The 908,929-nt window shown below is 44.6% G+C and overlaps 12 protein-coding genes, 2 long non-coding RNA genes and 1 other non-coding gene across 34 annotated transcripts; 8 read left to right on the plus strand and 7 right to left on the minus strand.

Moving 5' to 3' along the window:
- Window positions 1-26,393: 26,393 nt before the first annotated feature.
- Window positions 26,394-44,784, minus strand: LOC142023195 (uncharacterized). Of its 2 annotated transcripts, none has more exons than XR_012648148.1 (3): window positions 44,731-44,784; window positions 37,177-37,312; window positions 26,394-26,789 (listed from the first exon to the last, which is right to left on the minus strand). It is a non-coding gene; the product is annotated as an uncharacterized LOC142023195 (long non-coding RNA). The 2 variants fall into 2 exon arrangements; XR_012648149.1 differs by lacking the exon at window positions 44,731-44,784 and adding an exon at window positions 44,582-44,720.
- LOC142023325 (U2 spliceosomal RNA) lies at window positions 35,113-35,303 on the plus strand. The gene has a single exon (XR_012648205.1). It is a non-coding gene; the product is annotated as a U2 spliceosomal RNA (small nuclear RNA).
- Window positions 44,785-44,935: 151 nt separating the features above from the next.
- LHX1 (LIM homeobox 1) lies at window positions 44,936-66,179 on the plus strand. 4 transcript variants are annotated; one of them, XR_012648141.1, is made up of 7 exons: window positions 44,936-46,005; window positions 49,453-49,679; window positions 50,993-51,270; window positions 53,011-53,176; window positions 56,338-56,742; window positions 64,954-65,024; window positions 65,732-66,179. XR_012648141.1 is itself a non-coding variant. In XM_075013860.1 (6 exons), the coding sequence occupies exons 2-6, from the start codon at window positions 45,836-45,838 to the stop codon at window positions 56,718-56,720; spliced, it is 1,224 nt and encodes a 407-aa protein (XP_074869961.1). In that variant the 5' UTR covers window positions 44,936-45,199; window positions 45,580-45,835; the 3' UTR covers window positions 56,721-57,466. The 4 variants fall into 4 exon arrangements, 3 of the variants coding, with proteins under 3 accessions (XP_074869961.1, XP_074869960.1, XP_074869962.1); XM_075013860.1 differs by lacking the exons at window positions 64,954-65,024; window positions 65,732-66,179 and having other exon boundaries at window positions 44,936-45,199; window positions 45,580-46,005; window positions 56,338-57,466; XM_075013859.1 differs by lacking the exons at window positions 64,954-65,024; window positions 65,732-66,179 and having other exon boundaries at window positions 56,338-57,466.
- A 4,669-nt stretch (window positions 66,180-70,848) lies between these two features.
- Window positions 70,849-162,737, plus strand: AATF (apoptosis antagonizing transcription factor). 2 transcript variants are annotated; one of them, XM_075013637.1, is made up of 12 exons: window positions 70,849-70,946; window positions 78,289-78,480; window positions 79,221-79,658; window positions 80,803-80,940; window positions 108,832-108,946; window positions 109,627-109,831; window positions 110,977-111,141; window positions 112,229-112,312; window positions 129,463-129,530; window positions 132,243-132,323; window positions 136,797-136,868; window positions 161,116-162,737. In XM_075013637.1, exons 1-12 carry the CDS (start codon window positions 70,862-70,864, stop codon window positions 161,177-161,179), a joined length of 1,707 nt encoding a protein of 568 aa, XP_074869738.1. In that variant the 5' UTR covers window positions 70,849-70,861; the 3' UTR covers window positions 161,180-162,737. The 2 variants fall into 2 exon arrangements, with proteins under 2 accessions (XP_074869738.1, XP_074869737.1); XM_075013636.1 differs by having other exon boundaries at window positions 136,797-136,818.
- Window positions 162,738-164,974: 2,237 nt separating this feature from the next.
- Window positions 164,975-173,745, plus strand: LOC142023147 (uncharacterized). Its single transcript, XR_012648123.1, has 3 exons — window positions 164,975-165,198; window positions 168,831-168,963; window positions 173,644-173,745. It is a non-coding gene; the product is annotated as an uncharacterized LOC142023147 (long non-coding RNA).
- Window positions 173,746-174,337: 592 nt separating this feature from the next.
- Window positions 174,338-423,064, minus strand: ACACA (acetyl-CoA carboxylase alpha). The gene is made up of 58 exons (XM_075013812.1): window positions 422,929-423,064; window positions 402,964-403,063; window positions 399,670-399,762; window positions 383,585-383,631; window positions 379,640-379,892; window positions 357,075-357,207; window positions 355,574-355,712; window positions 354,363-354,472; window positions 353,760-353,841; window positions 352,038-352,136; window positions 351,307-351,413; window positions 350,602-350,712; window positions 349,126-349,335; window positions 348,178-348,348; window positions 343,409-343,570; window positions 342,382-342,545; window positions 338,545-338,695; window positions 337,839-337,942; window positions 336,397-336,478; window positions 335,727-335,872; window positions 334,141-334,291; window positions 332,715-332,849; window positions 329,548-329,694; window positions 328,796-328,984; window positions 327,989-328,089; window positions 327,606-327,694; window positions 325,426-325,550; window positions 319,690-319,803; window positions 317,627-317,740; window positions 315,379-315,468; window positions 314,322-314,440; window positions 307,171-307,194; window positions 302,723-302,866; window positions 301,629-301,725; window positions 299,819-299,926; window positions 294,093-294,149; window positions 293,743-293,787; window positions 284,090-284,131; window positions 282,470-282,685; window positions 281,212-281,367; window positions 279,626-279,829; window positions 275,811-275,966; window positions 274,213-274,359; window positions 257,606-257,875; window positions 257,146-257,243; window positions 254,924-255,044; window positions 254,377-254,487; window positions 229,825-229,968; window positions 229,097-229,217; window positions 223,462-223,558; window positions 220,748-220,844; window positions 219,852-219,987; window positions 210,518-210,695; window positions 206,059-206,171; window positions 189,813-189,967; window positions 187,450-187,620; window positions 176,250-176,386; window positions 174,338-174,481 (listed from the first exon to the last, which is right to left on the minus strand). The coding sequence occupies exons 2-58, from the start codon at window positions 402,969-402,971 to the stop codon at window positions 174,355-174,357; spliced, it is 7,218 nt and encodes a 2,405-aa protein (XP_074869913.1). The 5' UTR covers window positions 402,972-403,063; window positions 422,929-423,064; the 3' UTR covers window positions 174,338-174,354.
- C19H17orf78 (chromosome 19 C17orf78 homolog) lies at window positions 403,570-415,564 on the plus strand. The gene is made up of 7 exons (XM_075014123.1): window positions 403,570-403,627; window positions 405,577-405,660; window positions 407,640-407,912; window positions 410,817-410,927; window positions 411,381-411,511; window positions 413,225-413,460; window positions 415,429-415,564. Exons 1-7 carry the CDS (start codon window positions 403,570-403,572, stop codon window positions 415,562-415,564), a joined length of 1,029 nt encoding a protein of 342 aa, XP_074870224.1.
- Window positions 422,919-448,761, plus strand: TADA2A (transcriptional adaptor 2A). Of its 3 annotated transcripts, none has more exons than XM_075013810.1 (16): window positions 422,920-423,025; window positions 424,112-424,826; window positions 426,371-426,477; window positions 427,800-427,859; window positions 428,850-428,941; window positions 430,120-430,277; window positions 430,800-430,888; window positions 431,884-431,956; window positions 436,345-436,408; window positions 438,359-438,402; window positions 439,870-439,980; window positions 441,956-442,027; window positions 442,599-442,731; window positions 443,565-443,608; window positions 445,588-445,661; window positions 447,447-448,761. In XM_075013810.1, exons 2-16 carry the CDS (start codon window positions 424,802-424,804, stop codon window positions 447,630-447,632), a joined length of 1,332 nt encoding a protein of 443 aa, XP_074869911.1. In that variant the 5' UTR covers window positions 422,920-423,025; window positions 424,112-424,801; the 3' UTR covers window positions 447,633-448,761. The 3 variants fall into 3 exon arrangements, 2 of the variants coding, with proteins under 2 accessions (XP_074869911.1, XP_074869912.1); XM_075013811.1 differs by having other exon boundaries at window positions 422,954-423,025; window positions 424,664-424,826; XR_012648122.1 differs by lacking the exons at window positions 443,565-443,608; window positions 445,588-445,661; window positions 447,447-448,761 and having other exon boundaries at window positions 422,919-423,025; window positions 441,765-442,027; window positions 442,599-442,673.
- A 12,926-nt stretch (window positions 448,762-461,687) lies between these two features.
- DUSP14 (dual specificity phosphatase 14) lies at window positions 461,688-502,498 on the plus strand. Of its 2 annotated transcripts, none has more exons than XM_075014078.1 (2): window positions 461,688-461,793; window positions 495,808-502,498. In XM_075014078.1, exon 2 carries the CDS (start codon window positions 495,929-495,931, stop codon window positions 496,523-496,525), a length of 597 nt encoding a protein of 198 aa, XP_074870179.1. In that variant the 5' UTR covers window positions 461,688-461,793; window positions 495,808-495,928; the 3' UTR covers window positions 496,526-502,498. The 2 variants fall into 2 exon arrangements, with proteins under 2 accessions (XP_074870179.1, XP_074870178.1); XM_075014077.1 differs by lacking the exon at window positions 461,688-461,793 and adding an exon at window positions 467,970-468,120.
- A 2,632-nt stretch (window positions 502,499-505,130) lies between these two features.
- On the minus strand, window positions 505,131-583,258 carry SYNRG (synergin gamma). 7 transcript variants are annotated; one of them, XM_075014070.1, is made up of 23 exons: window positions 583,158-583,258; window positions 577,225-577,265; window positions 575,572-575,690; window positions 571,038-571,168; window positions 570,567-570,672; window positions 569,437-569,548; window positions 564,407-564,709; window positions 562,637-562,861; window positions 559,410-559,487; window positions 555,584-555,780; window positions 554,046-554,294; window positions 544,977-545,113; window positions 541,775-541,893; window positions 541,462-541,524; window positions 534,601-535,554; window positions 523,881-524,480; window positions 523,389-523,552; window positions 520,460-520,513; window positions 519,835-519,931; window positions 512,316-512,464; window positions 508,104-508,214; window positions 507,376-507,411; window positions 505,131-506,053 (listed from the first exon to the last, which is right to left on the minus strand). In XM_075014070.1, the coding sequence occupies exons 1-23, from the start codon at window positions 583,256-583,258 to the stop codon at window positions 505,922-505,924; spliced, it is 4,278 nt and encodes a 1,425-aa protein (XP_074870171.1). In that variant the 3' UTR covers window positions 505,131-505,921. The 7 variants fall into 7 exon arrangements, 6 of the variants coding, with proteins under 6 accessions (XP_074870171.1, XP_074870175.1, XP_074870173.1 ...); XM_075014074.1 differs by lacking the exon at window positions 564,407-564,709; XM_075014072.1 differs by lacking the exon at window positions 562,637-562,861.
- Window positions 583,259-587,697: 4,439 nt separating this feature from the next.
- Window positions 587,698-603,205, minus strand: DDX52 (DExD-box helicase 52). 3 transcript variants are annotated; one of them, XR_012648166.1, is made up of 16 exons: window positions 603,065-603,205; window positions 602,391-602,649; window positions 601,162-601,301; window positions 599,888-600,073; window positions 599,355-599,498; window positions 598,376-598,487; window positions 597,332-597,404; window positions 596,945-597,148; window positions 596,135-596,225; window positions 595,524-595,646; window positions 595,119-595,269; window positions 594,332-594,407; window positions 593,339-593,410; window positions 592,212-592,304; window positions 590,862-591,002; window positions 587,698-589,972 (listed from the first exon to the last, which is right to left on the minus strand). XR_012648166.1 is itself a non-coding variant. In XM_075013953.1 (16 exons), exons 1-15 carry the CDS (start codon window positions 603,149-603,151, stop codon window positions 590,918-590,920), a joined length of 1,896 nt encoding a protein of 631 aa, XP_074870054.1. In that variant the 5' UTR covers window positions 603,152-603,205; the 3' UTR covers window positions 587,700-589,972; window positions 590,911-590,917. The 3 variants fall into 3 exon arrangements, 2 of the variants coding, with proteins under 2 accessions (XP_074870055.1, XP_074870054.1); XM_075013953.1 differs by having other exon boundaries at window positions 587,700-589,972; window positions 590,911-591,002; XM_075013954.1 differs by lacking the exon at window positions 590,862-591,002 and having other exon boundaries at window positions 587,699-589,972.
- Window positions 603,206-631,930: 28,725 nt separating this feature from the next.
- Window positions 631,931-702,949, minus strand: HNF1B (HNF1 homeobox B). Of its 3 annotated transcripts, none has more exons than XM_075013739.1 (9): window positions 702,012-702,949; window positions 686,526-686,725; window positions 680,133-680,397; window positions 677,459-677,697; window positions 651,679-651,842; window positions 646,436-646,568; window positions 645,431-645,638; window positions 643,169-643,287; window positions 631,931-634,842 (listed from the first exon to the last, which is right to left on the minus strand). In XM_075013739.1, exons 1-8 carry the CDS (start codon window positions 702,353-702,355, stop codon window positions 643,173-643,175), a joined length of 1,668 nt encoding a protein of 555 aa, XP_074869840.1. In that variant the 5' UTR covers window positions 702,356-702,949; the 3' UTR covers window positions 631,931-634,842; window positions 643,169-643,172. The 3 variants fall into 3 exon arrangements, with proteins under 3 accessions (XP_074869840.1, XP_074869841.1, XP_074869839.1); XM_075013740.1 differs by having other exon boundaries at window positions 645,447-645,638; window positions 680,133-680,319; window positions 702,012-702,608; XM_075013738.1 differs by having other exon boundaries at window positions 645,447-645,638; window positions 702,012-702,599.
- A 61,758-nt stretch (window positions 702,950-764,707) lies between these two features.
- On the minus strand, window positions 764,708-793,821 carry HEATR6 (HEAT repeat containing 6). Its single transcript, XM_075014124.1, has 20 exons — window positions 793,615-793,821; window positions 790,762-790,869; window positions 790,170-790,310; window positions 787,973-788,088; window positions 786,275-786,389; window positions 785,641-785,742; window positions 784,974-785,111; window positions 783,513-783,796; window positions 781,626-781,803; window positions 778,847-779,053; window positions 777,575-777,674; window positions 775,172-775,524; window positions 773,998-774,120; window positions 773,302-773,388; window positions 772,086-772,220; window positions 770,606-770,728; window positions 769,038-769,162; window positions 768,064-768,160; window positions 766,610-766,814; window positions 764,708-765,863 (listed from the first exon to the last, which is right to left on the minus strand). The coding sequence occupies exons 1-20, from the start codon at window positions 793,819-793,821 to the stop codon at window positions 765,313-765,315; spliced, it is 3,495 nt and encodes a 1,164-aa protein (XP_074870225.1). The 3' UTR covers window positions 764,708-765,312.
- Window positions 793,822-835,562: 41,741 nt separating this feature from the next.
- On the minus strand, window positions 835,563-843,010 carry DYNLL2 (dynein light chain LC8-type 2). The gene is made up of 3 exons (XM_075013928.1): window positions 842,854-843,010; window positions 840,004-840,142; window positions 835,563-837,492 (listed from the first exon to the last, which is right to left on the minus strand). The coding sequence occupies exons 2-3, from the start codon at window positions 840,133-840,135 to the stop codon at window positions 837,355-837,357; spliced, it is 270 nt and encodes an 89-aa protein (XP_074870029.1). The 5' UTR covers window positions 840,136-840,142; window positions 842,854-843,010; the 3' UTR covers window positions 835,563-837,354.
- A 41,221-nt stretch (window positions 843,011-884,231) lies between these two features.
- Window positions 884,232-890,998, plus strand: SRSF1 (serine and arginine rich splicing factor 1). Of its 2 annotated transcripts, XM_075013759.1 has the most exons (6): window positions 884,234-884,596; window positions 885,309-885,493; window positions 885,954-886,126; window positions 886,408-886,594; window positions 887,001-887,120; window positions 888,035-890,997. In XM_075013759.1, exons 1-5 carry the CDS (start codon window positions 884,403-884,405, stop codon window positions 887,021-887,023), a joined length of 762 nt encoding a protein of 253 aa, XP_074869860.1. In that variant the 5' UTR covers window positions 884,234-884,402; the 3' UTR covers window positions 887,024-887,120; window positions 888,035-890,997. The 2 variants fall into 2 exon arrangements, with proteins under 2 accessions (XP_074869861.1, XP_074869860.1); XM_075013760.1 differs by lacking the exon at window positions 886,408-886,594 and having other exon boundaries at window positions 884,232-884,596; window positions 888,035-890,998.
- The last annotated feature ends 17,931 nt before the right edge of the window (window positions 890,999-908,929 follow it).

A 908,929-nucleotide genomic window follows, 5' to 3' on the forward strand; every position in this document is an offset into this window, starting at 1 on the left:
GCCTTATGCTACCCTGATTCTTTCCTTAGACTTAAAGCATGCGTCATATTTTGTGCTGACTTAACACAACATGGATAGTTGTACTTTCCAAGTAGCTGGCAACCCTTAATCAATGTTAATTGGCTCTAATTAGCATATGTTAATTAATGATATTTACTACAAATTAAAGGTATGAGTGCTCCCAGAGGGTTTCCTGTTCATCCAATTAGTGCCAATTAGTTGCAATTAACACGTGTAAATGAGATGCCATTGAACCCAAAACAAACAGCACATAGTCTGATGTACTCACTTGCAATTGAACTTACGTTGCGCTGGAGGGGGAAAAAGGAGAAGGACTACAGAAGGGTTTTAAATCACTAAAAGGTCCCTAACATGTATTTAAACTCTGCTCTTTATGTCTTATTTCTTGTCTTGCTCTGTAAAAGCGAGTGGAGAGAAAGTTAATGTGAATAAAGGCCCTTGACACGATAAAAGGCATGCATCTTGTCTTGCTGAAATGAAAGAAGGACTGTAAATTTTTGTCCAAACAAATTAAAAAAAGCTGAGGAGTCAGTATTCTTGCCCAGCTGCTGCTATCTAGTCACAGCAGGTGGCATTCAGCCTGTTCAGAGGGCCCCTGTGTTATGAACATTTAAATCCCATGCAAGGTTCATGATAACTATTTCCATCAGTGTGTGGAATATTTTTTTCCAAGTGCACCAAGGCATGTGCCAGTGTTCACCCCCATAAGAAACAAAACTGAGCTGTGGGCATTCTGCTAATCATTTGGGCAGCATTGGAATCTCTTCTGAATGGCCACGTAAGCGCAAGGCATACAGGGACTGCTGGTCCCATGTGTGCCCTGTTTAGTGTGCTAAAGAGGGACTTATATGATGCACAAACTTCAGGTTGGGCAAATATTCAGAGGTAAATTTCAACCAGAAGGCTGAGCACCAAAGAAATCTTGGAGGGTTTAATTGGTGGTCTGGAGACTTAGGATCTATTGCACCTACTTTGGGCATTTGCAGCAGTACTTCTTGTAAGCTAAGTGTTTGGGTGGCCAACCAGGAGAAATTCAGGTGCTGCCCTGCTGATTAGCAGAGCGACCACAGCTGACAACATGTTTAATTGGTGCTGCACATCTGCACGTGCCTCGGTGCACATAACAAAATTGATTCCACACATGGCTGGAAAAAAATTAGAGAGACCATTGACCCACAGATATAGGTGGACTCTTTGGTGAGACAACTCCCACCTGTGCCATCAGCAGCTCACTAGCCAGTGTAGCAAGCTGAATTCACAGGGGACTGGGAGCTGATCCCCAAAAATGTCTTAAGCCCAGCTCTCTAAAGGTATTTAAGAACTTAAATCCTACTGAAATGAACAGGCACAAGAAGGCCTAAATACCACTGAGGATTTTAGCCTTACTACCCTCCCCACTGAACAGAGAGGAATAATCATTCCCTCAGCCAAAAGGTGGTTTCTGGGGCGATGCTGCTTCACACTGCCCCTTACTCAGGACAGACTGTGAGGGCTTGTCTATACTATGGGAAAGATCAACCAGTTCAGGGTCGATCTTGTGGGGTTCGGTTTCATACCCCTGGTAGAAACGCACTAAATCAAACTATCTGGGGTCAGCAGTCGACCCCTGGACTCTTCATTCTTGTGAGGAATAAGAGAGGTCGATGGGAGAGTTTTTCCTATTTACCTCCCTCAGTGAGGACGGCCAGGTAAGTTGATTGTAGATGCATCAGTTCCAGCTATGCAATGGCCATAGTTAAAATTGTGTATCTGCAATTGGCTTACCTGCCTAGTGTAGACCAAACCTGAGTCACAGTCGAAGATTCTATAAGTGCAAAGTGGTGTGACTATGTGTATTGGGAGGGTATTATGAATTCCACGGCTTCCATTATGTTCATGGATATCACATGACTCCAAATCACCCTTACAGAAAATTCCTATTGTAATTGGTGGAAAATAATCTCCTTTCACAAGGTTTACATTGTAAATGACCCATACTCTGTGCTTGGATTTTGTGATGAAGCTGTTGTTTTTAATAGAGAACAGTATCTCTGCTATGGAACTATATGGGACAGCTTATAAGCTCCTATAGAAAGGATCACATCCTAAATGAAACACTAGATTTTTTAGACATATTTGTATAGAAGAGTATTCAGTTTCCACAGAGACTTCCTGGTTTTGTCCTTGCTATTGAACATGTCCAGAATAAGGACAATTATAGGCAGTTTGGGCTTTGTGATGCTACCAAGGGGTCGGGGCAAAAATGAATTTGCTAGTCTTCAGAAACCTCCTTTCATTTGCTTTGTGCATTTGCAGGTGTTCCAACTTTTCTCTGTGTTTGAATGGGGTGGCTATTTATGCTAGTTTGACAATGGTCAGAATGGAGTTGGCCTGTATTCTAAACATATCCATCTGACTGTTACGCCGAGCCACATGGCACGGATGGTCCCAGCCTGAGGCCATGTCTACATTACCAAGAAAATTGACCCTCTCAGGGTCAGTCTTCTGGAGCTTGTTTTTGCGTGCCCGGTGGAAATGCATGAAATCAGGCTATCAGAGGTCGGCAGTTGACCCCTGTACCCCTTGTTATTTCAAGAAGTAAGGGAGGTCTATGGGGAAAACTCTCCTGTCATCCTTCCTCAGTGAAGAGGGCCAGGTAAGTTGATTGCAGATTAGGCGATTCTAGCTACGCAATTGCCATAGCTAGAATTGCGCTTCTGCAATTGACTTTAAGGTCTAGTGTAGACCTGACCTAAGATTCCTAGGCTGTGCCGTGAGCTATGAAATGGGCTGGTTGTGTAACCTTGCAGTGCCTCATTTTCCTGACCTGTGAAATAGGGATGATATTTATTTCCCCCACAAAGATGATACAGGGTTTAATTAGCTACCAGTACAGCACATTGAAAGTCATGGATAAAAAGCAATATATCAGAGGTTGAACCTCTCTAATCCATCACTCTCTTGTCCAGCAGCATCCATAATCAGGCATGATTTTAGTTAGTCAGACAACCACATACCATGGGTGTGGCCAAGTTTCCCACTGTCCAACAAAGATGGTTTACAGCTACAAGTCCTGGCTCTCAATGTTTTGTGCTGTTAGAAGACATTTAGGGGCAAATTACAGCTAACTAAGAGCCCAGTCAGCAGTGGTAGTGTTAGTAATGCTGCTAAACAATATTGACTTCCCATGGTTCAGCAAATTCTCTCTTTCTGCCCCAATCAGGTCCCAAGGGTGCCGGACTAGAGAGGTTCAACCTGTTTTCATATTATTCTAAGAAACATCCAGCGTACCGTTGCAGGAGTTTTGCAGAAAGGTACATAGCTAGTAAATATATATTGCTGATTGGCTCCTTCTCACTGCTGCCTCTTTGCCTAAAGAATCTTCAATTCCACCCCCACCCCCTCAAAAATGTGGTTGCAGCACATTTAGGTTCTTTTTTATCCCTGAAGATAAACACGTTTTCAAAAGTGTCTTGCCATCAGTTTATACTGCCGTCTGGCAGGCAGTAGAACAAATTGTGATAATTGTGTTTAATTAAAAAGCATAAATGGATTATCTTCAGGTAGGGATGATTTATTTAACTAATCAGTCTGATCACAGGGAATATATGTAGCCTGTAGAATGGAAATCATTGGAGGTGGGGGCAAATAGGGAAATCCTCTTATCTGCCAGCTAACTGTCCAACGTGCATTAGAAATACAGAGCAAAGGAAGCAGAACAGTGTCCAGAGAGAACTTTACCATCGTGTGTGTCATTTCCAAATAGGAGTGCTCAAGGGATCTATTTAAATGTCTCCTGGCACAGAATGCAGCCCTTCCTTCAAAACTATTTCCCCTTCTCAAAGGAAGCCCATCATGGAAACGGGAATTATGGTCCCATATATATATATGTCCTTGAAGTTCTCAGTCACAAGCCCAATCCTGCAAAACAGTTACTCATGGGCAAAGCCAGTGATTCTGCCCTCGAATCCCCCTGGATTTAATAGGACACAGAGTGAGAATTAAAAGGGAAGACTAGTCCCTGCCAGAAACTCTCAATTTGTTGCATGTGTTTGTACGCTGTCTGGCATGCCACGGCCTGGGTTGGGCACTGTTGCAAGATGAATAACAGTAATAAATTTGCAATTTCTCTGAAAAGCCAAGTGTATACTGGGACAGGCTTGAAATTGACCCTAACCTCTGCCCCATTATTAAAGTACAGGCTGAATCTCTCTAATCCGCAACTCTCTTGTCTAGCAACATCTGTAATCTGGCATTAGTTTAGTTAGCTGGATGACCATTTATAATGGGAGTGGCCAAGTTTCCCATGGCCTGATATAGTTTGTTTACAACCACCAGTCCTGGCTCTCAGTGTTCTGTGCTGTTATTTAGCCATAAAGTAGCTATAAATGTCATCCAGTCAGCAGTGGAAGTGTTGGTAATGCTGCTAGACAATATTGATCTACTGTGGTCCAGCAAATTCTCTTGTCTGACACCAGTCAGGTCCCCAGGGTGCTAGATTAGAGAGGTTCAACCTGTAACATATTTGCTTAAAGAGAGGTAGAGCCCTGTGTGGGTACAAAAAATATGGATCTGCATTCACGAGTCTCAACTCCTCATGTGATCTGTGATCCAGATCTTACACGCATCCGCACAAGCAATCTGGAAGGGAGAGGGATGGAGCAGAGAGGAATGAGGAACGGGCAGTATCATATGGGAAAGAGACAGGTAGGGGAGGAGAGGGCCTGAGCAGGGCTGGCTCTCATATGCTCCTGCAGGGAGATTTTGAACACAGCTTCTTGTGCCCTTTCCCTTCCTGTGTCCATTCCCTTCCAGCAGTGCAAGGCCGTGCTCTGGCGCCCCCCTTGGAGAGAGAGTGGGGAGGGAGAGCCCTGGGTGGGTATCCGGTCCGCTATCCACAGAACCCAAACATCACTTGGTTAAACCACGATCAACACCAAATAGAGAACACCCACTGCTGTCAGGTTGGCAGCCCAGGGGATTAAATCCCCTTTTATTCACAAGCATGGGCAGCAGCGGGGTGAGTAGTCCATGTAGTGGCACCTGGCCACTATGACTTAATATTTTCCTGTGAAGATCATGCCTATCACTGTGTTTCATGTCCCTGGGTGCCTTGTCCTCTCCTGAGGCTGCCAGCAAGGCTTTCAGTTTTGCCCATCTTGGGGGGTCTGATTTGAGACTGAAGCCAGTTCCCTGGAACCAGCCACTCTACCACCTCACTTCATTTCACATAAACCAGTGGTTGCCAACCTGGGGAGTATATTAAAGGAGATCTGTGGAAAAAAATAAATAAATATGTAAAAATGATCATAGAAAATAAGTTTTAAATAAATTGCAAAGTTACAATCTGTTATTTTTTAATTAACTCTCTTCCAATAATGTTATTAATTCTGGTCCAAAATCTATGTTGCGGTTTCCTTTTTCATTCAATGAGGTATCCATAGAAGCTAGAATTGGCTTTGATGGGGGTCCGTGTATGATTTGGAGGGAGATTGGGGGTCCACACGAGTGAAAAGGTTGGGAACAATTGACAGAGGCCAGGGGTCAGCAACCCCTGGCACAGGTGCCAAGAGTGACACGTGAGACAATTTTCATCAGCCAAAGAGGCAGAAGCTCAGCCCTGCCCCTCCACTCCCATACAGCCAGGAGCTTGCTCAAAGCCAGCCTGCCTGTGAATTAACAAAAGACCAGCTAATGCCACCAACCACCACCTAAACGGGAAAGCTCTGCTTCTTATTTGATTTATTAATGAAGCTGTTGTAAGTAAGACTATTAGTGACTTTCAAAAGTATCAGCAGCACTCAGCCCATCTATACAGGTCAAAAGGTCAAATTTCGGCACTCCTCCTCGGAAAGGTTGCTGACCCCTGACGTAGACCATCTCAACAGCTATCACCCTGCAAAGACCTTTTCTGACTTCTGTCCTGAGCAGGCTTTGATCCAGGGAGGCCTAAGAGAATCTCTCCCTCCTAGGCAAACCCCTACTGATTCAGTCCCCTATGTTGCTGGAGCTGAACCTTCCCTCCCAAATCAAATAATTCAAAGTGTATTTTTTTCATTTTAAATGGCATCTTATCTGAGCTGGGTTGCTGTTTGTAAATAGCAGCCACAGGGAAAATTGCCCCATCACTACTACCCAGCACACCCCTCCATGAGCAGGCAGACTACCTTCACAGTCCTATTAGCTAATGCTTGGAGACACCCTCTTCCATTCCATTAGTGTCAATAACTTAATCTTCTTCGGTAACATTGAGGCTCTGCCGCACAGTTTGCTGCCCATTCACAATGTGCGTTGCGAGTTTTCCTCTTTCATTCTAAGGACGCATCGGCCTTTGTTCTTCCTCTGCCTATATCTACCCAGGTGGAGTGGGGCTGTGGGAGGAGGGTGGGCAAGGAAGAGCAGTAAGTGGTGAAAACAGTTTGATTTTTGCTAGAGTGTAGGAGTAGGAAGATGTTTTCAAAAATAACATGCTGGCAGAGCCCCCAAAATACTAGCCAGCTGGGAGCTGTCCAGTGGGTTTGGTGATTCTCAAGTCATTTCTAAGGTGATAAGAGTCCATGCTGCAAAGTCTACCTGCACATTTGTCATTAGCTAGCACTGATGGTCCCTCTAATTTTTTCCATCCTTGGGCAGAAGATAACATAAGGACATAAGAACGGCCATACTGGGTCAGACCAAAGGTCCATCTAGCCCAGTATCCTGTCTGCCGACAGTAGCCAATGCCAGGTGCCCCAGCGGAGGTGAACTGAAGACAACGATCAAGCGATTTGTCTCCTGCCATCCATCTCCCGCCTTTGACAAAAGGCTAGGCACCATAGCTTACCCCTTGCTAATAGCCATCTATAGACCTATCCTCCAAATATTTGTCGAGCTCTTTTTTAAACTCTGTTAAAGTCCTGGCCTTCACAGCGTCCTCTGGTAAGGAGTTCCACAGGTTGACTGTGCGCTGTGTGAAGAAAAACTTTCTTTTATTAGTTTTGAACCTGCTACCCATTAATTTCATTTGGTGTCCTCTAGTCCTTATATTATGGGAACAAGTAAATAGCTTTTCTGTATTCACTTTCTCCACGCCATTCATGATTTTATATATCTCTATCATATTGCCCCTCAGTCTCCTCTTTTCTAGACTAAAAAGTCCCAGTCTCTCTAGCCTCTCCTCATATGGGACCCGTTCCAAACCATTAATCATTTTAGTTGCCCTTTTCTGAACCTTTTCTAATGCCAATATATCTTTTTTGAGGTGAAGAGGCCACATCTGCACACAGTACTCAAGATGTGGGCATACCATAATTTTTATATAGGGGAAGTAAGATATTCTTCATCTAATTTTCTATCCCTTTTTTAAATTTGATTATATGACCCCAACCACTCCTAGTGTAAGAGCCTGATTTAAAGGTTTTGAGCCAGATTTAGGGATCGAGGTGTTATAGTGGCCCACAAGCTAAATATGAGTCAACAGTGATGCTGTTGCAAAAAAACAAATATGATTCTGGGCTGCGTTAACAGGAGTGTTGTGAGCAAGACATGAGAAGTTATTCTTCTGCTGTACTCCATAATGATGAGACTTCAGTTGGAGTATTGTGTCCAGTTCTGGGCACCACATTTCGAGAGGGATGTGGAGAAATTGGAGAAGGTCCAGAGAAGAGCAACAAGAATGATTAAAGGTCTAGAGAACATGAACTAAGAGGGAAGACTGAAAGAACTGGGCTTCTTTAGCTTAGAAAAGAGAAGACTTAGAGGGGACATGATGGTGATTTTCAAGTACCTAAAAGAGTATTTACAAGGAGGAGGGAGAAAAATTGTTCTTCTTGGTTTCTGAGGGTAGGACAAGAAGCAAGGGGCTTAAACTGCAGCAAGGGAGGTTTAGGCTGGAAATTAGGAAAAATTTCCTGTCAGGCTGCTTAAACACTTCAATAAATTGCCTGGAGAGATTGTGGAATCTCCATCACTAAAGATATTTAAGAGCTGGCTATACAGACATGTATCAGCGATGCTCTAGGTGGTACGTGATTCTGCCATGAGGGCAGGGGACTGGACTTGATGACCTCTCGAGTTCCGTTCCAGTTCTAGTGTTCTATGATTCTTTGATTTTTAAAGGCATTTAGGCACCAAACCCTCTTTGAATACAGCAAGTTCCCCACATACGCGAACTTGACATTCACAAATTCAATTATTTGCGAGTGACTGCTACTTCCAGGGGCTCCGGGCAGGAGCACCAGCAGCCACCACTCCCCTGGGGCTCCAGGCAGGGAGCACCAGCAGCTGCCATCTTCATGAAATTCAACATTCGCAAGGGTTCTCAACATCAAACCCTCACGAATGTTGCAACCCTACTGTGCTTTTAAAAATCTGACCTGGATTCCCTTTGCTAGATGCTCCTAACCTTCTGCAGGTTATGCACAAAGAGAGGTGAGCAACTCATACTGACCCAGTGGACCAAATAAATATTAGGTATCTGGTGTAGTTTCAAATTCACTCAGGCATAAGAACATAAGAACATAAGAACATAAGAATGGCCATACTGGGTCAGACCAAAGGTCCATCAAGCCCAGCATCCCATCTGCCGACGGTGGCCAATGCCAGGTGCCCCAGAGAAGGAGAACAGAAGACAAGTGATTTATCTCCTGCCATCCATCTCCTGCCCTTGTTATGAAGGCTAGGGCACCAAACTTTATCCCTGGCTAATAGCCATTTATGGACCTGACCTGCAAAAATTTATCAAGCTCTTTTTTAAACCCTAATAGAGTCCTGGCCTTCACAGCCTCCTCGGGCAAGGAGTTCCACAGGTTGACTGTGCGCTGTGTGAAGAAAAATTTCCTTTTATTAGTTTTGAACCTACTACCCATCAATTTCATTTGGTGTCCCCTAGTTCTTGTATTATGGGAAAAGGTAAATAATTTTTCTATATTCACTTTCTCCACACCATTCATGATTTTATATACCTCTATCATATCGCCCCTCAATCGCCTCTTTTCCAAACTGAAAAGTCCCAGTCTCTCTAGCCTCTCCCCATATGGGACCCTTTCCAAGCCCCTAATCATCTTAGTCGCCCTTTTCTGAACCTTTTCTAATGCCAATATATCTTTTTTGAGGTGAGGAGACCACATCTGCACGCAGTACTCGAGATGTGGGCGTACCATAGTTTTATATAGGGGAAGTATGATATCTTTTGTCTTATTATCGATCCCTTTTTTAATAATTCCTAACATCCTATTTGCCTTACTAACTGCCGCTGCACACTGCGTGGATGTCTTCAGAGAACTATCCACTATAACTCCAAGATCCCTTTCCTGATCTGTCGTAGCTAAATTTGACCCCATCATGTAGTACGTGTAATTTGGGTTATTTTTTCCAACATGCATTACCTTACACTTGCCCACATTAAATTTCATTTGCCATTTTGCTGCCCAATCACTCAGTTTGCTGAGATCTTTTTGTAGTTCTTCACAATCCCTTTTGCTTTTGACTGTCCTGAACAACTTGGTGTCATCTGCAAACTTTGCCACCTCACTGCTTACCTCATTTTCTAGATCATTGATGAACAAGTTGAACAGGATCGGTCCCAGGACTGAGCCCTGGGGAACACCACTAGTTACCCCCCTCCATTGTGAAAATTTACCATTTATTCCAACCCTTTGTTTTCTGTCTTTTAACCAATTCCCGATCCATGAAAGGACCTTTCCTCCTATCCCATGACCACCTAATTTACATAAAAGCCTTTGGTGTGGGACCGTGTCAAAGGCTTTCTGGAAATCTAGGTATATTATGTCCACTGGGTGCCCCTTGTCCGCATGTTTATTAACCCCTTCAAAGAATTCTAATAGATTAGACAGACACGACTTCCCTCTGCAGAAACCATGCTGACTTTTGCCCAACAATTCGTGCTCTTCTATGTGCCTTGCAATTTTACTCTTTACTAGTGTTTCTACTAATTTACCTGGTACTGATGTTAAACTTATCGGTCTATAATTGCCAGGATCTCCTCTAGAGCCTTTTTTAAATATTGGTGTTATATTGGCCGTCTTCCAGTCATTTGGTACCAAAGTGGATTTAAAGGATAGGTTACAAACCACTGTTAATAACTCCGCAGTTTCACATTTGAGTTCTTTCAGAACCCTTGGGTGAATGCCATCTGGTCCTGGAGACTTGTTACTATTCAGCTTATCAATTAATTCCAAAACCTCCTCTAATGTCACTTCAATCTGAGTGAGTTCCTCAGATTTGTCGCCTAAAAAGGCTGGCTCAGATTTAGGAACCTCTGTAACATCTTCAGCCGTGAAGACTGAAGCAAAGAAATCATTTAATCGCTCCGCAATGGCACTGTCTTCCTTGATCGCTCCTTTTATATCTTTATCATCCAAGGGCCCCACTGCTTTTTTAGCAGGCTTTCTGCTTCTAATGTATTTAAAAAACATTTTACTATTGTTTTTTGAATTTTTGGCTAGCTGTTCCTCAAACTCTTTTTTTTTTTGTACTTTTGTACTCTTTTTTGTACTTTTGTACTTTTGTACTCTTTTTTTTGCCATTCTGTACTGAAAACACTTATCTGAAGGTGGCACTCTCAGGGTTCCTCAGACATAAAGGTGGTGCAGGTGGGTTTCCAGAGGTACATTTTTCCAGAAGCATCTTCATAAATGGAAATTTCTGCAATTGCTCTTAAAAAGATACATCCTGCGAAAAATCCACTGCTCCAATAAAGTAACAAGAAAAAATAATTAAGGTCTAATAAGACCAGTGTTCCACCTTAACACCTTTTCAGTTTCATTTAAAACCTCAACTAATTTGCCTGGAAAAATAGTCTTCACTTGGGTCTTAGTATTGAAATCACGTTCTGTCTCTTAATTTTAATGAGAGGTTCACATAAGGAATTTTTTAATATATATTTTAAATTACAATCCTGACTTTTTCCTACTCTATTACAGTGTCTGACTCTCAGTCAGAAGGTTATTCATTTTCTTCTGCTGTGATTTACAAATCATTTAAAGTGAAATCAGTGTAATAAATAGTGAAACAACGTAAGAGATAAATCCTTATATTTACCCAATGACAAACTCCGCAACACAATGAAGAGAGGAAAGAAAATAGTCTTTTTGTCAAGGGCTACAGGTTGAACCTCTCTAATCCGGCACTTTTTCATCATGTAACATTAGTAATTTGGCATGATTTTAGTTTATCGGACAACCATTTATCATGGGTGTGTACAAGTTTTCTGTTGTCCCATAAAGTTTGTTTACAGCTACCAGTCATGGCTCTGTGTTCTGTGCTGTTATTTAGCCATAAGTTACCCCTAAATGTCTTCTAAGAGTCCAGTAAACAGTGGCAGTGTTGCTATTGCTGCTAGGCAATATTGACCTCATATGGTCTGGCAACTTCTTGTTCAGCACCAGTCAGGTCCCAACTCACTGAGAATTAGCGGCTGCAATTACAGATGCAGAGACACACACTGCTCACAATAAATGCAACAAGGACTTGGACCTGTTCCTCAACCAAAAAAAAAAAAAAAAAAAGGTTTGTCCATTAAATGTTACCTATTCATCCCATTATGTTGCTTAGGTTATGTTGTATTAGCATATGCTGTGCCATAATAAAAAACATGCCTTAGGACTTATTAAGCCTGGCCTACCACAAGGGGAGCGTGAGAACCCCTGTGTTTATAACAGATTCCTGCCATAAATTCAGGGAGTGGACACCCAATCAAGATTAATTGCAGCTAAGAAAAAGCAAAAGGCAAAACTATACAAGGGAAGCAGAGATTTACTGCATAACTCTCAGTACCCATGTTTTGTGCCATTCAGTAAAACAGCCTTATCACAAGATAAAGCAAAGCAGCTCAGCATAGCGCATCTGAGTCATGGGATGATATTTATGGGTCACCTTGCATCTTCACATCCCAGGATTGTGGTGAGGGAAGGGGGTCTTGCTTTGAACTCCTGTACCTGAGAACAGCGGTTCACAAACTTTTTGGCCCATGGCCCACCCTGCTCAATGCAGATCTTCCCCCGGACCACCAGCCAACCCACCCATAATGACAAAATGCATGTTTATCTCTATAAACCGTAAATACTAAATTATTCAGATTAATCTCACTGAAGCATAAAAATGGAGATATGCAGCTAGAACACAAGCAGGGGGCAAAGCTGCAGGTCTGGAGAGCCTGGGTGGGCTCCCCACAATGGAGATAGAGGGAGGCGGTCCCAAGCCTATGGCCCACCTGCAAGATGGTCGTGGACCACACCTGGAGAACCACTGCCCTAGAGCCACATTCATCCACACTGAGACCCAAGAAGTGCCTTGCAAATTGGCCTGCTTTGTGAATTAGAAGGTGTGTCATGAAACGTGGCCAAAGCAAATCAAAGAGGCTGCATCACCATATGACTCTTTCCTTGCCCATTTGTTTTGACAGGTGCTGCTCACAGTTATTCAGGGTGGGTGTCAGGGAATGTGCAAGGGTACGTTCTGTAAAGGTGGTGAATACTTAGCTGGGTGGGCAGAGGGATGGGCCTTCTGACTAAAGCACTAGAATGGGACTCAGGAGATCTAGGTCCAGTTCCTAGCACTACAATGTACCTCCTGCATCCTCTTGGGCAAGTCACTTGGGCAGAGATGTTCAAGGTTTCCTAAAGGATTTGGATAATTTGTGGATAGTTAATTTTAATCTCGTGGTGCATCAGTTTCCTAGTAGTAAAGTACAGATATTTCCTCTCTCCCACCCCGGGCCTGTTGTGTTTATTACACCTCATTCCTGCAAACGCTCACATGCGAGCTTAATTTGTACACTCAAGTAGTCCAATTGAAATCAGTAACAATACATCCTTTCTTGAAGGTAGACACACACACACAAGTGTATGGGGATTCTCTCTTGTATGTACAGCTCCAAGCACATCACCCTAAAGCGGGGTCTCCACATGCTACTGCAATGAAAATTAATCTGTTACTAGTCTCAGATTATTGTTTCTGCTGTTAAATTGGAGTGAAATTATTAGGGAGCTGGGCAAGTTTGGCAGATAAGCAAAAAAAGAAAAAGTGAAGTTCTGCTTCAGTTCTCACATAAATGCAGGTTTAAAGATCTCCTCTGTTTCTGCAAACTGCTGATGCATCTGTTTGAAACTCTTTACCTCCAGAACCCCACAGCCTTCATCTATCCCAGGCCTGTAGGCAGGAATTTCAGTGGCAGGTGCTTTTTGTAAATGTGGACCACAGTTGTTTTTAAATATGAGAGAGTTCAAACTAGTCGTACAAGGAGCGTGCATAAAAGAGGTTAATGAAAAATTTGAGTGAAAGGCCATGTCTACACTAGCCCCAAACTTCGGAATGGCCATGTAAATGGCCATTTCAAAGTTTACTAATGAAGCGCTGAAATACATATTCAGTGCCTCATTAGCATACGGGTGGCCGCGGCACTTCAAAATTGATGCGGCTCACCGCCGCATGGCTCATCCCGACGGGGCTCCTTTTCGAAAGGACCCCGCCTACTTTGAAGTCCCCTTATTCCCATCTGCTCACAGGAATAAGGGGACTTCGAAGTAGGCGGGGTCCTTTTGAAAAGGAGCCCCGTCGGGACAAGCCACGCGGCAGCGAGCCACATCAATTTCGAAGTGCCGTGGCCACCCGCATGCTAACGAGGCGCTGAATATGTATTTCAGCGCTTCATTAGTAAACTTCGAAATGACCATTTACATGGTCATTTCAAAGTTTGGGGCTAGTGTAGACATGGCCAAACAGTGATAAGTAAAATTACTTTGTTATAACAGACTAAAACTTTACCCAGTAATAAAAAGTTTATAGAAATGACCTTCTAGGGTCTTGCTGTGATGTCCTCAGTGAAAAAACATATTCCAAAATATTCGTTCTCTTCCCTTTCCTGTTGCTAGTGGCCAAGATCATGCTGGGACGTGTAGTCCCTTCCCTGCTCCAAGACGTGGTCTCCAAGCTGGGAGCTGGCTGAGGAACTACAGCTCCCACAGTGCCTTGAGCTCCCTGCACATGCCCTGCAGGCTCCCCCTGCACAGCACTGCAGGGAGGAAGTGAAAGAAACTGGACAAGGTGGGTGGGGTGGGTGCGTTCACACCCTCCGTGCGCATGGGGCTGTATTTTGACCACCCCACATGAAAACCTTATTTTTATTAAGGGCCTCCTTTGTAATTGACATTGTCATTGACAACATATTGATGAAACATCATTCTGGAGGGCTAAATACCAAATGACAAATACTCCAGCAAAACCTTTACTAGAAATGTGATCTAAATAGAACCAGGACACTTCAGCTGCAAAGCCTTGGCACACTCACAGCTCTAATTCCTGACACTTCCCAAAATTTTCCTGGTTTGGGGTTGTTTTCTCTTTTCTCATATTGATTGTTTCTGAGAGACTTAAGGGTTTGGTGTCCTTGAATTATCATTTTAGATGTCAATTTCTGTCAGTTTTTTAGGTTTTAGTTTTGTAAGCATCTGCTCTAGGAGTCATTCCTCTGCTTAACACTGAAATGTCATTGTAGTAATAGCACCCAGGTTTGCCCCTTGCTGGCCACAGGTATTTTGTACTTCCCAGTTTATAGGTAAATCAGTGCAGACATCTCAACCAAACTTAATGTTTTGGGAGGAGGGAGTTAAATCTTTGACTGTGCAGGTCTGTAAACAGCTTCCTCTTGGTCAGATTCTGATCTGATTTCTGCCATTGTAGATCCAGAGTAACTCCAAATTCTCACTCCAGATTTTCAGTGGCCTAAATAAGATCAGACTGTTCCTGTGTGTGTGGTGTTGACCTGATAGGTGGAATCATTATATAGTCATGCTTATTATTGAATTTAAAGTTCACATGTGTCTTCATTTGTCCTCTTCTCTGCAAAATACCTTTTTCTTCAATCACATCTAAAGCTAAAAAAAATAGGTAGAGGGGTGAGTTGCATGGAAATGGTTACCAGTGTTTTGCAGTTGGGTTTACCTGGGTTTTGTCCCTGTAAAAAGCAGGTCAAAAAGTTTTTGTTTTGTTTTGTTAAAGGCAGTTTCCATCTCCTCAGATGATGTAATTTGACTATACCCAAAGTCAGTGGAAGTGAGTGGAAAGACTCCCACTGATTTCACCACCTTTGGATCAGGGCTTTAGAAAAGCCAAATTGCTTGTGAAGTTGCATTTAAGTATGATTACTGCCATTAAAACACATGCCCATTTACAGAGATCTCCATCTGGACTGCTCTTAACACTCAGGGATGGAATTTCTCGGTTCTCAGGTGGCAGACATGAGTTACAAACGCCCTCAGTGTGCAGAGGGCAACTCTTTTCCAGTGATGCTTAATAGTTGGGTGATAGTGATGGCTAGTAAAAATGGGTGACTACTAATAATTTGTAACATAGAGGTAGCTGTGTTTGTCTGTACTCCAGCAAACAAAAGAGCCGGAATGTAGCACTTTAATGACTAACAAAATGATTTATTCGGTGATGAGCTTTGGTGGGACAGACCCACTTGATCAGATCAGTTTGTATGACTAGAGTACCTTTCATCTGAGGCAATCCAGGAAGCACTGATCATTCAGTCTTTACACACAGCCCTGTAAGTCAAGTAACTTCTGTTATCCCCATTTCACAGATAGAGCAGGGCTGGGGACAGGCCTCAAATGCTGCTAGTGGGCCAGTAGGCAGCCATCTCCAGCAGAGCTCTGGGACATTCCCTTTCCCCCTCCCCGCAACCCACCCCCGGCCCATCTCCTGGTCCTGCCTGCTGTCCCAGGTGATTTAAAACATGCTGGGTTCCCCCCAGGGCTATCACCGATAGCATGAGGGGTAGAGCATCTTCTGTCTGCTAGCTCTGTGCTATGCCCAGTACATTCCTGTGGCCCAAAGGAGGTGTGTGCAGGGCCATCCGGTCCATAGAATGGTTCATTGAGGCCACCCCCAGCTCTGTGCTTTGGGAGACCCTGCAGCAGTCCCCTCTGCTGTCTTATGTGTGAGATGGTCCCCCATACTCGGGTTAACCTGCGAGGTCCTGGATGGGCTGGGACCAGAGTGTGAGGTCAGATATCCCGCCTGCCCCTTCCCCTCCACGCTCACCATGGCAGCGGGAGCTGAGGGAAAACAGAGCTACGCAGCAGCCTGCTCCATTCTGCCACCATCTGCCAGTCTTGGGGTAGAGGGCTTGAGGGATGGGGTGCAATTGAGAAGAGAAGGCAAAACAGGTGGGAAGAGGTGTGGTGAGCGGGAACGGGGCTGGACGTGGGGGAATGGTACAGAAACACCCCTCCCACCGCCACATGGACTCATGTGCCAGCAACCGCGTGCAGGCCGCATCATGGGTCTGCTCGGGCCACAAGTTTGAGACCCAGGGTGTCAAGTTCACTTGCCTGAATCCATGTGGTTAGTCATTTAGTGCGACTGGGAACAGAATCCAGGAGTTCTGATTCCGTTTTATGTTCTAACCACCAGACTTCTCACCCGTTACATTGTTAAGAATCTTATTATTTTCTAACTGAAAACTACAGTGGGTCAAATGCTAGATTATTTTTTTCAAAAAAATTCTAAATTCTGAAATCCTCTTTATAGTAGGGGTTTGGGAAAAGGAACATTTTTTTCATTTATTTGAAATGTTTCACAAAGTTTTATGGCTAATTTGATTGCTAAAATGCTTCACTTTTTGAGCTGTGTTTTTTCACTTGTCCTTTAAAGAAAAAAAATTTTTTCTCCTTTTTTCCACTTGCCACACAACAAGGGAGACAAATGGGAAGGAAAAGAAAATATGATTCAAAGCCAAACCAAAAAAACCCAAAAAACTATATGTTTCACTTTTACTTTTTTTAATAAAAATTGAACATTTCAGGGGAGGGGAAGTTTACATGAAAATTATAAAAAAAAAAAATAAAAAGAAACATAAAAAAGCTTTTTGATGTGAAGAATTTTAAATAATCAGTTTCACTGAATAGACAACTTTATGCCGTCTAAAGTTCTTTGGTTTTCCTTTTCATGGAGAGCAGCCTGAACATGGCAGGGTCTAAGAGAGAATTAAAAATTGCGATTAAGAAGATGGGGATTGGTCCTGCTTTGACAGAGGGTTGGGCTCGATGATCTCCTGAGGTCTCTTCCCACCCTGTGATTCTGAGAAGGCATTCCACTGAAACCAGCATGTTTTACAGATGGGAAGGCCAAGACCAAAGAGCCTTTGCAATTTTAATTACAAATTGGGCCTTATCCTGTATGAAAAGAATCTGAGGGTTTTTCACAATTTGTTGGTTTTGACTGTGCAGCTTTCTAGCAGAACTGAATTGCCTGGGTCCATTAAACTGTGTGGCAAATAAAATTTTAGATAAACAAGAGCCCACTCTTTTTTTTGACTGAAGGTGTACTAAGATGAACTGGATTAATACACAGTAAGGGGTGCCTTCAGGGATGGCGGGGATGACTAGTATGTCTTTTCTGTCCATCTCTCCATACTCCCATCACTGTAGCATCTGAGCACTTCTGTTACATCTCTGATGGCCACACATCTTATTGTGTACTGTAGCTTGTCATTCTCCTTGTCCTCCGGTAGGTATCTGTGGGTCAATATTCTCTCTAATCCATGTGTGGTATAAATTTTGTTACATGCACTAAGGCATGTATGGCTATGCACCACCAGTAGAAACAAATGCTGCCCTGGGCGGCATCTGAATCTCTCCTGCATGGCTTCCCAAGCATTCAGCTTACAGAGAACGCTGCCGTGGGCATGTCAGCTTTGCTGCTTAACTGTACAATGTGAGTCTCAAACTCTGGGCACAGTCTCTGGTGCACAGTAGAGCAGAATAAGGGACAGACTCTCAGCTGCTGTAACTCAGCATAAGGCTAGTGAAGTTGATGATTTGCAGTAGCTGGGGATTCTGGTCTTGCACACTGTCTGCTCAGGCTTCTTCTCGTTCAGATAGGCCTTGTGGGATTAAAAGGCATGACCTGAAAGGATTTGCAGGAGCACGTGTTAAAGTCCCGAAAGTCCACCTGACCCCCTGTTCCTTTTGGGTTTCTTTGTTGTACAAGGGCCTTGCAAAGAGAAATCTGGTTGAATGGCTTCCTGGCCCCATTTCCTTGGCCTTAGTCCTGAAAGTTAGTTTGCTGATGCTGGGCCGATGTAGTTTATCAACTTCAAATCCGATCAACTGTGTGGCAGAAGAAAGGTTATATTCAGGTCACTCCTCCTGGATCCCATGGTTCTGAGGTCGTCACTTGGAAGCCCTCCAGAAATGCCAGAGTCTGTGACATCTCCAGCCTCTACCAGCTGGGGTGAATTTTGGAGTCAAGGTGAGAATCGTAGCTGGCCTAGAGGTCACTGCCCTATTAATGGCTTTACAATCCTTTGCCTTTTACAGTGACTCTCGGTCAAAATAAACAAAGCTTATGACAAGTTAGGGTTTGGGGGCAGCTGAACGGTAAACAAATGTGCCTTTGAAGAGTGACAGTGAAATAAATCAGGATTGCTTAATTGGCCCGCTTGGTAGTGCCATTATGATAAGCAAAGAGCTGTTGGGAATGGATTTCGTCATGCCTGTGGCATCATTTGGGAGAAATATTTTTCAGCCTTATTGGAGAGCCCAGAGGGTCTGGTGGTGAGAGCAAAGGAATGAGTTACACAGAATGCCTGGGGTTTCCCCCCCGTTTTGCCATTGCTTCTGTAGGAAGTCGCCAGTTAAGCTCTTGTCTTTATTACTCACCATCTGTAACTTGGGTTTCATTCAAAACTTCCTGGATTGCTGTGCAGCTTAATTCATTAATATTTGTGGTCGCCTGGAAGTTCCTGAATGAAAAATTACCCAAAAAATGCAAACTATAATTATTTCCATTTGTGAAGATGTGCTGTCTGTTACCTGTGTTAGTACGCTAAGTAGGTAAGCAACAAGAGTAAAATCTCTTCATACCATGCATTGCAGCACTGCTACCTGTATCCCAGAGAACAGCGATTCTTTAACTTTTTGAGACCATGGAACACCAAACAATATTTTTTATTCAGAATACTTTTGACAATTTTCTTAAAATATTGTCAGACAACAAAAAAAAAAGCAACATATATAGCAAAAGCAAAGAAGTAATATCGTATCTGGTTTTAGTAACAGAAAATATATAAGCATGTTGTTGCTAATTCCTATGCCACCCTATACCTAGGAGAAGATTAGAGGAGCAGGAAGGTCAGCCTTGCTGTGTTGCCAGATTACTGGTGCTCTCACGAGATGTAAAAATAAAATTAGGTTTCAGTATTTTCCATGACTGTTATCATCTTAAAACGGTTATTTACTGTTAAACTTTGAATTATTTTTCCAAATGCTCACGGCACATCTGTGAGGTTTTTCATGGAACACCAGTGGGCCATGAAACATAGTTTAAGAAACACTGCTGTAGAATCTATCTCTGAATATGAACTTACCATGCTTCATATTAAATGTCTCCTGGCTCCAATTTCTGTAGGGCCTGACTCAAAGATCTTTGATGTCTATAGACCCTTAGAATAAAGTAGCCCAGTGTATAAAGAAGTAAATCACTTTCTTTATGGAGTTCTTCTGTCTACACAGGGCTACGTAGCTCTTTCCCATTTCTAATTGCATTAGGCATCTGAGAGTGGGATTTTTCAGAAGCACTGAAGCCGGGGCAGTGTTAACACTGACTGTAGAGGGAGCAGAGGCAGCCAGATGCTGAGCTCTTTTGTAAATTCCATCCTTGCTACATTTTCATGGTCAGGCCTGTGGCCCAGCCCTAATAGCATCCCTCCACCAACAGCATTCCAGGCAGCAAAGAATACAAGATCTGTTTTGGTTTTTTTGTACAAAGACAAACTGCCAGAGCAATAAACACCGTTTCCTGTAATCTGAGCACTTGGGTGGTCACCAGGGTTCCCTCTAATTTTTTCCATCCATGGGCAGAATAAACTTTGTTGTGCGTACCAAGGTATGTGGAGATGTGCACCACCAATAGAAACACATGTTGCCAGCTCTGGGCAGCTTTGGGCGCTCTGCTATTCAACTGGATGACACCTGAATCTCTCCTGGGTGACTGCCTAAGTGCTCAGCTTACAGAGAACACTGATGACCACCCAGAAGAGATTCAAATACTTCCCAGCTGATTGACAAAGTGCTCAGAACCAGCAGTATGTGTTTCCATTGACGAACATCTGCACATGCCTTGGTGCTCATAACAGAATGTATTGCACCCCTGGATGGGAAAAAATAGAGGGAACCCAGGTTCTAGGCTCCCAGGAGAAAAGACTCAAGTCCCAGCAGGAAAAAAATGCAATGAATCTTCAGCTGGGTGAGAGAACTGGCTGATTCAGAAGCCCAGTCTCTGGAGTGAAGATTCAGATTGGTTTAAAACTGGTTAGATTAATTTAGATGGATCCTATAAAGTTGCCGGTGAAGATAAAATGATGCAAGCCAGATATGAATTATTTTGAGTCTGTATGCACAATGATACTGATTTAGCTGCTTCTGTGGATTTCTGTGCATCAGTGAGGTTGGATTGGTTTGAATCAATCAAAATAATCCTGGTTTAGACTGAAATAAAGATTTCCAAATAGGGTTGTTTTTTTCTTTTTTGTTTTGTTTTGTTTTGCGCCCATTCAGCAAAGCTAATTAGAAGATCACATCTTTAGTTACACTGATGCCACTGTCTCCTGCAGAGAAACCCTCTGTCTTCCCTGCTACAGAGGCATTCACATCCCATAAAATACCCCACCATTAGAACGGGCGTTCACTGAAACACTTGTTGAGCAACATCAGGAAAGAACATCCCTCAAGATAAAGTGTGAGGTTTGTGGGTAGAAGCAATATGGAAAGGCCTGATGTGACTGTACCCATCCTACAAGTATTCTTTGGATAAACAGAGGACTTCCCTTTGCAGGACTGCAATATGGCACCTTTTACCACCCCTGATGAGGGGAAGAAGGAATATGGTGTTGGATCAACCAGGTTGTGGTTGAACAAAACATTTAAAAATGTGCAGTTGATTACAGAGACTAGTCTCGTGCTCAAAGTTTTATCCTGTGCTTGAAGGAATTGTCCTGCACCATTCAAGTCAATGAGGGTTTTCCCACTAAATCAGTCTCAAGCCCTAAATGTATTGCTGGGTCAGGGCCTGAGCGTTCATCGCTGCATGAATGCAGCCCATAAAGGGAAAGGTGATAGGGAAGGAGGGAAGGAAGGTATAGATCAAAGAAATCCATATCTCAAATCTTACAAGTTCAGTGTCCTTAGATGTGCAGGTCTACCTTGGAAATGTTAAGCAACCCATGTCAACGTCATTGCTCTGCATTTTGTACAAGGATAACTATAAGCCTGCTAACTAAACCTACAAGTGTCTTAAATTCAGCAGAATGTCTCCTTATGGTAAATGTAACTAGGTAATAGGTATGCAAAAAATTAAAACTGAGAAACTTAACCCTGGCATTGAGCTAGGATGTTCCCTGTAAATGCTGGATGCTTATAGGTAAGGGCGGGTAGGAACACAAACCTTTCTTAAATACCAGTGATACAGGCTAATTTATATGCAGTTATTCACGTGTGCAGTAAATTCCAATTATGTTTACAGATGTCTGCTTAACATTTACGGGAAGGGAATCTTGGCATATCTGCAGTATCCATATAAGGGAGCTTGGTCTGGGCTATCTATTTTTTTAACCCAATACCAATTTAATTATATTTTGCAGATTTAAAAAAAAAATCCAGCTGAGCTCTCTGACAGACGGCTTAAGATTGATGCATTTCTTTTGGTTATATCATGACATTGTAAACATTTTAAAACTTGCCCAGTTTTTCAAATTTGCTGGCTTTCTGTACCCCTGGTAAGTTTAGCCAATTCTACAAAAGCCAAATAAGTAGATTTAAAAATACATAGGTCTCCAAATGGCTTGTTTTAGAGAAAAGGTTTGCTCTTCATTTGGGAATTTGTCATGCTGGAAAATATTGCATGGTTGTGTTCTCCTTTGACCACTTCTCTGTCAGGTATCTGACGTGTGTAACGCTCTGACCCCTAGGGACAGAGTCATTTTGTTCACAAGTATAGGAGGAGGGCACACAGAAATGCGTTTGTTTTTTTTTTTGTAATGTAACGCTATCAGTGGTGCATGTTCATTGAACTAATGTCACATTTCAAAAAAGCGGTCCTGTAGCACTTGTAAGAGTAACAAAATGATTTATTAGGTGATGAGTTTTGTGGGACAGACCCACTTCTTCAGACTGCACTTTTCATTACAGGTTTGTGTAGCATCTCATTGTGCTGTTTGAGATGGCGGTAGTGAGGATGATGGTTATAAATGTCTATAATTATTTGTATTGCCCATTGGCCCCAGCTGAGATCAAAGCCCTGCTGTGTTCGGTGCTGTACGTAAGTATAGTGAGGGATGTTCCACTCTAAACAGATGAGTGTGAAACAGAGGCACAGAAGATTGGATTTTCTAACTGATGATGGTGATATTAATGTGCATTTTCATACCACCTTTCATACCAAAAGGTTCAGATCCCTGTTTTCAGATGGGGACACAGGCTCTAAGTGGCTCACTCATGGTCACAGTGAGTCAGTGGCAAAACAAGGAACAGATCCCAGTAACCCTGATGCCCACTCACCTGCTCTAAATGACAACCACTTTCCCATAAGTTAGCTGCCTGTACAATAAAATCTCCTGATACGCTGTGCGGAATTGGTAGCATTTTGCATCCATTTTTGCACTAATGTAAATTAATGTACAATGGACAGGGCAGTGGAGAATCTGGTTCTAAAACAGAGCATTTGTTTCTTACTATCCCTCTATCTGAAAATATTGAAATGGTTCGTTCTCTGTGAATTTAAACACACATTTCACAACAGCCTCATTTGTGACATCCCAGTAAGCAATTAACTGGGGTCTGAAGATTCTGTCGGTTAATGGGGCAGGAACCGTCAGCATCCAGTCAACATCTGGTACATTTACAAGGCACGGCTGTGAAGAATGAGCTAAAGTCACTTACTATAGGAATGGTCTTTAAAAAGACAAAGTTGCTTTTTTGTTTATTAGCAGACATGCCAGTGTTGCCTGGCAGTGCCAAACCAGACACTACTCCAAATTTCTTTGTTTTATCTCTTTTCTGTAAGGTTGATTGAGAAGCAATCCTATTCCAGGTTCATCCTGTTGTTCTGGCTCATCTTAGTTCAGTCTCTTTCAGCATTTGCTCAGTTATGTCAGTTTTGAGGACTGTACTTGCTTTGGAGATTGTGTCTGTTGTCTATTCCATTTTATTAGGAACAATCCCACTCCAGGAAAATCCCATTTTCCTGGCACAACCAAACCCTTATATTGCTTTAAGTTAAGATCAGAGGGGGCTGCATACCAAATTTCTTGGTCCCAGCTCTTACCCTTTAGGAGGCATTCTTGATCAAACACACATAAGAATGGCCATACTGGGTCAGACAAAAGGTCCAGTATCTTGTCTTCCCGCAATGACCGATGCTAGATACCTCCACAGGACTGAACAGAACAGATAGTCATTGAGTGATCCCTCTTCTGTCTTCTATTTCCAGCCTCTGACAAACAGAGGCTAGGGACCCCATTCCTACCCATCCTGGCTAGTAGCCATTGATGGACCTAACTTCCATGAATTTATCTAGTTCTTTGTTGAACCCTGTTGAAGTCCTGGTCTTCACAACATTCTCAGACGAGGAGTTCCACAGGCCTCCCATGCACTACATGAAGATAAACGTCCTTTTGTTTTAAACCTGCTACCCATTAGTTTCATTTGGTGACCTCTAGTTCTTATGTTATAGGAACAAGTAAAGAAAGTCCCAGTCTTTTTAATCTTTCTTTATATGGCACCCTTTCTAAACCCTTATGTCTGTTCTTTTCTGAAACTTTTCCAATGTCAATATATCTTTTTGAGGTGAGGTGACCACATCTATACAGTATTCAAGATGTGGGTGTACCATGATTTTATATAGAGGCAATGTTCTCTGTCTTATTCTCTGTCCCCTTTTTTTAATGATTCCTAGCATTCTGTTTGCTTTTTTGACTGCAGCTGTGCACTAAGTGGATGTTTTCAGAGAACTATCCACTAACTCTTTAAAATATACAGTAGATATTTCCCTCACTTTTCAATCAGCTCATCAAATTCGCACCACCCCCTTGCAGCAATATTATGTGGTTTTGCTCGTTATTTAATACGCCAACATGCAAGAGCTGTGTAGTGACTTCAGCAAGTTACTGACTTGCAAACCTGCCATTATTCAGTGACCTGTCAGGTAAGTTCAACATTGTTCCAGAACTTCTCAGCAGAATTAGGCCATTTTGCTATTGTTTAATAGGCTATGAGAATCCTGTTATTTTTTCCTAAGTAAATGAAGATCAGTAATGTTAAAACAGGCAAGCTCAGGTGTGTGAATTTAAGCTACTTGTATATTTGGAAATGGAATATTTTTCCTCCTTTTTTTGAACCACTAACCCTGTAGAATATTAATCTGGGAGTGTAAAAGCTACTGTAGGAAATCACTTTTCCAGAACACACACAGCCCTAAACCATTCTTCAAATATTGAAGCAATCCTGCTGTGCCAGAGGACTTTGTTGTGTGTATTTGCTTGTCCAGCTAGCCGCCAGACTGAGGTGGCAACTGAACCTTTCCATGTGTTTTCTTTTGGAGACAACATAATCTCCAGCAGGTATACACAAAAGATTTGGTTTGAATTAACACTGCATTGATCTTATGTAAAGACATGCGAGGATGGCCCAGTGAGCAGAGACTATGCATGCTGCACTTCAAGTGTACACAGCAATCATATCAGAACAGCAGATCCAGCTATGTGGCCATGCTGTATTTTGCAACATTTTCGCAAGGGGCTCAAACACCAGAGAAATTAATTGGAAAAAGGGCATTGACTCAAACCCACTGAAGCCAAAGGGCAATAGTCTCAGTGATGGGTTTTGGATCAGGCCCAATAAACATGGGGGGAAGTTGCGGGGGATGTAGGTCTTAGATACAAAGCTTGGTCTGGATTCATATCGGTTCGAGCAGGTGGATTTGTAGAGCCTGTGTGGGTACAAAAATGTGGATCCGTATCAGATCCTCATCTGCCATGCACAACTGCTCATCCAATCTGCAATCCAACATCCAGATTTTACTTGCATCCTCATAACAAATCTGGAGGGAGGAAGGAGCACAGATGAGCAAGGAGATAGCAGTGTTGTGACGGAAAGAGACTGGGGGTAAAAGGGGGACTGGGCATCATGGCAGCTGGGACTAGGGTAAGGTGCAGCAGGGACACAGGGCTAGGGTTCTGCAGGTCAGTGCTAACAAGGAGGAACGGGCTCCATGCAGGGCTGCTTTCAGCTCTTGGAGCCAGCCCTGGCTCTCAGCATATCCACAGATACGCAGGCCTCTGTGGATTTGGATTCAGGCCCTTGATTAGTCCATTACAGGAGCTAGCTGCAAACTTCAGCTCAAAATACTGATCAAGAGCCAATTTACAGCAGAGTTTCTAGATGTTCCTCTGGGACCAGTCTCTAGTTGGAAAAATGCATGAAAAGTAGGACTGTGCAAATGAGCAGCAACACTTTTTGAAAAACTGGGTGGTCTGCAATAACCCCTGGGAGCCCGTGAGGGCATTGCAGGGGTCCGTGGGGGGGAAAAAAAGATAAAAATGATCATAAAAAATAAGTTCTAAATAGACTGCGAAGTTACAATAAATGAAACAACACCAGGGGTTAAACTAAGTAAAGCCAAATGTTTACTATCGGTTGCTCTGCAGGCGCAATCGTTGTGGCAATTTGGTGCGATGAGAAGTGCAATCGAATTCATGTGAGGTTGGAAATGAGTGTGCAGCGTCTGAAATGTTAAGGATTTATGTTTCCCTTTTCATTTCATGACATGTACGTAGCAGTGTGAATTGGCTCTGGGGGTCCTTGAACAGACTGGGGGGGGGGGGTGACTGGGGGTCTGCACTCGTGAAAAGGTTGGGAACCACTGGTCTAGACACAGCATGCCAGAGCCTCAAGTGCTTCTAAGAAAACAACAAAACAATGGAGTGTTCCCTCTCGGTAATGATAACTCAGGTTTGCTACTGGGGCGGGGGTTGGGGGGGGCTGCACGGCAGAGATTCAAAATGATTATTACCATTGAGTTAGCCATGTTAGTCTGCATCCAGAAAAGCAATGAGGACTCCAAAGGCACTTTGCTGAAGTGGATTTTACCCATGAAAGCTTATGCACTAATAAATCTGTTAGACGTTAAGCTGCCACAGGACTCTTTGTTGTTTTAGCTTGATTTTTGTTGTTCTCACACACACACACACACACAAACACACACAGAAATAAATTACCCATACCTCTGCAGTGAGGCTTAAAAGCCCAGTTTTATTCACTATTTATTAATGATCATGTAGGAATCTGAACGTCTTTGCCCCTCTTTTGCAAGGAATAAGCATAAACTAATTAAGGAAATAAAGATTTTATTTGATCAAAATGGAAGAAATACTTTGTTAGGAAAATCAAAACACTTACACATTACTCAAGCTCTTGAACATTACACTTCCACCTGTCCTAGTCGAAAGCAGTACACACCCATCTGTTAGAAAAGTGCTGTCCAAGGAGCCTATTCTAATTTCTCGGTCCATAGCAGAAACATGCTTGTCTGGAAAACTGCTCCCGAGGGTTTAGTTTTGCTCCTAACAAGAATCAAGCCAACCCCCTTTTTCAGCAAGGTTTAATGAAAGTCCTACTCATACAAGCTAATGACACACATGGCTCTTTTCCGTTGGTCTTGTGTTTAGTGCCTCCTATACCATGTGGTTCTGGTGTAGATCCTTCCACAGCCTGTTCCCAGCCCATCGTCACCTGTAGCAAGAGAATAGTAACAGAGAGATAGCAGTGCTAGTCGATATACAATGGAAACAAAAAAGCAGTCCAGTAGCACTTTAAAGACTAACAAAATAATTTATTAAGTGATGAGCTTTTGTGGGACAGACCCACTTCAGATTATAGCCATGCCAGAACAGACAGTTTGTTCTGGTATGGCTATGCTCTGAAGAAGTGGGTCTGTCCTGTGAAAGCTCATCACCTAATAAATTATTTTGTTAGTCTTTAAAGTGCTACTGGACTGCTTTTTTGTTTTTGTAGCAAGAACGATAATGAGAATATACAGTGGGCTAGGTAATAAGAGGCATCAGCAGTAGCTCATGACGTGTGAATGGCAGACTCAGTGACAAGTTATGAGAGGTCATTAGTAATGAGGGGAAAAGAAATTGTCTTGGTAGTCAGCTCATGAGAGATTCCTTTTAGGTAAGATTGTTTGTTCATGTTTCTTTAAGTGGTGAATGTGATAAGTCGTAAAGACTAACAAACAACCGTGCATTTAAAATACTTAATAGGGGAACTAAGACAAGTGTTCGCTGTGGTTGGAACAGGTCAAGTGGTGTATGGATGACATATTTGCCTTTTTACACCACACTTTGGCCACTTGTTATTGAGAAGGTCAGTCATTGCTCTCAAAACTTTTTCCAGGATACCCAGTGTCTTAGGCTATGTCTACACTAGGCAAAGTTTAAGTTGACTGAGCGGGTTGATCTTCCGGGGTAGTGTAGACATAGCCTTATCCAGAGAGATCTCTTCTGTCCTGGCAGAATTAATCGCCATCATTTGCCACCGGGACAGCCCACCAACCCACTTGTAACCGTGGGCAGGCACGACTCCATAAGAATGGAAGCTGCATGTCTTGGGGATAGTGCATTGGCATGGGAGTTAGAAGAGCCTAGTTCTAGACCTGGCCCGGGCGCTGCTGATTTGCTTCGTGTCCCTGAGTCGCTCTTTTCCTTCTCTGTGTGGGCAGGTCTACACTAGACCTTAAAGTCGATCTTAGATAGCAATTCCACCTATGGCAATTGTGTAGATGGAACTGACATATCTACAATTGACTTATCCATCCATCCTCACAGAGGGAGGCCAACGGGAGAAACTCTCATGTCGACTTCCCTTACTCCTCGCAGGAAGAAGGAGTACAGAGGTCGTCTGTCAACCCCTCATAGTTTGATTTCCTGCATCCACACTGGGTGCAAGAAATCAAACCCCAGAAGATCAACCCTGACTGGATCGATTACCCAGTAAGTGTAGATGTATCCTGTGTTTTTTCCCCTCCCACGCTGTGTCAATTTCAGAATAAGCTTGTTGGGATAGGGACTTTCTCTTACTGTGTGTTTGTAGCACAAAGAGGCCCTACTTACTGCTGTGGTACAAATAATAATCCTTTGAAATAACCTCTGCAGACGCTATGAGTCCTGCATGTTCTGGGTTTGCAGTTTTCAGCCCAGCGTATGAGGCGGTCAGCTGGTATGAGTGAAATGGAAGCAATGTACCCAAGGAATCAGAGCACAGGACTAAGCTGAGGGATTGTCTGCAAGGCCTTGCAACGTGGAATGGGGAAGGTGCGGAGGGAAGTGTTTGAGAGAATTGTAGCATGCACTAGCCTACTGCACTGCAGCTCCACTGTGTGGAAGTTGCTGCTGCAAACTAAAAGGTAGCTTGTTCTCATTCATGCAGCCCTCTTTCCAACACAGCTAGGTCATGCAGAAGTAGGTGCCTTTGCACCATCATTGTCATGATGGGGCAGTTGGGGTGGGGCATGCAACAATTCACAGCCCCCTTATCCCAGGTCTGGGTCCATACAGCCATAGCCAAAGTGGGGGATTCTCTGAGGGAGTCAGAGACTGCTCCAAACTGTGCTCTCAGTTCTACCTGTGAAAACCAGGGGGGATTGTACAGCTATGACTTGGTCAGAATTTGACCCCATGTTTTGCATCATACCTGAGTGGTCTCTCCTCTCTGTGTACCTGTAGCGAGATGTTTTAGAGTCGTGTGTGCAATTTGTCATCTCTTATTTTACAGGTAGCATGTGGGTCAGTTTTTCTATGTGCCTAGTCAAATTTGATCATATCCATTCAACAAGATATAATATACCCCGTAGAATAAAATGCAAGGAATTAAGTTGTAGTAATATGGAGGTCTATTAAAATATGTGGTTAATCATCTTTGGCCAGTTTTGCAATTGTGTTTCACCAGTTTTGTCTTTGAGAGTACAACTGCCCATATCGGTCCCTCTGTCTTGATTATGCAGAAGACTGGCCCAGTCATGGTCGGTCTTCTGGGGTTCAATTACATGAGCCTAGTGGGGACGCAAAAAATCGAGCTGTCTGGGGTTGGTAGTCAACCCCTGTGCTCCTCAATATTGTGAAGAGTAAAGGAGGTTGATGGGAGAGTTTCTCCCATCAACATCCCTCTGTGAAGACGGCCAAGTAAGCTGATTGTAGATAAATCAATTCTAGCTACACAATTAGTGTAGCTAGACTCAGCTTACCTACAATCAACTTTCATGTCCAGTGTAGACCTGGCCTTAGGGTCTTCATCTCGCTTCCTCACCCTGTCTGTCAGCCTACTGCAGCCTGCAAACCGGCCTTTGCCTGAATGTTGATAGAACCCAGAATTAGGGATGTGAGAACTTCCACACTGAATTTGCTTCTGCCTGGTGGTTTCCTGGCATATACCCTTCTGCATCTGGCAGACACTATTTTGCCCTAACTTCTTACACATACAAAACAATTGTCAGATTCAAATTGTATAAGCAACCAGCCGGACTTCTGTACGTGTTGTAAAGTGGGGGCAGAAAATGTCCCATTGAACCCTGCATGCTAAATTATAGACCTATTAAAAACAGGGACGCTATAATGGAACTCTGATAGCATATTGTATTTACAGTGGGCACAGATTACATAGGAACTCCCTATTTAAAAGGTACGATATGTTGCTGGAGAAGGATTAAATCAGCGCCCAGGAATAGGGAGCCAGGATATAAATTCATCAGTAGGTTCTAATTTCCTCATAACAAACTACTAACAAAATTGTGAGTCGTGTTAGGTATTCCTGAAGAGGCTTTAGTGTTGCCGTCCAGGAGTTTTGCCTTCTTTTTAAATATTAAGTGAAGCATGAACCATTTTCAACCTACAGTCAGAATGAATGGCTGATTTACCACTGGGCTTGGTTTATTTTCAGCTAATTTTACTCAGACTGTTCTGTTTTATTTGTTATTTTTGCTCTCAAATACACTGCTTGGTGGTGATGCAGAAATCTGAGACTCCTGATTTGCAGATGACCTAAGAGCCTGGTCTACATCTGGGAGTAAGTTGATTGATTTTGTGCATCTCTACCAAAGGCATGAAATCAAACTCCCAAAGACCAACCCTGACCAAGTCGGTCTTTCACGTAGTCTGGACATAAGAGAAACTCTTCCCCAGCTGCTTGTGAATGGCAGGACAATGCCCTGATCCTGAAAAACCCCTTTCCCTAGTCTTCTACTTACCTGAGTAGCCCTGTTGAAAGCTAATGAAACTGTTCACATGAGTAAGTGCTGCAGAATCATTCCCCTTAGTAATAGCTAAAAATAGTTCACACTCTTCACCATGCTGTTGATCAGGTCCTTGTAGAACTTATCTGTGGGTTTGTAAACAGTCATTTAGGGTCCCATCACCCATGTGAGTATCATCCCCTCTTATTGATGGCACAGACCGGAGATGTGACAGGCCCAGAGCCACCCAGCAAGTCAATGCAGAGCCAAGCAGAACGGTTCATAGGGCCTCTTTCCTTTGCCATCACCATTAAGCTTACTTCTCCCTATAAAACAAGTGTTATATAGACATTAGGTAGATTAGACTGACTCACTCACTGGGAAGTTCACTGGCTATGAAATTAGTCAGGCCCAAAGAATTTAGAAAAACAATATAGTCCTGGGGAATATCAAAATAATTAATTTGCTAGTCAGCTACACCTTGCTTTTGTAATTTGCAACTAGCACCCTAGTTTGTTGCCTATTTCAGCCACCTCAGGAAGAACAATATTTCAGGAGGCGTGCCACCTTAGCTCAGAATAAGTCTGTCCAGGTGTATTCTGTGCTGTACCCTGTAATCTGACCTCACAAATATTGCCAGGAAATTCATAAAACTATGCTTAAAAAAAGAAGCTTCAGAATTTTAATAATTTTCTGTTTTGTGTTGATTTGGCTCTGTTTCACTTTGTTGCTGCCGCCAGTAAATCATCTCAACTGCAGAGTTTGCCAGAAACGACAATCGATATGGAGAAGGGGGAACACATTACCATCTATTATTTGCCATAACATGAATTTAAACCCGGAAGTCAAATGATAAAATATGTGGTGAAGAGGGGGCAGAAGGAAAGAAGAATACCCAAATGAGTAATTGTCTTGTGCTTCTGAGCCTGAACTTAATGCGCTAAGTAAATCCCAGGGGTTAAAAAGTATGAAAATTGTTGTATCTTAGGGAAATATATTTTAACTTTACAAAAGGTCCTTGCAAATCTGCCACCTGATTTCTAGATGGATACAAATATACAACAACACAAAAGAAAGCTGTTTGGTGGGATATATGGGGCACTCAACTTTCTATTAACCCAGGACAAGGTGGTGGTTTGTTTTTGTTTTGTTTGTTTGTTTTTTTACAGGCGGCTGGGGGATACATTAGTAAATTACCCAGTAATGACCTTTATTAATATAGTAAGAGTGGTTGAGTAAATATTGTGCCTGAATAGGTAAATTCTCATGGCTATATAATCTAGGGATACATCTACACACGGCAATCTGCCGACAGAAGTTACTGTCGGAAGAGATCTTCTGGCAAAACTTCTGTTGACCAGTCACATCCACACACAAGCTGACCGAAAGAGTGATCCTCTCTGTTGACAGAGAGCGGCCAGACTGCCCAGCTGCTCTCTCGACAGAACAGCCAACCGGAAGCTCAGCAAACAGGACTGTCTGGTGAACTGGAAGCCCTGTCTGTCAACAGAGGGCTGCCCAGAGCATCTACATGGCATTTTTTTTTTTTTTTGCCCACACAAACTGTCGTGGACAAGCAGAACGCTGTCCGTGGAAGTGCTGAATTTTTTCGACAGACTGTCAACAAAATGCTTTTTGTGTGTGTAGGCACTCCGTGCATTTTGTCAACAAAATCCTCTAATGTAGATGTAGCCTAGGTGTATAAAGTCTGTTGGTGTGTACATGTGGGGGGAAAAGTTAACAGCAAGTTAATGCTGATGTTCCTAAGTAAGGGTTAAGGTTCCCCAGGCCATCCCTAACCAAACTATAAACACCTGGGAAGAATTCAATTTGAAAAAGGAAAATCTTCCTGCCTGGAGGGTAAATGAACAGTCTCCATTTCGTGATGCTGCAAACAACATCGGGGTAAGGGAAAGGGCTTTGCAATTTAAACCAATGTGCCCCGTTTTGTCAAGCTGTAGCTGAGCTCCCTGTCTGAAGCCCACCATGAAATGTATTACAACTGGGTATGTAGTTTGAAAGGTAACATGATGCCTTTGTGTGGTTCATTTATGCCGGGCTCCAACTCTTTCCCTTGAAAACTCTGTCTTCCTATGGAGCTGACCATGCTGCTGAATTTATGAAGAGAGATGTTTTAGCAGAAAACCCCCAGAGGCTGTCATCAGTCCTAAATCCCCAGCCAGCTCTCCCTGGGAGACCTCCTGACACAGAGCATGCCAAGCCAGCTTCCTTTTGCCTATGCATTAGCCATCTATTTTACCTTTTTGACATCTCTCACACATAAACCCGTAAGAGAGAAATAAAATATCTGTCTCTGGGTGAAAATAAAGCTTTGCCTCCCTCCTGATCTATGGGATATAAAATAAAGCCGTGGCTTTGATAGTGGCTCTTCCTTATGCTGGAGTTGCTTTTGCATATACGGCAACAATGAAGATGAATGAGGTGGGATTTTGGTGCATCCTGGTTCGATTTGTTTCACCCTCTTTCTTTTTTTTTGTATTGTCTTTCTTCCTCCAACACTCACATCCTCTTTACTTTTCTTCTTTTATTTGTCTTTTTGATGCTCTTTCCCTCCTTTAAAAAAAAAAGTTTTAATTTTCTTTCACACACACACACACACACACACACTGGTTTTCCTGCTAGCAATCAGGCCTCACCCTCAGAGCCCAACACATCCCCCCCAAACAGTTGTTCTCTCTCCCCACATGTGCTACTCTTATTTGGGAACTGCTGGGTTTGGTCAAGAGAAAGAGGGATAAAGTCCTGAGCATCAAGGTGCAATTTAAAATGAACCTAGGGGAAAATAGTTGATATTTCTCTTAGCAATTTCCTTTTATTCTGCAGCAGCTGGTGAACCAGTGTGCTGAGGGTGGCATGATGCCTGTAGGGTTTTTCTTCCTGGGGACAAGCTGAGAAAGACATCTTCCAATTGTAAACTATGCTTTCTTCAAAGCCAGTACCGGAAGGCTGCTAAGGGTATGTCTGCACTACCAGGAAGATCAACCTGGTGCCTGGTAGCACAAAATCGAGCTATTTGGGGTCAGCAGTCAACCACATGCTCCTCAATCTCACGAGGAGTAAGAGAGATCGACAAGCGAGTTTCTCCCGTTGACCTCCCTCTGTGAAGACAGATAGGTAAGTCAGTTCTGGCTATGCAATTGCCATAGCTAGAACTGCATACCTGCAATTGACTTACCTCTCTAGGCTAGGGCCACTCTGTAGCCATATCTTGAAATAACGTGATGCAAATTGCATTGCGTAAATTGTGTAAGTTATTCCAAGGTGACTTATTTCAAACTCATTGCCGTCCAGACAGCACCAAAGTTCAAAATAAGTGCCTATTTTGAACTTCCCTCTACCCCTCTCATAACAGGGGTAGCAGGAATATAATACCTCGCTCAAAATAGTCCTTCTATTTCGAGCACAGTGTTTAGCCCTGAGGTTTCTATTTCGGGATACAAATGTATCCCGAAATAGAAACCACAGTGTAACTATGGCCTAAGATTGCTAAGGGTTTGTCAGCCAGCAGGCATCAGCTGCCAAGCAGTCGAGTTCTGCTCTTTCTCCATCTGCCATTCTTGTTCCTTTCCTCTGCCTTTGCAGGAAGCTGATTCTTCCTGATTAGTTGTGTGTTTGTTTGCCTTTTCCGAAGCAAGCTGCAGGCTAGAGAGTTGAGCCATCACTACCCCTGCCACACCTTCTGAATGCTTTCCCTTCCTTCTCTGTAGTCAAAACCCCAGTACACGCTATTTGGGCTGGTAATTATGTGTTAGTTATAGTTCCCATCAACAATGCATGAGCTTGGAATGTAAGTGACAGCATTTAGCGACGTGCTATGAAATCTAGGAAGGGCTAATCATAGACTTCTAGGATTGGCAGAGAGCTCAACTTGCTCCTCATTCTGTCATCTGCCACTACTGAGAACAGCCTCTTTCCATCCTCTGTGGAACCCTCCCCCCTTTGAAGTAGTTAGAGTGCTATCAAATCTCATAATCAAGTGAGAGAAAGCAGGGGGAAAAAACAAGCAACTTCTTAAACTAATTTATATCAGACAGCTGTACCACTTCTAAGACTTCCAGTTGTACCACTTCTAAAGCTAAGTCTACACTATACCTGAAAGTCTATCTTAGATATGCAATTCCAGCTAGGACAATTGCATAGCTGGAATTGAGGTATCCACGATTGATTTATCTGGCCATCCTCACAGAGAGAGGTCAACGGGAGAAACTCTCTCATCAACCTCCCTTACTCCTCGCAAGAATGAGGTGTACCAGGGTCGACTGCTGAGCTCTGATGGTTCGATTTACTGCATCTCCACTAGGCGTGCTAAATCGAACCCCGGAAGATCAACACTGACCGGGTCAATCTCTTGGTAAGTGTAGATGCACCATAAGATTCTTCAGGAAAGTTTCTTTACAAGCAGACTTGTGGGTAAGGAAAAGACTTGTGGACCCAGAAAAAAGTTACTAGGAGACTGAGGATCTAGATAACAGGCTGTCCCTGGGAACTGTAGTAACTCTGACTTGTGGAAATACAGACTAGCAGCTTTCTAAATTGCATTATTGCGCAACCTTCGGACAGTCTCTGACTTTGAGTTCAGCTCCTGAAAATCTGCTGCTTCCTTGGGGTAAGGCAAGGTGTGTATGTCAGAGTGGGGGCATGGTGGCCGCTGGGCCGATACAAGGGAGACGGGAGTCTTCTGCAAGTCAGAAATGTGAATCGCCAGGTTTTTTAGAGAACTGGCATTAAACACGCCAGGAAAGTGGGAGAAGGCAAGCAGGTGGGGCTGGGAATACTGCACCCTGGTGACAGCAGAGAGGCCCCCAGACAGTTTCTCTGCCTTTTGGCTAAGATCAAGCGTAGTGATCTGTTCTTATCACTTTAATATCCGGTATGCTCTCCTTGAGAGAACTGTGTGTTAAATGGCTTTTGAGTCCGGAAGTCAGACCACGAGCTTGCTCCATCCACTTCATGCATCAACCTGGCACTGCAGTGTTTCCAGGACTTAAAAAACACACACACAGACTTCATACAGGCACCTCTGCAGTGGGGTCAAATTGTGTGTGGGCTGTCCGTGGTTATTCCAAGTGGCTTAGCTGTTCTTTGTCCATCTTGTAGAGTTGTTCTTGGTGTGACTTTTCATGTCTCTCCCTACTCCATGCGAAACAAACTCTTGGGCTTGTCTAGACTTGTGGGCTTTTGGGAGGTGGGTGGGGGAATCTTTTTGCTGGGAAAAAAAGCCCTGCAGAGCATTCACACTGCAATGCATGAGAAGTCAAAAAAAGAAGGCTTTTCCCTCAAAATAATAACTCCAGCTCTGCAAACGACTTTTGCTAACCCCCATCCTTTCAAGGTCAAAAGTGAAAGTGTGTGTGAACAAAGCACAGCTATTACCAGCTCATGTGAACACTCTGTTTCGCAATGCTGTAGCTGTGTGAATGCAATTTTTCCCCTTGACTTATTTCGACCTCTGGACATTGAAAAGAGTATTGTGAAAAAAACCCCACAGTGTAGACACAGCCTTATATGAGTACATTTAATACTCCCCTCTTGTCTTTTGAGCAGGTAGTCAGTTCTGGGAAATTGTCCCAGGAAACTGACAAAGACAGTGGGTAAATTCCTGCTCATGCACCCAATTCAGCTGTTTTCTTGCCTTGATTGTAGTTTTAAAAGCTCTGCTGTGTTGATGGCTATTAAAAAGAGGAGGGGGGCATGAAACATTTAATTGAATCTGAGTGCTTAACTCTCTTCAAGGGTTTTCCAGCAAAGAAACCAAGGGTGAAGGTGCAGTGCAAAAGGCAATTAAGTAGGTTTGGCTTTTTTTTTTCCATCCTGTGTCTCCTCTCTGCGCACTGCTGGGGAGCGGAGGGGGCAGAATTCGGACAATGATGCTGCAGTTCAGTTGAATTATTGGTTTCTGGGAGTGAAAGAACAGCTGTTCCAACGACAGGGCTACTGGGGACAGATCTATAAGAGCCATCGAATTTCTTTGCCTTGGTGTGCTGCACAATTGGAAAGTCTGAGGGGAAATGTTGAGTTGAGGGTGGGGGGGGGGTCAATATCCGGCCCTGGCAGATGTCTAGGGTTCCCAAAGTTTCAAGCCATGAGAATCCCACACCATTTATGGCCTTGTCAAGACAAACCCTGCTAGAAGTTAATTTTGTATCCAAGCTCCAGAGGAGGTAGGTTGTGGGTTCCATGGCCCAGGGATATAGTCACCTGCAAAAAAGACCCCTCCCTTTTGTTCTACTTCCTTGGGAACACTCAATGGTTCCCTTCCCCAAATGGCATATGAAATTCACTTCCTGCAAAGTGAAAACCCCCAACCTGTGAAAGGAGCCTTCAAACCTCTATCTTGGGCATTCACCGGAGATCTCTATTACCAGCCATTCCCTTTAAAGTTGTAATATCATTTCCCCATTTCTTTTTTTAAGGCTAACAGCAAAGCTCTGCGGTGTGTGAGCAGGGTAGCTCAAACTCCTGGTCTTGTTTTTGATCTGGATCTGCTGGGGAAAGTAGCATTTAGAAATTTCTTTGCCTCTCCTGCTTTTAATAGCCATTAAACTACTGCTTATTGCAGTGAGCTAAGACGTAAGTCTGCCAGGAGTGCAGGGGACTGGTCTTGAGGCCCTCTTGAGGTTCCTTCCAGTGCTGATGTTCTCTGACACCTGAAGATGAGGGACCCATGCTTTCCAGCCTTAGAAAACTTGGCCAATGACTTTCCTCAAGGGATCTTCCAAACTGGGTGCTGGCTGAATATAGAAATAAATATGAGCAGGGTATAGATCAGCTAAGCCTTGTATTTTCTCCAGGCTCTAAATACTGCCTGTCCCCACATACACCTCAGCCCCAGCAGAGCCCTGACCCTTATTAACAAGGCATAGAGTTTACCTGCACGATGCTCTGCTTGGTCCATTGGTCATTAAGGCACCAAACCACTAGTCTCTTCTCCACTGGCAATTCTAAGCCCCTGTACATTAAATCCAAAAGTAACAAACCAAAATGGCTTTTTCTAATTGCTCGTGGCCTGTATTAACATAAAGAGAAAAGGGGAGAGAAAATGATATTGGCAGGGGAGGAGGTTCAACAGCAATTGGGCTAAAAGGGAAAGGGAGCTGGGAAGGTGGAAGTAAATGGATCAGTGTCCCTGTATCGGAGGGGTACCCATGTTAGACTGTATCCGCAAAAACAACAAGAATTCCTGTGGCACCTTACAGACTAACAGATATATTGGAGCATAAGTTTTTGTGGACAAAGACCCGCTTTGTCAGATCGGGTTAGTAAAAATAGTCCTGTGCTAATCACTAAACTGCTCGTGCTAGCCAGAGGGGGAGGACAATGTGTGTGCTCCATTCCCTGGCCCTGGGTGACTCATGTGCCAACCTCCCAGGATAAGGCGTTCTCTGTTGGAGAAAGCCCAAAAACAAAAGGCTTGAGCAGCACAAAGCTGGGATAATCTTGGCTTGCTGGCTCTTGAGTCAACTTCTCTAGCCTGGGCTAGCAGCAGTGATTTGGTAACTCTGTACTGGATAGGTGAAGGAGGGAAGCCAGTTATGGGCAGGATGTGTAACGGCCTACGGGCAGACTCCAGCCTGGGATCTCCAGATCTTAGTGGAAGAGCTTCTACAGTTTGAGCCAAAAGCCAGCTGCCTCTCAGTGAAGGCAGGAGAGGAGACAGCTCCTCTCTCTGTGTGTGAGTGGTGTATGTGCCACTCCATGGGACAATGAACCATGCCTAAGTGTGGGGGTTACATACTTCCCCTAGCTGAGGAAGGCATCAGGTTTCAGAATCCCAGCTGAGCCCCTACTTGTAACCACCCAGAGGCAGCCTGGGACCTCTGGAGCTTGGTGCATAAGCCTCTACCCTTTGAGCTAAAAGCTGCAGAGCACTTTCCCTTGGTGTGGTACACAAAAGGGCTTCAAGGGGTACCTGGAAAAAAAATCAGAAGATAAGCATGGGCCCCATAAGGCCCAAGTCCCAAAGGGGTGTGAGACACACTGGCCTAGAGGCTCATGCACTAAGCTCCTGAGGTCACAGGTTCAAGGCCCTCTGGGTGCTTCCAGGTGCATCCCTGAGGGTTGCAAGGCCCATGGTGTTGGGTTTGCCTTTTCCCTAGCAGCGCATTTCCTGTCCAGCAGGAGGAAAGGAGCTGGGAGTGCTGCCCCAGCAGGAAAAGCACAGAGCAGATTTCCCCGGCCACCCCTGTCTTCTGGAGTTCGGTGCCAGCCCCCGGGAGCATTTTCTCTAAAGCCAGCGGCCTTGCGGTCGCACTCAGCCGATCAAAGCTTGGCTGGGCCCAGCCTAATATTTCTCCCTTTATGAGGAAGTGTCACTCCAGGCTGTCGCATGCCTGGAGATCAGAACAGGCCCCCAAAGCCCAGGACCTAGGGGCCTGGCACGATCACCGAGGTGAATAACACGTGCAGCCCGGGGAGGGGGAGGGGCGGGCTCCTTTTCCTGCGGCCGCCGCTGCAAACTTTCAACTTGAACTTTTCAACTCAGCCTCTTTGGCGCGGGCCAGGCCGGGCGGGGCTGCAGTGGGACAGCGCCCACAGCCACCGCAGCAGCCCCCCCCGCCCCGGTCTGATGAGGTCCCTGCCCGCCTGTGGGTCCCACCCCAGGCTGGGCTGAGTCCCTAGAGGGGCGGGGGAGGCTAATATTTGCACAAGGCTCGTGCCCCGGAAAGGCTGGAGAGAAATCCCACTGCCGAGGCAGGGGTGGGCAGAGGCTGGTGCGGCACGGGGCGGTGTGGAAGCGAACGGGGGAGGCACCGAGACCATGTAGATCCCAACGCAGCGGGGAGTGTGGCGGGGCTCGTTTCTGGCGCCTCCTTTTAAAAGCACTGGGGCGGCTTAGCAATGAAATTAAAACTGGGTGCGGGGGGGGGGCAAAAGGGGGAGAGTCCCTCCTGCTCCGCCAAGAGATACGGGAGACAGGAGGGGGGTAGTGTGTGTGTGGTGTTGTGTGCGTCCAAGTTTGTGTTGTGTGCGCGTGTTGTGCGAGTGCGTTTCACACACAACACCCACCCACACACTTCCTGCCTGGCTCCCCTCCCCGGGGGAAGTGCACTCCGCTGGCGAAGGAGAACAAGGAGGCTGAAGGCCAAGCCTGCTGAAAGTTTCTCCTGGTCCCAGGAGTCTCTGCCCCGGCGGTGGCACTGGGGTAACACTCCCTGGGGGTGGGGGGGCCTGTTTCCTCGGCTCTCACCCACAAGCCTCCCCAGCTCTCGGGCGCAGCCCCTGCTTCTGCCCAGCGGGGTGGCAGCAGCAACGCCCGGTCCCTCTCCCCTCCCCGCGCACACAGCGGGGCTCTGGGGCGGAGAACCCCGGCCGCTGGGGGGGGGGGGACGGGCGGGTGCCACCCAGGGAGTGAGGGCGAGGGACCCCCCCCAGGCTCAGCTGGGAACCTGCGCTCCCTGGGGGCAGACACCGGTCCGGCCGCGGGGGGGTGGGGGCCGTTTGGTTTGTGCAGGCAACGGCGGGCGTGACTCGCCCTGCAGCGGCGGAGGGGGCGGCTGCGGACCTGGGAATCCCACGCCGCCCGCCCCGAGTACCGGAGGCGCGTACCGGTAAGAGCAGCCGGGGCGGGCCGGCTGGCTCAGGGAGAAGCGAACCTCTTTCTCCCCGCTCCAGGGGAGCCGGGCGCAGGCCAGGACCCCCGGAGCCGGCCGTTGAACCTCCCCACGAAAGGACTACAGCCCCCGCTGCCGGGACCAGCCCCTTCCCTCCGTCTCCGCTGGGGCTCACCCGCGCTAGGTGCTGACGGCCCCTTGCTGGGACTTGGGCAGAGTTAAGGCGATGGGGGACGGGCGGGAAGGAGGTAGAGAGACGGGAACTTGCGCGGAAAGAGGAATGCGGTGTCCTGGCTCCGGATTGGGGGGTGTCCCGGTTCCGGATTGCGGGGTGTCCTGGCTCAGGATTGCGGGGTGTCCTGGCTCAGGATTGTGGGGTGCCCCGGCTGCGGATTGCGGGGTGTCCCTGCTGCGGATTGCGGGGTGCCCGGTCAAAGGCTGACTCAGGCAATGTGAACCCACAAACTTGGTTTCTCTTTACAAACCCGAAGCGAACCCGCAGCGCCGGGGGCCGGAGCCGTTTCTGTGGTCGGACGGTTTCCCCGCGGAATAAACACAGAACTGTGTGAGCCTGTGAGCGCCCCGGCACTGCATGTGTGGGGCTGGGCTTCACTTTTCCCTCACCCGCCCCGCTCCGGGGCTGGCGAACCCGCCTCCAGCCCCGGCTCTGCCCCGTATGGCTGCGGGGCGGGCGGGGGGAGGGTTGTTTGTAACCCCAGAGAGCCCCCCCCCACCACCTTCCTGACCCGCAGGACGCCCCAGCCGGACGATCCAGCCAGGCTCCTTTCCCCGAGGCCTGATCCAAAGGCGGGTTGGGGTTTGCGGCTGGGAGCTGGCGGGGGGGGCGTTTCCCAGGCGGTGGCGGGGAGGTCACGGAGCAGGTAGCCGGTTCTTTGTGGGCACTTCAGCCGTTCCCCGCCGGGATCGAGTCCCTCCGCTCCGGGGGACCAAAAGTGCACCAAAAATCGCCAAAAAATCCAGTTAAAAATGTGTGTGTGAGAGAGAGAGAGACAGAAGGTGGGTGGGTGTGAGTGTTGGTGAGTGTGGGGGTGAATACGAGTGTGCGTGAGAGAGAATGTGCGTGAGTGTGGGTGTGAGTGTTGGTGAGTGTGTGCGCGCGTGAGTGTCTGTGGGGGTGAGAGGGAGAGTGTGAGTGTTGGTGAGTGTGTGCGCGCGTGAGTGTCTGTGGGGGTGAGAGGGAGAGTGTGTGAGTGTTGGTGAGTGTGTGCGCGCGTGAGTGTCTGTGGGGGTGAGAGGGAGAGTGTGTGAGTGTGTGTGCGTGTGTGTGTGAGTGCAGTAATGGTCTGGAGTTGCAGAGGGAGAGGTGTAGGTTGGATATTAGGAAAAGCTATTTCCCCAGGCGGGCGGCGCAGCACTGGAATGCGTTGCCGAGAGAGGTGGTGGGTTCAAGTCCCGGCTAGGCAGGGTCCTGGCTGGGATGACTCGGTGGGGGTTGATCCTGCCTGAAGCGGGGGCTGGACGAGAGGACCCCTGAGCTCCCTTCCAGCCCTGGGACTCTGTGTGTGGCGTTTCCACTCCCCCCAGCAGGCAGCGCGACTTGCCGAGGAGTTCGCCCTGGCTTACAGCACCCCCCCCGCCCCCCGGCAGGGTTCGTCCCAGGCTCTTTGCCAGGCTGGAGCCCGGTTAGCGACCCCCGCTCTGGGGCGCCCCTCCCGCTGTGTGAATTCCCGTTGGGGGGGGGGCTCCCGCCCCTCCCCCCGCGGTGGGAAGAAGCGGAAAGTTGTACAAAGGGCCCCGCGCGTCCCCCGGCCTCAGCCTTGGGGGGAGGGGCAGCGCCGGTCTGCGGGGCCCTTGCTCAGCAAGTGAGGCAGCGCTGCGGGCCCGAGGCTGTTACGCGCTCGGGCCCGGGCTTGCCCGGCTCGGACCCGCTGCCTCCCGGTGGGGGGAGGGCCTCGGCGCAGCTGACCCCCTCCCGGCTGCCTGCGCCCTGCTCCGGACTCCGGCCCGCGGGTTCCCCCCACCGAAGCGCATCCCGGCTAAGCAGCCCCCGAAGTGCCCCGGGCCGGCTCCTGCGGGCGGCGCTTTGGCCCGAGCGCGTCCGGGGGCCGCTCCCCGGAGAAGATCCCCTCGCTCGTGCCGGGAGAGCGGCTGGGCAGCGCGCTGGTCTCTTGGCTCTCAGGCCGCCCGGCCCGCACGCCTCGCTGGGGGTCCGCAGGCGAGGGGGAGAGGCCCGGGGGCGGCTGGAGGAGCCCGGCCAGGCCGTGTATGGGGGCTCAGCGGGGGTCGCTGGCGGGGGCGTTTTAACGTTGATCCAGACCACCGCGTCGGGAATGCAACTTACCGGCTCCGGGAAGGGAGACCCCAGGGGTTCGGGGCCCCCAGCCCACGGGGCAGGCCAGGTCAGCGGCTCCGGTTTAAACCGCGCGGGTTCCGCTGGGTTAAGCAGGCGCTGGGGCCGGGGGCGGGGGCGGCGTTTGCCCTCCCGTTGCTGGCTGCTCGAGCTGCGGAAAAACCCGACCCGCTCGCTCGGGGTTAAAGCAATAACCGCCGACCGCAGATCTGGCTGGGAAAGCGGCTCTGGCGCGCGGGATCCGAGAGCCTCCGCGTCTACACGCGTTCTCTCGCTCCGGAGCGCGCTCCGAATTCTCCTGCGAGCCCTTTTTCGGGCTGCTTAGCTTAAGCCAGAAGGCGAATTACTCAGCGGGACCCAAACGGTTCCCTTGCCCGGGGGCGGCTTCGGAGCCGTGGAAAAGGAAATCGGCGTGAGATGCGCGGAATCGGCGTTGAATTTTTCGGTGGGTGCCGAGGGTTAAAAAATAATTAGATCGGGGCTAAGCGAAGCGAGACGGGTCGGGAGGCGGAGGAAACCGCCCCGCGGTTCTGCCACAGGGAGGAATGAGCCGGGCGCTGAGTCGGGTTTTGCGCCATGCGGCGGTAAAAGGAGCTGGCGACTTTAGAAATAAGGCGCTTCGGGAAGTACCCAGCGAGCGGGGAAGCCGGAGCTTAGAGGCCGTTCAAGTGGCCTCTTTCAGAGGGCAAGCAGTCCAGCAGCACCTTAAAGGCTAAGGAGTGTAGTTATTAGGTAACAAGGAGGGGGTAGCCCGGCTAGGCTGGATCTGCAAAGCCAACGAGAAATCCTGGGGCACCTTATAGGCTAACAGATTTTTAGGAGCATAAACTTTTGTGGGCAAAGGGAAGTTTATGCTCCTAAAAATCTGTTAGTCTGTAAAGTGCCAGGGGAGTTCTTGTTACTTATTAGGTTAAAAAGCTTTCGCGGGAAGACCCTGCCAATAAGCTCAGGTTAGAAAAACCTCTTCTCCAAACGGAATGTCAGGCGTGGAGGGTGGGTTTCCAGGCGAAAACAATGCCTTTTGTTCCCCACTGTTTTCCCCGGACTTTTAACCCCTGAACTGTTAAGGCAATTAAAGCAACCGCCCTCCTTTGCTAATTCACATCCAGTCCAACCCGCCAGTTAGAGGGAAAGAGTGACAACGGGGAGGAGATTTTGTTTCTGACGTGTACTTGGGAATCTGAGCTGAAGTCATTATATTAAAATTTATGGGGAAAGAATTGGGTTTTATTTGTACGGGAAGAATTGGGGTGTGTTATTTATATCGGAAGAATTAGGGGTTGTTATTTATATCGAAAGAATTGGGGTTTGTTATTTATATCGGAAGAATTGGGGGGGTTATTTATATCGGAAGAATTGAGGTTTGTTGTTTTTCCTTCTAGGAGGCGGGGTTTTTTTTCACTCAACAAGTGCAAACTTCCTCAAATAAATTGTAAACTTTTCTCCGTGAGATTTTACACATCAGTCTCCACAGAAAGGTCATCGCGGAAGCACTGGCCGGCTATTTACCGACCACCTGCCACATTCTCCCCCAAGACAAACGTAAACGCCAAACCCGAAGAGAAATCAAATGTTGTCCCCACTGATCCGTCATTAACAAAATCCCTTTAAAGTAACATCGAATTATTTTTTATTTGCAAAGAGGTTCATTAAATAAACTGCGAGGTAGCGGTGGATTCCAGTTTTAGAGTACAAATGCTGGCAAATTCATCCTTTCGGAGGAGTGGATTAAAAAAAAAAAGCCCAGCGCGCACATTGAATGCGTGTGAATAAATGAGGAAATTCACATACTAGATTGGAAACCAGGATGATATTCATTTAGCTCGGATCCGAGCTCTAGGAGTTCTCTGCCCTACGGAGAGCAGTTTCCGCCTTCTGAAAGCTCCCAACAATGAATGGACACCTGAGTTCTCGTCTCCCCCAGCAGGTTCAATGAAAATCCCCCTTTCTCCCGCAGAGGGGAGTGGGCTATGAAGCCAAGAAGCCATCCGATGGGGCTGAGACGGCGGAAGAGTTTTTTACACTTTTCCTTTTCCCTTCCCCAAACGATGGCTCCTCATTTCCCGCCGCCCCCGGTTATAAATAAAGCAAACCGTGCTCAGCTGTGTTTAACCCCACGGCAACTACCTTCTGCTGCCTCAAAACTCAGCCTGGCCGGGCTGAAAACTCACAGCTGGTTCCCCCACCCCGCACCCCCTCAATTTTCTTCTCTGTAGCTGCCGGGCCAGTGAAATTAGTGGCCGAGGTCATGCCAGGAAACCAGGACCCTGGGTGAGAAACTCCTCTCCCTGAAGAGGCTCTGCTCAGCAACCCCCCCGCCAGACGCCCCCCACCCCACCCCACCCATATTTAAATGAGATCTGTCCAGACCCAGTTCCCCTCTTGAGCTAGGACCAAAAAAAATAAATCTTACCTCCCAGTTTTATCCCTCTCTGTGGGTCTCTGCTGGGCACAAGCGCTCCAAAGACCACTCCTGAGCCTCAGCCGGCTCTTCCCCCACACTGCACGCCAAGCCTCTGACCCAGTAATATGGTCTTTAAAACAAAGGAAGTCGAGCCTTACCTAGCCATTTGGACAAGGGCTCGCTTCCTCCTTTGCTCCAGCAATGGGTCTCCCTGTCCCATCCCAACTGGCCGAGGATGCTTAATGAGTTCCAGGCGTGGGGAGGGGGGGACGGACGCTGATTGGCCAGCCGCGGGCGTGACGTGAGCGCTCCGTGCATAAGGTGCTGGCTTGGGAGCGCCTGGGAACATGCAGCCCGGAGAAGCCGCCGGCAGCTGGGACCAGAGCCGCGCCGAGCGCCAGACGCCTGAGCACCCACAGAAGCTCCGCTTCCGAGAGCCCCTTTTGGAAAGAGCATCCGCAGGGCCGCCGCAGTCCCGGGCTGGAGCGTTGGGCCGCCGGAGATTGCAACAGAGCGAAAGCCGCCCAAACAAACCGCCGGCCCCCGGCAGCAGCATGCGGGGCGGCGCTGGCTCTGCAGGGGCAAGGCTGGGAGTTTTGCCTAGCGGACTAGACAAATAAACCAGGGGTAGGTAACGCCGTCCGGCTGCCATCTACACGGGGGCCTTTGAACTCGTGTCCAGAAGCCCAGCGAGAGGAGCTGATGTCTCGCATCTAGCGGTGTAACAGCCAGCGGCTCGCCCTCCTCGCCCCCCACCCCCCCAGGGCGGCGCCTTGCAACGCGTCCATGACCCGTTAGGGCAATGAGCCTAGGTTAGAAGCCAATAATTATTTTATTTTTCCCTCCCCCCGCCCCCTCCACTTCCCTTCCTTTTGATCTCTCCTTGGGAAAAGCAGATGCACTTTGACGCCTGACTGCTCTACCTCAGACCGGAGAAAACTCATCGCATTTGTGTAATTCTGATTACTTTTCTGCGCGCTGATTTTTTTTTTTTTTCCTGTTATTAGTCTTCCACTGGCCGGGATTGTGCTGTTGTCTTGAGAAGCTGTCGGTGTGTTTGTGCGCCCGGGTTAGGACATTTGCAAGAAGATCTGTCCCCTCCTCTCTTGCTTTTTGCTTGCTCCCCTGTCTCTCCTGCAAGGCTTTAAAAACAAAACAAAAACAAACCCCGACGCTGGTGTTCTCTGCTTTTTTCAATTGTTTTCGCTTGACATCTGCGAGCCAACCCTCGCCCTCCCCACCCCCTCAAAATAACCAAAGACAATGGTGCACTGTGCCGGCTGCAAAAGGCCCATCTTGGACCGGTTTTTGTTGAATGTACTGGACAGGGCTTGGCACGTGAAATGTGTCCAGTGCTGTGAATGTAAATGCAATCTGACCGAGAAATGCTTTTCCCGGGAAGGCAAGCTTTACTGCAAAAACGACTTCTTTCGGTAAGTACCGGACCCCCCCCCCCGCACGCGCAAGCCCTGCTCTCCGGTTTAGCCACTGTGTTGTTTTAATAGGACCGAGCTTTTCTGATTGATTTACCCCCCTCCAGCCCTTGCACGCCCACAAAATACCCTTCAACGCTCTGCCTCAAGGGGATGCTGGGGGGGGGTAGGTTGTAATGTCGCCCGCTCAGTGGAGGGGGGGCGGAGTTAGCTTTGGCGAAGGGAAAAGTTGGGAGAAAGTGGGGAGGCGGCTGGGGGTCATCTCTTCCGCAGGGGAGCTGTCCAGCGCCCCTGGGAGCCCAGAGGTTCTCTGGGACCGCTGGGGGGGGGGCAGGGGAGTACGTCAAGACTCCCTACAAAGAGATGGTCGACTTCGGTGTAGCGGCCTGAATAGCCCGAGTCCTGGGGGACCTGCTGTGCCCCCCATCTACCCCGATTCCCCATAGCCCGAGACCTGGGGGATCCGCCGTCCCCCTCCCCATCCGTCCCCATTCCCCATGGTCCGAGTCCCGGGGGACCCTCTGTCCCCCCGTCTGTCCCCATTCCCCAGAAAACGAGACACCAGGCCCACATCCAGCGGCGATCCCCTGAGGAGACGGGGAGCCCGTCAGGTCCGAGCACGGACTCCGTCCTCCTGGGGGGCGGTCTGGAGCGGGTGAGGCCGGGTCCGGGGCCTCGTGCGCTTTCTCCCCTCTCCCCAGGCTTCGCTGCAGCCTGGCGCGCGCTCACCTCCCTGCGTTACCCGGGGCCGAGCGAACGAGCGCTTCGACCTGACTTCCCCTCCTCGCTTCCCGGGCCCGTGCAACCTGCCGGGCGTTGGCTGGGGGAGCCGGGGAGAGGGGGCTCGTACTTGTGATTCAGGCTCTGTGCAAATCCCAGGCCCAGCGGCCTGTCCCGTGATTCTAGGCCCGGGAGAACCCATTCAAATCCACCCCCCCCCCCATATGGGAAAACTTTGAGAAGAAGCTCGGCCGTGCGCAGCCCTGGGGGAGGGAACAATATTTCCCGGAGACACCGGCTACAGGGTGAAGCCTTCTCCTTAGGCTGCGGTGCTACGAACCACGGGTTCTCCCCGTCTTGGGGTGACAGCCTGGCCTTGGGGACGCCCGGGGAGCTGGGCCGCTGACTTCTCGGGAGCCCTGGGAGTGGAAAGGCCCCGCTAACAATGCAATTTCTCGCTCCTGCCAGACAAGGAGCGAACAAACAACCCCGGCCCCAAACCGCGCACCTCCGGCGTGGAGCGCGCAGGGCGCAGAATCTTTCCCACGGTTTTTTTCCCAGGCCCGACTGCCAATAGCTCATACCGCCCTGGCAATTCTCTGCGCGTCCAAACTATAGACAGATCGAGCTTCGGTTTTATTTAACTTTGATCATGAGAGAAAAGGCGGCGCTTCTTTTATTTTTTATTTTTGATTTGTTAGGGAATATAACCCCCTTTTCCGCGGGGGTCCTTAGACGCTGGGGATAAATACCCGCCTTTATTAACAGAGAGGTAGCCGTGTTAGTCTGTGTCTTCCCAAAGCAAACCGGCACTGCTGGAGCACTTGAAAGACTAGCAAAACAATTTATTAGGTGAGGCTCTTCGGCGGGGCAGACCCACTCCGTGGGATTTGAAGAAGTGGCTCTGTCCCACGACAGCTTTCGAGAGAATTGTTTTGAAGCAGTGGAAATACACACGCGCGCCCTCCTAAGCTGGGCTGCAGCCCGCGTGTGGTGCGAGAATTCAGCAGAAACGGACACGTTTGTTATCAAAAGCTCTCGGGACAGGCGAAATAAAACGGGGGGCAAGCGTGGGGGGGGGGGACGCCGCAGCGTTAAATCTGTCTGCGGCTTTTAGTAAATAGGTGGGAACTGGATTTGAATAATAAGCGTTGTTTCTCCGAGAGGAAGCTGCCCGAAAACAAACAAATCCTCCCGCCACCCCACCCCGACGCGGCAGATGTAACAATCCACATCCCAGCCTTGCATCCCGGCTTCACAACCCCCTCCCGGCCCGAGACCGCTGCGGCTGCTTGGGGGTGACAACCCCCCCCTCAAAAACCCGAGGAGTGTTAGATTTGCAGCTGCAAGGCCGCGAGAGGAGGGATTCCACTTCCCGGGGCTTGCTGGGCACAGGCCCCTGCAGGACAGGATCCGGCCCAAGGCAATGCGAAGTTTTATTCTCTTGCAAAAAAAATCCCCGAATTCTTGGGTTGATTTTTTTTTTTCCCCCACTGCCTTGGGTCAGGCCGAGCTCTCCCGCGGGGCGTGCGCGGGTCTCAGCCGCAACCCTCGGCTGCTTTTTCCTCCCTTGATATTAATTTACACCAAAGGGTGTCTATTAATTTCCATATACAAAAAGGCCGAGGCCCCGCGTCTGTCCGGCTGGCGCGTTCTTTAATCCTCCGCCCTTCGCGCCTTGCTCGGGGCTGCTCGGGTGTAAGGGCTTCACGCCGGTTTTTGAGCAGGAAAGTCCCCCAAAGCCGAGGAAAAGGCAAACCTCTCCCGCCTCCCCGCTGCCAACCGCAGCAAGGCCGGAGTCCGGGCTGCAGCGTTCCCCGGGGCCCGCGTTCCATTCGGTGCAAGCGAGCGGAGGCAGCTGGCTGGCTCGGGCGTCGCTTTGCAATCCGTTTCCGCTGGCCCGGCGCGTAGCAAAGCGGGGTGCGCGGCCGCGGAGCGGGAAATGGCCCTGTTTATTGCAAGCGCGCGGAAACGGAGGCTGCTTTGGAAACAAACAGCCCTTTTCCCGCTGCCCCGGGAGCTCACTGGCATTGCAAACAGGGCTGCAGCACAGGCCCCCGGGTGGGTGCCTTGTATCCCCTGCCCCAAAGTTTTCTGTGGTGCCCCGATCCAATGCAAGCCCAAACACCCCTGCATCCTTCCCCTGTAAGCCTCGTCCCTGCACCCCCGGGCGCTCCCACCCAGCGCTAGGGCCCTTGACAAATTGATAACACCTAAGAAATTCGGCTTCATGTTGATTAGAGCGTCGTTAATCAATGTGTCAAGGTTTAAAGGGGAAACTCTCGACAGCCCAGCGCCGGGGTTTTAATTAATCTTCCTCCAGTGAAGCCCCTTCCCACACCACCGCTTTTTAACGTGTGTAATTTATTAGCCAGCACGGGGGAGATTTTTGCGCGTGGATAAAGGGGGGGGGGGGTTGGAGAGAGAACTACTTCTGTAAAGAAATGTTCGTTGAAGGTGATGCGAGGGCGGGATTATTTTTATAGCCGTTTAAATAATGTTTAAATACACCTGGCCCCGTGTCTTTATTTCCTCCCTCCTTAATAAATAAAACGGAGTTGATTTTTTTTAACCAAGTGTCAGGCGCTGTATTTAATTGTGACCTGCTCCTAGCGTAGGAGCCCGCGGATATTGCGCGGATCCTGCGGATATTGCGCTGATCCTGGTATTTTCCCACCTCTTTTCTTTTTTTTTTTTTCTCCTCCCCTGCTCCTTCTTCCTTGCCAGGTGCTTCGGGACCAAGTGCGCTGGCTGTGCCCAGGGGATCTCCCCCAGCGACTTGGTCAGGCGAGCCCGGAGCAAAGTGTTCCACTTGAACTGTTTCACTTGCATGATGTGTAACAAGCAGCTCTCCACCGGAGAGGAACTCTATATTATCGACGAGAACAAGTTCGTCTGCAAAGAAGATTACCTAAACAACAGCAATACTGCCAAAGAGAACAGCCTGCACTCAGGTGAGGGGACTGGGCCAGCGCCACCCGCCTGGTTTGGGAAATACAGCTGGGGGCTGCAAAGGAGGGGCGGGGTAGCTGGTCCTGGGGGGCCTGGGCGCTCCCATTGATTGCAGAGGGCAGGGGAGCAGGCTGGGTGTACACACCCACCCAGGCAGGCGCCTCCATACGGCTACGCTGCAGCCCGATTTTAAAATAAGACATTCCGAAACATTCTTATGTCGAAATAAAACAAGACACCCCCGCCTGGCTTTCGACAGAGCAGGTGCTAGTGCAGACTCTCTAGCAAAGGCACGTGGCAATAAGTCCGTCGGGTCGAGGTAGCCTGGAGCCCGCCTCTTACCCCTGCGCAGGCAAAGAGCTGCACAATTGCCTCTTTCCAGAGCTCTTGGCACGTGCAGGTTTGGGGCACCCCCTCCAGGGGCCCTTCTGACGGGAGAAGCTACAATGGGGAAGAGGCACCTGCCCCTTGGGATCTCGGGGCGAAAAGGGCAGCCCGGCGGGTCTGAAAGGCCCCTTCAGAAAACGATCTGCTGCTCTGGAGGGTGCTTGGGGGCTGCTGAGCTTTTGGGCAGGGGGCACGTGCTGGGGTGAGCTAGAGGTCGCTGTTCCCCGGGGCGCGGCCGGCCGGGCGTTCCAAACACGGAGGTGTGTTCGCAGCGCGCCCCGGCGCTCCGTCTCCGCTTGTAAGCACAGGGGCGCCTCTTTGGGGAGCTGGGTTCTTTGCCGCCCCCTTTCGCGGTCAGAGTTTGCAACCCCCCCCCCCCGCTGGCGACAGCCGCCCTGGCACGTCCCCTTGACCAGGAGAGCCCAAGGTGGCCGATTCCCCCTTTCCATCGCCTGCGGGCAGGACTCGTGAGCCGTGGGGGGCGCGGGGCGGGGGGACGGTGCAAACTATTTTAGGCCCCAGCCGGGCTGCACAGCTGCCGGCCGCTTGCCACCGCCGCCCCTGGGGCCGGCCCGCTTGGGATCTGGCCTCTAGAGTCCTCCGCAGCGGGGAGGGGCTGTGGGGCAGCGGTGGTGCCCGGGCCTGGCTGCAGCCCTGGCTGGAAGGGTTACGGCTGGGGCTGGGTTTTCTCGAGGGCTGCATTCAGCTCATGCAACCTGCTGCCTTTGGGGCGGGGGGGCGAGGCGCCTCTCCCACCAGGCCTGGGAAAGTTGCCCGTTGAAATGCAGGCGGGCGGGACTGCCAGGTTGCCGGCAGGGGCAGGCGCGGAGGCAGGGGCGCTGCGGGGGAGCGGCGGGGCTGGAAGCTGGGGAGCCGCTCGGTGCGCGGGGGGCGCACGGCGTGTGACGCGCCTCTTCCCTCTGCCCAGCCACGACCGGCAGTGACCCCAGCCTGTCCCCGGACTCCCAAGACCCTTCCCAAGACGACGGGAAGGACTCGGAGAGCGCCAACGTGTCGGACAAGGAGGTGGGAAGCAACGAGAACGAGGACCAGACGCTGGGGGCCAAGCGGCGGGGGCCCCGCACCACCATCAAGGCCAAGCAGCTGGAGACGCTCAAAGCCGCCTTCGCTGCCACCCCCAAACCCACCCGGCACATCAGGGAGCAGCTGGCGCAAGAGACCGGCCTCAACATGCGCGTCATCCAGGTACCGGAGCCCGGGGCGCGGCGGTTAACCGCCCGGCGGGCCCGATCCGCTGTGCGCCAGGCGAGGGGCGCGCAAGGGAAGCGTTGCCCGCGCGGCCGGGCGCGCAGGGGAGGGGAGGGGGGTCGGGTGGCGGAGCCCGGGGATTTCTCCCGGGTCGCCAAAAGCCCCCGGGGGGCAACATTTGCACCCACCCCCCGCAGTGCAGCCGCAGAAACGCCGGGGGCCCCTCGCGCGGCCGCAGGACCCCCCCGGCTCCCTCCCCGCGGCCGGATCCCCGCGGCGGTTGGGCACGTTGCCCGCGGGTCGTAAAGAGACGCGCTGGAGCGGGTGGCGCACGAGCCGCCGGGCCTGGCGCGTCCTGCCGCTTCCTCCCGGGGCCGGGGCCGGGGCCGCGCCAGGAGGCCCAGCCCTTTGCATCGCGTCCCCGCCCCGGCCGGCTCCGGCTGCTAAAGGCGCGAGCAGAGGAGGAGGCGGAATTGGCACCCGAGCCGCTGCGCCCCGCGCATTCGCCTCCCGGGCGACCGGGCACCTGCTGCCGCCGAAGCCCAGGGGAGCCCCGGCGCATGTGCCTCCCAACCCGCCCTCTGCAGCGGGACCCCCCGCAGCCTCCCCGCCGCCTTTCCCGGGACACCCGGGCAGGGGAGTTTCGCCCCCGGGAAGAGCCTTCCCCGGCCCGGCCTCCTCTGCATCTTGGCCCCGAATGCGCGGCCGGCCTGGGGCTTCCCCAGCAGCGGGGCGCGGGGTGAGCGGGTACCTGGATGGCAACGCCAATGCGCCCCCGTTACGCAGCGGTTCATCACCCCGCCGCGCCCGGGGCGACCGGCCGTTAAGGCCAGGCGAGGTGGGAGACGTTGCGTGGGAGGGTAATTAGGAGCCACCTCGGCCGGGGGGTGAGAATTACCTCCCCCAGGCGTGACCCGCAGCTGCGGGGCGCTCGGCGCCGGCTGCGGGCAGGGGGGCGCAGACGCAGCGGGCGGGACTCCGGCCGGAGAGGTCCCCGGGAGAACAAAGGGGGAGGACCCCGCCGGCGCAGGGAGCCTTGAGCCGCGCGGGGGGAGTCGGCCGCCCACGGGCGCTTTGGTCGCGGCCGATCTTCGGAGCCTGGGGCCGGGTTCGGGTTCGGGTTCAGGTTCAGGCTCGGGCCCGGGGGGGGGGCACAGAACTGCACCGGCTCCCCGGGCAGGGGGTAAACCCGCGCAAGAATCGCCCCGGGGGCTTTGCCTGGCCCGGCAGCGGCGTGGTGGGAGGAGGAAGCCGGCCCCGCGGGCGCTCCCCGCTGCAAAGGGCGGGAGGCAAAGATGCGGCTGGGGCCGTGGAGGCGCTGGCAGCCACTGAGCCGACCTGCAAGCCCGGCTGCCCGGGCTCCACCGCAGCCCCGGCTGCCAGCACCTCGGGAAAGCCCTTAACCCGCCCCCCAGCCCCGGGGCCGGCCCCTCCCCCGCTGATCCACCGCCTCTCCTGGGGCGGCTGCAGCCTGAGCAGAGGAGGGGGCGAGGGGCTCTGAGTTGCAGCCTGGGAGTGGGCAGAGGCGCCGGCCTGGGTGATGCGCCCGAGCTGCCCCGCGGGGAGGGGGAGGGGGAGTCAGGCGCGCGGACGCGGAGGGGGCCTGGGGGCAGCGGCGGGGCTGGGGACGCAGGCCGCGTGTGGACGCAGCGGGAGCGGCCCAGCGCTCTGCGCCGCCGCAGGCTGGGCTGGGAGCGGGGCGGCGCAGCGGCTCCTCACCCCTTCTCCCCCCCGCAGGTGTGGTTCCAGAACCGGCGCTCCAAGGAGCGGCGCATGAAGCAGCTGAGCGCGCTGGGGGCGCGGCGCCACGCCTTCTTCCGCAGCCCCCGCCGGATGAGGCCGCTGGTGGACCGGCTGGAGCCCGGCGAGCTCCTCCCCAACGGGCCCTTCTCCTTCTACGGAGGTGGGTGAGGACCCCCCCCCCGCCCCCCAAGCCGGCTGGGAGGGGCAGCGATCCAGCCTGGGGCTCCGTCCCCCAACTGGGATGGGGGAGGGGCGCAGCTTCAGGGGCCTGGGGAGCAAACTGTTTATGTGGGGCCCCACTTGTCATCCCAGCAATCAGCAGCCCCCTCCCCCCCAGCCTGATTAGGTAATGCAAACCCAGGGGAATGTTGGTTCTTATGCAGGGGGAGGGGGGCACCTTTAGGCACTGGTAAGAGAATAAATCTGTAGAATGGAAAAACCTTTTACTAATCCCGGTATAAATGTGACTTTGCAGCCCCCGAACCAGGAACGTAGTTCAAAGTTTTTACTAAGATGGATGAGAGTGAGACCCAGCAGCCTGTCTTGCTGCACCCCCTTATGAAATGCTCCCCCCTTCTCAGCCCCCCACTTTGTGCACCCTGGGTACCTAGAATGTGAAAACTTTGAAATGGTCTATAAGTGTGGACACACACAGATATCAAAATAGCAATCCAGGAGCACTTCAAAGACTAACACAATTTATTAGGTGATGAGCTTTTGTGGGACAGACCCACTTCTTCAGACCCACTTTCTTCTGTCCCACAAAAGCTGATCACCTAATAAATTATTTTGTTAGTCTTCAAAGTGCTACTGGACTGCTTCTTATTTTCATAATATATAGACTAGCACTGCTATCTCTCTGTTACTACACACAAATAAGTATTAGAGAGGGAGTGGTGTTAGTCTGTATCTTCAAAAACAACAAGAAATCCTTTGGCACCGTATAGACTAACAGATATTTCGGAGCATAAGCTTTCCAGGGCAAAGACCCGCTTGGTCAGACAAGCAGGTCTTTGCCCATGAAAGCTTGTGCTCCAAAACAGTTACATGTTTGTAATAAGATGGATGAGCCTGAGACCTTGCAGCTGCTGTGCCCCCACTTTATGAAAGTTCATGCCCCCCCCTTGGGCACCCTGCCCTCAAAGGAAACTGATAAACCCGTGAGGAAACCTGCTGAACATACATAAATGGCCACGCTGGAACTGCTCTGCAGCAATGGTAGAAGTCACTTTCTTCCTCACTTAGTGTTTGGGTACCACACCTCCAGGAGATTTTCTCTCCCCCAGGCCAGTTTCATCTCCAGAACCCTGGCCTCAATAAATCAGTACTCAGGGACGATGGGCGGATTTGTGGGTTTCCAAAGCCAAGTTCAAATCTAATCAGGCCAAGTTTGGAGGAGCTGTCAGAGGGGGCGGGGAGTGTGTGTGTGATTCGATTCCTCACAGAGAGGGGTAGCCTGGTTAGTCTGTAGCTTAAAAACAAAAAAACAAAAAAAAAAAACAACCTACCAAGCAGTCCTGTGCCACCTGAAATACTAACAATATTATTGGTTAAAATGTTTGCTCATTTCTTCTCCAGAATCTCAGGAAGTGAGCCTTACCCCTGAAAGCTCATTACTTAATATAGACAATTCAGTCTTCATGTTGCTACAGGACGGCTTGTTGTTGTTCTTTATTTGGTTGCATGTCTTTGAGGAAAGGAGGAAGCCCCAGAAGTTTCAGTATTTCAGATTGCTGAAAGACTTTATTTCCCAGATCCCTGTACGTACAGGAGACGTGACTGGTTGTAAAATCATACCTGATGAGTCACCTCACTCCAATTAAAGATCTGAGGAGGTAAAGGGACCCATCCCCCCAATTCCTTGGCTTGGTTGCTCCTGGAGTCTTCCTGGATTTTCCTGTTGAAACGTAGATGACTCAAAGAAAATGTGTGTAAACTACACTGCCGGAAGGATTCCTCTGCAGCTGGGATTCATGCACAAATTGGCGGTGAGGGAATAAACAAACACTTGAGGCTCATGAACCTGTCTGGTGGTAGAGGGAAGCCAGCCACAGTCTGTGTAGTCCCATCCTACAGTCAGCTGGGCTCTGCCTTGAAGGGAACTTCTCACTCTGGGGCATTTCCCTAAAGCAAGAATAAGGGCTGGGCGTAAACCAACAGAATGGGTCAGTGTTATTTCTGGAGAGCTTTTAAAGGCACAGTCCTCTGCTCTAAACAAAGCAGTCCAGTAGCACTTTAAAGACTAACAGAATAATTTATTAGGTGAGGAGCTTTTGTGAAAGGAAGTATTCTGTTAGTCTTTAAAGTGCTACTGGACTGCTTCTTTGTGTCGATAGTGTATAGACTAGCACGGCTCTCTCTCTGTTACTAGTCCTCCGTTCAGTTTCACTGACGCTCTGGCTGCTTGTCCTTTTCCCTTTTTGTGTTCTTCAGTGGGGGGGGGGGGGGGGGGGTTTTCCCCTGTGCTCCTCGCCCAAGCGGCTGGAAGTGGTGTGAAAGCCCCATTGTGATCAGGAGGGGGGACGTTTCAGCAGCTCAGGTGACAGACTTTTAGGAGAAGTGCTTGGCTGTGCTTTGGAGGCCTCCTGCTAACGCTGTTTGAACCAAGCCTTTCCAAGACCCCACATGCAGGCACACACAAGCTAAGCGGTGCTGGGCTTTTGCAGTCCGTGCTTTTCTGTTGCTTGGTTTTGGTGACACGGAGGCTCGTTTGGACAGTAAAGGGTGGCATTCCTTTCCAGGCTCACGGAAACATGAAAAATTCATCAGATCGCTGCTTGGGCAAAGGGCAATAGCAGTGCCCCTGAAAAACCCCAATGTCCTTTATTTACTGTGAGCTCCTTGGAGCAGCTCCTTAGTTACTCTTTGTGTCGGCTTATGGTTATGCAGTGCTGCCATGTGAGGCACCTTTACCTGAAGATAAACACCTGAGGCCCTCCCTTCCCCTTTCAGGGCCAGCTTTTGAAAAGCGGTTAGCACCTCTTAGACACCTGAATGAAGTGGCCAGATTGGGTGCTGAGAACTTTTTGCTGACTCCTGTTGTCCTCATAAGGGAAGTAAGCACTCCTGGGTGCCCATCAGTGTGGTAAATCAGGCAATTTTATGTAGGCATCTCCCTGAGTGCTGATGAGCTCTTCTGAACATCTGGGCGCTTAGCTTTGGTTAGGTGCCTGATGGAGAGTCTGACCCAAAGCCCGATGAACTCAGTGGAAGGACTTTAGTTGCCTTTGGAGCCGGTTCATGCATCTCGTTTGCCCATAGATCTAGCTGTTTTACACGTGGTTCCTTTGCATTATTTTCCCTCTTTCTCTCTTTGTCCAGTAGATTATCAGAGCGAGTATTATGGCCCTGGAAGCAATTATGATTTCTTCCCTCAAGGACCCCCTTCCTCTCAAGCTCAGACACCAGTCGATCTCCCGTTTGTGCCCTCTTCTGGGCCATCAGGAACGCCTCTGGGTGGAATGGATCACCCGTTACCCGGACACCATCCTTCCAGCGAGGCTCAGCGTTTCACTGACATAATGTCACACCCCCCTGGAGACTCACCCAGCCCTGAGCCCAACCTGCCAGGTTCTTTGCACTCCATGTCTGCAGAAGTTTTTGGTCCAAGTCCTCCGTTTTCTTCAATATCCGTCAACGGCGGTGCTAATTACGGCAATCACTTGTCACATCCTCCGGAAATGAACGAAGCGGCTGTGTGGTAGCTTTAACACAAACTGGGTCTAAGTAAGTGATGATCTTCTAGTCTGCTTATGATATGGTGTACAGAAATGAATGAATATAACATCTGTCTTGCCCTAAGACTATTGTACCTTGGGAACAAACTGAACCCAACTCACTCCAAGGCAAGTTTTGCTATAGACCGGGACAATCTTCATAATGTGGTTGTGTCAAACAAAAAAAAGGACAATTTTTTTGGTACCGTTGAAAAGACACTGGTGAAGCTGTACAGTAAAGTGTTGCCAAGTGATAGGCTGGCATAGGTTGAATACCCTGTTGGATATCCCCCTCACAGCCACGATCCTTAGAACCTTTTCATTTAAAAAACGAAAAGAACAAAACAAAGGTCAAAGGAAGGGAGGGGGGAGCAGCAAGAACTCTAATGTTCCTGGGTAAGGATGGTTCTGGCATTATGAATTTCTTAATTTTCTCTCTCAGAAAGTTCAGCAACAACCGACTCTTTTTTAGCGTCAGAAATGTGAGCCTGCTGAATAGCAGGTGGGACTTTTTGTTTTTTCAATTATTTTGCCAAAATAACAAATGCTAAATGTAAGCCCTCAGCATCAACTCTTCTACCTTCACAGAGCTACACACACAAAAAATCCTCATAATAACAAAGGTCGCCAACCAGACCGCTAACTAAAAATGACTTGAAACAAACAAATAAAAAAGTATTCTACCTTCACAAAAAAAAACAAAAAACAAAAAAAACAAAAAAAACTAAACAAAAGACTCTATTGAACTAAAAGCAGTCAACTGTTTACGTATAATGTTAAATTCAGGAGTTCAGTGTTTTACTAATAAACCCTGTTTTAGGACCTCTTGTTCAAAAGCAAAATATTTTGAGCAACCAACCAAAATATATCACTTTCTTTTTCTGTAGATGTTCTATGACAAATTGCAGGGCTTGTGGTTCACTGTGCGAGTTGTAAAAGGTGTTGTTTACAGAAGGCAAAGAAGAAAAAAACCCATGAAAACCAGACAGTTGCCAAATAAAGTAATTATATAGCACAAATACTGTAAGGTGCTTTGCACCAGCAACCTGAAAAAGTGTTTTTTTTTTTAAAGTGTTACAAGGTTAAACAAACAAACATCTTTGCTAATTTTTAGTCCTGTTTAACATTCATGGAATTGTTAATATGACTTATATAGATCCACACAGGTTTTATTTTTGTGTCTTTAAAAGAAAAGTCCAAAATATTTAAATTTATGGTCAAATATGCAGTCAACAGCTGCTACTTTTTTCTTTATATATTAAATTTCTCATATGTCTTTTATTGTTCTAATAAACCTAAGCTTGTGTGACCTCCAGTGCATATTAGACCATTCACTGTATGAAAGAAAAACATGTTGGATAAAATTTGTGAGTTTTTAATAAAATTAGAAAATCTGATGTTTAGATAACTTGCGTTTCATTTGCTGTTTTAAATCATTTTAAATCAACCCTCTTGAGTAAGATAGCCCTGAAAAGATACGTCCACGATACTGGTGCTGTGTCTCTCTCTTGCTTTGGTAGAACCCCGTTAACATCAATCTTCATTGGCTTCTGTGGTTTCATCCTCTCTTTGCATTTGCAGACTAAATTGATACAGTGCAAAAATACGGTCACCCATCAATTAAATTACAGAATTGGAAGCTAATCATCTTGTTTAATATATTAATTCATTCTAGATCCCTGGTAAGACACAAAACATATCCCAAATGTTCATTTTATGCATATACAAAACTGCCTTGTGACTTAGGTCAAAAATGTGTAGAGCTGGTTTAGGATTGATTGGTTTTTTTTTTTATTTTGCTCAATTTATTTTCCATATGTAATCCTGCTTTCCAATTTGGTGATCTGAAAGATAGCGTAAACCAAATGTACAGTAAGAATTGATCATTTTAATTCGGAACTGATATAAAGTCCATTGTTTTATAGCATTTGGAATGTTTGAAGTTACAGTAAATACATATTGTTCTGATACCCACTATCTTCTACCATTTTGAAAAGTTACAGATAAAATACTGTCCCTCCTTTGTGAGTTATTACATCATCTCAATCTACAGTCCTTACTGAGGCAAAAAATACCATTGATGCCTGAATAAGGAGTAGAAGATTGGCTTGATAAGTCACATACAAATCTTTCCAAGTGCCCAATCATTAGGGAGATGAGGGTGAAATTGCATCTTTTCTTCGTCCCGGAGTTTGGCTGCTGCTTTTTGTTTTAAGTAGGCCTGGAAATTTTGCTCTTAAATACAGATTGCTGTAGGACCAGCTTTTTAGTTTTATGCCTCTCCCTCCCTCCCTCTCTGGTGAGAGGGAAAATCAGAATGCTTTAAAATTGTATAGTATGTAATTTTCATTAGTGGTTTCGCATTTTGTTGACAAACCCCTAGGTGAATACACCCAGCAGAGGGGGCATTTAATTTAAGCAATACTTCGGTTTAAACACAGAATGTCTTATATAATAAGAAATACATATAATTGATCTGCAAGGGATTTGTTAGTGGTTCTTTTTTAATTATTTTTTTCTTAAATGCAGGGGAGACTTGTTAAATTTTCTAATTTCTTTATCTGCTTTTTTTATATCAAATGCTTGAGATATTTTGCTCCATTTTGCATTTATGTAATGAACTTGCAGGAGATTTGTTCCTATTTTATTTGACTGGATTGATGCTCTTTCTAGACACTATCTTTTGCTATTAGGGGGCTTCGTCTTCGCTGCTGTTTTGTATCTGTCATATCTCAGAGGTGGAGCCATGTTAGTCTGTGTCTGCAAAACCAACAAGGGCCCGGTGGCACCTTCAAGACTAACTGATTTATTTGGGCATAAGCTTTTGTGAGTTTAAAAAAAAAACCACTTTGTCAGATGCAACTGAAGTGGCTGTTACCCGCAAATGCTGATGCCCATATAAACTGGTTAATTTATAAGTTGCCGCAGGACCCCTCGTTATTGTTCAGTCAGTTATTTTATCGGAAGAAGTTCACCAAGGAGACTTACTCCGTGGCACTTGTGCCAAATGGTTTTTTCCCCTTTATTTTCAATGCACTGTACAAATAAGTCCCAGCAAGAAACCGTTTGCTTACGTAACTCACGGACAGAAATGTATAACTCCGATTTAGAGCGTAGAAGGCCAGAAGGAAGCCTGTCTTTGCTGCACCCAATCCTGCAGTCCTTATTTCAGACAAAGATCCTGCTTAAATCAGCAGGAGTTTTGTCCATTTATGGGCACTGTCCACAAGGTTGTGAGAACTTGGCTCTGATCCATCAGAGCTCTTAAGCTTGTGCTTAACTTTAAGCAGAGGAATTGTCTTGTGCATAAAGTTACGCACTCGCCTAAGTGCTTTGTTGAATCGGAATAAGAGCAGCGAGCTCTTTGCAGCAGAGTCGAGCTCTAGAGTTCTGGACTCTGATGAATAAGGAGATACTTACAAAGGGCTGGCTCTTGCATTTCTGGCTTGCAAACTCCTATTGAAGTGGGACCCAAGCCCTTGATTACATGTTCAGTTCTTCGGAGTAGTAGTACTCATGAGACAGGGTTTTCATTATAAGGCCATCTGAGTATATGTGTTTGTATGTGTTTCTGTACATAAAACACATACGTCATACATGTGCAAAGACACACAATAGAATTTTCAAGCCTGTTTTTAAAAAAATCTCTTTGGATCTCTTCTTGCGTAGCCATTACTGGTCCCAGTGGCCTTCCAGGAGCGCCTTTGTGTTGCTACTGTGTTTGCAGTAGAAAGTGCAAACTGATGACACAGGACTGTGTCCAGGCCTAGACCTGTGCACCAAAAGTCCATTGACATAAGGCGGAATCTGAGATGCAGATGGAGAGCAGTAGGTAGCCTTTATTTTATGGCAAAGTAAGGATCACTCAGCTTGGGAATGTGCAAGGCTACAGACTTCTGCAGATTTTTCTCAGCACTATGTTATTTACTAAAAAAAAGAGGGTGTGAAAATGATGAATTTGCTATTTATAGCAACCCAAATTTAAAATTGGTTTACTATAGATAGTGTTCGTTTTCACACATTTTTTCTAGTGAATAATATATTGCTGTGAAGAATTTTGCAGTTTTAAATGTAACAAGAGACTAAAACTCATGTGAGTTTCCAGCTCTTCCTTTGTCACAAATTATGAACCACAGTCCCCTTCATTGTTGGAAACTCCATTGGTGTCAGTCGCAGCTTCCTTTCTTTGTTACTAATTTCCATTATATATTTATTCAGGTCTATGCTTGAGGGAGTGAGCGGGGGGGATTGGTAAAGATCTGTATCTTAGGGTGAAAATGTACCTAAATTATAATTTGTAGATAAGTATGTATCTTATTTTACTATATGTATGTGTGCCCAGATCTTGAGTGATGGACGCACGATACAAGTCTATAAATAAATACAATTTAAGAATATGACTGGTGATTTACATGCTTGTACCATTCAACTAAGAGTGCAACATGGCAATCTTTGCTCAGACAAAAAATCCCATTGGCTCTTCTGGGACTTTTCACTGAGCAGAAATCATTTAATTCGGCCCCTGTTGCTTTAATACTGGTATTTATAAGAAAGTGGTGTTTCTCTTTCAGTTATCAGCTATGTAAAGAGCCTCGTATAAGATTTCACGCGTGTTTAAACTTAGCCAAGACATTCCCATTTTTTCATCCAGACAATGCTGCTCAACTGAGCCCTGACAAAGTATCAAATGGTTACATCACTGGTCAAAGTAAATGTACTAAGGACAAGATGAATCAGTCTGGAAAAGGACTTTTCTTTTTACTTACCCTCCATCGTTATATTTGGGTAGCCGGAAGTACTCATGACAGCAGTGCTCGCAACGCTCCAACTCAAACGAAAGGAGCCCTTTAAAAAAGGCTTTCCGTCCACAAAGAGAACCACCGCTTTTTCCTTTTGCATGATGTTGTATGGACAGATGTTTACTTGGCATTTTTTCTTCCAACCCAGTTGTGAAAAATATCAATGGCCAGGCATCGCTCATTTTTTCGAAGAGGGTCCAATGCAAATTTGAATTATAAATCGTAGGCCAGGTCCACAAAAATAGGAGCTGGTAGATCTTTCAGTGACTGAAAATAGTAGCTGTGCATGAAAGTTGCGGGTAAGCAGTGGTCCCTGTGGAGGAACTGAACTTTCAAGTAGTAAAGTCACTGTTGGACTTGGCATTGCTGAACAGGGAAAGGCAGATACGGAGGCAGGATATTTTTAGGACTATCATATTTTCTCCACTTTCCCACATGTGTATGGACCGAAGTGGGTAATTACACGCGGTTGGATTAACTGTACAAAATAGCTGCACCATTGTTTACCCAAAACAATAGAATTTGTCTTAGAATGTTGTCAGACAGCTGAATAGGTAAGACCCCATTGTGGTGAATGAGGGGGATTTGCTTCTTTAGGGGCTGTTGTTTCAGGCTGTAAGCGGCTTCAGGAAGATAGTTCTACACCGGGTATGCTCTCTTCAATGTTTGGAAGGCTGTCTTTGCAGTTACTAGTTTTTTTTAACTCCCCCTTTCTTTGAAATGAAAGCTTGTACTCTGCAGAATCTGAGGGGGCACTGATAAATGCCTCAGGCAGGCTGGATTCCTATGTTTGTGATACGGTCTTAAGTTACCGCTAATAATAGAGTTGAGCATTGCCATTGATGGACACACAAAGCCGCCGTGACATTATTGGGTCTTCTGCATGTGGCACTGTCATCCCAATCCAGCAAAGCACGTGCCTTAATTTAAACAGATGAATAGCCTGGTTGATTTCTGTGGGACAACTCGTGGACTTAAGGGTAGGCCTATGTTTAAATATTTTTCTGAACTGAAGCCTCTGCCAGGAGAGAGCTAAGCATCCAAGGCTAGATCAAGACCAGCCTAGACGAATATATTTTGTACATAGAAAATAAATGTTTCACTCTTAACGGTCCCCTGAAATTGAGCGTGTGCGTGTTTGTTTTCATCTGTATGTTGCAGATGCCCTTGGTCAAGAATATACTTGGCTCTCTCCTATAAATTATTCTTCTAATATTTACAGTGCCTCTCTGGTTTTGTAGTTCCTGTATATCAAGTAGGATCTTTAAACGCCACGTGGATCTGTTTAAAAATGTGTTAAATACAATGCAAACTCAAGAACAAATAATAAGCCTGGGTGTGCCAATGAGAAATGGATATTTAGGTCTTTCAGGCACATTTCCTCTGTAAGTAACAAAAAATGTCCTTTAATCTTGCCTTAATGTTCTTAGTAGATCTGGAGAAAAAATATTAATTTGTTGTTGCAGCGAATATTTAATTTTTTTTAAACTGAAAACAAAAGTGTTTTGGTGTCCTTTTTACCTTCCTTTCTTTTTTTCCTCCTGCTCTTTTCCAGTGGAAAAATGTTGCTGGAATCCATTTTTAAATATAAAAAAGTTGTCATATAAAAATAAAACATTTCACCAATTTTTTGGTTGGGGGGAAAAAGTGCCATTTTCCATTGCCAAATGTTGCAAGTGTTTGCAAAATGTTTGCATTTTCCACGGCAAAATGTTTAGCCTTCTACCACCTTCCACATGAGTTGAATTCTGGCATTGACAATGCATTTCAATCAACTTCAATGGGTGAAATTCTGATGCATGTTACTGCCAGTGATATCTGTGGGAATTCTGCCAGAGACTGATGCATGTAGTCTGCAGCTCAACTTGTAAGCATGGGTGTATCTCACAAAGGTAAGAAAAGAATGCAGAGTGATACTGAATGCTGAAATGTTAAGCGGATAATCAGTATATTGTTTAGCATACTTGCTTGAATATTTTTATATATATTTCTATATGCCCTTCTTTGGTTTGGCATTCATAAAAAGAGAGTTAAAATAAAAGCAATGTATTATTATTACTGTAAGTGTTCATATGGTACCCAAAGTGTGCTACATGCTTTCATAGATTTGTCAAGGCTGACGTGAGTCTCTCAAATGCCAAAATGCCACTCTTATAGGTCATAGAAAAAGGGGGAAAGATGAATGGATGAAATGAGAAGATGTTTTTATTATAATCTTCCTGATGCACACTTGCACATCTGTTTACATGTTTGGATCAATGTTTTTATTTTAGTAAATAAGCATCTGGATCTACCAGTAACATTAAAGGAACCAGTTTGGGGATTCATATTTCCAGTTTGTAAACAGAAAGAAAACTTTCCAATACCTACTATGAATATAAATGCTTTCAGGATTGTGTTACAATTACACAAAATTTATTTTTTATTATTATGATTTATTTATTATACAAACATTGTTTTGCACGATTATGAATCTAAACAGCAGCAGCGGGAACATGGCTTTAGGGCATGTGATCCAGAAACTGAAACAGACTAGTCTGTCTCAGTCTGTTTTAATTATCCAAGCTGAGTGAAATGCAAAAAGGAAACAAACAGAATAAATTGGAAGAAGGAAATTGGGTTTCTGAAGTATTTTAACAATCTATGGTGCTAGCAGTTGGGATTTTTTGTTTGGTTTATGTTGATGGGTTTCTTTTACAAAGATTCTACATGGCTAGTCTCCACACATTTTGACTCCAATCCAACACGGCTCTCCAAATGTGAATAACTTTAAGGATGTGAATCGTTTCAAGGGGTCTGATTCTCCGTTGTCCTGCACATTGTGCTGTCTTTTTAGACCAATGCAAAGTGAGGGCAAAGCTACCCATCTCCTTTTTGTAATGTTTTACACCCGCTTTGCTCTAGTGTAAGCGGTTGCACAAGGGGAATGACATTAGAGAATTAGGCCTCTTGGCTTCAATAGGATTCCTCAGATATATGAAGGTTTACATGAGCTAAAATGTCTTGCTGGATCAGGGACTTTATGCAGAACAATAGGCCTATTCATCTTAATGAATTCATCTCAAAAATCCCATTGACTTCAGTGGAGCCAGGATTTCACCCGAATGGGATCAGTTTAAATCACCCAGAATGTGGCTATGTCCACTAGGGATAAAATGCTGCACTGGGAGCATTTTATGTAACCATGACTAAAAGCTGTCTCTCTTTTCAAGTAGGAGTATTTTGTATTTATGAAGTTGGGGAAATGAACTTCCATCCTGCACTAGCTACTATTTGGGGGTTTGGAAAAGCAGTTAGGTCTGGTTATATTGTCAGTAGATCCTTGGATGGCTGAGTATTTACAAGTACCTATGTTTGTTATTTTCTTATATTAAATATATGCATGGTCTTCCCTCATTTAATAATATGGTCTTGTATTCTAGAATCAAAATGCCAATTGAAACAAACAAACAAACAAAAAAGTCCAGAACAAGCAGCCGGAGGAGACAAACTGGTGGGTCCATAATTTCATAATCTCATGTTTTAAGAACAAATTTGGTAAGGAAATCTCATTGCCTATTGCAGTAAAAGCAAATACAAGAACTATACAATGTTGTCTCGGAGGAGTAGCTGTGTTAGTCTGTAGCTCCATGAATAACAAGCAGTCCTTAAAGACTGACAAATTTATCAGGTCATGAGTTTTTGGGAGGGGGTCGGGGGTCATCTTACCCACAAAATCTCACGAGCTAATAAGTTTGTTAGTCTTTAAGGTGGTACAGGAGTGCTTGTTATACAATGCAGAGATTTATAGCCACCTTTCAGAGCCTCAAAATATAATTTACAAAACAAATCTACATTTTGTTTTTCTATTCCCCACCCCAGAGCTGAAAAATGTATTTAAATCTTACACTGAAAAATCCCAGGGCTTGACATATAACAAACAAGAACATTAGAATGAAAGGTTATATATGTCATACAAAAATAATACAATTTTAATTTGATATGATCTTTGTACGTAATATAACACAAACTTTTCAGGGAGACTATTTCTGGGAACTCTTTTGGGCGCTTGTCACAGTCACATAGGATATCAGGATTAGTCTTCCTCATAATGGTGTTTTCCAGGGTTCTCCAAAGCCCTCTTAGGAAGTTAGCTAAGCAATAAGCTGCCTATGCTGCTGAAGGAAATGGTAATTAATGATATTCCTCTGCCCTCTGTAGGACAACAGGCTGCACTGAACTCTTCTGCTTCAGGGGGAATAATACTGGATCCTGGAGTAAAGCAACAAACGCATGACACCTTGGTTGCTGTCTGGCACAGACGTTTCTGCATTTTAATTAGAAATCATGTTTGGATTAATGTTCATAGCATTTAAAAGCAGCTAAACAGAGGGGAGAGCTTTTGCTGACTGGAAGTAAGGAGGGGATGAGAGAGTATCATGCTGAATTTTTTGCTCTGCTAGAAGCGGATCTGCTTTTGGATCAGCGTTTGTAACTTGAACGAGCTGTCTTAAGGGGCAGCACTCCAACACTGAATGCAAATAAACTGGAATTTTGGGAAATTCAGATTTCAGGCCTCTACATTTTTCATATTTGGGGCTCTAATGCAAATCATGAGGTCTAGGTCCTGATATGGAACACTGGTCTGAGGTTTTGTAAGGGTCTGCCCTGTGCACATCCCTGTGCTAAAGACGAAAGCAAGTGTATTTAAAAAAAAATCACCCAAAAGATGATCCTAGAATATTTAATAGAAATAGTGAGACAAATTACACCAGGAGTGTGCAAACATTTTACATTGGGCCTCACTTTTCATTCCTACAATTAACAGCCCCCCCATCCCCCCCCCAACCTGTCTAATGTAATCCAAACAGGTGGAAATTTTGGTTATGTTCATATAAAACTTCCTTTCGGCAGGTGTAAGAAAATAAGTACTGAGAATGTAAAAAATTTATCAGTACATACATGTAAATACACAAACATAAAAACAGTAACATAGTTCAACAAACTGGATGATCCTAAGTCTCAGCAGCTGATCATGCTGTACTGCTTACAAAATTCGATACCCGCTGAGGGGGCTTGCCCCCCAACCATGCACACCCCTGATCTGCACAATCCCATGTGTTAAGCATCTTTTTTTCTATAAAAAATAAAATGGAAGTGTGGTGTTGATTTTTTTAAGTATTTTAAATATTGATGATAACGTAGCACTTAACTAATCATAATGTTTAGTTCTTTGTAGAGATAGGCAAGTACATATTGTTTCATAGCATCAAAACACTTAAAATTTTAATTTGCCCAACCTTTTTCGGGTCTCTGTAAGATTTATTATTCCCATTTTACTGACGGAGGAACTGAGAGAGTCTAGTGAATTGACTTGCTCCAGGTTATATAGAAGGTGTGAGTCCTACTTAGGACCAGTGCAAAACTTCCAGGTTTTGTTTGCTTATGTCGTTCATGCATAACTTAATAGTGATTCTTGTTTGTAAGACAGTAACCATATTCTGCAATGCGTGACCTCAGAGGTCAAAGGCCAAGGTGTTGATATCACACCTGGGACCCTATCCAGAAACACTCAGGCTACGGCTACATGAGAAGCATTCGGTCGACAGACGTTTCTGTTGGAAGAGATTTTTCTGACAAAATGTCTGTCATCAGCATGTGGCCATACACTAAAGCAGATCGACAGAGCACTCCGCTCCGTTGACCGAGTGGCCAGACTGTCTGGCTGCTCTCTCAGCAAAACAGCCAACTGGAAGCACAGCAGATGGGGCTGCCCAGTGTCCTGAAAGCCCTGTCTGTCGCCAGAAGGCCCCCCAGAGGATCCACGCAGCTTTTTTTTGACAGAATCTGTCATCAAAGGCGCTTTTCCTCATCTGGGAGAGGCAGACGGTTGTCAGCAGAAGTGCTGAGTTTCGTCGATAAAACCCATTTTGTGTGTGGATGTGTGGTGAGGTTCGTCGAAAAGACTCCAATTTTGTCGAGAGAACTTATTAGTGTAGCCATAGCCTTAGATAAATTACTCCATGGGACAGTTGTGTGAGTAAGGGTTGTGGGACTGGGTACAATGTTAGCCCAGAAAAAAATAATTACTGAGGTAACAGGAACTGACCTCAAGTTCAACTTCCAAATAGAAAAAAACGTTTTTTTGTAATAATTATATTTATAAGAGTGGTTGAAGGGGAAAAAGAACTTGCAGCAAAGTGTTAGTTTGGTTGGGCCACATTCTCAGCTAACGTAAATTGTCATAGCTCCCCTGACTTCAATGGAGCAATGAGAACTTACTAAAGATGAGAATCTGGCTTGTTGCACAGGTCAGCACTGGTGCAAGCAAATGCACACGTAGAGGGTCCTGACAGCCACCCTGGGCCCCGGAAGAAGGTGGGGGGGATGCCCTGCTCCATGCCCCCAGGGGGAGGAGCAGTGGGCATACAGGGCTGAGCCAAAGGCAGTCAGCTGTTAGCGCCCCCCAGAAACCACGCTGAGTGGTGGACTGACCCTCCCATGGAATTTCAAAGGGCCCCAGAGCTCCTGGCTGCCAGTGCTGCTACTATGGTGGCTGGGAGCTCCAGATGCCTTTGAAAGGCTGGGTCCTACGCAATTGACCCCCTGGCCTGCCCTCTGTTGCATGCCTCTGCACACACGAAAGGTACAATTTAGTTGGATAAGAGATTTTGTTTTTCATAGAAAGGATGTATGTGAGGGATACATACCCTAACTAAAGATAGTGTATGTGCATGCTGAGGGAAGAAGGGTTACTTAGGGGGTTTTATGATGTATAAACACCAGCAAAATCTTCTCCTTGCTTAAGTTTACATACAAGCTTAAACAATCACACATTCCATCACTTCCAGCCACCCATCCTCCTCTCTCCCACCAGCACTCACACTGCTTCTCCATTACCTCAGGTTAGTTAGCCTCATCCCACCACCCTTTGTCACACACCAGGCCCTCCCTCACCTCACTTATTGATACAAAGGCCCCATCCACTTAGCGGCCCCTTACACCATGAATGCTCCTTTTCAGCTCACCTTGTCAACCCATTCAACTTCTCCACCATGCCCCTTGCCTTCTCCTTTCATCCCTCTCCCCCTTCACCTCCCCTTACGTCTCTAGCCTTGCCTCTTTATCCCTCCTTTTACCCACTTCCACTTTACCTCACCTCTACCCCCCTGTAACCACAAGGGTGGCCATTTTATGTGGGCCATATTCCTGGGGGCTTCATCACATGACAATCTTTTAATTAAAGATTAATTTTTAACTCTCAGAGCTTCCATGCCCCTCATCTCATCCTAATATCCCCTTCATGATTACCCCCATAATTCCTTATACCCACATTTTTCCATCGCCCTGCTCCTTAGCGATCATCTCTTATATCCACCTCTGCCCTTATAACCATCTGCCTCCACACCCCCTGGTGATTATCCCCATACCCCCTATGCCCACACCCAATGTTCCCTCTTAATTTTTTTCCATCCATGTGTGAAATAATTTTTATGTGCACCAAGGCATGAGCAGATCTGTACCACCAATGGAAACACGTGCCAGCTGCTGTGGGCTGTCTGCTAATCCACTGGGTGGCATTTGACTCTTTCCTGGGTGGCTGCCACACACTCAGCTTACAGCAGGGGTAGGGAATCCCTGGCCTGCAGTCTGGATCTGGCCCACGGCTTGCCTGGAGCTGGTACTGAGGCTCAGGGCTCCTCTTCCCAGAATGTGGCCTGTAGTAGGTGGGAGGTGTGGAGCCCCTAGCCTCCTGGGCTGGAGTCAGGCACGAAGGGACTGGTTCTGCCATTGCCGTCTCTGCTCCTTCCCTAACTGAGGGAATGGCAGAGTAGCTCTCCCTGGGGGGAGAGAGGCTTCCCCTGCCTCTCTGACTGGCGGGAATTGGCCTGGGGGTGGTGGAAGAAAAGCCCCTCCCCTGGGATGCTTCTCTGCATGTTGCTGTTCCCTCAGCTTGGGATGGGGTGGCAGTGGCATGTGGAGCTATGTGCGTCCCCACCCCAATGCCAAGACCCACCCTGTGCCTGCATCCCCCTCCTGCCCAGACCCCAACCCTGCTCCTGCACCCCTCCCGCTCAGACTCTCACTCTCAGCCTGCTCTTGCACCCTACCACCCATTCCCCACACCTACTCCCCAGTAGCCCCCTCCTGCACACTGAACCCTGAAAGCCCCCATTTTTGGTCCCATCCCAGACGAATTAATCAGGCCTGGGCGAAGTCTGAACCTCAGTCCCCCCATTCTCCACCCCCCTGCCTGTGGTGCTGGAGTGTGAGGAAAGTGAGGAGTCTCAGTCGGGGCCACATAAGCGAGCAGGTGTGAGGGTTTTTTTTGCTTCTCACTTTTATGTGGCCAACTAATTTCTTGTGGGTCAGTGGCCCCAACCCCAAAAAGATACCCCACCCTGGCTTATGCGGAACACTGCCCACACCCCCCATTACCCTGCTGATTCCCCCCTTCCATTCACCCCCTCCTTGCTTTGTGATTACCTCCATATTCCCACCCCCTTAGTGACTACCCCACACCTCCATATTCCCACCCCTCCACCCCCTTAGTGATTACCCCATATACCCACCCCTTAGTAATTACCCCCATACCTCCATATTCCCACCCCTCCACCCCCTTAGTGATTACCCCATACACCCACCCCTTAGTAATTACCCTCATACCTCCATATTCCCACCCCTCCACCCCCTTAGTGATTACCCCACACCCTATACCCACCCCTCCACCCCCTTAGTGATTACCCCACACCCCATATACCCACCCCTTAGTGATTACCCCACACCCCATATACCCACCCCTTAGTAATTACCCCCATACCTCCATATTCCCACCCTCCACCCCCTTAGTGATTACCCCACCCCTCCATATTCCCACCCCTCCACCCCATTAGTGATTACCCCACACCCCATATACCCACCCCATAGTAATTACCCCCATACCTCCATATTCCCACCCTCCACCCCCTTAGTGATTACCCCACACCTCCATTTACTCACCCCTTACTGATTACCCACCCACCTCTCTATTCCCACCCCTTCACCCCCTAGTGATTACTCCCACACCTCCATATTCCCACCCCCCCCCCACATTCCAACCCTTCACCCCCTTAGTGACCACCCCACACCTCCAGGCACCCACCCCCTCAGTGATCACCGTTTTATACCTGCCCCGCCCTGCCCAGCGATCACCCCCACATACGCACCCATTAGTGACCACCCCACACCTCCAGGTACCCACCCCCCGCGTACGCTCCCACTCACCGCTCCCTGCTCCCCAACCCCGCCCGCTCGGTGACTCCCCCCCGGAAGCGCGGCCTGCTCGAGCCCCCGGCGCGGCGGGCAGGGAAGATGGCGGCGCCCTTAGCCCTGCAGCTGGAGCAGCTGCTCAACCCCCTGCCGCGGCCGGCCGACCCCGAGGACGACCCGGAGGAAGGTGAGGGGCGGCGGGAGAGGGGGAGGGGTAACCCAGGTATGGCGGGAGGGGCGCAAAGCGCCGCTGCCCCGAGCCGGGCCGGGCCCCACGTGGACGCCGGCGGCGGGCGGGGCTCGTGGCTGCCCTCGCGGTACTGACCCCTTCGCAACAACTGGCGACGGGCCGCCCACTGCACCTGCCCCATTGCCCTGCGCCCCCGGCAGTGATTAGGGGCTGCCCCCCGCCGACACCTTCCCCCGGCGCCGTGCTCTCTGCTGGGGGAAGGGAGCTGGGGCAGCCCCCCAGCCCTGTCAGCGCCGGGTGCTTTTCCTGAGCGGCACTGAGGGCTGCCCCAATAGCTCGCCCAGCGCCATGTGCTCCCTCTGAGGCAGTAACCGGGGGCTGCCCCCCGGTGTCGTGCGCCCCCCCCCCGCCACCCCGCGTGGGGACTGAGGGCTGCTCCCTTCCCCCCTCGGGCATGGCTTCCCGGAGCACGAGGGTGACGAGGACCGGAGAGGGAGCCGTGTTCGTGTGGGGCTTCGAGAACGACAAGAAGTCCTGTGGCACCTTATGGACTAACATATTTTGGAGCGTGAGCTTTCGTGGGCAAAGACCCCCTGCAGCTGATGAAGAGGGTCTTTGCCCTTGAAAGCTCACGCTCCAAAATATCTGTTAGTCTAGAAGTTGCCACAGGACTTCTTGTCATTCTTGGAACACTAGGGGCTGCTCTGCCCCCCCCCCACGCTCTTTTCTCCCCCGTGAACACTGTGTGGGGTCTGTTCCCTTTCCCTCACGGCTACTTCTGTCTCCGTCTTCTCTGTGGCAGTCACTGGAGGGCTGGTACCCACACAGCTGAGCCGGCTTCGTTCCATCAGCTCCTCTCCCTTCCCTGAGGCAGAGACGGGGAGGGAGTGGGGGGCTGCTCCCCACTCAGAACCCACAGTGGGACCTCAGAGTTACAGGCTGATGGGCGGCGCCATGCCGAAGCAAAAGTGGGCAGCTCGGCTCCATCCGTGGCTGGTATTAAAGTGTCAGTGGCCCAGTTGCTGCAGGGCCTGGAGTTTTTAAAAGGATTCAGGGCTCCTGGCCGCGGCTACTGCAACAGCCGTGGCTGGGAACCCCACACCATTCAAGAGGCCACCAGAGCCCTGGGACTCCCAGCTGCTGCCACTGCCGCAGCTCTGGTGTACCCATAAGTCCTGGCAATTGCTTTCACTAGATCACACGGTTCATCTGGAACCGCAAATGTGTAGTCAGGCAGCAACAACCCGTGCCCGCCCCCCCCCCCCGCCCAAAAACCAAACCAAACCCTACAGTAATAGTGTTTGATATAAGCTACAAAAGAAAGAAAATTTTTTTCCTCTGTGCACAGTAATGAAGTTTCAAAGCTGTATTAAGCCAGTGTTTGGTAATAAACTTTATAAAGAGCAATCATAATGTTTTGTTTGGCATGATGCACGTTTCCAAGTTACGAACAACCTACTTTCCTGAGCGTCCATAGATCTGAGGTGCTACTCCACCACCATGAATGTGTGCTTTCCTGTTTTTCACAATGGGCATTTGTGTGGCCTGTGTAACTACACAGTAAATATGTTTGAATTCCTGTTTACCTTGATCCCCAGCTCAGCACCTTCATGAAGCCTCACCATCCTTCAGAACCTCTCATATAAATCACTGGGGCCCTGAGAAGCAGCATGACAGTTGCTGCAGTTCATCATCTTGTTCTGGGGGAGCTGGATCTGTCTCACTGCTCCTGCTGTGCTAGCGATTGTGCTGGGTGATGCCTTTCAAGCATGCTGGCGTTATGAAGTAGTGTCACTCTTCACTGCTCAAAATTTACCTCCGTCCTTCTCATATGAGTTTGCTGTGAACTACTATATCCTTGTTTTAATTCATATAAAAATGCATCATCACAAAACATAGAGATTACTTTGCAGAAATTAATGACCCACTCTTAAGCTTCCTGAGCTCATAATTTTCATCAGTCCCTTTATTTCTCTTCCTCTGCATGTATCCTGCGTTTGGCCAGATTGGCTGTACTGGTATGTGATGAACTGATTTGTGTAGTCACTATTCCATACTAAGCGGGGCCTTGAGAACGTATCTTGGTCCCCTGTTGTTTGCATTGAACCAAAATGGGCATTGGTTCTGAGCTTAAAAAAGTTACTGGGCCATCTCATATCTCACAGATTAAACAAATCAGCCAAAGGCTGCTACAGATACAAGGGAGGATGTGTACTAGTGAGGTCCTGGAGCAACAGTAAAAAGTCTGGTATCCTCCAAGGTACCTGTGGGGAAAAGGGAGGGACTTTGATTTCTGCTATAGTGCTGTGTCCAGATTGTGCCTGGGGGCTCCATCTGTTGTTATTCTTTGGCTGGTAGTGTCTGATTATTTTAAAGGCTCCATATGCTGTCTAAAAGGGCCTCTGTCTTTCCAGCCTATCCCAGGGCTGCATGTTGTTGGTCCTCTCCTCTATTCTTCTCAGAGTCTCCGTTTTTGAATCTTTCTGTCCTGTGAATAGTCCCAGTGGCTGCCTCTGCTCTCACTTTTACGAGGAAGTAGGACAATTAAATGCTCACAGCATTCTGCATGTCAGCAGCAGTACTGACTAGAGCTTTGCGAATTTCATTTTTGCTGGCTGTGAAAACATGTGTAGCCGTCTGTGGGCTGAGGCCTGTTCTTCACTTAAAAGTTTTGCTGGCATAACTATTGATTAGGAGCGTGGAAAAAATGACACCTTAACAGACATAATAGCTATGTGAAAGACACAGCCAAAGCTCCGTTACAGATACAGAAAAATCACTTTGCCAGCATTGCTTATTTCGTTTAGTGAGTTGAGGTAGCTATGTCTCTGCTAGGTGAATTTGCCAGGCTTACCATCTAGAGGTGGAAAATATACCCCAAAAGTTACTTGAGTAAAAGTGCAGCTCTGGGGGGTGGGGGGGGGGAGTGTACTTAAGTACATGTCACCAGTGTCCCTCTGGAAAACTACTTGCATAAAAGTACACGCAGGCAAGTACACGCAGAGCACCCGTACAACTTTATTGTACTCAAGTACTCAGAAATGAAATCAGTTGCACTTTTATTCAAGTAACTTTTTGGATACTTTTTCTGTATTTAGTACCATCAAAGTTTTCGTAGTGTAGCCATAGCTTGGAAAGAAGGGTACTGCATCAATTCTTCACACTCAGTTTTCAATGGGAAGGGTTCCTTTGGAAGCGCAAGAAATGTCACTTTTATTTGAAATGAAGTTTAGATTCAAAAGCGTTATAACTGGCAGTTATAATTTTTGTGTATTGTTTTATATTTAGGGGGCCTCACATAGGGATCAAGGTTCCATTGTACTAATTGTTAATAAAAGGAGGACGCATTAATTGGTAACGTTTATGTCTTGCGTGTTCAGTAGCAGGGAGAGACCACCAGGTTCTCAGGGTTACAATCACGCCTTGTTTAACCAGTACTTTACTTATGAGTACTCACTAAGACGAGGGACTCACACACTTACCTTAGTTCACAAAACGAATGAACTTCCCCTGCTTATCAGAGCCAGCCGCCGGGTCCCTCACCAAGGGGCGGGGAGACTCTCAGCCCTGCAGCTGGCTCTGCTCCAGCCCCGGGGTCCCTGGCTTGCAGGGCTGGGAGATCCGCAGCCCCGGCCCAGCCTGCTCCTAACAGTCCCCCTGCGGCAACTCCCTGTGCACCCCCCTCCTGGCCTGCTCCGAACACTCCCCCAGCCTGCAGCTCCCCATGCACCCCCTGTGTCCGGCCCATCACAGTAGTTCAGAATGATTCCTATGGACACATGCACACAAATCAGATCATCAAGCAAGGATTCTGGACTCTTTTTCAGGGCTTGTCTGTATAACATGATTTTATTGTGTTCAGGCTTGATTAGGAAGAGTTAACCATCACAATGTAGAAATGAATTTGCCCCGGTCATGGTCAGCATTGGTTTGACTACCTCAATACTATACGCATATGTGAACATAACATTAACCGCTGAGAGAACAGACAAGGGTGACGTTTTGATGCTCAAGAATTGCTTGGTTTTGAGCCTTTTTGTGCATCTAGTAGCAGCTCTCAGATGCACGTGAGTTGGGAACCAAGGAAGTGACCCGTGAAGTCCTACAGGGCAGCCTGCAGCTGCCCTGTTTATTTTAGTTTCCCCTCTTAAGCTTCTGCTATCATGGTACTGGATAACTTACCCTCTTCTTGTACGTGCAGGACAATGACAGAGGTGATCAGCTGCAGGTGTATTACTTATGAAAACAAAGAGCGAGTAGTTTTCTGTCCTGTCTGTAATGGGAACTAGGAGTGCAAGCAAGTATGATGGCTCAGTGATGAGAGCACTGGCCTGGGAGCTAAGAGACATGGATTCTTGTACCATTCACTGTGTGACCTGGAACAAATCAATTTGTCTTTGGTTCCTCTCCCACTCTTTCTTCTTCTTGTAAGTTTCGACTGTATACTCTTCAGTCAGGGCTGTGTACAGCACCCTGACTGTGTATCTATGTACAGCACCTAGCACAGTGGGAGCCCCCATCTTGGTTTGTGCTTCTGAATGCTACTGTAATCTTGGCTCATTAAATGTGCTTTAGGTGCAGCCACATGGCTCTTGGAAGCGTGGCTGTGTGGCCCTCATTTTTGCAGAAATATTTAACTTCCTTTATTGTGTCAATAGCTAATGCCTTCTTTAAAGATAGAAAACAGCAAGTTTTGCCACTCCGCAACATGTTGCCGTGCATATACTTGGTGTTGGTTACCGTGCATTGTGTTTTGAGAGGTTTGAGGAGCTGTGCATTAGCATGAGTTTCACCCTATGGTTGTGTCGACATCAGAGACTCGCAATGGCCACTGTTTGATCTCTTGTGTAGCTGCTCTCTCCATGCTGATGGGAGATGGGGATAATTTAATTATCCTAACAAGCGGTGATAGCTCTGCTGGTGGGAGAAGCTCTCCTTTCAATGCAGAGCACACGACCACTTACGTCAGCAAAACTTATGTTGCTCTGGGACATGTATTTTTTTTCCCCAGAACCGAGAGCAGCTTAAGTTTTTGCAACACAAGTGATAATGTAGACGCAGCCGAAATGAGAAGCCATCAGAATGTGCTTTCCACATGTTTTCTGTAGAGTGATGACTTTCTACCAAGCAAGTTATGGGAAGCTCCTGCTTTCCCTTTCACCATTTTGCTGTTCGGTGCCTGCTTGAGAATAAGACTTTTCATCCCTAGTGAATTTTCTTTCTTCCCCCTAAGTAAACTGTTTACATAAATGGGGCATTAACATTCTAAAACACACATTAGAAAAGCACTTAGCGATGTTCAGCCAATCAGATCACTTGACTGGCTGAGCAATCTTAACCCTATAATTTTGCATACAGGGTGCCTTGCGCATGAATGAAAATGAAGAGAGGAGAACATGTTATAATGATCTATATTTGCTGAAATAAACCATTTCCCTGTTTCTGAAGCACAGAGATGGGGAAGGGGAACAGTAATTGTGATAAAGTCATGTTCTGTATTTAGTCATTGATAGCATTTAGTTATTTAAGTGTCATATGAACTTATCCAGACCCAGCACCTATCTGAGTTGCTTCTCCTTTCCCAGGGCAAAATGAAACCACTCCAGCTTGCTCAATTCTCTAGCCAGGTGGCCAGCCTTCTTAGGAGAATCCCATTATTCAAGGACCCGTGAGTGGGACTAACCAGGCATATTCTGCACTATGCCTCCTGTGATCTCTGTAATATGGGCAACAGGGTGAATGTAGCCCTTTGTTCATGTTACAAAATGAACTTGATATAATTATTTTGGTGTTTGATAATGAGCATATGGAGACCCTCTTGGAGTCACAGGCTGCTTTGGTGTAGCACCAAAGCTAAAGTGCTTGGGAGAAACCTAGCCTATATGTGGAGGCACATTTGGAGGTAGCCAATTTAGGTAACTTTGAGCCACGTTCTTTCCATTTTGATGGCGCTGCAAGGGGCAATAGCCATAGAAAAGTCTCTGTGATTTCCTTTTTCAACTATAGATGCCTTTAGAACATTACTTTATTTGTGCCAAATTTTAATTAAAAGAAAGACTTGTTTAGTTGAACAATTATAGACAGTGCCGTAGTGGTGATGCCCTGTGCTGCAGGGCAGGGTGCTCAAGTCTGAGGCTACATCTACACTACCCCAGAAGATTGATTTGCTGAGGGTTGATCTTTCACAGTTCATTTTCATGCATTTAGTATGGATATGCGAAATCGATGTGTACTCCTCTCCCATCAGTCTTCCCCAGTAGAGACCGCCAAGTTAGTCGAGCATAGATACACAGTTCTAGCTACAGTAATTGCATAGCTAAAATCGCCATACCTGTGGTCGACTTGCTTTGCCTAGTATAGATGTAGCCTGAGACTTCCCGTCTTCCTGCAATCAGGGCTTTAATGTGTCCACAGTGCTCCTTCTCACCACTGTAGGGAAAGCAGAGTGCGCTGTCATTCAGCAGAAAGACAACGAGCATGCTCTCTAAAACGGAAAGATAAGGTCTTGCATATGGCAGTGAAGCCATGCAGCTGACCTTTGAAGTCTCTTTCCCTTACAGTGTTGGGAAAGACAGATTTGTAAGAGAGTATCAGGGCTGCGTCCCGTCACTGATATGAATCCAGGCTAGGGTATCAGTGACCGAAAGTTGTTCCCACGTGATGGCTGTTCAGTGGCCAATGTGACGTGATCTGTTTGTTCCAACAGTGCTTCCTAACAGAGAAAGAGTCCACAGCTGAGAGAGACTGCTGCCATTTCTACCCCTTGTTCATTAGCCAAACTGTTGTAACCCTAGTCTAAATATACTGCCCCATTCTCCTGCATGGGGTGGAGTAAGACCTGTGTGCAATTTGTTGGCCTTTAGAAGCTGGCCTCCAGAGGGTATTAGTAGGTCTGTGTTAACAAGTTCTTTCTGAAGTTAAATAAACCTCGCTGGGTTTTTTAAGCACCTGAAGCTTGTCCTTGGACCCCCAAAAGATTTATGACCCTTTTGGTGAACTTAGGAGAGGCCCCTCTAGGGGTGGTGAGAGCCAGACAGGCACTGACGAGTTTTGATTCGAAGAAGGAAATTTGTGGGTTGTATGTGCTCAGGTGACTCCATGAACAGCTTAGTTCTGTAAAGATCATAATATGACTTGTCCTTTAGTTCATGTGTTAGCGGCCAGCATATGTGGATTGCAAGGTCCCTAATTTTTGTCCCCTGGATCTATGGAAAATGTAGATATTTAAGCCCAGTATGTTTCCTGGCAGTCAGAGATAGAATCTCTCCCCGTCTCACACACTCGAATTCTGTACTTAATGTGAAAACCTGCACCATTAAACCCCCTTTCCTCTTCACAGCCACTGCTGCCAGAGTGATCGACAAGTTTGACGAGGGTGGAACCGAAGAGGACATCCTTGCCATCGGCAATTTAAGGAAACAAGCCTCTGCCTCCCTCTTAGAAGCTGATAAGAGATACAGTGGGAGAGCTGTATCCCGCAAGGCCTTGCAGGAAGAACGATGGGGAGAGTGTCTGCCTGGAGCACCATTTGGTGAGAAATTCAGTTCCCTCTTCCCCCACATCCCAAATGGTTGCAAATATGAGCAGTAAGTGGAGTGCTAATACCTGGGAGCTCTGCATGATGCGAGGAGTCCCAGGTCAGCATCATTTAAATCTCATTGACTTCAGGTGCTTGAAGTTAAGCTTGGCTTCTTAAGAGCTTTACTGAACTGTAGCCTTACTCATTAGCTCTAGGGGAAGGGAAATCCCCAGGACCATAACAGCTGCTGAAGGAAGGGCAGTGGCTAAATCTCAGGTACAAAAAGTTCAGCCAGGTTAATTTACCTGCCAAGGAAAGTGATGTGAACTCTGCGTGGCGTGGGAGAATTAGCTGCCATCTTTACATTATCAGCTCCTGGGATCTGTAGCTGCTTAATGCTTATGTACAATTTCGCATTATAAAGACACATGTAACCAAGCACGAACACCTTGTTTGTTTAACGTTGCTTCATTATTAAATGGGAAAGGCTGTCAGCTAATCAATGGATGTGGTAATCATCGTCAGAGTGCCTGTTCCTGCAGAAAAGTGCAAACTGAAGTTTCAGTTTGCAGACATATCCTCATAAATCCCTTGGTCACCCAAAAAAGGACTAAAATTTTGCTTATACGTATCCATCATGGACAACAGATGTAAACCAGACCATCTGGATGTTGGCAATGTACGTTGCAGAGTTGTAGCCATAATTTGTGTTAAAATAACTGTGTTTAAACATCTCCTTTTCTAATTGCCAGATGAAGAAACATCTTCAGAGAGAGACCTTGACAGCGGGGATCCAGAAGAAGACCTGGAGGAGGACTTTCTAAATGCTACAGCTGACGAGGATGATGAGCATAACAGCACACATGAGGACCAGGAGGGTGACTCGAGAAGTGACCAAGAGGAGAGGAGAGAAACATCTGCCCAGCTCCAAGTACCAAAGTTCAGTTTCCAGAACATCAGTGACTTTGAGAAATTTACCGAGGGGATGGATGACGTGGGGAGCAGTGACGAGGAGCCTGAGGAAGAGGATGCCAGCGTAGAAGAGGGGAGCCGTGAAGAAGAATCTGAGGATGAAAAAGAGGAGGAAGTGGGAGATGCCAAAGAGACTGAGGATGATGGAGTGGTGACCTTTTCGAAAGAAAAAGTGTCTGAAGAGGTAGAAAAAGGCAAAGCTGTGAAAAACCAAATAGGTTTGTACATGGAATTTGTTTGCATTTTGACAAGCCATATGCCTTGTCTGTGCTAGAGAAGTTTACAGTGCTAAGAACGTTTTTAGCCCATGTTTATGTTGCAACATGCCTTGGAGTAGTTTTAAGGTCTTATAGCTAGTGTTCTACTGTCTGTGCTACGGAGTTAAACTAATACTTTGCCAGCAGTTGTTTGAGCAGAACCAGTGTTGAGTGCTGGTATGGTACCAATATAAGCTGGGACTTATTGCACTGTATGTGTTGCTGGGAACTCAGAGGCTAGTCTGTGTTTCATTGTGGTTTAGTAAACTGTTGTTGTGTGTGTTGGCTGGAGAGGAGATGTCAGTTTTCTCCTCCTTTCTGAGCTCCATCATCTGGAGTAAAGTCTTGTGGCACCTTACAGACTAACAGATTTTTGGAGCATAAACTTCTGTGGGCAAAGACCCACTTTATCAAGTCCTCCAAAGTAGATGATTTTGGACTTAGTGGGATTACAAAGGAGGCTAACCCCCTCCTCAATTCTTTCATAATGAACTTTTCCTGGAGTAGATGTATGTGTTGATTAAATATTTTCTCTCATTGGTCCTTCATTAGCATGTATACCCAGTTGTCTTGGTTAATCTAGAAACCTCTAGGTTGGTGACCTTCATCCATGCAGGTATTAGCCATGACATGGTGATTCTCGCTCCTTCCTTGTGGGGATTCTGTAGTTAATTCCCTGCCTCCATCACAGGTCCCCTCTGATGTGAAGTCCAGCTGTTGCACTGCAGGGCATGATATACTGCGTGGGACCTGAATTGGTGCTGCTTTCCCTCCCTCGCCATTTAGCATTTGTCGTGTCAAATGATGGAGCTATATGCACCTGGGCTTTCGCAGGCCTACAATTTAAATTTCTCTTGTGAATTTTGACTGAAGCCTCCAGAAGCTTTTAGGCTTTTACTGTCTAGTTGTCCCGTTAAATAATGAGTCTCCATTTGCAAAGTGTGGTTGACATAGGAGAGTGCTGCCGGGGAAGGAGAGCAGAGAGACGTGGCTGATGCTTTCTGATTCACAGTCTTTAGGAGGTAGGGCCATAGGAAAGTGAGCGAATAAATGCTTTGCAATGTGTAATCCTTTTTTTTGGTGGTTGTTTTCCTCTGTTTTAAAGCCCTGTGGGACCAGCTGTTAGAAGGGAGAATCAAACTGCAGAAAGCGCTTTTAACAGCCAACCAGCTTCCACAGCCAGATACATTCCCAGCGTTTAAAAAGGAAGGTGGGGAAGAGTTTGCCAGCGCACTCAAGAACAGTAAGTAATTTTTAAGTCTGCCTACATTGATGTCAGATATATAGGCTCTGCTGGCAGGCAGACCCAGGTACTGTGCTCAGTTGTGGGCTGACAGGGACTGGGAGTCTTGTGCCGTCAGCCTCCAAGAAAGGCACCCTTGTGGTTAATTAGGGATCAGGTTTGGCAGGCTCACGTAACGGTCCTATCCAAGTCTACTTTGGCTAAAAGACAAGGCAGTGATATGGAAAGGGCGGGACCTGGGAGATGCAAACACCTGTTGTATGAATCATAAGTTTTATTAATTATTATTTATTGGTATTGTAGTAGCCCGTAGGAGTCTTGGTTATGGAGCAGGACCATATTGTGCTTGGTGCTGCGCAAACAGAACAAAGGCCATCCCTGCCCCAAGGAGCTCTGGTGGTGGCTGTTTATCACCACGATGCTTCAGATGAGTTTGTGGCCACACTGATTTCAGTGACATTACTGAGCTTTCAAGTACCTAAAAGGTTGTTAAAAGGAGGATGGAGAGAAATTGTTGTCCTTACCTTCTGCTGATAGGAGAAGAAGCAATAGGAGGTTAAATTACAGCAAGGAGAGATTAGGTTAGACATTAGGAAAATCTTCCTAATTGCTAAAGTGGTAAAGCGCAGGCATAAACTGCCTAGGGTGATCGTGGAACTTCCATCATTGGAGGTTTTTAAGAGCAGGTTAGACAAACATCTGTCCGGGACAATCTGTATGGTGCCTTGTCCTGCCATGAGTGCAGGGGACTCAATTTGATGACTGGCAGAGGTTCTTCCCAGTTCTGGGAGTTTAGGATTCTGTTATTACCAGCAGAGTTCAGTGTGGTCCTTCAGTGTGAATGAAGTTTTTTTTTTTTTTTATTGTTGAACCTTAGAAATAATGGGCTCAGAGTATTGTGGGTCTGCTGCGTCCTGTGTGATTTGTCCTCAGCTTAGAATACCTTCTGGAAATAGACCGATTTCTTTTCTTGGTTTTACTCCCTAGGCAGTGCTGCAGCATGTGGCACAAACTTCATGCAGTGGAGGAGAGAGTCAACAAAACAAGAGTCTGGTGTAATGTTGTTCTAGTCTGTTTGGCCGTGTGCTTTCTGTATGACTGGACAGCCAAAATCCATTCAGTTAGGAGGCTGATATATCTATTTAACAAACAAAGCCCCACAATACCATTAATGATATTAGTCAAGTAGGGCTTCCAGTGGGTTCTCTAAGAGGTGGCAAATGTAATCTGCAGAATTCACTCTATATAAACTCTATGTAAACTCTATACTCTTATGTAAATTCTATACTCTCAGATCTCATAGCTGTTTACTTTGGTGGGCTTTTACCAGGCCTTTGTTACCTAAATAATAATTAAATTAAAGCTCATCAAGCCTGTTTAGTAGAAGAGAGGCGAATGGGTTTCTACAGCTTGGTGTTTTAATGCCCCAGTGATCAACAATGCTGACAAAAATAACGAACTGCATATGCAGTCCGATATTCTTCTGCAACTTTAAATCGTGAGGATGTGTGCACCAAGTCATTTAAAAGCTCACAGAGAAGGATGTGTTTTTAACTAAAAATTCTTCTTCCCACCACCCTGATTCCGGATATTTTCCAGGCTCCAGTCCCTTGTAGTTTATCAAAGGAAACTACCTACTGTTAAAGCAGTATCTTTCTGTCTCAGTTCTGCAGATCCCTGCCAGCCCTTTTTTATTGGTCCTGTGTTTGTCTAATCCTGACAGGTGCCTGTATCTGTGTTCAATTTAACGTGCGGCTGTAATAATGCCAGAACTGTGTGAGATTTTGGCGTGTAGTGGTGGATTCCTTGTCAGACTGGTTCATGAGCTGTTGGCACCATCCAACTTGAAGCTACATCCTGACCCCAAGTCAGCCTCTGACTGAACCCAATAGCACATCTTAAACCTAACCCAGAGCGGAACACACTAACTCCTCATCACATCTCCACTTATAGCAGGTGAGGCCCTTTGAATTTCCAAGTTGGCTCTGCTGCTTTAAATGAAGTGGTTAAGAGGGGGTGGGGTGGGAAAGGCAAATTCCCAATAATACTAAGATGACCTTTTAGTGAAATGCATGTTATTAATGTATTTAATGAGATGCATTACAAACTGCAGCAAGTGCCATGTTTCATTACAGGCCTAAAATACAATATCATTAAAGACCTTTAACAGAAACAAAGGTTGACATTTTGATATTTCCCATAAGCAAAATACATCTGAGCACATGGAATACAGTATAGAGGAGATGTTAATATTTTAGTTGCCTGGGAGTGTTAAAAGAAAAGCCACTGTTTCATAGTAGGGATGTTAAAATGGTAAACCGGTTAAACGATAGTACTTATCGGTTAACCACTTGAACTCAGGTCCTGTAGTAGCTGGGAGTTCTCCCTGGGGTGGGGTCCCATTTCCTGGCCTGTGGCCCCTCAGTGACTGAGGCTGCTCCGACCTGCCAGAGTTCACTGTCGAGGGCCAGTTAAGTAGTAGCCATATCAGTAAGCCTCATGCTTATTGGTATGTTTACCGATTAACTGTTTAACCTCCCTGTTTCATAGCAGCTTGTGATTTTTTTACTTCCTCTCCCACTCCTTTTTCATAATCTGGCCAGAAGAGGCTGCAAGCACCATAGATTTAAATTTCTTATGTCCTTTGTCTAGTGTACAGTACTGCTGGTCATCAATCTGTTAGGCAGCTTCAGCAGCGTGAATAACATAGCTGAAGTTGACATACTTAGATCTCCATGTTGTGGAGTCTTTGCTGCAGTGAGTCTAAGACAGATGGGAGTTAGTATTATTGGGCGTTTGCCTTTCCCACCGCACCCCCTCTTAATCACTTCATTTAAAGCAGCAGAGCTAACATGGAAATGCAAAGGGTGATAGAGCAAGAGGTGGTGGAGGGTTTTGGGTGTGGCGTCTGGGAAGAAGGGGTCCGGGTGGAGGTGAGAGGGGCACAGGAGCTCTCTGGAGCTACAAGGTGTCTGGGCCCCTCCTATAGGTGGAGACGTAATGAGGAGTTAGTGATCTGCTCTGGGTTAGGTTTAATATGCAATATTGGGTTCTTCTTGTTCTACTGGAGCCAATGGGAGAATGCTCAGTGGTCAATATATAGACATGATAAATTGACTCCCGCTGGACTGATCGCTGCCATCGATCCAGCATGTAATGTAGACATGCACTTACATTCACTTTTGTGCTATGAAAACACCGAGAAAAAGGGGGACTTAGGTGATGCCAGAACCATAGGTGGGGCTAATGGGCAGCTATTAGCAAAGGGAAATTTAGACTGAATGTCAAGAAAAGCTTTTTAACAAGGGCACTACTGGGGCTAAAAGCTTAATGAGATTCAAAGGGGGATTGGATACCAACATGATTAGTGAGTTAATGCTAACAAGTTGTGGAAGCGATAGCAAACCTTATGCCTCATGGCTTAAGACAGTCTCTAATTACTGGAATGAGACCTCCATCTGGTGAATTATCCCCACTCTGGCTACTGGGGAGTTTTGTGCACCTTCCTTGGAGGCATCTTCTGCAGGCTGCTGTTGAGGAGAGCAGTGAAATAGATGGATCACGTGTTTGATTCTGTCTGGCAGTTCCTGGTTTTGTTAGATTGTAGAACTGTCTTCTAAGTAAGTACTAGAAACTCCATTACATGAATATGGTCGTCTGAGAATGCATAATGGGGCATAATGTTGCTAATGAATTAAATAATCTTTTTCATCTTTGCATCTGAGTCTATTTCAGGGGTGGGGAACCCCAGCTGGACTGCAGCTTGCCTGCATCTGGACCCTGAGTCTTGGGGCTCCCCTCCATGGTATCTGGCCTGCGATGGAATGGAGGATATAGAGTTCCCAGCATAGTGGGCCAGATCAGGCAAGCTACAGTACAGATCCAGATCACGGGCTCTGCAAGGGGTGGGGTGGGTAGCAGCTCTGGGCTCTGCTGCCAGTTGCTGTTCTTCCAGATGGGGACACAACGGTGGCCTGGGCAGCCTGCCCAGAGACTTCCTACCACTCCTTCTGGCCCATCAGAGCAGTGAAGGGGTGTTACCTGAGAGCAGGGGGAAAGGAGGTGCAGAACTGTGTGTGTCCAGGCGTGCTGCAAAGGTAAGTGCACCCCCGTCACAGACTCCTTGTAGCCCCAGACAGCTCCTGTGCCCCTCTCCCTTCCAGACATCTCACCTCAACCCTGACCCCTTCTTCCCAGACCCCGCACCCAAAACCCTCTATCACCTCTTGTCCAGACCCCACGCCCCCCTGCTGCCCAGACTCCCCAAGCTTCTGCTGCCTCCCTCCCAGACACCCCCACCCCGACCCTTCCTTCCAGACCTCATACCCCAAACGCTCCTGCGTCCTTCCTCTCACCGAGACCCACACCCCCTCCTGCCCAAACCCACCTCCCAATCGTACACCCCACCTCCCACCTGGGTCTCCCATCCACAGCCCACTTCTGCACCCTGCTCCAGCCCAGATCATCTGTCCTTAGCACACTTCTTCACCCTTCCTCCTGCCCAGACCTCCCAGTTCCCAACCTGCTCCTGCACCCACCCTCCCCGGAACCCATAGCACTGTCCCTCATACGGTTGGGAATCACACCACTTCTTTTGTTTTGTTTTTTGCTTCTCCCTTATATGGCCCTCAGCTGATTTGTCTATGGGTCAGTGGCCTCAACTTGAAAAAGGTTCCCCACGTCTGGTCTAGCTAATAGGCAGAACCTAGTGCATTGTCAAGGGAACCAGTATTTTGTATTTTTGCTTGTTAAAGCATCTGTGGCCAAGGTCATATTTATCTGGTAATCTCTTCAGGACAGGGAATTTGATCTGCATTAGGAAAGCACTATATGAATTTATGGTACCATGTAATTGATTTTTAACAATCCTGAGTTCAGGAGCTTTCTCATTAAATCATCTCTTGTTTTGGGTTTTCTTCTGTTGTTCTTTTAAAGGGGAAAGTTTAAATTCCATTTTCTTAACAAGCGTAGGATATTGTACAAGGTAAAAAATGAGCTGCACTGTGTTGGTCTGCGTTCTGCTGGTATTGCCACTACTGTGCAGGTGCTTCTGCCTATTTTTGACTTAAAAAGAGTAGAACATGGGGTAAACTCACGCTGTGTATGGCTTGCATCTTTTAACTGGCCACAGCGTCAAAGATGGTTTAAATGAGATTAGTGACTTCGTTGATTTCTAAGTGGTCAACGGACACAGGTCACCGACACACAGGCTGTATGCAAAGATCACTCTTGTAATATCAGTTCATTACCTGATACAACATCCCTTTTTGTCATCCTGTATCAGGGGTCGGCAGCCAAAATAGGAAGAAGAGCCATTTTTTTCAGTTCACTAAAAAGCTCAGTAATTCAAGAGCCACAACGTATGTGAATACAAGATGGTCCTTAATAAATAAGGTCAAACCAGACTTTTTGTAACCCCTGTTTTAAGAACAGTGCACACAGTGATTTGTAATGCAATACTTGTTTACTGCAGGACGTTCACAAACTTTTTACATATTCTGTTTCCTCACACTTTACATGTGTGTTTGGACCACTGTCTTCCTGACTTTCACTTCTGAACCTTCTCTCTCTCTCTCTGAAGGATGCTAGGGGGAGTTGTCCAGTGTTTCATCATATAATTTGCTATTTAGATGTGAGTTGTTCATTTTGGGCTTTTAGATGTTCACCATTTATTGAAAATAATCAGGAGTTTGTTTTCGTATTTTTTTAACTTTGCAATTATAGTGTTTGGAGCCACAAAGAAGTCCTTAAAGAGCTGCAGGATGCAGACCCCAGCCTATATCTTGCCCATTTACAGGGATCGATATTGTCATGCAGTGTTAGGGGTTTTTTTTTGTCTTGAACTACTACAGTATATCCCCGTGAACTATCATGGTTTAAGAAGTCACTTAATAATGTCTTTTGTGAAGTTGGTCCAAAGCTTCTAAAATATGTGTTCTTATGCTCCAAATTCTTGTTCACTTTAGCTGTAATATCTGTATACAACATGTATATATTTTTTGTTTGCAAAGTAACTTTTGTTTGCAGTTGTTGGTACAAAATTCTCCAGTATGAATTGTGGCTTCTGCTCTAATGCTTGTGTGAGCCTTTTGATCCTGAAGTATTTCATATAAAGATGTGCAGGCCCATTGTGTTAAGCTGTAGAGAGCCACCTCCCCCTCATTTTGCTGTGTTGGGCCTTGGGCGAACGAATCAGAGTTCTTTTTCTGGACATCTAATTCATGACTGGTCAGCAAAGCCAGGGCATTGTCTTGTGGCAACCTCTGACCCCTCTACAGGTTGAGCCTCTCTAACCCGGAACTCTCTCATCCCGCAACATCTGTAATCCGGCACGATTTTAGTTCGCCGGACGACCACTTATCATGGGTGTGGCCAGGTTTCCTGTCATCCCACAAAGTTTGTTTACAGCCAGCAGTCCTGGCTCTCAGTGTTCTGTGCTCTTATTTAGTGCTGTTTTACTTCTAAATGTCTTGTAATAGCTCAGTAAGCAGTGAAAGTGTTGGTAATGTGCTAGACAATATTGACCTCCTGTAATCCAGTAAATTATCTCATCTTGCACTGGTCAGGTCCCAAGGGTGCCAGATGAGAGAGGTTCAACCTGTATTACATTGTTGATTATGGAGCTTTAGTGCTTATAGTAATTTGGATGTGAACTTACAAGCCAGTAGGCAATACCTTGTGAAATTCAGAAGGCATTGCTAGCTGTAATTATCAAACACTGCCTCTTGCGTTGATGCAGTTTGGGCCTAATTCCATTTATGATGGCCAGCTTATTTTAGTATAAGACAGCGTCTAATAAAAGTCCCAATTATGAGTTAATCAAGGGGTGCAATGTTGGGATAGAATAAAAAAATGACTTCTATGTGAATAAACCTTTTACTCTCTTTTTTTAAATTGGTCTTGTGAGCTGGGTATGAGGCTGGGGAGTTCTGAATTCTCATCCCAACCCTGCCACTAATTCATGAGGTAGCTTTGAGCAGGTCACTCAACCTCCTTTTTCTCCAGCCAGAAGAATCTAGGAGGATTTTCGCATACGTGTGTTTTGAGGGTTAAAGTAGGTAACAACCATCTGAAGATGGGAAAGGGCTTTATAAGTATAAGTGTTAATATTACTGTATTCTGTCCTTCCACAATACACGCTAGTCTGAAGATACAAGATTTTGGATGCAGAAAATGGCTATGAAATGCTAGTCAAAACCACGGTGTTTTGGTTTGGATTAAGTTCTGCTTAGGATCAGAGAAGTGGCTATGTTAGTCTGTATCCACAAAAACAGCGAGAAGTCCTGTGGCACCTTACAGACTAACGGATATATTGTAGCACAAGCTTTTGTGAGCAAAGACCAACTTTGTCTGCTTAGAGATGGCTGAGCTGCATGCAGGCATCTCTCTGAATTACTGAAAGAAATCCAGTCTTGCATTGGTTTTTTTAAAGTTAGGTTCTTGTAGTCTTTTGTAAGAGGGAACAAGTGGGTTCGTTGTATGCTTTAAGTAGCTGAGGTGATGAGGTACAAAATATCAAACTCAAAAAAGTCCTGCCCAGCTGGATGCTCGGAGGAGCTTTCTTCCTCCAAGGGCGCACAGAACCATTGAAAGTCAATAAGAATAACTCTGTTTTTATTTATGCTGTTTGGAAAAATCTGCCCCTTAATATTTTAATTCCTCTTTTATCTAATAGCTTTTTCTAAGTGTATCTGTTGCTTGTGTTGTTCCATGCCTCCTTTCTGCCCAGGGAAAGAATGAACCTTTTGGATGGAGAAACAGTCTTTCTATATTCGCCAGTGGGATCCTTTCCTCTTGAGATGTCTTTCTGTCCACTATGGCTGCATGTGATGGCACAGTTCTGTTTGGGTTTTGGGTAATAGTTAGAGTCCTGCAAACCCACAAATATCTGCTTTATGTCTGCTGGTATCCACGTCCACGGATCATTTTTGTGGATGCAGGTCCAGAAATGGATTCAAATTTTGTGTCTAGAACCTTGCATATTTGAGGCTGTTCACTTATGTCCATAGGTATCTGCAGATCATTTTTGCAAATGAAGATGCAGGTACCAGTTTTATATCTGTGCAGGACTGTAACAATACTATTAAAGAGCCTATGGTAAAGTTTCAACTGTAAGATTTGCTAGTCAGGTGAAAGCCAAACTAAGGCAAAAATAACAGGGTCATGTACAGCTTCCAAATTAGGAGGGAAAGAGGAGAGATTTTTAAGCTCTTTTTTTGGTGAGCGATCTAACAGGGCTTGGGCATTCTCAAATGCCTGATATCTCAGGTTCTGGTGGATGGTTTACTGCAAAATTGCTTATAAATTGAAGTAGAAAATGTTTTGCAGACCTGGCAGCTTTCAAGCCTCACACCCATTTGTCACCCAGCATTTCCCTTTTGTGTATAGAACAAGAATTAATTAGGCTGCACTGCAGGAAAAGTTTATGGCCATAATTTATATAGGATGAGTTTCTGTTTAAAGCGACAGCATTGCTTTGTTTGCACTGTCTTTTTATTTCATTTTTTAATAATCCTTAATTATGCTCCCGTTTTTCCCCTTCTTTTTTACATACCAGATTGTGGTAGTAGAGCTCATGGTTTTTATTCCTGCTTCACTTCCGTTGAGGACATCTTAGTGGTCTTTTCATGCCACCGCAATTGCAGTGGATGTTCTGCAAACATCGTGCAAATGTTTAATGCTCTCTGCACAGAAACTCGCACAGCTTAAATTTCTAAGGTATGCTTGCCAGAGCAGTTTGTTTCCACAAGATAGAATTGTATTTTGTTGTACCATGTCTTCCAGTCTAGACCAGGACATGAGATGCTGTGTGTGTTTAGGGTCTTGTGCATTCAATTAATGTTTTTTTCATAATCAATGCAAGTCAGAACTTGCAGCCTGCTCCTGATTTGCACATTAAAGAGACCCATTAATTAAAAATTCCAATCCCTGGCAAGTTCCCCCAGGATCCCTGCATTATTTACATAGAAAAGGAGTGCAGGGTGTATGTCTCAGTGTTGTGTCTCCACGTAGACTGCACACTTGCAGTTAAAGGTCTTTTATGTGTTTTGTCTTTGTTTTAGAAGAGCTAGCTTTCCTTGATAGTTCCACAAGAATGCGTACGTCCCTCCAAAGGGCAAGCCGGAGTCACTATTCGGGGGGGGCGGGGTCAGAAATTAAACAGTTGCTGTCTGTCACTGGGATGACTTGTGTTAAATCTTGATTCGTGCCAGAAAAGTACAGCGAGTGTGTGGGACCAACGTGGGCTTCAGGATATGATCTGTCTTAATCCACCATGGCTATCATCCACTGATCTCTATGCCCTTGCATGGCTGTGGCTCTCAGCTTTATTTTGTAGTCCTGAGAGGTTGCAATAGCTCACTGTTCCATTTAAAATTCCTCTTTCTCTTAACCCCCTCCCACTTCAGAAATGGATGATATTTCAAAAACTGGTTGAGCTATAAACTAATACTCTATGCTGTTGGAAAACATCTGGGCATCCGAGCTTTTAAACAGCACAAATTAATCTCCTAACTAGTAGTTGGAGGGGTCTGGAGCTTAAAAGAATGGCAAAATCAAAGCTGGGTTATTGGAAGAAGGTGAACAGCAAATGGAAATTAGGGGACTTTTGAAAACAGAGACACCCATTCTTTATCTTAACTTTTTAAGACTTTTCAGCAATTCCATAAAACTCAGAGAAAAGCAATAATTTTTGTTCCTGTCCTGTGATTCTGTGTGTCAGTGTATTATGAAGAGCCATTGGAATTCCCTCTTGCTTCTTTCACCATCATACACTCAAGAGAAGCTTCTGCGGACCAATGAAAGGGATGGAGAAAATATCAGGCTTGGGCAAGAGACAACACCAGAGTCTAATACTTTGTCCCCTTAAGTCTAATACAATACTTTCTTCATTTTGCCTTCCTTGATGCTATTGACCATGGGGGACTAAGACCAGTTCAGCTCAGTAGACTTGAAAAATTCACCCCCTCCAAACTACATATTTGCACCAACTTAACCGTTGACGTAGACAGGGCTATATCCTCAGCATAGTGACCACTTTTTGAGGAGGAGGATGAATTACACTGCGTGGAGAAGCTCTCCCAACAGCATTGTCCTGTCTTTGTTGAAGTGCTACAAAGTGCACTGAAGCAAAGCGGTCTGTGAAGACAAGCCCTTAGACTTTGCAGAGTGAGGGAATTGTGCTTGGGGACCACAAATTACTAACCATTGTTTAAATTTTTTGGCACTCTGGAGAAATTTGGCAAAGTTTTGTATTCAGTGACAAAACGTTTTTATCAGATGAATTTGTCATTTGTGCTGTCAGGTCCATACCTACCTAGATGTGTGTGCAGGTTGAACCTCTTTTGTCTGGCATCCTTGGGACCTGACTGTTGTCAGATGAGAGACTTTTCTGGACGACGGGAGGTCAATATTTTCTGGCACATTACCAACACTTCCATTGCTTCCTGGGCTCTTAGAAGACATTTAGGGGTAAATTACAGCTAAATCAGAGCACAGAACGCTGACAGCCAGGATTGGTGGCTGTAACCAAACTTTATGGGACCCCGGGAAACTTGGTCACCCCCATGATAAGTGGTCGTTCGGCTAACTAAAATCATGCTGGATTACAGATGTTGCAGTACAAGAGAGTTCCGGATTAGAGAGGTTCAGCCTGTATTTGAGTAGAGCCATACAGATGTTTCCAGGACAGTTAACTTTGCCACACAGTGTGCCAGAGGAGCAGTTCTCAACCTTCCCAGACGACTGTACCCCTTTCAGGAGGTTGATTCATTTTGTGAATGCCCAGGTTTCACACTCGTTTAAAATCTCCTTGCTTACAGAATGAGACATGGAAATACAGAAGTGTCACAGCACGCTGTTACTGAAAAATTGTTTATGTTCTCATTTTTACATATAATTATAAAATAAATCATGACGCACACACAGGTTCCGAAACACAGATATAATTGTATGAAATCTTAGTATTAGCTTTGCTAGTGCTTTTGACAAAGGCTGTTGTAAAGCGAGGAATACCAAGGTGAGTTGGTGGAGCCTCTGGAAGACCTCTGTGTACTCCCAGGAGTACGTGTGGTGCTGACTGAGAACCATGGTTCAGAGCCTTTGATCAGAGGGGAAAAAGACTCTTATCTTGTGCCTATGGAAGAGGAATTCAGTATTGTAAATTATGCTGGAGAAGTGTGTTGTCCTTTCCTCCCCCATCTCACAATGGAATCCATCAGGCGGTAGAGCCTTGGGCAGAAAGGGCGGGGCTGGAGGGAGCCAGTGCTTAGAGCCACCTGGAGCATGCTGTGCAAGGCTCCAGCGGTGATTCAAAAGGGCCTGAGGCTTTGGCCCTCACTGCTTTTTCTGCCCCTTCTAATTGCCAGGCCCCTGGGTAACTGTTCCCTCCCATCCCATTGACAGACCTGCCATAACGAAATTCAGCATCAATTTGTTTACACAGATTTTATATTCCTCACATCTGAGGTGTTGATCAAAAACTCTTATGTCCCATGAAATTCCTAGTGGGTCAGAGAGAAAGGGAAATGGCCCAGATATGCCATGTGAAGTTCATGCCCGAGGAAAGTGTGTTAGCCTTGCTAGCCTTTTCATAATGCCTTCCAAGAAGGATCCCATGGGAAGGAGCCTGGAGGGCTCCCAGCGGAGCTTATTGATGCAAGGAGATGAGTTCACACTTAAGTTAGTGGAAGTGGGAAGGGTGCCCAGCACTTGGCAAGATCGAGCTCATGGGCAAGTTAAGTGGATCTTGTTCCCTAAACTAATAACAGCTGCTATCTCTGTGTGCCGATAGCCTAGAGCCATGAAGGCTGCAGTGTCTGACGCCCTGCCTCCAGCATACATCTGATGCTCCTTTTCCACTCTCTCAAACTAATGCTCCTTGCTAACTGTGCGGTACATTCCTTCCTGGTTCCTGCGGTGATGCAGCTTCAGCCCTGGAGCAAGAGATTGGGTCTGATGGCAGAAGACTAGTTCTCAGAGCCAGCTGTCCTTGCTCAGTCAGCGTCCTCTTAAAGAATGCAGAGGGCTAGCACACATGCATGTCCCATCCAAGGCCATGTCTCTAATGCAGAACTGTGACCAGTGTAGTGGTGCTGGCAGAGCCCCAGGTGGAGATGCAATGTAAGCAAACCTCCCTGGCCGTTAAGTAAATTGATAGGGGGGTGATTCTCCATCAGCAAAGTTGTAACTAAACTGAAGCTTTTGTCAGCATAGATAGGACAACGAGGGGGTGGGAGTCCTCTCCCCCATGCTCATTACTGTGTTGGTAAAATGATGCCATGTAGACCAGGCATTGCCCCTCAAAGTAGAAGTTAAAATGGTGCCATAGACCTTGTGCTGTTCCTCCAGGTGGAGGTGGCTTTTGCCCACAGAAGATGGGAGAGTATGAACTGCAGATAAAATATATGGGACCCTTCATTTCATGAAGCTAGACCATTGGAAGTCCCAGTTTAAAGGAGAGTGCAGTCTGCAGGATAGTCATTTGTTCCCAAACTCAGAGCATGATTCAGCTATGCGCTGAGCCATTTTATGACCCAGTGCCTTTCAGGGTTGGGCCTGAGATGGAGAGGAAGGGGTGAGGGAGAGGATATTTCAGAATATTGCCTGGTTGGTTTGTTCTTGTTTCACTTTTAGTATCTTTTAAGGGGTATTTTTGTTGGGCTTCTTACTGGCTTTCCTTTGAAAATTTACCTTTTTAAAATTTCCACTGTAACTATTTCTGCGCCTGAGCCCCTGCAAACACGTTTCTCCATTCCTGCAGAGAACAGCCCTTTTGCAAACTCGCACTCAGGCTTCAGGAAACCACCCCAGCCATCCCCAGCTCCATAATGGTGAGATAAATTGACAACCAAACAGTTGATTGAGTGGGAGTCATTTTGGATGAGACCCAGGTCCCGTCTGCTCTGCTTTAGTTTTTAGAGAGGTCATGGCACTTTCTATCAGAGACAGGGTGTTCCAGTTTCCGTGGCAAAATATTTATGCTTCCCTCCTCATGTGGAACATGATGTGTGTGTCTGATGGGTATGCCTTCTGCCCCAGAGAACTTCGTATTTTTGGCATTGTATGTATGGTAAACTCTTTCATGTCCGGCATTCTATTATCCAGAACTCTCAAATGACTGGCATTTTAACTGTAAGTCAATTTTAGTTACGTTTCCCATAAGCTCAGTATAGTGAAAGTAAATACAAATAAATACAGCAAATACAGTATGTTTACAATGTAGAGTACTACTGTTTTTCGTAAATAAAGTACTCTGCATACATTTTTGTTTTTCTTAATCTCTGATCTTGCTTTTCTTTAGTGTTATGTATTGCTAGGCATATCTCTCTGTTATCCAGAATATTTGACTATCCGGCAACCTCCCAGTCCCAGGGCTGCCAGCTATGAAAGAGTTCGCTGTATTTAGTCAGTAAAGAGCTTTGAATAAACGTATCCTATTCATGTAGGCTGAATAGACTAAAAGAAGCCAAAGGGAGCTCCCATAATTCCAGATGTAATTTTTTTTTAAATAATTTTTAAGCAAGACTGATTTTTATAACTCTAATTGGATAATTATCTACTCTTCTTTATGATTGTATCTGAGGATTTCAGTGATTTATACAGGGGTGGGTCAGTGCCATCATCCCTGTTTTCCAGGAATGGAGGAGACTGAGCCATAGACTGGCTAAGTGGTTTTCCTCTTTAGGGTCAAACAAGGTCATATTTCTGCCCCAAAGATCTGAATCGGAGCCTTGCATGTGCAACTCTGATTCCAGTACTGGGTTTCAACCATTGTGGTCTGCCTAAGCCAAAGAAAAGAAGATAGCTGTTGGCATGTTATTTGTCTGGAAACCCTTGCAGATGACAAAGCTTTGCACTCAGTGCCTTCATGGAGTGTTGTATTTCATTGAAAGGGATGCAGCTAAGGTTGGTAGGCCCAAAATGTTACTTTCCGTGTCTCTTTCTGATTACATATCCCATGTAGTTTCCTTCATGGGCCTGAGCCAAAGTCCACTGATCTCCGAGGCTTTCCACTAACTTCAGTTGCTGCAGGATCAGACCAAACATGCAATTATGTTTCTTGCCAACCGGTATCTGAATGGAATGATGTTGATGAGACTTAAAATGAATCAAAAGGCCGGTTGTCCTTTGCTGATGGGCAGCCATTTGATATACTGGTGCATGTGCCAGAGGTGAGGCGTGTGTTAAGAAACATGTTCAAAGATACAGATTTCAGTTTCAAACCAAGCCACCAAATTGTAGTAAGGGAAAAGATAAACTGGTTAGAATCTTCAAATTGTTTCAATATCTTGACCACCCATAAAATTTGAATTGAGTCTCTAGACATACAATCTGATCCTGTAGCGGGTGCCATGCTAGCACAGTTCTGCCCACTGAGATCTTGTTGCAGGATCCGGGTCTTAGAAATGGTAAGGTAGATGTTTTGAGGCATAATTTATTGTTTGCAGTGTTTGGTGATCATATTAGAGGAGGGTGACACACGGTCCTTACGTATTTAGTGTGGAATTCAGGGCTGTTAAAGAAATTCTTAGAGTGATGCCTGTGAAGAGACAGCTCTAAGCCTGTTTTGATCAATCTTGTTTAATGGACTTTTGTCCTTCAATTTAAAATGTATGCTCTCTTCCCCCAGCTGTACTGAAAGTTGAAGAGCTCACATTTTACAGGTTATCTTCATAACCGAAAGTGCTAGAGACAGCTGGGGCTTTGTGTATTTTTTTTTTTTAAGTAAGGTAGCTTAGGGTCTAAAGCAGAGGTGTACAAAGTGGGGAGTGGGGTGTGTGAAATTTCATAAGGGAGCGCAGGCCGATAAGCTGCTTGGTCTCAGGTTCACCCATCTCATTAAAAATGTTGAACTATGCTTCTGTCTTTATGTCTGTGGGTTCGTATTTTTAGACTGATTAATAACGTTGTTACATTCTACACGCTTATTTTCTTACACATGCCAAAAAGGGTTTTTTTTTCATATGAACATAACCAAAATTTCTGTCAGTTTGAGTTACAGTAGACAGTCTAGGGAGGGACCCGGCTAGTTGCAAGGATGAAAAGTGGAGCCCAATGTAACAAGTTTGTTCACCCCAGTTCTAAAGCGTAAGAGGGCAGCCAGCAGGGGAGGTGTCTGTTTGTTCGTGTGCTGCAATTTGACCCCTGAAAAGTGTATGCCATGCTTTGTGCACAGAGAAGGAGATTGCCAGCATTAGAATTGCTTGCCAATTTACCTGAGTTAGTTAATGAGCTTCTACCTATTAGTGTGTAGACGCTCCACAAACCTTTGTTGCAATACACACAGGGACAAAGGTTTGTGACGCATTCCATGTGCAAATGGGCTAGCCAGCTTGAGTTAACGGGCAATCAGTTCACTTGAGATAAAAACTCACATGTAGTGAACTCTTAGCTTGTCTGGATCAATGTAATTTGCTTTCCTGTGTTACACGGGAGGTCAGAAATATATAGAACTATGAAATGTCACTTTCCTCCTTCCTTTCCTCTGTGTGCCTTTGTGGCTAGGCACTCCTAGCTGAGTAGGGCTCTGATACAAAATGTTACCATCTTTAGATCTGCAGTAGCATACAACATCCATTTGATAATATTTCAGTTTGAAAACCCCTGCACCCTTCCTGGCCTAGATCAATTTCCAGGGAAGATGCAGGGAGCTCAGGAAATGGATCATAAACTTGAATTGCAATGTTTTTCTTCCTTCTTTCTTCTCACCTGTGCCCAAGAATAACATAATTGCACATCAAATCCTGCCACCTTCTTTTATTCTGTGGTTCAGTTTTTATTTTACTTTTCGGAGGCTTCTTCTATCCACATCCTATTGGGTATACTCAGTTGTTTAGAAGTACTGGAGATGGCCTAAATTACCCCACTGATGTGTGGGGGACTATGAAGAAACTGAAGCATTGAGTCCCTTGTGCAAAATGGGTAGAACTCATTCCTCTGTAGAGAGTCAGCACAACATCTGTGCATCACTCAACTCCCTCTTACGTACAGGTCGAACCTCTCTAGTCTGGCACTCTCTTATCCGGCAACGTCCATAATCCGGCATGATTTCTTAGCCGGACAACCACCTGTCATGGGTGTGGCCAAGTTTCTTGCAGTCCCATAAAGTTTGTTTACAACTACCAGTCCTGGCTCTCAGCGTTCTGTGCTGTTATTTAGCTGTAGTTTACGTTAAATGTCTTCTAAGAGCCCAGTAAGCAGTGGAAGTGTTGATAATGCTGCTTGACGATATTGACCTCCTGTCGTTCTGCTAATCCTCTCGTTCGGCACCGGTGAGGTTCTGAGGTTGCAGTCTAGAGAAGTTCAACCTGTAGCAATTCCAGGTATGTTAGTGTTGCAGCCGGGAGGTATGATTCCCAGTGGGGACGGACAGACTCATGCTTGCTCTGCTTGAGTCTATGCTGAGAATCACACCTTGTAGCCGCTTTGTAGCTTTATGCTTAGGGCTTAAGTAGGGGCATAGATCTTCTGCTGGCCCTTTCACTAGTGGGGATGAAAGGCATCACCGGTCATTTACTAGACCTCTTTACTTCAGTAGGCAAACACCATGGCAAAACCCTTCTGGCCTGGTTTTCAGAAGTGCTCTGTAGGTACCTACAGTCCAGTTGAAATCCATGGAAGATACACAGCTGCTCAGCCTCTTGAATATCAGGCCATTCAGTTCTCTGCTTCCAAAAGGATTGTAGCTAGCCCCTAGTTTATCCGAGGCAGAATGCGGTAGAGGCTTCTTCTGATACTTACCCCTGTGGTTTTCTCTTGTAACATTTGGTGGTGGTGGGATTTTTTTTGTATTGTTTTTTTGTTTTTGTTTTGTTTGCACAAGTAATCTTAACAGGGTGTAATAAGTGCAACAAGTCTTGGAACATTTAAAGATAGTCTCATGATGGTGGAAGTCTTAGGTAATGCCATACTGTGATTGTTCACCCTTCAGTTGGCAACACCACGGGAATAACAACAACAACAACAACAACAAAAACTGTTGTCCACATGCTCTACGTTAAGGAATGTGTAAACCCTCCAGGGTCTGCCCCCACCCCGGCAAGTAATATTGTTTTGCTGTAGGGAACATACGAACAAGCTCCAATAGTAATGCTGACAGACTTCAGAATTATGATACAGTGAAGCTCTCACGTAATTCTTTGTTGAAGAAGTTAAAGGCCTAAAATGTTAAGGCTTATTGTTATTCTGAGTTGATAATCTCTGCCTTGCTTTAATAATTTTTCCTCATGCCTGGATAGCCCGCGAGTTGCACAATAATCACTCACACAGCTTTGTAATCAATGCCCAAAGTAATAGGATTCCGCTGGCCAACGGCAATTAATAAATTTGTGTCTTTTTTAAAACACTAGCAAGTCGGGCCTGAAATACGACTGACTGGCTTTCCTCATTTGCATATTTATTGCAGTGGAAAAATTCTTGCCGAATGATTGATGTTGAGCCTGCCTCTTGAATTCCAAACAGCACATTATTATGAAATGAAAAATGCCGGCCATACAGTTGATTAAAGTTGAAGACAGTGGAATCGGTGTTTTTTAAGATTGTGGGAGAATTAAAGGCATATTTTAATAGATGTTGACAAGAAGTGAACTAACAAAAGCAAAGCAAAGGATTTGCTTGAAAAGATTTAATCAAATGTGCTTCTTGGGGGATTAATTGCTGGGGATGACTAGTGCAAGTGCCTGGCTTGTGGATATGAATGAGAAGTATTGTTCTCAGGCCAATGTATTGAGTGTCCTTGTGACCTATAGTTTAACTTCAGTCCAGGAGTCATTTAAAAAGAGCAAAAATACACTTGTGTCATCAGACGGTTCAGATAAACACGGGTGTCTGATCAGATACTTTTTGTTTAATAACGGAGTTTAATAAAAACGATGAGTAAAATTTTATGTACATGCTGGAAAGAGTTTGCCAGGTGCTTTCCGGGGAATGGTAACGTGGTCCATTTCTAAGTTTTTCGTCTCCTGATTTCAGGAGTTTGGCTTTTGCTAAAGATATGAAAGTTCAAATTCATGCATTGATCAAACTTGTTTGTGTGTTGGTTACATGTTTAGAGCTCACAGTGTGGGCATAGTGAAAAAATTAAAAGGGTGTATGTTTGTGATGTCCTGACAGTGCCATATACTGAGATTTAACCGAGAAAAACAATAGCTAATCATGGAGCTAAATGTGGACTAGCCAGGGAAGATTTAAGTCCAGCTCCATATTTGGTATTATGTCCCTAATAGTAGTTTTGCTTAATGTAATAATTTTCATATGCAGGCGCATATTCTGTGTCCATAAACACTACGTAAACAAAACACAGCTGTTACGCATGTGCACCCATATTGTACATGTGCATATTATTATATAGATTACAGTCATACTGTGGGTTCTTTTGTGCTAGGATAGGAAAGATCTTAGACTAAATTGGGGTGGGCAGTAATTTTTGATGGAGGGTTATTCCAAGAATTTGGGAAGCGGCCTGGGCTGCATTCTTCTATGATATGAATGCAGGAGGTGGGGGATCTGGGCTGGAAATTGGTTACAGAAGGGAGCTTGGGATAGTGGACTGAGGTGCAGGAGGGGGTGTGGAGATGTGAAGGGAGTTTGGAGGAAGGAGGGGGTGATGACTGGGTGCTTTGCAGGATTCAGCCTTGGACTGAGGTTTGTTGGGCCAGGGTCATCTTGGGCTCTTCAGAAAAATCCAAACCTCTGTGTATGTTAAATCTCAACTACAGTAGTTGCCACTGTTCACACTGGAACACGTCTTGTGCTTGGTTCAGTATAGTAATGGGCGATACAGCCATTGAGGTAGAAAATAATTCTTTATTTTTATCTCTTGTTCTCCTCGTTGATTGTTGTCCCTCCACTCAGCCCACTGCCTTACCTGTTACTAGTCTCCGTGGTGGTATCTTATCTTCACAGACAGGAGAGTCCTGTATTCATCTTTCTATGCAGTGTTTGTCACCATGGTAACTGGGTGTCCATGAATATGACTGAACTTACTCTTGTGAGATAGGGGACTACCATTATCTCCACATCACAGATGGAGAAACTGAGGTGCAGGAAGTTTGTGGTGCAGCTTGGAACAGAATCCCGATCTCCTGCCCCTCAGATTCCGCCTTAACCACAAAAGTGTGAGGAGAGAGACATTTTCCCCTCTCCCTTTCTAGCAGCAGTTCCACTCCTTGGCTTGGCTGGGAGGGGAGCGGCAAGTGTGCAGTATGACCCAGAAGCTTTCATGCACAACTGAGGGCATCTGTAACCCTCCATCAGGGACAGGCAGCCATGAATAGTTGGGGGACGGGGGGGCTGCAGGAGCAGTCCTCCTTCACCACAGTGGGCTGCAGCAACATGCAGGCTCCTGTCAGCCTCCTCCCCCAGGCGCCTCTCTCTGCAGTTACCTGCTCCTCCCTCTCCCTCCCAGCACTTTCGGAGGAGCTGCGATTCTCGTAATTTGTGCTCTGTCCCACGCCTCCCCCTCCCTTCCAGAGCTGGGACTCTGCAAACAGCCAGTTTGTGTCATTCCAGCTCTGGGGGGAGCACAACGAGCGGGGATGGAGCGCGACTCAGGCAAGTCTCATGTTCTGGCCGTGCTGGGGGGGATGAGGGGTCATTGGAGGTGCAGGGCTCTAGTGTCTCAGTGTGAGAGGCGCTTGGGGTGGGAAGCAGCTGAGGGGACCGTAGCCTGCAGGTGGAGCCCCAGTAGGCCACTGCGGGCCACAGGTTGCCCACTGCTGCCCTAGACAGTTCAGACTTTGTTTTCTATTGGCTCCTTTTGGTTTGCTTACTGTGCCAGCGTACCCTGCACTGAAATCCACTGAGCTTCATGGGAGCCAGGATTTCACCCCTGAACCTTTCTGTCTCACATCATAAGAACTGGGAGAAAACATGCTTTTGTTGCCTGATGAGTAACACTGAATTAAGGTGTGAGGGGAGGTGGGTGTCTGGGTGCTTTTGAAAAAAAAAAAAAATCTTACTAGGTGTCTGGATCTTTAGGCATCTACATTGCTTTGAAAATCTGGCTCTTAAGTCAGTGATTCCCAATCTTTTCACTAGTATGGACCCCCAGTCACCTCCCCAAACTATTCACACACTCCCAATCACCCCCTATCCATTTGTGGACCCCTAAAGCCAATTCTAGCCACTAGGTACACTTCATTAAATGAAAAAGGAAACTGCAACATAGATTTTTCAGACATCGATGAATAACATTACTGCAAGATACTTAATTTAAAAATAGTTATTGATGGTAACTTTGCAATTTATTTGAAACTTATTTTCTGTGATCATTTTTATTCATCTTCTATTTTTTTTCATGGACCCCTTGCAATACCCTTGCAAGCCTCAGGTTGGGAACCACTTCCTGAGGCACTTCCTGTCTTTAAACATGTTCTTTATTCGTATTGACTTAACAGTCTTGCAGAGACCCCCGTCTTTGCTGCTACACGGCTGAGAGCAAAGCAAGGTCCTGTCTAGTGCTGGGAGAAGGTGACCAAGTAATTTTTTGAGGTAGAGACTCTTGTGGTTGAGATATTCTGCTTACAGTGATGTAAAGTGTGAAGATGTGGTCATTCTATGACACCAATTTATCCATACTTGTTTGCCAGTCTCCACTATAGCTGTGCTGCTGTCTGCATTTGGATTTAAACTAGGCTGGTCAAAGTATGGCTGCTTGGTACTGCTCATCTTGTATCTGGGAACTGGCACCATTGTGCTGAGCAAGGTGATTGGACCAGCAGCAGAGTCCAGTGTGTGTGCCTGTAAGCTCTGGCATAGAAAAAATTGATTTTTTTTTTTTTTTGGTGGTGGTTTGAGAGCAGTAGGACAGATTTCATCTCTGGTGGGTCTCCTGACACTTTGATACATGGCATTGCTATCCCTGAATGGAGCTTAAATACTCCAGGGCTACTTTCTGACTCGGTAAAGGGATGTCTAAAATGAGAACGTATGAGAGAGTATTAACAGTAAGGCACACTTTGATTTACTGATATTGGCTCCTAGGTTTGTGGCTGGATTGATATGCTGTCTTCTGGATCTGCAACAAGTTTTTCACTCCTGTACACAAAATGAAGGGGCTCACGTGGACTCTTAAAAGTGATTCGTATGAGCTGGCCACTTGCTAAGGACAGTCTCAGGTTTCCCATTTAGACTGGAAGGCAGGTTCACAACAGGTTTTGCTTGTCCACATGGCAGCAGTAAACATTTCCTCTCCTCTCACAACCCACTCAACAGATTTTTTTTTTCTTTCCTTTAAATAGCACTTTTAAATCAGGAGTCAGTGGTACAGAGGTGGGAGACACGGCACTGTACTGTTATTTCAGGTCTTACTGCATCTCCACCTTTCTTTTGGCATTGGTGTGCGGAGCCCCTATGGCGCAGAAAGATACTTGCCTATGTTTTCAAAAAGGGGCAGAGATTTCTGGTGCTCACGCTGGGGCGCTTTAAAGGCATGTCTTCTTTCAGACCGTGCTGGGCACCTGCCCTGTGAAAATCCATTTCCTTAAGCTGGGCACCCAAAATCACTTTTGAAAATTTAGGTGATTAATCTGAAGATTTTTCACAAATGTCTTGAGGTCCAGTATAAAGACACTAATTATATAGCTCCCTAGAGATGCATGCCACTGGACAGGAATTCCCCTGTCTAAGCAGGGGCCTGGATTTCTTAGGATATGCCTGTGCTTAATGGGAAATCATGTCAATCTTCTGAGGTTTGATTTCATGTGCTTAGTGGGGACGTGGGAAATCAAACCATCAGAGCTCGACAGTCAACGCTGGTGGTACTCGTTTTCATGAGGAGTAAGAGAGGTTGATGGGAGAGTTACTCCCATTGGCCTCTCTCCATGAGGATGGCCAGATAAGTTGATCGTAGAGACATCGATTCTACCTACCCAGTTGCCATAGCTAGAATTGTCTCTCTAAGGTTGACTTTCAGGTCTAGTGTAGACCTGGCCTTAGTCTCTCCAGGTCCCCTCCAGCCCTATGATTCTATGGAAGAGTACAGTAGTTGCCCTCAGGAGGTTACAGTGCGAGTTAAATAAAAAGTGCTTTAGAAAGCACACAGAAGAAGGGTGGGGAAGCAGAGAGTGCAGCTGGAGTAAAGAGTAGCCCTGTAGAGTGCAATCAGAATAGCTTTGTACGAGGGGATGTCAGGTGGTTCCCTCACCCCTGTGTCTATTCGCTGAGCACTGGTGCTGAAGATGGGGCGCAGCTGGAGAAGGAAATGGGGAGCCAAGCCAAAGCATAGACAGCTGTGGTCCTATGAACACAACGGGCAAAATAAATACACCCCCGGGCTCATACTGCCAGGGAGCTGGTGTGGTGAGTCCAAGGAGTAAACTGCCTCGGTGAGGAATTCAAACTGCCTCGAGGAAGTGGCAGCATGGTTGCGAGTCTCACTCAGGTTTTCTCGTTTGCTCAAACAGTGTTGTGGCTGCCTCCCTGTCTCCAGAAGCACTCAGGATTGAAAGTGAGCAAAGCTTTGCTAGTCCCTGTTGGGTGCTCAGGTCTGCAGGTGTGTATTACTCAGATTCCTTGAGGGCTAATTGTGATCTGTTCTCTGTGCCCTCTGGCACGTTTCAAGGGTGCTCCCTTGTACCAAGGGCAAGAAGGGTAGGATAGAGGCAAAAGGCTTTTTAAACCTGTAAACGGCTTTTAACATGTTGTGGTGCTCCAGGAAACCTCTGTGCTTGTGATGCCGCTCTGCTTTAATGGCTCATTTCAGCCCAGGAACCACATCTAAACACACAAGGAGTGGGGGGCTTGCTCCCCCATTTTTTGGGTTGGGTTCATAAAACAGCTGTCGTTTACACGCTGTTTTCATTCCTGTGTTAGAAGGAGGAGGCTCAGAAATCTGGAAGAAAATTGGTCCCTTTTGGAATTAAAAGCTGAAATTGGTAAGGCAGGGCAGTATCAGGGGGACGATACCAGCTGGTGTGGCAGAGTGTATAGCCCACTTAAGCACCCGCTAGTAACACCCAGAACCCCATCCAATAATGCCATTAAATGCATGAGAAGTGAAAGCATGGAAATCATCCAGCTGTACAAGGCTCATTGTGGAAGTCAGTGTCTGGAATAATTAGCCCTCCCACCTGGGTAGAAACACAGTCATTGCGTGACCTGCCCTTCCCAGACCCTTCATTCCAGATAAAATTGCTTCCCATCCTCACTTCCGTTGGGGTCTGTATTTCATCTCCGGAGGGAGCTTGAGCCTGTCTTTATTCCTTCCCTGCTTGCAAATAGCCCTGACACATCTCCGAAGAGTTTGAGTGCTACTCCAGCTGTAATAGATAGGATCAAAGCCGCCCTGGGTGCATTAGCATTGCTGCTGGATGGTGGACAGCGGGTGGAAAATAAGCAGGTTCAGGAGCTCTGGGGACATTAAGGTGGGTTGCAGGCAGTGGAAAAGATTTTCTGCTCTAAGCTGTGCACTCAGGGCAGGGGCACTTGCCTCTTGCAAATGACACCCCTGCTGCAAACACATACCACTGGTGCATTTTTAGGGGCTTTTGTTTGTTCATCTCAGAATTGTCTGGATGCTAAAACCATCATGGTTTTGCAAGTGTGGCCACCTCATCTGTTAATAGGTTGAGATAGAACAGCTGTCAAAATGTATCTGTAATGGGCCACAGAGGGGAGGAAGAGGAGCGTAAGTGCTGATCTGCCATACGAGCCTTCCTCTTTGCTTTTCATTGACATTACTGCTATGGAGGTCAGGCTGTTGTTCGTCTCCATTCTGTGATGCCAGTAATGTTGGCAGTCTGAGTGCTCAGAAGATTGAGACCCTGGCAGGTCTGGACTGATTTCCACTTCTGTTGCTTTCATGAAAATTTGCTGGTTGTTTTAGACATGGTTTTCTATGGCCTTCTGTTTAAAAAGATGGTTAAATGAAAATAAAACACTGCCACCTTATTGTGCTAACTAGTAAATAAGGGAAAGATTTGGGACCAAATTTTCAGTGGCTGTCCATTGAAATAGCTCCACTCATGTTCTGTTGGCTGAGGACTCAGATCAGGGATCAGCAACCCCTGCAACGAGTGCCCAGAGTGGCCGCAAGTGAGGCATGAGCTCAGCCCTGCGGCCTGTGGATTCACAACAACAACAACAACAACAACAAAAAGCCAGTGCTACCCACCACCACCTAAATGGTAAAGCTCTGAATCTTATTTATTTATTAATTAAGCTGTTGTAAGTATGACTATTAGTGTCTTTCAAAACTATCCCTGGCACTTGGACCGTACCTAGAGGTCAGAAGGTCAAATTTCGTCACTCCACCTTGGAAAGGTTGCTGACCCTTGACGTAGACCTTTGTGATTCATTAACAAGGAAGAATGGTCTGTGGCGAAAGATTTGAGTTCTATTCCTAGCTCTGTCATGGATGTCCTGTGCAATTGTGAATGACACATTCATTTCCTTGGCCTCAGTTTCCTGTTTTAAGGTGAGGTGGTGCTATACCTTTTTCCTGGGGCTGAGAATGATTATGAAGAGCTTAGAGGCTCTTGGATACAAGATGTCCTAGGTGCTGGCATGCTCGGTGCTTGTCAGAGAAGATGTGGTCTTGCTCTGCCCCAAGGAATTTGCAGTCTAAATGGACCACATCTCGTCCATGAACTTCATTAGGAGACTCAGCAGATGGTTAGAGTGCTCTTGTTCTGTTTGAACCTTTGTTAGCCTTTGCGTTTGAACGTCTCGGAAGTTGCACCCAGGCTATTGCCAACGTAATGTGTTTTTGATGAAACATTGAAGGAGAATCTAATGGGCTCATTTTAGATGATCTCTAGTGTCTTGCTTGCTTTTTGTCTTCAGGAAAGCCTGTTCTGCGCTTGGAATGTAAAAGATTAAACAGTTAACTGGTTAATGGCTAAGCATTAGAGTTACAGTTAAGTGGCCTTCATCATTAATGTTGCCAGTCCTGTAACAGCTGGAGGGATGCCAGCTGTGGCCTCACAGGCCTGGCGGAGCAGCCCTGGCTACATTGGGACCACAGCTCTGGTTACATTGGGCTGGCTGGCTGGCTGGCTGGCTGATGCAGCCCTGGCCTTGGCTGCTCTGATTCATCTGGCTAGACCCAGCCCTGGCTGCGTCACCCTGTACTTGAATTTGTTTGGAACATCTCTTGTCTTTGTTAAAGACTTCTGCTCGTCGTGTTGGACATCATAGTGATTGGAGTGACAGTATTAATGTCAAAAACCTATTGCATGTTTTGTAATAGGTGCAAGGGCATGGTTAGCTTCCCAGACTAAATCTGTGTACTTACCATCGTCATAGTAGGTAAGAAAGCCAAAACACCATGAGACAGTAGGGTCTCAACATTTGCAAGGGTTCTGTATTGAGAACCCTCACGAATGTTGAATTTCGCAAATATGGCAGCCTGCCTGGAGTCCCAGGAAGTGGCGGCTGCCAGAGATCCCTGCCCGGGGAAGCAGTGGCTGCTGGTGCTCCTGCCCGGGGCCCCGGGGGAAGCAGCTGCTTGTGAATAATTGAATTTGCAAACATTACGTTCGTGAATCTTGAGACCCTACTGTATGTACAAACATACATATAAAATTGGGCTACACCCACAAACACAGCCCATGCTGTGCACTTGCTTGTCGCAGTGACACTTGCAACTGACTTTCTGCTCCGGGTACCAAATACAAGGTTCTTGAAACAAGCAGTTTCCTTCTGGAGTTGCAGTAGGTTGCTGGTTCAGTAGGTTGTCTCGTAGGCATAATGCAGTAACTTGACTAGTTTCTGGAACAACAGAGCTTTGCATGACAATATTGGCCAGCATGGCAAATCCTGAGCACATCCTGAGCAAATCCTCTCCTCAGCTCTCTGTTGGAATCTAACAGTCCTGCTTCTATGTTCTTCTCTCTGGAATGTCAGTAACCAGTGTAGAAGCATAGAAGCAAGGGATGGTACAGATGCCTGGGAAATGGTTCCCAGGTACAGGCCCAGTTAGATGCCGTGACCTCTGGCCTCAGGTTGGGCAATATTAGCAGTGTGCAGCCTCTGAAATAATGAGGCTTATTTCACTCAGATGCTTCAGACTGTAATTCCAGAGAGTTCAAGCAAGGCCGGGAAAGAGGCTTTTACTAGCCCCCTAACTTGAGCATTTTCCTGGGAAAACTGTTGGTGTTAATTTTTAGGGAGAGGTGCTGTGCAACTGTAGGACAAATCCATCTCCCCATCGCCAGTGGCCAGTGTCTGATTTGGAGTGCTCGTCCCTTAAATTCTACACCTCTCACAACAGGGGCTGTCTTCCAGAGCTATGGGAAGGGACTGGCAACCAGCCAGACCTTTGGCTGATTGCTAGCAAATGGGGGCTGTCTTCAGCATTTAGGCCTGCAGGTAGCTCGGAATACAGTTGCCTGGGGATAACCCTTAAACTGCCTTGATCCTCTTTGTGTTTAAGTGGGAGTACAGTTTGTAAAGAGTGCCAGCTTGGCAGGGCTGGAGACTGTTATCCTCTGCTTATACACCCGCAGGCCTGTGGTTCTGATTGTCTGATCAATATCCTTTCATTGTTTGCCAGGTTTCTGTTTGTGTGTCCCAGCAATCAGATCTTGCTACATTTAATTTTACTTACACGCCTACTTTTTCCACCTCCTGCCTGGTCAGCACAGCGGTGCAGAAACCTGCAGTGGTTGCAGCTCCATAGGAGTTCATTTTCCCTTCTTCCTCTCACGCGCTGCACCTTGTACCTCCAGCACGTTCCGAAACAAAAGGTGAAATCTGTAAGTGTAGCTAGAATGTATAAATATAGTGTTCTCTCTCTGGAGATGCTTCAGACTGCAGAGCCTGTGCCTGCTGCAGAAAGTAATTCAGGAGAGCAATGAATTAGTCAGCAAAGGAGATTGTTGTCATATCCCTGTGCCATCAGATACCTAAGCCCACAGTACTCGCTACTTCAGTAGGCTACTCTTTTAGGGTTCTGAGCTGAAACTTGTGTGGCTCAGTTAAATAGACCAGTGGTTCTCAACTGGGGTACATGCCCCCCAAGGGTACACAGAGCTCTTTCAGAGGATACATTAACTCCATGTTTCTCAACCTTTTTACGAATAAAAAAATTAGACTTACCTTTATCTAATTTTTTTAATTTATCTTTTTTTGCACAATCATAAGTATGATGGCAAGTTTATTACCTATAGGCAATTTCTTCTAACCAACTGGTTGTGATTAAGTTGTTTAAACAAATGTATTGCAAAAAATATTTGGGTGTCTGAAAATTGTAGGTACTGGGGGTACTTACAAATTTTTTTTAAAGGAGTACTTTACAGATGTATATATTAAAAAAAAAAAAAAGTTGAGAAAAAAAGGATGCACATGCATGTGTGTGTAAAAACCTCTTTTCTGGGGGGGACAAAACCGTTGCGTGCGCACTGCAAAGTTTGTTATTCTGGAATAACAGGGCATTTAACTCGACATAGTAACGCCACGAAAACCAATGTGTGTACTAAGCAGAGGTAAGTAAAACTTAATTGGCCTCCAGGAGGCATCCCCTCATTGCTTTTATTTTGAAATCGGGCTCTCAAATGTGAATGCTCAATTTTGAAATACTGTTGCCGCGTGAACGCTCTTTTCAGAAATGACTTATTTTGATGTTAGAATGTCAAAATGTTATTTCTGACAAACCCTGCAGTGTGGACATATCCCCAGTGTGTTTAGAAGGAAAACACCCTGCCTTCCTTTGTTTCTAGGAATATCCTTTTTGTGCAGTTGTTTTGGCATTAACTAAAGAATGATCTATAAATGTTCAGCAACATTTTTAACTGGGCTGGTGAAAACACAGATGCCTCTGAGGCTTTACAAGACCTGTGCTAGCTGTGGCAGAAATGTGGGTTTAATACAAGAAGCCAGAAGCTATCACACTAAGGCTTCACCAGAATCTGGGATCAGCCTGAAATTCTCACTGCATCTATTCTTCTGCAGGTTATAAAGCCTTGAAGGCATTGCTGAGAACATTAGTGGATCTCCAGGATGAGCTGCTGTATCAATACCCAGGCACAAGGCATCTGGTAGATGGAAAGCAATCAAAAGCGGAGAGGTAAATACAAAAGGGGCTAGGGCTTTCTAAAGCTCACTTGCTAGCTAACTTTTTAAATAAGAAAACATAAAAGCTTTAACATTCCCATCTCAGCTCTCCTCCCTCAGCTCTGCTGCTAGGGTAAGGGATGTTGTGGACAAATGGCATTTGGACTTGTCCTGTATTCACCAGAAGCTTAGAGTCATAGAATTCCAGGGCTGGAAGTGACCTCAGAAGATCATCTAGTCCAGCCCCTGCCCAAAGCAGGATCAACCCCAAGTAAATCATTGCAGCCAGGACCATATCAATCCAGGACTTAAAAACCTCTAGGGGTGGAGATTACGCCACCTCTCTAGGTAACACATTTCAGTGCTTCACCATCTCCTGGTGAAATAGTTTTACCTAATATCGAAACTACACCTCTCCCTCTCTAATTTCATGCCCTAGCTCCTTGCTCTGCTATCTGTTACCACTGTGAACAGTGTTTCTCCATCCTCTTTAGAGCTCCCCTTCAGGAAGCTGAAGGCTGCTATTAAATAAAGCTTGATTTGTAATTCCTTTTGGTGGTGGGAGGGAGCGGGCAGGATTCAAGTACTTGACTTCTGAAAGATGGCAAGAAGCTTGGCAAGGAGTGACTGTTGAAGAGAATTTTCAAACTGTTCTCTCAAAGTGTGATTTTTTTTTTCCTTTTAAAATTCTAGTGGTGAAGAGATCCCTAGTGGTAGTGATGAAGAGATGGGAGGTGAGAATCGGACTAGGTGGAAAGGCCCTCCGAAACGGAAGCTCGAGGTAGAAGACTATCCAGAATTCATGGCTAAGCGATTTGCCGATTTCAGAACATATCGGAACAGCACCTTGCAGAAATGGCACGACAAGACCAAACTAGCTTCTGGCAAACTGGGGAAGGCAAGTGTGGATGCATGAGAGAGAGAAATTTACCAGAGGGGTTGGAACAGCAGCTGAAGTGTTTCATGCCATTCACAGATGTGAACATTCCTTGCTCAGTCTAGAGATACAGTAGTAAGAATTAAAACACATGTCCGTGACAAACAAAATTCTCCTGAGGTTTTGGAAGCCTCATGCTTCAAGGATATAAGCTCTGACTTGGCAGAGTCAGGAGGAAATTTCCTGCAGGAGTGGATTACTTCAGAACTGCCTCCTGCCATATTTCTCTGAAGCAGTTGGTATCCGTTGTTGTGAAATGGAGACAAGGTGCCACGCTAGGGCTATGTCTACACTTACTAAAAACTTCTAAATGGCCATGCTAATGGCCAAATCGAAGAATACTAATGAAGTGCTGAAATGCATATTCAGCGCCTCACTAGCATGCAGGTTCGCTTGCCTGCAGCTCATCTACACGGGGGTCCTTTTCGAAAGGATCCTACCAACATCGAAATCCCCTTATTCCCATCAGCTGAGCCATTAATCCTGGCTCTGTGTTCTTTGCTGTTATTTAACTCTAATTTACCCCTACATGTCTTCTAAGAGCCCCAGTAAGTAGTGGAAGTGTTGGTAATGCTGCCAGACAATATTGACCTCCCATGGTTCGGCAAATTCTCTCGTTTCGCGCTGGTGCGGCTCCCAGGGTGCTGGACTAGACATGTTCAACCAGTAGCTATATATATGGTTTGCATATTTCCCTATGTACTTCCTGATCTATTGTAAATGCACAGGTCTGACCTCTTAATTGCAGCTGGCAGTTCATTTTATCTAAAGAAATCCAGGGACTAGCATGCAGGATCTAATATGAATTACTGAGAAATTTTTCTCAGCTAGAACAGTGAAGCTTGTCTGTTTAATAATAATAATAATAATAATAATAACAATAATAATAATACAACAACAACAAAAACAACAACAACAACAACAATAATAATAATAATAATAATAATCATGCTATTGTTATATAAACAACCAGAAGAAAAATCCAAACTAAAACAACTCCAGGAGGAACATTGTCTGCTTATCCACTGACATGGAAAGATAAAGGAACATTGCTGCCTTGAGCAGCGGCTTTTTGCATTATCTGACGCTAGTTTATGTTGTTGCAGGGTTTCAGTGCCTTTGAGCGTTCAGTCTTGACTCAGATTGATCATATTATGATGGACAAAGAGAGATTACTACGACGGACACAGACTAAGCGATCAGTGTACAGGGTACTTGGAAAGCTGGAGCAGGAGTCTCAGCCAGTCCCTGAGTCTTTGCCTGGATGCTCGGTAAGCATTATTGTTTCGGAAACTCTTCCAATGCAAGAGATTATATTCGCTGCCGATGAATTAGATGGATCCTTTAGCAGGTGACTTTCTTGTTGGGAGAGTTAGGTAGGAGGTGATGGAGTGACAGTATTTGTAATTTAATGGTAGAAAAGGTGATTGAGATGCTTCTTGTATTTCACATGGTTAGTGTTGAATCCCATGTTGATTCCTGACAGGCAGAACAAGCCTCAAAGTGGGACCATGCCAGCACTTCGACTTGGTCCTGTCGTGGGTGCCAGTTCCATCACATAGCCCGTGGTCTGCTTCTTAAAGAAGTAGCTGCAAAATTGGGGTCATGATAAGGGTGTTTAAAGCTCTTGACCAGGAAACTGGAATCAAGGATCGCACTGTGTTTCATCTGCAAAATATTTTAAGTGTCTGTATCAACTTAGTATTTAAAGAATAATAAATGCTCAGCTGTAAAAATTAATGTCAGATTTTTGTACTTGTAAAATTTTTTCCACTATATTTAAAAAAAATGGTCCATTGATACATTGAAGCACAACTACATTTAAGTATAGCAGTATGTCAGAGATTATTATACATGGTTTGTGCTTGTTTCCTATCTGGGGAATCATAAACCAATTCTGCATTGACAGTCTTTTTCTGTTTCCTTCCCATGTATTGGAAGTCCTTTAATGCTATCCTTTTAATAATCAGATGATTAAAAACTCCTTGCAACAGAAGGTGTTCAAATTCTACTGTACTTGGAGTCAAAGATGGAAAAGGCACACTGAGTCCTTTCTTCCAACCCATTGTCCACCCACTATAGCTTCCTGTTACATACGTTTTTTGTTTTTGTTTTTTTTGTCTTTGTCAAGTTGAATGAAAAATGGGGCTTCGACCATTTTTCCTTTCCCCAGCCTAATACGTCTCGGTCTTGTTCAAATGGACCAGAAGGTTGTACATATTGAAAAACACAAGATGCCGAAAATGGAGGCTCACAGCCCAGGTCCACCAAACGTGCATTGAACTTGTTTTAGGACATGATATCCTCTCTGGGAGATGGGCACACGTGGGCTTATAAACATTCTCTCTGCTCTTCCAGGAGGTTGTCCCTCAAATCAAGTCCAACACACACCTTAAAGACCTGGATGAAGAGATCTTTGATGATGATGATTTTTACCACCAGGTGAGTCTCTGCAAATCTTTTCTGCGTCTCATGGCTCAAGCTGGCTTTTCGTACTTCTGGAGTTCAAGTTATGTATTTTCAGCCGTAAGTTCTTCTTCTTCCCAAAGATTCCTCTTAGAGGGATGTCAGGTTAGTTGCTTGACTGGACATCTGTAATCTCTACTTATCATCTTTTTAAAAACAACGAGCAGTCCTGTGGCACCTTATAGACTAACAGCTTTATTGGAACGTAAGGTTTAGTGACGTATCTGAAGAAGCAGGTCTTTGCCCACGAAAGCTTATGCTCCAATAAATCTTTTAGTCTATAAGGTGCCACAGGACTTCTCATTTTTGCAAACGCAGACTAACATAGCTGCCCTTCAATATCTTTTGTCTTTCATTCATGATATCCAAAGGTTTTAACTCTGAAATTATTATGCAAGGTTATATGGGTCAGTCCTTCAGCCCTGCCTTATGGGCATGGTCTATATGGAGTTCACTGAAACTACTCTGATGGGTTGGGTTTTAGAAGCAGTCTTATGTCTGTTATTCTCATTGTTGATGATAGCCATACAAAGAGGAATGGTCTCAGAGGGGTCACCGTGTTAGTCTGTAGCTTCACAAAAAAAAAAAAAGCAGTCCTGTAGCACCTTAAAACTAACTAGTTTATTAGGTCATGAGCTTTTGTGAGTAAGAACCACTTCTTTACGCTTGAGCAGAAAAGAATGAGTTACAGAAGTTTCTGCAGCTGACTATTGTAAAGAAAAAACAAATGCTTGTGTGGGTGGGAAAGCCCCATCACAAATAAAAGCTGTTAAAGTTGCTCAGTGGCATGTTAGTTATCGTCCTCCCAACACAAAACCTGCCTAATCTGCATGAAGATTAAAAATGTTGCTTGGCCTCCCAGTGTTCTTTCCATACTCAGGCAAGGAGTCAGACACACAGTACTCTGAAGGCTGCAGGCTTGGGGGTGGGCTGGGGAAGAGAGGTGGTGTGTCATTGTGTTTGTAATTCATTTAGCAAATGATAATGTTAGCCGTATAAAATGCATACTGGAAATTACAGTGCTTTGAAGTGATTTGCTAAATTAAGTCCTGGACTGGTGCCTGAAAAAATATTGCTGGTCCAAGGATCCTGAGGTGGTTGCAACATCAGAACTAAACAAATGCTGTGATATTATGAGGAAGCTAGAACTCTTTAACAAGAGAAGTTCACAAGCTCAGGAGATATAATCATCTGACAATTGGAGTTTGGAGAAGGGAGGTGGAATTATTATTATTATTATTATTATGTTTTAAGGCCCTGATAACTAATTCATCCAGGAATGCTTTCAGAACCAGTAGTTGTTTCCAGTGCATGTCCTGAGCTACCAAACAGACAGAAAACATTTGTGAAGTAGGTAAATACCGACATTTTAAGTATTGGAAGAGTGCTGAGAAATTTTAAGGGTGTGATATTTTTTAAGAATCCTCTATGGCATTCTAACTCTGGTCCTGTTGCAGACAATGGGAATTTTTATTATTGGCATCTCTGGGAGCAAAATTAGGACAAAGCCAAACACATTGGAATAGCTCACCTTGTAAACCACCTGCTCCGGGTCATGCAGGAAGCCTGTGGCAGAACTGGCAACTCTTGATTCCCAGGGCTGTGTGTTATGATGAGAGAATCCTTCCTAGCCCTGGGGTGAACTGAACAGCATTTCCATAGCAAGGAAGGACTCTGCAATGCCTGCATTGGCGCTTGGATCCCTCTGCACACTCTTTAAAATGAAGCTGGGGGCTGTTGAGCATCTCTGATTGGAGGGTCAGGTCTCTGATATTAGCACCGAATAGCTGTGTGAGCGAATTCTGAGAGGCAGTCAGTCTGCTTCCATTGTCAGGAGTCCAAGTTTGCCACAAGTGCATATTGCAGAGTAAATCAGCATAATAAAATACTGAAATGAACAGGAAGAAACAGCCCCGACTGGCAAATCTTAGACCTCTATCGTGGGGGTTTTCTTGGCCCTGAAATGCTAAGATTTTAAAGAAAAATAGCAGTAGTTGAATGGCCCTTCCTCCTTATTAATAATTTTAACTTTGATACGTTCTGATTTCAGTGTTATGACTAGTCACATTTTAGCTTTTCCCCTCACTGGTTAATTGGGGTGTTGGGGTTAATCTAAATTAAAACTTAAACTAATAGAGGTCATTGAGGGAAGAGGAACACCTGAGTAAAACAAATGGGGCTGCCAGGCACAACTGTATCTTGGCCATTTCCCAAGAGGGAAGTGGCAGCAAATTGGAGTTGTTTCAGCATTCTGCAGAGGTGAATGATGGGTGACACTCATTTAATGTACGGCATCTCCGGAAACATTCCAGATTGCGTTACTTGCTGTACCAACTGCTGCCGCCCGCACACAGCGAATAGGAACAGGACCAATCGACAACATCTGGCAGCACAGCAAGGAATGGGTGCAGCTCTCGAAACCCCATAGACTCTAAATATGGTGCTTAGGACTGTGGAGGGTTTAATCACTTACCACTCTTTGGCAGCAGGCTACGACAGCTTATCCTAGCCTCGTACATCACGCACAGACATCTGCTGAGCCGTGAGGCAGCACCACATTCATTTTCCTTTCTTGCTTTTTTTTTTCCCCCCTTCCTTTTTCCTTTCCTTTCTCCCCATCTCCCTCCCTTACATCCTTTCTCCTCCTCCCATCCCCAATATGCTTATTGGGAGAGATGATCTGTTGAGATTACTGCTTCATTGTGTGCAAGCCATTGTGGAGATGCCAGCCCCTTGACAGACACAGTGTAGCACCTGTTCCGCTGACCTGGTTAATTTCTTCTGTTGAGTGGGATTTAGCAGAGATTGGAGCTGAAGCCAATTCAGTGATAAGGCTAAAGAAAATGGCTGTATGTTTTCTGTCACCTCCCAATTAAATTGGTTTCATAAAGTGCTTTCCTTTATTTGTCAGGGTAGTGAGCTGGGGCTGAGTGTTGCATTCAGAAGGGGTAGAATGTATTACAATAGGCCTGTGACAATACAATGAATGTGGTTTCCTTCTGGTAGGTCACACCTAAGCGTGTGTGTGCGTGTAAATATAAAAAAGGACTTGATGTTTCAGAAGTAACGAGCACCCACAGCTAATTGATTATTGTGGTAACTCAGCGTCTCTGAAAAGCTGACCTTGTGCATTTTAGTGGTTGTTTTTAATTATTTAAATTTGCAATTAAGCTTTTTAAATGCTGTTTTATTACGATGTTTTAGTTATTGATTATGTTTATTAAGGGTCAGATATAAGTTCAAGTCCAAATTATTTCCTCTTCTGTTCATTCATAGGAAGGACATTAGGCACACAAGTCAGTGACTAAATCAGAGCTCAGACGGTATACATAGACATGTGGTAGTTTCATAGGTCAGTGGTTGGTTCCCAACCTTTTCACTAGCACAGACCCTCAATTGTTGCCTCCACACCATTCGCAGATCCCTATTAAAGCCTTTGATTTTCTATGATCATTTTTATTTTTTTTTCCATGGACCCCAGTTTGGGAACCACTGTTATCAGTTACAGTCGTGGGATCTTAAGGTTCCAGATCTCCTGTGGGAAAGCAGAATCTTCTTTACAAGCCCTCAGCAGCATTCACTGGAATTCACCTTGTAGGACAAGTGGAATTTTATGATGCAGGAGTCCTCAATTTGTGTTTCATCAGTTCATCCCACTTGCTCCGTATTTATTCAGGCCAAGTCTATGCTAGCCCTCTCCTCAGTCGATGTTCAGTGGTTCGATTTCACATGTCTGATAGGGATGCGCAAAATAGACCTCTCAGGGATCGCAGTCAACCCCTGTACTCCTCCCGTCAACTTTCTTCAGTAGGGACAGCCAAGTAAGGCAAGCATAGATATGTTGATTCTAGCTATGCAATTGCTGTAGGTAGAATTGCGTATCTGCAGTTGACATACTTTGACTAGTGCAGACATAATCTCAGCTACCTCAGTTGTTTTTCAGGCAGACAGGCCTCTCACTGCCTTATAGTGTTTTTATTCTGGTGACCCACATCGAGTTGTAATGCACAGTTGAGAGAAAGGAGTGGGACAGAACTCCTTCATTTAAGCTATGTTAGATGAGAATAATTCAGCAGCTTCAAAATGATCCCGATTACTTAGAGCAAAGGATATTGGACCCTGTTTCATATACAGCTTTTAGGTCAACCCCACACCCACTCCCTCAACACCCTACATTTTTTTTAAAGCCATTTTCTGTAGAATGCCTTACAGATATTGCAACATTAAGACTTAAAAACCCAGTCTGCTGCTGGTCTAACATGCTACAGTGAAGATTTTTTTATTAGGATGAAATACTTCCCCAGTAGAGGAGAGAGCTGAAATTGGTTTATCTCGAACAGAACTTAGGATAATATTCTTATGCTAATTGGGCCACCGGTAGCAACTCTGCTCATAACAAATGTGCATGGCTGATGGAAGCAGGTATGCCTGGGGAAAATTAGCTTTTATGCCCCCCATCCCTCCAGCTTCTGTTAAACAATTTGGTGCTATCTCATGTAATGGCCGGAGCCTGATTATCTCGTGCTGTGATTGTTTTGTAAGCTAGGTGTGGCCAGTACTTGGACAGGAGAACTCCAAAGGAGAACCTCAGGTGTTTAGCTAAGGGAGGTGGCAGTTTGTTAGATGAGACTGGTAATTAGTGCTGTTTCAGGGGCCCTTGTCCTAACCTGATGAACATGTTCCACTCTAGAGATGGGTGCATTCCATCCTTTGGCCTATGGGACCAGGTGCTGAAAGGTATTTAAGTATCTAACCCCCAAGTTAGGTACCTGAACACTGTTGTGGATTTGGGCAATGGATCTTTATGTATCTTAGCTACTCATAGTTTGTAAAGTGCCTTTGAGCTCATCAAAAGTTTTCTCCTTGGAAGACTTTACATCTTTGTGTGTTAACGGTCTTCTTCATATTATTGTTCTTAGTGGACTTGTCTACCTGATCCAATGTAACTGATATTTAATGTCTGTATTTTAACAATGTATATAAGAATAAGTTGTGTTTATCTCACCAAATCTCCTGGTCACATCTAATTTTTATCCAAAAGAGATATTCAATCTGTGTTTGTGACAAATCAGTTGCCAGGTTTCAAATGTTCATTAAGATGCTTCTGGCTCAGTTTACTTTCCTTCTGGGTTGTAGAGTCATTTAAATCTTAATAGTCTAGCTTTTTAAAAATCTTAATTTGATGGCGTAAATTTATCGTCAGGTTCCAACTAAAGATGTGTTTAAAACTGTGCTTGGTCACGTACTGTGGGTTTTTTTTTTTTCTTACAGGTATTTGATAATGCCATAAACAAGTAATTACTAATCCAGTGAACTATTAAAAGTCAATAATGGTGAAGAATAGAGAGAAGGCTAGTTTTCTGACAAGCCGGTTTACCTTAATTAAACTGTTGAGTGATTAATATGGACATCTGATCTTGTGGCTTTAATTAGATGCATTTAGAGTTTTGTGTGAATAAGAGATGTCTCGAACCATCCCATAGGTTAATGGCAATACAATACTCTTATCATAGGCATGTATCTTTCAAATGGCTCAGTAGATGGTTAATAACACGTTTTAAAGCTTGATTTGAAACTTCTCCTAATGGGGTGTTAGAAAGCGGAAACTCCATGCCATTAGCCTTTTTCCATATAAAACTGAACTCCTCTAGAATATTTTTAAAAAAAAATAGAATCAAGCTGTTTAGTTTGGATTTTGGTATCACAAAATAAGTTACAGAAAATCCAATGCAAACAGTTCCATGGTGATTTTTAAAAGTAATAATTGTCAATGTGTCTAAAATTTCCCCACCACTGTTAGAAACTCAAATAGCTTTATGTTAATGCATGGAATCTTGAAAGAGGAAGCCCCAGTCTAGTTCTCTTGTCCAAGTAGTGAAGAGTAAAAGGACCTTACAGTAGAAGTTAATTGATTTATAATTTGTGCCGTTTTCAATACAGATTGAGCTACTTTAATCCGGCACTCTCTCGCCCGGCAGCATCTGTAACCCGGCAAGATTTTAGTTAGATGAATGACCACTTATCATGGGTGTAGCCAAGTTTCCTGTGGTCCCATAAAGTCTGTTTATTGCCCCCAGTCCTGGCTCTCAGTATTTTGTGCTGTTATTTAGCACTAATTTATCCCTAACTGTCTTTTAAGAGCCCACTAAGCAGTGGAAGTGTTGGTAATGCTGCCAGACAATATTGTTCACCTGTGGTTTGGTAAATTCTCTTATTGTTCGGCACTGGTCAGGTCCCAAGGGTGCTAGATGAGAGAGGTTCAACGGGTATTTGAACAAAAGTCTCCCATTTAACTTTGTACTAAGAACAGAGAACAGAGGGTGAAATGTTTCTTATTATATTGTCCCAGGTAGATAACTCTATTATTAGTTGAGCATTCACTGGCTGGCAGACCGCCTGTTTGATAATATGAGTACATGGAACTTAGCCTGGCTAAAGTGACTTTGTCCTTAAAGTAGCCAGTACAGTAACCATTCTGAAATACCACGGTGCACTTCAGTATATATGTAGATGGCTCAAAGATTTGAAAAGTCTTGGTGCAACAACTTGGAGAGCAGTTGGCCTTGATGTAGAGCAGTCTGAAGCCATGGTTATTTTCTAACAAGCATGCCCACTTTGCCTTTGCTAATTAATTGTACAAAGGCTTTCAGTTGCAATTGAGATAAAATAACTTTTTTGAATCCCAGTTAAGTTTCAAATGATAACAAGCTGTATACATCAAACTTCTATCTCTCTGAAGAGGGGCAGTGTGGGGGTCTGAGAACCAGGGCTCTCGCTGCCCTGCAGCTCCACATTGGGAGCCCAGCTGCCCCCAGGACTCCCTGCTGCCTACTTGCAGTTGGGAATATGGGGGTGGGTGCCTGGCTTCTTGGCTCCTGGGGTGGGCAGCCTCCAGGCAGCAGCTTGGCTTAGAATGGGGAGGCAGGGCAGCTGGTTTCTAGCTGCCTGGCTTTCTTGTAAATTTCAGGACTCCAGCAGGAAGCTGTGAAACTGACAAGACAGATAACAGCTAAAGTTTGGTCATACAGTGTCTAGACCAGTGATTCCCAAACTTTTCAGCATCACGCCCCCCTTTTTGATTTTTGAGAAACCCTCACGTCCCCCCCACCTCTTCTTTACCATCATCCAACCCCCTTTTACAAAAAATTCAATTTGTAAGACACAAACTTGATATGAAAATATTATTTAAAACTAAAAATAAGCACAAATAGTTTTTCTTGGCTCCTTGCAGGTGCCTGGTACAGCCCCAGCTGGCCAGCTGCCTGAGCTCTGTGCCAGCCACCTGTGCTGCCAGAACTGCCTGACTGAGCCCCACACTGCTGGGGCCAGCCACTTGCTGCCTGCCAGCTACTGGGGCCTGCTGCCTGTCTAGCTGCCTGAGCCCTGCAAGCAATGGGCTAGCTGCCCGAGCTGCCCACCTGAGTCCCGCACTGCTGAGGCCAGCTGCCCACCCACCAGTGGCCCGCCTGAGCCGCAGGCCAGATGCCCAAGCCACCCACCTGAGCCCCAAGCTTCCAGGTCCAGCCACCTGCCTGCCAGCCTGAGCCACCCGAGCCCCTTGCTGTCGGGGCAAGCCCTGTGAGCTGTCCGCCCAAGCCCCCCTCCCCCCAAAACCAGACTTCACCAGCCTCCTGCTCTTACTCTGTCCCCCATCTAACCCCATCCTCCTCCTCCTCCCCCTCCCCCTCCCCCTCCCCCACAACTTACACTCACTCACCTTTGCAGGAGACAGCAAGCTCCACGTGGGTCTTCTCTGGCTGCCTGCTTTTTATAGCTGGTGCACTGGGTCATGGATGTAAAATGGCAGGGGCTGAGAGCTGGAAGCAAAGGCTGGCTCTGTCTTGGGGTGGGGGAATGATGGGGGGGGGGCTGGGTTGCCTTGTGCCCCCCCTGGAATTTCTTCACGTCCCCCAGTTTGGGAAACCATGGTCTAAACAAACACTGCTTTGCCATAACTGCATGGATGTAAGGCCTATGCCTCCCAGGGAAGTGGAGTTATGATGTTGGTATAGTAGACCACTTACATGGTTGGGACAAGGCTGTGTTGATACACTGACATAATTAAGTTGGCATAAGCTGCTGTCAGTTGACCAAAATGTGTGGTATCGACCAGACTTGAATGTTGACATGAACATGTGTAGCAATTAACCACAACAAAGATCCCCATCTGGTAGCAAAAACAAGTAACATTCACATGGGTGAATTTATTTCACTCCTGTATAAATATAAAATGCAGGTGTAGCCTCCAGGTTGTCACTTGTTTTGGGAGAAGCAAGGTGTAGTTTCGTGAGCTGCAGAGCTATTGCTCTTACCAACAATTGAAACTTTGTGGTAGTCATTTAGAAAGACAGTTTTGTTCATTTGTTAAGGTGAGGAGTTGGGAGGTGGTGGTAGGTGACTACAAGCAAATTATTCAAATCAAAGCCTTTTACTGCTGATATTGCTTAACTCCAATTCTGTCTTCACACATCAGGGCTTAATGCTGATAGTGATTTACTTACACTTCCTAGTTAATAATTAGACATTGGGAGACACCATATATCACTCCTAATGGAATATATGGGGTCTGATGAGCGTTTTCTGTTTTGACTAATAAATTTTGGCTAGAATCACCAGGCTTAATGAAATATTACAGCTTTGGAAGTGTTTTAGGTCTTGTGCTGAAAAAACAGTGGTACTTTATTCAGTAAATGAATTTATCATTCATTGTGTATCTGGAGCCCTCACTGGCTCTGGAGTACTGGCTGAATGCAAGACTGTGAACTAGAAAGTGGAAAAACTAATCAAATCCTTAAAGACCAGAGGCAGCCAGGCAGGTCTAGACTGACTTTTTCAGTGGTAGCCTCTGGCTACATCCACTTTGATTTTAGTAACCATTGTTAGCATGATTTATAACCTCAGCTTTAAGACTTGCACTATTTAGATGTAATAGGATGCTTCGTGGCTTTTATTTCCATTTCCTTATTTCCCTACTGTCTCTGCTTTTTCTCCCCCTTCTCCTCATCCCCCACAACCTCTTGAATCTTACAGCTGCCTTGCACTGAAAGAACATTTCACCTTCTATTCCCAGGTGAAGAAAACAGACTCTTCCTTGACCAATGGCTAAATTGCCTACAGACCCAGTGGTCCAATGGTACTAATCCTGATCTATCTCACAGAGCTCGCAGGAACCCTGAGAGTACATTGAGTCTAGTCCCTTGCCCTCACTGCAGGAGCTATCACCATCCTTGACAGAGTTTCCCCCCGCCCCTTTAAATCAATTTGCCCCAGATCCCTAAATGGCCCCTTCAAGGATTGCGCTCACAACCATGGGTTTATAAGGCCAATGCTCTAACCACTGAGCTAACCTTACCCCAAACAGGGTGCTGCTGTTTGTAAGCTTTGATCTCCTATTACTGCATGCAGCTTTCCCCTGTTAACACTAATGGGAAGGACTCTCTGCGCAGGATAATAGACCCCAATGAGAATAAAAAGATGCCTGCTTTACTCCAACAGCAAGTGCTCTTATTCAGTTAATTCATGTGGCAGCCTCCGTGACCAGTGTTCCAACTGCTGCTGTCCAGATTCTCTTGTCCTTGATTCTCACACTGCAGCATATTTGCACTGCCAGCAGGAGAGCAGTCCTGTCTAATGAGCATCGGTGGCCCTGGCTCCGATGGAGGGATTGCTTTCACTTGCCATCATCTCAGGAGTTCGGTAGAAAGCCTTCGTGAGCAAATGCACTCCGTGTTGTCTCTCTTGGGAGCAGCTGTAGCTGCACCCTTTAGCTACCAAACTCTGGATTTGGTGAGACACCAGAAAGGAAAATATGATCTGCTGAAAATGACTTTGTGTCTTTATCCTGGAGGATAGGTTTTCCAGTACAAACACACTGCTTAGGATCCTAATTTGGAGCAGAAAGTCTCCACAGATGTATTCAGAGCACACTGCAGGGTTAAACAGTAAGTGATTGAGAAGTTAGCATGCACATTGGGCAGGTAATGAATGGAATACATATTGTGTGTGTCTCGTGAATCCAATTGATGGGATCCTGTCAGCGCTTCCAAAGCTCCTACCATAAACTGCTGCCTTTCTTACCTTGATGCTCTTAGGATATCCACAGTGCAGTCACATATGTGCTTGCATGTATTTATTGTGTTATAGCTGCAGTGAGGGTCTGTAACTTTTCAAAGGCATTCATCTTGGTGGTGTGGGTGGAGTCTTACCCCATTTGCTTCTGGTTGTGTTGCAGCCACGATACTGGGCTGGGTGGACCATTGGTTCAGTCCAGTATAATTAGGGCCCAACCAGAGTCACAGCCATGGAAAACGTGTCGCAGACCACAAAATCTGGTTTGTTGTGTGCTTTTACCCTCTACTATGCAGATTTTGCAGTCGGGAGACCAGCGTTTCGTAAACTGGGGGTCCTGACCCAAAAAAGGTTTGTGTATATGAGGGGTTGTATTGCCACTCTTATTTCTTCACTGCCTTCAGAGCGGAGTGGGTAGAAAGTGGTAGTTCTTGGCTGGCCACCCAGCTTTGAAGGCAGCATCCCACCCGCAGCAGGGCAGTCGCAAGGGCATTGATATCATACCATGCCACCCTTACTTCTATGCTGGTGGTGGCCGTGGCCCTGCCTTCAGAGCTGGACTCCCAACCAGCTGCTGCTGCTCTCCAGACTCCCAGTTCTGAAGTGTTACAGTGCAGAAGGGTTGCAGTATCGTGTTCCCCGCTACAGTAACCTTGCAACCCACTCACAACTCCTTTTGGGGACCCCAACAATTACAGCACCATGAAATGCCAGATTTAAATATCTGAAATCAGGAAATATCTGATTTTAAAAATTTTGAGACCCTGAAATTGTCCAAAAAGGTCTAAAATTGGTAGGGCCCAAGTATAATATTCTTAAGGGTTAATTACTCCTGACTTCTTGTGATGGGTCCTCAGAAGAATGTAGACGATTTTACAGTGAAATAGCTTATACATGAAGTACGGTTATGATGCTTTTGGTTAACCCATAATCACTCTCTAATTTGTAAAGCTGCTTGTGTTTGTGCTGCTGGGAGCCATCTCCCAATCCTTTAGAGTGAAAAATAAATGTGGGGAAAGTTGTAGATTGATATTATCAAGTAGATGTATGTAGTGTTATTATTTTACATAATTGCATATAGTGTATAGTGTCTTAGGGGTGGGTACTGTAGGGGGCTTCTGCATTTCTCTCACTGGCAGGATGGATCATCTCCCAAGCAACAGTTCCTTACAGTACAAACTAAGATAGTCTCAAACACCAATGCCTTTGTGATGTAGTTATAATCTATATACCTGTCTCAGATATGGGGAAACCTGAGGCACAAAAAGATTAGGTGACTCTCCCAAGGTCGTATAGTGAATCAGTGTCAGAATTGGGACTGGACTACAGGTTGCTTAACTCACTCTCTATCCACTATGCAGTGTTAAACTTTTTGAGACCACAGAACACCAAGCAATAATATATTTTATGTGGAACACCTGTGAAAATTTTCTTTAAAAAAAAAAAAATTTGTCAAACCAAAAAAACCCCAAACCCTCCCCCCCACAACAGCAACATATACCACAAAAACAAAATGGAGTAATTTAATTGGGTATCATAGCAATGAAGAAGTAAGGTTGTATCTGGCTACGATAATAGAAAATCTATACCGTCAGCGTACGATAACAAAAAAGTGTCCGACCCTTGTGGCATGGCCTGCAAGTTGTTCCTGGAATACCAGCGTCCTGCAGAACATAGGTTAAGAAATGCTGCACTAGACTGTTGCTCTCATGTTCTCTCTTATGCAGTTATTTATACTTCTCTGTGCTGGAAAGGACAATGCCCACAGAAGCATTTTCCAGGCTGTGCATAAATGGATACTGGATAAGAAGGAATTGTGAATTTTCTTAGTAGTAAGTGGAAAAGGAATGGAACAAGAAAACTACCTTTTATTCTTCAAATCTGCTGACTACACCACTGGGCTGCAGTATTCCAGCGTCTGCCAGCACTACCCAGTAGCTTTCTTCCATGCTTTTGTGCCAAAGAACCAAGATAAGGTGGCACAGTAAACACAATGTTGCTAGACTAGCAAGAAATCACTGGAATATACCCACATGGTTTCTCCCTGCTTTTAAAACTCTCCCTCCCACCTTGCTTTTGACAGAATATTGACTAGAAACCAAGATCCCATTTTTGCTTAGCCTTAAGGGCAGCCATTTACAGAGTAGCAGTGTTACATAGGTTTACTGTGTCGTATGTCTGTGTAACACTGGATTTGGCTCTTGTATTTAGCTGCCAGAAGTGACTGTGATGAAGTGGGAGAGATAAACTGATAGATTGTGTGCCAAAAAGATGTTAGGAATCAATCAGATAAACAGGGCAGAGAAATAGCTTGCTGTTTTCTAGTGATAATAAACCAGCGGCCTCTGGTCCCTGCATTTTTAAATGTAATTGCCGTGGTAATAATCTCCCAAAATAAGCAAATGAAAAAAACATCACGGGAGGTGTTCTTAATTGTGCTTGAGCTGCCTTTTCCCTTTGGCAATAAAATATGCGACTTTTGAGGTGGGAAGACATATAAATCTTCCTTTTGTTGTTTTTTCTCTACAGTATTTTGCTTAAAAGAAAAAAAATTGAGATATTTATGGGTAAATGTTGATAAACATTTGTTTCACTGTATACATGTAACCAGATGCAAAAATATTTCCATCAGTGAAAACAAACATTTGCAGATGGACAAAATAGGAAAAATGCTACTTGAAAACGTGTTAGAATTTGTTTTAAGACTATTGGCTTTGTATATTTTGACATGTGAAGTTAACGCATTTGTGTTTGAATGGTTACAAAACTTTAACTTTTTGAATTTCTTTACCTGCTGTCATTAAATAATGTGTGGCTACATGCCATAATTTTCCACAACTGGCAACGTGTAAGTAATCAAAAATGCTGGAAAAAAAATCCTAAATTATTATTCATCAAAACTATATAAAATTGAAATAAAATTCTGACATCTATTTGTACCAATTTTTTTGGGAAGAGTGCTTCATTTTCACTTGCACAGTTCAGTGATTTGCTCCTTTGATTTGGCATCTGCATTGTATAGTAGGTAAATTCATTTGTATCTGGAACTCTCAAATAATCGGCATTTTAACCATAAGTAAATTTTAGTTACATTTTCCATAAGTGCAGTATAGTGAAAGTAAATACAAATAAATACAGCAAATACCGTAAAAGTTTACAGTGTAGAATGCTACTGTTGTTGGTACATAAAGTACTCTGCATGCATTTTTGTTTCTTAATATCTAATCTTGTTTTTCTTCAGTGTTATGCATTGCTAGATATACCTCTCTGCTATCCAGAGTATTTGAATACCTGGCAACCTCCTGGTCCTGGGGCTGCCGGATATGAAAGAATTTACTGTAGTTTCTTACATAGAGCAACGTTTGAGGTCAGCTTTTAATGTCGCAGCTGGGCTGGGTTTGGGGTGTCGAGGTGTCTGGCAGGCAGAGTCTAAGGCAGGCATTGTTTGGGAATGGAATGGGATGTAGTAAGAAGCCGGTACCAAATGGTTGTAGCCTTGTCCCCGGAGTTCTGGCTGCCTGTGGAGGTCAAGTTTGCTCTCATTCTTTCACCTTGCTTGCCTGTAATCCTTAGGGCTGCTACCAGCATTGAGAGTGCTTCCAACCAAATGCTCCAGAGCTCTGGAGGGCACCGGCTGAAATCAGCAGAAGTCTTTCCAGGGATTGGTTTGTTACTTCAATAATTTCCCAGTTGTACGGGAGTACAAGGAAGGGAAGCACTCCTGGGGCAAGAAGAGTTTGAGAGTCTGTGGTTTCTTCTGTGATTTCAAATGCCATTTGAGATGGGTCCTGTTGTATTAATTGAGACGAGATATAGGAGCCAAAGGTCTTTAAGTAAGCCAGTCACTCTCCATCATTGAACAGTGTTAAACTGGGTCTAGGGCAGGGGTGGCCAATAATTTTTTATGGGGGGCACTCCAAAAATTTGGAAAGTGGCCAAGGACCACACTATTCTGTGAGATTACTGGAGGAGGTGCTGGGTCGTGGATGGAAGTTGGGTGAGGAAGGGAGCTGGGGTAAGCGATGGGTGCAGGCAGGTATGCAGGGTCTGGGAGGGTGTTTGGGTGCGGGAGGCAGTAGTGACCTGAGGCAGGAGACTGGGGTACAGGGGCTTGTCTGTGATGCAGGGGGGCAGGAGGGGTTGTGATTTGGGACAGGTGACTGGGGTGCAGGGTCTGGGAGTGGGTATTGCTGCAGGAGGAGGGGCAGAAGGTTTGGGTTATATGGGGTGTGGTTGGAGAGTGGGGAGGCAGGGGGCTGGGGGGATGGTGGCTCTGGGGTGCTGGAGGCTGACTGTGGCTGGGAGACTTACCTGGGCAGTTCCCAGCCAGCTGATTACATAGTCATGCCTGCCTGCCCTGCCATTTCAAATGCCATGTGCTCAGTGAATATCCAGGAGCCTGAGGGGAGGGGGAGCAGTGATCGGAACCAGCCAATGGGATCGTTCAGGAGTTTGGGCGGGCAGGGACAGCAAGTGAAGCTTCTCCTTCCCTCCCTCCAGACTCCCAACTGCTCAAAGACAAATGGGCCCTGCAGCTGTTTTTATGAGCAGCATGTGGGAACCGGGCAGGTAGGGAGTCTGCCTGAGGCTTTTGCCCTCCCTGGTCTAGGATCTGGCATACAGAAACCTCAGCCTATTCAGAACCCTGCTAAACCCACCAATAAAAAGCCTGTTAACATTTTAGTAAAAGGACAGAAAGGAGTAAATGAGTTAATGCATTTGAAATGATAATCAATGTTGTAGACTTTCATTTTAACATAATTTCTTCAATTCGAGAGCATTTTAGAAGGAAAAACCCCCTTGCCCAAGTCTCTTAGATAGCATCAAATTGGTGATATCTGTCTCTTTGGGGAAAAAGGGAGTAAGCTGGTTGAAATGAGCTGCAGCTGTTGTTAAAGCCTGATCCTTTTTATGTTTGGTGGCATTGGGGATTGACTAGGAGCTGGTAATGGTGGTGGTGTCACCTTCATTCCTCTGTTTGGCCAAGACGTCCTTAGGGATGCTTCAGGGTCCCATAGACAGTCGGGGTGACAGCCACGATGGGGCAGCTCACATCGGGAGACTCCATCTGCTCTTTCTATTTCCCTCCTAAAGTGCCTGCCTTTATGAGCCCAAAAAGGGAGTGGTTGGTGGATGGAAGAATAAGGGAATGGGCTGTGCTACCCATTAGGCCTCATATCTGACTCTCCAAGTTTGCTTCCTTAATTTCTGGTTGCATATCTTCTTTTTTTTATCAAGCATCATTTTAAGATCGTTCCTAAATCATCTCAGTGGGCCCTTTAGTTGAAAGTTTATCTCATTTTTCCATCTACATTTGTTATAGGTTATTGCGACGACTTACAGGGCTTCACATACCTTTTACCAGCGAGTACATGACTGGAGGAAATATGCAGGCCCAGTTATCACAGGACCTTTGTATTTCGCATTGGCCATGAATGAAATGGTGATAATTTGGGAAGTCTGCAACTTCAGAAGCCTTGTAACATTTATTTGTGTTCTGTACTCATGCTGTGCAGCAGATAATGTATAGCTTGTGGTATTAAACATACAGAAGGCTGCAGGCGACACCGTCTTGCCTGCAGGAAGCTGCACAGATAAAACCCAATCCTTTTTTCCCTCTAGAATTTGGGAAGAAGAAAGAAGAGCCTGTTTTCACATCGGAAAACTGGCTGCAAAGCATTCCGCCTTGCCGATCCTCAGAGCAAATGTGATTACCTTGCCAGGGCATGGCTACAATTTTGTGTAGTTTTTGGTCTTTTGTTTGATATGAGTAGCGGCAAGTAGGCTTATGGGGCAGAAGGATAATTTTAGCTGCTGGCATGTTCCCCCCAAAACACCCTCTGCTAACGAAAGCAGTGAATTTAATTCTGCACAGTCTCTGAACATTCTGGCCCTTTTGTGCCTCCCAGAGACCAAAGAACTGAAGGTCAGTGAAGAACCAGGTGAGCCACACACCTTGTCTGCTTTCATGGGGAAAGCATTTTTTAATGCCTCTTTCTGGCTAAGTCTCTATGGAAGGATTGAGCAAGTCACGTCACTGTGGAATCACCACGTTTTCTGCAGGTCCACTTGAGTCCTTTAATTTAACCTTTCAGAAACAGCTTACCACCATCCTTGTAGTTCAGGCAGTGGGACCTTCTCCTAAATCACTGCAAAGCGTAATCATTGGAGGCAGCGCATAGCCAGAGGCACCAGTGCACTGCTCTCGTGGAAAGAAGTCTGGGGAAGTTGGTTGGCATATTGGATCAAGTTTTGTGAGGGGAGTCAAATTCTGCTCAAGAGAATAATTGTTATATTGTGCAATGGGATTAGATGAAATAAAAAAAAATGTGGTGTGCTTGTGTAGAAATAAACTCCCTGGCTTGGGCATGTTTTTATGTTTCTCTGACTTAGTATGACCATTTCCATTAGTTGCGTAGTCACACACCAGCTAGGACTGTACTGAGAGTGACTGTGTACCCAGCTGAGATCATGGCCTGCAGTCTTGCTGAATTCTAAAAGGTGGCTTTGCGTTTTCAGTGCCTGGCCAGCACTGGCTGATCCAAGACTTAAGATCACCCGTTCGTTGTCTCACTGGAGGGAGACTCGTGTTTGATCCTATGTGCTACGAGCATTCTTCCTCTCTGTATCTGCTTGACCTTCTCAGTTGATACAGATGGGCCAGGCTAAACTAATCTTAAAATGATGAAGGGAATGCTGCACCAGTCATTGATCCATCTGAAATTAACTGTAGCACAATAAGTCTTCCTAATAGCCTTCAGTTATATGCTCCAGTCATATATATAAAATTTTCTAAAGAATTGGTTAACATGAATTCACCTGCTCTTTTGCCAGTGTGTCTTATTTTATCAATTGTCCTTTTCTCAGAGCCATCCACGCCATGGCTCTAAGAATTCCTGCTGTATTTTAACGCTAGTGTGTTCTAACAGAAAAGTAGTACCTTTTGGTATTTGGACATTGATTCTCCAAAAACGAACTCCGCATAACTTCCTTAGGCTCCTTTAAAAGTCTCAAACTCCATCCTGACCTCTGTTTTACTGTGCTCATTCCTCTTCTAGCTCCTTCGAGAACTTATAGAAAGGAAAACCAGTTCCCTGGACCCCAACGATCAGGTGGCGATGGGCAAGTAAGTGACAACCTGCAGTTCTTGTACTGAGCCTCTGACAAGTCTTGTAACAAACTTCGGAGTTGTTGAATTCCGTTGTTGGTGCAGCAGTTAGTGGAATGGGCATAAATAAATAAAATAGACAAATCTCTCCAATCATAAGGAAGGGCTTAAAGGTGATGCCTGAAAGCATTATTCCTCCTGCAGCTAGACTTCTTGACACAGCCTTCTGCACTTGTTCTTGCTTTCAAAATGTTCAAAATGTGCGTTTCCTATCTACTTTCTATCAGTCTCCCCAAGTTTGAGGAGAGAAATCTGGCTGTAGCTCGACAAATAGGGTCTAGATGAAGCAACTGCTCATTGGTGAAATTTGGGATCTCATTAGGAATTCTGATTTGCCCTTGTGTAAAGAATCAAAGTTGATATACAGCGTGGTTCCCTTGTGTGCACCTTCCCTGTTTTTTTGTCTTTAAAAAGTGCAGTGCAGTTAAAGCAGCATGTGCTAAAAATTCCCATATGCCAAAAACAAAAAGCACGGTTTGAGAAGCAGGTCTTATTTCTTGCTCTAATTCTGTAGCTAGAAAATACCGAACATTGCAAATACTGCTTAATGAACAGTATACATTTAAATAACCACAGGCCATAATTTAGGAAAGCATAAAAAGAAAGGAATGCTGAAAAGGCTAGAATAGAATTCTTCACTGCTAAGCGATACGAGGATGCGTGCATATAGGGTGGGAGGAATGGAAAATACTTTATGAAATTTTGTGTTAGCAAAATAAATTTTATCCCTATGAAATATTAGTTGAATTTTAGTGCACTAGGCCAAATTTATTTTGTGTATGCCTAGAATATTATGGAAAGCTATTCACTATAATTTAATGTGGTATAGCCAAAATTACATTTAAGTGGTGATTACATTGTACATTTATCTGACTTTACAATAAAATAGATTACAGTAATTAAGATTATATTAAGATTGAGGTAATTGGATTTTGTTAGATTTTTTCCCCTGATGTTGGGTTTTCTTTGTATAAATCAGGTAAGATGACTTGTTTCTTTCTTTCTTTCTTTCTTTTTTCATAAAGTTTGCACCTAGTAGCAGCTTCTCCCCACCCATAGAAACTACTTAAACTCTGTTACAGAATTGAACCTTCCCTTCTAAACAGCAATGGGAAATTAACAGCACTCTTTGAAATTGCTTGTTACTTTACTTTTGCTTTTATAAGAAATGCAGTTAACACTATGCAGCGATTTTAATGGGGGATTTGCCAGTTGTTATAGTCAGGTGTCAACTCACAAGGCCAAGGACAGACAGGATTATGGGATTTGCTTCAGCACAGAGCCGATCAGAGATAACTGTACTTTATTAAGGCTACCTACTCCAAGCTACTACAAATTATTTGCAAGGTACACATTGGCAAGCAAAGCACAACAGGAATGCATATGGCTGGATAAGAAGCATTTTGGCATGCTTACGTCCTTTCTGCCATGGGGAGTTCCAGTTCTGAAGCGCCTCACATCTGTGTCATGCTAGACGTGGTTCCAGCTAGGGGCAAAGGGCTGAGGCACCCCCTGAGGCTGAGTGTCCCAGGTGAAACTAAGCTGGGGGCAGGACTGTACAGTGATTTTATCCCTTAGCTGTTCACTGGGTATGCACATACTGGCTCACTGCCACATTTAATGTTCTCACGAGGCTGAAGCCAAGGTTGCCCTGGTTACTGGTGTCTCTAGGTTCCCACATCTAAACACAGGTGGTAGGGCTGATATGGCTATTAGGTGTTTATGTTTGTAGGGTTTAAGGCTGTAACAGGCTGTAACATAGGGCTGGGAACTTGGTTGTGTTACAGGAATGGAAGTTCCCACTCCTGCTTTCTGAGGCCTGTTGGCGTGTTACAAAACAAGAAGTTGTGGGAAAGAAACACTTGGCAGTTTATATAAGCCTTCTGAAAGCCTGGAAGGAAACTTATTCAAACGGAACCACTGTATCATATTGAATCCATTTATGAAGTTAGTTTAACCCTCTGCACTTAAAGAACTTGCTACTTATGTGTCTTATGATAAATGGAGATAAGTAAACAAGTTATTCTACTGTGTGCTTTCTTCATACAAAATATAACTCGTTGTAATACTGTTGAAACAAACAAAAGTGGTCCTACTTTATGGGTTTTTACTAGCCTTCACCTATTCTTTTTGATGATGAAAATCTTCTGAATTTTACAGATTTAAAAAAAAAAAATTATCCATAGCCCAGCAAGAATAAAAACTTGGGGCCAGTTTGTGCCCTTGGTGATTTTTTTCTAGCACATGGGACATGAATTCCCACTGCATATTGATCATTGCATCAAGACCAGGCAGGCTTGTCTGTCTCCCACAGAAGGACTAAGGCTTCAACCCCTAAGATCTGCCAGAGTTCATGGTCATCTACATGTCAGCACTTTGCCTCTAATGTCCTCTAGGGTCTCCTATTTGTATCTATGTACTCCTCCTCCAGGAGACTGGTGTTTGCTAATGAGAATTAGGGCAGTGTGAGCTTGCGTTGGGGTTAGGGTGAGGGACAGGTTATTTAGGGTACCAAACTGGGGGGTCAAGAACAATGCTGTGGGCATTGGAAGTTTTGAAAATGCATTTCTGTGGTTATTACCATTGTCATCTTGTGATTCTTCCTAAAAACTGGCCTGATAAAACACCCCTAGCAATGATAGGTAACCACCTGCACTTCGGTTTCCCCAGGCAGTGGCTGGCCATCCAGAAGTTACGAAGCAAAATACAGAAGAAAGTGGACCGAAAAGCCAGCAAAGGAAGAAAGATCCGGTGAGTAGCAGCTTCTTCAAACTGCAGAGAAGTAGCTCTTGTCTCACCCTTTGTGCCCAAACCAGGACATTCAGGTTACCAGAATAGTTTGCCAGACTTGTTCTGTCCTTGCCAGGTAGAAAATGTTGCTCTGAGACATGCCTGATAGGGGAAAGGGGGCTCTTAATTAATCTAGAACTAACTGGATGTAATTGGAGTGGAAATTGCTCAGATCAGTTCTTACAAGAATGTTTACCTTGGCATAATGAATGTTAGAGAGGCATTTTAGATATTGAGGGGCACATGTCCCCATAAAAGTTAATGGGACTTGTGCTCCTAAATCCATTAGGGCTAGATTTATTTTGATGCCTAATGGTGCAGATAAGCACGTATGGGGATCTACAAAATGCTTGTGTAAGGGTATGTCTAGAATACATAGAAGATTGACCAGGTTGGGGTTGATCTTCAAGAGTTCGATTTCACTCAACTGGCACATATGTGTGAAATTGAACTATCTGGGGCTGGCAGTCGACCGCTGTATTGCTTTATATCTCAAGGAGTAATGGGAAAAAAATCTCCTGTTGACCTTCCTCTGTGAAGATGGCCAGGTAAGTTGATTGCAGATAAGTCAATTCTAGCTATGCAATTGCGTATCTGCAATTCACTTACCTATCTGCAATTGACTTACCTGCCTAGTGTAGACCAGGCCTCAGACACCAGTGATTGACTGTTAATGGGATTTAGGTGCTCTTATCAGTTCCTCTGACCACCTATCAGCATTTCTGGGCACTATAATTCTTTTGAAACTTTGGCCCAGAGGCAAGAATTATTGTGACCTTTTCCTTCTAATGTTTGGATTTGGCAACCTCTTCCAGATTGTGGGGTCAGGCTGGAAAATAGGTAGAAGGGCTGGGATTAGTTCCCCTCTGCAGAGCAGATGAAGTACTCTCCCAGAGTTCAAAGTGACAGGATGATTTGCAGTGGAGGAGCTGTTTGTGACATGGACGCAAGCTAGACAGCTGATCTGCTTCCTGAAAAATCTGCCATGTTAACCACCCTTTTGTGAGTAAACTATAAATCTCGAGTTTAGATGGCATCTGATAGAAAGTCAGCGTGGGTGAGGCCTGGCACAGCCATTTTAAAGATAGATGTCATAAGGTAATTTATTAAAAGAGGGAAGAGCTACTTTGTTGTCCTGAAAACCCTGTAATTATTGACTATCCATATTCTTTTCTGTCAGCATCACACATAATTGGATATATTCATGATTCAGTCAAAACTACTGACAACAGCACACAACTGAGTCAGACTCATAAACCTTCAGGAATAATGGGGCAAGTCCCTCATTCTGTGTGATCTGTGCACTTTGGAATTCCGGAGAGATCAGAACTATCTCAGCGTTCGTGACTTGTTATCTGTTAGCCACCCTTTTAATTCAGAGTTGCTCTGAGCTAGGGAGAAAATATTAATACACAGAAATAAGAAAATATCTATTTGCTGTTGTATGTGGTTAATGCTCAGTTAAATCCTGTCATCTTTCCAGAGCGATTTGGCGGACAGGCCTGAGAATCAGAGGGACTGGATTCAATTTTTGTCTCTACAACTGGGTCGCTGTGTGTGTATGTGTCTGACACCTTGAGTGAGTCACTTAATCCAGTGGTGTCCAAAACGAAATGTCCAGTATCACCTTGAAGACCAACAATTTATTTATAAAATAATGAGCTTTCGAAGACCCATGGAGAGAGAAATTGTTGGTCTTTAAGGTGCTACTGGACTGCTTGCTTTGTTTTGTGAAGCTACAGAGTAACACGGCTATTTCTCTGGTACTGTGTAAGAGGGTATCTAGGTTTCTCTAAGCACTTGTAGAAGCATCAGGCCTCTTAGCAGTCCCTGGAGGGAGGAGAGTGCTATCCCCATTTCACAAATGGGGAAACTGAGGTACCAGAAGGTGTACCTAAGGTCAGACAGTCAGTCTTAATGGAAAGAGAACCCAGGAGTCCAGTCACCCATGTCCTTTCCCTTACCCACTAGACCATAGAGATTCCTGGGGTGGATATCTATGAGGTATAAATTTCTGCTTCTCATGGAATAATTGTGCAGCTGTGACTTGGGATGTCTCACTATGTCTGTAATTTAATACTTAATATCTTGTAGACTGGGGTTTTGGAACCTCACATTTTTAACTTATCAGAGAAACTAGAGCTAGGCAAACAATTAATGATGGACAATTTATTAGTGTACTTAAGCCCCTTTTTCCAGTTCGCAAAATGTCTGAACGTACTGTGATTTGTATAAATGTATTAATTCTTAATATCACTTAAGTGACCTCTTAGGCTATGTCTACACTAGAGGGTTTTGTCGGCAAAACCGCCATTTTGCTAAAAAACCCATGGAGCGTTCAGATTCCCAAGGTGTTCTGTTGACAATAAATCGACAGAACGCAGCACTTTTGTTGACAGCTGTACCACACTCTCCATGAGGAATAACTCCTCTGTTGACAGAAAGCCAGTCTGGACATTGTGGGGGGCCATCTATTGACAGACAGGACTTCCAGGGCACCGGGAAGCCCTCTCTGACGTGCTTCTGGTTGGCCATTTTGCCAACAGAGTGGCTGGACAGCCTGCTGCTCTGTCAACGGAGCGGATTGCTCTTACAAACCGCTTGGCAGTTTGACTGTGATCTGTCGACAGACGTTTTGTCGGAAGATACCTTCTGACAAAAACATCTGTCAACATATCCCTGTAATCTAGACACAGCCCTAGAGTGAAATATGTTAACTTACTTCATATTTCATCCTGTCGATTTGTTTGTTTGTGGCGTTGTTTCCCCAAAGTCATGGTAGTATTTCTACTCCCTGATTGGATGACTGTGCAAGATTATAAGAGGGTGATTTGGTTCTATTAGGAATGACAGAGGCCTGTGGTTGTGCATGAAGGTCCATGTTCAAGGGTGGACGTAGTTATTTGCATGAAAAGCCATTCTGTGATATTCATGCCAGCTAAAATGCTCCCCGGGAAATGTTCCTGGATAAGAGAACAAAAAAAGGAGTGCAAAGGTGCCCAAGTGGAAAGGTGGTGTGGGAATCCTTTCAACCGCTGTTCATCTAGATGTGAGAACAGGAACAACTCAGGGAGCCATTAGATGGTTTTACATAGAAAACTATTGGATTGGAATCTCCTGCTGTAAAGACTAGGGATTTAAAACCAGTGGCGGGTTCTGAGTTTCTCTGTCACCTGTTTAGATTTTATTTTGCAGGTCCCAAAGCATGTGGGGTGGGGATAGGCTTCTGCAAGTTTCTGACTGAGTGGAAAAACAAACTGGGGATTGGGATGCAGTGTAGCCCTGGAGGCAGAGTGTTCTACTGGACAAGTAACTGGACTCAGAGTCAGGACCATTGTTCCCTGTAAGCAAAGCGCTTGTGCGGCTGCCCAGGAGAGATTCAGATTCTGCCCAGCTGAGTAGCAGAGCACCCACAGCTCTCCACATGCATCTCTATTGGTGGTGCACATCTGAACATGCTTCAGTGCACATAACAAAATTTATTCTGCCCAGGAGTGGAAAAAATTAGATTGAACACTGGTCAGGAACTCTGCCACTGTGTGACCTTGGTCAAGTCACTTTACCCTCTGTCTCTGTTATTTCATTCTCCCTGTTTGTCTGTCTGGTCTTTTAAAGTTGCAGATCATTCTGGAGATGGGCTCTCTTACTATGTTTATGTAGCCACTAGTTCTGTGGAGTGTCAGTCTTGGCTGGGGCTTGAAGGTCCTACCATGACACATAATAATTAGTGTTGGGAGATTGGCATTGTGGAAAAGCCTCTAATAATTAATCTTGCTTCGACCAGTGGCATGTCGTTTGGGCCCTAATCCTTAAGAGTGACTAAGGCAAAGTAAGTTGACCACAGATACACAATTCTAGCTAAGGCAATTGCATAGCTGGAGTCAACCTATCTGCACACAGCTTGCTTAGCCGTCCCTACTGAACAAGGTCAATGGGAGACTTTCTCACATCTCTCGTGGAGTACTGGGATCGACTGTGACCCCTGAGAGGTTGATTTCACGCGTCCCTGGTAGGCATACGAAATTGAACCACGGAAGATCAACCCTGAGCAGGTCGATCTTCCAGGCTAGTGTAGACGTAGGCTAAGACGCTGTTAGTGGAGAAAGTTACATGCAGAGTCTTTGATCAGAATTTTCTATTTTGGGATAAAGTTCAACTTCAAATATGCTGCTCAAGGACACTGCAGTGTAGTGCTTTTGGCTGTGACAAAAAGCGATCTGCACCTTGTGGCATATGTTAGCATGTAATATTTTTCCCCTCTTGTTAGGAAGAGCAGTAAAATTACCAACTCTAAAGAGGGAGTCAGTAAGCAATAACCAACATCAGGGCTGGTGTTTCCTTTTTGGGGAGCAGAACCTTTCTTTGCGGGCAGTGACATTTCCTTTTCTTTAATAGTTACTAATGTGCTGCCTGTTCATTTCTTGTCTTGTTCAGGTATCATGTCCATAGCAAACTGGTGAGTTTCATGGCACCTATTGACCACTGTACAATGAATGATGATGCCAGGTGAGTAATAGATTAATTATGTTTCTCAAATGGCTTCATGACAGCGTGATATTGACCTGTTCTTCAGTTTGTCACCCTCCCCGTTTCTTCTTATCAGTTAACCATTTGTCATTGGCGTCATAGCCTGCATGGCTTGGCCACATCTGTCTAGGCAATCTAGCTGAGCTTTCACTCTTGTAATTACTGTAAAACCAAATGAGAAGTTTCTGTAAATCTTGATGCTGACTCCATGATTCCTGCTGTAGAAATCACCCAGATTTTGAAATCTCTTAATTTGGGAGCATGATTATGGAAATAGAGAACCAAGTTCCCCAGGTTCCATTGGCTGTAATCCTAGTTTACACAAATAAGAAGGCCCTTTTCAGCTGGAGGGGAGAGTCTTGTGAGTTTTACATCATAGAAATGCTGCCAGCACAGCTAACAAAGTAGTACCAGAAGAAGGAAATTCAAATTGATGAATATTCCTATTTAAATAATAAAAATATCTATTCAAGGTTTTAGGATCCATAGCCCATTAATTAGTCATGGGGAAAAAATAGCAAAACTATGATCTTGACTGCTGTTTTCAGTGATTTCATATAACATGTATATGCCTAATTATTTATCAAATATGGGAGATTTTTGTGGGAGGGAGCGTGGGCTCAATTTACCAATGGATATATGTGTGGTACTTGAGAGGCACTCTTTGGCATCAGACATGCATTAAATCTTAACAGAGAGATACCAATCTGTATGCTTCTCTGTCTGGAATATGGTAGTCACACTTGTGTTGCTTCTAGTCTGTATCTTTTTCAATAGAGTTGTGGAAAAAAAGTTCAGGAGTCCAGAGAGGAGTCAGTAAGTGGCAGTTGTGACCTGGAAAAGGCTGCTTTGTGGCACCTGGTTAAAGTTGAATATTGCTCCATTTTTAACACATTTATCTGAGCAGGGGACTGGTTGTTCAGCTGAACCATCAGGCTCTTTCTATGCACCTAGTACAGTTTGGGGTAATGGCATTTCAGATAAGGAGTGCATAGAATGTGTGTCCACTGTACGTGCCAGAAAGAATTGATTGCCTTTGTGCAGCCGTTGAGTTTTAAATCTCCACGTCTTCACTTCCTCCCTGGCACTCCAAAAACATATCCAAACGGTGCAGCACTCAAGTCTATCTGGATGTGGTCAACCTAAAGTGACTTTTGCATAGTACATGTTGAAGCTCTCTAATCCAGCACATCCTTATCTGAGGACCACTTATTATGGGTGTGGTCAGGTTTCCCTGTGGGCTCATAAAGTATGTTTATAGTCACCAGTCCTGGCTCTCAATATTCTGTGCTGTTATTTAGCTGTAATTAACCCTAAATGTCTTCCAAGAGCCCAATCAGCAGTGGAAGTATTGTAATGAGTTAGGCAATATTGACCTCCTGTTGTCCGTAAAATTCTCTCATTCAGCACCAGTCAGGTCAGTTGGGTTCCAGACTAGAGGGGTTCAACCTGTAGTGAGTTCCTCGGGTGAAACTTTCTGCTCCTATCTCCCTTATGCATCACTCTGAAAGTTTAAGCATGAACAATGCAGAGAAACACTGATCATGCTGGTTTGCAGGGTCGTAGGCTGCTTCATAGATGGCACTTGGCACGGTCAGTTTCACCCACAAATGTGTTGGCCCTCCGTGGGCAGCATGGGTGTAACACACTCAAGCCTTGTTACCTTGCCCAGAAAGACTTACTAGCTTTGTTCTGTGGTGCTGCAGTTTCTGCATGACCCTGGGAGAGACCTCTGCAGCAGCATATCTTAGGAGTAGTATGTGCATGGATGTCCATGACAGGCTCTGCACTGCAGTGGAAAGATGGCAATCTTTTGGCCAAAGTTTAGTCATTGCTAGAGGGTGCATGGAAGGAAATTCTGAAATCTTGTGGCTTCTTACCGTGTTAGAGGACGTGTTAGAGACACAGGGTGAACATTTCCATTTCCTGATCCACATGTATGCCCAAAGAGGGCTCTGCTGCTATTGCCTGGGCTGCTGCTTCTTTCATCTTCATGGCTTTTCTGTAGAGACGAGGTTAGCAGCTTGGTTTATTTTCACTTTCGTGCTTTGTTTTCATCCATGGGCATAGGGGGAAAGCTGAGGTTGCGGCAGGAAAATCTCCGTTTCTTGACTGTTCATTAGTAAATTACCTTGTCAGAGGGACAGAGTTGGCTGCGAGCTTTTTATGGGTTATTCTGTGTTCTCTATTGTTTTCCCAATGACCTTTTAAAAATGCATTCCCCGTGGGTTTGTGGGACGTAGCCAGAGGTGAGAAGAGTTGCATGCATGAACTTGTGTGTTTTGGTGGACAGCAGTGTTCCCGTTCACTTTTTCCCTCTTTGTGAGGAATAAGTTTTCTTATGCATGCCAAGGCAAATGCAGATCTGCACCATCAATAGAAACAAAGGCTGCCCACGGTAGGTGGCTGTGGCTGCTCTGCTAAGCAGCTGAGCAGCACCTGAATCTCTTCTGGGCAGTTGCTCAAGTGCTCAGTTTACCGGGAACCCTGGGGGACAGGTGCACTTGTATGCTGCTTCTGTTGATGCAGACCATCAGTAGCATTCCAGCAGGTTAGCGTTCACACTACGTGCAAAGATCTGCCTATAGGACTGGGATTGTGTGCTTTGCTTTTTGTGATGGCTCAGAAGGGCAGCAGATGGGAGACGTTGAAATCCATGTGTTTCTATAAACAGAGGGAAAGAAGCACCTCTTGGTACTAGCTTGCAGAAGTCAAACCTCACACAAACATCTCTCTAAGCGAGTGTCTTTTCTGCCTCTGGAAACCCCCTCTTGTAGAGTGCTTCTCTTGATACTCACATCCTAGTTTGTTCAGTTTAGTTTAGTTAGCAAGTGGCATGGTAGGGAAAAAAATAACATAAGAACTGGTACACACCTCGTGCATAATAATGTGCTAGATTCCAATATTTCTCTATCCCAGTATTATCTCCAGTTGACTGGCTGTGACTTATGCACTGGGAATTTTAAATGAGGCCGGGGATGTTTTTCATTTTGTGTGTGTGTGTGTGTGTGTGTGTGTGTGTGTGTGTATTAATCTATAGGAGAATGTGTGTGTACACACAAATTTCCTCCTATAGATTAATCATGTACATGCCCCCATGCCCATGAAATGAAAGATACCTCAGCTTACCTGTGTGTATATAAGTGTAAAATAAAGAGGTTGAGTATAAGAACATAGGAACTGAGACAGTGCGTTGGCTCAGCCCGTTGCTGCCTCTCGTCAGGGAGCAGCAGTTGGTTGTTCGAGATGCTGAGCAGAGCCGCCTGCCTCCTGAAACCTTGCACAGAGCATGTGCCAATGCCAAATGCACTGGGACTGGCTGGAGAACAGAGATGCTGAAGACACCCATAACCTGTCTGAACTGCAGCACACTTTACTGGGTCTCTCACTAATTTTCAGAGGCACCTTGACTCCCAAGTAAGCTACATGGGGCCCAGCTGACCCTCAGAAGCTATTACCACTAATAGGATATTATCTATGTGATGTTTCGTCAACCTAGTTATCACTGGCGTGCGGGGGAGAGTGTGGTGACATTTAGTTTACTGAAACAGTTGACTGTGGGGTTCGCCATGTGCAGTGGGTTGTTACATGGCTTGCGTGTTTTGCGGTTTCTCTGGTAGGAATGTGAACAGCTGCTGCTGCTCCCCGCCTGACCCAGTAAAGTTATTTCTGTCATTGAGTTTATCATCAACTTTGGGTCCTGTGTACTTTTTCAATGCCATTTAAGTTACTGAGCTGTGTTTCTAGTCATACAAAAAGCTAGCCCCACTGCTCGTCACCAGTTGCCAAGGCGGGTTTTCTAGCCAACTTGCCATGCTTCTACAACGCGCTGTAGCCTAGCACGGGGGCAGGCCAGCAAAGTAGCAAGAAGAGCCATTTTTTCCAATTCAGTGAAAACCTCAATAATGCAAGAGCTGCAATGCCTGTGAATATGAGATGGTCCTTAATAAATAATGTCCAGTCATACTTTTGTAACCCCCATTTTAAGAACAGCACGTTACACCATGGTTTGTAATGTGATACATGTTCACTGCAGGACGTTCACAAACTTTTTACATATTCTATTTCCTCACATTTTACATGTGTGTTTGGATCTCTGTCGTCTTGACTTTCACTCCCAAACCTTCTCTCTCTCTGGAGGATGCTAGGGGGAGTTATCCAACATGACGAGATCCCATATCATTTGCTATTTAGATATGAATTGCTCCTTGTTGAGCTTTTAGATATTCATCATTTATCGAAAATAATGAGGAAGGTTTTGGTTTTTTTACTTTGCCATTGTAGCATCGGGAGCCACAAAAAGTCCTTAAAGAGCCACAGGTTGCAGACCCCTGACCTAGCATGATTATACTTTCAAACCATACCCAGAGTGCCCTATGTACACTAGTAGATGGATACTGGACTAGAATCCAAGGGGGTGGGTGAGGCCGGGTTCTGTTGCTGGCTGGCCCATTGACTTGCTATTCTTAGTGCTGTAGTGTGAGCCCAGTTCGGCAGTCCTAGGCTCTCAGACTCACTGCCGGTGTCCCTTTGTGAAGTGTAAATGTACCCTAGAGATCTTTACCACCACCTCTGTTGGGCAACAGTTGAGGAGAGGATGAGAGGAAGGCAGCATCCAATTTAAACTGGTGGTGAGTTTAAAACAGGAAAGACAACTTTGTGCCTGAAAATGGGAAAGTAAAGAGAACAGATGGTAGTAAAAGGTAATCTCATTGCTTGCAGGTGTGAATCACTAAATTGCTCAGGTGATTAGAGGTGCGATTTTAAAATAAATAAAACCTCATGCCATCGAATACTGTAGCCTGAAAATTGTTAAACCAGAAACAAGTTTTTAAGCCTAAAGAAGGTTTAGGGAGCTGGGGCTGTAATAAGGGCTTGAAATAGATAAATATACAGCTCAGCCAGTAGACACAACTGTGATGGCATAAAGGGGCCTAAAATGTAAGATTTATGCTTCTATGTACCTGTGAATTGTGCTTCTCTCCCACTTGCTTTGTGAAGAAAACACCTAGAATGATGCAGTGAGACATGATATAGATAAGAATCCAGGCCTCCCTGTCTGCTATGACACAGAGCAGGTCCATTTGAAGAGAAGTAGCCTTGTGCATGTGTCTACACGTGTTTAGCTCTCAGCAGGCTGGGATGTGACTCTGCGCTGCCTTTTTGAAGCAGGATTAGTGCAGAACACGTTAACAAGCAAATGCATGTCAGAGGGTCCGTGTGGGCAGTCAGCACAGCGCAGGGTAGATTCATACCCCAGTGTGCCGTGAACGAATTGTCCATGTAGACAAGCTCCTCGTCCCTTGCTGGCCAGCATTCAGGGAGAGGGATAAACTGTGACTCCTGAGTGGTAAGCACCAGAACAAGAGGGAATCTTGCTTTACGTGCTGCGTGTGAGAAAAGAAATGTACAAATACAATACAGCCTCTTAAAGTGCTTTGTCAACATCATTGCCACGTTCCTTCCTATTCTGGCTGCTGCTTGGAATAATAGAATTTGTGCAGGCAATTAATCTTCTGCTTGCCACTTTTTCATGCGCCCAAAACATGGGCACAGCTGCTTAACCTCATATTCACATATATTATGTTGTAATGTATGGTACACTGATGGCCTCCAACCTTCGATATTTTAAAGCCCCCTGTGGTATTATTTTAAAGTATATATCGGAAAGCTGAGTTTTTAGCTATTTTAGGGAGTGTACATGTATATAGATTTAGATTTAAGATTTCAATTTATTTAGAGTATCCTCACATTGGGATTTGTACATCTATCTTACGTTCTTATCTGGCCTCTAACTGTAGTATCACCATGTCCCTGTAAAATAGGGAATTGCTATAAATACCCATTGTGCTGATGGGCAGCAAAGAAACAAAATGGCTTAGTGACTTGCCCAGGGTCACACAGACGGTCTGTGGCAGAGCACAGAAATGAGCCTGGGCCTTTGAAATCCCAGGCTAGTGCCCTGATCTCTGGGCCATTCTTCTCCTTCAGGGGGACGAAGTGGTTAGACAACAGGCTCCCACTGAAAGGTAGGTAATTGAATAGAGGTTACAGGTCAGGCCTGGAGGAGCTTATCTGTACTTGACTGCTTTTTGTTTTGATAGTGTATAGACTAGCACGGCTTCCTCTCTGTTACTATTCAGTATGGAAACGAGTATGTTTTTTGTTAGGGATGACTGCCCAGAGTTGTTGATATTGTTGTAGTAGCCACTACCCTCAGGAGTAAACATTTCTGGGATTGGGCCCTTCATTAGCATGGTTGTTTATCTTGTGCATTATTATTCGTGTAGCTATCATAGGGTTGGCATGTGTGTATGTATATAGGCCGGGGTGTGGTTCATAGAGCTACAATATGTATATTCTCCAAAAACAAGCAGTTTGCCACAGTGTTGGTAATAATGATGCTGTCTGAGGTGCATTGATCATGGCTGGAAGTTTGAAAACTTGCCCAAAGGAGTTCCTTAAGGAGATAGATGTTTGGCCCAAACCTTCTTATCTCCCAAGAAGACACAGGCTGTTCTGACAGGTGAAACAAGACTGGGCAGATATGTAACACTGATCTAATCAGTTGGAACAACAGCAATATTTTAACCGGTGCTACCTTTTAACAGCATCATTAAGGGCTCTCATTACTCTTTTATTAGAGGCTCCCTCTATTTCTGATCAGATTACAGAATGAACATAACTCATGGCACTGATTGGATCTCTTACTAAAGAGGATTACAGCTTGCATTAGCTGGGATTGACGTGGTTTATAATTTGCTTGTTGGTACACCCTGCTGATGGTGTCACACGTTTGACCCCCCTCCTCAGCTGTGCTGCTGGGAAGGACACCTATACATCATCATTAAAGATGGCACCCAGCACAGAAATGGGAAGTTAAAAAAAAAAAAGGGGGGGGCCGGGGGGAGCGGGGCTTTTCTGTGCTAATGTCAGGAAGACCAAAACAAAAAAACAGCCAATCCTCCTCTCAAGGGCAAAGTGGCATTCCGAGCAGGGATTTAGATCATCCAAGGGCAGGGAATGTGTTAGCTTTTGGATGGATTATTTACCGGGGCATGTGTTCTAGTTGTTTCAGATCAAAATTTCACCCCAGCTGCAATATGGATCAGTGTGAAGAAATGGCATATAGACATGGCAGCAGAGCTCTGTCACTGTAGGGCTTCAGTGCAATATCTGATCGGGTGGGAAAATGTTCTTCTCTTAAGGGATGTGAGGCCCTGCTGCGATTATATCGTTTTCAGCAGTTTGTTCCTAATTGGGCCTCCTCTACACTAGGAAACTAAGTCAATTTCAGATATGCAGTTCCAGCTACTGCAGTTGCAAAGTGATAATTGACTTACCTGAAATCAACTTACCTGGCCGTCCTCACTGAAGAAGGTTTCTGGGAGGGTTCTTCCGTCGACCTCCCTTGCTCCAGGCGAGATACAGTGGTTGATGCCAACCCCGATAGGTCAATTTCACACATCCCTGCCAAACTCACGAAACTGAGCCCTGAGTGGGTCGATCTGCAAAGTTTGCAGATGACACCAACTTGTTCAGGACAGTCAAAACCAAAACATTGTGAAGAACTACAAAAAGATCTCAGCAAACTGAGTGATTGGGCAGCAAAATGGCAAATGAAATTTAATGTGGGTAGGTGTAAGGTATTGCATGTTGGAAAAAATAACCCAAATTACACGTACTACATGATGGGGTCAAATTTAGCTACAACAGATCAGGAAAGGGATCTTGGAGTTATAGTGGATAGTTCTCTGAAGACATCCACACAGTGTGCAGCGGCAGTTAGTAAGGCAAATAGGATGTTAGGAATTATTAAAAAAGGGATCGATAATAAGACAAAAGATATCATACTTCCCCTATATAAAACTATGGTACGCCCACATCTTGAGTACTGCGTGCAGATGTGGTCTCCTCACCTCAAAAAAGATATATTGGCATTAGAAAAGATTCAGAAAAGGGCGACTAAGATGATTAGGGGCTTGGAACGGGTCCCATATGGGGAGAGGCTAGAGAGACTGGGACTTTTCAGTTTGGAAAAGAGGAGATTGAGGGGCGATATGATAGAGGTATATAAAATCATGAATGGTGTGGAGAAAGTGAATATAGAAAAATTATTTACCTTTTCCCATAATACAAGAACTAGGGGACACCAAATGAAATTGATGGGTAGTAGGTTCAAAACTAATAAAAGGAAATTTTTCTTCACACAGCGCACAGTCAACCTGTGGAACTCCTTGCCCGAGGAGGCTGTGAAGGCCAGGACTCTATTAGGGTTTAAAAAAGAGCTTGATAAATTTTTGCAGGTTAGGTCCATAAATGGCTATTAGCCAGGGATAAAGTATGGTGCCCTGGCCTTCAGAACAAGGGCAGGAGATGGATGGCAGGAGATAAATCACTTGATCATTGTCTTCTGTTCTCCTTCTCTGGGGCACCTGGCATTGGCCACCGTCGGCAGATGGGATGCTGGGCTGGATGGACCTTTGGTCTGACCCAGTATGGCCGTTCTTATGTTCTTATGATCTTCCGGGGTAGCGTAGACATGGCCTTGGTGACTTAGGGTGTGATATCATGTAATGTATTTAATACATGGTTGGTTACTCTTGGTAGTTAAGCCATGTCTCCTTCCTCGTGGCCTGGCTTACGATATAATTCTCTTCCTGTTAGGCTGTAATTCCGTGTGGCTGTGTAGACAGGTGCCTCTAGCTACCTGTGCAACTAGATTATCTGAAGTGGCTTCTCCCAGCTCTCTGTGCAGTTGTATATCCCAGTACATTGCCCATGTGGGGTGTATGTGTGTGTACAGTCATCTTTAAAATGTCTTGCAGTGAGAGGCTTGAAGATCTCAGTCTGTTGAGCTTTTCAAAAAGTAGATCAAGAGGAGACACTTGACTTTGGTGTCTGGTGTTTTCTCAGGGTGGAAATAGCGGGCGCTAAAGAACTCTTTAATCTAATTCACAAGAACCAATGGCTGGAAGCTGCAGTCGGACAAATTCAAGTTAGAAGTAAGTCACTAATTGTTGAGTCACTGGAACAAAATCCCATGGGGACTGGTTGATTTCCCATCTCTTGATGTTTCAAGCCACTGCAGGTTAAGTACATGAGAAGAGGGTCTCAGATTCCCTCTGACCTTAACACCTGTTGTTCTGTTCCAGCAATTCAGTCGTCCCACATTCACCCCGCCAAAGCCCTGACCCTGCCCATCTCACAGTGTGCACCCCTGTATAGTGCACAGTATTTCAAAACAGCAGAAGAAAGGAATCTCCTTCCAACTCCTCGGATTCCGAATGGCTAACAAATATAAAATTAATCTGAGGCCATTCCTGGGCCTATTTCTCAGTGCGGTTCTTCTGTTATAGATTGTGGCTACATCTACGCTTAGTAAAACTTCGAAATGGCCGTGTTAATGGCCAGATCAAAGAATACTAATGAGGTGCTGAAATGCATATTCAGTGCCTCATTAGCATGCTGCCAGCCACAGCACTTCGAAATTTCCGCATGTCGCTCCCGCATGGCTCAGCTACACGGGGGTCCTTTTCAAAAGAACCCCACCAACATCGAAATCCCCTTATTCCTGTCAGCAGACAGGAATAAGGGGATTTCGAAGTTGATGGGGTTGTTTTGAAAAGTACCCCCATCTGGACGAGCTGCACAGGACTAAAACGCAGCAATTTTGAAGAGCCGTGGCTGGCAACATGCTAATGAGGTGCTGAATATGCATTTCAGCACCTCATTAGTATTCTTTGATCTGACCATTAGCATGGCCATTTTGAAGTTTTTACTAGGGTGGACATAGCCTGTAGGTGTAGAATTAGGGTGGAAAATCATTCTTTGGTTAGGCTGATGTCATTCTCTATGGTGTCATCTGAAGGCTGTTCCTCACAATGAGAGAGGTCCAAGCCAACTCTTGGAGCACAGTAACCAGGACATTTGTAGTGTGAAAATTCACTGTCACAATCGGTGGCTTCATCCCTTCACTCAACAATGAGCTCTTTCCTAACTGCCTTGAAATCACATTGTGTCTGTGCCTGGCAAAGTCAGTAGCAAAACTTCCATTGGCGTTAAGTGCAAGCAGAATCCAGCCCTTTGTGTGTTTGAAGCATGGGCCCATATGGAGGTGGGCTGGAGACACTAAGTTTACAGCACGGCCTCGATTTTTCCGACATTTAGAAAGGAGGGGGAGCTGGAATTTTGGTCAGAGGTCATCTTTGAGGATACCCATCAGTTTATAGCCTTGGAGTCACTATAGTGGTGCTTCCTGCTGGCTGTTTCAGGAGTTAGCCATTTCAGCAATGTGACTCCATTAGTGTTGTCTCGCTCACCGTGACATTCCCTGTCTCCACGATCCTCACAGTTGGACCCACATTGCTCCTGGACTGCAGAATATACCGCTGGACACTGCCCTCCTGCTGTGCCTGCTCCAGGGAACCAGCAGCTTGTGGTTCCCTCACTCGCTCCAGGGGCTCACTGCTGTTCTCAGTCCAGCTCATCACTGGCAAGCAGAGAGTAAAGGGGAGCCCAGGCCTGCTCACTACCCTAGACCCTGACCCAGGAGCTCTCCAGCAGCAGCCACTTCCTGCTCTCCTCCAACTCTCCTCTACCACCTGCCTCCCAGGGCTGCTTCCTCACAGCCCTGGCACCTTCTCTACCCTTTGTGTCACGGCCCCAGTCTGTCAGTCGTTGTCCTAGAGCTCTCCCAGCCTCTGCAGTCCTTGCCCAGCACTGCTCTGTCTTAGTGCTCCTCCCTGTGAGGAGGTAGTAAGCTCCTCTACACTGCTGCCTTCTTATAGGGCACAGCCTGGCCTTGATTGGTTGCTTTCAACTTCCACTTGACTGGTTTTCAATAAGCCTTTCCCTGGTTGGCTGGGACTCTCTGCAGCCTCTCCAGCCTGCTTTGACCGCTTCCATGCCGGAGTGGGGCAGCTGACTTACTTCACAACTGTATAAAACAATAGGAAAAATCTTCCTAGATTGCAGATGGCATTATTAAACCACTTGATCCTTATTTTTTGTTGTATCCCTACTATCATCCGGACAACTTTGTGGTAGTGTTTGACAGTTGTAAATGCATTATGTATGTATGTGTATAGTTTTGTGTGTGTGTGTGTGTGTGTGTGTGTGTGTGTGTATAGATACATATATGACACATGTACCACATCCTCACACAATGCATATGTTGTGTGTGCCGTGCTTGGGCATGTATGCAATTATAGACATGTGGTTATCCAGTCATACTTAGATTTAAGATTGTTTTAGCAAGTCTTACTGCTCTGTAGTTGTATACACTACAAGGTAACTCACTCTCTCCCTCTCTCTCCCTCTCTCTCTCACCCACACATACAGACCCACACACCCCCACCCATCATCGGTGGGCCTGGATGGGCTTGTTGCTATTGGAAAAATTTAAATCACCCTTGGCTGTTTTTTTGTAAAGTATCGGCTCCAGTTTTACTGTAGCGATTGGGCTTGATGCAGGAATTGATTTGTGAAAGTCGTGCAGCCAGTGTAATGCAGGCTCAAAGGTATGGTCATCGGTACAAACCCCGCCTGTGGAGAGAAGGCAGTTAAAGTCCCAGAGCCTGCCCGTATGTTGAAAGAAGACAGAACTTAACTGGGTGCCAGTGTGGTGCTGACTCAGACTGTTTTGCTTGAGTTTGACCCGGGCAACACATTCTTCCCAATTCCATTCCTCCCTTGATCAGTCACTGTGCATCTCACTGTGAGGGGTGGGGGGCGAGTGGTAGGATATCCTGGCATTAGGGGATTAATTTACTTCCATTACATAAGAAAAATTCATGAGATACCAGCCTTTATGCAGCATGCGCTGTGTGTGGGGTATTAAACCACCAAGAGGCTGGATTAACAGAGGAATTTGGGTGCTAGACCTGTCCAAAAGTCCCTTTCACAAATACAGAATTCACTGAAGGAAACCAAAGTGACACTTTCTATAGCTAGTGGATCAGATGCTTCTCACACACAGGTGTAAATCCAAAGGGACTCGACATGTCAGTGGACATGCTCCAGATTTACATAACCATCACCAAGAGGTGAATTTGTCCCACTCTGTATGGGGTTTAGTGTGGATTAATGCTAACATCTGGGCTACTCCCTTTGAATATTTACCCCTCCTGACCTCAGCAAAAAAAAAAAATCTGCTAGCATGCAAATGAGCACTGTTTTCTAAATTACACCACAAGTAAGGAGAGGAGGGTGTAAGCTCTGTGATTGCACTGCAGCTTCTTGAAGGAGGCTCTTTCCTGGGGCTCGCTGACATTGGCTAGGTGTTCCACGATCAGTATTGGTGTAGAACTGTCCCTTCTACCCTTTGGCAGTTGGTCCACCTGATTCATAGCTGTGAAGAAGTGGATCGACTGTTATCTAAGTGTGTGATGAAGCCTGGAGTTTGGTGTTGGCCCAGGAACAGATCATCAGCTGTTTCAGAATTGTTTGGAATACCAGCAAGTCAATCTCATCCTCTGAAACCCAAACTGTTCAAGCCAATGTTTGTGGCATTGTGATGCTTTTTCCACAGCTCCTGTACTGCTTTGTTTGGTGTTTTTTTTTAACCAGTAGTTCCCACTTTGGAAGTTGATTCACGTATAAGCAGTTAAGCATCCCATGGCTTTTAACTGGAGTTGTTAAAGGGGTTGGTATTTGATCAAGGAGCTTCATCTTTTCGAAGCAGGCAGTCATGAAACAGAAAAAGTGACCCTGGCTAAAAGCAGTTTTCTGAACTAAGCAAGCCCTTCCGTTTAACATTCAACATATTGAGCAAGAAGCTAAACTCACGAGTTACAAACATTTCCTTTTTTAGAAAAGAAACTATTAAGAGCTGCAAAATGATTTGTGAGATTGCAAGATCTCCTTTGTGAGACAATTTGTCTACTCTTGCATCATATCTGTTCTAACACAGTCACACTGTGAAAGAGGGAAAGCATCTCAAGAACATGGAGTATTAAAGTACACAAAAAATATTTCCCCTCCTTGCATTGTGTATATGTACACAGGCAAGGTGAGGGCCCAATCTTCTCAAAAGACTGTTAAAAAAAGAAGGGAGGTGGGAAGGCACATTTTAAAAAATGGATCGAGGCAATTTGTGAGGGGAATTGGAAGTGCCTACAATGGTGATGGAACACACCAGAGATTTCTCCTCTTCCCATTATCTCGTTGCTTCCCCAACTCCTAATCTGCACCTGCGTTCCTTCTGCTCCCATCTACTGCATTGTGAGGTGTTTGTCTAGTCCTCCTTATAGGGAAGCCCCTAAAGCTGCCATGCAAATACAAACAGTAGACAAACCAAAACGAGGGGAGGTTCTCAGACCAACCAGCTTGAGAGCAGGTAGCGCGTTATGGCGGTGGGTGTAAAAGTGTGAGTTAGAATAAGGGAGAAATATCTAGGTTAACAAAGTGGGTGACATTGAGAAGGTACCTTTGAGTCCCTTATCAGGCTTGAGGGCAGGGATGGGAAAATACCTTGAGAAATAATCCTCCTAAATGTGTCCTTATTCTCCCGCTCCATATATCCCCCCCCTCAGCGAGGTGTGCAGAATCCCTTTGTTTAGGGCTAGAACTAGCTGCCTTAAATATTTATAAATCTTGTGCCTGGTCTCATGAGACAAGCCAGAGGTCACACGTCACCTTTCGTAATTTAAAGCTGTGGGGCTAAAAGCATTTGCACTGGCTTGAAGGCCCTGATCCTGACCTGGCCACGAGAAAGGGAATTGAAACAGACCTTCCTGAATCTCCTTCAAGCACCAGCGTGGTGAGGAGAGCCGTCTTGGTGGGTAATTTATAGCCTGAGTTTTGCACTCCTTCCTGGTCATGACTTCGGTGGGGAAATGAGGCAGACAGTGCCACCTTGTGGCCAAATGATTCCTAAACTGGAGGAGCATGGAGTTGAATGTGCGTCTGACAGCAGGGCCTCGGCAGTGTGGGAATTAATGGCACAATGTTCTGAGTTACTTGTTTTAAAAGATGCTGGTAATTTGATGCTAGTTTGGTGAAGGCTGAGCGGGTTTCTGCTTCTTATTCTGCTAGGCACGTTCAACCAAAATTAACTTGCTGCTGCAGAAGTACGAGCTGACTTCAGTACAACATACATACTGATTTAGGGTAAAACCTTTTTGATATGTAAATGTATAGTGCTTTTTTGTTTAGAAAAAAAAGGGGGGCATATACACAACTGGCTCCCCACCGCAAATCCCACAGCTGTTGGCTTGCTTCATCTTGCTGGCTAGCTGCCCTCCCTTTCACTGAGTTTGTAATCTGACTTGAGTTCCCGTGGGTGAAAGATTCCTGAAAACAGACAAAAAAGTTGTCCAAGGGAATAAATGACTATCTGATCAGCAGGTCACTTCCAGTTTTGGTAGAGGTTGCACACACACACACACTTGCACACACTCTCTCTCTGTGAATGGGTTTCACACTGCTATTTCCCCCATTTTTTGGAGATGTATAATTCATTGTTCCCAAGAGAATGCATCACTGGGATTTCAGTAGATATGTTAATTTGAACATAGACTTTTGCTTGGGGTAAATATGTCAAAGAATATTTTCACCACAACTTTGCACAATGGAGGCGTGATGTACTTAGCCCTGTTACATTAATATAGCTCCAGAAACAGGGAGAGAACCTTTTCGTCTTCTTAGTAATATGAGATTTTCTTCTTCTTTTTTTTTTTTCCATCACTTGCCGAATGTTCAGCAGTATTCCAGCCAAATGCGCAGCCAATGATTTTATATAGTAATAAAGGATCCTTTTAGTTTCATGTAAAGCCACAGAATTTCCCCTTTCCATAATGAGGAAAGTAAAGAAAATAAACCCATCACATAGATTCTAAGTGGAACTGAAGCTTGACACATGGAGTGCTATGACAATATGGGACACATAAATTATTATTATTATTATTATTGTTATTAAATATTTAGCTTGTATGATTCTGACGGGAATATAAAAGGCATTTCTTCCCACAGCTTTGTGTAACTGAATGGTTTAGTGTCATTTGGCCAGATGTGTTTGTTTTTGTATTTGCTGTTCTATTGTAGCCTCTGTGTTTGCTACATAGAAAATAATTATGTGTTGGCTACCTTGGCTGTAGGACATCATCATTCATATAATTTATGCAGCAGATGCAATGCACTTGCTAGTTAGACTTGTATTGGCTTCATTATTTTGATGTTAATCATAGACTCTTGGACGTTTCATGAGATCGTCTCATTGAGATACACATTTTTATTCTATAACCAAAATTATGGCAATGAAAGGCATTCTTTATGTAGTCAGAGATACAAGCAATTAAAAAAAAAGCAATTAATATTCAAACAGAACATGGCTTGAATATCTGTTTACCTTTTCAAGGGGTTGCTTTCACCTATGCATTGAATTCACTTTAGCATGCAAGAGTCAGTTTGTTTCACATCCATGTTTAAAAAAAAAACCAGCATGATTATATGTATATGTTAAATAAAGCAATAATTTAAATATATACAGCTTAATAAAATACTTAATATTTTTATAATTGCAATTCATTAACATTCATAACTATTATTGATAATTTAATGTTATGATATCGTATTAGCCCTTTTGTCCTTTTTTTTTTTTTTTTTTTAGCCAACTCTCTCATTGGAATAGTGCCCCAGGATTTAGAAAAAGTAGTTTGCATGTACCTTTTGAAATGTTATCCTCTTGGATTCATATTTGTTAGACGTGCTTTTGTAAGGAAAATTCATTCAAGCTTTCTAACCTAGTGTGTGTGCTCATCTGCTTTGGGTAGGAAAAGCTTTGCTTGTAAACGGCCATTCAAAATACTGTGTTAATATGAGGAATTTTGTAGTCAGCAAAGTCTTGCCTGCTAATTCCATTAGCCCATGTGGGCAAGCACATACAGAGAAAGTGCTTTTAGTTTTGTTTTTTGTTTTTAATAAAAAGACTGATGCTCTTTATCAGAAGCAGTGATTCTCAAACTTTTTTCCTTTGTGGACCCCTAAAAATTTTCAAATGGAAGGAGAAACCCCTTTTGGAAACTTCAGAGTTAGTTTGAGGAATCCCTGGACCGTAGTTTGAATAACTGATTTCAGGTAACTCTAGTTGTTTTGTAATTGGTTTGTATCAACATGGCAGTGCGGCCTAGTGAAATGAGCATGGGTTTAGGAGATCTTGGGTTCTGATTCTGCTATGGCTTTGGGTGAATCACTTATCCATTGTTTCCTCAGTTTGCAAAATGGGGATAGTGATACTTGACCTTCTTTGCGTGTTTTGAGGAGCAGTCAGGGTTTGCATGACTGTTCCCCAGGGAAGGGTGAGCAAGCCACTGGTTTCTGAGCTCTACAGGGAATGCTATCCATACAGCTTCTTCACGTTTCTGTATGCTGAATTAGGAGAACCAGAGTCGCAAAGTTTTTAGTTTTGTTTTTTCATACAGTCCACTCTTGTGGGATATTCCTTCATCTCTTTTGTTTTCGCTTCTCACAAAACAAACCCCACTTGTCCAGCCACATAGTTGATGCTGGTCTCATTAGAAGATGGAGTTCTTCAAAGTTGATAGGGAGACTGAATGGTGAGATATAGGCTTGGTCTACACTAGGCAAGTAAGTCAATTGCAGATATGAAATTCTAGGTATGACAATTAGGTAGCTAGAATCAGTTTATCTGCAATTGACTTACGTGGCTGTTCACACAGAGGGAGGTTGACAGGAGTTTCTCTCATTGACCTCCCTTATTCTTCACAATATTGAGGACTACTGGGGTCAACTGCTGACCCCAGACAGTTCAGTTTCGTGCGTCCATACCAGATGTGTGAAACTGAACTCTGGAAGTTCAACCCTGACGTGGTTGATCTGCCTGGAAGTGTAGACATAGCCATAGACACGCACACCGGGGCACATTGAGACATGCCAGGCTAACGAGCTGGGGTTGGGGCAATGGTGGGAAACCCTTCAGAATATATCTAATGCCCATCTCTCTCTCTCTTTCTTTGGAGTCGGCTTGAAAGAAATGCGTAAATAATGAAGATCAGGTACTTACACGTACATGTTTTATGGCAAATGAGTGCGTGGCTCGTGATAGTTTTTTCCAAAACCAGGTTTTATGATAATACTGTAAAAATATTAAATTAGAAAATGCCTCACGAAGGGTGATAAAAACTTACTACAGTGGAAATAGGTAATTATCCCCTCTGCAGGCTAAATGACAGTTTAAAAGAAATAAAAATGTTAGTGCTCATTACTTCGTTTTGTAGGTTGCAATAAAGGGTCAGTTAAATTTTAATTCGAGGGAGACCCCTGTATCGACCTGCTCCTTCAACACACTCCAGCCCAGGTGTAAGTACTCTTAATTACTCGGTCTAAGTTATTCTCCAGCACATGGCTAATACCAATACCCTTTTGTGCAAAAGTCACCTTTCCCTCGCTGACTTGGCGTGAGGGGTTTCGACTCACCAGCTCAAATCTGCTTTTTAATATATACGGGTGTGGGGGAGAAATTTCGGTGGTGTTTTAACCCAAATCTGAGTTTATTATGCATAGCCTTCAGGGGCCTGAAAGTATTAAAACCCACACTTACCCTGGTGAATTGAAACAGAGACAAGGTTAAACCTGAAGGATTGATGAGTTTTACTCTTGGCACAGTAAAATCCTGAGGAGGGGAGATGCTGCAGGGGGAAAAGTAGTGTATGCAGCAGCCATAATAATAAAAAAAGGTTGGCTTCTTTTTTTTTTTTTGTTTTGGGCCAGCTTAAACGTTTCTCCCAGCACCCTCTCCCTTTCCCATTTGCACTGACCAATCTGCACCAGCCGCAGTCGGTTCCGGGAATGCTCAGGTGGCCCTGCTAGAATTTTGACTTCAATATGGAACTCCCGTGCCTGTGAGCCTGAAGGGCGTCTTGTTACCTGCTCTTGCACGTGAAGGTGTACCACAGCAAAGTAGGCCGTATGGCATGGCTGTGCCTTGCAAAACTCGATGTTCTGCATACTGGAGCTCCTCAGGCTTGATCTACACTAGGCAGGTAAGTCAATTGCAGATATGCAGTTCTAGCTATGGCAATTGGGTGGCTAGAATTGATTTATCTGCAGTTGACTTGCTTGGCCGTCCTCAGTGAGGAAGGTCAATAGGACAGTTTCTCTCGTCGACCTCCCTTACTCCTCACAATAGCGAAGAGGACGGGGTCAACTGCCAACGCCTGAGAGGTCGATTTCATGCATTTTTACCACATGCATGAAAGTGAACCCTGGAAGATTGACCCTGAGTGGGCTGATCTTCCGGGTAATGTAGACAGGGCTTCAGAGATCCGGCAGCATCACACATTGGAGAAAAGATGCAAGTGTGGCTTTTAACACCATTCCTGCACTTACTTTCAAGTCAGTTTTGCTAATTTTGGTTCTTAAAGTCAGTGCGAATTCCTGAACTCCTCAATCCACAGAATAAACCACGTCACCAAACAAAACTAGGAGAAACCTTGAGAGAACAGTTTCTCACTGAAGTGAAAGGGTCACCTCCCAACTCGAGCAGAATGCAAATATTCAAGTGTGTTGTTTCTACTGGCGTCAGGTGCCTACCTGCTTCCAGCAAAAATTCACATCCTTCACTTTCCCTCTTTTTCTTTTCATGGGGCTATCCAGAGAGAGAGGGAGGGAGGGAGTGTCTGTGTGTTCTTTTAAATACAGCACAGGAATTGGGAAGAGCACTAAATAGATGTTGGAGAGAGGAGGCCGTGCAGGGTTTTTAAATTTCAAAGTGCTCCTCTGTGAAGCTGAGTTTGCCCTGAAATGAGTGATTTGGCTTAGCCCAGGCATTTGTGCCCACAAAACATCCAGAACCTTGAAATTCAAGTCCAGCACAGTGTCCTCAGCACAAGCCATCATCCTTTTTTACTGCTTGGCTGCCAGGTACAGGCAGGTGGGTTGCGCCTGCTGTGCCACGGAGTGTACTGAGGATGGTGACGCATCCTTCTGTGGCCATTGGAGTGGGAGTGCATGATGAGAGCACAGCAGGGCATTGATGGACTTCCTCTTGTGGATTTGTGTGTGCATCTTAAAGGGGATGGGTTTTGGTGGGTGGGGGAGGTAGGTACTTTGCTGATTTTGCTTTTTATAATAGCATGCTGGCTGCCAACCGGGGCTCACTGCATATTGGGGGATCGGTCTTGGATCGTTCCTATGTACAGAACTCCATTCTAGCAAGGCCCTTGGATTTCCCATTTCCTGTTTTAGCTGTTCCGATACGTCATCCTGCAGAGATTCTCGGCCTTTTGCACCTTCTCATCTGAGTGGTACTTTCCTTCCACCCAACCTTACTGAAAGGGGAGTCATGTCCCCTGTTGCCTCCCCACATTCTGCTGAAAGGGGTCGTGACTCCACTCCCTCTTCTCCACCGTGTACGGAACTGAGGGGGAGGGCTAAGCCCCGATGCCCCATTCAGGAGGCTGGAGGCCTGGCCACACCCCTCCCAGAGAGAGGAGCAGACAGGATGTTCTGCAGGCAGGATAAAGCGGTTTTCTCTTCAGCACCAGTCAGGACCCAGCAAGCCAGTATGAAGGAAGCTGCTGGGCTAGGGCCTGGCAGTTCCTCACAGGATCCCGGCACAGGCGGCCCTGGGAGACTAGCAGCACTTCGGACAGCTCCGAGTGCGAGCTGAACTCAGTAAGGCCCCAGGTTCAGTGGCTGGAGACTGGACACGCACCTAAGCACCAGCACCATGGACAGGGCAAGTCAGATCCTAACCTCAGAACCGTGAGGAGGACCAAACAAGATGGGGAGGAGGGAGTGACCCAGGGTGCAAGGAAAGTGCCAGATAACCAGCACGTAACGTGCCTTGGCTGCAAAAGGGCACTCACAAGTGAGCATACCCTGTTACAGGAACCCAGAATGTACGAGAGGGGCAGGGCAGCCTTCGGGGAGGAGCTCAGGACTAGGACTCAGGGCACTTGGTTTCCAAGCTTTCTTCTGTCACTGTGACTGTCAGTCTCTCACCCTTTCACTTCCCCATCTGTAAAATGGGCAGCATTCTTCCCTAACTCTCAAAAGTGCCATGAGCGCAGATGACTTAATGACTGGGAGACACTTGGGTAACTGCAGCTATGAGCTACATTGACCTATGAAGACCTGCGAGCTTTGAATAACCCTCTTAAATTAGAGGAACAATATTCCACAAAAGCGCCTTGGTTCTCAGAAGGTTTGTCAGCCACTTTACACGCTGTTTGCGAGCGGTGTTAACGCTGCGGATAGGAAAACTTCTGCTTTAGTGTGCTCAGCCTCCCAAGCTGTGCCTCCCCCAAGTGTGTGGGGTGTTGGTATCTCACTGGGTGTTTGCAGATGTGTTAAGTGGCTGGCTTTGTACCCATCACTGTTACGTGGCTAAAAGAGGAAAAAGACCCACCTGCTTCCTGGGTGAGGAAGGCATGCCAGAGAGCGGAGTGAGAATGTGTATATGCTGCTGGTGATAAGCATCCAGAGGTGCAGGGCTGCATTAGACCTCTTTGGCACTGGTCGCATGGCAGCTGTCTTGGTAGGTCTGTGTGGCTCACCAGTGCAGATTCGCAAGTCTGGTATCTCCGGTGCTCACCATAGGGCTGAGAAGTAATGGCGGTAAAACATTTCCATGGACACCTGACAGTGGCGTGGCCTATTGCAACTGAGCCTAGAAAAGAAAAAAACGCAGCTGGGAGAATCTCCCCCACATTATGGAGAACACAAGGCTGGATCATGGCAAAGAGCCCCAGCGTAAAAAATACTTGGGGGAGAAATTGGGAAGCTGGTTACCCTAGGTAAATGGAGTATGTTTTTTAGCAGAGCATATGGGGAGGCCAAGTTCCTAGCCCTGGCTTTGAACCATGCGGTCGTTAGTCACGGGCAGTCGTGGCAGTTTGTTTAATTGCTCTTGTTGGCGATCTGGGCCTGGTGGGCAGTGTTCCCTGTAAGCTTGGGTGATCGCTCAGGAAAGAGTCAAATGCCACCCAGCTGATGAGCAGAGCAACCACAGGGAGGGGGGTTGCTTTTACTGGTGGTGCGCATCTGCTCTGCCTCGGTGCATGTAAAATTTATTCTGCACATGAGGGAAAAATCCATATATGGATGGAAAAGGTGAGAAGGAGCACTGCTGGTGGGGGTAAGCCCAGGAAAGCGGCAGCAGTTGCCGATCATTAGGGTTTCTGCTCTGTGCTGGAGTTGGAATGGATGGGCTGGGAGAAGTGTATACATGAGTATCAGCTGGTGTGCATAGTGGAGTTACGAGCTGCCTGGAGAGCCTTCCTGTGGCCGAAATGAGGCTTGGGGTTCTAGTGGGGCAACAATCAGCACATAAACCTCTCTATTTCATGAGCCCTCAGGAGCCGTCTGGTGGCACGTGTGTCTGGGGGAGCCTGCGAAGCAGCTGCATTCAGCATTAGAATTTAGCTTTCTGCGGCCGTGCGCTGCAATCTGACGAGTCCTCCTTGGGGTTAAAAACGAGCTGTGTCGGGGGCCGGGGAGGGAGCACCGGAATGCAGTCGGCGACGTTCCTTTAAAAGGTTCCAAACCAGTCCGCCTCTCGAGTCCCTTTGACATGAGCAAACGGCGTCTGTTTGTCAGCTTTGCCCACCTGAGTGTGAAATGATGTGCTATCAAAACACCGGTTTCAGCATTTCCCTCTCCGCTCCTGACACGCGAACCCTGCTGCGGACAGTAACTGCTGCTCTTGGCCCAGGAACTTCACTGATATTGCAGTACAAGTGGAAACATTTGCTCAGTAGTAATCATGGGGTCTGGCTCATGCAAGCAAGGCGAGGGGGAAGGCTGTGATTGTGAAGGACTAAATAGCATTGCTCGCTGCATTCTTTCCCCCCAGTCAAATGATGGAGTCTTAAAGTCACAGCATCCTTTTTGTCAGGGAAACTGCCCGCTTTATGCTATCTAATTTCTCAATTGAAACAGCAAAAGACAGTTATACTTACGGGCTGGTGGGCAGGGAAGGTGTGAAAGGGTAGGCGAGCTGGGGTAATGCAGAGCTCCGTTTGTTTACTTTAGAAGTGCAATGAAGATGCTAGCTCGGAAGCTGCCGCGGACTGCGTTCAAGTCGAAGGGATGTTTGTATCTGTCTGGCTCCCCTGCATTTATGCCGTAGAAAACTGAGAGGCCGACGAAGGAGAGAGAGCTCCCCCTTATTAGTAAAGGACAATATTGAGTTTTCACACTTGAAACAGCTCATTTCCCTCGGACCAACTGACCGCAGCACAGGGTCGTGGGCACAAGCTGCGGCTCTTCGGCGCGGTCGTCGTTTATTACGAAACTCCTGGTGTTTCTCACCAGATTCTAAACTCGTGCCTCTCCTGCTGGCTGCAGACCTGCACAGCAAACCAAGCTGTGTTCGATCTCTGGTCAAGTCCGAAGGATGTGGATGGCACAGTTTGTCTCCAGGCACTGGTGGTTTTGCCAGCACTTGCTTTTCAGTCTGTCCTTTCTAAGGTGCTACTCCTGCCTATTTCATCCTGGCCCCAAAGGGACAGACTTACTTTGACTAAATAACGCATTTTCTGGGACTTTTCCTATTAATTGGATAATTTGCTTATGAATGAAAACTGATTGAAAAATGGGCCCTTTAAGAAATGGAGTAGCACCAGGTAGCTGACTTTTTTTTAACGTCCTGAGTGATCTTACTCATCAGATAATGCCAGTTGTTCAGGTTTTGCCCGTGGTTATTAAAACTCCCTGAAATCTCCTGCACTGGTTACATCTGAAGAACGTGTTTCAGGATTAATGGCCGTTTTTGGCTGTTACACTTTGGAATTTAAAGCGTTGTCATTAGCAGAAGAGGCCCCTTACCTCAACCCAGCCCCAGCACAGACCTGGGGACAGGCATCCCTCCCTCTGCTTGGCCTGGCCTTGCTGGAGCTGCTGCAGCTGGAGAGAGGTGCTTCTCACCTGCCCTGCGCTGCTGCAGTGAGAGAGGACAGGGATAGACCCCTCTCCCCAGGGCAGTCTGCATCCCGAACTCTGCCAGAGCCCCCAGCACTGAGCCCCCTCGCACACCCTGTACCCCTCATCCGCACCCAAGCTCATGCCCCCAGCCAGACCTCTCACCCCCCTGCACCCCAACCTCTGCTCCAGCCCTGAGCCCACTCCCGCACCCTGTACCCCTCACCCTCAGCCAGAGCCCTTACCCCCTGCACCCCAACCTCTGCCCCAGCCCTGAGCCCCTTCCTGCACCCCATACTCCTCACGTCCAGCCCCAAACCAGAGCCTCCACGCCCTGCCAGAGACTTCACGCCTCCGCATGCCAACCTCTGCCCCAGCCCTGAGGCCATTCCTGCACCTGAACCCCTCATCCCTCGCCCCACCTCAAAATCTGCGTGCACGCGCACACACACGGTGGAGCCCTCACTCCCCTTTTGATGGGAGGTGTGGATGCCCCTCCTCTCTGATTTTATGGAAAGTATTGTGGTTTAATGGTCCAAGGTGATGTTAGTGGCACAGGGTAGGAGGTCATTTTTCTTCCATGAGTTTTACCTGCTTTATCTCGGTGTCCTCTCTACTTTGAGTGGGAAAGAGCCAGTTTGGTTGGTAGCTTGGAGTGTAGCCCTGTCCAAATGCTTCGTCCTTCAGGGTTCCTCTCGATGGCCGTGCCCACATGAATTTCTGTTCTGCAGCTGAAGTTTGGAATAAATTTGCCCTCCTCCCGTCTACCTTCTCTGACTACTTAAGCTTCTAAACTTTAAAACAAATAAAGAAAACCAGCCTATGATGTGGTGTTTTTTAAAGGGAAATTCGCTTCTCTTATCAGAACTGCTGCATATGTGATATTAATTGGAATCTCGTTGCTGGGTCATTTTCATTGTTTTTCAAGTACCGTCAAATCCAAGAAAAGGCATGAAAACTAAATTATAGTCCCACATAGGCTGTCTGATTGAATCCTCCTTATGGCTTTGCCATCTCCTGCAGCCTATTAAAATATTCAATCTTGTTTTCTTACTTGAAGAGCTTGTCTGTAAAGGGCAAACTTATAGAAAACCTCATTCCCTAGAGAGATGGTATCCAGCCACCCTGAAATATTTACATATTTCTGTACTGTGTGTGATGGGGCTTACGCAAGTTCGTCCCTACCCTTGTATTTATTAATAAAGAGTGTTGACTGCATTTTTAATTATCCGGCGCGCTTTTCATTTGAAGTGGTGGATGGTAGTGCTGCCTGCCTCTTGCTTCCAATTTGACCTTGAAAAGTTACTCTCTCCCTCCCTCCCCCTGTCTCCTTTTTTCCCAGGACGGAGCTTTATCGATCGCTGTTTGGCAAAATCACGCCTGCCGAAGAACCCAAGCAGAATTAGCATCAAGCTTTTGCAGAAGGGAAAACATATGCACAGACTTTTGTTCTCTGCGTCCAGCTAGTGCCCGGGGGAATCCTTCCTGAACACTTGGACTGTTGCCTCTCTGCTGCCTCTCCGTTGTCACAGGGGGTCCATTTGATACGTGGCAGGTTGTGGATCACAGCTCTACGCCGATGGGTCACTTGGTGATGGAACCTTGGGAGCAGCGTGGTTCACTCAGACCAAACAACTTGGATCTCAGGACTTTGAGACAGAGCGGAGGGTTATGCCCAGGGTAGGGCTAGCATCCCTCCTTTTTAAGGTCGCTCCAAAAGGGTGCTGTCTGTTAGGATGTCTTGTAATTTTCTGGGGAGGATTTTATTTCTTGAAGACCCCAAATCGGAGCTAAGTGGTGAAGAAGGAAACCTACCTGGGCAAGAGAGCACGCCTTGTATTTTTTACAATTCAGGGTAGGGTCTGTCCATGCAAGTTAAAGAACATAACCTGCCCTTCCTTAGTTGATCATCTTGTATTTGTGGCCCTGGTCCTGCAATCTTATCCAAACACCCCTCTTTAGAATGCCACTGAAATTAGTGGGGCTCCAACGGGGGCCGTGTAAGAATGGGCGGGGAGCGGGGGCTGCATTTGTGTTACCCCAATTTCCTTCCCATTCATTTGAAAGAGACAGGTCAACTGCAGTGTTTTAGATTGCTGCTGCTGTGCATTTACCAAGCCACAATGGCTAAAATGCAATAGTGTGACGCCCCCCAAAAAGGTGCTCCACAGCCCTGGGTAGCTTGAATTTCAGAGTCCCGAAAGGACAGCTTATTATGCACAAAAGGTCAGTCGTGGAATGGCTCCCAGCTGAACACACGCACACGACCAGGGATATTTTTGGAATCGGAACATGTGAATTTTCAGTCCAGCATTGATCTTTTACACATAATTATTCCTGCTGATCAGGATTCGTTGAGGCCTCTTCCCTTCCTATCGACTAGTGACACACTTTCTATAGAGGTGAGCCCCGGTGTAAATCTGGCAGGAGGAGATGATTCACTTGGTTTTTCATCAGAAGGTCAAAAGCTGAAAATTAAAAACCCATAAGGGGGATTTATTAGCCTGCGGTGACCAATCTCTAAAGATTAACTTGCATAAATACTATGTGCATATGTTTATAGTGTAATAGTGAGATGGCCATTGCATTGACTTGTTTCAATACACTGGCTCTGTTTTGTTCTTTAAATAGCCTGATTAAAGTAAGTTGTAAGTTGACTAACCGAATCTTGGCAGTACAGTGACTGTACCTGGTGTCTGCAGGTGGATTTCAGGTGTATATGCTGGGTTAATTAAGACACCCTGTTCTATAGGGTTTTCTTAAGTCTTTAACCTGTGGCTGATTTCAATGAGCAACGCAGGAATCTGATTTCTTTTGGTTCATTCATTTACGTTTGCAGAATATCTTTTATGTCAGGATCACCAAGAGTGCTGTGAATATTACTTATATGTTATGACACCAGAGTTCCCTGTAAGCTGAGCACTTGGGCAGCTGTCCAAGAGTGATTCAGGTGCCACTCAGCTGATCAGCAGAGGGCCCACAGCCACCTACAGCAGGCAGTGTGTGTTCTTACTGGTGGGGCACGTCTACCTTGCCTTGGTGCACACAACAAAATTTATTCCACCTCGGATGGAAAAAATCAGAAGGAGCACTGCCTGACACCCCTAAATGGAGGGAAGTATTGTTCCAACCCTTTCACAGATGGACTAACTGAGAAATGATGAGAACACCAACACTGTTAGTGAGCTGGTGAGAGGAGGCCTGGCTCCTACATCCCTGTTTTAATTGGTACAGCAGCACGATTGATGTATTGAGTAGGCGGCCCCTCATGAAGCAGATTGCAATGCTATTGATATATTTTCCCTCCAACTACGAGAACTTATCTCAGTTCTTTGGCTTGCTGTAGCATGTGGCAAATGAATGACAATAGCACCTGCAGAGTGCCTTTTACCTGGAGGAATTCCCAGGCCCTTTCACAAAAATTTAAAGGTATGTAATTTTTTTTTTGGCTCTTTATTTGATCACTTCAAACTGCCTCTTCTGCTCAGGAGTTGGTCAAGGCGGTAATAAGGTGAGAGTTCTGTTCTTTGTAACTTCCAGCTTTTCCTCCAATGGGAGAGGAGGGAGTGAAAGCACTGGCCAATATTTTCAAGAGTACCTACACAAACGTTCCTAAGTAAGTGGCCCAACTGACCTCGGCGGGAGATGCGGGGAGGTGTGCATTGCCAGAGCCGTTTAGGGTTTGTTTGTAACATAACCTCCTTGGGTATTTGATACTTTGCATGTGTACTTGCGATCACCTAATTGGGTGGCTGAAAGTACTGATACACCCTCCATGACACTGAGCTATCAGTTGTGCCAAACTGTTCAGCGCAAATATGGCTAATTAGCTAGAACTGATGAAAAGTAGGCGGCAGTGGTATAAAATACATAAACACACAAAGCGGCTTTAGAATTCAGGATACAACCCTTCTTCCAGCAAAGAATAAATTGGAAACTCTTTTAATTGACACGGTTCCTGCTAGTCAACGGGCTACCTGAAAGGCAGATCAGTTGATTGATTTGCATTTTAATAAAATCTAATATTTTATTTTTGAGTGTGTGGCTAATGCCGACTTTTAAATTAGTTCAGACATGTTCGCAAGACTGAATTCAGAGACTTTTGTAAGGATGAATGAAGCGTTCCTTTTGTTTTGCATGGAGTTGACGTATTTTGCTAGGAATGATAGGATGGCATGAGCCGAACTCTATGCCCCAGTATCATGGCACACGAAGGATAGAACGTTACCAGTAAGCAAAATCTTTTTTTTTTTTCCTCCCAAGTTCATGCTGGAGTCTTATTAAAAATTCAGGAAATTGAACGCTCAGTCTCTTTGCTACAGGGTTAATGCATTTATATTTTGGTTAACCCCCAGCACACAAATAGATTCAGTTGTATCAAACTGATCTTATAACCAATATGGAGCTAGAAAATGGATCAGTTCTTAGCATTAAGTAAACTGAGGTAGAGGGTTCCAAAGATTTCACCTTCACAGTGCATTGCTGCCAGACAATAGACATTGGCCTCTTTGTTCAGCTGATGGAAAAACAAGTTGGCACCACTCTCCTTTTCCCCTTTACAGAATGCAGCTGAGATTTGTCCAGCATCACAACTCCAAGCAACAAAAGACAGTGCAGGCTGAACCTCTTGAATCCAGAGTGCTTTTGTCTGACAACATACATAGTCTGGCATGATTTTCGTTAGCTGGATGTCCACTTACCATGGGAGTGGCCAAGTTTCCTGTGCTCCCTTCAGGTTTTTCTTCCAGCTCTTATTCAGCTGTAACTTACTTCTAAGTGTTTTCCAAGAGCCCATTTAGCAGTCGAAGTGTCGATAATGCTGCTAGACTTCCTGTGGTCTGTGGCAAATTCTCTTGTCTAGCACTGGTCAGATCTCGAGGGTGCTGGACTGGAGAAGTTCCACCTGTAGCAGCACACTGTAGAAGAGTAACACAATAGCATAACCATATGGAAACGCCAGTGCTGAAACTCTGAAGCGTGTTGCATCACAACCCATTGCTTGCCACTGCCTCATTGTGGCGGACAATAGGGGTGGAGGAGAGTTTTTATCCCCTGTAGAAAATAGGACATTTTCTTGGGTTTGTAAAATGTGTGTGTCAAGGTGTGTATTGACTTTGTCTTAGAAAAACATGTGCAGCACAGTGGGACAAATCTGTATGTCCACTTCCAGCAAGGCAGGATTCATAGATCTAGAAGGACATTGATTTTTTTTTCTCCCCTCCTGTCTTTCCAGCTCTTTGATTGGTCAAAATTTGCCAAGCAGAAACTCACTAAATGTCACTGTTGACTCCTCACTGTTGCTCTTTCTATTCTTGGATCCAAACGACAACCTTATGCTATGAAGTTTGCCACAGTCACAGCTTTCCCTGCAGCGATCCTGGGCATAGCTGGCTGAGCAGCAAAATTCAGCCACAAAGAAGCCAGGGTAAGAGCTGCTGCTTAACTAGCTGTTTTGGGGGTGGACAAAGCCTCTAAATTTGTATTATGCCCTAGGAGGAGCGGGAGGGAGGAAAAGGAGCATTACAACATATGTAGGTTACAGCACGCATAGAGAAGGCTGGCTTTATGGAAGCAGGTCTCAGTGCATTGAGCAGTATTACATCAATTAGCAGGCTAATGTTTAGTAGAAAGCAATTTAGCCTGCTGATCAGTGTGTCTGATAGTCCTAACACAACAGGCTGCAAAAGTAGCCATAGCCAGTCACCGCGATCTATCTTACAGCGCGTTAGTCTTCTGTGGCAAATCCATTGAGCTCCCCCCTTATAATTCTCATAATATTCCTTATCCCAAGGCATTGCTCATAAGTCAATGCAGCAGCAGGTCAGCAGTCCCTCCTTCCCCTCCCCACCCGTGCCCACAGGATAGATCAACAAGATAGCAGGCTGACATTCGAGAAGTATTTCCCCTGCACGTCGAACAATACCAGCACGTATTTTCTGAGCAGCTCAAAGCCTCCGACGTGCGGTCTGCTCGCACTTTAAAAAAAAAAAAATCTCATGGTTTAATAGCCACAATTCAGAAGGACATCAAGTGGAGTAAATTAGCCGCTTCCCAAGTTTGTGTCGGTGAAATGGTTTCACGCTGCTTATGCAGTCAGAGCAAACATTAAGGATGTTCAAAAGGACGCCAGATGTGCATCTCCAACACCGAGGTTTGCTGCTCTAACGGGTTGGCTGGCGTCTCTTCCCAGCCTAGAATTAGGCTGCTTTGACTCAAGGGGGCTGACGACGCAGTGTGCATGCTTTGAAATTCCTTTTCACTGTGACTCCTGTGTCCTTTAAAGTTGTTGCTGCAGCTCTCAGGTTTAAGCACTGGATGTCATGTTAAAAGGGTCATATGACCCACTTCAAATGTGATAACTTCCAGTTCGTATTGTTTGAAGAGATAAGCATGATTCACAGCCCTACTAAGGATGCTTTTGAATTTATTTATCAGCATTTAAGCAGGCTTTTTCTTCCCCCTCTACCTGGTTAATGTGATACACCAAGGGACCTTTAGAAAGGAGAATTTAGCCTGCCAAGACCCTGTTTCATCAGCTAATCTTGCTGGTAAGGTCAGTTCTTTAGCCCTGATGTGAAAGCAGTTACGTTTCCATGATTTGAATATGCTGGCAGGAGAAATGCAGCCTATGTAATTCCTGAACTGGGTCTAATGAGAACCATCTATAGGAGCGTCTCGAGTGGTTACTTGGCTGAGTCCTGCCTGCTGTTAATCAGCTCTGCCCTTGCCGGGACAGGTTAGTGTGGTTGATGTGAATTACTGCAGAGACCTGCTAGGACGCAAAGCTTATTCTGACAGGCTCTGCGGCTGCCTCAAGAGTTCTGGAATTCAGTTTGGCCTGTGCATTCCGTGTCCTAGCCAGGGCATCTTTTTTACAGGGTCTCCCCTAATCACAGATAATGGGCCTGCAAAATTCTGCCCTTACCTGCCCCCAGTCACAGCCTGTCCGTTAAATCCTTAGCCCTGGTTTCCGTTCCACTCTTGGTCTAACGGTGAACATCAGTGTTTTGGGCTGCATTTAGCTGGATAAATCCTAAGAGCAAGTCTCCTGTAGGAATTAGGTGAATCTTTCTGTTTCGCCTGAGTCAGGCTATGTAAGAGGTTGTAAAAGTCCGTGTCTGTACAAACTTTCATCCCATTTTCCTTTATACTCACTAGTGTGGTGTTGGTATGGCTGAGCTTGTACCAGTCTTTGGGCTTTGCCAACTATTTATGCTCCATCATTAGTCCTCTGGAAGAAGGTGAATACAAGCTTTATCTTACACTGATGAACAAACAAATCAGGTGACAAGGTAATGGTTACACTGCAAATGGAAGGGAGGGAAGCCTTTCAAGTCCTGCTCCCTGCCTTACTGCTTCCAGTAACACACGCAGCGAGCTATCATCCACCTGGCTGCGACTACTTGTAGTCTCTTGTCTTCACAGAAGGGTAGCCAGGGCCTGGTGGAGAGGATGTATCTTACAGTCAGAGGGTGTAAATGGTTATTAATGAAGACAGTGATACCAAAATAGTTTCCACTCAGCTCTCCTAATGTGGCCAATCAACAGCGAGTACAATTTTTTTCCCAACAGATTATTAATTCTTTCTTAAGATAGGACAAAGCTTCTTATTAGTTCCTACGAGCATGTGCCTCACACTATTTTAAAAATGTTGCACATCAGCTAGAGGTGTGTGGGGTGTCTGAATTATTCCTCTCCCCCAACAGCAGAGAATTTCAAGTTTCAGACAAACAACTTCATTTACAAGTGTGTCTCTAATTAGCTGCCGAATTAGTAAAGCAGAGTTTTCCCCCCCTAGATCGACTGAACCCCCGAGGGAGACTCTGGAATAGAGAGAATCGCATTTCCAATTATTTTGTTGAATTGCTAATTTAGTTATTGTGCCTGGCGTAATTGTGATGGGTATTGGGTGTGCAATTCAATTTGTTTTAAATATTTGTGGGAAGGCTGATCAGTAATGGAGCTGACCTATTTCGTGGCCCAAGTTGAGAGAAGAGACTAAAAGAAAAACAGCTACAAAGCCACAGTTTGTTTCAGTTTTTATTTTGATCTCTCTCATCCCTCTTAAGACCATTGATGCAACAAAAGGTTGAAATTAAAAGATGATAGCGCTTTGATCTTAGGCTTTTGAAAGCTTACCGCTTTGGAACGCTTCTTGGCATTTTAATATGTGGATATTTTAGGCTAAAGAGTTTTAAATGCATTTCTGGAGTTCAATAGGTTCCTCCCCACCCCCACTAAATTTTATTATGTTTGTTACAGTGATTTATGTCTTTAACCCTCAGGATTCCAGTTCAAGAAGTGCGTGAAAATAACTGGAACTCCTGAGTTTTGTGTTTGCCAGCTCGATACAGTTTAATGTGAAATTGTGTTAGATATTTACCATTAATTAGAGGTAGAGATTTTTAGAAACCTGCGTGGGATGAAGTCTGCATTGGATTTATTTTTGCAACTTAGCTGGTGGGGGAAACATTAAAATTGCTATGTTTGCAATTGAATTTCAGAAGCTCCAAGCAGGAGTTTCTATGAATTATTTCTAGCATAAGCATTGGGTCAAGTTTCAGCATGCCAAAAAAAGTAAATATACGGTCAAACTTCTCACAGGTCTTCATAGTGGTCACCTCTCACTATGTTTTATCTGCAGGGAGAACAGACACACGAAGATTTGACAATTCTGCCTTTCATTTGCCAATACATGTAAGGCAGATGCGGGCTCCAAGAACTTGAAAACTAGACAGATTTAAATCTAGAACAGGGATCATTCTGAACACTTCAAAGCCTCTGTTCAGTAGTTTGACGCAAACCCTTGTGCTAGCATATGTTCAGAACTGATCATGTGGCAAAGAAACGTGAAATTAAAGCAAGGAGCGATTTCATTCCCCTTCTGTAAAATCTTAACCATTCTCCAAACCATGCCGGTGTTTTGGATGGAAGAGTATCAGTGCCTGTGTGTTGTAAGCAGAAGGCATGAATGTTAATGTTCTGGATGTTGCCTTGATTTATATTCCACTGAATATATTTGTTCTTGACCAAAAAAATTTTTTTTTCCTATTTCAGAACTGAGATTTTCCCACATTGATTTAGAATTGTTTGACATAATGGAAACAATAGATGCCATAAATTAAGCCCCTGGCTTGAGGAGTTAAAAAGGGGATGACAAGAAGATGAGGCTGGCAGCTCATGAGAACAGGTGAAAAGAAAGATATTTGTGCTTTGAGTATTACGTAGTACAGGCCTTTCCCAGGCCCTAAGCATGAGATGCCCAGTCTTGGTGCAGGGGATCCCCTTTATACAGTGTCCTGATGTACACGGTTTCACACTTACATCGTGAGCACATTGAGGGCAAAGATGTAAAAATTCGCTCTTACGTCGTCGTATGCGTCTTCCGCCCAACGTGCTCCACGAGTCCGAGCTGCTGAGCGTCACGGCCTCTTCGGACGAGCTCTTCAAGACTTCCAACTCCACCAGCTTCATCTGACTTCTGCAGCTGCTGGCTGGAGAGCAGGGAGCCCATAGGTTCCCTGGGCCTCAGGGAAGCTGGGGGAGAGCATGGGCAGCTGCCCCACCCCTCCTGCCTCTTCAGGTCTTGGGAAGCGCCACGGCTGCTGCATCCCTGCCGCTGAGGCTTGGGGAATGGAGGAGAGGGCCGTGGCTGCCACGTCCCTGCTGCTGAGGCTTGTGGCTGCCCCGTCGATGCCCTGGGGGGATGTTGGGGCTTGGGGAGGGCAGGTGGCTTGCTGCCTCCTTCCTGGCTCCCTGGAGCTTCCAGCGACTGCTTAGCATCTCGCTGCACTGGGAGCCACTGGCGCCAAAACTGGCACCCAGCTAGGCTGACAAGCCACCCGGTGAGCCTGGGGGGCAGCCCTAGGGGCACTCTGCAGCATAGCAGCTCATTGGAAATGTGGGAGGTCCCTGTATTTCTGTGTATTCTTGAGGGGCGGGAAATTCCCCTTGATACATCATCTCGCTTTACATCGCGACTTCACGGTCCCTAACCACAACATGTACAGGGGACCCCAGGCCCATTTTTGTGTGATCTGTGGTGCTTGCATGAAAGTTGGCATGATAGTGGTGGCCATACAAACCCCGCTGCAGGTTGAATCTCTCTCGTCCACCACCCCAGGCACCTGACTGGTGCTGGATGCGAGAATTAGCCAGACCACGGGAGATCAATATTGTCTAGCACATTACCAACACTTCCACTGCTGACTGAGCTCTTAGAAGACATTTATGGGTAAATTACAACTAAATAACAGCACAGAGCACTGAGAGCCAGGACTGATGGCTGGAAACAAACTTTATGGGACCACAGGTAACATGGCCACACCTATGATAAGTGGTCATCCAGGTAATTGAAATCATGCTGGAGTACAGACATTGCTGGCTGAGAGTGCGCCAGACTACAGAGGTTCAACCTGTAGCAGAATAAGTAGCCCAGACTCTTGAAGTGATGGGCCTGAACCTCAAATTTCAGCTTTAGATGTGAGTTTAGCTAAGAGCTTGAGAGATTTTCGTTCTGTTTATCTTAAAGAGGCAGGATCACATGCCTGGGTCTGAACTTCCTCACAATTAAAGGCTGTTTCAATCTCGTGTGTGGTCCCATCCTTACAGCCATTAACTCAGTAATGCAAGGTTGCCATTAGTGTCGTCTGCTTAAAGTTTTCAGCGTGTTAACAAGCTTTACCGTTAATTAACATTCTGCTAGAAGAGGGAGTGCTTAGTGCACCCCCACATAGGGGATACACGGTTGACTTAATTCCATCGAGGGCAATGAAAACCGTTTGAAGCTAATTCTTTATTAAAAGAAACTCGAGGTAAGTGAAATACGTCTGCATCAGCAAATACCATAGATGTCCAGCAGGAACATTGCCGTGGTTTGGTGGTTACTCATGGTGCCCTTTTCCAACTGCAAAGTACAACAGCTGCAGATAGGGCATAATGCAGGACTTCATGTGTACAGTATACTTTGCTTTTCAGGAAGGTCTTCTCTTCTGGGATGACTGACTGTCACATCCAGCAAGAAAAGGGGAACTTGAAGTTGGGCAGTATCTCTGGGTAGGCCCCCCCCAAGTGGCTTTGATGTGAAGCTTCAAGTTTATTGCAAATGTTAATCACAGGGTTGTTTGCAGGCTGGAGCCATTTACCATCAGACAATGTGCGAAACCAAGTTCATTTTTTTTTACAAATTGTTTATTTCATTCCAGTTGCTAAGGACAGTTTAAGGACCAGTCCCTTGCTCCCTGCAATAATTTGCTTCCAGCTCTTTATCAGAGTCTCCTAGCCAGGGAGAACTGAAAGGGAGGCACTAGTTTTGCAGGTTCAGGATGGATGAAATAAGCAGCTTCTGTGCTAACTTTACCATCTTTGACTTCAGTAATTGCTAATCTGTACAAAAGAACATCCCTGAATCATTGTGCTGCCTACAGGCATCTTCAGACTGTGCACTGTGAGTCTGAAATGACCAGGGCTCCTCAAGCTCCTCCTGTAGCTTGTGTCTACAAGTAGGAAGGATGGGAATATGCTTCTCCCTAATCTCCAGTATCCTCTAGCGAAGAAACATTTTTAATGCATGAGGCTAGATGTGTGTCAGCCTCTCTTTATACTGTTGCTAAACATATCCACGCTCCAGTGACACAAGCAGATGTAATTTCAGAGCCTACAACCTAAGTAACTCTTGGTGAAAGATGTATTTGTCACAGCTTCACCAACAACGTCCTGCCACAACTGAAAATGGAAATGGACCGTCATTCTAATAAACGCTCGCTAATTCTCGTCGAGAGAAGAAATGTTGTTCACATCCATTTCAATCTGGAATGGACGTGAACAAGCACTCGAAGAAGAATTTGTGCTTGCAGTGAAAGTGCTGTGGCCTCCCTACAGCTGGGAACGTCTTCGCAGCTTGGGCGGAGATACCTTTGCTGGCTTGTTAAAGTAGCAGAGAGGATGGAAGAGCAGTGATGTGGCCCTATTTTTAGCAAGCTAGCTAGGCTAAAGCTCACATGGAATACATGTGTTACAAATCACAACACTGCCTGCAGTCATAGTGGTACCCTTAGTGAGCATCTCTTTGGGATGGTGACGAAAGGCTCTGCTCCACATGCCATTTGCACAACTTTTACCTCAAACATATTTGAGCCAGAACTAGGCTTGTTGACAAGAAGGTATTTGCCGACCAGTATCTGTTGCAGTTTACACCAGTTTCTGACACTGCTGGGGAAAGATAATACTGTCACAGCATCCATATAATACTGCTTTACAGCAGCTATGGAACAAACAAATAGATCAGTTACAATGTATTCAATCTGTACAGTTTAATTTAAAAAATCCTTCTGGAGAAACATGTGACTTCAGATTTTCTGTTACCAAAACTTGTAGAAGATCAGACAATAATTTGTTACGACAGTTTGATGTAACTTTTACATGAAACATGGTCTTATGGCCTCTGAAAATCATTAAGACTATGTGTTGTGCTGTCATCTCTGGATTCTGCTGCTCAGATTTCACGACTGTGTTTCTATCACCACCCTCTGTACAAAGTGCAGCCTTGTTTTTTGGGGGGAAAAATCAAATACCAAAGATGAAACACCTAGCAGGCCAAAATCATTTAAAAGCCTGGTGTGAAACTCCCACCAGACTTCCTCCAATCCAGCACAACGTGAGTTTATGATTATGGCCTGATGTGGGGCAGGACTCAGGAAGCAACTCCTCTTTGAATGGCTATAAAAAAATGTATGTTCTCGCAGAGTACCATATGTTTGGCACAATAACTCAATTTATGAGCTTATAACCTTCCAGAACCCTAGCATTCAAACGGGAGCTGTGCTCCCTGCTCCCCAAGCTAGGTCCTCTGTTTGCAGCACCTGCTGCAAAACATCTGGGGAGATGCACCTACCTCAGCTACTGACACAGTCTCTGTGTCTGCTAAATGAGTTTGACTACATATTGTTTAACAGCATGGGGCTGGAAATTTCAGGTTTTTACATTTCCTTCAGTGACAATCTTAACATAGTTCTGAATTAAAGGGTAAAACTTATCTCTCCCACCCCCTTTAAAAAATAAACCTTTTCCAAGAACGCATTAGGGCTAAAGTGCAGCCTTCCTTAGGTATGCCTGTTTGTCAGGTGAACAATAAATACAAGTAGTGGTGTAGACAAGAAAGGAAGTTACATTGAAATCAGTTGACACTTATTCTGTACCTGCTGACGAGGTGACTATGGTTTGTTCAATTGTAGTATTGATTTAATTGATGGTGCTGTTACCGTAAAAAAGTGGTGCGGGGAACCGGGGTGCATTGGGGGGGCGGGGTAGGTAGATGGAAGATTACCTTACTAGGTAGATGGAAGATTTCCACACATTTAAAATGCTAAGTGCAGGGGAGGAAGTTACAACACAAGCAAAAAAAACCCAAAGGCTATTCTACAAATATATGCAGCCTTCCCTTTCTGTCTAAGGAGCTCAGAAATGCCTCCATCCACACAAGAGACTGAGCAGCTGAATTTTTCTTTTTTAAACCGTCACTTTCGATAATGAAAGTACATAAAACCATTAAGAAACAGCAAGAGGGTTTTAATTTCAGTATTTCTGTGACTGACTATTGCCACTTTCCTCCCCCGATTTGTGGAATCACAGTTTGCTGCCTAGGTGAGACAGAATGAATAAGTAAGGGAATTGCCAACTCAACCTTTAGAGCTTGCGAACCTGCAGATGGAATATAAATATAGTTCTGCGCACACATGAGAGATGGGACCGGAGTTGGGTGGGAGTGGAATTAACCCATGAGACAGACAAAGCTACCATTTGCCATACAGCTTGTATCCTGGTGAGGCCTGTAACAGTAACAATTATGACCGAAGTGTTTTTCTTTTTACAGGAGACTTCTGTCATCTCTGCCCCAAGACCACAGACCCTGGAATGAATATACTGAAATAACAGGAGTTTTCAGATACTCTTGCAAATAACCAAGACTGACCCATAGTGAAAATGGGGACTATGAGAGGACAAGGCCTGATGAGCCTCCTCCCAGTGTAACAGAACTGCCACAGAGTATAGTTTGTTTCTTTTCCCTGTAGACTCTTCCCTGGTGCATGTAACAACCCCCTTTGCAGCCTGCACCCGACTGCTGCAGCACGTGCCTCTTACACGGTGAAGCCACTGGCACATTTGCCTACTGAAATAAGACCACCATCACCAGGTTTTTTGGGGGGAGGGGTGGGGAGGGCTAGAACTAAACAGGCATAGCTGAAGAGAGCCCCTGCTTTGCTGCTCTAAGACCTCGTGGTACCACAGTACCTTTCATTGCCTTTTCCTACTGCTTTCAGAGGCAGCCAGCCAATGCACTGGTCCAGTCACGCTTTGTTAAATAAATAAGGTACAGTCAGACATCCATAAGTTAATTCCTCAGGAATTTGTTCTCCTTGTGTCTTTGGAGCCTGAGAGGGTCCCCCTCCTGGCAGTCCAATTTGAAAAATCCCAGTCTTCCGTTTGCTTCCCTGTCTCAGGACAGCGGTCAGAACTGAGCAGACAAAGGGCAACTCTGAGCCTTCTGTCACGGGAGAAGGAAGAAGGCGGGAAATGGAGCCTCTTATGTTGAGGGAGGTGAGTCCATCGTTGAAAGAATACGCACAATCTCAGCTCGCTGGGTCGGAGATATATGCTGGGTCATGTGGACGATGGAATCCATGGCCACCTCGGGATTGGCCTGCACCAGACTGGAAAGACAAGAGGGTTAGCAACGGCCCCTGCTCGCTCCTGTCTCCCAGCCCCTCTCCCGATTCATTTTGGGCTTAACTTGGCAGAGAAATTGAGTCAGCTGACAACGGTGGCATGTGCAGGCGCTAAGCCCAAACATTTTTTTTTGCCGTTCTCCTTCCCTGCTCAAGAGGGTAAGTGAAATAGAGCCCACAAGAGGTTGAGCAGGAATTGCACTCAAGTAGATCTTCGAGCAGAGGCTTGTGCGAAGCAATGGGCAGACACACAAGGGCATTCAGATACCGGTGAACGCCAGGCAGTGTGGGAATTGGTGTGCAAAAAGCATTCTGAGAGGAAGGGAGCCCTAAGAGCACATTCCAGGTAGCATCAAGGACCATAATGGGTGGAAAGAGGAGGACACGAGCATTGTTCTCCTGCCAGCTGGGGCTGGCTCCTGAAGGCTGCTCACAAGGGTACCCATCTCTTTCCAGAAATGGGACTTCAAGAGCTGTCTGCCACAGTCATTTCATCTGCTCTTCCTGCTCCCTTGCCCCTCTAGCTCTAGTTGTGTGTTCTTGGGGAAAGGCTGCAGCCTCTGGAGCTTTCCAGGCTCCAGAACAAAGCTGCATTTTGGAATCTAATGAGAGAACAGGGTCAACAATTTTTGGATTACACTGTGTACTGTTGTGGGATCTTTGACAATTACCAGAACAAAAGCGACAGTAGAAGCTGCGTCTGGCTTCTAGTTCCCCCAAAGAAAAGACTGGGGGGCAGACATTGAGGATGGGAGTCAGGCAGGGTAATCTGTACTATTGCGTTTGAGAAGTGGGAAAGTGCTTGTCCTTTAGGTGAGCCTGAGAAACAGAAGAAAATCTTAAACTGTTCAAACAGCAGCACTGCGTCCTACCAAATACCATGTAGGGCTGTAACAGGAGATGACAGGGTAGTGTAGCTCAGATATCTTTCCTTAGTGCACACGTAGTGTCCACTAGAATTACAGGTCATCCACTCACTTTACAACAGAAAATAAAGCCACTTGAATTTTCTGCTTTGTATTAATGTGAGGAAAACCACAACTACTGACTCCATTTACTGTTGCTTCTGTGGCCTTGTTTCAGCCAAGTGGCTGCTGAAAATCAGTGGGGTTGAACCTTTGCCAAAGCAGCACCTGTGATGTTTTGAGCTGAGCGTGTTACAAGCAACTTGAATTCAGCTGATACCAATGCTAAATATGTGCTGTAAAAGCGATGTCACGTTTAGGGTTTGTGTTAATATGAATTTGACTGAATACAAGTAAAATGTTTGCAGTTAAAACAATTTTAGAAATCGAAGAGCTGAAGGGATTTTGCTAGAGGTAAGTGTATTTATTTGTAAAACAAAAGAAACCTTGATTTCAGCCTTACCATGTCCCTTTATTTAAAAACCACAAATTGAGTGGCTGGCATTCTGGAACTGCACTGAGGAGAAAATACCTGCATGGATGGAGACACTGGGGGCCAAATTCTAGTTGCTTTGGCCTTCCTGCCTACACTAGTGCTCCCAAAATTTCCTGCTGCTGCATCTCCAGACCTTATCGGAGCAGGGTTTGGCCTTTGCATTAATTCATACGTTCATTGTTCCTATGCCATTGAAGCTGCAAGAGTGGAAAAGTTAGGGTAAAAAAATCCCACCTGTAACCACAGCCCAGCACTGAACTTAAAGGGATCGTTCTCCTTACTGACATGGGAGAGACTGTAGCCCTAGACCAGTGCACTCTGCCTGGGTGCAGGAAAGCCGCGGTTGGCTTACCTCCGTATTTGTTTCAGGATGTAGTCTCTGGAGATGTATTTGATGTTCTCATCCACAACCGAGCGAATGCCGTCTTCTTCTGTGAGCTGCTTCTCCAGCCACTCCACTAGATCCTTATTGTTATCCCATAAGTACGCCTGCAAACAAACAGTCAGTGTCGCTGACATGGTTCCAAAGTGTGCCCAGTGGTCCTGTGGACCTGCCACTGACAGATTGCACTAGCCTGTTCCCAATGCTGTCGTTTCTGAAATTTAATTAGCAGTTAGTGGCAACAGTGGGTAAAATATTAGGTAACTGATCCGTTGTGATTTCCTGGTGCAGTTAACTTTTATGGCTATGGAATGCAACTAACAATTAGCAGAAGTCGGAGAATGACAGACTTGTTCTGCAGCTCGCTCCTTAAAATGTGATTAAATGGAAACCATGGAGGGCAGCGCGCCACAGTTTAAAGCACTTATTGCTATGGCGTATTTACTCTGAGGTGCCTCTGTTCACAAGGGATGGTGACCTCTTGCCCCTGGGCAATGGAACGGTGAACAAACTTTACCCACATTTTCCAGCTCAGTTTTACACACACGGCCTATTCACTGGAGCTTCCACAGTGGTCTTTCAGAGAGCCAGTCTAGCAAGTGTATCTGTCACGCATCCATCATCCCCGACACACACGCAGGCAAACCCATTCTCACTGAGCTAGGGAACCAGCCGTCTTGCCTCTCTTACAAAGTGGGGAGGGCTTGTGCCGCTTTTTTAGCTATAGGATGGTCATATGATGCTTGAGGGAGTGCCGTACTCATGAAATTGAGGCTCTCCCAATGCATTCCAGTGCCAGTATTCTGGCCCTTGGTGTCACTGTCGAAGAGCAGCTGTTCTACCAGAGTAGGGAATGATTTGGTGATATGGGAAATAGTCAAAGACGGGTATTCTGAAACCACTACACTCACGTTAGCAGCAAACCAAGGTACCTGGAGAACTGAAGTGTGTTCAGTTCATTCACTTGCTGCAAGCCTTGGACGCCTTTACTCAGCGCCCTCTTGTCATTGCTGGAAAATGAAAACTGTTTTACTGTTCTTTTTAAATAAAAAGGCTAAGCAAATAGACTTGGTCCAGACAGTTTTGTTTCACCCAGGTGGCAGCAGTTGTGGCAATTTGCAAGCGAGTGGAATTTTTTTTCTGCATGTCAGATGGAGGGAGACCTTGCAGGTTTTTCAGCTTCCTGAAGAACTGGAGTAAAGGGCTTCTCAGGCGCTTGATGGGTTCACATCATGATCTGAGGCGTTCAGAACTCACCAGCGATTCTGAATGTATGTAATTGTGGGATTACGAGGGGAGTCAGTGGATGAGGTTTGCCAGTGCTTTGCAGGTCAGACCAGCTGATCATGGTGGTCCCTACTGGTCAAAAAGTCACCCAGAAACTGAACCACTTTTGCCATGGTGCATTGTCTGGCCTGTTAACTAGTCTAGCTTCCATAACCAAATGACCTGCCTGATCCCCAGATGTGAGCATAACAACCCAGGTCGAGGGGGGCCTACAATGCTGAAAAAGCCTCAGCAACAAATCACTTCTTGGGGGGGGGGGGGGGGGGCCACAATCATTTAGCTTGATATTTGTTAAGCAGTTGACTCTATAATAATTCACGAGTGTGTTAGATAGCTAATAGTCTTCTCGCTCCTCTTTTCTCCTCTCATTTTCTTTACAAATCATTTAAGAATCGTTTTGTTAATGGTTTCCGGAAAAACCTAGTACCGCCATTAGAGCTCATTCATATTTATGTCATTTTATTTGGGTAATTAAACACAAAGCTTGCCATTTAAAGGTGGACGCTCCTGCACTGTTATCACTATGAAGGCAACGTCAGAATGTCAATGAGCGCAACACAATCATTTAATAGGTGAATGCATTAAAAAAAAAAAATCTCCGCTTCAGTGGCTGTAGGGTTGGCAACAGTAGCGCCTCTTGACGGAACACCAATGTCCCAAAGCCAAGCGAGCAGCTTGACTTAAGCCGACTATAGCACTGGTTGTATAATAGTATTGGGGTGAAATACACGGGTGGGGGGGGGGGGGCATGGTTGCAAATGCAAAACAATGGTAAATTGCTTCTGTCCACAAGAATGGCTCCATACTGAGCATTGGCCGAGAGCCACCTTACTTGCGTTTGCTCTTCTCATCCATGGTTTTTGCCTCAGTATTTGCTTCCCCTGGCTTGCAAGGGACTTGGGCTCTGACTCATGCCACCAGCAAGATGCTCAGGCTGGTGCCCAACATGTCACCATACCTGCTGGGGGGCAGGGGCGGGCAGGTCCTTTTTCACAGCTAGAAAACTGCCACTGCCCTCAAGCGTTAGGCTGACAGCAGCACACCTAGTGTAGGGCAACAGCTCACTAATGTGTCATAGGAGTTCAACACTATAGCACAGCCAATCAGAACATATAACCAGGAACCGCGCCCCCCCCGGCCATCCCCCAACCCCACCTGCTGAGGTGTTGACATGCTATGGTTAGACAGCTGCGCCCCCAGGACCCTGCAGACAGGTGGGATGGCTTGTGATGACAGGGACAGCACCGGCATTTCAGAAGACTATGTCCCCTTCCAGTTACCCTCCACCATTTGATGCGGGGGGGGGGGGGGCCTGTGTGAAGAGCCTGGCCCATTTCATGAGGCTTTGCATCTTATTGTGGATGGTGGCTGTTGATAGTGACAGGCTTTGGGCTTTGTCTGCTGAAACAACTCATAGTGCAGGTTCTCCACAGCTGTTAAACTGCCCCCACCTGAGCGTCACATGGCTGGTTGACCAGCGCCGGCTCTAAAATCAAGTTGGCTGGGAAGTAGGTGGCCCGAGTCTAGACCCCTTCACAGAGCACGGCCTCTAGCCTGACGGCTCCTGCCCTGTGGGCATACCCTAGCTGCTGGTGTGGGACCAGTGGTTCACAGGAGTCATGGTGCCTCCTGAGCGCTTTTCGTCCCTCAGGCCAGCCTCCTCCCCGCAGAAAGGGTACCTAATAACGAGCAGCTGTGACACAAAGCTGCACCAACCTTTTCTTGGCTGGCAGAAAGGGCTTTTGAACCAACCTAACCAGTAGTGGCGCTACGAGCCTGGACACCATGGATTAACTTACACGGAGTGGCCAGCAGCGTGTTGGAGGGCGCCTGCAAAAGGCTACTTTGTAGCCCAGGGCTTCCCCTCAGTGTTGTAAGTGGGGAGGTGGGGGGCAGGGGGATTGGAGAGATGGGTGTCATCATAATGCAGCTGCTTGCTTGACCTAAGTAACCCATCTCAGCATTCGCCTCTCAACTATCATCAACCTCGTCAGCGCTGACCCTCCCTTTTACTGGGACCCCCCCCCTCTTTAAAGACCCCTCTAAAACCACCCACACGCACATAGACACAGAGCCACAAAAGCTTGTGCTCCAAAGCATCTGTGAGTCTGTAAGGTGCCACAAGACTTCTTGTTTTTCTTGAAGCTACAGCCTAATGCGGCCACCTCTCTGAGCCTTGAGGGATGGAATATTCCTGCACCCAACCCCTGGAGCAAAATCTTTTAGGAGCAGCTGTTCTCCCTCCAACCGCCCTCTGTGGAGCCAAGCAGCTCCTGGACCCCACAGGGGAGATGGGGACTCATGCCAGGGTGTAGGCCATGCAGCAGCTGATGGTTAGCAGGACATAGGAGGCCACCAGCTCAGAGGCAGAAACCAAGGGGAGGTTTAGAGCAAAAACGCAGGTGGCCGGGCAGGATGAGTGGCAGCCAAACAAGGGCTTGGTGGCTCACAGGCATGCCAGACCTTGGGCTGTGGTGTTCTGGAGCCTGTTGTGCTCCTGGCTTTGTGCGCCTAAGGCATGGCCGGCCTGGGCCCTGCTTTGCTTCGGGGGTGGTGAGGCTGGCGCGTGTACAAAGCACACCCAGGCTCAGCGCACTGCATGCGTGCCGCTCTGCACCTGAGCCACAAGTGCTGCTTGCGTCTTTTGCTCTGCTGTATTCACCATAAATGCCCGAACCCATGTAACAGTTCAACAGATGAGCCTGCACGTACTCGGAACGGGCACGTCACCCAAAAAAAGGTGACAGAAGGTTGCATGTCTCTTGTGCCCGTCGCTTGCCCCGATCTCGTTCAAGCAACACCACAGTGTAGAACCAAAGCGCACACTGGTGAGGGAGGGATTCCTGTCGTTTGGCATTGTGGAGACATGTCAGTGCTCTGTCCCATGTCCTCTCACTTTGTGCAAAAGAGAAATGATTTCTTCTCATCCTCCACATCAGTGCGCAACACCAGCTGCCATGGTTTAGTAACAGCAGGGCAGGCTGCTCTAATGGGCCTGAGCTCATCACCTACCAAGGGTGAAAACACTTAGCCATGGTCACACAGCCCAGGTGGTACACCAGCCCAGGAGTAACGCACACTAGGTGTTTGCGAAGAACACAGTGAGAGACACCTCCCCCCGCCAAAAAAAAACGGGCAGTTTGTGTGGCCTACACATGGACTCATGCAACAGTCCAGGATCTTCAGGCAGCTTCCCTCAACAATGGAGGTTTGCTTGTGCCCGTGGGACATTCTGTTCTTAACTGCAGGTGCTGTGCTCACTATCAGAAAACACACACACCCCCCCATTGGTGTAGCGCAACCATGAAAACACCCATACAACACCTTGGCGGCACAGTGGGCTGGGCTCCACGGTATGTAGAAGTGCCAGCTTGGTATTGACCACATATGACTGGGGCGGCCAGGGCGGGGGGCGGGGGGGGGCAGAGCGGCAGAAAAGCGTTTCAAGGATCTGCAAATCACTGTACTTATTTTGTGAGCATACATAGCTCCGAGCGATGTTATGTGAGGTGCTCATAGTCACACAGCCAGGACACTTAAGTGCACCTCGGGTGGAGAAGTTATTCATAACCACCATTCGACTATTGCTATGGAATAGACTAACTATATAGCCAGGGAAGGCTGTTCTAGCAAGATAATTACACTGGTACCATGTGTGCTTCCGATGCTGGTCTCCAGCCACAAAGATAACACTGAAAATACGTTTGACAATTACATGTTAGCACATCCTATCGGAAAAATGTCATAAAAATAGCAGACCCAGCCCAGTCGAGTAATGAGGACGTACGTTGATGTATTCTGAGCTACAAAACAGCACAACCTCTCATATAACTACAGAAGTCTTTTTAACTAAACCTTTAAAAAAAAAAACCCACACATAAAACTGTTCCTAAACAGAGCTGCAGTTTCAATTTTATTTAGCACCTTTCTGCTAATTTTGGTCAAAATTAGACTCTTTTTTCCCTATATAATGTTTTGTTTTGTTTTGTTTTTGCAGTTTTATGGTTTTGGGTTTTTTTCAATTGGATGCCCACGAATATTGGAACAGGCTATGCTATTGAAAAAAAGAAAAAAGGCACCACATCAAGACGCTAGGCCCACTCTAGTGATGACCAACAGAAATGTACCTCACATGCAATAACAATGATCTTTTTCTAGCCCTAAAAGGGACTGGGCTGGGTGACTGTTTTCTAGGGCTCTGCTCACCAAACTGAAAATTTTTCAGAACGTTGGGCAGCTGAATATGCTTTGCAAAACATTAATAGTGCTGCAGAAACAGTAAACTCCTCTCAGTGTAAAAGCTACCTCACACTGGCTATGTTGCCACTACCACCTTCCTTTGAAGGAAGGATGGTAATTAGGGTGTTGGGAGTTTACTAACGAAGTGCTGCCATGCATAGGCAGTGTAGTAAGTACAGGCCCAGTGTGAGGCCTTAGGCCTGAACCAACATAATGGTCAAGACTTTGCTAACAGAAAGCAAAGTGCAGCTGTAAGCTAAAGGAATGCACTGCTCACAAGTTGGCAAGAAGAGGGCTGATGCTGCATAAACATAGCTCCCTAGCATATTGCAGTAGGAACATGGTACCAGAACACCCTACCCTGGAACATTCCAGAGATAAGAAAGAACAGGCCGACCCATCCCAATGACAGGGGCAAAAGGGTAATATGATGGACAGAGTTGTTTTGTTCGAACCAACATGTGCAAGGTGAGAGGCGGCACTTGACTATGTAGCAGGGTTGAACCTCAATACGTCAGGAGTGATGTGTAAATTGTTTGTACTTACGTATAAGAATGTATTCCTGGGGTGTGGTCTGGGTCCGGCCAAGGGGGCAGTGGAAAGTCCTGCCACTGACTGAGCTGAGTCCATTGACTGTGGGTGCATATTTGTAGTATGCCCTGACTTTGACTAAGAAGTCTACAGGGAACTACTATTGTGTCCAATATGGCAATAAACCTGGCCGAGGTGCCGTTGCACCTTACTAGACTCTGTGGTCATTGGGGGGTTCTCTTCGGGTCTGCTGTGTCGGCGATCTGCAGAGCTAGGGCAGCACACAGAGGGAACACGCACACAGCCGAGTGATACCAACATTGGAGAGAGCAGAGCACCACGCTGGTACCATCTGACAACAAGCAGCACCTCATTAAGCAAATTTTGAGGAGTAAGGGGCCGTCGAAGTTGCCCGGCTCGTCGAAGTACCGGCGGGTGAGCCACGGCTAGATGTGTGCCGGTACGTCGAATGTTAAAACTTGGGGGGGGGGGGCGGGGATTTGTTTAATGAAGTGCTGCCTATGCATGGCAGCACTTCATTAGTAAACTCCCAACACCCTAATTACCATCCTTCCTTCCAAGAAAGGTGGTGGTGTAGCCAAGGCCACTGTATGTAAAGGGTTTCTTTCTCAATTTCCAGTAACCTGCTCCTCTGGGAGGTGCCCCCCGGCCTGCTTGCTGCATTGCTCTCTCTTGTACGCTCATGGAAGGCTGGGATGTGATCCAAGACCCAAGTACCATCTGAGTGAATTTCATACTTCTAGAGCAACATGCTCATTGTCAGGATGGGTTTACCTCTTTGCTCACACGATGACTTTTTCTTATTCATACCAACACTTTGAACAAGCACAGCATCCAGACCTCCAAGCTTCGTGTTTGCGCCTTACGCGCATGGCCACATCTTAAGTCCATGGAATTCCGTGGAAGTTTTTCTCGTTCCACAATTTGAAACAAATGCTTTTTCTTTCCCTGTGTCAACATCCATATCACTCCAAAGCACCCCCCCCCCCCACCCCACTGCTGCGGTGCAACCCAGCACTGACCAGCCACCCTCACAACTGTCTCAGCGGCGCAGTCCAACGTGCATGAGTAATTGCAAAGCACAAAGTCAGCCGTCACACACTAGCACACCTGCACACAGTGGGGTCATGTGCAGCCCTTGGACAAACAGGCAGGCATGCTGTGGACAGACGGGGTGAGAGGAAGTGTTAAGGCTTCCAGGAGCATTGAAAAATAGCAAGGTGGGCTACATTTTTGGATTATGAGAAACACTTGCCATGAGATCAGGGCTTCACAGGGTGACACTGGGATTTTTTTCATAGCACTGTGTTATCTCAAAACTGTGATGTCACTTGAACATCCATATTTTGCCCCTTTTATTATTTTAAGCTTGCTAATTTTCGCTCCTTGCTGTGAACAAAATGCCCACTGCATACAAAGTAGGGTGCATATGAGGATTTCAGGAGAAGGGGGCGGGGGGGGAAAAACCCAATAAATGCCTTTTGGTTTGCAGACCTGCACAAAGCTAGAGTTACCCAGGAATCCCAAAGCTTTTAGTTTAGGAGAATATTTAATACGCCTATTAATCATTTTTAATCCGTTTGCTTTTAATTAAGAAACAGCATGATGCTTTCCTATCAACATATGCCAGGGAGCAGATTAATTGTGGCTTAAGATAACTCTCCTTGATTGGTGTAATGTATTAGCTAACGAGATGCCCGTTTCTAAAGATGCTCAGACATTACCTTGGAATCCTGCTGCCCTCCAGAGAAAACTTTTTTCTCCTCCTAGAGTGTTTGAGATTTTTATTTCATTTTTCTAAAAGACTCAAAGGGGGGCTTCAGAGATTCTTTTCAAAGATTGCCCACTTTGGAATTCAGGCACAATTTAAAAAAAAAAAAAAAAAAGAGAACAAAAGACAGAGAGAAAAAAAACAAACTATGAAATGATCAGATGAAATAAAGCCAATGGGCTGGAACATGAAATGGTTAGTGTCCTGGATCTTCTATCACCTTTGGCAGCCTGCTCATGAGAAGCAGCATATGGACAGCCCCCAGAGAGGAAGTCTGAGACACCACTGTCCTGCTATCTTCAGGTTCAAGAAGCAGCCCAGCCAGATAAAGTGGGGCTGGGTGCAAGACCTCCATAGCATTCCTTTAAAAAAAGTCAATACACTGCTGGCACAGCGATAGCTGCTGGACATTAGTAAGAACTATCCTTTCCCTCAAAAAGCAACAAACCACCCAAGTTTATATATCAGTCTTGTAAGGGGCTTTAAGAGACAGCTCTACAGTGCTGGATGTGGTCTTCCTTAACAGGCTCTGGTTACTGATCGAAACACTGTGCAGTGTAGGCAGAGCAGCATCTCTCTGGCTTGTGCTTCTCTGAAATGAGGACACCATCCCAAGCTTTCTGGTGTTTTTCCAAGCATTAGTTCATGTTTGTAAGGGGCTATTTAGATGCCCCATATTCATATTTTAATGAGACTTACTAAAATGCCAATTAATGGTTAAAAAAGAGAGAGGGTATGACAACTGTACTGCAGCCACTTGCCTGCAGAGCTGTGGCTATATACAAGAGAACAGAATGTATTCCCTCCCAGTGTTTAACCTCAACAAGAGACGAAGGCCTCAGGCAACTGGGGTTCAGCAGTTCTTGCCATATCACAGGTGCTGCATGTGACCTCAGGGAAGCTCTCTGTGTCTCAGTGTCCCTGGCTGTAAGATGGGGCTTAAATGCCACAGCCTTTGTTCCACCTGTTTAGATTGTAAGTTCTTTGACATTCCCTTTTACTGTGTGTTTGTGCAGCACCCAGCACCATGAAGGCCTTGTTTTATCTGGGATTTGTAGGTGCTACTGCGTGACAGATGAATACTAATGGTTTTTAGTAATGTGTATCTTTTATTGGCCAGTTTCACTTTAGGCATCATTGAATCATGCTGTCAATAATTTGTGCGAGAGTAGGCAGCCTGCCCCACCCAACAAGGTGCATTTGATGAAGACCAATGCAGTAAGGTCTGAGGTTTTGAAGGAACACCATGATGCCTTGTAATAGCTGCGGCTCTCAACAGATTTTGAGATTGCAACTCTGACTTATTTCCAAACCCTTTCCAAAGCTCGGCACTTGAATGGCAGACAATAACTCCACCTGTCCACAAGCTGGCAGTTCCAGTGGTTTCAACTCCCATACCATAATTCACCATCACTGAGTCCTCCAAGGGAAACATAAGAACCTATTTTGTCACATCTCAGAAATTCCTTTCACTTTTTTTTTTTTTGGGTTGGGGAGATGACAGAACAAGAGGGGATGAACAATGACACAAGAACTCCAAAGGTGGAAGAAATTTTCCTAAACAAAAGGGACAGTATGGGAACATTCTTCATTGTTAAGGGGTTTTACCCAAGTAGCTAACATGAACTATTTTGCAGATAGGCAGTGAAGACATGGGCTTTATTTGAAAGGCACACTACTTCCGGCTCTTCAACCCCTTCGGTAATAGACCCTCATTTTCAGGGATCTGCCTAATGCACATCCCCATCCGAACCGAAACTTTGGATAGAAAAGTCTTGCTCCAGCAGTGCCGTCCTTGCATTCTGCCATTCTCTTGCTCACACAGTTTGGGAGGGGGGAGGGGAATTCATTCACCTGTTTCAAATTCATTAAAATACTGAGCTGTCACTTTAGAGCGTTCTGTATAGTTCCAGCATTTCAAATTGTGACAACAGACGAATCCACTTTCTGGGGGATTGCAGGGGCTAATTAGTTATGTTCTTCTCTTTCTTCCCCACCTTTGATATTGTGTGAGAGAGAGAGAGTTGGAGAGTTTTCCATAAACCACTTTTAGTCAACGGGGTGAGGGGAGAACATTCATTATATACCTGTGCAATCCCTTTCCACTGTTATTCCCTTTCTATATTGAAAAAAATTTCTTTCCACTACATTTATAGCTTGCATGATAAATGTGAAATCAGTGCTGACAAGAGAGGCTGGACTGACAGCCTTGAAGACTGATGTCTTTGGCTGATTTATGAATTATCACATAGTACCATGTGGAACTTTCGCTACGTACTGTCCTCACACTGACCCTGAGAGGCCACCTCTGAAGGTAAAATGGGATTCTGCTTCCCTGACCCATTCAGTCTTTGGCTTCTGTGGAGGTTGACAATAAAGGGGCCAGTTAATATCAACTGTGGTGGTCAATGGATATTTCTTCTGCAGCTAAACTAAAGCCCAAGCCTTGAAAAAGAGCAGCTCTTTGTAGTGTGTTTCTCTTTCCATTCACCAGGAAAGATTAGATTGCTATGACCTCTTCAAGGCAGAAAACACTTCATGTAGCTAATCCAGCCTGGCTAAGCCTTGTTTTACACTTGCAGAACTTCTAAGGCCAACTTCCACTGAAAATTCTACAACCAGCCACTGCAAATCCTTGAAGTAACTATGACAGATGGACAAATATCACATTTATAAGTAACGCTCCCACTCAGCATATTTGAACTAATTTTCTCAAACATGCTTTCCTCCTCTTGAAGCTTAGGTCTTACTTTATATGGTATCGCCTACCATCACCCATTGGGGTACATCACTCCCACAGAAAGCAAATCCTGCCTAAGCAATTCATGTGCTCAAGGATATTTTACTACTGTAACTTCTGCACTGGGGGTAAGGGTGGAAGAAAAAAAATGAAGCAAAGCCCTTCTGTGACAACAGCTAGGACCTACGAGAACAAAAGGCAAGACTATGGGCTGCCAATGGCACAGACGTCAATGTTTGGGAAAAACCTATTGAATATGAAAATCTTTTGCCTCTTTGACCTATTCCATATTCACACTTGGCCATGTTGCTGTAATGACACGGCATTTCCCACATCTCATCATCCATGCAGGAACTACAGCTAGGGAGTATATGGCTGCCTTGTCATTACTAGCAGCCTCTTTTCAAGGAACCAGCTGAAATGCCCCTGGACTTCCTCCATCGCCCCCATCTCTGAGCTGTCAATAATTCAAGACATTCCTATTAGAACCATGGACTCCTATCTCCCTAGTGGAAGGCCCCTGATCTCAAATGGGTACACAGACAGATGAGCATGGCCTTAGGGAACTGTCTTTGCTTTACCTTTACTGTCCCCTCGACTTCCACGAACCAGCGCCTCAGCATGGCCTGGATCTGTCCATCTGTCAGCTCAGGGTTGGCATCATGGATCTTCTTCTTAACCAAGTCTTCTAGAAGAAGGCGCCTTAGTCTCCAGTAGAAGAAAGTCCGGGAGGTTCTCCACTCTAGAACATCCTGCATGAGACCCAGAGACACATTTAATTTCTGCAGACCACAGCAGGATCCCTGGGACCTGGGCATTGTAAAGAGTAGAGCTCAGAGATGAAGCACAGTAGAAGGGGATAGAATAGGGCACAGAATAGCTGAGTACTTCTGACAAGCTGTCTGCTGGGGTGCACTGGCTCAGGTAGGCAGAAAACAGAGATGTAAGAGAGATGGGATATTGTACCCACTTGGGGTGGGAAGGGAGAGTTTATCACGGGAAACTGCATTTGGAGGAAGAATCTGAGAGCAAAAGTTGTGATGGACCGAGGTCCATCTATCCATAAAATCCTCCTCAACTTGCAGAAAACCATGTGCTCCCTTAGCCCCCAGCAATACAAAGGCAGGGGCTGGGGAAAGGCTCAGATGCCGATAAGTTCAGTTGGGCTGCTTGCAAAAAAAAACAAACATAATTCTGTTCTGAGTGATGTCCGTTGAAACCCTCAGCTTGACGTACTAATCCATCCTTCTGCAGCTTTGTTTTCCCTGCCCTCTTCTAAATCCTCTTCACTTCCACACTAGGACATGAGAAGCTATCAGCCCCCAGAAAATATTCTCAACACTTCCACACTCCAAACCGCCCCAGGGAAAATAAAATTCAGACTGCATTTGGGAAGCAGGGCAACTAACTAAGCTAGCTCTGACAAAAGAGCTAGACTATTCTACTGGAGGATGAATCTCTTTAATCCAGAACTCTCTTGTCTGACAACATCCATAATCTGGCATGATTTTGGTTCGCTGGATGACTACATATCATGGGTGTGGCCAAGTTTCCCTCAGTCCCATAAGGTTTGTTTACAGCTACCTGGCTCTCAGTGTTTTATGCTGCTATTTAGCTGTAAATTTACCCCAAATGTCTTCTAAGAGCCCAGTAAGCAGTGCAAGTGTTGGTAATGTGCTAGAAAATATTGATCTCCTGTGGTCAGGCAAATATTCTCTTGTCCAGCACCAATCAGATCCCAAGGGTGCCAAATGAGAGAGGTTCAACCTGTGTAACCCATCTATGGGAAGTTACTGGCTAGGCAGGAGTACTGCAGAAAGGGATCTAGGGGTCATAGTGGACCACAAGGTAACCATGAGTCAGCAGTGTGACACTATTGCCAAAAAAACCAAATATTCTGGGATACAACAACAGGAGTGTTGTAAGCAAGACATGAGAAGTAATTCTTCTGCCCTACTCTGCCCTGATTAGGTGTCAGTGGGAGTTTTGTGCCCAGATCTGGGCAACACCTTTCAAGAAAGATGTAGACAAACCGGAGAAGGTCCAAAAAGAACAACAAAAATGATTAAAGGTCTACAAAACATGATCTATGAGGGACGATTGAAAGAACTGGGTTTGTTTAGTTTGGAAAAGAGAAGACTGAGAGGAGATATAGTAACAGTTTTCAAGTACCGAAAAGGGTGTTAGAAGGAAGAGGGAGAAAAATTATTCTCCTTAATCTCTGAGATAAGGACAAGAAACAGTGGGCTTGAATCGCAGTAAGGGAGATTTAGGCTGGACGTTAGGAAAAACTTCCTAACCATCAGGTTGATTAAGCACTGAAATAAATTGCCTTGGGAGGTTGTAGAATCTCCATCACTGGAGATATTTAAGAGCACGTTAGGCTAACGTTGGTCAGGGACAATCTAAATGGTGCTTGGTCCTGCTCGGAGTGCAGGGGACTGGACTTGGTGACTTCTCGAGGTCCCTTCCAGTTCTAGTGTTCTACTCGCTGTTCAAATGGGGCTGGCCAACGATCACCTTGTGCATCCATTCAGTACCTTCACACTCCATCTAACTGCCTGTAAACGCAGAGTTTGCCACTGGAAAGAAAGGCTTCTGGTGAGTTTTCTAAATTAATCGGCTGGTTACCGGAAAGCATGGGCCCACAAAACAATGCAGGCTAAGTAAGGTGCTGGAAAACACAAAACATTACTATTAAGCCAAGGAGCTGGGCAACCAACTCCAGGCAGAGAGAAGGACTGGAGAGGGATAGTGCTGTAGCAAGAATTATTGGGAGAGGGCAGGAGCTTTTGATCCTGCTTTGCTCTATCATTAACTGGATGGGCCTGGAAGGTTTCAGCCATGGCTGCCCTTGTTTAGCTCAGTCTGGGACAATTTCCTCAACTGCATTCAGTGCATGGCCTTTTGACAGAAACTGAAAGAAAGGATCTGTTATACTTACAGTAATGACACCCTTCTCCTGCATCCGGCCTGGCGTGTCGTGCAAGTCAGCAAACTGCACAGCTATCTGATGGTAAATGGGAATGAGGAATTCCTCCCGTTCCTTCAGCTTGGTCTCCAGTTCCTTCCGCTCAGATGGGCTGAGCTCTGGGGTGCCTGGAACCAGACAAAGCTGCCTATCAGACACCCTGGAAACCTTAAAGTAGATGTGTGAAAAGAACTATTTGGGGAGACCAGCCCACCTCCGGTCTATTGTCTGTAATCATGTGACATGAACTCAACACAGTGCATTCTGGAGGTGTTCTTTGGGGGGAGGCAGTGAATTTCCTCTTCAGACAGGCGCTTTTGGTTTCCCAGGAGCAGTTGATAATAAGCAATGAGATGTTTTGTTCATGTGGGACTTTGGACAGTTTCACAGCAAACAACGCACACCATGTTCTTCCTGTCTGCATTTTTGTTCTGCTTTCTATTTACAGCTACCTTCCCCAGCTCCTCTCCAGCAATGTCTTTTCCAATAATTCCAGTGACTATAAATTCAGGCACAGGGCTGGGAGTTGAGGGTCTACACTCTAATCTTGGGTCTGCGGTGACTTGCTGGGTGATCTTGGGGCTCAGTTTTTCCAGGTATAAAATGGTAATATTAATCTACCTACTCCACCAGGCAGTTGTGAGACTTCATTAGTTAATGTTGGTAAAGTGAAAATCTACAGCACTCCATTATTGATTATTATCAGCTGACTGCATTAACAGCACTGTCCAAAACAAATAAGGCAACCTCTTAAAAATCCTGAAGTCCTAATGACAGGACAAAATGCTATACATCCATGTGAATCAGTTACTTTCTCAACTTTGCCCTGTTTCGTAATTGGTTGATCCAACTTGGAATTGCAGCTTGTACAGACTCAGCATAGCCACACCACTGAGCTGTGCATGTGAGAGGCTGGGAGGTAAAGACTGAATGAAAAACCACAGGATTAGAGGGCTGTCCTCTCAGACGAGATGCACTTATTGTGGGAGGAACAGCCCAGGTCAAACCTAGTAGTTGTGTCTCCTTCCCATCTGTACTCTGACACAGCCAGGGACAGTGGCACTACAAACACGGGGCTTCCCTACCCAGATATGGACATTCTTAGATGTTGGGTATTCACCGGATCATTTGAGCATATATGGAGGTACAGGTTGAACCTCTCTCATCTGGCACCCTTGAGACTGGATGAGAGAACTTCCCTGACGAGAGATCAATATTGTCTAGCACATTACCAACACTACCATGGCCTTGTTGGGCTCTTAGAAGACACTTAGGGGTAAATTAGAGCTAAATAACAGTACAGAACACTGAGAGCCAGGACTGAGGGGTGGAAACCAACTTTATGGGACCCCAGGAAACTTGGCCACACCCATGATAAGTGGTCATATGGCTACCTAAAATCGTACTGGATTACCCAGTTTGTCAGATGAGAGCGTTCTGGATTAGAGAGGTTCAACCTGTAATTGTTTCTCTAGACATCAGATTAGGAAATAGAATCCTCTTATTATTATCCTTCACATCAAATGGAAAGACTTTGTCACAGATGCAGATCTTTGGAACAGAGCAGGACACGAACCACTTGACGTTCAAATCAAGAGAAGAAAGTAGGGATGGCGAGGCCACACTCTCAGAAAACCATCACCCAGCATAGTCCATCAAGCTCTAGCATGTAACCCGCACGGGACTGCTCACTGACACAGATGCCCAACCTTACATCCTGACCAGAGTGACAGAAAACCATTCCTGCCAAACAGGCAAAAACAAAAGGTCACATCTTAGTGTAGGTCAACCAAGGTTCCTGTCGAAGCTGCAGCCTGCAGCCAGGTTCTGGGTTGGAACAGTCAGCAACATCACCTAGAAAGATAGGCTGAAGTAGATATTCCATTGCAAGATGGGAAGCGTCACCACATACTACATGCAGGCAGACTCCTTATTGAATACTGTATTGATGGAGCCAGGTGGCAAAGACAAATCTAGAATATTGGCTCAGGCCATCAAGTGATTAATAACGCCAGGCTGGGTTTCAACATTCCTTTTCCAATGTGACAGCATTCCCACCTATATTTCTTTTCACGTTTACCTGCACTTCCATGAGGCCTCGTCAAGATCTAGCATTTTTCAGGCTCTGATCAATGCTCCCTAGAAATGGCTGACAAAACAGTAATGCTTGTGCTACACTGGCCCGTCAAACTACTTTAGCAAGAACCTTTCTAAGTGACAGGGAGCTTCTGCTAACATGATTTAAATGCCAGTAAATTAAACCATGATTTAGGTGACGTAGTGACAGGACTTATCCCCTTAAATTAAAAATGTCTCAATGAATGTTTTAGTTTCCTAAAATTACAGACAAACAATGACCAATGTGATCGTGTGCGCTCGTTTTACCGTTTCCTACTACTACCTATCACTTTTCACAATCTCATTACAGAGGCTGCACAAGTTGCATTCAGAGATATTACTAAAGGTCAAAAACATTTTATTCATTTAAGCTACTTGCTGCCAATCCTGGCACACCGTATCACAGTAGATCAGACATGATCTTGGAGGATATGACACCAGATAGGTAAAATGGACACTGTCCCAGCGAGTTCATTGGTTTTTGTTTATTTGCAAGCTTTGAGCTCAAAACAAAACGTTGTCACTTTCAATAAAATTTTAATGTTTGGATTCAGGTGAAAGAAACCAGAAGGACCGATTTGAGCAAGACACAAGGTGGGCTATGATTCTGCCTCAGAGAGATTGGCCAATATTCCTAGATGATGGCTTGAGTTTGCAGCACATCATTGTTATGTCCTGGCAGAAGATGTCAATGCAGAAAGCTCAAGAGCAGTGAGGTGGCTTTGCATTACGTATTAATGGAAACTAGAATTCAATCAAACTTCTTTTCAACTGAGACCTAAAAAGTGTCTCTCTCGTCCCCACAGAGGATGGCTTATTAAAATAATTCGTAACAGCAACCACTCCACCATGGGACAGAGTACCGAAATTCTCCCTTGCTGTCAATGGGCCACAATTACTCTGTGTATAAGCCCATGCAGCTCCTTCGAAGTTGCACTCACTCACACCAGGACAAAGCTGCCCGCAAGCCCAGTGCGAGGACCGCAGGTTAACTAGAACAGAATAGAATCCTAGAACTGGAAGGGACCTCAAGAGGTCATTGAGTCCAGTCCCCTATCCTCACAGCAGTATCTACCGCCATCTAGATCATCCCTGACAGATGTTTACCTAATTTGCCCCTATGTACTCATTACAATGGCTGTACAAGTTGCAGTCAGAGATAATGGGAAATGTTACCATGAAATATATTTGAGGCCCCCTACAAGAAGCAAAGTCACACCCCTGGTTTACTAGGCCAGTGCCCTAACAACTAGGCTACTCCTCCTCCACTTTGCTTCCAAATCCACACACTAGAGGGGCTTGTGCAAAGGCAGGTGACAACACACTAAGCCCAACCTGAGCCAAAACTGCACACTACCAGACGCTCCGCTGAAATGTGGAGGTTTTAGCCTCCCACTGATACTGGGACTTGAGTGAAGGTTGTGAACCTCCTGTACTATGCTCCCAGTTGATTAGATAGCATGTGGGAGTAGGGGGGCATTAAACCTTGTTTACTGGCAATCTGAAACCAGGGGATGGACAAGTCTCACTTGAAGCCCTGGTAAAAAAATAACCATCCTTCACATTTCTACAGCCCCTTAGCCCTCAGGAAAAGGTTTTACAAACATTCATTAATTTCACCTCTCGAAAGCCCTGGGAGACACACAAGCACGGTTATTCTCACCAGAAAGGGAGGCAGAGAAAGGTTAAGTGATTCACCTAGTAACACTGAAGGGCCTGCAATAAGAGCCAGGAGACTTGACTGTCAGCCCCCTTTCTCTAGCCACTGGACAACATTCCTTTCCTTATTGTTGGCTTCTCCGCTAATATTGTTGCTACTCTGTTGGGCTCTATGGGAATGCCACCAGCTTTTTGCTCTTCATTGTTTGTAAAGCAGTGTCAGCGGGATTAAAGGTAATGAAGGGAGATCACCTATTGTTAGGCTGTCATGCTTCCTGGCTGGGTGACGAGGAAGGCAATTGGGTTGGAGAGGAAAAGCAGGATGGCTTGTCACTACCAGTCCTGTGGTCCATACAGTGCCTTATGATTCAGTTTACAAGGCCAAGATTTGGAATCTAACTGGAGAAGCAGCAGGAAGGAGAGCATAGGGACTCCATCTGAAAGTTTGGGAGGGTATTCAAAGCTCATGTTGCCTTCAGTATCACAGAATCGGAAGGTTAGAAGAGACCCCAGGAGTTCATCGAGTCCAACTTGAATCAGGCTCTTACGGAATGCAGCTGACAGACACTACCATGTTCCTTCAGAGCATGTTTGTACTTGATTTTAAAGTTTCTCTGGTCAGATCACCATTGTTTTCACTATTTTGATTTCCCACACAGATTTTTCAGGCAACAGATTAGGACTGTGTCCCCACATAAACTTTTGCAAGATTTTTTGACAGTACTAATAATCTTACTGGGTTTTTTAATGGCCTTCAGTGTAAGCCTTTTACATAATTGTAAATCGTGGAGGGGAGGCTTCACTGGAGAGGCCCCAGTGTTTTATAGCTGAAGGATTTAAGAAAGTGATTGTTTTAAGTTCATGTTTCTGTATACTCCTTAAATGGCGGTGCCTGCACATAAGCCAGCAGCACTCGTATATTCTAGGCTGCCTGCCACTCTCTTGTACAGACAAACCAGCTAGGCCCAGTAACGATTTAGGTGAGATTAACAAATATGTCAATGTCTATTTTCTGCTTAATTTAAAAGCAGCGTCTATAAAGATTTTTGACTTCTGAACCCTGTTCTCCTGAAAGAAAGACGGTAACAATGAGGAGGGGGAGATAAAGAGTGATTATCCTATCATTGATCGTTTGTCAGGAGCATTTCTTATTCACTGGACTATTGTAAAAAGCTAAGCTCTCGATCAATCCTGTAAGCCCCCTGCACAATTAAATATCTTGGAATGGTTTTCTTTCTTTTCTAGCCACATCTTGAGGCCTTGGGGTTTTTCAGAAAGCTGGGGCCTTATTTATTTATTTTTATTTCACAGAAAGAGAAGTCTCCAGTCAAGACTTGTACGCTGGTGAAAAAGGAGGAAAAAAAACCTGAGTGATTCATTTGCACTAAAGAAACAGTGGAACCATCAAGAAACATATAACCAACATGTCAAATGTATGATTATTATAATAGCTGTCAAACAGCATTTTACATCGCTAGAGCTTAAAGCGCTCTAGCAAGGCGCCCAGTAGCATTTAACCCCACTGTTTAGAGATGAGGAAATGGAAGGAAGTGAAGTGACTTGTTTACAAACATCCTGCAGGCCTCTGGGCAGAGCTCAGACAATAACCGAGGTCTCCTGGGCCACAGTTCAGTGTCCTGTCCATTAGGCTACACTGCCTCCCATTACATAACCGATATATATTCTATACTGATTTTATTTATATATAACCTAAAGAAGAAACATTCTAAAACTGCTGTACTTAAAGGCAAATGCATTGATACAACAGCTCTAAATGGGCAAGTGGAGCACAAAGCTCTCAACCCTGAGGCCAGGTCTACACTAGATCGTAACGTCGATTGTAGCTTTGCAATTCTAGCTATGGCAATCAAATAGATAGAATCGACTTGTCGACAAGCGACGTACCTGGCTGTCCTCACAGAGGGAGGTGCCTGGGAGAAACTGTCCTGTCAGCCTCCCTTACTCCCCGTGAGCTGGAGGAGTACAGGGGGTCAACTGCTGACCCCTGATAGTCCGATTTTGTGCATTCCCACGAAGCGTGTGAAATCGAACCCTGGAAGATTGACCTCAACTGGGTCGATCTTCCAGGTAGTGAAGACACACCCAGAGAAGATTTGAGCAGTTGCAGAAGGGAAGAAAAACATCAGCATCTAAAATCATAACATTAATGTGAAAGTCTTGCTGAAGAGCTGTATGAGGGCTCCACAGGGCAGTGGTGGCAGGTAAGAAACACAAGTCAGCCTGGGAGATTTAAAAGAAAGACATTTTTAAAGGAGTTAGTGCAGGAGCCAGGAGGGGATGCAGGACACTGTCCCGACAGAGAGGCTGGGACTAATTCTGCTTTGTGGCAGGAAACCATGAATGAGAACTTCGGCAAGGCTTTGAAGATTATTTTACGGTTTTGACCTTTATATATACACGCATGTGCATGTTTGTGTGTTTACACACGTGTGTACGGATATAAACACAGCACTGTTCTGAGCACACCAGTTGGACATCCCAGCACTATATTTATATAGCAGGTGTTACTGTGCTGTAGGCTTCATCTTCTAAACAGTAGCAACAGTTACTAGTTTATAATTCTACATGCTCTTCTGCCCTTCTACACCAAGGTGCTTGAAAACTAGCTTGACAATCAACATGGTATCACAGAAGTAACACTGAAATACAGATGGTAAAAGTAACTTTTCCAGACAGTTACTTGCATGAAGTCCTCCCCACTGCAGAACTGCTGCATGGCTGGTGTAGCTGTGAGAGACACTCCAGCCTCCCGGCACGGACGCTGGGGAGGGAAGCTTCATACTGGCTCCAGCTATGCCAGATCAGAAGGAAGCAAGAGGGGTGTGTGGGAATTAAATATCACAGTGGGGAAGCTGGTTCTCAGTCTGGAGCAGTGATCATACAGGGGTTGTGAGGCAGCCCATGGCACGCCTCCAGGTTGGGTTGGCAGGACCGTCTGCCCCCCAGCCCCTGCACAAAGCCTGTTTACTTTGATTCGGTGGCTGCAGGCAAATGAGTTTCACCTGTAGTGAGTTAGTGGCAGAGCTGATAATATCAGCCAGAAAACCAATTCTGTGATTATTAGACTGGTGGTGTCCAAGAGAAATTTAATCACTCGCCACAGCCCCTCTCCCCCCAAGCCAGGTGCCCTCCCCAAGCCAGATGCTGCCCCCCTCCTGCCAGGCACTGCCCATTCCCCTGACCCCCACAAGCAGGAAGCAGCTGGAGGGGCGCCCCCACACGTGCAGCTCTACAGAGCCGCACTTTCCCACACTATGCTGCCCCGTTTGCCACAGGTGGTGAATGGGTAATGTATTGGACACCTCGGCATTAGACTATCTTCCCACATGGCGCTGCCTTCCCAGGAAGTGGGACTGGACCTGGGAAATGGAGGTGGGCAAGGCACAGCTGAGTTAGCAGAACTATAAAAATGACTCTCTCTGCTCAAATGCAACAAACACTCTGGTGAAAAAGCTGGTGCTCAGCTATTACCACTATCCCACAAAAGGTGCTCGCTCTATTTAAAAGCACTGGGTGCCCTTGGGGGCTGCAGTAACACCCAGTCAGGCTTCCAGGTGCTACCACAAGTTATCTGAGCAAGGCCTTTGTACACTCTTGAGTCTGCAGTAGAAGCTCCTTCACAACGCTGCTTCTACCCATTGCACAGGCAGAGGCATGCATGCTTTATAGCTGGTGATCAGCAAGGAAGACTTCAGAGCTGTTGCCCTCCCTGTACAGACTAATGGTAAAGCCTCGGTGATAAATCTACAGGAGATTTATCCTGTAAAGTGCTCTGATGCTGAATATCAAGTTATGCTCCTGCCCCAGAAGTCATGGGAAGAAACTGCAGCAGAGAAAGCAACATCTAAACTATTTTGATTTGTGCCTCATTAAACAGAGAACCTCTTTTGGCGTAACAAGCCAATGCGTTGGCTATTCCGCCCATGTATACGTCTCAGAGACAGAAAGTGTGAGCCACTGACAGGCATAGTGTCCTGTAGTGATTACAAGCGGCTAGAACATCAGGGCTCAGGCTGCCTTTAATAAAGTTCCTGCCAGATGGAAATGGCTCAGTGGGAGCATGAATCACGGCTTCCCATAACATTTAGTAGCAAAGTGCTTTTTTTTAAATATGACCAGTTTAACAGGTTAGACAAAATGACTTAGAGATACGCTACTGTAGCTTCCCTCTGACTGCAGAAAGCTGGGCAGTTTCTGTATCATTTTGATGGCTTATGGTTTCTCAGCTGTTAATATGGAGGATTTTCTCCTCTGCCCTCAGTGCACAGTCTCGTACAGTAAAGCTTCTCTAGTTGCTTCCCATTGCCTCTTAGAGAAGATGCAGGCCATAGCCCAACCTCCAGGCTTCTCACCCAGCTCCTTCCCAAGGCAGAACTTCTGCGTTGCTAGACACCGCCAAGATGGGGCGAAGTGGCCTTGGTCTTCATAAGACTCTTACTGGTAGTAGTGTCAGGTGGAAGACACTGTGCAAAACAGCATGCTCACTATCACGAAACAGCCATCTCACCATGTGGAGTCTGGGCTAATACAAGCCACGATGTCTGCACAGTGGCTAGGCTCACCCCTAACAATCCAGGAGGGCCTGGCTCCACTTGTCTTCAGGCTAAATAAAGCCAAATGGAGGACCAGTGATGAACACTTGTCCAGTGAACAGAAGCCCTTTTCTGCAGTAGTCTCTGGCTTTGGTGTCTGAACTCAAATTTAATCCCCCTTGCGAACAATGGGCAGTCTGGAAAATCAACCTGGCCTGTTCATTTTTAAGGTGTTTTGAACAACATAATTATTTGTCTATAGAAGAGCAATAACATGCTTGCTACTGGCCACAGAGAGGTGAGAGTGTTCACCTGGCCTACCTGACAATTTGAAGAAAGAACATTAAGGCTTCATCCCCGCAAATCATCTAAACTTGTGGTTAAGTCCATCTCTGTTTGTCAAAGCACACGCCCAAGTCCCATTGAAGCACATGCTTAACTGTGTGCTGAACAGAGAGGGACTATTGAAATGAATCATACAGAATAAATGCTATGGACACACGGTAGCCACTCCATTTTAAGTCTGATTACGACCACCTCAGCTAAGATCCTCAACTACAACAGCAAACATTTCAGCCTGAAATTTCTCACATCAGGAGAAAATTGCCCCCAGCCCCAAGAACAGAGTCTGATGTCTTCTATTACAATGTGCACAAGATTCTGCAACTGAGCAAGCTTCTCCCATATTGCCCTGCCAGAATGCTTCAGCTCTGATCTGCAGTGAACAGCTCTGAAGGGGAGGTCATTCAGGCCCATTCAAGTTCACGGTAATGCAAGGTTTTTGAGCAGTTTTTTTTTCTTCGAAATGTAGCTACTTCCAACCACTTCTGTAAAGAGTCAGTAGGACTCAAGCTGTAAAGGTGCAACATGAAATATCAGTTAAGGTTTTGGATGCTCAAGAGGTTGCTCAGAAATGTCATTCTGCAATTGCAAGGTTTTATTCTGCTATATTTCAACTATTCTTGTTCCTAAGGACTTGCATTAGGGTCGAGTAAACTAGCAGACATGAATCACCACTTCAGGCCCACAACACCTGTAGGCTGTGTCTACACGTGCCCCAAACTTCGAAATGGCCATGCAAATGGCCATTTCGAAGTTTACTAATGAAGCGCTGAAATGCATATTCAGTGCTTCATTAGCATGCGGGCGGCAGCGGCGCTTCGAAATTGACGAGCCTTGCCGCCGCGCGGCACGTCCAGACGGGGCTCCTTTTCGAAAGGGCCCCGCCTACTTCGAAGTCCCCTTATTCCCATGAGCTCATGGGAATAAGGGGACTTCAAAGAAGGTGGCGTCCTTTCGAAAAGGAGCCCCATCTGGACGCGCCGCGCGGCGGCAACGCTCATCAATTTCGAAGCGCCGCTGCCGCCCGCATGCTAATGAAGCGCTGAATATGCATTTCAGCGCTTCATTAGTAAACTTCGAAATGGCCATTTGCATGGCCATTTCGAAGTTTGGGGCACGTGTAGACACAGCCGTAGCGTGCATTAACACACTCACCAGCACTAACTTGCACTGCCTCTGGAGTTAAACACAGGATGTCTGAAGGCAAAAGGGATGTGATGGGATGAACCTCAAAGACCGGGAATTGCACAGCAGCTGAACCTACTATCTTCAATATATGATGGACCAACAGTAGCAACATTAACATCCTCTGCAACCAATCCCCTTCCACATTCCAAGATCTTTCAAAACATGGTTGTTTATCTAAAAATAAGATATAATAAGTAACCTACCAAAACAAAACTTGGAAGAAATACTAGGTTTGTAGGACTGTATGCAAAGTGCAAAACACAATCAGCACTCCCCTGACACTGGTATCTTATATCCCATGAAAACCATACACCTACGGCAATTTCCATCCAACTCCCACTTTCTGGAGAAGGAAATCCAAAGGACAGTTATGTGGGCAGGTGTCAGGGAAGGTGAAATTCTTGATTAACAGCAATTTTTTTGGTGATAGCAGTGTCTGCACACAGAACCAGCTGAAGGCAACCAGTACAACATATTGCCAGAATAGTGATCAACACAGATTGGTGTTCTATATTTGGCAAGTGAAGGACAATCTCAGTTTTACGTAACTGTTGGTCAGGGAAATAAATGGTATTTTGGTTCATTGTAACAGAAAAAAAATGAACAAAAATCTTGAGAAACAAAAAAATCTTATGTTTTTCTGGACCAACTACTATCGGCAAAAGGGACACACTTTTTAGATACACAGAAGTCTTCCTTGGGTTTGGAGAAAGGTAACTAAAGCATCCTAGCAAACTACCAAGTGGGACACCGTCTTCTCGAGTCCACTTAAATGAAGCGAGCAATAAAGAACTACAATGTTAAGCTTAAAAGGTTGTAACTTGCCTGGTGATTTGTACGTTCACCAGTCAGTTTGTTTTTCAAAAGTACATGATCAGTGCACTGGTTCAAATCAAACACACAAATACACAACGGGGAATAACTGGCAAGGTGGCAGCACAGCAGGAATTGAGCTGGGTGTTACAGTGGATCACAAACTGAACATGAGCCAACAGTAGCTGCGTCTACACGTGCACGCTACTTCAAAGTAGCGGCACCAACTTCGAAATAGCGCCCGATGCGTGTAGACGCGTCGGGCGCTATTTCGAAGTTAACTTCGACGTTAGGCGGTGAGACGTCGAAGTCGCTAACCTCATGAGGAGATAGGAATAGCGCCCTACTTCGATGTTCAACGTCGAAGTAGGGACCGTGTAGACGATCTGCGTCCCGCAACGTCAAAATTGCTGGGTCCTCCATGGCGGCCATCAGCTGGGGGGTTGAGAGATGCTCTCTCTCCAGCCCCTGCGGGGCTCTATGGTCACCGTGGGCAGCAGCCCTTAGCCCAGGGCTTCTGGCTGCTGCTGCGGCAGCTGGGGATCTATGCTGCAGGCACAGGGTCTGCAACCAGTTGTCAGCTCTGTGTATCTTGTGTTGTTTAGTGCAACTGTGTCTGGGAGGGGCCCTTTAAGGGAGCGGCTGGCTGTTGAGTCCGCCCTGTGACCCTGTCTGCAGCTGTGCCTGGCATCCCTATTTCGATGTGTGCTACTTTGACGTGTAGACGTTCCCTCGCTGCGCCTATTTCGATGTTGGGCTGAGCAACGTCGAAGTTGAACATCGACGTTGCCGGCCCTGGAGGACGTGTAGACGTTATTCATCGAAATAGCCTATTTCGATGTTGGCTGCACGTGTAGACGTAGCCAGTGTGATATAGTTGTGAAAAAGACTAACATTCTGAGATGTATTAACAGCAGTGTTCAATGCAAGACATGAGAGGTAATTGTTCTGCGCTAGTAAGTGTGCGCTGATGAAGCTGCACCGGAGTATTTTGTCTAGTATTGGGAGCCACACTTCAGGAAAGGTTTGGAAAAACTAGAGAGAATCCAGAGAAGAACAAAAATGACAAAATGTTTAGAAAACTGACATTTGGAAAGGCTGACAAAATGGGCATGTATAGTCTTGAAAGAAGACGACAGATGGGAGAATCTGACAACAGTTTTCAAATACTTTAAGGACTGTTATAAAAGTAGAAAGCAATCAATTGTTCTCCATGTCCATTTGAAGACACAACAAGATGTAATCGTCTTAATCTGTAGCAAGGGAGATTTAAGTTAGGTAAAAGGGAAAATCTTTCTACCTGTCAGGATAGGTCAGTACTGGAACAGGTTAAAAGGGAGGTTTCCATCACTGTAGGCTTTTAAGAACAAGCTAGATGCATACCTGGGAGGAGTGGGCTAGGTTTACCTGGTCCTTAGTGGATGGTCCTGAAGTCAATGATTTCTCAAGGTCCCTTCTAGTTATCCATTTCTATGAATCTACAGAATAACTACTGCCTGACTTTTAACTGCTGTGTGCTTTTCCAGACCTAAGTACAGAATTTCAAATAGTTCACATGATGCTATTATTTACCCAAACAAGAAAGCAAAGGTCATAATTTTTCATACGTATGCAGCAAAAATAAAAACAAAAACAAAAACAAAACCCACACCACCAGTATGTGGGATGAATAGGATTTAAATAAACCCCCATGCAAATTTACCTCTGAAAATGGACTGCTGGCTTAATTTATCTATAGCCAGTGCTAGTTTACTGTGGGTTCAACATTGGTTAAGTTTTTGTTATTTGGGAATTCAAGATGGGTTCTGAACCATTTTCAGCAAATGAAGATGAGAACTCAGTCAAAAGTCATAATGATAAGCTGGTCAAAACAGGAGTGCTTGGCCCAGCTCCTGAAGTGGCACACCAGTTTACAGATTTCGTGCTGCCGTAAAAAGTAAACTTTGTCGTGTGGAGGTGGGCAGAGTCCCCACAGAGTAACTGTAAAAGAGTATATACATACAGACCCCTAAATACAGTGTCCAACTATACCTAAAACTACACAAACACTCAGATACACACATTTATTATAAGGGACCGACTGAAGATGATGATCTTATCATAAAGTCTGCCCACGATGAGATCCTATTGCAAAAATAATTTTTTCTCCCATTGCACCATGAGATAAACATTTTGATACAGCAAACAGGAGCAATTTAGGGTCAGGTCCTGCCTTTGGAAGCCATTTTGCCATTGCCTTCAATTAAAACGGGACTGTGCCCCTTGTATTGCACCTTATACTTACTGCCTTCCAGGTGGTAATAAAGAACACGCTGCATAACGAAGTTGATTTGCTGTAGTTTTTTTTTTATCCTAAAATGTTCTTCCATGTGTTAACTGCAAACAACGCAAATGGAAACTGAATACCTCTATTCTTGTAACGGAATACTTACGTTCTTCTGAAGGCTTGCTGCTTACACTGTCCATACATTTCTGTGTGTTCATAGGTCTCTATGGCTACTTCTAGAGAACCCAGGCATCCTGGAGGACTGGGATTCCTCCTTTTTCCTGCCTCGTTGCTCTGCAGCATATGCCGACATGTAATATAGCGCAACACTGAATGGCATTTTAATAAAACATGAAACTAATGAAGATTTCGGCAACAGTGCTAGAAAATTGATAATGAGGAGATTTATGTCAAATTATTCAATACCTGTCATCCATCTCTGTCCCTCACACACATGCAGGTCAAAAATCCAGTGTCTGAAGGATCCTTGAGTGCAAACAGAAGTGTCATTGTATTATGTACCCAGCCCTCTGCACCAGACACGCATATGGGGAGATCTTCCCTGGGTGCTCAGCAGGTCCACAGAAATGATGACAGCCATTCAGGGGTTAAAGAGAGGCAGTGAACCCCCCAGTTAATGAGTAAGAATTCAGCAGGCAGTGTAAGATAAATGGAGCTTTCTCTGCTTCTGCTGGAGTCAGCATGAACTGCGGCCCCGCGGCTTGTTTGTGGCAAATGGAGTGCGCGAAATATCAAAGGGCAGTGATCCAGAAGAAGACCGACTTTGACAAATTTTAAATTGGCCAGAAAGAAAACCCAGCAAAAAAAAAAAATTATGCAATTCGCCGTGTCCTGCAATCTTGCCTTTCCTGCTCTTGTACGGCATTATTGGCTAAACAACAGCAATGATCGCATGATGTTGGGAGCAATTAAGAGCCATCGAAGTGAGATGCTTATCAGTGACTGAAGCTTTTAGGGCTCTCTGTATGTACAGTTGTAAGTGACTTGCTCTTGTGTTGCAGTCATTTTAATTAAAGTGTATGGAGTAATTATCCTGTTTAGAATAAGGGGGAAATAAAGAACAGACTCCCCCGCCACGGTCTGCGTTTGGATTTCAGAGAAACTCTTCTAGGAAAGCGTTTGCCTTTTATCTCCGTTATCAAAAAGATGGTGCAGAGGCTGATAGCCAGTGTAATTTAGGATTGTTTTCTAATAGCATCAGATGGAATGGAAGAGATTCAGTACTTGAGATCAATGTAACTGACATCAGCACAGATGAGCCACACAACAGAAAATTCATAAGGACAAGAAATAAAATGACATTTGTAACTTTCCTCAGCTGCTATGAGATTAAAAACCAAACGGTGACTTTTGGTCAAGGCCAGAGTCTACGCATGCTTGGGACTGGACTAATTTGCCAGTGTTGTGGATGACAACATGATCTGTGCGGGATTTTGTTGTTAATTTCACAGACATGGGACTGGTCCTGGTGCTGCTGTGGTAAATATTCTCAAACTGGTGCACCTGCAGCAGTGCCATTTATCTGAATGCACAAGGGCTGACTGTTCAGCGTACATTCTTCTCTAACTACACATATGATTTTCCCTGCTCTTCAACTCTAGAGACTCCCATACCAGTGGGGCAGAGCTTCCATCAAGCACAAGGAAATCCACAAAAATCACCTCCCCAGTAGTGTACCTACGAATCCTGCCTGGACTGATGTGGTAGAGAATTCAGCTGTAGCCTTTAAACTAAGCAGCATAAAGCACTGCAAGTACATCTACACTTGCTTCTGCGCCACGTTCCCAAGATCCGTGGAGTCAGGTTTATCTATTCATCTCTAAAGGGACACTGTCAAGTCAAATGCAGCCCAAAATTCAGTGTGTTTGAAAATAAGCTTTTACCAAACCTAAGAACATTAGAAATTTGCATTTCAAACCTATGGAACCAATTTATTTGAACAAAGATTCAAAGTGGAAGTGGTTAATCTGCTTTCCCAGCAGAAAGAAATGCAGAAGATCAACAGCACAGTGAGAGCAAACTAAATGACATTTTAAAAATTCTTTTGTTTTTTAAACAAGGTTCAGAATGTCATTTGTAACAACAGTAAGGATTTTTTTAACTTCAGTGCTGTCCCTTTCCCATTATTATTCTCTTCCAAAGACATACCAGAGTGTTTGTTCTGTTATAAATTTAAAAAACAATGAAAAACATTGTTGCTATTGCTGCTGTTATATCAAACATTTACAAAGAAGTTTTCATGCTGCTGGATCCCAAAAGGCTTTATAAATGTAAAAAGATATACAAACCATGTGCACCAAGAAAACTTCCTCCACTACTAAAATATTGCTAATTCTGGGAATGACAAGCAGCTTTTGAAGAGTATGATATAGTAATCAAAGATAATAAAGAACTATTTAAAGAGCCCAATCCCCTACCAAAGAATGTATCTGATATTAAATTGATATTGTTGATTAGTTTGTACTTTGCTTATCAGGTTTGTAACATGCTTTGGGACCACTTGAAATTAGAGGTACTATAATCATATAATGAACATTTCAGGTGGCGGTCACAGCAAAGTGATTGGGCATTTGAAGTTAGGAGGAGAATAGTATTTTATTCAGTTGTGACTGCACAGGGGATTTGTGTAGGTAGCAGTGTTCCCTGTAAGCTGAGCTCTTGGGCGGCTACCCACGAGAGATTCAAATGCCACCCTGCTGATTAGCAGAGCACCCCCAGCTGGCAGCATGTGTTTCTCCTGATGGTGCGCATCTGCACATGTACATGGATGGAAAAAATGAAGTCAGCTACAATTAGCGGAATTAAAAACAAGCCTGACACTAGGCTTAACCCAGAGGTCACAAATATACTGGACCAGATATTTGGTTATGCCAATTTTATACCAGTTGAGGATCTAGCCCACGAAGTTTTTAGTGAGCTGAGCATGCTTTGAGATTTAACCTCAGGATCAAGACACCTTCACGCTTGTTTTTTTGGGAAACTCATCAGTCTGTTATTTAAAAGAAAGAGCCATTGGCTTTAAAAGATACCATAAAAACCACACTACACGCTGAATGCATGTGAAAATTAAAAAAAAATCATTCTTTGCAAATACTTAAGACTTGTCTCATCTTGTATTTCTCCCAAATTGAATGTGAGTAAATAAAAATGATCATTAATTTGATAAAATGACTCAGTGCCCCCTTTCAAAGGTCCATACACATTCATTAGCTGTTAGCTAACTGGATCATGATATGCCAATAATACAATCCAGACATACCTAGTCGCTCTGCCAGACGACTGTAGATTGGATCCACCCGTCTCATTGTTTTCACCAAATCTTTCTTGCGGAATTTGATTTCTACCGTCCCTTCTGGCTCCAAAACTCCTCCTCTGATCAGCGATGTTAAAAGAGACAGGAAATATATTTTCAGATCATCAGATAAGGACACACACACACACAAGTGGATCAGTATCATTTGTTGTCTAGAAAGCACATAGGCAAATAACACCTTTTTTCTTTTAAACCCTAAACTGAATGTGCGTAGGAAGTTCATAAGCCTTATAGAAATGTATCAGGCTAATATGATTTGACGCAATTTGGTATCAACAAATGACACTTGGAACTCCTATGGCTCCTTCAACTTCGGCTCCAAAAGCCCTTTCAGAGGGAGGTGAGTTTTGTGAAAATTTTTTATTACCAAAAAAAATCTCATTACAGAAGCTACAAGCTTCCCAAGTTGAAGACACATGATTTGGGACCTTAGTCTGCCAATGAAGATAGGAGCTACCTGAAGTGCAAAAGAGTGAGAGAAGAGAAAAGAAAGCTCAGCAGAGAGGCTCTAAGGCAGGGGTCAGCAACCCGTGGCACAGGAGCCAATTTTCATCAGCACGCGAAGCAGGAGCTCAGTCCCATCCCTCCTCCCCCATGCAACCGGGAGGAGCTTGCTCAAAGCCAGGCCACCTGTGGGTTAAGAAAAGAGCAGCTAATGCTACCAACCACCACCTACAGAGTAAAGCTCTGCATGTTAATTTATTCTTTAATGCAGCTGTTGTAAGTAGGACTATTAGTGACTTTCAAATTTCAGCACTCCGCCTTGGAAAGGTCGCTGACCTCTGCTCTAAGGAGTGGAGGTGGTTGAGGGTGACTGTGCGGCTGAGCTTCAGCATGGGTAAGATCACAGAGTGTACTGTCCTAACAAGTTTTTGCAGCCCAACAAAAGCTCACTGAGCTACACACTGTTGTGCAAAAGTCCTCAATTCTCACATCCAGCAAAGCTGCAGAGGTGGCAAGTCCACACTTGTGCAGCACACTGGGATCAAGCCACAGCAGCAGAATGCTCACCTTTGCATGTAATCACTCAGACTGTGCTCTCAGCATGTGCAGCTGTCAGTGCACGACACAGCTGGGAACATGCTAAAGGAAGCGCAGCCTCCTAGAAATCACAGCAATCGCTTCTATGTGCTGCAGGATTATGAGCTGAGAGGGACAAAAAAAACTCAGAAGTTTTGGCTTGCAGGGGTGTGAGAGAATCTTTTCAATGTCCTTGTCAAGGCTTATCCCCATCCTGACACTCTGAGTGCAGAAAGCGGGGGCCTGCAAGAGACCTTAATGTGCCTTGCTTCTGCTTAAAGGCTTCTCCAGGTTACATATTCTCTAACCCTGGCAGGTAGTTGCCACCAAATGCCTGTAAAGGGTTAAACCTACAGAGAGTGGGTTCTCTGTGGGCAAGCAGCCAAGGGAGCCACTCTCTCTGGGTTTAACCCTTTACAGGCATTCACTCACGGCAGTCAGGTTGTAGGGAAGTAAGGGGGTAGAACTGGTCCTGTAAAACAGCGTGACCATTGTTGTTGGGCAAGTCCTTCTAAATGGGATTCCCAGACAGCATTAAAAGGTATGGTAAGTTAACATGTGCAAAGGGATTAAATCATAATGAAGATGATTAAAACACTTTGTCCTCTATAGATCATCCTCCCTGGGACCTCAGGACTCTCTCCGAACAATAATTGGTTGCACCATATGACACACTGATGAGGCATGTTACAGAGGCTTGATCTATACTAGGCAGGTAAGCTGACTGCAGGTACGCAATTCTAGCTATGGCAACTGTGCAGCTAGAATTGACATATCTGGCCATCCTCACTTAGGAAGGTCAACAGGAGAGTTTTGCAAGGAGTACAGTGGCTGGCTGCCGACCCATTAGGTCAATTCTGAGTGTCTCCACTGCATGCATGAAATCAAACCCCGGAAGATTGACCCTGAGCGGGCTGATCTTCCAGGTAGTGTAGACATGGCCACAGACGAACTGAAATAGAGATCAACTGATTTGTCCAAGGTCACAGAGCATCTCTGGCTCTGTCAAACAGATCCAACACCTCGCTCTCAGTCCTAGACTACAAGCCCATCTAATCACCTCACTTTTCTAGAGACTGGCTTCAAAATTGCCCAAGCAGGACAGAATAGTAGGGGAGGTAAAAAAAGCACGTGGGGATCCAAACTTGGGCCAAAGTGCCATCTACCAGCAGCGTCTGCCTTGCCTTTCCTAACTGAAACTTGCTGAAGAGAGTTTGCACAACCCCTGCCTGCATTAACAAGAGCTCTCATTGTCCTGATCACTCTGACCCTTCACATCTTTTAAAGAGAGAAAAGACAGAGAATTCCCAACTAGGTTTTGAGCTGCAAAGTACAGAAACTGTAATTCTCCTAACTCTAGATAGCGAGGAGAAGGCTGTAGCTTAGTGGTTCCCCCGTGTGACCTTTCCACTTGTTTGTCTATAACAAGAAAAACAGGCCACCTGGCAATTCTTCCTGGAAGACAATTCATCAACCATGATACATATCACGGGAAAGAGAGTACATGGGAATGTTCAACAGAGCCCTTTAAGGGTGTTCTAAATTTGCGATTTCAACTCCCAGTTACTTGGAATGGCAAAATTCATGGGCAGATGCCCTACATTAAAAAGAAGGTGCTTCTTTCAAGGAACACGTGCCAAGGCGCCCAAAGCTGATCAACTTTTGGATGTGAATTAAAATTGTGCCATATTCCCTACTCCAGGATACAATGCACAGGGGGTAAAAGCTGGTTACTTGGTGTGAGAGGAATGATTTAGCCTGTGAATAAGCAGAAAGAGATGGGTGAACATTGAACTAATGTGTAACTGGACAGGTTGCATGCACGCTTAAAAAACAGAGGAAAGCTGCAAGGAGATTTACAGCTGCCCCCACTTTTGTGAGTGGACTCTACAGAGATACAGCTGTAGAATTGTGTAACAGGGATCATGTAGGAATAATAATGTTATTGTCACCTTCAGACGTTAGTCTATTTTCCAATCTGCCTTGCTATTTTCATATCACATAGCTGACCGGATCACATAGATTAAAGACAGAACTCTAATATGGTCAGGTTTTCTGGAGTGTTTGAACTGCTTAGCTCTTCCTTTCTGCAGCATAACCTCACCTATGCATTCCTTACCTTGACTGTCACCAGTTAAACTCCTATGATAGGAGCATGGCATTGTGTCCTCATAGTTTAACCTGTTTATATTAGTCATTGGTAGGCAGGATTGTTACACCTCCTCAAATCAGCCAGTATCTTTATCTTTTTCCCATGAGCCTTGGGGGCTTGTTGTTAAAAAATCACTTCCAATCGTTCAGTTTTACACCCAGGAATAACTACTATCATGGGTTCCTCTATTCATGTTGAACTTTACAGGTATGTGAACAATAGCTGCACAGGTCAAGTTTTTCAAAATGCAGCAGTATGTATTTGTGCTTGCAAATTGTGGCCACTTATTTCAAAGTGGAAAACTGTGGGCGCAAAAATCAGATGGTAAGGTAAAGCCTTTGTGTCAGGGCCTCAAAATGCTTTAAAACCATCCCCTAATGAAGTCCTGCGCAACATGCTGGCTGCAGAAAGAGAGAAGTTAAGGGACTTGACAAAGGGGAGGGAGTCCCTGGCTGAGCCAAGAATCCAGAAGTCCTTATTCCCAGTTCTTGCTCTAACCACTAGACAGTTCCTTCCTTCATGTTTAGTACAGCCACAAAGCAAATCAAACTGCCTCCTAAATGGTAAGAGCTAAGAACACCAAATTCAGCATCCAGCTTCCTCTTACCATAACTTAAATGAAGGTAAGGACCAGGCTGTGCTGGGGAGGTGGTGGGGAAAGGACTGAAGTTCCCCCATCCCCAGATTTGTTACTTGCTGCTCCCCTTCCTCATTGTCAGGGAACGAGGGAAAAGTGCACAATTTGCTGCATTTCTCACTCTGGCTTGGGGGTGGGGCAGGAGGCAGGCGAACTGGACACTTTGCTCTCACTCCCTCACAAGGATAGAAAGGGGAACAGCAAATGGTTGGAAGTGAGAGGCGCAGAGCAGAGTGTTGGGGTGTGTGTGGAGGGGAGGAGGAGTCAAGTCAGGAGTCACGGTTGGAGTCAACAGGAGCTCATTGGTGCAGGAGACAGGGTTGGGATGAAGAGGGGCTCAGGGCAGGAGGCATGGGGCTGCTGGCTTTGAAAAACACAATCATTTAAATAAAGCATGTACATTTTCCTTTTACTTTTCACTTCCTCTCCCTGCATTATTGTCTTAAGGGCCTGAGCAACGCCAGGTAAATTTGCTAGTAAGAACATAAGCCAAGCACTGAGACTTGTCTTATGACAACAAAACAGTGGGTAATTGACTTTGGTATTCTTGTCTTGCAGCAGAGTACAGAAACAAGTAAAGAAGTGAGTTGCTTTACCTGCTGTCTCGATCGGCATACATCTCCATGTGTCGGGGATTAATGGTCGGATCAATGACGACCCAGGATCCTCCTCGCAGCTCAGCTTGGGGCGGGATGTAAACTAGCACTGGCTGTCTATATTCTCTCAGGCCATCCACAATATAGGCGCCAAACTTCAGCACCTGGTCATACATGTCTGAGAAAAGGACACCACAGTTTTAGTCCTTTATCCTCCTCAATCTTAGGCAAATCATAAAACAACTCGTGTTTCTACCCTTGGAGTCCTACACATCTCCCCTGAGCCCCACTCTACAAGACCTAAAGGGAAGCACTTAGGTTTGCAAAACTGGACTGGAGTGTCTGCAAAGAGGCAACTATTTGGTGATATCCAGACCTCTCTCCTGTCTCAGGCTCATCTGGGCAGACTAAAAGGACAACTATTTGGTGATATCCAGACCTCTCTCCTGTCTCAGGCTAATCTGGGTAGACTAAAAGGACAGACATTCATTCTCATGCTGTAAGACCTTTTCTGAATCCAAGTTTAGCTGCTTCAGTCTGGAGTTCAAGATTTGCTTCATTCCTATTATATCCAAATCACTTTACAGACCCTTATTCTGGGCCTTCTGCTTGACATATTCTAGCCTAATAATGAGCCCTACAAAAGGATCTAAACCATGGTATCCGAGCAAAGTCAATAGGTATTTCTGGGTGCTCAGCAATTCTGAAAGTCAAGCCAGACAGAAGCCTTAATACAAATGTAGGTGTCTAACTTTAGATCCTCACATTTGAGAAGGTTGTCCCCAAACATTTATTCACATAAAATCTAAAGAGCGGGCATGTGTGTGTGGCAGCACAAACAGCAATGCATATTTTGAATTTCACCATCAAGAGTGCCGCTACTTTTTCTTCTCATAGTTGTGAAAAATATTGCCCTCCTTTTCTTAAATCAAGAGCAGCTGAAGGGGTTTTTTCAAACTCAACAATAAGCTACAACCCTAGATAGAGACAATGCCTGGAAAATGCCAGTGCCAGACGTGATTTAAAACAGGTGAATAATAGGACATAATAGGAGTTTATCATGGAAACCATTAGGCTTCCAATGCACATCTTGTTACATACAGAATCACTGACTCCAATATGTCAGAGATGGAAAATACCTGCTAAGATCATCCAGTTAATCTCTTTGTCAATGGAATACATCTTCCAGTGCTTTTTAAGGTTTTGATTTGGAAGTCCCAAACTTGTATATATCTCCTGCTTCCTCATGGACACCATTCGACAGCCTCACGGATGGTTTTATCAGGAATTTTTGAATGGTGTTCAGCATAGGATTTCCCTTGTTTCGTGTCCGACCACTACTCCCTTTGTCACGCCATATAACCTCTGCCTCTTCTTGGTGCATGACTCCTTTAACTACTCGTAGATGCCTTAGTCGTTGCTTAGGCAACCTACTAAATACTCACCTCTTTCAAGTATTTCTCTTCTATTTCAGTCCCACCCAGCCCTTTGATCAGTTTTGTTGCTCTTCTCGGAACTTCCCACTGGTCAACAACTCTATAGCTTCATAATACCCCAAAATAACTAGTTTTTCAGTTCAGGCTGCAATAGAGCAATAAAGCAAGAGAAATTACCTCTCTGCTCTGTGACACGATTCTTTACCTGCCAAAATCATACTGGCCTTTTGTAAGAGTCATATATGACACTATATGCTCTTATCCAGCTTAGGTTCTTATAGAAGTCCCATCACTGAAGCATCTGGGTCACCTTACCACTTTTAGATGCATTTATATTCACAAGAGCCCAGGGAGGAAGAAAAGCACCAATTTGCAAAGGGAAACTAAGGCAGACACTTGGTGTTTTGCCTTTGGTCACCCAGGAAGCTTGCGGGAAGAGTAGAGAGTTGAAAACAGGCTTCAGAAGTAACAGACTAGCACCTTCACCACTGGGCCTCTTGGTCCTCTCATTGACACCCACAGATCCACCAAAACACTCTCCCCACGTGTAATGTCTCTTCACCGAGACCATTCTCTGACCACCCACAAAAAGTATCTCACAATCCAAATGCTGACGAAGAAAAGAATACACACATTAATATACATACATGTTGAGAGAGTGGGAGGGGAACAAAAACCCAACAACACTCCCAACTGCCCAGAGAAAAGAAAGACCTTGAAAAAAGTGACAAATTTATTACTAATTACACAATTACTTTATTATATAGTGCTAGCAATAAACCACTTGAAGTACTTTCGGCTAATTCTAGTGCTAAGAAAATAATTGCTTGATTCAAATTATTTTAACTGAATTAATTCTTTACTCAACATTTTTTTAAACTAATCCTACATAATAAAAGGGTTGTGTAATTAGTGACTCATTTTTCACCCCTGCCAAGAGCATATATCTTACTTGGAGAAAATGTGGGGGGAAGGGAATACCTCTTGTTCGGACTGCAGAGGTGAAAGCAGAACGGAGAGAAAGAGTACTCTATGCACATTGAGGACGGGCTATGTGAAAAGTCTCAGGCTTGGTTTGCCCCAGGCAGGCAAGTTGATAGCAGATATGTGATTCTAGCTACAGCAATTGCCTCATGTAGGGTTTGACTGAAGAGGTCAGTGGAAATTTTGCTGCTCTGAATGCAAGGGGGATCAGGCCTTTAAACCACACAGAGGCCTGACCTTCAGAATAAAGATTCCTTCTCTGTCTCTGACCTGACCTTTTCGAACCCATGCATTATGTATATGAAATACGAGAGCACTCATTTCTCCTGTAACTGCTTTAACTTGATATTATTCATCATGCAAGTTTACATCAAACATGTGAAGACCATTTACCTGCATCTGCCACCCATCCAAAACTCCCACCAAGATAACTGGATGCATTCCTTGGGTTTGAAAAATTCCCACTAAAGCCAATGGATCTAACACGGTGCAAACAAAACACACTCAGATTCAATAGTTTAGTGCCCTTGCAAGCCAAATACTGGGAGTTTGGGGTCCAAGAAGGACGTATGATCTTGCCCTGTCACGTATTTATGTTTTTCAAATGTCCTAACAATGATCTATCTCCACAGTTTCTTTGTATCCGATCGGATGTGTATGCAGTCCCTGCATTTCTTTTGCTCACAGTGAAACATTTCAAATGTTTGCCAAGACTCTGTCTGGTGAAGAATGGAAGAAAATGACACACCACCTCATTCTACTTGTTGGAGCTTCACTTCAGCGCTCCCCTTTACAAAGGCCTTGTTGCCTCTTCCCCTACTAATTGGCTACAATTCTTCCTTGGGAGGCTACAGCTAATGTGCAATCCACCACTAGACATGTGAAGTAGGGATTATTGTTTCCAATGTGCACTACTTGGCACCCAGTGTTGAATTCCATCTGCCACTTTTGTTGCCCAATGACCCACTTTTGTGACATTCCCTTTTTCCAGATCATGTATGACTCTGCTGAATTGCACCAGTCCTAATATAGCCCCCTGGGGAATGCCACTTTTCACAATTTTCCATTGTGAAAACTGACCGTTTATTCCTACCCTTTTGTTTTCTGTCTTTCATCCAATTATGGATCATGCAAGGAGCTTTCCTCTGGTCCCATAGCTTCTTGGTTTCCTTAGGAGCCTTTGGTGAGGGACCTTCGCAAAGTCTTGCTGAACATCCTGGTAGGCTTGGTTGATAAAGATCACTCTGATCCACATGCCTGTTGACTCCCTCTAAGAATATCAGTAGCTGAATGATGCATGACTTCCTTTTACAGAAGCTATGCTTGATTAAGAAGCGCAAGATCTAGCCCTCCACGGCTCTATAATTATTGTCATGCCTCATACAAGTCAACCGAAACCAGTGAAAGGTTTTATACTCTAGAACCATTACACAGCAGGGGAAACTGAAGCATAGTTCACATTGCAACAGAAAACTTACCACTCTCTTTCCTATATTTAACAATTAAAAATATTTCCACTTCCATGGCATCTTTCATCCGAAAGCCCTTTACAAACCACTTACCTAAGCTTAACAACATAATTGTGAAGTAGGTATTGGTTATAATGCCAACTGTATAGATGGTGAAAGTGAGATAACAGAAATTGCTGAAGGTCATTCAAAATACAAGGAGTCTTGATTCCTAGTCCCCTGGTTTAAAGACCAGAAAACACATCCTCCCGGTGTTATATTAATATTGTATTTCAGTATGAAAGTGGAAAACCTTTACCACACGGTGATAATTACCTTTACAGTGGTATTTGCAGTATTTTGTATTCTTAGAATGGCAAATACGGCAAATTTAACTGCTGCAGCTGGTAAACTGGGAGCAGCTTTTAATGGTGCTCAAGAGTTCTGTGTTTTCATTTTTTGGCACTCCTTGGAGGAGTAGAGACTTTAAAAACAATTATTACTGTACCTAGCTTGCTGAACACAGTTTAAAAAGTTACAGTGGCAAAGAAAGGTGACCAATTTCTTGCTAAGAAATAAATGGTTGCACAACCTGGAATTCTTCTGTTTGCCTTTTTAAATGGCCTTTTTGTACATGTGAACAAAAATAAAACAGACCTCAGCAAACTGGAAAAAAATTATATGGATGCGACTGCTTGATCAACTTTCAGTCCGATACTAATAAAAACCCATGTATCACAAGCCACTTGAAAAGCAGGGTTGCTCAGAAATGCTTACAGGCCTCTCAGAAGAGCAGTGCTGTTTTATGCAGCATGATATTGAGTGCTGTAACATGCACTTTCCCATTCAATATCTGTGTATTTATCTGCAGTGTGTGCCTGCATCTACTGTATACAGACATAAAATCGTCTGGAAACTTATCTTTACACTGTAAGTGTAAATATAGGCAGCCAGAAGCATCAAGCTTGCTAGAAAGGCCGCAGACAGGTTTCTGCGTTTCTATGCGCTACTCCCTTGAAGCTGGAACAGATCTCCTCAGCTTGGCTAGATTACCAGACAGGACCTTAAGGTAAACACCAAGCATACATCAGCTGCATACACATAATGTGCTTTATAAACCCATTAAATACAGGCAGTCCTGAATTTCAACATCCAGGTAATCAGAGATTTAAATGGCCTTCTTATTCTGGGTGAAGTTTTCAATAAGATTTTTTTATTGTTATTTATAACTAGTCCCAGGAAAAAAAAAATAAGTGTAACATGAAAAACCAACCAAGAGTGACCCTGTAGCACCAGCAGTGATGCAGTTTAATATCACTGGGATTTGCATCCTATCAAACTATTCACGCTGAGTCTGAGACCCTGGTGCTAATTTCTAGTAAATTTCACGCTTGATGTCTCACTGTTGTGGGTCATTGCCGGTTCGTCTAAATAAACTGCTTCCAAATGGCTCCTCCATCTAAATATTCAAGCCCGTTTTTATAATTTAATTTTGCATTATGCTGAATAGCCTTCCGGCCAGATAGAGCTGGTTCGGGAAACCACCAATACCATTGTGAGATGCCTTTATTTATTTTATTTATTTATTTTACTGCGTGAATTAGACCGCCTAGGCCGCCTAGTAAAGAGGTTCCCCCCCTACCTCCGACTAATGTCAATTTTCAGCATAGCAAGAGCTGTCTCTAATCTTTTCCTACTCATTACACACAATTTTGGAGTCATTTTACCCACAGTGCAGTCGGCTCCTGGCAGTGTGTTTGTGTGCACTGAGGGGTGGCATAATTGTTTATTTTCCCTCCCTGCATAATCCCCAGCCAGCATTGAAACCAAAACTGCCAACAACTCCCCAAGGGATGTCAGAACTAACAAGAGACTGAGACTTTCCACCTAGGTCCTTTTACATGAGATAATATGGAGAAAACATCCCCACCTATATGTAAATCAAAATTACTCTGTTCTTCATTCCCCCTCCTGTGCTGTCCTCTCCTCCAAGCTTACTTGTAGTAATTATAAGTGATACACAAATATTGGCACTTTCTCTGTATGGCACCACAGCCCTGCTCTGTAGTCCCAATTCCAAAACAAAATTCCGTTTTCACGGGACATTACCAGGGTGTCCTCTAATTTTATCCATCCATGGGCAGAATAAATTTTGTTATGTGCACCAAGTCATGCACCACTAATAGAAACACATGCTGCCCACTGTGGGTGACTGTGGGCACTCTGCTCATCAGCTGGGCAGCACCTGAACCTCTCCTAGGCGGCTGGCCAAGCGCTCAACTTACAGGGAACACTGGACATTACTAACAAAGAGGAAGTTGTCAAAGAGTATGGGATACTGGAACAATTTATGAAGACTACATTTATATAGCTTCCTCCAGGAGATGCTGTCAGGCTGCTTCACAAGCATTAATTAAATCTCATAGCAACAGGGGAGAAACTGAGGTACACAGCTGTCAAGACTGCATAGCAAAGTAGCAGAGACAGGACTAGAACTCAGTTCTCTTGCAACTCATCCTGTGTTGCAACCTGTGTCTCTGGAGGACATTCGCATTCATGGACTGTTCTGCAAACTGAACTGTGCTCTTTTCCTGTCAGGCTAAAGAGACGCCCAGTAGACTACATCTTCATAATGCCAGCCTTTCTAGACCAGAGACTTTTACTCTATCATTTGCACTATAACTTTTCCTCTACGTGTTCGTGAAGTGTCATGTACCTGTAAAGTGCTGCCATCTTTTACTTATTTCAATTTTATAGCATCACTCTCACATTCTTGGCACTTCACAAAATTTAAAATGGCAATATCTGCTCCAAAAGTCTAATGGTTGGAATATTAATGGAGCAGCTTCATATTGCTCAAACCACATGAACTGCCACCGCTGCCTGCAGAACCAATTTGAAGACAATACTTGATCTGACAGTAATGCAATATGAAATTATAAATGACAAAGTGAACTGCACGGCAGAATTTGCAGATGCATTTTTTTAAATGTTAACACTCTTGGTTAAACCAGCCCCATGGTAAAGCTGTGAGGATCTTTCCAAGCAGTAGGAGTTTCCCAAGATAAGAGTTTAATTGGTCCAGGTTAGAAGCTGTGAATTTTGTTAGCGACTAAGCTGCTGTTAAAATCCAATTACCTGTTTTCAGTGCTGCTGATCTGGGCAATCCCTATAACGGTGTAGGACAGTATGCGTACAACTAATGCAATGTTTATTCTTAACTGAACTTGCAAGTTGCACATTGCACACCCTCCTCTTTCCGTTACTATCCAGCTGCCTACAAAAGTTTAGAGAGGAATAAATGAAGCCCTGTCAATACTATATTGTTGTCAATCAAAGACGTTACTACCAGGTAAGACCATAACATTTCCAGGTTGGACAGCAGACAGATATTAATTACTGGACTGGCTGAGCAGAGCTTTACCACCGCAGATGCACTCAGATTTAAGTGGGTTGGTTGTTTTAACTATTCTACAAATATTTCAGACTAGTAACCAAAGATGTAAGGAATCTAAAAGGGTAAATCTTTATTAATGTGCCCAGGCAGGTAAAGGCAAACCTCTATTATTGGGGATATGGCCAGCCTGAAAACCATATACCAGGGGTCTGCAACCTGAGGCTCTGGAACCACGTGTGGCTCTTCAAGGACTTCTTTGTGCCTCCCAACATTATAAGTACAAAGTTCAAAAAAACAAACAAACAAAAAAAAACCCTCCTGATTATTTTCTATAAACAGTGAATGTCTAAAAGCCCAACAATGAACAGCTCATATCTAAATAGCAAGTGATACGTGATTTCAAAACACTGGACAACTCCCCATTTAATATGTGCAGTGCATTGTGGGATATGACACGGCATCTGTCTAATACAGTCTAATTCACATGCATCGCAGCTCTTGAACTACTGAGTTTTTTACCGAAGTCAAAAAAAAAGGCTCTTCTTGCTATTTTGGTTGCTGACTCCTGCCATATGCTGAAAACAAGTCTTTCTTTACCTATGTGTAACACTCTCACAGTCTGCACATCTCCTACCACAGACAATGAAAATCAATTATGGCACTTCCAAGTTCTCAGTGCTGTAACATTTGGGTTGTGAACACTTCATGGAAATTTGTCCTTGCCAGAAAACTTGCATTTTCAATGGAATTTACAAGAATAACAGAGGGAACATTTTTTCTGTGGGTGTTAAGAGTTTGTTTTTATATTTTTTAGATCAAGTGGAGTTGTCATGTTGTGAGGGATTTGTCTACACTGGGGTTTCAAGCTGAGGTGCACTGTGCCCGCACAAGTCAAGGTTAACCTGGACATGGATTGTTTACACTGGGGGTGACACAAATGCAACTATGTTCGTGTAAAAAAACCTCAGCCTAGACAAGGTCTACAAGTCAGAACCATTGTAGACAAGCCTAGGAGTCTAGAACGAACAGTTATATACCCTTAATGGCCACTTATAAAGACCACCGGAAGGACTGCAGACTCCTAAGCAAACAATGTTCAGAAGAAGTACCACCAGCCAAAGGAGAGGGATGTGCAGCAGCCTGAACAAGGTAGTTCTAAAACAGGCTACAGCTGATCTTATCTCCCAGATCTAAAGGGCAAGCTACTAGTGAAGAACAGGCTTCGAAACTGCAGAGTTCCTGGTGACCACACAGCAAAAGTGATGGCAACTCTCATTAAGTTTAGTTAAAAGGACAAAGTTTCTCAATCATTTTAGATCTAAGGGGCTTGGGGTGTGAGATTCCTTGAGATTTTCATGTATGTGAGATAATTATGCCCTGATGTTGGCTTTGCTACAGCTTCATACTAAACTAACAAAAATTCCTAACATGTCAATTGACCTAATTGTCCCAGGTTCCACATAGTTCCATTTTGTGAAGTGAACCATAATTGTGTTCTATAACCTGGCTGAAACCTTGTGCATGTCCAAGACTTTCACCTGGTAATGCACTAGAAAGCACGACAAATTGGAACAGCATCACAAGAGGGATAGGGGACAAGAGGCCCTCTAAACACAGATGTATTCATAGTTCATTGGTCCAAGCATCACAAAGGTTAATAGACCTGCAGACTTAATTCTCTTCATAGCAATTCTGTGTCAAGTCATATGTGCCTTCAAGAGTCCGCCAATCAGATCTCGATCACACCATGAAAGAGTCTAGACTCAGGCCGAAAAACCTAGAGGATGAAGAAGCTGTCCTACTGCACAGGTCTATGTATGCTATTCTAGGAGAAGGCAGATGTGCACTGATGCACAGAACTACTAATGCATGATGCTTCTTTCCACTATAACACAGGTCAACTAGGGAATGAAAATATACCTGTAATTCAGTTGTCGACACAGTCAGAGCACAACACACAAGCTTTAGTTTTGCATCCCCATCACAGCAATTTGTTTGTTGTGCTATCAGAAACAAAGCAGCCAATAACCTCCATTACATGAAAATATATCATCCTTCCTGACAATCACCTTTCATTCCACCAGAAAAGCCTCTCCAATTGGCAAAGACCATCAGAGGGAGCCCCTCCCGGTTAAAGTCTTTGATAGCCTGAGCAGTCTTGAAGGCAGAGTCTGGGAACCACACCTGACCAGCCTGCTGGATTATCTGTTGGGAGTAAAACAGAGTAAGTCTTGAATGTTTTGTTAACATGAGAGTTACTATAAGAAGAAAACAGATAGATACAGCGAAAGCTGCAACCTGAAAGCAATACTGAGAGGCACAGCAACACTGGATGAATGACACGCAAAGGAATGAAAGGGTACTGAATAAGAGTTTAAAAAAATAAGACGCTGATCCTGCAACTGACTACATGTGAGTAGCTCCCAAAGGTTGCTCCACTGACTTCAATGCAGCAGGTGGAATAAGGAGACAAAAAGAACATAAAGGAGAGAGGAACCAGGAGGGGAGCCATAGGCAGGGCAAGAGCTGAGAAGGCAGAGAAAAAGAGTTTGAGCATAAAAGAAAAAGGAGCAAGAATTTCAGAAACGGAGGTGATGTGACCAGCAGCAGGAGAGAAGGATGATGTTTGTTTCCTGGATTTGCTAACTCTCAGGCTTGTGCTTTAGCTGTGAGAGCTTTCCCTTATTTCAAAAGAGAGCAGGGCTAGCCTCACCAGAGATAAGCCATCTCCTGCCCATCTACACACGTCTTTCTCTCTGTCCAACAGAGCCAACCAGCAATACGGCCCATTCACCAGATCTGACAGCAGCACATCAGCATACAGCCAGAGGCTGACCAGTGTCTTGTCTTGCACCTGGATTGCAAGGGGCCAAACTTCCAATAAGCACAAAGAACATTCTCAATGAAGCACATGCAGAGAATGACTTTATTCACATCCCAACAGACATTCAACTGCAAAACCCACCTTGGCCTCTGAGTCCAGGTTTGCGGGATCCGCAGGGATGCTTAGCTCCACTGTTCTGGTTTCTACAGCAACTACTCCTACAGGTATTCCTCCCAGTCTGAAAAGGGATGAGATGAATCAAAACCCACGTACTTCACCCTTGTACAACTAGGCATTTTTTTCTAATCGTGCATCAAAACGCTTGAAAATAAAAACAAGAGACAAACAATGCAAATAAATGGAAGGAGAAGCACTTTGCTCTTTATGAAGAGCTCAGGCATGTGGTTGGATCATGCTGGATTTGCGGCTTTCAGAATAAGGCCTATTTATAAACCTAATACCTTCCAACAAAGCCAAGCAGAACAAACTGAAGCCCAGCTTTGCGCTCTAGGTTTGTGACATGCATGCAGCTGCACAAGGCTGCGTCTCTGCCAGCATCTCTCCTTGAGTGCCACCCTACAGATTTCCATAACAACTGTCTTCAGGAAATAAAACCCTGAAGACCCAAGCGTCCCCTGACCCATTACAATTACAGTGATTTTTAACTCCTGCTACCAGTGGATCAAAATACCCATATGCTACAGGTTTCACAGGGATGCCCCAAAGGTGAGGTATGGTGATGGGCAGAAGGAAGGTTAGTGTTTTACCTATTCACACTCAGAGCTGTTGGGCCATCGTGGGGGAGGGAACATCGGGGACTGGCATGCGAGCACAAAGAGGCAGAGTAATGTGTGTGTCAGCCTCACTCTCCATTCAGTCTAATAACTTTCTCAAACAAAAGGCATCCGCTTGTGGCAACAGCTGTTTGCAATGGCTTTCTGATGTTGCCAGCGAGGGAGTCCCTGCAGAGACGACCCTCTCTTCTCAGCCATCTCAAGTTGGATGACAAGCACCCCAGGCACCAAAAGTGACAAGGCCGACATGCACTAGGGGGTTGGAAAATATTCCTATTCACAATGATTAAGAGTCCAGCTGGAAACTCGTAATTGCAGAAGCCGTCTTAAATCGGTAACTTATAACGTCTGTATTAGGGCCCATGTGACCTAATAAAGAACATCTTTATCCAAGTATTACAGTTATTTATTGAACTTGAAAACAGCTCAAAACAACTTCTGTTTTCCATTATACTTCATATAAATTTCATCAGACTAGCACATGAAGATGCTACATCTTGTTTTATAGTGTGTCCCTGGACAAGTTACCCTGGAATAATAAAAGACAATTTACAGCCAACAGCACACATATTCCAAACATACATACAAAAGATGAGTTTTGGCAGCACTTACAGTAACAATCCCAGAAGAATACATTCACATTTATTTTTTTTTTCAAAATGCCACTGCTTTTGAAAGAAGTCAGCTCCATTTGTATTATATATGTGTGTGTGTAGGAGCCTGAGTCCAATGCAGCTCAAAATGTGTCAGATGAAAAGAAACTAAAAGTCAAGGCAAGAATATTCCTGAACAAAGATGGTCTGGCTTCGTTAAATAATCGATATTGTCTGGGATGTTGTCTACACGTAGAGCTGTTGGAAGATTAGAATACTTTGCACCCGCATAGTGGGATTAGCAAAGAACTTTACAAACATCAGATTAAATCTGAGTAGTAGGTTTTATACACAGTTTCTTGATGGACAAACTGAGGCAGAGAAAAAGGATAGATGATTTCCTCAAGGCCAACAAATCAACGGCTGAGCCAGCAGAAATCTTTGTTTCCTGTTTCTCAGATTCTACTACTAGGGAATATTCTTGCTCAAAGTTGGGAAGGAAATTTATGAGGACTGGTTCTTATTCCACTGCTCTTATCACAGGAGCAGCTTTATTCAGATGGGAAACAGACAAAACCACACAATGCTGCTGATTGTTTTAATGACAATAATAATGAAAGACTTGAATCCTGTGCCTAAATGGAGGATCTGTTCCGCAAGATTTGCCATGTGATGGCGTCTTCTTCTTGGCAGCATGAAAGTGCAGGGAACTGCTATATGGAAAAAGCTACAAAGGCTGGACTTATTTTCAAGACTGGGATCTAAATCTAAATCTCAGCGTAACGTGGTATGATTTAGTATCTTGAGCAGGTGCCACTTGCCACAAAGATAAGGAAAAGTGATTGGCCCAGAAAGGAAGGTGAGTACCAGATGGAAGTACTCTGCAATGTAGAGCTAGAGTAAAATCAGCCTTGGCAGGTGCTCGTTTGGAAAATGCTGCAGGTTATTCTATGCTGGGATCACTCCTGAATCACTTGCTTTTCAAAGTGGGTAATAAACTTCAACAGAAACTTAAATTTCCTACTTTAAAAAAGTGGACATTCCATCAATCCACAGTTTCTTCCAGTCTACATCAGTTTTAGCCAGACTATTTTTGCAAGTCAAATGTGGTTACGAATCAATACAGTCCACCAACTACTCTAAATTATGCCACAGTCACAATATGACCCCCTCCCTACTATCATATGCAGTTGAAAGATTCGTCCCTATGAATCACCTGTGTCCCAGACCCATACACTCTTCCCATCCAGCATTATAGAAGGCAAAAGTTATCAAGCATCCTGGGACAGACAGAAGTTATTACCAGTATGTGCTCAATTCATGTCACAGAGAGGTGTTCTGCGGAGATGAAAAATTTGTTAGCCATGTACATCCACTCACCAGTTTTGTCAGACTGTGTCAGTAGAAACACAAAGTAACATTACAAGCTAGATTTCTACGAAGGTCTTCAAAGCCAATGGGTACTTACCTAGCTCTGCCAACCACAACTGTTTGTGCCCAAGGCTGCATGATCTCTAGAAATGATCCATTGTCAAAGAAACCACTTAACCACTGGCCTTTTTGAGCTACAAAAAAAGGAAACATCAGAAGTGGGGGAGGAGGAGAGAAAGAACATATAAAGCAGTTAAAACTGTAGCAAGATTCCTATTGAAAACTTGGGGCTGGTCTGTTTTTTTGTTTTTTGTTTTTTTTTTTGTTGGTAAACAAACATTATAATAAAAGGGAGCATTAGACTGCTGAACATTTGTCTGCCTTCAGCCATCATGTCCTGTTTCATTTGCTAGTCTGCATAAGGAGAGTCATTTATCAGCAAAGGCATCATTTATTGTTAAACGATGGGTTTTGGATAGCAGAGGGACTTTGCATGCTTTTAAATAAATAACTGTTTTTTTTCCAAGACACTGCAAATATTTGTCAAAAGGCAGCCAAGTCATTAAAGACCTTGCTTTTCAAAATGCCTATTTCTATTTTCAAAAACAAGTTTACAATTTTCTTTTGATTCTGCCAAAAATGCTGCAGACAGCCACATTTCAGAATAAATAAGCTAATGTTATTTGAATGTTAGACATTGCATTTGTATGTGCGTCATACATTCTGGTGATTCAGCCCTATTATTTTTCCACTGCGTATAACCCATAAAGTGCATTTTTGCTCCACTAAAGATATAGGAGATGGGTACAAACACGTGCACTCACTCCTCCAGATGTTACAGAAAACCATACTAGTTGGCACACTAGATCAGACTTTCTATTCAAGTCAGTTGCTTTGCAAAGGGTAATGGCCAATTTTTGATGCTTCAAAGAAACCCCCCTTTCTAATAGTGCTCCTGAGGAGAAACAAACCCTTCCTGACCTCTAAGGTAAATGAAGCACATGATTGTGCAAACTATACACAACTGATTATAAAATTATTCAGTGCTTAATAAGAGGAATCCATTATCTGACTTAATATCCTCCTATATCAGTGTTTGCAACAGACTGATCATACCCTTTTGTGCAGCAGCATACTTGACTGGTATCATATATGCACTCAAAGTTGTTGTAAATGTGTAACAGCTAGTAGGACCTTTAATAACTCCTGTGATTAAGGGGATTAATGTATATTTTATATATATCATTTACATACAGTTCTTTAGTTCTCACCAATGCATTATCTGCCCTTTCTTTACTCTTAGGGGATAAAGCTTTGCTACTACACACTGTGAGGCAGGATGCAATACCATTGCCGTCATTCTACAAAATTTAAGAAACTTCGCTCCCCTGAATCCAAGTCCCACACCATCACCAAAAGACTTCCTCTTCCCATCTATCTCTGTTACATTTCTGTGTATGTTCATCAAGTCAAACACTGCAGGGAACAATAAATAAAGAGGTTGCATCAATTTATGACTAATCATGCTTGTAATTGTCTGTGGGAAAGTAAAACTAATCCAAGATCATGTTTCAGGGTGCAAGGGAGTGGCCCGCAGGGGGCAGCAATGCATCATTATTAGAGACTGGGCCCTACATGCCAAATATGGACCCATATCTACCTTCTCAACACAGATTTTGAACACCAGGTATGTTCTGACAGTGGGCAAGAGCTGACCGTACCATTCCATCTGTATTCGGGATTCTGAAGTGAACTCACAAGGTCCAGGGTCATTAAAATCAGGATTTCAATTTGGGCCATCATTAATGAGCTGGAAAGAGCATTATGGAGGGATCTGACTTTTCTCTGTCACCGGCCACTGCTTGATGCAATATCAACAAAAGACGTGAAATGCAAAGAGGTCACGGCTCTGTTTTCTGTAGTCCTCCGCACAATAGAAGCCGCAAGCGCCATATCATGGCAGTCAAGAAATCTATCCACCTAGGCAATACAGATTACTTTGTGGGTAACTGCTTTTCTGTGAGTCCTCACAAAGCTTGTACGTAAACACAACATCCCAGCTTTACCCCTCAGCAAACAGCTTCTGAACAACGCTTTAATTTGAACAAGCACCTCTGCCTCTGCAAACCCAAGTCTAAAACCAATTAAAAGTGGCGATTCAAGCGAGCTAACCTCTGCTGACTTAAACAGGATGGAGAGTGTTTTATCAAGACCAAACTTGTAATTACTGTGTTCTACATTCCTTGCCTCCATGGCCCCACTGTAAAATGTGACCATCCATTTCAAAATTATCTCTTTATCACGAGCCCAAAGCCGATCGTTTAGATTCTGGCCTCGTGTCGGGCGTCAGTTTGAAGAATATCACAGCGCTATCTCCTCTAATAAATGGCTTTAACTTTTCACCTAGGAGATATCTGCTTTAACTTATCATGGAGAATCATCTGCTTTCCTTAACGCTTCCACTAAATTAAAATCTGAAGTCACTCGATTTGGAAGCTGGTGTTAGCTGCACTCAGACAGCTGGATGAATTACTGGGGAGATGATGAAAAAATATTATCCAAAACCGGAAAACTTAGTTTATCACAAATCTCATTTTATCCCTCCAAACTCATTAATAACAGCAGGGACAATGGTCACCTAGTTTGTACGTACATCTCTTGCACACCTCCAAAGGAGAGTGGTAGGGGTTCAGTCTTTGGCAATGGTTCCAATCCAATTATTCCATGAGGTCTGCCAAGTTAGTTAGAGATAGATTCCTTTATGATAAAGGCTTTTTATTTGGGGGCGGGGGGGGGGGGTCTGCATTCCAGAAACGGGACAATTCCCTAACTAGAAAAAGTAGCTCTGAATTGTAAACATGCTCTCAAGTACACAGAACTTACATACTATTATGTATCAATTTGAGTTTTTTTATGTTGCTTCAAGCTGGTCATTTTAGAGATTATGAAATAGCATGATGCAATTGGCTTTAGGACAGGCTGAACCTCTCTAGTCTGGCATCCTTGGGATCTGACTGGTGCCAAACAAGAGAATTTGCTGGACCACAGGAGATCAATATTATCTAGCAGCATTACCAACACTTCTACTGCTCACTAGTCTCTTAGCAGTGCCTTTTTTGTTAAAAAAAAAAAAAAAAAAGCAGCCAGTACTCAGTCTTCCCACCCCACCTCCCCAGCCAATCCCACAGCCGGGGCTGCTGAGGTCCAAGTACTCAGTACTGGAAGTACTGGCACAGAAAAAGCACTGACTCTTAGACATTTGGGGTAAATTAGCACTAAATAACAGAACAGAACACAGAGCCAGGACTGGTGGCTGTAAACAAACTTCATGGGACTGTGTGAAACTTGGCCACACCCATGATAAGTGCACAACCAGCTAACTAAACTGGACCATGAATGTTGCTGGACCAGAGAGTTCTGAACTATGGAGATTCAGCCTGTATTCTGATCCTTCTCCCTACTTCAACATGTTCTCTTTCCTTTCAAATAGCAAAATCTACATGGCTTTCTCATTAGTTACAGAAGCACAGGAAAACATTTCCAGCCCAGAAGCCAAATAGGGTCAGGTTCATTTTCAAATCTCAAACATATAAAGTGTATTGTGAAAAATATATCCAGGGTGGGGTAGCCGGTTTTTGAGGAGGCCCCATGACACACTCAGATCAAGGCTGGACCTTTCATCTCACTAGGCACTTTCTAGTTAATCTTCAAGAAAATAAAATCAACCAAGACATTAAGGCAATGTCTGCAGGAAAATGTAACCTGACATGTCTACCTTCTGATTGTCATTCAAACCCCAAATGCTCTCACACTGTATGAAGGGCAGAATTTCAAGTGAAAAATTCTATTTTGGGGGTAAAATTGGGGGAAGAATTGTCCACTTTCACTAGGGAAATTCATAAACACGAGCAGAAGAACTACAAAATCAAAGTCACTTTCAAAAGTGTCCTTTGCCTTGACTGATATGATTTTACAGAAGCAGATTTGGGGGGAAAATGTTCAAGCATACCTACGTGACTTCAACAACCAAGTCCCACCGCAGAAGGGACTTAGGCATTTAGGAACCTATATATCATTGAACGCCCAGGAAACTTAGGGCTTTTCTGCATTTTAAGTGCTACAGCTGCACTTCAGCGTAGACACTCTTTGGCCAGCGCAAGAATCTACCTTCCGAACAGATGATAGCAAGATCAGCCTAGCACTGTCTATACCTGGTTTAGGCTGGCTTAATTATGTCCCTCAGGGTTGTGGATTTTTTCTGGGTTGACCTATCTTTTTAATGCAGACCAGGCCTGAAGTCCCATTCTCAAAAATGATGAAGGCCTGGTTTACACATAAAACAGGTCAATCAAGCACAATATGAAAGGTTTTACACTCAAGGCTATGCCTACACTAGCCTGGAGGACCGACCCACTCCGCGTAGATCTTCGAGCGTCCATTTTTAGAGGGTTTGGGACTTTTGCGGGGTTCTACTAGGGATGTGCTAAGTCAACCTCCCAGGGGTCATAGTCAGCCCCTGTACTCCTCGCGAGATGCAAAGAGTAAGGGTGATCAAAACAGAAACTCTCCCATTGACCTTGTTCAGTAGGGACAGCCAAGTAAGCAGAGTACAGATAGGTAAATTCTAGCTATGCAACTGCTGTAGCTACAATTGCGTATTTGCAGTTGACTTACTTTGCCTGTTGCAGACATAACCTAGGGCTGTGTCTATACTTGCAATTCATTGTTCACGGGTGCTTAACCCTTCCCTGACCCAAACAACAAAAATTCCAGGAGCAAGTGCAAGTGCTCTCCTGCCCAAATCAAAAGCCACCCATGGGGGCTAGAAGTATTCTGCTGGCAAAAGTACTGACAAACATTTACACGTGCTGACTCTTAGCAACAGGGGCTGTGCGGACACAGCCTTGTCCTTAACAGCCCCGTTGTGCAGACACAGCCTGAGTGATGTAGTTAAGTCAACTTACCCCATCCTCCCATCCCCCAGTAGATGGAGCTAGGTGGATGGAAGAATTTGCTTTGGTCTAGTCCTCTTTGAAACAGGACTAATCAAAGCAAGCTAATGAACTGTTAATGGGTGTCAGCAGGGTCCATGTGCACAGTTGGCAAAATCACCCCCCAGCTTGCTGAGAAGTAAATGTTTGTGCCGGGAATCTGTAAAGTCAGGGAGGTGCTTTTGACAATTTTACGCTTAGTTTGGTTTCACTCAGCCACCTATTAAAACCCTTGTATTTAGTAATGCTGGGGTCTGCCAAAATTCAACCTACTGTTTTTAATCATCTTCTCACCTGGATTTCTACTATATACATCTGACACACAAACAGCCTGAAACTACAAACCTTTATGCAACTAGTCCTTACTCACACCAAATAGTCCCACTGAAGCGTATGGAGTTGCTTGCATGAGTAAGAATTACCTAAGCAAGTAAGGGTTTCCAGCAAATTACAGAGATTAACCACAGACACATTCATCCTTGCAGTGGCTTCAGTCCACTTAAAACTGAATCAGTTGCTAGTACAGCACCCCCACTTTTCTAATCATACCCACATTGCTCTGAAACTAACAGGCAGCAGACTTTCAATATAGAATCATTTGCGTTTTACCAGTAATTGGTAAATGCCAAATTTACATGATTGAAATCCATATTTTGGAATGTGGGTTGTCATTTTAACACCCGGAGAGATCTTAAAACCAGCCAAACTGCCACACAATGTGTGTGACAAAGATGTACATACTGGGATTAGGACGCCCAGCCAGCATCCAGCGGGGATCATATGGAGTCTTGGTGGGAACAAACTCAATGACTCTGTCTATGGGATCCTTGCTGGAGAGGGTGGGCACTGGGCTGGATACACTCTAAAATAAACAAAACAAAATGGGATAAATGGTCATACAGCATTCATGGCTCTCCCGCAAAGATCAGAAATGCAAATGGACTGGCTGATGTAGACTCAGTCCCTGTGGCACATTACGGCTGCCTCTCCAAACAATCCCAATGACTGCAGCCTCCCAGGGCCTTTGCAAAGGTCTAAAGAAAGCAGTACATTTACTTCGACACTGGCGTGAGACTTTCCTTGGCATATTTTACGCTTTCAGTGCTGCCATCATCCACCAGGCTGGCGATTTAATTTTCAAAAGCCACCTGATTCATTCCACCCACTCTTTCCCAAAGGAAGGTGACCTGAGCGTTCACCTGGCTGCAGAGCAACTCCAATATACAGTAATGACTCTAAGTAATTGCTGGGGAGGGGATCCTTGTAGAATCATTTCTATACAAGACAATCTACTGCACATATAAAAACCCTGCTGCACAGATTACTGTGCACAATTTGCCAGTGGGGTGATGTGCACAGGGAACTGCAAATTATCCAGTGGCCTCTGCAGTACCCCAAGGAACTGAGGTCAGTGAATGCCATCAACAAATACAGGCAAAGGCACCTTGCACTGCTGCACCAAGACTTACCTTGGGCATGTAGGACAGCCACTGCAGAACCGTATAGACCCCTTCAAAATCATCACACACGGTGCTGTGAGTCACGCCGTTGTTATGCATGATCTGGATCCCGCCCAGCTGGTTGTTTGAGGTGTACACCTCCCGCCCCAGCACCTTTAAAGGAGGAACACAAAGGGTCAGGCAATGTGAAAGGGTAACAGAGAGCCCCTCATTGGCTTGTGCCCTGTCTGCATGAGCATTCCATTCCCGGCTTACAGTAAGTCCTACTGCTCCACCAGTCATTGCTGGGGCAGCTCTCTGGACAATATCCAGAACTTCTCCCGAGCAATGTTTCTTAAACTATGTTCTGAGGAACACTGGTGTTTCTGCGAACAACTCACAGGTGTGCTGCGAGCATCTGACACTTTTTGTATATCATACACTGACAGTATAGATTTTCTGGTATTAAAACCTGATACAATGTTACTTCTTTATTGCTAGGCTACCTAACTAAATGACTTCCTTTTGGTTTTGCTGTATCTGTTACTGTTTGGGGTTTTTTATTTGTGGGGGATGGTGGGTTTTTTTTTTCCAAATAAAGTGTTCACAGGTGTTCCACATAAAAAGTTTAAGAAACACTGCTTTAGATGCCTGAGTGCTATGCGAACATTCACCCTCCCATCACCTTTTACAGATGGGGAAACTGAGGCACGGGAAGTGTCATGACTTGCCTTCAGTTACACAGCCTGAGAGAGGCAGAACTGAAACTAGAATCTAGGTATCTGGAGTTTCACTCACTAAACCAGAGCTGCCCCTGTGCAAAACAGAGCAGTGGAACTAACACATTTAGGCCTTTAAGTGGGTGAAAACCAGAGCCCTGCACAGAAACCAGCACCATACACGAGCACAAAGCCCTGGGAGCTCCTTGGAGGGGGCGGGGAGAATAAAACTGACTGCTGGACTTTCAATTCTCTTATGAGGCTCCATCTCTAATCTCAGCCCAGCACCGCAGCTCTTTTCTCATTCTCCTGCTGTCTCTTTCCATTTGCCCTCTCGCTGACTGATACACTGATCTCTCGGTCACTCGGCTTTCTGCTCCACTGAGTCCATATTACTAATAACACCTCTGCCACAGCCAGTTTACCTCATGAAGGCGGGAGCACATCATTACAAAATAGACTCATAACTTTGACATTCTAGCAAATACATGCCGTTTGTTATTTTTATGGCTTGAGTCTTTCCAACAGACAGAGAACATAACATACCTGTTACATTTAGATCTTAAACAAATTCAAACCTATCCCCTCATTCCCAAACAATGACAGCAACTCATTTTGGGGGAAAACAGGGTCTGTGAGCACAACAAGAAGTCCTGTGGCACTATATAGATTAATACATATTTTGGAGCATAAACTCTTGTGGGCAAAGACCCGCTTCGACAGATGCATCAGGGTCTGTAAGCAGAGACCGTGAGGGACCAGACACGGCAACAAAGTTTAGTCATTAGGGGAGCATCGTCACTGAGCAAGTAAGGCTCAGATCTAGTTTCATTTTCATAAATGCAATTGATTTGAAGTTCTAAAATTTCCCATAAGGAATTGAAAGCATTCAGGAAACTTTGCCAAGGGCATTGTGCCCTGCAAATTGTGTGTTTGTGCAGCCACTCAGGAGAAAATGAAGGGCCACCCAGTTGATTAGCAGAGCGCCCACAGACAGGTTTGTGTTTATCTTGGTGGTGCACATCCACAGGTGCCTTGCTGCACATAAAAAATTATTCTGCACAAGGACAGAAAAAATCCGCACATGGATGGAAGATGATTAAAGGGAACATTGGTAAGGAGCATACCTATTTGAAAGTTCTTGTTAGAATGAAAGGGTGTTGAGGTTATTCTATTAGCCAGGATTTGAACTCTTGAAATCCTGGCTCCCACTTCCCTTTATACCCCCTCCTCAACCAAGAACAAGCTGAGAATCCAGGAGTAAGATTTCGGTTCCATGACAGGAAAAGACTGGCCTCCACATGCGAGAGACAAGTCCAACTAACACCTTCCATAGAGGAAAGGAAAAAGAATTTAAACTGCCTATCTTCACATGAATGCAAACGTACACACATGCAAAATGGGCCACTGCTTATCTAGAGACACTGTAGACAGCTAAGGTTTACCGCAGCTGACAGGCAATGAAAACAGTCTAATATACTGCCTGCTCTTGCCCTTAAATCCCTTTTTGGAGATCAAGATAAATATGCAGTTTCTTTTCCGAGTGCTCCAGACATTTGAGTGAAGTGGCAGAGCATTGTGAGGTTCTGTGCCAACGAAATCACCATGTAGGACTGAGTGAGGGGAGTATTTACTGATCAGTGTATTTGTCAGCAGAGGCATAATAGTTCCAGGACACAGACAAAATAATATTAAATGTTAGCTGCCATTAGGTGTGTGCATACATGTAATATGACACACACATGCACGTGCAAACCCATGGACCTAACAGCAGATGAGGATGAATAATCTGAGTAGATGCACAAAGTAGATGCACAAAGCAAACTACGTGACCTACCTTACTGTGTTCCCCTGAAAAACAGGAAGCATACACATAAGGGGGTTCAGAATCCATCTCTCAGTATGCAAGTTGGTACGCAGGTACCAATCCACTGGACTCTGCCTTGCGCACTTCTTTTGTGCAAGTTCTCCTATCTACTTGCAAAGCAGAGAATCCACCAACTCATCTCACATATATGGCATCAGACTGGATTTCAGCTAAGGAGCCAGAGGTTAAAAGGCACTGAGGGGCTAGCCAGCTTATAGGCAATGATCATTTGGCTTGAGAAAAAATGAATGCAATAGCTCATTCATTTACCCTGCTCACCACCTCATCTCTGACCTGACAGGACTACATTTTTAAAGGCTGACAAGTAATTCAATCTCCAATTAACAATTTTAAATAGGCCAGTGCCTATTATTGTATAAAATGGTTCTGCAAGGCAACATCCAAGGGTGAAGCAGAATGAAATGGCTGGAGAGGTACAATACCAATCCTGTGCAATTAAGGGTGTAGGTGTTCTTCAGTGGGACAGATGAGCAGCTAAGACACCAGTGCACTTCAGCTGAGAGATAATTTAGACAGGCAATGCCACACAAGCCCTGTGTGCAAAAGACCACATAGGAGCAAACTGTGTATCTAAACCAGGACACAATCATGCAAAAAAAAAGCAAACACCAACACTGGAGGTTCTGTGACAAGATAACCAGGGAGCTTCAATATACCCCACGAGGAAAGTGGCAGTGAGCATCTTACTCAAAAGAGTCAGGGCAGCAAAACTCTACGTCATCAGCCTTCAAGTGAGCAGCAGTTTTGTGGATGTGATCACGTTCAAGGAAAGGCTAAGTTTGCATAGAGGCTACTTCCTTGGAGGAGAGGTTGTCAAGCACTCAAGGGACCAGTAGAAAACCTAACTCCCAAGCCCAGCAGTCACAGAACATTGGCAAAACACAGAGACAACAGAAGGAATGGTGAAGGACAACAAATCTGATTTTAAAAGCATGAGTATATTACACAGATATAATTTCCTGTTGGTCCTTCTAACATCCCTTTTTGGCCTGAATTCGATAGGGTAGATAATCAGAGCAGAATGGCAATAACAGCCAAGACACTGAACTTCTGAAGACAGACTGCGTAAAAAATAAAATTAAAATTTACTGGATATAAACACTGAAAGAAAGTGAATGTGTTACAAAAAAAACACCAGAAGACTGTTTCTCCTTTTCCAATCCAGCCCCTCGCCTTCCCATTTTACAATAAGAGACACGGGGAGTTATTTGGAGCGAGTGATCTAATGCAGACATAGCACATAATTGGCAAAAATAAAAACACCTTCCCTTTCTGACGTTTCTAGGCAGGGGCCAGGCTACACTGGCTCCTCTGCTTCCTGTCGCAATGGCTTTGCATTTTATATATAATCCCAACTTTCTGATATGGCAGCCTAGATTCGGCATTTCTGAATCAGCAGCAGACAGCTGCTCCCTTGCTTTAGGAGGGGTATTATAGGTTGCACCTCCCTGCTGTGGCATGGTCACGACCTGATAGGTCCCAAACAACAGAATCTCCTGGACTAGAGGTGGTCCAGGGCTTCTGACCCAGCCTCCAGCTCCGTCCCCCGGGACTTCAGGCTGCCACGGGACTCCGGCTCCTGGCTCTGCTCTCCCAGGGCTGCCACAAGGCTCTGGCAGGTGGGAGCTCTAGCCCCAGCCTCACGTTGCAGTTGTGGCCCTGGCTCTGGCCATGTTACCGGCATCTGCTTTGGCTCCAACCCTGGCCCTGCGGACGCCCATCTGGCCCTGGCTCTGGGACTCTCTGGTCCTGCCAGGCCATAGATGTTGCCAGAGGAGAGTGAACTGGATCTAAATATTCAAACTGTAGTAACAAGTCTGGTTTTGTTTACACTAACAGCCTTTTCATCAACACCTCTGCAATGCTTCTCATTACACTTCCATTACATATAGTCTAGAAACTGAACCAAGACCACCTCCTCATTCACACAGGCCTGCAGATAGCCTTTAGATGGCAATGACTTCTGGTCACTGCAGACCTGCTCCAAATGCAGACAGGCAAAGTAGAGGAAAAAGGCTTTACATCCCAGGGCTAATTCTTTAAGCCACCAACCTCCCCATACTTAAGACAGACCTTTCACATGGCTAAAAAGTAGGCTATCCATACCAAACCTGCTACATTAGTGGAACATTATGGTTGCACAATTAAGCACTCAAAAGGAAATGCCAAATCTAATGTTGCTTGCATTACAATACAACCTTTAATTACACAAACAAATACTGTTTCTCAGACAATGTAGTATTTTGTATTACAACCTTACGCTGCATCTACACTATGAGATAAAACCATAGGCACAAGGTTACTCAAGCCCTGCAGGTAGGGGCACTCTGGTCAGGTCAGATCAGCCCATCTGTGGCAGACGCAGGGATGTGGGGGTGGCGGCCTCCCCACTCCCCCACCCTCCATTTACATAGCTAATTAAACAGGATTTTACCTTCCTAATAATGACAATGAAATTATCTTTATTGACTTTGGGGGCAATGTTCAAAAACACAAGAGGGAATTGAGAAGCTAACTGTCCTTCCCTTCTTAGAAAATTCCACTTCAACATTTGTATAAGTGTCACGTTCTCTAAGATAGCTCTGTTAATTTGGGCAGCACCCATACCCTCTAAAAATCTTAGTAGCTAGTGCCCTTCCTTAGGCACATTGCCAGCAACCGACCTGTTGCTGACTGAGGCAATTAACTACAAAACTAGCTTTGCCGCAAACTTAGGCGGCCTGTGTGTGTCAGCAAAGATGAAAGATGGGAGGAAGCGAAATCAGAGGGTTAGAATGGAAACTGTTACGGCAACCTTACATAATGTGCTTGAACCTGTTACTATGTTCACATTATTGTGTGTCTTGGCTTATATAAGAAATGAACATTATATTTTTATACTATTAATAATGGTAAATTATATTCCACAGCTTATATATTGTGCCTCAGAAAACAGAACAGGAAAAACACAAACATAAGCAGCAGCTAGCATCTTTAACAAACATAAGAAAAATTATCAAAATAAAGAAAAATCATTAAAAAAAATCACGACAGGTGACACAGTCAAAGAGTCATTATTTGTGGCTGAGCCTCAGCACATCTCTCAGTTCTTATTTTTATCATTCAGCACTTCCGCTCTGCACATTAACTTATTAAATTGTAGGAATGGCAACTGAGTACAAGAGAATAGATGTAGGCGAAGATGCCAATGAAGCACATGCCTTGAAACAATGAAGAGCTGAGAGCTGTGCTGCTAAACACCCTGTTTCTGGCGTCTTTATCCTACTGTCATGGCAGCATGAACAACCCCCTCCTCTCCAGCGGGGCTTCCTCTCGGAAATGGAACGCAGTCCTTGCATTTCTAATCTATGAGTGTGTGCAGTGCCTGCACTTTTAATTTACGAGCGTTCGGTGGGGGACCCTTCTGACTTGGGAACATATTGGCTCAGTCTAATGTTTGGAGATTATTAAAGTCAGAGCTATACTCCACTATCAAGTCTACAGATCTTTTATTTAGAAGATATGGTGCTCTAAATGCACAAAGAGCTCCCTGTCACCTTTGCATTAAAGCCCCCAGTGCCTGGTAAATGGAATTATATAGCTGTCATCTCCTTTCCCCAAAGTTTTAAGAGTACAATGGGCTCATTTTTTCACACTCCATCCCAGCTTCAGAACTAAGAGACCTACTTTATATTGATTTAAAGTCTCTGAAATAAATAAACCTGCTTCTCCACTGTGATTCACAAGAAATTCATGATACACTATTGCATGATATATTTCAAGCTCTGGCTCCAGCTCTTTTTCCTCTGGTGAGTGATGGGGGAGGGGGGAGGCAGGGGGAAGCTGCAAAGCTGACAGCCTGACGGTTATAGGAGATGGCTGCTGACTGCAAATCCAGAAGCCAGCAGTGGTGGTGGTGGTGGTGAAGTTGGCTTACTTTGGTGGGTGGCAGGGGAGGGAAGAGAGAGCAAATGAACTTGGATGTTTGCGGGCAGTTGGGGAGGAGGCAGCGCACAGACCACGTAACTGCAGCAGAGGGACGTTACGCACCTTACCAAAGCTGTGTTTTCTGAGATGTGGGATCCCTCTCTCCATTCCACTCAGGGTACGCAGGCACTTCATGTGTCCAAGAAGGAAAGTTCTTGCAAGCAGTGTGTGCTGCTCCATGTCTGTGCCCCTGCTCTTCTTGTGCTCACACCAAAGACATAAAGGGATGGGGTGGACCAACCACCTTCCCAGCTTCTTTGTTATGGTGAATCTTGTCATGACCCAAAGCAGCCAGGTCAGAGGCTAGAAGCACACACAAGGAGCAGATACCTCTAAGAACTCATTGCAATCAAGTAACTAACTCCGCTCTCTTATTTGAGTCTGTCTGGGGATGACTGGCAAGCAGAACTGCGGAGGAGGAGTAGAAGTGTGAGAATGCCAGTGTTGTAGCTCCTGGTCCAACACCTGTCCTAAAAGATGCTTGGGTCCAAGACTACTCAGCAATATGTCTGACTGTCTCAGCTACGGCATCATCAGATCTGGCTCCATCAGTCTCATTGAAGGAACACCGTGGCCACCAGATGGGTTGGAAGACAGACTCCATCCAGTCTCCTCCCTTCCTGCTGGTGTTCGAGTCTCTCTGGTGAGGATTGATTCCAATAATGAGGAAGATTGGTGAATATTTTTATCTTACATTGTGGTAAAAGTCACCAAGCACTTCAGAGGTTGTCTCTAGTGATTCCATACCATCAAATCAGAGGTAGATGGTAGTTCATTACAGGGCCATGATAGTATCTTCAATGAATGAGTCTCCAACCCGATGGGGTTCGATGGCACCAGTGGTTTGCAGACCTTCAGGTTCTAATGTTCCTTTTTACTTGATACCATTAAGTCCCTGCAGCTCAGATGTGAAGATTCACCTTGGGCAGGTCAGGGAGGGATTTCTCCTCTTAGAAGATCTAGGAGGGGATCTGCTTTTATGGTTGTGAGTATACCCTTTATGGTCAAAACAAGGGTCTTTATTGCCACTCCTTTTCACTCCCTAATGATTCTGGCCGATGTAGTGAGGAGACCATCCTGTGTCTGCCTATCACTGCACTACACACTCTAAAAGGTATTTCTGAAGACAGAGTTCTCGTGCCTGTTGTGTTTGGCTGGGCAAAGGGCGGGCGATACTGCACTTAGTGGACATTTGAGGTTCTCCGAGGCAGTACGGATCATGATTGCTGACTGGACAAGACACAGACAAGGAGATGCTACATCTACACTGTAGTTTTACAGTGCCACAACCCAAGCCAGCTGACCTGAGCCACAAAGTGATGTCACTTCCACTTGGGCTAGTAACCCATCCAATTTGCAGGGGCAATGCAGGCTAGTACCAACAGGTCTCCACTATCTTCTCACCAGGACAGACATTTGTTCAGAATTCACTGAGAACAAAGACCCATCAGCTACGCCCTTAACTAGCGATAGGCATGTTCAGTGCCAGAAAGGAGACAGTAACTCAGATATGGCTTTGCAGCAAGGCCATGCAGACACAGGCTCAGTGCGCCTGGGTGCCAATCACACATCTCTGAAGCAAAGAGGGTCCCTATAGGCCCCCAATGGCTGCACTGTAGTCACCACTTGGGTGAAATGCGGGCACCGGGCAAAAGAGCACGGCAACATTACACAACATGCTCACCGGAAGCTACAGAGGGAAAGTCAGACAAGAAGAATGTGGGCCAGCATGCTAGAGATAGCAACTCATATTTATGGGAATGAACAGCCACATGTAAATGCAGGTATCTGCCCAGCTTTAAACACACACAGCTACACTGATAGAGATCCAGATACAAAGTGATATATATTTGTGCAAAAGAAAATTAAAAAGACAACAGAAATCTATTAGACTTTCTTCCCTCAGCAAACATAAAGGGACTGGTAATGGGATGTGTGGAATGTAAATCGTCTCTAATGGGAGCAATATACAAATATAACCACTTAAAGCAAGGCAATTAAAAATAAAATGAATAAATGGAGGTACGTGGTTTTGTTACACCGCTTGCATCTGCCTAAAGTCCAATCATCTGTACCGCTTATGTTAATTTCTCTGCCGTTGTGTTACCAAGGGGACCAAGTGGGCCCACAACAACATGCACCCAACCTACTTACAAGGGAAAAGCCTTCAGTGCCCTGCAAGGGGCTGATTCTAACAGAACAAGGCACACTCTCCCCCATCACCAACACCGTGTAATTGATACTGGCTCCCTTGCCTGAGCTGTACACAGATTTTAGCTCCCAGCACAAATTGGCTTTGCTGGGATGCAGAGTAATGACTGGTGGAGAGGTGCAGGGCAGTGGCACATAGATTCTGCACCTGACCTAAGATGGGTGAGTGACCGCAACCCCCCTCCCTCAGCATATCACTCAGTTGTACCCCCAGCATCCTCTAACGCATCCACCTAAGACACAGAGCCAGCAGCCCCTCCTCCTTCCCCCAACATCCTGAGCCAAGAACAGGGTAACCTTGGTGAGATTCACAAGAGGTACTGACTAATGTTTAATGCTGTTGCAGTGTCAATTTCCGTTTGACATTTCTTAGGCCCTCGTTGATTAGCATTCTCAAAACACACTGCACCCATACGTATCTGCCTAATAGTCTTGCTGCGCCACTACAGAAAGATTCATATCATGCATTAATAATTATAATGCTTCTTTGAATGACAGGGGTGGCACTTGCTGTTCTAACTCACATGATTGCTCTCACATGATTGCTTTGATCTAATCCCAAGACTGGAAGCAACTTGAGCAGACACTAAGACATCCCTGCCTCCTTTCTCAGGAACAGAGCTTTGCACAGTCCATATTTTAAAATCATGATCATCATCCCACCCCGCTCTCCCGCAAACAGACAACTGTGTATACAATGGGGTGTTTTATTTTTTCACTTTGTGAAACTGGAGGATAATTAAAAAGCGTGCGGGATACTGAAAGATCAAGCACCCACAGAAGACAGTGTAGACTTCCTTTCCCTCCCTCCACAGCTAAGCCAATAAACCTCAGGTCTCAGAACCAGTTACACTTTTGTGTGGGCACAGCACCAGAAGAGCAGCTCAGCCATCTCCTCCCAAATCCTGACAAAGAGCTCACCCAGCAGTTCAAGACCTGGCCTCCTGCAAAGTTCTGCCAGTCTTGGCATCCAATTTTACCTGTTAGTCCAGGTCCAGGCCTCTCCTCAGCAGGAACTGTCAATCACCCCACATCAGGGAGGTGAAAAGGACCAGATAAAACTAGCTTGTGTTACTTCAAACGTACTGCCAGACTTACACAAATTAAATTGCACACAACTACAAGGAACCATACATACAGAATGGGGAGAGACTGTACAGGAATGACTACAGCAGAAAGGGATCTAGGGGTTATAGTGGACCACAAGCTAAATATGAGTCAACAGTGTGATGCTGTTACAAAAAAATGCAAACATGATTCTTGGATGCATTAACAGGTGTGTTGTGAACAAGACACGAGAAGTCATTCTTCCGCTCTACTCTGCACTGGTTAGGCCTCAGCTGGAGTATTGTGTCCACTTCTGGGCACTGCAGTTCAAGAAAGATATGGAGAAATTAGAGAGGGTCCAGAAAAGAGCAACAAGAATGATTAAAGGTCTAGAGAATGTGATCTATGAAGACAGGCTGAAAGAACTGGGCTTGTTTAGTCTGGAAAAGAGAAGATTGAGGGGAGACATGATAGCGGTTTTCGGGTATCTAAAAGGGTGTCATAAGGAGGAGGGAGGAAACTTGTTCTTCTTGGCCTCTGAGGCCAGAACAAGAGGCAAGGGACTTAAACTGCAGCAAGGGAGGTTTAGGTTGGACATTAGGAAAAAGTTCCTAACTGTCTGGGTGGTCAAACAGTGGAATAAATTGCCAAGGGAGGTTGTGGAATCTCCATCACTGGACATATTTGAGAACAGGTTAGATAGATGTCTATCAGGGATGGTTTAGACAGCACTTGGTCCTGCCACTGGGGCAGGGGGCTGGACTCAATGGCCTCTCGAGGTCCCTTCCAGTCCTAGTGTTACATAAGAACATAAGAACGCCCATACTGGGTCAGAGCAAAGGTCCATCTAGCCTAGTATCCTGTCTGCCGACAGTAGCCAGTGCCAGGTGCCCCAGAGGAGGTAAACCGAAGACAATGATCAAGCGATTTGTCTCCTGCCATCCATCTCCCGCCTTCGACAAAAGGCTAGGCACCATACCTTACCCCTTGCTAATAGCCATCTATGGACCTAACCTCCAAATATTTATCAAGCTCTTTTTTAAACTCTGTTAGAGTCCTGGCCTTCACAGCGTCCTCTGGTAAGGAGTTCCACAGGTTGACTGTGTGCTGTGTGAAGAAAAACTTTCTTTTATTAGTTTTGTACCTGCTACCCATTAATTTCATTTGGTGTCCTCTAGTTCTTATATTATGGGAACAAGTAAATAACTTTTCTGTATTCACTTTCTCCACACCATTCATGATTTTATATATCTCTATCGTATTGCCCCTCAGTCTCCTCTTTTCTAGACTGAAAAGTCCCAGTCTCTCTAGCCTCTCCTCATACGGGACCCGTTCCAAACCCTTAGTCATTTTAGTTGCCCTTTTCTGAACCTTTTCTAATGCCAATATATCTTTTTTGAGGTGAGGAGACCACATCTGCACGCAATACTCAAGATGTGGGTGTACCATAGTTTTAAATAGGTGTTCTGTGATTCTATGAAAAAACAGTGGGTTGATACCACCCACCAAAGTTAGGACAATTCAGAGAAGAGTCTAAAGCATAGGAAAACTTCCTCATGAACCTATGCAAAGGAGTTGCTGGGGACTTTTTTTTTAAAAATGCAGATCATCAAACCAATCCTCAGTGCTATTATGTCCTGTTCTATCAACAAGTCCCCAGGGACTCATTCTTAGGCACGTAACTGACACATACACTACCCTATCATGACACAATACGACACCTATCATGTTAATGGCTTTAACACGGACATGCACAGTGTCCGAGTTCAACGCTGTACTCAAGAAAGATCATTGGACATGCAGGAGCACTCTTTTAAGTTTATTTCTAAGATATTCAAAATGCAAATTGGGAATCCAAGTTTCCACGAATCTCTCCCCAAAGCCTTCTTTTAACACTAGTAGGAAAAAAATGTCAAAAAGCCCCTGCATGCTCAGAAACAACTTTATTTTGTTGGGTGTGATCACTGAACTTTTCTAGTTGCAAAATGCATCATCTGAACAGATGCTTAAAATAAGATCATTCCCAGTCCAATTCATTGTAGACAAAATTCAGCCTTGGTGTCAATTTTCAAGCCAAGTAAAGCCTCATGTAGCTGGAGGAATGCACAAAATCTTGGCTGGACAGTAAAAACAACAGGGCTGGCAGGTGCTCCTCTCCATGTAATTCTAAATAATGATCTCATACGCGTATCACTATCACTCTGTGGAACAAAACGCACTTGGCAAACAAATATTAATGAATTGAGCTTTTAACCCCTCCAGCAAATTGGGTAACTTGTTGTGCTCATTTTGCAGAGAGGTTAAATGGCACAGCACAGGCTACACATTAAGTCAGTGGCAGAAATGGCTATACAGCCCAGATGTTTTGACCCTCCTGATTTTCAGTTCTGTTTTGTTTTAAACGCTTTGCATCTGCTTTGTTTCTGTCAGTCCACACATGCTCCTTACACCTATGTGCGACCAACTGCTGATAGCAGGTAGGTCATACAGACCAAATTAAAGTTCCTACAACTACCTAGTAGTTAATTTCTTTCTTTTAAAATAATACCAACCAAATTAAATTTTGGATCTTCATAACCGACCAAATCAACAAGCTTATCACGTGTTAAAATGAACAAAACAATTTGTGTGCACCCACTATATTTGTATCAGATCACTGGCCCACTACAGTAGTTGGAATGTGATGCGGGCTGAATTCAGATTTTCCTGCAGTTCTACTAACTGTTAGAGTGTCTCAAAGAGAATTTCTACTAATTGTGGGAACATAAGACCTATGATATAAAAGCAAGCAGGTCTACTAATGTTCATTAGGACATGCTGCCACCAAAATATACCAGCCTGGTAAGTATAAGGGGTATCTAAAGGTATTTAGCTGTGCACAACATGAATTCTGACAAGAGCTGATGCAAAATTTCTCACTGTTCTACCAACTGGGACTCCTTTGGCATGTGGGTATGCAACATATATGCACACATGCCATGGTGCTAAAAAAAAATTAAGCAGCTAAGTATGAGCTGCTCATGGACCTATAGGTAATATCAGAAAGATTTATATTAGGATGTCCAGAGATGAAAGGCAGTTATATTAATCTAGTACTCAGTCAATCTCTATGAGAAAAATACCTAAATCCTGCTCTTGCTAGACACTAGATATGGGTGCTTTTCATCTTCTCTATAGATATGCCATAATGTAGGGAATAACCTAAACTTCATGGAAAGTATATAATAAAATTGCAGAATAAGAGGCCATTTATTCTACTCTCCCTTATTTTTCGTATGTGATCAGAATTTACTTTGGTTTCAGCAATGCAAGTTTACTATTTATTTTAATTGAGTGAAATCAGGAAACAGCTTTAGCTCAGAACAAGCAGATGTTGTTTAGGCTCCCTTGCTCTGCTCTGCCAGTGTCAGGCAGCTGAGACCAGGAACTGTCCAATCCTTCTGTTACTTCAATTCCGGGTCTTTTGAAATCACAGTGATTTTTCAGCATTCACTATTAGTCAGTTCCAGGGAAGACTGTGCCAAGGTCTCTCTCTGTTCTTGTTTTCAAGGCTCAGGAACCTTTGCTTGGGAGGGAAAAATATCAGCATGCCTAAAAGCAAAACGAGCATTTTTCGTTGGAAAAGAGCCTTGTGGTTTCTTTAGTAACAGAGGTAGCCATGTTAGTCTGTATTCTAACAAAACAAAACAGCAGTCATGTAGCACTTTAAAGACTAACAATTTATTAGGTGATGAGCTTTTGTGGGACAGACCCACTTCTTCAGATCTAATGTTGTGGTTTCTTTGCTTCCCTTGTTAGGATCACCAATGCTCTACCTGTTTGGATAGGTCTGGTATAAAGCAAAGTCTGTAGGAGAAACAGACAAGCAAAGAACTTCACAAGGAAGATGTGCAAGGGAGGAGCATTTTAGCCACTGCTGTAAGAAGGGGACTCCTAGAGAACTTATTTGTCAGGATATACAGAGCAGAGCACTCGGAAGTAGGAGAAATGCAGGAAACCTGGTCCAAACACAAGTGATGACTATAACAACCTCACAAACAATAATTCACTCCATGATAGCTGTGAATACTCAGTACCATATGCTTTATCAGGCCTCAACCACATGAAGGGTGTGGTCTCTGTTAAGCTGCTACATGCCCTTGCAAAGAACATAGGAAAGCCCCAAGGTATTTTAAAATGTTTCCTTTGAAAGACCTTCTTGCTTTGTGAACACCGCGACACAAACGTTCTCATTTCCCCAGGCTCACAGAGTGAGTCAGGGCAGATCCAGAAGTAAAATTTAAGGGTCAGGTGCTTAGCTGGTGTAAGATGGGGAGCAGATGTCACCTAGATCAGAAACAAGCAGACATAAACACCTCCTCCCAATTTAAAAGGGTTATGTTTCTCAGAGGTCTAGTTTTCAGAAAAAAAACAAAAAAAGAAAACGAACCAAAAAAACAAAAACAAAAAAACCCCACACCTCAGTGGATCTAAAGATAAAACCTATGCGGGAAGACTGAAAGAACTGGGTTTGTTTAATTTAGAAAAGAGAAGACTAAGTGGGGACGTGATAGCAGTTTTCTAGTACCTAAAAGGGTGTTACAAGGATGAGTGAGAAAAATTGTTCCCTTTGACCTCTGATGATGGAGCCAGAAGCAATGGGCTTAAATTCCAGCATGGGAGGTTTAGATTGGACAATAGGAAAACCTTCCCAGCAAGGTGATTAAGCACTGGAATAAACTACTTAGGGAGGTTATGGAACCTCCATCATTGGACTATTTAAGAGCAGGTTAGATAAACGTCTGTAGGAATAATTTAGATCAGGGTCGACAATCTCTGGCATGCATGCTAAGTATGGCATGAGAGCCGATTTTCTATAGCACACGGTGGGAACTCAGCCCTGTGCCTCCCCTCTTCCCCCCATGCAGCTCGCTGCAGCGGCTGCACTCTCCAGGGCCAGCAGCAGCTGCCTGCCCAGGGCTCTATGTCCCGGAGCTGGTGGCGGATGCCCACCTGGATCGACACTCTCCGGGACCAGTGGTGGCTGCCCAGCCGGGGCAGCCTGGAGCTCTGCATCCCAGGGCCAGCAGTGGCTGCCGACATGGAGCCACATAGGGTTCTGTGTCCTGGGGCCACGAGCGGCTGTCTGCCCAGCACTCAAAAAAAAAAAAAAAAATGCAACCCCCTACAGAGCATCCTCATGCCTATCGATGGGCCTGAATTCGATACATTTTATTTTCTTATAAAGATAAATTCAACATTTCATTTTAATCCTGGAAAAACTTGGATTTTTACGTTTTTTTATCAAGTTTTTTTGGGGGGGGGGGTGGTTCATGGAAAATTAGGACCTCTGCTTCAGACACATGCATTCATTCTGACTTCTCAGCTGGCAAGGGGACGTACTGTAAGCATATGAACAGTGGGCAGATTTTTAATCACACGGGCTGCCTGGGATCTCAAACTTTACCACTCCTGGCCAGGAGCCAACAGATGCCGAAAGCTTGTATATGAGACCCTGCCCCAATTCCATCCCTTCCGGGGAAGCTGTGACCCACCTGACCTGCCTCTTCCCCAGTTGTTCTTCCCGACTCCTCAACTTCTTTTGTGGAGCCTCCTAAATGCTGCAAAACAGCTATTCACGCTGGGAGGCAGGTCGAGTAGTTGGTCAGTGCGGATCCCAGCAGGCCGCAGGAACTGGCGGGGGAGGCTTGTTTGGTGATGGGTTCTGAGCATTGGCTAATTTTTCCCTGTGGGTGCTCCAGTCCCAGAGCAGTCACACAGTCGGTGCTGATCCTGGAGTCAGACCATGGATGTTGCCAGACCAGAGTGTCCAGAGTGAAAGAGGGTCAATCTGTATTAAAATCCCAGACATTTTTAGATATTTAAAAAAAACCCAGCCAGATGGAGATGTAAAGACCAAAACAGTAAAGCTCTGCATCTTAATTTATTTATTAATGAAAATGCTGTAACTAGGACTATTAGTGACTTTAAAAAGAATCACTGGCACTCAGCTCATCCAGAAAGGTCAAAAGGTCAAATTTTAGCGCTCCAACTTGGAAAGGCTGCTGACCCCTGATTTAGATGGCGCTTGGTTGTGCCAGGACAGCAGGGGACTGAACTCAACGACCGCTTCAAGTCCCTTCCAGTTCTAGCATTTTATGATTCTATGTCCATACAAATACAAGATAACCCAAAATTTTAGTCTTTCTAGTCTTGTCTCTGAAAGGCAAGTAAACCTCCGAGGCTTCAGGGCACAAGCCACACTCTAAGTGGTGGGAATCAGGAAGATACTTCCTCAGTAGGCAGATTACTCCACAGTTCTCCACTATGGGGTACTGGGAGATGAGATCCTGGACTCAATGGATTGTTGGCCTGTTCCATTATGGAGATTACTGATGTTCCCACCCTTGATGTTGCACAATTCAGTACTCCTATTCATATTCCTGCCTGACAGTCTCACCCCCAATATTAGTCTCTCTTTAATGGTAATGGCTGCATCACCATTGCAGATAGAAATAATACATTTCAGAAAACACCGAGCACCTTCCCAGCGAAAATCAGAGTCTCTTAAGTCATAGCACATGCTATCACAACTGGTTAGTGATTTGAAAAGCCTTAGTCACTTTTGAAAATCTCAGCCCAATTTTCAAGGCCAAGCCTAGCTTCCATTAACAACACCCCGCCAAACTCAATTCTATAGCTAAGACCTTACTAGGCATCTCTGTTTACATGAACAAAAACAGTGCAAGTGCTGAAAATCCCATTAGAAGAAAAGAAAGACACAGAGATGCAAATTAATTATAAACAGGTCAGCCAAGGCTTGGGAACATCAGGTGCGCACAGAAATGGAATGCAGTTATAAAGGCTTGGGCCACATAGGCAATGCAGTCAATTAGGATCACAAGGCTCTTCAGCCTTACTTCCATTAAAAGGGGAACAAATTGAAATTTACATGTTACTGCCTTCCACCAGTACAACAGGCAGCACATCATCTATCTCATTTGAAATCGCACCATGTTAAGCCAGTGACGAGGAAAGGCAGGCAGGGGAGGGAGGGCGGTTGGGAGGAAGGAAAAGTTAAAAAAAAATCTGCCTCAGCAAAAGTTTTCATTAAAATTTTAGACAAATGATCTCTGTGTCCTTCCCCCATGCTGCCTGGGGCTCCATGCTATTTCTATGCAAATAACAACCTCGTGGTTTATATCTTATTATTTCCACCGGAGCTGCAGCGACATGACCCGAGACGTGTGTGAGGTAGAGAGAGAGAGAGGGTGCTCGCTGAAGTGTGAAAAAATATTGTCAGGAGTGAGCGGCAAGAACCAAAAAAAAAAAAAAAAAATTGCAGGGATAACGTGTTTATTTCAGCCCTTCTCCCCATGTGAACTGGCACCTTTTAAAATTCATTGGGCATCAGGCGATCATGCACAATCCATCTGCTTTCACTTTATCATTTGCATTTCATGCCTCCTGGCTTTTGATGTGCTGATACTTTGATGCAGTCAGGAGATGCACATTATCATTATTTCAATTTTCGGGTGGGGGGGTCAATGGGCTCAACACACATATGCACTAAAATGTCATTTCCACCTTCCCACTGCCTGGTGATGCTCAATGGTGAAGACAATGGGGACAAAAAAGAGATGGTCCTGGTACCCCCATGCACACCGCCTTCCCAATTTACACATCACAAGTTTCTTATACACGTAAGTGTGGGCTGTAAATGAAGACAGATTCATCATGATGTGGTGGTAGAGGGAAATAAAGAGAAGCTGTGGTAGTTTCCCTCTTTCACATCTGGTAGGCAAAGAGGTTGAGATGATCCTTAATGAATCTGCATGAAATCTGGTGTCTTACAGTGATTTGACTCCATACTTAAAAAGCACTGACACGGACATAGCAAAGGAGCTAGCACATGATTAGATAACCTCCAGGACTGATCGTTCCCTTCAGCTAAAAACCATAATGTATTTCAGTCCATTGTCTAAGTTGTGGGCTGCAGCCTGCTTTTGGCAGCCAGACGTTACCCTCTAACACCCCACCAGTAGAACTGGCTCTACCTAATTCAAATGAGCAAGGTCAGCCACAGATGACAGAGTCTATTTTATTTTTCATGCTTCTTTCAATGAAAAAGATCCCAGTGTTTTATAGCAAGAATCAACTGAAACAACTTTTCAGATAAAAGTACTGCTTCTCTGGAAACCAAAACACTTACATGTCTGAGGGAAATGCTGTATGCAGCCTATCAACCAAGAAACAAAGTGACCATTCAGAGCTAGGGGAGGAAAAAGACATGTGCATGCATACACGAGAATGCACCTAAGTAACCGGGGTCGCCAGATTCCACTACAAAAAGACTAGCACTAAGTTAGTACTGTAAATTCTGTCCCAAATCTCCAGGCATATGTGGCTGATAGCAAATAGACAACGAATTTCGTAGATTTGACTATGTTGGAAAAATTTCATCCCCAGCTGTGACGCAAAGTAGCAGCATCTTTTTTATCTATCTGGAGTCTTACATTGGTGTCAGTCACCAAAGTATATGAAGCACTTACATTCCTTAATCACTAGCTCTTTGGACTGGAGCAAGGGGTGATGTAAATCATTCACTGCTACTCTCACAAGGAAATGCTTTGTCTTTCTCTAGAGGGTACTACTCAATCCACCCATCCCATAAACACAGCATCAGTAAGTCTCACTTATCACTGAAAGGCAAAACTAAAACAGATACAAGTATCCGTCCAGAGTCTGGTATGAGCAAAGATCAAAACAAACAACACTTCATGCCACAAAGCAGCTTCTCCACTGCAAGGGAAGATCCTGTTTAATCAGTCCCTGGGTAATGGGGCACATGGCCTATCAGTTAAAGAAAAATTCAAATAAGATTTCCCCGTGGAATTCAAGGGCAAAATGTTTCTCTCCTCTGAGCATAAGAAGTGGGATACTGAGCATAGATCTGAAAAAGCCACTGTTTTGGTAGCATGGTGACTACAGAAAATTAGCCTTTGATTCTTACCTCAGACACCGTTTAAAATCTCAAGTAGAATGGATTTGGTCATCTCTTTTTAAGCCCCAATGGGCATTTAGCTAAGTCACATGTAGCTCACACACAGTCAGCTGTCCCTCTTCAAGAGGCCCATGATTGAAACATCAGAGATGAGAGGCTCAGGATCAGAGTTAACAAGGAGTCACACTGCATCAGATTCAGGTGTGAGTCTAGATTCCAAGCCTCCAAGAAGTCAGGAGTGGTCAGATACACGCTTTAGTTTTGGATCGAACTTGACTATTGCCAGAGCTGGATGGGACCCACTGGAGCAGTGTAAGAAGGGGGGACACTGAACTATCAGCTGTTCAGATAACATGGTGATGAGTGACATACATGAACAGAACAGACGACGGAGAGTAAGGGTACATCTACACTACCCGGGAGCTCTATTTTGCAGGCATATCTATCTGGGGTTCTATTTTATGTGCCTAGTGGGGATGTGTGAAATTGAACCATCGGGGCCAAAAGCTGACCCCGTACTCCTCATTCTTGCGAGGACTAAGGGAGGTCCATGAGAGAGTTTCGCCTATGGACCTCTCTCAGCAAAGACAGCCAGGTAAATCAATTGTAGATGCTTTGATTCTAGCTATGCAGTTGCCGTAGCTGGAATTGCGTATCTATGATTGACTTTAAGGTCAAGTGTAGACCTGCCCTAAGCACATTGGCCATCTCCCCTAAGGACGCTTCCACAGTGCCAGTCAGCAGCAAATCTATGAACCAGGCAACATACACCACTTTAGTGAGCACTAAATTGACTCATTTTTCAAAAAGGATCTCAAAACACAGCTCCTTCCTGTGCTGGTGTGCCTGTGTAAGATCTTGCTCCGGTTGGAGTGTCCCAGAGGTGATAGGAACCCTGCTGAATTTTCTGCAGAGCCCTTTTTCCCATTGGATTACTGCACTGAATAAACTGTTTCCCTTTTGGTTGCCATTGTTTGCCAGGCATTCCTTGAAACACTGAAATGCAGCTTGTGCTCACCATGCACACATCCACCTCACGGGGTTGTAGACCAACCAAGCATGGAGCTACACAATGGCGAGAGGCACTCAGGCCTACACAAGCCTCATACCCACAAAACCAAATCCACCAATGCGAGAGAACAGCAGAGCGGCCGTGGCTCGTGCTGAGTTACAGGCTGGGACTTGGGGGTCATGATATTAATAGAGCTGGGGCAGCAAGGAAGGAAAATCGTCTCTTGGGAAGCAACACGAGCCGTTCAGTGCAGTGGAAGTGAATACGTTTATTTGCAGCTTAAAGTTTTTAAAAAGACACTAACATATTGACGATCCCCACAGTCCCATTCCTTTAATAATAATCTCACCACTTGGTGGGAGAAGTGTGTGGTGGCAGGCCTGGCAGCTCTGGTGAGTCTCCGGCACTGAATTAGAATGGAGTGGTGGTTGGGGGAACCTGGCTCTGGGAGAGGGGGAAGGGAAGGGTATTTTTTTAGAGCAGGCGGGGTGGGCTGGGAGTAACAATGTGGTGAATACGGGAAGACGACAACCACAGAAGTGTAATCTTTGAATTCCTATTGGACACTGCTGTTCTAAAGCAGCCCACTGTATTAACACGACCATTGGGGATGGGGAGAGGACTACAGGTGACGGAGACCTGCACCTTCCAAAAGGTCACTCCTCCAAACCAAGAGAACCCTGGGACAGTCTATCCCCTGACTTTCCGCCTACCTACCAGCTGCCCAACTTCCTTCCTTTCTCAAGACTCCGAGCTACCTAGTATGCGATGTGAGGATTCAGCCAGACATTTCAACCAAACATTGCTCACGCTTCTCCTCCTTGGCTGGGCCTTCTTGATCCAGGGACTCAGATTCTCGTGACCTTCCCCTATTTTACCTTTGGGGGCTGGGGGGAGTTCTTTACTATGTCAGTTACACAACATGGATTTCCCTTCAGCTAGAACATGATGGGCCACATTACACCTGGCACGAGCCCACTGAAGTCACAAAAGATTCAGTACATAGCCTTCATATATGGTCACTGCATCTTTAACTGTCATGGTCACTGCTGACTCAAAGTCGGAATTTTAACTAGATCATCCCTGTCAAAAATCACCTGGGGATCAATTACACAAAAACTGCTCAAAGAAATTGATTCTGTGAACAGAAAAAACAATCAAACAAGAGTGGCTAGCAAACGTCCACTACAGGGGTGGGGAATCTCTTCTGGGTCGGAGGCCATTGATCTAAATCAGTCAGTGGCCACACAAGAGTGAGGAGGGGGGGGAAAAAAAACCCTCACTGACATGGGTCCCAAACGAGGGGCAGAAAAAAAAAATGTAAGACAAACACCCTACAGCTCTAGCCTCACAGGAGGCAGAGAAAAGTGAGGAAGGAGGTTCAGGGCTTCTTACCCTAGGCTGGATTAACTCTCCTGGAGACCTGGGGCCGGTAGCTTTTGTGGGGTCCCCCAAGGCTCTGTGTGGGAGGGGGGGCTATCAGGGAGCAGGATGGAGGTGGGGGTGCAGATCTGGAAGGGCGGGTGGGGCAGTGCTGAAGCAGTGTCTGGGTGAGTAGAAGGGTGCAGGAGCGGGCTGGGGTGCGGTGCAGGTCTGGAAGGGCGGGTGGGGCAGTGCAGGAGCAGGGTCTGGGTGTGAGGAAGGGTGCAGGAGCAGGCTGGGGTGGGGTGTAGGGTGTGGAAGGGTGGGTGGGTGGGTGCAGGGTCTGGGTGCGAGGAAGGGTGCAGGAGTGGGCTGGGGTGGGATGCAGGGTGTGGAAGGGTAGGAGGGGGGTGCAGGTGCAGGGTCTGGGTGTGAGGAAGGGTGCAGGAGCGGGCTGGGGTGGGGTGCCGGGTCTAGGAGGTGGCTGTGTTACGGGGATGGGATGGGCTGCTTACCTGATGCAGCTCCCCGGGAGCCCACATGGCTCTGTGCCCCCCTGCCGCTCCCAAGCATCGCCCCTTGCTGCTCCCATTGGCCGCAGTTCTGGACAATGAGAGCCGCAGGAGAAAAGCTTCCAGGGTAGCAGTTCCCTGCACTGCTGCTCCCCAGCTGGGGGAGGGAGAACAGCAGCACACAGAGCAGCTTCCCACTCTCCACCAGGCAGTGCATGCAGGCTTGATCTGGGCAGATTCAGCCAGCCAGGCTTGGGGCTCCCCACACCCCACAGCGGAAAGCCCTCTCTGACGCACCCACCCTGCAGCCCCTCACATGGGAGTGAGGGGAATCCCAACCCTCGCAGCTTGGATCAGAGCAAGCTGCAGGTTTCTCATCCCTGCTCTGTGACATTTCCCCAGCCCTACTGGGGTGGGGGGGAGACGCATCTTAAACACACCTCTGCCGTTTCCACCTTCTGCCCACTGTGCACATGGTGAGTAACCCAGAACAGACTCGTGTGTGAGAGAGAGAGAGAGAGAGAGAGAGACCGAGAGAAAACCTGCACCAGAGCACACGCCAAACAGGAACTACCAGGCAGCCACGTGGCATTTGTGCAAAACAGGGCCTGGATTCAGGCAGACAACAACGTTATGGCAGATTAGGGTGATACAGTCACAGTCTGGGGAGGCCATGTTCTCCCAGTCCAAACAGCATCGTTCCTAAAAATGACATTCGAGTTTGAAAGTGAATTCTGGTATAAAAGCCGCAGCCCTGGAGATTGAATTCCTACAGCTACAAAGAGAAATGCAGCGTCACAACCGTAGTGCAAGCGTACCACGCAGCACCATCAAATCCTAGGGCTGCAAGAATCTCAGGAGGCCCAGTCCAGCCCCCAGCTACCTGATGCCTCAGCCTGAGAATGGAGGCTCTAGGACCGGGAAGGAACTTCAGTCTCCCTGGTCCATACAGTCTGTAGCTTCTCAGCAGACAATAAGCGGTACGTGACCATATTTCCCAGTGCTGAATACAGGACACCTGGTACAATTACCATATTCAAGCGAGTTCCACACCAATCGTACAAACATTAAAACTAACATCAACTTGACTGAGCCCCTGTTAAAAAGAAATACTGTGTAGCTGGATTCTTTTCATTTACCTTCTTATTTTTAAGGCTTTAGGATTCAAATGAGGAGGGTGATGCATACACGTGCCTCTCTCAGATCCGTGTGTGTGTGACCCAGCCCTTTCTGACTGGCACGCTGTGCCCTCTGTGCCTGGCTGGGCTCCCAGGATGAGCCCAGCTCTCTGGAACTTGGCACTGCGTCTTCCTGGGACAACATATGGGCTGGGGGATGGGAGGGTCACATGCCCCCTCCCTGGGATCTCACCAGAATGTGGCAGCAGCAGCCTTTTGGCACTGTGCAGGAGGGAAGCAATGGGAGCTCGTCAAGCTGCAGGAGAGGAGCGAGGGCGGGATGGAAGTGGATGGTCTGGCAGAGAGCTCCTCTCTTCTTCCTCCCACCCTGACACCACACTGATGTGACTGGAATCAGCTTATCCCTTCCTGCCCGCACTGTGTGAAAAGGCAGCTAACAGCTCCAGGCTGGCTGGCCACCAAGACAACCCAGCTGCCTCCTGTTTCCTAGCTACAGCATGTGCAGGAAGGGGTCAAACCCAGTGTCCCCTGTAAGCTGAGCGCTTGGGTGTCTGCCCAGGAGAGATTCAGGTACCGCCCAGCTATTTAGCGGAGCACCCACAGCTGGCAGCATGTGTTTCTATTCATGGTGCACATCCACAGGTGCCTTGGTGCATATAACAAAATTTATTCTGCTCAGGGATGGAAAAAAATAGAGGAAACACTTGCTAAGCCTTAAGGCTGCACTGTGCACCAGGTCCCAAGGAACCTGACTGCAGGGACATCAGCGAACCCAGCCAGAGAGGATGTCCTATGGGAAGGAGGAAGGCACCTTCCAGGACAGAAAAGGACCAAAGGCTGGAGGTAGAGGTGGGTGGCGAGGGTCCTAATCCTCGGCCCCAGAGGCTGCTCTGGAGCCTAAGGGTTCAGGGTGTGAACAGGTTGGCTAGTGGGTCTCAGGCTTTCCCAAGGTACTGGCCCAGCTAGAGGCAGTTGGGGAAGGAAGGAGCTTGCTGGCCAGGCTGCTGGTGAGCTCACTGGTCCAAGCAGAGGCTGGTTCTTAGTGCAGTGCTGGGAACAGGACATGCCTGGTAGGGTAGGGAGGGGAAGGAGGACTACGAAGCAGCAGCAGTGTGGAGGGGTGTGTGTGTGAAGGAGCAGAGCAGGGTGTGCACAGCAAGGGGGAAAACACATAAAGGACTGCTAGGTGGGGAGCAGAGGTGACATGTAACCAGCCACCACCTGGCACCTGCCTGCACTCACCAACCACTGCAGCCAGTGCCAGCTAGAAATGGGAGTGGCCGGGGGAGAGAGCCCTGCTGGTCAGAGCTCGCATATGGCAGGGGCTGCGTGGACAGACCAGCAGGGGGAGCAACTGGCCCCTTACACTGGATTTTCACCCCTACCCACAGTCTTACACACCCACCCTCATCATTGGGCACTGGACCTCCTCTTCTACCCCTCTGACCACTAATGGGCAGGTGCCTAGTGAGCAAGGACCCAGCGGTACTGAGAGAGAGGAGACAAAAATACGGGCCAACTGGACAATTTTTAAGAAAAAGTCAGTGCACCTGTAGGAGGCCTTGAATACAGGACAGTTCCTTTAAAAATGGGACATCTGGTCACCCTAATAAACTGGCCGAATCATGTCATTTGTGGTGCTGGTGATTTGTGAGAAAAGAGACATGTTCCATTGAAGACCTCGTTCATTTCACACAAAACAAAACACATGATCAGAAGTAAACTCTGAGGCACAGAACTCACTTTGTTGAGGGCTCCAGCTCCAGTAAGGATTATATGGGAGTTCTCTACCTGGATTGTCCTCTGCCCTAGACGGACAAGATAGGCCCCAATTCCAATTGCCCGGCATGTCACCTAAAAAACACAACGTCACATTTGCATCATATCCTGACGTCCCTCTGAGATTTGCATTGACTGACATGGGAATAATGTGTTTACTTCAGGCCCTTGTGTGTCCTGTAGCCAAAGAATTTGCCCTGCAGTGCAGAACTCTGCTCCAGAACCTAGGTTTTCATTTAAAAATGAACGAGAAATGTGTTTTATAAAACAAAATTAAAAAGCAATAGCTCTTGAGCCAACTGCTCAGTCAAAATAGAGCTGCTTCGCTTTTCAAATGCATTTCTTAGTGTATTCTGAAATGTACCTCACTGCTTCAAAAAGAGAACATTTTAGCAGCCAGAGCCTCTGCTACTGGTAACTGGTGCAGCTCTGTCAAATTTGAATGCCACTGTCAAATTTTCAGCAGAAAGAGGAGATGAAGTTGCAAGAAGAGAAAACAGTGGGGGATTACCAGGTTGATGGTGATGATATCCTCATAGGCTAATGATGATTCCCCAGCAATCATTCCAGATCCTCGGAGGTTCTCCACTCCAAGTCCTTCTTCCTTCCCAATAATATCAGTTATTTTATACCTAACAAGAAGATGTACAGTCTTTATGACACAAGATCCAATAATTTGCCAAACCAATTAGCTGCAAAGAACTTGGAAGGTGATTAAATATCATTAATGCTGCAAACAGTAGTGTGCAGAAATTGGCCAGGATTTATATACTGGCTCAAGAATGAGGAGCAGTGGTCTCAAGTTGCAGGGGAAGAGGTCTAGGTTGGATATTGGGAAAAACTATTTCACTAGGAGAGTGGTGAAGCTCCGGAATGGGTTACCTAAGGAGGTGATAGAATCTCTTTCCCTAATGGTCTTTAAAGTCCATCTTGACAAAGTATTGATTTAGTTGCGACTGGTCCTGCTTTCAGCAGGGGGTTGGACTCAATGATCTCCTGAGGTCTCTTCCAACCCTATGATTCTACAACCTGCCTTACCGCAGCCCCAAGGAAGAGGCCTACACACTGGCCACCACAGCACAGCCATAGGGAGGAAATGCTGACGGAGCTGCACAAGTTACTGAAAAGTTTTGGGGCAGCACTGAAGTCAGCTCCAGGGAGAAATGTTCTGTTTTCTCACAGGCCTAATTAAAATTAGGTTCCTACCTGCTCTCCACTTTCTTCTTTCATGTCTTTCCTTCTCCGTTCCTGCCTCCCCTCCTGCCTCCCTTCTTGGCTTAACCTCTCTCTGTTCTATGTGGCTCAGATTCAGAAAGAGCACACAAGCATGTGCTTAAGTGCTTCACTGAACTGAGGCCTGCTTTTGTTTCTAACTCCTGCTCCCTAGCTCCTCTCTCCTTCCTCTTCTTTTACAGCCCATCAATCTGTCTGCAAACCTCTTTTTTTCTCCCAAGCTCTATCCCCCTCCTTCCACCTCCAGGCCTCACATTAAGAACCCCAATGTCTCCTTTCTTATTCTCAACATTTGTGGTGCCAATCTGTACGAGTGCCCTGACTGAGGGCATTTGGACACAGCAGGTGCCATCTGCCACCTAGAATAGACGTGCATGTGGAAAATTGAATCTTTTGGAAAAGATCGTTCTGCAGCGGCACTCCAAGCCACAGAATGCAAATGAGTAAAAATTCACTTAGGTGGGTTCTCTTGTCACAACTCTTGTGTTGACTACGTGTTTCCAACCGAGAAGGCACTTCTATTACTCAGGCTGTGAACTCTTTGGGGGCAGGATGATCATTTTGTTCCGTGTTTGTATAACACCTAACATGCAGGGGCCTGCTTCACGATATGGGCTCCAGCAATACACATCTTAATTTTTGCTCCACTACATTTCATAGGCCATTTTGTGAGACAACATTTCATCCTTACTGTTCTAGTTCTACAATCTATATGTAATAATGGGGCAACGTGTGTTATGAGCCAGGGTGCTAGAGGTGTCCTGATGACTAGACAAGAAAACACAGGCAAGAAAGTGATGCACATTCCCCATATACAGGTTGAACTTCTAAAAACCGGGACTCACTCTCTGGTCTGGCAACATCACCACAGATGCTCCTAGAACAGAGAGCCTCAGACACTAGGAGTTGACTAGCAGTAAGGCCTGCAGCCAGGAGCCCTGCCAGGGCCAACAGTAGCAGAACCAGCCACATGTCTGGGCGGGGCCTGTGGCAGCAGACTGGGAGCCTGGCTGGGGAGAGCAGCAGAGCAGGGCTGGTAGCCCAGCCAGGGATTGCAGCAGCCCAGCCAGGGCTGGAAGCAGAGCCTGCCTGGGGACTGGCAGCTGGGCTGGGAGTGGAGCTGGGCAGGGGAACCAGCGATCGGTATGCGCTATAAACTGGGCACTTGGATGGCTGCTCGGCAGAAATTCAAGTGCCACTTAGTTGATTAGCTGAGCACCCGCAGCTAGGTTTTGTTTCTACCAGTGGTGTATAGTCAGTGTGCCTCCTGTGCAATACATTTTTATTGCGCACTGAGTGGAAAAAAATCGTAGGGGATGGAGCAGCAGCTGGAGCCAGGAGCCAAGGTGGGCAGGGGGGCATTGGCAGAAGGCTGGAACTGACCACTCCTGGTAAGCAAACTCCCTTGTTCGGGACCAGTGGATGTCCTTGGGATGCTGGACAAGGGAGGCCCAAACTCTGTATAGCCAAGGTAAAGGAGGATCAGATACATCAGCTTACCTGGACTCTCCTTCATCCTCCACATGCTCACAATGAACTGAGTTCAGGGCACTGACTTTCTTATAATCTTGAGGTGTTAGGTACAAGTATTTATAACCCTGTGGGGACAAATAATTAGGTTTATTTATTATCAATTCATTCCTCCTCTGGCCCCACCCCAAAAAAGAAGTCTTTCCAAGGGATGTATTTATCCAAAAGGGGCAATAACAAAGGGATTTCCAGCACCTGCAGCTCCAGTTGATGTCAAGGAAAGCTGAGAATGCTCAGAATCTCCAAAAATTGGGCTGTAATCCATCCTTGATGCTCTTGTGGCAGCTAACATTTGGCCTAATTCCTTGGTAGAGCCTTAACTCACCTTTGTTAAGAGACACTGGGTAGTATAACTATAAAAAAATTAGCCAGTGGATCATCCCATAGCTCCATTCCTGCACACTGACTCTGAGATCAAGAGCCTACTTACTTTATAAGGGTCACCAGGGTCTTCCCAAGCAACATGAAACATATGACGAATCTCCTCAGCCAAGCCAATCCTCGCTCCACTGTTGGCAGCCACATAAATTCGTGGGATACCCTGTGTTCGAGCCAGCTCAGAAGCCCTAAGGAACAGCAAGTCCTCTTGGGGCCCAAAGGACCCTATTCGATATGTAATGTCATTGCCAATGACTATGATATCACGGCCATCTGGGTACTCAGGACTCTTGAGTGTCATTTTCCAGGCCACCATACCAATCTGTGGTCACACAAAGGGGAAGAGAAGGTTTAGAATTCTGTATCTTCCAGTACTGATAGAGGGATTTCTACCACTCTTCCATGCCCACTTGATTAGAAACCCTGTCTTGTATGTGAGGACTTGCAAAGAACAGCACTGTGGACACATGCTCATACTTCACTGTGAGGTTTGCTCAAGTAAGGCCTGCAAAACATGTCCTCAACTCTACCACCACAGCACGTTGCCCTCGGTTGCTACGTTCTTCTCACCCAAGACATTCAGCAGCAGTGGTTCTCCCTTTACCCACCACGCAAAGCCATTCAGGGATTTATCATGCCTCTGAGACGCAGCCTACAAAATCCCTCTCTTTTCTCGCTGGCTTTATTCTGTGTCACAGAGGACACAGGGTTAGTTAAAACATTCTGTTTCAGTGTGGTTTGTTTACAGGAATCCCTGCCTTCCCCTTTCGAGCCACCCAGTCAATCACACTTCAGACTGATTCCTGGCCTATAATACTCATTGCCTGCTCTCCATTACTCTTTGCCCTCTGTGTTTTAATCTTTTTATTTCAAAACTCTCTCTACTTTTGTTTTCTACCCTTTCCCTGCAATTCTTTGTCTCTGGCACCCTTCTTTCCACAGACACCACTGCAGCCTGTTTCAGCTTCAGCCTAACTGTCTGAGCTCACCTGTATAAGTAATGTTTTTTTAGAGTTTTTTTTTTTTTTTTAAAATCACCAGATGTTCTCTCCTGGTCCTGCCTAATGGAGATGAGCAATATTGCTCATATCTGGCACCTGCCTCTCCGCCCCTGTGTATGACGACACTAGGGACATGGCCATCAAGGAGCACCACTAAGAGATGTAATTAGCAGCCTAGCCCTGAAACCCACATACTTCACCCATCGCCGCTTGCCCAAGGATCATAAGCGCTGAGTATACATTCCTCAAGCCGGTTGCACAACCTCTGCAATCATTATTGGTGAAGCTCTCATTACTGATACTTGGGATTTTGAGCATTATGAACTAGAAAGTGGGGGATGCGGATGGGGGGACGAGACGCTGCTGATAGATATGTGCTATTTAATACAAATCAGAATGGGCACAATAAACAGACAAGATCCAATCAACATCTGCAATAAGATACAGTGTAACAGTTTCATTAAAAAAAAAAAGCCTGTCAGAGAAATTAATCAAAGCATCATTGGAGAAAATGCAGGCAGCTATCCAAAAACATCACAGCTATGACAGCTCCTTTTCCTTCTCATCCCTTTCAATAGCTGGGATCGCAGGCAAACAGAAAGTTGGAGCTCTCTGTGCACCTTCCTATGTGGCTTCATTTCATTCATTCTCATTTTAAATCTGTAGCACCTTAAAGACTAACAATTTTTCTTTATTAGGTAATGAGCTTTCAAAAACCCATGAAAGCTCATTACCTAGTAGATAAAAATGGTTAGTCTTTAAGGCGCTACAGGACTGCTTGGATTTTTTTGTGAAGCTACAGCCTAACGCAGCTACCCCCTGAGACTATTTCTCATGCCCCTGAGAGTGGGGAAACTGAGAGGAGGGTAATTTTGTTATTTCTGAATATTTGCTGATGTACAGGCAAATTTCAGCAGCACACTGCAGAGGCTTTAGAGGTGAGAGATATGCACCAGCTGCAGAGACAGGAGCAGAAAACCTAAAAGGTCAGCCGGATGTTTTGCTCAAATACCAAGCTTGTTACTAAATTAATGGAAAGCCTGAATGCTGTACAATGAGTCACTGCAGGAGATGACCACCTCAAACACCGCAAGCCTCAGCAAAGACACAAAGGGTCACACTGGCAACTTACCAGGGGCTCAAAGGGCAAGCTTACTGATCAAAAACAAATCCACGCAGCCACAGAATGTGCTGTTCTTTCCCTTTTTAATATCACCAGCCACCCCCAAATGTTGCTACTGAACATCTTTGTCCCCCGGGCCTCATGGTTACAGGGGGAGCGGGCTGAATTCAAGTACCTCAAGATCTAGCACTTAGGAGAGGCAAACACCATGAATCATTATCAAAATGAGTAGGGACTGAGTTACCGGCTTCAGCATTAGCCTGAAGACACCGTGGGCTGCCCACTAGGCTTTACAAGTGTTTCTCAAGCAGGAGTAAGTGAACCCGTCGAGGCACACTGAGGTCTTCCAGGGGTACATCAACTCACCTAGATATGTGCCTAGTTTCACAACAGGCTACATAAAAAACACTAGTAAAGTCAGTACAACTAAAAGTTCATTCAGACAATGACGTGTTTCTACTGCTTCATATGCCTTATGCTGAAACGCAAGTACAATACAGTAAACCCTCAAAAATGCACAATTTGGAGTTGCACTTAACTCGCATTAACACAAGTTAAGCATAACTCAAAATCCAGCTCTCCCTCAGCCCTGGTTCAACCTCCTCAGCTCAGTGCCCCGCCCCCCCCGCTCTGGCTCACCCTCCACCTGTGTGCCCGGCTCTGGCTCACCAACCCTCACACTAAGGTGACCAACCGTCCTGTCTTTGGCAGGACAGTCCCGTATTTGGGACACCAAAAAGGCCTCCCTACTTATTTTTCAAAAGGGACGAATTATCCCATATTTTGGCCCTCTGGGGTTCGGGTCGGGAGCACCTATGGTTGCTGATTTCCTGCCGCTTCCCTGGGACTCAGGGCCAGGAGTGCCCGCGGCCACTGCTTCCCTGGGGATTGGGGTGGCAGGAGGCTTGGTGAAGCTGGGAGGAGCCACCCCTCCCTCCCCATATCTTCTTGTCCCATATGTGGGACAGGGAGATATGGTCACCCTACCTCAGGCACAGATCCGGCTCAAGCCCCCTGCCCCAGTTCAAACTCCCTGCATGTGGCTCCAGCTAAACCCTCCCCAACCCCCCGTGATCTGGTTCACCCACCCCCCACATGTGGCTCTGGTTCCATCCTCCTGCACCAGTTCAACCATCCCTCCAGCCCAGGGAAAAAGCTGCCCCCTGACATGAGAAATTCAGGTTACACAAGGGTTTGTGGGAGCAGAACACTCACATAAATCGAGGGTCTACTGTATCTCTACTCCAATGCATTTTTTGGACAGTAGAAAGGCAGCAAGTGTTCAGCAGTAGTCTTCTGTGATACTTTTGCATGGTTTTGTAAGTAGTTTTTAAGTGAGATGTAACTTGGTGGTATGCAAAACAAATCTAACTCCTGAAAAGTGTACAGTAATCTGGAAAGATTGAATGGCACTTGTTTGAAGACCTCAGATTACTTTAGGATCATATTTCTCAACCAGTGGTATATGTACCCTTAGGGGTACGAGGGAGAAGTCTGCGGGTGCTTATGTTTTTTTTAAAAGGCATACTTTATAAAAGAAAGGTTGAGAAACACTGGGCTATCCCTCGCCCAGGTAGTTTAATCAAACACAAGTTTTGCCACAGACCATTTCAATCCTCCATTCTATTTCTGATAGTCAAAAAGAATTTTTTTTACCCATATTCCCTTTTGCTTTCTTTTCTTAAAAACGGCACAACCCATTGCACTGTAGACGTCTTCCTCAAGAAATACTAATATTTTACACAGACATCTACCCTAGTGTAACAACCCACAGCTGTCCTGGTTTCAAATAGACTAAGGTCATTAGCAGGGAAGAAACTGGTAACCTTTAACACCAACACCCAAGCCCAAGCCACTTACACTACACGAGCAGCTCTGCTAGCTTTCAGTAAAATTAGGCCCTTAATTCTCCCTGTGGCTAGTAAAAAGATAGAAACAGGATTACACACACCATGACAGGATCACAATGAGTTCTGAGAAGTTAAGTAAGAGATTACTATCCACAGTTTACAGATGGATAAACTGAGGCACAATGGAATTAACTGACATGCTCCTGGTCTGTCAGGGGACCAGTGTCAGAATCAGATTATAATCTAGGATGCCTGACTGCTTCCCCTGTGCTCTATCCTCAAGATTGGGCTGCCTCCCAGGATGTAATCTCAACAGAGATTTTATACGAAGAATATTTCCAACAAATACAACACAGCTCAAAACAGAAGCAAAGTGTTTCCTTCTAAACCTGAGGTTCTGCATCCCTAATACACATCCTTATAAGTAATTTTCCTCTTTTGGTATTCTCACCTAATTATCAACTGTTTGAAGTGGGCCACATCCACACTGGTTATATATGGAGACATACCTATCTCATAGACCTGGAAGGGACCTTGAGAGGTCATTAAATCCAGTCCCCTGCACTCATAGCAGGTCCTAATGCCACCCTAAAATTTTTTTTAAAACTATTTGCCCAAGATTCCTTTAAAAGGACACCTCAGGGTTTGAGCCCATAACTTTCAGTTTAGTAAGTCAATGCTCAAACCACTGAGCTATCCCTCCAGCAAAGCCTATTTGCACTAGGCCTCTAACTGGCCACCTCCAGGTTTGGGCTCACAAATCAGTTCAGCAGGCCTATGCTCTAACCACTAAGTTATCCTGCCCAAGTGCCTAAAAGGGACACCTCAAGGTTTGAACTTACAACCTTCAGTTTAGCAGGCTGAAGCTTGAACCACTGAGCTATCTCCCCCCAAAACACCTTCTTGTACTAGGCCTCTAAATGGCTCTTTCAAGGTCTGACCTCACAAACCAGGGCTTAACAGCCCAATGCTCTAACTACTGAGCTACTCCACTCCATAAAGTCTATTCACCCAAGGCCCAAACTCACAACCCTGGGTTTAAAAGGGCCATGCTCTAACCACAGGGCTACACGTCCCCTTAAACAGCCTTCTAAGCACCAATGTAACACTCCCATCTTTGCCCCTAGGTACAAACCCCCCACCCCTTGAAACTTCCCCTTCATGCCAGGAAAGATAATGGAACAGGTAATTAAAGAAATCATCTGCAAGCACTTGGAAGGTGGTAAGGCGATAGGGAACAGCCAGCATGGATTTGTAAAGAACAAATCATGTCAAACCACTCTGACAGCTTTCTTTGATAGGATAACGAGCCTTGTGGATAGGGGAGAAGCAGTAGATGTGGTATACTAGGCAAATACAACTTAGATGAGGCTACTATAAGGTGGGTGCATAACTGGCTGGATAACCATACTCAGAGAGTAGTTCTTAATGAGTCTCAATCCTGTTGGAAAAGTACAACAAGTGGGGGGTTGCGTGGTGGTCTGTTTTAGGACTGGTTCTGTTCAGTAATCTTCATTGGCATAGAAAGCACGCTTATTATGTTTGCAGATGATACCAAGCTGGGAGGGGTTTCTACTGCTTTGGAGGATAGGGTCATGATTCAAAATGAGCTGGATAAATTGGAGAAATAGTCTGAGGTAAATAGGATGAAGTTTAATAAGGAAAAACGCAAAGTGCTCCACTTGGGAAGGAACAATCAGTTTCACACATACAGAATGGGGAGAGACTGTCTAGGAATGACTACAGCAGAAAAGGATCTAGGGGTTATAGTGGACCACAAGCTAAATATGAGTCAACAGTGTGATGTTGTTACAAAAAAAAGCAAACATGATTCTGGGATGCATTAACAGGTGTGTTGTAAACAAGACATGAGAAGTCATTCTTCCGCTCTACTCTGCACTGGTTAGGCCTCAGATGGAGTCTTGTGTCCACTTCTGGGCACCACAGTTCAAGAAAGATGTGGAGAGATTAGAGAGGGTCCAGGAAAGAGCGAAAAGAATGATTTAAGGGCTAGAGACTGTGACCTGTGATGAAAGGCTGAAAGAATTGGGCTTGGTTAGTTTGGAAAAGAGAAGATTGAGGGGGGAACACGATAACAGTTTTCAGGTATCTAAACAGGTGTCATAAGGAGGAGGGAGAAAACTTGTTCTTTTTGGCCTCTGAGGATAGAACAAGAGGCAATGGACTTAAACTGCAGCAAGGGAGGGTTAGGTTGGACATTAGGAAAAAGTTCCTAACTGTCGAGGTGGTCAAACAGTGGAATAAATTGACAAGGGAGGTTGTGGAATCTCCATGGCTGGAGATATTTAAGAACAGATTAGATAGATGTCTATCAGGGATGGTTTAAGACGGTACTTGGTCCTGCCATGAGGGCAGGGGGCTGGACTCGATGGCCTCTCGAGGTCCCTTCTAGTCCTAGTATTCCATGATTCTATGCATCTGACAAAGTGAGCTGCAACCCACCAAAGCTTATGTCCTAATAAACTTTAGGGAGAAAGTACAGTAGCAGGCTATAAAATCATGACCAGTATGGAAAAAGCAAATAAAGAAGAGTTATTTACTTGTTCTCATAATACAAGAACTGCGGGGGGTGGGGGGGGTCACCAAATGAAATTAATAGGGAGCAGGTTTAAAACAAACAAAAGGACGTATCTCTTCACACTATGCGCAGACAACCTGTGGAACTCCTTGCCACAGGATGTTGTGGAGTCCAAGACAATTACAGAGTTCAAAAAGAGCTAGACACATTCATGGAAGATAGGCCATTTTTATATTCTTATGCCACAGGACTCCTTGTTTTTTTTGCTCATCTTAAATTTTCTTTGTCCCATTGCTGTAGGCTATTACAGAAATGGCACAATGAATTTCCATAACCAAATAACCTTACATACTCTTGAAAACAGTTTTAAAATGGACAAGTTGGATACAAACATGCTATTAAAAAAAAAAAGCACCAAGATGCCACCCTCTTAGATTCCCCAACACTTGGGTTACTTGGTTAGGAATAAAAAAAAAAAAAAAAAAAAAAGCAGGGTACAGAAAATGATTTTTTTTTTAAAAAAAACTTTGAAAGGCTCATGTGCTGTTTAAATTTATGAGTAGGAGGGGAGAGTTTTCTATTTAAAAAAAATATGTTTTTTAACTTAACAGCAGCATGCCAAAAAGGGAGCATTCATGGGTTAATCAGACAGGCCGAGCTAATCACTCAAAAGTACTGACATAACAAAGATGGGGTGATAACGAGGGGTGGCAGTTTAAAAACAGGATACTGAAAACAGTCAGAGCAGTTTGGAAGCACTTGTTCTGCCACACTTTGGTCCCCAGCACACGTAGGAAGAGAGAGCGCGTACACAGAAGGGGAGGGGGAGAATAAAAACAAGAACCGTCTTATTTAACTGTTTTTATGTTGGTGAAATGATTTGTGCTACAGTATTTCCATAAGAAGTGGGACCATTATTCTTCTGTAGAAACACATTTGGTTTGAAAAGTATCACTGGACAGAATGTGGAAATCAAACCAGATGAATTATTCACAGCCTCCGATCAGAAGTGATCATTATTTCTGGTGTTCCGAACTGTGATTAGGATGCGGTGCTTAGATGTCATTTGCTCTCTGAGTAACACCAGCAATGGAGAATACCATCACTCACTCACTCTCTCTCTCTCTCTCTCTCTCTCAAACACACACACACACTACATACATAGACACGTTTTATATCTATAATTTTATACACACCCTCTCCCAGGAGATCTTGGCTTAGTGTAACTGTAGATAGTAAAAACGTGATATGAACTAACGTTCATTTTCATGATGCTAAAATGTCACTAGCTTGACACACAGTGTCAACACTAATCATGACCTAAAATTAACACCAAAATTGACTTCAATGTTAATTGTGCTATCAATGTGAATGGTAATACACATACTGATGCCGTTACAAATTGACTGCCAGTGGCAGTCAGAGCTGTTGACAACCAAAGAGAGAAAAGGAAGAAATGATTCCATTCTCTCCCACTGTAGCCCAGAAGATACTAGAAATGATGGGACACTGATGGAAGTAGTAGGGGCCCCTTGGGGTGGGGGAGTCCCTTTCTACCACATTCAGTAAGCCCTCAAGAAAATTATTTGACACAAAAATCTAATGTAAAGCAGAACAGCTTGTTAATCATCAGCATCCATGTCTATGAGCCATGGCAATCATGTTATTTCACTCTCCTCTCAGCAAAAGGATGACATTAGATCACATGTACTTTTTGCCATGCTTAATTTTATTTATGTTTAAATTTGGAAACCTGGATGTGGTGCTCTGCAAATGTCCCTACCATGCTGGGTAGCTTTTTAAAAAGTCTGGTGTCAAATAACAGGCAATATTTCTCTCTAAGTGTCTTCATGATTTACACACCATATCTCATTACTATTTTATTATATGTGTAATATACATGTGGTTTATGTCTACACGTGCATGCCCAGCTGCGTATTTTACTTATTACACATTACATCATACAAAAACTACCCTGAAGAAGAAATGTAAACATTTCAAAAGTTAGGATGTAGCAGAATAAAGGTTACCCATACAACCTTCATTCTTCCACCTCTTTCTGATATATTGTGATGTAGTTCTTAATCACGTATTTCCTCCACAACCTCTGCCTCTTTTAGGGCATGAACCTGAGTCTACTGACTTCACTAAGTGTGAGACAGGGTTCCTAGGAGAAAGTCAGATGCCACCGAAATGATTAGTAGAGTACCCACAACTACCCACCGTGGATGGCATGTGCGTCTATTGGTGGTTCGTATCTGCATATGCCTTGGTGCACAAAATTTATTCCACCCATGGATGGGAAAAATTAGAGGGAACACTAGTACTGGAACAGGTCTGCAGTGGACAAGATGGACACTGACTGTGGTGGACTGTGTGTTGATTTTTAACAACAGTACTCAAGGGGAAAAACATCCCACAGAAATTACAGTTGGTGTAACCATGATCTGCTCACATGCATCTGAAACGTCTGACCCTGGAGCAGACTTCTATGCCTCGAGCTCAAGAATAAATATCAGCAGTAGTACACCATGATGCTTTTATTTATTTATTCAGTTTTATTGGGAAGGTGGGAAAGATGTGGTTTAAATATGAAAGTTTGCTAAGTTAACATTATTGGAAGAGCAACATAAGACAAAAATGTTTATTTTGTATTTTTAATAGCATTATGCATTGCCTAGAGTAGTGCTTGAATGTATAAAAGCATGTAAAATTATCTTAATTACTGGAAAAAGTCTGTTTTTTTCAAACACTGATAATTCAAAAATGGCTGAACTGATTGTCTTAGAAATGTCCAAAACACTCATCTCCTGGATAAGACCAAACATGAGATGTTCCAACTCAAAAATACATTTTTATAAATTATAAGCATCTGAAAACTGATGCTTAGAATGCAACCTGAACTATGAGCACTGCTGTCATATCAGACCTTTCATAAAATGTGGGTTACAGATGTTAGGGCTGTTGATAATTCTGTGTGTGAGAAACAGCATGCTGAAGTAATTGATCAGCATGGAGGATTAACCAACTTGGGCAATTTGAGTTGCTATGAGGAATCCCCTTTTAACCACATGAACTGATGTTGAACACTACAGTTTTGTGCTCAGAATCCCATATTCCAGGGTTACGTGCATATGTGCCACCATTCATTATAGTCCTAATAAGGAATTAGAAAGGACCCACTTGACAGGTTTACATCTTCACACCCATTGCTCAATGAAAGTAACATTAAAAGTTACAGGCATATAAACAGAAAAGATTTGCCTTCTTCAACGCTCAGGAACCCATTTCAAGAAGTTTATTCTTTTAACTTGTGTGTTCTACCCTACCTTTCGAGGCACTTTCATCTGTTAGGAAAACAGCATTCTACCATTCTCAACTGAAAACCTGTTCCATTTGGGTCCTTATGCTATTAACACCAAGTATCAAAGCACCAATGGGACCTATGATATTCTGCTACAAAAACAGCACCAGAATTATTTCAGATGAGTGCAGCAGAAATAGTTGCCCAGGTTCCCTGTTTACAACCTCCAAGAGACTTTAAACAGGGTTTGTTTCCAAGTCTTGTTCAGGGAAGGAGTTCTCAAACACGCAGAATTGCAGGAATTTTCATAAAACTAACGGGAGGAGGGAACTGAACAGAAACACACACACACAAACTTATTCTATCCCCCTTCCCACAGCTGGGCTAATTTACAGACTTTGTAATCACACAGCCCAACTCTGTTTTTAGTCAAGTTCTTTCATGTTTATTATACGTGTCTGAGTGCTCAGGTTTTAATACCTACTTTATGCCCAGTAATAAGAGAGGGGAACACAAGGCACCAAAATAGAACCCACGGAGCATAAAAACAGCTTATTAAGCCCTCCCTGCATGCAACTCATTAGCTATCCCTCTGTTACACCAAACAGCACATGGCGCTGCTGCACAGGGGTTCTTTAGCCCTTGCCTTAGTTCCTTCCTCTAACACACCTGGCTAAATCTTACCATATACAATGGAAAAGATATTTGCAAATGCTTCACAAAAAGCTTCAAGCTCAGATTCTCTCTCAACCTCCGGTTTCTGCGAAGGAAAAACTGTGACATCTAGTGTCAACCGGAACAAATGACATTTCATGTGATCTAGCTGGAGAACTGGGATGTAGTATCGCCAGCAATGTCCCAGATACACTCACTGGCTCCTTGTTCTGGAGGGACAAATTCATTGCTGTCATAAAAGGGTACAATGCCACTTACACTTAACAGGTAGAGATGTTTTGTTTGTAAAATTTTTGTAACACAATTTTTTTCCAATGATGCAACTTACAAAGAGCTCATGAGAGCGTTCCATTCCTTTTTACCCATTTTAGGGCCTGGATTTTGATACATACTGACTGTCCATGTAGCAGGCACTTAGTTTTTCACCTTCTTATTTGTGACTTAGGAAACATTTGTCCCACAGACCGCCACAGTTTTAGCTCCAACTTATCAGGGAATGTGATAGAATTATTGTTGGCTGATGCAACTTTATTCTTCATGTGCTATGCCTTCGTTAACTCTCCTACATACATATTTTTTGCCACTAATAAACTATTAGCAGTAAATTAGCTCCAAAAGACTTCTCAACTCTATGTTGTGAATTAAGTGCTTGTGAAGGGATACCCCCAGACAACTTAAATCCTGGGATGGTGGGCAGACCCCAGAGGTGCCAGAGAACCCAGAACTTCACTTATTATGGGGGACAAAAATTAACAAACAGGAAGAGGGGTGCAGGTCCTGGGGGCAAAATGAGGAACCCAGAGAAAGGGACCCTGGGAGGAAAATTCTGAACAAAGTCCACTCCTCCAAAAAAAGTCCTCCAAAGAGTTAAAGGATGCTGCTCAAAACTCTGCCTGAACGACTGAATGGATAAATGGTTTGAGAAAGCCCTCACTATCAAGAAAACCCCAGAAATGAACAGTTTCTGTGTAGTCAAGTACACCATGGCCAGCGCAGTGCAACCTCCCCCACCCTACCCTACCAATGCATCTTATCACCAGGCCAACAGGAACAAGTCAGGGAGAAATGCTGAGTTCCACCTGCAGAGCCCACTAAGTCTTTGGCCTTCTTGTTGAGTCTGCCAGCAAGAGACGCAATTACTCTCAAACACTGTGGCGGTTTTTGTGTTGTGGTTATCTGTTCATTGGGACCTGGACTGAGGCCATCAAATGTCTCCCAGAGGCCACCAAACATCTGTCGAACGGTTGTGCATTTCAGCCACTACTAACAAGGCTTGGTTGTGAACTGACTCACTTGAAAAATGCTTCTTTTGCATCACCTCTCTCTTCAGTCTACCAATCTCCTCTGAAAATATCATCATAAAGAAACAAGCAAAGCAGTTTTGTATAGCTGTGGGGCTGAGGAAGATTAACTGTTAGAACAGTTTTCAGAAATTTTCTGGAGTTCTACAAGGAAAACAAAAATTGCAGCTGTTGACATGCCCTAATGATACTCCTCATCCTCCCCTCACTTTCACTCCTTTCAACCAACTTAAATTCAACTCAGAACTTTGTCACTGGGTTAACAACAAAAAAATGTGTCCTCTTTCACCATGATAACATATCACCTAGCATCAGTAACATCCCCTGGCTGTGTGGCACTACAGCCTAACACCTAGCACTGATATAGTAATTACAGTATTTAAAGGGATGTTTTTGTTTGTGTTTGCAAATTTTAACTAATTAATTCTCATAGCACTGAAATACATCAGTACTACCCTATTTTATCAGCAAAGAAAGTGAGGCATAGAAAACCTGACCAAGGCTTCAAAACGACAAAGATCTAAGGTATCTAACTTCTACCCTGTTCTCACTCCTTTAGAAACATTGCCTTCAATTCACAGTTAACTAGGCAACAAGTGTTAGCAGCTTTATCATTTTAAAGGTGAGTGTATCTGTTATGTTCACATATCCTCTCACGTACAGTCAGACAAGTTAGAAGAACAAACGAAATGTACTTGATAAAAGGATAATTAGTCCTCAAATGCATCTAAAACTAAAGGAAGAACCAGTATAAAATGTTGTCTTTTCCTCTATTCTATGGTTGCTGGACAGCACTTACACTCAGAATTATAAACTTCTGTCACAAAGGTGGGTGACAGCAAGGACCTGGTAGATAACAGTTTGCATAACTTATGGGCAGAAATATACAGCATCTGTGGGATGCATCTTATTTGTGAGAAAAAGCAGCATGGATCTATTTACTGCCTCTTCTTTTTAAGCACGCCTGTCAGCTTGGCTTTATCCTAGTGGCCTTTTCCATTCCAGAGATGAAGCTGAGGAATCAAACCTTGACTGTCCCTCCTCTCCTCCCACTTGCCATCTTCCTTGGTGCGAGAAGCTTGAGTGAGGGCTTGTGACAAATCTGTTTCCTCAGCTAAAATAAATTAAATGGTAAAAGCCTCAAGTCAGCTCTCTCTGCTAAAGGAAGTGCAGCACAGAGGCATGCCTTGGTTTGACAGCTCGTCACCTCCTGAGTATCACCTATCCTTCAGATGTTTGACTGCTGAAACCCCTTCCTTAACTTGGCCACTTGGCCAGGGAAGGAGCTCTATTGTGTCCCCTGGCTATTGGTAACAGAATTCGATACTAGCCCCTCAAACCTCATTTTTACTGTGCATTGTCCTACTGTAACCTAATCAATCAGAAAACTGGCTTGGCTGACATACTTCACAGGCTGCCTGGAGCATTAGCCACAAAACCTCTCTGGGAAAGGAGAGAAATGGAGTCTTCTGTCTCCCTGCTCCAACTGAGATGGAGAACATGCACTGGAAGATTCCGGAGTGGGTTATTCACTCAGTAAGCTCAATGGAGTCATCGATATGGGACTTGCAATCGGGCCACCTACTTTCCTTTTCTGTCATCTTCAAGCATATGGACAGCAAAAGGGGGTGACAAATTCCTTAAACCCTGACTCCATGATGGTTAAATTCTTGCCTTATTTTCAAATAACACACCGTATAGCATACATCAGCATCATATAAATGGACTTTTATCCATGGCTTTATTTGTACAGCCACCACAAGGCTCTTGGTGCTGCTAAGTCACTTGTTTCCACGCAAGGCACAATTTAAGTCTTGCAAGAGTTAACAAAAAAATAGTAATTTTTTTTGGGTCTTTGGGTACAGAATCTGGTATAATAAGACTATTTGTATTCATACTGGCAGAGTAAACACTACATGTTCATGCCCAGGCAGCTCTGTGCTTGTAATTTCAGCAAGAACATAGCTCTGTCCCTCAGGGACTTTGTATTCCTCAGTCTCCGTCCACTCAAACACACAATGAGAGCAAAGAGAAATGTAGAGGGAAAGAGAAAGATCATGGCAAGAGGCCCCACATAGCACTGCAGCCTTGGACTTCAGGGCAAAAATTAAAAAAAAAAAAAAAAAAAAAAAATTAATCCTCCCCCTACCCCGCAAAGAAATCTCATTTGGGGTTTAATTACGTTAGTTAAACCATTTCTTCTGTACACCCCGCAGTAGCAGAAAACGCCTCCTTACATCTCCATTTATTGGGTTTCTCTTGAAAATTCTGATTCAAAACCTCTCTCTAACAAAGGGATTATAAAGAGAGATACAGTAAAGGCTGCTGCAAGTCTCCACGGAACTTCTTTGTTGGAATAAACTACTATCTCCTCCCATCACGGCTCCCAATGTTTTTGTTACAGGAATGAGACTCTTGACAGTCTTATGGTTACATACTTAGTTAAAGAAATACTGTTTAAACAATCATATAAAAATGCAACTTATGCCTTCAAATTTAAATATCTGAAGGGACATTTATTTTTTGCACTTCACTTAATTTGGACAATGGAAATGAACTGAGAAAGCTCCCTTTTGCAGGAGATATCACTTTCTAGTTAGCTCAGGCCTACGATCTTTGGGTAACAAATGTAATAGGGTGACCTCCCTACACTAAATATGGGACACCTGGTAAAATTACTCACATTCAAGTGAGTTAAACAGCAATAAATCAGAACTATGCAGTACAAACAGTTAAATTAGCATCCAGTTGGCTGAGCCCATTAAAAGAAATACCGTGTAGCTGGATTCTATTTACCCTCTTATCTTTCAGGCTTTAGGGCTCACAGGTGAGAAGAGACCACAGACACAATCCTGTACCCCTCTCTTGCAAGGGGAGGTGACCGATTAGCTGACCCTTCCTGCCTAGTGCTCTCTGTCCTCATGCCTGGCTGGACCTTGCCTCTCCTGTTACCTGGCGCTGGCGCTTCAAGAAAGCATGTGGGGAGTGTGCAGTGTCTTGTTTTCTGAGCTTCTCCCCACTGATTTCTGACAGGCTTTATACCAGATTGTGGCCAGTGGCAGCCCTTCAGCGCTGTGCGAGAGAGAAGGGACAGGAGCTGCTTCCAGCTATGGGGGAGGAGAGGTGAGTGGGAGAAAGGGGAGATAATGACCTGGACAGTGGGGTTTTTTTAATAGAGCTTCTCTCTGCCTGTTCCCCTGCACCACTGTTTTGTGACTGCAAGCAGCTTGTCCCTTCCCGCCCACAGAGTATAGAAACAACTAATGCCTCTAGGCTGCTGCTGGCCACCAAGGTAACCCAACTGTCTCCTGGCTATAGCGTGACCAGGAAAGGGTTAAGCCCTAAGGGTGCACTATGCACCAGGGCCCTAGGAACCTGACTGCAGGGGCTTCAGCTGCCGTAAAGCCTGGCCAGAAAGGTGTGTCAGCAGAGGATGGTGACTAGGGGATGAAGCAGACCCAGACTCCCTGGTGTCCGGAACCAGGGTGGGGGGCAGATGAAGAGGGTGCTTAGCCCCCTGCAGGTTCATGGCATAAACAGGCAGGAAACTGTTTCCCTCTTTCCATTCCAGAGCTTAGCTGAGGAGTGGAGAGGCTGCCCCATGCCAGTGCTGTGGAGGACGTTGGTAGCTGCAGAGCTCAGCTCCCTTTGGACGGCAGTTTGGGCCAGACGGTCTCGAGCTTTCTGGGGTGCCTGCCTAGCCAGAGGTGGTAGGGGAAGACAGAGTCTGTTTGAGAGCTGAGCACCTCTGACCAAGGGCTGGTTCTCCACACAGCTCTGGAATCAGCGGATGGGAGTAGGGAGGGGGAAGGAGACTGGGGAGGGGTGAAAGGGCAAAGCAGGAAGAGTACAGGAGGGGAAGCACATAAAAGGCCAATGAGAAGGCAGCAGAGACAAGACTGCCTATGCTTACCAGTCTCTGCAACATGTAGCCAATGCTGCCTGGAAATGGGATGGGGTGGGGCCCTGTTGGCTGAGACACAGCACAGAGCAGGACTGTGCTGATGGAATGGCTGACTGCCCCCCATGCATTACATCTTAGCTCAACACCTGCCTTGCACCCCTCAACCCCCTGCCACTGGACCCTTCGCTCACTGCTCATGGTTGGACAACTGGCGAGCCAGTCCTGCCCATACTGAGGTTGGGGTGACAGAAAATATGGGGAAATTTTCTTAAGAAAAAGTCAGGACATCTGCAAGAGGGCTTAAGTACAAGACTGTCCCTTTAAAAATGGGACAACCGGTCTCCCTAAAATGTAACCACCATCAGCAGAGGCCCCCAGAGATCCTGAGAAGAGTTTGGACTGTCAAAAATCACAGCAGAGACGTAAGGCAAGAGTAATTCTATCAGGCTAGTAACAGTAGTATACGCCACACCTCTGGAGCACTAGGCACCAGAGGGGGATGTTATTGTACACACTTTTCCAGTTTATTACCCAACACTGAAGGGGAATGTTTAATAGAAAATACAGAAAAGAACCAAATTTTATGCAAGTGAACAAAAATATTCCTATTTAGCTTTGTAAAAAAAATTAGATATAAACTCTAGCTACCATAAATATTTGCACCTTTTAATTATGAAGGAAAAATACTGTGCACCTTTTAATTATGAAGGAAACAACACAGCACTAGCACAAATTTGAAACTAAGCTATAATTTACTATGGAGGTTAAAGTTCCAATTATATGGAAGGTACATCTCTTCAGTGAGATAAAAATCTCATTTTCAAGAGAAAGATTTCACCTCTGAAAGGAGCAGAAGTAGCTTTTGAGCCTGCATAGGTACATTTTAACCTCAATTTCCAAAGCCCGTCTATAACCACAATGTATTTCTGAGGGGGGGGAGGTAGTTTTAGAAAGTAACTTGCCTCATTTCCTCCTGGCAGCCTGTTCATATGCACCAGCTGACCCTGATCATCCAAAACCAGTTCAGTATACGTTAGCATATCCGAAGGCAATGGGTGCGAGGGCAGGAATGCACTTTCATTCATGGAATCCCAGAGTTTAATCAGAGACTATGAAGAATCAAGAGAGATGTTCTTGTTAGGAGAACCGGCTCCTTGTATTCTTGATGTAACCTATTATGACTCAGCATCAAGACACAAACTTCTTTTATTCCCATCAACTTCCCCCATACCCAGCATTTGGCCAACACTATTTACTGGATCCCATCTTAAATGAAATTCCAAACCCTGACCCGTAGTCAAAGTAACATAGCCACAGTTTTGTGATTTGATACATGACTCAAGCTAGCACACAGCGTGATGAATCTTACTATATACTAAGCTCATTCACTAAGGTTTTGTCTACAGCAGGAAGGTTAGTGTCTATAATTCAGCCTGGTGCAGCGCCAAACACTGCCACCATTGCATTATCCAATCCCATGCTTAGAGAAGTTAGGGCACGTTTGCACTACAAATCTAAGTCATCCTATGCCGGCTGGATTTACAGTAATCACTGCAGTGGAGTGTCTCTCACCAGGAGCACTTCCATCAGCTGAAGAGGGGCAGTGTTCGGGGTGGAGAGCCAGGGGTCTCAGCTAAGTTTCCAGTAAGCCACATGGCCATGCAGCTACCTCCTTAGCACTGTGCATGCGTTCAAGGCACCCATGCAAAGCGGGGAGGAGGGCCACTCCATTCACAACCTAGCCTCCAGCCTGGTAGCTGGGGAGATGGGGACTGAACCAGATGCCTCTCCCCAAGCCTGAATGCAGCTGAGGCTGGAGTGGACCAGGCCCCATCCCCTGCATCGCAGATGGAGTGGCCTGCACTCAGAGGCCCCATACACTGGCCTGGCTCCAAAGCCCCCCATCACACTCTTGTCCCACTCCAAAGCACACACCCCTAGTCACAGCCCTTGCACCACAACCTGCTTGCCCCAGCCCTGAGCCCTTCATCCCTGGTCTCATCCCACAGCCTGCATCCCTTGGCAGATCTCTTGCACCCCATCCCTGATACCCTCAACTCCAGCCCCACCCAGAGCCCTCTCATTCTTGCACTCCAACCCTCTGCCCCAGCACTGAGCCACCTCCCACACTGAGAACCCTTTGGCCCCAACCCCTGCCACATGAATGTTGTTATGCGCACTAAGATAAAGGTGATGTATCGCACTTCACCTCTGCATCACACATCATCTCCAGACTGGTGCACATCGCAAAATTCAGTCCACTCAGGGGTGGGAAAAATTTACATGAACATTCCCTGCCAGGGCTCCAGCTGCTACCCAGATTCACACCTCCCCACTCCCAGCTGTGTGTGGGGAGGTGGGGGGAAGAACTCCTCACCCCTCTGAACGGGACCTGGGGAGCAGCTAGACCCTAGCTGCCCAAATTTCTTGTCAATTTCACAGCTCCAGCATGGAATTTCATGGCTCCAGATACCAGGTTCCCATTATGAGCAATCTAGGCAACCTTGACTGGTACACAACTCTAGAACCACCACAATGAGATGTGGCAAGGAAGATTTACCTGCCGAAACATCTCGGGGATGTCATAGATGTACGTTGTCCCCAAAGACTGTGCCTGGAATCTCTTGGACTGCAGCAGGTCCTTTGTCACATAGGGGGTGTTGATCAGCATGCCATGAAGTGGTCCCTGTTTATCTCCATATGCCTGGAACATAATCTGCAGCAAAGAACATAATCAGCATAAAGAAAGGCAACCTGACATCCATCAGCTCAGGGGGGTGTCCCTATCAGAATCTTTACTTGCTTAAATACATACAGGCTTGCTTGACTTGCCTGGCTTGCATTCCCTCAGTAATGGCATGCCCCTGTGTTCCAATGTCCAGTACTACCCTATTCAGGCAGGGACAGGCATCTGCTGTACATCACTGACTAACTACAACTGTGTCTCACTGGTAGGAAAGGGCAGATGGCCACAACCAGCCATATCTTTGGTGCTTTTGCAGCATTTCCTCTGACAGCATGACTACGTGGACTGAGGGATCACGATTATTTATGCAGCTGAGCAGCACACATGCAGTAACTAAACACCATTCAGATGTCTGCTGATTGATTGTGGAAGCTAGTTCAACACTTGCTATATGTCATTTGGCTTGAAGTTTTGATATTACACGTTTAAAATATTTTCCCAGAGCACTGACATGAGTTTTCAGCTACCGTACTTTATGGTGCTTTACAGTCTACTCAATCAGGACTTGGTTAATGGGAAAGGCCCACTCCGATGCGGCAACAGCAAAGGAATCGATCCACTGGAAATCCCAAATGAAAATCCATTTCAACTCATGATAGTGAGCTGCAACGAGTGCTGCTTACCTGGGACATTAGGCTAAGAGCTGCTTAATAGGGACACATTTGGCTGAAGCCAAATGATTAAGCTGGTTCTGAACAGAATGGTGACAGTTGCTGGATGAAGGTTAAAAGATGGGTGTGGGGTCAAACTGAGAAGGAATTCAGTAAATAGTATTCTTTTTTGTGCTTTTGTCAGTGTAATATTACACACTAAATGTTGAAGCTCTGAAATCCAGGAGACCCTGGTTTGGCAACATCCGTAGTCCAGCAGGACCACAGATATTGCCAGACCAGCGAGCCCCAGAAGCCAATATTTTAATGGTGAGGAGTCCTGGCTGGGGCTGGAAAGCTGCAGACAGGGCTGGGCCAGGGGGCCAGCAGGGGCTGGGGAGCGGAGCCAGCAGCCAGAGGACCAGCAGACAGCCCAGAGGGGAGCCCGGGAGCAGGACCAGCAGCCAGCAAGGGAGTATTGAGCTCCCCTGTTCTGGGACCTCAGGTCCCAAGAATGCCCAACTGAGGAGGTTCAACCTGTGTTCTTAAGTCTTTATGTTTTGCTTTGTTTTGTCATTGTAAAAATAGCTTCTTTGGAAGGACAGCTGCCTAACGGAACAAGTGCCTTCCACTGTGCAGTAAAATAAAGAGGCTTTTCCTGTATTTGGGACTTAATACAACTCCTACTGAAGTCCATAAGAGATTTTTAGTTGATTCAGGGGACTTGTACTAGGCCCTTCAGCCAGTAGTATTTCTAGTGGTTAGTGCACAGGATCGGGAAACTGGGGACCCGGGTCCCATTCCCACCTTTGCCTTCTCCTATGAATTATCTATTTAAGTTCCCACACCGCTACGCTCATCAGAACAGTGTTTCCGAAATGGTGTTCCGTGGAACCCCCGGGTTCTACAACATGAAAATAAAGGTTCTGTGAGAAAATTCCATTACAATAGCTGACTCCTCTGCAGCTCACTGCCTGTCACCACTGAACTGTAGAACTAAACTTAACTGGTTTAATGGCCAGCAGGGCAGCGTGAAAGATCCGGCCATTAAACCAACTGAATTGAGTTCCATTATTTCAGTGGTGATGGGGCAGGGAGCTGCGGAGAGCCCCTCACTTGTGCTGCTACCTGAGCAGCCACACCCCTTTGGTAGGAATGGCTTGGCTCACCCCTGCCACAATATATCCATGCAAGTCTTCTTTTGGCTGGGCTCACACCGGCATAGGCTCCCCAGCCAGCACCATGAATGTGTTAGTCCCAAGGGATGGTTTGGGGCTGAAGCAGGTTAATCCTGGGGATGGGAGGCAGGTTTGGGGCTGAGAGGGGTTAAGCCAGGGAATGGGGGAGAGAGTTTGCACAATGGGGTAAAGCTTGTTGATAGGGGGCAGATTTGGGGACTGAGGTGAGTAAAAGCCTGGAGATTGAGGGCGTGTTTGGGAATCAGCAGGGTAGACCACGGGAATGGGGTTCTGCAAAATTCTTTTGAGTTTAAAAAGGGTTCCACGGCCATATAACATTGGGAAACACTGCATAAGAATATCCAAGCACCAGGTGCATTTGCTTGCATGCAGCAACAGCTCTGAACTCTTCTAACACACCTCTCGGGGCAAAAGCGACTAGTGCTGTAACAACATAGGAAAACTTGTTTGGGTGTCACCTTATCATAACCCAGAGTCCCTATTTGGGTTGAAAGGGGATTTGAGGGGAGCCAGGGATTCACTAAGGTAAATATTCTTAGAACCATATAAGAAAGAAATCCAAAAGAATTCTATTAGACACAGGTTAAAAAAAAAAAGTTAACAAATATGTACCAAAAACATCACCCTGGGATGCCATCTTAGTTTTAAAAAAATGGACCTGCTTTAAATCTGTTGTGAAAGTTAATTAAAACCATCCCTGTTCCTAAAATGCTTTGACTGAAACATATTTAAATTTCTCCTGAAAAAAAATCAGATACTGTGAAAATTACAAAAAGATTCCCCCCCACACCAGGTAATGTTTTAAAAAAAGAAAACCCATGCCCCATGGGGAGATTTTTCTAACCATCTCACCAGAAACACAATGCAAAAGGAAAGGTCACCTTGGCAAACAGCTAACAAAACTCAGATTTTAAGCTGAGACACTGCAGATCAGCTCAGTGTCCTTTTCTTTCCCCTGGTCCCTTCAAAGCATGTGGACATTATCAATAGTAGGATCTCTGGACCAGGAGAGACTGCATGGCCAAGCTGCTTGCAGAAAGGATTTAGAAAAAGGAAAAAAACGGTGACTTAGCACATTGTATTCAATACAAATACTGTCCAAGGGATTTATTTTATTGCTACTCCTGCATGGCAGAGATGTCATTGCAGTCAGAATATAAACTTATTTCTAGAATTTAATATTTTTCATTATTTCCAAGATCCTCATTTTAATAGTTAAGTGCTTTTGCAGACTTCAGTAAGCCATATGGAAACACAACTAGTATACATACACAACCCTCATGTTAAGGTCCTACCATGTTTAATAAACAGGACTACAGTAAGATTCTCCAGGAATTTTACATGGGCCCCTAGAAGTTATTCATTGCTCCAACTGAATTTAAAAAGAGGAAAGCTTTTCTATAGATTTCTTGAATCATCCTGCAGAAGGGCATAGCAAGGATATAATTTTCTATTAAATTCTACAGGACAGTTAGTACCTGTATACAATAGGGTATACAAAAATATTTTATAATTCCAAAGAACTCAGCCATAAGGGAAAAGAGGTGATTGCAGGAACAAAGCAAGGTGTATGTAAATGGCTAGAGTACATACCGCTGCATGACAGTTTTGTGTTTTGCCCACTTACGTGCCTATTTGATGACTGTCATTACAAAAGTACGTTACCTCAGTAGAATCACAATTCTTTATTGACTGAAACAATAAATCACTTACGTGTTTGGATCAGGTTTTTTTAAAAAAAAAAAAAAAAAAAAAAAATCAACCAACACCGCTGTACCCCCGCTCACAACCCAAGGTCACATTCTGTGGTACTTGTTCCCATGCCTATATGGAGCTGTACCTGTGCTGTCCTGGAGTCCGTCACCTCTTTATACAAACTGATGTCCAAATAATAGCCAGATTCATTGGTTAGAAAGAGACGGATGGGAATTGCCTTTCCAGTTGGCGTCAAACGAATATTAATTTTCAGCTCTGCTTGGAGGACACGGAGTTTCCACAGGCGGCTTCCATAGCGCATTACCATGCTCCGCACAGACTCTTCGATCTTAGAACACAGAGAACAGTGAATTAGCATTGCCCTTCTGCAGTTGGCACATCTACCCCTTTGTTGTTCCTCCTTCCCACCGACACATGGGGTATGGCTCAGCTCCCGAGGCCAGCATTCCAAATTTCACGATAACCCAAGTGTGGTCTAATAAGGCTTCCCGCCCACTACTTCAATTACCACCACTTGCCTTTCCTTCTTCTCCCCTCCATTTATACTTTATTCATCAGGAATGCAGTGCAGATCCTGCATCCACTGATAGTTTCTGAGTCTGTAATGACCCTTCCACTCAGAGTACTCAAGTCTCCAACGAGGTGGTAGGAGACACTTTTACCGTGCTTCCTGTCTCCCTTTGGACCAAACTGAGATAGCCAGGGGGTTCCCAAACTGTGGAATATACACCACTGGTGACGCATGAGCTTCATGTTTCATCAATTCGTTTTACAACTTTGTTTTAAAATTACATAAGCCAATCAATTTTGGGAACTGTTGAGAGCCTGAAGGTTAGTTTGAACTTGGGTATCTTATACACCAGTGCCAGCCACTGAACACCATGCTGCAGTGGGTCTACTGGTCCCCCTTGATTAAATTTTCTTCTTTCATCTCTTGCAAACAGCTAAGAATTATAAAAGGCAAGAAAGCACCTATAGTAAAAAACCTGGTAAAGAGTTAAGTAGCATTTATATGCACAATCACCATGTTTCATTGCACGTACAGTACAGAGCCTTTAAATCAACAAAGCAATTACCACTCAGAGTTTGTTCCTGTGCTGTTTTACAGAACTTTATAATATACTCCTGTTGGTAAACAGTGCATATTAAAGTAAGGCAATTTGCAGGCAGTTTTTAACATTCTCTTTCAAAACCTCCAAGGCTGTTCAGGGCAGTCAGTGCTGCACACACAGGGGCTGATTAGGAGAGCACTCAACACCTCAGTTCTTGCTGAAGTCCCTGGGAACTGTGATGTCCAGGACCTCTGAAAATTAGGCCTGCAGTGCTTCTGGGCAAACAGAGCCAGCATCTACCACCATTTTAACTGAAGGGCTTGCAAACACGTCCCCGCTATTTAAGTTCATATTCCGTGGGAGCAACATTTACTAGTGGTTCTTACTGGAGCCAAAAACATATTCCACAGTGTCTCCATTTTTACATAGCTTCCTTTAGAAAAGAAACCTACACCAGAATATACTTAATATGATCCCTCCCCACCAACATGTCCAATGAAGTCCACCCATCTCCTGCACTTTCCCTGTAAAACAGGTGGAATCTGTGCATCATTCCACCTCTGATGTCTGGTACTCTAATGTGAGCCCTATAGAACACTCCACTCCAGGGAGAATCAGCCAAGCAGGAACAGACAGCTGAGAAGCCAGGGACATGTACCTTAGACGGATCCATGATGACAGTAGGCACAAAGTTTAAGAAAATGTGGTTGCAGTCAGTGCGTACGTTGGTGTTATTAAAGGCCACCTCCAGCTCATCCATGGCTTCCAAAAGCAAGCGCTCCCCTTCATTCTGCAGATACTCAAAGGAGGCCTCCTACAGGAGATAGCCAAAAGGTTACTTATTTCCCACTAGCCTTCCTCAGCCCCAAGCACAGGCTCATTAGACTACAAAAAACCACAGCAGAACCTGACACAGGAAAAAACAAAAAGGGTTAGATTAATTTCAGTGAGCAGTGCAATGCACAAGCACACAAGAGCTCCTACTTCCAAAGACACCGATGATGTTTCAGTTACCAGGCCACATTTTAATGGAGAGCACACCGCCATAAATCAGTAACAACTAAAGTGGAGCTCCTGAAAATGTGACACCCAACTTGAAATCTGGACCTGAACACCTGAAATCTTAGGTGCCATCATAAAACCGGCCATACTGGGTCAGACCAAAGGTCCATCCAGCCCAGTATCTTGTCTGCTGACAGTGGACAATACCAGGTGCCCCAGCGGGAGTGAGTCAAACAGATAACGATCGCTCTCCAGCTTCTGACAAACAGAGGCTAGAGACAACATTCCTTACCCATACCGGCTAAATAGCCATTAATGGACCTAACCTCCATGAATTTCTCTCTCTCTTTTTTAAACCTTGTTATAGTCCTAGCCTTCACAGCCTTCTCTGGCAAGCAGCTCCACCGTTTGACAGTGCGCTGTGTGAAGAACTTCCTTTTATTTGTTTTAAACCTGCTGCCCATTAATTTCATTTGGTGTCCCCCAGTTCTTATATTATAGGAACAAGTAAATAATTTTTCCTTGTTCACCTTCACCATACCACTTATAATTTTATATACTTGCACCATATCCCCCCTTAATCTCCTCTTTTCTAAGATGAAAAGTTCTCGTCTCTAATCTCTCTTCATAGGGGACCTGTTCCAAACCCCTCATCATTTTACTTGCCCTTGTCTGAACCTTTTCTAATGCCAGTATATCTTTTCTGAGAGGAGGTGACCACATCTGTACGCGGTATTCAAGATGTGGACATGGTGCTATCCAATAGAAGGCAGTGGGTTTAGATTTTTTCTCTCTCTCTCTCTCTCTTTCACACACACACATACACTCTCTCTCTCTCTCTCTCTTTCTCTCTCTCTCTAACTTATGTTTCACATACAGCCTTGGAAATAGACCTCCCACTCCAGGAAACCCACCTTCGTCACTAGGTCTGAATGCCTTATAATAGCCCTCACGAAGAACCTGTAGTCGGTCACCTCAGTGCCCACTTCAACTTTAGCTGCTCCCAAATACAGGTGCATTTTATGGTTGGCACATGGAATGGCAGTGAGATCAAAGTTTCGCATTCTGTTCAGCTCCAACTGGAAAGCCAGAGCTGGCTCCAGATGACGGTAGATCCGATCTTCTTCAAACTGGAACAAAAAGGGAAATGCACCCCATATATTCGGTGCAAAAGAAATAAAAAGAGAAAAGTCAGCTAGCAAGCTGGATATAGTAAAATGGAGAAAACTGTATAAAATCTACTGATCTGAGACACTGGTAATGGCTAGTGCTGCCATTCATACCAGCAGAAACTGCACGTATTCCATTATTCTACAGTCACAGAATTTACAACAGATTCTACCCCAGCTGCAGTAATACTGTATTTCAAACTCTATGCTTTTTTCTTTTTTTTGCAGGGGGGAGGGAGAAGAAATGTGGGATATTTGCTTGTTTTCTTTCTTTTTAAATTAAAAATATGTTTCTAGCTTTCTGGATTGCAAAGAAAATCTTGAACTGTGTGTAAGTGATGCAGTGATGTCTTCCTGAGTCTTCCAACAGCTTGAAACAAAAATTCGTGTTGGTGTGAGCTTTCCCATTCATTTCAATGACCCAGCTTTGAAACCTCGAGTGTTAAAGTGGCTAACTGCTGTGCTACTGATCATTTTAAGCAGGAACATTCAGCTAATATTGATATCCCAGTTACAACTACCTCCCACCTTCAGAGATGCCAAAGGTATCAGCCATCCCTACCTAGCTGTTCAAACCTCCTGCATCAACCCTCTGTCAATAACGCACAAAATCTTTGAAATGTTGAAAACTGAAAATTTGAGGAGAATATAAAATGAATAGAAGTGTGTAACGAAATAAACATTGATTTCTCATATGTTATTATTTGAAAACTAAAAATTCAATGATGTTGCGACAATTTCCAGTCTGATGCACCAGAGTCATTAGTGTTAAGAGGCACAACGAAAACTGCCTGCATGTTGAGAGCAGAATACCACAGCACAACAGTTAAAATACTTTTCCACCTTGCATAAGATGCACTTTTTTTCCAACAGAGGAAGATTCGTTTATTGACCACATCCCCAAGTTCCCCCCATTCTGATTCTAGAGCTGTAGTCCTCAGAATAAACACTGCTGTGAACTAGACAGCACGTCATATAATTTGCAGGGAAGTGCAATCAGGCAGTGGGGGGGAGGTTTGCAATTAAATATTTCAGTGGTTTCATTTCAGTAATTTTGCATCACCATGGATAAGAATTTCAAAACCAGGAACCTAAAGTTAGGTTTTTAAATCTATAGTTAGACACCTAAATAAGTGATTTGATTTCATAATGACTAAGCACCCAGTATCTCTCATTGGCTTCAGCTGTCAATACAGCAACTGCCTGGATAAAGGAGGGAAGAGAATATTCAGGATTGCCCAATGAGGTTTTGATAAGATGGACCCTCTCCCCTTTGAGAGAGGTCTGGAAAGTTTGCAGGAGAGGAGAAAAAAAAAGTCTGTTTAAAAAGGTAGAGAGAAAAGCACTGGTAACTGTTCAACCTACCTTATCCCTGGCACGGAACGTGAAAAATTTAGGGAATTCCCTCTGTTAGGAAATAAAAATGACATCAGTCCTTCAAACGCATTGCACACCATCTGTTCGGCCTATGTATGGGCTATTGAGAGAAGGGACTAAGTGTGGAAGTACAGCAGGGGGAATCGTTGCCCTCAGAATCTACCACTAACAGCTTGAGCTGCTTACATTTTTATTTTGTAAATAAGGATGGTTAAAATAAAAATCCGTATTAAAATGGATGTAGGGTAATGTTTAATCATTTTGGTTTATTTTTCTGTTGCAGGAAATGGTTTTTGATTTTTTATAATATTTTTGTCCAATATTGCATATTAAAATAGATTTATAGCTGGCAAGCAGGGGTGAGGAGTGCAAACAGAAGTACTCATCAGTTTCTTTTTTATGATTATTATTGTTATTACATTGTATTGCAATAGTGTCCAGGAATCCAAGTCACAGACCACAACCCTATTGGGCTAGGCACTGCACAGGCACAGAACAAAAAAAGACAGTCCCTTCCCCAAAGAACTTCTCACGTTCCTAACATTGCTCATGCAAAGGAACATTTTTAATTAATTTGAAAAACTTAACCATTCTAATAATTGACTTCAACTTTATTATTCTAGAAAATCTATAAGATGTTACACACTTACTCCTCTTTAATGTGCAGAGATAATTTCTACCTTTTATATATATATATTCACCCATAGGTCATGTGCTAGACCTCACTGCATAGAAAAAAATAATCTTTCTAATGCCATACAACACAACTCTCAGCTCCTAAAAAAACTATGGCGTTTCAATGGAACTATTCAGACATTTGAAATACCCTAATAGGTAACCATTACCACAGTTCGTGTTGTTGGAAGTTTTCCTTTATTTTTTTTTATTGGGGTGCTTGCTCTTGACTCTCTCCTATGCTGAATTCATTTTTTTATTGTTAACACCACATTTGGTGGTTCCACCTCATTCTGAGAATTGAGAACATGATCGCAAAATGAAATGATGGATATTGACAGTGATGAGATGGTATTTCTGCATTACTCTTTAAAACTCAGTTATAACGTGAAAAAGACTGTGTATATCTAGTCCCTTCAACACCAAATCAGCCACCTCCTTAAGCACCACTAATACCATGCACTTGAATGGAACTATGTACATGTTAGAAGTTAAACATACATTTACATGCTTTGCTGGATTGGATCCTACATGTCTTCTGAGTTACATGCTCACTTTACTGATAGAAACTAAAAGCCGGTCCTTACTTTTAATATCAGGTAGACCAAATAGTCACTGCAGCTATGGAAGAGTGAGAGTAATTCCATCCTGGACGAAACAAAATTGTCACTGCTGATGGTACAGCCTGGGCTAGATTTTGCAGACACTTTAATTGGTTTTATACTGTCATCATTCCATTGACTTCAGACCATGCTTTGCATCAATGTAAGCTCAGCTTTATGCTCTCTGTTACTAACAATGACAGCAGCAGCAGCCTGCTTTAATCCCAAGAGAAGAGGGTAGAGATGCACAATTACAAAAAAAATGGCTTTTTGACAACAGAAAATGACTAAATTTGACGTGACATCACAGAAAGACTAAAAACAGGGAGTCCCACCATCATTCTTAGACTCTCAGACTCATTTTAGCGCTCAAAAGGAAAAAGGAAAAATGGAGCACTGGCTGAGTTCAACAACTACAGCACAATGACTGGGAGAGATGGAGTTTACTCCGGCTATCCTGGCTATAGACTCAGACTTTAAGGCAGGAAGAATTATTAGATCCAACGTATCCAACACACCAGGCTCTAGCCACATGTGGCTATTTGGCCGATTGAGATTAGCTAGTTGTCTTGAACAATAAATATATTTTCAGAAGAATGTGGCTACTGCTTCAGAACTGACTGGTCACCCCAGCATTCGACCATCAAGTCTGACCTCTTGTATAACACAGGGCACAGAATTTCATACAATTACTCCTGTATTGAGCCCAGTGATTTGTGTTTGCCTAGAGCATCTCTTCTATATTAGTCACCTCTACTGCTACAAAAGTTTTACCATACAGAATCCCACCACTGGGATTATGCACAACACTATTTGTAGCCAGGAGATTCAGCAATCTCCTAAAACAGCATATAAAGGAAGCAGTAGAGACTTCCACATTGCCTCACCATCCTTCCGAATCCCTCCCACGTGCCCCCTCTGCATGCTGCCAATTTCTCCTATCATCATCCATGCTCATTCTACCACTAATGTAATTGCTTTTGAAACATGTGACTAGTGTTGTGGGCAAATATAATAATTAAATGTGCATGCACACAAAAATCCTCAGTGCTCTGGTACCAAAAACCAAAAGAGTGCTTCATTTCCTAGGAAGAGGAATTATACCCCTGCTGTGTTCTAATCAACCAACCATCATCAAGACAATCAAAATAATTTGCCTAAATTAGCCAATCAAGACACCCTGCAAATCAGAGAATGCGAAATGCTACAAACAGAAATCATCATAGCTGATTATTATACTAATAATCGTGTTAAAAACCTAATGAGATGAGGAAATTGGAAGCTTGCTGGAGCAACTCTCTATTACCTCAACATGCTGGGAACTAATTATATAGACTGTAATTAAAACAAAAACAAACCCAAGCCAAGCCCTGGGTAAGTTGATAGTTGGTCCAGTAACAAACTGAACAGAATAAGAGATGATAATGAAGACTGACATTAATGCAACATCCCTCAGGCAAATTCTAAACTCTACAAACTTTTCAAGGTGATCACAAGCTTTACTGTTGGACTGTGACAATTTTTTAAGCAGCCGATCAGGACAGAAAGTCAATACAATCTTGTCCGATTTACCTACAAAGGAATTCAGACAGGTGAAACCAGACACCTATGTTGACAAGATTAAGCACTTCAAAAAAGACTATGAATTTTGTAACGATCATGGAAAACCAGGACGTCGGTTTTCTGACATAGTCAAACAATGGCACAAGTGTGGTTGAAATCACAGAATATGCTTCCTGCAGTATAATGAGTTTTCACACTAGGTCACCCATCTAACCACTGGCCAAACTGGATTTGGCATAGCTTGCAAGATCATAGCCCAGGGGCAGAACAGCTGCATTTCATCAAATATAACCTTGCTAATAAAGTTGAGTCAATGTTCACAACAGAAAGATTTCAAGATGATTTGCCTCCCTCCACTTCCTAGAGGGCTCATTTATATTAGCAATGGTGTCTTTGCTGTTCAGCTTCCACTATATACACAGAAGTAAGGACATGGGATACTATTCACAGGATTCATTCTGAACCAGTGATAGGCAAATCTCCAAACAGTCCCTGGATCTGTTTAGATAAGTACTCAGAAATGTTATTTTCCCAAATACTTCACCAGTGCTTCACATGGGCTGGGTTCCTTACACTAGACTAGTTCTCTGCAGTGACCTATTCTCCTAGTGTTTCTCTTTTATATGTTACTGCTAGAAGATTTACCCAACACTGTTTGGATCCTTAACGCAATTTTTTTAAAATGTTTTCTTCTTTTAAATCATTGCTCTGGGATGTGGATGGGCAGTTCAGTAGGCAGGCTGCCCCGGGAGAGAGGACTACCCCAGGCCTCTCTCACCACAGCTGCGTGGGGCCAGGGGAGAAGCATGGCTGGAGGAGTGGTGCCATGTTCTTTCCACCCCGGGACACACACACACACACACACACACACACACACACACACACACACACACACACACACACACACACACACACACACACACACACACACACACACACACACACACACACACACAGAGACAAATTCTCTCCAATATATAGTAGCTAGCTGTCCTTTTCTCCCCCTGCTGCCCCAGTGAGGTTATAGCTCTCTCAGGTCCCATCTCTGGCCCCTTGCTGCCCCCCCTGTGGTCATTATACAACATAACTGTCCCTGCTTTCCATCCCATTGCCCTGGTTATCCCCATGTGGTCAATATAAAGCAGAACCCCCCCCCCCTTCTCTGTTTTATAGGAAACGACACCATTCCAGGAACATCCCATTTTCCTGGGACAACCAAGCCCTCACCTTGCTTCAAGTTATGATAAGAAGAAGCTGCATATCAAATTTGGTGGTCTTAGCTCATACCATTTAGGAGGACTTCTTGCACAAAGAGAAGACAAGTATCGGAGGGGTAGCCGTGTCAGTCTGGATCTGTAACAGCAACGAAGGGTCCTGTGGCACCTCATAGACTAACAGAAAAGTTTTGAGCATGAGCTTTCGTGAGCACAGACTCACTTCATCAGATGCTGGTCTTGGAAATCTGCAGGGCCAGGTATAAGTAAGCCAGAGTAAGGGTAGGGATAACAAGGTTAGCTCAGTCAGCAAGGGTGAGGCTTACTAACAGCAGTTGATCTGGAGGTGTGAACACCAAGGGAGGGGAAGCTGCTTCTGTATTTAGCCAGCCATTCACAGTCTTTGTTTAAGCCAGAGCTGAGGGCGTTGAATTTGCAGATGAATTGTAGCTCAGAAATTTCTCTTTGGAGTCTGGTCCTGAAATTTCTTTGCTGTAGGATAGCTATTTTTAAGTCTGCTACTGTGTGGCCTGGGAGATTGAAGTGCTCTCCTACGGGTTTTTGTATATTGCCATTTCTGATATCTGATTTGTGTGCGTTCATTCTTTTATGTAAAGACTGTCCAGTTTGTCTGATGTATATAGCAGAGGGGCATTAGTGGCACATGATGGCATAAATTATATTGGTAGATGTGCAGCTGAATGAACCCATGATGGTGTGGCTGATCTGGTTAGATCCTGTAATGGTCTTGCTGGTGTAGATATGCGGGCAGAGCTGGCAACGAGGTTTGTTGCATGGATGGGTCCCTGAGTTAGAGTGACTGTGGTGCGGTGTATAGTTGCTGGTTAGGATTTGCTTCAGGTTGGCAGGTTGTCTGTGGGCAAGGACTGGTCTGCCTCCCAAGGCCTGTGAAAGTGGGGGATCATTGTCCAGGATGGGTTGTAAATCCCTGATGATGTGCTGTCGAGGTTTTAGCTGAGGACTGTAGGTGATGGCTAGTGGTGTTCTCTCTTGGGCTTGTCCTGTAGTAAGAGGCTTCGTGGCACATGTCTGGCTCTGTTGATCTGTTTTTTCACTTCCTCAGGTGGGTATTGCAGTTTCAAGAATGCTTGGTAGAGATCCTGTAGGTGTTTGTCTCTGTCGGAGGGGTTGGAGCTAATGCAGTTATATCTTAGTGCTTGGCTGTAGACAATGGATCATGTGGTGTGTCTGGGATGGAAGCTGGAGGCATGAAGGTACGCGTAGCGGTCAGTAGGTTTATGGTACAGGGTGGTATTGATGTGGCCATCGTGTATTAGCACCGTGGTGTCCAGGAAGTGGATCTCCTGTGTGGACTGTTCCAGGCTGAGGTTGATGTTGGGGTGAAAGTTGTTGAAGGCCTGGTGGAACTCCTCCAGAGTCTCCTTCCCATGGGTCCAGATGATGATGTAATCAATGTAGCGTAAGTAGAGACGGGGTGTTAGTGGATGAGAGCTAAGGAAGCGCTGTTCCAGGTCAGCCATGAAAATATTGGCATATTGAGGGGCCATGCGGGTACCCACAGCTGTGCCGCTGATTTGAAGGTATATATTGTTGCCAAATGTGAAATAGTTGTGTGTGAGGGTAAAGTTACAGAGCTCAGCCATCAGATGTGCTGTAGCATCATCAGGGATACTGTTCCGGACAGCATTTATTCCATCTTTGTGTGGGATGTTGGTATAGAGAGCCTCTACATCCATGGTGGCTAGGATAGTGTTTTCTGGTAGGTCATCAATGTCTTGCAGTTTTCTCAGGAAGTCAGTGGCGTCTCGGAGATAGCTGGGAGTGCTGGTGGCATAGGGTCTGAGGACAGAGTCCACATAACCAGACAGTCCTTCAGTGGGAGTGCCAATGCCCGAGATGATGGGGTGTCCAGGGTTTCCAGGTTTGTGGATCTTGGGTAGTAGGTAGAATAGCCCCGGACGGGGCTCTAGAGGTGTGTTGGTATAAATCTGTTCTTGTGCTTGTGTAGGGAGTGTCCTGAGCAGATAGTGTAGTTCTTAGTGTATTCCTCGGTGGGATCTGAGGAAAGTAGCCTGTAAAATTTGGTATTGGAGAGTTGTCTGGAAGCCTCCTTCTTGTAGTCAGACCTGTTCAGAAATGGCAATATACACACACCCGTAGGAGAGCACTTCAATCTCCCAGGCCACACAGTAGCAGACTTAAAAGTAGCTATCCTACAGCAAAGAAATTTCAGGACCAGACTTCAAAGAGAAATTTCTGAGCTACAATTCATCTGCAAATTCAACACCCTCAGCTCTGGCTTAAACAAAGACTGTGAATGGCTGGCTAAATACAGAAGCAGCTTCCCCTCCCTTGGTGTTCACACCTCCAGATCAACTGCTGGTAGTAAGCCTCACCCTTGCTGACTGAGCTAACCTTGTTATCCCCACCCTTGCTCTGGCTTATTTATACCTGGCCCTACAGATTTCCAAGACCAGCATCTGATGAAGTGAGTCTGTGCTCACGAAAGCTCATGCTCAAAACTTTTCTGTTAGTCTATAAGGTGCCACAGGACCCTTCGTTGCTGTTAAAGAGAAGACAGACTCTCAGACACAAACTGTCTCAGATATATTGTAGATATAGTCCACAGTGTTGCAGTCAGCCCTAAGTGCATGGCTCCCACTTCTTCATGCAGGAAGTGTGGGGATTCCATAAACTGGAATGTGGGGCTGCATGCATCACTGGTGATTATGAAGAGACTCGTCTTCAGACATCCCTAAAAAGCCTTTTCACACAAACAACAGGGCAGACAAACATGTAATTACACAAGAAGGACTAAATGTCTTTTGATGATTAGCAAGTTTCACAATTCCCAGCACTATTACTAGACTGAGACTGGCACCTTTCCCTGCCTTTCCCTGGCATGTTACTCAAGTCTTACTCCGCTTTCCTGCTTGTATCAAGCCCTGAGGCTAAGCAAAAGTTGGCATTCAGCTGTCATTTATCTTGGAATAGAGGGAAAAAAACCCAAAAAACAGACTGACACTTCTGTACCTGTAATCACAGTGTTAACTGAAACCTACATCATGAGAACGCATTCACCCATTCATTCACAGGTGCATAGAGTAAGGAGGAAGATGCCTCTGCATGCAAATGTTTTTTCTATTCATCGTGCATTTAAGCTGATCACTCACAAACCAGGTGAACTTTTACTAGGTTGCACTTGCCAGCCACCAATGGCCTCAAACAGACAGTAACTACTGGCTGCTTCTGCAGCCAACCCCTTATTTTGGGTGAGGGTAGTTTTGTTTTTAACAGAAGCTGCCCTTTGTTTAAAGCCGCAGAGGGAAATTAAAATTCAACTGAATCTAGAACTTTCAAACTATATTTAAATTCAATGACTCTAGCAATAAATCAATGAATTTTAACACTTTTAAGAGAAACCAGCGCACTCACGCCAGCACTTTGAAAGGGTAGGATTTAGCCATATAAAATGAGCACTTGCACATCTAGGGGCTGATTATGGGTCCAATCCAACTACAGGTAAAGTCAGTATAAATTCTGCCATTGACTTACTGGGAACTGAGACTGGTCACTTAAGCACCAAATGCAGAGAGACAGACCCTCTTCTCACACTATGGCAATTTACATCAGCTGAGCATTTGCCCTAGGAGCTGGGTGTCTGTAGTAGGGATGTAAAATCCTGTTTAATAGGTTAACCAATTAAATGGCAGCGGAGGAGGGATGACTGGGGAGGCCTCCCTATAGGGGTTGCTCCAGCTGGGCTGGAGCGTCCGTGCCTCTGACATGCCCTGGAGACTGGGGTGCTCTGGCCAGACTGGAGTGCCCCTGCATGCAGCACTTCCAGGCTGGGCCCACTGCAGATGAAAGCTACTCCAGCCATGTTGGAGTGCCCTCCCCATGGCAGGCCTTGCCCAGCTGGAGCAACCCCTTGCCCACGGCAAGTGGGGTGCTGCTGCAGCCCCCATCAGCTGACGGAGGAGGCTTACCAGTTAGCTGGTTACATATTAACATCCCTAGTTTGTAGGTATACACATTTAAAGAAACAGACCCTCTCATGCACAACAGACTTTGCTGTGAGAGAGCCCAGTTCCCAGAACAATCACAAACACATGGATAAAAATATCAGATCCACTGCTTCTCTCTTAACCCATGGGCCCAGCTCTCCAAGTTCTCTGAGGATTCTTCTGTGTCTCCCCCATCCTTCTGATCACCACCAGCATTTATTTACAGACTCTCATATTCCATCCCCAAGTATCAATTTTATTCTTTAAGCTCCTGATTTTTCTTTTTAAAGCCTGGGGTTCTTTGTTCAAACACCCTACACTTCCACTATGGGTTCTGTTTCCTTTCTAAAGCCATTGACTGGCATACATCTGCATATACTGTAATCATACAGGGTTTCTGCTGTCAATACACCGGGGAAAGTAGTTAAGTTTGTTGCATTTCCTAAAGCATTTTGGAAAATCTTTTTGCTTCTTTAGCCCGGAGGATAAACTGTCCTATTCCAATGATGCTGACTCAAGGATAGGAAAAATATTCCTAGCAGCAGATATTTCTCAAAGAAAAGAAGTGTGTCTGGGAAGCATTTTGCTAGCACAAGCCACCAAGGCTCACCCAACTCAAAGTTGGAGACACAAACAGAATGATCCCAGTTGGCAAAGGGGAAAACTTCTGAAGAGGGTGAGTGCTGAAAGCAGATACAAAGAGAGGTCTTATCAGCCACTGTTTTTTAAATTAGCCCATATAAATATATTTTCAAAAACAGATGCAATGAGACACTTTAGTGTGTGATTCCTGATCATATCTGACCTTCAGCTTCACTTCTGACAACATATTAGGTCTGGATTACATTCCAGGCTCTTTCACCACATCTGTGGTATATTTCTTATGCTCAATGCACAGGTATATAATCCCCCTGTGATGATGCCCAGGCTTATCATGAAAGTAATAGAAAGTTTGTTGCTCAGCTATTATTACTGCTGATGTTGGAATGTGTTTTCCATAATGGGCTCTATTCATCTGACTGCACTTCTTGCTTACTCAGTACTCCAATCAATGTCAGGAGGGGCTGAATGGATACACAAGGGGAGAAAGGAAAGCAGGTTTATGCCCTATATAGTCCTCTGGAGAATAGGAATCAAACTAGCTGTCACTGAAGTTGAAGCACTTCAGAAGACAGAGTTGCCTAGTGGTTTCAGCAGTGGATGGGGTGCTAACAATCCAGAGTTCAAATTTGGCAAGTCATTTATTTGGCCTGTTTCCGAGTTAATCTGTAAAGCTGGCAAGGAGCTTGGGTTATATTTATAATGTTTTTATATGCTATAAGAGAACATCAGAACAATGCAGGCCAACCTAAATTGTGTGTGTGCAAATACAGCCAGATGCTTAAATTACTAAGTATATTGAAAGCATGCAGGTACTCAAAAGAACTACTCAAAGGCTGAAAGTCAGTCACAATCACAGTACTGTGGCTGTGTTTAAATAGCTCACTAAAGAGTCAAACCTCCTTCTTCATATATAATGACTACAATTATTTTACTTCCATGAACTGCAAAGGGGAGTTTAAAGCAAAAATATCTTGATTTGTTTTCTTTTTACTTACATGAAATCGTTGATCGACCTCATAGTTGACCTGCTTCCTGAAATCCTTACAAATCAAAACACAAAGATGGGGCAGGGGAGGAAGAGCAGAAGAAAGCTAGCAGTTAGTATTAAAATCAAAAGCAAATTAAGACAATATTACAAGTGACTCCAAGATTTTTTTTGTAATTGTCAATTTTCTTAAGCAAAATCACTGAAAAAGCCTCAGTTTTGAAGAATGAAAGCAATAAAAGCAGAATTAAAACTACAGGGAATGCAATTTTGAATCTCAAAAAAATATTAAAATTATAATTTCAATACGAACTACAAATAAAAAGCTTCCAAGCATCAGGGGAAGAGGTGTCAAAATACCTTTTGTGCTACAAGGAAAGTCAGCCTTCGAATCCCATGATCAATCAGGACTGATTTCTGTAAAAGGGAAAGACAGCAGATAGGAGAACTGATTTAACAGGCAACTAAAAACCACCATCAGAATCAAAACTGACACCTTCTAAAGACTGGCAATGAGTGAGAGAGTTTCATGCCTTTAAAATGCAGTCTCACAATCCAACCCAGCTTGGTGGTGACTGTAAGTTCTTATCAAATGGTTGCTTAGCAGCACCTGTGAGCAAATGCAATGAGTCTCAGTCTTGTTCTGAGTGGAGAAGACTCCATATTAACAACCACATTTGGCACCAGCTGGGAAACTTCTTGTTTAGCTCAGCAGGGAATTAACTGTTCAATGAACTGTGTTACAGATGGAAACTCTTTAATCCGGCACTCTCTGGTCCAGTGACATCCGTGGTCCACATGATTTTAATTAGTTGTATGTCAATTTATCATGGGTGTGGCCAAATATCCTGTGGTCCCACAAGTTTGTTTACAGCCACCAGTCCTAGGTGTCAGTGTTCTGCTGTTATTTAGCTCTGACTTACCCATAAATATCTTCTAAAACCTAGTCAACAGTGGAAGTGTTGGTAATGCTGCTAGACAATATTGACCACCCATGATTTGGCAAATTCTCTGGTTGGTACAAGTCAGATCTCAAGGGTGCCAAATTAGAGAGGTTCAAATCCATACTAGCAGTGGAGTTACTTAGTAAGCTCTTTGGGAGCAGGCACCATCTTTTTTTTCCCCCGTGTTTGTATAGCACCTAGAATAGTTATGTGCTGATCCACAACTGTGCGGGGCTTCTAGACATTTTGGTAATAAAAATAATAGACAATCATAATAATATGGGAATCCAGCAATTTTCCTGAGCAAGGTGAAAACTGAGTTTCAAAATCCAGAGGAACTAATCTACACAGGAGGCAGGAGAGACTCCTTTCTGCACTGGTCAGGGAAACCACACTAGAACAATCTAAAGTGGCGTGAACATTCATGATTAAATACAAAGGCATGGGCTTCCATGGAATATTCAGATTGAAGCTTACACAGTAAATGCTTTGGAATGGGACCAGGGCTGCTGACGGGAGGGCGCGCAGTTGCCCCGAGGCCCAGTGATATAAAGGGGGAATGACTGGGCCAGTGCTCAGAGCCCTTTAATTCATCACAGGCACACCACCACATTGCTCTATGTGGCACTTAGGGCTGCCTGGGGTGTGGGAGCACCACGCAGCACTTGGGAGGTGGAGGCATACAGCGGTCTGGGCAGTGTTGAGGGCCACATGCCCTCAGCCCCACCCCTTCGAGGAGCATGGGGCTGGCGCCATACAACTTGCCCAAGGACCCAGTATAGCTGTCAGCTCCCCCAGATGGGGACCTGCAAAAAAGGACCTCAGGATCAACATGCCCACTCCTACCCCTTGCTCTGAAAAGTAGCCCTGACCCACACAAATAATTAGTGGAGCTACTCACATCAGTAAAGACAACTCACGTTTGATGGATGGGGCCTTAATTAAGACTGCACAAAAAACAATGCAAGGGGGAGAGTGGGAAGAAGAGAGTGACATACAAAATCATCCTTTTAGACTCCTGGGAATATTTTAACATATGCTAAAATACAGGTTGAACCTCTCTCTTCCAGCACCCTCAGGACCTGACCAGTGCTGAACGAGACAATTTGCCAGACCACAGGAAGTGAATATTGTCTAGCGGCATTACCAACACTTCCACTGCTGACTGGGCTCTTGGAAGACATTTAGGGGTAAATTACAGCTAAATAACAGCACAGAACACTGAGAGCCAGGAGTGGTGACAGCAAAACTTTATGGGACCATGGAAAATTTGGCCACGCTCCCATGATAACAGGTCACCTGACCTGCTAAAATCATGCCAGATTATGGATGTTGCTAGACAACAGGGTGCTGGACTAGACAGGTTTGACCTGTATTCATATTGCATAAAGTTGGCATAGGAGCTAGTGGGGGTACACACATTATTATTTGTATTGGGGTAGTGTCTACAGGCTGCGGCTCCATTTGACTAGGCAAAAGACAACCAGCAGAAGGAGGCAACTCCACAGACTTTGGTTTATCAAAGTGGTGGGTTACCAGTGACCTTCCAGGGTTTTGTGTGTGGCCTGCACATCCTCTTTTGGGCCTCACCTCCATGCTTTTCCACACATTGGGGACCCTGCACTTACTTAGGCCTCCCACTCCCTCTCCACACTTGCAAAGTGCCATGAATCAGCTGATTCATGCTCCATCCCCACTGGTCCCCTGAGCTTGAATGCCACGATCAGCTGATGTGTGGCATTCAAGCTCTGGGAAGAAAGTGAAGAAGGGACACAAAACGCTTGGGAGAGGAGGTGGGGAGGAGACCAAGCAGGGATTTAATATTATATAGTAAGTGTAAATGTTTCTTTTTTATTATCTGAAGTTGATAACAGTTCTATTTACATATGAATGATTAAAGCATTTCCATTTGTTTTGGGATATTCAGTAGGCCGTGTATTAATAATGCATTTTACTCTTGGGGTCATGTAAGTGAACAACTGAATTCAATCTTGTGGCCCACTGAGATGAAAGAGGACTACTCACGCAGCCCACTCACTAGCCTTGGTTGCCCATAACTGATTTATGAGGAAGCAAGGAGAATGAGGAAGCTTGGCTCATGAGAAGACACTCTTTTTTGCTCCTAATTCAGGAAAACACGTAAGCGCATGCTTAAAGTTTGCTATTTTAGTGGGGCCTTCAGCATGTGCTTAACTGCTGCCCTGAAAAGAGATGATTTCCAGAACTGGAGCCAAAGAGGGTTACATGGAGCAGACAAGATGATATGACAGGAAACAGAAGAAAATGGAAGGAGTATAAAACAAAGGATTTTTTTTAAAAATACATTGATCTAAACCTATCCTTGGTATAACTTTAGTGACTTATGAGAGCCACACTGCAGATGAATGCTGCCCATAATGTTTATCACGCCCAGTCCTTTTTTCAATGAGTTTATATCTGACTGTCATTTTACTGATGTTTCTACTTTCTCTCCCCACCTCACCCACCTTTTCTAATTTAAAAAAAAAAGAGAGAGTGATAAGGGGAAAAGACCCAGCATGGCCAAGAATAATCCCACCCCTTCTGGCCTGGGTTGAAATGTTTTACTAAGGTTAAGCCCTTTGAAAATGAGCATCAGAGACAATATTCATGGCAAAGGAAGAAAATAACTTTAATAATGCCATGGTTTACAAAGCAAAAATTGTTATTGCTTTTAAAATTCCACAAGTGGCAGACAATAACAGCATAGCAACAGGATTCTGATTACATTGTAATAATGTAGGCCTCACAGCAAGTCCCCAGCTATTACTGAGCGATTAGGCATCAGCACCTGGAGAAACTCCATTTACACTGACTGCCTCAATCTCCTCCACAAGTCATTTACAAGTATATGATCCTAATATCTACTAAAAAAAAAAAGGCCACTCACAGCGTGCTGGGACTGGGAGATTATTTGGACAATTTGGATCAACCTATATGATCAGTTAATGCAAAGGGTTTTTTTTAAAATGTCTATTTTTCCTTCCTTAAAACACCTGGAGGATAATCATGCAAATGAAAAACAAAACTAGTTTTGTTTTACTTTTAAAAGAGACCATTAAATTCTGAGTTGGACTGAACAAGCACAGGGTTTCTTATAAGCTTCCAGTTCACTAGTGTCTTTGTATGGAAGGGAGAGTTGTATTTGTGCACATTTAACAGCATTATGTCTAATGGCTGTTACACTGCTATAACCTCAAAAAAAACCACTACACTCAATATACAGCTCACAGGAAACACCTATTTTTGGAGCCCCCCAGTAGGGACCATATGTTGGTGACTGTGCTCCTCATAATCCCTCTCCGGGCCATTTCAGGGCCCTCATGGATTTTACAAAGTCTTTGTGCACGATGGAATAGTCACTGGGAAGAGAGTAAAGGGATTTTTTTCCAGGTCTGGCTAAGGCCTCCTCTGTAGAGAAAAGGCAGGATACAGAGATGCACTTGGTAACTGAGTTCAAAAAAGAACTAGATAGTCATGGAGAATAGACCCATCAATACTTATTAGCCAGGATGGGTCAGAATGGTGTTGTCAACATCTATTTGTCAGAGGCTGGAAATGGCTGACAGGGGAGGAATCACTTGATTCCCTGTTCTGTTCACTCTCTCTGGAGCATCTGGCATTGGCCACTGTCAGAAGACAGGATACTGAGCTAGATGAACCTTTGGTCTGACCCAGTATGGCTGTTCTTGTGTTTTTAATTAATGTTAGCTCCGGAGTGACCACAAGTATAGTACCCAGTTCCTCGCTAAAAGTTAATGAGAACCTCATGCTCTAAGGACAGACAAGCCAAAGTTACCAACTGGGTCCTGTGACAGAGTCAGGCCAATAGGGCTCCAGAAGAGTAGAAGAAGGGAAATATATTAGGCACAGGTTAAATAGGTTCCTGTTCCCCAAGTAAACTAACAGAGGATAAGCTAGAACCAACAGGAACTCGCCAGACTCAATCAGGCCAATCAAGCCAATTAAAGCACTTGGAACCAATTAGGAGGCTTCCAGAGGCAAAGGGGTCAGACTAATCAGAACACCTGGGGTCACTTAAGAACCAGTTGGGACTGGTTAAAGAGGTGGCTCCTTTTCTGGTAGCCCAATGTGTGCAAGGAGCCGAGGAGAGAAGGTGCTGTGGAGGATCTGGGAGGAGCAAGTGCAAAAAGGTAGTAGAAAGAAAAACCAGAGGGTAAGAAAGGTGCTGAAGAGGGCCATGGGGAAGTGGCCCAGGGAATCACAGCTGTCATGCAGCTGCTATTGGAGATGTTTGCAGGAAGCTGTTGTCACAGGGTCCCTGGATTGGAGCCCAGAGAAGTGGGTGGGCCCAGGCTCCCCTCCACAACCCTCACCCCCATTGCAGCAGCACTGGAACAGGACTGGTTTTGGTAAAGGGGTTTGTCTTGCCCTGTGCCACTTGGAGCGGGGACGGGGACAGGGACAATGGAACTTGGTTTCCACGGTTCCCCCCCACATACTGGCCAATGATCAGACTGGTTCAACAAACAGCAAGCTCGTGCCCTAGGGAAAGTGCCTAAACTGAGGGCTGCTGTCAGCTTCTGAGGTGAGCAAACTGTCTAAAAGCAAGGGACCCACCAAGGCTGAGGAGGAGCTCTGGCTGCATCATGCCAAAGAAACCAAGCCAATGAACATGTAGATATTATGCTTACCAGAGCTACACATTTTGATTAGCTTAAAAATGTCATGACACATGCACAAGTTATTCTGATGCCATTTTAGACATTTCTGTCACACTGACAGTTACTGAATGCAGTTCAGGTTGACACGGGGAAGGATGGTCCTTCAGACACCAGATGAATATCAGTTTCCCCTGACTCATTTAAAAACTTTTCCGTAGTGTTTACCCAACAAAAAACAAAGACTTTCAACTGATGGATTCAGATGCACCATTAGACAACGCAAAGGGCGCTCTGTTACTCAGTTGCTTTCCCAGAGGCTTTACGGAACTACAGCTACATCCAAATTATGTGGTTTTAGGGTCTATAAATTAACTGTTCCATTCATATATTTCTTTTTCAAGATACCTGGGAAATGCATGGATTTCTTCCCAAGGGAAAATGTCTCCCTGGAGGGTCCCAATAATATTGACAAGTAGGTTCACCCTGAACTTCTATTTACCTTGCTTTGTGTGAACTCTCTGAACATGGCTGCCAGCCCATCATCATCAATGTCACAGTCGGTCTTAATGGCAACATTCAGGATGTGAATGGGCTCCTCTCTGGCAGTCTGTAATTTAAAGAAAGCAAGCCTGATAAATCAATTAACAAAAACCATGTTACATTTGCATAACCTCTCTATTGGAGGGGATCCCCTGCTACACATACACCCTAATAAAATGCAGCTACCTGTGGGAAAGAGGTCAATATCCAACCAACAGACTGAACCAAAGTACCGGAAGGTGAATTCTTGACCTAAAAATATATGGAAACTCCTACTTTCAAACACCACTATGGGATCTTTAATATTCACCTGCAGCAAGTTGGAGCTTCAGTCTGAAGTTCTGGGTCAAGCACACTAAACCGCTTTGGCAAACACCACTGGTTTCAAATGGTGTTTGGGTGCACAATGAATGCAGAATCAGGTCCTTTATACATGTGTAGCATCATCACACTGCCTTTGTAGTTCAAAGGGAGAACTTCAGCAGCAAGAAAGGTTGTAAAATTAAAAAGGGGAGTGAAGTTCACTGCATGGCAGCTACGTAGCATGTTTTCATGGCTACAGTGCAACAGGACATTATGGAAGCCCAACTAAAACAGAGCGGTGAAAGCTAACATGCTCAATACTGAAGAACTTGCATTTACTGGATATCAACCAACAGAAAACTAGGTTAGGCTAAGGGGGGATGCAGATAGACGATAAGGAGGAAATTACGCTGGAGACAGATAATACAGGACAAGGACTTACACACACGCAGACATCAGAACCAATGTACTGGTTTGAAACCAACCCTTACGATGAGCTTCCAGCCTGCTGAGAGTATTGTGGAGCAGCTGCCTGTCTCTCTAAGGAGACTGCCTCCTGCATCAGTAATCCCTTAATCAACCAGCTGTTTTCTCTGAACCATCTCTATGCCAATGTGAAAACCTAGGATCTCCCTCTCTCCTTTCCTTTTCACATGCAGCCCACACAGGAAGGGGAACAGAGGAATGCGAAGAGGATATAAAGACCTACATGTCACAGAGGTGTCCAGAACAAGGGTGAAAGAGAGAATAAAGGTCAAACAATAAGGGTTCAAACACTCTCACTTAAGCTTCCTATCTCTGTAGGAGGCCAGGTTCCATTGCCATGGGGCCAAATTCTCAGGCTACATCTACAGTTGCCTGGAATGTCAATGGCAGCTAAGCAATTTTTGGTACACTAATTGCATACCAAAAATTGACTTTACAGCCATCAACTTCCATGGCTATCTTCATGGCAGGAGGTCGACAGGAGCACTCCTCCTGTTGACGTTCCTTAATCCCTGTGGCTTGCAAGGAGTGCTGGGGTCATCGTTGATCCCAGAATGCACCATTTCGTGCATGCGCAAAGCAGCGCCCTGGAAAATCGTACCTAAGTGGTCAATCTTCCATAGTCAGTGTAGATGTAGCCTCAGTCACACCACTGTAAATGCTGAGTCATTCCACTGACTCTAATTGAGTGATTCTGGATTTACTCTGACATAAACAAGTTAAAAATCTGGCCCTGTGGTAGAACAAAGTCTGAGAAAAGCACAACCATTCAAGGTGCTTTGAACCCCATGCAGCAGAAAAGACAAACTAGATATAAAATATTGGACCAGCCTACTCCTGCTCCCACCCAACACTAATGACAAAACTTCCACCTGAAGCCAGCAAAACAGATCCAGTCCAGAATGCACAGTCAATGTGTAAACATCACACATTCTATACCTGCAACATACATGGAGCCGGGAAGGAAGAAAATACTATACCTTGTCTTCATCATACAAGGAAGTGTGGCCGGCTTCTGGAAAGGTTGGGCTTTGGGGAGGAGAGTCACAGAAGCAACCCATCACTTCATCAAAGATCCTGAAATACATCCAACACTAGCCATAAATAAACTACTTCCAACCCACCTGCTCCAACAGCACACTCAGTCACCCAAGCTATACCATCTTCATTCCTCCCCTTGGCAGACCTCAGAAATGATTAAAAGGAAACACTGTCCAGTAGAAAAGCTTAACACCAGGACGTGGATTTTGTTCAAACTTCTGCAAAAGCAAGCAAACTATATTTTTTAATATATAAGCTGCTGGTGTCTGTGTCATCTTTCTTGAGGTAACAGAGGAACGCCTGAGATGAGAGCTTTGACAGCCCAGTGTAATTGCTCCCTTCCCAGGGGTAATGCATCAGTATACATCAAGGGATAGATACCGAATGCATTTAATCAAAAGACATATTGTCTCTTGGGCGGTTTACTCCAGTGTTCTGTTTCATTTCTCTTGACATTTCACTCATCACGTCACAGCTGGCTTCTTCTGCTCTGGGCTTGGAATCTGGGCTTTTTCTTTGTTTGTGTCATAATACCTGGGGCCCAAAACATCCTATATAAACAGATACAATAGTGCAACACCCCCAGAAGAAGAGACTATGACACTCCCACCACCCATCACGAGGAACCTGCACATGTAAGGGTTCTTACGGATGTTGGTGTGAATGCTGTGGAAAATTCACAGGTTCTACTTGTGGGGGCTCTCCAGTCTCATGCGTGTGCACAAACACATACACATAATTTTGGGAAAAAGGGTTCAACTCCAATAAGCATTCAAAAGTTAAACTCTGCAAACATGTAAGATTCCTATCAGATACAAGCTATCCTTGTAATACTGTGGAAATGCCAGCTATTGCAGACAGATGGAGGTGGTGGGGGATGTTAGAACCTCCAACATTTGGCAATTTCAGAATTTCTCTTTGCTTCACAGATGGTATGGGAAATTCACAAAAGGCCATGACCCAACTCATCTGACTACCTTGATTACTATCCTGATGAATGCATGCACAAAGCACCACCTACCCGTATCCTTACCTGGCAAAGTCTTCAAAAGTCCGGAAGGATACCATTCCACCCATCCGTTGGCATGGTGGGGTGAACGAGTTGTCCAGCAGCACATCACTCACACTTGCTACATGGACCATCCCATAATGATTGAGGTTGGAGGAGAAGGACATTCTAGATGGTAATTCATGCAGAGCATTATTGGGGGAATGGATGAGAGGGAAACAAGGTGAGGTTTCTCACATTTTTGTAATTGTTTGAAATGCTGATATGTACACAGTACAGTAGGGTCTCAACATTCGCAAGGATTCCGTATTCAGAACCCTTGCGAGTGCTGATTTTTCGTGAATATGGCACTCCTGCTCGGGGCCCCTGGGGAAGCAGCTGCTCAGTTGCTCGCAAATAATTGAATTTGCGAACGTTAAGTTAGCGAGTAGTGAGACCCTGCTGTATATCTAAACCACACTCAAATAAACCCTTTCATTACTGGGGTGGTAAACCTGTTCTGCTCTCTTTACCCAGCCATACGTTGACCAAAATCACTGGAACAAATATGTACACCTGGCATCTTTACTAACACAACTGTTACAACCTGGACATACTTGGAACAAAACAGTCATCTAGAAATACCAACGTTCTCCTTTAAAAATATATTTCTGAAGAGAGAAAGAATTGCGCTCACAAGTGAATTATGATTATGTGATGCCAAAGGTATTTTTCTCCTGTACCTATGCCATGTGTGTTACAGATGAAGTGTTCACAGATAAACACAAGAATAATTCTAGGTTATGGCATCTGAAGGATTTAGTAAATCTTTACAAACAATATTAAAACAAGTATCAAAAATATAAACGCTTTAAATTAGACACTTGCTCTCCTCTGGGTTTCAGTAATCAGACTCCCAACCCCTTTTCCTCAGTGTTGTCAGTAAGGTTCATCCAGCATCTTATACTACCTCAACCTCCCACAAATAGTGTGGCGACAAAATGGCTTCTTTAGAATGCTGTGCTGGGACCCAAGGTCTCACATGTGCTTTCATATGCTAAACACAGTCTTATTACAGTGCCTTCCACTTAATTCAGTCAATGATTAATTTGGTCCTCTTTCTAATTTGACCAATTCCTTGGAAAAACCTCTTTCCATTAAGTTCAACACAGCTTTTACCCTGTCTCTTTGCTTGGGTTTGATTGCCTGAAAGCAGAAATTGCTGAATAATTCAAATTACAGGTTATGGAAGGCACCCATTTAAGGCAAGGGAACAAGGAAACAGAAGGAAGAATGAAGGCAAACAGAAGTTGTCTTGCTCAGACACTGTGACTGTTATAAGTATGACTATGTGCTCCACAAGTGATGAGATGCACCAGGGTGATGATAATGATGATGATGAAGGGCCAATGTCAAATTAAAATATGGGCAATCAGAACAGACTTGAATGAAATAAGAGGAAGACACTACATAACACACTTCATACTGCAAAACAGCAGCTAATTTAACTGAACTACAAACATTATTATCCACTAAGAAAACAAAAAAGCAATCCAGTAGCACTTTAAAGACTAACAAAATAATTTATTAGGTCATGAGCTTTCGTGGGACAGACCCACTTCTTCAGACGTAGCCATACCAGAATATTTAAGGCACAGAGAACCAAAAATAGTGATCATGGTTGACAAATCAGAAAAATTATCATCAAGGTGAGCAAATCAGAGAGCAGAGGGGCAGAAGGAGCAGGAGGAAGTCAAGAAATAGATGAAGCAAAGTATGTAAAAGAGCCCCTATAAAGAGCTAGAAAATTGTCATCCCAGTTCAAACCACGCATTAATGTGTTGAATTTAAATATAAAAGAGTTGAGCAGCCTCTCTTTCCAAACGGCTGTGAAAATTCCTTTTCAGTAAAACACAGACTTTCTGGTCAGTAACAGAATGGCCCACTCCACTAAAGTGCTAGCTGACAGGTTTGTGAATCAGGAGTGTTTTTATGTCTGTTTTATGCCCATTAATTCTTTGTCTAAGAGAGTTTGAATTCTGTCCAATACACAAAGCATGTGGGCATTGTTGGCACATGTTGGCACATATGATGTTAGCTGAGGAACATGAGAATGTGCCCGTGATTCTCAGAATAAGCTGGTTAGGTCCAGTGATGGTATCTACAGGATAGATATGTGGACAAAGTTGGCAACGGGACTTGTTGAAAGGAAAAGTCCCATGATTGATGTTCCTGTGGTATAGACTGTGGCTGTTGGTGAGAATCCTCATAAGGTTGGGAGGTTGTCTGTAGGAGAGAACAGGCCTGTCACCTAGGGCATTCTGGAGTGCGGCAGCCTGATTAAGGATAGGTTGTAGGTCTTTAATAATCCATTGCAGTAGTTTGAGTTGGGGGCTGTAGATAATGACCAGTGGTGTTCTGTTATTGGCTTTTTTGGGCCTATCTTTGAGTATACCCAGAGACCAGCTGAAAGTCTGTGTTTTACTGAAAAGGACTTTTCACAGCCATTTGGAAGGAAAGGCTGCTGAACTCTTTTATATTCAAATTTGACACATTAACATATGGTTTGGACTGGGATGACAATTTTCTAGCTCATCATAGGGGCTCTTTTATATACTTTGCTTAATCTAATTCTTGACTTCCCCCCTCCTTCTGCCCCTCTGCTCTCTGATTTGCTCACCTTGATAATAATTTTTCTGATTTGTCAACCCTGATTACTATTTTTGGTTCTCTGTGCCTTAAATATTGAGTCTGTTCTGGTATGGCTATGGTCTGAAGAAGTGGGTCTGTCCCATGAAAGCTCACCACCTAATTAATTATTTTATTAGTCTTTAAAGTGCTACTGGACTGCTTTTTTGTTTTCATAGTATATAGACTACCATTGCTATCTCTCTGTTATTAACCACTAAGGGTCTGATCCTGCTCATACAAGGCCTTGTCCATGTGCTGCATTAATTCACGCTAGAGGGAGTGTAAATTTTCAGTTGCACCACCAGGTCATGCACTAACAGGTCTGCGAGGACCCTGCTGGCACTCACAATAGGTTCCGTAATGCAAACTAGTGTACCCCTATTTTAGACAGTATTACTAAGTGCGCTTCAGCAGGATCCCCATGGGCCAATTACGGTACGTCTACACTACAGTGATATTCCAGAATACCGTGTTCCAGAGTTGTTATTCCAAAATAAGCTATTTTGGAATAACACATGTACATGACAGGGAAGCCCCAGAATAAGCAAAACTTATTCCAAAGTAGTATGTCCACACACAACAGAGCCTATTTCAGATTACCACTATTTCCAGAGGCTCTAATCCAAAATACTATGTCTATACAGCAACCTTATTACAAAATAAACTATTCCTTGTGACCTCAAACTGAGGGTTGACAGAAAAAGTCGCTCAGGCTATGAATTAGAGTCCTATGAAAAACTAACTATGCAACCTCCCATTATCCATTGGGATCTGTTTTTCCTATTCTGTGATGAACTCCTGGTAAATCTTTTTAGAGAAAACTCACATATTCAGTGCATTCTACTGCAGAATAACCTGAGTTCACTAAGGGATCAAGTTTCCAAAGCCACTCTGTCTTCTGTCCCAGAACATTATATGGTGTAGATTGTACACTAGTTCAAAAGAGACACCTTACTGCTAAGTATCAACTGGTCACATCCATGACAAGAAAAGTGTTTAATATCAGTCTTTCATTCACCTAATTAAATGTTCAGGAAGAGGAAATCGGAAAGCTTTCAATATCTTTTTTTTTTTTTTTTTTGCTACACACATATGTAAGCCATAATAAATGGCAGTCATGTGAGCTTTGAAATAGCAGGACACTAGTACTCATGTACATATCTTATCACTAATGTGAGCATATTAAAACGTACAAATATTTTGTATATTATTCAAAACCATAAACGTTTTTGGATTGAGAAACAAGGTGAATTAAATATACAAAAATCAAACAAAAACATGCTGTCAGCTGATTAAGGAGAACTTTTATCAACTGGTTGAAAGGCGATGGATGTGCCAGAGTGCATCAGCAAATTCTAAGCAAGAGACGAGAGCAGTTATTCATACTCTTCATCTTACACACCAGGCCATGGCTCTCCTAGAATTCAATGTCTGAGAGGGTATCATGATGAAACAGACAGTCAGTGGCTTCGTTCCAAGAAGGAAAAGATTGGAGGGGAAGTTTTCTGCTAGGACATTCGGTTTTTATGTTGCAGCAGGTTAGCTAAGCCAATTAGCAAATTAACTTTTCTAGCTTGCCACATGCAAAGCTATCTTTTAGAAAGTTTTGTTTTTTAAAAAGCTGAAAACATGTTTAAAACAACAAAAAGGGGAGAGTATGGATAGGGAGTACAGTTATGGTTCAGAGTGTCCCATGTAAGGGTAAAGATTCCAAACAAAACATGTTAAAATGTTAACTATTAGTCTGTATCTCTTCTAGTCTACCTTTGTTTTCAAACCTTAAAAGAGGACGAGTACCATACCTGTTTAGCGTGGGGATGTTCCCTCTGTAATCAAACAACCACAGTTAGTTAGATTGGTTAGTGAAAGCACTAATAAAAGAACTGTCATTCCAGCCAGTTGACCATGATCAGCAATCATACATTTATATTCACTGAACTGAAATTTGTCACACAATCAAGAAAAAGCCAGTAAGATTCTGTCTCAGAAAGAAGCAACTCGCTATTTGACCTCACTTGCAACAGCTGGTGTTGGGATGAGTGCACCAGAACATATTTATCCACTGAAAGAAGCAAACAGCAGCGTCTCAGAGAAAACAGTGTATTTGGAAGGTACCTTGCATTTCTACAGCATATTTCATCAGATTGTCTCACAGCACTTTGCAAATATAAAGCAGGCCTCCCAAGCCACAATGCAAGCACCCCCATTTGACAGATGAGTAAACTGAAGTAGAGACAAGTGACCACACCACAAAGCAAATTCACAGGAAGTCTAGAAAAGGAACCCAAATCCTGATAGCCAAACTTTTACCTCTAATCAGTAGCCCACAAGCTGGCTCCCAAAAAAGTGCAAAAGAAATTAAGAGAATGAATATGGGAGGGTAAGGAAGTGAAATAAATACATACACACACAAAGGCAAACTTTAAATTTTAAGCTGGATTTGGGAATGAACAAGCACATTTTAAGAATGCAATTCTCCTATTATACCACATGAAACTGAGAAGGAATAAGAGGTGCATATTTCCTTGCAGTGAATGGAATGGGCCGTGCCAGATTCACACATGAAAGGATGTGTTTGCATCCATGTGTGAGATCTGGAGTCTGAAATACTGAAGAAGATGCAATCAAACATATACACAAAAAAGGACATTTTCCTTCCTTACAATGAAAGATTAATGAATGGGACCAGACTAATACCAAGGCTTAGGGGACCATGTAACAGGACTCTTCAAGCTCTAGGACAACCAGTTTCAACGTTTCCTAATATTTATTGCTACAGTAAGGCCCCCCTCAAATATTATGTTGAGATGTTTCAGGACCTACACATTTTTCTATAGCCACAGTACCAAATACAGTCCCCTCATCTGGGTCTCCTCAAGGGATCCATTTTGTCACAAGAGAGGTACTCACTATGTGGTATTTGGCCATTGTAACATTCTCTGAACAAGACTACAAAACGGTATCTGACCACAGTTTGGGCATGGGGACTTACTGGGTTTATGTCTGAAAGACAGAGGGACCAGCACAAGTCAGACCCTGGCATTTCTGTTAATGGTACATAGAGGTGCACTGTTCATTTTCCTCTATAGGAGCTGATGTAGAAGAAAGTTGTGCTGTAGAAGATGTCATTAGGACTGGCAAATGGCCCACACAGTACTGTAGGCTGTAGTACTGTACATCTAGGCCAGCTGCACAGCGTCTGTTTCGTTTTTTCATTGAAAAAAATTCTAAAGAGAACTGGGTGCCACCATACCAAGTGCACATATTCCTGAGGGCTCCCGGGAAGTCCCCATCAACCTACAGGAAACGGATAAAGAAACAGCTAGGGCTGAAATAAAAGCAAGTTGTGTGGCCCCCATCTCTCAGAGGGAGGTCCTTGCTGACAGACTTCAGAATTATTGTCAGTCCTCCCACTGCATGGCTGAAATGGAGCTTATAGCAAGAACACAAGATCACTAACAAAAGACAGCAAAGAATGACTGGGGCTCAAGATATACATTATTGGCAGTTATCATCCCAGAGTGAAGTGATAACCACATGGTCAAAACCAAGTGAAACTGAATATATTTGTAGCTGTTTTGAGATGGGGGGGTTGTTAGTTTATACATAATTTAATACCATAAAGGACTTTTACAAGTCAGGAATTGAATTGTGCATTATTTACCACACATCCAGAGGTCAAGGTGTGGCCTTTTCAGAATAACCAGTAGTGTAAAAAAGCATTGCACTGATAAGTAATCCATTTACTGGGCTATGCTCTGGACTGTTAGACAGTACCGCAGGTTGAACATTAGCCTTGGACAACACCAGTGGCATTGCAATCGGCTAGAGGCTGAGGACTAATCTGGGTATGCTTTGCTCTTGTAACACGGTATCAAAACACTACATCTACAATAGAGGGTTTTGTCAACAAAACTCACAGAGCATCCGCACTACGAATGCATTTTGCTGAAAAGTACATCAACAGAATGCGGCACGTCTGTCGGCAGTGTTCTGCCGTTCCCCCATGAGGCAGAACGCCTTTCCCGACAATCTGTTGACAAAAAAGCTGTGTGGATGGTCGGAGGCGGGGTGGGCAGGCCTCTGTCAACAGACAGGGCTTCCAGATCACCGGGCAGCTCTGTCTGGTGTGCTTCTGGTTGGCTGTTCTGTCAAGAAAATGGCCGGGCAATCTAGCCACTCTCTGTCAAGACAGTGATCTGTTTTTGTGTGTGACTGCAATCTGTAGACAGAAGTTTTGTCAGAAGATCTCTTCTGACAGCAACTTCTGTCCACAGATCACTTTAGTGTAGACATAGCCAGGGAGGCTAAATAAATACACAGCTTGTGGCACATGAACTAAGTTGATAGCAGATGTCTTCAGGAAAGAACTAAACTCTTCACCGTGGTTCCATCCTCTTCTACTTAAACCAACCAACGAACCTCTTCTCCTCGTCTGGGGTATGTACCTGTCTCAGTGGGAACACCTAAATTTGAAGGTGTTCACTGAAGGCTTTGCTGTTAAGTTTACTCCTGCTGCTCAAGCCACCTCAGGTCCCTAGCCCTTCTCTAGGCCTTCCAGCCAAACCTGAATTTGCTTTTCATCTCACACTTTTCCTGTCTGAAAACGACAGAACTGCATGTAAAGAGCCACCAGTTAAGGCAAGCTGTGACTGAGGGCCAGCATAGGGAAAAGCTTTTGAATTCAGACAGCAAAGCAGAATCAGCAGAGGTCAGCTGCATAACCCACTGAAAGTTGCTAACTGCAGTACCACAGGCAAAAGAACAATTCAACTGACTGTGACCAGTAGCATTCCTCTTACATTCCTTCTTTTCTGCAAAAGGATCCAAACAGAAGGCTGCAAAACATGGTCTGAACCATCTGTTTTGATTGGTTTTTTCCTCTCGTCCTTGCCTTCCCCTGCCACCCCTCCACTCCACCCTGCCATTTCAGCCAGGCTGAAGTTGTTACTAAAGCCCAATTTGCATAAAACTATCATTGCATCCTGTTTGCTGCCCCTTCAATAGCCCCTTTTTTGCTCTGCTGGAAGATTCTGTCCTTTCAGAAAAAGACAAGCCAAGGGAGCTGCAGCACATTATGCTGCCTGCTGTCTAATTAACATCAAACCCACAGCATGAAACTACAGGGATTTACAGGTGTCCTGGAATCATTTTCCCCTCTTCCCTCCTGATATCCGCTCATCTTCCGCTACAAGGAGGGGACCTCAGGCTACTTAATGATATACTAAGAGTTCTATACTCAACTCTCCAGGCTTACATGGCTCAGGTTCCAAAAGAACACAGTTGATTTTATAACAGGAGTCAAGTGATTGATGCAAGAGGTTGTTTCAATAACAACTTAAGCCTGCAGAAAATCTTCCATATTGCCAGACATTCAAGTCTTACAAGCAGGTCACTACAAAATGATGAAACACACGGACTAGGGGTTGTTGAAGGTTTGTTTGGTTTTTTTGCTCAAACTGCAAGCACAATCCACTGCTCTAGAAGAACACAGACAGGCTACGTCTGCACTGGCACAAAACTTCAAAATGGCCGTGCAAATGGCCATGTCAAAAGATTACTAATGAGGTGCTGAAATGCATATTCAGCACCTCATTAGCATGCCGCCAGCTGTGGCTCTTCAAAATTGCCAGTTTTTGCTCCCGCGTGGCTCGTCCAGATGGGGATCCTTTTTGAAAGGACCCCGCCAACTTCGAAATCCCCTTATTCCTATGAGTTGATAGGAATAAGAGGATTTCGAAGTTGTTGGGGTCCTTTCGAAGAGGACCTCCGTCTGGATGAGCCACACGGGAGCGAAAAGCAGCAATTTCGAAGAGCTGTGGCCAGCGGCATGCTCATGAGGTGCTGAATATGCCTTTCAGCGCCTCATTAGTAATCTCTGATTTGGCCATTTACATGGCCATTTTGAAGTTTTGTGCCAGTGTAGACATGGCCACAGTGACTTCAGATTCTTCCATAAAAGGACCTACAGAGCACAGCAATACATGGTTTGGCTTTCAGCTATTCACAATAGTTTTGACCTTGATGGCTAAGGAGGAAGTGGGCAAAAATGTCCAGGTGACACACCAAAAGAAAGCAGAGCTAAGGAGACACCATACACCACTCCAAGACTTGAAATCAGAAGTGCCAGAAATCTGAGCTAGGATATCAACCAACTGTTCTAGGCACAGAAATAGAGAATCTGACAAGCACACAGATACAAGCAGATTCAGTGAGAGATTTACATTAGGTGCCTTTGAAATGCAAACACATATAATGGTCTAAACTATGCTCTAGGAAGCCAAAAGGTAAAAAAGCAGCAGAACATAGACCTTAAGAATGACTTCAGGGCTAAAGACATCTAGCTGAATGTATTAACAAACAAGCTACATATAGGCAGTTTTGTGCCTAGGTATAGACCCTGCATGGATACAAAATTTGCATCTGCATCTGACCCACAAACGTGGTCTCTAGAGATCTGCCTCTGTGGATAGAAAGTGGTATCTGAAGATCCACATGACTCTAGACACAAATTTTGGATCCACATCCATGTGTGATCTGTAAACATGGTCCACAGACATAAAGAGGATATCCAGATGCAGGAGATCTTTGATATACATTGGGGATAGGGACCGTAAATTTGTGACTTAAAGCAAAACAACATAAAATGAAGAATTTTCCCTCCATTAGAAACAATTTAAATAGAGGGGGATAGGGAGTGTCAGAGTGTAAATTTTGCCTTTGTGACCATTTAAACCCTGATGTATCACTCACTTAACATACCATACATTTAAAGCATTTTAAGCAACATTTAGAAGAAGTTTTCCTAACTCAAGAGTATGTTTTTAAATCATTTTTAATCCTACATGCAGTAGTCACAGAGGATGCTTAGGGGCGGGTATGTTAATTTTCTGGGTTTTTTGCTTTAAACTTTAAGGTATAGTTGTGAACAGTTCACAGCTAGCATTCCATAGCACATATATAAAATCTGAGCTGGTTTACTTAGCTATGACTAGTCAAATGGGGCAATGCCATGGGATTGCTTCTTTTGAGTATTGGGGTCAATACCCTTATAGAAGTACCTAAAATGAATTTGATAAAAACTCCCAGAATATTCTTGGACATGTTCTTGGCATGATTATTTTCTCCAGCGAAATACAACCCCTTAGAGCTTCATAGGAAGCAAACATAAAAGGGACACAAACCTGGCTGGAGAAAATTAATTTAAACATTTGATCAAGCATTCATGGAAAGTTTATTGCAGCACTGGGCCAGTTCTAACTCTTGGTGGGGGACCTGTCACTGGAATTTGCTTCCCCCTTGGTTTGATGGAACCAAAATTTGCAGCACTGCAAGCCACATTTCAAATACCTGATTACTGGGGATGACTCTGAGAAGTAGTTTTGGTTTAGCAGGGGAACTGTTTTGTTGGATAAAGAGAACATAGATTGGCTGATATACTGCACATTTGTTCTTTCTAGTGTACAGCTTCAGACTAACAATGGGCACACCTTACAAAATGAAAAACAAATACAACAGATATGAAACATGAGCATGGAGGTGAATAAATGACATGCCTAAGAGCCTCTCAGCATGTCATAGGCAGATTTAGAATCTGGGTTCTTCAGGTCTGCTAGTCTGATGCTCAAAGCACTTAAAGGTGCCTCTCTGGTTAGTTTAAACCAACTTATTTAGTTTCTTTTCAGTCACCTGATTTCCTGACATCTGATATGCTTTGTTGTCCTTCTGATGACTGCACAACTCTACACAGCAAAATAGCGTCATTAAGCACCAAGGGACAAATGCATTGCTAACACACAAAGGTATAACTTTCGGAGCCAATGGAATTGTGCCTGCTTCAGCTAGCAGTCAATTGGCCCCCATGTCAGCATGTAGACTGGGCACAGATGGCCAGATGCTTGATTCAGTCCCCACTGAGGAGACACAAAGCTAAGCTTCTGGATGTAGCTACCTGATATTCAATGTGATGGGGAGAGGAGATTTCTGAACAGAGCAGCTCTCCTTTGGGCAGGTAGGCACTCTCATTCTCTGTCTGACCTTGTCTAATTGAGTTGGCACACAGTACTAGGACAGTGGTCAGCAAAGGCAGTCCAACCAACCCCCAAGCTACAAACAGAGGTAGCTGTGAGCAGCAGCAAACAGCAGGAAGGAAATGGAGACAGAACAGTGGGACAGTGTATTATAAAACAGTGCTAAAAATAGCATCCAATTATTTACAAAATATTCCGGAGATGAAGGAAACAGATGAGACCAAATGCATGGCCCATTTGTATCTTGAGTGCTTTGTGCTGCTTGCTGGAGATGCTCATTCATTTCAGAGCAAACCAGTGCTGAAACTCATATCCCAAAACGTACTGATGGATTCTCAGTGAATTGAGCCTGTCCTCACTGTCCAACCCCATCCAAAAGCAAAAACTAAGGGAAAAGACATTTGGGGACCAAAAAAAGGAAAACTGCATCCTTTCCAGGGAATGGTCCCATTCTGCCAACCTAGTACAGATCAACAGTGGCATCCAGTGGCCAAACCTTTGGCTCTAGGGCTCTCTTAATTTCTTCGGGTGAAATTATTCAGGTGTGAACTTGTTTCTGAATGCTCTCCCCAGGTCTCTACTTAGGGTTCCCTAATGCAAGCAAAGAACAGCCCTGATAACCTGAGAATCCTGCAGGATGCTGAGGACATCGAGGATAATCAAGGTACTTTTCAATGTAATGAGTAGATGTGGCAGATGTGACCCTTCTTTTAGATGACAGGGAGATGAGTGGTTAATAATAGAGGCATTCAAAAACAGGGAAATACTGAGTTTCATCTTGATTAACTTGCCCACCTTTCTTAAAATGGATACATCTTTCTCCCCTCCTACTCACTGAACTCTGTTCCATCTTTCCCCCGATGACATACGACACAGCCCTTCCTAAACCCTTGACTCCAAAGGTACTTGAATTCAGCTCTGACCTGTTTGGATGCGAGGTGGGTAGCATGAACTGGAATTCCACTACACAGGTGTTGTCCTTCAGCTGGCGATGTTGGACACTGTTCAACTCATAGGCGATGTACGCCCTTCGAACGTACACCTGCTCATAAAGAAATTCTTTGTCAGTTCAACTGAGTTGGGGAAGCAGAAGAAGAAGACAGAAGTGATACTATGGAGAAGTCACCAAAAAAAAAAATGGCTCCAAAATGAAGAGCTCCTGGGGGTTTTTTTGGTTTGTTTTTTGTTTTGTTGTTTTTTTTAACTTCAAGAAACAGGAGATCAAAACACCTTTATCTGGAAACTGCTAGAACAGATCAATGATCCTCTGAAGGATCTGGCATATAGGCCATTGTGAGAAACAGGAAGGCCAAAACACAAATGATGCACATAAATCTAAAATAATATTCTGGGGTGGGGATTTCTTCCTGATCTCAACTGGTGATTAGTTCTTGCACTGAAGCATGAGGATTGAGATAAGTGACAGGTTTTGAAAGAGAGAATAAGTTATTTTTAATGTAGGAGAGGAGGCTACAGTTAGGTGAAAGGAGGCAGCTCAGGAAACTCACCGGGATACATACGCTGCATAGGGTTTTCTGGTGTGCTATCTATACGTTACTCAATTTGCAGACAGTTTCATAAGGCACACGCTTCACCCCTTACCCCTCCAGGGTGGCCATTCATCTTTAAACAAAGGAGACTGGTTGGATCTGTGATTTTGGGTCAGTCCTTTATGAGGTTAAATGACAGGTGCCAAGTTTGGATCCAAACTGTCTCCAAAATATAGGAACATTTGGCTCTCTCAGTGCTAAGTCAAAGCTCAACCTAACAATTCGTTTTTACTGAGCCAGGGAATGGTGGCCAGTGCACCAAGGTAAGAGCACTGCGCAGGCTATTTCCAGAGTGTCATAGGAATCCTTCACTCTCCCCTGGCCACACACTTGAGATAGTCTCAGAGAGACCTCAACATCTCCAAACACAAAGGGGAGCAAACAAAGGAAGAAAAAGGAAACATTTTTTTTCAAGAAGGCAGAAACATACCTCCAGAGCTGCCATTCGCACCACCTGGTTACTATGGTAGAAAAAATTTGGTAGCACATCAAAGATGGATGTTTCAGACAGAATGAGTTTCTGAAAGAGATCATGTGCAGAAGCAGTTTACAAGAGAATTCCGATCCATGTCTTGCTACTTTCTAAAGCTTTTACCCCCCATTATTTTTATTGCAGCAACATTCAGAGATCTCAGTCAGGCAGCAGGGCCCCTTTGTGCTTTACAGGCATATAACAAAATGACAACCCCTGTCTAAACGAGTTGACAGTTGAAATTCTCAGCCCACCTGCTGCAGGAGAAGCCACTTCCCAGCTCCCTAAATTGCCTGAAGTCACAGTCTGTACACCACACAGCAATTAACCCCTTCACAGTTACAAGGCAAAAAGGATGAGGGCTTGTGCCAACACCTCAAGTGAGCATTTGACTGTAAAAATAAAACTGCACGATGACTAGAGGACAGCTGTACTACTGGGTGACTTCAAAATTGGCAGAGACGTTTTTGTGTTCAGTCCATGGGTTTGGGGATTTACAAACCTATACATGCTTTCATAAATCACCCACAGCCTCAGCCTTCACAGAGAGGGCCATTCCGGCACTCCTCTGATGCCTATTGCTCAATATATTTCCTTTCACAGTAGACTGCAGAGAAGTACAGAGTGAGATTTTCAGGGGAAATTAAATCAACATGGAGAGATACATATATATCATAGAGCTGGAAGGGACCTCAAGAGGTCATTGAGTCCATTCCCTGCACTCAGAGCAGGACCTATTCCCATCCCTTACAGATTTTTTTTTAAATCTAACGTGCCCCGGAACCTTTAAAGGACCCCTTAAAGACTGAACTCATTACCCTGGGTTTACAAGGTCAACACTCTAACCACTGAGCTATCCCTCCCCCAAGTGTTTGAGAAGGGAATACATTGGGAATGAAAATGTTCTTCAGAGGAGGTTAACAAGCACCACAAAATCCACACTTGTTAGTACAGGTAGAACCTTTCTAGTCCAGCACTCTGTGGTCTGGCATGATTTTAATTAGCAAGATGTCCACTTATCCTGGGTGTGGCCAAGTTTCCCCAACTCTCATAAGTTTGTTTACAGCCCCCAGTCTTGGCTCTTAGTGTTCTGTGCGGTTATTTACCTGTAATTGACCCCTAAATATCTTCTCAGAGCCCAGTCAGCAGTGGAATTGTTGGTAAAGCTGATGGACAATATTGACTTCCCATGGTTTGGCAAATTATTTGGTTCAGCATTGGTGAGGTCCCCAAGGGTGTTGGACTAGAGAGATTCAGCCTGTACTAAGAAAACACATTCTTTCCAGCACAGGGTAACCATATTGACCTATGGCAAATATGGGATGCTGGCCTCTGAGGGTGCGGATGGGGCTCCTGTCCCATGTCAGGGCTCCTTGGAGATGGGGGCTGCTGCTCCAGGGGGAGGAACCAGGGATGTGGGCTCTGCAGCCTCCAATGAAGAGGCACCAGGGATGAAGGGGAGTGATGTTTCAAAGCCTCCCAGCAGTGGGGATCCAGGGAATGAAGCAGAAGCTGCCTCCCTGAGGCGTGGGTGGCTGGGGAACAATACAGCCACTGTGGAGAGGCTCCCTGGAAGTGGGAGCTGCCTCCCTTAAGTGTAGGAAACCAGGGAACGAGGCACCTGCCCCACTGTGGAGTTCACCAGCAGTGGGGGCTGCCATCCAGGGGCACCAGGGAATGGGGCAGCTGTCCAATTGTGGAATTCACCCGCAGCAGGCGCTGCCACCATGGGGTGCCAGGGATTGGGGCAGCTGTCCCACAGAGGAGCTCCCCTGCAAGAGAAGCTGCTGTCACAAGGTACAGAGCTCCAGGGAATAGGGCAGCCACCCAGTAGTGGAGCTCCCTGGTAGGAGAGGCTGCCGCCCCAAGACACAGGGTGCCAGAGAACAGGAGCCCCATAAAATATGGGATAATTTGCCCGTTTTCTTTAAAAAAAAAAAAAAAGTGACACCCGTAAAAACAGCTTCAATAATAGAAAAAAAAAGGATTGATGGTCACCCTGTTCCAGCAGGTAGTGCTAGCAGTGGCCCTGTTTAACACCTGATGTACCCTGGCAGTGGTACTTCTGAATGTGATCTTCCATTCAGAATTTGAGCCATACATTTTTGTAAGGCAAGCAGTTTTGGACAAATTCTACCACTGGGGCTCCCCTTCCAAGTTTAGTGGCAGGAAAGTGAGGAACGAGGAAAAAGGTTCCTGTAGATACCTGTAAGTTCTCAATGCAGAACTGGTGTCCGTACATATCAATGGCTGACAGGAAGATGGATTCCACCTGGTTGTGACGCAGCTCGTATGACGGCAAATGAGAAGCAATGAGAACCTGTACGACAGTAGGATGCAAAGGCTGAGTGTCAGAGAGAACTGTCATACTGGCCATCAGTAGAAGGATGCACTGCCCGGGCTGCAAGTTTATCACACCAACAGTCACCCTACTGCCTACCAGAAAAGGCTGTCAACCGCATGCGTGAACTCTAGGCCCTGCAACACAAGAATGGTGCTGCAAAATTTAGTCTCATTTGTGTATCTCTGTGAATTGTATTACTGGCTATTTCCCAGAGAAAAAAGAAAGAGCTTCAATCCAGTTTCATCAGGGCATGTGATTTAGCACTGCAAAGCAGCTAGTCCCAGGGATTGCCTGAGAGGCTGTTAATTGGAAAGCAGAGCTGGCAGGTAGTAGCCATGGGGAGGCCTGCACAGGAGGCAGCTTTTCACAGTTCCAGAGCAAACCAAGCCAGCCACCCATGCCCACTATTCAATATCCCCACGAAACTGGTGATTGGAAGGGGAAGCAGCTCGCATGGGAAAAACAACACACAACAGCAGCATAACACCACACATCGGGCCTGCCCCATCATCCCCCAGCATGAGGCTGAGAGGTTCGATAAAGCTGAGCAGTTCAAGGGCTTGGCTACAAATATGGAGGTCACTGAACAGCTTAAAACATCTCCATTCTTTTTCAACCCAGGCCCTGAAATAAAAGGAGAGATCCCAAAGCTGTCAGCTTCCCTGCTGAAGACTTTTAGAACGGAAACAGAGTCTGCAGGGTGAGAAAAGCAAACCATACTTCCAGGGATACTGTTATGCAACAATTATACCCTCTCACTCCCTAATAACTGACTACAGATGAACCGACCAGCTTGAGAACTCAGAAAAATATCCAGGTGGACATATGAGATTCATATAGTCATCCACACTGGAATCTTGGAAAGAACGTGATCAAGATTTTCCCCAGTCTTTCAATGGAAAGAGATGTCCACATTTCAGTCTCCAGTCTATGCATTTCCACTTGTTTGCTACTACAGGAGTAGTGAGAAATCCCAGACTGCACACCCTGGTTATACATCCTGTAGTAAGAGGAAGACCTAAGCCCATATAGCACAGGCCTGGTTTGAGGCCTAGCTAACAATGGACAAAACATGGCTAACATAAAGCAAAGCTAAGCTGTTAGCAAGATGCACGCCCCTAATAAAAGAACTTGGCACAAACAGGTCTGAGAGTACCAAACACTCACTGGTAATCGGCACCGGTCATAAGTTGAAATCACAAGGTACCATCAACTCACTAAAAAAGACCTTGGTACCAACTCCACACAGACACAGACACAGGTTCAGGAAAGGGTCTAAAATGACAACATTATAGGTAGAGGTGATCTAATCAAGCCATGAGGTGCGGGGTGATGGGTGGTAACCTGATACGTCAGCAGTGAGGAGTGATTTGTTTGTACCTGTATATAAAGTGGTGTCTTATGGAGACAGTCTTTGTATGACCTAGGGGCAGTGGAAATTTCCCACTGATTGAGTTATTCCATTGTGGGAAGTACATATACGCAGCGGTTCAGTAGAGTCTACTGACAACTCCTTCTGCTTTTTTCTTAATAAATCTGGCCTGGGACCTTGGAACCTTATCTGGTCTGTAGTATTCGGGGGACCCCCTTGGGGTCTGCTGTGGTCATTGGGCCCACATCATCAAACACACATGTGAGCAGCCTTCTGGTTATCATCATCAGCGAAGCCAGAGATCTGTGAGAACACCACGGCAGTAAATCCTCCTAACTATGCATCCTAAGCAGCACACATGGGCTTGTTATTCTATGGTTCTCATGAATACTAGGTGGGGAGGATCAAAAAAATCACTAATCCATCAAAAGGGTCTGGATTTTACAAAGTTTATGATTAAAATACAAAGAAAATCCAGTTTTGATTGTGCCAAGCTCGATGAGGTCTCCTTTTGGCAGTGATCAGCACAGAACACTGAAGGTGCTGCACTTACCTGACGTGCTCGCAGGGCCACTTTTGCATTGGTGGTCTTGCTGAGCTGGGTCAGCTCAGTTAGAATATTAATTAATTCATCTGTCAAGGTGGGGTCTCGGCCACACAGCTGATCCTAAAAATCAAAAAGACAGACATAGGAAGTCGGCTTCCTTTTCAACAGTTCCAAAGTAACTTAGAAATGAAGCCCTGTTCTTATTTACACTGATGAAACTGTGAACATTCCTTGGTGCATTGATAACTTTACATGCCTGAGGGAAGGTGCATGAGATGGAGAGGAAATGGGACAGGGGAAGTAGGAGGTCAGCAGAATCACTCATCTGATTATTCATATGTGACGTTTGTTGGGACATCTGAGCACATGACAAAGTAGGGCATTGCATTAAACTGCCAACAAAATACCACACCAACACCTCCCAACATCCAGCCCCAGATGAAAAGTCTTCCCCAACAACAATCCAGAGTTCAAAAACACTTCTGAGCAGAACGAAACACCTTGTAACATGTAAAGACGATCAGCAAAGTTGGCTCTGGAAAACGATCAGAAGAGAAGAGTTTAGCAACTGGGGTTCCTCTGCAGAAAACATTCTGTACATATCTGACAGCACCACTCCTGGCTTCTCAAATGCTAATTACATTAAAAATTATTAACATAACCTTAAGAAAATTGCAAAATAGTAACAAAATGAATGATCTGATGTTTTCCCAGCAATACGTCGTTTTCCACATTTTTCCTTGCCCCTTCATTCTGCTGTTTTCTCTTCTACAGGTCTAATGAAGGCCCTGATCTTGCAATCATATCTTTGTGGATCTCTATCTCCACTTAAGAAATGGGACCACATATTGTGAACTGCTGGGAGAGAAACCTTGCCCTTTTACTTGTCTATAAAAGCCACATTGCACCAGTATCATTACATACTTGCGCACACCAAAAAATGAACCAACAGCATATAATAACTAGTGTGTCAGCAAAACCATTTTGAAAAGCATCTGACTTACAAACAAAATCCTTTTAGCGAAAATGCTAGGCTAAAACTAGACCCAAAATTTATGGTTGGAAAACAAAAATGTCTTCACAGAATTCATGATCAGTAAAAATTATTCCCTGAGAACTTAACATTCCAATCAGAACAGTTTGCTTTTAACATTCCCCAACAGGTTGTGCTAAGCAAAACTGATTAGAAGCAGAAGTGAAATTGACTAGTTCATTTACACTGTCTTAACCTAGTGAATCGCAACAAGGAAGTGAAGCAACACCTGCAGTAAAGTGCATTACAGCTTCAAAATTCTGATGTAATTGAAAAAATGTTAATAAAAGCACAGAAATTTGTTTTTTCCTCTGCTTATACGAGGTGCAATTCTATAAACAAGTGCAGAGTTATTTCTTAGCCTCATGAGCAATTCATGCAGCTTTCAACTGCTCACAGTAATTTGCACAATAAGGAGCCAAAGTTTGTCACCTGTAGATGCTTCTAACATTTCTTTTGCATAACACTCCCATACTTTTCACATACCAAATGATTCCTAGAAGGCAAAAAAGTTATGAAATGGGGATTTGGGACAGCGAACAGCAGATGGTGACTTAAATTATATTAAAATTTTAAGCACTCACAGACAAGGGGGCTCTTTTAAGAGCCAGGGAATACAAACGGAAAGGGGCAAAACATCTACCTATCAGGTTAGATTATTTGATAAGCTTGCTGGAGGGAATAAAAAAAACCAATATGAACCTCACAGACTTGTTAATAAACAATTTTTTTTTTTTTTTTTTTTTTTTACCAACTTCCACCTCCAAACCTAGGGAGTTTTTAAATTGTTCTTCATCCCTCCTCTAAGACTTTATATCTGCTCCAGCCTTCTGTCAATTCTAGGAACATACAACAATGGAACAGTTCAAAGTCAAATCATTTTCAGTTAGCTTAACAATCAGCTTGTAGACTATTGTCTCCCACTAACAGGGCTTAACAATGAACATCACAGAGATGCCTATGAACATCTTCAAGTTACATTTGTGACTGCGGACAGAATATTTTAATAATTATTCACACAATGTTTATAAAAGCATATGGCTCTGTAGTACTCTCTATGTATGCCTACAGAAGCTGGCAGCTGATAAGACTTAAGACCTGTGCCATATGCTATGCTTCTGGAGCTTCATAGCAGCAGTAGGTTAAGAACTCAGACCCTCCTGTTCAAAGAACACAGTCTTCTACCCCTTTAACAAAAGGAAAAGTTCTGTTAGACATATACTTCTGCATATCTGCATATGACATGCAAATATGATGTTCTGATTCCATCCAGCAGAAGGCAGTGGTATACATTGCAACAGCTGGTTTATACAATTTGAGTTCAGGTTTAAAAATGCTATTGAGGTCAAAGTATAAATAGAATGGACACTGTATATGGACTGAGATAAAGAGATTCTACACATCTGGGTGTCATGCATGGATTATTCACAAATAAAACTTTTGCTTAAGGATCATATGACACAATGGCCTTATGGCTAAGAGGTGAAAACATTATCTATAGCCAGCAATAACTGAGATGATGGTGTGAAAGTTAACAAAACTGTTGTTTGAATATTAGTAATCAAGTATTCAGGTACATCACTCATGGAAATTTTACCAAGAGTTGATAGGGGAAAGCAAATATAGCAATGTGCAGAAATTGTCCCTCAGGAATTCAGGGCAGAGTGCCCATTGGAAATACAATCCACCCAGAAAGTATTTGAGATATTTTTTGGGCTGTATCTCTTATTGGTGCTCCTGCTTATCCCTCTTGGTATTATCGATGACTAGTGTTGTGTTCTACATAGATGTCCTTCGATCACCTGATGGCATCCAACATCATGAGTTGCCACATCAGGAGCTATATAAATTAGTTTATATAATTTCAATTCATGCTGCATTTCAACAAATCCTTAAGGAACAAATGAGTTTCCATCCTGCCCTGAAAAACCACAACTTAAAAAGAGTAGATGATGGCTGCACAGGACAATTACTAAAAATAATCCTCAGTTCTCTTGTTAATAGTGTATTCCCAGGATATCTCAAGTAGAGTAACATTAGCATTCGAGTGTCCTCACACAACATTTGTGCGTGGAAGATAAACTAAACAACCCCAGATAGAGAGCTCGGCAATATTTAAAATGCTATCACCTTCACGTGTTCATATACCAAGAAGCCCCTACGATCTGGAAGGCTAATACAGGTTAGAGGTGAGAGGTCTTGTGGTTAAGACACTAGACTGCAAGAATTCTCCATTTAGTTCCCAAATCTGACACAGACATTGCTATGACCTTTGGCAAGTTACATAATCTCACTATGCTTCAGTTCCCCACAAAATACGTCCATTTCCCTTTAACCCATAGCCCACTGAAGGATACATTCAACTAGCAAGGCCCTTGGAATACTATGATAATGGTAACTATGCAAACAGATTTTACATGACCTATTAGCTTTTTCAGTCTCTCTCTCTGCCAAGCAGAGGACTGTTCCCTAAAATATATTTGCTAAGGCTGTTTCAACAGTTCATGGCTACTCAGCTTCCAGCATGTCCTCAATGTAACTATTGGGTGAGGAGAGAAAGGAGTTTAGGGGTGGAAGGGAGAAAAGACAGAAAAAGAGAAAGACTACAGGGAGTTCAGAAAAAACAGATTTGAGATTTCCCATCTCCCAGTGAGATTTTCCATTAAAGAGAAGATATAAGCAGGGCCCTTGGCCTTTAAGGCTCAACTTGCACAGGGGGAAAAATACAACCAAAAAAAGTTTCAGTCCCATCTTAGCAAGAAACAATCAGTATGACAACAAAAATAAAGCAGCTCGCTGGTGTTCCATTGGCGTCTGCCTGTGCTGATTGGTGAAGGCAGCGAGCAAAGCCTCAAACCAGTTCTCTGACAAGGCCTAACGCCTCCCCAGCACCCCCGTGTAATTACACACTTGAGTGACTGGACTCTGAAGAAAATTGAAGGCCTGAGCTGCAAACAGCTGCCATTTTCTCTCTCCATCACACCAGCATGATTACTTGAGAAATGAACAGCCCCGGCTCAAAGCTACTCTAGAATTCTCAGAGGAAATATGGCTCCGTGTTCAAATAATGAGATTCTTAAGGCAAGCGTTACTTACAATCACACCGGGAAAAAAAATAAAGGAATGCCAGAGCCTTTTTATCTTACAAATTAGAATTTAAGAAAGTTAGCCACAGTCTGGGGCAATCATTACTCTTTTGCTCTGTTTGGCGGGGGAGGGGGATTGCATGCTCTGGGTCTATTTTTAGAGGCACAGAACACTGTCTTTAGCAAAACAGAAAAGGCAAAGCTGTAATCAGCCTCTTAGAAAACAAGACTTTAGCTAGGGTTTATGCTTAAAAACCACATGGGTCTCTAACTCTCCCCCCTCCCCCTTTTACAGTTAGGCTTTTCAGAGGATTATTCATTGTTGGAAATTTTCTCAGGGTTTTGCTTGTTCTTCTCTCTATTGCTGTAACAGGATAAAAATGGGTCACCCCGAAGGTTTTCACCTTCTTTTGAGGGAGGGATAAAGACAATGGAACTCCTGGGGCAGCATCTCCCATCCCTGGGGCCTCCAACTCATGGGGGATCAGCAGGCATTTACTAACCCTCCCCCATTTTCAGTGGGGTGACTAATTTGCCTTTCTGAATCCTGAGGAGGAGCTGGCATCCCTGAAAACAGAAATTTGTCTGTAGTTAACAAGCTGGACTGGCAACTATGGAGATAGGGAGAGTCCCTGCCTGCTATTATCAAGCACACAGCTCTTTACATCAGTTCAGTTGCTGGAATCTCCCTTGTAGCCATATCCACTGTAAAATTCGGAGGTGGTGATTTTCAAGACAGGGTGGCTCTGTGGTGTATAAAGAGCAGCAGTCCAACGGTCTCCTGACACATTTGCACACAAGTTGAACTGAAGCATAAAATGCCTTCTCCTGGCCATGCTAGGATGCCTCAAGCCTGATTTGAAGAGGCCACCATTTTGCCAAAAAGCTAATTCTGCCCTAGGGGAGAATTCTTCTTGCGTTAAGGGCTGCAGCCAGTCAGAAAGCAGCACTGACGCCTAAGAGGGGGCAGACCTTAACTCACAGCCAGAGAGAAACTAAGAGAGCACAGCTGCTACTGAGCCTATGGGAGCCGAGACACGAGACTACAAAGTGGCTCATAACTGAGGAGTTGGTGAAATGCCCAAGGGCCATCCACTTGGACAGGCCAATGTGTCAGGGGAAGTCCATATTGGTGTGTCTTGGGCCCCTTTATCCTAAAAACTATTCAGCTCTTTGTATATACAGCTCTGGTCTGCGAATTGCTGGCTGGCACAGAGTTCAGACCTTGGAGAGCTCCTGGAAATCCAAGCAGCAAAATAAAACCGAATAAATATAAAGCACAGTCACTAGCAACTAAAAGGGAGCACCTAGTGGCTCTCCAATGATCTACACAAAAAGAATTATTTTGTTTTCTGTTCTGAGACAAAATAAATCACCAATACAATAGGCCCTTGTTGCAACCTTACTGGCAGCCTGAGTGGAAAACTAAAAATTGGATGCTCCATGGAAACCGAAATAACTTCATAGGGCTGAGGCGTACTGACAAAGAACCATATTGGTGCTGCCAGCTTCCTTGGTTAGAGGACCACTGCCTCCAGGCTGGGCAGCTGTCAGTGCAGCATCTTACAGCAGCACAACACATTCACACCCAAGGTAGAAAGTAGTCCTGAAGGTCAAACTTACAATGAGCATTGTTACAAGGAGGTTCTTCTTCGTAACTTGAGCATGAGAGAAGATGTAGTTCAATACGGCATTCATGTCACTTTTGTTCTCTTCCCGAAGGGCAAAAACACACTTGTCATAGTGACCTGCAGTCAGAAACGAAACATGAGCACTCACAGTGTTCTGCACAACCTGTGCACTTGTGTCGTGCTGAAGTGTATGGCCACATACATTTGGGTTTTTAACATATTTGTTAAAATATCTATTTTGGGGGACCTGAGCAATAAACTTTGGGACAAAAGCATGGTTACTGGAAACTTTGGAAATCCAGGTGGTTTTAAGTACTGTCCTGTCACTCACCATCAGCTCCAGTGCCAAATCAAAGCTTTGTGAACTAAAGAAGGAAGGTGGTGAGGGCTAGTGAAGGGGTTATCTTTCACTCAGAGAAGAATCTGAAAACAACAAGATGGCGTGAGAGGAAATCATACATTCTAGTGAGTTGAGGTGGAAATGAATCGGTGGGTAGGTCTACACTGCAAAGTAAGTCCTGGGTTTGAATTCAGGCTCACGTCTAATACTCCTCCCATCAACACACAAATCATGCTCACCTAGGACTTTGACCCAAGGTATCAAGAATCCCATCGCAGGGGTCAGTCTGAGCCTGAATCAAGCAGGGATCCAGGCTTCAAGCCTTACTGCATTGCAGTGTAGGCCCAGCATGACTGGACTTGCGTTTTGGGAGTCCACAAGTATTTCCCCTATTCCACAGGCTGACTTCTTTTGTCCTCTGGACATTCAAGTTTGGAAGACAGTGAAGTTTGCCAACACTGCACACAAATGCAGAGAGTGGCTACACACTGGGAGTGTGCCAGAAAGTCTGGGTGGCTGGACAAGGGCCCATATAATACAGTACAGACACCAAGGCCCAATTCTGGGACCCAGGGTTTAATAATCCCTAACCTGCAGTTACAAACCCATGGAAACAATCCTTCAGTTAACCAAGACAGTGTCTGCTAATTTGAATTCAACTCACCCTGAGTTCACTTTTGTAATATGGCATAACCCGTAACACCAGAAAACTTGGCGGGCACAGGGGACAGGAGGGAAAAAGACTATGACTACATAGGAAAGAGCATTCTCTGCAATAGCTTAAAACCAGCAGTGACTCACTGCCACCCTGTGACTGGTAACAGTACTGCAAGGTTCTGTGGTACTCTGCCCAGAAATCTGAGAATTGTTCCTTACAAAGAGAGCACTGAAAAGTCTCCTGGTACTTTACAGTGCTTTCAACTGAAACTATGGCTCTCTTATTTCATTCCATATTCTTACAATAGGTAGTATTTACTACCGTATTGCCCACTTAGTCGCAGGAAATCCAAGGGTTGTTCTGGTGTTAGCTAACTTCTTCACACTTCAATACACTCAAGTGCTCAGAAGTCAGGTAATAAAACAGCTCACAACTCCATGAAGCCTTCACTGATCTAAAGAGCCAAGAATGTACATTTCAGTTTCTAGCTTCAGAGAGATGATTTAGGAGGGGAAAAACCTTTAATCATGAAACTTTGCGGTCAGCAAGAACCAGCAAAAGGCAGGCACAGAAGATCAAAATAAGCCTAACATGGAGGCACTCAGAGTGGACAGAACTTTGCCTGATGGAATCTTAAAGAGCTCAGAAACATAGCGTGGATAGATGAATTATGTTTTGAATTCTGCCTCTTTTCTGGAGATACTTCAGCCCTGAATCACGTGACATTTCACCTTACAAGGTCCTGGAGTCATTTAAATAAGTTTGCGTGTGCATGGAGGATATGCACCACGCATACACAGCTCCACAAGATGAAAGGATCAGACAGGGACTGTTGAAGTTGAACATCAATCCGTGTTATGAGGAAGTTCACAGCACTAGCCAAAAAGAATCAGTGTCATGTTACGACACCTAAGCAGTGAGAAGGAGAGATGAGAAGAGGTGGAAGATGTTGTGTCTGACAGTGGTGGATGAGAACTAGCACAGCCTTAGCCTAATTAGGGGAGTCCAGCGGCCAGACTTGCTGCTACCAAACAGTGACCTGAAAGGAAAGCCGTCAGGCCATGCCAAAAGGAGCCACAACCACCTGGTCTCATTTGGAAGATGCTTTTAGTGAAGCCTACAGGAGGCCCCACCCTCCTCTCAGAATTCAAATCCCGATGCATCTGAGACTTACCATGCTGGAATTGAGTTTCCACCTTTAGGTACTGACGGAGCAGATCCATCACCACAGCCTTCATGTGGCCTCGAATACCACTCCGATACCTGTGGGAAGAGCAAGAGAAGGTCAGTCCCATCACTGGAAGTCTAAAGTACCACTGGCCTGTTTGTGAAAAGCCCAGAGAGTCAATACAACTGAATAACAAACAGAAACAGGCACACATGCGTGCTCCCAGGAACTCCCGAAGGCTCAGTGCAGTGACAATACGCACATAAACTCTGACCCTCTTCACGTGAGCAGCTTCTAGAGTGGCGAAAAGGGCAGGGATGGTACCAGCTGCTTGACAGAATGGCAGAAAAAGGATGGAGGAAGGGATGGGCTCAGCTGAACGAGCTCACCGTTGCACCAGCTGCACAATGCTCTGGGTGTTCATGAAGAAGACCTCGCGCTCAGACTTGCGGTTCAGCGTGGCCGCGTGGCTGTCCAAGATGTTGGCAATCTGAGAGAGGACAAAAAAGTTGCATGGCAGCCTCTCTGCTGGAGTGGGGGGCGTGCATGAGCAGAGTGCCACAGAAGCAAAGGATTTCTGCCAGACCAGACCGAAGCACTAGGCCTCCAACCCCATCACCCAGATTCTAGCAGATCTGATGCTGCAGAGGAAGGCAAAAGTCCCTCATGACAAGCCACCCTACTGTGCAATACTGTACAGGAGGGAGATAGTAGTCCAAGACCCTGCAGCAATCAGCTGACACCCTGAATGCCAGAAGTAGTTCAGAGCTTTCTTTAATATCAGAAGGAAGCAATGGGATCATCCAAGTCTCATCTCCTGCAAAATACAGACTATACAAATTCAACCAGGCATTCTTGCACCAATCCCCCAAAATTATAGCTGATCCACCAGCCTATTTAGAAGACAGTAGTTCTGAACATGTGGTCATCTTCTTCCTGAATGGCCAGTCAGTTCTGCCACAACCCACGTGCTATTTGCTCACAATTGAAGGAGTTACTACTTTAACTCAAGCAGCAGAAATCTGGGTTCTGGCAATGGGGATCCAAGGTTCGCCTCCCATTGTTCTCGGTGGCCTATGGCACACACCACCTTCCCTACCAAACAACCACTTTTCAGCTCAGCTCCAAATAATTCAAAAGGTGTTTTCCCTCCATCCCAAAGTAACCTGTTTTGCTCTCCCTTTCTCATTCATTACCTGCTGGCTGGGAAACTGGCAAAGGACTGATGTGATGTTGCTAGCATACTGGGCCATCTCCTTCTTGATGGACTTCTCCACATTAGGTGGGATGCGCCCAGACACACTGGTCATGATGTCCTGAAGCTCCAAAAGAGGCAAAGATGGGTCTCTCAGGGTCTTCATTAGCCTCTCAACCCAGTCCTTCACCTGGAGAGAAGGCAGGGAGAGGACATATTTGAGGAAAAGAACAAGATGTAATAGGTAATTAAGGGGAGGGCTTGTCTCAGCAAGGCTTGTTCAGCGTGACAAAGCAGTACGATGGCAGGACCCCACCTGGGAGCCACACTTGTTCAGGAAGTGCAGATCACCATTTCCCTGACACTTGATGAAAGGTGCAAAACCACGCCCTTCTTCCACCACATATTCTAGCTCAACCCCAAGTAAAGCTGCAGGGAGCTGCTTGAAGGGCATGCGCTTTCCCTGTCTACTCCCAGTGCAGCCCCTAACTGAGCTGGCCCTGGAAGTAGCCTGCACTTACTAGGTTGTTGGCCAAGCCCATCCTGTTTCCTCTTCAATTCTGACTTGGGCAACACCAATGAACATATCCCTTTTATGCCCACCCCCAAAACTTTCTGGGAATAGGGTCTGGGGAAAGGAGGAACAACAGCATACGATGCATGGCAACGTAATCTAGTGCCTTGCCTCCCAGTCCCCTGCTCTAACCACTAGATTGCGTTGATCTTGGGGAGGGAAGGACAAGCGATCAGTACCTTGCTGCTGAAGTAGGGCTCTGGCAGGCAGTAGCCATTCATCACATTGACCAGGTTATCGAGGACATAATGAAAGACGCGATGGAGCTTCTCTCCTCGGAGAGCTGTGCTGTGGATCTGTGGCAATGTGCCGGTGTGCAGGTCGGCCTGTGAACACATACAAGGGAAAATGAAATGCCCCCAAGCTGCCTCCCACATGGTACCAGCAAACAGGATCACACTGGCCTCTCTCTCCCCTCATCACCCTGTTTTCCACGTGGGGGCCCAATAGCCTACAGCTCGGAGAAAAATTTGACTCAAGCAGGAGGATCTCAGGAAGAAAAATCCACTTTGACAGTCACAGAATTTTGGTTGGAATGCAACGATTGTTTGCCTCCAAAACCACAAAATAAGGGCGCGACCTCTCTCTTTGATGAGCTCCAGCTGATCTCAGCATCCTAAACCAGAACTAACAAGCTCTCAGAGAAGTCCAGATGAAGCCAGTACACACTGTGCTGGTGCTGATCATCTTATGGGTGATGGAAAGAAGTTAACATCCATTTTAGAATAGTTCCCTTTTCTTTCCCTACTCATGCCAACCTACCTACATCAAATCTACTTGCCTTTAAAGGCCAACACATTTATCCTCTGCCCCAAAGATGATCCCCATGCTGGCTTACTCCCCACCTTTCCAGCTTGGCAGTGGCTGGATATGCCAGTCCTAACATATTTGAAACGGGGGGATGCATTCCTGTCTGGTAGTAGACTTTCAATTAGCTGTCAGGAAGAGCTCTCTCTGGCTCCCAGGACAGTGAGTATTTCAGTCGATGGCAAAAGAAAGCAGGGGGTGCACGGAGCATGAATGTGTTTGCAAGTTTGCAGATGACACAAAAGTAGGGGGAGAGGTAGATACGTTGGCGGGTAGAGAGAGAATCCAGAGGGACCTGCATAAATTGGAGGACTGGGCCAAAAGAAATCTGATGCAGTTCAATAAGGAGAACTGTAGAGTCCTGCACCTGGGGTGGAAGAATCCCAAACATTGTTACAGGCTGGGGACTGACTGGCTCAGCAGCAGTACGATGGAAAGGGACCTAGGGGTTATGGTGGATGAAAGACTTGATATGAGTAAACAGTGTGCCCTTGTAGCCCAGAAGGCTAATGGCATACTAGGGTGCATTAGGAGGAGCATTTCGAGCAGATCTAGAGAAGCAGTTATTCCTCTTTCTTCGGCACTGGTGAGGCCACATCTGGAATATTGTGTCCAGTTTTGGGCCCCCCAGTATAAAAAGGATGTGGATTTGCTGGAGCAGGTTCAGCAAAGGGCAACAAAAATGATAAAGGGTCTGGAGCACAAGACCGACGAGGATAGGCTGAGGGATTCGGGCTTGTTTAGTTTACAGAAGAGAAGACTTAGAGGTGATTTAATAGCAGCCTTCAAATTCCTGAAGGGGAGCTCTAAAAAGGAGGGTGAGAAACTGTTCTCAGTGGTGTCAGATGGCAGAACAAGGAGTGATGGTCAGAAGTTGAAGAGGGAAAAGTGTAGGTTAGATATTAGGAAAAACTACTTCACCTGGCGGGTGGTGAAGCATTGGAATGCGTTGCCTAGAGAGGTGGTGGATTCTCCATCCCTTGAGGTTTTTAAGTCCTGGCTGGACAGGGTCCTGGCTGGGATGACTTAGTGGGGGTTAACCCTGCTTGAAGCAGGGGGCTGGACTAGATGACCTCCTGAGGTCCCTTCCAGCCCTGTGATTCTGTGAAATGACCAGAAAATCAATGAAGCTCAAATTAATACAACTCCATGCCACAAACCCACTGGCTGCTACTCCTACATGCCTCCAGATTCCATCCATGACATGTCACATGATCCACTATTTACAAGCCCTAAAATACAACCATACCCACTCCAATCCTTCCAATAGAGAGAAAAAACGACATGATCTTTACCAAGAATTCGTGAAACTTAATTACCCACTGAGGGAAGTAAAGAAACAGACTGACAGAGCCAGACGAATACCCAGAAGCCGGCTACTTCACGATAGGCCCAAGAACACCTCTTGTAATCACCTATAACCCTGAGCGTAAACCCTTCCAGCACATCACTGACAATCTACAGTCTATACTGGAACATGATCCCTCACACTCACAGGGCCTTGGGTGACAGGCCTGTTCTTTCCTACAGACAGCCACTCAACCTCAAGAAAATACTCACTAGCAGCCACACACCGTACCACTGAAACACTAACCCAAGAAACTATCCCTACAACAAACGCTGTTGCCAGCTCTGTGCACATATCTATACTAGAGACACCATCACAGGACCTAACCACATCAGCCACGTCACCAAGGGCTCCTACACCTGCACATTCACTAATGTGATATCTGCCATTATGTGCCAGCCATGCCCCTCTGCCACGTACATTGGACAAACTGGACATTTTCTGTGCCGAAGGATGAATGGACATAAACGTGACATTTGGAATTGGACCAGACATAAATATGTAGTGAAACACTTTAACCTCCCCAGAAAAATCAATAAAAGGATCTGAAAGCTGCCATTCTTCTACAAAAGGATTTTACCACAAGATCACCAAGGGACACATCCGAATTGGAATTCATTCATAAGTTTGACACATTTAACCAGAGATCTCACTTATCTTACGCATTACAAGGGAAATTTCCCCACCTTTGATATGGCAGGAATGGCCCATCCCACTTAATGTACCACTTCCGAAGGTTCTGTTGATGGCAGGTGACTTCCCTCCCCGTCTTTTATTCCCTTCTCCCATTACTTCCTCTCCCTCCCACCACATATAAACCCTGGATTCTTTTCATCTGCTTCAAATCTGATGAAGTGGGCCTTACCCACTAAAGCTCTTTACTTAATAAATAAAATGGGTAGTCTTTAAGGTGCTACAGGACTGCTTGTTATTTGTTAGGATTTACTCAGCCACCTTCGTCACACCTAGAGATCACGGGCTGACTAACAAGGGACAAATCTGGTATAAAGGTCTAGATTACATCTGAGAGAAAGGTTCTGCTGGGTTTACACGTACTCAACTTCTTCCTTTGAGAGACAAGCCACAAGGTGAAAAGCTCAGCATGCCCTGGCCCTTGTCCCCTGCTGCAATTCAACACCACCAGTAGAAACCAAAGAGGCAATGCTGGGCCTATCTCCAGGAGCTTCCTACCTGCTGAACCCTGCTGGGGTCATCCAGCTGCAGTTTAGCAATCACACAGCCAGGGTCCAGCACTGCTCCAGGACGTTTGACATAGTGAATGCAGCCAGATTCAGCTGCCGTCAGTGTCATCACCATCTTCATCACCTGCAGCAAGAAGACAGGTTACACTTCAATTCCCCTATTCATTTAAGGTTCGTGCTACAGCAGCAACAGGTCATCTGACTGTCTGGGGTCTTTTGGGAAGAAAACTCCAGAGCCCTTAGCAAAGGGCAGAGCATGTGGTCAGGATACAAGCTAGAGCAATTAAAAAAAAAAACTCAACCAATGGAATCTCAGCTCTTCTGGATTCATACTGAGCACTGGACCGGGAAGCAACCTGCAACTCGCTGCCACACTGTCATACACTAAAGGTCAGACATCGACGGCAAACGCTATTGGAATGTGCTGGCTGCTGGGTTTGTGTACTACTGGCTTCCAATGGAAGACGTCAGGCCTACTGTCCGCAGTGTCAGTCTCCATAGAATTCTTCACAGAAAGAGATTTCCCTTTGGTTCAAGCGTAGGAACCTTGTCCTTGGAGCAGAAAGATCAGCAAGCAACAGCAGGTAGGTTCTTACCAAGCCATGAATAGGTTACAATATAAATAGTGCTTGCATAAATTACTTGGCTCTAGAGCAATGATGGGCAACCTAGGCTAGCGAGTGGACTGCATGAGCGGCCATCTGCTATCTGAAGACTGTCATAATCAAACAGTCTCTTGAGACAAGGTAAGTTTTGCTAACTGCTTGTGTGTCGAGAATTTGCGGGGGGTGCAGACTGTACTGTAGCAGTGCTTTGATTGCATGCAGGGCTCTCACAGTCAACGTTGCATGCAAGCAGCACACACCTCACTTCATACACTCTTACTTTGTATGTGAGTCTGTGTAAGTGAGAGAGAGTGAGAGACTTTAATAATGCCAATGGGGAAAACAAACACACACACACTCCACAGGTGACAGCCCTTTTCACGGAATCTAGGAGACATGGATTGTCCACCTCTCACAGCACTGTGGTCCACTCCCTTTGGCCAGTCCTGCAGCAGGGTGGCCACCACTGTCTAAATACACTTTCTTTACCATCACGTTGCTGTGAGGTTTTGCCTGCTACTGATCCATCCCTTAAAGCACAGGTTTCAACATTTATGTTGCTAAGCCACCTCTTCTCCACCCAGCAGCCCTTGTTTCTGCCTTCTGAGCAGACACAGACAAAAAGCAGGGGAAGGGATGAAGGGCATGGAATACTCAGGAAGAAAACAAAACTTTACAAAACATTTCACCCATCACCACCCAACTACCCGGTCTTCCAAAGTTTCCGAGCATTTCAAAATGTTTGTGCTCAGCTCTACTCCAGGAAGATTCAGTGTCTGCAGCCAGCTCAGTCCCCCATTGCTCTTTTACCTCAATTTCAGCAAAGCACTGGCCTGAGAACACATGGCCCCCATCCTCCACCACATACTGAATGAGCTTCCCGGCTGAGGGTGAGCGAAGGAGAGATGGATCATTTTCCTTCTCAAACACGCAGGTCTTGTTACCTATGGTGATGCGGTACCTAGGGAAGAACACTTCGATGCAATGCCATGTGGAGAACACAAGAGGGAGAAATCCATCCTATCTTTCCCCTCCTTCAGCCCAAAATCATAAGATACAACAAGCAGCAATTATTTGCAATTTAGTCACTTAGTTCTACAGGTGAATATCTGAGTCATCAGGGCTGTGGAGTCAGGAGGAAATTACCAACTACCCCTACCATCTACGTACAGCATTACTGCTTTTGTATCACTGGATATCTCTTCACTGTGGGAGTCCAGAGGCTGAACCTAGTGGACCCCCAATAGGAACCAATCTGGTAAATTCTATATAAACCAAGTTCAACAATACTGGAAACTGGGTGTGTGGTAACACAAAGCTGTCAAACGCTCACCAAAGCTTCCACATCTAAATTCCCCCAGTGCTTGGAGTGCAGCTGATAGGAGCAGATTGTCTCCTTGTGATGAAATGATGTGTTCCAAGAAGTATTGTGTTTAGATTTTTACAGCCTCTTCAAACTCACAGCATCCAAAAAGCCCTTCATAAACTATGGGCCAGACTCATTAGCATTAGCACAGAAAAGGAGGCCCCAGGCACCCCCAGAGGGCTATGTGGTATAAACAGCAGGGTGGGAAGGCTGAGGAAATACATGGAATCAGCACATCCTCCACGTACACTGCCCCGAATTTCTCTTGTTGCGTTAAGCCCTCCATTCTGCGAAACTGCAGGATGCCATGTAAGGGTCTGTGCTGTTATAAACAACTGGTCTGTGCATACTTTAAAAGGTGACTTGCCCACCCTTTGGACTGGAATACGACAGCTATTCTGCAACAATGGCAGATTTTCAACAAGTGAAAACAAACTTTTCCAATGGAAACTGCAAGGACAGAACTGGGTAAGAAGATAATTTCCTAAGTTGGGATTTGGCCAGCATGTGCTCGCCTCTCTTCTTGTTCTCCCCATCCCCCACAAACAAGCAAGAAACCTCCTTCCATAAAGGCCGAGGTCTTCACACTGCCATGTTGTATTGTGTGTGGGGAACAATGAACTCCCACCTTCTTGCAGAGACCACATCCACTATAACTATCAAGGGCCTGTAGGAGACAGGAATGTGGGCTCCCATTCAGCTCGGAAACCCACTGCTAGCAAACCAGATGGGCAACCTGGGAGTTCACCCATTGCCAACCTGAGACTGCAGAGAGGCAGGAGGAGAAAGAGAACCCACATATTGGATTGGTGCACCACATTCCAAATCTAGCTTCCAGCTGTAAATCCCAAATGATGCAGACAAAAGCAAATTTCCCCCTAACTATGCACCTACAGAGTTCTTTGGTACTGTACATTCGGGGAGATGCCTTCCTGAGCCTATAATTAGCAACAGCATGGCATTCTATTAACCCAGTATGTCACGTATGGAAATTGTGACTATGAACAATCCCTAGAGTAGGGGCTGATACCTGTCCACTTCTTCTTTCATGTAGGTTGTGTAGCTGCTACCATCATAGGATAAGAGCAGCCCTCCATCGCTCAATCGATGCACCTCAACTTCCACGTAAGAGTTGTTCATGACGACCACATAGGAATTAGGAGACTGCCGAGTCACCTATGGGTACGTGAGCAAGAACATGGAGCAACACACAAAGGAAATATGGTAAAATTGACACTACAAGTGGCTGGAGCACCAGGTAGGTTACTTGGTTTCTGAACTGACCATAATATCAAGTAGTAAATGGAGATGTCTAAGGGAAACTTGGGTCATTTGTTTTATTTTAGATAATACATAAACCAAACACTCTTCACCACCTGCAGGATGGTGCGGGATACTGAAAGTTTAATGTAAGATCAGGGTGTTGCAGGGCAAAGGGTGGCAGGAACCTCTTGGAAAATGGAGGGGAAAGTCTCAGAGCGGGAGACACTGCGAGGGAAGTTGTGGAGAAGTTTCCAAATCCATGGAAATAAAGATAATACTCTTCCAGCTCTCCTTATCTCTCCTTACCTGCCCACCACCCATATTTCACTTTGACTTGAGCCTTCTTGTTTGCAAGTCACTGCAAAGTCAAGACAGAGCCAATCAACACCAGATGCCTCCAACCCACAGCAGAGAAGCATCTCCACTTTGCACTGTACCTTTAGCACATACTTCCTTCCGTCATAGATGAGTTCAACATCCACTGTATTCAGCAGTGTATGAGCAGGCAGGACCTGGCCTCTGAAAGATGGACATAAGTAAGACTTTTACCTTTCACATTCTCTAACAGGCTGTTGGGTGAGAGGGGCAAATACAGCACACAAGCATCTGGATACAGCACGAGACTAGAGACTGGACATCTGGACCATTAAACCATTTTTCCTTGGGAGAGACATCACTCAAACCAGGGGTAGTCAATAGGTGAACCATGGGCCAAATCCAGACTACCAGATGATTTTGAATGAACCCCAAATCTCTTTCTTTACCTCTTATTAGGGATGTAAAATCCAGTTTAATTAGTTAACCGGTTAAACGATAAATTTAGCCAGATAACTGATTAACTGTGAGGGTAAGGCACATGGCTGGGGTGGATGCCACTCCAGACAGTCAAGCTGGAGCACCCCCATTTACAGCACTCCTGGGCCCATTGCAGGCGCGGGCTGTTCTGGCCACACTGGTTACTACCCCACTGATTAACCATCAACGATAAGCCTCATCTGTTTTGGGTAAGGTTACCTGTTAACCATTAACATCCCCCACACTTATCATCATCATTGTTAGTTTTATTTTCTTCTCCAGAGTCTGGCCCTTGATCAAGAAATTTAGACCAAGACAAGATAAAAATTTATATATATATGTATAAAAAAAAATTGGATTATTCCAACCCAAATCCAACACACATTCAATCCCATTCCACAGAGACTTGCTATACCCCTCACAACCCATCTGCTTTACTGAGAGTGAATGATTTGTACAGAATCAAACACACTGACAAAACATCTTTGTTGTCCTCAGTAACAGCTCCATGTGATTAAAAACAGCTCTTCACTACTATGCTCTTTGGGTCCCTCATTCAGCACCAGGGCCCCAGACACGGGCCTGACAAGGCTGACAGCCTCATTTGGCAAAGAACAGTATATGTCACACAAGACTTAGTCCGAATTAAAATGGTCTGGCTGGTCTTCCAACAGCTCCCAATCCAGCTTAAAAGCAAGCTAGGTTAGGAGAGTACAGACCACTATCAGAAAGGATCCAATAAACAGCTCTGTAGACTTGGACTACAAAACAGGGACAGCACAAGATTTGGCAGTGTGTAAGCTTTACTCAGGCTGTCCTGTGAATGTGCCAACTTGGTTATCCATTCAGTCCCTGGCCTCTCCCCTGCAACTACGCTAATCAGTGCCAATGGTGGTGGATTTTTTTGAAACATACATAGACATCTGTCCACAAAGCACTGGGCTAAGGATGTCAAACAGCTACTGGGACCAGAGAACAGCCATCCAATAATTTCTAGATGGGTGGCATTTGAACTAAGTGTGATTTGAGCTCCACATAATGTCAACAGTCTGTCAACAGCACTGGCCTCAAGGAGTAATTTTACCTTTCCAGAGAGTGCAGGAAGTTGGAGACACTGTTCCGGAGGCTCACGTCAGCAACATGCAAAGCACCACACACCACCCCTAGCATAGTGTCAGGCTTCTCTGCCTAGAAGAAAAAAGGTATGAGATGAAGGAACACCTCAGTCTTTCCACGTGTTTAATTCTTCCTCTTTTATCATCCCTCCTCCTTGGCCTCTCCCTATCTGAGTGTGCGACCATGTCACCATGCTCATCTGTCTTTGGTGTCTAGGGTAGAATATCCCTTTCAGTTAAAATTGTTTTATAATAATAGTAGCCATGCATGCAACCGTGCCAGTAAGTAGATCACCTCTGCGCTAGTTCAAAGGAAACAATTTGAGTTTTATTCTCACTGGACCAATTCCTGAGGTGCTACAGAAGTTTTCATTGCTTAAAATTCCCAATGAAGACAACATGCCTGATTCTCAGTTGCATTAATGTATCTTTATAAGACCTTAAGGACTCTTTATGATGCCAAAATGGAGTAAAAAGACATGGTGTAAGTGAGAACTAAGCCCAATCATTTTTTTTCTCCAGACTCTAATCAGGACTGAATAGACTGTCATTTTTAAATCTTAGTGTTCTCTGATCAGGAAGTGCCAAGCTTTCAGGATAACAAAATATCTTTTCCTACCCTGAAAATCAACCTGTACCCCCCAAAGTTTAATCCCTTGAAGCAAGTGGGTATACCTGCACTTTCTCAGCAATGAGCCTGTCCAACCAGCCGGTGTCAATGCGGTTCTGCTGAAAGCTTTCCGTTTCCAGCAATTTAATCAAGTACTCTACAGTGGTTCGGAAATCCCCTCGGATGGACAGTTCCTTCAAAGCCACCACCATGTTCCTGAAACGGAAAGGAATCCTCAACCCAGGCCTCACTCATAGTATTTCGTGACCTGGGAAGTCTAGACAGTTACCACAGATTAACATCCCCAGTGGGTCACCTGGGGAAACAAGTTAGATATGCCAGCAGCAGAGGGAGTGTGCGCACATATTGGAACAAGCAGCTATACACGCACCATGCCCGGCAATGGGACATCATCATCTCCCTCCAGCATACATTTGGGATACACCAGGGAAACTCACTTAGTGCCTTGGCCTTTCTGATTTTGGCACCATTCTTCTTCTTATCCTTCACCCTGGTTTGATCACTATTAGTGGAGATCTTGGTAAATGTGGTTTCAGGGAGTGAAAAAACCAAACAGCCAGACTGGAGCATGGCAATGAGTCTGCATAAGGTTTCCTCTACAGGTTTTACTTCAAAATCCATTCTTCCTACTGGGCATTTGCTAAAACTACGTTCTTCAAATCCACACCTCTACACTGTTGCAGTTTAAAAAGGTACTTCATCCACATTAGTATCAAAGTTACCATTATCCCATACAAACCTAGCTTTAGCCCAATGATTATTATTGGCAATACACAATGCTGAATAACAGACATGGCTTTATGCTCTCGGCCTGTCAAGCAATTTAAAAAAATAATCACAATTTATTGTGCTGTTAAACAATAATGGAATATCACTTATTTAAATATTTTGGATGTTTTCTACCTTTTCAAATGTTTTTATTTCAATTACCCCACATAATTAGAAGTGTACAAGGCTCACTTTACTTGTATGACAAATATCTGAATCATAAAAAGCAATTCTCCCATCACAAGTACTGCAGTGATCTCCTCATATGAAAGCTGCACTTAAAAATGCAGAATTATGTACAAAATAACTGCATTCCAAAATAAACCGTCAGCTCAGCGCTACTTCTTGTCTACACAAATGAGTTTGTTTATATTTGCAGGAAATAATGCTGCCCACCTCTTGCCTACAGAGTCATGTGAAAGTGTGGCATTTTTGTAACCAGCACTACAAAATATTTATGTGCTAGATGCGCTTAATAGTCATATGTCCCGTCACACTTAAACCACTATTCTGGAGAACATACATCTATGCTGCTCACACATTCTGCTCAATAACAATCCAAAGGATTGTGGACCAACACAGGTTCATTTTCATCATCTGAGTCAGACTCCACCAGTGGAAAGTTGAATTTTGTTTGTAGTACGGGATAAGGGTGGGTCAGATTCTATAGCAGTTAGGGGCAACCTAGAGTAATGAGTGGCCCTTCTTTATCTCTGTGGGCCACAAGATTGTAATCAAGACCATCTCCTAGCATACGATAGTTTAGCGAACTGTACTTGTATACCCCTAGAATTTAGGGGGTGTACCTACTGAACTGTAGCAGTGCTTCAATTAGATGCCAAGGGAGTGCATAGCTCTCATAGTGAACTTTTTGTGCAGTCAACACACACCTCCCTTCACTTGCCCTTGCTCTATGTACAGGTCACTTTAGTTATACCGATGGGAAAAAACACTCTGGATGAAAGCCAGCATAATCTGGGCAATGGTAAACAAAATGTCTCATGGGCCACATGTAGAACCCAAAGGGCTGAAGGTTGCCCACCACTGTTCTGTAGTTTCCACATCAGAGTGTTGCTCTCTGAAAGCATCTAAAAGTTATGTCCCTCAAATTTTCAAAACCACTTCGGATTCTTAACTCTTAGGTCACGTGCTGTAGCTATCCTTAGAAATCTCTTATTGATACCCTGTCTTTTCTCAATCTGCTGTGAAAGTGCTCTGAAAATGAACAACATGTGCTGTGTCATAATCTGAGACTGCTGTGACAGGAAATATATGGCAGAATGCAGGTAAAACACAGAGCAAGAGACATACAGTGCTACCCCAAGGAGCTGAGTCACTAATTAAATTAACACATTTTTAATGAGCATCAACAGCATGGAAGCATGTCCTCTGGGATGGTGGCTGAAGCACAAAGGGTGTATGCAGTGCCAGCTAAAAAAGTGCCATAGCACATGCCTGATCTCACTTTGACGTCGAAGTGTAAATACGTAGCAGGCAGCATTATCTCCTGCAAATCTAGTTTCTGAACGTGAAGTAGGACTGAGTGAACACGTAAGCTGTAAAGTTTCACAGTGTATTTGAGCGCAGTTATGTGACAAGCTACATTTGCACGTTGCACTTTTGAGATAAAAAGATTACAATACAATACTTGCACGAGGTAAACTGGAAAAATACTACCTTTTATCATGTTTGCAGTTCAAACGTTTGCAATGAAAATTAGATAAAATGAGTACTGTACACTTGGTAGCCTGTGTTGTAATTGAAAATACATAAAAAATCTTCCAGAATATTTAATAAATTGCAATTGATATTCTATTGCTTACCGGTCCAATTAAAATTGCTAGTAATCATGTTTTGAGTTAATCAGGTGAGTTAACTGCAATTAATTGACAGCCGTCTCTATATGTATTAAAGGAAAGGATTCTACTACCTTTCAGACTGGCTAGTTGTGTGGGACAAAAAGTACCAGGTCTCAAAGGATGTTTAGGTCATGAGACTCAACTTGAACTGGATGGAAGGGTAATTTCTACACCTTTTCATGCTTACCGTAACCCTCATAAAAATGTTTCGGCAAGAGAAGCTCATAATATGACAGCACTACTGGAAACTAAATATACTCAACATGTATAGATACTATTATGCAGATGTTTTAATCACATTCCGTTTGTGCAGATGTTTTAATAATGTTCCACTTAGAAAGAGCTGGCCTGTATGGTACATGTTCTCCAAACTTTCATCCTGCTAAAAGCCCCACCCACCTCCTTGAAGATTTGTAAAATATTTTTTAAAATTGTGAACTTTTTCATATATAAAATAGATTTGGAGAAATAAAGTGGGAGGTTTAAGCTGGAGAACTTAAATGGTGGGTGGATTCCACATGAAGTCTGTATCTCATACTCATCAACTTTGGGGGTCTTATGCTCAGACAATAAAATGTTTACAGGGAGCAAGGGCTTCTCCTTGACAGAACAACTGGAAACTGAAAATGTGACACAAACAACAAGGTGTAAACAGAAGCATGATCCGATGACCCTGGCTGTGTGGTCCTCCCCTTCCCCAAGGCATTCTCTTCCTGCTATCTCCCAAGCAGCCATTCCTAACAACAGTTCGATTTTGTCTGCAAACCTAGCCTCCCTAAGGATTTGGAAGGAGTCTGTAATTCCCTGTGACAGCTATAATTTAGTAGCCCAAGACCAAGGCAATAAATCTAAGTCACACATAGGCTGTGTCTAGATTGCCCAGAACTGTCGGCAAAAGATACGTAAATTGTGCGACGCATTTGTGTATTGCCTGCTTAACGTTCTGTCAGGAGAGGCTCTCCCCACATTTGGCCCTTGCACATGGGGCCAAATGTCAGGAAAAGCCCCTCTGCTGACGCATCTCTTCTTCCTCGTTGAATGAGGATAACCAGGATGTCAGCAGAAGGCTCCCAGAGCGGCAGATTTCTGTTGGGAGACCTCCAGGCTCCCGACAGAAGCCCGCAATCTAGACAGTCACAGAGTTTGTGGGAACGCCACACGAGGCTCCTGTAAGACCAGGTTCTCTCTAGAACATTTTGGAAGGTTTTCATAGATAGCTAGTTTCAAATTCCAACCACTTTCCTGGCTACTTACGAGATGGCCTCCTCACGATTCTCTCCCCAAGAGAAGCAGTGACCAAACTGAGAGTCAGCAAATTCATGAAGCCCCCCAGCAGCAGCGACACTGAAATAGCCCCAGACGTTCTTATTACTGCGAAAATTCAGTTCTTGCACTGTTCCAGAGCTGGGCTTAAAACCCTACAAGGAAATATATTAAAAGGTTACGCACCCCAAAGGAAAAGTAAATGCTTCAGAAGTATGCACCCATCAAAAAAAAAAAAATGAAACACACAACAGGGTTGGTTAGAATACAGAGAACAGCAGTGCCTCCTGATACTCATATATGACATGCTAGGTAAGATCAGGCTGCATCCATGCGGGAGGAAGACCTCTGGAATAAACCCAAGGGCTGCAGGAAGTGATGTAAAAGATTTGGTATCAAAGCGCCAGCTTGGTTCTAATGAGTGCTGTGATGAAAGAGATGTCATCCCTGAAAAAGGACAAGAAGCCAAAGTCTTATCCAAGATATCTGGGGTAATTAATCTCTTAACTGTTAACCAGCTAGCATGCACTCTGACATACTGTAAAAGCAACGAGGGGTCCTGTGGCACCTTACAGACTAACAGAAACATATGAGCATAAGCTTTCATGGGCAAAGACCCACTTCGTCAGATGCATTATGCTCATAAATTTCTGTTAGTCTATAAGGTGCCACAGGACCCCTCGTTGCTTTTGCAGATCCAGACTAACACGGCTACCCCTCTGATACTTGACTGATATACTGTGTGTGAGAGACCAAACAGCTCAGCAGTGTTCAAGATCTTGAGGCACTTTTTACAAGAGTAAGATTATTGTACTGATCTGTGGACGGGGAAGGTTTTATCATACTAAACAATACTCTCTCTACGGCTGTCCTCAGCCAAAAAAAGAATTTCTCTCAGCTCGCTTGGATTTGGTACAGAAAGTCCTGGGTTTCATCCCTGCTGACGACTGTGCGTGCAGGACCAGGGCTCATTAGACTGACATACAAAAATAACTGGCATGTTAAGTGGTGCTTTTACCTCATCTGGGTTTTCACTTGTGATACGTGCAGCAATCACATGACCCCGAGGACAGGGGACGTGGGCTGAGTTCTCAAAGTCGATGGGTACATCTCCCCAAGGAGATGCGCCATACATTACTCGTATATCTTTGATCCTGTGGAGAGGAATCCCCATGGCAATCTATAGAAGAATACAAAATACTGTTAGCTAAATTTTACTCCTCACACAAAAGTTTTACTTCCTTTAACCTTCACATGTTCATTACACCCACCTTCAGCAGTGGATAGACCCTGGTTGTATATACAACTGTGATGCTAGGGCTTCCTTTCCTGGCATGTCACAACTTTTTACCTGCAGGATGCATCTAATACTAATATTGCACACCTCTTCACCCATCCATCTCAAAAAGGGATGAAGGCCATCTGTGTTTTGCAGAAGGGGAAGAGATTCAGAAAGGAAGCATTTGCCTAAGCTGACACAGTTCGGCAATGAAACAGCTGGGAATGGAATTCAGATCACCTCATCCCCTTCTGTGACCTGGTCAACAAGATACACATAAGCCTGCCTCGCCTATCTGAACTATATACACATTTAATTGGAATCTGCAAGACAGTCAAGACAAAGAACATGCACTGCATGTAAATCTACATGCTCCAACTGAAGCCAGAGGGCTAAAGATGGCTGAAATAATTGCAAAATATGGGGCTTGGGGCTGCTTTCTTCTAGTAACTGCAGATTGAGGACAAAGCTGGTTACCTGTGGAGTCTCCCTGCCAGAGAAGTAAAACAAACAGTTAGGCTGTGGTCACACTAGCCCCTCCTTTTGGAGGGGCTATGGTAATGGAGCACTTCAGAATATGCTAATGAAGCACTGTCATGAATATGCAGCACTTCGTTAGCATAATGGTGGCCACATGCGCTTTGAAACTAGCGGTTTCTAAATGCAGCCACCATGTAGCCGAAGGGGGGCACTGTTGAAATGGCCCCCTGATTTTGAAAGCCCCTTGTTCCCATCTGGTTTTGGGAATAAGGGGCTTTCGAAATCAGGGGGCCATTTTGAAAGGTCCCCCCAGCTACACGGGCAGCTGCATTTCTAAACCAGTAGTTTCCAAGTGCATGCAGCTGCCATTATGCTAATGAGGTGCTACATATTCGTGGCAGCCCCTCATTAGTATATCCCAAAGTGCCATATTACCATAGCCCCTCCAAAAGGCGGGGCTAGCGTGGCCACAGCCTTACTGTTTAACTACCAGTGAAGAAAGAGGCAAGAAAAACAGCAAGATGCATTCATTAAAATATACTGCAACTGGATTCTGACACACAACCATCTGATGAACGGGGTCTTTGCCCACGAACGCTTATGCTCCAAAATATCTGTTAGTCTATAAGGTGCCACAGGACTACTTGTTGATAACCATCAGAGCCATAACTGAGTCATTAATTTAAGTCCGGCCAAAAGCAGAACAGTCACTGCAAACATATGATGACAAAGAGCTTAGCTGAACTTACCAGTAGATCAAGGCTCCAGAGATTGATCTCTCAAAGGTCGATTTAGCAGGTCTAGTAGGGACATGCTAAAATGGACTGCTGATCATGCTCCCATGGACCTTGGTATTCCATGGCATTGCAAGGAGTAAGGGAAGTTGACGGGCGAGCTTTGTTGTCCCCACATCCCCCCAACTTCCTTCCCCCCCGCACGCACACACACAATGGGGATGCCGTGGTAAGTCAAACTAAGCTGCGTTGACTCCAGCTATGCTATTCACGTAGCTGGAGTTATATCAACTTATTTCGACTTTGTCCCCTACAGAGGCTGGCCTATTCAGCATAAGTTGCAGCATTTTGCATGCTCCTTTTGGTCAAAAGTAAGCTTGACTTTAAAAGCCTTAAATGATGTACAATTATTTTTCTAGGTGATCTTCCACACCTGCGCATCTCTGGGCATTCATACATAAGGGTGACTTTTGTTCAACATGTCAAGAATCTTTACCAGGAGATACAGGAATAATCTCAATGTCATTTAACACACACACACACACACACACACACACACACACACACGCGATGCCAGGAATTACCAGTTACACTGAACAGGCTAGAGAAAGGCCCGATAATGGCTCGTATTTCAGGGAAGCCAGAGAATACTGGTACTGAAAAGCTCTGCACTCTTACATGCTGTGCTTATGAACCAGTTTGTTTACTGTATAGAGCAGAAGTTCCCAACCTTTTCCAGACAGGGACCCACTCAGGAAGACCTGGTGACCCAAGGCAATTCAAAACTTGGGGAGAAGGAGGGGAGTGCCATAACCAGCTAATTTTGTGCCTGAAGCAAGAATATAAAATTGCACCCCTTCATGTTTACATATTCACAGTAGTTATTTCATAGAAAAGGGAAAAACACATTAATAATAAAATAATAGCACTACTTTTATTATACTTTATTATTATTTTATTATTATTACAGTTGATCTGTGCTATGGTGGAGGAAAGACCCTCATCCCCAAACCACTCCCCCAGCTTAAACCCCACACACAGAGGCTGGAGGGAGTCACACTCAAGGGTTGGGTAAGTCCCACTCAGGGTCTGGGGGAGTCACACTCAGAGCCTGGGGGGGGACTGGGAGGGTCACATGAAGAGGCTGGGGAGTCACACTCAGGCTGGAGGGGGATGGGAGGGTTTCACTCAGAGACTTGGAGGAGATGCAAACAAAAAATGAAAACTGGCAAAAGGTGGGAGGGGAGGAGAGGAGCAAAAATTACTTACTACAAGAGTCTATTAAGTGGCTTGCCTGGGATGGCTACGAATATCAAAGGTGGAGAAGCTGTCTTTGTAATGTGTAATTGCTTCTCTACTGATGGAGATAGCTGCTGGATGTAGCAGCATCAAGGAGGTGCAAATGGCTCCTTTAAGCACATCATGTATCTCCAAGCTGCTGGTGACCCTTAGCAAATCTAACTATGACTGGATCCCGACCCATAGGTTAGGAATCCCTGGTTTAAAGGCTTGATGAGTATTTGGATAAGGAATGTTATGATTCCACTTTGGGGGATATTAAATATTAACTATGGTGTTCCTTGATAACGTTGCCAGCATTCTAAATATTTCTTACTTGGACACAAACAGCAATTATAGCGGGCACTACTGGGCTGATATTACTAAAGACAAATGTTCTTATTAGTGTTAAATCAACATATCAGACTGAATCTATTAGAAATCATTGGGAGCCAACAAGCATGACGACAAAGGGGATCCAGTGAATATATGCTTAGTTGGACTTTCAGAAAGCCTTTGACAAAATCCCTGACGAAAGTTTTCATTCCATAGTCACAGAACAAGAGGGAAGGTCCTCTTGGGGTGCAGGGCAGTGGCTAGTTGAACATACAGAACAAAGAGCAGGAATCAACAGTCGGTTTTCAGAACAGAGAGCAGTAAACACTATAGTCACCCCCAGACCCCGTAAGAACCTGTAGTAGGACTAGCACTGTTTCAAAAATCCTGTTTTATTTTCAATATTTGTGCTGTTTGTTCCCTATGGGATTGTATCGCACTTTGTATCACACTAACATAAAACTTGCAAGTTTTTGCCTCTCAACCACTTGCTCTCCTGTTTTTTTAATCCTTGAAAGTTTATCTAGTGCGATGTAGTTTTGTAAAACAGATAACTTAGACCTCCTCAGTTTGTGTGTATATTTGGGATTATATTTTCCAATATGCATTCCTTTGCATTTATCAACACTGAATTTTATCTGCCACTTTGTTTTTACATAAATCTAATTTTTCCATCCAAACTTGACCTACTAGCCACATTCGCATTGCTAATTTTATCACTGCATTCAGATGCTACCCACAAGTGATTCCAAATATCTTGCCAGATGCTAGATTCATATATGAATCAAACCAGAAACGAGCATTCAGAATTCCCCCAAATTTAGGTAGAACCAGGGGAGCAGCCTATGGACCATATTCAGGAATACAGGATTAAGAAAGGACCTCATGTGTTGTCCATTCCAATCCCCTACAATCCCACACAACTCTGCCATACAAATCTGTTCATACATTTATCACGCTTCATCCTGAAACTAGTTAGGTTGTTCACTCCCATTACCGCTAGCAGAAGGCTGCTCCAGAACCTCATACCTCTGATCGTAAGAAACTGCCTTACAATTTTAAACCTAAATTTATTCATGGCCAATTTATTTCTATTTGTTCTTGTGCCCACGTTGTCTGAAATAGCTCTTCTGCACCCCTGGTATTCCCAGTGTGTTAAGAGAGAGCCTACATATCCCCTGTCAGCCATCATTTTGATAGGCTCTCTTTAATCTCCTCTCAAAATGTAGGATTAGCAGGGGAACAGAGAAAGCTCTTTGTTCCAATCTGAATTTATCTTTGCTAAACATGGGTGAACCAAATTGCATGCTATATTTCAGAGAACGTAACAGTGCCTTATGCAATGGCTCCAATACTTTCCTATCTCTACTGGAAATCTCACCCGAGGCACCCTACAGATGGTATCAGCCTTTTTGCCCATGTTACGTGGATGCCTCATAGTCACAGCTCTCTTGTTAATAAACCAACCTTCATGCTTTCCCTGCTTCATCAATACTTGATCTACTAACTTGTACATGATTCATCTGTAACAACACTGTGAAGCTAAACACTGACTCAGATGGGTGACCTGCATTCAGACTCCAGTGGAACCAGTTATTCGAGCTCACACCTCTTCCACCGCCCCACGCTTTGAATCCCTTTAAATGCCTCTGCAGATATGAGATCCATGTTGTGACTCACCTGTAACTGTGCCGCAGGCAGATTGACGTCAGCCACCATCTCTGTGCATGGGTGCTCCACCTGCAGCCGAGGATTCAGCTCCAGGAAGTAGAAGCTGCCATCCTGGCTATAAAGGTATTCCACAGTGCCTGCACTCACGTACCCCACCATCTTGGCAAGCTTCACTGCACACTGGGAGACGAGACAAAGAAAATTTGTAACCCACATCTGCCATTGTCAACATCACCATCACTCCACCCACATCATGCTTTCTTAGTGGAATTCTAGAACAGCAACAATCCTGCGACGAGCACGTTAAATGCATTTCTCTCAGCATTTTCTGGCGGGAAACTCAATTTCTGGGCTCTCTCAATAATGCTGCAGGAGATTTCTGAACTGGATTTTTGTTGTCCTTGTAGAATTTGTACAGTTGGAATCTCTCAACCCCCTATTTTTCCTCTGTGAATGTGCCAATACACTTTCAAAATGTCAGCGACCACTTAGGAGAACTAAACATCGTGTATCACAAAAATCTCGTAAGCCACATGGGCCTCAATGAAAAATGGATTCTGCTTTGGGTGAGGAAGTATTAAATACACACCCCATATACAACAAACCCACGACCAGGTAACTACAGAGTCAATCGGAGATCAAAAAGAGTTTGACAAACAAGTTTTTCAGACACTTTCACAAGCTGTATACTCGGGGATCATTTCTGACACTATTGAAATGCAACCACTTCTGGGATAAAGCTCTGCAGTTGTTTAACAGCACACACAAACAGTTGTGGAAACATGAGTACCAATCTTTACACATGCAGACTGCAGCACTGGACCTGGGGTTGCTATTTGAAAAGACTGTCACCATGCTTGCTTTTTGGAATGTCAGAGAACTGGCTCCTTCGGCAGCTGGAGTATCAGTTTTCTTCAAACAAAGCCAGGCAAGTGGAATTCACAGAGCCCCACACACCTGTTCCATGTGCTCAAACACCACCAAAGTAGCAATAGTTGCAGGAGCCTCCTCGATGATTTTCTGGTGCCGGCGTTGCACAGAGCAGTCTCGGCCAAAAAGGGAGATGGCATTGCCATACTGATCCGCAAGGATCTGCACCTCCAGGTGGCGCGACTGTTTGGCTAGTCTCATCACAAAGATTGGCGACCCCGGCACTTCAGCCTGAACCTACAACAGAGACAACATAATGCAAACCAATGCTCCCTCCCATTCCGACACAAAGGCAGGCTCCTGTAAGAGGATGTTAATACTGTAGCACACTGGCACAGAGTCTCACCCACATGACCGAGCGTTAGACTTGTCATGCTCTGCATTTCTATTGCCATCTGAGAAACTCAGACTGTTTTACAAAACATTCACAAACTAAAGCCTATCAGGCTGGACAGACAAGCAATTATTATGATCTTATCACAAATGGAGAAACAGAAGCACAGGTGAAATAAGGGACTTGTCCAAGATCACAAAGGAAGTCTGTGGCAAAGCTCGGAATACCAGTAGGTCCCAGAACATTGGATTCCCAATATTGTACTATTGCCTCCAGACCACAATGCTGCCTTTCTAAATTTTAGCCCCAGGAAATAATATTAGAGGTTCAGGATCAGTCTAATCAAATCATACAGGAAGCATATGAGTTTTCTGTAATGAAAAGTCCCACCTAGCAATTTTCAAGTTAAACAGAACATTTAACCATATCTGTGCTGCCTAATACAGCAGACAGATGCTGATAAAATTCAGCTGTGGCTGCTCCATGGGTCTCCAGGATCCCAGTGGAAGAACTGTTCTGCCAATGGAATGGTGACAGGTGAAAGAACTGGGCTGCTATCTGTCATAGAAACCATAACAGAACACAACAGTGAAGCATTTGAACTCAGACACCAATTCAGATGAGCTAATGCAGCACATACTAATCCCAGGGCATGCAGTGGATTAAAAAACACATCACAAACAGATACGTTGGATTTCTGTGGAAGCCCAGGGCATTTTCTATAGGAATGAATGACTAGGATTCACCCTGGGCCATTCATTTCTGGAAACTCACTGTGCTTGAGCAGCTTATAATTACAGTACAACCTCCTTCATCTAAACCTGTTACATGCAACTGTCTTTTATCAGAAACAGGAACACATCCCCCAATATCTGTTAATTACACTTGGAATTCCTTCTTTTACCAGAAACCATGGCAATGAAACATAATCAGCACCACCCACAGTATTTGGATAAGTGGTGCCATATTGGAGTTAGTGTAGTCTTCACAAACACATTGGCATTCTAGCGATATAATCATGGCTATAAAGGAAAGTTTGCCAAGGCAGGCACTGATGGATAATACTGTGCTTTCTATTCTCCAATAAGCTCTTGCAAAACTGTGCTGAACATCTACAGTCACCTCTGCACTAGAAACAAGACAGCACAAATGAATGGAAAAAGAATTACCTGTCTAAAGAGGTTGGGGAAGTCATCTGCATTGTTAACTTTCCTAATTCCTTTTCCTCCTCCTCCTTCAGAGGCCTTGATCATGACTGGGTAGCCAACTTTTTCAGCTGCCTGAAAGTGTAAAGAGAAAAAGATTAAATACAAATGCTGCTGGGCAATCTATGACAAGTCAGGGATTTCAGTCTCTCTCCTAGTTTCACAGTTTGAGGTTAGACAGGACCAGTGGATCATCTAGTCTTCCTGCGTATGACAGACACTTTAAATAACACCAAAACTTCAGTTAAATTAAAGCCCCATATCACAATCACAGAAGAGAAGACACTGTGACACTCAGACACTTTCTAGTTCTAGAGAGTTCCCATAGAAGGGAATAAAGAAGGGTTTAAAGCAGGGGTGGTAAAACCAGTTTAATTTAAAAAGGCAGACTTTCCCTGAACACTGATCCAGAAAGGAAATGAATACAGTTTGGTACCCATCAACCCTTTCTTGGTCCTAATTTTCATGCGTCTGTGCTCTTTTGCTTCTGGTCTCATTTAGGAAGGAGAATACCAGATATCTGACAACAGAAAATATTTTGTTCAGAGGGCTTTCAAGACCTGAGAAATGTGGCTAAACTTTGACTCCTACAGGGAATCAAACTCCCAGACTCTTGAAGTGTGTACCCAAGTGGGCTAAACCAAAGATACCCAGGTAGCATCCACTTACCAACAACCCATCATCCACATCTTTCACACAGCCCTTTTCATACAGCTCCTGGGGCACATTTAAGATGGGTTTCTGAAGGTCAGTCTCCTGCCAGTCCACTTGGAGACCTAAAATACAAACACCACCCATGGTGTAACGGAACACTGCTCCTTTTACCTGCATTGCCTTGTCATTCCCTTAGGAGTCTCTTAACAGTGTTTCAGTTCTAGGTGAAGCAAAATAAAAAAATAAAAAAGGCAAAGAAAAGCGGAGATTTGGGGAACCGGCTGCCACACTGACAGCCCCAGAAAGTGAAGTCCTTTCTCCACAGAACAGGTATAATGGAAGCCATGTCAGCAAAAGCTTCTTAGGCCTAACACGGAGGAAGAAACAGCCCAGCCTTTATGAGCTAAATTGAGAAGTCAGCTTCATTCCAGTTACATGCCCCATGAGTGGGCACTGTTAAGAAGTATGGGGAGCAGGAACATGGGAGACTGACAGAATTACAGTCCAAGGAAGTTCAGCTTTTTAGAACAGAGATACTTAGCCAAATGTAGCTAAGGTGCATGCTGCAGTCACGCTTTACAGCCTTGCCTTGCACAGGAATTATTATACCCATAGAATCACACACAGCACATGGGCCATCTTCAATAGGAAATTTTTCTACAATGCCTTCTGAACTTTCAGGAATGCCTCAGGGAAAGACAATGTAACTGTACTCTTCAGGGTACCAACAAAGATCAACTTCTTACCGCTGCCACTCCAAGGGAGAGTGGGGATGCCTGCAGTTTGGGCCACTATCGAGGATGCAATTTTATCTCCTAAAGCCCACATAGCCTGGCTGGGAGGGCCTGCAAAGGAAAAACACACCATGAGGGAGATTACAGAGAAGTCAAACACCAGGGATGACCCAGAAGAGACTGATTTAGGCTTTTTTATGCTAAATGGGTAAAATAAAAAACAAAATTCTGCCAATGACTGACTCATGGAACAGATACTATGGGCCAGATCCTGGGATGGTGTAAACAAGCACTGCCCTGCTGAAGCCAACGGAGCTATGTCAATTTACATCAGTTAAGGATTGAAAAAAAAAATTAAAATTTACTGAGGTACAGGTTCGTTGAAAAGGAAAAACTAAACACTACAGTAATGCAACCTGATGGCACTTAATGGCAGCAGATGTGCGAGCACTACACAAACACATGACTGAAGGAGAACAACTTACAAGAACCACTACCCTCACACTTTCTCCTCCACCAGAGTCAATTCCCATTAGCAAACTGTCAGAAGATTCATACCCCAGGGCCCTTTTCTAGGATGGTAATTCAGTTTCCCATTTAAAACTTAGTTCTGCACACCTTATACAGGCAGAACTTCTACTGACTTTACTGGCATGGGATCACACCATGTGACTGATGAGAGTTGTCAGAGGTGGAACTTGCCAAACATCATATCAAAACTTCCCTGAAGTTCAAGGGTATTCTATGTAGTTTTGTTTCAGATTCTTTTAGATAAAATACCAATCCCAAAGTTCAAAAGGGGGCAGAAACATCCCTAAAGTTGAGGGTTGAGATGAACATGTTCAGATCAGGGCTTTTAGTATGGGCATGCTTAATTTAAATGTAGCACTCAGATCAAGCTTTTATCTGATTTTCAAATGCTAAAATAAATACTATGTAGTCCATTACTTTACATAACTTCTAAATCATGCACCATATTCCACCAAAACAATATGTAACCCACCTACTCTGGTCTCGCCTCCACTGCTTCAATGAAATCTTACTAGAAACTCAGTATTTAAATGAACAGGGTTTTTTTTTCTTTAAAAAAGTTTCTACTTTAACAGCAATGTTTTTAACAGCCTAACTCAACATGCACCTGACACTGCTCCATTGTGCTGGTAATGTGTCGGAAAACCTGCCTATCCCTGAACCAGAGAACTTGGCAGTTTTTAAGAAGTTCAGTTAAAGACACACAAAAGATTTATTTTCTCCAAGCTGTTGTCTCCAATGAAGAGAAAACGACAAATATGAAGAACCAGCATTAGAGCTGAGCATGGACTGAACCCAAGTATTACTAGACCCTGATAAATTTCAGATCCATTTTAGACACATCTATCTTTTCCTAATAAAAAACAGCCCCAGGCTGATAGAAGCCACAGAAGGTCCTCTGTAGATGGCAAGATCTAAGGATGTGCAAGGCAGCAAATGAAGTGTTGAGGTTGCAGAGCACTTTTGTCTCCCAGCTGTAGTCCTTGAATGGACCAAAATCTTCTCTACTCCAACAGAGGATGATCCAGCCTATTCTTGTGACTGCCAGTGCATAACAACCCCAGGCCACATCATTAGGTAGGGTGTTCCATCTCCCAGGGTGCATTCTGTGAGTTTTACATGTATACGTTTTCTCTAATTACTCTTCATTGCAAGATGGCCCTGGGCTGTGAGGAGATGCAGGTCAAAGAGAGATGTCCTTACCCATGAAGGCAATTCCATTTTTGTGCAGGAGTTCTGGCAGTTTGGGGTTCTCCGAGGCATGTCCCCAGCCAGCCCACACGGCCTGAAGAGGAATACAAAGCAATTCCTTCCTTACAGTGCCAAAAAGAGTCAATCAACCAACAAAGTGGATCCTCTGAGCCTTGCCCTTCCTTGCTGAAAAGATTCAATCCCATGTCATTCATACAACAAATAGCATACCTGGCACAATTTGGACAGTGCACTGCATCCCCAGGGCCCACAGGTGTGAGGGGCCCCAAGGATCCATAAGTCCATTTTATTTAAACAATTTGCTTTAATGGAACAAAAGAAATGTGTCATCTCATTCTTATTTTAAAATTAATGTAAGTGTAATTTTATTATGCATCATGAGTAATAATTAGCATTAACGGCTCTTCAGGCATAAATAATGATGTTGCATTAACATTTTAATATATTAGGACAGGGGGCCTTGTGACTCTGTTGCCTGAGGGCCACACTTGTTCTTAATCCACCCCTGCCTCCAATGTGGTTTATTAACCACTAACAAGAACAACTCCTTAATTTTGCTTTTTAATTCTAAATTCTATTTTTGCCCCTTCTCACCTGAACCGGAATCCGTTTAGCAATATCAAGAATCAGTTCCACATTTGCATAGTTATTGTTATTTGGTCCTCCTGGCACTGGCACATAGTGGTCTGCCATTTTAATGTACTCTGCAGACACAAAGGGAGCCACATTTAGGACATATCGAACTGGCAACATTCCACTTTAAATCCTAAACAGTTTACAGTTTTACTACCAAGCCTCAAGATGCACTCAGGATTTGATGGAATAATAGGAAGCACAAATACAGATATACACACTTTACAGAAAGGCTCTCTCTTCCATGCATTTCACAAATGATGTAAACCAATTTACCAATCATTCAAGAATCCCCAGGAAGCAGTACAGTATTACCCCCAGTTTAAAGACAGAATAAGTGGGGTAGAGAAGCTGTTTTGGCCGAGAGCACACAGCAAGTCACTGGCACAGCCAGGGATGGAATCCAGGAACCCTGGATCCCTGCCTCCAGCTTTGTTTACCAGCTCATACTGCCCCAAATCTCCTTTTCCAACAGCCAATCCATTCTCTCTCCAAAAAGAGGCTCTCAAAGGCACTTTCTATCCACAGCTTGCTGTATTTTTAGGTCAGTGGGAAAACTGACCCTTCCAGTGCACTGTTCTCTGTAAGCTAAGCACTTGGGCAGCCATGCAGGAGAGATTCAAGTACCACGCAACTGATAAACAGAGTGCCCACAGCTGGCCTACCAGTTGTGCCCATACACATATGCCTCGGCACACACAAAATTTATTCCGCATATGGATGGAGAAAATTAGAAGGAGCACCATTCAGGTATAACTCAGTCTACAATGCATGCAGTTTAACTCTTTGGCTGAAGGCAAATGCAAGTGATCTCAAAAGGCTTCATCATTTAAGACAGAAAGCAAGCACTTGTTTAAGTGTCTATACACTTGAACCAAATCTAGCAATGAAAAAGCAAATAGAAACCAGGGTGTGAGAGGGGAAATAGTTCCATTTAATATGAAATGGTTTTAAACCCATGACAACAGCTAACTCAAGAGATCACCTGACTGGAGCTTTGCATTCTTCACAGTTTCAGATTAAAGCAGTTAATCTCCTTTCAAGTTAACCTGTCACTGAGACGAGCAAAAATATGCCTTTCTGCACTCATACACACCATCATACATATTGCCCATGTGTGAAGTTTTGAGGGGAGAACAGGCAATTCCCACAACCAAGTCATTAAAACTTACCTGCATTTGCTTTCAGGTCTTCGGGAGTCACCATGACCACGAACCTGATGGCTCTCTCATTTCGAAACATCTCATACGACCAGCGTCGGATGGATCTCATACATTTCACTGCCGCAATCCCATTATTGGCAATAAGGACCTAGATAGATTAGAAACAGGGTGGAGACGTAACCAGAGGCAGTTAAAACTAAGTAGCAAGGGAGACAGACCACTCAAATATCTGTCTTGAGTGTGTTTCTTCTGACCTGTTGGTCAAGCAGTTTCCTCAACACAGACCTTTCGTTTCTACAAGAGCATTCCCTTCCACAGCAATCAACTCAGAAACCTGCATGACCATTAAGATTTTAATAGGATGAGATTCACTGTTTGAAGAATAGGACGGGATCCTGGAGCAGCACCAATAAGCAGCCTGATCCACCAGCTGCTACTGCATTTGAAATGAGTTCTTGTCAATCAGTGGGAATGGGATGGGAAAGGAGCCTCTCTCATTATACCATTCAAACTAGAGTGGAGAAAGCACCAGAAACATAAGCCTGCTCTGACAGAAGAGCTGCACCAGACTGTTCAATAGCCGTCTCTAACATCAAGAGTCATGTTCTACATCAATGTCATCAAGCCACAAGCTTATTGTCACACAAAGCTCAAGTGGCAGGATATTTATCCAACATGGCAATAAAGCAAAAGAATAATTGTTACAGGCAGAAATGCAGCTTTCAGTTCCAGGGCTCTCAGTATTTGACATTTACTAGCCTGGAAGTCCTCTGTTACACAGTGTGGCAGATCAAAAGCAGTGGGCTGTCAAAACCTTACAGAGGGAAGATTTACCAGGAGCTGGATGAGTGCGTTTCGTTGCCTGCATTTAAAAAAAAGCCCTTAGGCTCATTAAGAGCTGGCCTGCAGCAGCAGGCTAATTAGACACCTGCAGTCAGTTAAGGTTGATAGGTTCACCCTTAAAAGGGTCCCCTCAGGTAAAGGAGGGGGAAGGAGAACAGAAATGGACCAGGAAGTGATGTTGGAGAACTGAGATTTGGAGGACAGGGGAGACTCAGACAGGTACAAGGGAGAAGGTGCTAGAGGGAAAAGGGAGAAGTGGCCCAGGAAAAGACTGCTGTGATTGGGGCAGAGGAAAAGGCCCACTCCAGCAGCTGCTACTATTTAGGGTCCCTGAACCAGAGACCAGAGTACTGGGAGGGCCTGGGCTCCCCCCAGCTTCCCCTTGGAGGGCTGTGCCAGCAGAAGGATGGGGCGCTAGAACAATTTGAGGGGTCTTGCCCCATACTAGAGATTTGCCTATGGTGAGAGTGGCTCAGTAAGCAGAGACCTTGCTTCCAGAAAGACTTGAGGCACTGAAAGAGTGACTCGACTTGAGGCATGTGAGAAAGGGTCCCAGGACGCACAGAACCCAGGGGCCACAACAGAAGCCCTGTCATAACTGGTAACAGAGCTTGATTGAGGTGGGCATGGAAAGGAAAAGCAAAATTCAAAAGAGCTAGTCACTTACCTTCTCAATGACCTTATTCCCCCCAAAACGAGTAACAAATTCGGCAGGGGAGGCCACAGTGAAATCCCTCTGTAGATCAACTTTCTTCCGGTCTCGGCCTTGCTTTACAAGGTGCAAGCCAGACATACTGGGCCTACAGGAAAGAAAAAAGGTGATTCAGCTGCCTTCTGTACGCATGTAGGTACCTTTCATAAATGCCCCAGTGGGCAGTTTTTAAAGCTTCCTCAGGGCAAAACTGTGATCACCCTAGAGAAATCTGTGATAGGCAGAATTGTTCAGTCTGTTAGTGCAGCCACTCCGCTTTGGGCCAATCACTCACAATGAACTCTAAAAAACATTGCTTATAGGATGACTTATGAAGAGAGGCTGAGGGATTTAGGCTTATGTAGCCTAAAGAAGAGAGAGTTGTTTGATAGCCTTCAACTACCTGAAGGGGGATTACAAAGAATATGGAGAGAAGCTGTTTTCACGGATGACAGAATGAGGAGCAATGGTTTCAAGTTGCAGTAGGGGAGGTCTAGGTTGGATATTAGGACAAACTATGCCACTACAAGGGTGTTAAAGCACTGGAATGGGTTACCTAGAGCGGTGGTGGAATCTCCATCCCCAGAGTTTAAGTTCTGGCTTGACAAAGTCCTGGCTGGGATGATTTACTTGGGATTGGCCCTGCTTTGAGCAGGGACTGGACTTGATAACCTCCTGAGGTCTCTTCCAATCGTATGACTCTATGTATGCAATGGTCAGATTGTATGGTGTACCACCAGTGGAGGGGAGAGGAGAAGAAATTACTGGCCAGTACATATTTAAATTGCTAGTTACAATCACATGCAAAAAAGCAAGTTAATATTATCCCAATTCAACATCACAAATACATGTAGGCCAGAACTCAGCAACCTTCACCACCTCATGGCACACTTCAGCACTCATCATAATTTCACGGCACACCCAATATACACAAGCCCTCCCTCAGAGCCAGGCACCCCCAGCCCCCCACTATAACTGCCACTCACCAGGGCCGCCACTGTCACTACATGCTTCTCCCACCAACCAGTGGGGCATGTGCGCAGAGCGGCAGATGGCTCTGAGGCACACAAAGTGATAGAACACAAGAGTCCTGGCTCCCAGCCTCCCTCCACTCTAACCACTAGACTCCCCCTCACTCCCCCGGGGAGGTAGAACCTGGGAATCCTGGCTCCTAGCCCTCTGCTCTCACTGCTAGGCTAGACTCCCACCCCTGCTTTCCTGGGGGTTGAAAGAACCCAAGACTCCTGGCTCCCAGCCTCCCTCCACTCCAGGGCTGGGACAGAACCAGGAACTCCTGGCTCCCTGCTCTAACCACTATGCTAGACACCCATCCCCCTCCCAGGGGTGGGGGAGAGAACCCCAGAGTCCTGGCTCCCAGCTTCCCTTCACTCGAACCACTCGACCCCCACTACCCTCTAGGTGCTGGGTTTGATTCCGGGGTCCTGGCACCCAGCCCCCCCCAGCTCTAACCATCAGACTCCCACCCTCGTCCCCGGGCTCAGATAGAACCCAGGAGTCTTGGCTTCCAGCCCATCCCTCCACTCTAACCACTAGGTAACCAGAGTGATAACAAGGAGACCATGTTTCCATCTTCTAAATGTAATCTCACAAAAAAACCCACATGCCCCCCAAAAGGAAAATTTTCTGTTAAGTCACTGCAAAAAGTCTTTAGCTGTAACTCTCTAGATAACCCGTTTGTCAATATTTCCCAATCAACTAGCTCAGCTCTACAGCAACACACACAGCTCTTCAGTATTATCCTTCCCCTCTTGCTATAACCACCATTACGCCAAAAAATGACCATGGCTTATAATAGTCCGAATCAATAAAGTGTGAATTCTACTCATTAATTAGTTGGCATAATTAGTTCGAATTGTGAAGGACAGTCTGATGGTTAAACGAAACCTTATCCCCCACTCTGACAGAGACCATGAGTGACTATGAGAAAGTCACTGTCTCTTTCTTAATCTCAGTTTCCCCAGACATAAAATGTGGATAAAAATCTGTCCAAATTTCTCTTGGGTGATGCAAGTTAATTCACTACCATTTATGAAGCACTCTGAGCCTCTCAGACAGAAGACCTAAAACAAGAGCAAAGGATTATTCTTGCATGGTGTGTATCACCGCAGTATTACTGGGACCTAGTAAGGACATGTACGTTCGATTGTAAAAATAGCTGTAGAAAGGCTCACACCAGAGCACCAGATCACCCAGAGCCAAGGATCCAGCCCAAGCCCAAACACCGACATGGCTCCTTTTAGCCCCATGGAGCAAGTCCAAGCTGGACTCAGACTCACTGTCAGGTGTGTTTTTTTCCAGTGCAGGTGAATCCACAGTTTCTTTTCTTCAGATATTCGCTTTCTACAAATGCAATCCAAAAATTTCTGTCCCCAGTCTGATGCATCAGAATGACTCTCAAATCTCAGCACACCAGTAATAGCTCATTAGCCTCAGTAATTACAGGTCCCATTTCTTCATTTTGCCCTGAAGCCCCATTTACACCCACATTAAAGCTGAAGTTGTTTTACACCACTAGCAAAACAGATCAAGGCCAAAGTTACAGTGACACCAATGAAATGGTAAATCTGTAAAAATCTCTACGTTATTTACTTGTTTTGCCACTTTCTAAGGCTATGGGTGCGCTACAGCTTAAGTTTATGTAAATTATATTGTTCCAGCACATGAATTAGCCATACAGCCCCCACGGTGACATATATCAGACTGACCAAAGCGCCAGTGTCAACAGTATTATGTTGGGGAAGAACTTCCAATCGACAAAGTTGCCCTCCACATGGGGGGTGGATTAAAAATCTCTGAGAGTTTAGTCAAACTGTACTAGAGTTCTTACAGTGGGGCAGCTTCATTGGTGCTGGATGAGAGAATCTGCTAGACTATGGGAGCTCAATATTGTCTAGCACATTACCAACACTTCCACTGCTTACTGGGCTCTTAGAAGACATTTAGGGGTAAATTACAGCTAACACTGAGAGCCAGGACTGGTGACTGTAAATAAACTTTATGAGACCAAGGAAACTTGACCACACCCGTAGTAAGTAGTCACCTTGCTAACTGCGATCATGCCAGATTACGGATGTTGCCAGACGAGAGAGGTTCAACCTGCACTGGGCTTTTAATTAGATTTTAGAAATTGGTAAAGTGTGTTTTTTTTTTTTTAAACAATGTCACCCATGTCTCCACAGAGATCTTGCCTGGTGGATATCTCCCTTCCCATTCACTACTGTGTGAGCTTTTCCACCCACTGCATGTACTTTTGGCCTTTGAAATTTGATTAGCATCTGGAAACCAAGGGAATGGCCAGCCAGGAGCACACACACCACCAGCACATGCACTGCAGCCTGCCTGTGGGCCAAGGATCGTAACTTGGAAACCCCTGACCTAGTCTGATTACTGAAGAGCTGGTGGCACTGAGCAACTCCACGGGGAAGGAGAGATGGAAGGGAGCAGACAAGATGACCCTTTAACAATGGAACTTGCCAGAAAAAAAAAAATCAAAGCCAGTAAGGAAAAAAAGGCATGTCTAATGATAAACACAACTGGCAAATTCGGTGTGCCCAAGCAGGACAGAGGACCAAACAAGGCTACGGCAGCCAGGCTACCATGACCCCTACTTAACAATCTATAAGTTACAATAAGCACAAATCCTAATTTCAACAAACAAAACTTAAAGTGTCTCAACTTAATAGTCCCTTTTAAAAATAAGCAGGGATGCCTTTTTGGCATCCCAAATACAGGACCGTCCCGCCTAATACGGGATGGATGGTCATCCTACCCAACCATTCCATTTGTCAAAGGGTTGGGGGAGCCTTGCCTGGTGCAGAGACCTCACAGAAGCACTTGGTACCCTGGGCTGGCAAGGGACACCCCCCCCACATACACTGGTCATGTTAAAATTCGGAGCCAAATTTGCAGCTTGAGACATTTTCTGACACGCAGAGGAAACATCTCTTGTAAAGAAACATGGAGACCTTGCCGGTGAAAAGATATGCACCAAAGGAGGTTGCACAAGCCAAGTGGTTTTTTACCGTATACTAATTCTGGGAAGAGAGAAGTTGTTGCAGGCAGTCTGAGAGGGGCATGAAAGGAGGCACAAACTCAAGAAGAGGTGGCAAAGGATGTGGACAGGAGGCAAGTCCCTCTGAAAATCCCAGCACTAGATCTCAGAGAATTAGGCACCCAACTACCACTGGCATTCAGTGGAATTTGGGCACCCAGCCCACTTGAGCTGAATGCCCTGGGTCCTTTGACAGTCCCAGCCTAGGAGCATAAAGGTATGTCTATGAGCAGCAAGGCAGTAAAACAGCAGATATGCTACAGTGTGGATGATTACTACAGCAAGGAAAGGGCTTTCCATCACGACAGAAAATCTGTGGAATAATCCTCCCATCGACCAAACTCAATTTACAGTGAAAACAAGGCTGATCCTGGGGCAAGGTGCGGGGAAGGAAGCTCTACATCCCAAAAGGGGCAGGGCCAAGAGCAGAAGGGGCGGGGCCAAGAACAACCAGCTCTCAGCGCCACCCAGACCACAGCCTGGCCCCTACCCCGGCTCCCTCACAGCCATGCACAGCCAGAGTAGCTCCAGGCCTCTTTGGAATGCCACGCCTGGGGGCAACTGCTCTCCCCACCCCCAGTCAGTGGGCCTGAGCTGATCAAACCTACATGATGAAGGCCAAGAAATTTTTCATGGCCCTCAGCAGTATTGCTAGTTTAGTCTCAGTTTTAGAAGCAAACCAGCTTAAAGAAAGCCAAAGCAAGTAGCACAGAAAGGGAGAAAAGATGTTGGGACCAGAGGTTTACTAAGCCATATACGCTCCACAAAATGGTTCATAAATTTGTGCTCAGTAACGGAGAAGCTGGACTGGCCCAATATCCTGGTATACACATTGGACAACAACAACTTAGGACTGAAGAGGTCACTCCTGGTTACATGCTTATTGACAAATGGCAAACCAACAACAGAAGAACTAAGGGACAAAATGGGGTCTAATCCTGCAAAATGTTTATGGAGGTTAGCATTAGTTCTACTAAACTCAAATGACTATTTACATGAACACAGACCCTCCCACACAAAAATGTTTGCAGGAACAGGCCTCAAAGATTCAGAATAAAACGTACTGCTTGCAGACAGAGCTCAGAGTTTGTTTAATGATTGGCAGCACTACTACTAGTAATAGGCAGTGAACCATAGAATCTAATTACTACAGGTTGAGCCTTCCTAATCCAGCACTCCCTTGTCCAGCAACACCTGTGGCATGGGTCCAGGCATGATTTTAGTTAGCTGGACAACCACTTATCATGGGTGTGTCCCACTTTCCCATTGTCCCATAAAGTTTGTTTCCAGTCCCCAGTCCTGGCTCTCAGTGTTCTGTGCTGTTACCTAGCTCTAATTTACCCCAAATGTCTTCTAAGAGACCAGACAGTAGTGAAAGTGTTGGTATGTGCTAGATAGTATCGACCTCCTGTGGTTCAGCACCAGCCAGGTCCAGAAGGAGCCAGACTATAGAGATTCAGCCTGTAGTAAATGAGACTATGTACTAACTCAGTGTACAAGTAAGAAGCTTTTACTTCTTCAGGTAGGGGCTGGTGGAGGGGGAGTAGTACCAGAAGTGGAAAAGCTCTAAAACATAGTAGAAATTATCCTGTGCAAAAAGAGCAGCCAGCCCAGCTGAACACAGTTACTGCCTAAGGTACCTGGCGAGGAATGCAATCAAATCGCTTTGCGCCCAACTGCAGCATTTAGTACCTTGAGAGCCCCCCTCTAGAAAATCTGCTTTTGCAGTTTTGGAAGTTGAACTAAAAGTTCTGCAGCAAAGCAAAAACCTATCCCCTTTGTTCTTTGAATGTATTTACTTTGTAGTGATGACTCGTTAAAGCCTCTTTCACGAAAACTACATCACTAAATGCCTCCTACTAATGAAAAACTCCAGGGATGATCAAATGGTCCCTGAAAAATATCCAGGGTCCACTATCGATTTTCCAGAGCAAAGTCTCTGTCCCTGCCAGTCTTGTGCAGATATAATTTGTCAGGTCTAATCCCATCAGCAAAGTTGGCACAGTTCTTACCTTTCCAGCATATGGTACCTGATCACTTGAGTTTTCCTGGAAGACTCTTCCATGATGGTCTGCTGGACAGATTTCCAGATTTTGATATTGGTTATGATGTGTTTACTGTAGTTGCTGCTGCCTCCTCTTAATCTGTATGTCCCTCTTGGAACTAGATTTGAACAGCAGCATTTCCCCGACTGTCTCAGATTTTTAACCTTTGTCCCTCACTGCCCCACCTCCTCTCCAGTCTCGGCCACACACTCGCCCTGTGACATGGTGTTTATGCTCAGCTGGGGTAGCAGCTTTCACAGAGCTGCATTTCAAAGAAAGGAGTTGATCAAGGAGGAGAAAGAAAAGATGTACAGGTTTTCTAAGTGCGCTTCAGAAACAGCACTGCTATTACAGTTTTCATGCTGCAAAATGGCCTTTCAGTAAAATGATCGTTTTCTGCTCACACTCACCAGAGTGAGGTCACTTTAGGAGACAGTTTAGGTCACCCAGTTTCCCTCCGTAAAACACTCCCAGAGAAAATGCCTTGGTGGATACATGGCTACTAGCCAGGAGACCAGCAAACACTTGCTCAGAAGCTGCTTTGGGGGTGGGGAAGGAATTGGAGTGTTCCTTTTTGAGCCATTAATCCCAGAGAATTCTATCAAGCTAAATGGATTGCTATCTAGATTAGGATGGAAATAAAGTCAGCATGCTGTGGGGATGAAAAGGATACATTTCCAAGGTTAAACAGAAGAGAAGGGACGTGATGCTTCTCCAATTCCATAGCAAAGGAAGAAATGGATAAGACAGGACAAGCGAAGGTCAAATGCACCAGCTTCAAACCTGGGAGACTTGAATTCAGTTCCCTACCATGTCACCGGCTACGTGTGACACCTTCAGCAAGTCACTTAGGGTAGGCCTACACAGCAAAATTATTTCGAAATAGCAGCCGAAATAGGGACTGTTTAGACAGGGAATAGAGCTGATTTTGAAAAAACCCATATTGTGTCCAATGGCTCTATTTCGAAAAAGGCTCTATTGTGCGTAGACCCTGTATTTCAAAATGCATTTTGTGTATAGCAGCGTTATTTTGAAATCATCTTGGACTGAGCCGTCGATTGATGGATCTCATCTTGTATGACGCTGTTAGCGAGCAACTAAACCAATCCTTGATCAGCAGAGCCGATGACAGATACCACATAAAAAACTCCAGCTGCAGGCATTGTACATTCTTTTTAGGAGCCTATGCTTCTCCTGTAGTGCCTGGATGTGCTGATTCTCAAAGCAATAAAGAGCATATACAATAGTTTGATGCCAGGACAATTTGTCCTGAACCAGAGTTTCCAGATAAATGGGAGATATCCTGCATGACTTCACATTGGCCTTTAAGATATCTTTATAGCATTTATACTGACCACCAATACAGCGCTTTCCATGAGGAAGCTGGCCATACAAGACCATCTTTGGTATCCATGCATCATCCATCCTCACCATGTGACCAATCCAGTGGAACAGTTTGTTCATGAGCATTGCTTCCATGCCCATGATCCCATACAGCTTAAGAACCTCCATGTTAGGAATTTTGTCCCACCAAATTAAGTGGGCCATCTTCCTCAGACAGCACACATGGAACTGATAAGAGTTTCAGAATATGGCAGTGGTATATTGTCCATGACTCCAAGCCATATGGCTGGATATTCAGGACAAAATGATCAACTGCTACCTTAGTATGGAGTTTAATACCGTGGTCATTCCATAAGGTTTTGGTCAATTTTCCAAAGGCAGCACTGGCTTTGGCTAATCGAGCAGATACATCATGATCCACATTTATGCTAGAGGACAATACCCTTCAGAAGAACTTGTCAACCGCCTTAAGGACTGTACCAGAAGCAACGATCATTGGAGTGCTGGGCTCTTTCCAAAAAGGCTGAGGCATAACTTCTGTCTTCTTCAGATTCATTGTGAATCCAAAACGATGAGCAAGAGAAACAAAGCAATCAAAAAGCCCCTATGCATCCTTCACTGAATGAGCCAACAAAACAGTCATCAGCAAACAGAAGGTCATGGATAGTTGTAATAACTGCTTTAGTACAGGCCTGAAGTATCTGGAGATTGAAAATACTGCCATCTGCTCCTGACTAGAATCTCCTCTGACTAGAGAACAAAGAAGGCAAAAGATTGAGCTAAGTCTACACTGCGACTTTACTGCACTGCAGCTTTCTGGCTCAGGGGTGTGGAAAACCACCTCTCCCACCCCCACTAACAAGTACATCAAGTTATAGTGCTGCAAAGTGCCAGCGTAAATGGCCTCCTAGCCCTGTTAGCTATTCCTCTCATAGAGGAGGCTTACATGGAGTACTGGGAGAGCTCTCTCTCAGCCCTCCTGCCGTGGCCACTTTAAATCTCTGCCACGGATGTGCTTTATTTTCAGAAGTGTAAACAAAGCCTGAGAGGAAGAGTCTGAGCTTCAGAACTTTGGAGCTGGATGCCAGCCTCCAACCACAGAATTTAGGGTGTTCAGTTCTGGAGATCTGGTTTGGTCCTTTGAACAAAAGTCACGGATTCTGCCTGTGTTCTGGATTCTGACACCGAACACTTTGGATGATGCTCCAGCGCTGGTCATGTGGGAACATGGCTGCTTCCATCCCTTCTGGACAGGATAGAGAAGAAAGGGAAGAAATTGCTGACAGTTTCTTCATCAGTGGCAAGATTGCTCCAAGATACAGGCACCTCTTATGGAATGGGTCCAAGCTGCCTTACTATCCCAATTTTAATGTTTCTTAAGAAACTGCTCTAAAACAAAACCACACGCTGCTGAGCTAGGGAACCTGGCATAACAGGAGCTCAGTCTGCTTCACCACCTACTCCTGAGCCCAATACCCACTGTTTTGAAAACAACCTCCCATCCCAGCATTAACAAGTATTTGTAGAGCAGATGGGATACTTCTATAGTGCAGACCAGATTAATCACTTCATGCATAATAAAGCAACCAGCATGTTCAACCAACAACTAAATGTATCATTTTCACTGATAACCTTGGCTTATATTCACCCAGCCCGTCAGAAAAATTCCCACAAAACACTTTTTCCCAAATGGGAATTTTTGTCAATATTGAAACACTGCACAGAAACTGGTGAATTTCAATGAACACACAATCAACATCCCCCGGAAATCTGCCTGGTTCTCTGCCACCCAGCACCTCCACAGACCACCCGGTGTGTTGCTGGAAGGGTCTGGGACTCCAGGGCTGCCCACCACGTTGTCTTCCCAAGCTCCCAGATCCTTGGCAATCTGCCAGATGGACTATAACGTAGCTGGCGCTCCAGCTCCCCTTCAATCCATCAGGCAGGTTATGTCTGCTAAATGTTCAAGTTCCACCCAACCCACCCAGTCTCTGAACTCCATACCCATGGAGAATACATCTGCTGCCTCTGTTATAATCATATCAAGCCGGAAGCTGCCACAGCATTGGCTAAAAACAATCATGTCTGCTAGCAGCTGAATTCTGTGAGCTATCCTACCCAATCAATGCACACAACTTTGGTGTAACATTCTGCACAACAATAGTACCGTTCTGCTACACACAACAGTCCCTCTCAAACAAACACACTGAAAAGGTTATTTCCTGTGCATCTAACTACACAAACACTGTCCATGTTGCCCTAATTATAGCGAACACAAGAAATTCACCCCGTCTTTGGCAGCAGGCCCAGTGTTCAACAAAATGACAAACCTTTGCTGTTGTCTCCTTTTAGATCGCTAACAAAATGCAGAGCATCCATTTTAGATACATACCTGATGCACATTCCAACTAGGAGACTGCATTGATCCCAGCACTGTAACATGCTAAGTGCTACCAGTGACGTAGCAGTTTATTCCAGAGGCAGTGATGCATTAGCTGGCTTGTTTGCAATGCAGTCTTAAAATGACCTGCAGCACACACACACACAAGCCATGAAGGGATTATTTTGCACACTAGACCTCTAAAGGGTGTTGAGAGTCTGCTTTGATCACAAATGCAGCATTTTTTACTCCTGATGATTTACAGAGGTACAAGATCTCAACGGGAAGATTTAAGCACAGCTAAAGCAACCATATGATCTGCTCCAGTTTCTGAGCTGCTCTTGCAAGCTATTTTACTGAGGGATACAGCTAAACGAGCATGTATCTACGCAATCCATGAAACAAAGCTATTTTGGGGGCTATTTTAGACATAGAAGAAATGTTTGAATGTGCTCTGGGTAAGAAGTAGAAAGGATAGCCAGGGAAAAGGACTGACTGGACTTCTATACCTGAACCCTTGAAGGGTTACACGTTATATTTCATCCTACAGAATGACAACTGTGATCTCAGATCTTTTGGCCTGGAAGGCCACTGCTTACAGACCTTAAATCATGAAGGAAAGAGCACAACAGAGTAGTTCTCAACCAGCGGTACATGTATCCTTGGGAGTACGCATGTATGCATATTTGTGGGGATACAGGGATCTTTTCAAGGATGCATCAACTCATGTAGATATTCATCTAGTTTTGCAACAGGCTACATAAGAAGCTCTGGCAAAGTCTAAAATTTCATACAGACAATAAAAGGGAAAAAGGCAATTTCAGTAATAACGTGCTGTAATACTTTCATATTTTTATACCTCATTTTGTAAGAAACTAGCTTTTGTGTGACGTGAAACTTGGGGTACACAAGACAAATCAGATTCCTGAAAGGGTTAAAGCAGTCGAGAGAGACAGGTAAAAACATACATTATCCCCATTATCGCTCAGAACATTCCCCACGCTGATGTCCCTGTGAATTCTGAGCAATGATGGAGGGGACACAAGAGCCCATAATAATTATTCTGGGCCCAAGAACACGGGACCCAGCCTAGCACAAGAGCCAAGTGAGTCCATGCCCCCAAAACAAGGCTCCCTTCTCCTGTGCTTGGTGCTTTGGCTGTAAAAGCTGCAAAGCTGTCGGCACTGTGACCTCTCTCATTTGGAAGAAATGTACATATTTTCTTTTTGTAAATTTCAAATCCAGTCTCTCAATTGTTATTCTGAGACATGTATTCAGGCCCACGGACGGGGGGGATGGCAAAAGGGGGCGGTTGCTGCTAGGCACTTTTGAAATGCCACAGAATCCTGTGTGTAACTACTCCACATGCATGGGGTGGGGGGGCAGGCCCAGGGCCGACTGCCTTATACCCTGCCCCGCTGTCCTTGGCCCCACCCTGGGGGCAGAGAGCCAACGGCCCCCCTCCCATCTTGCCACCAGGCATGCAGCAGCTGTTGGCATTACTGCACATATTTCGCACATGGCCATCACCAGAACATGTGATCATGAAAATTACTACTGTGCCTTGAGATGGTCTAATCTGTATCTCTGCTGTCTGGAGCTGACAGATTTACTTTCCTGGTGCATGAGAGGCTCATCGAACCCAGTCAGACTCTTTTCACTGACTCCAATGGACAGTTTCTATGCACTAAGGATCAGAACCTTTCTACCCCCAGGTCCCTCCATATCTTGTTCCAACCATTTGTCTCTCTTCTCCCTCCAAAAGCTGCTTTGCATCTGCTTCTATACCTATCACATTTTCACTAGGAGCTACCTCTTACTTCCTCCATACATCAGATGCATTCCCTTTCCATCTCCAGATCTCCCAACAAAATCCATTTGATCTGCCAATCTTTCTTGCTTAGCTCTCCAACAGTAATCAGCCCTCTATGACTTCCTGCATTTGTACAGCTTTCCTGTGAATTATATTTGTCCAAGTTCAACTGGAAACTCATCAGAACAGGAACCTCGTCTTATCCATTCTTGTCTTAGTACCTCTCCTTCCAGCAGACTTACTGTGCACTGAAATTGCACTGCATAAGGAAGAAACCAGATTAACTCCTGGTATGATTCCAATTATGCCAAAAGAGTTACATTCTGGATGATCTCAGCACAGTAGCTTTAATTGAGGTTGATAAAGTCAGATTCCAAGGAGAGAAAGAATGCTGGGAATCACTAAGAATACGCATTGCAAACAGAAACCATGTTTCTGAAACCCCTTCTCTCACTAGTGTCATCGTACTACAAAAGCAGTCCCATCAATTTCAATGGGGTTACTCCCCAGAGTAATGATCCTACAGCAGTGAAGTTAACAGAATCTGGCCTACAAATGACAACTCCAGAATCGAATTGCCTTTGAATGTCAGCAAAAGGGAGGAAGTGAGGATTACATTCAAATCCCTAAACTTGCATCTTCCACTGTGATTTTGGTTCACTGTTGGATCCAAAGCAGGAAGTGACTGTTGGTCAACTTCAGTGCCAAGATCTCTTCAAAATCGAGCAACAGCAACTAAACTGGCAGCATTTCTGGGCAAAATGCCACAAGATTATAATGCCAACAGACTGTAACTCTAGTTTTACATTTGCCGTTAGACCCAAATCCTGAGCCACATAATCTAAACCAGGGTTCAGCCGCCCTCCTACCCCCACGCAGCACAGGTGGGTGGGAGCATGGGGCTGGGGCCACGGCCCCACCATGAGGCCAGAGCCCGCAGCACAAAGCTTCCACTGCGGGCCTAGGCCAGAGCCCCTGCTGCAACGTGGGGGGCCAGAGCTGTGCCGTAGGGCTGGGGCAGGCACCTGGGGTGGAGCGCAGGGCCTGGGCCACATCCCTGCCCCACCACCACCACCAGAACATGAAGCTGTAGCTGCCCCACCTCCAGCCTGAATGCAGGGCTGGAGTGCAACACCTCCTCCCCCACTGGAGAGTAGGACTGAGTGCCCCCCCTCCCATGCCCTAGCCAGAACATGGGGCTAGAGCGCCAGAACATAGAAGTCAAAAAGTCCAATTTTGGCACTCCGCCTTGGAAAGGTTGCTGACCCCAATATAATGCTAATCTACTCTCCATAAACCACTTCCTGGAAGGTTGAGGGAGGGAGAACTGATTTAATCCATTCCTCAGGATAATTCTGTAAGTTCCTGTAATATCAGCCAGTTAGCTTTCAAACCAAGCTACAATGCACAGGCAAGAGTATTTAAAAATAAACCAAACTGAGCCCCTATACAAATAAATTGGCAGCAACTTATTTGTCCCCCTAAGGGACAAAATCTAGTATTCCTTGTGATGAAAGTTTACAAGGCGAAATGAGGGAACTGGGGGAAAATGTTTATGAAGCTTCAAAAGTTTCTCCCAAAATTTCCTTCCCAAAAGGTTTTGTCTCAGGAAGAATGTCCTTGCCAGTAAAAAAACAGTATTCAAAGTCAGAAGATCTGGGTTACTGCCCAGCAAAGAAAATTCCTACTCCTCCTTTTGCCTCAGCTTCCCTCTCCACAGAATAGAAACATTAATTCACTTAGGGCCAAAGCCAATGCTACTGAAGTCAGTAGGACACCTTGCAGTGATTTCAACACACCCTGGATTGGACCTCTAAACATCTAAAAAGCACTCAGCTGACCCAATCTTTTGATGCGCTCAGCGCCTCTTAACAGCAACAGGAATAGAGAGCATTTAGCAGACCTAAAGGCCCTAAAATTCTTATCAGGTTTTATTAACCTGCAAAATATACTGTACCCTTTTAATTAGGAAGACCATCTATGTGAATATATCTATCATTCATCACTGTGGAATTGCGGCACCTGTCTGAGTACTTTACCAAAATCTTCCAGCAAAAAGGGGACACTAAGCTTGGTGCTTCTAATGTAAAAGCAGGAAAAGAAAGAATAAAAATAAATAAAAAAAATCAGAGGGTGGGGAAAGCACCCTTTTGTACACCTCAAAAGGAGGAGGACACAGAAACAAACACTTTTCAATTTGATTTACAGATCACCTCCTTTTATTATAGTCCAGGATCCCACCGTACACACAATAAGAAAAACTCCTCAGTGAGGAGGTGGAATAGTAGCACAGATTTTAGAAGAGCACACTGACAATTTAAGAAAAGGAATGAATAGACAAAGAGTCCACGTCACCAACATAACCTATGGCAGTTGAGAAGGAAACAAATTACAAAACCATCCCCTTTTCAATGGGCAGAAGGTCTGATCCAAAGCCCTATCCAATAGGAGATTTTTCCATTCATTTTAGTAGGTATTGCAGCAGGCACATAGTTTACACCCAAAATTTAGATTATTGGGTTTGATTTTAAATTAAAAAAAAAAAACCTTATACTATCTAATGACTAGGGCATTTTCAATTGAAGACAATTTCAATATCCCTTGGCAGTGTGGTAAACCTGGGCTCAGAAACATTACAGTGGTGTTTGAGAACCAAAAAGCAAAATGGAGAGTAAATAAAAGTGACTCGGCCATGCTAGTTTCACTGTCTAGGCTCAGTGAAGTGCAAAGAACAAGCCAGCAAAATCAATGTGGAAGGTTCGGGATTGGGACAGAGAAGAGACAGACAGAAAATTATTTGTTTTGGTAACGTCTCCTTCAAGATAGTTTGATTTCAGCTACTTGCAGAAATGTCTGTGCATGTCTCCTCAAACGGGCCAAAAGTAATACCACAGCAACTGGTGGCACAAAGAGCAAATTGAGGGAGGGTCCTTCAAGTCAAGTAGTGGCCACATAACCAGAAATCTGGAGAAGCACTGGAAGAGAAAAAAAATCAGTCTGGCTAAGGAAAATTTCCTATGCAAGAGTACACAGTTTGGAAATTCAAGAGCACGACCTGATCTTCCCTAAGTTTAAGTAGGCATCTGAGATATGCCGTGAGACTGCTCATGTACACAAGGTTACACAGATATTTACAACTTGGTATGACCAAAGTCTAATTATTTCACTTAAAATACGAAATAGCTCAGCTGTTTGGTCAGCAGTCTGTGCGATCATGCCAAGTTCCATGTCAGGTCTGGCATCTCATCTGCTGGCCTAGTGTAGAGTGCTCAGGACATCCTTCTCAGTACTAAATCCAGGGCCTCATTCTGAAAAGATTTCAACATGTGAATCACTTCAGCACTCCTGAGTTTTAAATTCAGTGGAATGCCCACCTGCTTTAAGTCTATCTACTTAAGACTGCTTGTGATGACACAGAAAGGACAAAATTCTCTGTGGAATTAACACCAGTGATATAATGGAGTTACATGCACAGATAAAGATCCAATTCTGCAAGCAATTCTTCACAAATACAACTCTGCATCTGCACAGTAACTCACGCTAGTGGGGCCAAAAGGTAGAAACAGAAGAACGTGCAAAATTTCCTTGATTTTAACATGCTTTTGATTCTAGATACCACTTTGAAAACATTAGCAAGCAGAATGACAACATTTTCAATTAAACTAGAGGCCTGGTTGCAGCTCTGCTTGCAAGCAGAAGTTGGGCTCGAAGAACGTTCTAGACAGAAATTTCTTGTAATTCACACCCAGAGTGTATGGGCTAGGCCCCGCGCTGAGTAGGGGAGGAGATCCATGGGGGCCAGGCTGAGCCCCACGCTGACCAGGGAAGGAGTGAGGATGGTACGGTGTGAGGGGCTGGGCTGTGCCCTATGCTGGCATGGGAAGGGGCTGGACCTGTCACCATGAGGAGGAGGGGGGCTCTGTTGGAGGGCTGGGCTGGCCCCACACTGCCCGGAGGAGAGCCTGGGGCTGGCACTGTGTGGGGTGGAGGTCGGGGGGTGTTTGTTGGAGAGGCTGGGCCAGGCCCCGTGCTGGCCCTGGAAGGGGCTGGGGCTCACATGATGCAGAGAACTCCATCAGGGGGCTGTACTGGGCCCCATGGTGGCCAGGGGAGGGGCTGGCATGGTGTGTGGGGAGTGTCTGTTGAGGAGCTGTGCCGGCCCCACACTGGTCAAGGGAGGGGCTGGGGTCAGCATGGAGCGGGGGGAGACAGGATGGAACCTAGGTGGACGGAGAGATGGATGGACAGCAGACATATATATAATATTTAATCACATTGTGACAGAAAGACCACAAAGTGCTTTCCAAGTGAACGCATTCAGAAGTCACTTTACCCACTACTGAAAAAATGGATGGAGCACACAGCATGATAGGCCAGTAACAGAGAGAAAGCCGTGCTAGTAGTCATGACAGGCCAGGAATGTTATTCCCCCCAGAAGTATTGGGGAAAATAATCAGTGAACCTACACTGTTGTGCTAGTGCATGAACAAGTGAAACTGACAAGAAACAAAAGACCTGTCAAGTTTTTCTATCCAACCTGCGTAAAGTGCAAAAGGTATACACACTGTACAAATGAAAGTAGTTTTACAGATACTCAGTCAATGTAAGATGCTCTCATAACATAAAAGAGGATTAATGGGATTGTTTTTAAACATGAGATTTCTGTTGGTGATGCCCTTTTAACAAGGTGGAAAAGTACCACATAGAATTTTTCAGTAGTGTACAGGCAGTCACAGCTTTATAACACTCTGGTATGTCTGCTTTTTCAGTGGGCACTGAACAGAGCGACATGTGCCACATGCCTGCTGAAAGCACATGATCTGATCATAGCTTTTTAAATCAGTCAACTGATGACCAACTGGCACATCACATGGATTTCTAGCTGAAATGGGGGTTTACTTTACACAACTTGTCTCAGAAAGGGTTCCTTAAGCAATAACACAACACTTAGTACAATAAACTCTTTCATATCCAGCAGCCGCAGGACCGGGAGGCTACCAGATATTCAAATATTCTGGATAATACAGAGGTATTAACAAAAACATACGCGGAGTACTTTATTTACCAGCAGTACTGTTGTACACTGTAAACTTATATTGTATTTGTATTTATTTTCACTATACTGTACTTATGGAAAACATAACATTTACTTATGGTTAAAATGCCAGTTATTTGAGAGGTCTGGATAATAGAATGCCAGATATGAAAGAGTTTACTGTCAGTGGAGTTTTCTGTCAATTTCAATATTATACTCTTCTGTTCATAAAAAATGAATTTGATTATCTCCTGGTGTCTGGGAGGAAAGACTAAAGTTTTAAATCAACATTGATAAGATGAAATAGCACAATGCATACAGTCTAGATACTGAAGTACAGAAATCTGACTTGGCATGCTGAGTAACCACTACAGGCTCATGATATATGGATTACAGCCAATTATCCGGTATGATCTCAGCTAACATGAATACCAGGGCTGTCAAGCAATCGTAGTTAACTCATGGGATTAACTCAAAAATTAATTGCTATTTAAAACATTAATCACAATTTTAATCATGTTGTTAGACAATAGAATACCAAGTGAATTTAATCAAATATTTTCGATGTTTTCTACATTTTCAGATACACTGATTTCAAGTATAGCACAGAATACAAAGTATACAGTACTTATCTTATATTTTCATTAAAAGGTATTTGCACTGTAAAAATGATAAACAAGTATTTTTTCATCTCATACAAGTAGTGAAATCTCTTTGTTGTGAAAATGCGACTTATAAATGTAGATTTCTTTTGGTATATAATTTCACTCAAAAACAAAAAGTAAAACTTTAGGGCCTACAAGTCCACTCAGTCCTACTTGTTGTTCAGCTAAGAGAAACAAGTTTGTTTACATTTATGGGAGATAACGCTTCATGCTTCTTATTTACAATGTCACCTGAAAGTGAGAACAGGTGTTCGCATAGCACTTTTGAAGTCAGCATTGCAAGGTATTGTTGAGCCAGATATGCTAACTGTTCACATGCTCCTTCATAGTTTGATCACCATTCCAGAGGACATACTTCCATGTTCACAAAACTCAAAAACAATAATGCGCTAGTTAAATTTGAGACTCAACAGCTTGATGGAGAATTGTACATCTCCTGTTCTGTGTTCTACCTGCCTTCTGTCATATATTACATTCTCAGATGATGATCCAGCATGTATTTCATTGTAAGAAAACTATCACTGCAGATTTGAAAAAAAAACACAAAGAAGGTACCCATGCGAAATTTCTACAGATAGCTACAGCATTTAACCAAAGATTTAAGAATCTGAGGAGTCTTCCAAAATCTGAGGGGGACAAAGTGTGGAGCGTGCTTTCAGAAGTCTTAGAAGAAACTACAGAACCTGAAACACCAAAACAGAAAAATCAACCTTCTGCAGGTGCATCTGACTCAGATGATAAAAATTAACATGCGTTGGCCCATACTGCTTGGGATCATTATCAAGCAGAATCCATCACCAGCACAGATATATGTCCTCTGGAATGGTGGTTGAAGCATGAAGTGACATATGAATCTTTAGCAAATTTGACACATAAATATCTTTCAGTGCCCCTTACAACAGAGCCATGCTAATGCCTGTCCTCACTTTCAGATGATACTATAAACATGAAGTAGGCAGCACTATCTCCTGCAAATGTAAACAAACTTGTTTGAGCCACTGGCTGAACAAGAATTAGGGCTGAGTACACCAGTGGGTTCTAAAGTTTTACACTGTTTTATTTTTAAATGAAGTACGCAATTCTACATTTGTAAGTTCAACTTTTAGAATGAAAAGATTGCACTACAATACTTTTATTAAGTGAACTGAAAAACTTTATTTTTACAGTGCGGATATTTACAATAAAATACAAAATGAGCACCACTTTGTATCGTTTGTAATTAAAATCAATATATTTGAAAATGTGAAAAAATACAAAAATATTTCTAAAAGGTATTCTGTTAGTGACTGCACTTTTTTTTAATCACTTGACAGTCCTTGGGAGAGGCTTAGCTCAGTGATTTGAGTACTAGCCTTGTAGACCCCAGGTTGTAAGCTCAAGCCTTGAGGAGCCCACTTACAGGTCTGAGGCAAAAGAGATTAATTTAAAAAAAAAGAAATCTGTCTAGGACAGTGCTTGGTCATGCTGAGAAGGCAGGGGACTGGACTCTATGACCTCTTGAGATCCCTTCCTGCTCTATGAGATATGCTATGTTTTCTAACATATAGTTGCAGCTTTGGCTAATGGGTGAAAGAAAGGGGCAGGCACTCATCCACATTCTATCATAGACTCCTCAACTAACATGCTGTTTGAGATCACAAACATTTGTCCACTCTTTTGCAAGGTTTTCCTAATCTATAACAAAAGATGATGATGATGACGGTTTATGGAGGCTATTTGAGGACAAAATCCTACCAGTGAGGTGATCTGAATCAGGAGATTTTTCTCTGCTGTATTTCAGTACGGAATGAGTTTTCATATTGTGAAACTCTGCTGGAGGTGACATGTTGATGAAACTGCATCTGGTCAATAGGGCACGCATGATCACAACCACAACTTTGGAGCTACACTAATACAGTTACCTAGAATTGCACAACAACTTATCTCCACAGAGCAGCTAGACAGTATTTGAACTAGAGGAGAAAATGAAGGGGAGGAGGATTAAATGTTTGTTTATTCAGTCTGACTCTGAGTTACTGAAGTTCAAAAAGCCCAGATCCCCAGACAAAATCCCTTACTGCCTTCCTCTCTGAAACAGTGCTGTTTCTCATGTTAGACATCACAGCCACTGTTTAATTTCAAAGATCACATACTCCACGTTGTTAGCCCAGCAACAAGGTGTGAATTAAAAAATAAGAACTGTCAATAGTCCATCTAGCCTAGTACCTATCTCCAACAGTGGCCAATACCAAAGCTTCAAAGAGAACATTCCAGGCTATACTGGGAAGATCCAACCATCTTCCCCTCCTGGTGTCTGCAGTCAGAAGTTCGGGGTTGTCCCAACTATGGGGTGACCTTCTTGGCTAATAGCCATTGATGAATTTATCCTCCATGAACATATCCAGATTGTTTTTTAACCCAGTTGTACTTCTAGCTGTCACAACATCCTACAGCTCTGAGTTCCACAGGTTAATTGTGCATTGCATGGAAAAGTATTTCTGCTTGTTTATATTAAAACTGCAAGCTATTTAATTGGCTGACCCCTGGTTTTTGTGCTCTAAGAAAGGGTGAATGTTTTTCTATAAGTTTTTTTATTTTATATACCTCTACTATATTGTGCAAGACATACCTAATTAATCAGAATGCTATCTGTGTGGCTCAGAGGTCTCGCAATACAAGTTGGGTAGACAGCCACATTTGATTCCTTCTTCTTCCAAAGTCCTCTGTATACCTACAGTGTCCATCAAGAATTGCTTCCCCTAATTTTTAAGCCCACTCCAAATTCGTGTCCCCCTTTGCAGTCACTATTGCCCCAAACCAGGATAGTACTCCCTTTTGATGCACTTGGTTCCATGTTTCAGCCAGGGACATCTCTATTGAATGGGGCCCCTGAATGAGATTTCTCTGCAGAAATGAGACCGCTGAGTCACATAAGCTAAGTTTCTCCCAATAACCTAGACTGGGATTGAAGCCAGTTTCCTCCACCTGCAGAGCATTAGAACTAGGACCCCAGGTATTCATAAAATACTGGCATCTCGTGAAGTGGCCAAAAGCCACAAGCTATGACTGCAAACCAACTCCCTCTACTAATTAATCTTTGTCTCTTTAAAATGGGTTGTAAAGTTATTTAACAGTTACAAAAAGAAAACTGGAAGTCAGGACATCTAGGTTCCGCTTCTTAGTGCTGCCACTGATTTTCTGTACATCTCTGGGAAATTTGTTCAACTTGAATACCTAGAAAGATACGGGACCAAATTATTAAGCAATCTATTTGTAAGGATCCAGAGAATAATAGGGTTATAAGAAATAGTTAGCATGGCTTTGTCAGGAACAAGCCAAAAACTTGAAAGTACTGGCTCGCGTCGAGACGTGGCTTACCCGCCGGTACTTCGAAGTGCCGGGGCAATTTGGAAGTATCGGCAGGTGCACCGTGGCTAGACGCAAGCCAGTACTTTGAAGTTGTCACGGAGGGGGGAATTTGCTTAATGAAGTGCTGCGTATGCAGCGCAGCACCTCATTAGTAAACTCCCAACACCCTAATTACCACCCTTCCTTCAAAGGAGGGTGACAGTGTAGACAAGCCCTAGGAGTAGTTAAGATGTGGAATAGACATTCAACAGGTTGTGGGGTTCCCATCACTGGAAGCTTATAAAAAACAAATTGAACAAACACCTGTCAGGGATGGTTTAACTGTTTTATTTGTTAATTACATTGATAGGGGAATAAATGTAGACTAAGCCTAAAACTTTTCTTCCTGCTAGTCCAGAGAAAACTGAAGTTGCTTACCCATTAATGAAGTGAGAAGTCATGGAAAGAAACAAAAATCAAAGTCCTGTTCACTCCTCCCTGTCACTCCTTTGCCATTAACTGGCAACCAAGATCCTTAATGCAATAGGTACACAACCTTGAGCTCCTCTTTCATAATTTGCTTGCTTTGATACTCTCTTCAGAGGTCATTTGATGTGCAATAATACTGAAAGATTTGCCAATCCAAAAAAAAAAAAAATACACACAAAGTTTCAGCCTGAGGCTAACATTTCAGAGTGAGGAAAACTAATAGGAGTAGTTTTCTTTGCCTCTCACTTGAGGAAATTAAAAGCATCACTGTTTTGTAGATGGGGAAATTGACGAAAAGTATCATAGAATCATGGAAATGTAATACTGGAAGGGACCTTGAGAAACCTACAAAACTTTTACAGAAATAACATAGCTGAAGTTGATGCATTTCCAGTGGCGTCTTCCACATGATAAGGTCAGTATGCAAGCCTGCTCTCCCATCAACTCCAGCTACTCTTCTTATCCTGGTGGAGTACCGGAGTTGATGGGAGAGCACTCAGAGACCAACTTATCACATCTAAGAGGAGGAAAAAAAATCAATCACCCTTAGGGCCAGGGTTTCTGTTCTACTGAAAACCTTTTCTGATGACAGACTATTAAGGAGAAAGGTCATTGGAAAGGTAATTTCCTACAGATTTACATCTACATTTTAGAACTGGCCTGTGACTTCACTATCCCTTACCTAAAAACAGTCTCAGAAGGGCTTTACACAACCTCAATAAAGTCAGCTTTTTGGTTTTGATAGTATATAGATTAGCACAGCTTTCTCTCTGTTATTAGTAAAGTCTGGCTACATCTATGTCTAGTCTGTATTACCACTGCCATTTTCTAGAGGTTCTTCTTAAAATGTAAGCCTATTAATTTTGGGTACCCAACTTGATGACCACTAAGCCCTGATTTTCACCACTCACTCACAACTCCAACCAAACTTGGCAGAACCAGAAGATCTTCAACATTTCTAGAAAAATCAGGTCCTGTCTGTTTTTCATTTGGAAACCCAAAGTGAGCAGACTCCATCGAGTATTTTGGCTCATGATCACATAGCAAATCAGTAGCAGAGCTAAGCTAAGAACCTCAGAGTCCAGGCCCCAGCCGCTGGATCACTCTTCTTCCCAGGATGGGTACTTCACTTGTGTCTAGACAATCCAAACAGGACCTATGCCCAAGAGCATTGTTGCCATACAAGCACATAACAAGAAAGAGTCCCTCTCAGAAAGAGCTTGCTGCCATTCTCAGTTCAATGGCTGCATCCTGAAAGGTGAGCAGGGCAGCACAGATGAGAAAAGCATCCTAGAACTCCCCACACCACTCATATGACACAAGAAAAGGCATAGATACACAATGAATTTGACTAACAGGGTTTTTCCATACCTGATATGACTAGCCAGGCCATCTTGAACGTTAGACAGCCCTGGGTCTGAAAGGGAATCGGAACAGACAGACACGGGAGACAGAGACCTCTCTTTCTCCTCAAGCAGATCAAGTTTCACCAAGGAGCTAGTTTCATCCTCTGAGTTATCTTCAGACACAGAGCCAACGATGAAATGAGAGTGCAAACTCCCCTCCAGGGGCTTTGGGGTAGAGGAGGACTCCTCCATACTGGCTTTGAAGTGGGCTCTTAGCACTGAAAAAGATAAAAGCAAGAACTGAAGTTAGCGTTAGCTCCTAGGGGAGCCAAAAAAGCCTTCAAGAACATGCAAGAGCAGGGTTTATTTGTGGCCAGACACACACTGTTGAAATACCATATCTGACATTGAGTAAGAGGCCAGGATCCCAACTAATTATTTATGTTATTTCTGGGACTCTCCTGTTTGTACAAGTGTCAGTGCAACTGGCCATTCTAAGCTGTTGTGAAAGTTGCTGGCTTAGATAAAGCTACAGGAAGGACAAACAATCCTTAAACAGGCACTACTTTTGTTATAAAAATAATGGCTAGAAAACCAAGTATGGAAACATTTGTTATTATTTAATGTGTGTATTTTGGTAGCATCTTAAAGCCAATAAGGTTGAGGCCCACTGCACTAGATGCAGCACAAACACATAATAGTTGGCATTCCCTACTGCAGAAAGTTTACAGTCTAAAACAATGCTCCTCAAGCGGTGTGCCGTATCGTGGAGCAGTGCGTCTCAGAGCTGCAGCCACTCCGCACACGCGCCTCCCTGTTCAGTGGAACAAGCACATAGTGGCAATGAAAGCTCTGGGGCAATGACAGCAGCTCTGGTGAGTTAGAGCCAGGGCAGGCAGGCAGGCAGTCTCTGGTTCTGGGGGTGGGATGGAGGATTGGGTTACAGTGGGGAGCTGGAGGGCCTGGTTCTGGAGGAGGGGAGAGGGTCTGGTATATCTGTTGGGTGCACCATGAAAACATAACAAGTGCTGAAGTGTGCCACGAGGTGATAAAGGTTGCTAAGCACTGGTCTAAAACACACCATACAGCAAGGAAATGGGACACGCTAGCAAACTGTGGTGTGATGAAGACGATGACGGTTACCTGTTCCGTAACTGGTGTTCTTTGAGATGGGTTGCTCATGTCCATTCCACAACGTGCCTCCCTGCCCCACAGTTGGAGTTTCCAGTAAAAAGGAACTGAAGATGTGGGGTGCAAGCAATGCCCATTATACTGCACCATGAAGGCACAATTCCAGAGGTTGACAGAGCTGCTCCTCTATGGATGGTATTGAGGGAAAAAACTTCCAGCACTGGTGCATGTGGCGAGCACAGAGATCTAATGTGGAATGGACCTGAGCAATCACTCAGAGAAGAATTACAGTTACTTAACAGCTCAGCATCCCTTTAAAGAGGTCACCTCTGCTGTGAAAATCTGATGCACGATTAGTATTAAATAGTTGGGGTTTGCAATATATTAACTATAACATACAGGTGCAAAAAAATTGCAAATACTTCCCCATTTTTCCCTACAAAAACAATCTACATCAATCAATAAAACAGGAGCAAGAGCAAATATTTATCTGTCTGGCATGATTTAGATGTGAAGGGCTCATATGAGGAAACTGGACAATATTAAAATGGTAAGTATGGCTATGAAAGACTCAACAAAACTTTATAAGAGTAAGAAAGCTTATTCTGCAAGTTGGGACTCTCACTCACCGAAGATTTTGATCAATGTAGTATCAAAAAGCTGGTATTTCTCAAGCTTGGAATAGACTTATGGCAGAATACTTGAGATCTAAGACTTCAAGATCCATTCAAAACATTTTCGAAGAAAAACTGTGTTATGAGTTCCTTGTAAGTCTTCCATTCACAACACAGGTATAGCATGTAAAAGAACAATTCAAGCTTTCCTTACTCATTCCCCTGCCAAGGGGCCTTAAACTTACCCAGGAGGGATCACCTCAAGGGGAGAGAGTTCAGCCTCCATGGCCCACTCAGCCCTGAATTTCGCCCGTCTTTCTCACCTCACCCAACTGCCCCTACCACACAGGATGGTACAAGACTTGGTCCAGGCTGAATCTCTCTAGTCCAGCAGCCATGGGACCTGACTGCTGCTGAACAAGAGAATTTGCCGAACCACGGGAGGTCATTATAGTCTAGTAGCATAACCAACAATTCCACGGCTTAGACGACATTTAAGGGTAAATTAGAGCACAATAACATCACAGACCAGTGACAGCCAGGATTGGTGGATGTAAATATACTTTACAGGGCCATGGCAAACTTGGCCTCACCCCACAATAAGACGACATCTGGCTAACTACAATCATGCCAGACCATGGATGTTGCCAGACGAGAGTGCGCTGGACAAGAAAGGTTTCATCGATAGCATGAAATCCTGGCAAGAATCCTTTCTTCAAAAGAAAGGCACCAAATACGTGCAAAGTTTTATCCCATTTATGTAAAATCTTGAAAGAGAAGAACATATGCTCCTCTAAGGGCAGAAGATTAGCATGTCTGTGACAGAGCACAAAAACAGCAAGGTGTAGGCAATGGGCCTGAACCTATAATATGCGGAGTTCCTTGAACTTTAATTGAAGTAACAGAAGCTGCAAGTGTACAAATGCCATGAAGGATTGGGCCTGAGACAAAGGTGGCATACCTTTAAGAAAGTGCACATATGAGAGGCCTTGAGGAAAAAACAAAACACACCACTGTTGAATCTAGCTACAGTAACCAAAAAAAGCTAAACCCAAAACAGAGTTGGTAACCTTAGCCAATTCCTAACACAGTGCAATTACCCAGCTGGGGGCTATGCTGGACACTTGCCAGGATTTCATCAAGAATAAAGTGGAGCAGATTGAAGCTGGACTCATAAAGGTCCATCCCAAGAAGCTACAGGATAGACCACGCACAACTGCATCTTGTTATGATCACTCACCAGGAGCCCACACTACTACATTACAGTGTGGATAGCCTGGGTATATGTCTTGTCATCAATTCACCACTGCTCCAAGAGCCTTGGGCACTGTTGGTATCTTGGTCTCTCCTGTTCTATGCCTGTGGCACAGAGCACTTCTGTCTGAAGATAGAAGTGCTTTAGTCTGATTGAAGTCATTAGGATTCATAAGGGCATTCTGAGGCAAAATGTGATGGTCCAATAGTCAGGAAGACAAACCATATAATCTATGGTCCTTTCCGGCCTTACACTCTGTGACACAGAGGACAATTACCACGGATCATGCTATACAATTCTGCACCCTGGCTCCTCAGCTATACAGCCTCAGACAACCAGACTGGCACTTGCATATCAAATGTTGGTTTACCTTATGTGTAAGTGCAGTGCTGACAGACCCCAGCTGACATCAGCTGGGACTGAGTCACTACTGCATGAACTAAAAGACATCTCGAAGGCTGTAGCAGTCTCATCAAACCCTAGGTGGAGATGGAATGCTGCATCCAATCAGGCATGTGTTACATACTTCCCATGATTCTATGATGCCTTTCCTACACTACACAGTGCCTACATATCGGCATCCAAGGGGAAAACTTACTCAACATGAGAGATACCAGAGAGAGAGCTGAGGAAGTGCTCCCCACACTTCAGGGACTTCCCAGTTGATATCCCAGATGAGCATCTACTTGTGGTGCCCAGGATCAAACTTGGGACATTTGGACCTTTGGACCTTTCCACATGAGGTCACTACTGCACAAGCTAACAGTCACCTGTTTTTTAGCTACAGCTATAGCAGACTCATGAATTTATAGCTGGTCTCGCTACCGCTAGACTGGGACACCCAGTGCCACACCAAGCAGTCATGAGTTATAAAAAGCTTCAATCACTGAAGGAGAATCACTAACAATTTCATATTTTGACTCAATAATATGAAGTCAACATAGAGCCACATATTAAAATACTAACACACCTCTTGTAATTGCTGCAATTTGAGTTGTTATCCACCTCCAAAAAGAACTGGAAAAAGAAAAAAAGAAACATCAATAAATACACATTAATACTTTTGATAGATAGCTCCTGTAATCAGAGGGTCTCCAAATTTCTGTTAACCCCCTCAGCATCCCGTGAGACAGATATAATGTAGCAGAGTGGAGGAGAGGCACAGGGACGGTCAGTGACTTGTCCAAGGTCATACCATGTGCTAAGAATGGAATTCAAAACTCCCAAATCACAATCCCTTGTTGTATTGACTGCCTGGGCTCTGCAACCCACAGCTCTGGAGCCACATGTGGCTCTTTAAGGACTTCTTTGTGACTCCAAACACTGTAATTGCAAAGTTAAAAAAAACCCTTCCTGATTATTTTTCAATATTTTGGTGAACGTCGAAAAATCTAACAATAAACAACTCATATCTAAATAGAAAACAATGTACGATCTCGAAACGTTGGATAACTGCCCCTTTAATATGTGCAGTGCATTGTGTGTGCACACTGTTTTTAAAATAGGGGTTACAAGAAGTGTGGTTTGACATTATTTATTAAGGACTGTCTCCTATTCACATGCATTGTGGCTCTTGAATTATTGAGTTTTTTAACGGAATATGAAAAAAAGATTGCTGACCCCTGGACTAGACCAGTCTCTAGCAATGCAATTCTTGTTTGGTTTTTTTGTGAGCAATCTGGTAACACACAATATCTAAAGGCCCATTCATTCAATCTGAATTTTTTTTTAAATTACTGAGAGATAGAGGGGTGGGGGGAAAGGCAACATGCTCCCAACATACCACAGTGTTCAATAACAACTGAGTTTAGTGTTGTGAAAGAAAGGGACTAAAAGCACAGAACACATGGTACAGGCAAGCATCTGGAGAGCTTCTGCCACACAGCTATGCCAGTATATCCCAAGCCTGTCCTGTGGAAATGCCTTCGGTTACACACAACCGCTCCACTGCACCTTGATCCTGTTCTACAGCAGCAACTCCTAGTCTGTCCCTGAGTTTAGTACACAGTTGATCCAAAGCTTGTCAGCCCTGACCAGTGGCTTTTCCTCCTATGCTGGTCCTCAGATTCTTCTGAGCACAAGCAGCCTATTGTGCTGCTACTATGCTCAATCATGGAAAATGAAGGGGACAAACAAGAACTATGAGACCCACCAAACCCATTTTCAATTGCAATTTAAGACACCAAAAAGCTAGTGTAGTTCAGGAAAAATAAGCCCATCCATCCACAGCTAGTGCCAGACATGAGTTAAAGTTATTCTAGCAGACACATTGTTCTGACTGGTGAGCCAGATGTCTTCTCATATAAGAGCCACGTTTTACTAACTCCAGATAGATTTTCTTGCAACTCAAAACACTTTGCACTTTCCCATACATTTTAAAAATGCCAGTAAGTTTCAGTTAAAACTGAGAATACAAAATCTAAGAAGACTGCTATATTTTAAAACAAAAAAGAAACAGTTACTGAACCAGGAAACTCAAAAAGTGATAGGTGCAGTATATAAAAAAAAAAAAAATGGGAAATATGAAAATGCATGGATCAGACGAGTTTGGGGCAATAACATGCAAGTCAGAGATAAGGCCACCCAAGCAATCAAAAAAGCCTTGTCTGGTTTGCACTTACAGCCACATTAAAAAAAAATTAAGAACATGACAGAATTCCCCTGACAAGAATCGGTTCTGGGCTATACAGGCAAAACCCACTCACCTTATAAGATGACTAGGACACAATGTTACACCTGGAACATCTTTAACACAGTCATAATTGTAGGGTAGGCAAAACATCGTATTCTAAAATATCACATTTTTTCTTTGTATTGGTCACTGATAAATTACAAACACATCTGACCCGCTTATCCAACCTTACTGTGATTGTGCATGATGTGTTGTCAACATAGGTGTAGTATGATCCAAATAACACAACTCCCGGTTTCAATAGGGCCATGCCCAGACCACAAAAAATTAAATAAATAAAATTAAAAAAATCACATTGTGATTATAAACACTATGTTTAACTATGTAGTCCTGGGATTATGAAAGCTGAACCAATGTGATTTGTTTGGTTGGTTTGGTTTTTTTTGGGTTTAATTAATTTATTTACTTAGGGACCAGAGTGCAATAATAAAACCTAAACAATTAAGACCCTGGTATTTGGCATAATGGACAGTTTGAATAGGACAGGCAGACCCCAGAGAGAATGGGTAGATGATACAGTAGATAGGTGCAGGACTAGTCTACAGAAACAAAGCTACTCCACACTGGACAGGGAAAGATGGAAGGAAACAGTGAGAGAGGTATCAGACAGCAACAGGTGCTGAGTACATGATGGTTGTTGCCGATGAAATCTGCCTAAGGCAGAGATTAAACTGTTTACGAAAAGCCCTGGAAACTGAGTTCTGTTCTCTTCAGTGGGTCGTGGCATACTTGAAAGGGTCTGCTCCTGCAATTAGAATTAGCACCTAAATTATTAGCCCAAACTCTCCTAAATTGGCCAAAAGCACCAAATGTTATTTATCGCAGTCAACAAATCAAGGCCAAAACTCGCACTAGAAGAGACTCCAAGGAGGGAGGGGACAGCTCATTTTTAAGGCTCAGCTCTCAAGAATGCCTTGTTTAATTTGCATCAAATTTGCCAGAAAAAAAAAAAAGTCTACTTGGCATCAAATTACGCATGGAAAATGTCAGCTGTATCCATCCAGTACTGGTACAGTTCCTGTAGCTGGGGAGAATAGTCTAGGTCAGAGATTCCAATATGGAGTCTGCAGACCTCTGGGTTCATGAGGGTATTGCAAGGCGCCAGGGAAAAAAATCAGAAACAGAATTGCTAGAATTGGCTTTGATGGGGGTCTGTGAATGGTTCTCAGGGGTGGGGTGGTTGGGGGTCCCCACTAGAAGAGGTTGAGAACCACTGGTCTGGATTATGAAAAAGGTAACTATATGGAGAGAGACACTAATGTGTCAAACACAATCTCTTTAAACTCAGAAGAAAAAGAACTTGATAAGCATTAACTAAGCCTCGGAATACTACCATTCAGTAAAATCGCTCTTTGCTGGAGATGAGGAGACAGAGAGGATTAGGGGCTTGCTCAACAGCAACTCATGAAACGTCTCATCCACACTCAAAAAACCTGATCGTCTTTCCCCTCAGTGCAAATCTACTCAAAATAATTACTTGTCAGTGGAACAAGTGCTTTTTTGTAAGTGCACTGAGTGGAACTCTATCCTCTTTACCAGGCCATGTTGTGTACAGCAAAAGCCACAATAGTTCTTTGTTTAGATCTCTACCTGGTAATTCAATAAATTAGCTATCTACTCCCTACTTGTCCTAAACATATTGAAACTTTCTTATTTTTAAAAAATAAAATGGATCTCAGCTATGCTTGGTGCTCAAATGAACTGCAGCCGTTTCCTGAAGAGATTCGCAAGAAGCCAGTAGGCTTTAATACAGTGAGGACAGGATTCTAAAATCCCAAGAAAACCTGACATGGTGTTTCTTTTTCTTGAAAATTTGGTTGTCCAAATTTGAAATACACAAAATCTCCTTTTAACTGGGTCTGAACAAAAGACTGGTCTTATCTCCTTCATAACAATACTCCCCTGCTCATCCTAAATCCCTTGATTCCAACAGGTTTCAGAGGTTGTTAGAAAAGTGTGTAATTTACAGCACAACTCACAAGGCAAACTTTGTGGAGACTGAGGTGATTAAAAACTGCACAGCAAGGTCAAGATTTAGATTGTGTGCTACAAACACTTAAGCATGTGCATGAATTTTATTCACATTAGAACCAATCACATGAATAAAGTTACCTGGGCATAAGTTTTTGTGGGATCTGAGTCATATTCTCCTTTTTATTCACCTGTACAGACTGAATTAACCAAAAGACAGAAAACTTGTTTTTGCAATTGCTCAGCACTGCAAACTCAGGGCAGGTCTCTGCTACGGGGGAAGGTAAAATTAAAGGTACTCAATTCCAGCTACGTTAATTACACAGCTAGATTTGACATACCTTAATTCAGGCTTCCATATGTCTCCACCAAGGGAGGTCACTTCCCTTACTCCTAACAGTGTGCAGGAGTGCCACGGTTGACAGGAGCACCCTGTAAATTCAATTTAGCGCATCCCACAAGGCACGGTAAGTCAAACTCCGGACGTTTGACCGTGGCAGGCTCGATCTTCCCTGTAGTGAAGATACAGACTCAACAAGGAATCTACAAGCTAAGCTGTGCTTTTTAGGAAACAAGGACTTTGCAACAATATTGATGCTCAAACTAGAGCAGAACCCAGAGCTCACTCTTCCAGATCTTCATGAACTAACACTAGTAAAAGATTACCTGCCAGAGGAGTGAACAGGTAGAATTGGGAGGCAGACACAGGGAGCAAACTTTGAAGATTTAAGTACAGGCTGTAATGTTCTCTCTGTTATCTCCCTCGTTATAGGACTTCAAAGAATGATCCTTTTGAAGTGGGCAACTAGTCATTTCCTCCCAGAAGAACATGAAGTCTATTCAGATTAGGGAAAGCAAAATATTTAAGCTAAATTGGTAAATCCATCCTATTTAAGTAATGGCATTGCACTGAGGACAGAATATAGACCCGTGAATTTTAACAGCATTACAAAGCACCTTCCCAAATTCTTCTGAGAAATGCTGTTACATGGCTCTTGTTGTAAAATGCTGTCAAAAGATCCAAAAGCACTGAGATAGGGAGGAGGCAGTCAATGGAGTAACCTGGATCTGAACCAAAGGAGTCAATCAGTTTTCTCTCTGTACCTAATTAATACATGCCAGTGTGGCTGCAGAGAGCATGTGCTCTTGACTGAATAATGAGGTCAGGAAAAGGGGGCCAGAGAGCAAACAGCCATTTTGCAGCATCTAAAATTTCCACGCATGAGCCCCATGAGGCATTTGGAATTATGATGAATGATTTGCATGGCAGTAGGGATTTAGGAACCCCACTTATATGCCAGGACCTCAAGACAGTTTCTGTCTACATGCCAGAGTTTCCATTACTTGCTCAGCCTTTTCCCTCCACCTCCAGATGTTCCTTTAAGATTCCTCAAAATTTCTTTACTGTAGATTAAAAAGGATTTTGATTCTTACCGCTTTCAAAAAAAGAGGTAGAAAAATATGAACAATGGCAGTAATAGGTAACAATAACCAATGAGCACACAAGCAGCATCACAGGGATTAAGACTATAAAAGCATACACACAATGAAAGAATCTATCTATGTGGCTGGATTTTAATAAGAGTTACTATATAAGCAATGTCTTAACATACACAATCAATTTGAAAAATAATCTGCAGCTCCTAAACTACAATTTTCTCAGTCCCGCTTGAACTTCTTGGGAATTACATGGTCTCAATTCAGCCCACATGTAACAGGCCTGGAATATTTACAAGCACCAGCCTTCTGCCCATCCCCCTTACTTCAGACTGAAATCTGAGCTGTAAGAAGCCCTCTGCCTGTGCTCTCTCCATTCACACTCACCACCACCACGGACTTCCCTTTATCATAGTGGCCGTTTGCACATGTACAGAGCATGCCACATGGACAGAAGATCAAGCAAAGGGAACACACAGCATCTCAAATCACTAGTCCCCCACACCCTGTGGGCATGAAAGAACTGACTCAGTGAAGTTGGCAACCCATGATGCCTGGTAAGAGTATTACAGGAACGCTGATAAACCACACTATTTCTACCTCACCCTTACAACCAATCCACAGCTGATGTTTCCCAGCCCTAGCAACAAAGCTGGTGAGAACATTATACTACCCAAATCACACTTACCCACCAGTAGCAAGGCTGGAGAGACCACTCAAATCACTCCTCTTCTCTCCAACAATCCCTAGCAACCCCTTCACCTATCCCACCAAAAAATCTGCACTGCCTCAAAGTGATCAAATTTAAACTACCCCCACTACAAAACTTCAGCATCAAAACTGAGAATAATATTGCACCTTCTCCCTTACCTCCAATCCTCTTTGTGGTGAATACATCAGTACATTCCCCAGCACTGTCACACTGTGGGAAGGAAAGACTCCCTCCATTTCCTAGAGCATTTGTGATTCCCTACCACCCCATGGGAACCTTCCCTCTCCTCCGTCCCCCGCCCCCATCACCTAGAGTATCAGGACCCCTTCCAGCCCAGGGGCCCTCCCATTTCTTAAAACACCAGGGGACCCCCCCCACCACCACCACTCCAGCAGTCTCCCGTCCTTCCCTGGGCACCAGAAAGCCCCATCAGTAACAGCCCCTCCCCCCACTGCTTCCCAGGGCTCTGCGGAATCCCATCAGGCCCCTTTCTTACATCACTGGGGAGCGCCCCCCTTTCCTGGAGCACCAGCTACTCTCCCCTTCTCAGGGCACTGGGGCTGAGCCCCCCACTTCCCAGGGTATCACTGGGATGGGACTGTGCCCTCCCCCCACTTTCCAGAGCACCAATGGGAAGCTCTAACAATTTGGGGCTGAGATACTCCTTGGAGCACCAGTGGGAAGCCCCACCAATTTCAGGCCAAGCTCCCACACTTCCTGGAGCACCAGCAGGTTGGGGCTAGGCCCCCCCCATTTCTCAGGGCACCGGTTGGAAGCCCCCGCCCCAGGCCTAAGCACCCTCCTACACTTCCCGGGGCACCAGTGGGGAGCCCCGCCGGCCGGGCCTGAGCCTCCCCCCCTCCCACGTCACTACTAGGGAGCCCCCACTGCCTCCCACAGTTCGGAACTAAGCCCTACCACATCACGGGTCAGCAACGTGGAGCACCCTCATTTCCCGCGGGACTGGAGAGAGGCCCAGCCGAGCGGCCCTGAGCCCACCGGCCGAGCAGGCTGCAGCGCGAGCCCCCCAAGCGGGCTCACCTCAGGCCGGCAGCTGAGCCGGGTGATACCCCGGCCTGGCGCTGGCTGGTGATGCTGCCGCCGAGATGGCTGACACACGCGCCCATTCACTGGTACATCGGCTCCACCCCCCCTCGCTGCGACTCCGCCTCCCACCGCTCTGACAGCTCCCTCGCCCACTCAGGTGGAGCGACGGGAAAGGTTTCCTCAGGTCATTCACCTCTGACCCTCCTCAATCTCCCCCCCACAATGAGGATTGCTCTGTATCCATTGGCTGTCGGCTCTCATTCACCGGTGGGTGTGACCAATCGACAAGAGATGGGGGCGTGGCCAATGAGGCGATGGCTATGGTCTGAGCGGCCCTGGCCACTCCGTCACTGGCTGCTCTGCAGCTCCGGCTCCGTGTCCTCTGGTGACACAGCCCGCTCTCCGCGGTTAACCCCCTGGCTGCCGGACCGGGACCACAGCCCGCGGCGTCGCGCCCAGCCCGCGGCCTCTGCAACGTGCCAGCGGGGGGGCGCTGAATCCCAGAGCAGGGCCGTCGCGCCCTGGGTTCTCCTGTGGGGGACAGCAGCTGAAAAACATAGGCACTGACAGCAGGAAAGGAGACATAAATTAAGGATGGTCCTGTAAAATTCAGGCTGGGTACAACCCTGACAGCCCAGGGAGCAACTGCGTGGGGAAGGTAAACATTTGTCCACAGCTAGGACAGTCTTATCCACAAATGGGGAGTTTGGGCCCACTTATTTATTGTCCGTTTGTCCCCCTTGCATTGGGTTTCTCTGTAAAAGACCAGTTCCCAATATTAAGCACTCTCATGCAGGCAATGCCATATACACTGATCCCTCAAAGGATTTGTCCCTTAGCCCTACTGTACCATCTTTGAAATGTAACAAGGACATTTGGGACATCTGGGAGAAGGTGTTCCTTATGTCATTAGCAATCATTTATTTAACAGGACAGCAAAAATTCTGCTATGAATAAAATCTGCCATTTATCAGACCCTTTTGTTTCACAAACTTTTTATTTCACAAACATTTGCCTGCACAAGACTATTTGCAAGAATGTAGGCCACAAGTACCACAAAGAGTATTGTGAGCACTTGTTGGCACTTGCAACCAGAATGACTCACAAAGCAATTTTGATAAAATTATTTTATTAAATGCACAATAGATTGTAATCTGCCTAAACATTTGTGGATTATGTATGGACAGGAAAAGGCACCCCATTCCTAAATCTTTATAAGACTAAGGTCAACCAGAGGCAGAAACACAGTAATATGTGACCCAATCTTATGTCTTGAATACCTAGTTACTAAAAGCAACCACTCTTCAAACAAATCAGCCAAAATATTCAAGTCAAAAGGGAAAAAAAGCAAGACTTCATAAAAAAAAAAACAAAACATCCCATATTCATGGCTCATTTATAAACAGGAAAAAAGCGATACATTTCTAGGTTACATTTTTTACAACCAATGTTTTAACCAGCCTCGGGTAGACATTTTCTAAAGCTGAACCCTCGGAAATGGAGACAACATGCATTAAAAAAATTGAGCTAAGAGTCCAATAGCATGAAAGCTTTAAATGACATAGGGTTAATACTTAAAATGTGTCAGTTTCCATTTAGTAAATTGATATTGCTGCTATAAGTAAGAAACAACAATAAAAGTGAAGAACCATAGAACTTTGTAAAACTACTCAATCTGAACGATGTTTGAGAGGGATGAGTATGGGTCATTTTCCACAGCTGCAAGTCTGTGACAGGAATTTGGAATACCTCTGAAGTTAAGCAATAGTGGCTAAAGAGCAGTGAGCAGACATCAGCCCAAACCTGGACTAATTAAAACAACCCTGAAAATATTTATATAGAGATGAGAAACCACAGCTTCCACTGACTTCAAAAGGAGTTACAGATGTCAACACTTTTAAAAAAATCAGACTCAGAGCATTCAAATTACAGTAAATGAAATATAAGTAGTTGGAGCGGTGACCACAAACCTGAAAACTTCTAGTCAAGAGCAACTTTATACGAGTCTTCCCATGGACTTACATATAGGCTGGGAAATCAAACAGAAAATATTCAGACCAGACTATGGTTGATGTAATGAAGCACAATTTTTAAAAAATACTTATTTTCCTTTTAATCTTTGCCTACTCACCAATTTGTTCCTTGACCCTGAGTGACTCACTTTTTAAAAACAGTTGTTTAGAAAATTATTCCCTTTCTAAATTCTGTCTCTGTGTGTGTGTGTGTGTGTGTGTGTGTGTGTGTGTGTGTGTTATAAATGCAATACACTTTAGAAACATTGAGAATGTAAGTCTTAAATCTGTTTGAGCTAGACATGAATGGCCTCGTCCTCTAACAGCACTTGTGCAAGGAGACACCTGTACCTTCATAGTGCCCCAATTATTTGAACAGCACTCCAATGTTTGTGCAAAATTTCACCTGTGCAGGTGCAGTTTCAGGATTGGGGTTCCTGTACAGCCTTCATAAATATGACACCTAAGTACCTTCCAGTGGTGTAGCAACTGACATTCTGAATACCAGGCACACATGCTTAGTGCTCTCTCTCATCCAAACAGAGGGAAACGGTGGGATTTTAAATAAATACATACGTACACCGTATTTATATTACACTCACAAGGCTGAAGAACAGCACTTGGAACAAAAGGGGTGATGTTTGTGACAATCATTTGTCCCTGTGGGAGATCATTGTGTGTCTTGAGCTAGCCATGAGAAAGCTGTCTTCCATGCATACAAGATTTGAACTGGCTGTGGACTGTTCGGTGGAAGAGAAGAATTGTCAACCACAGCTCACATCCTGGAATTATTAGGCCAGTTTGGTGCAAGCCTTGAAACTAATGTTTGACACTTTGAATCTGACATGGTATTCTATGAGAACCTAATGCAGGAGCTGTGGATGGATTTGATGTGCCTTAGCTATTACAACAAAATTGTGCATACAAATGCCAACCATCTAGGATATGTCTGGAAATTCCTGTTTGAGTCTCTGTAACTTTGTTAATAATACTTATTGTTAGGGAGTGGTCACAATGTACTTGCCTTTATAGAGAGTACATCTGAATTTGGGAAACCATGCAGGACTTGATGTGGATTTTTATTGTACTTTTAAAGCCTTTTTCATCTGAACATTTTTGTTTTCAGAGGGAGCAGGGGACAGAGAAATATTAGTGTGAAGCTTATGATAACAGCTTAATTCTCTAAGATACTGAGCACTCTGAAATTACCAACCAACACTGTAGTAATAGTTGTGTGCTCAGCACCCCATATGATTGTGTTCCAAACTATTTTTAATGATACATAAAACTTGAATGAATCAGGTTGCTTTAGTCATTTCCAGTGGCTCCAGGGGTTTCTTCGAGATAGTAGATAGAAAAGTTATAAGAATTGCTGAACAGACCATGTTTATTTCCTAATTTGCCTAAATTAAGAACAACCATATTGGGTCAGACCAAAGGTCCATCCAGCCCAGTATCATGTCTTCTGACAGCGGCTAATGCCCAATGCACCAGACAGAGTGAACAGAACAGGGTAATCATGAATGATACCGTTCATGTCACCCATTTTTAGCCTCTAAAAATGGAGGTGAGGGACACCATTACTACCCCATCCCGACTAATATTTATTGATGGACCTATTCTCCATGAATTTATCTAGTTATTTTTGAACGCTGTTAAAAGTTCTGGTGTTCACACCATCCTTGGGGGCAAGGAATTCCAGAGGTGCATTGTGCTGCATGAGGAAACACACTTTCCCTCTGTTTGGTTTAAATCTATCTATCTATTAATTCCACTCAGTGGCCCCTAGTTCTTATGTTAAGGGAACAATAACTTTTTCTTATTCACTTTTTCCATGCCTGTCATGATTTTATAGCTCTCTATCATATTCCCCCTTTGTCTCCTCTTTTGTAAACCAAAATGTCAGAGTCTTTTTAATCTCTCCTCATGTGGCACCCATTCCAAATTCCTACTAGTTTTTGTTGCCCTTTTCTGAACCTTTTCCAATGCCAAGATATCTTTTTTTGAGATGAGGCGACCACATCCGTATGTGGTATTCAAATTAAAGAAAAAAAAACAACAAAATAGATTACAAGTGGTGGTTGGTAAATCCTTCCTGAGTCCTTTGGTCATTCTAAAACCTGCATTTTGTCTGCCCTGCCCAAGTTATCTATTCAACCCCTTACCAGTATTTCAGGGAAGCAGGAAAGGTGATTACCGCACATATTTAGACCTTGTAGCAACTAGAAAATAATGGAATGATGATTTCACAGTAAAACATAAGCTGGAAAAGCATTACTGACAAACAGCAATGATGTTAGCCTTGGCCAAGCCTCAGACTCAGTGGCCTAGAAGCAAGAGGACGATGATTATTGTAACGTTTGCCTAAGGCTTTTTATCCATGGATCTCATACCACTTTTAATACTCCATTTTATAGATGGTGAAAAATGAGGGATCTAGAACAGTGCTCAGCAACCTTTATCACCTTGTGGCACACTTTAGTACTCATAATTTCACAGCACACCCACTCTCCTCCTCACCCCCACCTTTAACTCAATACCTGTGACCCACCAGAGCCGCCACTGACCCCATGTGCTTCTCCCACCAAGCGGTGGGGTGCATGCACAGAGCAGCAGATGGCACTTCCAGCACATAGCTCTGAGGCATTCTAAGTGCCCCTTTATAACACACCAGTGGCAGAACACTGCACTAGTCGGAGCCCAGGGGAGGGGACGGATACAGCCTCGCTCCATTAGACTCCCACCCCACTCTGGCGTGGGCGATAGAGCCTGGGACTCCTGGCTCTCAGCCCTCTGCTCTAAGCACTAGGCTAGACTCCCACCCTCATCCCAAGGGGACCCATTCCAAACCCCTCAACATTTTAGTTGCCCTTTTCTACTGCCAATATATCTTTTTTGAGATGAGGCCTGTATCTCTATGCAGTATTCAAGATGTGGGTTTTACATAAGGGTTATAAGATATTCTCCATCTCATCCGCTATCCCTTTTTTAATGATTCCTAACATCCTGTTTGCTTTTAGGCTGCCGCAGCACAGTATCTGGATTTTTTCAGAGAACTATCCATGATGAGTCCAACATCTCTTTCCTGATTAGCCATAGCTAAATTAGCCTCCATCATATTGTATGTATAGTTGGGGTTATTTTTTCCAATGTGCATTACTTTACATTTATCCACATTAAATTTCATTTGCTATTTTGTTGCCCAATCACTTTGTTTTGTGAGACCTTTTTGAAATTCTTCAGTCTGCTTTGGTCTTAACTATCTTGAGCAGTTTAGTATTGTCTGCAAATTTTGCCACCTGATAGTTTACTCCTTTCTCCAGATTATGTATGAAATAAGTTGAACAGAATTAGTCCTAGGACTGACCTTTGGGGAACACCACTGGTTACCCCTCTTCACTCTGAAAATTTACCATTTATTTCAACCCTTTGTATCCTGTCTTTCAACCAGTTTGTCAACCACAAAAGGATCCTCCCTCTTACCCCATGACAACTTAATTTACGTAAGAGCCTTTGATGAAGAACCTTGCAAGGCTTTCTGGAAATGTAAGTGTACTAGATCTACTGGATCCCCCTTGTCCACATTTGGCTACCATTACAGCTTTTTCCATATATAAGAGGCTGCTGACAAAGGGGAGGTTTCACCAGCAAGCCACGTTTACACTGCTTTTTTTTCCTGCAGGCGAGCAAATATGCAAATAAAGCATCTATTTGCATTTTTGAGACCTCCTGGTTGCGTACTGCAGCCAGCAGTTTGGGTCAGTGTAACAATAGTCTAATAGATTAGTAAGACATGATTTCCCTTTACAGCAATCATCTTGACTTTTGCTTAACAAATTTTGTTCTTCTATGTGTCTGACAATTTTATTCTTTACTATTGTTTCAACTAATTTGCCCAGTACTGATGTTAGACTTAATTAGTTTGTAATTACCAGGATCGCCTCTAGACCCCTTTTTAAATATTGGCATTACATTAGCTATCTTTCAGTCATTGGGTACAGAAACTGATTTAAAGGATAGGTAACAAACCACAGTTAGTTCTGTATTTTCACATTTGACTTCTTTCAGAACACTTGGGTGAATGCCATCTGGTCCCAGTGACTTCTTACTGTTAAGTTTATCAAGTAGTTCCAAAACCTCCTCTAATGACACCTCAGTCTTGGACAATTCCTCAGATCTGACACCTACAAAGGACAGCTCAGGTTTGAGAATCGACCTAGCATCCTCAGCTGGGAAGACTGATGCAAAGAATTCACTGAGTTTCTCCACAGTTGCATCTGTGGAAGTGGGTCTTTACCCACGAAACCTTATGGTCCAATATATTTATTAGTCTATAAGATGCCACAGGACTTCTCATTCTTTCTCCACCATGTCTATCATTTTGGAGTGCTCCTTTTCTATCTTGATCATCCAGGGGCCCCACTGGTTGTTTATCTGGCTTCCTGCTTCTAATGTACTTAAAAAAATTTTTAATGCTTTTAGAGTTTTTGGCTAGCTGTTCTTCAAAATCCTTTTTGGCTTTTCTTATTGTGTTTTTATACTTAATTTGGCAGTGTTTATGCTCTTCTATTTTCCTCACTAGGATTTGGCTTCCACTTTAAAAAATGTCTTTATCTTTCACTCCTCCTTTTACATGGTTATTAAGCCATGGTGACTCTTTTTTGGGTCTTTTACTGTGTTTTTTAATTTGGGGTATATGTGGGACACTTCCCATAACTTGGAAGTCATCTTTCCACTAAAGCCAACACTGATATGGAAATCCAGCACCGTCTAAGCCGTGCAAGCTCTGCTTTCACCCGCCTGAGACAAACGGCCTTTCAGAACTGGGACATCTGTCTCAAGACAAAGCTCCTTACATTCCATGCAGTGGCTTTTCCAACGCTACTATATTCATGTGAAACCTGGACAACATAGAAGCGCCATTTGAAGGCACTTGAACAATATAATCAATTCCGCCTCAGGAGAATCCTAAATATCTCTTGGGAGGATAGGTGCATGAACAGTAGTGTCCTGGAAGAGTGAAACATGACCAACATTGAAGCTATTATCATAATTCATTAACAACTTCTTTGGACCAGTCACATGGTTTGGATGTCTGATCAATGCCTCCTGAAACAGATTCTGTTTTCCGAACTGGAGGGAAGACAGAGGAGCACTGCGATGCAAGAGAAGCGATATAAGGACATACTGAAGGCAGACATGAAAAAATGCAGCATCAGTGTCAACAGTTGGGAGAACATTGCACAAGACCGTCCCCAGTGAAGAGTGGTAATCTGTGAGGGGGTGGTGCGATCTAAGAGGTCCTGCTGCATTGCAGACGAGGAGAGGCAGAGAAGACGAAAAGACCATCAGAAACTGCCCATGCCCCTCCAACAGCTACTAATACCTGTCTTTTCTGTGATAAGATCTGCGGCTACACAATTGGGCTGATCAGCCATCAATGGATTCACAAATAGGAGGGTGACATGAAGACACGCTACTTATCAGGTGACCACCAAGATATATTTAAGTTGCATCTCTATTATGGTATCTTTGAAAAGTTTCCATACAGCTTGCAAGGATTTTACTTTAGTCACTGCACCTTTTAACTTCTGTTTAATTAACGTCCTCATTTTTGTATAGTTCTCTTTTTTGAAATTAAATGCCACAATGTTAGACTGTTGAGATGTTCTTCCCACCACAGGAATGTCAAATGTTGTTATATTATGGTCACTATTTCCAAGCAGTCCCGCTATAGTTACCTTTTGGAGCACTCTAGGTCACCCATCTTTTTTAGATTTCTAGGATTTGTCTATAAGCACTTTAAAAACTTGTCACTGTCTATTTGTCTGCCCTTTTCTGATGTGTTAGATTCTTTTTCATGTGATTTTCTCATCTGATCTGGCCCGTACATAACCCTCTTCCATCCTCTCCTGACTAAAACCTAAAGAATCTCTATCAATAGATTCTCCTGTAAGAGAAGTCTCTGTCTGATCCACACGCTCCACTGCACCAATCAGCTTTTCTCCAATTCTAAGCACTAGGCGAAACTTCCACCTCCCTCCCAGGGGGAGGCATAAAATGCAAGAGTCCTGGCTCCCAGCCTCCCTCCACTCTAACCACTGGACACCACTCTTCTCCTGGTGCTGGGTTTGATCCCAGGGGTCATGGTTCCCACCCCTGTTCTAACCACTAAACTTTACTCCCAGTCACTCTCTCCACTCGAAAGGTCAAGTGACTCACCTAAAATCCTGTTTAACTTAAAATACATTTGTAAAATAAAAACCCATGTTAAATGTCTTATATATCTGCCCCTGCTTCCACTGTAGTCAGTAGCAAGCTTCCACTGGCAGAGGGAGGTGCCAGCAGAATACTGTGAAATGTAGATACAATTTGGGAGACATGTAGTAATTGATACGAATAAGCCACTGAGCTGGAAGAAACATCTTAACAATTGTTACTAGCCTCTGTGATCCCAATTCTGTACCCATAAGAATGATGAGTTTTGCTACTGACTGTGCTGAGAACAGGACTGGGCTCTCCATTTCAATCTGTATTCAGTTGGACAGGTAAGAAAAAGCTGACAGTTATGAACCTATTAAAGATCCACAATCTGGACAATCACAACGCATTTTATAATGAAGCTAGAAAATGTTAGATAGTCCTCTATACTATTATGAGGCACAGACATGAGGCAAAGTTCAGATACAAGCATCTCTGTAATTCACTGACTTTGTGATGGGGGGGTTTCATTTGTGAGCATTTTTAAATATGAATTCCTTAACCATAATTGGGGGTGCAATTGACTTACACATCTCATAGAGCTTCACAGGTCATCAAATCCAGATGCCTGCCCACATACAAGCAGAACCTATCACCATCACTCACAGATTTCTTTTTTTTTTTTAAATCTAACCTGCACCAGAACCTTAAAACGCCCCTTCCAGGATTGAACTTGCAAATGTGGGTTTCACTAAGCCAACAGTCTAACCACTAAGCTATCCTTCCCCCCATATTACTTTGCTTCTTGGTTTATCATGTAAGTATTCATGTTAAGTATCACCACCACAGAACTATTCTGCTTTAACATATGCACACTAATTATGTACACAGAAAAAGCAATCAATATGTTTTTCTTTAAAAAATGTATAGCCTTAAAAGTACAAGTAAAAATATTTTGAAAAGTAAACTGAAAATTTTATTACCTGTACTGAACCAAGTATCTCCCACAGCAGATGATGACAACTTCAGCGGCAAGGGAGCACCAGAGGGGTAAAGTTTTATTGATGCCATCAGTTCTGGAACAGAACAAAAAAATTCAGTTCTGGAAAGGTAAGTAAAAATTAGAATAATTTGATAGTCTTCTACTTTAAAGAGTTGTCATTTTTATTAACTTGAAGTTTTAATAGGTTTACAAATTTGTGTATACCTCTGAAATAAAACCTACAACAGAGTTTATCCTTTTATTTAGAGAAATATTCTGTACAGTAATATGATCAAATAATGCTCTTTTACAGAAAATTTGTCATTTTAAGACCATCAAATGTTCTTTTTAAATGTTTTCAATATTTTTATTTAAAAAGACACTAATCATCTTTTCAAAACAGAACTATTATGTTTACTTCATATTTTTTCAGTGTGTTGTGATGCAAACAGCAGTACCAATCATAAAGTGAAAGTGACCAGTAGTGTAGTACGTTAATAGTTGGCCCACACAGGGCTTAAGAAGTATCTATCTCACTGTACTGTAGCATCACTGGCCATTGTGGACATGAAAAAGTAGAGTCCCAGAATAGTAGTATGGAAATCAGCTTATCAAAATACATTTTAAACATACTATCCAAGGTTTATTAGTAATACATGGAGTGATTTGGAACTTTTAATAAGATTTTTTTTTTAATCTTGAAAACATCCCATTAAAATGGCAAGCCAAGGAAATACACCTATAAATGAAACTAGAGCAAGTAAGTATCTGGCCCAAGCTTTTTAAAAATTGTTCTTTCCCCATGTACATCACAGATTTTGGAAACATGCTTCCCTACACCACTTTACAACTCTTATGGTGATGGTACCCTCTTAAAAGCACTATAAGATCTGTGGAGGAACCTTGGTCTAAAGAGAAAATATACTATTCTCCATTCTATGATCAAAACAGTCGTTGGACATTTGGTCTTTGAAAAGGGAGAAACCTTAGCAGAAAAGATTATTTCAGCGCCATCTTGTGTCAGAAGTAGAAGACTCCAGTTTCTAAAAATTGATCTGCAGAAATGTAGCACTTTAACAAAATAATTTATCCAGTGACCAGCTTCTGTAGGACAGACCGACTTCATCAGATCAATTTCATTTCCAATACAAATTGACATTTATAAGTACAGAGGACCAAAAAAATATTGCAATAAAAATTGACAAATCAAATAGGATTGAAGGAAGGAGGTGGGGTGGGGGGTGAATGTTATTTGTCCTGTCTGAGAGAATTACCAGCATCAAAGGAAGGGAAGAAGTCCTTGTAATGCGTGAGGTAGTTGATGTCTCTGTTTATACCATGTGTTAATGTGTCAAATTTGAATATGTACTCTAACTCACAAGTCTCTCGCTCTAAGCCTTGTTAAATTCTCTGTGTTCCAGGACACTAATTATCAGGTCTTTAACAGAATGGCCCACTCCACTGAAATGTTCACTGACCGGCTTATGTGTATTGAGTTTCTTGATGTCTGCTCTGTGTCCATCTATTCTTTGGCAAAGATTTTGCCCAGTCTGTCCAATGTACATAGTGTCAGGGTACTGTTGGCACATAATAGCATATATAATGTTGCTGGAAGGGCATGAGAATGTATACAAGATCAAAGGCACAGAAAATTAAGACACTATTTTCCATTTACAAATGGATAAGAAAGTGATTTTTTTTTCCTTCTGATGTAGGCTGTATCATTGCAATTCATAGCTGTGTCATCTTCAGACTGCAGATTATTACACTGCTCTTCAGCTAGGGTTCCTCCACAAAACCATCCAGTAACTGAAGTTAGTATAGAATCATAGGACTGAAAGGGACCTCCTAGGCCAGTCCCCTGTGCTCATGGCAGGATTAAGTATTATCTAGACAAAAATTGTGTCAAGGGCTTGCCTAACCTGCTTTTAAAACTCTCCAATGGTGGAGATTCTATCAGCTCACTAGGCAATTTACTCCAGTGCTTAACCACTCTGACCGGACATCTTTCCTCATGTCCAACATAACCATCCCTTGCTGCAATTTAAACTCACTGCTTCTTGCCCTATCCTGAGCAGTTAAGAACAATTTTTCTCCTTCCTTGTAACAACCTTTTATGTACTTGAAAACTTATGTACCCTCAACCTTCTTTTTTCCAGACTAAACAAACCCAGTTTTTTCCATCTTGCCTCATAGGTGATGTTGTCTAGCACTTTAATTGTAACCCTCCTCTGGAGTTTCTCCAATGTGTCTACACCTTTGGCAAACTGTGATGCCCAGAACTGGACACAGTACTCCATTTGAGGCTCAACCAACATACAGCAGAGCAAAATTACTTTTTGTGTCTTGCTTATGACAATGCTGCTAATACATAAGAGAAGGATGTTCGCTTTTTGTCAAAAGTGTTACACTGACTCATATTTAGCGGATGGTCCTTTATAACCCCCAGGTGCCTTTCCAGCCCATGTGTTTATCCTACTTTGAGCATATTGCATTAATGGTTTGTATTCTGCACTGGCTGAATGGATTTCTGGAGAGAGTTTAAGGCCTTTGTATTGACCTTAAAAAAACCACAAGAATAACCTCTTTTCCCATGTGACAGTTACATCCGAGATTTTTGCAGAACTCATAATATAATCCTAACATTATAAAAAAGAGGGGGCTGCTGCCAGGGCATTCGATAAAGGCCCCTTTTCTTGTGGACTGCACTTGTTGGATCCTTGGTCCAAAATAACACAACTCAGCTGATCTTCAGGGCACACTAAATCTCCTTTTAAATGACTTTTTGGGGAAAGAAGAGATATTTTATCTATTTGATCTGGTACATTTAGATAATGTTACACTTTGAGAATCAGCAGTTACCCTACAATTTGCTCACTCTGGGTATGTCTACACTAGGAATTAACTTTGAAGTTAACGTCGAAGTTAGGCACTACATCAAAGTAGCCAGCAGAGAGTCTACATGCATTTTTTTCCCCTTACTTTGAAGTTAACTTCAAAGCAGGGAGCCCAACTTCAAAGTCCTTACTCCACTCCCAGGAACGGAGTAGTGCCCTACTTCAAAGTTTAACACTGAAGTAGGGTGTATGTAGACGCTCAACTTCAAAGTTATTTTTGTAGTGTAGACACATTCTCTGTGGTTTAAGTTAATTATTGCAGGAGCAGAATATAAGAGAACACTCTTGTAGTTTCACAAATCTAAATAGAGACACGATACATTACTCAATATCATTTTACCATATCTCAATTTTGGGGACAAATTTTGGTCAACAGCATCTATTTAATTTTGCAATACCTGCTCATCCAATATACTGTTGATCAACAGTGGTCATCTTGTTTCATCTTGAATTCTAGAAGGCTTTTGGATACCTTGGTGATAAGCTCAGGATTAGAACCTAAAAGATCAGAATAGAATTTAGCACGTCAGGCAGATGAAAGATGACTTCTCAATCTGTTCAGGTAGCTAAGATATCTTGTTTAGGACAGTAAAATTCACCCCAGTGTGGCAAAGGTCCTATTTATTATTCAGATGCTTAACAAGGGGCTTATCCTTCTGTGGTCCACATTGGCTCCCATGCAGGCCCTATACACTGAGTGGAAATTATATCCATAGGTAAGTTTATTCAGATCAAAGAGTAAGCAAACCCTGATCTCTCTTAACTGGATCACAGCAATTACCAATCTAGAAATGAATCAAACTGTAATGAACAAAAAGTCTCATTTTTAACTCTCCTTTTAAATAACTAATATTCAAGCTTAATGAGTTTTAAACAGGAATTGAAGCTGTTACAATACTAACTTGGGAGCTTTACCAACCACTGCAACCACACAGGCATCTTGAGTGAAGCAAAAACAGTGAAAAGGATTTCATGATCACGAATATTGTACTCATGTCAGAATTATGGACACAACACTGGTGTTTAGTTTACTGTTTATATACTACAGCATCAGCCCAAAAGGTAAGCGGACTGCTTTTGTTTGCAGAATTCTAAGAGAACGAAACCAGAGTATATGGGAGTCTCAGACATGTCATATTTTTAATGTTTAGGTACTGCTTTGAAAATATCACTTGTTAAAGGCTTTTTAAAATTAATGAAAAAAAAAAGTCAGTAGGATTTGGATTGCAAACCACCTGCCATACTCCAGGCACCTGAAAAAACTTTCTAGACACTCACAAGATGGCAGGCCCCACAGGCAGTATGCAGCATCAGCTCTGTGCTCAGTGGTATCATTATTTTGACTATTACAGGCACACACATCCTTTTGTAAGTGAGTGTGTGCGTTGGTTATTTCCTTATGCTTTCAAATTGTGCCAGAAGAGCTTTCAACTTCCCTCACTGAGTCACTAATAGGCAGAAGGGATATTTCCAAGGCTGACACTTCCATCTAAGAAAACAAAAAAGCAATTAAGCAGCACTTTAAAAAGACTAACAAAATAATTTATTAGGTGAGCTTTCGTGGGACAGACCCACTTCTTCAGATCATAGCCAGACCAGAACAGACTCAATATTTAAGGCAAAGAGAAACAAAAACAGCAATCAAGGTTGACAAATCAGAAAAAAATTATCAAGGTGAGCAAAATCAGAGAGCGGGGAGGGGAGGAGTCAAGAATTAGATTAAGCCAAGCATGCAAAAGAGCCCCTATAGTGTCCCAGAAGATTTGCATCCTGGTTCAAACCACATGTTAATGTCTCGAATTTGAATATCTTCCATCTAAGGTGTAAGTTCCCAATCATAATGGTACCTCTGTGTCAAAGAGCTGACAACGATTTGTGTGAATAAAATTCCTCCTGTATACTACTTACAGGCTTAGGTTTAGGCAAACACACACGCAATACCTCTACCCAATTTAAGCTACCACAGGAATTTGGCTGGGAAGAACTGAAATATAAATATGGCAACACATCCCTACTCTTTTAGGCAGCTTATTGGAGTCATTCATGAGCTTTTATATTACTACTGATTTGCACTTCTAGCACAGTTGAATTTAACAGTGAAATTACTATATTACAAAGCAAGCAATCTTAGGACCAAGCATGGCAAATAACTGCTTACAGTATCAAGAGTTCTCAGTTTTTACTTTTATTTACTCACAGTGGTGCTAGCATATTGTTTTCACATTTTTATGATCTATTACATTGTAAAATATTTTGGGAATGGAGTGTTAGGCCACGTCTGTGCTACAGCAATCTTTCAAAAGAAGTTCTTTGGGAAAAGCTCTTCCAAAAAAACTTCTTTCGAAAGAGCATGTCCACACACAAAAAAGTGGATCAAAAAAAAAAAAAATCAAGCTGCTCTTTCAACAGAGTGTGTCCACACAGACCCCAACTTTTTAGAAAGAAAGGGCCAGGGATTAAAAAAAAATCCAGCACCATGAGGACTGCTCTTTTGAAAAAAGGTGCCAGGAAGCATCTACACGTGCTGATAGGGGAGTGGAAGATGGCTTCCAGAAGAAGAGACCCGTTCCTTCAATTTTGGATCAAAAGAGTGAATTTTGTGTGTGGACGTTCCGTGTGTTCTTTAAAAAATGGCCTCATATTCTGAAAGAACATGCTAGTATAGACGCAGCTTTAGAGCTCAAACCAAACACTTGGCTCAAGACACATACACATAGGAAGTTTGGGGAACCTTCAGCACTGGATATATATTTTAACCACCTTCCATTTCCACTGTATGCTGACCCAAGACCCTGCGTCACACACTTTTTCCCCAACCCTCAAATTCACTGAGAGCTTTAAGTCAGAATCAAAAGTCAATTAAACAGAGCAACGCTAGTTGCTATTAAAGTTGTGGTAAAAAATAAAGAGGGCTGTTGGATTTAATTTTTTTTTTAAATCCACAGAGAGGCGAGAAGGAAATTGTGCACATGATTACCATCTAGTAATCTGTCATTGCCCATTCCTTTCAGATCTCAGGGATTATGACTGTCATGTGGAAAGTTCTTCAGAAGCACTGTCTGAAAGAACAGGAAACCTGAATATCTTACTACAAGGTAGGAAAGCAAAGGAAAAGGAGAGGGAACTCCATTTAGTTGGAAGACCAAGGTCAGAGCAATGGGGCATTCATTTATTATAAATAAAATCATGTGGTAAATTGCCTAGCAGTTGATCTAGATAGATGTATCTGCAGTGCTGGGGACCAGCCAGGGGTCATGGAGGAAAGATAGGCAAGAGGTCCTTTGGAGTCCAAATTTAAACTTCTAGGTAAGAAAGAGAAGTCCAAGATCTCCATGGTAACTGAAATGCGCCTAGTTTCACACACAAGGCCAAAAAGGCAAAACTTCAAGGTTTCAATGCATGGATGAGATGACAGTGTAGGGAGTAAAATTTCAGATTTATTAGGAAATAGGGAACCTTTTAGGAAAGGAGGAGCTTATTGAGGAAGGACGGGCTCCATTTAAACCACAAAGAATCCAACTGCTGACAAATTTTTTTTAAAAGTTGTACACAATTTGTTTTTAAACTAAGCAGTATGGAAAAGATAACTGGTGAGGAGCCGCACATGGTATCCTCATATTAACTGACTGACTATCAACCTCAGTATGGGATGCAGAGGTGACATAGCTGAGGAACTGTCCCAGATTGGGGTGTTATTAGAGGCTTTTCAAACAAATTGATAAATTAACAGCAACTAGAACCAGATGGTATTCCCCCAAGAATTCTGAAGGAACTGAAATATGAAATTGCAGAATTACTAACAGTATGTAAACTACTGCTTAAATTAGCCTCTGTACCAGATGACTGGCAGATAACTAATGTGATACTACTTTGAAAAAAAAAAAAAAGGGTTCCGGAGCTGATCCTGGCAATTACAGTGCCATGTAAATTGGCTGAAACTACAGCACAGAATTATCAGACAAATACTTTATAAAAATTATGTTGACTGTTTCCCAAAGGGAAATCATGCCTTTAACAATCTGTTATAATTCTTTGAAGGGGGGAGGTGTCAACAAACATGCACATAAAGGAGATCCAGTGGACATAGTGCATTCACTCTTCTAGAAAGCCTTTCACAAGGTCTCTCACCAAGGCTCAAAAGGAAAACAAGCAATCCTGGGATAAGACAGAAGGTCCTCTCATGGATCAGTATCCTGGAAACAAAGGATAGGAACAAACAGTCTTCACACTGGAGAGAAATAAATGGCCAAGTCCCTGAAGGATCTGTGCGTGGATCTGGAAAAGGGAATAAATAGCAAGCTGGCAAAGCTTGCAGATGATACTAAATTAGTCCAGTATCAGAGGAGTAACTGTGTTAGTCTGTATCCACAAAAACAATGAGAAGTCCTGTGGTATCTTATAAACTAACACATTTTTGGAGCATAAGCTTTTGTGGGCAAAGACTCACTTTCTCAGATTCCAGATAGTTAAATCCAGAGCTGAATGTGAAGATTTACAAAAGAATCTCACAAAACTGGGTGACTGAGCAACACAGTAGCAGATGAAATTCAATGCTGGTACCTGCAAAATAATATACTTTGGATGATGGAGTCTAAATGATAAAGTCTAAATAAGCTGCTACCATTTAAGAGAGATGGTGAAGTCATTTCTCAACGTGCTGTCAAAAAAGCTAACAGAATGTTATGAACCATTATGAAAAGAATCGATAGTAAGAGAGAAAATGTCATAATGCCAGTAGATAAATTCATGGTACTTCCACACTTTGAATACTGCATGCAGTCATGGGCAGCACAGTTATCACAAAAATATAACAATGTTAGACAGGATACAAAATGGGCAATGAGCATTTCTGTAATATTTTAAAAAAGACTAAAAGGTAGTTCAGGAAAAGAATCCAGGGTAATTATTTATAAAAAAAAAAATCTGGTTGTTTCTTCCTCACTGCAATATTAACAATTGTGTATTGTGTTCATGACTAATCTTGATGATCTGAACCTTTCTTTGTGCAAGAGAAATAGTAAATAATTTAGAACAAGGACTTCCTAGTAGTTAATTTTTGCTTTCCTATCTCCAGAGTCTGAAAAGGCAGTGACAAAAGGGAAGCTAAGCAGAAACCATACAGTTGCCACTTGGCAATGCTCTGGTCCACACAGCCCCATACAAGTAAATCTCCTTTACTCAGAGAAGATGTTTGAGAAAACACTGTACAAGCCAAATGTTAAATATACCCTCCAAAGCCTGAAACTCATCACTTATCCAGCGGAGAGGGTTTCTACTGCTCACAGCTGTCTTTTATTAAGAGATTATAAACAAAGGTTTCAGACTGAATTTAACCTAACAGGCAAAGGTAAAAAGCAAAAAACTGTTTGTTTGTTATAACATATTCTTAATTAGGTATGCTACAAATGCATAGTCTTAGGCTTTGTCCACAAACAATTGATACCTTGCCAGCAATAAAATAGTTTAAGAAAACAAAATGCCTGTATCAGAAGATACATTTGTAAAAAAAAAAAAAAATACTGCATTATAAAACACGGTAAACTCTTTCATATCTGAACAGTAATAGACAGGTATCCCTGTTAGTCCGTATGCTAACAACACAAACCGGTAGTCATGTAGCACTTTAAAGACTAACACAATAATTTATTGGGTGATGAGTTTTCTTGGAAAACACATTAAGAGTCTGAGGGATAGCTCAGTGGTTTGAGCATTAGCTTACTAAACCTAGGGTTGTGAGCTCAATCCTTGAGTAGGCCATTTAGTGATCTGAGGCAAATAGTTGTTTTTTGTTTTGCCTTTTTTTTTAAAGGCAGGGGGTGGTGCTTGGGTCTATCAAGAGGGCAGGGGATTGGACTCAATGACCTCCCGAGGTCTCTTCCAGTTCTATGAGATGTGTATTTCCGTATTTATATTTATAAACCTGTCAGTGAGCACTTCAATGGAGCATAGTGCTACTGTTGGTAATGTATTTTCCAATAAATGTATTTATATAAGATACAGAAGTGACTGTAGTACAGTTTGGCATCACAATTAAAACTTGATGCTGACCTGTCTACACCAGGGCTTAGCAATCTTTATCACCTCGTTGCACACTTCAGCACTCATTATAATTTCATGGCTCACTCAATATATATAACCCAATCCCCTCCCCCAGAGCCAGGAAGCCCCAGCTCCCTTTTCTAACCCAATCTCCCACCCTCCTCCAGAGCCAGGTACCCCACACTTTCCATTATAGCTCAATCCCCACCCTCCACCTCCATCAGATCCTGGACCCCCAACCCCTCCCCACTCTAACTCAATGCTGGTGACTCACCAGAGCCACTGCCACCACGCACTTCCCCCACCAAGCAGGGGACCATGTGGGGAGAGCAGCAGACGGCACTCCTGGTGTATGGCTCTGAGGCACACCAGTGTGCCATGGCGCACAGATTGTGGTGCACTGTCATGTTTAGCTGTGTCTGTTTACTACTGCATTGCAACAGAATTCCCACGCTCTGGGGGAATTAGTGTAGCCAGAATCTTTACCCCCCCCCCCCCCAAAAAAAAAACCCCACAATTGTGTATGTGGCTTGACAACAAAATAGGATTTCTATAATCTACTAGAAGATCCCTGAAATGGAGAGAGAGAGAGAGAGAACAGAGTGAGTGAGTGAGTGAGTACAAGAGATGGGATTCTTCTGTGTTGAATATTCTGCATTTGATTTTTATTTTTGTTTTCCAAAAAGAGCTGGATTATATGATGAAGAGTAATCATAGTTACAGTCAAGCTAATCACATCTTATGCTAACTGCTGATGAGATTCAGGAGGAATATTTCTTTCCTGAACGTGCAGCATTGCTCAATTAATTTGTTTTTCACTTCCATGTCTTATATAAATACATGTATTGGGAAATAAAACTGAGTCTTAGAATTCTGTTACCTAGAATGTGAATCGTTACAGTAAATTCTCATATTTCTGCAGCCCTGGGAGCAGGGGATTGCCAGATATTCAAATATTCTGGATAACAGAATGACAGAATCACAGGGCTGGAAGGGACCTCAGTAGGTCATCTAGTCCAGCCCCCTGCTTCAAGCAGGATCAGCCCCTACTAAGTCATCCTAGCCAGGACCTTGTCCAGCCAGGACTTAAAAACCTCCAGGGATGGAGAATCCACCACCTCTCTAGGCAACGCATTCCAATGCTTCACCACCCGCCGGGTGAAGTAGTTTTTCCTGATATCTAACCTACACCTTTCCCTCTTCAACTTCTGACCATTACTCCTTGTTCTGCCATCTGACACCACTGAGAACAGTTTCTCACCCTCCTCTTTAGAGTTTCCCTTCAGGAAGTTGAAGGGTGCTATTAAACACAGAGGTATACCTAGCAATGCACAATACTGAAGAACAACAAGATTAGATGTTAAGAAACAAAAAAATGTATGCAGAGCATTTTACCAACAGTAGTATTGTACACTGTAAACTTCAAAGTTGCACGGGTACTTGGAAGTGCCTGCGCCTACACGGCTTGCGGACGTTTCGAAGTTGCTAACTTTGAAGCTCACACGGCGAGAATTAAGCTAATGAGGTGCTGCACATGCAGTGCAGCAATTTCACCACTTGGACTCATTTACATGCCCCTTTGAAGGAGGGGGCTAGTGTAGACAAGCCCTTATAGTGTCAACAGGACCAAAGAGTCAACCACACTGAGACTGACTACACTCCTTGCACTGTGCCCAAAGTTTAGCTAAAAGCTAAGGATTTGCTTCACACTGCTGACCCAAACTTAGAGAACAATTTAAACTCTGTTGTGGATCAAAGGTCTTCTAAAATTTTGTCCCACAAGGATGGAGGCAAACATAGGACTATCCATGTTCTAGCCCACATCCTTCTCTTTAACTGTTATAAACCCAATTCAGCAACTAATTGAGTTTTATAGAGCAACTTTCATATACCATGTATCCTAAATGTGCTTTGCAAATCAATGTGCAAGATATGGTTACTGTAGGGACTGCACAGTAATTGTTTATAAAAAGTCAGTCTTCAGAAGAGAAGCTCTCAAATGAAGGAACACGGACTAAAACATCTCACTATACTAAACTTAACATGGTATCATTGTAAGATCCCAGTACTCGATTTACAAGTTGTCTAATATTCTACCTGTTGTTGGCAACTATGACAGTGCTTAGTTTATTTTAGTCTTTGACTTGCTTTTCTTCCCTAACTTGTTAAAAAAAGTCTTTTGTTGGTTTTAAACATCTCCTTCCTTTCACAGTGATTCTGACGGGGATATCAAATTGTATTATTAAAGCAAAACTATCTGAGCCTGGGATTTTTGCAGAGCAGCTGAATGCCACAACTGTACACCAACAGAACAGCAGCTCAGGTAGTAGTCAAGTTTTCTCTGCATAGTCAGCGCTAAGACACTCAGCACACAAGTGTGTCAGCATGAAAGCCTGGGAGAAGGAAGTCAATTTTTAGAATCCAGACACACAAATCTTACACAAGTTTTCACAAAGAGTAGCATTTGTGATCTTTGCTCTGCAAACTTACTTGTACCAGTGAGCAAAATTTGGGCACTATCTTTCCAGGGGAAATTACTCTGATGCTCTTATCTCTCAACCAAGCATGAAGCAGCTGGCACTTAGACTTTCTGAACTGATATATTCAGATAGTCTTGTGGACATGCTTAAGTGTTAATTAACTGTTCTGTCAAGTTTGGCTGTACTGCATTACTATCCTAAAGATGAAAAAAATCCTCCAGCTACCAATGGGAAACATGCTATCTTCTGAATTTCATTTATGTCAGAGAATAATTTTTCCCCATTTCTAATCACAGGCATAGGTGAAGACAAGCAGCTCAGACTAAGACAAAGACAAAGCATCTATGTGAAAGTAGTTATCATATGCGTCCTCCTACCTTGTGCACTAGCCTTCATCGTGTTTGTTATATTTGAAGTTCCCTTCCCAGTAAGTTTGCTGAGCACAAAATTGACAAAAGATTTTATTGATAACTCAATATGATTTACGTTTTTTTCCATTATAATAAAAAATGCAGGGATCTGAGTTTAAGGTCCTAAGGACCAGAGTACAAAGATCAATTTTGTGAGCTCATGCTTTTAAAAGAACTGGTAATATCTGTGATCCACTGGGGTAATCGCTCTCTAGTGAGAAACCCTAAAAATGACAACTGAAACTCTGCCAAAACAAACAATTCCTCACACTCGGTATGAATACCTATGACAGGGGCATGTTTTGCCTGTTGCTATGAGGGTGTACAATCCCAGCGCACATCATACATACCCTGGCTATCAAGGCTTTATTTTGGATTGTGGGAAATTTAGGTTTGACTCTTGGACACAATCCTTTGCTCTCCAAGCCAGCACAGACATAAGAACATACGAACATAAGAATGGCCATACTGGGTCAGACCAAAGGTCCATCCAGCCCAGCATCCCATCTGCCGACGGTGGCCAATGCCAGGTGCCCCAGAGAAGGAGAACAGAAGACAATGATCAAGTGATTTATCTCCTGCCATCCATCTCTTGCCCTTGTTCTGAAGGCTAGGGGCACCATACTTTATCCCTGGCTAATAGCCATTTATGGACCTAACCTGCAAAAATTTATCAAGCTCTTTTTTAAACCCTAATAGAGTCCTGGCCTTCACAGCCTCCTCGGGCAAGGAGTTCCACAGGTTGACTGTGCGCTGTGTGAAGAAAAATTTCCTTTTATTAGTTTTGAACCTACTACCCATCAATTTCATTTGGTGTCCCCTAGTTCTTGTATTATGGGAAAAGGTAAATAATTTTTCTATATTCACTTTCTCCACACCATTCATGATTTTATATACCTCTATCATATCGCCCCTCAATCGCCTCTTTTCCAAACTGAAAAGTCCCAGTCTCCCTAGCCTCTCCCCATATGGGACCCGTTCCAAGCCCCTAATCATCTTAGTCGCCCTTTTCTGAACCTTTTCTAATGCCAATATATCTTTTTTGAGGTGAGGAGACCACATCTGCACGCAGTACTCAAGATGTGGGTGTACCATAGTTTTATATAGGGGAAGTATGATATCTTTTGTCTTATTATCGATCCCTTTTTTAATAATTCCTAACATCCTATTTGCCTTACTAACTGCCGCTGCACACTGCGTGGATGTCTTCAGAGAACTATCCACTATAACTCCAAGATCCCTTTCCTGATCTGTCGTAGCTAAATTTGACCCCATCATGTAGTACGTGTAATTTGGGTTATTTTTTCCAACATGCATTACCTTACACTTACCCACATTAAATTTCATTTGCCATTTTGCCGCCCAATCACTCAGTTTGCTGAGATCTTTTTGTTGACATGAACAATGTTGTGGGAGAATTGCATTTAAATCAAAATGGGGAGGAAACAATTTTGCAGCTTTCAGTCAGTTTTGCAGTGACACCATTCAAAAGTAACCTCTTGACTTCAGGAAAGGAATAGTTAAGCATTTTCTAATGGTAGACAAGACCTACAAGAAATGCAGATTCACTGAAAGCTCTGTAGCCCCTAGATTTCATTATTCAAAGATCCCTCAAGAAGGCGTATGGTAAGCTGGAGATGTCTGTGGTAGAACACACTGGAAGCTGAAATGGTCAATGCGATTATGTTATTTTTAAAAGTGATATTGTTTCTTGCTCTCACACTCTGAAGTGCATATTTCAGTCAGGAGTCTCTCTAGAAACGATTAACCATTTTACCACCTTCAAATTCTTGGTGTCCTGGGGTGGCAATGTCTTTCCTATCAACCTTCTAATGGCTTCTGCTTCTTTTCTGAGTGCTCATGCCCTGGTTGGAGCCAGCGATGCAACTGTATTCAGAAACGTAAAAGGCATGGAGAAGAAAGCACAGAAACCCCAAGTTCTGTATCATCCGAAGCTTTTGCCGTGGTGAGTCACAAAAAGAGAACGTTTTTTTAAATGTAGTTTGGTAACAACTATTTCATTTAGCAATACAGATCTTGCTGAACAAAAGTGAATGGCACCATAGCTCTGAAAGTGTATTATGAGTGTGTCTTTTCAAGATTAATTTAATCTTTTTTTTCCTGCCTTGTTAAACGAACCACAAAAGGAGAGGGTATCTAATGTTTAGTCAAAGGGCCTGGAGGTTTCAGGATAGCAAATGCCACCTAAGGAACACACTCACTGTGTTACATGGACTAAGTTACTTAAGTGGCCATTTATAGATCTATGGCAGAGTTGTAATACACATCACCCAAAAAAAATGAAATTTACTGTTTGTAAAGTGATTTGAGATCTTTGGAAGATAAACCCTATACAATAAAGGAACGTCTTTAGAAGAAAGGACAAAAAACAGCATTGTATTGAATAGTGACTATTTTAGCAAGTATAATGTTTTGTACTTCCACAGATCTTAGAAATGCTTTGATTTGTCATTTTTTTTGACATGCATACTGCAAGGTTGCGACATTGGCAAGTGCCACATTCATGAATTCAATTATTCACAAGCAGCCATCACTTCCCTGGGGCTGGGAGCACCGACAGCCACTGCCTCCCTGGCTCTCCATGGCCCCAACACCTGTTTCCACCTCCCCCCGCTGCTGCCTAGAGCTGCCTGGGAGCCCGCCTATTCACAAAATTCAACATTTGCAAGGGTTCTCAACACCAAACCCTCGTGAATGGTGCGACCTTCCTGTATAAAGCAGCAATTAAAAGCTGATAAAGCCAAGAACATCAGCAGGGACTGGGCACAGTTCAGTTTTCAATGGAACTTTAACATAAAAAGCTCACATCAATGAATGGTTCTGTGCAGAGACCTGTCATAGATCTTGTTTATTAACAGAACAGAATACTATGGGTTTTATCCTGAATACAGTGGGACCCAGTCATATCAGACTTGCATATATGAGGTAAAATGAATGGCTCAACTTGTTTCAAAGCATAACAATACACCAACTGCAATTCCAGTTAAAAGTTGAGTCTACACTAATTACAGTAAGTGGTCACCAAATATTTATTAATGTTTAATTAATTTACTTCATGTTCGAGGTATGTTTGTTTCTGCAAAGTATCCTAGAAACTGAGTTTTCTAGTGGGCCCATTTGCACACACAAGTTTTGAGCAACTAAAACAGCAAGAAGAGACATTTTTTCCAATTTGGCAAAAAAATTGTTAAGTCAAGAGTCACCATGCACATGAATAGGAGACAGCCCTTAATAAATAACATCAGACCATACTTTTTGTAACCCCTATTTTAAGAACAGTGCACACACAATGGGCTCATCTACACTCCCACCCTCCTTTGAAGGAACGATGGTAAGTAGAGTGTTGGGAGTTTACTAATGAAGTGCTGCGCTGCATATGCAGCACTTCATTAAGCAAATTCCCCCCGTGGCTACTTCGAAGTTTTAAACTTTCTGAATTTAAGTCAATCCAGGCCCTACCTCAAACTCAAATACCCTTACCCTACCTCCTTCCCCGCCCTACCCCTGCTCAGTCTGTGGAGATGGGGTATGGACACGGCAAGAGGGGGACGCACCCCCCCACACACACCCATCCTGCAGAGCAAGCAGGAGGCTCCCATGTGACAGCTCCAAGGCAGAGGAAAGGAGCAGCAATGACAATGGGGCAAGGGACAGCTGAAGTGCCAGCATTTCATAGCCTCCTGATCAAACCAGTCAGGATCGTTTGTCAGACACTCCAGGATCTACCAGTGGATCTTGACCTAGTAGTGGGCTCCTGCTGTGCTAGAGGCAAGTGCCACCATCCCCTACTACATTCTATTTGAAATTGAAGTCCAGAAGAAGTTATAATAAACTATTGATCTGAAACAAACAAGACAAGTCAATCTTGCAGGTGAAGTGAAGTAATACTGAAATATTCCCCTTCGCTCCCCAGGAAGAATCTTCATGCCAAGCCCCTTGGAACAAAGCAGCCAAGATCACTGCCATTCGTGAGACTTACTTCTGAAGACAGCAAGCTGCAGAAGAAAGCACCATTTTCTGTTTTGATCCAAGCACAGTTTTTGTTTTAGCCATAAGTCTGCATTATTATTCGCCTCAACTATTATTCAGATAAGCAAGAACATCAACATTTTACATGAGACAGAGTCAAGGAATTACAGATTGCAATGAAAGGTTAAATCTAAGTGACGATCTGTTTTGTAGACAATCCTTTGAACACATCTTGGTGCTGGCTCCCTCCACGAACTCCCTGGAATCGTACTTTAACTTCAGCAGAAGACTATGGTCATTAGGAACATAAGGAATCATGGAAAAAACTACTTATAGAAGCAATAAAAGTCTCACTGACATTGCAAACTCTCCTTCTTTCTTAGATTAATTGTAGTTGCGAGTTCACAAAGCAACTATCATTTGCTACACTGAAGACTGTATTTGGACAGATTATACTTAAATTCACGACAAGGATTATTCGGAAAAGCATCAAACACTGGAACCAACAAGAAGTATATATGCCCTATCTATTGAGCCTGAGGGCCAAATTCTTCCCTGACATACACAAATCCTATTAACTTTAATGGTAAGTGGAAGTATGAATGAAAGGATAGAATCTGGACTTCAGTGTCCATTGCTTGGAAGACAATTTAGTCTTTCTGATAACAGGAATCTAAACTCTTGCTTGTTGCCAGCATTCAAGACCTCCCTTCGTTAGCAGTGTCATAAGACAATGAATTTGGGTTACCAGTAACAGTCAACTCTGCCCCATTTTAAACATCCAATGCCAAATAAGACTGTAATCCACACAGTTATTTGTTGTAAAAACAGTACAGGTTACAAGGGAGAGAAATCAAAAGGTAACCACACATTACTACAGACACATTTGTGTGCGTATTCTTAAACTCTCACTGAATGAAACTAGATCATCAAATGCCCTTGAAAATTCAAGAGATCAATGGAGCACACGTAACAAGACCATTAAGCCACATGTACAAAGGGACATTAAAGTTCCAGAAATGTAGTCCAAGTTAAGGATTCAAGGAGCAAAATCTGTAGAAGTCAAAACTGAAACTAGTTAGGTCCAATCTAATCCATCCCTCTGTCAATACGAGATTTTCCTCTGCAGTATAGTCTACATTGTTTCATCCCTTCTGCTTTAAATTTCTCTAGCAAGGGCTAGAGACACCACCCATGCTGTCACTACTTTATACTGTGTGCATATGAAATGAAATGAAATGAAATTGAGGCAAATCTAGATGTTGCATTATCCCATGTTCAAAAAAAGTCATTCCTGGGTATTTATAAAAACAGATGCTATCAGTTACCCTCAGTGATCCATACAGCCAGCAGTCCTAAATCCCCACTGCCTACTACCTTGCATAGTCTTGCAGAGTTTGTCTGAGTGCATCTGTTTGTCTGTTCAAAAACTCCTAAACAGGAAGAGCTAGGACCATCAAATTCGGTATGCAGCGTCCTCTCTTCATAACTTAAAGCAACGTAAGGGTTTGGTTGTGCCAAGAAAGTGAGAGGTGCCCGGAATGAGACTGCTTCTCATCAAACAGAATAGGAGGGCTCTACTACATAAATGGCCACATAGGAGCAGCAGGGGATTATGGGATGAAAAGCAGGGACAGTAATATTATATAATGACCATAAGAGGACCGCAATGGGCCAGAGATGGGGACTGGCAAGGGGTGACAAATGGCACTGCTACCTACTATATATTTGAAAGAGCTGTCTGTTTCCCAGCTGGGGGACATACAACTCTACCCAAGCTGTACCATCTGGAATCTGTACCAGCCATGAAGAGGCACTTCTCACCTGGTACCAAGTTGCTGTAGTGAGAAAGGGCTGGGGTAGCCCTCACTCCTCAGGACAGTCTGCATAATGAATCCTTCATTCTTCGCCCCATCCCAGAGCAATGATTTAAATGAAAAAGAAAAAAAAAAAGACGGACCTGAGCAAAGCCAGGTAAATCTTCTAGTAATTCATATTTGTGAAAGTGATTAAAAAATTGTTTAAAATACCATCTAATATGAAATACCATATAAGATGAAAGCCAATGGAAAAGTTAGGCACTAGCCCGTCTACCCCTTTGCAGCCTATTCTTGGCTGTCTCTACACTAGCTCCCTACTTCGAAGGGAGCATGGTAAGTAGGGTGTCGGGAGATTATTAATGAAGCACTGCAGTGCATATGCAACACTTCATTAAGCTAATTCTCCCCGTGGCAACTTCCAAGTGTTAAACTTTGAAGTGCTGGCTCACGTGTATTCGCGGCTAACCCGCCGGTACTTCAAAGTGCCTGGGCACCTTCAAAGTCCCTTTACTCCTGTGGGTACTACTTACTCAGCAGTAAAGGGACTTCAAAGTGCCGGCTTGCGTGTAGCCGCGGCTAACCCGGAGGTACTTTCTAAGTGCCTGGGCAACTTCGAAGTCCCTTTACTCCTGAGTAAGTAGTACCCACAGGAGTAAAGGGACTTCGAAGTTGCCCAGGCACTTTGAAGTACCCACAGGTTAGCCGTGGTTACATGCAAGCCAGCACTTTGTAGTTGCTGCAGAGGAGAATTTATTAATGAAGTATTGCTGTGCATATACAGCACTTCATTAAGCTATCTCCCAACACCCTATTTACCATGCTGCCTCCGAAGTAGGGAGCCAGTGTAGACACAGTCCTTGAGTTTCATTTGAAGGGAACCTATTATGAGCAAATTTGGTTTGATTTACTGCATTCTTTGCACAGCCACAACACAATGTTAGGTGAAACTCAGTTTCAAATTAATTCTGGTATGAGGAACTTTCAACCTAGAACTGAGAAGATACCCCACAAATGTAAACTGGAAAAAAAGACGTTCACACAAACTGCTGAGTTTTCCAAAACACTGTATGAAACAGAAGCCTAGAAATCTGCAAGCACTATGTTTCTTTTATGAAAACCAAGCCTAAAGTCATTAAATATAATGATGACCAAAAAGTACAGGAAAACACATTGATCCAGTTTTCACCACTTGCTCTGTACCGCTCTGTCTGCAACTCTGTTCCAGTCCAACCCCATTTGTCAAAGTAAATATCATTGTAACAAGATTTTTATCAACTGTCACAGTTAAAATTCAAAGCCAAATAATCTTGCATAATTGCACCTCCTATTGAATATGTAGAAATACCGTAAAATGTAATCAGAACTGTGAGATTATCATTCTACATAGATCATAGTGAAAACCTATGGCTAAATCTATGCTGAAGTCAGAGGTCTGACAACCATAACTCTGGATGTAGCCAGGCTAGCTTTGATCCAAACAGAATGAATAACAGCAGTGAAGTCATAACAAAACTGGACTATAAAAGCCCACCCAGAACACTGGCTATATAATCATGCCATGGTTTTGCTACTTTTGTTATTCAAGCTAACTAAATTGATAACTTGGGGATACCTATATGTGCAGCAGTAACACCTCTGACTGCAGTGTAGACATACTTTATACAGTAGAACTCTGAGATACATGCACTCAACTTGTGTGTATCTCAGGTTAACGCGACTGAGGGGCAGGGAGCTGCTGCCTGGCTTCAAGCTGCCAGGCGCCAACTCCCCACCACTCAGAGGAGCGGGGAAAGTGACCAGTTGCTGCACTGGTCAGCTTCTCCGCTCCTGTCAAGGGTGAGAGACCAGAGTCAGGCTGCTGCCCTTGACAGGAGCAGGGAAACTGACCAGCACAGCAAGATGGGTCAGTTTCCCCTCTCCTGTGAGCAGTGGGCAGCCTAGAGCCAGCCACTCATAGGAGAGAGGAAACTGACCAGTGCTGCTCAGTTTCCTGCTCAGGGAGAGAACCAGGCAGCAGCCTGGCTTGCTGGGGGGAGCAGGGAAACTGACCAGCGATGTTTACACTCACACAGAATTACAGAAAAATACAAGTACTCCGGTAGCTGTGTGTGTCATTGTGCCTCCAAACCACTCAAAACATCTTCTTAAGGTTAACAAAAATACTGGTTTACTTTTTTGGGGGGTTGGGTTTTTTTAAAACCACACTGTCATGTGTAACTGCACTATCTTGTTCTGGCCTGCATCAAGAGAAACTAAATATCTGCCTGAAATACAACACTGACAAAATTTCAAGCCAAGTTTTAAAATCCCTAACAGTTAAGATTTGGATTAGAAATAGACAGACTAGAACAACAGGAACTGACTCCTTCTTGGCACCATACAAGCTGTATGGAGGTTCTAATCCAGACCTCAATTTCTGACCCTGAGCTCATCTCTAGTTCAGATGAGGATTCAAACTTTCAGGTGTCCATCCAAAAGGCACCTCTGAACTATGTTCAGTTCCCCATCTCTGATAGGGCCTTCAGTGTTCACAGATGAATGGCTGAAGGCAACCTCTGAAGTAGAGAACAGCTTTCATCTCAAGTTCTCATGTAAATAATTAAATGCCAAAGATCTGTATAAAATGCATAACAGTGGTCTTCTAGCCTATTTGTGAACAGAACATTTCCTCCAGGCAATCTAGAGTCTGTCTTTCTAAATCAGCGTCATCCATCTGCCATAGGGGCACACATCAAAATCTCAAAAAAAATTAACATCAGAAGAGAGGCATAAAAACATGTCACATTTGAACAGTGATAAGGTTTTTTTTAGGTTTTGGGTTGTCTGCAAGAGGCAATTATTTCTAGATACAATACAAACCTCATGGATAATAGGAGGACCTCTCTGCAGATCTTACTGCATGACCAAAATCTAATAATGAATCTGAAAGCTTGAAATATTTAGAATAATCAGTCCATAGTATACATGTGCATATAAAATAATCTGTACAAATCTGCCTTCATCTCAGCAAGATTTTATGATGTCAGAAGCAATCACAATAAAAGATTTGATTGACCTAGAAGAAAGTGATGCTACAGAAAAGGCCCCTAACTAGGATCCTGGCACCACACCACTATAATACTGTTGTGCTATGGGTGATAGCTTTTTAAATCTTTCTGGTGCATATGTAACCATACTCAACATGGAGTCTTGGCTATGCCCTTTCTAAATCACAAGGTTTTATGCAGAACAAGCTGCACCAGCTCCATTTAAATCCCTCTGACTGAGTGCCCCCAATATCCTCCTACTCAACACAGGTAACAGTCAACAAGTGAGTACACAGATGACCATAACGCAACCAATAGCATTAGGAAGCAGTCAGGAAAAGATCACAGACAGCAGGTGGATGGGGAATCCAGTCCAGGGAGAAAGCTGGAAAATCTTCTCAAGTGAAAGTGAATGCCAAAATTTCTCTGTACTCCTTTAGAAACCCTTAATGAGGAAGGTGAAAAGATGAGTTCATTAATTTAGGAATCCTATTTATGGGCTACTACTGAAAGTGAAGATTAAATTCCTCCATGATATATTCCACTCAGTTTAGCAGTGTCACACCATGAAAGATTTTGTTCCAAGCACTGTATTGTACAAGTATGAAAATGAATGATAAATGCACTAAAACACATCTGGGAAAATTTTGGAAATGACAGGAGACGGAGATTTATTATGCATGATGAGGCATTTCCAGACAAATTCTGAAGAAATCAATTTTGAACAAAAATGTGGTTAATTGGGAACAGAAAGAAGAACCAGAACAACACACAACCTCTATGCCTCATCTTCAAAAAGCTTTGGATAATTGCTTACCACCTAGCATCTTCACCTTCATTGCGTACCATCTTCACCTTCATGTCGTCCTTATATCCTGTCTCATTCCTTTTCTCATTCTCTGTCATATACCTTTTACTGCACCAAGACTCATACGCACAACTGGCTTCCATGGCTCCTCCCCAGATTACCTGTGAAGGTCCTGGCACAGTCTCGCATGAAGTGTTGATGCACAGATGTATGGATATTTGTAGGAACTGTTGCTTATTTTACAGCTAAATTGGTAATAGCCATTCTGTCATCCACAGAAAACAGTTGCCATTCCATGGAAAACTACTTTAATTCTTAGTTATTCCACATGCACAAGGATACAAATGGTTTTGAAAAAGAAGAGTGGTTTTTGTTTGAGATATTTAATTAAAACAAACTTATTTTCTTCTTACCATCAATATTTATGGGCTCTCTTCTCTCCCTTTTGAAATCAGAGCACTGGGGTCATTCTTTTTAGCATGCAGACTGCTTTGTGCATTCTTCTGACCCCCTACAGCAATATAAAATTCTGCAAAGATTAATGCTGCAATATTTCTAATTCTGAGCTGGGGAAAAACCTCCCAAATGTTATTTGATTCAGCTCTCTCTCCTAGAATCTGTGAAGAGCTTGCTCTCAGATATGTAAACTCATCTTAGTAGGGATCACAAAGGGTAACAATTTAAATGTCAGTTTAGTTAATTAGAGCGCTGTCTATGTGAAGATTACATCCATGTAGTTACACTGGTGCAAGTCCTTACCGTAGATTCAACTTCAGGACAGTTATCACTAAGTTCCATACACAACAATGGAAACAATCAGAAGCCTCAGCATACAAAGTTATGCTACACAGACAGTTGTGTAAATTGTTTGCAACCAAGTGGTGCACTAATCCAGATTCAAGTGAGCAAATGCGTGGTATAGATAAGACTGCATTTCTTTTCTATAACATGGTTAAACGGAAGGCCACATAATATGCCATGCGTCTACTGTTTTTACAGATTATTGCTCAGGTAGATGCACTAGGAAGTAAAAGTAGAGCCAAGAACCTGGCAAAACTAGTTTATCTGACAGTCAGGGTTAAGAGTAATTTATCTGAGTGATAGCAGATTACAAATTAAATAAAGGGTAAGAAATTAAACATTTCACTACAACAGGCACATTGAAAAAAGAAAAACAACCTTCAAATTAATATAAAAAGATGAAGCTCTCCTGCCAATGAAGAAACCCAAGTAAATCTGAAAATGTTATACCTTGCAAAGTCTGCAGAGCAGAGGACAAGGAAGACTGGCTAGAGCCACAGTTTTATTATCTAACAATATAGCAAGAAGAAAGCTATTTATGATCATTTTTATTCTTCAGCTTTGCAAGAACTACATGTTACCTAAGTTCAAAGATGGGCCTTGGCACTTCCAGATGATTTTCATACTACTGACTAAAGAATGTCTCAGACTTACTGACAAAAATAGCAAAACAAATCTTCAGCACGATTGCAAACCTCACAATCCCCTGGCTGCCAACAGTGTGACCCAAGCCCATCACTCCCCATCCCTGCAGTGCGACCCCGAAATCTTCGTGCCACTCCCCCAGCCCAGTGCAACCCCAACCCCGCCCACGGTGCCACCTCATCCCCACGTCCCTCCCTCCCTCGGCTGCAGTGCGACCCACCCGCGCCCCACACCTCTAGGCCGCCCTCCAGCCCTGCACGCCCCCTGCGGTATGACCCAAGCCCACAAACGCGCGGCAGGCGGACGCCACCCTCACCCCGCCCGCCCCGTGAGCGCGCACGTACGCGTTCCCGCCACGCCGAGCCTGAGCACGCGGGCACGGCCGCCGGGACTGACACTGGAGCGGAATCAGGACCGGGGCCTGAGCCAAGCCGCCGTGAGGTGAAGGGGCCGGGGGCAAACGGGCCGGGTGTCCGGGAGAGACCATGGTCCTACAGGGCGGGGGAGAGCGGGAAGCAGGAAGATACCAAGTGGGGAGAAGGGGGGAAGTAGGCAGGCGGTGGCTGCGCGTTCCCGTCCACCTCTGATGCGCGCTCTGGCGGGAGGGCGGCGCATCGGTCGTTCTTCAGTTAAGGGGCACGGGGCAAACCACAGCCGCGTGGCTCTCAGGGGCGGGGTCTGTTGGGGTGGGTGGGGCCTCGAGGGCGGGCAGTAGGGTCCCCATTGGTTCTTGGGGGCTGGGTGGTGGGCCTTTTGTTTTGGGGGGTGGGGAGATGGTCAGAATGGGATCCTGTAACGTTGGTGGTCCCTGTGAAGCCCTGAGAGGGCTCTAGGAGGCAATCCTCCTCCAGAGGGGGCTGGACAGGCGTTAGTAGTGCCCCAGAAGTGCCTGTCTGCTGCAGGGCTGGTGTCTGCAGAACAGGTGCCCTTCCTGATCAAGGCAAGGGGTAGGAGTGCTGTTCCCACTGATCTTTCGCATCCATTTGCAGAATCAATTTTGTTAGGTGCACCCAGGCATGTGCACCACTAGGAGAAATGCAAACCGAGCTTTGAGCGCTCTGCTAATCACACGGGCAGCATTGCTATCTCTCCTGAATGGGCTGCACGAGTGCACAGCTTACAACAAGGGGTAGGCCAAATGAAGCACATTGAGGTTTGATGCAGGGGCCTGTGAGACATTTTGTTTACCGTTGCCTACATGTAGGGTTGCCCAATTCCGCTGTTTTCTGTCCACATAGTTTTTTTTCCTTCCTCTATTACCAAAGTGACACACAACCTGGATCTGAAATGTGATCCAGGGGCTAGAACAGAGTCAGGACTCTGGGCTCTGCTCCCAGGTTTATGACTGGTTTTCTCTGTGACTTTGGGCAAGTCACTTCACCTCCCTGTACTTAGTTTCCATATGAGTAAACTGGAGACGCTACTATCACCATACTCACCTCTTTGGAAAAAATTAATTGCTGGGGTCATCATTTAATATTTGTAAAGTGTTCACATCCCTGAACTACTTATTTTCTTTTCTGACAGGAATATTGCCCTGGCACTATTGCAGGAAAAGGGGAGAATTACAGACAGCTCACAACTCTTAAAAGCAGTTATCGGTTCTGTAAAATCAGCTAACTTAAATGTGATGAACATGCTCCTAGAGGAAACTTTTTCTATTCCATGAAGGAAATTTCTGTTCTCAACTCTCAGGGCTGCAAGGACCCTTTTATTAATCAAAATAAGAGTAAAGAAGAATCTAAATCTGCCTAGTGCAAATATATAAAAGAGTAAGGGCCCAGATCATGGTTCTGCAGAGCTGGTGAAGAACATCTTATAAACAAAGAATTCAAGATTCATGGTGTTACAGTTACTTGACAATCACTACCTTTTCTGGGTCGCATCAATCTACTTTTCAGATAAGTTATCCTCAAGCTCCAGATTTGTCAATACTATGAAATTTGTGTTTCTACATTTGTTTTTTTTCTCTCACCTGCAGAGAACTGACTTTCAGACACATCAACTGGTCTCTGCAATGGCTGACTGCCCTTTTGCATGAGTAGTTGGTGCAATCTGAGAAGAGCTTATCTGTTCTAGGGCCTGCGCAACTGTCTACTCTTTCAATTGGACAGTAACCTGGTAGACACATGGACAGGAGTTGATGTTACACTGAGGAGTGCTGTACAAGGAGGTGCTTATATTACTGTCCTGAAGAACAACAACAGTGAGAGGAGGATGGAGCACCTGGCCTCCTTCAGCAGTAAGTACCATAAGCAAAATTTATAAAGAGGTCTTAAAAACCTCTGCCCTCATTTGAAGGCTCTGTCCTCCAATGAGGGTTGCTGGGAAATCAGGCCTTTTTATCCACAGGATGGTTTTTGTCCCAGAACTATCATAAGGTAATTTGATGGAGGCACTGGGTGGATCAGGAGATTGGTAGTGGAAACAGTCTAGTTGAATAAACAAATATCCCATTGGTTTATCTAATATAAACTTTTAAATAGACTTTACATACCCCACAAAATAAATCTGTCACAAAAACCCACACACACCACTACACAGTATTAATTAACTCTCTTCTTGACAAACTTTGAGAAGTCCAGGCTTGGACTGACTATGGAAATAAACCACCTTTCTTGCCTTGATGGATTATCATTTTAGGTTGTTTTGGGGTCAAACAGATGAGGCAGCTGCCGTTGCTGTGCCATCTCCTTAGAACAGTGGTTTCCACTCTGGGATTCGTGGACCCCCAGCTATTGCAGGGGATCGATGAAATTAAAAAAAAAGATAAAAATAAAAAGCATAGAAAATAAGGTTTAAATGAATTGCAAACTTACTGTTAATTATTTTTCAGTTAAATATTTTAAATGTTAATTATTTATGTTTTCTTTTTCATTTAATGCAGTGTGCATAGTGGCTAGAATTGGCTTTGAGGGGGGTCTGCGAATGGTTTGGGGAGGCAGGGGTTGAGGGTCCACCATCGTGAAAAGGTTGGGAAGCACTACCCTACAAGATAAATATATTACTTTGGTCTCCTGATCTGTGATTTAGTCAGCTTTCAAAAGCATTTTCTCATAGATACTAGAGTTGGAAAGGACCTCTTTGGTCTTCTAGTCCCTGCTGGTTACATTTCTGCAGGAAAGTATTCATATATTTCAGTAGGATAGACTTGCATTGCTCACCACATCACAGTATCCAGTCCAAGTGATGGTCTGTAATTTCACCGTCTCTGGGAAGGTGTCAGCATCAGGATTTCCTCAGAAAATGGACAAGAAACTTCCCACAAATATTTGAGGATGCTGAAACTGCACTAGAGAAGAATGGGTTACATCAGTAGTAGCACGTAAACTCTTATTGCCTAAACGTTTAGTTTTCAAAGTGTAATATCAGCTGACATGAAGACTATAGATATGCTACTAACTTTGTTTTAAAAATACAAGGTTCTACGGTACAAACCTCTAAATCAGGACTCTCTGGGTATGGGAACATCCATGGTGCAGCAGAACCCCCTGTGTTTCTGGACCAGAGAGCCCTGGCAGCTGGTATGGCCAGTGTCTGGGAGCCCGGCTAGTGGTAACAGGACTAACAGCTGGGCCAGCTGTGGGCTGGGATCATAACCCACTGTGGGCTGAGGGACTGGTGATGGGGCTGGAATGGATCTCTCCTGATCCAGCAAACTCCCTCATTGGGTAGTGGTCAGGTTCCAAGGTTGCTGGACCAGGAAGATTCAACCTGTGATAGCGTTAATAATATGCTTGTGTTGCATTACATTTCCGTCAGCATATTTTCTTTTTGATTTCATAGATGACCCTTTTGATAAGCCACCTTGCCGAGGCTGCTCCTCCTACCTCATGGAACCTTACATCAAATGTGCAGAATGTGGGCCTCCTCCTTTTCTTCTGTGTTTGCAGGTAAGGGGAGTGTAAAAGTGGAAGCATATGCTTTGCTGAGAAGCAGGTCATCAAAGCTACTTCCAAATGCTAAGCCATCGCAGATCACCTTTTGGCTACTTGTATCAACTTGTGTTTAGCTGGCAAGTATTTGCTCAGTGGCAGGGAAATGGGAGAGAAAATGTTGGAGGAGGGAAGAGTGGTGGAATTCAGCATGATTAGGTTAAGGAAATCTTTGATTAGGCATCCATGGACACAGAAAGAAAGACGGAGTCCAGTAGTCTACATAGACAGCTAGTTCACATCTTTCTCTCCAAGTTTAGTATGCCTCATGTCTTAATCTAAGTGGAATCCCTTTTAAACTGCAGTACATAGTTGAGAACTATCCTCATAATGGTAAACCCTTGAGTTACACAGGGGTTTCGATCCTGCAAGCTGTGCGTAACTCAAATTTCCACACAAGTCGGGGGCAGCTGGGAACTAGGCTGCTGCTTGGTTCCCAGCTCCCCTCTGCTTGCAACCCAGGAAACTGAACTGCCCACCATGGCTAGTCACTTTCCTGGCTGCTTCTCCCTGCCTTCCTCCAGCGGCGTGGCTGTCAGGCTGACAGCCATGTGGCTGGGAGAATGCAGGGAGAAGGGGCTGCAGAGCAGTGTCAAGTTGTGTTTAATGTGCGCTAAAGTGACTTATGCACAACTCAAAGCCGTGTATATCAAAGGTTTACTGTACAGTATTAAACTGGGAAAGCTGGATGATAAGCTATCCCTTTCTCCTTTAACTAAAGAGAAATTTTATTCTTCCAGCACTTTCTTGCATGTAAATATCTGTGCTCCGTCCTCCTGAATGAGCCATTATGAAAACAATCCAACAACAGATTTACTCAAATTGGAGTTTGTGTGTCTAGAGAGGGCTAAAATCACTATAAAAATCACTGCTTTATTGTATAAGTTAGACAATTTTTGGTAACTAGTGCACAATTAAAAGAAAAAACAGAGGTGTAGCTGTGTTAGTCTGTATCCACAAAGGCAATGAGGAGTCCTGTGGCACATTAAAGACTTATTTGGATTTATCTGGGCATAAGCTTTCGTGGGCAAAAACCTACTTTGTCAGATGCAGTTTTTATTTATATTTTATTGTCCATCTGTGGCATTAGAAAAATTGCTGGTCAGTTATGCATGCATCGGAAGAAGTGGGGTTTTACCAAGATAAACTTAAGCCCAAATAAATCTGTTAGTCTTTAAAGTGCTAGAGGACACTTCACTTTTTTTTTTTTTAAATTAAAAACAAAATATTCTCAAGGAAGAAGCAAGAAAGTAACATGGTTTTAATCTCTTATTTTTCAGTGTTTTACACGAGGATTTCAATACAAGAAACACCAGAGTGATCATACTTATGAAATCATGGTACTATTTAAATTATCTTTCTTTGTCTTGGGTTTTGTTACTCTTCTCCAGAAGTAAGACCCATGTTTAGTAATCTCACATTAAAAGTCTGTGGATACACAGCCTCATTTTCAGAATTGTATAACTCAGAAAACTAACCCAGCAGCAAATTTTATATAAATTTTAAATCTAGGATCACCCTCGGAAATTAATGGCAGCAGGCTTCATAGAAACAAAAGGAAGTACTTATTTCATACAGTCCACAGCAACCTGTGGAACTCATTGCCATGGGATGTTGTAACAGGCAAAAGTATAACTGGATAAGTTCATGAAGAAGAGGTCTATCAATGGCTATTAGCCAAGTGGGTCAAAATGAAGTCCCATGCTTGTGTCACTTCTAAACCTCTAACTACCAGAAACCATAGATGGAAGAGGAGTGGCTCTGTGCATTGCCCCGAAGCCCTAGTACTGCCAGCTGGCAGAGACAAGATATGGGGTAGGATGGACAATGATCAGACCAATATGGCAACTCTTATATTCTTACTGGAATTAAAGAAAAAAATAACCTTATGTAGTATTATGGAATGATAGAGGTTTTTATTTACATTTTATTGTCCATATGTTGTTCCAAAGTCTTTCATTAGAAAAAATTGGTAGATAATGATGTTATTATATGGACAAATTGCTCTCCCTTCCCACTTCCCAGCAAAAAAAGTTTAAAGAAGCTTTTCTTGAAACACAATTAAGGATTTTGTTTCATGATACTGCAGCTGATAGGTACATTCAATGTTGCTGTATTTAAAACTCCTGTAATGACAGTTTCACAAACTAGCAGTAATTACGGTAGGTGACTTATTGACATAAGCTGCCCTGGAACAAAGTGAAGCTTTTAAACCACCACTGTGAAACAGCTGACGCTCTTACTGCCGGATAGTGCCAACATTTCTTTGATTCTGTAGGTGGTGATCAGTACAAGGAGGGACTCTGAGGTTTGTTTCTTTTTCCCTCCAGACATCTGATTTTCCTGTACTGGATCCCAGCTGGACAGCTCAGGAGGAAATGGCACTTCTAGAGGCTGTGATGGATTGTGGATTTGGAAACTGGTGAGAAATTAGTTCCTGACCCAAACCTCATTGAAATCAAGTTCCTTCCGTTTGCTTCTGAGAGCTTTGGGTCAGGAGCTGTATGTTGAACATAGTAGCACACAACATAGTATGTTCCTCATGCATGAGAATCAAATTGAGCCATTAGAATGAAAGATTAGAAAAAAAACAAAACAAAAACAAAACAAAAAAAGGGTCCATTCCCAATTCCACCACTGCAAGCCTAACCCTGGGAAATGCTGAGCACCTTTTGTGTGGTGCAGAAAACCCTCAGTTCCCACTGAAATCACTAGAATTTGATGGAGCTCAACATCTAGCACGATCAGGCCTTTAATTTCACTCTGCCTCAGTTTACATATAATTATTTTATAGATGAGTCAACTGCCTTATGATAAAGGTTCTCATATTGTGGCCTGTGGCTCACTGATGATCCCTAGGGCTTAGCCTCTGCTGAGAGCTGGCTGGTAACGAGGCGCTGACTCTTCTTGTTTCCAACTGCTATATCACATTAAAGATGGTTAAAATATATTACTTTTCTGGTATTATTCTCTATTCAAGTAAACTGTAGTTGCCACCAGGATTTTAGGCTTTTGCAAATTAGAGGAGATCATGCTTGCAATGGGGAGCCATCTCCCTTGCCATTCACAAGACAATGCCTGTATTAAGTTGTGGTCTATGCTTAACAGTAAGATTGTAAAGTTCACAGAACACCAAGTCTGCTTTAAGCAGAACAAGATCACATCTCATGCGTATAATTACAATTAAATCAGAAAACCTGTTTAAATTCCTATTTAGCAACATAGGATGAAAGAACAAAAGTCATCACATCCAGTCCCACTATTGCAAATAACCTACTCAGCTAATCCCATAAAGTTACTAAATTCCACTTTAACACTTTTTAGGCTGTTTACAGGCTATTACAGAATGTTGCACCATCATCTAATTTCCAGCCTCCATTTATTCATAGCCAATTCTATTCTTGTGCCAACATTGTCCTTTAACATAACACTTCTCCCTCCTTGCTGTTGACGTTCTGTAACTATGTCTGGAGAGCAGTTTTATTCCCCCTATAGCCTTCATTTTGCTAGGCTGAACATGCTGAGATCTCTCTAAATGATTTTTTTTCCATTAGTGGAAAAAGATCAGCCAATTTCTATGGGATTTTCCCCTGTCTTTAGGCAGGATGTGGCCAATCAGATGTGCACAAAAGCAAAGGAGGAGTGTGAGAAACATTATATGAAACACTTCATCAATAATCCCTTGTTTGCATCTACATTGCTGAACTTGAAGCAGGCAGAAGAGGCACAAAATGCCGACATGGCCATTCCTTTCCTCCGTAAGTACCCACCAAAGTGATGGCCCCTGGATTTATTTGCACAGTTTCTAAGGTTAAACATTCAGCTAATTGGGTAATTGATTGGTCCATTGCTGTATTTTCCTTTTACTCAAAAAAGAGAGTAATATTTGGTCTGTGGATCGCTGCAAAATACTTCAAGGTGTGGATTTTGCATATATCGGATCAAGCTTTTTGGTGCATTCCCTCCATTAGGTGCATTGTGGAAGAGTGGGGGAATGAATTAACCTGATGCGAACCCAAGAAGGTGAACACCCCACCAAATATACTAGAGGTCAATGGTAGGGGCAGAGGATTCTCTGAGGAGAAGTGCGTACCTTGCTTTACAGCAGTGGACTTCACATTTTTGGTCAGCCTAATTACAAAATAATAAAGCTGTCTTAGCTAAGCTAATTCCTTCTGCATCTGCAAAGAGAATAATACCCTTTCAGAGAACTGTAGTCTGTTTTGCATTTACATGTCAGATTAACAAGCCCACAGCAAGTAAAACCCATATTTTTTCAGCTGCTGATGATCCTCCACGACCTACCTTTGATTCCTTGCTCTCCAGGGATATGGCTGGGTACATGCCAGCTAGAGCGGACTTTATTGAGGTAGAAATCTCTTGTATCTTATTTTGGTCATTGCTACTGACTAGGGATACACACACATACTCTCACCTTACCTACAGGGAAACGAGGGGCTGGGCGATGTAACCCAGGATAGCCAAGATCTGATTGTAAGCCTTCCATTTATAATCAGAAAGGTGCCCTAAAGGGCCTGAGAAACAGCTAACTGTAGCTTTGTGAATAAGCATTGTATGCCATTGCCATAAGCCTGATAAAGAATGACTCTTATGCAAAAAGGCTAGATGTGTGAATGAGATGCTCAGCAACCAGGGGACAGTTTATTTTTAATTTACTTTCCCCAGAGAAAGATAGATAAGAGCCTGATTCAAAGCTAATTGAAGCCCCTTTCCTCCATTGCTTTCAATGTCTTTTGATAAGGCTTATGGTTACATATTCCTCTTATAAAACATGCTTCTATAGATGGCAGTGATCACTAATGTCCAATTTAATGCATCAAGATAAGTTCAGTCCTAACATAAGTGGGCACAGCTTCATTGACCCCTATTACTTTTCAACTTTTGTGCAGAATGTTCCATGCAGAATAAGAGCAGGGGAGGTTACTTGGTAGATACCACCACTCTAATAATTAAATTGTACTCCAATGTGGTGCCTATGTATTTCTGCCACTCTCATTGGTGCTGTAGATTATTCATCCACTAATTAATCTGCACTAAATCATGTAAAATCATGCCTTTTTTTTTTTTTGGTGGAGAGAAAATGGTCTTTAATAACTACAGTGCTTCTTTTGTGCCGGTACTGAGTACAAACACCTCAGCAGCCGCAGCCACGGGATTGGCTGCTGAGGGGGTGCAGCAGGGAACCAGCTGAGTATGACCTCCTCTTTTTCTTTCTTTTTTTTAAGCCAAAAAAAAAAAGAGTAAATAACTCTATTTTCAGTATTCTGCTGCTCTCATCTGCTCCAGAGAGTTAGCAAATTCTTAGGATTAAGTAGTGAGTACCTGTTGGTCTTCTCTGAACAGGAGTTTGACAACTATGCTGAATGGGATTTGAGAGATATTGATTTTGTGGAAGATGATTCAGACATTTTACATGGTAAGTCCCATTTCTTAAGAAGGATCTTTGAAAGTGGTATCTCAAAATGCCAGACAAAAGTTCAGTTGATTTTTGTGAACATTATGGGAGTTTGAAATAAAGTTTCCATTTTAATACAACTCTCTCAGATGCATTTGCTGGGATGTAACACTTGCATTTCTGTACTGTATTTCAATCTGATGCTCCTGCCATAACTTTTTAACAATGAGTATACAGGCTGTATTTACACAAAGAGATCACTTTACCTGCCATTGAAATGTAGCCATTTGGAAAGTGCAATATTTTTAATAAGGTTCAACCACTTCTTGTCACATGTAGGAAAGACAAGGCGGAACAGGATATCCAATAGAAACAGCGGGACAATTTAGGCAGGCATGTAGTAATTACCAGAGCAGGTTATAGGCATCTAAACAGATATGCTAGGGACAAGTGCTGTGATACCATCATGGATCTTAAGAGGGTAGAGCCTGGCATTAACCCTGATCTGAGAAATAGCAAACAACTAGCACTAACAACATACCCCAGTGTTTCTTCCGTAAGGACTTAGATGCAAGAGTGCCATCTACTGAGTTACTAAATACCATTTCCTGTTGATTCTAGGTGTTTCTTGAAAGTCTTCCCACCTGTCCTAATCCTGCTTAGTTTGTGAAATCTGATAGCAGAGTGGTATTTTACAGGCGAAAATAGGGAGTTTACAGATTAAGTCCTGAGCAGTGAATTCAACATATTATGCTATTGGGATATTGTGATCTTTGTTCAGCCAAGTGAATACGCTGAACTGCAATGACATGCATGAATGTAAGGAGTTCCTTTTCCCTTCCATGAAAAGTAGTGTTATTCTCACAGCTTCTAATATTTTTTCAGAGAAGAGCTTCAAGTAAGGGTTCACTGAAATTCTGTGGACACGTTTTGCCTAATTGTTATCAGACAAAAGAAACTATTAGAATTGAATGAGATTTAAATCCCAGGAGTAAGGATTTCTAGTCTCTCTCTTTTGTAAAGATGTTGAATATTCAACAGTGCCACGCTCTCATTTCAGAGTTCTCTATCTAATTATTGGCAGGCTGGTTGTCATTGTTTTTATGTAACCCTGAACATAAAAGCCCTATGGTCCTTTGGCGACACCGGAAACTCCAGTTCCACATAAACCAGTCTTTCAAAATTTGTGAGTGAAGTTTAGCAGGACACAGCAAAGAATATGAGTTTGTAAACCTTAAACCTTCCCTTGACGTCTGTGAAATATTTCCATCTCTGCATTGGAATAGCAACATAAACAGTGCCCTTTTTGTTTTTAAAAAAAAAAAAAAAAAAGGAGCCAGTACTCAGCTGGCTTCCTGCCCCCAGCCAGTCCCGCTGCTGAGGTGCTGATACTCAGTACCAACAAGTTCTAGCACAAAAAGGGCACTGATTATAAATCAGCTTCTCATTCCTTTAAAAGTTTACCTAGGGAAGTCACTGAGTAGTGTGCATTGTGCAGAGATTCAACATGCTGTCTGTCTGACAAAAAAGTTCTTCCTCTTTAAATCCATGTGGAAAGTTTTATACATAAATGTATCTGCTCTCGTTTACTCCATTAACATCTAGCAAACAAAAAAAATAGCATCCTGGTTCTAGTCACTAATTCATATGTTTTTAGCCTATTTATACAACTGTTGTTCACTGAAACCTGTTTACCCACTCAGTCTTCCACATCAGTTGCATGCTCTCTCTTCTCTCAACACCAGCTGTTCGATATCCCTCAAAGAGGTACAGCACACATCTCAGAGCCCAGTGGAGGAGAGTGGTTAAGGAGACTGTAAGCCATCTTTGAACCCTCCCAGTCCTTGGCTGTTCTGAGAGCTGGAGAGATCATCCAATATGGACAGGGAACTAGACTTGGGCAGGGGGCTGGACTCGGTGACCTCCTGAGGTCTCTTCCAGCCCTAGGATTCTGTGAACATACCCGAGGCCTAAGTTATGGCAGTGTCCCCAGGTTGTCCCAGGCACCACAGAACTTCTTGCAGTTCCTACAGCTTTTACCAGTATGCCCTCCTGCTCCCAACCCCTCCTCCTGGCATACCATCTTCACTGGGACTTCCAATAAGATACAGGCTGGGCAACCATAGTCTACTGTCAGTCACACTTAAAGTACTTTAGGGATCCTTCAGAAGGTTCCAGCCCTCTTATTCAGCATAAAGGAAAGTAGCGCAGGGATGAGGATCTCTCACAGTTAGGAATTTTTCCCCGACACTTAGCCTAAATTTGTTTTTTTTTTTTTTTAAAGATGTTCTTTAGTGTTCCTGCCATATATGTCAAAGTCATTGTTAACACAATGATTAATTTATTTTCTAAGTCTTACTTTGGGAGATTTACTGCCATTAGACAATGAAAATGAATAAAGCAGGTTTATCCTAGGGTCATCATCTCTTTCAGGCCTAAACTACCTGACCCCGTTAATTTCCTCCTAATTATATTTCCTGGCATTGCTCTGTACAGCTTCTCGGCACTCCCACAAAAAAGAGGAATGCAATTTAACATACAGCATCTAGTCTCCCAAACTATCTTTTCTCAGCTGAGTCATCCAGCTTCTTATCACTCTGGATAATCTGTATTCTTCACTTGCAATTGTGTCACCTTCAAGAAGTGCATCAGCAGCAGCGTGAAATACATTATTACAGTTATTCTGTGTGTGAAGCACATTTGAGCTGGTAAATAAGTGCATGCAGGTAGAGAATTGTTATTACAATTAAATATGGTCAAATGGACAGGAGGAAAGAAACAAGAGATGACAAATCTGTATGGCCCTGAGAAATTCATGGCCATGAAAAATGCATTGTGGACTGAAATCTTGTCTCTTGTCCTTTAACTCCAAATGAAATCTGGTCTTGTGTCTGTGCTTTTACCCTCTGCAATGTAGGTTTCATGGAGGAGGGGAGACCAGAGTTTCTCAACCTGAGTGTGGATCCAAAAGAGAGTTGCAGGGGACTCACAAGGTTATTTTAAGGGGGCTGCAGTGCTGCCACCCTTCTGCAACACCTTAAGAGCTGGGTGGCCGGAGAGCGGTGGCTGTTCCTGGGTTCCACGTTCTGCAGTCAGCAGCACAGTACCACCATACCATGCCACCTTTACTTCCCTACTGCTGGTTTCAGAGCTCAAAGGCTTGAGGGTGGCAGTGCTGACTGAGGGCCCTGCTCTGCTGCTACTTCTGGCAGCCGGTCTGCCTTCTGCGCTGGGCTTCCCACCAGCAGGTGCCGCTCTCCAGCTGCTCAGACTTGAAGGCAGCAGCAGCAGAACTAAAAGTAGCAGTATTGCCACATCCCCTCCTGCATCCCCAGTAACTTTGCAACTCCCCCACAAATCTTTTTGGGTGAGGAAGCTTACAATTACAATACTGTGACATTTCAGATTTAAATAGCTAAAATCATGACATTTACCATTTTAAAAATCCTATCGTGGGGTAATTGACCAAAATGGACCCAGAATTTGGTAGAGCCCTAAAAATCTGTAATTCAGTCAGGGGCTTTTGAAAATCCTAGAACTTGAGAATTTTCATTAAAGACTGAATTGTAGTGTTAATTAGTAATCATCATCCAGACTCTTTCCATTCCCCCTCCCCCAGCTCCAAAATATTTTAATTCCAAACATCAGAAAGCATTTTACCTAGGCCATCTGCAGATTATGAAGATGTGATTAGATATAGACTAAAACTGTGATGTGCTGGAGTGAAAACACTGTTTGATGTGAGACCTGGCATTGTCCTTTAAAATGTACCCTCTTAAAAACATTACACAATGTTTATTCCTGACCCAGCCCAAACCTGGTTTCTGTTCTGCAAAAAACAAAAGCGTTTTATATCAATATAAGAAAGTAACTGTGGACTAAGGAGAGAGAAAAGGTGTTCAAGATCTCAAAATCTGTATTGTGTGTGTGATGGTAGAGAAAAAATAAGTGAAATCAGTTTTACCAATAGGAGTGTGCAGGGAGCAAAGTTCTGTGTAAGCTGTGCATTTGTGCGGGTACGCAGGAGAGATTACAATGCCACCCAGCCGATTAGCAGAATTCCCACAGCTGGGTTTTGTTTGTACTGATGGTGCACATTGGCACATACCTCTGCAGAATTTATTCTGCGCATAGATGGAAAAAATCCACACAGGGATGGAAAAGATTAAAGAGAACATTGGTGTGTGATATGTACAAATCTAGACTATAGTAATTTTATAGTGCTATACAGTTCAGTGGTTTGGGATTTTTAACATCTTAAAGCAAAGGCAGCAGGCCTGTTTTGTGCAAGTGAAGTGGGCCTTTTCAAGCTGTGAGGAACACAGTTTGCTGGGGGATTTGGGGAGAAGCCTGGTGTGATAATCTCATCTGTGATTAATCTGTTTTTCTGGTCTTTCTGTACTTGGCAGCTTTGAAGATTGCAGTTGTAGATATCTATCACTCCAGGTTAAAGGAAAGGCAGAGAAGAAAAAAGTGAGTTCTTAACCAGTGATTGTAGTTTGCTGCTTCAGTACACAGTGTGTTATTTGCAGTAACACTATCCTGATATTAAGTGTAATTGATTTTAACTAGCACTTTCCAGAAGGATCGCAAAAACTTAATACACAAGAAAACTTCTGTTATCAGAGTGAGATCTGCTCTGCTTTCCCTATGTGCACAGAATACAGATCAGTCACCTGCCTCTAAGCAAGAGAATTTTACACAATAGACCAGGAATTTCACATATAACAGAACTAATTTGCACATATCGGTAAAATTTCCCCTGGACAAAGGATCTGTACCTTCCTCAGCACATCTTAAACTTCCACTTAAACTGTCACAACAAGGCAGAAGTGACATGTGGGCCTTGTGCTCACAGTATGTGCAGTGGTTAATTTCACCAGTAGAATACTTTCCATACAAGCATCTCAAAGCAATTTATGTATAATTAACCCTTCAATGCCCCTGTGAGATAACAGGCATTTCTGTAGAGTGGGGTACTGAGGTTTAATGAAGTCTCGGCAAGTTAGCGGTAGATCCAGATGTAGAATCCAGCAGTCCTAATTCAGCTTCCTTCTCTAATCACACTGTGCTACCAGATCATGTGTATTTAGATCCTGGATTAAGAGGCTTTACTCCCACTCTCCTAATCAGCCCAATCCCTTTTTGTAGATATGCTCATATGGTGATGTTTAGTGCACTAGAGCCTATTTTCCTAGGTTTCTGAGGACACACAATATAGATAAGTGTTGTTAATCTGAGATAGGTAAATGAAGTTGGAATACTGTATTCAACAATTTTTATGCATCTTTGGAATCTCACTGAATCTGTTCATTTATTTGAATTTTGCCTTTGAAATTTGTCTTTCAAATACTTTGCCCAGGTTTTGCAAGTTACTTATCCTGCTCTTTTACTGCTGGTGCTATGGTTAACAAGTGTGGAGCAAGATTTGTCCATCCCTTCTCCCCAAATAAAAGGTCAACACATGTAATTTTGACAGGTAGTTGAAAGGGAAATATGACTCAGACATGCTCTTCTTTCTCCCAATTTAAAACAAATTATGTAGCATTAACTACATGATGATACACAATGTGTGTTGTTTAAAAAATAGATGTCTTAAGCCCTGTAGTTGTGTAACGTGCAATGGTGTCAGTGGCTATTAAATTTTTAATAGACCAAGCAGGACAAAACCCCAGAAGACCATACAACTACTACTGTCACAATCACAAAGCCTATTAAATCGTGTTCTACTTGGGACATAAAAAAATACACTTTTGGAGCTTATGTATATAGACAGAGGAAGTAATAAAGTTTCACAGATTAAAGTTCAGCAATGATTTTGCCTAACGAAGTTAGCTTGCTTTTTGAGTATGTGTGTGTCTCTCACTCTCACACACACACACACACACGCACGCGTCAGGGTACATACCACACATAAAAACAATATCCACATAGTAATTGCAAAACCCAGTGAGAAATGTATTTGTCATGTACCTGTGACCATCTCACCTGTCCTCAGCCCATTAACTCATTTCCTTGGAACTCATTCTAACATTCCGAACTCATGAGAGCCTTAAAACAGCCACTTGATTTTCTTTTTTGGAAAATCAAGCTGGCTGAGAAATGTTTCCTTCTCCTGGCCTCAAGCATGGCACTTTGAGAGGCAAGACTTAAAACATTAAAAAGACATAACATTTGTGTCCAGAAAAACTATTTTAGATCCTTTTAAGAGTTTATAGCTCTCTTTGAGCCTTGCCAGTTGGATTCATGGTAATGAACATAGCTATTCCAACCTCATGCAGATTGTTTGTAAAATATCGTGTATTCCATGTTTATAGAGAGTATCCTTGTATCGGTGTTACCAGAACCCCTCTGATGTTTGTATTTGTGCATTAATAAATGAGTTATTACTGATTATTATTCCTGGTCTTTTTTTAATTATAGAATTATAAGAGACCATGGCCTCATCAACCTCAGAAAATTTCAGAGTAAGTACTAACTACAGCTTTTGGGTTTAAAATGGCCTCTAGCCAAAGTCAGAGAGAGACTTTGGATGCTGGATGTTTACAGTGTATATAGAGTAGTTTATGTGTGCAGCGTTCAAGAGAGCATCCATCAACACCTAGGTACACATTAGGACTTGGAATTGCAAATTGCAGGCACCATAGCATTCTTTGGTCACTTAGTTTGTAATTTTATCATCGGGGGAGAATATCTATCTTGGACCTGTATATTGGTTACAGATTATGGTGACCTGCTCTGATTCCTTTATTCTACTTATTGGTAGGAATTCTCTCTCATTAAAATAATATCCAGTGTGTTATTAAACTCAGAGATTTGTCCTTTTCAGAAAAACTTGTTACGATAGTGACATGTTACTTGGCTTGAGGAAGTTTGCTAATAGAGTAATAGCTGTAGCTCTATAAACCAGCATTTCTGATCCTCTTGGAAGGTCAGTTTATAAGCTGGTTGGAGGGGGACAGCAGGCTCTCTACCTGACTCTGCGTGGCTCCCAGAAGCAGTGATATGTCCCCGCTGCTCCTGGATGGAGGAAAAAACATGGGGGCTTTGTGTGCTGCCCCTGCCCCTGCTCAACCCCAAGCTCTGGCCCTGCAGCTCCTATCGGCTGGGCACTGTGGCCAATGAGAGTTACAGGAGTGGTGTGTGCAGGGAGAGGCAGCCTACAGAGATGCCTAGGAGATGAGACACATGTCCCTGCCTGCAGGGAGCTGCCAGAAGCGAACGCTGTCCAGGTCTGGCACCCTAAAACCTCCCACATGCCTCAAACCCCCAAGCCCAAACATTCTCCCAGTGTTTGAACTCCATCTTGCATTCCCACCCGCCTGGAGCCCCCTCCTGCACCTGGAGTGCCACCCCATCCCCCTTCCCCAGCCAGAGCCCTCACCACCTCCTAACACAGTTAACTATTCCAGTTAACTAAGCTAAATGACACCTCCCAATATGCTGGATAACACAGCTTTTATGGCATGACAATACCACCTCGGGCCCACAATCGAATCAGGCCCCTGTTTACACAAGGGAATTTTAGAAAAAGAAATTCCCAGAGGATCGGCTGTCCTAGTGGCGGTACCAGTTTCATTTTTAGTGGGGATTAGAAGCCAGTAACATATTTTACCCGCATGTCAATTACAATCAGTGCAAATTTTGGCCTTATGTCTAGATGTGCCTTTAAAAAAAAAGCATTTGTGCCTTACAAGTTCACACCATGTTTCAAGTGAAGGGACTGATAAGCAGGTACTACATGAATATTCGCTAGTCCCCCACCAAGGGCCCCAGCTCTCCACTCCATCCCATACTCAATCCCTTCTCCAAGCTTGCAGCCCACACCCCCTCTTGTGCCTCAGCCTGGAGCCCCAAATTCCAGTTCCTCTGCCCAGCATAAAGACATGGCTCATGGGGATTTTTTGTTTCCTTTTTTGTTTCTTTTTTGGCAGTTCTGGAGAGACGATACCCAAAAGAGGTCCAAGATCTTTACGAAACAATGCGACGGTTTGCAAGAATTTTAGGCCCAGTGGAGCACGATAAGTTCATTGAAAGCCATGCATGTAGGTGTTTTATTGCCTTTTTCATGGTTAAGCAGTTTGGCGAGAGAAAGCATTTAAGTGTGTGACTTTTTTTTATATTAGTTGTCCATGGCCTTTTCTAGATAGGTATTATACAGGTTTTGCTTCATCCCCTCCCACCCAGCTATGTCAGATAAAATAAATATGGCCCTGGATGGACATATGAAATAAACGCCAGCTCCTAGGCTGTATTGTCCGTCGATTTATATTGGAGTGTATCGTCTGTTTATACACTGCTGTGCTATACCATAGAAAGAGTAAAATACATGTGACCTACGTCTTGTTGGGGTTAAGTCAGCGGTTAATTGTGTGTTCTGTAAGATACATGTGTGCTGTCTCAGCTAGTATGTAATGATACAGTTCAGCCCCCATTAAGTGCCTGCCTTAAATGGTTTCAAACTGTTCAGTCGCCCAAATATCCAAATTCTTTCTGAGTAATTATAGCGTGTAGTTCAGCATGTCCTGCTGTCCCTGCCAAATTATAGTTGAGGTCATTGATTGCATCCTGCTTACCTATATGCAGTTGCTTTGTTGGGGAAAATTACTATTCATTAGCAAATACAAAACAACACATGAGCAGCCTTCCTGTTCCACACCAGAGATGGCTGCATTTCATGACACAAACAGATACTGAGCTAGGGTCTGATCTTACAAATCTTTACTCCTTTTCATTGGTACCAACTCCTGCATCTAGTTCTATTGCCTTCTTAGTCATAGGAGGACTTTTAATTAATCCAAGCACTCTTCAGCATAGCCAGAGATACCTACAAATAGCGTAAGGCTCCTGAATACTATAGAGTATTAATTGAAGCTAATCAAACTTCTTGTTTATTGTATACAAACTAGACTAGGAAGCTGTATGATTAAATTTTGAGTTAGTAAGTATCTCCAAAGAAAAGATAAAAGGACAAAGTTAAGTTAACTGCACAACTGAACTGATCACAGATAAAGGGGATGCAAGCCAGGGAAAATCGTAGAGACAGTCTAGTAATTAAAATCATGGATCAGAGACAATGTAGGATTATGTAAGAGGCCTTCCAGGCAGATAGCTAGCTAGTGCGAAACAAGAAAAACAAACACAGGACAGCTTACCAAACATTAGACCCTAAAATTGTAGAGAGCAATCATTTAAAGACCTAGAGCCTGCCAAGTTCTAGTTGGAGGCTACATCTACACTACGAGGTCACTCTGAGATCAGGGCCACTGGCAGCCCATTTAGCAGGTCTAAATTGCCCAGAGATTCTTCTGCTGTTGACCCCTGTACTTTACCCCGACAAGAAAATTAAGGTAAGTAGATGGGAATGTTTCTCCTGTCAGCCTCCTGCAGTGTAGACCCTGCAGTAATTTGACCTAGAGTATGTAGACTTCAGCTGTTATTCATGTACCTGGAGTTGCATATATTAGGTTACTTTTTTGCAGTAGTAGCTATAGACTCAGTAGGCAGAGTCCCACTGTTACCAGAGTTACTTAGGGCTCAGTCCTGCTCTTGTTGACATCAATGAGGAAAAAAAAAAGACCTTATAATCTCAATGCAGCTTCTCTACCTATAAGGTGTGGATTGCTAATGAGTATAAAGTGTCTTATAAAAGTCCCATGTAATAGCATCATTTGGCTCCTCAATAGAAGTGCAGAGGAAGTTCCTGAGCCTGAATTTAAAATCGCTTCCCTCCACAAATAATTTCAGAAGTGGTCTTACAAAATAAATCTGAATTGTGATTAGAGTATGTCAGGCCATATACAATAATTTGTAGTTTCTCTTTACTCAGGATCACAGATGAGCCAGTGCAAAGCAGGAAACACAGTCTGTGGCTCTGCACGTTAGTAATAGAATGGTAGACGAGTAAGGAACGGCAGTATTCCTAGTGCTACAACGTCCACTAACAGCACCATTTACCCACCTTTCTTTTTTGGATTTCTCTGGCTTGACCATGGGGGAAAATTAAAAAAAAAAAATCAGTGGAATTTGAACTGCGAAGGGAAATAAAGCGTCTACAGGAATACAGGACGGCAGGAATCACTAATTTCTGTAGTAAGTACATGAAAGATTATTCAGCTTGTTAGGGTTGTGAAGAACACTTAAGCTACATTTAGTATGTGTTAAATGAGAGGATGGGTTTTTTTTTTAAATGTGTTTGACTCTTGAGCTAAGAGTCTTTTTGTTACTACGGTATCAGGAAAGCAGCGGTTCCTTAGAACTATTCTGAGGTGATGGCAAAGCAAAGGTCAACGTAGTCTTAGCTGGTGTTGTAGCTCAGTGGCAGGGAGCCTCTCCCTGTCTTCCAACAGGTGGAGAATGTGAAAGGAAGCAGATTTTTTTAATCTCACTCAGCCCTGAAAGTGTAATTATAAAATCTTTTTTTTTGTGCCCTGAAATCAAATAGAATTGTAAATAATCAGAGCTGATACCCTCACATGCTGAATGGTATTTGATGCCACAGATACTACAACTGGAATCATTTGCACTTCCTTGAGTAAGGCTAGCAAAATGGGGGCTGATATTAGGACATGAATTGCTCCCTGTGTACTAGGGTAATGGAACAAGTAAGCTGAGAAGTGTGGGTCAGCACAGACTGTCAGAACATGGTGCATGTTTGCTATAGGTGCGAGAACTTACGATCGCCTCAAGAAGACGCGGGAGGAGGAGCGCCTAAAGCGCACGATGCTTTCCGAAGTCCTCCAGTACATCCAGGACAGCAGTGCCTGCCAGCAGTGGCTCAGCCGACAAGCTGACATGTATGCTTACAGTAAAATGAGGTCTTTTCCATGCATAACGAATTGGAACATAAACTGAATTGGAAAGGCTGATCATTTCTTTCTATTGACAATAACAAATGTGTTTCCCAGATGAGTTCAGTGAAAGAGGAGAAGAGTTTCTAATTCATAGCAATTGAAAAGTGCCCTGAGTGATGGAAATAGTTCTTAAGTGTCAAATACAAGACATTAGGCAGGGTTCATAACATGTTCCATAACCTGCTTTCAGGTTTGGTTTGGTTTTTGAGGAAGCTTGACCACATTATTTCATCTTGTTACAGACTGAACTGCTATTAAATCCATTGTAGGAAACCAGGGTCCTCCCTTAAGGGTATGAATGAGAACCCAGATGACATTTGATGTCCTTTCTTGTGGTGTGGTCTTAGGGGCAGCAGCTTTACCAGTCTGTTAGCTAAACTAACCTGGGGCTGTGAACAAAAGCTGCGATGCAAAAGAAAAGAAACACTGTTTAAGTATAGAAAAAGGGCTGAACTTCCCCTTTATCTCCTGGTGACTACAATTCAGTTGCCATCAAGAGAAATATAGGGTCCCCCCTTTTTTTTTTTTTTTTATTAAAACCTAGTCCCCATGTTTGGTCTTCAGTTCTGGGCCAGTATTGGAAAGTGCTGTGTGCCTGGAGATCCCATTGACTTCAGAGGATCAAGCTAATAGATGTGCTTTGCTAAGCTTCAGCTCTGGGTTATACAAGTTGGATATACCACTTGTTACACCATGGAAAGAAGCAGAGGAGGGGGTAACTTTTGCTGCTGTTCTTAGACAGAGAAAAGTTAATTTGAAGTTTCATTTCTTTACAGTGATTCTGGCCTGAGTCCCACAATCCCAGTTGCTTCAAATTCAGGTAATTACTTTTCTATGCTAGAGCTATAATAAAAACCTAACAGCCTCGTCTCCATGAACTTTCAGGGCTTGTGTACACTTCCAGCACTGCAGATGCACTGCTGTAGCGCTCAGTGAAGATGGAGTAGAGAGTTACTCGGCCTCCCCAGAAGGCAGTAGTTATGTCAATGGGAGAAGCCCATCCATCACCATAGCACTGTTTACACCTGGGGCTAGGTTGGTATAACTGCATCACTCAAGAGTGTGGATTTTTCCAAATGCTCGGCTGACATAGTTATACCAGCATTAGGGTGTAGTCCATAGTCTACTGTGCAACCACGTTAAGCCAGTGGGAGAGAGCTGTCCTGTCGAGGACATAAAACCAGCTCAACAAGCAGCAGGAGCTACGTCAGCGGGAAGTGCTCTCCTGCAAGCCTAGACATTAGTGCTTCTGTCTGTGTAACTTGCATCACTCAGGGGGAGAAAGTCACATTCCTGAGAAACATAAGTTTTGCCAACATAGGAGGTAGTGAAGACACACCCTAAGTGCTTGTGTAGACAAGCCCAAAATCTAGGAGGCATCAGTGACACTATTCTGTTAGTTCAGGAGAGTGGCCTCCCTTGCTTGATTACAGAATTGTCCATCCAGAATCTTCAAGCTCAAGTCAACACCATCTGTAACTCCTAAGACATTGTGGATGCAAAGTCAGTGGGTTGTTACTGAATTTCTGAGTTCTTCTGGCTATGCAGATAAAACCAATCTCTACTGCTGTGTTATCGAGTGTGGCAGGGGAAAAGAGAGGAGGCTTTTTTCAGATTACACTGCAACAAGAGTCAGTGATGGTTTTAAAAGACGTTCTGTCGTAGTTGTGTGGATCTGTTTTTGCATCTCTCCACATGTCAGAGTGATGTGTGAATGACAAACCTGTCAGCATACAGATCTGATGAATTTATGAATGATTTGCACACAAATGAAAAGTCAAGCACTCAGAAGTTAAGAAATGCCAAAAATAAGGTTACCCATGCAACCATAATTCAACCCCCTTGTGCATGGCAGTATGATAAAGGCTTTAGTTACACGATCGGATATAGCATTTCTGTGACTATCTAGGTTTTTAAGGAAATTCCAGCATGTGCCCTCATCTTGACAGCCACATTGATAGTATCAATAGGAGTTGAAATTCCACCTAAGCACTTTTGAGAATCCACTAAGTACCTGAATGCTTCTTTAGGCACCAGAAGTCTTTGAAAATATTTCTTCTGCCTCCCTTCTAATATATACAGCAGAAACTGACCGGAAGTCTGGCTTGATGAGAAGCTCAAAAGCTTTTATGTCTCATTAACAGAAGTTGGTCCAATTAGGATGTTACCTCACCTACCTTGTTTTTCTCAGACCCTGGAATCAGCAGTGCAAGCAGAGGAAGATACTGTATTTTTGCTTGGCATTTTAATTTTTTTTTTCTTCTCGAAATTTTCCACTTGACTGTTTGGTTTTCAATGGGCATTTATTTACAGTTACATTTTATACATATTGCACTATTAGGCAGGAAAAATAGACCACTAAGCTTATCTGTAGAAAGGTAACAATCCTAGCAGTTTCCTATAAAATTTCTGTTTCATGCCTGCTGTGAACTATAGAACTGCACTGCACACAGTAAGGCCAGTCTACACACAAAGTTGCACTGATTAGCTAAAACCCTGTTTTGTAAACCGATGCTAACTCCTGTTTATTCTATTTAAACTGGACTAATGTCATTTTAGTTGAGTCTTTGCAAATCCTGTCTTAAAAGAGGTACAATTATATCAAAAGGCATGGTAAGTAATGTCTTTAGTTAAACTAGTGCAGCTTCGAAGATGCGCCTTAAAAAACTGACCACAAATGCTTGGATTTTACTGGGTAATCTTCATTGACGCCTGCCTTTTGAAACAAAACACCTGGAGAAACTGCAGCCTCCAAACTAGCATCCTAGGCTATGAACATTGCTTTCCTTATTTCCATAGGTAGACGAAGTGCACCCCCATTGAACCTCACAGGTCTCCCAGGCACAGAGAAGCTAAACGAGAAGGAGAAAGAGGTAAGGAGAGGAGTGGAAATGGATGGGAAGACAAAGCATCATCATGTCGCTATTTATCTTCAGGCACTGTCTGGCTAAGCTGTGTTAACTAACAAGTCTGTGTGAGCTGCCTAATCTTGGTTGCAACAGTCTAGGCTGTAGATACAGTAAATGGGTTCAGCGTAGTGCAAGAAGCTTGGAGAATATGTTATATGTAATGTGTGGAGTGTGGCATCTCTTACTCCATTCTGGTTCTATCATAGGGGAAGAGATCAACTTTTTCTTAATGAGTGTGTGCTTTAAAATTGGCCGAATGATTTCTTCAGGGCCCATCAGGAAACAAAACTCATTCCTAGCTATTTTTGTTTTAAACAGTTCAGCCAGCTCAAGCCAAAGGATCAAACCTTAGCCAACCCCCTGAGATCAAACCTTATGGAATTATAACACTGTGATGACCAATGAACGATGAAACACTTCATTCTTGATCTGAGCTTTGTCCAAATTTCTACCTTTGGATGTGCATACTAGGCTCCTAGTAACTTTGGTGAGAGCCACATGTTTCAGAGAGCAGAATTTGTCCTTCTTTACGAGACTGTTATTAGCTTGGCCTAATAATAGAGTTCTCTGTTACCACATGGAATATGATGGTTCATCTCCCAATTCCTATATGAGAGACTGGCTTATATGTCTAATTAAAATCAGCACCAGTAGGTTCTAAGGGAGTCTCATCTACTAATCTTAGAAATGGAAGATGGTAGCCTCGACATGGAGGAAATCAACAGAAACAAGATTTTTATCTCACCACATATTCAACAAAGGAACAAATGTCAACACATTTGATGTGTACTAGATGAATTTTAGAGTTTCTTTCCTCTTTCTGCCACAGCAATCTTTTTTCCCCCTTCTCTGATTAGTAGTCATGAAAATCAGATCACTGCTTCACCAATGGACATGGTATTTCTGGCTCCACTCAGCAGACAAATAATTATGCCCAGACATTAGCTTACAGGGGAGTTGGATTTCCTTGTTAACAGAGAAGGCCTTTCTGACAGACACCTTGTCTCAGCTGATTTCTATCAGGCACCGAGCACTTGGTTATTAAAAACAAAGAAGCAGCCAGCATCTCCACTGGTATGCTCACAGTACAGAAGCCAGGGGAAAGCCACATGGGACCTTTTCTGTCTAATAACAGCACCTGAGAGCTGTTTGGAAGTGATATTTTCAGCCTGCAGGAAAGACTAGAGATTGTCATCATAAGCATTGTTGTTGTCAAAGTCTTAACATCCTCCATACATAAATATTTCCCTGCATAACCTTTCTGTCCTAAACTGCTTGAGTAGGCAAGAGCTGGGTATATAGCTGCTTTTATAAAGGGTATTTTATAAAAAAAAAAAACAGTGTGTCGGAGATGAATAGACAGATGCCCTGTCTGGCATTTGTTCAGTGTGCTGAACTAGTGATTGAGGGTCCCTTCAACATGTACGCATCCCTTCATCTGCACAGAATACCACCCATGCTGCATGTTAACACAGGTCTGCAATCTTAGGTTCTGCTCCCATCTCCCAAGCAAACTGTCAGTTAACAAATGCTTTCTAAAATAGCAGCCAATAGGAGAACACTCCTCAAAGCAAACTCTTCCTCTTAATCCTTGTGAGTTGGACTCATTTAACAGCCATGTTTTTCTGCCAGGGGAAAAATTAATTGTGTTTTGGCTGTCATTTCCCCCAACCCTCTACACAACCGATATTGCAAGATAAGCAAGTGTGACAGATGTTCACTTTTATTAACTTTACCTTTGTCTTCCAGCTCTGTCAGATGGTGAGATTGGTCCCTGGAGCCTATTTAGAATATAAAGCTGCTTTAGTGAATGAGTGTAACAAGCAAGGAGGCTTGAGACTAGCCCAGGCTAGAGCACTCATCAAGATCGATGTCAACAAAACCAGGAAAATCTATGACTTCCTGATCAGAGAAGGATACATCACTAAAGCCTAAAGACACATGAGAAGCTTTGCAATGATTGGCAGATGACTTACGTGGAGATGGCTTTAAAGAAGCTTTGACAGAACTGATTTGTTGAATTTGCTGATTCTTAAATTTGTTGAATCGCAGAATTTTTTTTGTTGTTGTTGTTGTATGGGTGCATAAGAAGTAGGGCACTTCGTCCAATTATCTGAATGCTGACATTTCTTGGTCCGGTTTCTTTTGACTCAGCTGTGTAACACTCCTGTTGTTGGTATTATGCTGTCATGTACTGCTGAAAGAGTTGTCTGCTGTACAAGCTAATATAATAGGTGAGTAGGCATTCATCTTGTAGCTAAAAAGTGGCCCATGGGACCTGGTTCTGCTAGCACTTTAAGTTAAGTATAGAACTGCAACCCCCTAAAAACAATTCTCACTTGTAGTTTGTGTGGGCGAAGGGGTTTAGAGATGGTAACCCCTTCCTCTTCTCTCACTTCTTCCGCAAATGGTGTTAGTTTTCAGAGGAGCACATGCTTGACAGTATGAACATAGAATGTGCAGTGATTTGATTGTTTCAAATTCTAACGTGGAAAGAGGAAGGAAAAGTCCTGAGGAAGCAGATGTATTTGTATATTTAGCTCACCTCACATCAAGAGCCAGACCCTGCTTCAGTTTTGGTGGTTTTAGTATGCTCATTACTTGGTGACAGGTAAAGTTTAAGAATTGCTTGTAGCGTAAGTCTCATTTTATTGCACAGTCCCAAAGGGAACTGTGGTTGTTTCAGCCAGAAGCAGGCGTCTTCAAAACATACGTAAACGATATACTTCCCCCAATCGATACTAGAGCTCCTACACTTGCCAGAACATCTAATTAAGACAAATTACAAACCACAGTGAGAATGTCCTTTCTGAATTTAGAGACGTGCTCACATATATTCCTACACTCAGTGGGAACGTGCCAAGATAGCCAGCAGAGCATATAAGGTTGTGACAGCTTAAAACTAATCAGCTGTTCCATTAATTATAATAATTCAATATAAATAATTATATTAAGAAATATCAGAGAGGTAGCTGTGTTAGTCTGTACCTTCAAGAACAACAAGAAGTCTTGTGGCACCTTATAGACTAACAGATATTTTGTAGCATAAGCTTTCGTGGGCAAAGACCCGCTTCATTAGATGCATGAGTGGGGGGGGGTGGTTTCAGAGAGGTATTTAAAGAGTGGGGTCCCAGTAAAAGGGAGGGCCAGAGCTGACAAGGTCTATTCAGCAAGGTGGAAATGGCCCATTATCAATAGTAGGTATCAAAAGAGGAAAAAAGTCAGATCACACAGGGGGATATGAGCCGTTGTCAGAGTCTACTGGGAAGATCTTAACACCCAGGGCAGAGAAGCTGCCTTTGTAAGCTGCGAGCTACTCCCAGTCTCTGTTTAATCCTTGGTTAATGGCATCAAATCTGCAATAAATCGCAGCTCAGAGCTTTCTCTCTCCATTTGATTTCTGAAATGTCTGTTTCAGGACAGCCACCCTTAAATCTGCTACTGAGCGTCCAGGGAGATTGAAGTGTTCCCTCAAGAGGTTCTGTACATTACTGTTCCTGATGTCTGACTTATGCCCATTTATTCTTTTATGTAGAGACTGTCCAGTTTGGCCAATGTAAATTGCAGTGGGGCATTGCTGGCTCACAATGCCTTATATTATATTAGTAGATGTGCAGGTAAAGGAGCCCCTGATGGCATTGGTGGTGTTAGGTCCTGTGATGATGTCACTGGTGTAGATACGTGAGCAGAGTTTGCGGCGAGGACTGTTGCAGGGGCTGGTTCCAGGCTTAGAGTCACTGGTTTGTGATTTTTAGTGGCTGGTAAGGATTTGTTTAAGGTTGGCAGGCTGTCTACAGGCGAGGACAGGCCTGCCTCCCAAGGTCTGTGAGAGTGAAAGATCATTGTTCAGGATGGGTTGCAGATCACTGATGATGCACTGGAGAGACCTTAGGTGGGGGCTGTATGTGATGGTCAGTGGTGTTCTCTTGTTTTCCTTGTGAGGCCTGTCTTGTAGCAGGTGGCTTCTGGGTACTCATCTGGCTCTGTCAATCTGTTTCCTCACTTCCTTAGGTGGGTATTGTAGTTTGAGGAAACCTTGGTAAAGGTCTTGTAGATGTTTGTCTCTATCTGATGGATCAGAGCAAATACAGTTGTACCTGAGTGCCTGGCTGTAAACAATGGATTATGTAGTATGTCCTGGATGGAAGCTGGAGGCATGTAGATAAGCACAGCGGTCCTTGGGTTTTCGGTACAGGGTGGTATTTATGTGATCGTCTCTTATCTGCACGGTAGCGTTCAGGAAGTGAATCTCTTGTGTGGACAGTCTCTACGTAAAAGAATAAATGGACATAAATCAGACATCAGGAACGGTAATGTACAGAAGCCCTTGGGGGGAACACTTCAATCTCCCTGGAGACTCAGTAGCAGATTTAAGGATGGCAGTCCTGAAACAAAGACATTTCAGAAATCAAATGGAGAAAGAAAGCTCTGAGCTGCGATTTATTTGCAAATTTGACTCCATTAACCAAGGATTAAACAGAGACTGGGAGTGGCTCGCAGTTTATGAAGGCAGCTTCTCTGCCCTGGGTGTTAAGATCTCCCCATTAGACTCTGACAATGGCTCATATCCCCCTGTCCGATCCCACTTGTTTTTTCCTCTTTTGATACCTACTATTGATAATGGGCCATTTCCACCTTGCTGAATAGACCTTGTCAGCTCTGGCCCTTCCTTTTTCTGATACCCCATTCTTTAAATACCCCTGTGAAACCACCCGCCCCACTCATGCATCTGATGAAGTGGGTCTTTGCCCACGAAAGCTTATGCTCCAAAATATCTGTTAGTCTATAAGGTGCCACAAGACTTCTTGTTGTTCTATATTAAGAATTGTAATTAGAAGATAAAGGTAGTTCCTTGATGGTCATTTCCCTGTTTTGCAACCTAAAGAGGGAAAATAAAAAACCTTTAGAACCTATTTTTTCCCGCTTTGTGTTAACAGTAAAACTATGGTTCTCAAAGTAGAATCTTTGGGTTCATGACTAGCCCTTCCTCCTACAGCAGGGAGCCCACCCTGACTCTTCAACCCTGTGCCCCCTTCACCCCCACCACATTAGAGCTGCATATTTCCAGCAGGGGCGGCCAACTCACGGCTCTCGAGCCACATGTGGCTCTTTGCTCAATGAAATGCGGCTCCTCAGAGCTGCACGCCTGGACTGTTCGCTGCTTTGCACATGTGCCCCAGCACCTGGAGGGAGAAGCATGTGGCTGCAGTGGCAGCTCTGGTGAGCCCCAGGCATTGGGTTAGAGCAGGAAGGGGGAGAGGTTGGGAGTGCCTGGCTCTAGGGGAGGAGGAGGGCATTAAGCCAAGCTTTATAGATTTACTTCTGTAGATCTATATAGACAGATATAGAAAATAAATGTATAATACAGGGGTCTTTGCACTCTAACCACAGCTATTTTGGCTTTTAGTCTCTGGGCACCTCGATGTACATATTTGTGCTCCAGTAGAGTAATATAGTATTTAAGATACTTAGAGATAAGCGAATGCATTTTGTCATCATGGGCGTTGGCTGGTGGGCCACAGGAAGGTTTGTACTGAGCGGGGTGGGCCACGGGCCAAAAAATTTGAGAACCACGGCAGTAGAAATGCCATTCTGGTCTACTTTGTTCTTGAAACACTGGATCGCATTCTTCGCTGAACCTGTCTTCTGCAGGGGCAGAGGGCATCACAGAGCCCGTTCCTCCTCTCTGCTTGCCTGTCCCAAGCCAGACCCTGGTGTACGTGGAGTCACCTGTGGGTCTTAACATCTGTCAGTTGAGCATGTCTATAGCTTGAACCTAACGTGCTGCAACCAATCCTCCCAGACTCTCTTCAGCTCCATTCCAGGGACTGTGGGAAAGGAAACAGGAGTCCTTTACACTGCCCATTACACCTCCTAGGGATTCCCTGGTGACTGGTGTCTCCAGCAGGAGAGTTACGACTGGATTCCATGCCCTTGGTGCCACAGGAGAGGCTCAAAGGAAACTGTGTATGTTTGAGAATCTGGCCCACTATCTCCATGGGCTGTTAGTACTATGACATCACAAATGTCAAGAGTGAAAGCTGAACCACAGAGAGGAGTTTTCACTGTTTTCGAACCTTTTGGTGTCTGTTAATGTCCACTTAATTACAACCACCTGAAAACACCAAGGAGAAAAGATCGGTGTAAGAGTCAACAGCTCTGCCCCTTACCTGAGGATGGTGAGGACACAGAGCCCCAGTCTGCCTAGGAGACCTTAAGCAAACAAGGAGATTCAAAATCACCAAGGTAAAGAAAATCAGGATGGGAAGGGTGGGGACAACTTGTAACTCTGCTTGATGCACCATGAATTTGGCAAGAAACCAGATTGCAAGACTGTCTGCAAAAGAGGGAAACAATCTGGGCAATAAGGAGATTTCTAGTGTGCTTGTGGCAGGGTTCATAAATACATGAATGTTTCCTGTTCCTGTGGTTATTTTTAAGGTATGAGCTCTTGCCCAAACAGGAAGGAGACAAAAATAAATGTGTAAGTCTGATACCCTTGTGTGTCCTGGGAGGACATGTCAGAGAACATGGATGTTGCAGTATTTTTACCTCTATTTGTGGTCTTTCTTCTGTCTGTCCCCCACTCCCATTCTGATGTAACAAAAAAGGCCCTTCACAGTCTAGTCCCTTCCTACTTTCATGCCCTCCTTTCTCAGGCCCAGTTTAAGCTTCAGTGCCTTCTTTAAGGCCATGCCTGAACTGCACCTGCTGCACTTCTCTTTCAACTCCTCTTCCTTCAGGGCTCAAACTGGTAACAAAATAAGTCACAAGTGTTTTCCACAGTCAAGTTCTTTTGTTCACATAACTGTGTGCAATTTGGGCAAGGGATACTTTATCTGTACTGAGAAGTGCCATGCACAGTTTTGGCATTAGATAAGTAAATTAGCAATAATGAAAAGTTTAAGGCTGCCATTTCATGGAACACATAGGATCATAGAACATTAGAACTGGAAGGGACCTCAAGAGGTCATTCAGTCCAGTACCTTGCCTGCAGCGCAGGACTAAGCACCATCTAGACCACCCCTGTTAGGTCTTATCTAACCTCATCATCATCAACAACCATGGGCTCAGCGCCCACTGGTGTCTGATGCCTCTCACTATTTCCTTCCATCTTTCCCTGTCCAGTGCGAAAGTGGCTTAGTTCCAGTAGACTAGCTCTGCACCAATCTACTATATCATCTATCTAACCTCCTGTGAACAGTTCGCACCTGGGCCCGGGTGGCCTAGTGGCAAGGCCCCCTGGCCAGGGTCTGTTGTGTGGGTCCACAGCCCCCACCCAAGCATCTATGGGTTGAGTTTGGGGCGTGGCCCCAAGAATCTAGTTCCCCCTTTTGGCAGGAGAGGGGGTTTCCCACTCTCCTCAGTACCTGGGAGAGGATCCTGGGCTGTGCCCTCCAGCGGCTAACCGTGTGGCAGCTCTGGCCTGGGGCCTCTTGCCCCAGAGCCAGCTCCTGCCTCTTGGCTGGTCAGCACCAAACTGAGCTGGCTTCCCTCCCTTTATACCCCTCTAGGCCTGACACTGGCCACAGGTGAACTGGGGTGGGGCTGACTGGGCGAACAGGCCTTGTTTAACGCCTGCCTTGCCTGGCCTCCCTCCCACACCTGCTCTTAAATATCTCCAGTGATGGAGGTTCCACAACCTCCCTAAGCCATTTATTCCAGTGTTTAACCATCCTGACAGTTAGGGCGATTTTCCTAAAGTCCGCCCTAAACCTCCCTTGCTGTAGTTGCATACTGCATACAGATGTGGTCACCTCATCTCCAAAAAGACATATTGGCATTGGAAAGGGTTCAAAAAAAGGGCAACAAAAATGATGAGGGGTTTGGTATGGGTGCCATATGAAGAAAGATTAAAAAGACTTTTCATCTTAGAAGAGAGGAGACTAAGGAATGGGATATGATGGCAGACTATAAAATCATGACAGGTGTGGGTCTGGGTTCACATCCATGGATCTGGATTTAATGCACCCAAGGGTACTGAGGGAACTGGCAGACATCATTGCCAAGCCTTTGGCCATTATCTTTGAAGACCTGGAGATCGGGAGAGATACCAAATGATTAGAAAAAAAAGCAAATGTAGTGCCCATCTTTAAACAAGGAAAGAAGGGCAACCCAGGGAACTATAGGCTGGCCCTACCTCAGTCCTGGGAAAATAATGGAGGGGATCCTCACGGAATTCATTTTGGAGCAGTTGGAGGAGGAGACAATGATCAAAAGTAGTCAACATGGATTCACTCAGGGCAAGTTGTGCCTGACCAATCTGATTAGCTTCTACGATGAGGTAACAGTCTCTGTGGCCATGGGGAAGTCAGTGGATGGGATACACCTTGAGTTCAGCAAACCTTTTGATACGGTCTCCCACAATATTTTTGCCCATAAGTTAAGGCACTATGGATTGGATCCATGGACTATAAGATGGATAGAAAGCAGGAGCGCTGGCAGCCACCGCTTTGCTGGGGCCCTGGGACAGGGAGTACTGGCAGCTGCTGCCTCGTTGGGGCTCTGGGCAGGAGCCCTGGCAGCTGCCATATTAACAAAATTCAACATTTGCAAGGGTTCTCAACACAGCACCCTCGCGAAATTCGAGACCCTACTGTATTGCTTCACGCAGAACACAGTCAACCTGTGGAACTCCTTGCCAGAGGATCTTATGTAGACCAGGGCTTTATCGAGGTCAAAAAAGAACTAGAGAAATTCATGGAGGCTAGGTCCATCAATGCCTTTTAGCCAGGACACGTAGTCATGGTATCTGTTTATCAGGGGCTGGAAATGCATGACAGGAGAGGGGCATCTGGCATTGGCCACTGTTGGAAGACATAATACTGGGCTAGATGGACCTTTCGTCTGACCCAGTTTGGCCATTCTTGTGTTCTTATGGCCTGGGTTCCATTTCTTCCACAGTTATGGTCACCATGAGCAAGTAACTTAGGCCAAGCTTTTCCAAGGCGACTGGAGATTTGGAGAACCTTGCTTCCTGGGATTTCAACGTGAAAGAGGTCTGAGTTTCAGAAGGTCCTGGGCAGTCCTTTCAGACCTCTCTCGTTAGTTCCTCCAAAACAGAGGTACACAAAACAATCAATTGCTTTGGAAAAATCTTGGCTTTAACTTCTGTGCCTCATTTTCCACTGCACTTCTTAGGCAAGGATAACAGAAACTTACCTCATAAGAGTGGTATGAGACAACTCCCTAGGCACATATGGAAGTTCTCAGATGAGAGTCATTGTAGGAATGCTAGTCTTTAGTATTATACTGTGAGCTCACCAGTCAGGATACCAACTGGCTTAATTAGAGACTCAAGTGAACAGGAGAGGTTAAATACAGAATAAGACTTAGGTAAGATGGGATGCAGACACGTCTTGGTTAATATGCCTCACCGGGACTCTGCAATACTAATTATGCCAGAACACAGGCAAACAGTAATGGTCATGGCTGCTTCCATCATTGAGCATTCTTAATTGTTATTAATAACTGGGTTTACATGGTATGGTTGTGGGGAGCATGAATCTGCTTTGGGCATGTTATTTTTCTACAGTAAATGGCAACAATGGTTACTGCTTCTAATAAGCGACGTGCTAACCAAGAATATGGGGAAATGCTTGGCTGAATCAGGACCAAAGATGGTAACCTTTGTGTGTCAGACACATACTGTGCTGTTACTCCTTATACAAGTCCTAGCATAGGGCCCTCATCATTGACTATGGCTCCTACAAGCCACTGCAATACATGTAATAAAGCCATGAGATGTCCCTAGTTGTAGCGGCTACACACACACACACACACACTATGTGAGTTGGTAGATACTGCTACAAACACAAATAAGAGGACATCCCTGAGAGGGTGTATCTGTATCAGTATCTATCAACTTACATTGTGTTAGTGTGTGTGTGTGTGTGTGTGTGTGTGTGTGTGTTTGGACCACCTCTCCCTGAGGTAAAAGAGGTTGGCTTAGCATTAACAACCCTGTCAGTAGAAATCAGAAGTTACAAAAACATCTACAAAGAACTGGTATGCTGCTCTATATAATATTTCAGAGGGCTTTCTGTAGGCAACAGGCCTGATTCAGAACCTACTTATGCCAGTGTCTATCTTCATATATATACACATATACATATATACACACACACACTCTCTCTCTCTCTCTCACACACACACACAATGTGAGTTGGTATATACTGACACAGATACACCATTTCAGGGGTATCCTTTTATTTTTAGGCTCAAATATGGCGACCCTGTCATACATCAGCCTTAGGAAAATTTTTGGTTGGGGAGGCTAGTGAGTGAGTGAGAGAGAGAGAGAAAATGATGGGCAAACAGTGTTCCTAAGTGCTGTAGTTTGGAAAATGTAATATTCCGAAATAATACTCCCCCATAGAAGAGATCTGGCGAAAACCTGTGAATTGATGCTGAAAATAGCACCGCCTCTCACATTGCTGGATGCAATGAGCTGTTTCGGACACCTCAGCCCCAGTTTTCCAGTGTCCTGTAGCACAAGAAGCCATTTGCACCAGTGTCAACCCTTCAAAATAGCAATGTATTTCGCTTATGCCCATCTTGTACTGGGGAAAACTAGACAAAGGCTCAAGGCACTAGGAACACAGGCTCCAAGGTTTTGTAGGGCTGAGCAAAGGCAGCTGAAGTTGTTCAACAAGTCTGTTCCCAGGAGCGGCTTGGTGGTGCCGGAAGGGGACAATGCTAACCTTGTCTCTGGGTCAGGTCAGTGTGGGAAATTGCTTCTGACAGCAGCAGCCAGTCAGACTGTCCTGTGCCTCAGCTATCATAAAGCACCAAGCACTTGCCTCACTCCTGCCGAGACTGAACAGGCAGGGTCAGTGCAGCCACTAGGAATTTCAGGCTTTTGCCATACAAGGTTGTCCTTGAAATCAGCTCTGGCCTGGTGTAGCAGGGCCCCACTGGATAAGGCACTGAGCTGATCCGTTTCTTCCTCCATCTTCTGACAATTGAGCACCATTCTGGCACAAGGACTAAGCATGACATTAGTCACTTCCATCCTGGGGTTTCATAGTCACCCACCTCCTTCAATTGCCTGCTGCTTGCAGTCCTGCGTATGGCGGTAAAACAGGTGTGGCCCCAATCCTGGGAAGTGCTGAACACCTCCAGTTCCCCTAACTTCTGCTCATCCACTAATACACATTGAGCTTTGCCTGAAGGTGCTCAGTATGTTGCCAAAACCCACTGAAGTCAGTGGGAATCTGTCCACTGCCTTTGAGTCATGTCCTATATGAACAAGAGCCTGGGAGCAAAGGGGGAAAGCAATAGGGGTGGGCAAAGATCATCCTCTGCTTTTCCAGCTTTCCAAAGAAGGATAAGGGCCATGTAAGGAGAGCCCGGCCATGAGGTCTGAGAGCACTGGTATCAGTGGCTTCTTTCTTGGAGCATGGGTCATTGACAAGTCTCCTCCACTTCACTCTGCCTTGGGGAAAAAACTTCTAGCTGGCCCCGGGAGTACCCCAGGTTGTTGTCCTGCAGTCTCACTGAAGGGTTACCCAAGCTGGACAGCTCAAAGAGTAGAGCCCAAACAAATCTGGACCATCTCTGACCGAGGTAAAAGGGGTTGGCTTAGCATTAACAACCCTACCTGTAAAACAGAAACATCTACAAAGAACTGGTGTGCCGCTCTAGGGAATATTTCAGAGGGCTTTGTGTAGGCAACAGGCTTGATTCAGAACCTACTTATGCCAGTGTCAAACATAAGAAAGCGGAGACCAGGTTGTCTCCTAGGGATCTTTTGCCATAAACACAAGATAACTGCAACTCCAGGCATCTATAGACACCAGCATGGAACGAAGGTGCCATGTGACACAAACCGGGCCTATTTCCTGCTTTGCACATTGGACTTGTGAATCGTTTAGTGACTCAGCAATATGGAAGTGCCCCGCCCCCCATATGTTAAAGGCCATCCCTATGCAACACCATCTGCTTTCCACTACAGCCTAAGTGAGGTGCCAGCCATTTTTCTGACTAACACAGCCAGGATGTGCACCGATCACTCTTCCTCCCCTCCATTCTCAGGACTAATCCAGCGAGCACCAAGCCCTTGCAGCAATTTAAAGATCTCAGCACATTGGGTCAAAGATAACCCCTCCCTTTAGCCCCTTGCCTCTCTTGGCCAGCAGCAAATCACCAGGTTTTTAGCACTTGCTCCTTAGAGGGTGACCTATATTCGTCAGCCGTTAAATCGCTTGCGTTTGCTGCCATTAACAAGTCACTCCCCCGGAAGGGCTGCTCTGGGTTCTCTCTCTCTCTGCACTACAGTGTCACCTTAAATTTCATGAAACCTTGGCCTTTGGCTTCTGTGTTTAATTTACTGCCTCCCTCTGGTTGCCTGCAGGTGTCCCTGAATGCAACAGGGCCATGTGGGGGTTGGGGAGAGAGGAGGAAGAAGGAAGGATAAAGGGAGAGAGGAGCCCCAACAGCCAGACAAGGGCAAAGGCGAAAGGAGAGCACCAGGACCCAGCAGATCTTAGAAGTCTGGATCTGAGTGCTGTCTGAACATGAAATTACTGGTATTAAGTGGGGAGGGTTGAGCAAACTATTTACGTGGGGGCTCCACTATTCATCCTGCATTTAGCAGGGCCCCCCAACCCATGCAATATAATCCAAACCAGTGGAAATTTCAGTTACGTTCATATCAGAGAAAACCCTTTCGGCACGTGTAAGAAAATAAGTATGTGGAATCACAGAATCATAGAACACTAGGACCGGAAAGGGCCTCGAGAGGCCATCGAGTCCAGTCCCCTGCCCCGACGGCAGGACCGACCACTATCTACACCATCCCTGATAGATATCTATCTAATCTGTTCTTAAATATCTCCAGCGAGGGAGATTCCACAACCTCCCTTGGCAACTTATTCCAGTACTTGACCACCCTGACAGTTAGGAACTTTTTCCTAACGTCCAACCTAAACTTCCCTTGCTACAGCTTAAGTCCATTGCCTCTTGTTCTGGCCTCAGAGGCCAAGAAGAACAAGTTTTCTCCCTCCTCCTTATGACACCCTTTAAGATATCTGAAAACCGCTATCATGTCCTCCCTCAATCTTCTCTTTTCCAAGCTAAACAAGCCCAATTCTTTCAGCCTTTCTTCATAAGTCATGTTCTCCAGACCTTTTATCATTCTAGTTGCTCTTCTCTGGACCTTCTCTAATTTCTCTACATCTTTCTTGAATTGGGGTGCCCAGAACTGGACACAATATTCCAGCTGAGGCCTAACCAGCGCAGAGTAGAGCGGAAGAATGATTTCTCGTGTCTTGTTCACAACACACCTGCTAATGCATCCCAGAATCATGTCTGCTTTTTTTGCAACAGCATCACACTGTTGACTCATATTTAATTTGTGATCTACTAGAACCCCTAGATCCCTTTCTGCTGTACTCCTTCCTAGACAGTCTTTTCCCATTTTGTATGTGTGAAACAGATTATTCCTTCCTAAGTGCAGCACCTTACATTTATCTTTATTAAACTTCATCCTGTTTACTTCAGACCATTTCTCCAATTTATCTAGATCATTCTGAATTATGACCCTATCCTCCAATGTAGTTGCAACCCCTCCCAGCTTGGTATCATCTGCAAACTTAATAAGCATACTTTCTATGCCAATATCCAAATCATTAATGAAGATATTGAACAGAACTGGTCCCAAAACAGACCCCTGCAGAACCCCACTTGTTATGCTTTTCCAGCAGGATTGAGCACCATTAACAACTACTCTCTGGGTACGATTAGCCAGCCAGTTATGCACTCACCTTATTGCAGCCCCATTTAAGTTGGACTTGCCTAGTTTGTCGATAAGAATATTATGCGGGACCGTATCAAATGCTTTACTAAAGTCTAGGTATACCACATCTACTGCTTCTTCCTTATCTACGAGTCTCGTTATCGTGTCAAAAAAAGCTATCAGGTTGGTTTGACATGATTTGTTTTTTACAAAACCATGCTGGCTATTCCCTATCACTTTACTACCTTCCAAGTGCTTGCAGATGACTTCCTTAACTACCTGCTCCATTACCTTTCCTGGCACAGAAGTTAAGCTGACTGGCCTGTAATTTCCTGGGTTGTTCTTGTTCCCCTTTTTGTAGATGGGCACTATATTTGCCCTCTTCCAGTCTTCTGGAATCTCTCCTGTCTCCCGTGACTTTCCAAAAATGAGAGCTAACGGCTCAGCTACCTCTTCTATCAGCTCCTTGAGGATTCTAGGATGCATTTCATCAGGCCCTGGTGACTTGCAGGCATCTAATTTTTCCAAATGGTTTTTAACTTGTTCTTTTTTTATTTCAAAAACTAACTCTACCCCTTTTCCACCAGCATTCACTATGTCAGGCATTCCTTCAGACTTCTCTGTGAAGACCGAAACAAAGAAGTCATTAAGCATCTCTGCCATTTCCAAGTTCCCCGTTACTGTTTCTCCCTCCTCACTGAGCAATGGCCCTACCCTGTCCTTGGTCGTCCTCTTGTTTCTAATATATTTGTAAAAGGCCTTCTTGTTACCCTTTATGCCTGTAGCTAGTTGGCGCTTATTTTGTGCCTTAGCCCTTCTAATTTTACTCCTGCATTCCTGTGTTATTTGCCTATGTTCATTCTTTGTAATTTGTCCTAGTTTCCATTTTTTATAGGATTCCTTTTTCAGTTTGAGATCATGCAGGATCTCCTTGTTAAGCCAAGGCGGTCTTTGCCCATATTTACTATCTTTCCTACATAGGGGAATAGCCTGTTTTTGGGCCCTTAATAATGTCTCTTTGAAAAACTGCCAACTCTCCTCAGTTGTTTTTCCCCTCAGCTTTTCCTCCCATGGGATCTTACCTACCAGCTCTCTGAGTTTACCAAAATCTGCCTTCCTGAAATCCATCATCTCTGTTTTGCTGTTTTCCCTCCTACCAGTCCTTAGAATTGTGAATTCTATGATTTCATGATCACTTTCACCCAAGCAGCTTCCCAGATTCAAATTCTCGACCAAGTCCTCCTTATTTGTTAAAATCAAATCCAGAACAGTTTCTCCCCTGGTGGCTTTTTCAACTTTTTGGAATAAAAAATTGTCTCCAATGCAGTCTAAGAACTTATTGGATAGTCTGTGCCCCGCTGTATTAGTGTCCCAGCATATATCTGGATAGTTAAAGTCCCCCATCACCACCAAATCCTGGGCTCTGGATGATTTTGTTAGTTGTTTAAAAAAAGCATCATCCACCTCTTCCACCTGGTTAGGTGGCCTGTAGTAGACTCCTAACAGGACATCGCCCTTGTTTTTTTACCCCTCTTAAACTAACCCACAGACTCTCAACACGTCCATCTCCACCTCTGTCCAAGTGTGTACATTTTTTATATATAAGGCAACACCTCCCCCCTTTTTTCCCTGTCTATCTTTCCTAACCAGGCTGTAGCCTTCAATACCAACATTCCAATCATGTGTATTATCCCACCAAGTTTCTGTGATGCCAATGATATCATAGTTGTATTTATTTATTAGCACTTCCAGTTCTTCCTGCTTATTACCCATACTTCTTGCATTGGTATATAGGCATCTTAGATATTGATTTGAACTTTCCCCCCAGTTTTTTCCTGGCCCTCTTTTTACTCTGACATTGTTGCCCATGCTCCCTCCTACTTCCGACCCATCTCCCAGGTTTCCATGTTCTCCACTTACCTGCGGGCTTTGCTCCCCTGTCCCCGGCAAACCTAGTTTAAAGCGAAGCGGACAGGGAGCTGCAGACAGGGGAGTTTTTAGAGGAAGGAGAGCAAGTGAACCCGCCGCTGAAGAAGCTACCAGGTGACAGTGCTGATCTGTGGGTGAGTGAGCGTGTGCTTTAACTGCTGGCAATTGAACTGCCATTTTGATTCCAGGTAGAGGGAGTTTCAGTTTCAGTTGGGACTGCCTGACTGACCTTCTGCTTCCTTGATCAGCCTTCCCCTGTGTGACTCATAGGGGGAGGGCCTGAGAGAGGCCAGCAGGCTTAAAAGCCAGAGACAGGAGCGACCAGGGAAGCGAAGAGGACAGGGAGCTGCTGACAGGGGAGTTTAAGAGGGAGGAGAGCAAGTGAGCCCGCCGCTGAAGAAGCTACCAGGTGACAGTGCTGATCTGTGGGTGAGTGAGCGTGTGCTTTAACTGCTGGCAATTGAACTGCCATTTTGATTCCAGGTAGAGGGAGTTTCAGTTTCAGTTGGGACTGCCTGACTGACCTTCTGCTTCCTTGATCAGCCTTGCCCTGTGTGACTCATAGGGGGAGGGCCTGAGAGAAGCCAGCAGGCTTAAAAGCCAGAGGCAGGAGCGACCAGGGGAGCGAAGTGGACAGGGAGCTGCTGACAGGGGAGCTGAATATCGAATCATAGAGCACTAGAACTGGAAGGGACCTCGAGAGGTCATCGAGCCCAGTCCCCTGCCCTCATGGCAGGGCCAAGTGTCATCTAGACCATCCCTGATAGGTGTCTGTCTAACCTGCTCTTAAATATCCCCAGTGATGGAGATCCCACAACCTCTCCAGGCAATTTGTTCCAGTGTTTAACCACCCTGACAGTTAAGAAGATTTTCCTAATGTCTAACCTAAACCTCCCTTGCTGTAGTTTAAGCCCATTGCTTCTTGTCACAGTCTAGGCAATTTATTCCAGGTAAATGTAAAAACTTTATGAATCAGTCTATACATGTGAATACACAGACATCAAAACAGTAAGAGATTCCAACATTTTTAATGAGCTGGATGAGCCTGAGACGCAGCAGCCAATGATGCTGCTGCCCCTTTAAGAAATTTCACACCTCCACCACAAGGAGGGCCGCCCCCACTCTGCACACAACTGGCATAAGAGCACTGGGAGGTAGATGCAGTGGCCACTGTTGACAAGCCACCAGTTCCGCAGCGTTAGTCAGCAGGGGCATTGCAGGATTCCTGCTCTAATTAGAAAGGGGAAATAGCTCTTGTCGCCGGTGACTTTGTCTGACCCTTTATGGCTAAGAGTTGCCTACTGAAGTGCAACCCCAGCCACGTCTTCCTATTAGCCCCATTTTGCAGCTGGGCAAACTGAGGCACAGACTAGGTAAAGAACGTGTCACAGTGGGAAACGGCAAAGAACCCTGGAATTCTGACTCTTAGGCCTGTCACCAGCTGCCACTCGTGCTCCTCTCCCTACCCCAGGAAAGCAAGGCCCTGTTGCACGATGGCTGTGGGCTGCACACATAGGCTGGTCATGAGACCCCCTGCTATTCTGTATCTGAACACACAGCAGCCAACCAGCTGCCTCCTGGGTTGTGCCTTCGCATGACATGGAGGACCAAGGCTCTGCAGGCGTTCTAGCTAGCAGAGATGGGGGAAAGTTAAACTCTTGCGTAACCATGGAAACTGGAGAAGAATAGCTTTGGAGCAGAGGGTTGGATTCCTGCACATGTGGTGACATGGGCTGGGTGGGGAAAGCAGCAGTCAGCTGACAGCATAAATGGCCTGTATAGCTCCCATGTCAGCTGCTGATTAGAGAGCGATGGCAGGATGACATCCTGATGATTAAGCTAACAGCCAGCTACACTGCAAGCTAAATGTACCCTTCCAACATGCACTAGGGCCTTACAACAATAGTCCATACCGCAGCCTGCTAGAGTTTTAGACCTAGGCTGTAGGATTTTGTAACAGGAGCACCCCGATGTAATTTCAGTGCCTTCAGCTGGTTTACATGAGGGCTACATTTCATCCCGTAGGAGTACGTCCTGTGCTCAGTTACACCTGTGTAACCCAACTGACTTTCCAAAGTCTTGCTGTAATATAGACCAGAATCTCAAGTGTTTTGCCTCCACCTTTTTGGTGATGTCCTGGGTTCTCTTCTGAAGGAGAGAGGGAGACAGGTGCAGCAGGCTCCCACCAGGAGGAAATCAGTCGTAGCTGAACAAAGAGGCAGTGGTGTCCTGAGAACTCCAGGTGATACGTCCAGTGCTGCCCAAAACAAAATGCTAGTATCTGCCAACCTTCCCTCTAATTTGTTTCCATCTGCAGGCAAAATAAATTTTGTTATGTGCACCAAGGCATGTGTAGGAGCGCACCACCATCAGAAAGACACGCAGCTGCCTGTAGGCACTCTGCTAACCAGTGGGGGTACATTTGAATTCCTCCTAGGTGGCTGTCCAAGCATTGAGTTTACAGGGAACACTGGGGTCCACTCTTGAGCTAAGTTCTGGGCAAACATAACAGAAAGGGAGGTGGGACTAAGACACATGAAAAGGTTCAGAAGAAGGGTAAGTCAGGCAAGTAAGCAGAGAACGAGGCAGAAGAAGTGGGTCTGTCGCCCGAAAGCTCATCGCCTCATTAGTTATTTTGTTAGTCTTGTAAGTGCGACTTGTCTGCTGGTGTGGTTGGTTAGAATACAGATTGACACGGTGACCTCTGTTACTGCTGACGAGAAGGCAACAGACGAGTGCCTCTGACGCTTTCACGTTCCAGACCTGTACTTTCCACTTCTCTGGCTCTGGGTCAGTTTTGATTGTGGCTAACAAGGGCTGAGGAGAAAGAGACCATTGTAGCAACGCTCCACCTTCTGTCAGCACCTCACTAGACCCGTCCTCTTGCACCCTCACATCCTGTATTCAGCCATCGGCTGTTGTTATGAGCATGGGGGTGCGCATACATGGGAGTGCCCTCTCATGCAAAGAGGGCTTTGGACGCTTCCTTTTAACTCCAGGGCCCCGTTAGCTGTATCCCCACTTGGATGAACTCTAGAGGTCCTCTTTGGTACATTGGACTTCTCAAAGGCACACTAAAAAGGCTAGAGGCTCTCAGCAGGCACACGGATTTCAGCAAGCACAAGATGTGTTAATATTTATACTGCTATGTACTATTGTGTGGGCATTTAAATGACAACAACTGTCCAGCGAAAATTCCAGGCACTCTGCCATGTCTGCCCATCTAGCTATTTATCATTTACCAAACATTCTGGGTCAGATTATTGGGCATGAAATGTAGAGGCCTTTCACATTTTACGTTACTACTTCCTAGTCGATTATGAGCCTAACAGGCCACAAATTAGTGTTCTCCACTCCCATTATCCAGCCAGGCTGTTAGAAAGATCGATATTTGTATTAATAATAACGATTTGTATTATAGTATCTTAAACATCCCCAGTTAATGCCAGGACCTGACTGTGCTAGGCACTGTGCAAACACACAGCCCGTGCCCTAAGGAGCTTGTCTTAAAGAGTAGTGGCCAAGTTGTAAGATTTTCAGATCCAGGAAACCTCCCATTGCTCAGAGGGAAAAGGAACCATTTGATCCTTCGAAGGAAGATTTGTCCCCTCTCCACCCTTCTTATCCGATCGATCTGGTACAGCTGGTGTGCAACCAAAGATTTAATACACAGTGTGACTTCATACCTGTGTGCATGCGGGCAGTGAGAATTCTTAAGAGTGGGTGAGCATCTGGGCCCTACATTCACCCACCCCACCAGTTCTTTGGAAAATGGGTAAACGCGAAGATCAATTCTGCAAGAAGGGCCTGATTGGGGGATTGGGCCGAGAGAAATCTGATGAGGTTGAACAAGGACAAATGCAGTCATGCCCTGAGGACACAGAAGCCCAAACAGAGCTACAGGTTGGGGACTGACTGGCTAAGCAGTAGTTCTGCAGAAAAGGACGTGGGCATTACAGTGCAGGAGAAGCTGGACATGAGTCAACAATGTGTCCTTGTAGCTAAGAAGGTTAATGGCATATTAGCTTTGTTAGTAGGAGCACTGCCAGCAGACCTAAAGAAGTGATTATTCCCCTTTATTCAACACTGGTGAGGCCACATCTGGCATATTGTGTCCAGTTCTGGGCTCCTATGACAAAAAGGAGGTGGGCACATTGGAGAGGATCCAATAGAGGGCAACAAAAGTGATTGGGGGTCAGAGCTCCTGATTTATGAGGAGAAGCTGAGGGATTTGGGCTTATTTAGTCTACATAAGAGAAAAGTGTGCGGGGGGGGGCGTGGGGACGGGATTTGATAGCAACCTTCAACTATCTGAAGGGGGATTACATAGAGGATGGAGAAAGGCTGTTTTCTGTGGTGACCGATGACAGAATGAGGAGTGATGATCTCGAGTTGGAGGTTAGGAAAAACCATTTCCCCAGGAGGGTGGTGAAGCACTGGAATGTGTTACCTACAGAGGTGGTGGATTCTCCATCCCTAGAGGTTTTTAAGTCCCAGCTTGACAAAGCCCTGACTGGGCTGATTTAGTTCAGGTTGATCCTGCTTTGGGCAGGAGGCTGGACTAGATGACCTCACGAGGTTTCTTCCAGACCTAGGGTTCTATGATTCACTCCACCCTTTTCCTTTGACTTTAAGCTGGTGCAACTCCACTGAAGTCAATAATTAAGTCAGCATAAATCTGGGGGAGCAGAGGAGTAAATCAGCCCCTCAGTTTTAAAGAATTCTTAAATTCACTTTTTTTTGTTCTTTTTGGCCTTTTGCCCTTTAATTTTTAAACCCGCACTTCTCCCCATTTTAAAATTAATGTCTCTATTTTTGCTCCTCTTCCACCTCCACACTGTGGATGATGCCATTTTTCGTGGGAGAGGGGGGTTGTAAGGAAGAGTTCTGGTTGCTCGAAGAGAAATAGGCTCTGAGGGAGGAAGGAAAAAAAAAAAAACAGCCTCCAGCGCAATAAACAGATTTGGTGCTGAAGGCTATGAGGGATGAATCCATCTGTGCTGCTGAGTCATGAAACCTACCGAAGGGAAATAAAAACTACAGGATGGAGAATTAAAGAGAAGTTATTAAAATTTTTGCTATTTTGGTCTGAGGGGGACAAGAGCTCAGGAACTGAACTCAACAGGCCAACACCTTCATGCTTTGGAGGCCGCAGCTAAACCGCGTGTACCTCAGCCTCTGATGCATATTCCAGGCACCTGCTTTCCCAGGGGAGACCCATGCCCTAGGGACCACACCAGCCCCTCTTATGTTGGCCCTCACGACCTGAGCTCAATCTGGACTCCATTTTGGTTTTAGAAACACACATTTCCTGCTTCGCCTGTCTTCTAGCCACTCCTCAGACGGACTTCCACAGCTCCCATCTTGGCAGGGTCCGAGTACCTCCCTGCCATCCCTGGGAGATAGGGGGACATCAGCCCCATTTGGGGGATCAGGCACTGAGGTCCTGAGAGGTTCAGTGCCTTGTGTGGGCTGGGGCTGAGATCAGGACCTTTTCCACCTGACTCTCAGTCCAGGAGACTGCGACCAAAGATGACAGCTGCTGCACAGTGTTCCCTGTAAGCTGAGTGCTTGGGTGGCCATGCAGGAGAGAGTCAAATGCTGATTGGAGGAATGCCCACAGCAGCCACAGACAGCAGCATGTGTTTCTACAGGTGGTACACATCCACACTCACACCTCAGTGCACATAAAATTCATTCTGCACGTGGATGGAAGAAAGAAAGAGGGCCCCTTGCCAGCTGTCTCTCTCTGCAGTGGAGCGATTGTGCTCTCTGTCTTCTTGTTCTACCTGAACTCTTGTCTCTGGTGTCTAGTACACACAGACAAAAATACCATCACCAGGCCTGGAGAGGTTACACACGCTGGTCCCTTTAAGGGAAAGTGCAAGCATGGGTCAGATGAATGAGAAACGTGTTCAGAGGTTAAACCAGAGGCCCAAATCTCAAGAAATGTGATTCTCTTACTTGACCACCAGCTCTATGGTTGGCCTGTGCCTCGTTTCCCCTCTCTGCATGCTGGGGATAGGGAGACAATGCCTGATGGGGGGGCGAGGTGGAGGTGATTTAAGCGGCTCATGCCTGTGAAAGAGCCACAGAAGAGCCACATACTATTTCTGTGTGTGTGTGTGTGTGTGTGTGTGTGTGTGTGTGTGTGTGAATGTGTGTGTGAGAGAGAGAAATCATGAACAGTGTGTGTGTGTGTGTGTGTGTGTGTGTGTGTGTGTGTGTGTGTGTGTGTGTGTGAGAGAGAGAGAGAGAAATCGTGAACAGCGGCAGGCTGAGGTTGACAGACTATTAAGGCTAATAAACCTAGGTATTAGGTGCAAAGCTGATCCAAACAGGAGTGTAAGAGGGCCTCTCCAGAGCTGCATTTAGGGGCCAGTCACTGCGCAGGGACCCCAGAGAAGATAGGCCTGTATCCCAACCCTTCAGCTGTTTGCTGCCCAGAAAGAAGGGCTACCTCTTTAACAGGCTGAATCTGCCTCACTCCGCCTTGGAGCTGAGCCCACAGAACTGTATCTTGGTAACTAGCACACACACAGAGCTGCTGACACACAGGGGAGGGGAAAGCAGGAGAGGCTGTCACAGGCGGAGAGCCGGGGAGATCAGATGTCAGCAGCTCAGGGAAGACATTCCCAGGGAGGGAAAAGTGCCACCCATTCATTAGCCTGCCCTGGGACAGCCTGGACCACAGCTGCTCGTCTGCAGAGGAAGCATCTGACGGGATCCTGTAGATTCACGTCCCCCAGCTCCACGGTAAGAGAGAAACCCCAAAACAGTGGGAGGCTTTAGGCTCCAGAGATGAACTCTGACAGAAGCTAAGTGATCTGGAGGGTATTATCTAGGTGCAAGAGGGAAAATTGAGCTGTTTGACACCCTAAAAAATCAGTTATAAATATTTAAATGCATCAGCAAACAAATATTCAGCCCTGGTGCTGCGAAGACAGACAGCAGCAGGGAGAGGGGATGCAGGAAAGGTGTGGGGACTGGAGATGAATCCTAGATAACTACTGATCATCTGAGTTTAATCCATTAATAAAAGCCAGTCAATTCGGAAACCTGAACACAGCCACCTCCACCCTGGCATATGGTCCAGGGGGCCTCTAGGGAAATACACAAAGATCAGCCTCCCCCCTCTGCCATCGTATTCTTGCTCTGAGTTTGCACATGCCTGGCCATCTCCAGTGATGTCGAGGAGGCATGGCTGATCCCACCTCCGGGAAGACAGGAGCCGAATGTGATCAACTGTGTGTGCAGTTGCTAGAGGAATTGCATCTCTGGGCTGCCAGGGGGTTGCCAAAGGTATAACTTGCTGGAGGAGGTGGCTGGGAAGGATTAGAGAGAAAGGAGGAACTGGAAATGCGGGAGGGGAATTATGCTGTGCTGCCAGTGTTAATCCCAGAGGTGTGGGAGACAAGCAGCCACGAGGGAAGCGAGGTCGCAAATGATTTTTTTTTTTTTAAAAATGCCTGCTGCTTATATATTTTTCCTCCTTAAACCCACCTGACACTTATAGGGAAGTTCTTAATGAAACTGACCAGCAAAATGTCCAACCCAGGAGTATTAGTTTAACTGTAAACCTCAACCATTCTTGCTGCCCTTGAGTAAGGAAGCTGAATCTTAAAAAGTATCCATAACTATAGAGGTATTTCAATAGACTATACCTGTCCTGAACTTGTTTGTTCTTACACTGATCCTAATGTTGTGTTAGTTTCTCATATATTGCCAAACACCTTTCCTTGTTCTGAGCCCAGGTAGATGCACGGTTTGGTTTGCAGCTTGCAGATGCTATTTGAAGTCACCTGTAGAAAACTCCTTGAAACTTTTAGTGGGGTATTTTTTTCCCCATGGCAAGTGTAAGCCTCTTCCAGAGCCTAGGCTCGGATAAGAGGGGGACTGTAGATAGATGTTTGATGCTGCATTTATTATGATTAAAGATGAAGAAATGTTAAGCCAACCCTCTGCCTCTTTCTGTGAGGGCAAAAGGCTCCCTGTCCTATTGCTGTAGCTAATACCTTGTGCATCTGAAATAACACCATGAAGAATGGGGCACTTCTTCTCTCTGTGGGGCTGCTCTTGTGCCTTGGAAGTTGATGGGAGTTTTACCTGAGATGTGCTGAGCATCCCCAACTTCCACTCCCCTTGCTAGATTGGTTGTTTTGGAACTAATCATCTGCCCAGCCTGAGCAGTCGTGCCAACACAGTGAGGGATTCGGGGGAGGGGAAAGAAAGTCCTTCGGACATGCTGTGAAGTAGCTGAGGCTGTACCTAAATCCATGGAGTCTTTTGTAGCTTCCCTGCAGGGCAGAAGGTGTGGGAATTTGGGTGGTGTTAGAGTCACCATGATGAATGTCATTGAGATCCTCCTACAGTTAGTGGCTAGTGGACAGCAAACCAATACCATGGGACCAAACCTTGGTAACCTTACTCACTCTTAACTCTGGAGAAATTCCTGTTGGATCCACTAGGACTGGATGGGGATCTGCCTTCTCCCGACTCCCCTGCCCCACCACTGGCAGAACTAAGCGGCCAGTTTCTGCCAGCCTGCCACTGTTTTACACTGCCTGAACTGTAGGATATACAGTAAACTCTTCTATCTGGCATTTGAGTAACCAGCACTCTCAAATAACCAGCATAACTCACAGCAGAAGCTCTGGGCAGTGGACACTGGGTGGTAGCATGGAAAAGCGGCGTCATGGCTGGAGTTTGTGAATTACAGAGCAATTACGCCTGCTCAGTGCCCGCCCTGCATCCGTCTTTGCTCCTCTGCTCTCCTGCCCAGTGTCCAATGCCCAGAGCGGCTCCCTGACTTGCTCAGCAAGTTCCCCTCCTTTGCCATCTTCTAGTGGCTCCACGCTGTCTCCACCAGCAAGGTAGAGGTAGTGGCTGAACAGGAGCTGGTGCTGAAGTTGAGGTGGCAGGGGCTGAACTTTGTTCTGGGGGGGGCACTGACCCCCACCTGTGCTTCTCTATTAACCAGAATTCCTTAAAGTAGGTGCCCATGTTCATGGCCTGCCAGGGCTTCAAAGTCCCCTGTAGGTATTGATCTAATGCAAGTGCCATTGTATCAAACAACCAAACGGAGATTTCAAGTTGAGCATCTCTTTCACGTTCCCTTGGGTTTGCCAGCGCAGCACAGTGAGCACATGGGCACTTAAAACACAAAGTTTTACGAGGCACCTTTGAAAAGGAAATTACAGCCTACTACAAAGAGCAGGCTGGGACTCCCAGCTAAGTGGGTTGCCACAGCCAGATTTCTCTCTCTCTCTCTCTCTCTCTTTGCTACCTGGGGATGCAGTTTGCCCAGAGCCTCCCTGTGCCTCAGTTCCCCACCTGTAAAATGGGGAGATTGCGAGGATGAAGGCATTAATGATTGCAACGTGTTCAGGTACCTTGGCAATAGGGGCCATCCAAATATCCAAAACAGGGAGCAATGCACACGCAGCCTAATCCAGCTCTTTTATAAACAGATAGGACCCACATTTGGTCCAGGCCCCTGGCCATTTCCACCCAGCTGCCTACCCCTGTAATTCCAAGGGGCCAACCATGGAGCCCTTACGCATGCAAATAGAATCCCTCCAACTAATAAGTGTGAGTGAGTAAGTGCCTCTCCAGCTATGGTTGCACAATCTAGCCCAAGGGAGACAGGGTGGGGCAAATTCTGCACACATTCGTGTAAATCTGGAGCACCCACACTGAAGGGAATGGATACAGGGGTCAGCATGAGGAACAAGAGCAAACCCATTGCAACTGTACATTTACATTGCTCTTTGGTATACCACCACCTTCGTGGAACATCCTTGAGAATCTGGCATTTTGGGGCTAAATGGCTGATGCCTTTCTTCATACCATCAAGTTCTAACCTTCCCCCTGGCCCCCTGGGGTGGGAATCTGAGCTCTCTGGGTGTGCCCTCCCTTCTAACAACAGCTAGGCCATTGCTGATCCTCAGGAAGACTTCCCATCCCTCACCCCCGCCCCCAGCCAATCTAGAAATTTGCATACCAAACTGCTTTCTGAAAGTATCGGAGGGGTAGCCACCTTAGTCTGGATCTGTAACAGCAACAAAGGGTCCTGTGGCACCTTATAGACTAACAGAAAAGTTTTGAGCATGAGCTCTCGTGAGCACAGACTCACTTCATCAGATGCACCTGATGAAGTAAGTCTGTGCTCACGAGAGCTCATGCTCAAAACTTTTCTGTTAGTCTATAAGGTGCCACAGGACCCTTCGTTGCTGCTTTCTGAAAGTTGCTTTGTGAGTTCTTGATACAGAATTCACATGAGGGAATCCCTGTTATCCCTTACCAGCCCACCAGCCCCACAGCTCCTTTGCCCTTCCACCACCACCTTCTGCCACCCCATGGAATCAGAAGTGGAGCCCACTATGAAAATACAAGTGTTTGCAGCATCTGGAGATGGGGAACTGTTGGCCCTCTCCTTCATCCTACAGAGACTGACTGTGCAACTGTTCTGCTCCACATACTTAGCCACACAATCTTTCCTTTGAACCCGAGCCCCATTCTGTTCACTTACTCCAGTGACCTGGAATAGGACTACACTTCCAGTAAGCTAAAGGGAATGGAGTTATTCCACAGTTACACCACTATAACCAATTTGGAACTTGTCCCGACTATGTACATACAAGGCACCTGGTTTCAGCCTCCTCCAGTGTAGCAGGGGAGGGTCTTTTACTAACACCAGAGACAGCACCTGCCAGGCCTCAGCACAATCAATTTCTGGTTCTCACGGGGCTGTTCACTTTGCTTTTTGGGGGGGCTCATCTGAAAGTGACATGACCCAGAGCCAAGTGTGGGGCCATCCCAGCTGACCTCACACCTGCAACCTTAGAGGTAAATGGTCAGGGGTCACTTCTGTGAGGGGTTGGCACAGTTCTGACTCCAAGGCTGTGTCTACACTGGCCCAAAACTTCAAAATGCCCATGCAAATGGCTATTTCGAAGTTTACTAATGAAGTGCTGAAATACATATTCAGCACCTCATTAGCATGCGGGTGGCCGCGGCACTTGGAAATTGACGCGGCTCATCCATACGGGGCTCCTTTTCTAAAGGACCCCAGCTACTTCGAAGTCTCCTTATTCCTATCTGCTCATAGGAATAAGGGGACTTCGAGGCAGCCGGAGTCCTTCGTAAAGGAGCGCCATCTGGACGAGCCGCACGATGGCGAGCTACTTCAATTTCGAAGTGCCGCGGCCGCCCACATGCTAATGAGGCGCTGAATATGTATTTCAGCGCTTCATTAGTAAACTTTGAAATGGCCATTTGCATGGCTATTTAGACGTTTTGAGCTAGTGTAGACACAGCTCAAAAGTCCCTCAGAGTTTGGCTATTTCCCTGACTCGGTGTCAGGATGTGGCGGTGGCAGGCAGGACTGATCATCACTGATGGGCTTGTGGCAGTGAGGAGGTTGGGAAGGGGTGATAATCTGTTCTGATGGGACAGCAAATTAGTTCCTTTCATTCTGCAAGGCCAGAATCTGGACGGGTGTCCTCTGTTATCTCGTTGCATGTCCAGTTTACCAATAATGAGGTGGCTGTGGGGGCAACGCAGGACATGCACTGAAAACACATGGTCCGCCGAGCTCCCTTAGGTCAATCCAGGCCTACACCATCTTCCCTAGTCATTATTACATCAACTGTCCCAGCAGAGAACAGATTCCTCAACATTCACCTGCACCACTAGATCACATCTGTCCACTACCAGCCCGATGGTCTGTCCCAGTGGCACAGGCTGCACCTCCCTTGTCCGGCACCTGACTGGTCCCGAATGAGGGAGTTTGCCACATAAAGGGAGGTTCCCCCGCCTCCCCAGCCTGCTGCCCCTCTCTGCTGCCAGCTCCCCTTTGTCCCACTGGCCTCCTACCTCTGGCTTCCCCACCTCCAGCCCTGGTGGCCCCCTTACCTATGGCCTGGCCCCTGCACCTGACTGCCAGCTCCAGCCCCAAGGGCCAGACTTGGTACCACTCCCAGGAGTGCCAGCTTCACCCCCAGAAACACTGGCTTCAGACTTCAGCCCTGGCCAGTCTGCCAACATGGCTCCAGCCACAGGGATACAAGCCCCATCAAGTTTGCCTGCGCAGGGCCACCAGCCCCATGGCTGCTGGGCTCCTGACTGGCAGGACTCCCAGCCACTGGCTCTCAGTCTAAGAGCCTCCCAGCCTGGGGCTATCTGGCCCAGGAACATCCATGGTCCTTCTGAAACAGAGAATCCTGGTTTTGGAAGGTGCCACCTGTACAGCTCCTTTTAGGCCAGGGTCCTTCCATGGAGACAAATTCCCTCCTGGAGCAAACTGGCCCTGTGAGCAGCAAGAGAGAATTTGGCCCATAAGTGTCCATCCGTGCAAGTCAGGAATGAGATGCAGCTCAAACCAGGTGTTTCACCTGCAGTGGTGGAGGGAGCCCAAGTGCCATTCTCCTGCCTGAGAGCAGAGCTGCAGTTTCTTTGCCACATGCACAGCATTTGTGATCTCTATTTTGGGACTGTGCTAACAGAGTTTCTTCTCCTCACCTCCAGCCTTCCCCGGCCCCCACCCGCCATGAAACAATAACCAGAAATATTCACACAGGCCAAAAGGTCTGCTCATCACCCTGGCCGCTTCTGTATTGGTCTGAGCGGCCATTCACAACATCAGCGGCTGAACCTGGGGGTTATTTTAAACTTCCAAGAGGTGGCAGTGGGTTTCGTTTGGTTTGAATGTTCTAAGACACAGCCCCGTGGGGTGAAATGGAGTCTCTTCCCCGTCCCTGTGTATGTGCTTGAGCTTTGCCGTTGTGTGAACAAGTACTGGTGCAGCAGCAGCAAGTAACACACCCAATGTTCCCTCTAGGTTCTCCCCATCCATGTGCAGAATAAATTTTGTTATGTGCACCAAGGCACGTGTGGATGTGCACCCCTACTGGAAACACAGGCTGCTGGCTAGGTGGCCTTTAAATCTCTCCTGGGCGGTCGCCCAAGCGCTCAGCTTACTGGGAATGCTGAACACATCAAACATCCATGAATGTAAAGAGATAGTAGACCTGCACCTAATTTGAACGGGACAGTGACTAGCTGAGAGGGAGAGACCTGCACCCTAGTTGTTGCACCTTTGTCACCGAGAGGTGCAAGGGCCCCTGGGCAAAGGCGGGAGGGGAGCCTGGTGCTGTGCCCTGGAAGGGGCGGGGCTAATGGAAGAAGGGGTGTGGCCTAGAACAGTCAGCCTGCTTAGCTGCTGCAGCAATTCAAAGGGGCTGGGAGCTCTATCCACTGCTGCTGCTATTTTGAGGGTGTCGGGGGCTGGAACTCCAGGCTCTTTTGAAAGACCGAGATCAGAGGCTACTGCCCCCTTTGGCAGGCCTGCATTGCACGGATGTGTTAACTCCAGAAGAGTCATCCAAATGCAGTGATTCACCAGCATGGATAGTCCCCAGATCCTGAGTCCCAGTAGGCCCCAAAACCAAAGCCACCTGTGCCAGGTGAGTGCCTCCTCCTAGTTTCATTTCCGCAGAGAACTGGTTTTGCAAATAAAATTGGTCCTGGCCTGTTCCCCCCCATCCAGCTACCAGGCACGCTCAACTTACAGCTTTCAAAAGAACCCTGAAATTCAGAAACACGAAGGCAGACAGTCAGGCAGCTGTGGTGGCAACACTTAAAAATAACAAAGAAATCTCTGGCTTGCAGCACTCGGTCTCCTGCAGCTCAGAAGCAAAACTAGAAACACAATTCAGATGGTCATGTGCCAATTCCAAGCCAGCCGATAAGCATCACTACACTAAAAGTACAGCCAGGGACAGCTGCCCAGTGAGTTCTGCGTGCAGAACACACCCGAGTTCCAACCCCAAGAGTCACTGTTAGAGCCATTCTCAGCAAGTCAGTATTTTTTTTCTTCTCCTGAAAATCATCATCATGCTGGCTTGACTTGGCTGCCAAGCGCTCCCCACAGGTTCAGCATGAGCAGCGCCTCGTTCCCTCCATCCCCACACTTTCACTGGCTCAAGCCAAAAGGCAGATGAGGAGGTTGGATGACCTGGAATTTCTTTTCAGCAAACGCTGCGCTATGAAGAGGCAGAGCGCTCAACAAGTCGTTCTTTCCTCTCCTTTTGCAAACAGTCCATGCCTTCGTCTTCACTGCCTGAAGGGTTACCATATGAAAAAAGAGGGCACCCCCTGAGAGGGAGTATATCTGTATCAGTCTCTACCAACTCACCTTGTATGCATGTGTTCTGGTAGATACAGTATATTAATACAATGCTCCATAAATGGTGTGCCGTGACACACTGGTGTGCCACAGAGCAGCACTTGGTGTGCCTCACAGCCGCGTGCCAGGAGTGGTGTCCGTCCACTGCTCTGCGCATGCGCCCCAGCGCTTGGTGGGAGAAGCGTGTGGCAGCAGCTCTGGTAAGTGGCCGGCACTGAGTTCGAGCGGAGGGGGGGGCAGGGTGCCTGGCTCTGGGGGAAAGGAAGGGGTTGGGCTGGAGCGGGGGTTGTAGGGGTGCCTGGTTCTGGGGGCAGGGGCGTATGTGCGGTGGGATGTTAATGAGTGCTGATGAGTGCCCCACGGCGATACAGGCTGCTGAGCACTGCATTAATACAAGGTGAGCAGGTAGCTGCTGATACAGATACGCTCCCTCTCAGGGCGCCCTCTTCTTTTGAAAGGTCAAATATGGTGACCCTAGGGCCTGCCTGTCTCTTCCTCTGGGGAGTGGGGCTTTTGCGGTTTTCTTTTAAACGGTCCCTCACGAGGCCAGGAATTTCTAGCCAGGACGGCCCGAGGAATTTGGGCCCCGGGAGGTCTGAGCAACTGTCCACACAGGCAGGAGTTTTTGGAGCCTGAAGCGGGCAGGGGAAGAGCTGCAGAGCACCCCAGAGCTGGTGATGGGTGAGAAGGGCCCCCCCGCCCCTTGCTTTGCTCAGCACATCAGTAGCCAGGCATAATCTCTATTTAAAAATAACTGCTTCAAACTAGCGCCACTGCCTCTTTCTCCAGACACACCCCCTCTTGCTGGGAAGGTGGCCTCATTCCTTAAAGCCACTGCTGCCGGGGGGAGGCCAGGTGTCCTAAGACAATGAAGTTTCAAAGCCGTCTGTTAGTGCTCTGACTTCGGCACTGCCTTCTGCCCAGATAACATCCCCTCCGCCTGCCTTGCCCTTCTACCAGTTCTGGCTGGGATTGCTCACTTCCTGTCCTGATCTGCCGCATAGGGTTGACAGGGCTTGTCTCACCGTTGCCCCAGAGGTGGTTGCATTCCAATGGCAGAAGCCCCAGTCCTTCAAGCCCTGTGAAATTGAGAAGGCAGGGGGATCACAGGACTCAGTTCATTTACTGGTCAAACCCTGAGAGATCCTCCAATAAAGAAGGGTGGTGACAGGTATTTGCATAGTCAGAGGCATTTGGAGGTTCATTTGGACAGGAGTCAGCATAAAAGTGCAAATTCATATCTGCTCAATAACCTAACACATCTGTAGCCTCCCTAGGATTACGTGACAGCAACAAAGGGTCCTGTGGCACCTCATAGACTAACAGAAAAGTTTTGAGCATGAGCTTTTGTGAGCACAGACTCACTTCATCAGATGCTGGTCTTGGAAATCTGCAGGGCCAGGTATAAGTAAGCCAGAGTAAGGGTGGGGATAACAAGGTTAGCTCAGTCAGCAAGGGTGAGGCTTACTACCAGCAGTTGATCTGGAGATTTGAACACCAAGGGAGGGGAAGCTGCTTTTGTATTTAGCCAGCCATTCCCAGTCTTTGTTTAAGCCTGAGCTGAGGGCGTTGAATTTGCAGATGAATTGTAGCTCAGAAATTTCTCTTTGGAGTCTGGTCCTGAAATTTCTTTGCTGTAGGATAGCTACTTTTAAGTCTGCTACTGTGTGGCCTGGGAGATTGAAGTGCTCTCCTACGGGTTTTTGTATATTGCCATTTCTGATATCTGATTTGTGTGCGTTTATTCTTTTATGTAAAGACTGTCCAGTTTGTCTGATGTATATAGCAGAGGGGCATTAGTGGCACATGATGGCATAAATTATATTGGTAGATGTGCAGCTGAATGAACCCACGATGGTGTGGCTGATCTGGTTAGGTCCTGTAATGGTCTTGCTGGTGTAGATATGTGGGCAGAGCTGGCAATGAGGTTTGTTGCATGGACGGGTCCCTGAGTTAGAGTGACTGTGGTGCGGTGTATAGTTGCTGGTTAGGATTTGCTTCAGGTTGGCAGGCTGTCTGTGGGCAAGGACTGGTCTGCCTCCCAAGGCCTGTGAAAGTGGGGGATCATTGTCCAGGGTGGGTTGTAAATCCCTGAAGATGTGCTGTAGAGGTTTTAGCTGAGGACTGTAGGTGATGGCTAGTGGTGTTGTGTTGGTTTCTCTCTTGGGCTTGTCCTGTAGTAAGAGGCTTCGTGGCACACGTCTGGCTCTGTTGATCTCAGGTGGGTATTGCAGTTTCAAGAATACGATTACGTGGTTATCCCTGTGAGACACATTTGGGACTTCACAGCAGCATGGGCATGGGGTACAGCAGTGAGGGAGCTCTGTGGGTGCTCCAAAACTAGACCTGAAGGAGAAACCTTTAGCAATGTGCAGTATAGGGCCTATGACACTCACATCAGCAGTTCTGACTCTACCCTGCAGAGGACACTGTTTCGCATACAACAACCCAGCTCCTCACCATGGCATTCTCCAAACAACAGGGAACAGATTCTTTGCGCTGCTGAGTCGTGCCTTACTGCTGGAGCAGGAATGCCAAAGAAACTGGGATTAATGATGGAACAAAGTAGTCTTTAGAGTAGATACAGGTAGCAATGCTCACCCTACCTCATCACAATATTCCAGCAAGTGCTAAGTGAAAGCCACACGGAGGGTCATTTACAATCACTAAGGAAAAATTAAGTCGTGATGGGTTTGGGGATGAGCTTGGGAAAAGCACAGCAGCAATGGTGTCCTCAGCATCTCCCCGTCCAATCCAATCTGTCCTCCGGGGCGGGGGGCAGGGAAGCCAGGAGCTGCGCAGCTTCAGAACAGAACTGGCCTCTTTCCCTCTTTGTACATGTTGACAAGTAATGCAACTGGAAACAATGCTGCTTGTTCAATAACCCTCATTAGGTTGCAGAGTCAAGCCCCATGGGGACATTCATGCTTCTGCGGGGTTGCAGGCTGCCTGCAGACTCAGGCAGACAGGCATCACGACATCATTGCAGGGATTCACCTGAGATTCTGGACCCTCATGATGCAGCCGCCAGGGCAACACATTGACTGGCTAGGAGGGTCGCTGCACACTGGCCCAATCCAGCCTGACGCTCTCTCACATGACAGCGGCTGGCAGTGGCCTGTCACATTGCAGGCCGAGGCTGGGCCAGAAGCCAGAAGCTCATAAATATCAGTTCTGCTTCAAAACTTTATGTTCAGATAAACATCCTTTTGTTTCTTGCTGTGGGATGCTCCCACCCAGAGCTGAGTGCTCCAGTACCAGCCTGTGCTGTCTCTCTCTCCGACCGCCGCTGTTTTTCTCCCCAGCCTCTGGAGCTCCCTCATGGGGAAAGGTTGTCAACAGCTGCTAGAATCCGGCTGGCGCCTGGGGGAAAAAAGCAGCCTGGCTTTTGTAGGCCTGGAAGCGGAACGGGAGGAGGGGTGTGATGTTGCACACAGGGAACACAATGTACCGGTGGGAGAGATCAGTTTATCTCAAGGGGAAAGAGATGACTGGAACTATGGCAGCCGGGAGGGCTATTTCCAAAGCAGCCCATGTGCCAGGGAGGGGGGGTCAGCCAAACTCCTGAGCAGCACAGCAAGCATGGGTGGTTCGTCCCAGCCCCTCCTCTTCGGCCCCCCACATGCCCTGCAGCCTCAGCCCGCCCGTGCCTGGGCAGCACAGTCACCCACCACCATTGCTCCAGGTGGCATGGTTAGGGGAGCAGAGAAGGGCTGCTGGGGGTAGTCCGGGGCAGCGTTCCCTCTGAGCTGAACACTTGGGTGGCCGCCCACGAGAGAGTCAGGTGCTGCCCAGAGAGGGAAACGTGACCAGCCAAAAACCCCAATCCCTGGTCTCCGAAGCCCCCGCCTCCCTTAAACTCCCTCCCCAGAACTCATCCCCACCCCGGCACCTGGGGTGGCTGAAGGAGCAGGAGAGAAGCCAGCACCACGTGCATGTGCCTGAACAGGGGACCCGAAGGATCTTATAAAAGCGCTTGGCTTGCCTCCTGCCCCACTTTCCGCTGCTTGTCGGATCATGTCTAGTCCTAGACTCCAAGCTCCCCCGACCTGTTCTGCAGAACAGAGCCGGCCCATCCACAGCGCAAACTGGGGCAGCCGCCCTAGGCCCTGTGCTTCCTGGGGGCCCCACGGTGGCTACCCACCCAGCCCATGGACCGGGTGATCTCCTGGGGCCGAGGGCTGGATGGTGGCGGACGCAGGGATCGCGGGCTGTGGGAGTGCTGGCCTGCGCTGCCCCACGCCACCCTCCCAGCTCGCTGTGCTCCACTTCCCCACCGTGCCCCCCAATTCCTGCAGAGAAAGGAGGTGCAGCAAGGCAGAGCAGGCCCCCCTCTGGCCGCCTGCACGGTGGGAGAGAGGAGGCGACCTGCTGCCTCCGCCGCACGCGGCCCTCAGGCCCAAGGAATCCCCAGGAGCCTTGCCAGGGGTGGGAGTAAGGGGCCGGGCCGGGGAGGGACAGAGCGCTGTCTGTAATACACACTATGCATGGCCTTTCGCCACCCACAGTACGTCCCCGCCATGCTTATCCCATTGGTTAACCCTGATGAGTGGTCAATAAACACAGAATAAAGCAGAGGGGGGCAAACATGTTTGGCCCATCAGACCCTTAAATCTGGGCTCCCAAGCGCCTGCCAGGGAAGGTGGCGGGGGGTCAGCCAAACTCCTGAGCAGCACAGCAAGCATGGGTGGTTAGTCCCAGCCCCTCCTCTTCTGCTCCCCACATGCCCTGTGGCCTCAGCCCGCTCGTGCCTGGGCAGCACAGTCACCCACCACTGATGCTGCAGGTGGCAGGGTTGGGGGGGCAGAGAAGGGCTCCTGGGGGTAGTCAGGGGCAGCGTTCCCTCTGAGCTGAACACTCAGGCAGCTGCCCAGGAGAGAGTCAGGTGCTACTGAGCTGATTAGCAGAGCACCCAAAGCCAGCAGCCTCTGTTTCTATGGGTGGTGCACATCCACGCATGCCTTGGTGCGCACAAGAATTATTCCACACACAGAAAAAATAGAGGGAAATTTGAACGGGAGGTAGGATAGGAGGTGGCAGATCCTAGTGGAAGTTAGACAGGGGGTGAGGGCCTCTGGGGGGTTGGGTGACTGTACAGAGGTGGGGGCTGGACCTCACATAGCCGTTTGGGGAGGCACAGCCTCCCCTAGCCTGCCCCTGTACACTTTCCATAACCAGTGTGGCCATCAGGCCAAAAGGTTTGCTCAGCCCGATACAAAGCATGACCCACTGCTCTGTAGAACACCATCACAGTGCAAGAAGTGAGAGTAGTGCTTGTGTGCATTAGGATTTTCCACTTGTAGCAGGCACTAGAGCAGGCTAGAGAGGAGGAGTTTTCACTCCCTGGGCTGGCTAACCCTGCTCTGCAGCGCCCTGCATGGTGAGAGTGGCTGCAGTACAGAAATACCCTGCCTAAGTCACTGGACTTCTCATTCAGAGACAGTCGCAAGGCAGCAGGTCTCACCCATTCCACTGCACCTGAGAGGTGCAAGTGTCCTCGTACAACACAGCACTACGTGTGCGTAACGCTGCTCTAGGCCCTTATCTTGAGCTATGTAAATCAGCATTGGCCTACTAATTAAGCACCAGGACCAACAGGAATCCAGTTAGGTAACTCTTCCCTGAAGGTTTTGCTCCCACTCTCAGGATGCGTCACATAGCCAGTTACAGATCACAAAGAGGCTACTTTCAAAGGGCACGTCTGTTCTTCTCAGTGGCTCCATAAGGAGCGGCACCATCCTCACAGCTAGACCTCTTCCTGCCTGCTTTTTGCTTCCATTAACCCTGCACAGCCAAGTTATGAGATAACGAGCTGGAGTCGGCTTTTTTCTTCCTTGCCACTAACAGACTCGTTTACTACCCTCCAAGCAGTTATGCCTCTGCAAACTGAGCCAAGGCCTGATAAAAGGCATCCCAGAATACTCAGGGACATGACGGGGGAGGGTAGCTGAGCCATTAGCAATCATCTTTGAAAAGTCATGGGAGAGATTCCATAAGACTTGAAAAGGACAAATATATAAAAAGGGAATAAGGACAACCCAGGGAATTACAGACCATTGGCTTAACCTCTGTACCCGGCAAGATAATGGAACAAATAATTAAGCAATTTGCAAACATCTAGATACAAATAAGGTGATAAGTAAGAGTCAGCATGGATTTGTCAAGAACAAATCAGGTCAAAGCAACCTGAGCTTTGCTTGGCTGGGTAACAAGCCTCGTGGGAAGGGGCAGGGAAGTGGTAGACATGGCGTATCTTGACTTTACTAAAGCTTTTGATACAACCTTGCACGACCTTCTCATAAACAAACTCAGAAATGCAACGTAGGTGGGTGCAAAAGTGGCAGGAAAACGGTTCCCGGACTATAATCAGTGATTCACAGTCACACTGGAAGGGCATAATGAGTGGGGTTGCGGAGGGATCTGGTCTGGTTCTGTTTTATGGCTTTGTCAATGATTAGGCAATGGCACAGACAGCTCATTAATGAAGTTTGTGGATGATACCAAGCTGGGAGGGGTTGCGAGTTCTTTGGAGGACAGGATTAAAATTCAAATGATCTAGACAAACTGTCTGAAGCACATATGATGAAATTCAATCGGGACAAAACACTAAGTACTCCACTTGGGAAGGAACAATCAGCTGCACACTTATGAAATGGTAAATGACAACTTAGCACTGCAGAAAGGGATCTAGGGGTCATAGTGGACCCCCAAGCTAAATATGAGCCTGCAGTGTGACACCCCCACCCTCCCCAAAAAGAACATCATTCTGCGTGTGTTAGCAGGACTGCTTTAAGCCAGACTCTACTCTGCACTGATTAGGCCTCAGCTAGAGGTGTGTGGCCACCTCTGGGGGCTACATTTCAGGAAAAGATGTGGACAAACAGGAGCAAGTCCAGAGAAGAGCAAGAAAAATGATTCAAGATCTAGGAAACGTGACTCACAGGGAACACTGGTTTCTGCTCCATAAGCTTAAAGTTTGAATCCATGGATGATTTTCAGGAATGAAAACCAGATGGCCCAATTCTGTACTGAATCATCCTCCCATCTGACTTATACACAGTGTTTGTCAGCTGGGAATTTGCTTCAAGGTTGGGACCATACACCTCTCAGCATGGATTAAAAAAAAAAAGAGAGAGAGGGAGAGAAAGCGAGAGGGACAACCAAGGAATTCTCCATCTTCTGTAAATCCATTTCATTTTTACCACTGGGTTTCAGTGACTGACTTGCTTCTGTCTCAGCACAAATGGGCTCTGACTCAGCTGCCACTCTTTACGGGAAGAGTGGTGGTATTGTCACTGACAGCTCAGTCAATGCATAGACTTCTATCCAAAGGCAGCGGAGTGAAAGCTAGTGGGAAGGTTGATGCAGTTAGAAAGGCACAGGGGAATAAGCCAGGAATATTGAAATGGGGTAATTGTGTGAATCAACAGCACTCAAACCCCACCACTCATTTCAGAAGCAAAAGTGACCAAAAATAAGTCATGCTGTGTCCCAACCCAGTCAAACCATTGTTCACTTGAAGGATGGTGGGATACAGTAGGCAAGCCATTATTGGGGCCAAGAAAAGGCTACAAAGCCACTGTCTGGGCACAAGTTTCTGCCCAAGTACGTGACTGTCTGCAGGTGACCATCCTTTCCTTACTGCTGCACCAATACAGGGTGAGCAGCATTCCATCTAGACCTGGGGTCAGCAACCTTTCCAAGGCAGAGTGCCGAAATTTGACCTTTTGACGGTGATACTTTTTAAAGTCACTAATAGTCCTGCTTACAACAGCCTCATTAATGCATAAATGAAGATGCAGAGCTTTACCATTGAGGGGGCGGTTGGCACCTTTGTCGATCCACAGGCGACATGGCTTTGAGCAAGCTCCCGGCTGCATGGGGGAGGAGGGGGCAGGGCTGAGCTCCTCCCTGGTGTGCTGCTGAAAATCAGCTCATGTGCTTGGCACCAGCTCTGGGGGTTGCTGATCCCTGAACTACACCATTCAAATTATATCTTTGTAAATAGCTAGGGGAAAGGAAGAGAGAGAGACCCAGATGTAGGTGTCTGACCCAGCTCCCACAGGCGTAGAAGAAACTACCACCGACTTCACTCAAGCCACATCAGGCCTCGGCAAGGTTTTCGAGGCAAGCTGCCCACTGACGCACATTTTAAGCACCACTATCTAAGAAAAGCAGCGATTTTTGCAGCGATTTGCTGCTTAGCCTGGCTCAGAAGATCCCCAAGCAGACTAGCCCGTTACAGGCCTGCAATACTTACTCTCCTCTTTACCACAGTATTAATACATATTTGTCATGTTTCAAATGACTAATTTAGCTTCTCCTGGGAGAAGGGAAAGATCTGGCTTTAACAGGGATATTTCATACACTCAGCTCACAAGCGTGATGAAAACTCCAGCCAATGCTCCAGAAAGGGACCACGGACTTAGTTTCCTCTCTCTCAGAGAAGCTCAATCCTCTAGATTTAATTATTTCCCCCCAATTACACCACAAGCAGCTTGCTGAAAATACCTCAGGGTCTGACACACCCTTTGTACTTTATTTAATAAACACCTCACTCATGGGTCCCTCTTTTCATCAGTGGATCTCAAAGCACTTTAAAAACAAGATCAGCATCATCATCTCCATTCAGAAACTGATGCACAGAGAGGTAAAGTGTCTTGACCAAGGTTACCCAACAGACCAGTGTCAGAGCTAGCAATAGCCCTCAGCTCTCCTGCATCCTGGACAAGTACGCCACCTGCTAGGCTACACTCCCATCGCCACTATATAGGCTCCAGAATGCCAAAAACAGAGCATACTATTGTGATCACAGGTGTCACCTGTTCACCATGTTACCTTATTTTTAGTGAGGACTCTAACCCCAATATCAACCACTGAGTGCCATGCTCAACACCCACAAAAAAGACCAGCTTTTAGGTTTGTCATCTCCAAGTATTCAAAAATATCACGAGGTAGGACCTGTTAGATTACTGTAAATAGCATGAAATTTAAAAGAAAGAAAAAAAAAAAGTATGTTGGCTTCTTTTCCTGTTTGCCTTTTTAGCGAGTTTCAGGTCATACTTTCAATCATTTTTTTCTGCATCCTAAGCCTAGAAACTTAGTAGTTTTGAAAACAAATACAGGCTTTTCTTGGCATCACATGATTTCAGGAAGTGGGCCATAAGACAGATCCCCAGATTTCACATAACTTTCAGTAAAAGTCACCAGAGCTGGCAATGGAGAATTTGGCACCCTACTTGCCCAGGTGTTAGGAAAATCTGGCCTCTTATTTTAGTGCCTAAATAAAAACTGATTTCTTGCAAGGCTCTGGCCCAGCTTATGAGTTCCAGACCATGCTGAAAAATCCCAGCTTCACTATTGGGTGGGTGCATATGCAGAAATCCCCAGGCATCTCAACTGAAAGCTTTGACTGAGGTCCCTTACCTCAGCTTAGAGGAAGGAGAGGCACTAGAGGTAGCATGCATTTTGCTGATTGTCTCCCCCAGGGCTTTTAGCCAGTTCCAATAATCTCTGTGGGTTAAGCAACCAGTGCCAGAGCAGCAGCTCTGAGGTGGCTGAGCAATTCCATCTCACCACAGAGCTGACAGCAAGACAGGCAGTCCCATGGCGGCCTTCTTAGCATGTCTTATCCCTGCCTGACAAGCCTCTCCCTGCCTGCTCAGGTTCCCACTGCTCCTTCAAGACTTTGCTCCTGTAGGAAACCACATACCTGTTAGCTGATGTGAAAAGACAGGCCTGTCCGCGTGAGGGGTTACCAGCATTGTCCAGCTGAAAGCCTCCCAGGCTGTTCTCCACTTGTCAGGATGCAGAGCAGCTGTGAAGCTGCAACCCTTCTGAGCTGGAAGTGATACAGAGAGACAAATGGCTCTCCAGGAGCTAAGAGTCAGTTTGTCCTTCCTCAGGAATCCGCAGCACCGAGCTGAGGGTGAACCAATCACCTGAGCAGGACCTGGAGCCTTCAAACATGGGATCCTCTCCACATGGGAGGAAATGCAAGACTGCCCATCTCTGCTAGAAGGGAGGAGCTTATGTGACTCACACCCCTCCTGGGTGTAGTTCAGCCCTTAGACCATTCACAGAGAGAAAGAAGGACTCCAGAGGTCCCAGGTTCGGGTCTACCTAGTAGCAGTTACAAGCAGGAGCTTGCTTGGGGTGGGGTCCCTCAGCTAGGGAACGTATGTAACCCACACACCTGTGGGGAGTGGTTCACTGTCCCATGTAGCAACACTTAGAGCAGAAGAATGAGCCTCCTCTCCTGCCTGAGTTGAGTGCCAGGTAACTTGTTAGCTCAGACTGTAGAGGCACCTGTGCTAAGGTCCCAGGTTTGGTTCTCCAGCTCCACTCCTAACCCCAGCCTTGGCTCCCAGCTGTGGCTTCACCCTCAGCTGGAGGCCCCTCACGCCTGTCCACATCCCCCTGCCTCAGGAGTCAGGGCCCCCCTTCTGGTTCCAGTTCCCAGGGGGCACAGCAGGGCATAGACAAAGGTGAGGGAGGGCAGTGACTGTGGAAAGTTTGGGGACCCAAGGCCTAGATGCTTCCTGTGGGTTAGCAGCCCTGCCATTAGGGCTCAAACTGACAATGGCAATGCAAATCAGGGCCTGCTGCCAGATGGAAAACTGTCCACTCATTACCAGCTGGCACAGATTCCTAGCTGGGCAGTGGCCTGCAAGAGAGAGATTTCACCTACAGCCCTGTTCCCCTCTCTGCCTCCTTCCTCACCCATACTATGCACTTTTCTAGAACCAAGGAAAACCCTCCTCTTTCTGAAGAGGAATGGAGCAGTTTGCTTTGAAAACCACACTTGTAATAACGTTGTTGTTCAGCTGACATGTGGCTGGTGGGCTTTATTAATGCCATCTCAGAACCAGCACTGGAGAGGTGTGGAAAGTAAGGCAGCTTCCCCAAATGCAGTGGCACATCAGCACTTACATAGCGCTCGTGCGGAGGAGGCTCCTGCAGTAACACCCTGGGAGGAAACAAGGTGGAAGACACACGTCTGTCATGGTGGATGGATTGTGCTGTCACAGCTCAAAATAAAAAAAGGTTGGTGGGGTGGAAGCCAGCAGTTAGTGCTCAAATCTGCACAGCTTAAGGAACTGGGAAACAGCTCTCCCTGTGATTCTTCCAGTGCTTAGGAACAATGGCAGTTCTGCTTGCTCCTACTGATGGAGACGACACAGGCTGATGTATTCTACGGACAGTGGAAAGGGCTTGATTATGCCTGGGATATTCATGGGCCCATTGACTTTTAAGCCAAGAGGGACCAGTGTGTTTACAAAGTTTGATGTCCTCATAGAGTCAAGGAGATTTGGGCACATGGGCCCAAAGGTATTTTGAATCCTAACTCATATTGATTTTTAACAGGCGTCAAGAGCCTAAATATACACGAGGACTGGGGCCCTAAAACCTTGAGCTTCCTTTGAAAACACCACACTATATAACCAAGCAGGACAACCAACACAAAGGCCATGTCCCCACGGCAGGGTTTTTTCCAATGATACTTATTTTGATGGTTTAATGGAGGGGTCAGCAACCTTTCCAAGGCAGAGTGCCAAAATTTCACATTTTGACCTCTGTGGACAGTCCAAGTGCCAGGGATACTTTTTAAAGTCACTAATAATCCTACTTACAACAGCTTCATTAATAAGTCAATTAAGATACAGAGCTTTACCATGTAGGTGGTGGTTGGTAGCATTCACTGGTCTTTTGCTAATCAACAGGCTTCGTGCAAGCTCCCAGCTGCATGGGGGAGGAAGGGTGGGACTGACCTCCCATCTCGGGTGCCAATGAAGATTGGCTCACGTGCCACTCTTGGCACCTATGCCAGGGGTTGCTGACCCCCGTTCTAATGTCTAAAGAAGTAATGCTGGAAAATAGCATTCACACAACCACCGCATTGTGAAAGGGAGCATTCTCATTTACAGCCCCTGCATTGCCAAAGGAGCCTTTGCCTCAGCCGATAATAGCTGTGCTTTGTTTGCACACATTGCTTTTCGACCCTGGAAGGGGAAGGGGGCTCGGCCAAAGGCGTTCACAGAGCTGGAGTTATTATTTTGAGGAAAAAATCCCTCTCATGAACTAGCCTGCTTGGCTGCATGAACGCTTTGAGGGGGCGGGTGGGGTTCTGGAGAAAAGAGGTTTTTTCCAACAAAAAAAAAAAAACACCCTCCGTGTAGACAAGCCCAAGGAGGTGGGAGCAATGTGGGAGAGGGTTTTTCTTCACACTCCAGCCTCCTTTCCGTAGGGGGAGAGTTTCAGGCACTTGAAGAAGACAGTGACTCAGAATGCGTGAAGGGGCAAAGTAAATGGCTCTGCTACCTGACATCAGAGCTCGTCCTAGTGTCAGTGCTGCACTTTCAAACCCTAGTGGCCCCTCTCATGTTGCGCAGCCCAGTCCAAAAGAGACGGTTTGGTATTCCTGGCTGCCAGCTGAACTCCTCTCTGATGTGAGGAATGTGCCTGCTGGAGCTTTCCTCACACGTACGCTGACTATTTTCCTCAGCTGTCATCACTGGATTAAGCAGAGGCTTGGCTGGCTGCTTAGGGCATTTGGACATCAGCAGCACCCCTCCACAAAGTGCTAAGCTAGCTGCTGGTGAAAAGATTCTCCTCCCCCCAGCACCTGCCTGCATGGTACTGTCCTAGTGCCTCTTGTGTGACGAGCAATTGTGTGAGAGTTCAGAGGAGAGGAAGAGACAACCAGGCTTGTTGAAGAGCCTTATTCAGCTGAGTTCAAAGGGAACTGTGAGGACAGACATTCAGGGTATGTCTAGACCACACGAAAGTAGACCTGGTCAGGATCCATCTTCTGGAGTTTGATTTTGTGTGCCTGGCAGAAACATACAAAATAGACTATTCTAGGGCGAGCAGTTGACCCCTGTACCCCTTAATATCATGGGAGGTTGACGGGAGAATTTCTGTCAACTTCCCTCTGCAAAGACAGCCAGGTAAGTCGATTGCAGAGAAGTCGATTCCAGCTACACAATGGCCATCGCTAAAATTGTGTATCTACGATCAACTTATCTAGCTAGTGTAGACCTGCCCTCAACGAAGACCTACGAGCCAGAGAGAGGTGCAAACTTCTCTCTCTCTCTCTCTCTCTCTCACACACACACACACACACACGCACACAGAAATAATACTGTGGTCCCCAGAGGTTCCCTCTGCTGAAAGGATTCACTCGCAGGATGGTTTTGCACATAGGAACCAAGTACAAGAGGGACCTGGGCATAATTACCTGCAACCAGTTTGTTGCAAAGTAACACTGTCAAACCAGCTCTTATTGATGAGTCCAGAAAACAGGAATCTAGCTCTCAAAGGTTGCATATTAACCTGTTCATGGTAGAGGCTGCACTAGCTAGAAACACGGCCCCTGGGCCAGTGGTCTCTGCGTAACAGCAAGTGTGAAATTGCCCCTGCCCTGCTCTGCAGCCATAGCAAAGTGGTCAGGGGGAGATGGTTGCTTTGGGGAGGCAGGCTAAGGGGTCACTGCAACCCTGGGGACCTGTGTACAGGACAATAGGGTTTGAGGGACTGGCATGTAACTGGAGCCATTAGATAGCTACACTGTGACTTTGGACGCTTTCCGGGCTCCTCAACCCAACTGACCGGTCTGTTCAATTTGTGGCAGTGACTAGCTACCCAACTGCGCTAAACAGGCCTTTATTGTGTATCAATGTTATCCTCGTTCTTCTGAGAGGGGCAGAGTTGTGGGTATTCCAAAGGCAGCACCACCCTCAGTGTTGTGCCTGTGTAACCATTGACAGGCAGCCTTGAACCTCGGACCTCTGGCACCTCTATAAGTTTGAGCAAAAAGCCAGCTGGCTCTAGCTAAGCCTAGAGAAAAGACTCATTCTTGCTTTCTGTAAGTGGGCAAGGTACCGCTACATGGAACCATGTACCATACCCAGCAAGTCAGTGGGTTACACATACGAAACAGGCCTTCAAAACCACCACCGTGTAGCCAACAAAGCAGATGAGCAGTGGCCCATATTACCAAGCAACCCCTCCTCCTTCCTCCCAAACTTCTGACTGGAATTTTACACTGGCTGCAGGAGGCCAGCGATGGCTGATGGTACCTGAACTGTGCTGCCACTCACACACATGCCAGTGTGAGGTTGACAGAGCAGCAGCTGCTGGCTGAGCGTCAAAGTATTAATAATTTGCTGGCTGCAGAATTTGCTTCGTGAAAAGCAGCAGCACGTCTAAAGCCGGCCTGGGGCTGAGATGCTTTGACTCTCTCCTGGGAGCAGCCTCAGGCTGGCACCTGGTACTGTTTTGTTGTTGTGGGGGGTAACCCCAGAAGCACTGAGCCCCCTGACAAGGGAGAGTGAAGTCTCTGCTCTACCAGCAGCTGGCTTTTTGCTTTAACCTTTCAGGGTGCGGGCTCATTCCCTCCTGTCCACAACCCGGCACATCAGCCTTACAGTTGTTTAGGGTGAGAACCATGCTGGTAATGAGATGAGGGATGTTCAGCAAGGGCTTGTATGACAGGCTGCTTTTTTGGGGGGGCATGTTGGCCACAGGGACCAAACTCAGGTCCTCTTGATCTTCAGGTACATCTATACTTATGGGTGGGGGGGTCCACACACCATGATCAATCTTCCAGAGGTCGATTTTGCTGTGTGTGTAAAGATGTGGCAAAAATCACTCTCTCTGGGCTCGACTGTCGACCCTGGTACTCCACACTATTGTGTTGAGTAAGGGACATCAGCACAAGCCCAGAGAACCCAATCTACACTAGGGAACAAAGTTGTTCCTGATAATTCAATTCCAGCGACACTTACAGCGTCATCTGGAACTGTGTATCTGGGATTGACTTTGACACCTAGTGTAGACCAGGCCTGAAAGAAGGAGCCTCCATTCACTGATGTAACAGAGCCAGGCCAAAGGCTGGACAGACAAACTTCTAGCTGATTCAGCCACCACAGGGAAACAGAACACAAACACAGGTTACACACTGCTGCCTGTTTAGGCCAGCTCAGCTCACTAGTGACAGCGTTGTTAATGAAAAGGTGCCTGTACTGCTGGTCACCATCTTGTTCACACAAGGCCTAAAAAAGCCCAGCAGTTTGACTTCCCCTCTCGCTCCCAGGAGGTAGCACTGCCAGGTCAGGATGGGGCTCATTGGATGTCACTCCTGAAGACTTGTAGAAATCCTCAAGGACCAAAACGCCAAGTTGCAAGCAGCGGCGTAACGGAGACAGGAAAGTGGGTGGGCCCAGCCTTCATATAGTGGGCAATGAACTTTCAGGGGTAACACCCCTTTCATCAGATCTGAAGCAAAAAAATAAAGAATGCAGGAATATAGCTGGGGGAGGGGGTAGGAAGTAGGAGGAGAAAAAAATGTGGAGGGTGGTCCTTACGCTACACAAGCCCCTATGCAATGCTGTTAAATCAGTGCCCCATGCCCTCCAACAGCAGCCAGTGTGTGTGTTGGGGGGGGGATTTTTAACAGATGTTCTATAATCTCCAGCAACACACCAATGAAGTATTTTTAAAGGAAATTTTAAACTAAGGCCCTGTAGACGAACATACTAAATACAGAAACTGACAGTACAAGTTGAACCTCTCTTGTCTGGTGCACTCTCATCTGGCAACATCTGTAATATATCACAGTTTTAGTTAGCTGGAGGCCCACTTATCATGGGCATGGCCAAGATTCCTGTGATCCCATAAAGTTGGTTTCTAGTCACCAGTCCTGGCTCTCAGCGTTCTGTGCTATTATTTAGTTGTAATTTACCTCAAATGTCTTCTACCAGCCCAACGAGCAGCAGTAGTGTTGATAATGCTGCTAGACACCATTGACCTTATGTTGTTCAGCAAATTCTCTCGTTCGGCACCAGTGAGGTCCTGAGGGTGCTGGGCTGGAGAGGTTAAACCTGTATGTACTTGTTAAACGGCCTTGAATAGCTCTTTCACAGGCCCGGTGTTCTGCTAATACGTCTGGCAGGCTCTTCCACGAAGTTAACTAGCTCCTCTCTGGTGAGAGTCTCACCAGGCTGCAGCAGCCACAGAGTGGGGACAGGAAGAGGCAGATGGGTGGATATTAAGACCTAGTGGGGCTCCAAATTTTCCGTCCCTATACAGCAGCATATTCTGCATATGGGTAAGAAGGGCCCCAATTGCTGGGGCAGGTGCCTGTCTTCTCCTTGAATCTCAGCAGCATGTTTGCATGTTGCCACCACTTGGAGTCAAAACTCAAGACCCTCCCAAAGGGCGCTGGTGGAGTGGAAACATCCTTCTGCAAAGGAAACGTGCACTGGTTTTAAACAATCATATTCTCCTGCCTCCAGCTAGCTGATCTCAGTGCCAGAGCCACAGTTCATCAATGTTCTGCCTGCTCTGGGCCTCTGAGTAGCCAGTAAGGTGCATTAAAGGTCCTCTCCTGCAGTGTTTTGCTTTTATAACATTGGAACAAAGCCCTTGTCAGCTGGAAATTATACTGCGCTGCACGCTGCTGTCATGAACGGCAGAGGCAGCACTCTAATACACCTGTTTCCAAAAGCCAGGGTCATCTTCATTTAACGAAAAGAATCTCAATTAACAGGAGGAAGTGTGTGAAACAAGGTTGAGCTGTTTTGAATTCTGTCCCATTGAGGACAGTGACATATACTGCCAGTTTCATTCCAATGCTTAGAAGCAGGATCCACATTAAGCATCCTTTGCGATTTCAACAGCCTGCATCAGACAGCTGTACTTATTTATATAACACGATGAATGTACATGGCTCTTCCTGAGCAAAGAAAATAGGCACCTCCTACAGTAAGGTACTTACAGCCTTTATTATACTAGCTGTACTGGCTAGCAGCCTTTTAAGCAGAAATCAACCTTCCCTCCTATGCCTTTTAAACTGGATCACTGTTACGGGGGCTATAGACACAACTGAGTTTATCCATCCATTACACCTGATTGGACACCTGACACCCTGTTCCTTTGCTCTCTACTGCTCACCTGTTCTCCTTCCCAGCTCAAATTCAGGATGCAGTTTGGGGGTAGCTAAAAATCCATGCAAGGGAAAGAGATTCCTCTCCTGCCTACCATTTCTGAGCCAACATCCTAGTAACACTCCCAGCCTTAGGCTAGGGCAATGCTGAGTGTGTCAGCCATGTCCACCTCAAGCCTCTTATTCTTGGCCCCCTTTAGGGCTTTGTGCTTTGTCATGGTTTGCTGAATGAAAAGCAAACAAAGACAGCAAGGAGTTAAAACCAAAGGTGTGCAATGCTCAAAGCTTTTTTCAGAGGCAGCTATTACTCACTCTACACCTTGAATTTTGTCCACACAGGAGCAGTGTTTTCAAGAGGTCAGCTACATGTTGGTTTTTATGTTCACCAAGCATTCTTTCAGGGAGGTGCATTAATTTTAAGTTAGTTTACATAAAAAGGGAGCCATTCCATTCAGAGGACCTCATTATCAGCGGATATTGTACCACGAACCTAAGGCATTTGTGTCACGCGCCTGTAGCCAGATCAGAAAAGCTGAGCACTGAATTTGGCTTTGAATCAACTGACTACAGTGTTTTTATTCTTTGGCATTGAAACTCATTTGAATGCTTCTTTGTCACCAAACAAAGTCATGAAATGATCATTCCCTCTTGTGGGAGGAACACTGTAACCCTACCATAGAGAAAAAAAAATATCTTCAGGTAGCTTGCTGGTCTGTTCTGGTGGACTCTCTCTGGTAGAGAACACTTTAAAAAACCTAAGTGAAAAGATGGTTTTGTGATTAAAGCACTAGATTGGGATTCTGACAATCTGGGGTCTATTCCCACATCCATCTCTATGGCATTGAACCATAGGACAGTTGAAGGTGTCTCAGTTCCTCTGTTTCTGTTTCATCCCTGGGTCTAGCTCAGAATGGTGCTGATTCTTGTGATATTAGATGGATTTCTTTAGGTCTCAGTTCCCAGATTCATGTCATTAGGTGAGAATCTTGGTTTTCCCTTTTTTAAAAAAGGAAATTTTTAGCTTACAGAATTCTAGAGAAAAGGCTGAAAGCAGGATCCAGAGGTACTTCAGAGATTCAAAACCTAGAAAACCAAATGAACACAACATTTATCAGTAAATCTGCTGATTGGGAATTGGCTGATCATGATGATGACTACTTGGGGTTGACAATAGTGTTTGTGTAGGAGCTCTTCAGAAGAGGGGCAGTCTATTATCCTATGTACATTCAACACTTATCCTAACAGTAATTCCTTGTTCTTCTCCCAGTTGAGGTTTGGATTCATTAGACCAACAGCAGCAGCTATCATGGTGCCTTAGTTGTGTCTCCAAAATGAGGGTATGTCTAGACTATGCGGAAGAGCAACAGAGTTTGATTTCACACACCTGGTAGAGATGTATGAATTTGAACTATCTGGGATTAGCAGTGGATCCTTGTGCTCCTTGATATTGCACGGGGTAAAGGAGGTCCCGATGATCTTCCTCTGTGAAGATGGCCAGCTAAGTTGATTGTAGATAAATGGATTCTAGCTACACAATTGCTGTAGCTAGAATTGCCTATCTGCAATCGATTACTCTGCCTAATGTAGATCAAGCCTGAGAGTTCCACAAAAGGAAAGATTTCCCCTGAACTTAAGGGCCCAAGACCTTCTTCTTCCCACACTGCCCTACCCCTCACTACATTCTTCTGAATGTAAAGGATGGTGGAGATAATGTGCTGAACGGGCACAGCAGAAATCTCCAGACTGCTACGCAGCATATCATGGCCACATACATGAAGATGGCATCTAAGGCATTTGAACTCAAGCCCTATACCACCAAAAACTCAAGTCCTTATTGGTTGGGCTAAAGGAGTAATCCTCTTAGCTCTACGTGTGTAGCAAGCTTTATCCCCACAGGCCCACACCACTAGACAGAGACACTAGCACACATTAAATCAGTGTATACAGATACATGCCAAAGAGCACAGTGATCCTGGTTAAAGCATTACTTGGATATTGGTGAGCTAAAATATCGGCAGTACAGTGCTGAACTTGAAATGTTATGGCGAGCTTGTGTCTGATTCACAGATGTTAAGGCCAAATGGGACCACTAGAGCGCTTAGTCTGACTTCTTGTGTATCAGTTACCCCTGCTCGGAGCCCAGTATCTTGGCTTTAACACATTTTGTGTTTGGCTAAAGCATACCAATTCTTTGGATGAGTGAAGAGAACAGCTACCCCTTTTAGTGTCCAGACTTAGATTGGTTGAAGATGAGTTGCCAATTATTAAAATAAACTGAGAATGTGACCTTCTTTGCTTCTCTATGGTCTAAGGAGAAGGGCTAACAGGCTGGCGAGGAGAAGGAGGAGGGGAGAGAAAGGGTGTTGAAAAGGTTTCCTCTTTGTTCTGTCTGGTGGGATTTTTTGTTTTCAGTGGCTGAAATAGCAGGACTGCCCAGCTCTGGACTTTGCTGAAGGAAATGTTGGCAGTCCCATCACAAGGCTTAGGTGAAGAGGGAGGGATTCTCACTGCTTAAAGGCTTAGATTAGTCATTGACCTTAAAGAGGCACTAAAAATCATAAACAAATCAGTCTAAAAATCTCTCTCGCCTACTCTTTCACCTTTCACTCTCCTCACCAGTAATAGTATCACTTTATTGATTCTCCAGTAGTGTTTTAAGATGGGTGCTTGGGCAGCCACCCAGGAGAGATTCAGGTGACGCCCATCTGATTAGCAGAGAGCCCACAGCACCCTATGCTGGCAGCATTCGTTTCTATTGGTGGTGTGCATCCCTATATGACTGGGTGCACAAATTTTTTCCCACCCATGGATGGAAAAAATTAGGAGGAATCCTTGTTCTCCAGTTTTCCAACCTAGTCAGGACCTGATTTTCTGCTGCATGTGTGGGAATGACCCTTTTGCAGGCTGCTTTTACTATGATGAAAGGAACTGAAGGGGAGTGCCCTAACGTTTATTTTCTTTGTAGGTGGCCTATTTCAGATTTCTAAAAAAAGGGGGGGGGTCAGCATTTGAGAAGGAGCTGTAAACATTTTTCACTGTAAACAGTGACATACAATGCCTTCTTCCCCCACGCAGCATAAACACTGCATAGTAATTAGGAGTCAAGTCAGGCTTGGAAGAGATTTTTCACTCTTAATTGTAGGGCTGCTGGGGCTCCCCTCTGCACATAAACCGGAAAGGCAATACCTGCCCTTGAGTGCTTACACCACAAGGAGGCTCTCTAGAGCACAGGAGGAATGTGCCTTTCTGCATTCAAAGGCTGCTGTTAAGTCTGTCCCTCTTACACCATGTTGCTTGTGTTTTACAGGACTAGTGACCAAGTGGGGAGAAGCTCTTGCTTATTAAAGCCTCTAGGCGAGAGAATTTCCTTGGTAGAAGATCACATTGGATCCCTTCCCATAATGGAAGCCTGAGAGCCAGGAAACTCCATGACCTCCAGAAACCACCATTCCTTACCGCGAGTTCTGATGGCACCTCGAATGTTTACTGAAGGAGAACTTGGGGGCATCGCCCAAATCACCCCCTCTCTGTACCTGAGCAGGGGGAGCGTAGCCTCAAATCGGCAACTGCTTCTGGCCCGGGGCATCACCTGTATTATCAATGCCACCATTGAGATCCCCAACTTTAACTGGCCCCAATTTGAATATGTCAAAGTGCCTCTGGCAGACATGCCCAATGCGCCCATCTCCCTGTACTTTGACAGCGTGGCTGATAAGATACACAGCGTCATGCGGAAGCATGGGGCCACCTTAGTCCACTGTGCAGCTGGCGTGAGCAGGTCAGCCACCCTGTGCATTGCTTATCTGATGAAGTACCACAAAGTGTGCTTGTTTGAGGCTTACAACTGGGTCAAGTCACGACGCCCCATCATACGCCCCAATGTGGGTTTCTGGAGGCAGCTGATAGACTACGAGCGGAAGCTGTTTGGGAAGACAACGGTTAAAATGGTACACACGCCATATGGTATAATCCCAGACATTTACGAGCGAGAGGGGAGACATCTCATGCCTTACTGGGGGATTTAATTTGACTGCATCCACGGGAAGATGAAGAGCACAAGAGACTTGATGTTCTGTGTCTACCAGATCAGACACTTTTCCTTCTGTTTTGATGGCCAACTTTTAGTTCTTTACCATACAGCAGAACCTTGCTCATCATCACATCCCTAATCAGCAAGGTCAACCATTCTGACCTGACCTTCCCCTGAGCTAACATTACGGCAAGCTCTGTTTATGAAATTTAATTCTTCTACAAAGCATCCCTTGCAGTCCGTTTACTAGTATGCTACACGTGAAGAACTAAAAGGCACGTGGTAAAATGAATGAACGAAATACACTTTGTGATGAGGCAGCCTGGATATTTCTTTACTAGCTTATATTCTTCCTTGCAAAACATTGAGCAGCACCAGCACAAAATGAACGGGCTCCTACTCCAAACTCCAACTCAATGTGTGTGTCTTGTTAAGAGACCATGAGGGAGGTGGATGGAAACTGGTTGCTAATGCGGCCCTTTTCTTTAAACACCCTAGTGACTCAGTATATCACGTTAGAGATTGTTATGTAGCTTTTTAAATCTTTATAAGAAGTTAAGCCAAAGTCTGCTATAAATAAACTATTAAGACAAATGAATGTTGCCATGTTCCCACCTGCCCCCCACATGCCACACCAGAGAACCAGGTCCTGCAAACATTTATACACCTGAATAATCTACTGCACATGAATAAATGTTTGCATGATTGGGAGCAAACAACAGAAACTCAGTGCAGATGTGATGGGTTAATTTTTCTCACACTGACCAGGCAAATTAAGCTTTGTCTAGACAGCTACTTTCTCAAAGGAGTTGAGCTGTACATTTTAGTATTCAGTCAACCAGTAAATTGAAAGTAAGTGAGTTGGTTTGATAACTGTAAGCATAATCATGACCTGCCTTAGATCTTTTCCGATTCAAGCATTCTGGCCGCAAGGATGATGTTGCATTCCTGAATTTTTCTACACAAAATAAGTGAAATTGTTAAACCTCCAGTACAAAGGTGTCTTTTTGGGAAGTCTTTGCTTTGTTTTGCTCTGATGACGGGGTGAAAAAAAGTTCCGATAACCTGAAAAATGGTAGAAGATATTAAATGATATGACAGCTGAGTCATGAGTATTAACCACATCCTCGCATATCATTAACAGCTGCAACACCGAAAGAACAAAGCAAGTAACTTACTCCAAGAAGACTGTTTGTATCTTTCCCTGCATCTCTAAAGGAGGAAGGTGCAAATTCTGAATACATAGAGATAGAGAGCTGATTTAAGTGAGAGACTATAACTGTAAAATAATCTTAATAAAGATTATAACTAGAACCCATGAGTTCGTGGTCATAATGGAGCTCTTAGCATCTTTGAAATTCCAGTGACGACACTGATTAAGCCTCCATCACAATGGTAATACAAATACAAATATAATTTTTATTAAATCTTGTAATCAGTGTACGTTAAATCTAGACCTTCAAGACACACTAGCACCAGGAAAACCAGGGATTGAATCTGGCCCACTACTGCATTTTTATCCTCTGAACCTATATCTGAATTTTTGAAATGCTTATATTCTGGTTTAAGTGTTAGAAGTGACCAAGGTGTTTGTCGTCATAACTTGTGGCACTAGATGGTGTACAGTCTACAACCTAGTACATGATTCTACTCTTCCAGGGTAAAATCAGATCTCCCGGAAATAAAGGAGCTGTCCCTTGTGAAAAAACAGCGTTCAAATGGGATCAAAATCAGGTCTTTATAGCCTGAGCTACACATGGATCAGCAGGAGAGCAAAATCCAGATGAATTCATGACAGAGGGGCTGCTCTGATTCTGAGATACACCTTAACTCAGAATTGGAAATCAGTTTTCAAATGAACTGTGAAGATCTGAATTTCACCACAGTGGATGGGCACCACTTATTGAAAATCATCCATCGGGGGAAGAAAATGCTACATTAACCTCTAGGGTCAGATCCAGTCTCCACTGAAGTCATTGGACTGACATCCATCCAAGTCAGTAGCCAGCAAATTGGGCCCCGAGGCCACTTGCTGCATTTGGTGGGATAATGGTGTAAGGAGATATTAAAAGGGAGATCTCTGCTTACCTCAAGGCATACAAGGAAATCACATCAGCTGTTCAACACACACCTGAACCCACAGCAATGAGACCTCTGTTAAAGTGGATATAACATAGCATAAATCTTTCAAGAGCAGAGACCTTTAAAATGTCCCAACATGGTTATTTTTTCCATACAGGTGTATACCCAATTCCACTGCAAATCCTTCTTTATATTTACCTCTATTAGCTGTGGTGAGTTTCAACAAAACCAAGGGTGTTTACAAAAGCAGAACACTACCTTATTACACACATTTCTATGTAGCCTAGCATTTCTCTAGCACCCATCAATGCAAAGATTTCCATGTGCTTCAAAAACATGAATCAATTTAGGATCAATTCCTCAGTGAGGGGAGGTTTTTCTCCTTTGCAGCACTATAGGCCTGGTGCACACCAGAGAACAAAGTCGATCCCAGATACGCAATTCTAGCTATGCCATACGATCAGAAGAAGTGGGTTTGTCCCATGAAAGCTCATTACCTAATAAATCATTTTGTTAGTCTTTAAAGTGCTGCGTGACTACTGGTTTGTTTTTTAGAATACAGACTAACACGGCTACCTCTCTGTTACTGTGCCATTAGCGTAGCTAGAATCGACATATCAGAATCTTCTTTCTGCCCAAGTACAGATTGGGGCTCTGAACTCAAGCTGATGTCCCTAACTCCATGCAATAACACAGAGTTCTAGGGTTGACAGCCAAGCCCAGAGAGATCGATTTCACTACCTCTTCACACGTGGCAAAATCAAACTCCAGAAGATCAATTGCATCACATCGAATGCTCAGTAAATATAGGCAAACCCTTAAGAAATGGAGAGCTGGCAGGGACCACAAGAAAGCAGGGCAAAGGACTCAGACTATTCCTAACAGGTATTTGTCTAACCTATTCTTGAAAACGTCCAATGACCAGGATTTAACAACATCCTTTGGAAGCCTATTTCAGAGCTTAAATGCCCTGACAGAATGATTTTCCTAACAACTAATCTAAATCCTTCCTGCTGCACATAAAGCCAATTTCTTCTTGTCCTGCCCTCAGTAGACATGGAGAACAATTTACCACTGTTCTCTTTAAAACCACCCTTAGCATATTTGAACATTCATCAGGTCTCTCCCACACACTGTTTTCATTCATCAGGACTTATACGCACCCATTTTTTTCCCCCGATAGGTCACATTTTATCAACCTTTTACAATTTTTGTTGCTCTGGATTCTCTCCAATTTGTACAAATCTTTCTTACCACTGGAGTGACCTGCAAACAGGTTAACTAACGCAGCAGGTGTGAAATCCTCACCCCATTGAAGTCAATGGGAGTTTTCCCATTAACTTAAATGAAGTTAGCATCTCTGGGTCAAATCCTAAGACGTTTGACCAAGAACACCCAAAATGATGGTGGCAGAACAACGACCAGAACTCAAATTCTGCAGCTCCCTGTCCTGTGCTTGTAACAGAAGAACAGAAAAAAAATCCCAGTACAAGAAAGTAGTAATTAGACCAGGACCAACAATCCTCAGAACAGCCATCTATAAACCACAAGCAAAGTTAAAGGTAGGGTTGTAGATTTATTAACTTCAGGAACTGCTACTAGCTTATGAATCTAAAATATCTTGAAATATCCCTCTGATGAGTTTGTGCAAAAGCTCAGCCTTCCATACAGATAACTATTGCTAGCAGGAAGTTCTCATCTCTCGCTATATAAATAGCTCTCTACACCCGCTGCAGGCCATTTTCGAGAGAATTTCACACTTTCCAGGTTGCTAGGTGAGGCAGTCTCCAACACTTGTTAACCATGTAAGTACTGTGCACAAATGCCAGACAGCTTTATTGTGAGGCTGGTGTCATTATGGCTCAGAGTCTTGATATTAATTTTCCAGTAATTCAGTACAGAGGAGAGTCAAAGCCAAAACATTATGCATTTCAAACCACCCTGCTTTTTCTCCCTGTCGAGTTATTTTTACCACACAACCATGAGGCCTGCACCAGTTGTTATGCTAAAAGGCACAGTATAAACTTCTTCATGTTTAAATCCATTGAGCTGTTCCCAATTTGTACTACCAAATTGAAGTCCAGGCTCATAAACTTAACAGCCTTGAGACCTTATGACAGCACAATCATTTTTCTTCCAGGCTGCATTTTTATTGTAAGATCCATAGGTACCAATGACGTATCAGTAACTGTGCTGTGGGTGTTAACAGTTACAGCCTTACAAATAATGGCATCTCTGGCCAGTAGACAGAAAAGAATATTGACTCCAGTGTCATGTGGAAGACCTATGGGGTGCGTTATTACCCATTCACGAGGGAAACCACTTATGCATGTTTAACCATACAGCTATGTAACTTACGCATGTGCTGAAACTGAGCAGACACAGGTACTTTTTAAGGCTACCACCGAATTCACCACAAATCAACTTGCTTGCTTTCCCTGTTTTTAAAAAAGAAGTACAGACAACTTTGCTCACAATATACTAACTGCACAACACCTACAGCAGCAGGGGCCAATAAGAATTCAAAGAGCGCCACGCTTGTGGTTGCTGCCACAGGCCCCGCCCCCTTGTTCTAAATGAATGCCCTCCTCCTCCGCCAGAGGCACTCCCAGCCACCGTCAATGTTCCCCCCCCTTCCCCAGTGCCTGACACCACCAGCCACTTGTTCTAAATGAATGCCAGCGACTCACCAGAGTCACTACTGCTGGAGCCGCTGGGGCTGCCAGGGAGGCCACAGCCACTGGAGCCATTGTGGCCTGCTGCAGCAGACAGAGCCACAGCTGTTGGGGAGGCCAGAGCCACCACCACTGGGGCAGCCAGGGCCACTGCCGCCACGCGCTTCTCTGGGGCCTGTGCACGGAGCAGGCAGGCAGCACTCCCCACGTGCATCTCTAGGAGGAGTCACATTTAAAGGCTCCAAGAGCCATGTGCAGCTCCAGAGTATCCTGGAGACCGTGGTGTCCTGTTCGCCATGTGTGGTGAGCGTACTGGATGCCACCAACCTAAAATACAGATTGGTGCTGTTCCTAAGTCTGTTTTGCTGACAGGAAATTCCTCAAATCCCCCCCAAAGCATGAAAGATTCTACCTCATTGCTCTGCTTGAGAAGGAAAGTCCCATCAGAACCCATCTAAACACATAGCCAGACCTTCTCTCAGAGCATGAAGGGTGAGATGTCAATATAAATCAGTAACACAGTGCAATTTTACTGGCTGCATCTAGCAACAAGCCACCATACAGATGTGTCATAAATAAAGAGTTCTTTATTGAGATCAACATTTCATGGAGATTCAACAAAGCATTTATAAACCATTGCAAGAAAATGTGAAGTAAATCATATTAAAGTGTAAAGTAATAAAAACTATTCTGACCAGGTATAAAAAATACCAATGACTCCAATACAGCACAAATTAGAACAAGAGGATCCACACGTATATTAATCACAAAACCATTTACACAAGAGAAATGTATATTAACCCGAAGCAGGAAGAAACACACAGTAAGGGGAAATTTTGCAATATAGAAATACTCCTTTAAAACTGTTACATTTATGTTTTAATATTGAAATTCAGAATTAAATAATGGTCCAGAGAGCATCCTTCAGAAAAAGTTGTACAATAGCAGCTTTTATTGAAAAGGTGTCCTTTTTGCTCAAGATTCCATTAATTAGTATGCAACTAGCCAGAAAAGAGCCTTTTTTTGGATTTTCAGAAGCTTCCTTTTCATAACTTCACATTTACTATGTGGTTTTCCAAGAAAGTGCTAATCAATCAAATTAGCTCAAAATAAACTTAAGTAAAATCAAACATCTTCCAGGGCTGAAAATTCAGTGGAATGTTCAAGTGGAGATTATAATAGTTCACATGTAACAAACAAAAACAAACAAACCTTCATGAACAGAAGTCAGAAAGCTTGCTGGGATATTTAAATTCACACAACAATCAATTTATCAACAGAGATCTTGGTACAGTTTCATTTATCTCTAATGCCTATAAGTACTGGAAGGAAAGATTACTACGGTATATTTCAACCGAGAAAATTAGACAAACTGCACTGTTAGAAACCTATGGAACACATTACAGAAAAGATTTAAATTAACCAAGAAAATAACCAGTTAAAAATCAAGATATGCACAAAACACAAATAAAAATAATTTTCCTTAGGCAATGTCAAGGCAACTCCAAAGAATATATTCATTAAAAAAAACATTCCCTTTCACAAATTTTAATAATGAAAAAGAAGACCTCAAAAAAGAAATTCAGCTACATTTCTCACACCGTAAGTCAAGAAAAAAGTCTCAGTGTGTATGTTAGCCTAGCCCTAATTAAAGCAGGGGAAAGTGGTCTGATACAATCCAGTGCAGAAAATATTGTAACCTTGGATACAGTTTCCAAGGACACTGGGCCCTTGCCTAACAGTATAATAGAGCAGAAGCTGAATGCAACACTGATTCATTTTAATGACGAGGATATGTAAGAGGAATGATCCTTCTTGTGCAATGCCCTTATCAGTGGTATCTAAATGTAAACCATTCACGTAATGAGAACACTTTGAAGGTGTTTAGAAAAAAATATCTTTTGCTTAACATGATTGCATTAACATTGCCAGCTGCTTTCCTATTCTGCACAGAGCAGGGAACTTGAAGTGCCATACTCCAACAAGCTCTTCTGTAATAATACTCATAAACATCCAATTCCCCCAATTTATGTGCCAAAAACATGCTGGATCCTTCTTACAGAGACACCATATTTGCTTAACAAGGGGGTACATTTATAAATGCAGTTAGAGTGGACTTTTGCCAGAGTACAACAACCAGTACTGTATTTGGAATACAGGTTTGCTGTAGAGTTTCCACACTGTAGCTATTTCAGTTTGGGCCATACCCTTTACAACGCACATACGTGTGCACGCACGCGTTTTGAAAAAGAAAGACCAGTGGAGGAAGCCCACCCTACCAACGCTTCTCGTGCCTTCAAACCAGCATTTATGTAAGCTATCGCCTTGGTTCAGCACAGTACTTAAGCATTTCAATGGTGCCATTGCTTTCAGAGGCACAAATCATGCGTTTACAGTTGGGTGTTTGCTTAAGTCCTTCGCTGAATCAGGGCCCAAGAGTACAACTCTCAACTCACTATTTCTGTTTGATATTACTCAGTGGGGGACTACTTGCAATAGTAAAACACAAGGCATGATGAGAAGCGTGTAACAGTATGTGGTATGGCAAGAAGTGCACTGTCAAGGTGAAGCAATAAGTATCTGATGAAGACAACTAACTGGTCATAGAGAGCTGTTCTGAAGTCTTTTGCACTTATAGACTAATCAGTACAATAGTGGCCAGTCAATCAGAAATCAGATTGCTTTGATAAAACTTTGCACACCAGAAAGTGGGTGCTGACTGTTAAAGTACTGAAAAGCTGCCACTTTCACCTTGGGTCTGAGACCAGGAGGCACAGTGTGTTACTATTGTAACAACAAGCAGGTTTCTGAGAGTAGGAAGATCTATTTTAATTTATGCAAATAAGGGTCATTCACTCACCATGCTTATTAGCCAAGATCTCTTTCACTGAGTGTATATTAATCAATGACTAGAACTAACGGTTTATACAAACAAACGTTTTTATCCCCCATGCAATTTTGTTGACTGGAACTCAAAACCACAGGTCAATAATTAGTTATAGACTTAGAACATACAAGGCTTGCTTTGAACAGCTGTTGACATCTTAGAAAGAAGGAAGCTTCTCTCATGATCTGTTTGAGAAACCACAATAAATTAATGATGGTGAAATCATCAGTTGTACCGGGGGGGAGGGGGGCGAGACGACAGCAGCTCCTGCTTTGATTATTGAGAGTCAAAACTAAGTAGTGGCCATAAGGCCCTTTTGAAATAAAAGCACAATACTTCCACTGGATTAAAAATTCTGTAATCAGTAATTCAGAAGTTGAAGCACGGTCATGTTTTTTCTGAACTGAGTAGCTGTCTTCAGAGCAAACTTGTTTTATTGTTATATTCTGGACCGCCATCCTGATGATGTACCTAAAGAAAGACTCATACATCTCATAGCTTTTGAGTTATATTTTATGATAGCCTGGTACATTAATCTTTAACTGTCCAGACAGCAGTGCTGACCCAAAAGCACCCATGTATTTTTGCCTTTGCTTAGTCCACTGGGAAATCTCCAATGCCAGTGTGAAATAGCTAATATCTATTGGAATAATGAACTCAAAGGCAACCAGTGCCATCAGTTCTGAATCTGATAAAGAGCTTTAATGAACAATATTTAATTGCATGAGATATGCATAGGAGTCCCATCAAGAAAAGCATATTCATGTATCACAAATATGTAGTGAAACACATAGGAGTGGGAATTTGATATTAGTGGGGTATGATTTTCAACATGATGTGGAGCACTTTAGCTATATAAGGGGCAAAGGGCTAAATGAATACATCATTTTGAAAGTATATCCCTTGAAGTGTGCAGTTGTAGGACAAGTCCAATGAAGGGATAAAGGAAGTGTGTGAATTAGAAAAAAAAAAAAAGACTGCAAAGTTTAAAATCCAGTTGCCTGTACTGAAACCTAAAGATACAGTATGAAAAATTTAGATATACAGTAATTTTTGTCCCAGTTTTTCCTCCCAACACTAACCCACTAAATGTCTGACTAAAATGTATTCTGTAATACAGAACAATAATTCTATCAATAAACAATGGCTCATTGCAGCCTGACAATCCAATTTCTTCCAGGTCAGTAACTTACTTCTCTTTGAATGTTACTGTCACTTCATGTGCATTGTAATACTGTAGCAGCAAATATCTAAGAAGAAATACCCCTCTCAGTTCATATATTAAGGTTAAAAGAAAGAACAGTTAGCAAAACCACATTTTGTTAAGGGGACGCATCAATTTAAACACACAAAGACTAGTATGACATCATTTTCTTGAAACGTTAAGACCTATTCCACCTCGTGCGTCAATTTACCTGGATTACCACAGTGAGTCACCACGTCTCAAAAAGTGCTAACCAGTTTCAGTTTGAAAGAGAATGAAATGCCATCTTTTGTGCCACAGTGCAAAATTTTCTGATTCTTTGTGAAGACCTCAATGATGGCTTGAACCTTTCAGTGAAATTCTTCATAGGGAACTTCTACGAGAAAGTGGCTTTTGACCCATTACAGCACAGAAGAAATGCAGAAATTAACATTTCAATACTCTAACCACTGCTCTAAAAAGACTTCAGTGATTATTCCCCTACATCACCATCACCAAGTCTTGTCACTGACGGATGTGATCCCTCCTTCAGCGTGAGTCCTTTCAAAGCAGGTCTGGCAAAATGAGGCCTGGAGGTTTCGGCTCCACACAATTGATCCAGAAGTTTGCACAGCTTGCATGGTACTGATGCCCTCCATAAGCCAGTTTGAAATTATCCATTTCTGAATTAAAAGCCTAAAATAAAAAGTGAAACAAGTGTGACAGTCCCATCTGCTCAGTGATGTAAGAGCAAAACAGGAGAGCCGATAGTTGAGGATGTGTTTACACTGAGAAGGCACACTACTGTCAGACCTCAAACCTGTCACTCTACAGCCATCATCCTCAGTGCAGAAGTGGATCAAATGGCAAGTAAAATTTTAGTCTGCAAGAATTTCTGAAGGCAGACAACATTCCCAATGTCAACATCTAAAGCTATAAGATTCCGTTGGCTCTACCAAGTTTTAGTAGTGAACACGGAGTAATGAATGGTTTGATTACTATTATATTTGACCTCAAACCTGGGAGCTGACTGAACTTTCTGCATCAATTTTTTGCTAATTATCTTCCACAGATAAGAAATTATATGCTGTACCGCACCTCAGAGAATAACTTGCAAGGTCCTAATGATTGCACTTCAAATATTTAATTCACCGGGCCAACCTGCTCTGTGATTTCAGAGGCTAAAACTTCTCTGAGACCAAAACTCTACTGCTTACTGAAGGGCTTAGTTTGCTCCAGGGTCTTCTGTTAGGAGCAGCTACTTTACAAGAAGAGCTTTTTGAATGGAGTGAAAAAAATCTATAAACAAAATAAAGAATATCTGAAGGAGTTTTATGTTGTTGCTAGCAGGAAATAATGCTTAGATGTCTGAGTGAACAACAACAAAAACAAAAAGGAGCTATGAAACTTATTTTACATAAGCTCTTTTGGGAAAAAGATTAATTTTTTTCCTGTTCAACAACAGGATGGCTAGCAGCTTTTCATTGTAATCCTCTATTGCAAGAGTCTCTGGAAGAGTTCAGAGTTACCTTCTGGAATACTGCTGAAAATATATTTGTTTTTAACAAGACTCACTGAAAACATTTTTCTATGGATTTCTAAAACTACAATAGCCTTTGTGTTATTCCATAGCAACAGATGGACCATTGCTTTGTAAGACAACAAAAGGTCAAAGATTATCTCACACAAAAACTATAGTTCTCCTTTAACAACAAAGAAACTAGGAAGCTATAGTTGTTCAGAAACTCATCACAGTGAACTATCTACTACACAACAAAAATAGGACAAAAACAGAAAGCTATTCATGAGATAGTGGCATGCAGACAAGACAAGCAGGACGACTCGAGCATGTGTTAGTTGATCAAATTGGATGTTACAGTCACGGAAATGACTATAAGAAAAGGATTCATGATTGATACAATTGGAAATGACAGCGGAAGGCTGGTCACCAGTCTTGCCTTCCACACTCATAATTAAAAGGATGAATCTGTAAGGAGCATCATTTTAATCATTCATACTTTTCTAGGATGATCCTCCACAGGGTTCTCTTCTTTCTGAAATAACGTTGAAACCAAAAGATCAACAAAACTCCTGATGTGTGCTAATGGGTTGACTATGAATTGCTGTGTGTCTATTCTGGGTCCCCTCCCCCCCGCCCCTTGAAGGCAGTGACTCTCTCCTAGCCTCACAGGCACATGTACATTTCATTCTCCATGCTGCCCTTTATAAATGGATTTAATGCTGTGTCTTAAAACGGAACTGCCACTAGTCACCCCTCTACCAGCCAGAGGAGCCAGCAGCTTGCCTGGGTCCCTGGGCAAGGTGTGTTTGTGGGGACCCAGCTCAGAGCTCTTGGGACAGGGCCTCAGGCAGACACAGGGCCAGGGGTAGCCAGCCCTCCGTGCTGCCAGAAGCACATGGCACAGTGCTCTGGAGATGATTTAAAGGCCCCGGGGCTCTGGCTACTGCTGTAGCGACAGCAGACAGGAGCCCCCGGTCCCTTTGAATCAACGAGTCTTAGGGCAATTGCACCCTTCACCCTCCCCTGGCCCCTCATCCATCAGCAGGCCTGCTCAGCATTGGCAAAGGGAGTTAATCTTCCAGATGATGTGGCAGTAGCAATGTTTGAGCTCTACCTACAACACAGATCCCACGCTTCCTACCACGGGTGACAAATTACAGCCAGAACATTTGTTGGCATAGACGAAGAGTTAAAATGGTAAATGCAAAATGGGCCTGCACTTACTTTACTTCTAGAATCTACATTCAAGAGGCACACTCCACAGGCGAGATCTTGGGCATTTTTAATCCCGGGACGCAGCATACAAGAAGAGAAATCCAGTGAGTTTTCATCTGGCTACAGGGATAACAAGACAGTTGGATTTAGTCAACGTGAGTGACACTGTCAACACCCCCCCAAAAAAGTCACCACATATTTATATGCACAATGACAAATAACCAGTGCAGCTGCATGAGTCTGAACAAAGTCACAGGGCAAAGATAACATACTATATATACCCATAAATTGACACACACTTGAATCAAATCCATTAGCATATTTTCAAACATACCACATAATCTCCATTGACATTAATTTACCATGTTCAAGCACTTGAAAAAAGGATTAGATAATGGGGAAGAAACTGAGTTCTATGTTTTCACTTCACAGAGGACCACACTTCTGAAACCAGAGTACAAGTGGCTGCTACATGCCAAAGAAAGAGCTCAGACACACACAGGCAGGCAACAAATTATTTGCAATTACATAGATGCCAGGAGATAAATTATTGTGACCAGGGCAGTTTCCAGACAGGTAATTAGCATTAACCCTACCAATGTTTATCACTCAGAATTTTGCACTAATGTCCCACCGCAGAAGATCGGTTAATTTTCAAGGATTTTCTTGAATATGGAATGAGGGCTTATTGGCACACAACTGAATATTAATGGCTGGCCAAACCAGGCTACAATGAGTGCTAATTGTTTTATTTTGTACATTAGGTTAATGTTATGAAAAGGACTGGGAGGACAATTGTGTTTAAGCAGAAAAAAGATTTCAATACGGATTACAGCTTTCTTCATGCAGCTTTACATTTAGAGTACAAGACAAATGGTCAATGTAATTATGCATTTGGGTGGCATATAAACATTGAGGCATTGTTTGAACAATCATAATATGTAAATGTTTAAAGCAGTCAAAATCAATGCACAGAAATACAAATGCAAGAGTCTTTTTAAAAATTTGGTATGATCAAAAAACAGATGCATTCTTAGAATCCACATTCAAAGTAGTCTAATCACGATCTCACAGCTGAGCAATTCAAGGAAAAACTGAAATTCTGAAAAAAACTTTAATCTTTTACTAGATCAATCACATTAATACAGGCACTTTAATATTTGTTTATCGAATGCATGAGTGAAGGAAATGAGGTCATACAGTAATTTTCAATAAGAAAACCTTAAGGCTATGCATAAAATCACCTTGTAACAAAATTAATCCTTTAAAAGATAAAATTAACCTTTTAATGCAGACACCTGTGAGCTAGAGGACTCATACATACTTAACTGGGACTTCTGCTCCATTTGGAATCCATAATTGTAATTTTACAGGTAGATATGTGCCATATGTTAGGTACCATACACACTCAAGGCCTGCTTTTTCAAAACAAAACCAAAGCCAGGCATTTGGTATTGGTTTAAAAACTGAATAAATAGGGGTCGATGTGTTGCACTTGCATGCGATACTCTGATCCTCCCAAGTCAAAAACCGTAACAGCATGTTTGAAACTACTCCTTGTCAAAACAGCAAAAAACTTGTGTTTTGGGGAATTAGCTGTATTTGGCCATGCATCAGCAATACTAAAGGATTGGTTTAGGACCAATGTGAGTGCTGAGAATGGTATGTACTGAAACTAAATATTTAAACCAAAATAAAAAATGTTTGTAGTTCTGGATGAAATGTTACAACTGTCACTAGGGAGTGAGGTTGGAGTGGGAAGGATGGGACAAAGGAAAGAGAAGGAATGAGGATAATTTATTCCAGCCCATCTCAACCCCAACAGAAAACCCACACAGTTGTATAAAAGCCTTATAGACCTTATTTTCTTCAGGTCCTGGTTTCAACAGTAAAATTTTCTGATGTAACCTGTGTTTCTTTGTAGTAAGATCGACCCAGAGCAAATGTGCTTTTGACAAACCTAACAAACACCTTTTTCCCTGCCCACCAGAGGCAAAAATGTTCCCCACACACCTCTAGATACCAGGGATAACATTTTGCCATGAGGGCAAAGTTGTGGCAAAACTGAATAGAAAAAACAATATGAAAGCTGCCACCAGGATCATGTGTACAGGGCTGCATGACATCAGCCAGCGATTCTCTACAGTTTAGGAATGATGGTTTCCTTTTACATTATAATCATGGAGCAAGGCACTGATACAATTCTATGCATCTTTGTTGCCTTTAAACGGCGGAAAAGACCTACCTACAAAACAATTATTGGTTGAATATTGGGCATCCTAGTTTAGGGTCAGATTGAAACACTCACATTAAAGAGTATCAAAACAAAAAGTAGTCATGTAGCACTTTAAAGACAAACAAAATAATTTATTAAGTGATGAGCTTTTGTGGGACAGACCCACTGATCTGAAGAAGTGGGTCTGCCCCACAAAAGCTCATCACCTAATAAATTATTTTGTTTGTCTTTAAAGTGCTACATGACGACTTTTTGTTTTGATAAAATACAGACTAACATGGCTACCTCTCTGACACTGAAGAATAGCTTGCTTACTAAATGAGCAGACCAACTTATGTGAATTGCACAACAAGTGGAATAAGGTTCTACAGTGTGAATAAAAGGGAATCACAATCTGGCCACTAATTATGAAACACTAAAATACCTCCTAATCAATCAATACTTAATATCCTGATTTAAATATGTAATATTCATGCAGAAGTTTTTCAGTCTTTTACATCTGAAACAGCATTTTTAACAACTATCGACCATGAGAGCAGACTGCTCCTCAAAGTACTACCTAGGTACTGAAGAACCATAGACCTCTGATATCTTAACCTGTCCTACAACTGAGCAGAAACATTTTGCTGTTATCAATTGCTGTATTAGTTAAAGCCTATCAGAATCTGACAAGGTTTTATTAAGATCTGTTTTGTCATCGATATGAGGTACTGATGAGATGAGAGAAAGCTGATGCCTATTATTTGCAGTCTCCATTTTCCAAGGAATTAAAACTGACTGCAGAAAGTTATTTCAAATGGAAGGCCAGCATATCAGCCCATACCTTGCAACTTCTTGAGAAAAGCAACATTAGGATTTTTAGTACGCATGGTTACTCTGCATGCAGGGATCTGTGAATTAAGTATTCAGTGTTGTGGCAATGATGAATTTGTTAATGCTGGACATGATGCACTGGTCTTAATCTCAGGATTAAAGGCTCCTTAACTAATCAGAGTTCACAGCAACCATTACAGTGGATCATGTCAATCATCTCCTAATTAAGGATTCCCCAGAAATGTGCTGAGCTGTCATTTTGGTTAAGTGTCTGCCCAGGAAATCCATTATACACCTGTACCCATCTCTCTACTCTGTACCCACATTATTTAATTGCAACCAACAACGATGATTAAAAATTGAAGAAAGAGGAAAGTTAGAATTTTCTTGCCTTCCATTTTTAAATTTTCCTATCTCTTCTTTCACATCACCAAAGGATTCTCCTTGACCCCAAGCCCCAGCTTAGTATCTCCTCCTTCACCCTTTAACCTCTAAATTCCCTGTAACCATAGATGCCCCTCTTCTCAGTTACCAACCTTCTAAAACACACAGAATCATTCTTCATATGTCATCAATAGGGCTTTCACAACTGGCTATACAGGAAGCTGAAAGAAAAGGGAAGTACTCCCTCTTCCATACCAGAATTAACTAGTTGCACCTGGCTACAACAATACCAGCCAGAGGTGGGAAAGAGCTCAAAACAAGCATTATTATTTAGTCTTCAGCAGTGCTCAAAATGGGTAGGCACTTTCCAAAAAACAAAGAATAACACACGGTCCTTACTTGAAACTCCTTTCAGTTTAATCAGTTTTCTGAAGAACACTAGAAATAGACAAGCTCACTGCTGGAGTGTCATAAAGGTTGCTTATTTCTCCATCCTAGATTTATGTTTATCTAATTGAAATCCCATTAGGAGAGTTCCGTGGACAAGTGAGATAGATCATCTGAATTATTAGAAAATGGAGCATCACCACCATCTAGTTTTTCATCTGAAGAGCTCAAACCAATTCACAAAGTTGCCTATTGCCCTCATTTTATCAGTGGATAAAATAATGAAAGAAGCATTTAAGTGACTCCGCAAGGGGTTAGCACATCACCACATGTAACACTCCAGCCACGTGTACAAATGTCAGGGTTCCAGTAGTGCAGAGGCAGCTTAATTATGGCCTTACCGTTAAAGCAGCAAGCGACATGAAGCTTATCAAGTTGTTCCACACTTTATCAATGTCCTTTAGCAGCTGTTGGAGTTTCTCACTACAAACTGCAGTGGCCTTGATACCCAGTTCAACGCGTTTTGTCACTCGGTAGACCTCAACAACCCCTGTCAAAATTAGAGTGGTGAATTATAGGCAAGTTACTGACTCTCAAGCAAAGCACACTAGAGATTCCTAAATCAGACTCAGAGAGAGCAGGTCATAGACATTGTACATGTTTTGAGAAACATCTATGATCACCTAATCTGTTTCAAAATTATTGCGTTAGATTCATTTGGCTGAAGAGTCACTTGTCAGTCCAGTCTGGGGATTCACTAAGCTAAAAGCACCATTTGGAAACAACTAATAGCATCTTCTTATTTTACGCTAGCAGACATACCCAGTGTTGCTCGGGGCCTTAACTGAATTAAGTTGTTTTCCTTTTGGAAAATAAAAGGAAAATATACAGACTTTACTTAAATGATTGCATTTTTCAAAAACCAGTGTTATTTTTAGGATAATGTTTATTTAAAATTTCTTAAAAAGGTATTGTTAAAATGTGCGTGGCAGGGGGAGGTTAGTAATTTTTTTAAATGGGAATATCATCAAGTATTTTTTTTTAATCCCTATAAAAGAGAAGTTACTCACCGTAGTAACGGTGGTTCTTCGAGATGTGTCCCTGTGGGTGCTCCACGTTAGGTGTCGGGCTCGCCCCGGCGCCGCAGGTTGGATCTTCCAAGCAGTTTCTGCCGGACTGCGCATGCGCCGGTGCGCGCCGCTCCCAGCCACATGCGCGATCCGGTCCCCGCCAGTTCCTTGACCAACCACCTCGGATGCTCCTGCAAAACACTAAACAGGGATCCAAAGCGGGGAGGATGGGCGGGTGGTGGAGCACCCATGGGGACACATCTCGAAGAACCACCGTTACAACGGTGAGTAACTTCTCTTTCTTCTTCGAGTGTCCCCGTGGGTGCTCCACATTAGGTGACTACCCAGAAGTAACCCAAAATAGGAGGTGGGTAATCGGATCATGTGCAGCTTGTCCCCGAGAGGACCGCTGTCGAGAGACGGGTATCCTCTTGGAATACCCTGTGTAGGGCATAATGCTTGGCGAAGGTGTCATAGGATGACCATGTTGCCGCTCTGCAGATGTCTTTTAGCGCAATGCCCTTGAAAAAGGCTGTTGATGCCGCTACTGCCCTAGTGGAGTGAGCCCTGGGCGGGGCCAGTAAAGGAGTCTTTTTGAGTTCGTAGCACATTTTTATGCAGGATACGATGTGCTTCGAGATTCTCTGCGAAGAGAGACCTTCTCCTTTTGATTTGGGAGTGAGAGAGACTAGGAGTCTATCTGTTTTCCGGAAGGACTTGGTCCTGTCTACGTAGAAGGCTAGCGCCCTCCTCACGTCCAGGAGGTGTAGGCGCGCCTCTTCGTTGGAGTTATGAGGCTTTGGATAACGAGGGTAAAACTATAGGTTCGTTAATACGAAACTCTGAAGAAACTTTGGGAACAAAGGCTGGATGCAGCCGTAAGGTTACCGCCTCCTTGGAAATTACTGTGCAGGGTGGCGTTGCCATGACTGCCGCAAGCTCACTCACCCTGCGAGCTGACGTGATTGCAAGAAGGAAGGTCGTCTTTATTGTAAGGAGACGGAGGGAAACCGTGGCTAAGGGTTCAAACGGTGGTCCCGTTAGCGCATTAAGCACCAGGTCCAAGCTCCACAAAGGTGGAAGCGGTTTCTGAGGGGGGTATAGGTTTACCAGCCCTTTCAGGAACCTGGTAACCATGGGATGGGCAAACACCGTGTGCCCTTCCTCTTCATGTCTGAAAGCCGATATAGCAGCAAGGTGGACCCTTCAACGAGGATAGGGAGAGTCCGCCTCTCTTGAGGTCCAGTAATTACTCTAGTATTACAGGTAGATGCGCAGCAAGGGGGGCTAATTGCTTGGTAGAACACCATGCAGTGAATCGAGTCTATTTTTGCTTATAGGGCTTCCTGGTGGAAGTCCTCCTGCTACTTTCTAGGACTTGTTGCACTCCCTCCGTACGCATGCTCTCTAGGGAGCTGAGCCATGGATTAACCATGCTTGCAGTCGCAGGCCTCGGGGGTGTGGATGCACTATGGACCCCTGGGCTGCGTGAGCAGATCCGGTGCCACCGGCAGGGGCATCGGTGGACGGTCCGACATGCGCAGGAGTAAGGGGAACCATTGCTGTCGATCCCACGTTGGGACTACTAGGATCATTCGGGCTCTCTCTCTCCTGGCTTTCTGCAAGATTTGTGGATAAGCACTGTGGTAGTAAAGGCGTAGAGCAGGGGGCCCCTCCACAAGATCGCAAATGCGTCCCCCAGGGACCCCCGTCCCAGTCCTGCCCTGGAGCCGTATTGTGGGCACTTCTTGTTGTGTTGAGTGGCAAACAGGTCTACCTGGGGAAAACCCCATGCGCGAAAAATCGGTCGTAGCAGATCGGAACGGATCTGCCACTCGTGTGTGTGTGTGTGAAGCGCCTGCTCAGCTGGTCTGCCTTCACGTTGTGAGCGCCTGGTAAATACGAGGCTTTCAAGGTTATATTGTTGGCGATGCACCAGTGCCACAATCGGACTGCTTCCGCACATAAGGCACGGGACCGAGCTCCTCCTTGTCGATTTATATAAAACATGGTGGAGGTATTGTCTGTACTGATCCCGACTACTTGCCTTGTATATGGTCTCGAAAGTGTTTGCAGGCGTTGAACACTGCTCTGAGCTCCAGTATATTTATGTGCAGTGACTGTTCCGTGGAGGACCACAGTCTTTGTGTCACCTTTTCGCCCATGTGTGCTCCCCACCCTATGTGGGAGGCGTCGGTAGTGAGAAAAACAGATATTTGTGGTTGGTGAAAGGGCACCCCTGTTAGCATGTTCTTGGGGTTCACCCACCATTGCAGGGATCTGCGCACCTCTGTCATGGGCGACACCACCCTGTGGACAGTGTGTGCTGCCGGTTTGTAGACGCTCGCCAGCCAGTGCTGCATGCTGCGCCTATGCAATCGGGCATTCTGTACCACAAACGTTGCTGCTGCCATGTGGCCCAGCAGCTGTAAGCACGTCAGAACCGGCACCGTAGGGCTGAAGGTGATGACTTGCATGAGGGAACCAATGGCGCGAAAGTGGGCATCTGGTAGATAAACCCTTGCTGTGATGGAATTTATACGTGCCCCTATGAACTCTATGTCCTGTGCGGGGTCTATCTTTGATTTTGCCAGATTGATGACCAGGCCCAGCGAAGAGAACGTGTCTGCTGTGACGCGTATCATGCGAAGTACCTCCTCCTTTGAGGCCCCTTTCAGTAGGCAGTCTTTTTTTTTTTTTTTTTTCCCCAGATATGGGAATATAAACACCCCCTGTCTGTGCAGGTAGGCTGACACCACTGCCAAGGTCTTGGTGAAGACTCTGGGGGCCGAGGAGAGGCCGAACGGCAGAACCTTGTACTGAAAATGTTCTTTGCCTACCATAACCCGGAGAAAACGCCTGTGAGCCGGGTGAATAGTTATGTGGAAATACGCATCTTGTAAGTCGAGGGCTGCGAACCAATCTCCATCGTCCAGTGCCGTAAGTATAGAGGTGATTGTGATCATCCAAAAGTGTTGCTTGCGCAAGTACCGGTTGAGGCCTTGAAAATCTAGGATGGGCCTCCAGCCTCCTGTCTTTTTCTCTGTGAGAAAGTACCTTGAGTAGAACCCTTTCCCTCGGAGTTGCTCCGGCACTCTTTCCACTGCCCCTATAAGCATAAGATGGCCTACCTCCTGCTTGAGTCTCGCTTCGTGGGAGGCGTCCTTTAAGTGGGGTCTGGGTGGAGGTCGTGGCGGTGGGAGCGACTGGAAGGGAATCGCGTAACCCGTGGCCATGATCTCCAGTACGCATTTGTCTGTGGTGATCTTTTGCCACTGGTCATAGAATGGTCGGAGGCGATGGTGGAACAGTAGCTTCGGATGACATTGCGCGATGGTAGCGATAGTGCAGCCCTCGATCTGTGTGTCAAACTTGTGGCCTTTGGCCCTGCCCCGAGGACGCACGACTCTGTTGAGAACGTCGCCTGGGAGTTCTGTACTGTTGGTGCTGTTGATGTCGCCCTTGCTTGTAGCCCCTGTGGTACTGGGGACGCTGTGGTTGATACTACAAACAGCTTCTGCGTGTCAAAGGGGAGATCAACGATCTTCGCCTGCATATCCCTCGGGATACGCGATGTCTGGAGCCAGGACTCCCTGCTCATGACCACTGCCGTAGCTGTTGAGCATGCTGCCATATCCGCTACGACTAGGGCGATCTGAACTCCCGTCCTCGAGGCCGCGTAGCCTTCTTGAACGATAGCCTTGAGCACCGGCTTCTTGTCCTCTGGAAGCGAGTCCATGAGGGAGGTTAAGCTAGAGTAGTTGTCGAAATTGTGGTTCGCTAGATGCGTTGCGTAATTCGCCACTCTCAACAGTAGGGTGGAAGAGGAGTAGACCTTTCTGCCGAACAGCTCTAGTTTCTTGGCATCTTTGTCCGTTCCCCCTGTTTTGAACTGAGACGTTTTTGATCTCTGTTGAGACAATTCTACCACCAGAGAATTTGGTTGCGGGTGGCTGAATAGGAACTCCATGCCCTTCGCCGGCACGAAGTATTTCTTGTCCGCTCTCTTGTGGACAGGCGGAATAGTCGCAGGGGTCTGCCATATCGTGGTGGTGGACTCCAAGATTGCTTCGTCAAGCGGTATGGCTATTTTAGAGGAGGCCGGAGGTCTCAGATTTTTAAGGAGCTTATGGTGCTTCCCTTGCACCTCTGCTGTCTGGATGCCTTGCGTGAAGGCCACCCTTTTAAACAGCTCTTGGAACTGTTTGAGATCGTCCGGAGGATGGACGTCCCCCGGGGCCGTAGCCTCATCCGGGGAGGACAACAAGGAACTGCTAGGGTACACCTCTCTGGACCCCGCCGGGTCCTGTTGACGGTGGTACATCCGCTCGCTAGAAGCTTGCGAGGGAAAATCCCGGGGTTCCAGAACCAGCTCCCCCTGAGACATATGAGTCTCTGTCCCCGTTCGCGATTGCCCTCGGGGATACGGAACCGTCTGTGGGGATCTGTCCCTGGTAGTATGCCTACGGTGTCTATGCCCCGCATGATAGGGGCGACCATGGCAACACGGGCACTGCTCCTGAGATGGTGACCTGGACCACTCCCTTGGTGCATACCCCCTACGTCTGGGGGAGCGAGATCTTCTGGAGACCTGGGACGCTGGAGAGACCGATTTGTGATAGTACTCAAGTGGCTCGAAGCCCAAGAAGGGCGAAGGTGGTCCAAGCCATGGGGAGGCTGGCTGTAGAAATGGAGGTGGGGGCTCCGGACAGGCTAGGGTTGACCCCTGCCTTCTCGTTGGAGTCCGCAGCACGAGCGGAGGGCTCAGAGAAAGCAGCTCTGCAGCCCTGTATGGAGAGGGACTGCAGTGCCGTGTTTTCTGTGCTGCCTTTCCCCTCCCCTGCGGGGGTGGCTCCGCCCCCTGACGCGTCAGGGATCTCGGCCCCGTAGCCTGCACCGTGCTCGGCATGCTCCTCAGCGCTGCCACACGGACGGTCTCCCCCGGTGCCTGCAGGCTGCGTGCCTGTGCGCTCTGCGCCGCCGGTTCCCTGGGGGTTGGTGCCGCTGTTTGCGGTGCCGCCGGTTCCAGCGCTTGCTTGGCCGCTGCCCTGCCCTCGGTGAGGGGCGGCTGTTTGATCATCGGAGGCTGAACCTCCGCCACATGCATCTCCGCGCCGCCGCCGATCAGCTGTAGCTGCGGCTGGGGGCTGTGCGCTCCACCCGTCCCGTTCGCTGTTGCTGCCGGCAGGGATCGAGTTGGGGAGATTCTCCTCCGTTTTTGCGCTGATGGGGTTAGGTACGCGGCTTTCTTTTTATGGGCCCCGGAGGGTCCCTCCTGCTGCGGCCGCTCCGGCACATCTGGTTGGAGGGCCTTGTCGAACAGCAGCATTGTCAGCCGCATTTCCCTGTCCTTCCTTGCTCTGGCTGTTAACTTGGCGCAGAAGGAACATTTCTGAGTGACATGGGATTCCCCCAAGCACCTTACGCACTGACTGTGCCCATCAGATGCTGGCATCGCGGCACGACTCACACTTCTTAAATCCTGAAGAGGACATTGTGGTGAGTCTTTGAGTTGTTAATAGGGTACTTAGCACCTTCTCTGTGCTTGTTCCCCTCTCAGATAAAGCCTGCCGTGGCAGGAGGGCTAATGGCCCTAGGCTCCTGGCCTCCGGTGCTCCGCTTGTTACTAGAATTGGAAGCTTTGAATTCCTTTCCTTTCTTTGTTTTCAAAAAAAACCAAACAAACAAAAAAAACCAACCACCGACTAACTTAATCTAAGACTGAAGAAACTTTAAAAAAATTAAAAACGTTAAATATGCTAACTCTGGCCGTAGCCTGAGCGGATTCCGTCTGCAGCCGATGGCGGTTAAAGAGGAACTGGCGGGGACCGGATCGCGCACGTGGCCGGGAGCGCGCAAGGGAGCGGTGCGCACTGGCACACGCGAGGTCCGGCAGAAACTGCTTGGAAGATCCGACCTGCAGCGCCGGGGCGAGCCCGACACCTAACGTGGAGCACCCACGGGGACACTCGAAGAAGAACTGTTGTTATTCATTATGTTCTAACAAAAAAGGCCTACAGTCAATTTGGTTTCCAATAATATTTTCGTCTGGTTTTCAAACCTGAAGCGTTGATTTAGCTGTGTGCAAACAAAGCACTACCCCAAATATCTCCATTTTATCTTTTTCCTATAAGGCTGTTGGAGAAGCAATCTTATTCCAGGTTGAGCCTGTTTTTCTGGCTCATTTTGGTGAAGTCTCTTTCAACATTCACTTAATTTTGTCAGTTCAGAGGGCTGTACTTGATCTGGTGATTCTCTCTTTTCTGTTTGGCTATGTTCACACAAGAGGGTTTTGTTGACAAAACTAGTTTTTTGTTGGCAAGACCCAGGGAGCATCCAGATTCCCAAGGCATTCTGTCGATGGGAAATCAACAGAATGCAACACTTTTGTTGACAGTCTTATCCCGCTCTCCACGAGGCACAAAACATCTGTCGACAGAAAGCTGGTCTGGACATTCCAAGGGGCACTCGGTCAACAGAGAGAGCTTCCGAGTCACCGGGCAGCCCTGTCTGCTGCGCTTCTGGTTGGTCATTTTGTCAAGAGAGTGGCCAGGCAGTCTGTCCACGCTCTGTAGACTAAGCAGATTACTCTTGTGATCCACTTGACACTTTAGCCATGATCTGTTGACACAAGTTTTATTGGAAGGCATCTTCTGACAAAAACTTTAGTCGACCAATCACTGTAATCTAGACATGAATTTTGATTTTAGCAGATAAATTCCCATTCCAGGCACAACCAAACCCTTACATTGCTTTAAGTTAATATAATTTCATGGTTTTAGCTCTTACTGTTTGGGTGGTGTTCTTGATCAGACAAACTATGTAAGAGACATGGTAAAGTGAAACATACCTAATAAATATTCCATGCCTTGTGCCGACTGGATTACTTCAGTGCAAACAGATGAACTGCTGATTCCATTTAGGGTATCATTTGCCTTCTTGATGACCTAGTAGAAAGGAAGCTGGTAACACCATCAGTTTATTTACCTTGAAGTAACTTTTACAAACAAAATTGCCAAAAAGAGAAATTGCAATACTAAAGAGACATTAATGCAATTAGCAGGAGAGTTTGTATAGTCCATCACATGGGTTTAGTTTGCTTATGTAGATCAGGGTAGAAGAATGGCCATGTTTAGAATTTAAGTCATCCTCATTAAGCTGTCAGATGTCAAGTCAGACAGCCAAAAACTGAAGCACCTAAATTAACTAGTTATGTGAAAATGTAGGCAATGGCTAAATTAATTGCAAATGACACAGAATGTGATGCTAGCTTTATTTCATAAGATGGCCTGTATGATTGGGGTAACATATGTACACATACTTAGTCGTTTTCTCTTGACAGCATTACATTTTAAAGCATAATTTATACAGGTCCATTTTCACTCCATCCAGATGCTCAGAGTCTGAAATAGTACATATGTCAGACAGTGTATACAGAAAGGAGGAGGTAATTTTGGTAAAGGTTACAAACTTACTTGTAGGGCACTTTCCAAACACCTCTGCCATTCATATGCATACCTCTCGCTTTCCTATTTGAAAAAGAAAAGGATAGTCTGAATTCTGTTCCTAATCTCTTTCACAATTATTATAATTCAGCTGAATGGACAAAAAGAGAGACCTCCTATGTAACCTATTTGTCAATCTGAAGAAGTAGGTCTGACCCACAAAAGCTCATTACCTAGTAAATAAAATTATTAGTCTTTAAGGTGCTACAGGACTGCTTGGGTTTTGTTTGTTTGTTTGATGAAGCTGCAGACTAACTACCCCTCTGAGCCCTCAGACCACCCGATCATAGTGACACATCTAAAATGTAATACTATGTTTCTACTGATAATAAGGAAAATGGACATTGTATGGTAGAATTAAAGCTATTCATGACTGTGGAAATTAAATTTTAAATAGCAGTGTTGTATGAGAAGTGACAAACTGATTTTTCTCCCAATTTGCTCTAAGGAAGCTTAATGTGTCATAGAGGTGATGTGAGTCAGCAAAGAGAAGTGCACCAACTGTAGTGTGCTGAAGACCCAGTCACTGGCAAAACTACAAGACGACATTCTTTATACGGAAGATTATTCCGATCCTGTCTTGGAATCATGTTCAGAGAAAGAGGAGCTGTACAAATAAGTTGGGGGGAAAAAGGAATAATAGTACCTTTCCAAACATGCCTTTATAGGTTTGAAATAGTAAACAAATGATATAAAACATTCCCTATCCCCAATATCATAATACAGTAGAGTTCATCTGGTTAATTATCCTTTAAATGCATCTTACCAGTTCCTTGCTGGGTAGAACAGCTTTCTTTGTTATACATGTGCAGCTATACAAGTACAGGGATCTGCCACAGAAGCAGCGCTTTTTTGTGACAGCATGTGCCAGTACAGAGTACTGGCACCACGGCAGCCCCAGCCCAGCTGGGTGGCAGGGCACCCGGCTAGCCCCAGGCTTGGCAGCCAGCTGGGGTGCAGAGCCAGTCCCACAGCTGAGATGAGGAGCCCTGCCAGCAGCCCCAGCTGCAGGCACCCCAGCAGCTCCAGCACTGGGACCCAGCCAGGTTCGAGTGAACCCCAGCAGTCATAGGATGCAGAGCCCTGAGAGCAGCCGCAGCCCTGGGGACCCAGCTGGGGCTGGAGGAACCCCAGCACCTCCCAGGGGCTGGGAGCCCTACAGGCAGCTGCAGCCCTGGGGAAACCTGGTGGCTTTGGGGCCGGGAGCCCAGCCAGCAAGTCCAGCCACTGGGATATAGTTGGGGGAACTCCGCCAACCTTGGGGCTCGGAGCTAGTAGCTCCAGCCTTAGGGACCTGCCCACAGTGGGGAGCAGGATGGCCTGCAAGCCCTGCCAGCAGGTGGGGTGGGTGGATGGGTGTGTGTATGTGTAGGAGCTGGCTGAGTACCAGCTTCTCTTCCTTTCCACCAAAAAAAAAAAAAAAAAAAAAAAAAAAGCACTGCACAGAAGTATAAATATGCCATGCTGACGATACCTGGCACAGAGTTTGGGTAACCGGTATAATTTTTTAAACAGTGCATTTATTATTCCTAAAGCACCATACATCTGGAATGGAGCTTTACGGACAGCTAGCAAGAGATCTCCCTTTTCAAGCACCTTGTAGTCCAAGGGCCCAAACCTGCATGGCACTAGAGCACTGCCTTCAGGATCATAACCCAAACTACAAACCTAACTGTGACACTATGCCCCCTATTTTATGGAAATATGTTTTTGAATAGAAATATGCATAACTCGAATATGCTTTATGCAAAACAGGTCAAGTAACCTATTGTTCCAGAGCCTGGGATCCCCTGAATGTGTATATTTTGTGTGCATGTATCATTTTTACGTAAAGTTAGAAATATGACATGTAAACCTGCTTATTAATCTAGAATTTCTAGAGACAACCATTAGTGGTGTTTAAAGGACTTAATAGCCCAGTGCTCAAGGCAACAATCTAAATAGTTTTGTTTTTCCGCTAAGCCGAAACTGTGGTTGGTCCTACAAAACCATGTGACCATGCTACCTGGTGCCAGAATCCATCCCGAATCTGGTATTTCTCTATGGGGATGGAGAGAGCTAAACAAAGGGTTACCTCCTTGGGGAAATTCTGTTTAAGGAATGGGAAACAATCAATGCCATCTTCAGCTGGCTTTTGAAAACCGCCTTCCCACCTTAGGAGAATACACAAGAAGCTGTTAGACCTAAGCTGAAAATAAGATCAGCTCTGACCTAAAGAGTTTTACCTGTAATATGGACTAGGAAGATAACTATAATTTGAAACAACGTCTCTGTGTATGAGCCTTAGCTGGTATGTTTTGTTTATTTCAGATTAGTGACTTACTTTGATCTGTCTGTTCTCATTTGCAATCATTTAAATCCTACTTTTTATACTTAATAAAAACACTTTTGTTTATTATCAAGGCTAGTGTAAATAACTGTTAGTTGGGAAGACTGGAGGAGCCACAGCTATGCATCTCTCTCTTTCATTGATAAAGAAAGCAAACTTTATGAGCGTCCTCTGTGTAAAACTTGTATACAGAGTAAGATGGATTTATTTGGGGTTTTGGTTCCCTTTGAGGGCTATGTTCCTGGATGGTCTCAAGTACTTGTAACTGAGCCCTCCTTGATCTGAGCTGTTTCAGCACCTATGTTACTCTGCTGGGGGGCTATTACCCCCAACTTTTGTTAATTTGCTGGAGGAGACCAGAGCTTCTGGCCCAGAAAGATAGAGATGTGGGGTACTCCAATGGGAAGGTAGGTGGGCTCAATGGTATGATTAGCACACTGGGTGACAGTCTCAAGGGGACCTCTATGATCCAGCCCGTCACACTAACTATAATCTCAAACAGCTGGAATTTGGGATATTTTTAACACTGCATTGATCCATGCCTTATTTTCTTTCCAGGACATTCCTTACCTCAACCTCCCCAGTTAGATCTTTATATTTATCTCTGATGACGGGTAAAGCAGGTTTCTCACTCAAAGTGTTTGAGCGATCTCTAAAAGGCTGCTCCAAAGCTGGTAACGGAGAGGAACGGCTAATTTCTCTGTCACCCAGACTCAAGCTTCTTTTGTGAGACCCTATGAGAAATTATAGTACAAGCTAATTATTTACAGCATTAACCAAGAGAAAAGTACTTAAAATTGGTGTACCGCTGCACTGAGCGCCCCGGCAAATGAAGTTCTCTGTTCACTTAGCATATAAAACAGTAATGCAAGCTCCCCCATGCAAGGTGACAAGACCACTGTTCAAACTTCAGGCCCACCCAATGGTTACAATATTTGCAGCATATAAAATAAAAAAGTTAACCATGAACGGGCCTGATCGAAATCCCTCTGAAGTCTGTGAAAAGACTCACACTATGCAGATGGGGGTACGTATGCTGTGAAATACCCTGCACATGCTCACCTTGAACAGAAAGGTCAAAGGTAGCAAGCTCACTCTTGATCATTTCTTCACTAGATTTCATCTTGCCTTGAGAAGTTGCCACCAAGAAATCAAATTTGCTGATTTTTGGCTTTTCGCTTTGGAATTCTCCAAAGTCATCCATGCATTCTTTTGGCGTTTCAGATAACATAACATTGGTAGCTAAGTCAACCTCTGGGCTTGTGTCAACTGTCGTTGTCTCCTGCATGTCTGACAGAGGTCTAGAGAACTCTCCAAAGTCTTCAATCTCATCATCGCTTTGACAGCTGGACCTGGGGCCAGGCTCTTTGAAGTTTGCAAAGGATGCAAATTTAACATCCCGTAGAACCTCCTCAGTAGAAAAGGTTGTCACTTTGGAAACTGTCGTCATGGTAATGTTTTCTGAACTGCCAAACAATGTCTCCTTCTTCTGTAGGACTGAAGTAGCTGAAGATGCTCCACTTCCTGAAGAAAGGGCAAACGAAGAGAGCTTTCTGCTCTGATGAATGTCTTCTGTGTCGGACCAGTCACAGCTTGCAATGCTGCTTACTCCAGAGCCACTGTTTAAGTTTCCAAAGGGAGCACATTTTAAGTCATCTATATCTGAGAGAAACAAGAAAGCACAATTACAGATTCTTCAAAGGTCAAGTAGAACTCCCTCCCTTATGAATGTATGATAGCCACGAGCTGCAAATCTCTACGAACCATAAGAATAGGTGTATCATGTAGGCACTGGTGTAACAACTATGACATTTGATCTAAATCTTGCCCAAGAAATATCTTGCTATGCACAGAACTATAAAATATTCCTACTTATAGTAAGACCGTGACTTCCTGAACATATTATACGTACATTAAATATTATAATACATCATCATCTCCACTATATATTCCAGTAACAAAGAAACATTCTCAGTAAAATTAACATTTCCAGAGGGTACAAGCTTTCAGTTCATTTTCTTGGTACATTTGTGAGAGAGAAAGCAGGAAAAATGTAAACGTTACCAACCCAAACATCTTATCAAATTAGCACAATTGACTATTAATCTAACTTTCTCCTCCCATTTCATTGCTCAAGTGCCCCAAAGAATAAATTAAAGTGTTACTCTATGCTATGAAGACATTTTAGCACTAAAAAGAGACACTAGTTTTTTTCCCCCCTTTGAGTTATAGGTTATGGAAGTGCTGCGTGATTCAGATTATTGTTCAAGCATATACATTTCAGGAAAAATGTGAACATTGTTAAGATTTTTATTTTTGCTACGTCTGTTACTGATTCAGACAAGTAGGTAGAAAACCAACTGCATTACACAAATCTTCAATTAAGCGTTTATACTTACCCAGTAGTTACAGGCCATTATGTCCTGTTGCTGCCATAAATGGGTGTCAGAAAGGCAAGAGACTCCATTTGCTTCACTAAGCCACCAAAGGAGGCAATGCAATGATTTGTTTCTGACAGGCTGTCTGTTACTCACTCGACACTTTTTTTTTTTTTTAATTTAGACTGAGATTGTTCCACATGGGGAGGCATAAAAAGCCAGGGGGCCTACAGTTGTTGTGAAAGGATTTAAAAAAAAATAATATGGCTGATGTTTGTTCTCAGGCATTAACAATTGTCATTTTGGATTAGACACTCACTCGCTGCTCAGTGCCTAGGGTAAAATGGTCTCAAGGTGAAGCAAACATAAACACATGTTCTCTTCGCATCATTTTAACAGAGGCTGGTCTGATAAACATTTTAGTCCTGACTGGTTTGCTTGCCAGCAACAACAGTTCAGCTTTAATAAAAAGATAATGCGGAAACAAGTTGACATTTCAGCTGCCCTTTTCATTCAATCCGACTACGCTAGCCTGAGGATTAAACCCACTTTGACAAAACATTTCTGCCTCAATTTATTTATTTTACTGTAAGGGGAGACTATCCAGAGCTGGAGGCTGTTTTCCTGACCTGACCCCCCCCCACACACAATCAAAACGTCCAACAATTATATGGAAGAATTGCAGGCAAAGTGAAGAGTCTCTCTGCATTGCACCTAAACAAAAAAGCAGTCATGTAGCACTTGAAAGACTAACAAAATAATTTATTAGGTGATGAGCTTTCGTGGGACAGACCCACTTCTTCTGCATTGTATCTGTGAGGCATAAAGTGTCACAGATTAGCTGCTTGGGCTGTTGCGGTATTTCAGTGACTGATGGCACCAAATGTGAGAATATGTAAAAGAATTCATGATGACCACATGATGAAAACCTGTGCAGTCTACTGACAGTGGCTTCTTGTTTTGGCCGAGGAGGGGGAGTAGTTGCGTGCCTTGTGGGTAGATTCTAAGAGGACACATACAGGTGGAACCTCTCTAATCTGGATCTCTCTCATCTGGCAACATCTGTAATCCGGCATGATTTTAGGTAGCCGGATGGCCACTTATGTGCATGGCCAAGTTTCCCATGGTCCTATAGAGCTTGTTTACAGACACCAGTCCTGGCTCTCAGTTTTCTGTGCTGTTATTTAGCTGTAATTTACCCAAATGTCTTTTTAGAGTCCAAGAAATAGTGGAAGTCTTGGTAATGCTTCTAGATAGTAATGATCTCCTGTGGCACAGCAAAGTCTTTTGTTTGGCACAAGTCAAGTCCCGAGGGTGCTGGATTAGAGAGGTTCATCTTGTAATTGTGTTCTTTCCCCTTTTCACACTGAATTAGTGGCAGGGCCTGGATTACAAGCCAGAATTCCTGATCCTTTGCTTTAACTGGTAAAACAGAACTCCCAAACTTTTGCTCTAACCAGTATACAGAGCTTACACTATAATTTCCCCTGGCAAAGACAGCAAGAAAACATTTTAATTAAAGGTTTACATCCTGCAACTGGATTGACAAGCACAGGGGTCTGTTTTGCACAAATTCTGATCCTACATCTGAATCTAAGAGCTCAATTCTACAAATGCATATTTGTTTAAGCAGCTCCATTGACTTTAATGGATACAGGAAAGGATACTTAGAATATATAACAGATCCTGGGTAAAATTATTTTATAACTTGTACAGAGCCAGAAGCAATTTATTAAAAAGCAAAGAAATAAAAATAAAAATATGGATGCAATTCTAAATGCCATAAGGCAAAGTAGATATTATCATAAGTACTGTTTTAACCCTATTGTAAAGTCAATATTGTTTGGATAGTGAGTGTATTATTGCATTGGCACTCAGAAGTGCTCATTCCCATTCCCCCATGGGAAACAGAGCCACAATCCTTGTGCTGATTTTAACAGGCAGCATGTTTAAAGCCTGGTCCAGGTTCTCATTTAATTCAGCTGCTGTGTAAAGTGAAAACACAGTTTCATTTCTTTTTTCCACAAGACAAACAAAGAGAAGCAGTTGACGTGAAAACCACTCAGTGCTGGACTCAAGAGAACTCTTCATGACGTGGGTTTTATTAGTACTGGCACAATGATGTTTTATTAGACAATGCTAGGAACTGCTGCTGCAGTAGCTTATTTCCTAGAGACAGTGCCCCCCCCTTTTTTTTTGTTTAAAAAAAAAAAAGTGTGGGGTGGGGAGGTACTGATAGTCAGCCAGCTTCTTGTCCCCTCCCCCACAACCAATCCCATGGCTTGAGCTGCCGGTACTCAGTATCGGCAAGTACAGGCACAAAAAAGCACTGTCTAGAGGCCAGAGATAAATGTAATGAAAAGTAGTAGCTTCATTCAGTAAAAACTCTGCAGCTAGAACCTCTGATTTTTAAAGATTCATTTTAGTGTTGCAGAATTAAACTTTTTTTTAAAATGATTTATAAGAGGCAGTATTTTATCAGATCGAGAGAATTAACTGATTGTAGATCTGAACTGATTCTAAGACTTAAGTAGCTATCTTCAGCAAATATACCTTTTATTCAAAAATATCTGTAATGCTTCCCTCATTCAAGAAACTCATGCAAATGGCAGAATTTGAGTGAATGGAAAGGAGTGAAACATCTTTAAAAATGTATTGAAGAATGAGCAGAGAGTGAATCTATTAAAAATTCTTCCATGTTCTTTGCTTTCAAGTTATAGCAAACTTTCTCCCTAAGCAGGATCATGTGGTATCTGGCAATTTCTAAATCAGAAAATACTTAATGGCTATCGGAACACCAAATCACAATTTAATTTTTCAATTCTGATTAGCATTTTTGGCAACTTGAATGACATTTCATATATTGAGCTAAATTTCATTAGCACTTTTCGAAAAACATATTGCAAAGAGCCCTGTCAAAGTCTGTCAAGCCATGAATACATCATGCAAGACAATCTTTAATTACTCTTCTCATAATTCTGCCCACTACAAGTATATTCAACATATTACAGAGTAATAAGGCGGTGTTCCCTGAACAACAATGTAGGTAATTTTTTGGCTCCCGTTTAGGTTACATTAGCTATGACTAGACTTGAGCTCAGTACATTTAAGTTTTAAGCATACATATACATTCATATTTAAATACCTATTTGGGAACGCAGGTACTCAAAATTATTTTTAGCCCAGACTTTTCCACTAGAATCCTGCATTTATGACACAGGATAGTGAAAACAGCTACGCAGCCCATTTTCGAACAATTATCAGAAGTGCACTATGGATGCATCACTCGTGTTTGCAGTAAAAAAAACAATTGGCTTCATGTTAGCTCAACCAAGGTTCTGCCTTGCATAGGTGTTGCCATGTGCAGTATAAATCTGGTAACCTATCTGGATAATTTAATATCAAGCAATTTTGGGCTGTAGGTTCCCATGAGTAGAAAGATACTGCTTTAATTTACTAGTCTTCCAGCCTTTTAACATCACTGTTTCTTTCACTATAATTTGAACAGACAATCCAGACTAAAGCAGAAAATAAAGGTTTTAGTTAACCATAAAAATGACATATGCAAACAAAGGCTGTTTATCCTGGTATTATTCCCACCTTCCTCTCCCTGATCAGCCTCCACAAACAACCTAACATAATCCTAAGAATACTTATCTGAATACTCATCGTCAAATTTATTCAAACTTCGTGCACTGTGAAGCCAGTGACATAAGCAGAATTGCACCCTGTGTTGGCACATTAAAAAGAATGTTTAATGAATCAAAAACATGGAAAAGCTTCTTTGTATTTTCCATCACTGAAAACAAGGACTTCTGCAGGAACCTCGGAATCTTAATACTGGAGCCCAATGGGCCTTAATTACACTAACAAAATATTTGAAACATTTACACTTACTGAAGGTTTTTCCCTCTTTACAGCATTTTCCATTTGAAACCCTAAAAATCACATTTCTCTGACTGGTCAATGTGCCTGGCAACTGCTTGGGAATAGCCACAGAAAAACTCAGGAGCATCACAGTTGTGGGTGGAAATCAGAATGATACCTGCCAGGGAGCATACAGGACTGTCAGAAGACAAAATGCAGCTTTCCAACTATTTTCTGGTGTTACTTATTATACATGTAAACCTGGCATCCATCATCTGGTTGACTACCATAATTTACTTCCATCACCATGGATTGAATGATGTGTGTGTGATGTCTGGAAGCAAATTTACAGGCCTGAGTTCCCTGTGTCAAATGGTTTATGATTTAAGGGAAAACCATTCAGTAGTAACATTGCCAATTACACTAAATTTATATGAAAAGAGGAACTGTTGACTCAGGAGGTGATCAGAGTATGTATTTTTAAATTTCTTTGGATATGTGCAGGTGTAGCCTTTGAATTCAAGCTCGGTGACTGAAGACTGTTGTATCAATTGAGTGCTGTCCAGTGATCACTATAACAAATACTCAGTTGTCAGTTCTCTCCCTAGTGAACAGAGGCTCCTGTCACGAACACACCACATTTGGCATTAATTGGCAATTTTGTTGGCAGTCTCTGCAAGCAGCCTAAAAGGGCTGACTGTGCCACAGACACAGCTTAACTTCCCTGTTACCCTTTCAGGTGATCCCTCCAGGTCAGGTCCAAAAAACAGGCTGTCTGTGTCATGCCTACAGGTGAACAGAGGAATTAAGAGACAGATGCTCAACTGGGGAAAAGTAATATAATCCCAGTGACTACAATGGAACTATTCAATTTACTCTAGTTCATGCAGGTCTCAGAGTTGTTAGTTTGGCCACAGCCACAAACCCCTAATTTACTGCTGATACATTAAAATGAAGGAAAGAAAGTGTTCCCATGCAGCGGAGTTAGAGAGCCTTACTAAACTTTTAGTGTCTCAACAAACAATGTGTCTGAGGGGTAGCCATGTTAGTCTAACTTTGAAAACAACAAGCAGTCTAGAGGCATCTCTGAGACTAATGTTTATGAGATCATGAGCTTTCAGGGGTAAAACCCACTTCCTGTGATGAAGTGGGTTTTACCCACAAAAGATCATGACCTAATAAATTTATCAGTCTCTAAGGTGCCACAAGACAGCTTGTTGTCAATAAACAAGGGGTTGAGCTGCATAAAGGCACTTCAGAGCTTGCATTAGCAGAAACAACTTGGTTTAAGCCTGTAGACTCCTGAAGTTTCAGACATTTTGGAGGATTGTCATGTACTTTTAAGCACTATTGCGTGACTTGGGAAACTAAAACACACACATGTATACTGTTAGCTGTTAGATTCCCTAATGAGGCAAATGTAAAAAACGTTAAGCACCTGTATGCATAGAAGCACTATGCTGAGTGAGAACTTGCAGTTGAACTTCAGCACATCAGCCAGGGATGAAGAACTGCTGACATATGGATCATGAACAGAGATAAAACTTCAACTTAAAACTAAACCTAGTAACCATTCTAATGGTAACTTCTTAACCATTCCACCTAACTCAAGTTTGGTTATCTGATCAAGATACAGTTTTAAAAGGAACTCAGCAATTAGTGTCTGTCAGTATTTATTCTTCCAGACACTGGTGCACAGTTTTTATTTTAGGGTAAGACCTAATGAATGAGCTTTCTAAAATGGGAACAGTTATGCCTTTAAAATTTCTTGAGATTTTTTTTTTTTTTTTTTTGCGAGGATGGGGAGTTTGTACTGGCTCGACCAGTTTTTGGCCTTGTGGCCAAAAGGACCAAACCTGAAATAAAAATTTGCCTCCCATTTAGTCCTCAATCTTGAGTACTGCTTCTTCATTTTAAAAAACTGATTTTACAAGCAAAGTTGTAAAAACAAACTACTATGTATGCACATCAACAAACTTGGTATTATCACTTTCATGCCTCATGCTTCAGGTTATCAGTAATAAGCACTGCCTTTTTTGTTGGGAAGTTTAAAAAAAAAAAAAGCCATTACTCATGTGGCTTCTTGGCCTCACCCCAGCTAATACCATGCAGGGGCTGCTGAGGTTCTGTTACTCAGTACCCGCAAGTACGAGCACAAAAAAAGCACTGGTAATAAGGAAAAAAAAAGTGTTAGTGGTCCCAAAATTTAGGGCACCCCAAAAGAACAATGGACTATTAAACGGTAATTACCGCAAATCTATTTTTCGTTTTCATTCACCTGCAAGATAAAAATTATAGTAAAAGTTACAAGTCAGAACTGAAATAGTGCCTTTTGCTACTAGATCACCAGTAAAGTGACCAAAAGTAGTTAGTATAGGAAGGCTATCTGGTGCCAAGAATACCGGAAAGGTGTTCATTTGTCTCTTCAGTTCTCAAAGGACTTAAAGTTCACATAATAAAAACCTTCACCCAGTTGGCACCCTTGTTGGTAAAAGCAGAGAAACAAAGATGTAAGCAGATAGGGAGCCTGACGCCAGTTCATACACAGAATAAACATAGCATGCAAAGACACTGGATCACTCATAAGGTCAACATCAATCCCAAACATTAGAATTCACAGACCTGCCTTGCCATCTCAAACAGCTAGCTGTTTAAACTTCCTTCTTGCACCCCCTAACTATATCATCTGAAGTTTAGCAAGTGCACAGCAAGAGGCTTAAAATACTTAATTCAATGTGTTTGAAAAAGGTACAAAGCACTGTAAACTGATCTACCAGCAGAGGGGCACCTTCCAGTCTAAGGGGATACTATAGCTTTAAACTTTGTATTTTTCAGGAAGAAAAACATTTCTGGACTACAAACAAATTACACACATCCCCACACTTTCAAAATATGCCAAGATAATATTTATTAACACAGCAGGACTTACAGATCACAAAAGATAGTGATACATAAGAGCTCTTAAAGGAGTCATTAGAATAAAGCATGCAGGTCAATATTTGCAGAAGAGATATCAAAGCAGATTCAAGAAGGCACATTCACAGAGAAAATGTTTAGTTGAAATAAAGACATTAGAAAAGCAGCAAAAAACCTGATGTGGATCAAAATACAGAGATTTCCAATAATGCTGAGGAAAAGATACTTTACAGGTTTGCAAGTGCAGCAAATTGGATGACCCTTTGAGGATATGAGGAGCACAGACAGGCTCTTGCTGCAACATTGTCAAATGAATTTGAAACAAATCAGATGCACACAATATGACTAAACACTAACTAAAATACTTTAGTGTTGGAGAAATGATTAAATTTGGTATAAAAAAGGTGCTTGGTTGAAATTTACAAACAACATGCAGCAAGTGCTCAAAGGGTTATACTGAATATATGCAAGAGAAATGCAACATTAGTATAGCCTATCTGCCACACCAAGAATTGCAGCAAAGTTTAAAGAGACAGTATCCCCTTTAGAGACTGCTCAGAAAGTTATTTCTCCAACCCCATAAAAACTGAAAATTCAAGTAAGAAGTGAATGGACCCTTCCCACAGAGAAACTCCCTTCCCTGTACCAACAATCAATCTGTATCACATGAACAAGTGGGCAAAGAATGAAGACCCTTGTATTGCTTTGTTAGAATTAGAAAGGTCAAATAAAACATTTTACAGACTCCCTCACTGCTGTTCTTCATTTAAGACATTTACATAGTCCAGGCAGACAACAAAAATGGCTCCCAATGGCTAACCAGTCATCTCTCTGCAACATGGACTACACAAAGGGATACTGTCCCTTTCTAACAATAAATATATATATCAAAGGAAGTGAAAAAAGTCTGCTTTCTAAATTAACCAAAAATGAGACTTGAACATCACAGGTTCATACCTTGAAATGTATCAAACATACATAAAGAAACACATGTGCACAAAGGGTTATTTTAACAAATATAGTTCAGAGCAAGATTGATTATGAGATCAAAACAGGAAGGAGGTAGAGTAAACTCTCCCTGTGAAAATATCTAATTTGGCACCATGAAAGAATACAGACTTTGTTTTACGTTTCAGAAAAATAGTTTCTAATTATTAACTCAAAATTTTAGCATTAAGCACATGATGAGCTAATTCTTTAAAACAAAACAAGTAAATCCCCAATAATCCTTTCTTGACTGAAACTGCAGTTATTAATTACTGGTTGCTATGACCAATGAAGCTCAGATGTAAAAGAGCTACATAAAATCAAGCAATTACCAAAAAGAGGTTAGAAAAATATTAGGAAAGAAGTGCTTTCAAAACCAAAGTCAACACTCAAAAAAACATGTAGGTGCTACCTTTTTGGCAACCCACTGAATTTGGAACTTTACTGAGCCATAAAATGAAAATTAAACGTCTTTGCTAATAAAATTATTCCTGAAATCTTTTACCCTGTCAAAGAATATCTTCCTTGCCTAAGTTGTCAACTTAATTTTCTCTCCCTTACTGAAAAATATCATAATGCAAAATTACAGTACTGTGTATTTTTCTACCAGACCTGCAAAAATGGATGAAACATTTCATGTGGAAATAACCAATTCTTGCAGCAATAGCTTTTACATTTACAGTTTGTGCGCCCCTCCATTCAAAACAAAAACTCTGACCCTGTGACAGCAGAATACTTCTGACTAGAATAAAGTAATATGTCCCATACAGTTAAAGGCCACAAAATGTTTAACATCTTGTTTCTCTATGTATATATAAAAAAGAAAAAAACAGAACACTTGGGAAATCTTTTTTATGATATGCAATGAGATTGGCCACACTTAGCTCACATTTTCTTAGGAGTACTTTCATTAAGAGGAATTTATTAAAAAGGGATAACCTAACAAGGATAAAGAAAGAATCTTGTGGTTTTAAATTTATCTCCAGAAGCTACTGATTACTATGCTAGCATGTATAGAATTTTTGCATGATTACTTCCAGCAAAGATATTAACTCTGAAAACTAACTGCATTCTAGGTACAGTAAAACTGTATTTAACAATTTCATTTCCAGTACTGAAGAGAGAGCTCTGGCTAAGTAAATGCACCCTACTTTAAAGGGGATGTCTACTGGTGTCATTGGTTAGAAAGGTTTTCATTAACAGCACAAAGTAGCGTTCCATCTATATTTTCAGAAGCACAGAGTGGGTCAAGTCCTCCAGCCAGGTACTTAAATGAAACCGAAAGACTAAAAAGCAAGACTTGCAATGCCACGGATCTAAGCTCAAACAAATGGAACAACTTAGTTTGTGTTAGAAGAGCTTCCATTTGAACACCTGCTGATGGGCATCAGTCATACAACGTGATCAAATCTCAAAAATAAATTAGTTTTGATTTCAAACTGCCCTGTCTATTTATAGCAATCCAAAACAATGAACCACAGCACTGCCCTGCTAAGCGACTGGCAGCTAGCAGTACACAGGATCAGAAGCCTTTCACAACTGAAAGATTAGTGCATAATAGTGTAATTTAGCAGAGTATCATCATCAAAATTTCCACCACCTACATTACCAGAGCAATCTTACCAATTCCTCACCTGCTGCTGGCGGATGCTGGCCACTAACTGTTGGCAAATCCAAAGAGCTATCAGACATGACATGCTTAAGATCTCCTCCCACATCGGCCAGTTTCATGTCAAACTGAACAGAGAGTGCATCTTCAGAGTCCTCCTTGCCGACGCTACTGCCCCCGATGGAGGGGAGATCCAGGGACTTGACAGAAGCAGAGTCTTCTTTGGCATGCTTGAAAGCTGCCACTTTGTCTACCAGGGATTTATCCACATTGCCACACATGGCAGAAAACTTGGTAGAGTGGAAGTCAGAAAAGTCATCGTCACTCTTCACTGAAGGGGTGCTGTCTTTCAGTTCCTCAACACCAGTTCCAGAGCCCTCCAGAGAAAGCTGTTTAAAGATATCATATTTGGTGGGAGCAACCGCAGCAGTAGAACTCTGCCCACTTTTCATTGTACTGAGGGGGGAAGCTGCTGGTGGAACAGAACTAGCCTCTTGCTTAAGAGCACTGTATTTGCCATCCATTTTTTGTTCAGAAAAGCCACTGCTATTATTGAAAGCCATAAAGTCTGCAAAGTCATCTTGTCCCCCACCTGATACACAATTTGACAATCCCCCAAAAAGGTTGAATTCTCCAAAGTCATCAGCCAAGATTGAGCTTTTACCAGAGGCTGTTGGAGGAGTAGCAGCAGAGGTTGGAGGTGGTGGTGCTGGAAACAAGGTTGATTTTGATGAACTAAATGCAGCTGGAAATGAAAGCTGTTTGTTCTCTCCAGTGGAGGAAAAGAGATCTAGGTCTGCCAGATTCAGAGAGGTTTTTGATTGTGTTTGTTGCTTTAGCTGTGCAGGTAGAGTGGGGAAGGATGCAGGAAAAGACTTCTCTTTTGCAGGTGGGTCTAGTGGTGAGATGCTGTCAGCGGTTTTAAAATCTGTGAAACCATCATCAGGTCCTGCTGATTTGAATTCTGCAAAGCCATCTCCTAAAGAGGACGGGGGGAAAAAAAGCAGAACAATAAGCGTGATCTTGAAATGAGAATGGGTACGTCAGACTCACATCATGCAAACAAATTATTTCATGCAATATTAAATGATTTTATGCAAACCTATTAAATCTGCCAGCTATGGGTTTATATTAAAACAGAAAACTAGCCTTCTGCACAATTTTGGGGATGTCTCCAATTATGCCAATTCTTGTTCTAAAAACTTAAAAATCCTTGAAGTAGCCTCAAACTATATCAAACTCATCTGATAAAGAGTTCAATATCAACACATTCTTGTGAGTGACAAACTTAGGTGGTGTTCAGTAATGCGTGTGCTTGGATATTAGACAGATCCCTTCCTCTTCCCGTGTACCTCATACTTGTCACTGCCAAGAATGAAATTTTGAATTTCACTTGTGACAATGCATATATTTGCCCTTTTATATATTCCAGAAATATAGCACTATAGCCAAAATCTTCTCTGACTTCTCTACCTCCCTCTCTCAACTCCCCACTTCAAAGAGCTGTCAGTTTCAAACTTAGGGCAGTGGCACGTGGTTTCTTTGCAGGACGGCAGCCAGAAGCCAAATGACAGCAAGACCGTTGACAGCTGAAAAGAGCACAGAGGCAACAAACTGACTGCCACAAGCACATGGCTTCATACAAACAGTGAATGTTTAAAAAGCTTTTATTTCTTAGTACATCAAAAGAAGGCCCAAGGCATAACAAGGCTATGCCAGGATGCATATGATAGAAAACGCAACAAACAAGAAGAAAAAGCACCAAAGTGCCAGTCCAATAAGGATGGCAGCGCCACCACTTCACTAGTCATCTTGCATCATTTTAAACCTTCTTTTTAAAAGGCTACTCTTGCCTATTTCTATTGAGTGTGGCAATGAGTCAACAACAATTCAGAATTTTACAACACTTAAATCTTTGTAGTCATCTTCATGACATTCCAGCTTCTGTTAAGATTGATAGCAGTTCTAGTTATCAGACTAAAACATATGGAGATAGCTATCATACAACTTTTACTGAAGGCATCAATCGGGAACTTACTTGGATTTTAAAAGGACAGTGTCAAGACACTTAAAATTTATGCTCTTTTTCTTATTCAGTATCCTAAAACCTTAGCAGGGCCAGTGGAGGAAGAGAGAGGGCAATTAATCACATGCTCCCTGTTTGAGAGGCCCCCAAAACTTTCAGTATCTAAGTGAATGGTATTACAACCTGGCCATCAGGGTTGCCACTCACCCTAGTTTGGCCTGGGTTCCCCTCCATCCGTGGTGAGTAGGCTAAACCAAACCTGAGATGCTGTGACTCCACATGCCATGCCACAAACCTGGAGAAGGGAGGCAGGACCAGCCCCCAAGGACCAGGAGCCACCACTGCAGGGTGAGTATAGGGATGGCTAGCTCTACCCTCCCTACCCACCTTGGCCTTCATTTCTGGAATGGGAAAGCTGTTTCACATTTTTCCATGAGTGTCCAAAAATTTCTACGTGGCCCTGAAATTTAGGAGCTCAAAACAATTTGGTTCTCTTGCTAAAATACTCTCCTTCCATCACATCCACTCACACTGTTTATTATAAGATAGCCCATGACTAGAGTAGCAGTGAGCACTGAAGCATTTCTTCTGAAAAAGTAGGAAGACATACACAAGCTTTCCAAATAGGCATACAAACACAAAGCCAAATTTTGAATCGAAATATGATGCTGTTCCTTTTGTTTTCTTACTGTGGCTATTTGTAGATGCTCCCAGGTCTGAGATGGTTAAAAGGACAATGCAGCTCCTCTTTTATAATGCAAATCAATTTCTTTGCTGCTTAGTGCAAGACTGATTTGGGTGACTTAAAGACAAATAATGACTAGAAGACCTGAACTTGAGAAGTGCTGAGCAACCTGACCACCTAGTAAATTTGAAAATTATCAGCATCTCAAATTAGGCCCACAAAGATAACAGTTGAGTCAGGGTGCCTACAGATTAATAACTCACGTTATCTTTCTGCACTGAGAGAATTATTCATAAATATTTAGTCTCTAGTTTTCAGACCACATATTTAGTATCAGATATGGAAGACCTTTATTTTCGTGGTTTTTCCAATTTTTGTTGAAAAATTCCTGGATTTTAGCCAAGTTATTATTCTGTATTTATCAATTTTCACCCAAATTATTGATCACTCAAGTTCATGAAAATACTGACTAGGTTAAGAAAATTTAATAAATTACATCAGATGCATTTATTTTTATAATAAACCAAATTAAGAGTAAATTGCAGGCTATCTGTTAAAATAAGGCAATATAGTGGAATATACACCCATCTAGCCACATGCATGTGTATATATACACTCATCCCTCGCTATATGAGCGCAATTGGTTCCCAGCTTTCTGCTCGTAGGCGAAAACTCATAAGAGGTGCACTAAATTCCCATTAAAATACATGTAAAAATCTCTGATTCATTCCAAATGCTCGTAATTTGGCAGACTGGCAGCATGCGGTGATGCTTTTCAAAGGTAAGTGAACTGTGGGGGGGGTGGGGGTTGGAGAGGATTAAAGGCTGGAGGCAGTCTGGAGCCATGAGGGAGAGGGAGAGTTAAAACCTGGTGGTGGGTTGGGTCCATGGGGCGGAGAGGGGGTGGGGTCAGGCTGCTGCAGGTTGGGTCCATGGGGTGGGTTAAGACTGCTGCAGGTTAGGTCCATGGGGTGGGTGAGGGGGCTAAGGCAGCAGCAGTCTGTGTTTGAGAGGCCAGAAAGGCTTTAGGTTGCAGTGGGCTGGGTCCATGGGGCAGGCAGGGGGGCTTAAGGCTGCAGCAGGTTGGGTCTGCAGGGCCAATGGGGGGGCGGGGGGGTTCAGACTGCAGCAGGTTGGGTCTGTGAGGTGGGAGTTTACTCATGTAGTGAACAACGGTAGGTACATGTGTCCCGCGTTTTAGCGAGTACTCATAAGTAAAGTACTCATTTAACAAGGGATGAGTGTACTGGTAATGTACAAATCATGAAATTAAATTGCTTTTACTTTCAGTACCCTTACTTTCTGTTTGTTGCTTTTTTCCTATTCTCTTATTCTCCACCCAATATTAATTCAAATGTTTACCTAGAATTCCCATCCTTCCCTCCCCCACTGATTTGTACAGGCTTTTCAGTCTTTGTAAGGAAAACATGCATCTGTAGGGTTTAAACTGTAATCACTTACATTTATATTACTTTCAAGACCCTTTGTTTTAAGTTTATTTTTTTCAAACTTCCTGGCAATTTATCAGCATTTAACACAAAGAGAAATTCAGAAGCTGTCTTGCATAAAGACAATACTTGTGTACAAAAGAGAAGTTTTTACCCAAACATATAAAGTGTGTATATAAAATACAGCTTAAACAAACACAAATATAGCTATAGATATAAAAATGCAACTTAAAGATAATTTATTCCACAGTACATTTGTCATCTCACAAAACATGTGGAAATCAAGATACAATTTGTTTAATTTATGATGTTTAACCCATTCACCAGTGTGATATATTTTCAGAGATTCTACTTGCAAGAGAATATACCTTAACTTCTTAAACAAATATCTAGTACTACATATACCCAGACTTCATTCAGTTCATATTTTAAAAAAACACCACTAAGATTCAAGTCACTTTCACAAATGTTTTGAGAAGCCACCACAACCCATGATGATTTTAAAATAATTTAAGCTATGAAAAGATTTGAGAGCGCACTAGTTATAATAGATGGACATGAACAGCACCTGAAAGATAATGGAAGCTAAAAAAAATTTCCTGCAATTCACCTGGTCCAATAATTTTTTCAATACTGCTTTAAAAGCAATACAAAGAATTTGTGAAACTGACATTCATTAACCAAAATTAAAATGTCACAGCAAACTAAACTTACTGAGGAACTGTAAACTTTCCCATTAGAAATGTAACCTGGTGAAAGGGTTAACAATGGGGGAAAGCTGGTCAGTTTACAAATACTGAAGTAACTTCTTTATTTTCTTGCAAGCAATAGACAGTTGCAAGTCAAATGAAACACTCATAACAGTAACTTAAATGTCTGGTACTGGAAAGGTGCTGAGCATACAATAACTCCACAGATTATTGCAGGAAGCTCAGATGCTCAGGCGCTGCCTGTGTGATTTAGTAAAAACTAAGGAGTTTTTGGTACAATTGCCTCTGTACGTAGATGCACAGATTCTCAATAATTTCTGCTTATACATACAGTGACAGATACTGCCATGATGGCAATCATGCAGAAGTTCCACTGCACTTAAATTAGCAATACATTTATCCTATGTTCTGATTATGCATGACAAAGGAAGCCCTTGAGTTGGAGAGAGTTCTTTCCCATCAGATCAAAAGGTGACAGTCCTTTTGAACCTCTGTAATCCAGGATTCCTTCATTCAGCAACATCTGTGGTCTAACACTGGTGGTGAATCCATGGGTGCTACAGGACTGTAGCACGCATGAAAAAAACTGGCACCCAGCTCTCTCCTCCATCCCTATGCATGGACAATCTCATACTTAGTAACTCCTCCCCAAGCCTCACAGTATTTTTGAATGCTGCAAACAAGGTGATTTGTGATGTTCAAGCTCAGGGATAGCAGGAGAGGAGCAGGAGCACGGCATGCTCAGAAGAGGCGGCGGGGAGATGGGGGTTGTGATCCCAGCTGCAGAACCACCAGAGGTAGGACCTGCTACCAGGAGCTATGACCCTGGGCAGCAGCAGAGGGGCTGGTGCCTGAGGACTTGGGCCAGTGGTAGTGACCCGGGGTGGCAGCGGGGCCCCAAGTGTGGGGCAGCTATGCTGGGCATAAAGCCTAAGGGTGCCCCAGCTTCCCACACCCACAGAAACCTACAGGCACTCTGAACTGACCTCCCCTGATTTGGATATGTATATCGCTTGGCATGGATCTAGCCCTGAGAGTGCCAAGTTAGAGAGAGGTTTAACCTATATTACGTATAGATTATGTAAAGATGACCTGCTTGAGAAAGAGCTTAGGTAGTTTCCACTTATTGAAATTACACAGAAATAGTATGTCAGAGGATAACTGAAGTTTAGTTTCATATTATACCACAAATAAAATTGAGTCAGGGCAAATACTGAGCCAATGATACTCAGACATCAGTGGTTCAGGACCAAATTAGTGATAATATCCAACCAAAAGAGCCACAGTAGAGGGATTCATCATTTCAATTACTACAGTATTATACATTTCTATTGAAACAGTATGACGGAGAAATATTTAGAAATGTGTGTAATGCACACACATTACATATTATTCTCACAGCAAAATGATGAAGCATGATTTTTATATCAACTACAATTGGTGGCTAACATAGTAAAAGCATCCTGATTGGTTAATAACACAGCATTTTAATATCATGTGTAGCAAAGAGCCTCGGGAGATGCATTAAAGTGCCACTTGCAGCTCACAAGCATCAGTCTGATTATCACTGCTCTATTACTGTGGCACTGCATACCAAAACCAGCACAACTGGAGCTGTACCAGAAAGCTTCTATAGAAACCACCATTTGCTCCTGAAATGCTGTACTGCACACCTTATACAGATACATAGCTCCTCACCTTTTAAAGCAAGTCTACATGAGAGATGACATAAACCCATCAAAAAGTGATTCCATAATTACACCCACTTACACCTCCAAAACAGGGACCAATTGTTGCATAAAAACACATTACGTGGATTGTGTGTTAATGACAAATTTTAAGATATTGTCCAAATACTTTTGGCTCATTTCAAGAGATGTCAGGCTTTATGCTAAAATGCTAGAAGAGGGAATTCTGCAGTTCTTGCAGGACCCTAAAAATTATGTATCATCCTGAAAGAACCTCAAAAAAACAAAAAAAGAAAGAACCAACCAACTTTGTACGATCAAAGACTTACCTGAGTATTTACTCTCTGATGGTTGTTCTAACTCTCGGAAAGCACTATATTTGTCTCCATAATCTATCATGCATGAAATAAAAAAAGATCATGTCCATTACAGTATCATGAAATTGGGCTACAATCAGTTATGGTACAGACTAGATTGGCACAGATGCCATCATCTTGCAATTAATATTAACATTTCATATCATATTAACATTTCATATTAAACAATTCACATTAACATTTTACCATTGTGACAGACACTAGTGAAATGTGAACTAAATGTTAAATGAAATGCAGCGTTAACAATTCAACAGTTTTTGTTTACCTCCAAACACAGCTGCATTTTCAGAAGGCTTATCAACTGCAATTCCTTTAAACACAGCATATTTATCTGTTGAGGAAGGTGTTTTAGTACCAGGGAGTGGAATCAGCAAAGATGGGACACTGAACAAGGTAAAAAAAAAAAAAAAAAAAGCTCATGAATTTCCCCATAAACAATCTAATTTCTTTCATTATTTTAAGCAAACAAGATATTAGAAAGTGAAACAGCCTCTTATCAGGCTCTGTCTAAATTGTGTATATTCTCATACAAGTGTGTTCTATTAAACATACGATAAAGGACTTATTTGACTCCTGCATTTTTAAAATATTTTTATAAAGTGCATGTCACTTACAAAAGATCTGCAGCAGTGATAGCTTCATGTCAATCCCACTTATCTTACACTGGCCACTATATCATTGATATTCTATCAACATGACTCTAAGCCAAAATAGTAAATTCTCCACTCCCCTCACCCCCGAGAATAGAGATGCTTTAAGTGCACTAGTGCCTTAATTCTTACTTGTGACAGAATATGGGATTGAACTATTCCAGATATGCGTTGCTGAAGGTTTTAAGTCAGAAGAGAGCACACATATATATGTGAAAAAAAACACTGTGGCTTCATTAATCGTATTGTCCAAGACAGTTTGAGGGTATGCCTTCCTGATGGGGTAGAAATGGGTAAGAATCACAAGCTGCCTGAGAATTTGTTGTGTTTCCGTTTCTTCTGCTTCTGATTACATTTCACTGCATATTTGCTCCAATCTGAGCAAAGCATAATGTTTGAATAGCCACACAGTGAACATCACCAAGTTCAGGTAGCCACCAACATCAGGATTATGCATAATTACACGAACACGCACATGAAGATATTCTAATTTGAGTAGTTAAATTCCTATAATAACCTAATATTGTGCTAGAAATTCTTGAAATATTTTAAAACGTACTTAAAGAGCTTTGCTTTCTTCCCTACTTATCAGACCGTGGCAGTTCTGCAGAACAACATCCTTTACATATGAATGACTGCATTTTAACTCTAGTTTATGTCTGTTAATACCATAAACATTGAAAATATGAATGAATTTCTATGGCATTCTTTGGCCTGGAGCAAGAATCTTTCCAGAACCATTTAAATCTCCTTATCAGCATCCTGCAAGCTACACACAAACCCAACACTTGAAAGTGCATTCTAATGGTGGTCTGTGGGGCTTGCAGAATAAGAGACAGACCAGTGTCAAAAATGTAGCTTATGGCAATATAATTTAATTTCCCATCACTACCAGACTGTTAATATAACAGTTAATCAGGTGTACACTACAAATGGCTTTAAAAAAAAAATAAAAGCTCCATAAGCAATTAGACCATAGCTCATTCTAACATGCTGTATGAAACTGAATGCCTTTCTAACTGAATAAAGAGAACTGCTGTGGTGGAAAACACTGATTTCTCATGACCTTCCAATTACATAAGCTTAAACAAAATGGTGCTTACAGATTTGTAAATGCTTTTACAAAGACTTCCATTAACTGAATAATTTTATTAAATTGCAGAATGGTGCCTAACATAAAATAAGGACTAAATAAAACATGGAGCATCTTCAGATTAATGTAGTGTTACTGATTTAAACTAGCAAAATAGAATCCCTTTCATGAAAAACTGTGACTCAGACTGTAATTTTATGCCTGCTGCAGCTGAACAATTCATTCTAGTATCTTCCTCTGATGTCATTGTCAAGGAAGCAACCAATAATCACCTTGGAATTATTTGTTCTATCTACTTATCAGACCAACCATTTCAATACATACAGACAAAATATTTTTTTCCTAAAATTGATTAAAATTACGCAGGTGTGAAGAGCACACAATTTTGCATTGTGTAGTATGAGAAAACAAAGTTTAGGTACTTTCTGACCACAGCAAAGAAAAAGAAAAACTCATAAATTTCACCATAAACTCAAATTCGTGCTCCAGGACAAAGAATGCCATAAAAATTCATTCACATTTTCAGTGTCTATGGCATTAAATGACAAATTAGAATTAAAATGCAGTCATGCATATGTCAGGGATGTTATTGTACAGACTTTGTGACTGAAAGTCAGAACTGTGTGAAAGAATTCCAAGTCAAAAGCAGGAAGCTGTGTATAGTGCCTTCTATGCTCCACATTGAGGCATTCCAATTCTCTCATTTAAATAAGGGCTACGAAAATAGGAAAGGTGCTGAGCAAACACAATGCTTGTAAACCTACAAAATTTGAGTGTAACAGACTTTAACATAGGATTTCCAGGCACTCACAACAACTTAAAATAAAAATTGGCCAGACTGGACAGGATGAGAGCTACAAAAACTGTCCACTGAAGAGCCACAGCCATTTAAAAGAAAACTGTTTGACATGCTCTGTATGCATTTTGGGTGCTCATGGCCTGACCAAGCAACTGAAGTAAATGGGAGGTTTTCCATGTATCTCAGTAGACCCTGGATCAGATCTTCATTAACGAGGATCGCTAATTCTAAGTGCACAGCTTATTTGTCCCAATTCATTTTTGACGCCACAGGAATGACTGGACAGGCTTGCTGACTGGGGAGTGGGCAGTTGCCCTCAGGCCCAGCATTTAAAAGGACCTGGAGCTCCAGCCACTGTGGCTGCTGAAGTATCAACAGTGGCAGCTGAGACTCCAGGACCCTTTGAAATGCTGTGGAGCACTGTGCAGCTGCTCCACACAAGGCTCAGATTGAGTGTCGGGGGTGGGCAGGAATCTAGGGCTGACTACCCTAAGCCCTACCCTCTTCTGCCCTTCACCCCACCCCTTCTAGGGTGGGAGCTGGGTCCCCCCCTCCCATCTTGTCCATGGGCCCCACAGTGGCTGTCAGCACTGCTGTGAGTGGGTTGCTATATGCAAAGGTTTGCTCCTAAATGCATGGCATGATAGTCAGCGACAGAATACCTATTCTCATACATTTATATATAATTTATCTCAGCCTGATGAATGCAGTTCTAAAGAATGGCAAGTCATCTATAGTACGTTAAATGTCAGTTTGGATAAGCTGCAATTAAGATATCTGAAATGGCTGCTGAAAGAAACTGCCTGAGTCAAGATCAAGCGACGATATGAAATTATGGGTTAGAAACTAACACAGAGAAGTAAACATTTAATTGCTCAAAGAAGGATATTTAAGTTATTGAAAAAAATGCACAGATCTATTCCACCTGCTTCGGTGCTGAGAACTGGTTGCCTTGGAGGATCCAGCTCCCTCCCCTTGGAAATCAGTGAAAGCTTCATCGAGTGAGCCAGACTTTGAAGCATCCTGAAAATCCTGGAAGTCGTCTTCTTCCGGTTTTATGACCTGGATTGCAAAAAATCATGAGACACGCCCCCTCCCTTTGAGACAAGCAAACACATCACCTTGATGGTTAAAAAATATTTGGAACGGTTTTTGCCTACTCAACTACCCATGCACCTAACTACAAAAGTCTTACTATACAAATCAATAGTTAGAAAGGAACAGGCAAAGCCCTACAGAATGTTATCGAAATAAACCATTGAAATAGTAGGAGTGCACTACAAGAAACAAAAGATTTTTGTTCATTTCTATAATTCTGTAAAAAAAGCAAATTTAGTGTTGGAATAAAGGTACAAATTTACCAGTGACAAATATTCTTTATTCATTCACAAAACAAGCACAGCACCAGCATCTGCAGAAAAAGCTGCCTTATGCAGTCTAACAAATACGACTGACTGAGCCTTATATTGAAAGAGCTGCAGTTAGATGAGTGTTTACTCTGCAAAGGCACTGAGCCTTCAGCAAAAGCCCTGAAATGGCAGCAGTCATGCCAAGGGTTATTTTATTATGATGGGGTGGCACCTGTGCTTGAAAGGACTAGGGAAAGCAACTCATTTCACAAAGACCAGGAAACAGACAAGAATTAGACACTTGATTATGCAAAGCCTTTTGATGAGTTACTAGTACTATTTCAAATTACTGTTCAGTTAAATGGTTTGGTAACATGTGAGACCTCTGCATTTTACCAGAGAAATAATGAGCTGGATCCTGGATACTCTCTAAGCTTACAATTATGCTTCAGAATCCATTTTGTATGGAGTGATTAAAGAGATTTTGGTCCATAATTACCAGAAAGGACCACGATGTGTTGCAGAAGAGAGCTTAACAAATGTATGAACTTCTTGGTTAGAAAGTTCTCTGGTGGCTACTTAGAATATGCCTGGATCTCCCTCTTGATTGAAGTAGTACAGGAAAGAAAAGACACCTCCAGGCTGTCAGAGTGGTGAGCGGGTGAAAAAAATGGAACAGATCAAGGAGGAGACAGCTGTGAAAGTAGCAGCAAGATGGCAGTGCACCGTCTCACTGCAGCAGTAGAGCCTCATAGCATAAATGTGTCACCATTTAAGCACCTGGTCTTGCTGGAGTCACAGATTTGAGCCACTCTCATTCAACATGAGAAGTGCTGGTAAATGCCCTGCTATTTGCCATAGATGCTGTAGTTGCTGATATTCTACGCACCCTCCTCTTTACTGAGGAAAAAGAGAAAGAATATTCCAAAGTGGCACATGAGCACTTGGGGCTCAATTCATAAACAGACAATATTGTATATTGGGGTGCACAAAGTGTTGGGGGGCAGACCCCCTTGGCAGGGCATGAAATTTCATAAGGGGGGCACAGCACGATCTCATTACCGTTAATGTTTTTATGGCTATGTACTCACATTTATATACGTGAAAGTGGGTCTTTACCCACAAAAGCTTATGATCCAATATATGTTAGTCTCTAAGGTGCCACAGGACTTCTCATTGTTTTTGCGGATACAGGCTAACACGGCTACTCCTCTGATACTAGCAAAACAAACCAGCAGTCATGTAGCACTTGAAAGACTAGCAAAATAATTTTTTAGGTGATGAACTTTCAGATCAAGAAGTGGGTCTGTCCCGTTAAAGTTCATCACCTAATAAATTATTTTGTTAGTCTTCCAAGTGCTACATCGCTGCTGGTTTGCTTCCTCTGATATTTGTCACATTTATACACCAACTAATAAAGTTTTTATATTCTAAACGTTTATTTTCTTATATGTGCTGAAAGGTTGGGGTTTTTTTTCTATGAAAATAAGTGGAACTTCCATCAGCTTGGATTACATTAGACAGGTCAGGGTGGCCCTGCTAATTAGAGGGATGAAAAGCGGGCCTGACATAAAATGTTTGTTCACCCCGTTGTATATGAAAGAAGCAAACTTAATAGGAAGCACCAGAAACAAGGGGAAAGAGATCATATTATTACTTTAAATCACATGTCGTGCTGGACATGGCAACTACAGAACATTAAATGAACTAATATGGGACAAGATGTTTGTTGGTATAGAAGACCTATGCTGATAAACTCGTTCAGTTAAACTCAGATCTCACACTAGTAAAACAGCAAAAGTGAGAATGCATAAAGAAACAGCAATGTGGCTTACATGCTACAGCATTAGGGAGACGGTCCCTTAAGAAGGAGTACTGCAGAAAAGGATCAGGGGTCATAATGGACCACAAGTTAAATATGAGTTGGCAAAGAAACACTTTTGGGGGAGGGGAAAAAAAAAAGCAAACATTCTTGGCTATATTAGCAGTGATCTTGTAAACAAGACATGAGATGTAATTCTTCTGCTTCACTCTACTGATTAGGCCTCAGCTGGAGTCTTATGCCCTGTTCCAGGTGCCATATTTCAGAAAAGATGTAGACAAACTGGAGAAACTCCAAAGAAGAGAGCAACAAAAATTATTGTAGTGCTAGAAAACATAACCTACTGGGGAAAACTAAACACTCAGATTTTTTTCAATCTGGAAAAGAGAAGACAGAGGGAACAGGACATCAGTTTTCGAGTACATAAAAGGTTGCAAGGAAGAGGGAGAAAAATTGTTCTTCTTAACTGCTGGATAGGCCAAGGATGAAGGAGGATGAAATAGAGCATTTTACAATAACAAATAGGTCATCAAGAGCAGTGAAAACAATCCAAGAAGGAGAGTCTCAGGAGGTATAGCCGTGTTAATCTGTAACTAATCAAATACCAAGTATCGGAGGGGTAGCCGTGTTAGTCTGGATCTGTGTAGCCAGACAGAGTCTCCCCCTTACAAGCCAGCTTGCTCGTTGCCTCCCCCCACCGAGAAGCACACAGGTCACGGAAACGGCTGCTGACAGCACAGTCTTTGATGCCCTCATTGAGGCCCAGATATGCTAACTTATCGTGACCCTGAGAAGCAGAAAGTACAGCTAGAAGGCTAACAGGCCAGACTGTCAACATGGGGGGGGGACCCTCAAAAAATCACCCCAGCTGGCATTGATCAATATGATGCACACACACAATCACCCAGAAGGGGACGTGCCCCGCCCACACAAAAGAATGTCCTGTACTCCTAAATTGTTTATCTCTTGTCACAAGTGCAAACTAAGTAGAAATGCCCTTGTAACAAACTGGAGTCACAAAGACAGACCAGTATGATCTGGCACCATAGATAAGAAAGAGAATACGTAACCCAAAAGGGGTATAAAAGATGGGTCCAGCAGAACTCTAACTTTGAGTGCATCTCCACCAACTACCTGCTGGTCGGGTCAGGTGATTGCCTCCCGAGGTCCACAGCTGGGGACGCCCAACCTTGTATTCGTCTTTCCGCGGAATTGAGTAACCGATCCGGCTTGGCTACGCTGGTATCGAGAGACGCAGAGAGGGTAAGATACACCCATGCTAGGTCTCTGACTTTTTTTTGTGCACAGCTAAAGAATTAGAGCTCTGTAACTAGTATCAAGATATCATTGTGTTAGATGGTAACAGATATATTTGTATTGGATTGTAACGTAACTTGTTAACACCTGTACTTTGCTAGCATATAAGAAGTAAACAATAGCCTTTTGTAACCATACGCTTATAACTGTAGCTTAATAAACTTGTAACTAGTTAAGATCCAAGCCTAACTATTTTGTTAACCCTTTTGTCACTGCAACACAGCCGGCACAACAAAAGAACTTTAACCATTTGGTTACAACAGCCTGGCCGTAGGTGAGTGCGCTAGGAGCTGCCTGCTCTAACAGTAAAAAAAACTGGGTTGCTTAGGACCCAGGGGAATCCGTCAGCCTGTCTTGGCTGCTTGCAGCGACGAGCTCTCTGCTCTTGTAGTTTTAAACTTGGATGATAACAAGGGCATAGTTGGTACCTCACCGCACATTACCCAGCCACCGGCTAACAATCTGTAACAGCAACGAAGGGTCCTGTGGCACCTTATAGACTAACAGAAAAGTTTTGAGCATGAGCTTTAGTGAGCACAGACTCACTTCATCAGATGCTGGTCCCTTCGTTGCTGTTACTAATCAAATACCTAGCAGTCCTGTAGCACTTAACAAATGTATTAGAACATGAACTTTTGTGGCTAACACTCACTTCCTCAGATGTCAGCAGACATTAAAGAAAAAAATCTAAATTAATTGAACCCTTTAATTTAAAATGTATAAATGAGCAATTCCAAAAAAAGATGATAATCCATTCTGACATGGAGATTTGCAAAAACCAAATACAATTCTGTGACACTAAGTATCAGAGGAGTAGCCATGTTACTCTGTTTCCAGAAAAACAACAAGAAGTCCTGTGTCACCTTACAGACTAACAGATTTATTGGAGCATAAGTTTTCATGCTCCAATAAATCTGTTAGTCTATAAAGCGTCACAGGACATCTCATTGCTTATATGGTGCTAGTAACAGTACATTGGATGTTTGTAGCCTGTTGCTTGGGAAGTCAGAGAAAGGATGAAAAGTTCTTCAACAATATACATAATACAAGGACTGACAACTCTCCTACTACATTTGATAGCAATATAAAGAATACACCTAGTAGAAAATCTGGATTGAATTAATGGCCAAATGCAAACTATAGAAGAAATCAAAGACTCATAGAATACTAGAACTGGAAGAGACCTCAAGAGATCATTGAGTCCAGTCCCCTACACTCATGGCACGACCAAAGCACTCTCTCGATCATCTCTGACAGGTGTTTATCTAACTTGCTCTTAAAAATCTCCAGTACTGGAGATTCCAGAACATCCCTAGGCAATTTATTCCTGTGTGAAACCATCCTGACATTTGGGAAGTTTTTCGTAATGTCCAACCTAAACTTCTCTTGCTGCAGTTTAAACCCACTGCTTCTAAATCTAAAGATGTAGGGCCTAGGATTGCGATCAGATGAGTACAACATAAAACTGGTGTCATGCAACAACTTTTGCTCTGACAGTCCCATACCCCAGCCTGGTACCCTTGCTAGAAATAGAAAAAGAATTGAAGAGAATGGAAAATAAGGGGGATACTTCCTGGACAGAAAAACTCTCAGAGTGGTATGCAGAGATGGTTCTAATAGTAAAGTCCAATGCAAAATCCAAACCTGGGTGTACTTTATACTACATAATAAAGTGTGTTAAAAGAAAGACACATTTCCCGCAGTTAACCAGACATCAGCTCAATCAGAAGCCAAAGATTTTCAAAGTTGGATGCTACATCAGACTTCTGGGAAATCCTCCTTTGCTGAAGAATTTATACTGTTAATCACATTCACTCCCTATTTGGAAGTTACTATGTCAATCATCTTCCTTGGGTATAGAATCTCACAGATTGTATCATGTTTGCCTGCCATCCAGACGATGGCATCCAGCAAACAAAGAATTAAGACAAATTCCAAAAAACTGAAGGCATTATCTCCTTAGCGGTAACAATGTGTGGATCTGGTTAGGCCACAACAAAACATTAAATATAATAGAAAAATGACTGACACCTTCACCTGATTTGGCAAAATCCAAGAACATCCAGCAGAGGCATCTTCCTATGGTTTCGGAGCACACAACAGCAGCCAGAAGGCAACTGAAGACCTGTTGCACTCACATCATGAAACCTCACATAAGTAAGTAGCAGAAAGCTCTCATTGAAAAGGAACGTCCAACAGCCACTTGGGTCTGTGGACAGCTCACAGTATATTTATTTGGCTTGAATTTTAACTTGGAAGCAGACCATAAACTTTCAGTAGTGCAACTGTGTTCAAAACCGCTACATGTCCTTCCACCGAAGAGTCCAAGATTTCAACTATGGCTGAAGTGATCTTCTCTGAACATTGAACATGGACCAGGGAAAGCATTCATAGCAGCAGACACTATCCAGATCCCCAGTTGAGCAGCCAAGATGGTTTTAAAAAAATGGAATGTACATATAGGGTCAGAGTCTGAATTGACCCTGATTGTGTAGTAATTCCAGCATCTGCTTGGCAAGTTCAGCAAATTAGAAATGAACACCTAAAGGATAAAACTTGCCAGAAACTTACTTTTGTGTGCAAAGACCATGGAAGTTGACTCTTTAACCTCAACAGATCTACCACCAAGTCTGAAGGACTGAAATGATTTTCACATGGCTGAGGGCCTGCTTCTGAGTAGACGGCATATTCTTATACCAAACAGTACTTCAGAAAGAGATGCCCCCCAAACTTCATGGGGGTCACCAAGATATAAACAAGTAATGGGCCACAAGCACAATACTCTGTATGGTGATCAGGACTGAACAGGTAAATTCAGACTTTAATAGGGTGCTGGGAAGGAAAAATGAAGCCAGAACCACTACTCTCTACAAAGCTACCCAACAGACCTTAGTACCAGGTAGCCACAGATTTGTTTTTCATACATCTATATACTCAATTACTTCTCCAGATATAATGACTTGGCTACACATACACAGACTTCATTGGCACAGGTCTTCCAGAAACTAAAGTCAATTATCTGTAAGACAGAGTTCCTGAAGTCCTCTTATCTGCTAATAGGCCTCACTTTACCTCTGAAGAATTCCTAACACTTGCACAGGATTTTGACTCTGAACATCACGTTAGAAGTCTACATTACTCCATTAACAGAAGGCTCCCCAGAGCAATGGGAAGGTGGAGAGAGAAGTGCAGACTTCATAAAGATTTCTTCAAATATCAGCGGAAACAAATGAAACGCTCCTGGCATTTCCAAGAAGTGAACCCCTTCCACAGGGAACTCCATGCACAATTGCAACAGAAATGAGAAAACAGGCTGGAAGACTGACCAGATCCTGCAAAGATTTGACCATTAGATATTCCTCGGGACTATTTAAAAGCAACTGACAAAAAGGCATAGTAGTGTAAATAGTTTAAATAAATGTGAAGCTTATTTTGAATGTGTGCGCATATATGAACTGATTTACAATTTAAGTTCTAATCTTTAATGATAAAGAATGCGAAATGTGGCGTAACTATACAGTTCCTGGTTTTCCACAGTTACCAGACAGGAACAGGATGTGTGGCAACAAGGAGCTTAATAAATACAGGCACTTCTTGGTCAGAGAGTTCTCTATACAGCTTAACCATACCTCTGTGTTTATGCTCTCACATTATACTTTCTCCTGCAAAACTGGGTTTCAGAACCCAAACTTTTTTCTAAACATGCAGTGAGCCACTGTGCTTATGAAAATAACCTTCCAAATAAAGGAAGTTTATATCAACGAATGTCATGTTTCTGAATCCGTAAATAGCCTGAATACTAGCTCTGAGCAAAGTAATTGGGCCCATTCTTGTCCACGACTGGTTAAATCCTAAAATCCAATAATGCAAATTGACACTGCAATCAGTATGAACTCTCTCAAGGTTGAGCATTACAACATTCAGCAGCTGTGTTTAAATCCCACACCCAAACTACCTCCTAAAAATTCCCACTGCCAAAATGTACAGCTTCACCCTGACAACTCTGATGACAGTGTTAACATAGTGCTTTTTTTGTGCTGGTCCTTGCGGTGCTGAGTACCAGCACCTTGGCAACTCCATGACTGGCTGGGAGTGTGGTGGCGGGGAACCAGGCGAGTACTGGCTCCTTTTTTTTTTTTAAACCAAAAAACACCGGTGTTACACATTTCAATACAAAGTAAAAATAGAGGGGATACTGAAGCAAGTGTATCATTCATTTTCACATTTAATTCAATTGATCTGAAACTATGACAAAACGTCTGGTCAGGAGAACCACATTTAACAGAACAGTCAGCTCAGTTAGGTACAGGCTTGCTGTTACCCAGCTCTAAATCCCTATGTGGGATAAGACATTCCAGGGGTCCAATAAAGATGTTTCTAATTAGAGCCTTCTTTGAGCAGTAGAGAAGAAATGCAGAGTCTTTTATTACTTCTGAAGTCTGAAGACAAATTTAGACCTTGGCTTCCATTTCCCTGCTATGCATTTCTATAAACTGCTCTTCATATTAATATCATAATATTAGAAAGTTAAAACAGATAAGCAGTTGCCACTGAGACTTCCTTTTCATTGGGAACTAGTGGACAACTCCATTAGGCTGCATATTGTGATCCCTCAGTATTTATACTAATTTAGATGTATAGCACAAATTGCATAGACGGGGGACATAGAACCCGTTAGTCAAAAAAGTGTGTGCTGTACAATGGGGTGAAGATGTAATGGACTGTATTAATAGTTGTATTTGCATTGTTACTGGCATTGGATCTGAAGAAATATTCTTGCTTTTATTCATATAACTGAATGGGAAGTAATTGCAAGTATTCTGTCCTCCATGCTGCCCTTCCAACACCACAAAAATAGAAAGAGTGCGTTTAGGATCTCAATAGATAAGGAACACATTTGTTAACAGAGGACTTCATCCCAGAAATTAATGTACTACACTCGATCTTAGCCAAGTCATCTTTGACTAGAGGAAGATTGTTATGAAGGCAAAAAATCAATCAGTATATGCTCCAAAATATCAAAAGGAATATGTTGTGGATGCCACGCAAACTGAATTTTTAATTGTAAAATTTGTCAAATTATGCTTCCAGGAAATATGGCTATTGGCCAGATTATTTTATCACTGGTGTGCTGCTGTCAGTTCTCCTTGTGATGGTCTCATTTGTTTTACTAGGCAGATACGAGATGTCTTGTTTAGTTTAGATGTAATTCTGCTCCAAATGTTGTAAAAAGTGAACTAACCAGAGCCCTTTCTCAGAATGCAAGAGTTAAGGAAAATAGAAGAAATTTGTCAAGCCCTTCTAATGCCAGCTGAAATAGACTGATCCATCAAAAAGGCTTAGTACAGCATGATCTTACATATTTAAATGGACATGTTCTAGATTTCAGTTCATTTTTAATATTTACTTAAAATCCAGTTGTCATTAGGCAGCTTTGAAACAGAGATCCCCTGTAATACCCTTTCATGATAATACAGATTTATCATGCAATAGAAAAAGCACTAACCTGATTTGTGGGGTAAGATGGCATAAAACCACTAGAAACCTGTGCTGCAGCTCCACCCACTGGTGCAGTTATGTTTATTCCAATGACTGCCTGTCCAATATTAAGAGGCATGGAGACTGGTGGCCCAGAAGGCATCACAGGCTGTTGACTCACTGTGGCAGGTAATGAAATTGGATATCCACTTAAAGTAGGGACAGGAGCAGTTGGAAATTGGTTTAAAACATCAGGACTCACTGCAGGTACTCCTCTCTGCACAAAGGGAATTAGAAAGTCAATGACATGCATTACATATTTCAATTTGCTATTTCCTTTTCCTGTAATCTTATTTCTCAACTATTTTTATTTATTTAAACTATGAAAAAGCAGGGATTTAGTCATTCCTCAATTCTGTCTTTTGCAAACAAAAAAGGCTGCTGTATCTTAGATAATCATTGGCAAACCAAAAGATACATGATATACTAGAACTCATACAGCTTACCGCTCAATCTCATCTGGATCTACTGACTGAAGATGAGGAAGTACTACGCAAATTTTCATCACACCACTCTCACAATGTACATGAATGCCAATTTCATTGTCTCATCTAGTCTACTCCTGAATCTCTTTTATGTCAACGTCTCAGTATAGTGAAGTTCACAAAGCTTGAATGGTGCTGTTTGTGAGTTCAGATCAATTTCTGTTAAACTAGGAACAGCCACAATGTTACACCATAAACTGACACAAAAGTTACAACCTAGACCATACAGGCAAAAAAATTTACAAATTCACTCCCTGTCTAGGTATCCAGATAATCTAGAGGTGGGGCTCATATCACTTCCTAACTAGATAGTTATAAAGCATAAAAGAAAAGCCAAAGCCAAATATAAAGTTAAATGAGTCCCGAAGAAAACAGAATGGTTATAAATGCAGAGGGTGACAACCTGGCTCCATTGAAGTGAATGAGAGTTTTGCCAGGATTCATTCAGTGTATTTAACATGAAAGCGAGATGGTATTGGCCAGTACAGTGTATCAAAAAAAAAGCAGCTATTGCTATTGGCCTGCACATAGCTGATGTTAAGCAGAGCTTTAATGTTGCTGTCTCTTTTGCCCCCCAGTTGGTGGCCCTTCTTATACAGTCCAGAAGTGCCAGCAACAAGGGAGGTGCAAATGGGGCTGCTGCCTTGGGCCAGGGATGGGACTCCCTGCCACTGTTACAGCAGCAGCAGTGGCCAGAGCTCTGGAAGAGCCCCCAACCCTTCAAATCAGCTACAGCCTCAGGGCCCTTGGTTGATGTGGCAGCGGTGGCCATGAAGGGCTGGCTGGGAGAATCTGGTCCCACGCTTTATGAGGCACAGAGCTCCCCCTGACCTTGCCCACATTCCTGGCAGCCCAAGATTGCATATTGGTAAGCCCTGGTACTTACTTTCATCCTTGAATGTGTTATAATACAGGTACATACACTGCAGGAGGTTACAAAAGTCAGCCACAGTTTACCAAGAGGAGGTTAGACACTTTTCTATGCCCCACCCAAAGATCACAGTCTCATAGTTACTCGTACCTGAGTTACTGCTATCATAGCCAGGACGGTATAAAGCTCTTCTTTTGTAAGTTTTCCAGGAGTGGTACGATTGGCTAAAGCCCATATTTGCCCAAGGGTCTCCCTGGGAAGTCCAGATGACATCAGAATGGGATAGAGTTTAGCCGTATCTATTCCAGTAGGAGTCACAGTGGTTTCTAAAATTTTCTTATACAAATCTATTGAGGGAAACACAGTGTTGTAAGACGAAAAACATCATGGGATTTTAAAACCATTTTTTTATTCCAATTATAAAACTATGTTAGGGTTGTAATATTGTCGATATGAAACATTACCAATTTGATTAGGCATCAGCCTTCTAACATTATACAAAATTTAAATTTGGCATCTATATATAGCTCTTAATTTTGCGTGTACATTCAAATTCAAACAAGCTGGTGAAGGAGAAAAGACATTCCCAAAGTAAAGCCCAAACAATATAGGGAGAGAGATCTGTAAGTTACCAACAAAAATGGAAAATGGATAAAGTTGCTGCATGCTGCAGCCCAACTTTACCAAATAACTTGAGACATGTTAAAAGCATCCTCCCATTCCTTGAAAAGAACATAACGTGCTGTATTAAACAAGAAGCATGTAAACTGTGATATTTAGTATTAATGTAAGAAATGATTTATATGTGAACAAAACTACATCTAAAACCCTCTGGACAAAACATCCTATTCCTTTTGGTTTCAGTATACAGTGGAATAAAGCACATTGCTTACAGTAACAGCAATGAAGTGTCCTGTGGCACCTTATAGACTAACAGAAAAGTTTTGAGCATGAGCTTTCGTGAGCACAGACTCACTTCATCAGATGCTGCATCTGATGAAGTGAGTCTGTGCTCACGAAAGCTCATGCTCAAAACTTTTCTGTTAGTCTATAAGGTGCCACAGGACCCTTCGTTGCTGTTACAGATCCAGACTAACACGGCTACCCCTCCGATTGCTTACAGTAGTGATTTTTCAGAAACTTAGCAGACTCAACTCTGCCAGCTAATGGTGCTATTTCACACCACATTCTGGGTGTGACATTCAGCAAGACTTTGGCCTGTTCCTCCAGCACTGAAGGAAACCACCCACGCCACAGCCAATTCTCTGTACCTACATGACAACAAACACATGTTTTACTTAACAGCTGATCAGTAAAACCAGCAATTCACAAAACAATTAATTCTCTTTATGAATTTCTCCACAGATTTCTGTAGTGAGGTCTCTAAATAATCCTTGTGTGGCGATAACCAGAGCAGTATTGTGTGTTTAATCAATATTTAGTGCAGAACTTAATTTTCTGCTTACTATGCTTCTTGCATAAATGAGGCAAACAACCTTAAGAAATGAGCCCACTTAATTACAAGAGATACTAGAAGGAGACAGTTCACAAAAACATAATATTAACAATGGCAATTCCCATTAGGGTAATTTGCCATCATCTTAACCTCTAGATTTAACATTTACTGCGTCTGAAGAATCTCCTGCCTTCTCTGAAAACAGATAAAGCTATTGAAGATGTGCAAGACATTCAAAATCATGTTTTAGAATGCTTGCCAGTTTGTGCAGTGAGTTAAGACTTACCCTAATAAACACTTCCCCATTCATTTATCTTTGAAACTATGAAACCAATTAGCTAGGAACATTGTGGAATTTCCATCGCGGGAGATCTTTCAGAACAGGATAGACAAACATCTGACAGGGATTACTCCAAGTGTACTTGTTCCTGCTCAACATAGGGGGATGGACTGGGTGACATCTTGAAATCTCCCCACATCTATGATTCTCAAAAGCAATACTTGGAATAGATTAACTTCATCATTACCACTGCTGCTACACTGGATCTAAGAACTAACAATAGCACCAATAACTTAGTTTTCTCAGAAACTATTTGAAAAATGGCTTTACATATTGTGACAAAGTCCCTTGTCAGCCTCTGTGGGTCCCTGCGCTTCCTGGCGGATCTGTGCTGCCTCAGAGACTCAGGGAGTCCCCCCTTTGCCCAGGCCCTTCCAAAGGCAGGGGTCTCCGCTTAGCGAGCCATCCTCATCATAGGCAGGACCAGTACAGGGAGAATAATACCAGTCCCCTTTCAGGCCCGCGCCTGCTCCAGTAAAGTGATCCCTCGAAGGAAGGGTGGGGGGAGTCCAGACCCACCCTCTACCCTGGACTCCAGCTCAGGGTCCCTATGAGAACTAGAGGCAACCAGCAGGGCCTTTACCCCTGCCCCAAAGTAGTAGCCTCACCCTGGGCCACTTTGCCCACCACTTCCCCGTGGTACCTTTTCGCTGTGCTCCTGCTCTCGCTCTGCTCCTCTGGTGCACTTCCCAAAACCTTCCCCCCTGCTACCAGATGGGGAGCCTTTTATAGGGAGTACAGGGCCTATCTGACCAATGAAGGTCTGGGCCTAGACAGGGAACAGAAATGCATTGGCCCACCACCCAGTATACTGTCCTTCTAGAAGGCTCCGGAAGCTTCCAGGTAAGGGTCTACCACCGGGTTTACCACAATATTAAATGAGTGATCTAGAAATTCATCAGCTTCTCTTCCTGCTCCTCCTCAAAGAAATATATGTTGACATTAGTCAACAGACGTTTAATACAGGTTGCAACTCCCAAATACAGTACTCTCATCCAGCAACATCCCTCATCTGGCAGGCCCACGAATATTGCCAATGAAAAGTAGCAGGTAGGTGCAGAAGCCCCAGCAGGGCTGGCTGCAAAGCCCCTGCTTGCCCCATGGCTGGGGTCAGGAGGCTGCTGCGGGCCCAGGTGTCGGAGTCTTGCTTGCTCTGCAGCAGCAGGTGCCGGGATGCTGCAGCAGGGCCAGGACTAGAGCCTCCACCTGCCCCAGGGGGCTGGGACGCAGAGCTCTTGCTTGCCCTACGTGGGGCTGGGACATGGAGGCCCCACTTGCCCCGGACCCAGAGCTCCCTCCTGCCCCATGGCAGCAGGGGCTGAGAGGCTGCCACGGGACTGTGAGCTAGAGCCCCCCTCCTGCCCCACAGGTCTGGGAGCTAGCAGCAGTGGCTGGGAGGCTGCTGCAGGACTGGCGCTAGAGTTGTTGCCTGTCCTGTGGCCGGGGAGGGAGGAAGGATGGGAGCAGGCGAGGGGAGGTGCAAAGGTTGGTTAGAGCCCTGTGGCAGCCCCTTGGAACCTTGGCTGTCCATCTTCCCTTGTCTGGGACCTGTCAGCTCCTGAGCATGCCAGATAGAGAGGTGCAACCTGTACTATACTTAAGACACAAACCCCATTGACTAGAAGTATGATGACTGCTTCAGTCAATTACAGATACTAAATTAAGCTTGTATTACATTTAAACGTTGCATTATGATATGCACTTGGGGAAGTGCAACCATTTATAGTCACCCTCGGTAATGACAACAATGCAATGGCAGGGGACATGACAAGATGATCTGATAGGTCTTTTGCCTGTGTTGTTCAGGAAGTCAGAGTAGAGTTTCACTACCATCCCTTCTGGTCTTAAAATCTGATAATGTATTTTCTGATTCCAGATTAAACCTGACCTCTGTACAGTTCTGATTAAAAACGAAGGGGAACTATGAAACTTAAATACTCATACATGAACTGGTGTTCTTCACTGTCAGAACACAGAACCTCTTGACCAAAGCCAACATGTATTTGGAACAAACACAAAATACTGGAAAGTTTCTGCATCATACTTAAAGTTTAGGGATTTGGGAAGTGTTATTGTAGATGGACAAAACCCACTGATTTGGGTAAGATGTAAAGCAACACTGTAGTCTAAAGATTTTTTATATTTTATTCTTTAAACAATATTTTAGCAAAATGGTTTACCTGGAACCAAACTTTCATTGTAAATCCAAGGTGGCACCATTTGCTGGATTGGATCCTGGGAAGGGAATACTCCAACACCTAAAGGTATGTAATATATTAAAAAAAGACGACAAGAATTACACTAGAAGTACAGAGATTCAAAACGGGCAAATATCTGAGAAACAGTTTTTGGTATTTCAGCCAGCACATTTCAGACATGAAATCACCTGGCTAAATGAAAAACAAGAAAAATAAACCTAAATGCACATGATGAAAGAAAGAGCCACTCATTTTCCAAAGGTGTCTGTCGGATCTGGAACATAATCCCCGTCAGTTCCAAACATTTTACAAATAGCAGTAGTTCTGCCATGTCTATTTGCTTAAAGTTGATGAGCAGAACAGTAGGGCTACTTGGGGAATAATTTAATTTAATCACACAAACAAATTAGGAACTATTCTCTGGGTTTCCTGAGAAAAACCAACATGGTAAAAGCTATTAACATCATCTGTCAGCTGGCTTGCTCCATCTGACCCATCCCTACTTGCAGAAGAAATTCTCCTCACCTTTATTATAATTATTCAGCTCAAAGAGGTGGCATTGCTCCTGTTGCCACTAAAGAACTCTAATGCAGTCTGCTCTCTTCAGGCACCTGCAACTTGAACATTTCACTCAGATTCAAACATTATGCTATCTCCCACTCTGTCCCTTGATTTCAGCAAATTGACTCTTTCATTGCCTGCTCTGATTCACCCTACAGCAGATTTCACTTTCATTTGGGATTTGAAAAATCAACATTCTGACAACTTTGAGCCTTTTCTAACCTGCCACCTTTGGATCTTTCTACCTTACCATCTTTCCCATTCTTTCCTTCTTCTTGAACAATAAAACCCATTTTTTTCTTATAATCTTCCCTACATTAACCACTGCCTGGCAAGAAGAGAGTACATTCTCCCATCACCTGACTGCTCAGAAAGTGATCTCCTTTCCACTCTAATGAGCCCGAATCTTGCTAGGGTCTCCAGCCTGGTTTGCTTGCTCCCTCCTTTACTCACTCTTTGCCACAGTTACCTACAACAATCCCTGGTCCTCAGCTCTCTCATACATCAAGTTTTACTTGGTTTATAGACCAGCTACAGGTCCCTGTGCATGTAAGCTGATGCACTGAGAATGGCAGTGATAACTGTCCCATATTTGTTTTGATCTCCTCAGATTCTGCAGGGATTCTCAGTGAGCCATGTTTAATTTCTACTTAACCCTAATTACAAAGCTGCTAAGAACAGTCACTTCCCTCTTGCATACCAGCGGTTCTCTTCTCAACCCTGCCAAGTTAAAGCACTTGCTTTCTTCTTTTAAATCTAAGATTGCCTTAACTTGTAACTTCTCCATCATCCTTTCAAATGCTCATTAAGTATTTCATCCTTTGCTGCTCCTTTCCTTTTATTCCCCCTCTTCCATTCTTGCTTCCATCAGAAATTTCTGATATAATCATGCCCCTTAAAAAAAAAAATCCCTCAGTTCTCCTCTTTCCAACCCTGGTTTCCTACTTTACTGCCTTTACAATACATTTCTTTACTTTTTAGTAACTTCCAACTCTCTGAAGTCTCCATTGTCCATCAACTTCCTTGTCCCCAAAATTATCATATTATCACTCACTCTGCCTTTCTCAAACTACTTTGAATGGTGTACTCATCCTTCATACCCTGTAATAATACCCTGGACTATTTTCAATGAGGGCTTGTACTTGGGCCACAGAAAAGCAGTCCTCATCTATGTGTACTATGCTTCTGCGTCTTCTGAAATGGAGATTCCTTCTCCCTCCTCACTAAACACTGCCATGATGAATCATTCTGTTCTAATATCAAAGTCAGCATTTCTGGCTTCTTCCTGTTATGGTTCAATTTTTACCTTTCAAATTCCTGACTCTAATAGTAACTCCTCCTCTTTCACACCATCTCACAGCTGTCGGGGCCATAATCTTCTCCTTTTGTAAGTGCAGTTTTCTGGACTACATCCTGCTTCATCAACTTTCCATCGATTCTCAAGTAATTCAAAATCATCTCTTCTTGCTGCAGTCTCAATTTCTCTTTCCCCCCATAATTTTAATCTTTGCAGATAACTACAGTGTGTTGAATTTGTACAAAAGGATGCTATAACACTACCTTGCATTAACTGTATTGTAAACAAATGAGCAGCTTCTATTTCATGGTGTGCATTACAAAGGTACTTTCTTTTGAATTACAAAGTAAACGGATAGCTTTAGCCAGTAAAAGCACTCACTGACAACAGTGTGATTTAATTTCATGCTCTAATGAATCATTGGGAAGGGAAGGGCTGAGCATTGGGCTGCCCAATGGTGAGATCCCAACTATTAAGAGCAACGTCAAACAACAATCAAGATGTATACAGAAAAATTAATTGAACTAAGATACCACAATCTCTTAAGTTCCTAACCTGAATTTTTAATTCAATTATCTAACATTTTTTTAAGAATTGACCTGTATGTTAAGAATAGAGGCCATGCAAATCTACATCCATGTCTCCCCATATTTGAGCACCCTGGCACAACTTCAGAGCAGTATCAAAACAAACCAACCACTCCCTCTAACCTGTTTGCATTCCACAATTACAGTTCTCTGCAGTGTATTCCATACTCAGTACTAATAACACATCTACAACAAGAACCTCCTTAGTTAATGCTGTACTAAGAAAGTACTGACACAGAACTTCATTTGTAGCTGAGTCCAACTCGTGAAGATATGACTTCAACACAGCAAGCTTGAAAAAAAACTCATGCCAGGCTAATGGTCATGATACAATATTGGCCACGCAAATAATTTAGCTGAACCAAAACATTTCCCCCTCTAGCAGGGTGGATGAACGCCCATTCTTCTGTAGTAAGTTCTCATGTGGGTTTATTTGGGATCTGTACCCTCTCCCACCTCCCATGCCACCCAAATCAGTAAAAGCATACACAAGCGAATAGGTTTTGCTGAAATAAGAGAAGATTTTTAAAAGAGCAGAGCATCTGTTTAGAGAAACATGTTAAAATATTGATAGTATATGCACAGTGGAAAGTATTCAGAGCAAATTCATGGACATTACTTGCAGTCAGGATTAAGAGGTACTGCCTTGTTATTGAAGCAGGGTTTCAGAGCAAAATTATGCAGCATTTGCCATAGAATTAGTGTGTAAGATTCAAGCAGCATTCTAGCAAATTTACACTTTGCCAAATGTTTTATTTGCTCACCACACTCTTCAACTGCTGTGTTTTGTTCTGAGGCCTTGTACGCCTCTGCAGCAGTGGTACCACTTACAAGTCCACCGACAGCATTCCCGTTATTCACGGTTACACTGGGATGAACCTGGCTTGCAGCTGAGGCTTTATGCTCAATTTCAGATGTTTTAAGTTTGGTTTGCTTCTGTCCAGGTGCATTTATGTCATAAATTAAGAGCGACTCCTCCAACGAATGGCCTAAACAAACAGGAGGAGGAATTACTTTTATTTGGTTAATCCCCTTTATTGGTATTCTCTCTACATATCATAATCCCACTCCCTCAAAGGTGTCAAGTCACACTTAATGACATCAAGTAATCAAACAACAAGCAGTCCTGTAGCACCTTAAAGATTAACAAATTATTTATTAGGTAGTAACAGAGAGGTAGCCATGTTAGTCTGTACTCCCAACAAAACAAAGCAGCAGCCAACGTAGCACTTTAAAGACTGACAAAATGATTTATTTGGTGATGAGCTTTCGTGGGACAGACCCACTTCATCAGATCTGATGAAGTGGGTCTGCCCCATGAAAGCTCATCACCGAATAAATCGGTCTTTAAATGCTACATTTCTGCTGCTTTATTTATTAGGTAATGAGATTTTGTGAGCAAGACCCACTTCCTTAGTTGAAATCCGAGGAAGTGGGTCTTGCCCACAAAATCTCATTACCTAACAAATAATTTGTTCATATTTAAGGTGCTGCAGGACTGCTTATTATTTGTGAAGCTACAGACTACCATGGCTAGCACTCTGAGTCAGTCCCAAATAATGTGACTGACGGCTGATTCTCCAAAGCACTCTGTTCACACAGGACACCAAAGCAATTCAACTCACAGCCCAGCACAGGGGGTTGGAGATGAATTCTTTCCCTATGCCTGTAAGGAGCAGGACAGGAAATACATTTATTGATGCACAGCCATCAAGTCACTCCTGGTTAGTAGCGTGAATAAGGGTGAAAGGTGTGCTCCAATGCCTACTGAAGTCTAAAGGAGTCTTTACATCGATTGGTTCAGCCTTAAGAAGGGAGTGCAAACTCAAGCACCACACTACCATAACAAGGCCTACATTCATGCCCATCTCTCGCCGCTTCACTTTGGCGTCTTATGAATAAAAGAGATGGCACACAAAAGACTTTAGACCCAGCTGTTGGTAAGGAGGACTTACATGTATTTTAATTAGCTTCCATTGGACCCACAAAAATTCTCCACTTAACATGTGCTAGAATGTTGCTACCTGCTTTGGGGCAGGGTAAAAGGAACTGCAGAATTGATATAAATTATTTTCTCCTACAGTTCAGAATGCTGCCACCAGTTTTCCCTGTCAGCTGAGTGCTTGGGTGGCTGTCCAGGAGACATTCAGGTGCTGCCCAGCTGATCAGCAGAGTACTCACAGCTGCCACCATCTGTTTCTGTGGTGATGCAAAAATGTACATACTTTGGTGCACATTACACAATTTATTCTAACCATGGATGGAAAAAGTTAGAGGGAACACTGGCTGGTACCCTGAATTATAGAAAGGATTGGTATAAGAATGATTTTTAAACCACCTTCTAAGTGCCCCCCACTGGTATGAACAGAATTTTATCTGGAATACAAGCTTGTTTTTAAAATTTATCTATTTATCATTTACCTGTAGGTAATGTATGTTCAACTGTATTACAAACAGTTCTAAAGCAAGGTAGGCAGTGCTTCTGTATAAATGCTATCTCCAGTTGTAGAGCTAATGAAGATATGATGGGTTACCTGTTTTATGGGTATTGTGCGTAGATGCAGAGGTAGAGAAATAAGGAACCTGCCCAATGGTATCATGCAGGATGGAAGATACTGGAATCTGGACTGATGGCAGAGTTCTGACTACTGCCTTTTCTGAAGGCGGTTGCTGAGCCTGGGTGGTAGGGTGGAAAGACTGAATAGCCTGGAAAGAGGACTGAGGCAGCAATGGTGGGGTTTCAACAGACCCTTGTATAAAGTCACTAAATTCTTCATCATCAAGAAAAGCAGAGGGTTGGGAGACAGACACAGTAGAATGGGATGGTGTAGGGTGATCTGCAAAATGGAATGAACACACGCAATGGAAGGCAATGAGATAAAGGAGCTTGACTGGGTGGAAAGATAGGGGAAATAGTTTCTAAAAATGGCAATCATTAAATGTGAAAAACAATAGCTGAGAAAAGTCAGAAGCATATGCAGAACTATTTGACCAAAATCAGAAGAATATTTACCATTTTACCACTCAGGTTCAATTGACCAACATTAGTGCAAGGTAAATTCAGCAGCCCTTTTCCATCATGACCCCTTCATCTGGAGTTTTAGAACTTTTCCAACTGGGTTGAAACTTGATACTTCCAGAATCTGTATTAAGGTATCCCCACGTCTTATATTAACAGGGTTTAAAACAAATGGAACCTATGCTATTGTGTTCAGAACAGTGGACTGGGACTCAGGATAGCTGACTTTTCTCAGTTCTGCCTGTAATTTGTTGCTGCATTTTACGCAAATCACTTAAATCCCCCTTTTTTCCCCAAATGTCCCCGTCTATGAACTAGGGCTAATATTGACTTTGGTAAAGCACTTTGAGTTACTCAGATGAAAGGTAATACATAAATGCAAAATACACTAAACAGACTTGCAGTAATCACCAGGTTGTTCTTAAGAGTAGATTACTGATTTTGGATGCCTAATCTGAAACATCCCCATCCTTTTCAAGCTCAGAATCTAAAAATTCAGGAACCCAAATTCACTAGGTACTTTTGGAAATCTTGGCCATGCTTCTCAAAGTTGCATCATTCTAAACCAGGGATCATCAGCCTTTCCAAGGCGAAGTACCAAAATTTGACCTTTGGACCTCTATGCACGGTCTGAGTGCCAGTGATACTTTATGAAGTCACTAATTGTCCTACTTACAACAGTATCGTCAATAAACAAACAGAGCTTTACCATTTAGTTGGTGGTTGGTAGCATTAGCTGGTCTTTTGTTAATCCGCAGGTGGCATGGCTTTGAGCAAGCTATCAACTGCATGGGGGGAGGAGGGGCGGGGCTGAGATCCTATCTCGCATGCTGATGAAAATTGTCTTGTGTGCCATTCTTGGCACCCATGCCAGGGGCTGCTGATCCCTGTTTAAGCAGATCTTTTGTAAAACAAATTGGCAGTTCTAGAACAGTTTGGCTACACTCAAGTGATATAATGGAAAAATAATACTATTGAAGACAACATTCCCTCAACGCAACACAGTATAAGTCACGCACGACATGACTACCACTATTTTATTTGCATGCATTTGGGCTAACCACTTTATGCTCCAATGGTTCTGTTTCAATGTATCACTTAGGTGCATATCCATTAACACAAACAATGCCTTTAAAGAAATCTATATTTTAGGTTGGGGAATAAACAGTTAAACTTTGCTCCATATACTGCACACATCCTTAACAATAACTAAGGGACATCTAAAACCAGCAAATCCACCTGAAATTACTGTAATGCAAAGGTTCCCCAGCTTTACACTAGTGTGGACCCCTGATCACGCCCCCCCCAAACATTCACAGACAACCCAAGGCCAATACTAGCCATTATGTACACTGCATTAAATAAAAAGGAAACAAATAAACATTTAAATGTTCCACTTGTGGATGCTTCATTCTGCCCATCAGTCTCCTTTCCCCTCAGCGAGCCTGATTTCAGCCATGAATCCATGTTGAATGTGTGGCTAACACGTGTATGCTTCTGACCATCATGATCGTTTCATCACACAAAGGTGCACAACATAGATTTTTCAGACAGCAGTTAATAATATTACATTACAGTAAACAACATTGGAAGATATTTAATTTAAAAATAATTGATTTTAACTTTGCAATTTAAAACTTATTTTCTATGATTATTTTTATTTCTTTTATTTTTTTTCACCAACCCCCTGCAATGCCCTCATGGACCCCTAGTTGGGAACCACTGTACTAATGTATTGCCAGCTTCTACTTCAATTCTACACAATCTTTAATTAAAAGCCTACCTTAAATTAAAAACTAAGAGCCAGCCAACAAAATTTTGCTGTCCCACTAGTGGCCTCTTGAGAAGTTTCAGAAATTTATTCTATTACAGGTTTCCGCTAAATATGGAGAAAACTTTTATAGGAATCAAACTGGAGGTGCAGTAGCCGTAAACAAACATTGCTCTCCAAGTGAGTTTTCACAGAGGAAAACTGAAACATGAAAAGCAGAAGATGAAGCAAATATAGGTTCCAGACAAGTTATTCACCATAGGGGCACAACACCACACATAACTTCCACAGAACTATCTGAACTATGGTGACAGTTCCTTTAAAGCAATACCCTGAGAAATAATACTGGGACTTTGTGCCCACAGGTTTGAATACAAGAAAAATTCCTCATGGAAACAAGAAGTGTGAACAATGGTCTCTCTATAGGAATGAAATAGTATGAAAACACTGTCTTTTTGTCAGCAGCATTATTCTGCTCCACTGATAACAAGCAGCCCTGTAACACCTTAGAGAGAAATAAATTTATTATATCATGGTTAAATTTGTCTCTAAGGTGCTACAGGACTGCTTGTTACTTGTGAAGCCACAGACTAAACATGACTACCTTTCTGAGACTGCTCCACATTGGCTGTGTCTACACTACAAAAATAACTTTGAAGTTGCTTACTTTGAAGTAAGCAACCTCTGAGCTGAGCATCTACACACACCCTACTTTGAAGTTAAACTTCAAAGTAGGGCACTACTCCATTCCAGAGAATGGAGCAAGGACTTCCAAGTTTGGCTCCCTGCTTTGAAGTTAACTTTGAAGAACAGGAAAATGTAAGTAAAAATCTCTGCTAGCTACTTCAAAGTAGTGACTGACTTCAAAGTTAGTTCCTAGTGTAGACACACACGTTGTGTTGCAGAATGTCAACATACTTCATATCATTTTTTTCAACTCCTATATTTTATCTTCTGAATTAAAGTTATTGAACTCTCTCATTTCAATTTGAATGAAGTTATTTTTTCCAATCTGGATTATTCCTTATTTATCTCAAGGACTTCCTGTTCAATAATACCATTAGCTCCTTTAAATAGAATTTTTAAGTAGCAAACGAAAACTATTGTGGATGATATCTTGATGTTTCATATAACATATTGATGCTTTATTTGACATCTCTGTGCTACAATAACTTCCAATTTGGTAAATGATGTAATATACTTTGATGCAAACATATCAAGCCACCAGCAAACCACAAGTTTGGATGATATGGGAAACAAAACAGTGGGTAATTCCACCATACTTCCATGTAATGGTATGAATGTTCAGCAGGACTCTTTACATCTCCCTTCTGTAGCTGGAAATTAAATCCAATGAGAACAGATCTGACAGATCTAGTGTGATAAAACTAATTATAAATACTAATGGTCAAGGTACTTCCATTCTTCAGTGGTTTATCAGTGATGATGGACCCGAATACTTTAGACTGTATTGTTCAGCTATAACTCTAAGAGACCACAGAAAAACACCCAAAGTTTTTAGATTGCAATCAAAATGGAATCTGTTACTGGAACACATGGCAAAAGCTCTTAAAATGCCAAGGACTCTCCACTCATTTGAACAATTTTCTACCCCTGTTCCTTGCATTTTAATACACTGCTAGGAAATTGTCAAACTTGCTAGATAATGAAAAGTTATGGCATGAATTTGTGAGCAACTTCAAGACTACCTACAAATAGCAGTCAGAAAGAAGAAACACAATGGCCGTGTCTACACTAGCCCCAAACTTCGAAATGGCCATGCAAATGGCCATTTCAAAGTTTACTAATGAAGCGCTGAAATGCATATTCAGCGCTTCATTAGCATGCGGGCGGCTGCAGCACTTCGAAACTGACGCGCCTCACGGCTCGTCCTGACAGGGCTCCTTTTCGAAAGGACCCCGCCTACTTCAAAGTCCCCTTATTAGCTCATGGGAATAAGGGGACTTGGAAGTAGGCAGGGTACTTTCAAGAAGGAGCCCCGTTGGGACGAGACGCGCGGCGGCGAGGCGCGTCAATTTCGAAGTGCTGCGGCCGCCCGCATGCTAATGAAGCGCTGAATATGCATTTCAGTGCTTCATTAGTAAACTTCAAAATGGCCATTTGCGTGGCCATTTCGAAGTTTGGGGCTAGTGTAGACGTAGCCAATAAGGAAAAGATTATCTGGGGACAAACTAATGAAGCTTCATTTAAGGCAAAACAAAGGAGTAAGTTTCCCCACAACTAGCATTCTTCTCTTTGGAGAGAATTTTTTATAACAAATATTACTGAACTAATTCCTCTGAAGATGGATTTTTAAAAGTTTTAAGTTTAATAAAATCTGAACAAACCATCATAATATTGTGAAATAATTGTATATTGTTTTGATAGTACTTTCAGCTTCAAAGCACTCTACAAACACTAATTTAGTTGCTAACTAGAAAAAAAAAAAAAAAAGAAACATTGTAACATATAGAAGAAAAAATACCAGGAAAGATGGCAGATGCTACAGCTCAGTGTTAACACTCAAACTAAAGTTGTCAGATTGATATTTTAAATTAAAGCTTATTAAGTTTGATGAACTATTGGATCACAGCTTTTACCCATATATATTATAAAGCATATTGCAGCTACAGTGAAATCTTCAGTTTACAGAAGCATATGCAACGACCAGTTCAGCTCATACCGCATAAATACAAAACTCTGTGAATTAAAGGTCCTTACAGACATAAAGCAGCACAACACTGCAGACTTACTTTCAATTAAAGATAAAATACCTGTTTTTTTGGGGTGTGATGCTGGAGTGGGATGCATTTTAGCATCTCTGGAAAACCCATCTAAGTTTCCTTTGATAGCTTCCAAAGCATCATCTCTGCTCTTCTCACCTGTCTGAAACATGACAAAATAGTTGCTTTTAAACTGTCAGAGGACAGCAACTCAATCTTCTTCCAACCTTTACAACTGTTTTGTCTGAAAAAATAGCAATGTTTGTTTAAAAAATCTGCAAATTCAACTCCATTTAAAAACAAACTTAAAACCTACTAAATTCCAGCTTCAATAGAAATGGCTATTTTAATTTCTTATTCTTCCTTGAGTTTTCTCAATAAGCTTTCAACTTCAGAATGAATGTTTTTAGGAGATTGCAAACAACTGAATGAAACCAAAGCTCCTGTACACAGACAGACAGACAGATACATACACATACACACACACAATCTCTGAAAACAAAGTAGTTTTAATACTAGACACCAAAGGAGTTTATAAACAGTTAGCTCATTTGAACCTTGAGATCAATACAACAATATTCACTTGAACTGTGCCACAACTTGAGAGCAGGGAGTCCAACTAATGAATATATTGACATTTGTATGTATTGTAGAAGCCTACGTTGTTCCCAAATTAGGTTGTTTTCTTTTTCAAAAGCACGTGGGCTGTTAGTTGAGCTACCACTGAGAGAAAAAAAAAAGAGTTAAAGCCTTACAACACTGACTTACTTAGACCACAGTGTCAAGAAAAAAAGACGCTGCTGCAAAAAGCATCACTTCTTTCTGGTTACAAATGTTACAGTAGCGGAGAAGACAGTCTATTACAGCAGGAGGGAGATGAGGAAGGGCAAACTTATCAAGACAACAAGAGAAATGGATTCTCCAGCAATCCCAGATTTCACGTGGTTTTTTGACACAGCACCAAGAAAGGTGCTAAATACAAAAAGTTAAACATACCAGATGTTTTCAAGAGGCCTGATACAAAGTTCATGGATAGTTAGACTCCCACGGTACTTCAACAGGCTTCAGATGAGACCTTTGGTTGGGAAGGTGTATAAAAGAAGAATCTATTTCTTCCCTAGTACATGAAAGCCAGAGAGAATTTTTGTTAAATCAAAAAATGTATTTATTTTATGATATACCTTTGGTTTCACACTGCTTAGGAGTCTCAGCTTTTGTTTCTGCTCTTCAAACTGGCGTCGTTTTCTTTCTTCTTCTAAGAATTTCTGCTGGTGCTCAAACCTTTTTCTAAAGTAAAACAATATGAAACATCAAAATTAAATATTATTTGATGACAACTTCCATGTCAACTTTCTAAAGACTGCTAATTACTAACTGGGGTTTCACATTCCTTCCCTGTCTTGCCAATGCTTTGTCACACACTTCTCCAGTCTCATGAAATTAGTAGAAAATAGCATATGCCACCCATGAACCTCATACATGGCTTTCAAATACAACGGATGGTGTGCAACTAAATTTAATGTTTTAAAATCCTAAATTCAATAAGAATGCCTCTAAAATAGAATGGTGGGTTTTAATGCATAAAATGAGCCAGAGAATGCTCCCCACCCACCCAAATAAGATTTTGTCAGCCGTATTAAAGTAACACTTACTGTTGCTCTTCTGCAAATTGTTTCTGCATGTCGGGGGTGTACTGTGGAGCTGCTGGGCGCATTCCTAAGAAAGAAGCCTGTCCCATAAAAGGCATTCCAGTTGCTTGCATAGCCCCAAGGGGCATGCCACCCTACAACGATATAATAAAACTATATTATGTACAGCAATATAAAAATCTGGCATCTCGGCTATGTCTGATTGTGAACTAGTCAGAATCCATAAAAATAAGTAGTGTCAGTTCTTCGCAGCTCTTGGAGATGAGATCTCCAGGGATAACACAGATGCTGTGCACAGCAAGGAAAAATATTATTCAGCAGGTAGCACTTCCTCTTTCAGTCAGTACTGAACCAATGTCCCTAGATGGCAATAGGGCAGTGCTGGCCTTTTGGATTAAAGGAAAAAAAAACCCTCAGATTACCCTGACTACACATATAAAAAAAATCCAAGAACTTTTCTCAAGAGAAAGGATATGAAATCATATGTCATGGCCCACAATGTCTCTCCTTTAATTTCAGCATTATTTTCTTCTTTTGTTCCAAACCACAATTATTGAATAGTAACAGAGAGGAAGCCGTGCTAGTCTATACACTATCAAAACAAAAAGCAGTCAAGTAGCACTTTAAAGACTAGCAAAATAGTTTATTAGGTGAGCTTTTGTGGGACAGACCCACTTCTTCAGACCATAGCCAGACCAGCACAGACTCAACATTTAAGGCACAGAGAACCAAAAACAGTAAGCAAAGAGGACAAATCAGAAAAAGATAATCAAGGTGAGCAAACCAGAGATTGGAGGGGTGGTGGGGAAGGTCAAGAATTAGATTGAGCCAAGTATGCAGACGAGCCCCTATAGTGACTCATGAAGTTCCCATCATGATTTAAACCACGTGTTAATGTGCCGAATTTGAATATAAAAGCCAGCTCGGCTGCTTCCCTTTCCAGAACGGTGCAATAATTCTTCTTCAGTAACACACACACCTTTAGGTCATTGACAGAATGTCCCACTCTATTAAAATGTTGACTAACTGGTTTGCGGATCTGGAGCGTTTTGATGTCTGTTTTGTGCCCACTGACCCTTTGTCTAAGGGAGTTAGAAGTCTGTCCAATATACAAAGCATCTAGGCATTGTTGGCACATGATGGCATATATGATGTTAGTAGAGGAGCATGAGAAAGTGCCCATGATTCTGTGAGTAACCTGGTTAGGTCCAGTGATGGCATGAAGATATGTGGACAAAGCTGGCAGCGGGCTTTGTTGCAGGGAAAGGTTCCAGGACTGGTGTTCCTGGGGTATAGACTGTGGCTGTTAGTGAGGATCCTCATGAGGCTGGGAGGTTGTCTGTAGGAGAACACAGGCATGTCACCCAGGGCCTTCTGGAGTGTAGTATCCTGATTAAGGATAGGTTGTAGGTCTTTAATAATTCGTTGCAGTGGTCTGAGTCGGGGGCTGTAGGTAAAGTTCTTGTAGTTTTTTTTATTTACCAAACATTCATAAACCTGAATTACCCACCAGGAGAAGTAAAAAAAACAAATCGGCAGGGCCAGACGAATACCCAGAGACCAGCTACTCCAGGATCGGCCCAAAAAAGCCAAGAACAGAACACCACTGGTCATCACCTACAGCCCCCGACTCAGACCACTCCAACAATGCCCAGATGCTTTGTATATTGGACAGACTTCTAACTCCCTTACACAAAGGGTCAATGGGCACAAAACAGACATCAAAACACTCCAGATCCACAAACCAGTCAGTCAACATTTTAATGGAATGGGACATTCTGTCAGTGACCTAAAGGTATGCGTGTTACTGAAGAAGAATTATCCCACCGTTCTGGAAAGGGAAGCAGCTGAGCTGGCTTTTATATTCAAATTCGGCACATTAACACGGTTTAAATCGTGATGGGAACTTTCTGAGTCACTATAGGGGCTTGTCTGCATACTTGGCTCAATCTAATTCTTGACCTTCCCCCACACCTCTCCAACTCTCTGATTTGCTCACCTTGATTATCTTTTTCTGATTTGTCCTCCTTGCTTACTGTTTTTGGTTCTCTGTGCCTTAAATATTGAGTCTGTTCTGGTCTGGCTATGGTCTGATGAAGTGGGTCTGTCCCACGAAAGCTCACCTAATAAACTATTTTGCTAGTCTTTAAAGTGCTACGTGACTGCTTTTTGTTTTCACAATTATTGAATTACTGTACAGCATTTGTGTCCTGTTAAAAAAAAATGTTATGTTCTAAATCAGCATTGGTTCCATTGCAGCACAATTACTTTTAGATCCATTCATATAAAAGGCATCTATAAGCACACACACATTTCATGAAACAAAATTTGCTAACCTGCATTTTCTCTGCTTTAGCAAATAAAATTATTACTTCTTAAAATAGTAAGAGAGGTAGCCAGGTTAGTCTGTACTCCAACAAAACAGCAGAAACGTAGCACTTTAAAGACTGACAAAATGATTTATTCAGCGATGAGCTTCCATGGGACAGACCCACATCATCAGATCAACCTCATTTCTAATACAGACTGACATTTATAAGCATTGGAATCATAAGTATCAGTTTGTATTGGAAATGAGATTGATCTGGTGAAGTGGGTCTGTCCCACGAAAGCTCACCACCGAATAAACAATTTAGTTAAATCTTTGAAGTGCGACATTTCTGCTGTTTTCTTCTTAAAATGTTATTGCATTCTTTCACATATATTCCAGTAACCAATCCCTAAACTATTATGTTTCAAGATTTGTTTATACATGGACTGATTAAGATAACAAATACTAACAAGATATTTCTAATTGTATGGACAGATTTTTGGCCAGTGTATTTAAACTGAGTCATAACTATAACACTGGTTTTCAGGTTCCTGTGTACAAAACTACATTTTATTTTAATTTAAGACCTATATTAGGTATCTTAAATTCATGAGGTAGATTATGCTTGAATCTCTCCTATGAATTACTACAATATTTCACTACAGTTTTAATGTCAATGGTTCTGTAATCCAGGAGGAGATTTTTGTTAATAAATTAAACTATTACCAATACCACTGTGGCCATATTCATGTTCAAAGAAAGTGAAAGCAAAAGAAGAAAATGTCTTTTCTACTATTTCTAACGAAATCCCTGAAAAACACCATTTTTTCTTCAGCAGTTTTGTTAAATTAACCACAATTAGACCAAATAGTGAGCAAAAATGTATAATTATATTCCATTTATTACATATGGTAACTTTTTATTAGATTCACATTTATGTAATTAGACAAGTCAGATTTACAAGTAAGAGTGGCAGGTATCAGAGGATAGACAAATGAGATATTTCTTCAAAAACTACCAAGCCCCACCCCAGGTCCTTTGTGTGGGGTTCCTCACATCATGCTATGCACTATCCTGTATTCTGCCTTCTCAGCAATTAGCTATATAAAATGCATTTCTTCCCCCTATAACGTGGGAAGCATCTTGAGAAGATTATGAGGAGTTATGTAGGAGGAAAGTTATTTCAACTGTGCAAAAAAGGAAAGAAATTCACAACAAAAACTGCAGGAGGAGAGACAATTCAGAAAAATGATTTGATAAAAAGGGAGGAAATTGACAATATTAAAAAAATCTCCAAAATGTTGGCTGCTCACAGGAGCCTTGTTTGAGGAATTTTTGAATCACCATGTATGTTTACAATATTATAAATGACAAAAAAGCCGAAATACCAATATGGGTGATCACACTAAATATAATGAATACAGGTCAATGGATGTTCCACAAAAGAGCTCATTTCAAATACTGGACAACATATCTTCTAAATTGACAGAGCATTTATGAATATATAGCAGATGAAAACAGGAAGGGTGAAAGACAAAAAAAGGAGTATGCTGAGGAAATGGTAGGTGACAAGCTATTTATCACAAAACACAGAACTGTACTGAAGGCGGAATCAGAAATATTTAACATAAGGAGTGTTTTTCAAACTCCCTCTGATACTGATATTTTATTTCTATTACTTTTGATGGTCGTCTTCCCTCCCGCAGAAGGGCCCCTCACTTAGCTGCATTTACTACAGTAACAGATACAAAGGACAGCAAGTCCAGGTTCTGATATCTAAGAGCAAACTAAATGCCCAAGCTATTTTAAGCATTACCATTGTTGCTTTCCCCGCATACCTTGGTTCATTATTGCTCCCAGGGATGACGCTGAATAATGCATGCTGAGCTCCCACTGCCTCACCCACTTCCTATGCTACTTACCCAGATCACAAGGAGACTCATAGAAACCCACAGGTGCCATGTCACTTTTGTAGAGAAGATTGTGAAGCCAAAAATAATGCAGTGCTATGACACCTACCTATCGGCTACTGCCTACCTCTTCATTCTGACAACACCTTCCTCATCATCCTCCCACCCCAGGGATGGCAGATCCTTTGACACTTCTGATTTCAGAGGCAGGTTTCAGCACCTCTTTCAGGGGTCAGCTGCCCACAGCCTTGCTGACACATACATTCAAACATCTATTTCATTACACCTCTATCGAAAGCAAATGTTACTCACTTACCTGCATGGTCATTGGTCCGGGAGACATCTGTGAGCCGTAATTCATTCCCATTAAACCTGGCATGTTAGATTGCATGACAGATACCATTGGAAATCCTTGCTGTTGAATAGGAATCATACCTGCACCAGAACATTAAACTTCAATTAAGATCACAACTAGTTTTAAAATTAATCTTTCAAACTAAACAGATGGAGGGAAGGAAAGAGTGCCTGATAGTTCTGCTTAAGTTCATAAAGAGACTCTTCACTCTGGTGATTTGGTGCACAGTATGTATGACTGCACAGGCAGCAACAGAAGCATCTGACGTGTTAACAAAAGATGACTTGCAGTCCATCCCCACAGGTAAACCATAAGGACATCTCCACTACTTCCATCGCAACTACTCTTTGAAAGAAGCTTGCAAGTTTCTCCCTTTCTTTGATTTTAAAATACTAGTTTTCAAAAATAACCAACTTGGGCTGATAATACTTTCTGGAAAACCCAGAGTGGACTGTTTCATGTAACATACTTCATATTACTTTCTGGGCATTACTGACACAGCTTGTCCACAGCTAAGTTTTTCCATTCTTAATTGCCAGGACAACTTGGCCGTGCCCACCCTCGCAAGTTCTTTCAAAAAAAGGCCTTTTCCAAAAGAAGCGACGGCGCATCTACACACAAAATGTGCTCTTTCGACCTGAAATCAAAAGAATGCAGCACTTTTTCCAGGGCCCTCTTCCTCTCCCAGATGAGGAAGAGTGCCTTTTTCCAAAAGATTGTTTAGGGAAAAAACATGTGGAGATGCCCCAGTGGCCCATTTTTTGAAAGAGCAGTCCTAATGGTGCTGGATTTTTCAATCCACAACCTGTTCTTTCAAAAGAGCAGAGCTACGTGCATGCTCACCTTGTGTGCGTGCAGGGATGTTTAAAGCACATAAAAGATTTAACCAGTTGAAAAAATCTTTCAGTAAAAGCTTGATTTTAAAAAGATTGGACAAATCAGCCAAAAATACATTAATTCACTGAATTAAATTAAAAGGGTTAAACCAGAGATATAAGTATTTTAGAATATTACCTTAGTGGACACAGTCTGATTACAAACAGATTTACTGCCAGTCAAATAATTATAGCCATGAATAATTTAACATTACCAATGTAATTGCCTGGGAAAGGATGTAACTGGATCAGCAATTATCACGGAACCTTCAGCAACATATTACTGAGTCAGTCAGTACTTAATGAATGGATTTCCTTTCACTTCCCTATTTCCCATTAGTTAAACAAGTAACCGACTCAAATGAGAACAAACATTATTTAAGGTTGAGGTTTCTTCACTTTCAATAATACTTTGCACTTATGTCATGCCTCTTGTTCAAGGTTCTCACCATGCTTTGTATTCACTCAATACTCACATAATATTGGCAGGCAGACTTGCAGACTGAACTACACAGAGGCTAGATGCCTTACTCCAATGAATACAATAATTCAATGACAAAATCAATAACAGAACTCAGACGCTCCTGTTCTAACCTACAGACAAGTGAGTTAAATATTCCCAATTCTAAACTTCAGGAAAGAATGAAAAATTACTGAATAGCTGACTTACGTTGTTTAATATTAATTTCCACCCAAAGAAAGGGTAATTAAGCATTCAGAATCTGAAGTTCATACTTACCTTGAGGTGGGCCGATACCTCCTGCTACAGGAAAAATGAAGCTGAAAATAAATAAATAAAAGCATGAGCCTATGACTTGATATCTAAATCATTGCTCAAGGATTGAACTACTGAGAATGCAAAAGCTATCCCAGGTCTTTGATTCCCACTGCCAGTACTACATGCCAAACTGCCTCATTTGCTTGTTCCAAAAAGTTTGTCCAAACTGTGGCCCTGGTATTAATCACAGAGGCTTCCATTATCCATCAGAAATTGAAACAATTGCTTATGATAATTATCACAAGGATAAACCTGAATAAGTGCTGAAAAGTATTCACTGAAATGTCAATGCAATAATAAAACCATCTTCCACATAGCTATATAGAGCAGGGGTCTGCAATCCCTGGCACAGGTGCCAAGAGTGGCACACAAGCCAATTTTCATCAGCATACGAGGTGGGAGATAAGGTCCTTCTCCATCATGTAGCCAGGAGCTTGCTCAAAGCCTGTGGATTTACAAAAGACCAGCTAATGCTACCAACCACCACCTAAATGGTAAAGCAGGAATGGTAAAGCTCTGCATCTTCATTTATATATTAATGAAGCTCTTGTAAGTAGGACTACACTCTTCCTCTCTTAAATGAGTACTTTATTTACGAGTACTAGCTTAAATGAGGGACACACATACCTCCCTTCCCCACTAATACAAGCCTCACCTCCCTCCCCGCGGCTCCAACCCCCTTAGTCTGAACCCCTCCGCCAGCCCTGCAGCCCGAACCTGCTGCATCCAGACCCCCTGCTGGCCCCACAGCCTGACCTCCCCTCCCCCTGTGGCCCCAAACCACGGCAGCCTGACGCCCCCGCCACCCTAAACCACGGCAGCCAGACCCCCTTGCCGGCCCCACAGCCTGAACACCTGACTCCCCTGCAGGCCCTGCAGCTTGACCCCACGGCCACCTCTACACCCGCAGCCCGAAACCCCTGCATGCCCCGCAGCCCAACCCTGCTTCCTCCTGTAACCCCCGTGGCTCCATGGCCAGCCCCCCACCCGCCGCTGCCTGTCCCCCCATGGCCCCACAGACAGACCCCCTTACCAGCCTGCAGACAAACCCCCCCCACCACCCGACCCCCACAGCCCCAAACCGCAGCAGCCAGACCCCCCTGCTGCCTGACCTCCCGCGACCCTGCAGCATAGAGAAATACACTTATCAAGTAAATAAGGGGTTTCCTCCTTACATATGAGGAACTAAAAGACATTGCAATGTCCCTACCTTCTTTTTTTTAACTTTCCATTGCTAACGTTTAAAGGGAAACAATTACACTGAAGGGGAGAGAAACACATTCCAGCAAATATGAAAGCCCAATGCACCAAGATAAAAACATTGTTAAATATTCAGTTGAAATTAAAAGAGCAATGTCATGTCTCTACCTTTGAAGCAGAAAAATCAATTTTGCTTGAGAGAAAAAAGGAAACCTACTTTAGCAATACTGTTTGTAAGTCAGTCACTCTCAAAGACCAATGTGAGCAATAATTTACCAACCAAGAATTTTCTTCAGTGCTCCACCAACCTCTTACATCAAACATTATGCAGAGAGAGATGCTTACAGACATTCAGTATCTTTTATCCCAAGTGGGTTAGTCAAGAGGTCATGTGACAGACTAAAGACAGTGAAGAGAGAATGACTTAGCAAAGATCTGCTCATAGTGCTTAAAGACCTACATTGAATTCAGAAACCTATTGTATTTAATCAACATAAAAGAGCTGTATTCCTTATTGTGCCTGTATTTTCTTATAATGCACCACCAAGGTGTAATGTAGAGTTCAAACATAATTAGCTACAACTGAGAACAAGAAGTATGTTTCAACCAGGACAACCTCTTTCAACCAAGATGACCTGTACTACTCTTTATTTCTGGGCCCTAGACCATGACTGTGGCTTTTAAGCACTACAGTAACACAACTTCATATAACTTCAGATTTGAACTCATGATACTCTTCTCATCAACTGTTCATTCTGCCCTAACCTTAGGTCCCACATTAATTTCTGTACCCTACTGTTCTGGTATGGCTATGGTGTGAAGAAGTGGGTCTGTCCCACAAAAGCTCACCACCTAATAAATTATTTTGTTAGTCTTTAAAGTGCTACTTGACTGCTTTTTTGTCCTATTAAAGATGATTTAGTAAGTCTGGCCTTATCACTTCCACAGTTTTTTGGGGTTCTCTAATAACAGAAATTTCTCCTGCAGCCCCTTTAGAAAGGATGTGTGCACAGGCACACTTTGTCAAATCTAGAAGAAGGCACTGAGAATGAACTGTTTGAGAAGAATCCAACCTAGGTCAGCTGTCACCAAAAGCTGTTATTAGTTGATGAATGTTCAGTAACCTATGTGAAACAAACTTGGTTGCCTCAGTCCAGCTCTGGGAGGAGGGGTACTGACATCATTAAAAAAAAGCAGCAGGCATTAGCTGGCAACCTTGTCTCAGGTCACAGAAAGGAAGCCAGCAACTTAACTCCCCTCTTGCTCCTATCTGTGGTTCCCTATAGGTCAAAGCTGAGGCAGACTGACAGAATGTGGGACAGGCAGATTGCAGCCGAGGTTTTTTTCAGTTGCAGATTGAGATCTTAAGTTTCCACCTCTGCCAAGACGGCAGTTTTTGACAACATACTCACATAGCACACAGAAGTTCAGAAATAGGTTGCTTCTGACCTACACCTATCCCCTTTCCCTCATGCATAAATTATTCATTCCAAGATCCTATGTGCTGAAGAATAGAAGCAAATTAATGGGAATAATTAATTCTATTTTAGAGCTATACAAAGTGAGTATCCTCAGCTATATTAACTTATCCCCCTTTTCTACATTGTGAGGATTCTGATGGTAGAAATAAGGTTTATTCCAGTTTAATCAAAATGCCATGTAGCATATAGAACAACAGTAAGGTACCAGCACATGCTGTAAGCAAATAAAGGCCAGATCATTAAACATTTATCCCTTTCTAGAGTTCAATAGTGATTTATTTATAAGCATCTGTAAAAACTGCACCTAATTAGAGCTTAACTGTAAGAACTAAATGTTGGTTTCTCTGATGCAAAATTCTGAATGTGTGTTAGGATTCACTGTCAACCTTGTTCAGTCAAAGATGTAGCTACACAGTTAGCTACATTTTAGCAATAAGAGAAAATGCAGAACATAAGTAATTCTGGTATGGAAGATGTATATGTATATACACCCGTACATATAAATCGTAGCAGAGAGATAGCTGTGCTAGTCTATACACTATGAAAACAAAAAAGCAGTCCAGTAGCACTTTAAAGACTAACAAAATAATTTATTAGGTGATGGGCTTTCGTGGGACAGACCCACTTCTTCAGATCATAGCCATACCAGAACAGTACATATAAATTGAAGTATTAAATAGCTTTTCCAAGATACAAACAGAAGAGAAAATGTGCATACCCAGTAAGCTAGAAAAGCCAAAAACTCCTAGACACTGCATCATTAGGAAGTCACAGGAAGAAGTTACTGATACATACTTTTGAAAAAATTCAGTTAGTGTTTACTAAGGTGCACAATATCTAAGCAACTTCAGTTTATTTGCTCTTAAGACATTTTCCCATAAACAACTTCTCATAGTCACAAGAAAATTACTTACAGAATAAACAAGTATCCTATATCAATATGAAAAAAGTGAAAGATAGAACTGACTCATTTCCCGAAGTCCTGCACTAAAATTACCAATCAAGGCACACTAAGAATTCTATAAGAATGTAAGAATTTTTTTCATTACACTGGTTGGGTTTGGGATTAAAGGGGAGATTAATTCTAAATGCAATAAGCATGAGCTATACTTTGTAACAGCCCATGGCTTCATTTTATAAAATATATATTACAGCTCTTTTCTATCAGACATGTCCTTTCAAAACAGCTTCATGTTCAATGTTACTGTACACAATGCCATATAATTTTTTGTAAATATTTCAACAGCACTCAGTGTAGTATTGAAACACTTACATTTATACAAACAGCTCATGCTTTTGGATGACACTGCACTAAAATGCAACATATGCAGAAACATACAGGTATTCAAGGCACTTATTTCACTATGTGCTGTATATGACATAACAAGAAACCAACGTGTGGTTAAAAGCATTATCACGTAAAAAAGAAAGTTAAGATCGCTGTGACAGAGGTCAGGATCAATAACGTCCTACAGAAGTTCCTCAGAAAATCCTTGTCAACAGTCACAATGCCATTGGAAGTATAATATTAATATTATTGTAACATCCAATGGTAAGTTTCCCATAATAGGTACTGTAGTTTCAGGTACAGGGCTTCAGCAATCAGTTTCACACAAACATCACACAAATATTTATCTTCTTCTGTATTCAGATTTTACTAGAAGAATCCACAATGATAACTTCTAGAATAACAAGTCTTTCCCCAACTCAGACTCTTAGACCCATAAATCTCTCTGCGTGAAGAGTCTGTAAAGCAGTAATATTGACAAGGTGACTGTGTTTCTCATACATATGTCTAACTCAAAAGCCCCAAGATCCTTAAAGTGAAGCCATAAGCCACAGTGAAACCATTGATTTCCATTGCCTAAACTCAGCACTGAATAAAGCTAACAAAAAGCATAGTGACAAGTAAACTAGAATTTTTGAATCCTTTCACTTTTAACAGTCTAGGAGCTCATTAGTGAAGTAGGTATTACAAAAGTAGAAATTTTTACTATGCATAATTCTAAATTGACAACAGGGCTTTGAAGAAAGGAGGGATGTTTAAGCAACAGCTTAGAATAATTTTATTGTAGATCTGTATGTACTGTTGCACTTCTCATTCTGTAGAATTCTGAAAAACCTTACAAATTGTACACCCTGGAGCCCTACTGAAATGCAGGCACTTCTAACGTCCAGACAGTTGGAGGAAAACACCCCCACCTAAGTATGTAAGTGTGTGATTTTGATTAAGTTTACCAGGACCAATGCCTGCTTTTTTACCAGAAATGTTATGGATCGTTGATCCCAACACAAAGCAGGTAGGATTCTACTCAAGTATCCAGAAATGTCTTATTAATACAAGTTCATTTATCAAAAGTGAACAGACTCAGTCCTACAGTTCTGTCCTTCACCAAAAAAATGCTATAGCCTGAGGCCATGTAAATAGTTCACTTAAGCAGAAATCTCTAATCAATTCCCAGTTGGAAAGGAGAAGCAGCCTCCTCTCCACTTAAAACACAGACTGTAGTATTTCTCTTTTTGCAATTTCTCCCTCTCCCACACCACCACTCCGCAATTCTCAAGTACTGCAGACAGCAGCAAGCGAGGAGAGAGAAGTATCCACGTAAACAGGTTACTGCAGGGTCTGCTCCCATCCACTCACAACACACCAGCTATCCCACTCCTGCTGTAAGTAACCTCTGCCACCCCCATAACCAAAACCACGAGACAGGCATAGACTAGGCAAAGTCAAAGTGAACCAGCAAGCCACGTTCCTCTCCTGCCGTTCGCTCCAAACTGTCCCCCCAGCCCCTCGTTACCCCGGTCACCACCAACTCTGACCCCCCTCACCTCCCCAGCGCCAATCCCGCATTGCCTGAGTCACCTCCCCCGTCCCCCACAGCCCAGCCCCTCCTCACCCGTCAGGCCTTTGCGGCCCAGTCACCCCCAAAAGCCCCGCACCACCGCAAACACCCCCCAGCTCCAGTCACCTCCTCAGCCACCCCCCAGTCCCAGCCGCCCCCAACCACAGCCCCACACCGCCCCAGCCCCTCCCAGCCACCCCCAGTCCCAGTCATCTCCCCGGCCCTCTCCCTCGCCGCCCGTCACCCCCCCCCCCCGCGCACACAGCCCCAGGCCCCTCAGCGCTCCCCGAGCCCCCACCTCGACCCTGGGGACTCCCCGTCCCCACCGCAGCCGCCGCGCCCGCCACCCCCGACTCTCCCCACCTACCCGGCGGTCCCAGCGCCGCCGGCTCCCGCCGCCCCCGCTCCGCCGCCCCCTGCAGCGGCCCCGGCGCCGCCGCCAGCTCCCAGCCCCGGCCGCAGCGCCATCTTCCCGCTCGGCTCCCGCCGCTCTCAGCCGCGCCGACTTCCGGGGCCGAACGGCCTGGCTGCCCGCCCCCTCCGAGCCGGCGGCCGGTAGCAGATCCTGTAGGCACCCACACCCACACCGCCCTGGGGATGGGTCACCCATGGACACCCTACAGAGACCCTACCAAAAACCCACCGCCCTGGGGCTGGGTCACCTATAGACACCCTACAGAGACCCTACCAAAAACCCACCGCCCTGGGGCTGGGTCACCTATGGACACCCTACAGAGACCCTACCAAAAACCCACTGCCCTGGGGGTGGGTCACCCATGGACACCCTACAGAGACCCTACCAAAAACCCACTGCCCTGGGGATGGGTCACCTATAGACACCCTACAGAGACCCTACCAAAAACCCACTGCCCTGGGGGTGGGTCACCTATAGACACCCTACAGAGACCCTACCAAAAACCCACTGCCCTGGGGATGGGTCACCTATAGACACCCTACTGCAACCCTACCAAAAACCCACACTGCCCTGGGGATGAGTCACCTATAGACATCCTTCAAAAAACCCACTGCCCTGGGGATGGGTGACACTATATACACCCTCCACAGACCCTGCCAAAAAGCCCACTGCCCTGGGGATGGGTCACCTATAGACATCCTACAGAGACCCTACCAAAAACCCAATGCCTTGGACACGAGGAATTGGTGTCCCTATAGACACCCTAAAAAGAGACCTATAGGAAACTCCACACTGCATGGGGGGTGAAATAGGTAGTAGTAGTAGGCATCCTTCAGTCCACATAGACTATGGATCGCCCCCCTGACGCTATTGGTACCATTCAGAGATCCTATCAAAACCCGTACTGCCTTGGCAATTGGTTATCTGTGACTGTATAGGTACCCTACAAAAAAAACCCCACATGCCAGGGCATGGGGTAAGACACCCTATATGAATCCTGCAGAGATCCTACAGAAAAAAAACAAAACAAAACACTGCCCTGGGCATGGGAGATAGGTGACCATATAGGCACCCTAGAGCCAACCTATAGAAAAACACATCCTGCCTTGGGCATGGGATATCTGTGACCCTATAAGCATCCTACACAAGTCACGCATTTAACGCCCCCCATGCAACCATATGAGTACCTTACAGATACCCTGTAGAGACTACACACCTAAGGGTAACTGAGATACATGTGACCTTAAAGAGACCAGACACAATTATACCACCTGATTTGGGAGTGAAGGGGCATGTGTGCAGGGGGTAGGATTGTCCTAGAGCAGTGATTTTAAATCTTTGGTCCATGGGCTTTGGGGTTGGAGACTTGAGGTAAGTTTTTCCAAAGGAGCTTGCACCTCCATTCAAAAACATGTAAGGGTCTGCAAACGAAAAATGGTTCAAAACCCCATCTTAGAGTCCATCCTAGGGATTATTAGCTCCTTTGCCTTCTCCGTGTACCATCATTCTGGGTCATCATTTCTTGTTCTTCAAGCATTTTTACCAAGTGCACCTTCCAAGCTGACATACTTGTTCATATCCTCCTTCAGCATCTCAAATCACCTTGCTATAGGTTTTCCTTTTGGTCTTTGTCCCAGGCCAATTGGCTCCTGGGCTCTCTGACCAACATTTCCCATATCTTGCATTTCTCATAACCGCCACATTAGCAGATACGTCTTCAAATTATTCATGATGGTATCTGCATCATAGCTCTTATTTTTCAGTGTGTAGTCTATCAGATATCATCTTACCCTGGAACAGTGGGGCAGTGTAAAGTAGTAGTTCTCTCTTCCTCATTGGCCAGGATTTTGACCTATATATCATGGCTGCCCTAATCTTGATCTACGCGCTTTTTAGTTAACTTGGCATAGTCATATTACAAAGAATTCCCATTAACTCCCTCTGTTTATGTCAACTGCTCTTCAAAGCTTCTAACATCCACTTTCCCACCAATTTGCCACACTGACCTGAGGTAATTAAATTATTGCTAGTGTTACTATTTATACAGAAAAATTATACCATGTTCATTTTATGGTTTTAATGTTTCACAGTCATCAACCTGTATTTCAAAAATATATTTGCAAGTGTATAAATGCATACCATTTGACTGAGGTAAGGATAGTCCACGACCCATTTAGGGACGCACAGACTTCAATATTTATATGCGAAGGCTCCAAGGCCTACAAACACTCATGCCCATGCTCCACTTAGTGTATGCATAGTTCTACACTAAGACACTTTAAGTGGGTGTTTACAGCACTGGGGCCTAACACAAGACAACTGCAATTCTCCAACTGTCATGGAGGTCATTGAAAAAGTTTCAGTAAAAAGAATGTTCTACCTAATAGGTGAGGTTTTTTGAATAATTGAAGTTTAGCAACAAGAATAAACTCTGTCATCATATTAGACATTTATAATGTACTTGTATTAAAATAATATTTAAAACTCAAATATAATCATTCTTACTCAGTTTCTTCTAAGATGCCAATCTGATTTTTTTGTGTCAAACTACTTGAGTAAAAGGAAAGCTTTGGGTACAACTTTCAGCAGCACTGTTACTGATATGTGCCCTTATTCACATAAGTTAAACCAACGTGTAAGTAGGTTGCAGACTATTATTCATATTCATTTTTTACTCATTGCTAGTTCAAACACTGAACTGCCAATCTCAAGCTAAGACCTAAAAAGCATGGACTAAGCAGCACTCATTTAGAATGGGAGTGTGGGTAGTTTAAATAGTTAAGACAAGGTATCGGGCTGCAGACGAAATGGTTTCTGTTACACTGTCGTGCAATCATAACCACATCAGTCTCATTGGGCCAATTTCCCCTTCTGTAAAATGGGTGCACTTATCTAATCTACATGAATTTAGATATTGTAAAAGTGTTTGTAAAATGCTTTGAAATCCGATGATATCAGGAGATATCAAGAAATGCAAGATCAGTAACTGTAAATCTCTTGAGCATGAGCTTTCGTGAGCACAGACTCACTTCATCAGATGCTGGATCTGATGAAGCATCTGATGAAGTGAGTCTGTGCTCACGAAAGCTCATGCTCAAAACTTTTCTGTTAGTCTATAAGGTGCCACAGGACCCTTCGTTGCTGTTACAGATCCAGACTAACACGGCTACCCCTCCGATTCTTGTAAAGCTCCTGTCCAGGGTTTCTGAAAGCCACCTTAATATTCAGTAAACAAAATCTGTTGTGATACTCCAGGAGCACTACGCTAAACAGGACATCTTCTCAAAACAAAAAAGGCAGTGCTGTAGCACTTTAAAGACTAACAATATTATTTATTAGGTGAAGAGCTTTCATGGGACAGACCCACTTCTCCAGATCTGGGGACTAACTGATAACTGAGAGACAAAGAATTTTAAGAGAAAAATTGAAAGAAAAAAAACTGAGAAATCAGCTAGACAGGAGGGAAGAACGGGGGGTGGGAGGGAAGAGGAAAAAAAGCCTCTGCAAGGCTATGTCTGCACTAGCACCAAACTTCGACATGGCCATTTCGATGTTTACTGATGAAGCGCTGAAATACATATTCAGCGCCTCATTAGCATGCGGGTGGCCACGGCACTTCGAAATTGACGCGGCTCGTCCCGATGGGGCTCCTTTTCGAAAGGACCCCAGCTACTTCGAAGTCCCCTTATTCCTGTGAGCAGATGGGAATTTACATGGCCATTTCGAAGTTTGGGGCTAGTGCAGACACAGCCCAAGTGTCTGTTAAATGGGATGCCTGTAGTCACTGCATATGTAAACGGTGGGGAAATTGTCCTTGTAATGTGTAAGATAATTGCTATCTTTGTTGAACCCATGGTGATGGGTATCAAACTTGAAAATAAAATTCCAATTCAGGTATCTCCTTTTGTAATGTGATGTTAAAATCTTTGTTTTAAAATGCACACCATTAAATGTTGAATAATCTGTCCTGCCAACTTGAAATGCTCATTTACCGTTTTGTGTATATTCAGATTCCTAATGTCTCATTTGTGTCCATTCATTCTTTGGAGGAGTGATTGTCCAGTTTGTCCAATATACATGGAAGAGGGGCAATGCTCCCACATGATGGTATGTATCACAGTAGTGGAAGTGAAGGAATATCAGCCCCTGATCGTACAACTGACATGGGTAGATCCAGTGATGTTATCTCTAGTGTAAATATGTGGATAAAGTTGGCAAGGGGTTTGTTGGCAAAGTTGGAGTTTGCTGCAAGGAAAGGTTTCAGGATTAGCATTTCTCTGGTGTGGCATGTGGCTGCTAGTGAGAACCTTCCTGAAGTTGGGTGGCTGTCTGTAGGAAAGAACAGGCCTGTCACCCAGGGCCTCAGAGTGCAGCATCATATTCTAGTATAGGTTTGTAGATTGTCAATAAGGTGCTGGAGGGGTTTGAGTTGGGGGCTATAGGTGATGACAAGCAGTGTTCTGTTTTTAACCTTCTTCAGTTTATCTAGAAATACCTGGTTTCTGGGTATTTGTCTGGCCCTGTCCAAACGTTTCTTTGCTCCTCCTGGCAGGTAAAGTTGTACAACTGCCTGATAAAGATCTTGAAGTTTTTGGTCTCTATTGGCAAGATTGGAGCAGATGCTTATTTTCAAGTTTGATACACATCACCATGGACTCAAAGATAGCAATTATCTTACACATTACAATTTTCCCACCTTTGATATTCGCAGTGCATAATTTACATTTAAGATTAGTCCTTTTTTTTAGAAAAAAGTCGACTTGATACAGCATATGACTCTCCTCAAACTCATATCCTCTTAGCAAAACAGGTGAAGAAAACTGATACGCAGCTCATAGCCTGCCCCAGATGCATCTCAATATTGCCACTGTCCTCTCCCAGTACCATGAAAAGCAGCAGTCATTGTACAGTCAACTCACCCCATCTCCAGAGTGCAGCAGGAGAATTACTGTACCTCTCTACACATTAGCTGAGTCTGGCTAAAGCGAAGAAGTATTTTAACTTCAGCACTTTGTAATCAGGTCAATTGTGAGCTGCTAGCTAACAATGCAACAGTAGCTCATTTTTCTCCATGAGATCAGCAAGAAGCCTGCTGAGACATATCAGGAAGCATGAAAATTCAAGACTCTTCCTATTTGTGATATGCGAGTTATAAAGACCATAAAAAGATTAGATCATAATCCAACAACACTTTATGTAATAGTACCTACTGCAGGATACACAGCGACTTCAGTTGCTTAGTGTTCTAGTGTTTGTTGTACTTTTGAGACTTTCAGAAACCACATATTCAAAACTCAGACCTCTTTCCTGGTAGAGCAGCTGAAAACAGTTTCATGCAGGTCCCTGAAACCTGCCTTGAAAAAATAAAACGCTGCCGTGCATGGACATTAATGATCCCATGATACCCTGTAAGACTAGAGAGATTCTTGTCCTGTTAGCGCCATTCCACAGCAAGCACCACACCAATAGTACATGAACAGTTAAAATTTAGTAATGCTATTATAAGCAAGTGGTGGTAACCTTTCTATGTGAGATTGCCAAACACTTCCCATCAAAAAAACGTTCCCTCCAGCTGGCATCTGTTGGTATTTTTGAGAGTCTTAAGCCCCCCTATAACTTTTAGTAGGGACTGGAAATTATTGCAATGTGGAAACCTCCGGGGTGATAGGTGTACATGACAATTCAGGACACAATATGACGTTATACACAATCCCTCTTAAACGCATTATATTACAGACCTCATATAACTGATGCATGAAAAGTAATGCAATCTGACCCTAACTTGGAAATAAGCTTTATTGTCTTACTTTAAAAAAGTTATCTTAGAAAATGGCTGCAGACCTCAACAGAAAAAAAATCAGCAGCAGCCTACAGTAGATAATTTATGCATGAATGGGATCCATTTACAACATGGATTAACAGTGACAAAGCCTCAAGGAGTTGAAACTCTTGCAGAGTATTTCAACAGAATTATCTAATATCAAGGACAGTGATACATGAAAGGATTATCCTTGTGAAGAATCAGAAGACTGTTAGAACTACCAGAACCTGGTAAGGAAACTGAGTATGGACAAAGAACGTTTAACAAGTAAAGAGAGGGGAGAATAAAGTGTGTTCCTTTTCTTAGGTAGCAAATCAAAGAAACATCATCTGCATATTTGTTCCGCAAAGGACACATGAACAGACTGGAGAATCTTTGTCTTAGAACTCTCCTTGTGAAAATCCTGTTTTTTTTCTATTTTGAGGTTTAATTTACCTCTACAATAAAGCTAAATGGGTGGGTTTTTACATTTGCTTGATATGATTCCCATTCCAATTCTGCGAGTGATGCCATGGATCCATTTCTAATGGATGCCAAAAAAGTCAATATAGTTTTAAGACTGGGTCTTCGAAGTCTATCCTGTGCATGACATGAACAGAAGCAATGTGTTTAAAGAAATCTTCAACAGCTATCCTTACCCAGAATAATAATAAAGTTTGTGTACACACTCTGATCTTTCAAATCTGACCCCCCCCGCCCTTAGACATAACATCAGAATATGTGTGGAAGTTAGATGTGTCGGTCTAGAAGCAAGTGTGTTCTCAGGAAACAACAATGAATTACACCACACTTGTAACCCAAGTAGATGATGTTTGTGAGCCGCTGCTCAGAAGCTTGGGGTATTTCATTCCAGGAGCATGCTCTCGTGCTTCTATAAGAAGCACTCTCATGGACTTCCTCCACCAGCGTTCCATTAAGGATTTTCTTATGTTAACACTAAACATAGCTGAAAAAGGGAAGAAATGTTGGCAGTGAGTGATCAGTCTTTCCCCAACGCTTTGCTGCCATCTTACATTTTCCATGTCTAAGATTCTCAAAGGTCAGGGCTGAGTAAAATATGGCCAAGCAGGGAGCCTCAGGCAGGCTCATGCCCGCTCCACCTCTACACACTGCTCAGAAAAATGGCTGCAGGGGCCGGCGGGGGGAGGGAGGGGTGGGAGAGTTTCACTTGCTGCCCCTGCCCAATCCCATTGGCTGGTTTCTGGCCAGAAACCAGCTAATGGAAGCTTCTTGTTTGAAGCACAGGCAGCAAGCAAAGCACCCCTTCCATTCCCTCAGACTTTGAGCTAGTCAGCAAGCACATGGACCCTGGCATGGCCAGGCAGGCAGTCAGCCTGCCTGAGAATCAGCTAGGCTGCAGGCTGGGAGTCACCCAGGTAAGTGTCCTGCCCAGAACCTGCCTCTGGCATCCCACAATGTCCCTTCCCCCAAGCCTTACCCCGCATAACCCAATCCCTTTGCTCCCACATCACCTCCCAGACCCTGCACCCCAAACCTGTCCCACATCACAACACCCTTCATTCCCTCCATCACAGCCCAAACCCCTGTCCTCCGTCCTGCACGCCAGACCCCTGCCCCAGGTCAAAAAATCCTTCCTGCTCTAGGTCACAACCCAAATCCCTGCACTCCAGCCCCCTACCCCAGGTCACAACCACCTCCTTCACCTAAACTCCCTCCCAGAATCCCTGCACTGCAACTCCTTACTCCAAGATCCCTTCTGTAACCAACCCCCATCCCAAGCCCCGCAACCTCCTTCATTACTATCATGGAAGAGAGCAACCCTTGACCATTTTCCAAACTCTTAGAGTAATCCCCCATCAAAAATTATAGCCCACCCATGCCATAGGTGGTGGTATCAACTCAGTTTGTCAGGATGTTTCATACCATGTAGTCAACTTTCTGGAGCAGTGTGTAATTGAGAGTCTTTTTTTGTCTTTTGGAGTTTCTTTTCTTTAATATTTTTCTGAGTAATTTTCCTAAGAAAGAAAAAAAAGCATCCAGACATACTTATGCTTGAAGAATGAACCATGTATCTGAATCATTCATTAGTCTCCTGTTATCGATGCCTTTTGCCTACATACATTGCAAACTTTAACAGCCAGTCCACTAAACATGAAACAATCATTAAGAGCAACAATCTTCAGAAGTATTTAATCACTAATGCAATGCAGGGCCTTAATGACCAAAGACAGTCAACCGTGAAGACTGATTCAAGTCCCTTTTTGTGTACATGGCAGATTAATAACCCAGTCTTCACATGGTTCTAAAACTAGGTATGAGTTTATACCTTTATCACTTAAACATCCATCATTTGCAGGAGGGCTGTCAGGTGATTAAAAAATTAATTGTGATTAATTGGAGGCAGCTGGGGTTCCCTGGCCCCCGTCAGGTTCCCTGTGGCTGGGGCAGCTGGTGGGGCTCCATGCCCCAGCTGCTCCCCAACATGGGGCTCCTGGTGTTTCACCAGCTGGGCGCAGCCTCACAGCTGGGAGCCAGCAGGGGTGCAGATCCCCAGCCAGGGAATGTTGAACCCAGAACTCCTTTCAAGCCACAAGGATTAAGGAGTGTGAGCAGGAGGAGAGCTCCCATTGACATTCTGCAGTGAAGACGGGGACCAAGGTCAACAGCTGCAAAATTGATTACAGGTACGCAACTGGTGTACCCAAAATTGTGTCGCAGCCATCGACATTCCTGGTAAGTATAGAAATAACTGAACAGTTTGTCCGGGGAGCCATACTTCAAGGTCACATGTTCAAATTCAACTCAGTTTCATAATAAGCTGAATTGCTACTATCCATTAGTGGTTTGATGGGATGTAAAAGGAAGTGGTGGCCTCAATCTGGTTTCCAGTGAGTACACAAATATACTAAGAGTCACCACCATAAACTGGCACCTTTACTAGCTACCTCAACAGAGAAGTCTAGGACTGGCTATAGATCTTGGACCAGAGGTGATTCATTCACATCAGATGTGAAGCACATTGGCAGGGCAACATGGGGAAGCTTACCCCACGCATGGCATCACTGGACATATCTTGTGAATAATGTGTCTCTAGAACTTGCAATGGAGTTGCCCAAGTACAAAGTAAATTTGCATACTTTTTTTTTTTAAATGCAAAGTTCACTCTCCCCATGTTAGTAAACAAAAACATTATCCTTCAGTGCCTTTTGAAAGAAACCACTTACTTTTTCTTCTTTGTTTTTTGTAGTAAGTACTGAGGAGTGGTACGAATATGCTCTCTTTCCAATGGTTTCTTAATCAGCTTCTTCTTTTGTTTGCTGCATGTGGCATTTAAGATAGTAAGATTAAGCAAGCTCCATAATTGAAGTTAACATGCTAGATACTTACAATGCATTCCGATCTTCCAATTATTAACGTAAATTTTGTATAGATGGTTTATTCATAGGATTTAACAATTCAACCAGCTCTCTCTTTTGGAGATTCCCCTTCTTTGTCCTGGTCACTGAGTGGCTGGACAATTAAGCCCAGCTTTATTTTAAATAGGTTTGAAAAATATCATGCAGTGTTGAAACATGCGAAAGATTCAAGAACAAATTTCTAGCTGTGCATTCAAAATGGTCAGACACAAAAGACACTGAAAATTTCTACAAATTTCCAGAAACAATTTTAGCAGTTGGACAGTGTTAGAGGCTGGCAGTCCTCCAGGATTTTATACTCATCAGGGCTTTGATCCTGCAATGAGTGCCACTACCCAATGCTCACTGCAGTATCAGGTTCTTAAAGGAGGTAACTAGTTTTTATAGAATTTAAGGAGAGTGCTCTCTTAAAAGTACTCTGGTAAGAGCTATTTTTATTTCTAAAGGTGCAGCTACAAATTTGTCCAATTGTAAGCATATAAAATAGTCAAAAAAACTAAAGCCATGTTCCTTTACAGCAAAACATTCCTTGTTTTGTCTCTCTCTGTCCACAGAGGACAACTGTCCAATGTAATAATTCAACTTAAAAATGAAAAACATCTGTATTAGATTTGTTAACCTCTTTAGTAATTTAGAGTTCAATTTTTGAAGTCTCTCCCATCCTGCTTTCATATACACAATACAATGTAATTACGCTTACTAACATGTTTTGTTGACATCTGTTGATGCAGACAAGTGGCCCACATTAAAAACTCGCCACTCCACCCTCTCCATTTTAATTACCCTTAATAAAAATTTGGACTATTAATTTGGACAATACATATGGGGAGAAGCTGAAAGCAACAACACAGAAAGAGCAACATCTAACAGACTGCTTGCAAATTTCCTAATCTCAAATGATACACAAACTGGAAAGAAACCTAGAGCAACCTTACCTTTGGAGTTTGTGGAAGGCTTTTATATACTCTGGCACAGGACAGCCAGCCCTCTGAATAACATTGGCTACACTGGAAGAGAGAGGAAGGGAAAATATTAAATAAAACCTTGAATTCCTGACTGGATAGATAGATATTTAATGGGGATGATGATTTCTAGGAAACAGTTATACTATTTCTCATCTGCAATCAAAAGAGAAAGTTTGAAGAAAACAAAAAAAATTGGTATGGACGATAATAAACATCAAGTTCATTGGCTTGTATTGAACTGAAACTAAAATTGCATTAGTGTAGTAACCGTAATAAGTAAACGATTGGGGTAATAAGAAGCCAAAAGGAAAGTTTTGCCAAAGATATTTAAATGATGGACAACAGTTGGCTGAGGCATGAAACTAGAACTATAGTTTCAAAACCATTGCAGGATACAGAGACTTCTAGGTGGGGGAATAAAACATATCAGGAGTGTTACTTGACAATGTACGGTCAGAGGCCTAGTAGGATCAAGAAACATCACTCACTCCATGCACAGCAGACCAGGAGAATTGCAATGTCCTGACCTCTATTCAAAAGTCAAATGGTTACAAATTCTGCTAGTGAGCTCTGACACTTCACACTAAACACTTATAAACAGCCGTGTTATTATATCAGTCCCTTGTACTGTCATAATTGGGTTGGAGTCCAGCAAGAGAGAGGACATGGAATTCTCTATCAGTGCATCCACAAAATGCAGCAAGATTAAGCTTCCCATAGTTAAGGGTAATCTGAGGCAAGATTATGTAGTAGTCCCAAAGCATAGAGAACAGAGAATGAAAGCCTTGCACTTAGGCAGTTTTTAAATATTTTGGAGTGGACTCGAGACTATAAAAGTGTTATGCTGGGCTGAGGAACCTAATACCAAACACACAACCCTTTGGCAATTGTTTGTCCTGAGAAAGAATCCAGCAACTTGGGAGTGAAATATAAAGAGCGTCACCATCGCTTTTCCCAATTTACCTTCGTAATAAAGGTTTATCGTCTTCAGTAAAAAAAGTAACTGCTTTTCCTGTGTGTCCCGCTCTTCCAGTACGACCTGCCAAAGACCAGTCAAGCGAGCAAGTTAAGAGTTTTATTTTAATATTTTCCAACAGCTTAATGAAGTAGTTCTTCCCCCCGACTATGACCAAATGCAGTTTGCCAACATATGACCCAGTAGTTTTCACTCAGCCATGCAGTTCATAATGAGCAAGAGCAATGAGTTGCAATGATAAAGGATCAAAAAACGTTTCACAAACAAGATTTAAGGATCAGAATACCTCTGGAAGGTAGGTCAGAAACCCAGTACAGTGAACCCGTACATGAGGTAGATTAAATGATGTGAAAGTTAGTATTGGAATTGGGGTAATCCAAGAGTGATGCCAAGATTTCTGAACACCAGATGATGCTTTCATTCAAAAGCTAACACAGGGCAGGTCTACACTTCAAAAGAAATTCAACTTAAAATATACAACTCCACCTATGAGAATCGTGTAGCTGGAGTTAATGCCCTTCATGTCAAATTTCTGGCATGACCCCACTGCAGGAGGCTGATGGGAGAAACTCCCCTGTCAACTTCCCTTGCTCCTCATGACCACCAGGAGTACGAGAGTTGATGGGCACACCGTTAAAGTCTGATTTAGCGTACCCGTATTAGACACACTAAATCAAACCCCTGAACATCAGCCTCAGGAGTGTTATCTTCACATAAGTATAGAAATACCAAGAGAGAACGAATCCACACATTCTACTTTGTCAAAGAACTCACCTATCCTATGGATGTATTCCACAGCACTGGTTGGGAAGTCATAGTTAATGACCATATTCACACCTTTGAAGTCAATCCCTCGTGCTAGCAAGGCTGTGCAGATGAGCACCCAAATCTTCCCAGCTCTGAAACTGTGTACTACATTATCTCTCTGGTAAAACAAAAATTGTATAAGTGACTTACTAACTAGCAAATTTGGGTTTGTGTATGGATATCTGCCAACATTATATTAAACAATAAGCCCAATTCTCAACTTTACTTCAAACTAAAGACTCTAGTAATGACAAGAGACCCTTTATCACACAACTACTGAAGATGGATGCTCTATTTTCTAACACTGCAACACGTACAATGTGCTCCCTAGAAAGCTTCTGTAAAAAAACAACTATATTGATGGACTCCTACCTGTAGCTGAGTTTTGTCTGCATGGATGACATCCACGTTGATCCCTTCATAAATGAGCTCATGGAAGAGCTCTTTCGCCCTGTCAATGGACTGCACAAAAACAAGGACTGGAGGCGTGAAACCCTGCAAGAGACCAAGCTTGTGTGAGGGTCCCAAGGTTTCTGCTTACATATCCTTTGCCCATCTCAGTTAAACTTCAGTACTGTGCTGCCAAAGATTTAATTAGTCTGCACAGTTTACATTTCAGAAGGTGATTTGTGACCACCAAACTCTTCCGAGGCCAGATTCTGAGACAGAGTTGGTTTATGGTATGAGAACTAAGTTAGCTTCATAGAAAGCCACACTGTTTTTCAGTCTGGAAGAAACATCTGAGCTGCTATACGTAAACAAAATTTTCCACGAAAATGTAATTTTTGTCGTCAATGAACTGTGCAAATTGTGTCTCTATTTCACTTAAGTGCGGGTTAAAAAACGGAGACCAAACTACGAAGACGACCTCATTTTAATAGGCAGGCCCACTCGCTCTTCTTGCAATACAGCACATTTTGCACAGCAGAGGAATCTGTAAGTAAACAAGCAAAAGAGGAAGATGCTCAGTCACTCATAACTACCTTTTTAACAAGGTCTCTCATTGCCAGTAGTTTTCCTGTCTCTGAGCCAACAAATAAGAGCTCTTGACTTACTGTCTCAGCAGCAGAGTTTCTGAAACCAAAATCAAACAGCACAGAAATAAGTCATTGTTCAGGTCTTACAACTATAAGAAGTTTATTACAGAAAAAAAGCAGATGTGAAGTCCTGTGGCACGAGCAGATTTATTGCAGCACAAGCTTTCGTGAGCAGAGAACCACTTCATCAGATGCAACTACGGAGAAAGAAATGCTTCAGGATACAATTAACAAGCCATCTCATGGCATGTTAGAGACTAACAAATGTATTAGGTCATGAGCTTTCCTGGGTAAAACCTACTTCCTCAGATGAAAGAAGTGGGTTTTACCCATGAAAGCTCATAACCTAATAAATTTGTTAATCTCCCAGGTGCCACAGCATTGCTTGTTATTTATAAAGCAATAGACTAACCTAGGCTATCCCTCAGACTATTTACCATGCAAAATATGCAGTAATTTTTCCAGTACATCATCCTTCTCAAAATTACTCTCCCTACTTTCGGCTAATAAATACCCAGAACAGAACAGCACCATACCCTGTTGCATAAAAAAAGGACCTATACATGCATAGTACTGCCATGCAGACCTGATCCTTAATCTGACAAACTGTGGCACTAGGTGAATATACAACTAAATGGGAGGCAGATGCAAGCAGCTGGACCCTATGTGGTCAGAGAAACAGCTGGCTGAACAGGAGATCTCACAACACAGCCGCTCAGCCCGTCCGCCGCCCCCAATCAATAACTGCACACTTACCGTGCTCCCACAGACACCAAAATGACATTGTCCAGGTTGAGTTTGCACCACTGCTCTACATCATATGCGAAGGTAGCACTGAATAACGCTCTTTTCACAACATGAGATGTGCATGCCAGGAAGATGGAGGCTAACTGGTCTCTGAACCCAGTCTTCCCATCTTCAAATAGTTTGTCTGACTCATCAACTACCAACCATTCAACTCTAGGAAAAAAAAAAAAAAAAAAAAGATATTTTTGTTCTTTGGCAATAGCTTATAGGGGAGAAAAAGTTCAAGCCCTAAAAGGACATAGGTTTAAAATTAAGGCATACAGAGATTTAGCACTTGTTCAGAGACCCCAACAAAGCCATTAGCAAAAAATGAATTTAAGAAAACCCTATTCATACCTTGTCAAATCTATAACTGGAGGATCTTGTTTCAACAAATAAATGAGTCTGTTTGGAGTCGTTACGAGTATATCTACAGAAAAAGCAAAACAATGTTAAAGAGAAACCAAAGGGGGAAAAAGCACATTAAAATATATGCAGCATTGTCTACTGATCTGAGCACAGACTTGGATCTAGGAACGCTGATCCCTGACCAACAGTGATTTGTTGAAAGGGCTTGGGCAAGTCCTTCTGTTTCTTTTCCCTATGTTTCTGATAACCTCACCTGAGAAAATGGAGCTCTTCATATTTACGTATTTAAATACATACAAGAGTGTGAGAGGATTTGTTACCTTTCACTCGATTGTAGATGTTAATTCTGGTTAAGTTGCTATATTTTGCACCATGAGCTGGGGAAGATTCCAACAGCAGAGCTCAAGGACTCCGCATGAATAAGTCACCACAAGGCACTGAAGTGGTTGTCACTCTCCTTTCTATAAGCAACTAAGTGACATGCCTGTATTTCAACAACTGACACAGCACAACCAGTTATCACAGTGCTTATTTTCACGTCCCCACCCATTAGTAGCATTTGTTTTGTATGACAGTGGTGGTTCTCACCTTCTTAATTTCTGGAGCTATTTCTCCTCCGCCTCTTTTAACATCTTGTTTCAAATGAGGTTGTATTCACAGAAGCGACTACAGGACTTTGAGGGCACATGCTAACCTGTTACATCATAGATCCATTAAAAACAACAACAAGTCCAATGACACCTTATAGACTAACAGATTTTTTCTGGAGCATAAGCTCTTGTGGGCAGAGATACACTTCATCAGATGCATTCAATAAATACATCTGCCAAAGTGGGTCTCTGTCCATGAAAGCTTATGCTCCAAAAAAAAAAAAAAAGAAATCTGTTAGTCTACAAGGTACCACAGGACTTCTCGTTGTTTTTGCAGATACAGACTAACACAGATACCTCTCTGATACATATACCAATTAAAAACTGTGTTCTAGGTTTCAAAGGCTTCAGAGAACCCCTATGCAGTCTTTAGAAGGGTTACCAAATTTCTGAGATGAATTGGGCCCAAACTTCTTGATTGCTTCACTGGCTTTATGGATCATATGTATTCTGAATCCAGTCCCCTCAGACAGCTTTACTAGCTCTCGGTGGGTCTGAAATACACAACAATACATATGTTTGAAATTACAACAAAGACACATGCCCTCTCTAGGTTTTTGGTAAGACATACACAGTTTCAAAAAACACTCGTATTTTAGGTGGGAAAAAACAAAAACTTGTTTTTGACATCACAAAACTTAGGTTACCAATACCAGCATGAATTATTCACTTGCACAAAATTCTCCATACAGTTCTGCAAACCAGGGTGTGACCCAAGAGTTTGCTCTCACTACATACACAAAACCCCAACTCATATAAAACCGAAGTCCATACACACAAAACAACTGATTACTTGACTTAAAGTGAAGACTTAAAGGATATTTTTGCTTCAAATATAGAAAAATATGGTCATATTATGAGCACTTGTGCTCATACGCAGGACCAATGTCCGCAAGCAATGGTCCCTGTAAGCTGAGCGCTTGGGCGACTGTCCAGAAAAGATTAAAATGCTGCCCAAGTGATTAGCAGAGTGCCCACAGCCGGCACCATGTGTTTCTATTGGTGGTGCACAACAAAATTTATTCCACTCAGATGAAAAAAATTAGAGGGAACACTGTTCATAAGCGCTAAAAGTTTTAACTGAATTTTAAAATAAGACCCAGGTTTCTTGAGTCCCAATTTCCTGTTCTAACCACGTTGTTACATTTCATGATACCAGAAGGCATAGTAGGCATTTCACAGAAGACAGACATTTCTTTAAACATTCTTTCATCTACACCTTTATCAGAATAAAGTTTAAGAGTAGGAAAGGAAAACACATCCCCCAAGCCTCTGTTTTTCTGAATCAGAACAGAAATACTTACAAATATGGTACATAACTATTTTATGACAACTTAAAAAAAACAACCAAAAAACCCTACCTGACTAGCAAGCTCTCGGGTAGGTGAAATGATCAGAGCTCTAAATCCTTTATTCATAGGTTGTTTCAGATGTGTTAAAATAGGAATGCTAAAAGCCAAAGTCTTTCCTGATCCAGTGGGAGCTGAAGCCAGAAGTTCCCGACTCTACAAATAGAAAACAAAAAAGCTGAAATGTTACATCTGGTGTTTTTTATTAAACACAAACATATGGCTTACACATTGGACTTTAAAAATATATATATCTATCAAGAAATGCAAAAAAGTTACAACATCTTATGCTGTTATCACAATAACAATTCACCTATTGTAAGGTGAGTGACATTTCAACTGTCTTCCAACAATAGGAAAATTTAGAACCTGAGGAAGTTAAATAAAAGATGTTTCCACTAGTAAGTCCATCACAAGATTTGACTACAAACTACAGTACCATATTTACTCTCTTTCACATAACATTTTTATGTCTGCAGTGGAAACTCTCAGTCCGGGTTATACCATCTTATTGTATTTCAGAAGTGTAAGACAAGGAGAATTACATGAAGCATGACTGGAATGGCTTGCATCTGAATTGGTGTAGGGACCCGGAAGCCAGCAGCTTGAATATTCTGCATTATTTTAGGCTGGATTTTATATTCTGCTTGAAGTTGCTCAAATGTGGCAATTGGTTCAGGGAGATCTGATCCTTGGATACTAATCTTGTGTTTATTTCTGAAATGGTTTATCTAAAAAGCAAAATGTAAAAATTATGCAATGTTAGAAATGAACTTTTGCACAGAAAACAGCTGCCACTTTCTTCTTCAATGGCATATTTTCAGAGAAATGGATTAAGCCTCATAACACCTTTGCAGAGGTAGTATTTTACCAATGTGAAAATGTTACTAGTTCAAGTTCACAGTGAGAATTCACATCTGAATTGAAATAGGACCCCAATCTTCTAATTCCCATAGTCTAACAACCACACCAGGCTGCCTCTTCAAAATCCCACATAAATACTCTAGTTTTCCCACTTAAATGTTTTTTTTAAAAAATCATTTCCTAGAAGAAAAATTACAGAATTGTCAGCATGTAAGTTTCCCCTTTAACATCTGCTATGCTACAGATAGGCTGTCTCTACACTGCCCCTCATTTTTGGAAGGGGCATACAAATGCATCTGATCACAAAAGCAAATGAGATGCAGACTTACAAATCTTGTGCGTCATTTGCATACTGTCATGTGATCTGGTTTCCAGACATGCTGTTTTTGGGGGAAAAACACAGCTGTGTAAATGAGGTTCCTTTTGGGGGTGGGGGGGGGGGGAAGTGTTTTTGAAAGATCCCTTCTTCCTACTTTGTCATCCCCGCAGCCAAAGGAACCCCATCTACTCATCTGCTTTTCCCCCTGAAAACAGAACCTCTGGAACAGTGAGTGGCTGTCATTATGCAAATAAAGCATATGATATGCAAACTGGCTCTTCAGGGCGGGACAGTGTAGATGCAACCATAAAGACATTGATCCTGTAAACACTTACTCATATGCTTAAATTTACATATAGAAATGGTCCAACAACTTCCATATAGTAACTTAAGCACTTCAGTAACTCTTTATATGCAATCACAGACTAAGTTATTAACTTAATCCAAAGTAAATTCCTTTTTATGACACTGGTAAGTTAGTCACATTTGGATCCAATTTCCAATTCTTTTTTCATACTGTACAGACTCCATCTCAAGACAAGATGCAACAAATGACTACAACTTCTAGCGCACATGCTCAAAAAAGTATAAGACACACAAATTATTTTTAGCTGTAGTCAAATATACAAGCCTCACCTTTTGCTGTCTGACTTGTTCTAGTTTCTCTGCAATAGCTTTCTTTTCTCGCTTTTCTCTTGTATCTTTAGACTTTATTTCCAAAGACGACATCCACAATATCCCATCATTTTCCACACCAGAGTTGACTGAAACAGGGTCTAAAAATTTCAATGGATGTGCATTAGAAAAAATAAGTGCACAATAATCTAGTAAGAGAAGTGGAGAGTAGGAGCTTGATTTTGAGACCAACAAAATAAATGATAATGTTCTCATTGCCTCCAATGGAAGCAGAATCAGACACCAAAGCATTAGTTCTGCATTCTGCAAAATAACATCATCGGCCGTGAATTCCGCCAGCCAGAAAAATTTTTCCAACCTCTTTTGGTCAAGAACACAGCTAGTAACTTTCACAGATTATTAGCAAAAAAAATACATTACAGATCAATTAAGGCCTGCATTTACACCAGCATCTATTTTTCATTAACTTGTAAATTTGTGTGTTTTTGCATTAATTTGTTTACACCCCAAGAGCAGTTGGTACTGTAAGGACATGTAAAATAACTGGGATGCTTGTCCCGCCCACCCCCAAAAATTTGTAATCTAAAAAGAAAAAAAGCATCTGAAAGTTGAGAGTGATGCACGAAGAGCTGAACATTAGAAGAATAATGTATTTAATAACTAATAGTTTCACTCATCACACATGCAACAGATGCAGCAAAGACTGTCACTCTTGTGTGAGCTTTCACAGTCACAGTCGACGCTGCAAATGATGATCCCAAATGGAACTATGAAGGGCCTGATCCATAGTCTACATAGACTGAAGGATGCTGCTGCTACTACTACTACTTTCACTCATATTATTTGATTATAGTTATTACATGCCATACCATATTTGTTACAGAAATGGACTGATAATTTGTTCAGGTGCCTGGCTCCCAGCCCCCTGCTCTGATCACTAGACTAGACTATCACTACCCTGTGGGGGTGGGGGATAGAACCTAAAAGTCCTGGCGCCCAGTCTCTCTCCACTCTAACCACTATGCTACTACCACCACCACATCTGGGGGCGTGGGGGAAATAGAACCCAGGAGTCCTGCCTCCCAGATCCCTGTTCTAACCACTAGTTATAACCAAATTTCTTTCGGCTGGTGATTCCTACACTTGTTTGTACAAGCCAAACTTCTCATGTCTGTCAGATATGTATGCAACTGGAACATACTCTCTTATGCAGAAAAGAATCTCACTACCTTGGTTCAGTCTTTTCCTTTTCTTTCCCTCGAAGTTCCCCAGATCTTGTTTTCTTTTCCTTGCAATCCCTGCATTTATCTTCTCTTCAGAGTCATTTGCTTTCCCAACCACATGCGAATCACGTAGCTCTATTTTAGATTTCCTGGAGCCATTCGTCCCCAAGCCATTCTCGGGAAGGCTTGGAAGCTTCGCATCTTTGCTTCCAAAAAAGTCAAGACTCTCTGGAGAACCAAACTCGGCGTCTTTCACTTTTACCACCTGAAATTTAAAAACAAAAGACACAAAATCACACATAACTGAGCGAACGAACTGTTCCGCGACCCGTTAAAAGCACTGTGGGCCAACAAGGAAGGAGTGTGGAGCCAGAACAGCCAGCAAGGGCAGAAGGCCACAACCAGCATGTGGCTGGGGGGAACCATCGCGGTGGGACGCAGAACTGGACAGGCATCAGGGGCTAGGCCCTGGCAAGGCGGTACAGAGCCGAGACTCAGAGCCAGGGCCTCGGGGGATCGACCAAGGCGCCACAACCAGCCTATCACGCGGGCGCCAGCACCAGACTCCGGGTGCCAGAAAACCAGTCCTGGACGGGACGGGCCGAACCCGGTGGCGGCTCGCAGCAGGGCCGGCGCGGGGAACCTCCCCACCAGCGAAGCCAGCCGGACCGGGATGGTACCTTGAAGCGCCGGGCGTCCTCGTTGAAGCGCTTCACATCGAACCTGGCGCCAGCCCCCAGCTTCCGGAAGAGCCCGTAGGCATCCATCTTTACCCAGCATGCCCTGCTCAGCCCGTCAGCCGGAAACGCAGCCCTACCCGGCCTGCTCTGCGGCGGAGGGCTCCACGAAGGTGGGTCCGGAAGGAGAAAATCGTCACTTCCGGCTCGGTCAAGGCGGAAAGGTTCCTTCCCCCTTCCGGGTTCCTAGCAGCCCTCGGAGTCCCGCCCACATGGCTTGATCCGGCTGATGGCGGGGTGTCGGGGCACCACGTGATCGAATTGAAGGCGGCATGATGGCGTCACATGAGGTCAGCTCAGGCTAGTGGCGTCATAGCCACACGTTGCAGGACAGCGTTCTGTTACTTCATCCCCTTACAACATCATGGGGTAGTGCCAGCCAATCACAGGGTAGCTTCACATCATCAGGTCAGGCTGCCCTTTATTTGTCCAGTGGCTGGTTATTGGCTCAGCCAAGCGGGAGCTGGGGCTTTTGGTGACCACTGCTGACCTCAGTCAGTGGGCACTTGACCTCCACAATGTGTCCCTGCTGGGGTTGGGCTCTCATGGGCATGATATTGAAATTGCCTCACGATGCCAGGTCATTATAGCAAGCCAATGTATCCCCATGGCACGCTGCTGTGCTCAGTGCACTACCTCTGTATCCACACATAACCGCCATGCAGGATTCCCTCTCATTTTTTCCATCCATGGACAGAATAAATTTTATTCTGTGCACTGAGGTATGTGTGGATGTGCATCACCAATAGAAACTGTAGGTGCTTTGCTAATCAGCTGAATGGTACCTGTATATCACCTGGGTGGCCTCCTGCACACTTATCTTACATAAAACTCTGCCAGTGTGCTTTAAAAAAGAGAATTACATCAGGATGTAACTGTCTCCATGTGAACTTTTTCAGATAAGATGTTATTGAACAACTTGAAAAATACCTTTATCCATGAATTGGTGAAAAGTGGGACCAGGCAAGTAAAGTGTTACAGCAAGATGAGCAGCAATAGAATGTAAGGAAGAGGAGTTAAGCACAAGTGCATCAAAACAACATCACATTGTATCAAAAGGTCTTCTCACAGTGTAACAGCTACAAGTTACATATTGCAAAAAAAGTTATTTTGACAACTGTTATTTTTATCATGATGCTTTTGTAACACAATGTCATGATAGTGTACCACATTATTATGTAAAATGTCGTTATTGTGGCAATGCAATGTTGTATTAACATGGTACCCTATTAATTCAAGTGATGCACTGAAAGATTAAGTCTCATCAAACTGTTGTGTAGTTGGGAGGGTGATACCTTTAAAACCTAAATATATGAATTAAATTAAGTCTCGCAAACTACAGCAACTCTTCTCCACACAGAACCTTTCGCATCTGGAGTCTCTTTGACTGAAAATCTTAATGAAATTTCATTCTTTAAATACAAAGTTGTAATACTTAAGCCTATTAAAATTTTACTTTCTGTCACTAGTAGGACTTGATTCCGAATGATCTGTTGCCATACATAAATATTAGTACCACTTGGTGGCACTATGGATGCCTGTGAAACTAGATTCCATCCTTCTGTGTACATTGCGGTGTCTAGGCTTTGGCCCAGCAAGTGCTTACATTCTATATCGTTCCTTTCTCAAACTTCTCAAGGAGTAGGAGCTGACGAGTCAAGATCTAATGTAGATCTTTCATTAAAACATTTGCAAAGAACAACCAAACAAAACCCAAAATGTAAAACTAACAAGATGTTTGCCAGTCATCACTCTTTGTTCGCTCGTATGCTATATTCCTTCTTCCTTAACCCTACATTTGTCTTGTCTAGACTGCAGGTTCTTCAGGGCAGGGACAGAGTTTGCAGCATTGGCATCCTGATTTCAGTTGGGATCATTTTGCAGTACTGTAACTCCACTGTTTGTACTAACAATGATTATATTTATTTTATCATCAGTGATTCATATAGGCTAAATAGCACACATCAGAAAAATAAAGTTTCTTTCTGCCGGTTATGCATAGTTTTTCCCTCTGGGGAACAATGCCTTAAATTTACAAAGCAGTATTTAATGTGTGATGTGAGTGTTGCGGCGGTTGTTTGAAGACCAGTAGGCTATCCAGAGGGTGAGCTGGGATCCTTTTCTTGCAGCTTCTGAGGGTAAAAGAGGCTTTTTGAATCTTCCCTCTCCTCAACCCTGGTGCCCCTTCAAATCAGAGGGCAGAATCCAGGCCTGTACACAATCTCTTTCCTGTACGCAAACTGGATGTGTGTGTCACAGCATCACATAATGGAAGAGCAATATAAATAATTGGATAAAACAATGAGTTTAACTTGTGATGCTGTTGTCTCTATCACACACATTTTTAGTCACTTATGTCGGATTATTAAACAAATCAAAAATACCAGATCCAAGTAATAAAACTGTTCAACATCTTTATGGGCTCATTTGAGCATTTTGTTCTTTTATATATCCCTGATGGCAAGTTAATTACACAACTGTTTAACCTAATTTTAAAGGAGACCCTCATTTAAATAGAGGCACAAAAGCGCCTGTAGCAACTTTTTGTTCACACATGTCAGCATCTTCCTGATTTACAGTATAATTAGCTGGTTGCAAAGAACTGCTAGGTCAACCCCACTCCTATCAATCACTTTACAAGGAAATTTGGCTCATCAGCTCTACTGGAGAGAAACGCTGCCTTTTAGCGTATGGCTACGCATTGAGGAAGGCAAATAGTTCTCAAATTAAGAAGATACATTTCCATTAGGTTTCATAGAGCCAGTTTGTGAAAATTAGAATGTAGCTGTGGGTGAGGCTACCTACCTACCATCTCAGACTCTAATCTCATACTTTGGGTGACTAGCCCACCCACAGCTCATGGTGCTGTGTGAAATGCTATTTCAATGAGAACTATCATGAACATCTCACATTAGGTCAGCCATTGCACTCTCAACTCCAGCTCTAGGGTGGATTGAGAATGTATCACTATGTTGCCTTGTTTCTGTTGTCTCTGTCATCTCACCTAGTATCTCATCTACTGGCCTGATCCAAAACTCACTGGAAGACCAGAAGATTCCCAAGTGACTACAAAGGGATTTAGATCAGCCTTCTATTTAGGGGCCATCCTGTAGACATTCCCTTCCGAGTTTAGGCCCCGGTATGGTAGAATGTTTCCACACATTTTAACATGAACATTAGGCGACTCAAGTGACTCCAGATATGAAATTCAGTGTGTGCTTATGTGTATTGTTCAATACTTGTTACTGTAAGTAGAACTGTGTTAGATCTAGTCTCATACATAATCATCTGGTACCATGCTTCAGGAAGTGCTAGAGGGCCATACAGAGTACAAATAGCCCATTTGAAACAGCACTGTACTTTGCATAGATAAAGATCAATGTTTAATTTAATTTATGCACTTATTCATTATAACAAACATCAGGAACTTAACATTAAAGTAACATCTGCTAAAATTTTAATAGAGGAGTAAATGATACAGGTTTTTGTCCCAGAGTTCTGGAAGGTAAAACAAACAAAATTCCAATTATGCAACATTTTAATATCAAATTCTCAGAAGTTACGTTCTGTAATAAAGTTCTCACAGACCAATTGTTTACTTTGACAGCATCTGAAACATCTAAGCAATACAGGCCACTATAATTTCAGCTAGAATATTTAAGTTACTTTTCTTCCTGTAATGTTCACTGTTTTAATTATAAACTTTGAGATGAAAAATTACATTAATTCAATCCTCCCTCCAGTCCATATCTGTCTGATTTATGGCCCCCTTTCTATGCCAACCTTTTGACTTTCCAGCATGCAAATAGAAGTATTTGGAGGAAGTCTGTGGGACATCACAATGTATAAAACAATTTTGCTTGTGCTCTTCATTTGTGTTGCAGGACTGAGCCATTTTTTTCACAACAAACAAAGACAGTTCACAAGAGAGAAACTCCAAACAATATCATTAGGGTCATTAACCAGAGTTCACTTGCCTGATCTTCATTAAAATGTAATGACTAATGGCTGGTCTGGAGGGTATGTGGAAGAATGCTGAAGAATTTGTGTAACAAAGAACTATAAATCATCTCAAATACGCTACAAACATCCATCACTTACCCAAGACATCCTGTCTGTGAATTCAAGAGTGAGGAAATGGGAAATAATATCTTCATCAGTTGGTTTGCAGGCCCTTTTGTAATCACAAACAGTAGTTCTATCTACTAATGCAGGCACATTGTGTAGTGGTTATAGCAGAAGCTTGGGAGTAAGAGTTCTGGAATAGATACTTAGTTGAAACTCTGCAACTGTCTTAGTGTATGACCATTGGCAAATCACTTAATTACTCAATGCCTCCATTTCCCTTATCTGTGTAGCGTTTACCTATCTCCAATGGCTTTTTAGAGACTTTTCAATTAGTGTATTTTAGCTCTTTGAAATGCTTAAGTGCACGGTATTTTAGTTGCACATATCGTACAAATACTGATTGTCTTTGAAGATAATGGCATTAAAATAGTGCCTACCTGCTGAAATATTTCCAGAGGTTGTTTTTGGCAGTATTGCCCAAAGCTTTCCATACTCAGGGATTACTTTTACACTGGCAGTGTACACCAAACTCCCACTGAAGTCAGTGGAGTGATACAGTAGGATTTGGCTCAATAAGATCAGAAAATATCTGTGAAATTCAGAAAAGTGAGCTAATTCTTGTAAAAGTTCATCACTTCTCTGTACAAGCACTGAGATCTATTAAGTGAAACTGATTAAGCTAGTACCATAGTTCCTTGTCTAAATTGAATGAACTGCAAAGAGTAAATTACCCTATAATCCCAAACCCACCCTTAGATTTGTGACATGTATTCAGCTTTCACACCTCCAGGGTGATTATTGCACCCAAAACAAGGAATAAGCAAATCTCATGCCTCAGAACATTAACTGATCACTTGTGGGGTCTGTTTTCTATGCACAGCATTGCACAATTGGCTATCTGCAGTAAGAGGCTGATAATTCAGCCTCTGGCACTTCAGGCATGTTGCTAATCAATAATTATCATTTGGTTTCTTTAACACTTATACTATGGTAGCACTTAGAGCAGTGATGGGCAACCATAAACAGTGAGTTGGCTGCATGAGTAGCCCTCCTTCACCTTAGTGGGCCCTTAGCCCATTGGAATCCCACCTGCCTTTCCCCACCCCAACCCCCATTGGAATCTCACCTGCCTTTCCACCCCCCAACCCACATGCACCTCTTGCACACTGGGGCACCACAGCCCATTTCCCTGCTCCTCCTCTTTCCCTCCTAGCACTTGTGGGGTGCTGTGAATGACCTGATTTGTGCTCCATTCCTACTCCTCCTCCTCCTCCCCCCTGCCCCACCAGAGCTGGATCAGCCGCAAATAGCTGATTCAAGGCATTCCAGTTCTGGAAGGGAGGGGGAGGAGCAGGGAACAGGGCTCAAATCAGGTGATTTGTGGCACCCCTTAAGTGCTGGGAGGGAGGAGATGGAGCAAGGAAGGTTGGTGCTCCAGTGGGCGAGAGATGTGTGGGGGAAGGGGGACAGCCAGGGGTTCCACAGGTCTCAGGCAGAGTCCTAATGGGCCATAGATTGCCCATCAGTTACCTAGAAGCTTTAATCAGGATCAGGCCACGGGGTGCTTGACACTGAACAAACACAGGTGAGCACTTGGTCTTTGCCCCCAAAGAACTAACAGTCTCAGGGCTTGATTCTTATTTACATTTAAGGCCTCTTTGTGCATTTTGGGTGGTGTGAGGCATTCTTAAAGGACAGGCGAATCAGGCCCTAGGAAGACAAGGTAACACCTGGAGAGTGAGAGAAGGATAAAGGTGAGAGAAGTATACAGTGAAATAGATGCAATCCCCCCAGTAGTAGTAGGTAGTCTGTTGTGTCCGACGATGATGTCTTGAGCTTGCACAGACAATCCCTCCCCCCTCCTCCACAAAAGGCAAGAGCTAGCCCATCCCATCTGCCATGGGAACAGCCACACTGGGTCAGACCAACGGTCCATCTAGCCTAGTATCCTGTCTTCTAACAGTGGCCACTGCCAGATGCCTCAGAAGGAGTCTTTGCGGGATCCCTCTCCTGTCATCCATTCCAGCCTCTGACAAACAGAGGCTAGGGACACCATTCCTACCCGTCCTGGCTACTAGCCATTGATGGACCTATCTGCCTAATCTGCCCCTTAAAGCATTATTCAAGGGGCAAAGAGGAATAGCTCAGTGGTTTGAGCATTAACCTACTAAACCCAGGGTTGTGACCCCAATCCTTAAGGGGGGCTGTCTGGGGCAAATAGGTTAATCTTATTTTAAAAAGAAAAAAGGGGGCAGGGAGGATGGTGCTTGGCCCAAGTGGGCAGGGAACTGGACTCAATGACCTCCCAACATCTCCTCCAGCTCTATGAGATGCATATATTTATACTCATGGTGTTCAGCAATCAGTGGCCAGTAATTAAGGTAGGAGTTGGTGTTCAAACCTGGGATAATCTCAGCCGATGCAAACCATAATGTCTCATCCATATTTTAGGTTTTCATTGGTGCCGCAAAACAGTTGGCTGCTTCCCAAGGCCTGAATCAAGGTGAATCCCAAATGTAGGGAAGGCCTTTGAAGACTGTAGGGACCTTACAGATCAAAGGAGCAACTAATGAAACAGAAGTAACAGACTGTGAAATTCCGTGTTACTAGAGGCGTCCTTAAGACCAAACCCTGCTTCTGCTGAACACAACTCACCCACCTCCCTCGACCCCACTGATATCAAGAGGACGTGGATTTTGCCTTTAATAGGTTCAGAACAACTGATTCTTTCCTTTTCCTGTGGGATTCCAGTTTGCGTTTACCCACGTACTGTGAACCCTTCCCCTGTGCACATGAGAAGAGCAGACCACCACTCAGGTAGGCACTGAAGAAACTTCCTGACAAGACAGAAGAAAATGTCCTTTGTTCACTACCATTGATCCACACTGGGGGGGTGGAGGAGAAGCAAAGCACATTCCTTTGCTTTGGAAGACTGTAGGGGAGTTTATTACTCCAACCCCACAAAGGCAAAGAAAGGACACAGGACAGCACAGGACAGCAATTTCAGAGTCCTTACTGAGGCGTACAATACAGTGAAATTCACAAAGAGGAATGCAAATATCAACAAACTCTCTTAGACTGCTGGAATTAGGATTAATTACCACCTCAGCAAGTGGTTAGAAAAATGAAAAGTCACAGGAAATAGGGTTTGACCGGGAGTGGGCAGGGTATTAACTTCAAGAGATCTTAACTGCTTGTATTTGCCTCTTCTTGCCAACTTCAGGTCCCCTGACACACTTCGGTGTATCAGTTAAACCAGGTCCATCCCAAGGGGGGCACAGGACCTGGGACCCCCCTCACCTCCATGGTTCCCCCTCCCCTGCAGACCCCCCCCCCCCGCTCCACAAGCCCCACCCCTCTTCCATCCCCTTGCCCTCTCCTCTCAGTAACATGGATTGGGGATTTGTGGGGGCCAGGTACAGTGACAGCAGGGGCCACCCCCCTCAATCATCATGTGGGCAACAGGAGCTGGAGTGGCCCAGCAGCCTTCTCTGACCCACCGCACTGCCCTCCCCACATCCCTGCTCTCTGCTTCTCTGCTGCAGTGTGAAGCAAAGCAGCCTGGGAATAGGGCACTCTACCTCCTGCTGCTGCTGAGAAACTGTTCAGCAGGCCAAGAAAGAGCAGCACCAGCTCCTGCCTCCCACCTCCGAGTCCGTCCCATCCATAGGACGATTGAGGCAGCAGGCCCTGGAGCAGCCATTTCATTTTGTCCTATGGACAGGATGGTACTGAATAAAATAGAAGCCTATCATAATACTACGCTTGAGCTAATATAGGCTGGAACACTCTGATCCAGAAATCTCTCGTCCGGTAACCTCTGTAATCTGGCATGACGTTAGTTAGTCGGACGAACACTGATCATGGGTGTGGGCAAGTTTCCTGTGGTCCCATAATGTTTGTTTCCAGCCACCAGTCCTGGCTCTCAGTGTTCCGTGCTGTTATTTAGCTGTAATTTACCTCTTACTGTCTTCTAAAAGCCCAGTCAGCAGTGGACGTGTTGGCAATGCTGCTAGACAATACTGACCTCCTGCTGTCTGGCAAACTCTCTTGTTCAGCACTGGTCAGGTCCTGAGGGTGCTGGGCGAGAGAGGTTCAACCTGTACTGATACTGACCACGCATGGACTGAAATTTATCACAAAAACTTCTGTGGACAAAAAGCAGTTCTGACTTTGACCCCAAATCTTTATGATTTTTTTCTTTCTGTTCCTTATGAAAAAGGTGCAATTTCAGTAATTCAAATAAATAAGTGAGAAGCTGCGCTAACAAAATACACAGTATGTTGGCAGACTCTGGGACCACGTAAAGCAAACCCCAAATGGGTGCCCATGAAAAGTCTCACAAATGTGCACCTGTGTTCTAGCTGCTAGCCATCCCCAGCATAAATCAGTCCTTTCAGGAGCAGGAATAACAGACAAGAGGTACTGTGCATAAGCCCATAGGAGAGGTATCACCAAAGTGTGTAGATCATGTTTCTTAACAGAGAGCCCCTATCTTGCAAGGCAACGTTTGCTAACTGCTCCTGCCCCAGAGGGTTTGCAGAATAACCCCAGATGCCCAGTATGGTTGGCAGCTAAGTTTTGCACTCTGCTCTGGGTGAGGTTTGTGGCCACTCGAACAGGCTGGTGTGCTCTTGTTCAATACACATATGACAACTTCGAAGAGCAGCGACGCTTGCGCCTGATTGATGCTCATGAGAGGAGAAAAGCAACAGCAGTGGCCACACCGACAGAGCCAGGACGATTCCCTTGCCCCTCCTGTGAATGCCCATGCCGTTCAAGGCTTGGACTCCTCAGCCACATGCAAGTCCACAACGGACAAGCCTGCGCAAGCCCAAGATGTCATCGTTGGACACGACGGACCACCAAGGACGTCCACTCATCCCTCACTATACAAGCACAACTGGTTCCTAACTTTTGCTCATAGGCGGAAACATCTAAGAGGGACACTAAATTCCTACTAAAATACATGTAAAAGTCTCTGATTGGTTCCAAGTGCTCAGAGTGGCAGCAGATGGCACTGTTTTTGAAAGGTAAGTGGACCTGGAGTTGTGGGGGGGTTAAAGGCTGGGGGCAGTTTGGAGACATGAGTGGGAGGGAGGGTTAAAACATGGTGGGGGGTTGGGTGCACGGGGCGATGGGGTTCAGGCTGCTGCAGTTTGGGTCTGCGGGCCTGGCGGGGGTGTTAAGGCTGTGGGCCTGGCGGGGGTGTTAAGGTGGTTTAGGTGCGCGGGGCCATCAGGGAGTTTAAGTTTCAGCGGTTTGGGTGCACGGCGGCCAGCGGGGGGGGGTTAAGTTTCAGCAGTTCGAGTGTGCAGGGGTCGGCGGTGGGGTTAAGTTTTGGCAGTTCAGGTGCACGTGGGGCCGGCGGGGGGCAGGGGTGGTTAAGTTTCAGTGGTTTGGTGTCTGCGGGGGCCAGATGGGGAGTCAGGCTGTGGCAGGTTGGAGCCGCGGGGAGGGGGTAAGTCTCATATTAGTGGGGAGAGTTCACCTGTCCAGTGAACAAAAGGGAGGTATATGTGTCCCTCATTTAAGCAAGTACTCGTAAAAGAAGTACTGGTTTGACAAGGGATGAGTGTACTAAAGGCCCTTTTTCAACAAATTATTTAATCACATCTATAACCCTAATCGTTCCGATGTAACCATGTGCATCATGTCAGGCATATGCTTACGTATCTTGCTTAACTCAGCAGGTAATTCGGCAGATAATTGAGATCCATGTGCTTGATCCAAAGCCCATCAAAGTCAATTGGGAGGTGACTTCCATGGGTTTGGATCAGGCCCTGTATGCTCACATGAAACAGCTAACAACAGAAAAATGTATATAAGAGTTAAAGGACAAATAACCGAACCTAATTCTACTTCACCATCTATGCAATGGGGACAATGGTGTTGTATCAGAGAGGTTGGCATCCTCAGCCAAAAGTTCTGGATCAATTCAAAATCGTATTAGGGTGACCAGGTTGTCCTATGGCAAATATGGGACACAGGCCTCCAGGGGTGGGCGGCTGCTCTCCCATGTCAGGGCTCTTCAGCAATGGGGGCAGCTGCCCCACAGTGAGGCACCAGGGATCGGGGCTCCGCAACCTCCTGATGAGGGAGAGTGGAGGATGGGCGCCCCACAACCTCTCAGCAGGGGGGCACCAGGGAAGGAAGAGGCCACCCCATGGCAGAGATCACCAGCAGTGGGGGCTGCCTCTGTGGGGTGCCAGGGAAGGGGGCAGCTGCCCAGTAGAGGAGCTTCCTGGCAGCCAGGGCTGCTGCCTCTGGACACCACGTGCCAGGCAACAGGAGCCCCACAAAATACAGGACAATTAGCCCATTTTCTTTAAAAAAAAAAAAAAAAAAGTGAGACAGCTTAAATAAGGGGCTGTCCTGGGAAAAACAGGACAGATGATCACCCTAATTATTATTCTCATTATTATTTATACCGTTTCTATGTATTATATGAGTCATGTTACTATTTTTGTAAGCAAACTTCTTAACTACCAGTTCCCCTCTTAGTATCATACTCAATTATTACTGTTAATATGCACATAAGAGTCACTTAGGCTATCAGAGCGCACTCATGACCTCTGATCCCTGCTGTGTCATCCAATCCATTAACAGGCATTCAGTCCTTTAGCTCTCAGTATGACTTGATGTAGCACCTATTCACTTTCAGCCAGGAAACATGCTTCTGCATTCATCTGTCCATTTCCACTTTCTGTGCCTTTGTCTTCTCCTTCTGTTCCCTGTGTCGCTAACCTGGTCACCACTTCTTGACCCCACGTTCCTATCTTCCCCAAGGGTGTTGTCATCCCCATCATTGCGGAAAAAAACTTTTACTTTTCTTTTTAACCCATGTTTTGCTCAGCAAAAACAGTTTCCAGCCGTGTGGGACCTTTGATCCCCTATTCAAGAAGTCCTTGAAATGTTTTTAAGGCTGTTGTCTGCTTTCTAAGGCAAATGCATTCTTCATAAGGAGGAGACAGTATATGCTAGCTGGGCTCTGTTCAGTTGAAAAAGACAAATGATCCCTGTTATTACTTGAAAAGAAGACGATTGGGTATGTGTGGTTCAGTTGTAATAAGGATCAGATTCAGGAATATCTCAAGTATGGAGGAAAGAACTAATTTGGCTAAATTTAAAAGCACCCAAAAATAAAATTGTACAGGTATATAGCAGACTGCAAAACTTTTGAGATTCAGAACAAAAAAGCAGTCCAGCAGCAGCACTTTGAAGACTAACAAAACAATTTATTAGGTGATGAGCTTTCGTGGGACAGACCCACTTCTGCTTTTTTGTTTTGATAATAGATATACTAGCACGGCTATTTCTCTGTTACTTTTGAGATTCAGGTTTGTGTGGATCTGGGGAAACATGGATTCTGGGCTGCTGCATGTTTCCTTACAAAATAGTTTTCTTGTTCTTCCCAGAAGCAGGTCAAGACTTTATTTCAGACGAGGACCTTTAGGCTACAGCTACACTGCGTCCTAAACGCAAAATAAGCTGTGCAATTTGGGTAGTGAAAATTGTGTATCCTCTTCTGAGTTAACTTCGAAAAAGGCTATTTTGGCATTGAAATACTGTGCTATTTTGAGGCATCCTTTACTCCTCCTGCAATGATGTGTAGAGGGATGCTGAAATATAGCACCTGGTAGTTTGGAAAACATTTTAAAATATAGCCAGCATGTTTCATAGATGCGGAGTAGCTATTTTGGGATATCCTGAAATAGTTCTGCATTGTAACACAGCCCCACTGCTTGCACAGCACAGACTTCCACTGCATTAGAAATTGGTGGTGGGTCTGAACCAACACCTTAGTCCAAACTCAGGTTCTGGAGTCACAAATAAATTGCTGCCTATTCCAGGCATAGCCAAATTATTCATTACCACCTTACCAAGGTCACAATTAAGAGTCACCTTATGCTTCGCATTCTTCCCTCCATCACTTCTGCATCAGGCTGCTATTACTTTGGGGGGTTTCCCAGTCTTTGTTTCTTTACGTTTCTTCTTATAATTGTTCCAGAAGAATATTTCTTCCTCTTTGTGCTTCAACTCTTTCTATTACAGTCAACCCCCGATTTAACGAACTCAGGGAGGAGGTGTGTCCGTCAAGCTGAAAGTCCATGAAATCGGAGTGTTTCCTGCCCACCCACCCCTGTCAGGCTCCTCCAACCCCCGTCCTCTGGGTATTAATGAGACAGAACCCTAACCCCTACCCAAAAAATGTCCATGCTTGTGCTGATACTACTCACCACCGCTGATACTGCTGCCACTGGAGGAGCCCCTGGAACCCACTGCTGTGGCTCAGGACTCCCGCCACAGTTGGGGACATCACCACGACTGGGGGCCCTGCCACGCCCCATGTGCCAGCACAAGCTGCGCCATGGCTGGGGGCTGCGCCGTGCAGCAGCAAGAACCCCACTGCAGCCTGGAGGAGCCGCCCCTGCCGCCGGAGCCACCCTGCACTGCTCCCCCCAGGGGTGAGGCACGTGCTCAAGTAAGCGCGGTGCTCTGATTTGCGGGAGGCGCAGGGGGCATAAGTGGGGCACCATGGGGCTGCAGGTGGGTGGAACCCCAGTGGGCTGCAGAATCTTGCAGCCCACTGAGGTGAAGGAGGGCCACTCATGTAGCCCACTCGCTACTCCTGCTTGCCCAGGCCTGCTGTAAAGAGGCATTTCCCCCCGAGCGAAGTGGGCATACAGTCACACTACCATTTTGTTTGTGAGCCCTTCAGGGCTGGGACTCTCTACTGCTGTGTGTTTGTACAATACCCAGCAGGATGGGGACCCTGTTCTTGGTTGATCCTTATAATAAACAATTATAATAATATACAGTAGACCCCCAAGATATGCGACTGAGTGGTGGGGAGCTGGTGCCTGACTCTTGGCTGCTGCCACTGAGGGGAGTGGGGCAAATGACCAGCGCTGGTCAGTTACCCCGTCCTGTGAGAGGCAGGCAGCCCAGAGTCAGGCTCTGCGCTGGCTGCCCGCCACTCGCAGGAGACAGGAAACTGACCAGCACTGGGGCACTGGCCAGTTTCCTGGCTCCCCTGAGTTGCGCCTATTTTGGCTTACGAGGGTTTGCACAAGCACACAACCCTGGCATAAGTTGGGGGGGGGGGATCTACTGTATCCTCCACTTCGCCTAGGAGTCTATGATACACATGGGTCAAAGAAGAGGGCCACCAGACTCATGTGAATAGATGAAGGTCCATCATTTGAAGAAATGAAGCCCAGAGCCGCCCAAGGGGTCTTTTTCTTTGCACTCTTCAGCTGCAGCTTTTATCGACATGTTTATCTATTTGCCCTGAGCAGCCAAGAGTCCAGTTCAACCTCCTGTGTAATGTAGTGGCAGCCGCAGTTCATGCTGTCAAACGTTGATTTTGAACCTACGCAATGAAACCAGTTTCAGTTCAAGAAGCGTCTTTTCTTTGTCTCCTAAAGCAGTTGTCTTGTCCGCCTAATCTGTGCTGGAGATCTCCGCTGACTCAGCGGTGAGAAGGTAAGCAAGGGATCTTAAGTGGCTGCATGGGAGTAAATCAAGGAGAGTCTTTGCTGAGCAAACAGGGAGCACCAGCAAGGAAAGGTTTACAAGGTTTACCCAGCAGGACTCCACAGCGATTAGTTACACAATACAGCAACATTAACAGTGGTTGAGAAGCAGATGGGATTGCACCAGAGAGTGTAACTATAGAAGCAAACAATATATTCTGCTATGCTTCTAATTACCGGTGGGAGGTTTTGAAATGTTGACCAGTAGGTGATAGGAGAGGAGGGATCAAGGCTTAATGAACACTTAGCTGGGACCTGGAGCAAATCTTAAAATGTGTGGGGCTCAGATCCTAGAAGGAGCCTCGAGTCATCTGCTACAGATGGAACCTCCCTAATCTGGAACTCTCTCATCCTGCAACATACATAATCCAGCATGAATTTAGTTAGCTGGACAACGACTTATCATGGGTGTGGCCACGTTTCCCACAGTCCCATAAAGTTTGTTTCCAGCCACCAGTCCTGGCTCTCAGTGATCTGTGCTGTTGTTTAGCTCTAATTTGCCCCTAAATGTCTTCTAAGAGCCCCGTCAGCAATGGAGGTGCTGGTAATGCTGCCAGACAATATTGACCTACCATGGTCCAGCAAATTCCCTCCTCCAACACGGGTCAGGTCCTGATGGTGCTGGATTAGAGACGGTTAAACCTGTACTTTAGTTATGCCATCTGGGAGGGAGGTTGACAAGACCTAAGTGGCAGAATTAGCGTGGAATCTTGCAGTCCCTTGGAGCAGGGCTCCCAGGGGCATCTTGCAGTGTTTGTGCCTACAGCCAGCCTGGGGGGAATGCAGAGGGAATCTCCACCAGGAAAAAAGCTGTATGCCACTGGGTACATTTGGGTGTATTCTTCAGCCATATAATGTATGTGATGTGATCAGTGTCCCCTGTAAGCTGAGCACTTGGGCAGCCACCCAGGAGAGATTCGGGTGCCGCTCGGCTGATTAGCAGAGCACTCACAGCCATCCACACTGGACAGCAGGTGTTTCTCTTGACGCAGATAACAAAATTTATTCCACCATGGGTTGAAAAATCAGAGGGAACACCAGCTGTGATCTTGTCATAGTGCACATGGATGGAGTGGGAGATCTCCAATTATTAACAGTCGCTGGGTTCCAATGCTTACTTTGTGCCAGGGCGTACCAGACCTGAGCACCAGCCCCTCTGGGTTTGCCCCATCAGTTACCAATGTAAAAAAAAATTGCTTGAACTATAGCACCCTATTACTTGAGCCTCAGCACTGCTTTCACTGCTGGGTTCCACACCAAGGCTGCGTCTACACGTGCACGCTACTTCGAAGTAGCGGCACCAACTTCGACATAGCGCCCGTCACGTCTACACGCGTCGGGCGCTATTTCGAAGTTAACTTCGACGTTAGGCGGCGAGACGTTGAAGCCGCTAACCTCATGAGGAGATAGGAATAGCGCCCTACTTCGACGTTCAACGTCGAAGTAGGGACAGTGTAGACGATCCGCGTCCCGCAACGTCAAAATTGCTGGGTCCTCCATGGCGGCCATCAGCTGGGGGGTTGAGAGATGCTCTCCCTCCAGCCCCTGCGGGGCTCTATGGTCACTGTGGGCAGCAGCCCTTAGCCCAGGGCTTCTGGCTGCTTCTGCAGCAGCTGGGGATCTATGCTGCAGGCACAGGGTCTGCAACCAGTTCTCAGCTCTGTGTATCTTGTGTTGTGTAGTGCAACTGTGTCTGGGAGGGGCCCTTTAAGGGAGCGGCTTGCTGTTGAGTCCGCCCTGTGACCCTGTCTGCAGCTGTGCCTGGCATCCCTATCTCGATGTGTGCTACTTTGACGTGTAGACGTTCCCTCGCTGCGCCTATTTCGATGTTGGGCTGAGCAACGTCGAAGTTGAACATCGACGTTGCCGGCCCTGGAGGACGTGCAGACGTTATTCATCGAAATAGACTATTTCAATGTTGGCTGCACGTGTAGACGTAGCCGAAGTGTTTTATTTTGGTTAATAAGTGACACTCTACCTTCTCCAGCTGAACTAATACTGGTTAGCTGGTGCTGAGGCCTCTAGGCTGCCAAGTTTGGTATAAAACCTCACTCCTGATTGCCTGCAGCCATGCAACACTTTCAGAGTGAGGAAGATTGGTAAGCCTGGTTTGGTTTCCTGGCTACGTTTCAGCTCTTCTAATATACTTTTTCCTACCTGAATTCCCCTTTTATTTTCAATTTAAATTGAACGCTCAATAACTGGTTCAGAGTGTTGTGTGTTTTCAAATGATTGCCACATTCCTCCCCAGAGGCGGCTGGAGTTCACTGGTGAATTAAGTATTCTGTATTCACTCATCTGTAGAGCATTTCGAGAAGCTTAGCTGTGAACAGGGCACCATATAAAATTCAGATATCGGTATATTATTCCGAGTTCATTACTGTTATTTTGATTACAAACATTTTTCATCAATGTCCTGCCATGTCTCGAGGTTTTTGATCCTGCCACACTCGTGCAAAGACATCTGTCTGGTCGATGCGTGGGGTAAATCACTGAGCTGAGTGTATACAAACAGTGCGTAGGTTCAAAAGCGACACCACCAGCCTAATGTAAAGACTTTGACAGTCTTTGCATATCTGATCTTGAGACACAAACACAATACAGATAGATGGGAGCTAACAATGTATACTAACACACAGTCCTACAAATGTAATCAATTTCTGAATTCCTTTCTGTGTACCAGTCAACCTCTGGCATCAGTCTGAGCAAATCTTCTCAATGACTTCAAAGAGCGGAGCATATTTGCTGTCCACAGAGGAGTAACAATGCTTTCCCTTTTGACCCTACCAGAATAAAGTCTCTCTGATACCACGCTCAACAATGATGACAGAAAGACTTGCCCCAAAACATGTGATAGGAAGTATTTGCAAGAGATGCACAATGCACCTTTTCTGCAATGCATTTCTGGGCCTAGATCAGGGGTTGGTGACCAAAAAACAAGAAGAGCCATTTTTTTTTTGAATTCAGTAAGAAAACTCAGTAATTCCAGAGCTGCAATGCATGTGAATATGAGACGGTGCTTAGTAAATAATGTCAAACCAGACTTTTTGTCACCCCATTATAAGAACAGGGCACACACATATCCCACAATGCACTGCACATTTTAAAGGGGGAGTTATCCAACGCTTCGAGATCACACACTTTTTGCCATTTCGATATAAGTTGCTCATTTAGGGGCTTTTAGATGTTCACCGAAATATTGAAAATAATCAAGACAGGCGTTTTTTACTTTGCAATTACAGTGTTGGGAACCACAAAGAAGTCCTTAAAGGCTATGTCTACACCAGCCAAAAAGTTCGAAATGGCCATGCAAATGGCCATTTCGAAGTCTACTAATAAAGCGCTGAAATGCATATTCAGTGCCTCATTAGCATGCGGGCGGCCGCAGCACTTCAAAATTGACATGGCTCGCTGCCACGTGGCTTGTCCAGACGAAGCTCCTTTTCAAAAGGACCCCAACTACTTCAAAGTCCCCTTATTCCCATGAGCAGATAGGAATAAGGGGACTTCGAAGTGGCCGGGGTCCTTTCGAAAAGCCGCATCGGTGACGAGCCGCATCAATTTCGAAGTGCTGTGGCCACCCGCATGCTAATGAGGCGCTGAATATGTATTTAATGCATGGCCATTTCGAAGTTTTTGGCTAGTGTAGACACGGCCAAAGAGCCACATGCAGCTCTGACCCCTGGCCTAGATAGGGTGACCATCTGTCCTATATTAGGTGGAACAGTCCCATATTTGGGACGCCAAAAAGGTGTCCCTCCTTAGTTTTTAAAAGGGACGAATTGTCCCGTATTTAGGCCCTTGGAGGCTCAGGGTGGGGGAAGGAGTGCCAGCAACTTCAGCTTCCCTGAGGCTTGGGGCCAGGAGCATTCATGGATGCTGTTTCTCCAGGCCTCTGGGGCCAAGAGCCCCTGTGGCTGCCGCTTCCCTGGAGGGCGCCAGCTCCCCGTGGCTTGGTGCACCTGGGAGAAGCCTCCCCACCATCTCCCTGTCCCATATTTGGAACTGGGAGATATGGTTGCCCTAGGCTGAGACGAAAAGAAACTCACATTCTTAATGTATAGTGGAAACCCCCATATTACCACAGGTCCAAATCCTGCTGTTACGGAAATGTTAAAATTCCCCATTGACTTCTGTCTGGCAGAAGGATTGGGCCCTTAAGCCTTGGCGAACAAGCAGAACTGGTAGAACACGAATGAAAATGGACCGGTGTAGCTTGCTGTTGTTTAACTGCACTACTAATTTTACACCTGTGCCCAACAACATTTTTGGAGTTGTTGAAATTGCTAACTAGAGCTGAGCTATCTACTGAAAGCTAGCTCCCTACCGGTTAGAGCAGACGACAAGCCGGCACACTCCCTTTTTTGTCCTCAGTGTCTCAGCGTGGATTGCTGTACTTTTCATGAAGCCAGTTCCCAAGGAAACGCTGTGAACAAAAAAAATGGATGGTTCAATTGCAATGACAATCTAAAGGGAATAGCTGATTCAGGGACGGGCAATGGATTATGGAGCCTTTCACCTCTTGACTGTTGCTTCAGATCCAAACCCAGCTGTAGCAGCAGTCCTGAAGCAGCACAGCACGATATGTGGAGGAGTTCAGCCCAGGACAAAACTCATTAGTGCTTGATGTGGGATTTCTACTGGTCCAGGAATAAATGATGGGATTCATTACAGCACAATAGGATGATCTGAAACGACACCGTGACAGGAACAGCGTTCACTGCAGTAAGATTGTCTTTCTACTTGGCCCCAGGCAAAGGAGAGATGATCAATGAGATATCGAGGTACTCCAAGAAGGAGTAGAAAACAGCTGACACTCCACAACACGGTGCTGGTGACAGGGCACCTCAGTGGCCCACCTCCTGTGCAACTTCCGGCAAGTCACACCACTGCTCCATCCCTCAGTTTCATTACCTAGCCAACAAGATCGAAGGATTATAAGGGTTATAAATGCAAATTATTATTCACTCACTGAAAGGGAGCAAACCAGAGTAGTTAGATAAAAATCCAAAGCCAGACCCCCATGAGCATGGCCCTGACACAGGTGGTGCTAAAGGTGGTAACCTACTTTTGACCCAGCTTCATCTGCAGGATCACCTGCAAATACGAGACAACTGGTAAATGGGAGTTACTTGTCTGAACAGGTGTCAGCTTTGCCTCACTTTCTTCTGGGGGTAACAGAGAGGTCATGCAGGCTCATGTCAGATTTGCAGCTACAGAGGCTCACCCTCCAACTGTCGGGGACGCTCTTTGCCGTGGTATGCCTCAGACAGGACGGGGATTCCTGTTGGTTCAGTTCCCCCCAACTCCCACCATCTGATCGGGAGAAAGCAAACAAAACCTAGGGAACAGACACCAGTTGGTTAGCAGGCCTTTGTGAAAAGCCTGCAGCAGCATTTTGTGCTGAGCAAGTTCTGACAGCTCATACAGCTTTGTAGAAGGAAGCCAGGGAGATTGGTACCTAGTGTAGTGGCAGGTGGGACTCAGGGCTCCTGGGTTCCAGGTCTGCCACTTGGCAAGTTACTTATCTGCTGCATGCCTTAGGTTCCCCCTCCCCGTGAAGTAGTATTAACTGTCTCCATCACTGTTGTGCTTTACAGCCTGTTTTGTTAATGCAGCCCTGCGGTCGGATGTAGTAAACCCTTATTGGTGTTGTCTGGAAATAAATTTGGACAATTACAAATTTGCTCGCAACTTGTCTGCTGCATTGTTAGCAGCTGCACTAACATCTACAGCTCCGGTGTCCAATATACTCCCCATCCGCGAATGGGGCAGTGGGATGTGGCGAATGAGGCTCAGGAGAGCCGCACGCATGGGGTGCCCCTCCCGCTGCTCCATGCACATGTCCCACCACTTGGTAGGACAGGCGTGTGGCGGGAGGGGCGGAGGCAGCTCTGAGTCGCAGACTCCTGCGGCCCCAGGCGGTGGTGAGTCCAGCCACGGGGCAGCTTCAGCCACAGCAGTGGCTCCAGTGAGTAACCTCAGGGAGGGATGTGGGGGCAGACCCAGCTGGTGGGGGGGATGTGGTGATCCATTCAATTTCTTTTGGACATCACTGATCTACAGGGTTGGTACCCAGGTGCAGCCTTAGGTCAAGGCACGCAAGATGTCGCCTTGAGCCCCCATGCATTGAGGGTCCCACACTCCAATTAACTGTAGCATCCACTGCTCATTGGCCAGGCCCCACTGTCTGTGTGCAGCATGGGGCCCTACCCCCGGGCTAGGTCTCACCATCAGTGTGCCATCTTGGGCCCCACCCACTGGCTAGGCTGCACTGCCAGCTTGGTGCCTTAGGCCCTGCCCACCTATTGGGCCCCGCCCTCTGATCTACTCTTCTGACACCTACTGAAGCCTTACGTTGTCTTGGCCAAGTTAGAGACGAGACTAAGCTTCAATGTTCCAGACCCAGTTCTGAGATCCAGCTTCCTCAGGATACCCGGCTCTCAGTTTTTAATCTTGTTATCGCCACTATAAATGCATGTGGACAGCGCCATGATGCCACAGAGAACTTGACAGCATAGGAATTTGTGTAACAAGTCCATTTCTGGGCACCCAGTCTGCGTTCTGGCTATACACTTGAATATACGAAGATTCAAAATACAACAGCCAGGAAGTACGTAGTAGGAGGGGCAATTGTTAAGCCCCGACCAGATGCTGTGCACAGACATTGCTTGGAACTCCATCTGTTGAACACTGAAGGACAATGCTTACAAGGCATGGGAGGGTAGTGGGGGGCAGGCAGGGCCACCCTTTTAGGCCCCATAGTTTTAGGGGGGGTCAGAATACTGCCCACTCCCCAGCATGAGTCAGAGCAGACTCCAGGGTGTTTTTATGACTTTAATGCAGTTGTGTGTCATCAGACTTCTTGCAGGTTCTTTTTTGAATCCAATGCTGCATATTCACTGGAAAAGCGAATTAGCACATAATTACGGGTCTTTTGCCCTGCTGTGCAGCTAACCCCTCTATTCTCATGCAATAATGACATTATTGCCCCACTGGGTGTCATGGAAAAGTCAGCTGCTAATGACTTGCTTTGTCATTCTTACGGGGGCAATAATGCCAAATGTAAAGCAATGGCCCTTTGTTTTGTAACATTTCAGAATAAGGGCTGTTACTCATATAAGGCAGCGAGCTACACACATTCATTTGGCAGCCGTCTATGGGTCTTCATTCAGAGGACTTTCCTTGTTCAACAGTTCTGAACTGTAAAATAATTATCAGGCCTTGTAAAAGTCTATTGGTCATAAATGAACTTTGTCATGTAACCAGCATTTGTTACTCTTCTCTTCATAACAGTCCCACACACAGAAAGCCAGAGCACCAACAGGAAAGGAAGCCAGGGAAGAGGGTCCTGGAATATTAGGACAACTGCATTTCCAAAATTTGATGGCACTTTTACATGAGTGTTACGGTGTGTTATGGGAACACCTGGAGGTCTCAGCTCAGACTGGGACCCTGGTATGCTAGTGGCTAAAGGCAGAGTAGAGTTACAAGCATTTTTTAAAAAATACTGGTTTTATTAGTAGCAGTAAATACAGGGAAATGTCTAAAATTTAAGAGAACACTGGTTTCCATTTTTTTTGGACATAGGACAAAAATAATCCCTTTCAGTTCACACGTAATTCTGTAAAACAAGCTGTGAGCAGTTCACACCGGGGACCGGGTGGCCTAGTGGTTAGGCACCCCAGCCAGGGCCTGTTGGGTGGGTCTTCAGCCCCATCCGAGAGTCTATGGGTTAAGTTTGGGGTGTGGCCCTGAGAATCTAGTTCCCCCTTTGGCAGGAGAGGGGTTCCCTGGGGGGGGGGCCTCCCCACTCCCCTCAATGCCTGGGGGAGGGTCCTGGGCTGCACCCTCTGGCGGCCAACTAGGTGGCAGCTCTGGTTTGGGGGGGGCTGCTGCCTGAGAGCCAGCTCCTGCCTCTTAGCTGGTCAGCCCCAAACTGGGCTGGCTTCCTTCCTTACATACCCCTCCAGGCCTGACAGTGACCGAAGGTGAACCAGGGTGGGGCTGATTGGGCCAACAGGCTTTGTTTAACCCCTGCCTTGCCTGGCCTCCCTCTCACACAAGCAGATTGCATTTCATCCTGAAGAAGTGCAACAGCAACGGTAAAGTGGCATCAATTGCTTTTGCAGTTCTCATCTTGGTACTGTATTACAGGGGACGAGAGGCAGGGGAAGGGCTCAGTTGCCCGAGGGCTCGGTGATTTAAAAGGACCCTGAGCTCTAGACCCCTGCTACTGTGGCAACAGTAGCCACAGTAGCCAGAGTGGCCAGAGCCCCAGACCCTTTAAATCACCAGCAAAGCTCCAGGCAGCACGCTCCAAGCAGTGCTGAAGGCTGGCTGGCTGCACAGTAAGGTCTGGGCAGCGCTGAGGTCTGACCGCTCCATGCCCCGCCCATTCTGCCTGGGGCCCTGCAGCCAAGCACCTCATCCCATATTGGCCAGGGTAGGCGAAGTCTGTCACCAGCCTTGCTGTGGCGCTCTGTGTATTTTAGCAAAACAAAAAGTAGTTAAGTAGCACTTTAAAGACTAGCAAAGTAGTTTATTAGGTGAGCTTTTGTGGGACAGACCCACTTCTTCAGACCATAGCCAGACCAGAACAGACTCAATATTTAAGGCACAGAGAACCAAAAACAGTAAGCAATGGTACAGAGGCTCTAGAAGAATTCCACAGAGACTTTAACAATCTACACCCCACCATCAACTTATGCCTCAATTACAACATGCAAGAGATACATTTCCTGGACACTACAGTACTAATCAAGGATGGCCTGATCAGTACCACGCTGTACCAAAAACCTACTGATCGCTATACTTATCTACACCCTTCTAGTTTCCATCCTGCACACGTGACTAGATCCATTGTTTACAGTCAAGCTCTTAGGTATAATCGCATTTGCTCTGATCCAACTGACAGAGACCAAAAACTACAAGAACTTTACCAAATATTCATAAACCTGAATTATCCACCAGGAGAAGTAAAAAAACAAATCGACAGGGCCAGACGCATACCCAGAAACCAGCTACTCCAAGATCAGCCCAAAAAAGCCAAGAACAGAACACCACTGGTCATCACTTACAGCCCCCAACTCAGACCACTGCAACGAATTATTAAAGACCTACAACCTATTCTTAATCAGAATGCTACACTCCAGAAGGCCCTGGGTGACATGCCTGTTCTCTCCTACAGACAACCTCCCAACCTCACGAGGATCCTCACTAACAGCCACAGTCTATACCCCAGGAACACCAGTCCTGGAACCTTTCCCTGCAACAAAGCCCGCTGCCAGCTTTGTCCACATAGCTTCTCTGGAAATACCATCACTGGACCTAACCAGGTTACTCACAGAATCATGGGCACTTTCTCATGCTCCTCTACTAACATCATATATGCCATCATGTGCCAACAATGCCCAGATGCTTTGTATATTGGACAGACTTCTAACTCCCTTAGACAAAGGGTCAACGGGCACAAAACAGACATCAAAACACTCCAGATCCACAAACCAGTTAGTCAACATTTTAATGGAATGGGGCATTCTGTCAATAACCTCAAGGTATCTGTGTTACTGAAAAGAAATTATCGCTCCTTTGTAGAAAGGGAAGTGGACGAACTGACATTTATATTCAAATTCGGCACATTAACACATGGTTTAAATCATGATGTGAACTTTCTGAGTCACTATAGGTGCTCGTCTGCATACTTAACTCAATCTCATTCTTGACCTTCCCCCCCACCCCTCCACTCTCTGATTTGCTCACCTTGATTATCTTTTTCTGATTTGTCCTCCTTGCTTACTGTTTTTGGTTCTCTGTGTCTTAAATATTGAGTCTGTTCTGGTCTGGCTATGGTCTGAAGAAGTGGGTCTGTCCCACAAAAGCTCACCTAATAAACTACTTTGCTAGTCTTTAAAGTGCTACTTGGCTACTTTTTGTTTTGATAGTGTATAGACTAGCACGGCTTACTCTCTGTGTATTTTAGGTTTGTTCTCCTTCCACTGTCCTCGGTTATTTAGGAATAGTTAATAAAATGGTCATGTTTGAAAGAAGGGCCCTAACTCTGTTGTAAATTGCATCCACGTAGATTGTGCGTAGCACAGATATGCCTGCAAGGTAATCCTGGTGGCTGGTAGCCTTGCGGGATAGGGCATATACAGAGCTAGTTATCACAAAAAAAACTCAGTCTTGCTCCTAGCAGACAATCCTCACTTTTGCTCATTAAGCGGTCGCAGACCCAGTATTAATAAGCTCACTGAGTCACTTGTTACAGAGCAACATTCTGTCTCACTGAAGCCCTGATTAAGGAAAGGACTTGAGCACATGAAACGTGGGTTTCAAGCCAGTGCCCTTATTGAAGTCAATGGAAAGACTCCTGTTCACTTGATGATCTTTGGCTCTGGCCTGTTACCCAACCCTGTCCATCCCCCTCTGCCCGACTTGCCCCCCTCCAGGCAGTTATGGACTGTGTGGGCTGCAAGGGGTGGTATATTCTACTGAATGACTTTATGAGAGACAATACCTGATTGGCCAATGGATGCTTCTTAGCTGGAGGAGCCTATCTGAACCGTTGTGTTTCACGAAAGGCTGGAAATGATTTTAGTTATTACCTGTCACAAGAGTGCACACCGCACGTAACAATCTAATTGCATCGGAACTATTGTACTCGTCACATCCTCCTTAAATACACGCCAGGAAGTAAATAAACCATTTGTCTGAAATGCCATAGCGCCTTGTGAATGGGGTTATTATTTGTATTACACTCAAGCCCACCGACGCGAGGGTAAAGTGAGGCAGTTGTACTGGGGCCTGGAGCACTGGCTGCCACTGCTGCTACTTCAGTGCCGTTCTGCGCTGCTTGGGGTGGGGAGGCCAGCGCCACAGTGCAGGTGGCAATAAGACCTGACTGTCCTTATAGAATCCTAGGGCTGGAGGGGACCTCAGGAGGTCATCTAGTCCAGCCCACTGCTTCAAGCAGGGTCAATCCCATCTAAGTCATCCCAGCCAGGACCTTGTCAAGCTGGGACTTAAAAACCTCCAGGGATGGAGAGTCCACCACCTCTCTTTGCAGCGCATTCCAGTGCTTCACCACCCTCCTGGGGAAATAGTTTTTTCTAATATCCAACCTACTCCTCTCCTTCTGTAACTTCAAACCATTGCTCCTTGTTCTCCTATCTGTCATCACTGGGAACAATTCCTCTCCATCCTCTTTAGAGCTCCCCTTCAGGAAGCTGAAGGCTGCTATTAAATCACCCCTCAGTCTTTTCTTCTGTAAACCAAATAAGCCCAAATCCCTCAGCCTCTCCTCATAGGTCATGTGCTCCAGCCACTTAATCATTTTTGTTTTCCTCGACTGAACCTGCTCCCACACATCCACATCCTTTTTGTATGGCGGGGGGGCAGGGATCCCAAAACTGGACACAGTATTCCAGATGTGGTCTCACTACTGCCAAATAGAGGGGAACAACCACTTTTCTAGATCTGATAACCACTTCATCTGCCCTCAGCCCTGCCCCTTCTGCCTTTGGCCTTGCCCCTTCTGGGGCATGGAGCCAGGCCCCCATCGCACCTGCCCCCAGGGCTCATGGTGGATGTCAACCCTGCAGAGCCTCAGTTAAGACCAGGACCCCTCTGTGCTAGGTGCTATAAGAGCTTCCAGACAAGACGGACAGAAGGTGGGAGCCACTTCCCAAAGGCTGAACATTGCATATTCCTGTTGCCTCCAAAAAATGTTGAGTCATTTGAATTTCAAGCACCATCGTGATTTTCCCTTCCTCCTAGAGTATAATGGCCATTTCGCTCTGCTATAAATGCTTCCCCTGAATTTTCCACCCACATCTCCTAACCCTTATGTCCTTTCACTCTCTTACCTGTCTTGTAGTATTTACTGTTGAGGCTCGCACATCTCAGAATCTCCATCTTGCCAGATTCCTGCCACAGAGAATCTCATTTGCCTTCCGGTCTTCCCCTTTCTACAGGTTTTGGCTTTTGTTGGGGGGAAAGAAATGGTCACTTCAAACAAGAGTGTATTTGAAAAACAAAAAATTATTCTTTATAAAAATCTTCATCCTATGACCATTTTAAAGTGAGACCACCTGGGATGCTCAGACAAACTAACAAATTTCTGCCTATTCCAGGCATAGCTAAATTATTCATTACCACAGTATCGAGGTCACCATTAAGAGTCACGTTACACTTTGTGGTCTTCCCTCCATCACTTCTGCACCAAGCTGCTATTACTTTGGGATTTTTTTTTCAGTCTTTGTTTCTTCAAGTTTCTTCTCATAATTGCTCCAGAAGAATATTTCTACCTGCTCAAAGCATCAGATAAGATATAGCAAGCTATTTACAAGTAGCTTGTCAAACTACTCATGCTGGGGAGGGGCTTATTCGACGGTCCCCTTATTTTTTTGATCCGTGTGCAGAATAAATTGTTTATGTGCACTGAGGCATTTGCAAATGTGCACCACCAATAGAAACACATAATGCCAGCTGTGAGCACTCTGGGTGCTTTGCTAATCAGCTGGGCAGCAAACGAATCTCTCCTGGGTGGCCACCCAAACGCTCAGCTTACAGGGAACTTTAGACTTTTATTCCATGTCTTATACCATTGAGCCAGAGCCTCAGCTGACAGACAGTGTGAAGTAGCACAGCCCCATTGATTTTAGTGAAACACCACTCTTACACCACCCCCAAGAATCTGGCCTATAAACATCAGTGGAGGCACTCAGGGTGTAAGATACTAGGATCTAACCCTGGTCTTCTGTGAGTCGTATGAAATCAGCAGCACCTAAGCCCAAATGCTTAGTGATGTTATTAATACGGAAGAGTGACGTTCAGAAGGTTTCATCAGGCGTACAAAGCATGACACTGCCATTCACTGTAGAATCCAAAATAGCTGAAAGGAGAGGGATTGGTACCCTGAGAACTGCAAGCAGCTGTATGTAAAATGAGATGAATCATTTCCCCCAAACCTTTATCAATTTATCAAACAACAATTTGATCACTGTCATTCAGACATCCTACCGTCCTTCTTTTCTTCTGATTTGCCCACCTTGATAACAATTTTTCTGATTTCTCAACCTTGATAACTATTTTTGGTTCTCTCTGCCTTAAATATTGAGTCTGTCCTGGTATGGCTATGGTCTGAAGAAGTTGGTCTGTCCCACAAAAGCTTATAAATTACTTTGTTAGTCTTTAAAGTGCTACTGGACTGCTTTTTTGTTTTCATTCAGACAGTGATAGTTTTCAGGGTTATTAATTTCTTTCAGCTTGATGCTTCCCAGCTACTGACTGGAGAGGACAGAGGAACACAGGCATTTCACATGAAAAGTTTTCTTTATACAGGTGTTTCTGCTCCAATTAGAGCAGAGACACCAGAAAGATCCCAAGAAAGCCATTTTCCCCCAGATTCTGAGCCTGATTTTCTTGGACAAGTGGGTTTGGACAGGCAAATTGCAAAGACGTGCCCAAATTAAGATAGTTATGCAGAATAAGCCGAAACGACGAAGCCCAGATCTACAAAGTTGTTTAGGCCCATAACCAGAGGTGCAGGGGCATCCTGTCCATCGGCCGAGGTGGGGCAGCTGCTCCAGGCCCTCCACTTTTGACACAGAGAGTGGGGATTATTTGGGGCAGGCGGTGGCAACAGCAGCAGGGGGTTACCTCACCCTACCACACTCACCCATTGGCAGCACAAGCTGGGCTCCACTGTGCGCTCCTGGTACACTGAGTCCCACTTCTCAGTAGCAGGGAGAAGCAGCCTCCTCTCCCAGCCACCTACGGAGAAGTGATCCTCAGCCAGCAGCTGAGTCCAGCAGGCTGCTGGTCATGTCTTGTGGTGAGAGCAGGGGAGGCAGGCCACGGGAAGGCAAGCCCCTGCTGCTGTTGCCCCAGGTAATCCCCAGTTCCATTGGTCAGGGTGGGGTTAAGCAGGCAGGGGGGAGGGCGGACCAGGGCCTGCCGGGCTGTGGGGGCGGGTTGTCCAGCGCTCTGCACCTGAGGCATTCGGGGGCATTGCTCCCCTCCTTGGGATGGCGCTGTGAGGCAGAAGCAAGCACATGCACCCTGGTGCACAGCTCTGGCACGAGCTGGCCGAGCTACAATCAAAGCCAGCAAGGAGCCATTTAAAGAGCTGGTTGGGACCTGGGTTGCAATAGGACAGTACCTGCAAGAAATTTTAAGTTGCTTTCACCCCAACCCTATTGACTGCAGTGGAAATTAGGAGCTCACACAACTTTGAGGATCTGGGCCTGACCCTCCTCTTTGTCAAATGAACAACTATTGAAGCTTTAAAAAGAGCGGGAATTAATCAAACACTTTGTACATATATGGCACTACGCAAAGGCCTCAACAAATTTCACAAATGTGAAGTGTACTTTACCCCCATTTTATAGATGGGGTAAATGAGTCACAGAGAGATTAGCCTGGTTTTCAAAAGCACTGCACCTCCCCCAGTTGATGGAGCTCTGTCTACCTTTCTGAACGTTATATCCTAAGCAACTTACTTAATGAAGATCGTTACATACCACAGTTGGTGACAGTTGAGGTAGAAACTTCAGTAGAATAACGTCAACACAAGGTCACAGCTGGTATTAGGACTTTCATAGAATCAGAGAACACTAGAACTGGAAGGGACCTTCAGAGGTCATCAAGTCCAGTTCCCTGCCCTCATGGCACGACCAAGCACTGCCTAGAGTCTCTGAGTCTAGACCATCACTGATAGGTATATGTTGAACCTGCTCTTAAATATCTCCAGTGACAGAAATTCCATAACCTTCCTAAGCAATTTATTTCGGTGTTTAACCATTCTAATGCCCAACCTAAATCTCCTTAGCTGCAGTTTAAGCCCGTTGCTTCTTGTCCTATCCTCAGAGGCCAGAGAACAATTTTCTCCCTCGTCCTCGTAACACTCTTTCATTTCCTTTCATCTCCATGTTCAATTCACCAGAAATATGGCTCCAGAACGTCAGACAAAGTACTCAGATAGTGAATTCTGAACTGGACTTTGTAAGTGGCCCTTGTCTTTATAATGAAGTGACCCATATACCACATAAACACCCTCAAACATTGGATTGTTGAAAAAACCAGAATCAAATGATCCCTCTAGAGCCCATTTCTTTTTCAGGATAATTCTGTGATGTTTGTCTGAAACTTATGACTTATTAAATCTGACCAACTGGAAATCACGATCAACATTTCAAGAGAGAGGGAGATAGTTGGCTTTATTCTTTGACAAGACGACTCATTCTGCTTTCCATGCAGCCTGTTAAATCAACATTTATGTCCATTACAAGCACTCACAAGCAAACCTTATGCTTATGGCATCTCTGCCCTGGAATTACTTTGCAAACATTTAAATTCATCTTGTTCTTGTCAATGAAGGGATGAGGTTATTAATGCAATAGTCCTTGTGCTTCAGATATACACCACACGTCGACAGAGAGCCAGAAGAAATGGTATTTAATTATGATCTACATCAAATTAAATTTCATTCCAAAGATTGCTTTCCAGGTCATAATGATTTATTACTTGTCATCCAGCACTCCCTACTAATCCCAACAGAGATTGGGACTCCATTGTGCTAGGCTCTATACAAAGTAAAGGATGGTCCCGACTCCCAAATGAGAATGTGCTGCTTTTATATTGTCTATTTATCCTTCTCTTCAGGGAAGAAGCTACTGAGCTTTGCCCTTTTTAATTGCTCATGGAGTTTGGCATTAAGGCACTGGGTTAAAAATATTTGGAAGTGTCCAAGTGGTTTAGGAACCTGCCCCATTTTCAAATGGCTTAGGTGTTTAGGCGTTCAAGTCCTAAAGTAAATAGGAAATAAGACTCTTAAATCCGTCTGAAAATTGGATTTAGGCACTTTTGAAAATGTTACACTGGCTCCTTAACTGGTATAAATCAGGGTTGCTCCATTGACTTCAATAGAAGTATGCTGATTTATAACAGTGGACGGTCTGGCTCAGTATCCCTTTCGTCCTATAGCAGCTACAAGCTGGGAAGATGTCAGCTGTCTGATTTACGTTCTAGATTGCTTAGCAGGATGGAGAAAAGCTCCAGCACCCTCAACTTGGGAGTGAAGTGGGCCAAGAGAAATTTGTTATTTGCACACCCCCTGCTGGCTATTTGCAGATCATTTGGTCTTCCTACCCAGGGCCTTAATTCAGCACCCTCTGATGCTCATGAAAGTTTTGTTACTGATTGAAAAGAAAACAAGGTTAGACCTCAGTCTTTGGTTGAAATGAATTTGATATAGGGAGAGAGAAAACAGGTAAGCTACGTACAGCTCCCAAATAAGCCTCTTACTGAATCATTCTCCCTTTCCCCAGGACCTCTCTTTCACAAATACGTCTACAGCCGACAAGAACAGTCCAGTACAGCACCAGGGGATCAATGGGAATACGCACTCATAGGCTTCACAGCCCCTCTCCAGTCATTTTCCAGCATGTAGATTTCTGGCGTAAAGCCAAATTTTGGTACCTGCATCCATATCGAACTCTATAGCCCCTCATGTGATGAGTAATTCTACTGAATTCAAAAAGACTATTAGTTGAGCAAAACCCTACTCCAGCTGAGCGACGGTGTGAAAACAAGGCCCTTGGTGGCAACGTGTCTGGCTGGCAGCATGAAGCACTCCACATCTTGGCCCTAGAGAGATTTTATCCAACTGCAGAGGAAGAAAAGCTGGCAACTGACTAGGCAGTGGCATCAGAACAACAGACTTGGCTTGTTAATCGAAGAGGGAGAAGCCAACGAGCCTAGCTCTGGAGTTACATACAAACTAAGATCACTCGTTTTTATTGGGCAGGAGACCAGCTGATATTAGTCATTACAACCCTTTTTAATACCCAAGGGGATATGGGGATTACACTTCTCATTCTTCTCCCCAACCTCCAAATATGACCAGGAGCGCCCCAAACCCCTTTGGAAGCATAGAAAGTTCCTGCTAAAAAGTGTTGTGACCAGCCCAAATGCTACAGATGCACCTGAAAACTGCCCATGCCAGGAAGCTGAAATCTCCCAAAGCAATCCACGGGTTTTAATTCCATCGGTCAGCTCTCACATCTCTTCCCTGGCCCTTGCACAGTCTCAGTCAAAACGCTTACGTGTCAGGGAAGAGCACACTTTTTGGAGCACTGCATATTGGCAGTAATTGCCAGAGGGATGGTACGTTTCATGGTCACTGGGGAGTCAGCCATAGGGTTGTGTATTTCATTCGTGGTTCTCCCCTAAATCTGAGTTCATATTTGTTTGGCCCAGACCACAGTTTGTCAGCCTTTAGTAGCAGCTGTACAAGACGTGCTTGCTTCTGTCCTCACAGAAACGCTAGTGGACAATCATCACCTTGGTCTGGGTCCTTCCTCATGAATTTGTTCATTCAAAGAAAGAAAGAAAAGAAAAAACCTTTGTTCATTCAAAGAAAAAAAAGAGAAAAACCTTCAGTTCTGACCTTTACAAAAAGAGAAGTATGAAAAACATTGGCAATATATACAGGTGGAGAAATTGCACTTAATTACAGTAGTTTAACATCCATTGGACAAAAATTTACTTCTTGAATATAATTCTCTTTGTATAGATGGAGCTGGAAAGGTTGGGGAGGAGAGAAGTTGCTCTCTCTTTACAGTTTAATTGGCTCAGTTCAACAGCACGAGCGACTCCTTCTCCAAATTCCAAGTAACAGATCTGAGTCTCGTCAGTCCGTTTGGGGAAGGAATATAACTTAAATACTTTTGATCTTCATCATCCTCTTCTGCTGGTCATCAGTACATTTTGTTCGCATGTTTTCCTGAGAGCCTGTGCCCTCTCAGAGGCAAATACTTAAAATCCTCGAGACATGTCCTGGAAATACTGCGTGAAGGAAAGGGAAAAGCACAGTCTCTGGGAGTAGGTTGGGTCTGTCAAGTCCCAGAGAGGGGCTATTCGTCTTGTAACGCCAGCTCTTTCTCAAGTTAATGGGCTTCTTGCTAGGGCTCTAGCCAAGCTGGTTGAGCTTCAGTATAGCAACACCCCTCAGACTTCGTTGGTTACCGGCGTGATGTTGTGGAAAATAAGTCCCTGTTGCTAGGTGCCGAGTAAGTGAGGTGTGGAACATCACCAGGCTTGCAGGGGACACTAAGAGGGAAAGAAGCGAGAGGCATGAGTTAGGGAGCATAGCAAAAGGAAATGTTGCAATGTGCCGAAGTGGACTTATTGGACCTGGATGATTTTACGGCACTCAGGATTGAGCTTTCAGGACCATTCACGTGCTCATAAAACGTCCAGTGGGATACAGACAGTAATTTGCATTCTGCTTTTCCTTCCATACTACGGGAGTGGAACGTTGTGTCCTGCACAAGGGCTCCCACGTGCCCTGCAGCCTCAGCTCTGGGGATTTCTGCTAATATCCTACCCAAGGAGCTCTGTTCATTGACCTCCTGGGCTGAGTGCCTCAAAAGTATTCAGGCACCTAACTCCCCATGAAATGAATGAGAGTTTGTCACCTAAAGGATCTGGATCATAATGATCAGTCCTGTCTACACTAACTCCTATTAGCCCCAATATCAGAGAGGCATCTGTGTTAGTCTGTATCTTCAAAACCAACAAGAAGTCCTGTGGCACCTTATAGACTAACAGACATTTTGGAGCGTGAGCTTTTGTGGGCACAGACCCACTTCGGTCTTGCCCACAAAAGCTTATGTTCCAAAATATCTGTTAGTCTATAAGGTGCCACAGGACTTCTTGTCGTTTTCATTAGCCCCAGTGAATTCAAGGGGAAATACTCCAATGCTGGAGAATGGGCCCATAGCTCTCAGGAGATGTTTATACAACTGTTACACTGGGTCCAATCCTATCAGTTGACTTGGTAGCTGAAGATCCTCATCGGTGCCTAGTCCAAAACCCTCTGTAGTCAATGAGCGTTAGCTCATGCCCCAGGTCTCAACAATGGCAATGGGAAACACAGTGGAAAAATAGTTTTCATACCAGATATTGATAAAAATGGTGGGGGGCGGGGGAACTATGTGTGCCCAGCCCATGGGAGAAATTGTTCCAGGAGCAGCTCGTTCGCCTTTGCAATGTTGCCAAGATCAGTGAAGCGTACGGAAATCTTGCTGAGTAAATGCAGTCACATGAGTTAAAAAGTTGCTTGGGGGCAGCTCATGTTACAGGCCAGCAGTTATTACCCTTTTTGTGACCTATGGAAAATGAGTTGAGAATCTCAATCGCAGAGCCACACACGTGTTTAGGTTCCTAACTTGCTGGGCCTCTGTGCTTATTATGCAGATGTCCATGTCACACCATCTATACAACTGGTGCTACCTTACTGGTGTGCCTGGCAGAAAATGGGTAGTGGAACTCGCTTTGTTCCCCTTGAGGTGATCCCTCTGGATCAGGGCTGGTGGGGAGCAGAGAAGATGCTCTCCTTGCTGCTGCTTCTGCTGTGTTTTGTGACTACAGTGAAGGCTCCAGCCTCTGGTTCTTCGCACCCATGCTGACTTGATTTGAAAATGCTTAGCACGGAGCAAGAAGATACGGTTCAGCACTTCCCTCTGCATTTCTTTTCTCATCAGCTCTGTTCATTCTCTCTCTTCCTAACCCTGGCTCACCTCCCCAGTCCTGTCCCTGACAAGGGGTGCCTGCATTTCGAGAGGCTCCTAAATGTGTGAAAGAGGTGAGAGCATGCACACTGAGAACTACCTGAGCAAGGGCGGGGTGGGGGGGGGACAGAGCTGAGCACTTGGTGTCCCTCTGGTTTTGGAAGCATTGGTCAATTACTTTCTACTGTAGGTCCCGTGAGCCTTCACTATCCAACACCTTTCCTCTTGCCTACTCAGCCCTTCAGTTTTCAGCGACTGGGTGGAGAAGAAAGCCTTGGGTGACCTTGTAGATCCAGTGATCAACAAACATCATAACAGGGAGATAATGAGGCCCCAGGAGGCCTCTATGAGATGTCATAAGGGATGGGCCTCACAGCTATCAGATGTTTACAAATGCCATAAAATGGTAGCTCAGCCTTAAGTGCTGTCAAAGGAACTGGGAGTTATTTGCCTCTTCCATGTCTAAACATAAACATCTGATAAGAGATCAGCAGCCCCAAGCTCAGAGCTGAAGCTGGCCAGCCCTGCCTAAAGGGAGGACTTTGGAGGTAGCATTCTGCACTGTTGAGTGCGAGACACTGCCAGTGTGCCCTCTAATTTTTTTCCACCCAGGGGTGGAATAAATTTTGTTATGTGCACCAAAGCATGTGGATCTGTACACCAGCAATAGAAACACATGCTGACAGCTATAGGTGGCTGCGAGTGCTCTGCTAATCAGCTGGGTGGAACCTGAATCTCTCCTGGGCAGCTGCCCAAGCGCTCAGCTTACAGGGAACACTAGATGCTGGCTGTGTTCCTTTTCCTGCTTCCCAATAGGGTGGGAAGAGAGCACTGTGAACCGCCAGAGATGGAGGCCCACAATACAGCTTCGAGGGCAAAGCCTACCAACAAGTTACACTGATAATCCCCACCCACTGTTGCTAGCCTGGAAGGCTGCTGTGAGAGGCTAGGAGAGGGAAGATGAGGTTTCATGGAAAACCTTCCTTCAAAATGTGATTAAATAAATACATGAATTTGCATTGGGCATTTTCCAGCTTTCCTGAGGAAGAAGCACCGTGGCCTCCCGTGGTTATTGGTCTGTCAGTCGATAATAGATTCTCCGTCCTGATCGCATCTAAACAGGGGCATTTATTTATTTAGGAAGGGGAGTGGAGGCCACCTGGCACATGCCCCATTCTGGCTTCCCTCCATGCACACTGAACTTCTAGAGATGTTTCTTCTTTTAATTCCATTCTCTCTCTCTTGCAGCAGCCCATCTCACAAGAGAAACCCTTATAAGCCCTTTCTGCACACACCTTCACAACGGCAGCTACCGAGAAAAGGGTAGGATCCTCCTCTTCCTCCTTTGACCTAGGCTATGTCTACACTAGGGAAAGTCAATTGCAGATATGCAGTTCTAGCTACGGCAATTGTGTAGCTAGAATTGACGTATCTGCAATCAACTTACCTGGCTGCACTCACAGAAGAAGGTCAATGAGAGAATTTCTCCCTCATAAGAAGTACAGGGATTGATGTGGACCTTTAATAGGTCCATTTTGCATTTCCTACCAGATGCACAAAATCGAGCCATGGAAAATGGACCCTGAGCAGGCCAATGTTCCAACTAGCGCAGATATAGTCCTAGTTAAGGTATTTCTTCTATGTACCACTGTGCACTTCTGGCTGGGGTGATTTATCTGCTCAAGTGCATAAGGTTCCTTCTGGTCCACTGCTCTCCCTGGGTTGAGGCCTGATGTTAGTTTTGGAGCTGAAGGTTGAATTCTCATGGCTGCGTATGTGCAGTGAGTAGGCGGCCATACTGTCCCAGGTTCTCAGCTATGGCGGGATACAAAGCTATGTTAGCCCTGCGCGTTGAAGTGGAGGGCTTGCCTTCACTACATGGTGGATCAACGCTGCAGGGATCGATCCTCTGGTGGCCGATTTATTGCGCCTGCTTAGACATAATAAATCAGCTTTGGAGTATTCTCCCATCAATTCTGGTACTCCATCAGGACAAGAAGAGGAGACAGAACCGAGGGGAGAGCCACCACTTCAGGTGTTACCAGAGGGAAGACACTGTGGTAAGTACATCAGCTTCAGCTATGTTATTCACATAGCTAAAGTTGCATAGCTTAGATTGACTGGGGTAGGGGGCAGAGGGTAGACAAGGCAGATGTCCTGTACATAGCTTGGCATCACCACCATTCTGTTTCTCTCATCAACACTCATCCTTCTGAACACACAGAGCAGAAAATCCAGTTAGCACCCAGTCTGAGAATGGAGGTCATGTCAAAATAGAGTGTAATTGGCCATCTAATCAGTTGAGGTAGGACCCAGTTCAAAGTCCACATCTACAGAAAGGGTTCTGACTTGGGAGTAGCCCCTTAAAGTCTTTTCTTCAGAATTCTGCTCAGCTCATGCTAAAAGCTGTAGGTGGAGATTAAAAAAAAATCAGTGGTATTCATGATAAAACTATTTCTTCCCTTTGCCCCTGCAGGTCAAAGGGTGCTTGCAGAATGGATCATACAAAAGCAGGTTTATCTGTGCAGGTTTGGGCCTCAATACTTATAATGAGCGGCTGATGGTGAAATTCATTCTGATGCACAGACCCTTGTATCACTCTAGTCCAGTGATGGGCAACCTAGACTAGTGAGTGGGCCGCACGCGTGGCTCTCCTACATCTCAGTGGGCCGCAAGATTGTTGTAACTAAGACAGTGTCTTGGGCTAGAGTAAGTTTTGCTAATGGCTCTTGTGTACCTAAAATTTGCAGGGTGTGCCCACTGGACCACAGCAATGCTCTGACTGGCTGCAGAGGGAGCACACGACTCTCACAGCCAGCGCTGTGTACAATCAGCACACACCTCACTCCGTACATCCTTGCTTTAGGTGCATGTCACTTGAGCAATGCCGGGAGAAAAAAAAAGCTAAGCAGAAAGAAACCAGCAGAATCTGGCACATGGGGAATGGTAAACAAAATGCTGCACAGGCCACACACAGAACCCTGCTGGGCTGCACACAACCCGTGGGCATCAGGTTACCCACCACTGCTCTAACCCCTGCTCTTTTGGACTGAGAATGTGACCTTACATGGTTCACTTGTCTGGCGCTAGGCTTGTGCACAGAGATAAATTTCATTCTATTCTCAATGCGATGTGCATGATCAGGTGCTTGGCTTGGTAACGTGGTATTTGCTTATTATGTTCAGCACTCGTTTGCACTGGATAAAAACAAGAGTCCCTTTAAAAAGTGGGAGTGGGGGGAAAGTGTGTGGTTTGATTATCTTGCCCAGCCATACTTGAGGTAAGGCTGATCACCCTTTCCAGAGAAGGGCATCAGCCATCATGAGGCTCTGTGACAGGCCTAGTGGGTAACAGCGTGTGCTATTTTGATGAAAAGAACATTTCCTGTATTCGGAGGGCTTGTTTCAACAAGCAAGCATCAAAGTCAACCAGGGGTAAGGCAGGGTAATTAATCAAGGGAGAAGTTAGGGCTGAGCGCACACCAGATGGATTGATAGAACCTTTCAAAGGAAATGGTATTCCCTGAAAGGGCTGATGCGCCTGGTTGCCCGACTGATTGAGATTTGTGGGCTCAGATAAATGTTTTCCCTGAACACTACAAAGAGTGGGAAAGCTGACAGGAGTCGCAGGGGCAGCGGGATTTGGAATGACACTTTCACCTTCCATTTGGTGAGAGAACAGTTCTACAGCGGGTCCCACACATGGGGCCAGACCATCAGCTGGTGTAAGTACATCTCCATTGATTTCAAAGAAGTGCTGCCAAATTTCACCCACTAGGGATCTGGCCCACTGACTCCAATGGAGCGGTTAGTTTACACCAGCCGTACAGTTGGGTCACTGTACTCAGTCTTACCCCATTCTGTTTCTTCTGGGTTTTTTTTTATGGGGGCAGAGCCCTCCATCTGCCAGCCTCACAGGGAAATTTTAAAGGCATCAGTGAAAATGAACCTGCACTGCAATTCCAAGCATTCTTTGCTGTGCATTTGTCGCAGAGATTTTTCTCTTCCCACCATCTAAGCTTAGCAAAAAAAAGTTTATCTGAATACAAGTTCAAGGTTGTCTCCTATTTATCTAGCAATCGATAAGGGCCACATATTTCCCACAGTCCCCAGAGCAGATTTAGTTGTTTTTTTATTTTTTTAAAGGGTCACTGTCTGGACACTAAAAATGTAGAGTCACAAATTTATACCAGTGCAGGTAAGACACTCATAAAGTTTTGGGGGCTGAGGACCAGATTCAGAGCTGGTATAGATCAGTGTAGCTCTGACTTTATCAATAGAGTCGTGACAGTTGTTATCAGCAAGGGATTTTGGCCCAACCGCTTCAATGAGCTAGGCTGATACACACAAGCTGAGCACCTGGCCCCACATTCTGATCTCATTTCCATTGAGAGTAATGGTAATGACTCTGACATTGTGGAGAGTGCTGGATATGAAGCCCCTCCTTAATTGGCTTGTATCACTTGCAATCTAGAGACGGTGTCTCCAGATAATCATTCATTGGCATTTTCAGTCAGCCTTAGGGTACATCTACACTTGCTGGGATATTGGTCTTCCGGGGTTTGATTTTGCATGCCTAGAGGGGACGCGCAAAATCGAACTATCAGGGCTTGACGGTCAATCCCGGAACTCCTCGTTATTGTGAGGAACAGGAGAGGTCAACGGCAGAACCTCCCTATGTGAGGACAGCCAGGTAAGTCAACTCCACCAATGCAATTGTTGTAGCAGGAATTGCATATCTAGGATTGACTTTCAGGTCCAATGTAGACCTGCCCTTAGACAGCACCAAAAGAGTACAAAGTCATTTTGATTCATGGACATTAAGTTGACTTTGATGGAGTTATTCTGGAGATGAACTTGGTTCACTGACTTTGCTACACTCATCAAAGTCTGTGCATCCCACCTCAAAAAGATGGACCTGGGAGCTTGAATTCATAACTTTGCTAAACCCTAAACTCACAGACATTCTAAAGACACTGGATTTATGGCTTATTACAGTGTTTGTCAACCTTTTTTTATTAAGTACCCCTTTTAAAAAAAATAATGACCCCCGTTACCTACAAGTTTCAGGGACACAGAACACTTTATACCATTGCAACACATTTGTTTAAACAACTTAATCATAATTGGTTGGTTGGAAGAAATTGCCTATAGGCAATAAACTTGTCTTCATACTTGTGACTATGCAAAAAGGATCAATAAAAATTAGATGAACATAAAAAGTCCATGTTTTATTCATAAAAATGGTTGAGAAACACTGAGTTAATGTATCTTCTGGAAGAGCTCTGAGTACCCCTGGGGTACATGTACCCCTGGATGAGAACCACCATCTCATTACAACAATGTATACTCCTCTCCCTCTTTGTCCTCTGACTACAGGGGTGTTAATGGGGCAATTCATCTTGAATGGTCTTCAGATCTGTGTGTTAACTACTTATGCTAAACAATCTGTTCCACTTTGTTTTGAGCGGTGCCATTCTGCGTACCTTCCCCAGAACTAAGAAGGGCTCTGGGTTGGCCCAACAAAAGGTATTTCCACACCCACCTTACACTTTACTAATCAAGTCATAATAAACCAACACAGTTTGGTGGTACTCTAATCATCTTCATGGCAGTCATTTTGTGGACCAGGTTTTAAGAAGAAAATGTATTGGATTCATAGTGGGTGAAAGGTGTTGGGCTGAAAGCTCTGGAGAATGGAGTGAAGTCCTCCCTATGCTGAATAGGCACAGCCCAAGCCATATAAAGGAATGCTTCCCTCTATACAAATATGCCAATGTGTCTTAACTCTGCACTGGGATCACCTGTAGAGGTGACACTGGGTCTTCCCCGAGTCTGCTCGTAACTAACATGGACGCTTGTGCGCTAAGAACAGTCTCAAGACCACCAACTAATTTCCACACACAACATTCAGCTGCTGTGGTTTATATAATATGCTGGTCATCCGGGTACTCAGGGCTGAATATCCAACACTCTCCACCAAGAGCAACACACAGCTCTTTCAATCAGCTTTTGTGAATGCTGGTGTGGTCCCTGGATATCTGTCAGATACTGGGGTCTATTCACCATCAAGTATAGTGGCTTAAATGTCTATTAGCAATAATAGATGTACAGTCAGTCCTCAATATAAGTCACTTTGATATAAGCTGTTTCACACTTACACCACTGAAACTCTAAGGAACACAACCTAAAAACTTCACACACTTAAGTCATTATGTTATTTAGAAAACAGAAAATTAGCATACCCTCCCAGCATCCTCAGAGACTCTCCTCTGTCTCATGCTGCACACAGGTTAAAATGGTTTAAAATGTACTTTGGGTTAGGATCATATCTTTAAATGTTGCTTAAAATGCTTTAAATGTATGGTGCGGTAAGTGAGTGGCATGTTAGGGTTTAAATGGTCACATACACAAAATTCACACTCAAGCTATGGCTCCACTGAACCCTAACCTTGAAATAAGATATGTATCCTATTTCGAGTGTATTTCACAATAGGCTACACAGCACCAAATGTCAAAATGCTGCTCTATTTTGAGGCATCCCCTACTCCTCCTGCAACAAAGTGTGCAGGGATGCCGAACTAGCATGCCTATTATTTCGAAAAAATATTTCGAAACACCGGGCGTGGGATACCTGGGTGTCCTGAAATACCTCAGCAGTGCAGACATAGCCTCATGGTCCCGATCCCCCTCAATTTACATTATTTTTTGTGTGGGAAAAATTCCTCAATATACATTGTTTTACTTTAAGTCACAACTTTATGGTCCCTATCCCCGATATATATTGAGGATGCCCCGTAGCAGGGAAGGACACCCGGAACCACCAAACAGAATCTCTCATGTTTTCCCAGTATGTGCCATTACCTGTTTATTGGAAGACATATTTGTTAAGGTACTGATGCTGCTGGTATCTGTGACCACCATGGCCGATGGGAACCGGGAAGTGTGGGAATACTGGGGAGGTTCCGGCTTGTGTGCGTACACTATGAAAATAAAAGAGACAGAGAGCAACCCTATAAATTCCAGTTACTATCTTCCTGCACAGGCAACACAGCCAAGCCACAGGTTTCCAACACATTTGTTTTTACAAATATAAAAATAAGAAACAGAGGAGTGCATGGCCATCTCTGACTCCATCTGAGTCCTCTGAACCTCACACGTATCCCTTACTGCTGCCTGGTGTGCGATGGCTGGGCACAACCCAAGGGGGTGCAGGGGCAGCTTGGGGACAGGACTGGGAACTGCCAGAGCCAACGCTGAACCCATGACAGAGGGCAGGGGGGTGGGTTGGGGGCTGCCGGGGCTGGCACTCACCCTGCGGGAGGAGGGCTGTGGGGTGGGACAGCTGGAGCTGATGTAGTCAACGGATGCTTCTATCCTCTCTCTAGGCACATACAACATAGACAGGGATGTGTGTATATTATAGAACGGGAAGGGACCTCCAGAGGTCATTGAGTCCAGTCCCCTGCACTCAAAGCAGGACCCATCACCAAACCTGCCCCAGTTTCTTGACAGGTTCCTTCAAAGATTGAACTCACAACCCTGGGTTTACAAGGCCAATGCTCTAACCACTGAGGGCACCATTAAATTTTGTGGTGCCCTATGCAGCTGCATATGCCTAAGAACGGCCCTGGCAAGATAGTCCTTTTGTTGCTACGAAAATCTCCAATCTGCAGGCCAAGGAGAAACAGAAAACTCTTCTTACAGTGTCTGCTGCTGCTTGGCTGGCCAAAGGGTTATTGTTTAATTATATGAGCCCCCTACCTGCCTGGAAAATCTAAAAATCAGAAATATAGGCTTCGTATTCCATTAGTAACACAGATGGTTAGACACACAAGCCAGGCCAGCCGGCTTACTGACTTTTTATGACCAACCTAGGCCAGAGTGTTTTAAAAGATCTGCTGTCAGCCCTGAGAACAAGTAAACTGCGCCAGAAAATTTAGTCAGTATAATGGGAGCATACACTACTTTATAAGTAGATTGCTGTCCAGGAGAATGGCAGAACTGGAATGCACTTATATTATACACAGCTCCTTCTCTGTTTATATTATACAATTTGGGATCTCAGCTGCATTAGACATTTGGACATCTTGCAGAACATGATTTCCCAATAACATAGGGATATCAAGGCAGATTCCCCAGCCAATGAATACAGCCACATGGAAGAAAGTAACAGAGAGAGAGCCGTGCTAGTCTATACACTATCAAAACAACGAAAGCTCACCTAATAAACTATTTTGCTAGTCTTTAAAGTGCTACTTGACTGCTTTTTGTTATGGAAGAAATATCATCTTTGACCTGCCCAAATGTTCACAGAACTAAACCTGTTCATCTTTCCTTGCCTGCCTGGCTCCCCAACTCCAATCACAATTTTTAGTGCACCCTGAAAGGACAGTTCTATCAACGGCAGTTAGAGAAGAACTCCAAATTTCCTGGGATAGCAAAGTGCAGGTAAGCCCAGGCACTACCGGGACACAAACGGAAGATCCTCCACCAAATTCCGCTCTGGTGCAAATCCAGAGTAACTCCACTGACCTCATTCCGGATTTTACACCTGTGATCAATAGCAGAATTTGGCTCCTGGACCTGCAGATGGAGGATGAATGAGTAATTTTCTGGAGAGGGAAGGTGCACCCTGCATTCTAAAAGTAGAACAGTATGTGTACTGGGAACATGAGAGAGCAGGAGGCATAACAACAGGGAGTTGGCAGTCCTAGTTGCCAGCTGTTGGCTCCCTCTGAGGAAAGCTGAGGAACTTCCTCTTTGGGTTCCTCGCATGTTCCTGAAAGTGCTGGATATGCATTGGAGTTTTCGTTCCCCTGATGGGATGAAAAATTCTTCCATGGTGCATCCTTTTTACCTGACTGTTATAGGGCTGGAGAGTTTGATTCCCCATTAATCAATTGGCTTTGGAAAGGGAATGTCCTAACACCGCCTGGAGAAGATGACCCAAGGCTAAAAGGAAAAGTATTTCCCTCTCGCTTCTGCTCCGCGGAGTTAGAACCAAACTCACCGGAGGGGTAGAAAATGAAGGAAGGGGAGAAAGCAAAGTTAATTCAATCTGCATTTATGACAGTAGGCTGTTACAAGGCAGCTAAAGCCTTCCCCTTGGGCCTCAACAAATACCTGACAAGATCCTTACTGTGTGAGTTCTGCAGCTGAGTCACTGTGGCCATAAAAGGCTGCTGCGTCAGATGGGTCGGCGACTGCTGCATGAGTGGCTGCTGATGAGGACTGTGTAGCTGCTGGGAAAACTGGACCGGTTGTAAAGCTGCCAGACTTCCGGCAACACTGTTGATAACAGGGACGCTCTGCGCCTGGGAAGTGTTTAGACCTATGAGAACAGAAGATAACAAAAAAGGTGTCAAAATTTCAGCACTGGTGGACAGAGGAGAGTGCTTCAGTAGACTAAAAATTAGGATAAATGTGATCTGCACACGTTGGAAATACCCCTAAGAGTTGTGCTTTATATGCTCTGCTTTTCTCTCTGCAGTACTGCAGGGTGTGCAAGAGGCCCAAGTGAAAAAAATTCAAAGGGTCTTATTCAGTGTTCCCTTTAACCTTTCCCATTCACATGTGAAATAAATGTCGTCACCAAGGCATGTACAGATGTGCACCACCAAGAATAAAAACAGGCAGTGCGTGCTCTGCTTACCAGCTGGCGGCACCTGAATCTCTCCTGGGCGGCTGCCCAAGCGCTCAGCTTACAGGAAACACTGGGCTTATCCCCTCTCTCAAATATGTCAGTTTTGACAGCTTTCAATGGTGTTCCTCCTAATTTATGCCCAGGGCAGCTGCTGAGATCCATCCCTAAGCACACGGGGTGAAGCCCTGGACGCACCAAATTTAATGTCAAAATTCCCATTGACTTTACTCATGGTCCATAGCCACTGCTCCACTTTCCCTCACAACTTGGTGGCAAAACACCACAGCACATGGCCTGGCCCCACTGTGTGCTAGTGCTGGGGGGTGAAGAATGTTACCGTACCCAGTTGGAACAACAGGGAAGTGGGAATTCAGGGCTACAGGACAAGAGTTAGTCAGATACTGCTTCTAAACTCACTCCAGCCAAGGAGATAAAAATCCCATCAATAAGAGCGTATTCAAACTAGCTCACGATGAGGCACTTACTTTGTGCGATTGCCATGACGCCAGAGAGGGGAGTCATGATGAGGTTCTGGGACTGTTGTGGGTTGTGATGGGACAAGCTGTGGATACTGGTCAGGGTACTTACAGGGGGCAGGCCACCGCCCGAAACAGAAATCTGTCAAGAAACCAAAAGGGACAACAGACATGAGGCACAATGGACAGGAGGTAGGAGACAAAACAGCTTCTGGACAAACTAAAGCGACTATGGCTAGGCTGCAGAGGGCCAATAGCTACTGCAGACCCCAAGGTAAGATGGGAGGAGGACCCAGCTCCATATCTCTGGAAGTGGTGGGGCCAATGGCAGTCAGCCCTTGGATGTGGTGCTGGCCCCTCCTCTTAGAGCCGCGTAGAGTGGCAGAGCAGAGCTACCACAGCACTTCAAAAGGTCCAGAGCTCCAGCCACCACAGCTGCCAAACTAGCAGTGGCAGCAACTGGAGCTCTGGGCCCCTTTGAAATGCTAGGCCCTGGGGCAACTGGCTTCTTTGCCCACTCCCACCCCCCTGCCCCATTGGCAGGCCTGCTAGGCGATACAAGAATGACTCCTTCCATGCATGACTAGGCCACTTTACAAACCTCATCTCATGGGAAGTGACCCAGTCAATTGGGGGAAATCCGCAATTAACACAGTTTGGAAGCTCTCTGGGACAGGAATTCTCATCATGTTCTGTGTTTGTACCATGATAAGGTCCTGTCCCACAACTGAGACTCAGAGATGCTACAGCAGCACACATAATTAAATAACCACTAACAGCAACAAAGAGAAGCATTTTAGGAAACCTGCTTCCACGCCTCCCATTGGTCTCTCAGAGCCTAAATTTTGGATCTTTGAGTCACACTGCACAAAATTCAGCTTTTTGCTCAGGCCTTTTCTGAATAAACAGCAGCGTTGGCAGCTCTTGATATTTCATTGCACATCTGTTCGCATCTGGAGTTTTACTCTTAAAGTCCCAGATCTTGGAGTCGTGATCATGGGAGAGTCTGAGCTTTCATTAAAAGAGCAACCAAAACCCAGTAACTTTCTAGCCTTCATGGTTACAAAGGAGAGGCAGAAAATTCAAATCCCAAAGGTTAAAAAACAGAAGGCAAAAAGCAGACCACCCACCTGTATTATTTTTTACAAAGTCATGGATTTTTAATTTAATGTGTAATCATTCCCCAACCTCAAGATACCCTGATATTTGGAGGTTTGTGGCCTGATTTCCTGAGGAGATGTGACCTCTGACTTTAGCAGAGTACAGCTGCTCAGTATCTCTGAAAATTAGCACAGAGAACCTTATAACTAGACATTTGAGTATCTCAAATGGTAAGATACTATTATTTGATTTGTCTTCTTATTATATGTTCAGTAATATCCTTTTACATCTAAAACACCTTCAAAGCTACTTTTACAAACAGTAATAATCATGTATAATAATAAACAGTAATAATAATGCATATCCCCTGCAAAATCCAGTCGTCTTATATGTAGACATCTCAGTATGGATTTAGATGCATCAGAGTCCTTTGTGTGAATTTTTTATTCTCACTTTGCAAGTGTATTTTGCACACGTATGTTGGTCCTAATGTAAATTGAAACAAATAAATCCATTTCAGAGTCTGAGAAAGAGTCAAATTTTCTTCTCTGGTATTTGCCTTTTCCAAAAGCTTCTTCGAGGCCAGTACACAACCACAGGTGTGTGTGTGTGTTAGTCAAACAATCAGCCATGAAACCATGGAATACTCTTGGGCTAATTTCTAATGTCAGATTAGGACCAGCAATTTGAACCAAGAGAAACCAGCTAGAGCTCATTCGACCAAGAAAGTATTCAAACCACACCATTAAAACAACCCTCCTGTGAGTTTTCCGTAGCTGTGGTGGTAAAAGGAAATGAAGGGTCATAAAACCAGGACAAGCCAAAGCACTGATAGGCTCAAGAGCATGTGCCTCAAAAAATGTTACTTTAAGATGCAGTGACTTCCTTGGCTGCTCTTAATTTGGTATGAGATTTTAGACAAACATGTTCACTCCATGGATAGCGCAGCCCATGGCATATTTGTGTTAAAAAACTTGCAAGCACTAGCTAGCTCTGCTGAGATCAGGAATAAACTGGATGACAGCAACACATTAAATGGAGGACCGTAACTGTAGCTGATGGTCAGGCCCACCAAGAGGGGGCAGGGCAAAGGGGGACATTGCCTTGGGGCCTGGCCTTTCAGGGGGCCTGGAGCTCCAGCCACTGCCGCTGCTATTTTTGCAGAAGCAATGGCTGGAGTTCAGGACCTATGCTGGGCCAGCAGCACCGCTCTACACGGCTGTGGGAGGCCCAGTGCCACAGTCTCAGTAGCGCTAAGGCCCTTTGGCCTCACCTCTTCCCCTCCTTGGCCCCGCCCGCTTCCAGGGATGCGGAGCCAAGCCCCCCTCCCACTTTGCCCAAGGACCCATGGTGACTGTTGACCCCGCTGCCGATGGTACTGTGCATCCTACACTCGGCAGGACTGGTTGAGCACTGCAGGGCCCAGGGTCAAGCTGGGTAGAAGCTGTGACTTCTGTGCATATTTCTGGGATGGTTAAATTGGTTCCATTTCAACTGTAGCTTGTTACATTTCAAACAAGGATCATCACTCATTTTCCCATGCGGCCTCTTGCACCTGGGAGGAGCCGCCTGTAAACATGTGCGAAACTACCCTAGTGTCCTCCCCCAAGGCCTTCCTGAAAGTTCCTGAGGGCTCCAGAAAAACTGGTAACAGTTAGGCAGCTGGAGTGCACAGTCCCGTTATCATGCTGACCAAGCTGCTCTAAACGTGCTTCCTCCACGTGTCCGTTTGCGTGCACCTGCTGTCACTTGTCCTATACAGAGATTGTGAACTCTCTGGAGCAGAGACAGTCTTTGTTCCATGCTTGTAGAATGCCTATCGCCATAGAGTTCCTTGCTGTGAGCGATTGACTTGCCAGGCCTGGGCGAGTTGGGGGGGGCGTGGCCTGGGACAGAAGGGGCGTGGCCTGATGCACAAGGGGTGGGATTTGGAAAGCCCACCCTTGGTGCTGCCTGACTGCGCTGCAACCCCTGCTCTTAACAAACCTTTACTGCCACCTGGACCCACTGATTTAAAAGGTCTAAGGCTCCAGCCACCACTGCAACTGTTGAGGGGGCGCCCAGTAGCTTATGAATCGCCAGGTCTCAAGGGAGTTTGCCCCTCCCCCCATCAGCGGGCCTGTCTGAGAGTGGGGTTCCTAGGTGCTACTGCAGTACATTACAATACACAACGTGTTTGGGCTAGAACTACAGAATACTCTCCTGACTTATGAAAGGAAAAGTTCACAAGAGCTCATCCACAGAGCCCTGCCAATCGCCGTGGGCATCTGCAGATGTGGATGCCGATATAAATTTTGTATCTAGAACCCCGTAAATTTGCAGCTACCTGCTTTACAGCCACGGTGGATACAGATAGCTGCAGATCATTTCTGCAGATGCAGGAGGTGGTGTAGATAGCAATTTGGGGTGCTATTGATCAATCGTATTTCCTGGCCGTTTATCTATTTGATTAAGGCCTGATGCATCATCTATCCTTCTGGATGTTTCTTTTATTATTATTTGTGATCTGCTTAGGAATGCATGTCTCAGGTTTCTGAGTCATGTGAAATTTGAACACTGGGAGGTTGTTTGCAAAATCCAGATCTTTGCAGCGAGTCAAACCTAACGTCTGGATCGAAAGGCTTCCCTGTAAGAAGTTACTCGGAGCCTGGATTCAGATGATAACATTGCTTAATGATATTTATTACTACTACCATGTTATCTTCTTTCGAGGCTTTCATTAAGGAAGGACATGAAGCCAGTTCCCATTGTTATAATCTATTTCGTGACCATGGCTCCTTTATATTTCAAAAGCCTAGATGTGGGCCAGCATCTTGTCCCTCTCACCAACAGAAGCTGGTTCAATAAGAGAGTTTGCCTTGGCAATCTTTCCTCTCTAATACCGTGGGACCAAGACAGCACCACAAGCCATCATCTTGGCTAACATATGGGGGTGAGTGTTTTGAACTGAGGACCACCAGAGTTAAATGCCTAAGCTGCTAAAGCTTTCCCTATAAAGGCTTGCTTACTGAGTCTGCCACTAGAGCCTAGCCTTTTCAAAATGTTAACAAAACTCAGTCTGACCAAAGCCAGAGGGATTTTTGAAAATTTTGGCAAATAGAAATTGGAAAAAAAAGTCATTTTGGGGCGAGTCGAAACAGTTTATTAGATCTCCACCGTTCTTTAATGGCTTTGGTTCTTTTAAAAACAGATAATTTTGAAATAAAAACAGTCTGTTCAAACTGAAAAATGGGTAAAAACATTCTAATTTTTTCAGCAGTTCAGACAATTCATAATATGACATGAACTTGTTTTGGTGTTGTCAAGTCTGAATAATTTGTCTTCCCCCACCTACCCCCCATCCCCTGCAAAACAAAAACAAAAACAAAAAACAAAACAATTTTGGCTAGAAAAATTCCACTCCCCTTGAGCTTTTAATTGTGTTCCCACTAATTTTTTTCCATCCATGTGCAGAATAAATTTTATTATGTGAACCAAGACATGCAGATGTGACCACTAGAGAAACATGCTGCCAGCTCTGGGTAGCTGTGGGTGCTCTGCTAATTAGCCAGGTGTCACCTGACTCTCTCCTGGGTGGCTGCCCAGATGCTCAGCTTACAGGGAACGCTGGCTGGGATAGACTCCTATACTCTGTGTACCAGGTACTGAGGATGACCAGTAATACACACTGACCACCCAGGTTACATGCATGTGTGCTAGTCTGGATGTATCCATGTGTGCATGGGAGGGAGAGTGGGACACAGTAGCTCCCTGATGAAACTCAGAACTTTGGAGGCCTTAAGGAAAAAAAAAAAAATGAATGAGCATTTTATCAACATGAATGTCACAGGCAGCGAAAACCAAACAGTGATCCACCCACTGTGTTACTTTACAAGGCATTCAATCAATAAAATGAGAACGGGCCTGTGTCAGGTTTATTGGCTGGGTTCAGAATGCACATCACTACCTGGCAGGAGAGCCCAGGGTTAGAGCCCTGCCTTTGACTCATGGCAGCTGGGAATTTTTTGAACCCCTGCCCCCACCCTACAATGCTTCATTGTTTAACGAGGGCCTTGTGTGAAACTAAAAAAAAAAAAAAGTCATGTTTGTTTTGCCCGCTGGGCCCTCTTATCTTATCAGCCTTGGAGCTACAATAGACCAGGTGTACTCACCATTTTACCATCAGGGGAGAGTAAATTGTGGCCTGGGTCCAACCCTGCTGGAGAAACCTGCTGTAGGACGGACTGGCTGGTGGTCACCATGGCATTGTTGCCATGGTGACTGATTGTCGAAGAGGAAGTGACCTCATTGTTCCCTTGCTGGCTGTATCGGACTCCTGTGAAAACAAGGCCAAGTGCAGTGTCTTAACAACCCCAAGCCCGGAGAGTCATAAAGCATGTTCATTCTGTTTGGCAAGTTAAAAAGAGCAACAAACACCCAGTCAGCATGAGACAGTGAGGTTTCTGGTGAGGAAAAGGACATTTTCATGGCTTATTTTATTTAAATAAAAAGACACGAGGGATAAAACTCTTCCAATATCGCACTGTCAGCGACACCTGTGCATCTGTTACTAAGGCAGACAAGATCACAGACTCATAGAATACTAGAACTCGGACGAATCTCAAGAGGTCGTCAAGTACAGGTGGGATCAAGCACCATCTAGATCATTCCTAACAGATGTTTATCTAACCTGCTCTTAAATATCTCCTATGATGGAGATTCCACGGCCACCCTAGGTAATTTTATTCCAGTGCTTAACTACCTTGACAGAAAGTTTTTCCTAATGTCCAACCTAAACCTCCCATGCTGCAATTTAAGGCTGTTGCTTCTTGTCCTATTATCAGGGCTTAGAGAATAGTTTTTCTCCCTTTCTCTCTTCTTCCTTAGTTCATGATCTCGTTGTTACTTGTCAGACATGCGTGCTTACAAAATCATCAGCCATCACTACTGGTGTTGTTTTCTTATAGGCACCACACAAGATAGGAATCTTGACTTTGAGTGAGCCTAACACTCCAAATCTCATGAGAACATGCTCTTTAGAGCCAGAGATTTGTTTTGGGCCTATTTTTAATCTTCTATGTAGCCTGAGAACAGTATATCTCCTATCAATGCATCACAGAGATGGGAAAAGACCAGGTTCCATTGCTTCACAACCCGTAGTGTTTGGGGCAGACAGAAAGCGGGAAGACAAGTTTGGGGTTTGGTTAATCTCTCTCACCACTGACAATGCAAGCAGTGGGACAAAGACATTGGGAAAGGGTTTGGAAATCTTTTGCACCTTCATTCTGCTCAGTTATGTCTTCTGTATCACTTAGAATCTGGGTCTCAGTGTGGTTTTGGTACACTTACTTTCTCAGATTTGGTTTGAATTGCTTTAATTTGCTCAGCAGTAGCTTTTAAATCTCTTGTTCTGATGGCACAGATGTGGAAAAATTCCACAGTAAAAGGCAGGACTGTTTGGAATGTTCACTTGCATGATGGTACCCATAACGCTCTTTCTTCTGGCAAAGTTATTTCATAACCAGATGAGAGTGGAAATACATTGCTCTGGGAAAGGGTTTGGGCTTTGGGATTCACAGAATCTGGTGCTACGTGCTTTGCTAGCCAGAACCGGGGAATGTTTCTTCCCATCCGCCTAAATTCAGTTTAATGCAAAGTTACCAAGATGCCCTCTGCAAGACCTTCTTAACTGCGCCTGCAATTTGGGTTTTCATGATTCTTCACCTGTGTAAATCAGACAGGTGGATCTCTTGCCACCCATGATTTGTGCATGCAAGTACCATTTGTATGCGCAAACACAGACTTTTGCATGCAAATAGCCAGCAAGAAAAACACTGCAGGCAAACGTAAAACACATTGGTTTAAAAATATGTTGCCTTTGTAGCACTGGGGTTCACTTTTACTGTTCGTTTAGACTAGTTACCCTCTACTCTGCAGTCACTCCATCTCGTGCATTAGATCAGTGACAGCAGAGTGAGCAAGAACTCAGAACACGAGCAGCACAGTTTAAGCCTGTCTAACTGCACTTTATGCAATGTGCATTGTTATTGGGTGGAGAGGCATTTCAGGGTTGTAAACTCTTTGATGGAAAGCTTTTGTGCAACCGCCACCTTTCCACAGATGTTTATAACCTGCGCTCACCCTACTCCCCCTCCTTCTGGCTTTTACTGTTTGAAAGCCAACAAAAGAGAAAGTACACAATGCATGCTGACAGGATGGCATGCACGGGGGAGCCAAAGGCCTCCCTTCCCCCACCCCAATGTTTATTTTACTGTCAAAGTTCTGTCCCCAAACAGATTGCAAAGACAACCTCAGCAGAGAAGGCCAAAGCTAGTCATGGACTTGCAGAGAAGGAAAAATTATGTCACTTTTGATGTGATTTAACTGCAGACTGGATGACAGGCATGGGGACTACAAACCCCTTTCAATTCACCTACACTCCTATATTTTTAATTTTAGTCCTGGTGTAAGGTGCCGGTTGGCTCCCCTGGAGACTGTAGGATTTGAAATGCCTCTGACTGCCTCTCCCAGTATGGGGGCCATTTGTCAGGACGATGGGGCATTCTATGTCAGTTCAGTTCTTGGCCTTGCTGTCTCGGGCCCCGATCCTGAGGTGAGATCTGTGTAGATATACTAGCTCTTTCCAAAATCACCACTGGATTCAACAGGGTCTGTAAGAGTGCAAAGGTCCACCTATTGGAGAGCAGATTGCAGTGCGCCCTTCACCTGATATCTGGGTCTCTCTGCTGAGACAACCCACCAATATGCTAAAGAGAATTATGTGGGACGATGTTTTTAAAGACACAGAGGCTCTTCCCACTGTCCAAAGGCAGCAATCCCCTTCCCACAGCTAGGCTAAAACTGCAAACAAGGTATCATAGAACTTTATCAGGGTTTATAACAAGATTTAAAAAATGGGAGACAATCAGGGCCAAAAGTTAGCTTCAGTTCTCTGGGTAAGTGTCAGGGTTAGCATTGGGGAACAGGAGGACAGAAAAAAGATCACCAAATAAAAAGGTAAATAGCAGTATTGAAAGCCAAAGCAGTGTAATGTTGTGGTTTATTTCATAAATTGTGCATTAATATTACATATGTATATGTATGCCCATTCTCCCATGCGTGTATGTATCTTCCACTTATATTGTCTTACTTTAGCAGACAACCTGGCGTTTACATGTACGCTAACTTAAGTATTGGATTTTCTTACGGTAATCAGTATCTGCATGTACTTGAGCAGTCCAAAATGTGGGTGACGACCAATACAAACCCAACAACAGTTTCCATAGAAGAGTCCACGCTGCAATCATAACGGCAGCTAGCGTGAACATACTCGACCCGGATACCTGGGGCACAGAGCAATGAAGTCATAGCGGTGCATGCTTCAACATGGCCCAGCTAGCGAGAAATTCCTCAGGGCTCTGGATGGCTTCCACAGCCCATGCTTAAGTCCGTGCTGTTGTGGCTTCCCTGCTCCAGTATGCAAGATAGCAACATGAAAGTTAACTTGGATAACAGACTCCAGGCCCAATCAGGCCCTGTCATTGCAGCACAGACATACTGACAGTTATAGCTATAGCTAGACACTCTCCCCGTACACAGGCTTGCCTTGAGAGGTGGGTGAATCTGTGTCCCAGGAGATGATCTTTCCCCTCTGCCCCCATCTCTTGATTCTATCATTCAGCCAATCTCAGCCTGCTTCTCTCAGCCAGCCAAGCACAGTCTGATTCTGACTTCCCTTTCAGGCCTTCAAGGACAATGCTTCCCTACTCCTGACTCAGTCTCAAGAGACTTTTGAGCAGTGGTGGGCAGCTTGTGGCCCATGAGGCTTCTATGTGTAGCCCACAAGACATTTTGTTTACCATTGCCCACGTTGCAGATTTGCCAGAATCTGCTGATTTCCATCCACACAGGGTTTTTCCTACCAGTGTTACTAAAATGACACTTGTACAAAGCAAGGGCATGTGAAGTGAGGTGCGGGCTGGTAACATTGGCTGTGAGAGCTGTGCAGTCCCCCTCTGTATCCAGTCAAAGGGCCGCTAGGGTTCAACAAGCACACCCAGCAAAATCTTGGTACAGTGAGCACAGTTAGCAAAACCACCCTCCCTTGGAGACCATCTTGCGGCCCTCTGAGAAGGAGGACCACTCATGCAGTCCGCTCACTCGTCTTGGTTGCCCATCGCTGCTTTCGAGTAGCAGACTGCCAGGGAAATCAAACAGTGACAGCCCAAAGGCTCTAAGAGGCCAGCTTAGGCTGTCCAAGTGTATATGCACCAACCATCCCGTCTGAAGTTACCACAAAGCTTCAGTATAAATAATTTGGCTAAAAAATCCCCTGCACTGATAACCATAGGACCTGCACTATGTCACAGGAAGGCATCTACAGCAGATTGCAAATAATTAACTGAGGAAACCCTGTGGAAACAAAAGCCTCTTTTACAAGGCTGACTTGACAAATGCAGCAGAAAACCTATTTATTATAAACCGTCAAGCACCACATATAACCAGCAGGTTTAATACACTCTCAAAGTGACTGCTTATGACAGGTACAGGGCTGACAGCCCAAGAATTTTACTGCCTCTGTCTGTTCACAAACAGATACAATATGGGCAGCAGAGATGCAAATTGCCTCACTCTTGTGTCACAGTCCCTGCTGAGAGGAACAAGGTCTCGAAAGGTTCTGAAAGGTGTTCCATTCTTAGCCTCTCTGCGGAGACCCCACTAACAATGTTAGCACTGAGTTGTAAAGCCCTGCCCAGTAAGAGACTGGAGTGGAACCACCAACTCATCCACATGAACAGCACAAAGCTTTTAGATGTGATGAGTAGTGATAACTTTGTCAAGAATCTAGACAGAGTCTTACAGACATCTTTTAAAGGCTTCAAGTTAGAGCTAAGTGAAATTTTTCATCCAAACATCTTTCCCCATACACACACTTAAAAAAACAAAATCCAGATTCAGAGCAACCACAATATTTTGCAAATTTCATGTCAAATTCACCAAATTGTTTCAACTGATCACAGTTATAAAAATAGCAAAACCCCAGGACACTGAAATACTTGGACATTTTTAAGATGACCCTTATGATTTTACAATTAAAAGATTGTTTATTTCATAACGCACTTCAATTTCATTTTAAAAAATTATTTTAAAAAGCTCTGAAACAAACAAAACATTTTGTTTTTAAGGTAAACTAAATGTACCATTTGCTTTGTAATTCTTGCTGGTTTTTTCAACCCAAAAATTCATTTTGGGTTATAATTAATTATTTTCCCCTCTATTGTTTCAAAATGGCCAGTGAATTTAAAAAAAAAAAGTTCTTGTTACAGATATACTCAGACTGATTACCATTCTGTCCCACCACTAACCTGCCTACACATTGAACCTCTTTTGTCTGGCACACTCCAGTTTGGCAACATCCATAACCCAGCATGACTTTAGTTAGCTGGATGACCACTTATCAAAGGTGTTGCCAAGTTTTGTGTGGTCCATAAAGTTTACCACCACCAGTCCTGGTTCTCAGTGTTCTGTGCTCTTATTTAGCTGCAATTTACTCCTAAATGTCTTCCAAGAGCCCAGTAAGCAGTGGAAGTGTTGCTAATGCTGCCAGTGAATATTGACCTCCCATGGTCCAGAAAATTCTCTCTTTCAGCACCGGTCAAGTCCTAAGGGTGCCAGACTAGAGAGGTTCAATCTGTACTTACCTACCTTTCTCTCCTGAATAACCTCATGCACCAACAGAGCTGCAGTTGGGAGCTGCAGACAATTTACTGGACAAGATGATTGCAGCTTTGTTGTGACAAGGCACAGCATCATCTGATGGCTATGCAACATGGCAAATCCTGAATCTCATAGATACTTAAGTGTCAGAGACCTTTGAAAATATCAGGCTCTTAATGTGGGAAGGAGCCAAGGAAATCACAACTGTCCTAAGCATTTAGGTCAACTAAGTGGCAGCCCCATGTAAATTAGAAAAATAAGATTCCCTTTGGTCCACGTGGACAGCCATGGCTCAAGTTTATTGCCAGCTTTAAAATGATCAATCTGGAGGTGCATCAGGTGGCTTTTACAGAGCTCTGCACTAGCTGAGCTGCCTGAGACTACAAGCCCAGAATGGAAACCTAGTAGACTTCTTTGTGAGACTTCTGATACTTCCACTCCTGGATGGAGCTGAGCAGTCCACAGGTAAAACACGGAAAAGGGGATGATGAGGGAATTTACACAAAAATTCACAAGAAGCTGGAAATCGTCTGGGCAAAGTTTCATGTTGGTCGCCGTTCCAACCACGGGGAGAAAGGCCCAAGCAAGTTCGAGGGCTTGATGCAGAAACCAGCGAGTTAATGTCTAAGAACTAAAAGATCATTAATGGCTCCTTCTGGTCTGGAAAAAATGTCTGAGTCAATGGTGGTGAAAGAAAGATAATTAATAATGGTGGATTATTAATATCGGACATGACATTTTACTCCCGAAGGATCCTGAAGCACTGTAAAAACAGCATAGAAAAGTAGGGTTGGAAGGGAACTCTAGATGTCCTCTGGTTTATCCCCACCCACTACAGAAGCAACTGACACATCCGTACCCACCCACCACTGAACTGCACCCACCTCTGGAGAAAATCTATGATGATTCTTTACCCACTGCCCAACAAATGAATACAGAATGAATACAAAAAGGCTCCTCTCTCTTTTTCTTTAGATGTTTGGCATCAGCTGGTTAAACGCACTGAAAAGTGAAGAATCCTCCTGTGATGACTTTGGCACCTGGTTTTTCCCAGTAACTCTCCCATCCCTGATAATGGAAGAATGCTCTTGGGTGGATAGACATTTGCCCCTCTGAGTGACTGTCCCAGCCCTGAACAGGGTAAACATTACTCAACTAAAACAGTGTCATGCACATTCTTGTCTTGTATTCCTAACCTCATGCAAAGTGTGTTCCAATGGCTTTTGGATCAGAAAAATCTGACAAATTATTTAAACAATGGGAAGGAAGATAAAGCCAAGAAGGAGGGAAGGCAATATTAAATCTATGAAATCCTGTTTCCTGTAGTCAGAAGCAAACACACAATGTGGTTCCCTATGGAAAAGCCCAATCCAACTTTGTAGGGAACAAACCAATTACATTTTACAGAAATGTGATATGATTCTATAGAAATTGCTCTAAAAACTCATAGTATCTTATAGAGAATGAGAATCTTTCTAGAAGTCGAATTAATATTATAAAACTCCACAGCAGGGATATTTATTCTCTTTTAAAAGCTGGACATTTTTTTCCAAATTTCCATTAAACTACTACAGGGTTTTTCTACAAGGACCTATTCTGTTACACACACAAAATCATAGTATTTCCAACCCTGGGTCTGAAAAATCAGGAATCAGCCCTTCCCCTCAAAATCATATGATTGTCATAAAAATAAGATTTTTAAATGATGCATGGGGGTTATTTTTATTAGCATTCTGGGTTTTGAACCTTTAAAATTCATATTTTCAATCCTTCTTCAGCCTCTCTAGGGGAAAGAAGTTTTGTTTAAATAAAAAACAAAACCCTGGAGATTTTCGCATAATCCCATGACTCCAGCTGCTGGGGCTTTAAGCAAAACACCACTTGTGGTGAGACTCATGCTAAAATAATGAGAGTTGGTAATGCTGCCTGGAAGATCCATGGGTGGTAAGAAAGGTGACAGTCTTGACATTCAGACTTAGTAGAATTTTTTACAAAGGTTCAAGGGAGAAAGAGGTTCTACAGTTTGGTCAATTTCTGGGAAACAACTGTTAGCTGTGTGGGAAGTATGCAGCAGGGTCGTGTCTACATTACATGTTAGGGATGCAATTACCTTGCTTGTGTATATGTGCTGGTGGCAGTTCGCTGAGAGGAAATATGCGTATAAATAGCCCGAGTAGTTGCAGTAGTCCTGGTCTGGGCAGCCAGTGGTGGATTAACATAACAGCAAAGGGTGCAGTTGCCCCAGGGCTCCCAGGTATGAGGGACCCCATGGATCCATAACTCTATTTTGATTAAACAATTTCCATTAATTGAACAAAAAATGTGTCATTCTTGTTTTAAAATTAATTTAAATGTAATTTTATTATGAATAATAAGTAGTAAGTCTGAACAGATGTAAAGCATAAATAATAACGTTACATTAGCATTTTAATATACTGGGGCAGCCTTTCTGACTGTACTGTCCCAGGGCCCCGACCTGTTCTTAATTAGCCCCTGGGGCAGCAGACGCATGCCAGAGCCGTGTCATAGAAAAATCCACCTGAAACAAGTGGGTATGTATGTGGGACAGCTCAGCCATGCCACTCACCAAAATGGCTTCACTATTTATACATAAGCTGGCTTGTTGGGCGCTAGCAGAGTATGTGTATGTCAGGAGGGTAATCATACCTCTAGCTTTTAGGTGGATCCTGCATCACTGACGTGAAGCATAAGGAGAGGTCGAGTGCTCTGAAATAACTCAGTTCTACTCTCAGCTCTGACAAAACCACATTAAGGGTCTTTGGGAAGCCACTAAACTGTTATGTCATGGATTTACCTTTCCAACCAGAGGGGATAATTACTATCAGTTATACAACCCCAAAGGTTTGCTAGGCAGAGCCTTTCACTTACTGAGATGGACTGAATGGGTAATGTCAGTAAAACAGCGAAAAGGGCTAGGATTATTACCAGTGTTCGCTCTATTTTTTTTCCATTTATGGGCGCAATAATTTTTTATGTGCACCAAGGCATGTGCAGCTGTGCACCACCCATAGAAACACATGCAGCTGGCTTTGGGAGCCCTGCTAATCGGCTGGACAGCCACCCAATCACTCATCGTACAGGGAACACTGATAACTAATTATTATGATAACGATGAACAGGATCCTCTAAGTACCTTGACTGGCTTTCAGCACCAAGAGCGCTCAGTAGGTTTAGCGCAGAACATAGAATTCTTACCCACTGCAGTATAAGCAGGCCTGCTGATGGGTGGGCAAAGGGGCAATTTCGCCAGGGCTCTATCATTCAAAAGGGCCTGCTGCTTTCCCCTCTACTATGGCAGCAGTGGTGGCCGGAGCCCATGGCTTTTAACTCAGCACTGGAGCCCCACACAGCACGCTCCAGGTGGTGAAGGGCTGGCTGGGGGAGGCTTTGTTTCACCCAAGAAGGCCTGGCCCCTTCCAAGAGCACTGAGTTCTCCTCCACACCTGGCCCAGAGGCCCAGTAATTCTGTGGGCCCCCTGAAGCCTAGTGGAAGACAACCGTTGTCTCTGCTTTGCCCAGGGAGCCTCAAAAGCTCCTCTCCCACTCAGTCACCATTTTCTCCTCACATACTTATTGAAGGGTTTTCACAATGCCCTACAGGAAGTGAGTTTGTACTGAGCGACTGTCCGGTGCTTCCTGGCTAAAATGTTCTGTGAATGGCCAGGGCTTGGAGACGCCCTAAACAGGCCTGATTTTCAGACCGTGAGTGCTCTGCACTTCCTGAAAAATCCAGGCCTTTCAGGGTCTCAGGTTGGGCACCCAAAAACCACAACCTCATTTTCTGAAAACAATCCTGTCCGTTGGAACAGCGACCATGTCCTATGCTGAGCCCACTGCAGGGGCTCAAAGGGCACACGAGCATTAGAATCCAAGAAATATAGGGCTGGGAGGGACCTCCCTAGATCATCTGATCCTGCGGTGTCTGACAGGAATTCAAAGATCGTCATGCTTGTGGTTGTCGTCTTTCCATATTCACCACATTATACAAAACTGTATAGAGCCAGACAATCCCAGTCGCCCCCAATAAATGCCCTGTACCTCCCCTCCAGCCCCTCCCCCAGATCCAGGCACCCCCAAGCCCCCGTTCTAATTCAATGCCAGCAACTCACCAGAGCAGCCCCTGGGGCCACCGCTGCCACCACGTACTTCTCCCACCAAGTGGAAAGATGCGTGCGTGGGGCAGGTGGACGGCACTCCTTGTGTGTGGCTCTCAAGAGGGACCACATTTAACGGCTCCAAGAGCAGGATGAGGTTTGAGAGCTGCAAGGTTGGCTACTCCCTGTATTTGCTACAACACAGAGACACAACACAGCATCCTGTTCACCAGGTGAATGTGTTAGACATCCCTCCTCTACTCGCTCGCTCCTGCTCTGGTAGGATGAAGTATGCCTAAATTTCTCCAACTTTCATAGTGGTGACCCCTTTTACACAGCAAGGCTTCGAGTGCAACCCCTCTTATAAACTAAAAAACACCTTTTCACAATTAGTGCTATTATGAATGAAGTGAGGTGAAGTGTGGTTCGGGGTGGCAGCTCACAATTCCTGCCACATAATCATATTGTGACCCCCCTAGTGGTCACGACTGCCAGTTTGAGATCCCCCAGCCTAGATCATCTCGGGTATATATTTCTGTAACCTGTCCTTGTGTTCAGTAGGGTGCTGATTTCCTGTCATCTTGTGGAACTCCTGTGGTCTTTGCCATCAGCGACAAAAATCAAAAGCTCCCTTACAAACGCAGCTGCTGTTTTCTGACCCAGAGCGTAGTACTTTCCTCTGGCACTGGCTTGGGACAAAAAGGCCCTCAGAGATCTTTCTATTCTAGTCAGAGTTTGGGGTTTATGAAAAGGAGGCACAGCTTTTGTAAAGTTGGATCAATGGCTCCCTCTCCCCCTAGACAGTTCCATAGCTTGAAATATCTCCCCAGTCTTCCCTCCCCACCAGCCCACTGCAGTCTGAGGTGATAGGAACCTACAGATGAACCACTGTCAAGGGGCTGGTGCTTGTTAAGACTCTTTTAGTAGAGCTTACCACAGTAGTATAAAGGTCTGTTCCTTGGACCTGGTTTGACCACTAACTTGCACAGCCCACGAAAGTTTTACTGACTGTCTCAGGTTTTCTAGGTCCATTAGCTCAGCTTCAGCTCCAACCCAGCTTCAGCTCCTGATGGCCTTTAACCATAAGGTTTTGTTAGACTAAAGCCATGGGTTAAAGGGGCAGATTTCTCCAGCACTAGCTCTGTCACAGGACACGTAGCAAATGCAATGACAGGAGGAGGAGCTTACAAGGAGCTTTTGAGTTGAGTAAAGGTGGTCATCGGGTGCTGTTTACAATAGGTGGGGCAAGGATTTGGGGGATGCTGGACTCCCCACACAGAGTCACAGGGCTGAGTTGAACCCTGTGGTGGGGAATTTGCTTGTCTCCATTTTGCTTCGGGAACTCATTTTACTCATCACTCATAGAATCATAGAATGCTAGGACTGGAAGGGACCTTGAGAGGTCGAGTCCAGCCCCCTGCCCTCATAGCAGGACCGAGTACTGTCTAGACCATCCCTGACAGACATTTATCTAACCTGTTTTTAAATATTTCCAGAGATGAAGATTCCACAACCACAATTTATTCCAGTGTTTGAACACCCTGACGTTAGGAACTTTTTCCTAATGTCCAACATAAACCTCCCTTGCTGCAGTTTAAGCCCATTGCTTCTTGTTCTATTCTCAGAGGCCAAGAAGAACAAGTTTTCTCCCTCCTCCTTACGACACCCTTTTAGATAACTGTAAAACCGCTATCATGTCCCCCCTTAATCTTCTTTTTTCCAAACTAAACAAGCCCAATTCTTTCAGCCTTTCTTCATAGGTCGTGTTCTCTAGACCTCTAATCATTCTTGTTGCTCTTTTCTGGATCCTTTCCAATTTCTCCACATCTTTCTTGAAATACGGCGCTCAGAACCAGACACAATACTCCAACCGAGGCCTAACCAGCGCAGAGTAGAGTAGAAGAATGACTTCTCATGTCTTGTTCACAACACACCTGTTAATACATCCCAGAATCATGTTTGCTTTTTTTGCAACAGCATCACACTGTTGACTCATATTTAACTTGTGGCCCACTATAACCCCTAGATCCCTTTCAGACATACTCCTTCCTAGACAGTCGCTTCCCATTCTGTATGTGTGAAACTGATTGTTCCTTCCTAAGTGGAGCACTTTGCATTTGTCTTTATTAAACTTCATCCTGTTTACTTCAGACCACTTCTCCAATTCTCCAATTTTGAATTTTGACCCTATCCTCCAAAGCAGTGGAAACGCCTCCTAGCTTGGTATCATCTGCAAACTTAATAAGCGTACTTTCTATGCCAATATCTAAATCGTTGATAAAGATATTGAACAGAACCGGTCCCAATACAGACCCCTGCAGAACCCCACTTGTTATACCTTTCCAGCAGGATTGAGAGCTGTTAATAACTACTCTCTGAGTATGGTTATCCAGCCAGTTTTGCACCCGCATTATAGTAGCCCCATCGAAGTTGTATTTGCCTAGTGTATTGATAAGAATATCATGCAAGACTGTATCAAATGCCTTACTAAAATCTTGGTATACCACATCCACCGCTTCGCCCTTATCCAGAAGTCTCATTATCCTATCCTACCCTATCCTATCCTATCACATCACTCAGAACTCAGGAGCTTCATCAGCCTGGCGGGCAGAAACTGGCTTTATGATGGAAGATGATGAGTTTCACTTGGCTTGTTGAGGGTTTGCAGGGAACATTCCACACAGCTCCAGCAGTGCGTTTCAGTCCCAAGAGAAGACTTCACCTCTGAGCTAGCAAGTCCAGCACTCTACTTCAGTACTACTTTACACTGTAGTACAAAAAGTCTGTTTATGGGACCCGGCTACTGTATGACCACAAATTTGCCCAGCCTGCAGAAGAAGAGAGTGATAATCTCTGGCTACATCTACACTACTGCAGAAGATCAACCTGCTCAGGGTTGATCTTCTGGGGTTTGACTATGCGCGTGTGAGAAATCGAGCTCTCAGGAGTCACAGTTGACCTCTGAACTCCTCACAAGACACAAGGAGAAAGGATGGTTGAAGGGAGAAACCCTCTCGTCAACCTTCCCCTGTTAAGACAGGCAAGTCAGCTGAGCATAGATAAGTCGATTTTAGCTACACAATTGGCATAGCTAAAACTGCGTATCTGTGGGTAACTTCTATGTCTAGTGTAGACATAGCCCCACAGATTATGCATGGTGATGGTCAGATGATTATTGCTCTCTGGTTGAGCCTGTGCTTTCCTGCTCCAGGTGAAGAAGAAATACAAATACCTGCCTCAAGCACAAGGAGCAAATCTTGATTCACTCGCCAACCTCTTGCAGACATCAGACTGTGTAGGTACTAGAACTGGGGTGGCTCTGATGGCCAATGGGGCTAGCACGCAGGTATCTGGAGTTCATGTGTAACACGGAGCTGTGTCCTGGGGACTCTCCTCCCACCCTGGCAATCAGAGGGGGTAGGGGTTGAAGGGCAGAGCTTCTGGATCAGTAGCACCCTGAGTGGACATGCCAGACAAGCCAGTCTCTAGCGCCTTCCCTTCTAGAGGGAATCGTGCATTCCAGACAACACTCTTAAGGCTGCTGTCAGGTCCCACACACAGAACTCACTTGCTCAGAACCAAGATTTTGCCCTACAAAGCTGTAAAACTCTGCTCCTGACTCAGAAACAAGGAAGCAAAACTCTGTCTCTCCTTCCTGCAGCCAAGGCCTTGAAACAGAAGCAAGACAGCAAACACAGAGGTCGGGTCTTCAGGCACTAGCAGAATCCCACTCTGGGGGCTGGTGTTTTCACCTCAGCCACCTCCAAAGAAAGCCCAGTAGCAGAGAGGCACAGACCTGCCCTCCTGGCCTGAGTCCCTACCACTCAGAACAGATTCCAACAGTCACCCTCTGCATAACCACAGGTAGGCAGGCCACTATATTAAATAGAAGGGAGGCCCCAGCCCTAAGACTGACAGACTCCCTTTCCCTAATAGAGACACATATGTTAGATCCACACTAGACCCTCATTTAGTCCCCAGTGACGTGTATCAGCTTCTGTGGGAGTCGGATCATGCATTATGGTGCTGATCTTGCAAGATACAGTGTAGCAATGGGGAGAGAGAGCCTGAATACCAGTGACAGCTTGCCTTTCAATCACCCTTCCGAATAGCGCAGAAGGTGGATAGTTACTGACGTTATGAGAGTGCTTCCTTAATCAATCAAGACTGTGTTATTCAGATACAGGTTGAACCTCTCTGATGCAGAACTCTCTCATCTGACAACATCTGTAATCCAGCACGATTTTACTTAGCCAGGCAACCACTTATCATGGGTGTGGCCAACTTTCCCACCGTGCCATAAAGTTGGTTTCCAGCCACCAGTCCTGGCTCTGAGGTTTGTACTGTTATTTAGCTGTAATTTACCCCTAAATGTCTTATAAGACCCCAGGCAGCACTGGAAGTGTTGGCAGTGCAGCCAGACAATATTAACCTCCTGTGGTCCAGCAAATTGTCTAGTCTGGCACTGGTCAGGGTCCGAGGGTCCCAGGCATGAGAAGTTCAACCTGTAGTGGTTAATATGGCCAGGAAAATAGCTCTTCCTTGGTTTCCCAATTGGTACCCATATACAGCCAGTTGATCAAAGATTCCCCGGCCACCAGTGGGATTCATTTTGATCATTATCATCTCACCTTAAAGGTCTGTGATCTGGCTCCCTCCAGTATCCCCTTATTCTCCATCGCAGTAATTGCATGGTACCAAACTCATCTTGCAGGCTAGTCTGTGAAGAGCTCCCTTGTCCCAAGCACTCACTCCCTCTTGTGGTCCCATCTGACCCTGACATTTAGGGGGTTTGACACATTGCGCTAGATTTATTTGAGCTAGGTTTCAGCTCTGTGTGTGTGTGTGTGTGTGTGTGTGTGTGTGTGTGAGGGGTTCAAAGACTTTTTTTTTCCACTGTTATGTGGGGGCAAGAGAGAAATTACTGAATAGGGGGTCAGAAAAATGTATCGCCCACAAAATAGGACTTTGGAGTTGGAGCTGTTCTGGGGAGGGGGAATGCTGGTTCTCTGATAATTTAGGAACCAGATGGATATTGTTTGGTTGAAAATTTTGCATACTTGATTTCTTTTTAGTGTCTTGGGCTGGGACATTAGTAAATGGCTCATTTCAGTTGCGAGATTTTTTTATGGACTGTTTAGCACTCCCTGAAAACAAATGTTAACAATGCAAATGCCGACACAATTAGAATGAACGTTTGTTTGAAACTTTCCTGGCTTCAGAACAAAAACACCCTATGAATTATGGGCCTCCTCTGGACCCCAAACCTAACATCCTATTTTGACCAGCCCTCAATGGACAAACTAATATGAACTACGTTGTTTTTGTGGTGCAGCTACCTTATTCATCATGGATAAAAGAGTACAAAAGTTTTGAATAGTGAAGTAACTGGAGAAATGGGACTGGCTTTATCTTTGCCAGTTGCCCTGCTTTCAGCAGCACTTTGAACTAGCGAGCAGAGGTGGAAAAAGTACACAACAAGTTACTTGAGTAAAACGGCAGCAGCCTGTTGGGGGTGGCGGCGGCAGTGTACTTAAGTACAAGTTACTCGTGTCTCTCTGGAAATTACTTGAGTAAAAGTACACATATGCGCATGCACACATGCACCACATCGGGACTGTGTTCAAATATCCAAAAGTGAAAGCAGGAAAGCAAGTTTCCCTGACTTTCAGATTTCCAGCTCAAAAGTGAATTGAGTGAAACATGAAACATTATTTGTTTTTGGGGCTGCCACTCAAAATGGTCTGGAAAGTGTTAATTTTGCTCAGTTATATGGTATATAATTTCGATCCATTATAAACCTGTTTATGGGGACCGAGACCCTCCCATTCTGCTGGTGTCATAAAGTTCTAATTACCCTCAATAAAAGCAGAAAGGCTTATAATAGCACACTGTACTGACCATAGGACAATGAACGGAACAGTAAAATATTGCAATTGCTGGGTAGTACCAGTTGTATCTCTCTGGCACTAGACTCTAGAATCAGAACCAAGAGAAGTTAGTCAAGGCTGTAAAAAGCAACTGGTAAGATTCACGTCACTGATAGGCCCTTAGAGAACAAGTACAAACCACTTTCTGCAACCAGATACTGTGATCGTTGCCTGTATCAAAAGGAATGCAAGGTTGTTAATAGTCTCACAATGCAGCTCAGGTTGATGCATTAGAGCACTGGTTCCCAATGCGGGGTTCACTAGGGTATTGCAGAGGGTCTGTGAAAAAATAAAAATGATCATAGAAAATAAGCTTTAAATAAATTGCAAAGTTACAATCAATTATTATTTTAAAATTAAGTATCTTCCAATAACATTATTAACTGCTGTCTGAAAATCTATGTCGTGGTTTCCTTTTCTATTTAATGACGTGTAGATAGCAGCTAGAATTAGCTTTGATGGAGGCCTGCGAACAGTTTTGGGGTGAGGATCAGTGAAAAGTTTGGGTACCACTGCAACAGAAAATACATGGTTAGTGCCCTAGCTGGTGAAGCTGCATTGGATTTTCATGGCACTATGTCTATTTACAACACCTGATGGTCTGGCCTTGGCAATATTTCCTGCTGTTGGGTACTGATGGTTTTCTTTGGGGCCAGCTTAACGGGCTGACTCAAATTGCAAATTGGCCTCCCTGGATGGCTGGCTCACCAGCCAACAACCTGGCCCATGTTAGTTATGTGGACCACATACAGGCAGAAATAGCTGACAGGGAATAGGGGAGTTTTAAGGTTATTGCTCACCCTGTTCACCGTCTGGACCCCAATGCTTGGGCCTAGTGAAAGGGTCCAGGAGCAGAGGTGTACGTAAGATGGCAGTGTCATTCTTCCAGAGCCTGGTCCTGAGCCAGTCAATGAAAAAAGAATCCCCTGGATGTGGGAGAGCTCTGGCTCAGAACTACTGTTAACAGGGAAAAGTGCCCAATGTGCAACCGGATATTTGCACATGTTCCACTCTGGTTTAATCACTGGCTCTGTGTGATCAGATGCCTGGCAAGTGGGATATCAAGTGTAGTGTTAACCCTGAGTAAGAGAACAGACAACTCTGTTCTTCCCAAGAATTAATATTTGTTCTTGTTTCCAGTTCAGGCTGTGGCACAGATGCTGGAGAGTGGGGAAGTGTGTGATGTTTACGGGTGTTTGTTCCATGACTCTCCATTGGCTTCCAGGCACTGCACCCAGGCAGACTATTCTGTGTCCCCAAGAGGACTGCATGAACTAGCTCTGCACAGACCCCATGCTGCTTCTGAGACGTACTGTATGTGCCCATTTTGGCTGCCTCGGGATGCCAGCCTGCACTGGGACCTCGTGCCATAGAGTCACCTCCATCCACAAGACCAGCTCTCCCTTCTTTGTATGCAAACCCTGGGGTCTGACTAGGTTATCACATGGCAATTGATAACAGAATGCTTTGAGCTTCATGCTGGTTAATCTCGTCAATATCCTGATTGTTTTTCGGGACTCTTGAAGATAAAAATGGCATAAACCAGCCGCCTATGGGAAGGCACTGAGTTAAGATAAACCAGTCTGACCTTCAAATCAAACAGACAATGGAGCCCGCTGATAAATGCTGGGTAGGAAGGGACAAGTTCAGGAATTAGGAGAAGCCCCTTACAAATATTTAGGCTGTAAAATATCGCTGAGTATTTATAAAATAGGGTTCAGGATCAGATGGCTGCATCCCCCCCAGAGGATTTCATGCATAGAAGTATTTTGATTTTTTTAAGGCCCTGAATTCACGCTTCTGTCACTGAAGGGTCCAAAATCTCTCTTTTTAACCAAGATGTTTTAGATCGGAATCATTTTGCCATGGCTCAATAATCAAATCTCATTATGGAGGCCATTTAGAGAGGGAGTCTGGAGGAGGGGGGCAGAGGAAGTGGGTGCTGCTGCTCTCAGCCAGGCCATTAAGCTGTTAAGGAATTTAGTGCTCCAGACAGCCCGGCACATGGGGCAAGGGCAGTTCAAATCCCAGCATGGACAGCCATCCCTGAGGTCAGTGAGACAGCGGGTGCTGGGAGCTGCCAGCCCATTGCATCATGTTGCTTTCTTGCGTTGCATTGCTCTGCCATGAGAAGAAGTCATTAACCAGCAGTCCATGGGCTCCTTAACAACTCTCTGGGATGAGTTAGCAATAGGAGCTGAACTGGGGCCCTGAATTTGATGCAGCCGACACATTTCTGGAGGGAGCAGGAGGGGAAAGGTGTGGTTGGATGTGAGCCCCTGGAGCTGAGATCATACAGACAATGTTGGCTCCACAGCAGAAAGGGACCCGTGCTCTGGATCCAGTTCTGATTGCTCCAAGGTGGCAATCTCCTAAAATTCCTGGGTCCGAGAGATTTCTACCATTCAGGGCCAAAAAAGCACAAAGGTAACTCACAAGGGTTTTACACTGTTGTATCCAAGCCTGACCTCCAACCTCAGTTCAGCCCCTAAGCCTCAACCTCGCCCTGACCCACATGGATTCATCTCTAGCACCAGCCCGTCTGGACCCTACTGTGACCTCCTTAAAAGCCCCCCATCCACTCGGTTCAGGGGCAGCCTCAGAAGCCTGGATCTGGATGTGTTGACAGACTCCCTCCTCCACCCTCTTCCAATTGTCTGAAAAGATCCTTTTCTAGGGGAGGATATTCTCCCTGCTGCCAAAAGCACCCCCCACTCCTCCAGCCACCTCCTCACTCTCCAAAAGCAGTGTTAAAATCCTGCTTCTTCTGCAAAACCCCACCATCCCCCTATTGATACCAGACACAGCTTCCCTCGGCTCTTCCGCACTGCTCTGTTTGGGGGTGGGGGGTGGCACAAAAAACACGGCAAGAATCCTACTCTTGGAAGAAACCGGCTTGCCCTTTCCAGACAGCAGCATAGCCAGAAGGCTGCCAGACACCCATGTGCCCAGATTCAAGGCCAGCCTGGCCTGTTTCCTGTGCCAATTTCCTCCTCCACTGATGAATCCAATCAATATGAGCACCAGCCGCCAGCAAATTCAGTCCGTTCCCACAGCCAGCCCCTCCTGACCTTTCCAAAGGGGCCTTTCTCCAGTTGAGTAACTACATCATGAAGGCAGCCATCACTCCTGGTCTGCTCAAAAGAAGCCTCAGAACAGGCTGTCACCGGGGCCTATAGCCTGGGACAGCTCCTGCTGGCTGAGTCTAGGGCGAGAAAAATAAAGGCCCAGGCTTAACGGCCTTCAGCCTCAAGATAAATGAACCCCGTTACAGCAATTGCAGTCCCCTAATAGAAGACAACAAAGGGTGTCATGGAGCCGCCCAATACCCGATGGAAGGATGAGGACACATCAAAGGCAACGAGACGTGTTCAAAGCCCCAGCTTAATTGTCAATTAAGCATGCATCAGGGGGACAACGCCATGACAACGCCGGGACTGCATGCTGGTGTGTTATTGTAAAGCCAGGAGGAGAACACTGAAAACAGCTGATTTTGCTGACAATGTGCTTGTAGGGCACCTTGTAAGCAATCAGCCTGTGACAGAAGGACAAACTTCTTCCCTGCCACCCCTATTGTGTGGGACATTCCAGGGTTAGGGTCACATTTTGGTCATCGTGTATGGGGAATGGATCCACAGCCGCTGGATGAGAAGTCATAAAGCTTTCCTTTACTCATGGGTTATAGCCCCTCCGCTGCCCCTCCCCCAGTAAACCTGTTTGTATAATCCCATTACAGGGATTATACAATGCTGTATAACCTCTTCAATATGCTGAACCTCTTCAATCTGGAACTCTCTTGTTCAGCAAATTCCATAATCCGGCATGATTTTACTTTGCTGGATGACCATTTATCATGGGTGTGGCCCAGTTTGCTGTGGGCCCATAAAGTTTGTTTCCAGCCACCAGGCCCGGCTCTCAGTGTTCTGTGCTGTTATTTAGCTGTAATTTACCCCTAAATGTCTTCTAAGAGTCCAGTCAGCAGTGAAAGTGTTGGTAATGTGTGAGAAAATATTGACCTCCTGTCATCCAGCAAGTTCCCTCGCTTGACACGGGTCCGGTCCCAAGGCTGCCAGATGAGAGAAGTTCAACCTGTACCATAAAACCACCAGCGCCCATTCAGAAGTGCCTTAAAATATACCCCTCGGGCCATGCACTGCATTGCACTAATCCATATCAATCTACTTGGCTTTACTGGAGTCACTCTGGCTTTACACTGGTGTAAACTCATGTAGTGACAGAGTCTTTCAGAGGATCTTAATACCCTAATGGGAGTGTGCTAGTATTTGATGCTTGCAATGCAGCCAGAGCTCCAGATGGGGGTGCAATGGGAAGTCGATCACCATGATGAACACACACTGTAAAATCATTACCGATCTCTGGCTGTAATGCTGGCGAGAGAAAGGTGTGTTTGCAAGGGGGATCGGGGGGCTATATGCATTGGATAGCTGAAAACCACAGCGAGATTTTGGATGGGCAGCACAGAAGGAGAATATCCACCCATTTGTTACCCAGTGCCCTTCTGAATGAGGGCACATCATTCAGCTCTCTGATGAATCTCTTTGTTAAGCATCACTGCTTTACTGCACATTTAGCAGAGACGGGGCCAAAACAGGCCCTGTGATTTTGAGTCTTGGAGAAGTCTGACTTGAGCCTGTACATGCTTCCTAGTCTGAACATCTGCCAACATCCCACCTTAGCCCTCCTGTGATATTTGCCTTTCCCCAGCCCTCTGTATTCCCTTACTGACTCTCTCAAGTCCAGCTGACCGACTGCAGCACCCCAGCGGACGTAGCATGAAAAACGGTTGCTCGCCCATGTTAATACCGATGTACAAAGTGATCCCCTGCGGTCTGACTGACACAACTGATCTGGTAACAACGTGATCATTTGCAGCAAAGGTTAAATTTCCACGGATAACTGCAACACATGCCGGGTAGCTCAGCACAAACAGTGGAGTGCCAGAAAGTGAACATTGCACACAGCTGACCAGAATCTCTGTTCATACAAGCACAAAGCCTAGAGTCCCTGCAGACAGCAATGAAGAGGGCAGGCCAGGGAGGGGGACCCTGCAGACAGTGACACAGAGGATGGAAACAGAAAACAAGGCTGTGTATTCGGGGGGGGGAAAAAAACAAAAGAAACCCATACAGTTGATGAAGGGAGCCCATGAATCCTGCTACTCTTTCCCCATCAAGCCCAGGGAAGTTTGTCCAGGTGAGCATCCACTTTCCTGCAGGGATTGTGGCTGGGCTCAAGGAAAGCTTCCTGCAGAAAATCCCATATGATGCTGCACTGAGTCCCACGGAGGGATGAGGCCATCCAAGCCCACCACCCTTATCACTACCGCAAGCATGTGCCAGACCTTACCCTCCCCTGTCTCCAGGTCTTAATTAGCTTTGTCTACAGGACAACAATGGAGCTCCAGTGCTTAGTGGCCTTTGCCAGGGAAATGAGCCCACTTTGCTCATTCCCTAGCTACAGACACAGTTCTTATTCCAACCTGAAGTTAGGGAGCTTACAGTCTAACTGCGCTCAGGTCAGAGACCACCTCTCTTGTAACAAGTATCCTGGACTGACAACGTGGCTTTTTTATTTTTGCTCCAGTACGTCATTTGTAACGAATGAGGTGCCTGAGCTCCAGTTTTCCTTGCCAGCTTAGCACTTGGGTGGCTGCCCAGGAGAGACTCAAGTGCCACCCAGATGATTAGCAGAGGGCCCACAGAGGGCATATGTGTTTCTCCTAGTGGTTTACATCTGCGCATGCCTCAGTACATATAAAATTTATTCCACTCCTGGATGGAAAATATTAGCTGAAATGTTTCTGGGCTCAAGAAATTTCTTTAGCTGCAGTAAGGCCCTAGCGGTGCCAGGGCTCAGCCACAGCAAGCCCAGACAAAAATGAAGCACTTCTCTACCCTAATCCTCTTTATCCTTAGACCGTCAGCTGCCTGGGCAGAGATTGTCTTTATTAGCCTTTGCAAAGTCAGGGGTGTATCTAGGGTGCTGTACACTAAATAATCCATGCCCTTGGCACGTACGGAAGGCTTTTCAAAGACACTGGCTTCTCTCACCCCAGGGATTTTAGGTAGGCCGGATTGCTCTGATCGTCTCTTCCTAGTGAAAGAGGAGGGTGCTGTATTGTTCAGTGAACCATCAGAAAGACCCAACAGAGAGTGCCAGTGACCCCTCTCTGACCTCCACGCGACCCTAGTGCTTGTCACAAAGCTGCCTGCTTTTGTTTGCCTCTTGAGCTTGCTGACTTTGGTGTGTAGATTACAGGTACCCGTACAATGGGGATTGTTTTCCAAACAATGCCTCTTGCCCCACACCACTCACTCAAGTCAGGGACTTCTCTGATTAGCCTCTTCTCTCTTCTAGCCTGGTTCTTTCCCCTTTCTCCCTCCCATCCTCTGCCTCTCCTTGGGAGATGCTGGCTCTGATTTACACAGATTTAGAATTTGCTGCTGATTTGCTTTCACTGGGTCCTTTCCCCTAAACTGCAAATTAGAGGAATTACAGAACAACTCGTGAAAGGGAAGAGAGGGAGGAAGAAGGGCCAGGCCCCGTCTCAGGGACGCCCTGTGGGCCCCCTCTCTCCAAAATGGGTTGCACTCACTGCTTCTGATTCAGTGCTGACAAGTCTGTTCTACGCTGCTTTCCTGTCAGCTAAGAAACCTTCTGTTCTACCTCTTAAATGAGTCACATCTGACTGCATATGGGGGGATGCAGGGCCTGGTGACCGCCGCGTTCCATGACAACTGGTGGCGGTGGGGGGTTTAGGGAAGAGAATGGAGACATACCTGTATCCCAAACCAATCACCTGGAAAGAGAGAAGTTCTGTCTCCTGGACCTGAATGACATTAACTGGGATGTGAGGGACACACATGCAGGCCTCTCTACTGACCTTACGGCTACGTCTACACGTGAAGCCTACATCGAAGTAGCCTATTTCGATGTGGCGACATCGAAATAGGCTATTTCGATGAATAACGTCTACACGTCCTCCAGGGCTGGCAACGTCGATGTTCAACATCGACGTTGCGCAGCACCACATCGAAATAGGCGCAGCGAGGGAACGTCTACACGCCACAGTAGCACACATCGAAATAAGGGTGCCAGGCACAGCTGCAGACAGGGTCACACGGCGGACTCAACAGCCAGTTGCTCCCTTAAAGGGCCCCTCCCAGACACACTTGCACTAAACACCACAAGATCCACAGAGCCGACAACGAGTTGCAGACCCTGTGCATGCAGCATGAATCCCCCGCTGCAGCAGCAGGAGCCAGAAGCCCTGGGCTAAGGGCTGCTGCACACGGTGACCATAGAGCCCCGCACGGGCTGGAGAGACAGCGTCTCTCAACCCCCCCAGCTGATGGCTGCCATGGAGGACCCCACAATTTCGACGTTGCGGGACGCGGATCGTCTACACGGTCCCTACTTCGACGTTGAACGTCAAAGTAGGGCGCTATTCCGATCCCCTCATGAGGTTAGCGACTTCGACGTCTCGCCGCCTAACGTTGAAGTTAACTTCGAAATAGCGCCCGACGCGTGTAGCCACGACGGGCGCTATTTCGAAGTTGGTGCCGCTACTTCGAAGTAGCATGCACGTGTAGACACAGCTTACATGGTGGAATCAGTTTATTTGCAACAATAGCCAGTTCCTTAGCTCAGCCTGGTCCGACCAAAAGACCAGTTGCTTTGGTTTGGCTGGGCAGAAGGAGGGACAATTCTGTGTGTTGCTAGTGAGGGGTCACCCAGACAGAGTGGGACACCAAAGCATTTCTTTCTTCCAGAGCTCCTGAATCAAGAGCTCCTGCTGAAAGGCCAGCATGCCAGGGGATCGCGCAAGCTCAACAGAGCTGTGTAGCTGGTAGATGTAACGAAGGGGGAAGCGTGAGAATTTTTATTTATTTATTTATTTTTAACAATAATGGGGAGGGCAGGATGAAGGGGAAAAGAGCAGGAGCTCTGTGAATTGCAACCCCATCTCGTAAGCTGTTAGGCTGACATGGATGAAAGGACATGGAGCGTTCTAACCAGCTGTTTTCTGAGTAGCTGACAAATCCTCTCTCTTCAACCCCCAAACACTTCGATCTCATCCTTGAGTGTTATTACATGGCGGGTTGTATTCATGGGCGCCCAGTTAGACTCCCAAGGATTAGCTCAAGCAGGAGCTGTGCTCCTGGATAGGTCTGAATGAAATGCAAAATCTCCAGGCAAAAAGCCAAAAATTGCCAACTTTCACCTAGTTCCAAAGTTCTGTTGTAATCTGGAGGCTTCCCCCAACAGGGGTCTGTGAATATTAGCAATGCTTTCACCGAGTCAAAAAGTGGATTTGCTAGGAAAATCCCCATAGCAGGGGGATGTTGCGTGCCGTGGGGCTCTGCAGCAGAAATTTGGACAGCACCCAGTTCAGAGAGTGACTTCGCGCAGTTTGAAAAGAATTAGAGGGGACTTTTCACATAATGTGGAGACAAATCCTGCTCCCCTCCACATGCAGACAACCCCACGGATTTCACATCACAAATCAGATGAATGATTCTCCGCATCTCTTTTGGGCATGGAAATAAATGGGATGTAAGCTACATATTGGACCCGAGTGGTAGAACACACACAAACTAGCTCCAATTTGCATCTAGTGAGGTTGCAGAATGAGTGGCTAACACCTCTTTGCTATTGAATGGCGAGTCCATTCTGCCCAGACAAAAATGCTGCCTCAGCTTATGCTCCACAGCATGGAGGATAAGGATGTGTTTTGACAGCAGGACTACGTGGCTGATCTGCTTTATCTTTCACAGAATCATAGAGCACTAGAACTGGAAGGGACCTCAAGAGTCATCGAGTCCAGCCCCCTGCCCTCACAGCAGGACCAAACACCACCTAGACCATCCCTGATAGATGTCTCTCTAACCTGCTCTTAAATATCTCCAGTGATGGAGATTCCACAATCTCCCCTTGGCAATTTATTCCAGTGTTTAACCACCCTGACAGCTAGGATGATTTTCCGAACGTCCAACCTGAACCTCCCTTGCTGCAGTTTAAGCCCATTGCTCCTTGTCCTATCCTCAGAGGCCAAGGAAAACAATTTTTAAAGATGAGCTTATAATCAAATACTTCTTAGGTGCTCTTCCTGTCACTTCCTTTCTCCCTTCTGACACTCACTTGCACGCCCAATGAATGCCAGAGCAGGGCAAACTACACACTCCTTTTCTGGTGCCAGGTAGATGAAGGAATTCAATTGACATAATACCACCAAAAATCAAAGGAGGCTCCACTTTGTTGAAAACCAACTTCCAATCAACACATAACAAACATCGGTAATCATCATCAACAGTTCTTCTCACACCCCTTCTCACTGTTGTTAAAATATTATCGAGAAGACACAGCTAAGATCAGGGTCCCAATGTACTAGGTGTTTTATACACACATACTAAGGGTGGAACTACATTAGACCTGAACAATGATCCTAGCTAGATACGCAATTCCAGCTATGGCAACGGCGTAGCTGAAATGGACTTATCTAGGATCAACTTATCTGGGCATCCTCAGAGGGAGGTCCATGAGAAAAACACTCCCATCAATCTCTCTTACTCCTGGTAATAAGGAGCACAGGGGTTGACTGTCAAGCCCTGATAGTTCAATTTTGTGCTTCCCCACTCGGCCCATGAAATTGAACCCTGGAAGATTGACCCTGTCTTGGTCAATCTCCCAATAAGTGTAGATGTATCCTAAGAGATACAGTCCCTTTCCCCAGGAGTTTAAAATCGACCAGACAGACATACTGAAGACTTAAATTTTCCTCCCTAAACAAAATCCAACTCATCTGCATTGTCCAGAGCGGGAATTAACGCACAGAGCAGCAAAGAGATTTGCCCAAGGACACAACAAGAACCAGGTGCAAAACTAAGAACTGAAGCCACATGTTCTAAGGCCCAATGTGATGCTCTCACAACAAGCTTCCCTTTCCTCTTCATGACCGTACTGCCCCTAGTCACACATCACCCAGGCTGTCCATTAGGGAATCTACCCCTATTTTGCAGAGGAAGGAAAGAGAATAAAATCGCTCCAGCTCCCAGAGCCACAGAATTAGACCTCAATATCCTTGCTTCCCGCGAGATCACATTTCCCCCCTCAGAGACGTTGAGAGGCGGTTTGAAAACCGATTCCCGCCCGGGTAGGTTCCAGCTTACCTGGCATTTTGCTGGGGGGCGAAGAGCTGGGCTGGACGGGGTGCGGGGAGTTGTGAGACAGCAGCAGGTTCATGCTGTGGGGCTGGCCAGTGCTGTAGGCGTCCATGGCCAGCTTCTGGCGGAAAGCCTCCTCTTTCCGTCGGTTCGCAAACCAGTTGTAGACGCGAACCTCAGTCACCAAGTTGGATCCCAGCCCATGCGCTTTGGAGGGGGACACGCCTCGTTGCAGACATTCCGCCCTACAGGGAGTGACGAGAACCCTTGGAATGAGTCTGTAACACTACATAGCATCGACATTACCAGCCCTTTACTGGCTCAAAGCACCATACAGGCAATAGCAAGTTCATCTCCATGACATCTCTGAACAGCAGCTAGTTAAGGAATACCCCTATTTTACAGGTGGGAAAACTGAGGCAGAATGGGGATGGGTGATTTGCCCAAGGCCACACAGTGAAACAGCTGCACACTATCTGCACCACTCTATTTCACAAACCTTTTTATGCAGGTTGTTTACAAGGTCACCCACCCATGGAGGTTACTTCTCTGACCCATCACCTCATGGTCTTTGCTGTATTTATCCTCACTACACCATGATGAGTAGGGCAGTGCTGTTACTCCCATTTTACAGATGGGGTACTGAGGCCCAGAGCAATCTGGGGAGGGGGAGAACTCCTGAAACACAAATCTCAGTCTTGGGGCCTGACCACTAGATGACCCTTCCTCATGCTTGCACCTTGTAGCTGCAGTTCCAATGCTGGCCAAGACCCCTTAGTCCAGGGGTCAGCAACCCCCAGCATGCGCACAAAGAGCGGCACGCAAGCCGATTTTCTGTGGCTTGTGGCAGGAGCTCAGCCACCCCAAACCATGCAGCTCCCTACAGCAGCTCCCTGCCTGGGGCCAGCAGGCGCTCTGCTCCCAGCCAGTGGGACTACTGGCCCGACTGGCTGAGCCCTCAGTCCTAGCCCCTAACAACCTCTGGGGCTGAGGCTCCTTGGTTCAGTAACATCCATGTCTGGACCAGATCAGAGAATCCGGGATAAAAGAGGTGCAACCTTTATGGGGTGAACCTCTCTCATCCTGCACCCTCAGGAGCTGGATGACAGGAGGTCAATATTGTCTAGCAGCATCACCAACACATTCACTGCTCACTGGGTGTTTAGAAGACATGTAGAGGTAAATTACAGCTAAATAACAGCACAGACACTGAGCACCAGGACTGATGGCTGGAAACAAACTTTATGAGACTGCAGAAAACTTGGCCACATCCGTTATCAGGGGTTGTCTGGCTAACTAAAATCATGCCAGATTATGGAGTTTGCTGGCCATAAGAGTTCTGTATTAGAGAGGTTCAACCTGTATTAAAATCCTGGACATTTTTAGGTATTTTAAAAAACCCAGCTGGACAGAGATTTAAAAGACTGAAATGGGAAAGCTCTGCATCTTTATTTATTAATGAAGCTGTTGTAATTGGGACTATCAGTCACCAGCACTTGGACCATACATAGGGGTCAAAAACCAGGAATAATTTGATTTTGTGCTGTGTGTAAAAATGGAGAAAGGGATGAGCCGGTGGTAAAGCAGTTCTGATTTTTCCACCTGTCCCTAAACAAAGCCAAACATGGCATTTGGAATGGGCACAGCCCAGCCCCCTGTATGGGGTGAACATGCCAAGAATTGGGATTCGGATCCAAACTCTGTGGCCCGTAGAGGGCCCCGATTCAGCCATGCCCGTAAGCATCCGCTTAAACTGCCTGCGCAGTCCCCATCCTTTCAGAAGACTTGCTCAAATCCTTCATGTTATGTGCCAGTTTAGATCCTTTTCTGGATCAGAGCTTAAAATCAACAGAAAAATGCATAGAAATGGTGGGGACCTCAGCCCTGGCTACTCATTGAATCTTTTTATGAGAAGGAAAGAATTTACGCTCATGCCAACGTGCTATCAATGTACATTGGTACAGTGTATTGGTATAATGACATCACTCAGGAGTGTGAAAAATCCTCACTGCCGCATGACTCAGTTATACTCACCCTGCCCCGGTGCAAGCAGCGCTACACAAATGCAAAAGCTTCCTCCATTGACCTAGCTCCTGACTCTTGCGGAGGTGAATTAGCTATGCTGGCAGGAGAAGCTCCTCAGCAGCATCCTCGCTGAAGCTCTACAGCGGGACCAGTGCAGCATTGGAAACGTGGTCCTGCCCTCAGATAGAATCGTGCTGAAGGGATCGAGCTCCCTGTAAGCCATGCGCATAAGCGGCTGCTCAAGAGATCTTCCAATGCCACCCTGCTGGCTAGCAGAGCACCCACAGCTATTTTTTTTCTTACAGGTGGTGCACATCCACAGTGCATACGAAAAATTATTCCACACGTGGATGGGAAAAATCCACACTTGGGTGGAAAAGAATAGAGGGGACATTGGAAGGGATGGGACAGCTTCTCCAGAATTTATCTGTGGTGCTGTTCAACTGGCTTCCTATGAAATCTCTCTCCAACAAACAGTTCACACTAGAAGCCTAGAACCACAGGGATTTGGGCTCCCTGGCTTTGCATCTCTTGTTGTTTCTGTGTGGTTGGTTTCCTTTTGTTTTATTTTTTAACAAAGGCTCTCCCATTCACTGAGAGACAATGGAGCTGGGGAAAGAGGTAATAGCCTTGAGCCAACTCCGTGCTCTATTACCTGTTACATTCCTCCACTAAGGCCTCCCTTTCCTCCTTGCTAGGGTTCTTTTGCCGGTCGTAGGCTTGGTACAAGATTTGTTGCGAGGCTGGCCCCCATTTGAACCGATTCCGTCGCATCTTCTTACTGGGGGTTTCAGAGCAGGCATCCTCCAGCTGGCCCGTGCCTTGGGTCTGCTGATTGAACTCTGGAAAGAGAAACAGCAGCTGATCCTGACTGCTTTTGTCTGTCATATTTCCAGAACCCTGGACTGTCTGGTTGAATTCTGAAAGAGAAAGGAGCAGATTTGATCTGGCCTATAGCCACCGCCACTCAGAAAATAAGCTGCATTCACATTCATACCATCACATTGTTTCCTTGGGCTCCCCCATCTGCCTGTCTGTATCCACTTGCTGTCTGTTATTGCGATTGTAAGCTCTTTGGGGCAGGGGCTGTTTGTACAGCCCCTTGCACCATGGGGACTTAGTGGCTGGGGCTTCTAGCCACCCCCACAATACAAATAAATAACAATAGCTCTTAAGATCAGGAGGGTCCCTCTAGCGTGACCTCCTGCACAACGCTGGCCTGAGAACATCAGACAGCGATTGCTTTGCATTGATGACAATTGCTTTGCTTTGTTCATTAGCGAAGTCACATGAAGGGTTTTGTGGAACAGTACACTGCCCGCCAGACAGCCACAGCCAGCTCCATCAATGGAAAGGTCCACGCAGTTGTCACTGGAGGTGCTGGACTGGGGATAGCTAATCTCTTCAGGCTGTGCCATTGATCTGAGCCGTATCAGGAGTGCACTTTGAAACAATAGCCAAATTATTCACAGGCAGCAATATGGATACCAGCAGGGTCAGCGAGGGAGCCCCCCTTCTTCCCTCTGCCTTTTCCAAACCCACCCACTCCCTAGCCATGGTAAACATGAAGCACAGACTTGTGAACAGCCCACACAGAAAACTTGTGTACAGGTTGAACCTCTCTCACCCGGCACTGGTCAAGTCCAAAGGGTTCTGGATGAGAGAATTTGCAGATAACAGGAGGTCAATGTTGTCTAGCAGCATTACCAGCTCTTCCTTTGCTTACTAGTCTCTGAGAAGACATTTAGAAGTTAATTACAGCTAAATAACCACACCAAACAGTGAGAGCCAGCACTAGTGGCTGTAAACAAACTTTATGGGACTGCGGGAAATTTGGCCACCCCCATGAAAAGTGGTCATGTGGCTAACTAAAATCATGCCAGATTATGGATGCTGCCAGATGAGAGAGAGTTCTGGATTAGAGAGGTTCACCCTGTATTAAGAGCAAGGTTGGCATGGTAGAGCAGCCCCCCAAAGCCTTTGAATGATGACCCCTTTCTAGGGTGAGCAGCTCACAGCTGTTTACATTTGTGATGCTTTTTAATCTGGTTTAAGTTACACTTTGAACAGGCTTCCCTGGAATTCCAGTCGCCACACCCCGCCCTGCCCTTAGCAACACCAGTGCGAGTCCAGCATTGCTACTGGCTTCAGTGGCATTGCTCTGGATCAACATGAATAAAGGTGAGCACTGACCGTATCCCCTAACTTCAAAGTTTGCTTTACAGATGAGGTAGTAAGGGGGCTGTGGGACGGTGGGACAGTGACATGTGGTTAGGATACATTAAACAAAATCAAGCAGTTTGGATCCCAGTCACCTCCCCTTCTCTGTGCCTCAGTTTCTTCCCTCGGAAGGGCTCAGGGAATCAGTTCAGTAACGTTTCAGAGGAGCTCGGCTTGCCCCAAAATGAGCAAATAGCCACCTCTCGAAATGCAGCAGACATCAACTCAACAGAAAGGCACCACGTGCAAACTTGGGTAAGTCACTGAGTCTCTCTGGGCCTCAGTTTCCCCATTTGTTCATCGTGAGTGTTAGCTCTCCAAGGCAGGGATAGTCTCTTACTAGCTATGGGGAATTCTTTCACTGCTGCAGTAAATCCACCCCGTGAGAAGCTGTAGCGAGGTGTTTGGACAGATTCTGTCCACCTAGCGGTGTCTAAGCTAGGGCATATCTCAGCTAAATTCCATTGCATAGGTGTGACACTTTTCACAGCTCTGAGCAATATAATTAAGTCGACCTAACTCTGCAGTGTAGATCACACTTATATTCAGGGCCACGAGATACTACAGGTGTAAAGTAATAATAAAGAAGCCCTGGACTCATCTGAACGAGTCAGCTGTTCCACTCCATGTCCAGAGAAAGCATCTAAGGATTTGGAAGCTTCTTTGACCTCTGAGGTTTGCAAAGCCAGAGTGGAAGTCTTATGGGACCAGGGTGTTCCCCAGTCTGCTCCAATCTGGAAGCGCAGTGTCACAATGAAATGAACGACTGGTGGCGGGCTGGGTGTGGGGGTGTAAGGAGCTCAGAATTTTGGGCAGCAAAGGTTCCGTTCCACTTGGGGCACAGGACCAGCTGTCCTCAACCTGTGACTTTTCTACAAGCTTCATCCCTCCCTCTCGCAATTGCTGTTAAGCCATGAAATGCCTTCCCATGCCTATGCCAAGCCACAGCCGTAGATGCATGCTCTAAAATGATTATGGATAGTAACAGAGAGATATGTATGAGGCATGTGTTATGAGATATGTATTATGGATATGTTGGAGGCAAGTGAGCTGTGTGGCAGCTCCCTTAATGAGAAGGCATATGCAGGCTATAGCTATCCATGGCCTTGCTTTCTGTGCCTGGGTGTACTCCTAGGGGGCGGGGAGTCTGTGAACTTCCACTAATACATTCAGAGCCAGGCAGTCAGACTTCAAAGCTCTCCCCACTTCTGCCTCACTTTGTTCTGAAAGAGCTCCCCTTCTTTGATACAGCGCCACTCCAAACCAACTGGAAGCAAGCATGCTCCCACAGCAACAAGGAAGCTTCAATCGACTCATGGACCCCATGGGTTTGCCCTTTCCAAAACTGAGCACCTTGGGCAATGCAGCAAAGCAGAAGCAGGAGGAGGTGACCCTCCATGCCTGCCTGCCACGAAGTGTGGGCCTGTCAGCACAGCCCTAGAGGGAGACTGATGGCAGGTTATATTATTCTCAGTTTTACAGGGAAATTTTCTCTCTTTTTTTAAGAGGAACAGAAAACAGACCCCAAGGTTGGCAGGGGATTTTTACCCTCTATGTGGATTAGCAAAACACGGACTTTCAGGTTTAAAGATATTTAGGGACTCCCTTTCTTCCTGAAACAGCATGATTCTGCATCCCCTTGGGAGGACAAGTGCTGAACTATTTTAAGACATAGGCTAGGGTCCCACCCTGCAAACCCTGACTCACATGGATAGCACCAAGTGAAGTCAACAAGATGAGCCGCAGGAATAAGCTACATGAGTAAAGTATATGTCTGAGGGGCCATTGAACTCAATGGCACAAGTTAGGTCAGGCTTTGCAGATTTGGGTTGGTAAAGAAGGTGGTGGGAACAACCTGAAACCTTTCTGCGTTCTTCACTGCCTAAGCATCACTGAAGGAAACTTGGCAATGCAGCACCCAGGCAACTGGGAGGATTTTGTTTTTAAAAAAGGACACAGTCCTTCAAAAGGGAATGATGGAGGAAAGGCTGCTGTCCTGACGTACACCGTTACCAACTTAGCCTGATATCATTAAAGCAAAGAATTTTAAAACACTATTTAACTTCCCACCACTTGCGCTGGCTGCTTGCTTCATTTAGTTTGGCCCATGACATCAGAATAGTCAATTACAGGGTAATCCAGGCCCATTGCTCTGTCGATGCAGGAAAGTTCTAATGTCCCTAGTGACAGAATTTCTACAGGTTGAACATCTAGTCTGGCAACATCCATGGTCCAGCAGGATTTTAGTTAGCTGGATGTCCATTTATCTTGGGTGTGGCCAAGTTTCCCACAGCCCCATAAAGTTTATTTCCAGCCACCGATCCTGGCTCTCAGTGTTCTGTGCTGTTATTTAGCTGTAATTTACCCCTAAATGTCTTCTAAGAGCCAGTAAGCAGAAGTGTTGGTGATTCTGAGAGACAACATTGACCTCCTGTGGTCCAGCAAATTCCATGGGTCAGCACCAGTCCGGTCCCAAGGTTGCTGGACTAGAGAGGGTCAACCACTACATCCTTTGGAGAGGATTCTACATACAAAATGCTGCAGAGCTCACTGCCAGAAGTTTATTCTCCTCTGAAGCAAGAGTTGTTCCCTTTCTTAAATTTCAGCTACCTCCAAAATCATCTCCCTCCTTCAAACGTGCAAATGCACATGGCCCCGGCTAACGGACCACTTAAAATTAGGCATATTTACTTATTTTAGGATCTGATCTTATTCTCAGTGAATTCAGTGACATCCCACCAATGGCACTGGGATTAGATTTCATCAGTAGATCCTGCTAGTATGTTCTGTTGCTGGCCTCTAACAGACACTGGATCAAATATGTTACCAAGATCCAAATATTCCATGTTCACTGAGCTCCCTTCCTCTACTGACTCTAATTCTATCACTAAGTAACCAGTTTCTCTGGCAAGACCTACTCTTTGTGGGTGAAAATCATTCGTTTCAGTGGCATTTAAAGTCCCTCTTAAACCCTTTAAGCTTAAAGTGTGCTCAGTTGCACTTCTGCACAAGGGTGAGTCTCATCATCTAAATGCACACTCATTAGTGCTCTTTGTTCCATAATCCAAGATAGTCAACTTGCTCATTCTCAAGCTTTAGCACCAGCCTGTAACCACTGGTTTACAAAACCCTGCAGAGGGATGTTTAAACTCAGGGTTTAAAAACCTCCCAAACACACTCATTTCAACGATTTCTTTTCAGTTAACAACTCTATTTCCATCATTAATCTAAAAATGCAATGTGTATCTATGGTATTTGGCATTGCCCCTTTAAGACCCCATGGAAAGATTCCTAGCCACATAGCAAACATGGTAAGAATGGTACAGCTAGAGTATTGGAAAACACGACCCCAAAACATTTTCTCCAATGGCCACATTTTTGAAAAGCAGTTTTTTCCCCCGTTGTTTCCCTGTCCCCCTTTTTAAGGGTTCATGCACCACAAATTCAGACAAAAAATAAATGCACTGATTGGAACATCTAAGGAATCAGTGAGTTTTGAGCTATTGTTATGAAAAACATTCTGACACTTTAATTTTAATTTAAAAAGATACTCAGGCTTGTGCCTAGTGAAGCCCATGCCCAACCTCACTGAAGCTGCTGCAATGACACTCTTCCTAGGAATTAAACTCAGCTTGCTTGCAAAGCACACAAGTATTTACCCAGAGACATTTGATTCTTAGGGTCACATCCTTCCAATCAGGGAACAGTAATAATATCAGCTGATTTACGCACCCAATCAAATCAGCTTGAATTTAGAAGGCTCACAACAAACTGTTCAAAAACAAGCTACAGAGCAAGGAGTGTTTGAAGAACAGATTCCCCACATAATTGTGAAATAAATGTGAGAAACTGCAGCTAGAGAGGCAGAAATAACCAAGTCAGGTGTTCCTTACGCATGTGGCTGATTCTAACTGTAGCACATACATGGAGCAATTCAATGCGGGGACTACATGGAAATTCAGCGTTGCCGCTTCGTGGGTTTCAATGTATTTCCTAAGGGCTTTTTTCAAATATTGTACATTTATGCCTTTTAAAAAAAATAATTGTGCGGTAAAGTTATGACCTAGCCATCAAAAATGTATAACCCTTTGAGCAATGGGCCTACCCATGGCTCTGGTGGGCCTATGGCCCAGCTAAATCAGGGTGTGATGGAGGCTCCACAGAGGAAATGTCTTGGGAAGAAAATAAAGCTACGATCTGAGCGTAAAAAAGTGGGATATTTCACTTTCTTTCTGCTTTTTCTCATTGATGGACTGAGAACATCTGATACAGAAATCACTGAGGGTATGTCTTCCCTACACAGAAAATCAACCCAGTCAGACGGGATCTTCCAGAGTTTGATTTCATGCGCCTAATAGAGACATGCAACTTTAACTGTCTGGGTTCGGCCCCAGCATTCCCCATTATCGGGAGAAGTAAGGGAGGTGGATGGGAGAGTTTCTCCTGTCGACCTCTCTCAGTGAGGATGGCCAGGTAGGTCGACTGTGAACAAGTTGATTATAGCCGCACAACTGCCATAGCTACAATTGCATTGATTTTAATAAATAGCATACACCTGCCCTAAGAGACTCATGCCCTGATTCAGCAGAGCCTTGTATCACACAGTTAACCTGAAGCAAATCCATTCCTGGGCGGCAGAGCATTTCCGCAAATGCTTGACTTTAACCATGTGGCCCAACTGACTCCTGGGTTTAAAGCCAAACGTGCATTTGAGTAAATGGAGGTGTGAAGAGACACACGTCGCTCCATTACTCAGTTACTTTTCAGTGCAGATCTGCGCCTGGCAAGAAGCCGGAAGGAATACGAGCGCCGAGAGCAGAGCACTTACGTCTGAGAATCTCCCTCTGCTTCCGGACATACCACGTGTAGAGCGCCGCCCGCTTCTGAGTTTTCATGGGCGTCCCCTTGTTGAGGTGCTGTGAGAGGTGAGACTGGTTCAGGCCTGTGACATCCACCACCTCCCTCTGGGGGATGTTGTGCTGCTGCATGTAACCCTTGATCATTTTCGCTGCCCGCCAAGGGTCCTCACTGCCGGGAGAAATCAACAGTTAATACGGTCTGGGGGAGGTGCTCAGGGTAAACTCCTTCCAATGACAAAGCCGCAGGCTGATTGCTAAGCATCTATTATGAACAGATGGCAACACCAGGCTTCTGCAGAGCAGGAGTGAGCCCAGAATCCATTACAGAAGGGCACAAAGAACCTGAACAGGATTTCCTCCCAGTTGCTTAAGGTGATCATGCATTTGCCACCTTTAAAAAAAAACAAACAAACAAAAAAAAACCACACTGTATCCATGAACCAAACCCTGCCCAAAGACAGGTCCCTGGATGGCAAGGACAGTGATACCCTTCCGTCAAAAGGAAGCAGGGTGACTCCCTTAATCTGAACCTCTGATATTTGATCCATAAATTATTCCTTCCTGCCACAGCCCCACTTCCTAGGAATAACCTCAGCTGGGTGAAAAGGAAGTTTGATAATGTTGCCCAGTGATTAAAGCCAGGGACTAAAAATCTGGAACCTAGAACTCCTTTCCCAGCTCCACCACTCTACAACCACATAATCTCTATTTGTGGCTCAGTTTATTCATTGGTAAGAGAGCACAAATAAAACTTGCTTGCTTCACAGGCAGTGTCCCTGCTAATTCTTTCCATCCATGGGCAGAATAAATTTTGTTATGTGCACTGAGGCACGTGTGAATCTGCACCACCAATAGAAACACACAGTGTGTGTGCTCTGCTGTGCTCTGCTAATCAGCTGGGTGACATCTGAACTCTCCTGGGTGCCTTCCTAAGTGCTTGGCTTACAGGGAACCCTGCTCCCAGGGTTACTGTGACAATTAAACATTTTGATATCCTTGGATTAATGGTCCAATAGACGCATTAAGTAAATGCAGAAATAGAAATGATCACTCTCCTTGATTATATGCATGCACAACTAGGGACTTACTGCTGCTTGGAATTCCATAATGGGAGTTCCTTACATAAACACAGCAGACAGTAAAGACTTCTGATTTTGTGACAGCTGGATATTTTTCATTTTGCCTAGCCTCTGTTCTATGCATTTCACCCGGTATTGCTGACTTATCCCCAAAATAACAGAGGATCATTTGCAGTGTGAACAGCAGAGAGCACTGCCATTATTGAGACCTAGACTTTAGCAGTTTAAAGCTGCTTTACAAATCTCCTCCAGCAACAGCTGAATAACGGTAAATATTTTAGCTTTGCTTTAACAGCGAAACTCACGACTTACTCCTAAGCTTTTCTATGATCCTGCTGCCTTCTCCAACAACTGGGTAAAAAAGACCAGCTCAGCAACTCTGAGCTCTGGCAGAGCAAGATGGGGAAGAGCTTGTGAAAGTTTGCTTCAAGTGAGGGCAGAGAGCTGGACTTTGGTCTGAAAAGCCCAATTCTGATGACCTTCATGTCATGTTGCAAAGCTCACGTTGGCCCACATGGTTTTTAAAACCATGATGGGGCAGTTATAAGGCTGGAAAATTCCCCCAGTAGCAGGTTATGTTGAATCGTAGTGTTGCACTTTAATTATGGGTGGATATCAAGACCCCGGTTCTGTGATGATTTACACATGTGCTTAACCTTATACACATTCAGTAGTTCCCTTGCGATCGAACAGGCTACTCACAGGGTATAAAGCAGGGTTGCCCACTGTTACGGATTTTATGACAAGTCTTGTGACATTTGTTGGGTTTTTCCCCCTTAAATTCTCAACCCATGGAATAAGTGATCATATGACAATCTCTTCTTTCATTGACAAAAGTTGTATTTCTAGCCCTAATGGTAACACAGAAAAGTCAGAAAACATGAGCCAAATACACCCTAAAGATTCAAAAACCAGAAGACAAATTTATTATTTTTTACACTTTGACTATTTTTGAGCCATATCTGAAGATCTCCAATGTTTGGGCTTTGCAATGCTGCGCCTGTACCAATATTTTCAGGACAGGGGCCTGATTTTAATGTATTGTTAAACTATCTCCAGGCCACCTTCAGTGGGGCCAGTTAGCCTTTTCTAGGGTGCACACAGTTCCCAGTAAATACATTATACAGCAAATGCTGTGCAATTTGCTAAAGGTAACTATTGTAAAGAGACAGGTTATGCCAAAATACATTTCAGTTATTGACAATAACTAGATTTATGTTTATAGAAAAGGACGCTGAATTCAAAGGAAGCGCTTTAATGCTGAAGAATGATTTTTGATCACGAACTTGGTCACAGTTGTGCACTAAAATAATGAGATCTTTTAATAACCATCCAACTGCATTTTCAATTCATTTGTTACTTTGGATCCTTCAACTTGTCAAGGAAAAAGAAACAAACACACCCCTCAATTTCTTACCTTTTGTCTTGAAAGCAGCTTGAAAACGAAGTTACTGCTAACTGACATGAAAGTGAGCTGGGGAAAATATTGTTATAATAGTGAATTTTTCCCCTAGCTTCCCTCTCAAAAACAACAATTATTTTATCTAAAGAAATACTCTCATGCTCAGCCCTGCTTTTTCAAAGTTCTGGAAGTTCTCCCTGGTTGATCTGTGTTTGTACAGCCGCTAGCGCACCGTGGTCTTGATCCACGGCTGGGGCTCCTACGTGTTATGATATTAAAAATAGCAAAATAAATATAATGAATAAATAACGGGTGTTTGGGATGTATTGATTGTGAAATGGAAGGTCCAATTCAGCATGGCAAACTCGAATGTTGAGTCATCCTACCTTTTAATTTTGCTACAGCCATTAATAAAGTCCCTTAAAGTCTTCTGGTGACTTTCAAAAGGAGCACAACAGGAACCCTTCCCCTTCATATTCATTTGTTTATAGGATACCAGGCATCAGGATACGTATAATACATACATATGCATTGCTGTTATAGCACTACTACTTAGGAGACCTTATCCTGCACAAGGCACTGAACAAACAGAGCAAAGGGCTGAGCCTGGGTTCTGTCCCCAGGAGACATGGGCTACGTCTACACGTGCATCCAACATCGAAATAGCTTATTTCGATGTTGCGACATCGAAATAGTCTATTTCGATGAATAACGTCTACACGTCCTCCAGGGCCGGCAACGTCGATGTTCAACTTCGACGTTGCTCAGCCCAACATCGAAATAGGCGCAGCGAGGGAACGTCTACACGTCAAAGTAGCACACATCGAAATAGGGATGCCAGGCACAGCTGCAGACAGGGTCACAGGGCGGACTCAACAGCCAGCCGCTCCCTTAAAGGGCCCCTCCCAGACACAGTTGCACTAAACAACACAAGATACACAGAGCTGACAACTGGTTGCAGACCCTGTGCCTGCAGCATAGATCCCCAGCTGCCGCAGAAGCAGCCAGAAGCCCTGGGCTAAGGGCTGCTGCCCACGGTGACCATAGAGCCCCGCAGGGGCTGGAGAGAGAGCATCTCTCAACCCCCCAGCTGATGGCCGCCATGGAGGACCCAGCAATTTCGACGTTGCGGGACACGGATCGTCTACACGGTCCCTACTTCGACATTGAATGTCGAAGTAGGGTGCTATTCCTATCTCCTCATGAGGTTAGTGACTTCGATGTCTCGCTGCCTAACGTCGAAGTTAACTTCGAAATAGCGTGCACGTGTAGACGCAGCTATGGTGACATAGTCTAGCAGTTGTGGGCAGCCCTCCCCAGTGACAGATGTGCATGCACGTGGGATAGAGGAAAATGTTTCTAGTAACAGAGGTTTTGGTTCCTAGGAGTACCGGGGTGACTTGAAGTGATGTCCCTTATACACAGGATTTACAGTTTAGTACAGTGGCTCCCAGCACCCCCACTATAAAAAGTGTTCTGTCCGCCCCCTCTTTCAAAGGGTTTTTTTTTTCTTTTTTTACAAACAGACTCAAATTAAATTAGAGGATTGTGAATTATGTTCAAAGTCTATTTAAACAGAATTCTATGGAAAGAATCTGCCCATCAGTGAAATATAAAAAGCTCATGGATAGAAAAAGAGAGAGACATGTAAGGTGGCATCTCCTTGACATGTAACTGTAATTATGGTCATTCAATGACTTTTCAGAACTTGCTGACTTTTCTCTAAATTGTGTACCAAATCCTCACATCTGTAAAAACGAGAACAGGGAAATTTGGCTCAGCTGAACTTTTCCTGCAAGTTGAGTTATTCCTGTGCTTGAGGGGTTCCCGCTGCAAGAGCTTAATTGCAGGAACCAGTAGGAGCGCGGCAGAGGTCCAGAGCTAGGCAACTTGGGGAAATCCTCGTTCATGTTGCAGAAAATGGAGCTGCCCCTATTCCCCCACCGTAAAAATTGTAGAGTCAAATTGGATTTATATTATCTGCAAGTGGAGCCAATGAAATCGATGGGAAAGACTATCGGGACTAGGGTCACTGCCAGCACCTCTCCTGCCTCCCATCAGTCAGTCTCCTATGGAGGTATTTGTATGTGTCACCCTAATATCTTGGGAGACAGCCTCTCACTCCTTATACCAATAGAGGTGAGACAATCCCTCCAATCTCTCACAGGAATAGTCACTCGAATTAAAGACAATAATTAGCTTGTCCCAACTGTTTCTGCGTCAGAGGTGCAAAAAATACCCAAGAAGTTACTTGAGTAAAAGGGCAACTGCTTTCACTTCTGGCTATGTGAGTACCACCTCGATGTGATGTGTGTGCATGCAGGCATGCGTACTTTTACTCAGGTAGGTTTCCGGAGGGAGACCAGTAACTTGCACTTGACTGCATTCTTCCCGAAGCAGCTGTACTTTTACTCAAGTAACTTTGTGGGTACTTTTTCCACCTCTGGCCTGCATCACCTTCCATTTAGAGTTTAGAAAGGGAGTATTCTGGCAGGAACATTCAGCTATGCAGTGAATGTTAAGCCAATACTAGAGACTTTTTTGACAACACGAGTCTGGAAATTTACAGTCGCTGTGGCCCGGATTTTAAGGGTTACACTAATCCTGCCAGTGAACAGAAACAATGCTACCTGACCTGCCTCCAGTCAGCTCTAACCGACATATCTCAAACGCTGAACACCGAAAATGAAATGTGTGCAACACAAAAAAACAAGCAAGCGAGCAATTGAGCAAACAAACAAGCCAACACAAAAACACCCTACCTGCCAAGGAGAGTGAATGTGGAGAATGAGAATGTGGAGAATTTTGAATGGTGAATACATCGGGGTCAAGGAGGGAATCTCTTGGGAAGAAATTTTTGCAATTAGTTCCTGCATGTTATTGTGCAATTCTGCCTGGCTCTGCCTTCATCACAACTGTCCCTTGCTAGGGGAAGACAGTGTCCTGAAAGTTCCTATATGCAAAGCTCAGAAGGTGCTGGCTCTCTGTTATGGGTCATTTTGCTAGACCTCTCTCCTTGAACGATCAAGGTGATTCAGCAGCCGTGTCTGTCTCAGTTGCAAACCCATATTAATCTAGCCAAGTCTTTCCCACTCTGCATGGGGATTACAGGTACACAGAGATCCACAAAAATTGCTCTGGTCGCAGCCTCAATTCTTGACCTGGCTGCTTGTTGCTGGAAATTGAAGGGCTGTCTCTCCAGGCTTGCCCTATCTTGCTTCTGTGCTCCTCTGAAGGAGTTTAAAGGTTCTTAGGGTGCTCAGCATTTTAAGAGCTGGATTCTATTTACCAAGGTTGAAGAGCAGTCAAGAATTTACAGAGAATCACCTTTAAAGCCAAGGCTACTGTAAGAGGCTGGAAAGCTTCATTGCTCTCCTATTACCTGGAAAGATACAAAGAAATCCAGAAGTGACTCTTACACACAGTCTTCTATAAACAGAAGACTTTTCACTCATCGATGCTACCTGTTGTATAAAGGGCAGTATCACTGTTCCCGTGTTACAAAAGGGGAAACCAGACACAAGTCAGGAGGCGATTGGCCCATGATCAGAGATGGAAAAAGTAACTTAAAAGTTACCCGAGTGAAAGTACAGCTGCTTGGTGGGGGTACTTAAGTCACTGGTGTACTTCTGGGAAACCACTTGTAAAAGTACACACATCACACCCTGATTGTACTTGAGTATCCAGATGTGAAAGCAACTGTATTTCTACTCAAGTAATGCTTGGGGTACATTTCCCACCTCTGCCCATGGTCACACAAGAGGCCAGAGCCAGGAACATGAACCCAGATCTCCTGGCTCCCAAGTCAATGCTCTACCCACTAGGTCACACTGCTTCCAATCCACACATGGATTTTCTTCATCGCCAGTGGTTTATCTCAGATGATCAATTTCATAAATTACTCAGGAGTAAAGTGACTAAAATGGAGTTTCTTAGCATTTCTGAGCGCAAATGGTAAACTTCATACCAAGTTAAAATAGCTTTTCAGAGTCCAATCGGTCTTCAGCTGGTGTGAACGGAGCATCACTTCTCTCCCCTCTACCCGTTTACAAATCTGTATCTTAGCTCCTTGCATGGGGGTAGCATTCCTGTATAGCATTCTGTGGTCTTCTCAAAGCAGATAACGGGCCTGATCCTGCATTTCTTGTCCACCCCATCCCTCCTATTGAAATAACTGGGGAAGTTCCTCAGTAAGTAAAGATAATAATTTGGCTGCGAACGCCTGCCTTACATCAGGACTTCTCTAAAGCCTTCGGATGGAAGGCTGTCTGCTCATAGCGAACCTGCATCCTTGATGTCCCAAGAAATTACTTTCCAAGGATTCTCTCACCCCTGCCCCCCAGCCTTGACAACAGGTAAATAAAACTCCAACAACATCCTCGCAGAAATATGCCAAGAATTTATACTCCTGGATTATAAACCAGGCTCTCTGCACAGATCATCTATCTAATCTGTATCTCTCTGTACACATGCACAGGCTTAAAAGCACCTGGATATGCTGTGCTCCCAGTCACCCCTTACCCTTTTATTTTAAACAGACTTCTTTAATCAACACTGAAGGGCTTCATCCAACCATCAGCTATTCAGCCAGGCATTTCTCCCAAGTTGTAGGTAAATCTTCGTGCACCTTCACAGCAGAGCGCACAGAATGAATTCCCATTGTCTGCATGGAGCAGTCACATGTCTCTCTTCACAGGAGTCATTCAACAGCCATTATTAATATCATTATTGACTGAGGATTGTCCCTGCCATGTGTTGGGCCCTGTCCCAAGGATGGAGGACAACTGCTGCTCTGCAGAGCTCACAAGCTACGGATGGACAAGTAAGCAAAAGGCAGGGCATGTCAAACAGCAAAAGGCAACTTATATCTAGGTGGGTCACAGGCACTGTAAGCAGCGTGGAGGAAGAGGGTCTTTAAGAAGATTTTAATTTGGCCAGGGTGGGAGCCTTGCAGATGTGGCTGCGCTATCCAGCAAGGACAACACAGAAGAAGGAAGATGGATCATACCAGAAACATATTATTTGCAGCGCCTTAAACAAAATTCCTGAAGTCAAGGCAATCACAGCAGTGATGAACTTAGTACTACAGAGTAAATGAAATGGTTATTTCAACAAAGAACTAGGGGCCACCCAATGAAATGAATAGGTAGCAGGTTTAAAACAAACAAAAGGAAATATTTCTTCACACAGCATGCAACCTGCGGAACTCCTTGCCAGAGGATGTTGCGACAACCAGGATTTAACATGGTTCAAAAAGAGGTAGATAAATTCATGGAAGATAGGCCCATCAGAGGCTGTTAGCTAGGATGGGCAGGGATGACGTCCCCTAGTCTCTATTTATCAGAAGCTGGGAATGGGTGACAGAGGAAGGATCACTTCATGATCACCTGTTCTGTTCATTCCTCTGGGACACTCGGCATTGGCCACTGTCAGAAGACAAGATACTGGGCTAGATGGACCTTTGGCTTGACCCACTGTGGCCGTTCTTATGTATTTATTCTTGTACCTCAGCTCCCACTCCAAATACATTGAAGTGGCCCAACTGGGTTAGACCAATGGTCCATCTAGCCCAGTATCCTCTCTTCCAGACATGGCTGTTGCCTGATGCTTCAGAGACCATGAACTAAACAGGGCACATCAATCAAGTGATCCATGTTCCATCTTCCAGTTGCAGCTTTAGGCAGTCAGAGGCTTAGGGACTTCTGGAGCATGGGGTTGCATTCTGGACCACTGATGGTCCCATCCTCCATGAGCTCGGCTAATTCACTTTTAAAAACTTTTGACCTTCATCACTACCCTGGGAATGAGTTCCACAGGCTGATTGTGTGTTGGGGGAAGAAGTCCTGCCTTTTATGTTTCAAACCTCCTGCCTATTAATTTCATTGGGTGACCCCTGGTTCTTGTGTTCTGTGAAGGGGTAAACGACACTTCCTGATTCATTTTCTCCACACAGCTCATGAGTTTACAGACCCGTTATCAAGCTTCTCTGCTTTGGAACAGAGCAGGACAAGAACCACTTGACGTTCGAATCAAAGGAGGAAAGACTAGGCCACACTCTCAGAAAACCACCATCCAGCCTAGTCCCTCAAGTTCTCCAACAGAACCCACAAGGAAAAGGTTAAAGAGGAAGACCTCAAACAATATGGAGAAGAGCTACTGAGACTGAAGGACAACAACCGGGGTAACTCCAGGGGTCAGCTAGAAGTTTTGTCCCGAGACAGAGAGACATGGAGGAGACCTGTGGAGCTATGCTCCACTCTGAGCACAAGGGTTTAAGTCAAGTCACGGAGTCCCTCACTCCCACCTTAGTCGTCTCACTTGCAAGCTGAACAATCTCAGTCTTTTTAATGCCTCCTTACACGGCCAAACTGAGTTTTCGTGCCCTCCCCATACTTTTCCCTTTTTCTCATATATGCTTTCTTAAGATGGGGCTGACAGGGCTGGGGTGTGGGGTACCATAGATTTGTATACTGGTAACATGTTATCTCCCATCTTAGCTACATCTACACGTGTATGCTACATCAAAATACATTATTTCGATGAAGCGAAATCGAAATAAGCTATTTCGATGAATAGCGTCTACACATCCTCCAGGGCTGGTGCCGTCGACGTTGGGCAGCACCACATCGAAGTAGGCGCTGTAGGGGAGCATCTACACACCAAAGTGGCCCACATCGAAATAAGGGTGCCAGGAACAGCTGCAGACAGGATCACAGGGCGGACTAGCACTTCCCGGGCAACAGCTAGCCGCTCCCTTAAAGGGCTGCTCCCAGACACACTTGCACTAAACAGCACAAGATCCACAGAGCCGACAACTGGTTGCAGATCCTGCGCATGCAGCATGGATCCCCAGCTGCAGCAGCAGCAGCCAGAAGCCCTGGGCTAAGGGCTGCTGCACACGGTGACCATAGAGCCCTGCAGGGGCTGGAAAGAGCGTCTCTCAACCCCTCAGCTGATGGCCGCCATGGCAGACCCCACTATTTCGATGTTGCGGGACGCGGATCGGCTACATGTGCCCTACTTCAACGTTCAACGTCGAAGTAGGACGCTATTCCCATCTCCTGATGGGGATAGTGACTTCGACGTCTCGCCGCCTTGCGTCAATTTCAACTTCGAAATAGCGCTCGCCACGTGTAGACGTGGAGGGCACTATTTTGAAGCTGGCACGGCTACTTCGAAGTAGCCGGCACATGTAGACATGGCTCTTATTATCTATCCCTTGCCCCATGGTTTCTAAACTTTCGTTAGCTTTCTCACTGCTGCTGCACATTAAGCAGATGTTTTCAGAGAACTAGCTAGAACTAGATTCTGAGATCTCTTTCTTGAGTGGCAATAGCTAACTTTGACCCCATCGTTTTGTATGTATAACTAACATGATGGTTTTCCAATGTGCATTACAGGTTGAACTCCTCTAATCCAGAACTAAATCCATCAGATTCCATAATCCAGCATGATTTTAGTTAGCTGAATGACCCCTTATTATGGGTGTGACCAGGTTTTCCACGGTCCCATAAAGTTTGTTTACAGCCACCGGTCCTGGCTCTCAGTGTTCTGTGCTGTTATTTAGCCGTAGTTTACCCTTAAATGTCTTCTCAGAGCCCAGTCAGCAGTGGAAGTGTTGGTAATCTGCTAGAAAATGTTGACTTCCCATGGTCTGACAAATTCATCTGGCACCAGTCAGGCCCCAAGGGTGCCAGATGAGATTCAACCTGTACTTTGTATTTACCAACCCTGGGCAATAAACCAGCAGATGAAATTCAGTCATCCAGTTTTGTAAGATCCCTTTGCAACACTTTGCCTTTTGTTTTGGATTTATCTAACCTGGAGTAATTTCATATCCTCTTCAATAAACTTTGCCACCTCATTGTTTCAGTCTTCCTCCAGATCATTTATGAATACATTAAATAGTACCGCTCCCAGTAGAGATCTCTGCTTTTTTACCTTTTTCCACTGTGAAAACTGTTTCTTCCTACCTCTTGCTTCTTGTCTGTTAACCAATTACTGATCCATTACAGGACCTTCCCTCCTCTCCTATGACTGCCTACTTCGCATCAGAGCATTTGGTAAGGAACTTTGTCACAGTTTTTCTGGAAGTCCAAGAACACTGTATCACCTTTGTCCACATAAATGTAAACACCTTCAAAGAATTCTACTAGATTAGTGAGGTGTAATTGTCCTTTGCAAAAGCCATAATGACTCTTCCCTAACATATTCGGTTCATCTAAATGTCTGAATTCCTTTCTTTACTATGGATGAACCAATTTGTGTAATGCTGAAATTAGGCTTGCCAGCCTGTTCTTACCAGGACTGCCTTTCTGAAAAATTGGCATTACTTTATCCACCAGCCTGAGAACGGTTTAAAGGCTGGGGTGCATAATACTATGAGTAAGTCTGCAATCTCATAATAGAGTTCTTTCAGAATTCTTGGGTGAATACCCCTTAGTCCCAAGGATTTATTACTATTTATCAATTTGTTCCAAAATCTCTTTGAGTGACACCACTACAGTGGGACAGCTCCTCAGATCTGTTACCTCCACCGAGTGGCTCAGGTCTGGGAGTCTCCTTCCCATTCTTTGCAGTGAGAAACAATGCAAAGAATTCACTTTGCTTCTTTGCAATAACCTGGTTTTCCTTTATGTGCCCCTTTAGCATCTCGATTGTCCAGTGCCCCACTGATTGTTTGGCAGGCTTCCTGCTTCTGAGCTGCTAATATTTTTTTCTGTTAGTTTTTAGCCTTTGCTTATTGCTCTTCAAAAAAAAATCCTGTCTGACCTTCCTAATTTCATTTGACTTGCTAGAGTTTATGTTACTACTCTTTTCCTCAGTAGGATTGGACTTCTAAGTTTTAAAAGATGTCTTCTTGTCTCTAACCAACTCTTTTACTCTGCTAAAAACAAACCAGCACTCATGTAGCAGTTTAAAGACTAACAAAATAATTTGTTAGGTGATGAGCTTTCGTGGGGCAGACCCTGCTTCCTCAGATCTGGGAGCTAATTCTGCTGTTTAGCTATGCTGGCATTTTTGGTCATTTTCCCAGTTTTTATTATTATGTATTATTATTATTAGGAGCATGCATATATATAATTTCATCCTCCATCATGGTGTATTTAAAAAAGTTTCCATGCTGTTGCAGGCATTTCATTCTTGTGACTGTTCCTTTTCATTTCCATTTAACCAGCCTCCTCCTTTTTTTGCATTTTTCCCCTTTTTAAACTTAAATGCCATCAGGATTGGTTGCTTTGGTATTTCCCCTCTCTACATGGATATTAAATTCAAGTACATTATGGCCATTGTTACAGATCCATTCACTTCTTAGACCAGAACTTGTGCCCACTCAAGACTGAATCAAGAATTGCCTCTCCCCTTGTGAGTTCCAGGGCAGTCATTAATGGTGTTCAGAAGCTTTCTCAGCCTCCCACCCTTGGTAATGCCTGTAGATTTTGTACCCCAGTCCCATCAGTAAGCATCATTCTACCAAGTTTCTGTGATACCACTTACGTCAGTGTCCTCATGTTCACCCGAACTTCTTGCAAACACTTACAAAACGTGTCAATATTTAGTTGTCTGCCCTCATCGAGACGTAATTGAATGGAAATTCAATTCATTGGCTAGTTCCCTTCAGTTCCAACCTGTACTTTATCATCTTCTGTCCTCTCCACTCCTCTGGGATATAAAAACTCTCCTTTAGTTAGTCCTCAGCTCAGGGTATCCTAGCATGCACCTCAGCACCTGGTGGCTTTCCCTTAGCCCTTACTTCAGAAACTCTTGTAAAACCTTTTGAATTTTACATGCCAGCAATCTAGTTCTGTTTTGGTTTAGGTGGAGTCTCTCCTCCCAGTGGGGACTCCTCCTTCCCAGATAGGTTCCCCAGGTCCTAAATCTTTCCTTTCAATGCACCATTGTCTCATGCATGTATCAAGACCAGCATTCCCTGATGACCACTTGGGCAGCCGACCAGGAAAGATGCAGGTGCTGCCCAGCCGATCAGCAAGGCACCCACAGCCACCCACAATAGGCAGCATTGTTTCTGTTTGTGGTGTACAGCTGCACATGGCTTAGTGCACACAACAAAATTTACTCCACCCATGGATGGAAAAAATTAGAAGGAACACAGCTCAAGACCCTGCAATTTTGCCTAATTGGCTCTGCATGCAGAACTAGAAGCATTTCAGAGAATGCTCCTGAGATCCTGAATTATAATCTCTTTAATCTCTTACCTAGCCAACACTTGGCCTCCAAGACCTTTTTCCTGCATTCCTCCATGTCACAGGTACCTACATGACCACGACAACAAAGCAAACAGCTGTCCTTCACAGCAGCTCCTTCAGCGACCTGTGCTTGATCTCATTAGCACCAAAGGCAAACTTTGATCTGAAAGGGCAAAATTCTGCCCAGTTATTGTTCAGGCAAACTTTTCCGCTTTGGTGGAGTTGTGCAGGTGTAATAATGTGGCGGGGGGGTGTACGAGAGAGAGAGAAAGAGGGAGAGAAGAAGACCCTTGCTAAGAGACAGGTGTAATGAACAGCTGAGAGGAGTGGGTGGTGGCCTGTAACACACCTTCCCCCTCCAGCCAGAGAGCAGACAGAACCTAGGGATCAGCTGGCATGAGAACCTGCCAAAGGGAGGCAGGGAGCCCACATGCAGTTGGAAAACACTGGGAGCCCTCCAGGGAAATGTCCTGTGCTGACTTCAACACAAGGTCTGAGCTGAGGACATTTAAAGTAGGTGTTAAACTCATCAGCTTTCTTCTCCCCCATCAGTTGTTTTGCCCCATTATTGTCTCAGAGGTACAGATTGTAAAACCTGTCTGCAGATGCCGGGTCCATATCGCATCTGCCGAGTCAGGGTATGGACTGGGGTCCCACAAACTATCCCAGCAGAACTGAACCAGTGTGGGCTGACAGCCCTGAGCAGAGAATTACAGGCTGTCTGACAGAGGTTTGGAGAGAGCTGAGGGTCCCTCTCCCGAGGAGCCGAAACCCTCTCTCCTGGGTCATTTTGAAGCTGCTGGCTGTTATGCTGTCTGGGTAAGGAAGTCCTCGGTGACCCTGGACGGGGCATTGGAAATGCCTGATTTCTGCACACACCCCAGTGAAAACAAGAGGGGCCTCCTCACACTGCCAGCCCGCGTGTACTCCCTGGGAAGGGGGCAGGGGACAGGTTACGCTGGCTTCAGAGGGACTGAGCTTTTCTCTGCCTTTGCAGGAACCATGCCCTGCTCTGGCACCACAATGCCCCCCCCCCATTGTGGGCTGGGAGGGGAATACTGCCCGGGAAAGGCCCCTCCCGCTGGCAGCCCCCACCCCATGGCCTTGCTCCGAACACCCCGCCCCGCAGTCAAAGGGCAGCTCCCCCCTCCCTCCAGTTCCCGGCCGCGGAGGGGGCGCAGCCCAGGCTCTCCAGGACCGCGAGGCCCCACTGAAACCAGCCAGCCGGTGCCGGGCTCGGGGACCGAGCCTGCGTCCCCTCCCCGGGCAACCCCAGGGGGTGCCCCAGCTCGGGCGGGTCTGTTTAGGAGAAGGCCCCCAAAGCCCGCCGGGGAGCTCTCGGTTGATGGTCTATAGACATAAACGAGCATCACCCGCCTTCCCCCGCTGCGCACGCGGCGGGGCTGGGGCAGCTCCGCGCGCCAGGGAAGGGCACCGCAGGCCGGGCCTTAGGGGGAGAGTTACGCCTGGGCCGGATCCGAAGCGAGTCAGGCCCAGCTCCAGGCGCCAGGAGATTTACCCGCCACTGGCGCTGGGGAGACCAGCCCCTGCAGCGGCCCCGACCCACCTCCGAACCGCAGCCCCTCACCCCAGCCCGGAGTGCCCCTTCCCGGAGCCGAACTGGCCGCCCCGCGCCAGACCCGAGCGCTCGGCTCGGTGCAGTTAAAGCTGGCGCTTACCAGGGGAGGCCTCCGGCGTTAATTAGGTACCAAACCGGGGTGAGGAGTCCCCAGCGGCCCGGAGAGCGTTCGGGGGGCTGGGTTTGGTAGGGCCTGTGCTACAGAAATCGGGGAGGGGGGTAAATGAGTAACTAACCCGCTGCCAGGGGCCCAGGGCTCGGCCCAGCGTTGGGCCGACATCCCCGGGAGAGCGGGCGGAAAATGGGCTCCCAAGCCCAAAAATCATTCTAAGGAGCCCCCCCCCCTTTAATTCGGATCAGCCGGAGCCCAGGGCGCGCTCGGAGCCCCCGTTTTAATTCGGATCAGCCGGAGGCCGAGGCGCATTCGAATGATACTGACCCCCCCCCCTCGTTTTAATTCGGATCAGCCGGAGCCCGAGGCGCATTCGAATGATACTGACCCCCGCCCCCCCCGTTTTAATTCGGATCAGCCGGAGTCCAGGGCGCGCTCGGAGCTGGGTTTGATTTTCAATGCACCGTCCGCGCAGCGCCCAGGAGACCCAGCGTGGATCGGCCCCTTCCTGACCTCGCTGCGCTGGTGGGAGCCGCCGGGATGCGACTGAAAGGCGAGGTGCGCGCAAGGCAAACAGGGCCGAGAGGGGCTTTTAAGGCCCCCTTTGAAATACATTTTTAAAGTGAAGCGCAGCTCCCGGCGCGCCGCGCCTCGCGCTGCTGTCCTTTCTTCTGTGCGAGACAGCCCTGTCCTTTCGGGCGCGCAACCTACGCGGCTGGGCGCCCCTTGCAGCCCTGCCCAAAGCGGCGTGAGCAAGAACAGCACTTCCTGGAGCCTGAGACACAAACCGCCCAGCGGCGATCCGATTTAACCCGTTTACACGGGCGGCTCCGCGCCCGGGCTCACCAGGCCGGGAGCGCGGGCAGGCTGGGGCCGAAATTAACCTGGCAAGCCAGGGCGTTTGGCTGCGGCCAGACCTGGATTCCCTCGTTTCACCCGCTGGGGGGACATGGGGACAGGTTCCCGAGGGTTCCTAGTCCAAGGCGAGTGGGGACAGCACCAGGACATGCCGAGTGAGCCTGGGCCTCAGGCTGCGGGCCTGGGGAGAGCCCAGGGGCGGGAGCCCGGTTCGTACCTGATCATCCGATCCACCTCGGCCCTCTGCTCCACCGCCTCCTCCGTGTTGAGCGCCTGCAGCTCCCTCAGGATCTGCGGGGTGTCAAAATCATCCCCGTCCTCGGAGCCCTCGTCCCCGGAGAGCCTGCCCTTGCTGTGGCCGTTGGTGAGCGTGTGGAAGACGGGTTTGCTGTCCGACTCCGTCCCGCTGCCCGGGGAGAGGGGCAGGCTCTCCAGCTTCACCCCGAAGCTGGCGGCGGGCACCATCTCCTCCAGGGCTTGGACCAGAGCCTCCTTGGTGGCTCCGGAGCTGAGCAGGGCGCTGAGCAGTTCCTGCTGCAGAGAGCTGAGCTTGGACACCATTGTACCCGCGGGAGAGAGAAGGGGAGGGGGGGGGCAGGGGTGGGGTGGGGTGGGGGGGAGAAGGCAGGTTAAAAACACCCCAAAGTCTCGGCTGCTCACGCTGAGCCGCAGACACCTGTTCCCCCCCCTGCTTCTTCTTCTTCCAGAGGGCTCCGCAGGCCTCTACCTTGCCATGATTTCCTCCATTAGGCCATATAAGATATGCAAATCAGTGGGGAGGGAGAGTCATTCCCGCAGGATGCAAATGGGCGGGGGGGGAGGGGGTGAAGGGGGGTGGGGGGGAGAAGAGGTGCAGCTGCTCCGGGCCTGCTTGGCCCGAGGTCCCTGCGGGCTTTTTTTATTGTTATTGGCCCTGGTTTTTATCAGCCCAGCCTCGGCCGGACTTTGGACTCCCGGGGCCAGGGGACCAAAGCCCCGGGTGCAGCCGCTCCAGGCCCGGAGCCGGAGTTCGGGACGGGCCGGCAAAACCGAACCCCGGAGCCCCCCCCGCAGCCCTACCCGCCCCCAGCTCTGTACCCGCCCCGGGACAGGTGAGCGGGGCTGGCAGGCCGGGCTGCTGGAGGAACCCCCCGGCTAGCGGCGGGAGCCAGCGGACAGACACAACACCGGAGTGTTTGCACTAAAGCAGAGCAGCAGGCGCAGGCCGAGGGGCTCACGCGGGCGCTGGACGCGCCCCCTCGCCACGCGCTGTGGGGGGACGCGTCCAGCGGAGCCTTTAGAGAGAAGCGGGAATGGGGGAGACCCCCTCAAAAAAACGAGGGGGGTTCGTGGCTACAGCTGCATCGGCTCCTCCAGCCGCCGGTTTGAGTCGTAGAAAATAAACGAGGCGTCCGGCGGCGGCTGGGGCAGGCGGCGCGTTTCTAAAACGCGAGGCGGGGTTGTAAAAAAAAAAAAAGAGGGGGCGATGGGCGAACCCCGCTTTCCTGGGGGCGCTCGGGCGGCTCCCCAGTATCGGGGGGGGGGGGTTATTTTCCAGCTTGTCTGGCGGGAAAATAAACCCAGCAAGGCGCTGGAGTGTGTAAAGGGAGAGGGGGCTGCTTAAAAAAACACCCACCAAACCTTCGTTTTCTGCAGCTCAGTGTGAAAAATAAAACCGGTTTTAATCCGTCATTCCTCCAGCTTCAACGCAGGAAATAGTTTGATCCCAAAAACCCCGGGGTGGGGGGGGGAGAAAATGCTTTTCCCCCCTCCTCGGCGTTAACCAAACGCTGTTTTTAAACCAAACCCGGGGCGTGGGGCTGTGCGGCGGTGGGAAACGCTGTGTCGTTCTGTCTCCCGTCCAGGGGCAAGGGACCGCGCTGTGCCTGCGCCGGGACTTGTGAAATAGCCTCCGATTGCGGGTGTTTTTTTAAAAAATCGCCCTGGCGGAAGGAGTCTCTCGTACGAAATAGCTCAACCCGCTCCCCCCGGGCGGGAAAATTCATTCAAAGGGGAGATTTGGTTAATTCTGGACTCCCGGGAGCAAATGAGCCCCCCCCCAAATTGCTTCAGCTTCGGCGGGGGAAAATCTATATAAAAGGGTTCGAGCAGTTTTAATCGCCCGCAGCCTCGTTTACCTGGCCTCCCCCGGCCCAACCACAGCGAGTCGCGTAAGTTAAGCGGGGGGGAAAGAAAGGGGTGAGGCTGACGCCGTTACATCTTTTTCTTGCCGGTGGCAGAGCGATTTGGAGCCAGCCTGGGCTTAGGGCACCAAACTAAGAACCCCCCCGAGTCCATCTCATCCTGGTCTGGGTGGCAACAGCCGCCCTCCCACACATCTTTGTGCTGTCCTCTGCCGCAGCAGGCGGGTACTTAGCCCAGCTCCGAGCAAGTTCAAAAGGCTGATTACAACAATACCCCCACCAGGAGGTCAAGGTTTCCCCCCGGGAACTAGCAGGTCCTGGCCCAAGGGTTCCCTTCATTTCTTCTGCCCTTGCACGGTTAGGAAATACACACCTGAGTCCAGATGATCCTGGGATATTTCAGGAACAAAACAACTGCCTTTACAGCAGCTGCTCCAGCCCTAACCCCTTGTTCAGAATTTCCCCGAGCTGCAGAAGGGGGTCTGTCCCATGAAAGCTCATCACTTACTGAATTATTTTGTTAGTCTTTAAAGTGCTGCATGACTGCTTTTATTTTGTGAAGATACAAACTAAAGACAGCTACCTCTGTGCCCTTGTTCCCCCCTCTAATTCAGCAACTTTGAGCCCTTTTGCAGCGTCAATTCAAAGGCTCCACCATTCTGCTGCAAAATTAACCCCCTCTCCTTCTCCCCACCCTGCAGTGCCCTGTTAAAAATGGTCGGTTGCCCTGTATTGTTTTAATTTTTGTGGCATGATCTAGGCATACAATACCCGCTTCTGCCCAAGGAGTTGCAAAATGAGAAACAAGCCTGCCTTGTCTGACCTGCAGAAATCAGTCAATAAACACGTTTGAAAAGGGATGGTGACGGGTTGGACTGGTAGTTCTCCCTTGTTCTCCAGTGAGCTGTGGCTCAAAACCAGGATGTTGTTCTGGAGTGTGGGAGCTCATCAGTGCAGGGATAGAGCACTTTAGAAAAACGAAAGCATAACACAAGCAAACCCCTAGCCTTAAAATTACACCCCTAACTTGGAGGTGGCAGCTCTTCCAATATTATCTGAGCAGCTGGCAGCTCCTCTCCCCTCCCTAACTCCAAATTCCCTTGCAACAGAATTGTAACAGAGAGGGAGCCATGATAGTGAATACACTATCAAAACAAAAAAGCAGTCAAGTAGCACTTTAAAGACCAGCAAAATAATTTATATAATTTAATAACGTCTGTTCTGGTCTGGCTATGGTCTGAAGAAGTGGGTCTGTCCCACAAAAGCTCACCTAATAAATTATTTTGCTAGTCTTTAAAGTGCTACTTGACTGCTTTTTGCAACAGAATTGCGATTATTTGCATCCAGTTCCTGATTGGGTCTGCTTTTTTTTCCTCCAAATGGGGTTTGGGTTTGTTTCAGTGAACTCTCACTCTTTTCACAGCTGCACCAGGGCCACATAGGGGGATTTGAATTAGACCACAAAAGTCCAACCAGAATTCCATCCCTCCCTTTTACAACATTTCCTGAGTACTTGGGCATCCACCTAGAAGAAATTCAAATGCCATCCAGCTGATTAGCAGAGCACCCACAGCCCACGTGTTTCTCTTGATGGTGCACATCTGCACATGTCTTGGCACACATAAAATTTATTCCTCAGATGGATGGAAAAAATTGAAGGAAACATTGCAGCATGGTCAGAATTTTAAAGGTATTTATTCCTAACCCTGGGAATCTGTTACCACAGTACATGCAGGATTGGGGTAGAGATATTTCAGTTAAAAGTGAAATCATAAGTGTCCATGTGAAGGTGGTAGGATCTATTTTCCTCCCCTTTCCTTGTATAAACCAAGATGAGGCTAAGGAAAAGATCCAAAATCCAGGCTATTCCCTGTCTTAGTGCTACTTAGTTATTGGGAAGAAACGTGGGTTTTACAAGCCAAGTCTCCGACCTTGCCCCACCATCAGATTTTATGCTGCAAAACCTTACTGAAAGAACGGAAGGTGGCTGTAGATAACAAGTGACACCCCAATGCAGGGACTTTGTGGGCCTATGGAAAGGTCAGGAAGTCTTCCAGCTGAAGAACATTCTAAGCCCAGCTATGGCTCAGGGTCTTACTGCTGGAATTTTTAGAAGGGCTCAGCTGTCACTACTAGGGCTAGTAGTAGGGTCAAGTTTTTGTAACAATTCAACACCCATCTAGACGCCAGCATGAGGGGGCAGATTTTGTGTAGAGCACAGCATAGCACAAGGAGGGCCCTTTGGTGCTGAGATCCTTTGAAAAGAGCACCGTTAAATGTCACAAAGGGAGCAGCTGGGGGCTGAGCCCTTTGGAAAAACCTGGACCCAAAAGTGTGTATTCTGAAATTTTTGGCCTTCAGTAGCATGGGTGAAGGGGATGTCTCAGGCTTGGTAACAGTCCAATTACTCAAGAAAGGCTTCAGTGGTTGGTACCAGCACACTCTTTTGCACCCATCAAAACAAGTCAAAGAGCTTTCAAAGAAAGAAAAAGAACCCAAAACCACGCCCCCGAACCAAAAGCAATCAAAAAAAGGAAAGAAAAAAAATAATCAAGGTAATTTTAACCAAGAAAGCCAAAGAAGAGATGTGCACACACCCCAGTCAGGCTGAAGAGAGGCCCTGTTTTCTGAGGAAAGCTCCGACCAAGATTTTCTATCAGAACATGAAGAGTTTTAGGTTCCTCAGTATGGGTTCCCCCAATTTGAGTTACCTTAAAGAGGCCTGAGGCGCAGTGTTCCCTGGAAAGCTGAGCAGGCCTGCAGGGGGTGCGGTGGGGAGGGGAAGGCAAAAGGGGCAGTTGCCCTGGAATCTGTCATTTGAAAGAGGCCAGGATGTCCAGCTGCCACCGCTCGTGAGGCAGCAGCAATGGCAGCCAGAGCTCTAGGTCCTTTTATGCTGCTGCAGAGCTGCCGCGCCACTTGGTGCGCAGCTCTGAGGGAGTGTGGAGGAGGCCACGGCTGGCTGCCCTGGGCCCCCTCCCTTCTACCCTGGACCCTGATGGAAGGAACAGGGAGCTGGGCCCCCTCCCACCTTGCCCCCAGACCTGCAGTGGCTGTCAGCCCCACAAAAGCTGAATGTTTGGGCAGACACCCAGGACAGATTCAGGTGCCACCCAGCTGATTGGCAGAGCACCTGCAGTGGCCCACAGCTTGTGTTTCCATTGGTGGTACACATCTGCACATGCCTTGGTGCACACAACAAAATTTATTCTGCACATGGATAGAAAAATCAGAGGGGGCAGATTATAAAAGGCCTTTATGCACCTAAAGATGCAGATAGGAATTTAGATGCTCTTGTGAAATTCCCTGCAGGGTTCCTAGCGGACTTTTCTAGCCCATATTTAAAAAAAAAGAGATTACTAGCTTGCTTGATAAAGGGGACTGGGTGTGTTACATCCCCACAGACTTCAGTAAAGCATTTGACTTAGTCCCTAACACTATTCTGCTTAAAAAACTAGAATGATATAAAAGTCAACAAGACACATGCTAAATGGATGACAAACTGGCGGGTGTCACAGTGTCATTGTAAATAAGGAATTGTCACTGAGCAGGGGCCATGTCACTAGGGTCCCCTCCCCCCGGGTTGGTTCTTGGCCTACACTGTTTAACGTTTTTAAATCGAGGACCTGGAAAAATCCAGCGTTTGCAGGTGACATTGTGTGGGGAGGGGGAATACAAATAAGGCAGAGAGGCCAGATCACCTCTGGATCATGAAGTAAGCGGGATGCAGGCTGACGTATGTATTAATACAGCTAACAAAAAAAAGCAGATCTAGGAACAAAGAATGTAGGCTCCACTTACGGGATGGTGGACTCTGTCCTGGGAGCAGTTAACTCTGTCTGCTATGCCCACTAAGTCTCAATCAGCTGCCCATGAGCTCCCATTGCAACAATGTAGTCCTAACTATGAATCTATTTAACTAATTGCTTTGGAAACTGATTTAATTAAGTCAGTTTCATATCTGTCCTTAGGCCAGTCCATATGCTCATAAGAACAGGGCTGTAGAATCAATCCCTCCATGGGCTTCAGGGTTGCAAGGACTATGTAGCTTAACATTTATTTCTTGTGGGTCCTGCCTCTATCGAGCCCGTTTCCCTTCCTTATTGATTTGACTGACCTCATGAACATTTCACTTGGAAACCCCCACTGCTCTTTGCAGTCAGAGAAATCAGCAGACGAGGGGAGAGAATCAGGGAACGTAAGAATGTGCATTAGTGGAAAAGCTTTAATGATCAGAGTGTAGAGGAAAGTCCATTGTCTGATAGGTCTCTGCAATGCTGCAAGGAAAGGGTTGTGATAAGAGGTCTAAAAGAGAGAAAAAAAATGCAAACACAAAATGCCCTCAGTTATCTTAGGCCTGCACCAAGGAGGACACCTCTGGAAAACTGGAAGAAGTGGCAACCAGAATGTACCCCACCCTCACGATGAGGGTATTTCAGGTGGGATGAAGCTTGCATTCAATTGTTTCTCATTTGTGCGGAATAACATAGCACCAGCAACGTTGCTGCATATATTATTTGTGTGGCTATTAAACATTACTGCAGCTGTTATGTGGGCATAAAAAAGCAGTTACAGTAGACTGGGTAAAGGCAAAAAGACAACATGCTTTGGCCACAATCATATTCACTTCCCAAAAGCATTATTAGCGTGAACTCTGAAAGCAAGATTTTAGCACACGTGCGTGGACACCTGCGGCAGGATTCACATGAATTCCTGCAGTGAAGCTGCCAGAGGCCAATTTTGCCTGTTAAATTGTAATTGTCATTATCTACATTGCAGTAGACGCCCCCTCATGAACCAGGGCCCCATTGTGCAAAGTGCTATCCAAACACAGCCTTGCTCCTGAAAACTTGCAATCTAAATAAATGTTTATTGGCTGGAATAAGAAAAATGTAAAACGTGTTTTCGCCACAAATGTGCACTGGGGCACAAATAGATCTTCTCACAGTGTTTTTTTTTGTTTTGTTTTTTTTTTAAAAAAAAAAAAAAAAAAAAAAAAAAGAATATACCAAGCTACAGCTGCCTGAGTACATCCCTTGATTTCTGCTATATTGCATGGTTACAAAATAGCCAGCTGGGAAGAGGCAATCCTGGAGATGTTTCATGAATAAAACACGCCTGCCTTGATATCACCTGTTCAAGACCCATTTATACCTAATATTAGCATCATATTCCCTTATCTAGTTCACTGCCTGCTCCCGACCAGCCACCAAAGTACATCAGCTGCCATACGTGTGATCTTTAGGGGAATATGTCTAACTGTCGCAAAGATGCATCCCTCGGAGGCTTGCATTCTGGGCAATTTCTCTTTGATTGGCTCAGCACTTTGTGAAACACTCCCCACTGAGCTGCATGACTCTTTTAGGTAAAAGCAATAGTAGTATAAAGCAGTGTTTTTATAAAGTGTCTCCTTTTAAAAATATATAACTATAAAGTATGTTTTTAAAAAAATATGTAATTACCCCCAGACTTCTGTCACATACCCCTAAGAGTATGCATACCACTGGTTGAGAAACACAGTCCTGAGGTCTTGAAACAAGTGCTATTCAACCTTTCCAGATTACTGTACACTTTTCAGGAGTCAGATTTATTTTGCATACCACCAAATTTACATCTCGCTTAAAAACTACTTATTTAAAAACCATCACAGCAGACTACTAATGAAAACTTGCTAACCTTCTACCATCTTGTCAAATAAATGAATTGAAATAGAAATATAGTACAGTAAACTCTTTCATATCCAACATTCTATTATCCAGAACTCTCAAATAACCAGCATTTTAACCATGAGTTAATTTAATTACGTTTTCTATAAGTACGGTATAGCGAGCGTAAATTCAGATAAATACAGCAAATGCAGTGTAAGTTTACAGTGTGCAATACCACTGCTGATGGTGAATAAAGTACTCTGCATAGATTTGTTTCTTAATATTTAACCTCGTTTTTCTTCAGTGTTATGCATTGCTAGGCCTACCTCTCTATTATCCAGGATATTTGAATATCCAGCAACCTCCCAGTCCTGGGGATGTGAAAGAGTTTACTGTACTTACATTTCAGCATAAGGCATATGAAGCCATAGAAACAAGTCATTGTCTGACTGAACTTTCAGATTTTAACTGGCTTTCCGAGTGGTTTTTATGTAGCCTGTTGTAAAATTAGGCAAATATCTAGATGCGTTGCTGTACCCCTGGAAGAGGTCAGTGTATCCCCCAGGTAACATGTACCCCTGATTGAGAAACAGTGGTATAAAGTATGACATTTGCAACATGACAGCCATGAATTATTAACAACTTTGCTTCAGCAACTGATCCACAGCTTGGACCACCAAGATGTCGTGTTCCCACCAACAGTCCACTCTAAAGGTCAGCTGTGAAAAGAAGCTCTCCCATTCAGACCAGGCAAGAGGTTAGCGGTGAAGCCTCCGGTTATCGAAAGAACAATTCATGGCACCCGGGGGGAGGGAGGAGTTCAAATAGAAGTGAGGCCCCTCAGGAGAAGACCCTGGTCTCGGTAAAGCTAGTGAAAATAGGCTTTGTGCAGAACCCCATCTTAGCCGCAGCACGTGGAGCCCCAGCCTTGCCATTTCTAGGCATCTGGGAGTATTGATCTGGGGACCTATATAGCAGACAACCCACTGGCCACGTTCTTGTGTTGCCTCCTCCCTCTGCTCCCATGCACACCTTTGAAGACAGGTAGGGTTACGCCAATGGAGAGTCTCACTCTGCAGCTGCCAGATGGGCGGGGCCAAGGACAGAAAGGGTGGGGCTTATGACAGCCAGTCCTGCCCCTCCCCGCATGGTCCCTCAGAGCTGCATGGGGAGCAGGGACACAGCACTCTGCGGTGTTTCAAAAGGGCCTGGGGCAACTGCACCCTTTGCCCCACCACCCCATACCCCACCCCCATCAGTGGGCCTGGCCATTGAAGTCAATGGAAAGACTCACACTGAGTTTACGGGGACTTGGATAACAACCTTAGAGCCTGACACAGAGATGCTCAACAACGTTCTAGGTCAGGCTTTGAAATCCTCTTTGAAAACTCATCTCTGCCGAGCTGTCTAGCACAGGAAGAGTCGGTAAAGTTCTCTCTCAGATCTTGATTGTGCTCTGCCGACAGACCCGGGTCTGGCACCGGGGATTGAACCTGCAATCATAGGGGCTAAAGCCCTCTGCTCTACTGCATGAGTTAAAAAGCCCGCTGGCCTTTTGCTCATGCAGTAGAGCAGAGGGCTTTAGCCCCTATGATTGCAGGTTCAATCCCTGGTGCCAGGACCTGGGTTTGTTGGTGTTACAATTGTTTCCCCTCGTAGGCAGCGAGCCTGATGGATAAGGCACAGGATGAGAGCTGGGTATTTTCCCCCACTGGCCTACTGTGTGACTTGGGGCACGTTACATTACCTTTCTGTACCCAACTTCTGTACGCATAAAGTGGAGATAATACTGACCTCCAGTACTCCCAATAAGCGGAGCGCTTGGACAGCTGTCCAGGATAGAGATTCAGTGCTACCCAGCTGATTAGAAGAACGTCCAGAGCCAGCAGCATGTATTTCTATTGGGGGTGCACATGCTTTGGAGTGCATTGATTCCACACATGGAAGGAAAAAACTAGAGGGAAGCCTGATGACCTCCTTGTTCAAGGACTTTGAGATCTACTGACTCAAGACACCATAGAAGTTAGCTTAAATTCTAAACAGATCCCACCAGGTCTGCCATAAACCTAAGTAGCTATGTGATCATCCTGCTGTAACTCCCACCCCATGCTCTCTGTACTGATTTGTCCTCACACTGATGATTTAGTTTGTAAATTCCTTGGGGCAGGGAGTGTGTCTGACCACATCTTCCTCGGACATTTCCAGGCACGATGAAATGAGTCATCAGGATAAAAGGCAGGCAAATAGGCCTTTTGGTTGAGTTGGTAAATTGTCCATGAAATGTTTTGCACGGCTGGACTTCTCCCAGTGGTGCCTCTTTGGAAGCATTCTGGAAGCTGGAAAAAGCTCAACGTGAGCTTTCTGGGAAGAGTTCCATTTGTACCGGGGAGCAGAATGTGGGAGCTGCTACGTGGAATCAGAGTGCCTGCAGAGGAGCATTGTTTTAAAGAGGTGACCGTTTGAAAGAAACAACTGGTGAGCTTTGACTTGGCCTTTGGACATGTTTCATGGCATTGCATTATAATAATGTTCTGTCACAGTCAGTAACCTGGACCTTGGCCTATTGCCACACATTTGAGCCACCCAGCTAATTAAATGGATATTGTTTTCTGGTCCATCTCTCATACCCTATTGCTATTTTCCCCCCTCTCTGCCCCTGGCTTAGCAATGGTGTCAGGAGTGATATTGCGACTGGCTTTTTCCCATTGCTGTCCTGCACACCTCATTAATTCTGCTCAGCAGAAGATCACGGTCGTTATGTTTTGGAAAAGCTGATGGGCTCTTCAGAGGGCTGAGGCTTGCAGTTTCCCAGAAACGCCCACCCCAGGAATTCGCTCCAAAGGAGGCAGGAGGAGCGGGCCATTTTCGCAATATTGCAGGGACGTTAGTTAGAGATGGGTTCTTGCACTTGGTGACCCTAAACAGGAGGGTGCTGTTACTGGACACAGAATACAGGTTGAACCTCTTAAGTCCAGCACTCAGTCATCTGGCAACATCGGTAATCTGGCATGATTTTAGTTAGCCAGACAAACCACTTAACGGTGTGGCCAAGTTTCCTGTGGTCCTATAAAGGGCATTTCCAGCCACCAGTCCTGGCTCTCAGTGTTCTGTGCTGTAATTTACCTCTAAAATGTCTTCTAAGAGCTCCATAAGAGATGGAATGGGATCCCATCATCCATCTTGGGGATAAGGTCTAGGGAGTGGCAGTAACTAATGTTCCCTCTAAATTGTTTCCATGTGCAGAATAAATTTTGTTATATGCACCAAGGCATGTGCAGTGTGCACCACCAGCATGCTGTCAGCTATGCCAATCCACCGGGAGGCACTCAAATCTCCCCTGGGAGGCCACTGAAGTGCTCATCTTACAGGCAACATGGGCAGTAACCCTCTCTGTCTGTCTGTCTGCCTGAGCTGATGGTGTTCTCAGTTGGAGGGAGAAAGTGACACACTGTCTGGATGAGATTTTTACTACATAGTTATTGGCAGGGTGTGTCCTATAGATCCCTCAGCACTGGCAAGTGTGGCATTTGAGTATCAGTTTGTCGGCTGCATCCTGCCACCGGATGTTAGGTGGAGCAACATTCGTTAAGGCTGGCATCCAGAGACATTTTGTTGGCTTCAGGGTGCCTGTGATAATTCTCATGGCATGACTAAGCCGTGTACCTACTACACACCTACCAGTGTTGGGAGAGATACAGGAGGAAGAGCCCAGCATTCACCATCCAAGAAGCAGAGCGCAAGCCCTGACTTACACAGTGTTTGTGCATTGGCTACAAGGAGGCGATATTCCTTTTGTGTGCCCTGCGATTACCCTTTGGGGGAACCAGTCTATTGGATCTGGGTTACTGTGGTCCTAAACCGGGGTGATGGAACAATTCGTACAGTGGTGGGGATGGGATTGAGAGCCATTGAAACAAACTGTATACCCTGTGTTTGATGGGGACCACATGAAGCCTGGGGGGTGCACAGTACCCCCCCCACCCCTTTGTTCCAGCATGGATAACCTGGACAAGGTCAAGCAAGCACTATAAAATGTTGGCTGTTCCCTTACGATGTTACAGCTGAACACTGAGGGGCAAACAGCCACAGCCATACTGTCACTGAACCCCGCCCCCCGAAGTAATCAAATAGGGGTTCTACTGCAATCACTCCAGCTGTGTACCCTCCAGATCACGTCCAAAAGCCCATTAGCAAAGGGCAAGCGAGCAGACTTCCTGGGCTGCTGGACGACCGCACATTCACAGAAGTAGGGTTGGGGCAGCCAGGCCCTCCCAGCTGCCTGGAGTGCACTGCTCTGGCAGCAAATTTAAAAGGCCTGGGGCTGTGACCACTGCTGCGCCTGCAGCAGCAGCAGCAGCAGCTGGGGGCCCTGGGGCCACCGTTCTCTTCCCCCCACCGCAAGTGGGCAGGCCTGGCAAAGGGGTCATATTGGGAAGCTGGTACTTAAGTATTACTCAGGTAAGTCTGGCCCCTAGAAAACTGGCTGCATTTCAGGGTCAGGGAGTGGAGGATGACCACACCTGCGGAGAGCACAGGGTACACATCCTGCAGCTAGAGAACACTGAAACCCCCTGAGTTTAGCTGTGTACTTACCCTCCCAGAGCAGGCTGGGAGCTCGTTCGTTTCCAGTCAGCACTGGTTAGGTCATGGTGAGGCATTTCTGAGGTTGGAATGAACTTCCTGGCTTCTGGAACACAGGGTCAGGCAGCAGCTGACTCAAAGCTGCTCCCCCACGAGGCTGGGATACTGTTCCTATCAGGGCCACGCTCATCTTCTGGGACACAACAACCCCTCTCCCAGTCCCCCAGCAATGGGGCAGTGGGGTGTTATCACTGGAGAGGCTTATGAATTTTTATAAGGTTCTGCTTTTACTATTTCATCGATCACCTCCGCCCAGGCAGATGAATCACACTCCGAGCGTCCAGCCCACAAGCGAGAGATTTCTTCACAAACAAAACCATGAAAGCCCCTTCCCTCCACTGACTTTTGCGTTCTCCCCGGCTCCACCTCCCCAGGCTCACGTGACGTCACGTTTAGCAGCCCTCTCCCATCCCCGCCTTTATTAAATATGACCCGTGTTTGATCCCAGGGCGCTGATGAAGGGAAGCTGTGGTATGAGAAAGGATCAGACATGAAAGGGAGAGCTGCCCATTTTCCTTCAGGCTCAGTCAACAGGTACTGAAGGGAGTGGTGTACACATGCATTAGGGAAGTTCTAATCCTAATATTTACCATCACAAGTATGGCAGATGTAGAGGTGTTAGGGCTGGCGACAACCTAAGGGAATTATGGAACAAAAAGTGCTTTACCAATCAAGGAGCAGCAGCAGCAACAGCTATTCGAATTTTGCTGTGGGAGGTAAATGGGCACACACGGCTCTTTCTTGAAGTGAGAATTTTAATTGGAAGATGCTCAGCCCCCTCCACGCTCGCTGATGTCAATGGAAATTGAGGGCATTCTCCCCTTTTTGGTGCATGATGAAAGGAATGGGAAATCCTGCACTAGGAACAGGAATCCTCTGGAGGACAGGGCAGTGTATACCGACAAATACACGCAATGGGCAGGTTTCAAAGTGAGGCCCATGGTGTATGCAAACTATTTTTATGCATGGATTTTTGTGCACAGTTATGTACACCAACCCCTCTGGTCACAGATCAAGCACTGGTGGCTCCCCGCCCCCCACCGCACATTTGATCATTTCCAAGAGAAAACAAGCATGGCAGAGAGTGCGCATGGCCACTTTCACACACACTTATATGAGCACAAATGGAATCTTCCCTGAGATCCCTTTGAAAAAAAACTGGAGCCTGGTCAGAAGAGTTCTTTGTTACAGCATTGCAAGTCCATCCACACCAATGAACTTTCACCGATACAGAGGAGAACTGAATGTGACTCCCCATGTTCAAATCTTTATCTGATGCATGACTGCACTTGGTTGAAAACTGAATCACCACATATAATGCTGTTGCCAATGTGCATTCTTCCCTTACCAGCAAAAGGTGCTAACAGCAGCCCTATCAGTCAAATGTTCTACTGAGGGCTTGCCCACATGGGCTACAGCTGCATGACAGCAATCTGTCAACAGAAGTCACTCTTGGAAGATCTCTTCTGACAAAACTGTCAGCAGAGAGCAGCCAGGCTGCCCAGCTGCTCTCTCAATAGAATGACCAACTGGAAGCACAGCAGACAGGGCTTCCAGACCAGCCAAGAGCCCTGTCTGTCACCAGACGGCCCCCCAGAGAGTCCACACTGGCTTTCTGTTGATAGATTCTGTTGAGAAAGGCATTCTGCCTCCTGGGGAAGCAGCAGAACGCTGCCAACAGAAGTACTGCATTCTGCTGATTTACTGTTGGCAAAACGCTTTTGTAATGTGGACACAATGCCAGTTTTGTCAACAAAACTCTAGTGTAGACATAGCCATGGTGACTTACAGCCAGAAGAGCTGGTACACTGTAGATTCACACCCTATCATGCACTGCTGTCTTGTCAATCTACCGTCATACACTAAAAAGTTCAGCAGTGTGCTTTGATGTAATTTACGGCAGTGAAAGAGATTAAACTGACAGCAGCTTTTAAAAAAATCCTAACCTGGGTTACAAATACCGGCATAGAATTCTTTGTAAGTTTGGGCTTGTCTACAAAGGGACATTTCTTGCCATTGCTACATCACCAGCGTTATGTTGATATAAGGCTGTAGGTGGACTTTTTAATCAATTAAAGGAATACCAAAAGGTCTTCTGCATTCACTTTGCAAGTGACACAAACCATGCCAGGGGAAAAAAAAGCTACAGTTTTTGCTAATAAGGGCAGCCACATGAGGCTATAACTATAGCAGTGTTATCTACTGCGATGGCTATACCAGTATAAATATCCCTACACAGTATGAACAAGCTCAAGTTTACTTTTCATCACTGGTGCTGTTTGGCTTGCAAAAAGTAAACAGCTTGATGAAAGTGAAACTACACTAGTTAGTTTCAGGTTTCCAATTGCTGCAAACTGAACAGCACAATTCAGCCCTGTTTGGGTGGCACAGAGAAAGAAAGAACTACTGTACTTTTGAAAAGATTTTTCTTAAAAATCTGAGTTTTGGATTAGCTCACTTAACAGTGTTTCTTTAGCTCTGTGCCATGAAATCAAATCTCCTCTGTTGGTTAATGTTAGACAATCAGCTTGCATCACATTGTGGACAGAGGAGTTCCATCTAAGCTCTTCTATTACAGAGCATAACAGCCTCAAAATGTGCCTGAAGTCACAGGTACAGAGCAATCTACAAGTGATTGAAAGATTCTGATGCTACTTGCAGCTTCCCACACATTGCACCATTATTGGCAATGAGTAATATGATTACACAGTGGTGGGCAACCTGTGGTCCATAATACATTTTATCTACCATTGCCCATGTGCAGGGTAGCCAGATTCTGCTGGTGTCCGTCTATGTAAGTGTTTCTCCTACCTGTATTTAGGTAGGACAGGCACATAAAGCAGGGATGGGCAACCATGAACAGTGGGGTTGGCCATGTAAGTGGCCCTTCTTCAACTCAGTGGGCTTCAGCAGCCTGTGACCCGCTGTGGGTCCCAACTGTGGCCCTGCAGCCCCTGTCTGCCCCCCGCCACGTCTCTCACCAGAACCCCACACTTAACTACTCTTCCCCATCCCACCAGCAATTTGGAGTGTACAAATATCCTGATTCACAGTTTCCACTCCTGCCCCTCCCTCCCAGAGAAGGAATGCTGCAAACAGCTGATTCACAGTGTGCCAGCTCTGGGAGGGAGGGGCAGGAGTGGGGAGGGACTGTGAATCAGTTGATTCATGGCTGGGAAGGAGGGGGAAAAAAAATGTAGGATGTGCGGGGGCTCTGGTGCCCAAAGTGCACGAGAAGGGAAGGAGGCAGCCAAGGGCAACCTGTAGCCCATGGACCCATCACTGATGTAGAGGAAGGGCACATGAAGTGCATGCTGACTGCAAACAGCATCGACTGGGAGAGCTGTGTGCCCTCGCCTTCCAATCAAAGCACTGGTACAGGTCAATCCGCACACCCTGCAAATTTGAGGCGCACAAATGCGGTTAGCAACACTGCACTAACCCAGGAGACCCTCTTGGTTAGGACAATCTTGTGGCCCACTGAGATGAAGGAGGGCCACTCATGCAGCCCACTCGCTAGCCTAGATTGCCCATTGCTGCCATTACCAGTAAAGCAGAATCTGCTAGAGAACTTCCAGCATAAAGAATAAAAATCTTAACGGTAAAAAAACTTGTCACGTCCAAACTTCAAGCAGAATTTCTAAAAAGAATTCACTCCCCTCATCCCGATTAAACTCTAGTTCCACCACATGGTAAGGCTCTGATGCTAGAATTCATGGCTAGAATTATATGGCCTGTTAGATGCAGGAGGCCAGAATAGATCATAATAATGACCCTTCCTGGCTATTAAAGCAGTCCTTTTCAAGTGCCATCCACCTCTCCCATATCCTGCTTTGAAAACATAGCCCAGCATTTCAGCCCCAGTTCAGCAAGGTGTGGCTTATGTGATTTAGTGTTTTGTCAAGTCAGGGCCTTTCTCAAGTGTTGAGATTCCATACCTTACCACAACCACGGTGGTCACTAACCTCCATTACAGACTGAACCAGATCTACCACGACCATGAACAAAACCACTTCCACACCCCACCTCTAAAGAGACACCCCTCTTGAAAAGCCTGAAGTGGCAGAAGTGAATGCATTTCAGTAAGACTGCAGATCCTTCAAAATTCTCTGGAGGGACAGCAGCATGGGAGAGGTTTTCCATTAAAAGGAAGGGCTACATACAGGCCTGCTGATGGGGGGGGACAGAAGGAGGCAGTTGTGTCAGGGCCCAGTGTTTCTGAGGGCAGGGGGAAGGGCTCCCAGCAATGTGGTCTGGGCAGCACTAAGGGCTGACTGTCCTCGGCTCCACCTCTTCTGCCCTTGCCTTCCCCTTCCAGGGATGCAGAGCCACAGCCTCTCCCACCTTGCTCCCAGGGTCTTCAGTGACTGTCAACCCTGCTGGCTACATACAACACCAGGCCTCACCAGAGGATTATCAGGCTCCTGATCCTACTCCCATAAAGGTCAAAGGGAGTTCTACTATGGACTGTCATGGGAGCAACAACAACAGGTCTTCTGCTTATAATGTTCCCACCTCTGTGGAAGCTGGGGTCAACAGAGACCAGAGCTGGAAAGAGCCCATCATGCCTTTGATGACAGATACCAGCAGGGACCATTGGTAAGATTGACTGAAAGCTAAAGGTCGATCTAGTCCTTGTCTGGAAAGACTTTTGAGTCTCTGATTTTCACCGTGTCCTTCATCCTCCTCAGAAGGCTACAAATCCAGTGATGTTTCTGAGCACAGCAGTGCCTCAAACATGTGTTCCCCACTGCCCCATGGTTATGTTCATGTGGAGGAAAGAGGCATTACAGGGAGCAGATGCTAGAAAGGCAAGGGGTGGGGTGGGGGGAGACAGAGCTATTGTGCTGTTTGATGGAAGATAGGGTTCCTACCCAAAGTGCCACAGCTTTCCCTAGCATTAGAAATGTTGGAAGGCTGGGACACAAGGGACCAACTTTCCATCCTGCTTTTTGTCCGTGCAAACCTGTGAAATGGAGATGCATCATGGCAGCTGTCAAAACAAAAAAGCAGTCCAGTAGCACTTTAAAAAGGCTAACAAAATAATTTATTAAGTGATGAGCTTTCATGGGACAGACCCACTTCTTCAGACTGTAGCCATACCAGAACACAGTATTTAAGGCACAGAGAACGAAAAATAGTTGAAGGTTGACACAGCAGAAAAATTGTAATCAAGGTGGACAAGTCAGAAGAGAAGAGGAGCAGAAGTCGTCTCTTCTGGTATGGCTATGGTCTGAAGAAGTGGGTCTATCCCACAAAAGCTCACCACCTAATAGATTATTTTGTTAGTTGTTAAAGTGCGATTGGACTGATTTTTTGTTCTGATAGAATATGGACTAACATGGCTCTCTCTCTGTTACATGGCAACTGTGAGCATGAAAATCAGCGAACTGGGCAGTTAAGTCACTCATTGACCTAGCCTGAGATATCAGTAACCGGAGCAAAGAGATCGTATATGGAAGCCACTCCAGGCTCATCTGACAGCTTGGCCCTAAGCATCCTATGGAGAGCCAGGTTGCCAGTGAAAGTCTATTTCTGTGCACATTTTAAGGGGCATGGAGGGCTTGTGGAAAGAGGACACACAGCAGCAGAATTAGACTGTCACTCAGATAATTAATGCTTCTCTCCCACACTTTGCAAATAGCCAGCGACTCTCTGTGCCGAGTGATAAATAGCCCCTTTGAAGTTTTCTCTTCTCAAAAGCAAAGCAAAAAGGAAAAGCATCACCTTCGTAATCCAGCTTCAACTCCTTTAATATTCCTGTATCGGGTGTTTGTCGTAATACAGTGTGTTTTAATCACCTAAGGCCTGATTTGCCTCTTGATGTGTGCACAGTGCTTAACGCAGACCACTGATCCGTGATTGGGGCCTCTAAGTGCCATTAGAATACAAATTGCTTACACACTTAAGGGAGTTACACCATCTTATCACCCGGGAAAGCGGAGGAAGATTGGATCCACTGGCTATAATTTAAAACATGACATAAGTTTGATTGGTGACTTGCTGCAAATTGTTTTCTTCCATTACCTGGGAAAAGAGGGTATTTCTGAAATACATGTATTGTTTGGCAACATGTGATTATATAGAAAACTCTGGCTACATTTCATGTTGACAGAGCCTGGAGTCAACAAATTATACTGCAAATTCATATAAAAAAAATCTCACTCAAATCAGAGGATTGCTGAAGGCAAGTGTCAGGAGTTAGTCATGTTAGTCTTTAGCCGCAAAAATAATGAGAAGTCCTGTGGCACCTTATAGGCTAACAGATTTATTGGAGCATAAGCTTTGAGGGGCAAAGACCAATTTTGTCAGATGCCTAATGCAGGCATTTGGAATTGATCCGGACAGGAAAGTCACCTGGTATGTATGCTTGGGATAAGCAAGTTTAAAATATCCATTCTGCTGGCTACCGTAGGCATATTCTCTACTTTCTAATACATTTATTTCCTATAGCTTTTATTTTAAAGTAGAAAATTCAAAAGTGTTTAAAAGGAAATAATTTTTTGCACATGTGATTACATGGTGGAACTCCTTGCCACAGGAAGTTGGGACCAATAATTCAGAGTCAGAGGAGATTGGATATTTATCCAGTTAATGTAGTTATAACAATTTATATTTTGGAAGAGATATTAAACCAGGGGCTTCCAGGCTTAATCCAAACTCTATTAGAGATCAGGATGAAACTACAATTTCATATCTGCTACTGAGATGGGACAGAGCTCATCCTTTGAGCATCTGGTTGCAGCCATTGTCTAAAATGTGACTCCGCCATTTGACAGACCTCAAGGCTGAGTCAATCTGCAAATCCTTTTGCTGCAGTGACAAGGTGATTTCAATCTCCATCTTTTCTAGTGCCTATGGAAGCTGGTATTTTCCGGACTGGCTTTTTATCATACAAACTAAGCAGGATTATTTTGTGCAGACTGATCTGGCCTCTGAGCAGCTACAATCTTAACGAGATCACGACTTGCACTGCTTCAAAAATTAGCGTCTGCTCAAAATCATCATCATGTGCAACATGACAAAGTGTACTCACACAAATAGCCTCAAACCAACCTTTTTGTTATGGGATGGGCACAAACCAACCTTTTTTTGCCCCCACCAGTTTGTCAAATCAGGCTGCGTTGCTTTATAATCTGGGTTTCTCCAGTCTCCATTCCATGCTCCTTCCTTGTCTGTGTGAATGCCTCTGAACTGAGAGAAAAGCTCTTCATCCACACAGGGTACCACTTGGGCCACACCCTTATTCTTTGTGCAGAAAACACCAACAGGTCAAGAGAACAATTCAAGTGGTTATATATGGGAGCTGAAGGCAAGAGGGACAATGGTCTGTGCTGAGCTTTTTGGTCTACGCTCCTACTCTGACCTCTGTAGTAGAAGGCTTTGCTTTAAGAATCATTGTCTATATAGCCGGGGGCTAGAGCAGCAATGACAAATAGTGGGTGGGTGGCATGAATGGCCCTTCTGAAACTCAGTGGGCTGCTGCAACTGGTGGCCCACTGGGGTTTCCACAACGTCCCACAGTCCCCGTCTGCTTCCCCTCTCCACTAGTCTCTCGTGCACCAGGGCCCCACGTTTACCTGCTCCTCCCATACCCTCCCAGAACTTTCAGAGCAGATCACTGGATTCATGCTCCATCCCTGCCCTCCACCCTCCCTCCCAGAACGGAAACACCACGAGCAGCTGAACAGCACCGTTCCCCACTCTGGGAATTGGGGAAGGAGCAGGGGGAGAGCACGACGACTCCTCTGGAAGTGCTGGGAGGGAGTGGGAAGGCCAAGGCTCTGGGACTGCAGTGCATGAGAGGTGCAATGGGGGGCGGGCGGCAGACGGGGGGTCTGCAGGCCATAGATGGAGCCCTTGTGGGCCGCGTGCTGCCCATGGGCTGCAGGTTGGTCACCCCTGGGTTGAAGGGAGTTTTTGCCAAATTAGACTTGTAATGATGTTAGGCCGTTGGTGTATGTATTGTAAAGGGTACTGTTGTTTTTTATTACAACTCAGATTGTCAAAAGAGTTCAAGAATGTTAGATACCCAACTTCCATTGACTCAGTGTGTGCCACCTAAATCCCTTAGAATGGGGTTTTCAAATTCACCTAAATTACTATACGCACAGTTCCTTTGGAAATTCCAGCCTGGGTTTTACTTATGCCTCTACTTGAATTACAAGGTGGAAACAGGTTCTGCTAGATCATAATAAATATCACAACAGTAAGAGTGATAGAAGTACCTCGAAACTAATGCAAATGAAATCCAAATTTGAGAAAGTAACCTGCACTCAGATGGTGGTTGGGTTTTAGGTCAGCGCAAACAATGCTATCTCCAAAAGAATCACAGCAAACAGCAAACACACCCCCAAAGAAGGAATCATGAGTCAGAGCATGTCACCTTTAAGCAAGCGTGTTGTTAGTACCCAGGGAAGTTTAAGTGGCCTTTGGCAGAGGTGCACAAAGTGGGGGGTGAGCCCTGTGCGGGAGGGCATGAGACTTCAAAAGGAGAGTGCAGCACAATCAGCTGCTGGGTGTCAGGCTCCTCTATCTCAAAAAAGTAACATTTCAACATTTTTGTGTGTGTGTATTCACATTTATACACTGATTAATACATTTTTTTATATTCTACAGACTTTTTATTACACGAGCCGAAAGGTTTTCTACCCCCCACCCCCATCTGAGCATAACCAACATTTCCATCAGTTTGGATTACATTAGACAGGTTGGGGGGCCCTGCTAATTGCAAGGGTGAAAAGTGGGGCCCGACATTAAAAGTTTGCTCACCCCGGCCTACGGGATAGGAATTTGTGTGCAAAGAACTCACACAAGCCCCTGAAAGTTTGTTGTTTCAACCCATGTGTGATTATGTCTCCCAAATGTAGCTGCATTTCTAGTTTGAAAGACCCTATAGCCCTCACAGATTTACACCCTTTTGACATTAAAACCAGGAATTCAAATTATTCCCAACACAAAATAATCCCAGGTTTGCTTGAAAATGAACCCAGACTTGCAAATCTTGGCAAAACTTAGTCCAAATTTTGGGTTTGCAAGAAAACCAGGAGACCTCAGCATGGCATGAAGACTGATCACAACAACAACATCACACAGAATTTGCTCTTGGTCAGCATGGGATAATGGAATGGCTGTACATATATTCACAAGACTTTGCCAGGAGAAGATTTAGAGACCCAAATCCAGAATATTTGTGCAGGGCTCCAGTAACTTGTGTGTTTTCTAGACCTGCATTTCCATTTGGTAGAACGAATCATTCAGGAGACCCTGCTGCTACATGAACAAAGCCATGCTGCCAAAATACTAGGACACAACGAGAAATTAGGAAAGTCTATTGAAGACGTGTCCTACCGAGCCTCTTTCCAAAGTGACTGGTCCCTTGCACAGGGCATGTACTTTGTCCTGGCTATTCTGCTCTCTTGAGCACTCACTTGTCTGGTGACTTAATTTCTAAGGAAAAGTGCAAAGAAAGGCTAGCAAGTTGGAGAGTGTACTTGCAGGTAGTTCTGTTTTGCTGGAAACCACACAAGTAGTAACACTTCATGTTTTATCATGTGCTCAGTATTGCAAAGGGAGCCTTCTTCTCACTCAGTCCAAGAACTCCTGCCTCTAAGTGGTTCCAGATATTGTAATGGAGCCTGCAGAATGTAAGCTCTTTGGGGTAGGGACTTTTCTTTCTGGGTTTTTACAAGACCTATCACAATGGGACCCTGGTCTCCTATTGGGGTTTCTAAGGGCTATTATTTAGAATAATGTAGACTGAGCTAGCAGACAGGTCCCATCTTTTGTTTTCCCACCAACCCCCGGCTCTTCCAGAGTAGACATTATCTTCAGGAATCCATGTCACAGCTTAAACTAAGGGTATTTTTACACAACAGTTATTCTGCAATAACAGCTGTTATTCTGAAATAACTATCTTAGCACCTAAATGATGCAACCGTCATTTTGAAATAGCAGTTGGCTTATTTTGAAATTGGTAAGCCTCCTTGCACGAGGAATAGTGCCTATTTCTATATCAGTGCGTGCAATGGCTCTATTTTGAAATAGGCTCTATTGTGTGTAGACGATGTATTTTGAAATAGCATTTTTCAGAATAAGGCTGCAGTGTAGATATACCCTAAGCTTAACGCATGTTTGGCCAAGGCAAGACTTTGGGCAACAATCCACTGTAATACCCATCAGCTTTGAGATTGGCTGGATGATGGCGGGGGTGGGGGGGAAGGTATTCCAAAAGTTACCTGAGTAAAAGTGCAGGCAGTTTCACGTCTGGGTACTTGAGTACAATAAAGATGTGATGTTTGTGCATGTGTGTGCAGGTGCACTGGTACTTGAGTAGTTTCCAGAGGGACAGCAGTGACTTGTACTTAAGTACATTTCCCCTCTCCCAGAGCAGCTACACTTTTAACTCAAGTAACTTTTAGGCTACTTTTTTGACTTCTGTTCGATAGGCAGCGTGGAGTCTCACTGCTTTAGTTATGGAGAGCTCATTACCCTGGGGCACATCACCTGCCTGTGCTGCCACGCAGTGAAATGCCTCCTCTAACACCCAAGTACCCTTCTCTCCCACCCCTGCCTTCCAAGGCACTCACTCTGTTCTGGACTAGCTCTGCTGAGCCAGTCTTTATTTTGGGTGCAGGAAGTGACTAACGGGTGTGGGCAGCAGACAGCGTTATAGCAACAATCGTTCTCAAAGAAAGAAAAACACTGTAGGCGATGCAATGAAATGCAGATAAGGTTATTACTGGAAGAGCTTTTTAAAATGCATAGTGCACCTTGTCACGCTGGCATGACAAAATTTCTGCCCAGCTCCTTTACACTCGCTCCCGCCCTGCGGCGTAAGGTAGTTTAAAAACCAGCTTCCAAAGCACAAGCAATTTGAATCCTGTAGGCAAATACGTGTGGGATTCTTCTGATGGGTCTAAGCACAACCGCCACTGACATCTCTCCTGAAGGGAGAGTAAGCTACAAGCTGCAGTTGCTTGGGACGCCAACCTAGGAGTCACACCTAGGAGGCCATGTTCACCCCAGTGCTTGGGTGCATCTGCACGGCAGGTGGTAGGCTTAATTCCCAGCTTGGCTAGATGTAGGCCTGTGTGAGCCAATGTCTCAAGTTAGCAAGATGGCCAGGGGAGCATCTTGGGGTAGCCTCATCCCCAGGGGTCGGATGGGAAAGAATTCATGTGGCCACTGCCACCCTGCTAATTTTAGGCCCTAGCTTAAGTACAGCTGGCAAGTCTCCCTGAACCTGGAGTGGGAAACCTGTTTCCCACCCCAGTGGGATGATGGTTTTCATTTCTATGCGGTTGGCACCCAGTACGATAGTGAGAAGCACCAGAAACATTTCACACAGAAGGGCGCTGACAACCAGGAGGGAATTCACAGAACTGGTACAAACTGGGATGGGAGAAATGAGCTGAGACCTTAACTAAAGCAGGGATGGGCAATCCAGGCTAGCAAGTGGGACTGCGAGATTGTTGTAACTAAGATGGTCTTCCAAGATAGCTTTGCTAACTGTGCTTGTGTACCTCAATCTTGTGGTGTGTGCTGACTCAACTGTAGCAGTGTTTTGAGTGGATGCAGACAGCATGCACAGCTCTCTTATGGTATGTCTACACTTACAAAAGATCCATTTTTTCAGGGTCAATCTTCTGGCGTTCGATTTAGCACACCTAGCGGATTTACTGACTTGACAAACCCTGGTACTCCAAGTAGAGCACAGGTCATCTACAAGTCTCTTCCACTTCACTCCATTTTGGGACAAAACTAACTGACCCCAGGAATACCCCAGTTGTTGTCCTTCAGTCTCAGTAGATCTTCTCCATGTTGGCCGAGGTCTTCCACTTTTGCATTGTCCTCTCAGTTTCCATTGGAGAGTTTCACAGATGAGGCTGGATGATGGTTTTCCGAGTGTGTGGCTGAGCCATCCTCACTTTCTTCTCTTGATTTGAGCGTCGAATGTTTCTTGTCCTGCTCTGTTCCAAAGCTCCTAACCTGTGACTAAGTCTTGCCGTTTGATGTGAAGGATGTATCTCAGGCATCTGTTTAGACTTTTTAAACTGAGCCATCAGGGCTCGACAGTAGTCAGCCCTGGTATTCCTCATTCTCGTGAGAAGGAAGGGAGGTGGATGGGAGAGTTTCTCCCATCCACCTCCCTCTGTGTGGATGGCCAGAAAAATTGATCTTCGGTACATTAACTCCAGCTACACAAGTGTGGTAGCAGGAATTGTGTATCTTAGATTGACTTTTCCATCTAGCATAGACCCAGCCGCAGTCAACGTTGGGTGCAATTAGCACACACCTCTCTTCATACGCCCTTGCTTTCCATGCCTGTCATTTTTAGTAATACTGGTAGGAAAAAAAATTACATGGATGGAAACCAGCAGAATCTGGCAACCCTGCATGTGGGCAACAGTAAGTAGGACGTCACCTGGGTCAGAGACAGAACTGCAATGGGCCCCTATGTGGCCTAGGAGCTGTAGATTGCACATCACTGGACTAACAGCTTCGAATAAGTGTTGCTTTCCCCACTGGTGGTTGGAGGGAGACATTAGTGGCCACACTGTGGAAACCAGGCATCAGGTCCCCCTAATGCCAAGCTCCACGAAGGCACAGAATGAAAAGACAGTCCCTGCACCAAAGAGCTCACAAGCTAGCGTGGGTGTGTCTACACCAGTTGCCATCTCCGCCCCAGCTGCAGTAGGGATGTACCTTCAGCAAACGTGCGGGAGGTCTGTCTACATCTGGCTAAAAAGAGTAGGAACACCACAGGACTGATCCAACCTCCCTCGCCCTCTGTGGCAAGACTTGCCTGGATGTCAGCGAAGGTCATGGCAGGGCCAACAGGAGGGGAATGGTTCTGTGTGGAAGGGCATAGCAGGATGAAGCTGAACAGAAGGAGAAGTGCTGGAGCTCTTGCTGACAGACAGCAGGAGAGGGCCAGCCCCGTGCCCGCCCAGCCACTCCTTGACGTGCCTAAGTGGGGCTCAGTGTAGCAGACGATAGAACCCCGCTGGGCTTTGCCTCCTTAAAGCTTCAGCTGCTGGGCTGGTTTTTCCTGCTGCTGAATGTGGACCTGCTTTGGGACCCCTGTTGCTGCTTCCCCACCAGCCATAAGTCGCTGCATTTGTAGCCCTCCACAGGCAGACTCAACCTGGGACCTCTGGAGCTTAGGGCAGGAGCCTCTATAGCTTGAGCTAAAAGCCAGCTGGCCCTCAGCTCAGGCTGTAAAGGAGATTCACTCCTTCTCTACGTAAGAGGTCTTAAGAGCCACTCCATGGGACTAAGAACCACTCCCCTCGGTGCGTGGGTTACATGTTCATCCAGAGATGAGGCCTGTCCTTTGGTCCCATCCCATGGAGAACCTCTGAAACCAGAAAGAAATTGAAAGTGGTGGGATCCACTTTCTTGGACCAATTTCCTGCTGTTGTCAAGTGGTTTTGCCGGGAGAACTCGATCTGTGGAGAGGGCTGGCGGAGGCACTCTCCCAGAACCCAGCCAGGTGCAGCAGGCACTGTGTCACCAGCTGAAGTGTGGAGGAGGTGGGGGAAGGAAGGTCCCTTGGTCTTGGGCTGAGGCCCCAGGCCTGCAATTGTCAGGGTTTCTACCAGGCCATTTATGGAGAGAGAGACACAGAATGAGGGAGGGAAGAATGAGGAGGGGCAAAAAGTAAAGAAAATTGCAAAAGTCAATGGCCTGGAACAGCAGTCAGCCTCAGCAACTGCAGTGTGACTTTGATTCCCCTATCATAACCCTGAATTAAAAATTCAGGCAATTACCTGCATGGCTTCCCTCTGATGAGGCCAGGCCTGGGGTTCATTAATGCAGCAGCACAGAGGAAAGCCATTAGAGCTTGTGAAATGGAATGTTTCTCTGAGAACAGTTCCGCTTGAGGAAGAAGCCCAGCAGAAGGTACGTTTCACACATTTCTGAGCAGAGAGTCACAGGCTACCCAGACGCCACCCAGGCCCCGCAGCGCTCGCTGAAAGCCACCTTTGTTTCTTATGCCGCCGACAGTGAGTCGCAACTTGCCAGGGGGAAAGGGAGCTGCTCCCCTCCCCACCTCAACCTGCAGCCAAGGCAGAAGCGCTGAAGGGGGCACCCCCAGGAAGCATACACACCCCTTGGCTGTTTTTGTAGTGATTGTTTACCCAGCCTCATTTAGGTTTCTTGGACATGGGCGCGTCTCAGAGCCCTCAGCCGTAGGCTCTATGGCACAAGAGCCTGGCAGGTCTGGTGGCTGGAAACACAGAGTTATCCATTGCTCTGACAGACAGAGGAATCAGAAAGAGCAATTTTATCCCAGGCCTACCTGTCTGGCGAGAGCTCAGATTTTGACTCTCCCATGGCCTTTACTCTCCCCGTGTGAGCTCCACGAGAAACACAAAGCTCTTCAAAATTAAGGCCACGCCTAGGGATGGACCTCCCAGCAGCACAGCAGCTCCACAGGGTCACTTTAGCACGGCAAGAGAGGTCTCCTGCTGAGGCAGTTAAACCACTGCAACGAACAGTGGGTGCTCAGTTAGTGGGAGAGCATCTCCCACTGGCATAGCTCTGTCCACACTGGCGCTTTTGTCGGAGACACTTATGGTTCTCAGGGGATGGGTCTGTCAAACCCCCAACCATCAAAAGCCTTGAAACAAAAGTGCTAGTTTAGGGTTGAGCCCAAGCCAGGCCTAGAGCCTAAGTTAGGCCTTTGCTCAGATACTACCAGGACAAGTGTGCCATTTTCACAGTCCTAAGCAGCTTTGGAAGAGAAGAGCAAGAGCCCCCACAATTAACCAGACTTATCCCCTGCCTCCAGTGACTTCTGTTTCCAGCCTTTGTCCCCCACAGGCAGAACCTTCCAGCCCACCTCATCCATCCTCCCTGCCATTGCTGTACGGCACGATCCTGCACTCTAGCAAGCGCTCAAAGGCACGATGCTCCAGGTCCTCAGCCAATCACAGCTGCCCAAGAGACAGCAAGCAGCAATTCAACTGCTTCTCCACTTGCTCAAGACTAGGCCAAGCTGGCCTAGGGGCGAAAAATTGGCCAAAGCCAACACTGAGGTTAAAAGCTCCTGGCAATCAGGCTTTGGAGTAGAAAGCAGAAATCCTTTCGCTATACCCAAAATAGCCCTTATTTCCTTCTCTGGGCTGTGGACAGTCCATAGTTAGGTGCAGAGAATGGAGCAGCTAGTTACAATAGGTTTTTAAAAATCCCCACTCAGCCCAAACCTGCCGGGTCAGGCCTGATCAGTATCTCATTCTGAGGAATTCAGCTCACGTCTCAGCTCTTAAGCCCTGGTGTCTCGCAGAGGAAATGCAGTGCCTGCGTACCTCCTTGGAATCAGTGTCACAATCATGGCTTCTTATTCCATGCTGTAAGCCACCGGGTGGAGTTCAGACTCAGAACCACTGCTTGACACCTTTTGTAACCTAACAGAGTAGCTTGTAAGGCTGATGGAGACAGAACACAACATTGCTGAATCTTCTGAGTAATCACAGCGATAAACACAGTAGCATCTGTCCTACTTCATCATTGTTCTATCTTACCAGCAAGGAGAACGGAGACAAAAAAAAACACACACGTACAAAAATCACTCCAAAGATGATGACAGAGCTGAACTGGGTCTCCCAAGCGAACACGCTGCACGTCAAATTATTGCTGGCACCCAATAGCCTGTCTGTCATTTTAAACAATAAGATGGATGAGTTTACTGGTGTATATATAGCATCTTTCAGCCCAATGGGTCCCAAAGTGTTTTACAAGGTAAAGCTGACAAACTACATACAGGGAACACTTCATTCCCCCCAAAATGTAGGTTTTTCTGGAGTGGAACACTGTAGATGTTCAACAGTGCAAAACACAACCTATAGCTACAGGGGAAAGTGAAAAAATACCACATTCACTTGAAACTGCTGGAGGTGGGGGATTTGGGAAAAACAGACTAACAATTTATATGCTCTCATTTTCTGCTGATAAAACACAGAGGCATTCATTCATTCGTTTCCCTTTTACTTCTTGCTAATGAGTTAAGCTCATCTTTGTTTTAACTTTGTACCATCAACAAAATTCCCTTTACTTAAGAAACACATACACACACACTTCTAGAGGGGAATACTACACCCACCTGGCATGCCACATGCCATCAAAATCCCCCCAGCAAAATCAGTTAACTCATATCACTTGGGATCTGAATGGGACAGGGCAGAACATGGACATCTACAATCATAAGAAACTGCCTGCTTGGCGCAGCTCCTTGAGAGAAAGCTAATCGACACTAAGCTTTCTAAAGAGCTCAGCTCCCGTTTAGGCACCAAAATAAGTAGCTGGCTTCAAGGGAGAGCAATAACCAGCACACTCAAAATTTCTGCAGACCTCACCCTTAGTGCCAGAGAGCAAGCCAATGGGTGGAAAAGCTGGCCCCAAACGTGGGTTCATACAGAGTTCCCTGTAAGCTGAGCGTTTGGGCAAGCACCCAGGAGAGAGTCAAGTGATGCTCAGCTGATTGGCAGAGTGCCCAGAGCCAGCAGCACATGTTTCTAATGGTGGTGCACATAATAAACTTTATTCTGCCCATAGATGGAAAAAAATTAGAGGGAAGGTGGGTGCTGAACGCTTGAAAATTTGCCCCTAAGCTCTTTTGAAAGCCTGGCTTGCACTTTGCCTCAACAAACCTCCTAATTACGTAAACTACCATTGAAGGGGGAAGAAATACCCTAGGACAGAAGTTAAAAGCCTTCTCCAAACAACAAATGCACAGAGCCCACAGTGCTAACACAGCAAACTCAGAGAGCCCAGCAAGCTTCAGAATCACATTTTCTCTCCAGCTGCATTTGTGGCTCATTGGTGATCCACCAGCCTGGCATTGCTTGGGTCATCTGTCACTCACCAGCCATCAGTTGGGCCAGAACATTTTGGCTCCTCTGTGACTAACTGGGACACCATACAACCAGAGTTCCCTGTATGCTGAGCACTTGGACAGTTGCCCAGGAGACATTCATGTGCTGCCCAGCCGAGCACCTACAGTCAGCAGCATATGCATCTGCATATGCTTTAGTGCACATAACAAAATTTATTCTACCCATAGATGGGAAAAAAAATAGAGGGACCACCACATATGAATTGTACTTATCCACATCCCCATTCTCATGAAATACCCTTTGAGTCCTTTATGGGCAACTCAAGCATACCTTACCCCTTTCTAAGGGAACGTATTTCTAGAACAAAACCTGGCACCTAAAGAGGCATCCCTCAGTAACCAGCTTTGGAGTCTTCACCCAGCTTCCTATTCCTTCCCACATAGTTAGAATAATACCAGGTATCAAACCACAAAGCCACCATGCAGCATAGGAGCAGCAAAGAACAAGTTAATGTCCCTGACACTCTCTGTTCCCCTAGCTCCCATTTACCTGGGCTGAAGAATTTTATCCTGATTGCCTGTGGCACCTCCTGCCAGCCTCTCATGGGAAAGAGCCACTGTGCGGTCTGGAGGAACTCAGCATCCATCACTATGATCTAAAGGAAAGTGGGAGCAGCAGGTGAGAACATGATCCAGGTGAAACTTATTTCACTGTAACACCTTAGCAAAGGCTGGAGCTGCACCTGCTGCTGCCTTCCTGTCCTGTCCTCTGCTACTCAGCCCCTTTTCCTTTCCCTGGATTATCTCAGAGCTCCCCTGCCCTGCCTTCTTGTCCTCTTTCTGAGCCTGCCCTGTTGAAAGGAAGCCATGTCACACACCAACATTTCTTCCCCTAGCATGCTGGACTCAGCCCCTCCAGACAGAAACTCTCACTGCTGCCAGGTGCAGCCCTTAAACCTGCAGAACCCAGTTTTATGCCTGTGCAGAACTTTCTGACACACCGGTGGTCCCAGAGACCTTGTTATCTTTGCAGGGTTAGAGCCAAGATGTTCTTTTCTTGCCCCACTGAACGGCTAAAGACAAGGAGCCCTGATCAGGCCCTGAGTCCTGCCTATTGCTTGGACAGCTTTAGTTCTTTAAATCCAAACCTCCCTTCAATGAGATCCAGGCAGGTGGACTCCTGAGTCAGCCACTTATTAATTAATTAAAAGTGGGCTTTAAAAACCCATCTTTCAAAATATCCAGCTTTATTACAGTGGCAAATCCGGGCCTCAGGATGGAGCCATGTTCGCTGTAAGCTGTGCAGCTGGGTGGCCAAACCAGGAGAGATTCAGATGCTGCCCAGCTGAGTCACAGAGCACCCATAGTGTGTGTTTCTATTGGTGGTACACATCCACACATGCCTTGGTGCTCATAAAATTTATCCCACACATGGATGAAAAAACCTAGCAGGAACATGCTGGTGGCAGGTGCTGTGCGAACGTATGGGAGAGACCATTCCTGCCCTGAAACAGATAAAAGGAAGGAGGGAAAACGGTGGCAGAAACACTTGCCCAAAGTCATGCAAGTGGCCACTGGCAGAGCTGCCCTAGAGCCACAATGGTGTTTTCAGTAACAGCCCATTACAGCCCCCTGGCCTACTTTCTATCTTGAGACTTTAGTTGCTCAGTTTGGGCTCAGGCCATCCCTGGTGTAACTGGGTTCCAGTGGTGTTACAGCAGCCAAGAATGGCTTTCTTACACATAAAAATAGAACTTTAATGGCTCCTCGCTTGCGACTTTCGACATCAGCTATTCGCCCCAGGCAGGCTTTATGGCTGACTTCTAAGCCCCAGCTGGAAGGTTCATGTGATGGGGAGGTTAACATAGCTTACTGCAGAATGTCACCAGAGTCACTATTGTTTAAGAAGGCTCCTCTTTACAGAACCCTTTGCATTAGGGGTTGCTCAAAAAGGTGCCCAAAAATTTTCTCACTCTGCTTCAATGCACAGGAAAGAGGAACTGACCCCAGGCTGTTGTCCTAGTCATCTGACTTGCTTCTGCACCTTCTGGTGGCAAGCAGTATTAGGCTATTGGCCAATTTCAATCAGGGTGCAAGCAGGCCCAGACGTCAACAGACTTGTGCCAGCCCTGAAAACATCTTGGCACATTTATGGCCTTCCTCATCTTTGGTGCTGAGCAACTCACAAATGTGAATACATTTAGCTGCTCCAGACACATAGGCTGTAGGAAAACAGTCTCAAACCATTTCACAGCTGGGGATCAGGGAGATTCATGGTCAAAGGGGAAATCTGGGGCAGAGCCAGGGACCAGACCAGATCTCCTAACTCCCAGCACACTGTCTAGACCACAGACCATCCTGAACTGGGTCCCTGACTCGCTTTGGTCTAACCCAGCCTGGCTGTTCTTAGGAGAGCAAAACGATGGTGCTTAGAAACACCCTGTTAGACACACAGCCTGGAGGGCGTTGGCATTCATTTTCTGGATCTCTCTTAGTGCTTTAGTGCTTGGGCTAGTCCAGACCCACTCATTGAACCTTGTCCCTAGCAGCCCTTTGGGGTGGTGGGGAAGGAGGAAGGGAAGAGGGCTTCACAACTGCATGTTGCTAACCTGAACCACCTTCACGAGAGGTTCATTTGGATGCTGCCACAACTCCTCCCTGCTTTAAACAGAGATGGGCTGGCCCAGGAGAACGCTCCTGGGTAAGGAGTTAAGAAACACCGAACCCCAATCCCAGCTCTGGCACAGACTTGTGGTGTGGCCTCAGCCAGTTGCGTCCTCCTTGCCTCAGTTTCCCTGTCTGAAAAACAAGGCAGGGGCTGGGAGGATTTGCTAGGGGATGGTTTTATAGCGCTTTGCCCTCGCAAAGCATTCTGGATGATTAATTGTAAGAATGGCTTTTGGGGGGAAGAGCTCAGTGAGGTTCTGTTAGAGCCTTGAGAACTGCCCTTGGTCCTTCCCACCCATACAAGGCCTCACATCACAGCCGCCGTTCTTCTGACCAATAATGATAATATTCTTCTACGCAGCTCTTTTATTGGCTAAGCCAGTCTTTGCGGACAGGACATTGCTCTCCCCTGTCAAGAGCTGAGCATGATGCCTCCAATGGCTGGAGAAGATTATGTGAAGCCATCCCTAGCTGGACACAGCACTGTGAGTATAATTACCTCTCGTTGACCAGTGGGGAAACTGCGGCGGGGGGTACTGTGACTTGCGCAGTGCCACAGAGCGAGTCCGTGGCAGAGCCAGCGAGATTCTGAATGATGTTACAAGGAGGAGGGAGAAAAATTCTTCTCCTTAGCCTCCGAAAATCAGACAAGAAGCAATGGGCTTAAATTGCAGCAAGGAAGGTTTAGATTGGACACTAGAAAATATTTCCTCCTAATGTTCAGGGTGGTTAATTACTGGAGTAAATTGCCTAGAGTGGTTGTAGAATCTCTGTCACTGGAGATATTTAAGAACGAGTTAGACAGACGCCAATCAGGGCTGGTTTAGATGGTGCTCGGTGTAGCTGTGAGGGCAGGGGACTGGCCTCAATGGCCTCTTGAGGACACTTCCCATTCTAATCTTCTATGATTCTACCCCTGCCTTGGCTCTGATACTTGGGAGCGCTCAGGAAAGCTTTGAACTGCTGCCAGGATGGGGGAGTCTGTCTCATCCCTGAAGTACATTCACTTGTAATTGCCTCCTCCATGCAGGCGAACTGGGGTTCTGCTGGCAGCCCATAAATCAATGGGCTGGCTCAGGATGCTGTTGAAAGACAGAGGATCAGGAGGTGGTGGGGAGGGAGAGGGAATATGGACAGGAGGAATCACGGGATTAGTGAGTCCACAGCGGGGACAAACCTAGAGCCAGCCCACTCCTATTCATTCTTAAAAATACTATTCTGTACCAAGAGCAGCCCTGTCCCTCAGCCCAGCCACTAAAAGTCACCTGTGACATTCACAAGGTTGTTATTAGTTGTCTCCTAGGAGCCCTGGTCATGGACTGGGACTGGGGTTCCCTTTAATTTTTTCCATCCATGTGCAGAATAAATTTTGTTATGTGCACAGAGGCATGGGCACCACTAGAAGAAACACATGCTGCTGGCTGTGGGCAGGTGCCTTGGGGCCCAGTGTTTCAAAGGGCCTGGAAATCCAGGCGCCACTGCTATGTTGGCAGTGGCAGCTGCTAGAGCTCCAGGCCCCGCCCCTTCTGGGGCACCAAGCCAGGCTCCCCCACCTATCTTGCCTCAGGACAAAGGAGGGCTGTCAGCCCCACTGGCCATGCATACTCTGCTAATCAGCTGGGCAGGATTTGACCATCTCCTGCTTGGCTGCTCAAGCACTCGGCTTACAGGGAACATTGGCTGGGATCTCCTTATGCTAGGGGCTGTGCAGACACAGAACAAGAAGACCCTTGCTGCCTCCAAGAGCTTACAACCTAAAAATAAGACAAAATTCCCTCTGGGTGCCAGGCTTTATACTGTGTATTAGGCCATTGTGAAACAGCAGCTCTGTGCCACAGGTCACCCTAAAGCAACGCCAGTGAAGGCCGATGGATTGCACTGCTCAAAGTTGGCCAAATCCGAGCCCCAGCACATAAAGTGGCAACATTCCCATTGCCAGGAATGGACCCATTGAGTCCAGAGCTCAGCGCAGTATTTGTATACCAGGGTTCTGATCCCCTGCTGTTTACATCTCACATGTCACAGCCACCTGCGCTAAGTGCATAATTATTTATGAGAACTCGTGCAATTCCACCCAAAGGCCCCAGTCAAGTTTAGTACAGCGAAAGTATACCAGATGCTGACCCAATTCATACGCAGACATTGTAATCACTCTTGTTCTGGGCCAGTCTAACTGAAGGGCTGGCTCAATAAAGGGGTACAACAAATAATAGATGGGAATGTGCATGAGACCATAAGAACATGCAGCTAGATTGGTACAGGCTGGGATCATCATTTGAACATTTTGAGGGGTGTAAGAAATAATCCATAACCCAGCTCTTCTGGCCCTTTGTTCAAACTGGCCCTCACTGGCTGAGTCATTGCAGATAAAACAGAAGTGGATCTTTGCCTTGGTTACCTCTAGCAGAGGGTAAGTGATGTCAGGTGGAAGGCAGCTGTGACTTGATATAGGAGCTCTGGAGCTGAGCTGCTCAAACTTTAGGAAAAAATGTTTTTGTGAAAAGTTTTGAGGTTTTCCAAGCACTTGTCATGGGAGATTTCATAGCAGAACCATTTTCCTGTGAAAGCGTCTATTGCAAGTTTTCCCTTCTGAGAGTCTTGTCTCGTTTCTTCTCTTGGGGGAGACAATGGCAGTGATAGTGTCGAAGGAACAATAGGGCCCTCTGCTTTCATTCCATATAGTTAATAATTGTCGTTCTTTGTGGGCAAAGTCCTGGAGGATCAGCATTACTTTGGAGCCCTTATAACAAGGTCTAACTGGCTAAAGCTCTTAATGCACTTGTTACCATGGCAATTTTTGAGATGTGAGGCACAGAGAGGTTATGTGACTTGCCCAAGTCACCCAAAGGACGAAACTGCAGACCTAGGCATACAACCCTAGGTCTCCTGAGCCCTAGCCTGGTGTACAAAGCAACACTGCCCTCCTGACGGTACAGGAATCTGAAATAGTAGACTAAGCCACACAGTTTACATTAGTGACATGATAGCGTTTCAGGCTTTTACTGTACAATACTGCCAAATGCTTTCTAATAATGGAGAATAAGTTGTCTCATTACCCCGCATCTCAGCATGGTATTATCATAACTCAGCCCTACCAGTTTCTGAAGGCCCTCATCTTTCTTCCTTACTAGCACTGGCAAGACAAGCAGCTTAATGAGTCATCTCAGGTGGAATCCAAGTTTCAGTGAGTTGGCTGCTTGGCAGAATATTAACCATGATGATTCTCTTGTTGCATACAAACTTTCTTGTTGTGACCAGGTCTAATCAGTTTACTGCAGAAGGAAGCATTACACGTGCTTCAGTCTTCTTGTACGAAGATGTGATGGAGATTCCCAAAACCAAGCCATTCTTTTTTAGTGACAATATGAAGAACTGTCCCAGATTGAGCTGTCATAAGAGGAAGTTCTCGGACAAATCGATACCTGAATAATTGATAATTGGTAACAAGTCACAGGCACCAGATGGCATTCACATCTGAAAGAATTCAGATGTGAAACTGTGGAACTTTTAATTGTGATTTGTAACCTATCCTTTAAATCAGCTTCTGTACAAAATGACTGCAGGAGAGCTAACGTGATGCCAATTTTTAAAAAGGCTCTAGAGGTGATTCTGGAAGTTACAGGCCAGTAAGTCTAACTTCAGTACCAAGCAAATTGATTGAAATTATAGTAAGAAGCAGAATTGTCAGACACATAAATGAACATAATTTTTAGGGAAGCGTCAATATGACTTTTGTAAAGGCGAATCATGCATCACCACTCTACTGGAATTCTTTTAGAGGATCAACAAGCATGCTGACAAGGGGATTCAGTGGAGATAGTACACTTAGATTTTCAGAAAGGCTTTGACAAGGTCCCTCACCAAAGGCTCTTATACAAAGTAAACTGTCATGGGATAAGAGGGAAGGTCCTCTCATGGAGTGAAAACTCGTTTAAAGATGGAAAACAGAAGGAAGCAATACATTGTCAATTTTCAGAATGGAGAGAGGTAACTAGTGGTGTCCCCCAGAAGTCCATACTGCGACCAATCCAATTCAACATATTCGTAAATTATCTGGAGAAAAGGGCAAACAGTGAGATGGCAAAAATTTGCAGATGCTTGAGATAGTAAAGCCCTAAGCAGACTGTGAAGAGCTTCAAAACAATCTCCCAAAACTAGGTGAATCTGCAACAAAATGGCAAATGAAACTCGATGTTGATAAATGCAAAGTAATACTTCTTGGGAAACAAACAACGGGGACTAAATCAGCAGCTAGTAACTCAAGAGAGAAATCTTGGAGTCATTGTGAATAGACACAATACTCTACCTGAGGCGCAATCAATACAGAGTAAAGCAGAAGAATGACTTCTCAGGTCTTGCTCACAACACTCTTATTAATGCATCCCAGAATCATGTTTGCTTTTTTGCAACAGCATCAGCCTGTTGACTCATATTTAGCTTGTGATCCACTATGACCCCTAGATCTGTTTTTGCAGTGCTCCTTGATAGACAGTCGCTTCCCATTCTGTAGGTATGAAACGGATTTTTCCTTCCTCAGTGGAGCACTTTGCATTTGTCCTCATTAAAGACATCCTGTTTACCTCAGACCATTTCCCCTGTGTGTCCAGCCATTTTGAATTCAGACCCTACCCTCCAAAGCTGTTGCAACCCCTTCCAGCTTGGTTTTACCTGCAAACGTACTAACTGTACTCTCTGTGCCAATATCTAAATCGTTGATGAAGATATTGAACAGAACTGGTCCCAAAACAGACCCCCTGTGAAACCCCCCCTTTTTATGCCCTTCCAGCATGATTAACCATTAATAACTACTTAGTGGGCTAGTCTACACTACCTCCTATGTTGAAGAGAGGATGGTAAGTGGGGTGTTGGGAGTTTATTAATGAAGTGCAATGGTGCATACTCAGCATTTCATTAAGCAAATTCCCTCCTCCCCGCGGCAACTCCAAAGTGTTAAACTTTGAAGTGCCAGCTCGTGTGTAGCTGCAGCTCACCCACTGGTATTTTGAAGTTGCCCAGGCACTTTGAAGTACCGGTGAGTGCGCCATGGCTACATGTGAGCCAGCACTTCGAAGTTTAACGCTTCAGAGTTGCCATGGGGGGCGGGGGGACTTGCTTAATGATGTGCTGCGTATGCACCACAGCACTTCATTAATAAACACCCAACACCCAACTTCCCATCCTCCCTCCGACGTAGGGAGGTAGTGTAGACTAGCCCAGTGAGAACAGTTATCCAGCCAGTTATGCACCCACATTATAGTAGCCCCATATAAGTGGAATTTGCCCAGTTTACTGAGAAGATCATGTGAAACTGTATCAAATGCTTTACTAAAGTCTAGGTATTCCACATCCACTGCTTCCCCCTCATCCACAAGACTTGTTATCCCATCAAAGAAAACCATGAGATTGGTTTGACATGATTTGTTCTTTTCAAATCCATGCTGGCTATTACCTATCATCTTATTTTCTTCCAGAGGTTCGCAAATGAATTCCTTAATTACCATCGTACAGGGATAGGGACTCTCTCCTGGGAAACACTGAAAAACAGTCATACTAGATAATCAGCCGAACATGAGCTCCCATTTTGATGCTGTGACCAAAAGAGCTAATGGGACCTTGTGTTTCATAAACAGGGGCAAAGGTGATTTTTCCTCTGGAGGTACTGGTAGCACTCATGCAACTACCGCTGGACTCCGGCATCCTGCTCTAGTGCCCACAATTCCAGGAGGATGTTAATAAATTGGAGAGGGTTCAGAGAAGACCCAGGAGAATGACTAAAGGATTAGACAAGCGGCTGTAGGGCGATAGCTGGAACTCACTGAATCTATTTAACTCACCCGAGAGAAGGTTAAAGGGTGAAAAATCTAACACAGCCCAATAGCTGAAAGTTGAAGCGAGACAAATTCAAACAGGAAATAAGGTTCACATTTTTAAACAAGGAGAGTAATTAACCATGGGAACAATTAATCAAGAGGCCTGGTGGGTTTCCCATCACTGGCAGTTTTTAAATGAAGATTTGATATTACTTTCTTAAAAGATCTGCCCTACGAATTATTGCGGGGAAGGTCTGCGGTTTGTGTCATCCAGCAGGTCAGACTAGGGGATCAGAACAGTTCCTTGTTGATTGGAAGCTACAGGGGTACTGGCCTCTTAGGTGTTTCCCTGGGAGCTGCTGAGTTGATCTTTAACTCTGGCGTCACTTGACCAACTTCGCGACAGCGATTGTCTAGAGTAGCAGAACGCTGGGGGCTCCAGAGTTGACATCCACCTCAGTGCTCACAGGCAACGCATGGGGGTGCACAGGGGGCCATATGTATCCTTGTGTCAGCCGCCCCTGCGCTCATTGCCAGTGCCATGCTGCTCCTGATGAGTGCGGGGGCAGTCCCACCCTTCCCCCAGAACGGTGTGGCCTGAAAGCAGGGTGAGCTTTCTAGCTCCTTCTACTCTCAGGCTGCGCCCCTACGGGGACTGGGGGGCTGCCCCACACCCATCAAAAGTGGCACAGTGCTTCTGCAGGCAGAGGTAGGTTGGGGACACAGCAGGGGCAGGGAGTATGTGGCGCTTGGGTGGGAGGGGCCTTGGGTGTGAAGGGGTGGAGCATGAGTGGGAGGGGCCTTGGGTGTGAAGGGGTGGAGCATGGGCAGGGGGAGGAGCATGGGCAGGAGAGGGAGTGGGGCAGGGGGACATGGCCGGTGCCCCCGTTAGAATCCCACACCAGTTGCCTGTCAGTGCTGAGACCTGAAATCAATTTGCAAATCACCACCAGCTTGGTTTGGACCTTCACTTTCCCTGGCAGATACAGGGCTTGTCTATACTAATCCCCACTGACGAGCTAACCTCTGCCACTTCAGCTGTGCAAACAGCGTAGCTCAAATCGGCGTACTTACTGCAGCACCTTGTGTGTGGGGGGGTGGGGGCTGCTCCCCTGTTACTGCTGGCTACTCTCCTCGTCCTGGCGGAATACCACCATCCATGGGAGAGCTCTCGGAGATCGATTTATCGAATCTAAGCAGACCGGATAAATCGACCACCAATGGATCGATTGCTGCAGTGTTGATCCCTGGCATAGTGGAGACAAGTCCTTCTAGAAATGGCTCATGCTTGAGTTTTAGCAGACAAAACTGAAAAAAGAAGTGTTATTACGAATCAATATTCCCTCCGCCATTCCCCACCCCCTTAGCTAATTCAACAATGCCAAATTCTGCCCACCCACAGCAGTTCATTTGTTTTGATCAGTAAATAAATATCACAGCTCTCAGCACTGGTCTCTCAGGTCTTTACAATGCAATCTTGACCCTGCTCTGTGTCCCAGCTAGACCAGGCGTTACTGTTTGCTTCATGCCAGCTTGCGGCGGCATAGGAAGTACTGTTCTTGTGTCAGTACTTGCCGGTACTGAGTACTGGCACCTCAGCAGCTCCAGCCATGGGAATGGCTGGGGCGCGGGGGGGCAGGGAGCCAGCTGAGTACCGGCTCCTCTCTTTTTTTACCAAAAAGGCACTGGGTGTAGGGCTTGAGTTCACCTGCCTGGTTGTGGATGGGGTCTCATGCCTATTGTGTTTAGCCTCCCTTGAAGAGAAGCCAGGGCTCCCTGTCAGTTGAACCTGGTTCAACTTCAGCACCATTCCAGCTTTGGGGAGACAAGGACAAGTAGGAAGGGGAAGAGATGAAGGTGCTTTTCCCTGAGCTGGGCTCCTTAGAGGTTAAGTTCAAGAGATGCTGAACCTGCATCTCCTTAGACGGCTCTGCCTGGACAGATGACGCTGTTCCATTATGATTGCTGTAGTGCCGGGTGCTGTACAGACGGCAAAAAGCAGGGCCCTAGACCAAAGAGGCACTAGCGGTGGGGTCAGACAGTATTCAGTGAATATGACTCTCCCAAAGAATGCAGGACTGAAAGCTCTGGGGGGCCTTTTTATGCACAGTGCAGGAACAGCCAGGGAGGAAGTTATGCAAGGTACCCCTGCCAACAGGGATCCCCTCTGTCCCGAAAGGGGAGTTCAGTCTTCACAGATCATTAATCCTTAGCATGGAGATGGCCAAGGGAGCAATTTGTGCCAGCTTTATTTGTTTTGTGCCACAGGCCATAGGCACCAACTTCTCTGGCTGAGAGTTGTTTGACCCCTCCCCTTCCCCCAAACCCTGCCCCACCTCTTCCCATGCTTTTTCTGCCCCCAGGCCTTCCCCAAGCCTCCACTTCTGCACCACCTCTTTCCACCCCTGAACACGCTGCACCCTCACTCCTCCTCTCGCCACTTCCAGAGCCTCTGAATGCCACAAAACAGCTGTTTCATGGAGTGGGAGGTGCTGGGAGGGAGAGTGAGAAGTAGACCTGTCCGCACTGGTGAAATGAAGGCAGAAGGGGGACAGTTTGGCTGCTAGTTTGTGCTGCGCACCCATGTTCCTTCTAATATTTTTCATCCATGTGCAGATTTTTCCATGCATGTGTGGAATAAACTTTGTTATGTGCGCCAAGATATGTTTGAACATGCACCACCAGGAGAGACACTAACCTAGCTGCAAGCCCTCTGCTAATCTCTCTTAAGTAGCCACTCACAGGTACACAGCTTACAGGGAGCACTTCTGAACACCCACTTATTTCTCTGGACCACCACAGATTCGGCACCTACGCTACTGGCATGAGTCCACTGGGAGCTGCATGGAGGCCACCGGCTTCTTTCACATAGGGGCATCCAACAGCCATCAGATGGTCACAGCCTCCATCTCTAAATCCTCTCCCTCAGCATATCTGATGGCATCACCTTGGTACTAAAAGAGCATGATTCAAAACCGTTTTAAGTCTTTCTCCTGATTTCAGTGGCTTTGAATTAGGTCCCATGGACAGCTACTACTGGGGTGGGCAGGAGTCAAAGCCAGGACCTAGAGACTAAAGGCTGTCTTTGCCCTTCCCAATGACAAAGCACTGTCAATGTGGGAAAAGGAGGGAAAAGCTTCCCGCAGACAATAAGTTGCAATGAAGGACTGGATTCTCAGCAGGCACAGGGCCACTGCAGTCACTAGAGCTGTGTTGATTCACCGCAGCTGAGAATCTGGCTTGGAGTTTCCATCATTTTGACTATAGCAGGTCCTCAAGACCCAGGGGAGGCCGATTAGTTGATATAATCTACGTCCATGACTTCCCTCGAGTATGAGAGAAGTTAAGCATTATACAGGTTGAACCTCTCTCATCCAGTAACCTCAGGATCTGACTGGTACTGGATGAGACTTTGCCAGACCACAGGAGGTCAATATTGTCTAGCACATTACCAACATCTCCACTGCTTATTGGGGTCTTAAAAGACATGTGGGGTAATTAACAGCACAGAGCACTGACAGCCAGGACTGGTGGCTGTAAACAAACTCTTATGGGACCATGAAAAACTTGGCCACACCCATGATAAGTGGCCATCCAGATAACTACAATCATGCCACTTTATGGATATTGCCAGATGAGAGCTCCAGACTAGAGAAGTTCACCTTGTACTGATCAAAATGCTCATCGTGTTCATGCTTTGGCATATGGAGTCTTAGTTAAACAATGATGTGCTTGTACAGGAAAAGTTTCCCAAGTGCTGCCGAAACCTTCAGGCTGGTTTGGATTGTGACGCTGGAGCCTGGTTTAATTTTTGGCATACTAAATCTGCAAGCACCATGCAGAGTCCATGATGTTTGTAGGCAGTAACAGCACAGTCCTGAGAACACATGCCATGGGTGGGCAGGCCACATTTCCACTCCACTCCCAGGCCTACGTGGCTAAAGATTGGATAAGATGCAGAGATTTAGACTGGTCTTGTCTGCCACTGTTCCTTTTGCTGCTAAATACTCCATTTCCACTCGTGGAAAACTCACGTGCTATAAAGCAACACGCCCTGTGAAGCGGATGATTTGGAGGTTGTGCCACCTAGTGGCCAAGTGACCCATTGCTGCACTATAGAAGGACATGAATTATAGAGCATAACATGCCATTGTGAAGGCTGGTTCTGTTCAGCTGCAGGTGTCAGTTATGAACCTGGATGTTGCCAACCGATTTACCAGACAGCATCGAGATGTATCTTTTAAGGTTAATTTGTATGGATTTGTGCAGTGAATTGAGTCTAGCTAATGCATGCACTAGGTGTACATGTGCTGGGGGCAAAGGGGAAGGGAGAACTGAATGAATTACATTTTCCTGTGGCTTGTTCACTTTTCCATGTTTGTTTTGCAACATTATCTGTAAAGACCGTGGGCAAAAAAAAAAAAGCTCCTCTCTGACCTCCTCTCTGCATGCCCTGTTCAGTGTTTGTTGCACAGCCTGCAAGGATTACACCATCAAAACAAACAGTGAAGTCACTATCAGCAACATGTAAGAGGCAAAACAATGGAAGAGACAGTTCTGTAAAAAAACGGACCCAGAAATGGAAACCCTGGTCCTCCCTCTGGCCTCTGCCCCCTGCACCTACAAAATCCCCTCCTCTGGGCTGAGTTACTCCCAGGAGATGACATTTGGGTTGTTTCATGAACTTCTTAATTCTCATGGGCTTCAGAAAGCAATTGGAAGTAATTAACTGCACCCAACTCCCTTTTTATCCAGGGCAATTTTTTATTACCTGTTTCCTTAGCTATGGTTACTGACTGTTATTTGTTATAGTTCAGTTTAAAAATAGCTGGGAATGTTGAGTTACCTGAGATTTGTTTGTGCCTGGCTTCCGTTTGTTGGTAAATTTAGCATTCATACAAATGAGAGAAAGAACCGTCAAAACCAACTCCACCTGGCACACTACCTTTGGAGCAATAGACACAGAGTTTGCTCTGAGTCAGGGGCGGGAGGAACTCCATTAACGTGCAGATATAGTAGACTTTAATCCTCCTTTTGGGGTAGGCCACGAGAGAGGGCACAAAGATCCACAGTCTCCTAGACGGGTGCTGTGAATGTGATAAAAGAGCAGCAAGGCTGGTAAAGGACAAAGAGGAGCCACAAGTTGCTCCCATTCATCTCTACAATCACACGTCAGGCCTGAAATGCAGCAGTCCCTGCTGTGCCAAACCATCCTAACCTTGCCCCACACCCCTGCTAGACTCCTACACTAGGCTCCTAGACTCCATTGCAGTACCTATTCTTTCAGGCTTAGGGCTCTCTGAAGGGACCAGGTTTCTTCAATTGTGGAAAACTGCACTGGTTTCATAGGGGATTAGGATGAAAATGATCAGAACCTTGTTATGGTAGGTGCCCTTCAAACAGCTCTTTGAAACAGGAGCAAGGTAAGAGCAAATCTAGACTAGACCTTAAAGTCAATCCCAGATAGGCAATTTCCAGCTGCCTCAACTGCATAGCTGGAATCAACGTACTACGATTGACTTAGGGCAACAAAAATGATTAAGGGGCTGTAGCACAAGACCTATGTGGAGAGGCTGAGGGATTTGGGCTGATTTAGTTTACAGAAGAGAAGGCTTAGGGGTGATTTAATAGCAGCCTTCAGCTTCCTGAAAGGGAGCTCTAAAGAAGAGGGCGAGAAACTGTTCTCAGTGGAGTCAGATGGCAGAACAAGGAGCAATGGTCTGAAGTTGCAGAGGGAGAGGTGTAGGTTAGGGTATTAGGAAGAAATACTTCACCAGGCGGGTGGTGAAGCACTGGAATGCATTTTCTAGCGAGGTGGTGGATTCTCCAACCCTCGAGGTTTTTAAGTCCCGGCTTGACAAGGTCCTGGCTGGGATGACTTAGTGGGGGTTGATCCTGCTTGAAGCAGGGGGCTGGAGTAGATGACCTCCTGAGGTCCCTTCCAGCCCTAGGATTCTGTGATTCTGTGACTTATCTGGCCATCCTCACAGAGGGAGATCAACAGGAGAAACTCTCCCATCGACCTCCCTTGCTCCTCATGAGAATGAGGAGTACAGGGGTTGACTGTCAAGTCCTGATAGTTCCATTTCACACGTCCCCACTAGGTGTGGGGAATCGAACACCAGAAGACCGACCCTAACCAGGCTGATCTCCCATCATTAGATATATTCTAAATGACAAGGTGGCATTCCTCTGTGGTCATGGTGTTTTCTTTCTTTCAGGATGGCATAAGGCAAGGCCTTGTTTTGACTAGGGAAAATGTTGACTTTAGGTTGGCCTTAGCAAGCAGGCATTAGCTAAACCTGGCCTAAATTCAACCTGAGTAGGAAAAACAGCAGAGTTTAGATCAGGTTTCTCTAGCTCTAAGCCCAACCTAAACTCAGCATTTTCTCTAGCCAAGACAAACCGCAAGACAAGTCTTTGTGCATGTGCCACATTCCACAGCTCCTCCACTCCCCTCTAATGAAGTCTTCCACTGCCAGCCATATAATTTGATTTAGAAGCTGAACAGTTCTCTGCTGTGTCCATTGGACACATGGGGTATTGCAGTTTATGGGCATCTCTTTGTTTTTCTGGACCAGCAAGGGGCTGTTGTAAATCAAGGGCAGACGGAAGCAGCGGTGGTGCTAGTTTCCCAGGGCGGTTGGCTTTCAGTGATATTTAATTGGCTGCATACTTTACTTATCAAACCCAATGTGCCTTTCTTTTTGGGGATCACAGTTAGGCCAGCTAAGTTAGTTTGAAGATTTTATGTTTGGGCCATTGAAATTCTTTAGGGTAATTTACTAAGGCTGTATGGGATTAGAGGTACCTATTATCACAGGTCTTTGGGGTTGCCAGCCTGCTCCTTCCCTGGCGGGATTAGATGGCTTTTTGATTGTGTAGGTCTTTTTGCTTTTGAAGGGTGGAAAGGAATGGCCCGTCTCACTGGGGAATGCAGAAATGTTTTCGGGGCCACTCTTCTTGCGCTCATGTGAAGTCCAAGTCTCCCCTTCAGTGTTCCCTGTAAGCTGAGGGCTTGGGCAGTTGATCAGGAGGGATTCAAGTGCTGCCCTCCTGATTAGCAGAATGCCCACAGCCACGCCCAGTGGGCCTCATGTGTGTCTATGGGTGGTGCAAAGCTGCACATGCATCAGTGCACACAACAAAATTAATTCCACTCATGAATGGGAAAAAATGAGAGGAAACACTGCTCCTATTGCTTCAATCAAGGCAAAACTCGTCTAAGCAATAGGAGATTCAGGCTCAGAGTATTCCCCTACCAATGGGGCCTGTAAACCTGTGAGTTTGTGTAGATGGGAATACAGCAATAGCTGATGTCCAATGCTCTCACCCCAGGTTGCTTCAGTATGGTGCAAACAGGAAAAAGTACTTAGGAAGGATCAGAACAGATTTCTCATCTCCAGTTTTACCCGCTGGGTCTCATACACACATGGAAGGCAGCACCCAGGCTCACCCCTTGAGCGAGGGTAGCACTTACTTGGAGAAGGAGACTTTCTGAATGGTGAAATCCTGTGCTGTGGTAAAACTCATTTCCCCACCCCTAAGTTTTAGTGCCTTTTGGGTTGCATGGGCCAGCACAGAAGGGTTGGGCTGGGGCTCAGGAGACTTCTCTTCCTTTCCTAGAACTGGCAACTGGGCAACAGGCCCCTCTGTGCCTCAGTTTCCCCAGCTGGAAGATGGGGGTAATCATACTGCCTGTGTAGCATGTTTTGAAGTATAGCTCTGCAGGCCCTATGTAGCAGCTGGTGCAATGGTTGTAATAAAGTCTTTTATGGCACAGAGAAAAATCAACGTATGGCTAAAGACACCCCCTCCCTCGGGAGTTACAAGCTGTCTTGTAAGACTACTTGTCTCACAGCTCGGCCCTAGTCTTCCCTTGCTGAGTACAAATAACTGTACTGATCTCCTGGGGCAGCAGATTAGAACCCGGAGTGACTGTATTTTACAATCCCTGGCCCAGAAAAGGAGTCTGATAATTACTAGGTCCAGGCTGGCCAGTAGAATGGGTCTTTCACAGTGTATGATGGAGTTGTCCTGATGACTTTTATCCTGACTATGTGGTTTATTTACTGTTTGCACTTCAATCAGCTGGGACAGTGCAACTAAAGGGTCAGTTCTGCTTTCTGTCTCTGGTCAGTATCACTTTATGGACAGGCTCTTACCAACTTGCTCAGCACCTTCTGGGAACACAGCTCTGTCCACTTTTCCCTTCCCCATCCCCTCAGGGGAAAAAAGGTTTTTCAAGCACTGTGAAAGTTGGAGAAAACCTTCTGTTAACAAATGCTGTAAATCTCAGAGAACCCAAGGGATCAAAGGACTTGACTACGTCTTTTAAAGAGGTACCAAAGGAATGGAATGAATGGTGGAAGACTGTCTGAATCCCAACATGCCTATGCCAAGCATTGGTCATTCCCACTGATGCTCCCATGGTCACGATCAGGCCTGCCAAAGGGCCGGGGGTGCAAATGTGTAGGGGCCCTGCCTTTCAATGGGGCCTGGAGATCTGGCTACAACCACTGCTACTTCAACAGCAGTGGTGGTCTTTGCTCTGAGGCCCTTTGCATTGCCACGACAGCTGACTGCCATAGGTCCCCACTTCTACCCCTGGCGACACCCCTTCCAGGGGCACAACAGTGGGCCCCTCTCCCATCTTGCCCTGGGGTCCCCAGTGGCTGCCAGCACCACCAGTTATGATGCTGACTGGCAGTGGGGTCCACAGATCCCCAACTTATATCTGGTCCCACTAAGATTCTGGAGACGCCTCGGAAGTCCAGAACCATTCATTCTCTCCCTCCCTGCACAAACACACACCCACCACTTGACCCCAGTGCTACTTTGGGTCAGCAGCTTTTGCAGGCGGAAAAAGTTAATCAGTGATGGTCAGATGATTAACATACCACTAGCCAACAGACTAGAGAGCCTAGGGATGCGCAGAGCCCCAGAATTCTGCTTTTTCCAGCATAAAAGAAGTGCTGACCGGCAAATCCAATTCTTACTCCATCCTAGAGAAAGAAAAATAATGAAACCAAAGATGGGCTTCGAATGCTCACAGTCAGGGTCCTGCCCTACATAATAAACTCCACTTTTCAGACTTGGGCACATAACCAAGAGTCCTGAGTTCTGAATGTGGGCGCTCCACCCGTCTCCTTTAGGCACTTAAGGCTGCATGTTGGGGCTCAGGCTGACATTTAAGTTCAGTTTGAAAACTGGGCTCACCTGCCTAAGTGCATCCCTAGTCAACGACTGCAATATTTGCTAAATAGTAGCCATAAAGGGTTGGTCACTGGGGTACTCAATTTAGGGTAGTATCTGCCCAGAAGGACCTTTCGCATCCAATGCTGTTAGTGCAGCTCCATCTTCTACCTTTCCTTGCCTAGTGATCCCAGCTGAGCAACCAGCTACAGGGAGAAAAAAAATGTAGCTACAGGTTGCACCTCCTTGTCCGGCACCATTGGGACCTGATCTGTCCTGAACAAGGGAATTTTCCAGGTGAAGGGAGGTCCCCTTTTTTGCCCCTCATCTCCAGCCCTAATGGCCCCCTTACCTGGACCCTGGCTGGGCTGATGCCACCAGTCCCACCCTGCACAGCTGGCCATGGCCCCAGCCACTGGTCCCCTGCAGGCCAGCTCCAGCCCTAGCTGGGCAGCCAGCTGCAGGGACACAAGCCCCATGACTCCTCTGCAGAGGGCCATCAGCCCCGTCATTGGGCTCCTAGTTTCCTGTCTTCCTCTTAGCAACCTCCCAGCTGGAAGTCTCTGATCCAACAACATCTGTGGTCCTGTCAGATAATGGATGTTGCCAGACGAGGTAATTCTGGTTTTGAGAAGTGCAACTTGTACTTCACTCTGGCAGACTATCCCATGTCAGTAACTGGTTAGCCAGGAGGGTGGGATTTTTTTCCTTAGCTCAATTGGAACGCTGGATTAGATACATTTTTCACGTCCTTCCTGGCAGAGCAAAGGGAGCTTGTGCTTATGGTAACGGAGACCACTGCTCACCCAGGCTGTTAGCCACCTGATGAGCTGCAGGGAAGCTGGCACAGCTTCAGAAGCAGAACCCACTGACCCATGGGGGTCTAACTGCATCTCAGCCAGAAAGAGCCCAACAGAATCACCACAGGAGTCAGTGGGAACTGGGTCCCTCTCTCTCCCTGCCTGATTACAAAAGGACAGTGAAACAGTCCTGGGCGTGTTCAGCCCCTATTAGATGCTTTCCTCACCAAGTCAACCACCATTCTGGCAACCTGTCTGACAGGCCAAGCTCTCTTCTCCTGACTGAAACCCCACTGCGTTGCAAGGCCGTGGGCTTCAGCAGGAGCAAATGCTGCAGAAACTGGCTCCAGCAGAATAACCAGCTTTTCCTATGAAGGGTCAGATCCTATGAAGTGCTAAGCCATCTGAGAAGTGTGAGTTGAGGATGCTGGGAATTTCCTAGGGCACCTTTTTCCCCTAGCAGCACCAGGTCTGGCTCTCTGCTTGCTTATGCGCAGGAGGGATTCCACTGGCGTGGACAGGTTTACACTTGAAGAAAACATGTCAGGCAATATCTCAGGAACAACTGCAGCACCCTTGTCATTGGCTAAGGTGGCAACCAGTGTTCCCTGGAAGCTGAGCGCTTGGGTGGCCACCCGGGAGAGATTCATGTACCGGCCAGCTGATTGGCAGAGCACCCACAGCCAGCAGCATATGTTTCTTCAGGTGGTGCACACCACACATGCCTCGGTGTACATAAAATTTATTCTGTACACAAATGAAAAAAATTAGAGCGAACATTGGTGGCAACTGCCTGGCAATCACTGAATGCAGGAGATCTGGGCTCAAGTGCTCTCACACATACAGTCACATGGAATTAAGGGGACTGTACAGGTTCTAAGCAAAGAGTGTTCGGCTGTGAAGGTTTATCACGTTAGCCTTGGCAGGACCACACCTTGTTATAGCTGACCTCCAAGTGTGGGGTTGACCAGCCCACACGCTGATGGTCTGACCCCTATGGCTGGAACCCTTCTCTCTGCTCTGAGAAAACAGACATTGAATGAGATGCAACGGCTGGCATCCTTGAAGCCTGGAGTGCCATGCTTCAGTGCGTTTAAGGGTTATTGTGACCTTACGCCCACCTCAGTGCTGAGTGCAAAATGTGGCTCCGGAGAACAGACTGTTCACATAGGACTCCAGCCTCCACTGGTGGCATTTGGTTCTGGCTGAAACAAGATTAACCTCTGTGTAACTGCAGCCATCATACCACCTCATACTGCGGGGCTCCACTGCCAACAAGAGCTGCCTTGGACCCAGGGGCAAGGTGGGCCGAGCCCCCAACCACCTTCCAAAGGCGAGGCCAAGCGTGGAAAGGGTGGGGCTTTGGGCAGTCAGCCCTGGCCCCTCCCACTGTCCCTCAGAGCCACATGTGGAGCAACAGGCATTAGTGCTTGGCGGTATTTCAATGTAGGCAGCGGCAGCTGGAGATCCAGGCTCCTTTGAAATGCACGCCCCCCCACCCTACCCCAGCCAGGGAGGTTCACATCGGCACAAGCGGTTTCCAGCCTCGCTTCAGCTGCTACAGGTGTAATCAAAGGGTGACCTGAGGAATGCTGTGAAGAGCCTGCACGTTATTTCCTGACCTCTGTCACAGGTCAGGGTTGCCAAAGGTTAAGACCTCCATCCTGTGGAGGAGTGTCAATAGCCACCAAGTCCAAACAGCTGTGTTGCAATTCGCTTGTGTGTGGAAGGGCAATTCTAGCACTCCTGACTGGCACCAGACTGCCTGTCCTAGCACCATGCTTATGCATGGGACAGGAGTCAGTTTCACTGCATGAAAAGGCTGGAAGAATGAAGTTAATAATAAATAATAATAATAATAATAATAATAAAACCAAAGGAAAGAGCCAAACAGGGAGACAGGAGGTTCCCTCCTACCTGTTTTGTTGCTTTACTGTGCCTTGCTGGCACAATACCTTTGCCTGGCTTGCCTCTGAGCAGTTTCCCTGACCGACACTTCAGAAGTTTCCCACCCCATCTCCTCTCTCCGTGAAGCACTATGGGACACGAGAGCTGTCCTTTGGTTTTGATCCATTAACTGCTTTGGAAAAAGAGTCAAGATCCAGGCACACCAAGACTGCATTTCAATCCATGAATCCTCAAGATAGCTGGGCTGCTCAGGGGCCAGGTATGGTGAAGTGTGAGAGCTGGGGACAAAGCATGGTTGGTCAAGGGGACAGACTTCCCAGCAGAGACGAGAACACAAACGCTGAGCCTCTAAGAAATGTAGCAAGCAAAACCTTCCTCATCCAGAAGCCTTTGCATTCTAAGAATGAAACTCACACCACTCACCCCTCCATAACCCCGCTCCAACCAGACCTTGCGGTCCTGAGTTCGTTCCACTTACTGCTATGGCACCTCCTTGTGGCACATCTGGGGATTCATTTACTCCTGGTTTGATGCCTCCTCTTGCAATGTCTCAGACCCCTTGTCCTGGTCTCACTTCATGGTGCCACTCACACTCCACCAGCTGCACTGCTGCCTTATGGTGGCTGTATACAAGGCCCCACTCTTCCTGCCCAAGTGGGTGCTAGGTGCAGTTTGGGCTGGAAATCCAGCCCCCAGCTGTTCCCTTGCCCCTTCCTACTTCCCATTTCAATGTTCAGCTCTCTCCACCTCTGATTTTGCTCCTTCCTTCCACCTAGGTTCTACCTCCTTCACACCCTGTCCCATCTCTTTTCATTCCACTCCATCTCCAGTTCTAGACGCTGCTTTCCAGACTATAGCAGTTTCAGTTCCAGGACAGGATGCTAATCATAGCTATGGAGATTGCATAGGAGCTGCAAGTCACTTGTTCATTTGTTTTGTTACATTTCATCCACCAACCCCTACAACGGGGCAGGCAGCAGTTCTTGATTTGCTCTTGGATATTAGACCTGCTCTAAAAATGAATCGTGGAATCCCCATCATGGGAGATATTCAAGAGCAGGTTAGACAGACACCTATTATGGACAGTCTAGTTGGTACTTGGCCCTGCCATGAGGGCAGGGGACTGGACTCCGGGACCTCTCGAGGTCCCTTCCAGTTCTAGTGTTCTAGGATTCTATTAACTAACAAAGGAGGGTTTCATTGGCACGCTGGGCAAATGCGGAAAACCAACCACCACAAGCTACTTCTGGCCTGTTGAGCACTGTCAAAAAACGAGGAGTCTCACTCCAGGAAGGTGCCCATGTTTTAAATAAATTGAAGTGCAGAGTCAAGGATGAAAGTACAGTGAGGTTTGCTTGTGTTCAGCTCAGCAGATTGTGTTATGACCCCTACAGAGCTTGGACTCTGTCCTGGTACTAAAATTCTCTGTGCTCAGTGATCATTTTGCACAATGAATTCATCTGTGTAATTGGGTTTGGTTGTCCTGAGATTAACCCTGTGTTTGTTTGGCAATTAGAGCTCCAGCTATGCAAAGCTGAATCTTCTTTCCTTTGGAGCTTATCTGAGAAAGGAGGACAGGAGGAATTTCCTGGATTTTCCAATCTTGCTGGTAGGATGGGGGAAGAAAGGGAGAGCAAAGAACTCCCCTCGCTTTATTGTTATTTTTGCCATGCAGCGATTGATTTCACAGTCCCACTGGTGTGGTCTCAGAGCGCATCAGGTTCCTGGTAGTTGTAACAGTTAGGATTCTGAGTCGAATCCTGACATCCTGATCCAATTCCACTTTGAGTGGCTGCACTCCACCTCCCTAAATTATCCCTGCAGTTTCAATTGTGTATAGTTTTCCTCCTCACCTCTCCAGTGTTTCTTTGTGCTGTTAAACCACTGCCTGCCACCTTAAGTCCCAGAGGCAGCCTCCTTTCAGCAGCAGGCAGCGTTCCCTGTCAGCTGAGCTCTTGGGCAGCCACCCAGTAGAGATTCAGGTTAGCAGCACACCCACAGCCAATGGCATGTGTTTTACAGGTGGTGCAAGTTTACACATATCTTGGTGCACATGACAAAATTCATTCCATGCATGGCTGGAAAAGGTTAGAGGAACTAGTTATAGTCGGCAAAATGATCTCTGTACTAGAGTACAGGAGCGTTTATGAAGATAGACACCATATAAATGCAAGACTTCTCTTCCTTTGTTCTCCCCCACCCCCCATCCACATTATTCATTCTCAAGCGCTCAGTGCAGATAAAAGTTGCACAGAAATCCTCTTTTCAAGACCCTAACGGTGAACAGATGTTTATGATTTTGTGTGTTACTAACACTGCTGGAGGCCATTTCTAAATTGTTTCAGTGGGACATTTACCTTTGCTTGGCTTATGAATGCAGGCTGTGTGTTCTAGCCCAGTCACCCAGGAAAGCGCATAGATGCCTTGAGAGCACTCCTGCCGCCTTTCAGACAGGAAACCACATATTTACTTATCTAGGTAATGCAATAAAAAGCCTTTATAACTTGAGCTGCAACCTGATCTTTGAACTCACTCCGTTGCTTGAGTTGGAACAAAAAAAAAAAAAAAATTAAAATTGCCTCCCTCCCAAGGAGAAGTGCAGCAATCTGCCACACTGGTTTTCAAGCAAGTCAAGACTGGACCTTCCAGGATCCCTTCCCAGCCAGCTGAACGCATGTTCTAGACAGGAGAGATTAAGGGTATATCTATACTCATGGGTAGGGGCAAGAAAGGTTGGCACATCACAATCGATCTTCCAGGAATTGATTTTGCTGCATGTGTGAAGATGTGGAAAAAAGAAAAAAAAACTCTCTCTGGGCTCAGCTGTCAACCCTGGTACTTCAGACCAACCCTTAGATAAGGGACATCGGCGTAAGCATAAAGATCCCTGATCTGCACTAGGGAAGAAAGTTGATCCGGAGACATCAATTCTAGCTACACAAATGACATGGTTAGAATTGCATATCTAGGATTGACTTTGATTCCAAGCATAGACCAGGCCTTACTGAGTCACAATGCATGTGGAGGTCAGCTGTGTTAATCCACTGGGTTAGGAGTGGATCTCCCAAAAGTCCCAGTCGGTCCTTTGTGAATCCCACTCACAGCAAAGCTTGGCCCCAGCGTTTGGGAATGCTCAGACCTTGGATTTTTTGGCTCAAGCTCATCTTGGCACAATCACAACCGGAGGGATTTCCAGCTGTGACACGAGGGTGATGTTTACCCATTTATTTGCTTCCCAGAGGCTGTTGCAGACCTTTTCTTTGATGTCAATCCCTGCACCTCCACTCTTTCTGGGTGTGCATATAAAGAGGGAGCAACTCCCATGAAATCTCTGGAGCCTAGTCTGGTAAAACACATGCTATCGCCTGATCCAAAACCCATTGAAGCTGATGGAAAGACTCCCACTGACTTTAATGAGCAACTGACTAAGGCCCAAGCCCCAAGAAGAGCATGAGGCTCCATGACTTCTGGGCTCCAACACTCAAAGCCAAATTTAGGTGGCATAGCCTAGTTGCAGCAGGCTTCCTATTCACATCTTTCCAAATTGTGCATGGTTCCCACTGAAAAAAAAAAACCCTCATCACAGCTGGACCTCTGCAGACTGGCTCGAAGCTCGGCCTCGCTCTCCTGGAAGGATCACTAACTCAGAAAAAGCTTTTGACAGCTCTAGCCAGAGTTTTGAAGCCAGGTGAGTTGTTGGGAGGACACTTCTCTCCCCAAGAGTTGCATACAGCTCTAAAAATAATCCTCACATTGATGCCATGAATGCCCCACCTCTGCATACTACAGCCCAACCTTCCCCATGAGGTGCATGCAGCTAACAGCGCAGGAAGAGATGATTAGAAGACCATGAAGAAAAAGATAATGCCTGATCTGAGAGCTCAGAATCATCACTTATTGAAGGTGGCATCTGCATCTTGCTCCTTACTTGGCCAAATCTTGATTCCAGCACCAGGGGTGGGGCTGTATGAGGTAGTTTTATCGGTTTATGAATCCCCATGCACACTGCACCAATCTTTGGCATGACATTTTTCAAATATAATAAAATTGCTAAAGCATTCAGGAGATTCAGTAACACTATTAAATTGTATCAGAGAGGTAGCCGTGTTAGTCTGTATCTTTGAGAACAACAAGTCCTGTGGCGCCTTATAGACTAACAGATATTTTGGAGCATAAGTTTTCATGGGCAAATACCCACTTCATCAGATGCCCACAAAAGCTTATGCTCCAATATATCTGTTAGTCTATAAGGTGCCACAGGACTCACTACTAAATTGAAGGAGGTTAGCTTACTGGGGAACTAGATCAGCACAGAAGCAGGAGAAAAATGGCTATGGGGTCATCTCCAATAAAGCCCCAGTGAATCTCTCATTCAGTACGATACAGGTAAGTACACATAAAGACATCTGCCACCAACTAACCATGGGTGATCACGGGTCAAGGAGCCTGCCCAAGACCTTGAACACCTCTAGACAAACAGAACTAGATAAATACATGGAGGATAGATCCATTAATGGCTATTAACCAGGATGGACAGTAATAGCATCCCAAGCCCGTTTTGTCAAAAGCTGCTAACGGGCGACAGGGGATGGATCATTTGGCGATTGCCTGTGCTGTTCATTCCCTCTGGGGCACCTGGCACTGGTTATTGTTGGTGGACAGGGTGCTGGGCTAAATGGACCTTTAGTCTGGCCCAATGTGTTTTTAAAGGGACATTTACAAGCTCCACCCACTCATGACAATGAGAGTTGCATGGTCAACAAAATTCTTGTGCCATATACTCCACTCCATTATCAGCTACAAGGGTTAGGTGCTAAAGTCATCAAGGGCTTGTCTATAAAAGGGAAAGCAACCACTATAGGTATGTGGAATAAGCTATAAGTGTCCACTGGTGTAAGCAGAGCACTTGGGCAGCCACTCGAGGGAGATTCAACTGCTGCCCAACTGATTAGCAGAGCATCCACGGCTGGCAACAGGTGTTTCTACTGGTGGTGCACATCTGTACATGCCTCAGTGCATATAACTTTATTCCACCCATGGACTGAAAAAATTAGAGGACACAATGGTGTCCACCCAAAGCCCTATTTTGCCATAACTATTCTGGTCAATGTCCCAGTAAAGATAAGCCCTATTTCCCACCTCATATCTGGTAGGATTACTAATAGGTACAGTAGATTTGGTAGAAGAGTCCTAGACCGGTACTAACCACCGAGCTGGATGGAAGAATGTACGGCCACTCAGTGCCTTGTATATTCTATCTACTTAGTGAACCTAGAGGAAATCAAGCTCTGTGCTAACACATGTAGATTGCCTTTCAAAGAGTTGGCGTGTAGCTTGAATGTCCCTTGCCACTTCTTTGGCTATAAATCATGCTGCATGCGATAAGGTAATTACCCTCTCCTTGAAACAATTCATAGAGAAAGCTATAAAAAGCCTGGCTTGTAAACAGAACAATAAAGAGGCAGCACAATAAAATCTCATTCAGGACAGGGAGGGGACTACATTTTTGCTGGCCATTAAATGCCTCTTGTTTTTTCAAACTCAGGGGAAAAAAGGAGGTGTGTGTTTGCCCTGGAACCTGTAGGTGCTTTACAGAGACCTTCGCCACCACCTCCTTCGGAGCCCCGACATTCCTTGCACAGGGACAACGTACCTGCTATAAAACAAAGACGGCGGCGGATAACACCAGGACCTCTTCTACCATCAACAATGGTGCGTCTGCAGCAAGGGCAGCCGGGCCAGCCACCCAGCAGGGCTCTTCCTCGAAGGCCAGGAAAGGCAGATGGGCGTGTTTAGCCCATTAAGCTTACATCTGTCACACAGTTACACCACTGGCGCCTGCCTCCACCCAGCACGCCAATTCTTCCATGCTCAGAGGAGGTTCGTTGTTCTTCTGGTTCCCCTTCCTTCTGGCTGAGGGAAGATTAGTTATGGCTCTTTCCAGAGCCAGTCAGTAGCGACAGCACTGGTTTGATGGTTCCAAGCAGGGTTTCTGGAGTAGTGGCTCCCAACCTTTTCAGTAACACACCACTTTAATGAGACAATTCCACAGTGCACACTTTCTTTTTTCCCTCAACTGAAATGATTGCCCAGAAACATCAAATTTAAGGTTAAGGTCTTACTAGAGAGGTTTGCAACATAGTAATGCACACAAGAAACACATGCATTAATGTTTCAAATCCATCACAAAATATGGTCTTCAACAGGTTTAAAAAAAAAAAAAGAGGTGCATAACTGAACACATGCCATGCAAAGGATGTTGATTAACAGAGTAACTGCTGAAAATCTCAGTGGTTACTTGATTACTTGGGGGCAGGGAGAGAGAGAGATCAGGGAAAGGAGGTGACTCCAGACAGCATGCTCCCCTCCCCACCAGGCCTTGGGAGACAGGAGCTGGCATTGATACCACATCCCAGCTTCAACAAGCTCCCACCTTCCCTCCCTCCTTTCCAGTGTTCACGCTCCAGCCTGTCCGGGCCAGGAAGCTGCAGGGGAGAGGGGAAGAGAGAAAAGGGGCATTTCTCCTTATGGCAGTTCTTCCAAGAGCCAGCAGTGGGGGAAACTGACCAACCCCCGGCCAGCTAGGACTCAGACTTTCTGCCTGAGCCCCAGGTGGTGTGAGGTCATCATTTCCCCCTCATGATGGCTCTGCAAAGAGCCAGTGGGAGGGATAATTGACCAAATTTCAATGGACACTTTTGACAGTTCTCAGCACCCACCAGGTGAAAACCACTGGGTGAGACAGTGTGTCATGCAGCAACCACAACAGTTCCTCTCTAGCACTTGTCTCCTTTTCTAAAGAGTGTGGCAAAGTTCTGGTCATGCCCCAAGGGCCCTGTGCTTCTGGGAGATAGTGTTTGCCTCAGAGGCTTGCTGAGGCCCTCCACACAGCCTCATCCTTCTACTTGAGGTAAGGGTCACAGCCGGGCCACCGTGTGAGGTGAAAAGCCCCCCATAAGCATGGGTTCCACTCCTGGGGGGAAGTCCCTGTACTGGATTGTAGACAATCCCAGGCCTGCCATCTACTCCAGGGTTTCAGTCCAGGGACCCTAAGGCAGCAGCAACCAACAGGGCTTCCTCTACTCCCACTCTGGTAATTTCTTCCCTAAGCCACTCCCCCAAACACTCCCTCCCAGTACCTGGCAAATCCATCCTGCATCTCCACAGCGCTCTGGCTTGCTCAGTCCTCAGCGCTCACCTAAGGCCTTTTAAACAAACCCCAGCAGGCCTGACCGGGCTGCAGGTGCTCCAATTAGCCTGCTGCTTCTAATGAGCTCTTAACTGGCCCCAGGTGCCTGCTTGATCATGCTACATTAGGCTTGGCTCTAGTAACTGTGGGGCCTACTTCCACTCCTCCTTTGGGTCACACCCCTGGGCAGAGTTCCTCTGGGCAGCACCCACTGGCTCCTCAGACAGCTTCAAGCAGCAGCATCCCCCTCTGATTCCCTTGTTTTAAACCTGTGACCTGCACTCCCACCTCTGTTTTCTCATTACTTGTCCCAAGCAGTCAGTTGGGTCCTGGGTCCCATAGCCCCTTCCACGAGCCTGGGGGAGGGGGCTTAGCAGTGGTCTTGGGCCCACCCACTTCCAAGCATCCAAATAGTATGCAGGGAATTGGAAAGGATTTACCCAGAGCCCAGCACATCTGCCATTAAAGGGCAGCCAGCTGGTCTGGGTGGGTCACAACAGATACATTGTAGAGCACGTAGTTTACAGGGGCAAGCTGATATTCTTCACAGCCAATCTTAAAAACTGCCGGTGTTCCCTGTAAGCCATGGCCTTGTGCAGCCACTCAGGAAAGATCCAACAGCCGCCCAGCTCCTTAGCAAAGCACTCCCAGCGAGGTTTTCTGTTTCTATTGGTAGGGCACATTTGCACATGCCCCAGTGCACTTAAAATATTTATCCTGCACAGAGATGGAAAAGATCCGAGGGAACACGTCTCAGCACCTATACAGACATTAAAAACCCAAGAACCTTTTTCACATGAGAGATATTGCCCCAGAACTCACTGAGGTTGCTAATTAACTCCATTTAGCTGCTAATTATGCAAGTGACAGAGTAGCCTCTCCTTTCCCTGGTAAGCCTGGGGACAGGTAGTTAATGTTGCAGGTTCTCTCTTTGGAAAGGGAAGTGTACAGGTGCTGCGGAGGCTCTAGGAGGGTTACTCTGTCCTCTAGGTAGCCATTGGCTACTGAAGATTATTAACCCAAACTAAGGGGTGGTTCCAGATTTGGCTCCTCTTCTGGACTGCCTTTAGATGGGCCCCAAATTAAAAGCTGGCTATAAAAGTCTCCTTGAGGGGTTTGGTCTGAATGTTGCTACAGAACTTTGTTAGTGGCACAGTGGAACCTTGGCAGACTTCACTTGTGAAGTGGAGACCTTTGAGCACTTAGAATTCCCGCTGTTAACTCAGCTCGTCTGGCTCTTCGGATACGTTTAAGCCTCTCTGCACAAAGGAAAGATGCCTTGAAGCAAGTATCTTCTGGCTCCGGCGTGGCAGGCCACCCAGCGCCAGTGTTATGCAATGCACCGTGCCTGCTGCCACCCATGCCAGGGATGAATGCAGGCATAGGTGACGTGGGGGAGCGTACAGAGGGCCACATGCACTACTGAATGCTACCTGGGGAAGCACACGGAGAGGCTTGCTACATGAATTGCAGCAGAGCTTGTGGAGGAGACTTGGGTGAGGCCCAGAAGTGCCCTTCAGAATCTCCAGCTACCATCTCATCCTCCTCTAATTAGAGCTGCCTTTCCTCAAGCACCAGCATGCAAGATCAAATAAACTATTTCCAATATTTTCCATTGTAAATATACAGTATTGTTGCTACGTTATGGGTTAAATAGGCTTTTTCGGGGCTAGTTTGAACCCCTCTATAACATTTTCTATGGGAAAAATGCCTTCCGAGTTCCAAACCACCAACTTACAAACAAGCTTTTGGAACACAACCTGTTCGTAAATTGGGAACTTCCCGTACCTTGTAAATCCAGGTAAAATAGCCAAGAGATAGAACTGACACGGGGCAAAGCACCTGCTACTTTATAATGTCTCCCAACCATACTACTTAACAAATAAGCTGTTTTTTTTGGCTTGCACCATCAATTCACCTGTCCTGGAGCATCACGATGCATTCTTCTCTTTTGAAAAAATCACACACATACTTTGCTAATATAATCAGGAAGAGAGATGCAAGTTGAACTCCTTTCGAAGCAAAACAGAAAAAGCCCCAACCTGGACTTTATACACCACCGCTTTGTACTGCCCTACCCTCCTCTGTTTCCATATTTAAGCCCTAAGCCAGCATCAGATTTTGAGGTACACTTTCTCAGTAGCTTACAAAACATCTGGTGAGTCCCCGCTGTGGAAGGTGCTGAACAAACCAATCTGCTTTAATCAACAGCTAACAAGTCAGTGTTCCAGTTGAAAGGATGGCTGATAAGGGGAGAGGTGGCTTTTACCAACTCGAGTAAAGGTGGTATTTTAGAAAAGCTACCTTGGAGTAATCGCTCAAAGATAAAAACATGCTAATCAGCCCTGTTGAGGAAAAATTAGCAGATCCATAACCACAGGCTAACGTGCGTATTGTGGAAACAGATAACATTAGTCATGCTGAGCATAAAAACACTACAGCTGAGTCTTTGGCCATAACAGCATCTGCTGAATAGACACAGATGATTCACTAAGGATTGCACATGTTCTTTTACATTGGTTACTCCCCTCTTTATGCTGACTTGCTCATTTGTCTCAGCCTCCTTTAGGCCTTGTATGCACGGACAATGCGGCATACGTTTGTGTCACTACACGCCACAGTGAAAAGCAAGCTGCCCCCACACTGCAAAGAAGAGCTGAATCTGGGGATGAAAGGCTCTGGGGAGGAAGGGGACAAAAAGCTCTGGCAGCAGCTGCTTGTCTGCTGCCCAGCCTCTGCTCGAGTCTTTCCCCGCAGAGGGGAAAAGCTGCAGCACTGTGGAAGCAGTGGGACATCAGCCATGGAAAGTGGAGGTCATGCGTACAGAGAAGTGTGTAACGTGCATGCCTTAAAGATAAGTGAAAGTAAATACATGCACAGCTCCAGCAAGGATTGGCTCAGCTGCAGCAAAAGCCAGCAGGGAGCTATTTAAAGAGCTGGCAGGGACCCAGGTTGCTATAGGACTGTACCTGTAAGAAATGTTAAGTTATTTTAATCCCTGCCTAAAGAGCACATATATCTTTACCCTCCTTGCCTAAGCAGTGCCTCACCCTCTGCAGTGTCATTTACACCAGTGCTAAGTGGGTGGGCAGTGCCCGTACTCGACCTGACACTCGAAGCATATGCCCAGCTTTGGAGTGCAAGGGCTGGATTTGTGTGTGTATGGAGGCACCTAAAGAAGGAGTTAGCCTGTCTGTGCTTTCAAAAATGCCAGGAGAGACATCCAACTGCATTTTTAAGCACCTCCCTACCTCTGAAAATCTAGGCTGAAGCTCTCCAGAGCAGGCATTGTCATTTACTCTTGGCATGTGCAGCTCCTAGCACAAAGGGCTCCCATTCTGTCCAATGTAGTGGTAAAGAAATACTGCTTCCAAAGATTGCGGGTGACACAGTCAGAAGAAAATGAGAACCACAGGCGCAATTCAGGGGCATCTCCTCATTAAATCTTTAGGGGTTTGGGTTACAACTTTTTAACTTCAAAGGGAACTGAAGCCCTGCTTCATCGCCTTATTTTGCAGACAAGAGATAGTCCAAAAGGTATCACGTGTTTCTAGGCTGCGACCTGTGGAGTTCCTAGTTCTTTTTCTAAAGGAATCTCTTTGTGGGCTTTTAAGTCAGCTGTGGATATTCCCTCACGTCTGAAACTTGGCACGCACCAAAATGGTTGTTTTATAGCCTTGGGCCCTTTCTACCTATCACTGGGTGTGTAAGCCCTTGATGAGCCATAGCTCCGCCTATTTTCCACTTGCATCACTGCTGAAATACGGAGGAGCAAAGAGAACAAGTCAAGGAAAAGATTCTTGGGGTGGGAACTACATCTTATTCTGTGTCCTGTACTGGCCCTTAGAGACCTCTCTGCGCGGAATGACAGAGGGACCAACACCGCCGTCCTTGAGCAAGCTGGAATCCCAACCATGCACACCCTCCTCAGGCAGCGTCGACTCCGCTGGCTTGGCCACGTCCACAGGATGAATGATAGAAGGATTCCAAAAGACATCCTGTATGGTGAGCTAGCCTCTGGCAAAAGACCTCCCGGACGCCCCCAGTTGCGCTACAAAGATGTCTGCAAGAGAGACCTCAGAGAGGTAGACATCGAGCTGGACAACTGGGAAGAACTAGCAGATGACCGCAGCAGATGGAGGCAGGGGTTACACAAGGGCCTTCAGAAGGGCGAGATGAAGATCAGACAGCTAGCAGAGGAGAAGCGAGCACACAGAAAGCACAATAAGGACTTGCCAGACACCCACTACATCTGCAAGAGATGCAGCAAGGACTGTCACTCTTGTGTGGGTCTTCATAGTCACAATAGACGCTGTAAATGAAGTCCTCAATTGAAACTTTAAAGGGCGCGATCCATAGTCTATGCAGACTGAAGGATGCCTACTACATACCACTACTGGCCCTACTGCACACTCAGTAAGAAACCTCTACGGGGGACTGAGTGGCTTTGTCAACAGGCAAGTTACAAGTACTGGGGATGTTACCTGTTCAGACACAGGACTTGGGCCCCACTGTGACCCTATAACTAACAAAATAGTTGAAATGTTTGTGCAGCTGTTTTGGGATTTTTTTTTTTTAAAGACAACGGCTTCTTTGAAATACGATCTTTGATCTGACACTCGCCGTAGTTAAGTGTAAAAAAAAGAGAACAGTGCTCATCTCAAGTCCTGTTCTGTGTCTCCATCTTCTGACTAAGAGCAGGGCACTTAATTTGTTAGGTGCCCTGCGGTCACTATCTTTCAACCCAGGCATGACACACATTGCATCTTCAGCTTTGAAACAGTCCCAAATCCTGGATGTATCTCGGTACAGTACCCTGTTGTCCTACCACAGTTTTAGAAATAAACTAACAGAGCAAACACACAGATTTGTTTCTACAAGTGATATGAGAACCTGCTGCTTAATTTCTGAGGCTTGAAGCTCAAAATTTAGAGGAAAAACTACAGAGAAAGTAAGAATTAATAAAGCTGCACACATCTCCCTTAGGCCTGCTCTATACTACTGTGTGCTGTTCAGTCTAAGTGGGTGCTAAGGGCTGACTGCCCTAGGCTGCATTCCTTCCATCCTTGCCTCTGCCCCTGCTGGGGGTGTGGAGCAAGGCCCCCTCCCCACCTTGCCCCAGGACCCACCATGGCTGTCAGCCTGGCTGGGAACAGACCCTAGTTTCCGGTTAAAATCAAAGATATGGTCTGGTACATTTGAGGGTTGCACAGAAACATTCTTGTGTCCCTGCACCAGCAAATTTGATCTTATGAGAAGGGATCTCAACAAAACTGGCTAAAAATATTGAGGACAGGGGTGTGGGGTATGCACTATTATAGAGACAGAGGAATGCCTTGTTAGTTAAGTTTAGGCTCTAGAAATTGTGTTATGATTTTATTTTATATGGAGCCATTTGTTTTCAATATTGTCATTACCACTCAACTATCTGGTCTTTGACAATAAACGTATTCTTGTTTTTGTTATATCTACGTCTGGTGTGTTAAGTAACATGAGTTGAATCTTATAAGCTGATGTGTTCCATTCTTTTGGGACGAGTGGATCTCAGCGTTCTTTTGAGCATTCAATGGAACATGGCATCAACCTCCAACAGGCTGCCAGGCGGGGGATGTAAGTCTATTGCTAACCTGTACTGGGAGCGAGGCCCTGTGAAGAGGCAGTGCTTTCTTGCCAGAGGCTAGTGGTTTCAGACAGCTGATCCACAGCAGACAGTGACAAGATGCGTAGGTGGGAGTGAGGTGCTTCACAGCCCTGGGTAGCCCTCCCTTCTCGGCAGCATCACAGACAGCTGTGCCTATCTAGTCCATGGGAAAGTCAGTTAGTGTAGCAGTCCTGCCTCATGCTACCAATCCTGAGGTGGAAACCAGGTTATGCCTGGGATTTTCAATACAGCCTCAAGGAGTCAGCATCCCAAATCTTCTATGCCAAAACCCCAACTCATATTCTATAACATCGTTATCCCCCAACAAAGCAGCTGCAGTTCTTGGACTGACACGGTAGCCTCTAACCTGATGTACTGCATTATCAAACTTAGTTCTGAGTTCAAAACTCAGGTAGGAGTTTATTTTGGGGCACTGGTAAGATCAATGTCCATGCACCAGGAAAACAGTCCACTTGTGCAGGAGGAGGATGGTGAGGGTATGAACTGATCTGTATCAAGATGTTATTCAAGTATTCCAACTGATATTTGAGTTTATTGTATGACTGCAATAAATGTGACAAAATATCTCATGCTGAGAAAAGTATACCAACTCTTCATATTTATGATCAGATTTCCAGAAAAGTTAACGCAGACATTACCAATTGTGCCAGTGTCCTTTGTGAGCAAGTTTTTGAAGATAGCAGCCAACAGTGATAAAAGATTTTGGAAACCAGCTCATAAAAGGCTCTCTTCTTATAAAATATATAAACAATAAAAAACCATTTGTTTTCAGAATAGTATCAGATCCATTACCCACCAAAACCAATGGAGACAATTTACAATGAACTGAACAGTAGGAAAGTAAATGAAGTTTTTTTCTCAGCTTTGCAGAACATTTCTCCAGAGTTCCAAATGATTCAAATAAATGTTTTAATGTTGCCAACAGGACACATCTCTTCTGGACATCTTGCATACATGGAAGCAAGGTACTCCACCTCCACGTATCATCAGAAGGCATAATTTTCTGGTCATAAAGGCAATGGATTTTGATTCCTAAGCCTCCGTTAATTCAGTGGAGTTGATGTGGTTTTTCAAGATATCTTCTAGATAAGCAGCTACTATTATTTTAGTTTTGCCTTCTGACAGTTCCTCAATACCACAAATATGCTCAATAGCTCTTTTCATCATTCTGTCTCTTTCTGGGGAGTCTGTGTGTATTCCTGCTTCATTTTCTTCAACCTCTGATTTCATATATTGCAAGATGTAGGACCTGATCACATCCCCATTCTCTGCTATCATTTTTCTAATGAATGGCAGGTCTGTACTGTTTGCCAAGCTTAACAAATGAATCAGAGCCTGGCAGATCTGCGTTCTTAGGCTGGCACTATATTTGAACTCCAAAAAGTCCTCAGTGTCTTCGCTCTTCTGCAGCGCTATCACCAATGCACTCCAGATCTGGGAGAACTGTTCCGTGGTTCCATAGCATTCCCGTTTGGCTGGGATGGAGAGGGCCATGGCAGATTTGATCCGGACTTTGAAATTCTTGCATGACTTCACTACCGATGTAAGAGCATTATAAGCTTGTGCGGTCCAAGGAGCTTCTCCTAGGAAGCATGCAAGTTTGCAGTCAATAAAACACACCAAGTCAATGTTACAAAAACAGCTGTTCAGAAAGATTTATATTTCACTGATGAAATCTGTCTTCACTTGAAGACTCACAATTTTCCTCAAACAGAAAATCAACGGCTTTTTGATTCAAGAAAAAAATTCTAGCCTTTCCCTCTACATATGAAAAAATATACTCAAGTGACATTACATTGAGATGCCACTTCTGCTGCTTACATAAAAATTCTTCCAGACAATTAGAACAATACCTTTTGATGCTTAGTGACTGAGTAGATGCCTTATTCTGTTTTGGTTTCACTGAAGGATGAAATTTACTAGTGAGCCCAATATTTTTTTCATTTTCCTTAGTCACTAGCCCTCATATCTAGCAACAGCTATTGCCTTGATCATTCAAACATGAAGATTCTTTACTATCATGAGCAGCCTTATTGAAATGGACGTAGTCAGGTTAAACACATACGTATGTTTTAAAAGGAATAAGATCTATTTCATTTCAAATGCACATTCTGGACTAGATTCTGCCCATGGATATGGAGAGAAATTTCAAATCCTTGGGTTTCCTTCTCTGTCTGTTCTTATTCAAAATACATACATATGCTAGATCAATTCTTAGCAAAAAACAAAAGAACCCCCCAACCTAAAGAGTCTCATTTGTACAGCTTGTTCTGCATTTCCACTCAAATAGGTTAGTGAAAAAACTTCTAAAAAGGAAGATTTTACTTACCAAGTGGCAAGGCGGGGTTTTTAAATACGTTTCCAAGTGCATAACAAGCATTCCACCGTACTTTCATGGTGGCCTCACTCTGGACAGTAGAAATAAGGGCCTGAATGGATTCCTTAATGATTTCACTAAATCTGGGTTTTACTATGTGATATGGTTGAAGAAAATGAAGCAGATTTCCTAGGGCTCGGACTGCATTGCTCTTTACCTGAAACACAAAGCAAAAATTATATTTTAATTTGCAAACATGCATCTGTCAAGGCTTCTTGGTGCATATACAAAAGTAATTACATATATATGGTACTCAAATAAAATAATTTCAGTTATTTAAAAGAGAAAAACCTTCCTGTAACCTCTCAAAAAGACCACCCCTCAAAGTACCTCTCCAAAATGTTCCTGGGAAAATAAGAGAGATTCTACAAAATTCCCAGAACTTCAGACTACTTAGGCTGTGCCCAACTGACAAGAAAAAGTGACATTTGCAATTTACTCAAGGTATGTCTCTACTATGGGTTCAGTTAATTCTGTCATTAAGCCACTGGGGGTCAATTTAGCAGGTCTGACCCATTAAATTGACTGCCGATCACTTTCCCATCGACTCTGGTACTCCGCCAGAATAAGATGAGTAAGGGGAGCCGATAGGAGAGTTTCTTTTGTCAATCTGGCACGGTTTGGAGCCTGCGGTAAGTAGATCTAAGCTATATCAACTGGAGTTATGCTTCTAATGTAACTCAAATTGCATAGCTTAGATCAACTTGTTCTCAAAGATTAGACCTGCCCTCAGTGTGAACACTAGTCTGTATCTCCAGTTGAGATAAATTAGTGTAGAATAAAACGTTAATGGTAGCTGTGGATCATGGTAAAGCTAGGTGGTGGAATCTCAACATATTTTGCAGTACAGTGCATAGAATTTACTTATATGTAAGTATTACTGTCAGCTTCCCCAGTTATGCCATTCTTATGGATTATTGTAATGTCACGACATTCGTGAGTTTAATATTCACGAATTCAATTATTCACGAGTGGCTGCCGCTTCCCTGAGACTCCGGGCCAGGAGCGCAGGCGGCCACCGCTTTCCTGGGGCTCCAGAGCTGGGAGCACTGGCAGCTGCCACTTCCCCAGGGCTCCTAGGGAGGAGTGCCAGTGGCTGCTTCCTCAGGGCTCTGAGAGCCAGCCAGGGGCACAGCACGGCCACTGAGCAGCTCCCCACAGCCCCACCACCGGTCTCCGCCTCCCTCCACTGCTGTCCAGAGCTTCCCAGCAAGGATAAAATGATATTCGCAAAATTCAACAGTCATGAGGGTTCTCAACACCAAACCCTTGCAAATGCTGTGACCCTACTGTACTCATATGAAACACCTTGCAGTAAAAATTCAAAAGCAAGTAATGCGTGGTGTTAACTTTGCTTTTGGCTTTATGCTTCGATTTATTCCTTTTTCTGCACCACTCCAGGGTACCTTGTCTTTGTCCTTGGATGCTTCACTTGCTGAGCGTAACATTTTCAACAGCAGGAGGTCTGAGAATTCCTCTTGGAAGCTCTGCCCCATCATTTCCCTAACAAAATAAACCACACACATCCAGGATCAGAGCAGTCAGAAACAGAAAAGACAAGATCAAAGGTAAGCTACGGTCCCCCTTGTATAGGATATACATTTAACTAAATTGACAATACTCTTGATTTTCACTAAAATGCTGTGATCTAAGACTAATACAATGAGTATAGGAAAAGCACATATTACACCTAATTTAAAATATAAATCACCAATGGAGAAAAGCCTGCAGGTAGTGCCATAACACTCATGAAATGCAAAAGTCAATAAACTGCTATCTAAAAGACAGAAAACAGCACAGGACTCAACGGTAAATTTTCAGTGTGGCAAAAGGTTGATGGCAGGGTGATCCATCATTCTGTACTAAGACAGGTTCATAAATAAATATGTTCATGATCCTATTTACACTTTTATGTAATACAAGGATAACAGAATATTCAATTAAATCAAAATGTAAGAAAATACAAAACGGATAAAAGGAAATCACTTCCTTATGACATACATAACCTGGGTAACTAATTGTTCTCAGATATTAAAAGTTTACTGGAATTCAAAAACAGATTAGAGCTGGATAATGAAAATATTCACAGGTTCCAGGATATAGGAATACAAACCCTCATGCCTTGAGGCACAAGACTACCTCCAATTAAGAGTGGTTAGGAAGAAGCTTCCAGTGCAGGTGCATTTATCCGTAACTGTCCTCTACAAAGTTCTTGCACTTTTCTCTGACATTCATGGTATCAAACACTGCCAAATATACCTCCTTTGATCTATTTAGACCATTGATCTGCCAGGCATGGAAATTCAGATATTATTAGGAGACTAATATAAAGATCTCAAGCCACTTTTCAAGTTTTATAAGCCAAAACATTGCTACCTACATGTTGACTATCAGCGTGTCTGTAAGATTGCCCAAGGACCAAGCTGCTTTGGCACGCACGTTGGGAGACTTGTCATGCAGGGAATTCAGGATAGCATTTGCTGTGTCGGCAACAAACATCACATCCTAGAGAATTAAAAGTTTTATCATTTTTTAAAAATGCATGAAAGTCAGATGGATTTCCTTAGCTCAGTACACCTCGTTGTATTGATAGTCACAGTGAAATCTGCACAGAGACCAGCTCTCTTAAAGCAATCTTCCATTCTAAATAAAAACTTTAAAGTATACCTTATGTTGCTAGTACAGCTTTGTTTGATTTCTAGTTAACACTCTAACTCTACAAGGTGTCCAAATTTGCTCCCCTCTGCTCTGACTGTTTCTATGTGATTTCACTACATATTTTAATTTCATTGGTGCTTTAGTTACTTTGATTTAAACATAATTATTTGGATTGACAATCTCATACTCAACAAATGCCACTGTTGAAAAAGTAATTGCTTCTCCAAACTTCCTGTTGAGCTCTCTCTCTAATCTTCTCTTTTGTGGCATGTTATATTTCCTTTCCATTTCCCTGCCTGTGATTAAAGCTTTTCTTTCAAAATATTTTAGACTAGAAATTTCAACTTCAGCCACTGTTCAAGTTTGTCAAAAAGTTCACCCATGTCAGACTTCACATCCATGTTGCAAAAATAAGGGAATCCTCTACTGCGACCAGATGGGTTAACTCAGTTCCAAAAGCAATTTGGTCCATCTGCACAGCTGCAAACTCACCAGCCACACACATACACTTCCCACAAGCTCCGCTGCACACTGTGCTGATGGGAGTCTCCATCAAACACAGCTTTACAGTACACAGGAATAGATTTGAGGTGCGACGTTTTGTGGTGCCTCTTAAAAACACAGAACAGAACTTGCAGTCCTGTCAGGGACTAGCATTGCTTTTACCTAACTTTGCACCACCCACAACCTGAGCTACTCCACAGCCCATGTCAGCACAGACAGTTCTAGGCTTGTCTATGTTATGAGACAACCTGTCTCCTGCTGCTCATGGGCCACCACACTGCCTGAAAACTCTGCAGCACTCTGCACTTACCCTATTCCTAACATGCCCCTCCTGCTCTAGCCCCACCCACAACATGCCCCCTAAGTGAGGGCTTGTGAGGCAGCACTACAGCTGCCTTCTGCAGTTCCTGCACCAAGGCCATACTCTTCCAGCCAAATGCAAGGCTTTTAGAGCTTCTTCATGCCCAGCTGGTCCTTTCACCTGACAAGGGGCTTTTTGGCAGTGGAGGGGGAGGACCTTACACTGCACCGATAGGCACACCAGCTCCACACAGCAAAACAGGACAAGTTCCACTGCCTATAGTGCTCACTGAACAGTGCAGGTAGGATTGGAAAAAGCACCAGCAAACTTCCAGAACATTTCCAGCTCATATCTCTGCACACTGTATTATTATTGGCCTTCGAAGGAGGCCTGTTTCCCACAAAGAAACCTTGTGGTCTACAATTTGCTGACCAACAAATGCACTGTTAAAACTCCAAGAAAGATCATAATGGTCCATTGCTAACCTGCCTAAGACACGAGAAGAGGATGTAGACTCCAAGGGCGCGGGCAGCAGCTGCTTTCACCAGTGGATTCTCGCTGTGAGTCAGTCCCAGCAGTAGTGTGATGCACAGTACCTGCCGGTCATCCTGCAATTAACAATGGGAAGAGAGCAAAGCGCTCCTTAAAACAGAACAGTGGTGACAATAACATACTGCAAAGCCCCTCTTTGGGGAGAAAAAAAAAAGCTAAGAACCGATGTGTGTTTTAAAAAATGAACATCAGGAGCCTGCAGAAACAATGAGAATGTCCTATGTTCCTGTACAGCAAAGGAGTGGAGGGGCTGGCTGGCATTTGGATGCAACAGGAAACAAGAGTACTCCCAGCTTTTAACATAAATTACCCCAAGGCTGCTAGATAAGGCATTATTGATTTCACCAACCTGTAGCTTTGTGATACAATGGCAACCAGGTAAGGCATGTCTGCTGGGGGATCATGGGAAGGGGCTGGGGCAGACAATAGATTCACTACCCTCCTGGACAGAAGAGGAACTACTGTAATTGTAGAAAAGCCAACATGCTGTGAGAGAGAGTTACTCTTCATTGTGAAAACATTAAAGGGCTCAAAAATCACATTAAAATTTCCACTGTGAGGATGCAAGTCTGCAGCAAAGTCAACTCTGCTGCATCACAGCAGTAAGTCAAAGCAGGCAATGACTGACACCAAAGTCTGAAAGGCAAGTGGGATCAAAGTACAGAGGTATGAGGTACACTCTGTGCCTAGAGAAGTTGGACCAACAGAATTCAAGGGATACTGCTGTATGAGCAGTTCCTCTTCAAATGAAACCTGGCAGAGTTATTTGAGTCACAAAGGGCACAGTGACATGAATGGAACTGCACAATACAGTGGCTAGACGCTGCCAAGGCTTTAAAGTATAGAAGCATATTTCATTATGTAAAATGAGAGCAATGCCATCAGATTCAGCTGCTATTGAGAGAGCAAACACTACAGTTTCAGCCACAATTTGCTAGCCAGCCAAATGAAGGGGGGAAAAAGTGCGTGAACATCATCAGCCCACTGGTTTCAGTTCAGCTGTCTGCACGCTTCGATGAACTTTATCAGCAAAATAGCTATATCTTCCACATCTCACCCACAGAATGAGATTCTAAAGGCCATTGTTCTCCATGCAACACAACCAAGCCATTCAACCATGCCACTAATATTCAAGGCCCTGAAACAGTTTACTGTTTACTTGTATAGCCACCTCTTTAAAAAACTCTACATTCAAACTTATTTAATACTCCCAAGAAGGCCTTTTGCAGTCTTCATTAATCATAGCTTAGGATTTTTTAATGTAAAAATATGAACATGGCATGAAATAAAAAAAAGTAGTGACCATCTTTCATATATATTTAAACACATGTTCAACAGTAATATATTTAAAGGGCTAAAACCAGAAGACACCAGTACTTGAAAAGGAGGCAACCCAAGGAGGTGGTACTTTACCTGCAGACTGCTAAAAGCTTCCGGTAAGATAGAAGAAAGAGCATCACAGGCACTTGTCTGAAGGGTAGGATGTTGAGCATTCTGAAGGGCAGCAGGTAAGGGGCCATTCAGCATCTTAGTCCAAAAAGTTACAACCTGTAGTGAAGAAACTCTGTTTATCAACTGACGTTATAAATAGCAGATGCTGATGTCAGAGGAGCTTGACAGTGCTTCCCATGTCTCTGAAATGGATTGTCTTTTCAAAGATCATCTTTAAAACACAGCCAGTATCACAACAGTAAGTAGAAATAAGCAGAAAACAGACTATTATGAGAGTTCGCTCCATCTGCGTCTTTCATTTTTGTTTAATTAACATTCCCTAAAACCATTTTTAAAATCGCCTTTGCTCTACACAGAAAGAATACTGATCGGACCTGCATTGTTGCCAGAATCCCAGTTTCTCAGCCTCAGTGAGCACGTGGAAGAAACAGCCCCAAACAATAGATTTCTCTGTGATCACACAAACTAGGGGAGCAGCCACCTGCTCAATTCTTGTAGCAGGCAGAATACCAAGGAAGGCTCTTGGAGTAGTTTACTATGAAAGGTCACTGAGGCTGCAGTGTAAATTTCTCTAGGTTTTATTTAGCAACCGTAACATCTGTGGTAGTTGAACTACTCAAAATTCTTCCTGATCCCAAAGTTACAGCAGATAGTGTGAGTAAAGGGAAGAAAGGACAATAAATACCTGTATCTCCAAAAATCTAAACAAATACTCATCAGTCTAATTTTAGGTCTAACCAAACCTGCTTACATGTAAAATTGCTGTTTCAAGTAGTCAAAAAAGAGCTGCCCATCATAACTTGCTGTCGCTTTTTCTTAAATTAGCTCATTATTTACCAGGAGGTTTATTCAGCATTGACAAAGCTTGCCATATTGTTATTTGTGTGTGTTCCAAGACAACGTTAAAATGATGAGCGTCAAACACACCAGTTCCTGTCAGTTCATTTTAATAGCAGAAAACAGCCCATCACAATGAAATCCATGCTTTTTTATAGATCTTTACACCATTATAATTTGCTGACTTCAGTGTATACCATACCAGCATCTCAAGATACTTGGTACTCCACCTCAATTTCACATAAAATTGTTATACCCACATTCAGGGCCAATAAGTTTGCAGCAGATTTTAAGACATGAGGCTTCAGTGGAATTCCACCTCTGAAGCCCATATACTTACCAAGTTAACAGGTACTCTCTGACTGACAGCAGTGGTCGAATCTGGTTTATGCTGTTGTACTATACCAGTGCCCAGCTCCTCCAGAAGCTGCCAAGAAAAAGAAAATGCACTGGCTCCTTATCAAAGCAAACTCCATTATTTTTTGCCTATGGAAATATTGAGCACTAACCTCAGTCATTTACACAACGAATGAAATCTGTAATTTAGCATTATTTTCTATTACACTCTATGACTGGTAGCTCAGTGTGTGGAAAAGCACTTCTTAAACAAAGTCTCCAAAAAGGGCAACATAGCAAACTTCTCTGCCGAGATAGACATGTCTTACGATCCCAGAACAAATGGAAAATGCCAAATCTCCCACATCAGCGGTCATTAGAGTAATAAGTAGGGGTCCAATTCTGGACTACTTCCACAGCTAGACCGCCCACTGAATTCAATGGAACTATGACTGTGAAAAGAATGCAAGATTGGGGCAAAGTGCAGTATTGCACCATTAGCTATAGTATGGAGATGGGATAGGTCTTGTTTGTGTATACTGCATGAAACAGACACACACAAGCACATTCAGACCTCTTCCTCTATACAATTGTCTTGGATATGAGGATTTGAACATTAAGCTTACTTTCAAATACTTTTAGAGCATATTGACAGAGCAACACTCAGTAAAAAGCTATCTGCATTTCTCCAAGTTCTTACTTTGGCACCATGGAGCTGAATGGATGGATCTGTTTCCTCCATGCATTTGCTAGCCACCTCTCCAAGCTCTAACAAATAGCTCTGAGCCACAGAGAAATAGCCCTTCACAAGAAGTGCCAAGACCTACAGATTGTGAATAAGACAAAAAAAAAATTGAATGCAATTTACTAAAATGAAAAGACAACATTTTAGTCAATGCAATAACCATATGCTCAACTGCTCAACATGACAGCTGGAAAGTACAACACAAACTAGTAAATGCAAAAGATATTTGGACCCTGTAGTCTATTGTCTTGTCTAATAGAACAAGTCAAAAGCACTATCAAGCAAGAATTTTCAGTAAATTAATTTCTCCAGTTTACATGAGCTCCCCTGAAGCTAACCCAGGCATGGGCAAATACCAGCCTGCAGGTCAGATCTCGCTCTCCAGGGTTAGTCCCAGGGGGCTGCCACTGCTGTATTTACCTGTCTCTCTGCAGATATGGGTAATTGCAGCCCCCCATCGGCCGCAGATTGCTGCTCCTAGACAATAGGAGCTGTGGGAAGCAAATTCCCAGTCTGCATCACTTCCTGCAGTTCCCATTGACTGGGAACATTGACCCGTAGCCAATGGGAGCTGCATTCACCATACCTGCAGAGGCACAGGTAAACATACCACTAGTGGCCCAGTAGGGCTAACCCTGACAAACCACTACCGTTTGATTGCCCTTTCCTGAGCTAACAACCGCCTAAGCAAAAGAGAATTTGCAAAAGACATAAGTCCTGAATCTCCTGGTTAATGAAGCCAGCAGTGCCCAGCACCCATTACTATGAATGAATGAAGGAAGGAATGAAGCTGCTTAAGTTCCTTGGGATGGAAGCAACAAAATTATACTCTTCTACATTGTTACATAAAGAAAACAAAGGTGAGTTCATCAGTCTCAGCCTCTCTGTATGGTGCTTCACTCAGGCCAAAGTCATCTACTGCTAATATTTCACTGATAGCAGATCTTTCTAGTCAAGACTTAATTTATATCCAACAGTGGAATGAAAAGTTTTAAGAGAACACTCCCAAATTCTTAGTACATGCATACATGCCCCATCATCAAACAACGTCACTGGTACTGGACAAAATTGATATTTATTCTTAGTTTCATATATTTAGTTGGTTCTTCTAGTAGTTGTCCATTCCCACCTGCAAAGATTCCAGTCGAACAGGAGATGGTTCATAAACAGTACCAGCTCCGAAGCTAGTATCGCTATCAGAATAGGAATCCTCTCTGGGTAGAACAGCAGTGGAGATACAAAGACCAAGGAGCCAGCAGGGCTCTGCAGATGAACTCTCCCAATTGTCTGTGGGTTCTCCTTGGGAAGGCGGGGGTCTTCTCCACCCCACAGAGGAACTAAGGTGATGAGGGGTCGTGGTACCACTGTTACTTAGTCCTGAAGAACTGGGTTGTTGCAGAAGTAACTGCACTTCTGGTGAAGGGGCTTGAGCAGATACGATAGCACCTAACAATGTGAGGCTGGAAACCCGAACGTTAACATCTAGTCAAGAGAACATGGGAAAATTTCAATTTAAAAAAAGTAAACACTGTGCTGGCCCCCACTCTCTCACCAGGCTTTATGAAAATGGCTTGTGAATATGACTGTGCACAACCTGAAGATACTTTAAACCAGCAGTGCTCAATAGGAATTCAAAGATCACCACACTTGTGGTTGTCTTTTCATATTTGTCACATTGTATTATACAAAATGTTATTAAATATTATTAGTAAAATAAATACCTTCTGGCCTTTGAATTCGCACAAAAACCTGTGAGATGACATAATAATCACAGACACAAGTACGGCAGCACAACCTGCTGCAGCAAAGAAAAGCTTAGAACACCGCGTAGCCTGTATCAACCACTCCCTGGTGCGGCTGGGAGTGGCACAGCTCCAGCTGTTCTCTGCGAGTACTGCGCAAACAGTGGAGCTGTCCCCACACATTAGAAGCCATGATACCAAATCCCCATCCTTCTTCTGCCCTGCAGTGCTTCCTTTCAGCATGAGTCATGTCAGTGCCTGCAGGGATTCCCCCCTGGCTGGCAGGCTGCCTGCTGTATTGCGCCTCTGCTAATTGTCTTGAACATGCGTGATGAATCCAAAGCATTATTATATCTTATGAGTTAGGGATGCATGCATTTGCCACAGGGCATTGTCCTATTTGCCACATGGGGCAAGTAGCAAATGTATTGGACACTGCAGCTTTAAACAAAATACCTCATATAACCTACCAATTTTAATGTCACAATCTGATGAATCTGAACATCCTGGTATGTGCACATATCATTCTTGTATGTGAAGTTAGTAATACAAAGTGGTGAATCTGTTTATCATTTTAAATGGGTTAATGAGGGCCATTACTGGTGCCGCAGGAGCTAGCTTGGTGATCAGCTCAAGGACTTGTAAACAGCTTTGTTTGTCCTGTCAGCCCAGGCAGAGGTTGGTGCTAGAAAGACATGTGACCATACCACCTGGTACGAAAAGCCATTTTGTACCTGGTGTTTTTTTCATGGGAAGGAGATAACAAAGGATTTCCACCCTTGGGAAAAGTCTATTTAAGCAATAGGAAGCAATTCCCTTTTGTCTTCGGCTGGCCTTTGAAACTGTCTGACATACCCCAAGAACACACAAGAACTCTGAAAACCTTTCAGTAAAAGAGTAAAACAGCTGTCTCTGATTTGAAATTTATACCTAAACAGCTGTTCTTATTTCAGGTAAGAATTCGCATATAGCTAGTTTCTTAGTGAATTAGAACTAGCAATGGATTTTTCATATATTTTAATTTAGTCACTTACTTGGGCCTGTTTTCACGTCCAATCACTTACATCTGTAGTGAATAAAACCCTTTGTTTACTATCAGATTCAGTGTAAATAACAGTTACTTGGGGGGGAACAACCACAATGTAGCTCTCTAATTTATAAAGGGACATTACCTGATGAACTTTCCAAAGTGAAAGATGTATTCAGCTGGTGGGGAGGTTAGTCCCATTTAGAGGCTAGTTTCCTGGATTCTGTCCCCTAGAACTTAATCCTCCGAGAGCTGAAGAGATTCAGTGCCTGCTTTGCATTGCAGGTGGGGCAGTAACCAGTGTTCCCTGTAAGCTGAGTGCTTGGATGGCCACTCAGGAGAGATTCAGGTGCCACACAGCTGATTAGCAGAGTGTCCCTGGCCAGCAGCATGTATTTGGTGGTACCCATAACAAAATTTACTTTGCCCATGGATGGAAAATGATAGAGGGAACGCTGGGGGTAACCCCAACCCTGTGCGTTGGCTGGGGGAGACCAGAGGATCTGACCCGCAGGACAGGGTGGTGGAGAGTCCTATAGAGCAAGAAGGCGGATGTCAGAAGCATGAACAGCACATGCTAGGGAACAACCCCAAGGGGACTTCTGTAATTGTGCCCATTACAAGCACCACTAAGCAGTGAGATTATTTATGCAGTTACTGATCAAGGAAAATTTTTCTTAAAAAAATTATTAGTAATTAAGATTTAGTAATTAAAATACAACATATACAGAGAGAAAAGAATCCAGTCCTTGTCAAAGCAAACCTTTATGACGAACATATGGCTTTATCTGGTTCCAAACTCTTGTCAATAGACCAGGTTTTAAACGGCTGTACGGTGCATTTGATACCAAGTTCGCAAGGCACTAAAACACACAAGAGACCATTGCATGAGAAGTAGTAGCGGCTAAGGTGAAGATGTTGCTCTCTCATTTTGTACCTAGGATTTAGGTCATTTAGACAGCTGCACTAATTGCATTTGCAAATAACTGAAGATAGTTGCTCAGTACAGGAAGTCCCCAATTTACAAGTAGGTTGTGTTCCAAAAGTTCAATTGTAAGTCGGTTGTTTGGAACTGAGAACACACCTTCCCATACAAACAATCTTATGAATGGTAATTAGGTTCCCAAGCTAGCCCACAAAAGCCTCCTTAACCCATAATGTAGCAGAAGTACCGTATATTTGCAATGAAAAATAGTAGAAATCTTTTTATTTAACCTTCAATGCTGGTGCTTGAAGAAAGGCAAATTTAATTAGACGAGAATGAGGATGCATGAATTCTGAGCATTCCCAGACAACCCCTTCCAACTCAGCAAGGGTTCTGTGCCAACTACCTCTTTCTCCCAATCCCCTTCTGCCCCAGAGGCTGCATCCAGCCCCCAGTCAGCAGGAGGCAGTAAAAACTGCAAGGGTGAGCAGGTGTGGAAAAGGGGCAGCGTGCAGCCAGCTACTGGAAAGAAGCGCCAATTTCCCCCTCAAAGCTTTGCGTCTCTCCAGCCACTAGCTGCATGACCTCCCTCTGCTTCACGATAGCTCTTTGGCCAGTACTGGTGCTGCTCACCAATACCTCTGCCTCTCTCCCCTTTCTGTTTCTATTTGCTGGCATTTGTAACGCCAATGTTTATCGCTCAGGGAGTGCTAGTATTTGAAATTTTGGCCCCAAAACTTTGTTTCTACAGGTTAAAACTCCCAAATCTGACACTCTCTCATCCAGCAACATCCATCATCTGGCAGGACCATGGATCTTGCAGAACCAAAGAGTCCTGGGGCTGGGAGGTAGAGGGGCCAGCCAAACCACAGCATGGCAGCCACAGAAAACTGTGTTCAAGAGAACAAGAACCAATGGGACTTTCTGGATCCAATTTGGCAAGCCTTAGTAAGACTGAAAAAAAATCTGCTGATCTCATGGGTTCTGCATGATCACCCTGTCTCAGTCGTCTATAAAGCATGACGTCTGCTCTCAAGGTCACTAGAAAATTGCCTGGAAGCCAAATCAGAGGTACCAAGTGTAAGCATGTTCACCATAAGTGTAAAGTACCTTGATGACTTGTGTAAGGGTTTGTGAGGAGGATTCTGCCACCAGGGCTAGCAGCAGGCAGCGATGCAACTCTCTAATGCTGGAAGCTATAGTTACAGAGAAAGGAGTAAAAGCTCTTTTATGGTCATGAGCGTCTTCAGCAACAGAGAGAAACTGCTTAGAACCTTCCAAAATGGCTGAGAGAACTTGAAGAGCACAGGCACGGGTCTGAAATGACACAATATTTCAATTTTGTTTTAATCAAACAGTGGGAATATATCAAACCTTTCCTTCTCTTGTTTCTTCCCATTGCGTGTGTGTGTGTTACACAGAAGCTTTCTCCTCACTGGGAAAAAAAAGATACGTGTATATGGACTGCAGGATATGCTAAGATCAGGGAACCCAGCTCTGCTGACAGCATTTTGCAATGCATTTAAGATGGAATATCCTTAGTTTCCTCCAAAAAACACACTGGCATGCAGAATACATATTCTGTTAAACGCACAAATGTCCTGACTGCAGATCAACAGCAGACAGTCACAGGCATGGCTTTGCAATGTACTTACTATCAACTAAAGTATCAGAGGGGTGGCTGTGTTAGTCTGTATCTGTAAAAACGAGGAGTCCTGTGGTACCTTAAAAAATTATTTATTTGCATCTCATTTCATGGGTCTTTGCCCCGAAAGCTTATGTTCAGATAAATCAAAACAAAAAGCAGTCCAGTAGCACTTTAAAGACTAACAAAATAATTTATTAGGTGATGAGCTTCCGTGGGACAGATCCACTTCTTCAGATCATAGCCATAGCAGAACAGTCTCATATTGACAGAACTCATATTGAGTCTGTTCTGGTCTGGCTATGATCTGAAGAAGTGGGTCTGTCCCACAAAAGCTCATCACCTAATAAATTATTTTGTTAGTCTTTAAAGTGCTACTGGACTGCTTTTTTGTTTTGATAGTATATAGATTAGCACCGTTATCTCTCTGTTACTCTTGAAGGTGCCACAAGACCTGTCATTGTTAAACGTTGTGCCCATCTCTTTTCATTATTAGGATATTAGGATTCAACATGTCTGCTCAGGTTTCCTTGGATCCTCCTATCAAAAGCTTATAAATGTTATCCCCTTTACCATTCAGTGTCATCACAGAGACATCTGAAATTGAGAGCACCTTAAAATACAAGATGCTAGACCTTCCAGATTTTTACCATGCAGCAATTACTAGGTTGTAAATGCTAAGGGAAAGTGCCCATCCAACACAATATGCCTGTCCTTTTGGCAGGCTTTTTGACACTCAGCACTTTCCAGCTTTTTCCACCATTCACCTTAATAACCACCTCCTCTAGAAACAAACTGAGATCTCTCCAATTTATTTATATTCTGTTTCACTTGCTCTCTTTGGTACAACAGTCCTGTGTGTTTGAAGCGCCACCATTTCTCAATTGGAAGAGACCGTCCCCACTTTATGAACCTCTTACTTAGGGCTTCTCTATGTAGTGAAAACACTCACAATAGCTGGTAAGCACTAGCCACTCCACATTATTTTCCCATGGACATTCTGAGCACGCAATAAGACTGCCTTCATGCACATGAGCTTAATGCATTTTGGAAGTGTACAACACAACACCTCCAGAGGGCACTCTTAGGCTACGTCTACACTGGAGGATTTTTGTCCACAAAACCTGGGGAACGTCCAGGTTCCCAATGTGCTCTGTCACACGTAAAACGACAGAACGCAGCACTTTTGTCAACAGCCCTATCCTGCTCCCCGTGAGGCATAATGCCTGTCAACAGAACACCTGTCTGGATGTTCCAAGGGGCCCTCTGTTTACAGACAGAGCTTCCGGGACACTAGGCAGCCCTGTCTGCTGTGCTTCTGGTTGACTGTTTTGCTGATAAGAACAGCTGGGCAGTCTGGCCACTCCCTGTCGACAGAGCAGATCACTCCTGCAATCTGCTTGACAGTTTGGCTGCCATCTGTTCACAAGAGTTTTGTCAGAAGATATCTTCCAACAGAAAGTTCTGCCAACAGATCATTCCAGTGTAGACATAGCCTTAGTGTACAAGGACACCGCCCATGTGTGGAATCATAGGTGTTGGAACTAGATGCTGCAGCACGCCTGGGCTTGAAGTTGGTTCCATTACATACAGGTTTCAATTTGAGTTCAAGAGAGCCCGCTACAAAAATTGTTCCAGAACCCCTATGTACGACTAGCGTGGAGTTGCTATTGCACTTTAAATTCACACCATGGCTTGCTGCACCTAACTTTCCTGGGCAGACAAATCCCTAACATAGTATGAAAAAATGTCTTCTCTCTTCCAATTTGATCAATCCCTTTCACACATTTTGGACTCTTTGGTCTCTTTTTCCAGAAAAATAATTTTAACTCCAATAACCTGGTCTCGTAACTACAGAGTCTACATACATAACAAATCCTTTGTTACACTAACAATGCAACCTCTTTTAGTCCTAAAAGCAGTCAAGTAGCCCTTTAAAGACTAACAAAATAGTTTATTAGGTGAGCTTTCGTGAGACAGACCCACTTCTTCAGACCATAGCCAGATCAGGTCTGAAGAAGTGGGTCTGTCCCACGAAAGCTCACCTAATAAACTATTTTGCTAGTCTTTAAAGTGTTACTTGACTGCTTTTTGTTTTGATAGTGTATAGACTAGCACAGCTTCCTCTCTGTTACTATTATTTTAGTCCTGTGTTACAGGGAGAAAAGCCACAATGACCAGGGAAGGCAGATCTGAAGACTAGTACCTGAAAAAAAAGGTTTTCAAGACAACAAATTCCCTTACCTTTGGAGAAGGATCCTTCAGTGCAATAGTCATCAAAGACACAGATTGAGGGCTGCCTATTCCAGGCGTATCAGGAACAAATGCTGACCAGTAGCCATAAAGAACTTTTTTTTCTATTGATTTGATAGTAGAAAGGAAACAGGCTAAAGCCCCTTGACGAACTTTGGCTTGATAAGATCTTTAATGAAACAAAACATGAATTAATAGCAGCTCTGAAAAAAATAATTGATTTGACTTCATTTATTCAGGTTACTGACTAGGTATAAGAAACAAGCAGACTTGTAGAACCTTAAAGACCAACAAATTCATTTATTAGGTCTTGAGCTTTCATGGTTAAGACCCACTTCTTCAGCTTTTCAGATTGCAGTAGCTAATAAGAATCCAGGGTTTATATAGTGGGGGTGGGTGGGCTGTACAGGAGGGAAGAAGTCATCTATCATTAATAAGACAAGTGGAAAATTAACTAAATAGCTAAGGCCAAAAGGAAAAAGAAAAGAAAGCATCAGTTTACTTTCAAGCTACTACTAATTACCTTGCTATTTTCGTAGTTAAATTAAACTACTATATATTTTAGAGAGTTTATCTGTTTGATCAAGAACTCCTCCTAAACAGTGGGTCAGATGTAGATCTTTACCATTTAGGTGGTGGTTGGCAGCATTTTAACTGGTCTTTTGTTAATCCACAGGCAGCATGGCTTTGAACAAGCTCCCGGCTGCATGAGGGAGGATGGGTGAGGCTAAGCTCCCATCTCACGTGCTGATGAAAATCAGCTTGTGTGCCACTCTTGGCACCTGTGCCAGGGGTTGCTGACACCTGTCCTAAATAGCAAGAGCTAAGACCATCAAATTAAGTATACAGCTTTCTCTTATCATAACTTAAAGCAGGGGTGAGCAAAGTGGAGGGCGGCGCCCTCGGATGGGCATGAAATTTCATGAGGGCGCAGCAGGATCAGGTTCTGGGTCTCAGGCTCACCCATCTCATTAAAAATGTTGAAATACGTTACTAGTTTGGATTACGTTACACAGGTGCCAGGGGGTGGTGTTAACTGCAGGGAAAAACAGTGGGGCCCAATGTAACAAGTTTGCTCACTCCCGACTTAAAGCAATGTAAGGCTTTGGTTTTGCTAGTCAAATGGGAAAAAAGAGACGGAATCCCCACATCAAGTACAGTCCTCAACACTGACATAACTGAGTGAATATTGGAAGAGACTGAAGATGAGCTAGAAAGAGAGAATAAACCAGGAAGAGGATTGCTTCTCAATAAGTCTTACAGAAAAGAGATAAAAAATGGAGAAATTTGGAAGAGAGTGCTCTGTTTTGGCCCAGCTAAATCAATACGTAAGGTTTGAAAAGTAAAACGAAATGTTTTGGAAACCAAATGCACCACAGCCCTTTTTTGTTAAAGCATAGTGAATGACAAGAGTTTATAGGGATGAAGAAAAAATGCATTTGATAGAATTCTCATTTTAAAAAAATTACTAAAAAAATTAAATGAACAAATTTTAGCAACACCTTTTTTAAGAAATCTGAAATAAAAATTAAATAAAAATTAAGTAAAATAACATTAAAAATGCAATCATTTAAATGAAGCATATATTTTTTCCTTTTGCTTAAAAAAATAATAATTGAGCTAAGGAGCTGAGCAACTTCAGGCAAATCTGTTAGTAAAATATATAAATCACATTAAATGATTTCTCTAAAAGTTTGAAGAATCCATTGCTTGGATTGAGAAAATGGGAGGGTGATTAAAATACTGCACGTGTGCAAAACTGGTGCCAGATCTACAAATAGGACAAAACCCATCATTTAGCATGCCACACAAGCAAGAGTGTTGTGAACAACAGCATTATTTGCTTCCATGCTTTACATTTACATGAACAACAATAACCTCATTTTGCTTTGTATTCCACCTTCAGCATCAGAATACTCCGACTCACTGCTGCTGATCCTTTTCCAGCTGAGATAGTGATCCTTTCCAGCAGGCACATATGCAGCATCTAATGCACGATTCCATGGATTTAGACAAGAACTGCTTTGTGCATCGCCTGAATGTAACTGAAATATATCCATTCCATGGATCGTTCCACCTCGTGCATCACCTTCTAATTCTTCTTTCACTTCTTCTCCCAACTGTCCTTTCTTTTGTTTCCCCCTGGACTTTTTCCTTCGGGTCTGTGTCAAGAGGGGGAAAAAAAAAATCACAAGACAGATTAAAGTAAGAATTTTGCGACCAGAAAAGATTTTATTATCCTGCAAATACTTTGAATGACAGCCAGGTCATTTCTGAAAAATGAGACACTCAAATGCAAAAAAGTATGCATAAATGAATAAGCGTTTGTGTGTTCAGCACTTAAGTTCATCACCATGGAGTTGCATATTTTATAAGCAGTTAAATGACTTATTTTAGGTAGACAGATTAACTTCAGCCTGTCAAATAAAAAGCTTTGGTCACTGATGTTTAGTTACTTTTATGAAATAGAGTTAAGTAAATGAATTATACATACGTTGATATAATTAGATCTTAATCCATTTAAGCTTGCATACTCCATTTCTTAATAAAGACGACATACAGTTATTATCACTTTAATGTTCCATGGGTACATGTTATAAGACTGGTTTGTTTAGACATTTCAGAACAAACCTTTAGGTACACATAAATGGTAAACTCCAAGTATTAGTATAACAACAAGAGTTTCCACAATTCTGCTTTTTTTTTTTTTTTTTTTAGAAAAATAGTATTTTTATATTGAGACATTTATGTTAGTATTCCTGTAGCTCTTTTGGATTTGTAGCAGATACTCATTAACTTTAAGGAAGATTGCAAGCCAACAAAATGACCCTCCAGCTTTACTTTGTCTAATGTCTTTCATGTGATCTGCAACCCAAAAAGCTTTACGGGGTTAAATAATAAACAGCAAATGGACAGAGAAGTGGGTATACCTAAACAAGGAAGAAAACTCACGTTTAGATAAGCCTAACTTTCCCAGGAAAAAGTTAAAGTGATTGTGTGTTAGAAAAGAAGTAACATAACTTAGGATAGAAAATGCCACAGCTAGTTTGATGCCATCAGTCCCACATCTGCATTCCACAAGTTCTGGATGACAGACAACTGATGCTCATAGAGTCAATAAAACCCATCTCTGCAGAATCCGCTGTTTTAGCTGTCTGATTTTATAGAGCATTTTGTTATTCAGTGTAGAGATTTATAATCAATACCATTAAGGAAAGCAATGTGAAATACATCACATGCTGAGAATACAAAGAAATGGTCAGTCACCATATAAGGAAAGATCCAGTCAAAACAACTAAACACACGCAAAAATCAATATGTTGTATAATTTAAGTTTACCCCTGTTGGCTTAATCGTACTCAATTCCTCCTGCTCCTGTTTGACAGGTGACCTTCCATCATACTGAGGCAGCGGAGTTGGGTACAAGACTGCAGGCATTTCCATGTTCAGTCCAGGCAGCCCATAGAACATGCATTTCTAAACCAGAAACAAAAACACCAGCATTTTGATCCATTTGGGTACACACAGAATTATTGTATGTGCAGGTGCTCACCAACTGTTTTCACTTTACCTTAGCTCACACCCAAGCTGCCAATGGCAGACAATTCAGCATGAGGAGACTCAAATAGCCTAATAAAATACCTGTTCAGTAATTCTGATTTTTAAATCAGACATTTTGGCAACTGAATTAAATTATTTCTAGGATTTTTAGTCCATCCCGCACACTAATGGGAGACTTGCATCTTAACCATCAAGGCATTGCCATCAACTTCTCTGCAATAGGAAATGCAAGAGAACGGAAAGCTTTATTATACTTTAGAGAGAACTTTCCCCCTTACTCCATGTCTTTCATTCGATTTTTCAGTGTGATCCTCCTTCCTCACATCAGCCCTCTCTACCTCTTTTTGCTGCCTTCTCTCTTCTCTTTTCTCACTTAGAGTGGGACAGGAAGAGCACACATTATACAGTCTGTCTAAAAGTGGATTTAAACCAAGAAACTATTCACCTTTAATACAGCAAGAAGGGACCCAAGCTGATCAGTCTCCATTAGCTTCATCTTCCCACCATTTAAAAGTGACTGGATACCTTTCAGAGCATTCTGTAACAACTGAAAGTAACTTAGAATTAGCCCATGCATATACATATGGCACCTTTCAACTTATGGGCTTCTGACATTATGCAGTGTAAAACAACATAACTGCTTAGCATCACAGATACTTGAACCATCTACAGAGATATTATTAGTGAAGTCTCAACTAACAATATTCCAAAGCATGAGACATGAACAACTTTTGCCAAACAGGAAGGCTTTGAGCATAAAAGGCTATTTATTTCAAATCAAATTTTAAAAGTTGTCTAGCTATCCCACTGCAAGGCATAGTATAACTATACTTAGTGTACCAGAGGGATAGCCGAGTTAGTCTGTATCTTCAAAAACAATAAGAAGTCCTGTAGCACCTTATAGACTAACAGATATTTTGGAGCATAAGCTTTCAAGGGCAAAGACCCGCTTCATCAGATGCATGGGTGTGGGGTTTCAGAGGAGTATTTAAAGAGGGTGACTATATATATAGATATAGATATACACACACACACACACACACACTTTGTGTGTTTCAGCAAATGGGAGTTGTACATACCATACAAAAGGTGATGTCATCCACATCAGAGGTTTTTGAAGACTGTAACACATTTAGGAAAGTTTGAAAACACAGACTTCTGTAAGACTCATCTAAGTATGGCTGTCCAGGCACACTAAAATGAAAGCAGATGCAGCTAGTCAATAAACACTACCCAAGCTCAGATCCATGCCTTGCGTCACACAGCAGCAACATGGAATGGGACCGTACTTTGGCACCTAGAAAGGATGAAACTCTACCATTGAAAACACCCTCTGGAAAGTCTGGTTAATAAAATTTCAGTACACTTGCTTAAATTTACTTCAACGTTTGGCTTTTCCTGCCTGATTAAAGTGGATTCATATGTTTGGTTTTCCAGGCTACAAGCAGGTGCAGAATGACACCAACAGGAGCAATGTCACTATTTTGCTGAAATGTCCTCAGACATGGGTACACAGGTCGCACTGAATTAATAAAGCTGCAACTGCATATCTTAGGATACAACTTAGCCCTTTATATGACCTTGAAAGGCTTGTCCAATTTCCTTCATTTTCACAAACACAGACTGCCTTAATGCAGTGAAATGGTTATCTTTTTTATTTAAATTGCCACCCATCTCTCTTTACTAAATGAATATAAAGGTGATTGCTGGACCAATTCAATCTGTGCTACCTAGATATCAGATTATCATAACATGACCATTAGTGTAGTTGCTCTAGATTCTTTAAACAATTTTCTTTGTCTGGCTCCCTAAGCAGCTGCTGCCCATATGTTTAATTACTTCAAGTCACCCGTGTGCAAGTTTGATAATGTTCACAGTAAGAGTCAAATAGCGCAAGTGATTTTCCAGAGAGCAGATTCTAATTAGAAAAATCACATTCAAAGCTGCCAGATGCTGCACTTTGCTCTAGGTTAAATAAGTCATCTGACTTCACCCTGGACCTCAGAAGACTCTTCTTTCTTACAAGTCCCATTCAGTGGGACATCAAACCTTCCTTCCAAATTGCAAAGCTCTTTAAATCAGGTCCAAATTCCTGTTGGCTTAGACTGTTAGATTATGCAGTCTAAGTTTGTCATAGACAAATAAGAAAAAGCTTCCATCTGAATAGTTTAGTGAAGTGTTTTGGATGCAATGAGATCTTGCTTTGGCATCAGCTTATTAATTCTTTGAATCTTATTACAAATCATTCACAAACCAACCATTCCAGTGCATCAGATAGTCACAACACAAGATGTAATCAATTATGTCATAAACATTAATAACCATCTTTGCTGACAGATTAGTATTGCCCAGAAGAAGCACGGTATGCCTGCCTTTTCAGTCCCTCCATCCCCACTCACCCTCACCCTCTGCCCATTTAAATTTTAGTTTTAGAAATTTGACAATTCCTACTTTTCCCTGAATGAGTAGGACAATAGCTAGGAGCACAGCAGTTTTACCTTTCACTCACAAGTCATGTTTATAATTTCCAGGATGTAGCACAAACAAGGCTACTGGGGAAGAAACTTTTCCTTTTGGCTTTCATCAAACGGCAAAGTCCCACTGTAACCAATGGGACTGTTCAAAGCAGCGGAACTTATTTAAGTGGCCCTGAAACCATCACACTGATCTTGTTTTACTGTGTTGAGCAGGGTTATACAGGCTGGCTGTCAGCATTTCCAGATGCCCACTTTTAAAGCACCCATAGAAACAGCTCTTGAAATGACTTGATTTAATACCTGAGACACAGATTTGCCATGCTGTGTACTGCTGCCCTCCTGAGTTCCACATCAGGCTGAGCAGGATCGCTGAACTGCACCAAGAGTCCGCTCTTCCCCAGCAAATCTGGGAAATACTAAAATAAACCATTAATAATTACTATGGGCCAACAAGATACAGAGATGGGTATGGTGAACGCAAATCAATTGACATATTCCCTTTTTACTCCAGATCAAGAGAGCTATAGTCAATGTGATATAAATCAAGCTTCTTAAATCTTATAGCTTGATACAGAAATAGCAACAACTCAGTATATCTGACTAATATCCTCTGAGTAGAAATTACATTCATTTGTAAAATTGTCATTCGTTATTATGCAGGTATGAGTCATGACTCGATACTAGGGGTAAGCAATAAGCCGGATGCAGTTCACCAGGGTTAGCCCCTGGCAGACTGCTGGCAATTTATTTACCTGCACTTCTGCAGGGATAGCTGCCTGCAGCTGCTGTTGGCCACAGATTCCCATTCCCGGCCAATGGGAGCTGCAGGAAGTGGCACAGACTGGGACACCACTTCCCGCAGCTCCCATTAGCCAGGAACAAGCATCCATTGCCAAAGGGAGCTGCAAGCATCTGTATGTGTGGACAGGCAGGTAAATAAACTTCCATTAGCCTGCCAGAGACTAACTCTGGCAAACCACATCTGACCCATGGGCCGGTTATTGTCCACCCCTGCTCTATAGTCAAGACTGAATTCTATTTTGTACTTAACTGGCTTGCATTCAACCTCCTTGTTTTGTATGAAAAAACATAGCACCCTTTTCTCAAACTTACAGCACTTGTTTTTTGGGTACAGAATGAATTTTTGAGCATTTAAAAGTAAATCCTTTAACTAGTTTATAAAGTAAATTAATGTAAAAATGTGTTAAAAATGTAATGTGTGTCAGTCTCTGTCTCAAAAGAGCTTAACAATGGAACAACACAGACTTCTTCACAATCTGCAAATAAAGTTAATTAATACCTTGTACACAGGATATATTTGAAGAAACCAGACTGTAATTAAACTAAGTTATTATCTATTGTTGTACCCAACTGCTATGTTACACAGGCTACAGGCACAGTCAAGTCAACTCAGGAACTCTTCAGAGGTATCATTGTGACATCACAGGTAATGCAACCCATTAATGCCTTTCCTCTACAGCTAATCTGTAAGCAAAAATTCTATTGGTTTTAGTGAATCATTGGTGTCAAGGAGACTCCACACATCAGGAGCTCTCAGTGGTAGCCACTTGGCACAGCTGTCACCGCTCTTTAAAGAGCCCATAGCTTCATGCTAACTTTGGCATCATTACTTGAAAGGTTCTCGCAGCACTGCTATTTCAGCTCTAGTGCACAATGACGGTTTCATCCTGCTGCTGTGTGAATCTCAGGTTCCTACTGAGCACATGGAGCCCAGAGAGATCATGATGAACACACAGCCAATACTGCATAAGCCAAAGCTCACTCCTGTATTGGAATCTGCCCTTGTAGCAGGAAATGGGCTCTCCCAGGAAGGCAGTGTGCATGCAGCAGAAGGGCAATCCTGTCTAGGGTCACCTCTCCAGCTGGCTGCGATGGGGACAGCATCCATATGCCTTCTACGCAGAGCACTACTCTCATCAACACAACTCTCTGCACCAGTAAGTTAATTGCAAATTAAGGCCCAGATTCACCAGTGTGCTGAGCTGGCAACCCAAAGCAGCTGTACAAGCAAATTAACTGGCTTGCATGCTCTGCATGCTTTGGAGCTACTTTGCTCTACAGTGATGCTAATGACAGGGGGAAAAACAGGACGAAAATCTAAAGGCTATGTAAAACAATTTAATCTAATCTAGAATAACAAACAGCAAAACATAACCCTATGGTTACTGCACAGCCTCACTACAAGGCAAAATTAATATTGTTTGGTGCCTTAACTGTAGATTTCTTACTTTAACATGTTTGGAGTTCTCCTTAGCATAACCTGAAATCAGAATTTTATGGATTTGTAATACTTGATTACAGAAGTATTACAACACCCCTGTAATGTGTTTTATCCTTAAACTACTCATACAATGTCAAGATGGAGTTAACACTGAGAGTAACGTGCAGCTTTTCTTTTGCAGGAAAGGAAGGGGAAGAGAGTGCAAGGATCTGAGACACTGAAGACCACTTTCTTTTAGCAATAAATTCAGCCTACCTTCTGACAGTTAGGTCCATTGTTGTAAACAAGAGCTGCTAAGGCTTGCAGAATTTCAGTGTGTGTCCAAGAGCTGCACTGTTTGAGAGCGGAGATGGAATAGGACAGAAGAAAATCCACACTCTTTTCATCAACCACTACCTAACATCACGTAAAGGAACAACTTTTAAAAAGTGTTTTCGATAGGTATTCTTATTATACTGTACATTATTCAAGTCAGGGTCACATTCCTGTAGATGGAGAGTGATACAATTGATTCGGCGGTTAGAATTTCATGCTGCTACAGAAACAGCCTATGTTACGGAAATGGTCATTGGTTTCTTGTTTTCCCCAAGACTGAAGGCCTGATACACAAGCTTTTCAGTCTCCTGTGGGAGTGTCGGCAAATGCAGTTCTTAGGTCACCTAACCCTTTAGCCATGCATAGCCCAGACTGTAGTTCAGAAGAGTGGAAGGATGAATAGGATGGTGAAAATCCAAGCACATTCATATTAGGTCCTCTCTATTGCTTCACCTCATGGAGGAAAAAGCTTTTTTTGGTTCCTGCCCCTGTACTTGGAAGGGTAGGGACAAAACTATCAAGTTTTCCATACCTGGAATCTGTTAAGTAAATGATGAATGAGCTGACAAACTTTGTTGACAAGATGCTCCTGACTGAGATGAACCAGCTGACAGGCTTGAACAAGTAGAGCACAAACATCCTGGGAGAAAAAATGTTAAAGTGAAAAACAAGGCCAGAAGACTTAGCAATCATTTATCGTTGAGACACTATATCATTTTGGCTCCAGAGTAGAGAGTAACCCACTGGCTAAGGTCTCAATTGTGCAAATGGATTTGAATGGGTGGAATACTTGTATTTGTGTGGAGCACAACTGACATCAGTAGACTTTCTTACTGACTGTCCATAAGATGGAGGCATCCAACTACTGGATCTGTCATTAAATATGCAAATTTCCACTGAAGGACCCAGCATTGCGAGACAAACAATATTTAAACACAGAGCACAATAGCTAATAAAGGCCAAAGTGAAACAAGGAAGAAAGGAAATGGAAAAAGGGGGCAATGTCTAAAATATTAAGGTGAAAGGAGGTTAATCTAAACACTTCCCAAAATGAAAACAAAAGCTGGGAGACTGCTGTGGAAAACAAATAAGAAGCATAATTGGTAATTAAAGATTGTTACTGGTTTAATGTAAAAAAAGTATGATATAAAAAGTGTACACCCAAGAAAGTATTTTCATTTTTCCATAGATAATTTATCCCTGTACAAAATAATTACTAAGATGTTGTGCAATAATTGAGAATTTAAATGATGCAAAGATAGAATATTCTCAACTATCATGCTACCAACCACCTTCATTATGCCCATCACATTCCCCTACCCATAGCATTTAAACCAGAGATCTCTATTACCACTCCACTGCACATGGCTATTACAACTCAGCCATGGCTTCCAGGCTCCCTTCTGCAAGAGCTGGAAGCATGGTCCTCTTAAAAGCCCTGGAGTGATCCATGACTCTCAGGATATAGCTATATGTCAACTGGGAGGGCACTACTCAGCTTGGGTAAAGCCAGCAGCATGGTCGTGATGGCTTGGGTTAGTTGCCTGATTATTCTACCTGACAACCTGAGTACACACTAAGTTGTCACCTGTGCTACCATGGTCACACTGCTATTTTCTCAGCACTATTTTGCCAGAGCTAGTACATGTCTGTGTAACTGCATTTGGGAATGTCCTCACAGCTGTATGTAAACAAGTCTTTAGGGTCTAGGCTCCTAACAGTACAGTAGAAAGAAAAGAACTTAAACTCAAGCTGGGGCTCTTGGGACTTTCAGGATTCCTGCTGTGAAGCTAAGCTGCCCCAGGATGCTGGATTGTCAGAGCAGCTGGCTCTCTAGGCTTTTGCAGTTAGGCAGCCCAGAAAGCCAACTTGCCAAGAGTTTGAAAGCCCTGGGATCCCTAGTGCTAAAGCAGTGGGCATGGCCTAGCTGTCCTAGAGCTTATTACAGGGGCAGAAGGTGGGCTCTGAACCTCACACAAATCATGTCAATTTCACGGACGGACTACTGAGGATCCAGGGAACTTACTTCTTTTCAGAAATATTGTATTTTGGAACTTCTGGCTCTTGTGAAATTTTGAAAAAAAATATGGGTTTAGTCTGAAACCAAACTTAAAAATAATAAAATTCCTCATGAACTAGAAATTCCAGATTTTGGCCAACTCTGGTGAGTTACAACCTATAGATAACCAAGTAGGTCTATCAGCCATAGGAAGAGGGTAGATGCAGGAAGCAGGCACAGTTTGCTGAAACATCAGGAAGTGGGTAGGGGACACCTGACCCATATGTGACTTGCTGCACAGGAGAAGAGTTAAGGTTAATGTTACAATTTCCGGATGGGTGATTCCGTATAGGGCTGCATGAGCAGGAAAACGGATTCAACAGTGGATAGTCAAAATGACCTGGCTTACACTTGAATGTTGTACCGATATAACCATGTTGGTTAAGGGATTATTTTTCAACCAAAACACTTATGCTAGTAAAAACTCTCATGTGGACATAGCCATACTAGTATAAAGGTGACATACCACTATAGCTGTTCCTAATTCCCATATGGGAATAGCTAATAATAATATATGGAGAAATACCCATCTCATACAGCCAGAAGGGACCTTCAGAGACCACCAAATCCACTCCCCTGTCCTCACAAGACCTATCATCATCCCTGACAGATTTTTTTTTTTAATCTAACCTGCCACAGGTCTTGGAAAGGCCCTTTCAAGGACTGGGCTCACAACCCTGGGTTTATAAGGCCACTGCTCTAACCACTGAGCTATCCCTTCCCCAACGATATTGGCATAAAGCACAACTATCCCCCCAGAACTGCATCCACACTCAGCGTGGCACCACTCCCTAGCATGTAACAGTAGGAGAACAATACAATTTTCCAGTGTAGACATGGCCATTCTGAACATTGCCATCCCATGGGCGGTTCTGAGAACTTATCGAACCCTTATGCTCAAGTGGGGCAACGCTCCTGCCCCTCCCTGCAACAGTTTAAATGGTGATCCGTCTACAGGGACAGGTGACATTTCCAAATGAGGGGAAAACTGGGGGAGGGGGGCAAGGCAGCACCCTCAGCTGTAGCCTGGGCTGGCTGCTGGGGAAGCAGCAGAGTACAGTATTAGGAAATGAGGCTTCCCCATTCCTGCCCCCTTCCAATTTCCTTTACTATCTACCTCAACCCCTCATGACCCTTCAGAGCTGCTCCTCCCGCTTCCACTCCACACTCACCTGGGACCCGTCTGCCCCGCAACAGCCTCGGTCCTCTCTCTACCCTCCCCATCCCCCGTAATCCCACCGCCAGCTCCCCCACGTACCCATGAGCTCGGCCCCGCCCCGTGTCAGGCTCGGCCCCCCGCCCCGGTCAGGCTCGGTCCACGGTTACCTGCGGGCTCGGCGCCCCCACGGGCCCCGGCACCCCCGGGCCGCAGGTCTCGGAGATGAGCTGGTCGAACAGCAAGTGCAGCTCGGTGCGACGGCCGCTCCCGCTCTCGCCCTCGCGGGCCGGATCGGGCAGGGGCCGCAGCGCGCCGAGCCGGGCCAAGGAGCGCCGGATGGAGCCGTCGGGCTCGGGCCCCGCCGCGGCCGCCATCTTCCCCAGCATCAGCGCTATGGCAACCGGGGAGCACTTCCGGGGCGGGGGGAGGGTCTGCTCCCTCCGTTGCCTCCATGGCGACCCCGGGCCCAGCCCCCAGCTCCTCCCGTCCCAGAGTCAGCATTCATCTCCCAGTGACCATTAAAAGCGCCCTGGAGATTTTAACAGGATATTTCAAATAAATGGGACTATTAGGTCATGTTGGGAAAACAAATCTCTTGGAATAGTTTCAGTAAGAGTTGGAAGCCTAGACATGTGCTTGCAGCCTGGCTGCACTGAGACCAGTTCGCTGCCCATTTACTTCACCAGATGGATCTTGGTCAGAAATCCAGTGACTGAAACAAGACCTTTAATAAAGGTCATTAATATACAAAGGTGGGCCCTGATCCTGCAAGTGTAGCAACCCTAAATCAATAGGTATATTTGAATACAACCTTTGCATGACCATATATCTTTGTATTTCCCTGTATTATCCCTTATCATTTAATAGGAGCTTTGTACCACTTTGTATCTAACTCCATATTGTACCTAAGACTCCATTTTGAGAGATATGACCTTCTGGATTAGCCTGTAAACCTTGTGCTGTCTCTGTGTAAGAATGGGTGTGCATGAGATCCACCTGGAAGTGTGAATGTGGATGCTTAGAGAGTTACCCTCTGGAGCTCGCCTGTCTGGACAACAAAGACTTGGACGCTGAAGAACAATGAAAACTGGACTCTACAGCGGTGACCCACCGGGAGAGAAAGATTAAGTCCCATCTATAGGTGATGAGTGACACAGAAACCTGGGGCCTTGGGAAAGGATCAAACCCATCTGCCATTGACTGGTGACTCATCGTGCCTCAAGCAGTGAGACAGAATCAAGACTGTGGACTAAAAGCTATAAAAGATGTGCGCACCACTGCAGGGTTTGGTTCCTCTTCTCGTCAACATCAGAGCAAAGAGCTGGATCAACGGAACCGGGCTCTACACTCACCTCTAATCCTTCTGGCCAATGGATTAGAGTGATCAACCTTTGGTAACTATAAGCAACCACAAGACGGTGTGTGTGTGGGGGGGGGTATGCCTCCAAGTGAAATATCAGAGGGGTAGCCGTGTTAGTCTGGATCTGCAAAAGCAATGAGGGGTCCTGTGGCACCTTATAGACTAACAGAAATGTATGAGCATAAGCTTTCGTGGGCAAAGACCCACTTCGTCAGATGCAGGTGCATGCATTTCTGTTAGTCTATAAGGTGCCACAGGACTCCTCGCTGCTTTTTAAGTGAACTATGTATATTATATGCATATAATGTAATAGTATTGTATTGTCAATAAACGCAGCATTCTTGCCTTGTCTCTCTAAAAAGATCTCATGTGGCTCTTATAAGCATAACACAAGGAGCTCCTCATGCATGTGTATAGGCAGCCCCTTCCCTTAAACAGCTCACCATTTTATGCTTGGAAGAGTGTATATTCCTCATTGAAACACACAGTCGAAAGTATTTGTTATTTTATTAGTTTATTATATAGAAAGGAAAACTCACTTGCACAAATACAAAATGGGGAGTAACAGTCCACAAAGTAAAGCAGAAAAGGACCTGACGGTTATAGTGGATTATAACATGAAAATAAGCCAACAAGATGACACAACTGCAAAAGAGGTTAATATCACTGTGGGTATATATGCAAGAGGATTTTATGAAAGACATAGGCAGTAATTGTCCCAATGTTATTTCTCACTAGCGAAGCCCCTGCCGGAGTGCCCTGTCCAGGTCTGGGCACCACGCTTCAGGAAGGATTTAGACAAATGGGAGAGAGTCCAGAGGAGAAAAACAGAAGTAATAGGTAGTAATAGGTTTCAAGCCCATACATAAGAATTTCTGTAGAGGAGTGCTTTTTTTTGTAAATGTGGACCACCTCCACCACTACTCTCCCCTCCCGCCATTCCTGGCTGTTCAAATGACCCTGCCCCACCTATGATAAAGGTTTTATAGAAATTACTTTCTGGGATTTGGCTATAATATCATAATTGAAAAACAATATTCCGAAATATTCCAGTCTTCATCCCCCCCACCCCCCCGACACACACCCAACTGCCCTGCCCTGAGCCCCAGACTCACCAGCGGGTGCAGAATCAGAAGAAACAGAAGGAGAAACACAACCAGAACTGGAGCAGCAGACTCACAAGTAGCACAAGCATCAGTTCAAAGTGAAAAATACAAAAGCAGTGAGGAGGAGACTGCTTAGCCAATGACTCCCAATGGGTCTCTTACCTGGGCGGCGCGCTGAGCTGGGCAGCCCCTGTGCCTGAGGTCTGGTTCTGCAGCAGAACCAACGGCTGCGTTGTGCAGCCTGGGGCTTTCTTGCCTGGGCCGCATACAGCTGGCTTATGGTCCAGCAGCGGTTGTGTTTTGCAGCAGCAGCATCGGGTGATACGTGCGTCACACCACTGTCACGTGGCCCAGCGACTGGAGTAGGGGAAATTGGGGATAGGCTATTAACACAGCTGGAGCCATAGGACGGGGCCGTGGGGGGTGTAGCTGCCCCAGGCACTGTGGTGACCCTCCTGTCCTATGGATGGGAGAGGGAGGATTAACTGAGGAAGGGTGTAGAGGGAGGCTGAGACAGTGAGAAATGGGGCTCAGCAGTCTGGGAGGGCACAACAGAGCACTGCATGGTGAGTGTTAGGGAGACCAAAGGGAGGTGAACTCCTCATGCTGTTATCGCCTACCCCAGGTAATCCCTGGCCAGGCTCATTGGGGAGAGGCCAGGGGTAAGGATGGAGGTGGAGCTGGAAGGGGACGAGGCACTCCTTGCACCTTCCCTGAGTACAGGCAAACTGTCCTATGAGGAAACGTTAAAAAATTGGGTGTGTTTAGTCTTAAGAAAAGAAAATTTAGGGAGGACGTGATAACAGTCTTCAAATCAGTTAAGGGCTGGTATGAAAAGGGCAGCGGTCAGCTGGTCCTCATGCCCATTGGAAGTAGGAGAAGAAGATATTGGCTTCATCTACAGCAAGGGAGATTTAAGTTAGCTATTAGGAAAAACTTGCTAACTATAAGGATAGCTAAATCCTGGAATAGGCTTGTAAGGGAGGTTGTGGAAAGCCCATCACGGGAAATTTCTACCCAGAATAAAGGGTCCCAAAGAGCTTACAAATCTGAACAGCTGAGACCAAAGGACTGACAGACTTTCCCGTACCCTGGCAAGTTTGGGGGCTTGCTCCATACTCCTGGAAGGGGCATGGCCTCCACCAGAAGAGACTGTGCTCTGGTCTTGATTTAAAGGACCCTGGATTCGGGCCACTACCACTCCGGCGGTGGTAGCAGTGGCGGCTGGGAGCCCATTTGAAGTACCGGGCCTTGGGACAACTGGCCCCTTTGCCCTCACTGCTGGTCTGTGGCCTGGATGAGATAAACACTGGGAGAAAAGTAGTAAATGGAAACTTTTAAAACTGCCTTAAAATTAATCTAAAATGGCTATAGTCCTCCTCCAGAGGCAGTGTCTCCTGGTGCCTAGAACATTTGGACTGGGATTTAGGAGTCTAGAGTCTCTTCCCAGCTCTACCACTGTCCTGCTGGTGACCAGCACCAAATCAGGTCACCTCTGTGTGCGTCTGTTTCTTCATTTGTAAAATTGGGATTATGCGCCTGTCTTCCTCTCTAGGGTGCTTTGAGAGCCACCGGTGAAAGAGGCAGCATGTGAGCTTGGTACTGTGTCTCTTACAGGACAGATCTGCAATAGAACACAAGACACTAAAAGACACCATGTGCTTCAGGGGTGAGGACACGAGTACGTGTAGTTTTCAACAACTCGTGACACTTGTGGGCAGCTTTTTCGGGGCACAAATAGTGCACTCACATCCACACCCCTTATCAGCCATCTGTGCACACAGCCATATTTGCTAATGCTTCTGTCACCATTGATCACTGAGCTGGTTCCTGTTTGTGTTCCCCAGCAATATTCTGCAGCTGGTCAGAACTGTCCTCATCCTTTGTTTGCAGGAAGGCCCAGAGCTGGGTTGCCCAATGATTTCTATGGACAGCATAAAAAAAAAAAAGACAACCAACCTATTTTATCCAGATGCATTCTAATGTAATATAAAGATGACGCAAAGGACAAAAGTGAACAATATTCAGTGTGTTTATTCATATCTCACAACAGCAACATTATTTTGCTGGTTTAACCTGCTTACTAGCCACATCGGCATCCTCCAGTTTGTGATCATACAACGCAGCAGCCACACTGTCAACTGTTGCTTTAATAATTTTTCCAGGTCCATTTTTGACAGCCAATAATCCTTTTAGCATAGGCAGGGAGAGTTTATTTCTTCTATTCAAGTGATTGCCCCACCGTGACGTATTGGCAGGGAGCCTGAGGGAGGCTGCAATGCCTGGCCCACTTTGCACCCCTACCTCAGCTGCAGGGAGCCCAGCAGGGCAACCAGAACTTGATGTTGTGCTGATGCAAGTGACGCTGAAGCAGAATTCAAAGTAGGAGGCAGAGAAGAGCAGCCAGCAGAGGTTGGAGGGAGCCCCCATCAGGAGAACTCCCTGTAGCTACCCTACAATGCGGAGGTGGCCCAGGGATCAGTGGGGCAGGGGCAGGTGATAAGAGACTCCTCAGATCCACTGCAAACAAAGCTCAGTACTTACTGACAGCTAAACTTTTTATGACTTTTACAGACAGGTCTAATTTGGCTGCTTTTTAACACAGTCTATGAATTTACAGTTGCAACCCTGGCCTAGAGCTTCAAAAGTATCTAAGGCCTTGTCTGCTATTGATTTAAACAAGAGTTAGACACCTAAATAACTGTAAAGATTTGGGCCAAAGTGTCCAAAGGCAGAATGAACATTTAATCAGAGAATATTCAAACTAGAAAGGCCCTAACGAGGCTATTGAGTCCAGTCTCCTGCCCTCAAGGCAGGACCAAGCTCCATCATTCTAGGTCTTCCCTGTCAGATGTTTGTGTAGCCTGCTTTTAAATATCTTCCATGATGGAGATTCCACAACCTCCCTTGGCAATTTATTCCAGGGTTTAACAACCCTGACAGGTAGGAAGTTTTTCTTGATGTCCAACCTAAACCTCCATTGCAGTAAGTTAAGCCCCTTGCTTCTTGTCCTACTCTCATACATTAAAGAAACATTTTTTCTCCCTCCTCCTTGTAATATCCCTTGAGGCACTTGAAAGCTGATATCATGTCCCCTCTGAGTCTTCTCTTTTCCAGACCAAGCAAACGTAATTCTTTTAATCATTTCTCATAGGCCATGTTTTCTAGCCCTTTAATCATTTTTATTCCCCTTCTCTGGACCTTCTCCAGTTTCTCCACATCTTTCCTGAAATGTGGTGCCCAGAAATGGACACAATACTCCAGCTGAGGCCTAACATATAACACTTTGGGCACTCATGGATTTAGCGGTGGGTGTGAAAAATGCAAAGACTGGTGATTTGAAAATGATACATATATTATGCCATTGGGTAGGAGGAGAATTAATATTTTTCCTCTTCTTGACATTAATTTTTTTTGCAAAAAAATTTCAATTTTTTAAAGGAAAAAGACCACCCCCCATGTTCAGTTTTCTGGCTTTGTTTTTGCCCTTGTTTTGTGTTTCATTATTTCCCTTTTCCATTTTGTCACTAAAATAAAATATAAAAGCAGAGAGAGGAAGAAAACCTGAGAAAGAGAAGAATTTTTACTTTTTTGCTGACAACCAAATATTTGGGGGTTTTCTGGATTCTAAGCGGGGAAAGGGGCTGGAAAACTTCCAGAAGACTAACTACACACCATTCCTCATTGGAAAAAAAAGTGTTTAAACCAGAGCTCGTTGGCTCCTTACTGTGGTTAAGTAGAGTGCTTGCTCTTACTGAAATCAACTGAAATTTTGACACTGACTATCATGGAAACAAAGATAGCCCAAGATTAGCAATAATTCTCTTCCTGGTCATGGCAACATATGCCCCTTTCTTAAAAGCAACAAGAAGTCCTGTGGCACCTTAAAAACTTTGAAAGTTTATACAACTTTATAAGTCTTTGCCCACCAAAGTTTATGTTCGAAAATATCTGTTAGTCTATAAGGTGCCACAGACTTGTTGTTTTTGAGGCTACAGACTCACATGGCTACCTCTCTTTCTTAAGAGGTGTTTTAACATTTCCATTTGTCTTCAAGAAAGGAAAACAGAAATATGCTATTGCTAATCCAGTTTGGGGGAGAAAGTGTCCTTTAGCATTAAATACTCTCTCTTCCTGCAGTGTGATTGGTCACTAAGATCAAATGACAGTGTTTCTGCTTCCTGATTACAGTATTTGAAACCGCACAAAGAGCTTTCAGGAAGGTCATGTGAATGAATGCTTCATTTCAAATCACAGTATCTTCCCTTTCCATAAACAGACTTATACACAAAATTTTGCTTACACAAATTATTTAACCCTGATATTATTTTAGCATCCTGAGTCCCCTGTCATGACCAGGGCTTCAAAATCTCTGTAAAAATACAGATTGTTCATATAATGCCAAACAACAGTAGATAATTATTCTGGTCTAGCAAATTTGCAGTCATACAGATAAATGTTTGCAAACGCTTTTACATAGCATTTACCCAACTCTAGTACAAATGTCTGCAGCGCGCTTACATCTAATTTAGTTAAACATCTTGGAGGGAATAGCATCCAACAGTCTGTTTCTTGATTTGGAAAAAAATAATGTGTTTAGCCTCGCTGAGAGTGATTTTTAGGGACAACAGATGTTTAGTGGATTAGATGATGAGATTATAGTCTAACATCCACAATGATTTTCTCAATTGGGTGTTAGAAGTTGTAATTTTCCAAGATATTAAAAAGCATATGATGTTGTGAGGACAAAGGGCCTTTCATGTAATATGTTTGTTTCTGGTTGTATTTGCTAGCTGGATTAAAAATATCCTAAGGTAATGATTTTTCAGGCCAAGCTGGCTCCGTATCAGAGAAGCTATGTTAGGCTTTTTCTCGTGGTTATTACAGTGGCTCTGGTTGGGGATCTGTCTTTGTTGTTCCTATGCCTTTTTATAATGTCAGTGTGTTGGTTTGTTTATCTGTTCCATTTCTAGGGCAACTATCGTGAGCCACGTGATAAAACCAGACAGACCATCAAATGCTGGTTAAACTAAAAAACTCTAAACAACTATGTACAGTCAGAGTGATTGCCTTGGGGGCTATTCTCCTACCACCCAGTCTGCTCACCTCAGAAAAAAGTCAGCTCCTAGTGGATAAAAAGAAAGAACAAACAAACAAATAAGGAAGACCTCCTCATGTATGATACAGAACAAAAATGTGCCTCAAGTTCTGCTAGCAAAGGTCTCCATTTCTTTTTACAGGAAGCACAGTGCCCATGTCATTTTGTAAAGGCATAAAGGAAGTGGTTAGTAAACATCCATTTCACCATCCACACACAAACTGGGGAAAAATAATCGCACTGATAACTGAAGTACACAGCTAGACAAAGTAAGAAAAATGCTGCTTGAGAACTTATTATTAATGAGTCAAAATCCAGATTTAGACTTCTGAATTAGGTTTGTTACAAATGGACTAGTGAATGAATACTAAATGCAGGTATGGATTTAAGGGTATTTAATTTCTATACTTTGACATATGTTGTTAGTTCATGTTAATGGCTTATAAAGTTTTTAACTTTGTTAATCTCAGGACTTAGTTTCACTAAATAATTGTCTGTCCCACTTGTAATTTCCCACCACTGTGAAAATTTAAATCAATACAAACCTAAAAGACATCAATATCTGTCAAAATTATAACAACATTAAAATCAAATTCTGTCAACCCTAGGCATAGGTGACGTTTTGATGTCGTTTACAGAATTCTAGCTAATTTAATTGTTAAACAGCACTTTTTCTCAGGTGTTTGCCTTGTTTCATAGTTGTGATTATATAGCTGAAAATAAAAGACCATGTCTGGAACTGAATGGGGTGTGGTGGCAGGTGTGAACCATACAGAAGCCATGAAGATAAGATTTTTAAAAATGCCTCAGCCATTGGATGCTAGCCGTGTACCTCTCAAAATCCAGCTCATGTGGTTTGTAAGACCAAAGACTCATCAGTGATTTAGATAATAGCCAAGAGAGTACACTTCTAAAGTTTGCTCACCTTGATCATTTTTTTCTGATTTGTCAACCTTGATTACTGTTTTGGTTCTCTATGCCTTAAATATTGAGTCTGTTCTGGTCTGGCTATGGTCTGAAGAATTGGGTCTGTCCCACAAAAGCTCACCTAATAAATTATTTTGTTAGTCTTTAAAGTGCTACTTAACTGCTTTTTTGTTTTGTTAGTATATAGACTAGCACAGCTCCCTCTCTGTCACTTCTAAAGTTTGTGGATGATACTAAGATGGGATGGTCTGGAAGTACTTTGGAGAATTGGATTATAATTCAAAATTATCTGGACAGACTGGAGAAATAGTCTGAGGTAGTAAATAGAATGAAATTCAATAGTGAGAAATGCAAAGTACTCCACTTAGGAAGGAACAATTGCATATATGCAAAATGGAAAATGACTGCTTAGAAAGAAGTACTGCAGAAAGGGGTCTATTGAGCTTATTGGACCACAGGCTACACATGAGTCAGTGTGATGCTGTAGCAAGAAAAGCAAACATCATTCTGTGATGCATTAACAGGAGTGTTGTGAGCAAGACAAGAGGAGTAATTCTTCCACTCTATTCCACATTGATGAGGTCTCAGCTGGAGTACTATGTCCAGTTCTGGGCCCCATATTTTAGGAAAGATGTGGGGAAATTGGAGAAGGTCCAGAGAAGAACAACACAAATGATTAAGGGTCTAGAAAACATGAAGATTGAAATAATCTGAAAAAAGAGAAGACTGATAAGCTACATGATAACTGTTTTCAGGCACCTAAAAAGTTGTTACAAGGATGAAGGAGAAACTTATTGTCCTTAACTTCTTCCTGATTGGACAAGATTCAATGGACCTAAGTTGCAGCAAGGGCAGGTTAAGTCGGATATTAGGAAAAACTTCCTGATGATCAATGTGGTTAAGCACCGGAATAAACCACCTATTGAAGTTGTAGAATCTCATCATTGGGAATTTTTGAGAGCAGCTTTGACAAATACCTCTTAAGGATGGTCTAAATGGTGCTGGATCCTGCCATGAGTGCAGGGGACTGGACTTGATGACTTCTTGATGGCCCCTTCCAGTTCTATGATTCCATAAGGAACATGAGTTATAAACGTGACACATAATTTATAAAAGACCTCTTTGAGGAATTAAGTCTAATCTAAAACATATGAAGGACACATGGGACAACACTCTCTTCTTTACCCAGGCCCAAAGGACTAAACAGAGCAATGCAAAGACCTAGCATCAGTCAGCTGAAAATTTGCCCAATTCAGCACCTAAATAAAGGAGAGATTGGGCAGGCTATATCTGGCCTGTGGGAGGAAACATTGTGACTCTAGGTATCTGGCACCTAGTCAGTGCACAACAGAGTGCTTCATAAATATAGTGATAGATAGATCATTCATTCTAAGTCCTCACTGTCCTTACAAGAGCCCTGAATTAGTATTCAGAATCACCCTCTTCCTGACATTGGATTTATTAGAACTTATCTATGCATGGAGTTATTCCTGATGTTCGTGATTAACTCGATGTGTGGGCATTCCTATTCTGGAATAAAAGGTTTGGCTACACTTAACACTAATTCTGATTTGGGTAGGGTATGGATTTAAAATGCAATAGCTATTCCTGAATAATTCCATGTGAAAACAAGCCTTAAGGCCTTGTCTGCTCTACGCGGTGGGTCAACACGGCAGTGTGTCTCCCGTAGATGTAATAAATCAATTTCCAAGGTCACTCTAGTCAATGCCGGTACTCCACCAAGATGAGAAGAGTAGCCAGCATCAATGGGAGATCAGCAGCTGTTGGCCTTATCTCACTCAAGAAACCATGATAAGTATGTCAACTTCAGCTACAATATATTTGTGTAGCTCAGTAGATTGGCTGTGCAGGAAAGTGTACACAAGGCCTGAGCATGCTTTCTTTCTGTTTAACTATGAAAGTGGGTTAAGCTATTTAGGAATAAGTCCATAGGTTATTCCAGGTTGAGGTAGGATATAAATCTGAAGTACAATAGTTATTGTGGACTCTCTTATTCCAGAATAAGAGTGTGCACATGGGGTGTTATTCCAGAATAGCAATTCTGATCAATTTTCTTTTCTAAAACAAGCCACTGGTAACTCAGAAGCAACAACCAATCTTCCCACTCAAGTTCATCTGTCCCTGGAGCTTCGCTCTGAGACTTCATGTGCCATCATTTCCTCTCCCCCAAAGAACCACTCCCTCCTTCATGTTCTGAATGGACATGAAGTGGACCTGCATGCAATGTAACTCAGCAGTAATGGCCCACAGACCTTACAAATGGACCTGCATACAATGTGACTCAGCAGTAATGGCCCACGGACCTTCTTGCAAGATTTACCACCTCAGGCTAGAGAGATACAAGAGAAAATTCCTATACAGGGTCCACCCTATTAGAACCAATATAATAATATCCTTTATGTATCTCACTCCCAAAGTGTATTGATCTCAGAGTGCTTTATCAATTAACCAGTTGCTCTACAAACTACATAAGGACCACTTCATATACCCCTCAAGCCTATCACATCTAGGATGAAACCCAGCCTCCGGTTTCACTGTGCATAAATATTTTAAGTGGGGATTTAGGGAAGTGCATGAAGAAGAATTCTTTATTTGTTGAAACTGGAAGAAGAATTTAAGGTGGACGTGTACTTGTTCAAGTATTTCCTTGAACTGGAACATAGCTATAATGTTAGGACCAAACATCCTTATTATCACAAAAAGTATCAGTGGATTTTAATGTGCTTCAACAGGATCTTGGTTTTACTTCTCAGCTGAAACATGTGGGATTCTCAGGGCAACGAGGATGTGAAGGAAGGACTGTTTGCAGAGCTTTTTCATGGCTTGCAACATACCAAAGAGTTAGCGGCTGGTAGGTTGATTAGGTTGAAGCATCTGCAGAAAAGCATACAGCAGGTGGCACTAACTGACTACGTTTCCTGTGTGTTGTCACAAAGCCTCAGGTGTGTAAGCAGTAAGATCTGCAGTGTGATTGCAGTGGGAAAGGCGAAGTGGAGAAATGGCTGGTTTTTGCCTTTCTCTGCATAACAGGGTGACACAAGGCCAAGAGCAAGTGTTTGGAAAAGGACCATACAGCTATTGACCACAAATAGAAATTTTGTACAGTCTTTTTCGTATTTAATTGGCAGGAAAGGGGAATTTACAAAACTGGGTAAGCACAGGTTATACCTATTATGTCAGGGAATAAGACCACAATCCATAGCTGTTGGCTTCCCTCCCTTTCCAGGCTGCATAAGTTACTCATCCATTGCCCTGATTTTATACCTGACTTGACTCTACATTCAAAAGTTGATGCATACGCAGCACTGGAAAGTCAGGGAACTTGAAGCTGGGCTACAGAATGGATTAGGCATAGACAGACATTAACTGAAAGTTACTGCTTTTTGGTGGCTGTTTGGTGGGTTACATGGAAGGAGTTGGTGGTCTTATGCTGCTCCCTAGGGCAGTGCTCAGCACCCCCAGGTCCCCACTACAACCCAACCCCCCACCCTCCCCCAGAGCCAGGCACCCCAAATCCATCCCCACGATACCTCAATGCACAGAGTGGTGAACGACATTCCCAGAGTATGGCTCTGAGGCACAGTCATTGAGGAGCACAGCATTAGTCCCAGCCCAGGGCGTGTGTGTGTGTGTAAGAGCCCAAGAATCCTGGCTCCCAGCCTCCCTGCATTCTAACCAGTAGCTCCTACTCCCCTCTTGGGGTGGGGAGGGGTGGATAAAACCCAAAAGTCCTGGCTCCCAGCTGCCTGCTCTAACCACTGAGCTAGACTCCCACTCCCCTCCCTGGCGGATGATAAAACTCAAGAGTCCTGGCTCCCAGCCTCCTTAACCACTAAACCCCCACTCCCTTCCCAAGAAGCGGGTGGGGAGGAGAATAGACAGCAGAAATCCCGGCTCCCCGCTCTAACCCCTAGGATAGACTCCCACCCCACTTTCGGTGGGAGGCAGGGAATAGAATTCAAGAGTCCTGGCTCCCAACTCCCTAACCACTAGCCTGGACTTTGAGGCACACTGAGCACTGCTTTGTGGCACACTAGTGTGCCACGGCACCCCGGTTACAGAGCACTGCCCGAGGGATCAGAAATTTCAGCGGGAAACCAAGGAACTGCAAGCCCGGGATATCATCCTTTGAGGTCAGTGGCGGACAATCCGCAGTCTGCAGACTCCTTGCTGCCTGCTTCCCATGCACTTCTTGCTCACTGCAGCAGTGGAGCCCCTCACTTTCTAAGCCTCCCCCTCCCTCACAGAACTTTCAGAGGAGCCCCAAATCATGTGATGCATGCTCCATCCCCATCCCTCCCAGAGCTGGAATGCCACAAATCAGCTGCTCGCAGAGTTCCAGCTCCGGGAGGGAGGGTGGAGCATGAATCAGGTGATTTGCACACGTCAGGAGGCAGGTAAGCATGGAGATCTGGTGCCCAAGAAGCATGTGGTGGGGAGGTATGCAGGGGGACCACAGGTGGAACCCCAGTAGGCTGCAAGCTACTGCAGGCCACTGCGGTGCAGGAAGGCCACTCATGCAGCCTACCCACTCTTCCTAGGCGCCCACTCCCTGCTCTAGGTCAAAGAGCATATCAGAGCAAACCTTGGGCTGGACCTGCTCTGTACAAAGCGAAGTTCGACCAGGCAGAACTAGACACCTCGCAGTGGTCTAGTGAGATGGTGGTTGGCTTGTTTGGTAGTAGCCGCTATCTCGTGACAAGCTTCCACCTTCCAAACGTGAACTGAGCATCAGGCAATGAAACCCGGCCTTCCTGAGTCTGCAGGCAGCTTGTAACACCAGCTCAGAGAGCTGTGAACTGCTCCCATTCATTTCTACAGAATGGCAACTCTGGAGTCTAGCACATTGCCATGGTTAACTATTTCCCTGCTGATTGACCCAAGAAATGAGAGGGGCATATGTACTGCAACAAACTTCGACTTAGGATAAAATTTGGGAGATTATTGCTCCTTTTTATCTTCACTTTCTCAATTCAACCCCTTCATTTATGGATGCAAATTCATTTGCTTTTACATTAAATTCACCAGATATCTCAAGCCATAACATGGATTTAATAACAGAAGTCTTGCATCATTTTCTCATTTGTGCTTACCTTTTAATTTTGGGGTCGGGAGGGTTGTTTCATTTCTTTACTAATTACTTCTGTGATTATGCTATATAATGTCATTTATTATTTCAAGTGCAGTAGCAGCTAAGGTCCTGATTGGAGCTTCAGGGTGCTAAGGGATGTACAACATATCATGAAAATCATCCTCTGCTGCAGGTGCTACTATTAAAATGTTCTACTAAGGCAATGTTAGGGGCTTTTCACCTTCCCAGGCAGGCTGTTGCTCTAGGTATAACATCTGCTCCATAAATATGCTAGGAGGGAGACTAGAAAGCAGAGCATATGGCCACTTCCGCCATTCTGCCGACTTTGTCTCCGGCTAATTTTAATCATTTTCAGTATAAACACACAGGCAAGCATAGTTCTTTTTATTTTGAAGCAATTAAAATTTCTTGTGCTTAAGTTGCAATGCAACATTTATCAATAGACTGCACCCTCCCCGGATGAAAGCCAGACAGGAGCTATGTATTGTAAGACATGGCTATATTTATATTGTAGTGCTCAAGGATTGTTTCAGGAAGTTGATAATGCTTTATTCAGCCAGATATCACTCTGCAAATGCTATTTTCTCTATAGACAGAGATCAGGAACAATTTCTAGTACACCAGCAGGGAATGGAAATCTATGGGACTTACCCTGTTACTGTAAAAACACTTTTAAGTATTTCACACCTTTCCTTCTTTTTGGAATATCTATGAGTCCCATATGCCAGGAAGACAGGAATTTAGTCAAACAACCTCCATTAACACCAAAGGGAGTTAGTTAAGTTGTTGAATTCCCCACATGTCACTTTGAAATTAGTTAGTGCTCCATTTTCCCAAGACTTATGCCATGGTTTTGGGGATAATTAAGATAGATTACAGTGTGAAAGTTTTATTCATATGACACAAAATCAGTTTGTTGCCAGGTGGAAAATTATACACACTATGAACTGTGTTTAAGTAAACAAAAAGGGGAAATATGTATAATTAAAGTGCACAGATTTATACAGGTTGAATATCTGGTCCAGCATCATCCATGGTCTGTCCTGACTTTAGTTAGCCAGATGTCCACTTATGGTGAGTGTGGCCAAGTTTCCTGCTCTTCCATAAAGGTGGTTGATAGCCACCAGTCCTGGCTCTCAGTGTTCTGTGTTGATATTTAGCTCTAATTCATCCCTAAATGTCTTCTCAGAGCCTCATCTGCAGTAGAAGTGATGGTAATGCTGCTGGACATTATTGACCTCCTGTGATTTGGCAAATTCTATGGATCAGCACTGGTCAGGTCCCAAGGGTGCTGGACTAGAGAGGTTCAACCTGTACTTCTTTATGAAAAAATCCTTAGTAAGCACGGCTTATGGCACTGAAATCTTTTGATGATTTGCAGGGGTTCTTCTGTCCATGCTCAGTAACCGAGTACAGTGATCCTCTGAATCCTGTGGCCAACATTTTCAAAGAGGCTAGAGATTTTGGGTGCCCAAGTTGACACAAACCTAAAGGAGCCAGCTACTCAGAAAGCACTGACCCTTTTCAAGTGCTTCTAGTTGATCACACAAATGTTGAAGCCTGTGGAATCAGTAATCACTTCTTAAAATCTCCTTGTGTGGTTCTCCGACTATTGTCTTTGGGTGTTACATAAAGGCCTGTTTAGACTAAACCCTTAAAACAGTTCCTCGTTTCTTGGGCAGTGGTCTAAAGCATGAATTTTAAGAGCTGGAAGGGTTCAATATTGGACCTGCATGGACGTTAGATGAGGCCCTAGATAAGCTACACTGAAGAACTTCAACCTCCAGAGCACATATGTAAGTAATAATAGAATACATCATAAAATGTGGCCCAGGTTCTCTTCTGAAAAGTGACTATGCAAAAATGGCAAACTCTTGCCTGGCTGCTGTGTGTATGTATTGTCATTTTTGCTGACTGTAGCAACTGAAATGAGATTTGACTGCTGTTAACTGCAGCCAGCACTGACGAATTGCTACAGCCAGAGAGAGAAAGTTCATGCCTCATTGACAGAATTGTTAACTAAGTTCTAATGGTAGAAATTGGTGGTGATGCAAAAGGCAGAAAAGCCAATTCACCTTTCAGGTCACAAGTTGAGTTTCCACGGTGGTCGGGTATGAAAAGCAACATCTCTTACCTGGAAGATGAGCATATTCTTGTTGGGAGCCACAGATATTGGACCTCAGAATGCTATTTGTCCAGAGTAACTTCTCAGAAAGAAAAAACACTATCATGTGCTTGTTTCTGTGGTGCCCGATAACTCTTTACACTCCCGAACTTTAATTTTGAACATGTTCAATGTCATCTTCTCCATCTCCCCCTAGTCTCCTTAAACAATGTATGTATTTTTTCTAGGCATTGTGATATTGCCCAGGATACAATCTGGCCTACTGAACAGCAGTCCCTCCTCAATTTCCACGGTGGGGCACCTTTTGCAGTGCAACTACTCCTGACCTGCTCTCAACCACCCTCCAATAAATTACACGCATCCAAGTAATATGAGTGCTTTTAGCCGACCATTCCTGATATTGATATTGTAGAGGGAAACCAGCAAATTCTCAGCCCCAGACATGTGCTCTTGTACTGCCCAGTATTCTCCTGAACAAAACCTGATCTTTTAAAGAATCTATCATGTCATTAATAGAAACTGATATGCACAGCCTCGTTATTTCGTATGGAGTTTCCCAGACCATTTGAATCTAAAACTACACTGGTTTAGCTCAAACAATACAAGAACTTTATTAACTACAGAAGGAATGATTTTGAATGATTACAAGTAATGAGGCATACAAGAAAGACTTGGCTGTGAAGAAACAAAACACAAACTAATACTTAACAAGCAAAAGTGAAATCTAAGAGTTCTCTCACCATCTGCTGCAGCAGTATCACTTACTGAACACCTTTTAGACAGGATTTCCACTGACCCATTCAGAGCTGTTTCTCTGTTCCTCAGCTGTCGTGGTTGCCATAGACAGAGGAAAAAGGAAAATTATTTTGGGAGTTCTGTTCTGCTTTTAGCTCTCTTTTTCTTTGAAAAGATTTTCCATCTGGGGTTCAGGCAATGTCCAGGCTGTTTACCTAGGAACCATGAACTATTCCATTGCCAATATGTGGCTGTCTACACTAGCCCCCCTGTTTTGAAAGGGGGATGCTAAAGAGACACTTCAGGATATGCTAATGAGGTGCTGCAATGAATATACAGCACCTCATTAACATAACGGCAGCCGCACACAACCGAAAGCGGCACTTTTGAAGTGCCGCGACCGTTATTATGCTGATGAGGCACTGCATATTTATTGCAGAGTCTCATTAGCATATCCTAAAGTGTCTTATTAGCATCCCCCTTTCAAAAAGGGGGGGGCTAGTGTAGACGTAGCCTGTATGTTTCTTACTCACAGTCTTCTTCCTGCCGAAAAACGGCCCATTAACCTGGTGTTTGTGCATTTGATTACGCTGATACGTGGCTGAGGTGCTGACTAATATTTTGTCTCTAAGGAATTGATTTGATGCTGTTTCCCTAGACTCGGAACACGTCTTATACAATAGAATTTTACAACTTTACCTATGATGTTGCCACGCCTATTTTACCAGGTCAGTGATGTTCAGCAGATCATGAATTTTCAAATGCCTCCTACTGCATATTTGTAAAAAAACAAAAACAAAAAAAGGTGAACACACACTGTCACAGGCACATCTTCAAAAGCAAAGCTTCAAGTCAGAATTCTCTGTTGTTGAGTCAACTGTCATGATCAACATACTTGAGCCTTCCTTCTTTGTTAGATTCCACTCTAGAAGCTGGTCCAGCAATCTTTACTTTTGTGAGCAACCTCACAGAACAAAACGAGCCACTTGCATAAGGGAGCTAGATTTTCAGATGACATAAATCAGTTTATTCCAATGGAGCTACAGTGACATGGAACAGCTGAAGTTGGGCCCAAGGGAAACCACAAAGTCCCTTTTGCCTTTTCTACATTCTTGCTTAAAATGGGCATTTAAAACATTCATGACCAGGCACCCCTTACTTTTCAGTTCATTGTGTCTCAGCTTTATTTTCTGATTTATTATTTTTAAAACTTTATGGCCTTTTTCATCATCCTCTTCATTTTTTACTTCAGAGCCAAAACATGCCTTTTAACTGAAAACCCCTTTTATATGATTCCCTGACCCAAATCTTTGAGCACGAGAGCGAAACATTCTGTGGACTCGTGAAACAAACGAAACCAGACAGCCTGCCATATCAAGACACTCAGTCAAATTCATTCCAGGTGTAATGCCACTGAAGGCGATGGGGCTGCAGCAAAGTTGAACTTGCACCAATATCTGCTAAATGAGTTAATGTTTGCTCTCCCCTCCAAGACCGAAAAAACAGAACAAACATTACACGATATCCAGTGGCGAGGGTATGGGAGAAACAGAAGTTTGTAATTGTTGAATAAACTTCACTACTCTCATGCAAATACATCTGGTTCAGCAGCAGAAAAACAGACTTCAAAGGACATATAAGTTGCACAGTTATTAGTTTCACAGTTCAAAGAAAAAATTGAGCAGCTGGTTTAAGCCATCTGGTAGGGGACATAAGATGGTCTCTTTCTTCCACAGTCAGTCTATGAAATTTTCATTAATTGTATGAACCTCTTCCAGTATCAACCGCTATAACATTGTTAAAAATAAAAGTCTTAATAAATCATCAAACCTCCTTTCTCAAGAGAGCACAGCATTTACAATCCAAGGCCTGTGGGTTCATTGCACATATTTCACACTGGGCTATCATTAACATTTTAGCTTGGGATTTTCAAAGCAGCCTAAATCAGTGGGATGTCTAATTCCCATCAAATCCTTTGAAAATCCCACCCGTAGATTTGACTATAGACTATGTAGACAATTGCCTATGCTATAGCTGAGTCTTCTGTACTGATTCCCTACTGCATAAAGGAACACTTTTTGATTAAAAAAAAGAAAGCATATATAATGGTAATGTTCTTACCTGGCTTATTACACCACAGAGGAATAAAATTATGTATTCATTATTATTTGTATTAACAGTATCACCTAGGCCTCAACCACACTCAAAGTTCAGTTGGGCTAGCTACTCAAGACAGAGAGTTTACAACCTGAAAGGGCAAGACAGGCTAAGTAAATAGTAAATCTTTGGCTAAGCCACAAGGCGAGGGTTGAAGCTCTGGCCCTAGTGAAATCAAAGGATATCAGTGGAGCTGGGATTTTGCCCTTCAAGTCGAGACACATGGTTCTACTCCTGGCTTTGCTGTGGATACAGTGTGTGCAAGTGACTTAGACCTAAATTTGCAAAAGTGGCTTCTCATTTTGAGCCCCTCCATGTTGGAGGTTCCCACCTGAAGGCAGCTGAGATTTTCAGAGCTGTCAAACCTTTTTTTGTCTTGTTTTTAAGTCAGGAGATCAAATTCTCTCTGAACAAAAGCATCGGATTGTCACTTCCCTGCGTTCTCCTTGCAGAACTTCTTCACAAGCTCATAAAGGTAAGCCTACGTACAGGACACTGCAGTAATCCATCCTTGAGGTTGCCTCTTGATTTAATGGGTGTCCTAGATCAAACTGCCACGGCAGCACCCTCTGTCCCAGCACCACAATGAGCAGAGGTCCTGGGGACGAGGCCATGAAAGACCAAACCTGAGTAGCGATACAACCCTGTGCATCAAGCTGCAATACAGAGCACTGAGATTTGGCCCCTTCTGGGTATGGTGACCTGAAACACAGGGTCGCAGTGCCACTCAGATTTGCCCAGCCACCCCTCTAGCATGACAGGCCATATCTGAGTGGCTCTGAGACCTTGTGTGTGAGGTTGCAATGACCAGAAAAGGGAGCAAGCTCCAGCCCCATGGGACAAGAGCTGCTGCTGCAGGATGAATGCAAGGCTGGCTGGCTCTCCAGCATTCCCAGGACCAGGCCTCCTCTCCACAGCAGGCCAGGAGAAGCGTATGATTTCCTGGCTTTGTACCCCTGGTTTCATCATTTCTGTGGTACGAATGAACCCACACTAAAGCCACCCCCATGGGCACTGGGTGTAAGAGGCAGGGGAATGCAATGTCTTCTCAGACTGCCTGCCTGGTCCCTCAGACACTCCACGCCCCTGCCCCCGGGCTGTCTGGGATTCAGGCCTGCAGACAGGGCTGGCAAAGGCAGGCAGCTGCCCCAAGGCTGAGGGATTCAAAAGAAACTGAGGCTCCCAGCCGTCACTGCTACTACTGCCACAGGGGCAGTGGCGGCTGAAGCCTCCCTTGACATTGCCCCTGGAGCACCAAGTGGCATGGTCTGGGCGGCTTCCAGGGCTGCCTGGGAAGTGGGGCACATGGTGCGGTGTGCTCCAGGTGGTGCTGAAGACTGACTGCCCCAGCCCTGCCGCCTGATGCCCCACCTCTTCTTGGAGGACAGAGCTGCCCCCTCACCTTGCCCAGGCACCCAGCAGGTCTGCCAGTCCCCCTGCCTGCTGAGGCAGGGACCATGCCGCCAGCTCTGCAGGGGTGGGAGAGCGTGGTGCTGGTTGCTGTCCACCCTCCCTTTCCCCAGTACTTCGACCAGGGAAGGTTGGGACCACATGCTGCCCGCCCTCACTCCCTGCCCCTGAGCCGGAGGGGAAGGCTGGGGTCACATGCCACTCTCAGGGGGTGAAGGGCCTCCCCTACAGCTGGGGGGTGTTTGGCTGACACAAGGGCCCTGGGAGCAGGCGTCGGGCCTGGGTGGCCAGGGCGGGGCTGAGGGCTTTTCTTCTCCAGCCCTAGTTTCAGCCACTGTCCGTGGCCATCCCTGCTGTGGTTCAGCACAAAGAGGTCTCCATTAGAGAGGAAGGCTCATTGTCAGTGATTAAACCGTGTTAACACAGCATGGCCCTTTGTCCCCCTCTCATGCACAGAGCTGCACTTTGTAAGCATGGCTCAAGCGGAAAAAAAGGCACCGCCTGTATGTGCCGTAGCTGTCACCCGCAGCTTGAGAGGCAGCAACGAATCCAGCACCGCTCCCAAGAGGGGCTGCAGGCCAGTCATGGCAAAGGCCAGGGGAACAACTTCACAAATCACACCCTCGGCCAGCTGCTGGCCCATGGCTATCAGCTTCTTCACGCAGGAGATCGTGTGCTCGGTTGTGCCAAGTTAGCCTTGCACCAGGTCCTGCAGTCCTCGCTCAGGCAAGCTGATTTCCAGTGAGAGTTTTGCCTTGAGAAAAGGTGGTAAGATTCAATCCATTAACATTGCTATGATTTCAGATAAGGTGTGCAAACTTCCAGCCACGTCAGTGGCTTTACAACTGGCTGGGAATGGGGGAAGAACCAATGTAGATCATTGTGATATCTGGGGCTGAACAACAGAGAGAGAGGGGAGTTTTCACCATGATGGCAATCCTTGTTGATAACATCTTCAAGTTAAGAATACTTCTGAGCTGAGCGCAGGCCTGTCGATACCCCCATGTCAGGGCTGTGTTAACGCAGGGGCTGTAGGGGCAGCAGGCCAAGGCCTAGGACTAAGACGGGCCCCACAAAAATAAATCCATCACTATATAAACCAGGGCTCACCAACCCAGTAGAGCCAAGAGCCACTGCAGGCCCCAGGGCAAGATGGGAGAGGGGCCTGGTTCCGTGAACCCAGAAGGGGTGGGGACACAGGTGGAAGGGGTGGGGCTTAGGGCAGTCAGCTATTAGTGCCATCTGGACCATGGCGCTGGGCCCAGCTCACAGCCACACGGAGCGGTGGAGCAGGACTGCTGCAGCTTTTCAAAGGGGCCTGGAGCGCTAGCCATCTCTGCTGCTGCTTTAAAATGCTGGGCCCTGAGGCAACTGCCCCCTTCGCTCCCCCACACCCCCGCAGTCAGCAGGCCAGCTTCAACCTGTCACTTGAGATCAACTGGTTGTTTCTGGAGTCTCTGAAATCTGCCAGTCCAGGCCGCGAAAATCCAGTGGTGCAGCAGGGCTTAGGTCTGGAGGGAGGGGTTCCCAGCCAATAGGAGCTGCGGAGACGGTGCTGAGGGTGGGAGCAGTGCATGGAGCAGCCTTCATCCCCCCCCACCCCAACCCCACCCTGTCAGGGACTGCAAAAACCTGCCAGCAGTTGGCTGCATCCAGGAGCATCGTGGGGCCACAGCATGTGAGCAGCCTGTCTCAGCCCCGCTGCACCACCAGCTGATATCCATCCATGGTAAGTACCTCTCAGCCAGATCCTGCTCCTCCCACGCCCTTCTGCACCCCAACCCCTTGCCCCAGGTCAGATCCCTTCCTGCCTGAAACTCCCACTCAGAGGCCACACCCCCACCCGCTTCTGCACCCCAACTCTCTGCCCCAGCCTAAAGCCCCTTCCTGCACCCAGACTCCCTCTCAGAAAGGAAATAATATAACCGCCGTTCTAAGGTAAGAAGTGGGCTATTTTGAGTTAATTTAGCTGTATTCTGTATGTTTTAAGACTGAAATGCAACCACAGAATGACTTTATGCTAATTAAAAGGAAAGTTTAGTATAGCATTAATAGCCTCAATGCTAGAACTGTGATCATTTTGTTTTAAATTAGGAGACAGACTTGTATACAGGGGCTCCATCAAAATCTAATCACCTTGGGCTCACTGGAGGGTTAATCTGGCTCTGCCTCACTCACATGCTAGAGTTGGAATCGGACTTCTGAATGTTAGCAGATATCTAATAAGAGAAAATTTCAACTCCGATACGTCAGAGTGGATCAGCAGAAATTCCATTCTGTGACATTCATATCCCAGAGACCAGACGGCCTCTTGAAATTGAACGTTCTCATCGAATATATTGAAGAGCTCCTTGAAATTCAGACAGTTGATTTGATAATCCCAAGAGGGTACCAGCTGCCAAGGACAAGTTAAACTAAACTATGACTGTGATACACAGCTCTTGGGTATCAATGCCTTGTGCTGCTCCTGACAAAATTATGACCTGGGACCATTTTTATCTGGCTTCTTGCATTTCATATTTTTCAGCAACGTCTGTCCTTATGAAAGAGGGATGTGGAGAGAATTCACTTTCATCACTCTTATCTTTGCAAGACCTTGATAAAGAAAATTGCTCAGGGGAAAAATTCAAATCAGATTTTTTTCAGTCCAGGGATCTCTTGGCCTTTCATACTTAACTGTTTCATCAGTTTCTCCTTCAGTGCTTTATTGCTGAAGACTTTCCAAATTTACTGTTGTCTCATCTTGTATCAATCTGAGCTGGAAACAAGCAGGTGGAATGCTCTGACTCAGTAAAGCACTGACTTTCTGATGTGACTGTCCATCTGAAGAAGTTCATGTAAATGTATCAATAACACTTTTTACATTCCTAGTGCCTTTTGTGGAAGATGTTCACAATGTGTAACAATCATTAGTGAATGTATCTCACTAGTCCTTATGACGCACCATCACCATCAGTTCACAGATGGGTTAAAAATAATAAGTGATTTGCCTGAGGTCATATGGCAATTCCGTGGCAGAGGTGAAAACAGAACCTTTATCTCTCAATTCCTATTCCTGGGCTCTGGCCAGAAGACTGTCCTTTTTCGTGTTCCAACATCATAAACATCCTGTTATTCTTCTGAGTTTCCTAATGTTCCACCATGTGTCAAATTCAAAGAAAAACAATATTAAATTCCCAGTCAGAACACATTGTATAAGGGGTGGGTAGGCCCTCTCAGAGGTCTTGAGTGGCCGGGGCCACTTCCAGCTTTTGAGGCCCTCTAGCCATAATAAAAAAAAAATAACAACCCATGAAAACAAAATAAGGCACTAAAAATTTGGAGCCAATATGGATGCAAATAAAAACAAGCCGAAAAGCTTATCAAACGCCAAACAATTAAAAAGCATCTGTATCTGAGGTTCCCTTTGAGCTTGAAAAGAAGGCCAATGGCCTTCCTGCCGCCCCTGCCCCCACCCCCATTTGAATTGGCTCTGGGGAAGCTGGAAGTTCAGGACTCCAGTTAAAATGGAACACTGTGTGCTGGGAATGTACTGTCCACAGATTTTTTCAGTGCAGCCCATACCTGTGGAGAGTGCAGGTCTCAAAATGCAATGCTCCATGTTGATCAGAGTCTGTCAGTGCAAAGCCTTGCAGATCTGTAATCATCACCAAAACTAAAGATCCTGCAACTCCTCTCCAAGCAGCTCTTGTGGAGCTGTTAATGCAAACCTGCGTTTCAACCACATTGTCTGAGTGTATCAGTACTTGGCTGCACTAGACCTCTACAAGATATTGCACAGCTTGCAGACATAGATGCCATTGTGTGACAGCAGATCCATGAGTACAAAAGGCTTTTGCTTTCACTTTATATTATAGATTGTATTCTTGGTTACAATGCACAAGCTGGAATTAGAGTCCTGGCCTACATAGGAGCAAATACCCTGGGGTAAGGGCTGTTTACTGATTTCCTGAATTCCCTTGTCTTAGTGGACTGTTGCAAATATTCTCCAAATACTTCCAAATTGTGTTTGTGGATGCAGCTGAACAAGGTAGTGTCCACAGGTGTCAAGGGGGCCACTCCACATGCTTTGGGAATTTCAGTTATTCTTGTGTTTCTCAACCTGTGGCCCATGGTTGGATGGCCAACTGGTTCCAGCTCCTATTTGTTTTCAGGTGCTAAATCCCATTAAAATACAGGTATAGTTCCTTTAAATAATTCCCAAATCTTATTTTTCCCATGTATGCAATTGTGAGTATTGCCTGGGGAAGGTTAAGCAATTGCAACCGTACTAGCAGTTGGTTGGTCCGTACAATTGCCAGCAGGAGAGTTTGTGCTCTGGGATGTTGTGAATGGGAGGGTTGGGATCCACAGGAAATAAAAGTATTTGAGAATGCCTGAGTTATTCCATTCACAGCATATGGACGGACTACAACCCTCTTCTGGCAGGGGTGTTTTCTAGCAACATCATCCTGAGCAGCACGTCGTTCTCTCACTTAGTAATAGTGTTCTGTGCATTCACAGCACAGTAATGATTCCGGGGAGTTCCATATGTACACCACTACCTCCAATTGACTTCATCTGGAGTTGTGGGCACTCTCTATTTCTGAGAATCAAGTCTTGGGGTCTCATTTTCAGGCACCTAAAGATTTAGATTGGCACCAAAGCTGCCTCTCCAGATCTTTAGACACCCGAATACATATTAAGATGTGGCCCTGGGTCACTTATCCACATTCAAAGAGCCAATCAAGAGGCAGAGCCGGGAATAGAACCCTTTCTCTAATAACCCTACAATGCTGCCTTTAAAATTACACCAGCCCAGGCCACTCATATACTCCATGTGTGTGTGTGTTAAAAGTGGAAAACAGACATGTGACAATTGTAACCTATCAAAGCCAAGGACTCAGGTGACTGACAGAACATGCTGTTGGCTGCTTTTCTCTCTGTACATCTCTCTTCCACCTCCTTTTCCTCCTTTCTGTCTTTTCCCTTCAGCACCTTTTGAACTGAGAACTCCCAGAGTGACATATTTAAGAGCAGTCAGCAGGCACTTTTGAGCAGCATTTAACGCAATACATTGGCACAAAAATTCAGATCATTATAGAGAATGGGCATAAACTTTTCTCTAATGGTACAGTCATTTCCCTAACTCTACCCGGATGGCAGGTGCGTGTGCCAATCTAAAACTAGCATGCTATCTTTTCATAATGAATGATAGTAATGCTCTTTAATTAATTAATATTAAATTCACCTTTTTAAATCACAATTATGTTCTGCTATTTCATTGGCCATCTGACATTAAGCTCATCTTTAAATAGGATCTGTATAAATGCCATACCCACATTGTCAGTACAGATAGCATTTTCCAAGACATTAATATTTTATCTAAAATATTTGTGAAAACCCAGTAGGACAAAATACATTTACCTGGCATTATGTCCTAACTTACCTTCAACTTGCCAATGAAGTGTCTCACTTCACTTTACTCATCATTTACTCGGCCTTGCTTGAGTACGATTACCATATTTGAACTTACCAGAAAGAGGACATCCCTGAGAGCGAGTGTAGCAGTAACAGTACCTACCACCTCACGTTGTGTCAATGTGTTATGTACGCTATAACACATTAATGCAATGTGAGCTGGTAGATACTGATACAGATACACTCCCTCTCAGGGGTTCCCTTTTCATGAAAGTTCAAATATGGTAGCCCTCCACTTGAGTGTCATCAAACCTAGCTTTAGGTGTTTGGGGCCTACTTAAATGTCAACACATTTCTGTATAGATATAAGAAAAATCATCTCCAGTGGTGCACTCTCCAGTGGTGCTCAACCCATGGCCCACGGGCTGCTTGTGGACCAATCAGCAGACAGCTGCAGCCCCGTGACCGCCTCAGTAGGGTGACCATATTTCCCTGTCCCAAATACAGGACAGGGACATGTGGGGGGAGGGGTGGCTCCTCCAAGCAGTGGGGAGCCAGGAAGGAGGCAGAAGCTGCCAGCACTCCCCAGGAGCCCAGAAAAGCAGCAGCCGCTGGCGAGCCCCCAGAGAAGCTGCAGCTGCCAGCCTCCCTGGAAGCCCTGGGGAAGCGGCAGCTGCCCACGCTCCCCCTGCTTCCCCGAGGCTCAGGGAAGTAAAGGCGGGCAGGGGAACGGCCAAATACTGGACAATTAGTCCCTTTTAAACAAAATGTTGGGATGCCTTTTTGACGTCCCAGATATGGGACTATCTCACTCAATACAAGACAGATGGTCACCCTACACCTCAGGCATAGGGGTAGCGTGTAGACTGTGTAGATGTGGCCCACAGAGAGAGCTACCTATGCGGCCCACCAACATACCAGGATGAGAAGCACTGATCTAGCCCTACATTTACTGTAAGACATGCAGATACCCAGCTGCTTAATTAGAACCATGAAGGCGCTCAAGGAAACTGTGCAGGGCAGGGACCTCCTCACCCCGGTCCCAACCTAGCCCAGCCCTGCTTCTGCCACAGGCAGCCCAGCTCTGATCCTGCCACAGCATCCTGGCCTCAGCCCTGATCCTGCCATGGCCAGGGCAGCCCCAGGCTTGATCCTGCTGTAACTGAGGCAGCCCCACCCTGATCCTGCTGCGGCTGAGGCAGCCTGGGCCCCATCTTGCCATGGCCCAGCCTCTATGTTGCCAGGGCTGTGGCAGCTTGACCCTGATCCCCTAGTCCTGCCACGGCCACAGCGGCCCAGCTCTGGAACTGCCAGGGTTTGGAGAGGTGTTGCTCCCCCCTCAGTCCAGGTGCTATTACAAGGAGAGAGAGCTGGGAGGATGGAGGAGAGTCTTCTTTCTTTGTAGTAGCCCCGGAGCAACCTCTTTCACCCCACACCTCTCCCAAGCCCAGCCTCTTCGCCTGGAGCCCTCCCACCCCTGCCCCTGCTCTGAGCCCCACACCTCAAAGCCTTCATCCCCTGCCAAAGCCTCCCACACCACGACTCCCCGCCACGTGCATTTTCTTTTGTGCACTGATAAGAAGGGGATGCGCCACCCATCACCTCCCCAGCCGTGCACATAACAAAATGTATTCCGCTCAGGGGCGGGAAAACCTGGAGGGAGCCCTGCTTGAGACTACGTGTGTGCCTTAAGTGATGTCCGTAAAAGCTGTTCAGCCTGAATTGTAATGAGTTATGTGAATACTTTATGTTTGTGCTGCCGGGGCTCTAACCTGCTGGGATCTCCTTTCTCATCTTCTTTGCTGGGCTTTAGCTTTAAATAATCTCGGCTATAGTGGTATATTTCTCAGTAGCCCTTATTTTGCTTCCCAGAGGCGGCTTCGTGACCTCCTGCTGTGCTAGCCACCTTTCTGACTTGTGGGCTGAGGTTTTCAAGCTATGCAGTTATAAGAAGCAGGGCAGAGACTAGAAATGCCAGGCCCTTGTGAATGGTGTGGGGTGGCAACTCTGGGCCCTCCTAGAAGCAGTGGGGCCTTAAGCATAAGGTGTGGGTTGAGGGCTTATCTCCCCTGCCAGCCTTCCTGCGCTACCCAGACCATGAAGTCAGGATCTCTGGCAGTGATTTAACAGGGGCTGGAGATTTAGCTACTGCTGCGACTGCAATAGCGGCTGGGTGCCAGGGGCCTTTTTAAATTGCTGGGCCCTGGGGCAGCTGCTTGCCTCACCCCCCCAATCAGTGACCCTGGTAGGAAGTATCTGCCTAAAAGGACTGATTATTTTTTCACAAACTTGTATATAAAATATCACAGACTTAAGCTGTTTAGGCTATGCCTACACTAGGGAAAGTAAGTCAATTGCAGATACACAATTCCAGCTATTGCATAGCTAGAATCAACAAGTCTGCAATTGACTTACTTGGCCATCCTCACTGACAAAGGTCGATGGAAGAGTTTCTCCCGTTGAACTCCCATACTCCCTGCGTCTCGCAGAGTACAGGGTCAAGCGGTAGATTTTGTACATCCCCACCAGCTGTAGTGTAAACATAGCTTTCATATCAGTATCATACCAAATCTTTTTCTATCTGCTGCATGTATTTTGTTCGGTGAACTTGTTGGTTTGGAAGGAGCATCTCAAACTAAGGCAGCAACATTTCTTGCTCTAAATCTGAAATCAGACAGGGAATGTAAGATGTTGCCTTTAATAATATTTTTGACTTCCAAGAACTGAAATTCCTTCTGAGGTTATTGCCCACACATAAGATATTACCAGTGAAATGTGGCCGCTTTTAGTCATTACCACTGAAATTATTGTCAGCTGCTAGCATTCAGAGAGGATGTTTAGATGGTTACAGGACATATAGAAATTCACTGAGGATTAACACCAACCATGAGCTAATCCCTACCAAAGGCAGAAGTGAAATCATCGTTTACATGCATAATTCATGTGCATAATTTTATTGTTGCTATATACTCTCCAAGGATGTAAGATAGAAAGTGTTTTTCTTCCTTCTGCCCTTCCAAAAAGAGCCATAGCTGCAAATCATTGGAGATGGCAAGAGATACTAGCTTTGCTGGGTTTCTAAATAAAAGCTAAATTTGTCTGAATTTCTAGCCTATAGACTGTCAAATTATGCAGATTGAACATACATACATATTTGAACATACATATTTGCAATGATTGCAGCGTTTTAATTGCTTTGATTGTGAACCCTGGCTTCTGACCGAATCTGAATGGAAAACAGTAACAGTCTGCACTTGTAAATGTTAAAAAATGTTAAACAATAATGGCAATTAAAGATAATTATAGTTATTCTGAAATAAGGAATCACGTTAGCTTCCAAGAAGACAGCTGGGGAAAAAAAGGAGTTGCTGCCCTGTTTATCATACAAATGGCAGGCTGCTTTGTGGTGGATGAGATATCTGCCAGATTTATTTGTTTAATGGTTTTCTGTAAATTATTTGATGTAATAAAATATCTTAAGCTGGCTCAGGCACATGTGTCGGTTCTGCTAAAGCATAGTCAGAACCATAAAAACAGCAGCTTGGCTTTGAACATCTGCTGAGTCACAAAATATTTTCCCTGTGGATGCTGATTATTGTTTACAAAAATGCATGTGGCCTTTCAAACTCCCTTGCACTGTCTTCCTGCCAGCGTGACGCAGGCCTGCAGTGGAGGGAACCATCCCTAGAGGTTGAGTGAAGCGTTCAATTCCTATGATGTGTCTATCCCACCCTCTCTCTTAAAATGCCCAACTCTGGGTGTAACTTTGTAATGTGAAGACTTACGACTCTAGTGGAAATCCACCAAGCCAATTCACATGAGATGGGAAATCAATCTGTAGAGTTTATGAGTTCTAGCTGATTTTGTGAGGTTGTCCTTAGGAAAATTGCAATGCCACTGAATAGCTCTTTGTGTGCTTCTATCATAGACTGACAAAAGCTCTATCACATTCCTCCCAGACCAGGTACGCTCAAAGGCCATTTGAACTCAAGAACCACCTACTCAGATGAAGTATCTTGGGATCATCCATTAGCAGAAGCTGAGAAAAAATGTTTTATTCCTACTTTTTGCTGCTGTTCAGAGAATGGAAAAATCCCAAACAAGACTCAAAGACAGAAATGGCAAAACAGGGCTCTAAAAGAGGTGCATAAGAAGAAGATGCCAAGAGCCACACACAAAAACTTTGGGTGGGAGGGAAGAAACAGACTGTTTATATAGGGGACAGAGACGGTTTAGGTGAAGACCAACTAAAGTCAGAAGAAGGAAGTTGAACTAGAGGAAGAGATTTCAGAGGTATCTGTATTAGTCTGTTCCAGCAAAAACACCAAAGAGCCCAGTGGCACCTTAAAGACTAACAGTTTTATTATGGCTTTAAGATGTCACTGGACTCCTTTTCTTTTTTTTTTTAGAGGGAAAGAGACACTCTAAGGTTCAGAAGTAATAGAATCATAGAACACTAGAACTGGAAGGGACCTCAAAAGGTCAAGTCCAGTCCCCTGCCCTCACAGCAAAACCAAGCACCGTTTAGCTCATCCCTGATAGATGTCTACCTAACCTTCTCTTAAATATCTCCAGTGGTGGAGATTCTACCACCTCCCTAGGCAATTTATTGCAATGTTTAACCACCCTCACAGTTTGGAAGTTTTTCCTTATGTCCAGCCGAGGATCTCCCTTGCTGCAGTTTAAGCCCATTGCCTCTTGTCCTATCTGCCGAGGCCAAGGAGAACAGTTTTTCTCCCTCCTCCTTTTAACACGCTCTCAGGCACTTGTAAACCGCTATCATGTCACATCTCAGTCTTCTTTTTTCTCAACTAAACAAGCCCAGTTCTTTCTGTCTTCCCTCAGGGCTCATGTTCTCTAGACCTTTAATCCTTCTTGTTGCTCTTTTCTGGACCTTCTCCAATTTCTCCACATCCTTCTTGGTGCCCAGAACTGGACACAATACTCCAACTGAGGCCTAATCAGTGCAGAGTAGGGTGGAAAAATGACTCACCTTGGCAAGGTGAAGGTGGGGGGGCATGTCGATGCCCTGGAAGAAGTGGAGTGTTGGGCAGAAGGGGCAGGGCCAGGGCAACCAGCCCTCAGTGCTGCCTGGACCACAGTGCTGGACCTTCCCCCAAAGCCGCATGGAGCGCTCAGTTCAGTGCTCCGGAGGCAATTTAAAGGAGTCCAGGGCTCCGGCCACCACTGCTGCTACTGGGGCAACCGCCAGTCAACAGGTCAGTTCTTCACATTATAGACCAAAACTGGTGGACAGCAACGGGTAACCACAAAGGGTGAGTGGGCCTCACAAGTGGGGCTCCTTCAGCTCAGGCAATTGCAGCAGCCCACAACCCCCTGGGGTTCCACCCATGGCTGCCCTTCCCCCCGACATCTCTTGTGCACCCAGGCAGCCGAGCCCTGCGGTCACCTGCTCTGTCCCCTCCCACCCTCCCAGCACCTTCAGAAACTTCCTCACTCCTCCCAGAGCTGGAACGCCATACATCAGCTGTCTGTGGCTGTTCCTGTTCTGGAGGGGGCAGGGGAGGAGTGAGGATGGCGCGTCACTCAGGCGATTCGTGGCACTCTGAAAGCGCTGGGAGGGAGTGGGGAGGCTTAGGCAGGGCCAGTGGGGCTCCAGCGCCATGGTATGCAAAAGGTGTATGAGGGTGAGGGGCAGAGAGAGACTCCACAGGCCACTTGGGCCAAATGCTGCCCACCACTGACCTAGATTATAACCCCCCCACTTTGCAATAAGGATACAGGCCGCGTCGCTGATAATCCTTCTGTGTCTTCTCACAGTTCCCTCCACACACTCAGGCAGAGAGACAAGTTCTCCAACAAGTTACAGGGAAGGAGTCACAGAGCATTCACTTTGCTGTAGTAGGAGGAATCACAGGCTACGCCCCCCGGAAGCCCCACTGCCTCACATGGGGAAATGCAGCACCTGTAAGGACCCAGCATCGCCAGACAGGCAGGGTTTTGCAATATAGCTGCTCATACCCAGGTGCCAATCCCCAGAGTGAGCTCTGACGTGAAGATATAAGAATGGCTGGACTTTTGTCAGCCCTGAGCTCCTCTCTCATCAGCAAGGTGTTCTCCCCCATTGCATGTAACAGAACAACCCTGTAGCATTTTCGCTAGCTGGTCATGATATTAAACATTCCTTCTTTTAAAACATGTAATCAAGTGCTTAACATCTGGCCAAGCACAAAACTTCTGCTTAACATGGGATTTCAGCTCCTCTGATCCTGTTTATGGAGTATTATGTTAGATCTGTATTTATTGAACATCATCTTGAAACAGCTGACATTGCCAGCTCAACTATCTCCATTGATATCATCACAGCTTCGCATAAATCTGCTTAACCTTGATACTGAGTTGTAAAGAGCCAATCTTTGCCATTTTAATTTAGTCGGCGTTTTCAAGAATCATTTTTGTGGAAGGATTACGGGGGGTGTAGATGGCACAGAACAGCAACTACTACATGTAGTTAATAGGGATGTCTAGTGTTTTGTCTCACTTTGCCTGTTCAAAGAACTTTGCCAAGGTTGGGCCATATTCTGCCCTTTCGAACACCAGCCTGCCCCTTGTGCATGTGCCTTGTCATGGCAGGGCACCTTGCATGTTCTTATGATCCCAGGAGCTATGCCTGTGGAAGATTAGTGCCCTTGGCAGGTTCAACCAAGACGGAAAGGTCAAGGTGGAGACGAGCCAGATGCAGCATGCACACCAATCCTCCAGGACTGGGGATTTGGCTCAGGGCTAACAACTGTGACCTAAAAAAAGCCCTTTGTTATGGAAACAGCAACAAAGAATTCCTTCTCAACTATGTGTGGTGAAAGCAGAAATGTAGCTACTGATGTGAGGGTGGAAGTCCTGAGTACCAAGAACAAGACCAAAATTGGGTTCTGGAATGTACATACCATGGTGCAAGCAAGATGCCACAGCCACCGTCATTATGAAAAGACACTGGAGAAGGATTGGGCACGTGCCCAGGAAGGATGGATGCTCCATCACAAAGATGGCTGTGCACTGAACCCCTGAAGGGATGCGGAAATGAGGACGACCCAGGATAAGATGGTGCCGGATTGTTGAAGTAGAAACAAAGAGCATGAATCACATTTGGGGCATTATTGAGACGCTGGCCAGTGACAGACAGAAGTGGAGGACCTTTGTTACTGCCCTACATGCCAGTAGATGTAAAGGGCAAAGATGATGACTGAACATCAGCATCAATTCTGAGTAGCTCCACTGAAGCCAGCAGAGTTCCTCTTCATTTATACTAGTAAACATGGGGACAGAATGTGAAATAGTAACCAAAGCTTGGTCTACACGTGCTTTTCTTACTGGTTTAACAGTTGTAATTGGAAGCTGATTTTTTTTATACAAACAATTAAACCTCCCATACAATATGGCCACAGTTACAGCAGGAACAAAGGTACCTTCTAGCTAATTCCCTTCTCCTACCAATAGCTGTTCCAGAATATAGCATATTTACATCAATATAACTACCAGCACACCAGGGAAATTTGACCACTTTAAATATAGTGGAACAGCTAAACCAGTACAATTTTTGTGCATAAATCTAACTACACCTCAATAAGTGCACCCCTGTAGCCACGAGGGCTAATGGCATATTGGGGTGCACTAGGGGAGCATTCCCAAGCAGATCTAGGCTACGTCTACACGTGAAGCCAACATCGAAATAGGCTATTTCAATGAGTAACGTCTACACGTCCTCCAGGGCTGGCAACGTCGATGTTCAACTTCGACGTTGCGCAGCACCACATCGAAATAGGCGCTGCGAGGGAACGTCTACACGCCAAAGTAGCACACATCGAAATAAGGGTGCCCGGCACAGCTGCAGACAGGGTCACAGGGCGGACTCAACAGCAAGCCGCTCCCTTAAAGGGCCCCTCCCAGACACAGTTGCACTAAACAACACAAGATAAACAGAGCCTACAACTGGTTGCAGACCCTGTGCCTGCAGCATGGATCCCCAGCTGCCGCAGCAGCAGCCAGAAGCCCTGGGCTAAGGGCTGCTGCCCACGGTGACCATAGAGCCCCACAGGGGCTGGAGAGAGAGCATCTCTCAACCCCTCAGCTGATGGCCGCCATGGCGGACCCCACTATTTCGAAGTTGCGGGACGCGCAACGACTACACGGTCCCTACTTCGACGTTGAACGTCGAAGTAGGGCGCTATTCCTATCCCCTCATGGGGTTAGCGACTTCGACGTCTCGCCGCCTAACGTCGAAGTTAACTTCGAAATAGCGCCCGACGCGCGTAGCCGTGACGGGCGCTATTTCGAAGTTAGTGCTGCTACTTTGAAGTAGCGTGCACGTGTAGACACGGCTCTAGGGAAGTGATTATCCCCCTTTATTTGGCCCAGGTGAGGCCAGATCTGAAGTACTGTGTCCAGTTCTGGGCCCCTCAATATAGAAAGGATGGGATGCATTGGAGAGGGTCCAGCAGAGGGTAACCAAAATGAGAAGGGGGCTGGAGCACATGACCTACAAGGAGAGGCTGAGAGATTTGGGCTGATTTAGTTTGCAGAAGAGAAGAATGAGGAGGGATTTGATAGCAACCTTCCACTTCCTGAAGGGGGGATGGGTTCTAAAGAGCAGGGAGAGAGAGAGGCTGTTCTCAGCGGTGACAGATGGCAGAACAAGGAGCAATGGTCTCAAGTTACAGTGCAGGAGGTATAGGTTGGACAATAGGAAACCGTACATCACTAGGAGGATGGTGAAGCACTGGAACCTGGATTACCTAGAGAAGTGGTGGATTCTCTATTGCTAGAGGTTTTTAAATCCTGGCTTGACAAAGTCCTGGCTGGGATGATTTAGTTGGGGTTGGTTCTGCTTTAAGCAGGGGGCTGGACACGATGACCTCCTGAGGTCTCTTCCAGCCCTAGGATTCTATGGTAAGGTAACTAAGTACCATTAGCTCCATTTTACAGATAGGGAAATTGAGGCAGCAGTGGTCTGGTGAATTGAACAAGGAGACCTAGGTTCTCATATGTTGGACTCCCCCTGAACGGCAACAGGGTTGCGTGCAACTCACTCTACCTGTCTGGGCCTGTTTGGTCTACACACAGACTGTTTATCTTTCAGAGCGAGGACAGTTTCTCCTCATGCACAGCATTAGCACAACAGCGCCCTGTGGCTGGTGTCAATGCAAGAACAGGTGCTCGGAAGCTAATCCAGCACAGGGAGATCTAAATGCTATTTTTCACACCTTCCTTTGGGTTCTCAGAGTTCTTAGCCCCCATTACGTCTAGAGAACATTCCCTATTGTCTATTGGGCAAACACCTGCAAGGGAAGGTCAGGATAATACTTAGTCCTCCTGCCAGGAGCGCTGGAGACTATCAAGATTCCTTCCAGTCTTACGATTCTGTTTCTACAACAGTAACTGACTACACCTTTACACAAGACCTGGGAGACAGGATTTACTTGCATAGCTCATAAGAATAAACAGACTGCTTGATTAGTGCCTGCAAAGTGCTTTCAGGACTGAAAGCACAGTATAAATACTGACGGTTATAATTGCACCAGGAACTAAAGCTGGCTTTCAATGAAGCTGAGCACGCTCAGGAAAAAGGGGAGCTAGGAATTGCCATGGTGAATTCCTTGGATATTTTCATGGGTCATACACATTGTCAGGACACAGAGCAACTCTTTGGGAGCTGCCCCCACGCCTGAAATCATTCCATTCAAAGGCAAGTGAAAGGAAGGAGAGTTTGAGGCAAAACAAAAGGCCATACACGTATTTACATTCCAAAAGGACATTGCAATGGGGGCATTTTTATGCTTGGTTTTTTTTAGATCTTTCTGAACAGTTGGCAAGTCCAGAGAAAAATGTTGGGAGGTTCCTATAATGCTGCTGCATAGGACTGAGCTGTGGAGCAGGACCTAGCAGGCAAGATAGGAAGGCAGTGACCTGTAATCTGGATAGCTGAGTAGCAGCTGTGAATCTGCCGCTGTGGCTGGCCTCCACAGAAGGCAACAAAGAAAGTGGAAGGATGCCACTGCATCTGGGGCTGGGGCTGGGTGCAGCAGTGAAGACATGAGGAGTGTAGCAGCTACAGCCAGAGATAAAGTGGGAAGCAGGGGCTGACTGGGGAAGACGTGTTACCAAGTCTGGGGTATGACAATTTACATATAAGTAGGTCTATGATGGACCAAAACATAGCAGCTGGGGAAATGCTCGAATCAATGAATCAGACCCACATCCTATCAACCCTGCATAACTGAACTGCTTCGAACTTGCAATGTAGAATTAGGACCTAGACGTTCTGCTCAACCAGGGATTCTTGGGGGACATGCGAGGGTTCAGCTTCTGCTGGGCAAGCAAAGTGGTGAGGTGACAGAGCTGCTGCTTAGCATGTGAAGGTGGCCCACTTTTTCAATGCGTTCTGCAACATGGCCAGCAGCCTTCAACAGGCCTCCTGACTCTTGAGCACTTCTGCTCAGGCTGCAGTCACCTGTCAGTAGGTTTCCATAGCAGCAGGACAACCAAAAGTAGGAGTCTATAAAGCTACATGAACTTGGCAACCCAAACATAAAGGAAAACGTAGCTCAAATACTAGGGCTTTACTGATCTTGACACTGACCCTCCATTGAGAACATCTAGATGCTGGCAGCCAGCTGAATGGCAAAAACAAGCTGTGACCGCCTTTGACAAAATTTCTTTCACCTAAAAAGTTGCTCAGCGTGGCAGCCCAACCTCTGGTAGGTGATCACTTATGTCAACATATTTCTGGCAGTGTGAGGCCATTGAGAAAGCAGGTGGCCTAAATGAGACAAACATGCAAAAGGTCAAGCAGTCCTGTAACACCTTAAAAAATTTACAAATTTATTAGGTCATGAGCTTCCATGGGAAAGACCTATTTCTCCAGATTATTGGAGTCGACAATTAAACCCAGGGTTTATATAGCAGTAGGAGGGAGCTAAGGAAGAGGGAGAAAAGGGGGTTTCCTGTCACTACTAGGTCCAGTAGAGGAAGCAAATTAAGTTAAGTTGGATGGGTGCCATTCCTGTGAACATCAAAGGTGGGGAATTTGCCCTTGTAATGCATAAGATAATTGAGACCCTTGTTAAGGACTAATTTAAATGTGTCAGATTTGCAAATGGATTCCAATTCAGATGCCTCCCTCTGTAATCTTGTCATAAAACCCTGTTGGCTGCTTTTAAATCCATTCTTGAATTTGCAGGGTGGTTAGAATGTTCCCCTATTGCAGCAGTTCCCAGCCTTTTCCAGACAGAGACTCATTTTGACAATTCAGTAAGACTTTGTGACCCAAGGCAACTCAAAATGGGGGATGGGGAACAGTCTCCCCTGGGAAAAATGCACCCCCCCATCCCCCAGCTTAAATCCCTCTCAGCCCCAAAATGCCCCCCCACTTAGCTCACATGAGCACCGCGCACCGCCGTATCTGCTCCTTCACCAGGTCACCGCCGCCTCCTTTGCACGGCTCCCGCCAGCCCGCCTACTCTATGCCCTGCAGTGCCAGAATGGGACTCAATTGGTTTAATTGCCAGATCCCTACTGCTGACTGTTAAAATAGACTGCATTCAATTTCAGCACGGCAGAAACTGGGAGCTGGAGGAGTGAGCAACGGGAGGAGTGGGCGCTGCAAATGGCTCCTTAAAGAGCCCCATGCCACTAGGAGCTGCCCAGCTGGCAACCCTAGAAAAGCTAATGGTGGCCCACATTTGGGGCCTGACCCAGAGGTTAGGAATCCCCGCCCTATAGGTTTGTGCATTCAAATTCTTGTCAGATTTATGTCCATTCGTTCTTTGGCACAAAGACTGTCTGGTTTGGCCACTGTCCATAGTGGAGGGGCATGGCCGGCGCATATCATAGTAATGGATGTGCAGGTGTATGGGCCTGTGATGGTGTGGCTGATGTGGCTAGGTCCAGTGATGGTATCGCAGACAGTTAGCAACATGGTTTGTTGTAGAGATAGGGCTCTGGGTTAGCGTTTCTGTAGTATGGTGTGCAGCTGCTGGTATTTTCTTGAGGTTGGCTTGAGGTTCTTTCTGTAGGAAAGAACAGGCCTGTCACCCAAGGCCTGTGAGAGTGAGGGATCATGTTCCTGTATAGGTTGTCAATGATGCACTGGAGGGGTTTAACTTGAGGACTCTAGCTGATGACAAGTGGTGTTCCGTTATTTTCCTTGTTAGGCCTACCTAGTAACCCTATATAAAAGGTCATATTCTTACATACAGAGGTGTGACCAAGTGGCCTGAAAGCTAGAATGGCTCCCTAGGACTCCTGGGTTGTAGTCTGAATACTGACACTAAGTCCCTTTGGGGTCTTCAGCCTGTTACTCCTGTGTCTCTTCCCCACTCATAAATGGGGGCGATGATACCAGCTGCACAGGAGTATGGGGGCATTGAATTTGCAAAGTGCTCAGAAGGGTGGAAGGACATTGGAGGGCTAATGGGTGTAAGCTCCATAAGTGAGCTTTTAAGTACATAGGCCCAGATCCTTAAATGGTGTTCAGGCACCACATTCCCAGTCAACTCCCATCCAGTTGTAACCCATGGGGTGCAAGTTAGATGCCTCCATACCTTTAAGGATTTCACTACTCCCTGCCACAGATGCTGCCCAGATCACATAAAATAGCATCCCAGCTGAAAGGAGACAAGCCACAGGACAGCTGGATGCAAAATTGTCCTTTGCACGTAACAGGGGGCAAATCCCAGCTTGTTTGCACAACAGGGGCTGCTCCTCTGGCCCCTAGGGAATTGCTCCTGCTGCCATGAAGATTGTCCACAGCACAAAGCCTGCACAGGACAGGAAAGCAACTCGTAGAGGCAGACAGTTTCCTACAGCTGTTGGAGTATGAAATGGAATGCTCAAAGCAGCCAGATCCCTCACAAAATCAGCAGTGTGGATACTATGCATGGTGTCTGCTCCTGCCTTCCTCCTAACCTGCAAAGAGCACCCTCCCAGAGAAGCGGGTAGTTTGGTAACGCTGCTTCTTGCATCATGAGTCAGTCTGCTTCTCATTGGCCCATGGATTGCTTTCTACATGACTGAGACCTCCCACTCCCACACAGACATTGGCACAGTCAGCAGATGGGCAGGACATTTGATGTCATTAAGCTACGGTGGCTTCTAACCAGGGCTGTCTCTCGCTTGTAGTGACTTATTCATCCGCAGCTAGACGCTGCTTTCAGGGGAGAACCAGTCTGATATTTCCTTTAACGGTCCTTGCAAAATGGAGACGGTATTTTCCTCACTTGGAGAGCTACAGACTACATGGATCTAGCATCCGGGCCTTATCACAAATCAAATAAAGGCATCAGAATCTGGTTCTACAAAACAAAAGACCATCCAAGCAATCAGGGAAGGCTGCAAGAGAGATCTCATTTTAAAGCAAGTCAGGCTCCCAGCAGATGAGAGATGCTTTCTGCTTCCCTCCTGCCTCCAAAAAAACCATTACCCCCCTCCCCAAACTCCTCTAGAAGTAAATATTTTCTTTACAAATACAATATTCCCAGATGAGAGTCTCTTGTACTAGAGATTGACCAGGACTGATGCCAGCAGTTGTATCAATGGTATCACAATGTTCCACCCAAAGAAAATTTAGGAATGAAAAGGAGCAGTAGCTATGGTTGCAGGACTACCCTAGGATACCATCATTCAAGTTGACTAGGGCACTGCACCAGGAGCCTCTTGAAGCCAATGCTCCACGTAAGGGTATTGTAATCCAAACCTTCATTGTCATCCTCTTGTTGCTTATAACCCTGAAGCAGGGTGTGGTGGGGGGAAGAGAAGTGAATCACTTTTAGTTTAGAGGCAGGTTGGTTCTGACCATTCTTTGGAAACTTACACACCCAAGTTAATTCTTTAAAGTGAAAGCTGGGGGCAGGATTTGAGTCTGGCATGGAGACTGAATAAATGTTTTAAATAAGCTGGGTGGTTGAACTAGTTTTCCCCCTCCCACTTTCTACAACCTCCTCTGAAAGCACTAGAAGTCTTTGCCCGCAGCAAGCTACCACATGCCATTTTAATACAGGTGGGGTAGGGGTGTGGGACACACAGGAGTTTCATGTAACATTTAAGATACATCCACTCTCTTCCCCCAGGTTTCATTTTTAAATGAGATTTGATACAGCTGTTCAAGTCTCCTGGTTGCCAATGGGAAGATTGGGTTAAAAATCAGTTAGGGTTTAGCTATACAATGAATAGGTTTTGAAGATTGCTTTGAAAGGAAAACCCCCAATGTTAGAGATCAGATATGAAGAGCCTGTCCCAGCTCCCTCAAGTAACTTTCAGAGGACAGATAAGAGTAGCATGCAGGGGGGCAGCACCTGCTTGGTCTTGGTTTCTCCCATGTGAAGTCACAGGAATAAAGTTGAGTGCATAAACAAAGTGGAAGTCTTACAGAGAAAGCATTTTCTTGCAATACCCAACATTACTGATACCACCCCACCCCCCCTCAGTATTCTTTACCTTTTGCAACTGGGGGAGGGGGAAGAATACCTTTGTGTTAAAGTTACACTGAAGTCCATGACTGGGTGTACTCTGGGCCACAGGTGTCCTGAGTCACATGGCTGTACTTTCAGCCACAGGATCATCCATGCCTACAGGAAGTATTGTTTCAGCCATGTCAAGATGAGCATCATATTGAGGGGAGAAAGTCACTCCTGCCTCCCTCATGCCACCTTAGCTGCGTCTACACGTGCACGCTACTTCGAAGTAGCGGCACTAACTTCGAAATAGCGCCCGTCACGTCTACACGCGTCGGGCGCTATTTCGAAGTTGAAATCGACGTTAGGCGGCGAGACGTCGAAGTCGCTAACCCCATGAGGGGATGGGAATAGCGCCCTACTTCGACGTTCAACATCGAAGTAGGGACGTGTAGACGATCCGCGTCCCGCAACATCGAAATAGCGGGGTCCTCCATGGCGGCCATCAGCTGGGGGGTTGAGAGATACTCTCTCTCCAGCCCTTGCGGGGCTCTGTGGTCACCGTGGGCAGCAGCCCTTAGCCCAGGGCTTCTGGCTGCTGCTGCTGCAGCTGGGGGTCCGTGCTGCATATACAGGGTCTGCAACTAGTTGTTGGCTCTGTGTATCTTGCACTGTTTAATGAAAGTGTGCCTGGGAGGGGCCCTTTAAGGGAGCAACTTGCTGTTGAGTCCGCCCCGTGACCCTGTCTGCAGCTGTGCCTGGCTCCCTTATTTCGATGTGTGCTACTTTGGCATGTAGACGTTCCCTCGCTGTGCCTATTTCGATGTTGGGCTGAGCAACGTCGAAGTTGAACATCGACGTTGCCAGCCCTGGAGGACGTGTAGACGTTATTCATCGGAATAGCCTATTTCGATGTCGCAACATCGAAATAAGCTATTTCGAAGTTGGGTGCACGTGTAGACGTAGCCCTTGTGACCAGCCAAGTCAACTGCAGGTGTATGACAGCTTTAACTAAAAGGGAGTCACACCCCATCTCAGTACCTTGAGAGCTGTTCAGTGTGAAGTATCAGAGGGGTAGCCCTGTTAGTCTGGATCTGTGAGAGCAACAAAGGGTCCTATGGCACCTTATAGACTAACAGAAAAGTTTTGAGCATGAGATTACATGAGCAGACTCCATCAGATGCTGCACGACTGAAGTTGTGAGGCAAATGATGCTGTTCAGTGTGAAGAAAGTTCTCTCCAGGCCACTCTTGAAACCTACATTCTAGTGCACCACTTCTTACCTCCAGGAGAGAGAGAGAGAGAACAGGAATGTAAGAAATTGCTGTTGCTGCCCCATGCATGTTGTGTGACCTTCAGGGGGATGGAGGGTAGTACAAAAGTCTTTCAAGATAGGCCTTCTTGCTGTGGGGGAATCCTGTGATAGAATCATGCTGATAAGCCTTGGGTTTAAGTCACACTTTAAAAGCAACAGAGAAGAAGCTGTGTTGGTCTATATGCTATCAAAACAAAAAACAGTGAAGTAGCATTTTAAAGACTGCTTTTTTGGTTTTGATACTTTGAAAGCAGTTTAGTACTCTTGATTACTTGTTCCCCACCCCATCCACTCACCAGACATTTCCTTCCCACCTTCAAGCCAGTAACATCAGGTGGCCACTGGTGTTAGTTACAGGCTAGCTCATTAAATCTTTAAATTCAAAGATCTAACATTTCAATACTTGGATTATTTTTTAGGACAGAGGATGAAGCACAGCAAAGAGGCAAAGTTCCATGGTCTTGGAGACCCTATTTATCTAACAAGCCAATCCAAGCAGAAGCTAGGAGTAGTTTGGTAGGGTTAACGCTCCTAAAAGGCTTCGTCAGTTACAATAACTAAGGAAAGCTTTAGTTGTAACAGCAAAGGAGTCTGGGCAGATCAGCTTAGGAGGGTCATTAAGTAATTTTACAGCTAGGATGCCTGGAATACCAGTGATGGCCGGCACCCACTAAGGACCCTGAGCCTAATGACTAGCCCAAAAGTGACCTCAGGTGACATTCTCTTTGAAGTAAGTTTTTATATCCTCTTCCAGAAAGATCTTACAATCAGCAGGCTCAAACATGCTAACAGTATGAAGGGGTGATCAAGAGTTCAGTAGATATGGCTAAACATTAAAAAAAGTCAAACATAGCAAACGTGGATTGTCAGGACTTTGAACAGAATTCTTCGGGTGGAAGGATCCAAGCTGCTAAATGTTTTTAAACTTTGCAAGTCTGGCATGAAAGAAATTTAGAAGCTTAAATGTGTCAATTCACCTTTAATGTTTGAAAAATAAAAAGGTATTTGAGCAACTGCAGTTATGAAGGGAACATTTCTTGCTCCACATAAGAGTGAACAGGTTCACATCAGACTCATGCTTGGAAAAAACAAACACACATTCTCCGTTTTAGATCAAAAGTGGAGTTCTGTATAGACAGGGTTGCCAGAGTGCCCTGGATAGCCCAAGGCACCTCACCCCCAGAACTAAAGTTTTTTTTGTTGACATTAAATAAATTATGACATCACATCCTGTCTAGTTACAACATGATTCTATCAATATTACAAAGTCAGGTATACTTTGGATTTTGCACAGTCTACAGACACAAGGACTTTTACTTCAGGAAGTAGCCAGCCTGGGTCATTAAGTAATTTCAATTGACACTCTACCCTCTCCCAACACAGGAAACTCAAAGCTGTGGGATGTTACTTTCAATAATCCACTTAATTCACCTCAAAAGCTAGGAGTTCTCTTGTCCTAAAGAACTCACTCCATTCTAGAAATTTTGCCCATATTAACCACCAAATCAAGTGGGCTCTTACTGCAAGCACCAGATATTGCAGAAGCCACCACTGGCTTTTTTTTTTTTTTTGGGAGGGGACACCACCACTGGATGATCCAGAAGAACATGGCTGTTTCACTTAGAAGTTACTACCCACTGAGACAACACTAACCCCCCCCCCAGCCCCGGAGGTAACAGTCTGCCTTTGGAGAATATAGTCACAAGTTTCACCTCACAGAACAACTTCTGCTAAGAAGAAACCTCTTTGCACTGTGCTCGGGATATTTGGGACACAAGGTATTCCTGGAGGACTGTCTCCATCAGTTACAGTGGAGGGCTTGGGGGGGAGAGCCACCTCTACAAGACATGGTTACTTCAGGGTAAGACTTGAGTTTAGGGCAGCATTGTCCAGATAAGGACAAGTCAACTCAAGTCTTTCAGGTTCAAGTGTCAGTCACTATAAGTTTTCCAGTCCATTTCAGAACAGAGACCAGTTGGCCTAAGAGTCTGTCTCAGTGATAACTTCAGTTCTGGATCACCCCACTACCAAGCAACTGAGGCCAAGAGATCCTTCCTCCTACAGAAGCCATTGGGGGGGCGTGGGGGAACACTTAAGTTTCAGACTAGATTACGTTGCTGTGAGTTTGATTGATCCAGGGCTGTGGATGTGGGCATTTCTACAGAAAAACACCAAGGCCCAGATGTACCGTTTGCCATGCAGGCCCAAGAGGGGGTACGCTCTTGTACTAAAAGCCTTATAAAAAAGCCTCCCTGCTAACTTACATGGGTATTCCAATGCCTCTCCCCTACTCACTGCTGAGATGGCTCCCACATCCACTCCACAGACTAAAAAAATGGAAAGGAAAGTTGACATTCCTCCACAGATACACACACAGACAAGTTTAAACAGTCTAACAAGAGTATTCACCATGAACTCAAGATGATCTCTTTTTGGTCTGCTAAACAGTGTTTTTCCAGCCTTACCAAAAGAAAAGGTTCCCTCTGGGGGAGCTGTTTGTGGAACCGTTTTATTTCTTCCCACTTAAAGGCCATTGTTTAAGCATTTACAGTTTTCCTAGTGCAATACAACCCCAAAAAAAAGCAGAAACAAAAAATGCCGCCTTCTTCCCAGGCAACTAAACAGAAGTAGATTTTACTGCAACATATACACATTAAATAGAGTACACAGTCCATGCAGCGGCACAGCCATGTTAAAGGGAATCTTGGCTTCAGCCATCAGTGCATTACAGTCCAAATTTCGCTCGCGCCTACTTCCTAGCCGGATTTGAACAAAAGAATTGCAACCTGACCCAAGTAAAAATAGATGAAGTGCTTTGTCTCATGCGTTACATAGCTGCCAAAATTTCTGCCCACAATGCAGTGCCAAGTAGGGTTGTATTTCTTGTCAAATTCCTAAAGGAAGAGAGAGTACAGTAGTTAAGACCAAGAAAGCCCACTCCAAAATAGACATTAACTTGTTACTGTTTAATACAAATGCAACAGAAATCTGAAGACAGAGGTGCATACAAGATCCTATTCTATTACTGATCAGTTAATTAGCAGGGTACAAAAGGTCTGAGGTCCCACACTACATGCTTATCTGCAAAAAACAAATGAAGAGTCTGGTGGCACCTTAAAGGCTAACCAATCTATTTGGGCATAAGCTTTTGTGGGTAAAACCCACTTAGTCAAATGCATGCAATGGATTTCCACTCTGTGCATTCAACAGTGGTTTTACACTCACAAAAGCTTATGCCCAAATCAGTTAGTCTTTAAGGAGCCACACTGGTTAAGATACAGACTAACAGCTACCCCTCTGGTGCTTATTTGATTTATACACAAGCTGCAGGTCATAACAGCATATTTTAAAGGTCCCTTGGTACAGTGGTATAGGCCATTTGTTTCATAGAAACATTTAAATCCTCCCATTCCAAACCAACTTGCAGAAAATCTTTTAGAATGCTTATGCTAGCAAGCCACTGGCTCTTAAAGGGCACTTGGAAAAAGGAAGATAATTGGCCTTTGGGGATTCTTCATAAGGAAAGCAGAAGAATTTTGTGAGGAGAGTTTCTAATGTAAACAAGCCAAATCATTCACACCTTGCCTGCCTTGGGAAGGCTTCAGTGAAACAGAGCTGAGCAAGTGAAGCAGTCTCTCAGCCAGATGAAGAGTTGAATCAAATTTAGCAGTTGGGAGGGAAGGGTTTCTCAGAAGGCTTGAAAGCCGTCATCCCTTCAATTAGTAGGGATATCCCATGAGTCCATTCTCAGCCAAAACTAGGGAAGTATTAGACTCAACTTTCTCAATTTGAAAAAGGTGGGAGGGAAAAAAGTAACGTGGAAGAGTTAGAAAGCCTCAGACTTTATGCCAAAAAGCAGCTGGGGGAGAAGGGGAAATGGCCAGCTGGCAGGACATGGAAGGCCTTTGCAGGTAACCTTTCTTCCACTAACATCAAATGTACAGTGAGCAGTTTCCTTCAGAAAGGGAAAGGAAGCCAATACGTAACAAGCCTTCCCTGAGTTTTAGCTGTCTTAGGTCTTATTCCATTCTCTCTATTGTTGCACTGCCCCCCACCTTTCTGGATTAAACTTTTTTGACCTGGAAAGGCCAAATTAAGAAAATAAGATGGTCTCAACAAAATGAAATTCAGTTAACTGGTTAAAGCTTTACCACTTCTACTCCCTTCAACAACAATTCAACAGATGAAGCCAACTGGTTACAGTTAACAGGTAGGGCTAGAGCAGTCCCCCACCTGCTGCAAGCAGGGAATTTTTCTAGCCCCACAGGGCTACTCCAGCCATGCCAGAGTAGCTCTGTCCATTGCAACTCCCCAGTGTGGGGGGCTAGCTGGGGAGGCTGCTTCAGCCCAACTGGGCTGTGCTGGAGTGCCCCACTTGCAGCAGTACCATGGGAAGTGATGCTCCAGCCCAGCCAGAGCAGCCCCTATCCACAGCCTCCACAGACAAGTCAACCTTTGACACAGGTTGTGAGAACCTGGTTAAACCTAACCTTCAACAGGTTACCCAAATAAAAATGGAATTTTAATACCTACAGTGGAGTTTAAATAGTTTCAGGTCCCACACTGGTCCCCAATTACTCTGCCTACTTTTGGGTTCTTAAGTCATTTTCTTCTTGTTCTCCCCCACCCCACTCTCCCCCTTGTTGCCGTGTTAAGAGCCTACACAAACCGGGGCACCAAATATGCACAAGATGGCATCAAATGCACAAGGTGAACAAACGGAAAGATACATGGTTACTCTTTCTTCCAGGTTTCCTTAGATTAACCCAGGTAAAGGGTTCCGACAGGTATGTTAAGTGGCATCATCTTTTTGCAAGATTTTTAAAAATGCTGAGCCTCCATTATGTCATTCACCTTAATCAGAGCTGGGGCTCAGAATTTTCAAAAAGATCAGTGTTAATCTCTCACTAGACAGGAAAAACATGCATGTGGAGGTGAACAGTAGGCACTCAATTTAGCCTGTTTAAGCTAAGACATGTAAGATTCCCTTGACTAGGTGGGGTGCCTGGTTAATTACAGTGGTCATACAGGGTTTAAGTCATGTCACATCTGCCAAAGACTGCAGAAGATTGCAGAGAGGTCAATAATACATTAAGCCACTACTTCAGGTAAAGGGTGAACAAGTGCTTTTAGTCTGACTAGCCAGAAAGAATGGTCCATTGGTTAATATAATCTAAATTGAGGATCAGGAAAACTGGTTAAACCTAAACCAGACTGCCTGTGTGATCCTGACCAAGTCATAGAATTGGTCTCTGCTCCCTCTTGAGAAACAGGGAGGGTGGTGCTGCTGTATCTCACACAGGTACTGAAGCACTCCAGGAGTATGGTGATAAGGGTCAAATAAGAACTTAAGCTAGTCAACATGTCTCAGCTATTACTGTACCATTTTATAGCAACCACAATACCTTCTTTATATATGCTGCAATGTCTTTCTCTATGTTGTACTTCTCCATTGCCTGCGTAGCACAGTCTACAGCATCCTGCTGCATGTCCTCAGACATGTCTGCATTCTTGATCACAGCCTTTCTGTCAGACATTGTGAACCTAAGGTAGAACAAAGTATTAAGATGTGCCCACAGGAATTCCGCTGCAGTTTTTTCCATGCATTAGAATACAGAGTCTACATAATGCAGAACAGTTCTGGATACAGTGTATTTAGGTTACACCAAACCCCCCTTTTACCCAATACCTGATTACAGGCACACAGAACAGTAATCCTAGCACACAGAACAGTGTAGTATAGGCAGCCCCCTAGAAACTGGACCAGACAGATAAATATCACCTGGATGTACATTTTTAGCTTTAATACCCATGAATCCTACACACAGATCTTCTACTCCTTTCAACTACAGCAACAGCAGCCCTGCAAATCAGTAAGCAAGCCAGGACTTCCTCTAAAATACTGCCAATGGAGTAAGTAATGCATTACTACGCCTCTGCCAACAGCAGCCCCCAGAATGTGTCACACTGTTTGTAGGTGGATGCATTCAATGGATACAGTAGAAGCCTTCAGTATTTCATGCAAGTGTGTGAAGATTCCCTTCAAATGGGACAGTTCAAAGGTCGTACCCTGGCCTTGCTAGTTCAGATCTAGTTTGCCTCCCTGCATCAATACCCTTTGCACTTTGCCAGCATGAAAAAGGCAACCTAAACCATTTTAGTTACATTTCATACACTGCACAGCATTAGGATAGCAGGTTGCCACTTCTGCTGTGAAGGATGCTTCCACCCAGGACGAAAACAAAACAAAACTTGCACTGCGGTGTGTCTGACAATTGTTCCTTCACTCTTCCCCTCTGCAAAAACTAGTTAGGGAATGCTATGCTAATCAGGGCTGAGCCACTATACATGTCTCAAATGCTGGAGCACACCCATTAGTTGTAGTTTCTTTCAATAGATTATCTGCAGACTAGCTGAATATTTCTCTTTAATCAGTCAATCATTACCAGGCCCAAGTGCCCACTGAAACTTGCAGAAGGCCAGTGGTGTGGGTGATGCCCATGGTTAGATGCAGTTTTACCATAAGATCCACACAAAGTTACTTAAGTTTTAAAAATGACTTTTCCACAGCAGTGTGTGTCAAGCCAGGTTTGCAAAGCCCCATTAAGTTTACAGTGCCATGCAAGTAAATCGTTAACAATACTTCCGCACTGTATATTTGGAGGTAGAAAAGCCATACACATTTGGCTCCCTTAAAGAGAGGGTCTGCTACAATGATTGTTTCCTGAAGCAGTCCCAGAAAAACTGAATGAGTTGCTTTGTTATAGCGACTAAAGGAGCCTGCTAGCCAAAGAAAGAATCTAGTTATGTAACACCTCTGATTACAATACTTCTTTATTTTGCCTGCAGTTGAAGACTCCTACATTTTAGATACTGTGTCTAACTGAGCATTGCTAGTCATACACACGACTGGAGGATGATGGTAATTCTACACCGCCAGGCAAGAACAAGTGCACTTGTAAGGGTTTTTAGTAAAGCAGTCACACCTGCCCCGCCCACCTAAGACAACAGCAGCCTAAGTCACTGTTCAGCAGCAGGGGGTAAGTTTGGAACCTGGAGTATGCCAAACACAAAGGAAAGTCATAGAGAGACAGCCAAGCACGCAAAGACAAGCCACATGTGGCAGTTTTGAGAGTCAATTCAGAGCTCACCAGTTCTGTTAGGGTCAACAAGAGACTCTCAGAAGGTCTCTTCCTTCGTGGTGTTGCTTACGACAGATCTTTGGAGTAGAGACCCACCTGCCAAACCCAAGCCATGCAATGGTGCAACAAGAAAAAACGACTCCCTTCAGCTAACCCTGCGGCTATCTCCTTTCCCTCCCACCTCCAGCCTCTTGCCAGCCAACCTCCCTCTTGCCTGACTGCAGCATCCTCTTGTCCACAGCAGCTAAGTAAGATTGCTGCAGCCACTGCTGGCTGGACAAGGTGAGGGAGCAGCAGGCAAAGCCAGAGGCCAAACATCGCTCTCCTTCCAAAGGCCACCAGGAAACTACTCCACCTGCAGACCTCAGCAGCAGTCCTTCTCCTACCAATACCACCACACCCCTCCTCCTGGAAAGAGACAGGCACAGGTGGCGCCCCAGCCCGGCCACTTGCCTCCTGCTATATGTCACAGCCACCAAGCCAGGCCCCAAGAGTCACGGCAAAAGCGGACACTGAACTCGGAGCCAAGAGAGTGATCCAGCTTTTAACAGCCCCACTCAATACCCCAGGCTGGCCCCTCCACTGTATTTTGCCCTGTAGGAGGCAGGCCCCTCTTCAGCGGGCCGAGGGGAGGCGGTTTGCACGCAGTCCCCAGCGGAGCCAGGAAGGCCCCGGGGAGAGGCGTGACCTTCCCTTGCCGGGTCCCGAGGGAAAGCGGCTGGCTCGGATCACGGAGATGACCTTGCGTGGGAGCGCGGATACGGTGCGCCCGGGCAGGCCGAAGAGCAGCCCGGCCGGGCAGCGGCTGCACCAGTGGCTTAAGTTTCCTGCGAAGAGGCCCGGAGGCGGCGTGGGAGACCATCCAAGGGGCTGGAGGGGGGCAGCTGCCCCAGGAGTAAGCGGTGGGGGCGGGGGGGAGTAGTTCGCATCCCCCGGCTGCCGGGCAGCCAGAACAAGGGGAGCTCCTACAGCGGGGGGGGGGTGCACGGGGGGGGTTGGAAAGGGCACACACACCCCCCGATTGCAGCCCCCGGCCCGGCCGCTACAGCCCCCGTTGCCCAGCAGCCTCCCCGCGAACGCACCGTGCAGAAAGCCCCGCCGCCCCACGCTCACCTGCCCCGCGGGAGTCACCGGCAACCGGACCCGAAGCGCCTCCGCCACCGCCGTGCCCCGCTCTGCCCAGCGCTCCGCCCGGCCGCCTCCTCCGCGCTGAAATAGGCGCCCCTCCCCCTGCGGCGCCTCAGCCGGCCGCCCTCGCCATTGGCTGCGGCGCAGCCTCGGCCCACAGCGACGAGCGTTTTCCTCTCGCTCTTCTCTGCCTACATCTTGTTTCATCCCACAATGCCACGAGGCGGCTGCGGAGTGGGCGGTGCTCACGAGTCGCGGGGGGCGGGGCGGAGCGGGGGAGGGAGGTGAATAAGACTTGGGGATCCGGGTGGCCGAGACTTGGGGTGGGGGGATCCGGCTGCAAAGGGGCTCGGCCAGATCTGGACCCCGCCTCGTGCGTTTCCCTTTTTGGGGGGACGGGGGGTTGCAATTAGTAGCTGTGTTCGAACGCCCCTGGGAAGAGTCTTGCCCTGGAGCAGTGTAAACGCCTGGGTAGAAAGTGGAGTCACTCCGGATTCGGGCTGCCACGTTTTGAAAAGGAGTGTGTGGGATATGGAGCCTAGCAGGGGGCCCCAGGTGCAGGAACCCCAGCCATAGAGCAGGGGTCCCAGGCAGCCTTGCAGCTGGGAGCCAGATGGAGCCTGGCCCAAGCCCCCAGCTGGCGGGGACTTTTCCATGACAAGCCCTGCATCCCCCACTTATGCAAAAATGTCCAGTGGGGGCATTTTTGCGTAAATGCACAATGTGGGACTTGTCATGGAAATTCAAGACTATCTTGCAATCTGGCAACCCTATGAGTCTGGATTATAACCAATGTGCCCTCTAATCTTTTCCCTCCATGTGTGGGATATCTTTTTATGTGCACCACCAGAGGAAACAAAAAGCTAATCAGGTGGGCAGCATTGGAATCTCTCCTGAGCTGCTGCACAATTGCACAACTTGCAGGGAACACTGATTGAAACAGGCCAAGTGGCCTGTAGATTAGGTTCAAAGTCACCTGCATGGTATAGGCCAGCTGCTCTGCCTCCCACCGTTTGATTGCTGAGAGTTTTTTACATCAGAAGGAAAGTTATGGCTGTGACCAGTTATTTGCACTACAATAACGGACACAGCCTCAATTTCAGTCTCCGGCACAGCTTATTTTTGGGAGTCTGTCATTTTTGGGTTGCTGTTATACACCATCCCCATGTTTGGACTATGAGTTTTCGGGATTCACAATTTTGCAATCCAGGACCAAAATGTAAGCACTTGTCTTGAAGGCCTGATTCTGATCCCATCTACATCAACAGGTTTCATGCTGAGGTGCATTCCTATTGATGTCAATGGACTTAATCCAGGATGAGAGCTGGCTATTGGGCCTCTGATGTCCAATCGCTGCGCCTGGCAAGGAGATAGGGCCACTGCTTTTCTCTGAGTTTATCTGAATGCATTCATAGTGCTTTGTGGTTTTATGAAGTGGTGGTGTCTCTCCTTTTTGCTGTGCACTAGGAACAGGACTGGGCAGTGGTTCAGTGAGATCAGTATGGTATTCCTGGGGCTCTGAAAGATTCCAGGGCACTTTGAATACTAACAGGACTTGCTGCATCTTTGGCTGTAAAAATCTCCCCACCTTACAGCAGTGTGCTCTGGTTATCTGTGCGCTTCGCTCCAGAAGCTGGCGTGTTTCAACGGGGCCAGATGTACATAAGCTCTGATCCTGTAACTAGATCTACAAAAGCAGATCCCTTGACCCATCTGAAGCTTCACTGAATTCGGGTATCCAGGCATATGGCTCTGACTGCAGGATCAGGGCCAACGAATGTAGTATTTTTAGGATGAAAGGCATAACATAAAAGGGTTTTGCCAGTGTTAATTAATTGTAATGATACTGCACGCTTCTTCAGCGCCTTCCACCTGAGTGTATTAAAGACTGTTATTAATTAAGCCTCACAATACCCCTGTGAGGTAGGCAGGCAGTATTACAGTGTCTCTCATTTATAGAAGAAGAAACTAAAGCATTGAGAGTGAGCGACTGGTCCAAGATCACACAGCATGTTAGCAGCACAGTCGGGAATAGACCCTGTGTCGCTCCCTGTCCAGTCACATGACCCTTCTCCTTCCAATGACACTATATCAAAAGCCACTTGTAAGCACCTCAGATAGAAATGTACTATTGATTGATACCCTGCAGTGACTCTGGCACAACATCTCTAGAGCAGGATCAACAAATATTCCAAAACATACAATACACAATCAAAACAAAAAGCAGTCAAGTAGCACTTTAAAGACTATATAGACTAGCATGGCTCCCTCTCTGTTACTATACAATACACAGTAATAGCAGGAGAGGCAGGTTTGTCCTTTGTCCTGTGAGTATGGCAGTTCTCTGACAATCAGGATTTCCTTTTTGGCTCTGATGCTGACCTATTGGGTGACCTTGGGCAAGTCACATCCATCTCCCTGTGCTTTAGTTTCCTCCTCTGTAGCCCAGAAATGATGAGATTCTCCACCAAATGATTTCTGAACTCATTTGTCTGGACTCCTCAGCATATAAAAATCTGATGAGACCCTCTGATCCAACTGCAGAGGAATGGCTATTTTTGGAGGTCTAGATATCAATGGTGGTCATGTGTGCTTCTCCCACTTCACTTGATCATTCCTTTTCTTGTAGAGCTGGTAACAGATTTGGGGTGTGTCTCCTGTCTAATAGTGAACTCCATGTTTGTTGCTGAACCCCAATTTGTTTCAGGAGCTCTACTTTGTATTCTAGTCTTCATGCTGCAGTTTGACCTTGACTTTCTATTATAGCCTCTTTCGTGCATGAGAGCATCTGAGAAGCTGGCACCAAACAATCTAGAGACATCAACATTACATGAATAGTAACAGAGAGATAGCTGTGTTCGTCTATATTCTATCAAAACAAAAAAGCAGCCATGTAGCACTTTAAAGACTAACAAAATAATGTATTAGTGGTGAGATTTTGTGGGATAGACCCACGCTTTCAGACCCTGGGCTACAGTCTGAAGAAGTGGGTCTTTCCGACGAAAGCTCACCACCTAATAAATTATTTTGTTAGTCTTTAAAGTGCTACTACTGGACTGCTTTTTTGTTTCAACATTACATGATTTTTCCTCTGATAGAACAACAGGTTTTGTCCCAGAAGGGCTATTGACTTTGAATGATTCGCTTCACAGAAGGTGATGAGATAGGGGCTGGAACCCAGAATTCCCCCATCTGGAGCACACAGGCAAAATGGGGGAGAGACGCATACCAGAAGGCCAAACTAGAAAGACAGAAGGTAGAAGGGGCTGTGTAACCTCAGGACACTGACTGAATCCAGGACTTGCAGAATGATTGAATCAGGCTTGGAGAATTACATCGAGGACTCTTTGCTATACAAAGATCTGGAACTTTTCAGTAAGCTTTGTTAAGAATAAAGTGAGTGTGGTTAAAAAAATTCTCCATTGTCATCTTACTCCTGTCTTTGCTGCCATCTTATTTGAGGCTAATTGAGAAACCAGAACTCCCCCACACAGGTGGACTGTGGAGGACTGTGTCTAAGCTTCTCAAGAGGGCTGAAACCTTTGTTCCAGAGATAAAAGTGGCTGAATTGCAGGTTTCCGCTGCCCACATAGGATGTCAGTCAAGGGATCTGCACCTGGGAAATATAGACCTGGAAACAGTGACTAATGACTATATAACACATGGGATCCTGAAACTGACTCTGCTCACAAAAAACTATTGTCCAACTAGAGAGGGTGTCAGGCCTGGTTATGACAGATTTCACTAGTCATTCATGACCTTGTCACCTCTGTGTTGGATCACTGCCGCATGGTTCTAGGCAGCCCAGAGACTTCAACTACTGCAGAATGTAGCTGGCTCATTTTTTTAGCAGTGTTTTGCAAGTGGAGTGTAAGTGGTCTGTGATAGTAATGTGCAGTTCGAGATTATGGGGTTGATCTATTAAGCCACCTATTATTTGGGTCTTGGGAATCACTACCTCTCTATTTTGTGCTTTAACCGATCAACTAAGATCTCTCTAGTAACAGAGAGAGAGCCGTACTAGTCTGTATACTCTCAAAACAAAAAAGCAGTCCAGTAGCACTTTAAAAACTAACAAAATAATTTATTAGGTGATGAGCTTTCATGGGACCAACCCACTTCTTCAGATCATATCCATACCAGAACAGCTTTTGTTAAGATCAGCTAGTTTACTGAAGCAGGCAGTCCTCAGATGCGTATCTGTATGGAGTAGAGAGAGCAGTGTTTGCAGTACAAGGTCCTCAGCCCTGGAACTCACTTCTGCAGCCAGTCTAAGAGAGCCATGGTTTGCTGGTCTTCTGGACATATTGCAAAATCTCTAATCTTTTTTCAGGCTTTTCCTTTTTCATGCTGAAGGAGAATATCCCAGTCTCCCAACCCAGCAAAGATAGTAATGAGGAAAAAATGCCCTTTACTCCACCTCCACCTCCTGCCAAAGCCTGCTTTTGCCTCAGTTTCTCATTCAAGTACTACCAGACCTAACCCTGCTTGGCACAGGAAGTATGATCACATCACAACCCTGGGTGGTACAGCTGCAGACAAGTGTCCCTCTCCAAAATAGGACAGGCCACTTGCAGCAGCTTCATCTCTTGTCAGGATCAGCCATATCCAGTTTATAGCTGTCTAAACTTGGCTGAGGTGGCAGTAAATATAAGAAACCCAAGACATTTCTGAACCAAGGGGCATCTGGAGGAAGAAGAGGATGCAATGAACATCCCCTCACTAACGATGACACCTAAAAAGATGGACAGAGAGTACCCCAGAGGTCAGTGAGGCCATTCTTTAGGGAGGCAATAAAAATAATCACTTTTTCACACCTTTATATCCTCACAGAAGGCATGAGAGCCCTGGCTATAGGCAAAAAGAGAGAGTAATACAATGGAACTGGCAGCAGTCAGACTATTAAATACCAAATGTTTTACATACACTTAAAAGCCATCTGAGGAAGGAAACTCCCCATTCATCTGTAAGTTAAGGTGAAGGGTTGTGTTATTCCAGTTTTATGGCAGGGTAACTCTGCTGCACTATGGGGCCTAACTTCTTAAATAGTGACATTAGAGGCCTCCAACAAAAAAGGGAAAAGGAGAGGGAGGTTGTGCTGGAATTCATCTCTTAACAGCCTACACACTGGTAAATAAGGTTAAGTGTGACAAAATGGGAGGGATAACTTGTACACATTGGCCATGAAAGAATCCTGGACTGTGATCAGGCATGTCACATATCTTTACCTATAGGCACCACATCAACAGCTGTTTAGTCTTTCCCACTTGAGAATCCAGCCCTAAATAAATGGTGTGTGTGTGTGTGTGTGTGTGTGTGCGCGCGTGTGCACGCACACACACACACACACACATATACATATATATACCTGGCCTCTTGGCTGCCTCCACATGTGCCCATCTGCTCGGGTGGCATCATGCCAGCTCGAATTTTGGTTGCTCCATTTCACTTGACAATAGGTGCCAAGAAGTCATGGGTTTAAATAAGCAGCCTATAAAAACTCACCAAGTGCCATCTCCTCCACTAATACAGCTGCTGCAACACACACCCCTAAATTCCATTGTATCTTTCCATGCTCAAGCATGGATTGATCTGGAGTTCATGGGCACATCTGGCTCTAAACCAGACAAAGTTTAATTGCATGCAGGTCCTTGAGATCCAAGAAGACCACTCAGGGTACTGAAATCTAGCTAAGTTGCTCCTAGGAAGTCAAGTCTAAGGCTGATAATGGCATCCAAGGGACAGACTGGCATTCAAATCTCAAGTCGTGCTCTCAACAGAGAGGCAGCCAGCCAGGTGTTTCCCATTTACTAATTAAGGGTATTATTTCCTGGAGCAACAATCACTAGCATCAGAGATGCCGTTCACAAGTAAGATAACAAATAAAATATGACCAATATGTTGATCCTGCTCTAGAGATGTTGTGGCAGCGGAAGGTTGGACCCCACACTCCAGGCACCCCTTTCTTAGTGTGAAGAGGGAGAAGCTTGTCCTATCTGCTGAAAGCTGCATGGGAAGATGTGCTCGGAGCAAATTCCCCTACTGTCTTCTGCTGGAGGAAGATCACTCAGTGAAACTTGAATCACAACCCTCCCCTCTTTTCCTCTCTGTTCCAGTTCAGTTCAAACGGCGATAGCTTAGGCTGCAAGGGAGCTGCACAGTACGTACACATCACTGCCATTGAGGAAATGAAGCGAGAGGAGTAGAAGCCAATGGTGTCAGAACATTATCTGCTGGAACAGACGGGCACGATGCTTCACCGAGGCATGGAGGGCTTTGGTGAAGCCGAAAACATTAACCGCTCAGAGGCCAGAGCAGACTGCGTGGACCATTTTGTTCTAGCTCAGTGGGACTATACAGGGCAGCCACTGGACTGCAGCCTGAATTGGCTCCAAGAGCTGCAATAAGATTGTTACTGAAACCAAAGTAATGGGGTCAGCTGTTACACATCTGGGGGAAGGGAGGGTGGAGACCAGGGCATACTGGATACCGTAAGAGAGCCAAATCCAAAACAATTTGGGGGAAAAAGGAAGGTGTTGAAAAAAGAAATCAAATTTGACTCCATCCCCAAAGCTGTGGTTTAATCACCAGCAGCGTATTCAGATGTCATCTGAGTCCATTAGCTCCAATTTCAATACTCTGAGGTCATATTTCTAAAAACATTACATTACAGTACACTAATGCTCAGAGGCCCAGAACTGGAGCCCCATTGTGGTAGAGGAAGATACAGTTCCTCTCTCAACTCCTTGCATCAGAGACTTAACAGGAAACTATATAGTGATTCTGTTACCGCTTCTAAAAGCACCACGATTGTGTATTTTCTTGTGACTCTGTTTAGTCGGTCTGTGCTTTCCCTGGCAATAAAACTGCAATATTACATTAACTTTCTGTGCTGGGAAGTAAAATGCAGCTGTCAAGGGCAGAGCCACTACCAGATTTTGAACCAGAGGCAGAAACAATGATGCCTTTGAAATCCTAACTCTACTGTGGAGGTGACTTCCCTAGCTAAGAGAACACAGGGCCTGATCTAAGAACACTTAACATCAGTGACACGGTTGTATCGTTCTGCTTGCTTCAGTGGATTCACACTGGCATAGGCAAGGGAGAATCAGGCCCAAAGTCACTTTCAGCCTTCCAGACTCCATCTTTTGTGACTTACTCCAGAGGAAATAATTCCTCTGGTGCTAAGTAGCCTTCATTAAGCTCTTCTCCAGCCATCATTTCTACATCCCATATGTACCCTGATTGTTTATATCCAGCAGCGGATGTGAATTTGCTGCAGAGCTGGTTGAAAGACATGTTACCCAGGGAGTACCAGGGCTCCATAGCAAGGGGTTGCTATTGTGGTAACCTTTGAGTGTACAATACATAAACAAAGGACAGACTTATTATTGGGCATCTGGTAGTTCATTCTCAGTGAGGTGCTCACAGTTTGGATAAATACACTCTAGTCAGCAAGCGGGACTTGTACATACCCTTTATTTGCTAGAAACACACAAAGCCTATTATCGAAAGCCTGGTCTAAAAATCACTTAAATACAATTAAGTTAAAAACAATGTGCACCTGAATAGGTTGCTGCCTGCTATCCTTGTTCAGCAAAATAGCTTTGGATTTAGGGTAGGCCTTTTAGCTTAATGTAACTCTGCCACGAAGCCTCCAGGGATTCCATGCAAGTCCCACGCCTGGATGAAGGAGGAGAGTTGGTCAGATGAGTGACCATGAAACAATAATATGACTAAAATCTGCTGCCAGTAGAACTAAATAATAAAAGATGCTGGCTCGGACGTTGTCTGGATAGACAAGGTCCACAACACCAAGCAAGCAATTGGAGTTGGTTCGGTAAGTTGGCTACCAAAAGAAAATTATACCATCAATTGAGAGGCAGACCCCAGAGTGAATGGGTAGATGATATCATAGATTGGTGCAGAGGTAGTCTACAGAAACTAAGCCACTCCGCACTGTACAGGGAAAGATGGAAGGAAATAGTGAGAGAGGCGTCAGACACCAATGGGCGCTGAGCCCCCGGTTATTGATGATGATGATGATGATTTTAGCTTTATGTGTGCCACACTGCCTGCTGAATTATGGAAAAAATTATTTTTAGACAAAACTTCTGCTCCTGAGGTCCACCTCTGGGATCCTTTCAGCTGAACCATATGAGTTCTATTCACTTTTCTTTACGCAAAGCCAGATTTTCAGAAGAGCTCTTGCTTCCACTTTCCAAACCTATTCAGCTGTTTGAACTGGTAAAGAAGTGGGATTTTCAAAAGCCTAAGCACCGTATTCCTATTCCTATTTGATTTCAATGGGAGTTAGGCATCTAGGAAGATTTGAAAATCCCAGGAGGCACCTGCCAATAGATTTTTCAAAAGACCTCAGTACACAACAGCTCCCATAGCCTTACTTATGGACAGATTTTAAATAGAACTCAGAGTCAGATTTATAAGATACTTAGGTGCCTACAGATGCCAGTAGATGCCCAGGGGAATTTTCAGATGAGCCCAAGCAGGTAGAGTCCCCATACCCACTAAAATAAAAGCAGGACAAATCCCTTACTGTAGTTTACAAAGGGTTGGGGTTGCGGGGGGTTGTTTGTTTTTACAGTTTTCCTTAAATGTTAAACCTGCACTTACCCCCAAATAAGCCATTTAGAAGCCAAAATAAGAATGTCCACAGTGGGATTTGCACCGTTGGCTCATAGAGGGGCAAAGAGAATTAATTAAACCAATGCAAACTTGTGTCGTCAAGACCTGATGTGCACGGAGGTAGGAGTCCCTTAACAGCCTTTCTGGGGGAACTGAGATGTGTGCCAGCCTCACTAAAGTGGTTTTAATTCATCCTGCAAATTAAAACAGTGCAACCTTTTTGCCCCTGGTAAAACACCAAAATGTGTTGCAGGGAGTCGTAGCTGCTTCTTTCTGCGCTGGAGCAGCACATCAGCATTAGAGGGTTTTTGCATTGTTATCTTTTCCATTGTTTCAGATGGTCCCTTGCACCAAACATGACTACAAGGGCTGGGAATGGAGAAGAGGTTGGTCCCCTATGCTGGGGTGGGGAACCCCTGGCTGGCTTGCCTGGATTTGGCCCCTGAGGCTTGGGGCTCCCCTTCAGGCTCTACTGCTGCCGCAACCCCAGCCACTCACCCCCAGGTAGGGGGAAGCGGAGCTTGGAGAAGCATTGCTTTTCTTCCACCACTCTGATTGGCTGGAATTATGGCCAATCAGAACAGCAGGGAGGGGGTGTCTGGGAGTGGCAGGCGAGCCCCCCTCATCACCCAAAAACTGCATTCCCCAGACTGTTCCTGCACCCCTCTTCCTCCTCCCCCAACCCTCACTCTGCTCCTGCACCCCGTCAACCTCCTCCTACCCCCATCCCTGTGCTGCTCCTGCACCCCCTCCCATCCAGACTACCCACAGCCTGCTCCAGCACCCCCTGCCCCCTAGCCCACCCCTGGCCTGCTCCTGCTCTTCCCTCCCATCCAGACTCCCCACACCCAACCTGCTCCTGCACCTCACTCCCACCCATATCACCCACCCCCCAGCCTGCTCCTGTATCCTATCACCCACCCAGCCCCCCAGCTTGCAACCCACTCCTGCCCCCTCCTTCCTGCCCAGATGCCACACCCCAAGCCCACCTCCTAAGCATCCTTTCCCATACTGACCCCCTCATTTTTGGCCCCATCCCAGGGCTGGGGAGGGGGCTACAAAATCTCTTAATCCTGGCTCCTCCTGGCTCTGGGGCTGGCATAAGAATGGAATGAGGGGGGTGTCTTTTTATTTGTTTTTTTCAGTTGGGAACCCCATCAGTGAGGTTTTTTTTGGGGGGGTGGAGGTGGGGTTATGCTTCTCACTTGTGTGATCCCATACCTGATTTTTCTGAGGGTCAGTAGCTCCGATCCAAAGAAGGTTCCCCACCCCCACCCTATACAATACGCAAACCCTGAAAAGACTCTTCCTAGTCATTTTTTAAACTATTATATCAATGTAGTTACACATGGGCAAACTTCTCCTGTGTAGATGGAATCTAAGGGTTTGTCTACACAGCAGCCTTACTTCGAAATAAAGCTGCTACTCACCAAAATAGCTAAGTCCTATTTCAAAATAGAGCATCTACACACATAGGCTGCATCTACACTACCTCGCCCTTTTGGAAGGGGTACGTAAACACAGCGGATGGGAAATACTAATGACGTACTGATATGAATATTCTATGCCTTATTTACATAATAACGACCTCCCAGATGGTTGAAAGTGCTGCTTTCGAACTGAAACCTAGCCAAGTCCTTCCTCCAAAAGGAAACCCCAGTTTCAAAAGCACCCTTCTTCCCAATAGTTTTGGCTGTGAGGTGTCCAGGAGGCCTTTTCTGGTGACAGAAGGCCACCTGGAACATCCAGACTGGCGTTTTGTTGACACTGGCTTTCGTCCTTGTGGCGAGCGGGATACAGCTGTCGACAAAAGCACTGTATTCTATTGGCTTACTCTTGACAGAACACCCTTGGGAATCTTGACACTCAGCAGGTTTTGTCAACAAATCTCTCCAGTCAAGACATAGCTCCAGACTGCAGTGTGTGGGTTCTGGTGATGATTTAAAGCACCTGGGGCGCCAGCCACTGCCATTGCTGGAGTAATGACAGGGGCAGCCAGCAGCCCTGGGGAGTTGCCTCTTTCGCCCCACCAGCGGTATAGCATTCCTCTTTGTCCAGGCTCGTTTGCCTTCCAGTTCATTCCTTTCCCTCTGGTGATCTTTTTAATTGAAGTGTTTTCCCATGACAGCAAACAAATCAACAGCACTCAATAAAGTGAGCACAAGCGCCAGCTTCAGGTGCCAGCACAGCTTTGCCTCAATGACAAAAAAAAAAAAAAAAGAACCGAATACATGAAATAGGGATCTTTGCAGGTAATTTCCTTCTTTCATGCGGCCTCTACATCCTTGTGGATATGATAGCAGAGTCTCTCATTTTAAACGACTCATCAGACTTAATATGTATTTAGGTCATAGGCGTTCAGCAAGTTTTTGCAAGTAACTTGTGTGCACTTCATGCAAGATGCACAAATAAAAATATCTATCTCTGACGTGCCTAGGATGTAGGCAGGGTCATATTCCTGAGCATTGGAAAGTTACATGCAGCGTTCTGCAAACTACACCAGCAACAAGGGGGCCAGAGGGAGAAAAGAGGCCAGGATGAGCCCTCCAGCTTGCTGTTTACATGTGAAAGTGGTAGAGATGCTAGACTAGACCTGGTTCTTCTTTGAAAGCACAGCATGGAGATTAACACTTCCTGGAACAGCACCTGGAGTACTGTACCTCCACCTCATCCCCCTCTTGGGCATGAATGATGAAATCTGCCCCTCTATGGACCCAACTTGCAGACAAGCTCAAGTCCAGATTTAAATAATTGACACTCACAACTGGAGCCAAATATTCCAAAGTGCTCAGCACCCAGACGCTGCTACACGGGGTAGATTTTCAGTGCAGGGAGGTGAGCTCTGTTATAAACCCGATTCTCTTTTCAAAAAGAACCCACACTGAAAACCATAAAGATGAGGAAAATCCCATGGTGTACCACTAAAAACAACTGAAACGTTGTCAGCAGGAGGGACAGAATCTGTGACTCACCGTAGTATGTGGTCTCAGTGCCTCTGGGGTTACATACTTCCCTCAGCTCAGGAAGAGCACCCAGGGCTTCTGAGACCTTCCAGCAGCTCATCCCAGATGAGTTCCCACTTGTAACACTGACAGACCTGGGTCAATGGTAGAAGCTAAAGCCCCTAGGTCACAGGTTTAAGCCTTTCTGCCAATGACCAGGTCTACTGGTGTTACATAGTCATTTTAAAACCAACCATCTTCTGGCACAGATAAATGCCCATATCCTGCAGCTGGGAGCTGCATGAGTGAAGCCCCATCTATGTCAATGTAAGAACCTACCTGTGTGTATCACACTGCAGGATTGGGGGTCTAAATTGTTTGGGGAGGAGAGTGGCGTTCATGTAGCTGTTCATTCAGGTTTCTTCATAGCTTTCCTTCCCCCTGCGCCATCATTTCTTAAAGTGAGTGTTACTCTTCTGACAGGTACTGCACCGGGGCACTGGAGACTGAAGGCCTTTATGTACACAGTAGGCAAATAGGCCTCAGCCTTAACCTGCAGAGACCAGCTTCAAGGATGAATAGAGTACAAGGCCGTTGTGACCACCCATTGCCCAATACAAGCCATAGAATTTCCTTCCTCCTTCCTGGGGGCACACAAACTGTTGTCTCCAGGCCTGGTCCACTTTTGCTGAAACAGTCATTTCTAGCCATGTGGTCATAGTGACTCTTCCCTTTCACCTGGACTGCGGCTTGTCAGCTCATCCCAAATAGGAAGAACTTTCAGCCGCTAGGGTACTATCCTCTACGCACGAATTACTTGGCCAAATCAGTGGCAGTTGAGGGAAGCCAGCGCCTTACAGGATTGGACCCTTGTGGCCAACACACACTGGGAACCAAGAGTCAAAGCTCCTTACCTATCCAATGAGCTAGCCAGTCCCCGTGGCTTTTATCACAATGTATTCAGATATACTCAACAGACAAAACTGGCTCCATCAGCACCATCCTCAGGGGAACAAGAACAGGTCTGTAGTGCAGAAGGAGGCATGGAGATGTTTTGTGAAAACAAAATGGATCAACCGTTCCAGTCTGGGTCCCATTTACCCAAACCTCTGCCAACTCAAAGTTCTGACAGGTAAGAGAGTCAGAGAAATACTTCCCGTCCTGTCCCGCTTCTGGTTTCATCAGCATCACGCTGTGATAGCGCCTGCAGGCCTCAACCACGTTGGGGCTCTGCTGTGCTAGGTGCTGTAAGACATACTGTGGGAGACGGCTCCTGCCACTTGCCTTCTGAACAGATGAGACAAAACAGGTGGAAGAAACAAGCAAGTGGATGAGACATGGAGACATGTTTACAGGATGGCATGCTTCTAAAGGAGCAATTACTGGCATCCTTATTAACTCTTCTACATGGCGATGGGAGATGTTTTCCTTCTACTCAGAAAGCGATTTATAAGAACCATGATTCATTCCAAAATGAAACGTAGCCGGAGGAGGAAAGGGCTATAAGGACTTTGTGCTGTGTACTCCTTCGCTGGAAGGATAGCGGCTGCAGCAGAGAACCTCCAACGTGATAAGGTTCTGTAAAAGGAGAGATGCTCATGTAACGCCAACAGACCTGGGTCGCCAGCACTAGGGATAGAACATGTGATCCTAGTGGCTAAAGCCCAGTGTTCTACCACAAGAGCTAAAGGCCAGCTGGCTCTCAGCTGAGGCTATAGAGCAGAGACTTCACTCACCTTAGCATGAGGTCGCTGGCTACTACACCCATATGACCCAACCCCAAAGTCCAGTGAATTTTTCATTGATTTCACAAAGCTTTGGATCCAGCCCTTTGTGTTGGTGAGATGAAAACCCACTCCCACTCTGGGGCAGGTCCAGGGGTCTGTATGGATAGATGCATTCCAAATGATTCTTCACTGAATGCTATTGTCCTATTATTTCAAAGAGAAATCATACAGTCACAGTAAGCAAATGCAGGCCCAATGTTCCCTGTAAGCTGTGTGCTTGTGCGGTTGCTCAGGAAATATCCCAGTTTTGCCCGGATGGTTATCAGAGTGCCTGCAGGAAGCATTGTGTTTTTCCATTCACACATGCCTTGGTGCACATAACAAAATTTATTCTGCACACATCTGGAAAAGATTAGAGGGAGCATTGATCTGGTCCTATTCATTTCAAAGCTGAATTGCAGCCCTTGGAAATGTGGAAGCGCTCTGAACACAGCCATGATCGCATTACTCTATCTCCTGTGCCCTGAGGATTGCGAGTGTCAGTCTGCAGGAAAACAAATGCTGCACAACTCATACAGCTGCTGGGAAGACAAGCCACACGCTCGCCACTCAAGCAAGAGAGTTTGTGAAATTGCTGGAAATGTGATCATTGTGCAAAACAACCATCTCTTTAGGACAGCAGTAAATGCAGATGCTAGGTATGCAGCTGCGCCTACAAAACTCCAGGCCATTCTTGCAAAAGGTCCGCAGTTTAATCTGGGGGGCGGGGACAACACCAGCCTCCTCCAAGCTCTGGAGCAGAAGCCACTCCATGAGAATACTGTGGGAAAAGAGCTGCATTAGAATCAATAGCCTCATGAATAGATAAACAGAACGCTCCTCTGTCACCGAGCAGACTGTTCCTTCAGAGAATAATAATGCAGCTCAGGAATGTTTAAACTTTAATAGCAACCTGCAAGGTTGATTAACATTTTCCAAGCTAATCAGACACGTTGGGAGTTAGCTACTGTAAGAGCGCTTTCATTCGGGAGCAGAGAAATACTCTCTCCCTCAGCCCAGGGAGGTGGGGTAGCACCTTTGCTATTTGCTTGGGACTCATTCTCACACTACCCCAGCTGTGATTCTAACTGGGCTGCTTCATGCCTCCCCATCCTCTCAGGCTGTGTGCTCCTGGATCTGAGAGATAAGAGGTCTACTGTGGGTCATGTGATCCTGCCCGAATTGCTGCTCACAGGGTCATGCTGGAGCTTCCTCTCACAGTAAGAGCCAGGGAAAAGCAGAGAATCCCTTTCAACCAACTAACCGCTCTGCTGTGTATTACTCCAGTGTGAATAAGGAATAACCCCCTTACTGTCAATGCAGTTCCACTGGATTTGCACTGGTCTGATTCACAGCAGAACTGAGTCCTCCGAAGGGAGTTTCCGCAAGGGGATAATAGTCTCTTTTTAATTCTCAGTCAGGTAACCTTGTGAAACATGTAGGTAGGAGGTGGAACGCCAGTCTGCAAGAGCAGTCAGAGGCATGTGGCGTGTGAGGAGGAGTTCCACTTTGATGCACAGATGGGCAGAGACTCCTATTCACAACTGTGCCCTGGATCTTCTGGGCCCTGACGAGAAGCCCGTGAAAAAACTGTCCTTCATCCACAACATTATCACGAAGATTAGACTTGGCTGAATTCAATGTTTATTTTTTTTTATAAATTTTACAGATAACATAGATGTTTACTTCTAAGCATTTTAAATCTAGATAAATGTTCTCACTTTCTCAAAATTACGGGTTTTAAGCACTTCCATCAATTTACATTTTCAAAGTTGCTGGAAATTACTGGTGGGGCAGACGATTTCGTGAGTGTATACACAGATTCAAAACATTAACATTTATCGCTATTAATGCACAAATGGTCAACCTCACATGTCAAAATATAGGAAATCTTTAACTCGAATGCTATAAGTTTTCAAGCAGCATTTGCCTTACGATGCTGAGCTGTAAATTTCTATTTTCGTTTATGGAAATTTTCAGGGTTTGTGTGTGTACAACAAAACTGATGTTTACTGACATTTATGGATAAAACAACCAAATCTTTCCAAGCCTGGGTAAAAAACACAAAGATAACTACATACATTCTCACACACACCTACATGCCACGCTGTAACTTAGCAAGCAAAAGCATTCTTTTTTTGGAACAAAAACTGGCAAAACTGCTTCAGCCAAAATGAAATTCCCAGTTCCCTCCCACAGAAAAGAAAGAAAAATCTGCCTGAGACATATTTTTGAACAGCAATTTCAACGTCGGTCTCTCTGGGCTCTTTAAAAGAGAGGAGTTTGCTGAAGCACTCTGCGGGGTGGCAGAGGTCCTGGGCGCTGGGGTGAAGGATGGTGTTATCATGCTGTTAGTATATATGGGGCAGAACCCTGGAAGCTAGCACTCAGAATGCACAGGAACTCTAGAGGAGCAAGGCCCTGTGGTACTAGGGTACAGCATGGTAGTAGGGTACAATGCCCTCTGGGGAGGCATAGTGAGTTCTACAGCGGAGCGAGGTACTGTGGTCCTAGGTTGCATGGTACTAGGGCACTTCAGTGCAGGAAGGTATTAGCATACAACCTCCGACAGGGAGGTGGTCGGAGTATGACTGACTGCCACAGACATCTTTTGTTTTATAAAAAACGTAACCTGACCAAGGTGAAGAGAAAACCAGTGTCAAAGCCAGATGTTCTGAGCTTTTCACTCTGCCCTCTACCCAGCCCTTTCCAATAACCATTCACCCAATTTTTATAACACCCTTTGCCCCACTTCCCACGTTTTTCCTTTGTGGGCCTGAGAAGTTAGGAAGTTCTAGCAAGGCTAACGCTGTGTCAGTTTACTTTTATCAGAATTTTCCAGATCTGAAGAAGTGGGTCTGTCCCACGAAAGCTCATCACCTAATAAATTATTTTGTTAGTCTCCAAAGTGCTACAGGACTGCTTTTTTGTTCTGGGAAGGACATGACATACATCCCTTTGTGTAAGAAATCGCTCACACACTGCTAGGATGCTGACCTGAGTCAAACTACAGCAACTCTGTATCTTGTTCTTTCCCCAGTCTTCCCAGAGAATGCAGAGTCCCGGTGTGTTGCTGTAATGCCTAAAATAATACTATTTAAATGCAAAACAAATATATGCAGGTCACTGCTCGCTTGGGATAAAACAAGGCTCTTCAGAGTCTTTCTATGCTGCCTGTCAGTTGATCTGTTACATAGTTTCTCCCTGCAACATGAAGACAGGCCTGATTCTCAGTTATAGCAATTACACCACACTGGCAGTGTGCCTTAAAGTGACGCTCCTTTACATGGCTGGAGTAGCGCAAATGAAGCTTAGTGTAAATAAAAATCAGGCCCAGGCTCTCTCTATAACTGATCATGAGGTTTTTTTCTGTGATGCCCTCATCTGGGAGACTGCAGGTGACTACGATGTATGTTTTTTAACACTGCTCCCCGACTGGTCTCAGCAAGAAATGGCTGGTATTGGTAGCATGGCCTCTCAACAATACCAGTGCCTTAGTCTCACTTAATTATGTATGACAAACTTGGAGTTACACACTCCCCTATCACCTTTAGCATCATGTTACTGAGGATCTAAAGCTGTATACAGTGCAGTTCTCGTTGAATATAGGCCACCTGGCATCTTGCCAGGTAAAATATTCATTGGGGCATAAGTAATGTGTAACGTGTTATTATTGCTCCTATATGTTTAAATCCTATCTAGTAAACTCTGTACTAAAGATCTATCTTTATGGATAACCACCTCTTTTAAGGGACCAGCCCAAGGGAACTTCCAGAGGTACTGGAGCATAATTCTGTCCCACCCTTATTAGGAGATGGCCTCTGCTGTGAAAGAAGCCATTTTTGCTGGTCTCTTGAAAGACCATTTGAGAAAACCGACACTGTATGCATCACTCCCCACCCCTTTCACTCTGCTCTCTGTCCAGCTCTTTCCAGTAACCACTCACCATTGTTCCCTGTAAGCTGAGGACTTGGGCAGTGACCCAAGAGAGATACACGTGCCACACAACTGAGTGGCATAGCACCCACAGCTGGCAGCATATCTTTCTCTGAGTGGTGCACATCCACAAATGCCTTGGTGTATGTAAAATTTACTCCACACACGGAAAAATATTCACAGGACCCTGCCACTCACCCAGGATTTTACAAACATGATATTGCATATTCCTTCCCAGCAGCTTTCAATTCATTAGACTCCTTTTCTGAGGCAGCCCTAATGGCAATGTATTATTAATTATTATTATTACTACTGGCCCAGTTGCAGCTCTGCTTGCAAGTGGAAGTTCGGCTGGAAGAAAGTTCTAGACAGAAACTTGATGTAATACATATCTATAGCGTATGGGCAAGCCCCGTGCTGGCCCGTGGAAGAGCTCTGTTGGAGGCTGGGCCAGGTCCTGCGCTGGCCAGGGAAGGGGGTAGGGCTCGCATGGTGTTGGACAGGGTCTGTTCAAAGGGCTGGGCCAGGCCCTCACTGGCCAGAGAAGGGGCTGGCATGGTGCCGGGGAGGCTCCATTGGTGGGGTGGGGCTGGGCTGGGCTGGGCCGAGCTGGGCCTGGCCCTGCACTGGCTGGGGGAGGGCTGGAGTTGGCCTTGTGTGGGGGGGATCCATTGTGGGGGCCAGGTCGTGTGCTGGCCGGGGGAGGCGCTGAGACCAGCACAGTGCTGGGGGGAACATGGTGGAACTTGCCTGGACAGACAGACAGATGGACATAGCAAAAATAATATATATAATTACTGTTTTTGTTGTGAAAGCACCACCAATTTAGATTTATATCCCATTTGTACAAATACAAATGCAGCCCTGGGCCCAAAGAACTTCCAGCCTAAGGGCTTGTCTGCACACGAAAGTTATTCTGGATTAAAGGAGGTGTGACTTTATAGGTGAATAGCTACTCCACTATAACTCCACACCTTCTAGAATACGTTTTCCAAATTCGCTTCAGCCTTGTCTCTTGAACCACAGTCCCTCCCCCTTCAGTTAGATCACCCAATTAGTTATTATTATATATCAATTTGTATCACCTTCCCACACAAGTCCCAGAGGACTTAATACAAAAAAATATGCACGCAGACAGGGGTCACCTCGTTCACTGCTGAAGTGAGTGAAGGGGCATTTTGCGACTATTTAACCTCACTGAAACGCTGTCTGCTCTCAAAGTTTAAAGTGCAGCTGTGTCAGTGCTATGTAAACCACCTCAATGAGGGGGGTAGCTAACAGTGCTGGGAGCCAGGGCGTAGCCTGGTTCACACTGGCACTTAACGGTGCTGTAATTTGCTGCATTCAGGTGTGGGTGTGTGTTTTTTCACATCCCTGAGCCAGAAAGTTACAGTGCTGTAAAGTGCTAGTGAAGACGCAGCTACAGAAACTAGCCTGCTTTGGAGCAGGGCGAGAAAAAGGCTCCCGTATCTCATTAAAAATGCAGGGGAGGGGGGAAATTAGAGACTGCATGTAATTTCCAAATACTGGAGCCAGGCTCAGGAGTTTAACACAACCCCTAGGCTCCTGGGGGAGCTGTTACTGACTAGAGATGGTCAAGGCTTCAGTTTCGAGGAGTTTGGTGTCTCATGCAAATGACAACATCCCCAGCAACACAATGCCCCTAATGACACAACTAGGCTATTAATTCGAAAGAAAGCACACCACCTCTTGTGTCCACAGCTCCTCCTACCCTCTCTGGAGGGCTCCCATTCAGGTACTTCACATTCCTAACAATGCTCAGTGCGTGCTATCTGACAGGAGCAGAACATGCGATGGCACGGCAATAGGCTGAGCAACTGCTTATCACTCTGCCTGGCATGTCATCATACAGTTCACAAAGCTTGTTGCCACTGCCTGGGTTTCTACCCTCAGGGGCAGGAAAACAGAGAGGTTGACTGGTTTGCTGAAGCCCTAAATCTGAGAAGTTGCTGCTGATGGTATAAATATAAAAGTGCGTTCATGCAGTCAAACCCGCCCTCTCTTCTCCATCTATTGTCTCTGCTGCCCACTTTTCCCTTCAGCAGAGCTCCTTTGTTCTGTCTCAGATCTGGCATCTCTTGGATGCTGTCACTAGCAATACCTTTGAGGGGGAAAAAAATATACGTGGGTGTACATTGGCATGTGATGCTTGACATATGGGTCTTATTCACCTCTCCAAAGGCCATGATATGGGTTGTGTGAAGAAAACCTGAATTGCTGGCTGGTCTGCTGGGAGATTAGGGGCATTTCCACTGACAAATCAGCATGGGCGAGGAGGCTGTTGAATACCGGGTACATGTACAGTGTCAGAACTTTTGTAATGCTTCTCTGCATAACAGTATGGGGTCATGGCTGGTGTTCTGTTTTTTAGATAGCATGGGACCAAAACTATTTCTATTTATTTTAAGGAATACAATAGACCTCTGACTTGTGTGTGAATTACGTTCCTAGGGAACCAGATGTAACTCGAATTTCACACAAGTTGAGGTGGGGGCGGGTGTGTGATTGGAGATGTGATTTTTTTTTTCAGTCCCCCAAGTTTCTGGGCCCTTCAGCTTGCCGTGCCGGCTGCTGGTGAGCCAGCAAGAAGCCAGGTGGGTGCACAGTGTTAAGCTGTGGAGCTGATAGAGTTCTGTCAGAACTTCATCAAAATTGATCCGACGCCACAAAACATTTTGATTTCAAGAAATCAGCAAATTACAAGCAAACAATGTTTCATCCAATTTTTTTTCTGACCGAATCTAGAGCAGACCAGGCCTTAAGAAAAGGAACCATCTTGCCTGATTTCCAAACCCACGTTCTAATTGCTAGACAACATGATCTTTTCAATTGCATTGTCTCTTGGTTAATCTACTAAGGCTCTGTGAAGTTTATTGATTCCAAAGCACACACAACCAAGCAATCTTGAAATACTGGGAATTGTGGCCTGAGGTTACGTCTGCCTTTTCGGTGACCATGAGGTGAATCTGATGAGTTTATGCTTTGTTTTATTTGCTGCAGTAGTAAAGTAGTAACTTACTAGCTTTGGTGGTAACAGCTTGCAAGAGCTGACAATTCAAAAATGGAATCTGCCCTATTTTTGCTAGGGTAGCATGTATGTTCAGATTTGTTTTATGAATGGGCCTATCACAACATGCCTGCGTGCACAGATATCTATTTATGCTGCACATTTTAGCCCAAAGGGTTTTCTACACACTATGGGACCTGGCTGGCTTCACTATTACTAGAATGTCACTACCTCTGGGGTGGAGTGTGCCAGCACTCCTAGGGAGGAGGAGGAGTGTAGAAAGATTTATTCTGATGGGGCTTAAGCCCCCCACCAACTGCAAGGCTAGCACATGCACCCAGTTAATCATGCTGCAAACCAAACTATGTGCTGTCTTCTCATTCCCCATAAGTGACAGAAGTGGGACAGTGAGCAGCAAGTAGTGTTGGTAGGAAAGGGAGTGGCTTTACCCCCGCTTCCTTCCCTAAAGAACGTCCTTGCCTCCCACACTCCCTTCATCCACTCCACCCCTCTGCCCTTCCCTTATCCCCTCCTCACACGCCACAATCCTGACTCCTGCACCACTGCACACACTCAGACCCTTCCTGACCCCTGCACCTCTCACATCCCCATTCCCTGCTCTGAGCCTCCGCCCACATGCACACATGCTGCAAAAGCGGCTCTGTATCAGTGGCATTCTCCAGCTGAAAGGCCTTTTGCCTCCTTATGGGTCCTTAAAGGAGCTAACAGGTAATACTGAACCCAGCTGTGTGCACAAACTAGTGTGTGGGGTGTCAATGGAAAGATCACAGAAGGTGTGTCTGTTCTCTCCGAAGTCAAACAGCAAAACTATTGGCTTCCCTGGGATATGATCACCTAGAAGCCCATTTAAAAAACCACTAAAAGCACCTATGTCACAAGGTGGGCTAACCCTTTAAGGGAATGGGGTCCAACCTCACCTATGTCTAGTTATTGGGCCTCAGATACTGGGTTTGGGATTGGGTCACTGGCTGAGTCAGGTGATCAGAATCACCTGGAAGAGGGCTGCTTATTGGAGGGATATCCCATAGGCAGGACTTTGTTCTGTCACTGGTGAGAAACAAGGTCCTGTAGGGGCCTGAAAGAATCAGCAAAGGGTCTCTCTGCACAAGCCAAATGAAAAGACCAGCAGTTTGTTCCAACCAACGAGGGGCAGGAGCAGAGGCTGGAAGAGGAAGAGATTTAAGGAAACTCCCAGGCAGAAGGAGCTGGGCTTTAGAAAGGGCTATTGAATCAAGCAAAGGAATGAAGAAACTGTGGTGTAAGGGACAGACTTGTTTTAAGTTGACCTTTGAGCTCTGATGTTGTAATAACCCACAGTTATGGGTGTCTCATGAGAGTCTGGGTGCCAGTGCTGGGAATGCCAAGAAAAGAGAACTGAGGCAGTGAAAGAATCTGATGCCAGATTGCATGACCTTTTTACATCCTAATGCACATGCTAACTCATCACTACAACCTACACCCCCACCATTAATACATGGCTACAACAGATAGCCATGCATAGCCCTCAATAACTCATGGATTTATTAAAAGTTGACATACACACACATCCAGCCAAATGGCTACTTCAGTGCTCTCCTGGCCATGCTTGTCAATAACACGTTTATATAGAACAGACTGAAACAGCATGCCAGGAGCCGCTACAGCTGATCAGATCAATACAAACATAGTGTAAATCCCTTAAATATTCAATGCTTCTTTGGAATGTAAAGTCTTTTTAATTACAGGGATACTTAAGGCGGCCATGCCCAACATTTCATGTACCCTAAAAATATACATAAAAAATAATTCCAATGATACAGAGGTTTCACCACAGTAAGAAGCTTGCAGCTTGTTCAGATCCTAGTCCTGGAAACAGCAAACCCAAGGCCTGACTGAAGTCTTGAGAGGGGGTTGCCCCAGTAGAACTGAAAGCAGAATGCGACCCACATTTACAGTATTTCCCTCTTGGCATCTCTAAGTACTACTACTACTTAACCCTTCTACTCCATGTGGAGCATAGGTCACCTACAAGTCTCCTCCACTTCACTCTGTCTTGGGACAAAACATCTAGCTGGCTCCAGGAGTATTCCAGTTGTTCTTCAGTCTCAGTAGATGTTCTCTACTTTGTCCGAGATCTTCCTCTTTTGCGTTTTCCTTGCAGGCTGCATGTGAGCGCTTGATGGACTATGCTGGATGATGGTTTTCTGAGAGTGTGGCCCAGCCATCCCCACTTTATTCTGTTGATTTCAGTGTCAATTGGTTCTTGTCTTGCTCTGTTCCAAAGCTCCTCATTTGTGACGAAGTCTTGCCATTTGATGTGAAGGACGTACCTCGGGCATTATGATTTGAAGACTTTGTAGTACGCCAAGTCTTGCATCCATACAAGGGCACGCTCTTCATATCTGTGTTGAAGATCCACAGTTTTTAGGGTGACCATCCGTCCCATATTGGGCAGGATGGTCCTGTATTTGGGTTGCCAAAGAGGCATCCCGACTTATTTTTTAAAAGGGATGAATTGTCCTGTATTTGGGCCCTCACCCCCACACCCACCTTTTTCACCAGCAGCTGCGCAGGCACAGCTGCTGGTGGAAGTCACTTCCCCAAGCCTCAGGGAAGCCGGGAGAGCAGGGGGCAGCTGCCACTTCCCTGGGGCTCTCGGGGATCGCCAGCGGTTGTGGCTTCCCCAGGGCTCCCAGGGGAGGGCCAGCAGCTACCGCCTCCTTCCCAGCTCCCCAGGGCTTGACAGAGCTGCCCCTCCCCCCACATCTCCCTGTCCCAAATATAGGACAGGGAAATATGTTTGCCCTAGCAGTTTCATCCTCAGAGATATTATTTGTGAACTCCATATGGGACGGAGCGTCAAGAATGCGGCTGTTGCTTTCCCCATACTGGCATTGATATCCTTATTTGTTCCTCCACCTATGCCCATAATACTCCCCAAGTAGGTAGACTGCTCCACATCTTCCAGGTCATCCTCTTCCAGCGTGATCGGACAGGTTGATCCTCATTGCTTCGGTCTTTCCTTTGTTAATGCTCAGTCCAGTCATTGAGGCAGTTTTGTCTCATACTGTGACCTTTTCGTTCATGCTGTCATGTTGGTGTGAAACTCTAACATCTCTAACACTGGCCATAAAAGTATGTAATGACCAGCATTTTTCTAATCCCCACCTTTTTTTAACTTGCCTGGATTTCTTGCTGAAGGCCTGACAATATGAAAAGTGACACATGCATTCTCTAGGAAAAACAAACGACGAATTGGACTGACTCATCTTGCATGTAAATACAGAGCAGCTGTTCAGCTGGTACTGGAAAAACTGGCCATATTCTGTTTTTATTGTCAGTGATATAGCTGAGAATAACATTCTGCATAAGATGGGATCTGTTCAACACATTTGAATGTACATTACCTGACATTGGACCTAATCATACAGACACCCATCTGGGTGAAATTCATCTCTGTACAGAGCACCAGCATAACAGCTCTCAAAATAAGGCAAATGGACCTAACTGAGGTATGGTCATAGTGCTAGTCCTTTGCACAGTCTGAATTTTGCTCCCATTGCAGTATCTTCACTCGTGAGTATTCCAACCAAAGTTTAGAAGCACTCGAGAATTGTGTTGACTTGGCTTATTTCTAGGGAAAATATTCATCATGCACAAAAGTGCTTTTGTTTTGACTTCCACAACCATTTCAAAAGAGTTAAAAGGAGGGAGGAGAAAAATTGCTTTCCTTGGCCTCTAAAGATAGGACAAGAAGCAATAGGCTTAAACTGCAGCATGGGAGGTTTGGGTTGAACATAAGGAAAAACCTCTTAACTGTCAGGGTGGTTAAACACTAGAATAAATTGCCTAAGGAGGTTGTGGAGTCTCTCTTGCTGGATATATTTAAGAGCAGGTTAGATACCTATAAGGGATGGTTTAGAAATAGTGCTTGGTCCTGCTATGAGGGCTGGGGACTGGACTTGATGACCTCTTGAGGTCCCTTTCAGCTCCAGTGTTCTATGATAAGATGGGACAATGCAAATAAACCAGGGTTAATTCTGCAATTGGATGTATCCCCTCTAATGTCAGTCCCAATCCTTTCACTCCACAGTCACCTACTCATTATGCTTTGAAAATGTCAGTCCCAATCCTTTCACTCCACAGTCACCTACTCATTATGCTTTGAAAATGGAGCCAACGATACCGTCAGGATGTTTACAAAGTCTATCCCAGTTCTAGAGTTATTATGAATTCTAGAATTTTTTGAAAAGGGAAACACCTAGAACCAGTAATCGCTCTCAAACCAGAATTAAAACTTTCTAAATCAATGCAATATTTCTCTCCAAACAAAACCAATTTTTGACAAAAATTACAGAAAGAAGTAGGTGGGGGAAAAGTTAATATGGGACCCTGATCTTAATAAAACATGTTACTTGTTCTAAAGACTTACTTCCAACATGAAAAGCAGCACCACCAGCAAAGTGATGCAGTCATGTGATCACAACCCTTCGAGCCATACTCATGGCTTACATGATGTTGTCTAGCCCCCTTTAAGTATCTGCATTGCCATGTAGATCACACCCGGCTGTGTAATATATTTGTTCTCACTCTGTCTCCTGCATGCAATGAAACATTTCAAGGCTTGACTTATTGTCTAATAATTCATGCCTGGATGCCACAAATGGCACTCAATCGTCAGTCTCTTACCTAATAACCCATCTAGCTGTGAATTACTAGGTGAAGTCCAGTCACTTTCTTCAGTCTGAGAGTTATTAAACACTGAAATGTAGGGAGGAGGCATAAGGAATTCATTCCACAGCAAGCAAGAGAAGAGGTTTACGAGACATGAAATATATATTGCCAGAGTTTAAGTAGGTGTAGCACCTGCTTCGAACATATGATAAGGAAACAATCTAGGAGGGCAGATATACCTCGGATTACTCCTGCATTAGCAAAATACATCCAATAAAGCAGCATTGCAATGGCCTGAAATCCATTTGTTGTCTACCTTAGCGTTAGCATTGTAACCTAAACCCTAGCATGTCAGTGTCTGATACATCTCTAATTGTAACTGAGATACATAGTGGATGACTGACTGGCCCAAGATCATATGCTGTTGACAGAGCAGTGAACAGAATCCAGGACTTATGATTCCCAGTTCTCGGCTTTTACCACCAGAGCCACACAAATTCTTTGGCTTAAGAATGTATTTATAGACTTGATAGGCACAAAAGCCAGATGCACTGAAAGGAAGGGGTCCAAATTCCAGCAACCAGGGCACCAATTTAGAACAGATATTCTCTATCCATTCAAAGCCTACTTTGACAATTACTTTGTTTTGCTTTGTAAGTCAGGATAGATCTAAGCTAGAGAACAGAGTCAATCTCAGATACGCAGTTCTAGCTCTGCCATTTGCGAAGCTAGAATAGACGTATCAGAATCGACTTTCTGCCCTACTGTAGTCCAGGGCTCTTCAGGCTTGCGCCAATGTGCTTACTCCAGGCAATAGCTTGGAGTACAGGGGTCAAGGGCTGAGTCCAGAGAGGTCGATTTTGCCACATCTTAACACACACGGCAAATTGAACTCCGGGACTGACCGCAGCACATCAATTGTCTGGCAAGTATAGATTAGCCTGCAGTGACCTCTTCTCCTGTACCAGAATATGGTGGGAACATAGTACAATCCATGCACTAAAGCTACAGCCATCCTGTCCACGTTATAGGGATGAGAGGAAATCTATTCAGGTGAGAGTTATGTATTTTAAATTTATGTCAGAGAAGAAAGGAACTGACCTTACTTATGCTTCACTTAACATAGCTGTGTTATTTAACACTTTCAATGAGCCTACCCAGCTGTCAAATATCATAGCAAATCAAAGCTGTGCAGTGACACTGAGTTTTTCATATCCCTCGTCAAGGGACACATCACTACTCTAGAATATACCAGATAAGCTGCTTTACAGGCCAATTCATCTGAGCAAATTTAAAATGCTTTCTTTTGACTTTGTTTTTCTCCCTTGCTGATTCAATTTTAGGTTGTTTAACTGTTAAAACTTGCTTAGAATTTTGTCACTCACTTTTTTCTTATGTGCCTCTTTTCTCTGAGCTTAATTATTTTAGGGAGGGAGATGGTGGTATTGGGAACAGAACTCAGGTTTTCAGCATCCCCAGGCAAGTGTTGTGTTAACAAAGTGAGCAAACAGTGCAGCTCTAACAAAGCTTAGGGCCCACAGTTAGACCTCTGGAGTAAATTACCCACAATTCCTTGGCAAATCCATATGAAGGTGGCTTGGCAAGACATATGCCATGCATCCTAAAGCATTGAAATAAATTAAAGATAAAAAGACAGCAAAAGAAAGTGCTCAAAAAACAAAAGAGGAAACGAAACGAAACGAAAACAGCAAAAATAAAGGGGAAAGGCAGAGCAAATCAACACACACAACTTGCCCCTGCAAACTCTCCCCTACAAAAGACCCAGGATATAGTACTGTGGCGTCCAACCAATTGTGAAGCAGCTGTCAGTAGGCGGAACTAGCCACATTACTCTGAAAATATACTTATTGTTCAAGCCAACTAGCCTCACACCAGTCAAATAGCCCTATGTGGCTAGTGTGTTGGACATCACAGGTAAAGTACATTTCTACGAGTGTCAGAATTGCACATTAAAAAAGCCATACTTGTGGGCACTCTGCTAATCACGTGTGTGGCCTTTGCATCTCAAAGTGGCCACACAAGCGCACAGCTTACAAGGAAAGCTAGTCAAGTCCAGGGTGCTTTCCAGAACAATCCACTTTGTCTCTTAAAAATGAGGGTTTTTTTTAAAGAAATAAGTAAATCAGAAGTAGAAATTGTACTTTCCACTTACTTATACCTTAATACTACAAACACAGAGCTTCTATTGTATTTTCATTAACATTTGTACTCGTTCTCCCTTTGTAAATGTCAGGTTCTTGGAACATACCAGTCTCAGATTCAAGGCGAAAACAGAAATGAAACAGGCTGTTATAATATTTAACAACATCAGGAGGCGGGGAGCTATGCAGAGTGGGAAGAAAGAGATTGCAGAAGCTTTCATGAATATAAATATTTCCACACAAATCAAGTTCAATGAAAAGAAATATTTTTAAAATGTAAAATCTTAACCCTTTCTATATTCAATCCTCCTCTCATCCCACTCATCTCCACTCCAGAACACAACTTTCTGTTAATGCAGTGGTTTTCAACCTTTTTTCATTTATGGACACTGCCCCCCTCCCTTAACATGTTGAATGGCAGTGAAACTGACCAGTCTACTTTCATCATTGTGTCCAGTGAAGTGCAAAACAAACAGCATAAATAGTGAAAGGTTTTGACTTTTGTTTTAAGAAGTGTATTAATAATATAAAGATACATTTTTAAATATTATTTTACTTTAATGGTACAAGTAGTTTTAGTAAAAAAATACACAGTAATATTGTTTTCAAACCTTTTTAATGTGTACTTTTTGAGAATGTATAATCCTCCCTGCAGGTCTCCCTGTAACTTGACAAGTCCATAGCCTCACATTTTACATGTGTGTTTGTACTACTGTCCTCCTGACTTTCACTCCCGAACTTTCTCTCTCTGGAGGGTGGTAGGAGGCATTATCCAACATTTTGAGATAACGTATTGTTTGCTATTTAGATATGAGTTGTCCATTTTTGGGCTTTCACACATTCACCCTTTATTGAAAATAATCAGGAGGATTTTTTGTTTTGTTTGTTTGTTTGTTTTTTTAACTTTGCAATTATAGTGCCGGGAACCACAAAGAAGTCTTGAAGAGCTGCACACAGCTCCAGAGCCACAGGTTGCAGACCCCTGGCTTATCTGATTCATTATGACATGTTATGAATAGTATGATTCAATGGACAAATGTAAGTAATATTGATCCAGTATGTCATAATTGGAAAGGGATCTGTAGTTTTCAGGGAAGTGTTTTAGATAAGCCACAAACGAAAACCAAAGCCACACCTTCAAGATGCTGACCAGTTGTAGTTATCTGAGCTGATAAAATATCAATTTTCCTCTGCAAATATCCGTTTAAATTATTTATGAATTCACTTTTATTTATCTCTTTCAGGTGCACATAGAATTCCAATGCATTAAATATTGTAATTTAGAGCCATATAATGTTGTACACAGAGGAAACCAGTTAATTTGGCATTTTCTTTCTTGTAGGCACTTTTCTTGCTTACATTTGTTATTCCTGCAGCTGATCTTGTGTCCTTGCTTTCAGGAAATATTTTAACATTTACACTGCATTTTAGTTATGTTTGAATGTTAAAATTGTTATATTAGACAATCATGACAAGGGACTCTAGAGTATATGTGTGTGTGTGCGTGTGTGTATATATATATATATATATATATGCATTTTTACACGAATGTACATATCTAAATAAAATTGAGTTCTACTAGTAGAATGTTTCTGTGACGTGATTTTAAGCTTTCATGCACAAATACTCATGTACCTTCCCAAACTCAGTCTTTTACTCATATCCATTGCCATAATTTGTATCCCACTATGTATGTTCTCTCAAATCTAAGGTTTACCATTGGTCCCTCCCACAATTTCAAATTAGCAACCGTCCTTTGTTAAGCTCATCCCAGGCAGAAAATTTGTCCTCAAGCTCTTTTTCAATCCAACATTCCAGAGATATAATTCTATTCCTCTGGAGAGCACAACTGACATCTTAACTTTCTTTGCTTATGCCAGACATCTCAACGTGAAAGAATAATGGACTTCTCTCTAGCACTCATATCAACACTTTACTTTCCAATAAGCAAGACATTAAGTATGTTCCATGCACTCAGCTACATGGCTTCCCTTCCAATATACTTCAGAGCCACAAGGGAACTGAGATCTTAGGCTGCGTCTACACTATGAGCTAAAATCAATTTTCTTAACATCGATTTATTAATGCTGGGCTTTTATCAATTCGATTTTGAGCATCCTCACATTCTCACACGCTCCCCCTACAAAAATCAACTTATTGCTGCCACACACAAGTAGCTTAAATTGACTGCTGCACCAGTGAAATGTGGGAACCTATCCCACAGTTCTCTGAGCCCCTTAGCATTCTGGCTACTTTCACTGGTGCAGCAGGGGGGAAAATGCCCTGCAAGTAGATATGGGTATTTGACAACATCTTCCCACATTTCATTCCCCTTTCCCCTGTTGTGTTAAACAAATGTTCCTTTTTCCAGACAGCGTCTGGCTAGCCTTTATAAGAGATGTGCTTTTTATAACTGAGGGGAGAGGTAGTGAAGTGCTCAGGAATGGTTAGAAAGAAGATTTTGGGTTTCCCAACCAATAGGTTTTTAAAAACAGGATGCTAAAGCACTGGATCTTTGCAGGCTTGGATCTGGATTTAGACCTCCTGGCAAAGACAACCCTCAAAATAAGAATTTGTTTAAGTAGACAAAAGTGCTACACTGAAACTGTAAAGAATCACTGAAACAGTTATAGCTCAGAGCAGCTAAAAGACCCCAGACTATAGCCAGCCCCAAAAATCTTGTCTATCGTGGGAGACTTCCCCCAGGCAGCTAAAAAACCCTAGACTACAGCTGGGTTTGGACTTGCCAAAAAAGACCCTTAGAACAAGTATATTCCTCGCTGCAAGCCTTACTTTGAGAACTGTGGTAATTGTATAGCTACTACACTGCCTTCATTAACAGCAATGAAGGGTCCTGTGGCACCTTATAGACTAACAGAAGGACCCTTTGTTGCTGTTACAGATCCAAACTAACACAGCTACCCCTCTGATACTTCACTGCCTTCATTGAAACAGTTACAGCTAGGGGTGGCTAAAAGATCCCTGGCTAAAGCCAGCACCTGAAAATCGTGACCACCGGGGGAAACTCCCCACACCCCCAGGAGCTGAAAAGCCCCAGACTACAGCCAACACCCAAAAATTGTGACCGCCAAGGGAGACTTCCCCCGGGGCAGCTGAAAGATGCCAGACTATAGATAGCCCCTTGGCCTTTGGCTAAAGCCCATCCAAAACTTTCCTCTGAAAGGACAGCCACACTAACGACAAAGTATTTTCTTCTGTTCCCCAAAAATCATGACCAGGAGAGTTCCCCTAGCCAGCTATGGAACCCTCACCATGCACAAGCTGCCTGGCACCTTGCGCAGCACATCCTTTTATTGGTTTGGGGTCAAGCCATGTGATGAGGTTGGGCGTGATAAATTTCCAGACTGCGTGGTGCCTCCTGGGGGAGGGAAGAGAGGGAATGTGGGGGTCAGGACAAAATGTAAACAGCTGAAAAGAAGTTTCTCGTCCAAACACAACCCCCACCCACAAACTAGCTGCCACATGACGTGTGCAAGGCAAAGTTCCAGAATGTGTGGTGCCGTTCGGGGAGGGAAGGATATGGATGTGAAGGCCAGGACATGTAAACAGCTGTAAAAAAGTTTCTCATCCTATCAGACAAGTACAACCCCCATCTACAGCCTAGCTGCCACATGGTGGGGGGACAGCAGCTGGCACCAGGCAGAGCAGCAAAAAAAAAAACAAAAAAGGCAGTTAGCGGGGGTATACACAGAATCACAGACGCCCACGGCTGCACTACGAGCAAATAAAAAGAAAAGATTTTTCAGCCTCTCATGATCCTCAAGCCAGGGGCTTCCAGGTGCCGAACTGAAATGGTCTTCCTGTTGCCTAATTCCTCCACACCTGAGAGCAATGGATATGGATGAGGCCAGACCAGAGAACTGTGGGGCATTGTGGGGCACACATCTGGAAGCTAATGAATCTGATTTAAAGACATGGCGCTTTCTCACTACTCTTCATTTGGAATTTTAAATTCGAACTGAATGCTACACCCATCAGGTTACTACGATGTTATGATATCAATATTATGTTGATTTTAGTGCACCATAAATAAAGCTAATGGAAGTGAAGACAGGCATTTGGAAAAATCGGGCTAAATGACTTAAAATCGGTATCTCATAGTGGAGACACAGCCTTAGTGTCCCTTCTGCAAAGTTACTATAATGCTCTGCCAAATTATTGACCATCCTCTACTACAAATTTTCTTCAATTATTGAGATTTATTACATTTCTTAAGTTATAAAATGAAGAATTACATTTTCTCTCTCAAAATATATCCATTCCCAGTGCCACTTCAAATATTGACAGAGTAACATACAGAATCATTACACAGATTTATACACTCCTGTTGAACCAATATAAGCAGAATTTTAGTCTGCAACATTTCATATGAATCAGTGATTACCCATTAAAGGTGAGTCATGTTCAAAAATTAAACAATAAACTTTTGCATTTTCCATACAGAAGCAAATTAGTAATAAAGATGAGATGGTAGAATCATTACCAAGGGAAGAATAAAAAGAGTGGCTTAAAAATGAGTGCTCTGCAAAATGTCACCTTAAGTACCATTTCACGCTCCCAGGATATCTTCAATGTATTTCACTGTTGCTCCTGAATTGCCAAATCACCCATTTCCTACAATCAGTTTATGTTGATTCAAGCTAAATCAGTAACAGAGAGGAAGCCATGCTAGTCTATACACTATCAAAACAAAAAGCAGTCAAGTAGCACTTTAAAGACTAGCAAAATAGTTTATTAGGTGAGTTTTCATGGGACAGACCCACTTCTTCAGACCATAGCCAGACCAGAACAGACTCAATATTTAAGGCACAGAGAACCAAAAACAGTAAGCAAGGAGGACAAATCAGAAAAAGATAATCAAGGTGAGCAAATCAGAGAGTGGGGGGGGTGGGGGGGAAGGTCAAGAATTAGACTGAGCCAAGTATGCAGACGAGCCCCGATAGTGACTCAGTGAAACTTTCTGAAATAGGCAAGCCCTTGATTTAAACCCAATACCTTGCTAATACCACAAGGAAGTTAGCAGGTGCAAGACGGACAGTAGATCGTCCCGTGAAAGACAAGGATGGGAGAGTCTTGTCAAATCTAGCCGAACAATTTACTCGATGGAAAGAACATTTCAAGGATCTCCTAAATGGCCCAGCACCAATAGATCCACCAGACTTACCCTCAGCTCCAATGTAAATACAGCTACCAGTAAATACAGACAGACTAACTAAGGAGGAGATAAGGAAGGCCATTTCTCTGCTGAAAAGTGGAAAAGCTCCAGGGCCAGACAGCATTCCCTCAGAAGCAGCGAAGGTGGACCTTGAAACCTCCACAGACATGCTGTACGAACTCTTTGGCAGAATATGGGACACCAATGAAATACCATGAGACTGGAAACATGGACATATAATTAAAATACCCAAGAAAGGAAGCTTGAATGAATGCAGAAACTGGAGAGGTATCACTCTGCTGTCTCTTCCTGGGAAAGTCTTTAGCAGGATCCTGTTGGAGAGAATGAAAGCAGAGAGAGGCTGTTGAGGGATGAACAAGCTGGTTTTCGGAGCGAGCGATCACGTGTAGACCAGATAACAACCTTGAGGATCATCATGGAACCGTCATTGGAATGGAACTCTCCCCTGTATATAACTTTCACAGACCTTGAACAGGCCTTTGATAGTGTAGACAGAAATACACTGCGGAGACTGTTGCAGTATCATGGCATTCCCCAGAAGATCATTAATCTCATTCGAGCCAATTACAAACCCTCCACTTGCCAGGTTGTACATAATGGCACTCTGACGGAATCTTTCACTGTCCGAACAGGGGTGAGACAGGGATGTCTACTCTCACCGTTCCTTTTCTTTATAGTTATGGATTGGATTATGCTAAAAACAACAAGCGGACACCAGAGAGGTATTCAGTGGACCTTCTCATCAATTAGAGGATATCGATTTTGCTGATGACATTGCTCTCCTGGCACATCGGCATGAGCATATGGACAGCAAAGTTGCAGCACTGGATAGCGCTGCCTTAACGGCAGGCCTGAAAATCAGCAGATGTAAAACTAGAACTATGAGGGTCAACCACACTAAACAAGACAACATTACTTTAGGGGGAAGAGACCCTCGAAGATGTCGAACAATTTACTTATCTTGGTAGTGTTGTCAATAAAGATGATGGTACTGACCTAGGCATCAAATCCAGGATTGGCAAAGCCACAGCAGAACTTCAAACTCTGTGGCCAGTATGGAGATCACACAACATCTCTGTTGAAACAAAGCTGAGAATCTTCAATTCAAATGTAAAGTCCGTCCTGCTGTACGCCTGTGAATCATGGCGCACCACAAAGTCCTCAACACGCAAACTGCAGACGTTTTTGAATAGATGCCTGAGATACATATTACAAATAAGATGGCAAGACAAAGTCACGAATGAACATCTGTGGACACAAACAGGCCAAAAGCCAGTGGGGATCCAAATAAAAAGGAGAAAATGGGGATGGCTGGGACATACTTTGAGGAAATCCCCATCCAGCGTTGTTCGACATGCCCTAAAATGGAATCCTCAGGGAAAACGCAGCCGCGGAAGACCCCGAATAACATGGAGAAGATCTACAGTCACGGAAGCACAAGAACTGGGATATTCATGGGGCCAGATTGAAGCCATTGCCCAAGATAAAACCAGGTGGAGGAGCTTTGTGGATGACCTTGGGGTTCACAGGTTTAACTAACTAACTTGCTAACTGCAACGTGGCACTATTCTTGGCTGCCTGACTAGTTAATATTTTGATGTCACTAAAATTATTAAACAACATTAACATGGAAATAATCATATATTTGGACTACTGCTTCAATAGGAAGAATTTTCATGTGACTTTTCCAGTGATAAGTGGCAAAATGAAAAGAAAAAAAAACACCAAAAGAAAAGTCCTTCTTGGAGGTCACTCAATAACGACTAGGACATCTTCATGTCACCCTCCTATTTGTGAGCCTGTTGATGGCTGATCAGCCCAATTCTGAAGCTGCAGAACTTGCAACAGAAGAGGCAGGTGTGAGTTGCTGGAGGAATGTGGGGCAGTTTTTGATGCTCTTTTCTTCTTCTCTGCCTGTCCTCATCTGCACTGTGGCAGGACCTCTCAAATTGCGACATTTCCTCATGGATTACCATTCTCCACTGGGGACGGTCTTGGGCAAGGTTCTCCCAAGTGTCGACACTGATGATGCACTTTTTCATGTGTGCCTTCAGCATGTCCTTAAATCGCTTCTGCTGGCCCCCAGTGCTCCTCCAATTCAGAAAACTGAATCTGTTTTGGGAGGTGTTGATCAGACATCCAAACCACGTGACCAGTCCAACAAAGTTGTTGATGACTGTTAATGGCTTCAGTGCTGGTCATGTTCAACTCTTCCAGGATGCTAGTGTTTGTGCACCTGTCCCCTGCAAGAGATATTTAGGATTCTCCTGAGGCAGTGTCAGTTATATTTTTCAAGTACCTTCAAATAACGCTTGTATGTTGTCCAGGTTTCACACGCATATAGTAACACTGGAACAACCACTGCACCATATACAAGGAGCTTTGTCTTGGGATAGATGTCACAGTTCTTGAAGACCCTTTGTCTCAGATGGGTGACAACAGACCTTGCACGGCTCAGATAATGCTGGATTTCTGCATCAATGTGGACTTTAGCAGAAAGATGACTTCCAAGTTATTAGAAGTGCTCCACATTTTCCAGCAGTTCTCCACTGACTTCAATAGAAGGTACATGAGAGTGTCCCATCGGTGAAGGCTGGTGGAGCACCTTGGTCTTTCTGATGTTCAGTTTGAGGCCGAGATTCTGGTATGCTTCAGCTAAGGCACTTAAGATGAGAGAAAGAGCAATAACCATAGTCATCCATGTACTAGAGCTCCATGATTGCAGTTGTGGAGGTCTAGCTTTTAGCCTTCAGTCTTCTGAGATTGAAAAGCTTCCCATTCATTCTATAGACAATCTTCACACCATCTGGAAGCTTGCCATCAATGAGGTGAAGGGTCATAGAGATGAAGATGCAGAACAGTGATGGAGCAACAATGCAGCCTTCCTTGACTCCCATTTTGACCTCAAAGGGTTAGCTTTGGGATCCACTGTTGCTCAATACTGTGGCAGTCATGTTGTCGTGAAACATTCTCAAGATGCTAATGAATTTTTGCGGCAGCTGATCTTTGAGAGGATGGTCCACAGGGAGCTACGACTGACTGAGTCCAATGCTTTGGTCAGGTCAATGAAACTCATATATAAGGCTTGGTTGTGTTCACAACATTTTTCTCACAGTTACCAGGCAGTGAAGATCATATCTGCTGTTCCTGGGAATGGTCGAAAGCCACACTCGGATCTGGGAGAATTTTTTCTGAGAGTGGCAGGAGTCGAGCTAAGATTTTCCCTGTTGTTGCCAGGAGGGAGATCCCACGATAGTTTCCACAGTTCGACCTGTCACCCCTCTTGAAAAGACTGACACTGTGTCTCTGAAATTTTGTGGCATCTGCTCCCTAGCCCACATCTTGACAATCAGGAGATGGAGCTGTTTGTGGAGCTCTGGCCCACCTTCTTTGAAGACTTTGGCGGGGATTCCATTTAGTCCAGTTGCCTTGTTGTACTTCATCACTTTGATAGCAGCATTGACTTCACTCAGGGTTGGAAGTGTTGCAAGATCATCTCTGGGCAGTTGCTGAGGGATTTGGTCAAGGGATTCTAAGACCACAGTGGAAGGATGGTTCAAGAGCTCATTATAGTGCTCCCTCCAGCAAGAAGCTGTGGTTTCATTGTCTTTCAAGAATTGGGTACCATCTTTGATCTCAGGGGACTGATTCCATAGTTTTTTCTCGGTCCATAAACAGCTTTGGTAGCACTGAAGAACCCTCCTGTATTGTCTATGTCTGCAAAATACTGGAGTTCTTGTGCTCTCTTAGTCCACCACTGGTTTTTTTAGAGTCCTTGTTTTATGTTGCACTTTTGCCTTGGCATGTGCTTCTCTTTTCATCTTACAATTGATGTTGCTTTGCCAAGCCCTAAAAGCTTTCCTTTTTGCTTCAATCAAGCATTCAATTTCCACACTGTTCTCATCTAACCAGTCCTGATGCTTCCTGGCCTGGTAGCCAATGGTTTCTCCACAAGCTCCAATGACGGCATTTTTCAATTGACACCAGTGTTCTTCCACATCTTCAGGGTGTACTGTTGGCCACTTCCTTTGGAGCACTACCTGGAAGTCACTTTGTCTGATAGTGTTCTTCATGCCTTGTACATGGATCTTTTGTCAGATCTGTTTCCTCTGACTTCTCCATCTGTTGACTATCCTAATTGTCACTGTGGATCAAATAAGGCTGTGATCAGTCAGGCAGTCATCGGCATTGCACATATGAGAAGGACATCACGCCAGCGCTGTGCACGGACGATGACAGTCTATCAGGTGCCCATGCTTCAACAGATGATGTTACCATGAGCTCTTAAATTTGTTTTTCTGGTGGAACAGGGTGTTCGCGAAGACTAGCTTGCGTTCAGCAGATTTTGTGAGGAGGAACACTCCATTAGAGTTGCTGTTGACATCTCCTTCTTTCCCTATGGTAATCTGCCAGAGATCCGTGTTTCTTCCAACCTTGGCATTGAAATAAGCCAGGAGAATAATCTTGTTGTCTTTGGGCAGGTCTTTCAGGCCTGTGTCCAGGTGGGTGTAGAACTTCTCCTTCACATCATCTTTGGTGTCTAGAGTTGGTGCATAAGCACTGACGACAGTTGCCTGTTGGTTTTTGGCAAGCTTCAAGCTGAGTCATGGGACACACACTGATGCTGACAGGGATTTTAGATAGGATCTTTGTCAGTTTGTTTTTGATGGCAAATCCTATTCAAAATTTGTTTTTGTTCTTTCGGGGTTCCTTTCCAGAAAAATGTGTACCCTCTGCCTTCTTCTCTTAGCTGTCCTTCTTCTGGTCTATGTGCTTCTACCGGGGCAGTGATATCAATGTTGAATTGTCACAGCCCACGAGCAATAATTGCCATGTCTCTTCCAGGTTGCTCACTGTCTGGGTTGTCCATTAGAGTCCAAATAGTCCACGTTCTGAAATTTACTGTTTGATTTTGACCGCATGGAGATGAACCCACCAGACGCAGTTATCCAGTCAGGAGGATTTGAGGTGGACTATGTTTAGGGCACCTTTTGTAGCCCCCTTCTCTCTGTGGGGTGAGCAGTGGATCCTAAATAGGGCTGCTCAGTCGTGAATGCAGCAGCTAGACTGTTCTACCACCTTAGTCCTTGAAACGGAACAACCGATACATACATCTACCACCTACATGCTGGTTCATGACTGAAAGCTTTCAGATTTCACAATCCTCTTCCTATCGCTATTTGCTGTAGGAGAGTAGTACACGGAGGAAGACACCTATGTGAGACTTCTTTTAATGTAGCAGGACTGTTGCACCGTAGCCACCGTACAGTTCTTGATGGATAGAAAACTCAGCCCCTCCCTTGGTCCAGAACTTTGCCGGTGCTGCATCATGTATAGCCTCATTGTTTGAGTACAACACTGAACATGTACATTCGTTGGTACCATGTCCCAATGCTTTCCTCACCAGTGAGTGGATGTGGAGATAGGCAACATTTTCAAAAGCATCTAAGTGACAATAAGTGCCTAAATGCTTCTCTGCACATCAAAGTTACACTGCTTTAACTCTGCCTTGACAGTTAGTGGTGTAGAGTTCCACCTCCGCAGCATAGGGCAGTTATACTGATATAATAACTGGCAAGAGAAGAACAATAAACTACACTAGTATAAAACACCTTTAAGGTAATAGATATGCATCCATATGAATCATACTGATATAATCGCTTCAGTGAAGTATTACATACCTAACTGAAATTATAATACCAATAGTGTGTAGATCAGGCAAAAGTCCAATTTTCAAAAGTGACTTGGACTCTTCGAAGTTTTGTCCCACTGGCTTTAGATGCTAAAACCCAGAAATCACGTAAGGAGCTAAATAATTTTGTGGATGAGGGCGTAAGTTCCTACTTTACTTTTGAAAATTGGATTTCACAATTAAGTCATTAGGCAAATCTGGTAAATTTTACCCACTTCCACCAGAAAGCACATATATTCCTGTCTAGGCTTAAATATCAGACAGGCAATTGCCTGCTAAAATAACATGTGATTTTTAAAAATTACATGTTCCATTGATCTAATTACAGACTCCATAAACAGCAGTTTAACTGAAGTCCCCAGAACAATAACATTCTGCCCTCTTGCCAACATGTACAGTGGTGACACATACCAGGAAAAAAAAACACCCTAAAATTTACAAAATAACCTGCAAATGCACAATACTATTCAGTAAACTAATAGTCACTGTATTTCCTCCTTTTCTTGCTTCTCTCCAATATTTTCTTTCCAATACCTTTCTTTGCCTGTTTTCCCTCCACTCACATTGCTTGTTTTTCAAATGATGCATGGAAGTGATTACATCTTCCCCGTCCTGTCCCCGTCCTTCTTGTTATGCACGACAGATTGAATTTTACAAAGATGAACTTACAGCACAAATGTCTCATTCTGAATAAATAAATGGAAGAGCTAACAAAGGGGAGATATAGCTCTGATCACTGCATTGATTATGATTGTAGTTAAATGTTTATTTTAAGAAGAAATTGCCAGGACTGAATTACATGTTTTATTTAGAAACATGGGACATAATGAAAAGTACCTAGTGGTCCTAACTACAGGACATCAGCCCCTGACTTACCACGTCTAACACTGTAAGTAGATTTGGGTAGGACTTCATTAGCATAATATGGGTATATAATTTGCATTTCGTTAATTGACACGCTAAATCTTTGACAGCTTTAAGATATCTTAATGTTAAATGCTATAACTGGCCTTCTGTATTATTTCCTAAGTGGAGAAGAGTAACTTAGAAATATCCTATATTAAGTATAAGAGCTATTAAATATAAGATTTAGAAATAGCTAAGATAGATGCATCATCCTTCCTCAGTGTGATCTAACCAACATGCAATGAACATCAACTGCTTACACTGAGACAGAGAATGAATATGTAAAACTTAAATTAGAAGCGACAGAACAAATTACATATGCTGCCAAGAGTATAAAAGGTTGTTACATGGAAGATGGAGCTAAACTGTTTTCATTAACCTCTGACAAGAGGACAAGAACCAACTGGCTTAAATTACACAAAGGACAGTTTGGGTTGGACAGTAAGAAAAACTTTCTGTCAGACTGGGTTAAAATTAAGTACCAGAACTTATCAGTATGCAGCCTGGGGCAGCTAGGTCCTAGCCAAGGTGATAGGGGCACTTTTGGGCTCCTGGAAGAGGCAGGGCTGGAGACCAGACTTCCTCAGCCATCCCCTCATGGCCTCAGAAGTGGCATTGTGAGCTCTGGGGCTGCAGCAGCTGCCAGGAACCCAGGACCTTTTAACTCACCAGGCCCTGAGGCAGCTGCCCTTTTTGCTCCCCCTGCCCATTATAACCCAGCCAGCAGTAGGGTGAACAACCATCCTGTACTGGGCGGGATGGTCCCAACTTACATTTTAAAAGGGACGAATTGTCCCATATTTAGGCCCTTGGGGGCTGAGGGTGGGGCCAGGAGCACCCGTGGCTGCCGCTTTCCCAGGGCTCCAGGTGGGGAGCACCCACCACCACTGCTTCGCTGGGGCTCTGGGCCAAGTCCACTTGTGGCCACTGCTTCCCTGGGGCTGGGGGGAAGGACATCAGCTTCCCGGGGCTTGATGCACCCAGGAAGAGCTGCCCCTCCCTCCATATCTCCCTGACCTGTATTTGGGACAGGGAGATATGGTCACCCTAACCAGGATCCAGCAGCACTACTGACTGCAGGAAGTGAGGAGGATAGAAGATGTAGCAACATTGGCCACGTATGGGCCAGTACTGATTGCCGCTTCTTGTCTGTACACTGTTACTGCCCATTTTCGCTTCTGCTGTCAGGATAGTTGAGTCCTGAAATAAAGTGCCTTAGGGAGATTGTGGAATCTCCATGATCAGACATATTTAAGAATAGGTTAGAAAAACACCTGTCAGAGCTGATTTGATAATCGTACTGCCGTGAATGCAGGGGACTGGATTAAATGACTCTAGAGGACCCTTCCTGTCCTATGACTCAGTTTCTGAAATCATAACTGAAGTCTGATTTACACTTAAAATTTTGGTCAACATAACTGAAAGCACTAAAGGGTGTGAAAAATCATACAACCCAAGTACCAGAGTTTTGACAATTACAGATGTAGATACAGTTAAATCCTTGGAAACACGCTTCCATCAATCTAACTATCATGGGTCAGGAAGAACAAGCAGTCCTGTGGCACCTTAAAGACTAACAAATTTAAACTACAGATCTCCCAGACACCCATTACATATGCAACAAATGCAGCAAGGACTGTCACTCTTGTGTGGGTCTTCACAGTCACAGCCGACGCTGCAAATGAGGATGCCAAATGGAACTATGAAGGGTGCGATCCATAGTCTGCGTAGACTGAAGGATGCTGCTACTATTACTTCTGCTACTTAGCCCCCCGGTCCCCAGCCTCTAACAGTGCTTGGGACTCTGTAGTTGGCCTTGCTGAACCTCATCACACTTCTTTTAGCCCAACCCTCCAATTCGTCTAGGTCACCCTGGACCCTATCCCTAGCAGCCAGCCAACGCAGAACAGGCACCCAGCCGACCGCCCGCAGGGCCCTCACTCAGGCCTACGCCCCAGCTCAGGGAGCGCCTTAGGCCCCACACAACCGCCACCAACCCCTCCCTTCCCCCCACTGCATTATGGGACGTAACGCCGCTGGTTGGCGCCAAGCTCTAGACGCGCGGGGCATGGTGGGATCCACCCCTCCTCCCTGCCCGCGCTGAGCCGGATCTTCTTTGTGTGGACCCCCCCCCCCACCGGATGTGTGACTACGACACGGCGGCGGCGGCGGAAGCGGACTTTTTTTTCGCGTGCCACGAATGTTTATTTATTGCGAGGTTCCACAATTCGTCCCTCGGGCTGATTACTCCACGCTGCGTGTTACGTCGCCGGACTTGGTGGAGTTCCCAAATTGAAGCGGCGCGGGGCAGACTCTTTTTCTTCAGCGGCGCATGCGCTGTGGCGGTGGAATGACACCGCGCTCTGCACCATTGAACGCGGAGGCTTAGTGGAGCGGGGGAGGGGGTGCTAGAATCCTTGCGCGCAGCGGGGCCGCGAGGGAAGCGGCAGTCGCCATTTTGAAGCGGTTGCAGGGAGGCGTTGCGTGCGGCTGCTCCTGAGTACTCGGCCCGTTCCTGACACTCACTTCCCCGTTTGCTCTCTCAGCTTCGGCCCATCCCCGCCGCAGCCATTGCCGACCCTGCCATGTCCGGAGGGGGCGTGATCCGCGGCCCAGCCGGGAACAACGATTGCCGCATCTACGTGGGGAACCTGCCGCCCGACATCCGCACCAAGGACATTGAGGACGTGTTCTACAAGTACGGGGCCATCCGCGACATCGATCTCAAAAACCGTCGCGGTGGGCCCCCCTTCGCCTTTGTGGAGTTCGAGGACCCCAGGTGAGGCCCGATGGGGGGCGGGTTTCTGGCAAGGCCTCGCGGCTGTCGGAGCCACTTCTCCTGCGGGACTTTGCCACTAGCCTGGCCTCCCGGCGTGGGGCTCGATCCCGCGTGGCAGCTCGGCCTCGGAATGGGCAGTTCTGATTTCCTATCAGGGACCCGCTTCGTTGCCGCCATATCACTCCCTCCTCCCTGCAGCGTCGGGGGGAGGGGCTGCTTCCCTGGGGAGATTCGCTCCTTCCCCTCCTCCCCGTGAGACTCGGCGCCCGACACCGCTTTGTTTTCTCCCCTTTTTGGGACTCTTCCGCCCAAATTCCTCTCCGTGGTGAGGGACACTGCTTCCCCCTCGCCCCCCGGGGTTGCACTAGGCCTAGCGGGCGCACGCCTTGGCGGACCTCGTAGCGCTCCTGCTGGTGGGCCCGGCCACGGTTCTTTCTCCCCATGTTTTTCACCAGGGACCTTGGCGGCCCGGCCTTCACTTTGGCGGGAAGGGGGTTGCAGCGGGCTCCCTGCTGATCCCAGCCGCCCGCTGTGCTCCTGGCGGCTAGTTCGCATTTGTTGGGAGGGGGGCGGGACTACGTGGTGTCTGGTGGCTGTGTCGGGGCGGGAAAATGGCTGCTAGGGAACAAAGGGAGGGGGAGGTGCGTTGTCAGGCTTGGATCGCTGCGGTGCGTTGGGGTTGGATCTCTGCTTACTCGCCCTTGTCTCACAGGGACGCGGAGGATGCGGTGTACGGAAGGGATGGGTACGATTACGATGGGTATCGTCTGAGGGTGGAGTTTCCCCGAAGCGGCCGGGGCACCGGCAGAGGTGGTGGCGGCGGTGGAGGTGGCGGTGCCCCAAGGGGCAGGTATGGGCCCCCGTCCCGGCGATCTGAGTACCGAGTGATAGTTTCTGGTAAGTTGCTTAATATTCTTAGGTTGTTAAAGATGAGATCGATTCTTACTGGTTCTGATATGTTATATTTATTGTCACTTCTTAATGGTAAAGAGTGTTTTATGTGTATTTGATAAATCTGTGAAAGCTTCTGCTCTAAAATATCTGTTACTTTGTAAGATGCTGCAGAACATCTTGGTTTTTAAGATATACAGTAACTCACCTACTTTGCTGATGAGTGCCACGCTTGGCAATTAGTAAATTTTTTTTTTCAAAAGCACTCAGCTATTCAGTCTTTGACTTCTAAGTGTAATAGTAATGTTTTTATATAGTTTGTGGATTGTATGAGTTATTTTGGAAGAATTTGGTTTAAATCTTGTAGGCACTTTGTTTATCCGACAGTAGGAGGGGATGTGTAAGTGGAAAGTAAATAATACAAGTGTGCAGTTTTAAAAGTAATCTGTACCTGCTTTTTGTTCAGGACTGCCTCCAAGTGGAAGTTGGCAGGATTTAAAGGATCACATGCGTGAAGCAGGTGATGTATGTTATGCTGATGTTTTCCGAGATGGAACTGGTGTCGTGGAGTTTGTACGCAAAGAAGATATGACCTACGCAGTGCGAAAACTGGATAACACTAAATTTAGATCTCATGAGGTAGGTTTTGTGCCTTTTTTTTTTTGGTTCCCTCCTCCCTTCCCCCCCCCCCCCCCCCGGAAATGGATACACGGCGTTTAACAATAGGATTTGCAGGTAAGGACACACAGTCTCTGTTGTACTAACATGCAGGGTAGCGAAGTCTTTTACCAGACTTGTTTTTAAAGTTTTGAGATCTGTTGTTGTGCTTTTGTGTGTGCATATCATCATCATATCAGAATGCCTGAAAAGATAGCTAAAAATGTTAGATCTTTCAATCGAAAGTTCTGTCTATTTGATAGGGAGAAACTGCCTACATCCGTGTTAAAGTTGATGGCCCAAGAAGTCCAAGCTATGGAAGATCTCGGTCACGCAGCCGTAGTCGTAGCAGAAGCCGTAGTCGAAGCAACAGCAGAAGCCGCAGTTATTCCCCAAGAAGAAGCAGAGGATCTCCACGCTACTCTCCCCGTCACAGCAGATCCCGTTCTCGTACATAAACGATTAGTGATACACTCTTTTTGTAGAACCCCATGTTGTACACAGTTTTCCTTTACTCAGTACAGTCTTTAATTTTTTTAATTCAAACTGTTTTATTCAAATTGGCTGAAGTGTTGAATTGCATTCTTGTGTAATATCCCTAGTGAGTATTTGCTCCTTAACATCAACATTCCCCTCATGTCTTTGGCACACTGTATTTTAATTGATGTTGTAGCCAGGATTGTTTAAATTTAGTTAACTTTAACTGCCCACATACTCTTTAGACTGTGGTTGCTGTGTAAATGTCTGTGTTCAGCTATGGTTTATACGAGCTGGGGATGTTGGGATGTTTGTGGTTGACTTGTTTCTTCTGGGGGATCTTATATTTTATCTTGCCTTTTCATGTGTCTTTCTGTAGACATATCTGAAGAGATGGATTAAGAATGCTTTGGATTAAAGGATTGTGGAGCACATGTCAATCATTTTAGGATTGTCAAAAGGAGGATTGAGGAGGATCAGATCAATAATGGAGGCAATGGTATGACTCCAAGTGCTATTGTCACAGATGAAATTGGCAGTATTGACCTTATACCACATTTAATTACATACATACATTCATGCATACGTCTTATCTTGTATCTTTTGCAGACTTGTTTTTGCTATTCTAGACTACAATTGCTTTTTTCCTTTAAAACCATGTTGGCAATTGTGGCTAAATTATTTTTGTAACTGTTCCACTCTAGTTTTAAAAAAAAAAAAAAATCAGGAAGGGTGGGGCATAATGGTTCCCTTTGTTATGCTACATTCAGTTACAAGTACTAATGTTATGTAATGCTGGTACATTTGTAGTTTCAGGGGATCTTCAAATCAGAGAGAGAGTATAATATCAATACTGCTAAAATCTGCATGTCCTCTGTGTGACTGATATAGCGTTGCTATTACATTTTTTAAGTGTCAGAATGAAAACAAAATACAGAAAATTTAGTTGGGAATAATTCCTTAAATCTCAACCCTTCCCATTCAGACTAATTCACAGTTGACTTGCTAATATGCTTGAAAACTTCATTTTGATAAATTCATTACCTTCCAGGTGGGAATATACTAGCTTTCATTTAGACATAGTAGGTGGATCTCTTTAGTGATAAAATTTTCCAATATCATAATTTTTTTTTTTGCAACCACAAAACCTGTAATACACTTTACAAGCAGTGACTATGTTGGCCTTATCAGTTGACATATGTAAATATGAGAGTGTTTTCTCCAAATAATTAATATTCCTGAAATTTATCTGAGCATCACCATTCAAAAGTTTGATTTGGGGAATTGATAGTTATTAATGTTCATCTCTTATTAATTGATGGCAAACATAACTAATCATTCCCCAGAAGCCTATTTTTTCATTACAGTATCTAACTTTTTGCCTCCTCTTTTTTGGTTTTGCTGGTTATAAAGGTTTGGATTGGAGAGGGCTCACTGGATCCCAATCCTTGGAGCTGGATCATTGGATTCAAATCATAATGTGGATAGGATAGGGAGGCTGAATTACAAGGATTCATGGAGCGGGATCAGATTACCAGGAACATAGGAGTGGATTCCTGCCCCAACCAAACCGCATTCGTGTGGATTTTTTTATTCAACTTAATTGGCTATTCCAAAGATTTTTTTTCCTATTTTTGACGATTGGAGCCCTTAAGATGCACGATGGATTTTTTTTTTTTTCATTTTTTGGTAAAAGGAGCAAAGCGAGGACCTGGAGAGGTACGCTGGAGCAATCTCCTTGGAAGGATTCAGCACGAGTAGATGGTAAACATTAAATGGGAAAAGGGGGGTTTGTTTAAAAAAAAAATCAGTAAGTCATTTCTCTAAATTTAAAGATAAATCGGAGTTAAAGATTAAGTAGGTTTTCAATTGGCTTATTGCCTTTTTCTTTGACAAATAAAATTTTTTTAAAAAATTGCATGGTTGTTTTCATTTGTCAAGTGTGATAATCTTAAGGTGGTCATCAGCATTTCTCCACAGTGAACTGCAGTAAGATTAAAGCTTACACTCAACATATTCAAACAGGCTTTTATTCTAAGTTCCATAAGTTCCATTTTTTCACACCAACTCTTAATGTTAGTAGGTGAGGTTTTAAGTAATTACTCATTTTAAATTTTAGGATTCTGTAGAGGAGATAACTTGAAGAGATGCATATTTAAGAAATGCTTTGATCAGTCACTTACCAAGTTCCCTGAATTTTTTTCCTTTAAAAATAAGGCAAGGTTGGAACAGTATGGTAAGATTTTGAGTTTTACTGTTATAAAATGTCATTTTCTAGCTTACTGTGTCAAGTATCAGTCTCTCAAAATGGATGTAGATTAGTTGAGGAGTAAATAGGAAAAATAGCACAAGTTTAGCCAAGTTCGTGAAACTTACTGGCCATGACTTAAGATTTTTCCAACATCTTTTGTCTGTATGGTGAGCTTGGTTTTAATTCTGATGAATGTGAACAAACTATATGGTAGGAAAGAACCGTTAAATACTGTTTATATAAACTACTTGAGCATTTTATTTAATTGGGGAATTATAAACGTTCAGCTGGACTTCAAATATAACATAAGGGAGATGTTAAATATTACAGGTTGTCCAGAAGAAGTCACGACAAACTTGTAATTAAGCTCTGATTGTATAGTAGGCTATTGAGTAATAATGCTACCTGGGTCTTACTTAGCCAAGCTTAAAGGCTGTTTGCCAAAGTGTGTAGTTGTAGAACAGTCTTTGGAATATGTGAATGTGACATTAAACTTTTTATAGACATTTTTAAACATACAGTCATAAAATGTAGAACTAGTTCATAGCCAGATTTATTTCCCGTTAAAACTTTGTTACTTACATTTAAATATTACACCAAGGCTATCAAGTAATTTTATAAAAAGCCATTGTGAAATGGGAGTGCAGAAAGTAAGAAAAAGCAGGGGTGCAGTTTGTAAGATGTAATCATTGTGTAAAAACCAAAACGCTTTACAGGATTACAGTTAAATAAAAGATGCCAAAATGATCACATGGTCTGATTTTTTTGGCTCTTCTGCAGATGATTTCATAATAGTCACTGACAGGAAAGCTATCATAAGCAGACTCATTTTAAGCAGGCTGATTGTGTAAATGTAAGATTTGGTTGCCTTTGGAGGTGGTTGTAGGTTTTTTCCAGGTGACAGGGCTAGTATCCAGACCGGAGTGCTCAAGACAAGTCCATTGCATTTTCAAGGTGAGAATCTAAATTTTTATTCTGTGAAATAGACTTGTGGGTACTGTTAAAATATGACATAACTGACATAAATAACCTTACTTTGTAAGGTAGGTTTGGGGTGCCATGTGCACCTCAAATATAGCACAATTTATATTGCACAAATGAGACAGGAATCTCTACTTAGATACCATTGTAGATTTGCTTAAATGACCACAAGTAAAAGGATCCTTGTGGGAGAGGAATATAAACACTTAGAGGAGAAAGAATATCACAGTTGGGATTAGAAATATAGTAATGCTATATTTGGGTTCAAGAAAGAGCAACATTACCAGTAATTTTCACGTGCCTCTGGAAGTTGAGGGGGAGCCATGATGCGTTTTAGTGGAAAACTGGAATGATGGCAGTCCTAGATCCTGTCACGGTGCATGGCTATACAGCCCATTGCGCTTTGGCAGAACTTCATGCTAGTGAATGGCATGAGGTTAATCCTGGTAGGGTGATTGACATCTTTAAAGATTTAAAAACATTACAAGAAGAGGTTCAAAGTGGCCCCGGCTTGCTCCCCCCAGCAGTCTGAAAATAAACAACATCTTGTGAATATAGTTGTTTTATAATACATATGGGAAAATGGCATTTAAGTTCTTCATGTGCAGTTAAGCTATAGATGTTTAATGTTTAAATACTTGAAAATCATTTGCTTCCAGGGCTGTCTCAAAGGGGTTTGCAACCGAAGTACACTTAGCCCTGGTGAAAATCAACCATCATGGAATGGAGGGCAGATGTGTATTGGCACCCTGTATACCATCAGGAGCTCTTACTGGCCTGTCAGCCTAATGTAAACAGCTTATCTTTTTTTAATAATAAAGAATCGCTCAACAGCATGCGTATAAAGCTTTGGAGGATGTTAACCTCTTGTAGTTTAAACAATACCCAGTTTTATTTATTGTTTTTATGTATACGCACAGAAATGTATTAACTTTGATGATGATGCTTTTCTGATAACTAAAAAGAGTCAGACATCATACAACAGAAGCTTCCTGTGTGGTAGTGGGCAAGTTATTTTTAATTTCCATTTTCTTTGTAACATACAGACAATATGTATCTCACTTCAGCGTCGAGGCACTTGTGTTTGTAAAGCACTTGGAGATCCTAAAATAAAATTGTTATAGCGCAAAGTGCTCTTTTTTTCAATATTTTAAAAAGGCTGTTTTTTCCCATCTTTTCTACAATAGACAGCCCAGATATGCAAGTAATAGGCTGCAGAAGCTTACTGATGTGCAATAAGGGAAGGGTTTAAATTGGTTTAGCTGGAGCAGGGGAAAGTATTACTCAGGGTATGTCTGTACTTCTGGGAAGATCGGCCTGAATAAGTCAATTCAGATATGCTGAATCTATCTACATGCATACCATAGATAGAATTGTGCATCTGAAATTGACCAGTTTCTTCCTTATGTTCCTTAGCCTCCTACTTGATACCTGTGAATCTCTGCAGTATCAGTCTGTCTCTTGGCATGCTGTGGTGTTTTAACTGTATTATGTCTCTTTGGCTCCTTCCCTTTGGCACCGTTGTTTAGATACCTAAACTGTCAGTAGTGTAGGTTAGGCAAGTTGTGGCAGCTGGAGTGGATTTATTAGGCTCTCCTGGAGATCACATGCTTTGTGTTGAGCCATGTGACCTGCACCTCCTGACATTCAGGATGAAATTTCCAGTATACATGTGATCCAAAGAAAATAGGATGACAGCGTTTAAAGTTTGATTTAAAATTTGAAGACTTAAGTATTATTGTGTTCTGGGGGAGGGATATGTAACACAAAGTTCACGGTATGGCTTTGTTTTTCATGGGAAGGATAATTTGGATGCTTCTATTGGAGATACATGCCATCGTTTTGTTACCATATTGTGTAAATCTCGTGATATACTGGCAATGCAAGAAAAGTTTCACAGATGTTTGAGCATCTTTCTCTCATAGCAGTGCATGTTAGTGTTGTAATATGCTCTTTTTCTGCATTGCTGCATGTAAATCTTTTCGTATGAAAAGTGGCATCATGGCAACCTCACTTTGAATCTGCTGAGGGGTAATTTTTTTTTTCAGTCCCCCAAATAGCTTTTAGGCTTTATCCCTAGTCTTTCCAGCTGCTTATTTGTAATAGAATATACTGTGAAGTACGTTATTTACAGGATTGTGCTGTGTAAGGAGGAGGGGAGGGGAGCTACACTTTATTTGAAAACTATCTAGTGTTGATAATATGGTACCATGGGTTCTACCACGGTCTGAATGGAGAATATGATGTGCATTCTTCTCTCCGAAATATCAGGTGTATGGAGGGAAATCAGATCCTCTGGAGAAAAGCGTAATGCGGAGAACTTCATTGAAAATCTGACAAAAAGCTTTCTCGTAGAATTTCAGTTTGAAAATGTTCATTTCAGCTATAGTGACTCGTGAATTTGTGTTTGAGGTGCCTGATGGTTTTCTGTTTTTCTCTGAGCTGTCTAGCCAGCAGATGCACCAGGGACTCTCTCACGCTGAGCCACAGTGGGTCACCATGAAAACTCCTAAAGTGTGGATGAGCCCTGCCATTCCAATGCAGCGAAGTGGCAGTATTTACCATTACAAATCCTTGTTTTCAGGTGCTTTTCTGAGAGAATATCCTTTGCAAAGCATTTCTGCAGGGAAAAAACTTGAGTCCGCAAAAATTGGCATGTAATTCTAGACTTGACAGATATAATCTGTTTACACCTCAATGCAGAGAATTCCTTTTAATGTTCATTGAATCTTGCTGGGTAATAGCTTATTTACACTTTTCAGAGTTAAGCTACTCTGAAGATACGGTTTGATATTGTCAGCTGTATTCAGGGCAAAACATCATTAGTCACAATGTAGTGAAAAGAATAGCTGAGCATTGTCTTAGCTTTACCTTTTAACTAACCCACTGGAAAAAAGAAAATGCACACTTCCAACAAAACAGTTAATTTCAATTATGTACTGCTAAATATATTCAAAATATATTGTTTATATATAATTTGAAAAAAAAACTATAAGGGTAGTTATGAGTAATTAAACGCTGTTGGTAATTTCACGTACTGGAACATTGTCAAAAGACTCCTTGGCGTAGTATAAAAGAAATCATGGGAATAAGACTGGCTACAGCAAGTCATACTTTCCCATTAATAATTATTTGCCTTAGTTCTTTACATGTTAAGTTCTGTGCACTTGAGACAAGTAATATTTGCATCATTTCCTCTTAAATTGGTATCTTTTAGAAGAGGCACAGAACGGTTAGTGACTTGCTTCTTACACCAACACTGCAGAATGGGTTTGAAACTAGGTGAGTCTGAGTTAGTGTTTTTTACTCAGTCCACCATTCAGTCTCTACTCAGAGCAGACCATGACTATTTAAAACATCTTTGGTGTGTAAAAATAGTGGCACTAATATTTAAAAACTTGAGGCATTATTAGCATGGCTAATCACGTGTTAATGCACTTGCCTTCTAAGTCAGGCTGAGTCTACACTTGAGTATCGACAGTTGCTATGCAATTTTAGGTACACCAACTGCATACCAAAAATCGATTTTGCAGATGTTGATACTCTTCCTTGTCCTCACTGTAGAATGCTGACAGGAGCATTCCTTAACCCTTGTGACTTGCAAGGAGTTCTGGGGTCAGCATTGACCCCAGAATGCACCATTTCACACGTGCAAAAGAGCACTCCAGAAGATTGGAACTAAGTGTTTGATTGTCTGCAGCCAGTGTAGACCCCTTGCTTATGTATTGGCAAGTGATCTAGGTAAATGTGCAAGCTTCTGGTCTGTTTCTTACATGAGCTGATAAATGCATAGTACCAGAGAGATAGCTGTGTTAATCTGTAATCTATCAAAACAAAAAAGCAGTCAGGTAGCACTTTAAAGAATAACAAAATAATTTATTAGGTGATGAGCTTTTGTGGGACAGACCTACCAGGACTGTAGATCTGAAGTGGGTCTGTCCCATGAAAGTTCATCACCTCGTAAATTTAAGTCTTAGAAGTGGTACATGACTGCTTTTTTTGTTTTGATAGATGCAGATTACATACCTTACCACGACTACTGACCCTGTTGACCTGGATCAGGTGCAGGTCTATGGATGCTGACAACATAGTTTGCCTAGAACATCTGGAACTTTGTCAGCTATTGGTCAGCATCTTCAGTGAAACATTAAAGCACTAAGCAGTCCCTATTAAAAATATTCATAGTGCCACCTGTGGATCTGAACCTGTGTCCTTTCATTACTATAGTTTGTATTACAGCTCTGCATATCTGTACATTCTTTTAAAATGATGCATTGCTCCATTTTTTTAAAGGATACATTAGGATTTCAGAGTTCACTTTACTTCAAACCTTAACACGTCACACAATCAGTTTTTGAATTTTTAAAATTCCACAATTTCAGTGTTATTGTAAATAGAGTAACTTGGCAAAAGAGGTCAGCGAAGAATACATTTTAGATACACTGCTGTAGGTCTTACATTTTTGTAGTGCATCCCTGTAAATTGCGCATTAGTATATGATCTCATTCCCTTTGGTACATTGCAATTCTATATGTCGCTGAGAATGTGGGGAAGGGTATTATAATGCTCTGAGCTTTGGATTATGAGCTACGTGCTTGGGTTCTAATTTCAGCTCTCTTCTGACTCAGTGGCCTTGCATAGTCCAACACACTAATGGACAATATGGATTCTGAAGAAGATCCCTTCATAAATGCTAACAAAATTTTATGAGGGGGAGGGTTTCTGTTTTAGAGAACAAACAAAACAGGGCAGTTACAAGTCACAAAGGGTAAAAAAAATGAAATCCTTGGGCCAGTAGAGCCACCTAGTGGGCAAGAATTAAGATTTTTGGCATGCGTGTGATGTAAAAAGGCAACATGCACTTTAGTGTTTATTATATTCTCTAAAATAGAAATGTCAGAAGTAGTTTTTCCTTTTGCTGAAATTCTCGTTTAGGAAAAAAGTTCCTAAATTCTCAAAAATGGAAGGGTGAGTTTCTGAAACCTTAACACATTTAGACTATTGGCCCGTCGTACATGTATTTGATAGTTTAAATAGGTGTTCACTAAAGCAAAGGTGTTAATAGCCTGAACATTCAGCTTTCAATTTCTTGTGGCGCTTTACTAATTCTTAATTTGGTATTGAAGTTTCCCAAGGGAGACCATGACTTAATGTAAAAAATCAGGTACAAAAGTCTGGTTCCACTAGAGAAATTTGGCAAATGCTAAGAAGGAAAAACTGACCGGAATTCTTCCTTTTTCTTCAACCTCTACTTTAGGTTCCTATCAATATATATTTATCTGGGCTGAAGATTTGGGGGGCGGGAGGGGACTAAATATTTTAATAAATACACCCATCTACCATAGATACTAATGTGTATGTGTATTGGGCAGGTTCGGTATTCAGCAAATAAAATTCAGAAACACCACACTAATTCATAAAAGTACAATATGTCCGACCTTTAGAGACTACTTATTCAGTAAAGAACTAGACAGGGTAATACAGATTTTTGTTTTCTGCAGTGCAGTTAGAGGTATTTTTTTCTGAAAGCTTATTATGTCCAAAGTTTTCAGTCTACTATAGAATGCTTGCTGGAGGTTTGGAAGCTGCTACCACCTGTCAGTGTAATGTATTTCCTTATTACTAGCTGAGAACTGAACAGGTGTGAGAAAAGAGATGGGGAAAAGCCAAATGGAACAACAATGCAGTTAACTCCTTCAAAAACAACAAACCCATTGTTGCATTAGAGCTTTAAAAATTTGAAGGCTTTAGCTAAACAAACTTTTGTGCAGTAATAGTTAAATAGGGGGATGACTCCCCCCATGTACAGGAATACTGTGAACACATTTTACAAATGCAAATGTTCTCATGCTGTTGTAGCTTCTATTATAAGAATATTGTACTCTAACCTAAGCTCCTTTATCCTCTTATAGCTGTCCACAGGTGAGCTTAGCCTGACTGACATTAGTTGACAGGGAAGAAGTCTGAGGAGCAGCCCAGAGCTATACTCAGGGGAGTAGGTGTTCAGCTTTTGGTGTAACGCTACCAGTAAGGTGATACAACTTATCTGTATAGAGAGAGAATTGCTGTAGTCTCCATCATGATTCAGTGGTTGCAAAGAAGAGGAAAGGAGGTCATGATATTGCAAATGGGAAGGGAAGCGCTAATATCAAAAGGGGAGCAAGTCCTCATTGTGTTGAAGGCTGGTGGTTCACTAGACTTTCCTAGGATCTGTGCTATGAGGGAAATGTATAATGCTTTTGCGTTTCCTAGTGTCTGCCTTTCAAAGAGTTTGGAACTCTGCTACTATTTATCATAAGGACGCCATGAGTTCCTTAACTTGGTGGTATTTTCATTATGCGGAGAGAAGAACTGATTAACTGAATGTTGTGGAAGAGCCCAGAATCAAATGTGTCTCATTTGAGGCTGGTCCTCCATGGAAGCATGCTTTCAGTACATAGTTAATCTTCCACATCTACCACAAACTGTTTCTCACCCCCAGAAGAGGGGCTGGTCTCAGGCTAGTGAGAGAGAAGTGGATGGGGCCCAGCAAACATTGTGTTTTTATAAGTGAGCATGAATTCATAGTGCATATTAACCACTGGCACAAACCAGCACAGGAACTGGAAGAGTCTCCATTTCTTTGTCTTCCGGACTAGATACCTTTTCAAAGCTGCAGAAATACAGTGCTGTATTATTGTACTGCCATAGTGCCAGAACATTTCATCAAACCCCACAACAAAAAAAAGCCTGTGGTCAAAATATAGCACTAGAACAAGCATTCTTGAGGGGGCTGGAGGAACACATAAGTTCTGTTATCCTGCTTATACGTTTTCAGTTATTTTGAGTATGCTAGAAAGACAGTGATTTATAACATACCGACTCTCTCCATGTAATGTTGATCATCTCCTTCTAAAGCAAATATATATTCAGTGGCAATCTCCCAGAAATCAGAAAATAAAATAGTCTTGTCCGTGTAGAATGGGCATGTGGGAAAATGGTAAAAGAGTGCAATTTTTAGAACCTGCACCAATAAGCTATAGCAGTATTGTGCTGTGATATTCACTCACAGAAAGGCTATAAAGGAGACATGGAAATTTTTAAAATGTATTTTCTTGGCTGTCACTTAAAATGTAGAAAGATTAGTATCCCTTTTCATATAGATAAGAAAAGGGAGGTGCAGAAATCTAATGTGATTTCCCCTGTGGCACCCTAGAGACTAACAAATTTATTGGGTCATGAGCGTTCATAGGTAAATCCACTGATGAAGTGGGTTTTACCCCTGAAAGCTTATGGCCTAATAGATTTGTTAGTCTCTAAGGAGCCACAGGAGTGCATATTGTTTTTAAAGTTACAGCTGTAGTTTACCTGTATCGCAGTAGTGAGGATGCTAAGTCTACAACTCAGTTCTGGGGCCCTGCCCTTTCAGATGTAGAGTGATAGCCAACAGGCACTAGAAGTGCACCTCTCAATGAGTTTTGGCTGCCTAAATTGATGAGACTTTATTTTTAAAAAAGGCACAGTATGTGGGAGCGAATAGGTTAAAAACCCTTAACCAATGAGACACAAATTTGAATTTTTTAAATTTTGAGTAAACATGGGGCTACACAGTTAAACCAAAATGGGATTATACCATGCATTGCACTAAAATTGGAACAAGTATTTGACACACAAAACATTTAGACCAAGTTTTAGTTTGTGACGGAAGAAAAGTGACGTTCAAGGAAAGAACTCTGTATGGGTAAGGAAAAAAACCCTTAAGTGTTCCAAGCAGTTTAAGGAGAGGAATAAACAAGCCCTGGGAGGATTTTGAGAAGGAGAGCCAGGGAGTGAAAGGACATCAAAGACAGGAGGAGATTAGGAAGACTGTCTAGAATTCCACTGAAACAGGAAAGAGTTTTTGTAGCAGGTGTGGCAAAACGAGCTGAGAAAACCAGACAATAGAAGTCAGTGCAGCTAGGGAGTCTGCTCTACTCCATGAAATAGGGAGAATGGAAAAACACCACCATTTAAAACATATATAACCATATAAAACATATAAACATAAATATATATACATAAACATAAAACCATATAAAACAGTTTTTCTGCCTCCCCTCTCTCATTAGACACGGACAAATATACTCATTAAACATGCTTTCCATTCCCCTGTAACTGATTATACTATAGGATCCACAAGAGTTAAGTGATGGAACAACAAACTATGTAATCTATAATACATAAAATCCTCATCCATCCCTCTACAACCAAAGAATGGTGAAAGATTTTCAAATATTAGATTCAACATCCATTTGATTGTGCTATAATTAATAAAAATACAAAAGGGAATTATATTTAAGTTTAGGAAAACTGCACAAGTATTACATATAAATTGAGTAAAAATTAGCCCACAAAGCCCTTTTCAACTAAGGATTTTTAAAGCACTTTTAAAAACTATTCTGTTCTAACAATAACATTTCCCATTTTACATATGGGGAACAAGCATGAAAAATGAATGTGGCTTATTCAAAATCCCAGAGACTGATTGTAGCAGAATAGAGAAGATTCCAAGTGTCAAATCCCAGCTTGTTTTGTAACTGATAGCACATGACGGCAGCCTTACTGGGATCTGAATAGAATGGAGAGATTGAATGTGAACTGTCATAAGTGCGATGAAAGGCAGTTGCTTAGACTGAATGCTAAAAGGGCTCGAAAGACTAGGGTTGTTTTCTACAGTTTTGTTGAGAAACCTCCAAACTTTTCCCTACACTTTGTCATGAGGTAGCCTCATTCAGATTCAGGGGTTATAACATTTCAAACTACTTATGCCACTCTTGGTTTAGGGACTTTGGAGCAGATTCACAAAGGTAATTAGGTGTCTAAAGATGCATATAGGTGCCTTGTGGCATTTTCAGAAAAAAGTCTTTGCTTGCATCTTTAGGTATCCAAATGCCTTTGTAAATATGGTCTTTTAGTAATATTCCCCCCTTGCCTTACAGTAACTGCCTTAGTAATGAAAAAACATGCTTTCATCATATGTCTGTGCAGAAGGTAACCCATACTACTGATGCTGAAAGACCAAGCTGTCTGTGTACAAGAAAACGGACGTTACCAGGGCATACAGGAGAGGATTGTATGAAGGCTGGAAAGATAAGTTTTATAGATGGAGAAGTGGAAGCATGCAGAAAGTAACCAACTTGTGCAAGATCATAAAGTAAATCAGTGACAATGCTAGTTGGAAAACTTCAAAGTCCTGAACCACATCCCTCTGCTCTTATTGTTGGTCATCTTGTTAAAGGCTTTGGAGTTACCAACTGTCTTTTCTCTGCCAACAAAAGTCCATTTTTAGCAAGAATATTCTCAAAAAGTGTGCTGAAGCTATTGTTTCAATTCATAGTATCAGGAATACTGTTACTCCTGGTGAATATTTTTCCCAGTGCTGGCGCTTACACAACTGTGGTTATTACTTTCTTAGTCACAATAGTAATCCTGCTTTCTTTTCAACTCTCTCTGGCTATATCCTTTTTGTTTGTCCATGCTGCATTTCCCATATTCCTGTTCCCCATATCTCTCCCTCCCTCCCTCCCCGCCCCAATGTACATGCATCCACATCAACCTTGTCTTTGAGGACTTCAGAAGAGCAAAAAGTCAAGAAGCTCTTTCAAAAATCCCTACCGAGTCTTGTTAATGAAGCTTCTTTTCTCTGAGTAGTTTCTTGCTGCTGCTTCATTGATTTCAATAATGCTTCACCAGAGTGATTCGGCCAACTTGGCTGGTAATTTCCTGTATCCTATTTTCCTCTTGAAAAGTGGAATGATGTTCCAGACATCCTAATTATAAAGAAAAGATGAAGTTCTCCACAGAGCTTTTGAAAACATCAGCCTTCCTGCGATAATGGTGTGGCTGCATATTTTTGTTAACAGGATCTCCTAGAGACCTTGAGCCACTGGAAAGAAGAGAGATGCAGAGTACAAATTATGCCTTCATTCCCTCGAGGGAGAAACACTTTAGCTGATTGATTGTAGGAGCTGTGTTTCATGGTAGCGAAGACAATGGTTGCTGTGCGTGCAACTGGGTGACAGTTTCACAGATTCTTTTTCTTTCTTTTGTATCTTTAGTGCCCTCCCTTGTATTATCATGATTTATAGACACACACACCTTGCCTTCTAGCTATTCTCTCTCCTATCCAATGGGTCACTCTTTGGAACATGTCAGATATGCTTATTTATTGGCTTGGAACTGCAAATCTTTTCTGAAGAGGATGTTCTACTTGACTCCGGCTGATGTCCTGAAACACGCAGAGGGAGAGAGAACCTTTAGCATGTTTGTATTCTAGAAGACTTACCTAGCAGGGGGCTGGTGTTGGGGGCGATACAGGCGTCAGGGCAGTGCCTTGAGCATGTGGGGGGCTCAGGGCAAGAGCCAGGGAAGAACTTAGAAGTAGAAGAAAAGGAGATGTGAGGGGAGTGAGGGTTGGGGTAATGAGTTCAGAGCAGGTGGGGGGTGCGGGAGTCAGGGTGAAGGGTGAGGAGGGGCACAGGAATCAGGCAGGGGATTGGGAGGAGTGGATGGCTGCCAGATTCTCACCCGGGGCAGTCCAGGACAGCTAGGACCACATACCCTGACCAGTGGCTTGTCTCTGGTGGGGGTGGGGAGGCTGTGCATCCCACCCTCCAGTTTCTCCTTGGGCCAACCAAGGGGAGTCGGGGGTGGGCATGTACCCATCCTGCTGATTTATACCTGGGGTCGGGGCTTCACACTGTGGCCATCTGCTTGTCCCTGTGAGGCAAGACTTTGTTGGGGGGAGCATGGGTGCCCTGCTGGTTCTGAGGGAAGGGTAGGCTGTACCTCTTCCAGGGGATGGGACAGCTTTCTCCCCAGCTCCCATCCGGTGGGGGCCTTTTCTCCCTCACTCACGCCACCAGGTCCAGTGGGGCTTTCTTTTTCCCATTGCCCCCCTCCACTCCAATGCCACAGCCAAGAACTTGTGGGGGAGGGGTTAGAGGCAGGGGAGCCACTTACCTAGTCCAGTGGCCAGAAAGATGGTGAGCCCCATCCCCAGCTAGCCACTCCCTGGTGTGGTTACCCTAAGTGATCACTGCAGTATGGCCGTCTTATCATCCCCCTCCCTTTCTGTGTTATGGAAAACATTCCCATTCCCAGCACCTACCATTTTCCTGGCACAAACAATGCCCGACCTTGCTTTAAGTTAGGATAAAAGGAAGCTGCATAGCAAATTTGGTGGTCCTAGCTCCTATGATTTAGGGGGAGTTCTTGAACAAACGGACTCACAGAGGCACAGATGGATTCATAGACAGACTGACACTCTGAAATATATAGCTATAGCAGTGGTCCTCTTTGCCCCAATCAGCACACAGCTGTGACCCATATGACGTCCTCATGGTCATGCAGATAATATATACATTGTATGGATGCGGCCCACATAACACATAAAAAGCCGCTTATGCAGTCAACAATGGTAAATAGATTGAGAACCACTGCTAGCGTAACAGTAGATATGGAATAAAGGAGCTAATACTTAAGTGGCTGTTCTTGTCTCAAATAATTTCTTGCAATCACGAGCCCCCAGATTCTGTTTAAAAGTATTTCCTTTTATCCATAATTAAATATATCTCCTTTCAACATCAATGAGTAAGTGGAAAAGGAGGGACCAGACTGCAAAGAAGAAAATTAATATGACGTCAAATTACGAGCATGACTAGAGGAATCAGATCACTGAGAACAAGTTCTTTGGAATATATCCTCAACTTATTTATACACTCAAGGGCTCTTCACTCCCATGAAGCTGTGAAATTCAAAGCACATTATATCTCTCTGGGAGCAGAGCATAAACGTAAAGGGACTCCTCTAACGTAAAATATTTGACGTTTTCCAAGCATCTCAAGCACATACTCCTGAGATGAAATCATGGATATGCATCTCAGCAAACAGTTTTACGTTTAGTTAAATATACGGCCTTTTTGAAATACCTTGAGGACAAATGTATACAAGACCTTACAAAACATCATGGCCCACTACCAGCTTGCCCAGAAGGCATGAGCAGCTGTTAATGTCTGTGGCCCAGTTATCCCTGCTGTAACAGGGTAGTAATCCTTATATGTTTTCACAGAGTGCGTTGATACGTACACTAGATAAATGTAAAATACAATTAGTACTCAAGTCCCATCTGCCACCCCAACATAATAGATGTTCCTGTTAAAATAACATATGAAATTCTCATAGAGATGTAGCCATGATAGTCTGTACGTTCACAAAACAAAAAACCAGTCCTCTAGAACTTTAAAGACTAACAAAATGATTTATTAGGTGATAAGATTTTGTGGGACAGACCCACTTCTTCAGATCTGGAAATTCTGAAGAAGTCTGTCCCACGAATGCTCATCGCCTAATAAATCATATGAACTAGTTACTCAAAAACCTACTAATGACAAAGTAAATTGTTGACATCTCAATGCGTGGAAGGGACAAATCACATATCTGCTTTCTGTCTGTTTCCTCAGACAGCACAGTGAAACTGTAAACACACCCAGTGTTAACTATTCCGTGGCTGATCATAGCTACTTAGATTACATGTGGAACATGACAAGGTCAGCAATACTTACCTCCACTCTTTGACCCATATTTGTCCCTTCAGGAGCACTTGCTAATTGAGAAAAGTAGGGATAAATAACATTGGTTTCTTTCCTGCACAAAGATGCAGTCTCTGAGAGGCTGCATGTACACTAGCATGTTCTGGTGGAAAATCCAGCCTTTTTTCGAAAGAACAAGTGGCGCCTCTAAACACAAAATACATTCTCTTGATCCAAAATTGAAAGAATGCATCTCTTCTTCCAGAAGCCCTGTTCATCTCCCAGGTGAGGAAGAACGCCTTCTTTCGAAAGCTTCTTTCAAAAAAAGCATGTGTAGACGCTCTGGGGGCCCCTTTTTCAAAAGAGCAGTCCTCACGGCCCATTTTCTTGAACGAACGGGAGCTATGTGGACACTCTCTAGCAAAAGAGCAGATGGGGGTTTTTTATCCACTTTTTTGTGTGTGGATGCACTCTTTTGAAAGAAGTTTCTTTGGAAGAGATCTCTTGGAAGAACACATTTTGAAAGATCGCTGTAGCATAGATGTGGCTTTAGTGATTTGTAACTGTGAGAATGTTTCCAGTGCAATGGCACTGGGGACACACTGCGGATTTTAAAATATCCTCAGGTCCCTGATCTTTGGGCAGGCTGGTCAAAATCAAGTTCGTCATAGCAAGCATGGAAAAGAAGAAAGTACTCATCTCATAAGGTTGGTCTCATGGGACACTGAGCACCTCCTAACTGTCCTCAATTCCCATTGACAGCAATCTCAAGATCCCTGCCTTGGGCGGTAGAAATGCATCAGGCAGTTCCGATGTTGGTCCAGATGAACTGCTAGCGTGCCTGGCTCAGTTTCAGGTAAAACTCCTGGAGGGTAAGTCCAAACAAAACAGTAGTAAAAATGGGTCTGTCCATCAAAGCCTTGTGTTCGTTGCCACTCTCCCCAGCTTTAACACTGATTTGATGTTTGAACTGGTGGAAGTTTGGGGAAAAGGCCTTAGACAATATCTAACCTGTGAAGCATAGTTAATGAGTGTTGTCCCTCATGGAAGGCTGCAAATCCTGATCCCTATGCAGCTGTCTCGGCAGTCTCAGCTATCTATGACAAAAGAGGATTGAGTTACTGGGGCCAATGGTTATGACCTGATTATGCTGCAAGGGAATCTTGTAATATTTCCTTTGATTCATGCTGGCACATGTGCTAGTGTTAGAGCAGACTGATGGCCACAGGATAATTCTGAGAGCACTGGATGGTACAGTTTGTTACAGTGTTGCAGGTGCCCTTGAAGCAAGAGCGTGATTCTTTTTCTGGGATGGGGGCTAGAGGGAAGATTCTAAGAGGAAATTCTCTTGGCTGTCCTCTTGCATTGAAGAACAGCATGATAGTTATACCTAGCAATACTTACATGACTCAGGTAAGTGAGGTGTAGAGGATCAGTGCCATAGTATTCAAAGTTATCTATGGCATTGGTCTGTTAGAAGCAGAACTGTTTTAATCCTATAATAATAATACCTAGCCTTTATAGGAGAGACAAGGTGCATGAGGTGGTAGCTTTTATTGTACCAATTTCTGTTGGTGAAAGAAACAAGTGTTCACGCTCCACAGAGCAGTTTTTCTGTAGATCTCAAAGCACTTTAACAAAGGAGAGTAATGCCATTGTCCCTATTTTACAGATGGGAAGACTGAGGCCCAGATAGATGAGTTACCCTGAAGTCTGGTCTGCCTTAGGGCATATATTTTAATCATTCTTTTTAAATTAGTGTTTAGATTTCTAGCTGTGTTCTGCATAAAAGAAGTCCCTTTGTGTTCAACAGAGACATGTAAGTGAATCTCCTAAAGGTTTGCCCACTATGCTGTGGTTTGCACACACACATACACACACATGCACACAGCCATCCCAAAAACAGGCTTCTCTTTCCACAGTTCTGAAAATACTATAGGTTTCTAGGTCTGTCAGAGGTATGTAAGAGAGGAATTTGCTGTGCCACATCACTTTGTGAGATTCTAGACATGCTGTGTCCGGGGAAAAAAATAACTCATTGGCTTCCTTTATTTTACCCTTTTATGATTTATTAAGAATGATTCATGTCCTTTACCAAAAAACCCGCTGTTGATTCCTTTTTGTTTTAAGCAAAGGAAACAGGAATCTCAAGTCTGTTCTTTGGGTTTGACAATATTTCTTAGATGAATCAGGATTTGTAGCTTTCTCAGCCTTTAACTGAAGAATTAAGGTGTTGAACACTTAAGGAGCTTTTCTAAGTGCTTTAGTAATAAGTGTTAGCAATCAGTAACAAAACTGAAAAGTTGCGAATAGTCTGAATAATAACAACTTCCCCCTCTTGATTAATCAAATTGCATTTACATATTATTTCTGATGTTCTTATTCTGACAGCTTTTCTATCAATCTGGGCCAGTGTTCCTGCTAATTTTTTCTGTGTACAGAATAAAGTTTATGTGAACTGAGGCACGTGCAAATGTGCACCACTAATAGAAACATACGCTGCTGGCTTTGGGACCTCTGCTAATCAGCTGGGTGGCACCTGAATCTCTCCTGAGTGGGTGCCAAAGTGCTCAGCTCACTGGGAACACTGGTTCCAGGGTAGGCAAAATGCACGGAGGAATCTCTTCTCTTTCCACCTTCCTCCCCTGCCTTCCCTTTAAAAGAGAGCAGAGCCTAAATCCCATTTTGCCAAACACTATCCCAAGAGATCTTCAGATTGCCTGAGCCCAGGCACTTTTAAGGTAACTCACTCAAGTGGAAAATTGGGCAACATTGTGTAATACATTTCTAGAAGTCACTTGCGAAGAAAGCAGGGTGGTGTTTGTCCAGGAAGCTGGGTCTAGGTCTAGCTTATTTAACCGAACACTTCACTAAAAATAAACAAAAGCGGGGTGGGGGATGCAGACCCATTATTCCTGGTCTGCTAAATTCAGGAAGAGGGGATAAAAGGTATCTAAAGATAACTTTATTCCTCTTACGTACTAATTAAGTAATTAATTAATAAATAATAAATAATATTTGCACCCAGAAGTCCTGTTGTGGGATGTGCTGTACAAAGAAAAATAGCCACTGTCCCAAGGAGAGTTCAATATAAGATGATTGACATGCACAGGAGGGAATGGGAAACACAAATATTTACATGTACTTGAAGAATCAGAAGTGACTGTGTGTATTATTAATAGGTTTACCTGACCCTTTGTCATGCTGCCTGACTGTTCAGCCCTCACTAAGGACTTCTCTTCACTGCACAATTAATCTGAGATCTCCACACCCAAGTGAACTCTGGTGAGATCAGCCGTGCTGCAAAATAACCCTAAACAGCACAGTGTGATGGAGTTAAAAGCTGAGTAGTTGTGCTAACTGAGGCTGGTCTACACTTACCTTGAATATTGACGACTTTTATGCAATTTTTGGTACGTCAGTTGCATACCAAAAATTGATTTTGCAGCCGTCAATATTCGTCCCTGTCCTACCTGCAGAATGCCGATGGGAGCACTCCTCCCATCAGCATTCCTTAATCCTTGAGGCTCGCAAGGAGTTCTGGAGCAACATTGACCCTGGAATGCCCCATGGAAGGTCTAACCTAAACGTTCCATCTTCCACAGGCAGCATAGACCCAGCCTTTTAAACTGTCGCCTGGGCCTACTGAACAAACAGCAAGCTTCAGTTAAAAGACCCACCATCATGGAGTTAAGTGTTGTGTGTACATGGAACTGGAGTTGTAACTCAGGTTAACCGCAGTGAAGAAGACCACTAATTGGATGATTACTCACTTGTCTAATTGGATGAGCTGAGGTCACCAGGTACAACAGTAATTGGTGATAAAATCCTAACATAAAATAATGCACTGTGGCATAGGTGAGCCTTGAGGAGAGGGTAGTATCCTTACCAGAGGTGGAAAAAGTACCCAAAAAAGTTACTTGAGTCAAAGTGCAGCTGCTTTCACTTCTGGATACTTGAGTACAACCAAGATGTGATGTGTGTAAAAACAACAAGAAGTCCTGTGGCACCTTTTAGAGCAACAGATACTTTGGCGCATAAGCTTACATGGCAAAGACCTGCTTTGTCAGATGCATGAGTGGAGATTCCAGAGGAAAGTCTAAATATATAGGCTCATGGAAAGAAGGGAGTACCAGTCAAGGGGAAGGCCAGAGCTGACAGAGTCAGTTCAGTCAGGGAGGATGTGGTGCCACAGCCTTCTTGGTTTTTTTGCAGATACTGATTAACACGGCTACCCCTCTGATGCTTTATTTCAGTAGTTTTCCAGAGGGATATGGGTGACTTATACTTAAGTTCACCCCCCAGCAGCTGTACTTTTACTCAAGTAACTTTTTAGGTACTTTTCCCACCTCCGATCCTTACCTTTGAGTCCAGAGAAGAACACATTTGGCCTTATGAAGCCTAAACTTGACGAGGCAGTAACAGATAGATGGCTGTGTTAGTCTGACTGCTGTTTTGTTTTGACCAGGCTGGTTTTGCAAACCCTCTGCTGCTGTCTCTCATTATTATGTGCAACTATAATCCCTATGCATGGGAGAAAGGAAGGTGGTGATCATGGCTAACTAGGTGCTGGCAATTTGTAATTCAAATTCCTGTAACTGGCTGAATCATTCAACTGTTTCACGTTTTGCATGTCAGTAGAAGTGTTGTTTGAGTCGTTTGACAACAAAGGTATGTTTATAGGTTCTCACACTGATTCTCTTCCCATTTGGGTCAAATCTCTCGCTTCTCTTCACAACTCTGTTTATTATCTGATTAGAGTAGAACCTGAAGGAAACCAGTATAGACCTTCTGAATATCTTACTGGAAAGTTTTAATTAGGGAACATAAAGGTTAGATTGGGATATCCCTTGTGGTTTACACCACTTATAAATGAATCTAAATTCTACAAACACCTCTATTTATTTGTCTATTAATAAAACAATAATCTGACACCTCCTGTAATATCCAGCAAAGAAACATAGCTGCATTTAGCATGTATCAAAAGATGTAACCAAAGACAGCATAGGAGAGCAAAGTTCAGCTGGTCTTATTCCAAAGTGAGCATTTGCACTGTTTCTTAATTAATACGCAGCCCAATACACACCCTCTGTTTTCAATGTATAGCCATTCAATTAGCACCCTATTAAGATGCATGCCTCTCACTGCTCTATCACTCAACTGCTGCATTCTGTCTTTTTCTTTATACACTCTGACCTTTGCCATCTGTAATAAAATCAGGAAACAAGCATCTGGAGAAAATAGCCAGTCTGCTGAACAGTCCAGGAATTTGGGATGCTAGAGCAAGTTTTCCTCTTTGGGAGAAAAAGTAGTGGCACAGCCATGTGGTGACTATTGTTTGTTGGCTCTTTATGCATGCAGATGCTTATCATTTTGCACAAGGTAATGCAGCCATGAGGCAGCACATATATTGTCTAACATAAATTATGGTTTCATGCAAGTAAACTACTTTAGATGTCAATCTAAATTGTCTTCAATTGAATTATGTCCTTTACCTCCCACTTATGAAAATATTAAATAGAGCAGGGTCTGGACGTGAAGTTTGGTATTATCATTTTCTACCACTGCTTCTTATTTAGTTCTGCTTTTTCTGCCCCTCTATATCTACCTTGGTCCAGTGAGGAGGGCAGATAAATTGTATTGACACCACCTGACAACTCATTTTGATACTAAGGTGCAAGACCCCAGGCAAGTTTGTCCACTCTTGGGCCTTGCTAAGTAGAAATGGCTTTTTGTACAAAGTGGTATGATTATGAAATACCATGGCTTGAGATGGTAGTTGCTTCACCGGTTTGGAAGTGCTAAAATCCCTTTCATTTGTCACCTAAGCCAACTCGAAGTTGGATCTCTAGTTTTAGGAGTATATGAAGTTATTCACCTCCCAAAGTGTGTGTCTGTGCATCCATTGTTCTGTCTGTCTGTCCATTGCACAAGTTTCTTTTTTTAAAAGAGGCTCAACAACTAAGGGCTACTGCAGTTGACAGCTGTGATCTATTGGCATTGCTGTGAAACCAGCCCAGCATCTGGCTCTGTAGCCCTCTTGCAAGAGGGGAATCTCTGGGGGGCTGGGAGGGGCATACAGGAGTGCCAGTGTAATACAAAGCAGGAGAAGCTTATGTAGCACCTTAGAGAGGAACTATGCAGGACCTGCAGACTTATTCTGCACTGCAAGCCTATAGATGATGGGGGGGTACCTATAATGCTTTTTGAGCAGGGGAAAATCCATCTCCATGCTATTAAAGGAACCACACTCAAACGGCTGTGGTGACTATGTAAACGAAGACAAGAGAAATTGTCTAATTGATTGTTAAATCATCTCATCACGGCTGTACAAATTCCCCACTGGTGAGTTAAAATGGCACACCACCCTCATTAGGGCCACTGAACTGCTGCCCATAGGATAAAACACTTGTCTTATAGAAGACTAAACTCTGCAGGGCAGAGCCTTGTGTGCACTATCAGAAACCAATGGTAAATTGTCTGTTGTGAAAGGCTGCATTGTGACCCAAATACCTGAAACTGGGATGT

Source organism: Carettochelys insculpta, chromosome 19 (assembly GCF_033958435.1).
Source record: "Carettochelys insculpta isolate YL-2023 chromosome 19, ASM3395843v1, whole genome shotgun sequence".
In the NCBI taxonomy this organism is placed as follows: domain Eukaryota; kingdom Metazoa; phylum Chordata; order Testudines; family Carettochelyidae; genus Carettochelys; species Carettochelys insculpta.

What these genes read in the sequence shown, in the direction of transcription:
- ACACA (XM_075013812.1), bottom strand. An exon ending in GAAGGAAGTATGTGCTAAAG is followed by an intron (nt 335,873 to 336,396) that starts GTACAGTGCAAA and finishes ACGTACCCATAG; the next exon opens with GTGACTCGGCAGTCTCCTAA. An exon ending in ACCCCAGCAGGGTTCAGCAG is followed by an intron (nt 329,695 to 332,714) that starts GTAGGAAGCTCC and finishes ATGTGTTCACAG; the next exon opens with GCCGACCTGCACACCGGCAC.
- HNF1B (XM_075013738.1), bottom strand. Translation starts at nt 702,355, where the DNA reads ATGGTGTCCAAGCTCAGCTCTCTGCAGCAGGAACTGCTCAGCGCCCTG. An exon ending in GCAGAGGGAGATTCTCAGAC is followed by an intron (nt 680,398 to 686,525) that starts GTAAGTGCTCTG and finishes TTTCTCTTTCAG; the next exon opens with AATTCAACCAGACAGTCCAG. An exon ending in ATATGTCTTCCAATAAACAG is followed by an intron (nt 634,843 to 643,168) that starts GTAATGGCACAT and finishes TTTCCCTCTTAG; the next exon opens with TGTCCCCTGCAAGCCTGGTG.
- HEATR6 (XM_075014124.1), bottom strand. Translation starts at nt 793,821, where the DNA reads ATGGCGGCCGCGGCGGGGCCCGAGCCCGACGGCTCCATCCGGCGCTCC. An exon ending in TTCAGCTCCATGGTGCCAAA is followed by an intron (nt 773,389 to 773,997) that starts GTAAGAACTTGG and finishes TTTTCTTGGCAG; the next exon opens with CTTCTGGAGGAGCTGGGCAC. An exon ending in CATCCAAGGACAAAGACAAG is followed by an intron (nt 766,815 to 768,063) that starts GTACCCTGGAGT and finishes TTTGTGTTTCAG; the next exon opens with GTAAAGAGCAATGCAGTCCG.
- TADA2A (XM_075013810.1), top strand. Translation starts at nt 424,802, where the DNA reads ATGGAGCACCTGGCCTCCTTCAGCA. An exon ending in ATCATACTTATGAAATCATG is followed by an intron (nt 427,860 to 428,849) that starts GTACTATTTAAA and finishes TTTTCCCTCCAG; the next exon opens with ACATCTGATTTTCCTGTACT. An exon ending in CCCAGTTGCTTCAAATTCAG is followed by an intron (nt 443,609 to 445,587) that starts GTAATTACTTTT and finishes TTATTTCCATAG; the next exon opens with GTAGACGAAGTGCACCCCCA.
- DYNLL2 (XM_075013928.1), bottom strand. Translation starts at nt 840,135, where the DNA reads ATGTCTGACAGAAAGGCTGTGATCAAGAATGCAGACATGTCTGAGGAC. An exon ending in TTGCAGCATATATAAAGAAG is followed by an intron (nt 837,493 to 840,003) that starts GTATTGTGGTTG and finishes CTCTTCCTTTAG; the next exon opens with GAATTTGACAAGAAATACAA.
- DDX52 (XM_075013953.1), bottom strand. Translation starts at nt 603,151, where the DNA reads ATGGATGCCTACGGGCTCTTCCGGAAGCTGGGGGCTGGCGCCAGGTTC. An exon ending in CCATTCCAGTCATGCTTCAT is followed by an intron (nt 599,499 to 599,887) that starts GTAATTCTCCTT and finishes TTCTATTTGTAG; the next exon opens with AGTCGGGAACTTCTGGCTTC. An exon ending in GCCTTCCACAAACTCCAAAG is followed by an intron (nt 592,305 to 593,338) that starts GTAAGGTTGCTC and finishes TGCCACATGCAG; the next exon opens with CAAACAAAAGAAGAAGCTGA.
- SYNRG (XM_075014070.1), bottom strand. Translation starts at nt 583,258, where the DNA reads ATGGCGCTGCGGCCGGGGCTGGGAGCTGGCGGCGGCGCCGGGGCCGCT. An exon ending in CTTTGACCTTTCTGTTCAAG is followed by an intron (nt 523,553 to 523,880) that starts GTGAGCATGTGC and finishes AATTTCTCATAG; the next exon opens with GGTCTCACAAAAGAAGCTTG. An exon ending in GTTTGGAAAGTGCCCTACAA is followed by an intron (nt 519,932 to 520,459) that starts GTAAGTTTGTAA and finishes CCTTTCTACTAG; the next exon opens with GTCATCAAGAAGGCAAATGA.
- AATF (XM_075013636.1), top strand. Translation starts at nt 70,862, where the DNA reads ATGGCGGCGCCCTTAGCCCTGCAGCTGGAGCAGCTGCTCAACCCCCTG. An exon ending in AGTCTTTGCCTGGATGCTCG is followed by an intron (nt 111,142 to 112,228) that starts GTAAGCATTATT and finishes CTGCTCTTCCAG; the next exon opens with GAGGTTGTCCCTCAAATCAA. An exon ending in ATGATGATTTTTACCACCAG is followed by an intron (nt 112,313 to 129,462) that starts GTGAGTCTCTGC and finishes TTCCTCTTCTAG; the next exon opens with CTCCTTCGAGAACTTATAGA.
- C19H17orf78 (XM_075014123.1), top strand. Translation starts at nt 403,570, where the DNA reads ATGGACACAACACTGGTGTTTAGTTTACTGTTTATATACTACAGCATC. An exon ending in CTACAGCATCAGCCCAAAAG is followed by an intron (nt 403,628 to 405,576) that starts GTAAGCGGACTG and finishes CATTCCTTTCAG; the next exon opens with ATCTCAGGGATTATGACTGT. An exon ending in CATCCGAAGCTTTTGCCGTG is followed by an intron (nt 413,461 to 415,428) that starts GTGAGTCACAAA and finishes TTCGCTCCCCAG; the next exon opens with GAAGAATCTTCATGCCAAGC.
- LHX1 (XM_075013859.1), top strand. Translation starts at nt 45,836, where the DNA reads ATGGTGCACTGTGCCGGCTGCAAAAGGCCCATCTTGGACCGGTTTTTG. An exon ending in TCAACATGCGCGTCATCCAG is followed by an intron (nt 51,271 to 53,010) that starts GTACCGGAGCCC and finishes TCCCCCCCGCAG; the next exon opens with GTGTGGTTCCAGAACCGGCG. An exon ending in GCCCTTCTCCTTCTACGGAG is followed by an intron (nt 53,177 to 56,337) that starts GTGGGTGAGGAC and finishes CTCTTTGTCCAG; the next exon opens with TAGATTATCAGAGCGAGTAT.
- SRSF1 (XM_075013759.1), top strand. Translation starts at nt 884,403, where the DNA reads ATGTCCGGAGGGGGCGTGATCCGCGGCCCAGCCGGGAACAACGATTGC. An exon ending in CTAAATTTAGATCTCATGAG is followed by an intron (nt 886,127 to 886,407) that starts GTAGGTTTTGTG and finishes TCTATTTGATAG; the next exon opens with GGAGAAACTGCCTACATCCG. An exon ending in TCACAGCAGATCCCGTTCTC is followed by an intron (nt 886,595 to 887,000) that starts GTACATAAACGA and finishes GTCTTTCTGTAG; the next exon opens with ACATATCTGAAGAGATGGAT.
- DUSP14 (XM_075014078.1), top strand. Translation starts at nt 495,929, where the DNA reads ATGACCTCCAGAAACCACCATTCCTTACCGCGAGTTCTGATGGCACCT.